This window comes from Natator depressus, chromosome 12, assembly GCF_965152275.1.
Source record: "Natator depressus isolate rNatDep1 chromosome 12, rNatDep2.hap1, whole genome shotgun sequence".
Classification (NCBI taxonomy): domain Eukaryota; kingdom Metazoa; phylum Chordata; order Testudines; family Cheloniidae; genus Natator; species Natator depressus.
Genome location: NC_134245.1, coordinates 9,368,140 through 10,521,572, shown reverse-complemented (window position 1 = coordinate 10,521,572; position 1,153,433 = coordinate 9,368,140). Strand labels below are relative to the sequence as shown.

Genomic DNA, 1,153,433 nt, shown 5'->3' with positions numbered 1-1,153,433 from the left:
TTGAGTGACCAGGCAACAAAATGGCAGATGACATTCAATAATGATAAATGCAAAGTTATGCACATTGGAAAAAAATCTTAACTACTCATACAGAAGAGAAAGATGTTGGAGTCATCATGGACAGTTCTCTGAAAACATCTGCCCAATTTGCAGCAGCAGTCAAAAAAGCTAGCAGAATATTAGGAACCATTAGGAAAGGGATAGATAATGAGAGAGTATCATAATGCCACTATATAAATCCATGGTATGCTCACATCTTGAATACTGCATGCAGATCTGGCCACCCTATCTCAAAAAAGATATATTGGAAAAGGTACAGAAAAGGGCAACAAAAATTATTAGTGTTATGGAACAGCTTCCATATGAGGAGAGATTAATAAAGCTGGGACTTTTCAGCTTGGAAAAGAGACAACTAATGGGAGAAATGATAGAGGTCTATAAAATCATGAATGGTGGGGAGAAAGTGTTTTTTACCCATTCACATAACACACAAACCAGGGGTCACCCAATGAAATTAATGTGCAGCAGGTTTAAAACAAAGATAAGGAAGCACTTCTACAGGTTGACTGTGCGTTGTGTGAAGAACTCATTGCCAGGGGATCCTGTGAAGGCCAAAAATATAACTGGGTTCAAAAAAATTAAATAAATTGATGGAGGATAGGTCCATCAATGGCTATTAGCCAGTCTCTGGGTGTCCCTAAACCTGACTGCCAGAAGCTGGGACTGGGCATCAGGGAATGGATAACTTGATAAATTGCTCTGTTCTGTTCCCTCCCTCAGAGGCATCTGGCACTGGCCACTGTCAGAAGAAAGGATACTGAGCTACATGGACCATTGGTCTGACCCAGTATGACCATTCTTATGTTCTTAAGCATGACATCTTTCTGTACAATCTAGTTTTTGCATGGTTTTTTTCCACATAAAATTGGAAGACGCTGCAGGTTCACTATATAAGAAAATGGAAGGAAGAGGAGCAGTTCTCAAACTGTGGTTCAGCACCCCCAAAGTGGGTCATGACCCCATTTTAATGGGATTGCCAGGGCTGGCGTTAGACTTGCTCAGGCCCAGGGCTGAAGCCAAAGCCCGAGCCCCACTGCCCAGGACTGAAGCCGGCAGTGGGCTCAGGCTTTGGCTTCAGCCCTGGGGGGCGTGGCTCAGGTTACAGAGCCCCCCCCCCCCCACCATCTAGGGCTGAAACCCTCAGGCTTTGGCTCTACCCACCTTGCCTAGGATGGTGGAACTTGGGCTTCGGTTCAGGCTTCGGTCCCACCCCTCAGGGTCATGTCGTAATTTTTGTTGTCAGAAGCGTGTTGAAGTGCAAAGAATTTTGAGAACTGCTGGATTAGAATGTTAAAAACATTAGGGGAGGAAGGTTTTTAGTTGGATCCTGGGGTGATGGATTCTTCTTAAAAGTGAGGGGGACCATGAGGCTCCACCCACTCTGTGGTCCCTGCCCCTACTCTTTCCACTGAGGCTCCACACACCACCACCACCCCTGGCCAAGCCAGAGCCCAGCTGGGGAGCTTGGATCCCTCCACTTGCCTGCCATGTGGGGGCCCAAGAGCAGCCACCAGCCTGTGTCCCCGCCCCCTGGACCCACCCATCCAGGGCAGGTGGCAGCTCTGTGGCTCCCCACAGCTGCCTGCATGGCTCTTACCCTGAGCCGGCTCTGGCTTCCAGGCTGGCCAGGGCCTCGGGGGCAGAACAGCCGCAGCCAGGCCGTGGCAAGAGCTGCCTGGGCAGCTGTGGGGAGCCACAGACCCTCCACCTGCCTTGGGCAGGGGGCCTTTAGGGTGGGGACACAGGCTGGGGGATGCTCTTGCCCCATCCCCCCAGGCAGGTGGAAGGTCCAGGGCTCCACAGCTGCCTGGGCTCTCCGGGACACTCTTACTCCAGTTTCCGGCCTGGCCAGGCGGTGGGCCCTCAGAGGGAAGAGGAGGGGCAGAGGGGTAGGCCCATCTACTTTTTAGCACCCCTGGCTGGATCACGTTTACTACTGGGGGAATTCTGTGCCAAAGTATTAAAAATTTCTGAGCACAAATTCTGCAAAATTCTGCATATTTGTCAAAATAACACAATATGATCACACCAGTTTCAATTATTTTGGTAATTTATTTCAAAATACCTGTCAGCAAGTACATCTGTAATAACAGACAATAGAAGTTTTTTGACAAATAGATTCTAACTAGACATAGATACAGAACTCTGAACAATAATTCATTTAAACTACAATACAGAACCATATTTCCCTTACCACTCAGAAGCAGTGCAAAGGCTTGAGGGAGTCAGGGGTAACAGAGGAGCTGAGGAAGAGGGAAGTAATTGCTGGGAGGGAGAGCCTGGGTGTGAATTTGGAGAGTTGTTGAGTGTGGATTGGAGAAGTTTGGAACAGGTTTTGGGGGTATGGTGGGGGGGAATACCGTCTCCATGTGTCCTTGCACCACCACTCAGTGAGCCCTGTCCCCATGTGGCCCTGCACCTCAGTTCCCATTCAGCTCCTGCCCCAGTCTGTCCTCCCCCAATAGACCTTATGAACCCCAGTCTGTTAACCCCTCCAGCAGTCCCATGTGCCTCACGCTGTCTGTGCCCCCCATATCTTATGTCTCCTGACCTGGCCCCCCCAGCAGGACACTACTATGAAGGTAGCCTCTTTTCTTCCCTATCAGCAGCTGGGACTGGCCCAGGAGCAGCTGCTCTGTTCTAGCACCACAGTGGCCCCTGGTGGGTAAAAGGCATAACTGCAGCAACTTTCCAGTAGAAGTTATTTTTTGCGGGGGGGGGCAAAAAATTCTGCTCAGCACAGGAATTCTGCACATGCACAGTAGCACAAAATTCCCCCAGGAGTAACATGCTGCAAGACTGGTTTACAAGTTTGCCACATCTTTACACCATTTTAGAAACCTGTCAAAACTAGTTAACGACAGCAGTCTTACCAAAATCCAACAGAATCATATGAATTTTGAGTTTTTAAACCAAGTCTCTCTAAAGTGACAAGCCAAAAAAGTTAGGCAAATGTCCTATATGGGATTACTTTTTTGAACCCTTTTATATTCCACTTTTCTCATTTGATTTGCCTCATTTACCAGGAAAAAAAAATCCTGACATAAGAGCATACAAATAAAATTTCTGGGAGATTGGTTTAATTACTGTGGAATTGGGGATTGAGGTGTGTAAAGCATCTTTTAAAAGACCAATTTTTGGAGGAATGCTAGTCTTCTATTCTAAAATAATGCAGGAGTAAAAAGGTTTGAGGCAATACTAAGGTCCATTAAAAGCAGAATTTTTTAAAACTATCTTTGATATGAAATTCATTTCAGGTTATTATTTAAAGGGTGTGCTACCAAACTGGATATTTTTTAAAAGTTAGTTAATAAAAATCCAATTGTCCCTTCTATTAAGGTTCTGATAACAGCATTCATCACCCCTGTATATGCATGCAGTCAAACAGAACAACCCACATGGCTAAAAGGAAGACTAATTTTAACTTCAATAAGCATAAGACAGACATAATGGTAGTTTCAGAACTAAAATGGCAGGGAATCTACACACATTAGACTTATTACTGGTTATGACACACCAGAAAGTTATAATGCCTAATATAATACATTACAGGAAGAACTGTATCTACAGACATTCACTGTAATTTGAGTCCTTTCAGTACCACAGCAACAGGGATACATCTATGAGCTTCACCTCAATTCTGTGAAAAGATCTTTGTCACATCTCTCCTTACTAACAATCAGAAGTTGCAAGAGATTTCAGATGTTCTGAAGGGAAGCCAACTGAGGCTATGTTTACTCTGCACACCTTACAATGGCACAGCTGTGCCGCTACAGCCACGCCTTTGTAAGCTAGGAGAGAGATTGCCCAACAACAAAATAAAACCCCGCCCAATGAGGGGCGGTCGATTCGTCGGCAAGAGAGCATCGACACCGGCATTTTTTGTCGTTAAAACTTCTGTTGTTCAGGGGTGTGTTTTTTTTCACACCACTGAGCGACAAAAGTTTCAACAAAAGTGCAGTATAGAGAAGGCCTAAGTGCAGTATAGAGAAGGCCTAAGTGCTGTAACACCCTGAGTACGGTAGAGGGTTCCCTAAATTGACCAACTCTGTGTTCCGCAGTTTAAGCAGACCTAAAGTTCTTCTATTTCAGTTTAAAAAATAAATCAGACTCAAAGATACTTCAGAGTCTGGTAAGCTCCTTACAGCAGGGGATGGGTCTTACTCATTTGTGTAAATGTAAATACTTACAGTGATATAACATGAAGTTTTCATTCCTACTACAGATCCCCAAAACTACCACAGGCCTCTCACACCATGCTTTAAACCTGCTATAGATACATATGGCTGAGAGCCCAAGCAGACACCGACAAGGTCTCAGAAATAATAAATAAAATAAATAAATAAATAAGAGCTCCAACACGTGGATCTCAGAGGAGTCATCTTGAGGTGCCTGTAGGATGCTAAGCTCGGAATGGTTTCAGAATGGTAGCTGTGTTAGTCTGTATGCTTGTGGCACCTTAGAGACTAACAAATTTCATAAGCTTTCGTATACTTTGGCCAAACCAGGCAGTCTCTACGCAAAAGAATAAATGGACACAAACCAGACATCAAGAATTATAACATTCAAAAACTAGTAGGAGAACACTTCAATCTCCCTGGACACTCAATAACTGACTTAAAAGTGGCAATTCTTCAACAAAAAAATTGAAAAAAACCAGACTCCAATGAGAAACTGCAGAACTGGAATTAATTTTCAAACTGGACACCATCAAATTAGGCCTGAATGAAGACTGGAAGTGGATGGGTCACCACAAAAACTCACTTCCCTCTGCTGATACTCACACCTTCTTGTCAACTGTTTGAAATGGGCCACCTTGACTGCATTGGCCTCATTAGCACTACAAAAGTGATTTTTCCCTCCCTTGGTATTCACCCCTTCTTGTCAACTGTTGAGACTAGGCCACTTCCACCTTAACTGAATTGGCTCCTTAGCACTGCCCCCCCCCCACAGGGTAAGGCAACTCCCATCTTTTCACGTGCTGTGTATTTATACCCCCCAACTGTATTTTCCACTCCATGCATCTGATGAAGTGGGTTTTAGCACACAAAAGCTTATGCCCAAATAAATGTGTTGGTCTCTAAGGTGCCACAAGGACGCCTGGTTGTTTAGCTCTGAAGGAATCACTTGTCCAGCCACAGAGCCTCAAAACCTGCACCCCAGCAAGGCGTCAGCGACTCAGCCCAGCTCACAGCGGGGAAAAGGTGGGTACATGAGGCGGGGGTGAGGGGCTGGTCGCTGAAGCTCAGGGCTGGCAGCCGGATTTTCCCTTCCGTCCTCAGCGCCTGGCTCCGCCGCTACCAGAGGGGAGGGTGGGACGGGAGGCGGGCTCCTCGCGGCTGCGGGCGATGCGCGGCCCGATACCGGCACTGGGGGCCCGCACGCCTCCTTCCACAGGGGGCGCTGGGAGGAGACGGCCGCGGCACCTGAACCGGCCCAGCCGGACCCCCGCAGCCCCCCGGGGTCCCGGCCACAGCGCCAGACGGCTCGCTTGTGCTGGGTCCCTCCGCCCGTCTCCAGCCCCCGGCCCCTTCCCTGCGGAGAGTTTTACCCGCGCCCCGGCTCCCCGTTACCTCTCCGGCTCCCCGCCGTGACCGCCCCGCTCGCGGGATGCTCGCAGCCCGCCCGGCCTCTGCAGAGCGGCACGTGATACCCGGCCCGCCCCGCCCTGGATAGTGGGGGTGGCTCAGGCACCGCCTCCCGGCCTCTGCGCCGGGGCCCTCACCTCAGCCATGGCGGGCGAGGCCCCCCCCCCCCCCGCCATCCTTCTCGGGTGTGTCCTACGCTGCGCCCCACGGGCGATTTGCGACCCCGCCCCGCAGCAGCTCTGGCCTTTACCCAAGGGCAGCCTGCCCCTTTGTGGGGAGCAGCACTCGCCCGCTCTGGGGACGGGGCTTCCCCGCCAGGCGCGGTAAATCCTCCCCCCAGCAAAGGTAGGGAAGGGGGGGGTACATGATTTTCCCGCCCCTGGGTGTGTAAGCAATCTCCTGGGGGCTCTAGAGAGCGTCCACCGCTGGCCGGGGAATCCTCAGACTGGAGAAAAGTAGGGTGACCCGCTGTCCTGATTTTATAGGGACAGTCTTGATTTTTGGGTCCTTATATAGGCTCCTATTTACTCCCCCCCATCCCAATTTTTCAGATTTGCTGTCTGGTCACCCAAGGAGGAAGGGAGCACCATGGAGTATTTAGGCCTTTCCCCTACATTGAGGCAGGACTAAGTGTTATCTAGAGCAGTGCTACTCAACGTGGTGGTCCGCGGACCAGCACCAGGCTGCGAGCCATCGGCTGCCGGTCTGCATGCATATTGCAAAAAAGAATTGCTGGTCCCCCACCTCAGATCGCTTGAGAAGCACTGCTCTAGAGGATGGTTCTCGCCCAGTGGTACGCATCCCCCTGGGGATGCGCAGAGGTCATCCAGGGGGTACATCAGGTCCTCGAGATATTTGCCTAAGTTTACAGCAGGCTAGAGCCCTGCATCAGGACTGGGATCTCCTGGGTCCCACCGGCCCTACTGCCATAATAGCAGGAGCAGGAGAAAAATTCAAGAAAACACAGGAGGAAATGGGAATAGTGGGAGAGGAACAGGATTTAAAAAAAAAGTCTTTGTGCGCCATCATGAGCATCTCTGCCAGCAGCCACTACTCTCCAGCCACCCACCTTTGAATGCAGCACCGCCACCAGCAGCAGCACAAAACCATGGCTATACCAAACCATGCCCCTCTTACTTCTGCACTGCAGCTGGTAGTAGCACTGCCTTGAGCGGTCTTGCTCTGACAAGGGTACAGTAGTTTGGAGAGGTTGAAAACCACTGCTCTAGATCATCCTGGACAGGTTTGTATTTGGGTAAAACTCTCCCACCTCCTCCAGGGGTAGGTAAAGGAGATTCCTAGTGTTTGTGGCATCAAAACAGCAGCCTGTGCAAACACTGCGCACACAGCAGTAAAACAATCTGCTAGTGCATATGTGAGGTATATTATACTTCTGTGCAAGAGTGTACCATGGACGACAGAGGTTTACTTCCAGAGGGGCAAATTCATCCTGTTTTTACCCCACCGCAATTAAAACAGGATACATTTGGCCCTGGAGTCTAGCCACTGGTTTCTTTGACTGTTTCCTAGGAGAAGTCCAGGGAAGCCAGGTACACCAAGGTCTGCGGAACTGCTGATTAAGGTAAATGGCCTGGCACGAGGTTTAGTAAATGAGATTGCCCTCTTTTGCTGTGGATGGCAGAGGGAAGAGAAGAGTGGCAGGTGGATGAAGGTTTACAAACTGGTAATTTGGGGTGGGGTGTTATGCAGGTTCCTTACATGTTCTTCCCCTAAATAAGTCACTGATTGTAGAATGTCTGTTCCATAGAACTTCAGACTACCCCCTTGCTCTTAGGGTTTCCCATTACTAGCCCTTGTGCTGTTACTAGCTAGGTAGAAGGAAGGTGAGCCTCTATCTGACCTTGCTTGAGAAAGTAGCTGAGGACCTCAGGAGCTAGGGTAGTCGTGCTCTGTCTGGCTTTTAAAATCATCTAATCCATCCCTCTGCCAGTCCATGGTCCCTTTCTTACATGGGTCATGGGGTGTTTATCGACCATAAACAATTGATGTGTGCCTGTCCTGCTGCTGTTACATAGGAACCAACTTGACAAGACATACTGCCTCAAAACCAGTGTAGAAACATTAGGTGGAATTCAGACAGTTCCTCCTAATGTTTAAACCCTCCCCTGACTTCTCATTTTCCAGACATGTTGAGCCCTCTGAAATGATGCACTACAGACGGTGGTAATTCAGGCTTCTCTCCCTGCCCACATGCCTTACCATTGTTTCTTATGGTAACAACTTTTAGTCACTACTGATTAACTTGCTGCTTCCTGTCATGCTAGAACACTATCTCCTGTACACAGATGTTTCATTGCTGTATCCTTAGTTACTAACAGAAGATGATTGTATGTAGGAAGGAGAGCTGGGGGTAGATATAAATTCTTGCTAGAGTGCCTGGATAGCTGTGTAATAAACTGCATTCATCAGAGACAATATTCAGTCCTCAGCATTCTGGGCTCATGAAATTTCAGATAATTAGAGCATTGCACCATTAGAGCTAAAAGGACAGACAGATTGTTCTGCTCATGCTGGAGATAGAGGATGAAATTTCATTTTATGACCTCAGAAGAGATTCCTTGGAGCAGGGGTGGGCAAACTACAGCCCGTGGGCTGGATCCGGCCCCTCAGGGCTTTGGATCCAGCCCACGGGATTGTCACTCTCGTGGCGCCGCCAGTCCCAGAAGCGTCCGGTACCATGTCCCTACAGCCCCTGGGGGAGGGGAGGCAGAGGGCTCAGTGCCCAGCCAATGGGAGCTTTGAGGGAGGTACCCACAGGCAAGGGCAGTGCACTGAGCCCTCTGCCCCCCCAAGCCTGCCCTGGCGCATGCTGCTGCCACCCTGGAACTGCTCCAGGTAAGCAGCGCCAGGCCGGAGCCTGAAGCTCTCCTGTACCCCCACACCAACCCCCTGTCCTGAGCCCCCTGCTGCACCCCAACCCCCTGCCCTGAGCCTCCTGCTGCACCTTGCACCCCTCCCTGCATCACTGCCTTGAGCCCCCTCCTGCACCCCAACCCCCTTCCCTGAGCCCCCTCATACACCTGCACCCCTCCTCTGCCCCAACCCCTTGCCCTGAGCCCCTTCCTGCACACCACACCCCCTCCTACACCCCAACCCCTACATTCATGGTCGTGCATGCAATTTCCCCACTCAGATGTGGCCCTCAGGCCAAAAAGTTTGCCCACCCCGCCTTAGAGAATATACCAGCAAGATACTTTCAGGACCTAAAGAAGGAGTTGATAAACCCTAAACACTTGTCATATGGAGGGCTTGGGATAAGAAGCTACAATTATTGCTCAGTAATTGAGCCAAGAGCAGTCCCATAGAGGTACTCATAATTTAAAAACACTTATTACAAAGCATAGTGCTTAAGTACATCGGAAGCAGGAAGCCTGCTAAACAACCAGTGGGGCCACAGGAAATCGGGATGCTAAAGGAGCACTCAAGGAAGATAAGGCCATTGCAGAGAAACTAAATGAATTCTTTGCATCGGTCTTCATGTCTGATGTGAGGGAGATTCCCAAACCTGAGCCATTCTTTTCAGGTGACAAATCTGAGAAACTGAGGTGTCATTAGAACAAATTGATAAATTAAAGAGTAAGAAGTCACCAAGACCAGATGATATTCACCCAAGAGTTTGGAAGAAACTCAAATATGAAATAGCAGAACTACCAGCTGTGGGATGTAACCTATCACTTCAATCAGCTTCTGTACCAGATGACTAGAGGATAGCTAATTTGACACCAATTTTTTTTAAAAAAAGGCTCCAGCAGTGATCAACAATCACAGACCAGTAAGCCTAATGTCAGTACCAGGCAAATTGGTTGAAACTATAATAAAGAATAGAATTATCAGACACATCAATGAACATGATTTTGGGGGGGAAGAGTCAATGTGGTTTTTGTAAAGGGAAATCGTGCCAAACCAATCTACTAGAATTCTTTGAGGGAGTCAACAAGCATGTGGACAAGGATAATCCAGTAGATATAGTGTATTTAGATTTTCAGAAAGCCTTTGACCAGATCCCTCACTAAAGACTCTTAGGCAAAGTAAGCTGTCATAGGACAAGAGGGGAAGTCTTCTCATGAATCGGTAACTGGTTAAAAGATAGGAAACAAATGGTAGAAATAAATGGTCAGTTTTCAGAGTGGAGGTAAATACTGGTATCTCCCAGGGGTCTGTACTGGGACCAGTACTATTCAACATATTCATAAATGAGCTGGAAAAAGGGGTAAACAGTGAGGTGGCAAAATTTGCTGATACAAAACTACTCAAGATAGTTAAGTCCAAAGCAGACTGCAAAGAGTTACAAAGGGACAAAATGGCAAATGAAATTCAATGTTGATAAATGCAAAGTAATGCACATTGGAAAACATTCTCAACTACACATACAAAATGATGGAGTCTACATTAGCTGTTACGACTGAAGAAAGACCTCTAGATAGTTCTCTGAAAACATCTGCTCAGTGTGCAGTAGCAGTCAAAAAAGCTAGCAATGTTGGGAATCATTAGGAAAGAGATAGATAATAAGACAGTAAATATCATAATGCCATTATGCAAATCCATGGTATGCTCACATCTTAAATACTGCATGCTGATCTGGTCACCCTCTCTCAAAAAAGATGTATTGGAATTGGAAAAGGTATAGAAAAGGGCAACAAAAGTGATTAGGGTATGGAACAGCTTCCATATGAGGAGAGATGAATAAGACTAGGATTTTTCAGCTTGGAAAAGAGATGACTAAGGGGGGATATGATAGAGGTCTATAAAATCATGAGTGGTGTGGAAAAAGTGTTATTTACTCCTTCTCATAATAGAAGAACCAAGGGTCACCAAATGAAATTAATAGGCAGCAGGTTTAAAAACAAACAAAAGGCAGTATTCCTTCACAACACAGTCAACCTGTGGAACTCTTTGCCAGAGGATGTTGTGAAGGCCAAGACTAACAGGGATCAAAAAAGAACTACATACGTTCATGGAGGATAGGTCCATCAATGGCTATTAGCCAGGATGTAAAACCATGCTCTGAAGTGTCCCCAACCTCTGTTTGCCAGAAGCTGGGAACGGGTGACGGGATGGATCACTTGATGATTACCTGTTCTGTTCATTTGCTCTGAAGTACCTGGCATTGACCACTGTTGGAAGACAGGATACTGGGCTAGATAGACCATTGGTCTGATCCAGTATGGCTGTTCTTATGTTCATAGGATTAGACACCAAAATTAACTAATTTCACAACAGTCATGTGAGGTAGATGTGTTATACCCATCTGTAAGATGGATATGGGCATAGGCACAGTAAATCACTTCTCCAGTGTCACTCACAGGAAGAGCCAGGTATAAGCCTCTAGTCCTTACTTCGGGTACCCTTCTTTGAAGCCTCTAGTCCTTACTCCGGATACTAGAGAAGGCTACCCTGGCCCTGATCTTACAAACATTGACATATAAGTAAGTGTACAGACTTGAATAGTTTCACTGAGCCTATCATTTTTAGCCATTGGAATATTTACCAAGGGTCATGATAGTGATGTAGAATCTATGCCATTATGAATTTTAAAATCAAGACTGGATGTTTTTCTAAAAGATATGCTCTAGGAATTATTATAGGGAAGTTCTATAGCCTGCATTATACAGGGGGTCAGACTAGATTATCAGTGGTCTCTTCTGACCTTGAAGTCTATGAGTTAGTATTTCCAGGACTTGGAATTGAAAATTACATCTGTTCAGGATGTATGTTCTGTTAAGAATGTATAGTTTTGCAAAGACAAAATAATAGTGCCATAAGTAAGCTAAAATATAACCTGCTAACAAAATAGCAGCTAGGAATAAAAAGAATATTGATTGGATATAGGAGTATTTTAAAATGCACATCTTCTCTTGGGGAAAAAAAGGTGTTGTCATAATGCAAGTTAGCTCATACATGACAATTATAGCAAAAAATAAGGCAGTTTATAGTTTTTGCTTGACTTAGCAAGTCAAATTAAAGACTATGGAGAAACCTAGAATTTTCTTCACACGGCCTTTACCACATATTGGTTAACACCAGGTAAGAGCACACCTTTGTCTCCTCCCCCCACCCCACAGTGAAGATAATGCCAAACAGGGCTTTGTGAAACTTTCTGATGTATCTGAGTTTTACCATTTTTATGAGCCTGTAGTTCTGCAGCTGCTACTAATCTCCATTTCCTCTTTATCAGAGTCCCCTTAAAAACTCACATTTTCCACTCACATTCTGAGCCCTAAGTCCTTTGATTCACTGTCCATCAGGCTGGCAACAGAGTTTGTCAAAAACAGAGCTCAAACATCCCAAAACAAATACAGTCTTTCACCAGCTCTAGTTCTACATAGTCTCCTATTGGGCTTACCCACTTTACTATCAGACCACCTACCTCTAGCAGTCTGAGCTGCTACTTCCATCCATCCATCCAAACAAACCCTCCCTACAACCTCTGGATGCCTTTTATATTTGAATCACCTGATTCCTCTCAGATGGAGCTCATCTTGTAACTAGGGCTAGCTCAACCCCAGGCTCTCCAGCCCAGGGGCAAGTCACCCTGTTACAGAGCCAAAGATTTCCAATTAAACTCATCAACACAGAAATCAATTGAGCAAACTCAAAAAAAAAAATCTAAACATGAAAATCACTAAACAAATGAAAATAAAACTTGAAGGAAAACCAACATACAAGACTCATGAAACTAAACAAAAGATCAAAATCTGACAAAACCAGGGGAATATCTGCAAGTAAGAGAAATCCAAACACACTAGCCAATTATTTAACTGGTGAAATTTGTCCTGATATGAAGGGCCAACATAAGCTCTTCCATACCATTTAACATCCAAGAAGGCAGGGTGCCATTGCTTCTGCATCCCCTGTATAGTGATAGTCCAGTGGAAATGGGCCTGCGGTAGGCCAATAGGATTGACAGTTACGTGGAACTAGATGACCCAATACCCAGTGCAAATGTCATAGAGGAGCTGCTTATAGTGACACATTGGTGAGTACTTATCTGGCCCACTGCTGAAATTCTGCTATCAAAGTTGGGTGTTGGGGTCACTTTCCAGCTTCTGTTGATGTTCACTGGACACTCCTATAGTATTCTTGCCAGAGATTTGTCCTTGGGGCTCATAAATATGCTTTGGAAGAGAGAATGTATTACCTATGGAATGGACCAGATTTGACCAATTGGTAGATTTTTCCAATATCTAATGGGACTCCTTCCTCATAAGATGTTCATGCCAACCTCACCACCTCAAACAGAACAACCTGAGCTCAGTGCACTACTGTCCTTACAGTCTGCGTAACTTTCAGGAGAGCAATAGAATTATTTCAAGTTAATGATTTTACAAGTTTTAAGTGCTTTTGTCACTATTTTGGGTTAAAGTTATGAATGGCTTTAAAAAAAAAGGAAAATAAATTAGTATATTCTCCCTTAGTGCTTCACATGCTTTTCTGGAACAAGGGTTTAACATTGGATTATTGGGAAAATTTTGAGGTTCTCTTTCCTAATACATGGGCAGCACATCACTGGTGCTGCAGTTGCTATCCTGTCCATAAGTATTTATGTTTCATACCCTGATTTAGAAACTAAGAATCATTCTTGTTAGGCAATTGAAGGGCCTGTTACTTGCTCTGCTTTGCTATAGATGGATGTAAAGATCATTATTCTTACTGTTCACCCCTGTTCCCCAGTGCTTCATTTGTGAAACAATATTCTACACAAAACAAAGCAACTTTTGTGCCAACAACAGAGACCTTTTTTTTTTCTTTTTCTTTTTTTTTTTTTTCAGGAAAGTAGGTGGTTGGAATATTAGGTGTGATAGAGTGTTGCAACAGAATCTTAACAAGACCATGTGTATGCCCACTTCAGGTAAGCATGAGTGCAAGCACCTTACAACAGACAAAATGTATGCAATGTTGAGGGGGGAGATAAAAAAAAATGCAATTGAAGATTTAAAAATATAAATGTCTACATTTGGGCTTCTAAATCTATATTTAAGCACTTATTTAAGTTGTCTGATTATTCCAAAGTACTGAGCAGCCAGCAACTTCCTTTATTCGGATGCTTTGGAGGCTAACTTTAGGCCCTTATACTGAAAATCTTGGTCTCATTCACTAGTCTGCAAAAGTTCATAGAGGCTGTGAAATAAACTCTCCGATCCCATTGTCCTTCCTCATTTCCCACGCATCTGCCTCTGTTATCTTTCAAATAACATTTTACTTATTATTGCCTGACATTATCCTTTTACCCGTTTTTGTCCATAGTCAAAGGGTAGCTGGTCTCTGTGGACAGACAGAGCCAGGCTCCCCTGGAAATTCAGCTAATTAAAGAGGGCCAGGATAGACCTGGGCCTACAAAGGTCTGTTAGTGGGCATCTGGAGGAAGGAAGAACTGAGACAGGCTGAACCCGGCACTGGCAGAGGAAGCTGTACTGGAGTGGACCTATCTTCTGTGGCAGTCCCTAGAGCAGGGGTCTCAAACATGCGGAGTTATTTCCTGCGGCCTGCCATAGGCACTGACTCCACCAGCAGCCAAACTCCTCTCACCCCCTGCCCCTCCCCGAATGCACTGCATCCCCGCTCCTCCGCCTACCTCCCAGTGCTTCTCGCCGCCAAACAGCTGCTTGGCGGTGCTTAGGACTTTCCAGGAGGGACGGGGGAGGAGCAAGGATGCAGCATGCTCAGGGGAGGAGGCGGAGAAGAGATGGGGCCGAGGCAGGGATTTGGGGAAGGGGTTGGAATGGGGGCAGGGGAGGGGTGAGGGAATTTGGGGAAGGGGTTGGAATGGGGGCAGGGGAGGGGTGGGAAGAGGTGGGGCAGTGGTGGGGCCTCATGGAGGGGGTGGAGTGAGAGCGGGGCTGGGGGGAAAGGGGGTGCTTTAACTGAAGTAATTCTAAAAGTAAATGCGTGTTTTGTCATTGGAGTGAGGTGCATTACTGAGTGTTTATATTTTATTAAAACCGCTCTTCGCATTACAGTTTTAAAAAAGTTAATACATTGACTTTTAATAGGATATTATATTACTCTTCATTTTTTTCATTTTTGACTATACTTTTGTATTGTTGTATGAAAAGGTTTCAATGATGCGGCCCTTGGGCCAATGTGCTAGTCCTCATGTGGCCCTCAGTTTGAGATCCCTTCCCCAGAACAAGAGGCCAGGGAAACAGCCCTGTGGCTGCTGCTCCAGGTGGGGAGTAGAGCTGAGTGAAGCTGGAAGGCTGCCAGGAACTAGAATGCCACCAGAGACCCCTAGAAGACGTGGCCCTGAACCTGGGACCAAGAACTGGGTTAAGACACAGTGTTCTGTTAATTTCTTAACCTCAGTTATGAAAAATAAACCTCCTTGACTGAGACTGGGCATGGCAGTGTATGCTTTGGAGCCAGGGAGAAGCGATGGCCCTGGGTGACATCAATACTAATCAATAATTACTGGTTTGTTGATACACACAACTATCGTGCGTGAGTCCAGTTTCTACTCCTTCAACTCTATCCATGCTGTAGAGCTGAGCTGGGGAGTGACATCTTTCAAAGGCTGAACACAATTTCCAAATGATACCAAGAAGACCCTTGAGTGTTATGGGTTTGGTAAACGTTGTTGAAACTGGTGGTTGTAACAACCAACCTACATTTGGGATAAAAGTAAGATGCCCTTAAGCCCATTTATGGAACAAAGTAGCTGAAATACTAGGAGCACTGTCCAAAACAAAAGCACATGGAAGACTGGTCAGAAACAGAGCCATGTTGGTGGAGAAGTTTCACTGGTTATTGTTATAGGAGAAGTTTGTGTGTGTGTGTTTGAGGAAAAATAGGAAGAACACAGGAGAAGCTGATAAAGAAGCAGCAGAAATCCAATGACACAGCCATTGGGAACGTAGCCATGAGAAAAGCCTAGAGAGACCTTTGGAACTAAGTGCTGGCTGGAAAGGGGCTTGGAACACTGAGCAAAGAAGATGTCACCTGCTGTTTTACTCCTGTTGTGTTAATGGAAACAGGAGTATGTACATTCTTTGCAAATAGTATTACATCAAAGACATACCTGACTCCAATATCAGTTTCTCCTAACTCAAACAACATGCTAGCCTGAATTTTGGCTAACTTCTTGAGCCAAAAAGATAACAGAAGGAAAGCAACCAATCTGCCAGTGTAATCTATTCCTTTTAAGTCCTTCTTCAGCATCCTTCTGGGCAATGTCCAAGGCCTCTTTTTTCTTTTATAGTCTACTATTAGGTTCTTTACTGGAATTCAGTGGAATGTTTATGATTTCTTTAATCTGCCTTTGGGACTTATTTGTGCAAATCGATCACTTGTAATTTTGATTGTTTTAAGCGTGGTTGTCTTTATTATGGAGACACCTAAAATTAACTACATTTAATGAACACTATTAAACCACATCCTTGGCTCGTGTAAATTGGCATAACTAAGCTGATTTAAACCCACTGAGGATCTAGCCTACTCCAGTGTAAAGAGAGAACACAAGTATAACTTCCTGGAAAATCATATAGCAGTTGAAGCCTCTGTTTCACCAGAACTTATAAAAGAGAGCAGGGATTTGTGCAGATAGTGTTTACTTATCCTTGTCTGACTCAAAGGCTGATGTACTAGACTGGGGTCAGGAGAATTCTCACAATTGTTTTGAAAAATGTCCTATTTGTCCACAGTTAAAACAAAAGGATTTCTTTTGTTAAATCTTGGTATTGGTATTCTTTGGGTCTTTGAGGAGTGAATCGTGTATCTGAAGCGGACGTTTCAGAACTTGGCTGGGTCATCTGCAGTCCCACCAACCACTGCTCAGCCAGCAGATATTTCCCCTTCCAATCTATAAGTATATAGATAAATAAAAAACTCTGTTACAAGAAAAATACAAAACTGACAATAGTGGAATATAAATGACTCTTTCCCCATTATGACATTTAAATAAGAGAAGAATTGATAAATCATATTGGTTGAGACAATTTAACTAATACTGTTTGGCTAAAATCAAGCAATATTCCCAGTATACAATGAAAATAAAAGAAATTAGTTTTCCCCACCCAGTTTTCTGTTTCTAAACTTAACACTGGTAGGGTTTCCCTGCTGAATGGTTAACAATATCACTGATCTGCTGCAAAATGCTTCAGATGTAGGGAAAACCGCCTGCTTTCTGCTCCTGGGGCTCAGCGTCTCCAAACCCACACAGTACACAGGGTCTTTTGCAAAGCAGCTGCCCTGACTACTGGCCTCATAGAACCTGAGTCCAGCAACAAGAAACCTATTAAGCATATCCAAAACAACCACAACCAATTCCTGAAACTTCTGAGCATGCAGTGCTAATTGTGCATCTGCCTAGCAACAATGAACCAGACCCAACTCATTCCTACCCTTCCTCACCCATATATCTCTTCAAGAAATATTTCCCTATTAGGCAAATGGGTTACACATCTGAAACCCTTCCTTGTTATAAAGGAGTCCGTTTTCATTTTTCTCTAAGCCCCTTTGTAGCATGGGACTGCACTACAGTAGGGATTCTTGTTGGGTTAGTGGTACTGAGGAGAGCTTTAATTTCTAAACATTTAAAAACCCTCATTTCTACAAGGTCCAAATTTAGACTGTCTTTAAAAATAAACTTTTACAAAACGTAAGCCCAACAGGCCTTTCCCTAAAGTTCTGACACTGTTTGCAAATCAAAATTTGTAGCATAGTGCTACTACATGATAACCTGAACATGAAATTATTGGGATTCTTTCTCAGACATTTTCCCAAGAACTCAGTTTGACTCTAGACTTCATTACCCAGGTATTTTTATTTGGCATACAGCAATGCTACGCTGAGTTGATTAGACTTAAATGCAGGGGGATGGGTACAGGGAACATCACAGATCCAAAGTTACACAGATACCCACTCTTTGTATATACATTTACACATCTCATTGCATTTACTATACATAAAGCTACGATTTTGTCACGGAGCTTGTGGAAGTCACGGAGTCCGTCACTTCCAAAGACCACAGTGACTTCAGCCCTGGCAGCTGGGAGCTGCAAGGTCCTGCTGCCTCCCGCAGTTGCAGGGAGCTGTGAGGTACCTCTGCTGCCTAAGGCAGCGGGCCCCCAAGCTCCCAGCCCCCATGGACAGCAGGGATAGCCTGCAGCTTCCAGGCACTGTGGCAGGGCAGACAGACGCCGGCAGCTCCCCTCTACCGTGGAAGGGCAGGGGGACCCTGCAGCTCCCCAACACTGCGGTGAGTAGGGGGACCCTGGAGCTCTGAGCTCTACTGTGTGATGGGGACCCCGGAGTTCCCAGCCACCCTGCAGCTGCCCAGTCCCTTCCCATTTTATCATGGATATTTTTAGTAAAAGTCAGGGACAGGTCACAGGCTTCTGTGAATTTTTCATTCTTGCCCATAACCTGTCCGTGACTTTTACTAAAAATATGCATGACAAAATCTTAGCCTTAACTATATATGGTTCATTACACATTTTTGGATTGGCTTGGTTACATTGTAGGGACTAATCCTTGTTCACACACTGTTGACACTGGACCTACTCTTTACCTCATCTTTACATTCCTGACTTATCTTGTCCATTATCTTGTTTGTAGTAAAGAGTTCCCTCAGTGTTCCCCCTTTTATCTTGAGAGAACATTACATTCTGTCTCCTAGCTTACTTACCCATTTACTTATCTTAGCACAAATAGTCCCTTTTCAGCCTGCTAACCAATTTACCTCCCTTCTCCTGTCTTCCAAGAAATGAGGCATCCCCCATGTTTAATTATTTATGTCAGGTCAAGCCTACAATCCTAAAGAAACTAACTACAAACTGAATATAAACAAACGTGAAACTGACGAGTCTATACTCATCCTCAAAGCTAAGTGTTATGCAAAAAGTGAGCAAAGTGCATAAATAGTCTAAAGTCGAGAGTTTGAATTCTAAGTTTTAATAACCTGGGTGTTAATTGTAACATAAGGGAATGTGTGGGTTTTCACAAATATAGGATTCAATCCTGAAGACTTTTTACTTGGTCCTTACTCAGACAAAGCTCCTCTTGACTTCAAGGAGTCTTGCCTGTGCAAGGATTTGACCTGTAGTGTTTAACCCAGCAGTACCCCCTTTAAAACTCAAATGTGTAACAGCATTTTGACAGTCTGGAAGATTAAGTAAATTCAGTTTTTTAAAACCAGATGCGGATTTGTTGCAGGCCCATGTATGTCATGTGCCCCTGCAGTAGGTATCACAGTCATGTGAAATGGATCCAAATTTCTGTCTCCAAGCAGACATTTTTGTTCCAACTTCTGTTCTTTGCTAACATTAAAAGGCAGTCAGCCCTAAAGTGATAATTACAGATGACTTTGCTAACTTTCTTAATGTGATTTCCGGAGCTCCCAGCACTCCATTATGTATGGTCTCCCCTTTGCTCCTTTGTCCCACACTTGGCTTTTGGTTGCTTGATGCATACAGTGTGTCCCACTGAGCAAACCACAGTGGACTAATTTAAAAACTACTTCAAGCTATGCAAGATCCTCACACATATGAAAAGCCTTTACAAAGCCATATGGTTGTTTGCTGTGAAGTGCCATAAAATTAAACTTTCAAAAACAAAGCTCTGTGCATATACTCCTAAGTATATTTTAGTCCAAGGAAAAAGCTGTTACTTCTGTTGTAGGTTGCTACTAATCTTTTTTCCAGTTCCTAATGGTCATTACTGAATACTACATAAAAGAGCTTTTTGAATACTGACAATTTGATTCCATCAGATGTGATTACATATAATGGCAAAACTGGAGACATTTACCCTTAAATTTACTTGATCCAGAAAATATAATTGAAGTATGGAGCCAGCATTAGTGAGTTTATATCACAGTTCAAAGAGAAAAGGAGTACTTGTGGCACCTTAGAGACTAACCAATTTATTTGAGCATAAGCTTTCGTGAGCTACAGCTCACTTCATCAGAAAGCTTATGCTCAAATACATTGGTTAGTCTCTAAGGTGCCACAAGTACTCCTTTTCTTTTTGCGAATACAGACTAACACGGCTGTTACTCTGAAACCTATCACAGTTCAGTCAGTGTGACAAGGGAAACCAAACCTCATGCCTCTGGATGTAATATGATTGCCTGAGGCGTTCAGGAAGATGTTTTTGTCTCCATATCATAATATAGCATAATTGGGGAACCTTGACCTTCTCTTGAAACTTAATGGCCACTGGAAGCAGGAAAATAGTCTAGATAGGCCATCAGATCCAATATAACAGCATTCGTGGTCAGAATCCTGCAAAGTTCAGGATGCCACTGGCTCACTTTGTAGGATCCAGACCTGTGCTCTTAAAAGCTGAGACTCTCATGGTCCTCCTTTTAGTGTTTAGCTGTTACTGAAGTGCTTTTGGAACAGTGGGGAACCTCTCTTCCCCTCTTTGGATTTGTGAAAGTAGAATGAATTATATTGAAATTATAATTCATTAAAGAAATGCTACTTGAAGGGTTTGTTGAAATATAGTTGTCAGGAAGAGAAACATTAAGGAGTGTGAGACAATGGGTCCTCAAACTAATTAACTTAGAGCTCCTACTGAGCTAGGAGATTGGTAAACGTTAGTATGCAAATAAGATATGTATGTATATTTGTCAGTTTCTGCTTTCTTTTGTCTCTTATGTTAAATTGGCTTTGGCTTAGCTGTATAAATAAGTTATCTTGAGCCTCAGAGAGGGGCTCACATCTGGGTGCATTAGCAAAGCGCTTTGCTAATAAACAGAGTGGTCTGACAAATTATGTGAGTCCTGAATCTGACTTTGACAGATTCAAGTCAGACAGTCCTACACTGGTGATGATTTTCTGTTTTGTTTACTTTGCCAGTGTGTTTACAGCTCTACAGTTGTTGCCGTGCAGCTACGTTCAGTACCTATGAGATCTAGCAAACTCAGCCAAAGACAAGACAGACCAAAAGATTTCATCTCATGTGGCCAAGCTACTCAAAAGTCACAAATTAAAATCAATTCCTGTGAGTCATCACCTCCACAGCTAGCATAATTGGTACTAGTTGGTGCAAACAGTTGACACTGTCACATTCTAAGAACTGTTGTAGCCGTGTTGGTCCCAAAGTATTAGAGAGAGAAGGTAGGTGAGGTGTAATATCAGAAAAGTATATGGGGAGATTAAGCTTCCCTCCCTTTCTCCCTTCCAGGTGATAATTGTAGGTAATGGGCTGAGCGAGAATGAGAGTTTACATTTCTGGTGCCCACTTTCGATTAATGGACTTTGGCCTCCTAGACTGCCAATCAACTACCTTTTACCAGGACTGAAAATTCATTTTCTTTTGTCTTAAAACCAGACAAAGAATTAGCTATAATTACCAGAGAGATTCCATTTTAAGACATGAAGGAGGGTAGCCAAGACTATTCCTCCCACTGAATTACAATAAGAAAAAGGAGTACTTGTGGCACCTTAGAGACTAACCAATTTATTTGAGCATAAGCTTTCGTGAGCTATAGCTCACTTCATCGGATGCATGCAGTGGAAAATACAGTGGGGAGATTTTATATACACAGAGAACATGAAACAATGGGAGTTACCATACACACTGTAACGAGAGTGATCAGGTAAGGTGAGCTATTATCAGCAGGAGAGAAAAAAAACCTTTTGTAGTGATAATCAAGGTGGGCCATTTCCAGCAGTTGACAAGAACGTGTGAGGAACAGTAGGGAGGGAAAATAAACATGGGGAAATAGTTTTACTTTGTGTAATGACCCATCCACTCCCAGTCTTTATTCAAGCCTAAGTTAACAGTGTCCAGTTTGCAAATTAATTCCAATTCAGCAGTCTCTCGGAGTCCGTTTTTGAAGCTTTTTTGTTGAAGAATTGCCACTTTTAGGTGTGTAATCGAGTGACCAAAGAGATTGAAGTGTTCTCCGACTGGTTTTTGAATTTTATAATTCTTGACGTCTGATTTGTGTCCATTTAGTCTTTTACATAGAGACTGTCCGGTTTGGCCAATGTACATGGCAGAGGGGCATTGCTAGCACATGATGGCATATATCACGTTGGTAGATGTGCAGGTGAACGAGCCTCTGATAGTGTGGCTGATGTGATTAGGCCCTATGATGGTGTCCCCTGAATAGCTATGTAGACAGAGTTGGCAACGGGCTTTGTTGCAACGATAGGTTCCTGGGTTAGTGGTTCTGTTGTGTGGTTGCTGGTGAGTATTTGCTTCAGGTTGGGGGGCTGTCTGTAAGCAAGGACTGGCCTGTCTCCCAAGATCTGTGAGAGTGATGGGTCGTCCTTCAGGATAGGTTGTAGATCCTTGATGATGCGTTGGAGAGGTTTTAGTTGAGGGCTGAAGGTGATGGCTAGTGGCGTTCTGTTATTTTCTTTGTTGGGCCTGTCCTGTAGTAGGTAACTTCTGGGTACTCTTCTGGCTCTGTCAATCTGTTTCTTCACTTCGGCAGGTGGGTATTGTAGTTGTAAGAATGCTTGATAGAGATCTTGTAGGTATTTGTCTCTGAGGGGTTGGAGCAAATGAGGTTGTATCATAGAGCTTGGCTGTAGACCATGGATCATGTGGTGTGGTCTGAATGAAAGCTGGAGGCATGAACTGCATAGTGGTCAGTAGGTTTCCGGTATAGGGTGGTGTTTATGTGACCATCGCTTATTAGCACCGTAGTGTCCAGGAAGTGGATCTCTTGTGTGGACTGGTCCAGGCTGAGGTTGATAGTGGGAAGGAAATTGTTGAAATCATGGTGGAATTCCTCAAGGGCTTCTTTTCCATGGGTCCAGATGATGAAGATGTCATCAATGTAGCGCAAGTAGAGTAGGGGCATTAGGAGACGAGAGCTGAGGAACCGTTGTTCTAAGTCAGCCATAAAAATGTTGGCATACTGTGGGGCCATGCGGGTACCCATAGCAGTGCTGCTGATTTGAAGGTATACATTGTCCCCAAATGTGAAATAGTTATGGGTGAGGACAAAGTCACAAAGTTCAGCCACCAGGTTTGCCGTGACATTATCGGGGATACTGTTCCTGATGGCTTGTAGTCCATCTTTGTGTGGAATGTTGGTGTAGAGGGCTTCTACATCCATAGTGGCTAGGATGGTGTTTTCAGGAAGATCACCGATGGATTGTAGTTTCCTCAGGAAGTCAGTGCTGTCTCGAAGATAGCTGGGAGTGCTGGTAGCATAGGGCCTGAGGAGGGAGTCTACATAGCCAGACAATCCTGCTGTCAGGGTGCCAATGCCTGAGATGATGGGGTGTCCAGGATTTCCAGGTTTATGGATCTTGGGTAGCAGCTGCTGCCAGCAAGTTCCCTCTGTTCTGAGCCCTGTCGTGTCATCCCCCCCCCCGCTCTGTGGAGATGGGGTACAAGAGCAGGGGAGGGGGACACCCTGACATTAAGACCCCTCTTCCCCCACCCTCTGCACAGCAAGCAGGAGGCTCCCGGGAGCAGCTCCAAGGCAGAGGGCAGGAGTAGCACACGGCAGTGGGGGGAGGGACAGCTGAACTGCCAGGCAAGTGGTAGCCTGCTGGGCGGGTGCACAGGGAACTTAGGAGAACTGATAGGGGGCTGCCGGTCCACCCTGGTTCCAAGCCCCCACCAGCTAGCTGCAACGGGCTGCTCTTCCTGCAAGCAGAGGACAAAGCAGGCGGCTGCCAAACAACGTTATAAGGGAGCATTGCGCAACTTTAAACAAGCATGTTCTGTAATAGATCAGCAACATAACAACGAAACAACATTAACCAGGATGATGTTAAGTGAGGAGTTACTGTAAATGCTATTCTATTATTGTTTAAATAATAGATCATGTTATTTATTGTTTAAATAATAGAATACCATTTATTTAAATATTTTTGATGTTTTCTACATTTTCAAATATATGCATTTGTATGCATTTTTTTGCCAGTGTGACTCAGCCTAGAGGTGGAGAGCCTAGTTCTCAGATTAGATGACAGTTCATACATAGCCTTCTCTAACTACAGTCGTTCTACTGAGAAAGTCACCAAAGGAGATAATTATGCTGCTTATTTACTCACTGCTCATTATGGGCACCCAAGTCCTGTCAATAGCATCATGACAGTCAGGAAACAGGGTGGGCAGGAGAGTTTTCCTACGTGCAATACATTCATAGGGCTAGAGTGTCGACACTAGAGGGCAGTAGCTTTAGGCACTCCCCAGGATAGGGTTACTTTGACTTGCGTCTACGCACTGCAGTGTGGATACCAGAGCCCAAGGTTCAAGCCCAGGTCAGAAAATCCTCAAGCTATTGTTAGAATGCAGTGTAGATTCTCAAGGGTTCCCTGACATAGGTCAGCTGACTTGAGTTCCACTAACCATAGGCTTACATTGCTGTGTAGACATACCCACAGAGCTCTTCTTCAGGTCTGGGAAAGGAACTCCCAGCATCACAGCAAAATGCAAGGTGGAATAGAGTGTTATAAGCTAATATAAATCAGATTCCAGTTTGAGAGTAATACACATTTAGACTGCACACTCTGTTATTCCTTGAAGAACAAGGGAAAATATTTCTACCTATGCAGAGTTGACAAAAGATAAATTGTTAGAAGTAACTATTACAATGAATTGACCTTTGCATGAGGCCTAACATTCTGTTTTTTTCTGGAGTTTCCAGACTGCTGAACACTTAACTTCTTTACCTTAATGCTATATTAACTCTGAGTAAATTAATCTTGGCTAAATTCTATGGACTAAATGGAAAATGCTAAGGCTAAAGGAAGTGCACAACTTTGGACTTTGTGCACTATAGAATCCCAAACTGCCCTTCCTCCCTGCTGCTGGAAACCCTTGCCCATCCATTAGTCCATCTTCCCTGCTATTAGGTCTTGAACCATGCCTTTGGCTGGGAATCAGCATAAGGGCATTGTATCAGAAGCCAAGGGCAAGCAAAAACTAACTTGTCCAAGCAGAGCTAGCAGAAGTGTGAAGTGGGTGAACCCAGGGGAGGAGGCCACACTTGTCATGCAGCAGGGTGGGAGATCTCACCTTCTGTTGAGAGAGGAGGGAGAATCTTCTTCTATTGGAGAGAACAAGATTTCACTTGGTTTAGATTAGACTGAGTCATAGAATCAACCAAAATTATAGTAGGCATAAAGGAAACGATGGTTGCTACCAATTGAGCAATGAAACTCCCAATTCTGAACTAGCACACTCCAACTAAATGCAGAGTGCAATGTTTTCCTTTCTCACCTGGGACCCGGGTATGTATTTGAGTGACTAGCCCATGTTGCCACCCGTGCTGTGGTTGCTTCATTGCTGTTGTTATTTGAGTTAGTTAAATCAAAGCTAGCTCCTGTGTGTCAACATGTGCTGCAGTCCCACCTCTGATTACAGTGTAGATATTCCTATCCTCTGAGTGCAACAGAATTGAATTAGTTCATAATTAACCTGCCTGTGCTCAGGACCGGCTCTAGGCACCAGCTAAGCAAGCTGCTGTGCTCTAGAATGTTAATCTTTGCAATCATAAGCCCTATGGAGAAAAGACAGAGGAAATGTTGAAAATGAGTGCTCCTTAGAACACTTCAGGCCTCAGGTTTCTAAGAGTGAATAGGTTTTTATTCATGTAAATAACTAGCCACCATTTCATTTAATCTCTTCTTTTTGTCCATTAGGTAGGGCCTACCTGAAATCTCAGCAAAGCAAATGGCTGTATGGCTCCGCATATCTCTGCAAACTGTGATCTGATTATTTTTGGGTGTGTGACCAAAAGGTAGGAAACAATTTATCACTAGTTTCAGAATAGCAGTCGTGTTAATGCATCCGATGAAGTGAGCTGTAGCTCAAGAAAGCTTATGCTCAAATAAATTGGTTAGTCTCTAAGGTGCCACTAGCACGCCTTTTCTTTTTGCGAATTCATCATTAGACACCCTTCCCAACCCCACTCTCATGTTGGGACAAGAGTTGGAGGTAAATCATCTGAACCTGATCTCTCCCCCACCATTTTTTGCCATTTTGGGATCTCACAAAACAAAAGGCTTGGACTGGCAGGAATCTTTTCTTAATAATAACACATACCAAACTTAACTAGATAGTAAATGTACCTGGCTAGTTACACTAACTTTAATATAACACAGATAGCTCATTAACTATTTGCCTTGCAGGCCTGTCAACTAGTTTAATTTATGATGGATTGACCTTCACATTCTAGGAGACCTGTTTAAGTTGGCTCCTGTCCACCTAACCACATGCTAAGCAAAATGAGTGCATTTCCAGGCAAGGAGCTACTTCCCCGGATAAAGAGGAAAGATGAAATAATACTGAGGCTACCTGAGCACCTATATCACTGTGGAAAAAATAAATAAAGGAATGGAAGGGCAAGATAATAAGACTTAATTGAAGGAGAATGTAACTAATAGCTCTGTAGCGCTATACACATTATTAAATAATAGTAATCCAGTGTGTTAAATCTTTAGAGACAATCCAGCAGAGAAGGACTCTGCCTCAAAGAGATTACAGTCTAACACTCCCAATCCTGCTAATGCTTACATATATGCTTACCTTTACTCACACAGATTCTCCCTGACTACTCACATGCATAAAACTAAGCATTTGTGTAAACATTTACAGGAATTGAACCTTAGATACTGGGGTGCAGGCTCTGGGAGGGAGTTTGGGGGCTGGGGTGTGTGGGTGGGAAGGGGGCGCAGGCTCTGGGAGGGAGTTTGGGGGCAGGAGGGAGTGTGTGGGGAGGGGATGGGATGCAGGCTCTGGGAGGGAGTCAGTGGGGGCAGCACTTACCTGGGGCTCCAAGGCGGGGCAGACCAGGGGGCCTCCGTGCGCTGCTGATCCCAGGCACCGCCCCTCCAGCTTCCCATTGGCCGCAGGGAGGGGCCAGCAGACACGTGGAGCAGGCAGGCAGACGTCACTCAGCTCCGCTGTGCTGCCGGGGCCCTGGGCCATTTTAAATTGCCAGGGAGGGGAAGCGCCCAGGGGAGGCAGGTGGAGTGAAGGAAGAGACTTGGTCCCAAAACTGCTGGAGCCCCGCAGGCCGCATTGGGGCGGTTCGTGGGCCGCAGATGGCCCATGGGCCGTGAGTTTCAGACCCCTGCTCTAACGTGTTTTGACAGAGTGTAACTTGGTCCCATGTATACTAGGCTTGTTGGGTCTACGATAACAATGGCTTTTTTGAAGTATATGTAAATATTTTATCTTGAAAGTATCTACTTGATGCCTTGCCTGGTTGCACCTAGTGTGTTCTCTGCCTTGTTCTATAAGAGGTTTGCTTCCATAAGGAAAATTGAAGGATGCAAAGTCATATGTTATGCACATCAGCCAGGACGCAGATGATGAGAAAGGAGTTCCCTTGTGTGAGGGAGCCCAGCTGAGGAGGAATAGCTCGGCTGGATGTACAAAGACAGGAAATTGGCAGTAGGGGTGCGGCAGAGAAGTAGTCTGCAGTTGCTCCCTGGGGGAAGGGAAGTGTGTTTGGGGCGACAGAGATAGGTAGCCTACAGTTGCTCCCTGGGAGGAAGGAGTTTGGGCTGGTAAACCCAGAGAGGGGGAAAGCCAGGAAGGTAGGAAAGGCTCTGGGGAAAAGCAGCAAGGTATGGGATAGGGAACCCAGAGTAGGGGGTGGGCCCAGGTTCCCCTATCAGCCACAGGGGATAGGGAACCCAGAGTAGGGGGTGGACCCAGGTTCCCCTACCAGCCTCAGGGCAAGTGACATGAAACAGAGAGTAGACTGCCTGGGACAGTTTGCCTTGGAAGACTTCAATACCCTGGAATGGGAGGACCATAGTGAGCTGGCAGGAGGGCTACGTTGTGAAGAGGAAGCTGCAGTTCCTGGAGAAAAGGGGGCCTCAGAGAGAGAGAGAGGACCCAGGATGGAGAGACTGCCAGAGGAGAGTGCAGTTCCTGGAAGGAGCTAATCCCCAGAGCAGCCAGGAGGAGGTGCCCCTAGCAGTGAAAGGATCTTGTGACACTGTCATAAAAAGGTTTTGTCACGTTCACATGATATTGGGTGCCAATGTAAGCAATTAGATGGCTCCACCACCACAGTTCACCTCACTGAGTTGTTTGATGATTTTAAATGGCTATTCCCAGGAAGCCTGGAGTATATTCCTCCACACTGACTAGCTGACTTCTCAGCTGTTTATAACTTGTTTTCCCGTCTCTCTTTTTGCTGTTCCCTTCCTGAAAAGACTGAGCCCTGGTCTACACTAGGACTTTAGGTCGAATTTAGCAGCGTTAAATCGATGTAAACCTGCACCCATCCACACGATGAAGCCCTTTATTTCGACTTAAAGGGCTCTTAAAATCGATTTCCGTACTCCACCCCTGACAAGTGGATTAGCGCTTAAATCGGCCTTGCCGGGTCGAATTTGGGGTACTGTGGACACAATTCGACGGTATTGGCCTCCGGGAGCTATCCCAGAGTGCTCCATTGTGACCGCTCTGGACAGCACTCTCAACTCAGATGCACTGGCCAGGTAGACAGGAAAAGAACTGCGAACTTTTGAATCTCATTTCCTGTTTGGCCAGCATGGCAAGCTGCAGGTGACCATGCAGAGCTCATCAGCAGAGGTGACCATGATGGAGTCCCAAATTCGCAAAAGAGCTCCAGCATGGACTGAATGGGAGGTACGGGATCTGAGCGCTGTATGGGGAGAGGAATCCGTGCTATCAGAACCCCGTTCCAGTTTTCGAAATGCCAAAACCTTTGTCAAAATCTCCCAGGGCATGAAGGACAGAGGCCATAACAGGGATCCGAAGCAGTGCCGTGTGAAACTTAAGGAGCTGAGGCAAGCCTACCAGAAAACCAGAGGGGCGAACGGCCGCTCCGGGTCAGAGCCCCAAACATGCCGCTTCTATGATGAGCTGCATGCCATTTTAGGGGGTTCAGCCACCACTACCCCAGCCGTGTTGTTTGACTCCTTCAATGGAGATGGAGGCAATACGGAAGCAGGTTTTGGGGACGAAGAAGATGATAATGATGAGGTTGTAGATAGCTCACAGCAAGCAAGTGGAGAAACCGGTTTTCCCGACAGCCAGGAACTGTTTCTCACCCTGGACCTGGAGCCAGTACCCCCCGAACCCACCCAAGGCTGCCTCCTGGACCCAGCAGGTGGAGAAGAGACCTCCGGTGAGTGTACCTTTTAAAATACTATACATGGTTTAAAAGCAAGCATGTGAAAGGATTAATTTGCCCTGGCATTCGCGGCTCTCCTGGATGTACTCCCAAACCGCGCTGACGTCGCCTACTCGCCCGGTATCGCTCTGCCAGGTTCTGGTGCTGCATATACTGCTGGATAATGCGTGTGGTGTTTAATGTGCTCCTAATTGCCAAAGTGAGCTGAGAGGCTGAGAGGCCTCCATGCTTGCCTTGGTATGGCGTCCGCTCAGAAAAAAGGCGCAGAACGATTGTCTGCCGTTGCTCTGACGGAGGGAGGGGCGACTGACGTCATGGCTTACAGGGTTGGCTTCAGGGAGCTAAAATCAACAAAGGGGGTGGCTTTACATCAAGGAGTATTTCAGGCAGGACTTCACAGAGGGTTCCAATAAGAAATGGTGCACCTAAGTTATTGTTCTTATTGGAACAAGGAGGTTAGTCTGATTGATATGTGGCTAGATTTACCTCGCTGCACCTTCCCTGTGAGTGACTGCAGTGTGACCTAGAGGAATGAGTCCCCTAGACGGGGGAGGGGGGGAAGCAAATGAGTACAAAACAAATCTGGTCTATTTCTTGTTTTGATACACTCCATCTATCTTTTACATCTTTGGCTGGCAGCAGACGGTGCAGAAGGACTGCATGCCATCCACATCTCATGGCTGCACGGCAGAAGATGATGCAATAGGACTGCTAGCAATCCGTATCGCCTGCCTGCTCACCATAAGATGGTTCAATAGGACTGATTGCAGGACTAAAGAGAATGACTTGATCAAGTCACTCCAAATTTAGTCCCTATGCCCATGTCTGTCCAGGCGCTCCCAGCCGACGCGGCCAGGAGCACCTCGGACATGACGATGACGGCTACCAGTCCTATTGCACCGTCTGCTGCCACAAGGCAATGGGTTGCTGCTACTGCGTAGCAATGCAGTACCGTGTCTGCCAGCACCCAGGAGACATACGGTGACGGTTACCTGAGCGGGCTTCATGCTTGCCGTGGTATGGCGTCTGCACAGATAACTCAGGAAAAAAGGCGCGAAACGATTGTCTGCCCTCGCTTTCACGGAGGGAGGGAGGGAGCGGGGGCCTGACGATATGTACCCAGAACCACCCACGGCAATGTTTTAGCCCCATCAGGCATTGGGATCTCAACCCAGAATTCCAATGGGCAGCGGAGACTGCAGGAACTGTGGGATAGCTACCCACAGTGCAGCACTCCGGAAGTCGACTCTAGCCTTGGTACTATGGAAGCGCTCCGCCGAGTTAATTCACTTAATGCACTTAGAGCATTTTCTGTGGGGACACACACACTCGAATATATAAAACCAATTTCTAAAAAACCGACTTCTATAAATTTGACCTTATTTCGTAGTGTAGACATACCCTGAGACTTTTCTCTGTGCTTTTCCTTTCTACGGTACTTGCTTTCACTATTTTTGGCACTTTGGCAGTTCACGCTGTCATAGATCCCACAGATGCTGCCATCATATGCCAGTTTCAAAGTAACTGCACCTGTGGTCCATCAAGGGCACGCATTTAAAGATTTCTGACTCCGAGCAGTCACCTCTTTTGGGTGGAGACCCGTATCTCATTTCCTCTGTGTGGAGATTTTAAGGTTGTACAGCTCCCTGACTTACACTGATATCCCCATCAAGCCAGACTGCCTGAAAACACCAGCACCTGCGCTTTGCTTTCTCCCCAAGGGCTATGAACCGTGTATTGCCAGCAGTTATAAGATACCATATGGCTCTTTTTACCTTTAAGAATAAATGTGCTTGTTCAGAAACAGAGACAACAAATTAAAATAATAACAAAACCTACATGGGTTTTCTGCATGGACCTGTCTTAGGGCCAGAACCAGAACTAAGGCTGGGTATATCAGCTGTTCCTCATGCAGCTCAGACCTTTGACCCCAGCCTTCTGTGACAAATAATCAGCAGACAATGACCCTCTCTTCCGGGGGTAGTTTCCAAAGGCTGGGGTATTGCATAACCAGAGTTGGGGAATTTGCATTAACCTCTCCCTAGGAATTCCCCCACTTAACACTTATTGTCCCAGAAGTCCATACATGACCAGCACATTTTGAATATAGTCTTTTGAACTTCCAGGTCTCACATCTACCACATCTTCCCCATAGAGAGGTTACATACAATCTTGGCCTGCAATAATACATAAACTTAAAACAATAAGGAATTCCAGGGATATTGCAGGAAATTGCCATATCTGTCACAATACCCTCTTGTACCTGATAATCCCTTTTCCATCTTGGTGTTTAGTATTTACATCCTTCAGGTACCTGTGAACAACTATTTTCCCCCTCTCCCTCAGTCCTCACATCAATCCCTTTAATGTCAGTAGCTCTTCTCTGGACTTCAGGCCACATCTGTCCATTAATTGGATGCCCAGAGCTTAATGTAATATTCCAGTTGTGGTCACGCCAAAACCATATAGAAGGGAATACTACAGTCATACTCCATTACATGAAATCTGTGTACCCAGTCCCAAAATGCACTAGGCCTTTGTTTTGCTATATCACAAATTCATAGAGCTCTGCAAATACACAGATAGCCGCTTTATATCTATGGAAATCCACATCCGCGGATCATTTTTGCGGATTGCATGCAGATACAAATTTTATATCCATGCAGGACTCTACAAATTCACGTGCAATTAGCTGTCCACTACTTGGTCACTATTACTGCTTACCTGATTTCTCCCACATTGCATCTCTGGGGTTCAGATTTTCAGCAGATGTATTAGACAGCATTTTTTAAAGATGAATCTTCTATCTACTTGCTCTGCTTTATTTCTGAGGATGCTAAACATTTAAAAGACCACTTAGGAAGTAAACCTATTATATTAATAGATATTTATATAATGGATTTCACTTAATATGCAGAAAATACAGTGTTAGTATGGGTTGCTGAGGTTCTCTGTAACTGCATGGAAGTAAATAGAAGTGAAAGTTTTGTGCAAATCTGAAATCTTTCAGAAACTGAGAGAGGATATGGGTGGACAAAGACTAAGCTATGCATTAAAATCAGGCACTCATTTCAAAATATATCTTAAACTAGGGTTGTCTACTGCCCCATCAATGTTATATAGAAGTTTAAAAACTCCAGTACAACAGTTGAATGGATTCCTGATATTTCAGTCTTGACAATTGTGCTTCCTTTCACAGAAAGAAGGAATACAGTGGAGGGACTCTTTCCTTTTTTGACCAGTGACAACAGCCCTATGTTGTACCAAAAGCTGTTCTGTGGTCTGTTAGAGAAACAGAAGTCTCTCATTTAAAATGTAGCATGAAACTTCTAAGAGCTAGAAAGTTGGCCCCCTTAATAAAGTAAAAAATGACATTTCTAACATAGGTTTCAGAGTAACAGCCGTGTTAGTCTGTATTCGTAAAAAGAAAAAAGAAAAGGAGTACTTGTGGCACCTTAGAGACTAACCAGTTTATTTGAGCATGAGCTTTCGTGAGCTACAGCTCACTTCATCGGATGCATAGCATATCGTGGAAACTGCAGAAGACATTATATACACACAGAGACCATGAAACAAAACTTCCTCCCACCCCACTGTCCTGCTGCTAACAGCTTATCTAAAGTGATCATCAAGTGATCATCAAGGAAGGCCATTTCCAGCACAAATCAAGGTTTTCTCACTCTTCCCCCCCCCCCCCCCCACACACACACAGACACAGACACACATACAAACTCACTCTCCTGCTGGTAATAGCCCATCCCTCTTTGAAACCTCTCTTTATAATGCGCATGATAATCAAGGTGGGTCATTTCCAGCACTAATCCAGGTTTTCTCACCCCCCCCCCACACACACACCCCCTCCAAAAACCACACACACAAACTCACTCTCCTGCTGGCAATAGCTCATCTTACAATGTGCACAGCAATAATCCAAGTTTAACCAGAACGTCTTGGGGGGGGGGGTTTGTAGGAAAAAAACAAGGGGAGATAGGCTACCTTGCATAATGACTTAGCCACTCCCAGTCTCTATTCAAGCCCAAATTAATAGTATCCAATTTGCAAATGAATTCCAATTCAGCAGTTTCTCGCTGGAGTCTGGATTTGAAGTTTTTTTGCTGTAAGATAGCGACCCTCGTGTCTGTGATTGCGTGACCAGAGAGATTGAAGTGTTCTCCAACTGGTTTATGAATGTTATAATTCTTAACATCTGATTTGTGTCCATTTATTCTTTTACGTAGAGACTGTCCAGTTTGACCAATGTACATGGCAGAGGGGCATTGCTGGCACATGATGGCATATATCACATTGGTGGATGTGCAGGTGAACGAGCCTCTGATAGTGTGGCTGATGTTGTTAGGCCCTGTGATGGTGTTCTCTGAATAGATATGTGGGCACAGTTGGCAACGGGCTTTGTTGCAAGGATAGGTTCCTGGGTTAGTGGTTCTGTTGTGTGGTATGTGGTTGTTGGTGAGTATTCGCTTCAGGTTGGGGGGCTGTCTGTAGGCAAGGACTGGCCTTTCTCCCAAGATTTGTGAGAGTGTTGGGTCATCCTTCAGGATAGGTTGTAGATCCTTAATAATGCGTTGGAGGGGTTTTAGTTGGGGGCTGAAGGTGACGGCTAGTGGCGTTCTGTTATTTTCTTTGTTAGGCCTGTCCTGTAGTAGGTGACTTCTGGGAACTCTTCTGGCTCTATCAATCTGTTTCTTCACTTCCGCAGGTGGGTATTGTAGTTGTAAGAATGCTTGATAGAGATCTTGTAGGTGTTTGTCTCTGTCTGAGGGGTTGGAGCAAATGCGGTTGTATCGCAGAGCTTGGCTGTAGACGATGGATCGTGTGTGTGGTTTTTGGAGGGGGTGTGTGTGGGGGGGGGGTGAGAAAACCTGGATTAGTGCTGGAAATGACCCACCTTGATTATCATGCGCATTATAAAGAGAGGTTTCAAAGAGGGATGGGCTATTACCAGCAGGAGAGTGAGTTTGTATGTGTGTCTGTGTCTGTGTGTGTGTGTGGGGGGGGGAAGAGTGAGAAAACCTTGATTTGTGCTGGAAATGGCCTTCCTTGATGATCACTTGATGATCACTTTAGATAAGCTGTTAGCAGCAGGACAGTGGGGTGGGAGGAAGTTTTGTTTCATGGTCTCTGTGTGTATATAATGTCTTCTGCAGTTTCCACGATATGCTATGCATCCGATGAAGTGAGCTGTAGCTCACGAAAGCTCATGCTCAAATAAACTGGTTAGTCTCTAAGGTGCCACAAGTACTCCTTTTCTTTTTTCTTTTTATTTCTAACATACTTTGACACTGCTTTAAATTTTAGCCATTTTTATAGTCACAAAACAACCTTAAGACAGTTTGACTGAATTTTCTAAAACGTTTATTTTAAAACTTCTAAAGCATTGGTTTCAAATTATATCATGTGGAATAAATAATCCCTTGTATAAATATACCTTAAAACACTCTACTCCTGCCTTTAAAATTCCAACACATCAAACCATAGGATTACTTGAACATCTTGGAAAAGAAAAGAACAATTGCAATGCAGTAAAACAAAACAATGTAGCTTGGCATCTGAAATATCTATATATCTTGTAATGATAATGTTCTTGGGCTTATCCAGTGCTGTGAATATTGCAGGCATCCCACTGTGCTTTCGAATGGAGACATCTTGTGCACTTCATTTTCGTTTTAACAAAGATAATCTTTGATGTGAGTATCTTTGTTCACAGTTCAACGGAACTGTCCTTCCAAAGTGGTCAGTTTGGCACCTCTTATCTTACAGCTTAACTTCACATTGTATACCTGTAACATTCATAAACGGAACAACATTAACATGCTGTATCCAGGTAACTTTAACCTGTTTAGGGCCATTTTATTGCAAAAGAGTCTCTGAATTTGCACCTGCTAAAATGTAAGTGTGCCAGTTTACAAGGACAAATGAGCATTTGTGCAAGAAAAATTTTTAAAAAATGGTTCAGTTTGCAAGATGTTAAATGTAAGAGGCTCGTTTGAAGAGATCCTGAAAACTTATTCCTTAATGATTTTCACTTTCACTGCAACAGCTTGCTTGGCTGTTCTTGGCTGTTGGCAAAAGCAGCTTCTTTCTTCCTTCCCAGGCAACAGCCCATCCTTAAGTGCCTTTCAGACTTGGAAGAGCTTACCACCAGCCTTCCTCTCAGCCGTCCACCAATAAGTCACAATCAATTTACCTCCATTAAGAAACCAGGAAATAATAAGTGACATGTGACTTGAACTAGACTCTGGCATACTCCCATAATCCTACCATCTCAGAGGTTCAAGTTGGAATATATATTACCAGGCCCTGTTATTTCTGCAGGCAATGGGTGTCTCGAACTCTTAGAGGACTAAAGTCACTGAGCAGTAGGAAAAGGAACAGACTTTTTAGTCAGTGGGTAATGAGAAATGAACATGAATTAATGTCATTCCACGTTACCAGTGCACCGATCCATGAAATATGCTATTAAAAATAACTTAAGTCACTGCAGTCGTCTATTTAATTTAGCAGGGCTGTCTGTGATGTGGCTGCCTCGTGCCAGAGGGCTACATTTGCTAGTTGAGAGCACAGTCACTACAATCTGAGCTGCCCCCTCTCCAAGGCAGAGGCAAGTGTCCAACAAAGCACGAGCACGGCTGGTCAGGGTGGGGAAAGAGGTGATCATTTCATAGTCCATTTTAGACAACACTCGCTGGGAGCGAAGGACATCAAGGATGTGGTTGAGGCGCCCTTCTGTCATGCAGCTCAAGATAGTCTGTCGCCCACAGGCTAGGATCTGGCACCAGTTGCCTTTGCAGCAAGGACCTTGAATAAAAAGGAACAAAATTAGATATGCCAAACTGTCAGACTTTTTTATTAAACTGTTAGCTAGTGGCAGCATTAATGTCAAGAATGAAGTGACTAATAGAAATGTAAATTCAGTGGAGCAACAGGAGCTGGTGAAGAGTTCATTTACTTGCAGTCTTTGTTCAAAACTAGCACAGAAAATAATATTTAGTGAGCAAGATGACTTAAGGGGAGGGGATTCCCAGGTCTGATCCTGGTAATCTATCATCTGTATAACTGTTATGTAAAGTAGTTTAGCTATGTCTAGAGAGTATTAGTCTACTCAGTAGAGGATGGAAGCGCAGAAGGCACCATAGGCAGATCTGAAGGATTGTACTGTTCAGTACTTTCATTGCTTCAGTGGGAGATGGGAGCATCTTAGCAGGTGCATACACCAAAACCAGATCTATGCAGAAACTCTGCATTAGGCTGCCCTTCCAGTAAGGGAAAGGAAATAAGAAAAGGTCACCTGTACTTAGGAGACCATGCCTCAGTCTTCCTAGTCTGTTACCAATTGGGCCATGAGTTGAATTGTCTTAGTTTACAGGAGATCTTTTGTTGGTTTGCCCAGAAACCATGTCCCCAGCATCCAACAGATCAGAAGAATGTCCAGCTTGTTGGAGATCACCATGGTTCATTTTGTCAAAGTGAAAAACTTGTTTTTTACAAACTTTTTCATTATGGAAAAAAGAGACAGCTTTCGCAGGCCAAAAATCAGCCTTATTCACAGCTGCTCAGTAGGAAGATTGAGGCCTTTTCTGGGTCTAGCCCAAAGAAAGTATAAAAACAAGGTGGAGGGGAAGTCTTTTTCCAACTAATCTTTTGCATCCCCAAGAACTACCTTGCTGGAGGTGTGAGAAATTGTCACAATAAAAGGTTAAACTCCATACAATGTATTTTTCCCCCCATTTGTTATAAACTCTGTGGGCCTGTTTCACCACAAAACTTGCTATGTTTTGTGAGGTTTTTCTTTAGACCCCTTTCCGGTGAAAGTCGACTTCTGAACAATGTGCCTATTCTGAACAAAAGTTCGCTTTGAAGGCCAAAGTCTGAGCTTTTAGTAACACAGGAATTGCCGAACGGAGCAGACTCATGGTCCATCTAGTCCAGTATCCTGTTTCTTACAATGGCAAGTACCAGCTTCAGAGGAGTTACACTAATTACCAGTAAATACACAAGAGTATGGCCAAGGTACAGTTTTTATCTGAGACATTGGGTAAAGTGTGGCAAAGTAGAATATTACTATACCACATTGCCATTAGCTTCTGGTTTTTGGACCAAACTCGACTTTAAGAAAGGATCAGCCTTTTCTTTGGAATCTCACCTGTTAATGTTTGTTCACACTGTGTGCTTTGAAATTGGCTATGATGGGGGCTGTGCTCAGGTGGCAGCAATAACTGTAGTGGCTGCTGCTGCCACACCTTTGGGTCCCTTTGACACTGACCACCATCTTCTCTGCCTGCATGTGGATCAGAGGTACAAGGAGTGGGAAAGGAATGCTGCAGAGGTGATTCTCTACTGCCTGGATGAGCTGTGAACAAATAAAGATGGGTGAGATAAGACTTTTAAACTGGACTACAGCTGAACATAATAGGGATTCATAAATGGATAGTTCTGGATCTCTAATTAAAACAGAGTTTAGAGGACTAACTTGTCGTAAATATTACATCCTGTGAACACTTGCTGCTAGATCCTCCATCTTATGAAGTTTTGACATTTGTTATGTACATACTCCATCTCTCAAACTTTAAGAAAATTGTTTTATGCAAGAGTATGAATGATGAATTCCCAGGAGTGGAGCATCATCTTTTCATGCAGCATACCACCTCTGTTACACTACACATAATGGGACTGTTGTTTAATGGCCAAATAATAAATTATTATTTGTAAAATTAGAAATGTATAAGGGACACTAAACTTAAATCATATATTGCAAAAAGAATTTGCATGGGTTACTGAATTAAAAGTGGAATTTTTTTTTATCTCATCTTGAATATTGTCAATCACTTTTGTTTAGTCAGCTTGTTGGTGCTGTAGTGTTTGCATCTCATACTTTTTTCCTGTCCCAAAGAGCTACAATCTTTTTTTGTAATATGTTTGTACAGCATCTAGCACAATGGAGCCCTGGTCCTTGATGGAGCATCCTTGATACAAATAAATTAATAACATTGCAATCGAATGTCTAGCTCAAATGTTTCAACTGAGTTTTAATTCTAGAAACTCTTCTGTGGGTTGTAAAAGGTTTTTACAATAAAAGGTTTTTAAAAATGTAAACTTTGGGCTACATCTAAGTTGTGAGTGTCCTTTTAACTTGTTGATTATAGTTGTGGACTTCTGTAAATTTGTGGATGAAGTTGAGGAAAATCCTGTTCTACCCAAAAGGAACAGCCACTAATCTATTTCAGTACTAAGTATTAAGAAACATGTATCATAAGTCCCATGTATTCAGATGTCACCAAAGATAGATAATAGATTTTCTGTGGCTCAGATCTTGTAAACAAAACCATCAAAGAACAAAGAAGAAATGTTTAAGTCAACACCTCCAGTCTGCTTATATACATGAAATACACATGGATTTAAATACTTTGTCAAACATTTGCCAAGACAAGCCCACAGTGGAAAAACAGAAGGATATGGTTAGGTAGGAATGGCTAACATGAATCATTCATGGACTTCTGAAGAGATGGGACTCTTCCAAAGCAATTACTTTCTAATGTGGAGACATTTGACAGCAGGTATTAGAAAGTAGAGAAAAGCACTGTGGTGATTGAGGGCCATATAAGTACCATTGTAGAGGGCTAGATTCACTCATGGTGACAAAGGCAAAAGAAATTGCACCTCTTTGTTCCAGCAGGGTCCACTAGACCCAGGATGGATTTGCTCTCTGAGGAAGAGCAGGCAGTTCTTGAAATGCCAGGGAAGGGCAGCTTTAAGTTATGGTCAGAGCACTACCGGTGTCTTACTGGTGGAGGGTGTTCAGAGTATATAGTAAATCAGCAAATTCTATGGCTGCCTGGTTTACCCCACTGAACCCAGTGAATGTCCACTCAGGTATGGGAATACACTGGCTAGCTGTGAGTTCTCCCAATGGAGGAACGGTTGCAAAAATCTTGCACCACTGCTGTTCTCAAGGCAGACTCTTCTACTGCAGTGGACTCTGTTGCTCTGGTTATATCAAGAGTTATATCACAGTTGCACTCTGAAGAGGGAGACATTTGGCATGTTTTTATGGACACTGAGCCAACAAATAATTTTTTAATATTTTTATAGTACTTAGAGGTAAAAATATTTTAAGATGGTCTCAGTCCTGCATACCTCTTTTTTGTGTTGTGTTTGGCGCTGTGATATCTGCAAGTGCCATCTGATTAGCCTTCTCTCTTCCTGCAGGGCTGTCAAGAACAGTTGACAATCTCTGTGCTGTTAGAGGGACTCTCTTGTCGATAAGCCGGTTGCTGTTTTTCTGTGCACAGAGGACCTGACAGGGATGAAAATGGATAAGAAATTACTTCTATCTTCTTGATAGAAAAGACCTGCCTTACTAGGCAGCCTCCCTTAGGGAGTCTAAGTGCCTAAGTAACTGTTGATAATGGGACTTAGATACCCTTGGAAAATTTTCCTCCCCAAGTGCATATGTAAGAAAACGCAGTTTGCTTACCTCTAGATTGTGCACATGTGTCTGAAGCACATGTGGAACTGAGCCTTTGCAGGCATTTACTGCTCTCTCCTGAAACAAACAAAAAAATACACTAACTTAGTAAAATATACACAACATTCAGTCCAAATGAGACTAAAAAAATCATACATTGAACATTCATGCTGGTACTGCCAAAATATCAGGCACATACACCACATGATCTGCAGCTAGGAGTAAAATCACCCAGAGTACAGATCTATTACCTACTGAAACAATATTGGGTTGTTTTGCCTTTCTCTACAGGTATTTATTTCATACTCATAGCTGTGGGCGTTGGGGGAAGTAGGGCTTTTTTGGTGCATTACAAAATCACGTCATAAATGTCATGCCATCACAAAGACCAATGCCTGGGAGCTCCTTCTCCTTTTCTGGGGTACTTCTACATCTGGTCTTCCGCAAATCACACATCCCATTTCTCAAATTGCAGCCTCTACAACTTTGAGTTCAGAAGAAGTATAAAAAAAATCTCCCAAAATCTGGGATGTAAAACTATTCTCATCAAGTCAGAATCCAGCACAAATGAGGTAAAACCAGGAGACTTTTCGCATTTTCACTTCACAGACTGTGAGTTTAGTACCATGAGAAATCCCAGCTGCACCAGTATCCTGCGCTACCTTCCCTTCAGGCTGTACTGACAACTGATCTCAATTCTGACATCAGATATTGCTCTGCGGTCCCAGACCTGGACCTGATGTAACTGAGACTAATATTCACTCTCAGCTGTGTGGTGGCCTGATTGATCTTGGGAATGGACACTAGGATGAAGCTGCATGTAACCTCAGACAGAAACTGACTTGGGGACTTCAGAGATGAAAGGCTAGTTCACTAACACATCTGGTTAACCTAGAACCATCCTTCTATTTGCTACTGCTGAAAGAACAGTGTGAGGGGGCCCTCCAACTGTCAGTGACTCGTGCATACTTATCAGTAATACAGTATGGAGAGTCTCACTTGTGAATCCTGGATTAGACTTTTGAAGCTGAGTTTAAATCTTGGATTGACGTATTTTAGCTCTATCTGCTTTTAGGGACTGATCTTCAAATTTTAACTTTTAGCCCTTTGAAGCAATAACAAAGAGACAAATTCCTGTTTGATTTCAAAGATGATAATCACAGAAAGCAGGCAATGCAATTGTATGGGACCAAATCTGAATTTTGCACTAACCTTTGCATCAATCAAACTGTAGATTGCACTGGAAATCTTCTCCTTGCTAAAAGTGCTCAAAATTCTCTTTAAGAGTTCCGCACATTCTTTGGAAAGAAAATGCATTTTAAATACAGGATGTATGCGTATCCAAATAAGCAAATATCTATGCACCAATGTGCTTCCACTGATTTTATTATTCTGTTGCAATCATATTAAAAACTTTTAAATCACCTCTAAGTAACTTTGCCTTATATATTTTTATTTTTTGATCTAATATAAACAAATTAGGATCAGATTTTCAGAAATGTGCACACAAAAACCTGCATATTTGTACCTAATTTATTCATGATTGCACAAAGCAATCACAGTAAAAGCATGTGCAGATGGCTAGTTGGACACTTCTGTGTACAGGTCTGAAAAATCTTGGCCGTAGTTTGTCATTCATGTTTCAGGGCTGTCTTTTTAGAAACAGAGGATTAGATCCTCAGCTGGTATAATATAGCTACTCTGTTTTAACCAACAGTGGGATTTGCTCCAGTGGGAATGGTGATTAATTTGAGATGGGACTGTTAAAGGTAAATCAGCCATTCTTCAAATACTGAATTTAGCTGGCAATCTCCAGTAATTTCTAGCCTTTATCTATGCTAAACTTACTACACTATATTTAAACTAAAAATCTTGAAATGACTAAACCACCGTACAGGAGGGCACGGCATCTGTATTAAAAAAACCCAAAACCAAAACACAACAGTATTCTGGTGATAGTGCCCCAACCGTTTCATCCCGCGCTGGGGTTACAACATTCTGTTGTGCCATCATTACTGTAGAATGATCTAGGACATTAAAGAGACAAGGTGGATGATGTAATATCTTTTATTGGACCAACTTCTGTTGGTGAGAGAGACAAGCTATTGAGCTCACACAGAGCTTCAGGTCTACAACAACACTGCATTAATTAGGACACTCAAACTGTTTGTTATAGCAACAAGGGGAGAGCAAATACTGAATGTTACCTGCAGTTTGGGGCCTGTAATCTGGGTCTTGGTGCCAGCACAGGATGATGAGCTGTAACAGCCTGTTTCTCTGGGGCAAACTGCTCTGTATATACTCTGCTTCAATCCCAGGCCGCAGGCCATTACAGACTCCTGTCACAACTTCCAGCAGGTTTTTTTTGCCTGCCAGAGAATGAAAAAATGTTATTTAAAAAACCCTCAGAACTATTTTAAGATGATGTTTAGTACAGGTTATTTTCTGTATTTTAAAACTAAGACTACTCTTTAAAAACAAAAAATAAAAACCCAACAACACACTCTTAAGTAAAGCTGACCAACTGTGACAATACTCATTTATACCTACTGGCAGCAGTCCATTTATTTCTGGTTAGAAGGGTTGTTTAAGCAATAAGTCACAACTGGGTATGCATGCATAACTGGTAACCTGCATGCACAAATACCCTATTTGCAGTTATAGTTACTGTGTGAGAAGCCTAACCACACAGTTCTGTATGCAATTCTGCATGCAAATTTTAAAAAATTATTCTCTTCATGCACAAAAGAATCTAATTCCTCTGGGCAGCTACAAAATGGCAGTGAAAAAATATGAAAGCACTGCCTTGCATGAGTATATTGTGCATAATATTTTTAATCTGAGCCTGTAAAGTCTGTCGAAATGAAAGCTGTTACATACATAAAATACAGAGTAATCTGCTAGGTGACTTGCAATCAGCAAAGCCAAGACACTGGCTTATTCTGAGATCATGTACACACACACAACTCACGAATGTGATTGCAAAATTACAGCATGCTGCCCCCCTCACCTCTCCCTATGGCATATGCCTGCGTATTCTGTACTTGAGAGCCAGCCAGTGGTTGAAATATACAAGTATGTAATTCTCATCTTCATTCATACTAGAAAATGAGAAGCTGAACTTGAGGAGCATTACATATGGAAAATGAGGTGTATGGGGTATTCGTTGATGAATTTTGCAGGAGCCCTGCATGTCTTGAGAAAGCACTAGGGAAATTTGAAGAGATGTAAAATCGTGAGCCTGACCACTTGTGGTCATGGCACTCTTTGTAAGAATGAGGTTGTTTGCTAGCCTTGATGTAATGGCCAGATTCTCGCTGGGGTAACTGCATCCTGCCTACCTTCATTCCCTCTGCAATTTTAAACTTTGAAATTTTTAAATTTTAAATTTTTAAATTTTAAATTTGAAACTATCCTCATTTTTTGTCCAAAAGGGTTGTGCAATGTTAGTGTGTGTTGAATAGATATATGTTCCACTCGAGAGATGGTGAGTGAAGTGATTCTCATAAATAGATGTGTGTGTTAAATTGTAAAGAACTTTAGGGTCCTTTTGGATGAAAGGTGCTATACAAATGTAATGTGACTTGTTTTAGAGTAATATTTAATAGAAATAGTCATTAAACAATTGCCAGGAAAAGTTCCACATCTTGCTGCTTTCAAAACCCCTGATTCTTGGGTTCTGTAGTGTTTAGTGCACCGTAGGCAAGCAGGTAGTTTCCTTTTCTTGGACCATGTAGTGAAAAAGAAAGTCCCATAGGTAGATAGACCTGGAGCCCTTGCCATTTTCCAGATAGAGGAGAGTACTAACTGTAATGTAGTTTGATAATCAAGTACAGAGGCACATACTTCTTCACATATGACTGCTCAAACTGAAATCTCATTGTTAGAGCAATCAGCTATAAGAGAAGGAGTAAGAAGGATCATATTCAGGAACACGATACAGCACTGTCACTTTCATAGAACTCGAGAGAATAGAAGAAACTGATCCCTCTTTAAAGTATGTTTACTGTAAGTTAAAAGGAGTCATGCTTTAAAGGAATGAGAATGGAACAGGAATCAGCACTCCAAAGTCTAGTTCTCAGCTCTGGCTGTCATGTTAAACAAATCATTTACCACTGCCTCAGTTTCCTTATCGGTAAAATGGGGGTAATTTTCAGTCTATTATACAGTGCTTTAAAGATCTACAACTCTGTAAAATTCCATATTTTCATTTTCTGGTATAAAATATGCAGAAAGTAGCATATTTTATAGTAATTTAAGTCTAGCAGGAACTAAAAGTTCCTATTTGAGACCTGAAACTCTCACTGATTTTTAAACATGTATAAAAGCTCAGTTCTACTCACTGGACAAGTTACTTGCCACTAAGGGCATGTCTACACTGATGTAATTTCCATCTTGAGTAGGCATGCCTGCACTAGCTCTGATTGACTGGGATTGTACCTGAGCAGGTAGTCCTTCCCACCAGTCATGCTGCCATGGCTACATTTTAATTTTTATCTTGTTAGTTGGATCAGAGCTAGCATGGGTGTGTCACTCAAACTGGAAATTATACTCTCCAGCTCCAGTGTAGACTACCCTAAGATGCTGCCTAATGTCAGTATGCTGGATTGTGATGTTAGTATGCTGGCTGTCACAAGCCAAAGAGCTGTTGCTATGCATTAAAGTTAAGCAGAAAGGTCAAAATAACAATTTAATAGAGTGCTACAGTGAACAGGCTTAGGTAGTACATAGTAAAAAATATGCCATTAAAGCTACCCCTGAGAAGGTATCTGTTTCTTTTACAAAAAGAATATTCATTTGGGGCTAGGACTCTCTACAGGAGATGCAGAGCTATGGAACTGTGCATTATTGGGATACACAGTTGGCAGAATTTGATTTTTTATAATTTTGACAGATAATACTGTTTATTTTTAAATTTTTCCCAATTTTATTGAATTTTTACAGTTGCACAAAATTGTGGGAGTGTCAGACAATTGACGGTAGATGTTGAGGTTCAAAAAGTTAAAGTTTTAAAACCATTCAAACACAAATTGCCAACATCACATGTCAAAATATACAAAGTAAATATCTTTAAATCATACTCTAATAAGTTATCAAGCAGCATTTGTCTTACTTTGCCTATCTGTAGATTTCAATTATCATTGGAAATATTTTTGTTCGTTTGTATGTGGACGTTGAAATCAATATTTACTGACACTTACTGATCAAAAATTAATCCTTCCAAGCACCGTAATAGGGATTTGAGATAAAGCGAGGTCTGAAAAGACAGGTCTGTTGGTATCAGTGTTGCTTAGAGGAGGATAAATTCAGAAAAATATAATTAATCATCAAGAAAGAGAGAAATACGTACCTTCAAAAGGTTTCTGTCTGCTTAAGCTTTCCCAACATAGCATTCCAAAGCTAGAGGCAAACAAAAATGAAATTGTGCTTGTTAATTTGGAATCTGTGTTGGTGTTACGATTACTTACTGAAAAATTGAGTTCATTAGTTCAAGGGAAGGGTATTTTCCATGTTACGCTAAGTCAGGGGAGGGCAAACTACGGCCCGCGGGCTGGATCCAGCCCATCAGGGCTGTCAGTCGGGCCTGCGGGATTGTCAGCCCTGTGGCACAGCTGGGCTAAGGCAGGCTTCCTGCCTGCCCTGGCCCCGCGCCGCTCCCGAAAGCGGCTGGCACCATGTCCCTGCGGCCCCTGGAGGGAGGTGGGGGAGCAGAGGGCTCTGTACGCTGCCCTCGCCTGCAGGCACTGCCCCCTGCAGCTCCCATTGGCCTGGAACGGGGAACTGAGGCCAATGGGAGCTTCGGGGGTGGTACCCACAGGCAAGGGCAGCGCATGGAGCCGCCTGCCCCACCCCACCCCCAGGAGCCACTGCTGGACATGCTGGCCACTTCCAGGAGCAGCGCGGGGCCAGAGCAGGCAGGGAACCTGCCTTAGCCCCACTGCGTGCCGCTGCCACCCCAGAGCCACTCGAGGTAAGCAGCATCGGGCCAGAGCCCAAACCCCTCCTGCTCCCAAAATCCTGCCTTGAGCCCCTTGCCACAACCCTCCTGCACTCCAGCCCCCTGCCCTGAGCCCCCTCCCGCATTCTGCACCCTCTCCTGCACCCCAACCTCCTGCCCTGAGCCCCATGCTGCACCCCTCCTGCACCCCAAACCCCTGCCCAGAGTCCCCCCACACTCCACACTCCCTCCTACACCCCAACCCCCTGCCCTGAGCCTCGAGCTCCCTGCAGCATCCCACATCCCTCCTGCACCCCAAACCCCTGCCCTGAGCCCTCTCCTGCACCCCGCGACCCCTCCCACACCCTGCACTCCCTCCTGCACCCCAATCCCCAGCCCCAGCCATATATTCATGGCCCTGCATACAATTTCCCCACCCAGATGTAGCCCTTGGGCCAAAAGGTTTGCCCACCCCTGCACTAAGTCCTTCCTTATTGGCAGGATTTCCATTTTTGCATACTTTTATATTTCAGTTTCCAACTGGGCTGTCCTTATACAAAGACCAGCTAGAATTCTGTTTCAGGGGAAAGCCTTGCTCTTAAATTCTGTAGCTTATTTTCCAATAATACCTCACCTAATTTCCATTTGTGGGTTTCAAAACCTTTCACTTCCTCTTTTTTCATTTTTTCCCCCAGTAATTATAAAGTGTTTGGTAGTGTTGAGCATACTGACAAGGGAATGAACTAGTTGACCCACTAAAGCTTGATCCAAAGCCCAATGAATCTTTCTTTACATCAGTGAAATTTGCATCAGGCCCTAGATCTTTTTTTTTTTTTCTATTTGTAACTTCTAGGATATGTCACTGTAACGTTTAAATGTACTTAAATCAACATCAATATTGGTGTAAAAACATTTGGATATATATGCAAAACAAAAAGTCAAGATGAGAATATACTTCATAGCATGTCATCCGCAGCAGTTTTCTACTTTTTTACTGTAAATTAATATTTTGAAGCTGAAGTTTGGCAATTGCTTAACCTAGAGGTATGGCCATAAATCTTAATTTTTAATATAACAAATTGTATTGAAATAATTTCCTTCAAACATTAGGAATTTCAAGTTTAACTAAATGATGCAATATTCCTAGTCTGGAATGTTATGCAGATATGATATGTGTAACAGCTGTTATTTGAATGGAACACTGTGACTTGTAGGTTTCACTGTCGTACAATTTTACAATATTTTCTTGAAAGAAACATTAAATTCAATATTATATGAACTGCTCTCAAGAAGTAGGTCTCCTTTAGCTATAACTTTCCTTTAAAAACCTGTACTAACCTGTAAATATCTCCTTCTTGTGAGGGCACACCTCCTTCAATTATTTCAGGAGAGAGGTATATCAAATCCCAGCAGCTTCTATTGCAGTTCTGCAGGACTGATCTTTGCTGCTTCCTCCAGGAGGCTAGACCATAATCTGTTATCTGTAGGGAAGAGTGAATGGTGAATTGTAGCAACAATATGGCATTATTGGTATCAAATATTGATCTGGTATTTTATATTAGGATAGATGCCTGATAAATAATCCTATAATCAAGCATACCTTTGGAGAAATTGTTCTGGTTTCATGTCAAGAAAATAATGAAGACAAAAAGCTAAGTTTAAAACATCCCCACCTTAGCTCTGTATTGTGTATCCAAAAGAACATTGGAGGGTTTCAGGCTGTAGTGGAGGAGAGGAGGGTCTAGTCTATGGAGATGATATAATCCATCAGCCACATCTGACAAAATCCGCATGAGTAGGGGAAAAGGCAATTCTGGGTACAGGTGGTGCTAAAAATCAACATTCATTTCAGTGTAATATTCCACGATATATATAGATATGTATATATCTTTTAGAATTATAAAGCAGTCACTATTCACACTATCTATTGAGATCTACAGATGAAAAGTTTTAGCAACGCTATTGCAAAATTAATACCCATAATTGAGGTACAGTTTGCTCATTTTATTATTGCCCGAGCTTCTAAACAGTTTTAACACCCATAAAGGAGCCCCTCTAAAAGATCCCTACTCTTCCTTACCTCGTGGATGAGTGAGTGGAGGGATCCATTGCTCATCCATTCAGTCACGACCCCCAGAAGTCCCTGAGATTGGTAGATCCCAAGAGAAGGCAGGAGCTGTTCAGACTGAATGCGTCGTGTGTTTGCTACATCTTGGAGTAGCACCTTCAACTCACTGCAAACAGAGAACAAGGGATAAAGAAGTAGCATTTCAGACAGACATGCTGAGTAACAGTCATACTGTGTGATATTGGAAAGACGGATGACTTGGTAGAGTTTTCCCACCACTACCATTATCTGGTGCTTAATACCAACAATGTTTTCTTGACTACAAAACATCTTTCACATTAAAACTGTAAAATGTACAAGAAAGAAGCTAGTTCCATTAGTATCAAATTTATATTTATCAGGATCTAAAATGCAAGGGCAGGAAGAATGTTTGGGATAGTTAAACTAACTGAAAAAATTACCTCTCTGAACTGATTTTTTTCCCTGCCTTTCCCCTAAAAATATGCTTTCTTTATGCTATCAGTGATGTCCCTTCTACACTGCAAATTCTACCAGCTTCAGTCACAGTCTGTCTTGCCTGTATGGATGGGATCAAACCACATCAGAGGGTAAAGGTAAAGCCATGAGGCCAAATTCAGACCTACTGTAAGTGGTAGATGTAACTTTAGGGACTTCGTGGAGCTGCATCTACTTCTACTCAGACGGGATTTATTCTTAAATTCCAGTGGGATGTATTTTAAGAAGTATAAGGAAACCAGATTTTGCTAATTGGTAGAAGATTGAGACTATTTGAGAACTTCAGACAATAACTTCTTTGTTCAGTTGTACAATGGTAGCACTGATCTGTGGATCAGATCAGAATGTTCAGTTTCAAGGAAGATAAATGAACTGGTTCTGCTACAGGATCACTCCTCCTTAACTTGCATTTAACTTTAAAAATATGATCCCATCTGCAATATTTTCTGAATTGCTGATTCTATGCATGAAATCTTCAGCCCATAGAAATCAATGGTAAAATTCAATGGGACCAGGATTTCAACCCCTGTCATTATTTTAAAGACTAACCCAGTTAGTGTTTCCTGCTGAAAAACAAATCTGTATATTTAGGAAGAGGGTCCAGCTGATAGTTTGGCTTCTGATCCCAACTGTTCCAAAGTTTGGGAACTTAATTCAGTCCCAAACATTGCACACCATATAAATCACAGATTTACTATTCTATTCTTTGTGTGTTTTTAGGCTGTAGGATATATTTATTGCAGTAGGTACTCTCTGATAAATCTTAAGATCTTAACTTCAATTCCTCATGCTTCAGCAAACTTCCGTTGAACTCAGTGACAGCCTCATTGACTTCAGTGGGAGTATGCCTAAGTAAAAACTGAGTAAAGACATCAGGATTTGGCCTGATGACACTATTGGTAATGCTAGCACCCTGGACCCCTGTAGTATTTGCTTCCTAACTGTATGCAATGGCTCCTGGTCCCTGATCAGCCTCAGCAGCATGCAGGAGACTCTTTGATCCCTGAACTGATATCCATTTCCTGATCCGTCCCAGGTACTGGTGTAAGAGATTGGGAGTTATCCGACAACTCTTCAAACTAGCATCTGTTTTCCAAACCAGCTCCTGTTCCCACTCCCCCCAGCAACTGCTAACAGAGGAGGGAGACTCTTAGAAAAATTCTCTAAAAACTATTTTAAGCAGGTGTGGATCAAATTTCTCACCCACCATTACACAGCCCAACACTGCTTGCCTGTGCCCAAGAGGCTGCTGGTAACTTCCCTTCTGCTGGAGCACAGTACTGTGAAATGCATGGTGGAAATGTAAGACAGGGACTAACTGCTGTAGCCCAGTCCTATCATAGTAAAAGTTGCTTCCTGTATTTTTGCTTTTTGTTGGAATCCTCTCTGGTGTGCATGTGATATACAATTCAGGGAAGTATATAAAAATGCAGTTATAGGGAGAAGTGACTAAAAATTACACTGTGGGTTCCATATTTGGGGTCACTAATTTCCAGATCAAATATATTTGTGAATGGATATTGCACGGGCAATGGCAGTAACAGCACACTCAAGTTAGATGTGCAGCTGTGCAAGCACTTTTCGCAAATACAGTTGAACATGCATTGTTTAGAAAAATCAGGCCAGGCAGTCCAAGCTGGGTTCTTTTTTAAAGAAGGAAAACAGCTTTTCCACTGCAAACATAGTGGATATTCAGTATGGTAATGCCCGTGTTTATAAATAAATTGTGGCTCCAAAGTTTATATACAAACTGTGCTTGTTTCTACCTCTTAACATCATTACTAACAATATGGATTTCTACCATTGGAACTAGATTAGCAGTTCAAATGATGGGCAGGATAGAATCCATCTTGTTCTCATTGCTGGTAATAGTGGGGGGAAAAAACAAACAGAGACTTGACACTTAAAAAGCAGATATGAGTAAGAAGGTTCATTTTTCCATAATCACTTTTATAACTAGAGCAACACTTTAAATCCAGAAAGGAAAAATAAATTATTAGTTTTTGTTGTCTGATTTAACTTTTTTTTTTATTTAAACAAAAGGTGGGGGGCACACAGGGGAAAGAGGGCAAGCCTTTTAGAAAAAACTACCAAATAAATATATTTCTTATTTTAGATTAGTAAATTATTGCACTTTAATTGAATTTAAAAAATAAAAAAGCAGAACACTCAAACTGAATTCATTTTGGGCCTGATCCAACCTCCACAGAAGTCTTTCCATTGACATCAGTGGGATTTGGATCAGGGCCCTGAGCCCTATAGAGGTCGTCACTAAAGACAGACTAGTTCTGGTTTCAAGATTCAAATTTGAATGCCGTAAATGAAAGAATTTAGACTCAAGCACAACCAATGACCAGACATGGAAACCTTGGATGCAAGAATTTTAGCGCGTGTTTGAAATCTCACTTGGATTAGATAAATTATTCCTGTCTTTGTTTTGGAAAAGCCAACCTCTCCATATACTACTTTAAGATATTTGAAATCTGAATTTTTCAGCTTAAGCATACCTCCTACAAAAAGCACCTAAGGATCTAGACTTCTCAGATACTAAAAAGGCCATGTTCTGCTCTTGGATGCCCTTTCAAGAAACTGAGAGCCTAATGAGTGCATTCACTAGAGTGATTTGGTCCCACACCATTAAAAAATAGTATGGGCCTGACCTCAAAATCCCTATATGCCTGTGACTCCAATGAAATAAATTGGAGTTATGTGAGTGTTAGGCTGACGTCCATTTGTGACAGAGTTTGTGGTTATGACTAATATATGCACTCAATCCTATCTCTACTGCAATTGTCCATTCTCCCTTTCTTCTCGTATGTGTCCATTTATTCACCTATCATGTTTTGTCTAAAACTTAGATTGTGAGCTCTTTGTATGTGTTTGTTTTGTGCATAGTACAATGGTGCACTGAACCTGGATTGGAGCCCTTTGATGCAATCACAATAGAATTAATAATGACTGCAGGATCAAGCCCCATTGTCATTACATATGTCAAATTTCTCACCTAGTGCAATTCAATGTATTTCTTTCACTTTGTCTCTTTTAATCAGTTGGGAGTCGCTGAAGTGGAAAGGTTAACTGGGATCAGAAATGCTACAGTCCATGTTGGTACCCTCTTTGCACTACTGTCCTCCTGAGCTGTTTATATAGTAAATCAAATATGACACCTACCTCTCTGTTGTATTCTGACTGGTCAGCAGCTTCAGTGATATGTTAATGTTCTGAGGAGCATGAAAGGCTTTGAGGGTGAAGCCAGAACTTGTCCTGGTGAAGATAAAGTGATCCAGCTCTTCCTGGGCTATTACGGGCATCAGATTGGCCATTTTCTGCCGTTTAGTGGGGGAGAGAACTGAAGAAAAACAGACCTCCTTAGATTTGCTTTTGCTGTCATTGCCAAGGTACACTGAAATTACACCACTCTTTGTTCCCCAAACTACTCTTCACCCTCATTCAGAAGGTTTTGTATTACCATGCTCTGGGTCAGATTGTCCTTTAAAGATAGGGAAAAATTTTACCTACCACACAGGGGCATCCTGAGGTTTACTTACCATTTGTAAGTATGAGGTGCTAAGTGATCAATATTATGGCCAGTTCCCATTATAATCACCTGGAAATATGGGGGCACTATTTACATTAATATAATACAATGCTTGATTTCCCAGGATAATGTTATAATTTGGGGAAACAACAGATTAAAATTCTTATAGTTGCATGCTGGACAGAAAGATAATTCCCATGAGAAATGGTAATAATGCCGTAATCCATTCCAATCTACCTCCAGAGCCATGCCTTTTACAGATGTGCCATTATTTACTAGGATACTGTATGTCAACAGAACAGCAAAACAAAAGGCCAAATTCACTGCTGCGGTATATTGGCAAAACCCTACTGAAGCCAGTGGAGCTGTGCTCATTTATAGCAGCAGAGAATTTGGCCCACCATTTGTATATAGTAGATCCCTAGGGCCACGTGCATATGTGCCTTAATACCCATTGACTAGAGATAGCAACCTCCCACACAGCCACTTTGTGTTAATGTCTGAGTCAGGTGTTATTAATAACAGGTGAGGATGTTTTAAAAATATAATGAGCTTAAAGCTCCCCTATACTTTGTGCTGAAAGAAAGCAACAAGAACAGACAGAGCTGAGACAAGGAAAACAGAGAGGGAAGAAAAGGGTCTTCAGAAGTCTGTTTATGAGAATACTGCATGGTTGGAGATCAGAGGGTCATAAGAGCTCAAAATGGAATGCTCCCCTCAGACTCAGCAGATTGCCATGAAGGAATTAATGCTGCTCTAAACTGCAGATTTAAGTAGTGAGTAAGGGGTATAGATTGAGAACTCTCTTTTTAAGTTGGGGGTTCAGCTAAAGTGTGGTCTTGTGGTTAAGACATTAAACTAGGATGCAGGAGATCTGGTTCTAGTTCCCAGCTCTGCCATAGAAAGCCTGTGTGATCTTGAGCAAATCACAATCTCTCAGTGACTCAGCCGAGCATCTACAAAATGGGGATAACCACACACCTTTATTTTATCCTTTGTCTATTTTGCCTAATTAAATTTCAAGGTCTTCCAAGTAGGGTGTGGCTGTTACACTGTATATTGATATCACCTAGAGCAGTGGTTCTCAACCAGGGGTCTGGGGTCCTCTCGGGGGCCACAAGCAGGTTTCATGGGGTCCGCCAAGCAGGGCCAGCATTAGACTTGCTAGGGCCCAGGGCTGAAGCCGAAGCCTGAGCAACTTAACTTCACAGGGCCCCCTGTGGCGCGGGGCCCCAGGCGATTGCCCTGCTTGCTACCCCCTAACACTGGCCCTGGCTTTTATATGCAGAAAAAAACAGGTTTTGTGGCGCAGACGGGTCGTGGAATTTTTATAGCATGTTGTGGGGAGGGAGGGGAGCTGAGAAAGAAAAAGGTTGAGAACCCCTGACCTAAAGCACAATGGAGCCCCAAACTCAGTTAATGCCTCCAAGTGCTACCCTAATTCATATAATAGACTAAAATGTCCATCGGTTGATCAATAAAATTTCCCGTCTAATGTAAGTTTGATGTAACAAGATGAGTTAGACCTTTTGCTTTTTATTTTAAACATCAGCATTCTAGACTGAATCCGAAGGCACTAGCTGTGGTTCCTGCAGGAACTATTAGAACAAGGCACTCATTCAGTAGCTACATGACGGCCTCTGAGAATGACTTTGTTAGCTCAGTTCAGAGGCAGGCAGGGTTGTGACTGATCCTCTCTATGCTGCTGTGAACGAATTATTGAGCTGGATGGCAACAACTATGTGGAAGGAAAGATTTCAGACACATGAGATTTCTCTGATGCCCAAAATGAAGAGGTTAAGTACATAATCTATTTTTTCAAGCTTCAAGCAGTGTATTTTGTAAAGGACACATCCTACATCTGCTTCAAGCAGTATACTTTGTAAAGGACACATCCAATATGGCATGAGACCAACAGAGCCAGGCCAGTCATTTTATGGGCAAAATTACACAAAGCTCTTCCAAATCAGAGACAGGCAAAAAAAAAGAACCATTTATTCCTCAAATATTATGGGGATTGGATAAAGTGGAACCACCCTAAATTTAGTTTTGGTTTCTGTGGAGAAAAATAATCAAAAGGTTTGCAAAACCAAAATCATTTTTCATCTCTAAAAATCTGTAAAACCAGAACCGTTTATTCAGATCTCTAAATGTTCGGGTTTGAAAGAGTCTAATAATGAGTCTTGGCTCCAAATCGCTCCTGGTTTTGCTTATTTTTATTTTAAAAAGAAAACTAGGTAAAACTGGAATCAATTATTGAAACTTTGGTGGCACAAATAAAATGAGAACCAGATCTGAATCACCCCCGTATTTTGGTTTTGCAAAATCTAACCCTGACCAAAGAGGTTTTGAAAACCAGAATGACATCTGTTTTCACCCATCTCTGTTCTAAACCACTTGTTGTTTTTATACAAATGAACTACAGCTGGAAGCAGGATTTCCCCCCATACATCTAGAGGTTTGGGCAAGATTCTCAACTCATCTGTAAATTGCCGATTTACATCAAGTGAGGATCTGACCTTAAAATCAGAAACCCCAGTTTTGCTACCTTTACATACATTGGGAACTAGCTTGTTGCAGGAAGAGTCAGTGGGACTAATCACAGATTAAGGTATTGTTTAATGGCAGTAAGAGTGGCAGAGTCAGTCCCTAAATGGGATGCAAAAGGATCCTTGATTGGGAAAAACGCTGTTGGTGCTGCCCTCCCAACAGCTCGGCTCTTCTGGGTAGAGAGATTTAGCTCCTTCTTCTTTTAAAATCTGGGCTCATTTTACCGCCCACACTACAATGTGGTTTCTAACCACAGCTTGTCAAGGCTGGCCGTTTGAACGAAGGGGACTGCAGAAAGTTGTCAGAGGCTTTAAATGCCTCATTGAAACGCATTGGAAAATCCTCCATCGTAAGAGCTGATCCTTTAAAAACTACCTTTACACTTCATTCACGGTGAAAGAGTTTCCATCCTTATGAGGGAAGTGTGGCTGGGGGTTGATTTCATGTTTCAGTGTCCAAATAAAAGAAGTGAAAACAAACATACAAAGAATATTGAGACTTACCTCCAGACGTGTGGGCATAGAGACTACAGGAGTGAGCTAGTGCGACTGCAACAAAGAGCGGAGATCTGTCTGGAGCAGTGATGCAATCACAGTCTAAGCCTGGCTGGGTATGAGTCAGCTGCATTGTTTATCTCCTCTTTTATTGGCCGCCTACACACATCCAAAATTTCCCCTAGTTGTGTGTGCAAACTGTAACTCCTTAGTGACTGCAGTCATCTAGGTTCTCTTCATGGGCTGGCCAGTTAATTGCTGAAATAGGCAAGAAGAGGTTATAGAAAAGGTTAGAGAGGTTGAGTGGACGCTGTGACGGCCACCGCCACCAGTACGAAGAGAAAACAATAAAACTGAGTTGCATCAGAAACATCACCCTGGATCCAAATACCTCCCAAAACACAGGGATGTTAAATCTGGATCCAGACTTTGCAAACCATGCTTATCTCTACAGTGGGGTGAACCAAAATCCAGATACAAAGCCCGCTCAGCTTTGGTAAAGTTTGAATCTGAATTTTGTGGCTCAGGCCCATCTCTAAATAAAGACATGGAAAATCATTCCCTTTTTGGTTACACTAGAGTGTGCACAGAGGAAGTGGATATGTAGTAAGGGCCTGATCCTGCTAGGTGCTGGGCTACATCCATTCTCACCAAAGTTAATGGAACTGGAGGGTGATCAGCAACTAGCAGGATGGGAACTTTAAGGAGAAAACAATCATATTTTTGAGTGTGCAGCTTTATTTACAGAGTATAGTGTAAGTGTAGTTTTGTGAATGGTACCCTCTAAAGGGTCTAATCCAAAGCCTACTGAAGTTTATGGGAGTTTCTCTGTTATCTTCATTTGGCTTTGGATCAGCCCCTAAACCGGGGTGGGCAAACTATGGCCCACGGGCTGGATCTGGCCTGCCAGCCATTTTAATCTGGCCCTCGAGCTCCCACTGGGGAGTGGGATCTGGGGCTTGCCCCGCTCCGAAGCTCCAGCCAGGGAGCAGGGTCGGGGACCCCTTCATGCGGCTCCCAGAAGCAGCAGCATGGACCCTCTCCAGCTCCTACGCATAGGGGCAGCCCGGGGGCTCCGCTCTGCATGCTGCTGCCGCCCCAAGTGCCACCCCCGCAGCTCCCATTGGCTGGGAACCACAAGTAAGGGCCTGATCCTGATCCCATTGGCTGGGAACCGCAGCCCATGGGAGCTGCAGGGGTGATGCCTGTGGACAGGGCAGCCTCCACATAGGAGCTGGAGAAGTGACATGCTGCTGCTTCCGGGAGCCACTTGAGGTAAGTGCTGCCTGGAGCCTGCACCCCTGAGCCTTTCCCTGTACCCCAGCCCCCTGCCCCAGCCCTGATCCCCCTCCCGCCCTCCAAACCCCTCAATCCCAGCCCACAGCACCCTCCTGTACCCCAAACCCTCATCCCCAGTCCCACCCCAGAGCCCACACCCCCAGCCAGAGCCTGCACCCCTTCCTGCACCCCAACCCCATGCCCCAGCCCTGAGCCCTGTCCTGCACCCTGACCTCCTCATTTCTGGCCCGACCCCAGAGCCCTCACCCCCTCACACACCCCAACCCCAATTTTGTGAGCCCGCCATACAATTGCTATTCCCAGATGTGGCCCTCGAGCCAAAAAGTTTGCCCACCCCTGCCCTAAATGCAGAGAGGAAGCAGAACTACTGAACATACTCCCTTCCCCCTTCCTGTGAGCCTGAAAAGCCTCTCTTCACCAGCATTATGTGGCTTTGGCTCTGTGGTTTCAGAGGAAGAATGCCAAGGATAGGAGGCAGGGAGCAGCTCATCACATGATTTCCTCAAAGCTGCATGGCTATCTGAACAGAAATGAGTGTTACTAGAAGCAGCATTAGTATCCAGTCTGTGCCTGCGTGCCCCTCAGAGAGGGAGAAATGGCACAGGAGCCTGGAGAGGAGACAGTGGCAGCAAAGGTGTCAGGGATTGGGGAGACTGAATAGAGAGGGGTCAAGTTATTATGAGTACCACTTCCCTTCACCCTTCCACGTTGATCTCTGTTTAACAATGTCTTCACTACCTGCCCATGGCCTACATGTCTGTAAGCATGACATCAACAGTATGATAACTGTCTTAGGTATTTATAGACCATTAGTCATTGTCATAGACTCCGTGTTACATTTGTAATCACACATGGAAAAAAAAGAAACCCTTTATAATTAAAAAACCTGTCCTTAAAAATGCCTTTGGAGATTTTTTTTGAAGTGCTGGCTTTCACAGAAATAGTGTAAAAGGATATGACTCCCTGATACTCACACGTGGTATACTCTGATGCACCTATTCAGTTTTCCATGGAGAAATGGTCTGAAATAAATAGGATGAAAAATCAATAAGGACAAATGCAAAGTACTACACTTAGGAGGGAATGATCAATTGCACAAGCACAAAATAACTGCCTACGAAGGAGTACTGCAGAAAAAGAGTATAGTGGATCACAAATTAAATATGAGTCAACAATGTAATACTGTTGCAAAAAAAATGAACATCATTCTGGGATTATTAATAGCAGTGTTGTAAGCAAAACCACAAGAAGTAATTTTTCCAGTCTACTCAGCACTGATAAGACCTCAGCTGGAGTACTGAGTCCAGTTCTGGGCACCACACTCTGGGAAACAGGTGGACAAATTGGAGAAAGTCCAGTGGAGAGCAACAAAAAATTATTAAAAGTCTAGAAAACATGATCTATGAGGAAAGATTGAAAAAACTGGATTTGTTTAGTGTGGAGAAGAGAAGACTGAGGAGAGACATAACAGTCTTCAAATACATAAAAGGTTGTTATAAAGAGGAGAATGATAAATTGTTCTTCTTATCCACTGATAAGAGAAGAACAAGAACAAGAGAAGAAGTAATGTGCTTAAATTGCAGCCAGGGAGATTTAGGTTAGACACTAGAAAAAACTTGCTAACTGTCAGGGTAGGTAAGCACTGGAACAAATTAGCTAGGGAGGCTGAGGAATCTCAATCATTGGAGTTTTTTACAAACCTCCAATGATTAGACAAACAACTGTCAAGGATGGTCTAGATCAGGGATGGGCAAACTTTTTGGCCTAAGGGCCACATCAGGGTTTGGAAACTGTATGGAGGGCTGGGTAGAGAAGGCTGTGCCTCCCCAAACAGCCTGGGCCCCGCCCCCTATCCACCCCCTTCCACTTCCTGCCCCCTGACTGCCCCCCTCAGAACCTCCGATCCATCCAACCCCCCTGCTCCTTGTCCCCTGACCACCCCCTCCCGGGACCCTCCACCCCTAACCGACCCCCGGGACCCCACCCCCATCCACCCCCCTGCTCCCTGTCCCCTGACTGCCCCCCGGGATCCCCTGCCCCTTATCCAACCCCCCCGCTCCCTGCCCCCTTACCATGCTGCTCAGAGCAGCAGGACTGGCAGCCGTGCCGCCTGGCCGGAGCCAGCCACACCGCCACGCTGCGCAGCAGGAGCTCGCAGCTCCACCGCCAAGAGCGCTGGTGGCACGGTGAGCTGAGGCTGCAGGGGAGGGGGGACAGAAGGGGAGGGGCCAGGGGCTAGCTTTCCTGGCCGGGAGCTCAAGGGCCAGGCAGGATGGTCTCACGGGCCGCCATAGTTTGCCCACCTCGGGTCTAGATAGTTCCACCTCAGTGTGGGGACTGGACTATATGACCTATTGAAGTCCCTTCCAGACCTACATTTCTATGATTCTACATGCTATGCACAGAGGGTAGCAAAAAGAAAAAAGAAAAGGAGTACTTGTGGCACCTTAAAGACTAACCAGTTTATTTGAGCATGAGCTTTCGTGAGCTACAGCTCACTTCATCGGATGCATAGCATATTGTGGAAACTGCAGAAGACATTATATACACACAGAGACCATGAAACAAAACTTCCTCCCACCCCACTGTCCTGCTCGTAACAGCTTATCTAAAGTGATCATCAAGGAAGGCCATTTCCAGCACAAATCCAGGTTTTCTCACCCTTCCCCCCCCCCCCCGACACACATACAAACTCACTCTCCTGCTGGTAATAGCCCATCCCTCTTTGAAACCTCTCTTTATAATGCGCATGATAATCGAGGTGGGTCATTTCCAGCACTAATCCAGGTTTTCTCACCCCCCCCCCCCACCACACACACCCCCCTCCAAAAACCCCACACACAAACTCACTCTCCTGCTGGCAATAGCTCATCTTACAATGTGCACAGCAATAATCCAAGTTTAACCAGAACGTCTTGGGGGGGGGTTTGTAGGAAAAAAACAAGGGGAGATAGGCTACCTTGCATAATGACTTAGCCACTCCCAGTCTCTATTCAAGCCCAAATTAATAGTATCCAATTTGCAAATGAATTCCAATTCAGCAGTTTCTCGCTGGAGTCTGGATTTGAAGTTTTTTTGCTTTAAGATAGCGACCCTCATGTCTGTGATTGCGTGACCAGAGAGATTGAAGTGTTCTCCGACTGGTTTATGAATGTTATAATTCTTAACATCTGATTTGTGTCCATTTATTCTTTTACGTAGAGACTGTCCAGTTTGACCAATGTACATGGCAGAGGGGCATTGCTGGCACATGATGGCATATATCACATTGGTGGATGTGCAGGTGAACGAGCCTCTGATAGTGTGGCTGATGTTGTTAGGCCCTGTGATGGTGTTCCCTGAATAGATATGTGGGCACAGCTGGCAACGGGCTTTGTTGCAAGGATAGGTTCCTGGGTTAGTGGTTCTGTTGTGTGGTATGTGGTTGTTGGTGAGTATTCGCTTCAGGTTGGGGGGCTGTCTGTAGGCAAGGACTGGCCTTTCTCCCAAGATTTGTGAGAGTGTTGGGTCATCCTTCAGGATAGGTTGTAGATCCTTAATAATGCGTTGGAGGGGTTTTAGTTGGGGGCTGAAGGTGACGGCTAGTGGCGTTCTGTTATTTTCTTTGTTAGGCCTGTCCTGTAGTAGGTGACTTCTGGGAACTCTTCTGGCTCTATCAATCTGTTTCTTCACTTCCGCAGGTGGGTATTGTAGTTGTAAGAATGCTTGATAGAGATCTTGTAGGTGTTTGTCTCTGTCTGAGGGGTTGGAGCAAATGCGGTTGTATCGCAGAGCTTGGCTGTAGACGATGGATCGTGTGGTGTGGTCAGGGTGAAAGCTGGAGGCATGTAGGTAGGAATAGCGGTCAGTAGGTTTCCGGTATAGGGTGGTGTTGATGTGACCATCGTTTATTAGCAAGTTCCCAGAAGTCACCTATCTCCCCTTGTTTTTTTCCTACAAACCCCCACCCAAGACGTTCTGGTTAAACTTGGATTATTGCTGTGCACATTGTAAGATGAGCTATTGCCAGCAGGAGAGTGAGTTTGTGTGTGGGGTTTTTGGAGGGGGGTGTGTGTGGTGGGGGGGGGTGGTGGTGGTGAGAAAACCTGGATTAGTGCTGGAAATGACCCACCTCGATTATCATGCGCATTATAAAGAGAGGTTTCAAAGAGGGATGGGCTATTACCAGCAGGAGAGTGAGTTTGTATGTGTGTCTGTGGGGCGGGGGGAAGGGTGAGAAAACCTGGATTTGTGCTGGAAATGGCCTTCCTTGATGATCACTTTAGATAAGCTGTTACGAGCAGGACAGTGGGGTGGGAGGAAGTTTTGTTTCATGGTCTCTGTGTGTATATAATGTCTTCTGCAGTTTCCACAATATGCTATGCATCCGATGAAGTGAGCTGTAGCTCACGAAAGCTCATGCTCAAATAAACTGGTTAGTCTTTAAGGTGCCACAAGTACTCCTTTTCTTTTTTCTTTTTACGAATACAGACTAACACGGCTGTTACTCTGAAAAGAGGGTAGCAAAACACTCAGTGTCCTTTGGTTGATGCTATCTTGCTTATTGTTTTCAGCTTACGTGACATAGTGCCAGCCAAACTATTGAAGCTTAATTTTAGTGCTGTGTTTGGTATGACTAAATCATGGTCACACTGGCCAGTTCCTATATCCAAGTTTAGGTCAGACTCAACCCCTCAAAATCTGGTTTGTCGCTACGATTGTGCATTCTAATCCATGAAAATAATTATTAATATCTTACATTTATATAGTGCCATTCATCCTGAGGGATTCTAAAATGCTTTACAATCTCTCACACAAAATATTACAGTCTATATATATTGAATAAGGAAAGAGAAGAATTATTTAGGGTTGCCCTAAAGAATGTCAGTAGTAATGAGAGAAAATTAAGAAAAATAAAATTTAGTCTGAATATCAGGAAAAACTTTCTGATAGTAAGATCTCTCAGGGAAACCATAATGTAAGGGCCATTAATTCTTTTCAGTGTCTAATTCAGTGTCTATGCACAGAATTCACTTCACTTCTTTATTGCTCTGATGCAATGATGTTGAGGTCATATAAATACATAGATACCAGTGAAGTACAGTTAACTGGGTGAAACACTGATTGTTTAACAGAGCATAGCAATGGTGCACTATGGTCAAGGACAGGAAAAGAAAACTATGGGGCCAAATTCATCCCTAAAGGAAGTCCATTAACTACCATTTAGACTACGTGTAAGGAGAAATTCTTCAGAGAATTCAGATAGTGATCTGAGACCTATTTTAGAGAGGAAAAGAAGAGGGAAGACCATTACATAAATACCGGTGAAACTCATTATTCAATAAACAAGTAAATACAACACACCATGGATACTGTTACATACACCAGGGATGGAATTGACCGTGTGTGTCTGACGGTAGTTGCAGGGAGAAATCTCAATGGGCACCATGTATAATTACTCGTACTGAGATTTATCCAGAACACAATAGCTAACACCCCCATTTTTGCAAGAGGTGCCAGGGGACTTTTAAAGACTACAGTGATCAACCGTTACATCTAACACAAAAGACAGAAGCTCAACAACCGCTAAGGCCATTAAGTTTCCAAAAGGTAAAAAAAAAGTTAAATTTTGAAAAATGACTTTTTCCTAGTCCCATCAAATAAGGGCCCATAAAGAACCAAAAATTTGCCTTTTCAATGCCAATTTACTTACCTGTCCCAGCCACATCTCTAAAAATCATCTAAGCTGGGCTGTGTGTACAAAACACGCTAAGAGGAAAACAATCCAAATACACAGCTAGCTGGTCTTAAATCATCCATATTATCCAAACAATATAGGAATTAAGACAGTAATGTCCAAAGGATGGTGCAGATTAAAGCACCAGTGTTTTATAGGACCTCAAACAAGACAACTCTAGGTATGCTTGTATTAAAAAGTTGTATTAAATAATTAACTTGGTCCTACAATTAAGTTCTGATGTGTCTCTATGGGAGCAGTATTCAAGGAGGACCACAGAGTAACAGAGAGAGTATCTGAGCATGTATGAACAATAAGAAAAAGTGACGCAGAGTATCAGATGGCAAGGCTCTATGTGCAGAGACATGCAAGTGACCCAAATACCACAGCTTTTGATGTACCGATGTTCAGTGAGCACCTGTGAGAAGTGATCACATGAATTCTTCTTTGAAGTGTCAAGCTGGTTATTCCAGTTGAGCATCTGAACCTGACTGGCTTTGATGAAGAGTTAGGGCCTGATTTGCTGTTGTCTTGCCCATTGTGGAGTCATCTGTACCTATGCAAAGTGGATGTAAAATGCTATCATTCTCATCTGGTGCCAGGCAGTGGAGTTAATGTAAGGAAATTTAATGGGTATTGAATATTGTATTTTTTTATATTTCATGGGAATTCTAATTTATATGTACACATTTCTGTCCTCAGTTATATCCATGTGACTATATTTATTTAAATGACTGGATACCAGGTAGGCACAAAAATACTCATGAAGTGTTGTTTTAAATGTCTAAATGCGGAATTCTGATGTGCATTTAGGACGGTCGTCCACATTTGAACTAAGGCATCCCATTTATTTTTCCAGGAAAGCATTTCCTCATTCCCAACAAACACCCACACGCTGTGATGTTAGAAAATAGCTTTGGCTTGTCTTCCTCTCACTAATTAGATGATTAAAAGAAAAGTCTCCTGGCCTTTAGGCACTTTCTGGAGAATGACAGTGCTGAACAACTCTAATAGTGTAATTAATAACACCATGAATTATTTATTAGATGCTTTACCTAGCTTTTTAAAACTTCTTAATATATAGCACCCAATACATAATTTGAATAAACCTGAATAAATGCAGGGAACTCCTCCTAGACTACTGGAGGCTGAAGGTGGTCTCATAATTTATACAGCATCCAATAGCATGCTAGATGCTTTAAAGAACAAAGTAAACCCCTCCCCACCACAGTCCCTGCTCCAAAGAGCTTGCTATCTAGTTTTAGATGCAACAAAAGTAATAAACAATGGAAGAGCGTGAGGAAGGACAAAATCACCAGGTTACTCAGTTATGGCATAATCACAGCTAAATGGTTCCAATAATGGCAAAATGACAAAGTAAGGGCTAGATTATGCCTGGCCCTTATGTGAATGTGCCTTGGGGTGGTCGGGGGGGGGGTGGGGTGGCGATGGCACAGGAAGACATCCCACCCTTGCATGGCCTATGTAAGACCCAGACAAAATTCCAGCCCGTGTGTTCAAGAGAATATAGCAGCTGCACCCTCTTTAGTCTTCTGGGAGTGCACGGCACCGCAAAAAGAATTTGGAGGAGGCTAAGCTGTAGCTGCACCCCCATATACACCAGCCAGCAAAACTGGCTGGCCAGGACAAAAGGCAGTAGTCTGCACCCTACAGCATTGTGTAGTACAAGCAACTCCACTGCCTCTATGTCTGCCTTCTGGAGCTCCCCCTGGGGTACTGCAGTTCAGCAATGCCTCTGACTATGGTCAATGCCTACAACTAGCCTTATGTCATTTGGAAACTGATTCTCCCTCAGGGAAGCAGGGTGAAGCACAGATTATCTAATAGAACTAATAGATGGTTAGTCAAAGTAGAATTCCTCTCTTCTCCTCAAGTTGGCCTCTTGAAACTGAACCATCACTTTTCCCCAGCTCCCCCACCAGTCTTACTTCCTCTTACATCCCTGCTCACCAATGCAAACTTAACTATGGGAGTCGCTACTGATGCCTTCATACTGTATTAACAAAAACCTTTACAGAGTCTTTGTTTTGGAGTTACATTGTACATCTACTTGGAAATGGGATGGGAAGTGATATAATTTCCTATTTTCTAAGAATTTTTGTACGGTGAATGTAGTAAACCAATACTGGTCATTCACTTCTTCTCTGATAGTGTTCTAGAGAAATTTCACTCTCTAACTCTGGAAGCCTCTTCTGCAGGTTCAGAAAGAGAGCATTTTCTTCATTTCAGTGTATTCAAGTAGTTTTGTTCAATGACTAGTTCATTCAGAACTTGAAGTAAGAAACCAATTGGGAGTGAAAAAAGCAGAAAGGCCTGTTTTCCTCTTACAATCTATGAATAAAAACCAGGTATGAGAGGATGAAATCTACTAATTCTAAAATCTTGAAGGACGTGGTGACCAAAAACAATCAGTTCAATTTACTAACTATAGATAATACTTCCTTTGTTTAATAAAATAGTTGGTTTTAAATGCAAAATATGTTTTGATAATTTTTTTTCCAAGTAGTGCTTGACACAAATCAGAAGTAAAAAATATCATCTAGTAAATAAGAAATGTATCATTCATCATTTTCTAACATAATAAAAATGTAAAAATTAAGAATCTGAGTAAATGTAAGTCAAGGTATATCTTTGCTTAAATAAATGTGTCCAGACAGTGTACCCTTCTGGTTAGCAAAAAGAAGCACAAAATCAGCATGTATTAACAGTTACCAACCAATGAGAATCAGTCTTTCTTTAGGAAAATAATTGAAAATTACAAATGCATAACACTACACAAATCAATGATTTAAATCATGATTAAAATCAGTGATTAAAATCAGTGATTTAAATCTATCCATTGTATCAGGTTCTCTTCCCAGTTCTGCCGCTGAACTGTTGTGTGCCCATGAACAAGTCACTTTACTTCTTTGTGCCCTTGTTTCCTAAGCCCTGGTCTACACTAGGACTTTAGCTCGAATTTAGCAGCATTAAATCGATGTAAACCTGCACCCGTCCACACAATGAAGCCCTTTATTTCGACTTAAAGGGCTCTTAAAATCGATTTCCTTACTCCACCCCTGACAAGTGGATTAGCGCTTAAATCGGCCTTGCCGGGTCGAATTTGGGGTACTGTGGACACAATTCGACGGTATTGGCCTCCGGGAGCTATCCCAGAGTGCTCCATTTTGACCGCTCTGGACAGCACTCTCAACTCAGATGCACTGGCCAGGTAGACAGGAAAAGAACCGCGAACTTTTGAATCTCATTTCCTGTTTGGCCAGCGTGGCAAGCTGCAGGTGACCATGCAGAGCTCATCAGCAGAGGTGACCATGATGGAGTCTCAGAATCGCAAAAGAGCTCCAGCATGGACTGAACGGGAGGTACGGGATCTGATCGCTGTATGGGGAGAGGAATCCGTGCTATCAGAACTCCGTTCCAGTTTTCGAAATGCCAAAACCTTTGTCAAGATCTCCCAGGGCATGAAGGACAGAGGCCATAACAGGGACCCGAAGCAGTGCCGCGTGAAACTGAAGGAGCTGAGGCAAGCCTACCAGAAAACCAGAGAGGCGAACGGCCACTCCGGGTCAGAGCCCCAAACATGCCGCTTCTATGATGAGCTGCATGCCATTTTAGGGGGTTCAGCCACCACTACCCCAGCCGTGTTGTTTGACTCCTTCAATGGAGATGGAGGCAATACGGAAGCAGGTTTTGGGGACGAAGAAGATGATGATGATGATGAGGTTGTAGATAGCTCACAGCAAGCAAGCGGAGAAACCGGTTTTCCCGACAGCCAGGAACTGTTTCTCACCCTGGACCTGGAGCCAGTACCCCCTGAACCCACCCAAGGCTGCCTCCTGGACCCAGCAGGCGGAGAAGGGACCTCCGGTGAGTGTACCTTTTAAAATACTATACATGGTTTAAAAGCAAGCATGTGAAAGGATTACTTTGCCCTGGCATTCGCGGCTCTCCTGGATATACTCCCAAAGCCTTTGCAAAAGGTTTCTGGGGAGGGCAGACTTATTGTGTCCTTCATGGTAGGACACTTTACCACTCCAGGCCAGTAACACGTACTCGGGAATCATTGTACAACAAAGCATTGCAGTGTATGTTTGCTGGCGTTCAAGCAACATCCGTTCGTGTGTTATCCTCAGGAGAGTGAGATATAATCCATGGTCACCTGGTTGAAATAGGGTGCTTTTCTTCAGGGGACACTCAGAGGAGCCCATTCCTGCTGGGCTGTTTGCCTGCGGCTGAACAGAAATGTTCCCCGCTGTTAGCCACAGGGAGGGGGGAGGGTTGAGGGGGTAGCCACGCGGTGGGGGGAGGCAAAATGCGACCTTGTAACGAAAGCACATGTGCTATGTATGTAATGTTAACAGCAAGGTTTACCCTGAAAGACTGTAGCCAGTGTTTTATAAAATGTGTCTTTTTAAATACCGCTGTCCCTTTTCTTTTCTCCACCAGCTGCATGTGTTTCAATGATCACAGGATCTTCTCCTTCCCAGAGGCTAGTGAAGATTAGAAAGAAAAAAAAATGCACTCGAGATGAAATGTTCTCCGAGCTCATGCTGTCCTCCCACACTGACAGAGCACAGACGAATGCGTGGAGGCAAATAATGTCAGACTGCAGGAAAGCACAAAATGACCAGGAGGAGAGGTGGCGGGCTGAAGAGAGTAAGTGGCGGGCTGAAGAGAGTAAGTGGCAGGCTGAAGAGAGGGCTGAAGCTCGAATGTGGCGGCAGCGTGATGAGAGGAGGCAGGATTCAATGCTGAGGCTGCTGGAGGACCAAACCAGTATGCTCCAGTGTATGGTTGAGCTGCAGCAAAGGCAGCTGGAGCACAGACTGCCACTACAGCCCCTGTGTAACCAACCGCCCTCCTCCCCAAGTTCCATAGCCTCCACACCCAGACGCCCAAGAACGCGGTGGGGGGGCCACCGGCCAACCAGCCACTCCACCACAGAGGATTGCCCAAAAAAAAGAAGGCTGTCATTCAATAAATTTTAAAGTTGTAAACTTTTAAAGTGCTGTGTGGCATTTTCCTTCCCTCCTCCACCACCCCTCCTGGGCTACCTTGGTAGTCATCCCCCTATTTGTGTGATGAATGAATAAAGAATGCATGAATGTGAAGCAACAATGACTTTATTGCCTCTGCAAGAGGTGATCAAAGGGAGGAGGGGAGGGTGGTTAGCTTACAAGGAAGTAGAGTGAACCAAGGGGCGGGGGGTTTCATCAAGGAGAAACAAACAGAACTTTCACACCGTAGCCTGGCCAGTCATGAAACTGGTTTTCAAAGCCTCTCTGATGCGTACCGCACCCTCCTGTGCTCTTCTAACCGCCCTGGTGTCTGGCTGCGCGTAACCAGCAGCCAGGCGATTTGCCTCAACCTCCCACCCCGCCATAAACGTCTCCCCCTTACTCTCACAGATATTGTGGAGCACACAGCAAGCAGTAATAACAGTGGGAATATTGGTTTCGCTGAGGTCTAAGCGAGTCAGTAAACTGCGCCAGCGCGCCTTTAAACGTCCAAATGCACATTCTACCACCATTCTGCACTTGCTCAGCCTGTAGCTGAACAGCTCCTGACTGCTGTCCAGGCTGCCTGTGTACGGCTTCATGAGCCATGGCATTAAGGGGTAGGCTGGGTCCCCAAGGATACATATAGGCATTTCAACATCCCCAACAGTTATTTTCTGGTCTGGGAATAAAGTCCCTTCTTGAAGCTTTTGAAACAGACCAGAGTTCCTGAAGATGCGAGCGTCATGTACCTTTCCCGGCCATCCCACATTGATGTTGGTGAAACGTCCCTTGTGATCCACCAGAGCTTGCAGCACTATTGAAAAGTACCCCTTGCGGTTTATGTACTCGCCGGCTTGGTGCTCCGGTGCCAAGATAGGGATATGGGTTCCGTCTATGGCCCCACCACAGTTAGGGAATCCCATTGCAGCAAAGCCATCCACTATGACCTGCACATTTCCCAGGGTCACTACCCTTGATATCAGCAGATCTTTGATTGCGTGGGCTACTTGCATCACAGCAGCCCCCACAGTAGATTTGCCCACTCCAAATTGATTCCCAACTGACCGGTAGCTGTCTGGCGTTGCAAGCTTCCACAGGGCTATCGCCACTCGCTTCTCAACTGTGAGGGCTGCTCTCATCTTGGTATTCATGCACTTCAGGGCAGGGGAAAGCAAGTCACAAAGTTCCATGAAAGTGCCATTACGCATGCGAAAGTTTCGCAGCCACTGGGAATCGTCCCAGACCTGCAACACTATGCGGTCCCACCAGTCTGTACTTGTTTCCCGAGCCCAGAATCGGCGTTCCACAGCATGAACCTGCCCCATTATCACCATTATGCATGCATTGGCAGGGCCCATGCTTTCAGAGAAATCTGTGTCTATGTCCTGATCACTCACGTGACCGCGCTGACGTCGCCTCCTCGCCCGGTAGCGCTTTGCCAGGTTCTGGTGCTGCATATACTGCTGGATAATGCGTGTGGTGTTTAATGTGCTCCTAATTGCCAAAGTGAGCTGAGCGGACTCCATGCTTGCCTTGGTATGGCGTCCGCACAGAAAAAAGGCGCGGAATGATTGTCTGCCGTTGCTCTGACGGAGGGAGGGGCGACTGACGACACGGCTTACAGGGTTGGCTTCAGGGGGCTAAAATCCACAAAGGGGGTGGCTTTACATCAAGGAGTAGTTCAGGCAGGACTTCACGGAGGGTTCCAATAAGAAATGGTGCACCTAAGTTATTGTTCTTATTGGAACAAGGAGGTTAGTCTGGCCTCTGATTGATACATGGCTAGATTTACCTCTCTGCACCTTCTCTGTGAGTGACTGCAGTGTGACCTAGAGGAATGAGTCCCCTAGACAGGGGAGAAGGCAAATGAGTACAAAACAAATCTGGTCTATTTCTTGTTTTGATCCACTCCATCTATCTTTTACATCTTTGGCTGGCAGCAGACGGTGCAGAAGGACTGCAAGCCATCCACATCTCATGGCTGCTTGGCAGAAGAAGGTACAGTACGACTGCTAGCCATCCTCATCTCTTGCCTGCCTGGCAGAAGATGGCACAGTACGATTGCTAGCCATCGTCATCTCTTGCCTGCCCGGCAGAAGATGGTACAATACGATTGCTAGCCATCGTCATCTCTTGCCTGCCCGGCAGAAGATGGTACAATACGACTGCTAGCAATCCGTATTGCCTGCCTGCTCACCATTAGACGGTTCAATACGACTGACTGCAGGACTAAAGAGAATGACCTGGTCAAGTCACCAAAAATTTAGTCCCTGCGCCCATGTCTGCCCAGGCGCTCCCAGCCGACGTGGCCAGGAGCACCTCGGACATGACGAGGACGGCTATCAGTCATACTGCACCGTCTGCTGCCAGAAGGCAATGGGTTGCTGCTACTGTGTAGCAATGCCGTACCGCGTCTGCCAGCACCCAGGAGACATACGGTGACGGTTACCTGAGCGGGCTCCATGCTTGCGGTGGTATGGCGTCCGCACAGGTAACTCAGGAAAAAAGGCGCGAAACGATTGTCTGCCCTTGCCTTCACGGAGGGAGGGAGGGAGGGAACGGGGGCCGGACAATATGTACCCAGAACCACCCGCGACAATGTTTTAGCCCAATCAGAGTGCTCCATTGGGCTGCTCTGGACAGCACTCTCAACGCAGATGCACGATTGTTTGCCGTTGCTCTGACGCAGGGAGGGGCGACTGAGGACACGGCTTACAGGGTTGACTTCACGGAGGGTTCCAATAAGAAATGGTGCACCTAAGTTATTGTTCTTATTGGAACAAGGAGGTTAGCCTGGCCTCTGATTGATACATGGCTAGATCTACCTCGCTGCACCTTCTCTGTGCGTGACTGCAGTGTGACCTAGAGGAATGAGTCCCCTAGACAGGGGAGGAGGCAAATGAGTACAAAACAAATCTGGTCTATTTCTTGTTTTGATCCACTCCATCTATCTTTTACATCTTTGGCTGGCAGCAGACGGTGCAGAAGGACATATTGCCTGCCTGCTCACCATAAGACGGTTCAATAGGACTGACTGCCGGACTAAAGAGAATGACCTGGTCAAGTCACTAAAAATTTAGTCCCTGCGCCCATGTCTGCCCAGGCGCTCCTGATCGACCTCACACAGGCGACCAGGAGTACCTCGGACATGACGAGGATGGCTACCAGTCATATTGTACCGTCTGCTGCCACAAGGCAATGGGTTGCTGCTACTGTGTAGCAATGCCGTGCCGCGTCTGCCAGCACCCAGGAGACATACGGTGACGGTTACCTGAGCGGGCTCCATGCTTGCGGTGGTATGGCGTCCGCACAGGTAACTCAGGAAAAAAGGCGCGAAACAATTGTCTGCCCTTGCTTTCACGGAGGGAGGGAGGGAAGGGGGGACTGACGATATGTACCCAGAACCACCCGCGACAATGTTTCAGCCCCATCAGGCATTGGGATCTCAACCCAGAATTCCAATGGGCAGCGGAGACTGCGGGAACTGTGGGATAGCTACCCACAGTGCAACGCTCCGCAAGTCGACTCTAGCCTCGGTACTGTGGAAGCACTCCGCCGAGTTAATGCACTTAATGCACTTCTGTGGGGACACACACACTCGAATATATAAAACCGATTTCTAAAAAACCGACTTCTATAAATTCGACCTTATTCCGTAGTGTAGACATACCCTAACTGTAAGCTCTCTGGGATAGGGACTGTTTCTCACTATGTGTATGTCTAGCACTTAGCACATAGGGGCCTTGATCTTGGCAGGAGTCTCTAGGCATTATTATAACATAAATAATAAAATAATAATAATTTGTGTTTTGTCTTTCTACTTTCATCCTCTCCTCTGTCTTCTTTCTCTTCCTCGTTGTGTTTCTTTCCTTCTCCCACCATCCTCTCTCATTTCCTTGCCTTCTGTTTCTCCTCCTCTTCTGTCTCCTCATCTGTTTGATTCTCCATCCCATGCCTCCTTACTCTCTCTTCATTTTGTTTCACACTCAGTCTCTCTCTCTCTCTTCTCCTCTCCACCTCATCCCTTCTCCCCTTTCGTGCCACTTTGTGTACTGAATGTGTTCTCAGGAAGCCTCTGCTGAATTTTTAATGTCTTCTGTACTTTGAAACTCCCATCCCTGTTTTTTTTTAAATCTCAGAATAAGGCAGAAATGTATGAAATCAAAGCTAGGGTTTGAGCTACAAAAAGGCATCTGAACACAGCAAATTGCTTTTGGCTTCCTTTTTAAAATGTTTGTAATGTGGAACCCACTTGTAGGGAATTTGCGTATATGAAAGTGGAGTGAAAGTCCAGTGAAATATACTGAAGCAGTTAAGGACTTTCACTCTTATAGTGAAGCTACTCTCTGCTTATAATGAACTTGATTCCATTAGAATCAAGTTCTGTTGAACTAAGCCTCTGGGAATTTAGCAATTGGTACCTACCAGACAGGAGTTAGATGCAGCATCCCAAGGAGATCATCACTTCCTCCTCTACTCCGCAGAAAAGATACAACTACTTGGGATGAACAGGAAGGAGGTTTCACCTTGCTGTCAGTCTTCCTACGGTTGCTGCTTCCTAGCTTGGTTTTCCAGTGTCCTCTCCCATGACAGTTGCCACTGCTCTCTGTAGGACGAAAATACAAGTCTCCACATGTCTGCAAAGTTTTTGGGCACGTCTACACTTGCAAAGTTACAGCGCCGGCAGTTACAGCACTGCTGAGAGAGCGCTGAAGGGAAACCGCTGTTGTGTGTTCACGCTGTCAGCTGCCTGCGCAATAGCGTGTTCACACTTGCGGCACCTGTAGCGCTATTCGGAGTGGTGCACTGTGGGCAGCTATCCCACAGAGCACCTCTTCCTTTTCTGCCGCTAAGACTTGTGGGAAAGTGGAGGGGGTTGCGGGGCATCCTGGGTCCAGTCCCAATGCCCTGTGATGCATTGCTTCGCAGCCCATCAATCCCTGTGCTTCCGTCTGCATTTGGTGCCATCTTTCAACGGTTTGTATACTGCGCGCCCTGCCTTTTTCGGGCTGCAGGAATGGATCCTGAACTGTTGACCAACATGCTGCTCACTCTGACCAACACGTCACGAGTTGCAGTGGAGTTATTCCTTAAACTACAAAGGCAAGAGATGTACAACATTGATCTCGCCGCACGTAGTAGCTATGACATGAGATTGCTTGTGGCATTCATGGAAGTGCTGACCACAGTGGAATGCTACTTTTGGGCTCGGGAAACAAGCACTGAGTGGTGGGATCGAATCGTGATGCACGTCTGGGATGACGAGCAGTGGCTGCAGAACTTTCGCATGAGGAAAACCACATTCATGGGACTGTGTGATGAGCTCGCCTCAGCCCTGCGACACAAGAACAGGAGAATGAGAGCTGCCCTGTCACTGGAGAAGCATGTGGCAATTGCACTGTGGAAGCTGGCTACTCCATACTGCTACCGATTGGTCACTAACCAGTTTGGAGTGGAAATTTGACCATTGGAATCTTGTTGATGGAAGTGTGCAGAGCCATTAATCGCATCCTGCTCCGAAAGACCGTGACTCTGGACAACATGCGTGACTTTGTGGATGGCTTTGCACAAATGGGCTTCCCTAACTGTGGAGGGGCGATAGATGACATGCACATTCCAATTCTGGAATACATTAATCGCAAGGGGTATTTCTCAATGGTTCTCCAGGTGCTTGTGGATCACCGTGGGCGTTTTACAGACATTAACGCATGGTGGTCTGGAAAGGTTCATGACACATGCATCTTTTGGAACACTGGCCAGTTCAAGAAGCTGCAAGCAGGGGCTTTCTTCCTGGACCAGAAGATCACCACAGGGGAAGTCAAAATGCCCATTGTGGTCCTGGGAGACCCTGCCTACTGCTTAATGCTGTGGCTCATGAAGCCATACATGGGGCAACTTGACAGCAGCAAGGAGTGGTTCAACAACAGGCTGAGCAAGTGCAGAATGACTGTGGAGTGTGCATTTGGCCATTTAAAAGCCCGCTGGCTCTGCCTCTATGGGAAGCTGGACATGGCCGATGACAATCTATGCCTATAGCCACATGCTGTACACTCCAAAATATTTGTGAAGGGAAGGGTGAAAGTTTCACTCACGGCTGGACCACAGAGGCTCAGCGCTTGGAGGCTGAGTTTGAATAGCCAGAGACCAGGGCTATTAGAGGGGCACAGTGTGGGGCCATAAGGATCAGGGATGCCTTGAGGCAGCAATTTTAAGATGAAAGCCACTAATTGTTGTTGCTATGCTCAGGATTGCATGCTTGTAACGCTAGGAGTTGATTGGTGCACATGATGCAAGAAGGGGCTGTGACAGACCCAGGCCAGTTGGGTACAGCAGAGTAGTCTATTGGGATCCAGGAAGTGGGTGGGCAAAGCTCACCCACTGCTAAAGGATCCCCCCCGCAGCCTAAGGGGGAGATCCACAAGACCTGGAAGCCAAGTAATTACGGGGGACAACTAATGAAGAACAGGGACGGGAGTGCGGTCAAAGGGTCAAAAGAAGGGAACCGGACGGGGACACCGAGCAGAGGACCCCGGACAGCGCCCACCGCTCCTCAAAGGCGTCAAGGGAGTCGGTGGACACCGCCCAGAGGAACTCTGCCCGGAGGCGTGAACAGACGGAGGATCGGAAATAGGCCCCGCAGTCGCAGGAGACTCCATCGGCCAACCTCCTCACCCTGGTTTTATAGATGGCCACTTTAGCCAGGGCCAGGAGGAGGCTGACCAGGAGGTCCCGCGACTTGGTGGGGCCACGGACAGGGAGTGCGTAAATAAGAAGGTGAGGAGAAAAGTGCAACCAAAACTTTAATAAAATATTGGTGAGGAGCCGGAATAGGGGCTGCAACCTGGCGCACTCCAGGTAGACGTGCGCCAGGGTTTCCCTCACGCCGCAAAAGGGGCAGGTATCCGGGATTGGGGTAAACCGCGCCAAGTACACGCCCGTGCTCACGGCCCCGTGTAGGAGCCGCCAACTGATATCCCTGGCGGGCCTCGGGACTAAGGTGGAATAGAGGCTGGCCCACCGGGGCTCCTCACCCTCTAGAGGTGGCAGGAGATCCCGCTACTTTGTGTCAGGGCGGGACGCGAGGGTGAGGACATGAAGGGTGTGGAGCACGAGCGTGTAGAGATGTTGTTTTGGCGCGGTCTGGAACCGGACCGGCTGCAGCTCGTGCAGCCGGCTCACGGTGAAGGGGTGGGGGGGTCGGTCGGGTCCACGGGGCAGGGGCCCGATGAAAAGGTCTGGAGGGCCTGGGGTGGAGGGTGGGCGGGGCGCACCCTCAAGCAGGACCTGGTCAAGGTAAACCCGAGCAGCGGGCGGCAAAGCGGCCCTCACCTCCTGAAGTACGCGCAGGGCAGTACGAGGTCTGGAGAGCCCCATGCACTGAGCGAGCGTCAGGGGATCCAGCCAGTCTCCCCGGTCGTAGTCCAGGAGGTCTCCGACTTTGGTGACTTCTGCCAGGACCAACCTCTGGCGCACCGAGGGGGACTCCGCCGCCTGCACACGCAGGTAGGGGTTGTGTAGCAGGGGCTCCGCGAGGAGGTCTTCCCCCACGGAGGCCACCACGGACCTGGTCGCTGCAAAGAGTTTCCAGGTCCGGAGGAGGTCCTGGTAGAAGACCGGCAGCCCGGAGAGGTCTCACGGAAGACCCCTCGGATGGAGATAAAGGAGCTGCCGGTCATATCGGAGCCCTCGGAGGCGGCGCAGGAAGGCGTGCGCCAATATGCTCCATGCCGGACTACCTGCACCATAAAGGAGCCTCTGCAGGGCCTGGAGGCGGAAGACATGGACCTGAGTGCGGAGACACTTCAGGCCCTGCCCTCCCTCCTCCAGGGGCAGATGGAGAACCCCTGCAGAGACCCAGTGCAGTCCTGATCAGAAGAACTCCAGAATCAATTTCCGGAGGTTGGCCAGGAAATCCGGGGCCGGGACCAGGGTGTTGAGCCGGTACCAGAGCCTGGACAGGACTAGCTGATTGAGCACCAGTGCCCGCCCTCGAAAGGACAGACACCGGAGCAGTCCCGTCCATCTCCGGAGCCGCTCTGTCACCCTGCCCTCTAAACCTTGCCAGTTCTCCGGCGGAGACGGATGCGTGGCAGAAAGGTAAACGCCGAGATAGAGCAGCGGACCCGCACTCCACCGGATGGCTTGAAGCGCGGGTGGGAGGGAGCTCGCCTGCCGCCAGTCCCCTACCACCAAGCCAGAGCTCTTGACCCAGTTGACCCGGGCGGAGGAGGCTGCCGAGTACACAGCCTGGCAAGCCTCCACCCGCGCCAAGTCGCCCGGGTCCTGGACCACGAGGAGTACATCGTCGGCGTATGCCGACAGGACCAGCCGCAGCTCTGGCTCCCGTAGCACCAACCCCGTCAACCTCCTGCGGAGGAGACAGAGGAAGGGCTCGATCGCCAGAGCGTACAGCTGGCCCGAGAGGGGGCACCCCTGCCGTACTCCTCGCCCGAAGCTGACCGGTTCGGTCAGGGTCCAGTTGAGCCTAACCAGACACTCTGCGGAGGCGTACAGCACCTGGAGAAAACCCACAAACTGGGGACCCAAGCCAAATGCTCGCAGAGTGCCCAGGAGATACCCGTGATCCACCCTGTCGAACGCCTTCTCCTGATCCAGGGAGGTACAGCAGAGTAGTACAAGGCAGATGTACTGGCCACTGGACAAGCAGTTTTCTGTTCCCTGACTGACCAGAGCAGGGGCTGCTCCAGGCTAGGGTGGACACATGACTCCAATTAGCCTGCAAAGAGTCAGTTGAAGCCGTTAAGCTAATGTGAACACCTGACTCTAATTAAGGCCCTTCTGATACTATAAAAGGGCTCACTCCAATCAGGCTGAGGACAGCCAGGGAGCCAGAGGAGAGGAAGTGCAGCTGAAGGGCTGGGTAGTGAAGACACCCTCAAGCCACTGGAAAGGGAGCCCTAAGGTAAGGGTGAAGAAGGCGTTAAGAGAGAGAAGCGGGGGAGCTGTGGGGAAGTAGCCCAGGGAAACGTAGCAACTCTGGCAGTGAAAGGTCGGCTGCCAACAGCTGCTGTCATTAGGATCCCTGGGCTGGAACCCGGATTAGAGGGCGGGTCTGGGTTCCCCCAACCCGCCACTACAGAAACACCTCCTGGGAGGGGAAGACAGGCCCCTGTCAGGACAGGAGGCTAAACTGTTCTGGAATAAGCTCATAGGGACAACAGAAACTGTGGGAGTTCTCTCACCAACCTCCTTGCTGGCTTATGATGAAAAGGGCTCAGTAGACTGTAACCCTGGCCCTAGAGAGAGAAGGGCTACGTGGAGGGTCGCAGTGAGCTTCTGAGGCTAGCATAAACCGCCTGGAAGTGCGGGACCCATGGGGACAAGGTTGGAGCTCTGCCACAGGGCCTTAACATTACTGTATGTTGCTTTGCAGTGCTATTTTTGCTTTTGCTTAATAGAATAAAGATTGCTTCCAAACAAACACAATTCTTTTATTAAATGACAACAACCGGAGGAGAGAGTCAAAAGAAAAAATTCATCAGCAGGGAGGGGGAGGGAGTATGGGGGAAGGGAAGTTCTCAAGAGGAGGAGGGGTCTCGGGACAGCTACAGATTTGTATATGTCCAGGGATCATACCCAACCTTCTCCTTTGGAGTACAGTGCTGTACTTCAGCAGGGCCAAATTGCTGAGGGATGGGTGTTGAGTGCAGTGAGTAGTGGGAGCCCACACTGCTGGACTGTGAGGAGGGAGGAGTGGAATGCTGTGGGTAGAGAGTGAAGCCAGGAGGTTGATAAGAGTGTGTTGGTGGTGTGAGTGTTGTGCATGGGAAAGAGTTTTGCAACAGCCGCTGCAGGGGAGGGCGGGCGTGGAGCTGCTTGGTTTGAAGAGCTAGTATCGCCTGGAGCGTGTCCACTTGGTGCTCCATAACTATTAGGAGCCGCTTCGTGGCTTCTTTCTGGTGTGCCACGTTCTCCTTTTGATCCCACTTCTCGCTGTCCTGCCACTCCTTCAATTCCTGTTTCTTGGCGACTGAGTGCATCATAACCTCACACAGAAAGTCCTCCTTAGTTCTTCTTGAACACTTCCTAATTCTGCGCAGCCATTCTGTCGCCGATAAGGGAGGCTGGCCTCCCAAGGTCATCTCTGTGAAATTTAAATGCAACATTTTACAGAAGCAGTATTGTTTGCAACACAAACAGTGATTCAATGCTTTAAAACACAGCCAGTACTCATACACCTGTCATTAACTGGCTGACCCCAGGCAAGCACACAGGAGCCTCAAGACCCCCAAAATGGTGAGTAGGGGCAGGGGAAATCACTCTTCCCGGACGCTGCTATACACTTGGCACATGGCTCTTGGAGAGAGCCAGCACTGTAGGGTGGGCCTGATAATAATTTCTGTCCCCACACTTTCTACAGGAGGTGATCATTATGGAAGATATCTCGCTCCTGAGGGTGAGCAGGGAATCAAGGGAGGGTCTTCTCCAAGCCTTCGGCTTCCGCCCTGGCGCCTATGCAGCTAGCCGGTGTGCAGCAATGGTCGCCGCTCCGTCACATCAAAGTGGTGCGGGAAAGTTACCATTAATGGGGCAAGAAACAAAGCAGCTCTGCCGAGGAAACTGTGGCAGCGGATTGCCAAGTATCTCCATGATAGATTCCTGGAGATCTCTAAGGGAGATTCCCTTGAAGTGAGGGAGTCTATCAACAGCCTGTTCCGCCACTCAGACTACGCATGCGGTGGGAGACAAGCCTGCTTCCTGCAACCCTCCTGCCCCAACAACTGGCTTCATCAATCCCAAAATCAGATCCACTTACCAGGGGCCTCCTCTCCTGTTTGCGCTTCGCCAAGCTCTGACTGCTGTGACTGGCTAGGCTCCTCCGGGGTAGAAAAGAACTCCCGACTGCATGCATCTCTGGCCTCCGAGTCATCTTCTGCCTCTGGGCCCCCCTCCCCCTCTTCATCCAAGATTTCCTCCTCCTGGCTCAGTCCACTCTTGACTGGCATGTGAGCCAACAAAGTATCGACAGGGGCCTTTGCAGTGGAGGTGGGGTCGCCACCGAGTATCGCGTCCAGCTCTTTGTAGAACTGGCAACTCGTGGGCGCAGCACCGGAGCAGTGGTTTGCCTCCCGTGCCTTGTGGCAGGCATTGCACAGCTCCTTCACTTTTACCCTACACTGCAATGTGTCCCAGTCATGGCCCCTTTCTGTCACGCATCGTGAAATCTGTCCGTAGGTATCATAATTCCTACGGCTGGAGCGCAGCTGGGACTGCACAGCTTCCTCTCCCCAAATGCCGATGAGGTGACTTGCCCCAGGTTACCCACAGGCAAACCAGGAATAGAATCAAGGTCCTGAATCTCAGGCCACTGCTTCACCCACTAAGACATACTGCCTTTCTTTTTTCCTTATAGTGGCTCTCTGTGCAGCAGTGAATTTAATGGATTTTTATCTGAAAACACAACACATTTATAAGAGAGTTCTATCCTATAATTCAAAAATAGGCAGACTATTTATTTGTAATACTGCACAACACTGCTATAAACAGTACGTTGTGCAATTGTCTTTCCAGTGTAAGTCTTTGTATTCTAGCTTTCATCCCAGACTGACTTTTACAGCCCAGTTATAGCCACTTAAACACAGAGGTCAGGAGCAAAAACACTGACAGACTTTTAACTAGAGAACTGAACTGGGCTCTTACAACAACTCCTTCTTTTCAAACGTATACTAATTTTCCTTAAAAAAACAAAACAAAAAAACAACTATTTGAATTGACAGGTTTCAGAGTAACAGCCGTGTTAGTCTGTATTCGCAAAAAGAAAAGGAGTACTTGTGGCACCTTAGAGACTAACCAATTTATTTGAGCATAAGCTTTCGTGAGCTACAGCTCACTTCATCGGATGTAATGTAATCGGATGCATCCGATGAAGTGAGCTGTAGCTCACGAAAGCTTATGCTCAAATAAATTGGTTAGTCTCTAAGGTGCCACAAGTACTCCTTTTCTTATTTGAATTGAGTAAACTATATGGGCGTAAGAGGAAGTCACAGGATCTGGACTTTGCCCTGCTATTTTGTTAGCAGGAAGTAACACTGGAACATGATTACTGTTATTTTATGAAGCATGTCCTACTAAATTCCTTCTTTGTACTGCAAGATTAGTCAATATGGGAAAACACAGGGGTTTACTATTCCTGGAAATGACATATACAGACATGCCCCCCACTTCTCCTGAAATTTTGGTGATGAACTATGGTAAAAAGAAAACAAACATTTAGAAATTATACAAGTGATTTGGTACCCACTGAAACAGCAAAATGCATCTTAAGTGACAGTTTCTAGAGCCCACCAGGATATGTGAATGCAATACTCACGAGTACATTTAGGGCCCATAATGTGCATGAGTGGCAGCTGGCAGTGTGTACCCATCAGAGTGTATGACTGCGGTAGCTGGAAATCTTTTTTTCACAGTGAAGTAGTCTGGGAGATGTTTTAAATTGTTTTGTATTTGACAATCAGTGTCCCTAATTTGGCTTTGTTCTGAAAGGAGTTACCTTAATTTAGAAATATAACAGAGTTACTGTTATGACAGAATGAGTGTTTCTTGGCAAAAGATCTGTCTTTTTTATTACTCGAAGAAAGAACACAGGGCAAGGGACCACAAGATCAAGTGGGAACGACCGTGTCGGAAGTAATTCAGAGAGAATGTCAGGTATGTCTGTTTTGTTGCTTCTCTGAAGCCTTGTCTACAGCAGGGAATTTTTACCAAAAAAATCCCATTGTAAATACACAGGTGTGGATAGGACTTAATGTAGATGGCTCTCTGGCATTAGTGATACAGTGCTGAAAAAGGCTGCTGGAGTCAGAAAGCTGTCTATACTGAGTTCCCGCCTTTGCAAATGCTTGTGTCACAATCAAGTGCAGTGTAGTAATAGCTTGAGAGAGAAAGTGTAAATGTAACCACAACAGGAGCTAAATTGCCTGTGTACTCTCTTTCAGCAATAAAAAGACATAGACCTTTTGTTTAACGAACTTGTGCCTGTACATGCTAGCCCACCAATAAACATACTGTGAGGTCACGAACCGGAGTTTCGTAGCTACCTAAGGGCAAGTCTACACAACAATGACATCTGCGTCAGGGGACCCAGGCACTATCTAGCTGCCCTCAACCCAGTTCAAAAAACTGTAAAGAGAAGCGACTTTAACTGTTTCATAAAAGACTAAAATCTTGAGTATATCATTGGACATACTATCATGGGCAGGAGACTATCAGTTTCCCCAATGGGCATGTCAGAGACCACCTTAACCTTTCTAATAGACATAAGTCACACTGCAAGCTGCTGCACTTCAGCACCAGGCATATTGCCAGCTGCCACCGCCCCCCCACATTCACTCCCCTCCTCCTACCCCTCCAAGGATACTACCAGATGCCATGATCAACATCCCCCATGAATAACAGGTATGTGGATTACTTGCACGTAAGTCCTTATGGGTATTTGGTGCTTCTAAGCTGCACCCACATGCTTGAACAGACCTTAGGCTCACTGCTAGCTCCTGTGCTCGTGTCCTAATGAGGTGTTAACTAGGATATGTCCAATAAATTGGAAATGCTTTGTAACCTTATCATTTGATTTGATAGTAACTATAGTGTTTGATGATAACTGATGAGTCCCAGAAGTTAGTTGTATGAAGTTATATGGCATCTAATTTGTTTAAACCGTTTTTCCCACTCAGCATGTGAAACATTCCTAGCTGTGAAAAAGTGGAATGTGGGAATGATTTCTATTAAGCATGTTTTTTTCACCCTGAACAGCCCTGCTTGCAGGTAGAGATGGAAACATTTCTTTTGTACACAATAATATCACTGAAACAATAGCTCCCTCAGTAAAAAAATTAAGCTATTTTTCCAGATTTGGAAACTAGTAGTAACAATCTCATTTTATCCATTGCCAGTCATGCCTCCTATTTTCCTGGTTGAATGTTGGTAATTTTAGATACAAACATGCCTAATGTTTCTAATTAACAAAAAACATACAATGCCTTTGACATTGTTAGTTGTTAAGGTGTTAAAATACTGGAATTGTGTTTCTATTAGAGTTCCTTACCAAGCTATTTGTGGAATTCCCTTTAACTGTTTGCAATATAAGCAGTGCATTCTCAGAGAGTAGTACCCAAACCTGAAAAACACCTTTTTTGAGCCTTGCATAAAGTCAGCCCTGGATAATCAATATTTGAGTTTGAATGACCTAAGTATTAAGGTAGCAGGCTGTGCTATGTTTGCAAATAGTGAGCAGGACTGTCCTACCATGCTGTGCTGGGGTGTGTGTATAGATTTTGGGCTGGACTATTTATAGACAGTTTGCTATATGCTGTGTGTGTATATGTAGACACTATGCTGAGCTGACCAGATGCCATGCTGGGTGTATATGCATTTGTGTATATTGTGGTAGGATGGATTGCATGTGTATAGATTGTGCATTAGGCTGTTTACATATAATACATACTTACCTGCGTGTAAATGCTTTGCTGGCTAAGTGTAGATACTGCATCAGGATGGGCTCTATGCATTTGTGTGTATGTATCCTGCAGGACTCTGCATGTTTGTAGATACACTGCAGTACTGCATGTGTGTGCGTACAGAAGGTCTGCAGGGCTGGTCTGGGGTGTGTGTGTGTGTGTGTCTGTGTATCTTATTGTCTGTGTAGAGATGACTGGCTTGACTGGGCTGGTGTGTGTGTGGATGGCCTGCAAAACTGGGCTGGGGTGTGTGTATCTTATGTTCTGTGTGTATATAGATTTAGTCCTGAGGGCATTCTGTGGCAAAAAATTAAAAATTCTGCACCAAAATAATAAAAATTCTGCACACAATATTTTTAAATTTTGCACAATTCTGCAAATTTTATTTGTCAAATAAATGTGAAGGTTCCAGCATGGCACTGGGGAGCACAGGCCACTGGCTGTACAGAGGTGGGAGATCACTGTACTGCTCCCCCCCGGGACACAGACTCAGCAGTGAGGCAGCACCCAACTCTGACACAGTGCAAGGACTGGGCCTGCCCCAGAAACACCTAAGGGCCCTGCCCCTTTGTGCCAGGTGCACCAAGTGTGGGTAGGCAGGCTCAGCCCGGCAGGATCCAAGTGTGGAGGGGCTTAGTATGGTGGGATCCAGGTGTGGGTTGAGATGGTTCTGTGTGGGGCAATCTGGGTGCGGGGGGATCTGGATACACAGGGGCTTGTTGGGGGGGGTTCTGGGTGCAACAATAATGGTACTCTGCAGGGGGGGGTCCAGATGAAGGTGGTTGGGGCTCAGCAGGAGGGGTCAGGGGGGACAGAGCTCGGTACAAGAGTCTGGGTGTGGGGGGCTCAGTGAGGGGTCCAGATGCTGGGGGAGTGGGGCGGGGATCCAGGTGCAGCTGGTTGGGGCTCGGTGGGGTGGTGATCCATGTGTGGGTGGCTCGTCGGGGTAGTCCAGGTGCAGTGGGAGTGAGACTCATCGAGGGGGGGTTCTGAGTGTGTGTGGGGAGATGAGGCTCAGCAGGAGGGTCTGGGTATGAGGGAGTCTGGATGTATGGGGGTTGGGCAGATGGGGGAGCAGCTCCCTGTACAGAGATCTTTCCCCCTGCAGCTGAGGAGCGATGGTTGTAGAAAGTGTGTTGTGGGGTGAGGGGAGTTTTGTAGAGCTTCCTGTAGCTGGGGGAGAAATCTGGGGTGTGTCTGACCCGGCCCCAGATGCCGTGCAAGGGAAGAGGAAGTCCCGTGCTCCCCAGCCCAGCTGGGACTAGCAGCTGAGCCCGGCAGAGGGTAGGAGCCACCCTTCAGGTCTTCCCCAGTCCCACCCCGTGCCCCATTGTGATTTACCTCTCTGCCTGCTGCCCTGGGCACCTGAAATATACTGCTGGGGAGGGTCGCATGACCACTCTCATGGCTTCCCTTGGCTTCCCCATCAGAAAGTCATTTTTCTGCAGGGAAGCAAAGAAATCTGCGGGGGACATAAATTCTGTGCACACGCAGTGGCGCAGAATTCCCCCAGGAGTAATAGATGCAGGGTGGGTTGTGTGTGTTGATAACACTGATTTGTGGTTGCACTCCATTTTGTGGTGTTGTTAAACAAATTAAAGTGGGTACAGGTTCGCTCTTCATTCACAAGAAGTTCGGCTGGGCAGGAGACTGGGGCCAACCTCTCCCTTGGGCTCGATGAGACCCTGTCCTGTGGGGCATGTATGTGTGCTTGAGAGCTGGGCTGTATGGGATGCTGCTGTGGAGAGTGTTGTCGAAGACGTGCGCTCTCCCCTGGCCTGCTCGGAGGGGTTTGGGGGGCGGCTATTCCAGAGAGCCGGGCTCTCCCTGGGCTGTATGGGACCCTGCCCAGGGGGGCACTGTTGAAGAGCTTAGCTCTCCCCGGCCCCTGCCTGGGGGGATGGGGGCTAGGCCAGAGAGCTCTCCCCAGACTGTATGGTACCCTGCTCAAGGGAATGATACCAGAGATCCGGGCTCTCTCTGGGTTCTATGGGACCATGCCCGGGAACGCTGTCAAAAAGCCAAGCTCTCCCCTGGACCCTGGCTGGGAATAGGGCAGGGGGTGGCTATGCCAGGCTCTCCCTAGGCTCTATGGGACCATGTCCTGGGGACACTGTCAAAGAGCCAAGCTCTCCCCTGGACTATCCTGGACCCTGCCTGGGAATGGGGCAGGGGGCGGCTATGCAGGGCTCTCCCTGGGCTATGGGACCCTGCCTGGTGCTGTGGGGCAATGACAAGGAACGAGGCTCTCTCTAGGGTTGGATGGGGCCCTACCTAAGGAGCACTGCTGGAGATCAGGACTGCCTGGGGCCCTGCCTGGTGGGGGGGGGGGGCAATGACAGGGAGCAGGGCTCTCTCCGGGGGCTGCTGGCGGGGGCCCTGCCTGGCGGGGGGGGGGCAATAACAGGGAGCGGGGCTCTCTCCGGGGGCTGCCGGCGGGGGCCCTGCCTGGCGGGGGGGGAGGCAATAACAGGGAGCGGGGCTCTCTCCGGGGGCTGCCGGCGGGGGCCCTGCCTGGCGGGGGGGGGGCAATGACAGGGAGTGGGCCTCTCTCCCGAGGCTGCCGGCTGGGGCCCTGCCTGGCGGGGGGGGGGGGCAATGACAGGGAGGGGGGCTCTCTCCCGGGGCTGCTGGCGGGGGGGGCAATGACAGGGAGGGGGGCTCTCTCCCGGGGCTGCTGGCAGGGGGGGGCAATGACAGGGAGGGGGCTCTCTCCGGGGGCTGCCGGCGGGGGGGGGCAATAACAGGGAGCGGGGCTCTCTCCCGGGGCTGCCGGCGGGGGCCCTGCCTGGCGGGGGGGGCAATAACAGGGAGCGGGGCTCTCTCCGGGGGCTGCCGGCGGGGGCCCTGCCTGGCGCGGGGGCAATGACAGGGAGCGGGGCTCTCTCCCGGGGCTGCCGGCGGGGGCCCTGCCTGGCGCGGGGGCAATGACAGGGAGCGGGGCTCTCTCCCGGGGCTGCCGGCGGGGGCCCTGCCTGGCGCGGGGGCAATGACAGGGAGCGGGGCTCTCTCCCGGGGCTGCCGGCGGGGGCCCTGCCTGGCGGGGGGGGGGGGGGGCAATGACAGGGACGGGGCTCTCTCCCCGGGGCGGCTGGCGGGGGGGGGGGCAATGACAGGGAGGGGGGCTCTCTCCGGGGGCTGCCGGCGGGGGGGGGCAATAACAGGGAGCGGGGCTCTCTCCCGGGGCTGCCGGCGGGGGCCCTGCCTGGCGGGGGGGGCAATAACAGGGAGCGGGGCTCTCTCCGGGGGCTGCCGGCGGGGGCCCTGCCTGGCGCGGGGGCAATGACAGGGAGCGGGGCTCTCTCCCGGGGCTGCTGGCGGGGGGGGGCAATAACAGGGAGGGGGCTCTCTCCGGGGGCTGCCGGCGGGGGCCCTGCCTGGCGGGGGGGGCAATAACAGGGAGCGGGGCTCTCTCCGGGGGCTGCCGGCGGGGGCCCTGCCTGGCGCGGGGGCAATGACAGGGAGCGGGGCTCTCTCTCGGGGCTGCCGGCGGGGGCCCTGCCTGGCGGGGGCGGGGGGCAATGACAGGGAGGAGGGCTCTCTCCGGGGGCTGCCGGCGGGGGCCCTGCCTGGCGGGGGGGGCAATAACAGGGAGCGGGGCTCTCTCCCGGGGCTGCCGGCGGGGGCCCTGCCTGGCGGGGGGGGCAATAACAGGGAGCGGGGCTCTCTCCCGGGGCTGCCGGCGGGGGCCCTGCCTGGCGCGGGGGCAATGACAGGGAGCGGGGCTCTCTCCCGGGGCTGCCGGCGGGGGCCCTGCCTGGCGGGGAGGGGGGGGCAATGACAGGGAGGGGGGCTCTCTCCGGGGGCTGCCGGCGGGGGCCCTGCCTGGCGGGGGGGGCAATGACAGGGAGGGGGGCTCTCTCCGGGGGCTGCCGGCGGGGGCCCGGCCGGGTGGGGGGCAGCCGGCGAGGCCAGGGACGGGGTGGGGAAGGTGGTGTCGGGAAGCCCTGGCCCGGGCGGGGCCGGATGGCGGGCCGGCGGCTCCGCCCCTCACCTGGCCGGCGCAGGCGGGGCGGGCCGGCTCTTCGGCGGGCCGGGCCGGAGGTGCGCCTCAGCGGAGCCCGGGCACCATGGCTGCCGCCGCCGCCTCGCCCTGCGCCGAGCCGGCCGGCCGCAACAAGCCGGACAACACGGCCTTCACGCAGCAGCGCCTGCCGGCCTGGCAGCCGCTGCTGTCGGCGGGCACCGCGCTGCCGCTCTTCTTCTGCGTGGGCCTGGCCTGCCTGGCGCTGGGGCTGGGGCTGCACTTCTCCTCGGGCAGCATCCGCGAGCTGGAGCTCGACTACACCGGGGCGCCGGGCAGCGGCCACAGCTGCTCCCGCTGCGCCAACGCCAGCCGGGCGGCCGGGGCCGGGGCCGGGGCCTGCACCTGCTCGCTGCGCTTCGAGCTGCCCGAGCGCTTCCCGGGGCCCGTGTGCCTCTACTACCAGCTCTCCAACTACTACCAGAACCACCGGCGCTACAGCGTCTCCCGCGACAACCGGCAGCTCAGCGGGGACGCCGCGGGGCTCCGGAGCCCCGCCACGGAGTGCAGCCCCTTCCAAACGGACCCCCGGGGCGTCCCCATCGCCCCCTGCGGGGCCATCGCCAACAGCCGCTTCAATGACACCTTCGCCCTCTACCACCTGGCCAACGGCACCTTCCACCGCGTGCCCCTGGACAACCGAGGCATCTCCTGGTGGACCGACTCCAACATCAAGTTCAGCAACCCCGCACTCGTCAATGGCACCCTGGAGGCCACCTTCAAGGGCACAGCCAAGCCCCCCAACTGGCCCCAAGCTGCCTACCTGCTGGACTCCAACCCCAACAACACCGGCTTCATCAACGAGGACTTCATCGTGTGGATGCGCATCGCTGCCCTGCCTACCTTCCGCAAGCTCTACCGCCGCGTGCGTGAGGGCAACTTCTCCTCTGGCCTGCCCCAGGGCACCTACTGCCTCAACATCACCTACAACTACCCTGTCCTCTCCTTCCAGGGCACCAAGAAGGTCATCTTCAGCACTGTTTCCTGGATGGGGGGCAAGAACCCCTTCCTGGGCATTGTCTACCTGGTCTTTGGCTCCGCCTGCATCCTCACTGGCTTTGTCATGCTGGCTGTGCATATCAAGTTCCAGCAACAAAACCAGATGGATGTGGAATAGAGAGATGGAGTCCAAATGCCCCCAAACTTTGGAGGAAGTTGTGCTTCAGATCCAAACTTTTCTGCTAGCATCCAGGCCTCATCCTTCTCTTTCACTGTTATAATTCTGATCTCAGTGGGTTTACTGTCAACTCTCACCACTGTAAGTGGGAGCAGAATTGGGCCTTCCGTGTCTGTAATGGGCTGAATGAAACCTCCTTCTCCTTGCCACAAAACTACGGGAAAGTTCAAACCTGGTTAAAACTCTACAGCTCCAACTTATTCAGACTGAGTGATAAGAGCATCACTCGGTGTATATCTGTGCACCTAAAGGATCACTGTCAGATTTTCTTTTTGCCTAACACAATTACCAATGTTTCTAATGACACCATAGACTTTTTTCTTTTTAGGAGTGGAAGAATTTCAACCTGTTTTTCATCCTACACTCTTTTCCTCTGTCTGGGTTTAACTTCTGTTTTTCTAACCTTTTTCTACCAATGAAAGTGAAGCTTGCTAGTCTGTTTATTTATAGATTCTAGTCAATTGCATATTCAGGTTACCATGCATTAGCACAATGACCTGCTGTTTGGATTGCAAACTTTACAGTGGATTGTCTTTAAAATCTAATCATATCATTTAATAATCTTAACATTTCCATTAGGTCTGATAGGATTTTTACAGGACCTGTATTTGAGGCCTAAGTTATTGGTGCCTTTTTCTTTAAAGTAGTAAAAGGGACATTTGGCAGTATCTTAGAAAGACCAAAGATCAGCAAGAGACTGTTTTCACAGTGATGAAATTGCTTGATGCATATTGCTTGAGCCCAAGGTGTAAAACGCTCCCATAAAGAAGCATCACTCTGCTGGTGGTTGATAATCCAATTGTCAACTGTTTTAATTTTAAAAATACTTTTTTTCTTTAAATTTTTGAAGAGTAGGACTGTATACTAGTCCTTAGTGAAATGGAAAAAATTGAACTGGAGCTGTCCAAAAGGATAAACTTTAAGCTTGATATTAATCCTTAGTGAGAGACTATCTTGTGAGATACCAGCTGGGTAAGTGGTAACAGTGATCCAAAACTATTTCTCTTCCCTCTTTCCTTCCTCTCACTTGAGGTCTTGCTGGTAGATGCAGAGTGACTTTACCTATAAGCATCTTCTGAACAAAATTGACTAGTGGTGGTGGAGTCCACTTAATTTCACTTATGGCAAAAGGCTCCTTTCTTTCTCTGCTATAGATTTATCTTCCATTGAAAAGGGTAGAAGGATCTTACCTCGTCCATATGTTCTTTTTCTAAAAGATATTGCTAAGAATGGCATTAAATAACTTTGAGACAAGAAACACTTATATGGCAATGAAAATTGGTCATCCAACTTGCTTATCTAAAATAAATAACTTCATAATATTTTCAACCAAAACATACCCAATCATGTGTTCAAAAACAGTGACCCCAGCTAGGAGACTAGCCTGGGTTCTCAAATATGTATTTTCTTGAATGTTTATATTTTGTTTCTGTCCTTTGCGGGTTTTTTTCCCCTCTTAAAGAGTTGAGTTGACAAGAAGTTAAAGTGACGGTACCTTGGGAACCATCACTTGATAGTGGTTGCTTATGAGAGGTACTCTGGTTAGCCCTGATTAGGATTCCGTATTAGATGTCTGAATGTCTGTGGCATGTAGATGATCTCTAATTCACAATGTAACTGCTCCCCTTGTCACATCTATGTATATTTGAAGTCTTTGGGCAAGTGTGGAACCGCTTTTTAATTTTTCAAGTTGGGTGATTCTTACTGCAGAAAAGTTTCTTCAAACTGAATTATAAATGCAGGCTTATTACGACTTCAGAAGCAGTGTCTTTTATACCAGTGCTGTGAACTACATGTCAGTTGAAACTTGAAAAGTTATGTAAAGACTTAACCAAATTGCTTTTAGTTCTTTGAAAATGCTTTGAAGTACACGAGTAATTGTCTGTCTGAGAAATGACTTCGCATATTAAATGAACTTTTTTTTCAAGTTCACAGTGGAACTGGCTCTGTGGAATGCTGTAAGTGCAAGAAAAGGCCTTCATACGAACAAATATAATAGCAGTGTGTTCGGCCTGTGGACCAAATTCAGCTCTGTTCCACCCATGCAAATACCACTGAGGTTGCAAAGGTGTAAATGAGGGCAAACCTTGTCCTTTATGTTGTTGTTAACATTATTCTTGCTAACTATTCTGTTTGAAAAATATATTTGCCCTGCAGTCTGATTCATCTGGGAAGTAGTCTGCAGGATGCGAATATACGTAACTTCATTCTTACTGTTAGGAATGCTAGCTGTCTGGATTGTGAAATGGGAGCATCACCCCGCAAACTGGTAACGCTGCTGGTTCTGCTGGTATCTCTTTAGCTTAATAACTGATGTGGATCTTCTGGAAGCCAACTTTGAGTGGAAAGGGCAAGCTCAACTTCAGTAGGGATAGTGTAGGGCTTTTTGTGGAAAGAACTCAACTACCTAAACCTGCTGTAGTCCACATGCCTTCCAAAAACATTCACAAAGTGCAGGCCAGTTGAGCAAACCTGCCTTGAGAGGTGGTGACTAGATTATGCATGCAGATGAAATGGAGGAAGACTTCATTGTAGACTGGAGGCATGATGCTTCTTTCACTTACCCTGGTGTGCATAACTCCATTGAATCCATGGAGTTCTACTCTGATGTAACCAACATAAATTAGAGGAGAATCAGAATCTCGCTGACTTATGAGAGGCAAGTCTGCATAATTTTCAGTAACTGTTACTTGTCCATATTTTGTTTCCTCTGTATAGAAGACTTCCTCACTAAAGTGTGTGTAGTTTTTACTCCTATATTATATATCTTTCCCAGCATTTTAATAGCAGAGAGAATAAAGAAATACTTTTATTTCCCATTACCACCTGATGGATCCTTTCTAGTCTAAAGGAACTGCAGGTGACCCTCCTTTCTCCTCTCCCTGCAGTCCATTTTGATAACTTTATTAATAGGGAAATCAGGTAAATAGCTCATTTCCCCCATTGAAGGCATAGTTAAGAGTTTGACAATATGAATGAATATTGAATTACCTTCTAGAAAGAACCCCATTCACTTTGTAAACTTTTTTAAGCTAAAAGGAGTTTATGGGGAGACTGTCCGTAATTATATTCAGAGTGCTTGGGGGCAGTCAAGGTCCCAATTTCTTAAAAATAGAAAACCAGGATTACTTATTCTATATGACAGCCAGCAGGTGAACTTGTAAAGAATACTTGCGACAGTTTCACTGGGTGGCGGTTTAGATCAAAGCTTATAATGAACATTTATGATGCACAATAAAAGGACAATTAAACAATGCTTAACATCTATCTTGGAATCCCATAAGGCTTTTCTTCTGTAGTAATGACAACAATTTTTAATTCACTTACAAAGCCTCTCATACTGGTAAAGCAGGAAGACAAAGCCTTTCAAAGTGGTACGCAGTCTGGGTGAGCTTTGGTTCTTATTGGTATTCTGTTTGAAATTTAGTAGCCTTATTTCTTGTACCTGTAATTTTATGAGGAAAAGTAACTGCAGCAATGGTTTGTTAGTTATCTATCTACCTGATTGCCCCAGAATATTAAGTAATTACAGTTGCAAAATTGTGCCCACATTTTACTTTGCAAGTGCAAAAAAGGTAATCTGGGTTTTAAAACTGAACTGATTTTTTTAGAAAATGAACTACAGTGTTCCAGTGGCAGTTGTGTTAATCCCAAATTTGTGCTGATAACACAGATTGGGATTGGATTTTCAGCACAGCAATAGGTTGGTGGGTTTTTGTTTTTGAAAGATCTTAACTAAAATTCAAAACAAATTTTATTTGGAGTGTTTTAAAGTCCTCCATTAGAACGAGAAGATTTTCTTTCTGTCATTTTAAATTCTGCACTAAAATGTTAATTCTGTTTTGTGGGATAATTCAACACATGTCATCTGGGATCAACTCAACTTTATTTTGAAGTTCACTTCAAAGGGTCCACTGTCAAAATAACTCCTTTCACTTGCAATACTATAAAATCTGAAAATCTAGCTATCCTGTTTATTCTTTTTCTACTTCAGGGTTTGGAGAGTGTAACTAGGCTCATAAATTTGACTTGTGCTTTATAGTTGCTTTCTGAGTCAATATCCTTTCTAGGTTTTATGAATTAACACAATGCTCTTTGTTTAAAAACTGTGATCGGGAGTATTTTCATCACTCAACTGAAATATCCCTCTGCAAGTTTATGACCTGGATTTAAACAATTACATTTTGGGGGTTAAAACTAGTTGTTGTGACCCTTTACTATGGTGAAGAGTGTGTTTGACTTTAGAAGTTGTAAAGAATGCATTTGAGGAGGAGTAGTGGGGAATATTGATACAGGCACACTCAAACTTTCCGAGTACTGCACTGTATAGACTTGGGTGTATATTAACTCTTAATAAAACGCTCTGAATATAGGTTTCTCTTTCTTGATAGGATCAGTCTCCCCTGCTTTTGCAATGGAAACTTCAACAAATAGGTGGAAAAGGTCAATGGTATCTCATTTCACTGTGGTGAAATACCTTGGTTTCCTCTGTTGAATTACTACTGGTTTTGTGACAGACTTCTTCAGAACAGATGTCACTGCAACTCCTACAAAAGAGTTCCTTCTGGTTTCTTTTATAGCAGAAGCATGCCAGTGTCACAAAGGATTATGTTATGCCAGGAACAGGGGTTAAAGTAAGGGGGAGCAGCAAGGAGCACATCTCCTCCTTTGCTAATATCGGAGGGAGAGCAGCACTCCCAACACCTGCTCCCCCTCCTACTTGGCTGGTGCTCTGAGAGACTCTTTTCTGTTTCAATTAACTCTAGCCATTAACCAGGACGTCAAGCCTTCCTCCTATAATGCTAGTAGTCACTGGCTGGGAACATGCACTGGCTCTTTCACTGGTATCTATATTAAGGCTTGATATGAAAATATCAATTACTATAATTGACTATTATGGTTCAAGTACTAGGGGTGAGGGGAGTTTATAGCTTTATCAAATTGATCATACTTCTTAGTTAAGTCAATGTTAATGGAGGGTACAGTGATTCCCAAATGAGTTCACCAAGAGAGGAAGTGTGGAGTCTTGTTATACTCTGATATTTTGAGGCTTGGTTTTGACCCATCTGTGTAACATTTAAAAACTAATAGCAAAGAAAAATGCATTGATGCTACTAATTTTAAAAATAGAGGGAGAGAGGTGTATGTGTGGAGGAACCTCCAAACAAAGTAATTAATTATTAAATGTTGCTGAGATTAATCAGAATTAAGGTTGAGATGTTCAGACCTCAAAGCCCATAGAGGATTCCTGAACTATACCTGGTAATCTGAACCTCCTCACACGCTTCCTGTACAATCTGTTATCTCGTCCTGCCTTTGAGATGTCCAAGCTACAATATCAATGCAACCTCAAGATCAACATGTTTAAAACTGAATTTATCTTTCTACCCCACCACACTCCTTTCCTAACTTCTTTCACTTCTGCTACCTTTCCCCCATTCCTCCCACATACTCATATACACCTTCTTGGCAAGCCTTGTGACATCCTCAATGAAATCCCTCAAATCCTTCCTCCTCTCTACTGCCAGCAGCCTTGCTACTCTTGCCTCAGTTATTGGATCCTCCTTTGCGGCCTCTCCCCTCCAGTCTAGTCAGAATACTGCTTCTAAGAGCATCTTTCTGTCCCTGCATCTGACTGCACCATGCTCTTCAAATCCTGTCACTGACGACTCCTCTCCTCCTCCATCAAGTTCGGGCTCATTTTTCCCCTTCAAAGCCTTGAAGTACTCTGGCCACTCTTGCCTTCCTGCACACATCTTGTACAATATTCCCCCCACACACACACTTCCCCCCAACTTCCTTAAGATGCTATTGGACGTGCATATGCAAAGTGAGGGCCTAATCAGAAACTCAAAAAACTTTGCATTGAGTCCAATGGCTTTTTGGTTAAGGTCCATGATGGATAAATGCAATCACGCAACTGGTGTTAATGTTACCTTGTAAGTATGCACAGGTACGTGAGCTTGTATCAACAGAGTTTCACTGTGGAGTGATGTCATTTTGAAGTAAAATGGAGGAAAAATAAAACCCTACTTAAAATGGGCTGTTGCCTGGACCTAAAACCTGTTTTGTTTCCTGTCAGGAAGAGGCAAGACTGTCCATTAATGATCAGTATCATATTTGTTTGAAAGGACAGAATAATATTAATGTTTTAATCAATGTATCCCTGGCAGATGTCCTTTGAAGACACTGGAGCTCGCCTAGAGCATCAGAATAGGTATATAAAAGGTGTATTGGATGGCTCAATGGTCATTGCAGCATCCACAACTGGGGAAGCATTTTCATTGTTCAGTAGCTTCTTGAGGTGACTATTAAAATAATTCTCTCCCTTTAGCCTTGCCAGGAAACCCGTTCAGGACAGCTACATCTCCACTTAATTTAAGATAACATACCCACTCAAATGTCTTTTAAAAACATTTTTTTTAAATCTTCCAGGATAAAAAATTATAGTAAATGACCATAGCTATGGCAGGATCATGCAGTAAGTGTCTTAGTGCTAAAACTGTGTTCCTCATTAAAGAGGAAATGAATCTATTCAGATGTTAGTAAAAGGAAAAAGTGTCAATGTAATAACAACAGCCATGAATCAGGGTAGTTGCTGTCGAAATAGAATGTCAGAATATGTTTGGGAAGATATGTTTGAACTACGTGCAATTCCCCCAATCTGTAACTCTTGGCTAGAGTTACATCTCATCCAAAAGATGTGTAACTTTTTATAAACGAGGTCTACACCACTTGTGACTATTGAACATTCCATGGGTGATCCTCATGGCCAAATGCCAACATTGAGTAATTCGTTTTAGTGGAATATATTATCATTCTTCACTTCCTGTCCTCAACTGTTATGCCACATTCTGAACTGTTTAACCACTGCTGCATTTCACTCTAGCATTTTAGTAACCGGGTAAAGTGATCTGGATATATCCCTTTCCTACTTCACAGGAATGCTGTGAGGCTGAATCACGGTTTGCAAAATGTTTTGTGATTTTTGTCTCAAAGGTGGTATGTTAATGAAAATACTGAAACTCAAGGATGTTGCCTACCAAGCCAGGTGCTAGAATATTTTCAGGGGTTGCTGTTTTGTCCCTTCTCAGAATATCAAACCTTCTGATAAGAACATTGATCAGACCTATGGTTATGCTGAGTTGTTTTGGGAGATAAGCGGTATCTGAGCACAAAGAGTAAAACTGCCAGTTAATTGAACCAATGCTGTAACAATCAATTACAAACTAACACAAACAAATTTTTACTATCACCTGACTATGCTGAAGTTCAGCCACAGCTGCTCAATCACACATTGACAAGCAGCTGCTGAAGACATTTTAATATAAAATAGTAATCCTACTGGACAATTCTAATGGTTGGGTGACTAATCTATTTTCCTGCAAAGATCTTTACCCCAGGGATATGTGGTGAGACTGGTCCGACTGGCCCTTTCTGTAAATAGAAGGAGGCGGGGAGTTCCGCAATTGCATCTGGTGTGTACACACCCATATCCTCCAATAGCAGTGTCTTTAAAACAAAGAAAGCCAAATGTGTTCTGTAATCTTACTCAGCCTTTAATATAAGGTTGGGTCTAATAGCAGGTTTTCATTTACTTTGCCTGTTTCTCTCATGTATTTTTTCTACTGATTATTTGTGACTATCTACTTTAAAATTACACACACAAACTAAATTAAAAGAGCTTTTAGGTTGCAAGGTCAAGCCTTCAAAAGTCAGGAAATGCCTGAATTAAGGCTGCCTGTGCATATCGCTGAGACAAAGATCTCTGCAATCCCCTGGGCATGATAGAAGTGTCCACTGGGATTTCAGCTTTTTCATATTAAAATGAATTCAGCTGATGATAATCAATGTGTGATTCAGCAGGTAACGGACAGGTGAGATGACTCAGGAGAAGTGGCTGAACTTTAGCATATTGAGATGAAAATAAATGAATGTTGTTGTTTTGCAATTAGTTGTTACCGCATTCCTTCAATAAACTCTCAGCCTCCAATCATTAGGTGTTTTGGCTTAGGCCAGCAAGTTCTAGTCGCAGCCGTAGTTTCCCCTTCTGGCTTCCCATCCAATCTCTTTCTCTCCGCCTGCCCGCCCCCCAACCCTGGCCTCCAATAATACCCCTGCCTACTGTCCCAATTCTCTGTCCCCACTGGCTCACCATCCCAATCTACCTTACTGGGTTCCTTATCTAATCTCAGGATCCTCATTCTCCCCACCCTCCCGGCTCCTTGTTCCAGTCTCCCTGCCTACCAAATGCCTTCTCTTTGGACCTCCATCTTTCCCCCACCTTCTGGCTCCTACATCAGTCTTCAACCCCCAGCTTCCAGTTCGTCTTCTCCCCTTCCTTCCAGGCTCCTTGGCTCAGATTAATAAAGGAATTTAGACGCTGTGATGCTGAGTTTTGCAATGCCTAATTTTTAGGCACCTAGAAAAATCACAGGAACAACAGCATGGTCCACAAAGCCTCAGTTAGGCTCTTAAGCTCCTTGTACAATGAATGGGGAGAAACATGCACCCTTGAATGTGATCCACAAAAGCCAGCACGCTATGCTGGGAGCCGCCTAACATAGGCAGTGGGAGATGCTGATGAGAGGGGAGTGTCCAAATTCCTGCCCCTCTCACAAAGGTAAATGCCTAAAAGTCCAGGCTGCAGGGAGACACCGATCTCTGTTTAGAAATCTACAACCAGAAGAGTAATTGGAGCAGGGGGACTTGGATCCTGGGTCACCCACCTCTCCAATTGGTTCCCTACCCACCAGGCTACAGTCGTCATCACATTTTCCCTCGTTGGCTTAATGACTCTAATTGTTTATCCATTGGAACAGTTTCAACATGAGAGATTGCGGGAGACCCATGTCAGAATATCCAGTGGTTAGAGCACACACACCCCCTACAAAGTGGGAGACCCTAGTTCAAATCCTTTCTCCCCCTCTGGCAGAGATGGGGGGAATTGAGCCTGGGTCTTCCACCTCCCAAGTGAGTGTGCTAACCACTAGGATGAACATTATAAAGTGGGCACCACCTTGTCCAGCCAGATTTTGAATGGGAACCAAGGCAGTGTGCAGCCTCTTCTCACACCTCCTGGCTCAGGTGAATGCCTGTCTTCCCTGCTTCTTGGATTGCTCTGGGGCTTAGATGAGAGAGAGGCACTTGGACACTCAGAGTGAGGCAGCAGTACATATACCTAGAGGCAGAAACTTAGGGGCTGAGGGAACTTTTACACTGAAAATTTAGGCGCTGAATTAGTTTACATGCCTCTGTGATTCTGCAGAGGATCACAGCGGAGCCTAAAACTGAGATTTAGGCTTATACTGTCCTCACCCCTTATGCATTTGAATCAGATAGCTTCCTTCTTCATGTTGCCTGGGCTAATCAAGGCGGTCACTGAGAGCTCCCTGCTGTCTGTTCCAGTGCCTGGACCTACACCCATCATGGCTTGTAGCAGCCCAAACCTGCAATTGCAGGGAAAGTCCTGCTTGGTCCTGGGCTGGAGTATCCCAGTGCATATGGGGACTTCGGCATTTAGCCACTGTGACAGGGTCGGGCCAGCTGGCTACAGGAGAGTAATTTTTTTTTTGAAGCAAAAGATGTTTTTATTTGCATAACACACTTACAAAGTAAAAACAGCAGCATATGCAATGTGTAACAAAGCAACCAATCACAATTGTTTTCTCATTAGCTTCAGGGGAGGGAAGTGTTCAAGCTTGCCTGGGCCCAGAGCGGGGGGCTTCCTCGACTCTTGTGGTCTTCCACCCTTCCGAGTTACCTGGTGGCCCAGAGCGAGGGGGCTTCATCGACTCTCGTGGTTTTCTACCCCCTTGAGTTACCTGGCGCCACGCCCGAGTGTCACCACCAATTCCCTCCTCTGAAAGCACCCAACAAGAGGGGCAGGCTGTGGGGTGGACAATCGGGGGGGGGGGCACGTGCACCCACATGTGAAAGGACCCCTCTAAGGTGGTGGTGTCCGCAATGGCTGGGGCTGGGGTCCCTTACTCTCTCCCCCAATCAAAGGGTCAGACAAAGGGACCCGGACGGGGACACCAAGCAGAGAACCTCGGACAGCACCCACCGCTCCTCAAAAGCATCAAGGGAGGCGGTGGACGCTGCCCAGAGGAACTCCACCTGGATACGTGAACGGACCGAGGATTGGAAAACGGCCCCACAGTCACAGGAAACTCAATCAGCCAACCTCCTCTCTCTGGTTTTGTAGATGGCCGTTTTAGCCAGGGCCAGGAGGAGCTTAACTAGGAGATCCCGCGACTTTGTGAGGCCACAGATGGGGAGTGCATAAATAAAAAGGTGAGGGGAAAAATGCAACCAAAAACGTAATAGGAAATTTGTGAGAAGCTGGAACAGGGGCTGCAGCCTGGCGCATTCCAAATATACGTGCGCCAGGGTTTCCCTCACACCACAAAAGGGACAAGTATCTGGGATGGTGGTGAACCGCGCCAAGTACGTGCCCGTGCTCACAGCTCCATGAAGGAGCCGCCAACTGATGTCCCTGATGGGCCTCGGAACCAAGGTGGAATATAGGCTGGCCCACCAGGGCTGCTCACCCTCCAAAGGTGGCAGACGGTCTCGCCACTTTGTGTCGGGGTGGGTCGCTAGGGTGAGGGTGTGAAGGGTGTGGAGCACGAGCGTGTATAGATGTTCCCTTGGCGCTGTTTGGAAGTGTACCAGCTGCAGTGCATGCAGCCGGCTTGCAGTGAAGGGGTGAGGGGGTCGATTGGGTCTGCAGGGCAGGGGTCCAATTAAAAGATCCGGTGGGCCTGGGGTAGAGGGTGGGCGGGGCGTGCCCTCAAGCAGGACCTGGTCGAGGTAAGCTCGAGCAGCGGGCAGCAAAGCGGCCTTCGCCTCCTGAAGTACGCGCTGGGGGTGCAAGGTCTGGAGAGCCCCATGCGCCGGGCGAGCGTCAGGGGATCCAGCCAGTCTCCCCGGTTGTAGTCCAGGAGGTCTCCGACTCTCATGACTTCTGCCAGGATCAAGCTTTGGCGCACCGAGTGGGACTCTGCCACCTGCACACGGAGCTGGGGGTTGTGTAGCAGGGGCTCCGCGAGGAGATCTACCCCCTCGGTGGCCGCCACGGACCTGGTCATTAAAAACAGTTTCCAAGTCCGGAGGAGGTCCTGGTAGAAGACCGGCAGCCCTGAGAGGTCTCGCGGAAGACCTCCCCGATGGAGATAAAAGAGCTGCCGTTCATATCAGAGCCCTCGGATGCAGCGCAGGATGGCGTGCGCCAGTGTGCTCCACGCCGAACTGCCTGCACCATATAGGAGCCTCTGTAGGGCCTGCAGGCGGAAGACACGGACCTGAGTGTGTAGACACTTCAGGCCCTGTCCTCCTTCCTTCAGGGGCAGATGAAGAACCCCTACAGGGGCCCAGTGCGTTCCTGACCAAAAGAACCCCAGAATCGATGTCCAGAGGTTGGTCAGGAAACCCGGGGCCGGGACCAGGGTGTTGAGCCGGTACCAGAGTATGGACAGGACTAGTTGATTAAGCACCAGCGCTCTCCCTCGGAGGGAGAGACATTGGAGTAGTCCCGTCCATTTCTGGAGCCGCTCTATCACCCCGCCCTCTAAATTTTCCCAGTTTTCCAGCAGAGAGGGATACGTGGCAGAAAGGTAAACACCGAGGTAGAGCAGCGGACCTGCGCTCCATGGGATGGTCTGAAGCGCGGGTGGGAGGGAGCTCACCTGCCACCAGTCTCCTACCGCCAAGCCAGAGCTCTTGACCCAGTTGACCCGGGCAGAGGAGGCTGCCGAATAGATGGCCTGGCAAGCCTCCACCCGCGCCAAGTCGCCGGGGTCCTGGATCAGGAGGAGCACGTCATCGGCATACGCCGACAGGACCAGCTGCAGCTCCGACTCCTGCAGCACCAACCCTGTCAACCTCCTGCGGAGGAGACAGAGGAAGGGCTTGATCGCCAGAGAGTACAGCTGGCCGGAGAGGGGACACCCCTGCTGTACTCCTCGTCCGAAGCTGACCGGTTCGGTCAGGGTCCAGTTGAGCTTAACCAGACATTCTGCAGAAGTGTACAGCACCTGGAGAAAACCCACAAACAGGGGTCCGAAGCCAAACGCCTGCAGAGTGCTCAGGAGGTTCCCGTGGTCCACCCTATCGAACGCCTTCTCCTGATCTAGGGACAGGAGGGTGAACGACAGACCGTCTCTACGCCCGAGTTCCAAAAGGTCCCGAACCATAAATAGGTTATCAAAGATACTGCAGTCCGGGACGGTGTAGGTCTGGTCTGGGTGGATCACGTCCGCCAGCACGGGCCCTAGCCACAGCGAGATTGCTTTCACTACGATTTTGTAGTCTGTGCTGAGGAGCGAGATGGAACGCCAATTTCGTAAATCGCAGAGGTCCCCCCTCTTCTTCAGCAATAAGGTGAGCACAGCTCGCCTGCATGAAAGAGGGAGGACCCCGCTCTGCAGAGACCAGACGGTGACTAGGTCTGTGCCGAGGATGTCCCAAAACACGCGGTAGAACTCCACGGTCAGCCCGTCCATGCCTGGAGACTTATTAGTGGGCATACGACGGAGGGCTTCCGAGAACTCGGCCAGAGTGAGAGGCAAGTCTAGCTGGTCTCAGTCGCTTGCACTGACCATAGGGAGCTCCTCCCAAAGCACTCTGCAAGCGCTAGGGTCAGTCGGATCTGGGGAGAAAAGACTTGTGTAGAAGGCTCGGGCCCTCCTGCACATCTCCGCCGGTTCCGTGAGGGGGTGCCGTCTTCTGCCAGGAGGCAGGTGACGTGTTTCTTGGCCCCCCTCGTTTTCTCCAGGGCATAGAAGAAGCGGGATCTGCCATCCATCTCCCGAAGGAGGCGGATGCGGGATCGAACAAAGGCGCCCCGGGCCCAATGGTCCTTGAGGGCCTGGAGCTCCTCCCGCTTCTCCCGGCACGCTCCGCAGAGGAGCGGGTCTTCGGGGCTGGCAGCCAGACGCCTCTCCAGCTCTAAGACCTCCCGTTCCAACTGCTCTATCGCCCCATTTCTCCGTCGGCTGGTGCCCCGGGTGTAGTCGCGGCAGAAAAGCCGGGCGCGCACCTTCCCCAGGTCCCACCATTGCTGCGCCAAGGGAAAGGCACGCCGCTGCCCTCGCCAGGCCAGCCAGAATTCCCAGAAGGATGTCACGAAGCCCTCATCCTCCAACAGGCTGTTGTTAAGATGCCAATAGGCCGGCCTTGGCCTCTCTGCACAGAGGGAGGCTGTCACGGTGGCTAGGTGATAGTCAGAAAATGGGGCCAGCCGAATGCTGGAGGAGTGAGCTCATGAGAGATGGAAGCGTGATAAATAAATGTGGTCCAGCCGGGAGTGGCTCGACCGATGGGCTTCCACCCGGACAAAGGTGAACGTGGAAGTGTCATCCAGGTGGTGGTCACACCAGATGTCCACTAGGGAGTGATGTTCAGCTATCTCCCAGAGGGTGTCTGCGGTGGGCAGGCACTGCTCGGTCCCCGAGCGGTCTCGCTCCTCGAGGGTGGTATTAAAATCCCCTCCCAGGACCAGGCACTCGTGAGAATCTAAGGTGCCGAGGAAGGCGGACGCCTGCTGATAGAATTGCAGCCGCTCCGGGCCCGATGTCGGGGCATAGACGTTAATAAGGTTAACCACGAGCCCCTCTATACGGGCCCGGAGATGCAGCAGGCGACCCTGCATGGCCTTGGCGACCCCTAGCACCTCGGGCCGTAGGTCGGGGGAGATCAGGGTCACCACTCCAGCCTGCCGAATCGTGGAATGGCTAAAGTAGATCCTGTCCCCCCACTCCAGCCACCAACTATCTTTGGTGGTCAGATCCGTATGGGTCTCCTGCAGGAAAATCACAGAGTACCCTCCCTCTTGAAGGAAGGAGAGCACCTGGGACCTGCGGAGAGCCATCCTACAGCCCCGGGTGTTCAACGTTGTGATGGTGAGAGGTGTCATGGGAAGGGCCGGGGGGGGATCCTCACTGGCAGGGATGCTCGCATCCCCCAGCGAGCCGCGCAACAGTCCTTGACCCATCCCGTAGGTGAGTAATTGGTCATGGAAGACGTGGACCAGCCAGTAGGCCGCGGCATCCTGCTTCCCCATCCCTTTACTTTCCCCCATGAGAGCCCTTGTGGCCCGGAGGATTTGAAAAAAATCCCCCCATCGCTGGAGAGCAAGCTGTACCTTGTTGTGGGAGCCACAGACATCCTCTAAAAACTTCCGCAGCTCTCCTCGCAGCTCATGGGGGGGGGTGGGGTTACGGTTTCCTGGTTGTTCCCCGGCGGGGCCCTTGGTGCAGCCCTGTAGCCCACTAAAACGGGCAAGCAGGGTGCGGACCCCTGACGGGGTGCCTGATGGGCTGGAGCTTCTAGGCCTGCCTCAAGCCCTGGGGCGATAGGGGGCGGTGGAGGGAAAATGACAGCCCCTAATGGGTCGGGGCAGGAGAATGCAAAGGCCGCTCCCTGGGGGTCATCGGTTGGAAAAGGGAAGGAGACAGTCCCGGGGGCGGCGATAACATCGCAGAAGGTAGACTGGATAGGGGTAGGGGCAGGGGCGGAGGCGAGGTTCTGGGTTTTGGGAGGCAAGCAGCTGGATGGTGGCGCCTCCCAATCAGCCTCGAGGGTTAAGGGGGTGGGGAGGGAGCTCTCAGTGATACCGGGCGCGGGCTCTATGGTGGATTTAGCGGCCACAGCATCAGGAGGTGGATTATCTTCTGTTGGGCCACCTCCCGGGAAGGAAATCGATTGCTCCGCACCAATGGGGGGCGCCCCTGGCGGCTTGTGTCCCGGCCACCGGCTGTCACCTGAGCAGGCTCGGTGGTTGTCAGCAGGGTGCCATCAGCGGCCGGGTCGATGGAGGAGTCCAGGGGCTCCTCGGAGGTGGGGGCAGAAGCAGCAGTTAGGGGGAGGGAGCATGGGGAAAACAGGGATGGAGTGAGGTCTCCTAAATCCAGGTTTGCTGGCAAAAGGTCGTCCTCCCCCTGGGCGACCGGGGTCAGATCTAGGGCCTTGATCTCCTCGAACATGGAGGAGAGGACACTTTCCGTCGCCCTGGGGTTCTCCCCGTTGGCACCCACCACGACGGTTGCCTCGGGGTTCACGGGGGCTTCGGGTAGTGTCAGGACAGAAGGGGCTTCCTCGAGGGTCTCGGAGGGGAGGGTCTCCCGTGGAGGGGAGACACTACCTTCCAGTGCTACCACATCTTTCCCAGCTGACACCGGTGGATGGGACGCACTCGTGGGCAAAGTGGAAGGTTCGGCATCGGTGCCCCCCTTCCTGGTCTTCCGGGGAGCCTCCACCTCAGGTAGATGAGGCGGAGCTTGAGCCTTCCGCTTGCCTCGCTTCCCCCGGACTATGGCCCAGCCCTCCATGGCATCATCTGGGGGCTGGTTAGCAGGGGTCGTATCGGGGGTAAAGGCGATGGCTCAGGGATTTGCAGGGGGGACGGTGGGGTGGCATAAGGGAGGGAGGATTCTCTCTGGGGCAGGCTCTCTCCCATGCTTGGTGGTATCCCTGCCACACCCTCCTCCATAGGCCCCGCCAGATTGTCAGCAGCGAGGGCGGGGCTCTCCCGCTTGTCTGGGCGTTGTAGGGGAGGTGCCCTTTGGGCCTGAGCGGGAGAAGTGGTGGTCCGAAGAGGAGGGGGGGCGGGTTCGGGTATCAGGTGGCCAGGGGCGTCGGCAATGACGGGGCCGATGTTCTGCTTGGTCTCGGGGATCCCAGGTGCCCCTCCTTGCCGGGCTGAGGGGCAGTCCCTCCGGACATGCCCTGACGCCCAGCAGAGGTAGCACCGGGCTTCCCCTGTGGAGAAATACACCCGGTAACGGGCCCCCTGGTGGGGGACTAGGAAGGACCCCTCGAGCGCCTCTCCATCACGCGCCGCCGATGGCAGTAGAAGCTGCACTTGCCGGTGGAAGGAAAAGATGTGATGGAGGGTGGGGTCCTTGCAGCCCAACGGGAGAGGGCTGATGACAGAAACAGGTTTCCCCAGGGTGGAAAGGGCGGGTAACAGGGCAGCATTGGGAAGAAAAGGAGGGACAGAGGTCAGGACCAGGCGGACGTCCAGGTCCTCCAGTGGCTCTAGGCGGACAAACAACCCCCCCCCCCCACTGCCAGGCCCCTCTCCACCACCTCCTGGGTGGCAGCCTCCAATGCTAAGAAGAAGACAACCTTCCCATACGTTTTGGAGGCCGCCACAATGGCCGAGGACCCCACCACCCTCACCAACGCCCGCACATAGGTCTCCACGTGGGGAGAGGCGGGCACCAGGAGGCATCAGACACTGTGCTTCCTTGTCATGGTGGGGAAGGGGCCCCGGCTGCTGTTGATGGTGGCGGAGGCGGTGGGCGGAAGAGATGACGAGGCGGCAGGCGGGGGCGCTGCTGCTGCCTGGGCATACGTCCTGGGGGGTGAGGGAGGGACACCCGCAGAGGCGGTGGAGGGAGCAGCGGGGAGGGAAGCCGTGGTCGGTGGCGGGGCCGCAGCAGTGGGGGTGGCCCCTGCCACGGAGGGCCTGGTGGTTTTAGCGGGGCCCTTCCCCTTCTTCTTGCCCCGGCCTTTCCCGCCGGCTGGGGGGGCTTCCCTAGAGTCTGGGGAGGCGATGGGCATGGCAGCGGCTGAGGTCACCCTGGTGCCCTCCATTGCCGATGCCCCAGCGGGGGCGGTGGCAGGTGGTTAACAGGAGTTGGGGTCAGGTGAAAAGGGACAGGCTGTGGGATGGGCAGTTCGGGGGGGAGGGCACATGAACCACAGTATGCTTGTCCAGAGAGTCCTGTTTGGTTGGCTGGTGCTTCTGGCCCACATGGTGGAATCAGGGCAAGCTGCTAAGTCCAGAGGCAGATGTTAAACAGCCACCATTGACGATGGAGGGGGCAGTGATGAGGATAGTAGTGTTGGGGTTGGGAGGACACAGATGGATCGGGGGCCGTTCCGTGCCACACCCCCTGTGTCCCTACTAACACAGTCACGACACAGTCAAGGCCTCCCCCCACACGAGAGCACAGTTCGAAAGTTACTCAGTCTTGGACCCCCTCCACGGCGATTTGTAGATTCCCCGGGTGGTGTTCCTCCAGTAGACAGCTGTTTCTCTGTCTGTTCCGGGCTTTCTTTTTCGCATTCCAGGGATGCCGGAGCGGATGATAAGAAATTCTCTCAGCCGGAGACGGGTCCACAGATAAACAGCAAGCGGCTGGGTCTGGGGGCTGCGTCCTTCCACTCCCCCCGTCCGGGGAAGCGGGCCGGCAGGTCCCCCCCTCTCGGGGGGGGGTTTCAGCTGGAGCGGCAGCAGCGTCCGAGGGCGGGCAGGTGGGAGGTGGCTAACAGCCAGCTGGCCGCCAGCCAGCACTCTAGCAATAGCAGAGAAAGAAAAAAAAACAACAACAAAAAGAAAAGAAAGGGGGGAGAGCGTCTGGCCTGGTCGGGGGGAAGCCGAATACAGGGGCAAAAAGCAAGGAAAGCCCAGGCCAGAGGGTAGCAGCAGGAGAGCAGGCTAAGTAGGTCCCTTTTCCCTGGGTAAGGTAACAGGGAAGGTTTTAGAACAATCAGGAACCTTCTGGAGACAATTAAGACAGGCTGATTAGAACACCTGCAGCCAATCAAGAAGCTGCTAGAATCAATTAAGGCAGACTAATCAGGGCTCACTTCAGTTTGTGGTGTGTGTGAGTGAGGAGCTGGGAGCAAGAGGCACTAGGAGCTGAGAGTGAGAACGCAGACTGTTGGAGGACTGAGGTGTACAAACATTATCAGACACCAGGAGGAAGGTCCTATGGTGAGGATAAAGAAGGTGTTGGGAGGAGGCCATGGGGAAGTAGCCCAGGGAGTTGTAGCTGTCGCACAGCTGTTCCAGGAGGCACTCTAGACAGTTGCATTCCACAGGGCCCTGGGCTGGAACCCGGAGTAGAGGGCGGGCCCGGGTTCCCTCCAAACCTCCCAACTCCTGGTCAGACACAGGAGGAGTTGACCTGGACTGTGGGTTCAGAAAAGCAGCCAAGCTGGGGGCTGCCGTGATGCTCCAAGGCGAGCAAATCCGCCAATAAGCTCAAGACCCACCAAGGTAGAGCAGGAACTTTTGTCACACTGCTAAAATCTAAGAAGTCTCTAATGAGTTTGAGAATTGCCATTGGTGTTTCAAAGGCTTATAACCTGGCCAAATTTTGAGCAGATTTTCACAGGGATGGCTAATGGCACATCCCTGACACAAAAGCTACCCCCCACCCCCCTGAAAACTTTAAGTCCATTCTCCAAAGCATGGGGGTGCTATAACTTTGAAAAGAAAGTCACCAGAATATTTAAACATGGTCAAAACATAATTTTCCCTACCCTCATTTTCAGACATAGCTGAATGATTTTGGTGGATTTCTGCCCACCCCCAAACAATTCAGCCTGAAGCGGACGGTTGGTATGGAAAATTCCAGCCCAAATGGTTGAAGCTTATAAGCAACTGGAAATAAGAACTTATAATAGGAAGTACCAGGAAACCTTAACGATAGGCAATGCTACCAGCCCTGACTATAGTAAACAAACAATTTGTCTTGATTTGTTAACCAAAGTTTAAACATATCTATAATCCATTGCTGAGAATGGGGAGAGGCTGTGTGAAGTTACAGCTCTCTAGAGAAACTCTTTAATCTCATTTTCTTCCTTGCTAGGAGAGAGCACTTACAACTGTCTGTGCTCTGACTATAACAACATAAAATGAGACAGTTAAAATATGGTGGTTCCATAATTCAGCTCCTGTAGTTGTGTTAAAAGCGTAGACTGGTTTTACAGGGACCCTAGTAGGTTCCATCTAGGTACAAGTCAAAACTGTGTTATAACTGGGTCCATTAATTCAATTATAGTTGTAGCATGGGTAGTGCAGAAAGTGCATTCAAACATGCCGACTATAGTAAAAGGCATAACTAGATGACTAGATGTGGGACATGTATAATCTCAGTAGGGATGAGTGAACATCTCAAACCATATTTTGGGCTCTCGGAGTTTGCAAAACTAATTTGAGGGTTTTTTTAACCCTTTTTTTCCTTTGCAATCAAAAGCCATTTTTCATTTTCCCCCAGCACATCCCACTTCGGGTTGATTCCACCTTTTTCTTTTATGGATTAAGGAAAGAGGAGCCTCCTCTGAAATCTAGACATCCAAATCGGAGTTTCCTGTAGGCAGGCTTCTCCATATTGACTATACATATTTTTCCATTAGAATTTTTTCTTTTTTCTTTGCTCTTCTTCTTCAGTCTTTCGTGAGTGGAATACAAACTCTAGTATTAGTCAAACTTTTAAACTGCTAGAGCCAAATGCATCTGTGGTATAGCTCCATTGGAATTTCACCAGGGATTAATTTGCTCCAGAATCTGCATGTTTAAATTGGGCAAAATGAGTAGTCTGTCTCTCATAGTCAGGTTATTAGGTTTTTCTCAGGATCCAGTCCTGAATTTCTAACACTATACTTCTTGGTATTAGCAACTTTTGTTTGCATTTTATTCTAAAACTCTGACACTCTCCTGATTAGTGTCTATGTCAATGAATTGTAGGTGCACCTTTCCATTGCACAATAGGATTCTCTTGACAGAAAAAAATCCAAAATGTTTTCGGTAATTTTGTTTTCCTTCCTCTTCAGTGATGCTTGAGCCAGAAATAGCAGCTTACAACAGACCATGAACAGAGGGAATACTCTCTGAATAAGGGAGAGAGTATAAGCTAAGTAAATGTTTCACAAGTTATGCAAATTTTAATTTCTAGAAGTAATCTGCCAAGGGAAATTTTCTCAATCTATTTATAAAAACACTGTCAGCAAGTAGAGGCCCAGTGGGGAAGTGGCAGCAGTCAGATGAAAAAAAAGCTTCTACACACTAGTTCTAGTAGATGGGCTTGGGATCCATTAAATAGAGAAATGCAACTACGTCGTTCATAGGTTAGAAGACATAGGGCTGTAATATGCTGTGAAGAAGGATGCATTAGTGTTGTGCAGGAAAATTCTGGTCACTCCATCTGGGTTCACCACTGTGATGAAAAGGATAGGATGTAGCCTGAGAATGGTACCCAGAAAATACTTTATATGAACTCTGACTAAGAAACCTGTCTGCCAGCCTCTTTGGTGACTTGATAGCTGGAGAAGGATCTTCCTGTGCAAGAAGTTTCCCAAGGGTTCACCAAACATAACACATTAGCTACATCTGCTCAATAATAGTCAATAAATGTTTGTATGTGTGATTGTAGAAACTAAACTCTCCAAGTGCTGGCAGAGTGAGTGTAGTGAAAGAAGAAAAATGTCTGTCATACAGTGAATGAAACTACCAGAATTGTAGGGCTGAAAGGACGTCAAGATGTCATCAAGTCCAGTGGTCTGTGCTGAGGCAGGACCAAATAAACCTAGACCATCCCTGACAGGTGTTGTTTTTCCGAAGTGTTCTTAAAAACCTCCAATGATGGGCATTCCACAGCCTCCCTGGGAAGCCTATTCCAGAGCTTAACTACCCCTGCAATTAGAAAGTTTTTCCTTATATCTAACTTATATCTCCCTTGCTACAAATTAAGCCCCTTACCACTTGTCCTACCTTCAGTGGGCATAGACAACACCATCGTCATTATAACAACCCTTAACATATTTGAAGATATCAGGTTCCCCCTTTGTTGTCTTTTCTCAAGACTAAGCATTCCCAGTTTTTTTTAATCTTTCGTCGTAGGTCAGGTTTTCTAAACTTTTTATCATTTTTGTTGCTCTCCTCTGGACGTTCTCCAAATTTTTCCATGTCTTTCCTAAAGTGTAGCACCCAGAATTGGACACAGTACTCCAACTGAGGCCTTACCAGTGCCAAGTAGAGCAGGAGAACTACCTCCTGTGTCTTACATAGTACACTCTTGTTAATTCATCCCAGAATATTAGCTTTTTGTGCAACTGCATCACATTGTTGACCTATTCAATTTGTGATCTACTATAACACCCAGATCCTTTTGAGCAGTACTACCACCTAGCCAGTTATTCCCCATTTTGTAGTTGTACATTTGATTTTTCCTTCCTAAGTGAAGTATTTTGCACTTGTCTTTGTTGAATTTAGATGAATTTGTTAAGGCTGTTTTGAATTCTGATCTTCTCCTCCAAAGTGCTTGAAGCTCCTCCCAGCTTGGTGTCATTTGCAAATTTTATGTGTACAGAAAAATCTGCCTTAGAGACCACCTCTGAAGAGAGACCATCTACTTGCAGAGGCCATGGAACGTCACCCCTCTCTGGAGTAAAAACCTTTGAAGAGAGACCACCTCTTACAAGCAATCACTTATATTAACTCCCATGAATGGTCATTCTTGGCACGTTTTACTGTACTTGCCACTCCGTTATCCAAGTCATTAATGAAAATATTGAGTAGCATCCTTTACCATCTCAAGGACAAGTAAAGATGTTTTAAGATTAGATTCTCCTTGACATTCCAGGAAGATGTAGTGATCCTATCTCACCACATGTATCCATTAGACGGAATGACACACTAAATGATGGGAAAGATCCTATGCAGTATCTTGCAGTGTTTTAAAAAGTCAGTGCACTTACCTAAGTATTAAGTTGTACGTTTACTGATACTTATGATTTCTGGTGCTGGAGGAGACTTTCTTACAGAGTTGAGATAAGGACAAACTGCCATTTATTTTAACTATATTTTAAGGGTTTGGTGCTGGATTGACAGTTCTGAAAACTGAAGTACTCTGTGCATAGAATAGTCACAGCATGAGCAAGCATAGTGCAAGTTTCCCAACACTATCATGCTGCTATACCTAAACAACACTGTTGTTGTGGCACCTCGTCTTGTATAGAGAGAATAATTGTCTCCATGAACCATTCAGTCCTTAATTTCTCTGCTGAGACTGTCAGAGGTACATATTGGTGCCCATAGCAGATACAGGTTTTTATTCTTATTTATCATGGTAGTGCCAACTGAGAGAGGGGCCCTGTTGTGCTAGGCACTGTGCAAACAGAATGGGAGAGACCCTGCCACAAAAAGTTTAAAATTGAAATAGATAGAACATACAAGCAGAGCAGTGGTTTGCAAACGTAACGTTACGTCCATAATTTTGTTTTGTTTTTTTAAATCCTTGGGAACTGAGAGAGGGTTCTTGTGATGTGGATGCCTGTCTATTGGACCCTGCCCTGAAACCCACCAACTTATTTCACGTACGGTAGGGTGACCATATTTCCCTAACCTGAAAATGAGACACTGGCTGGCGTTGCCTTTTGCTCAACCCCTGCCACTCAGGCTGGCCCAAGCCCTGCCAAGCGGGGCCTACCCGAGGTGCTTGGCATTGAAGAGATCTTCCTCTTCGAGCTCAAAGAATACTTAAGGGGAAGTGGGAAAACATTATTTTCTAAAGACAGTTCAGAGACCTAGGAAGGAGACCGATCATAAGCAGTTTGGGATGTTGGAGAGACTATTGCGTATCATCCTGATTAGTCTGGGAGTGCCGTGAATGTATCTCCTTAATAAAACCATGATCATCTGAAGTAAGGGGGAAGTTGGGAAGAAAAAGGGTTTAACCCCTATTCTGACTATGTAAATGCCATTGACAAAGGGAGAGGACCCTTGGGGATCTAAAATCATCTTTACATACAGGACCATTTTACGCTGGCAGTCTATTCAGCCTTTCCACAGAGTAAGAATTTCTAGTAACTGCTGTGTAGGATTAATGACAAATTGTCAATATAGGAACTTCAGATATAAATCCTTCCCAAACCCAGTTCACTACCTGAAACAATATCTACGCTACACTCATACGAGGTTCCTGGTAATATTGTTAAATACAGGTCCTGGGGTGACAGATGTGTCACCGAAGTCTTCAGTTAAATTGCCCTGCCACTGATTCGTCCCATTCTCCCCAGGAACTCAGAGACACCTCACTCTACTTGTAGCTCTTCTTAGGTTAGCCTCAGTGCGGTCTGGCCTTCCTGGGTCCTTGCAGGACCATTTTTGGTCCTGTATGTCATCTCGTTATTGGGTGACCCTGATCTGTTCTAGCTTGCCTCACTTACAACAGCTGTGGTTTGGATTTGGCCAAGAATACATAGCAAGTCAGTAACCAAATCAGGATTAGAATTTAGATGTTCCTGACTCTCAGCTTCATTTTCATGGCTCTATACATTGTTTCCATTAGAGATTAACAACTTCATCTCCATTCATACTGACATGGGTTGGATATAAGTCAAAACTCTACAAGTGCACAGCTTCCTAATTCATTATGAATCCCAGAGCCATCCATTCTGTCATCTCAAAGGTTTTGAAAAATTCTGATAAAATACGTGAGCCTTTTTGGAGTTGGGACACCTGTACCACAGTGCTGTTCCTCAAAATGCTGGAAATGGTCATGTCACTGTTATGAAACTGGTACATAATGATAGCCCAGAGCAATATTAAAGCCTAATTGGATAGGATTTATTGCTTGAAGTTTCCTTCCAAATCCACTTCAACTCTTTGGAAACACCAGACACTCCTCAGAGAATAGCAGAGAACATAATTTGTCAGAAATAATGGAAGTTTTGTTCCTTTTGTCATTTATTAAACACTTTTGGTCCAGCCAAAGCTCCACTGTGGTCTCATACCAACAGCCTTGCAAACCAGCAGCAAATTTCTCTGCTGCTGGCAGGCAGCGCTGCTTTCAGAGCTGACCCGCCTTGTGGCCGGAGAGCAGCGGCTGCTGCCCGTGGCGACCACTCGGAAGGCCGCGCTGACCACCAGCAGCAGTGGAGAAGGTTATGTCTCCAGTGCTGCCGGGAGGCATCGCTGCCTGTACAAGTCAGGGACAAATGCCCACTTTGGGCAAAAAAGTAGGGACAGCTGGGACAGAGCTGAAAAAGGGGACTCTCCTGGCCAAAATGGGATGTGTGGTCGCTCTAATGTAGGGAAAGCTATCAGGCAGGCTATCAGAAAAAGATTTTTAGGCACTCCTGATATCTACTTTTGAACCAGCCAAATAGAGCTGGAGGATCACTCATATTGATCTCTGGAGCCATCCAGTCCCCCCACTTTTATATCTAAATACATTATATACATAGATATAGAAAAAAGCAGTAAATGCTTGAGAAGTGGCTGGCAACTTGCAGGAGGTCAGACTAGATGATCATGATGATCCCTTCTGACCTTAGAGTCTATGTGTCTGAGTCTCTGACACAGGCTCTATTGCATGAGGAGATCCAGCCCAACGAGGCTGCAGAGTTTAAAAGCTTAATTTGAGGACCAGAAATAACTGCCAATTTTTAAGAAACTAAGAGTTCAAGGGGCTTTATAACTTGAACTTTTAGGGTCTAAGGGAGATTTTTTTTAAGTGCTTTGTTTCATCCTCTTGCACCCATCCTCACTCAAGATAAACTATTTCATTACCACTACTTCTCGGTTTTACTTTCTTGGTGTTGAGCTAAACACATTGGAATTATTTTCCTACTATTGCATGTGTGGGACTTTTCTGGCAGGTGTTTTTTCTAATTTTACACAAAGCAAAACATCCTCTTTCACTCTGCTTCTAGAGAACCTCAGACTTATTTTTAACTACAATTCAGGGTCAGCAGGGAAGGAACTGTCCCTTTCAAAGTCGATTAATGGAATACATTACAATGTAATAGCATTCTCTTTACATAGCTTCTATCATACAAGGTCTGTCCTGAGGTGCTTTCCAGTTCTGCAAACAGTATATGCTATACATTTACAACAAGAAGTAGTTGTGTAAAAACATTAAATTGTGAAAAACTGAAGAGTTCACTCCAAAGCCTGTTGAAGTGAATGGGAATCGTTCAGCTGACTTCAATGCATTATGGCTCTGGATCAGAGAGATGTGCTAGGCAGTTTGTATGCTGGGACTGCTATATCTTTTACCAGATTTAATCATATCGCTGTTAGCTTCTCCTTTTCCTTCTTCCTCCTGTTTCTTTGCTTTCTCTCCACCTGTTGTCTCTCATCATTTGCTAAGATTGCTGCTGCCCTGAAGAGCTTACAATCTTTCATGTGTATACTATGCCTACTGCAATGGGGCCCTGAACTCTCAGTGGGCCCTCTAGGTGCTTCTGCAATACAAATAATAACAAATAACTAATAAAGTAAACGATGGGGACAGACAGAAAAGCTGCTTGAGTTTCATCCCATTACTCCTGGCTGTACTCTAGTAACACAATTGCTGATCTGTACATAAGAATGCAAAATTCAAATGGACAACTAACAGTCCTGTAAGCATCTAGGAATAACAAAAGTAAACTTAGGTTGTGCAATAACCACCATTTCCTTTTTTTAAAACCATGGTGTAATCCTGGGTTATTTCATTTTAACTGCCTTGGTAACAACAGCATGTGATCAGCATGATGATGTTTCTAGCCCCTTCTACTTTATATTCTTCTATGAATCCCTTCCAGTTTTGTCCATGTCTTTCTAGTATTGAACCCTGTAACCCCCAAGGGTCATTATGACTCTCTTAGATCCCCAAGGGTCCTCTAGATTTCAGGTCAAGCCCTCAGCCTGCCCCCCAACAGAGCCATCAAGGAAGAACTCCACAAGGGGATTCTCTAGAGCAGAGGTGGGAAAATTACAGCCCGCGGGCCACATCCGGCCCACGGGACTGTCCTGCCTGGCCTCTGAGCTCCTGGCCCGGGAGGCTAGTCCCCAGCCCCTCCCCTGCTGTCCCCCCTGCCCCGCAGCTATGCCGCCACACGGGCAGTGCTCTCAGCAGCGGGGCTGCGTGCTCATGCAGACATGCTGCTCTGAGTGGCATGATAAGGGGGCTGGGGGGTTGGATAAGGTGCAGGGAGTCTTGGGGGGGCAGTCAGGGAGCAGGGAGTGGTTGGATAGGGGGTGGGGTCCCGGGGGAGGTGGTTGGTGTGGGGGGTTGTTAGGGGCTTATTCCTTCACCTGCTTACTTCCCTGGTCCTTCTTACATGAACAGAGAGCAACAATACCTGGAGTCCAAAGGTGCAAACAATTCAATGTTTATTGGGATGAACTTTCAACAAGCAATGATTCCAGTTTTCTTCCTTAGTGTCCCCCTTCCCAGCTCTGACACCACAGAGCCTTACCTGTGTCCCTGTTCCCATTCCCCCCTGAGCAAAACATGATTCCAATTTCCCCATCCCCATTCCCTGTTCCCATTCCCCTTCACTTACTTCCTGATTGACTGCAGATTATATAGTAAAACTTGAGTTCTGCTTAGCTATACCTTAACCAATCATTTTACTGAAATTTAACTAACCAATCCTAACGTATTGTAACATGATTATTTAACCAATTATATCCCACCACCTTAATTAGTTTACACCCAGCAAAATTAATTATACAGCAGACAGAAACAATCACAGAACCAGACAGAGACCATCCAAATAAACAATAGCAAAGTGGGAACTATAATGACAAAACAATACAGAAGTGAGGATTTCACGACTACATCTATAAAGACATAAGGGTTTCCCAGCTGTGTCTATTGATAAGTGAGTTCTTACCGAATAGAAAACTATTAAACTAAATTTCTTTTTACAACCTCTAGTCTAGGCTCTTCCCTTTCTCTGGAGGTGATAGATCGGATCACCTTTCTAACAGCCCTAGATTGCCTTATTTCAATGTGACTAGTTTGGAATGTGAGGATGTGACCGTACACTTCCTAGCTTATGGCTGCCTCTGCTGCTTAGCCAAAGGCCTTAGACTAAGAACAGGGCCTCAGACTGTCACAGTAATAGAAAGCTCTTACACCGGCAGACAGTGATTTTGATTCTTTCTTTCTTTCTTTCTTTTATACCTCTATAACTAGCTAAGTGATAAGAATACACCTAAATTAGCATATAGGCCTTTACAGACTGGCCTGAATATCTATATCGTAATGGGGGTCCTGGGAGGGGGCAGTCAGGGGATGGGGAACAGGGGGTGGTTGGATAGGGCAGAGATTCTGGGGGGGTGGTCGAGGAGCAGGGGGAGTTAGATAGGGGGAGTCCTGGGGGGCAGTTAGGGGCGAGGGTCCTGGGAGGGGGCGGTCAGGGGACAAAGGGCGGGGGAAGGGGCTTGGATGGGTGGAGGGTTCTGAGGGGGGCGGGAAGTGGGAGGGGGTGGACAGTGGGCAGGGGCCAGGCTGTTTGGGGAGGCACAGCCTTCCCTACTCGGCCCTCCATACAGTTTCGCACCCTGATGTGGCCCTCAGGCCAAAAAGTTTGCCCACCCCTGCTCTAGAGACATCCTCCCCAGAACCCTTTCCTGCAGGTTTTCTACCAAAGGGGATGTTCTGAATCCAGGGTTATCCCACTTGTTGAAAGTCTGTATCTTGGATTACCTTTCTACACAGATTTTTTACCTTTGGTGTAATCTGACTGTATTATTTAAACCCCCTTTGCATTTTTTTTTTGGCCTTATTAATGTTTGCCTTCCCACATTAGTAATATTTCTTGTTAGTTTCATTAATATGTTTACCCGTCATTACCACTCTGAAACCTCTTACCTTGCCAGGCCAATGTCCTGTAGGTCCCTTTCTCTCCCCAGCATCTCCTCAGCTCCGTCCATTCTGACCCTACACTTGGAGAATCAGAGAAGGGAGGGCATTGCAAGCATGCTCCTCATCTTAATCCCAAACACCTCTTCCACACAGCTGCAAGATAGGACTCCATAATATTGGGTATTGGTAACTATAGAATATGAAGCTGTGGACAATATGGCGATTCTGTGAAATTACTGCACCTTTAAGATCTGGAGCATTGTGTGTGGCAGAGTTTGAAAGGTTGGCTAGTTGCTGCTGAGAGTGGGCTGAAGACGGAACCTGAGAGTGAAATGGTGCTGGATGAAGACACTTACAGAAACTGAGTCAGTACGTATCTCTCTGGGGTTCTGATCCTGCAATATATTCTGTGTGGGTACTGGGCTGGGGCCTTAATTATGGAAGATATCAACTCTGAACGACCAATAAGAGAGCTGTTGTAGGAGGGTATAACTCCATTGAAGTCAAAACATGAGGTATACACCAAGGCCCAGTCTGGCCTTAATATTCTTTGTCATAGGCTAAAATTCAAGGGAAGTACATACACTGACTTCTAGAGCTAGTAATAACCCAGACTAATTTATCTGACAAGTTGTCATTGTGCTTTGAATAAATTACGCACAAATATATTGTTTGTTGTTTGACCAGCTCTAATACCTGTCTTTTCTTTTTTATATTACAGCAGCTCTTATGGACTCTGAACTGAATTGTGTGAGACTCTGTACCTACGCATAGTAAGAGACAGCCCTTAGCACAAAGCGATTACAATATAAACAAACAACTCAGACAAAGGAAGGGATATTTCCCCCATTTTACAGATGTGGAAACTGAGGCACAGAGCCAAAGTGACTTGCCCAAGGTCACAGAGCTGTCAAATGAATTAAGTTTGCCTCAGTCCCAGACTAGGGCCTTATTTATAAGACCATCCTTCCCCTCTTCCTCACGGTGCTTTCCCTTGGCTGTGCCTGCTTACCCCAGACCATTTGTGCGACAGTCTCTTGGGAGACTTGTATTATTTTTGTGATTGTTGTTGGCTCAATTAGTAATGCATGTTATAGTTATACTAAATAATAAGATAAGAAATCTGTCATAGAACTCTGTACTCTTACAGTAAGTAAGGGTGGCAGGTGGATGGTAAAAGCCCTATCAGCTGTTATAACTCAGACGCTGTGCACTTGTTTCACCACATGGCAGCAGTGCTGGATTGCAGATCCCTGCCTTCATGCTCCATTCAGTTTATGCTAGTGGAATGGACCAATGCACACAGCCCCTTTGCAAACCACTAAAAGTAGGATGGAGAGGGATGGCCAGGGCTGGATTGCCTAATAGGCAGACTAAGCACGTGCTTAGGACACCAGCAAAGGAGGCACCAAAAAAAAAAGTGATTTTTGATATTTCAAAAAAAGCATCGAAGTAGTCATCATGCGAAAAATCAGAACTTTGTTAGACTTCCTTACACTCCACTACACACTCTTCCCCCGTTTTTCTCTTCTCTTTTACCACACAAGTCAAGCTCTCCCAGAAAAAGAATTGGATTTGAAAACATGTGCAGACCTCTGTCAATCATTAGCAGACCACTTACACACTTTGAGGAATGATTTCGAAAGATTTGGAGACATATCAAAAGATATCTTGCCTGATACTAACTACAAAGAAGCCCAGTCCCGCAAGCGAATCAGGAAAAAAACAAGCAAATGATAGCAGTGCAACAGAAACAGCATTGAATCCTAGATATAAATTTTGTGTATCTACTTACTATGCTATAATTGATACACTTGAAGCTCATCTGAAGAGGAGAGGTGAAGTGTACAAAGAAGTATCAAGTATCAGAGTAGCAGCCGTGTTAGTCTGTATCCGCAAAAAGAAAATGAGTACTTGTGGCACCTTAGAGACTAACAAACGTATTTGAGCATAAGCTTTCATGAGCTACAGCTCACTTCATCGGATACATGTCAATGAAGTGAGCTGTAGCTCACAAAAACTTATGCTCAAATAAATTTGTTAGTCTCTAAGGTGCCACAAGTACTCATTTTATTTTTAAGTATCAAGTAGATTTTCTTTTCTAAACGATATGGACTATCTGATGAACAATATTCACAAGGTTCCCAAAAGCTAGTTGACTCATACCCTGTTGACTTGAACATGAATCTCTGTGGAGAAGTATGGCAGTTCCACTGTTATATGCACGCAAAGTTTAATAAAACAGGAAAAATGAAATTCAGTCAAATCGATCTTCATGACACACTACTGAAAGACAGAATACGATGTGTATTTCCAAATGTGGAGATCGCACTACGTATTTGTCTAACATTGATGATTACTAACTGTTCCACAGAATGCTCTTTTTCTCAGCTGAAAAGAATAAAAAACCCTCAGAGAACAACAATGTGTCAGGACAGACTTGATTCACTTTCCCTATTGTGTATGGAAGCGGACATGCTTCGTCGAGTCAGCTTCAATGAATTTATCCAGAATTTTGCAATCGGAAGATCTAGAAAGAAGCTATTTTAATTTCAGCATACATGTAAGTTTTGTGTCATTTTGAAAAATAAAATTTTATTTTACGGTATAGTATTGTTTTTATTTTGAATTACATATGGGGGGGCACCATAATCTTTTCAGTGCTTAGGGCCTCTAAAGGTCTTAATCCGGCCCTGGGGATGGCCTTAACAAAAACTAGGAGTTTGGCATTTTTCCATGACTTGTTTATCTGGATGGGCAAAGAGCAAGATTGAAAAGGTTTGGTTCAGAGAAACTTTCAAAGGTCAGGTTTCAGAGTAGCAGCCGTGTTAGTCTGTATTCGCAAAAAGAAAAGGAGGACTTGTGGCACCTTAGAGACTAACAAATTTATTTGAGCATAAGCATCCGATGAAGTGAGCTGTAGCTCACGAAAACTTATGCTCAAATAAATTGGTTAGTTTCAAAGGTCAGGCTTTTCCTAAACTCATTTCAGTTTATCCAAATTTTGTCAGCCTTCCTTTCCATAATCATCCGGAGAGTGATCTACCCAAGACCACTTAATAGCCCCCAGCACACTCAGGGAATCTGAATTAGGCAATACCAAGGGCTAACTAGAGAAACTATTGAAAGGTTAGGAGTAGGTACTGGCAGAGAGTCTCAGTCACGTGGGGAGGAGGACAGTGGTAAAAGCGGTCCTTGTGTGACGCTGACAAAAGTTGGATTCAGATCCAAGGATGGGCAAAGATTTGGCATACTTTTACATTTCCCCAAAGCTGTTTGCTCATGCTTCATCTGCCCACATCTTCTCTGCTTGTAGATAATGGGCCAGATCCTCAACTTGTGTAAATGGGTATGCCTCCATCGAAGTGAGTGAAACTGTGCTGATTTACGTCACCTGAGGATCTGGCCCTATATATTTACATAAATGCGCACACACATTCCACGATTGGTAGAGATTTTTTTAAATAACACTTAATTTTGTTGTGATCTCTTCTTAAATGTTGGTTATGGACTTTGGAAGGAATGCAGTCACCCTTGTTCTTGACTGTACTGCCTTGCTACAGCAATACAGGGATAATGCTATTGAGTTAATAGGATTACACCAATGTAAAAGTGATGTGAAATCAAAACTGGAAAGAGCAAATCAGTGGACGAGACACTAACTATATATAGTTGCCTCATTGTCAGTCATTCTGCTGATATAGCATAACATGGGAAGGAGAAGGATGATCTTGTGATTAAGGCACAGCACATGGAATCAGGAGTGCTAGATTCTGTTGGTAACAGCTGCTGACTCTGTGACTTTGAGCATGTTTCTGAATTGCACTATGCCCCAGTTTACGCATCTGTAAAATGGGGATAATAACTTACAAGGGTATTTTGAGGCTTATTTAACATCAGCAAAGTATTTTGATATCCTCTGAAAGTACTATAGCAAAGGTATATAGTATTTTTTTTTAATTAAAAGAGGAACTCCTTGCAGTTTGAAGGCCAGCTGTTGGTACAGCTGGAGAGGGATAATGTTACTATTTCAGCTTCTATCAAGATGCAAATGTTTTGTTGTTGTTGCTTCTCTGGGAGAATATTAATGACATTTAATTTATGAGAACAAAGATTTATCAGTTTCCTGATCTTTACAGTGAAGGTCATCCCTACATCAATTTATTTGAGCATAAGCTTTCGTGAGCTACAGCTCACTTCATCGGGTTCCACAAGTACTCCTTTTCTTTTTGCGAATACAGACTAACACGACTGTTACTCTGAAACCATCCCTACATCAGCTATCTGGCAGACATTGCACTAATGTTGCTGGTTTCTCAGGAGAAAATAGTAGGCCATTCATAAAATGTAGCTGTGTAGACAGAATCATAGAAATGTAGGGCTGGAAGGGATCTAGTCTAACCCCCTGTGCTGAGGCAGGACCAGCTAAACGTAGACCATCCCTGGCAGATGTTTGTCCAACCTGTTCTTAAACTTCCAATGACTGGGATTCCACAAACTCTCTTAGTAACTGTTTCACTGCTTAACTATTCTTACGATTAGAAAGTTTTTCCTAATATTAATTCTAAATCTCCCTTGTGGCAGATGAAGCCAATTTCTTCTTGTTTACCTTCAGTAGACATGGAGAACAATTGATCAACATCCTCTTTTTAACAGCCCTTAACATAGTTGAAGGCTGTTATCATGTCCCTCCCTCAGTCTTCTTTTCTCAGGACTAAATTTATCCAGTTTTTATAACAAATGTAAATTGTAACTGAAAGATCAATCTTATGCAGGCAGATTTAACAGGTGGGTCTCTTCTTAGATGTTAATTTTTTGGTTTTGTCCTCTTTTGTTTATAAATCTATGGCAGGAGACCATAGAACTTTGCCATTACTGTATGTAATTGATTCCATATAACCAATTCTAGCTCTTATCTATATCTTTTTCCTTTTATGAATAAACGTTTAGATTTTAGATTCTAAAGGATTGGCAACAGCGGGATTTGTGGGTAAGATCTGATTTGTATATTGACCTGGGTCTGGGGCTTGGTTCTTTGAGATCAAGAGAACCTTTTTTCTTTTACTGCGGTATTGGTTTCAGTAACTATTTATCCCCTTAACAAGTGACACTGGTGGTGATAGTGGGAAACTGGAGTATCCAAGGGAATTGCTTGTGTGACTTATGTTAGCCAGTGGGATAAAACCAAAGTCCTCTCTGTCTGGCTGGTTTGGTTTGTCTGAAAGGTGGAAAAACCCCAGCCTTGTAACTGCCCTGCTTTAAACAATTTGTCCTGAATTGGCACTCTCAGTTGGGTCCCACCAGCATCATTACAGGATGTCTGTCCAATCGCTCCATGTTCCACCCTGTCACAATCCATCAGTCCAGAGATACAGGATCGCTCCCAGGGTTCATTCTTTAGCTGGTTTTCCCGGAAAGTAGTCTGGCAAGTGTTCCCATCACAGTATGGGTCTGTAAATTTCCCGTTGTTGAACACAATGACCCATGCTTTGAAGTTAGCAGGCTTCTTCATGCTTACAGTTCTAAGGCTTCAGTCCCATTTGATGGGCAATTCAATTACAGAGACATACATAATGCATCTAGTTACAGCCACCCAGACAATCCTTCATTAGTTTTCATGAAGTTTTACAGATTAAGTAAATTCTCATCCTAATGCTAACACACCTTTTGATCTAGGGTTAACTAAGTGTCCAGATACACATAATGTAAAACAAGATAAGTGAAAACAATATCATCATCATTTTCTTTTGATAATTTCTATTAGCATGCAAGTGAATTAGCCTGCTGCCTTGCTCTGAGCTGGCAACCTGCTAGACAGTATCACAACCCCATCACAGGGTATGTCTGCATTTAGTGTTGGAGGTGTAATTCCCAGCTTGAGGACACACCCAGCCCCTCCCCCACCCAGCTCTGCTGTGGTCCCCCCCCCCGGCCATGTCCCCAGCTCCCAGCCCTGTGTCTCATCCTGCCCCAAGCCTTGGCGCATCTCCACTCCTGGCCCCACACCAGCTCCGAGCCTTGGCCACTGGCCACAGCTCCATTCCTGGCCTGGGGCTGAGGCTGGGGGAAAACCCGGAGTGGAGCTGCAACTAGCCATGGGCCTGGCGGCTGGCCTCCACCACAGCTGGGCTGTGGCTCTACTCATGTCCCCACCCCTAGCCTGGACCCCGGCCTTGGCACTGCTCCCAGCCCCCGACCCACCCCCTGCTGTGGCCCCAGCCTTGGCCCCCTTACCCCTGTCCACGTCCCCGCCCCCAGCTGCGGCCCTGCTCCCAACCCTGGCTCCAGTGGGATGGGGGGAGTGGACAGAGGTAAGGGGGGGCATGACTCTCAAAAGTTTGGAGACTGCTGGTGTAAATGCACCCTAAGCTAGGCTGAACCTGCTATGGCCCCGTCATGCAAACGGCTCCTCATTGGAATGTGTCCACTGACATGAATGAGACTGTGCAGGCAGAGGTCTCCCTGTCCACAGAACAGTTGGCAGGATCAGGGCCCAATCCGTTCTGAGCAACCCTTAGATGGGAATGTCTTTTGGTCACTACTAACCTGAGTTAGTATCAAATCAATTGCCTGTGGGATTGATCTTGCACAGTGCTAAGCACCCTAGCCCTAATCTAGCAGAGCACTTAACATAGAGTTAACTTTAATCACACAAGTAGCCCCCATTAAAGTCTATGGGAGACTATTTGCATGCTTAAGGTTAAGCAAATGCTTTTATGTATCTTGTTGGATCAGGACCCGAGTTCTCAGCGCCAGGCAGGTTCAAGTACTGAAAGAATCTTACTCAGTCCCTTGAGAGAGCCAGTTTCCCCATGACTAAGGATAACCATTGCTTTAGGTATTTAGGGCCAAAATTTTCAACATCTGTGAGGACCTAGCATTTCTGGGAATCCAGCTCAAGGTATCTTTCAAGTTAGGCAATGAACAATTAAGACGAAAAATCTGACGCCACTTCTGAAAATGGAGGCTCTGCTCTATCGTGCCTAAGTCTGAGTGCGGGCGGACCCCTCTCCTGCAGAGCACCCATTGGACCCAAAGTGCTCAATACCTTTCACGGCTGAACCCTTGAAAACGGGTGGATTCTATCACTAGAGCTTTAGAGTGGAGCTTCTGGTGCTGTCAGCAGGCAATTCCCACACCCTCCCGCCTCTGGCAAGTTTAACCTTGATTAACCTTAGATTTTCAGCAGATTGCAATCAGGCATCACTGTTGTCAGTAGGAGAGAATTCCTAGAGTTAATAAACCAGACTGAACTAAGAAATCTTAACATGAGGTCTCTTACTTTCTGTTTTCTGAAGAGGACTTGGCACTTATTTCTGGTGTCAGAAGCTCTTCTTGTCATTGTATGATACTGTAGTCTTCCCTGAATCCTGACGGAAACTGGCCCTTTGTGTGGCGAGTGGTTTGAGAATTGTTTCTATGAGTCAACACTGCTAATGTTTATTTCCTTTCTGGTACTTTTCTAAGAAACACAATTGTTGTTTTTAATCTGGGGCCTCTCCAGTTTCTATATTACATTTACCTGTTTTGACTAGGGGAAAACAATAATCCATCTTGCTGGAATGTGCTGCTTCCTGTATCAGTACTAAAATGCGTGGAATGCAATGGCTTTCGGTAGCTGTATTTCATTGTTTTAGCAGAACTTTGCAAGTTTCCCAGTCTTCTGCAGCTGACTTCCACTCAGACCTTCATAGAATCATAGAATATCAGGGTTGCAAGGGACCTCAGGAAGTCATCTAGTCCAACCCCCTGCTCAAAGCAGGACCAATCCCCAATTAAATCATCCCAGCCAGGGCTTTGTCAAGCCTGACCTTAAAAACTTCTAACGAAGGAGATTCTACCACCTCCCTAGGTAACACATTCCAGTGTTTCACCACCCTCCTAGTGAGAAAGTTTTTCCTAATATCCAACCTAAACCTCCCCCACTGCAACTTGAGACCATTACTCCTTGTCCTGTCATCTTCTACCACTGAGAATAGTCTAGAACCATCCTCTTTGGAACCACCTCTCAGGTAGTTGAAAGCAGCTATCAAATCCCCCCTCATTCTTCTCTTCTGCAGACTAAACAATCCCAGTTCCCTCAGCCTCTCCTCATAAGTCATGTGTTCCAGACCCCTAATCATCTTTGTTGCCCTTCGCTGGACTCTCTCCAATTTTTCCACATCCTTCTTGTAGTGTGGGGCCCAAAACTGGACACAGTACTCCAGATGAGGCCTCACCAATGTCGAATAGAGGGAACGATCACGTCCCTTGATCTGCTGGCTATGCCCCTACTTATACATCCCAAAATGCCATTGGCCTTCTTGGCAACAAGGGCACACTGTTGACTCATATCCAGCTTCTCGTCCACTGTCACCCCTAGGTCCTTTTCCGCAGAACTGCTGCCTAGCCATTCGGTCCCTAGTCTGTAGCGGTGCATTGGATTCTTCCGTCCTAAGTGCAGGACCCTGCACTTATCCTTGTTGAACCTCATCAGATTTCTTTTGGCCCAATCCTCCAATTTGTCTAGGTCCCTCTGTATCCTATCCCTACCTGCCACCGTATCTACCACTCCTCCTAGTTTAGTATCATCCGCAAATTTGCTGAGAGTGCAATCCACACCATCCTCCAGATCATTTATGAAGATATTGATCAAAACCGGCCCCAGGACCGACCCTTGGGGCACTCCACTTGATACCAGCTGCCATCTAGACATGGAGCCATTGATCACTACCCATTGAGCCCGACAATCTAGCAACTTTCTACCCACCTTATAGTGCATTCATCCAGCCCATACTTCTTTAACTTGCTGACAAGAATACTGTGGGAGACAGTGTCAAAAGCTTTGCTAAAGTCAAGAAACAATACATCCACTGCTTTCCCTTCATCCACAGAACCAGTAATCTCATCATAGAAGGCGATTAGATTAGTCAGGCATGACCTTCCCTTGGTGAATCCATGCTAGCTGTTCCTGATCACTTTCCTCTCGTGTAAGTGCTTCAGGATTGATTCCTTGAGGACCTGCTCCATGATTTTTCCAGGGACTGAGGTGAGGCTGACTGGCCTGTAGTTCCCAGGATCCTCCTTCTTCTCTTTTTTAAAGATGGGCACTACATTAGCCTTTTTCCAGTCGTCCGGGACTTCCCCCGATCGCCATGAGTTTTCAAAGATAATGGCCAATGGCTCTGCAATCACAGCCGCCAACTCCTTTAGCACTCTCGATGCAACGCATCCGGCCCCATGGACTTGTGCACGTCCAGCTTTTCTAAATAGTCCCTAACCACCTCTATCTCCACAGAGGGCTGGCCACCTACTCCCCATGCTGTGTTGCCCAGTGCAGCAGTCTGGGAGCTGACCTTGTTTGTGAAGACAGAGGCAAAAAAAGGATTGAGTACATTAGCTTTTTCCACATCCTCTGTCACTAGGTTGCCTCCCTCATTCAGTAAGGGGCCCACACTTTCCTTGGCTTTCTTCTTGTTGCCAACATACCTGAAGAAACCCTTCTTGTTACTCTTAACATCTCTTGCTAGCTGCAGCTCCAGGTGCGATTTGGCCCTCCTGATTTCATTCCTACATGCCCGAGCAACATTTTTATACTCTTCCCTGCTCATTTGTCCAATCTTCCACATCTTGTAAGCTTCTTTTTTATGTTTAAGATCTGCAAGGATTTCACTGTTAAGCCAAGCTGGTCGCCTGCCATATTTACTATTCTTTCTACACATCGGGATGGTTTGTCCCTGTAACCTCAATAGGGATTCTTTGAAATACAGCCAGCTCTCCTGGACTCCTTTCCCCCTCATGTTATTCCCCCAGGGGATCCTACCCATCAGTTCCCTGAGGGAGTCGAAGTCTACTTTCCTGAAGTCCAGGGTCTGTATTCTGCTGCTTCCCTTTCTTCCCTGTGTCAGGATCCTGAACTCGACCAACTCATGGTCACTGCCTCCCAGATTCCCATCCACTTTTGCTTCCCCTACTAATTCTTCCCGGTTTGTGAGCAACAGGTCAAGAAAAGCTCTCCCCCAGTTGGCTCCTCCAGCACTTGCACCAGGAAATTGTCCCCTACATTTTCCAAAAACTTCCTGGATTGTCTGTGCACCGCTGTAGTGCTCTCCCAGCAGATATCAGGATGATTAAAGTCTCCCATGAGAACCAGGGCGTGCGATCTAGTAGCTTCTGCGAGTTGCCGGAAGAAAGCCTCATCCACCTCATCCCCCTGGTCCAGTGGTCTATAGCAGACTCCCACCACTACATCACTCTTGTTGCTCACACTTCTAAACTTAATCCAGAGACACTCAGGTTTTTCTGCAGTTTCATACCGGAGCTCTGAGCAGTCATACTGCTCCCTTACATACAGTGCTACTCCCCCACCTTTTCTGCCCTGCCTGTCCTTCCTGAACAGTTTATAACCATCCATGACAGTACTCCAGTCATGTGAGTTATCCCACCAAGTCTCTGTTATTCCAATCACGTCATAATTCCTTGCCTTCACCAGGACCTCCAGTTCTCCCTGCTTGTTTCCAAGGCTTTGTGCATTTGTATAGAGGCACTTGAGATAACCTGCTGATCGCCCCTCATTCTCAGTATGAGGTAGGAGCCCTCCCCTCACAGACGTTCCTGCCTGTGCTTCCTCCCGGTATCCTGCTTGCCCACTTACCTCATGTTGGACATTCTCCCAAATCCCAATCTATTACATTCTATTTCTCAACTTCTAGTCTCCCTTCCTCCCACTTACTTTTTGTCCTCCTTTGCTGAGTTTTATCTATTTTATGGCCTGATCCTATAAGGCACCAAGCCACCCATAATTCACATTGAAGTCAATGAGGGTGCAGGTTACCAGAACCACCTATGATCAAGTTATAAACTACTGGGGGGCAGTGACCTGTAGTTTGTGGTTTTTGTATTTGTTGGTAAAGTGCTATGCACACCCGTGATACTGAGTCATTAATAACCGGGCAGGACAGACTTGTCTTCAACATGACAGAGTCTGCAGCACCCAGTCATCTTGTTCAAGTTCTATACCCTGGCCTAAACAGGTCCTTTGTGTCAATAATACAAATGGTTTAACAGTTTGAATAGCTTTTCTTGAAGTAGAGTGAGGAAATTGTGCTGGACTAGACAACGCCTTCATAGCTACCCTAATGCAGAGCTCTATATGGCAGAAAGTCAAGGACACACTACTAAAATATACAGGCCAAAAGAAGTTTTATAAAGACAGTTAGGATGGGGCCTAAAAAGTAGTTCTTAGAACAGAAAAACACATCCTTAACTATAGTCATGACCAGGTTATGAAAAATACAGTTGCTTATAATATGCCAGTTGTCTCACAGGGACCTCCCAGCACTGTTGATCTTCTGACTTTAGCTGTTGCCTAATCAGGCCCAGATAAAAATAGTGAAGCCAGTGAAAGGGGGAATTTTTTTCTTAATCATGTACTCTGTGCGGCAACTTTATACCACACTGGGAGAATACATTCATAAAGGTCAGAAATGTGTGAAGATAATGGGAGTGATGACAAAGCAGAGGAGAAATTTCCAATGGATTCAAGAAAACAAAAAAGCGGTCTGTTAAGGAGTATTTTTCTGTGTCTCATGAAGCCTGCATAAGAATTTTCCTAGGTTCATGCCATAAAAATACAAACCAAACTTGTCTGGGAAAGCGTTACAGAATCTGTGGCCCCCTCTTCCTCCGATAATTTATCCTCTTGGAGGCCTCCAACACCTTGGTAAAGTTTGAGGCTGGTATGAGGCTTTGATGTCTTGGGGGATCACTGTGGCAACCATCCTGCACTCTTATGAAGGACCCATGGGTCAAACATGTGCTCTTGCACATGCCACGCCAAGAGTCCTAAACCACTGTGATGCAATAAATTCATTGTACGAGGGAGACTGCACAGATGGTGGATTACTTGCCACACCCATAGGCCCATCTGCCACCCTCACACATCAATACAAATCAACGCAACCGTCCACACAACAACACAATCAATGTACACAATAATCCTAAACACACACTCCTTCATGGCAGCAAATGCCCCTCCTTCGCTATCCACTCAAATCCACTAACTCTCCCAGCACAACACAGTCCACACATAACAATACAACCAGCACAGACAATAACCCAAACACACACAACCCCTCTCCAGAGCACACCCCTTCTCATTTGCCTCTGCACAAATCAACACAGATCTCCCAGACAACAAAATCCAGGCACAAATCAACACAATCCACATACAACAACAACACAACCAGCACGCATAAAAGCTCCAAACATCACTCTGAAGGCGAGAATGTCTGTTGAGTCAATTTTCAGAGTAACAGCCGTGTTAGAGTGTATTCGCAAAAAGAAAAGGAGGACTTGTGGCACCTTAGAGACTAACCAATTTATTTGAGCATGAGCTTTCGTGAGCTACAGCTCACTTCATCGTCAATGTGAAGTGATGGAAACAGCTACAAGCATGGCTGAGAACTCTTTTTGTTTAGAATATCCCCAGGTTCAATCAGCACTGGGATTTGTGGTCTGTTACTGTCCAACTGTTAAGTTCCCAGACATTTCTGGCTTTTTTACACATGACTCTGAATTATACCTGGGCAACAGCATTGGTTTTCTGCTCCTGGTACAAATATATCAATGAGAAACTGTAATGACTCTTGTAATGGTTTAAAATCAATATTGCACACTGGCAAAGAAAGACCCAATCTGAATAATTTAGATCCACTTCCGAATCAGAACTTCCCAAAAGATTTAGGGAGTCAAGTCTTGTGTTCTTGGACCAGCCCATCATTATTCATCAGATGATGTTTGGTATGATATCACCATTACTTCCCAGCGATGTGCAGCACTCACAAGGGAATGCCAGGGTTAGATTACCTGTGCCCTATTCCTTTAAGGATTGAATGTCTGCTGAGATCAAAGGGGGGATGGCTCAGGTTGCAGCAGCAGATTTGTGTGTTGGCTCTGAAAAGATTTAGGCCTTGGCTACACTCGCAAGTTGGAGCACATTAAATCAGCCCCAGGTGCCCTAACTCCTGAGGTGTCCACACTGGCGAAGCACGTAGAGCACCAGGACTCCGCAGCTGGAGCACCCCTGGTAATCCACCTCCATGGGAAGCATAGAGATTGCTGCGTCCCGGCTGGAGCGCCGCAGTGTCAGTGTGGACGCCCTGGTCCGTTAGTGCGCTCTGACTGGTCTCCAGGAAGTGTCCCACAACGCCTGTTCTAGCCACTCTGGTCATCACTTTGAACTCTACTGCCCTGCCCTCAGGTGACCAACCGTTAGACCCGCCCTTTAAATTCTCTGGGGATTTTGAAAATCCCCTCCTGTTTGCTCAGCCAGGCGTGGAGTGCTCTCAGCCAATCTCTCCAGGTGACCAGGTGATCCCCAGTATGGAGCAATGGCAAGGTGCTGGACCTCATCAGTGTTTGGGGGGGAGGAAGCTGTCCAGTCCCAGCTGCACTCCAGCCGTAGGAATTACGATACCTAAGGGCAGATATCAAGGGCCATAATGGAAAGGGGCCATGACCAGGATGCACTGCAGTGCAGGGTTAAAGCGAAGGAGCTGTGGAGTGCCTACCACAAAGCGTGGGAGGCAAAACGCCGCTCCGGTGCCACCCCCACGACCTGCCGGTTCTACAAAGAGTTGGACAAGATACTTGGGGGCGACCCCACCTCCACTCCGAAGAGCACCATGGACACTTCAGAGGCTGTGGCAGCCCAGAGTGCAACAAGGCAGGAGGAGGAAAGCAGGAGCGAGGGTGCTGAGGAGGAGGGGGGCCCAGAGCCAGAGGACAGTCCGGCATCCATAGATGCATGCATCCAGGAGCTGTTTTCAAGCCAGGAGGAAGGTAACCAGTCGCAGCGGATGGTGCTTGCAGAAGAACAAACAGCAGATGAGGTGCCCGGTAAAGCGGTTTTTATTTTGAGAAGGGAGTTGTTGGATGCAGGTTGTTGGGGCGAGGATGGTTGCAGAAAGAAGGGTTAGGGCTGCGTGCATGCCTAGATGCAGAATAGGGTGTTGATATACTCTGTCACATTGTGGTAATCGGCCTCAGTGATCTCCTCGAAGGTCTCATGCAGAAGCTGGGCAATCTGCTTGCGTAAGTTCCTTGGCAGAGCTACCGTGCTCCTTGTCCCAGTAAGGGTAACATACCTGCACCACTGTGCCGTGAGGGGCAGGGGGACCATTGCTGCACACAGGCAAGCCGCATAAGGGCCATGTTGGAAGCCATGTTGTTGCAGAAGACCCTCCGTTGCTTCCCAGGTCAGCCTCAGCAGCGAGATATCTTCCAGGACAAACTCATCGTGTGGAAAATGTGAGGACAGTGTTGAGCATAGGGGCCCCCTGAAGCTGTTGGCTCTCCCCAAGGCACAGAAACCCAGAGGACAGTACAGCCCTGGAAAAATCGGTTCCCCCAGTCCCTGTGGTTACTCACCATTTCGGGGCTCTTGTGGGTTATGCACACTTGCCTTGGGACAGGCAGCGTGTGCTATTGTGTGCACTGTGCTCATCTATAAGTACGGGGGAATCATTGCTCTGTCTGGTGTTAACAGTGCTGCCTCTGTTAAATGTTGCATTTTGGCTTTACAGATGCAACATTGAGATCCCAGCCGTCCTTGTTATCAATGGCTGAAAGCCTGCAAAGACTCAGGAAGCAGCCACGAAGAAGCAAGGAGGACCTTCTGCATGAAGTCATGCAGCAGTCCCTTACTGAAAATCAAAAAGTACAGGAATGGCGGGAGACCGAAAGGAGGGTCCGCCAGGAGAATGCGGATCGCTGGCACCAAAGCACGGAGCGGCTAATAAGCTTTATGGAGCCCTAGTGGACTCGATGCAGGCGCTTATAGCACTGCAGATGGAGCAGATCTGTCCCCGCCCCCGCCTGCAGCCCTTGCCCCAAAACTCTTTCCCTTGTGGCCCCATGTCAGCGCCAGCCCACTTTCCCCAGCATCCAGTTTCTTATCACCACCAGCTGCCTCCAACACCGGTAGCTTCACCACCCAGCCCTGCAAACTACGACCCTTACCCACTATACTCAACCCCCATCACCATGCATTATAGCCACCCTGAAGTTCAGCACTCTTTGCACGGCACTCCAGACAGGAAGGCTGAATATGGTAACAGGACATACGCAAATCTGTGGTTGTTCCGTTCCCCACCCCGCTCCCTTCCCTCCTCCCACACAGCACAGATGTGTCATGCCATGTATGCTTCCCCAGCAGTTGTGTTTCTTTTCAATAAATGAATTGTTTGGTTTTGGAAATGTTCTTTATTGCATTAAGTAAAAGATAGCATAGCCCAGGAAAGCAACAGGCACTGCTAGTCAGTGCATCATACGTAGCAAACGCAGATGCCTACTAGCATTCGAACCACTCCCGCGCAGGGCAACAAACATTACTGGTGGCTTTCAGCATCGAATTGCTCCCTCAAGGCATCCCTAATCCTTACGGCGCTGTGCAGGGCCCCTCTAATAGCCCCAGTCTCTGGCTGTTCAAATTCAGCCTCCAGGTGTTCAAGCTCAGCCGTCCATGCCTGAGTGAAGCTTTCACTCTTCCCTTCACAAATATTATGGAGAGTACAGCACGCGGATATAACCGTGGGGATGTTGTCATCGGCCAGGTCCAGCTTCCCACACAGACAGTGCCAGCGGCCCTTTAAACGTCCAAAAGCACTCAACAGTCATTCTGCACCAACGCAGCCTGTTGTTGAACTGCTCCTTGCTGCTGTCAAGGCTCCCTGTGTAGGGTTTCATAAGCCATGGCATTAAAGGGTAGGCGGTGTCTCCAAGGATCACAATTTCGACTTCCTCTACAGTGATCTTCTGGTCTGGGAAGAAGTCCCATCTTGCAGCTTCCTGAACAGGCCTGTGTTCCGAAAGATGCATGCGTCAAGCACCTTTCTGGACCAGCCTGCGTTAATGTCTGTGAAACGCCCACGGTGATCCACAAGCGCCTGGAGAACCATAGAGAAATACCCCTTCCGATTAACGTACTCATAGGCTAGGTGGGCTGGTGCCAGAATTGGAATATGCGTGCCATCTATCGCCCCTCCGCAGTTAGGGAAACCCATTTGTGCAAAGCCAGCCACAGTGTCACGCACGTTGCCCAGAGTTACGGTTCTTCTGAGCAGGATACAGTTAATCGCCCTGCACATTTGCATCAACACGATTCCAGTGGTCGACTTTCCCACTCCAAACTGGTTAGCGACCCATCGGCAGCTGTCTGGAGTTGCCAGCTTCCAAATTGCAATAGCCACCCACTTCTCCACCATCAGGGCAGCTCTCAATCTCGTGTCCTTGCACCGCAGGGTGGGGGCGAGCTCCTCACACAGTCCCATGAAAGTGGCTTTTCTCATCCGAAAGTTCTGCGGCCACTGCTCGTCATCCCAGGCTTGCATGACGATGTGATCCCACCACTCAGTGCTTGTTTCCTGAGCCCAAAAGCAGCGTTCCACTGCGGTGAGCATGTCCGTGAATGCCACAAGCAATCTTGTGTCATATGTGTTATGCGAGTCGACATCATCGTCGGACTCCTCACTGTCACTCTGTAGCTTAAGGAGTAACTCGACTGCAATTCGTGATGTGCTGGCGAGACTCATCAGCATATTCCTCGTCAGTTCGGGCTCCATTCCCGCAGACCGAAAGGGAGGACAGAGCGCGCAGTACAAAAAACATTGAAAGATGCCGCCGAATGTGGACGGAAGCACAGGGATTGCTGGGATGCGAAGCGATGCATCACGGGGCATTGGGACAGGACCCAGGATGCCCCGCACCCCCCCTTCCCACAAGCCTCAGTGTCAGAATGGGAAGAGGTGCTCTGTGGGATAGCTGCCCACAATGCACTGCTCTGAATGCCGCTGCAAGTGCCGCAAATGTGGCCATGCCACTGCGCTTGCAGCTGACAGTGTGAACACACGGCAACACTTTCCCTGCTGCTGTCTCCGAGGGCTGGGTTAACTCCCAGAGCTCTACATCTGCAAGTGTAGACATAGCTTGCACAATCCCATTGCTTCTAAGGCTATGTGTGTTTGTTTTTGGACAATAAGTTTAAAAAAACTCCAGAAAAAAATGGACTCTTATCTAGGAGTGTAAAATGCTCTTTAGAATACATATACTTTGGATAGGTGGAAATGCCATCATGTAGACTGGAGCCCGTTGAAAAGTTGCTGATGGTCTCATATCCAGCAATGAACATATTGCTAATAATTGTGAACAATTATTTTTTATTGAAAGCTGATCCTTCATTCTCTGACTGCATTTGTTCCACAGAGGATTTTGAACAGTTAATTTATGCTCAGTGAAGTCATCATCTTCCCACATTCCCCCTTTCCGCTCTACTTCAGTATCTTTCAGCTCAGTAAATCTGAGATTAAACTTGTTTCTTTTAAACTGTACTCCCCAAGCAGGGCAGCAGATGGGAATAAATTTCACAAATAGGATTTTGCATGTGAAGTTCATATCCAAATTCTACAAAGCAACAATAGCTGGGAGCTAGGCAACTGGGGCTAAATGAAAGACAGACCTGGGAATTGAATTATCTGAAAGAATGAAAGCAGATTTGACCAAATGTACATGTAATTGCTGTCTGTAGAAGGAAGGGTTTGTTGTTCAGATTGTTCTGCAAGAACACATACCTATGGAATGCTGTGGAACAAGGAGCCCAAGGTGTTTTGCTTCAAGATGCCAAAGTAGCTGTTGTTGGATAAGACGTAATCTACATATGGTTGACCTGCCTGGGCCACTGTTAACATTTCTGGACAGCTGCTTGTTCCAAGATCACTTCTTACCAGTTGATTTTCAGCTCAGATCTACATTATTTTTGTAGGACACTGGTCTTATAAAAAGCTGACTTTAAACCAGCAGAGAATGGCAAACTACCTCATTGATTTAGGACAGCACATTGATGTGAAAGCAATTTTGCTACCCTACACTTTTGGATAATATTCTGCAAGTGTTATTAGTTTAAAAAATTGCACTTGGCTGAAATTTATCCTTGGACTGCATGTAAAGTTCAAATAAAATATCCACATTTACAAAGAGGAAGATGGAAAAAGAGATCACAGCCAGTCTGAGTTGAGATTGACATGTTAACTAAAAGGTATTTAAATATTTGTCTGCTATGGGAAAATAGCTCATTAAACCTGGCGAGTTTCACTCATCACACAATATTTTGCGTACACCTTGCCCCAGGATGTCAGATTTAGAATGAGTTACGCCTTATCAAAACATTCTGATTTCCCCAACCACTTGGTATTTGTCTTGGAGGCATACATCCTCTGTGTGATACTTAGCAAAGGTCAATATACCAGAGGAGGGGAGAAAATGTTTACAGATCTATTGATTTCAAAGGATAATTAGAAACATTATAGCTTAACTGACAGAGATAGCTTTATTTGCTGATAGAATTGTGGATTCAGTGCTGATTGAGCCAGGATTGAGGGAAAGGTTATTTAAACTTATTTGAATCCAAAATAGATATAACCCCTCTAAAGTTCAGTGGCTTGTATTAAAACCTGTTCCTGTCAGTAATGCTGTTCACTAACTTTTGGATATGTGAGCTAGAAGAGGACAGGGTCACTTGGAAAGAGGTTATCAGCATGAAACCCTTCCTCTCCCTTCACCTATGACACTGGCATGAGAGCCATAGAATCTGAAACCTTTCTCTGTACTGATCTAAGGTCATGAGAAGAAATGAACTGGCAAACCATGACTAACATCCTCTGGGTGTGGTACCTTTTGCATTTCTTCCAAATACATACCAATGAGGTTTCTTGGATCTCCTGGAACAAGAGTTACCTTGTGATCTTTCAATTCCTTTCTGAAGAAAGCAAAGAACTTTTCTGTATTCCTGAAGATATGCCAGTGAAGTAGAGGAAGCGCTTTCAGTGTGGGCACCTCATTGTACAGCTGAGGGCAGGGAATTGTGAAAGAGAAGAGTCAACATTATATTGTGTTTGGCCTTGTCCTCCATGACCAGGCAAAGTTCAAGTGATCAGTAACTGATAGCAAGCTCATGAGGTGGACACAGGAATTAAACCCATTACTGAAGCATGAGCTAGTAAAGACACTGTGATGTTCAATTCTGAGATTAGTTTTCACTCAGGTGGTTTGTTTTTGTTTTTTCAGCTTTAGTCATTAAAGACTAAGAGATATGAATAGAGTGGGCTGAAAATCAAATACATTTCACAATTCTTGCAAGTATTTTCATTCTGAAGTTTTCAAAAAGAACTGAATTTTTGTTTTTCAAAAACATTCAGAGTTTTCTCCTTTCGCCCCTCTTCCCTTCTTTGCCATTGAAAAAGAGGGAAGAAATCACAAAAAAGAAAAGACTGAAAAAAATCAGCGTTCACTGGAAAAAAACCCTGGAAAATAAACTTTTCTATTAAATGTTCATTCTCTCTCCCCGCCCCCCCCCCATTTCAGCCAGCTGTACTTGTGAAGGAGCAATGATAAGGCTTGGGAGGAGATACCCTTACTCCGAGTTGAAATGGGAAACATTTCTCAGAGATATATGGTTGGATTGCCAGCCTATTTAAAGATTATGGGCCATCTGCTCCCTTCCACTGCAAGGTGTGAATGAGAGCAAAGAAAAGTTAACCTGGGCAGAAAAGCCCCAAAAGGAGAGGAGAAGAGCAGCATCTCATTGACACAATCCACCCCACTCTGTGGAGTTCCCTCAGAAATCCATCTGACACTCTGCAATATTTGGGATCTGTGCATGTGTGTATTGGAAGTCTGAAGGGCAAGGCCAGGAAAGCTGCTGTCAGCGGCTTGCTACCCAGAGGATCCAATGAATGCCTGTGTGAACGGTGCTCCTAGCATGACTAACTTTTACTCCATGCCTGTCCCGATTCACAGATGGGGGCATTGGTGGAAAAGCCAATGGCAACACAGCTCCTGGGGGATTCATGCTGCCAGAAGAGGTTGGGAGGGCCAGGCAGGATGGTGGGGAACAGCCCTTTCTCACACAGAACTGAGAGATTTCTTTGTCTGTGAATCCCTGGGACTTGCAGCGTTTGGAGCCCCTGTCCCAAGCAATCTCTGCAACAGCCTCTGCCTGAAGAGCACACTAGTAGAAACTCATGGGAACTTGCTGGACTCTGTGTTTTTTCATGTGGGTTTTATTACAGGAGGATGTAATACTGACCCAAATTCCTCCTCCCCCTCTCTAATACAGTGACGTGTGGTACAACATTTTGGAATGAAAAAATGGCTCATTGGCTCTTAGCAGGTCAAAGACCCACTTTTCTGTGTTAGGAGTGTGATGTGCTTAAACTAATGGAATACTTATGTGATCAGCTAGTAAACTCTAGCTTGCTGGTTAAGGCTGGTTAAGGCAGCCATATATTAGATCTCATGCAGATGATGTTGTTACAAACCTGTTACCTGATTCCAGAGGCCAAGTGATAATTTCATATTTTTATGAATCAGATCCATTACACCCCTCAGTTTCAGATCATCATACTGAAAATGTTTGCTAAACATAATGGAGGAAATGTTGTTGCTCATAGCATGGGGAATGAAGCAGAAAGGGCCAAAAGGAGCTCCTATCCCATGAAGGAAAATAAACAAAAGGGAAGGCCCCTGGGCTGTTTGTTAGAGGGTTGTGGGATGAACTTTCTCCCTCAGCTGCTTTTTACATCAGTCACTCCCATTGAAATTTGACAGTAGCCTTGTAAAATTGTCAAAGAATTGCCAGCCCAGACACAAAATACACTTGTCCATGCTCACCACTGTGATGATAAAAAAAATAGATATTTATTCATCTGGTGATAGATGATGAGCATTTTGCAAGGATGCTTCCCTGTCTCCACCTCCACAAAGAAGCCCACCTCCCCATTGTTCCTGCCCACCACTTTCCCATTAAAAGAAAAAAAAATCTTTGAATACAACGTTTGGGCCAAAATGGCAACCCCAGGAGAGTTTGCAGTATTAGGGCTTTATTTGCCTCATTGAGGGCCTGAGCCAAAGCCCATTGAAGGCAATGGGAATTTTCCTACTGACTCCTGTAGTGAGCTTTGGATTAAGGCCTGAGACCCAAAACTCACTGCCAGTCACTTCATCTGTATAATTACCAAACGTGTGATGTGAATTTTAATGCCTGTGAAGTATCCCAGATGGATAGACTTGGAGATGGAAGTTACTCTGTTATCCACAAAACGGGCAGCTGCAGGGCAAATTTACTCATTTGCACTAAATGTGCTCAATCCTTGAGCTGAAAGGAATGTCTCTCAGAGTTTAGGGTAGCTAACTTGACAAGTTTATTCAGCTGCGGGCTGCCACTCACTGTGTAGCTGCACCCTGGGGGGAAGACTGCCAAAAGGATTTCCATTTGTGGTGGGTTTTATTTTTGTATATGTATCATCAGTCCATAAAGATCTGGACTGAGACGAGAAGACTAGGGGTATCTGTGGGTTGTTTTTTGCAGCTCCAAAATAATCTTTTTAATTGAAAATATCTATGCAGTCAATTTTATAACTCAAATAAAATGGATAGCGAAGGGTGCTCCCACTGGTTGAGAAATAGGTACTGGATTTTACATGCATGGGATGTTGAGATCCTATGCAGACAAGCTCACTGGTTAATATGCCTTGTTCTACCACACCCTGCCTACAGCTTATAACAGCAATGACAATTTGCTGGAGAGCATTCACAGGTGATGAGTGATGTTCTGGGATCCCTTAGGCTGTGCCTCAGAAAATCAGTTTCTTCCATTCAGTCCTTAATTACCAGGAAATGCCTTGGTGTTTGATGATTCTTGCTTAATGTGACAATGAGTACTACAATATTCTTACCTATAGCAAATATGTTACTTAATCAGAGTCCTATATTTACTATGTGTCTAATCACTACTCTCTTTATTTCATGTTCTGGCTGATGCTTGTACAAAACAGTGGTTTGTATCCTTGCTGTATTACTTTGTATCCAGGTATCACAGTCTAGTTTTGTTTCACTTTTGTACCGTTGTGAAAAGTGCAACAGAGACATTAAATCAAACAGAAAAGGGAGAGGTAAATTGATTGCGGGGGGGGGGAATGGAGAAGAGGCTTGGTGGGGTATTCTCAGCCATGATGCACCTTTAGTTGGAGCCCCTGAATTGATGTAATCAAGTGCAACTGAGGATAGTTAGGCTCAAAGCCTTTTAATGAAGCTGAGCACTCTCATGCTGGCTTGGTCACTTAGAGGACTCGGCAGAGAGCTCTAGAGGTAAAAGAGGTTATTCTGAAATTCCCTTGGCAAGCCTAGTGGACAGGAGGTACCTGCACATTCACGGTAATGAACTATTCAAATACCATGCTGGGCCAGGGCAGGTGGGGGGATTAACAGAGTGCTTTGGATCCGAGAAATTAAATCAAGCTCCAGCCCACAAATCCTGCCACTGTTGTTGTCTGGAAGGAGGGTCTTACAGCTGCAATCAAAATCAAGGGAAGGACAGGAAATAAAAGGGAGGAGGAACACTTAAGGCCAGTAGAGTATGTTTCTAAGCAGCCTGGATGGCAGCCTAGATGGCAAGGACCCCAAAGGTGACAAGCTGGAAGGCAACAGGGGCTTTGATGGGGTGGGGGAAGGTCAGGGTACAGACTGCTTGCACATCTGTTGAGAAGGAGAGTGTAATTAGATCGCTAAGGCAAAGCCTGTACTGTACATATATATATTTACTAGTACTAGAATTGTGACTCCACGTTGGATGAGGATAAACTGGGTTTAGGTTACTGGGCAGATTAATCAAGAATTACCCCTCCACACAGCCACCCAATCATGAGCAGTGGTTCAGTCTCTAACACCTGGAGAGGCTCAGCTGGTGTACCGGCTTTGGCTGCCGCACACACAATCGTAGAGTAATGTCTGATACTTTTGCACCTCTCTAATCTCTCTTCCCAAGACTTGCTGGAGCACGGTAACAGAATAGAGCATGGGGTTCTATTCTAATTATTATTTACAAAGTCTTCTAAGATAAGCAGGTATGAAAAAAATCCTTTTAAAAATTCTTCCCATACCATTACAATTTCCAGCGGAGTGTGCTGACTAGCTTGTACTGCCTTCTACTGGACTGTAGATGTATGGCTGACCTGCCCAGTGTTTCTGTTCCCTCTGCTGCCTAAGCTAATGCAGCTACTATTTTAAGTCTACAGGTAGAGGCTTGTGTTTGTTTTCTTCCTATGTATCATGCATATGGTTAGCTCATTGCAATAGCAGGGTCACCTAAATTAACTTTCCCATGTTTTCCTCAAGGGATTGTAGCAAACAGGTAGTCTCATCCAGACTCTTTTCTCCAATAGATTTCTTGCTCAGCCCCAAATTTCTGAGTACCACCAATGAAAATGGACGTTGTATGTTCCATGCTTGGCCATAGGGGACTCAAATTATGCCTACAAGAGGGCAGTGGAGAGCTAAATTCTTGCATCAGATCCAGGAGGTAGATCTGAGATGAATAGTCTAGTGGTTGGAGCAGATGACTGACATACCTATTTATTCTTGACTGCTACTTACTTATTCTGTGGCCTAGGCAAGTCATTTAACTTCTCTGAGCCTCAGTTTCCTACACTGTATAATATTTGAGAATTTTCAAGGAAAGCCCGATGTAAGTACAAAGTTATTTCTATTTTACTTATCTCCTTAACAAAGGGCAGGAACTCTCTTGATAGGGAGAAGACCATGCCTTCCTCCTTACCAGTTCCTCCAGAAGTTCCCTCATCCACCAGCATCCCCTCTATCTTGGTGGGGGGGAGGGGCTAGAGCATCAGCCAATTTTCCCTCATCCAGGCTTTCTGACTTAGTCAGGTACTGGGAAAGTAATGGGTGCACTGTGACAGTAAGATGAATAAGAGATCTAGAGCTGTATATTGCTAGCAGGGCACAAAAATATTCCATCTCTTAGGTGGAATAGCTGATGCATAGCATTCATCTCAGATGCAGAATCTACTAGGGAAATGTGTGGCCATGGTCTAATCACACAGTACTACACATAAATTGCTGAATACACTAAATGTGAAGATAAAGAGAGAGACTGTAAAGTGGTTTGGGATCCTACAGGGTTAAATATGCTATGTAGAATAAAAAGCAATTAAGTTATCTTTCATTAAAAACTATCCTGAAATTCTTTTGAACATTGTTGTAAATAATACAACTACAGAATTTCTATAATGAACAAGAGCAAAATCAATGAGAAATTGAGAGGTACCGGCAAGGGAGAAAATTTTCAGGTGAGTTTTGAAGCAAAGATTTGGTGGGGCAGAGAGTTCAAGGAAGACTTTTCCAGATGGAGGATGCTACAAAGAGGGCTCTTGTATCACGACAGTATAGAGGGAGTCAGAGAATGTTGATTTAATTAAAAACCATCTGTCCATCCTCACCAAAAATTGAAGACCATACAAAATCGATTGGGAAACTTGTAAGTATTCTTTTGCTACCTTTTTCTTTTAATGACAATATCTGACATGTCCGTTTCAGGTGTGCTAGTAAATTTGACACCTTTTCTGGTTAGAAAAGGCACCTCTCTTGCTGCCGGCAGTCCATGGATGAAGCCAGCAGGCATCTTTCCCAAGTATAAGCTAAAGATCGGCCTGTGTTCTTCTGCCAGCTGAAATGACCGTTTCTTCTTAGAATTTGCTGCGGTGGGAGTGGCAAGTCCAGCTTACTGTTGATATTTGTATTACTGAAGGGCCGGGAGGCCAGAAAACCACTGTGCGTGTCACTGTACAAACCTAGAACTAAAAGACCGTTCCTTCCCCAAAGAACTGACCCTCTAATATAAGAGAACAGGTGGATACAGGGAACACCCTCTGCTCCTGACAAGATTACCGTGATCAATGTGATAAGCAGTGGTCTCGGCACACCAGCGGCTTACCCATTCCGGGGCTCTTTGTAGGCATCGCAGAGGAGGGTTAAGACTGGATTTAAAAGGGCAGTGTGGTGGTATAGTGAATTTTTATGGGGAGATGGTAGAATTTGTTTGACTATCCATCCTTAACTAGTGGTGAAGTGGAACAGAATATCCGATTTTTAAAATTTTATTATAGAGGAAAACCAGGCCAAGGGAAGGTGTTGAGGAAAAAGGAATTTTAAAAGGGAAACCTGGTGAGCGATTTCTGTATTGACAATGGAGGCTCTTTGTTTTGTTAGGCCAGCACTTATTTTTAAAAAAAAAACAACCAAACACTCTAGGGCTGTCTTTACTGTCTAGGGCCTGATAGGCAGAGGCCTGTATTGGGGGCTGTGTTGCTCTATTCTGCCCTAGGGGGAACTCTGGAAGGTATTGTGCTTCAATGAAATATCCTTGAGTTTCCTGGTATAGGAGGTAGACATGACTCCAACCTTCTTCTCCTCTGTCTACACTGTAACATTAGTCCGTGATAGGCTAGACGAACTCAGTTGCTAATGTGTGACCATCCCCACTGCAAAGTCCGACCCACGTTACTGTGTCTCCACTTTTTCTGAACTTGCTCATATGTGTTGGGGGGGGGGGGGCATATCGCATGATTTTGTGTTGAAATGCTGTAGGATTTTTTTCTCAGTTAATTGTGCGTGCTCATTTTGGAGGGATTTCTTGTAGGTGTTTAGGAATTTGATTTAGGAATCGAGAGGAAGAGTGTGATCCTGCATTCCAGATGTTCCAGCAATCCAAAACTGATAAAAGGAAATACTTTTCATATTATGCATAATTTAGACTGTGGAGTTTATTGCTTCAGGATGCCATCAAGGCTAAGGATTTAGCAAGAGTCAAAGAGGGATTGAATGGTTTTTATGGATAACAAGAATATCCAGACTTACAGTAGTCAATATTTCAAAAATATTCTTTTGAAGGGATATAAAACCTCATGCTTAAGGGCTTTAGTCCATCTCCAACTATTTGGGGATTAGGATGAGACCTTCATGGGGATGGATTATCCCACATCTGCCTACTGCAATGTTCTCACATCTTCCTCTGAAGCAGCTGATGCTGCCCAGTGTCAGACACGGTGTACTGGACTAGATGGACCATGGATCTGATCCAGTCTGGCAATTTCTGTGTTCCTAGAAATATTCCTAAACCACCTCCTTTAAAGACTTCCCTCACTCCCATGAATATATATCTCATTCTAATTCCATTTCTGACAACAGGGGACCAACGCTGAATCTTGCCTTGGTTTTGCTATATAATAAATAACTGACATGAACTGCATCAATCCCTCCTCCTCCCGACCATATACATTATGTTAAGTCATTGTTAGACATTGGAAGGCCTGTAGGAAAGGGAGCCCTTACCCGATCTAAATTCTCATAGGGTTGTTCACATTCATCTGCAGCAAGTTTCCAACAAATGGAAGAGCCCAAGGTCCTGTGGGGGAAGTCTGTGGGGTAGACAGACAACCAAAGATGTATTAAGAGTAAGAGAAATGAGCAGCAGGATGGAAGCTTCCATGGTGATCAGAGCAAGAGGGATAAAATAACAGCTTGGATTGAATTTCAGATGCGACGGGCTGAGGAGTGAGTGTGCGCCCACAGATGCAATGCTGTGCTTCCGGCTGTGCTGTTTGGAGATGAATTTTTGCCCAGGAGAGTTCAACTCTGCAATAAATCTTTTTCAAGCCATTTTGTGTGGGGCGAGTGTGTGTGTGGGGGTGTGTGAATCATTTGTAACTTCCTGTCATCGCTATACGACAAGGAAAGGGAGCCTTCTGTTTCTAAATTAGAACTGGTTAGGCTAGCTGAAAGAATGCAGCCTGTTCCCAGGCCAGTCATGCCAACTGGCAGATGCTGAGGGTATGCCTGTAGTTCAGCGACTGTACTGGCATAGTGATGTCAGCATAACCCTGTAGTGTAGCCTCAGCCTACACCAACAGAAGGAATTTTTCCATGAGTGTAGGAACGCCAGCTCCTATGTCTAAATATATTCTGAGTAGCTGCAGAACAACTGTAGAAATGTGCATTTGGGATCTTGAAAGGACAAGGGTTATGTGATTTCTCCATCGCTGGCAACTTTTTTAGATCAACACAGAAGCATTTTTCTGTTGGCAAAGCGGTGTGTACATTGAGGGTTAGACTGTTGCAACTATGTTGGTCAGGGGCATGTTTTTTTTCCAACCTAACTTTTAACTGTAGGCCATGCCCCAGGTGGTCCACAAAAGAACAAGCAGGCTTGGTAGAGTGAAACCAAGATGTGGTGACCATTTTGGGAAGGTCAGCCAGTGTTCCACTGGGAATGCTCACTGGGGGGAAATGGACAGAACTGGTAACCATGGTGAATATAGCACACATTCCTAGGGCTGTTAGCTGATGCCCTGTAAATGCAAATGGTTACTTCTGGGGGCATTCTTTGCCCCCCCCCCCACATTCTGCATCAAAAAATTAAAAAAATCTGTGCACAATATTTTAAAATTCTGCAAATTTTATTTGTCAAAATAACACTACATAATCACGCCACTTTTTTATTTATTTTGGTAATTTATTTCAAAATACCTGTCAGCAAGTATGTCTTTAATAATACAGACACACACACAAATTCCCCCAGGAGTAGAGAGTTAAAGAAACCTCTATGGCAACCCAGTTCCTGTTTCTCTGCACCCTTCCTCCCCTCAGAGCCCAGCTGGGGGGCCAGACATCCACAACCCCTCCCCCCCAGAGCCTACCTGAAGGGCCCCCCCAGCCAATACACCCGAACCCCCTCCTCCCCAGAGCCCAACTGCGGGGCCCTCCCAGCCCAGATACCCACATCCCGTCCCCCTTCAGAGCCCAGCCACAGGCCCCCGTGGCCCAGATACCTGCACCCCTCCTGCCCAGAACCCAGATTCGGGGCCCCCTTGCCCAGACATCCATCCCCTTCCTCCCCCCCACCACCCGAGCCCAGGGATCCAGAGGGAGAAACAGCCTGATGCTCGGTCCCAGGCTTGCACGGAGTTTCCTCCGTGCCGCCCTCTCCCCCCTCAGGGCATGCTGGGAACTGCAGCTGCCAGTAACCTTCTAGTTCCCTCTCCCTCCTCTCAGCAGTGTCTTCTATGTTCAAGCTGGGCTTTGCCAAATCCAGTGGCCCCTAGTGGCGGATAGCAGCACTGCAGCCCATTTCTATGGGGGAATGGAAATTCTGCGTGCATGTTAATTTCTGCAAAATTCTGCATTGCGCAGTGGTGTAGAATTCCCCCAGGAGTAAAATGGGGTGAGATAGAGATGGAGTCCTGCTCATACACACTAAGGAGGCAGACAGCTGTAGAAAACAAGCAATTTCTAAGTATAGGGTTTACCCATCTGTGTTTTGCTAATTGCAGTTTTCCAAGTAGACTTCAGCTAGGCAGGTTCCATTGTTATGCAGGTTTATTCAGTGACTGAGGATTGCTGAGGGCTTCTCTACACTTGAAACTTGCTGTGTGGTTTTTTTGTGTATCACCCTTAAGTTGTATGTAGGAAGTGTTGTGAGAGCACTGACTTAAAAAATACATTATCTTGTGGGTAAGGTACTTCTTCCTCATGTCACTGTAGTCACACAGCACAGTGATGTTTTGAAACAAGTATTTTGCATTCTGGTCAGACATCCCATGGTGCATTTCTCTGCCACTATGCTGCATGAATTCTGGGATTTTTCATCCTATGCTTTGTAGTATACCCACTGAAGGCAATGAAATTCTGGGGTCAGACTAAATAATTATCTATCTTCATCCCCTCATCAATCTGGATTTGTGAGCCAGCACCATTTTCAAAGTGTTTGCAAGGCAGCACGGAGGAAGCATTGGTGAGTGCTGCAATCCCCATGGTGATGAATATAAACAGGCTACTGCAAACATAGCATGCAATGACTTCAGATCTGGGGTGATAAGGACACCTGAGGAGGAGGCTGAAATTGAGCAGATGCTTCTACATCTTTTCTTGGAGCAGCTTCATTTGGCTGACAACATGACTGTATTGTCATCCAACTAGCACTGACTGGTAGGACAGGATAATGCTGCAGACCTGGGATGAACAGCCGAGGTGGCAGAACTTCAGGATGTCAGAAGCCACTTTCCTAGCAACCTGAGTGGAGCTCGCCCCAGAACTGCAGTGGTGGAATACTTACATGAGAGTTCTCTTCAGCCTGGAGAGAAACACATGGCCATCGCTATCTGGAAGCGCATCTCCCCCAGTTGCTACTGATCAGTAGTTAACCAGTTTATTCTTGGTACACTGGCTGTTGTCATGGCAATGTGCACTGCTATCAAGAAAGTGCTGTCCCCCCAGGTCATAAGGCTGGTCAACGGCCAGGAGGTTATTAATGGGTTTGTGTGGTTGGAGTTCCCAAATGGTACTGGGGACATCAATGGGACACATGTGCCTATTCTTTGCTCCCCATACCATGCCTCAGAGTTCATCAGCTGAAAGGGTTATTTCTCCATGGTGTTACATATGAGGTGGTCTGGAAAAATCCATGAAGACAGGATCTTTAGAAACTCTGGACTGTTCTTTTTTGCAAAAAGAAATAGAACATTCGCTCCAATGGTCACTATGGACATTGATGGTGCTGCCATTTCTCTGGCCATTATGTGAGAACAAGCTTACCCTAATTTTCCCTGGCTTATAAAGACTTTTACTGGACAATTGGATGGGTGAATGGAACCCTGAGTAGCTGCAGAACAACTGTGGAAATGTGCGTTTGGGAGACTGAAAGGACCGAGGTTATAGTGAATTCTCCATCACTAACAATTTTTAGATCAAGATTTGATCATTTTCTGAAAGATATCCCCTACTTCAAACAGGAATTAATTCAGGGAAACCACATGGCCTGTGTTATGCAGGAAGTTCAGACTAGATGATCACAGTGATCCCTTCTGCCTTAGAATCTGTGGAATGTGATATCCAGGCTGATGAGAAGAAATAGCTCCCTTTTAGGATAACAGCTTGTATTTTGCACAACCTTTATGAGAGCAAGCCTGGCCGATAGATTGGAGGAGAGGGAGGTTGTCAGAATATTTTGACCAGCTGGAGAAGGTATCTGCCATGCTGCAACTACTTGGGGTATGGAGTCAGGGATGCACTGAGCTCCTACTCTGAAGCTAGGGGTCACTTGTGAATAAAGTATATGCTTTTGCATCAGGATTACTGCACATGTATTAATGTATGTATGCAGTGCTAAAAGGCTTATGGCCAGGCCATCTGTAGGATTCTAGTATACTTTACAGTGTTAAACTCCCACAGTATATATCTGGATTTTATTATAGTACAGGTGGAGGTGTTCTAGACACAGAGCCATAACTATGAAGACATTTTTAATAAATAGGCCAGTGTAAACATTTTGACCAGTTAAAACCCTCATAAATAACGATATGCAAACTGAAAAAACAATAAAACCTTTCAAGTTATAAACGTGAAGCGTGCAGACAAGTTTCTGCTTCTAAGGTTACAAATGGGTGTATGTAAGGCGCTCAAAATTGTTCTCTGCATCTTGGGATATGGGATAGTGGTAGCAGAGCATCTCTTTCTTGTGGGTGAGGGAGTTAAGGGGGTCTCCCATTGTCCACTCATTGCTCAGTTGTCCAGTGGGTGTAGAATGACTAGAAGAGGCCCTGTTTCTGGGTGGTATTGCGGTTCATGGTGTGTCCCAGAATGCCCGGTATCAGAGGTAGGGAGCTGCAAGGGACATGTAGACTGTGGCACAGTCTTTGACCAGAAACCCACCATATTCTCCAGGAGGATTGTTTGCCTCTTCATCATCTCCAGCAGCTGTACTTGTGAGGACCTTCTATTTCCCTGTCCTTTTCTCCCTCCTCTTTGTCATGCTTCAGGAGCCCTTTCCTCCACTCCTCCTCCGTCTTTTTATCCCTTTATCTCTTGGGATGCACACAAAAGGTCTGTGAATGTGACATTCTATGTAGATTGGACTGCAGTGTTAGTAGCTAGTATTTGGTCACTGCAAAATGTCAGCTGCTGGTGTGACCTTGATTGGAGGAGAAAGACGTGGTGTGGAGGGGGAGGGGAAGAAACTGAGTAATGAACACCTCAGTAGGGGTATGTGGTGCAGGACACAGCAAGCTTAAATGGTGGTTGTGTGTTAGCATCATTTGAAAAAAGTGCCATAGACTTTGTATGTTCCCTGGTGCAGCAGCCACTTTGAGCAATGGGTGGGGATATTTCAAAGCCCAGGAGACCGAGACAGCCTAGGCCAACAAAACAGGGGCTAAAAGAACAGGAGGCAGAGAGAGGGCAAACCAACATGGCAGCACCCTGATGGTATCCTGAACTAGGTGGTTTAATCCCCCTCCCTGGTACAGTTTTATTTATAATATCGTACAGACTTATTGGAAGTGATCCCCATCCCAGGTGTGGGCCTCTGCCTGTGATCCTGGTGGTTCCCCTGGTCAACATCGGTGGGAGTGTCATCAGTGGTGTCCACAAAGTGCAATGGTGGGATCTCTTGAAAATATACAGTCCAGTTCACAGTAGAAGCTGAAGATACTGCCAGCTCTCCAGAGCACCTATTATTGTCCTGCAGACTCTTTTAACCCAGCCAGAGATCCTTTCCCTTTTTGTGACACTGGCTTAGGTCTTGGTTGTATCCCCTTTCCTATATTTGTTCAGACAGCTGCTTTTAGATATGTGCATTTCAGTAGCTAGAATTCAGATGGCTATGTACAGACTCCTCTCCTGCAAGGGCAATGAAGTCCAGGACCTCAGCGTGAGACCACGCTTATGCAGGAAGCATGATTGATCAATAATCAGGAGTATGACTCAGGTATCTGAACACCACATGTTTGGGAATTGCAAAAGACAGCACCTGGCTCTGTGCCAGCATTTAAACAAGGATGTGACATCTGGCCAGGGTAACTCCAGAGGAGTAGAGGGCATACAGCTAAGCAGCAAAGCAGTGTGGGATTCCAGTATGCAGACTTGGCAAATGCACTGAATTTGTTCCTGACTGGGGCTCCACTCCTACCTTGTGGCATCTAATCTCATCCTGCATCTCAGTGAACTTTCTTGAATGTGTGTTAAATTGCCAGATTTACAACAACAAAAAGTTGTTTGTGAACATAAGGCCCTTTAATGCAAAATAACCTGTGTAAGGATAAGGCCTTTGTCTGCAGCCATATTGTAAGGCCTAAAGCCTTCATCTGCAGCCAAGCAGCAGCCATTAGCTGAGAAGCAGGAAGTCCCATCCTTACATTCCATCTAAATTACATTAAAACAATGTAATATCAGGCTGTTAAGAAGGAGACCCTGTCTTAGTGGCCCCCACTATCACCAGATAAAGAAACAGATCTTAAGATGGTTAGAGAAAACTTAGTTTGATGGCATCCTGCCTGTCAAGAAATCAGTGATCAGTAGTTGTGGTTGTGAAATCCCATTTCTTTATTGTTTTGTCATTATGGTCCCCACTTCCCTATTATTTATCTGTGCGGTCTCTGTCTGGTTCTTTAATTTTCTGTCCGTTACATAATTAATTTTACTAGGTGTAAATTAAGGTGGTGGAGTAGGATTGGTTAAAGAATTTTGTTACACTGTGTTAGGATTGGTTAGTAAAATTTTAGCATAACAATTGGTTAAGGGATAGCTAAAAAGGACGCAAATTTCACTATATAAACTGGGGTCCAAAAGGAAGTAGTGTGACTTTACTTACACCAATTATTTAGCACGTGCTATGGAAACTGCATTTCACATGACACAGAATTGTCCTTACTAATCATTTATGCTACAGTAGTTCCTAGAAGCCCAAAACAACACAGGTAGCCTATTGTGGTAGGCGCTATACAAACACAGCATAAGGCCTGGTCTACTAGAAAAATCGAAACTGATTTAGTTAATCCAGTGTGAGTGACGAACATAAACCAAATCCGTATAAGCAGGGCTAGTTTAACTAGATGGAGTTTTAATTGTTTTAGCTAAACTGATGCAACTTTTCTTGAATAGAAGTGGCCTGGGATGATTTAGTTGGGGATTGGTCCTGCTTTGAGCAGGGGGTTGGACTAGATGACCTCCTGAGGGCCCTTCCAACCCTGATAGTCTATGATTCTAAGTAGACAAGATCGGCAAACTGGCAAACACACAAGCCAAAGGCTGGGGACTGAGGCATAGCAAGAGTCATAGGCGCCAACTCCGTGGGTGCTCCAAAAAAATCAGTGGGAGCTTAGCACCCACTGGCAGCCAGCCCCTCCCCCGCACCTGCTGCCATGCTGATCAGCACGTCCCCCTCCCCCCCTTGCTCCCAGCACCTACTGTCCACTGTGATCAGCTGTTTCACAGTGTGCAGGAGGCTCTGGGAGGGAGGGGGCGGAGAGGGGATGGAGCATGCTGGGGAGAGGGGGCGGAACTGGCAGGAAGAGATGGGGCAGGGGTGGGGGCTTGAGAGAAGGGGTGGGATGAGGCAGGGTCTGGGGTGGAGCAGAGTGTTGAGCACCCCCTGGGCCCAGAGGAAACTGGCACCGATGGCAAGAATAAGGGCTTGTCTACACTTAAAACACTACATACCGCTCTCCCATCAGCATAGGTAATCCACCACTCAGAGGCAGTAGCTAGGGTCAACAAAATCACTGTCTAACGGGGACTTAGGTCCGCTTAACTATGCCATTCAGGGGTGTGGATTTGTCACACCTCTGACCAACGGAGTTAAACTGAGCTATTTTTCTAGCACAGACCAGACTTAAGTAAGTTGTTCAAGGTCCCACAGGGAATCTGTGAGAGAGTCAGAACTGAACTCTGATCACCCGAGGCCCAGTCCAGTGGCCTAACATCAAGACCACCCTTCCTCCCTATTATCATCCAATAATTTTTAAGTGAACAAAAAAAATCATCATGCACCCTAAATTATTTGTATTCAAGAGCGGAAGAAAAGAACTAAGATGCTGTTCTAAATACTCCAGGCTTGTCTACATCTGAAAATTTTCTAAAATAGCTATTTCAGAATAATTGTTTCAGAATAGGTTTTTTGGTTTAAGCCCATGTGTGGACACACTTATTCCAGAATAAGAGTGCCTTTTTCTGATTGGCTTATCAAATATTCTGGAATAATTATGTCAGAACTTGTCTATACTTGACATTAGTTGCAGGTGTTACCCACACGAAATTCTCTCTTACTCACTCACTCTAGGGCACCCACCTTTCCCCAGTTCCTAGGGCTCAAGGTGTAACCCTCTTAATTTAGGCATTAAAACTCCCTTCAACTACCTCTCCTTAAGTGAAGAACTCTTGGTACATTAATCACCTGAATTCATCTAGACTACGGCCCTGAGTCTGAGCTCAGTGAAGCTCAGAATGGGCGGGCAGGGTATCGCTCTCCTCTCTATGAACTCTGGAGGTGGCTGGGAACAGTTCTGCTCCCTGCCTAAGTTGTTATATAGCTGTTTGCAAAAGCTAACCAAGAGTAAATGGTGTGCAGTGTGATCTAGTCATCTCTTTTCTTCTGGAAGGGCCTTAAACTGTGGGGGTGCAAGTGCGCGCATACATGCATGTGGGGGTGTTTAGGGTTGTTTCACTGGCCCTGCATCACCCCCCAGAAGTCACTTCTTTCAGGAGGATTTCCAGGTGTCCATTTCTGCAGGGTTTACAGCCTCTGTAAGCCGGCTTTTCTGGTGGACAGGAAATAGAGGTAATCCAGAATCCACAGCTCTTGTCTTAATTGTATGACACATCTCTGTGATTAAACATGGAACCAGGTGAAACTTGGTATTTTCAACTGAGCTTCACGTTGAGATTTGGGGTTTGTTCAGAATGACTCAAGTTGGGTACGGACCTGCACAGGTCAGAACCATTGGGAATAATTCACATGAACGGATACATCATACACTATATGCTATCTCTGGATTAATATTACTTAACAAACACTAGGACCGTGGTGGGCATGCCTCCACTTTGGAGCTTATAAATTTCACTTGCAATGGTAGGCTAATTTTGTTTTTGAACCAGTGCTGGATTAGGTTTTTAACATTTCTTTAATCCTGTACAAAATTTGGCATTGGCTCATCAACTTCACATTCAATATTGAATGTGAAGTTATCTTTTAAACCAGGGGTGGGCCACATCTGGGTATGGAAATTGTGTGGTGGGCCATGAATGCTCACAAAATTGGGGGGTGGGGTGCGGGAGGGGATGAGAGCTTTGGCTGGGGATGTGGGTTCTGGGGTGGGGCTGGGGATGAGCGGTTGGGGGTGCAGGATGGTGCTCTGGGCTGAGACCAAAGGGTTTGGAGGACGTGAGGGGGATCAGGACTAGGGCAGGGGGTTGGGGCGTAGTTTGCCCACCTCCGTTTTAAACGCTACTGTTGTATGTTGGTGACATCATCAGCATCTCCGTTTAATTGGTTGTCCCAAGAAATCTCCTGTTGAGTGTGTGTGTGTTTTAAGTGTGATACTAAAAACAACAGGCCAAATTCTGCCCCTGATTACAGCCAGGAAATCCCATTGAAGCCAACAGGGTTGCATAGCTGTAACTGAGAGGAGTATCTTGCCAAGTGTGACAAATGTACATCTGTTATACTATTTACAACTGCTAATTTTCTACTTTTAAACATGCTTACATAAGGGAAATCGAATCTCTTGCTCCAGGGTAAAAGGTGAGCTCTGTTAAGGTCTTCCCGCCCCAACACATTCAATATTGCACAAGTGGCCAGCTGCTCTTTAGACAATGGCATCAGGAATATGCCCATGCCAGACACAAGATACAGAACTTCATGTACCAATAATACAATCCAGTATGGGAAATACTATTCCTGTTTTTTTTGTTGTGGTCCATTGTTCTTACCTTTGGGAGTAAGATGTTTTCAGAAAAATCTTATTTACATTCGAGACTTAACTTTTAATGCTAGAAGCCATTCTCTTATTCGCTTATACAGGGTATTCATAGCCTGCCACGCCTTGCATATTTAAAAAGAATCATACATGAGATCTGCCATAATTTAAAATAAAATATTGCTTGTTCTCTCAATGTTTAAGTTAAATAAACATCAGAAGCTCTCCACCAAGACTAAGAAACTGAAATGGATTTGAAAGTCACATTCCGAATTACAGTTGACATTTCTGAGCCTCAGGCTGGCTGTGGGCATCTTGCTTACGCAATATAGAGCACTGTTTGTGGCACTGGCCGTGGGGGTCACCAGTGGAGCAGAAAACACGCCTTAAATAATATTTTTATTGTAATAATATGTATGGGTCCCATTGTGCTAGACACTGCACAAATGTACAGTATATTAATCCTTTCATTGATTAAGATGTTAAAATGGGATACAGAGTTTGTTTTAAAGAATGTCTCCATTTTCCCTATGTCACTTTATAATAAGGGACCTGTTTCTAGTCGAAGGTTCAGAAATTCTAGCTGTTAGTAATTAAAAATGTGGGCTTCAATTTTTAAATGCGGGTGCCTAAAGATATGCACTTAAATCTGTAGTTAGGCACTTAACTAAATGTGGTCTGATTTTTTTTTTTTTTTCCAGATTCGGTACACCCACAGATTCCACTGAAGTCAATGTGGGCTATAAGGGTGTAGCTTCTGGAAAAATCAGGGTACTCTTATTTGGGTGCCTAACTTCAGGCACCCAAGTGTGAAAATGTCAATCTTTGACTTCAGCCATATTTTAATGATGTGAAGCTTCTTACGCTCTAAGCTTTCTGAGTGCTGAGTTGATCAAATGTGTAGAGTTGTCCCTGAAAAATATATAATTAATGTAATACATAGTAAGGCAATACATCTGAAATGCAGATTATACAGGTTTACTACAAGTCACTGTGGAAATAAACTTTTCAACAGTCTTTGTAGTATCTTTTTTAATAGACACCAGAAAATAATTGGCATGGAATCAAAATCTTTGTAAACTAGACTTCCATATTCAAAGCTCAATTATAATAGCATGGGTAACTGTGTAGCTTTTTTATTTCTTAAGATCTTCTGAGGAGAAAAGCAGGTGCAATAACGTAATTGGAACTGGGGTAAGCTGTTCTTTTGTGGAAATCACATTCGTTCAATTACTGTGACATGTTCTTACCCTCTTTGTATGAAAAGAACTTTGAAACTCCATATTTTTGAAGTCCTCCAGCATATTATTGATTTTTTTTTTTCTTGTCACCACCTCAGGATACTTAGGATTTAAAAAATGCTAAATTCCAAGATCAGATACTGTACCTGTGCACCTCTTCCTATAAGTAGTAGTCCTATGCTGTCTATGTAGTTATGTATTCTGACTGGAAGGAGATGTATTTTTCACATACTGCACCTTTACGTGTAGAGGAGTCCTCTACTGCCATTTTGTGTTAACTGCAGATTCAGCCTGAATTAGAGGGGAAACACACACTATGCTTTCTCAGAGAGATTTTATTATTCTTTCCTGTGTGGATGTTTTCATTTAAACTAAAGGAAGTCATTTAATCTCCGAAAAGATATGTTTCAGAGTAGCAGCCGTGTTAGTCTGTATCCGCAAAAAGAAAAGGAGGACTTGTGGCACATTTGTTAGTCTCTAAGGTGCCACAAGTACTCCTTTTCTCTTTTTGAAAAGATATGGTTGCTCTTTGTGTATGGGAGAAAACAATGGAAACAATGAAAGCTGGCTGTATTTCAAGGAATCCCTGTTGAGGTTACAGGGACAAACCATCCCGATGAGTCGAAAGAATAGTAAACATGGCAAGCGACCAGCTTGGCTTAATGGTGAAATCCTAGCGGATCTTAAACATAAAAAAGAAGCTTACAAGAAGTGGAAGGTTGGACATATGACCAGGGAAGAGTATAAAAATATTGCTCGGGCATGTAGGAAAGATATCAGGAGGGCCAAATCGCACCTGGAGCTGCAGCTAGCAAGAGATGTCAAGAGTAACAAGAAGGGTTTCTTCAGGTATGTTGGCAACAAGAAGAAAGCCAAGGAAAGTGTGGGCCCCTTACTGAATGAGGGAGGCAACCTAATGACAGAGGATGTGGAAAAAGCTAATGTACTCAATGCTTTTTTTGCCTCTGTTTTCACTAACAAGGTCAGCTCCCAGACTGCTGCGCTGGGCATCACAGAATGGGGAAGAGATGGCCAGCCCTCTGTGGAGATAGAGGTGGTTAGGGACTATTTAGAAAAGCTGGACGTGCACAAGTCCATGGGGCCGGACGAGTTACATCCGAGAGTGCTGAAGGAATTGGCAGCTGTGATTGCAGAGCCCTTGGCCATTATCTTTGAAAACTCGTGGCGAACGGGGGAAGTCCCGGATGACTGGAAAAAGGCTAATGTAGTGCCAATCTTTAAAAAAGGGAAGAAGGAGGATCCTGGGAACTACAGGCCAGTCAGCCTCACCTCAGTCCCTGGAAAAATCATGGAGCAGGTCCTCAAAGAATCAATCCTGAAGCACTTACATGAGAGGAAAGTGATCAGGAACAGTCAGCATGGATTCACCAAGGGAAGGTCATGCCTGACTAATCTAATCGCCTTTTATGATGAGATTACTGGTTCTGTGGATGAAGGGAAAGCAGTGGATGTATTGTTTCTTGACTTTAGCAAAGCTTTTGACACGGTCTCCCACAGTATTCTTGTCAGCAAGTTAAGGAAGTATGGGCTAGATGAATGCACTATAAGGTGGGTAGAAAGCTGGCTAGATTGTCGGGCTCAACGGGTAGTGATAAATGGCTCCATGTCTAGTTGGCAGCCGGTGTCAAGTGGAGTGCCCCAGGGGTCGGTCCTGGGGCCGGTTTTGTTCAATATCTTCATAAATGATCTGGAGGATGGTGTGGATTGCACTCTCAGCAAATTTGCAGATGATACTAAACTGGGAGGAGTGGTAGATATGCTGGAGGGGAGGGATAGGATACAGAAGGACCTAGACAAATTGGAGGATTGGGCCAAAAGAAATCTGATGAGGTTCAATAAGGATAAGTGCAGGGTCCTGCACTTAGGATGGAAGAATCCAATGCACCGCTACAGACTAGGGACCGAATGGCTAGGCAGCAGTTCTGCGGAAAAGGACCTAGGGGTGACAGTGGACGAGAAGCTGGATATGAGTCAACAGTGTGCCCTTGTTGCCAAGAAGGCCAATGGCATTTTGGGATGTATAAGTAGGGGCATAGCGAGCAGATCGAGGGATGTGATCGTTCCCCTCTATTCGACACTGGTGAGGCCTCATCTGGAGTACTGTGTCCAGTTTTGGGCCCCACACTACAAGAAGGATGTGGATAAATTGGAGAGAGTCCAGCGAAGGGCAACAAAAATGATTAGGGGTCTAGAGCACATGACTTATGAGGAGAGGCTGAGGGAGCTGGGATTGTTTAGTCTGCAGAAGAGAAGAATGAGGGGGGATTTGATAGCTGCTTTCAACTACCTGAAAGGGGGTTCCAAAGAGGATGGCTCTAGACTGTTCTCAATGGTAGCAGATGACAGAACGAGGAGTAATGGTCTCAAGTTGCAATGGGGGAGGTTTAGATTGGATATTAGGAAAAACTTTTTCACTAAGAGGGTGGTGAAACACTGGAATGCGTTACCTAGGGAGGTGGTAGAATCTCCTTCCTTAGAGGTTTTTAAGGTCAGGCTTGACAAAGCCCTGGCTGGGATGATTTAACTGGGAATTTGGTCCTGCTTCGAGCAGGGGGTTGGACTAGATGACCTTCTGGGGTCCCTTCCAACCCTGATATTCTATGATTCTATGATTCTAATGTGCATGAGCATTTCAGGGCAGAACTAGGCCCTTTGTGTTTACAGATTAAAACTCAGAAATCTGAATGGCAACAATGAACAAAAGATCCTTATCAAAATACATTGTCATAGGAATGGCTTATATTTACTTGGTAAACATTGCAAATTAAGAAGCTAATAAGAGGCAGACTTAATCAAACTTCATGAATCAGTTTTATTACAGAATTTCTTGGCTTTTTTATGGTTTATGAAGTACAGTAGTGTATATTGGACCAAAACCTGCACTGACCTACACCTTGTGAGGCTCAAGTGAACTTACTGATGCTGTGTGGTGAGTACATCAATGCAGAATTTGGCCCGATAGCTATGTTATGTATGAAACAAACATCTTTCATATTACCTTTCATTCTGAAGAATCCGTAAGTGTTTTGTAAATATATAGGTCCAGTTCTATTAATTTAGATGCAATGTATGGGCCCAAAGTGTCAAAGGTGTGAACCTGACCCTGTCACTATCCAACATTAAAGGATTTTAAATGAAGTTCAGGGTTTAGTATACAGCCTGCTTAGGACTATGGCAAACACAACATCCTTTTAACCTTTTATTAAAGATCAAGCGTTTGAAATGTAAAGTATTAGGTAAGTCTTTTATTTTAGCCACAACTTTTGTTCCTTTTTTTAAAAAGCTGTAGCATTTTCATAAGGAAAATCCCTTTGTATGACCGTCTTTTAGTCAGTATTAAAGATGGTAATAATTGTTCTTTTTGGGAAAGAGACAGTTAGTTGAAGGGGGCTTGAGCTGTCGTTGTTAAAGTCCAGTTCCTTTTCTGGAAGACCAAACAAGACAAACACATGCAAGAGGGGAAAGAGGAGCACAGCAAAGACGGAACATGCAGCTTCTACCTCTGGTAGCGACTCTCCCTTGCAAACTTACTGCTGGAAATACACGAGCACAGGCACTCTGAGACCTGGCAAACTCGTACCAACATTGAGCTGCTGAGGGCATTGCTGTTAGCTGCCTTTCTGGTCACAGGCTTATAGCAGTGTTGTAAAATATACAGTCTTGGCTAGCTAAACCAGACTCTTCCTAAACAGAAAGCAAAAGGAGAGGGATATGAAAGAAGGAACCCCCAGCCCTCCAAAAAAACCATAAAGTGGGGAAGAAAAAGGACACACACTGGGTTGGGAGGAGGGGAGAAGCAAAGTTTAACATTCCTGGTGGTGTTTGGGATTCACCCAGAGCCAGTGGAGGTGGTGGTGTTATCTGGGTCACTCTCTTGGCCCAGTCTGGTCAAGACATCATCATCAAAGCTAAGGGGGGGGGAACGTAACTATCAAAAAGGAATTTTAGCAGCATGGTAGGTCTAATATCCCTACTCTTGCCAAAAGGTCTGTGGGGTCTTCAGTGTCCCTACTTAGTCAATAACTTGGTTTGAACATCCATAAGTTGGCACCTCCAACAGCATGGTATTTGGGTACACCATGCTGGAGCGCTAACTCACAGGGAAGAGTGCTATGTACTAGATCATCTTGGGTTTTCATCACTCTGAATTTTTCTTGGTGCTCTCTCGCTTGTGTGGCTTAGTTCAGCCCTGCTTTACTTGTGAGGCTGGATGAGATCATAGCCTGAGGGGGTATGGCTTCAAGCCACTGAATACAAAACTTTGGCCAGCAATCCGAGTATCTCAGCTGGGATTAATGCTGATCACTCTAAATTTACAGACAAGGCAATATTTTATGGACAGTAATTTATCTGACTTATTGATTCAGTGAATATTTAATTGACCGTAAAATCAATTTAAACAACTAAAACGTGATTAATACTCACAACACCTTCTATTCTGGTATTTATTAAACCTTTGAGTGCTGGTATTTTGCAGGCTGCTAGACAGATGAGCATTTAGAAGGGTGTGTACTTTACATGCCATGTCTTCTTTGAGGGAGGTGAGCTCTTACTCATTGTACACTAATGTTCAAGCGAGATGTTAGTTACTATAGATCCATCAAAATTATTCACTTCACTTATTATTTGTACTACATTACTTCCTAGAAGCTGTAACCAAGATCCTATATCTTCCCATTGTGCTAGACAATGTACAAGCCTATAGCGAGAAATGTTGTATGTCCCTATCATCCCAACAGAATCAAAGGCTAGTAGGGAACCAGAGCAGTGAAATAACTTAGCTAATGTCATCTGCCAAGTCAACGGAAGAGCCGCAATAGAACCCAGGTCTCCTGACTCCCACTCCCATTCCCTATCCATTAGGCCACACCCCAGATTTAACTAATGAGCTTCCTTAAACCATTTCTTGAAGCACACCAGTTTCCTGGCACTCACCTGGTAGACTTGTGCTTATGTTATTTCTGTATGTCTGGTCCACTTGCCATGGAGGTGAGCTAAGCATGCCACAGGTGAGGCTGGACCCATCTCACGTTTAAGTGCCCATCGCCTTATGAAAGAGCTATAACAAATTACACAACTGAGTCAATTCATGAGAAAGATGGAAATCTTTTTCTTTCTCTCTTAGGACCAGGGGTCATTGCCCCATCACTTACTGTTGATCCAGCCTGGGGTGCAATCTGGTTAATAGGAAATAGTACTGCCGAGCAAGATGTGTGCTGTTGTCTGCTGGGTTGCTGTAGCTTGTTATCCTGGAAACGTAGTACTGTACATAAACTAATAGAGTTGTGGTTATGCAAAGTGTGGATCATGATATCATCTCTCAAGTGTTTCATAATGTCTCCTCAGGGTGTAAACGATTTTGTTTGTTAAAGCTTAAGATTGGATTGTAATGGAAACACAATATGGTAATTATCTTTCCTCATGTGCAGATTGTAAATTCTTCCCAATGAAATGTGGGATTCAGCCTGTGAGGTGATGGGCATTATTGTGTCTATTGAAGTCAGCAACGTACATAATCAGGCCCCATTTGTGAGCTTTCTTAAGAATACACTTATCTCTAGCCAAAGCTTCAACTCTGAACTAAACTTCTTTTCACCCCATACTGAGGAGTTATATGTTGGACTCCCCTCAGGAGGGAGAAATTGGATGTCCTAGTTCATCAAAACACACCTGTGACCAGCAGCTCATTGTGATGGGATGTCACAATTGCAGATGAAGAATTTAAACCCTTTATGTAACCTCCATTATCACAATTGCAGATATTGTGCACAGACGTATTCACATGGGAAATGGCTTGTTATTACTTGCCATGGCAAAAGAACCTTCAATTATGTATTGTCCCACCCATAGTGTGCTTGTTCAGTGTTTTTGTAGAAAATGCAAATAAAAGCCAGTCTGAAATATAAACAGGCTTCTCTGGACTCTGTTTTGTTTGGGATCCAGCAAAGCTACAGCAACTACATGAAGAGCCAGCTCTGTGTGTTCTGATCTCACTCTGAATGAGGTAATAGGTGAGAGGGCAAGGTAAACTCAAGATTGGACAGGACTGATGATATGAGTCAGAAAGAAGGGAGGCAAGAATGAACTGAGCAATAAGGAGCGTGGTGAAAACTCCGTGGGTGAGAGTAGGCCTGCAAACAGCATTAATACACTAAGGTTCCTGAACTGAAGGTTGAAAATGTATGTCAGCCTATGAACTGGAACTTCCAAAAAAAAAATAATAATTTTTTTTTTTAAATGGAGTAAGTATCAGAGGATGTCAGAATGGAGAATTTACAACTCCCTAGTGCCACTCTTAGCAACAGCTATTGGGGATTGCAAGAGGTCAATGGGAAACACTATTGATTTTCTGTTCATCCTTTACAGAGCAAAGAAGGACGTGCTCAGAACTCGCACTTGGCAGCCCCATGCAATGAAGTGCTACAAACCAGGCTCCCCTGCACTGAGCTAAACTCACTGAGGCTCGTTTACACTGACTCAACTGATGTGTAAGGGAGATGGAAGAAGGACTGAGAAAGTGTAAGTTAAAGTAGCTGCCATTCTATTTTACAACTCCTTCTACTCCTTATTGCATAACTTACACCAGTTTAGGTTGTCTTTCACGTGGGGATGTGAGTAGGTCTAAATTAGTCTAAGGTCAGTATTTAGAAGCATATATAAGCTGTAAGTCATTTACCTTTTTGTACTTTTCATTGTTTCTTTATGAAAATCAATAAAAAATTAATCACAACTCTCCCCCCCCCCAAGAAACCCCAACAAAAACCAAAACAAAACCTTTTACTATTTAAACTGAATTTGAAAACAAAGGCTTGTTTGCAAAGATTAATGCATATTAACCCTTACACTCCTGGCTGGATCGCCAAATTATGTTGTGTTAATTTTGGTGATATAAATGGGCCCAGAGTCTCAATGGTGTTAACATGACTGTCACTGTACAGCATGAAAGAGGTTAAAGTAATTCAGGGGTACTGATAAAATGAAAGCCTTACTTAATACTGCAAATGCTTGAACTGGTTTTCCTCCTCTTTCTGTGCCTTTCATGAAAGATTCTAAAGATTTTTTTATTGGTGGTTGTTGCTATGGTACTAAGCAGGCTGCGGTCTCTGTACTCAACGCCCTGAACCTGTGTGGTGGTGAACAGTGAGAAGAATGTTTTTAGACGGCCTCTCTGGGTTCTGGGCCTATTATTCCATTGAAATTAACACATCAAAGGCAATTAGGCCCAGCTCCACAAAGGTACCTAAACCCCAGACTTCGGCCCATGCCCCTCCTCCTGCTTGTTTGTGTGAAGCAAGGCAGGCACCTAACTCATTCACACAAGAAATGCCCTAGGCACCAAAGCCACATGTCTGTCAGGAGCTGGTTCCTATTCACAGATCTCTAAACAGAGAAAGGTGCCTCCCGAAGCCCAGACTTGGCCTTATTTTTCTTTTAGCTCACACATGGTCTAAGGGTATGTCTACACTACGGAATAAGGTCGAATTTATAGAAGTCGGTTTTTTAGAAATCGGTTTTATATATTCGAGTGTGTGTGTCCCCACAGTAGTGCATTAAGTGCATTAACTCGGCGGAGTGCTTCCACAGTACCGAGGCTAGAGTCGACTTCCGGAGCGTTGCACTGTGGGTAGCTATCCCACAGTTCCCGCAGTCTCCGCTGCCCATTGGAATTCTGGGTTGAGATCCCAATGCCTGATGGGGCTGAAACATTGTCGCGGGTGGTTCTGGGTACATATCGTCAGTCCCCCCCTTCCCTCCCTCCCTCCCTCCGTGAAAGCAAGGGCAGACAATTGTTTCGCGCCTTTTTTCCTGAGTTACCTGTGCGGACGCCATACCACCGCAAGCATGGAGCCCGCTCAGGTAACCGTCACCGTATGTCTCCTGGGTGCTGGCAGACGCGGCACGGCATTGCTACACAGTAGCAGCAACCCATTGCCTTGTGGCAGCAGACGGTACAATACGACTGGTAGCCGTCCTCGTCATGTCCGAGGTACTCCTGGTCGCCTGTGTGAGGTCGATCAGGAGCGCCTGGGCAGACATGGGCGCAGGGACTAAATTTTTAGTGACTTGACCAGGTCATTCTCTTTAGTCCGGCAGTCAGTCCTATTGAACCGTCTTATGGCGAGCAGGCAGGCAATATGTCCTTCTGCACCGTCTGCTGCCAGCCAAAGATGTAAAAGATAGATGGAGTGGATCAAAACAAGAAATAGACCAGATTTGTTTTGTACTCATTTGCCTCCTCCCCTGTCTAGGGGACTCATTCCTCTAGGTCACACTGCAGTCACTCACAGAGAAGGTGCAGCGAGGTAGATCTAGCCATGTATCAATCAGAGGCCAGGCTAACCTCCTTGTTCCAATAAGAACAATAACTTAGGTGCACCATTTCTTATTGGAACCCTCCGTGAAGTCCTGCCTGAACTACTCCTTGATGTAAAGCCACCCCCTTTGTGGATTTTAGCCCCCTGAAGCCAACCCTGTAAGCCGTGTCGTCAGTCGCCCCTCCCTCCGTCAGAGCAACGGCAGACAATCATTCCGCGCCTTTTTTCTGTGCGGACGCCATACCAAGGCAAGCATGGAGTCCGCTCAGCTCACTTTGGCAATTAGGAGCACATTAAACACCACACGCATTATCCAGCAGTATATGCAGCACCAGAACCTGGCAAAGCGCTACCGGGCGAGGAGGCGACGTCAGCGCGGTCACGTGAGTGATCAGGACATGGACACAGATTTCTCTGAAAGCATGGGCCCTGCCAATGCATGCATAATGGTGATAATGGGGCAGGTTCATGCTGTGGAACGCCGATTCTGGGCTCGGGAAACAAGTACAGACTGGTGGGACCGCATAGTGTTGCAGGTCTGGGACGATTCCCAGTGGCTGCGAAACTTTCGCATGCGTAAGGGCACTTTCATGGAACTTTGTGACTTGCTTTCCCCTGCCCTGAAGTGCATGAATACCAAGATGAGAGCAGCCCTCACAGTTGAGAAGCGAGTGGCGATAGCCCTGTGGAAGCTTGCAACGCCAGACAGCTACCGGTCAGTTGGGAATCAATTTGGAGTGGGCAAATCTACTGTTGGGGCTGCTGTGATGCAAGTAGCCCACGCAATCAAAGATCTGCTGATATCAAGGGTAGTGACCCTGGGAAATGTGCAGGTCATAGTGGATGGCTTTGCTGCAATGGCATTCCCTAACTGTGGTGGGGCCATAGACGGAACCCATATCCCTATCTTGGCACCGGAGCACCAAGCCGGCGAGTACATAAACCGCAAGGGGTACTTTTCAATAGTGCTGCAAGCTCTGGTGGATCACAAGGGACGTTTCACCAACATCAACGTGGGATGGCCGGGAAAGGTACATGACGCTCGCATCTTCAGGAACTCTGGTCTGTTTCAAAAGCTTCAAGAAGAGACTTTATTCCCAGACCAGAAAATAACTGTTGGGGATGTTGAAATGCCTATATGTATCCTTGGGGACCCAGCCTACCCCTTAATGCCATGGCTCATGAAGCCGTACACAGGCAGCCTGGACAGCAGTCAGGAGCTGTTCAACTACAGGCTGAGCAAGTGCAGAATGGTGGTAGAATGTGCATTTGGACGTTTAAAGGCGCGCTGGCGCAGTTTACTGACTCGCTTAGACCTCAGCGAAACCAATATTCCCACTGTTATTACTGCTTGCTGTGTGCTCCACAATATCTGTGAGAGTAAGGGGGAGACGTTTATGGCGGGGTGGGAGGTTGAGGCAAATCGCCTGGCTGCTGGTTACGCGCAGCCAGACACCAGGGCGGTTAGAAGAGCACAGGAGGGTGCGGTACGCATCAGAGAGGCTTTGAAAACCAGTTTCATGACTGGCCAGGCTACGGTGTGAAAGTTCTGTTTGTTTCTCCTTGATGAAACCCCCCGCCCCTTGGTTCACTCTACTTCCTTGTAAGCTAACCACCCTCCCCTCCTCCCTTTGATCACCGCTTGCAGAGGCAATAAAGTCATTGTTGCTTCACATTCATGCATTCTTTATTCATTCATCACACAAATAGGGGGATGACTACCAAGGTAGCCCAGGAGGGGTGGTGGAGGAGGGAAGGAAAATGCCACACAGCACTTTAAAAGTTTACAACTTTAAAATTTATTGAATGACAGCCTTCTTTTTTTTGGGCAATCCTCTGTGGTGGAGTGGCTGGTTGGCCGGTGGCCCCCCCACCGCGTTCTTGGGCGTCTGGGTGTGGAGGCTATGGAACTTGGGGAGGAGGGCGGTTGGTTACACAGGGGCTGTAGTGGCAGTCTGTGCTCCAGCTGCCTTTGCTGCAGCTCAACCATACACTGGAGCATACTGGTTTGGTCCTCCAGCAGCCTCAGCATTGAATCCTGCCTCCTCTCATCACGCTGTCGCCACATTCGAGCTTCAGCCCTCTCTTCAGCCCGCCACTTACTCTCTTCAGCCCGCCACCTCTCCTCCTGGTCATTTTGTGCTTTCCTGCAGTCTGACATTATTTGCCTCCACGCATTCGTCTGTGCTCTGTCAGTGTGGGAGGACAGCATGAGCTCGGAGAACATTTCATCTCGAGTGCATTTTTTTTTCTTTCTAATCTTCACTAGCCTCTGGGAAGGAGAAGATCCTGTGATCATTGAAACACATGCAGCTGGTGGAGAAAAGAAAAGGGACAGCGGTATTTAAAAAGACACATTTTATAAAACACTGGCTACACTCTCTCAGGGTAAACCTTGCTGTTAACATTACATACATAGCACATGTGCTTTCGTTACAAGGTCGCATTTTGCCTCCCCCCACCGCGTGGCTACCCCCTCAACCCTCCCCCCTCCCTGTGGCTAACAGCGGGGAACATTTCTGTTCAGCCGCAGGCAAACAGCCCAGCAGGAATGGGCTCCTCTGAGTGTCCCCTGAAGAAAAGCACCCTATTTCAACCAGGTGACCATGGATTATATCTCACTCTCCTGAGGATAACACACGAACGGATGTTGCTTGAACGCCAGCAAACATACACTGCAATGCTTTGTTGTACAATGATTCCCGAGTACGTGTTACTGGCCTGGAGTGGTAAAGTGTCCTACCATGAAGGACACAATAAGTCTGCCCTCCCCAGAAACCCTTTGCAAAGGCTTTGGGAGTATATCCAGGAGAGCAGCGAATGCCAGGGCAAAGTAATCCTTTCACATGCTTGCTTTTAAACCATGTATAGTATTTTAAAAGGTACACTCACCGGAGGTCCCTTCTCCGCCTGCTGGGTCCAGGAGGCAGCCTTGGGTGGGTTCAGGGGGTACTGGCTCCAGGTCCAGGGTGAGAAACAGTTCCTGGCTGTCGGGAAAACCGGTTTCTCCGCTTGCTTGCTGTGAACTATCTACAACCTCGTCGTCATAATCATCTTCTTCGTCCCCAAAACCTGCTTCCGTATTGCCTCCATCTCCATTGAAGGAGTCAAACAACACGGCTGGGGTAGTGGTGGCTGAACCCCCTAAAATGGCATGCAGCTCATCATAGAAGCGGCATGTTTGGGGCTCTGACCCGGAGCGGCCGTTTGCCTCTCTGGTTTTCTGGTAGGCTTGCCTCAGCTCCTTCAGTTTCACGCGGCACTGCTTCGGGTCCCTGTTATGGCCTCTGTCCTTCATGCCCTGGGAGATCTTGACAAAGGTTTTGGCATTTCGAAAACTGGAACGGAGTTCTGATAGCACGGATTCCTCTCCCCATACAGCGATCAGATCCCGTACCTCCCGTTCGGTCCATGCTGGAGCTCTTTTGCGATTCTGAGACTCCATCATGGTCACCTCTGCTGATGAGCTCTGCATGGTCACCTGCAGCTTGCCACGCTGGCCAAACAGGAAATGAGATTCAAAAGTTCGCGGTTCTTTTCCTGTCTACCTGGCCAGTGCATCTGAGTTGAGAGTGCTGTCCAGAGCGGTCAAAATGGAGCACTCTGGGATAGCTCCCGGAGGCCAATACCGTCGAATTGTGTCCACAGTACCCCAAATTCGACCCGGCAAGGCCGATTTAAGCGCTAATCCACTTGTCAGGGGTGGAGTAAGGAAATCGATTTTAAGAGCCCTTTAAGTCGAAATAAAGGGCTTCATCGTGTGGACGGGTACAGGTTTACATCGATTTAATGCTGCTAAATTCGACCTAAAGTCCTAGTGTAGACCAGGGCTAAGTTATTAATGGTCATAAAACGATTCATCAGTTGCAGTGTGGTTTGTTGAGGCCCTTATACTTACTCATGGCAGAACCAGAGAGCTAGGTGTGCCCTCTATTACAGAATGAAGATGGCAGATCATGGATGCCTGTTGGAGAAAAGGATTAAACTTCATTGGCCTAATGATGAAATGACTCATTAGTGTAATTAACATCAGTCTGAAAATAAAGGTGTGGACAATAATTGTAACAAAGGCCAATAAGGAATTGTGAGATTTTAATAACAGGTTTCAGAGTAACAGCCATGTTACTCTGTATTCGCAAAAAGAAAAGGAGTACTTGTGGCACCTTAGAGACTAACCAATTTATTTGAGCATAAGCTTTCGTGAGCCATCTGATGAAGTGAGCTTTAGCTCACGAAAGCTTATGCTCAAATAAATTAGTTAGTCTCTAAGGTGCCACAAGTACTCCTTTTCTTTTTGAGATTTTAATAGAAATCAAGGTTTAAGAGACGTTAGCCAAGCAGATTCCGTGACAGTCTTAGTTTCATTTACAGTGGCTGCCATTGACAAGATTGCCTTTACCAGGGCCGTGATTCCCGATGTGAGTCATCGGCAGTGTTTGAACCAGGAACCACTAAAGCATAGACCTCTACTATCTGAGCTGAAGGAGTAACTTTGTAAGATGGCAGCACTTGTAGGCAGTTGTCCTTTATGTGGATCAGCCACTTAAAGGGGAGGAAACACACTCTGCAGGCCTGTTATGCCAACAGTCACCACACAGAAGTATTTGAGATATTGCAATGTTTGCCTTTTTTTGCAAAATACATTTTCCGTAACCAAAGACAAGTTAAAACAAGAATGAGAGAGAATGAATATGAAGCAGAGCTGCTACACCTTGTATATGTGAGCATATGATGGATGTCTGTGTGAATCTTAATCACTGGTGCTTAGCTACCACAGCGTCAGGGGCTATGACAGGTCTGCTACCCAACTGGGTCTCAAAATGATATTGGGACCATCTGGGAAAAATTACACTCAAGAACTCCTCCTTTCCAGATCTTAGGGCTGCCCTCATGACTGGGGCCTTGAGTGCTTCTGTAATATAAACAGTAAGGATTCAAGGATTAAACAGGAATGTTTAACAGCTTAGAAGGTTGAGGCAAGGCTGCTGGACTCTGACTCTTCTTTGTCAGGCCTCTCTCAAAGGGTGTTGGGAACACTGCTCCAGGGCTAAGTAAATTCGCAAGGTATCTGATTCACATTACAAACTACATCAGGTGTATTTAGGACCTGATTCAACCCTTATTGAAGTCAATGGAGAGACTCATATTGACTTCAGTGGATCTATCCATTGACTTCAATGGGTTTTGGATCAGGCCAGCATGAAACACCCCCATTTCTGTCCAAAGGTGTATTTTCATGAACACAGATGGGCTCTTCCGCCTACCCCAGACATTTGTAGGACCAAAATCTCATTTTTGCGAATGTTCACAGCAAGCAAATAAAAATGGATGAAGTGGATTTGGGATTTGATGGTGTAGTTGCACCATTTCCCCCCCCCCTCACACACTGAGCCTCGCTGAGCATTTAAACAGAACAAAACCAGGAAAGGGAGAATATAGTTAGTTGTGAAAGTGAGGGACGGTCAGCACTGCTTAGAGCTAAATAGCCTTCAGGCAGATGCCATGTGAGCTTCCCTCCTACAGCTCTGCAAATTCACCTTTTCTCCATCCTGCTAATCCAGTTAGAGCTGGGGCAATCTACCTGATACTAAGCCAAACACACCTAGCTTGGAGTTTCATTACAAACCTGAAATTCAGGCCAGCTTTGATATTCTACTTGAACCTTTTGTCAAGTCTTGGGCCATGTTTGGAATGAACCTAAGCTGCTTTACGGTTTTGAGACCAAATCAAGCAAATCCTTAGTGCTTTGGCTGTGTTCCAGTGGACTTGGGCCTTCCTTTGAATCCAAGTCTCCTGACTTCCAATCCTGTGCTGTACTCACTAGATAAGCTGGTCCTAAGTATTTTACCTATTGAAGATGCGAGATGGTCTCTAATAGAACATAAGAACGGCCATACTGGGTCAGACCAGAGGTCCATCTAGCCCAGTATCCTGTCTTCCAACAGTGGCCAATGCCAGGTGCCCCAGAGGGACTGAACAGAACAGGTAATCATCAAGTGATCCATCCCCTGTCGCCCAGAAGCACAGTGTAACACAACATAGCCCAGGATTTCCCAAACTCTGTTTACAGCAACACTTAATGATCAAGATCCTGTGGAGGGGGACACAGCACAGCTGAAGCTACCTGCTGTTGAAGGTAGCAGGGTACTTCTTAGTAGTCATTAAGGTTCTGTCTCTTCTCTCTCCCCCCTGCCTTCCACTGTGTTGGAAGTAATGAACTCACTGCTGAACTGGCAGTCCAAGTCTATTCAGATTCTTACAGGGAGCCCCTCACTGGGGTGTCTGAACAGGTCACAGATGAGGAGGTCTGCCTTAAAATTCTGCCTTACTCAAAAGTTCTGCTTGTTTGCTGAGAGCCCTGAGTGTCCGCTCCAGGGCAACAGTGGTGTGTTGCTTTTGGACTAGCTTCTACCTACACTGAGGCTCCCCCTCCCACCCCAAAAATCCTTCATTTGCAACTTACGCAAATAATGTATCGTGTGTCTTGGCTGACGCCAGAGAGAACACACGGAAAAAAGAAGGGTGGATAAAATTCTGTATAGTATAGGAAAACGCCTTGGAGGCAATGTAGTCACATTGCATGACTTGTCTGAAAGGTACAACGTGCATTTTATAGCAAAGCCATCAGCCCGTTCCTGTTACATTCAGTTAATAATTATTTCCAGAAGATTAAGAACAGTGAAAGAGATTGGAGGGACATTTATGTTTAACAAAGTGACCTTGTAAAGTTCATGTAAGTCATATCACAGTAGGGATTATAGATAAGGTCACAGCCCACAGGACAAAAATGGCCCTGGAATCAATGTAAAATACCAAGTTTTAAAACAAGGTAAAACAAAACCTCATTAATTAAGTCACCTGTAGGGCTGCACTCCTTTTAGTAACTACTGTTCATACATAAGTTTAAGAGACAGATTTCAATGTATTGAACAAAAATACAAGATGTGTGGAGAGATTGGTTTGGAGAACTGTCAACATCCCCAAGAGCTATGGAAAAGTAAAAATAAAGTATCTTAAGGCTCAAGACAGATATGGGTTGTTCCCATATTTATCTATTACATATAGGTTGCTAGCAACACCCAGAATGAATTAACAAGGCAAGCTATAATTCTCAGTAGAGGTTTGTTGACGCTACACTGTTGCTAGAAGCCTGCAGCAATACAAACACAAAGGTTTCTACTTACAAGAGAAAGTGTCAGGACAATGTCCGACGAGATTATAGCATTCTAGAGCCTGTAAAGAAATTTACAGAAAGCTTCTACAGGTTGCATATACTAATTTAGCTGTGGTTCATCATATGCAGCAATAAGAATAACAAGGTTGGCATTGTAAAGGTGTTTTTTGTTAATACAGTGTATTTGTATTTCTTCAGTCGGATACAGAATACTGTGTAGTCAGATGCAGCAAGGCTCAGCACTTGGCCTGATCCTTTCACTATTAAAAATAAAACAGAAAAGGATAATCTGTGCATAATACTAAGAGGAAGCAGTATGGTCCAATGGACAGGGCATTAGGAGACGGGTTCAATTCCTAACTGTTATTTGCTATTACTCACTGAGCAGGTAAATTCATCTCTTTGTAGCTCAGTTTTCAGCCTTAAAGGTCTGAAACTTGCTCCCCCTTGACATCCAACCCTGCCCAGTTTTAAGTATGTTTTTTTATAATATCTTCTACCCCAAGTTTAAAACTTTTCCTTATGCATTGTAAGATTCCCTATTTTCTTTTTTCAGTTTTATGAGTATGGTTATCATAATACTGTATTTATCCTTTTCTAACATGCTTTTTAAGAACAGCTATGCAGTTACTCCAAGTGCATTGGCAGGAGGGCACTTAGTAACATTTATTAATTATTAGTTTATATTTTAAACAATTTTTGATTCCCTTGTCAGGCTCAGAGATTTGATGAGGCATAGCCTTTAAGAATGTTTATCCCATTTCTTGATCTGAAATCTTAAATTATTTCCTTTTTTGATTCATTGAAGCAAAGATGAGTTGACAATGTATAAATTTACATATAAAGATTTTAAAAAAGTGGATTAAGCAAAGCATTTAAATGTGCTTAATTTCTCTTAAGCATGTGCTTAAATGCATTGTTGAATCAGGGCCTTCTACCAGTATGAATCAGCTCAGCTCATGGTGCCATGATGTGCAGCAGTATTAAACCCGCCTAAAATGGGTGATGGGAGTAGCTGCAGGAAATTCAAGTCAATTACACCCATGTTTGGATCCAGTGTGAGATCAGAATCCAGCCCCATGATTCTAATATAATACTTCTTAGCTGTATTACTCGTACCACCTTTGAAATTATTTCTATTGTAATAATCAAAGGTGACATTTGCATTTTCCCCCAAAGAGGCCCATTCCCACAATGTGCTGAACACAACTCCTTTTACAACAGCATATCAGCATCCTCAACACCTTGTAGGATTTGGCCCTTATGGTGCATGTGCTTTGCTTTTTGCATTCTCTCAGTTTGCACAATAAAATCTGAGTGAGTTTGTTTATTTATGGGCTTGATCCTACAAACATGGACATTCTGAGTTTGCAGGATCAGGCCCTATATTTAATTTTGGTTGCTTTGATTTCAGAATATAAATTATGGAAGGATACAAATCCAAAGCACTCGTGACAGGTATCAAACATGCAGTCCAACAAAGACAGATGACAACCAAACCAGCCACTTTTCTCTGCACACAAGAAGCCAGTGCACAAAACTGTCTCAACTCTCTTAAAATCCTAATCCTCTCTGGCCACAAATAAAATCCTCACCCAAACCTTCCTTAAATCTCAGTTCTAACCAAACAAATGGGCTTTGCAGCATACTTTAGAAGTCAGCACACTTGAGCTACTCCGGACCAAGAGATGAAATCCAAAGTGTCACAGAGAATGCCCTGCATGCAGGATGCCCAACTTAGCCCTGATTTGGAGAAGGTCCGAGCACCCACAACTGCATATGGCATTTAGATCACAGGTACAGCAAAAGGTGCCAGTTAGTATCAGGACTCCATTGTGCTGGGCACCGTACAAACACACAGGGAACTACAGCTCCTCTTCTGGAGAACTTACAATGTAAAAAAGACAAAGCCTGGGGGAAAGGATACCAAATACAAGCAGGGTGGTGATGGGTAGGGGCCACGGTGGGAAGGGGGCAAGGCGTGAGGGAGAGATGGAGGCAGAGTTGACACTGACACCACACAGCAGAGTCAATGGTTCTGTAGTGCCCGCCCGTGTCTTAGGGCACGTTTCTGCTTCAGGCTGGGGGTGTTATTCCCAGCTCAAGGAGCCATCCCCCAGGTGGTTCTGATTGAGCTAGGGTGCTAAAAAATGGAGTGTAGCTGTGGTGGTGTGAGTGGTGGGAGGGGCTTTTCACACTGAGTGTGTACCCAGTGTCTTGGATCGGTGTGCACGCGGGGCTAGCTGCTTTTGCTGCCATGGCTACTCTCTATATCAGAGGTGGGCAAACTACGGCCCGCGGGCCACATCCAGCCCGTGGGACCGTCCTGCCTGGCCCTTGAGCTCCGGCCAGGGAGGCTCATCCCCGGCCCTCCCCTGCTGTTTCCCCGCCCCCGCAGCCTCAGCTCGCCGTGCTGCCAGTGCTCTGGGCGGCGGGGCTGCGAGAGCCACTGGGGGTATGTATTAAATTGCACCCTGTAGGAATGTGCTACTGATGAAGCACCAGGACTGGCCACTGTCAGTAGCACACCGTAAGTAGTACATTCCTACGGGGAGCAATTTAATACACTACACCCATGTAGGGAAGGCTGTGCCTCCCCAAACAGCCTGCCCCCCGCCCCCTCCCACTTCCCGCCCCCTGACTGTCCCCCTCAGAACCCGCAACCCTTTTAAATCCCCCCTGCTCCTTGTCCCCTGACTGCCCCTCTCGGGACCCCCGCCCCTAACCACCCCTGGGACCCCACCCCCTATCCAACCCCCTCTGCTCCCTGTCCCCTGACTGTCCCAACCCCTATCCATACCCCCACCCCCGACGGGCCCCCCTGGGACTCCCACGCTTATCCAACCGCCCCCTGCACCCTGTCCCCTGACTGCCCTCGGGACCTCCTGCCCCCTATCCAACCCCCCCACTCCCCGCCCCCTTACCATGCCACTCAGAGCACCAGGACTGGCAGCTGTAAGTAGTACAGCATAAGTAGCACATTCCTATGGGGAGCAATTTAATACACTACACCCAGCCCTCCATACACTTTTGAACCCTGAATTGGCCCTCAGGCCAAAAAGTTTGCCCACCCGCTCTATATTGAGTGCGCTAGCTTGATCAGAGTTAGCGTGGGGGTATATTTCCTTGAGCTGGGAATTACCTCTCCAGCTCAATGTGCAGGTGTACCTTTAGAGCCATCCATCTGCAGTGGAGGAGTGAAGCACAGAGAAACACCCAGGTGGTATGCTGTTCCCAGCTACAGGGGCTTTACTTCTCCACTCCTGGCAGCACAGGTGAGGGGCAGAGGTGGGTTGGGAGGGCAGGGCAGTATCGCTGGACCAGAGCTTGGTGCTGTGGTAGCTGCATGGGTTGGGGACACCTTGCACGCCTTGCACTCACCTCTGCTGGTGTGTAGCTTCCACTGACTGTATCCTAAGACAGCTCAGGCTCTGGTACACTCGTGGGATACACGTGTACATCTTATTAGCATGTCATACAGACATACGTAACAGACACTGTTTCAAACTTTAAGTGCACGCCAGCAGGATCTTCACAGGTTGGGGAGCTTTAGAATCCACACCCCTCTAGTGCACGTTACTACCCTGTGTACACAAGCCCAGCCTTGCCCAAGCCTTTTTTATTATTTTTGTATGTCTTTTATTACAGACTCTGAGCAGACTTCAATGAATAAAGAAGTGCTGGGAGAGTGACACCCAGCCAGAGAGCAGGGCTTGAGCTGGCTCTTGTTCCTGTCCAGGTTGTATTAGCAATAGGTCACCACACTTCCAAGGTAAAAAGTGAGAGTGGCACAAGATCTTCTGTCTGACTCCTTGTCTCAGTTAGTGAGTTGTAGGGCCTCTCCGTGGACGTTGAGTATCCAAACACGCCTAGGGTTTTCTGACAAGGGGACCAATAAACTTATTTCCATTTGTGACCCAGAGAGGCTTTGAGCACATCTGTAGCTATCTATAAAAATCCACTAAGCAGCTCATGCAAGATGCCACTGCATCCAGCAACATCCCTGATGGGGTTTCCAACAATTGTAAGATGATGGTTAATAAGCAAATTGTATCTCTGTATATAATAACTAAGCTGTCTCCTGAATGAAAGAAAAATAAAACTGAGAACAGGAGCAAAACGATTATATTATTCAAGCACAAAGAGTGTCAATTTAAGGAATATTAAACTTGACCTGAATGGGGAATGGCTAAGGTCTGGTAAAACAAAAATAGGGCTGAAAACAACACAAACTTTTTGGTAAGAAACTTAACAGTAATGATTTGTTTAATTTCTTAGCTGTTTTTGGAGCACAGAAATTTCTCTTATGATTTTTTTTGTACTGCAGTAGTGCCTGGAGGACCCAACCAAGGTTAAAGACCTTATTGTGTTAGGTGCTGTGTACCTCTCCCCCAAGAGATTATTTCTATCCCAAAGAGCTTATGATCCATAATTTATTTCTCAATGACCTATGCACAGATTTGAAATGGACAACGGCAAGTACAAAAATGGATCTCATTTGGAATTATGATATTCATTTTTGTGTTTCTTTAAAAAATAAGCATTTGACTGGAAATTGGATAATTTTTATGCTACTGGATCTGTTTTTGCGTAAAGGTCCTCAACTTTGCCTGCTTGTTCATGCAAACTCAAAATGCCAAGCTTGTGAGATTTCACAGTGACTATTTTGCACATCCCCACACAATAAAATGGCTCAAGAATATATGCATGGATTTCAAAACTACAAAGTGCATTTTAAAAGCAGACTGCAGCCCAGATTTTCAACATCTATGTAAACTGAATTGGTCCTCTGTTTTATCTCACCCTCCTCAATCCAAAAATCTCTTGTGTTATAGGTGGGTCTCTCTTACTATGATATAGATCAGGGGTGGGCAAACTTTTTGGCCCAAGGGCCACATCTGGGTATGGAAATTGTGTGGTGGGCCATGAATGCTCACGAAATAGGGGCTTGGGGTGCGGGAGTGGGTAAGTGCTTCAGCTGTGGGTGCGGGCTCTGGGGTGCAGTAGGGTGGGACTGAGGGGTTTGGAGAGCGGGAGGGGGATCAGGGCTGGGGCAAGGGGTTGGGGCATGGGAGGAGGTCAGCGGTGCAGGCTCCAGGCGGCGCTTACCTCAAGCAGCTCCCAGAAGCAGCTGCATGTCCCCCCTCTCGCTTCTATGCGGAGGCGCAGCCAGGTGGCTCTGCACGCTGTCCCATCCACAGGCGCTGCCCCTGCAGCTCCCATTGGCCCAGTTTGCTGGCCAATAGGAGCTGCAGAGGTGGTGCTTGGGGCAAGGGCAGCGGGTGGAGCGGAGCTGCGACCCTACTCCCCGGCAGGAGCTCGAGGGCTGGATTAAAACGTCTGAAGGGCTGGATGCGGCCCCTGGGCTGTAGTTTGCCCACTCCTGATATAGATAGTAGTGATTTTAATAAATAACTGTAATATGTATGTGACTGGCTACGGAGACTCTGTTCTGGCAAATAAGGTGTTAATGGCAACGCAAGTTACAGGTGCTACAGGGAGAGACCATAAAATCAGCTGCCCTGGACAGGAAGGGAAAGACTGCATATGAGAAAGCTATCCTGAAAATCTTAGGGCTGTGAGTTAGGGTTAAGAAACCCTTATCTGGGGAGTATGTTTGTGTTACTCTTTGATGTATTATCTTTTTTTCCCTATGACTAAGAGATAAGATCCTCTCTGGAAAAGGTGGGATCTGACTAGTTCACCCTGTGATTTTGTGCTGAGCTGTTCAGATTTCTCTCCTTAGGGCCAGCCTGGCAGTCCAAGTTGCAGCACAAGGCACTGCAATGCCAGGGGAATAGGAGTCTGAGTCAAAGCTGTATTTGGCTGAATACTTGGCTTTCCTAGCTCTGGAAGTCCATTCCCTGCTAATCCAATTGGCAAGTCCCATTCAGATTGTTGGGAGTTTTGTGCACCCATCAGCAGGAGAATAGACCACTTAGAATTTAACAGAAGCTAGAGCTGGCAAAGGTCAACCAAGGGAAAGGAAAAGGTACAAGTTAGGAACATAGCAATTATCAGACTGAATCAGAACTGTGGTCCATCTCATCCAGTATCCTGTCTCTGAAAGTGGCCAATACCAGTTGCTTCAGAGGAAGATGCAAGAAACCCTTCAGTAGACAGTAAGGGGTTAGCTCCAAGATAAAGTCTCCTTCTCATTCCCATTAGTTAATGGTTAGAGTACGCCGTGAAGCAGGCAGGTTTATGTCCCTTCCAGAAAATCTGTTTGTTTTTTTTAACATTGACTTTATTATAACTGGGTATTCTTGCTAGTCATATAAATACCTAATCCTGCTAAGGTCTTGATCCCAATGATTTCCTGTGGCAATGAATTCCACAGGCTAACTAAGTAAAAATATTTCCTTTGGTCAGTGTCAAATTTGCTGCCCTCCATTTTATTTGAAAATCTCTTTGTTCTTATATTCTGAGGAAGGGTAAACAGCAACGCTTAATCTACCTTCCCTATAGTAAATCTATAACTACCTTGGTTCCACATAATGGTGAAAGGTGTATGTACCTATTGAATCAATTACTTCAGTAAATAAACCAGCATGTTTAACTACCTTAGGTACATTTCTTTCCAAGTAGGCTGCACTGAGTGAGGGTCATCATTTGATGCTGCTGATTTGATTAAATAACCAGGGCTTCCACATGCCATTATAAACAGAGAGAAATGAAGATAATTAAACACTGAGGACGTGACTATGAAAACCACATTATGTTTTCAAATGATCATGCTTTTGAGCATTGGCCTGCTAAACCCAGGGTTGTGAGTTCAAACCTTGAGGGGGCCATTTAGGGATCTGGGGCAAAAATTGGGGATTGGTCCTGCTTTGAGCAGGGGGTTGGACTAGATGACCTGCTGAGGTCCCTTCCAACCCTGATATTCTATGATTCTATGCTACCTTGAACTCAGAATAAATATTTATAGATATGCTGACCTCATGATGAGAGAGGAAAATTCCTCTCCGGCCTCATTCTTAGTTCAGTCTCTGCCTAGCCATAAACTACAGCTAGTTTGTTTGAAATGAAAGTGTTTTGGGTTTTTTTTTTTTTTTTTGGACAACATCAATATTGAGGAAATAGGGGAGACTAGAGCCTGGTGCCTGAGAACTGAACCCAACAAGGCATGCTGCAGTTCAGAAATAGTGACTCTGCGCACACTTTCTGGGTACTCGAGGTTCTCCAGGAGGTGAGCAGGAGTGGCAAATGTGGCACTAGCCCAGTGCTTAATTTGTGCCAGGGCTTGCCAAGGCTGAGCCCTGACACCTCTAGGTTTGGCAGTTCATAGTCCCAGCACCTACAGGTTTGCTGCATCAGTTATGAATAGTAAAAAAATTGCTTGAGCCCCAGCACCTAATGTCTTGAGCCCGGGCACCTCCTTCATTGCAAATTAAGCACTGCACTAGCTCCCTGTGCATTGGGGTTGTACATTTCAATTTGCTTAAAACCAAGTGCAGGAGGCTCCCTACTGATTGTTTCTCATTAAAGAGGAGGAAAATATTTATATTTATTCTTCAGCACAAGAGGTGCAGTGAAAGAGGATGACACAGCCTAGCTGTGAGAGTGGCCAAGTAATTTCAGCTCTCTATGCCTGAGTTTACCCATATGTAATGGGGCTGTAATACTTGGCTAACTTGCAGGGGGCATTGTGAAGTTTAATTATTTAAAAACAAAAAGGGGAAAAACCCACCTTCGTAGAGCTTTAGCTCAAAGGCACCCTTACTTACTTATCTATGAGGCCAAATTCATTCATATCCACAAAGTGCATTTTGATCATCTGAATGGAGGCATTATAGATTGGCAGAGTACTCTAAGGGTTTCTCTACACTAGGGATTTCAGCCATTGGTGACGCAGCCACTGGTATAGGTGCACTGATGCAAATCCCTCATGCTTGCAACTGGGATAAGTGGCAGGGTGAAAACTGCAGTTTATTTCGGCTTTGCTGGAGCAGTTTCACTGATGGCTGTAACTGGGGCTATCTCCAGTGTAGACAAGGCCTGTGTTTTACAGTGATTGGGGGTAAGAGAAAAGCATTACAAATAAAGCCTAAACTTCTCTTTTAGATGCATGAAGGGTGGGGGAACAGCAGGAAAGGGTCAAAGGAAAACACAGACTCAGGGATTCTGTCTGAAACGACCACTCTCCGGGTTTTCTCACAAATGAGTCACTTAACTGAGGTGGCCTGCCAATCACAGGGGGAGCTGAACAGTACTTAATACATTAGAGATACTTTGAGGTGCTCAGATAAGAAAGGAGGCTGTCTAATAAGAATGGCCTCTTGTTATGGGTTTCACTGTACGTGGCTGAAGGACAGAACCCAAGTGAAGCGGATGTGATCGCTGAGCCCAGGCAAAGTAATATTAATTTTGCCCATGTAGTAGTAGTGTAAGCAATAGAAGTAGCCATAGATGTGAGACGCTGGAGAGGTCAGGACCTTGCAGAACGAGAGAGCTTTCTGGCAAAATGGCTCATCTGCACAGCGGGTTAGAAATTTTCTGTCAGTTTTTTTTTTTTTTAAATTTAAAATAGCCTCTTTTCTCAAACATTTTTTTTTGTAAAAAATTTATTTCATTTGAAATTTTCCAATATTTGGGCAAACAAAAACTGAAATATGTTTAGGTTTTTGGAAAGAATTTCAGATTTTGTTGCTCTTCATAAGAAATTAGAATATTCCTGTCAACAATTCGAAAAAGAAAACAAACAAACAAAATTATTTTAGTAACGTGAGGAAAATACATAGTGATTTCTGGCCATTAGGATCCGATGGGGCACCTAGATAGAAAAATGGTGGGGGAGGAAGCGTCACTGCGTTCACGAGAGCTATGTCATTAGGCTTTTTTTATGAACAGGTTAATGGAAAAGTTACTGACATTTTGATCAGTGTAAAATAAATTTGTCTATCCCAGAGGAGGTTGCAGAGTAACATCTGCTTTATGTGACATGTGTCAGGGAAGAATCTTAATACAGTGTGTAGGGCAATGGATGAGCAGGTTGGAGGCCTGGATGCTATTCCTGTCTCTGCCACTCACCAACACTGTGACCTTGGGAAAGTCACTCTGCCTTCTTGTGCGTCTGTTTCCTCAGGTATAAAATGGGGAAAATGATACTTGGCTTTCTCTGTAAAGTGCTAAAAGATCTGCAGTTGAAAAGTGCTATGTAAGAACTATTATGAAGCAGTGCTACTCACAACTGCTCTTGGGGTTGGGGACATCTGGAAAACACTGACTTGAAAAGGATTTAGGCGACATAGTGGACAAAAACCTCAATATGAGCCCAGCTCCCAGTGCAGTGGTGTGGCAAAAGCTGGAAGCTTTTGACCACAAAACAAAGAAGAAAATGTGATAAACTCCACATGCTCCAATTCCTTAAAAAGAGAGCTGGGTGGTGTGGTTTGGTTGTCATTTAGTATCAGCATCAATGCTGCTGCCCCCCCCCCCACCCGCCCCAACCCCAACCCCTTGCCTTTTTTTGTTTTTATTTTAAAGAGACAAACAATAACGGGGAAAACTTTATGATCATGGCAGCAGCAGAACCACCGCTGAACAGTGAAGATTTTAAATGCATCCATTACGACATCTAAATTAATAGGGAGCTCATCTGAATAAGACCAAAGCAAGGAATTCACACCCACTGGGAACTACCTACAGGATGTGTCTTGGAGTGGCAAGTTGGGCTTAGGACTTTCTTTTAAAATTATTTTATGAAATGCAAAGCAAAGCTTTTCTTTTTTCTCTTTCCCTTCTCAATCATAGAAGTGTAGGACTGGAAAGGACCTCGAGAGGTCTTCTAATCCAGTCCCTTGCACTCAAGGCAAGACTAAGCATTATCTAGACCATCCCTGACAGGTGTTTGTCCAACCTGGTCTTAAAAATCTCCAATGACGGAGATTCCACAACCTCCCCAGGCAATTTATTTCAGTGCTTAACCATCCTGACAATTAGGAAGTTTTTCCTAATGTCCAACCTAAACTGCCCTTGCTGCAATTTAAACCCATTGCTTCTTGTCCTGTCCTCAAATGTTAAAGAGCACAATTTTCTTTCCTCCTCCCTGTAACAAACTTTTATGTACTTGAAAACTGTTATGTCCCCTCTCAGTCTTCTCTTCTCCAGACTAAACAAACCCATTTTTCTCAATCTTCCCTCATAGGTCATGTTTTCTAGACCTTTAGTCATTTTTCTTGCTCTTCTCTGGACTTTCTCCAATTTGTCCACATCTTTCCTGAAATGTGGTGCCCAGAACTGGACACAATACTCCAGCTGAGGCCTTATCAGTGTGGAGTGGAGCGAAAGAATTGTTTCTCATGTCTTGCTTACAACACTCCTGCTAACACATCCCAGAATGAAGTTTTTTTTTTTTTTTGCAACAGTGTTACACTGTTGGCTCATATTTAGCTTGTGATCCGCTGTGACCCCCAGATCCCCTTCCAGAGTACTGCTTTCTGGGCAGTCATTTCCCATTTTGTATATGTGCAACTGATTGTTCCTTCCAAGTAGAAAGCATTTGTCCTTATTGAATTTCATCCTATTTACTTCACACCATTTCTCCAGTTTGTCCAGGTCATTTTGAATTTTATTCCTATCCTGCAAAGCACTTGCAACCCATCCCAGCCGGGTATCATCCGCAAACTTTATAAGTGTACTCTCTATGCCATTTTGTAAATCATTGATGAAGATATTGAAGGGAACTGGACCCAGGACCAATCCCTGTGGGACCCCACTCATTATGCCCTTCCGTCTTAACTGTGAACCACTGGTAACTACTTTCTGGGAACAGTTTTCCAGCCAGTTATTCACCCGCCTTATAGTAGCTCAATCTATGTTGTATTTCCCTAGTTTGCTTATGAGAAGGTCATGAGAGACAATATCAAAAGCCTTATTAAAGTCAAGATATGCCACATCTACTGCTTCTCCCCTATCCACAAGGCTAGTTACCCTGTCAAAGAAAGCTGTTAGGTTGGTTTGATATGCTTTGTTCTTGAAAAATCCATGCTTACTTATCACCTTATCTTCGAGGTGTCTGCAAATTGATTGCTTAATTATTTGCTCCATTATCTTTCTGGGTATTGAAGTTGAGCTGACTGGTCTGTAATTTCCTGGGTTGTCCTTGTTCCCCTTTTTATAGATTGGCACAATATTTGTCCTTTTCTAGTCCTCCAGAATCTCTCCTGTCTTCCTTGACTTTTCAAAGATAATTCCTAATGGCTCAGATATCTCCTCAGTCAACTCCTTGAGTATTCTAGGTTGTATTTTATCAGGCCCTGATGACTTGAAGACATCTAACTAGTCTAAGTAAGTTAGGCAAGCTAGATGTCAGTAATTTAGACAGGTTAGACATCAAAGGCTATGGTGCTAAAAACATTTTTATTATTTATCTGAGGGGAAGGGTGGTGCCTTTTTGAATGATGGGTGGGAGGGATAATCGTTTGTGACTCTCCTCTTAGAACCAGTTGCCTAAGGCACTGTGAAAAGAAATATGTACAGTGGCTAGATAAGGCCTTGGCTGGGAGCTTGACATAAGAGCTCACGGAATCTCAAAACAAAGATGCACTCCTGCAACTGCATAGACCTGTGAGGGGTGCACAGTTGTACTCTAGAGCAGAATTGGATCCTGTGCTTGCAAAATTCCTTTGGGCTTCTGTTACTGTAAAAGCTCCGTGACTGCGCTTGACTTTACTGGAGCTCTTACGGCTCAGTGATTCAGCACAATGGCTCACATAGCTCTGAGGACCATCGACCGTCAGCGATAATGAGGCTACAGTCTTCTTGGAAGGATTTGACTCACTGGATGCCTCTGGGGAGTAGATGGTGACATGGAATCTTTCACCTCTAGATCTCAGTGTCCAGACCATGTTTGTGGTAGCAAATGTTGGTCCTGTTTGACCAAAGTGAAATGAGCTGGACGTTAATGTCTTTGTGCTCTGTGCTGCACAATATACAAAAAGAGAGAATCCCTGGCCCTGAAGGCATTATATTCTTGAAGATCCATACCTAAGAAATGGTACAGAATAGGGCCCCCTGAGGTATGGATACATTTTCCAGGGACCTTAGAGAAGAAGCAGATTTTTTAGGAAAGTGTTGAATAAAGGCAGTGGGGGCTAGGCAAAATTGGGATAGGAAAAGCATTTTCTAAGTTTTAGTGGTCTTCTAGTACATAATAGCCAGGTGTCATGTCATGGAAGTGACAACATTTGGCATTTAATTTGGGCTATTGTGAATAGTCTCAGCACAGACACCAAGGACTGATGGCAACTCAACTACTCCCTCACCTTTAGTGATGATATATCCAGGTCAGGGTTGAGCCACATACGCTGGGCACTGGGGGGGAGCTTGTCCTGCTGTTGCCCATGTTATGATGCAGGGAACCTTACTTGTGATGCAGGTAGGGGATGTCTCTGGACTATGTCCGGTTCTGCAAATCAGAATGAAGTGCACTGAGTGTTTCCAAAGTCAGTGTCAGGCTGCATGTTATCATTCAATAAAGGGATGCAAGCTTTTGCTTTTTAAGTTGCTAAAGCCCATAGTCATGAGCATAAATTAGCCTGTGCTATGTGTGGAGGAGAGGGGATGCATTTGGGATAACCAAACTAAAGCTTAGTATTATGTACCGCATAGAGCGGGTGTAGAACCAAGACGCTTGGGTTGATCTTTCAGAGCTTCAGATGGAACAACAGTCTCAGCTGACTGCTTCCCAGGAGTTGGTGAGAGACATGTCAGCACCAATAAGAAATTTCCCTTGTCCAATAAAACATGCAGCCTTTTTATATTTATTTTTACTGGAATTAGATGAAACACTGAACCGTAAAAGCACCGTCTTTGCCTGTGGAATAGATCACTCTGGGCATGTTCCAGTAATTACATAAATGGCAGGAACATGAAGTACTAACTTGTGAAACAGGGTAGAGTGCCAGGAGAGTTTGGCATGGAAGGTTGACCTAAACCTATACCAGAGGCATAGATGGAGGCTACAAAGATGCATATAAAAGTAAAGATTCTCCCCTCCTGTCATGAATGGCATGAAGTGTAAAGAGCAGAGAGAATTCTGACAATGAAGATGATATTTTGTTATTTAGGATCAGAACATAGCAGGACCAAATCCACCTCTCACTGGCTTCAAGCACAAGGCATGCATATAATGGAGGAGAATTTGACCTGAGATTTTCTTTGTTGATGCCATCAAAACCTCTAGCAACAGTAAATAGTTCGTTGGCAGGGCAGCAGATTTGTTTAGGACATTCTGCAGTTGTTCCACACATTTTCACTGGGAGCTCTGTGCATGGACTTATACCCTGAGAAAGTATATAATTACCCTGCTGTGCCAGTCCCAAGGAATAAACTGCCCTGAGTGACCAAGGAAAGAAAACGTGAAACTGGCAGTGAACGCACTGGGGCTAGCTGAACCACTTTCTAAGAGGAGTGGTGCGGGGAAAAGGAACTACAGCCAGAGCGAAGTCTGTCCCTATTTCACCAGGCCACAGCCTTGTCAGCTGATATGAGTCCCATGGCAAGACTTCCTTGTGCACTTTGGAGAAGTTTTGCTTAGTCACTGACACAGCATGAAAAGTTTGTTTGCATGGAGCTTCCGGGCTGCGTTTAACTTTATGCCCAATATGAATGCCAGTAAGGCAAGAGTTAACCCTTGATGTGCCAAAACGTGGTGCTCAAGATCACAAGCCCTTATTTCACAAACAGCTTGTTCTTTAGGAAACACAAGCTCTCTAATGCCCCAGTTCTGCAGTGTTGGATTTAAGTGAGCCTCTGCTAGATCATGTGCTATTCTGGATTAATTCAGGATGGCAGTAAGTCTTACATTCTGTTGTCTGTCCGGGTCTTAACTTTACTGTTAATTCATTTTTTAATATTGAACTTATTTCTAATAGCAAAATTTTGAAAGAGTTTAAGAGTAAAAAAAAGAAGTCCTTGCAATTCACCACCTGCTTAATTACTGGACCTTCCCTTTTGGTTTCAGAAATCTGCTTCCATCTGCCACGCTGCACAGAGGCAATCTGATTCTTTAGATGCTACTAAGATTGCATGCCATATGCCTTGCAGCAATGTAAATGGAGGTAATGAATGCCTACCTGTGCAAATGGCCTACAGACTAATAGTTTGTAAAAAAATTAAGCTTTGTGCTGGAGAGAGTCTGGAGCTGAGCAAAAAGAGACTTCAGTGTACAGTTCTGGAGTGTTTGTGCCAATTCTTAGCACAAAGTGAACTGAAGCTTTGGAGTTAGAGAAACCACCTCAAAACACTGTTTGCTAGAGAATATGGAAGTCACACTGACGTTCTACACAAGATTTACATGTAAAGTTTTCCTGTGGGGCGTATTAATCTGAATCACACTTCTTACAAGATTGTCAACAACGACTAAAAATGAACTGGTGATCATAAGTGTACTTGTGGGTCAAAGGCTGCTTGACTAACTGCAGATTATGCAATTGCTTCCTCTTCTGGAACATACCAGAAGACAAAGACAGACTGCATTAGACTCAGAAAGAGATCTGTGTTCAGTTCCACCCTGCCGTTTCCCATGGGCAGAAGGCTCACAAAAAGAGGAACAGATCAGAACAAAACTTGAATGGAGTCAGTGAAATATTTATATTAGGAGAGTGATAACAAAAGCAAGCCAAAAATAAGCTATTTTCAATGGTCCTGCAGTGGAGGCAAATAAACGAAAAGTGACACTGTGTGCTATTGTAATATTAAGTCATTTTCCAGGGCAGGATCATTTTGTCTGCAAAAATAAAATAACGGTTGTAGATGGGAAAGAAATCCTGGATTTATTTACATGGCATGACATTAAATAAATCTGATTTTCCCTAAATGTAGTAGAAATTGTGTATTGACTCCTCATCTCTCACACAGAGGATGGCCCAAGCAATCTTAGTTTTGCAGATGTGGACACGTATGATATTTCCAAATCTATTACTTACTCAGATGGCCCAATAGCCCTGTAGTATCCTTTTGTCTCTCTCTAACAACAACAGGTATAGTATGGAGGCTCAGTTTTGATGTGTCTTTGCAATATAATATTGTGTGATTTTAAAAATAATTTAAAATATATTTTAAAAAAATTAGATATAGGGCAGCTCTGTTTTAATCATCTACCTGAACAATCTTGTTTCTTTGAGAAGTTTAATTTCTCTTAGGTGATTCTGATAGAGGGATTTTTTAGGAGTAAGAAAACCCAGATTTGGAAAATACACGAAAAGGTCTTGACTATTTTACTCGTCAAAGATTTAGGATAGTTTTCATACCAGATTTATACAAAATCTCATAATTCTCACCACTCTGGAGAGAGGCAAAGGCAACCTGAAAGAGAAGTACAGAAAAATATTCACTCAGACCTAAGTATTTAGTGAGTCAGATTTCAAGAAAGATCATTTGATAGTTTTAATATTTAAAAAAATACAGTGAAACACTGGCTTCATAGTTATTAAAGCAACTGATTGTGGGTGTTTTAAACCAATGAGTTTGCAGTATATATATTTTTTTTATGATGTGGCTCTTAGGCAATCTAGAATTCTCCTCTCATGAGCTATCTTCGTCTTGCATTTTTCCTGTCCCCTTATCAGGTTTTTAAAAGCTATGAGCCTTGACTTAGTATCAGGAGTCACTCTTTATTCCCTGGATATCTTTGATCTGAAACAAATTCTTTCAGACTGCAAATAGAAAGTGCTGAATTGATCTCTAACTGAATTGCCTCCTTCATCTGGAAATCTGCTGGTTTTAATTGTGAAGGGAACACTGAGTTCAGAAAAGACCCAGTTCTGCTTGCCTTACGCATGCAAGCTGTCCCATTGACTTGAGTGAGACACTAGGATGACCAAATTTCGCAAAGGGAAAACGGGACACCGTGTGGGGCTAGCCCAAGGCTCCTCCCATGCCTCTGCACGCAGGGCTGGCCCAAGTCCCCCACTCCCTGTGGCGCTGGCCCCCTCATCAGGCTGGAGCTGGTGTCGCTGCAAGTTGCCCAAGCCTCTGCCTGCCCCCTGGCGCAAGGCTGGGGCTGGAGTCACTGTTTGCTCAAGCCCTGCCTGCTCCCCGCCACACCCCTGCCTCCCACCTTGTGCAGGGCAGGTATTGCCGCTTGCCCCCACCCCCTCCCACATTCCTCTGCACCCCACTTTGACAAAAGTGGGCATTTGTCCCGTTTGTTCTTGCCAACTTGATCAGTTAGCAAGAACAAACGGGACAAATGCCCACTTTTTCCAAAAAAGTAGGGATGGCTGGGACAGGGCTTAAAAAAGGGACTGTCCTGGCCAAAAAGGGGTGTATGGTCATCCTAGTGAGACCACCCAAGGGCCAGATCTGGCAACCTTAAAGCATGTAAGAAAACTTTACTTTTAAAAGTAACTTTTAGTGACTTAATTGTTAGTTTCCACAAGGGTTGCAGGATCTTCCCGTGATTAAGGCAATCAAAATGTGGCCCCACATATTTATAGGCTGGAGAGAAAGTAGTAACATTCATCCATACACTATGAATACTGTATGAAGGAGACATTGCTTAGCAATGATGTAATTGAATTCTTGTGGCCGCAGCAAGTTGGGTAACATTACTATACAGGGAGAAGAGGTCAGAGTGGCAGTCCCAGAAATGGGAAAAGCGCCTTAAATAGCTGTTTAAAATAAATAAACTCTCTATATGAGGAATTAGCAAATCCCTCATTACTGAATAAGTAAAACAGAAATATTGAATGTGACCATAAAGAGTGAAAATCTCTGTTCAGAGTTATGCAGAAATAAATACAAACCCTAAGTTTTAAGAACCATTGAACTATGGGGAAACTCAGATTAGAGCCTAGATTTATATCTGAACTTTGTGGCTCAGGTCCAGTTGGAGTTACATGAATCAACATGGCCTGAAAACAACCTTCCATCCTCTCAAACTTAATTCAGTCACTTTCACTAGGATTTAACTTTACTGTACTTTTATGGCAATAAGCGTCACACATGTCAACTTAAAGAGGAAAAAAATTCTTCTGGGCCCTTGTTGGAGGGTTCGGTGTCTGAGCCTAGCAATATCTCCCAGTGGCAAGAGTCCATGGCAGTATCGCCCAGCGGCAAGAGTCTACAGCTGGTGGTAGGGGAACCCAGGCCCACCATGCTCTACCGAGGGCCCTGTGACAGGTCAGTCAGATACACAGCATGCCACCAGGGTCACTGCCTACAACTTTCTTAGTTACCTCCAAAGTTGCAACAAGGGTGGGCTCATGACCTCATGGTAGGCGTTCTCACAGACAGTGATCTGGAGGCTCTTCTCCTTCACCTGTGGCCCTCTGTTCCTGGTCTCCATGGGGGCCTTTTGCAGCTGTGCAGCAGGGTCTAGCACAGGTGGTGTGGAGCACCAGCAGCCTGCTCCTGTGCTCTGTCCGCCCTGAGTGAGCTGGGCTGCTTCCTTGTGAGCGCCACCTCCATTGTGAGCATGCCCAGTAGGTGCGGCTGGGTGAGGCCTTCTTGGCTCAGAGCTGCTTGTTAACCTGTGGTTCTCCACTGTGGGACTTATACACCCCCTCACATACCCTTCCCCTAAGGCTAAGACCCAAGATTGGGTCCAGAAATTGGCATTTCTGTATATCTTTACTGGACAATGGAGTACCTGGAAGTTGTAGGGCTGCAGGGAAAGTTACCACTTCATGATCTGAGTATTGGTGTCCTTCATGGAGTTTAGCTAGTGGAAAGGAGTGTGGTCTGTGACGAGTAGGAAGGAGTTCCCTAGGAGACAATAGCGAAGTGCCTCTATGGCCCATTTCACAGCCAGGGCCTCTTTCTCAATCATTGAGTAGTTCACCTCCCAAGGGAACAGCTTTCTACTCATGTAAAGGACTGGATGTTCCTCGCTTTGGAGGACTACTTCCGATGCATCTGTTTGCAAAATGAATTGTTTCGTGAAGTCGGGGTGTAAAAGAACTGGCCCCTGGATTAGCTGGCTCCTTAAGGTTCTGAAGGCCCTGTCACAGACTTCCATCCACTGTACCTTCCTGGAACTGGTGCTTTTCACCAGGTCAGTGAGAAGGGCCACTACTGTGGCAAATTTAGGTACAAACCACCTGTAAGAGCCCACCAAGCCTAGGAAGTGTCATACCTACTTTTTGGTTGATGATACTGGACAACCTGTCTGTTCTTGGACCTTGTCCACTGGGGGTGCATCTGAACCCATCCCACAGTGTATGCGAGTCGCCTCTCCCTGTCCAAAGTGGCATTTGGCAGAATTTGCCATAAGCCCTGCCTTCTCCAGGCTACTAGCACTGGACCTGCTGGCTGCTTCCGGGGCATGTGCAACGCGGTTTCAGGACAGGCAGGAAGCCTGGCTAAGTCCCGCTACACCACTGACCAGGAGCTGTCTGAGGTAAGCCTGCTCCCGAGCCCCTTCCCCAGCCCTAAGCCCCCCCTGAAGTCCGGAGCCCCCTCCTGCACCCCAAAACCCCTCATCCCTGGCCACACCCCAGAGCCCACACCCCCAGCACAGAACCCTCACCCCCTCCTGTACCCCAATCCCCTGCCCCAGCCCAGAGCCCCCTCCCACACCCTGAACCTCTCATCCCTGGCCCCACCCCAGAGCCCTCACCCCCTCCTACACTCCAACCCCCTGCCTCAATCCACAGCCCCCTCCCCCACTCCGAATCCATCGGCCCCAGCCTGAAGCCTCCTCCTGCACTCCAATCTGCTGCTCCAGCCCTGAGCCCCCCCAAACCCAGAGCCCCCTCCTGCACTCCAAACCTCTCATCCCTGCCCCGACCCCAGATACTGCACCGCCAGCCCAGAGCCTTCACACACTCCTGCACCCCCAACCTCTTGGCACAGTCCTGAAACCCTCAAACCCAGAGCCTCCTCCTGCACCCCAAACCCCTCAGTCCCAGCCCCACCCCAGAGACCACACCCCTAGCTGGAGCCCTCACCCCCTCCCAAACCCCTGCCCCTGCCCAGTGAAAGTGAGTGAGGGTGGGGGAGAGCGAGCCACCGAGGAAGGGGGAATGTAGTGAGTGGGGGCAGAGCCTTGGGGTAGGGGAGCAGCTTCAGGGAGGGGCGGGGGCTAGGGTGTTTGGTTTTGTGCAATTAGAAAGTTGGCAATCCTAATTGTAAATGGTGGTCTTGAGAGCCTTGGTCTTCACTAGATCGCACAATACCCGCATCAGTTTGGATGAAAAGTTGGACCCCTGGTCTGCCAGTATTTCACTAGGGGGCAGTGGTGTGTATGTAATATGCACTAGCCAGCTTCTTACAATAAAGTGTGGTTGAAATTCAAAATATCAACCAGAAGGGAGGATGTTGCAAATCCCCCTCCCTCCCCCATTTTTGTTGATCAGCTGTAATTACAATACTGCTGACTCTACATAGTCCTAAAAGATCCTTCAGTTTTAATGAAAGCATGCTGTGCTATCCTGCCACCCTTAATTACAGTAATTATTGCTGTGTCAGCTAGGTGTTTTAAATAAGAATAAAACTCCAAACACCACCACAATAAAACTCAGATTAATATACACAAGACTCTTAAGCTAAAAATAAAAAAGGATTAAATCTATTGAGTGTTGGATTCTTGTCATATGGGAACAACAGGGGCATGGTTCCTTCCAGGCTGTTTTTCACTATATTTATTTCCTTTATGCTATCAACTTAACAGCACAAAGTGACTCTGCATTGTTCGTTCATAAACAGGGTAAGTTAGGTAGTGTTGCTGACTCATACTTATGAGCCTTTTTCCTAGTCCCTCCCACCCAGGCTTCAACCCCACCTCCTTAAACTAGGAACTGGTTGCCTAGTATATTTAACAGCTGCCTTGGAGCTGGGAGCAATATACGGTCAAGACGCATGAGGTGTTCTGCTTCTCTAGAAATACAGGCACTGACGCACAGACTTTCCTTCTCATCACCTTCATTTCCTGAGGTAAGAGGACTGTAGATGAATAAAGAAAGCTTTATTAGCCAGGCATGAGTAGCATATTGCTTTCTAGAATGGCACAAGGGAATGCTCTTAGAAAGAAGGTGTCAGCTTAATGAACCACATAATTGGATTGTTCCTCAGTTGTGTCTATGGAATGCTTTGTATTGGAATCACAAGAATAAGACTGACAAGGAGGGTCAGGTGATATCTTTTGTTGGACCAACTTCTGTTGCTGAGAGACAAGCTTTTGAACTTACATAGAGAAGAAATGCAAGCAGAAAGATTCTATTAAAACTTTAGAAGGATGCAGTAAAGTTTAAACTGCACTCAACTGTTGGAGTTTCAGTATTTTAAAAAAATGAATGACTGAAATCAAATGACATTACAAAAAGCTGCCTATCAAATTAACAGAGAAAAATAAAACAACTGATGGAAACTGCTGTGTTTGTGACAAGTTTGTGTGGCTCCTGTTACACCTGAATCTCACAGAAACACCTGTAAGCTGCTACATTATTTACAGCTGCACTGCCCTTCTTAAAATCTCTCCATGTGTTGTACTGGTCTAGTTTTATGGTCCTTACTTAAGTAAGACTCCTGTGGATGACTCTGGGAGCTTTGGTTGCATCAGGGCAGCAGAACCTGGCTCTCCCTACTAAAGTTGCTCCAGTGTATTGCTAACAGATCACTGCTCGCGCGTGCTCTCTCTCTCTCCCTTCTTTGGATTTTTAATTCATTTCAGTTGTGCAGCCTGGAAATACTAGAGGTCACACTGGCTTGCTTTACATGAGTGATACCTTTAAGCCCAATGGGAGTACATGTGTAAGGAGAGCAGGATTTGGCCCTAGATGGATAAGTTAGGCACTTCTCCTAGCCAGAACATTACCTAAGCAGTGAGACACATTGGTGGTAATGAGGGAGATGGATTCTGGAGCACAGTAATAATAGAACAGAAAGCACTTCCAGATTGGGGCGGGAGGTGGGTTGCAGGGAGAGGAACATTTAAGGTGGAATCCTAAATTAGAAGCCAATACTATGAACGGAATCATTGAGCTGGCTGACTTTGAATACTGGGTGTTGTGCTTTACATAAAGGAAGGTGAAAAGGAAAACCAACCTAGTTTCCTTTATTAGATCAGCTTCTTCCCCCCATTGCACTTCCATAGCAAGTTCAGTATAAACCCTGGGAAAACTCCCACGCACCTTAGGCACTTGTGCAATGCTGCTGAAGGTGAGTAGGATTTGACCTGCTATCTGGATTTCAATGGAGGGAATGAGTCCTCTCCGTTCTGAGAGTGATCCAAAGATTTTATCTTTGGCTCTAATGGCATGAGAGAATTTTTCCCTCCTGTGTCTTCAGCAGTTTCTAGTCTATATTGAGCTAAATCCTGGTTTCCATTCATGCAAATGAATGGAACACATTTGCAAAGGTGTAAACTGGTGTAGAACCTGGCCCATTGGTGTTAGCTTTCTTCTTATAAAATAGGTAACTACTATAAACTATACAGGTGACAGCCGTAAAGCAGGGAGGGAATACTTCTTTAAACAGTAGAGCTGTGCTAGGATAACTATTAACAACTGTGATGGAAAACAAGTTTGCATATTACTCTACACAATAAGGAAATGGTATCCAGAGGTATTAGTCGCCTAACTTTAGCTAGATGCACAGCAATGAAATTGGCATAAGGAGGTACACTTGGTTTTTATTTTATCTGTTTTAGTGCTAGTTTTATCCAGTCTGGGTTTGGATCTAAGACATCCCCACAGTGTAGCCAGTGGTGCTACTCTTGCCAATAACTCTGGGTATAGTTCCCATGAATGTCTCCTTCCTTTTACATATCAAAAGCCATAGAAGAGGGAATCGACTTATCGTGGGCAGTCCACAGCTCCTGGGCCTCCGCCGTAGGGGTGGATGACAGCCGAGCAGAACAGCTAGAGGCCAAGGCAACCTGCTACTGATGGAGGCAGAACTACACAGCTGGTTCTGGCCCATCTTGCCCCACCTATGTCCCCTAAAAGAAGCACTGTAGCAGCAGTCTCAGCAGCAGCATGATATTATCTTACGCTGTGCTGCCAGTGGCTGGTTCATGGTCCGTTGCCCATCTGCAGACAGCATGCGGCCATTTTATCAGCAGTGTTTCTGCAGAGTGTTGGAGAAATACACGCTGCTGTCTTTTAGGGACTTTGTATCCCTCCTCTTCTTCCCCCGCTTAATCTAAACAAATTCTAGTCTGAAGGTGCATGGTTAGCTCTGCTAGGAAACCTAACACGGACCTGTATGTTGTGTGGAACAGCCATGGAGTCAGAGCTACTGCCACTCTTCAGGCGGGCACTACCCAGGTAAAGTGCATTATAATTTATGCTGCCTGAGAGACTATCCTGCTGTATAGAATGGCAGTTCCAGCTCCCTGGTCTCACACAGCCACCCCAACTGCTTAGAGCTGAACTCCTGCAATTGCATCTGGGGAGGTGGGAGAGATGTGGCTGTACAGCAGGGAGTTTACCATGTGCCTGTTTCTGATTAGCTCTGGCACATGGCTGGAATGCCTTATCCTTCAGCAGCAGGTAAAGTAGTTGTGAGTGGGAGGGTTGTAACCTGTCTGCATATAGTGCAGTGCTTTTTGTCAAGGCTACAATATGAGACTCTGCCTAAAAGCTGCATAGATAGACGTGAAAAGGAGGTATCAAGAAAGGAAGCGATTTAGAGGCAGAGTGGGAGGGAAGATGCGTCCAGTTAGACAGAAAGTCTCCATAGTTAGATTCCAGGGAAAGTTATTGTTAATTTAGTTTAGAAATTCACCATGCCACAGTCTGTGTATTGGTGCTGCTCAGATCCTAGTATGCCCAGAGGCAACACCAGCTGTCCTGCAACAGTTAAAGTTACGACTGTTTTTCTATGACAGTGCTCTATTTATAGAGGACTTAGAACCTGGTTATAAAAACAGGCCCTGGGCTGATAAAAGTCTGAGACTTTACACTTATATTCCATGATTACTATAGTTAGAACCAGCGGTGAGCTGGAGCCGGTTCACGGGAACCGGTTGTTAAATTTTGAAACCGGTTTAGAACCGGTTGTTAAAGGGGTTCAGCAAACTCTGGCCTGCAGGCCACATGCAGCCCGCAGGACTGTCCTGTCCTTCCTGCCTGAGCTCTCGGCTGGGGAGGCTCCCCTGAGAATTTCTATTCGCCTGGCAGCCCTGCGGTCCTTCAGCTTCTGGCAGCTCATCACTGGTTCGAACCCCTCGGTTTTTTTTGCAAATGCGAAATAACACAAAATTTAAATTTGAAAACCTAAGTATAAAAAGGAAAAACTCGCCTTGCAGCAGTGGCTACTGTGGTTCCTGTCCTGCAGGGGTGGGTCTGGCTTCCCACTCTGGCCACTGCAACCTGGTGGCAGAGCGAGCAAGCTGCCCCACACATAAGTGCTGGAACTAGTGGGGCTAGGGGTGCTACTGCACCCCTGATTTGAACTAGTAATAATTCACATACATGGTTTCCGCCTTCTGCCCTTCCCCCCCCCCGTAAAAATTGTTCCAACACCACCTGTCCCGTGAGGCTGGGCCCAGCTCCCTGCTTTGGGCATTGTGACTGGGCACATGGGATTGAAGCATTGCTCAGGTTTGGCCTGGTTGCCCCTCCGTCATGACGAGGCTGGGTCAAACCTGTGCAACACTGGGACCCCATGTGGCAGGAAGCTGGCCCAACCATGTGGAATGGGAGCAGCAGGAGCCATCACTGTGGGGTGAATGCATGGCAGGCTCACTCTGCAATCCCCCCCCCCGCCCCCAGGGGCTCCCACCTCTCCAGGGGCGGGACTCAACACTCCCTCCACCCCCAGCAAATACGAAATAAAAAGAAATCCCCCCCCCCCATTATAAAAAATACAGAAGAATTTCACAGGCTCAAACTAGCTGAGCCTTTCCACAGGATCATCTGGTTCACCGTTAAATGCTTCATGCTTAACACTCACACACATTTAGTAGGCCGTGATCAAATGTTACTTAATGTCACAATAAATCATTTAGTTTCTTTCACCCATAAATTAATAACAGTTAAAGGCCGATAGATATCACTAGAGTTTTGATGCAGAAATATAGATATCTATGTGCTAATTCCTAATGACCAGGTAAGCATGGACTCTTTGGCATCACTCATTTCCAGGTGGTGGAATGCTGTTAAAAGAAATGGTACAAAGCAAAGAGTAGCCAGGACCTGATTCCAGAAGATCCATGATGCTTTTGTTTGCTCAGATGGGAGATGTTACTGGCTAAAACTGCATGTTTGTCTATTTTTTTCCCTTGCATGAAAACACTGGCTATTTTGTGAACACCACCCACCAGCGTAACCTTCTTCAAAAAGTTAGTGAAATGCCTACTTTTTGACTTTACCAGTGCCAAAGCTGTCTTGCTTCTTGCCATTGGTCTATCTACCTACTGCATTTAAAAACTGGTTTTTGATGCCCAGAAGTAAGATACTAATTTCCCTTCATCCTTCATGCAAGATGGCTGAAATTCACTTTTGTGCAGATCTTCACCAGAAAGACTATACACAATGTAAATGGTACATAGGCCTTGCACTTTCTCTCTGCTCAGGGGTGAATTTTACCCTTTTGGAATAGTTACCATCTTCTGTTCCAGAGCTGGCTACATTTCAGAGGCAAGTTATTCCAACACACAGAATATGTGAGAATTAGCAACATGAATTGAGATCCTGCCAGAGGAAAGGCAGTAGGTAAAAGACTAATTGCAGTTCATTTATGGCAAAGGGATATATTGTACAGTACAGGAGTATCAGCGTCTCAAAGACTATATTCAGAAAACCTGATTACTAGATTTTTTTTTTTTTTTTTTGAACTTCAAGGTAAAATTTGTGTGGCTTCTCATTCAATCTGCTGGCAATTTAGTAGATTCTTGCATTAAGTAGTGAAGTACACTTCAGTTTAACTGAACGGCTGCACAGTTGGATGACATTTGTGGTGAGAGGATTATGTCAAACATTATGACCTGCCAAGCTTGTTTGGGAATGTACAGCACACTTACCAAAGATCTTTCTACACTCAATGAAGAGACGAGAATGCCCTGCTGAGCCAAGTCATTCCATTCAATGGATTCTGATAGGCTTTCAAAATTATGACCGTGTTAATTTAATTTCATTTTCTGGAGGCTAGCTGAAGATTTCTATTGAGAATGTTTGTCTAGACTTAGTAACAACAGAGAATTCGTAACCCTTTCTGGACTCAGTGGATTAGCAGCACTGAAAGTACAGGTGACTAATACAAATTCATTCAAACAACTTTGGAATTATTTATTTACGGTGGGAAAGTCACTGCAGCCTCAAGATAGCAGTGAGTTAGGCGTGGCTAGCTTGCACTTAGTGTACATGCCTGGTCACTGTGCTGCTGAATTAAAATTGACAAGTGACAGGACAGGTAAGCGTTTACCAACCCGTCTCACTCCTATTCTCCTACTCAGTCGCTAGGAGATTGGATGATAGGTTTGTTATTTGCCACTGGATGGCTTAACAAGCTCTGATTCAGAACTCTACATATACATGGGATCTCAGTGCTGTTAAGGACCTATGTCAGATTAACAGATGGACATAAATAGTTTGTCACTCCATGAATGTGACAGTAACACCTGTCCTTGCGAGAGAACAAGGATATTGCTTTTAAAAGAACTTGTTAACAACTGCACCCAGTGGTTTAGTGCTTTAGCAGTTCAAATTACTCAGAAACCGTTAGCAATGTGATGGGGCATTTTTTTGAAAATGATGCCAACAGCTTTCAAGTCTTCAAGCAGAAGTTTAGACTCAGATGCAAACTCCAATGCTCCATGAATGTGCAAATTTCTCTAAAAAGGCAAATGTCACAAGAACCTCATTGAAGAAATATGTTGCGTTAGCACAACAGCTTGGAAAATTACCAAATGGCCCTTGAAGTCACTGTAACAAGAACTTAGCCCATGATATGTAGTGCTCATAGGAGAAGGGAAAATCTTCCCATGACCCATCTGCAGCGTTCCCTGTTGTTTGAGTCCTTGGCCTGTCTTGAGTAGAGGCTGGCACTTGTGTCATGTGGACCAAAAATGTCCATGAAGGACTAAAATAAGGACATCTTTTGTTTAAGGTCAAATCCTAATTATGCCATAGGTTTCCAATACAAAATTTATACCTATACTGTATGGGAGCTGAAATTGAACTCCATTGTATGTAAAATGAGTGATGATATTTTAGATCAGCTGCTACCGAGGGCTATGAAGAGGAGAGAGTGTTTGTTTGTTTGTTTGTTTTTTTTTATAAAAAAAAATTAATGGTTGCGCTTTTTTTTTTTTTTTGTCATTACAGGTAGATTTTTCTGGTCCTGAATCCTTTCAGATGTGAAGATGTATCCAGTGTTGAACAAAGTCCCAAACAAAAGTTATTCCAAACCACTTCCCATTGTTGTTATAGGTAAGTAATATTTTGGCAGTGTAATCCATGTTCTCCAGTGCGGTAGTCTTACTAAGACCTATTATATCTGACATCCTCATGCATTGTTCCAAAAGCTGTAATTAAATCTAGAAATGTTCTGGGAATGATATCCCCTCAGTTTTTGCTACAGTCGAGAAAGGATAATTTGGCTTAAGAAAATAAGAATATCAAATGATCATTTATTACTATTTTAAAACAGAATTGTCTGACCTTTAGGACATTCAGTTGAGCCTGTTTGTCTCATGGGTGTTTTTGGAGAGGTTTGAAATTATTGTATTGTGTCTTTCACCTGGCAAGGAGTCAACTAGTGTTTAATTTTGTGAAGTTTAGTGTTTGAGTGTATGTGTTTAGGGCAGGAGTGAGCAAACTTTTTGGCCTGAGGGCCGCATCGAGTTTCTGAAATTGTATGGAGGGCCGGTTAGGGGAGGCTGTGCCTCCCCAAACAGCCAGGCATTGCCCAGCCCCCGCCCCCTATTCGACCCCTCCCCCTGCTTCTCGCCCCCTGATGGGCCCCTGTGACCCCTACGCCATCCATCCCACTGCTGCTCTCTGTCCCCTGACTGCCCCCAGAGCCCCTGCCCTATCCAACCTCCCCTCTCCTTCCTGACTGTCCCCTGTGACCCCTGCCCCATCCAACCACCCCTTCTCCCTGACCGCCCCTGGACCCACCGCCCCTAACTGCTCACCACTGCCCCATCCAACTCCCCCCCCCCCTTCTTGACTGGCCCCCCCCCCGGACCCCTGCTCCCATTCAACCCCTTTGTTCCCCACCCTCTGATTGCCCTGACCCCTATCCACACCCCTAGCCTCTGAGCACCCCCCCAAACTCCCCTGCCCTCTATCCAACCCTCCCCTGCACTCCCTGCCCCCTTACTGCGCTGCCTGGAGCACCAGGTCAGGTCAGGCTCTGTAGCTGCACTGCCCCAGGAGCTCGGAGCCCCACTGCCCAGAGCCTGGCGCCATGAGCTGAGGCTGAGGGGAAGGGGGAACAGCGGGGGAGGGGCTAGGGGTGAGCCTCCCAGGCCAGGAGCTCCGGCTGGGCAGGACGGTCCTGCGGGCCGGATATGGCCGGGGGGTCGTAGTTTGCCCACCTCTGGTTTAGGGTCTGATCCAAAGCTACTGAAGTCTCTGAGACTCTTTACATGGAGTTCGATGGGGTTTGGTTCAGGTTTACACAGTGAAAAATGTGTAGTAGTTTAATTTTTAAAACAGCTGTTTGTAGGAATGCAAAAGTTATGCTTCTCTTTATAGTTTTAGAAAGCCAGTTAGTTTGATGTTTGGTGAGTGAATCAGGAACAGGAACTTCTTGTTTGCAAATGTCCTCTTGAGGTTAGACACGCTCACTCTTCATATCAGATGTGTCACTGACGTGATAAGCTATGACCAAGCAGAGGCTTCTCTGGCATAAAGGAGTCCTTTCCTTTTCACTCAAGCTTGTGCTTAGGTGCCTTGCTAAATTAAGACATGAGCCCCATTGACTTTCCTGGGAGTCAATGCGCTTAAATGCTTTGCTAGTGCTGGGCTTGTTCCATGCCCACCATCTAAACCAGGGTGAAATTCTTCCCAGTGGAGTGAGCCCGTACAAGGTTTATGCACCACAAAAGTTCCACTTAATCCTTTGTAAAGTAGTTTTGTGAGGTGGACACTTGTCCCAGGGGGCTGAATTCTGAGAGGCATTCTTAGACAATTGAGAAGCTTGTTTTTCTTGGGATGGGATTGGTAAATTCTTGGTACTACCTTTTTAAAAGAGTCCAATTCCAAAACAAGTTTAACTTAAAGACCACCCTGAGTGTTGCCAGTGCAGAGATTCCCCCCCTGCACAGGAGAAGGGAGGCTCTGGTTTTCTGAATAGCTCCAGGAACATTGCCAGCTGGAAACTGCTGGAGAGTACTCCAGGGGTTGTCTATACTGGCTCTGTGACAGCTGAGAGCTCCCTCATGCCAGGGCAGTCAGTTGATCAGATCCAGCTGCTGTCTGGTTCCTTGTGCCATTGAAGTGGCATGAAGGGACACAAAGGCAGGAGTGTATCTGGCCTAAATTTATGGGACTTAAAGATTCATATTTATAACTGCAGCTTTGTCCATAACTCCGCCTCATGTAGCCAGATGTTTAAATACTGGCCAGGAACTCTGATGTAACCCCAACAACAAAAGAGCAAGTTAAGGATGACTTATATCCTGGTTCTGTTTCAAGTTAATTATTGGGGTTTTATTTCCATCATTATTTACACTTGGCTTTTTCTATAATCTAAGTGAGAACAGTGTTAGGAATAGAATTGAGAAGTGGCCTTTGCTCCCCGCAGTTCATTGCTCCCAGAGCAGGGATTATGTCCACAATGCTATGAAAGTGCATACAGAATGTTACAGGCTGCTGAGTCACCCTGACTGGTTTTCTGACACTGCATTATGTAATGGTGGTTAGTCATATACTAAAGAGCAACAAAGCTTTGAGCTGTAGAGGCTGACAGCTAGTTATATAGACACTGTAAAATATTAAACATATTGGAAAACAGCCACGTGAAAACTTTCCACACACTACTCCACTGTACACTGACGTAGAGTATGTATATTCGCTTCTGAAGCCAGTTGTTGGGTGGTCAGTAGGAAAATTTTAGCCATCCAGCTATTTGTTCAAAGTGTCATATTTTGAGGGGCGTGGTGGTGGTGGGGTAGGGAGAGCTCTTTGCCCAACCTCCAGCTCACTGCCTCCTTCCAGTGAATAGAAGGAGAGAGAACAAAGACAGGAGAGAACTAAACCTCTAGGGCTGATTGGAGACCTACTGTAATCAATAGCAACTCCATTAGCTTCAGTTAAATCAATCAGTCAACAGGTTAGAGAGCGTCCAAATTTAAGGTGAGAAATTTGGCCAGTTTCAGAACAGGGTCTTCTGCAGAACCAGTGACCAGTATCCCAGTGACTAGAGAATTGGCATATGAGACATTGTGTGCCCACCCCCTGCTCTACATATCTTCTGTCACACAGTGGTAACTGGGAAGAGTCCAGGTCTGAATTCCTTGGCCCTATGAGGTAATACCTTGAAGTGAGCAATAAAGATCCTACATCTCTTCCTAATAAACTACTTGCTTCAAAATGACTGTAGACAGTGGCGTTGAGCAGTAGGCACCAGGGACTTGATCCTGCTGTCTGATGTACGGCAGCACCACCTCAGATCTCAGATATTCGCTATCCCACGTGAATGCACATCATAGCAGTGTCTGATTTTTCCTTCAAGATTATGAAGTGATGCAAGTTGCATTTAGGCAGGAAAGAATGAAGCCTTAACTCTTCTGGGGTTTGAGCCCTCCCTTCCATCCATATGCAAATCACTCTGACTCAGGTCAGCAAGCACTCAAGACATGGGAATTAGGACCCTGCTAGGGGGTGGGTCAGAGCCGGAGTCCAGCTGTGGCTTGGGTCCTGTCGTTTTACAGTGTGGACTCGGGTCAAGCTGTAGACCTGAGTCAGAAGCACAGCTGTGATCTGGGTGCAGCAATTGTAAACCCAGGTTTACAATGCAGTGTGAGTGCTCAAACACAGAGTCCACAAGTGTGGGTCCCACAGCTCTGGGTGTAGTGTGCAGCGTGTGGATGTACCCTCAAAGTCCAAGAGCAGGTTTAATTCCTGAACATCATCCTTTGAAAAATGCAGCTCTCTTCTGAGCCTGCTATTTTGCCAGTGTTTGACAAAGCCCCAGCTTATTAGTGTCAGTAGCACTAAGAGGTCCCAACTGGGATCAGGGCTCCAGGGTGCTAGGCTTTGTACGTAGACCTTGTAAGAAACAGCCCCTGCCCTGAACAGCTTATAATACAAATAGATACGACAGACAAAAAGGGAAACAGAGAAGTGAAGTGATTTCCCCAAGGCCATGCAGCAGAACCATGGTTGACTTGAGACTAGAACCCAGTTCTCCTGAGTCGAAGTCTATCCACTGGACCATACTGCATATCTGATAAGATGCTTTAAAAGGACTATTGTTCCGACCACAGTGATGCAATATTCATTTAATTGTGTTTGTTCAGGGAATGGTCCTTCAGGAATTTGCCTTTCCTACCTGCTGTCTGGTTATATCCCTTACACCAAAAGGGGCTCTGTCCATCCTCATCCTATTCTACAGAGGAAACTAGAGGAAACACCAGAAGTCTCCATTATAGACCAGGTTTGTATCAAATGAATTTGCCTTTTACCAGGAAGAAGTAGATAGAACACATCACCACCATCATATGCCCAGAGCGTGCTGGCAACAGAAGCCTTAAGCATGGGTTAATTTGTTTCCCAAATCATGACGGTATATAGGGCCAGCACAAGGGCTGTGCGCTGCTCAAATTGTCCAGACCGGGCTTATGTGCCATATCGGCCTTATTCTGACTAAGACGTTCAGCTCTACTGAGCACCTAATGATATTACATTACTGCTGCATTTTGAGGTGATCTCATGTGATCTATGATGCAGGCTCCTCTAAGTATCTGCCCTGTCTTTTAGGATCTGGAGTACCTGTCTGAAGGTTTGGAGGGACGATCCCAGAGCCCAGTGGCTCTTCTTTTTGATACTCTGCTGCGTCCAGATACAGACTTTGGTGGAACTGCAGAATCTGTCCTCACTTGGTGGCACAAGACCAACAGAGCCATTCCCCATCTGGTCCTTGGCAGAAACCCTCCTGGGGGTGCCTGGCATGTATGTAGACATGAATGCTTAACTTTATGAAATATGTATTACACAATAGTCTGTATCATGATTAAAGATGTAAAGGGCTGAACAAGCTAATCAGCCAGACAAGCAGGATCCAGCAGGGCTCTGCTTTTACACCCACCAAAAAGTGAGCTGGTTTGAATGTGCAGGAGAGATTTGCCCTCCCAGCCCGCTACTGCCGTTTGTTCCATCCAAACATCTGGATCAGCCGAGGTCCCCTGGTGACACTAAAGTTTGATTTACTGGAACTCAACAGAACAGTGTCCCTGTTCCATTAGTGCTTATTTCCTTTCATTTTCAGTTGCTTAACTCATTCGGTGTCTGTTCTTTCAGTTTATTGAGGGATCTACGATCACTTTGAGCCAAGGGGAATGGATGGGACTTCCAGACCTTCAGCTCAAAGACTGGATGAGGAAAAAGAGGAGGTGAGGAGACTGATGTGACATTGCCCAAAAATCCTTTGGCTATTTGGAAATAAGTAATCTGGTATGAAGTCCAGCTGGCTACCTATTATGGCCAGTTTCAGTGAGTCGAAGAAATCCCCAAGAAAAATCTATTTGGTACTCAGTGCTGGTGGTATAAATTCAGAGTAATTCCATGGACCGCAGAGCAGTTAGTTCTGAATGTACACTGGGGTAACAGATCAGCATGTGGCCAGCAGTTACATTTAAAAATCTGAATTAATAGGTGTGGAAACCATAATTTTTGAATAGTGTAGCCCATTTATATATTGTCCCACATTTACAAGTATTCTAATCAGACAGACATACAGTGGGACAGAAAGTACAGTGTAATCATTCAGATGTTAGATTGCAAATACTTAGGCTACTTTTGCTATTGTTAGAATGTACATGCTATAAACCTAGGTCTGGAAAAGCTCACGAGAAAAAAAATAAATTGGAAGTGATAGGGAGGGTAGTAAAGGAGTAAATATGTTGCTAAAGTTTTTGTGGGGTTTTCATATCCGACCGTATTGCCTCTTCCAATTATTCCTGATAGTGAGCCTGACTCTTCAGACTTGTGTATTAGGAGTAATTCCACTGAAATCAATTGGATTGCTCTGGGGTAAAACTAGCAAGGAAGAGAATGCAGGCCCAGTTTCTCCATTAGTGCCAGGATAGATAGCCCTTCAATACATGCAGCTGAGGAGGGAGAAGCCTCTGAATTTCACTGTTCAACCATCATTTATAATATCCTGTTACAGGGGCCTCAGGAATAACAGAGCCACGGCAGAAGACATTGCTCAGTATTACCAACATTATGTGGCAAAGAAAGGGCTGCAGAAGAATTTTATCTGTGGGACTGTTGTGACATCTGTGAGGAAAGTGAGCCCAGATGTAAACTCCAGCTATGCACAGCAGGATTCTGAGGGGAACAGTGACTCCTTCTGGGATTTCCCTGAGAAAGAGAAGGAAGATGACCAGATTGCTAGTGGAAATCTTTTCCAGGTGGATGGATTCATCAAAAACATTAATGGTGGTCAGCAACCCTTCTCCATCTATGCAGAGAATGTGGTTTTGGCCACTGGAACATATGACAGTCCAACCAACCTTGGAGTTAATGGAGAGAACCTTCCTTTTGTCCATCACAAACTCTCTGCCCTTGAAGAAGCAGTGAAGAACAAGAAGGTTAGCATGACATCAGATCCAGTCTTGATTGTAGGTGCCGGGCTGACAGCTGCTGATGCAATTCTCTTTGCTCACCATTGCAACATCCCAGTGATCCATGCCTTTCGCAGAAGGGTCAATGATCCAGGTCTCATCTTCAATCAGCTCCCCAAAATGATGTATCCGGAGTACCACAAAGTCCACCAGATGATGAAAGAACAGTCAGTTGCTTGTCCCGGGCCATATGAATGTTATATCAGCCTTCCTGAACATCGTGTCCTGTCCTTCAGAGAGGACAAGAAGTGTGTCTTCCAGGATAAGAGCGGTCACCAGAAAATCTTTAACATTTCTATGGCTTTTGTTCTCATTGGCTCAAACCCCAACCTCTCCTTCCTACCAAATAATGGCATTGACTTGGCAATTGACAATGAGCAGCCAGTCAACTCCAAGAGGAATCCCATTGACGTTGACCCATTCACCTACCAATGTGTTCAGGAGAAAGGGCTTTATGCTGTGGGGCCATTAGCTGGGGACAACTTTGTGCGTTTTGTGCAGGGAGGGGCTCTGGCTGTTGCCAGCTCTCTGTTAAAAAAAGCAAACAAATATCCTCCTTAACAAACAAATTGCCCTAAGCCAAAAGCGTTCAAACGGGTGATTCCTATTCTCTTTGAGAAGTAAGGCATTTGACATGTGCACTTTCCCCTGCGGTACTCTCCAGGGCAGTTCAGAGCGACCAAACTCTCAGTGGGTTCATTTGGGAATGATAAGTCAGCAAGTACATGGTTTGGGATTTAGATCTCAATGTTGCCAACATTTCTGCCTTGCTAAAAGGTTGAATTCAGGTGCAACCAAGGGAACAGCCCCATCCCTGCAGAGCTTGGCACTAAGGGAATGGGGAACTTGCATGCTAGCTTTGAACAGTTGGGGGCAAAGCCGCAATCACTTCACCATATAAATGTCTTGCAGGCTGCAGCTGGTTGAAAAGAGTTCTCATCCTTTAACTATTTTCTTGGTGGCCATATTGGCAAGCCCTGTGTTTAGTTAGTCTTTTTCAAATGTTACTGGGTAAATACAGGCAATACTACACAACACACAGTTGTTGCTGTTTCATGGGCTTATGTGGCACAGCTCTACGCTGTTCTTGCGATGCAAAAGTCCATTGAAAGCTGTGCTGCAAGTGTTCTGTGCACCTAAACCAGAATTCTGCCATTAGGAATGGTCACAAAAGCGTTTGCCTAAAGGGCTGCTGTAACAGTCCTCTTCTCCTGCAAGGAGCACCACTGCCATGTTCTGTGTGTCCTATCTTTGGATGCAGCACACTTGTGTATCTGTCTTTTTGGAAGACTCCTTTTCAAATAATGGTACAAACGGACTCCTGTTGAGTGCACAATCTTTAAAGAGCTAGAAGGCAGAATGATAGAGTGTAACAGTGCTGCATTCTTAGAGACCTCTTTAGGGACACCAAAACCGAAGTATAAAAAGGAATTATCCTTGGTTGGTGGGAACTGATTAATACTCTGCCCATGTATGATACTTCAAATTCATCCTGCTCAGTGGAATTGAATGTTTTACATTGGAAAGCTTTACATTACATATTGTAGTATGGATTCCCAATATAGGATAATTTCAGAAAACGGGTTCTGTAAATCAGAAATGGCATTCCACAAATTGTTCTTGAAAGAGAAGAATTGCACAATTGCTTTTAGTTGTTAAATTGTTTTAGTCTATTTACTTCATTATGAAAAATTCAAATATAGAAGAGATCCTAGATTAATACCGGAAGAAAATGTTCACTATAGATTTCTGGATAACTGTGTAACAAGATCTACCTGCGTTTGAACGATGGCCCTGATCCTGCAAGGCCCCTGTATATGGACTTCAATGAGAGTTCCACATGCAGAGAGATTTTTGTGTTCTTCATATAAGGCCTGACTCTGCTCCGCTTAGTGGGGCAAAACTGCCGTTGACACAGCAAGATGTGCAGAATGAGGCCCAAAGAGGCCACTTTACTGTGTGTGGAAGTTTGATGTGCGCAATTCTTTCACGTAGCTGCTTACCTGGAATAGTCAGCCACTTCACGAAGTGCATACGATGCCAGCAAGTCTTTCAGAAAAGTTCCGCACACAGAGAAAGTGTTAGTTTGTAACTGCCTGGTCCCAGAAGTTTTTAAGCAAGGCAGGTGTAAGAAACACATCTGGCCTTTGTGTTGCTGCTGTGTCTTAGCAATGTTGTACAGCACTCTGGAAACTAACTATTTTTGTATTTTCTAAGTTAGCTGTATTAATTTTATATGTGGAACAAGTTTAAATAAAATTTCAAACTTACTCCAGGTGAATTCACTTATTTGAGCTGTAGCTGAATCAGTGACCAAGGTGGCATGACCTATAAGTCAGGAGTTATGCGAACCATTCATCGCAAGGATTACTGGTAGGGTCCAGGAAATTACTAAAGAGGATTTACAAACTACAAATAATCAAAAGGGAAGCACTGCTCTTGGTGATTTGACTTCACGAGTCTCCCTTGGTCAGATGAGATGAAAAGCAACAAATGGAGAAGGTATTGATGATTTTCATAAGGTTATAAAGAACCCTGAAAAGAAAGCAAGCCAGATCTTACCCCTGTGTCAGCCCAGTAAGCCAGCTGTGTACAAAGGAGTTTTGCAGGAGTCTAGCAGACATGGAATCCCTCGCCCGCTTAAAGCTTGACTAGCTGCTCAGTGACCATTACTAGTCCCATCTTGGGTTTGCCAGTGCATGTATTGATTCACTGGTCTCGTCACACTCTACCCAGTTTGCCCTACGGCAGACCTCTGTGGCTGGGGTAGAGGGAGTCCCCACAGAGCACAGCATGTGGGCTTCACACACCTTGTTCCCAACCACACACAGATGACCTGCACTTTTGCTGCTACTTTCAGGGCCTTCTACAAATCAATTTCCACAAATAGATAGTGGTGGGGGGTGTGGGTATCTCATTCTCCACTTCAATAAAGTCTATGGAAATAGACAGGGGAGCTGAGAGCCATTGAACCAAACTATAAACTCTGTATATTATAACCATTTCAAGCTAGGGGGTGCGGCAGCACCCCTAATTCCAGCACATATGGAAATAGGATGCACAGAAACTCAGAGTATCAAGGGTTAACCTTGTACACCTATCTTCCACAAAGGTATAGTACAAGTAAACAACACTGTATCCTGTCAGGGTTCCTTCCCCACTCTGAACTCTAGGGTACAGATGTGGGGACCCGCATGAAAGACCTCCTAAACTTATTCTTACCAGCTTAGGTTAAAAACTTCCCCAACGTACAAACTTTGCCTTGTCCTTGAACAGTATACTGCCACCACAAAGCGTTTTAAACAAAGAACAGGGAAAGAGACCACTTGGAGACGTCTTCCCCCAAAATATCCTCCCCAAGCCCTACACACACCCCTTTCCTGGGGAGGCTTGAGAATAATATCCTAACCGATTGGTTACAAAATCATCAAAGACCCAAACCCCTGGATCTTGGAACAATGGAAAAATCAATCAGGTTCTTAAAAGAAGGATTTTATTAAAAAAGAAAAGTAAAAATCATCTCTGTAAAATCAGGATGGAAAATACTTTACAGGGTATTCAGATTCAAAACACAGAGGATCCTCCTCTGGGCAAAACCTTAAAGTTACAGAAAACAGGAATAAACTTCCCTCTTAACACAGGGAAAATTCACATAAAACAAAAGATAAACTAATCCGCCTTGCCTGGCTTACCTATACTGGTTGCAATATTGGAGACTTGGATTAGGATGGATTGGAGAAGATGGATTTCTGTCTGGCCTCTCTCAGTCCCAAGAGAGAACAACCACATAAACAAAGACCACAAACTAAAGCCTCTTTTCTCTCTCCTCTCCCCCACCCCCAAGATTTGAAAGTATCTCATCCCCTTATTGGTTCTTTGGGTCAGGTGCCGGCCAAGTTAGCGGAGCTTCTTAACCCTTTACAGGTAACAGGATGTTGCCTCTGGCCAGGAGGGACTTTATAGCACTGTATACAGACAGGTGGTTACCCTTCCCTTTATATTTATGACCTATTCCAATTAATGTGTATGGGGCAGAAGGCTCAAGGGTCCTGATGTATCACAGGGCCCAACCCCCACTGGTCCCCAGGGATTTGTGGGGGGCCAAGGCTATCTGTGTATTGGTGTCTCTGCATTTGCCCCTGGAGACCCTGACAGCATAGCTCTGATGAGATTGCACTGGCACAGCATATTCCCCACCCCCTACTATGGTTTCTTCTGGGATCCTCCTTAATAGCTATTCTTACCGTGCAGGGTATTCTGTGAGGCAGGTAATAGAGCCCTAGTCTGTGCTTCCTTTTCTGGGCAGTTTCTGTGGGTCATGGCCAAGGATAAGTATCTCTTCTGCCCAAGCCACTGCTCCCCTAGTCCCTTGCTCTTCACCCTGCACAGATCAGTAGAGAGGCCTGTGCAGTGTCTAGATGAAAGAGGCCAGAGCCACAGAGCCCTGCTCTGCTGGGGGGAAGGTCCATGCACACTCCCTCCCTGGCTTCTGGAGCCTTTGAATAATTTGACTGTCCTGCATTGGTTCCTGGCTTCACTTGAATTTCATTGTCTGCACAGAGGTCACAGTGCTATAAGTTTTCAGTTTCACGCTGTATTTGTGGTCCAGTTGAAAAGATCAATACACTTGGCAGAATGCACCTTTCTTAAAATAGATGTTTTGGCCAAGCCTAGCATTCCTGCATCAGCAGCAAATGGAGCAGAGTCCAAGAACCAATGGGTCATCTAAAAACATTGGACTTCATGGGCAAGGAGGCTGGGAATAATGGGTATTTATAGGAGTGACACTAGCTGAAACACGGCTATGCATGTCATTAAATCCAAGCTCATGGAGTAGAGCTCATACAGTACATTCCAGCCGCAGAGGCCATGTCACTAGGATCTAGTCTAGTATCTATATGTCAGCTTCTCAGGATCAGGGTAAAAACCACCCCTTTCCAGTTGAGGGGGCTTATTTAAAAAGTATTAGTTGGCTTGCTTTTTCCAGTGGGAATCAATGTATTGCATGCTGTGGAGGATGAGAAAGGGAAGGAGGTTTAGCAACAGGTGCTTAGGAAATATCCTGTGTCCCATCCTGCTACAATACTGAGGAAATAGTCCCCTCTACAAGACAATTTACTGCTCAGTGAGTAACAAATCCTCAAGGGCAGGAGTATGTCGTGTAAATCAAAGCCAATTATCTCCCACTTCTTTCTCTGCAACACAGAAGACCATTGTAAAATGCGCTTTTACATTAGTCACTGGAGTCAATGGACACGCACCACTGCTGGGTGAGGGTGTTGTTAACCTTTTGTAACTCTGACTGATATCATGTGACAGGGGCCAGGAAACAACGTTTCTCTACTGCTAAGAGACTAAGCTTTATTTCATCAAAGTTTGATGATTTGGCAAAATCAGAATGTTTTGCAGACAGTCCAAGGGACCCAGGCATGGTTTCTTGCCAGCTTGCCTGCGCAGCTCCACGGCAGTCAACCTGCTAACCCAGGGAGCCCAGGGCTTCCAGAGTCCACGACTCTGTGGTTCCATTCCCTGCTGGAGAATTTGGAAGTTTGTAAGGTTTGCTCCTAAAACAAAATGTCAAAGTATCCCCCATCACAAAACCTCTCTAGTACGTACTGTACAGAAGCCTCCAGTCCAAAATTAAACTAAACAAGGGGTTCTCCAGCTATCTTATTCTGAAGACCATTTTGCAAGAGAAATTTTTAAGTGTCCATTTCCCTTCCAACACTCAAAACTTGGGTCTCACCCTTCATTATGCTCTGCAATACCAGGGGCTCCTACAGGCCAGTCCGAGAACTACCAAACTGCAGTGCAGTGGCATTCAGTAAGTTTCTAACATTTATTATCTTGATTTAAATAAAGAGATGCCTATCCAAAGCTCCTGGTGCCCTAACGCATTGATACAATAAAATCCCAGGTTTCAGAGTAGCAGCCGTGTTAGTCTGTATTCGCAAAAAGAAAAGGAGTACTTGTGGCACCTTAGAGACTAACCAATTTATTTGAGCATAAGCTTTCGTGAGCTACAGCTCACTTCATCGGATGCAAGAAATCCCAGCAACCTTAAAATGATCCTTTTAACAGGAACTCAGAGTCAGCCCTCTCCAAAAACTCTGACTCACGCAGTGTGCCTGGAACTGCATCTCATGCTGGTTATTTTGAACCAAGATCTCCTTATCCTTATACTCTAGATCTCTTTAGAGCCAGAGTGGCCGTTTCTATTACCCTAACGAAGTAAGATACAAAAAAAGGGCAAAACCTCTCTTACTTTTCCCTTACTCTTAGGCCTAAAAGGTTTTTCGACACATTTTTAGCTTAAAAGTGTCAGGAATGCCACATCTGGTCCTTACTTTGGTGGAGGACCTACTGGGAGTTGCAGCATATTTATTGTGAGTGTTCGCTCCTTGACTGAAGAGAGGAGTGTCATCTTTAACAAAAGACTTCCTCTTTTTAAAGTTTTCCTTGGCTTTCTGAGTTTAAATAGGTGTTCGAAAAACAGTTTTGAAACTGGCTGACAAAGAATACCTCCCCCTGCTCAATGGCTTAAATTTCACTCTCTTGACTCTTTTCCCACCTACCCTCTGATACATTATGGTGTCTGCAGAACTAATAAAATCATGGCGACCAGTATTTCTATAGTCTTTAAAAGCAGACACCCTCTCCTATTTAAAGTGGCTCTAGAATATCAACCTGCTTGTTACTGGAGGAAATATTACTTACTTGGACTCAACCACTGAATCAGTTTTATACGTCATTTTTCAACTGGGGCCAGATATGATGGGAGACTTCCATTTAAGCTATATGGCCATCAGTGCAGAAGGGGGATCATAGCATAGCACACCTGAAGAGCATGCTAATATACTGATGTAAGCGACCCCCAACTGGATTATATAAAAGGCTCTCAAAAGGGAAGATTAGCAGGAGCACACGATGAGAGTGGACCACTTACCATAATACAAGAAATAAGAGCTTTCTAGGAGTTAAGCTGCCTCCTTGGTTTGTTCTGAACCCACCTCTGCATGGTCCCATTCATTTCAGGGAATTGTTCTGATTTACAGACACTGATTTACTAACGGGTAGTAAATGATTCATAAAATTAAATGGCCTCACCAGCACAGTGCACATGCAAAGGGAGCGTGGACAATGCTCTGCAATCAACAGCAGCTGGTCAGCCATGCAGTTACACATCACCACAAGTTAAAGGTATGAGTTATTTACCCAGGTATTTACATCACCACAAGATGAAGGTATTAGTTATTTAAAATGTTTATCCAGGTAGAAATGTCCATCTGGAAATGCGTTGTCCATAAAAAATAAAAAGAGGATAAAGTTACAAAGCAGTAACTGCCACTACATAATCAGATCAATTTTATCACGATACTGTAGGAAAGCTAGCTTGCCTCTATCAGATCAGTTGCGTGACTATGAATCCTTAGATCAATTTAAAAATAATCCCACTTAATGTACAACATAGACCTGATTCCCACTTTGTTGAAGTAGCCTAATTTACTTCAGTGGAGCTACACAGATGTAAAAAGCAGCGTAACACCCTAAGGTTTGCAGTCGTCCACTGATTTGGCACCAGTGTGACAGAGCAGAGAATAAGTCCCACACCTGTTTCATTTGAGGAACGCTGGCCAGGTGAGACTTGGTGGGACTCAACAGGACATGGCATGGCTTTGTGCCAGTCTGGTGACAAGTCTGCTGTAAACCTGGCTTCAGGCAGTTAAGCCAGGTTTTATGGCCATTTTACATCACCTGGGCATCGCAAAGCACCCAGAGACTACCAGTAAGTGTAGCCCCATATTTAAGAGGCAGAGCTTTCTCTGTGTGGCCTGTTACCCTAGCAAACACTTCTTGCAATGGGCAATATCATGAGTGTTTTCCTCATAGTATTCTGGGCCCTGGAAGTATACAATTTACTTGACAGTCCAATTCCATCATCCCTTGGGCAGGAGGAAATCCCCGTATTGCTCCCAAAGGGATGCATGCTGGTTTTTTTAGGATGTCTTGGTTCCAAGCAGGAAAAGCCATTTTTTTTTTTTTACTAATGCTAGAGCCCTCAGGGAAAAGGATTCATTAGCAGCTCAGGTGGTAATTTACCAGATGCTTGTTTTACATACACCAGCGTAAATCTGGACTCATTTCACTAGTCAATGGAAACAATGCAGATATTTAGAGGGGTTAGTTCAGAACCTGATCCATGGAACCTTCCTCAATAAAGTGCAGGGTGAACATGAGCTGGGCCTAGAAAAGACAGTTCCAAAAAATCTCACTGAAAGGGGCTACAGAAGTGCAAAATGTTACATTATAAATGGGAGGCTTGTGCCCTTAAAATGGATGCATTTGCAAATTTCTGTCATAATTAAGGAGGCCCACAGAATGTTTTGCCTTGAAGGATATAAGTTTCAGTGAGCAAACACAGGGACAGCAAGAAACCCAATTAGCAATATTAAATAATCCCTTTAACGGGAATAAACTAAAAATGAAATTTAAAATTGGCAAGTTTGGGAGAATTGTTCTCTCACATGAGGCTACAGAACAGCTAAAGTCCTACCAAGATCATTTGCAATGTCTTGGCATTTATCACACTAGTTATTCTCTATTACCGTAATTCTAAATCAAATGGAAGTCTCAAAGGACCAGATAGTTTTCAGAGTTAATAATGTGCCCATATGCCTTTCAGCTAGGAAAGCATTGACAGTTTATAAACAACTCCTTGATGTTGCCATTGGGTAATAGAAGTCCCTAATCAGCCATAATGCAAATTAATGTAAGCTCAACCAAAAATTTTGTAATGAAAGTCCAAGTTCTAACACCCACGCGATGCATCTAAGACAAAGGCAATCATCAATACATCCTTTCCAACAGCAGAGCACAGAATAATTTCCAAAGTTTATGGAACATGCAAGCAGGAGGTTCAGTTCAGAGAGAAAATTCTGGAGTCTTATTTTTAACTCTGGATTAAGTTCACTTTGCTCTTACATGAGTACAACTCCTATTGATTTCAGTGGGCAAGCACAGGGCTAAGGACTCAGTCCTACACCCACTGATGTCAGGGGGAGCGTTACTATTAACTTCAGTGGATGCAGAATCAACCCTTACATGAGACAGAAATGTGGCCCCTGGCCCTGTCAGTGGCTCCCTGCTGAAATGAAGGACTCCGGCGTACTGCACTGTTCATTGAGGAGGACAGTGTTTCAAAGTGCCTGACAGGATTGAGCTGTTGAACTATACACATGCAGTATAGTTCAGGTTTCAATTAAGAAAACCCTGTAATCTGTCATTAAGATGTTTAAATCTCAAATGTGTACAGTAATTTAACTGTACAGTGAACAAGAAACCCAGCATCACCAAAAAGCAAAAGCGTGTGTTCTTAAGGACATAGGCCCAGACCCTGTGCTGCAGCTCACCTCCTGAGCCAGCTTTGTGTCTCCCAAATTTGGGGCTCAGTCCAGGTCTGCCTGGTCCTCAGTGTAAGAGAAACTCCTGAGACTGCTCTACTGTATGGCCCAAAGAGTTTCTGTGTGTGTTTTGGGGGGTGGGGGGGTGGGGTGAGAAAACCTGGATTTGTGCTGGAAATGGCCCACCTTGATTATCATGCACATTATAGGGAGAGTGGTTACTTTGGATGAGCTATTACCAGCAGGAGAGTGAGTTTGTGTGTGTGTGTTTTTTGGGGAAAAAAAAGGGGGGGGGGGAGAAAACCTGTATTTGTGCTGGAAATGTCCCACCTTGATTTTCATGCACGTTGTAAGGAGAGTGGTCACTTTGGATAGGCTATTACCAGCAGGAGAGTGAGTTTGTGTGTGTGGTTTTTGGAGGGGGGTGAGGGGGTGAGAGAACCTGGATTTGTGCAGGAAATGGCCCACCTTGATTATCATACACATTGTGAAGAGAGTGGTCACTTTGGATGGGCTATTACCAGCAGGAGAGTGAGTTTGTGTGTGGGGGGGCGGAGGGTGAGAAAACCTGGATTTGTGCTGGAAATGGCCCAACTTGATGATCACTTTAGATAAGCTATTACCAGCAGGAGAGTGGGGTGGGAGGAGGTATTGTTTCATGGTCTCTGTGTGTATATAATGTCTTCTGCAGCTTCCACAGTATGCATCCGATGAAGTGAGCTGTAGCTCACGAAAGCTCATGCTCAAATAAATTGGCTAGTCTCTAAGGTGCCACAAGTACTCCTTTTCTTTTTGCGAATACAGACTAACACGGCTGTTACTCTGAAACCTGTGTGTAGAGTGTTCGCGTTGTGGTGTTGATTTGTCCCTGCTTTCGACAACGTGAGTTTTCCTGAACCCTTCATTGTCTTTTTTCCCCTTTGCGAGGTAGTTCACCTTCCCTGGTTCTTATTTTCTCTCAGGATGACTAACAGGCTGGTGTGAATCCCTTTATAGGTGGAGTAATTTGAAAGCTCTTTCTCTTAACAGAAAGACAGCATGCCACTGCATAGTTGCTTATTTTATTATTCCAGTAAAGTATCATATCAGTAATAGGAAAATTAACGAAATAGTCAAAAATAGGTCACCTAAAAAACTTCTCACCAGAGGCTGGCAGGGAAGGAGTTAACTCTCCCCATCTGGGTAGCTGGAGCATAGTTTGTTTTCCCACAGCTGCAGGGATTTGCAGAGTAGCAGGGCTGGGCCAGCTAGAGAGAAGTAATTACTGTGCCCCTCACCCTGCCTGCTATAAAAGGAAGGAGGCAGAGGCAGTGGGAAAAGGTCTGCTAGGAGAAGAGTTAAAAGGTAAAGTGGGGTCTTCCTTTTTAAAGCTGCCCCTACTCTGGTAGGGGGAGGGTCCTGTTATATTTGTGACCGGGCCTGGGAGAAGCTGGCCTTTTCTGTGATTCCAAACTATTGCAGGGTGTTACTCCACCCAGCACCACAGAACCCTCCCCGGCTTTGACCAGGCAGTCATGCACCACAGTGAGGCTACCAGGTAAGCTTCCAGGTTAAGCCTGGGTGCAGGCAGTATCAGGTGGTGCTCTCAGGCTAGGAATTTAGCTGGGAAATTCCTTATGCAATGCCCCCTACCTTAGACTGTACTCTTCTGTACCCAATATGCCCTTCTTTTCCTTTAGTGAGGGGATGATCCTGTAAGGTATTGAGTGCCTCCCCCCAACCACTGATAAGCAACCGATTGTGCTTGCATTGTCTTTAAACAGGGGCTGGGCAAGTGTGCATTGTGTTAGCTGAGGGTATGCCTACCCGGCAAAGGAAAACCCGTAGCTAGCCTGTGCTAGCCGACTTGGGCTGCGGGGTCTTGTTGCTATGCCAACATCTGGGGTGGGAGCTGAGACTGTAGGACCCTGTGTGGTGGGAGGGTCCCAGAGCTTGGACTCTAGCCTGAGCCCAGAAGTCTCCACTGTGGTGAAGTAGCTGTGAGCCCATGTCGGCAGACAAGCGGTGGCGTTTTCTTCCCTGTGTAGACAGAGGGGGATAGCTCTGTCAACACAGCTCAGTGCTGACCTGTGGCAGGCCTGCTATTCTGCTCTGTGGCTTCTTGTGAGGTGACATTGGTAACGGTGCAGGGGGGTGATAGTCACAAGGAGGAAGACGAGGATGAAGTCCCCCATCTCAGTCCCTTTATAGTTAGACCCCATCCCTAGAAAAGAGGCCTGGTGGAAAAAGGAGAATAATCCTAGTGACTCCATGAAAATCTCAGTGTAGAACATACAACAAGGGAGAGACTCCCTGCCCCTGAAGTGTGAGGTAGAAATGTTGCCAAGTCAAAGGAGAATTGTGCCTCTGCAGAGAGAAGAATGGAAAGTAGGTGGCAATTCCACTGTCTCAACCTCTTCTTCCTGCCTGTTGCTGGCTGGCTTAGGTGTGTGTGCCGGTGACTCCTGCTGCTGGGCAGGGTAGCTGGCTTTGCTGGTGCTGAATTTCAGGGGGGAAAGTGAGGGGCCTGTTTGAGCTCAAGCCCAACTGCAGCCACCCTTCTCCATAATTATGTATTAAGATAGGGGGCAAGAGTTCATGATGCAGGACTTCGTGGCTGTAGGCTGCCCTTGTGACAGGAGACCTGCTGTTCCCTCTTCAGCCATGCAATCACCAGGCTCGGAGAAAATCAAAGCTCAGAGAAACAGGGTTGTGTAGAGCCAGTAACTATTCTAGGACTGCAGCCATTTTGCCCGTAATACTTGCACTGTCAAGAAGGAAAGCTGAAAGTGTTTAATTAAAATCTTAAGTAGTCTGGGATCCTAGGTGTAGGGCCCTACCAAATTCACGGTCCATTTTGGCCAATTTCACAGTAATAGGGTTTTTAAAATGGTAAATGTCATGATTTCAGCTATTTAAATCTGAAATGTCAGGGTGCTGTAATTGTAGGGGTCCTGACCCAAAAAGGAGTTGGGGGGTGTTGTAGCACGGCTACCCTTACACAGCACGGCTACTGGCGGTGGTGCTGCCTTCAGAGCTGGGCAGCTGGAGAGCGGCAGTGGCTGCTGGCCGGGAGCCCAGCTCTGAAGACCGAGGCAACACCAGTGCAGAAGTAAGGGTGGCCTGGTATGGTATCGCCACCCTTACTTCTGTGCTGCTGCTGGTGGGGAGCTGCCTTCAGAGCTGGGCACCCGGCCAACAGCCATCACCCTCTGGCTGCCCTGCTCTGAAGGCAGCGCAGAAGTAAGGGTGGCAATACTGCAACCCCCTAACTCTTTTGGGTCAGGACCCCCCCATTTGAGAAATGCTGGTCTCCCCTGTGAAATCTGCCTAGGCTAGGGTAAAAGCACAGACAAGACCAGATTTCATGGTCTGTGATGTGTTTTTTCATGGCCGCGAATGTGGTAGGGACCTACCTATGTGTAAACCAAAAGTTAGGTCTTGACATGCTTCTGTAGGCTAGGCACCTCCAGAGAGGTGTGAGCCCTAATTCTTTTTTCCTTCCAGCGAAGCACCGCACCGGCATGATGATGGGGGAAGAGGACAAAGTTGGTCTTATTTCCTTTGCTCTCCCAGAGAGGAAGAGTGGGGTTAGGAGCACTCCCTGACCTAAGATATAGCAACCCCTGAGGCTCCTTTGGCGTAGGCTTTGACACCGCCAAAAGGCAATATGGTGTAGTGTATAGACAGGCCTGGATTAAAGGATTTTGGGAAATATGGGGGGGGGGGGCCTCCACCTTCCATGAATTGGACAGCAAAGTGCCCCCCTTATCTCCAAATGCCCCTCTCTTCCCATTCCCCACATAGACCCCTGAATGCCACTCCCACCCCACATAGACCCTAACAACTCTCCTCCAGCCCCCATATGCATCCCAAGAATGCTCACCACAGCCTTCCACTGCCCCCAACATCTCCCATTTTCCCCCCACAGCCCTCACAATTCCCACCACTCGCCCCCAACACTCCCAACTCTCCTCATAACCCACCAACAACTTGTTCCCAGCCCCTCCCCCTCTACATCTTTCCGGCCACTCACCGGCGCCCCTCCCCCAAAGCTCAGTGCCCCATTGGTGGGCTAGGGTGGCTCCTCCTTTTCGTGGTCACCCAGCTTTGCTTGCTGTGCATTCACAGGGCCCTGTACCTCTCAGATTTGGCCCAGCTGCCCCTCTGTTATGATGAAGTGGCTGGGCCAAATTTGGCATTATGACACCACACTGCTCAGTATTCTTCTCCCTCCCCTTCAGGGAGGGACCCAGACAACTGGAGTGGAGGCTCTGTACAAGTGCACTTTGGCTAATCTGGGCCTGTAGGTATAGCACTGATTGGAATCAGGAGGCTGGATCCTGTTTCTTGCACTTTATTTTTGTGCCTCTGTTTCCCCTCCTATCCTTGTCATTTAGGCTGTAAGCTCTCAGGGGCAGGTACTGTCTTAAAGTATGCAGAGCACCTAACACAGAATGGCTCTGATATGAGCTGGGGCCTTTGGACACTGCAAATAATTACCATTATAGCCAGTTTCTCTGAACTGTGAGATCAGAGCGTCTGATCAAAGTTGTGGGGTGTGTGGTTTTTTTTAAGCCATTAAGAGTATCCACTGATCGCAACAAAACTCCTGGATTGAAGCTCTGTTATCTGGTTTATCAGATGTTGTTGTTCTGCACATCGCACTGCTGCTTCTGCAGGAAGACTTGACCAGTTGCCTGACAAAGTTGTGTGGTTTTTTTCAAAACGAGCAATGTGAGACCAGTGACAGGAACAAGGATGTGTGGAACTGTGGACTAAAGAACTGCAAATTGCATTGCTTTGCAGTGACTTGTGTTCAGGGAAACATGGCTTGTTGCTTTCGTAGCATCTTCTTGAATTTTAACAGTGGACAAAAATATTTTCAAGAGAATTAATATTCAGTTACAATTTCTTCTGGCTGGTTCATCTCTCCAGGTGACTGAATAAGGCTTAATTAAAATGGCCTGTTAATACACACATTTAAATGCTATAGAGTCATGCTAAAAACAGTCAAAGATATGTAGTAAGAAAGTGCCCATTGCAAGTGTGCCTAGGTGGCACTAAGATGCTTTCTCTAATGAAAGCTTTGGAGATCTTGTATTGGAACAATGGAGACATTTCCAATATGGTGTCACTATGTAGTGACTCCATAGTCCTTTTATATTCAGATCTGGCTTAGTTTGACAGCAGAAATTAGTCCCCTTTTTCCCCTTATCAATCTGCACCAGGGATTAAGCATTGGCCCCTGCTAAAGAATAGTCCCATGTACAGCCCCACTGTCCCAGTTCTCTGGTGGTTTCACTCCAATGGAGCCAGGCTGCCTTGGTCAATGGCTGCTCTTAGAATTGAGGAAAGGCTTCCCTGGCAGCAATGTAGAGAACCAGAGCAGTACAGTACAGGTGGGACTGGGGAGGGTGGAGAGCTCAAAATGAGGAGAAGCTTAAATGCTAGGAAAAGAGGGGGAAAGTCAGTGCAGGAGCTGATATCTCTGGGCAGCAGGCAGGGAACATGATAGTAGCTGCTGTATTTTTGGATGAGATTGAAAGGGGCAGGGATGGGAATTGAAAGCTGGAGGAAAAGGCCTATGGGTGGGAGGTGTTCCTCGGCCCTTAAAGGGAGCTGTGAGGCAGCTCTGGGCTCAGACATGCAGTGTACTTACTGGGATAGAAATTTATGGTTTGTTTAGCACTCTTGCCATCTGCCCGGTGGGGATTGTCCACCAAGGACTGCACCTGACTTCCACTCGAGTGTGAATGAAACGGCCTTCACTGACAAAGCTTCTAGATCCAGCCTGCCCATTTTAGCAGGGGGAAACACAAACCATTACTCATCCTGATGGGTTTTATAATGGTGCAGTGCAAGATGGGCTTCCAGGAAGCCCTTAACAGAGAGTAGGTGGGGAAATCTTTCTATGGCCAGTTGTCTTCTAATGAAGTTAGATTTATTCAAAGTTAAGTGCCCCCACCCTTCCCCCTGAACACGTGATTGTCAAGGTAACCTACAAAAGGGGGCACTAGGCTTTTTTTGCTGTTTTGATGCAGCAGAGGTCCAAGGGGCATGGTAGGTGTTTGTCTGCTGTTATCTCAGAAATTTAGCTTTTGTCAACCTGGGAAGATTCTGGTCTGGCCTATGCTAGCAATTTTCTGAAACACTGACCACTGTCATAGCTTCCCTGGTGACAGCACTAGTGGAGATTCCACGCTAGTGTATTAAGTGTCATCAAACCCTGCTCTGATCTCAAGTAGCATCTTTGGTGCACAAGCACTGGGCTCCCCCTTTGGTACTGGCTGCCCCGGCAGAGCTCTCTGAACCATAGGCCTCTTGCGCACACTCTGGTCCCTTCCGTAAGCATGCCGTATCCTTGCCCACTCCCCACTGCTCACCCCCTTTTCCTGGGGAGCCACTGTGCAGGGGGCTGGGGATGAGTAGGGAAGTGAAGTGGTCACAAAACACTGGCTTTTAGTGTCTGTTTTGCTAAATTCAGATGCCTTAAATTGTGCACATAAAATGCATCTAAAGCAAACAGTTGTGACTCAACCTGGAAAACTATTAGTTTTGCCCCTTTCTAGTGTAACTTTAGCACCCTCGTGGCCAAGATGGAGTCTGCTCTGCAGGCAGCTCTGGCCAAGAGATGGTGTGCACAGGAATGCAGCAGGAAAAATTCCCTCCACCCCAGGGGCACCTGTTCCAAATCCCCCAGAGTGAACCAACACACCCACAGAAAAAGTACAATGGGTATAACGAAGGGCGATATTTATTTACAGAGGGATGAGAGGAGAAAAATATCAAGGGGAGGTATAGGGGGAGCAGTAGAACAGGGTTGCATCCAAGCCAAGGCCCCACAGGCCCAGTGGTAGCACAGCCTGAAAGGGCAGACACTGAGCAATGGGGCTGCACACAGAGCAAAGTTCCAGTTCAGTGGTGAGTCTTGGATGCCCCTGGTTGTCTTCAGTGCCAGTGAACTTCCCCCAACAAACCCCTCCAGTGCCCTCTTCTGCCGCTCTCTGCAAAGCCACACAGAGCAGCCACCTCCCCACTTAACTAGCTAGCTGCCTCCCTCCTTATTCCCAGTGCAGAGTCACAAGCCCCAGTACTCACAGCCCTGGGCAGCAGGGATACTGCATCCAGCTCCGGCCTGTCCTCCTCAGCGATTCCTCCCTGGCACAGTGCTCCTCCTGGCCTGGGGTGTCCCTGATCGGCCACCCTGTCCTTCCCAGGCTTCAGGTGGGTTCTCTCTCTGTCAGGTTTGGTTCAGGGCCTCCCGCCTGCAGAGCCACACCCTGCAACTTCCCCTCCTTTCTCTCCCTGCTCCCCCTCCCCCTCCCCACTAGGAAAAAGATTTAAAGGGGCCATGCTCGCTAAACCCCAAGGGGTTACAATCTTCTTTCTTCCTTCCATAGGTCTTTCCCTAAACCACATGGATGTTGTAGAGCCCCCTGGAAGCACTGGTCTCTCTGTTTTCCATTTCCTGACACAGGTAAGCCTTAAGACTAGCATCCAGCTAGCGGTCTTATCAGTGTAGCTTAAAATGTATGGTCTGTGACAAATGACCAAAATCTGCAACACCTGGAATTTTGCTGTGTATCCTCTATAAGCTGACAATTCCCCCACCCCCACCCATAAAACATATTACAAAGGTTTGGTGTGTGATTTAAATCAAACCTCTTGTATAAGGAACACCAGAGGAAATGTATCTTTTATGTGCAGCTATAGGGACAATGCCTCAGTCCTGTGAGCAGGGACAGAACCCTGGACCTTCAGCTCATGAGGTAGAAGTCTGTTGGGTGTGAAGGAGCAGCTCCTTACCTAGGTGAACAGCATGGGGGACAAATCTCCCAGTGGGTTACACAGCTATCTTCTAGGTAGCAGGAGAATGTTGGGGACCAGGATTGCTGGGTTCTCTTCCTGGCTCTGGAGGGAAGTTTGGTTTAGCAGTTAGACAGGATAACCAACTACATATATTAGGCAGGGGAAGAGCCTTTTTAGTCTGCCATGTTGGAGATTTGGATTCTGTTCCCAGGTGTGCCAGAAGTGACCTTATGCAGCTTCTCAGTCAGCTTATTTGTGAAATGGGATGACGACTTGTCTGTCTGCTTTCTAAGGGTGGAGGACATGTGGCTTTGCTCTTGAACAAGGGCTCTGACATGCCCAGAGATGTGAAGAGACTTGCACTCCTATCCTGGATCTCAGCCCCATGCACCTTTCCCTAGGCCATAGGGCATTTTATGGGGGAGGGAGGGGGAGTATCTCTCTCAAGAGAGACATCAATGAAAACTGGCTTAAGGGGAAAAAGTACAATTCTCTTATTGCCATAGTGCAGGTAGGAGTGACTTTGCCTCCTCAGACTTGTCTGTTATAGATCTGTTAAATCTTAATTCCAAGAGAAACCATACATCGAGTTAGTATAGCAAGTATGCTATGCCCCTTCATGCCAACTCCATACACTTCAATGTATGCTCCCCTGTCCTGCCACATGGAGGGCAAGTTACACTGAGGGGACTGAGCACTTTAAGGTAAGAGCCACTTACTGAGTTCTGTCCCTATTTCCTTCCCTTCCGCTTCAACATACTGCTAATGGATCTTGCTACATGATGGTATTTGCCAGGCTTCAAAATACTTTATGGTGGGAGATGTGGAAGGACAAGTTTACACTCCTGTCGTCTTGAGTGGCATTGACTCAAGGGGGTACTTTTTTGCAAGTGAGGTATAGAACAGAGGTCTGCCAATTGAACCTGGTGTCTCTCTGAGTTTTGGCATGAACTCATCTATTACTCGTTCTTTTATGTATGATCCTGGTCACCTACATGCTGCTTTCCACAAAGCAGCATCTCTTCAGCATTCCAAGGTTTTGTGTATACCTAAAAGTTGGGTCAACATAGGCCAGGGAGTGTGTTTTCACACCCTGACATAGCTGATTCAGCTATGCTGATGGAAGAGTGCTTCTGTTGATGTAGCTAAGGGTATGTGTACACTATAGAGACCATCCTTGCATAGCTATGCCGCATAATTCTGGAGTGTAGGTGCAGCCTACACTGATGGAGAGGGGTTTCCTGTCTGTGTGTGTGGGAACAATACCTCCCCAGTCAAAGATGTCTACATTGCTAGAAGCACGTTTCCCTCTTTTTCTTTCTTTTTTTTTTTCCTCTTCTTGCCCCGACCAATGTAACTATGTCAATCTAACTTTTAAGTGTAGACCAAGCTTTACTACTTTTGAGGTTGTGGTGTTCCTACAACAATGGAAACCCCCCCCCCTTCTTTCAGCATAGGCTGTGTCTACGCTAAGGGGGTTATGCTGGGCTAGCTATGCTGGTATAATCTCTGTACTGTAGAGGCTGCCTTAGATGTTCCTGAAATGTCACCTAGCCACGACTGAGTGGCTTTTTTCCCCCTTGGTTGTGATTTCATGGAGGGTGGGCTGAGATATGGCTAACTATTGCTGTACCACCTGGGCAGAGTTACACATGCATGGCATTTTATAAATTAAGGTTTCTGCCCCAAGGAGGTTAAATAAGCCTGTGCCCCTATAAATAGAAACACTCCATAAATAGAGTGCATAATTTTGACACCCATGTTTCTTACAAATTTGAGAATGTATCCAATGAAAAATCCAAATCTCATCTCTTGGCAAAGTGGTCTAAGTCTCTGACCATGTCACATCCAGAACACATTTGGCTCATCAGACATGCAGATTAAAATAATTTAGAGCCTACTTGTTCCCAGGCTCCTTTTCCTGTTAGATTGTCTTTGCCTCTTTAGCACAACCTTTTGTTGGCAAAGGCATGTGGGTTGTCAAGAAATTAAAGCCCTAATCCTGCAGCCTTTCATGTGAGCATGAAACACCATGGGGAGAAGGACTATGGAAATACCCAGACATTAAGGGGATTACTGGTTTGATTAAGCGATGCAAGATTGGCCCTAAATTCATAGACAAACTGACCTTATGCTGCAGCTTGCTCCTTTCCATTGGATACAGTTAAACAAGGTGAGAAGCCACTGAAATCACTATCCAGATCATCTTTTTGTTTTGTTTGTGCAGCACCTAGCACAATAGAGTCCTGGTCTCCAACTAGGGCTCCCATGTGCTACAGTATATGAATAATACCACCCTAGGTCAAAGAATTAATGCCAAAACATTTTTCATATGTAAAACTATTTCTCAGTGTTTTTAGGAAGTAGTTTCCCCCTACCTAGGAGTGGGAGATGAAGTGCCTTTGCAAAACTACATTATACATCTTATTTTCAAATGATATGAAGTTGTCTTGAGATTGAAGTTTGGTAACAATTAAGAACACAATTGGATGTTGGTAAGGATGGGAGAGAAGACAAAGGGAAGGGGATATTTCCTTATGGAGAACATTATTTTTCCAAGGAAGGCAGATAAAGTGTATTGGTGTATGTGGGTTTTTATTGTTCATAGTGTTAGTGGTCCTCCTATTTCACAAGCACATTGCAGCTTCCAAAGACTGACTCAGTGAACAGGGAGTGTCCCAGCAAAATGTGGATTGTAAAACTGAAGTCAATCCTTTATTCTCACTTCTACCAAATAATGGATGTTCTGAGGCCCTAAATGAAGAGGCTTCTAACTTTTTTTTAATTGCCTTTCAAAACTTCTGTGCTTCATGCTAATTGTGTTCATGTCAGGCTATTTGTTGAGCTTTCACATGGCTGAAGTTAACATAATGCCCAAATTTAAATCCATGAATGGACTGTTTGCCCTACATTGTTTTCCCCTCCTGGAGTGCAGCTATCCCTTCTGTGTGCAAGCTAGACTGCATGTTCTCTATTTACTGGCTCTCAAGGGAATGTGGTTTGTTTGGTATGTTAACCTCACACCAGGTCTTAATTCTACAAATTCGAGGGTTGTCTAAATAGATGTATGGAGGAGAACTGAAAAGGCTCCGTTCCCCAGGATGTTCTGATCACTTATCCCTCTCTCAGCTGTAGCCTAGGGGACTTGGGCTTCTAGCCTTCAAACTTTGCTTACCACAATCCCTGGCTCTTGAATGAATACTACTAGTTCCCATTAAATAATCCACGCACACAGATAGCTGGGCTGTGATGAGAACCTGGCTATCTGGATCACTCGCTATAATCCCCACTCTGTGCTTTCCCTTTTTATGAGAGCTTTTAACCCCCTCCCCAGGAATTCTACTGACTATAAAAGACCTTTGCTGTTTTGCCTTATAGGAAACTGGACTGCGAGCCAAGCTAGCTCATTAAGCATTAAAGTGGGAGTAAGCAGGCACAGGCTTATCTGGGAGATGAGTTTTATGTTTGCATTAATTATGGCCTGTATTGGCTTTAACAAACAGCCGGTCTAAGAACAGGACCTCCTGTCAATCTGCTGGATAATGGGTGGAGGAAGCCAAAGGATCAGAACTTTCTTCTGGGGGGAGAAGTGTGTGTCAGATTGTTTGTGCAAATCAAGTTTTCCCAACTCTCCTTAAATTGTTGTTCCAGAGGGAACTGTTAGGGCTCTTATGAGGATAATACACTACTCAACCGTTCACCAATACTAATCCAGCCCAGACCTATGGCAGCTGAAAGCCATTTCTCCAAAAGCTGCCGGAGACTGGTTTCTAACACGTTCACATTTAAAAGTCACCAACACAGGTGCACCAGTAGGTACCCAGGACCAAGAACTGACTGGGCATGGAGTTAGCAGCTTGTGTCCTGAGTTGCTTCCTCCAGGTCAGACCTGAGGTGCAATGGCAGGGCTATAGAAGTGAGGTTATTAGTGGCAATCACTTGGCTGCTGCTGCTCCTGCTCTTTGCAGAGAGGAACCACTTGGTCCCTGTTAAATAGTTCTTGATTGAATACAAGATCAGGAAATAGTATTTATCTTGAAACTGATTTTAAAAACAAACTTGGTCAGACCTTATCAAAGGTTTTTTTGAGTCAAAATATCAGTCTCATTTTCAGAGCAGCCTTTCTTTGATGAAAGAGAAGCTTAATTTTACTCTGTCATGAAAGACATTCACTTATTCTGTTCTTAACAAACAGCTAGACACAAGGTGGAGGAGACGGGATAGAAAAGATGGTAAAAATATGGCTTTTGTTGATGTTTTGGGAACACCTGGACTGCAGACTAGTTCCAAGTGGATGCAATTTGACCATGACACCTGCTGCTTGGAGCCAGGTTAATTGTGTTCTGGTCAGGACCGTCCTCTGGTTGGACCCTTTCTCCATAGACCAAGCAGGTGTGGATGAATGCAGGATGATTTACTTCAGGATCTGATGGAAAAACCAGGAGAGTGAGCCAGCTGGCCTTCCTCTTAGGAAGAAAGTTCTTTAGATGAATTGCAGTGCTGGCAGATTGAGGGATGAGCTGGGGGGAAGAAAATGAGATGAAAAATGAACTGGGATGCAGGGTGGGACAGAAGGAAGAGAACTGAAGTGTGGGTTCTCCCCCCCCCCCCCAAGACCCCTGAAAAGTGGGTGATCTAGTTAATCCCTTTCATTTTGTCCACCAATTAAGTCTAATATTTGTCGCTCCAGTTTTGGTTTGTTAGCATCTGGTTCCACAGCTTCTGTTTTTTACCAAGCATGATTTCAACAGTCCTTGAATTATATCAACAAGTCATTTTTGTTTGGACTAATCCAGCTTCTTTGTCTGCTTGTCTTACACTTGTTTATAATTGGTTTTTCACAGTTAATTTCCAAGTAGCTAAAAATTATAGGTTATTGTAACCTCTTATGAACTTTCTCCCTTTTTACATTTGAGCTTACAGTAGGGGGTACATTTTGTAGGCCCAGCTGTCACAACCGTCTTTAGCTCTTAGCTCTAGTTTCGGTATCCTCAACTTTAGTTGTAACGTAAGCCTTTTCAATGCAGTAGGTGAATACAGCTCCCTGCACCAGTCCTGGAATCGCAGCACAACACTTGTAGTGGCCTGTTCTAGCTAGAGAAATTGAACTACATTAGCCAGCTTTCTGGCCAATATGCTATTTTATCCCTGTAGGGCAACTCTTGAGAACTTGCATGTAAAAATGTCATTTTAAAAAAAACCATCTCTTTTATGTATTTATCTGGCCCCTCCATCACCATAACAATTGAGTGCTCAGATTCTAATCTGTGCTCACCACACCCCTGGAGGGTAGGTAGAACAGACCCATTGTTGAACAGACTGAATGACTCACCCAAGGTCACAGGAAGTCTGGGTGGCAATAGATTATGACTTTTTTTTGAAAACAATATTATTTATTGTGGATGAGGTCCAATATGAGTCTCATGTGACTGCATCTTATCAAACTGCATATTTTAGGGTGTTCCCAAATTTAATCACTCAGGATGGTAATATTTACTGCAGGGGTGGGCAAACTTTTTGGCCCAAGGGCCACATCAGGGTTCCAAAACTATATAGAGGGGCCAGGTAGGGAAGGCTGTGCCTCCCCAAACAGCCTGGCCCCCATCCCCTATCTGCCCCCTGACTGCCCCCCTCAGAATTCCTGACCCATCCAACCCCCCACTTCTCCCTGTCCCCTGACTGCCCCAACCCCATCCACACCCCTGCCCCCAACAGGCCCCCTGGGACTCCCACACCTATTCTTCCCCCCCCCGCCCCCTTACCATGCCAGAGCCCACCGCGCTGCCCAGCAAGAGCGGCAGGCCGGAGTGCTGGTGGTGCGGCATGCTGAGGCCACAGGGGAGGGCTTACAGCAGGGGAGAGGCTGGGGGCTAGCCTCCCCGGCTGGGAGCTCAGGATGTGGCCCACAGGCTGTAGTTTGCCCACCTCTGCACAGAGAAGCCCCAAGATAAGGGGTGGCACAAGGCAGCGTAGCCCCGGCTCCCCAGCAGGACTTGCTCTCTCCTCCCCAGGTAGCGGCTGGGCCCTGGCAGCTCAGTATCCTGGGGCTGGGGCTTCCCCTTCCCGCTGTGGTCTGGGGCACAGCACCCTCACCCCATCTAAGTGGCACAGCTCCGAGAGCACAACTGCCCCGAGGGGGGGGGGAAGGGGCTGGAAGGCCACCTGTGGACATGTGCTGCCCCATGCATGTGCTTGCTTTGCTGGTACCTGGAGCCGGCCCTGCGTGGAACCTCCAAGCACAGATCACAAGCCCTTCTGAAAGAGGGAGGGGAGACTCCAGCTGGAGCAGCATGGCGAGTGTCCTACTAGTTCATCTATACCCTGAAATCTCATTGGTATCAAGGGGGGGGGGGTTGTAAATGGACCCCATACGGCTATTGATGAGCTGCCAAAATCTTAACAACCAGTTCCCTCCTCACCCCATGAGGGGGTTGTGGCCCACTCCTGCCCCATCCACCCCTGTCCCCTGAGTGCCCACAGAACCAGGAAGGAGGGTCTTGTGGGCCACTGTAGTGGGTGCCCACCCCACCCCTAAGAGCCAGAGGCAGCTCACCACTGCATATGGCTACTAAGTGAGTCAAAGCTTAAGGATTCTGCATGGTTTGAAGGCAGCTAGTGTGTGTTTGGTTGTTTTAAAAAAAAAAAAAAACACATTGTAAAGATGCTTGATAGGGTGTACAGGTCTTGGCATGTTCTGAAGGGGACCTTGAAGCACTCCCTGTCGACACCTAGTCCTCATGGTGTCCCTATGTGACACTTCCAAGCCAATGGCCTGGAGCTTCAGGAGTTCATTCCCAGATAGAGGTGTTACCTACTTAATTTTCTTTGTGCAGTTTTCCAAGCAATTAAGTCTAATATGGGGGGGAAAAAAGTCCAATCCCCACAAGATAGCGCTTACATTTCCCCGTTACCAGCTGGGATCTTACAAGGTGGGACAGCGCCAGTTTAGGCCTAACCTCTCTACAGGATCTGTTACTGACCAGGACACCCTGTTGTGCAGCCTACTAAGATGTGTGCAACAAGAGTGATGTAGTGGTGGGAGTCTGCTATAGACCACCGGACCAGGGGGATGAGGTGGATGAGGCTTTCTTCCGGCAACTCACAGAAGCTACTAGATCGCATGCCCTGATTCTCATGGGTGACTTTAATTTTCCTGATATCTGCTGGGAGAGCAATACAGCGGTGCATAGACAATCCAGGAAGTTTTTGGAAAGCGTAGGGGACAATTTCCTGGCGCAAGTGCTAGGGGAGCCAACTAGGGGGGGGCGCTTTTCTTGACCTGCTGCTCACAAACCGGGTAGAATTAGTGGGGGAAGCAAAAGTGGATGGGAATCTGGGAGGCAGTGACCATGAGTTGGTTGAGTTCAGGATCCTGACGCAGGGAAGAAAGGTAAGCAGCAGGATACGGACCCTGGACTTCAGGAAAGCAGACTTCGACTCCCTCAGGGAACAGATGGCCAGGATCCCCTGGGGGACTAACATGAAGGGGAAGGGAGTCCAGGAGAGCTGGCTGTATTTCAAGGAAGCCCTGTTGAGGTTACAGGGACAAACCATCCCGATGAGTCGAAAGAATAGTAAATATGGCAGGCGACCAGCTTGGCTTAATGGTGAAATCCTAGCGGATCTTAAACATAAAAAAGAAGCTTACAAGAAGTGGAAGGTTGGACATATGACCAGGGAAGAGTATAAAAATATTGCTCGGGCATGTAGGAAAGATATCAGGAGGGCCAAATAGCACCTGGAGCTGCAGCTAGCAAGAGATGTCAAGAGTAACAAGAAGGGTTTCTTCAGGTATGTTGGCAACAAGAAGAAAGCCAAGGAAAGTGTGGGCCCCTTACTGAATGAGGGAGGCAACCTAGTGACAGAGGATGTGGAAAAAGCTAATGTACTCAATGCTTTTTTTGCCTCTGTTTTCACTAACAAGGTCAGCTCCCAGACTGCTGTGCTGGGCATCACAGAATGGGGAAGAGATGGCCAGCACTCTGTGGAGATAGAGGTGGTTAGGGACTATTTAGAAAAGCTGGACGTGCACAAGTCCATGGGGCCGGACGAGTTGCATCCGAGAGTGCTGAAGGAATTGGCGGCTGTGATTGCAGAGCCCTTGGCCATTATCTTTGAAAACTCGTGGCGAACGGGGGAAGTCCCGGATGACTGGAAAAAGGCTAATGTAGTGCCAATCTTTAAAAAAGGGAAGAAGGAGGATCCTGGGAACTACAGGCCAGTCAGCCTCACCTCAGTCCCTGGAAAAATCATGGAGCAGGTCCTCAAAGAATCAATCCTGAAGCACTTACATGAGAGGAAAGTGATCAGGAACAGTCAGCATGGATTCACCAAGGGAAGGTCATGCCTGACTAATCTAATCGCCTTTTATGATGAGATTACTGGTTCTGTGGATGAAGGGAAAGCAGTGGATGTATTGTTTCTTGACTTGAGCAAAGCTTTTGACACGGTCTCCCACAGTATTCTTGTCAGCAAGTTAAAGAAGTATGGGCTGGATGAATGCACTATAAGGTGGGTAGAAAGCTGGCTAGATTGTCGGGCTCAACAGGTAGTGATCAATGGCTCCATGTCTAGTTGGCAGCCGGTGTCAAGTGGAGTGCCCCAGGGGTCGGTCCTGGGGCCGGTTTTGTTCAATATCTTCATAAATGATCTGGAGGATGGTGTGGATTGCACTCTCAGCAAATTTGCAGATGATACTAAACTGGGAGGAGTGGTAGATACGCTGGAGGGGAGGGATAGGATACAGAAGGACCTAGACAAATTGGAGGATTGGGCCAAAAGAAATCTGATGAGGTTCAATAAGGATAAGTGCAGGGTCCTGCACTTAGGATGGAAGAATCCAATGCACAGCTACAGACTAGGGACCGAATGGCTAGGCAGCAGTTCTGCGGAAAAGGACCTAGGGGTGACAGTGGACGAGAAGCTGGATATGAGTCAACAGTGTGCCCTTGTTGCCAAGAAGGCCAATGGCATTTTGGGATGTATAAGTAGGGGCATAGCGAGCAGATCGAGGGACGTGATCGTTCCCCTCTATTCGACACTGGTGAGGCCTCATCTGGAGTACTGTGTCCAGTTTTGGGCCCCACACTACAAGAAGGATGTGGATAAATTGGAGAGAGTCCAGCGAAGGGCAACAAAAATGATTAGGGGTCTCGAGCACATGACTTATGAAGAGAGGCTGAGGGAGCTGGGATTGTTTAGTCTGCAGAAGAGAAGAATGAGGGGGGATTTGATAGCTGCTTTCAACTACCTGAAAGGGGGTTCCAAAGAGGATGGCTCTAGACTGTTCTCAAGGGTAGCAGATGACAGAACGAGGAGTAATGGTCTCAAGTTGCAATGGGGGAGGTTTAGATTGGATATTAGGAAAAACTTTTTCACTAAGAGGGTGGTGAAACACTGGAATGCGTTACCTAGGGAGGTGGTAGAATCTCCTTCCTTAGAGGTTTTTAAGGTCAGGCTTGACAAAGCCCTGGCTGGGATGATTTAACTGGGAATTTGGTCCTGCTTCGAGCAGGGGGTTGGACTAGATGACCTTCTGGGGTCCCTTCCAACCCTGATAATCTATGATTCTATGTTGAGTCTGTTTGGGCTAAGCTACATGTTAGCTCCCAGCTGGTACTGTAGAAATGCAAGAGCTACCCTGTGCGGATGGCACTCTCTTTATATTTAAAAAAAAAAAAAAAAAAAGTTAATTCCTTGGAGAGGTACGTGGGGTGGGGGGGGGAATGAAATCCTGCACCCTGGCAATAAAACCCCAGAGAATTTGTCTCCAAACCTGAACCACTAGTGACCCCTCTTCTTTCTGCCCCGCTACAGGTAGCTAACTCCTGTCCTGTCAAGGTGTGACAGTTTGGGAAGCCATGTATTGGTACTTTGGCATTCTAGGCTTGCCTAGCCATTCTGTAAGCACATCCCCAAGGTATACAGTCAGTGAGATAATACCCTTCAAGCCAGAAACTGTTCCTCAAGTATGGGAACCTGAGGCATGGGAAGAATAAAGCTCAGATGTTTTCAAAAGTGATTTAGGCTTCTAAGTGCTTAACTCCCTTTTGAAAATGAGACTTAGGCTCCTAAATTAACTAGGCACGCCAATGCTGAGCACAGAATCGCCTGAATACCTTTCAAAATCTGAATCCAGAATCTCAAGACCCAGTTTTGGGCTTTCGCTTTTTTGTGTGAAATCGGGAGAGCATTTATAGGGTTTCATCAAAAACAGATCAAGGGATGCTTCCCTTAAGGATATCAAACATTTAGATAATTCCATTCTTTTGGACACCTGTGAAATTCACCCAGGCATGGAGAGCCCATGCAAGACCTGCACCACGTAAATCCTTCATTGCCCAGCTCGTAGAGGCCCATGTTTCAGAAGCACCGAGCACCTCCCTATGGAAAACAGGGCCGTTGAGGTCTCACATACAGCATCCCAGATCACGAGGCTTGAGATGTCTCATAGAGAACTGTGCACAGTTTACAACTGTTGGCTGTAGTTAACAGCCAAGATGACCAAGCTGGCTCTGATGTGAAAATCTTCATAAACTACATCAAATCTCCTAGCTCTAGAACAGCAGGCCTCTTGCTTTTAACTGCAGGCCCTTTGTGAGGGGGCATGTGATATGAATGAAAATTTTTTAAGGTGTCTTTCAGCCCCAAGACACCTTAAAACAGTCTTAAGTCTTAACTGTCAGGTAGTTTGGAAAATGGGGGTTCTGCAAGTAGTCATTTGCCTCTCGGTGTTCATCTGAATCTTCATTTAGGACACATACAACCGTGATCAGAGGCATAAACTGCATTCTTCTGTTTAACACTCCCAGAACTCGGAAACACAACTGAGGAGCGCACAGCTTGTACATCGATGTGGAACTGTCTACTGCACCTTAATACTCTAAATCCTTGTTATGATCATTTTTCTGAGATTCAAAATAATCCACGCAGGGGCTACGGAAGACCATCTAAGCCATATCAATGGCCTTGTTCTTGCCCCCTCCTGCATGGGAGGATTCCCTGGGCTAACTAATTAGCTTCATATGTTTACAACAATCAATTTTGTGTTGCACATTACTCTGGTTTATGGGAGCTGCACAATAGAAAAGCATGGATTAAGGAATTACCGTATTTAATTCATTATAAATTTTTACTGTCTCAGTCCTTATTTTGCTTTGACTGTTGTCTCCCACCTACCAGAGAGAATAAGAGCCCATATGCTCTTCCAAAGGACAATGTGGTAGCCACCTGCAGTTGGTATGTAGCTTCCCCCATAGACATGTTTTGTTATGTAATTATCTAGGTACAGCATGTTGAAACATTCTTTCAGTGAAATTACTAGTAATGCTTCAAGTACTGTCCAAGGGTGCAGGTCTTGCATCGCTTATCTGGGCTTGCACAGAAAGAGCCTCTCTGGGACATGTTTCTTTTGGAGGCAGTTTGGGATTCTGAAGGTCTGACTCAAACTCCCCTTAGGAGCAGGAAGTGAAGACCATATGTCATTTGAAATGTAATCTGCAGTGGGTGCAGTCAGACTTCTGTGATCTTGCCCTCCAGTAAGAAAGGTGTTGCTGTCTGAGCAAGTATCCCTGTTGGGAACCTTACTGGAAATGTAGACTACAGTAGGGGAGAGGTTAAAGTGTGTGTGACACCAGCAATGCCTCAGACTTAGCCTGTGGGAAGGGGAGAGAAGAGCCTGTACTGCAAAAATATCAAGATCTATAGCTGGTTATTAGTTACTGTGGCTAAACCTTTCCCTATACCAGCTGTAATGCAGGGCATACAACCACTGGGAACTGCTGGGAGAGGGGCTGGGCTAGCTTTTGTCCTTAGAGGCTGCAGTACAACTAGTGGGCAGTGGGGGGGGGTTTCTACCCTGCAGCCCAGAAAGCCAGAGGTGGGAATATACAGGCTTCAGTGGAGGTAGTCCCAGGCAGTATAAGGGCACCTGTAATCCTGTCCCCTTTTCTGGAGAAATGGGGCAGAGTTCTGAGCCTGAGAGTGGTGGGTGTCTGGTAGAAGAGGGGATGACTCTGAACCTGGATGATTGTTTGGGTGTATCCTGAGTCCAGAGATGTCTGAGTGAGTGGATCTGAGCTGTGGGAGAGGATGACTTATCAGCCCAGGCATCAGTGTGTGGGGGTTGTCTGAGCTGGTGGGGCTGAGCAGGGAGCTGAACGCTTGGATCAAGAGATGACTTTACCCTTTTATCTATCCGTAAGATAGCTTACCCTGAACCAGCAATGCAGGGGGAGCTTCTCCGTAGCTTTCTTAAACAGCACTTGCTGAGGCGTTCTCTCCAACAGCTGTTCCAGGAAAGAGATCCTCTGGGAATGCCCTGGAATCTCTAGGAAGTGGGTTTTAGCGCTCGAAAGCTTATGCCCAAATAAATTGAGTCTCCAAGGTGCCGCAAGGACTCCTTGTTTTTTCTTTAATTAAAGATTGTCATAAAACCTCAAGGAATACGTCCAACCAAAATTGGTAACCCTACTGTTGGTGCTGCTAGGTGGCATTGCAACAAATTGTCCTTACCTCATTAGAGATGAGCCCTTTTTCTGTACTGAAGACATGCCCCTCTGTTGAACCTTCACTTGTGTATGTATTTTTTTCTATTTCTGGTAACAGAAGGCAACACAGTGACTAGTCAAACCCACTCTGAAACAAAGACGTACTGTGCGGTAGTACAGTTCCCTCTTGTGACAACAGAATATACTGCCTGGAGAATATTTTTATAATCCTTTCCTTTTAAGGTCTCCAAACTGTCATGGAACAAATTCACTTTCTAAATGTTATACTTCCCTTACACTTTACAGGGCTCCATTTCCTGCATGGCAAGGGGCGCTGAATGAACTGCAGGTTGGGATGGGATGGGCAGGGACAACGAGAAGTGAGGGCAGAGGATGTGGAAAAGTAAAACGCAATAGGAGAGAGACAATGAGGGGAATTACTTCTACTCTTTCCCTCTAGTTATGCACCCAAGATAACGTGCAACCCTGCCAGAGACGCTGCTTGAAGAGGAACCAATGATTTGTCATTAAGGGGTGGCTGCTTCTGAATTTTAGGTAGCTGTGGAATTCAGATTTTTTTTTTCCCCAATCCCAGTTACCTTCCTTTTATCACTTTCCCTTGCAATCAAAGACACTTCCCCAATATTCCTTGGGTCAAGGCCATAGGAGCTTGATGAGGGGTAAAAGTAACTCTTCAGAATGTACTTGGATTAAGCTGCAGGGGGCCCCTCAGCCCTGTCCTAAATTCCAGCAGCGGTGCATTGTTTCAGACTTGGGATATTGTACAGGGACCTGAAAGGTCTCAGTACTATGTATCTGTGATTTAACCACCCACTAGCTACATTTAAAGATTATCCTTATTTCAAAGGGTTGATCAAGAATTCCTACTCTTTCAGTAGTACTGGTACACCATCCATCTGAGCAATTGGCTGTACTGCAGTCACAGAAAATCTTGCAAACATCCTAGTCAAAGGTAGCCCATATTCTCAGGAAGTCCCATGAAGCTTTCAGATGTCTTGGAGACCTATAGAAGAAGTTGTAATAGTTACTGTAGTGTTTTGACCCCAGGTATTCAAATCGCTTCATCCACCACTAAATGCAACCATCTTCATCTGAAATGGAACATGACTTAACAGCAATGCCACATCAAGTTAGGGACAGAAAGGAAAATTGATATTTCATCTAATTAGAATTTAGATATGCAGAAGTTGTCTCTAACCACCAACATCCCTGAGAGACTCAGTTCCTGCAGAGCTGTATGCCATGGAACATGGTCAGACTCCCAATAGAAACCTACCTGTGTTTTGGTAAATGTTTATTCAAATCTCTAACAGATTTGGCAAAACATTTTGCTCCAGTGAATTGGCACCAGCTCTACTGAAATAATCCTTTTATAAGTATTTACATGCCCTGGGCTGACATCAGATTCCTTGCTATGTGTTGAGTACCTTTATTAAAAGTAAAGGTGCAAAATTGCTCAGAGATTAGTCTCAATACTGAATCGCAATTAACAGATGTATCTTAAGAGCCACATTCTAAATTGGAGAGGTGATATTTCTGCTTGATTAAATCAGGCAACTGAGGTCAGTGCCCAGTTGAATAATATTTCATGCTGCTTGTTTTATAGTATTTCTCTCTGTACATAATTTCAAGTTAAATATTGGGGGGCGGAGGGATAGCTCAGTGGTTTGAGCATTGGCCTGCTAAACCCAGGGTTGTGAGGGGGCCATTTAGGGATCTGGGGCAAAAATTTAGGATTGGTCCTGCTTTGAGCAGGGGGTTGGACTAGATGACCTCCTGAGGTCCCTTCCAACCCTGATATTCTATGATACCTTGCTTTCAATTTATGACCTAGTTTCTGTTTTTAGTTTAACTTTCAGAAGCAAATTGAGATTACATAGTTCTGTTTACTTTTATAATGTGGGACTTTGTTTGGAAAGCTCACAGCAGGGTATTAGTAAAATGAGGCTTAGCACTGGAGGTTATCTGAAGGATCCAAATCTTCACACATTATTAGCATCTCCTGTAGTGTAGTGCATTGCTTAGCTCTTTCCTCCTCCTGAGAGCAAGCAGTAAGGATTCCCATGTTCCATTACAAGCTCTGCTATTAAATTGCCAAATCACTTTAGAAGGGGGCGGGGGGGAGCAGCTAGGTCTAAACTTTTAGAAGTGTCCACTCATTTTGGATGCCCAGCTTAATACACATACATGTTGGACACTCAAATTGAGGCACCATCAAATTTAGGAGAAGAATTGCAAAAATAGCTCTGGGATTTTAGGAGTACAAGTTCCACTGACTTTCAAAAGGTGCTTCCAAAAGTCGTTTCCTTATAGCTTAAGGTCTCCTTGCCTCACTGCACCCTTCTGAAACCTGAGTTGCTATCAGCTTGGAAGGGGCCTGTGAGGCTTATGTTGGTAAAGAAGCCGGAGAGCTTTGGAGGAAAGGGACTATGTAGTCTGAAATTAATTCTTTTCCCTTTACGCTGACAAACTCCACAGGGACAAATTACAAGACATTGCCTCTGTATTTCTGACCTTATCTTCTTGTGCTTCTTTTGAAAGTGGTGGTGGGGGGTTAATCAAGTAGCATCCATGTTCTACAACTTGGATAAAAATGGCTTCTGAAAGCAGATATAACCCTGCCTTCCATTTACATAGCTTTAAGTAGCATGACATTGTGAGCCTATGGAGAGCCTGTTCCCTCTTCAAACATTACCAATCAAAACACCCAATCCAGTGCGAAGCTTTTTCCCCAGAAACTAGGTTCTGGTCATGGAAGAAAGAGACAGGGGTCTGAGGAATATTTATTTTGTTCATTTCTCTCACTGATTTTGTTCAGAACAGTCTGTTTAGTAGCCTTCTTAGGATATCCGCATTGATTACTCCTCTATCCAAAGCTTATTCTTCACCACTGTCTTACTAATGTAAGAAACCACAGGAACAGATCTTTAAGTAAGAAGCTCTCTGAAGTGGTGATGTCATTCTAGACATAGGCCAAATGTAGAACTAGTTATGGCCCATTGAGCCAGTACCAGCCCATCACAGATCAGCTCGTTGGTTTTGCACAGTCTGAGCTTTTGTTTTTGAGTTGTTTATCCCCAGTCATGGCAGATGAAACCCTTCTGGATGAGAGACCCTAGAGTACCATCTTCCCCAGTGTACAGCCAAGGAGAAACAGTTTAATTTTGGAGGGCATGTGCACTTAATTTAGAATGTTACGTTAGATACACCAACCCCTCCCAGGGGTCAGTGAAGAGAGATTGGCCTTAACTCTAGTAGATGAGAAGTGACCACTTTTTCTTGAAATGGAGTATTGACGACAATGCCAAATGACAACCCAAGTGTTAAGTAGTTTTCCCTTTTTGCCGATTTAAGAAGAAATGTCCATATATTCTGGGCTTTGGGGCAATTGCCCCTTTTCCTCTCACCTGCCCAGTCTGGACTTGGTTCAAACCCCACCCCTGGACTTCAAAGATCTGGATAAAATAGAACCTGGAGCCAAAACCCCATGTGGAGATTTGTGGGGAAACCCAGATGTGAAGTTTTTCCAGCTCAAACCCTCCCCAGCTTGACATCTCAACAAGAAAGTAGCTGGGTCCCAGATCCAGTACCTGCTGGAAGAGCAGGCCTGGGGACATATCCTGCCACCCACCGTATGGCAGCAGAAGGCCCCACAGGCAGTAGAACCCATGTGGTTCTGCTGTACAAGGCAGTGGTGGGCAGTATTTTGGGGAGACAGAGTTGTGGTTATGCACCCACTGAGGGCTGGGCTTCCATGCCAGTCCCTGAACAGCAAGGTTTGGGGGACTAAAGTGGTCTAAAGGAGGAGCAAGACAGGGGGATTTGTTGGCATGCAGCTCCACCCAGTCATTTACTGTGCAAACTATTGGGTAGGTAAAGGATTCCTTCCATACTCCACACCCCTTCACTCCTACTCTCATCCAGCCTAGCCCCAGGAGAGTGGACCTCTCTGAGAGTAGGGTCCATGCATGGAGGCTGCCTGTTTGAAATAGCAAGGTCACCTAATATACCCTGAACACAGTAGTGTGTGGTGGTCCTGTACTCAAGTGTCCATGCATGTGGTGGCTTTTCAAGTAAGAAATTGTTTGTTGGTTGCAGGTACCGGGACAACAGGAGAGGCTGCAGTGTCAGCAACTTTCTAGAGCTGTCATACCTGGCTCCCATTGTTTTCTTTATTCAAAGCATTTCTATTTTTATTTGGAGGAGGAGATGAAACAAATGACAGAATATTGTGCAGAACAGACACTGTAAGCATCAGTTTTCCTGCTGTTCGGATGAGGAAGGTAGGAGACTTCAGGTTGAAATGCTGGATGTGTGGAATGATAAATATTTTAACGTCAGTATTTGTATGTGAATGTGGCTTCAGCTGAGGATGTGAAACAACTGATGTGCTCCAGGTACAAATTTGTGCTACAGGGAGAAAATTGCTCCTCCACTGCAGTTTGTGTAACTGGATTTGTTTCCCACTGCAAGTCTGATCCGTATTTTTATTTTAAGCCAGAGAGAGGTTTTGAAACAGAACCTGCTTGACTTATAATTTTAGAAGTGAAATCGCTGCGATGCCCATACAAATGATGGGGGAGTGAACTGGAGTTAAGTGATGAGAGACTTGGCAAGAATGCTACACTTGCGTGCAGTGAAGTCTGAAGCCATTCCGTAGTCGGTAATACATAGGGTGTACTCGGTGACTGTGTGAAGCAGCGGCCGTCGTTGTGGAAGGACGTCGGTGTGACTGAAGAGACCCTCCATTTTGGAAAGTGGAGTTAGGATGCAGGGGCAGAATATACTATTAGGATGCAGTTTACAGCTGGGTGTTATGTAGCAGATCTAGTATGTTAAACAAAAATTAAATCTCTCCAGGCCTTAGCACCACTATGATGACTGGGTGGCACTGGAGTGCCTGAGAGGAGTCATCCTTCAAAACTGTCCTACTTTGGGACAAAGTAGTTTGCTAATCTGCCAATCAAGAAAAGGAAATAGTACCATGTGACCATGGTGACCAATCCCCCCACAAATATATCTGACATTGGCTAGCCTGAAAATAGGGTGAAAAAACACTCTGAACAAGACACCTTAAAAGTCACAAAAGTATTACCCTGCCATAGAGTCTAACTCTGATCTCTTCAGTCTTGCTACTGCAGTAGCACTTAAGGACCCTGAACCAGGATCAGGACCCTATTGGACTTAGCATTACACAACCAACATAAATAGTCCCTGGACATGACTGCTTAATTGAGCATTTAGACAATATGCATCAAGGGACTATACAAAAAGGTTAGGCAGAGCTGAGGGGACAGGTAAGAACATAAGAATGCCCATAGTGGGTCAGATCAATGGTCCGTCTAGCCCAGTATCCAGTCTTCTGACAGTTGCCAATGCTTCAGAGAGAATGAACAGGACAATTATTGAGTGATCCATCCCCTGTTATCCAGTCCCAGCTTCTGGCAGTCAGAGGCTTAGGGACACCCACACCATGGGGTTGTGTCCCTGACCATCTTGGATAATAGCATTGATGGCCTATCCTCCATAAATTTATCTAATTCTTTTTTAAACCCAGTTATACTTCTGGCCTTCACAATATCCCCTGGCAGTGAGTTCCACAAGTTGACGCTGCGTTGTGTGAAGTATTTCCTTTTGTTTGTTTTAAAACTGCTGCCTATTAATTTCATTGACTGACCCCTGGTTTGTGTGTTATGTGAAGGGGTAAATAACACTTCTATAAAATCATGACTGGTGTGGAGAAAGGGAATAGAGATGTCTATCATATCCTCCCTTAGAAAAGAGATGACTAAGATGAACAGTCCCAGTCTCCTTCTGATCTCCTCCGGATGCTGTTCCATACCCCAATCGTTTTTGTTGCCCTTCTCTGTACTTTTTTCTAATGCATCTTTTTTGAGATGAGGTGAGCAGAATTGCACACAGTATTCAAGGTGTGAGATTTAGATTTTTGCTGTAGGATGGATTTACAGCTGCTTATCTAGAGTTAAGCTTGATCACCTACTTGATTGCTTTGAAGTCATTCATATCGTACAGCTGAAAGCTTCCTTAGGTTAGTTGTTAATATCTCAAATATTTTTCAGTATTTTTATTTTAAGCCTTGCCCATCAGGATTTTATAACAAATGCACTATTCACTAGGCCTCCTGGAAAGTGCAAGAGGATTTTGTGTAGACAGGAATGAACTGAATACTGATTTGAAACTCCAAAACTCAAGTAAATTTTCATCATTAAATTAATATGGTGTGATGCACTACCATAAAATCCATCAATGTCACTTTGACTATTTTTTTTAGGGAGGAGAGGGGTAGACAAGGACCTAGTCTGAGGGCTTAATTACTATGAATTGAAGCAGTGCTTCTTGAGTTATTGGCAATACTGATGGCTTTGGTAAAGCTATTCCCTGGTCCCATCAGAGTATTACCGGAGAGTTTCTAGAACCTTCTATTTCCAGTCATTTGACTTAGCTCCATATTATGCTCCAGTATTTAACAGTGATCTGAAAGTAGGAGAATAGTGAGGTAGCAAAGTTTACAGCTGCAGCAGTATTTAGGTTAGTCAAGACTAGAAGATTCGTGAACCTTAGAGAGACCTAAGCAAGCTATGCCAACAGACGAGTTTCCATAATGAAAACTGTAAGACACACTGAAAGCAAGACAGTGAACTACTTGTACACATTGTTGGGTTCTAAAGAATGAACCACACAGGAAGGACTTAAGGATCCTTGTGGACAATTCAAAAGCTTCTACTCAATATGAACTTATACTTCTTGGCATTTGTTCTCATTTGATCACACTAATGCTTTGAAATGAACAGGAGTGAAGCAATTGCGATTTTGTAAAAATTTCTTATGTGATCATAAAAGAATAACTAGGAGAACATCAAGGACATGGTATTCACCCATTTCTCTACAATATGGGCCATGCAGAGCCCCAAAGAATTTGCGTGGCTTCGTATGTTTGAGCAAATGTAATGGAATTTTGCTGAGCAGCAGAGAAGACTTTGGCAGAATGGACAGAAGTGTTCAAGGGCCTGTTTACCTTGGGTTATTAGTACTCCTATATCTGCACTGATGCAAACCTAGTGTAGATATGCTAAACCAGAGCACTACGGGGCTTGCACCAGTACAATTTACAGTTTCAAACCAGGGTAAACACTGGTGCCACTTGTGTGGCACATATATGCTGGTATTTGTACTGGTAGGTACAAATATCCCCATTAGAGACAGGCAGTAAGTCTGAGACTGTTCACACAATGGAATGGAAAGGCTTTTCCTCCTTTATTTTTTAAGGGACAGCAATTTATTTTCATTCGAGTGCTTATGCCAATATTTCATCTTCTGGTTGAAGTTACCCGTTTTTCGTCTGAAATTGCACTGTTTGGGGTCCATCTCATCCCCTTCCACATTTGTGAGTTTCAGCATGTCAGTCAGATCTTTCTCTCTCTCTCTCTCTCTTCCCCCCCCCCCCCCCCATTCCCTTTTGTAGGTTTTGATGAGTTGCAAAATGTTAGTTCTTTCTTTGGTTCAACAGCTCAGTCAGTAAATATCCCATTGCACTTTTTTTAAATACTCAGAAAGCTTGACTCACTTTGGACTAGACACTCAGCTGACACCAGTAATGCAACAAAGAAAACTTTCCTTTTAAAAGTTCCTTTTAGATTTTTTTTGTTACGAGCTCAACAATAGAAGCAAAAATGATTAAGGGGAAAATAGATCTAATTTCTGAAGGCCCTTTTTTTCTTTTTGTTTAGATCTTTCTAAGGGGAAGAAAATGTCAGGTTTCTTCAGGGGTTTCCTTGAATTGATGCACAGACAGAACAGTAGAAAAAATATTGTTACAAGAAGGGGTCTAATGGAAAGGTTTCCAGAGCCGCCGCCTCCTATAGAAAGTCTTAGAGTTGAGATTCTGGCCAGCTCAATTAGTCATCAGCCATTCTTCAAATTCTGTTTTGAGATAGTATTAAAGCTACGCGAGAGCTATTGTCTGCACAGAGCTGGAAGAGATGTGGTGGTAAAGAGTAGGAAAAGAGTCACATAGAAAGCTTTTGTACAAGCACCCATGACCATAACATCAAGTCTCCTGATGGACAGGTATTGAAATGATGCATTAGTTCCTTGAGGTTGTACCCTCCAATTGTAGCAGTCAATAAGGGCACAAGTACCAAGCACTTATTGTGGGGTTCTTAGTCCCCTCCATGTTCATTGGCCTTATTGAAAACTGAGAGCAATTGGTACCATGTTGGGTTAGATCCTAGAGAAATACCACTAGCCAGAAAATTGGTAATGGCTCATTCTGTTTCCAGAGCATTTAAGATGCTTGAAAGCTTTTGTTCAATCCCAAGACGCTGCAGCATAATGGAAGCTAATGAAACAGAAGGTATGGCAGAGAATTTTTAGCATGAGAGATTTGAGTGGCAGCCGTGTTAGTCTATATTCGCAAAAAGAAAAGGAGTACTTGTGGCACCTTAGAGACTAACCAATTTATTTGAGCATAAGCATGAGAGAGTAACTAGTAATAATGAACTCGTTGAAAAATGAACTAATGAATAAAAAGTACTATTTCAAACCAGCCAGGTGAAACTCTAAACAGGAGATAGCAAAACATTCTTTGCAGGCTGGTCCCTATGTGTATTCCACACGTGGGCAGGCATGCATACCATGCGCCTGAGTCTGGAAGTTTTTCCAAGCCGTGTCCATTGACCCACATATGCACAGTATCTTCCCTTGTGCTCCCAACCGAGGGTATAAGGGGTGATGTGGGCCAATGCCACTCCAGTTCCCTCTTACCGTCACATGTCCTGAGACACAACCCTGTCCTCCTTTGCTCTTCTAATCTCTCAAAGAATTATTGCATATGTTTGCTGTAAATAGTTCTATTGTAGTGTAGGAACCCCTTCCTCCACCCTGGTTGGGGGGAAAACCCTCTTTATCCCAGGTCCTATCCTTCAAGAACTGTTTCCTGCCGTTGCTCCTTTTCCATCTGCAGCAAACATCAATGATTCCTCTACCATCTGGGCCAGACAGATGCTGCATTTTGCAGAGATGCACAAGTCCTTCCTCCCCAGGACCAGAAAGGCCCAAGAGCTCAGGCTGATAGAGGTTTTGAGGCCCCAATCTGATCCTGACATGGGAGACCCTCACATACATTGGACTCAGCTGGCCAGCAGTACCCCTCTCAACCCCTCTGTCTCAAGTTGCAGTGCAGGAGGTTTAGGTTGGATATTAGGAAAAACTTTTTCACGAGGAGGGTGGTGAAGCACTGGAATGCGTTACCTAGGGAGGTGGTGGAATCTCCTTCCTCAGAGGTTTTTAAGGTCAGGCTTGACAAAGCCCTGGCTGGGATGATTTAGTTGGGGTTGGTCCTGCTTTGAGCAGGGGGTTGGACTAAATGACCTCCAGAGGTCCCTTCCAACCCTGATATTCTATGAACACAAGCCATGGAGTGGAGCCCAAAGACTCAAGATGCAGGGCTCCCCATGAGAGTAAGAAACACTCTTGTGGGTATAAGGGCAGCTGCCTGCAGTGGACTGCCGACAAGAAATGCATTCTCTCCCCAAGCCATGCCAGGGCGGGTGAGACATTGTGTACAAATCCCATGGAACTGGCTCTGAAGGCCCCCCAGCTGGAGGGTAAGATGAAGAAAAGGGATCTGCCGGTACCAACGGTGACCATGGTACCAGGGTGCACAGGTCAATCCTATTCATGAGCACTGGTCTAGATGTACCATTGGTACAGCCTCAACAATACAGAGACCGGCCAGCTCCAAAGGTAGAAATGGCTCCCTCTGGTGTCTCAAGGGGAACCCTGCAGACCCAGGCCACACAGACTTTTCTGACACAGAAGGAGGTCTTTCTCCCCTACCCACAGTCTCCACTTTTGTCAGGCCCAACAGTTTTCAGGGAGGTTCCTGCATCGGAGGATGAACCACTGCTATCGTTGCAAGAGAGACCCCTTCCCTATCCATCAGACAGGCCACTCAGTACTGACAGTACCACCGTTTCCGATGCCACTGTCTTCCTCGGAAGAGTCAGAGGAGATAGTGCTCCCCCGCAATGTGTCTGATGTGGCACAGGAGCCCAGACAGCTGCAGCAATCCTCTTCTCCCAGCTATGGTTCCCCCACCCCCAGGAGTGCCTGGTATCACTTTCCATGGGGACCACTGTGACCAATTATGATGGGGGTCCCAGGGGAGCCACACTGAGGTTACTTAATTAGGGCAAAGTGCAAAGAATGGGGCAGACAATCCCCAAAGCTGGTGGTCATTCCAGTACTTAGTAAAAAGAAAAGGAGTACTTGTGGCACCTTAGAGACTAACCAGTTTATTTGAGCATGAGCTTTCGTGAGCTACAGCTCACTTCATCAGATGCATAGCATATCGTGGAAACTGCAGAAGACATTATATACACACAGAGACCATGAAACAAAACTTCCTCCCACCCCACTCTCCTGCTGGTAACAGCTTATCTAAAGTGATCATCAAGGAGGGCCATTTCCAGCACAAATCCAGGTTTTCTCACCCTTCCCCCCCCACCCCCCCGACACACATACAAACTCACTCTCCTGCTGGTAATAGCCCATCCCTCTTTGAAACCTCTCTTTATAATGCGCATGATAATCAAGGTGGGTCATTTCCAGCACTAATCCAGGTGTTCTCACCCCCCCCCACCCCCCTCCAAAAACCACACACACAAACTCACTCTCCTGCTGGCAATAGCTCATCTTACAATGTGCACAGCAATAATTCTGGTTAAACTTGGATTATTGCTGTGCACATTGTAAGATGAGCTATTGCCAGCAGGAGAGTGAGTTTGTGTGTGTGGTTTTTGGAGGGGGGTGTGTGTGTGTGGGGGGGTGAGAACACCTGGATTAGTGCTGGAAATGACCCACCTTGATTATCATGCGCATTATAAAGAGAGGTTTCAAAGAGGGATGGGCTATTACCAGCAGGAGAGTGAGTTTGTATGTGTGTCTGGGGGGGGGGGGGGAAGGGTGAGAGAACCTGGATTTGTGCTGGAAATGGCCCTCCTTGATGATCACTTTAGATAAGCTGTTACCAGCAGGAGAGTGGGGTGGGAGGAAGTTTTGTTTCATGGTCTGTGTGTATATAATGTCTTCTGCAGTTTCCACGATATGCTATGCATCCGATGAAGTGAGCTGTAGCTCACGAAAGCTCATGCTCAAATAAACTGGTTAGTCTCTAAGGTGCCACAAGTACTCCTTTTCTTTTTTCTTTTTACGAATACAGACTAACACGGCTGTTACTCTGAATCCAGTACTTAGATCCACCAAGCTAGCCTCAAAACAGCTTCTATAATACCTCACTGGTTACCCAGAAGCCAAAACACAGTTCTCTTAAAGCAACCCAGCCTTAGGCCTCCACCCAGACACCCAAGTGAAATATGATAATTACTGAATCTTATTCATCATATAAGAAAGTTCTACCAATCCCAAAGGATCAGACACATTACCTCTCAGGTTAATGAATACTCCAGATCTTACCCAAAGACACGCTTACAGCCAATTCTCATTAACTAAACTAAAATTTATTTAAAAAGGAAAAGAGAGAGTGAGTATTAGCAGAAAGACGAAGGGGCCAAGCTGTATCCTCACAGAGAATTTCTAAGTGGGTCTCGGGATGCATGCTAGTATGCTATAAGATAGCAAATCTTCCCGATCCCAGTGGCATAGGCTCAGGCTTCCTCTGGGCCTGGTGGGTGCTTAACCCCCCGCTCCACCCCAGGCCCTTCCTTCACCCAACCCCTTTCCCCCAAGCCCCTGCCCCGCCTCTTCCTGCCCAGTTCTGATCCCTCCCCCAAGTGTGTCCCATCCCCACTCCTCCCCCTCCCCCCAAAGCCTTCTGCATGCCCCAAAACAGCTGATTGCAGTGGTAGGTGCTGGGAGGGAGGTGCTGGGAGGGAGGGGTTGATCAGCAGGGGCCACTGGCGGGCAGGAGGCTCTGAGGGGCAGGGGGGAACTGGCCCCCAGTGGGTGCTACGCACTTGCTAAGTTTTTTTCCGTGGAACGCCCACAGAGTCGGCGCCTATGCCCAGGGGTGTTACAGCTTGCTCCACAGAAGCACAAGCTGCCTCCACGGGATCCTTATCAGATGCCCTGTTGCAGGACATTTGCAAAGCCACAACTTGGTGATCTGTCCACACGTTTATGGCACGCTACTCAAGTGACAGCTGGGGATGCAGCAGTAGGAACAGCCATTACAAATAGCTCCGCTACACCCTCCTCGCACTCACCTCCTCCCGGGTGACTTGCGAGCAGTCATCAATGTGTGGAGTACACATAGGGACCAGCACTTGAAGAAGAGGAGATTACTTACTTTAACTGGAGGTTCTTCGAGATGTGTGGTCCCTATCTGGATTCCACTACCCGCCCTCCTTCTCCTCTGCTTTGGACTTGAGGAGGAACTGGAGTGGCGTCAACCCACACTGCCTATTATGCCCTCGGTTGGGAGCACGAAGAAAGAAACTGCTCGTGCAGGTCAACAGATGCTGCTTGGAAAAACTTCCGGACTTGGGTGCATGGTGCACATGTATGCCCATGTGCAGAATACGGACAGGGACCACATGCCTCAAAGAACCGCTAGTTACAGTAAATAACCTCCTCTTCCCCACTCAAGGACACGCCACACCACTTCCATGTCCAAGTTAAGCTTTCAGGATCCTACGTAGGTATGTTCGTGCCTTCTGTTCAACCCCACCTTGTGTTAATGGACATTTAGACATTAAACCCGGTGTTTTTGGACTGTTTTCCCGAGTCTTGTCTTAGCAGATGAGGGCAAACCAGGGAAACCCTAGACTGCCTCGATGATAACTAGATACAGCTAAGCCTTATTAGACTCAATCTTAAAGAAGCAGCCTGCCTTTTCAGGCTCTGGGGTCTGCTCAGTTTGTCCTACTGCCTGGATCCAGGCCCTGTTGCACAGATCGTTGGTTCTAGAAGGTTCCATGGTCAGTAAACCCCAGGAGCTGACAAAGGAGGAAAGCCAAATATACATGTTGAAGTCTAGTGAAGAGAGATTTCTCTGTTTTTAATTAACAGCTGTGACCATCTTATCTTTAAGAGCGCAACATGTTGGCATAGTTATAGGGTGGATAAAGCTCTTAAGAGTAACACAAACATTCAGAAATAGCTACTGCAGTGGAGGAGGGATTAAAGGTGACTGTCTGGTAGGTGTTTTTTAAAGTTCAAGCCGCTTGCTTGTGTTTTTGTGGTTTTTTTTGTCTACTCTATTGCTGAATTGAGGATCTCCATAGAGAAAGTGCTGTCTCTGAGCTATGGCCATTGTGCAGGTTACTATGGAAACAGCGGATTTTTTGTAGGCCAGGTTCTTGCCACTTCCAATTGAACCGTACAGGGCATTTAGAAACCAGATGGGCAGGCACAATATAAAACCCATGCATCAAACTTCTCAAACTATCTGCATTTTAGGCGAGGACCCAGGACTAGAATAACTTCATCCTATTCACATGCTGGAAGGTGTTTCAATTGGGTTGACAGCTGTGCATTTTATCCTTCTGGTACGTACTCCATTTCTATTGGAACCGGACCTGGCCATTGTTGTGTTTTGGCACCATGTACTGTTTTGTTTGTTTGCATGAATATAGAAGGGGGGAGGGATAGCTCAGTGGTTTGAGCATTAGCCTGGTAAACCGAGGGTTGTGAGCTCAATCCTGGAGAGGGCCATTTAGGGATCTGGGGGGAAAAGAATGGGGATTGGTCCTGCTTTGAGCAGGGGTTGGACTAGATGACCTCCCGTGAGGACCCTTCCAACCCTGATATTCTATGATACTGTATGCATCAGCTCCAACTTGTAAGATAAAGACAGAGAAACCAAGGAAGAAGAGACTTCACTGATGTGCTCAAGATGGAAAACTGCATTACAACTGTACAGACTTCCTCCTCTCACCCCACAAGAACTAATATACAAGTTCTGTTGACCTGAACGCTGTTAAAGCACCATTTGGTGGCTCCGAATAGTGTTACAGCTGGGACATTTATTGCTGCAAGGAGGTAAACCCAGGAGAAAGATGCTGTCCACAACAATCACTCAGATAAGTCTACTTGTAGTATAGGAGTCAGCAACTAGATGTCCCTGCATGCCATGTAGAGTTGCAGAAGGGATTCAGAAGTCTAGTCCAGAATTTAAGGGGTGGTAGCACAAGGTAGCTCAGCATGAACACGGACTAAATTGGCCAAGTTTAAAATCTGTTTGTCTAGACCAGACTTGAAATGTGTTAGGACCTGTTAATTGATGCATGGTAACTAGGGCAGGCTGGAAACCAGAATTCCATTTTGCAAAATGTTGCAAGGTTTTGACATTTGTTTGCCTTCTGAAGAGGAATGAAACCAAGACCCTTCCTTTTTTTTTTTAGTTTTTAAAAAAAATATTAGAAAAAGAGAGAGGCCCAGCCCAAAGTAACCAATAGTCCAGTGGTTAGAGCACATCCCTGGATGTGAGAGGCTCAACTTCAAATCCCAGCTCCGCCTGATACACTCGGGAGAGGCTGAGAGACACACACAGACTCTGTAGCCCAGTGCTTAAGGCACTCATCGGGGGTATAGGAGACCTGCATTCAAATCCCTGCTCTGAATTTGGCAGAACATGGACTTAACCTGGGACTACCACCTCCCCAGTGAGTGTCTTCTCAGTGGGTATTGGCTATTCTGAGGTGGGTCTTGCCCCCCCGCTCCACTCCCCTTCATTTTCACCAGAAATTCCGCTCTGGACCCTAGAAATCTTTTTGGTGAAAGTTTTATCAAACTGATAAACTGTTTGTTGGTTCTGATGAAGAACTCCTGATTAGCTGTAATGCTGACTACCATCATACCTTTAAGTCTTTAGTTAGACCAGGCCTGTGTGACTCTCCTGGGAGGGGTAGAATGGATATTTTAAAACCATCTTCATAATGATATTGGTCAGATCCTCAGCTGGCATAGCTCAATTTAAATAGGAAATAGAGCTATGAAGTTTTACGGAGGCTGAAGATCTGGTCTGTAAAGAGTAATGCTGTGGTTCATACTAGATAACTTTCTTGAGATGAAAGAAAGTAACAAGTGTCCAAAGTATGCAGGCTTCGTAGGGCCAGGCTCCCATGGGAAGCCAATGAGAGCTCTGCTTCATTTAAAGCCCTGCCAAATTTGGCTCACAGAAAGGACGAGTATGAAGTCCTCATGAGAGATCAGTGACCCACCAGCATTCTGCATCTGAACTGAAACAAGATGGCAGCTGGCCCAGCAGCAAGCCAGGAGTCTCCTCTTCGTACATTGAATGGTACCATACTCCCATGACAGGACAACTCTGTTTTGTACACTGTAGTATTCAGAGCCATAAAAGCCAAAGTGCAGTTCCACTCAAATTAGTGTCAAGTTCGCTGTAAGTCTATTAATTTAGTTACTCTGGATTTACATCAGTAACTGAGCAGAATGTGGCCTATTGTTTGTCCAACATTTCCTGGTTTGCAGTGTGTCTCAGCAGCCCAGGATAATGTAACTATGTACGTTGTTTTGATACTAACTGGATAAAGAACCAATCATTTAATGTACTGTTTCTCATCGTCAAATTGACATATGCTCAACACTCGACTGTTGTCTGAGTGCCAGTTTCACAAGGACTACAGAAACTGGTCTACTTTTGGCTTTAGCTTTTCCTGTCTGAGCTGCTGTTCTCAGGGGAAGTTATGCACACAATCTGCTCTGCTCATCTTTGTATTCCACATTGAACTCTGAGTCCTGTGTTCTTTTAATTATGCTTTTTTTTTATTTGCTGCTACCATAGTGCATAAGCTTCTCTGTTAACTCTCAGTAACTTCAAAAACAAGACAGTCAGCTTTCAAATTGTAATGGTGCTAGAATTCTATCCAGTTTGATTTCAACAATTCTATACACGCGGGAGGCGGGTGAACCATGGGCTCGGGGAGGCTAGCCCCTGGCCCGGCCTGCCCCTTCTGCCCGAGGCCCCACCCTGCATGGCTGCCAGCCTCCCTTCCCCAGCTCTGGAGCTCTAGGCAGGTGGGTGGGCAATGCCCCGGAGCACAGGCCAGTCCCCTTTAGCCCAGTTACATTATAGTCACACTCATTAGCATATTTCCATAAAACACATGGAGTGCAACATTACAGGTGGCAAATACAGCAGTATTTTAAAATGGATTTACATTGAGGAAGCCATGCATGTGCTTATAAAGTGAAATCCTTGTGCCTATTGGTAATGACACCCACTCTGGATTGGTGGAAGGCCGTACTGACAGGCTTTCTAATGAAGATTTATTTGGATGGGTTGAGTTAGTCAGATTTTACTAATTTCTGCTATTGATGCCTCTAGGAGGGCAGTGAGTATTTAAAAGCAAAATTCTAAGGGACAAATTAAAGTTAATTTGCTCAGTTCTGCACCAATAAGGAGCATTATAAATTATACTGCTTAATGTAATCTTCATTATATATATATAAGACCCCATTCTGTCCTCAGAGTTGAGAAGATGAATATCACGTGCTGCTTTAGTATAATATGTTTATGGTAAAAGTCACGAGGTCTGTTCCTTTTGCTCTTTTCAGAATTCTAGTGCAAACCTACAAAAATACCAACCATTCTGAGTTGACCTGTAGAGCGTGGATAGCACCGGACTTGCTTATGTCCAGCACTCTGTCCCTGAAACTGTAGGGCACAACTGCCTGGCTCTGTTTATATCTCTCCTTTAGAATAAAGGATGCAGACAGGCACTGGGGCTAATTTAGCATTAATTTCCAGCTATTTACCTCAGTATCTGAAGCATGAAGAGAGATTTAGCCGTGTGACTTCCATAAGAGTCAGTGAGTCGCATGACTAGACCAGTGCATGATGCTTATGCTGTAGGAGTGAGAGAGCGATCTGTCTTACAGATTTAGGCAGGTGACAAACCTTTGTCTTCCTGACTACTCGGCTGGGAACAGCTTTGTGACTTCACTGAGCACATTAACCATCTGCACTAACAAAACCCCCAATACCTAACACACAATTGACTTATTCAAGTTCTCAAACTCTAGTTTGCAAGTGTTGCATTCTTATCTCATGAATTCCAAGGTAGTAGCAGTATAAAAATCTCAATTGTCACAATTAAATAGGAGCAAGAATCCTTCACTTTGATTTAGAAGCTGACAATCTGAGGCCCTGGCTAAAGTTTGAGACCAGAGTAGAAAATGATGAGAGAGAGTTTTACATTTGATCACAGTAGAATGACAAACCCAATACTACATCTTCAATCACTGAGAATTCAAGTTAAAATTAGCTTGGTTTTCAAAGGTGCTGAACACCCGCGTTTCCCTTTGAAGTCCGTGGGTTTTGTGGGTGCTCAGCACTTCTGAAAGTGAGGCTTTGGAAGCCTAACTTCCCGCACCAATTTCAGAGTGCTGGTCATGCTAACATATTACGTTCTCCAGTTGGGGTAGTGAGCTCTCTGCTGTAGCTGACGCTGGGAGGTTTAGTCCCCAAAACTACCTTATCCTCCATCGCATTAAGGCGTTTTTGTGCTGTTCTGGCAAGCTGTAAAGTAGGTTGAACAATTCTGTGCATGGGACAGTCTCAGAGAGCCTCCCTAGTCAGTTCACAGCTGGCACACGAGTCTTATGCCCATCCTGCTCCCAGCAGGGGTGGATTGAGGTGTGGCTGGAGTATAGCGCACATTTGCTGTTCACTTCTTTTCCAGGATGTTCTAAGGCAGTGGTACGCTGAAGCCCGTGAGCCACAAGTGTCTCTTTAGTGTGTCTCCTTTTAGCTCTTTGTAGCACAGGATATTAAAACACTGTGACTTAATTATTAACCAATCAGGATGCTTTTACTATGTCATTAACCAATTAAGTTATCAACTGGCATTGCGTTATTAACTTATTTGCTGTGAGAATACGATACTATTGCTATAGTAAATGAAACAATGAATTCACAGTACTGTGGCTCTTTTGGGTAATGTTGAGCGCTAATTTGGGGTCTGAGTATTCCTGCTCTGAGGTCTGTCTATGCTGCGATTCTAGGTGTGATGGGAGCACAGGAAGACACACCTGTACTAGCTCTGCTGAAAAAGAGTGGTGTCGACATGGTAGCACAGGCTTCAGTGTGGGCTGTATAAGCATGCTGGGGGCCCGAGGTATGTTCTCGCATTGCTAGCCTGCATTGAAGCCTGTGCTGAAGCACCAGCTTTGTTGTTTTGAGCTGTGCTAGCATGGGTGAATGTAGCGTCGGTGCACGTCTACTTGAGCTGCGATCGCACGTTGGACTGAAGTGTAGACATACCTGAGGTTAACCCAGAGACAGGACAGGCCCCTGCACAGCCCCAAGTGCAAAAGGTAACTTAAAGCTAAACCCACCAGCCTCTCCACCAAGTGCAGAAGCAGAGTAATTAAGAATCATGCTCCTGGAGTCTGTCAGCAGCAACAGGGATACAAATGCACACTGTGAAGTGATGGATGCAACTCAGGAAATCCCCTTCTCTAGTTAAGGGCAAAGACTCCAGATTTGGATGAGCGGCTGCGTGGCAGTTTGGAAGTCCCACAAGATTGCCCAGATTCCATCAGGGTCAGAAACAGCCTCTCGTCGTATTTTGGCATCTCTGCTTCAAGCCCTTGACTGAGGCAGGAAGTTGGGGTTTGGGGAAATTAAGCATACAGCTGGAAATAGGGCAGGGCACACAAGCTGTGATATTCCTTTGGGCAGGAATGTTTGTTTCAGCCATATCCTCTACTCCAGGGGTTCTCATCCTTTTTCTTTCTGAGCCCCCCTCCCCCAACATGTGTTTAAAAACTCCATGGCCCACCTGTGCCACAACAACTGGTTTTCTGCATATAAAACCCAGGGCCGGCATTAGGGTGTAGCAAGCAGGACAGTTGCCTTGGGCTCCACACCACAGGGGCCTCCTTGAAGCTAAGTTGCTCAGGCTTCAGCCCCATGTGGTGGGGCTTCGGCTTTCTGCCCTGGGCCCCAGCAAGTCTAATACTGGCCCTGCTTGGCAGACCCCCTGAAACCTGCTTGCGGCACTGCAGGGGGCCCTGAACCCCTGGTTGAGAACCACTGCTCTACTGCAAGCTGATCAAGGCACCCATCCCCTTGGAGTCTGCCCATTAAAGCTTTGTACATTAAAATTTATTAGGCTTCCCCGGTGTACAAAATTCTAGCTGTCCCTCCCTTCACCCCCCCACCCCCCAACAATGCTGTCAGTTGGATAACTCGCCTCTGCTACACCTCTAAACAAAACACCTATTCATTAATGCAAATCCTAACTAAAGTAACTAGCATTTGCTCTTTCTAAGAGTATCCCGAAAACCTCATCTATCAGTTTTAAATGCATCATTGATTCCTAGCCATTGGGGATCCCCTACAGAAATCAACTGCCTGCCATTATTTAGAATGTATGCACACTAGCAAAAATTTGAGCTCCCTGAAACAGTTTGTCACAGGTGTCCCAAGAGGGTAGATTATATTCATTTGGCACTCGCGCCAGCAATCCATAAGAATGAATATAAAGAGTTCTTTGTCACATGTAATTTTCATGTTAAACCATTCCTAGAGGCAGTTCACTTAGTGTCTGGTGTAATGCAATTCAGTCATAGACTCTAAGAGGAGTTTTTCCTTCCAATACCATACAGTCTTCATGGACAGATTATTGTTCGGACAGACGAGTCTAGTAAGTGAGTAATAATATGTGATCTCAGTAGTTTGAGCCAAATTCTGCTGTTATGCCAAAGTAAATCCAAAGTAATTCAGTGACTTTATTGGATTTAATCTGGTTTGACTGAAAGCAGGTTCTAGCCTTTTATGTGTAATGGAGGCCACGGTCCTCCTTACCCAGTGCAAACAGTCAGGCACTTATTAGACTTGTCTGTCTGAACAATAAAATCTGTCCATGAAGACTGTATGGTATTGGAAGGAAAAACTCTTCTTAGAGTCTATGACTGAATTGCATTACACCAGACACTAAGTGGACCGCCAGGGGCTGAATGCCACAACTTGCTATTCAGTGGCCAAGATTTCAGCGTTTAAGCCTGAAATCTAGGCCACTGAATGGCAAGTTGTGGCATTCAGCCCCTGGCGCATATTGGGGGCAATGCAAAGCCACCCTCTTGTAAAGAAGGCAGTGCAAGCGTGGCCCTGTTTCTTGCCTTCCCTTAAGTCAGGTGTGCCCCCCAGCTGTGCAGTGTGGGAGCAATCCCTGCAGTGACTGCTGTTGTCAGTGATACTTATTCAATGTGCTTTGCACATTCACCTGCAGAATGTCAGCTCAGTCTAGCTCTCCTCATTTTGCCTAGTAGGGTTTGTACGAAGAGGTTTGAGACCCTGTAAGTCTGGGGCCCTCACTTTGCTGAGGACTTATCTTAACAGAGTAAAACATCCACAGCTCCTAGTTCTTGCCAGCACTGAGTTCCCCTAGGGAGGCAGCATCTGTCCAGTGGGTACAGGGCTGTGGAAGAACAGGTCAGTCGGTAAGCAGAGGGAACGCTGGTAGAAGAGACCTCTGGAAATCCATGCAGGCGTCAAGCATGTGTTTACGGAGCCTCGTCAGATCTCTTGGCAAACGAGGATCATATTATCCATGTCCTCATTTAATATAGCTATAGAACTTGCCATTCATGTTTTTATTTTGTGAGCAGCATGACAATAATACAGACAATTAGACTGCATAATACTCCCACATGGCAAAAACTAAGCTGTTTATTACAGTTTTGCAAAAACACTAAATGCTTTGAGTGTTTGCCTTGAATTTTTCTCCTGTGGAAAACAAAGGCCAACACTCCCCACCTTGCATACTGTCGCTAGAAAACTCTTCTCTCCCCAAAATTATTTGGATCATGTTGGGAGCAAAAAGCTGCTTTCACCAGCAGAGGTTGGCAAAGTTTCACTTGAGGGAGGGAACTTGGTGTGGTTCCTGGCATGATGGGGCCCTGATCCTTAATGGGGCTCCTAGGTACTAACATAGGGATCAAACTGGCAAATTCTAAGTTTCTGTGCACAAATTTGTAGCAAAAATAGTTTGTCAGAAAAACCTGAGCCCATATAATGATTGCTCCAACAGCAGTGCTGCTGTGCCCTGTTTAAACAGGTGGTAATGTTTCACCCCAGAGGCGGGGGACACGATTTTCATGCAGAAGGCCAGAGTCTATATTGTTCTGGTGAAAATTCAGAATAACTCCACTGGAGCCACTGGATTTACACTGGCAGAATTTGGCCCCCTTGTAAAGATTTTTTTTTGGCAAGTTTTAAAATACCCCTAGCAACCAAGAGCTCTGGGGTAGGTCTGTATTTGGGGTGGGGAGGTGAGGGTGGTTGTTTCTCTTTCTTTAACCATTCCATAACACTTGTCTGGATGGAGCACAGCTAACTACGAGTTAAATCTGCTTCCCGACCAAACACATCCCAATTCTAACACTTGCCCACTCACCAAATCTTCCCTGCTTGTGCTTTTTTAGCCCAACTCCTTCAACAATCCAGCACCTCCTAAAGTCCTTGGTATGGCAAGCCACCTTGGTGGTGGTATGGGGATGGACTTCCTAGCATGCATAGAACAAGCTCTTTTGTATTTCTACTTTCACCCTATTTTAAAACTTACTATGCAGGTAGGAGATTGATACTATATCAGCCTTTTAAACAGGAGGCAGTTATTGAAGAAGATGGCAGCTGACTACAGACAGGATTCCACAGTTTGTGGTGCAGCTTTATCTTTTGTTTATCATGGACCACACTTTATCTGGAGCTTTTAGCAGTACACAGAGAGAGATCTAGTGTAAGTAAATAGTTGCATAAGCTACCATTTAACCTTATTTTCATAGATACTCAAAGAGCACATGAACTATAGACTAAAAGAGGTCGGGCTTTCTGGATGAAAAGTTCTACATAACTGACAGTCACCATTGCTAATTTTTACCTAGTTTCGTTTTACAACCCAGTGCCTATAGCAAGTAGTGCTGCTCTCTTTCCATGCTGCCTGCTGCATCTGTTGAGAATGCATCAGACCTCCAGAATGCACTGTTTTGCTTGCTGGTTTTAGGGGGAGCAAGGGGGAAACTTTTCTGACTTTCCCTATTTTAGGTGAATTCTTATTTCATCAAGTTATCCGCCTCTCTCAAACTTGTATGTCCCAGTGCAAACTCCTTGCCCGAGTCCATTTGTGAATGAAGAGGACATAAATTCCTTTTTTTATAACCTTCAGGAGTCCACTAAATTGAAACTAGAGCATAATTGTTGTAATCCCCTACCTTGTCATCCAGGACAAACTATGTCCTGTTTTACTCAGTTGTCTTCACTCAGGGGTTTGAATGGTCTTTGCCCTTGGTTTATATTTAGCTCTCCAATCAAAATAAAACCCCACTCCACCTAGGGAAACAAGAGTCCAAGTCAAATACTTTCTTCATTCAGTCTCTAGATCACAGGTTCTCTAAAAGATGTGTGCAAACCTTCTTCCTTTTGGTGCAGTGGAGTGAAGGGGATTTTCTGTTCACCCTTTACTGAAAGGTCCAGGACTGGGTTCTGAAAAAGACATTAAGTGCTCAGTTGGAGCCTTGAGGCCTTTATGCTTCCAAATCCATGGCACTTGCTTCATTCATAGATTCCAGGGCCAGTAGGGATTTTGATCATCTAATCTGACCTCCTTCCTGTACAACACAGGCCAGAGAACCTTCCCAAAGGGATTCTGAGAGCAGATCTCTTAGAGAAATATCCAATCTTGATTTAGAAATGGCCAGTGATGGAGACCCCACCACAAACCTTGGTAAATTGTTCCAAAGGTTGGTTAACTCTCTCACTGTTAAAAATGTGCACCTTATTCCAGCCTGAATTTGTCTGGCTTCAACTTGCAGCCCTCCCTACCATATCTCTGCCCTCTGGGATTCCCAAACTAAGAACCCCAAATAAGTATCTCCAGGGTTTCTGCTCCACCCTTCTGGCTCCCTCTCCGGCTTCTTCCAATGTTCTTACTGGAGAGCATGTCTGCAGCTCCTATTACTTCCCAGCCCAACCTTGTATTGAAGAAAGGCAGCCATATATGTGTATTTTGCCCACTTCCCAGCATACCTTGCCTTGGAGCCTGCAAGACCCATCAGCTCTGGGAGGTACAAATCCCAGCATTCTTCTGATCTGGGCTCAAACTTGGAACAGTAGCACTAGACCTCAAGCATGTCTTAAAAGGCCAGCACATCCTGTTACTGGGGGTTACAATCTAATTACTCAATGGCTAGGATTAGTATTAATCTCTGTATTGCCACAAATCTTAAATTTGGGATGCTATCAATTTTTAAAAAAGATGAACTATATTAGTGTCTTACAGGAGAGCCCGTTAAAATCTAATTAGACTCTGTCATAAATATAAAGGGAAGGGTAACCACCTTTCTGTATACAGTGCTATAAAATCCCTCCTGGCCAGAGGCAAAACCTTTTCAACTGTAAAGGGTTAAGAAGCTAAGGTAACCTATCTGGCACCTGACCCAAATGACCAATGAGAGGACAAGATACTTTCAAATCTGGAGCGGGTGGGGGGGAGCAAAGGGTTTTTCTGTCTGTGTGATGCTTTTGCCAGGAACAGATCGGGAAGGCAGCCTCAGAACTTCTGTTAAGTTAGTAGGTAATCTAGCTAGAAATGCATTAGATTTCCTTTTGTTTAATGGCTGGTAAAATAAGCTGTGCTGGATGGAATGTATATTCCTGTTTTTGTGTCTTTTTATAACTTAAGGTTTTTCCTAGAGGGATTCTCTATGTTTTGAATCTGATTACCCTTTAAGGTATTTACCATCCTGATTTTACAGAGGTGATTCTTTTACCTTTTCTTTAATTAAAAGTCTTCTTTTAAGAACCAGATTGATTTTTTCGTTGTTCTTAAGATCCAAGGGTTTGGGTCTGTGTTCACCGTACAAATTGGTGAGGATTTTTATCAAGCCTTCCCCAAGAGAGGGGGTGTAAGGCTTGGGGGGATATTTTGGGGAAGACGTCTCCAAGTGGGCTCTTTCCCCGTTCTTTGTTTAAAACGCTTGGTGGTGGCAGCATACAGTTTAAGGACAACGCAAAGTTTGTACCTTGGGACAGTTTTAACCTAAGCTGGTAAGATTAAGCTTAGGGAGTCTTGCATGCAGGTCCCCACATCTGTACCCTAGAGTTCAGAGTGGAGAAGGAACCTTGACAGACTCTTATTGAAGTAAGACTGACTATTGAATAATTAATACATTTGGCAATTCTAAAAACCTCTGAACTGGGAGGATTTCATTAAGATGGAAGTCTTCCCGATTCCAACTTGGCTAAGTCATTTTAGATTAATTTCCCCTCACATTCTCCTCCCTCCAATAGACATATAATATGTCTCCACTTGTACTTTCTCTAGTTATGGGTAATTCACTACAAGAAAACATTTGGCTTAATGCAACAGGCAATTGAGAACTAGCAGAATTAGCAATGTCTGTTCTTGGTAGTATTCATGGAAAGCAATTTAAAGCCTTATCCTGCAATGAGCTCTGCATGGTGGGAACCTTGGATTTGCACAGAACCCCACGGAAGCCCAAGGGTTCCATGCAAGCTCAGGATTTACCCATATGGGACAATTTGCAGGACTAGAGTCTAGAGAAAGTACTTAGTGGGAGCAGTTTCCTTCTGAATGTTGTATCAACCAGGCAAGGTACTAACAAGCTTCAACAGGACTTTATTTTTAAAGTGGAAACCTCTTTACCAAGCTGCTGCTGCACCCTCTGTAGCTCTCACTCTGCCTCCTCAACTTCCCCCACCTCATTCCTGTTTTCTGTCCTTTCAGACTCCCAACAGCCAGTGCTCCCAGTTCTAATAATTACAAGCAACATCTAAACACCACATTCCCTCCTCTCTTAAGAAACTCTCCCATTTAAAATAAACATTATTGTTCTAACCACAGGAACAAATATGAAACAAGACACTATACTGTTGGCAGAAATATTACACTGAAAACACTGTAGATACTACATAACATAGTCTCTAGTCCAGACAGGTGGTCGTCTGGGTCTGACAGGCCGTCTCTCAAGCCCCGGTCCCAGTGCAATGTCTTGTTGTGTTGGTACTATGGTGAAGTCATCCAATGCAGACTGGGTGTTGGCATAATCTCCTCTTGGTACATAGGCAGGTGCAAGATAAGAAGCATTCCATACCCGCCCATCAGAAAGTCGATAGGTGTAAGGTCCCTTCTTCTCTATGATTTTAAGAGGAGCTGTGAATTTATGGTCCCCTTTGTGTAAAATTCCAGATTTTCGTATTCTAACGAAGGAACTACACTCAAACTTTGGTTCCTTAGCACCCCGCCGCTTAACTGTGAAAGCCTTAGACTTTGCTTGGTTCTGTTCAACTGTTTTTTTTTTCCACATCATCCTTGGTTGGGGCATCAGGTCGTGCCTTTAACAATCCAGCAGTGTTCAGTTTAGTATTCACCTGTTTCCCATGCAGTAACTCTGCGGGTGATCTTTGCGTTGTGGCATGTTGTGTAGCCCGGTATGCTTGCAAGAAATCGGTAGTGAAGGGTATCCACAATCGCCCTTCCAGTTTAGCCGTTTGCAAACTTTCTTTCAAACTTCTCTTAAACTGTTCGATTTCCCCATGGGCTTGAGGGTAATATAGGGATGACCTTCTGTGTAAAATGTTCCTCTCTGCTAGAAAAGTTTCAAACTCCAGGGAAGTAAATTGACTACCATTATCTGAAACCAGTTCTTTGGGGTTACCTTCTCTGCTGAAAAATGAAGAGAGGAACTTAATTACTGCAGCAGAAGAGATTTGCGATGTAAACGTTCCCTCAGGCCATTTACTGAAATAGTCTATTAAAGTGATGGCATACCGGCAGTCACTTGGAGCAGTATCAAAGGGTCCTACAATGTCAATTGCCACTTCTTTCCCATGCAGATTCAGGAAGAGGAACAGGCTGTAATGGAGAGGTACATGTCACTGCTGGCTTGTCATGCATTTGGCAAGTGACACAGGATTTTATGAGTACTTCATAAACTTTGAGAGTCCATACCTGGCCACCAATACAGATCCTGTAGTAGTTGTTTGGTTCTGACAATTTCTTGATGAGTATCATGTGCCAGGTAAGTTTTTGCTTCAAGGACACTAAGTAATGCTGAGAGAAAATAGTCTACCGTCGAAAAAGATGCACTCGCTTGTGTCTGGGCTACTGAAAAAAGGAGAACTTACCTGTGGGGCTGCACGTTCAGGTTGTGCACAGACCACAGCCCTTTGATGACGTTGCTCACCACGAAAGGACTGGGAAGAGCAGGATACCATATTGCTTGATGGTCTGCAAGACGGCTCTCTTTCGATTATGAACTGGAATATAAGCCTGGAAACCAAAATGTGGTAGCTGATTGCCTTTCTCGCCCGCCTTTGCCTTCACCAGATGGTCCACCGGAGGATGAGGATGTAGTGGTTGCGCTTATTACAAGCACTCTCACTGCAGGTACAAGAGAACAATTTCAAGCTGCTTGTTCAGCGTGTCCAATTCAACAAAAACTACGGGAATTTCTGACAAAGAGATGGCCCAGTAACCCTAAAACCTTGACCCAATTTTGCTGCCTTATTTTAGAGTTTGGGATGAACTTTCTTTGATGGCTGTGTGCTACGAGGTACATACTGGCTCCTCGTGCCAGAAGAATTACAGTCAAAACTCATACACGTGGCACACGATACTCATCAAGGAATTGTCAGAACCAAACAACGACTACGGGATCTGTATTGGTGGCCAAGGATGGACTTTCAAACTGAAGCACTCATAAAATCCTGTGTCACTTGCCAAATGCATGATAAGACAGCAATGACATGTACCCCTCCATTACAGCCTGTTTCTCTTCCTGAATCTGCAATGGGGAAAAAGTGGTGATTGACATTGTAGGACCCTTTGATACTTCTCCAAGTGACTGCCGGTACGCCATCACTTTAATAGACTATTTCAGTAAATGGCCTGAGGGAACGTTTACATCGCAAATCTCTTCTGCTACAGTAATTAAGTTCCTCTCTTCATTTTTCAGCAGAGAAGGTAACCCCAAAGAACTGGCTTCAGATAATGGTAGTCAATTTACTTCCCTGGAGTTTGAAACTTTTCTAGCAGAGAGGAACATTTTACACAGAAGGTCATCCCTATATTACCCTCAAGCCCATGGGGAAATCGAACAGTTTAAGAGAAGTTTGAAAGAAAGTTTGCAAACGGCTAAACTGGAAGGGCGATTGTGGATACCCTTCACTACCGATTTCTTGCAAGCATACCGGGCTACACAACATGCCACAACGCAAAGATCACCCGCAGAGTTACTGCATGGGAAACAGATGAATACTAAACTGAACATTGCTGGATTGTTAAAGGCACGACCTGATGCCCCAACCAAGGATGATGTGGGAAAAAAAAACAGTTGAACAGAACCAAGCAAAGTCTAAGGCTTTCACAGACAAGCGGCGGGGTGCTAAGGAACCAAAGTTTGAGTGTGGTTCCTTCGTTAGAATACGAAAATCTGGAATTTTACACAAAGGGGACCATAAATTCACAGCTCCTCTTAAAATCATAGAGAAGAAGGGACCTTACACCTATCGACTTTCTGATGGGCGGGTATGGAATGCTTCTTATCTTGCACCTGCCTATGTACCAAGAGGAGATTATGCCAACACCCAGTCTGCATTGGATGACTTCACCATAGTACCAACACAACAAGACATTGCACTGGGACCGGGGCTTGAGAGACGGCCTGTCAGACCCAGACGACCACCTGTCTGGACTAGAGACTGTGTTATGTAGTATCTACAGTGTTTTCAGTGTAATATTTCTGCCAACAGTATAGTGTCTTGTTTCATATTTGTTCCTGTGGTTAGAATAATAATGTTTATTTTAAATGGGAGAGTTTCTTAAGAGAGGAGGGAATGTGGTGTTTAGATGTTGCTTGTAATTATTAGAACTGGGAGCACTGGCTGTTGGGAGTCTGAAAGGACAGAAAACAGGAATGAGGTGGGGGAAGTTGAGGAGGCGGAGTGAGAGCTACAGAGGGTGCAGCAGCAGCTTGGTAAAGAGGTTTCCACTTTAAAAATAAAGTCCTGTTGAAGCTTGTTAGTACCTTGCCTGGTTGCTACAACAATCCCAAAGTGGTCCATGCTGTGGTCTGTGTACATAGATCTTTTTGGGGATAATTCTACCTTACTCCACTTGGAACAACTCCTCCTTTCAGAGCTGTGGGCAAAGTAAGGGTGCAATATACCTTAGATATGGGTGACCTGGTACAAACATATACTAATGACTAAACTCTGGCCTGGGGGTAGTCCACTCTCTGGGTATAATTTCATCAGAGCTCATCTGCATAAAAATTCAGTCTGTGATTGAGGCAAGGCCTTAATTATGTCAAAGGTCAGGCCCTATATGCCATTGGTGCATCTCGGTCTCTCCTGTTCTCTGCCTTTGGCACACAATGGTTTAGTCTTCTGATGGCTGTGATGGCGGTAGAACTTTTTGTAGAGTTACAGATGCCAGAGTTACACACTAACCGGTCAACCACACACCTCGTTTGGAACTGGAAGTACACAGTCTGGCAGCAGCAGATACATCCCCCACCCAAAAAAAATACAGTACTTGGTTAAATGTAAACTGTTACAAAAAAGAGAGTTTGTTTTAAAAAAAGATTTGACAAGGTAAGGAAACTGTTTCTGTGCATGTTTTGCCTAACTTAAGGTGGTTAAAAGCAGCATTTTTCATCTGCATAATAAAGTTTCAAAGCTGAATTAAGTCAATGTTCATTTGCAGACTTTTGAAAGCACAATCGTAACATTTTGTTCAGAGTTATGAACAACCTCCATTCCCAAGGTGTTTGTAAGACTGAGGTTCTGCTGCACTTTGATCTAATGCTGGTTGTTGGGCTTGGTGGGAGCGGGGCGTAGGTGAGAGTGCTTAAAGTGGTCTGAAAAAATATGTGGGGGTTCTATCATAGTCTGGGAGTAGCAGCTTTGGTCAAACAATGCTTAAAGTTCACCTCTTAGTGACCCTATTTCTCTCACACACCCCCTCTCTCCTCTGCCCCACAACTCACTTTAGAATGAGGGGTTGTGTGATGGGGTATACAACCTGCAAAAAGTGGAAACTAGGTCAAATTACAAAGGATGAATATAAACAAATAACACAAGTATGTAGGGACAGAATTAGAACTGCCAAGGCACAAAATGAGTTCTCGCTAGAGACGTAAACGGTAGCAAGAAAACACTCTACAAATTCATTAGAAGCAAGAGGAAGACCAAGGACAGAGTAGACCCGTTACTCAATGAGTGGGGGAAAACAATAACAGAAAATGTGGAAATGGCAGAGGTGCTTAATGACTTCTTTGTTTTGGTTTTCACCAAGAAGGTTGGTGGTGAGGGGACATCTAACATAGTGAATGCCAGTGAAAATGACATAGGATCAGAGGCTAAAATAGGGAAAGAATAAGCTAAAAATTACTTAGACGAGTTAGATGTGTTCAAGTCACCAGGGCCTGATGAAATGCATCCTAGAATACTCAAGGAGCTGACTGAGGAAATATCTGAGCCATTCGCGATTATCTTTGAAAAGTCATGGAAGACGGGAGAGATTCCAAAATACTGGGAAAGGGCAAATATAGTGCCAATCTAAAAAAGGGAAATAAAGACAACCTGGGGAATTAGAGACCAGTCATTTTAACTTTTGTACCTGGAAAGATAAGGGAGAAAATAACTAAGAAAACAATTTTGCAAACATCTAGAACATGATAAGTAACCTTCAGGATGGATTTGTCAAGAACAAATTGTATCAAACCAACCTGAGAGCTTTCTTTGACAGGGTAACAAGCCCTGTGGATAGGGGCATAAGCGGTGAGTTATATGTGCCCGTGCTCCACCAATATTTAAGAATGTGGGCCCGGTTCCACCAATGTTTGGGCTTACCGTGTTTCAGGGAGCCCCGTGGTTTAGGGAGATGCAGGGTCCAGGGTGGCCTGGGGAGCTAGCAGGGACCTGGCACCAGCAGCAGCAAGCGACCCAGCCTGCCCTGCTCCGCTCTGCTGGCTCCTGGCATTGCTCGGGGGAGGAGGTGGAAGCCAGAAAGAGGTGAGAGCTGGGGCTGGAGGGAAGGGTGGAATGGGGACAGAGAAGGGCCGGCCGGGGCCGGGTTGCTTGCTGCTGCCAGCACCAGGCTGCCCTGGACCCTGCATCCCCCTGAAACACAGGGCCCCCGGCAGTTGCTCTGGTCTGTCCTATGGACAGGACTGCTCTGGGTCCATTTGCCCCGTCCATCCTATGGATGGAATGGCTCTGCTTGGACCCATTCTGGGCACCACCAAAAATTACATAAATCTGGTGCCCAGGGATAGGGGGGAAATGGTATATCTTTACTTCAGTAAAGCTTTTGATACTGTGACCTTCTCGTAAACAAACTAGGGAAATGCAACCTAGATGGAGCTACTATAAGGTAGGTGCATAACTGGTTGGAAAACTGTTCCCAGAAAGGAGTTATCAATGATTGGGCATATGCTGGAAGGGCATAACGAGTGGGGTCCTGCAAGGTTCAGTTCTAGGTCTGGTTCTGTTCAATATCTTCATCGTTGATTTAGATAATGGCATAGAGAGTACACTTATAAAGTTTGTGGATCATACCAAGCTGGGTGGGGTTGCTAGTGCTTTGGAGGATAAGATAGGATTATAATTCAAAATGATCTGGACAAACTGGAGAAATAGTCTGAAGTAAATAGGATGAAATTCAATAATGGCAAATGCAAAGTACTCCACTTAGAAAGGAACAATCAGTTCAAACACAGAAAATGGGAAATGACTGCCTAGGTAGGAGTACTGCAGAAAGGGATTTGGGGATCATAGTGGACCACAAGCTAAACATGAGTCAAGAGTGTGACGTGTTGCAAAAAAAGCAAACATCTTTCTGGGATGTATTAGCAGAAGTGTTGTAAGCAAGACATGAGAAGTAATTCTTCTGCTCTACTCCACGCTGATTAGGCCTCAACTGGAGTATTGTGTCCAGTTGTGGGCACCACCTTTCAGGAAAGATGTGGACAAATTGGAGAAAGTCCAGAGAAGAGCAACAAAAATGATTAAAGATCTAGAAAACAGACCTATTAGGGAGGATTGAAAAAACTGGGTTAGTTTAATTTGGAAAAGATTAGACTAAGAGGGGACATAAATTTTCAAGTACATAAAAGGTTGTTACAAGGAGAAGGGAGAACAATTGTTCTTGTTAACCTCTGAGGATAGGAGAAGAAGTAATGGGCTTAAATTGCAGCAAGGAGGGTTTAGGTTGGACATTAACCACCCTGACAATTAGGAAGTTTTCCCTAAACACTGAAATAAATTGCCTAGGGAGGATGTGGAATCTCCATATTGGAGATTTTTAAGAACATGTTAGACAAACACCTGTCAGGGATGGTCTAGATAATACCTAGTTCTGCCATGAGTGCAGGGGACTGGACTAGATGACCTCTCGAGGTCCCTTCCAGTCCTGTGATTCTTCGAAACCCCACGCTGGACAACACCAAGTTCCTGAGCTAGTGTGGGATCAGTTGGCCCTATCCTACCACACCTGTGAGATATATTAGCCTTGAAGGAGGAGCTTAAAAAGGGAAATAAACAGCACAATTGGTGGCAGACCAGAGAGAGAAAAGCAGCCCTCCAGTTTTTGGAGAGAGGGCGGTCTGAAGGCAAGAACTCCTTGGATGATCGGTGCCTGATGGTCCCTTCCTGAAGGAAGGGAGGGCCTGATTCTGATCGACCTTTGATGGCATTATTTCTGCATATTAGCCTGTGAGCCTACTTGTGGACACAGCTTAACAGAAGCTCTCTTTAAAAAGAGGGTCTTAGCCCACCTGTGGGACAACTTATTTGTGTTAAGTTCTTTTAGTTAGTTGACAACCCTGGAAGGGGTGGACTGCCTAGGGCCCAGCCAGTGGGCTGAGTCTCTAATAGCTGGGCTGTTGTGGTGGAACACCCAAACAGGGCAGAGTAGAGGCCTTGTGAGTGAAGGGGCTCTGCCCAGGGACTAGGGGTACTCTGGGGAAGGAATCCAGTGGCAGATTGGTTCTGAATTCTCTCTCTATGTTTCCAGTGATAAATGGATTTTAAAATGTTAAGTATCTCTGGATAGGCTTGTCTTTGTTATGCATACCGTAAAGCTTGCAAAATTGACCTGCAAATATACAAAAATAGGGAGTTCAAGTTGGGCCAGGAGTATTGCGAGAAAGATTGTTCACAATCTTTTTGTACTTCCAGAGCCACAATTTAAGAAACATTGGGGTGGGGGGAATAAGAGAACTTTTTTTTTTTTTTTTTTTTTTTTTTGTGGAACCTCCATAGTCTATTTTGAGTTCACATCAGGCTTTGAGTGGGAGTTCGGGAGTACTCTCTTTATTGCAACATATTTCCAGTACACTTCTAAAATGTATCCAATTCTGCAGTATCCTGTCAAACTGTACTTGTTCCTCAGCAAGAGGATTTGGGATTGATACTGAAGTTTTCAAGACTAGGCCTAGGGAGGAACAGCATGAGGAAAACTTTGGTGAGCCGCGTGTGTGTGTGTGTGTGTGTGTTTTTGAAAAGATAATCTTGTTTTATTCCTAGAGATAGTAAACGTATATAATATACACACAATCTGCCTTCAGTCTTCCTGTTTTTTCTCAGTTACGCAACATAATGATAAATATGTCTTAACCTTTGTGTTAGTTATAGTTCGATATTTTCAAAATTTGGTATTTGAGTAAAATTCTATTCCTTTTGTATGGTGGTTATACTAATGCTACCAATTGTGACATTGTATTAACCCAGGAACTTAAGTAGAATTTGAATCTGAATCTTTAAGCAAACAAACAAAATATTAGCTATAGGCTGTATAAAGAGTATGGCTCCAATCCTACACACACTTGTGCAGTTGCTTAACTTTATCTCTGTGAGCTGTTCCTTTGACATTTGCTAGACCGTTCATGCAAACAAAATAAAACATACAGTTAAGTGTTTGCAGGCTCTAGCCCTATATAGTTGAGTACTAGTCCCACTGTGCTGACAAATGGATCTCTGAAGCAAGAGAGAAAAAAGACATCTTTAATGATAAAATGTCTGTCTTCTAGAAAATGAGCATTTTTTTATGTCAAATAACCATTTAAGTCTAGATTTTGGTTTTATTGCATTCCGTTTTCTCAGCTTCTTTGTTTTTCAAGGATCAACAGAGTAATTCATATTAAAGATATGTGCAAAATAACATTGAGTAACATGCAAGGAATTCCAATGGTATACCAAACTGTGGGTCTGAGCCTTCTCCCATTAAAAGGAGTGGCAAAAATCCCATGGACTTCAGTTGGTGCAAGATTGGACCCAAAGTCTTGCTGCTTATTAAATCAATACAGGACTCACAACCATATGGGACTGTGAATCCCAGTCTTATGTAGAAATTCTTCATGCAAAAGCAGTTTATGTTGTACTCTTTAGGGCAGTGGTTTCCAAACTTGCTGAGCTGAGCTCCCCCTTTGGGCTACAATTTTTGGTTGCAACCTCCTCCCCGCCCCACAACTCAGACAAAAATAGATCCATGCAAAAGTATGCTTGATAGCCGACTCATAAACCTACCAGAGACCTTAACACGCTTTTAAATTCAATTACCTACATCTGCTACTCTTGGGGGAAATCTGCAAACAATATTTAAAAAATCTGCATATTTTATTTATCAAAACAACACAATATAATCACGCCAGTTTCAATTATTTTGGTAATTTATTTCAAAATACCTGTCAGCAAATAGGTCTGTAACAATATAGACAACAAAAAAAGATTGACAGATCCTTACTAGGCATATTAATACAGAAATTTTTAGTAATTTATTTAAATTACAATACAGAAACATATTTTTTGCATGCCTCAGAAGCAGTGCAAAGGCTTGGGGGAGTCAGGGGTAATGGAGGAGCTGAACAAGAGAGAAGTAATTGCTGGGAAGGAGCCTGGGAGTGAACCTCTGGAGGGTTGTTGGGTGTGGGTGGGAAAATCATGAAATGGGTTTTTTTGCAGGGAGGGATTATTAGGGAGTTGTGGAACCTCCCCTATGCAGATCCTGGCTGACCCCTAGCCTCTCCCATTCAGTCAGGTACGTTTGCCCCTGTCCCCATGTGTTCCTGCACCCTTCACTCAGCCAACTTCCCCCTGTCCCCATGTGGCCCTGCACCCGTCACTCAACTGCCCCATTTCCATGCAGCCCTAACCCCGACTCAGCCACTATGTGGCCCTGCACCCCCACTCACTGCTGGTGCCACAGCAACTCCTGGTGGGCGAAAGGCATAACTGCAGAGCCTCTTCAGCAGAACGTATTTTCTGCAGAGAAAAAAAAATCTGCAGGACGCATTAATTCTGCACATGCACAGTGGTGCAGAATGTCCCCAGGAGTAACCTGTAAGTTTCAAATACACAGATACTTACCAGTGGTACAGCAAAGGTACCAGTGGTACAGCAGCAGGCTTCCCTTGGGGGAAGGCACATGTGACCGTCTCTGGGGGTGGAGCCAGCACTGGGCATGGAGGCTGCCAGTAGTGGAAATCAGTGCGGCTGCAGCGGATGTGGACACTGACCCACAGGCTGGGTGACTCACTGAGGTGAGTCGGGATGGAGGTGGTGTTCCCTCCCCACCTTCTGTCGTGGGGGCTGGCCTGGGTCCTGCCATGCAGGCCTAGCACAAACTGCCTGGCATTGCTGTTTGCTCCCCCGAACATTCCTCCACGTGCCCTAGGGAGGCGCACTCCACAGTTTTAAATTCTTTGCTTTAGGGAATCAGAGAAAAGTCAGGGAAGTCATGACTTCAGTTGTTTCTTGGTGAAACCCAGTGAAGTCCAATTTTTTGTTTAAATAATATGCCTTTTAAAATGGCTGTGTATGAAACAAGTTTCTAGAACTTATTCTTAGTTTTATGGCCCATATTGTGTATAGTGCTTTAGACAGTGATGACAGTAACTTTTGTAGGCAAAGGAAATTGTTTAGGGTAGTCTACAGTAAGTGTGATATTGCCAAACAAGTTAAAGAGCATCAAACACACATGATTTTGTTCTAGAGATTGAGATCATCCTTGAATGGCTAAAGTTATCACCAGACCAGGTTTCATTTTCAGTAGGTTACCTGTTTTTTTTTTAAATTACATCCCTATGGTTTTGAATGCCTCCATTGCCTTGTGATCATGTTATCAGTCACGGAATGCTACTCATGTTCTCTCTGGCCACAGGTCTGATCCTAAAACACTTCCTTGTTTGAGTGTTTGGAAGAGCTGGTCCTTTTTTTTTTTTGGTCAGAATAATTTTTGGTGATAATGGCTTTTTAGCCAACATGGAAAATTTCATAGCAAGTTTATTTTAATCCTAACTTCCCTTTTTTAATGAAAAATAGAAAACTATAAACTTTTTTGGGTTTTGAAATCTGAAAAGTTTGGTGGGTTCACTTTTGCTTTTAAAAAGGGGGCAGAGAATTTTTGTTTGGGGCTTAACCTAAACAATAAAGGGAAACATTTCAAACTAAATGAGATTTTTTTTTCAAAAATTTTCATAGAAAATAAATAGCTTTTTTTCCTAACCATCTGTAGTGCTCTGCTTGATATCATCGTGTTCATATTCCAGGTTCATTCATTTATCTTCCCACGGGAAAGTCAGCAAAATGCTCAATATAGGCCATACGTGGAACTTAATCGTACCATAGGCTTTGAGCTGACTCTGCCCTGGAGTGAATTTCACACTCCATGCGGAGCCAGCCTGAAACAGCGTATCTCGGCTCCCTTCTCATCCTCCATCAGTCCAGCCTGATTCCTCTCACCCATTTTGTAGAGATAGGGCTGAAAAATGTCACACTTGCTGAGTCTCAAAACAATGAGGGCTGGATGTAATTTAGGAGGGGCACAGAAAATGAAACCAAGGTACTATCTTTTCGCGGTCTGCAGATGTAGTCAGACAGTCCCTAAAATTAAATTCAGACCTGGTCTCAGTTTTCCCATAAACTCTATCCTGAACCTCAAATGTTAATACTCATATTGCTTAGACAAAGTAACATTGCATCCGTAGGCCTGTTCTTCCTAATGTGGTGGTTGTCTGGTGTTTTCTTCTTCTTGATACCAAACACTTGGATTAACCTTAATCTGTCAGTCATTAGCAAATATTAGTAAGTCATCTTTGACATTTTGCTCTCACTGAAACTGTAGGCTTTGCCTGTTGGAAGCTATTAATTAAATAAAACCCCCTGCTGTGTGGAAGGGGGAAAAAGTATAGTTCAAAAGGGGAGATGAAAGTTGCCTTCTCTGTGTCTCATGCTGAAATGCAGGCATTTCTTCTGATCTCTGTCTCGGACCTTTCTCTCTTCAGACGGCATTAGATTCTTCAGATAACCTATTATTTCCAATTACAGTAAGTGCCCTTTGGGATAGTTTGATATCTGCATAACTTACCCAGGTAACAGCTACCTTGGGAAGTGCAGGGCTTGAACTGAAGGAAACCATTTCATGCAGTTTTTTTCCAAGCGAAAGATTTAATTTCTCCTTTTGCAGTAGCCGAGGCAGCATTCGATTCATGCTGGAGTGGTCCCGAGTGCTGCTCCGTCATTTTTTTTTTGAGTAACCGGAATGGTGTTCTAGTACTTCTGAGAACTGTGAAGGAAGCCATCCTGTGTGACATCCCAGCATGGTGGTTTTTTTTGTTAGGGCTCCAGCACTGAGCCTGGGTAACGTGAGTTTATAACAACATAAGTGTGTAGGGTGCCGTAGAGTACAATGGGTTTTTCAGTCTTTCGTATTTATATGCCCCAATACCATACTACCGGAGTGCCTCTCAATCTGTAGTGTGTTTATCCTCAGAGCACCTCTGCGAGATAGGGCAGTGCTATTATCCCCATTGTACAGGTGGGGTAACTGAGGTGCAGAGAGGCTAAGGGACTTGCCCTAGGGTCACAGAAGACGTCTGAGAGAGAGGTGAATATTGTGCTGCTGATTGCCTCATCTAGGTGGAGTGCTGAAGATTCCACCGCGATATGCTCCCTGCAGGGTGTGGGTTGAATGTGCTAGTTCGGGGGTGGTGCCGCATCATCCATGCTCTGGGACAAAGCTGCTGCTGGGATGATAGTGCTTCTGACCTAGACACTTACGAGAATGGGAGAGCTACTTCCCGTTACCTCCAGATGCAGTGCAGAGAGAGGAGAGCGCATTCATTTAACTTTGCTACCACTCAGTAATACCGTCAGGAGATATCCCACTCAGGGACTGGGCATGGTGGTTTAGAGCTGTCTTGGGGACTAGGAGAGAAGTATTGAGTTGCTCCTGGTAGCGATTCTAGCCTAGCCAATGAAGCTAAGAGCTGGCACCTGAGGGAGAGTGCCCAGGGAGTGAAGATTCCATGTGTGCTTGTCCCTTTTTGGTATGTGGTTGGGAAGAAGAAAACAGGAGCTCTTGTTGCCCGGGATATCGGGCAGGACTGCAGCTATTGAGGATGGATAGTGGAAGATTTTCCACAGAAAAAACCTTGTGTGAATGGCCTCTCATTTGGTGAAAAAATTGTCTGCTGGTTGCAGATTACAGACACACAATTTGAAGTGGAAACATTTTCTTGAGGATTTTAGGGAAAGCAAGTAAAATTGGGCTCATAATGGGAAAACATGTCTGTCTTAATTACAGAGGGACTACAACCTCTCTAAGGCTTTAGAAAGTCAGTCTGTCCTTGCTTTGCCCTATTGTGTATTTTAGGGCTTCTCTTTTTTGGGATTTATTAATTTAATTTTTCAGGGTTTATTTTTAGCAATTTTTGAGTTTTTATGTAGCTGTCAAAAATCAGGGTTTTCAAGGGCTTTCTTGTATATACTGTATTGAGTCGTGTATATATAATATACATTAATCACAGTAGTGCATACTGTAATGAGTAATCTCTTTGTAATATTCTCTTGTGCACTTTGACATAGTACTGTTTCAAACAGCACTACATTAAAGTACACTAAGGAAACTTTAGTGCACACCAGCAGGCTTTACACAGACAATTAATATGCAGCACTAGTGTGCATTAGAAATCACACCCCTGTAGTCCACATTGCTTCTCCGGTAGACAAGCCCTTAGACATTTCTGGTGTTTTTGTCGGTGTTTATTGGATAAGCACAGATTTCTTTTTTTATAGGGGCACTTTGTCAGCGTTTATCGCTTAAAACCTGAAATCAGAAGCCCTATGTATTTGCAATGGTCTGAGATCAGCATGTGATATTTCAGATTATACCACGTGTGTGCCTGGTTAGTGCAATAATAAGGAAGTTAAATATAGCATGTCAGGGAACTGAAAGTGGAGCCCAAATTGTAGCTTTTAAATGTCTTTTTGCTGGTCTGCACCCCTCCTCACCAGCACCCAGTATTTCAGCTAGCTAAGAAACATGAAAAACAAAATGGCAGTTGATCAATCGGCTAACCTAAGATACTCGTAGAAGCAGAGCAGGCATCGCTATATTTTGGTTTTTGCTACTTTTGGTTTACTGCAGGTCCTGTGGTCTCATAATTGATTGCAATAACTTATAGGATGCCGCAGGAGGGGAATAGCTATTAAAACCTCCATGAGGACTCTGGAGTTGGCTGGCGTAAGAGCAGGGTCCATCAGGCTAAGATCAGTTCTGTGCATCTTGCTGGTTCTGCCTAGGTCTATAATTAACATTTTGCTAATTTCATTGAAATGCATGCTGGCTACAGGAGGCTGGTCTGTTGGAAGATTTTACCCTGCTTTTTTATTCTGTTTTATTTCCAATTAAGTGGTACTCTCCATCCATTAAGCTTTCAAAGCAAGCGGCAGCTGTCAATAATATCGCTCTCTGCTCCTCTGGTGAAAAAACGAAAAGTATATCAGGTACCCCTCCCTGCATGTTCGTATCTCAAGAGAAAATAAACTGCTTTCTTGTTAAAGTGCCAGGTACTGTAAAGCAGGCAAAATGCACCGTCAGGTGCATTATAGTAGGCACATCAAATATCTGCTGTGAGATCAGATAATTATTGAAACATCAAGGTAATGCTTCCATGACAAAGATATTTGTGTAGGATGCATCAGCAATGAAACAGTTAATAGCTAGGGATGAGGGCAGTTTGTGTTAGGGTTCATTGGCCATTTTATATTTCTTCTATATTATTCTTCTGACAACAGCAGGAAGGAAGAAGAGATCACTGCCTAGCGTTCCAAAGAGTATGTGGATGTAGCCACATACCCATGTTAACTTTTATGGGAGCTGTTTGGCTAACTATCCTGGAACCCATTGGGAAATATAGCTGTCTAGTGTCTAATTTCACTTTGAATTCCCTGCCTTTTGCCATTTAGCCATTGGTTATATATACTTTATTTCCCTCCCTAATTCAACGCTCCCATCAGCACTCTATGTAAAAAATAAATTGGCCCCCAGCTAAATTTAACTGCCCTGTGGAAATTGCCAGCGTTTTCCTAATGTCAATTCATATCATTGAAATATTTTTTTCTAACATGTTATGTTGGAAGTGTTATTTTTCCACATGTTGTATACAGAGCCCAAAGTTTCCAATGTGAATACTGATAACAAATTGTTAGGAAAAGGCACAGAAAAACATTATTTGTAAATTTATTCCTTGAACAATTTTAAATAATAAGTAAATGAGAGACCATCATAAGCTGGAAATGGGAAATAGGATAATGAATTGACTGAATTATTCACATATGTATTTAGCAGAGATGGCATTTCTAAGGGATGGCTAAAGGGGAAGGATAAGCGTATGAATATTTGGAGCAAGTAAATACCAAGGAAAGAGTGGAATCATGTAGTGTACAAGGGGGTATAATTAGGTATATGGAGAAATTTCTGGTATTTATCACCACGGCACAATCTACTGAGCTGTGGAATAATCTCTCTTGAGACGTGTCACATCTCTTGGCACATTTTAAAACTAGACTGCCAAAAAAGTGGGACAATTCTCCACTAACAAGGAGGGTTGGATTTGACCAAATAGATCTTTTCATGCTCCAACTTCCATAATCTACTCTCCACTCCACCCAGAATGGGCGATGCAGCCAATTGAATTCCATACTACAGCTATTTTCTATGGGAGAAATTCACTGCTTCGGAGAGAGCCAGGAGAAGGCCTGTGCATCACTTAAGTCCCATTTAAGCCTTGTGCAAAGAAAGTTTAAGATATAAACCTTATGCCTTATCTTATGGTCTCTTTGCTATAAGGCTTACGTAGGCTGTAGGTGGTGGTGTGTCGGCCTCGTGCTAGTCCTCTCAGAGGAATGAATTTCACCATAAGTGAACACAGCCCAGTTAGCACACTGCATGCAGTTTCAATAAACCACCATAAAATCCCTGCAGCTTTTCTACTTTTTAATTAATTTTGAACTGCTGGGGAAAAAAGTAAATACTGCAGCAAAGCACTACCTAAATGAGGGGTAGTGAGGATGAAAGCAGTATCCCACCGCCAGCCTTTATGTGTGCTCTATTTATAAAACATTTCCAGAGCCCGGAGCCATTATATGCTTATTCCAGCAGAGAGAACTGAGCTCGCAATCACTTGTCTTCAAGCAGCAGCTGAGCACCTACGCTTCTGAAATGAAACAATAAAAAGTTTCTTCCTGGTTCACTCGAACAAGGAAAGGATGCAGCAAGAATGAAGTGGAGTTCTGCAAGTCTACAACTTGGATTTTCTCTTGGGTAGCTGCACTGGTGTAGATAAACTGTACAATCCTACACAGGAGCTCCCATTATAATAATAATAAAGGATAAGGGAGAGAAGGAAAGAGCAATTAATGTGCAGGTCTGATAGGGCCTGTTGTGCAGAGGATGGATCGCTTGATGATTACCTGTTCTGTTCATTCCCTCTGAAGCAGCTGGCATTGGCCACTGTCAGAAGACAGGATACTGGTCTAGATGGACCCTGTATGGCTGTTCTTATGGTATTTTGGACTACAATACACTGTGACTCTCTAAGTGGGCAGGGGTGCAGGGCTCAGCACAGAAGCTTAGCAATGAAATTTTCACCAAGGAACCCAATCTTGCTCCTCACTAAAGTCCAAGACAGCTGCCGTCTACTTCAGTGGGAGCCTGACTTTAACATAAGGGTTAAGGTTGCACTGACGACCGCCTGGAGGATGGCTAGCCAAGTACCTTCAGAGAAAGTTCGGCATGTTCATATTATCCTACTTGCTTAAGGCCAGTGGTTCCAAACAATGGTTCCAAAATCATGCTCTGTGGACCACTAATGCTCTGCACTCCTTGGTGGTTTATGGAGAACGGGTTAGTCATATACTGCTGGGTGGCTTCTTTCCTTCCAGCTACGAAGTTGCATTACAGCTGTTTAAAAATACACACTTTCCTAATATTACTCTTCCACGCAAGCAACTGCAGTAGCTGCCACAAATGTGTGATGTAGGTGGTCCCTGCATATACAAACTGGAGGGGAGGTGGTCCATGCTATGGAAAAGCATGACATTTCTATTAAGATGTGGTCCACGCTATTAAAAGGTTTTGGAGCTCCCCAGTCTTAGAGGATCATGAAGCAAAGCCTAGCTCTGTCTCAACTCAGCCAGCTACAAGCAAGATATCTTGTAACATGGAAGGAGGTAGCCTTGAGGACACCATTAATATTTAAAATATATATGCATATTTATATGATTTATGTATATTTATAATGCCAAATCATTTCGAAACTGCACACTGACGTACTATTAACCAAATAAAACAAAGTTCACTGGAATTGACATCAAAACACAGTCTGGGTCAGTACACAAAGCAGCACAAACAATACACTTCTAATTAGAGATGACTCCCTGAGGTCTACTTTGAGAGGGTCTGGATCTGCACTTTGCTGCTTGGCTCTATCTCTAGCCTTAATTTTCTCCATTATTGTCCTTCCAATTTGTGTGTATTTTGTGTGTGTGCAGAGGGTGGTCAGAGGGAAGATAAAGTGGGCTATGGCACTTTGACACAAGGATTTATAAATATTATAAATAATACTCTTGGTCTGTGGATGTAAACGGCACAAAGCATGTCTTTTTACAAGATGAATTATAGGATTAGGAATATTTGTCTAGTTGAGCCATGCAGTTAGTTCAGCAGCTCTAGAAAGAGCTAAGTGGAATCAGCTGGCTGGTTTTGTGAGGGCTTTTGGTGGGGTGGTGGAGGTAGGTTGTATTCTGGGCTGTCCTACATAAGCAGGGGTTCAAATTTTTGGTCTGACATGGTAATGATGGTGTGATAAGTGAAGGGGGGAGGGTAGCTCCCTTTTATGGACACCCAGCCAGCCTGCTATCTATAAAGACCCTCTTGGTGGCTGTTCTCTGCTTGCTTTACCTGCAAAGGGCTAACAAAGTCCCCCCAGGTAAAGGAAAAGGGAGTGGGCACCAGACCAAAAGAGACAATGGGAAGGCTAGAACTTTTTAAAATGGGGAAGAAACTTCCCCTTTGTGTCTGTTGTTGGATTTTTGGTGTCCTAAGAGGTTTGTGCGTATGTTGTTTGTTTAGCTGGTGGCAATAGCTAATTTCCTTTGTTTTCTTTCTCAGCTCTTCCCCGGAAGGGAGGGTGTGAGTGAAAGGGCTTGAGGGCACCCTACAGCAAGGAATTCCCAAGTGCGCCTTCCTGGGTTCCATAAAAAGGGGTTTTGCATTTGGGTGATGGCGGTGTTTACCAAGCCAAGGTCAGAGAAAAGCTGCAACCTTGGGAGTTTAATACAAGCCTGGAGTGTCAAATATTAATTTTTAAAAATCCTTGCGGGCCCTCACCTTCTGCACTCGAAGTGCCAGAGTGGGGAATCGGCCTTGACAGATGGAGACCAAGTAGAGGCATTTCCAGCAGCTTGTGCGTGAGAGAGGTTCTAGCTTCAGCGGCAGGGCCAAGCAACCAAAATGGGCCAAATGTGAGTGGCATTGTGATCCTGTGTGCCAGGTCACACCACCATTCATTCCAAGTTGGTCCTGACATGAGTCAGGCCCGGTGGGTTCCAATCCTTGTGGTGGAAGAGGAGTGGGGTCTAGTGATTGGAGCTGGGAGCCGGGAGTCCTGGGTTCTAACCCTGGTTGTGGAAGGGGAGTGGGGTCTAGTGATTGGAGCTGGGAGCCGGGACTCCTGGGTTCTAACTGAGTGGGGTTTAGCAGGAGCTGGGGGGCTGTGAGCAGGGGGCTGCAGCGTTTATTATTTAGCACAAAGCAGCCCCCCCCCGGCTCCATGTGGCCCCTTGGATCCGCCCTGGCTGCTCCCCTCCCGTGAGAGTGTGCAGGGTGGGGTTTGCAGCGGTGCGAGCGAGCAGCTGTCAGGGGTGATGCAGCCTGTGTGGGAGGGAATACCCCCGGCTCCAGCATGAGGACTGTGTGAAAGATGTGTGAGCAGGCAGCGCGCTATTGCAGGGAGAGCGTCCACAAGATCCTCCACAAACAGCAGCCGCAGATCAGGGGACTGGACGGGCTGCTCCGCTGGATAGTCACCAAGATGAGCGACAAGAGCATCCTCTCCGACAGGGAGCTCCTGCAGGAGGGGCCGGCAGCCGCCGGCCAGGGCTTCTTCCCCCCGGGGCAGCGGAAAGGCACCTCGGTGATCCTGGATGTGAGTCCGAAGCCCCTGCCCGCGGGGCTCGGGGAGCGCTGCGGGGACGGGGCTCGGGGGAGCGGCGGCGCTCGGGGCTCCCAGATGCTGCACGAGCGGCTCGTGCGACTCTCGCCCGGCCCCTGGACTGGTGCAAGGCGCTGCGAGTCGCACCCGCGCACCCCCCCCCCCTTTGCATGGCCCCGCTGCCTCCTCATGACCCCACTTCTCCGGCTCTGCCTCCGCCCGCGCCGGGGCCGCGCCCCCGAGCCGGCCGGGCAGGGAGCCCCCGGGCAGCGGCGGGGTTTTGCAGCCTAGGCAAAGAGCAGCTGGAGGCGGGGGGAGGCTCTTGCGGTGTCCCCGCACCCTAACACAGCGGCACGTCAGCTCGGGCGAGAGGGGCCCCCGGGCTGTGCCGCTTTCAGCGCCCGGGAGAGTTCGGGTTTCAAAGGCGCAAACTGCGGGGCGATCTGGGTCGGTCTTTCCTCGCAGGGGATCTGCCTCTCCCAGGGGAAGGCGGCGGGGGAGCGCGGGGGGTCCCTAGAAGCGGCCACGTGAGTGTTTTGGGCAGCCGGGGCCCGGGTCTTCAGGGCAGCTTCTGGGAGCTCCCTTCCCTGCTGTCAGGTTCATGGCAGGTGTTGCAGCTGAGCCATTGGGAGAAGCGGAACCCCCCCCCCCCCCCGGGCACTGTGTCCATAAGAGCATTGGGTGCCCAAGCCAGGGCAGGCTGAGCTGAAAGAACCTCCTGATGCTCCTTTCTTTGGTAGCAGTGTCCCCCACCCCCCTTGTGTGCTGGTGGTTTTCCTCTGAAACGCACATGCTGCCGTCTTCTGAACTTGAAAAGTATCTGGCGTGTTTGTGTGGATCAATAGCGCCGGGAGAGATGGGAGCCAGAAAGGGCGATATCTATATGGACCGTCCATTTAGATGAATATTTTAAGGCAAACATCTGCTCCACGGTTTGAGAGTAGATGAAATGGGCTTGTTTGCACTTCAAAACCCGCTGTTTTCGAGATACATTTTATCCATGCGGTTGGCTAGGTTTCAGTCAGTGGAAAGCAAATGGCACTTTAACAACACTGAAACGTACGACTAGTCACGGTGTTCCTAAACCTGGCTTGACGTGCTGATTTAGTGGTGTGAAGCAATTCCACTTTGATTGTGGGAAATGAGATCTCTCTTAATGTACAAGTGAATGGTAGGGGTTCTGTGATGATTGCCCAATAGCTATTCACAGCCAATATGTATTGAAGTTAAATAAAAAATAAAACACAGTAAATGTTGTTATTTCTGGCACATTTCCTTAGGTGAAAGTGTAAAGCAGTGGCTCTCCACCAGGGTACCCGTACCCCTGGGGATACACAGAGGTCTTCCAGGGGGTACATCAACTCATCTAGATATTTGCCTAATTTTACAACAGGCTACATAAAAAGCACTAGCGAAGTCAGTACAAACTAAAATTGCATATAATGATTGGTTTATACTGCTCTATGTACTATACATTGAAAGTACAATACTTCTATTCCAATTGATTTCTTTTATAATTATATGGTACCAATGAGAAATACTGAAAAATTGCTTGACAGTGTGTTGTGGCACATTTTTGTACGTTTGTCAGATTTTGGAAGCAAGTAGTTTTTAAGTGAGGTGAAACTTTATGATACACAAGACAAATCAGGTCCCTGAAAGGGGTACGGTCGTCTGGAAAGGCTGAGAGCCACTGCTGTAAAGTGGACATTTTTTAAATGTTAAGCCTCAAATGAGCTTGATCATTTGGCATTTAAGGCACATTAAACTAGATGTTTCAATCTAAATGAAATCAATATTTGAGACACTTAATTTGGAGTGTGAAAGAAAAGTGTGGGGCATATTAATGTAATTGAACCCTGTACGAGAGTAAGAGATACATGAAATGAGTTCATTCCAACCTTTGAGGTAGATTTCTTTTCTCAACTGTGCAAGAAATTAGTTTAGCCTATTTTAAAATTCTTACAAAATTAACCAAAAGTTTAAAAAAAAAAGTCCTAGAATAAAATAACTATTAATTCATTGATCTAGCAAGACTCCGGCATGTGAATTTCAGCCAAGAGATATAATTTCACTTGGTAACTAACTAAATAACTTAGCCAGCCTGTACCATACATGAGAGAGACTGTGTGTGTCAGGCATGAATGCTGGATTGCTTTGTAAAACGAAGGTGATTAAACAGAATACCTTTTGCTGTGTTCTTTTCTTGAGATGCCAGGACATGCTCTCATTACGTGTGGCATGCCTGTTAAACATAATTAGGCTTGTCAAATTTTCTTCTCTGCTATTCTTATGATTACAATAGTCTCCGTTTTTAATCATAAAAGTCTAGTGAGAAAACTTTGGTAATCTAACAATTTTTACGTCTGATGTTTATACATAATCCTATTTTGTTAGCTTGCACCTGTACAGATTTTGCAACTTTTCTTGATAGTATCGTCACCAAAAATATAGAACCCTCTGAAGAGTAGTGAAAAGAATCCCTAAGGACAGCTATGCAATAGCTTGCACTGAGCTGTCTTTAGGGCATGCAAGTGATTTGTAACTTTTATGTCAATATTGTTAAGGAATGTGTGTTTAATACTTTATATTATTTACAGTTGGCTGTTTTAGTAAATTCTTTGCATTTAGATGGAATTAAAAGAGAACAAAGTTGGGGGGGGGAAGAAACAAACTCTAGCACTGGCAACTCCTGAAGAAAATATAGTGCAAACTGTTATAATTACATATTCGCTCAGACAGTGGCATCTCACAATTAAAAACATACACATCAGTTTTGCAGTCTTCCATCTTTAAGAAAACAAAACAAAAAAACTGTAGTTATCATAAAAAAAATTAGCTACTGATGGCGCTAGCTGGAGTCTCTTAATATCCCTAAGTCCAAACCAGCATTATTTCTTCTATACTAGTCCTTAGATTTCCTGACAAATCTTGTTGAATCATGCTGGATCTATGGTAGGCATTGGCACCTGCTAAAGACCCCAAACTCATTTCATTTGTGATCTAAGCCCAATTCTGGGCTCAGACCGAAAGAGGTGATGGGTTTATGAATTAACTAGTTCTGCCAAATTGAGCTTCTTCAGATTGTCTTTGGCCCAACTAATACAATTAAATGTTGCTCCCAATCTAAATATTTTGGTGGGAAGAGACATGCTGCTGTTTAGAAATAATTGATGCATAATGGAGACATTGAAAGAGCCTAAGTAACTAATGTGTTTTCGTGGATCTGACTCTTGCTTTACCTACTGAAGGTTTAACCAAAGATGGTTGGAACCTGTGTTGCCAACATAGATGATACAGTTGTGCAAACAACAATATTTTGGCCTGGCCAGGTGCTCAATAGGTGGAAGATATTGTTATAGTGAAAAACAGCCATATTAATGTTAAGCTCCGTTCAACATGCCAGAATTTTTTTGAGAATAGGAAAAGGAGAGATTGATATGAGAAAATGTGAAGTATAAACTTGAAAATTATGTAACCGCGGGGAAATGAAACAAACTATAATGCACATCACGTTACTCTGTATCTGAATCATTCCTTTGTTTTCCAATTAGATTGTTAAAGATCTTTTTTTTTTTTTTTTTTTGCATTATCTCTTATGGGTTGGAAGTAGAATTGGGTGAATGCTGCAAAAATAATTTGAGCATTTTGTGGTTCTTTAAAAGTTTGCTTTACCTTTATTATTTATAACTACAGCAAGAGCTTCAACTGAGATTGTGACTCTGCTGTCTTAGGCTCTTTATAAACACCTGCTGAGACAGTTGCCAAAGTGCTTACCATCTAGATAAGAGAGACAAAGGGTGGGAGAAAGGAAGTATTATCCCCATTTTACAGATCTGGAATTTAAGGCAGAATGAGAGACTTGCCCAAAAAGTCTGTGGCAGAGCAGGGAATGCAATTTAGGGCTCCAGATTCCTTTTCCAATGCCCTAATCACAAGACCATCCTTCCTCTCAACAGTTCATGGGCAGACATGCCAAACCTGTGGGGAAAAAATGCAGAAATTGGGCTTGGTTTTGGCTTAATTGGCTTATGAGTTGCTTGTTGGATAGTTTTTGGCTTGTAGCTTGTGTGCTGCTTTTTTTTTTTTTTTTTGGATTGGCTCCCAGCAAGCAGGGGTAAGGGGCAGCAAGCAGGGACTGGTGGGGTGGGGGGAGAGAGTCAGGGGTGCATAGTGGGCCCACCAAAATCCCAGACTGCATGCCGGGGGGATTTAGTCATGTAGAGTGTTGAGGTTCTTAGGGATTGGCTTGTTTTGGCATTGTTTTGAAATGGGATTATCTTGATTTTAGGCTTATTGTGAAAGTCGGGGTGCTTATTTACTGCGTGAAAGTTGCCAACTGTGTTACGTCGTTGCTTTCCATGAACTTTTACTCTCAAAAATATTTGCTAAAAGCAAATTTAGGATCACTCTCTCAAATTCTCATGGAAGAAACTTATTCTCTTTCCATGAGCATTAGCACCAGAAACCTGAATGAGTTCCATTAATCCATTCAGGGAATAAAATATACCATGTGACTTATTTGACTAGTCACAACTAAGCAGTTTGAATTCTGGAGAGAAAGCTGTAGAATAAATGATCTGTGAAAAATTTAATCAAATGTATTTGAATACCAAATCCAAGCAAATCACAACCTGTTCACAGGCAGTTTAACACTCAGAAGAAGGTTAAATTTGTTTAAATTGTTGGTTATGAATTAGTCACTCAGCTCGAATGCCTGTTCTGAAACTTACAAACTATGTTACTTATTTCCATTATCTTTATTCTTTCTCTTGCTCTAAATTTCCTTTGACTCATGCATCCCTAATACCTTTTCTTCAAGTTCAGAACAACTATCTAGGCATTTAAGAAAGAGGTACTGTACAGACAGCAGGATCAAAAATGCGTGTGCAGAATACCTTCCGCACAGCATGGTGTTGGAATTTTAGATTTTCTTGCATGATTATTTGAATGAATCTACACATTTAACTTTTTACTGTACACATTCACTGGACAATGACTTTAGAAAAGCCCCTGCCTAGAGTATGATAGATGATACAATACCAATTTGGAAGCTGATATGATTTGTTGGCCTTAGTGGAAGGTCCCTACATAGCTATCCTTGTTAACTGGTTTGTTACCCACTAAAGGCCTCTTTGCTGTGCCAGAGTGACAGGAGTCCTGTAAAGACAATGGGGTAGATAGGGAAGGGGAGAGGTGGGGATTGGTAAGTAACAGACAATGGTCCTTTGGTGTGATTAATGAAAAACATTGATGAGTTCTTAAGAAAGTGCTCATCCACAACAGAATAGCGACTCTTGGTCGGACCTTGAGGGTCAAGGAAGGATAAAATGGAGAAGGTAGGATGGGTGAGATCTCATGATCTCCAGGGACACGAGAAACATCATTTAGGGATAGAAACTACTCTGAGTCTAAATTTTCCTTGCAGTATTTTTCTGTGTCTTGCACTGGTCTGCAAACAGGCTCATGTACATTCTTTTGGGTGAGTAAAATAGACGATAAATAATGTTTAAAAGTGCAGTTTAAGATTCTGGTGTTCCCGGTGTTAAAATATAACACGTAAAATTGCAGACTAGCTTTTCTGAACCCTATCAATAAATGAATGGAGAATATCTTTAAACACTGGGCACTTTCCAGCATAAATGGGGTTTTAAAATAGTGATTGATAGGTGCCAGGAAAGAGCATTGGTAGGTTATGCTATGCTGATTTCTTGCACCAAGATACATGGAAAGCATCATTCAGCATTTAAAGATAATTTGCTGCTATATCAGCAAAATCAGCCTAATGTGCTAGGATCAGACAGGGGTCTATATGTAAATAGTAGTCATCAGCATGGATCTCAATGCATTCCCACATCTTGAAACTCAACTACCTAACATTGCGCTCGTTTGCACACTGGTGCATTACAGCAGAATGCAGCATATCTGGAGTTGTTAACTTTGTGTAATGTGCCATATTTACAGCACATAATACTCCGTGATCTCTGAGCAGTCTGATTGGGGAGCACCCCTCGTTAACAGGCACCAATTTGCACACAGCTTTCCTGCCCTATGGATCAATTATTTATAGCATTTGACCATGTAGTTTATTAAACTGGTCTTTTTGATTCCCAGCTGGGGTGGTAACTAAATTAAGACTACACTGTGGCGTTCATACTGGCTATCAGTAGTTAATCCAGTACTGCTAGACCCAAGCATTCAAAATTCATGAATCAGGCCAACCAATCAATGAAACGTCCTTAAAGATCACGAGATTTTAAAAATAATATATGTTGAGTTATTTTGATTTGCCTTCTGGGTTATTTAGAGATGATGAGGACTAAAATGTTTTATCTAGAATTCTCATATAATCAGGCACTGCGGTGTGTTTTTAAAAAACCCAAAACCCCACAAACACCAAATATTGTGAGACTGTTAATAATACTGAAAGAGTGGTAACATCATTAAACTGTAAAGACCAAGGGAAATAGTGCAAAGGAACTGTACCAAATCATATAATTTGTGTGTGTGTATATACACATACAATGTAAAACAGGTTTCAGAGTAACAGCCGTGTTAGTCTTGTAAATTGCAAGAAACCCTGGGGATGAGAGCAGTAGACGTATCTAGAGAGAACCATTTATAATTCCGTGTGGTCAGATCGCAGACACCTATTTGCAGACCATTGCTGTCAATCACTTCCTGCTGCCCTGCTTTTTAATTAAAAGCATAACAGTAGTGGCTGAAATTAACACTGAAACAAAGCTATCTTTGAATAATTCATATTAATAGCATAGCTTCATTCATAGATAACAGCAACAAAAGGCGATAATCAAGATTAAACTGTAGGCAGGTGAGTCCCATTGGTTGAAATACACAGGGTCAGATTTTGATAGGCACCCATCTCCTATCTGGCATCCCATTACATGTCCATTTTTCGAAAGTGCTCAGCCAGGTTTCAGAAAAGCTCAGCATCCAAAATACTGAGCCCTTTCGAGAATCTGGCCCAGGAGGCGCATGGACTAGCGGAACACGTTCCTCTCCTTTCTCTAACACTTCTGATTAGGAGTGGTTGCTCTTCATTCTCCATCCATATTTCCCAGCTCTTTACTAATCTGCCCTGTGGCCAAATTCTACCCTAGATGACACCTCCACGACTCCTTTTATTGATTTAAATGAGGCTGTGTGGATGTAACTTTGGGAAGAATTTGGCTCGGGTCTGGCAGTGACTTCCCAAATCTAGAACAAAGAACCAACGTGTTTAGTAATTCTCTCTCCCTTAGTCTCTATTCTGCCTCTAGCTAGTAAAACAATCACTTTTCCAATATTTTCTTCTTACTCCCCTTTTGCCTTACTCCGTTCCCCTCTCCTATTTTTAATGTATTCATTCTTTCTCTCCTCCTCTCCCTTTCGCCCGGGTACCTCTGCTCATTTCTCTCTCAGGATGAAAAATGGAAGACTGGAAGTGACCCTTCTCCCTCAATCTCCACTTCTAAAATCTAAAAGCTTTCCAGTATCTCAGAACACCCTGACCTCTAGCGTGTTAATATGACTCCAGTGGGGAGCAGAGGTTTGCTAAAGACTGGGCACAATATACATATTTAAGTATTGCTCAACTGCAGGGCCAGTCATGTGCCCTGTAGAAATGACTTGCTGATCTCTGGCTAGTTCCTGGTTTACATCTTCCTGCATCACATTTGTCTTGGCTTTCTGGTTGGCTTTCTCAGCAGAGGCCAAGAGCTAAAGGGACCTAGAGATCCCACAAGGTCAGAGTAGAAGTTCCAGGCTGGAACGCTGTACTGTATGTATATTGGGATGTGGGGAGGAGAGAGAGCTTGCACTGCTGTCTGTACTGCATCTGTTCTGTGCAGTAATAAAATGCCATCATACCTAGTACTATAATATTAAAGTAGAAATAAGAGTGCTCCACTGAACAATACAGAGGTTTGACTCCTCTGTATCCTGTCTGAAATTCAGTAAGGCTTCCAAAGCATGATCTAGCCACATGTGGTGACAGCTCCCTTTGAAAATCAATAGGAAGGGTGAAGTAGAAATGATCCCTTTCTCCAGCATATCGCCTGCTTTGGTAAAATATTGCCATGGCAAGCTAACATTTTACACTGGCAAGTCAGTGAAGTTTGGAGCCAAAGTAGAGATGCTGTTAAACCATAGATATCTATGGGAATATTACATCCAACAAATCTTTGTGTAGAAGTGGCTTCTTGAAACCTGCACTCCTGTCCAGCTGTTATGAAATTGTGCCTTTTGAAGTGTTACTTAGATCCTTGCTGAAGGCATAGGTTGCCTCCCTTCCTCCTACACATCCTCCTCTCCTAAGAAAGAAAGAAAAGAGGAGGATAGCATCCTGTGTAATCCAGCTTTTAACATCCCTTTGACAGATGCTCGTTCCTTTGATTTAGCTTTGCCATGTTAGCACCATATCTCTCTCCACTAATAGCACTTCTTGATACTTATCCTGTAAGATGCACACCCACTCAATACTTCAACAAGTAAGAAGGAGACAGAGTTCATAGGTACTTACATTGCTAAGAAGACAACCAGAACTGATTGCAGTGGCAGCAAGAAAGATCTTTTAAAGACCACAGTGGGTAGAAAGTGTCTGTAACTGTATTCATGTAGAAAAACAAATGAGTGAATGCAAAAGAGTATAAGAATTTCTTTAAGAAGCAGGCAATTGATTGAAGAGACTAGAGGCCAGATTCCTAACCCTACTAAACCCCTTTGTGCTACTCTGGCTTAATTGGCTTTCTGAAGGTACCCCTGGCATGGGGCTCATAGCGGCATGGCTATCCTTGGCTGCCAGAAGCCATCAACATCCAGATGGGACTTAGAGCAGCCCTGAGCCTGCCTTCAGTTGCACCAAAGGCCAAACTTGCCTTTAGCTGGCTCCAAATCATGGTGTACCATCCACCTTTTTATGTCTGCCCTGAGTCCAGGAGTGATCACATACATGTGAAGATCCCATCATCTATCTCTGAAATGTAGCTACTGCCCACCTCTTGTAGCCTTAAAATTCCACCTTTCCTTCAAAGGATGTCCTGCCTTAGTGCATGAATTCCATTGATTAACAGTGAGTTCCTGTAGAAAACACACTTCCATCCTGAAGGAAAGGTGTCTATTTTATGCTCCAGGATTGTCTAATAACCAGGTGAAACTGCGAGGGGAATATAAGTAAGCAGGGGATAAATACTGAAATAAGAACTTTTCACAAGACTGTGGCTTGTGTGGAAGCAGGGAAAGAAAGAGAGGGATTAAGCGCAGCCATTTAAGTTTTAGAGACAGAGCAAATGTTGAGCTAAGTTTTAGCCTAATATTGCGAGACCTGTAGAAGCAGGGCTCACGGTAGAAGCAAGTGGGAAACAGCAGAATAGTTAGTGTGATCTAGCCTTAATTTAACGATGTTTTAAAAAAACAAAGTAAGAAAATACTGAAATAAATAGTAAATAGCCTAAATAAAATGCAGATTTTTTAATTAATGCATGTCACAAAGAGGTATAAATGCTTGTGTAATTTGGCTTGTACTTTGGAGAAACTGAGGCAGAGATGCTCTCTGCTCTCTGCCAGCTGTATTCTTCCCTTGCAATTGCTCAAATAAAGCTGTCTCTAATTTTGTTGCTTCCAACCTGAAAGTGGAGCTCGTTTTCTTCCACACTTGCAAACCAAGCCCCTATTGCCAGGTGGGACAATACTTCAGCACTCCGAGGAAAACGTGCTATGTACAGAATCACCACCTCTCTCTCTTCAGTGAGGGTTGATGTTGGCCACCCATCTGAGCACTGACCATGTCCACCCGTGCTTAACTCGCGAGAGCTGATGATAGCCCAAAGCGGTGTGGCTGCAGGTACTTAGATTGTGTTATTGTTTTGTATTAATAATGGAAGGAGCATCATCCCTCCCTGCAGTCATGAGACAGGCATTTACTAACGGTGGTCACGGTTGGGGAGCGAAGGGAAGATTTACTTCGACACACCTGATATCAGAACAGAAACCTCATGGTGCCAGTCTCCATGGATCTGATGGGGAGTCAGGACTCATTTTGTAGGAGAGCCTGGGAAAGGCCTTGTCAGTATCATGTGTGTAGAGGAATTTAGGAATACAGACAACTATTGATCAGACTTTTTTATATAATGGAACATTTTTATTTTCCTTTGCCCTCTTCCTTAGAGTCTCCTCCTTCAGCAGGCTTTGTCACACCTTGCTTATCCTTCTATTGGCAGCACCGGAAATGAAAACTGCTGTTGAATCTTGGTTTGGGTTTTTTTTTTAAACCCCATCATGTTAACCTGCTGCAGGAATAATAATAAACCCTACATGAAGTATAACAATTCTTTGACTTAAGGAAGTGATTGTGGGAAATGAGTGAAATTGCCAAGAAAACCACAATTAAGCAGCCTCCAGAGTTGCAGATTTGCATCCGAGAGCTTTGAGGACATCCTAGGAAGCGTTGAGCATTTAGATTATAAAACCCAGATTTTTCAAGGTTTTTAGTATTGTAGCTGTTTTAAACTGCTTGGGGGCAATTTAAATGAGTGTTTTCAAAAAAAGCTGTTATCCCAAATATTATTTTAAGCAGCAGCTTCACCCATGTTAACAACAACAAAAACCCCATTTCATTTCTGTTTCACCTGCGATTTTTTTTGTCAGTCTTTACTTCAAAGGCTAATTTTATTACAAAATAGCTTTTGTTCTCAGTTAATTGCTAAAATGGACTAGTGCCCCATTAGTATGTGGAAACAACTAGCTGGCCATGTTTATTTCTTGTGTTACTCCCCTGAAGTCAGTGGGTTTACATAATGGATTAACTTGGCCGACATTTTGAAAAAGGTGTGTGTCTAATACATTTAGAAACGTGGATGAGAAGCGTGCACTGGAGGTGGTAAGGACAGTATTTTTGGTTCAGGGATAATCTGCTGTTTACTTCTCGAAAATGGTAGGTGAGCCTGACAATCAGAGAATCAGAGGTGATGGGATGGAAAGGACATTCCTAGTCATCTGGGTCCATGCCTAAGTAGTAGTGCAAGATTGTGTGCTGTGCAGAGCTCCCAGTGGTCAAATGTCTCCTCAGTCAGTGAGGTGAAGCTAATGTGGGTTGTGTGTCTGGTATTAAGGGCAGAATTTATTCATTAATATTTAATCTCCTCTAGTCTTTGTGACCTCCAGTGCAGTTGTCTTGACAAAGTCTAGGTGACTTCACTGCCAAATTAAAATGGCACAAACAATGTCGCTGCACATCCAGAAAGATCACATGTTGGGGTAGATGTAGTTCTGCATTTTGCAGGAACTGACACTGAGGGAAAGGAGCCAGACTTTTCCCGCTTCGTAATATTTCTGGTTGAGTTAGAATTCAAAATGCTGCTCGGGCTGACGCTCAGACTTTTGGTATTGTGGGAGCTTTGTGTAAAGGGGTTAGAACTGAGTCTTCTGATCTGTGTCTTCCAGCCTATGACTAGCAAGGGCAGCAGGGCTCAAATACCATCTATAAAAAGCTGCTCAGAGTTCCTCCTTGCATTTTGTGTTTCAGCCCTGCAGTTCTGCGTTGAGTCGAATGAAGCACTCAGCCCAGCCATACTCCTTGTCTCTTCCCAGGGCTGAATTAAGGCAATCTGGGGCCCTATGCACATCATGACACAGGCCCTCTTTTGGCTCCACCTCTGCCTCCTTGCCCTGGCCCATGTTTTTGGTGGTGGGGTCCTCCTCCCATCCCAGACAGACTGGGACAATTGCATATGGGCCCCTTCTCTCCTGAGGCTTGGCAGCAGGGCTCCTCTTCCTTTGGGAGCCTGTAGCCTTAATCCACCCCGATCCTTCTTTTTTATAGCCATTTCCCTTCAGTCCTGTTCTCCATCTTGATTGTGTGTCTTCCTAACATTCTAGCTTGGGCCACTTTAACAGCTAATCCAGTTCCACCTTTGGTGACTACTGCAATCAGTGCTGATATAGTGAAGAATTTGCTTGTAATGATATAAGAATCGGAATTGCTGTGTTATGAATCTACAGAGGCACTTCAAAAGCAGTTCTGTACTATCAATATTTTCTGCAGTGTAGGATTTATGTTTAGTTTATAAAAATGAATGCATTTTCTAAAACCTTAACTCTATTTTGAATATAATTCCACAGAAAAGCTATAATGAGAATGAACAAATTAAATTAATGTCTATAACTAGTAAAGTTGTAATGTATATTAAATTTAAAACCCTAAATCATACAGCAAATAGGTATGTTACCCATAACTGAGGGTGAAATACATCCTGGTTTGGAGGGCCAGGGCAATACCCTTTCCACCACTTAAGCTCTGCAGTGGGGCTGCTGATGGAGCAGCTAAGTGAAGCTCTTCCCTCTGTGGGCACCTAGCATGCTTGCTGTTTTGCATCCCCATAGGTTAGCATGGAGAGGGTTAATGGTGGATTTGTGTTTACCAGTAGCACTAATTTACTAGCCTTCACTCCAGTCTGCCGCCCAGGCTGTGCTGGGGCCAGGGGTCTGAATCGCCTCTGTCCCTTATTATACAGTTACTTGAGTGTGAGGTGATCCCTCTGAGATGCTGGGGAAGGACGTGATGCTGGGGAAAAGAGGCCTGCCGGCTTCTACTTCTGGCTGTAATCCAGCCTTGCTATGTGGCTGTGGGTAACTCATCCGACTTCTGAGCCTCAGCTGAGCATGAAAACCTGGGACCAGAAACTAAGGTCCCGGTTCTGAAACCGGATCTGTACGCGGGAGCCTCTTTGCAGTCAGTTGGGGTTCCAGGCAGGCCAGTTGGGGTGGATACCATTGCAGTATTTGGGCTATACCTCCTTTGTGCAGGAGTTGGAAGGCTTGCTTAGTTAATGTTTGTAAAGCTCTTTGAAACCCTTGGACTGTCGGTTGCACCAAATTCCATTCATGTGTGACTGAGTGTAACTTAGCCTTGTAAGTACAAAAGTGTTAGTTAAACCTCCAGGATGGGATTTGCACAGGGATTTTGGACATCCGTTTCTTGTTGAAATCCATGAGGGCTGGGTGTCCAAGTGTTCTAGCTAGGTTTGAAAATTTCAGCCCTGATAGTCAATAGATGCAAGGTGATGGGTTAAAATTTCCCTCCATCATCCTGCAGTCTAAATATATCCCTTTCAAAAGATGCCATATCTCTAACTCTGCCATCCTCTCCAAAATTCACAGCATGGTAACTAAAATAAGAGAATATAGTAGAGTTCCTTAAGAGTTTTTGAAGCCGTCCTTTTCCTGCAGCAGAGAGTATTTCGCAGGCCTTTATGTAAGCAGGATTCTTGGCAGCACAGCTGAGTAATCATTGTGTTACTTGTGCCTTCATCAGGATCTTGGTGTGCATTCCAGATGTTCGTACGTTGACTTGCTTGCTGTCTCTGTTTACCAAGCATTTTATCTTTAATTACAGTCTCTCTTGGAATTCCGGTCGGTTTCTATTTTTGTGTGGGTCCAATTAAATTGATATAGTAAGTCTTGCTTGCCAGTAATGATGGTGGCACAGCTTGATACTGCTGAATAAATACATTCTAGTTGTATCATGGGTAGTGTCTTCCCCAGGTTCACCTGATTCTGATGAGAAGTAAGTTACCAACGTGGTGTGCTGGCCCACCAGCAAAAACTCCACATAGAAGAAACGCTTGCAGGTTTAGGGACTGAGAAGTTCCTTGGTCTGGTGTGTTACTCCCAACTTTATTAATGGCTTTGGCTGTTGATTCTTGATCTCTGTTTAGTGAAAGGAGACCCTCAGTGTTTGTATGTTTTTTCCATTGGCCCTAATAGGAATCTCGCACATTGACCAAGGAGGAATTAGAGCTTTTTAATGAATGAACAGTCTCTGCTCCGGTGACAAATTGCAAAACAAAAAGGAGGAAAGTTAATACATGCCCATGATCTGGGATCCTAGAAGTTCTGGTGCTTGCCAACTTCCAGCAGGGCTATCCAACTTTGCCAGTGTATATGATAGTGCATCATTTTTTCTAAAATTTTGCCACATGAGTGGCTCCTTAAGATACGATCCATAATTCAGCACCCCTCCCCCCATTTTTTTAAGTTAACTCCTTCTGCTCCTTTGAGTAGCTTCCCTGTTGTTTGACTGAGCTAGGACACATTTTGTGCTTCATCTGTTCTTGGCCATATTACTACTATATGATAAGGTCTGGTCTTCTATGATGGGATTTTTCCCCTAGATTATACTCTCAGTAATGCATTTCTCAGGGTAGTAAATTGGAGGAAAATCTTTTCTTGTTAGGATTTCAGTGAGATGAGAACTGAGCTCCCAAGCAACTCTTTACTTGTCCCAAAACATTGTTAAAAAGCTACATTTCTTACTGCCGATGATTTTCCCCCTCCGACCATCACACTTTGAGAGCAAAAGGTCTCCGCAAACACTTTAAATAGCTTTTATTGCTTCTGCATTCATATAGTGCCTTTGATTCAAAGCACCAGAGAACAATAACAGAAGGATGCAGCAAGGAAACAAAAAATTTGCAGTAATCAGCATTTAAAACAAAAAGATAACATCTGCTGATCCTGTGCGAGAGTAAGAAGAAAAGAGGAAAGGAAAAACATTGCATACAGATTTCAGAGTAACAGCCGTGTTAGTCTGTATTCGCAAAAAGAAAAGGAGTACTTGTGGCACCTTAGAGACTAACCAATTTATTTGAGCATAAGCTTTCGTGAGTTACAGCTCCGATGCTGTAACTCACGAAAGCTTATGCTCAAATAAATTGGTTAGTCTCTAAGGTGCCACAAGTACTCCTTTTCTTATTGCATACAGAGGCAGCATACCATGGATATTGCTTATAGGGGTGTGTCCAATGGCCCTATGAATGAACCTGTTCCAGTCAAACTGAGGACAGTAAATGGGGCTCTCTTGATTTAGTCTTTTATTGTTTGTTGTGGGGCTCTGTGCTATAACCCAGATGCAAGGCAATGCTGTCCACTTAGCTACATTTAAAAACGAGTGGATTTACAAATAACTGCTTCCTGATTGACATGCCTTTGGCAGGCTGCCCTAATATGGCCCAGTCCTGCAGTCCTGAAGTCAGTGGGAACACTCAGGTGGGTAGGATTTTACCCTTATATTTTTCACTGTTCTCATTGGGCTCATGGGGAACACACAGGAATGGGAGCTGGAGTGGAGGAATTCTCAGACTTGCTCCTTGTGGAGATGTCTCTTCAATTCACTCCATCTGGGTGTAGGGTTTACCCCTCCCGTGGGACCATTTCCAAGGGATCAATTGGTGTCTAGGTCCATTTACACAGAAACCCAGTGCCAGCTCTGTCCCCAATACACCCTCCCCACAACTGGCAGAACTGATGAAGTTTTAACAGTCAGCTGCTGTTCCAAGGTGCCCTGTGATGCAGTCTGTCAGGACTTCTCTGGCCCCTTCTGAAGGCCTTGTCACCCTGACAACCCCTGCTGAAGGAAAGCCCACTTGGACCAGGCTACCAACATGACTTCATACTCCAGAGGCCTAGACGGGCCAGGCAGAGACACTGACCAATCGGGAGCCATCAGGCCAGTTAAGAAGACTTGTCTGCTTCTTCTCGGGGGCAGTGTGAGGTGTCACTGGATGGGGACGAATTCCTCAGTGCTAGGCCAGAACCCCCAGCCCAGGCCAGGGCCTTGCCCTCAGCACTGCAACTAAGCACTTGAATTTGAGGTTTATGCTCTTTATTTAAAGTCCTAGACAGCCACATTTGGATTTATTTTTTTGATTTAACTGTTTAGAGACTGATGCCAAACTTACGGCAAGGGCCACTATACTCCAAACAGGTGTCCAAAGCTATTGCATTAAGACAGAGAGCACCTGCATTACAATGCTTGGTCCCACAGGGGGCACCTCCTCCTGCCACATGCTCCCTTTAAGAAGGGTTGCGGGAGTGAAACTCTAATGCAGCCTGTATGCCTATCCAAATGGTATCTAAACCGTTTTGGGGTTGCGAAAGTGGGTAGTAAACTCTTGTGAACAGGCCTATTTCCAGTATTCTCTGTGTGGTCAGGCTGGGGAGATTGCAAGAAGTGCCTTCTTTCAGTGTTTCATCACCGTTTCTTCCTGTCCCTTCTAGAAACAGGAATAGCAGGAGAGGTGAAGGGTGAAGAGGTGAAGGGGAAGTTAGTTGAACTTTTGAACCTCTTAACAGCTTGGGTTTGGATTTGGGCTGTGTGTGAGTGAAGAGTTGGGTCCTTTGTTAACGCACACCCATTTGCCAATCACTACACTTGTCTTGGTGAATGGTCTCTGTGTGTGTGCATACCCCCCACCCCAGGTATGTTATGTTCATTCCAGTGGCTGAACCTCAAAAGAGTAGCTATACTGAGGCTGAATGAACCCCACTGGGTCCAGCTGATGTTGGTTACACAAGTCAAGCCCTGCAGGATCTGTCTGTAGAGACTGGCAGTGGGCCAACCTCTGTTGTTTTCTCTTGAAGGTCTTGAGTTCTGAGGTTTGTTTGACTTTTCTAATGTGGGTCTGATTGTATCAGAACTGGGGTGCTCATTCTTGAATATTATAAAATATTGAGTCATTGTCTTTGTACAGTATCCATTTTGAGCCTTATATAGGATAGGTGATACCCTAGGTAGAATACTGATTTAATGTTACTTAATTAAATAGTATTCATTTAAGTAACACATTGTGCAGTTCAGTTTGCCTCCTGGGTTCCTTCTTTCATGCAGCCTTTTCCCCTTTGATTTTTTTGAATGAATTTATGACCCAGAAAATAAGACTTCATTTTATGACTGACTCTGAGCTGGCTGCTGCAGCTTGTATTCCCTCCATAATAAAATCTTTCTTTTGTTTAGCCAAATTCTCCTTTCTAGCCCAAAATAATGGGCTCAGGCTTAGAGAGGAGATGATAATGATGATGATTTCCCTTTTCACACGGAGCATGTGAATTTTGCAGCAATATATGGGAAAACCTGTGCTAACAGTTATTTGTCTCAGTTACCTATCAAATCCCAGTCTTCACAAGAGTTCCTCATTATTAATTGTATTGTGCTGTGTTGGCCAGCTCCTTGGCACAAGCACCTTGTCTCCTCCTCTTTGATCCAGAGCAAAACACAAAGTTGATGCTTACCAAATAGAAACAGGAATTCCCAAAGGGATTCTGATCCTGCCCCCACGGAAATGCTAAAGGGTTTTGTGGCAAAAAGTCTATTGACTCTTTAGTGGGGAGTAGGACTGGCTCTGGGTGGCTGGAGAATCAGCACAAGGGTGTGGTATGGTACTTTGAAGTGAGAGCTGTCATCTTTCCATTTCCTTCTTTGAGCAAATACTTCACTATTGAAGTGGTAGGCTGGATGGCTTAGGCTTAGGACAAAATAGAGTGTGTATATGAAGCCTGGCACCTCTCTCCCTGATAGCAGTGACTGAAGGTTATCATTGCTTGATGTCCTCTAATCGTTCTTAATAGAATGAGTAGGTGGTTTCCATTCATTTCTAGAGGATAAATATCTATACTTCAAAATCAGTCCTACTCTTGGATGCATTTTTGTTGGCAATCTCAGCGGAGAGAACAATGATTAGCATGGAAAGAACTTTCTCCCTTAGGCCTGGTCTACTGTCATCTAGAGGAATTTTGCAAACATTTCACACTGTTAGCTCCAGTGGAGCTTAACTAATGTTAGCAAATGAAGAAGCCCAGGCATAGACTAGAAACTGGCTGCTACGGTATTTTAAGCACCTGCTCTGAGCAAGGTTGGATGAATGTTTTTAAAATACCAGAAGTGTAGAGATGTTTACACTACTGCTACCTAAGATGTAACTTATTCTGCACATAAATGAAAGTTCCAAGACTGTCAGTCCAATAACTTCCTTCTCCAGTAATCACTTACATTCTGAGGTCTGTGGCCCCTCCCTCATCAGGGAAGGGGAGGGCCTTTTCTAGTGGATGCCTCCCACCATCCCAGGATTTAAATAGGCCAGTAACTTCTTTTTTCACAGTAAATACCCTCTAAAATACAAAATAAAAATACCATCAGAAATGAGCTTTGACAAGCTAGAAATCTTGATCACACTGTTTAGGTTTGGAACTGGATATAATCTTGGTATTAATCGTTTAGTAAAAAAAGAAATGTAACAAATCACAAAAAATAGTAAAAATGTGTCTCTCTTTTTAATTCTAGATTTTCAGACGTGCTGACAAAAATGGTAAGTCTGTATATTCATATACATTTATTTTGCTTTTCTTTTGACTGAGCCTAAAATGTTCTTGTGGATAATTGTATCTAACTCCTCCCCACCCTGAAGCCTCATACAATCCAGGAGACTTTAAGAAAGCAATACAGGTTAATGCTTTGAGAAGGTCATGTAATTCTATGGCTGCGATATTCTTAGAATCAATGTGACACTAACCTGAAACTCTTAACAAGTAAATATGTTCCTTAAGCAGTTCAGATCTACTCTATGCCTGAAAGCAGTGGTCTGTAAATTACATGTCTTGAAGGAACATAAACCAACTTCCTGAGAAACAGTAACTGACTGATCCTGTTGTAATTGTTCATCTTTGTGACTTAGTTCTGTCCCATTTGCAAAGCTGCTTGTTTAGTGGTGTAAAATGGATGGCTCTGTCATCAGCAGGGGAAGAATTCAGAGCCACCCAAATCTCTTGTCAGGTCCTCTCCTCAGGGCTCAATTCACTGCCAAACTCACAAAATAAGGCAAAACAAAAGCTAAGTCCTCAGAGCACCCCAGCTGCTAGGGCCAAGAGGCCCATCTATCTGTAGCTGTACCTGGGGCAGGATGCACCTCTTCCTCCTAAAGCCCCACTAGGTCATGTTACAGACAGGTCTTAACCCTTCCTTGGCCATTCCACTGTCACAAGTTCACGAAAGATTAAGAGGCTTTGTATGTGTTGAGACTTTGGTGGTTTTGTGGAGTCATGTGGATTTTCTTGCATTGAAATGGATTTTGCACTTATCCCAACGGGAAGACACAAAACTGTAGCGAAGTCCAATATATTGCCACGACGCAATGAATTACAGAGATTATTCTTTCTTGGATGATCTGTTTTGGATTCCTAAAGAGATAACTGTTCTGCTTTCTCAGTGAGAATCTCAGGTGAGATGGGAGATATTTTACTTTATCTGAACACAGCAATTCATTTTCACTGTTGAAATCTCAAGATCCAGTGTCCAATCTTCTCCCAACAACACCATGAGATAATCGGTTCCACACCAACAAGTGGTGTGTTTGTGGAGGGAGTTATTGGCATAATGGGTGGGGTTTCTTATTAAATAGGAGGCTGGAGAAAACCAGTCATACCCTATCCAGGGATGGGATTAATAGGGAGATTCATGGGTCCCAAAAGAGAGCTGTAGTGGCAACCACAACTGTGAACATGAAGAGGTTATACACACTATTGACCTACTGGAGTCTGTGCAGTAAAGGTCACACCAGCGTTTCAACCTGTCCCTTATAGGGTAGGACCCTAGAGGCTGAGTTACCTTGTTTTTCTGTCCCTTGGCACAGAGAGAGATGCCACAGGCTTGGGAGGAGGCTTTCCATGCTCGGCCAGTTAGATCCGCTCCTGCTGGGGAAGGAAGGCATCCTTTAATGTAGAAGGAACTCTTAAAACTCCACTATGTATCTGCCAAATACCAGGGGTTGTTGCCTTGAGAAAACAAGTTAACCATTTTTCTGGGATCAGAGGGGAGGGTGGGTTTGGGTTTGGATTCAAGAGCCCCTTGCTGAAAAAAGAGAATAAAGAACGGATTAAAAAATGAAATAAAATGCCTGTATTAAAGAGTGAGATCAATAGTAACTTAAGGCCAAACTAGGTAAAGAGCAGTACTATTATCTATGCAGGATCCTGCCTGGGGAGAAACTGGGATAAAGACCTGATAATATCCAGCACTGAAGGGGCCAAATTAGTCTCTGTCACTGTTGGTTTCAGCAGAGTCACCCCAGAGGTGATTTAACCCTATGTTCTGTCTTTTGTTCTTGCTGGCTCGCTCTAATATTACAGGCAAGCCACCTCCATTTTGATTATGTCCGATCTGTAGCCAAAACACAAGAAACTTCTTGTTTGCATTCACTTTTCTCAAAGAAGAGGGTTTTTTTCATGAAATCTTGTATACAGGGTGCTGTGAACTAGAATGCTGTCGGTTCAATGGTATTTATTTATATTTTTCTATTTTCCCTTTAAATTGTCAATATCTTTCTGTTGCTTAAAGATAATAGGCCAAATTCTGAGCTCAATTATGCCTGTCCCAAACTTGTGTAGTTTATCACGTTACTCCAGATTTAGACTGGTGAAATTACTTCTGTCCACAGCAAATGTTTCATGTCCTCCTCTTCTTAGGATCACTAAAATCACTGGCTAATTTTCCAAGAGAAAAAAATGATTGCTGTCCTTTATGGAAAGTAATTTAATTATAGAGCAATAGTCACCACAATAATGTGCGGTAGCCTGTTTAAAAAATTCATTTAATCTTGATTTAACATATCTACCTTGATGTTGTCAATTTAAACGATTATTTTTCAGATCTAATCACTTACTTATTTTGCCAAGTGATGTCTTCAGCACTTTTGTTTTAGTCTCCACCAACAAAACAGTCCCAGATTTAGATGTACTAAGTTCAATGATTCTGGAAATTTACAAACCATTTTCTTGGCTGATGTGCCAAGATTAATGTCTGTGCTGCTGAATGTGAGTGTAGCATCTGTGTGGTGGCGTGCTTTAAACTTTGGCGTTCTGCTGCATTTGCAGCATTTCCGAAGGAACACGCCAACCATCTGGAGGGCAGAAATAGAGGTGCTTCCCTCTAACCCAGCAAATGAGGGAAAACTCTAGACATTTCCTGATTCTAGGTGCTAGGGCTTCAGATCGTGAAGATAAACTTTTGATGCAATTATCATCTCACACCGGTATAAATAAGGAATAATGCCAAAGAAATCAGTGGCGTTCTGCTGGTTAATGAGGAGGGAGCATGAGGTTGTACAGCTCGTATTCTGTGCTGCTCATTACATGCGGTAACCCTGGAGAAACTGTGTTCTGCAGACTTCAGATTCCTCTGATTTATTGTGCTGATAAACTGTCTGCAGGGAAGGAAGGATTTCATGATGCCAGCTTCAAAAGCTGGTGATAGTGCCCATTCAGTAATATGTCTGATTTATGCACCCTCAAAGACATTTGGCCTGTAAAATATTAGGTGTTATTGAAGTAAATTTAGAAAGAATGTGCTATGCTGATGGGATTTAGTTACTGCACATCAGTTATAGTTGATGTTCTTAAAGGACAAATATTAGCGTCTGGGAGTAAAACCTCTTTCCTCATTTCACATGTCTGATTGACATAGTTTTTATTATTGAAACCTGCCTGATGCTTGTCTTTTCTCAATCTTATGATGCTCAGTTACTGATGACAGGCAAGAGCTTGTCATCCAGTATTTTAATGTTAGTAGCAGACCAAAGGCCACACAAAGTATCTCCATTAGCAAGAGTAATTCACTTATTTCTCTAATCACTAAAGCACTGCTCTCCACCTCTGATCAAAATCTTTGCCTAAATCCTCTGCAGGCCTCTCACATGATATTTTATCCCTTAATACAATTAGAACTAGTGACCTGTAAATATCAAACTGTATCAAGTTGATACATTATGATTTTGTAGCAAGGGGGAAAGGGCAAGCTGATAGAATGTGGCAGGACCACTAAAAGCATTTTGATGTTGTGTCCATCTGACTGAAGAGGAGGAAAAAATGTAAGAAATAGAATGAAGGGTATAGGTAAACTGCACTGAATGGTTTGTTAATGGCATCTCTTTGCATAGAGAGCTGGGTTTACAAGTGGAACTCTATGAGTTTAAAGTGTCCATTCCTGATCATTTGCTTTCTGGGATACCAAGGAAGAACCACTCTACATTGTATGCGGAGGGACAGCTACAGCTGATCAGTGAACTGATTGATATTGCTAATCACTGTGGATCTTTCAGGGAGAGTGCTATAGACCCTTCACACTTGATATCTCTTCCTTTCATGTATGCTGTGGATTTCTCAGGCATTAATGAGGCCAGCTTCTATTAACATCATTGCATTCTAAACTCTTCTTGGCATAATGTTTCAATTAGAATCAAATCAAGGGGGCCAGGTTTATGACATTTCTCCAAGATAGACAGGGACTGCAACACACATTGAATCAAGCATTCGACAGACCATACATAGAGATCTCATGAAATTTGAAATGTCATTTTCAATACGCAGTGGCGTCTTGTTATAGTCGTTCAGGAGCGGTGCTTTCAGAAGTAGCATCCTCAGCCCTACTTTGTGGCTAATGCAGCTAGTCTGACAAGTTACCCTGTCTGCACGGGAAAAGTGAGCACAGACATGATGAAAGGATTTTGTGTTTGTTCTCCTTGGCTCCTAAAACCCCCTGTTTGTCTCCAGCCACCTCACTAAGACTTCTGCCTATCAAGAACACAGTTCTCTCTAGTTGTCACTTCTTCTACGCAGGAAAGAAAAGCTTTATTTTGAAACAAATCACCAACTTTTCCTCTTCTAACCTCTCCCAAGCACCATTTCAGACCCCTTCTGTCAGCACGCGAGGAAGTGCTTGCTGTAAAACCTCCTCTGATGCTCAAAGAAACAGAGGCCTCCTTCCTTTTTATGCCTCCTTTGCCTTTGTCATCCCACATGTTGACTAGTGGAGACTGCGTACACACTGAGACAGCTTTGCTAATCTGCATTTCACACAACATAACAAAACCTGTTAATAATGCCCTGATTTTGAGTGCACTGCTTGCCAGCTGTAACATCTGCTGTGAAAATATGGATTATGTCACTTAAGGGAGAAGTGGTGCTGGCATCTTAGATCTCTCATTATGGACTTGTGAGGTTTAATCCTGCAAAGTGCTGAGCATCCTGAGTTCCTACAGAAGTCAATATGAATTAAGGGCACTCAGCCTCCCTCAGGAGTTGATCAGCCCATTTTAGGATCAGGCCCTAAATTCTTATTTCTTCCAAATAATCCATCAACATCACAATTGAAACTTAAGATGGAGGGAAACTTCTGATGTTTAGTTTTTCCCCTTTCTCACTGCTGTATTCTTACTGTCCCAACTACTTGGGTCAGTATCCTTCTTTCCTAACGAACATGTAAGCACTAGCCAAGTCGCTGTAATTCATTCTTTTCTTATTGACTGGTCTGTAATATTGAACTCTTATTGATCTATGCCTGCCTGTTTCTCTCTAACTCTGAGAGTTAATATGCCAATATCAGTGAATGACCAGTAGCAGCATTCATATGGTTTGTTTTCAACACAGTCCTATTATTTAGGGCCTAATCTTCCAAATTGACATGACATAGTGTTTAGTACCATGAGTAAGTGCACAATAACCTGGCAGTCTCATGGTACATTTACTGTGTGCTTTTATTAATTTCACTGTAACCAGTTTTTCCCCTCATGCTCCTAGTGTTGTCCCCTGCTGGTTTCCATTTCCTATGACACTCAAGCAGGCATCCTGCTAGGATGTCCTAATTACCATGGAGCCCCAGTGGAGCTGACCAACAGGGGCTCAGAAAAGTGACAGTGACAGCTGCATATTTTTGCACTACATATTTAAATATTAAAAACACCCCCCCACCCCCACCACAGTAGGTGCTGGGGCATGTTAGGCAATGTGCAATATAATCTAAGGAATACTAGTTATTTAAGCCACTATAGGACAACTCCAGGCTTGGGCTAGAGCTCTGGTGGCTGTAATGTCACAGCATGGTGTATGTTGAAGTTGGAGTCATCTGGAGTGGCTTCTGAGACACTAAGGTGAGGAAAAAATGTTTGCTTAAAACACATGATATGCAAAATGTACCCACCTTGTGACTTGGGATGTCCGTAACATTGAAATCAGTGTAAGAAAAAGCTGATTTCTGTTACTGAAGTGTCACTTGGACCAACCCAAGAAAACGTACCTGAATGAAAACTTTCGTTCTATTGTGACAGCAGGTTACTAAGGTGGCATAGAAATAAACCCTTAAGTGAAGGCTTGGTTCAGAACGTCTCATCTTACTTTCTTCCGACTAGGCGGTTTGGATGCTACCCTGGGACTCAGCCACAGACTCCACTCTGCCACAGACTCCCTGTGTGACCTTTGGCAAATCATTTAGTCTCTCTGGCGTCAGTTCCCCATCTCTAGAGTGGGGATGATAGCACTGTCCTGCCTCTCAGGGCATAGATAGATTTGTTAAAGATTGTGAGGTGCTCTGATACTGCAGTAATAAGGGCCAGATAAGTGCCTAAGAGACTTCAGTGTATAAAACAGTAAAAGGTGCAGTTTAGTCTAGAGCAGAGGTTCCCAAACTTTGTTTGCTGTGCCCCAGTCACATAACAGTCCCACCCACCCCAACTCTCGCCCATCTGGGCAGAAAGTGACTCACTGAGGGGAGTGGGTGACTCCTACCCTGTGCAGCAGCAGGACCTGGCTGGCTCCTTCGTGGGAGAAGCCCATGCTAGTACCTTCCCCACCCCACCCCCTTCCTGACCCAGAGCCTCTTGCTCCTGCAGGCTCCAAAGGGTTTAAAATACAGAGGCTGTGGCTGGCTGGCTCTCCTGACCCCAGCAAGGCAGTAGCAGGGACAGCATGCAGGGAGTACCCAGTGCTCTGCGGGGGGGAGATTGCATTGTGTTCCCTGTAGTCCTTCGTCTGTCGCCTACAACCGCTGGGGACTCCCTGCGTTCTGTCCTCACTCCTTCCCTGGACACCTGGCTTGCTGCAGCCCTGTGACCTACCTTGCGTGCCCACCATAACCTCATTGTGGCTCTCCAGGGTGCTCCTTGCTATTTGAAAACCAGTGGCCTAGATCCTAGATGGAGATAAATGACTCATTCTATATGAAATCAAAAGGATAACTTACATTGTCATAAACTTCAAATTTTCATCAAAGTCAGTGGAATTACTCTGGATTTTACATCGCTATGACTGAAAGCAAAATCTGGCCTTCTTTCTCCATAGGACAAATAGAACCTGCAGTAACTGCATAGAAGTACAGTAACCCTTTTCCTTTGTAACTGCAATGACACAGGACTAATGGCTTAGCATCAGTTTTGTCACAAATTACTTTGAATTCTAAAGGACGCCTCGTGCCAATTTCAGCTCCAGCTAGGTAGGATGGCAGAATGTGCATAGCAGTGTGGTAGGTCAGTTGTTTTTCAGCGTTTCCCTTATTACTCACTGTCTGTCATTTTTATGGCCCTTGGCTGCTTCCTGGTGACTACAGTTTTGTGGCAACACTTCCAGAGCTTTCTCTTTGTCTGTGGCCAGCAGCTTCAGACTCTTGAGGGAACATCTGTCAGTGACTGGCTTTGGCAGACTTTCTGATTCACTTTCCTCATGACAGCTGGCTAGTTTTGTATGGTATGTTTAATAAGAGTGATTTCCTGCACCACTACTGTTCTCCCTGCACTGTACTTTCTGTATTCCTAGCCTTTAATTCAGGCACAGTATGAAGTTCAACATCTTCTCTTACCAAGGTTGTATGCTGTTCGCTGTTGCCTGCCATTTTCATGTGTCTTCAAGCATGGGAGTTACCTGCCTTTTCCGTTGCCCAGCTGTTCAGGGTTTTTGGTTTTGGGTTTTTTTTAAGATCTTACTAGTCTTCCTTTACGGGGAAAATTCTCTCTAGAAGCATCCTCTAGAATTTGATTCTATCTTGTCAGGGAGCATTTTAGGAAAACCTAGGTCATTCCTGATTATTCTGTTACAATGTTCACATCAGAAATTCCCTGGTGTCTTCAGGAAAGAGCTTTTCTGATGATAATGACCTCTGGTCAAATCTGGAATCCTCCATAGAATATGTGTCAACCTCTGAAAACTCCTCAGGCTCCAGGCTCTTCAGGATTTAGTGATTAAGGGCTGGCAATCCACTCTTGGATCCCTGGAAGTAAAAACTTCCTTCCCAGAAGGTATCTTCCATTTTTTGCATGTGAAGTAAGACTCTTCAGAAGTTCTGCTTCTGTTCATGTGTTTGCTTGAAGCTGCCTTCATGAAGACAGTTTTGCCCAAATATTCTGTCGTGTTTTTTTCCTCTCCTGCACTAACTTGACTGTAGAAATTATTCATTCTTAATTTTTGGTTTATTTCTCTCATCCTTTTTTAAGTTCGCATGAGTGAAACTGGTGTTGGAAAACCGACCCAGAGCTGGAGTTGCTGTGGGATCTGGGATAGTTGTTCTTTGTATATACAAAAAGCAAATTGCACACTGCCTGATAGTGCGTTGCTTTCTTATAGTGCAGAGACACTTCTGAGGATCCTTTCCAAAGGGAGGGCTTTGAGAAGTGACAGTATTGAAGGTGTAGAATTGTGCTGTCATCACTGAATATTTCCAGGGGTTAGTAACATTGAATTTGAGTGATTGTAATTTGCGAGCCTCTTACATACATGACCAGTACTTTATTTAGCAGTAGTATCCCCTCACTAACTATAACCAATAGCAGATGTTTCAGAGGAAGGTGCTAGACACCCCGGTGTGGGTAGTTATGGGATAACCACAGGAAGGTTTTCATCCTGACCCCCATTCAGCAGAGGTTGGCTTAAGCCCTGAAGCTGGAGGGTTAACGTCTCTTCCAAACTCTTGTTTGTTTTAGTGTTGATGATTTTAACTCTGATTTTACTATTATAGCTCTGTGAATATGTGGTGGATGAGGAACATTCTTGGAGATTCTGTGGATGAAGCCATGATAGGCATTTTTAAGATCCCTTTCTTCCTCCCTCCCTACTCCACACCCATCCAAAGAGTTCTAACAGAATTATGCCATTTTGCCAAGAGAACTTAAAATGATCAGCTACTAAGAATGCTGAGAACTGAAAAAAGAAAGGAAACAGAAATGGCACCTGATGAATCAGCCACCCAAATTCTCGACATTGAAAAGGCAAATTCTCAGGTTGTTAAATTTTGTTTGAATCCCAGGAAGGGACCTAGAAGATTTGAAGTATTGAGAAAGGGAGACTGTTACACACTAAGGCTAATGCCAAGTACTAGAAGATGTGTCGATTTCATAACTAACATTGCTGCAGTCCCCCAAAGTGTAAATCATCTTATCCCATGATACAAGCATTTACTCTCTTATGCTGCAGCTTTATTGGTTAGTGAACGGAGACATGTTCTTATGCATGAACTTATTAAAGAAGCTGGGGAAAACAGCTGATGCCTAGTCTCAGGTAGAAAGAGTTTCCCACCAGTCTTAGACGCTGGGAAGAAAGCAATGTAGGTAATTGCTGACTTTCCTAGGTTGTAATACAACTGTTTGCATTGACAGGTATGACCTATGACACCGTTCAGGAACAGAGTGGAAGAAAACTTCAGATTTTACTTTCTGGTTTAGCTGGGTGGCCAAGTGTGCAATGATCAGCAGATTAAAAGATCACGGAAGTAGTAAAACATGCTGTTGATAGTATCAAAGAAAGTGTCTTTGAAAGATCTGCTACTTAAAATCAGGTCACTATGCACTCTTCCTGACTTAATGACATGAACTGCACAATGTTTGTAAGATTAGGGGTTTTTTTTGCAGCTCAGTTATGCTGTTGGTGTTGTGTATTTACTGTAGCTGAAAAGTCTCAAATGCTTTTAAAGTTGGAATTCAGAGCATTAATACTTAAGCTACTATCTGGCTTGTACAATACTTAAGGAAATCACCTTATATAATATACAGCTACTTTCTACATTCCTGGCTGTTTCTTATTAACAGGACATGTCCTGTTAAATCTGGAACCTTGCTCAGTGCCTTGATGCTTAAGCCAAGTAGCAGCAGAGCATCCACACCGATATTATGTAGCTAATGTGGAATGTGAGAAAACCATGGCGTTCGAACATACAAGCTAAATACCTTCTTCCTCTTCACCCTGCTTCCACAGCTCCTATTGCAGGAACTGTTAACTACTGGAGAATCAGGAGCTCTTGGTGTGAGACTCTAAAATACATGAATGTTACTGCCATATTCAGGCACTCAGACCATGGCGATGAGCATGTGCCTACCAAGAGATTTTAATGGAGGAAATCCTTCCTGACAAGAAATTAAAACAGTAGAGAAAAGGCTTTTGTAGATTTAAGTGGTGAGGGGTGGAGTTGGCTAATTCTATCTCTGACATTCGTTACACCAATGCATCCGATGAAGTGAGCTGTAGCTCACGGAAGCTTATGCTCAAATAAATGTGTTAGTCTCTAAGGTGCCACAAGTCCTCCTTTTCTTTCTCTCAGTCTCAGTTAGGCTGTGTGTAGTATCAGATGCAAGCTGAAAGACTTGTGTGGCAGCACACTGCCAAATGGATGTGTGCCATTGTCAAGCCAATAACTGTATGGGACCTCCACCAGTTCAGAGAATGCCTGCATCAGGGTAAGAAGTTTCTGCCAGCCATTGATGCTACTAAAGGATGACGGTACCAGTTATACAATCATACGTAGGATAAAAATTGCTGGTGCTTTCTCATCAAGCGTTCCTTATATGAAAACTGGAATAAGCCTGAAAACAACATGTTAACAAACTTCCACCAAACTTCCACCACTGGAGCCGAACCCTTAGAAGAAACTCCTCCTCCTTACGTTTCTGATAAACAGTGAGATAAACCCTTTCTCTTATGCACCTGAACATCTTTCTTGGCTTCAGTGGGGTGAGGCAAAAATAAATGAAGGAATAAGATGCACGAAGAGACCAGTGTGACTGCAGCAGAGGTAGTTACTAATTACAGTGGAATCTTGCTTTGAAGAACACCAGTCTTATGAACAAAAGTCACATAATGAAAGTGATGTCAATGAAGAACAAGTCGACATCCCCTCGCACTCCAATGCCTATTATGCATTGGAAGTCACTTTGCATTGGTTGAAGGACAAGAAGATAGTGACCTGCAGTTCACCATGCTGCAATCTGTACATGGCAACTTTTGTACACTGTACAAAACTTTTGTACACTGCACTGTACACTGCACCCTACTGCAATCTGTACACTGCAACTAATTTTGAGATGTTCAGTGTTATGAACTTTTCAGTTTATGGTGACAAGTATCAGGGGATAGCCGTGTTAGTCTGTATCCACAAAAACAACAAGGAGTCCGGTGGCACCACCGGACTCCTTGTTGTTTTCAATTTATGAACTCCTCTATCCCCAATTAGTTAATAAAATTGGGGTTCTACTCTATCTGAAAGTGACAGTGAGTGTAGTGTAACCTAAAGTACCGCCCAGGAAAGAATTTAGCTTAAAATATTTATCTCCTCTTGTCTCTGTTTATATCTTTTCTTCATTCTCCAGGTTTCTGTGAGTGGAGGGCTTCTCCTCCATGATATGAACATTGCGCAGTATTTGGATGGTACTCGATGCAGATCCAAGCAGTCATTTTCCAAGTAATTTATTTGTGTACTAAGTGCCTGACATCAAGTTCTGGGGCGACCAGCATGGTTGGAATGTTAGCATTGACTTAGCCATGTTTTCAAATACTTGTAAGTACCTGGTAAGGCATAATTATATTTCTGTCCAAACCCTTCTCTGGTGGGAAATAAATTGAGCCTTTACTAGTACCATCAAGTTAAGATTAGTAACTTGAGTTTTATATTACCCATTTGTTTTGAGAAGAGAGATCTGGTAACTTTGTTCCTGCTATTCCCTATAACTTAAATGGAACTTGTCAAAATCTGATTTGCAAATAACTTCACAGATAAATGAGGAATTGTGTTGTGATTGGTGAGGTTATGTTTGTTACTCGTAAGTATTCTTATGTCTACCAGTTTATACTGCAAGTTTAAATATTCACAGATCTCAAAAGCATCACCATTTATTTTTTTTTAAATCAGGAATAAAGCTGAAAACTCACACAGGAAGCACAGTGGCTATTTGTTCTAACATTTCACTGAGATTGTCTTCCAATTAGGGAGCAGGAAATACACCCTGTGACATAAGCCACCAAGCACCCACCATCAATAACAGAGAACAGTTGAAATAAGCAGTACACAAACAACCCATAGGCTAAAACTTGTTTGAATAAACTGTTCAGTGAATACCCTTTAAAATGATTCAGATGTTGTAGAAATCGGGATGAGTTCGTAGACAGGAAAAACGGTTAAATTTGGGGGATAGCTTTTTGGCAATGAATAATTCAACTGACTCTAGTTGTCCCCCCACGCCACAGGGGCAGGGTTTTGCTGGTCATTTATTGACACAAGATAAAGGCAATGTATATTAATTTTATAGTTTTCTAAAACAGACTTTTAGACCCCTGTAAGAGTCATATCCTGTGCACTTTAATTTACCTACATAAGCTGTTAATAGTTTCCTTTAATATGAGGATTAAATGCACCAATATTCATTATGATTAAGAAACAAATTAATTTTTGTATAATAATCATAATTTAATTGGACACTGTTTGCGTGAAATTTTGCTTCATTAAAACATAAACTTGATCGCAATCTCAAATCATTGCTGTTAACAAACTAAATGCTGTAAAGTCTTGTTAAATGTGAATTAAATCCCTGTTTTAAATTCTTTACAATTGTTTTCAAAGTGGAAAGCCATAAACTGAAAAGCTCTCACCATCTGTAGATAATCTTGCTGCTGTGGATGCACATAGAGAGGAGTACATTCACGGTTCTGCTATGGACCCAGGGTGTGAAGCAGAAACAAGCCATTATTAAATGTTTTTTGTCTGCTTCCCCCTCTCTAAATTGAAGTTAATAATAGTTCCTTGCCTCACAAGGGCATCTTGTGAACTAATTAATTAGTGGGATATCCCCAGAAGGCCAAGGTTATCTAAAATGACTACTGACTTTGGACACCCAACTTGACACATCCTAACGAGGCCTGATTTTAAGAAAGTGCTGAGCACCCCCAACCTCCAAAATTCAGGCCCTTTAAGGTGTCTCCAACTGGGCACTCCATATCATGAGCCACTTAAGAAAATCTAAGCCAAAATAGCTGGAAAAGAGGGAAAAATTTCTCTGTTGACTACTTTGTCCACCTACGTTGTGCATTTGACAGCCCTTTCAGTTCCCCCAGCTTATGTGGGCCTTTGATACAGCAAGGGGAAGAGAAATATCAAAGATTAAATGTGTGTTTATAAAACTACAGAAATGGCAAGGAGGAGTCATATGCAGCTGTAGCATCTGAAGCTATTTTTAATTAACTTATTTGATAGAGAGGAAAATTTAATTTGTTGGTATTGTGTGTGTGTGTTTGCTGTTTATAAAAACTTTTCACATTATGGTTACTGGGACTTCGTGCCCAGGGTCTCCATATTGCAGAGGTAAAAACTGGTCCAAACTCTGTTGCACTGATCAGTGTTGCCTTATTTACTGTGTCCTGAGAATGCAACCAATTGATGGATTTTAACCAGCTTTATTTCTTCCAAAAAGCAACAGTCGGGTTTATGGCTTAATAACAACCTGCAGAGAAGACATTCAGAAGGCAAGAAATTGTGTGTCCTTCACTACTGTAACAAAATCTGCTGTGTAATGTGCTGATTGGGCATCTTGCTGCAAACAAGGTCATATCTACACCATTGCCTTGCAATCACATCTTTTTTCTCTCTCTAGCAATTGTACGGCCTGGCCTCTTTTGCTGTTAAGAACGTAACAATCGCATTATTTCATGACCGTCCCACAAAGAGCTTCACAAAATTAATATAATCCATTATAAAACCAATTTCATAGGGGCAATAACATGCTAACTGTAACCAAATACTTTAAAAATCAATGAAGACCCCATAGATTATTTTTTTAATCCACAAGAACAGAGCAACATGAACACATTTAGGCAGAGGCTTTCCATAGCTGGGTGACTGTAAAACATACCTGATAGGACAAAGAAAAATGAAGGCTGTTTCTGGGCCCAAGGAGCTTCATTGTACTATTACACATGATGTTCTGGAGCAATACATGGGGTAAATAGGACGGTCATCCTTCAGGTAGTCTTTTTTCAGAGATTGTCTGGATATTTGTCTGAGGCTACAGGTATGGACATGAAACTGGCACCCCGTGCAGTTTCTTGTGTGGTTTATGCTATCCACTCGGTGAAAATACCATGAGATTTGCCTTTTTTGTGATGTTTTGGTGATTCTGCTGCTTCTCAAAGGCTAAAATCCGGTCAAGGCAGAGATGCACCAACATGAATAAAAGGAAAACAGTCACATTTTGACGCTTCTAACTGATACATTTTGTTTGAGTTTAGGGTGAATTTAGGGTACTTTATCCAAACTAGCTTTTCTATCCTTATCAACAACGTTAAAAACAAAATGCAAGGATTCATCTAAAGTGCCAGATCCTCAGCTAATATCAGTTGATGGAGTGCCAATTAAGACAATGGAGCTATGTTAATTTACACCAGTTGAGGATCTGTCCCTTAGTGTTTAAATAGTTAAACACAAGTATCTGCTTGAACTAAAAGTGATGTACGGAAGGAGGAGAGGTGTTCTATCCCAATGGTACAAACTTTATAGTAAGCACCTGACAGTTTAAGTGATATGAGTATCTGAAATGCTATTGTTCACAAACAGGTAACATCTTTACTTTGCTGTATGTGACAGGTATAACAAATCTCATTAGAGAATCTATCTAGACGTACAGTACAAACATTCTGCCTATGTGAATCAGGCACCTCTCCATATATGTATTTTTTAGTCAGCAAATTATTTTTTTCCTGGTTGCTTGTTTTCTTTTCCTTTCTGCCTCAGCTATCTTTCAGGCTTTTGTAATTTGTCAGTTCCATGTACCAAGAAAGTTGTAACATAGGGCATTGGTGATACCAGCAAAAAAGCAATTCAAAGTAAATAAAAGCTTCAGGTAAATCTCGCAGCCCAGGGCTCAATTTATTAATATCAAAGGTATGTTATAGGAATCTCCTGCATGGAAATTATAGCCTTTTTAATTACCTAGCTGATAAGAGTGAAAATTTGGCAGCTTGTTTTTCCAAGGTAGATTTGTTGATAAAAGTGGCTCATGGAAGTTAATTAAAATCTGGCATAATATGCAGGGGCTTGACAGCTGAGTTCTTTGTGTGGATGATGGCATGGCCTTCATCATTCATAAACCAATGCCTCATAGGTAAAATAAAATTATATTGTACCTCAATTAAATTATTTTTGTGATATATACACCTGGGATAAAGATGCTAAGAGTGCAGGCAAAAAATGGCTTCCTCATGTGGTCGTACAGCCCCTAGTACGATGGGGCCTAACAATAGCGTGTGGTGTAAGTTACCAGTCACATACCATAGACGCTCCATGTGACCATCCTTAATTTTAAATGTATTGGTATAAACTATTCCTTTAGATACAAACTGCAGAGCTAGTAAAAATGTATCCATTTTTGTAATTTTGACAGTTTTCTCACCATCTTTTTTGTGGCCTTTTTTGACTGGCTCTAATGAGCTGCAAATAAGTTGTAGAGACTGAGATCTGTTCATGAATGTAAAAAGGGCTCAATTCACACTAATTAGTCATAACTACTTGACCAACGGTTCCACATTTCTTACACCATTTCGTTCCATTCACTAGTTTTCAGTGTCTTACTGAATCAAAGTTCTCCTCTTCAAGGCTTTACATATTTTTTTTGCCCAGCTACATCTCTGTTCTGATTTCCTCCTCATCCCTATTTCACTCCTCTCTTCCTACGAACCACATAATCCTCTCTCCACTGGGTCCACCAATCTATCTTCAGACTGTATGGTGGGACCCTCCATCCAGAAATTTGTACAAACTCTGTGGTACAACATTGGGCATTTCAGGCAGAACTTGCACTTCTGTAGCTGTGCCTTTAGGGAAGAAAGCAGGTGGTGGTGAAAAGCCCTAGAAATGGGTGCCTGGAAGAACAGATGCCTGAAGGGGCTACTCCTTTTGATCCTGAGGCTTGACTGGTACCTCAACGACTTCAGAAAAGATGAGAGCCCCTAAAAATGGTTAGATCTAGTCTCCCTGTTGTGAGGATATAAGCTGTGGCCAAAGAAACCCATAAAACAGCCACCTACCAGGTTCTTAGGTGAGTGTTACCTAGCAGGCTTAACCATCCATCACAATTTCTTTCGTGATTGGTTCTTCTCTGTTAAACAAGACCCAATGACAAGAAATGAAACTTAAGAAAGAAGGCAGATTCCAAAGTAAGTTTGTGGCTGTACAAAGTAGTAGGGGAGAGATCACACTCCTGAAGGGGTGATCACTGTTAATGTTGCGTTAATATGCAAATCAGGTGGAGGAAGCTGAAAGGAAGTTTTAAATTCAGAGACTGAACATAAATAGATCTTATGATATATAAGGTGTTGGTTATATAACTTCCAGTCTTGTAATAAACTACACATTAAGAGGGAGGGAAGTACAGGTTGTCTAAATTTAGTGTTAATAGGTAGGTAGTCTTTATTAAGCTGAAATCTTTATTGTTCCTTTTCAACCAAGTCTTTAATGTAGTCATGGGATCTTAAAGAATGGGCTTGTGGTCTAACCTTTGCTAAGATCAAAGGCAACTTGGATGATAAAGCCAGATTCAATTTGTGTCCAAGATAGAATATTTGGGCCATAAATTCACTGTCTGAAGAAATCAGAGGCCAGGTGATACATTTGAAGTTCAGGAATAGTTAAGACTTGAGTCCTGTCAGCCATAGAAAGCAATGTGATAAAGTCAGTACATCACATCACACTTTGTCTCCTTAGGCTCTATATGTACCCGTACCTATTTTGTACATTCTCTTTTCAGTTGCTTGCTCAGTGTCTTGTCTTGTATATTTGTTTGCCATAATTTTTCTTGAAAACCAAGAAATTAGCACCATCCTCATCTGCATTATAACATAGGGTACAAAAAATTCATTGTAGCATTGTTTGGAGTTTAAAAATAGCAGACTTCTACTGCTAATTACACAGATAATTTATTGAAGTACTTTCAGAAAATTGCTTGATTTGAATTTAGTACAGTAATTGTTCACTAGATAGATTTAAAACTTCAATTGCTGCTTTTTCTAATTTAAGATCCAATTGGAAATGCACTTGTATAGGTCTTCAGTGGTTGTAAGCAGCTGACACTTCACGAAGCAGAAGACAAATGCTGGAATGGAAACGTACCATGAATATGAAGACTATGGAGAGTCTAGTTTTTTAAACCTTAGTTCTTTTATAGGCCATCTTTACCCAGTATTTGAGCACTCACATCAGAATGTACTTATTGAAAAGGAGCCAATCCAAGACACCGAGGCCGCTGTGTTGTAAGTTGCAAATCAAAATTATAAACCACCTGTAGAAGACACAGCTCCCCACTCTTGTCAAACTGCAAGCCAAAGCTGCAGAGTCCGTCAGACACGCCTTGTGGCGTGTCTGGTAGTTCAACAGACCTGGGCTGTTTTAGAGCAGTGGAGGAGCTCGTTTCAGAGCTGAGCTTCCCTCATGGAGAATACTATACTATCTCAATGCCCAAATGCAGGACTTGGGTGCTTGTTCTATTTAGGTTCTCACTCTGAGTCCATCACTGTGGTATATGAGCATTTTCCAGTAGTACATTAAGTGATATGACTAGGTTTGGTCGGGGCGGGGGGGGTGTCTATTTTTTCTCCCCAGGGGGAGAATTGTTTTGTTGGGTTATTAGTAAAGGTAAAAGGACATCTTGTGATTGGAAAACGAAGTGAGGAGGTCAATGATGGTTCTTTTTTCCTGTGGGAGTTATTGACCTGTGACCCCATCTCCTGATCCCATAGGGTCAAGCTCAGTTTATATTTTATATGCAAGATTGCTTTTAATAATCTAAAATAGCTGAAATGCAAATAGGAGGACATATAATATGAGTATTTAGGCTTGGCAACAGGCTGAGGCCTAAGCAAAGCCTCGTAGAAAGCTTAGGACAAGTGACTGACTTGAGGTCATAAGATTTTGCAATATGTAGCTTATGATAAACAAGTACAACACAGAAACTTAGAATAACAAATTTTTGGGTATATGTAACCATGGAGAAACCACATTTACAAAACAGAACCATTAGGAAATGTATGACGCAAATAGTTTTTGCTAGCAATTGGAACCTGCCTGGAATGACAAACATGGGTGAAAGGGCTGAGACCTAAATCAAATATGCTCCTGGTTGAGTGGGGGATGTAAGGAAAAAGGTACATAAAAGATGTTCAGACTGAACCCTAGGTGGGACACCAGGCTATGACCAAATGGTGGAAACCTGAGTAAGAACAATCTTATGGTGATCTCCACTTATTTTTTCTTCTGTCTTTGTTACCAGTCCTTCTAAGGGTTTAAGTGTGTCAGTGTTGGAGAATTGCTTTATCTTGTGCCAGCCTAAGGCTGTAAGTATGCATGATCCAGGGGGTGTTTTGTTATATGTCTCTGTTTCTTGTTCAGTTGCATTAATGCTTTGGTTTACTTGGATGATAAATCAAGCCTTTATGTCTCTATTTATGTGATTCACCAATCTCCTCCGTTAAATTACACAGCTGCCGAGAGAGAACCTGTTGCCTATGACTGGTATGCTTTGCACCCTAAAATTAATCCGAGGCACAGAGTGCATTCCACTGGCCCCCGAGAAATCTGAGTCTCCTTCACAAACAAGTGTTCTCTTTGTGGCAGAGGGGTTCAGCTGTGCCTGAAGAGCAGAGGTGTCAACTATGGTCCTCCTCTTGGAACTTTAAGTGATCTCCAGATCATTAATCATCTTGGAGATGAGGACCAAGACCTTGAATTTGATGCAAAGTGGACTATCAAGATATCAAGATATGAAAAATGGTCCACCGTACAGTGTGTTGCATAGCTACAGTATAGTGTTATGGTGACAAAAGGGAAGGATAATGAGGTGATAGACAAACACTGCTAACAGGCTGAAATATATGACAAATATTGGAGTGAAAGGGGGATGGAAAAAGGGTCATCTGCTCTCTTTCATTAAGGGCCAGATCCTAAAGTGTGCTGCCTGCTGGCAACTTCTGTTGCAGTTGAGGGGAGTTGTGGATTCTCAGCACTTCATGGGAACAAGCCTTGTATGAGTCCATACCTCCTTGCCTCCAGTCTGAATGGCACATATTTAATATACTCTCTGAAAATGTATGCCTTCACTTTCTTAGTAGAATAGTCTGGTTCTATGCAAACCAGCATAAAACGTATGTATTTTAAGGAACAGGAGAAAATGAATAGGAAACATATGTGAACTAGCTTTTCACACACAATGCATTCCTACAGCAAGGACCTGTGAGTTAGCCCCTGGTTGGCTAAGGAAATTTAAAAAGACATTGATACATGTATATTATGAATTATCCTTGTAGAATCTATTGCCCTTTGTAATCCTACAGGAAAGCAAATCTTGTCTCCTCAAAGATCGAGTCAGCACTTGCCAGAACAGTCATGGTTTTAGGTCACAATTATAATTCCTTTGCAGGAAGAGTAGATTGGGAACCAATCAACCAAGATACATTTCGAATTTTTTTTTTTATTTATTTATTTTTTAAGTAAAATGCAACCTGTCTTGATATAATTCTCCCAGACATTTCAAACTTCCTCTTACCTTGCTAGAGTGTCTGTAATTGCCACAATGTTCTGATACCTGGTGGGTGTTTTCCACCTGTGATACCATTGTGGAAATCCCAGAAGCCTCTAGTTTTCTTTCTTACATGTTTCTGTAATGAAATACTGCTCAACAACAAAATACATAACTTGCAGAGCAAGGCAGTTACCATTGCACTTGGTCATTGCCTCTCACATGTCTGAATCGGTCCAGATTTCCCCCTTTCACTGATGTCTTAGTTGAATCATCAGCCCTAAATAAAACTGTTTAAAATTGTTGTGTTACCCAACCCACCCCACCCCACCCCCACCACCAGTATTAGCAATCACCCACATAAAGTATAAGTAATGCAGTGATGAATCAGGCCATGTAAACATGCATAAATCCATTAAGACCTTCTGTGATGAAGGCTGATCAGAATCTAAAAGTATTTGTTGACTTACAAATAATGTGTTCCATTTTCTTGCAAAGCATATTACAAAACTGGGCAAGTGTAATTATCTTCGTTGCAATGGGGAAATGTTGGGATCATCTTTAATTGTTTCAAACCCTGAACTTCATACAATCACCTTTTAAGGTATTTCCACAATATGTTAGGTTATTCTCCCAGGTGCTTGATTAGTACATATTTGCACAGCAATTTTAAATATATGATGCATATTTAATCAGATTGGCATGTCTTTCTAAAAGATATGCTAGTAGCTCAGAGATTGCCAGGTGCAATTCTGTGGTTATTCAGCAGGTCAGGCTAGATGATCATTATGGACTTAAAATCTATTATAAGCAATGCAAAAAAGTGCTCAGCATTTATTATTGACCAATTTGATACTTATGTGCGATGCTGGAACAAAATGATATTTCTACTGCTCTCACTTTTCAAGGTTTTGGATTTTCAGCCCAAGGGAAGTAGGCATCCTGGACCCCATTGAAATGCAATGGAACCAAACTCCCTTAGGGTACATCTACACAGCAGCTGGAAAGGCGCTTCCCAGTGTGGGTAGGCAGACATGCACTACCAGACGGACGGTGGCTCTGGCTAGCCACTGAATTCGTACCCAGGGAATTGGGTGGGATTTTACTTCAGCAACTAGCCCAAGTTCTTGTCTGTGCTGTTGTGGCTAAGTTGCTATTTTTGTGTGCAAGCTCAAGCAGAGCTTGTGTGTGTCTGTCTACTCATGTTGGGAAGCATACTCCCAGCTGCAGTGTTGACATAATCTTAGTCTCCTTTTGGAAATCCCAGCCCCAAAGCCCTCTCAGTTTAATTGCCATACAGTAAACATTTGCATGCCACCTGGTGACATAAGAGAATTAAATACCTTTTGTTAAAATTGCCACCCCGTCATGTTCCCTCACATCCCTTCTGCCAGAACCATAGAAAACCAAAAGGAAGGTAGCACTATGGATTAACAGCTCATGGATAAGTTTCAGAGTAGCATGGATAACTCGTGGATAATATTTTACAATCACAGGAAGTAAATACTACAAACAGACAAGTATACCTAAAGAAGGCAGAGTATCTGGGGAAGCTCTGAAGTTGTCACTTCTGACTGTACATTCTGTATCGTAAGTGCCAATCACCCAAGCTGATGATTGCACTAGTGCTTCCTCAGTCCCAACCCCATTCTTCTCCTGTCAAAAGCATTATCTGCATCTCTTGCTACCTTTTATATCCTTGTTTTCAGCACTGTGTGATCAAGTCTAATTCACAGGAGAGTTAACTAACACTACCGGAAAGCGTGTCAGATCTAAAGAACTGACTACACTAGGACTCCCACCGTTGCCGACACAGCTACAATTGAAACAGTGTTAACTCCAAGCTCTGTGATACAACCGCGTTTGCTCCAACCCCTCAGACAGAGACAAACGCCTACAAGATCTCTATCAAGCATTCTTACAACTACAATACCCACTTGCTGAAGTGAAGAAACAGATTGACAGAGCCAGAAGAGTTCCCAGAAGTCACCTACTACAGGACAGGCCCAACAAAGAAAATAACAGAACGCCACTAGCCATCACTTTCAGCCCCCAACTAAAACCTCTCCAACGCATCATCAAGGATTTACAACCTATCCTGAAGGACGACCCATCACTCTCACAGATCTTGGGAGACAGGCCAGTCCTTGCTTACAGACAGCCCCCGAACCTGAAGCAAATAGTCACCAGCAACCACACACCACATAACAGAACCACTAACCCAGGAATCTATCCTTGCAACAAAGCCCGTTGCCAACTGTGCCCACATATCTATTCAGGGGACACCATCATAGGGCCTAGTCACATCAGCCACACTATCAGAGGCTCGTTCACCTGCACATCTACCAATGTGATATATGCCATCGTGGGCCAGCGATGCCGCTCTGCCATGTACATTGGCCAAACCGCACAGTCTCTACGTAAAAGAATAAATGGACACAAATCAGACGTTAAGAATTATAACATTCAAAAACCAGTCACAGAACACTTCAATCTCTCTTTGGTCACTCGATTACAGACCTAAAAGTGGCAATTCTTCAACAAAAAAGCTTCAAAAACAGACTCCAAGGAGAGACTGCTGAATTGGAATTAATTTGCAAATTGGATACAATTAACTTAGGCTTGAATAGAGACTGGGAGTGGATGGGTCATTACACAAAGTAAAACTATTTCCCCTTGTTTATTCCCCCCCTCCACCCCCCATTGTTCCTTAGACGTTCTTGTCAACCACTGGAAATGGCCCACCTTGATTATCACTACAAAAGGTCCCTCCCCCCCCCCCTTGCTGGTAATAGCTCACCTTAAGTGATCACTCTCGTTACAGTGTGTATGGTAACACCCATTGTTTCATGTTCTCTATGTATATAAATCTCCCCCACTGTATTTTCCACTGAATGCATCCGATGAAGTGAGCTGTAGCTCACGAAAGCTTATGCTCAAATAAATTTGTTAGTCTCTAAGGTGCCACAAGTCCTCCTTTTCTTTTAGTGTTAACTGTGTGATGTTCCCCTTTAATAGAGCCAGAGAGAGAGAGAGTGCATACACACAAATAATCCGTTATGTGCACTGAGTGGCACAATATTAGTGGACTGGAGACACTTTTACATCTCTGTTTTGGAATAGCTCGCATAGCTCTGCTTAGAGCTTTTGTCTTGGAAAATATTGCAAGTAACATTGCTGTATTTAGTCTGGGGAGGCAGACCCTCTATTGCAGGTCAGGGCTTCATTGTTCGACATGGTGGAAACACAGCTGTCATGCCTGCCTGTAATCAGCCAGTTGATGAACCAGAGCACTGGTGTGAACATCGCGCTTCACAATGCCCTCAAACAGCACACACACAAGCTTCTTATATACTCTATATACTCAGTTTTTCATGCATCTCCATTGACAGGATTTTTGCTCTGCTCCGTTCTCTCTGTCCTCCCGCCCTCCACTTCTGTCTGTCTTCCTCCCTCTTTGATCTATTTTTTTTGGGGGGAGTGAACTAAATATGTGGAAACTTGCTAGAAGGAACATTGATCCTTTCTCAGAAACATCGTTTGAATGTTGCTGTTGTCAGTGTCAGTCATTAATGGTCTGGCCAGCATTTGAAATCCTTTAAAACAGGAAAGAGACAGAGACCGACAACAGTGTCTGGATTTCCCCTATAGAACAAGACAGAAAGCATGGAGCAGAGGTTATATTTTAGCCCAGCAATTTGGAGCAGGCTATTTGATCTGGGGGCCAGTGGTTTTCAAACACTCCGGATTCACTTTGAAGTACACCAATTAAGGTTTCACATATAATGTTAACCCAGAGCATCCAGGTTTTTTTTGCTGTGTGTTGGTAGAAATGTTTTTTCTTCCCTAGCCCTCATTAGAGACTTCAGGAGCAATGGGAGCGAATGGGACATTGTTATGGCTGGCAAATTTAATGGCCTTGTTACCAGTTGTGGACGATAGGGAGCAAGGGATCATTTTTTCAGTTGGAGTCTTTGAAAAGCCATTTGATTAGCAGAGTATGACTTTTAAAGAAATATCCTTTCTGAATGCAGGAGCTGGGCTGCAATGCTTAATTGGGCAATGCATAGCAAGTGTCTCTCCATTGCATGACAACAGGTAGCAAAGGGCATTGTGAAACATTTAGGGAGCTGTTAGATACTTCAGATCGCAAGCCAAAAAATGTGAGTATTATCACAAGCCATGGGACAAAACTGGTGGTTCTCAGACTGGGTTCCATGAAGCGTGGACTAATCACGTGGCACTTGGAAGTGGCTCAGGAAGCTACCGCTGATGGTGAAACATATTGTATAGAATAGCTGGCCTGCCACGTGTTTCAACTGCATGTGCATCAATCTTTATGTAAAGCTCCCTTGCATTTCTGTACCTTCTTGGGTTGCTTCACGGGCAGGGAAATACGTTAAGATAGTTCTTGTTGTTGGATATTTACACTGCTACAAAGACTACTGTGATCACATTTGCCTGGGACACCAGTAATAGGGAACAGGAAATATGCAAGAGGACAAAGTTAAACTGCAAAGTGATCTGAAAAGACAATAGACATGAGCACATCAGGCCATGAGAAGATCTGATATTAATGCTAAAGTCCCTCACTTGGGGAGAGGGAAATAAACAGCACAGGTTCAAGATGGGGGGGGGGGGAATGTACTAGTACCCAAGCAGCTGCCAGACCCATCACGCTAAAGTGAGTATTTCATTTTGTCCTATTAACTTTGTCCAAATATTACTCTATGTAACCAAGCCCTCTGGTTGCAGGTGGGGCATGTGCAGTTGGGATTGGAAGGTTAGGACAGGAAATGATCCACAGAAGGTTCCCTTTCATGGAGAAGCTGTCTGTGGCATGAAAAAGACTGAAAACTCCTGTTTTAACTGTGTCTCTGGGAATTGATTGACATGGATGGCTTAACCACAAGGCAACTTTTTGAGCTGCCTCATTAGTATCAAATGTGACAGACACATGCAGCATCTTTAGGGACAATTTGTCTGGGGGAGGGGGACAAACCTGCTGAAGGGTTGGAAGGATTAGACCAGGGGTGACCAGCCTGGGGCTCCGGAGCCACCTGGGGCTCTTCAGAAGTTAATGTGCGGCTCCTTGTCTAGGCACCGACTCCGGGGCTGGAGCTAGACACCAACTTTCCAATGTGCTGAGGGGTGCTCACGGCTCAACCCCTGGCTCTGCCACAGGCCCTGCCCCCCCCCCCCCCACAGCCTCCTGCATGTCACAAAACAGCTGATGGGGAGGGCGGGGGAAGCGCCGATCAGTGGGGCTGCTGGCTGGTGGGAGGTGCTGGGAGCGGGGGGAAGAGAGGAGCTAATGGGGGGTTGCTGATATATTACTGTGGCTCTTTGGCAATGTACATTGGTAAGTTCCGGCTCCTTCTCAGGCACAGGTTGGCCACCCCTGGATTAGAACCTGTTAGGGTCGTCATAGGACTGATGGGGGGAGGGGCTTGCTGATGAGCCTAAATACTCATTTAAACCCTTTCATTGTTGTGTGTATGCTGTAATGCTTTTGTCCTAAAAGTATTTGATAGAATCTACCACTACAAATTGCTCAATATATTAAGATCTGTAGGGATTGATGGATGCGAACTCCAGCTAATAAAACAATTATACTAGAATCCAAAGGCAACTTTAAAGGGAGATGAAAATGAAAACCTAATAGAGATCAAGAGAGGAGTGAGACAAGATTGTGTAAAGTCAGCAACTTTATTCAATATTTATAGCGAGTGTTTGATTAAGTTAATTAAGGTATTAGGATGAATGGAAAATGAGTGGATAACATTTGCTATGCAGATAACACAATGCTTTTGACTGAATCAGAAGGCCTGAAGGTAGTGGAGATCATATTCTTTGCCATATTCATATACAGTCTACAGTTGATTTGTGGACGAAGCAAAAACTGTGCAAGGTATGCAAGGATCCTGAGAACACACACGATATTCCAGTGAATGAAACTGCCATATAGTAAATGAGAAACGATGGCTACTTAGGAAGCATTGTTACAGAAGGCGGAAGATAGGATACTGAGGCTGGCACTAGAATAGCAAGAGTGAAAGTGTTTCAGAGTAGCAGCCGTGTTAGTCTCTATCCGCAAAAAGAAAAGGAGGACTTGTGGCCAAATTAATTTGTTAGTCTCTAAGGTGCCACAAGTCCTCCTTTTCTTTAAGAGTGAAAGTGGTAGTCTGGAAGACGGCAGAAAAAGATCTTGGATGGATGAGATATCCAAGGTGGATCATAAGGACTATTCATCCACAAAGAGATTGGCTACCGTGGTTGCAAACCTCTAGTAATGGAGATGCCACATAAGAAAAGCTTTACAGAGAAAACACTTATCTGAAAATAAATATGCTGTTTGGTTCCTTGTAACCATTGGCATACTCTGCCTACAGCCCTTGGAGAGAAAACAAAGTAGATTCTTAGTCACATCTGCTGGGACAAACACAGTGAGTGCCAGCCTAAACCCATGGTTGGGAGGGAGTGGGTTGTGGGTCCCTGCCTAGAGAGAGGTGATGGCTAGAGACCCTGGATGAGAGAGGGCATTCCTTGAGCAGACCACAGAGCGGGTGAGAGGTATAACTGTGACAGTATCTAACGGCAGTATGTGTGCATTGCATGTGCATTTGAAAATTTGTCCCTCTAAAGTGACACCTGTTGCAGAAATTCAGCGTCAAAACACTTTAAAGGGTTTTCATCTTGCCCCCATACTACGAAGGTCTCTTCTTTGCAAGCATTGTGTTATATTCCATACTCTGAGCATGAAGTGGTGGAAGATGGAGGGGAAACCCAAAGGTGGCCGGCGGTCTACTCCATACAGCTTTATTATACCTGCTGATAATCCGATTAATTTTTTTAGTGAGCGGCATCTAACAAGCATATCTGTACAGTGCCGTGAGACACAGTTAGCTGCCTGAGTACACAATCCTGCCCGACCCCCTGGGTATGTACTTGGGCATCTAGCCCAATGTATCTCAAGTGTGACCACCAGTGGCTTTTCTTGCGGCCACAGCCTCCTGGACTATTATGGGCGTGGGGAGCAGAGCAGCAGCTCCTTCCCCTCCTGGTACTCCTGGATGCACCGCCTTGGTGTTGGTTGCTGGGGCCACCAGCAGGGGTTGCCCGCCCCCACCTGTGCCCCTGGAGACACCTGGGACACAACACTGGAGAAGCAGGCAGCTGGTGAGTTCCCCACCTTCCCAGGAGCGGAGGGGCTGAGGCTTTGGACTTCAGCCCTGAGGTTGCAGGGGGGGAAGGCTCTGGCCGCGGGGCTTTGGGCTTCAGCCCTGGGATCCTGTCTGTGCAGCTTCAGGCTCCGGCCACGGGGCTTCAGGCTGCAGCCCCCTGCTGCCTCCCTCGGCCCTCCTCCCCACGCCCCATCAAGGGCTTAGTTTGTCCCCAGGTTTGCCAGGGCTGAGTAAGTCTGCTGTGAAAAGTGCTACTTGTATGTTTAATATCACTTTTCACAACAGGCTTATTAGCTAGCAATAAATAAATTGCAATGATTTGGATGTGTATATGTGCATATTTATTTTTTCCTAAAGCTATTTAAGTATTTTGGGGAAAAGTGTGAGAGCAGCCACCAGCACTCCGAGGCCACCAAAAAATGTGTCCTGAGAACCCCTGATCTAGTCTGAGCTGATGTCTGAGCTGCCCTGCTGACACACTGCTATCTGTTGGTGCTAACTCAAGCAGAGCTAGTGCAGGTACGTCTATGAGAGCTGGAAGGTGTGATGCACACTTAAGGCTTCCAGAGGTTGGTTTATTCACCCTGGTGTATTGTTTCTTGCTGTTTAACTGGGATCAAAACTGGGGACAGCACCGCCAGTAAAGGGGGACAGCGAACGTAGGGGAGAGCGGAGCTAAACAGCAAAGCAAGGATCCTGTGCAGAGAGAAAATCACCAACCCCAGTGCACTTTCCTCCCCGCCATGTTTGTGAGCAGACACTCCCCTCTGTTCTCAGACATGGAAGAGGAGCAGGGGGGCTGTTGATGCAGTTGGAATCTTTTAATGTATGTATCCTGTGTTCATAATTCTTATTGATCAATGTGCTTTTATTATAGCTGGTAAAATTAAATAAAGAAAAAAACGGAGTCCAGAACAAATAAACTGCTGCAAATAATCCCTGAAACTCACTAGTAATTTGTGCCAGACAATTGTGGAACAAATTTGTTCTCGGAGTCTACATTTAGGAAGTTGGCCAGGAACAGCTATAAATCATCTGTGTCTCTGTTTTCCCTCATTATCACTTGGGCCCTTTTCAGATCTGGGGGTTATCAAATAACATACGTTGAGGGGATGTGAACAATTGTCCTTTTGAGTCATGTGATTTGTACAGTAGAAGATGAAATGCCAGCAGCTGAAGCAATGACCCATCCATTTCTGTAACTTCCTGCAGGGATGAGACAAAGGATTTGACTCTATGGTGTTCTGCTCAGTAGCTTAACTTTTCTGCTAAAATGATCATCAGCCTAACAGTTCATATTGATATTTATGGGTCGGATTTTTCAAAAACAACTAAGTGACTTAACTCATTGAAAGATAATGGGACTTGTGTTCCTAAATCTCTTAAGTGCTTTTGCAAATCTCATCTGATATTGACATCATTAACTTCCAAGGTTAATACCACATTGAGATGAATGAGCCACTGTGCCCCTCCCAGGGAGGTTTTGTTTCAGGCAGTCTGACTTGCAGTCTTGGGACAATAGCACTGCAGTGGGTCATATTCAAAGGTTTTCATTGCTGTCAGAAAGGTTTTTTAAGCTAAATGTTTAATTTTAAAGTTTTATTTAATTTTCTAAAAAACTTAAAAAGTTTAGCTTCTGCAAACCTGATGGAGCCACAGTAGAAGTGTTAGTGTGTCATAATATCAAATTACTGGTTCAATTAGACCCCAGATCCAAGTCTATATAGACGAAACACAGACAAGAGTGGTTTCAAGCGAAGTAATCTCAGCCCCAAGGAATCAATTTACTGTGAATGGCTTATTAATACTGGTCCCTTCCCCTGAGGATCTAAAAGGAACCACACTTTTGCGTACTGTTGTCATCTGTGATCAGAATGGGTGGTTTTCATGCATATCTGATACTGGATAATTTTATGCAGTGTTGCTGCCCCTCAGTACAATCCATTTTATTATAAAACCCCATACTGTACCTGCATCTCTTAAACAGATTGCTTGCTTTGCTTATTCAGTTATGTATTGTCCTATCGTGTGGGACGTGAGACGCAGTTTTGCACCATGTCCACTAATTAATATACCAGGTGATTCGTTTTCCTTTCTAGAAGGCTTTCTTTTAATCCCTGAAATGTATTGCTCATCCAGTTGACTAGTTGTTGGCTCTCAAACATCTTACTGTCCATTAGGGAACATCAATATCTTGCTATGTTTGTTCCTTCTGTATTTCAATACCAAAACTTTGTCCTTTCCCCCGCTACCTCCTTACCATCTTTACATTACATGAGAAGACCTCCAAGATTTTGAGACATCTGTCAGTCAAGACCAACATATTTATCATAGTACCTTTGTGATATTAGTAAAACCTTGCTCTCCTATTCTATATGAGATGTGCCTATCAGGAAACATTATGCATCTTATATTTAATTATGAAATGGTAAAATACCAAGGGACTGCTTCTTCTCCCAATGTGGCAAAAATCCCATTTCCTCCAACAGGGACAAGATCAGGCCTTAAATGTGTTTAACAGCTACAGTTGTCTATAGCGCCAGTTGCCTACGTTATTGTTCATGCAATATTATAGTACTAAAAATAGGTCCGATTCTGCAAACTGCAGACTTCAATAGGAATTAAGCATGCATAGCCAGTACTTGGTCCAATAATATGTGGTGCTATCTGAATGCATGAAATAGTCATATGCAAGAAATCCACAGATACAGTGCAATAGCAGCTGCTTTTGCTTCTATACCCATCACAGAGTGCTGTAAGCTTGTCCAGTGTTACTATTGTGCTTTTGCTTATAAAAGGTAGAATAGTGCAGAAAGTTAAGGTAGCTTTCAAATCATGGAGAAGGAAGTGTTGCCACCTTTTGTGATTTTACCACAAGACTGAGGACATTTGGCATTTTTATTTTAAAGACCCAGCTTCTGGAGTCATGTGATTACATGAGACTCTGAATTTCCATTAAAAATAACTAGCCTCTTATGGTTGCAGAAAGAAGCTGCAAAATATGAATGCTAAAGGCTCAAAATCTAAAGACAAATAAAGATCCCAAATCTTTTCATTTTCAAAATCTCCTGATTTTTTTGGGTGGGGATAGGACCCTGACTCATGATTTTTAAATGCTTGGATTTGGCAATTGTGAGCAAGAAAATGCATATATTGTGTGATAGTGGTTAGAGTGGGGACTAGGCCTCAGGACTTATGGATTCTATTCCTGGCTCTGCCACCAAGTGTCCTTAGTTATATCAATTTCTCAATGTGCCTAAATTTATCCAGCTGTAAAATGGGTGTAATCATACTTTTCTACTTCTGCTGTGGTGGTTTGAGGCTTAATTAATGTGTATTAAACACTATACAGGAAAAAATGCTTTTTATAATGTGTGATAAAAATGGAAAGCATTACTTGGTAAAACATTGTAAATGTAAAAGATTAACTATTTTTCAGAAAAAGGAAACAGGCTGTTGTATCTTCCATGAACTCTATAATCTCGATGATGTAAAAGAGCAGAGTTTAGATCTTACAAAAAGAATTGCAGTCAAAAGTAATTTAATACAATCGCTGAAAACTGGAGGAAAAAGTCTCCCAATATTTAGTTAAAAGGATATTTAAAGTTAAAGAAAATTATAGACTGAGTACATATGTATTAAGAAATATTAAACTATGGAATGACACGCCATGTAATGGGAGCACTGTGAGCGGACAAAAAGATGATAAATGCTGAGATTTCTGTTGAAATAAGGGTAAAACGGAAACTGAACAGTGGGGGATGCATCTTGCAAAGCACTTTGTCTGCATCTCCATTCTATTATATGGCTCAGATATCAAATGAATGCTTAAAACTTTAAAAAAATGCGGTTGCTTTTTAAATGAGAAGTCTGACATTTTAAAGGTCATCCTTTGGGAGTAGGGGTAAATCCCTGGACAAGTAAAGGCAATCAAAGTCCATTGTAAGTGGTCTGGAGTGTCCTTCATGAGATAGCAAATTATTGCCTAATTGGTTGGAAGTCTATTTCTGTAACCTAATTCCCTAATAAGGCAGGTTTAGAATATGCAGATGTACTAGGAATAATAGGATTTGGTATTTAGTATGGGTCATAGTTACAGGGCTAGCTGCACCTTTGTCCCCTTTGTGGTCTCTTTTAGTGCACCCCCTCAAATCTTTACCTATTTCAGGGCAGAATCCCCAATTCTTCCCCTCTTAGACCGGACCCTGGGCTGAAGTAACCTGTGTATGGTCTGTGCTTACCTAGTATGTCTGAGTTTGACACTGGTGGTTCTTCCCTTTGGGAGTCTGCCCAGTGGTGACTACAGTGATGAAACGGAGATAGTCTTCCTAAATCAAAAATATTGTTTGTTTTGTTGTAGGGACAAACCATGAGAGAAAGAGAAATAGTTTTAAAGGAATAAACAGTCTACACGCAGGTCTATCTCACTAAAGCCCTACCATGCCCTGATGGTAACCTAGGCAGGCCTAACTTCATCCCTATTGTCCTCTGGTTCTCCTGAACAACTACTGCTTCTCTTTAGTGTTTTTTAAACTGCCAGTATTCTTTTGTTCTTCTTTGTTCATGGGTTTTGGCTCTTCCGGTCAAAACAAATTCTGTAGGTTGGCAGAAGGTGGAGGTAAAATCAATAAAGCTAATGAAGCTGGTGTTGTCTTTTAACAGCTCTCAGGCTTCTGCTGAAAAGTGGCTTATCTTGAGCCATTCTTTCCCCCTCCCTTTTGCAGCAGACCCCTATTACATTAAATCAATATATTTATACAGGGAACATCCCAATAACTGAGTCAACATACAGTATTCCTAAATCATTACAGAACAGCACCAAAATCTGTAAATGTATGAACTGAATGATAGTTTTGTTTTCTCTGCCTATAATCCCCAATGTCTCCTGTGATTTTATTATTCACAGTATGAAAGTGTTATATTGTCTCTTTGACCTGAAATTTGGATACGTGGCCAAATCTGAATTCCTCACATGTAAAATCTCTTGGCACTTATATAGCACAAGAATGTGTAATGAATGCCTTTCCCATTGCAACGGCATTGTTAGAGAGACTCAGTGTAGCTGCTGCCACAACACGTGCAGGTTGTTATGTGTCTGTGGTGTGGCAGAGGCTAAAAGATCCTTCTTTACTGTGTGTGACCAGTGGAACTGTTCCAGGTGGGGAACCTTCTGACTTGTCATCCCACACTGTCTTTCACAGACAACTGTTTCTAACTGCAAGGAAATTTCAGTATGCTCTGTAGAGAAGATTAATGACGTTTGGAATAGCCTCTCTCCAGCTAGGGTGGCAATATCAGGCAGGAACAAACACACACCATCTCTCTGCATGAGGCGGTATCCAATCACGCTATCAGAGGTCTTATATATACAGAGCATGACTCACACAACCAGCTGTGTATGAAATCCGTGCCATCTTGATTACCAAAACCTCGGAATGCCTAGCCCTTTAATGGAAGGGACTGTTAATTATTTTGTGAAGGGAGGCTAAATTGCCAGCTATCTGCAAACAGGCCCTATTACAGCTTGCTGTGTTGTGATGAAGTGTACATTTCTTTATGCTGATCAGAATATTGTGTTTTTTAAGTGGGCGGTACAGGATTTATGCAGCCAGCCTCCCCACACGTTGCAATGAAGTGTCACCCGTTCAGCCTTTCTCCTGAATGCACTTCCCAAATCCTTATGCCAATGTTCCATGGCAACACTCACAAAGCCACCCCTAGTGGTTTCTCACCAGCTGTCTGCTGCTAGGACAGGTCCTCCACGCTGGAGGCCTCAGAGCCCAGGCTGCACTGACGTGAAGAGGGAATGAGGGAGAGTGTAAAGTGCTACAAGAGTAAAGAAAATTCTCCAGAAATTCTTAACTATCCATGTCCTTGTGCTCAGGTTTTGTAAATGTGGTCAGCCCAGTGCAGTGTTGTCACTTTAGCAATCTTAAGTGTTTTTTCAAACAACTTTTTTAAAAAAATTTCCTAGATTGTTTTTATATCTTCTTTGTGTGTAGGTACATGCTGACAGGAGACACAAATTTCAAGCCTAGGTATCTAAAGTTAGGCACCTAAGTAAGTCACCAAATTTTGAGAGCTCCTTAGAACTCCCATTAATGTCAATGATAACGGTGTGCATTCAGCCGCTTTGAAAATCAAGCCACTGCTGTTAAGGTGCTGAAATATGGATATAGCTGTGTCATAAATATAAAGGGAAGGGTAAACCCCTTTAAAATCCCTCCTGGCCAGAGGAAAAATCCTCTCACCTGTAAAGGGTTAAGAAGCTAAAGGTAACCTCGCTGGCACCTGACCAAAATGACCAATGAGGAGACAAGATACTTTCAAAAGCTGGGAGGAGGGAGAGAAACAAAGGGTCTTGTCTGTCTGTATGCTGCTTTTGCCGGGGATAGAACAGGAATGGAGTCTTAGAACTTTTAGTAAGTAATCTAGCTAGGTATGTGTTAGATTATGATTTCTTTAAATGGCTGAAAAAAGAACTGTGCTGAATAGAATGACTATCCCTGTCTGTGTGTCTTTTTTGTAACTCTGACATGTGAGCTGATAAACCCTCTCTACTGGGAGACTGGGAAAAACCCCTATATGAACAGATCCTTTTGTGTAGTAATTAGTCAGTCTTGCTCTTGATGGAGGAACCTACTTCTCCAAAGAGGTCGCATCTCAACATTAATCAATTTCCTGTCCCTAAAAGACAATGGGTTTGATCCAACATCACACAAAACTAATGCTGTGCTATGGGGTTTAGCATTTCAAGGAAATATTGGTGATGCCACCAGGGGTTCTGTTCTCAAAGCAAATGACCTTAGAGCCACATACACAGAATGAGGCTTGATTTTTTCTTATTTGGTGCAGCACTCCCATTAAACAGTGTATCAGACAAGCAATCTGCAATCTGCAATCTGCAGTGTATCATTAAGGTTTCTGTTAGAAGTCTCTAACAGAGTGTAAGAAAACTCTGCTGCAAATGTTCCCCTTCACTGATGGTTCAGCTCTTTGAAAGATAACGTGACTAATTCAGATTTCCCTTTAATAAGAAGCTATATTACACTTCTTGCAGAGTGAGCATCCAGCATTCCAGTACGCTGATCAGAAATGCACTTTAGTGAACACAATTTTTACACACACTGCACTTCCCACAACTTGTATACATCCTTCTAGATTTTTGTGTGTGTGAATAAAAGCATCAGTGTTTCCTATGTTCAGATTGCTTGTCTGACTGAAAAGTCCTGGAAAATTTGGTTAGTTTTTGAAGGAAGTTTTTCCTTTTGGCAGTAGAAAGATTTTAATGATTTTCTTACCAAAGCAGGGGGAAAGGGAACAAAAGCTGCTTTAATTGAGTTTAACTTTTGGCAATTGCAATATCTTCTGTACATTCTAAATGCAGCTGGTCTCTGTTAGTTTTGTCCTGATCACAGTCCACATGAAAATCACTTAGTTACCTACTTTACAGGACTATTTTGAAAACTGTCTGTACAGACCTTTAAAGAGAAATTCCTTTTTTCAAATCCCTCCCCAATCTGTTTGTTTTTAATATGCGATTACAAGCTTGCAAAGCTTGATTGGAACTATTTTTCACTGCGTTTCACTATGCAGTCCCCTAGATAGATGCATGTTCCCCAGTGTGTATCTGCAGCATCAAGCACTTCTATATAGTGTTAAAAAAAACACAGTATAAACTAGGACTTGAGGGAGGAGGTTGCCAACAAGTGTCAGTGGGTCATGATGTCCCTGGTGTTCGCAGATTGCTAAATGGGATGGGAGGTCTCTGTAGATCCTGGGTGGAAGGGAGTGATGTCCTGCTATGGAAAAGGTTCAGAATAATTAAATTAGCATATAGTGGGCATACAGCATACCAATGACAATTACTTGTAATTTTGCTTCTGAAGAGAGATTCTTTTGGCTTGATCACTGCACTAGGCCTTGCTGAGTTCTAAATCCATGAGGAGCTTGAAGATTTTAAAGAAAGATGCTTTGATGTTATCAAATCTTAAAGGAGAAAGCGGGGCGGGGGGGAGAGGGGAGGATTGGACTGGAGACAGTTATTCACATGATTAGCTAGTTCAAAACAAAATTTATTCAAACTTTCAGAAAACAGTCTACTGTGGGCTAACAGCCGGAGTTAGTGATCTCAGCCCAAGGGCCAAGTGTTTTGGAAACCTTGTCTTTGCCCTCCCCACAGCCCCCTAAGTTCCACTGGAACACGGGGAGAGTTGGTGGCCACAATGTCCAGACTTGTATCTCATATGTCAGTTAGTACAAGATCCTTCTCTTTGGCCTTGACAAATACATTCTTGCCCTGCTCACATCCATTCAGAATGCTGCTGCAAAGATCATTTTCCTAACCTGTCGATTTGACTATATTACTCCCCTCCTAGAATCCTTCCACTGCCCCCCCCCCTTTCTCTATCACAGCAAATATAAGCTGCTTGTCTTCACTTGCATGGCCCTTATGGCCTAGCCCCATACTCCTCTCACCTTTCATTCAGTGTCAACATGTCAGCTCCCGCCTCCGCTAGGCCCATGATGCCAGCCTCCATCAACAACTTCTAACATTTTCATACAGGTACCTTTGTGCTTTCTCCCTTGCTGCCCCACTCTTGGGAGGAGCTCACCATAAGTGTCCATGAAGCAACCTCATTATCCGCCTTCAGATCCATACTCACAGCTCTCCTCTGCCATGAATCCTACAAAAAAACTTGACCACACTAGGTGGTTGGTATGCAGACCGCTGCCAAACATGTTGGCCAATATTGTTTCCTTGTACTCCTCCATCTGTCTGTATCCATCTGTTGTTGCATGTCTTATACTTCACTCGTTGGGGCAGGGACTGTGTGTTTACAGCACATCACACAGTGGAGTCTTGGTCCACGACTAGGGCTCCTAGGTGCGATGGTAATCAAATAACACCAACAGAGGCTGAGAGAAGGGGTCAGGGACAAGCAAGCATGCAGCCTGAATGGCTCAGTGCTGAGGATGCATGTGATGAGGGGAGATGGAGTGGTGTGAGATGAGGTGGCAGGCCAGTAGTGTGGGGTTGTTCATAGATTTTTAAGGCCAGAAGGGACCACTCTGATTGTGAAGTTCAACGTGCTGCGTAACACAGGCCACAGAGCCTCACCCTGTAATTCTTGTGAGCATGTTTTCAGACATCCAGTCCTGAGGTGAAGACTTCACGCGATGGAGGATCCATCTTGCTTGATGGGAAGTTTTGGGTGGGCTAAGGAGGAACTTCAGCCTCTCACTGAGAGAGGGTGGGGCTGATGCCACGGTAGCAGGGAAAAGAGGTTGCTCAGGTCCTGTCCCTGTCCTGTCCTGAGAATTGCTGGAGTGTTTGCCCATGGGGTGGTTAAGGATAAGAGCACTTTTGTGTCACATTAACTACCATAGATGAATTAAGAATAATTGTTTATGGTGACACTTCTATAATCTTCTTTATTCCATTATCATGTAATGAGTGAGGGGAAGTGTCTAGTGGTCCAGGCACAGGACCAGGGAGCTAGGGTGGCTGGGTTTGTGTACTGACTCTGCCACTGACTCACTATGTGACCTTGAGTAATACCCCACCTACATCTCCAGAATAAGTTCTTAAATAATTAGAGTGTATCGTATGGGGATGTCACGGGGTCATGACTCACTGGTGCGGCGCCTCCTGTCGGTCGTCCTGGGAATTAGCTCTTCCGGCCAGGAGCGCCCTCTGCAGGCCGGTGTCTCGCCTGCTGCTGGCCCCCGTGTCCCTCCCGGACCCCGGTCCCCTTTACCCAGGAGTTTTGCCCACCACAGCAATCCACAATCTGGGTCTCCCCGCTCAGGGGAACCCTCAAACCCCCATCTCCACCTCGTCTCAGTGACTGCTGCCAGTCACCATCTAGCCCTCACTCACTGGGGCTGACTGCAGTCTGTAAAGGTCGCTCATCGTCGGCAAGGGGGGTTGGACCTGCTGCCTCTGCCTATCTCTGGGCTGCCCCTCTGCAGCCCCAGTACCCTTTGTGGGCCCTTAACTTGGCCTGCAGCCTGGGGTTTTGCTAGGCTGGAGCTCCCAGCTCCCTCTGCCCTTCCCCAGCACTGCTCCACCCTAGGTACCCTTCTCAGCTTCCCAGGCAGCCAGGTCCTTCTGTCTCTAGAGCCAGAGAGAGAGTATCCATCCTTCTGGCCCACCACCCTCTTATAAGAGTCAGTTGGGCCCTGATTGCACTGGCTACGGCCGTGGCTGCTTTCCCAATTAGCCCAGCTTTCCTTGCTGCACCCCTCTCTGGGGCTGCTTTATCCCTTTCCAGCAGGAGCGGGGTTACCACCCCACTACAGGGGACATAAAAAATTATGGAATAAAACAAAGTCTGTGACCAAGTCTGAATTTGTTCAGGACTTCATAGGTCTTGAGGTTTAATGGTGAAGCATAGAGCAGAGACTGGGAGCATCTCCACATCCCGCAGAGGTTGGAATGTTAGAGTCCCTTCGGGTTTTGAACTTTTTCTATGTGATCAGTTATGCTGGCAGATACTGAGTATGTTGCTGCTGGCTAGGGTGACCAGACGTCCCAATAAAATCAGGACTTTCCTGATATTGAGCAGTTTGTCCTGCGTCCCGACCGAAGTACGGCCGGGACGCCATTTGTCCCAATATTTTGTTTCGGGTGTGTCTTTTTTTTTTCTCTTTTCTTTTCTTTTTTGCTTAGGCGATGGTGACAGGCCGGGGGGCGGGGGGAAGCGCCTTTTCAGTTGTTACACTCACCCGGCACGTCCTGGTCTTCGGCGGCATTTCGGTGGCGGGTACTTCTTTCTTCATCGGCAAGATTTATTTCCCGCCGCCGAACGTGCCGGGTGAGTGTAACAATTGAAAAGGCGCTCCCCCTGCGGTGGTCCCGATATTTTGGATTTAGCATCTGGTCACTCTACTGCTGTCTGCATAGGCTTAATAGCTGCAGTGAAGAGATAAAAGGCTTATATCTTTATAGACAATGTTGAGATAGTGCAGGAGAAAATGTGAATTCAGCAAAAGCTAAGTAGCACAGAGCATTAAAAATTCACAACGGCTACTCTGAAATTCGTTCTCAAAGAAAAATGTTTTAATATGCTGTGGCAGTAGGTCACGTGAGGGGTGTGGGAGAGTCTATACGATCTGTTCTTTTCCAGTATTCTGAAACCGTCTTTGTGCTCTAATGAACAAATCATCCCCTCGGTTATTCCACATGGACGAGATGAAAGGAGAGGAAAACTCATATTCTTTTGATAGCAGCCAGAGTGGCGGTCTGTGAACACAGCACCGCTTCTCTCCTTCCTCCCAATTGTTGTATGCGCAATCGCTGCGCATTGGTGGCTCCATGGGTTTGGTAGGAAAAAGGCAATGTCATGACTTGGTAAGGAGGGAATGCAACTAGATGAGTCAGAACATTGCGACACAGAGCAGGAGTATCTATAAAGGAATTGGCTATGTTGTGTCCCTTCCTCTGTCCTCCCATGGCACGTGGGGTATCAGTGCCTTCTACTGGAAGCAAAGTCAAAATTTTTCAATTAGGCTTGATTATGTTGCCCGCTAGCATCCGCATCCTACAAAGGGTATATCAACTCTGCAGAAGTCAATAAGCTGTGGATAGGTGCGTTCCCTGAACCGTGTAAAAGTCCAGTGAAGTAAAATATTCTCTTCAGACTTTTTTCACTTTTCCCATCTCTGACAGATGATTAATCAGTTTGAGCATTCAGTTTCCTTCCTGCCCGATTATGTGCAAGTGAAAAGTAACTTTTGTTTGAGCAGTAAAACTGACTACAGTAGGAGGATAGGAATCGTCTTGTAATATTACAGCAATGTTACAGTATCTCAGACACTGTAATGACAAGTGAATGTAATGACAAATGCATCTGAAGAGTGTTTTTAAATGTGAGTCAAATGGCTGTTTCTAGATGCAAGTTGGAAAATAAATCTGCCATAGCAAACAGCTTAGACTGAAGTGTTTTCAGTGCTTCATACTCAACCTTTAGACAAAAAGTGATGGTGAGGTTTGTGCCTCTGACACTATCATTCAAGCTCATAAGAAAACTGTTGATTTGGGTGGGGGGAGGGTTTGCCAAGAATTTTAACAAAAATAAAAATTCTGAGTTTCCATTAAAAATCTGAAAACCCTAAACATTAATTTTTTTAGGGTTTGGGTTTTTAGTTTTCAAATGAAAAATCAAAAATGTTGAGGAAAGCAATCACTTCCTGCAAAAAAATTTCTTTTTAAGTTATTGAAAAGATCTTTGATGGTAAATATTCGAGCAGTCCTAATTTTCATGTCTTTCAGACTTGGTCTCCACCTCGGCTTAGCCAGAGATAAATGGTTCAGTGAAAAATACCAGTCCCCAAGAATGGCCTGGTGCAGGTGCTGGAGGTGGGCATTTGGCTGCTCGGAGGTGGGGGAATACAGGGTGCAGCTGTCAAATAATTTTGGAACACCCCTTCAGAACAAGAGGTTTGGACTGGGCCATACCTTCAATCATGCCTATTTCATGCTCTTCATCCCAAGAGGTGTCCCATTACTCTTGGAGTTAAATCCAAGTACAAAGTACATTTAATGGAAGCGAGGAATTTCAAGCTGCTTCAAGATGGGAAATCAAAGGAGCTGTAAGACAGGATTCAAAAGGAGGTCCTGGAGAGGAGACGGTGTGAGTTCTCACTGTGAAAAAGACTCTCACAGTCACAATGGACCAGTTGGGCAATCGAACTGCTTTGGAGAGAACAAGAGATTGAAATGGGGAAGGGATTCAGGGCCTTTGGGTACAGGTGTGAGAGGAGTTTATTTTGTGTAGACATTTGTTTTGTAATATGGTAGATTCTGCTTATTAGTAGCCCCTCAGTTCCCAGCACAAAGTTGCTGTTATTTGGAAGTTGGCAAAGGCACTGTTTTCAGGGGAATGCATGCAAGCAGGATACATTGTTCAGTACAGTAGTGAACTTGTTTGTTAACTTTCCATTCGCTACAACGTAGTCAAGAAGCAAACCAAATGTAACACACCATAATGGATAACGCGGTATAGTGAACCACAGTGCTCAGAGCAAATTTTTAGGAAATCTTGTCTTGCTGTGTCACAAAGACTACAGTGGCGTGCGCGCACACACACAAGTGTCTGGTGTGCTTTGTTTTATGGTTTGCCACCTCCACCTGTAAATTTTTCTCAGTTTTGCATACAGTGTTGTAAATGTTCTCAAAGCCATGATATTGACGTATCCTGTGGAAAATGTCAACTGCAGATAGCTGTTCTGCAAGTGATGGCTTTTGGGTTTATTGTCCAATACACTATCCTCTTCTGGCTCATCAGCCTGAAGATGCTTTACAGATGCCACTGTCTCCAGAAGGTCAGCGTCAGTGAGCTCGCCTTCTGTCTCCAAATGACTGCCAAACTCAACAATTGCCTCAAATTCCTCTGCTGGTAGAGTTTCAGGAAATGAAACAACAGCCAGCACATGGATGGTCCACCAGGTCAGCATTTTCTGTTGGTGCAAACCCTCCCTTTCTAAAGCAGTTTAGAACAGTCTTGGGGACAATCGTGGCCCATGGCTCCTTAGTGCATCAATCTGTTAGATTTGTTTGGCAACATCCACCGCTCATAGGTGTAGGTCAGCCTCAAGAGAGGCAATGATTTGTCCATTAAGATTAACATGATAGTAACATTTTGACATTTTTGATGACACCCATTTCCATTGGCTTCTTGACTGAGGTCATGTTTGGAGTCAGGAATTTTAAACCAATAGGCAATAGCTCCACATTCTCTGAATATAGAGGCGTAGGGGGTTGTCTTGTAGGCAGAGCTCCTTGTTCCATTCTTTAGGCACTTTTCAAACAACAAATTTGTCATCCACGCATTGGCTGAGCTTCTATAGGCCACTGGCAGCTCTGAGGAAAACAGAGAGGACACTTGCTCTTTCTGATCGCCATAGGAGACCATTTCTTCATCCCATCCACATCTGCACAACACAGCAATGTGATGCAGTCCAGAGCTTTTTTCCTACCTACAATCCCTTCTTTCAGCATGTCAGGAAAGCCCTAGTAGAAGGGACCAGTCTCGTTAGTGCTGAAGCGGTCATACAGCTGAAACTCTTCTGGAATGCTGGGTAGGGTGTACCGCCTCCATTCAGTAGCCACCAGAGGGTCAGGATCTTGTTTCTCACCATACTCCTTATGATGAACAATGTCATGCTGGGCTTTTCACCAACTGAGCCAGCTGTCCAAAGGGTTGACCTCTTTCCCCTGCTTGCTGACGTGCTTTCTGTTTCTCATTGACACAGAGAGTCGAGGACCTTGGCCAAGCTTTATGCTGAAACCAGAGCCATAGGGCTTCACCAGTGTCTGCTTCCTTTCTGTAGCATTGACGCTTGTGGTCTTGTTGGTGCTCCTCCCATGCTCCTGTTTAATGTCATCACTGTTCTTCAGTATGTGCAAAACAATCGACTTTGAGATACCAGCTTTCTCAGCTATTCACACTTGCTTAGCACCAGGCTCACGTAGCGTCTCCAGAACCGAAACTTTATTGGCAAGAGTCAGGTCCACACATTTGGAAGACCTGGCACACAGAAGAAGTGCTCAGCTGCTCATGCTTGGATCCAGGAAACTGATTACAGGGGGGACCTTTCCTCTAAAAAAGTTGCTGATAAGTGGGAAGCCTGGTGCCAAAATCTCAATCCTATTAACATTGATGTTAATAGGATGGGATTAGTTCCTGGCAATATGTTGCGATTAACCAGAAGTTGCTACTATCAGAATTGCTATTCAGCAGAATCTACTGTATATTGTAGTAAAATGGCAACTTTGTATGTACCTGCATACCTCTCCTGCATAGTCAGTACTGCTCAGCTGTACACCATAGATTAAAGACTGCTAAAAATGGGATTCTTCTTTACCATAAGCGAACCTTGGTTTTTCAAGCAGGTGTATGTGAATTCCTCCCCTGCTTTTGCCACGGAGTACTGAGTGCCTACCATACATAGAAGAACACTGTGTGAAGTCTGTAAATTTAGCCAGCCTTTTTGAGCGTATGAGCAAATAAAGAGACCTTTAAAAAGAAAAGTGGACTATGGGCCAGATATTCAGGAGAGCTCAGCACTGAAAATCAGGACCAGCTCCCATTTAGACACCAAAATAAATAGACAGATTTTCAAAAGAGCTCGGCACGTTGTCTCGAAGTGTTGCAGTGGGAACTGTCGCATGCTGAGCACTTCTGAAAGTCTGGCTCTTATTTCAGTGCCTGGATGGGAGCCTGAGCTCTCTTGAAAATTAGGCCCAGTTGTGGGAGTTGAAAATTGGGCTCTGAGAGCTGAAGGAAATGCCTGGCAAAAGAAACCCAATATATAGCTACAAAATAAATGCAGTGAGAGTAGAGGGGTAACATAAGCTTTCCTAGTCTGCCTACCTTGACCTGAAGGGAACCCATTTAAGAGAGAGAAAGTGAAGTGTAGTATCAATCGTGTTCTTGGCCTCTCTGTTAAGATCGCTTTTTAAAGAGAGTGCTGTTTTATTGATACCTTCTGTGATAGTGGTATTTGCAATGTGGATACATGCCCACTAGGCCCTGGAATGAGACCGCCTATTCATTCTACAAAGTAGCCAACTGAGCAGCTAACAGATGAAGACTGCCTTCAGTCATCAGAGACTTGGCTGGGGGGGGACTGGAAGCAGTGAAAGACTTTGCTGCAATCCCCTGAGCCACCCATGTTCCCCAGCAGTACATGGTGCAGAGCCAGTTTAGTTTTGGTTCCTGCATGATGCTGAGCTCCCTCCACTCCCTCTGAATTTTAGTGCTTTATTCTTGAGCCAGATGTGTGAGAAGCAACATTTCCAATATATTCAGACACAGGGTCTAGGAGAGGCAAATAATGATAGATTCATACTTATTTCTGAAGTCCTGCACATCTGCAACATGTAGGGAACATGCAACATGTTAGAGAAAGTCTTTTACAGTGGAAACATCTGGCCAGAGGGAAGAATGGCATAGAATGAGGGGATTTGCATGATTACCATGTGCTATTTCTCTTATACGCTTACTTCTGCTCTCTGGAGTACTTTGTAGTAAACATATGAGATCTGTAACCCTTGCCACCACTCCTGTATATATTGGGTGGGCGAGTTCCCTTTGTCAAATGAGCAAAAAGCAGGGTGGTATTAAATATATGAGAGCTACACTGTAAAATTGCTGCCAATAAGTGAAAATTTAATGTTGTTTTGGATCCAACTCTTAAAGCCCTTTATGGGACGTGACTAAGGAATATGGTTATCACTGTAGTGTTGTCATCCTACATTCCGAAACCACCCAGTCTTTGGGAATGCCACCATTTCACTTGCCTTAGGTAGGCAGCTGACCAAACTTTTCCTGTGATGGTCTCTAGGGAATGGAAACCATTCCTGCTGGAGCATCTGTCAAACTCTCTCTGTCTCACATAACTGTTACAAGAACATACATGTACATATTGCTTCTAATGAGATATTGAAATCTAAGAGAGGGTGGCACTATACCTATGTACTATTAGACAGGTACAAAACCATATAATAACGATAAGTGTGTTTGTTTTGAAATGATTGTTTACCATTTTCTTTCAAACTGGTCCAAATTCTTTGTTGCCCTTGCTGACACTCGCTCCATTGTGCTCCGAGAGACCAGGTGAGTGAGGTAATATCTTTTATTGAACCAACTTCTCTTGGTGAGAGAGATTAGCTTTTGAGCTTACACAGAGAAAAGAAGAGCTCTGGGTAAGCTTGAGAGCTTGTCTCTTTCACCAGCAGAAGTTGGTCCAATAAAAGATAGTCACTCACTCTCCTTGTCTCTGTACTCTCCTGGGACCAACAGGCCCATAACAACACTGCATACAAGGTTTACTCTGATCACTTTGTGCCATTCAGTTCTTTGTGGTGTAACTAGTTTCATCTATGCCATTAGGATTGCTTGTTTGGCCAATGTGACTAGTCGGAGTGCTTATATCTAGGGCTGACCGGATAGCAAGAGACTTAAATTAAAGGCCAGATTTTCAGAAGAGCTCAGTGCCCACTGTTGGGACCATCAGTACAGATAGAGTAAGGCTGCTGTACCATTCGAGGAGTCCATGTCGTTCTCTTGCATTCTGCACTGTCACAGAGGCTGGTTTTTAGTGGCAGATGCTGGAATTGTAAATCATACACTGTGTCTCATCAAGGTGTATATTGCTGTAGATCAGACTATAGTTATTCCAGCTGCAATCAAACAGCAATATCAAATAGAGCAGACAGAAATGTTCTGAATGAAAAATAGGGTTTTTTTCTAAGTCTCTTTTTCATAAGAAATTGTTGACACTCATATTTTATTTGCAGTTTTTCAAATCAAGGTTTTTAGTGGAGCTTTTATAATGACTCAGACCTGTTGACATTTTTCTTAACTATTTTGGTAAATATCAAACATTTTTCAAAACATGAAAAATCCATCCATTCAAAATTCTGATTTTTTTTAACTTCAATATCAATATCAATCAAACTTCAACTTCACTATCAATCAAACCTTAAGAACAGCATTGCGAGACTATGTGTTTCTAAAATGTTGAAAAGCTACTTGAGAAGATCTATAGTTATATCAAAGGTCCTTATTCTTAAATCACAGACATGAAAAGAAGCCCTTGGATTTTTTTTTTTGGCAGTCTCTTAATAGCAGATCACCTTCCTGTAGGGAAGATGCTGCTTTTTCAGTTTTCAGATGTCTTACTGAAGTGAATGGATAAAACATTACACAAAGATCAACGCTCTTTACCCTAGGATGAAGTGTAATCTCAGTAGGACTGAGATATTCAACTCTTGACTCCATAATAGCAAGAAATTTCAAGCATAGAACGTGCAGAGGGTTTCGTTTTCAGTAGCCTTCAAGTGGAGGATCAAGGAGTTCTCAGGAGTCACCTCTCCTAATATAGAGGACATGTACACGCGAGATTTTCTTCTGTCAGATGTAAACAGAAATGCAGAACTTCTCTAATCCGAGCATAAAATTAAGAACAAGTTGGCATTTTGGCATCTCTCCATCTAGGGAACCTGCTAAATCTGCGTTGAGAGAGAACACTTTGGTTGTGTAAATGAGCTCCCTTTGAAGTCAGTGAAAGCCATATATGGTACATATGGGTGGGGCAATTTGTCTTTGTGCGTTCAGTGAAAATAATTGTTTACATAATTTTCTATGACTTGTTGAAGCAAAGATTACCTTCGAAAACAGTTGCTGGTGAAGATTCAGTTCCTGACAAGTGAGTTTCTTGGACAGGGGCCATAGAAAATTTATAGTAGTTAATTTTAGAAATGAAAGAACTTCTTTTAATGAGAATTTCAAGGGGGGGAGGGATAGCTCAGTGGTTTGAGCATTGGCCAGCTAAACCCAGGGTTGTGAGTTCAATCCTTGAGGGGGCCATTTAGGGATCTGGGGCAAAAATTGGGGATTGGTCCTGCTTTGAGCAGGGGGTTGGACTAGATGACCTCCTGAGGTCCCTTCCAACCCTGATATTCTATGATTCTATGAAGACTGTTGGCTTTCAAGAAATGAAGTGTTCACATGTTCACAATTGGACTGCTCAGCTCAATGGTTAAATCGAAGAAGCAAACTATTCACTTCGTTATGAAGTTTCTAATTGGCTACTCAAGTAATTTCTTCTAGTCCTGTCAGTCTCAGTACAAATAGCTGAATGTCTGATCTTATTTTTTTTATAAATTACAATGCAGCGTGTGAACTTTTCCTTGCCTTCTGAGAGAGTTAAGAGATCTGCTTCTTTGAATAATTTAACTTGCTTTTTTAATCTCTGTACAGCTTTCTATCTGAATTGAAAAATGTTGACATGTATAGATACAATATGGATACTATTTCATTAGATTGTAATTCTCTAATCTTCCATAATTTGCTGATGGTCAATATACCCCAATAATTGCCACATCATAATATCCAAGACACCACTATTATTTCCTATCCTCCATAGTCATAATAATAGTCACTCATATAAGTACTTTACTTTTCATCTGCTGGTTTCTAAGCACTTTCGAAAGCAGCATACCACCAGTTTTATGGTTAGGGAAACTGAGGCATCTTGTGAGCCATAGTCACAAAGCAAGTCAGTTGCATATCTGGGAATAGAATCAAGATTTCCCGAGTCCCAGTCTTGTGACCTGTTCACTGGACCACACACATTGTGGGGAAATCCTGCAATATCAAAAAAACACTATATTAGTAATTGTTACTATAGGGAACTTTGCTGCTCTTTAATGCTACTAAAGTGTTTTGATTATATTCCGTCTTGTAATTTGTTAAAAATGATTTTTGATAACCACTTCCTCTCTCTCCTGCCCCAAAAAGGGGAACAATGAGGGGGATGTTGAACATGGTGAAAAATGAGTAAGCAAGTGCTGAGTGAACTTCAGAAAAACTACTCTGCTTGCTGTTTTATGGAGCCTAACACTGTAGTATCTGAGCACCTCAGAAACAATAATGAATGTAGGGCGAGATGTCATAGATTATGAGGTCCATTCCTGTTTGATGTAGAGCATATTTTCTAGAAAAACATCTATTCTTGATTTTAGAAATTTGCATTGATGGGGATTCCACCACAACTCTTGGTAAATGGTTCCAAAGGTTACTTACCTTTGCTGTTAAACAATTATGCCCTTTTTCCAGTCTGAATTTGTCCTGCTTCGTCTTCCAGCAATTGCATCTTTTAATATCTTTGTTTGCAAGATTTAAGACATTATCATGTTTTTGTTAGGGAACATATAACCCTCTCTTGGTTAAATTAAACATATTAAGCTCCTGGAGTCTTTCACTATAAGGCATGTTTTCCAATCCTTTAACCATTCTCATGGCTCTTTTCTGAACTTTCTCCAAGTTATCAACATCCTTCTCGAATTGTGGACACCTGGACACAGTATTCCAGGAGCAGCTGCACAAGAGCCAAATACAGAGATAATATAACCTCTCTACTCATGGTCCATATTCCCCAGTTTATCCGTCCAACATTCACATTAGCCCTTTTGATCACAGCGTTGCACAATGGGCAGTAAGGGCCTAACTCCCACCGATGTCTTGGAAGAAACTTTTCCATGTTGTGAAGTAGGGAAGTATTATCCCCATTATACCAATGGGGAAACTCAGGCACAGAAGCAGCAATTTTCAAAGGAGGTGCCAAACTCCCTTAGGCTTCTTTGAAAATTCCAGCCTGAGAGGTCAACAGATTTTCCCAGTGATGTGAAGTGAGGAGAAGTACTGTATCCAATTGAAATGTTAGGGGGAATTAAAGTAACAAGGAGAAATTACTCAAATTAGTCTTGCTAGGACACTAAGGTTCTTGTGAACTTTTCCTTTTAAGCAGATAAAAGCTGGGTTTTCCTACCTGTGTTCCTTTACAGCCTGTCCACTTGCAGACTTCATACAGCTGATTTGATACAATTGTTAATTGAAGTTAAAGTAACTTTACTACCCTACAATGGTAAAGTTCCCCTCATGCACTCTCTCTTTAAATGCACCTCACTCCCCTTTCCCTTTATACTTGTTTAAAGGGTAAATTGTCCGTGCATTGTATATCTACCTCAATGCTTCCTCTGAGAATCACAGCTGAAGACATTTAGGGATTTAGACACAACTCTTCTACAGGTTTTGTTTGAAGTAGTAATTCTAATTTATCCCAACTTCAGCTCACTGGAGAAGAGGCAGGGTGGTTGTTGTTTATAATGTTACCTGCCAAGGTTATAAATGGACCTTTCACTTCTCACTTCAGAGAGGTGGAAATTATTATATTACAGGATACAGTAAAGAACCTCTTCCCTCCGATTTCTGGTTCAGTCTCAATTTAGGGAACAACCGTTTTTTTCCCATGGATAGCAGAGGCTCCCTCTTATAACCAAGAGGAAAAGAAGCCATGTGAATAACCTCAGCCCGTATTAGCTGAATCTGTGTGAACATAGATGGAGGTACACAGCTGCACCGAACTTCTAGCCCAAGGCTAAATTCACGTGGGTTTTAGGATCAGTGTGTATTTCACCCAGCGCTGCTGCTAAAGAATGTGGGACTGTTCTGACACACAGATTCCCAGGGTTTAGTAGCGTGCTGAGTGCTGACCTAAGTGCTGGAAACCCTGGAACATGGATGTTCCAATCTGGTCTTAGAGCTGGGAGGGCTGCACTTCTCAGGATCCTTCTCTCCCCTGGGTTCATAGGGCAGGATTTTCTACATTGCTCAGGCTTAACTCCACTCCCATTGATATTAGCGGGTGTAGGGTTAGGCCAACCCTGAGCACCTTTGAAAATCCTGCCCTTAAGGAAAACTTTGACTGTCTCCACCAGTAAAATATCATCTTGAAAGATCTTTCCAGCAGCTAGTGATACCAAAGTAGTGTGAATGAGGTTACAGTGTGTTTGGATTGATGTAGTTAAATTTGTGTTGTCTTTCATATTTGATCTAGGCATGCATAAAACCTGCAGAAATAGAATTTAACCTTAAAATAAAGCTCTAGCCAGTTCTATGGAGCATTCTGATTCTTACGTGCCTTCGTTTGAGAATATGGGGAACAGACATCTGCAACACTTTTCTGTTTTCCTCAAATATGTGCCTCTTCATTACTTACCCAGGGCCTGTGTGTAATCTGCTGAATGGGGGCATGTCCCATGCCTTTCATGTGAAATATTCATATTCAGACTCAAGAAACAAAGCCCGTGAAATAGGCTAAGGTATCGCTGGCTGAGACTCTTAAGAAGCTGTATATTGCACTGCTCAATAACCATGAGGCTGCAAGAGGGTTGCCTTCAAGAAGTCTGATCATAAACTGGGTATTTACAATGCAGATTCCCGACTGTACCGTATCTGTAGACGGAGCTGGTATTGCTGACTGTAGTTAAGGTTACCTGACTCCACGATGCCCTACGCTCAATCTCTGCTGTTCTTTAAACAGACTAAAACCTGTATTGGCATGTGCCCAAATGCCTATCAGGCGCTTTACTCTTTATTTATTGGACATTTTTAGAAACGCTGCTAGGCTGGATGCAAACAACTCTTAAGTTTTCTCTCTTTAAGCCAATTTCGTCCACCCTTTGATGGCATTCCATAGCCACCTCACCTCACTGCATCACAGTTGTACTCTGTGTATTGTGACTATTCTCAGATCGGTTTGGGCCATTTCAGAGAGAACTTACACCCAAAATTTGATTGGGTGGAGAATGAGGTGCATTGGTGGGGTTCGGCACCTACAACCCATGCAAGTGCAGGGGGCCCTGAGGCAGTGCCGGGGCCCCCTCACATGGCTGTAGTGGAGCCAGAACGTGCCCTACCTGTACAAAGTGGCATCTTCCACGTGACATGACCTTGCATGCACCATGTGTGCGAGGTCACGCAGTACAGAGGGCACCATGTTGTAGAGCAAAATGGCATGCCCCACACAGGTAGCGACCCTGGAATTGAGCTTTGCAGGCGGCCCCCCTTGGACAAACGCCACCACTACTGTGGTGCAACATAGTCATCAGCATTGCAGCAAGATTATGGGAATGGCTTTCTTTAGTGCCTGGCAGCACAAAGGTCTGTTGCACTGTGATCCTCTTACTGGGACCTCATAAGTGTCCACCAACCAAGCTTGGCTTCTGCCAGTGTCCCACCATTGCCCTCCCGGTATTTCCATTCAGCGAAGGTTCCAGGGATTTCAGGACAAAACTAACCATACAAAGAAGTGGAATGCTTTAAACTTTACAGCCACCAGGCTACCCAGATGTATTGGAGCTGTATGTTCATTAATTAGTATAGATGCTTTTATTAGTTCTTACTGTAAATTGTCAGAAGTTCTTCAGCTGTTGGCCTGCAAGGGAAGGGTTAACGCCCCTCTCAGCAGAGAAACTGCTGCAGCTTTCTATCCTTGTTGCAGGGGTTGCTAGGAAGCCCCAGCCATAAGGAAAACTAATACATCCCAGGGGAGAGTAAGAGGACTGAGCTCTGGAGAGACTTTATGTAACGTCGCCTGACACACACACACACACACACACACACACACACACACACGACAGCTGCTCCTCTGTCCTCCCCGTTAAGAAGGGAAATCCTTGCCTGTGACATGCCCCTTGTCTCCTGTTTTAGGCGTGAATGGGCCTGACAGCCCCATTTCAGCTACAATGAAACCCGTCTTAAATTACCAACAAAAATCAGCTCTAAAGTAGAGGTGGGTTCTTTTTACTAAACTTACATTGGAAACCTGGGAGGGGCTTTAAAGCAGTGTGGGAGGACAGGTGTAGATTTTGGCCTTATAATGCAGTAGAGAAATGTAAGGTTTGGCTGCCTTTCACACATTTTACTGAAGTAGGGTCTTCAAAAGTACCTGTTCCAATTACTGGGGTGTCTGAGCTCCAGACATGAAATAAACACAGAGAGAGCTGCCTGGGAGAACAGTTGATAGTCCTAGACTGAATTCAGTTTAGTGCCCTTAATTTGACAGGGATGTCAGTTCTGCAGCCCTTTCTTAGAGAATGGTGAAGATGAAAGAGGTATCTTGAAGCATGCCCAGAATTGGTGAGGAGCTGTCTAAGATGGTGTGCCAGAGTTTTGGGCCTGCTGTTAAGAAGGCTGTCCTCCCTCCCTCCCTCCATTGGGGTTCTGACAGGCCAAGGTTGCCAGAAGATGACATCTATTGTACAAGATTCCTGAAGAGAAACCTGGGCATTCTTGTGTACCCCTTTTTACATTCATACGAGAACCTCGAAAGGTAGATCAGGGAGCATGGAGAGCTAGCACATGATGGAGTGCAAGCATATGTTCTCTCTGGCTCATCCTATTTAGAAGATGGTCTGCTTTACTGAATACTAGTTGTAGCTTCTTAGTAAATTTTTGTCCGGGCTAAGGAAGAGAGAGCTGCAATAATCTAGCCTGGTCTGATGAATGTGTGAATTATTGTGGGCCCTGTCTTCATCCATGAAGAATGGATGGAGTCACCTTGTTAGCTGGAGATGGGGAAAGAAGTGCTTTTGATGACTGCTGTTTGATTCCCCAGAGACAGTGAGGCATCCAGCATAAACCAGAAGCTGGGAGACGTTGAGTGCTGGAGGGTTTGTGCCCTCAGTCAAGAGTGAGGTATAGTGTTTACCGGTTCCCCAGATCATGTGCCTCTTCTCATTAGCATCACTTTGTTTTTTCCTTGGTCATTTTCTTGTACTGCTATGTATGAGACAGCAGTACAGCACTGAATGGAAAGGCTACACAGAACAGTGTAATCAACACGTAACTGGCATTATAGCTATTATTGTACCCTTAAGCATTGCACTTAGATATCGACTGGGGGTGGTCAGAGGACTAAGCTCAGAGATGCTAAGGGAATTCCCTTACCTTAAAGCTCAGAGCAGTTGCCAATCATAACTTTGGGCCTTCTGGAAAAGGATGAATGAAGTCAGCTTTGTCTAACTGCCTGCTCCTGCCAGGATACATGGTCTTTCCGCCACACCTTGAGATGGACTGTGTGTTGAATGAAGCTGATAAGTAAAGTAGCATCAGCATGGTCGTCTTGCTTCTGTCCATCACCACCCAGTGGTCATACATCAGTGTAGCCAGCGCTTCATACTTTAGAGGAAGCGCTTTAGCTTCCTGACTTGAAGCTAAACTTGGAGGATCCAGCATATCTGCACATGATGAAGATGTGGAGTCAGTTTGCTAAAACCTTTTTAATAATCTAGCCCAGGGAGGTGAGGTTTGAGAGTGGGCACAAGTTATCATGGTTGTTTGTGTCAGGTGCTCACTAATTGAAGACAGGATGGACTGTTGCGTGTTTCAGGGTATCTGGTGGAATGGTTTACCTGATGGATATGTTGACTTTGTCAGTGGATGGTCCCAGGTATCATTTGTTTGTCTTAAGCAGTTGGCCGAAGGCCTTTTGCTTACATTGCAAGTGGTACCAAAGATTCCTGTTCTCATCTCTGATACTTTCATCTGTTGACCTGGTCAAATCTGACTACGTGGTTAGCATACAGTGCAGATTTGGGCTCAGGGCCACAGACCATTTTCCCCAAGCAAGATGATGTGCCACGCTTCCAGCAGGGCACATCTGTGAGATGAACCATTTTTGCATTGCGGAAGCAGTAAAATAGCCATGTTACAATCTCAGCGCATACTGTAACTTTTGATGCATGGCAATTTTTGGGGAAGTTCCATTAAAAGCTACCCTGGAAAAATTGTAGAACTGATGAACAAAATTAAATATGCTTCTGTGATTCCCAGAACTCCTCTGTTTCTGAATATTAATAAATGGCTACCTTTTGAGGTGAACTAATTCTAGCCTTAGTGTTTCCTCAACATGTGAGCGCGCACACTGTTGCTGTCACTGCTCTGGCATTCAGTACTTTAATGTATCTCTCAAAATGTTAATATATTCCTTCAAAACCTTTCTTTTCCATTTGGTTCACAGGATACAGTACCTCTTATCCAGAATATTAATTGTTGAGTTCCTAAAGGAGAAAAGAAACGTACTATTCTCTTTTAGCTGTGTCCTTATTTTTTTCAGATTTTGCCATCAAAATGAGAGGAAGTTTCTGATATGAAAAGTGCTTACAAGCAGGCTTGAGCTGAGATTCTCATTGCTGTAGAATTCAGTGTTCTCTTATTGACCACAAACTGTGCTGTCATTATGCTTTATTTCTGCTTTAGACTAAATATTTAGACAGGCTGTCATTAAAGTGTGCCGTTTGAATGGGATTCTGATAATGGTGGGCTCGTTGCTGTTTTTAGATGCTGAGGTTCAGAAATCTGAGAAAAATGAACTGACACAAAAAGGAATTCTGGGACAGAGGAATCAAAAGAAGTCTGAAGTGATGTTCTCATAGTCTTGTTTTAAAACAGGAATCCTAGTTTAGAGTTACAGGAGCAGAACTTCACACACAGTAATTCCTGTATGATGATAAATAGGTAATTTAGGTCTATATAAACTATCCTTTTAAAAAATCGGTTTAAAAAGTCAGAGATTCGTAGATTCCAAGGCCAGATGGGACCACTGTGATCATCTATCTAGTCTGACCTTCTGTGTTACGCAGGCCATAGAACTTCCCCAAAATAATTCCTAGAGCAGATCTTAAAATGGTCAGGGATGGAGAATCCACCACAACCCTTGGTTAAATTGTTCCAATGGTTAATTACTCTCACCATTGAAAGTTTATGCTTTATATGACATAACAGGCTGCAATCCAGACCATTGAGGGGCTGTGTCACCCCTCCCCTGCCACCTTGGGTGTCTTACAATACCTTGCTGGTGGTAGCTCCCACCTGGGTCTCCCACAAACAGCCTTCCAGCATGCATGTCGCACGCTGAGTGTCTGTGTGTAACTGCAGCCTCCCAGCCACATTTGGGTTATGCTCTCACACGCCTTGGTTACACTGCAAGGTGACCCCTACACACGCCTAGTCTTGGATCTTCCCCCCCAGTTGTATGTCTTGTAATGCCCATCCCTCTCCTGGACAGTGCAAAGATATTAAGTCCATTGTTCCTTTAAGGGAATAATATACACCAGTTTATGACCTTAAATGTAGTTACTCAGACACTTTAATTTAAACAACCTGGATTAGATAAAACAATAAAACAAGTTTATTAACTTCAAAGAGAGATTTTAAGTGAATACAAATTTCAGTCCCTCTTTGGATAAGTATTTCCAGCTGAGAACCAAGCGACAGGGGGTCTGGTGGAGGAAGGAGACCTCATTCTGTTTCTTTGCTAAGATAAGGATCTCATTGTCCCTGTCCCCCTTTTTTGCCAAAGAATGGCCATTTGTTAGGTGATGGGCCATCAGCTTTGTGGACACCTGGCTGGGCATCAGCTTGCCCTCTGTCTTTGAGTAACTAGTTTAACCACTTCCCAGATGTATCTGGGAAACACCCTTTAGCCATGATTTCAGCTTATGTTCATAACTTTACACATAAAGTTGCTACATGCATTTTACCTTGATATTGATCAGCAAGTTATGAGTTTTCAAATGATACCTCACAAGGCATGCCTTGTACAAAGATTATTACAGTAGTGTGTGAATACAGGGGTGCATTCTGTCACATCTTATTTCCAGTCTCAATTTTTCTAGCTTCAACTTCCAGCCATTACATTGTTATACCTTTCTTGACTAGATTGAAGTGCCCACTATTAAATAATTTCCCCCCAAATAGATACTTATAAACAGTAATAAAATCACCCCTTTTAACCTCCTGTTTGTTGAGCTAAATAGTTTGAGGTTTTTGAGTCTATCACTATAAAGCGGGTTTTCTAATCCTTTAATCATTCTCGTGGCCCTTCTCTGAATCTTCTTCCTGTATCAACATCCTTCATGAATTGTGGGCACCAGAACTGGACACAGTTTTCCAGCAGTGGTCACACCAGTGCCAGATACAGAGGTAAAATAGCCTCTTTACTCCTACTTGACATTCCCCTATTTCTGCATGCTGGGATTGCATTAGCCCTTTTGGCCACACATCACACTCAAAAAGAAAAGGAGTACTTGTGGCACCTTAGAGACTAACCAATTTATTTGAGCATAAGCTTTCGTGAGCTACAGCTCACTTCATTGGATGCATACTGTGGAAACTGCAGAAGACATTATATACACAGAGACCATGAAACAATACCTCCTCCCACCCCACTCTCCTGCTGGTAATAGCTTAGCTAAAGTGATCACTCTCCTTACAATGTGTATGATAATCAAGTTGGGCCATTTCCAGCACAAATCCAGGTTTTCTCACCCTCCGCCCCCCCCCCAAACTCACTCTCCTGCTGGTAATAGCCCATCCAAAGTGACCACTCTCTTTACAATGTGTATGATAATCAAGTTGGGCCATTTCCAGCACAAATCCAGGTTTTCTCACCCCCCCACCCCCATACACACACAAACCCACTCTCCTGCTGGTAATAGCTCATCCAAACTGACCACTCTCCTTACAATGTGTATGATAATCAAGGTGGGCCATTTCCAGCATAAATCCAAGTTTAACCAGAACGTCTGAGGGGGGGGGGGGAGGGTTAGGAAAAAACAAGGGGAAATAGGCTACCTTGCATAATGACTTAGCCACTCCCAGTCTCTATTTAAGCCTAAATTAATAGTATCCAATTTGCAAATGAATTCCAATTCAGCGGTTTCTCGCTGGAGTCTGGATTTGAAGTTTTTTTGGCCCAACTTGATTATCATACACATTGTAAGGAGAGTGATCACTTTAGCTAAGCTATTACCAGCAGGAGAGTGGGGTGGGAGGAGGTATTGTTTCATGGTCTCTGTGTATATAATGTCTTCTGCAGTTTCCACAGTATGCATCCGATGAAGTGAGCTGTAGCTCACGAAAGCTTATGCTCAAATAAATTGGTTAGTCTCTAAGGTGCCACAAGTACTCCTTTTCTTTTTGAGAATACAGACTAACACGGCTGTTACTCTGAAAACATCACACTCAATATCACAGCTCATGTTCAGCTGATTATCTGCCATGACCCTCAGATATTTTTCAGAGTCATTGCTTCCCAGGGTAGAGTCCCCCCATCCTATAAGTATGGCTTGCACTCTTTGTGCCTAGATGTATACATTTACATTTAGCCATGTTAAAAGGCATATTGTTTGCTTGAGTGCAGTTTACTAAGCAATCCAGATTGCCTTGAATCAGTGACCTGTCCTCTTCACTATTTACCACTCCAATTTTTATATCATCTGCAGCTTTATCAGTGATGATTTTATGATTTCTTCTAGGTCATTGACAATAATGTTAAATAGCATAGGGCCAAGAACCAATCTGCAGGACTCCACTGGAAATACACCTGCTCAGTGATGATTCCCCATTTACAGTTACATTTTGAGATCTGTCAGTTAACTATTTTTTAATCAATTTAATGTGTGCCATGTTAATTTTATTTCATTCTAGTTTTTAATCTAAATATTGTGTGGTACCATGTCAAACACCTTACAGAAGTCTAAGTATATTATATCAACACTATTATTTTTACAACAAAACTTGTAATGGTATCAAAAAAGATATCAAGTTAGTATGACAGGATCTATTTTTCATAAACTCATGTTGATTTGTATTAACTACATTACTCTCCTGTAATTCTTTGTTAATCAAGTCTCCTAACACCCACTCCATTATGTGGCCCAGAATTGGTGTCAGGTTGTCAGGCTTATAATTACCTGTGTCATCCCATTTATCCTTTTTAAAAATTGGCACATTAGCTTTCTTCCAAACTTATGGAACTTCCCCAGTGCTACAAGACTTACTGAAAAATAGCCTTCATGAGCTGGTGGGCTCCTCGGCCAGCTCTCTTACAACTCTTGGATGCAAGTTATCTGGACATACTGATTTTAAAATGTCTGTCTTTAGTAGCTGATGTTTAACAGCCTCCAGAGATAGTAATGGAATGGAAAGAGTGTTACTACCATACAATGAGACTATATCACATGGTTTTCCCCCAACTGCAGAACAGAAATATTTATTGAGCACTTCTGCCTTTTCTGTATTAAGACTACCATTGCCATCTGTGATGGTTGTTGGGGTACTCAGAACTCTGAGTTACCCCCTGCCTCCAGTGTGAGGGAGTCTTGCCTGTGTCTGTCTGGGTGTCAGTTTCCTAACACTGCCAGCCTGTCAGTCACTTACCTACCTATGGTACCTATCTATATGCATTATTAAAAATAACTCTAGATCACTTATAATTCTGGGAAGATATGGGGATAAAAGTTGAGAAGCAATGTAAAGATGTAGGAATGTTAACAGACATTGCCGGATGCACAAACTATTTCCAGTGAGAGCCAAGAATAGTTTGCCAATTACAATGGAATTATTCACTTTTCCCAGATGAAGCCTTAAACTATGGACTGCCAGCCATGTGCTCTTGGTCTATGAAGTATTACTCAGAATGCTAGATGAGAACTGGGGCTTAAATCAGTCTTCACCATCTAGATTGACTGATGGGGTCATTATGAACTGAAAGTTGCTTTCTTTCCATTTTTTGGAGGGAGGAAAAGTGTTAACTCTTGACTGAAAGGGATGCGTTTGTATGTTCTGAGCGAATTCCTCATTTTATCAATTCTAGGAGTGATTTTAATGGTCTATGAATCCAGTCTTGCACAACACAATTCTACATCCTTTGCTGTGTCTACAATTTTAGACACGAACACCTTCCCAGAAGAAGGTATTACAGGAGCAAAATAGGCCCTGCAGACTCAGTTTGTTTGATCAGCTCTGTATTTATATAACAAGACCAGTGCCTTAGAAATACTGAAGACAGACCATCCTTGATTAACTACGGTATTCTGCTAGAAATGGATTAAAAAAAACCCAACCCTTTCATTTGCCATATCCATCTTATTTCTTCACAAGCCCAGGACTGAATGAATGGTGGGGGGAGGACAGATGTTTCTCCTGTAAAGGGAAAAATCCTCAGGCATTGTAGTAAAGAATATATATGGAACTGGATAGCTGCACACTTCCCCACGTGGCAGGTTGGTGTCTTTTCCATCACATTTTTATAGCCATTACCACAGAATGATTCATTGGAGGATATATTGATAGCCTTTGTGACAGGTATTGCAATTTCCTGCAATATCTTTGAAAAATCTTAATTAATTAAGTGTATGTATGTTTGGGGTCCCTTGTATTAAATGAATGGTTTATGTATGATTGTGGGCTGGGGGGGTTGTATGTAACCTCTCTCTAGGGGGGAGATGAGATGTAACTGTTGGGAAGTGTTATGAACTTGAAAGGATTACATAGAATAATGATCAAGCCAGGAATGGACTTTTGTGGCAACCAGTGTCAAGTGGTTTGCCTGGGGAATCTCTAGGGGGAGGTGAATGCAAATTCCTCAGTTCTGGTTATGCAAAACCCAGCCTTTTGAAGCTACACCCAGAGGAGGGGACCATTGTCTGCTCATCATCTGTTCCTGGAGTCTGAAGACCAAAGGGCCAAGTGTACAAAGGAAAAACTAATCCATTCATAGAGTGCCAGTTCTGAGTTGAATCTGTTATGAACTTGTAACCAGAGAAAAACCCCTTTGTGGAGTTTGAAGGACTGACTCCTATTAGATCCCTTGTTGGAGTTCGGAGGTGATCTCTGGTAAGCTTATTAACATGTGTGTTTTTATTGTTAATGTTTTCCCTGTAATGCTTTCACCTTAAGAATAAATGTGCTTGCCTAGAAAGGGCTGTGGGGTAACTCAAAACTGCTTGCGACTACTCTGCTCATAAGCCTTCAGAGAGACAGCAAAGCACAATCTGTTTAGGCAGTCTGGCTTGCTGGGAGCATCGTAGTGCAGGTAGGGGAACTGTGCAACCTGGAAAAATCCTGGTCAGGAGGGAGAGAGATGTGGGTCTCTGCCCAAGAAAGGTGATGGCTGATGAGCTCGGATTCTAAAGGGGGTGCCTTTGGTGGACCCCAAGCGGGAAATACAAGTACAGTTACCCTGAGCTGTGACAGTCTTGTCTCACACTGCAGGAATTCAAAGAGATGCTTGGAGATAGGTAATTTGGTACATGGTAGGCAGAAAAATCAGTTGGAGGTATCCTGAAGAAAGAATTATTGCATTAGGACAGCAGTATACTGTACAGTATGAAGCAGAAAGCAGTTCTGCCTTCCATACACCTTAATTATGAAATAGGGGAAGTAGTATAGCAAAGAGTTTGATGTAGCTCCAAGAACATAAAATAGCTCTCAGTCTGGATGGACCATCAAAAAGCTGTGCTAACAGCAGCAAAGGAAAGACTCTTTTACAAAGAAGATAATACTAAATATAGACATTTGGTTTTAAATGTGAATGCTTGCATTGTCCATCAGCTATTATCCAGGGAAGGAAAAAGAATAGAGCTAAAGCCCAGCTCATGACAAGCTGCTTATGAATCTGTCCTTCTAGGAAACTACAATTCTAGAGAGATAAGATACTTTGATTTCAAACATTCAGATCAACACATCAACTCAATTAGTGGCAGTGAACCCATTCATCAACATTCATCAACAAGAGAAGCCCATGAGCATACTAGGGCTTTCAACCAATTAAAAAAATTAATCGCGATTAGTTGAGCTGTTAAACAAATACCATTTATTTAAATATTTTTGGATGTTTTCTACATTTTCAAATATATTGATTTCAATTACAAAAAATAATACAACATGTACAGTGCTATCTTTATTTTTAATTTTGATTACAAATATTTACACTGTAAAAAACAAAATAAATAGTATTTTTCAATTTCTCCATATAAGTACTATAGTGCAATCTCTTTATCATGAAAGTTAAACTTACAAATGTAGAATTATCTACCAAAAATTGCATTAAAAAATAAAACAATGTAAAACGTTAGAGCCCACAAGTCCACTCAGTCCTACTTCTTCTCCAGCCAGTTGCTCAGACAAGTTTGTTTACGTTTGCAGGAGATAATGCTGCCTGCTTCTTGTTTACAATGTCACTTGAAAGTGAGAACAGGTGTTCACATGGCACTGTTGTAGCTGGCCTCGTAAGATATTTACGTGCCAGATGTGTTAAAGATTCATATGTCCCTTCATGCTTCAACCACCACTCCAGGGGACATGCGTCCATGCTGATGATGGGTTCTGCGCAATAATAATCCAAAGCAGTGCAGACTGACACATGTTCATTTTCATCATCTGAGTCAAATGCCACCAGCAGAAGGTTGATTTTCTCTTTTTGTGCTTTGGGTTCTGAAGTTTCTGTCTCCAAGTGTTGCTCTTTTGAGACTTCTAAAAGCATGCTCCACACCTTGTCTCAGGTTGTCTCTCAGGCCTGGTCTACAGTGCAAGGTTATTTCAGAATTAGCCAAGTTACTTCGAAATAAAACTGATTCTGTCCACACGACCAAACCAGTTTTTTCGATTTAAAGGGCTCTTTAATCCGATTTCTGTACTCCACCTCAGCAAGTGGAGTCGCGCTAAAATCGAGATCGCAGTTCTGGGTTACAGGTACTGTGGATGCAATTCAACGATATTGGCCTCCGCAAGCTATCCCAGAATGCTTCCTTGTGACGGCTCTGGACAACACTCTGAACTCCGATGCACTAGCCAGGTAGGCAGTAAAAGCCACGGGAACTTTTGAATTTCCTGTTTGGTCACCATCAGCAGGGGTCACCATCAGCACAGTCCACCATCACAAGAGACCACGCAGCCCCGGATTTGCAGACGAGCTCCAGCATGGTCTGGATCTCATTGCATGTTGGGGAGATGAATCTGTTATGGCAGAACTATGTTCCAAAAAAAGAAATGCAAATATGTACGCTAAAGTCTCCAGGGCCATGACGGAAAGAGGCTACTCCAGGGACACAAAACAGTGTCGTACAAAAATCAAGGAGCTCAGGCAAGTGTACCAAAAAGCCAGGGAGGCGAACAGGTGCTCTGGGTCACAGCCCCATACATGCCGCTTCTACCGTGAGCTGCATGCAGTTATGGGGGGTGATGCCACCACTACCCCACCACTGTCTGTGGACACCTGCAAGGGGGGAGTAGCACGGAGCAAGGAGGATGAGTTTTTGGAGGATGAAGAGGAGGACAGTGCACAGGTGGCAAGTGGGGAATCTGTTTTCCCCCCTAGCCAGCAACTATTCTTATTGCTGGAGTCAATAGCCTCCCCTCACTCCCAAGGCATCCTCCCGGACCATGACCCTGGAGGAGATGCTTCTGGTGAGTGAGAGCTTGATCCGAGTCACGCAGTGGGGGGTGGGGGGAAACCCAGCCGCGCTGGGCTGTTCGCATTTAGTTTAAAGGGCTCATCCTTGCTCAGAGCCTCATCGGAGCCACGTGGTGTGTGTGGCGGGGGGAGGGTGTTATGTGAAGCGATCATCCCAAAGAGCCCACAAGCCCTCCTTTTTATATGGCAAACCCACCGGGCATTGCTTGCTATGGGAAAGGGGGCCCAGCAGTTTGAAAGCATTGAAATGAATGTGGAAGAAGCAGAACCCCACGTGCCCCTTGGGCTTACTATGGCTGCCTGCAAGCTGAATTCTGTTGCTGGCCGCATGTGATGGCTTACTCACACCGAAGTGGCAGGCACTTCAGTATAAGAGGCAAAATGAGACCTTGTACAGAGAGAACATGTGCTATGTACTATGAATTGTCTGTTTCACTGAGAAAGAGTGTCCCCTTTGTTCTCTAAAATGTATTTTTTAAAATACTACCCTCCCGTTTTCTCCTCCCGCAGCAGGTGCAAATGTTTCAACGCAGCCCCTATCTACTCCGTCCCAGAGCCTGGTCCAGATTAGAAGGCGGAAAAAACGAACTCGGGATGACATGTTTGCCAAGCTCATGCAGTCCTCCCGCACTGATAGGGTTCAGCTGAATGCGTGGAGGCAGACAATTGTGGAGTCGCATAAAGCGTTACATGAATACAAAGAGAGGAGGGACGTGCGCTATGAGAGCAGGCAGGATGCTATGGTCAAGCTCATGGGGGAGAAAACTGACATACGCCTCTGTATGGTGGCTCTAATGCGGGAAAGGCAGCAAGACCACAGACTGCCGCTGCAGCCCCTGTATAACCGCCCTCCCTCCTCCCCAAGTTCCATAGCCTCCTCACCCAGACACCCAAGAACACGGGGCTGGGGAGGAGGCTACGGGGACCCACACAGTCAACCCTAGAGGATTGCACAAGCAGCAGAAAGCTGGCATATCCTCAATTTTGATTTGGTTTCTGGACTTGTCCTTCCCTCCTCCTCCACCCCCCTAACCCAATATCCCCCCCCCCGCCCCATGTCTAGCTTCTGATTTCTCTCAATGTTTTGTGCAACAAATAATAAAGAACGTTTTTTAAACAATTGTGACTTTATTTCCTTTCATATATATCTAGGGGGTGGGTAACTTTAGGAGAAACAAACACAACTGTCACACCGTACCCTGGCCAGTCATGAAACTGGCTTTCAAAGCTTCTCTGATGTGCAGCGTGCCCTGCTGCGCTCTTCTAATCGCCCTGTTGTCTGGCTGTGTGAAACTGGCCGCCAGGCAAGTTGCCTCAACCTCCCACCCCACCATAAATGTCTCCCCCTTACTCTCACAGATATTGTGGAGCACACAACAAGCAGCAATTACAATTGGAATATTGGTTGTGCTGAGATCTAACCGAGTCAGTAAACTGCGCCAGCGCGCTTTCAAACGTCCAAACACACATTCTACCACCATTCTGCATTTGCTCAGCCTATAGTTGAACTGCTCCTTACTACTGTCCAGGGTGCCTGTGTACGGCTTCATGAGCCATGGCATTAAGGGGTAGGCTGGGTCCCTGAGGATAACTATAGGCATTTCAACATCCCCAACAGAAATTTTCTGGTCTGGGAAGTAAGTTCCTTCCTGCAGCTGTTCAAACAGACCAGAGTTCCTGAAGATGCGAGCGTCATGCACCTTTCCCGGCCATCCTACATTGATGTCGGTGAAACGTCCCTTGTGATCCACTAGTGCTTGCTGCACCATGGAAAAGTACCCCTTGCGGTTTATGTACTGGCCGCCCCGGGGCCAAGACAGGGATATGCATTCCATCTACGCAGTTAGGGAACCCCAGCGCATTAAAGCCATCCACAATGGTCTGCACATTTCCCAAAGTGACTACCCTTGATAGCAGCTGGTCAATGATTGCGTTGGCTACTTGCAGCACAACAGCCCCCACAGTAGATTTGCCCACTCCAAACTGAATCCCGACTGACCAGTAGCTGTTGGGCATTGCAAGCTTCCACAGGGCTATCGCCACTCGCTTCTCAGCTGTGGGGGTTGCTCTCATTTTGGTGTCTTTGCGCTTCAGGGCAGGGGACAGGAAGTCACAAAGTTCCATGAAAGTGGCCCTATGCATACGAAAGTTTCTCAGCCACTGGGAATCATCCCATACCTGCAACACTATGCGGTCCCACCAGTCTGTGCTTGTTTCCCTGGCCCAGAATCGGTGTTCCATGGCATGAACCTGGCCCAATACCACCATGATCTCCCAATCACCACATGCTGTGCTTCTAGGAACATCTGTGTCCATGTCCTCATCACTATCGTAATCGCGCTGTCGTTGCTTCCTTGCCCGGTGTTGCAGTACTGCACATACTGCTGGATAATGTGTGAGGTATTTACAATGGTCAAAACTGCAGCGGAGATCTGATCGGGCTCCCTGGCTATGGCGCCTGCATGGGTAATCCTGGAAAAAGGGCACGAAACGTAGGAGAGCAGAGTGGCAGCGGAAGAGGTGGTGTTCGGTTCACGGTAGCTGAAAAAAGGCAGTAAATAGTTGTCTTCTGTAACTTTCATGGAGGTGGGAGCCCAGGACAGAGAACATGGAGAAGCTTGGAAGCGTGGCAATAGCGGGAGAGCAGAGTTGGTGGCGGAAGCTGTGCTGCTCGGTTCACAATGGCCGAGCAGAGTTGGCAGCGGAAGCGTTCGATGAGGAAGAGAAAGAGTAGATAGTAGAGGTTACATAGGAAGATGAGAGGAAATGAGAGGTGGATTCATAGCATCAGGAGAGCAGCGGTGCACTGTCTGCTGAAAGCAGTATGGCATCTGCACACCAAAAAGGTGTGAAAAGATTGTCTGCCGTAGCTTTCACGAAGGGAGGAGCGACTGATGACACACACCCAGAAACAACCCTGAGAATGTTTTTGCCCCATCATGCACTGGGAGCTTAACCCAGAATTCCAATGGGTGGCGGGGACTGCGGGAACTGTGGGTTAGCTACCCACAGTGCACCGCTCCGACATTCGATGCTAGGCTTGGTACTGTGGACGCACTCTGCCGAATTCACGCGCTTTAGTGGGGACACAGAAGACCGAATGTATAAAATAGCTTCTGAAAATTTGAATAGAATAATTTTGAAATAATTTCATACTGTAGACATACCCTCAGATTTTGGAAGGCACTTCAGATTCTTAAACCTTGGGTCTAACACTGTAGCTATCTTTAGAAATCTCACATTGGTACCTTCTTTGGATTTTGTCGAATCTGCAGTGAAAGTGTTCTTAAAACGAACAACATGTGCTAGGTCACCATCCGAGACTGCTGTAACATGAAATATATGGCAGAATGTGGGTAAAACAGAACAGGAGACATACAATTCTCCCCCAAGAAGTTCAGTCACAAATTTAATTAACACATTATTTTTTAACAAGCGTCATCAGCATGGAAGCATGGCCTCTGGCATGGTTGCTGAAACATGAAGGGGCATACGAATGTTTAGCATATCTGGCACATAAATACCTTGCAATGCTGGCTACAGAAATGTGATGCGAACGCCTGTTCTCACTTTCAGGTGACATTGTAAATAAGAAGCGGGCAGCATTATCTCCCATAAATATAAACAAACTTGTTTGTCTTAGCGATTGGCTGAACAAGAAGTAGGACTGAGTGGACTTTAGGCTCTAAACTTTTACATTTTTTTTAGTGCAGTTATGTAACACAAATGTAGATTATTTTTTAAATTGCACTTTCACAATAAAGAGATTGCAGTACAGTACTTGTATAAGGTGAATTGAAAAATACTATTTCTTTTATCATTTTTACAGTGCAAATATTTGTAATAAATATAATATAAAGTGAGCACTGTACACTTTGTATTCTGTGTTGTAATTGAAATAAATATATATGAAAGTGTAGAAAACATCCAAAAATATTGTAATACATTTCAATTGGTATTCTGTTGTTTAACAGTGCAATTAAAACTGCGATAAATCAAGATTAATTTTTTTAATCACAATTAATTTTTTTAGTTAATTGTGTGAGTCAACTGTGATTAATTGACAGCCCTAGAGCATATCAAATGAAAAACATGTATTTTCATTTCTTTTCCCTAAATAGATCTATTAAAGGTAATCAGACTGCCTTCCAAATAATGATTTAACATGTTTGGTATGTTGTGTTGTATAATGCATCCATTTATTAGATAACTTCCATGGGGGGAAATTAATATAGAAGAGGAATCTGTAAGCTTCCTTAATGACAAAACTTTGTTTTATGAACATTAAGTATGACATCTCATTAACAACTACACAATTTCTATTTTGCTAGTTTTCTGGATTGCAGTTGAGTGCCTAATCCCATTTATACCTTTGAAATATCTTCCAGATCAAATCTGCATAGAGTAAAGGTATTTTTCCCCCTAACTGATAGCCCTGAAAACTCTAGGCATGATTCATCCCATTTAAATAATTAGAAGGACTCCCACTGACTTTAATGGGAGTTGTACTGGGTACCCATCCTGGAATTTGGAAGTCAATCTGTTTTTTTCTTTTTTGGCTTGTGCATCAGTAGCAATACAGGTTCTGTAATTGGAATTTTACTGAGAATTCCGTTGATGATGCATAAACCAAAATATAATCCAATGAATACTCTGGATTCATGTTGGTTCTTCAGTGCTCATCGAGGTAAAAAAGTAACAAATATATATTAGTAAATTGGCAGATACAACTCTGAATACACATGGCAGGTTTACACCTACACTGCAACTGGGGGTGTAATTTGCAGCTCTTGTGGATTTATCTGCACTACCTTTAATCTAAATAGCTTGCTCAAAATAGCAACAAGGAAGTGGCAGGATGGGCTTCAGCACAAGCTATACAAGCCTACCTGTTGTGTCCCCATCCCCCCCAGGTATTACCTTGCGTTCATTGCTAGCCCATGCCTCTGTATCCTCACTGCTATATTTAGCACACTAGCTAGATTTAAGCTAGTGCAGGTATGCAAAACATGAGCTGCAAATCACTCCCCTGGTTGCAGTGTAGATGTAATCTGAGTAAGGTGACATTTTTATATGGTCACTTTTGAACAGACCAGCCATATAAGTATTTGTACAGGTAGAAAGTAAAATCCCTAGAGAAAGAAACCCTAGTGGCCAAATTTGCTAAATTTTGGAGGATTTATGGATTGCCTTGTCATTTTATTTCCATAAAGCATTAAAGAAAATGAGAACTCTGATCATATGCTCCATAATGAATAGACATTTGCTATAGATTCCTCAGCGTTTTACATTGAGGTGGCACTGCAACACCTATACTGAAGCAGTCTTATTATGAACTCCTCTTTTCAATTATTTATAACTTTGGCAAACTTTTTAGGTTAAAATTGTCTTTGGTCTTTCATAGAATATAGAATATCAGGGTTGGAAGGGACCTCAGGAGGTCATCTAGTCCAACCCCCTGCTCAAAGCAGGACCAATCCCCAACTAAATCATCCCAGCCAGGGCTTTGTCAAGCCGAACCTTAAAAATATCTAAGGAAGGAGATTCCACCATCTCCCTAGGTAACGCATTCCAGTGTTTCACTATCCTCCTAGTGAAAAAGTGTTTCCTAATATCCAACCTAAACCTCCCCCACTGCAACTTTAGACCATTACTCCTTGTTCTGTCATCAGCTACCACTGAGAACAGTTTAGATCCATCCTCTTTGGAACCCCCTTTCAGGTAGTTGAAAGCAGCTATCAAATCCCCCCTCATTCTTCTCTTCTGCAGACTAAACAATCCCAGTTCCTTCAGCCTCTGCTCATAAGTCATGTGTTCCAGCCCCCAAATCATTTTTGTTGCCCTCCGCTGGACTCTTTCCAATTTTTCCACATCCTTCTTGTAGTGTGGGGCCCAAAACTGGACACAGTACTCCAGATGAGGCCTCACCAATGTCGAATAGAGGGGAATGATCACGTCCCTCGATCTGCTGGCAATGCCCCTACATATACATCCCAAAATGCCATTGGCCTTCTTGGCAACAAGGGCACACTGTTGACTCATATCCAGCTTCTCGTCCACTGTCACCCCTGGGTCCTTTTCTGCAGAAGTGCTGCCGAGCCATTCGGTCCCTAGTCTGTAGTGGTGCATGGGATTCTTCCGTCCTAAGAGCAGGACTCTGCCCTTGTCCTTGTTGAACCTCATCAGATTTCTTTTGGCCCAATCCTCTAATTTGTCAAGGGCCCTCTGTATCCTATCCCTACCCTCCAGCGTATCTACCTCTCCTCCCAGTTTAGTGTCATCCGCAAACTTGCTGAGGGTGCAATCCACACCATCTTCCACATCATTTATGAAGATATTGATCAAAACCGGCCCCAGGACCGACCCTGGGGGCACTCTACTTGATACCGGCTGCCAACTAGTCATGGAGCCATTGATCACTACCTGTTGAGCCCGACAATCTAGCCAACTTTCTATCCACCTTATAGTCCATTAATCCAGCCCATACTTCTTTAACTTGCTGGCAAGAATACTATGGGAGACAGTGTCAAAAGCTTTGCTAAAGTCAAGGAACAACACGTCCACCGCTTTACCTTCATCCACAGAGCCAGTTATCTCGTCATAGAAGGCAATTAGATTAGTCAGGCATGACTTTCCCTTGGTGAATCCATGCTGACTGTTCCTGATCACTTTCCTCTCCTCTGAGTGCTTCAGAATTGATTCCTTGAGGACCTGCTCCATGATTTTTCCAGGGACTTTGCCTGAGATTGATTTTTTTTGGGGGGGGTGCAAAGCATGAGTAAAATGAGTTCTTTTGTTTCTAAAGAGAATATTGAAAAATAGGTAACTTGGTAATGTTACATTATTTCCCAGTCAGGCAGCTTTAATATTGCCAATTCTAAACATTTGGGTGCTCAACTTTGCAACCAAAGATGTAGGAATCATTCGGGGAAATACTGTGGCCTGTGTTATGCACAAGGTCAGTCTAGATGAAAATGGTCCCTGATGGTCTTAAAATCTATGAAAATGTAGAGTTACTTTAATGTAGATTTTGTATGTAAATGTAATTTTATGTCACAATATTAATCAAAGGTGGGAACTTATTTTAAAGGTGGAAATATCCCATATCCCTAAACAATAACTTCTACTGAGAAGAATGTAGGCTAAGTGGAATTCTAAGACTTCTGATACTATTCTGATATATTACATCACAATTCATTTGGAGAACCTGTATCTCTTGCACACAGGAGCATGTAACTAAAGGCAAGCTTCTTACATCCTTATCCATTCTTTGGTAACTTAGCAAATTTCTACTTTGTGCAACTTGTTTTTCTATGATTTTCTTGATAAGACTGTTACTAGGGTACAAAATCTTCAGAATACATCAACTCTTATCTTAACGTGTGCCGGTTGCAGAAGTGGGATATTATTACTGTGTTGGCCAGTCCTCTTTGGCCAGGATTTTCTAGCATTTTAATTTTAGCTTTCAAATCCTAGCATGGTCTTGCTTTCTCTTATCTCTGAGCTCCTCTCTCTCCAGACATTCTTGTCTAGTGTGCTCTATCGATATATAACCTAAGGCTGTTTTACAATTATAGATATATTGCTCAAGGATTTTTATTTTTTTTGTTTACTTTGGAACACTTTCCCTGGTATATTTATGGATGTGTGTTCAAGTTTGCATTAAATATTGACCTCTTTTCATGGGCTTTAGACTGATTTGTGTTTTAATGTATTGTAGTTTATTTGGAGGTGGGTGAGGATTTTAAATAATGTTTAGTTCCAGGCTTTTCACCCTCTCCCATGTCAAATCCATCCTAAAGACCCACCTTTTCTGTGAGGTCCACAAACAGCAAAAGTCAAATAACTCTCAGCTCCTCCTTCCTTTAAGTCCCCCTCTCTGTCCTGTCTTAGGATCCTGAGGCCATCTGTATGCCTGTTTTGTACAGCACCAACATACCTTCAGCACTTCAGTAATATTTGGGGGTGCTTACATTATGATAGGCGTTTATAAAAATGTCTCTTGCAGTTGCTGCTGTGCTAAGCTATTGCTTTATTCCTCTCACATTTCCCCCTAAACATACTCCTGCAACCAGGTAGACAGCTCTTTAAATAACCCACTAACACTGATTTTGAAGTGATGTGAACTACTGTAGAAAAATTGCTACCCACCCCTGTGTTCCTAGCCACATGCTTCAGAAGCTTTGGGACAGGAATCAGGAAAGCAGTATGGCACCACTTAGAATGTAGACACTTAAGTTTCAGTGGGGAAAAAATAGTTTGTGACTTAAGAAATCAAGTAAAAGTGAAATGAGACATTCTCCTCTTGGAAGACATAAACTGGCTGGAAAAAAAATCACAACTGCTTTTAAGTAAGCTTGCATCAAAATAGCTTTTTGTGTGTGCTGATTGAAAGAAAACTGTAAATGACTTTCATGGGTTAAAATAATAATGTGTGCTCAGTTTTATTGTGCTTCCTTCCCACTAATGCTGCTTGAAATTGCTCTGGTGGGAAGGTGATTCTGCTTGACCTTTGTCCAGCGGGATATTATTGAGGCAAACAACCACCTAGTAAGTTTAAAAACTAGACATTATGTATAAGAAGAGCCTCTGCAGTTTATACTTGCTGGGATAAAAAGGTTATTTATCTGAATGCTTTAGTTTATGCTCTGATCACCAACTGGGGTCAGGAAGAAATTATCCCTTCCATCTTGAGTATAGCATTACATAAGTAGGGGCATCATGGATATTTTTCATCTTCCTATGAAATATACAGCCCTGGGCAGAGTTGGAGACAGGATACCACATGATCAAGTCTGATGCTCCAAGAGGTAGAGTGCTGGTTAATAAGGTCCATCTTTCAAACATGGACACTTTCATTTTCAACGATGATTCATTTACACAAAGTCCTTTTCCACTGAGACTTTCAATCTTGCCAATGAAAATATCAAAACCTGAATAAGTCTGCTACCTGCTGCTGAGCGTTCCAGATATCCCGAGTTCACCTCCTCTTCTGCGGATCTTTATGGAATGGAAAATAGAACTATTACAGTTCAGCACGCGTCAGCAAAAAATGGTTAAAGTCCAAATTAATTTTGGGCCAAATCTAGAAGCCCTTAGTCGTTACTCCCGTTAGTCCCAACACTCCCATTGAAACGAGTGAACGTTTTGGGTAAGGACAGAATAAAAGCTAAATTGGGAATTCAGCATTTGGCCTGTCAAATGCAGCCATTCTCCGTAGAGCCCGACAAAATATAAATGCTTACCCCAGTATTGATTTTATGTTTCTTCTCCTGTCACCATCTTTATAGAATCACCAATAAAATAGATACCTTATGCCAGATTAATTACAGCTCTAAATACACTGGCTTCAGCCCATACATACTGCATTAACGCTTGGAAGTCCAGATGTGTAGTTCATGAGCACCAGACTTTTCTTTTTTTTTCCCAAGCCAGAGCGTGTTCACCTGTGTACATGGCGAGTCAGCTAACTTTGTCCTCCAGCATCATTTCCTGAAAGAGAAGCACCATGGGTTTTAATTGATTTGATTAAATAATAAATGATACATTCTTGTATCTCAGCCTAGGCAACATTTCCAGTCCATAAATCTAGGGCTTTGAAAGGAAGAGCTTTTAAATCGTGTATAAATTGCAGTAATTCCTCCACCTAAGGCACTGTTGTACAACGTTACATTATTAGTTGCTGTCTTCTAGCACTGAACAGGGAACTTCAATAGAATAAATAAAACATTTTTATCCCTTAAAGCTACCGTGTCTCCATCCTTGCTTCACTGTAGACCGCTTTGTACAGGAGCTTTCCCCAGCCCCTCACTATTTGGCTTCCTGCTACAGATAGGAAGAAACCTTCTCACAGTGCTTGGAGAGGGAGAATCTCTCCGTTTCATAGCTAGGCTTGTACCTTTGTTATGTCGGGGAACTATCTTACAACTTTTCTTTCCTTACATGACTCCACATGTCTGTCTCTCTTCCCTGCTAGCCTTTTAAATAGGTAGAGCATGATTTTACAATAGTAACCCAAAATATTATAGTAGCACTACAATGAGATGCATTGCTTAGGTCCAATACAATAGACTATTGGTTGTTCTAGGTGTCCAGCATCTGATACTTCAGTCAATTAACAACGCTGGCAAATGCCCAGCCTCTTCCCTTCCACTTAACCCATCCCACATCAGTGCAGCGGGCTCACATGTAGGTATACAACTCAAAGATATTCAGCCAAATTTTCATAAATGGCCACTGATTTGGGGTGACTACATTTCTGGGTCCCCAACTTGCGACCTGGGGCCAGATTCCCAGAAGTGCTGGTCATTTGCAGCTGCCATTGAGCTAACTGGAGTCGAGGATACCTGAAGAAAAGAGTACTTGTGGCACCTTAGAGACTAACAAATTTATTTGAGCATAAGCTTTCGAGGATGCCTGAGTACTTCTGAAAATTAGGCCCAAAGGGCATCTAGTTAGATGCCCCAAAATCAGTGGCCAGTTTGAAGTCAGTGCCAAGGGGGGATTTTAAACCTTTCTAGGTTATAACTCCTTCACTTGATCTGTAGATTTACCAACCCATGTTCAGCAAGGCAGATGCCTATGTGTATGGCCAAGCAGATGCACATGGTATGTCCTCAAGGTCTTTTGAAAGGAAAGTTTCAACATTAAGATGACAGGTCCTGTGTGTGCAAACAGTTGGTAACTCAAGTGAAAACTACCCTAAAATGTCCTGCTCTGTTGCATCCATGGCCTGAGCTATAAGATACAGTATGTAACTGATTGGAGAAGGTGAGTGCTAGTCCTGTATACAGTAAGTAGTACATTGTTAATTACACTCTAGGGGCTTTCCTAGGCACCATGTAAACACTGAATGTCCTGCATTATTTAAACATACAGCAGACAAACGGGTCCCTGAACTCCAGTATGATTTCATTTCAGAAAGAACCCTGCAGGTTTCTTTTTTCCTTAATCCAATTGCAACAGGGAATTAAAAGCCTAATTATTTTCTAAAGGATGGTGCAACCTGCACAGTCCTTCTAATTCCTAGGGAATTGCAGCTTCACATCACTTCTTCCTTGGGACAGCTGCCAATGCCACAGTTTGACTTGTAGGCCCAGATCCACCAAGCTACTCTGTGTGGATGGGCCCTGTGCTCTCACACAGCTCTCCTGCCTTCACTGGTGCTCCCTGCAGGGTCAGGAGTCCACCTGCGTTGCAGTATGTGAACTTGTTTGTAGCCTGTCTCATATATTTTGGTGCCAGATAAATAATAATAGTGGATGAAATTCGCAAATGCAGATATTTGTACAGCCCTCTTAATGCATATCTGTACATTTGAAAATCTGATCCAATCATAATTTTGGTATTTTGCCAGATGTATCAATCCAAGCCTCTTTGTTCTACACATCATTCTGGATAACTTGAAAACATGCTTGTTAGGTTTCTGGTACTTCCTGGTTCTGGCTTGGTTGGGAAAGACTACAAAACTGTCCTTTCTCTCATGGCTATTTCTGCACTTTGATTTCAAGTTCTATATTGTGAAAACAAGAGAATGGTTCTAACTAAACTCTTTTGAACATGAAATAAAAATTGTACTGAAGTCTGTTCTCTGAAGTGATTTCAAGGGATTATCAAGTATTTGAATCTTCTGACTTCTGTTTCTGTAATACATTGTGATGATGAGTCTAAAGTATATAAACGAATAAACTGTGAACATTTCCCTCAAATAGAGCTCCTTCTTTCTAATGCTGGTGTAAGGGTTCCCTTTTTATATGGCATTTGCTTTCCAGCTTAGCTCCACTGCTGCCCATCAGAAGTTCCCCTTTAATTTGGTAGATCTGGCATTTGCACATGCCTCACAGCGCCATAACCATTAAATATTTGGCTGCCTTTGGCAACCTTCTTCTCAGTCTTTGTAATGCATTTGGCCCCGCCTTCTTAGATGCGTCCTGTTTGAAAGCCTGTGTTCCAAAAACAGCCACGTACCAAGGGAACGCCGTATTGGTGAATGTGTTGATACTTTACAGGACAGATACTCAGAAATTCCAAGAATTTCCCCACTATATCTTTAAGCAGATCATGACCTTGTATTTCATTTGATTGTGCTTTCCCTCCATTAACCTTTTATTCTTAACACTGATATCTTGCCATTCACAGATGATGGGAAGTTGTCCTTGGAGGAGTTCCAGGCTTTTTTTTCAGACGGGACTCTTAACGAAGAAGAACTTGAACAGCTCTTTCATACCATTGACTCAGACAACACCAGGTAAGCATATAAATCTTTGTCCATTTCTTTCCCACTGACATAGATTTTAGGACTCTTGATGTGCAACTATTAAAGTTTTGTTTCTTGAAAGATCTAAACATGTGCAAGGTATACTGTGATGGAATTCTTCTGCCAGCCTTGAGGGGCTTCATTTTTTCAAGGTTTGATCTCCCATCGTGAAGACCATTAGGGCTCCTTGTTCTCCTGGTATAAGTTCAACACATTTCCTGAAGCACAGCCTGTTTATGAAAATCTCTGAAATTATACATTTTCAATAATAGGGACAAGCAGCTAACCTTTTGATTTTTTCCCTTCTTTCTAGAAAGTTTTGCTAGGGCTATCTAATCTAGCTATCCTGATCTGTCTGTGAGTTTCTAATGCAGCTGTTGTTAGAATCCTAGAATCATAGGCCTGCAAGGGACCTTGAGAGGTCATCTAGTCTGGTTTCTTACACTCATGGCAGGACTAAGTATTATCTAGACCATCCCTGACAGGTGTTTGTCTAACCTGCTCTTAAAAATCTCCAATAGTGGAGATTTTACATCCTCTCTAGGCAATTTATTCCAGTGCTTAACCACCCTGACAGTTAGGAAGTTTTTCCTAATGTCCAACCTAAACCTCCTTTTCTGCAATTTAAGCCCATTGTCCTATCCTCAGAGGTTAAGAAAAACAATTTTTCTCCCTCCTCCTTGTAACAACCTTTTATGTCCTTGAAAACTGTTATCATGTCCCCTCTGTCTTCTCTGCTCCAGACTAAACAAACTCAAATTTTTCAAACTTCCCTCATAGGTCATGTTTTCTAGACCTTTAATCATTTTTGTTGCTCTTCTCTGGACTTTCTCCAATTTGTCCACATCCTTCCTGAAATGTGGCACCCAGAACTGGACACAATACTCCAGCTGAGGCCTAATCAGCGCAGAGTAGAGCGGAAGAATTACTTCTCATGTCTTGCTTACAACACTCCTGCTAATACATCCCAGAATGATGTTTGCTTTTTTTGTAACAGCGTTACACTCTTGACTCATATTTAGCTTGTGGTCCACTCTGACCCCCCCGATCCCTTTCTGCAGTGCTCCTTCTTAGGCAGTCATTTCCCAATTTGTATGTATGCAAGTGATTGCTCCTTCCTAAATGGAGTACTTTGCATTTGTCCTTATGGAATTTCATCCTATTTACTTCAGACCATTTCTCCAGTTTGTCCAGATCATTTTGAATTATAATCCTATCCTATCCACCAAAGCACTTGCAGCCCCTCCCAGCTTGGTATTGGCTGCAAACTTTGTAAGTGTACTCTCTATGCCATTGATGAAGATATTGAACAGAACCAGACCCAGAACTGATCCCTGCGGGACCCCACTCGTTATGTTCTTCCAGCATGACTGTGTACCACTGAGAACTTCTCTCTCAGAATGGTTTTCTAACCAGTTTTGCACCCACCTGAGAGTAGCTCCATCTAGGTTGCATTTCCCTAGTTTGTTTATGAGAAGGTCATGCGAGATAGTATCAAAAGCTTTACTAAAGTCAAGATATACTACATCTAGCACTTCCACCCTATCCACAAGGCTAGTTACCCTCTCCAAGAAAGCTGTTAGGTTGGTTTGATATGATTTGTTCTTGACAAATCCATGCTGACTGTTACTTATCACCTTATTATCTTCTAGATGTTTGCAAATTGAGTCGCTAATTATTTCCTCCATTATCTTTCTGGGTACATAAATTAAGCTGACTGGTCTGTAATTCCCTGGGTTGTCCTTATTTCCCTTTTTATAGAATGGCACTATATTTGCCCTTTTCCAGTCTTCTGGAATCTCTCCCGTCTTCCATGACTTTTCAAAGATAATCGCGAATGGCTCAGATATCTCCTCAGTCAGCTCCTTGAGTATTCTAGGATGCATTTCATCAGGCCCTGGTGACTTGAAGACATCTAATTTGTCTAAGTAATTTTTAACTTGTTCTTTCCCCATTTTAGCCTCTTCTGATCCTACGTCATTTTCACTGGCATTCACTATGTTAGATGTTCAATTGCCACCAACCTTCTTGGTGAAAACTGAAAAAAAAAAAGTCATTAAGCACCTCTGCCATTTCCACATTTTCTGTTATTGTTTTTCCATCCTCATTGAGTAATGGGCCTACCCTGTCCTTGGTCTTCCTCTTGCTTCTAATGTATTTGTAGAATGTTTTCTTGTTATCCTTTATGTCTCTAGCTAGTTTGATCTCGTTTTGTGTCTTGGCCTTTTTAATTTTGTCCCTACATATTTGTGTTATTTGCTTACATTCATCCTTTGTAATTTGACCTAGTTTCCACTTTTTGTGGGGCTCTTTTTTTATTTTTAGATCATTGAAGATCTCCTGGTTAAGCCAGGGTGGTCTCTTGCCAGATTTCCTGTCTTTCCTACGAAGTGGGATAGTTTGCTCTTGTGCCCTTAATAATGTCTGTTTGAAAAAATGGCCAACTTATATTTGTAGTGAATGAGCTCCAGTTCTTGACATGAGCTAACTGCAAACACAACCCAATGGAAATTCTGTGGTTTGAAGGCTTAAAGGATCAGGCTCTTAATGTTACACCATAAAAATATTGGCTTTTCATTAATTAGTAAGGCTGGATAAACTGGTTAAGAAATGGTAAGAATTGACCTGAACCTTTACTGCAGAACTCCCATCAAATCCAAGTTTTGTTTTCTGTAGTTTGAAAAAATGTATCTAAAGGAAGTAAAAATACCAAAATACCTTGAGTGGCTCTCCTAGGATTGTCTTGTAGGGTCGTAATACATCTCGGAAAGAATTACAATAACAATGTGAAGGATAGTGTGGGAGTCAGGGGAATAAAAAGAAGAGGGCATTCTTAATCTGGACTGTAGCAAAAATCAGACTGACACTACTCTGCCATGGTAGCAGAGACACTGACTCTAGTTCCGTCTCAATATAACAGAGAGGCGGAACATGGCAGGGTTTACATGATCAAGGTTGTGGGACTCAGGAATGCTCTGTTGCTGGTCTGAAATAATCCATATTTGCTAAGTTTTATGGTGTTGCACAATGCTTGTTAATTTCATTTGGCCTTTGCGGAAAAGTAAGAGGGCTAAAGTCCAGACTGCTGTATGGAGTTTAGTATCTGGTTATGGGTTGCTGCTTAGTGGAAGTGGTGAGCTTGATTGTGTTGCATTTTGCTTTTGTGACTTTAAATAATTGGCAACGTACTTAGAGACTGTGTATGGGCCCTTCTTACTCCTAAACTAAAAAGAAATGAAAATGGGCAACTGTTCTAAATGTTTTGCAGTAGTGCGCATAGAAAACATGCCATATAATACTGTGCTATGCAAGTTACAGCACATTGTGTGCTTGACTGATGTCTGAATTCTTGCACAGCCCCCAGCTGCTACACGTGTTGCAACTAGCTTTGGGTTCTAATGAGTTGTCGTGTCTTTTTACCCACAGTTAAACTAGTGGGCATTGCATTAGAAAGAGGTCAATTTTAAACATTTTCTGTTTTGCTCCTAGCTGAGGATGTGAAACAAGCAGCCCGAGATATTTTTTATAACTATTTTTTCAACTTTTGAAGAACAGTTTCATCTAAACACTTGAATATCCAGGTGTTCTAATTAGATGTGTCAGATTCCTGCATTGTTAGTGGTGATTTGCTTAGACTCCTAGTGCCAGCACTATCTTAGTTTAATTCAAAAAAATCTATAAAATGTTCAGCAAAAAAACAACCTCCCCACCCCATATATATATACACACACACACATAAAATATTTGAAAACCTATTTATCTAGTCTTTGAAATCCTTAAGGACAAGATGCTTTCAGAGTGCCATCCTGGTTTAACATCTGGTGTTCTTGGCTGAAGCAAAAACTTCGGATTTTGGTCATAGTTCCAAGTTAAATCTTAGCATAAATTTATGAATTTTTAACATCAAGATAAATCTACCAAAACTGAGAGAGAGAACATTTTGTAAGTGGCAGAAACTTTGTCCCCAGTCCCTAGCTCGCTAGTGCCAGGCTTCCCTCAAGCAAAAGCAATTTATATAATCTGCTCTAGAATTGTGTGGATAGTTTTCAAGCTTTTTAAAATGCTTTAAAATTTTTGGAATAAAAATTGAAGTAAATTTCAAAATAAACAGACATTTTGAATGGAAAACTCAAAACATTTCATTCTGAATATGTTGAAACAAAAGGTTTTCAGGTTTTTTTTATCTTTTGTTTTTGATTGAAACAATTAATTGATTTTTTGCCAAGAAGCTGCTTAAAGTTTTGGTCAGCCTGAATCTGCATTTTTTGGTGAAATAGTTTTAGCTGAAAATTTTCTCCCAGCTGTAGCATGCATTTTGCCACAAAGGTGAAAAGACAGTCGGACTACCAAGGGAAAGGAATTTGTGTCAGCTGCCCTGCGCTGAGAATGCCTTCCCACCAGCTCCTAGATGTCTAAATCTATAGCTTGTTAGCACAAATGCTCCAGCTAATCTCAACTGCCGTGGAGAGAATAAGGAGGGGAAAGTTAATCTCTCTAACCTGAGTTAGCCTCCATTCCTGGTGGATCATAGGCACCCTGCACTAGCTGTTCCTCTAGCGATATCCTTTTTGGTACCAGATCTAACTTCCAAGTGGGTCACCTCATGTAGATCATATAATAATCCAAATTAGGAATCACAGAAGCATGTATGACAATGGCAAGGTCCAGAGTTGAGGGAAATGGTCACCTGACTAGGAAAAGTGCTTTTACACTTTTCATGTCCTCTGAGATCAGTTAGGAAACCTAGAGTGCTGTAAAACTGCAGCACTTGAGTAAAGGGCATTGAAATCACTCAGCAATGGGGACAGGAGTCACCCCCTCTCTGCCATTGTGATCTTTTCTCCTGACGTGTCTTGTTTTGATTACACCTTAGTTTTATTCAAATCCCAGCCTCAGCGAGGCACTAGAAAAAACAAGGTAATTGTGTCATCCAGATCTCATGAAAATAAGACATCGACTGTTGTCTGCATGCTGATGACATCAAAGCCCCATACATTCCCATTGGACCGGAAGAATTAAGACGAGAATCCTGTGGAATCTCACATGAGATCTCTTTGGGCAGCTGAATTATCACAAAAGCAAAAAAACCACCTGGAGATGAGGGAGGAACAAAAACCACTCAGATAATATTCTCTAACCCCGCTAGGATCTGTAAGCAGAGCAACAGTGGCTTAGGCTGCTGACAGACCTGAAAGAATTATTATGCATGCCTGATCTTCACACACCAATGAGAGTGGGACCCAGACTGACAGAAAAGGAAACCCTGAGGAAACCCTGATGACTCCCGCTGGCGCTCCAGGGTGCCTTTTCTGTTCCTTCCATGAGGAATTTTGGTAACTCATGCTTTTTAAATCTTGCAAAATAAAAAATTCTCTGGCCTACTGGGATAACACTGTTCAGTATAGCATTTAATCATCTAACATTTGTAGTTGGGGACAATGCTAAATATGATTAATAATATTCCCTTTCTTGTTATCACCATTCCGACAAGTATTACTCCCTGCTTCTTACATTCTGTCTGGAGTCTGGTATGTTCTGAAATTATTGGTTTTGAATTAGTTTATTGTCAGACATAATATTTATTGTCAGACATAATATTGTCAGATTTTTCTTATAAGGAAATTTCTCTATACAGTAAAAGACAAAGGCTGAAATATCAGATGGGTACTGTGCATTTTCTTTCAAATAAGAATACAGGGCATATTAACTTTATCTTTCTAAAGGCAATTTGAATTAAAATTAATTGCTGGTTGAAAAGATAAGTTAATTTATTTTCAAAGCTATTTTGGTATTTCATTTTAACTGTGTGCTTTTCTCTTACTCCTCCATCACGTTTGCTTAGTGTGCAGTTCTAAAGATTTTGTGACTTAAATTACTTTGTAGCTAGAGTAGTGCTAGATTAAGAAAATTATGTTCTTGCTGAATATTAATAATTGCTGTTACCAGCCAAATTATAAAATGTTGATTCCATTTCCAGAGTTCTTATAGGCACAGGGGAACTGACTTAGTTGAATAGGAACATCTAGTTTGGTTTCTTGACTTCCTTGAGACAATAAAGGCTCATTTGGAAGATGATGGTTAACCTGAGAAAAATGAAGAGGAAGGTCACAATGCAGGGGGAAAATGAATACTTAATGACCCAAGAGCAAGTCTGTGCTACTGCCTATGGGTACCCAGCTAGAACACGCTACAGCTCGGCAAGTTATTTTTTAAAGGATAAGAATCCCCCAGCAAAATGTGTTCTTGTCATCAGGGGGGAGGCTTTAGGTGTTTAACTAAAATGAGATATCCAAAAATAGCCTTGAAACATTAATGAGGCTTGTTCTCAATACTACTTTGCCTAGAAAGTGTCATTTAAGAGGTTAATGATGTGGCACTATAGGCATGTGCTACAAGAACTGTTTTGTATAATGTGATTATGGAAAATCAGCAGCAGTATCTTTGTGGGTTTTCAGTCCCTTTAATACTTTGCTCTCTTTATCTGCTATTTTTCTTTCAGAGCAGATTAGAGTTCCAGGACAAGCGAGATCTCTTTAAAAGAGCAAGTCCCTATTCATATCTTCAATGGGCTAGCAGATGAACAAAGTTGTGTGTCTATAAGCAACTTCCCCCTGCTTCTTCAGGGGATTCCTCATCCTTTTAAATAATCTCTGCTCTGTTCTTGGCCTTTCTTTTGGATCTGAAACCAACCTTATTCATCTTTCACTGCTCATACTGTTGCTTGTTGCTAAGGCACTCAGATAGATGGTATAAATGAACTGTGACAAAGAGCAGAAGGAACATGTCCATCTTGCCCTCTGTATTCCTCCAATGGTTAAGACTAGCAGAGGAAGCATGCTTCGCTCTACCGAAACAACTGCATGTGAGGCAAATACTGCAAAATCCCAAACTGACTTCACAGAAAAGAAGAATGAAATCATGTTTCTCTTATTAATTACTCCCATAATGTCTTAGAGATATTCCAAATGGAGAAGATGCTATTCCTGTCCCCACTACCTTTTGTGAAACATGGAAGAAGATGGGAAGGAAAGAGATCCACCAATACCTTCTCCATCCAAAGATTCATATGCGAGACATGATCACTGCTCCTGGAGGAGAGAATTAAGCCTAGATATCCCTGCCACTATCTTCTGGTGGAAAGGCCTTCCTGACTCCAAATTTAACCATTCGGTTAGGCTTGAACATGTGAGTGTAAATCACCACACTTAAGCATCTACCCACTTTATACCCCTAATGCAAATTGTCTATTTTTCCCCCTTAACATTTACTGATGGTGAAAAGCTCTTTATGTATAACAAGGCCAGAAACAGCACATCCGCCTGAGGGGAGAGGAGAGCCAAAATCAGGGGCGCTGGAACAATTTGTATAATGGGAGGAGTGGGGGGGTGGTGGGAGCCATTGAACCAAACTGTAAACCCTGTATATGATGGAAACCACTTCAAGCCAAGGGGTGCGGCCGCACTCCCCGCACCCCTAGTTCCGGCACCTGTGGCCAAAGTGGAAAATCACTGTAACTACTCTGTTTGATTTGGACTCTTACACGTGTGATCTGCCACACCCATTGTCACCAACGCAGACTTTGGTCAAATCTGCCTCCAGAATCGTCGTCTTCCCCAGTGTATCTAAAGCAGACCCTGCTGCCGTGGGTTCCATCAGCACCTCTTGCCTCTTCCTGGGGCTGAGCAGTAGCATGATGGTGATGATGTTACTAACCTAGACGTAGAATAGGGAGGCATAGCATCACCAGAAATTAATTTCTAATGGAGGAAGGAAATAAACATACTGGGTCAGGTGGTCAAGCACCTATATAGCTCTCTTAGAGCCAGGCAAAAGCTGTCTCAGGATTGTAAAAATTGGTGATAGTCGCAGAGTATTTGTCAGGTAGATCTGAGGGTCACTGCACACAGGATGCAGAACTCTTCGTCAAAACAAAGTGCGGGGAGGGAGGGGGATGATCCAGGAAACTCCAGAGTCTGCTCTCAATTGTGACTTCCATGGGAATTGAGGGAGGTCAACAACTTACCAAGTGCAGGCCCGTAATGAGCAGGAGAGATTCTGTGAATGCTCCACTTTCTGCTCTACAAACTCGAACACTCAGCAGCTCTTGGACCTGCTCTTTCATTAGCTGGTTTTGATATAATAATCCCAAATGCAAGCAGCTGCATTAGCAAAAAGTACTAAGTCATCACACTGAAATTTTATTAATTGGTATCTTGGTAAGAAACTGCTATGAATGGAAATTGTCACACTGTCTGGAGTGGCTCGCATTCTTCCCGGGCTGCCTGGCACTGCAATTGGGCCAGTTGCTTTGTAGTATCTGGGGCAGATAAACTCTCAGTTTCTAATCTGGGGCTTTCTTTTTATGGGATTTTCCCCTCTCATCACATAACTTTTCAAGGTCTTTTATGTCAAAACCATCATATGACTGTGGTCCACTCCTTGTGACTGTTCCTTAACCTTTAAAAATTCTCAGTGTCAAGTTTAAACTTTTAACAGTGCTGGGTTATAATCTATAAATCCAGTTGACTGTGGCATATGAATCCTGCTGACTACGCCAATAGTCACACTGTCTGGAGTGGCTCACCAGCAAGAATACCAACCTCAGGGCAGGGCACAAACCCCAAACTGGTTGTGAGTTCTATACTTAGACAACCAACCAAGTAACAAATGTAAACTCCTCAGCACTATACAGCCTTAACGTAGAGTCTCAGACAGTCCCCTTGGGCATTCTGATCTTTCTTGCCACCCAGGCAAGTTTGACTCTGTGATAGATGGTCACTTTACACCAAAGATCACACAATATTCAGGTTACTCCCAGTCCCAAAGGACCAGTCACTTACCCCAGGTCAATTTGCACCAAAGACAATGCTTATAGCCAATCCTGTAACACACTAACTAAAGGTTTATTAACTAGGAAAAAGAAATGAGAGCTGTTTATAAGGTTAAAGGAGGTAAGCACACACTCACAAATAAGATACAATCTTAAATTCAAAAGGTAATAGAAACTTCTATAAAATCAAGCTTTTATGTCCTTTGGGGCTAACCCAAGCCAAGCATCTTGGGCATCTCTTTCTTATGTTCAGGAATCTTTGCCCCTCAGAGTCCAGACAGCATAAAGAGACCCTAATTCCCTCTGGTCAGGGATTTTTATCCCCTCCTTCCTAGAGTCCAAGCTGATGGGACGAGCATTTCTGCACGTAACCTCTGCATGGGTGGGTGAGCGGAGCAATCGACAAAGTATTTGTTCAACAATGGCCTATTTTGATTCCATAGTCCTTCCTGATGGGCAGGAGATCACACCTTCTGTAGGAATCCAGCATTTTGCATTAGACATTAGGTGAAGTTTTTTCGCCCTGTTTGGTGAGTTGCATAGTTTCAGAACAAATATTTTACAGTTATAGAGCAAACACATAAGTAGTACCTATAGAATGGGATACAGATAGTATAAATAGGATTAATACATGCAGCATCCTTGAAGAGAAATAGAAGGAACTCTGACTGTGAAGGGAAGAGAGAAAGGAAATTAGAGAGAGGAGGAATGAGAAGGACCTAAATCTGTAAAATTGTACGTATGCTGTTACACAAAACATCGTTCTAATCTGTGCAAGTTAAAATGTATGAGAGTGAAAGTGGGAAGAGTCTTAAATGTTGAATAAATAGATTTAGGGCAGCATTTTCAAAAATGCTGAAGTCCCATTTTCAAAAGAGACTTGGGCTTCTAAGGAATTTAGACTACTTGCCCAAGTCCCTTTTAAAAATGGCACTTACGCTATAAAGTTACTTAAGCATTTTTGAAATAGTTACCCCTATGTTGTGCTTGAGCAGCCTGACCCAAATGTCTGAAAATGTTACGTTTATATGCAATCAGCCTCTAATGTCTGTGCTCAAACTGGGGACTTGTGCAAGCTTTCTTAAAAACATGGCCTGAGAGCCTGAAGTGTGCTTTGTAAAGCAGAAGACTCCCAGCATTTACTCCTTTTTAAGCTGCAGTAAAGAGCATCATTTTCTGAAGTCTGATAACACCATTCCACAGGGCTTTCTGTTGACAGCTATTTTTTCATACAATAATAGACCTCAGAGACTGAATTTTCTTTGGTTTCTTGTCTTTTTTCAGATAAACTAATTAGTTTCACATCCACCTCTTTGAATAATGTTGAAAATGCCCCTCATTTGTGGCATGTCAGGAGTCTGCTGTAGGTGAAACTGATGTGAGCCTTTAAATTTAATCAGTGATCACAGTGCCTCATCTGCATTGCCACAGGAAATAACTTTCGTGTCTAGTTTATGGTGTTCTTCCCCCTCAGACTCTCTCTTTGCTAATGATAAATGTCATATTGCACTTGTTGATCTCCTTGATAAACAGATCTTCCTAATGGTAACACAGGCTTGTTTTGAATATCAGTGAGGGCAATTAGGGGACTGGAATCTTAGCTGATGTAACTGGGGTCCCAGTGGGGGCCAGGCAAGGTTACTCAATTAGGATGAACTGCAAAGAATGGGGCAGACAAACCCCAAAGCTGATAGATAATTCAATACTTAGATTTACCAGGCCAGCATAAAACAGCTTCTTTATTACCTCACTGCTTGCCCAAAAACCAACACCACAGTTCCCTTTAAGCAACCCAGCCTCAAGCCTCCATCCAGGCACCTAAGTCAAATATGATGAATATTTCTGAAAATCATATTTCATCATAAAAAGAAAAGGTTCTACCAATCCCAAAGGATCGGACACATTACCTCCCAGGTGATTGAATATTCCAGATCTTACCCAAATACATGCATACAGCCAATTCTTAGTAACTAAACTAAAATTTATTAAAAAACGAGAGAGAGAGAGAGAGTATGGTTAAAAGATCAATATACATACAGATATGAGTTTAATTCTTGAGGTTCAGATACATAGCAGAGATGGTGAGCTTCGTAGTTGCAAATAAATAGTTCATAGGTTATAGTCCAATGTCCAATATCCTATTCAGGGCGGACCAGTCAGCACTGGAATCTCAATCTGGTGGTTTAAGCTTCCCCTGATGAAGCATCAAGCAGATCTGAGATGGACAGGATCAGGACCCAAGGGTCTTTTTATACAGTGTTCTAGCATCCACTTGGCCACAAAGACCTGGGTAAACAATAGGCTTTTGATGTAACCTTCTGTTTTCTAAACACCTACTACAGGACAGGCCCAACAAAGAAAATAACAGAACACCACTAGCCATCACCTTCAGCCCCCAACTAAAACCTCTCCAGCGCATCATCAAAGATTTACAACCTATCCTGAAAAATGATCCCTCACTCTCACAGATCTTGGGAAACAGACCAGTCCTCGCTTACAGACAGCCCCCCAACCTGAAGCAAATATTCACCAGCAACCACACACCACACAACAAAAACACTAACCCAGGAATCTATCCTTGCAACAAAGCCCATTGCCAACTGTGTCCACATATCTATTCAGGGGACACCATCATAGGGCCTAATCAGATCAGCCACGCTATCAGAGGCTCGTTCACCTGCATATCTGCCAATGTGGTATATGCCATCATGTGCCAGCAATGCCCCTCTGCCATGTACATTGGCCAAACTGGACAGCCTCTACGTAAAAGACTAAATGGACACAAATCAGACGTCAAGAATTATAACATTCAAAAACCAGTTGGAGAACACTTCAATCTCTCTGGTCACTCGATTACAGACCTAAAAGTTGCAATTCTTCAACAAAAAAACTTCAAAAACAGACTCCAACGAGAGACTGCAAATTAATTCCAATTCAGCAAACCGGATACAATTAACTTTTAGGCTTGAATAAAGACTGGGAGTGGATGGGTCATTACACAAAGTAAAACTATTTCCCCATGTTTATTTTTCCCCACTACTGTTCCTCAGACGTTCTTGTCAACTGCTGGAAATGGCCCACCTTGATTATCACTATTTTCTCTCTCCTGCTGGTAATAGCTCACCTTACTTGATCCCTCTCATTACAGTGTGTATGGTAACACCCATTGTTTCATGTTCTCTGTGTATATAAAATCTCCCTACTGTATTTTCTACTGCATGCAACCGATGAAGTGAGCTGTAGCTCAGGAAAGCTTATGCTCAAATAAATTTGTTCGTCTCTAAGGTGCCACAAGTACTCCTTTTCTTTTCACCAGTAATTAGTTACACAAATTAACACAGGGCAATTTATCCAAGTCAGTCCATTACAAACTTCAAGGAGACATATAGATAATGACATTATCTCACCCAAGATTCATCTAAATGTTAATATTCCCTTTTGATCTCTGAATCAATAGTTATAGTGACAGACATGAATTGTCAGTTTACATGGTTAGCTTTTAAGATACACACAATTAGTATCACTTCTAACAACATAGGTTTGCATTTCAAAGTTCTAGCCTATTTAGCATGAATGGCCCTAATTAGCATTCACATACCTTCTAACATGACTTTAAAGGTTGGCTCTGGGTCATTCAGCCTGCAAGCTGTTTAACCCTTGCTAGCCAGGAGTTATATTTTGTATAAGATTGCTGCAATTATATAAAAGTGGTAGCAATAATGATTTGCATGGTTATATTTTAATCAGACAACGTCACAGCTGAATTCAGGGAAACTAAAATCCCCCTAACCACAGGAGTGTATTCTGCTAAATAATTAACTCAGGTTCCCAACAGAGGGGTTTTTGTAAACCAAGCTCCTCTTCACAATGTTGGTTTTAAAAGGGCAGTCCAAAAAAGGGCAAGTAAAAGAGAAATATGCTTAGTTTATTTACTTTAAAATGAGTGGGCAACTATCTTAGAATTTTTAATGTACCTCTTATTTAATTTTTAAAATTATAAGACTTGATTTGGTGCCCATTGAAGGCAATGGGAATATGTTCATTGGGCATGAGATCAGGTCCCATCATTCGCTTATTTTTAAAAATCTGTCTTGAAGCCACATAGTGGAGTAGATTGAGCATAGGGTTGGAGTCAGGAGTGCTTACGTTTTGTGATTAAAGATAAACCTACGTACATACATGGAAGAACTTCTGTCTGAGGGACAGTGAAAGTATAAGGCCAGTATTTTAGAAAATGGACATGTAAGAGGGCCCGTAAAATAATGGTACAGAGAAGGTGATTCCAGTGCTCAGATAGTTATGATGCGGGGGGGCATACAAGTTTCTAGATACTGTGAGAGGGTCTGGCCAGATGGCTACAGGAGAGTAATAGAAGGCAGACATATTAGCCCCAGGTTAAGTAGATCCCTTTTCCCTGGGTAAGGTAACAGGGAAGGTTCCAGAACAATCAGGAACCTTCTGGAGACAATTAAGACAGACAGGCTGATTAGAACACCTGCAGCCAATCAAGAAGCTGCTAGAATCAATTAAGGCAGGCTAATCAGGGCACCTGGGTTTAAAAAGGAGCTCACTTCAGTTTGTGGTGCACATGTAAGGAGCTGGGAGCAAGAGGCGCTAGGAGCTGAGAGTGAGAACGCAGACTGTTGGAGGACTGAGGAGTACAAGCATTATCAGACACCAGGAAGAAGGTCCTATGGTGAGGATAAAGAAGGTGTTGGGAGGAGGCCATGGGGAAGTAGCCCAGGGAGTTGTAGCTGTCGCACAGCTGTTCCAGGAGGCACTCTAGACAGCTGCATTCCACAGGGCCCTGGGCTGGAACCCGGAGTAGAGGGCGGGCCCGAGTTCCCCCCAAACCTCCCAACTCCTGGTCAGACACAGGAGGAGTTGACCTGGACTGTGGGTTCACGAAAACGGCCAAACTAAGGGCTGCCGTGAAGCTCCAAAGCGAGCAAATCCGCCAATAAGCGCACAACCCACCAAGGTAGAGGAGGAACTTTGTCACAATACATAGATTCTAATAACACAAATGAATACCCAATGAATGTTAAAGGTAACAAATTTAAAACTGCTAACAGAAAATACTGGAATACAAAATTCATAATCAACCTGTGGAACTCACTGCTACAAGAGAGAGGGAGGCAACATTTTTTTTGTAGGCCTCACCAAGCTGTTTATCCAAACCCTTGGTCTGCAAAGCTCATCTGGAAATTGCATGAAAAGAACCTGGGCTGTATGGAGTTTCAGCATTTCTGCTTCTAGTCCCAAACAGAAAGCTCAAGATTGCTCATAACAAACAATTTTTGAACGTCCAAAATGGTTTATTTTGGGTTTGTTTCAAGTTCTGGACAAACGTTCAGGTCTGTGTTATCAGAACCCATTCCCATACTGAAGCTCAGATGCTCTAAGAACAGTACTGAGGCCCTGATTCAGCATAGCACTTAGTCACATACTTAATGTTAAGTACCATTGATTTCTGGAAATACACATGTTTAAATGTTTTGGTGAATCTGGGCCTTGAGGTCTAATGCTGCACTGTGGAGACCAAGGGGATGTTTGCCACTGACTTCAGTAGATGCAGGGCTGTGTCTGACATAACATAGCATGTGTCAGAACTGTTGCTATAAGTAGCAGGCTTTTTTAAAACACACACAAAATTCCTCACCCCTTGATATTTCCTATTTTAAAAAAAGTCAGTGAATGAGGACACTGAATTGGTGCCATTGCCACTACAAACCAGTCTGGGCAGCACTTTGTACTCTAAACAGATGTTTTCCTCTTGCACAGAAATGTCAGCAATCTCCTTTAGATAATGGCATAGAGAGTACACTTATAAAGTTTGCGGACAATACCAAGCTGGGAGGGGTTGCAAGTGCTTTGGAGGATAGGATTAAAATTCAAAATGATCTGGACAAACTGGAGAAATGGTCTGAAGTAAATAGGATGAAATTCAATAAAGACAAATGCAAAGTACTGCATTTTGGAAGGAACAATCAGTTGCAGAAATACAAAATGGGAAATGACTGCCTAGGAAGGAGTAATGCGGAAGGGGATCAAAGTGGATCAAAAGCTAAATATGAGTCAACAGTGTAACGCTGTTGCAAAAAAAAAAGCAATCATCATTCTGGGATGTATTAGCAGGAGTGTTGTAAGCAAGACATGAGAAGTAATTCTTCCGCTCTACTCTGCGCTGATCAGGCCTCAACTGGAGTATTGTGTCCAGTTCTGGGTGCCACATTTCAGGAAAGATGTGGACAAATTGGAGAAAGTTCAGAGAAGAGCAACAAAAATGATTAAAGGTCTAGAAAACATGACCTATGAGGGAAGATTGAAAAATTTGAGTTTGTTGAGTCTGGAGCAGAGAAGACTGAGAGGGGACATGATAACAGTTTTCAAGGACATAAAAGGTTGTTAAAAGGAGGAGGAAGAAAAATTGTTCTTCTTAACCTCTGAGTGTAGGACAAGAAGCAATGGGCTTAAATTGCGGCAAGGGCAGTTTAGGTTGGACATTAGGAAAAACTTCCTAACTCTCATTGGCCTCGTTAGCACTGACCCCCCACTTGGTAAGGCAACTCCCATCTTTTCATATATATACAGCTTACTGTACTTTTCACTCCATGCATCTGATGAAGTGGGTTTTAGCCCATGAAAGCTTATGCCCAAATAAATTTGTTAGCCTCTAAGGTGCCAGAAGGACTCCTCGTTGTTCTCACTGTCAGAGTGGTTAAGCCCTGGAATAAATTTCCTAGAGAGGTTGTGGAATTTCCATCATTGGGGATTTTTAAGAGCAGGTTGGACAAACACCTGTCAGGGGTGGTCTAGATAATACTTAGTCCTGCCTTGAGTGCAGGGGACTGGACTAGATGACCTCTCAAGGTCCCTTCCTGTTCTATGATTCCTTCTGTGTTTTTAAAACTTTAAAAAGTCCCTCCAAGGATGAGCTTGGGTCCACTAACTACCCTACAGAGCTGACAGTGATGCAGCTGCACCGATGCAGTGCTGCTAGTGCAGACGCTCCAAGCCGACGAGAGAGATCTCTCCTGTTCACTTACTGTTCAGTTACTCCAGCCTCTGTGAGCAGCTGTAGAAGCTCTCCCACCGACATAGCGCTGTCCACACCGGTGTAACTTAGGTTGGTGTAACTTACGTTGCTCAGGGTGTGGCTTATTCACACTCCTGAGCGACGTAACTTGTACCAATGTAAGCTTTTGGGCTGCCCTATGCTACCACTTCAGTTGATATAACTTACATCGCTCAGGGGTGTGAAAAAGACACTCCCCGAGCGACATAAGTTACATCGATCTAAGCGCTGTCCACACTGGTGCTATGTCGGCGGGAGATGCTCTCCTGCCGACATAGCTCCCGCCTTTCGCAGAGGCGGGGTAATTATGCCGAGGGGAGAGCGCTCTCCTGTCAGCCTAGCGCGTCTTCACCAGGTGCACTACAGCGGTGCGGCTGTGCCGATGTAGTGCTCTAGTGTAGACGTTTCCATAATGTGTACGGTACACATGTTAGCTTTCACCTCTGGACACCAGGGCTCATGTTAGGAAATGAGTGGACTAACCCAGACTGACCAGCCTCCATTTGTCCACATACAGAACAACTACCTCTTTCAACAAATTTGTCAGTCTCAGCCTAAGGAAGTCCAGGAATGGAATAACTGTGGAAAGTCAGGATGTAGATGCATTTTGGCAGCACTATGGGCTGTTCAATGTGTGCACAGAACTTTTATTGACGGTAGTGAGTGACTATTTGTGTAAGCACCGAGAAAAGAACTTTGTGAGGAGGAAGCGTTCACAAGCCCATCATATAGTCTGGCTCTAACCAGTGCTCTCAGTCCCTGGCTTTCCTAAACAGCCGATTTTCTCAAGCCATAGATCTGGGCAGTGTCTGACACTAAAATGTCCGCGTTTCCAACGGTTTTCATTTAGTGGTGAGAGTGTATGTGACTTGAGTGGTATGAGTACAGTGGTTAATTTCTGATGAATGCTGACCATGCTCCATTTAATGTTTCTCTTGGCTGCAGTACCACGTTTTATTTGTGGTATATAGCAAATTTCGTTCAACGATCTCAGAAGTGCTCTATGTATTTTAGTTAATTTGCATGCTCCTGTAAGGCAAAAGTAATGGTGTCCCCATTGTTTAGGTGGTTTAGAGGCAGCTTGAGTAGATTAAGATTTGCCCAAAATTACAAGAGTCAGGGGAAGATCTAGGAATAAATCCAGAAGTCCCAATCACCACTCTTCTGCTCTAACTATTAGACTACGTTACCTGTCTCTCACTAGTCAAGCAAAAAAGAATTGAATCAACTTGTAAAGAAGAGAAAGCAGAGTGCCTATCAATTCTTATAAAAAGAGGAGGAAATACAGAAATGGCTATTGGCCAACCTAATTTAGTACTGGAGAGAGATTTTTTAAATCCCCCCCCCCTTTTTTTTTTTTTAAATCTCATGCATTTTTCATAAACTAAGAGAACAATTCTCTGAAGAGCTGATCTGTCTGTTGGATCACAACTTTTCAGATGGGATGTCCGTGTCCATTCAAAAGAAGCCAGGAAAATGGAATTAGCATTCTACAGTACCAGTATTTATCATCACTCAGCTAGGCTTATGGTTATTATTTTAATTGCTTTTTTTCTTTTCTAAATGAGCCCTTGTCTCCAGTGGCAAACATTAAAGGGAATGGAAGTTGTAGGCAGTATTAAATTAAAAAATGTGGTATCTCTTCTCAGAGGCTCTTTGCATTTCCCCCAGACTGTCCATAACATCAATCATGGCCTATCAGACAGCTGTGAAAATAGAGAAGCCAAAGCAGTTGGATTTCACAGGATTTAACAAACTGACAGAGCTTCAGTGTGATGGTGGAGCACTGTACTCTGGCGGGAGCAAAGGTGGGGTATGTATTTTTGAAAAGTGAAGAATTTGGATGTCTGCCTCGCACTGTTGATTCAATGTCTTCTGCTGAAATTAAACTTTTGGAAACTTTTGAACTGTTGCCTTGTGGATATCCATTTTCCCCAGCAAATCCCAGTTGCCCAGATACCACAGAGGCATATTATCAATAGACTAATTCAGTTTTACTTGTGGAATGGGAATTACAAAGGGGTGGGGGTATCAGCAGGGCTGTTGAAAGTGTTTTAGCAGAGATGTGCCTGAGTCAATTTGCATGGTGTAGACAAGAAGCTGCCATGCCCATCTTGTGGAGAGGCAGCTAAATCAGACCACACAAATCATCATGGGAACATTAAAATCAACATCTCTTTCTGTCTGACTGAACCTCCAGCTATCCGTTGAGATATAGCCACAGCACAAGAACTCAAATACACTGAAGGCTACCCAGAACTTCCCATCTGGCAGGGTATGGGTAACGTACCCCACCAATGCCTGAAACCATGAAAACCACTATGGACCACACATGACTGCCTCATGTTTCTGGATCCGGCCAGGGAATGGCAAAGTGCCTGGACCTCCTCTACTATTTCAAACTAGCACATTATTACTGACCCAACAAGACACGCTACTGGTTTCAACCTGCCATTAAGAGGCAGATTTCTCCAAGTTGTATGGAATATCCAACTCTAACTGAAAAAGCCAAATACACTGAGTCCTCTGCTGCCTTCTGCCTCCCCAGTATCCCATGGCCAATGCTTCTCTTTACTGAATTTGCAGAGTCTTGGATGAAAGCAACACAGGTGTCTGGTTCCATGTCTCTGTCTGTAAGACTTTCTCTTTCTTGTGGTCAGTTTCTCTCTTTCTCTCTTCTGATATATTTGGAGACATCTCATGGTCTGACTACCTGACTGGGAGCCAGGAGTTTCCATGTTCTAACCCTAGGTCTACCACTTATCTCCATTGTGACACTTTGAACAAGTCATATCACCTCTGTGCCTCAGTTTCACCATCTGTAAAATGGGGACAGTGGGGAGAAGGCAGGAATGAGGTGTTACTACTTGGAAGTACTTTAAAGATTATTAGAATCATAGAATCACAGAATATCAGGGTTGGAAGGGATCTCAGGAGGTCATCTAGTCCAACCCCCTGCTCAAAGCAGGACCAATCCCCACCTAAATCATCCCAGCCAGGGCTTTGTCAAGCCTGACACTATTTTCAATTTGCATGAAGAGTTATGGGAGTAGGTGTTCAGATATTCTGTTCTGCTGTGGACCCATATGCTCCAATGTTCAGTAGCAGTCATGTCCCCGGAAAAATCACGGAGCATGTCCTCAAGGAATCAATTCTGAAGCACTTAGAGGAGAGGAAAGTGATCAGGAACAGTCAGCATGGATTCACCAAGGGAAAGTCATGCCTGACTAATCTAATTGCCTTCTATGACGAGATAACTGGTTCTGTGGATGAAGGGAAAGCAGTGGACATGTTATTCCTTGACGTTAGCAAAGTTTTTGACACAGTCTCCCACAGTATTCTTGTCAGCAAGTTAAAGAAGTATGGGCTGGATGGATGCACTACAAGGTGGGTAGAAAGTTGGCTAGATCGTCGGGCTCAACAGGTAGTGATCAATGGCTCCGTGTCTAGTTGGCAGCCGGTATCAAGTAGAGTGCCCCCAGGGTCGGTCCTGGGGCCGGTTTTGATCAATATCTTCATAAATGATGTGGAAGATGGTGTGGATTGCACCCTCAGCAAGTTTGCGGATGACACTAAACTGGGAGGAGAGGTAGATACGCTGGAGGGTAGGGATAGGATACAGAGGGCCCTTGACAAATTAGAGGATTGGGCCAAAAGTACTCCTCCATGATCTTAAAGTGAGATGTAAGGGTCACTTCAAGTTCTTCAAAGCTACAGGCCTGAGTTGCGAGTGACAAATCATCAGCATATGTAAACTTCTGTGCTCTTGTTTTTGGCATATCACTTGAGTATACATTGAAAGGTGTCGGTGCAAGTACACAGCGTTGTGGTAGCCCATTATTCAAAGTGTGCGGCTTGGACCCCTGAGGCATAGGTACATCCTTTGGTCACTGAGCATGGTGGTCAGCAGGCTGAGACTCCGCACGCGGGGGGGTCACTTTGGCCAGTTCCAATAGCAGACCATTCTTCCAGACTGTGTCATATCCTGTTGACAGAGTGACAAAAGCAATACTGGTCTTGAGTTTTCGTTGGAATCCAGCCTCAATGTCTGTAGTAAGAGCCAGCACCTAGTCGTCACAGAATCTTCTGTGGAGTCGAAAACCAGCTTGCTCCTTCGGTAGACTGGCATCCCCATTGCTCCCAATTCGGTTCAGAATCATATGCTCCCTTCTCTGTTTGTTTATATTTGATTGAAACAGAGTAAATAAGACAGGAAAACGATATATATCTCAGTTCATTGTGTGGAGAAACTCTTAATACTGTTTTATAGCCATGTTAATGCTACTCTGGTAGATGGGCAAGCAAGAGTTTTCTAGTGCAATTGTAACCCACATCATTGTCAATGTGTTATGCTCTCCCTCCTGTACCTGATCCACAGAGGATGTGTGTCTCCCAGCCAGAGCCTTCGTTCTTTGGTTCAAGCTGCAGAGGCTCATTGTTCTAGCTCCGGAGGTCCCCCCTATCAATTCCTAGTGTTTGCCAAGATGGCGGTGATCACACATTCATGTTGTGAAAATCATATGGCCAGGACTTCTCCCCACTTGTCCCTCTCTAATGGGCAGGACTTATCAGGCCCATTGAGCTTTATAGAACATATGGGCTGTTCCTTACCTGCCCCTGTCTTGCTCCTGGGGTTGATCTGCTGCTGTTCTTGAGCAATGGCAGATCATTATCCCTCATCCCTGTGATGGCTGAGTTGTGCTGGCTTGTGGGTTGAGAGGCAAAGCCAAGCCTCCACTTGTGCTTTGCTTAATTGCTGGGGCAATGAGGGAGGGGGAGTTTTGAATGCATAGGCCTTGCTCCCTTCCCTACCCCGACAAGTGTCTGCAGTAGAAATGCAAGGAGATGGCAGTGGGGGTTGGTGGGTGTTTATCACTTGCTGCCCCGTATGCCCCTGCATGGCAGCGGAGAGCTTGGGGTGCATTCTCAGGTAGAGCTGTGTCATATATCAGCAAAACTACATTGTTCACTGAACGCTAACTTGCTTTTTGGCTAATTGTTTAGGGTAGATGCCTTCAAGAAAGTGTAATAAATCCCCAACTGCCAGGGGAGTGAGCATATTAATCTGTGGTCATTTTGTGACTAAGATCATCCCCAGGAATACGTTTCTCATCTAATCTAGTCATCCTGCAAGTAGGAATAATTTACCTGCGGACCTATGCAGAAAGGGCCTGATTTTCAGAGGTACAGAGCACCGATAGCTCCATTGAGTTGACTGCTCCTACTGGGTGCTCAGCACCTCTGGAAATCAGGCCCAGATGCGATTATCAAGGCAAAGCATTTATGGACGCGAATTATTTATTATTTGTATTGTGGTAGCACCCAGAGGCCCCCTTCAGGCTCAAGGCTCCTTCGTGCTAGGCATTGTGCAAATATGTAAGAATACAGTTCCTGCCACACACAGACAACAAGCAACACACAAAGGGTGCAGGAGAGGATATAGTCAAAATGAACTACTGTTACAGATGGGGCCTTGAGGCTTAGAGTGACTTTCCTATGGTGATTCAGAATGGTCAAAGTAAGGGCAGCCAGATTCTACCCTACACTCCCAGACCCAGTCTGCAGGTTTTCTAGATGTGTGCCATGCCAGCTGCTCTATAGACCTCTATTTTGCTTCTCTAGGTGGGAAGATTGGAATTCTAATGGGGTTAGACATGAAGAAAAATGAAAGGGGCCATCCAGAGTTAATGATCTATTCGTGAATATTAAACAGAGCATCATTTTTAAAGACGTTTGGTGTCTGCAAGTTAAAGCTATATTTGTGCTTTCAGCACCTATGCTGCTGGTGAAGAAATGAACCTTGGCAGCATAACAAGGGCAATTCCTACGCAAGGAAGAACTGTTATTGTTGAATTGCTCAAAGAACAGGATCTTGTTCCAAAACCAGTTTTTTAAAATGATTTCCTGCCTCCAGGAAGGTTAAATAACAAAGTCATAGTGCATTTCTGCATCTGTAACTCTTTATTTTCCTAGGTGGGAGAAGATCCGTCTTCATTACTAAACAGGTCCTGCTGGATATCTTCAATTCCTCCCCCTCTTCTCTGCCTCCTCCCCCCTGTCCCCACACACACTTTACTTTCCCAGAACCTGCATCATGAAGTTTTTTGACTAAGAATCCTGTCCACACCTCCTGTTTAGAATCAGGAATGGGTTAATAGGCGATATTCAGATGACATTCATATTCAGTAGTCCTATATTTATGTTTCCCCAGAACTGAATAGAAATTATTACAGTCTCACAAGGTGGGGAAAATGATATTTTTATGATTCCCCCCTGATTTTAACCAGTTCTAACCATGAGCATCCACACTGGAAATGTGACACTAACCTGTGCTTATCTAGTCTGGGGACAGAAACCTATCATCCAGGGCTATATGTGTCCAATGAAACCAGCTCAGCTTTTGAATATTGAACATGCTCAACAGATGGCTCATGAACCAAGCTACATACCATGAATTATTTGCTGAAACTTTGGTTAACAAATTCAAGAGATGTGTGGTCTGTTCTGAAGGGGGCAAAATTATTTGTTACAAATTATTTACCCAGCCCTAGTCATTAGGCTGTCAAGCCTGTGGCTACCTGATTGATTGTTGTTCTTTCTGTTTATGTTCAGGATGCTTTTAAAGCACTTCTTAGGCGTTTTTCTTCTCTGTAATTAGATGTACAACAGTGGTTAACATGTCATTTATACTGTACTACCATGTGGTTTTCCTTTGAGTGCAGAAATATTCTTGGCCAGAATTTGCGTTCAGCAGCTGTTTACTAATATAACCATAAAAATAGCACAGTCTGTTACTTTCTTTTTCTGATATTATCTTTTGGTTTATTGGCCCATCAGAAAATATTTTAGATTATATCATGAGCTATAGCTCCAGGCATCCTGCCTGGTGCTAAAATGTAATCCCTTTCCAGTGTATAGGTGATCCTGAGTTTTCTTGCTGTCAAAAGCTCAGCTCTTCTTGCCTTTACTGTCTGTTTCATTTCATTCTTTCCTGCAGAGTTATTGAAAGTGGGTTATGAATGGTAATGGAGTTGAGGGTTTTCAATCTCTCCAAGTACCACACTTATTAAAGGGGCATGTTTTTACCCTCAGGATAATGAATGGACAGCCTTTGGAGCGTTATTGCTTGACACAGTTTTCTTAATTGAAACGCAGAGGATGAAAGTAATAAAGAAATAAACTCATTGGTGTCATTTATATGCTAAGTGGTGTTTGTACTCTTCAGCACAAACACGGAGTAATTCCTTTCTCCCCTTGAAATCTGCTCATTCAAGAAATCATTGCTATGGTTTTATCTCAAGCCCTTTCCTTGGATTGCAAGACTCATTTTGTTTTCTCTGAAGAGTCTCAGTCATCTGGGACCTTGCCTAAAATGAACAGCAGTGGGCTCTCATTACAGGAAGTTGGATAATTTATGAGAGCAGAGTCACAGAGCCAAACTTACCACAGTCATAATGGGCAGATAGATTTCTTTCCTCCTCTGCAGAATTTCAGTGCCTTGGTGACCTGCTTATTCGTAGTTTCTCTACATTCCATAGAAACGTAATTGTCAACAAGCCCAGATAGGCTACTTTGTAATGCAACGCCCATTTCACAGTTACATGAGGATTTTAGGGACTGACTCATACTGAGTACCTCACAATGATGTGCTCTTGTGTATGGGCACTGGTGGGTAAGCCACACAGCGATTTTATTTGTAGTGGAGTTTAGAAAAAGCCTTTTGGGAAATCATTCTCAACCACATTGAAGAAAGAAATCTAAATAAACCTCCAAAAAACCAACCAACAAACAAAAAGCCACAATAACACACTAGTACCACTAACCCCAAAAATGCCTCCTGGAAAAAGTCTATAAAAAGTAACCACCTCAAAAATTGCGCAGAAATGTGTAAATCCCATATGACTGAACAAATATCTGAGAGCTTTTTTTTCAGTTTTAATAATATTTCACTGTTTTCAAATACAACCTTTCTGCTGGGTCTCCAGAGGCAGCGCCTACTTAATGCTTACAGCAAGCTGGATTTGGGTCTAAAAGAGTAGGCTTTATGTGTACTGTGGAGAGCTTGTAGTGAGGGGACAATGTTTGGCTGTGCCAACAAAGTCCCATACAATCTTTTCTAGCCAGGAATGAGGTCCTGCTAATCATTTTCCAGTATGTATATTGTGTTTTGTGGGCATAGTTTCTCTTTTTAGGGCATGGATGCCCAGGATGATCTTGTATACAGTTTTCAAAAATGCCTAACTGACTTAGAGAGTCCAGGTGGGTGAGGTAATATTTTTTATTGGACCAACTTCTGTTGATGAACAAGCCAAGCTTTCGAGCTACACAGAGCTCTTCTTCGGGTCTTCATTATGTCTAATGGGACTTTGCTGTCTAAGTCATCTAGGCACTTTTTAGAAAATGTTATCCCTCTCCTTAGGCACCTAACCTGCAAACTTATTCGTGTGCTTAATTTTATATACTGCAAGTAGAGTCAATAGGGCCACTCACAGTGCATAAATATTTGCAGGAACAAGTCCTGAATTTGTCCTGTTAATTTATTTCAGTGTGCAGAGAAATATTTAATGGGAAGTGGTGCCTATACTTATAATGAGCTGTGGGGTTCTTTTTTTAAAAGAAATGGTGGCAGGAGAAGGGAATTCGTGGAAAGCAAAGATGCTGGTAAAATGTACATCATGGAAAATAGAGTATCAAAGAGGTTTCTGACTTTTTTAATTCTCTATTCTAAGTTTCCGGCACTGTTGCCTATAGCAACAGCCACTAGCAAATCCCAGTGTAGTATATTTATCTTTCTGGTGTTTTCCTTTCTGAAGTGCTGCTTCAATGATTAGCAAAATTAAAACAAAAAACCACAAAAGAAAATTGTTAAATTTGCTTGATCTTGTCAATGTCTTAATGTTTGCAGGATCTGATGCTCTTGCGTGAAATAAACCACTGTCCGGAGGTGTTGGAACTAGGGGTGCTGGGGGTGCTGCAGCACTCCCTGGCTTGAAGTGGTTTCCATTATATGCGGCTTTACAGTTTGGTTCACTGCCTCTCAGCACTCCCACAGAACATATTGTTCCAGCCCCCCGCCACTGTCAGACAATGGCGCACACTGACAGTTCCTCGGCGGAGCTCACAGCTGTTAGTTTATTTGGACTCTGACAGGTATTCCAGAATTATGGGCCAGCCAGGGGTGTATGTTCAGTGGCTGTAAAATTCTAAGCTGTCTCGCTGGGGTTGCAGCAAGTAACAAGACATCTGAGAGAGATATGAAAAGTAGAGGTGTGATAACTTTATAATATAGTTGCCATAGTGGAGACAGCTATTTATAGTCCATGAGAGACATTATGCATATATATATATATATCTGTATGTCATGGAAGCACCCTGGTTACTCCATAATGAAGATTGTGTTGAGTTTCCTACTTAAAGCAAGGTGTAAATCCTTTAATTAAACATAGTTCATAGAAATCATTCTCTCTCATGCAGACCTTCCCCATTGAGTTTAGTTTGACGTACCAAGACAGACTTTTCTGGCTGCACTGCAGACTGATGGAGTTCTGGTGTTTTGCCCCAAGAGGTCTCTGCCCCCAACACAGAGCTGCAAACTGCATTTATCAGGCTACTTTGGCTGCCAGTCACCCTTTCTCACTGCACTACGCACTATTACCAGTGGTGTGTTTGTGTGAAGGTGTAGAGAGGGGTAAACTCAGAGCTGCCTGAGAAGTGAAGGAAAAGCATGAGGGCAAAATTGCAGTTCTCAGCTGATCGTGAGGAACTGGGCATGTGCATTGTGGTACAGCTGAAGAATCAAAGTACATGAGGGTTGTTGATGATTGGGTAGTAAGACCTGTTGTGAACTGAGGTCGTTCGGGGTGCCAGTGTTGCCTTAACTGGTGACATCCTTGATATTTTTGTGATTGCTTTGGCAGAAAGATGCACATGAGCCACCGTAACTTTGTGTTAATAAAGATGTAGGAATCTGTGTATAAGTACTTGCACACAGGCCCACTAACGGGGGGGCAAAGGGAACAATTGCCCAGGGGCCCGGGCGATTTAAAAGGGCCTGGGGGCCCCTGGCTGCTGCCAGCAGAGCAGTGGAGCTAAGGTGGCTTCCTGCCCGCCCTCGCTCCACGCCGCTCCTGGAAGCGGCTGGCACATCCCTGTGGTCCCTGGGGAGGGGTCTCTGCATGCTGCCCCCGCCCCGAACGCTGACTCCACAGCTCCCATTGGCTGGGAACTGCAGTCAATGGGAGCTGCAGGGGCAGTGCCTGCAGGCAGCGGCATGCGGAGACCACCTGGGAGCCCCGCATAGGAGCTACTGCCAGAGGGGTGTGCCAGTTGCTTCCGGGAGCTACCCAAGGTAAGTGCTGACCCCCCTGGCACCCTCCTGCACTCCAACCCCCTGCCCCTGCCTAGAGCTCGCACCCGCACCCAAACTCCTTCCCAGAGCCCACACCCCTCACCCCCCCACACCCAAATTCCCTCCCAGAGCCCACACCCCCTCCCACGCCAAAACTCCCTCCCAGAGCCTGCACCCCGCACCCCCTCCCACACAGAACCCCCCTGCCCCAGCCTGGTGAAAGTGAGTTAGGGTGGGGGAGAGCAAGCGACAGAGGGAGAGGAGATGGATGACCAGGGGGTGGGGGCAGAGCCTTGGAGAAGAGGCGGGACAGGGGCGTGGCCTCAGGGAAGAGGCAAGACAAGGGTCTTTGGGTTTGCACGATTAGACAGTTGGCAACCCTACTGGATGGGCAGGTGGAAGCCAGAAGAGCGCGCCCAGCAGTGCAGCCTGCAGCTCGCTGGGCGCCAGCCAGCACACGTGCAGCATTGCCCAAATGTCAGGTGGACCGCGTCTACGCTTGGGGGTCTATTGACATTTCTGCCCTGGGGCCCGGAAATGCTGTTGGCGGGCCTGCTTGCACAACTCCTTTAGGTTTCATTAATATTCATAGTGCTCATGTATTCCTATAAAGCAAGGAATGCTGAATTTTCACTATAAATTGTCCAGAGTCAGAGTGCAAAATTTTTTCTTAAGTACATGAAATAGGTGGTACCTGGTAAAATAAAATCCAGTTAGTTATTTGTCTATACTGTGAACAGTGTGCATATGTTTCCCTCCTTTTAGAACCCATGTACCTTTCTTTGTCACAAACCTGCTGTACTATTATTAAATGATTTCCATCGGAAATACCGAGCATCTGGGAAAATGTTAGGTATGCCAAGTATATTAAAAGCTTCCTCCACTAATGTTTTTTTTTTTACTTTTTGTGGCAGAGAAGGTTCTGTGTTATTGTCCTAGTTCCACGTTTGATTCTTTGTTACGGAAGTACCAGGAGTTTGTTGTGTTCAGACAGTATTTATAATTATTACACCTGGGAAGGAGTGAAGTACTGAGCATTGTTTGTGAGTGACATTTCATAACCTCTGTCCTATCTGCTTAGGATTCACTTGTTGCAGCTTTTGGCATGCTGCACAGTAAGATCGTGTTGTATATTCAGATTGTGAATGAAGCAGTTGCATCTGAATGCTGGTTTTGTTTTAACAGTCTTTTGTGCTTCACAGTTGCAATGCCAATCACCACATAGTTGGCTTTTAACAAAGCAGTGGGTAAAAATAAATTAATCTGACCAGGCTGGAAACAATTTTGATAGATTCAAAGCAGGGTGTTTGTATCTTTTGCACTCTGAGCACTTCTATGCTTTTCTGATCTTCTGCAAAAAGACTGATGCTTTGCCAAGAAGACTGAGATGTCATTCCAGGAGATACTTGGCAAAGACCAAATTTAGTGTCAGTTTAATAGCTAATATGTCATCTGCCTAGAATAAGGATTAAATTCTGAAATCCTATGACCATCTTACTCACTTCTTATCTAGTTTAATGATCCTATGGCAAACCCACAAAGGGCATATTTATATGTATTTTTATTAGCATGAACTGGTTCAAGGTTGGCTTTAGGATTTTAGGGAGCCATCATGAGGTTAGCTCTTGGGGTGACCAAAATGCAACCCATTCTTTTCCACCTTTTTCCAATCTTTGGCATTGAGTAATGTCGTCAATGCCTCTCTTATTGAAGCAACATCTTGGCACTAGGGCATAACATCTCCAAATAAATAGGAAGCTTTCCAGTTGATCTACAGGTCAGGCTTGCCGGATGAAGACTTTAACTGACCCATCGATGTCAGAAATGGTAGTAGTCTACACCTGATTGTGAGCTCCTCAGCCAGGGGTACCGAGATGCATAAAGTCACCTCTGACTGCCTTTTACAATTCTGGCCTATCTCTGAAAGAGTTTATTGCCTTCCTGGAACTGACTCAAGTTAAGATCCATATTTTTGCTATGTTGTTCTGTTGGAGGGGTTGAATATTAAACTGATGCTCACTAAGTAATAAGGAATGTATGATCTAGTATGTTTGTGTTTGATTTTAACTTTGCCTTAATAAAAAGTTTAAAACAAAAAACAAACCTTTGCACCTTGTCTATGGTTGTACCTCTCTCTCCCCTCTTCGTTAGCTTCACTTAGTTGCAGAGAAAGTTCATTCACATCATGTAGCTGAGTGATGTTTCTTTCTACAGTACCTCTCTGGCCACTGAGCTAATAACTCTTTACAGAAACTAGAGGAAAACCGTCCTTCAGGCACTCACAGATTGATGTGAATCAATACCAGGCATGTTTGTTGAAGGTTCAGTCTGGCAGCGCACGGTTTGTCTCTTTTATGTGACCCCAATTCTTCTCCAATAATCTTTACTTCCTATGGTGAAATATTTATATAAGATACTGATCCTGTGGGTTTGTAGTTGCCTGGGAATTGCCATTTTCATGTTAATTATGCCTAGAACTCTGTGAAATGTCTCACACCCAGAGCAAAACATCTCACTACTTTTGTGACTGGAAGTAAAAATGCACTTTTCATTCAAGGCTTACTTTACCAATTTCACTCTAAGATGGGGAGAAGGGGGGTTTTGGACAGTGAAAATCTCCTTTTTCTCGTCCTGAAATCGTAGGGCCATATCCTCAGCAGTAAAATCAGTGTTCCCTCCCATAAGATACTTTGTTAAGCCTCTTGGAATCCAATATTCTGCTGGATGACTCATGGGAACCATAACCCTTTTACCCCAAACACCAGAATTTTGGGAAGACTATTTGGCTAGTGTTGGATTTCTCTGTTGGTTATGGTGAGGAAAAATGTCTTTTGTTCTGATGAAGGAAGTACATTGGAAAAGGAGTATTCTGATACCAGCCCGTTTCCAGTTTGACGAATTCTGATATAAGAATTAACTTGCTGCATTGTTGTTTGTATCACAGCAACTTCTAGAGGCCCTAACTGAGATTGGGGCTCTATTGTGCTAGGTGCTGTACATACAAGTAGGAAGAGACTCTCTCTGCCGTGGAGAGTTTGCTCTGTAAATAGATACAGATTGATGGTAGAAGGAAGAGGGAAAGAGACTTGCCTAAGGTTGCACAGCTGGTCAGTGGCAGAACCAGGAACAGAATTCAGGTCTCCTGATGGTCCCAGTGCCTATTAACTGGACTACGCTGCCGATAATAATTAAAGGACAAATATATGATTTGCTTAACGCTGAAATCCATTATTAAAGCAGAGGGTGAATTAGTAAAAAGTCAGAGAAAGTTGCTCTTGATTAAAGCAACCACAGAGGCGTGTGATATCTTTTTAAATGAGTGGTGGGGAATTAGAACTAATACCTAAGAAAAACAGAAGTAGAATGTTATCCGTCTTGAGGATTTTCTGAGGGGCGGGGAGAAGTTGTGCAGTTTCAATAAGACATGTTTGAAAATAGTTTAAGGATCTGAATGTGAGTAACTTGTGTAAGATAAATGAGTAGTGTCATGGTTACAGGGCTTGCTGCCCCTCTGTCCCCTTCTGGTCTCTCTGAGTGAACCCCCTCCGGTCACAGGCCTTGGGCCTTTACCCATCCTGGGTGGAATCCTGCAATTCTTCTACTCTTAGACTAGGTCCTGGGCTACAGTAACCTGTGTATCATCTATTCTTTATCCCATGGGTCCAACTGAGTTCACATACCTGAGACCCTTCTCTTTGGGATCTGTGAGCAGTGGTCTGTAGTAATCAGACAGCCTTCTTAAACCAAAAGTATTATTTATGTTAGCACTAGAAACAAAGAATTAGTGAATAAAGGATTTTAAAATAACAAGCAAATAACAAATCTCCATGCATGTCTGTCTTACCTAATGACTTACCATTCCCTGATGGTAATCTAGGCAGGCCTAGCTTCATCAGACACTTGCGGTCTGGTTACTCTGAGCAACTCCCCTCCTCTTGAGAGATAGACCCTTTTTTAAACTGCCCAAATTCTTTTGTTCTTCTGTGTTTCCTGAGTTTTGGCCCTTCTGGTCAAAACTGGTTTTGTAGATTGGCTGGAGAGGAGGCAAAGACATCAAAGCTCATAGTTCTGCTACTGTCCTTTGACAACTCCCGAGTGCCTGCTGAGAAGTGGCTTATCTTGAGCCATTCTTTCCTTCGCTGTTTGATTTTTCCTGAAGCCTCCTATTGAATGAAACTGATACATACAGAGGTGCAGTAAACAACCTAATAACCAGGTCAGCATACAGTATTCATAAATCCTTACAGAGCAGCTCCACATCCATCACAGCCAATGTGTGTTAAAAAAGCATAACTTGAGATTGCTCATTTCGAGCAGCGTGACAGCAAAAGTGATGGTGCCGTGCTTCACTGAGATACACCTGCTCATCCCAGTGACCAGGAACTGTGTTTGAAAGATGGAGTGAGTTTACAAGTGGCGTGGGATGCAGTGCCCAAATTGAAGCGAGTGGCATTCGACAGTACTGTGTGCCAAAATTAATTGATCAAGTATCTGTACGAAGCACGGGTAGCCTGAGCTAACTACGTAATTACTGAGAAAACTGGCCAAATATTTTTGTTTATTCTCCTGTGAATATTCACCAGCAGGAATGTTTATGAAACTGCGAAATTAGGCTACTATTTGAGTAAATTTCAAATTGTTATGTGCAGTCCATACTGGAAACCTCCTTTGCATTTTGCTCATCCAGTCAGGGAACAGGAATGGACCCTGTTTGGAAGCCATTCACAATGAACAGTTCATAAGCAGTTTGTCGGCTGAAATGTGCTCACTCAGCTCCTCACTGGATAATCAGACAATTAACAAATTCAGGAAGTGGGAGGGAAAGGACTAAATTCAACCATCACTGCCAATAGGAAACTTGGTACCTCTATTCTGTGGGTATACATGGTAGCTTACACTAGTGCTGACTTGTGCCCCAGTTGGAATATTAACCCCTTTGTTGATGTTTTCTCCTTTGGCACCATTTTGTTTCCAAACGACATTGCAATCACCGCTGCTGTTAACTAGCGTGTGTTGCGTGTTGGGTGCCTTCAGCAGCATTTACCTGGCTCACACTGCCACCATAGAAATCTCACAAATGCTCAAGAGCAGAATAGATCACCCTGCTGTGACACTGGCTAAGCCTCTTTGCTAGCAATGTTATTTATACTGTGTACCCTGCCATCCTTGTCCAGTGTTTGTGTGAAAGCGGAAGGAGCATAAATCGGAAACTAAAGCTGTAGAAAACGGTTGTTAAGCTATAAATGTCAGAAATGAGTTATTTGAAGTAAGGTGGTAGAAACTTGTCAAAGTTGGAATGTTTATTTCCTTCTCACTTAGCGATTAAACTGTTGCAATGTTTAGGCCCCAAGATGGCCCCAAATCTGTACTTTGTGACTACATTAGAATTTTAGAGTTTTAGGAGATAAACTGAAACATAGGTCAGTGTCACACAATGGGAGAAGCACTGAAGACTTCATTAGGCCTCACTGTTGATTTTAAATAATGGTCAGATTGGTAGGCAGCGGGATAACACATCACGATAGGTAGAGTGTAGACCTTACCAAAGCCATTCCTTTGCTCAAAGTGAATGGTAACACTTGGTCAGTGTTTCGTGACAACATCTTCCAGAACACGGGCCCTAGAAACATCTTGCAGTCCACGAGAGATACATATGTGGCTGAGTCAGAAACTGGCAGTGACCTCCCCAGCACACAGTTTATGACAGTGCCCTATTGTCTTCTCTGTGAATATTTCATGACCCTGAAAAATGTTGCCACAAAAGTACCCCAGTTCTTGATTTTAAAAATATGGCCACCTTCATTGGGTTTGGAGAAAAACTCCTTCTGACAAACTATCCTGGCATTTAAAAAAGACAGTTGGCACTAATGCGTCGCTAAACACTAATAGTGAAGCATGGATTTCACATGAACCTGGTGCGAAGCCAGTTCTGTTTAAACAAAATGCTCATTGATTTAATCTTTTTGAAAATACCATCTAGCCTGCCAGCTATATATCACACAGGCCTTAATTAAATCCAGCTGATCTTTTCATTAATTTGTTTGTAGGCACAATGATGTTTTCAAGATCTAGGCACCTATCCAAAAAAAGTTGAGGACTTAAATGCAATTTACTGAGGATTTGGCAGAAATTGATTGTGAAGTTGTTGTTATATTGTACTAAATGCCATTTTTCTCTAGTGTCATGACCCCATCTGGGTACCCTTCGCTGGGTTAAACCTAGGTATTGTACTGTATCAGTGTGTGGGACAGACCTATCTTTTAGGAATCTCAGTTGTGCTGTAAACAGGTACTTTATTACATTGTCTCCTGTGACACAGAAACACTTCGCTTTTTATGAGCTCTTCAAGAAGATTTTTCTCTCTTGGCTGGGGCATCTCACAAGCATGCAGCCAGAGATCCTGACCACCTGTGACAAAACAGAGGAGGAAAAGTTAGGCTTGCTAACAGCCAGGTGTAGTAGGCAGGGGGAAGTAGTATTTTAAGGGAACTGGTGAAAACCTCACCACTTAGGACTCTTAAAACTAGACAAAGCTCTAGAAAATACACTGGAGGAAACAATCCCATGCAGACAGAGGGCGGCAATGTGTGATCTTTTAACTTCCATCCAGTCATTTTACTCACAGCACCGTACAGGAGGGCCAAGGTCACACATTGTAGCTTTTCAGGGATCTGGAACCGTACCGCTTGCCCACTGTCCTGCTAGAACTGGAGCTGCATTGAGTTTCCTCAGCCGTGGAGCATATACAGCAGGGGTCTAAGTGGGGAGTTCATTGCAGGGAACGTATGCTGAAGGTGCACTCTGTGTGGTGCTGGGTTCAATGGGCACTGAAAGTATTCAGCATCCCCACCAAAACAGGTCGTTAAACGTTGTTCAGACAAATAGATTCCTGTGCTGGAAATGCATGATATAATAATAGTTTGTGCTTCTGTACGAGGTTTCCAGCTGAGAATTGCAAAACGCTTTTCCAGTGCGAATGCAGTAAGCTTCACAATAGACCTGCGGTTCTCAAACTGTGGGTCAGGACCCCAAAGTGGGTCGCGACCCCATTTTAATGGGGTCAGCAAGGCTGGGGTTAGACTTGCTGGGGTCCAGGGCTGAAGTGAAAGCCCAAGCCCCACTGCCCGGGACCAAAGCCGAAGCCCTCAGGTTACAGACCCCCTGCGTGGGGCTGAAGCCCTTGGGCTTTGGCCCCCCTGCCTGGGGGAAATGGGGCTCAGGCTTTGGCCCCCTTGCCCAGGGAAGTGGGGCTCGGGCAGGCTCAGGCTTCAGTCCCCCCTCCTGGGGTCGTGTAGTAATTTTTGTCGTCAGAAGGGGTTTGTGGTGCAAAGACATTTGAGAACACTTGCAATAGTCCACGACTAGGTTTCGTCATGGGCAAGTATGATTGCCCTGCTTTATAGTGGCCCAAGTCAGTAGCAGTGCCAGAAAAAAGAACCTCCTACTCCTAGACCTGTTCTTTAATCACCAGATTATTCCCTCCACGTATACAAACCAGGGGCCAAATTCTTGATATGAAGTTGGTCCCCAGAACAAACGTGTGTGCATCTTTGAAAGCAGAGTTGTTGCACACTCATAATGTGGCTAGCAAGAGCCTCTGCCCAGTGTCCCCCTGCCCAGATGATTTCTGTGAGGTGCAATGCACAGAGGACATACATGTACAAATGTAGATGCCACCCTAGGACTCGCTTACACAGCTTCCCATTGAGGGCCAGTGAAGTGGCCTCTCCGTGGCTTTTGGGAGGAAACAGCATAGGGGTGGACAGCTCCCACCTTGCACTTCTGCTACTGGCTGCAGGGAGTTTGGGGCATATACCTATGTGCATTGCCTGCCAGCAAGTTGCTCTATTATTTTATCTTATAACTGAAACGGGGAATAAGGACACAGACCACACACCTCTTAAACACACAGCCCAGTTGCAGTATTTTGACAGCCTTAAGATACAACAGAAAATTCGGTAAATTACGGCACTGAAAGTTCAGTCCACCGAATAAATCCTAATTCTCTCTCTTTCATTGTTTCTTCATTGAACATAGCTGTGTGAAGAAACAAGATGCTCTAGCAGCAAGTAACAGACTGACGGCCCATATTGTGACTGTTGGTGAATGAATTACAGATGTCTGCTACTCCAACGGTGCCAATTTATGCCATATCTGTCGTTACTGTGATACTTATTTCTCTTTTAACTGGCAAGATCTTACAGGGTTTTATATTTGTTTCACTTTTGTCCACTAGCTTCCTGTATTTCAGTATCTTTTCTTGGACTTACTGTTTACACAAGTATCCCTGGGATACCTTCATCTGGCCAGTTTAAAAGTGTTAATAGTGAATAAAGAATCCCTGAAAGGTGGAGTTCATCCCTGTGCAGAAGACCAGCACACAAGGTCTGTGCACCACTAGGTGCCATCTGCACAAGGGTGAATCTCACCCTGAGTGAATAGAATGATAGCCTTGGTTACATGCATGCTTGTATATATTAGTTGGGAATCTACATCCTCAAAAGCCGCTTTTATTCTCATTCCCTTTCTTCTTTAATAAACCAGTATCTTCTGTGGTATTGTCTCCACACGCTCCGGGCCAGTTTGACATGTAACTAGCTATTTGTATGGACTATCACAGTAAGTACGCATTCCTTTCCAAAAATCTGGCCCCCTTGGGTTTATTTTGCTGTAATTAATATTAGTTTGGCAGGGGATGGGAGTGGTTGTTCATAAATATTTGAGAGACTGCTATGGTGGGGTGGCCACTGGGAAGAAAACTAACCCTGTCTATAGCCAGCCACTCAGTGTTGGGGAAGCTGCATGAGAAGACAATGAATCAAAAGTGCTTTAGAGAGATGGAAAATCCTGGAGACTAATTAGCTCACCAGGAAGAGGTGGTGGCAGTCTAGGAAACTCCTGTATGGGCCCTACTAGTCCAGCATGTTGGGGATTCTGCTTATGCTACATAGAAAATTGCTTCCTGAAGGAGCAAGTTTGTATGGAGGGCTGTGGTATCTGGAGTGGCACATAGCCAGTGACACTGACAAACAGCTTGGGGAACTGGATTGGTGTATACATGTTTCTTTTAACAAATATGCATTACTGGACCACTCCTTGAAGTCTGCAATTCTCAACTTCTCTATAGAATGTTGCTAAGTCCCTTAAGCAACTATTTACTGTAGCCAGTAGCTGGTTTTGGTTCACTTGCCACTGACTATGTAAATAGATACTTAATACTGCGTGTTGGTGCCTGGAGCAGACAGAAAAGCTTCTGGGAGATCTAAACTGTTCTGCTTCAGACAGTGTTTAGCCAGTATAGTTAATTCTCTGGTACAGACAGGGTGTCAAGGTTCCTTCCCCACTCTGAACTCTAGGGTACAGATGTGGGGACCTGCATGAAAGACCCCCTAAGCTTATTTTTACCAGCTTAGGTTAAAAACTTCCCCAAGGTACAAACTTTGCCTTGTCCTTGAACAGTATGCTGCCACCACCAAGTGTTTTAACAAAGAACAGGGAAAGATCCCACTTGGAGACATCTTCCCCCAAAATATCCCCCCAAGCCCTACACACCCCCTTTCCTGGGGAAGGCTTGATAATAATCCTCACCAATTTGTACAGGTAAACACAGACCCAAACCCTTGGATCTTAAGAACAATGAAAAATCAATCAGGTTCTTAGAAGAAGAATTTTAATTAAAGAAAAGGTAAAAGAATCACTTCTGTAAAATCAGGATGGAAAATAATTTACAGGGTATTCCGATTCAAAACACGGAGGATCCCCCTCTGGGCAAAACCTTAAGTTACAGAAAACAGGAATAAACCTCCCTCTTAACACAGGGAAAATTTACATAAAACAAAAGATAAACTAATCCGCCTTGCCTGGCTTACCTATACTGGTTGCAATATTGGAGACTTGGATTAGGATGGGTTGGAGAAGATGGATTTCTGTCTGGCGCCTCTCAGCCCCAAGAGAGAACAACCACATAAGCAAAGAGCACAAACAAAAGCTGCCCCCCCCCCAGATTTAAAAGTATGTCGTCCCCTTATTGGTTCTTTGGGTCAGGTGCCAGCCAGATTAGCTGAGCTTCTTAACCCTTTACAGGTAACAGGATGTTGCCTCTGGCCAGGAGGGATTTTATAGCACTGTATACAGAAAGGTGGTTACCCTTCCCTTTATATTTATGACACAGGGGAAGTCATTTCAGCAGAACAAGTCAAGCAGAAGGGAAATAACTCTCACTCACATGGGCCAACAAACCATTTACCAAATGCACCGGCTGCCTCCACAGCTTATTGGATCACATCAGAAAAGGCACTAAAGGGTTGTAATTCTGTGTGCTGAATAAACCAAGGTAGTAATGTGGGATAAAAGGGAGCATATTAATCCCCAGATGTTTGTGTGTAGACCTCTTTGTCATGTGTTGGACCTGGGTACTATGTATTCCTTTAAATAGTTTGGGAACTCGCAAGTGGGCCTCCATATCTTCTATTGCGGAACTCACTAGGTCCTAGCAGAACAAAAGTGTATATGTGTAGCTAGATCTTGTATATTGGAATATAGTTAGTGAATATGGTTATTTGGAACTAACTGTGTCTTCTCCTTCCTTATGTTTTGTGGGGATCAAAGGCAAAACACACTTAAAAATGGTAATTCCCTTTTTGGCTTCTCATAGTTGAGAAGTACTAGCTTCAAATGATGCTGGCTGTTTCATGGCACTGGGGGATCCAGGTAATAAAGATTAACTTCACAGGTCCTAAAAGGAATAATAATTGGGTTGAATTTATGAGGCTAATAAAAAGTGATTGATACTGATCTGAACCAGAGGAGTTGAGTGCTCTTATGGGAGTTGTATGCTGCTCAACGGATGGAAATGGCAGAATTGAAGCAACACATGTCCCCTTTGCTCCGTCCCCTTTTGCATTAGTATTACAATATGCAATCTGAATATAGCTGGGGAATGAAGCAGGAAGGTTTGTGTAGGGTGTAGTGAATGAAACAGAACCAGAAAACAATGAGAATAAAAACAGTTAATACTGAAGAGCCATTTCATGTACTGAGAGTTGACCATCATTCCCACTTAATGAGACAAAAAATAGTTTGTGACCATTTAAGTGAAGACTGCATCATAGAGAAGATGCACAAGGGTTAGGGTTCAAACTGAACAGCAATCTTAATTCTGAGACTTCCGGACATGTGAGTGCTTCATATAGTAATCTTAATGCTCTCTTAGCTTCGTTTGTATATGCGTCATTATTGTCACAAGGGAAACGCAAATGTATTGCAGTCCATCTTCTGCAGACTACATCTTTTCCCCATTTATAATTAGCACCAGCACTAGACGCTATAGCAACAGCTTGTATACAATGTGGTATAAATCAAGACATCTGCGTTCCAATATAGCACACGCTTTTTAGACCCACGTTTCTTATAACTATGATAATTTGACTGTGGAATTCATCTCTACTTGCCATAAGTAAGGCTACGTTTATGTCATGGAGGTCATAGAAGTCACGGATTTCGTGAATTCCAGGGACCTCGGTGACATTCTCTGCTTCAGCCCCAGGGGCTGCAGGACTCTGGAGCTGACAGCCAGTGGGTCCCTGGCAGGGTTCGAGGGACAGGTGACAGCAGCATCAAGAGACGGGACTCCCTGCAAAGTTCCAGTGACAGGTGTCAGACTCGTGAGGGGGCCCTACTCAGGGTTCCAGTGACAGCCTCGAGCAAGCGGCTGGGGTGTCCCGTTTTTCTCTTTGGGAAATACGGTCACCCTGCAGCTCCCAGCCACCATGGGTGGAGGAGGAACCCCATAGCTCCCAGCCACCACAATGGCAGGGGAAAACATGGAGCCACAGCAGCAAAAGTCACAGACAGGTCATGGCTTCCGTGAATTTTTGTTTATTGCCCATGACCTGTTCGTGACTTTTACGAAAAATAACCATGACAAAATCTGAGCTGTAGCCGTAAGTAATCAATTACTAATTAGCAATCAATGTTAATCATTCTCATTTCCTTAGAAACAGAGTTGAAGGAAATAGACTTCATAGTGTATGTAAATTCCCTTTCCTAAAACCTATATCCCTTCTACTGTTGAGAAGAGAAGTTGAGGACACTGCTCCAACCTTTATCTCACACCTCCTGGCACATTACCAACTGCATTAGCAGCACTGCTGTTTGTCACTAGTGTGGTTACAGTTACAGGATTTCTTCTCTAAACCAATATTTTCCAGTGTCATGATTACTGCAAAACTGTACTCTGGGCTCAATCATAGTAATAAAGACAACATTTTTCCATCCATGTTTTGATGGAAAATCATATTCTTAGTTTTAAGTTGCTCAGAAAGACTTCTTTTCTGTAGAGTTCAACTTGAAAAACTTTAAAATAGCTTTAATTTCTTCAAAAAGGAACCGCTAGACTTTTAAAAAAAATAGATTGAAAAAATACAAAGTTCACAAACCATTATGGGGAAAATCCATTCCACTCTCACACAGCTCAGTAATCAGACACTGTGCAGGTGGAGTGCCAAAGCACTGGAACTGACATGGTTGTTCCTACACCATCCAGGGCCAGGGTGTTTTATGGTTTTAACTTTTAGTTCTCATGTTTCTAAGCTTTTCTCCACAACTAACGGCCAGAAATGATTTAAAAAAAAATAAAAGTAGAAATTCTCATGTAATCATCTGACTCCAGAAGCTGGGGCTTTAAGAACACCACCAAATATCATGAGAGTCTTGATAAAATCACAGCGGTTGACAACAGTGATGCTGTAGGGATCAACCCTCCACGACAAACGAATAAATTAGATAACCTCAGAGCCAGGTCTCACTAACTTCTAACATTATTATTTAATAACCTAAGTTGATAGCATATAAATATGTAATGTGGTCTATGAAATTTCAGTTTGAGCAAAGCAACCTTTTTGGAATAACTGAGATAACTGTGAGGGAATGCACAACTGTCCCGAGGCTTGGGGTGTAATTCAGACCAGTGAGGGGCTGTGCGACCACTTGCCCTGTATCCCTGGGTGCCTCACAATGCTTTGTTGCTGTTGCTTCCAGCCTGGGATGCTCCCAGCCAGCCTACCAGCATGCAGGGCATACCCTGAGTGTCCGTATGCTAGACAGCCCTGGTTCAGCAGCTCTGACCGCAGCGGCCTGTCTACAGCCCCACTCTGGCTTCCACCAGCCTTGGTTACAACCAACAAGGAGACTCCAGCACACTCCCAGTCCCAAATTTCCCAAAGCCATGTGCTCGGCAATGTCTAGCCGCCTCCTGGGCAGTTCAGAAAAATAATAATAAAATTTATATGTTCCTTTAAAGAGACAAAAGCACATCACAGCTTATTAATTTAACTGGGGTAAATACACCCTTCCCTGCAAACGCAGCACTGAGTTGGTTTATAGTTAATAAATTTGTTTTATTTTAAGAATAGGACATGCGTTAACTTATGCCAAATAAAAGGAATAAAGTTAGAAAGGGTCTTAAGCAAATGAAAGTCAAAACACACATCTAAAAGTCTAAAACTTAATCTAGTATGGTACAGGTTTTGTTCAAGATGGTTTCTCTCACCAGTCCTTCTTCTTTGCAGCCATGGTTGAATTTCCTTCAGTCAGGACCTTCCATAGAAGTACAAGATGTTGGCTTCCTTGTCTTTCTAGGTGAAGGATCTTTGCCTAAGTAGTTTCTTACCTGTATTCAGTTTCCAGAGGTTTCAGCCCTTCTTTGGTCGAAGGACCCAGTTTTCACAGCTTGCAAGAGCTCTTGTGTCTGCCTGTCTGATAGATGCCAAAAATGGGTTCTGTCCTTGCCTACATTTTCCAAAGTTCAGTGACTTTGTTTCAAGAGGCAGGATGACCTCACGCTATTCTTCCCTTCCTTCGAACTTCCTGTCCCCTTGCTGATTTCTACGACAATGGAGTTCCATTGTTGTTGGTCACACCCTGCTTCTTCTCATTGCAAACAGTAGATAGCTGCCTTCTCTCCTGTCTGGGAGGCAACCTGTTTCTCCTTGCTTGGCCACAAACTTTAAAGTATAATATTATTAAGTATCCATATTTCCTCATATAGTATTAAAACATACATTTCATAATGATATTAATCACCAATTTGTTAGTAGCTTTCAAAAAACCTTCACTCTGTACACTTTTATAATGCAGTGATATTGTATACAATCAGTTGATTCAGTTACTTATTACCTGAGGTTCAGCTCCCCTGGCTTTACAGACTAGTAAACCTTAGCAATATGTTCTTTGAAAAGTAAAACCCAGACCAAACTTCTCTCTTTTGCTGGGGCATAGACACCATGCTGTCTTCTCCCGCACTTGTTAGCTTGAAAGCTTTGTTTACCCGATATTTAAATATACCTTCATAGTCTCTGCCTGATGACTGGGCTGGTCAGAGAAGCAAACAAAGGTATGTGTCTAGGGCAGACCTGTTTACTAACACCCCCCCATGCCTGATTTAAACACATTTTAGTCATAATCCCTGCATATATCCATAACTCTTAATACACAGTGTACATACATTGCACAAGACTATTAATGATCAGTGAGTTATTACTTCTCAAATGATAACGCAAAGGGCTTATTTGGTACAAAGATTATTACAATAGTGTGTAGGGTGTGAATACGGGGTCCTTCAGGTCACAACAACTTATTGTTAGGCTGAGCTGCAATCCCTGTAAACTTTACTGTAAACTTTTATGTGCTGGACTTCTAAAAACAAGGCTGCTGCTCGCGTGCCCTTGAACTGTAGCAGCCTGAGTTCTGCTGCTGTTTGCAATACTTAATGTTGGATGTTGAAAATTGGGGAAATTCTGTGAAACTCCTTAGAGTTATCGCCTAGAAAAATCCTAGTACTCCTCCTCTGATGCCGTACATAGAGAAGACACTTTCAAATGTCACTGTCACTTCCAATCTCATGTGTGCTTGACCTCAAACTTAAGAACGTCCCACTGTACGTGCGAATCAAACTAAAGCGATTAGGTCCTGCAAACGTTTCAGCTCCAGGCTTCCCAGGGCGTTCCAGGGTTACGAAAACTTCTTGGCTAGGTCGGCTCTAATCTTCGGAGCGATCAAAGCTTCCTCAAGTAACAATAGCAGTGAAGTAACGAGTTTGCCACTTACTGGAGCAATGGCACCCCACAATATTGTATTAGTTGTACTAGATCATACACAGTATGGTACACTCGAACCTCAGGGCATGAATCTTTGTATTATTGCAGTTGAAGTACAGGACAAAGTACCTCCTGAATTGATTTTATTCAGGAAGTGGGGCTATTTGGTAGCAAATAAGGGGCACTCTTTAAACTAAGGGATAGCTGGTTACCAGAACCATGAGGGTCAGTTTGCCATGATTAAATGAACAAAGGTTTAAACTGGAATATGTTATGAATACTGACTATGTGCTCATGGGACTCAGAGCTGCAGGTGACTGACTGCAGTTCTGATCACTGGAGAGCCCTGTATCACTCTTTGGACTGTTTGTTGATATTGGCCAAGGTCTTTCAAAAGTGACAGTGATTTCTGGGCAGCTCAGTTTTTGGGTGTCTGACTTGAAACTCCTTTAAAGGGCCCTAGGTGGCTACTAACAGGAGTGGGTGCTCAGTACTTTCTTTAGGAAGATTTGGACCTTTTAAGGATGTCAAAGTGAGTCATACAAAATCATCAGTTACTAACCACATTGTCTGGGGCTTTGCTAATATTCTCACCATCTCGGGGAAGCAGAAGGGCAATCCTTTTTGCAGCACACGATAGACTGCACAAAACAAATGTTGCATCGACGAGGGTTTTCCTACAAATGTTCTAAGCAGGGAAGTAATTGCAACTGCAGCTGCCCGGAGGTGTTAGTGGTAGCCACATGTATTGTTTACTAATGTCTTGGTCCCTTGTCATATGGGATAAGGATACAGTAAGCGGTAATAGTGAGATCCAGCAAAAAATGTTAAAGTAATAATTTGCAAAAAGTACATTATTTGTGTCGTAGCAACAGTAGCAATGGGAACAGAGGGACAGAGACAGCCTGGTGAACAGCAATTTGGGTTATGGAACATATTTTGAAAGCAGGATATTTATTCCCATAATGAGCACATTCCTTGGCCTTTACCTGACCTCCTCCTAAGGGAAACGAAAGAAGGAGGAATAGAATGGGAACACAACTATATCAGCATGAGAAGGAATGAACTCGAAGCAATTGGAGGAAAAATTTCTACTTCCATTCTCAGGGACCTTCCATTTGCCTTCACTGTCTTTCCAGCATAGCACTGTACCTGACCTGAGCTCTCCATGAAAGTTCCTGAAGTCTAGCTAGGATACTGTGCTAAATAACCACATTTGTCTAAGACTTTGTGCTTTGTTCAATTTTAATTTCATTCATGGATATCCTGGCTGTGATTGACTGGCATCTCCATGAAAGAAGCCATAATTCTTTTTCCTTTATGCTAGTTGTTTACTTTTTCCCAACTTAGGTTGAGCACTAAAGCTGCACCTGGCCACTTCTCTTACAATCTGGCCCTAAATCTACAAAATCCTTCTAACCCCCAGGTCTCTGAGCACATGTAGTGTGGATGATATTGGGAGCTCAGCTTTCCAGTACTTAGGTTGGGAACTACCACAGTAAACTTAACTAATTTAAGAACTTATCTGTCCACCTTAGGGTTTTATCCTGCTGCTCAGACCATAGTATCTAAGCACTTTCTACATACAATCAATAGCAAAGTCCCTAGTGGACTTCATGGAGTCCCTAGCCCTTCTCCTTTTTCAGGGTGAAAACTCGGCTTGGGGCTTTGTTTTGATTTGCGGGGGGGGGGTGTTAGATTTTATTAATTTACTGTTTCAGTTCTGTAAAGGTAAATGTTAGGATTTTTAATACCATCTCCATATGCAATTCTAATGCTATGCAAATTGTACAAGACTAAGGCAAAAACAGCCAAATCCTCATTCTGCTGAAGACAGTGGCAAAAGTCCAGTTGCTTTTGAGTAAGGCTAGGATTTGGCTCACTATCTCTTTGTCTGTTTCATAGAAACAAGGGGAAGGACATAGCTGTACAGTTTTTAATATACTGTAAAATAAGCTTGCAGTGCACCTTGCTTTGGTGTCAATATTATGGTGTGCTAAGAGGCAATTGATTTCTGGGATCCAATTTAACATAGCATCACATCACAGAATTTTGGTTTACGCATTTCATTTCAGAATTATGAAGTAGGAGTAACTACACATTGGATTTCTTGAATCTTGTGACAATACAGAGAGCAAGCTGCAATCAATGCGCAATGAAGCTGGAACCCTGGCATATTGCAAATGAGCTGTAACTGCTCTAGGGCTCTTTGCATTGCTGCTTTCACTTTGAAAAGCTGCATGAAACTGAAGGGAGTGAAGGAAATAAGGTGGGGAGGGAGGACTTCGAGAATACCTATTAACAGTAATTGTATTGCACCAGTGTCAAGGCAGCCAGCCAAGGCTGGGCCCCCATTATGCATACGACATGGAGTAAAAACAGTCCCTGCCCTGAAGAGCTTGCAGTCCAAAGAGACAAAACAGACTAGGTGGTGGCAGAAAGATGCATCACAGAGAGTGAATAGAATGGTGATGACTGGCAAACATTGATAGATTTAAAAATAAAAATAAAAATTGTTGTGGGTTTTATATTTTAGCTTTTCATATCCATGTTTATAATGTTTTATGGCGGATTGGGTGAGAAGGGGAGGTAGGAAGGGATGACTTAAAGGGAAGGTGAAAGAAAACTCCGGGGAGTGGGCGGAAAAAGTAAGGAAAGATGGAGGACAGGCAGAGTGAGGCTAAAGTGAAGAGGCTGAGCACGGGTGCAGGAAGAGGATAAAGCAAGCAGCCAATCAACAAAGGAGAGAGAATGTCCCACATACAGGCTGTAGATGTGTAGAGAACATGTAACGGATTGATTGATTTCTGTCAGCTCCCACAGTGTGCTAGGCAGCGGTGTATTAACGCCTAGGCTGACAAGACCTAGGCCTAGGGCGGCAAATTTGCAGGGGCGGCAAATTTATAACAGCCAGAGGCTGCTTCCCCCAGCGCCGGTTCGCCCGCCCCTGCCCCATTGGTCCCCTTCCCCAAATCCCCGCCCTGGCCCCACCTCCTCTCCTGAGCGTGCCGTGTTCCTCCCCTTCCCCCTCCTTTGCGAAGCTGTTTTGCGCACAAGCACTGGCAGGGAGCGGGGAGAAGCAGGACCCAGCGGTGCGCTCAGGGGAGGAGGCAGGGCAGAGGTGAGCTGTGGGAGGGGGGTGGGGGGCGGCAATTATTTCAGGGCCTAGGGGCGGCAAAATCTTTAATCCGCCACTGGTGCTAGGCACTTTCCAAACATAGAAAGCACCATGATTTCTACCCTAAGGAACTCTGTCAAATGACAGATCCCTAAACAGACAAGGTGGGTGAGTTCCAGTAAAAGATATTACCTCACCCACCTTGTCTCTCTAATATCCTGGGACCAACAGGGCTACAACAACACTGTATACAGATCTCTGAACAGTTGGTGAAGGGAAGGGAAACAACAAATATTTAGGTGTGTTAACAAATATAAGTAAACAGAACATGGAAAATTATACCAAGTTACTCTCAAGCATGACATCCGTTATCAAGCTCCTGTCTCTCTCTATAAGCATGAGTAATTAAAATATTAAATTGCAAGGATTTCAGGATGATACAGCAGCTCATCTTGCTTATTCCATGTTAAGCCTGCTGTAATGTACCACATCCTATGGAGAGAGGCATTTTCCCTTAGCGATTTCAGTGTAAGGAATGCAGGTGAGCTGTAGCTCACAAAAGCTTATGCTCAAATAAATTTGTTAGTCTCTAAGGTGCCACAAGTCCTCCTTTTCTTTTTGCGAATACAGACTAACACGGCTGCTACTCTGCAATCTGATCCTGACTGTAGAATGAGTGCTCCTCTCTCCGGCTCCTTGGATGGGACTTTCAGGCAGAACCTTTCACTCCGCTGCGGCCCTGTTATGAATTGCTGGTCCAATTATTCATTCCACTGAATAACTGAGTCGTGGTTTTTATATAGCTCTGGCTAGCTGAGCATTCTTATCACATTTAAAGTAGCAGCAAGTGTTGCTGTCTGAGATCAGGGTGCGACAACGTTTTAGGAAATATCTAAAGTATTATCATTAAACTTTAACTTAAAAGAAAGTTGGTGGACGTACGGATAGACAACTTCTCTTTACCTTGTCTTGCATGTGTTTTTCAAAGGCAGACTTTGGCCAAGAAAGACCACCTTTTCCCTTCAGAGTTGCATGTTCAGCTGCAATTAATTTCAATGGGATTTAAACATGACCATCTGATGCGCAATCTGGCTCTAGAATTGAAAAAGGTGAGACAGTATGGTCTAGGGGGTAGGGTGCTGGATTGGGAGTCAGGGGACTGGAATGGTCCAGCCTGGCCTGGCAAGTGATCTTAAGCAAGTCATTTCCCTTCCCACCCTATGGATGTCTTGTCTTTTGAGACTGTGAATGCTCCAAGGCAGGGACTGTCTTTTCCTGTGCATTTGTTCAGTGGCAAGTATGTTGGGTCCAAGTTTTCAGTTGGTGTCTCTAGGCACTTCTGAAACGCAGCTAACATTAATAATCATCAATAATAAGCTAGTTCTGGGTAAATTGTAGGTGGTGTGATATGTTTTTTTATTTCATAAAATAGTTTGACTGGAAAACCAGAGCGTTTCTGAACTGTGCTCCCAACAGCCGTAACCCACCATTTCTGGAACTGGTCAACAATGAATTATCCTATGAACAATGACACGCGTGCTCCATGACAGGTAGCAGGAGACTGGAGAAACATTCTGCTCTTGTGTGTCTCACCAGTACCTGATTTATTTTTTTAGAACACATAAAGAGAAAGTCAAACATCTAGCAAAGTAATTTAAAATGTAATTTTGGTCTCTTAGCTAAGTGACATGATTGGAACTTCTCCACCTAATAATGAGGTCTTTAAGCCTTATTCCCACGAGTAGCTCACTGACTTCAGACATGTGAGGACTCATGTGTAATGGTGCAGGACGAGGACCTTTGAAGGAAAACTGGGGGAAAGTTTTGTTTGGGTGGAATGTCAGAGTCCTGTGAGGTTGAGAGACCTGGAATTCTGAAAAAAACTTGAGGCAATTCACCCATTGTAGCTTTCCTTTGAGCATATAATTTGTAGGATTTAGATTTAAAAAAAAAAATCACTGAAGAATCCAAACCTGGAGGTAAAAAGTAAAGAGACTTGGGCCCTTTTGATATTTAATTACCATCTGTCTAGAGAAGGAACTGCCCTTCCAACTATACGGACCCCAAGAACTTTGAACTACAAGGTTCTGAGCAAACAACTTCTGCAGCACCGTTCTCTATAATCCTTAAAAGGACAATCATTCGGTAGGAGGAAACTAGCATTAGGTTGTTTCAGAAAAAAGTTCTGTCTGTCCCACTTTCCCACCTGGTTTGTAGAAAGCCACATCTTATAGCAATGGTGGCTGTGCAAAGAAACATTTACGGTAACTATTGCTTGTATTACAATATGACCTAGAGGCCTCCACCAACATAAGTGCCCCATTGTGCTAAGGCAGCATAGACATATATACTAAGCAGCAGTCCCTGCTCCAAAGAACTTACAGTCCAAATAGGCCAGACAGATAAATGGTGGGAGAAAAGAAGTACCATTTCCATTTTTCAGGTTGGGGGAATGGAGTCACAGAGCGGAAGTTACTTGCCAGAGGTGACCCAGGAAGTCAGTGGCAGGGCTAGAAACTGAATACAGTTCATTTGAGTCCCAGTCCAATGCCTTCACTGCTAGGACATCATTCCACTGTGATGTTATATATAAATCAATTATGGGTGTCCAGAAAGATAAGTAAAATAAAGCTGTTACTTTAAAAAACTCACTGTAATCTAGTGTGAGGTCTGCCGGTTGGACATGAGTGTCACATTGGGTCACATCGGGTCTTTAAAGCAGAATCAGAGGTGCGCAGGGGTAGGAGGATGAAAGCCATGGCTCTAACTTCTCTCTGTCCCTACTTGGGATGATTTGTGCCTCCTTGCAGGGAGCAAGGTGTGTTCATAGAGGGAACAGTTTAAGCATTCTTATGGAGGGGATGCGCAGAAGTTAGGGATGGCTTGTTCCCCACCCACTAGGTCCAGAGGCAATCTGGCTCAGCGCATTATGGCTGCTGCTATTTTGACTAAAAGGATCGTCAGAAACAATAACGTTTTCCAGCTGCACCTGTCGGTTTTAGGTCTTTGCCTCTAAAAGTATTGGATGGGCTTGAAAATTAATTTTTTCTATTCTCGGATGAAATGGCACAAGAGGCTTCCCAGCAAATAAAACAAAAGCTGTGTGCCTGAGATGCAAATAAAAAGAGAGAGGCAGTTTCTGAAGACCTTCCTTTTCCTAATGGGGAAGCCTGCCTTGAGGCAGCGGCAGGCTGCTGCAAGGCTTTCATCTGCCAAAGAAGAAAAGGTTATTAACTTCAGCTGAAGCTGATCAGGTGTTGATTGACATTTGAACAGCCCATCCAGAAAGCAATTTGCATGAGAAATGTGCTTTGAAGAAGTCTTTGATGTATTTGTATCTTGTGAATTCACATTATTTTTCGCTTACCCTTCCCATTTTCATACACAACGGCTCCTTTCCATTGATTATTTGAAAAACAGAAATGGGGAATTTCATGCTCCACTCTTCCATCTTATTCCTTCCCTCTGAACCAACTTTTTCTGTTCTCCTTAGTAATAGAAGAAAGGCCAATAAAAATGCAGTGATAAAAGTGAACAAAAGGACAGCAACCTTTGACAGCCCTAGCACTGTGTAGGAGATCAGAGGAGATGGCTATAAATCAGAAGAGAGAAGGAATGCAAATTCAGTAGTGCCCGGAAATATGAGGAAAAGAGATGTTAAATGATCACACAATGAGTTAGTGGTGTAGACTGGAATATACAGTCCCCTGTGCCAAACCCTAGAAAATCTTCACATCATTGGCAATAATGCAGCAAATCTCCAATCCAGATGTGGTTTAGTATTCAGTTTGCAGAGAAACTGCATACAAGTGATACATGATGCAAAGTGTGTTCAGTACCCACATCAGGCACCGTGTCTAAGCACTATTTGTGAAAATAAATAAAGCTGCTAGACGATTCTTCGGGACATGTTTTTGAAGCACGCAGTCAGAATACCCTAGTAATCCTTTTGTCAGAATCATTTCAGAGGAGGAAAATAATATGTGTGGAGATATATGCTGGACTTTGCCTCTGGCAAAACATCAGCATTAATCAATATTGAGCACCTGAATTCGGGGAAGAGAGAACCCTGATCTGTACTAGCTCTTCAGTTGTTGTTCAGATTTCTCGATTAAAAGTTGTTAGGTTAGAATAATGAAGAAGAAATGGACTAGGAGGCTGGGATATATATAATATATACAAAATCAAGTATTTGTATTCTGAATGGAAAACTAATGAAGTTAAATACCTGTGACTCTATTAATTTAAGGTATTGTACAGCTCCCACAATGTTTAATGTATTTATGGTCACAATACCCTGTCAGGTAGGGCAATGCTGTTATCCCTGTGTTACGGATGGGGAACTGAGACAATAAGTGAAAAGAAAAGGAGTACTTGTGGCACCTTAGAGACTAACCAATTTATTTGAGCATAAGCTTTCGTGAGCTACAGCTCACTTCATCGGATGCATCTCTCTAAGGTGCCACAAGTACTCCTTTTCTTTTTGCGAATACAGACTAACACGGCTGTTACTCTGAAACCTGACAATAAGTGAGTTGCCCAAGGTCACACTGGCAGCGTTTGGCAGAGCACGAAATTGAACCTAGTTCTCCTAAGTCCCAAGATAACACCCTAACCACTAGACCATTCTTTCTTTCTCTATTGAAGACGTGATGTTGTACTTACCAAAGCAAGCAGCAGCTGGAGGCAACTCCCTGCCATTTTCCACCAACCGTTATTCTCAGCCAAGCCCTTAGAACATTTGTTATAAGCCTTTTTTCTCTTCTCCCTGCCTCATTACCAACCTTTCCAGAGAGAGCATGAACACTAGTCCTCAGTACTCATCAATGAGCCTATTCTTGGGCAATGGAGGACTGAAATTTGGCTCCAGGTGTCAAACTTTCAGATTGGCAGTGGTGCACGCACATATGTTCTAGACATAGGCATGCAAATCTTCTGCTATTGTGCACTCATATAGACATGCATATGCAGAAACCATGACTTGTGCACATGCATCGGTTGCATCTGTATACCTACATTGGCTAGGTGCACTTTTGCATGCACCCATTTGAAAGCTTGACTCTGTATTGTCGGCTGAAGAGCTGGAATAACCAAGAGGGACATGTTAAATTTTCTAGTGACTTCGTTCTCAGAGCTCGACTATGGATCAGGAGATCCTGCCCCACATTTGTGATGTGGAACTAGGTATGCTCTGAGAGAGATTCATGGAAAATGCCTTGGATGCTAACTTCACTGGATGGGGGAAGTCACAATTACACAAGCTATACAAGAAAGCTTGACTCTTAAAAGGTTTGAAAGATCACTTTCTTTATTGTGGTTTGCACTTTGCCTAGATAAACGGGAAGTGTTCCCTGCAGAGAAAAATCAACTAGGTGAAAGCTACACTAAGGAGAAGAGCTGTGTAATACTCCAGTCATTAATAATGTCTTCTTACAAAGTTCTACACGAACATTATTATATTTTTTCTCATTCAGTCTGTGTTATGACTTCAATAAATGCTTTAATTAAATATGTTATTAATGGGAGTATGGTTAAAATTATAAGCAGATTCTCAGACAAGCTAAGAGCTAGTCTGATACACTTTAAAGTTTTTTTTTCCCCTAAAAATGAGAACGGAACTTTCTGTGGGATTTTTTTGAGCCTTTCGGGTGATGAGGTTGACTGGAGGAATTGTTCTTCATTATGCTCAATTTTTAAAATCCTGATTCTGCAACTATGTTCTTGTTAGATCTCAGTAGCTTAGCAAGGTTAGGCCTGATCTGTGCTCGGATGGGAAACCTCCAAGGGAAAAGCCTGTAGTGCTGAAAGAAATGAGTGGATGGTTCAGTGGTAGGAACCATCTCTCCAAATCATCACTGCGCCAGCATGGTGCTAGGAGGTGCTGCACTGTTGGAGGTGCCATCTCTCCTATGAGATTTAAAACCCAGATCCTGAACACTCATTTTTCACAGGCTCTGGGGTATCAACATTGGCTTAATAAAACACTAAGGTAATTACATTCTACCTAAATAATTTCTAGCTGCTGTTTGTTGATATACTGTACTCTTCACTGTTCCTGCTAGGTGTTAATATTCCACCCCAGAAGTGGTTACATTTCAGTGATTATTCAGGATATGCCTTGTCATACACGTTGAGACCCTTCAGAATGAAACTATTTTTACAATATTAAGGTTGAATATGACAGTGCAAAAGTGTTGGGGTATACAAAAATTAAAGGCCTGTTAGTAACACCTTAAATTGTGAATACTATGCATGCTTACGTATATATTTAAAAGCTTAACTGGTAGTTGAAAAATACTATTTACGTGCAGTGTGGGTGGTGTGAAATTAACTATTGCACGTACATATTAGAGAATCAGTTGATTTCACAAGCTGTATGGTGATGTTATTAATCTGTGTTTGAAAGATTTTTTTAAGAAATCTACATAAGACCAGGGGTGCCCCAGCCTATTCAGATAAAATAACTAACCTGAGCTTAACTGATCTTTTGAGGAATGGAAAAGCTTCTGCTAACTTTTCATTTTCACAGCCCTCTCTGTAGGGACTCATAGGGGAAATGAATATGGTGAGAGGACCTTTCTGGCCTAGTCAAAGATAATAAGAATAAACATCTCAAGAGAGCCCACTCTTGCTAGATTTTCCAGGCTGTCTGTTGCTCTAAAACATTTGGGTGAGCCTCTGAATTTTTAGGTGCTTATCTGAACCTGGAACCTTTTAAAGTTGGTCCATCAGCATTTCCTATCATCGGGTGTCTTGTTTCCAGGGGGATCTGTTCAGTGTTTGTTGATATGCGTATGTACATCAAAGATCAGAAACACATGGTTAGACCACTTCTGACATAGCTTATGCTATTAGGAGTCAGTAAATACATTTGTTAGTCTCTAAGGTGCCACAAGGACTCCTCATTGTTTTTTCTAGTAAAAAATAATTGGCTTTATTCCTGAAGCTAGTAGGTTTCCTTTTTGATAAAAGATGGTGTGATCTTTGGGGGGTTAAGGACTGTGTTCACCACTCAGTTTGGAAAGCACGTCACACCGATTGGGTGTTACCACAAATTGAGGTGCTAATTCACTGTTAATCTCTTACATAATACTTAATTCTGGCGTTTATTGAAAAGCATTCTGCAGTCAGTGCATGAATACCATGTGGACCAAGACTAAAGGAGGCAGATGGAGGGTTTTCCCAAGAGACAAATATTTCCCCTTGTATTGGATTTGATACTGAGAGTTATGTAGAAAAAATGGCATGGTACTGCATGCCAGGGACACCCATTGGCTTAGATCCAGGATGAAACTCAGGGTGTAATTTTCAAAAGCATCTAAATTCCATTTTCAGAAGTGACTTAAGAGCTTAAATCCCACAGTGACTTAGGCTCCTAAGTCACTTACATGCTTTTGAAACCCTCCCCCACAAATATTACAGTTGTCCCTTCACCAAGCCAGAGCTCCAGAGATGAAAAGGCTATTTAATTAACTCACTGCATCATCTAGCTTGCTCTGTTGAGCTTTCAGTACACAAGGGCCACGCTTGCTACATCCCTTTTGAATTATTTCTGCACTGAAAAGGCTTCTCCTATTTTCTATCTGAGTTTTTTCTCCAAGTGAATTGTTAAGACTCCAGTTAAGCAATTACTTGCTCCATAAATACTTTGGACTATTCTCTCTAAAGTAGGCTAGACCATGCAAACAAAGCTTCACGTCTGCATGTTTAGCATTTCAATTGCAATTTTTTAATGAGAAAATAAAATGAGTTCATGGAAATTAACTCCCCGAAGCCCTGGAAATTTTATAGGATTCAGTGAACTAGTCTCACAGTTCAGGAGAGATGATAAATTTCAGAAGGAATTAAGATAAAGTGACAACTTTTTAGCAGAAGAACCATTTTTAATCCCAGTAATAAACAGAGGCTCAAAAGGTTTTCATAAATCTGTTCAGCAAGAAAATAGAAATTAATCTCTCTCAACACACTTGCTGCCCAGAACGTTTATCGGGACCAAAACCTGTGCTAAAAATATTACAGGATTCGAGGGAAGATGGAAACAGGCTAGTTGCTCACTTGGCTGATAACAAATGAAATCTCCTTGAAGAGATTATCTGAAATGTGACTTCTCGGGACATACTCAGCAAGATGCCTTGGCGGAGACTCAGCTTACCCAAAAAAATAGGCTCCTATGCCCTTCATGACTCTAGACTAAGGCGATGTCAGTATCTTCACCGCAAGCACCTTTGGATGAGGTTTATCATTTTTATAATTCACCCATAAAGATCTATCTGTATTTGAGCACCCGGGCTGAGTCTGGAGACCATTCTTCTTTATAAAATAAAACAACACTTTTAAAACTCAACAAACAATATTGTTATGTAGGAGCATATGCTTAAAACGGTTAAAATAAGACAGCATTATTTGTGTGAATTGACATCCCTTTGTTTATGAACATATAGAAAGGAGAAGCAGCCTGTTCCTACTATTCAGAGAGTATATTCAAATGTACCATGGAAAGTAGCACCAAGAGCAGAGAAAGTTCTGATTCTTCAGTGGTTACCTTGTTCATGTATGTTGACTGAATAAGAGATTTGTGTCTCTCACTGTTTATTGAATAGAAGGAATCCAAAGACAGGAGGCAAAAAACTGCCAATGGGAGAGAACATCAGAAAAAGATGGCAAGTGGGGGACGTACATGACACGTGGAGAGGAAAAGAGAGTTAAAGTAAAATCCAGGAATGACATTGACTCCAATGTAAGTTAAGCGTTAGTACAGCTCAGTCCTTCTGTATGTATCTACAAAGCAAAACACAGAGCAAGTATATATGGTGGAAAAATCCAATCTGGAAAACTGAACCTACGGAGGAAAACTGGTATATCTTTGGTCTGTAGCGAGAGGCACAGGGGCCATATGTCTGCCTCTTGGCCCCAATTCAGTACAGCATTTAAGCACATGTGTAAGTACATGTGTAGTCAGCAAAGCACTTGAGCACATACAAAAATCTCATTGAAGTCAATGGAATTTAAACATGTGCTTAAAGTTAAACATGTGCTTTAGTACCTGACTGAACAGGGCTGGACTGCTGAACTGGGGCTCCTGAGAGAATTGTGTGGACACCTGAGTGGCAGTCAGGTATCTGTAAGGACTAGTGTCCTGATACAGTATGGGGGTGGATCCAATTCCAGATGCTGGATCCAAAACCAGAAGGTGAGGGGCCTATGGGAAGACCAAGCTGAGAACTAGAGTGAAAAGAAAGGCTGACAGCCTTCTTTCTCCATTTGCCTTGCAAATATGGAAAAGTTCATCTGGAAAGATTAAGGGCCATATTTTCAATAGCTTCCCTTTTGCAGGTGCAACTTGTCCCTCTAACATTTTGCATTCACAATCAAATTGCAGAATTGGAGTATTGTTTGCCTCTATAAGCACAAATCAGGAAGTTAGTGGTGAAAACTTGCACCCTTAATTTCTGTGTTTAGCTGTTGGGGAAATGTAGGAGCAGATTGCGTTGATTCTTTTCAAAGTTAGCCCCTAAATATCACCAGCACAAAAAGAGTTACACACACACAAATATGTTCCTAGCTGTAACACATCAAGCTAGAACGTAAGTGAACTCCAGTAAAAAGACAGCAAGGTGCCAAAGCTATAGTCATTTGAATTCCTACTGGTAGCCCTGTGAGGTGGTGGTAGGGTGGGGGGAAATTGCGCAAATTAACCCTTATACAAAAAAGAGGTGCTTGTGGAAATAATTATCGTTAACAAATAAACTTCTTTAATATGTTTCAATACGAGGCTGTCTAGTTAAATCTTTAACTTCTGTACTTAAACAATTAGGCCAAACCATGTGTACTTAGAGCTGACCTAAGAATGCCGTCTGAGTACAGACTGTGAACTGACCCACAACTTGCAGTGAAGCTGATTTTAGAGTCCGGTGTTTTGTTATAATGTGTGGCTGCTTTACTCATTGGGGTTCTGATCCTGTTCCCACTGAAGACAAGGGCAAAAATCCCATTGATTTCAAGGGAAACAGGATCTTCCTGGATTTCTTGGTATCTAATAAAAATAGATTTGTGCAGTATGAGCAGAGTCCTCTGTCTTATGTTATTATCGATGGCTATAATCAGTTTGGTCTTTACTATTAAAAGGTCAGCTAGTTTATTAAGACTTTAACATCATTTTCAATAAGATCTGACGCAGTTGATGACCCTGACATGATATAGGACAAAATCAATATACCCTTTTATAATTTCAAGGTAAAAACAAGGACTTCAAAAGGCAGTAACTTTAGATTCAACTTACTGTAACAGGTGCAGAGGTCTGTATTTTGTTTTCCACTCCCCTAAGTTAAAACAACAAAATGCAATTTTTTATAGAAAGTAGAGCTGATTGAAAAATAGGAACCTATTTTTGTGACAACTAAAATTTTAAAGTGTTCAAAATAAACCTGCTGTTTTTCAAAAAAAAAAAAAAAATCGAAAACTTTTATCCCACTTTTATTGTATTTAAACCGAGTTTCTCGTAAACAAAAAATTTCAGTAACTATTTACAAAATGTTTTTGGTTAAGTGTTTGCCTTTTTTATTTTTCCCCATAAATTATCTGTTGGCAACACCATCAACTTTTTGTAAAAAATTGCCAATTTGAAAGGTATTTTTGATAAAAAGCTGTTTGAACAATTTTCACCCATTCTAGTCCTAAGTTGTTGGCTGATGTCTAAGTACAATATTAAAGTTTGGTTGTGCTGTTCTTCGGGAAGGTTCTTGGTTCGTTGACTGAGCTCAGGGGAGCTCCTTGAGGAAGTTTGTTCTAATGTTAAACAGTCTCCCAAGGAAAGTGGTGGGTGTTCTGTAGACTATTCAACTCTGTGGAGAATTCTCCACATACACAGCTAGAAAACAGGGATGGGTGGCCGGAATCAAGATTCCCTTTCTCTTCTTCCCACACCCCCTTCCAAGTTTTTACAACTTCATTCCCCCCCACTCCCCCAAATCATTACCAAAGTGGGAAACATGTTTGGGACCTTTCCTGTTCTCTCTGTGCTCCTGTAAAGAGGGCTGTCACAGTAGCTGTCACAGCCGCGCTAAACACCTGGAGAAAAGAACAACAGTGAAAGGTCAGGTTTCAGAGTAGCAGCCGTGTTAGTCCGTATTCGCAAAAAGAAAAGGAGTACTTGTGGCACCTTAGAGACTAACCAATTTATTTGAGCATAAGCTTTCGTGAGCTACAGCTCACTTCAGGAAAGCTTCAAAGCAGGGAGAAGGGAGGGCCTCAGCAGCGGGTATGAGATTAAAAAGGTGTTGGGGAAAGAGACGGGAAAACGTCAGTGATCCAAAGGAGAGTATGAGAAGAGAAACCTACCAGCAGCCAGGAGACCTGAACCCCCTTTTGTCTCTCAGAATCTGTGAAGGAAAAACAGAATTTCGAGAGAATGGGAGAGACATGTGGGAAGTGCCGAATGCGTGTTACTGCATGGCAGAGATGGATGCCACTCTTTGTTCCATTGTGGAGCTGATGTTGAAACTATCATGCCTATCTGCCAATGGCTGCTTCTATCTGAAGCCTTCCTAGGGCTCAGGATACCATCTGTACTTTCAGAGAGTTAGTAGGTGGTGGCAGTAAGACAGAGAGAGACCTCTAGTAATGAAATAAGTGTTTAAAAACCTCTTTCTCCATATTCCACTTACGCTGACAAGTCAGGCAGCTCAAGAATGAGTTCAGTTAAGCAAATAGCTTTCCAGGATATAAATGGATTGATAAAGAATAATTCTATTAAAATGTTTCAAATTCCTTTCAAGTCTCAAATGGGGATTGCAATCGTAGAGGGATTTGAATGACAAATAAATTAGTTGCAAACTTTTATTCCTGATCTTGTGCGCTACATGTGTGCATGCACTGTTTACAGACATGTAGTGTGTGCATGCATAGGGGACTGCATTGTGTGCAGTAAGCTCAAGGATTGTAGTTATACCTGGCTTCTACGCAGGGGGACAAGGGGTAGGAGGCTCTTTGCTCCCTCAAGCATTCAGAACACACACAGTCTGGACCATCATTCTTATGAAAAGAACGTTTTACAGAATGTAAGACTAGAAATGTGTCCACTGGTTTTTATTTTTATTTTTTAAAATCCATTAAAAGCTGTTATTGCTAAACAAGCAGGAACATAGGAATTGCCAGACCAGACTGGAGGAATGATCCAGTAGTCTAATATCCCATCTGAGAATGGCCAGCACTAAATACGTTAGAGGAAGGTGCAAGAATTCCTGTAATGGGCACTTGAGGAGTAACGTGACCAGAATGGGAAGCTGCTTATATAGTCACACTGGCAAATCTCACAAAAGTTCAAATTGAGAAGAAAGTCCCAGAGATAGTAATGGGTGCCTTATAAATGCTTATAATTATTAATAATATCACAGCTCCTTCCAGACTTGGCAGCCGAGGGACCTCTAACCACTGAGCCTGTATTATGTGTATCCAGATTGTATTATGTCTGGCACCGGCACTGCTCTGCTGTAAGAACTTATTAAAGGCTTGAAACCATGAAAGACTGTTAATAGCTAGCTGGAGGGTGGTTTATCAGAAGTGTAGGTATTAAGCAGAGATGGGATTGAGCTATAAAGTTGAGATCTGGATCAGAACTTTCCCAAAGTTTGTGAGCATTTGTTCCATCTCTAATGATAAACCTAGGAAAATTCTACATAAGTCCTTTATTTTTCCTTTACATTAAACACTCGTTTTTCTGCTTTCTCCCTTTACTTGCATCTTCCGTCTGACAGCAATGTGGATACAAAGGAGTTGTGTGGTAAGTACCCTTTCGCTACCTCGATAAAAGCAAATTTTAATGTAGACTTTTCTTAACTTTATTTTTAACAAGGCTCACACATACTTCACTCCCATACAGAATGGGGCCAAGATTTTAAAAAGCGGGATTAAAGTTAGGTGCATGAATAAGTAATGGGATTCAAATAGGCTCAGGACCTGCACTTTCTGTTGACTTCAGCAGGAAAAATTGGGTGCTTGGCAATCAGGTTGATTAGGGGGATGAACTTTAGGTTTTTAAAATCTTGGTGTAAGTGAATTAAAGAGTGGGGCATGAAATGGGGTGGAATAGAGTTAATCATGCCCCCTTTTTAATCACTCTCTACCTTTCATACAGCAATATTCACTTCAATCTTGGATCCCTTCCAGTGAAAGTAAGTACTCGCCCTAGCCCTTGTGCTTTAGCATAGTTTATGGTTAACGTCACTACGCAAAGTTTCCCATTTCCGCAGAGGCTCTTGATAAACTGGTTCCTCAGGTATCAAAGGAGCCTCAAATAATGGAGGGGCTGGGGCCATTCTGAACTGACTAATCAACTGGACGGACCTTGCACTCCAAAGGGAGACTTTACGTAGCCGAATACATTGGTTCAGGGCTGAATCGGGGCTCTGCACAGGGATTGGTTGCTGCCACCCTTCTTTGATCATAGCATAATAAAATGTCCCCCAACTCTCCTCACTAGAGCCTCATGTTAGTTGATCAGGATTCCACAATCTCTATCAGCCTATGCATTGGAGATGTCATTAATAAACTGGAATCAGGGGTTGTGTAGAATGTGTCTTGCCGTTCCTGAGCTGTGAATTCTTAGAACATATTGTACTGGCTTTCTTGTTCAGCAATGACGCTGGGAAAGTTTTACTCAGTTTCACAATATAGTTAATGAGCACAGAACTGTACCCAAAAATAAGCAGATAACATTCGGTAATGTGTGGTTAATTTCAGGCAATACCTCATCTGCAGGCTTCAATAAAACAGCATTACTTTATAGTACCAATTACATATTTGTCTTTAGGCAAAGCTTAATGTTTTACAGCGGGTAGCCTACAGTACATATAATCACCAGAGCGGCCCCCACTGTTCATAGAAATTAGAGGTAGAAAATATCTATAAGGACATTTTATCCAACTCCCCAGCTAGAATAGAGTGGGATTATTTCCTACAGTGAATTCTCAAGTGCTTTGTCTAGATTTTAAATGACTCATGCAGTGGGGCTTTTGCTACTTCCCTTGGGGAGATTATTCCTCAGTCTAATAGACCCCTTGCTGTTAGGAATTTTTTTCTGCTGTTCAGCCTGGAGACGTCAGAAGAAGTTTGCTTTTTTGTTTTCCAATACCTTGTCAGCTGCATTCCCCGTACCTCCTTCAAGATGGCACAAAGGAACAATTACATTAAAAAAGGAGCCATGTAGGACAACCTTCACAATGCATCCGTGGCTTTACCATTATAGCGTTCACAGATCCCTCCAAAGACAGCAATTGTGTAGTTAAAAATCCAGCATCTAGACTCTAATCAGACTCCGGCAATCGGTGCTGTGCTCTCCGGTGGGTTTGAGCTGATCTTATGGAAGTTAGTTTTTATTTTGAACAGTGTTAAAGACTTGTGTGTTCTTATTAGAGTGCCAGGCCTTGTCGACCGAAGAAATTGCAACAGGATGGGTGGGTGCTAATTTCAGTTGAAAAATGGCTTATTTTGGTTTAGTTTAAATCAGTTCCTAATTCATTTGTACTACACTTAAATAAGACACTTTTCAACTGCAGTTAGTATCTGCAAAGCCTTTTGCAACAGTTTAAAACTAAATCAGTTTAAAATCACACCTTAAATTAGAATGGTGCAACCTTTTCGTGTCAACAATCCCATGCTTGTAATCAGACTAGGATACCTTTGGGAAAAACCTTGAGCTGCTTGTCAGGTATGGTTTATTATTTAGCAAAGTGGGGTAGACTGAGACAAACCCATCATTCTGGCATGGAGTTCAATAGGGGGAGTCATACTAAAGACAATTAATCAGATTTTATTTCCTAACTTACTTTGAGCCAATTCCTAGGTGCACTGAAGTTAGCTTGTCCCATTCATTGAAACTGACATATGAGAAATCGAGCCTAGAATAATATCTCTTGTATTTGCCAATTACATGTTTTTCCACTCCACCTTCCTTGTTTAACTGGTCTTCCTTGTTTCCCACCCCGTTAAACTAGTAACAGCAGATCACATTATAAACTTAGATTGAAAATAGAGGTAAAGCAGCATTGTTTGATGAGACCTTTCTTTCTCTGACAATCCTATAAAACAGAAAATTATACAGCTGTTGTCCAGGGTGAGATCACATTACCAGGGAATGGAGAGTATATGTGGGTTTGATCAACAATCCCTGTAATTAAGCTACTTGGAAAAAAGAGTTGTAAGTGTCTGTTTGTTTGGGGTAGTAACATATGTTCTGATGAAGATGGTTTTGCAGCATTTTGCTGGGCAAACTGACGAGCAGATTTTAAGAATAGAAATAAAATCTCATTTGTCCTACATTAATACACACAATGTTCTTACCTGTTCAGATACAGGTGGATCGTGATGTTGCAGCTAGCTTGTGTTTTGTGTAGTCTTGGTTCATTGGATGGCCATGCTTTGTCTAACTCACTGGAAACAATTATTTTCTTTTAAATTATTCTGTTTTTAAAGGAGTAGGAGGGTGGGGAAGGAACAACCATGTGAAATGTACAATAGGATTTCCTCTTGTGAATAACTCCATTGCAAGGGCGCCAATTGAGAGGGGGCGGAAGCCTCCCCTCCCCCAGTTTCATACCGGGAGGTGTGCAAGCTCCCAGGTGGAGCCCTTAACTACAGCACAGAATTACTGTGAAATGTAAGTTCTGCAGAGGGGAGGTGCCCCTAGGGCAGGGAGTCAGGATTTTGTTTACAAACAGAGGCAGGGTGATTAAGAGAAGAAAGGGCTAGTGATTAAATTAAGGATATGGAAGTTTAGCCTGTGAAAAAGGAATGGGAGGCAGGGGAGGGAGGGAGGAAGGAAGGAGGGGTTGTTTTAGAGAGAACACAGTGGACTCCAAAAAAATACAGAAAAGCACTGAGCCAAGGTTACATTCAGAAAAGGGGGAGATTTGGAGGCGTGGGTGGAAAGAAAGGGCCAAACCCAGGGAAGGGCTAGCAGTGTATAGAGAAGTTCCCACTACCTGTGGTACTTATGTGGCTCTATCACCATAGTATCCGAGGCTGCACCTCACAATGTCTAACCTATTTCTTCTCCCAGCCCCTCGGTGAGGTAGAGCAGAGCTATTATCCCCATTTTACAGATGGGGCACTGAGGCACACACAGACTAAAGGCCAGATTTTCAAAGGTATTTAGGCACCACTGAGATTTTCAAATGCACCTAGAAGGTTAGGTGCTTTGTAAACCCTATTAGATGCCTCACTGCATCTTTGGGTACCTAAAAACCTTTGCAATTCTGTCCTTAAAGCACTGGCCTGGGGTCAGAGAGGAAGTCCATGGGGGGAGTGGAACCCAGGTCTTTCAGGGCTAGCTCCCTATCCAGCAGACCAGCCTCTCTCTCTGCTGCATGCTGAAAAAAAAAGAAAAAGAGAGGACTCTGATAGATGGGAGCAAAACCAAAGCAGCTGGTTCTCTGAGACTCCAGCAAATGGTCCCAGGATGGATGCCATGCTTGACAACATGAAAAGCAGCCCTGTGGTTAGGAAAGAGGTTGGAGAATGAGAGTCAGATGAGAGGAGATCACTTAACTCCCAAGGGGTGGTAGGTTCTGCCCCAGGCTGGGTTGTACAGCAATGGCTGCTGGGCAATTTTACATTTTAACTGAAAACCATTTTGTTCGGTCATTTTTTCTTCTGAGTTTGAGAAAAGGAAGGAATGAGAAAGTGTCGTATAATTATCCGATGTGTTTATACCTCAAATTCTTAGGGTTTCAGCCGCATTCAGGCCAATTCCAGAACAAAGAACAGAAACTGCATCCACAGAGTCCATAAAGTCGACGATTATTGTCATGATTTTCATTATTCATGGGCACCATTTGTGTGCTCAGCACTGTTCAGAATATGCCAGAAAATCCAGTCCCCAAGCTAAGGCATACAATATGTGTAACTCTGGATAAGATGGCTCAAATATTTAAGTATGAAGTGTATATTTATTGACCACTCGTTATCACATGTTCACTGTGATGTTTATATCTATGAGTGGAGGCAACTGATGGCAGTAGAAGTTTTACTTAAGGACTAGAAGATTTGACCCTCCAACTTTCTTTCTAAAGGAAGAGCTGCACCCCCATCCCTGAGCCCCTCCCGGAGACAGCACCCCATACCCCCTTCTGCACCCCGAACCCCCTCCTGCACCCCAAGCCTCAGTCCTGACCCCCCTTCCAGAACCAGCACCCCGTACCCCCTCCTGAACCCCAACCCTCTGCCCCAGCCCTGACCCCCCCGTTACAGAGGCAGCACCCCATACCCTCTCCTGAACGCCAACACTCTGCCCCAGCCTGGAACCCCTTCCTGTACCCAAACTCCCTCCTAGAGCTTGCATCCTCTCCTCCACCCCAACACTCCCCAGGCTCAGCCCAGAGCCCCCTTCCACCCTGCAAATGCCTCGGCCCCAGCCCAGAGCCTGCACTCCCTCCCAAACCCAAACCCAAACCCCCTGCCCCAGCCCAGTGAAAGTGAGTGAGGGTTGGGGGAGAGCAAACGACGGGCGGGGGGGGGATGGAGTGAGTGGGATGGGGCTCCGAGGAAGGGGTGGGGTAGATCTTGGGTTGCCCTTAGATTCAAAAAGTGATCTTGGATGTAAAAAGGTTGGAGACCACTGATCTAATCTGTCCTCATGTATAGCATAAGCCACCAACACCACCCAAAACCTGCACACTAACCCAACAACTGAAATGAGACCAAAGTATTACAACCCACAGGAGACTAGACTATTATATGACACAGGCAGAGAATAGGAGGGACTGAGATGCACCGGAGCCTGAAGCCCCACAATGACGGGGAAATGATTAAGTGAGATATATCCAAATAATCATAAAGTGAGAAATACCAAGATAATCCTGGCAAGTGACCCCCCCCCCCGCCTACATGCTGCCGAGGAAGGCAAACCCCCCAGTGTCACTGCCAGTCAGACTTGAGAGGAAACTCTCTTTCCCAACCCAACATCAATCACTTAGACTTTGAGCGTGTGAGCAAGAACCAGCCAGACAAGCACCTGAGAGAGAGAATGCTTGGAGCCACCTCAGAGCCCTGGCCTGTCTCCACAATGTCCTATCTCCAGGCATGGCCATCTCCTGGTGCCTCAGAGGAAGGAGATAAAGAAAGAGACCAACCCTGCCAGAATACATCTAGGGACATAGGACATAAATCTGAAGTGAGTCCCAGAGCTGCTGAGCCCAGCCCCACCCCCAACCCCACCTGACTAATGTCCCTGGACAGCTATGCAATAAGAGAGAACATCTTTTTCCCTTGATCCCTGAGGTGACCAGCTTAATTCTGAAGTAGGAGAAACAATGAATCAGCAGAACATCCTGGATGTGTCATTGCTCCTACTTACTTCAGTGGGAGGAATTAAGTAGAATGCAAATCAACTGAATACTTAAAATTAATTACCAGTAACATCTACTTAAAAAATGAAAGTAGGAGAATAGTAAGAAAATAATAAAGTATAATAACCTCATGTTGACAATGTCCAAATCATGGCCCCAGTCCTGCAAGATGTTCGCAGGATTGGGGCCTATAAAGGCACATTGGGAACATCTTATAATTAAGGCTTCAAGTCTTTCCCAGGGATCACGGATTCCGTGACTTTCTGGGACCTCTGTGACTTTTGCTGCTTCAGCGGCTGGCACGGCTGACCCAAGGGCCACCCGGGCTGCCCCCACCCCCGCCGCATTGGCCGCAGTGGGGCCCTGAGCCACCCCCTGCCTGGCGCAGCAGCGTATGCTGGGGCACCCTCCCTCCTCCAGCACCTAAGATTTAGTTAAGGGTATTTTTAGTAAAACTCATGGACAAGTCACTGGCTGTGACTTTTTGTTTATTGCCCGTGACCTGTCCATGACTTTTACTAAAAATGCCTGTGACTAAATTGTAGCCTTACTAATAATGGATCCGATGTCTGGTGCTCACCTTTCTGGTTCCTGTGGCTTTCAACACAACTTCAGTAATTCCCACTAAAGACCACGCAATGTATTACAAATGTTTTTCAAATTATAAAAGAATCCAGCAATCTTGATTTTTTTTAAAAAAAAGTTATTGACTCTCAAACCCTTAATATATTTGGCATGTGCTACCAGTGATTTATACTTTCCTAAATAATGAAATCTATTATTGTACTTTGGGGGATCAAATTTAAGATCAAAATATTGGAGGCGAGAGAGACATTCTAGGATTTTAACTGCTTCTTAGAAGTCAGCTTCTGCCATCAGAACAGCTCCAGCATGTAATGCATACTGGAAACTTACAGTCACAATTAACAAACCCCATCTGTGGCATGGCACTTTATGTGAAACCTATTAACATCACATTTGATGCATATCAGTTCTACAGTGTGTGTATATATATATATATATTTATATACCAAGACTATATTTATATAAAGTCTTGGTAAGATCACGCTAGTCCAGTGTGTTAAATCTGTCCTTAAAACTGGAAAGAGGCATGCAGATTAGCAAAACAAGAATTCTTGAGGTTCTGCTCTAACATACACCCACAATTCCTGTAGGGCAAGTGACTGTGCTGTGGTATGGCCCTTTGTGGGAAGTCCTCCCATTTTATGTGCCTGGCCCTATTTTGTTGTGGCTGCCCTTCCATTCTGAGTGACCTCCATGGATCTTGACTTGCATGGTGAATTCATAAGCAGAAACATTTAGAATAGAGGTAATTTAAATTGCTTACGAGTGAATCACACACAAAACCTAAGGCTACACAATTCGCTGCAAAATTCGGCCCTACGTAACTCCAGGTCTGGATACAAACCATTCTATTTCTTTGTGCTCTCAAAAACATTCTCTTGCAATTACGAGTTTAAACCAAACACAGTATACACATTGATTAGAGCTATCCCCTGCCACTAGCAGATTTTTTGTTGTTGTCCGTGGAACTTAAGGACCACATAAGAGCTTTCACTTTACCACCTATGAAATGGATTTATTTTATCTTTTCTTTGGATGTCTACTCCTTAGCGTGATTTATTTTTCTTGCTCATGTGAAAATACAATCTGCTACTGCTGAAAATGAGCGGTTTGGCTTATCTCTGGTTGAGCGCTGAGGTTCTGATGCTATCATTCCAATCACTGCCACGCAAGCCACTTGGCAATGTTCCTGGGCTGCAGACAGATATATGCAGTTTTAATTAAGCCAGAAGAAGCTAAATAATGGAATTGTCTCCTGGGATTTATTTATATCCAACTTCTGCAGAAATGTCACTTCAATATTAATTTTCATTTTTTGATGCTGAGGATTGATACTAGCACCGGGTTTTGCTTTTAATCCTAGTTCATGCCAGTTATATGGAAACTAGTCAGCTTTGTGCCTAGATCTCAAACTTATGCCATGTGTAGTTGTGGATGCTGCACGTAAGTTATTGTTTCAGTTATATATGTCTAATTTCAGGAATTCACCACTTATGCATGAAATTATTTCAGGGCTGAAATCTGTCATAGAACTATTGTCTGTATATAAGCATATCTGTTTTAACCACAATGAAATAACTGAGGCTTAAATCCAGCGTACATAAGTGAAAATGAGTTGGATAGTTCCAGCCCTCTCCCTGGTGAATGTACATCCCAAACCTGCTACCCAACTTGACATGAATTGTCACCTCTAGTGATCAAAAGCTCAGGGTTGCAATAGCAGAAGCAAATGGCAGCTGAAGAATTGGGAGCACTGTCACACTATCCCTGGCTCCAACAATGCAAGTCCCTCATTTCTTGAGCATGCAATCCCTTGGTTTGTTCTTCCGGGAAAAAGAAGTGTTAACAGGTGTCACTCTGTCTGGAGTGGCTCATCACTGTGAGTGACTATCTCAGGGCAGACTATCTGAAAACAAGGGCAGACGCCGCAAACTGTGGTGGTACGTTCTATAATTAGTTTTCACTAAGCCAGTAACAAATGTGAACTCCTGGATCACAGTACCAATCTTACCATGGAGTCACAGACAGTTCCTTTAGCCTCTCCAACCTATGTTGCCACCCAGACAAACTGAACTTTGTGATAAAAGGTTACTTAAACCTAAAATCATACCACATTAGATTGCTCCCAGTCCCAAAGGACCAGCCCGTTACCCCAGATCAACTGATACTCCAGATCTTACACCAAAGACAACACTGGCAGCCAATTCTATAGTAAACTAACTATAGCTAAGAAAAAAGAATGAGAGCTATTGAGAGATTAAAGCAGGTAAAACATAATCGGTAAATCAAAGTTTGTAAATCCAAAATGATAGCAGAGGTGTAGTAATCTGCCAGTTTCCCAAAAATCTTTTCAGGGCTACCCAGAATAACTCTGGGGGATCTCCATCTTCTTGTTCAGTTATTCTACTCCATTAGAAACCAAACAGTCCAGAGACAAAGGATCTCTTTCAGTCAGTACTTATGGCTTCTTTTCATAGACAACAATCTGGCAAGTGTCTGTACCCACACAATGGCTAGTTGCTTTGAATTTAGCACTCTTCTTCATTTGAATTCGATGAGTTATTTAGTTACAGGGATATAGATAATGTAAATGTCTGCCATTACATTATCATAGGAATAGACAAGTGAAAACAATACAAATAATATTCCATTAGTTTTCATGAAGTACTAACACCTGAAGACACTCTGACATTAACACACACTTTGGTCTAAAGTTATTTAATTACCAGGCATGCATAATGTAAATGTAATGTAATAGTAAACAGCAGGATAGAGAGAGGTGAAAACAATACAATTAACATCTCCTTTGATCTCTATTAACACACAAGTGAATTGGCCTGAACATATACTAATACATTTAACTCCTTTGATATTAGCAAAAAGAAAAGGAGTACTTGTGGCACCTTAGAGACTAACCAATTTATTTGAGCTTTCGTGAGCTACAGCTCACTTCATCGGATGCAAAGCTTATGCTCAAATAAATTGGTTAGTCTCTAAGATGCCACAAGTACTCCTTTCCTTTTTGCAAATACAGACTAACACGGCTGTTACTCTGAATCCTTTGATATTCACACTCAATTGAATTGGCCTATGGCTCTGGCCTGAGCTGGTCTGTCAGCATCACAACAGGGAAGTGAAAAATAAGTTAGAGGTGCATGTTTTCAGGTGCTGTGTTGTGCTTTTGTAACTCACGCATTTTCTGTAGTGCCGTGAGGCTGCCATGTATGAGACAACACCATAACGTGGACAACTGCCTTTGGGGTTCTCAGGGAGCAAGGAGGGGGCTCAGCACTTTTAAAGAATTGACACTGCATATGAATACCTTTCTTTCTATGAAAAAAGAAAAGGAGTACTTGTGGCACCTTAGAGACTAACCAATTTATTTGAGCATGAGCTTTCGTGAGCTACAGCCCACTTCATCGGATGAAGTGAGCTGTAGCTCACGAAAGCTCATGCTCAGATAAATTGGTTAGTCTCTAAGGTGCCACAAGTACTCCTTTTCTTTTTGCGAATACAGATTAACACGGCTGTTACTCTGAAACCTTTCTTTCTATGGAATTTCTCAAGGGTGAAAATGTTGAGAGCTAAGGGCTGAAACTGTCCATGACCTTACACCTTGTGTAGTCATTTACATCTTACAGGATGGGTGACAAATAGTGCTACCAGGTGTCAATCATACTTTGCACATTGTAAAGCAATGGGGGTTTGGACCTTTGTTGCCCTGATGAGGCAAACCTCAGACTCCCTCAGCATGGAGCAGAGTGCGCCTTTGACACAAAAACAGACCCGCAGTTTGTTTCCCCATAGCCATGTTGGCACACTCACTTCCTTGCATGGCATAATATGCTGAAACAACTGAAGATGCTGAAATGCTGTCAGAAATCTTCACAAGCAGTGATTCTATTCACAGATTCTGTTCCAGTTAGAATGCAATGGGTGACATAGGGTCAGAACCGCAGCTGTTATGAATTGATGTAGAGCCATTGACCTGAATGGAGTCACGCCAGTTTATACCAGCTGAGGATCTGGCCCATATTCTGACCTTCTTTGAACCTTTTTTGTGGTGAGGAAGCTAGGAATCTCATGGCAGGGGTAAGGAGAGTAGTGGACAGACTGGATTTCTATGACACTTCCAGTACACTCTGGTGTTGGCAATAATTCAGAAAAAAACTGGCATTTTGGTAAAGTGTGGAAATAGACATGAAAGAACTTTAAAACTACCACCAAGTTAATAGCTATTTTCAATGGTAATTTCTTTGGCTTGTGCCTCTCTTCACAATGGGCCTGGACTACACAGGACATTCCACCACCCACCTGTTTATTGTGAATTTAGCTCAGGGTTCTCAAAGCAAAGCATAGTAGAAATATATATTTTAAAATGTAATTAAAATCTTCACCAAAAAGGCTCTTGCAACATTGAACAGAACTGGAATATTAAGTTAACCTAGAATCTTCCCTTTGTGTTCTCCATTGGTTCTCCAGATTATTTTGCTGATCATATGGGAGACTATGAAGATGTTTTGGCTTCGCTGGAGACCCTTAACCTCTCCATTCTGAAAGCCATGGACTACACCAAGCGGGTGAGTCGTTGTTGTTATTATTGTAGCTTATGCTATGCACGAGAGTGTGGCTAGATATGTTTTCTCCAAGCTCATGGGTCTAAAGTAGGCATGGTTAATACTTTTCTTGTAGTCATTTTCACTAAGGGTAAATAGGATAGTAGCAGAAACATTATCAAAGTAACAACACCAGGGATGTTGTCATCAGAGTGAACAGTGTGTTTTGAGATGGCCTTGTAGGAAACAAGTGCCATTGTGTTACTGTTACCGTAGATAAGGAGTTCAAGAGGCAAATCTTAAACGCCCATGGGATAAAATTGTAAGCCTGATGATGCATGCAAATTATGAAAATGTTGCCTAAAAATAATCTATCAGTATAAAATACCTTCACCGGGTTATCTGCTCTGTTTTAGAAAGATCTGTCTTATACATTAACTAATGATTGTCTTTATATAAAGTGTCTGCCTCCTACCAATATCTAGAAGGCATTTGGCATCACACGAATATAGAAAACAAATGAGTTTATAAAAACCATTCATTTTTATTCTAAAAAGCCCTTAGTGGCCAAAGCATCAGCAGTTTAGATATCAGGGTTTTAAAATGGAAAATAAATTATCAGCTTGTGTCATCAAATGGCTATATATGTCTAGGCTTACGTATTGCCAATGCTGCAAGCTATATTGTAAAAGCTGATGACTGCAGTTGTTTCTAAACCCTAGTTTAGAAACAGTCTTGAATTCTGCAGCATGTGAAAAATTATCTGTTAGCATCTCAAAGGCAGAACTCTTTACAGTGTCGCAGACAAAGGTCCATTAAACTTCTCCCGGTGGATTTCTTCCTTCTGCTCCATTCAAGCACATCATTTTATCACCACCATCCTAAACTCTCGCTCAGAAGACTGCCTGAATAATGAAAAGATTAAATTTGATGCATCAACTGCAATGCATGCTTGATGTCAGTGGAGCAACTGATTGGCGAGGTCTCAGCCCCACTTAGCAAGATGGTTGTCTCTCGCCATCTGATTTAAAGTAACAGGAGCGTTGTAATAACATGTTCAGAGCGGCCATTGCCTGTTAACATCTTGTAAATCTTGAAAGCCCTAGGACAGTTTACGAAATCAAGGTGAAAATTACACATGAAGTAAATGATGGCATAAACATTTTGTTGCATCAAAATGTTTCAGCAATCTTTCAGCAATCTCTCTGGAAATATCTGAATGGTCTCAACTGGACTATGAGTGACTTTGTTTTTCCAGCAGAACATAAAACGCTGCAGTCGCACCCAAGGAGCAGGTAATTAGACGTCTGTAGTGGGATTTTCAAAAGGGCTAGCCTTGGCCTAGCTCTCATTTCATCAACGTCACTACTTGAAGTCCCGTTGGCTTTGTTGGGAGCAGAGTTGCACCAACTCTGGGTGCTCTGAAAACCTCACCCGAAATTCCATTCTTTGATCTTTCAGTTAATAACTACTGCAAAATTAGAAGCCAGAATTGCTTTCAAAAGTGTGGCCATTTATATCCTCTGTCTAATGCAATAGAAGCCAGAGGGCTTTGTGTTAAAAGACTGATGAGAATGGCTTGGGGAATAAGTACCATTGTGCATGAATTGCCGAAATTGAATTAACCATAAAAGCTGATGGCCACAGAAATATACATTTTTGTATATGCAAATGGAGCTCCATTTTGTATAAATGCGTCCCATAATATACTTCGACAGAGCAATTAATAAATAATAGATTATTAAAAAGTGTAACTAATCTTAAAGGATGCTAAATTTTATTTATAAATATCTGGAAAACCTGATCTATATAGTATAAGTCTCAGAGAAACACATACATACAGAAGTTAGTCATTTATCTAGCACTTTACTGTGCAATAGAGAACTATCTAGAGATGTGGTTTTCCCTTTAAATCATTTCTCTTGTCTTCCTTCTAATAAACCAGAAATGACTATTATTTTTAAAATTTATTAATCCTTCTACAGTTACAAACTTCCCCATTTGAATTAATAGAATCATAAAATATCAGGGCTGGAAGGGACCTCAGGAGGTCATCTAGTCCAACCCCCTGCTCAAAGCAGGACCAATCTCCAACTAAATCATCCCAGCCAGGGCTTTGTCAAGCCTGACCTTAAAAACCTCTAAGGAAGAAGATTCCACCACCTCCCTAGGTAATGCATTCCAGTGCTTCACCACCCTCCTAATGAAAAAGTGTTTCCTAATATCCAACCTAAACCTCCCCCACTGCAACTTGAGACCATTACTCCTTGTTCTGTCATCTGGTACCACTGAGAACAGTCTAGATCCATCCTCTTTGGTACCCCCTTTCAGGTAGTTGAAAGCAACTATCAAATCCCCCCTCATTCTTCTCTTCCTCAGACTAAATAATCCCAGTTCCTTCAGCCTCTCCTCGTAAGTCATGTGTTCCAGCCCCCAAATCATTTTTGTTGCCCTCCGCTGGACTCTTCCCAATTTTTCCACATCCTTCTTGTAGTGTGGGGCCCAAAACTGGACACAGTACTCCAGATGAGGCCTCACCAACGCCAAATAGAGGGGAATGATCACGTCCCTCGATCTGCTGGCAATGCTCCTACTTATACAGCCCAAAATGCCGTTTTCTGGGCAACAAGGGCACACTGTTGACTCATATCCAGCTTCTCATCCACTGTAACCCCTAGGTCCTTTTCTGCAGAACTGCTGCCTAGCCACTCGGTCCCTAGTCTGTAGCAGTGCATGGGATTCTTCCGCCCTAAGTGCAGGACTCTGCCCTTGTCCTTGTTGAACCTCATCAGATTTCTTTTGGCCCAATCCTCTAATTTGTCTAGGTCCCTCTGTATCCTATCCTACCCTCCAATGTATCTACCACTCCTCCCAGTTTAGTGTCATCTGTCAATTGTAAATTTATTACATAAATTCCAGAGAGATAAATAGTCTGCCTTTTCTCCTATGAGAAGTTATTCAGTGTGCTGAAAGTCGAGCACAGTAAAGATGTTCTACTTTTTTTTAATAAAGCATCCTGACCTGTTCACAGACTGAATTCCAATCCTCCTCTTAATAATCCAAATCAAAATCTTCCTTACATTTATCTTTAGAGTTAGAGGAAACCCTTGAATCATGTAATGTTATAGATTTGGTAACAATAGGACATTTTAGGAATTGGAATAGGGTCAGGGAGCATCAGTGTGTTACTTAGCATTGTCTCTTTCTTTGCTCTGGCTACTAAATAAAAGTCATGAAAGCAAAGACATTTATTTGATATATTTATGTTAAAATGAAGACAAACCTTACAGCCAGACATGTTGCTAGCATTTACAAGATTTTTTGTATTAATATTGGTAGCTCATAGAGCAAGGTGAATAATGGGAAAAAATTCAGCAAAATTTTAATAAAATGTTTTAATTAATTTGCTTCAACTCTGTGCACGCATCTCTTTTATATTTTCTCCTGGCAAATGTTCAAGCAAGCAAGTTTACCAGCAGGAATGTGTGCTGAAATACAAGTTCTAGGTGAATGTTAAAGTTCTCATGGAAAGCAATTTCAAAGTAATTCATTTTATCTATATACTCATGGTTCTCGTTTGGTGCTTAATTTGTAATGAAAGAAGTGCTGGTGCTCAGTCAAATAGGTGTTGGGGCTCAAGCAACAGTTTTATGTTCATAAGTGACGCGGCAAGCCCAGAGGTGCTGGGCTATCGAATGCCAAGTTTAGAGGTGCCAGGGCTGAGCCCTGGCACAAATTAAGCACTGCTCTTGTTACATATCTGAATGCATATTTCTCGATTTATCCTCCCAGCACCTTGTGATGTAAGGAAACATTTTACAGGTGAGGAACTGAGGCACATAGTGATTAATTGAGCTGCTCGGGATCATACTAGGAAACGAACCCAGTGTCCCGAGTCACAGACCAGCACATTAACCAGAAGACCATCCTTTCTCCTGTTTGCAAATATTCACACCAGAAACTTGAGTCCTAAGAGTTTTGTTCATTTGATCAGGTCACATGCTATGTTTCTCTTCCCAGGGTGTCCAGTCAAAACAATTCATAATTTGGGCATCAATTATTGGAACGGCTGATGAGCAAACACAACATACCAAGAAAGAGCTCTTCACAGAAATGATTTGGTGAATAATGAATGAAATTAAGAATAACATGAGCTCCTTGCAGAAAATTTTTGAACTGAGAGAAAAGCAAAACTCATCAATGAATTATTCATAAAATATTCTCTCAGCTCTAAGTTGTTTTCTAGGTAGATTTAAAAAACAACACTATCCTGCAGTTTCTAAACACATTAGTCTTACAAACTGGTTCAGACTGAAAATAAAATCCTTTAGAAGCTTTCCCAGAACTCAAACCAATTAACATTTGTTGAGACTTTTAAAAAAATGTGTTTGTTTGTTTGTTTGTTTTAGTTGGTGCTCTTCCTAGTTTCATCTGGGTCAGCATCAGAATTGCTAAAGCACCCTGGGTCAAATTCCCCCTGTACAGAGGGCTAGTACAAGGTCCTGACTCATGTAAGCCTCAAAATCAGGCATATGGGAGTCTTAAGTGGTGCACAGGCGTTCCATTTACCCTCTGTGTAGATCGGGACAGCGTAATAGTTCCAACAAAACAAATAATGAAAGATGTGACTGGAGGACTGCCTTGTGAAACTAGAGCCAGATTTCTAGACTAAAAAGGTTCAGGGGAAAATTTGAATAAACCCCTAAACTTCCAGATCCTTATCCAAACCAGACCTTATGAGCTCTCTTGGAGAATCACTGAGCATGAATATTTGTCTCAAGTTCACAGAGCAGGAAGGGCACGGCTACTTTGCTATGTTTATAACTGAGCTTGTTAATTTTATTGTTGTCTGGGATTTGTGCTGGGTAGTGTGCTGTGGTTCTTATAACTGTATTGGAGTCTGGCTGGGTTTTTCGAGCCTGTCTCTGTGGATCCCACTTGTGGTGGTGGTTCATGCACATGAGATGGAAATCTTTTGACACCCCCCCCCCCGGCATTCCTTATCTAGGAATTTGGGTAGGGCCTGAGTACGAAGGTGATACTGGGTATTTGTGAGAAGCGCGTGTGAGTGTTCTGTGAGGGGAAATCTCCCTTTGGTTGCCAGGAATTCAAGCTAGAGCCCACCTTGAAAATTACCCTAACAGAGCACCTGGACACAGTCCTCACAAATACCCAGTATTTCCCTGGCAGACATCGCCCTGGTACTCAGCACCTGCCTAGACCTAACCATGCACACCATCAGTGGGACCCACATGACAAACCATCCCAAAGAAGCACCATCACTGTAATGTAACTGTTCTTTTTCATGTTGCCTGTATGTATGATTTGTTGTGGTCTTTTCTTCCGTCTGAGACTTTGATTAGAGAGAAATGTCACAATGAAAGTGAGGTCACTCCAGGAAGAGGTACCTCTGGCTGCCTCCCTATCTTTGTGCGTGTACTGAGATATGCTCTCTAAAGCAAAATGAGTTGGTGAAAATGCCAGGAGATGAATTTTTATGCCTTCAGGGACTTGTTATGACCAGTTTAATTGCAGGGAAGCTCAATTACATTGTAATGTTCTGAAGGAGGATTTCACTGCTAACAAGTTTTTTGAATTGAGCCAGTGTCTCTCTACAAACTTGTTACCCATTGATTTGCTCCTGCATAGCTGGTGCGAGTCATGTCATAAAGTTAATAGAATCACATAAAAGGAGAGATGGAAAGGATCTATTGGCTTATCTGGCACATGCCCTGCCAGTACAAGTGTATTTCTTCCAGCATATTTCCAGTGCCTGATCCAGCCTACTTTAAATAGTCCATAAAATGGAGCTTCCAGGGGTTCTGGTGAGAGACTCTTCTAGCAAATAGGACTCACTATCAGTAGATACTTAATTTATAGCATATCCTCTTGTTTCACCCTTTATCGTTCTTCCTGAGTCTTCGATGTTTCACACAGTTGCTATATTTATTTCTAGTCCTGGAGTTATCAAATGTTATATGAACACGTATATTATTGTATGAATGTCTTGTGCCATAATTAGAAAGCTTCCCCTCCCATGAGTATAAAAATCCCCAAGATTAACCACTGTCAGCAATAACAGAGGGCTTGAATTTGCTGTCTTTTTGCACAACTGCATCATGCTTGCAAATGAGTGCAGGACTGGACAGTGGGTGTTCTAGTGCATGGCATGTCCTGTCCGGAAAGTGGTTCTTTGATGGAACAAGAAGTCAAGTTAGACTAGCTTGGCAAATGATGGTCACTTACCCAAATTATGCCTTCCCATTCGGTAGTTTTGTTAATGTTAATTTCTGAGCTGGAGAACCGTTCTGAGTAATGAGATCCTCCTTGTGAGTTAAGCAAGGTCGGTGTTAATTAGCACTTGGTTGGGAGACCTTCAAGAAAACCCCAGATTGGTAGGTTCCGAATTGTAATCTATGGCCCATCTGTGGAGCAGATCACATACTGCTGCTTCCCCTCGTTTGTTTCTAGCTGCTACAGCTAAACATACAGGGGGAGACTTTCAATGGCACAAATGGTAGTCAGATGCCTACCTTTCCTAGTATTGCTTTTCCATGTAACCAATTGCTGTGGGAGCCACAGACAGGTTTCACTGCTGATGGAGGGTAGGTGTCCCCACTAAGAAAAGTCCACACTATGGAAAAGTATGAAACCCTCATCTGTTTGACCAGGAGTTAGTACTGAGCCCACAACCCAGTGTGGTGTTACAGGACACGGTTTTGTCGTTCAGATGATGTATGCGCCGAAAATCTTGGGCACTTCGGTTAAAGATGCCTTTCAGCATACAGCTGAGATTTCAGCAACATTATTTCTTCGGTGATCTTGTAGGTTTGGCGTTTCCTGATCCTGTGATTTAAATTGTGAAACTTTAACATTGCATCCAGAAAATATATTTTTTTATTTAATAAATGCAGACGAGGCATTGCAGATTTCCTCTTTGGAGACAGACAGACAGACACAGACCCATCACCGTCTTCTGAAACCTTCATCAGAAAACTGGTTATTAGAACGATAGCTGGGTTTTCTGAATGTGTTTACTGATTCATAGTGAATCGATTGAAGCCATGCATACATTTGATATCCCTTCATTGCATGTCAATGTTGCCATTTTATCCTCCCTTGCTGCACTGGGTACAGGAAACGCTATTGCTTCCTTTAGAGGAATAAGAGAAACAGAGTTCATTCTCCAAAAGAAAAGGAGGACTTGTGGCACCTTAGAGACTAACACATTTATTTGAGCATAAGCTTTCGTGAGCTACAGCTCACTTCATCAGATGCATTCTGAAGCTAGGCCATTACGGCCCAATCCTACAAGGTGTTCAGTGTTTCCAGGAGATGGTGAGCACCCAAATCTCCCAATAGGAGTTGAGGGTGCACAGCACCTTGCAGGATCAGGCCATTAACACAGCATGTTGCTTTCCTTTGGCTCTGACAGCCTTCCCATAAACTGCACAGCAAGGCAGAATTTTGCTAATGCTGGACCACCTGCCGCAGTTGCAAATTTCCTTTTCTTTTATAATGAAAGGAAACCATCTTTAGATTAAGGGAGGCTATTTTTTAATACTCCTGATGTTGTGCTGAGTCCCCAAATGGAAGTGTTTTATTTTCTGGGTCAAGGTGAGCTTGTGCTGTCCTCCTTTGATTATGGTATTTTGGAAGTGGAAAAACCTGTGTGTGTGTGCATCAGAAACAATCCAGTTTTAGGGTTAGCATTATGAATGCAACAGAGAAACACAGATACAATTTAGTGAATGATCACTTTAAAATGAAAATCTAATCTGTTTTATTTCAATAGTTACAACTATTAAGCCATCTTTTATCAGGATACTTTGCCCTGTTCATACTGTAAAGGAAAAGATCCCTTGGGAAAATTACAGAATAATTCTGTTCAGACTCTCATTTCTGGAAGTATTCCCTTCTATAGAATGCACAGAAGAATGGTTCCAACTTAGCTTCAGGTTTCAGAGTGTTAGTCCGTATCCGCAAAAAGAACATGAGTACTTGTGGCACCTTAGAGACTAACAAATTTATTAGAGCAGGGGCTTGTTCACCTGCACATCTACCAATGTGGTATATGCCATCATGTGCCAGCAGTGCCCCTCTGCCATGTACATTGGCCAAACTGGACAGTCTCTACACAAAAGAATAAATGGACACAAATCTGACATCAAGAATCATAACATTCAAAAACCGGTAGAAGAACACTTCAACCTCTCTGGCCATTCAGTAAAAGATTTAAGGGTGGCAATTTTGCAACAGAAAAGCTTCTAAAGCAGACTCCAATAAGAAACTGCTGAGCTTCAATTAATATGCACTACCACTAACTTGGGTTTGAATAGAGACTGGGAGTGGCTGGGTCATTACACATATTGAATCTATTTCCCTAAATTAAGTATCCTCACATCTTCTTGTCAACTGTTTAAATGGGCCATCTTGATTATCACTACAAAAGTTTTTTTTTCTCCTGCTGATAATAGCTCATCTTAACTAATTAGCCTCTCACAGTTTGTATGGCAACTTCCAACTTATCTGTGTGTGTGTGTGTGTGTGTATGTATATATATATATATATATATATATATATATATATATATAACTAATTAGTTAAGATAAGCTTCAGTTAAGGGGTACTGTTAAGGGGCAGGGAGAAAAGCTAATCCCTGTCTCCATAACTACTCTTTAACTGGGGCTGGGATTCTCTTTGGTCCCAGTTTTTAACTAGTGTTGGGCTCAAGATGCAAAATTCAGACACAGGGTGGATGAGTTTGGGGGGTTTGTTTTGGTCCATCATGAAGATGAGGCCCCTTTGCAAAACTCTTTCTTGATCCGGATTGTAAATACCCATGAACAACTAGAAAGTTCCTAGCACAAAATCCCATTTTGGAGTTCAGATAGTCGGGACTGATGTACGAGTCTGAAAGAGATCTTCCAGCCATGTGATTGTCCTTGTCTCATTCTCAGAATTCACAGGACAGGCTGTTTTGTGCTCTTCTATTTTACACATACCAAGATTCAGATTAGGGTGTGGATAACAGATAAATAGTATTAGGAACCTAGCCTATGTTCTCCTACACAAGCAGCTGGCCTTGTCCATTATTCACAAACTACCTTTGACTCATGACAATAAACACTTCTGAAAAAGACTGTCAGATTCTAACTGTAATTACTATACTGCACTGTCTCACTCTACCTGCATGCTCAGGTCTAGTGCATAGTAGAGCCTGTTTAGAAATAATGCGAGGGTGTCCTTAGTGAAAAGGTCTCTTAGGCCTTTACTAGTGCCTTCCGCTGCGTGTGTTTATAAATATGTGTTGGTTTTATAGTCTTGGAGACTGCCAACCAAATGAATGTGTAGGGCAGAAAAATTACATACACACACACACACTCAGAAAAGTTTGTGTGTTTATGCATGGATGTGGGCATTCATATTTCTATGCCCATAGCATGCAAAGATTTATAATGAATCCCTAAACCTGAAAGAACTAGGATTTTAGATTATGAAACTAAATTGAAAATCACAGCAAATTATAAACTAGTTTTTAAAATATTAAACACAGGTTATGAATTAAAACTAACTGTCATTTAAGTTGAATTCCTAATAGGAATTGCTTCATGTTTTACTTTTGAGGGTCTATGTCAGGGGTGGGCAAACTTTTTGACCCAAGGGTCACATCTGGGTGGGGAACTTGTATGAAGGGCCATGAATGTTGGGGTGCAGGAGAGAGTGTGGGGTGTGGAAGGGGGTGCGGTGTGCAGGAAGGGGCTCAGGGCAAGGGGTTGGGGTGAAGGAGGATGTGGGGTATGGCACGGGGCTCAGGGGAGGGGGTTGGGGTGCAGAAGGGGTGTGGCAGGGAGCTCAAGGCAGGGGGTTAGGGGGCTCAGGGCAGGGGATTGGGGTTCGGGGTGTGGGCTCCCACCCGGCGCTGCTTACCTTGAGTGGCTCCAGGGTGGTAGCAGTGCACAGCGGGGCTAAGGCAGGCTCCCTGCCTGCCCTGGCCCCGTGCCGCTCCCGGAAATGTCCTGCATGTCCGGCAGTGGCTCCCGGGGTGGGGTGGGGCAGGTGGCTCTGCTGTGCACAGCCCTCACTTGCGGGTACCACCCCTGAAGCTCCCATTGGCCGCAGTTCCCCATTCCTGGCCAATGGGAGCTGTGGGGTGGGCCCTGCAGGCGAGGGCAGTACATGGAGCCCTCTGTCTCTCCCTCCGCCCCTCCCCGCCCGCCCGCTTTCAGGAGCGGCTCGGGGCCAGGGCAGGCAGGGAGTCTGCCTTAGTCCCAATGTGCCACGGGGCTGGCAATCCTGCAGGCCAGATTGAAAACCCTGACGGGCTGGATCCAGGCCGTAGTTTGCCCTCCCCTGGTCTGCATAGCCATTTTGCTTAATTGCTATTTATAATTCGCACCTTAAACGACAACTGATTATTTCTTACACATAAAGAGACAAGTGGCGATTATTTTGTGCTGAGGAAGCTCATAAAGTATCAGCAGTAATTAGACTCAATGGTGGAGTGACTCGTACAAGCAAAACAAAATTTATCATTGAACTTATTTTGCAATTTAGTGGTGTCCATGTTGCATTAAAATCATTGCCAGCTAGTATGATAAATGCAAAGTTAACTGGAAACAAATTAATTGAACTTTTATGCCCTAAATTACAAGTGTGCCATGTTATGTTTCCACATTTTCAAAGATGACATCAGGACATGTTATAGGAGCCCCATTTACTGTTTTATTGTAAAATCAGCAATTGTCAGTGAAAGCGTAACCAGAAAGAGAAGCAGTCTGAAAATTCGAAGTCAGCTGTAACTCCAGAGAGGAAGGATGGTTTTGTGGTTAAAGTTCAGGACTAGCAGTCAGAAACAATGCATCTTGTACTCCTAGCTTTGCCACAGTTCTCCTTTTATGGCCTTGGGCAAGTCACTGAGCTTCTGTGCCCTGTTTTCCCCATCTGTAAAATAGTGATAATTCCTATGTCATGGCGAGGGTTAACCCGTTAGCATCTGTAAAGCACTAGGAGATCCTCAGAGGGAAGGCAAATGCATAAAAGTCTCTTTTTGGGGACTAAGACCCTGAGGTCATACAGGCTAATCCAGGATCTATATCCGTGTGACTGCACACAGTGGTTCGGTTTACCTACTCATGCTGCAGAGCTGACTGATCCTTCAGTGAATGTCGTAAGTCCCATCATTAGGAGGACAATGTCAGTTGCATGAATGTAGCAGGAAATACACTCCCGCTCAATGAATGAGGCATACTGTAACTTTGGCACTGTGGATCTTAGATACTCTATATCAGGCGTGGGCAAACTTTTTGGCCCGAGGGCCACATCTGGGTATAGAAATTGTATGGTGGGCCATGAATGCTCACAAAATTGGGGTTCAGGTGCGGGATGGGGTGAGGGCTCTGGCTGGGGGGTGCGGGCTCTGGGGTGGGGCCAGAAATGAGGAGTTCAGGGTGCGGGAGGGGGCTCTGAGCTGGGGTAGGGGGAGTGCGCATGGGGTGGGGGCAGGATGCGGAGCAGAGCCCCCTGGTTGCCCCTACGCGTAGAAGCTGGGGTGGGGGGGCATGTTGCTGCTTCCAGGAGCTGCGCGGAGCGGCCCCTGACTCTGCTTCCTGGCTGGATCGCCGCAGGGCAAGCCCCAGACCTCACTCCCCAGCGGGAGCTCAAGGGCTGGATTAAAATAGCTGGTGGGCTGGATGCAGCCCGCGGACCATAGTTTGACCACCCCTGCTCTATATTCTTCCAATGCTTTTGCTACAGAGGAGCTTTGATTGTCTGCTATGTTATTGTTACTTGGAAGAAATATTGAAAGTTTATTCTTTCCCCCACTTCTGCTGAATAGAACATTTTACAGAGCTGAGCAAGAAAATGTTACCACAGTTGAATTTTAAGTGTAATTCCAAAGAAGAACATCACTGTGCCAACAAATCCATAGAAACAAAGAAAATCAAATTTAAGGTTGAAGCTGTATCCTGAGAGTCCCATATCGTAACATTTGCAACACATATGTTATCAGCCAGCCATCTTTCTTTGACATCTTCCAAGATCTCACTGGGAGGAAGATGCTTTGAAAGCAGTAATGCCAAAAAGATCGATGGCATTACATTGGACAAGTAACTCGATATAAGCTTGCAATCAATACACACAAACAAAGAAACTCCATGTGATTACAGTGTGCATATATGTAAACATTGAGCAGAGAAATAATCCCTCTCTCTTTATGTTGGTGGGACCATGACTAGAATACTGTGTACAAGTCTGGTCACCTCAACATGTGAAAGATATTGGCGGGAATTTGGAGACCAACCACAGAGATGAATTAGGGCTTGTCTGCCCAATGCGGAATGAGCGCTACAGGGGTATGATTTCTAAACCGCACTTACATGTGCACTTATTGGTCTGTGCAGACCTTGCTGATGAACACCAACAGTGCCCCAGTGTGCTTTAACATGCTACCATTTCTTTAGTTACCTTCTGCTTCCAAACATGGCTGAAATTATATGTAAAGAATGACAACCCATAGGAATGTAGTTTAGTTCTAATAGAATATATCCATCTATCTTAAGGTTTTATACTGCTGCCCACCACCGTACTATCTGAGCACGTTCCATGTAAAATCAATAGCGATAGCGAAGTCCCTAATGGACTTCATCGAGTCTCTGGCACGTCTCCCTTTTCGGGGTTAAAACTTTACTTGGGATAGGTTTTTTTCTAGGTGAGTTGCCTTACATACATATTGTATTAAATGTTCAAATGTTAAATTTATACTACAAAGGTTGATAAATAAATGGCTGCTACATTTAGCAGAAGCACCATACGTGCACTATAATAATATTACAAGGAGGTAAGACATCAACAATTCTTAATGTAACACAGGGTCATAGGTTCTTGGGTTTGGGGGTGGGGAGGGATAGGTCAGTGGTTTGCGCATTGGCCTGCTAAACCCAGGGTTGTGAGTTCAATCCTTGAGGGGGCCATTTAGGGAACTGGGGCAAAAATTGGGGATTGGTCCTGCTTTGAGCAGGGGGTTGGACTAGATGACCTCCTGAGGTCCCTTCCAACCCTGATATTCTATGATTCTATGATTCTTCTAGAATTTGTTGGACTCTCCCATTCTTTGTTGGGGTTTACAATGTGAGATTTCCATTATCAGGCTATTGTATTCAGATGTAACATATGAAGTAGGGCTGATTGAAACCAGAAAACTGATGTGCTGAATAACTTGTTTGATGTGATAAATGGTGCCTTTACTTACTGTATCCCATGGAGAACATTTGGCTAGGTGTAGTGCATATATATAAGCAGTGGGTCAGTCCACTGGTGGTTTGCTCAGTAAAATCAATCTGCCGTACAATATGCTGTCTTTGCTGGGTTCCAGCAATACGTTCACTGTTTCCATGATATCTTCCCAACATTCTTAGATGCGCTAGTGCTGCTATTGTTTCACCAAGTCTAAGACAGTGTTTGAAATGAAATAATGAGTCTTTTCCACAGGGAAATCTGTGACTTTTGACAGGCAAACCTACAAGCTGTCAATATTTTGGCGCTTACTGAACTATATAGCGTTATGCACTAAGAATGTACTTTTCTGGTTTCCTGACACTAGCATACAGCAGCTGCTGTGCCAGGTACGTGGCAGTAAAAATGACACATTAGACAGGGTATAGTTAGAGATGGGAGAACAGGATCAGGATAAACAATTAATTTGAGCTTTCAATCAAACCTAAAATGAACCAAACTTTTTATCTGAAAGTTTAAGGGTGTCCAGGGTTTTTAAGTATTTTTCAGTTTTGCCAACCACTCTGCTTCCCTCCTCTGGGACTGGAAGCTGAAATACCACAAAAAACAAGATAGTTCATAATAAATGTTTGGCCTGACCTGAAAGAAGAGCACAAATTTCATGAGAGAACCTGCTCTTGCTCGATTTATTTCTAGCCTATTATTTGAAGATTTGGGTGGTTCAGATAAGTATCTAGTTTGACCATCTAGAGGTCCAGGTATTATGTTTAGGCATGATAATTGTGTGCTATACCGAAACGAGTTTGAAATGGAGTGTGTACTAGGGATGGAGACCACTCCAGTGCTATCGGTTCTTCACCCTCAAGAGTACATTAATAACATACATGCCAGAAAGTAAACAGTTGTAACTATATTGATAAAAAATATGAGTTGATGATTAGTCAATGGCAGCAGATGAATAAGGTCCGTCGAAAGTAGGATGGATGGGGTTTGAATAAGATATTTGCAAAGGTAAGATTTTCCCAGGCTAGTATATCTTGAGTTTTGTATCCTACGTGGCTCATCACAGGACAAAATGTCGATGTCATGTTGCATAAATCTGCTGTTTTAACTCACGGGCAGATAACACTATTGAGGCTGTAAGGTTGTGCCAAGTTCTGCAGCTCGTAAGTTTTGGTAGCGAGTGACCTTCTGGAGACTAGGATGGGAGATAAGGTGTTTATGAAGCAAGGACTGAGATAAGCAGAACACTAAATAAAATCCTTTTAAATCATGGACATATGTCCCTGTAGGAAATACTTTAATGTAGCTAAGTGACAAATGGGGAGTATGGAGATTTGCAGCCTTTGGGTTCACCTGATTTCCAAGATAACAGTTTCTCATATGGGGTATGTTTACACAGGAATTAAATACTCCTGGCTGGCCTTTGCAAGGGGGAAGGGTCCCAGAGCCCAGGCTCCAGCTTGAACATCTACACAGCAATTTCACAGCCTTGCAGCCTGAGCATTTTGAGCCCGAGTCAACTACCCTGGGCCAGCTGCAGCCGTGCTGTGGGTCTTTCATTCCAGTGTCGATGTACCCATTGTGGGCTGTGAGATCTAAAATTGTGTGTGAGTAGTGTAGTGCAATGCATGCCATGAAAAGAATCATTAGTAAAGCAACTAGGAGGAAGATTTTTAAAGTCTTAAATGGCAATTAGGCTCCCAACTCCTGTTGAAATTCATTGAGAGTTAAGTGCCTTAACTTGCCATTAGAAAATCTCTTCTTAACCATCTTCAGAATGTTAAAATCTAAATATAAAACATTGTAGTACGAATGGATTCCTGCAAAGGAAAGTTACTAGCAACTGTTCATACCTACACTGGATTGTACTAAGAACAAGTTATAGAACAATTATTCCAAGTTAGTCAGTCACATTACAGTTAAATATGGAGGGAAGGGTGATATTTCTTGTCATGGAGCTGTACAGAGGGGACTTGTATGCTCTTGATGAGAATTCTCTTGTTTTGCTTGGTCAAGTGAAGAAAGATTGATTTCGGAACAGCTGATTTCCACGCGGATCCACTGGCCAATGGAGCTTTGATCATATTATGTTAATTTATGTAAATGAAATACATTTTAGAGTCTAGCTTTAATTACTGCTATTCATCATCATGATGCTTATAGTAACCCTGCCAAAAAGGAGACATTAGACACTCTATTCTTGATATTAATTGTTAAGTAAATAACAATGTTTGCTTAATTTTCATCCAGGTCTATTATCAGATCCAAAGCACTCTAACTGCCTTTCATCTAACGTAAGGTTATGACACATTTAAACTTGTCTCACCTTTTCTATTAAGCCCTGTCTAAAAACCTTCCAATTATTAAATTCACAGCATAAATTAATGACTTCCAGTGTCTGCTTTAAATGCAATGCACTGCTCAAGAAAACCCCATCTGGACTGAAGTTTGTTGTTAGTATTGAACACAGAGGGAGAAGAGTAGTTATAATCTCACAAATACATATCCAGAATAATAATGTTACGCTTTGCATCCTTGTAGCTCCTTTCTTGTCAGGAACAAAAGGTGCTTCATAAACATTTAACTAAGCTTTACAACACCCCTCATAGTAGGTAAAAGATATTCCTCCCCAGAAATCCAGTTTGACTTAATTCTGTCTTCTTTCATTCCTCCTGCCAACAGCTGTCACTATTAGGCAAGATCTGTCAATCATCTACAGTATTTAAGCCCAAGTCCAGCTCCTTTCCCTAAGTTAGAGAGACTTCCAGAACAAGACAGAGTAAAGAAACCCCCTGAGGGAAGGTGGGAGATGTGATGAGTTGGGGGAATCTGTCTGTACAATTTATGAGTTAGGGTTGGTGCTATGAAGTTGTTATAAAACTGTTGTATCAGGGAATTGCCCCTATGTGGATGTGGAATCCACGAGTTGCTGCCCTGGGCTGCAGCATGTATCTTCCAGACCAGGGACAATGGAGGGTCAATCGGAATGACTGTGTTCTGGACCAAACAATGGGGTATACTAAGGAGGTTGGGTGGAGCTTGGAGATGCTACTCCCTCCGATTTATCTTGAGGGGGGAGAGTGGAGAGTGAAAAATTGTCAAACAGGAAAAAGATGACAAAGCTGGGGTTTTAAAAGAACGCACAGGAGGAACGGGGGGGGGAGGGATAGCTCAGTGGTTTGAGCATTGGCCTGCCTTGAGGGGGCCATTTAGGGATCTGGGGCAAAAATTGAGGATTGGTCCTGCTTTGAGCAGGGGGTTGTACTAGATGACCTCCTGAGGTCCCTTCCAACCCTGATATTCTATGATTCTATGAACAAAGAGAGACTTTTGGAGGGACAGGAATTTTGGGGCAGGAGCGGGGAATAGATGGTCATGCTTTTGTAGTGGTGAGTGGACAGAGGGTCTGGTTTAACTGTGGGACCAACCAAGGTCAGAGAATGTTAGCTGGGTTGGAAAGACTTCATGCTGAGGTAGAGAAGTCGTGAGCTGCAGGGGAAGGATCCTGGAGACCCCACAGGGTTCTGCCAAAATCCAAAGACCTCTCCAGACTGGTGAGGAACCTGAGGCAGGGAATGTGTATAAGTGTGTGTTGTTTTGAAAAGATTGGTGTATTTCTTGTGCTACTAAGTAAAGAGCAACGGTATCTTAGAATCCTGTGCAAAGTCTGCCTGTGTGTGTCTGTTGGCTTTCATTCTTGCATGCCCTTGATGAGGGAAACTACAAGCCAGAAGGCTCACACCTTTGGTGGGATTCTGAGGAGTGTGCACAGGCTGCTGGAGAGGCTTGGGCTAGATGGCACTAGTTTCAGGGCCTAGGCAATTGGTCTGTGGTGTCCCCACTGACAAGACGGGTTTCAGACACCAGGTTTACACCTGGATTTTGTACCTAGAGGCCCAAAGCCACGGACAGTGCCTAAACAAGTGCCAGCCACGGACGGTGCCTTAACAGTGCCAGTCCCATTAAGCACATGGGATTGAGCAGTTCGATTCACACCAATCTGATGAGTGTCCAGCAGAGAGCGCTCAAGCAAATCTGTGATAGGAAGCACATAGCATGAAAAGAGAACACCATGACAAGCCCAGTTCTGCAAGTATTTCCTCTTCTCTTACTTCCCTTTTCTTCCATGATACCCAGCAACAGCCTGGACTATCAGCTGATGCAGCCTGTAGTAGAAGCCCCAGAGGATGGTTTAACTACAGTGGAGTTTATAGGGCTATGCTTCCAAATATGGAATCTGCCACAAATGTTGGGTTCCTGTGATAGCAGTGGATGCATGTGAGAGTGAGAGGATGACATGGCCACCTTGCAGAGAGAAAGTAGGTAACTCATCCTTACCTGTCGATAAAGTTGACACGCTACAGAAGGAATGACGTGACACAACTTGGAACGTGGCCTATGGGACGTAGAACCCGACAGGATTCACTCCTTCAGCCAGTGTGCAGCAGAGGTTCTGCATGCTTCCTTGCCCTTTTCACAGCCTTCAAAGCAGCCAAATAGCTGCTCGGATTCCCTGCATCTACCTTTAATGTTGGAATGTACACAAGTTGGATGGCTCTAGTTTTAGGAAATAAATGGCAGAAGAGGATGAGACAACAAGGGAACTTGGTTCTCTCATCCTCAAGCCAAACTCATGACAGCTAAAAATATCTCCATTAGGTTCATGTGGTGGGTGGTAGGGGGAGGAGGTTGAAAAAGACAGAAGTATGGAAAGGCCTCTGTTTAGGTGAATGTAAAATAAGAGAATGAAACTGCCCCTTGGATAAAGATGGGAGCTGATATCCATGCTCTGGGTAGCACTATGTAAGTGCAAAAATTACCAAACCACACAATTCCAGATCATTGAGCTTAAGGCTTCTCTTGAGCTTTGTTGTTAAAAACTGAGGCTGTGTTCAAGGCTGCAGTAGATCTTCAATGCTCTTCTCTTGCCTCCAGCCTCAGAAGATATCACAGACCCTCTGCAGTATGTAGCAGAAGGGGCTGCTCTCGGCTCTGTGATAGGCACTCGGCTAGCTCCTTAGATATCCTGGTCATCCAGCCGCCAAGCTGCTAGCAGTCCATGTTCTAGATGGGCAGATGGAATGGGGCCTGACTCAGAGGCGGCTTCCTCAGTAGGGTGATGGCTATACTCTGTTGGTCAGCAGTACCAACCTTTGACAAATCTCCTGGAATACCTGGGAGAAGGGGAGTCCATCTGCTATGAAATTTCCTTGCCCTTGAGGCAGAAAGCGGAGGGAAGCAAACTGGTAGGAAGAAATCCTACTGAGAAGGGTGGGGGCAGTACGGAGCATGCACAGTAATTTGGTGGCACCTATCCTTGTATCTGGAGAGTCTCTCCTACCAAGCTGGTGAGATAGAAAACAGCACTGAGGCAGGCCAGGCAGACAGATGTACAGGCAGTTGGCAGACATGGTCTCAGGCTCCTAGATCCCGCTGAGGCTGTCCAATGACAGCCTGTTGTGCGATAAGCCGCCAGAGACACAGTCTGAGACAAAAACCAAATCAGTTTGCTCGGCTGGCTCCCTCTTCCATCTGCACGGTAAAGTCCAGCTGGGTTGATACAGCATGAGACCAAGAATGACTGGTTGCATTTGCAGAGTGAGGAGATCCTCTGTAACCTTTGTGGTCGGCATTAGGTAAAGAGGATAATAATAAGCTGCCTGTTAGGATGAAATTCACCCTTGCAGAGAACCCACAGGACAGGCCTATTTACCATGTAAGCATGCAAAATAGGTCCCGTGGGATGAAAGTGATACCTCTGCATGGGAATAATTTTCACCCTGTTTGCAAAGATCTGCATGAGATCTTACTTGACGCCATCCAAAGAGCAACAGGAATGACCCAAAGGTAGATACATTACAACTTCATACCTCAGAGGAACCCCTCAAACGCCTACACGCACTTTACCCTTTGGATTAACCACTCTGATGTACTGACCAGAAATGACTGAGTGCTCACAAAATAACTTTGAAACGAAAGCTGTCAACCATGCATTTTATGCAGATTTTAGTGTTACTGCACTAAAATGATGAGTCAGGAGGGATGAAGTTTATTTCCAATATTCCATTCATGAATATTGAAGTATGCTGGCAATTTCCATTCTCTGTCTGAGCTAGAAGGAAATGTATTCACGCGTGGAAGGATCACATGCTTGGTTCTAAAAAAAAGAACAGGAGTACTTGTGGCACTTTAGAGACTAACAAATTTATTAGAGCATAAGCTTTCGTGGGCTACAGCCCACTTCATCGGTTGCATAGAATGGAACATATAGTAAGAAGATAGATATATATATACACACATACAGATAAGTTGGAAGTTGCCATACAAACTGTGAGAGGCTAATTAGTTAAGATGAGCTATTATCAGCAGGAGAAAAAAAACCTTTTGTAGTGACAATCAAGATGGCCCATATAGACAGTTGACAAGAAGGTGTGAGGATACTTAACTTAGGGAAATAGATTCAATATGTGTAATGACCCAGCCACTCCTAGTCCCTATTCAAACCCAAGTTAATGGTATCTAGTTTGCATATTAATTCAAGCTCAGCAGTTTCTCTGAGTCTGTTTTTGGAGCTTTTCTGTTGCAAAATTGCCACCCTTAAATCTTTTACTGGGTGGCCAGAGAGGTTGAAGTGTTCTCCTACCGGTTTTTGAATGTTATGATTCCTGATGTCAGATTTGTGTCCATTTATTCTTTTGTGTAGAGACTGTCCAGTTTGGCCAATGTACATGCCATCATGTGCCAGCAATGCCCCTCTGCCATGTACATTGGCCAAACTGGACAGTCTCTACGCAAAAGAATAAATGGACACAAATCTGACATCAGGAATCATAACATTCAAAAACCGGTAGGAGAACACTTCAACCACTCTGGCTGTGGTCTTTATGTCCCACTGTCTTTCTCCTCTGTTTCTGTTATGTACCACTCAGATTTCATTGAAGATCACAAACAAGCAAACAAACCAACACAAATTAGTGTGTTTCAAGAGTAATTTTTTGCTTCAACCTATCTCAGCTGTTGAGTCCAGAGACTGTGGATTTAGAGTCTTGTAAGTGAGTAGGTTGCTCCTGAGGAAGAGCAACAGGCTGCAGGAAGTTAGTATAGCGAAAATTTTGCAAAGTGGCCATTGGATTTGGTTGCCTTGTTTTTGGGAGCCCACCTTGAGACAACCTACACCTGATTTTCAGAGATGCTGAGCACCTACCACTTCAGTTGAAGTCTGTGGGTATGCTTGAAAAGTTCCCATGCTGTTCGCAGGTATTGGTCCTGCTGGGGGAGCTGTTCATGAGTTCTCTTGACTCACTGGGGCGGGGGGTGGGGGGGAGTAACTCATTGCCATGTGAATATAAGAGAGGTAGTTCTCTGAGGAGAAAAGATCTAGTGTATGGGCTGAGGTGTCCAGACAAAGGAACAGTAGCAGCTGTCCAACCTGTGGAAAATGTGACCTGATCTTTTGTTGTTATAATGTGGTGTTAGTTAATACAGCCAATGTCCACGACAGGAGATGTGTGGATTTTGCACGCTCTGTGGGTGATTCACAGAGCACCTTGGGAAAGGCACTTCCTCTTGGGTTCCTTCCTTTTTCCCCTCCAGTAATTGGCAGTGGGAGTCTTTTAGGGAATGTTTTGTGATTTTTCCTATCTTTGTTGAATGTGTAATTTTGTGATAGAACAATGTCCTGCAGTGATTCTAAATTGCACTTACTAACTGGGGTGATGTTTGAGTCCAGGATGAAATATAACTGTATAGCAACATGAGTCTGAACAATTGCAGTGTCTCTTAAAACATATACCTCTCCAATCTCTCTGCAGTGCATCCATATACACGTCTGTATCATGGTACTCTAGTAAACAATATATGTTACTGTAAAGACTGGGAAACTCATTTTTAGCTCACTGGGATATTGTATATTCCTCAACTGTACAGAATCATTACATTTTAAACATGCTAATAACTGCCTCTTTTCCATGTAGTCTACAGACCAGTAATGGAAACTAATTAACTAAAACATGCTCCTTTTCTAATAGCTATATAAAATGTCAGAAAGCATATCTCCATCTATGTCTTACGTATTAAAAAGTCTTAAATTCTAAGCATATCCAATATCTAAAGTAACTTTGCCTGGCAGAAATGTTGTTTAGCACATTAAAAGTTGCAATCTGAAACAGGAGCAAGAAATGAGTTCTAATCAGATGGTTGTTTCAAACTGCAAACCTGCATAGAAAATTAGTGTACATTTATATGCAGCTTCATTCATCACTGCATAGCAACGCTGAGTCTAAACAATGAAAGTAGATGAGCTGGGAAAGTACTGAAGGAATATATATAAAAAAAGATTCCTGGCATATGAAATTCGTGACATACATGAGCACACAGCAGCTTTTGATTTAAAATGAAATAGGTTCACAAGGGCACATGCAAAGACCTCTGAAAATGGTGCTTCGGAATCCCCTATATGCTTAAAAAGTTTGTCCTTGCTGCATAGACACCAAGAAAATTGAATGATAAATACAAGAGGAGAATAATACGCCATGTCACAGCATTCTGATTTTGTTTTCTCTCACCAGTACTTCATTTCCCTTGTTTCTTTCAAGAAACTGCATCATAGTTTTGTAGAATCATTAGTGCTGTTAGCTTGCATCTTATTAATTTATGTTTTCAGCAGAGAGATACTTGAGTAACCTGCCAGAAACATTTATAAATATTCATTGAGCACAAGCAGGGCAGGTAGCAGATATTTCAGTACCTGCCATCTCTCACCCTCCAAAATTCCACCCTCAATACACATTATTGATTGTAAAGATATGTATTTGCAATACTAGATTCCCGACTCACTGCCTGTCACAGTAGCAGGCTGTGGCATGACAGGTGTGTCTGCCTCAGTTTCCCTTCAGTCCAGCCATGAAAAGAGCAATGTCTCTCCCTGTCCCATTCCAGTTCCTTCCTCTGGGCATAATTTATGCAGTTGCAGGTGGTGGCTGTTGTCTTGTCCTGTGATGATCATATCAAGCCATGATGTTCGAGAATAAATTCAGGAACTCGTACAGCATGCTTTGCAAGGACTTGATCTAAGGTGTCCAAGCTGAAAAGCTTCACTGTCCTTGAAATATGACACTCAAAAGCATGGGCAGGTGCTAAAACCTGCTCCTCACACATCTTGCAGAGTGGCTATATCTTGGCACTGTCTCTGTTGATCTTATATTACTGCATTGTGCCCTCTCTGAAATTTCATGATAGTGGATGTTGTTTTCTGAGATGCTTTGTGTAACAGTGTGACACCCGCCTCTCATGAGCTCCCCCTTCTGATTGGTGTGTCTGCAGTCTTTAAACCATCCTGGCCCTGGTATTGGGCTGTACCCCCCAGGGCTACCTCCCTGGAGGCAATGGTTTTGCCCTCTTGGTCTGTTCTGGCCCCAACAGTTGGTCTCCAGCTGGGCCTCTTAACAGTTCAGTTCCCCTTCCGGGGGTTTATAACTGTCCAAGAGGTAGGCCATTTCCCCAGTGACCTATTGGGTGGAGGGGGAGCAGACCACTCACTACCCTGGGTCCCAGCCCAGGGACCCTAAGAATAACAGCCACATGCCACCATGTACACTGCTTTCAGTTCCCTGGGCCACTTTCCTGGAGCCCCAGCCTTCGCCAAAGCTTCACCCTTACCTCAGGGCTCATCTAAGTTCAGGCTCAACAACCAGCCAGGAGCTCGTTCTCACTCCCCCAGTCCCTGCCAGCACTAATCTGTCTGTGGCGCTGCAGTTCCCTCTGGCCAGCCAGGAGCAACGTGTGCGCTCCTCTAGCTCCAGCAAGGAGCTGTCTCTGGCTCTGCAGCTCCTTTTATATGGCCTTCTTGATCCCTGATTGGCTGCTTCCCCTGCAGCCATGCTAGGATGCTTGGAGGACTCCTCTACTGCTCCTTTCCTGGGACAGGGGTGGCAGGACACTGAGGCTGCCAGAAAGGGGCTTCTTGGCCTAGTCCATCCCGTCACGTTTTGATATCAGAGGATCTTTCATTTTTTGACCATTTATTTCAGCTAATATTTCCCTTGATACGGTGTCAATATTCTCAACTGTTGTCATTCCAACCTGACTTTCTGATCTTCCAGTTTTGGTCAGGTCATCAGCTACCTCACTCCCGTGTACACATGTCATGGAATCCATTGAAGAGTCAATTTATTACCTTGCTTTCCAGTACTCCAAGCCTCCTTATGAATTGCATTGTGGAGTGTGTCCCATATTCCCACCATGAAGTTATGGGAAAGAGTTTGGAAAATTTATTCACAAACACATACAGTAGAACATTAAACTCTCACAGTAAAACAGTTCTCCCAGTTTCCACAGTGCTATTTCATTCCCCTCTTCAGGAACACCACTTCAAGGTTGTCCAACTGTGAGTCCACCAGAACTCTGTTCCCAGTTCCTTTCTGCCCTTGATTCAGGGCCCCGCTCTTCAGGCTATCCACCTGAGTGTCAATGGCTCAGACCTTTTCAACCTCCTGGCACTGAGTCTCAGCTCAGAAAGGTTAGCAGCCCCCCGGTCTTCGGACAATTCCTTCCTATACCCAGGAAGGACATGCAGAGCAGTCTACTCTTTGTAGCATCCCTTTTTCTCCCAGGCAGCTCTCATCTGCCCGTCTCCTTGCTCCTCCCAGACTTCTCTCAGGCTCTGACTCTCCAGCTCTTCAACTCACTGCTCTTCTTCCCACTGTGGCCCAGGTGCCCTCTCTTAACCGTAATAGGGGATCAGCTGACCAATCACAGGTGTGTTGGTCTCTTCCTTCTTAAAGGGCTGGTGTCACCTTATGACACTGACAAATTCTGTGTCTTACAAGACTGTGCAGTTGCCACTGAAGTCAGTGTGTGTTGCATGCAGTGGCAGATTCGCCGGGGAGTGGGGTCAGGGTGCCGGGGCTTCCCCTGCTTCCTGGCAGGAGTGCCGGGTGGGCAGGGCAGGGCAAGCCCTGTGCCCCAACCCCACTCCCCGGCAGGAGCGCCGGGCGGGCAGAGAGGGAGAAGCCCCCATGCCCCAACCCAGCTCCCCGGCAGGAGTGCTGGGCGGGGGTGGGTTGGGGCAACCCCCCACACCCTGACCCCATTTCCTTGGCAGGAGTGCTGGGGGGGAGGGGCCAAGGGAAACTGCAGGCAGAAGGGGAGGGGCCCCCACTTGCTGTGGCCCAGGGCCGCACAAATCCATAATCTGCCTGTGGTTGCAAGTACATATCTGAGCAAGTAACTTGGCCCACTGTGCATAACATCATTCGTCATAATGTTTGCTGTGCTACCTTGGATAGTATGTCATAGGGACATAGCCCAAAAGACTGAGTTCACGTGAATCCTGCCTCTGTTAAAGGCTGACCCTCCATCCATTGAAGTTAATAGCAAAGCTCCTATTGACTTCAGTGGGGGCAGGTTCAGGACATTGGTGACTAATACCTATGTTTCTGGGAGAACCAGACAAAACAAAACCCAACAGAACCTCAGAGTGTACCTAGCCAATTGTGCAGCACTGGCTGAGATGGGATGGGGGTGACGTGTAGAAGTGTCTGTCTGAGCCTTGTATGTGACGAGTTCACATTCCGAAGCATTAGGTTTGACTACCTAGCCTGTACAACTGTGCATAATCCATCCGAGACTAGCTGCACAGAGCCCCATCAAGCAGAATGCCGAGGACAAGGTGTTGGGGTGGGAAAGGAAATGACTAGAGAATGAAGACATTGAATCACCCTCCTTTAAATGCTTGTGACTGTTGAATATCATTCGTGTCCCCTTCTCCTCCTGACAGGAAAGAGCATCTGCTCTTGAGGTCCTGTTCGTAGTCATGTTACCTGCAGAGCCAATCGTTGCATAATGTGACACTGTTTTCTTTCTTAATCCACTGTCTTCCCCTCCAGTTATTCCCAGGGTTTAGACAAGCCGTTTAGAGAAGGAAATGTATCAACCAAACAGGAGTGCTCAAATAGCAGCTCAGGGAATTGAATAAATTACCCAGAGGAAAGACAGTAGGCAAGACAAACAAGCAGACAGATGCTAAATAAAGCAGTAATATGTTAACACCATTGCTCAGCAGTTTGAGTCCACGCACTGCTGACCAGGCCATAAATCCTAGATCTTTAAATCAACGGACTCTTTAAAATAGACTTAAGTCTGATAAACAAAATCTGTGCTTTCTTGGAGAGTGGAAATAAAACATTTATTAATTGTTTAGAGGCTGTTAAAGAGGAATAATTCAGAACTTGAGGGAGGGAAAAGAGAATGATGGCCAAGATTTTCAGAAAGTAGAAGCCTGAACTTAGCCTCCCGGGTCCACACTTAGGCTCCTCAATAAGTTGCTTGCACCCTGTGCACCCAGCACCTCAGGCTGTAGTCAATAGGGGTGTACGCTTTTGAAGAATAGACGATTTATTTCAGAGCCTAACATGAAAGTCAACACCTCGCGCATGCCTAAGTCACTTGAAAATCCCACCCCTAAGTCCAGGTTGCCTAGAGACGCTAGGGATGCCCATGCAATCTCTCGTCCTCAGGAGCACAAACTGTCCATCAGAGGATGTGGACTTAGTGCCTGGAGCGCTCCCTCCCTCCATCCCTAGAAGGAGAGGAAGAGACAGGACCTTGGACATGCCTCTCCTCGCACTTGCCCATTTAGCTGGCAGGGCGCTCTGCAGGGAGGAAGCAGCACCATCCTAAAAGTGGACACCTTCTTTGCGCTGGGCACCCCAGGGACACAACCTAGCTCCAAGGTTTAACTTGGCCAGTCTTGAGGTTTTCAGTGAGTCGCCTCTGTGCCATCACACCCACCCAATCACCTCCCAGAACCCCAGACTGCCAAAAGTCAGAGTTTAACAAGATAAAAAATCCTGGACTCCATGACTCCTGAGACAGGTATGTGGGAATGGCCACCTGGGCTGTGTGATGATGTACTGAAAGTTATTCACATACCAGGGAGGTGAACTCAGGAGAAATAAAACTTTGCTAAAGAGAGAAACTTTAGATACTTTTGTCAAATAAGTCTGAAATATCTCGTACAGAATGAAATCTGCTGGAACTGTAACTCCCCAGACAGCCCTTAAAAAGAGAATTTCTGGCAAAAAACATTTATAAATAAATGTGATAGCAGCATTTTTCTGAACAGGTGTCTTTTATTGTGTTTCGTTTAGACCTCTTCCAGCAAGACTGAGGCTCTTTCATATGTTAATCCCTTAATTTATCAAATATTTAATTGGCTTTTCTCTTCAGGTGTCTGCTGCTGATTATGTGCCAAGCAATCAGGACATGGGCACCCGCTTTCTGCAGGATTTGAGTGGTAGGGGAGGTGGGGTCTGCATGTGTATCTTAATTATGAGAAATTTCTCTTGGAAGAAACAGGCAGTTATGAGCAAAGAATGTAAAACAGCTCCTCCAGCTTGCATTTCACAATATGCCTAATTTCTATAGCAGTGAGTAGGTGGAAGATGACCCAAGGAAATTCTGGAAAGAGGTTTGATGGAACTAGGTATTTTGTGTCAGTGTCTATAGGGTTTTTTTTTATTGCAGGAAAAGCTTGAGGAGCTGAAAGTTCACAAAATTCGGGTTAGCGAGAATACTTTCTCATCCAGAGACTGACAGTGGTGTTACTCTTTGCTTTGCTGTAGTTGAATGTAGGTTTGGGCAAAATGGAGCTGGATCTGATTTTGGTTTTTGAAAACCTAATCAGTCAGATCTCGCTCTTGCAAAACCAAAGCAAGTAGAGGTTTCGTTTTGAGTCACATTTAAAAGAAATCAGAGGCACCCTCACTCCGTTAGTTCAGTTCAATAAATGGTTCTGGGTTTGTCCCATCTTGGTTTCAGACTGGTTGGTAAGAACAGGGTAGCTTTCAGGTTGCAAAGTGTTGTCAGTCAGATTGTAATTCTGCAAGGACAAAACCAAGGGCAGTGAGAAAGGACTGTTTCTATTTGTGTATCGAATGGTTAGCACAGTGGAGTCTTGACCCCATTGTTGCCAACTGAAGCATTCAAATATTATGAGTTAGGCCTCAAAAATCCTGAGATTTGCTTAAAAATATTACATTTTGGTTTTTTATTTGCCTTCTGGTTTGTGAACCTGTGGGGGTGCACTTGGTTCATGTTTCCAAGGATTTTTCCACAACCAAGAGGGCTAGAAACTGTTTAAAAAGAAATCTGAGAGTCTCATGTCATCACATGACTGCAGGAGCCCTGACTTTAAGAAAAGCAAAAAATCTCAAGAGTTGGCAACACAGTTAGATTCTTCATTTGGGACCTCTACAGGCTACTGTAATACAAGCTTCAGAGTAACGATAGTGCAAATGGTCAGTATGTACAAAAATAGGAGCCTAAAGTTAGACTCCTAAGTCTATAGTTAGACATTTAAGGGTGGGATTTTTAAAAAGCATCTAAGTGATTTAGGAGCAAAATTCCCATTGGTTAATTGAGCACCACATATTATTTCATGACTGGAATATAGCTTCTTAAAGTGTGAATTGAATTTATTTCCAAGAAATGTCAAACAAAGATTGTTTACCAATTTTTACTGCTGTTAAACTGGTGGGTGTGTATAAAGCATTATCCCCTAAGCTTACTAAAACTACATCATGCTTATTAAAGCACAGTTAAGTGTGCAGGTGCTAAGCATCTGCAGCTTCCCTTGACTGCAAGTGATGTTTTGGGTACTCACCCTTTGCAAAGTCAGGCCCTTGAAAGTGAGAAAAACACGGAAAACCTGCAAAGAGTTTATTGACAGACATTTTACTGGTACTTTGCAGTTATGCTGAACATTTCTGAAAGTGTGTAAATATTCTAAGATGATGCATAGTTTGCAGTGCTTTAGAGGAAAGAGAACGCCTACAGAAACTAAAGGTTGTTGCTGGTATTTGAATCTGATATTCATAACATGCCTCAAGGGTATTTCCATTAATCTGAGCTAGAATTTTAAGCTGTTGAGAGAATAAATGTTAATAGCTTGCAGCTATTAAAAGAGAATACAAGTATGCTAAGGAAAAGTTTAAACTTTAAGGGTTATGTTCCAGATAATCTAAATAACTAGGACAACAATCCTGCAATTGACTCTGTGCAGATAGATCTCTGCACTTGCATGGAGCCCTGTTAACATCATTCTGTCCACGAGCAACAGGGTGAAGAATCGTGTCTCAGTTTAAGAAGGGTGTTCATTCCATATGAAAGTGAAAACTAGTGATGTGCCTTAGCTGCAAGATTTGTGTCTGATTTTGAACATTCCAATACTTGGATGTGTTAAGATATGGGTATTTGGCTCAGCTATTATATATAGAGAGGCCAACTGCAGAACTCATAAGGGTTCTATTCTTCCCACTTCTGGGTGCTTGTGGATCCAAGGTTCTGATCTGGACCCATATCTTGTTTACTCAACTTTGATCGGGTCTGCATAATCCACAGTCACTGTGGCTCACTGGTTCCTACTCAGAGTAGTGACCCATCAGGCTTTGTTGTGAACCATGACCACCACCATAAATTTCCATTGAGGTGTGGAGCTGGTCTCCAAAGGGTCAGGATAAGCAGTTTCTTAGAACCTTGCACAGTTGGGTAAAAGGAATTTTTAATAATTTGTGCGATATAAATACACGATGATTGATTGGTCCATCGGCCCTCACAGAGAGAGCGCCGATCACAAGACATCGTTGATGTTGTTCTAGCCAGACCTTCAGCCACCCGCTGGCCAGGCTGTCAGTGGCACCAGACTCCCAATTGGCATAGCACACCGCAGCCCAGAACCCCCGAGCGATCCACCAGCCTCAGCCTCCCAACTAGCTGGGATGGCAGGTGCATGCCACCATGCCCAACAGGATATAAATTAGGAGTGTTAAAACTTTATAAAACCATGCAGTAGTATAATTAAAAGGCCTAACCTTTCCCATAAAGAATGGCTCCAGCATCCAGTACTGTTTGATTGTAGGGTAACGTCTATGGCATAGACACTGCTAGGCCCATGGCACTAAACAGAAGCAGAAGATCATTAGCAAAATGGACTGTATAGCAGTGAAAAATTGAAAAAGATTTAAGTTTTAGCTTGTTACTTTTTTTTTTTTAAGCCTAGTGATTCGGAGCATTCAGCCCATAAATCCAGATGTGTTCAAGTTATTTTCACCTGCTGGAGTGATTTAGTCAAACATTCTGGGGAAGTCATTTTCGATTTGTAATATTTTGGGAAATATTTTCATGCTTCAGATTCTACAGTAATGGGCACCATAGAAATCCCTAAAATAGACAGATTGTTTCACATGAGTTGTCTGTTTCACAACTCTGTATTTTCTCATTACAAAGGCTGTGAATCTTTCTTTTTATTCTTAGTTTGTTTTCAGAGGTTAAGCCAAGTCTTGGCTTGTGCATTTCCTTTTTATTTAAACCTATAAAAGTTTATCTAGTAACTATTTGACCATGGAATTAGCTTGGAAGCTGGGTTGAAAGGGAAGTGAACCTGCAGGGAAATTTCATACCTGGTGTAACGGTCATTGTGTTAGAGATTCTCAGGACCAAATTTTCAGCAGGGATTGCATACAAATATGCACATGCAAACAGCATTTTCATGCATAAATTGGTAGATGCTTTTCCACCAAACTCTGGGCATGTGAATGCTGTTGGCACATTTAAAATACTGTGCACAGAAATTTGTGGAAGCAAATTTGGAGGCTGTTTTTGGAAACGTGTTCTTTACTAGGAGAATGGAGGAGATGAAAATGGACAGCAGCTCTATGACTTCTGATTGGCTCCCTGCTGTATGTAAACCCAAGGGGCATTCCAGAAAGTGTCCAGGCTACAGTGTGGATCTTCTGTAGCTGCGAGGACCATTCCTGTGCCTTGATCTTGCATTCCTGGCTTGACCTTGGCTTGATTTGGGCATTGCCTCGTGACTTGGACCCTGAAGCCTAACTCAGACTCTGACACTTGGTATTGACCCTGACCGTTGGACCTGACTATGAAACTCCTCTGCTACTCCCAGCCTCAGGTTGCCCCTGCTCTGATTCTTGGCCCTGACTTCCCTTGTTATCTTGATATTGATATTGGGGACAACTTTTTGTTTCAGAAGGTGGAGGAAGTAATCAGGGGACAGCCATTTTAGACTTGATTCTGACCAACAGGGAGGAATCAGTAGCGAATCTGAAGGTGGAAGGCAATTTGGGTGGATGTGATCATGAAATGACAGATTTAATGATTCTAAGGAAAGGAAGGAGTGAGAACAGCAGAATAAGGACAATGGGCTTAAAAATTACAGACTTTAACAGACTCCGAGAACTGGTAGATGAGGTCCCATATGAAGAAAAGCTAAGGGGGAAAAGGAGTTCCGGAGATCTGGCAGTCTCTTAAGGAGATAGTTTGCAGTTGTGCTTTTATTGTTATCTGCATGCGAAGAAAAGCTAGGGAGAATAGAAAGAGGCCAATATGGCTCCATCAGGAGCTCAGAAACCCTACAAAAAGTGGAAACATGGGAGAATTGGTAAGGAGGAGTACAAAAGAATAGCACAAGCATTAAGGGACAAAATCAGGAAGGCTAAGGCACAAATTGAGTTACACCTAGCAAGGGACATAAAAGGCAGTAAGAAGAGGTTCTTTAAATACATTAGGAGCAAGAGAAAGATAAAGGAAAGTGCAGGTCCTCTACTTAGTGGGGAAGGAGAGCTAATATCTGAGAACCTCAAGGTTTTAATAAGGTATTTAATGCCTGTTGTGCTTCAGGGTTCACAAAAAAGGTTAAATGGTGACCAGATACGCAACACAGTTAATATTAACAACAAAGGGGAAGGAATGCAAGCCAAAATGGGGAAAGAGCAGGTTAAAGAATATTTGGATAAGTTGGATGAAAGTTGACAGGATCTGATTAAATTTATCTTAGGATACTTAAGGAGTGTCGTATGTAAGACAAGGGAGGTAATTGTCCCACTCTATGCCACACTGCTGAAGTCTCAGCTAAAGTACTGTGCCCAGTTCTGGGTGCAGTTTAGGAACGATGTGGACAAATTGGAGAGAGTCCAAAGGAGAGAAACAAAAATGAGAAAATGTTTAGGAAACCTGATCTATGAGAAAAGGTCAAACTGGCATGTTTAGACTTGAGGAAGGACAACTGAGGGGCGACCTGTTAACAACTGAGGGCTGTTATAGGATGGTTATTACTTGTTCTCCATGTTCAATGAAGATAGGACAAGAAGTAAGGGGCTTAATCTGAAGCAAGGGAGAAATAGGTTAGAGATTAGGAAAAACTTTCTAACTATAAGGGTACTTAAGCCCTGGAATCCCCATCACTGGAGGTTTCTAAGGACAGATTGGACAGACACTTGTCAGGAATAGTCTATGTTTACTTAGTCCTATCTCAGCTCAGGGGGCTGGACTTGATGACTTCTTGAGGTCCCTTCCAACCCTACGTTTCTATGATTCTGTAATAAACACTCTTGCTATCTTAAAGGTTCTGCTGTCTCCAAAGTAGTTTATATATAGAAATTACTATTTTAAAGAATTACATTGTTGAAGAGAACTAAGAGGAGGGTGTACTAGGAATCATGGGATGAAGCTGAGCAATCTGAAGTTTAGATTGAAGGTCTGGGAATTTATTGTGGAGTAGACTTCCAAGAGAAGTGGTGAAAGCCCACTGAAAATTGGACTGGACAAAAATATGGGCAATAGAGTATAAGGAACAGTCCTGCATTGACAGAGTGAAGGGTTGGGCCAGATGACCTAATAGATTTTTCCATTACTGACTTCTCTCATCCTGTGAAATGCAAGTACCACTGTGACAGTACGTGCATAGAAATGCTTTTGTGTTGGCTCACATTTGGAATATGAGATGCATTTTCTAGACATTTTTAACATGAATGATAGCATCACAACGTAGTTGTCTTTTTCTTCTTTATCACGTCAAAGACCTCTCCCTGTACCTTCAGAGTGTTGCACTGGATTATATAAATGCAATGCCAGTTAATGTCAATGGGAATCTGTGTGGCTAAAATAAACTCTACCCAACTTTCCAAAAATGGTCCTTTGCCACCTCTTAGTGTCATGTAAGTACACATTTTAAGTACTTCCAATCCCTTAACCTGGAAATCTCTCCACTTCTGAGAGTGATCAGACCAGTGAAACTTGGTGATTTCCTATGTTTAATGGAATATAAGATATGCATAGATTTTAAAAACAACCTAGTAAAGTATTCTCCGTTCCCACTTTAAGTGCCTCTGAGATCCAGCAGAGCTGTTAACTTATTTTCTAATGTCAAATTAAAGGAATTTCATTATGAGGAATATTTCTAATGCAGCAGAAGCCTTTCACCACTACATGCAATGTCACTTAATCACTCTCAGGCTGCATGAAATTCCCCTAATAGAGAAGACGCTCCATTCTCACAAACGCAGAGGAATTAAACAAATGGGTGTTTGAAATGTAGGAGGGAAAGACACATTTACTGTATGCATCAAGTTACCGTCTAGAGGCCACAGTTGAGATCAGAATCTCATTGTGCTAGGAGCTGTACAAACACACAGTGAGAGAGTCCCTGCACTGAGGAGATTACATTCTAAATGGACACGGCAAACGGGTGGGAGGAAGGAAGTATTAGCCAGTGACCGCCCCCATATTGCAGATGGGTAATTGAGGCACTAAGAGTAACTGACAGGTTTCAGAGTAACAGCCGTGTTAGTCTGTATTTGCAAAAAGAAAAGGAGGACTTGTGGCACCTTAGAGACTAACCAATTTATTTGAGCATAAGAGTAACTGACTTGCCCAAGTCCACCCAGGAAGTCCTGAGTCCCGGGTCAGTGTCTTAACCATTCCTCTTTCATGATATATTTTTCATTATACCAGTTTTACTGTCCTTGTGTTTAAGGCCAGAAGGGACCACTAGATCATGTAGTCTGACCTCCGGTGTAGCACAGGACACCAGGACCCACACGCTAGCCCAACAGCCAAAATGAGACCAAAGTATTTACTCCCCACCGGAGACTAGACTATGATGTGCCACAGGCAGAGAATGAGAGGGACCGAGGTGTACAGTTACTATTTTTTGCCTATCTACTTTCAAACCCTAGAAAATAGGAATATCCCAAAGGATAAAAACCTGCATTTTATTTTTATAGAAAACTGCCTGGCCAGAAACATTGCCTGTGATATCAAAGGAAGAAACCTGATGAGGCACCTACTACAGGAGTTTAAAGATAATACAGAGCACTGGATTGGAAGGCAGGAGACCTGGTTCCTTCTCCCAGCTCTGTGGGAAGTCACGTCAGCCTCTGTTTTTCCCATCTGTAAAATGGGGATAATGCTTCCTTGCTCCTACTCTGTGTTTGCTCTGTTGCGATTATAAGCTCTTTGTTCTTTATGGATGAAAGTGCTATCCACTGGGGTGGTATTGTCATTATATCTTTGCATCCCATAGTACTAAATAGCTTAATAGTGGCCCCTAAAAATTACTGCAAAGAAGCTGCAAGATGCTCGGCACTTTTGAAAATCTGGTAATTTATTTCAAGTGCCTAAATATGATTTTAGGAGCCTAACTTTAGGCACCAGTTTTTTTTTAAACTTGGCTCGATGTGTATAATCTGTGCATATGTGGGCATACATATATATTGCTCTTCCATCATGAGCACACAATGCGTGTGGCAGGAGGGGGAGATAAAGGCTGTTCTATTTGCATGCTCAGTCAATTGCTCTAGCATAATTGCCTATATGCTGAGCTTGGTCCATTAGAGAGAGACCACCTGAGACTTCCCCAAACACTCTGTTTTTGCTTTGAGTTTTGGCCAGTCTTCCAATCCTCTGCCTTTCTCCCAGCCACCTCTGCTTACGCTTTTCTCTAAAAATTTCCATTGTTGAACTAGTTATTGCTGCTGATACATGTGGTCATTTTAGAAATAACCCAGACTGACAGCTGCATAGCTCCAGTACACAGCAGTAGACTTGACGCAAGGGAAGTGCTGCTCCATGGGGCTTGTCCCTCATTAATTTTGCAGGTAATACCCAGTGTGTCATCTCAGTGAGACTTCAGCTGAGAATTCCTAATTGCTGCCCTTGTGGTAGAGGGCTGAAGAGGGCATCAGCAGCCTAGCAAGAAAGTTAAGGCAGAAAACCCCGTGATAGAAAGTAACACTTTTACACTAAATAAACCATGTTCTCCTAAGAGACCTAGGAGAAGGCCGCACCACTTTAAATCAAATGATTCCCTTAAGACTTCTCTTTGCTGCCTATAGATGAAGGTGAGGTTGCATGGCTGAAAAATTGATCAGGCATCTTTCTGTTGGTCTAACAAGCAGATACAGCATCCTGCCCTGCTGTGAGGCAAACGCGGAGAGGACTAATCATGCAGTCAGTCTGTCCAGGCCAGCCAGCACGAATGGTTCTGGTTGGCAGCTTGTTGGCTCACTGGGACAGCACACTGACCTTTCGCCTTTAGAGTCTTCAGCTAAGTCAAGACCTCATTGTTTAGCCTGGTCTATAGAAGGCATTTGTCAGTGTGTCTACATTGCAATCAGAGCTGTGACTGCAGCACATGGAGAGATACCCAAGCTAGCCTTGCTCTAATGAGCTCAAATAATAACAGCAAAGCTGTGGCAGTTCTGGCTAGCCGTTTGAGTACAGACCCAGGATCCTGGGCGGGCTCAGAGACCCCCAATCCCCAGCGTGTGCTGCCCCCAAACAGCTGGCTTGCCTAATAGCAGTGAACCTGAGGCCGCACGGGCTGCAGGCATGCCTCTGATTGCAGGGTAGACGTACCCCAATGCATCATGCAGCTTAGCATGGCTGGAAACAGTTACCAGCTTTGGTTCAGCGGAGTGCTGGGTCTGTCGTGCAAAGCCGTGAAAAGCTTGCACAGCCACCTGAGTGCACTGTACTGTCCCTTTCATGGGCTTCAAGTTCATGTGCGAGAAACATTGCTTAGAGTCACAAATAAGCAGGGAACACTGCGTGTTGCGCTGTTTCACTTACCTTGCAGAGTTAAGGTGGTTGTGGTGTTTTGTGCAAATATGTGCAGTACCGGGGAGGCAAGGGGAGAAATCAATCCCTCGTGAAGTCATCTGGGTTGGCAGAGCTTCCTCACCCACTTCAGAGAATGCCACACTGCGCCAATCTCAGTCACAGACCTCTGTTCTCAGCCTGAAGTGCAGGCAGGTCAGAGTGGCATTACCCACAGTAGGAATAACCTTTCAAGTCAACCATTTAAAAGCTAATAAATTGCAGCAGGCAGCAGCCTTAGGGGATCAAGGTTCTGTGGCTTAGCCTCTGGCATGGCAAGGAAGAAAATTACTGTTACTAAGAATGGAGCATCTGATGTAAATGTACGTTTTCTTGGCAGTGAGACTTCTCCCTCAGGCATTGAAATGTAGGCTGCCCTTTAATATGCCTGGCTCCAGTCAGAAAATTGGTCAGGATGAGAGTTTCTGCGTTGCTAATTGCATGGCCGTAATTTTCTCTTTGTGCTGACTCTGAGCACAGGACATCAGTGACAAAAGCCCAAGAGCACCATTTCCTCTGATTAGCCCCCGAGCCTTTCAGTCATGTCCTGGCCTTTGCTCTCACATGTTGACAATCTGGTCCTCCGTGTGTGTGCACACAGCACATTCAGGAGGGAGAACCAACACCACAACAGTCTCTGAGGAGCTCAGCCCCTGGACCTTGCATTAAAACAGACTTGGCTTCATTATATAGCAGAGAAGTTGAACTTTCCTTTTTTTTCCAATCTTCTGCCCTCCAGAGGGTAGAGAGAGAAATTGGGAACCCAGGCTCTATGCCTGGCTCTCCTGCTGACTTGTGTGCTGGGCAGGTTGCTTAACTTCTCTGTACCACAGCTTCCCCCGTCAGTAAAATGGATAGACTATACTTCACAAAGATGCTGTTAGGCTTATCTCTCATTTACAAAGTGCTTTGAAATCCTCAGGTGGCAGATGCTATGTATGTGCAGTGTTGTTTACTGGGCCAGTAACGGTGCCATGTGATGTCAGAATAGAACCTGCTTGCACACCTTTACAGGGCTTTTTTTTGTCTGTCTGTCAATCTGGGTGGTGCTTGATCTGCAAGGGGGTGCGGCCCTTTGGGATTTGCCATGATGACGATCACTCTCTAAATACTTACATGGCCCCTGTCACCCTGGCATCGAAATGACATTTTATTGTTTGGTATCCTTAAAGAAAGACTGCTGGCTGTGCTGTAGAGATGATAGTCATATTCTTTTTACTCTGCGTTATGGTACGTAGTATGCTGCTCACAGAAGGACTGTGTAACCTTGAGAAGCAGCATCTCTATGGAGCAGGTCCTTGTACAGTACCATGGAAAGCTCATGTATCTTCTTTCAATCTCCCCCTCCCTACATTCTCCTCCCTCCCTCCCCCCCCCCCCCCCCACCAGCCCGGCTGAATAATTGCAGAGAATTTCGGAGTAAGCCAGGCTCCAATAATCAAAGCAAATACCTTATTACTGGAACAAACATGAGCTTGATAAAGTGGATTAGGGTTCAGTTTTCTCTTGTAAGTTTTTGCCTTTTAAAAATCAATCCAATAATGTACACATGGTTTCATTGCTAATTAGTATGATCAAACAACGCTTGCCAATGTAATTTTCTGCAGTCATAGCAGTATCAGGAATGCCAAATAGCATAGTTCTTTCTAGACTTGAACTAATGATTAGTTGGAAGAGAAGGAATTCTAGATACACCCCTGCATGATCTTCTGTTGCAAAATGGCTTAATTGGGCAGCAATTATTACACCATCTCCATAAATATTTTAGTTACTTTAGCAAAACAAGGAGGAAATAACTGTTCAGGGCAGAATTAATCAGAGCAAACCTCATTAAATCTCCCTAGGACAGGCTGACAAATGTGTTAATAAGACGATGGAAAGGATTCCTTTGGTGCTGGTCTTCTTAATGACTTGCTTTTGCAAAGCAAAATAAGACACTTGCTACAGGAGGTCCTGGGGGATTATAGAAGTGTGTCTGTACACACACATTTTGGAGTGTGCCACTGTGCCTGATCATCGGAGCTGGTCAAAAATGGAAAAATTAGTGTAATGAAAAATGTGAATGTTATTATCATGTTGAAAGCTTTGAAGTGAACCCATTTTTGGTGTAATTATTTTTGTGGATTTAAAAGAAAATTATTGCAAACATTATTGAAACAGCCATAGAAAAATTGTTTACGGAAGAACCCAGGTTTTGTTAGCCTTTTTGAGAACAATTTCAGTAATCTTTGTGGTAACTTTTTTAAAAGATGAGACCTCCAATGTCACTTCTTTGTGAAAAATTACATTTTTGAAGAAATAGGCAATTTTTTTATTAAAAAATGTTGACCAACTCTAGTGAGGCTGCACCCATCATGTGCAATGTTTGTTTTAAATCCCAGACTTGCCTCTGTTCCCAACTGGAAGCTCAGAGTGAGGAAGTTATTCCAGCTCTTAAGACTGGCAGAGCTCCCTGTGGACTGGACTGTGCCAGCTGTGAAGGCCGGAATACTAGCCGGTGGGAAGCTTCTTAACCTGAGCTTCCCACTACCCAAAAAACTGATCCACATCTACCCACCCCCAGGGTTAGCGTTTTATTCTCAGCAATACGCTCTGATAGTCCAGTGCCCTGACTTGCATATAGAATCTAGCACACAATGCTACGGTGATAGGCACTATAGGTAAGCCTTGATAGATCGATCCACTAAAAAGCCAGTATTCACGGCTTGTACAGCCCAGAAAAGACCATGGAAATGTATCTGCTAAAGCAAGTGGTTGATTTTATAACCTGCAGTTTGTTGTCTCAACATGCTTCTCGTTTTGATGTTACTGCTGTTGCATCCTTGGGAAAATAATGAGCATCCCAGGGGATGAAGAAATAGAAAGAGAACTATTATCAAATAGTTAAACTCCTGCTGCTGATACCCCTCTGTACTCTTCTGTGGCAGTGCTGCTTTTAGCCTGTTTGAAGTAAGGGTTTGGGGCAGTCCTGGGCTACAGAGCCATAGCCCCAAAGAAATGAGGGCTGATTACTACAAACCGTTAGGACCTATTGAAGATGAGCTAGTGGTCAGATGCTGTTGCCTGAGGCGTTGAGCTTCTCCAACAATAGCTGGGGCGTTGGAACTGTTCTAGACTGATTGCCTGAAATACAATTTGGTAAACTAATCTTTGTTTTGCTTGTAATGCAGCAAGATCCTAATTCTCTTACCAGCCATCGTCCCTAAACAAGTTCAGCTTTAAACATTTTCCTGTAAAGCTAGTTCACTTTAACCTAAACTTACCAGTTTCCCTGTATTTACCTTGTCATTTAAAAATTCAGAGCCTGATCCTCAGCTGCAGTGACTAGGCACAGCTCTCCGAACCAATGGAGCTATATTGATCCGACCCTCAAACTTCAGCATTGACAGGTTCCCTATATGAAAGGACACTGACAGCTATGACCTTTTCCTCAGCTCCTCACATACCTACACCTACCCTCCAGTAAAATACCTAGCATCACTAACTCAGTACCCACACTTAGATTTTATTTGATTCAGACAGATGGCAGGCTTCATCTCTGGTGGGACTCCATCAATTAGAATGGGGTTAAGCCAGTGATTAACTTAGCCCCCTAGGCTCCATTGTAGCTCACATTTGAAAACTCAGGACCTGCTTCTGCTCCCACTCCCTTTGAAATCAAGGGCAAAGTTCTCGTTTTCTTTTCCAAGGCATCAAGGTTTTATTAAAAAGTCTGATTAATAATAAAGAAGATTTGATTGGGGATTTTATTGAACTAGAAAAAAGCAACCAGAAGGGGAATCAATAGTGTCATTTTTTTTTTCAAAATTCACTTTCAATAAGTGAAATATTATTTTTGCCTACAGATTGGCTAAATGATCGCTAATCACTTTCCATTGCCGGCAGGAAAGTGACATCATCCCAGAGCAACTAATAACCAAAGTATTAAGTACCCTGATTATTGGTACAGTACTGTCTTGTGGCATGTGGGGCCCAATCCAGTTCTCACTGAAGTTAATGGGGGTTGGACTGGGAACCACAGGGAGGAATAAGTATGTAGTATTCCTGGTTGGGTCTGCTGGGCTATTAGACATCCTCACAAGGGTCTCTGAGCTGCAAGAGTTGTGTCCCTAGCTACTGCACCTATCATCTGGCTTTATGTGCTAACCTGGGACAGTGCTTTTTGTACCAGGGACATCGGTCAGGCTAATGCACAGCTAGACTAGCTGCTATGAACTAATGAAGGAGCCTTGCACAAAGCATGCCCCGCTTCATATCATCTAGCTAGCTACCTGCGTCTAGTGCATGAGTCACCACTGTATCTAAAGGGGTCTCTAAGTTCCGTGGGGTAGATGTTCAGATCTGCACACCAAACCATCAATGTCTTTCCTTCTTTGTCTTTAAAATATTTATATAGGATTAAACTGCTGCTGCATGACTTTTGATTTATTTAAGGGTGGATTCATAATCACCCATTCTAAGTCTATATCAGCCCCTTAGCAAATACAATACATTTAATTCACTAACTAACTCTCAATTAACTCTTAACGCTCAATTCTGGTATTGCAATAGTGCCTGCAGTAGGGGACAGAGCATGTATATTTAAACACATGCAGCGGTAACCATTAAAATAACACTTGCATCTGTGATCCTTTGTCTGCTTTCCTTTCTTCTCACCACCAAAACTGCTTGCTGGTATCATATTGGATTCCAAACATGGAATTCCATGCATGGAATTAACCTATTGTAAAGGCATATTTCATCAAGTGACGGCAGTGCTGAAGAGTAACTTTCCATTAATGCTCTTGTACTGTGTGTTCTGTGACACGGTTGCTTTCTGCTTTTTCTCTCTTACAGTAACCTAAATCATGAACTGAGTTTTACAGTGTTTCCTCAGAGCTCATTGTCTGATTTATAGACACTTTATGCTATTTGTCCAGTATCAGATTTCCCTTTTCTTTCTTTGCAGGAATGCTGCAAGTGCCGCTTTTACATTTCAATTCAATATATCAAACAAGCTGGATAATCTGCTGCTTGCTTCCAGTTGGCAGCTCCCCTACAAAGCCTCACACTGTCTAGTATAGGTACTAGGAAATTAACTCTTAATGCATCTTTCTTATGTGTTCTGTTGGCTCAGTTTCCCCAGAGTGAAAGGTTGTTCCTCTGTGGATTTTAAACTGTACTAAGACAGATGAAGATATGACAGGTCATGCTGTATCCACGTACACTGAAGTGTGGCATTCAGTAAAGGCCAAAAATTACCTGTTAAAAATGTATTTGGATTTTATATACTCTACACTATATATTCTATAATCTGTAACCACATTTTAGAATAACATTTGATTCACAGTTCTTCTCCAAATTAATTCAAATTGGCTTAATTCTTTAAATTGAGAATCTCTGGAAAAAATAGATATTAGTTATTAAGGAATGATACTGAAGCTGTTAACTGGGACAAAAGGACACCAATGTTCCCATTACTCTTTGAAGACCTGTTAAATTGAGGTCCATTCTGGTCGCTGTCCAGTGGAAGTGAACGGACATGTGGAGCTGTAATCCTCTTCAGGGTTCCCTCTTCCAATAAAATAGATGAGTGTCCAAGGCTCTGCAAGACTTGCTGCTGTTGTACTATCATGTAATTGAATTCTATATTTGACTCTAATATGCTCTTTCTCCAATTAAGATAGCAACATACACATCTTGATTGTCTTCTCTTTATGGCTGCATGCTGTGCTGTACCTTGGGACTTGAGATGAACTTTATTGCCTAGTGAAAATGTAGAAAAGTGATATTCAGTTATTAAGACATAAGTCAGCTCACTTGGGGTATTTCCTTGAGGTTTATCTCTCAGCACAGTTCATTATAAAGGGCCTATTTCAATCTTCCTCCATAACGCAGACGTTCCTTCTGGTGCTTGAAACTAAGAAGTCGTAATCCTCTGTTTATGACATCATAATCCCAGCACTGAGGAAACTGTAGACAAATTGCATATTTGAGGATTATGACTCTGTTCCACATCGACAAAAGACAGAGGCAGGAAATGAGAGAAGTGCTTTTTACACTCAAACGTCTACGGAGGCGCAAAAGGGAGATCAGACTGGATTCCTTTTCTTTCAATATCTGCAGGCTGTTACTTTCTGTAGCCATAAACTTGGATTTAATCACACTCTTCACCAAGCAAAATTAACTAGAATTGGATGGGAAGTCTCCAGAGAACCACAGGGGTGTTTTAGTAAGTGGTAATCTTCCCTCTGCCATGGTATTTCCTCAATGCCCTCCAACCTGGTGCTAGTGTGAAGTCTCAGGCACCGTGCTGATGGCAGCAGCAGGGCCCTGAATAGAGCTATGCAAAATATTCACATAACCCACTTGAATTTAGCCTGTGGAAAAGGTTGATCACATTTGTCCTCTTAGACTTGTGGTCATGAAAGGCTTCCAAAATATAAGCTGAGCAAACGCTCTGCCTTGTTTCCCCAACTCTTGACTTCCTCCTCCAACAAACACGAGCCTACCCCTAAAGCCTGTCTGCCAGCATGCCTGCCCAAATCTTGCCTTTTTCCGGAGCTGTGTGGTGCCTCTTCACTGGATTCCAGACACCAGGTATCCCCTACTAGGAAGGCTCTTCACAGGTCAGCCTGGTATGTGAACATACGTTACATTCATTCCCAGGTTTCAGAGTAACAGCCATGTTAGTCTGTATTCGCAAAAAGAAAAGGAGGACTTGTGGCACCTTAGAGACTAACCAATTTATTTGAGCATAAGCTTTCGTGAGCTACAGCTCACTTCATCGGATGCATACTGTGGAAAATACAGAAGATGTTTTTTACACACAGACCATGAAAAAATGGGTGTTTATCACTACAAAAGGTTTTCTCTCCCCCCACCCCACCAGGTTATTCATAATTATTTGGCACTAGAAGTGGAGTAGAAGGACCAGTGCGAAGTAAGGTCTCTGTTTTTCAGTCAGGCCTGCCTTGATCTTTTTAAAAAGTCAATTAATAATGAATACTTCAGAGGGACTCCGGATAAGCCCGATTGCAGGATCAACACCTAAAGGGTTAAGCATAAGCCAGGTGATGTATAATGAGTATTTTAATATCTGCTCGTTCTCATGGGTGGAAATGCAGGCATAGTATCGTTCCACCCTCCCAAAGGCTTGTAAGGGGCAACTGAGTTCTTAGGGCATGCACCTCCTTTCTGATGAATACACAGAGAGTTGCCCTTATTTGCTGAGAAAAAAAGAAGCAATAGAAAGAAACCTGAACAAATTCAGTGTTATATGATTTTAGATGGTAAGCTTCTTGGGGCAGGGACTGTCTTAATAGGTGTATTTTGTGCAGTACTCAGCAACAAAAATAAACTGTTGCTTCGTTACTGTACATAACCATCTTTAAATAACTTACTTTGAGATACAGAGACATGCAGATAATCTTAACTGCTAGCAAAGTAGGAGAATAACTGTTACTTCTGTGTGATTAAGAGACATGGAAGGTGAATGAACCTCTTTGCTTGGTATAGGAGATGCATTTGTTTATGCCTAAGGCTTCAATTTAGTCGTGGGTATTTTTAATAAAAGTCATAGACAGGTCATGGGCAATGAACAAAAATTCACAGCCCATGACCTGTTTATGAGTTAAACTATAAATACCCTTGAGTAAATCTTCGGTGGCGGGGGGTGCTTCAGTGAGCCACAGCTGGGGGGGAGCCAGGGACACCTGTTGGGGGGGCAAGTGGGAGGCCTCTGCTGAGGGGGTGCCCCAAGGCCTCTGTAAGAAGGGGCCCAGGGCCAGCGGCACCAGCTGCTGGGGGCCACTGAGCAGTGGCTGCTCCAGCTGCCTGGGGACTGCCGCCAGGGGACACCGAGCAGCGACTGCTCCGTCTGCCCCCAGGACCACTGCTTGGGTAGTCCCCGGGGCCAGCCACACCAGCCGCTGCTCAGGCGGTCCCCAGGGCCACCAGCCCTAGGGTCAGCCATACTGGCTGCTGCAGAAGTCACTGAGGTTGCGGAAAGTCATGGAATCCATGACTTCCGTGACCTCCATGACAAGCACAGAGCACTATTTATGCCATGTAGTGACTTGCAAGGACAGTTGTGAGTCTGGTGCAAAGAGAGATTAACAAAGCTCACTTGGAAACACAAGTGAATTCTGTCTAGAGCTGGCTGAAAAAACAAATGTTTTCTGCAAAAAAAATTTTGAATGAAACTGTTTCATTTGAATGTTTTAATCGAAAACTTCAATTTTTGTAATTTAAAAATTTGAAATGAAACAAATTTCAATAGTTTTTTCTACAAAGAAGTGCTGGTTGCAAAATTTCAACTTGCTCAAGTTCCATCTTTGTTCTCAAGACTGTTTCTCTTAAATTGGTGACTTAGTTGAGAGTGGGTGAAAGGCACTGTACTGACAGCCTCTGATCTGTTCAGAGAACACGGACAGCACATCGCAGGCAACTCTGTGCTGTCCTGTCACTGTGCCTCAGCCGTGAGCTGAAGAGATTACTAAAGTGATCCAGTAGCTTAGTCTCCATCAACGATTCAATCTCTGACCTTCCTGCTGGCATCCGATCAAAGATTCCAGTCACTGCCAATTGAGGTTGCTTTTTTGTGATATGGACACCTAGATCCATTGCCAGTTCCTGCTGAGTACTATTTACCCTTCCCCTCTTGACCCCCACCTAGCGCAACTGTCATAAATATAAAGGGAAGGGTAAACACCTTTAAAATCCCTCCTGGCCAGAGGAAAAACCCTTTCACCTGTAAAGGGTTAAGAAGCTAGGATAACCTCGCTGGCACCTGACCAAAATGACCAGTGAGGAGACAAGGGACTTTCAAAGCTGGAGGGGGAAGAAACAAAGGTTCTCTCTGTCTGTGTGTTGTTTTTTGCCAGGAACAGAAAGGAATGGAGTCTTAGAACTTAGTAAGTAATCTAGTTAGATATGCGTTAGATTCTGTTTTGTTTAAATGGCTGATATGGAGTTGTGCTGAATGGAATGTATATTCATGTTTTTGTGTCTTTTTGTAACTTAAGGTTTTGCCTAGAGGGATTCTCTATATTTTGAATCTGATTACCCTGTAAGATATTTTCCATCCTGATTTTACAGAGGTGATTCTTTTACTTTTTCTTCAATTAAAATTCTTCTTTTAAGAACCTGATTGCTTTTTCATTGTTCTTAAGATCCAAGGGTTTGGGTCTGTGTTCACCTATGCAAATTGGTGAGGATTTTTATCAAGCCTTCCCCAGGAAAGGGGGTGTAGGGCTTGGGAGGATTTTGGGGGGAAAGACGTTTCCAAGCGGGCTCTTTCCCTGTTATATATTTGTTAGACGCTTGGTGGTGACAGCAATAAAGTCCAAGGGCAAAAGGTAAAATAGTTTGTACCTTGGGGAAGTTTTAACCTAAGCTGGTAAAAATAAGCTTAGGGGGTTTTTCATGCAGGTCCCCACATCTGTACCCTAGAGTTCAGAGTGGGGAAGGAACCTTGACAGCAACCAACCCCCACCTCTGTGTTTAGGCCCTGAATGATGTCAAACCTTTTTCTAAAACAAATGCAGCAATACCAAAAATGGTATGATCCCAGCAGTAGAGCACAGGGTAGCTACTAAATCATTGTTTGGACTATCGCCATTCTAATCATTTTGGCAAGATAAGGAAAGCAGCTAGTGAAGCAGGGGAGAAATAAGTTCCAGGCACCTTGTGAGCTGGCTGCCTGTGAGCTGGCTGGTGAGTCTTGCCCCACTAGTACAGAAGTTAAATTCTCTCCACATTTTTCTCCTCCAAAGGACATTTTTTTTATTCCCCCCCCTCCCCAGCCCATGTCCATTTAAGATGTCACAGAATCACTCTCCAAATCTTAGGGCTTGTCCACATGGCAAATTACTGTGCTGCAAGCCAGGGTGAGAATCGATGGTGCAAATTCAGTGAAAATCCAGGAGTGCGGCTACTGGAAAGCACAGAACGCCAAGCTGCGCTCTGGGACTACCACTGTGCTGTAGCAGCGTCCATGCAGGACGTTACTGCACTGGAGACGCACACCCTGGCTTGCAGCACAGTAACTTGCCCTGTGGACAAAAGCCGTCTTTCTTCTGGGGCTATTTATACACACCTGCAGCTGGGGTGATATTGGTATGGATATGTTAGCTGTAGCCAGCTAAATTCCCATCAGGGACTCACCTGGTTTGAGGTCGGTTACAATATTGTGGATACAGTGCGGTGAATTGAATGAGTTTGAGCTTCGTGGCACTAGGTTCCGTTTATGCTTGGTCCCAAATATTGCTACTCCCCTGGTGTTCATCCAGAAATGCTGTTGCTAGGTTACTTCCTATCAGATGCACTTTACAGGACGACGATGAAGCATCTTTCTCTCCTGTCACATTGGAGTACGAGTCTTCTGAACTGCAGTAATCTGCCCCTGACAAGTGATTAGCACCGTGCGATTGCTTCCAGTCTTTTAAATTAACTAACAATAGCACTGTTAAGGGACTGGGCTATTGCTCTGCTCAGGCTCAGGAAGCCGGCTTTCCGTTGCTAGTCCAGGTTTTTTTCCCTTTAATTTCAACCCTTCAAGAGATCCAGCTCTCCTGGTGGTTGACTGTATCCGCCCGGATTTCTACCGTGAATGCATTTCACCACTCTATCCTTAATCCATGTTTCCATTCGTGCACTTTCTACACACAAACTCCTTGGCAGATGTTTTGGTGCTCCAGATTAGTTGGTACTTTGATTCCCCTGGGTTACTTTCTTTAAATGGAGACCATCACCCTTGCCTTTTCCCTTTATCCCAGAGCTCCTGGTACATTTTAAATCGTGTAATATTTAGGCTCCAACTACAAGAGAGGGGTTTGATTCCCAGCTCACGTAGACATATTTGCGCTCACTCTCATCTAAGCTAGCGAGCTAAAAATAGCAGGGTAGCAGCAGTAGCATGGGAAGCGATGGCACAGGCTAGCCTCCCCAATACATGCCCACAGGGTTCAGGCAAATTTGTATTCAGGACGACTAGCCCTTGCCCCTGCTACGCCGTGGCTACCCTACTATTTCCAGTGCTCTGGTTCAGACGAGAGCTAGCACAAGAGCATTAACATGAGCCGGGAATCACATTCATAGCGTAGATGTAGCTGGAGTGTTTATTTCAGTCTTTAATTTCTGCTCGGTGACACTGCAATTTAACTTGTCACTAAATGTGACACGTGATGTGAAACTGACTGAACGTTGTTCTCGCTCTGCTCCCGGGGAATAAGCCTCCAGTGCAGCTAGCAGAGTATCCTCCGAATTCTTCTGGGGGACAGTGGGGTTGTCTACTCCTCCCAACCCCCATTGAAATGGCAGAGGGCTCAGGACTCAGAGCCCATGGACCGGGCAATTTGCCATTCCATGACAACAGAGCTGCTGCCAGGGCTGCCATAGAATATCAGGGTTGGAAGGGACCTCAGGAGGTCATCTAGTCCAACCCCCTGCTCAAAGCAGGACCAATCCCAACTAAATCAACAGTGCCAATCCCATATGTGCTGCTGTGCCCCAGAGCCCTCCTCAAGAGGGCAGTCCCCATGGCACAAAGTGGGGCAGCTGAGCCCACTGCTGCAGGGGGCAGAAATTTGGGTGAACTCATCTGTCCCCGTTCCCTAACCCTTCTGCCCTCTCAGCCTAGTCTTTCCACAGAAGAGAAACTTCTGCAGGGTCACGAGGAATGGAGAGGAGGGACTATAGTGTGGTGGAATTACCCACTCCTCCGTGCTCTCCCGGCTGGGATCTGTGGGTTTTAGTTACCCTTGGCTTTCAGGAGAAGGGAGCATAAGACCCTCAGGCAATGACTAAGCAGTGTCTCTGGCATTGATCAATGATTTACACTCTGTAAAGAAATTTGTGTTTCAAAAAATAACAGGCAAAACAAAAATGCTGCAATTTAAAGAAATGTGTCAACCTCCATTATAAGCAGTCGTGGCAGGCTTCCTCTAGACTGTGCTCCTCTGTGGAGGTCTCATGCCCCCAGCAGAAACCTGAGATCAGATGGGAAATAGCCCCCTATCACTGCTTTCCACAGGAGCAGTCTCCCTCTCTCACACTTCATTTCTGCATTATGAGTTGGGGGCAGTTGGCAAAACTCTATTTCAATCATGTCATTAGTCGCACTAGGTACAGACAACTCAGGCAGACTTCAGATGCTCATTATCAGAGCACTGGTGCAGGGAGGAGGCTGCCTTTCATTTAATCAAAACCTTTCTGTAATTATAGCAAAACCTATTTAAACACCTGATGAATAGACTAAACCTTCATTATGCACCAGCTCCCACTTACACTTATCTCATACGTATAATGGAACCCCAAGAGATGAATAGCAGAGAGGAAGGAAACTTATTTTTAAAATCTGTGTCAGATGTTGACATGACATATCTGACTTGGCTGAAAAGGTGTATTTGATTTAATAACAACCTCTCTTGCAAGGCTGTACACAATGAAAGATGTATTAACTGGTTACACGATAAAATAATTGACCTGTTAATGGGAGAGCTTTAGCCTAATACAGAATTCTTTCAGTATAGTATCATTGGGGGAAGATAAGAAGGTTTTTCCTTTAAGGTGATTTTAACTCATTATATACACAAACCTGTTTAATTGTGAAAGGTGTGTGTGAATAGATATATTTTGCTTGAAATTTTAATGTATTAATATGTTTGTGAATAATTTCCATATGATCTATATAAATATGGCCAATTATTCAGAATAATATATTAATTTCATTACACTTTTTCAGGCAAAATATTCAGCTGATATTTTTCCATTACTTTTCCAGTTCTGTTTGTATTGCAGTAACTCCTACAATCCCAGTCAAGTTTGTCACTACAGGTGGCTGAAACAGAGGAGGGGCAAGATAGTGAAATTACCATGTTTTTACTAGGGCCGTCAAGCAATTAAAAAAATTGATCTCAATTAATTGCGTGATTAATGTGCTGTTAAACAATAATAGAATACCATTTATATAAATATTTTTGGATGTTTTCCACATTTTCAAATGTATTGATTTCAATTACAACACAGAATACAAAGTATACAGTGCTGACTTTATATTTATTTTTGATTACAAGTTTTTACTCTGTAAAAAAATCAAAATAAATAGTACTTTTCAATTCACTTAATACAAGTACTGTAGTGCAATGTCTTTATCATGAAAGTTGAATTTACAAATGTAGAATTATGTACAAAAAATAACTGCATCCAAAAATAAAACAATGTAATACTTTAGAGCCTACAAGTCAACTCAGTCCTACATCTTGTTCAGCCAATCGCTAAGGCAAACAAGTCTGTTTACATTTATAGGAGATAATGCTGTCCATTTCTTGTTTACAATGTTACATGAAAGTGACAACAGCATTTGCATGGCACTTTTGTAGCCGGCATTGCAAGTTATTTACATGCCAGATATGCTAAACATTCATATGCCCCTTTATGCTTCAGCCACCTATCCAGAGGACATGCTGATAACAGGTTTCAGAGTAGCAGCTGTGTTAGTCTGTATCCGCAAAAAGAAAAGGAGGACTTGTGGCACCTTAGAGACTAACAAATTTATTTGAGCATAAGCTTTTGTGAGCTACAGCTCACTTCATCGGATGCATTCAGTGGAAAATAGAGTGGGGAGATTTATATACATAGAGAACATGAAACAATGGGTGTTACCATACACACTGTAAGGAGAGTGATCAGGTAAGGTGAGCTATTACCAGCAGGAGAGCGGGGGCGGGGGGGGGGAGGGAGGGGAATAAACATGGGGAAATAGTTTTACTTTGTGTAATGACGCATCCACTCCCAGTCTCTATTCAAGCTTAAGTTAATTGTATCCAGTTTGCAAATTAATTCCAATTCAGCAGTCTTAGGCTTGAATAGAGACTGGGAGTGGAACTATTCCCCCCCCCCCCCAACTGTTCCTCAGAAGTTCTTGTCAACTGCTGGAAATGGCCCACCTTGATTATCACTACAAAAGGTCTCGCCCTCCCCCCCCCTACTGGTAATAGCTCACCTTAAGTGATCACTCTCGTTACAGTGTGTATAGTAACACCCATTGTTTCATGTTCTCTATGTATATAAATCTTCCCACTGTATTTTCCACTGAATGTATCCGATGAAGTGAGCTGTAGCTCACGAAAGCTTACACTCAGATAAATTTGTTAGTCTCTAAGGTGCCACAAGTACTCCTTTTCTTATGCTGATAACACTCATTAAAAAAATAATGCGTTAATTAAATTGGTGACTAAATTCCTTGGGGGAGAATTGTATGTCTCCTGCTCGGTTTTACCAGCATTCTGTCATATATTTCATGTTATAGCAGTCTCAGATGATGACCCAGCACATGTTGTTCATTTTAAGAACACTTTCACTGCAGATTTGACAAAACACAAAGAGGGTACCAATATGAAATTTCTAAAAATAGCTACAGCACTCGACCCAAGGTTTAAGAATCTGAAGGTCTTCCAAAATCTGAGAGGGGCGAGATGTGGAGCATGCTTTCAGAAGTCTTAAAAGAGCAATATTCTGATGCAGAAACTATGGAACCCGAACCACCAAAAAAGAAAATCAACCTCCTGCTGGTGGCATCTGACTTAGATGATGAAAATAAACATGCATTGGTCCATACTGCTTTGGATCATTATCGAGCAGAACCCATCATCATGTCCTGTGGAATGGTGATTGAAGCATGAAAGGACATATGAATCTTTAGCGCATCTGGCACATAAATACCTTGCAACACTGGCTACAAAAGTGTCATGCGAATGCCTGTTCTCGCTTTCAGGTGACATTGTAAATCAGAAGCAGTCAGCAGTATCTCCCATAAATGTAAACAAACTTGCTTGTCTGAGCAATTGGCTGAACAAGAAGTAGGACTGAGTGGACTTGTAGGCTCTAAAGTTTTACATTGTTTTGTGTTTGAGTGAAGTTATGTAACAAAATAAATCTACATTTGTAAGTTGCACTTTCATGATAGAGATTGCACTACAGTACTTGTATGAGGTGAATTGCAAAATACTATTTCCTGTTTATCATTTCTACAGTGTAAATATATGTAATAAAAATAATATAAAGTGAGCACTGTACACTTTGTATTCTGTGTTGTAACTGAAATCAATATATTTGAAAATGGAGAAAAAATCCAAAAATATTTAATAAATTTCAATCAGTATTCTATTGTTTAACAGTGCTATTAAAACTGCGATTAATTTTTTTGAGTTAATTGCGTGAGTTAACTGCAATTAATCGACAGCCCTTGTTTTTACATACATAAGAATTAGTTTGTCTGTTCAATGTTATCCTTTTTATTTAAAACTGATACATGATACAGAATTTTATAATGGCAACATTCTGAGTTATTAAATAAGCTTTTGGTGTGCTGAAATGTAGGGGCTATGATCATGCATGACTTGGGTGAGATCCAGGCAAAGCACAATCAAGTAACCTCATTCAGTAAATTGACACACAGGGAGTCAGTTTCATCTGGGGTGCAATTAGGTTGATTGGCTTCTGTGGCGTTTCCTGGGGGTAGAAAGCAGCCCTTGGCCATTTGGTGAAATTAATTATTTTTGATATACCCAGGGCTTAAATTCTGAGAGTATTTCCCAGAATCTCCCGTGCTCTTCCCCCCAACATGGTAAGAAAATTCCACGGGGGGGTTGAAAATATTTACCGGAGCTCCGCTCCAGACAGCTCCAGCTGAATTTAAGCCCTGTATATACCATGCCATTCATGAATTATCCAATATCAAACAGGCAGGATAGTAATCTTGTAACCGGGCACTAATCAAACATCCTCTTACAGATGAATTTTGAATAACTCAGGTACATCTTAAGTCTTACCAGTTCTCTAGGTGACATTATCTCAAGCTGATTTTTAGCATCAATAAAGGAGGACATTAGCAGGAAAGAATCAAAGTGGTATCTTGTTGGCCATAGGCTTGCTCATCTTGGAATCTGCATTTGTTACATTAAAGTCCCTGTGAGGCTCCTTGATGCATAGGTCCTCTTTGTTCTTCCTGTGCATATGGATAGTCACTTGGAAGCTAGACATGAAGGAGCTCGCTGCAGAGCTTTAGCCTGGTCATCATGATTTTCCAGCTGTTAAAGATTTAATAATGCACAAAGCTCAACCTTATTACTGGAGCACGAGGAGGCAGAAAATGCAATAAGCATGGAGAGGACATGTATTTTCATGATCCTTCACCTGCCAGACAACTCCCATAAACGTGGACAGACATTCATGGGAAGTAATATCACAAATATCCTTTAATTCATAAAGATGAGCCTTCCCTACATGAGAGATGGATTACCTCCAGCTACCTTGTTGTTAGGATATATGTACAGTGCTCCCTGGAAAGGAAACATTTCTGCCTCCTGTCATCATCCCCTGCTCCCTCATATGGAAGACTCGGAATCTTGGGCCCTACCTGATTGCTATCACTCTGCTGCTATTTCAGAGAATTATACATTTTAATAATATTAACCAAGAAGAAAATGTGTTTTTCTGGGCAGATTAACCTTGTTTTCAAATATTGCCATCAATCTTTGAAGAAGGAAGATAACTCTCAGGTGAAAGATGCATAGACTCATTTTTAAGCAATACGTTTCTGAGGCTTGACTGAACTCTACCCCCTCCCGTTGCATTCCAGTCTGGTTTTACTCTTCCTCTTAGTTCTTTGTAGCTCCCTTAGTTTCTACAGCCTCTTATTTGGCTGCCGTGTGTTCAATAAGTGACTTTTGCAGCTCTGAGTCAATCGTATCTGTCAATCACACCCTGTGGCCTTGAGTTTCCTTCATTTGTAGCTTGTTAACTCCTTGGACTTCACCAATGACACAAAGAGGAGGTATGTCTGTCCGTCTGGGCTCCCTTCTTCCTGTCGCCTTTTAATATTTAGTGTTTTTAAATTAGTTTCTGTGAATTGTAGGTAGTTTATATTGTATCGAGTGGCTGAGAGTTCACAAGATAAGCACTGCAACATATCACTTAGCATTGTAGACTGAATAACAAACCTGGCCTACCCACCTCCTCTGCAAAGTTGTCACTAGCAGTACTGAGATACTGAAAACTCAAGTGTTCAAAACTCACATGACTCCCAAAAATCATGATTGTCTTAAGAATCTCAACATTTGTTAATAAATTAGGGTTCTTTTAATTTCTTTCTGGTTTTTGAGCACTTAGAGTATGTCTACACATTAAAGAAAAACCCATGGCTGGCCCATGCCAGTCGACTTGGGGTTGGGCTGCGGGGCTATTTCGTTGCTGTGTAGACTTCCAGGCTTGTGCTGGGGCCCAGGCTCTAGGATCCTGTAGGGCGAGAGGGTCCCAGAGCTCAAACTCCAGCCTGAGCCCGGAACTCTACACAGCAATGCAGCCCGAGCCCTGCGAGTCTAAGTTGATTGGCATGGGCCAGCCGGGGGTTTTTCTTTGCTGTATAGACAGACCCTCAGAAGTTACATTTTCAAGCTTTTCTGCACAGCCATGAGAGCTAGAACACTTAGAAAATGAATGCGGAGATACTCGCATAATAACAGGACTCCAGGAATTGAGGCTTTAAGGAAAACACAATTGACAGTACAATAGCCAAATTTTGCTCTGCTGGCATCTATTACCTGAGATTTTTGGGTGAATCTGGTGTTAAAACTCTATGTAACAAAACTCTCTATAACTTCATTCCTTTAATCTATCTCTTGGAACCCCTTAACATTCCACCAAATGAATGACTTTTATCAATTTACTAGTTATGTTGTGTATACTGAAGTTCCTACCATGTGGAAGTTACAACACAGTAGTCTCCCATGTAGGTTAAAAACACAGCTCTGACTTTAGCAGGTTGCAGTGTGTTCAGAGAAATGGTTAAAGCACAATTAGACCCCGCTCTTACAGGGAGGAACTGTGTGTTAACTGTGTTTGAGGACACTCGTGTGGTATCTGTGGTCCCCAATGCAATCAGAATTAGTCTAACAGTGTATTAAGTATATCCATGGTTTAGTACATTTTATTTTGAACTGATTCCTGTTTCCATGAAATACTAAAATGCATTACTGTGAAACAGCAAAACAACACATTGAGCTATAATGCTGTGCCAGTTACCAACTCCCCCCTCACCTAGATCACCCAAAACAAGAGAACCCCTCCTCTAAACAAGCCTTTACAAGGTCTTTTTAGGGAGAAAGGAATGAGGGCAGATCCTGCTGAGCTCTGAGTGTGTTTGCCTGCCTGTGTGAGAGCATGGGGCCACAAGAAGGTAGCTGTGATGGGAGAGGTCCAGCTTGATTTTAAATCTGTTCTCTGACTGAAACTTGAGCTTCCCACCCCGTGCAACAACTAAAGCTTTCAGGTGTGTGTATATGTGTGTGTTTGTGGGGAATACCTGTCTTAAAAAGCACCCTGATATGCATTTGTTATAAAAGCAGCCTTGATGCTTAATTTGTGCCAAGCTCGCCAGCGCTGAGCCCCGGCACCTCTGGGCTTGGCAGTTCAGAGCCCTGGCACCTAACAGCTTGAGCCCCGGCACCTCTTCCGTTACAAATTAAGCACTGAGCAGCCTAACATGCTGGAGATCCTGTATTGTAAGCACTCAGTTACCAGAGGAGACAATATTTTCATTCGCTCTCCCCTAATCAAAATATATGCCTTATTCATGATCAAATCATAGTAAAGGGAGTAGGCTTTTTTTCTCTTTAACAGCATTACCGGAGTTTGGTTCATATCACGTTAGCAAACTCCTTAGTCTATTAGACTGTAATGTTGTTATGATACACATATATCTTAATTTACAAGAATGTTACAGAAGCTTCAGATGTGAACCACTGCTGCCCACTTCTGAATAATGGAAGCAGCTGTTCCAGTCAAGGGTGTTGCCTTCAGTCCCATAGTGACCTGCTAAGGAGGCATCTGTTTAATTTAGTCTCTTGTGACTGTTGCTTTGCTTTAAGAGCAGTGCCTGGTGCTCCACGTTCTTCAGTGTTTGCTGACATGATCACGTCATATAGGAGATCATTAATATGATACATTAAATGGTGGTTGTCTCCAGCTTCACCATCAAAGATTACCACATGAAGAAATGCACACTGCCCCCAAAGTATTGCATGCTTTGAAAGATGACAGTGGACCAGCCAAGTAGGTGTACAAAGCTCTGGCATACAGGGGTGTAAAGCTCAAAGGGGGGAACTAGAGATCAATGTGATCTCGCTCTGGGTGGCTGCGGGAGGACCTTTGTATCATTCTGTTAAAACGAGAACCAGATGAAAAATTTCAGAATTCTTTTTGATAGGAAAAATAGAGACAGATATTTTTCAAAAGTCATTGTGAAATCTTTGTCCCCTGTTTAGATCAGCTGTGCGTAAAACCTCCTGGCAGAGGCAAGAACAGTGCACAGGGCAGTAAAGGGGGGAGTTCTGAAATTCAGCTGTGCTCTGCTACTCCATAGTTAAGGTTGCAACTGAGTTTGTACTTAATTCGCTCAGTGAAGCCACTAGTACCTCATGGAAACTTTAAATGAGATGGATTTCAAAACCACCCTCCCTGTTATGTACTAAATCCAGTGATCTCCATTAAAACGTCAGCCTTTGCCAATCATTGTCACTCACTGGTCCCTGAGATGCTTATGCTTGGAATAGGAAATAACTGAGTGGGAAGATGGCATTTGTCAGAACATATCTGCATATGGATGATGGAGATTTTTACTAGAGTTTGGCCTTTGCTCATTGTTCAATCTGTTTTGAACATGTGGCCTTTGCCATTAGCAGAGGTTTTCCTTCCGAAGGGAGTTCTGTCCTTTTCCCCACAATGTCTCTGATTCATGTTGTTCTCTTAACTGGCCTCTTCCTGAATCCCTGCTTTGGGAAGATGGCGCCGCTTCTCTGAAGCAAGGGGAGATAACTGTAGATTAGTAAGAACCTGGGAATTCCTATCACTTCACATGTTCAGCTCTTTTCCTCCCCCACCAAACTGTCAGTTCTTAACAGATGCTAATAGCATAATGAAAGGAGTGAGGGAGAAGGTCCCCAGCTCTCTGCCATGTCTCAGGTATAAAATAGGGAAATTGCATTTCAGATTTGGTCCCTTTGTTGGTTCCGGGCATTTCTACTGAGCTTTTCAGCTGTGCTATTTAGCAGATAAAAGGATGAAGAGGGGTTTGGGGCAGCATTTGTGGAAAGACTGATCCCTGCTTAAGGCAAGGAAAATAATGGCTCGTGTCTGCATCATGATGTGGTTTAGAAGAAATTTTCTCGGGAGTCAGGGGGGTTTGAGGAACTTTATGGCCTTGTAGACTGGACCTTGCTGAGAGGTTTTCTTTGATAATTTTGGGCACCATCCCACCAACACAGCCCCCAAGCTGTAGAGCTGAACGCTTCCACAGTGTATCTTAAATAATTGTGCATCTCAATCCTTTCTCAAAGATTACCCTTCTCCTAGCACCTCTTAATCCACTTAACAGAAGAGCTTAAACTTCACTTCACTCTCAGAATGCTTGTGGGGCAGGCAAGCATTGGTAGACCCTCCTTCAGGGGGTACACTGAGAAATGCAGCGACTGAGGGTCTATCACTGAGTCAAGAATTGAGCTCAAGAGTCCTGTATGACTCAATCCTCTCACTCCTTTTTTTAACCACTACATCAGGCTGGCTCATTTTATTGATCCTATTCTGAGCTCCTAAGGTGCTCCTCTGCCTGCCTGCGACAAACTGCTGTTGAACTTGACAAGTTGCTCCTGCCCCTGGAAAATGGATCTGTTTTGGAAACCAATGGCAAATTTATAATGTATTTCTTTCCTCCAGGATGACACCTTCATCATGTCTAAGTAGTTGTTTTCCTTTATAAAAGCCCTTGTTATTTCACTATGTATGCAGCAGTTCATTATGTAGCTGTCAGCGGGACTCTGGTGTGTTAACCCGCTGTCACCAATTTGTAACCCCTCTCTCTGTTAGATTTAGGATTTTTGGTAGAGCACATGCATGCATCCCTTGTTAATCAAAGCAAATGTCCACAAGGAGTTCAGCACCATTAGCTTGAAGTTTAATAGATGGAAAAGAGCTGGGAGTAAAAATCTGTTAAAGTTACCAACTTCCCAGTCAGGATTTTTAACCTTGGATTTCACCGGATCTTGAACAGAATTCAGACTCCCCGATTGACACACATTCAGTCCACAATTCTAGGCTCTTAGTCTTAGGAAAGAATCAACCTTGTATTTTCTGACACCAAAGCAGGATACAACACAGCCTATGCTGTTATGACTTTTAGCGTAGGAATTTCCTCAGTCACCTTTCCAGTTTGTCTATCTGCAATCACCTGTTCCTGGCTAATGCATCTTCTGTCGTCCCCTAATCCTAGATGTGCACTGCCTTCTGAAGAGCTACTCACCTGATGTATCTGAATGGCTGCTGAGCAGCTCCCTTTAAAGTCTGTTCTGTTTTACACCCTCAGTTCCCAGCTGTGCCTCAGACTCCCTCTGTGTGGTTGGGTATATCGGAGCCGGATAGTCTCTTGGTGTATCTGTAAAATGGGAATAATACATCCTTTCACCAACCTACCTCCTTTGTCCAGCTTGCTTGTGTGTTTAAATTGTAAATTATGTGGGGGCAGGGATTGTTTCACACTGTATCCATACAACATCTAGCACAACTAGTCCCAGATCACAGCTGGGGCCTCTAGGCACTATTGTAATACAATCAATAATTGTTACATGTGTTTACATGGACACTACTTCTCTTTCCATGGTGGCAATAAACCACTCTCTGGTGAAGGTGGAGGTGGTACTCAAGGTCTCAATGACTTTCTAGTTGTATTTTCATCTTTGAGTAGCTGCCACCACCAGAGTTCTGCTAATCTATGAAGACTCTTCTAAATTAAAGGTACAAAGTCCTGTGAATTTTCATGGTCTTTTCTGTAGGTTCTGGTCTTGATGCTGGATGAGATCTGATTAATTTTGGTAAAGAAGAGAGGCGTTGGAGCTTTTTCAAAGCTTTAAAAAGCTCATTTATAGAGAAGGAGGCTATGAATAAGATGTGGCCTTTTTTTCCTCAGAGGATTTTTTTTAAAAGCTCAGTAGCCAGATATAAACGATGGATGGCTTGAGGGGGCTGTTTGGATATTATATTTTATTGTGAGATGAGGAAGAAGATATTGGTTTTTCAACCAGTTTCTTCATTAACTTTTTTTTTTTTTATTAGTGGGTTTGGGATTGTTTTCTTTTTTTCCTTTTCAACTGGGGTGTGGGGGTGTGTGAAGCCCATTCAGTTCTTCTGATATCTCTGAACCACTTCGGTTGCCATGGAAATAGACCCTAGTTAATCTTTGTCATAAACCAAGAGAAATTTGCTTGTATGGAACTTCAATTATTTGAATATGTGTTTAAATAAATTGTAATGAGTGATATCTCTGGGTCTGCACTCTGTTTTTATCTCTTTTTTTAGTAATTAAAAGTAGCTAACAGAAACACAAGTCTGCATTTATCATTTGTCCCTGATTATTAAAATCTTTTTACATTGACTCAGCATACGAGGTAAGGGAAGCCTGTCTTCCTACGGTTCAGTGCTGCCCTTGCCCTGCTGAAAGCTGCCAGAATTAATTCTTTCTCTCTCCCTCTTTGCATTTGCTGAGCTCTAATCATATATGAAAGATACAGGTGGGAAAAGGTTGATAGAAAAACCAAAAACTTTCTAAGGGCCTGCTTAACTGGATTGATGAACTTTGCCTGTCAGGAAAATGGCACCAAAGGGGATGTGAAGGGATGTAAGTAACATCAAACACATAGTCCTCATCCACCACTCCTGACATCAGCTTGTGCATGGCTCATGGCTGCTTGCAAGATATGTGCGTGTGAGATGTATGGTTTGCTAGCAAGGATTCACGTGGTGTTTGGAAAATCCTGGGCACCTCATGCGGCACCCCAGCCAACAGAAGCTTTAAAAAGATACATATAGACAGCACACCTCAAAAGCTTCCTCATTCATCCCTTGTGACTTTCCCCCCTCAGTTGAGCTCCACAGAAGTAAGAATAGTTGGATAAGGACTGGTGCCTATCCAGTCAATCATATTGTCCAGCTTAAGGTCCACTTCAGCCCACTCCGCTCACTGGACTTCCCATCTGTAATACTTCCCTTGTGCCTGAGGTTAACTGCCATGTGAGGTGCAGCAGCTGAAATCTGTATGTAGCAATAGAGGAGAACTGCTGGTTATTGAAAGCACAAGACCTCGATTGAGCACAATAAATGAAAGCCTCTTGCTGCTTGCACAGCAAAACAGTGAATCTTAAGAGAAATGGCAGGTATCCTACGAAGAAATGAATTTTGATATGTTGGGCTTGTCCTGGGTCCTTTAATGAGAATCTAACTAATAAATGCTAAGAGCTCTGATCATGGGCTCCTTCAATACACTCTAGATGGATAATATATATGTTCCTAGATTGGATTATTGGAACAGCTACTATTGAGGATTAAAATCCACCTTCTTAGTAGTGATTGTGCAACAATGGCAATTTAAATCAATCTTCTAAATCACATGAATTAGCCTCAGCTAGAGACGGGTCTGACGTGAACACCCTCAAATGTTGGAAAAGTTCAGATCAGGATCTGAACTTTGTGCCCTAGGCCCATCCCTGCACAAAGCCAACAAAATATACATCTTTTCTGATATCAACATTTTGAAAATGACGTCTACACCATTTCTACTACATTGGGGCCCCATTGGCACAGTTTAATACAGAGCCCAATATTGCCAGAGGCTGAACATTCTCTGCAAGTTCTGAGCACCCTGGACCCCCAGTAAAGTCAATGGCATTTGAAGATTCTCAGTACCTTGCAGAACTGTTATGCTGTTATGACTTTTAGCGTAGGAATTTCCTCAGTCACCTTTCCAGTTTGTCTATCTGCAATCACCTGTTCCTGGCTAATGCATCTTCTGTCATTAATCGAGCTCCTAATGGCAGGCCAATGGAAAAAGCTGAGAAGAGCAAACTAAAGATCCATTGGGTGGTGAAGTGAAATCTCTTTGTGTGTTTGTCTGCAAGGATTATAGTATTCAGCTAACCCTATGTACCTTGTGGGCACTTGTGTGTTCTGTTTCTATTCGCACAAGGCTTTGTAACACATGGGATATTACTGCCTTCTCCGTACTGCAATATTATTAATCAGCTTCTTTGACTCAATTGTGTGAAGCAATTTAAGTCTTGTTACTAGAAGGTGAAGGAGTAATGAGGACAAATGAGTATCTTTCTGGCAATGCTGTCTTTAGTTTCTTAGTAGCATTGGGTGAAACTTACCTAGATGCATGGGAGAGCCCCCGTAAGGACCTCTGCATCACTCAAGGCCCTTTGTGGAGGGCTGTGCAGATGACAGTGGGTCAACCGGCCATACAGGGGAGCCTCTGTACCTCCATGCACAATGCAACAAGGTACTATACAGCACAGTTACCTGTGGGTTTCAAATACCCTACCCTATTAATGTTCCAAATGATCTTCCAGATTACCTTTTGCCATTTTCTTCTGTAGTGCCAAACAACATTCTTGGTGTTGGTTCCATTATGGCTGTGTATTCTGAAGACTGTACACTCGACAATGACTTGTTATGATGTCTATAATCAAGCACTGCTAAAATATTGCTAACACTAGCTAGAAAACATGAAGATCAGGAAGATTCTTAAAAGCAATTTATCCTCTATTTTTGTGTGGTCTCCTTATCACTGAGATTTACCCTAATGGCACTGCACAAGGAGTGCATGACCCACATTGTATCTAATTTTTAAAAACTTTAGGCACACAAATGCACAATCGTTTTGCCTGAATGACTAGTTATGCATGGTTACATGCATTTTTGCACCAAATGGCTACTTGGGCATGCAATTTTCATATGTAATTGTATTAACAATACATGCAAAATAAAATGCAAGACTATTGCACTGATTCATTGATGTCAATGGAATTATACCAGATAAAAACTGTTGGAAGGGAGAGGGGAATCAGGCCCCATGGTTATTTGCAATCTAAACATTTTACATATATGACCCTAAATATACAGCTCTTTGGCGTAGCCCCCTGCAAGGTCTAAAGTTATATGGGTGATTTGGTAGGAAATGGGACAACTGTCCAGTGCTTTAAACAGAAGCGCATTTCCTGAAATGCAGGGGATATTGTTGTTTGAAGATCTTGTAAGTCTCTGTCCCCAGTGTAGGAAAAGCATCTTGTTCATTTAGGGATGGATTCTACTACCATTCAAGTAAAAAGGACAAACTCTCTTTAACGTTGCAAGATCAAGCCTTTTTAACAGCAGAATAACTTGCCTTAAAGGTTTCATGCTCCTGTTTGTCTAAGAACAATCTAATTCTTATTGAAAGCACAGAGTTGGAATTTTTCTTTAACCAAAGAGCAATGGAATGTTTTATAATATTTTTGCTAGAGTGCCTGCTTTATATTTTCAGAGACTACCTTTCAAAGTCAAGATTTTTCTCTCCTATTTCTAATCTAAGAATAACTGGGGTGCTTCCTTATGCAGAAAGAAATCCTAGTTTTAGTGGATATCTCTGTCAGAAAGTGCAGGAAATAATTTCTCAGGGAAGCCTGTTTCCCCAGACAGGGGGCTATTTATCATTGATTGATTATCTCTTATCTCAAACCACCTTTATTTTCAAATAAGAGCAATATCCTTTCATGCTTGAATCAGGGGAAGTTAGAACCACAGACAGAGTGGGCTTTGTTGAAGGAACAGTGGGGTAGAATCATTGCTGGCCTCAAATATTTGTCACCAGCTCTAGGAAACTTCTCTGGGGGAGAGGAGATGGCTGCCTCGGCAAATGTTTCAGTTTCTTTGTTTCACCAGGCTGAAGGACCCCGAATCTGGCCCAGCATCTTGTATGTTTTAATTATCCTGATTCCAGCCAGGCAGCTGGCATATTTTAATTACTTGCTGTATAAAAAGTGTTTGTGGCTGAGCCAATATGTACAGAGCAGAAGAGGGATCCCTCTGTAAACGTTCAGAGCTTGTTTGATAACTTTGCAAGTTTCTTAAGGCAGCAGCCTTGAAGTTTTCCGCTGCGATCCTCTCTCTCTTTAAACTTTGTGGAAATTCACAGGCCCCATGGAAAAAATGGGGGTAGGGGATTGTTCCTCCGTATCTATTTGGGTAGTGTTTATCACATTGTGGGCTCTAGTGGACATAATACACAGGAGCGGTGGGGAGGTGCTAAGCACGTTGTATCAATTCTTTCGCTAGTTATTGAATTCCCATGACAAGACAGTGTACTGTTTTTTATTGCAGTAGCACCTAATTAATACATCCAGCCCAAGTTCCAGGTTAGAAACTCTAATGCAGTTCTCATCTCATTCTGCCTACTTTCCAACCTTTGCTTTTGTTTTGTAAAGTCAATACGTGTCTGGGGAAATAGCTGGCAGCATCTGGAAATGACACATTCAATTACGTGAACCAACTGCTTCAAATTGATAGCAAACCAGTGACGTCTGAAAAGCCCTACATAATATGACAAAACCCATAGTGTCTTCATGCTTTCATTTCTCTGTGAAAAACCATTTAATGCCCTATCTGTTGTGAGCATGAGATGTGCCAATGAACTCCGTTTAGTTCATGCAGTTTCACTGAAATTATTGTAATGAGCTTATCCCATATGGATTAAAGGGGTTTTTGGCATGTAGTATCTCATTAAATCAGTGTTAATTGTGTTAGTTCCATTTTACTCTAAAAACAAGTTGAGTGTGTCAGTTTTACCCATCGCAATAAAGCAGGAAGAGGTGAACATTGTGTTTATGAGCAGTGTGTTAGATTCATACATTTCAATGGGTAAAGAAAAATATGACTGTTTTCAAAGAGTTGTCTTTTCTTTGTAAATGCAGTGATTAAAATCAAGCTTGGTATTTCTGTAGTGTCTTTCATCCAAGGATCTAAACAATTATACCTTGCAACACCCTTTCAAGGTAGGTTGTTAGTATTGTCATGCCAATTTCATGAGTGGGGAAGTGAAATAACCCAACATTATATAGCAAATCACTGGAAAAGCTAGGAGCAGACACCAGGAGTCCGGAGTTCCATTTCCCCCTTTGCTCTAACCATTGAACTACTTTGTTAATTAAGATACTGGATAAGGTACCAAACATGAGTGCTTTATTTACTTTTTTTTTTTAATAGTGAGACCATCGCAATATTTCTGGGCATTTTCTCTCTTCTCGCATTCATCATGGTGGCATTTAAATATCTTTCCAAATAATACAAAATGTAATGTTGCAAAAACAGACATTCCCTAAAGAATACAAACATAACCCAAACTACTTCGGAGGTAGCATGGTCTAGTAGGTAGCAGCACTGAACTGGAAATCAGGACCTTTGGTTCAGTGCCTGGCTCTGCCACTGACCTCGTATGTGACCTTGAGCAAGTCACTTTGCCCATCCCTTTCTCTGTTTTGTCTATTTAGATTGTAAGATTTGGGACAGGGGCTGTTCCTTGTTTATGTGTATGTATAGCACCTGCCACAACTGGGACCCTGATCTCAGTTGGTGCCTCCAAGTGCTACTGTAATACAAATAATTAATAATAAGACAAAAGCCCAAACAATCTAGTGCTTGAAAATGTCAGGCGTTATGTACATAATCCAAAACCCATTCAAGACAGTGAGTCTTTCCATTGGCTTGAATGGGCTTTGAATCAGACCACATATGAAAGCAGGGTACTTTTTACAAAATTTCCTCTCTAAAGAAACTTTTTCTTAAAAGAGAAAATCCCTAGGATTAGCAATGTATAAAACAGATAATGCCTTCAGGTATTTTGCTCCCAAAGACTAGATTTGCTGTAATTACTGTTAATAAAGAAATGTGTTAGTACAACCGGTAGGAATAACAAAACTTTTTTTAAAATTAACTTTATGGTAAACTGTGAAGAGTGTTCCATTGAAAGACATCTCTGCGATGGATTCATATTTTATGCATTTCTCCTCTTTTATTTGTGTAAAGTATTCGTGTGAAAATGTAATCTTGGTTCCCTAAAAATTTCATCTTCTGTTTAGTTCCCACCTGAAATCTTCCCTCCTGCAACCTGTACCCACCCCTACAAATCCCATGCAGGTTGCTACAACCTGAAGAAACAAAGATGCTGCTTTCCTGCAGTTATGTTTGGGAATACAAAAGACAGAACTGTTTTTAAATTTCACCTCTTTGCAAGTTTTTCATTAAAATTCAACAGCTCTTCAAAATGTTGACTACTACTAGTATCCATTGAAAGTATTTATTTCATGGATACCTTGAATGTCTTTCATAGGATTGCTTTAATACTGTGTTGCATACTGCACATGAGGTTTGATAACCCAGAGGTTTGCTTGCTATGGTCCATTAGTGCCAAGGCTGCATGAAAGGGGAAATGGTCTTCTGGTCAGAGCATTAGACTGGGGTTCAGAAGATGTGGGTTGAAATCCTGCTTCTGCCACAGGCTTCCTGTGTGACCGTAGGCAAATCTTGTGGGATTGGATTTTCAAGTACTCAGCATTCCCATTTAGGGGCAGATTTTCAGGAGAGCTCAGCTCCCATTTAAGCATCTAAATAAGGACAGGTTTTCTTGGGTGCTCAACACCCAGCACGTTGTGACTAGATTTTCAAAGGAATTCAGGATGAATTGTGCTGAGCTCTTTTGAAAATCTGTTCACTTTCTGAAATGCCTAAATTGGGAGGTGAATTCTTCTGAAAACTTGGCTGCACTTATGGATCTCAAGACTTTCTGAAAATTCCACCCTCTGCTCCCTATATGTAAAATGTGGGTGTTGATATATCTCTTCTCTTCATCCCTTTCTTGATTTTAAACTCTCTGAGGTATGGACTCTTTCTTACTGTGTATAGTATAGTGCAATGGGGCCTGTATCTTGGTTAGGTCCTCTAGGTGCTGATACAAATAAGAATGCCTTTTAGTGGGCCCTGAAAATGCTGCATTGCACCTGTAAATTTTGTGCATTCCTGCAAAGTTGTGATCAATTTGGAGATGGGGTGACCTGCACATCTCATCAATTAGAGAAGGCATGGGGACAGTGTTGTTTAGTCACTGTATTTGAGATTAACATTCTGAATTCATCTTAACCTTGGGAACACCTGGGATGACTCTTTTCTACAGCACATCAAATATACTGGATAGTAGTAACCAGCATATCAACCACAGCTGGAAATTTGAAGATTTCCTAATGGAGAGTTGATTGAAAGAGGAGGACAGATGTCTGAGGCAACTTTACCTCAATTATAAAATGCTGCTGCTAAAACAAACATCTTGGAAGCCTGTCAAAAGCAAACAGTCTTGTCATTTGGTGATCTTGGCTTCAAATACATCTTCAGTCCCAGTTGGGCAATAGATAAAAGGGCGAGAAGCTTAAAGGGCAGGGAGATCAGAGAGGGTCCGCAAAGGAACGTATTCTAATGTGTTAGCAGCACCCAAGGAAACGTCTGTAGTTTTATTTCAAGTTGGATGACATTTAGAAGTTATTCAGGGCTTTCAACTCTCAGAACCTAAAATACTCAGAGGGTAGGGGTGGCTAACTGAATCAGACCCTTAGAAATTAGGGTAGGTATCTTAGTGAGAGACATCTAGGTAGCTTTTATTTAGTAAATTTATAAATTGGTTATTTTCTTGCCCTGCTTCATAGTTACCTAATTGCTATTAATGAAGACGAGCTAGTCTGCTAAATATATTTTATATGCATTATACTGGTGCATGTTTGGGGCTAGAACTTGGGATGGGTGCTTATGGATACCTTTACAGATCAAAAAGAGAGCTAAGATTTTTCATAGCCACTTGGGGATCACTCTGTTTCCATTTACTTGAATGGGAATTGGTCATCCAGTCCTTAGTGTAAGAACTTTTTCTTAGGGGATCTGGGCTCCAAACCCACTGGGAGCAGATAGTGAAAGAGTGGGTGGGTGGGTGTATATTAGTCTTATCCGAGTCATTTGTGAACATCACCAACCCCCTGCCAGTCTAGTAGCATTTATAGTCTCTGCTGAAGTGGAACCCAGCCCTGGGACAAGATCAGAAATTGTCTTTAGTCCTGTTTCAGCAATGGAGGTGGGAGGGCTGAAGCTGGTGACTGTCCCACATCTTCATTTAGAGAAGAGAAAAGCCATGGCGCTCTCTGCCAAGAGCCCACATCGCTGGAATGCTCTTCCCCTTAATCTATGCTGGAGTCCTCCTTGTGACGAATGGCAGGCTCTTGAAGGAGGTCAGGAGAAGACTCTAAAGGACAGGGCATTCTAGGCTGTGGGATCTGGCTCTGGTACTGCTTCCCAGACAGCTGGCTATCCCACTGTAAAATCCAAGTGGGGGCAAGCCACTGGAGCTCTATTGTGAAGTTCACGAGGCAAGGTCAACTTCCAGCCAGTGGGTATAGTGTTGACCTTGCCTAGTCTCAGTTATCCCACTCCTAGCACGCACACCCCCATACCCTTCTTGCCGGGAAGATAGCCTTAGATACCACACAATGGGCACATTAGGACACGTGCTGGAGAGAAAGCTGATCGATAGACCAGAGGCACTCCTATACTATGGTAATGATCTAAGATTGCCCACAGTCAGGATGACAGTGAAGGGGATACCAAGAATACTCAGCGGTTTAAAAGTGTCTTGTTTCCAAACTGCACTAATGTAAACTGTCCAGTTTTATAAGTTTCAGAGTAGCAGCCATGTTAGTCTGTATTCACAAAAAGAAAAGGAGGACTTGTGGCACCTTAGAGACGAACAAATTTGTTAGTCTCTAAAGTGCCACAAGCACTCCAGTTTTATAAGTGACTTTAGGGCAGGTGAAGGTGCTGAACTGACAGCCACGCTGAATGATAGCCTCTCTTGGTCCTTCTGACAGAGCACTGCCAGGAGCAGAGTAAGCTCAGCTTGCCCACCCTGCCCTGACAGTACGCATCTTCGAGAGCAGGGGTGGCCAACCTGTGGCTCCAGAGCCTCACGCGGCTCTTCAGAAGTTAATATGTGATTCCGGGGCTGGAACTACAGGTGCCAACTTTCCAATGTGCTGGGGGGTGCTCGCTGCTCAACCCCTGGCTCTGCCACAGGCCCTGCCCCCAATCCACCCCTTCCTGCCCCCTCCAATGAGCCTGCCGTGACCTCGCTCCTTTCCCCTCCCCGCAGAGCCTCGTGCACGCCACCAAACAGCTGATTGGGAGGTGCAGGGAGGGAGGGGGAGGCGCTGATCAGCAGGGCTCCTGGTAGGTGGGAGGCTCTGGGAGTTGTGGGGGGAGAGGATGGGGGGGCTGCTGACGTGTTACTGTGGCTCTTTGGCAATGTACATTGGTAAATTCTGGCTCCTTCTCAGGCTCAGGTTGGCCACTCCTGTTCTAGAGGGCCTGGCTACCATAGGCACCAACTTCTGCTGGCGCTGGTGTGTACTCGCACCCTCCCTCCCCAGCCTCGCCCTGACTCCACCCCTGCCCCCCCTCTCATCCCCACCCTGCCCACATTCCAACCCCTTCCCCAAAGTCCCCGCCCCAACTCCGCCTCCTCCTTGCCCTTACTGGACTCCTTCCCCAAATCCCCCCCCCTCCCCACCTCTTCCCCTGAGCGTGCCACGTTCCTGTTCCTTCCCACTCCTTCCCACAGCTTGTTATGCCACAAAACAGCTGTTTCATGGCGGCAAGCACTGGGAGGAGAAGCAAAGACGCAGCGTGCTCAGGGGAGGAGGCGGAGGTGAGCTGGGGGTTGGGGGAGCTGCCGGTGGGTGCAGAGCACCCACCAATTTTTCCCCATAGGTGCTCCAGCCCCGGAGCACCCACGGAGTCAGCGCTTATGCTGGCTACCTCTGTAGATGGGTGGAGAATTCAGTCTCATGTCCACCTACATTTAGTTTTTGATTCTTTGGCTCAGACTGGATGCCAATTGTGGTGGTGTTTTTTTTATGATGAGGGGACTAAAGTGAAACCACCAAACAGTCTTCAGATTGGTTTGGTTTCAGACCAGCAGCCTCACAACACAGAACTCCATAGCCTTTTAAGTGTTCCCTGAGCCATCCAGTTGAATCAGGTATTTAAATACCTACCAGTTGCCCTGGTGGAGATTATTTTTACTGCTGAATGTGTTCTCATCCAGTCAGTCCCAATGTTATTGAACTCAGATGCTGTGCTTGTGTTTCAAATTATCTTAACAAGCCAATAACATTACCCAGAGATGCCAATGTCTTAAAATAAAAATCTCAATAAAAATTACATTTAAGCCCTGGAAAGTAATTACTTTCAAAGAGCAGTCGATTTTGAAATTAATGAATCCTAAAACTCCTCGCTAAGCTTAATCCGCCTTCAACTTTTCACTTCAAAAATATACATTATTTTAAAGAAAAGTAAAAATGCAAGTGTCTGAGCATTTTTTTTTTTGAAATGCCGGGCTGTCGTCCTCAGGGAGCTAAGAAATCAATGGGTCATGTAGAAAAAGATCAGAAACTAGATCATGTCTGAGTGGTCCAGATTTTCAGAAATGCTCCCACACAATTGCAAGCCTAATGATTTTCATGCAAATGGAATGTTTTGGGCATTCACAAATAGTCATTTGTGTCCAGCTGGTTTATGCATTCAGATAAACAAGTTTGCTGTGCCGTTACCTTAGCTCTGTATGTACATTAGAGACTTACTTTGGGGTATTTATTTCACAGTCACTCATAAAAACATGCCCCTATATTTTGTTTCTACTGTGCCCATCCCTGTAATATTGAAATCAAGCACTGTTCTGTATAGATCGCATACTCAGTTTATATATCAGTTTGAAGTCAACCTTAGATTATACAGACAATGGTTCCTCTGTAGACAAAGCCTTAGCTTCAGCCACATCTTTTTAATCTATGATCCAATTTCCCTCAGGTGTTCTCTGCATAGAAAACCTTCTTGAATAGCCTGAGATGTAAATTTAAACGGTGGTTTAGCTTCTGTTGCATGGGAAGAGTTTTAACAGATTTAATAATTTTATTAAGATGATGTTAAAATAAAAAAATATGGTACAGAGTTGAAGCGTAGAAGTTTCTGGTTATTAGGGAATAAGGTACAGATTATCAAGGGGTGCAAAATTCGGTTTAGGATCGGATGGTGGAAGGAATACATAATCTGCAATATCCCCGATAGGGGGTAAAAGGTTAACGGGTCAAAGTACAGACATTGAGATATGGGGGTATGTTGTTCATATTATGGCTATGTTCAGGTGTGGAGTATAATGAGTGGATACGATGATGAGGATGGATTTAAAACCCTAGAAAAGCCACTCTTATCCCAAAGAAGTGTCCACACCAGGAAGGTGTGTGTGTGTGTTGGGGGGTGTGTGTTAATACATGGATAACAGTGTCTGTAGAACTGGTAACGCTTTCATGTGCAGACAAAGCCTCAGACACTGAGTCAACTGGAAGACAACTGAGAAAGCGATGTGGAGATATCATCAGCATGCCAAGTATACAGCCTTTCACATTCTATCCCAGCAATCCCACAGACATTGACTAATAGAGGTGATAGGATTGAGCCATGCAAGGGGGAGAGCCCTGAGGGGAGCAGCAGCCTATCCATCACCCTCTGGAATTTCTCTGACAAAAAGTGGTCAGCAGAATGCAACGGGGTCCACCACTGCAGCTATCCTTCTGATCTGAAGCTGAAGGACATTGCTGGTTCCAGCTTGATATGCATGGATGTCTGCCCTTTGTCCATGGCCAGGAGAACATCATCCCCTAGGCAATACAACTCAGATGTAAACATTATAATTAGCAGCTGCTTTCAACAAAGTGCCTGGGCTTGAAGCTTTTTTGCAGGCTGCTCCAACAATATCTATACTACTCTGTGTCTGTGTGTGTGTGCGCGCGTGTGCGAGAAGGGGAATAACCCAGTAATGTAGTCCACTTGGCTGAGTGGAAAAACAATGATGGTCAGGGCAAAACTGGGGAGTTTATAGAGAAAGAGCCAAAAATCAATTTAGAAGAACAAGAAGGCTAATTTTGACCTTTAACATTTACATTGCTCCACTGTGTCACTAAGCTATGACAGTTATTGCCTTGCATCCTTTAACAGGTCTGTCTGGTACAGCAGTTTCTCATTTGAAGGTTGGCATCTTGGAACATGTTACCTACTTACTCATGAAAGTTTCTGAAACCTGGGTTTTGAGTTATGCTTGGTGTGGTCTAGTATTTTGAGTTTACTTCTTGTTCATAGATACCGGATGTCATCCAGCCCTCAGTGTTAACAGAAAAAATTGATTTTTTGGCCTTTAATTTTCTTTGACTTTCCTTTCTGATGAGCTGTTTTAGACACCAAAAGCAAAGAAACAAGACAACTTTTTGGAGAGGAGAAATAAAGCCAATATTGTGTTTGACTTACTTTTGTCAGTTCAGTGGCTCCTTCTCAACACAGTATGCATGCAGGGAACAAGAACTGATTCTTCTGGAGGGAAGGGACTGTTTCTTTATTATATGAAAGCACAGTGCCTAGCTCACTGCGGCTTTGATCTCAGTTGGGGTCTCGAAGTATTAACATAATACAAATAATAAATAATTATTGGTGTGTAACAGTATAGCAATTCCTATATTTCTAACCTGGGGTTTCCACACGGTAAGGTAGCATTGTATGAACTTTCCATTTTAAGATGAGTATAACTCCTGGCAAAAATGAGGAGTACTTTTATGCTGGGTGAAGCGTAGCTATGATTTTAGGTTATCAGACTTTTTTTTTTTTTTGTAAGAACATACTTCTGCTGACATGATCCATGCATCCTTTGATATGAAGCCTAGTGCTCAAAGTCCTCTTGAACTGGTGTGACTTTGGGAAACAGCAACATACGTACAGCATGTGTGTAGTAGGGAACAATATTTACAACCCCAAAAGTTCAAAATTATGAGTCAAATCCCCCCCAAATCGTGACATTTTCTATTTGTCTTTTAGTATGTCTTGGTCTGTTTTTTTATTTTTGAACTCGTGTGTGTGTTAGTGCTGCCAGTTCTCTCAAATTTATCTGGTAAGATGATTTTTTCCATCCCCCCTGCAGGCTGCCAGGTGGAGTGGAGTTTCCAGCTTCTCCCCAAAATTCTAATTAATTTTGTGGTCACTCCCCCAACCTCATATGCACCCATCTTCCCATCCCCCAGCCCAGCTATTAACTATACCCTCCTGCCCCCGTGTACAAACCCCACACTAGAGAGAGGGGTCAAGGAGCTGCTCTGGGCCCAGGCAGCCACACCCTTGCAGCGGATGCACAGGCTGAAGGAGGAACTGAGAAGGGGAGCAGGCAGCCAGTGTAGGTGAACACACCTCCTATGCTCTGAAGCTCTGCAGAAGAAGCATGGTGGGAGGCCCACCTGCTGGGGCCCCTAGCTAGTGATGGTCTATCTGAACTGCTGAGGAAAAAGGACTATAGAGATTTGCAAGATTGGAGACTTCCTGCTTAATTTATTTTATTTACATGCCTCTGCTGCTCCCTCTTGCAGGGGGAGGCTGGTAGGAAGTGATCCAGGGAGGGAGGTAGTTGCGTAGCACTCCAGGGTGCAGGATTCATATATAAGAATGTAACTTAAAAGACAATATTCATTCATCCCCTCTGACACATTTCTCTGTCTGATGAACAGCTATTGATCACAGTAAAGGTGTTTTGGGAGCAGAAAGAGACAGCAAACTGTACACAGAGAATAACCTCATGCATAAAGGCCCCTCACTCTGAGGCCCTCCAGGAACGAGTGGACCAAGAACTGAGTTTAATTTCACTTCATGGGGAATTGGGGGGTGGAGCAAGTTATACTCCCAGGTTGAGTCCTTATATGTCAAGTGTCAGATCAAAGCAAATGAATACAGCTGGGTTGGAACTCCTTGGAGAAAGGAGGTATATTTATACTGGAAATGGTGACAGATTCTGTAACTGTATCAGCACTGCCCATGTGCCACTGAGATAAGTGATTACTGCAAGCGGGGAGAAGATGCAGACTGTTATATACGTATTTGAGTCAAATTGGGGAGATCCATGGCATACCACTGCAAGCCTATAAATCACTGTTCCAAAGGGCAGGGAAATTACAGCACCTAGTCCATTCAAGGGATTCAATGCTTGCGAGTGCTGCCTTGTCAGCACCTCTTGTGCAGCACCCCTTTCCTGTGGTGCCCATTTGCATTGCAATCAACTAATCCGTTTCCCAGGGTGACAAGTTAACAGCTGCGTTGTCTTCTTGCTCTCCGTCCCAATTAACTAACAGGAGAGGAGGGGGGTTCTGCTCTTTCCCGGGCAAATGCTGCCCCCATTGTACAGCCCTAGTACACTGGGAAATTCGCCAGGGGAGGAGGAGTCAGGATGCCTTCCCATCCCAAGTCACAAGATGGCTACAGACAGAACCACTTTGAGCCGCTGCTGCAGCCTAAGGGCTACAGTAGCTCAGTTACTTCTGTGGCTGCAGGGTGCCCCTTTGAGGGAGGACAGAGGTACTGGCCCTTCCCCTGCGTGGGTTCTAGGCTGGGACAAGAAATTCCACTGCACCTTTTCTCTGTGCATAAGCACATCTGCACATCCAGTGTGGGTTCCCGAAGACTTGGCTGGGGCATAAGAACCACACCAGATGCACAAGCATCAGGGCAATTGCAGAAGGCTGGGAAGAGAGCAAAGAATAAGGAATCCACAATTGTGTCTAGAGAGGCTATTATATCCATTCAGATAACTGCTGGTCAGATGGCTGCATGGATTGGAGGGGGAAGTCAAAAGAAAAAGTTTCCTGGCAGTTGAAGTAGCATCCAGAAATGACTGTTTTGACCCGCAGCAACCAGGTACTTGGAGACCCAATATGGATATACCCAGCTCATCAAACAGATGTACATTTCCTGAGTTCATTCAGTAATTTAGAAAATAGAAATATGTGGAGAAAGGCTCTAGTTAATCAGAATAATGTAACTTTTCCCATTTTTATTTTAAATAGGTTGTTACATTATTTCAGAATTTCAGCACTTGACTAGCATAAACCAACCAGTCTCTCTTTCTTTCTTTCTTTCTTTCTTTCTTTCTTTCTTTCTTTCTTTCTTTCTTTCTTTCTTTCTTTTTCTTTTTTTTTTTTTTTTTTTGCATAATCCTGTCATGAAGCTTCCATTGAACCTGGATATATAGCAATATATTTCACTGTGAACTTTCCATTCCTGGTATAACATTTGGGCCTGCCCTCAGCATTCACAGGGATGAATTTTCTGCATGCCAGTGTCACACCTTGAGATGCGCAAAGTGAGATTGCCATAACCAGAGTCTGAGATGAAAGGCCCACAGTATGATTATATGGACTCTTCTGTGAGCTCTCGCCCCATCGCTTAGACGGACATTGCTGAGCATGATCTTACATTCCATTTATGTCCAGTGGGAGAAGGTGACCTGGGGTTTCCATGTAAGTGGAGAATAGGGTGACCAGGTAGCAAGTGTAAAAAAATCAGGATGGGGGTGAGGCATGATAGGTGCCTGTAAGACAAAGCCCAGAATATCTGGACTGTTCCTATAAAATCGGGACATCTGGTCACTCTAGGTGAAGGGAGCAGGATTCCTGGTGGCCAGTTTCTACAGATACTTTTCCCCCCAAGTTGCTGGCACTTTATCACAGAGCTCTGCGCCTTTCTTTTTAGGTGTATGAGAGCGGGACCAACGTGGACCAGTTTGTGACCCGTTTCCTACTGAAGGAGACTGCCAACCAGATCCAGTCTCTGCTGAGCTCTGTGGAGAGTGCTGTTGATGCCATTGATGAGCAAACCAATCAGATCAGGTTGGTAATATCTTCTTGTCTTCTGCATTCCGCACCCTGCTGCTGCTCTAATAGACTAATCTGTTGTGTTTGTGAACCAGTCTTTTTTACTACCACGGTGGTGCTGGGGAATGTTTCTGTATTGCGTCTTGAACTGGTGTAGCCAGTTTACTTCATAGTGTATCATGGAACAAGCAGGCAAGTGAAACTAGAAGCTCAAACTAGAAATAGGAAACAAAGTTTTCATTTTGATAAGTTGGAAACATGCTTCAAAGAGTGAAAAGTGTGACGTTCAGCCTTGTGCAAAGAGCCACCACCAGGAGGCCAGACACCACTTAAGACCTCAGGGCGATCCTTCCCCATGTGATAGGGAGAACAGCATGTCCTCCTCTCCATGGCTGGCCAGTGCTCGGGGCATGTCCTCACCATCTCACTCCATCTCTTTCAAGGTAGCTTGTGTCCCAGCATGTGAGACAGGTCCAGAGCTCAGGAAAGCAAAGAGATTGCAGTGGATAGGCCCCTGTACTGCGGGGAAGAATGAAGGAAGAGGGGTCCATGATCCCTCCACACCCACACAAGGGCCTGCCAAATTATGGCCATTGGGATTGCATGCAAGAACTGAGCTGTGCGAGGTAGCTTGTTTTGGTGGTGTTGGACTGTGCACATTGGCTTGGAAACTTAGCGCTACTGATGAGGACTGCACTGCAGGCATTAATCTTCCATAAGAAAAGAAATAGCATTGAAGCAGCTGCTAACACAGAATTGAATGGCACTTGCAAATAAATGTAATAAAAATGCAGGTCATGTCTGAGACCTCATCTACCTTGACAGCATCCCTTGCAGTCTGTTTATAAATAAGTAATGATTTTTAAAAAGACCTCAGGAGCTGCTACCCGGCATTTTGCTGAACCCAAAGCTCTTGGTAATTTTACTCTTTGCGAGGAGGCGTTGGGAAATAGATCAGTGGGGAGATGGCTGTACGGCCAATAGATAGTTGATGCAAGCAGGCAAACAAAAGCGCTTTCACTCAAAGCTTCTACTTTAATTAGACTCCAGCACTTACACATGTCCACAACAGGTTAATAGAGCACCCCAAATCACCACCAGATTCATATTTACCCAGGGTCTTGAGGAGATCTCGAGTGGATAACCATAGACTTCCAGCGGCCAGTCTTCTGTTTGCAGGGGAACTTGAGAGGTGTCCAAGTGTTGGAGTGTCCACCATGCTCAGATTTCTTCCTCTCTCTATATCCAATTTGTTAGTATTACGTAGCTTGCTCATCAAAAAACCTGCTAAGTAGAAGGTACTTTCAGGGTGGAGATTTCCAGCCTGTAGTTTCCAGTGTGTCAGGCAGGGGGTTTTCCATCAGTTTAACCAGCTGTATTTCACACAAGTCATAGGTAACTATTGCCAAACTTTCCATCTTGCGAAACCACATGCTTCAGAAAAACAACTCAAGTCAGGAGGGCAGAGGGTCATGTTTACTCCTCAAGGTCACTCCTTCCCCCTCCCATCCTGGTCTGTTAGTTGTGCTAAGGTTTCAGAAAGGCCTCCTTTTTGCTGCTTTCAACAAGAAGCATAACAACTGGTATTCCAGTTGTGGGCAATGGTTCACGCATGTTACTGGGTTTTGGGCTGTCAAAAATCTGCCCCTACAGAGCCCCAAACTAAACCTCATCCTACCTTCCTCTCGGCTTTCCTGCCCCCTTACGAATGTTGAATCGTCATCCATTTTGGAAAGTTTTGGATTTAAGACTACTTCCGACTGCTATAAAACGCAATGATCTGTAATTTCTGGGAGTGCTGACCTGGCTACTCTTGAGTCAATTCAGCATGTTTCACCAACACGTACTTAAAAATAGAAATTTCTTCAGGCACTCACGTGCACTGTTAGATAATCTGTGTTTCACTGCAAGCTTATTTTGCTTGGAGAACTGGGTTAAGCTAAATTGACAAAAGCTTTGCTGGTATAGCTGCAGCTACACTTGGGGGCCTTTGCTGGCTGATCACATCCTGGACCAGCGCACCTATGCAAACAGAAGTCCGTAGGTAGGCACAGTATTACTGCATGTGCAATTTGATATAAACTAACTGCTGGGTATCTGTGAGTTATCTGGGCTTGGGCGTGGCAAATGTAAGTAACTTTGGGCTCAGTGTAATTATTCACGTGGATGAAGTTACTCAGCTGTGTAAGTGTTTATAGGATCAGGGCCTTAATTTGCAAGGCAGTCTCAAGGGGGAGAACTCTATTACCGAGATAAGTGTTACCTAATTTTTCATTCTCTCCTCCAGCTCTCATGGTTGAGGACTCTTGTAGTCTTCACCATTATTGCACGTACTCCACACTGCTCTCAAAACCTCTTCATGGCTACTTTGTGCTAGGGTGCTTTGTGCTACTTGATCCTTTTCTGTTTTTCTTTTCTAATAACTTTCCCTTTGAAAAAACAACATCCATTGAATCTGGCGACCTCAAGCCTTTTCTCCTAACACACTCGCATAGGTGTGTCTCTCTATCTCTGGTTTTTTGGCCCCATTCTCTGAAACCCAGAAGACTTTGTCTCAGTTCCTCGTTTTCTTTCCATTGGAAGGTTCCCAGTCTTGAGAGGGAGGAGGAGACTCCCTGCCCTTCATTTCTACCCGAGAGAATCAGAGTGAGACGCTGACGTTATATTTAAAATGTCTGTCATTTGTGTGAATCTCTTTGGTCATTGACTATAGCTGTAAGATGTTATGACTTGTAGCCACATATGTGTAGCTTTTAGTGGGAAATTCTGTGAGCTGTCTCCCGTCTGTTGCATAGCTACCCATTATGGCATTCTGCACCTTCATCCAAAACATCTGGTACAGGCCACTGTTAGACACTGGATACTGGGGCCAAGATAGCCATTGGTCTGACCCAGTCTGCTATTTCCTATGTTGCTGTGTTTCTCTATTGCCAGGCAAAGGAAATCACGTGACAGACTCAACTAATAAAAGTAAATACTTAGCATTTATCTAGTGTTTTGTATCTTCAGTGCGTTATACAAATATTTAATTCAGTTATTCCGAAATACTTCAGTGAGCGTTCAAAGCTGGAACAGCTTACAGTAACTTGCCCACGGCCACCCAGCAAGTCATCGGTGGATCCAAGATTATAATCTGGCTCCCAGTTCCTTGCTAGAATATGTTGCATCTCTTGAGGCATTTTTTGGTGTTATAGATGTGCATAAATGGGAAGTTTCTACCCACTCATTTTAAGATGTCTCTGGATCCCTTAAACAGATCAGAAGAGGCCTTTTGAGGGCCAGAAGGGGGCAAATTGACAGACATTTTGGATGTTGCAATGGAAGAGGGCTTGGATAAAGATGTGAAAAGCAGACTGTTCTGGATCTCTATAAGAGGATATGAAAAGGACAAACCCTCCAGGAACCAGCCTATATCTGTTCTGGTGCAAATTACCCCACTTACTACCTTTAGTGAAGGGTTTACCTTGAAGAGTAACATACAGATACTGAACCATATGCTCAGCTGGGGTAAATCGGCATCGTTCCATCTGAAAACAGTGGTAGCATCTAAAGACCCCTACTAAAGATAACAAAATGTGTTGAATAAAAACACACAGTAAGGGACAGTCTCTACCCCAAAGAGCATACAGTCTAAATGGACAAGACCAACACAGGGTGAGAGGGGAAATAGCGGAGTGTGTGTGTCGGGAGGTAGTGCATCCCATAGTTCTCCACTCTCACAGGATTTGGCTTTTATGGATTCTTGTTGTTATTTTATGAATGGGAAACTGAGGCACTGTGCTGCAGAAGCTTCCTCAAGGTCAAATGCCTTATCATGGCTCTGCCACTGACTTGCACTACAGAGAAGGGTAAAGCCTTCTTCAATGAAAACACCCTCCTGTTTGCCTTACTATATTCTTCTCTTCTGGCCCACTGGGCTTCAGAATTACTGCCAAGCAGTATTACTAACTACATAGTATATGGGAATCACTTGCCCCATTGCTAAACTGCAGCTGCCCCTCAACTCAGGCTCCCTCGTGCTCAATTAACTTTAGTGGCCAAATTCAGATGTGGTGCATATCAGGGATTAAATTATATGTAGACTGGTGGGGTGTGAGTTTCAGGGATGCAAGTTGAAGGGTAGATGTACACTGGAGCTGGAAGGTGTAATTGCCAGCTCAAGGAGACATACCCAAGCTAACTCTGATTGAGCTAGCACACTAAAAATAGACAAGTGGGTGTGGCAGCATAAGTGGTGAGAGGGAGCTAGCTGTCCCGAGTATGTACCTAGTGTCTCGGGTGGCATTGTCCTCAAGGCAGCTAGCACTTCCCATTGGTATTTTTAGCCGGTATGTCTCCTTGAGCTGGAAATTATACTTCCCAGCTCCAGAGCAGATGTACCCTAAGTAAATCTGGATGGATTCTAGGAGCCTATGTGGGTAGAACATACACCTTGAGGGTGGCAGAAGAAGGTTGCAAGTTCCACTTTCTTGTGCAGCCTCTAGGCTTTGCTTGGGCTCAGCTTGACTTCATTAGGTTCTCGTCTGAATGTTGCCTGGTAACTCTACCAGCTCAGCATTGTTTATTAACTTCTAAAACCTCTACTTAATGTCAGTGCTCATAGCCAGCAACCCCTGCAACCCCCACCAGACCACTGCGGCTGGTTTTTGTCCCAGAAATCACAGCATGGATATTTCATACTCTTTAATTTATTTCCCTCTGCAGTGACCTCTGGTCTTCTGATGTGCTAATAAGTATGATCCAATGTAAAAATGGCTGAGGAGGCCATTATCTGAGGTGCCATATAAGTCATGGAGAGGGGGTGTAGGAAAAGAGACCAAGGGCATTGTACCCATGCCAGTGAGTTGGTAGCACTGATTGGTACCGATACCCTGCAAATTCTTATGCAGTTCAGCACATGGCAGGATCAGGCCATAAAAAAATGACTCTTAAATCCTGGGCAGGAGTTTTTCGTAATCTGCATAGCACAGTGTAGTGCTCTCTGTCCTGACAGTAAAAGATGGAGGACAAGAAGGGTTTCAGGTTTTCTTTTTAAAGTATAAGTAAAGACAAATATAAGAGAGACCGAATATAAGCACAGCCCGAAACTTAACATAGAAAGTCCCTGGGTGTCAATGTCATGCATCTCCATGGAGTAATGAGCTCACTTACTGTAACCAAAACAGGTTGCCATAGAAACTGTATTGGGGAAATCAGAAGCTCTTTTCTCCTGATACATATAAAAGCCAGCAGGGTGAGAAGATGTTAGGGGGGGACAGATTTTTTTTTCAATCTGTTGAAGATTTATAGGACTGAGATACTGTTTCAAATGTTTTAAATGAGACCGCTATTTATTCATTTTAAAGCAGGGAAAACTGCCCTTCAATAAAATAGTGTTTTAAAACTCCTGCTTTATTTAATTTTTGAGCAATATTTCTGCCACAGTAAACTTATCAGTAATTGAGATGTCCAGTTGTAGATACCCTCTTCCAACCATTACTCTGAGCGTACGACTAAATCAGTGTAAGAAACGTAAAAGCCAAAGGATATTGGGTCAGTTTCATCTCGGCTGCAGCTTCCACTGAAATCATTTCTGTACTCCAGGGATGTATTTGTCCTTGTATTTCTTACAAATCCCTCCACACATAGACAGTTATCTCTTCATATTTGGTCACCCAGTGAAGGTTAGTACATGAGCTGCAATACAAATGGGTTTCTAATGCCAGGATTCTACATGTGTGAATAGATAATGAAGAGGAAATTATTCAAACACAAAGGGCAATATTTTTCTCGTTTTTCCATGGAGCTCCGTTGGCATGTAGAGAGAGCAGAGCAGAATAGCTAAGTCAAGGTGCACAATGATGACCAGAGGGGAGCATTTTGTTCTAAATTTGTTCTAAATTTCCAATTCTTTGAGTCACTTGGAGAAAATCAGTTAATGCTTATGGATGTTGAAAGGCTAAAATATTCCCTAGTTTACATTTCACTTCTTGGTCCATTTGGTTGCAGGACTACAGGTGTACAAATGTGCACCTATCACCTGCTTTTCAAAGTACCTGCAACTCCTGTTCATTTGAATGGAAGCTACCAGTGCTTATCACCTCTGAAAATCAGGCCACTACTTAGCCCAACACAATCTTATGTATGTTCGCAAATTTGGGATCTGCACTGGCACACGAGAGAGAGCAAAGTATGTTTGACCGTAAACAAATACGTGCCTGCCTTCTAACTGAACAATAGGTTGGCACTTTGACTGCAAACAACAGGTCCCGTCTTTTAATGAGTACAGATTCTTATATTGAGAATCAGAGCGTTGATGGTTTGGCAGATCAGAATGGGAGCCTTCAGCAAAGGGATGAACACCTTGTGATAAAAGAGTTTAAAGTCAATCTCACTCATTGTAGAAATGTGGGGGCATCAGCATTTCATGCCTGGTTGCCTTCAATGAATAGAAGAGATTATTTAATTTTTTCCTTTTTATGGTTTTTAATGTAAATATGGCACATGTTAGCACCAACCGAGATGAAAACTGGCTTTGTGAGGGTCAGATGTTCTCCGACACATTCTGTCGTCATGCTGGCAGTATATCAGATGCTGCAAATTAAAACAAGAGTACCTGCTGGATGCAGAATGCTAGAAGAAAGTCTCTTGCAGTTTTGGAAGCAGTGCAGTTTGGGGGACATAGTCATTCAGAAACTCATTTTCCTGTGCTTTGGGTAACAAACTTTTGGGTTAAATTTTCTGTTGTTTTTCCTAGTCTATCCCCTTCACCTCTTTGTGTCTTTCCTCCTCTACAGCAGCCCTACTCACACCAGCATTTATTTATTCGGCATATGCAATCCGGTGAAGCCAAAACACAGTGTTCTTATCAATGATGTTCAAGGCAGGAAGATCTCCAGGAAATTGAGTAATTTTGCAGTCCTCAACACTATGTGTCATGGTTTGTGGCTGCCCACATTGAGATAATGGATTGTCTCTAAAACGCTACCAAAATTCCACTGCAGCACAAATTCCATGTCTGGTATGAAACCAGTTTGGAAGTCTCCATTGCCTTTGCGGTAAATCAAACCTGGGTTGACACTGAGTGAGGTCCGAGACAAGATAATTATTTGTCACTTTCTCTGTGGACCATGAAGCATGTCACATGTCCTTTACTGTAAATCCCTCACCCAATAAACTTATCCACAATGGGTGACGTGAGGGCAGATGACCATATGGTGCATTAAACAAGTCTTTAATTAGAGGAGATGTGGCATATCACACAATTTTGTCACGAAATTGCTACGCTTTCCTCTCTGTGAGCACTGGGTGAAGCAATCTTGCAGAGAACCAGTAACCATGGTAGAGGAATAGATTTAAGTGTGCCTGAAGTAATATGCATGGTGGAATTAAGTTGTGTGTTGATCCTCATTGTGTGAGACAAGCGAACCCATGCTGGAGCACAATACTCTGCCGATGAGTAACAGAGTGCCAAGGCTGAAGTGCATAACGTTTGTGTTTTGGTGCCCCATGTCGTTCTGGCCAGTTTTCCAAGCAGGTTGTTGCGTGTTTTGACCTTAGTCACTGTCTTTGTAAGATGATCACAATATATAAAAGGTCTGTCCAATGTGACCCCTAGATAAACTGGGTGTGAATCATGCTTTATTCGCTGACCGTTGAGAACTATGTTCAGGTCTCTGCCCGCTTGTGCATGATGTAAGTGGAAGACACTTGACGCAATCTTACTTCCACTTGATACCATGGAATATCAGGGTTGGAAGGGACCTCAGGAGGTCATCTAGTCCAACCCCCTGCTCAAAGCAGGACCAATCCCCAACTAAATCATCCCAGCCAGGACTTTATCAAGCCTGACCTTAAAAACTTCAAAGGAAGGAGATTCCACCACCTCCCTAGGTAATGCATTCCAGGGCTTCACCACCCTCCTCGTGAAAATGTTTTTCCTAATATCCAACCTAAATCTCCCCGCTGCAACTTGAGACCATTACTCCTCATTCTGTCATCTGCTACTGCTGAAAACAGTCTAGATCCATCCTCTTTGGAACCCCCTTTCAGGTAGTTGAAAGCAGCTATCAAATCCCCCCTCATTCTTCTCTTCCGCAGACTAAACAATCCCAGTTCCCTCAGCCTCTCCTCATAAGTCATGTGTTCCAGTCCCCTAATCATTTTTGTTGCCCTCCGCTGGCAACAATAATGGACCATAGCCACCATATTTGCATTCAGAACACTCTCAAGTATGTCAAAGGAGTGTGACTGAGTGCCGAGGCATATGTCGTCCGCATAGACAAACTTGCGAGACCCAGTAGGTCATCTGAATATAAGTCGAATAACATTGGGTGCGGAGGAGGGCATTCATCTGGTGCCTCCAAGCACTTGTTCTATCACCAATATGCACATGGAATTGGCGATTTCTGAAAAAACAGAGCAATCACACATATTAACCAACTTGGTATGGTTCTAAACAATTTCAGCAAAAGGCCCATGTACCCGACCGTATCGTGTGGCGTGGTCAGGTCAAGGAAGACTGAACCAGTCTTCAGCTTATGTTGGAATCCATTTCTGATGAAAGTTGTAAGTGCCAGCACTCAATCACATGTACTGTGACTGCAGCAAAAGCCAGCTTGCTCTGGTGCCAGCATGCCTTCCACAGATGGTGAAATTCTTTGCAAAATCAGGTGCTTAAGCATCTTGAAGCAGATGCTTAGAAGTGAAATTGGTCTATAACTCGAAGGCAACTGTTGGTCTTTCCCAGGTTTCAGCAAAGCAATGACCTTCGCTGGGCGCCATATTCTAGGCAGTCTGAATTCCCACAGAACTCTGCTGAAAAACCGAACGAGCCATTCCCGAGTGCGAGGACCCAATATCAAATAAGATTCTAGCAGTAAGAAACAAAATCAAAGGAGTTTAGTTTGTTTCTCCTTCCTTTTCCTCCTTCTCCTTTGCTGCTGTGATTTTCATTTTGTTGTTGCCATCAGGGTCCAACTGAAAGATATGTCCATCAAATTGCTTAATGGGTAGGATAGAGTAGTTCTACATTTGTAGGCAGAATTCATGCATCACCTCCCTGGAAGCTTGGAAGGAAAGTAAATTTGCATGTCAGCTTGGTTACTTTATTTGCAAATGTACTACGGATGTAGAGGGTGCTGGATTAATAGCTTTGGAAAATGAAATCCTGTAATTAGTACAAAAACAGGTACAGCATGGTCAACAGCAGGACCACATTTCTCCCTACTGCCCTGCCAGTGTGCCTAGCTTTGAATCATAGAATCATAGAATATCAGGGTTGGAAGGGACCTCAGGAGGTCATCTAGTCCAAGCCCCTGCTCAAAGCAGGACCAATCCCCAATTAAATCATCCCAGCCAGGGCTTTGTCAAGCCTGACCTTAAAAACTTCCAAGGAAGGAGATTCTGCCACCTCCCTAGGTAACGCAGTTACTTTGCCCAGTCCCAAGTGTAATATAGAGAAGCTACTATATTCTGTTTTACACCTGGCTATGCATGGCCCTAGGGGGTTGTTCTGGCAGCTAGATAGAGTATCACTGGAATGGAGGGATGCTCCAGCCATTTGCATCGCCTCCCAGACACACCACTTGTACTAGCAGCTGGGAAGGAGATGAGGAGCTGGTGCATTGTCCTGTGCCACCAGAGGGAAGTGTCAGGGAGCCTGCTCTACCATGCTGAAGGCAGCTTTGTGTCAAGGGACTGGTGCTGAGGAGACTTGACTAGAGTTACCATACGTCTGGGTTTTCCCGGACATGACCTCTGTGTTGGCAGATTTTTCAAATAAGAGGAAATGTTTGGGATTTTTCCCTGTGGAGCCAACGTTGCAGCTCAAAGAGCTGTCTCTGCACCCCGATTGGTCCCTCCCCGGCATCTGCAGCTGCTGGATCCCACCCACCCTAGCCTGCTCCTCCAGGTAAGAGGAGCTGCCGCAGGGCCTCAGAGCCCGACTAGGAGGGGTGACAGGGCCAGGGCCTGGATCTGTGCCCTGAGGAGAGGAAGAGCCCCACGGGAAGGAACTGACCGGGCTGGTGCTGCATCCAGGCCTGCGCCAGCCACCTTACCACCATGGCAGGGAGCATGGTACTGCCCCCACCTCGAGAGTGAGGCTGCAAGTGTCCCCTCCAGCACCCCCAAACACCCCCTCCCAGTACACACACCCCTCCAGCACTCTCCTAAACACCCTCTCCCAGTACACACACTCCTCCAGCACCCCTCCCAGTACACACACACACACTCCTCCACACACCCCTCCACCACCCCCAAATACCCTCTCCCAGTACACACACCCCTCCAGCACTCTCCTAAATACCCTCTCCCAGTACACACACACACCCCTCCAGCACTCTCCTAAACACCCTCTCCCAGTACACACACTCCTCCAGCACCCCTCCCAGTACACACACACACACCCTTCACCAACCCCAAATACCCTCTCCCAGTACACACACCCCTTCAGCACTCTCCTAAATACCCTCTCCCAGTACACACACTCCTCCAGCACCCCTCCCAGTACACACACATACCCCCTCCACTACCCCCAAATACTCTCTCCCAGTACACACACTTCTCCAGCACCCCTCCCAGTACACACACACACACACCCCTCCAGCACCCCCAAATCCCCCCTCCCAGTACACACACCCCTCCAGCACTCTCCTAAACACCCTCTCCCAGTACACACACACACACCCCTCCAGCACTCTCCTAAACACCCTCTCCCAGTACACACACTCCTCCAGCACCCCTCCGAGTACACACACACACCCCTCCACACACCCGTCCACCACCCCCAAATACCCTCTCCCAGTACACACACCCCTCCAGCACCCCTCCCAGTACACACACACACCCTTCACCACCCCCAAATACCCTCTCCCAGTACACACACCCCTTCAGCACTCTCCTAAATACCCTCTCCCAGTACACACACCCCTCCAGCACTCTCCTAAACACCCTCTCCCAGTACACACACTCCTCCAGCACCCCTCCCAGTACACACACACACACCCTTCACCACCCCCAAATACCCTCTCCCAGTACACACACCCCTCCAGCACCCCTCCCAGTACACACACACACAACCTTCACCACCCCCAAATACCTTCTCCCAGTACACACACTCCTCCAGCACCCCTCCCAGTACACACACACACACACCCTTCACCACCCCCAAATACCCTCTCCCAGTACACACACCCCTTCAGCACTCTCCTAAATACCCTCTCCCAGTACACACACTCCTCCAGCACCCCTCCCAGTACACACACACACCCCTCCACACACCCGTCCACCACCCCCAAATACCCTCTCCCAGTACACACACCCCTCCAGCACTCTCCTAAACACCCTCTCCCAGTACACACACTCCTCCAGCACCCCTCCCAGTACACACACACACCGATCCACACACCCCTCCACCACCCCCAAATACCCTCTCCCATTACACACACCCCTTCAGCACTCTCCTAAATACCCTCTCCCAGTACACACACTCCTCCAGCACCCCTCCCAGTACACACACACACACACCACTCCATACACCCCAAACACCCTCTCCCAGTACTCCAGCACCCCTCCCAGTACATGCACACACACACACTCCTCCACCACCACCAAATACCCCCTCCCAGTACACACACACACCCCTCCACCCCCCCAATCCCTCCTCCCAGTACACACACACACACACCCCTCCACCACCCCAAAATGCCTCCTCCCCGTACAACACACACACACCTTCACCACCCCCAAATACCCCCTCCCAGTACACACATACCCTCTAGTTCTCCCCCAGCCCCAGCAGTGTCCTTTATTTGGGAACTTGAAATATGGCAACCCTAGACTTGAGAGGCATGAGAATCAGGCCCTAGATACGACAGATTGTAGTATTTTCTACTGTTCCCTTTCCCATTTGTTTGGCAAAAGTTTTCTATCATCTCAACATCTAGCTGTGTGAAGCTTTCTTGGATGCTGACTTCATGAACTCTCACTCGTTCACACCCCTACTAGCTTCTCCATTCCAAGTTTGTAACATTAAATATTTGGCAATTGCACCAGAGACTAAACTAATCTGTCTTCAGCCAGAGATGCTGAAAATGCACACCTGCTAATTACCAAAAGCCCACATCCTGCCTTGCACTTTCAGCAAATGAGTTAAAGAATCAGGTTTCTTTCAGCCTAATTGGATTTGCAAGCTATTTTGCTAATATGAATAAAGGCTCTAACTGGGCAATGCAGTACAAAATTCAGATACCAGAAGATGTGTGCACACAACAGAAAGTGTCGTTGCCTGGGTTTAGGTAGCTCAGGTGAGATCTTGCAACATTTTCCCAGGTCAGGTGGGAACATTGTTAATTTCTATGACTAAATCTAGAATTCCTCTCTGTCAATTTGGAAGCCACATAATGGCCTTCAGCAAAGCATTTTGTAATGCACACTATGAAATGTGGGTAAGCACGGGAGCTCAGTGGACACAATGCTGAGGAAATGAGTCTTCAGATGGAGCAATCAGAGATCACTGAAGAAATTTTCATTTATATGCCTGTGTACGAGCCCCATATGTAAAGTTGTTTTCTTATTGTTGTATGCTAAGGAGATTTCAATAATAATCCAAAAAAATGTCTGAGTAAATTATCTCACTATTCTGTATAAAATCGCAGAGATGATCTAAAAATTATATAGAGGGCTATAAAATGAAGTCCAACAGCAAAGATACCAAGAGACACATCATTACACATTTTAAAAAATTTCCGTCTCTTCTTGCCTAATATCCTGAATATTGACAGGGTATTATTTAGGGACTGACAGTGGAATTATTCAACACATTGTAATCCTGTGTCTCTTTTGGTACCCTTGCCATTGTTCTCTATTTTTAACTAGTGTCTGCTTTTGGGACCATCTGTCAGATGCATTTGTCATCCCCCTATAGAAATCTTGAAATATCAAGGATATAGTAGCTGATCTCAGGGACAATAGCAGGCTGGAAATTGCTCCCTTGACAATTAACTCTGCTCCATGTCTGGTTGTATTCCCTTTTACAGACTAACAACTTCAAGGTGGCAGTAGACCATTATCAGAGTTGAAATATCCACAGCGGCCTGGGTGTTTCATTTTATGATATACTGATTTCAGTGCATGGTGCATTTCAATTACGTTCTGGCTAGAATTTGTAAAAGAACTTAGCTCCCATTTAGGGACCAAAATAAGTGGCCAGATTTTGAGCCTGTTGAATGCTGAGTTCTGTTGAAAATTTGACCGTAAGTGTCACAATGGGAGGTGATGGATGTTCAGCACTTCAAAATCTGCTCATTGTTTAGTTGTTTAAGAGTGAGCTGAGCTCTGCTGAAAATCTGGCCTGGATTGTGGGTGCTGAGCAGTTGAAAATTTGACACATGATCTACATGGTATATCACCAGAAAGTATCTATTATGTCTTGAACAGCCTCTCATAGAGATCATTCAAAATATTTGTCAGGTTAATGAATAGGAGGACGGAGAGTGGGCATTTAGCGTGTCTTTGAAGAATTGTGAGTCACTGTTGTCCAAAATTTACTGTATATTCTAGTATTTGCCAACTGGTAGTTCATCTGATTGTCTTTAGTGGACATTCACATCTCCATGAAAACTCCCATCCATCTCTCAAATTGCAGGACAATGCCAACTTCACTATTTTTACGCACAGATCTGTATTCTAATTACCGTGTATTATTCCGAAACAATATATCTGCTTATGGTGCTTCTCTCTAGCTGGTCATTCGTTAGTGCTGTTGAGTAGTAGCGAATCCTCTCTTTCAAACATTCTTAATGGTTTCCATGTTGCTCATTCATTTAGCAGGCATTGCTAAAACTTCCTCAGGATGCACAGCGTACATACATTTGTACAGCTTTGAGAAGTGTTTTAAGTTTTTTAAGAAGTGAATTCTATAATTTGAAGTCTAAAAGTAGGTTAAATGATCATGACTTTGGGCACCTGAGATATTATGCAGCCCATCTTACAAGTTGTTGCACATGGATTTATGTCCATTGCATCCAGCATTGGAACATGCAGCTAACCTCAATCTCACTTCGGTGCTTTTCTCTGTTGGTTTCAGTTTATTTTATTATTTTTTATTTTTATTTATTTATTCAAAGAGCAGAAAGAGAAAGTTTCTAGGATTACATTGAAATATACTGTACATTCTGCCACTTTTAGAAAAGTTATGGATTCACAGAGGAAGAAAAAAAACATGCATGCAGTGTTAGCCTGTTAGTCTAGAATCACGGACACTAGTCTCTTCAATTCGTGCCTTGCGATAAAAAGAGTGTGATAGATTTGCCCGTGATCCCATCCCTGTGCAACTGCGTCCATTGTGCAAACCATTGCTGATTCCCACGTTGTTTAATACTTTGTCTCACACAGCAATTAATAGCCCACTCTGAGTGGTGGTAATGTCCTTGTCCGTCTGCATTTAACCTCCCAGGTGACGGTAGAACAGATCACGGAGGAGCATAGGAAAACGAGGGGGCAAGGTTAAAGAATAGTACTTTGTGCTGGGTGCGTTGTATGCGTGCTAATACTTTTAAGTAGAGATTGAGATAGTGGAAGAAGAAATGGTCAGACCAGCAGTTCTCAAACTGTGGTCCACAGAACCATTGCTGAGAGTGAGAGGAGAGCTGGCAGTTCACATGATTCTGATCTACATCCTTGTTATCAGCTGCTTTATTCCAAAAAAAGGGAGCCGGGGTACCTGTCCTGGGGAAGGATCTAAGCTAGGAGGTGCTGCTGCAAGAGAAGAGGAAACACACAGAAGAGGGGAGCAGGTGTCAGAGAAGCCGGTTCAGAGGACATAGAGGAGTAGATAAGAGAGGGAGATAGAATGAAGAGCCAGTCTGGTTAACTCTTTTTCTGGAAAGGACAAAACACTCCTTGCACTGGATTCTTAACAATACACAAGCACTTTTCTAATGTTAATGTGCCATGCCCCAAGTGCTGCAGTTGTCACAGGGATCTTGTGGGATATGTGTGGGAGGTGAGGTGTCCTGCACCACGACACATGGGAGGAGAGGAGGCTCGTGTGACTGCAAATGGGAAACAGGGTGTCCACACGACAGTCTGAGACCTGCTCCTTGCAGTGCACTCGTTGAAGAACTCCTGGAGTTGCAAGTATGGGAGGGTAGGGGAAGGAAAGTGGGTTTTGAGGAGCCAAAGGGATGCTTGGCACAGTGGAAGCGGGATGTCATTCCAGGCATAGGGTTCAGCTTGAAAAAAGCATGAATGGGAGAGTGGGAGGAGAAGATGAAGGGAGCCAAAGGATGGGTTGAAGAGCAGGAAGAGGGGAACTGAGAGAGTATCTGGGCCGCTGTGATGAAGTGGGAATATTTTACAATATTTTTGAGAGGCCAGTTTGTGCCTCAGTTTCCCCTATGTGCCTTGGGTGCAAGGGGACTGTTTGATCTCCCCGCAGGCTGAGACCCATAGGTGTGGGTATTGCCTAGCTGTCTGAGCCTTAGTTTCCATATCAGTGAAACATCTGAGAAGACAATGGCAAATCCAATCCCCAGCACACTGACACCTAGCAACCAACGATCCAGAGGGATATGGATTTCCCCGCTGCTCCTTAGGGAAGCTGAACAGCAATCCCCCAACTCCAGGCCAAAAGACTGGAGGTATGTGAGGTGTGGGGTAAGAGCTGGCTGCTGGAAGGAGTCAGGGCTCATGCTTGGAGTTTGACAAAGGAGATCAGACAGAGACACAGACAAAGCTTGAACCCAAGGGTTCATAGAATCATAGAATCATAGAATATCAGGGTTGGAAGGGACCCCAGAAGGTCATCTAGTCCAACCCCCTGCTCGAAGCAGGACCAATTCCCAGTTAAATCATCCCAGCCAGGGCTTTGTCAAGCCTGACCTTAAAAACCTCTAAGGAAGGAGATTCTACCGCCTCCCTAGGTAACGCATTCCAGTGTTTCACCACCCTCTTAGTGAAAAAGTTTTTCCTAATATCCAATCTAAACCTCCCCCATTGCAACTTGAGACCATTACTCCTTGTTCTGTCATCTGCTACCATTGAGAACAGTCTAGAGCCATCCTCTTTGGAATCCCCTTTCAGGTAGTTGAAAGCAGCTATCAAATCCCCCCTCATTCTTCTCTACACTACTGTTCACTACAGCTTGGCTGAGCTCTGGGCTAACCAGAATGGACTCTGCTTTAACCTTCAGTTCCCTGTGTTACCCTAGGCACTTCCTATGCTGTGTTCCAGTTAATAAATAAATGCTGCTCTTTTGACAATGCTGCGTGAGTGTCACTGCAAATGCTTGGTGAGGTGCATCAACCCCTGAAGAGTGGACAAGTCTCCATCAGGGGTCTGTCTCAGTTGGACTTGCTGAACGGCGCTCATGGTGCGAGTGAAGCAGGAGTGCTGCAAGCCTAGAGGTCCAGTCAAAGGAGGCAGTGAAGCTTACCCAGGAGGAAAAGCAAGACCCCCAGTGGGTCTGGCACACTGCAGGAGTTCCTCCTGGAGACCATTCCAAAGTTGGGGCCATAGCACCAGTCCTGTGGATTCCTTTAAAAGTGAGAGCAGGGCAGTTGATCTGTATGTGGAAAGAGACCGGGAGGCAGGAGAAGGGGGAGTGACATGTCAGAGCGGCAAGCAGGGAGAGAATACTGCATTGACTGAAAGCGGACGAGATGGGAGAGGAGGTTACAATGATCTTGGTAAGAAAGGACCATGGTGTGATCCAGTTTTGGCAGTCGGCAAGCAGGAGGGGGAAGATAAAAAACATGGAGAAAGGACGAGATTTGTCAGGAGCCTGGGTGTGAGGGGAGGCCAGAGAGAACCCTGGGGCTGAGTATTAAAAGGAGAAGCACAAAAGGGAAGCTCAAGAAGGCATGGCGGGGAGACAACGTTCTCCCTCTGCAATAGATAGCAAGAGCCATTGTATTTGTGAGAGTATGTTAAGAGAACATCCTCAGTATCTCTCTTAAAAGATGCTTTTGAGCAGGGCATTTCCTAGCTGCTAATTCAGGTGGGGCAGGGTAGCTTCAAGTGTGTAGGGACGTGGGTTTTACAGCCCTGGAGCCTGAAGCTGTTTGTCCACAGAATGGGCAATAGCAAAGCAGACTTCCCCGGATTACCCCCTCTTTGTGCTTCCCCACGGAGTCGTTCAGGCACCAAGTCCACTCAATCCTTGCCGAGTCTGCCACAAAGAGAGCCAATTGCGCGGATCCTTTGCGTGATACGGACGCACTGGTCTGGGCGGAGGTCACGTCATTTCACACAGGCCTTTGATTAGGTTTTTGTTATCAACTTTGTTTATGTTGCAAACGACAAATGAAATGGCTGACCTAGGGGTGTGAGTATTCCATTACCAAACCCTGGAGACATCCAGAAATTGAATGGTACTTTAGGCAAAAAGCTTACTTAATTTTTGAACATTATTTTTTTCTGTTGCTATCGGGCAAATACACTGAATCTGTGGGTTGTTCGTTGGTTGGTTGGTTGGTTTTTTATGTACAATATGGCAGTTTTGTTTATTGCCAGTAAGAGGGGCTTATCAGAAGTGACGTAGTATCATACATTTCTTAATATACTACACAAAGCTCCCAGGTAAGTGAGGCAGGCATTGGTAATTATGTATTCAAAAGAAAGGAGCCTGCAAACTATCAGGAAAAAATGCCAAATGCTGTGATTCTCTGTGTAGTGTTGCTTCCACATTCTTCATGGCTCCACCCCTTCTCTAGATTTCAGAAACATCCATCATATCTGTTTCTCCCCCCTCTCCCCTCATTGCATGGGGCAGGGGTACAAGCTCCAGGGAAACCTAGAGAAATGGGCTGGGGGTGGGAGTGAGAGACCACGGCACTGCAAAACGGAAAGACTGGGTGGAAGGACTTAGAGAACCTCCACCTTCAGCATAAAAAACCAGGTTGATGTTGCTCAGAAATAGCCTTCATGCCACTTGCATCCTCTTTCCTGGAAAGGAGTCCCACTGGATGCTGGGAGGCTGTGGAAGATAATGATAGTGAGATAGAGGACACAGAGAGAGAGTCCAGAGAAACTACACAATTGTGGGGGCAAGTGTTGCCCTGCTTTGTGTGGTATGTGACAGGGGGCTTCGGTCTAGGTTTGTTGACAGCCTGTCTTGTCTATCCCTTGACTCACAGTAGGACCTAGTCACTGTCTTTAGCCGGAAAATACAGAGCCATGAGGGATCTCTCAATACCTATCTGGTCTTGTTTTACATTTAAAAAACCTCCAAGCTGTTCAGCTCTGGGATGGCCCAGGAGTCTAGGGCAAGCTGTTGAGCAAGGGGTCTGAGACTTCAGGCTGGCAGGGCCAGGGGGTGCTGTGAAAACACCACATTTGGACCCCTGAGGAAGGCAGCACCTTCTAACCCATCCCTCTCCAAGGCCCACAGTCAAGCCAACCCTTCCTTCTGGGTATGGTTTCCTCAAGCGCTCATCAGTGGTGCATCTGCAGTAAGTCAGCCAGTGCGGGGGCCGAAGAAGCCTGAGAGAGGAGTGTTGCACTCCTTTCCTCAGGCAGAGAGTAAATGGAGATGATCCAAGAAGTGAATCACCCACACGTATGCCAGAAAAGAGCATGATTGTACTGGGGCAGGCAGCAAGGCAAAGTCTGCCGGCACGACTCCATTAAACTGGAAGTCAGTCAAAAAGCTGCAGAAATGGCTGTGTAAAAATCTTTCTCTTTGGTCGGGTCCCAGAATAGTTATGGAACCCGTCCCCCTCTCTCCTGCAATGCCATTTTATGGACGCTTTTCAGAGGAGGCGGGTACGTGAAGAGAAAGCGATTTGCTTGAAAAAACTTGAAAAACTTGTGAATATTGCTCATTCTCAACATATTTAATGTGACAGGAAAACATTTAGGAGCTGGTGAGTGGGCTCTTGCAATATATGCTAATTGTGACTTGACCGAGTGATGGAATGTGCGCACACTATCACTTCCAAGCTGAGTTTACACAATTCCCTTCCATAAACTATGGGGCCAATGTTAATATTTAGGCACTCTTTCATAGCTGAAGCTCTTGGAATTTGTTCTTCTTGTCCCACAAACTGTGGAAACATTTGTATGCAACATTTTTGACCAATAATTGTGTCCATATTATTCTGCCAGGATGCATCAGTGTAAGGTACTAAGCATGGAATTCAGATGGCTATATTTTATCTAATCAATATTGAAATGAGGTTATTTCTTTGTAATACAGTAGTACCTAGGGAGGACACCAATGAGATGTGCTAGGCATTGTACAAACACATTAGGGAGACCCTGCCTCGATGAATTTACAGTCTAAACAGACAAGACAGACCAAGGATTGGGAGAAAAGTATTCTCCTCCTCCACATTTTGCAGAAGGGTAACAGGGGCATGCAAAAATTAAGTCATTTGCCCAAGCCAAGGACACACGAAGTCTGTGGCAGAACTGAGAATGGAATCCAGAGTCTCTGAGTCCAGTCCCTTGGCCTGATGACTTTACTTCCCACAGGAAGTAGATCTTTTTTGCTACAGTGTATTCTTTGAAGAGCCAGGCTTCCAAATTGAACATTGTGGGTCAGTAAACTGATGACTAGAACAGAGTACATTGTGAGGAAAAACTTACCATGAATATTTATTAGTTTTCAAATGGGAATGTCAGTTCAATCCATTCAGGTTTTATTTCCTCAACCATTTGAGTGGTCAAGCTTTACATACTCATGTAAAGCTAATTATGAGCTTGAATATTCTAAGTACTGCATTTGGGATGGTAATTCTTCTGTGCATGTTAGTTAGTGATGTTATCCAATCAGGGAACAAAAAAAAAAAATCCCATGTTCTAGGTTACTAACCAGTTGGGAACAATTTTTGTAATGTGAATATTAGATGTTTTCAATTAACTGTTAACCAGATATTCAGATAGTGGAAAAATTGCAAAAAAATTTCATGAACAAGTTGGAATAACAGATTGTGACCGGAGGCCCAGGGGAGCCGACTGCGGTCACTCAATTAGGGTGAACTGCAAAGAATGGGGCAGACAATCCTCAAAGCTGGTGGATATTCCAAAACTTAGATTTACCAAGCCAACACAAAACAGCTTCTATAATATCTCACTGGTTACCCAGAAGACAACAACACAGTTCCCTTAAAGTAACCCAGCTGTAGGCCTCCATCCAGACGCCCAAGTCAAATATGATAAGGATTACTGAAAATCGTATTCATCATATAAAAAAGTTCTGCCAGTCCCAAAGGATCAGACACATTACCTCCAGGTTAATGAATATTCCAGATCTTACCCAAATACACGCTTACAGCCAATTCTTATTAACTAAACTAAAATTTATTAAAAAAGAAAAGAGAGAGAGAATTGGTTAAAAGATCAGTATACATACAGACATGAGTACAATTCTTGAGATTCAGATTCATAGCAGAGATGGTGAGCTTTGTAGCTGCAAAGAGTTCTTATAGAATTAGTCCATAGGTTATAGTCCAATGTTTATATCCAGGCTGGTCCAGTGAGAACTGGGATCTCAGTCCTTATGGCTTAGGCTTCCCCTGCATGAAGCGTCAAGCAGATCTGAGATAAAAAGGATTGGGACCCAAACATCTTTATACAGTTTCAGGCCTTCTTGTGACAGCTCAGAGTCCTTCGGCGAACAAGAGGCACTCATGGGGACTTTGAAGTGGACCCATTTCCTGAGCATCACCAGTAATTATCCACACAGATTAACATAAGGCAATTGCCTGTTTTTCCACCATTCGCAGATGATTTGCTATACCTTTCAAAGAGAGATGAATACAGGGTTATCTTATGTTTACAGTTCATTTAAATGTTAAGATGTCCTTTTGATCTCTGAATTAACAGAATACAGCATAGACAGGGACTGATTATATTGTTGACCTCTGCTAATATATATGTAAAAACACAAACATTATCTCCCCGTATGTCTTTAAGGGTTGTTGAATTTGAGTCATTTATCCTGCCGGACGCTTAACTCTTTCTGGCCATGTGTCATATTTCAGGAATATGTCATGAACAGGAAAGAAGGGTGAAATCTGACAAATAATTGAGGGAATATTATTTACTTGGTTCTAGATATGGCACAACACTGACTTCTCAGTAGCATACAGTATCACGGGGTCTGTTCAGAAAATACTCACTCTGCTGTTTCCTGACTTATCAGCGGGCTCTTTTAAAAAAAATAAAATAAATAATCACAACCCCAAACTGCCTCATGACTGTTTTGGGGAATAAGTGTTGAGTGTGTCTCGTGGTGTCACATATTATTGATTGATTATCCAGTATTCAGACAACTACTTCAATATTTTCACAAATTTTAGCGTAAATATTTGTCTATGTCAAAAGTTCCTGTCATCCATTCCAGGGAGCAAATGCATTTGCAACTGGAATCGGTTCTGAATGATTTATTAACCAGAAAAAATGGACTGAATTTGTAATGAAAATTATTCAAAATAAATAGTTCAAGAAGCTCTGCTTATCAAGCACATCCTGGTCTTCAAATAGACTTCTCGTTGAAAGCATCTGTTTGCCATCAGCAGAGTTAAGCGTGTGTGTATGATTGTGCTCATTTCATAAATCACCATTTAGATGCAAGTTTTGGGACAATAACACAAATGTAACTAATTGCACTGGGTTCAGTGAGTCTAATAAAAGACTTTTTGAGCCCCAAAAGTGAATTCTGGATCCATTTATTTTAATCCTTTTCCATTCTCTGTGTACTGAACAGAGATTTTTTTTCTCCATCTCACATACAGTTTACAGCTTCTTGCAATGATTCATAAAAGCCACATGACTTTCATGACCTTCATATAAGCCCATATAATAAAAAGGAATACACATTTCCTATGTGCTGGTTAAGGCTTCTTTTTTGAAATGCGTGTGTCCCTAGAGATGATTTAAATGTTAAATTCCCCATCATAGCGGATGTAATATTGCTTCTTGTAAACATTTTAAACAAGCCACCCCAGAGGTCTGCTCTTCAGAGGAAGTGGAGAAAAGCCCATAATGCACCTGGTCTGTTGTGGAGGGTTTGCACATAGGTGGAGACAGAAGGAATTCCTTCCTGTTTTCTGCAGCAACTAGTGCATCTCTTGCTTGTTTTGATCGAGCCCAAGTTTTCTGAACTTAAGGACACACTGTAAGATCCATCTCTCTTTTCTCAAGCTTCTGCCTGGGAGATGAGGGGCAGAGAGGTGGGGAGGCTGACTTTCAGTTCATTTGGTTGGACGTGCCCATTTTTTCTTTTATACCTCCGTCCCTAAGAATTGTATGTGGTGGTCATAACTGTGCATGTGCCCTGAAACTTCTGCAATATCAAAAGATAAAGGTGGGATTTTCAAAAGTGGTCAGCCCTCGCCTAACTCTGCTCCCATTGCAGTCAATGGGAGTTGTACTATAGACTTCAAAGGGAGCAGAGTTAGATTGCTGCTGTGCACTTGTGAAAATACTGTAGTTCACTGGACACTGAATTTGTAGCCAGATGGAGGAAACAAGAGGCTTTTGATTTGCTGAGGTCCTGTCCTATCACCGTTCAGCAGGGAGTGTCATGGCAAATGCCATAAAACCTCAGAGTTATGAACACCAGAGTTACTAACTGATCAGTCAACCACACAGCTCATTTGGAACTGGAAGTACGGAATCCATCAGCAGAGATGACCAAAAAAAAAAAAAAAGAAAAAGAAAAAGCAAATACAGTACAGTGTTAATGTAAACTACTAAAAACGTAAAGGGAAAGTTTAAAAAAAAAGATTAGACAAGGTAAAGAAACTTTCTGTGCTTGTTGCATTTAAATTAAGATGGTTGAAAACAGCATTTTTCTTCTGCATAGTAAATTTCAAAGCTGTACCAAGTCAATGTTCATTTGTAAACTTTTGAAAGAACAACCATAGCGTTTTGCTCAGAGTTATGAACATTTCAGAGTTACAAACAACCTCTATTCCCAAGGTGTTCATATCTCTGAGGTTGTACTGTGTTTGAAACATATTTTTATGAATACAGGGAGGTGACAGGGGTTACCTAGAGTGTATTCTGTTATCGTCTCTTTAATTATCTGTATGTTCTTGAATTGCAGACACTACCACAGTAAATCTGGCCATGGTGTAATGGATACCTGGTATGACAACCCTGTGCCTAGTTATTCCCCCAATAACAGAATCATGACCAAGGAGCACAGGAAAAGCTTCCAGACTGGTGAGTATTTTATATGTTCTTTGCATTTTGATACTCTGTCGTATGGGCCTTTGGAAAGGTCGGACTCACTGCTAACCCACCTCTTCGTGGCTGGGAATAGTGTAGGTATTTCTCTGCTTGCTACCGGCATCCCACACAACGGAGTCATAAAAGTCCTCCCCCATACAATTCAAAGAGCTTGGGCTTGGATCAACGCTCATATTTTTAGTGTTGATTTAGAAGCTGAATTAAAGGCTTGGCATCCATAATCTATAACTGATCTTATTAATGTCCTCAGGGCCGGCTCCAGGCACCAGCATTCCAAGCAGGTGCTTGGGGCGGCATTGAGAATAGGGCGGCAGTCCGTGTCCCATGGCGGTAATTCGGCAGCGACTGCTTGGGGCGGCAATATTGGTAGAGCTGCCCCTGAATGTCCTATACAGCACCAGCAATGTGTTCTTATCTGCACCCCATTTGTTCCCAGCAATACTTTTAAACAAATGCACCCTACCTTTACATTTAGTCATGATATTATCTAGATGAGCCTTCTAAGTTAGTTTATCAAACGTAACGCCTAAGAAAGTAAAATTTTGAACTACCTGTATTTTTTCTGCATAAAGGTTCCATTCTTCCCCAATCATCTTTCTTGTGAAGATTTGTTTTAGCCAGTGAGAACTTAAATCCCCAAGTGTCTCCCCATTCTGAAATCACCCTGAGCACTTCCTGGGTTCTCTCCACAACTCTGTTAAGTCTTCTGTGTTCGGCCTGTATAGCACAGTCAACCGCAAATAGAGCAATACCTATTCCTGCTCGTATACTCTCTGGGAGATTATTAATCATAATGTAAAACAGGGCGGGGCTGATAACACTCGCCTGTGGAGTGCCATTAGTAAGTTTATATATAAGGTTAACATTCTGTCACAGATACTTTTCATAAAAATCAGGGACAGATCATGGGCAATAAACAAAAAGTCACAGAATCCCGTGACCTGTTGCTGACTTTTACTAAAAATACCCTGGAGGAGGACTGATTCAAACCCAGCTGCTGCTTTGGCGGCCCGGGGACTGAGGCTCCAGCAGTCAGGCTGCCCACCAGCGGCTCCATCATTTCCGGGGCTGACAGCTGCTCCAACCCTGCCCCGGAAGAAGTCCCGGAGATCCCAGAAAGTCACAGAATCCGTGACCTCCGTGACACAATCGTACCTTTATTTATAAATATTCAATGTATTGCAATTGCCAGATTCTATCACATAAGAAATCTCTTATGCACCAGAACATTCTTCCTTTTATTCCAATTGTGGCTAGTTTATACAGCAAGTGTTCCCTCCATGGCATGTCATATGCTTTTTCAGCGTCCAGAAAGACAGCTGCCATAAACCCTCTGTTCCTTGTGGTTTTTTGTATCTCTGTTTCTAATCTTACAATATGATCAACTGTGCACCTACCTTTCCTGAAACCCTTTGCACCGTTTACAATTTCAAGAATGCTACGAATCTCTCATTTATCACTTTCCATAATTTTGTCCACACTTGCTTCCATTCTGCCAGTAGTATTCCTTTTCTCCATGTATTATTATATAATTTCAATAAAACTCTGAAACTCCCTTCTGCTAAGTGTTTAAGCATTGCATTACTTATGCTATCTTGACCTGGAGCTGTATTTTTACTTTTGTCTATAGATTTTTTGAGTTCCTGGATGCTGAAATTTTCATTCAGTTTATCATCTTTATGTTCTGTCCAGCCATGTAAGAGCTCACCATTTTCTTCAGCAAACATTCTTTTCCCCTCCACATTTGCAGGAGACAATGCTGCCCGCTTGTTTTTTTTGTTTGCAATGTCACCTGAAAGTGAGAACAGGCGTTCTCAGGGCACTGTTGTAGCCAGAGTCGCAAGATATTTGTGTGCCAGATGTGCATGCTTCAACCACCATTCCAGGGGACATGCGTCCATGTTGATGACAGGTTCTGCTCGATAACCATCCAAAGCAGTGCAGACTGACACATGTTCATTTTCATTATCTGAGTCAGATGCCACCAGCAGAAGGTTGATTTTCTTTTTTGGTGGTTCAGGTTCTGTAGTTTCCACATCAGAGTGTTGCTTTTTTAAGACTTCTGAAAGCATGCTCCACACCTCCTCCCTCTCAGATTTTGCAAGACATTTCAGATTTTTAAATCTTGGGTCAAGTGCTGTAGTTATCTTTAGAAATCTCACATTGGTACCTTCTTTGCGTTTTGTGAATTCTGCAGTGAAAGTGTTCTTAAAATGAACAACATGTGCAGGATCATCATCGGAGACTGCTATAACATGAAATATATGACAGAATGTGGGTAAAACAGAGCAGGAGACATGCAATTCTCCTCCAAGGAGTTCAGTCACAAATTTAATTAACACATTATTTTTTTAACAAGCGTCATCAGCATGGAAGCATGTCCTCTGGAATGATGGCTGAAGCCTGAAGGGGCATACGAATGATTAGCATATCTGGCACGTAAATACCTTGCAATGCGGGCTACAAAAGTGCCATGCAAATGCCTGTTCTCACTTTCTGGTGATGTAAATAAGAAGAGGGCAGCATTATCTCCTGTAAATGTAAACAAACTTGTTTGTCTTAGCGATTGGCTGAACAAGAAGTAGGACTGAGCGGACTTGTAGCCTCTGAAGTTTTAAATTGTTTTTTTTATCGAGTGCAGTTATGTAACAAAAAAAAAATCTACATTTGTAAGTTGCACTTTCAGGACAAAGAGATTGCACTACAGTACTTGTATGAGATGAACTGAAAAATACTATTTCTTCAGTTCATCATTTTTGACAGTGCAAATATTTGTAATCAAAATATACACTTTGATTTCGATTACAACACAGAATGCAAGGTATATATGAAAATGTAGAAAAACATCCAAAAAAATCCCTAAATTTCAATTGGTAGTCTCTTGTTTAACAGTGCAATTAAAACTGCGATTAATCACGATTCATTTTTTTAATCTCGATTATTATTTTTTTTAGTTAATCACGTGAGATAACTGCGATTAATCGCCAGCACTAATCATTTACTATAAAACCAGGTATACATTTGTTTTTACTCCGTATCCCATTCATTCTTTTAACTTGTTTCTCTCTCTGAAACCTCAGAATCTTTGTTCAATTTTCCACAATGCATTCTCCAACTCTCTTACATGGCCTTTTTAATAATTCTTTGTGCCACTGCTTTATACCTGTTATAACTCATTAAGTTCTTGCTATTTATTGTATTTTTGCTTGTTTGTATGCCTTATTTCATTCTATAATTGCTGCTTTACAATCTTCATGCCACCAGGGACCTGGATTTCCGAGTTTGTGGCAATTAGATGTCTTATGTATAGCTAGGTTGGCTGCTGCAACAACTCCCTTTATTATATTATCATGAAATTCCTCTAGATTATCACTTATTCAATGGTACTTAGAAACTCTGCACACTTACTCTTAGAGAGTTCCCAGTTTGCTTTTCTAAGGCTCCAGGTAGGAATCCTTTCAGTGTTTTCAACACTACAATGGTGTGGATATATAATTTAGCATAGGGATTCTTTATCGATTTCCCAGATGCATTTACTTGCTACATTACTTGTTGCAATTCCCAGATCTAAACATGAAACTGTTCCATCCACTGAATTAAACCTAGCAGTTACTCCAATATCGAGCAATGCCAGTTTGTGCATGTCAATGAACTGTTTCAGGCATTTGCCATTATAATGAGTTTTCCTACTTCCCCATAACTCATTATGGCTATTAAGGTCTCCACAAATAGTATACAGGCCTTTGGCACGCTTGGCAAACTCTCCTTGTTCTAGGTTGTCTAGCATTTTACATGGGTATAATGCTAGACAACCTAGAATATAAAGGTGCTCTTATTCTGCAGAGGAATCTCAACAGCATTGCACTCAAAACTTAAGTTCTGTACTTCTATGTTACCATAACTACGACCTTCCTTTATAAATATACAGATCCCGCCTCCTCTTGTTATTTCTCTGTTAAGTCTGTGTCCCGCTGTCTGGAGTGGCTCACGATTGTGAGTGCCTACGTTAGGACTAGGGTGACCAGATGTCCTGATTTTATAGGGACAGTCCTGATATTTGGGGCTTTTTCTTATATAGACATCTATTACCGCTGTCCCAATTTTTCAGACATGCTATGTGGTCGCCCTAGTTAGGGCAAACTGTCCAAAGCAGGGCAGACACCCCCAACTGCTGGTATGTTCTATCATTCAATTTTACCAAGCCATTAACAAATGGGAATGCCTAAATTACTACAACAGTCTTATAATGGAGTCACAGACAGTCCCCTTAGACACTCTAGACTCTATCTTGCCACCCAGGCAAGCTAGAATATGCAATAAATGTACGCAGTGTAGTTGTGACAGTGTTGGTCCCAGGATATTAGAGAGACAAGGACCCACTTCTATTGATGTGTGAGAGAGAGAGAGAAAGAGAGAGAGAGAGGCTTTCGAGCTACAGAGAACTCTTTTACCTACCTTGTCTATGTGATAAATGGTCACTTACACCAAAAATCACAAATCCCAGTTACAGCCAGTCCCAAGAGACCAGTCACTCCACCAGATTGATTTGCATCCCAGATCTCACACCAAAGACAATGCTTGTAGCCAATTCTACAGTAAACTTACTAAAGGTTCATTGGCTAAGAAAAAGGAATGAGAATTATTGAGAGGGCATGGAAGTAAAATATATATGAACAGGTGAATCACACTCTATAATTTCAAAAGGTAACAGAGACGTAGTAATCTGTCAGTTTCCCCAAAATCTTTTAGGGCTACTCAGAGTAACTCTGAGGATCTGATCGTCTTGTTCAGTTACTTTGCCCTGTTAGAATCCAAACAGTCCAAAGATGAAGAATTTTTCCCTGTGTCCATACTTATAGCGGCTTCTGACAGAAAGCAAGTTCCAAGGGTAATTACATCATTACATGGGCTCTTTGAGGACGAGACAGAGGAGCGCATTTAGAGTCTTTGATCTCCGTTCATCACACACACAAAGACCACTTGCTTTGAAATGTGCTAGAATTACTACTTTCCTATTAAAGATCTTCATTTGCATTATACAAGGCTTCTTTCTCATTTGATGGGTTTAGTTACAGGGGAATATACAATGTAAAGGTTTGCTATTACATTATAACAGGATACAGATAAATGAAAACAATTCATACAGAATCCCATTGAAGTTGAAACACAAATACATTCTTGTACATTAAACAGTCTCTATTACTACACAAATGAATTGGCTTGGTTTCCAGCTGTTCTGCTGTAAGTGGTCAGTGAGGCCTGGGGCTTAGGCATGAGCTGGCACCTGGTCTGTGAGGCATAGTCTGATTATATCATATCCTAGAAGTCTAATCATAAGTTTTCTCATTTACCGTGTTTCTTGTACACATATCGCACCAGGTTTGTTTTCCATTTCAAACGCTGTTTTCTTTAACTCCTGGCCATGTGTTATTACACTATGTGTGTTAAAGCAGAAAAAGTATTAGAACCATGTTGTTTAAACTAAATTATTACCTTCATTTAAAATTGCATGAATATGATCTATTGGGAGATTGACCATATGCAATACTTTTCTGCCACTTTTGTTATAATGTTCATTCTTTCAGTCTTCTCCCCTGTCTGTAAAGTACAATTAATCACTTGTATCATAAATGCTGTACATTTCTCTTTGCCTACAAGCAGGACATCTTCATCTGTTCCCCTTATATTATCTGTCCTGCCCTGAATTGCATGTCATTGTCCCAGCCGCTCTTCTCCATCACTGGCTCTTTCCTCCTCCTCCACATTTCACTGTGAATATCTTTTGGTGGCTTCTGCATAGAATATTTTATGGATCGTCTGAATTTTCTGTATCTCTCTAATTCGTTCCACTGCCATGCACCCTTTGAGTGCTGCACTGTGCTTATCCCCACAGGGGCTGCATTGTAGTTTTGGTCCTTACATACAGTTTTCATATGAGTGTTCTCCTCTGCAAGTACCACACCTCATTTCCCCCTTTCAGGCAGCTGCCACCTGCCCAAACCTTTGACATTTATACCGTCTCAAAGGACCCGGGATACATGGCTTAATCCGGAAGAGCTGATATCCTATATTAACCCTATCAGGTGGCGTTGTACCTTTAACTGTTACTCGAATCGTTGTGTTCTCCCCATCTCCTGCTAATCAATCACTTAACAAACAGCACTTGGTCCTCCCCTTTTGCCCTTTCAATTTCATCCTCAGTCATGCCTAGGGGAACCCCATACATTACGCCCTCTTGCTTATGTCATAAATTTAGGTAGCTAGCAAATTACTTCTGTTGTCCCTAAAACTGTATTTTTAAGAAGCTTCTCAGCCTGTTGCTTATGTGTACATTCTACTAATGAATCTCCACTCTGCATTCTTTTAGCTCTTAATATATCTCTGATACGTCACCGAATCCATTCCACTGTTTTCATGGGATTAACATCTCCCATCTTTACATCTTCAGCTAGTAAATTGATAATTATAAAATGTCAGTCCTTTTCCTTACTCTTTTTTCCATCCCTGCCTGCTCCCTCTTCTCCAGATACAGATACTTCTATTCTTTTCTTCTTCTTCTTTTTCTGAAGCCATTCCTCATCCCTTGTTTCTTCTCCCTCATTTTCCAACATAACTTCCAGCCTTTCCCTCTCAGACTATATTTCCAGCAAGCCAGTCATCAGCCTAAGCCATGGCTGAGTTCCAAGTCCCAGCGCTTAACCCCTCTCAGCCTACACTGCCAGCCTGGAGCCTGGCCAGCAGCTGCCCCAGCCCAGCCAGCCATCAGCCTCCACTTCTGCTCCAGACGTCTTTTCTTCACAGTACCACCCAGCTGCTCCCCAGAGGGGCTTCATCTTTAATTCCTCTGGTCCACCCTGCACATGCAGCCAGGTAACATAATTGGCCCAAGGCCCATCTTAACCCTTTCCTTGTCTGTGTGGGGTACACACATTATCACAGGACCCCTCCAAAACTACAACCATGGTTCAGAACACTCCTGAGCTTTGGGGAAACTCACATGTGAACTTGTCCCTCATCTCTCTAATGAGTCAAAGCTCAACCTCTGATTCAAACATCCCTGAACCTTAATACCCCAAAACTTTGGGCAAGTCGGGATCAAATTTTTGCTGCTTGACCCCATCTCTAGCTGCTGTGTATATTCATGGGACTATACGATGCAGCGATCTTCATCCATCTCCATGGTGCTTTCTGTCAACATAATCCTTTCCACATCAGTTAACAAATAAGCTTGACGAAACGTTGATATATGAGACATATGGAGAATGCTTCCTCAACCCCATCCCTCCACACTTTCTAATCATCCGTTCTCAGCGACAGAGACCCTAACTAAATTGGTTCTCAGGGAAGAGCACCAGCAAAAGCAAACGTGTTTGTGGTACATGTCTGCTTACTGCCAATCCCTTGCCACAGCATTTAACAGTAGCAATGTCACAAGCAGTCCCAGGGTTGTTGCATTCTGTGTCCTTATCTTTTTGGAACAGGAGGAATAAATGTTCTGGGTTTGGATCTTTGCAGTAGTATTTGGAGAGCAGCACAGTCCTACTCAGCAAAGGACAGAGCAGCTCCCCAAATGGGAAATGCTTTCCCGGAAGATGCTGTTTGGACAGGAGGTCGCATGCTAAGCTTATCAGAGGCAAGGGTGCATCCCAACTTTTCCCTCTGTTTGGAGCCAGTGCTTTAACAAGGGTCTCCAAGAAACTCTCTAGTGCTAAAACAAGTCACAACAAGCCATTCAGCTGGTCAAAGGAATGACCTTCCTGAGGAGCTAGTCCAAAAATCCTGCATGGCAAAGTCCTCAGGCCAGCAGGGCTGAGAACTGAACTCATAGTCCCAAATGTCCATCAGCATCAGCATCATGGTGTAAACATGGCCCTGGTGCTGCTGGCAAAGTGTTTCTCAGACAAGAGCTGATTTCTGTAACTGAGACGAAACCTAAACCTTACTGGCAGGTCTTCTGCAGGCTATCTTGTCTGTGTATGCGTGAACCTCAGCTTCTTCTGCAGTGCTGTAAGTGAGATGTAAACTGCCCGGTGGCCAGGCAGCTGCCAAAGGATGTCTGGTAATGGCAGGTTACAGAGGGAACAATCAGAGAACAATGTGTAATATCTGCCAGCTGCAGAGAATAATTGTTTCTGTAAGGATTGAAGTGTGACCGTTGACCCTGGGAAGGCCCTTCCGGCACAGACTGGGTATTCATTATACGTGCTGCGTGGGGATTCATGCAGGGAATCAGCATGAAGTTAACTTGAATAGGACATGAATGCAGGCCCCTGCATTTCCTTAAGAAGGGGAGCTGAAATCCTGCTGAAGAACTAAAAATGAAATGAGATCAAATAAGACCATTACAATTATATAGAGACACAGACCTGAACCAAAGCTCTACATCCAGACTTTGGGAAAGTTTGGATCTTGGTGATAACTTTGCAGCCACCAAAGCCACACTGCTATGTCTAGTGTTCGAGCCTGAGCAGAGCTAGCGAATGATGTCTACCTGCGCTGGGAATTGCACCTCCCAGATGCTGTGTAAACATATCCCTTTTTAACAGTAATTTCTATTCCCTTCTTCAGTTTAGGCTCAAATATTGGTACTAAACTCAAATGTCTTTCCATTGACTTTCTGGGAGAGTTGGATCAGGCCCTTTCAGAGAGCAAACTAAGAAACCAACCTGCTTTTAAGCACCTTCATCATATGCTCAGAGCATATATGTATGTGTAGGCTTCGTTTTTTTGCTGTATTTATACTTGGCTTCTTACATTAGGTTCCTCAGAAACCAAGGAAGAAGGGCTGGAAGCTCAGATTAACAGATTAGCTGAACTGATTGGAAGATTGGAAAATAAGGTAAGAGGCTTTTTCAAGGTTTTGGCTAGAAAATCTCACAGTCGAGATATTCTTCAGTTTGGGAGATTGTTGCGGATACAGACTGACATGGCTGCTACGCTGAAATCTGTTGTGAGTGCTGCATTCTTAAGCCAAGGCCTGCCCCGCCATTTTCCCTCAGTTTTTGTGTACGCATTACCACGCCCGAGCATTTACGCCAGCTACCGCACTGGGTCTGAGTCAACAAAAATGTTCACACCCCGCAGAAAAGGGCATGGCCAATTAATGCTTGTTCAGAATATTGAACGGGACACTGTCAATTTAAAAATCATATTCTTAAAAATTACTTTTCTTGCTTGTTAAAAGTGATACTTTTGTTGATTACTCCTGAGGCATCCAATTCCCTGTCACCATTTATGGTGTGTCTTTACTAGGTGTGCTTACATTTTGCACTTTGCTGACTTTGGGCAATGAAAACAGACGAGTAGCTGGCCCTTGTGCACTAACACACTGCTGCAGCATTTGGGTTACAAATGCTGCACTGGAATTTTTATATCCAAAAAACAAACAAACAAAAAAAGAAGCCTGTTTTGGTCTTTCATTTTGGGGCAAATCCTCTACCCCAGGAGTGGGCAAACTATGGCCCAAGGGCCGCATCTGGTCCTCCAGACATTTTAATCCGGCCCTCGAGCTCCCACGTAGGAGCCCGGAGCGGAAACATTCTGCTGCTTCTGGGAGCTGCTTAAGGTTAGCACCGCCCAGACCCTGCCCCACTCCTGCACTCCAACCCCCTGCCCCAGCCCTGATCCCGCTCCCACCCTCCGAACCCTTTGGTCCCAGCCCGGAGCACCCTCTTGCACCCCCAACCCCTTATCCCCAGCCCCACCGCAGAGCCCACACCCCCAGCTGGAGCCCTCACCCAAACCCCCAATTTCGTGAGCATTCATGGCCCGCTATACAATTTCCATACCCAGATGTGGCCCTCGGGCCAAAATGTTTGCCCAGCCCTGCTCTACACACTGCATGGCCCAAGTAGCTGGGCCAGATGCTAGTCAAAGATGCTGAGAGGGACAAGGAAGTCATCTCTGTGGATCCCTACATGCCCCTCTCCCCGCAAAAAACACTGGGGTGAAGATGCGGCATGCGGCAGTGGATCCTCTGGACCACCCATACCTCCCTGTCCCTGCCCTCTGTAATATTACCTCCTCCTTCTTCTTGTCCATTAAAACACCTCTGGATCTGCTGTATGGATATGTTTACACTGCAATTAGACACTGTGACAGGTTGGCTCGCAGAAACCCCCTTGGGGCTGCCAACTGATGTGCCAAGACTACTTCTGCCCCTGCTTTCCCTGCCAGTATGGGACTCCAAAACCCTGCCTGGTTGTGCCAGACATGCTTGCTGGCTACAGTCACAGACCCAGCTCTGGACCATGTGCCACAAACTGCAGGCTTAACTGAAAGCAGCTTAAGAAATGTTCCTGTCTCTAACACTCAGATGCCCAACTCCCAATGGGGTCCAAACCCCAAATAAATCCATTTTACCCTGTATAAAGTTTTTATACAGGGTAAACTCATAAATTGTTTGCCCTCTATAACACTGATAGAGAGATATGCACAGCTGTTTGCCCCGCCCTCCCCCCCCCCAGGTATTAATACATACTCTGGGTTAAATAATAAGTAAAAAGTGATTTTACTAAATACAGAAAGTAGGATTTAAGTGGTTCCAAGTAGTAACAGACAGAACAAAGTGAATTACCAAGCAAAATAAAATAGAATTAGTCTATGTCTAATACAGTAAGAAAGCTGAATACAGATAAAACCTCATCCTCAGAGGTGTTCCAGTAAGCTTCCTTTTACAGACTAGTCTCCTTCTAGTCTGGGTCCAGCAATCACTCAGACCCCCTGTAGTTACTCTCCTTTGTTCCAGTTTCTTTCAGGTATCCTTGGGGGGTGGAGAGGCTATCTCTTGAGCCAGCTGAAGACAGCATGGGGTGGGGAGGGTCTCCCAGGAGTTTAAATGACTTTCTCTTGTGGGTGGATGCCCCTTTCTCCCCCTGTGTAGAATCCCAGCTACAAGATGGAGTTTTGGAGTCACATGGGCAAGTCACATGTCCATGCATGACTCAGAACTTACAGGTAGCAGCCATGGTTCACATGCTACCTTGAACGTCCTCAAGTAGACTTCTTATGTGGATTGGAGCCTTCCAAGATCCATTGTCCGTTAAGTGTTTCTTGATTGGGCACTTAACTTGCACATTCCTTTCTCAAGAAGCTGACCAAATGCTTTACTAAGGCTACTTAAAATCAAGAAAGTACACAGCCAATATTCATAACTTTGAATTCAAAAATTATACATGCATACAGATAGGAGGAATAGATTCAGAAGATTATAAACTTTACAGAGATATGGTACATGGCATATGTAGCATAAAACATATTCAAGGTATGTCATATGTACATTCATAAGCATATTTCCATAAAGCCTTATGGGGTGCGTTGTCACAGACACCTATGGCTGGTCCATGCCAGCTGACTGAGGCTTTTCTGGCTTGGGCTAAGGGACTGTTTAATTGTGGTGTAGACATTTGAGCTCTGGGACCCTTCCACCCCGCAGGGTCCTAGAGCCTGGGCCCGAGCCCAAATGTCTACACCATAATTAAACAGCCCCTCAGCATGAGCCCCACAAGCCTGAGTCAGCTGGCACAGGTTAGCTGTGGGTTTTTAATTACAGTGTAGACATAAGCTAGGTGCTCAGAGGAAGGCCTTGGATTTGCTCGGCGTAATCCTTCAAACAATTACTGTTGCACTGCTTGCACACACTGTCCCTAGTTAATACTCACAGCAGTAAGTGTTTGCAGGGTCAGGCCTTCAACTTTACCACCTGAATAAACTACACAGAATGTCAGCACTTTTTAATTCAGTAACATCCCTAATAGCTGTGTGCCCCTTACTCTACTGTGCTTACAGCAGATTTACAGTCATTCATTTTTAAAAGCAATCTTCAAGCATTCCTTATCAATTATTCTGTCTGTGTGCCGCTATCATTATAATCAGCAGTCTTTCTAAGGGAGATAAATTAGCCCTGCTTTAGACACTGCTAGATATCCAGGTTCTAGAAGCCTATTGATTGACCGGTATATTTTAAAGCAATAGAAGACTGGCTTGTTTAAACCATCTTCTCTTGTCAACCTCTGCGCAAGTTGCTGCCAGCATTTCTGAGCTGAGCTTTCTTTTAGCATTTCATTAGGGGTGGTGAGCTAATACAGTAGCTCCACCATCAGAGATTTCTTGCATGCTGAAATACTTCATGCTGGTTGATTTTGAGTCTGCTAACAGACGTTTCTGAAGAATTTTAGTGCGTGTATGTGTATGTGTGTGTACACAGTATAAATCCAACCCACACAATGTATTCAGAACTTTTTTTTTTTTATAATCACTTTGGGAAATATCATGCCATCAGTTTATATGAAGAAGTTCTCACTTAATTCCACATGACATTATGAGCCTACATTGCTATGAATCAGTCTGTGAAGTTTGTACAGCATTTTAGGGTCCTTCTAGATGAAAGGCACTATTCAAATACAATAATCCTAATTCTTGGGAATAACAGGAGTCATTAAAAAATAGTGATGGTAATGGACAATCGGGAAGGACCAGAGAGAAATAACACAGGGTGAGTCTGCAGTCAGAAAATACATCCTTTTTATTTGTAAAGTAAGCAAATTTGCTACAGATTCTCGACAAGAGAGTACACGTGGAGCCCCATGATCCTGTTTTTAGTAACTTCCCGGAGTAGAGCCACACTTTAAATTCTAGTGAGTTCAAATGAATCTTTCATCTAGATGCTGGTTTTGGTGCCATTGATAACCTCAGGTTCTAACATATAGTTCGATTTGTTCCCCCATCTTCTTCTCGGCTGGTGAGTCATTTTCTTTAACTAGCACCATGGATACGTGCTCGATGCTTTCAACCTCCCTTGTTTCAGCTGATGCAGTTTTGCCTCACAGTCTGTAGCTCCTCCTCAATGGCTGGTAGCTTATTCTGGGGCTTCGAAAGGCAAGGCGCACACGCCTCCAATTTAACATGCATCTCTTCTTCTAGTGCTTTAATTACCCATAAAGCCGTGTATTGGGAGATTCTTCAGAGCTACTCAGCTTCTAAGAAATCTGATTGGTTCTTCAACTGTGCTATGGACTTGGTAGACCCCAACAGGAGTTTGCACATCTTTCCCATGGAGGGTTAACCAGACCTTGGCTAGCTCTCAAAGATCTTCTGTGCTAGCTTTGCCCTTCCCTTACATTTTGGTTCAAAAGTACATTGACATTTTCAGCATGCTGGGATTTCAGGCAAGCGTTAAAAACCCAAGAGCTGAGAAGTGTTTGCTCGCTGACCTTAAGGGAAACAATATGGGAAAATTCCAAGGCAGCCCCAGGAAATTCTCCTTTCAGATTTCCAAAATGAAAAAAGCTCAAACGAGAATAATAGACAGTACAACGAGAGAGAGAGAAATATTTGCTTAGAGCTGTCTTATGAGGAGGCTTGAGTTTGAATACTGTTAATTCAGAGAAGCCAGGGAGATAGAAGATGATCAAATATCAAAATACCAGGTATATTTCTTAACACGGTCAAATTACACTCCCACTACAGATACAATCACCCCATGTTGAGGACTGAGCCCCACATCAGAAAAGCTAGTTTGTTACTTGAGTTTCCTTGAAGGCTGGGAGAAGAGGCAAGAAATCTGACTTGGCAGGTCTGACCACTGCTGGTCCCAAATGCAACATCATCATATGTGGAAGGGAAGTGATCTCTCTAGGGTGGGTATTGATGCTGGTTGAAAAATCACAGAAAAAAATTGCCAAAAGCATCCAGCTAAAATTAAAATGTTGATCATTCTCTAAGCTTACAGGAAAAGAAGAAAAAAGTAAATGGAAAAAAATTCTGCATGTTTTTATTTTTCTGTGGTGCTTTATGAAAATTAGAAGAATTTTGACCGGAAGTATCCCTATCCCTTTATAGATTGGTTACTTTGCTTATGATAGAAGGTAGATAAATCACATGGGTCTGAGGGAGGAGAAAAGGAACTACCGGAACTCCTGCCAATCAAAGTGTAAATTGCCTTTGAGGAAGTGTCTAATGGCATAGTTGACTGTAGTGAATTCACAGCGAATCAATGTCAGGCTTGTTCTGGATGGCTGAAAATGTCATAGGCAGACTACTCCCATTACAGCCCCGAGAAAACTAGGAAAACTGAAAAAACCATATAAAACATATATCTACAGAACTGTAAAGTGATATGACATCTAACAGTAACTTTAAAAGGGAAAGTCCTTGATTTAGGCTTTCTGACTCCATCTAGTGATTGACAAATAAAACTACATCTTTATTCAGTGTCACTGCGGGAAGTATTTATTTAATAGAAATGTAATAATTTTACAGTAACTTAAAATAGTCTTAGAACCCAATAAACAGACACATTCCATGGCAAAGGAATAGAGGAGAATAGAGGAAATACTCCCTTTCAAAAGTAGCCTCCTCTAATACTAGATAAAGTAAAAGTTAAGCCTCAGTTAAAGATCTGCCAAAGCAGTAGATTCATAGAATCATAGAATCTCAGGGTTGGAAGGGACCTCAGGAGGTCATCTAGTCCAACCCCCTGCTCAAAGCAGGACCAATCCCCAACTAAATCATCCCAGCCAGGGCTTTGTCAAGCCTGACCTTAGATTGATACTGCAAAAGTACTGCAAATGTCAGTCTCAGTTTAAATGCAAAAGCAAATAATCGCAGTTAAAGCATAAAGTTTAAACTACTTCGGCAACAATCTCTATGCAAATACTGTGCTTCTCTAGAAGAGAGAGGTCCACAGACCTGGCTTCTGCATCCCCCATAAGCAATTAGAACATTTACACCCATTTCCAGTTATCAACTGAAGCATCCTCTTTGTTTCTGTAAAGTTTTCTTTCTCCATTTATAAGTAGTCAAATCTATTCCAAGCAGAGTCTTATTCATCCCAGCTATAGTGATGGAGAAATACCCTTTGATATGGATAGAATGCTTTTACAGATGAATCTCAGAATTGTTTGCTTTTTATTCCACTGGTGTTACTTTGTGCCACAGCATCTGAATTATGTCTCAGCCTGGTACTTTCCGTAGCGTCTTGTAATACAGCCATCAGTTGCCTTTTTTATGTGCTTTTTTCTTTGTCGACTGGCACAAGCCACACATTTGCCAAATGGTCCTGATTTCTGGAAGTAACTGTGACACCTAATGCAAACCAGTTCTTGTTACTAGCTGCCAGCTGAGAGTTGCCTGCCCTGTTTGGAATGCATTGGTGGCCTCGGACTACATTTTGCTGGAACAGTTGCAGTTTTCATGGCGAACTTTGGTTTCTTTCAAAACTTGGTGGTTGTTTTTCCAACCCTAACCAAACACTGATTTAAAATATTTTTTTTTTGTAAAACAAAAAAATGAGACTTTTACATGTCTGAATATTAAGGGACTCGAGAAGAAGAATCACCTTCCGTTGAGGTTTGGTCATGTGAGCTATCAGCCCCTTCTGAATATAGAAATGGCAGAGGACTGATAGCAAGGCATTCGCTGGGGTTTCTCTGGCACTGGAACTCTCGTCCTTCCTTGGTCTGCCAGAGATCCGATAAAGGCCTTGTCTTCACTGCTAACAAAGGTGCTTTTTTATCTCAGGGTGCCTGATATTTGTGAGCTGTCCTGAGGTAAAAACCCAGTGAAGACCAGGCACTTCAGTTTTACCACCAGGTAACTCATCACCGCTAACCCTATTTACCGCTCATTAAACTGAAGTGCCGGGTCTTCACTGTTTTTATCTCAGGATAGCTCCATTCATGCTAGTTACCCTGAGGTAAAAGACACCTTTCTTAGCAATGAGGACAAGGCCTTTAGTGATTGTTCCACAGGATTTATTGTCACAGCTCTCCTTGGGGTAGGAGAAAGATGATTGGGGGCTGATTGCAGCACTGAATTATTGTTGTGATGGAAATGCTGGTGGGAACGGATGTTCTCCAAAATGCTTTTTTCCCTTTCCCTGTAGTTCTAATAAGCTGTGACAGGAGCAGTTTGTATGGGGAGCAAATCCCGTTGTGGTCCTTCAGCCTGTTGAATTGCATTGTGGTTCTTCTAGTCCAACACAGGGTGCTGGATTGGTGCTTCGTACCCACAAATAAATAACTCTTTAGTTTTGATTTGCATTTTTACAATGGAGGAGACTAATTAACACCCACACATACCTAGTCCCCTCATGCTGTTCGCTGAGCTGAGTAGGAAAATAGAGACTTATGGATGGAGCGATGGAGGCCTCCGCAGAGGGACTGTAGTACCACATTCTTGTGTTTGAAAGTGAGAAACACAAAAACTGCTTTCAAGAGGAGAGGAAAAGCAACATGTCTCTTTGAGACCACAACACGCCTCTGTTTTCCTTATAAATTGGTAAATTTCACAAACCTAGTTTGTTTGATATTTGAGAGTCTCTCAAAGGAGCTGATAGATTTCCACTCCATACGGCTAAATGCAGTGCCTTGCATAATGACAGGTTTCAGAGTAACAGCCGTGTTAGTCTGTATTCGATTGCATCCGATGAAGTGAGCTGTAGCTCACGAAAGCTTATGCTCAAATAAATTGGTTTGTCTCTAAGGTGCCACAAATACTCCTTTTCTTTTTGCGAATACAGACTAACACGGCTGTTACTCTGAAACCTGTCAAAGGAGCTGTGTTCCCAAGGAGGGTTTAGCTTTTCCTCAGTTGTCAGGTCTCCCTTTAAGGTTCCTTTCACTGGTTTGTCCAATTTTCCCTGGCATTTTGCCATTCCTGTAACATTTGTGAAGAGGCTTCTAGAGAAAATGAAAAATATTTTTGAAAATAGCCCATTTTAATTTGGGGTGGGAGGGGGGGAAGGGGCTGGAGAGGAATCCAGAATCTGGCCCAAAGGGTCGCAGTGTCCATTAGATACAACAGATATAAATAAATCCCCAGAAATCAAAACTGGCCCCAAATACCTACCTAGTATTTGAGAAAATGATTCTACTTTTGCTCTGGAAGAACACGTTTATTTTTCTGTACTGCTGTGGTATATGGATTGTACTAAATAGAGAGCAACAATTGAGATTGCTATTAGTGATGACAGCTCTCTATACTTCTTCTTGTTGCTGGTTTTCTTTTGGCAGTGTTTTTATTTTTTCCCTTCCTGTCTTCATAAACGTGTGTATACGTGGCGAATTGAAAAGATAATTGTTTCAGTTTTCTTTTCAAATTGTTACTGATGTTTCTATTTTTCTCTTTATAAGCTAAAAAATGCTTTTAGAAAAAAACAGTAAATAGAATTCGAAACAATCACAAACTCATTCATTAATGTGAGCAAACAAGAGATCTCTCATGTCGATGGTACGGTATGTCACACACACTTTTAAAAAGTTTTGTGGTACATTTATTTATTTAGATGTATATAAATGCTAAAAATGGGCACCAGTCCACACACACCAGGCTCCCTTGAAGTTACTTAAAAATACAAGGAAATTAATGCATCAGCCTCTCTAAAGTGCAACAGTATAACTCATAATTCAATATAACTCATATTTCAATATAACTAGAGCTGGCTGGACAAGAGATTTCACATACACACAAACAAATACGAAATTTGAAAGTTGTTTCTCTTTTGCAAAGTTTAAAACTCACCAATTTTTATATTTTCTAAAATATTCATGCAATTTTAATAGAAATTTTGAATGAAATCATAAGAATGCCCATACTGGCTCAGACTAGTGCGCCTTCTAGCCCAATGTCCTGTCTTCTTATAGTGGCTGGTGCCAGATGCTTCAGAGGGAATGAACAGAACAGGGCAATTAACGATTGCTTTGGTTCAAGCACATCTGTTGATCTGTACTGGGGCAGCGTGACCTGGGGAGAGAGGGTTCTGTCAGATGGGTAGGTAAGTAGGTATATAGAGCTCTTCAGGTTGTATTCTAGCCAAGCTGAAGGAAATAGATGATATGGTACATCCTTTATATCCTGACTTTCAGAGAGGAGCTCCAGGTAGCATTTGTTGATGAATGAATACTTCAGGGCAGGAAACCTGAGAACCTTTGTTACATAGCAGGTGATCCTTAAACAGATCCTTAAACTCCTCAATAGCAGTAACTTGGAGGAAGCCATATTCTGAGGATTCTACCTTGGGAAGGTTCCCTTCAGAGACGGACGTAAGGATGCATCAGATCTGGGCCCTGTAGTCAAACCAGAAATAAAACCATTAAGAGCAGGATGAGGAAGACACGCCCTTCCTTCTTCCCTTCCCTCCAACGTTTTACTTCCTGGCAATGTCCCTTTCAGTATGGTTGCAGCACCCAAAGAACTTTCACTCCAGCTCTCTTTTCTCTCTCACACACATCGTTCCTGATGTGGTTGCAGCTGCAGGTGGCAGTCTGTCACTGAGGAGGAGACAGCATGGCACACAGCTAATTGTAACCAAGAAGGCACCTGCTCTCTGATCAGGACTCAGAGAGGAAGCCACACATTCTGGGTACTGTCCCCCTTGTTTCCCCCAACTATTTCATGATGACCCATCTGCAAAGGTGCGCAGTCACATGACTCAGACTTGGTCAGCGTATATCTGATAGCCTTGGAAACTGGGTGGAGGAAACGAAGTCTGGCAATCCAAAGCCTCCACTTCTGGAACCCTTGTATTCCTTTTGCATATTTGTTGTCCATGGGTGATATTCAGTCCTGTACGGAGGGCTGCCAGAAACACTGTGCACCATCTGTGCCTTCAAAATAGGCTTGGGTGGACTTAAATGGTGCATATACCTTGTATTGGCCCTCTGCACACTGGCGCAGAGGGCCAATTATACCCCATCTAACTTCCTGGACAACATAAGACTTAGATACACACACACTCTCTCTCCCTGCTAGCTTCAGTCTCCACTAACACTTGTACCATTGTATGCAGATCCTTTTCTCTTTATTTAGCTTGTAACTCTGACTCTTCATGAGCGGCTTTTCATTAGCGCAAACAAACAGATATTAATCACAGCCGAATGGCAGTGCCAGTGAGATTCCTTCTCACAGAACGAAGTGGTGCAACCCCATGATTGCTGTGAGAGCGTGTGTTGATTAGCATTTAAGTCAAGGAGTTGCTAGTAATTAAACATTGCCACCATTGGTGGGGAAGAGGTGGGGTTGCTTGTTGAACTGTTAATATTATTGCTGGAGTGTGGGACTCCTGGCAGGAAGGATTTCTGCAGTGATGAGAGGGGTCAATAGTCTCAAACTGCAAAGTGCTAAGTGCTAGTAGTAACCATGACCTGTGACTAATGTTGACTGCTCTGGAGTCTGAAATGGAGTGGAGTTTTCCACAGCTGAATTGTTTACCTGCCCATTGGAATGCACCAGGATCTTCCCCTAAAGCCAAGGCTGCAGCTGCTACTGGAAAATATGCTGCCTCCCAAAATGGCTTCCCTTTTACTCCTCATCCTTCTAGAAAAGGGAGGGTTGATTTCTCATTACCTGTAAAGCTGTTCAGATGTAACTGCCAGTTCCTGGTTTCAAGGGAAATTCCTGGCACTCTCAGCCTGTGAGGGGAATGTAGGGGGGCCACCTGGAGAAAATGTATGGCTGATTCATGTGGAAGGCTCAGGGCTGCCTTGCCCTGGTGCTGGAACAATTTTTGTAGCGGGCATGCAGAAGGCAGAAACCCTGTATTTGGGTTGTTGTTACTACTTCAAGCCAGGGGGTGCAGGAGCACCCCTAGGTCCAACACCTATACTGTCCTGAGTCAATGTCCAGAACAATCACTAATATTACTTGCAGGTGTGATATAGGGGGGTCTTTTACCTGACTGATTTCCCAGCAGTGATCCTGGTAAATTCAGTGTCTGAGGGATGCAGTGATTGGGTATCCTGGATAGCGCTGGCAGACCTCTAGAGGAAAAAGTACATATCCAGCCTTCCTCCCTGGTCTACACTTAAAATTCAGATTGACCTAGCTATGTCATTCAGGGCTGTGAAAAACGTCATGTCCTGAGCGCTGTAGTTAGGTTGATCTAACCCCCAGTGTACATGCAGTTAGGTTGATGGCAGAATTCTTCCGTTGACCTGGTTACGGCCTCTCAGAGAGGTGGATTAACTAGATTGATGGAAAAACCCTTTCCATCAGTGTAGGAAGTGTCTGTGCTACAGAGCTACGGCGTCATAGCTGCAGCTGTGCCGATGTGGCACTTGCAGTGTAGACGTGCCCTCTGAAAAGGTGCAGTACAGGCAGCACCAGTGCAAACTTCTCCTCCTGCTGCCCCATTGAACTGCCTCCCCTTGACCTGAATAAACCACCTCTCGAGATGAACGTAGTTCGGTCTATAATGGCTATTCAGTCCTTAGCATCTCTGATGCAGTGTAACTTCTGGGATGAACAGTGCAGAAAGGAAGAAGTTTTTAAGGCCTGGCTTGACAAAGCCCTGGCTGGGATGATTTAGTTGGGGTTGGTCCTGCTTTGAGCAGGGGCTTGGACTAGATGACCTCCTGAGGTCTCTTCCAACCCCGATAGTCTATGGTTCTATGAAGATCTCCTTTGGGTGTACTAGGAACCCCTCCTCTTTGCTCCCTCTAGTTCTGCTGGATATCTTCTGTCCTTGCAATGCCCTTTGAATTTTAACAGCACATGCCAGTGTAGAACAGTCGCAGATATAACAATATATCACAGATAGAATGAGTCGTGGAACACTTGGGCCCTGCTTTAAAAATGCCACAATGGCTTGTTATGAAAAAATAAAACAAAAAATGTGTAGAATTTTTCATCCTGATTATTGTGGCTTAAAGTGGCTTAAAGAAAGTTACATAAGCAGAAAGACAAGGTCAGGGAAGTAATATCTTTTACCAATTTTAAAGTTGGTCTGGTAAAGATACTACCTCCCCCACTTTGTCTCTCTAATACCCTGAGAGCAACATGGCTACAACAACACTGCATACATTAAATAAACAGAAACATTTTAAAGAAGCCTATATTCCTATATCTGTGAACACCTGCGGCCTGCCTTTCAGACATGGCAGTTATACCATACTTGCTGTATCCTAAATTACGTAAGCGGAATTCACAGCAGGGCTCTATGGAGTTAGTGTCATCTAGGGCTTGGGCAACATTACATGTATGTTGATATCAAATAAAAAACCCAAACATCAGAAAAGTTATAGCTTAAGTCTGAGCCGAAGGTTCAATCCAGTTGTGGCCTCTGGACCATTGGAACAGATGGACTATGCCATAGGGAAGATGGGAGCTTGGAATGGGGAGATGTACCATCAAGTGGTTTGAAATGAGGATCAGGTTATGAAGTGCTCCACAGAATGATCATATAGTTGAGGGTGGGAGGACCTCAAATTTAGTCTAATTAAATGAATATAGGACAGGATCCTCAGGACTTTCATTGGATAGCTACATTACACACTTGGTGTAGTGGAGACTGCAGGAAGACATGGCTGGGGGAAAGTGTTCATATCAATACTGGATTTAATCAGTCCCCTTTTGTTGTCATAACAACTTAAGGCAGCTCTGTAAGTAATGTTCATCTTGACAATATTTTTAGAAATGTGGTTGTCAAGGCAACAGAATGCAGTTTTCGAATGCCCCGCGGCTGTTTTTTCTACCATTGCTTTTATTCACTTTTTTTTATTCGCAAAGAGCAAGGCTGACTCCTGTATCACGTACTAGGAAGCAACAGGGGAAACTGGATGAACTGATGATATAATGCCTGCATTTCGATGGGCTCTTCCTTGTTGTCTTTTACTCTGTACATTTCTGATGCCTTAACTTGGGGAAGTGAAGGTGTTGGAGGAGAGAAACCCTGTTTCTTCTTCCTGTTTCTTTTATTTTCCGCTCCGTTCTTAAGGCGTTATTTTGATGCCACTATTTCCCCTCAGTCTGGAAGGACTGCCCAGGTTTCTTTCGAGCTCTGAAGTTATATGCTCTTTAACTGGCTGGAGAGGTCAAAGTACAGTCTTGAGAAGATTAACCATTGGAACAAACTACCAAGGGAAAGGATGGATTCTTCATCCCTTGAAGTCTTCAGATCAAGACTGGATGCTTTTCTGGAAGATATAATTTAGTCAGATTCAAATTAGTTGGCTCAATAAAGAAGTAACTGGATACAATTCTCTGGCCTGTGTTATTCAGGAGATCAGACTAGATGATCTAATGGTCCCATCTAGCCTTAAAAATCTCTGAAACTATAATACAGGATTCAGGCTTTTCTCATCTAAAAGCCCTTCCCTTTTTAATATACACCATGGTTTGCTGGCAGTCTCCTGTTGGGCAAAAGTCTGTTTCCTTTTTGTGTCTGTTGGGTTTTATGTCTGCAGGGCTGTGTGTGCTGTTGCTGGGGAGCTGCGATATTGAAGCCCAGTTTCAAGCTGGTATTTGTTTGCCAGTCTATCTTGTTTCTCCCATTGGCTTTGTTATAGTTAGATTTTTGTTGGGTGGCTGGTGTTTCACATACAAGTATCTATCTGAATTACAGTAAAATTATGTTGTTGCTAGTTTGTCCAGGGAGAAATCTGACTTGAAAGCCCAGATCATCAAACACTTGAACTCTGAGGAAGTTTCAAGCCCAATTGTGTGAATTGAGTTTATCTCTTATAACGAGGCACTTGCTTGTCCTTGCAGCCTGTGATGAGCCCACTGCCTTTTCAGCACTTCCACTCTTTGCCATCCTGGGGAGTTGTGGATTGGAGCTGGAACTCTGTAGCAAAACAGAGCACTTTGAACAGCTAGGATCCAGGCATTTTTCCTTTAACTGATTCTACTTTTCCCTCACTCCAATTTTCTATCTTGAAAAGTTCCTTAACATGTTAATTAAAGGGAAATGGGAAATAGCATTGAGTACTTGCATGCAGGCCAATGCACGTACTTTAGGTGGATTTTTTAAATTTTAAATTGCATTGCATTGACCTGGAACTTTGTCAATGCTCTTGAGGATAGCTAGTGACAATCTAAAGGGCGATATTTTTTAGATGTATCCTCCACCTTTGTCCTTGCAATCCTGCATGATGTGCACCCCAAGCCGTTGCACATACTGCTACCCAATTTGCACATTTGCAGGTGCAAATGCAGGTTTTGTGCACACAAAATGAGAGTGTACAAATATGGAGGCTGGATTGAGGCAAGCTAAGGATTTGGCCCGGGGTTAAAACTGTGTGCAAACTATAGACCTGACTTAGATCTTCTTATTACTGAGTGTCATATCAAATTAGCTGCATTGTACATTCACCCATCTGTAATAGCTGATTTCTATCCATGCTCATTGCATAGAATATCTAAAATCAGATTCTGTTCTGTTCCAGACACAGCAAAGCAGTGTAAATAGGAACCTTAATGTGGCTGGTCTGTAAACCAAATTTTACTAAAACACAGTAGCCTTCCAGATCTAAAGTCACCCAGTATCTTTCTCTCTCTCTCTCTTATTCTGTTACCAAGATAGTGCTTGTTAAGTGATGAATTGAAGGCTGGATTGCTGAAGAATGATGCTGACTTGCTGCAATCATGCCCCTAAAGCCCTGCCTGCCTCTTTCACATAACCCTCCAGACCCAGAGAATCCTCTGAGATGCAGGTTTCAGAGTAGCAGCCGTGTTAGTCTGTATCCGTAAAAAGAAAAGGAGTACTTGTGGCACCTTAGAGACTAACAAATTTATTAGAGCATAAGCTTTCGTGAGCTACAGTTCATTTCATCATGCATACAGTGGAAAATATAGTGGGGAGATTTTATATACACAGAGAACACGAAACAATAGGTGTTACCATACAGACTGTAACAAGAGTGATCAGGAAAGGTGAGCTATTACCAGCAGGAGAGAGGGGGTGGGGAGGACCTTTTATAGTGATAATCAAGGTGTGCCATTTCCAGCAGTTTACAAGAACAGTAGGAGGGAAAATAAATAAGGGGAAATAGTTTTACTTTGTGTAATGACACATCCACTCCCAGTCTCTATTCAAGTCTAAGTTAATTGTATCCAATTTGCAAATTAATTCCAATTCAGCAGACTCTCGTTGGAGTCTGTTTTTGAAGTTCTTTTGTTGAAGAATTGCAACTTTTAGGTCTGTAATCGAGTGACCAAAGAGATTGAAGTGTTCTCCGACTGGTTTTTGAATGTTACAATTCTTGACGTCTGATTTGTGTCCATTTATTCTTTTACATAGAGACTGTCCAGTTTGGCCAATGTACATGGCAGAGGGGCATTGCTGGCCCATGATGGCATATATCACGTTGGTAGATTGCAGGTGAACGAGCCTCTGATAGTGTGGCTGATGTGATTAGGCCCTATGATGGTGTCCCCTGAATAGATGTGTGGACACAGTTGGCAATGGGCTTCTTTGGAAGGATAGGTTCCTGGGTTAGTGTTTTTGTTGTGTGGTGTGTGGTTGTTGGTGAGCATTTGCTTCAGGTTGGGGGGCTGTCTGTAAGCAAGGACTGGCCTGTCTCCCAAGATCTGTGAGAGTGATGGGTCATCCTTCAGAATAGGTTGTAGACCCTTGATAATATCTCTTTGGTCACTCGATTACAGACTAAAAGTGGCAATTCTTCAGTAAAAAAACTTCAGAAACAGACTCCAACAAGAGACTGCTGAATTGGAATTAATTTGCAAACTGGATACAATTAACTTAGGCTTCAATAAAGACTGGGAGTGGATGTGTCGTTACACAAAGTAAAACTATTTCCCTTGTTTATTTCCCCTCCTACTGTTCTTGTAAACTGCTGGAAATGGCCCACCTTGATTATCACTACTAAAGGTTCTCCCCCCCCTCCCCGCCCGCTCTCCTGCTGGTAATAGCTCACCTTTCCTGATCAGTCTGGTTACAGTGTGTATGGTAACACCCATTGTTTCATGTTCTCTGTGTATACAAAATCTCCCCACTATATTTTCCACTGTATGCATCCGATGAAGTGAGCTGTAGCTCACGAAAGCTTATGCCCTAATAAATTTGTTAGTCTCTAAGGTGCCACAAGTCCTCCTGTTCTTTTTTCTCTGAGATGCAGCTTCTTATCTGAAAAGTCTTCAAACACCCCTTCTTTTAAAGCACCTCATGTACCTATTACAGCTTAAACCAACCGAAGGCCGGAGGAGAAATAAATGAAAGGCTTCTTTGCACACATCACTTGCACTTCTGTTGATTCAGTATGTGCCAGGTTTGCCTCGTTGATTGGTTGGTTTGGTTGACAAAGCAAGGACGCTTCAGGGGGAAAGGGGTTGTATGTGGGATCCTGGAAAGAAGGGCTGCTCTGAGCTGTGCCCTGGCATCCCAAGTCATGGCTGGATCAGTAAAATAACTTCCTGAAAATTCAGTTCAAGGTGACTTTGCTGTTCAGCAAGCGACATTTCTACAGGCCATTAATAAAAGAGGTTACAGGAAAAAATCAATTCCTTCTTTATTGATCTTAGATTGTATAGATGCGTGAAGGGTCCTAACTTTCTTTCATATGAGAAATCTCTAATTCAGGACACCAGTTAAGCACATAGCTGAGGGAACATTTAGAGACAAGATCAGTTGCTTTCATACAGGGTTCAGACTGGGGTGCATGGGGGAAAGAGGGAACAGTGAAGGTGACCTAATTTAAATGTTGTGTAAGATGCACATTGCACAAGGCAGCAGTGCATGAGGAACACCTGTTGTTGTTGGATTCCTGCCTAGTTCTATATCAATATATACATCACATATGTGGCAATTATGTTTGGGTGGTAAATTGCATTTATCACGCACCTTTCACGTTCTCACCTGCCCTCTGCCCATTGAGCCAACTGCTGCTAATGTTTCAAGGCTTAGTCACCATTTTATCTGAAATCAGCCTACCACAGAAATGGTCCCTTGGGTCTCCCGAATGTGACGTTTCCCTCCTACATTTACAGTGGCCACATCCAACATTGGGAGACTATCCAGTCTTGCATATGAGCTTTTAAGGGCTTAGATCTCCTGACCCTTTGGAGATAGAAAAGGGAGGTTTTATACCATTTGAAAGGGGAGATCCCCAGCAACTCAATGTGGGATGCAGGAGAACACATTGCTAGCCCTGATGCACTCTTGGTAGACAAACAGACTCAAGACATGACACAGTGCAATAGTTTAGCCAAGGGAAGGTGTGCAGAGATTGTTAGTGAGGAGGGCAAGATGCTCAAAATTCCTGGAAGAAGTAGGTTTCAATGGGGAGGCTTTATGTGACTTTACATTGAGAGAGGGGGCCTTTAGGCACCAATCACAGGTGCTTAACTTTATTGGCATAAGTTGTCCTGTTGGAAGCACAGTAGTAAAGTTAAACAAATGCATAAGGGTTAGCCGGGCCAGGGCCTCAAGCAGCAGCATGACTGAAGTTGTGGAGCAGAAGGTGAGAGATGGAGAGGGAAGGAGGGAGGAGCATACACAACGAATAGGGCAGGAGGTAGAAATGAAAGCAGGGATGATGCTGGTGGCAAGTTTGTGCAGGGCCTTGCAGGTGAGAATGAGGAGCTGGAGTTATTGAATGCAGTACAGCACAAGAAGCAATGTTAACTGCCTTCCCCAGCTGATGTGTCATCTGCACTCTTGACTCCTGTCTTATTTTCTCCTCTCCTAGATAAGGCAATGAATATCAATTCTCTCTGCTGCCCTCGAAGGACAAACGATGTGCTCAGAAGTTTGGTCCCACCACAAAAAATAAAAACATTCTAATGTCCAAATCTGTGTTTGCAACTTGCAAACATGCAGCCCCGACATTGGTCTCAAACCAGCTGATTGCACATTGGATTTTTCAGATTCAGAAGCTTAGAGAGTTGGATGGCTGTCACTGGCAGATAACATTATGTGCAGTGTCTCTATGTACGCTGCCTTTTGTGCAGATCACTGGGAAAATGACTTCCATGGCTCACATTGGGGAAATGTTTTTGGAAGTGCTAAATGGCCCTCGGTGTTGAAAGTGATAGATAAAAGACACAAGAAGGGTTCCATTGCTTACACTCCTGCTTTAAATACTCCATTAGTATTCATGGTATTAAGGAGGTAAAATAATTTCATAACTTTGGCTTTTAAGATGAGTTGAACTAATTTGTTCAGCTTGTTGTTGTGAGCTAACAGTGTGTGCATGCAGATTTACTTTTGATGGTGCGACAGGATGGTTCAGAGATATGGAGCCTTGTACTTCTGTGTGGTAGAAATCTAACCCTTATTGGTTGTGAGTAGGAAGTCAGCTGTTTGGTCCCTATCAAGTGAATTGTGGCAGTGTGTGTAGCTATTCTCTAGGAGACAAGTGACCACATCGTAGGAGAGGGTAAAAATAATATAGTAATGTCTGGGCCTTATCTAGTGCTTTTCATCTGTAGATCTCAAAGCGCTTTACAAAGGAGAGCCCTATCATTATCCCCATTTTACAGATGGGGAAATTGAGGCACTGAGAGAGGAAAGTGGCTTTCCCACGGTCACCCAGTAAACCAGTGGCTGAGGTGGGAATTAAACACAGTTCTCTTGAGTCCTAACCATCAGCCCACGCTGCCTCCAGCCCATGTCAGCATTGACACAACCCAGTGTAACTACTCTTCTGTGAATACATGGCGAACTTTCCTCTCCAGGTCTGTCCATCTTCATTATAACAATGCAAAAGATCATAGATTCCAAGGCCAGAAGGAACCACTGTGATCATCTAGCCTGCCCTCCTGTGTAACATAGGTCATAAAACTTCCCCAAAACAATTCCTACGGCAGAGGCCCTGCCTAGGTCACCATCCCTGGGTGCTAGGGCTGTAGGTTAGATAGCCATGTGTGTAGATTGTTGTTTTTAAATCCTTCTTTCTCTCAGTTCTTTGTTTTTACTGTGAGAATAAGCAATGCTGTACTTTTAAGAAGGCTGTTTGGCTGTATACACCACTGGTCACCGACTCTCGCAGGGAAGGACTGCAGATGCTGAACCCAGTCAGACCTGCTGGTTAAGCATAGTTGATATACAGGGTGTTGTAGCCCCTGGCTTTGGCTAAGAGTGGGAGAACTGTGAAATTCCAGTCCAGGAGAGGTGGTGAACATCTGAAGGGGTGCACTCAGAACAGGACAGCTAACCTTGCAACCCTGATAGAGACCGTTACCATTCATTTTTCCTTGTTTATTGCAATTATAATGGTGTTTGTATTTTCTGCACTTTTTTCAGACTCTCTGGTTTGACCTGCACCAGAGACTGTCAGACAGCGAAAGCACAGCTTGCACAGTGAGTACGCACAAATGGGATCGGTCCCTGCAAATATGAACGCCTCTGTTTGCATATGCAAATATGAATGCATGCATGAGCATATTTGCATGTCACACTCGGCCTCTTCCCGCTAAAGCTGTGGCTCTAAAGGTCAACTTAAACCAAGAGGAAAGTCTCTTCTTTTGGACCCCTTTGGGGGGTTACTGTGTCATGTGATGTCACTCTTCAGCAAGACGAAGCATTGGCTCAGAAATACCACCTGTTATCTGTTTTTCTTCGCATGAAAGCTTTCAGTTAGCTCAGTGGTTCTCCAACTTTTGTACTGGTGACCCCTTTCACACAGCAAGCCTCTGAGTGCGACCCCCCCTTATAAATTAAAAACACTTTTTAATATATTTAACTCCATTATAAATGCTGGAGGCAAAGTGGGGCTTGGGGTGGAGGCTGACAGCTTGCGACCCCCCCATGAAATAACCTCGTGACTCCCCGAAGGAGAACCCCAGTTTGAGAACCCCTGAGTTAGCTGTAAATGGGCAAAGCTTTCTTTTCCAACAACTCCACACTTACGAGTTGTGGAGGGGGATTCCCACTTCTCTTTATTTTCAGGATTTCTCAGAGAAGCAAACATTAACCTTTGCTGGAAATGAATAGCGTGATTAACTGTATCAAATGAAGTTGCTCATTAACATTTCCTTGAATCAGCAGTGCTGTTTCTATAGCACTGTGAATTTAAGCAAATGGATCCTTCCATGGGAAAAAATGGATTATTTAGAATTCCTGAAATGATTTCGTGATTGAATTGGGAAATGCCAATTAAACATTTGCATCCTGAAGAGCTTCGTGGACCTCTTTTGTCTTAGTTAACTTCATGGCCCTAATCGTTTTCTGTTTTCAAGACAAATATAGATTTGCACCTTTTCTGTGTCTGCAGCAGCAGATGAATGAAAGTCCATCAGTAGAGACTATACAGTACATCACATTGCAAAATATGGCTGTTTTGTCACAAGTTGTTTTGTGTGCTAAGGTAGGAGGCTAACCAATCCTACCACTGTCAAAACCTTGTTATCAGAAACTGCTGCCATTCAGCTTGTGCCATGAAAGAATGGGCTCTAGACAATATGCAGAAGGAGACTTTGTCTTTAGAAAGGGAACTCGTCCAGGAGAATAAATACACCTCATGGCTAGATGCTGTGGGTTTGTTTTTCCGTATGCTTGTCACTACTGCGGTGTTTTTGTGCATTGATACCAACATCAACAGTAGTTATGTGAGCAAAGAAATGATTTGAATGTCACTTCTTTTTCGGCTTATTGACCATCTGTGAGTAGGTTGTAGATTCTCCAATTTATTAGTTGTTTGGATGCCATTGGTACCTAGCTCTTTGCTGTGGGTTTTTTTTATTGTTGTTTTTTTTCACTTGAGGGGTTCCTCACTATTACTCAACATTCAAAATATGAACTGTGCTGCTTAGTCATGACTGGTGATGTACTTCTAGGGTGACCAGATAGCAACTATGAAAAAACGGGACAGGGAGTTATAGGCACCTATATAAGAAAAAGTCCCCAAAACGGGACTGTCCCTTTAAAAACGGGACATCTGGTCACCCTACTTACTTCACTTGCCATTGTGTTTATTTTGTGATTGGATGATCATGCAAGCCTTCTGAGCACAATTGTTTCTGTTTGCAAATGTAGAACTCTGTTTTCACAAATACTCAGACAGGCAACTTTGAAATTTGTTTCCCACGCCCATATGTGCCAGAACAGCTTGGAGGGTCAGGTCTTCAGGGCTGAGGCTGTCTCTTACTGTGTGTTTGTACAGGACCCAACACAGTGGCATGCAGATCTAATAATATTTGTTTGCAGAAAATGAACCAAAAGAGGTTGTGAAAATGGCTGTAGGGAAATTTATTTTAAAATGTGAACAAAAATCCCCTTAAAATGTTTTGCACTATTTGCTCAGCTCTGCTACATCGTGCATTGCAAACCACTTGTCTTTTTTTTAAAACGTGCAGGTGATAAAAATGGAGCAGTCTGCTGCATTCTGGCTGAGGAGCGTGGCAAAAATAAGCCCATGCATTTACTTATTAGTAACTAAGATGGGCTTGAACCAAACCGAAGCCAGAGTTTGGGTTCAGATCCAAGCTTTGTGGTTTGGATCCATTTGTAGTTAATACTCAAAAGCAGAGCAGGGGCCTGGCTAGAAGCTTCCAGTGATGCTGGAAGACTCCCAAGGCTTAGAGAGATCTGCAGTTCATGTGTGGGATTTATGATGTTACTGGAGAGAGACTTTTTTTCACATTGGCAAAGGTATGAAAATTAGGGGGTCAATGTGGTGCTGAGAGAGAGCTCTGGGGAGGAGCTCACACTGCCAGGAAGACACTACAAAATCCACAGCCTGCCAGGGGTGTGGTTAAAAGAACAAGATTGTGGCTGGAGAGCCTCTGCACTCCAGCCATTCCTAGTTCCAGGAATGGTCCCTCAGGGCTGTGAGCTACTATTTGGTTGCCAGTAGGCACCAAAATCCACTGTATGTCCACTGAGATCTCCCCATTACTGCATGGGTTGGGATAGGTCATCCTCCTCCCAGGACAGTCTAGCTCTCTGTGGCTAGGGAGGCGTCATCCCGTCTCCCTCCAAATTTCATGGAAACAGGAGGCAGATAATGTGGAGATGAGAGCGGTATAAGAACCTGTATAGAATAGCATAGACTGCATTCACTTTTTCTGTGCCCTTCCCACCTTACCTTTCACACTGGTAAGTCCTCCTTTAACAGAGGCACCTGAGGACAGCAGGGATTCCCTGCATGGCACCTCTTCAAAATTAAGTGAAAATCCAAGATAATGAGAAGTTATGCTTATGGTGAGAACAAAGCCCTATGACATTTTATGTAGCCCATTATCACAGTGCCGGAGAAATGGACAGAGCACATCTGGACAAGCACATACCAGTGCGGTCTAATCAGCAGATTGGCATCCAGTCTAAAGAGCCACAGTTTAAATATGGGCTTTCCCGTTTGATTTAAGTTGCTTGTCAGAGTTGGAGCAATTGCTGTCTTCATGTGCCCTCACCTCGACATCCTGTCTAATGAAGGGCCAGGCATTTATCCTGTGCATCGCAAGCCCACCACTTCAGGGCTTGGTGTGGTCGGACTCTAAAGGACAAAGGAATACAAATGGAGACACTTCATGAACTGGGCAAGTTTCAAGTTTGCTTTAGGGAAAAACAGCCTGAAAGTTTGGGGCCATCTGTCCTTATCTTCTATCAACCTGCAACAGCAGAGAAGCGTTCCTCAAATACTGATTCATGGTCCTTGTTAAGTCAGAGCACTGAGCGCAGGGACTTGTTAAAAACATTAAAAATGGTGGTGTCCTGATATAACACACAGTGTTTTGTGACAGGAGTATGCTTATCACCCTGGAGAAAGACCAGGAAAATAGCTCACGCAGTGTACTGTGTTTGGGATATCTGTGGCAATTTCGAAAGATGGCTGATGTATCAAACACCTATGAAGCTGCAAGGAGCTGGGAATGAGCGACAGGGGATGGATCACTTGACAACTACTTGTTCATTCCCTCTGGGGCACCTGGCATTGGCCACTGTCGGAAGACAGTATACTGGGCTAGATGGATCTTTGGTCTGACCCAGTATGGCCGTTCTTATGTTATGTTCTATCTGGAAACCTTTGCTTTCCTCCAAAGAACACAGACAAAAAAAGGATTTTTTTTTCTTTTACTTTGTGCAGATTTAGCATGTGGAACTCATTGGCGGCTGACATAATTGAGGCCAAGAGTTTGCTGGGATTCAAGAAAGGACTGGATATTTATATGGCTAATGAGAACATCCACAGTTACATTAGACAGGATCTGAATGTATTTTGTTTTAAAGGTAGAAGGCCTATAAACCTTCATGCTTCTAGGTTCTAAGTGAAGGGTGTTAGGAAGAATCTTCCCTTTGAATAGATTTTTCCATATTTGTAGTATGAGGTTTCTTTCACCTTCCTCTGAAGCGTTGAGTCTCTAGAACTAGAGACTTGATACTGAATAGAACCACCACTGATCTGAAGCAGTCTGGCAGTTTCTGTGGTCTTTTACAAAGCTTGCATGTCTTCTAAAGATTTCACTCCGTTGGGTTAGCAGTGCAGCATTGAAATGGACTCGAACAAGCCTTTCTCCTTTGAAATGACTCCTGCTTGTGTCCGGGGTGTGAATGACACTGCTGCTAGTGGTTCACACCTCTGTGCATGGAAAAATGACATTGAAGATGATTTTTCTCCATATCTTTCTTTGCTCATAATTACCAGTGGAGCCTAGACTCCAGTTATCCCGTAATGGTTGGCAGTCCTTCTTATGGATTTGAATAGGCCTTTCTTCTTTCCCTCAAGGCTCTTGCAGTCATTTTTCTATTGTCAGAGGAGTGTGATGTAAGTAGGAAGGTGCATTGATCACAGTTATTTTAATTAAAACAGAAAAATGAAGTGGAAACTGCCTCTCTTAAGCTGTTGCTTGGAATCCCATAAGCCCACAGAACAGATTTATTGTACTTGCTATCTTAGCCAGGATTTTAAAAAGCAGGCTCTATCTTCGGCATTTCGAATGCACCATCCATCTCAGCGGTACCCTAGCTAGGAATCAGGAAGGCACTGAGATAAACTTTCTTTTTTTGTTATATGTTTAGTTTCTCATCCAGATTCGGATTTCTAAGGGAATAAATATTAAATCAAATTGACAGCTCTCTTTCTCCACATGTGAAATCCCAACCCAGATTTGACCCTTATTTCATATTTGTATTACAGCAGAGCTTTTGGGGCAGGGACTAACTTTTTGTTCTGTATTTGAAATTGATTGGAATAGGTATTGCAGAATAGCTCCCTGCATGGATACTCTTATTCCTGAATGAGCATCCGTGTGGGGCATTATTCCAGAATAGCCATAAGCATTTTAAATTCACACCTTACCTTTTTCCAAAATAGTTTCTCCTTGAAGACAAGCCCGTTTTACCTTGAGGGCAAGTGTGGAGTGTTACAGCAATTATAGTGAACATTCAATTCCCTGAAATAGAGATGCACTAGTACATGAGCTCTCGGATCTAGAGGCGGCCTGTTGCTGTCTAACTGGAAACCGAAGTGGCATTTCTTGGAAACTAATGCACTGCAAACAGTTATATGTTGATGTATCTTTGCTATTAGCTGGGGATGTTGCTGTGGTGATGCCTGCCAGTCTTTGGACCCCAGGCCTTGCTCATAGAACATTATAAAGCATTGCATTGGGGTTGCCAATGTAAAACAATTACAGTGAGCTGTTTAGGAGAGAAGGGAGCAGTCCTGGGGCAGAGCCAGAATGAAAGGCAGGATAAAATAAGCAATGTGACACCGAGTCAGTCTGTCATGTTGCTGAATGAACCTTAGAACACTGCTCGTTCTGGGCCCAGTGGTAGTGGTTTCGTGGCAATATGGAGGCGAAGGTGCCACACACCAGCCAGCAGAATCGAGGAACATCAGAGAGACTTTCCGCTCGGGGGCGGGGAAAGGGAGTGCTTTATGCTAGGCCAAACAGCTGCTGTTTAATCTGGGTGGGATGCAAAGGGGCTGTCATAAAGGACACAGGCACAGCGTGAGTGTGACGCAGGCATAGAGGTGGTCCCGTGATGTTCCCTATTGGACTGAAACAATCCTAAATGGATAGAGGGGTGGAAATGTTGCAGGGGGAGGAAATGTCAGTCTTCATGAAGCAGAGAGTCCCTGACTCCTTCGCAGAAAGGCCTGGGGTCTTTGTTCCTGGAAGGATGCCCACATAGTGAGGCCACGTATGATGGACTCGACTTCCCTCAGAAATCTTTCTCCACGCAAGCCAGCAGGTGATTTTCCTTGGTGACCGTTTACACTGCCGTCGTCCTGCAGTGAGCACCAGGGAATGCCCAACACGTACCCTGCGGCTGTGACATTGGTCACCGGGTGCAGAATAGCCAATGTGTCTTCCCCCGACTTTCTGGAAATACCAGCACTTTTGGATTGTGGCTGAAGGGCTGGGTGCTGGGGAAGCCATATTGTTTCTGGGGGCTCAGCAGCATGTGATCCGGCATTAAATAAACACTGCGTTAATTATGGGGCTGCCGACTTACTCCTGTCTAGTGAGTAGCAGGAGAGGGGCAAAATGGGAAATGTGTAGCTAAGTGCCTTCAGACACACCCATTTTCTGCCCTTACCTCGCTCTTAAGAATAGAGGAGCTGTCATGCAGTGGGTCTGAAACTCACTTCCACTCAATGAGGCCTATGCATAGTGCTTATCCTTGCCATTGCAAAGCCTCCACTGTCACTTGTGCTGTTCTCTGTATATGTCACGTTAAGCATTACATCGCTCTGATAGTAACAGAACATCTCTGTTATTTCAACCCCCGACCATTGTAAAGGGAGGCAGAGATCTATGTCATCACCTAGAATGTTGCACTGGTAGAGAGACAAAATAAGCAGGGCAACGTTGGAAAAAACAAACCTGCCTCTGCCAAAGCAGGAGACGAACAATCATCTCTTGTTTGGTTGGTCGTCGCTCTAGTTTGGGAATGTATGCATTATGAAACAGAGGCACGACCAGTTGATCTGAGCATAGGGAGCTGAAACAGAAACTGGTGGGTTCTACTCCTCACTTGGACACAGTTTTGCCCTGTGACCTTGGTCACGTCATGTACCTTCTCCATGCCTCAGTTTCCCCATCTGTGAAATGGAGATAATAGCACTTCTCTGCCTCACAGAGGTGTGAGGAAGATTAGTTGGTTATGTTTATAACGTGCTTCAGATGTGCTATCTCGGGGCTAAATACTTTATTTCTTAATTTTGTGCTTTACCCTTCTCTGTTCCTTCAGTTGCTAAATGCAGAACTGGCTGTTGCTGCTTATTCTGAGACGTACTAAAATGCTGAAAATTACACACCCGGTGTTTAGGTATAAATAGATATTTTTGCACAGGAGGATATTTTACATATGCCTATTTATGATTGGAAACTTGAAAGCAGGACGGATCTGTTGAGGTAGGAGGCACTAACATGTGCTCTTGCTTGTCTTTTTCCAGTCTGTTAAAAAAAAAATAAAACAACCCTCAATGCTTGTGTTACCCTGCCTCTGAGCTCACTATTTTTATTCTGGGAGTTGCATATGTAAAGCCTCATCTGTTCTTGCACAGCCTCCAACCTCCCATTTACTGAGAAGGTGGGGTTGGGCAGCTCCAGACATAAAAATGAACAAATCAAAGGCTTATGCATTTCAAAACCATTTGCCTTTGGACAAAGAACTTGCCTGGAAAATTTCACCCTGATATGAGAAGGTTTCAGGAAGCTATTAGTGACTGAAAATAGGGGGTTATTGTGGAAATACTTGTATATCCTTAACTATATAGTTATCACCAACATTTCAGCTATTAAGTATCAGAGAAAAGGCTAGTGAGTTGCTTCTGTTTATCCTGCTTCATGTAACATGAGAACTAGGGAGCATGCAGTGAAATTATTAGAAGGCAACAAGATTAAATGCAAATAAAATGAAATAAAATATTGACACAATGGATAGTTAACTGTGGAACTCATGGTTGCAGGATGTTATTTAGGTGCAAACAGCTTAGTTTCAAAAGAGAAGTAGTCATCAAGATAAGAGTAGCTATCAAAAATTACTGTGTTGTCATGAACCAAGGAATAAATTGGTCAGTAGCTGTTGTCAGGAACAATTTTACCCTGCGATAAATAGTATTGAAAAATATATTGTGGGATGTTTTACTGAGATGGCTGCTTTATGTGGCATGAGCTACTGTCAGAGACAGGATACCAGGGTGGTTGCACCCTAATTCCTTTCTGTTATGTCAATTCGTATTGTCATATGATGTGTGTGAAAAGAGGTAGAATGCATGGAAAAATGGCTTTTCACGTTCTTCGTCGCTCTCTTCATTGGCGGTGACGCTGTTTGCTTTGAAGGGCAAAACAGGTTAATCAAGAGAAGCTTCAGGTTAATCAAGAGAAGCTTCACTTTTAATGAAGCAGTGCAACTGATTATTAAAAGCAAATGGAGTATGAAAATTGAACTGCCAAAAACTCATTTCACTCTGCAGAAGAGCAGTTTAGCTTTCTTTCCATGGTGTGTCTATATCCCATTGGTCTCTGGGGGGAAAGGGTATTTTAACTTAAAAGTGGGGGATTGTTAAAAGTGTTTAAAATCGATGATTATGAATAGAAATTTGGTTTGGGAAAAAACATCCTTGTGGGATGGTTATTTCAGTGCTTTGCATTGGTCTCTTGTATCTAGAACAGGTGTTTGTAATAAAACATGGAGGGCTTTGGTGAAGCCCTCACCCCTCTGTCCCTAGCAGTCTAGTGAGAGCATGGGATGCTGCCATGCCTAGAACCTCAGCAAAGTAATGAGACTCAAATTACAGTAACTGCAGGCCCTTCATTGCTGCATGGGATTTCTGAATAGGACACAGAACTACACCTTCCTCTGTTGGACAAGGCATCCCTTTGGTCGTCTGGTTTTATCTTCTCTACCCAATGGAAAGAGTGGAGTACGCACAGTCTTAGCCCACATATCGTGGACCAACTCTGCAGAGTACAGCTGAGTTCTCTGCCCAGCCCTACAGACTTTAAACCACCCATAACCCACCTACAAGTGCAGGTGGAAACATCCCACTGAACTGATTTAATTGGGACAGCATCAAATTCCCAGGGAGTAGACCCCATGCCACCATGAGAGTTCAAGTTTAAGACCATTTTTTCCACTCCCTTTTTGGATCAAAAGAACCCCAAACCTTGCATACAGGGAGGTGTCCTCCACTTACTTCTCAGTGGAGTTACGCCAGGGATGAATTTGGTCTCAAGTCTATCATTAAACGCCCCAGTGGGGAGGGAGCAGAATGCATGCGAAGAAGTGACTTCTACCCGTAGAGCGACTGGTATTCACTGGAGCAAATTAAACTCACTGTCTTCTGTTCCACGTTCCCTTTCCACTACACATGCCTAAAACAGATTGCCTGTCCAATAATATTGTTGCCAGAGCTTAGCCTGCCCCTTGCTGTTCCCATTCACAAGCAGTTAATGGGTATTACAGGAAGGTATTCCTGAGATGTTCGCCTTGCTCTAGAACCAAAATACCTTTTAAATAGGGCTTGTTAGTTGATTTCCCTCCCTCCTGGCTCAGGTCTATTGCTTGCATCTTACATTACTCTGTGGAGTGGGCTCTCTGGTCCACTTTGAGTTTGCTTACAGGTCTGTGTGTATTACAATAACTGGCAGATAGTGGGGTGAGACAACTTTCAGATGCTGCCCCTGCAATCCTACTATTGTGCACAGTGTGAGATTTGGGTAACATATAGTGGCTGTTAACGAAGACAAGTCACGTACTGGTATCAAAACAAGATGCACTTGGTCACATCACAGCTTCATTGTGAGCCACACAGCACACCACTGGTCTAGATCCAAATATGGGGCAACACGTGCGGCAAAGACACCACATGAGGGACACTAGAAGAGGAAGCTTGAAATGCCAGTGGCTTGAGCTCTGTAGAACACGCAAAGCTTTCCACCGTCGCTGTTGCTTATTCATTGCTGATATACCGTGAGATTACACCACATTTGTGCGGAATGGATGTACACTGAACTCTGATGCAGGTGGTATTTCTCAGGTCAAATGAGGCAGAGTTGAGAAGGGTTGTGTCTTGAAATAACCAAACTCCAGAATCTCTGATCTGTTTTAGCTTCCCCTCCCTAGGAGACCCAAGAAAATGATGCTCTTCTAACACCGATTGGCTTGTCACCGCCCTTTAGCCTGGCAGTACTCCAACTCAGAAATTGCACTCCATGATCCTTTCGAAGATTGGGACACACCTTTTCACAGCACCTTCCTTATAAACTTTGATTAACAGTCATAATCTTCTGAAGAAGCTTTCATTATAGTTGTCTGATGTACACACTATCTCATTAGAATTTAAAGCAAAAAAATATTCAGTGACTTACTGCTCAGTCTTACAAACACTACCAGGTTACCTGGTTACTAACTGGGAAAGTCCAATTAACATCAACAGAGAAATTCTCTTCATGTTTATTTTTTGTATTATGGTAGCACCTAGAAGCCCCAACTGAGATCAGAGCCCCATTGTGCTGGGCAGTGAACTCATGTATGGTAAAATACTGCCCTGGCCCCAGGAGCTTACAGTCTAAATAGACAAGACAAAGGGTGTGAGGTGAACAGAGCTGAAGTGACTTGCCCAAAGTCACACAGCATTGAAAGAGCCAGAAACAGAACCAGTCTCCAGTGTTTTATCTGCTAGATGGCGCTTCCTCTGCTGCCGTTTCGTGAACTCAGGCCCTCGGTGACGAGTAATTAAGTAGAGCCAGAGAGCACAAGACTAATGTAAAAATGACAGCAGGTGGTTGCCAAGATTGCGATTGTGACCTAAAACAAAGAAATCTACCAGCTTTACTTTCCAGCTGCATTAGAACTCGCCTGTTTTATTGATTTGTTTTGCGTTGCCTTTTCAGTATCTCTTTTTGGTACGGAATGAGATGACAGTTTCCCAGAAGCACCTGGGGGAATTCTGTAGCTCCCTTAAACAGTACCTGAAGAATGTGGCAGGACAGAGGGACTGTTTCCAGTAAGTATGATTCTCCACCTCTCTGAAGGAAAATGGGAGTAACTGTTTCAAAAAATGAATCTCTTCAAGTTTAACATATAGCACCACTATTGCCTTAGCTACTCAAATGCCTACCGCTTTGCCAGTTACAAATGGCACATACTGAACACAGATCTAGGTTTAGTCTAGATATAGCCCCAGCCAAAATCCAGTCACCCTCAAAACTGGGCAAGATGAGGCAAGCACAATTTGAAATCCAAACCTGGATCGGTATCTAGATTATGTCTTCGTAATGGATCCACCTAAAACCCCAGATCAGAAACCTCGCAGTCTAAGGGTGCTCAGATCTGAGACAAATGTTTCTGTCTGAGTCCTCCTTCAATGTAATCCAATCACTACTGTGCTGGCCTGTGTATGCAGCAGTTTACATTAGTCTGAGCTAGAGGAGTCGTGCATCAGGGATGTTGGCCCACAAAGGAGAAGTGTGGGTTCTAAACAGTGTCGGGTACATCGTTCACTATGCACGGGGATAAGGGCATGCGTCAGCACCTCTCAGAGGGCAGGAAAAAGCAGTGAGAGTTAGGCGCCCGTAGCTGAAAGCACAAGACCCAAAGCAGAGTCAAGGGAAGCCATGTGCTCTACAGCTGCATTAGGTAGTGGCTTTCCTGTGCAATTCTGAGGTCACAGAAAGTGCTGTGGCTGTACGTGAAGTCAGTGAATGGAAGCTCCTGGAACAGACTTGCTAGCTCATTCGAAGCCAGGTTTTCCTCTTCCCCCCCCAAACAGAAAAGTCAGCCACAATCCCTGCTCTTATCGGATGCAGCTAATCTCTCCTCGGGCCTTGGCCAGATAATCTTGATTGTCTGTAGTTTGCCCCCCACTAAATTATTTAACGCTCATGCGCTAAGGAAGATACAGCCACACTGTAACACTAGCTCCATGTTTCAGGCTTAGAGGGAGTGGTGTGATAGTGCAATAGGTTAACAGCTGGCTGCTTACACAGTGTGTTGGTTCATTCTGGGGGCTGAGGGTGATGGAGGCTTTTGACTCATGGGCAGTCTCAATGGTGGACTCAGACAGAGGCTGCAAGCTCATGCACCCGTGAGATGAAGAAATCCTGAATCCACCATCCAATCACTGTGCTGTGCAGCCTTCGGTCCTGCTTCTGAAAGGTGCTGAACATTCCAGTCTCTGATTAATCGTCATTACTTTCATGTCTGTGTCTGACATAGGGAGCTGGGATGTGTTGCACTTCTGGCAGCTGAGTGTCCTGCTGCCAGTGAGTTTCATGCAAGCTGACAAGTCATCGCTTGGCGCTCCCAATCCAGTGGCGTGGCTGGAATAGGTCATCTTGCACAACATATATGTGTGTGTGTGTGTGTTTGCTTTTGATTTCTCTCTCTCTCTCTCTCTCTCATCACTTTCAGTGTAACTGCAGTGAGGCTCCCGGATGGAGTCACTTTCATCGTCTATGAGTTCTGGGAGACTGAGGAGGACTGGAAGAGGTAGGGTAGCAACACTTAATCTTACAGGTTAAAAAAAATATACATCAGAGATGGGCCTGACCTGCAGATTGCGGGTGATCCAACCCCTTTGGTCTTGGTTTGGGACCCTCCCTATTATATATATATATATACACACACAGATACAAATATTTCATACTACATGGGAATCTTTTCATAGCAGCATCTCGAAGTTCATGGTTGCTGCAATGGTATTTGACGTTCATTTTGCTATTCATTTGGTTGGATGGGAACTGTTTCAAGCCTAGGTTTTGTGAGACAACTCTGCAATAGCTAAGGTCTGTTGAGCTCAGAGCCAGACAAGTGCCCTGGCCCACCATCCCCTCGAGGCAGAATTGCTGTGGCCAGGAGAGGCAGCAATAAATCTTATCCTTTAGAAATGGAGGGATGGAAAGGATGAGAGCAGCAAGAGTCTCATGGGGAGAGAAGTTAGGAAAGGGAGCTTCACTGGCAGGAGAAGGCTTAAAAGAAACAACCCACTTATTCCTCTTCCTTTTCCACCGATTCTTGTGCTTTCTCTCAGAACACGTAAGCCCATCCCTGGCTGCGTCTGACTCTAGTGTGAGTGGTTTGGTAGAGGTGAGAGAAATGGCAGAGGGGAGGGTATGTGTATTTGTTTGGTTGGTAGGTTTCCTTTCGCTCCTCCACATATTGCGTAAAGCACTGTAGATGAGGGGAGCATGACTGAGTTTCGGGGTGAGGAGGAGTTTGATCAGAGCAGAGGCCGATGGCCCTAGCACCTCAGACAGGCTTGTGCATCTACGTTCTCTGTTATTGCACAGTTTAAGCCCATTTTACAAGATCCTATTGGGAAATGTACAGAGCAGTATGCAGATGGCCAGCTGTATCTTTCAGCTGTATCCAGAAAGGAAAGATGGAGCTGTGCTTCTATTTACGTACAGTTAAAATTAATCATACTAAGTGATGGAGAGTTAGGTCATTGAAAAGAGCCGTATATAGACAGCGCCTCCTATCAGAGGAACTCCAAGCACTTCAGAAAAGTGGGGATCCTCCCCATTTCGCACATGAGGAAGGTAAGGTTCGGCAAGCGAGTCCTGAGGAGGACAGGTCTCTGCTGTCCTAATGCAACGTATTCCCCTGTGTGCCATGGAACTCAGGGCTTGATCTGGTTCCCTTGCTAGCAGGGGCTCGGGGAGCTGTGGAGGCAGCATGCTCAGCCTTGAAGAGGAAAAGAGGAAGGTGAATCTTGTTGTAGTCTTTTTGAGCACTAAGGGGTGACCCATCAGCTAGAAAAATGTACTGGCTGCATTGCCATATATTAGGCACATATCTGCTGGTCATCACCAGGGTGGATGTAGATGCTTGAAGTTGTGCTGTTTTTCTATATCACATACTGTTTAAACATTGTTATCATAAAATCTCAAAAAGGGCCTGTGACTGGTTCAGTCACAGATACCCCCTTGGGACTGTCACCTGATGTGCTGAATTTACCTCTGAGCCCGTTTTCCCTGCCAGCTTGGGATTTCAAAACCCTGTCTTGTTGAGCCAGACATGCTAGCCTGCTGCAAACACAGACCCAGGTCTGGTCCACGCCCCCAGAGCTGCAGACTTTAACCAAAAAATGCTCAGCAAGTCACCTATCTCCAGCACCCAGACACCCAGGTGCCAATGGGATCCAAACCCCAAATAAATCCGTTTTACTCTGTATAAAGCTTATACAGGGTAAACTCATAAATTGTCTGCCCTCTATAACACTGATAGAGAGATATGCACAGCTGTTTGCTCCCCCAGGTATTAAACACTTACTCTGGGTTAATTAATAAACAAAAGTGATTTTATTAAGTATAAAAAGTAGAATGTACATGGTGTCAAGTAATAACAGACAGAACAAAGTAAGTTACCAAGCAAAATAAAACAAAACATGCAAGTCTAAGCCTAATACATTAAGAAACTGAATACAGGTAAATCTCACCCTTAGAGATGTTCCAATAAACTTCTTTCACAGACTAGACTCCTTCCTAGTCTGGGCCCAATCCTTTCTCCTGGTACAGACCTTGTTAGTTCCAGCAGGCGTCTTAGATGAAAAGCAGGGGCTTCCACATGACTGGGTCCCTTTTGTTCTGTTCCACCCCCTTTTATATCTTTGGCACAAGGCGGGAACCCTTTGTCTCTCTCTGGGTTCCAACCCCTCCTTCTAAATGGAAAAGCACCAGCTTGAAGATGGATTCCAGTATCATGTGATATGTTCACATGTCCTGTGAGATTTCATTACCCACACTGGCATACACACGGCTTACAAGTAAACAGAGCCATCTACAACCAATTGTCCTAATTAATGGTAGCCATCAGGATTCCAAACCACGGTTAATGGCCCACACTTTGCATACCTACAATAGGACCTCAGAGTTGTATTTCATATTCCTAATTTCAGATACAAGAATGATACATTCATACAAATACGATGACCACACTCAGTAGATTGTACACTTTGTAATGATACCTTACAAGAGACCTTTTGCATAAAGCATATTCCAGTTACATCATATTCACACTTATAAACGTATCTTTATAAAACATATGGAGTGCAACATCACAGGGCCACAACTCAAAGAAACATAGGCTAATTTTGCCCAAAATTGGCAGAAAGCTTCTAAATACAATTGGTAATGCAACTATGTACTCAAAAGAATAGTGGTTTTGGAAAGTTTGGGAAATATTTAGCCCCAGGTGATATATTTTATGCATTTTCCTGTACTTTTTTGCCTTTGTTTAAAGCAAAAGTCTGTAGTCATGTGACAGTATGAGCTTGTTTGGGCCAGGTAATACATCAAAATATTTGTCATTATTTGTAGAATGGACTGTTCTGAGAAAGTTTGTGTGTCTGTTATTTTTATGAAGTTATGCAGATAAGACCCTTGACCCTGAATTATAAAACATATTTTTATGGGAGACACAAGGTGGATGAAGTAATATCTTTTATTGGCATAGACTTTTTGTTATCTACTTGGCCAGAGACATAAGTCTGAAGCACACATGGTACACTTGTAATGATCTTCTAGCATGGAATACAATACAATGACAATACACGTCAACATGTTATAAATCCGTAATGACTCTTAATAGAAGGGCTGTAGAATGTCTTGCATGACTCTGTTGTGTGACTAACAAAGTATAACTACATACTCTTACGTAACCCCCTACATAGAACTATGAGCTACTGAATGTCTAATGCAACACCCCTTTGAGCTATCTTTACTCACAAAAATAGTCAGTAATTTGTAGATATTTGAAACATTTCTACACCCCCTCAGAATCTGTGTCTGGTGCGTTCAGTACTCCATTACTACACTTGTCACTGTTGTATGCATCGGAGCACACCAAACCTTCCCTCGGGCATTTGCATCTCCTTGTTGTACAAGTGCTCTCACAGCCACACAGCACAAAGGTGAGGATGGCTCCTGGCGCAGGGGGCAGCACCATCATTTTAAGAACAAGCTGCCCCACGGTATCTCTCACCCGTTCCTTGTTAACAGGGGACACTTGAGGAGACTGAACTGTTGTAGGATTCCATAGGCCTAACTGATAGTTTGCACATTTCAGGTGCTGCCTAAAGGAGGGCATTGTTAGTGGAAGTTTCTCACTTGTGTTGTTCTTAGCAAACAACCTGTGGCCACGTTAGCTGGAGATGCTTGCTTCTTGCCACAGCACAATAGAGATACCAGCGAGATATTGGCTGCTGACCCTGAAGTTACCTACCTTCCAATCTTGCTAGTGATACTAAGCAAGGATTACTTGATTCCGCTACTGCTTGGCTCTTCATTAACTCTTGGGTTAGGTCAGGTCTGCCCATGACATGAACTGAAAGTAATGGTCCTAATTTATAAACCCATCGACAGACAGAGACGTGGCCACCTGCTAGAATGTTGTACCCACTTTGATATGTGACCATGGCTGAGTTTTTCTGCTCTTTGCTCACACTGTCGATAACGAGAGCAGGCTGATAAATGACAGCATGCAGTTAGGTTACTGACACACCGTAGCTGAAATTTCACGTGTTCTTGGGATGGGGAAGAAATCTTTTCTTTTGCACCAAGCTAGGGAAAACATGAGCAGTATTCACACAGACTGTATCGATCTCGCAAATAAAAGCTCCCAAACCCCACAATCTAGGCATTATTAGATTTTCCCTTTGGAATGATGAAGTGGTGCTGTTGTGAGCAAGCCAGGGTCTGCTAACAGGCCCAAGGACACACACAGGCTGCTGTTCAAAGTGCTCGAAAGTTCATAGAGTCAGATGGGCTTGGAGACTGGTATGCTTGTACCTTTTTTCATTTGCAGACCCCTAAACATTTCAAATGGAAATCTTAGACGTATCTGTGGACGCCTAGGGGTCCGCGGACCACAGGGTGAAAACCACTGTGCTAGGAGAAGGGTGTGGGTACTATTTGTGGTGCAAATTTGGGGTCGTGGTCAAGGAGTACCTGAGCGATAGCGCCCTTCCCCTACCGGCACATGACCTGTGTTTAAAGTGCTGTAAAATGCAGATGCACAGCCAGAGAACTGGTATGCCAGTTTAAGACCCAGAGTTGTGTCTGAGGTACAAGTTTGGGGTCATTTGGTGACTAGAACCTCTCCTTTCTCCTAACTTGTTTTTACAATGGGGCAAACTACCCCGCGGACTCCAGTACAGTGGTGCTGGAACAATTTTTGTAGTGAGGGTGGGGGGTGCTGATGATGGCCTCATCTGGAGTACTGTGTCCAGTTTTGGGCCCCACACTACAAGAAGGATGTGGAAAAATTGGAGAGAGTCCAGCGAAGGGCAACAAAAATGATTAGGGGTCTGGAACACATGACTTATGAGGAGTGGCTGAGGGAACTGGGATTGTTTAGTCTGCAGAAGAGAAGAATGAAGGGGGATTTGATAGCTGCTTTCAACTGCCTGAGAGGTGGTTCCAAAGAGGATGGTTCTAGACTATTCTCAGTGGTAGAAGATGACAGGACAAGGAGTAATGGTCTCAAGTTGCAGTGGGGGAGGTTTAGGTTGGATATTAGGAAAAACTTTTTCACTAGGAGGGTGGTGAAACACTGGAATGTGTTACCTAGGGAGGTGGTAGAATCTCCTTCCTTAGAAGTTTTTAAGGTCAGGCTTGACAAAGCCCTGGGTGGGATGATTTAATTCTGCTTTGAGCAGAAGGTTGGACTAGATGACCTCCTGAGGTCCCTTCCAACCCTGATATTCTGTGATTCTATGATGCTTGTTATTTCTACTTTAAGCCAGAGGGTGTGGCAGCACCCCTAGCTCCTGCACCACCGCTCCAGTAGTGTTTTGGGTGGCAGTCCAGACAGAGCTGATGCAGCAGGCGTGCAGTGCTGAGCTGGGGCGTGAACTGAGAATGAGCGTGCTCAGTACATGCCACATGACATATGGGTAACGCTGGGTTAACTCCCCCTTCAGCTTGCTGAGAAGGGATTTGAACCTTCATCGCTTCCATCTCACGTGACTGTCCTAAGTGCTGCACGAGAAGGTATTCTGATGGGGAGGGCTCCCTCCCTCTTTTCAGATGAATCTGTTCCACTTTAAATACATATTAATTGGGCCAAAAGAAGCCTCAGAAGCCCTCTGTGGTATGGAGATTAGGGGATTCAACCAAAGCGTGGAAGACCCTGGTTCAAATTTGGCCTCTGCCTGGGCAGAAGGCGGTAGCAGAGGGATCTGCCCCCGGCGGTGAGTGCCCGTGTCACTGAACAATGGGCTGTTCTGTGAGGGGCTGTTGCACTTTTAATTAAATGAATTGGGGCCAAAGAAAACATCTGAATCACACTTCTGTCCCCACTGGTTAGGTGGGAGATCCCAGGTCAAACCCTCCACAAAGGGGTTTAAACAGGCACCTCCCACCTCCCAGGGAGGGTCAGAGGTGGGAGACCTCCGTCCAAACCCCTCTCTGTCCCAAGAAGACAATGGCCTCCGGAGAGCAAGAGAGGATTTGGACAGGGTTTGTCCCACCTCAAAGGACAGCCACTGGGGAAGCAGAACAATCCCTCTTCAGCCCCATTCTTAGCAGGCAGAGGTGGGATTCAAGCCAGGATGATGGACTCATAGAGCCATAGGCTTAAAAGGAGCAGTAATACTCATTTAGTCTAACCCCTGTCAAGGTGCAGGATTTGTAGTGTCTAAACGATCCAAGACAGACGGCTCTCCAGCCTCTGCGTGGAAACCTCCAGTGAAGGCCCTTCCATGCCCTCCTGAGGCAGGCTGTTCCATTGTCCTGCAGGTCTCCACTACTCCAGCCCGAAAATCAGGGCGCACACCTCAGTGCTGGAGATCCTTCTTCAAACCCTGTTTTAACAGGCAGTGAGGGAATATGAACAAGCCTCTCCTATGCCCCAGGCAAGTAGCCTAACCCCAGGCTAGCAAGGGAGCCTCACTGTGAGCTGGGCTAGTTAAACAGTTTCAACAGCAAGATTGCGGGTGTTTCCTCCTCCCCTCCCCCTGTCCATTAACGTAGCCCATAGGCCAATGATGAGGGTGGTCAGCTGAGAGGGGGCAAATGAAATCCCTTAGCCTAAAGGTTACACAGGAGGGTACCAGCTGTTTTGTGTGGTATTCAACATGTACACAATCTCACAAGAAACAGTTTGGGCACCTAAGTCACCTGACTCCAAGCAAGGGGTTCTTGGCTGTGGCTCACAAGCCGAGCTAGGCCCCGCACTCCATGACAGGAAGGGCGTAGCATAACTCCCCTCATCGCCAGGCGCTAGCTTAGGCGGCTCCCTGCCTAGTATGCTGGCTTTCGCGGAGCCCTGTCTTCGGTGCCTGGCTCTCCCCAACCATTGAAGAGGGAGCCTAAGGCCCTAATGCCAGCTTTGGGGAGCCCATTGTTGTGCCAGTGATTTCAGAATTTGACTGTGTTTTGCCGAGTTATGGTGGCCATTTTGGTTTGGCTGTCCGATTATTGGGGGGGGGGAAGAACTGCACCATGGCCAGCATCTCCATCCACCCTGCTGCTGACCACCAGCTGTGTGCCCAACGTACGGTAGCAATGAAGTTTTTCTAGCTGATGGTTACCCAACTTGTCTTAGGTGCCTGTACACAAATGCAAGAAGCCTGGGAAACGAGCAGGAAGAATTGGAAGTCCTGGCACAGTCGAGGAACTATGTTGTGATTGGAACGACAGAACTTGGTGGGGTAACTCACGTGACTGGAGCACTGTCATGGATGGATATAAACTGTTCAGGGAGGACAGGCAGGGGAGGAAAGGTGGAGGAGTTGCGCTGTATGTAAGAGAGTGGTATGATTGCTCAGAACTCCAGTATGAAACTGGAGAAAAGCCTGTTGAGAGTCTTTGGGTTAAGTTTAGAGGCAAGAGCAACAAGGGTGATGCCGTGGTGGATGTCTGCTGTGGACCACCGGACCAGGAGGATGAGGTAGGCGAGGCTTTCTTCAGACAATTAACTGAAGTTTCCAGAACACAGGCCCTGGTTCTCCTGGGGGACTTCAGTCACCCCTGGGAGAGCAATACAGCAGTGCATAGACCATCCAGGAAGTCTTTGGAAAGTGTTTGGGACAACTTCCTGGTGCAAGTGCTGGAGGAATCAACTAGGGACCGTGCTCCTCTTGACCTGCTGCTCACAAACAGGGAAGAATTGGTAGGGGAAGTAGAAGTGGGTGGCAACCTGGGCAGCAGTGACCATGAGATGGTCCAGTTCAGGATCCTGACAAAAGGAAGAAAGGAAAGCAGCAAAATACAGACCCTAGACTTCAGAAAAGCAGACTTTGACTCCCTCAGGGAACTGATGGGCAAGATCCCCTGGGAGGCTAATATGAGGGGGAAAGGATTCCAGGAGAGCTGGCTGTATTTTAAATAAGCTTTGTTGAGGGTGCAGGAACAAACCATCCCGGTGTCCAGAAAGAATGGCAAATATGGCAGGCGGCTTAACAGAGAAATCTTCGGTGAGCTTAAACACAAAAAGGAAACTTACAAGAAGTGGAAACTTGGACAGATGACTAGGGAGGAGTATAAAAATATTGCTCGAGCATGCAGCGGTGTAATCAAGAAGACCAAAGCACAATTGGAGTTGCAGCTAGCAAGGTATGTGAAGGGTAACAAGAAGGGTTTCTACAGGTATGTTAGCAACAAGAAGGTCAGGGAAAGTGTGGGACCCTTACTGAATGGGGGAGGCAACCTAGTGACAGATGATTTGGAAAAAGCTGAAGTACTCAATGCTTTTTTTGCCTCGGTCTTCACAGATAGGGTCAGCTCCCAGACTGTTTCACTGGGCAGCACAGTATGGGGAGGAGGTGAGCAGCCCTCAGTGGTGAAAGAACAGGTTAAGGACTATTGAGAAAAGCAGGACATGCACAAGTCCATGGGGCCGGATGTAATGCATCTAAGGGTGCTGAGGGAGTTGGCTGATGTGATTGCAGAGCTATTGGCCATTATCTTTGAAAACTCCTGGCGATCAAGGGAGGTCCCGGACAATTGGAAAAAGGCAAATATAGTGCCCATCTTTTAAAAAGGGAAGAAGGAGAATCCAGGGAACTACAGATTGGTCAGCCTCACCTCAGTCCCCAGAAAAATCATGGAGCAGGTCCTCAAGGATCCATTTTGAAGCACTTGGAGGAGAGGAAGGTGATCAGGAACGGTCAGCATGGATTCACCAAGGGCAAGTTATGCCTGACCAACCTGATTGATGAGATAACTGGCTCTGTGGATATGAGGAAAGCAGTGGACATGATATACCTTGACTTTAGCAAAGCTTTTGATACAGTCTCCCACAGTATTCTTGCCAGCAAGTTAAAGAAGTATGGATTGGATGAATGAACTATAAGGTGGATAGAAAGCTGGCTAGATTGTCAAGCTCAACGAGTAGCGATCAATGGCTCAATGTCTAGTTGGCAGGCGGTATCAAGCGGAGTGCCCCAGGGTCAGTCCTGGGGCCAGTTTTGTTCAACATCTTCAGTAGTGATCTGGATGATGGGATTAATTGCACCCTCAGCAATTTTGTGGATGACACTAAGCTGGGGGGAGAGGTAGATACACTGGAGGGTAGGGAAAGGTTTCAGAGTGACATAGACAAATTGGAATATTGGGCCAAAAGAAATCTGATGAGGTTCAAAAAGGACAAGTGCAGAGTCCTGCACTTAGGAAGGAAGAATCCCATGCACCGCTACAGGCTGGAGACCGACTGGCTAAGTGGCAGTTCTGCAGAAAAGGACCTGGGGATTACAGTGGACGAGAAGCTGGATATGAGTCAGCAGTGTGCCCTTGTTGCCAAGAAGGTTAACGGCATATTGGGCTGTATAAGTAGGAGCATTGCCAGCAGATCGAGGGAGATGATGATTCCCTTCTATTCGGCACTGGTGAGGCCACATTTGGAGTGTTGCATCCAGTTTGGGGTCCCCCACTACAGAAAGGATGTGGACAAATTGGAGCGAGTCCAGCAGAGGGCAACAAAAATAATTAGGGGGGCTGGGGCACATGACTTACGAGGAGAGGCTGAGGGAACTGGGCTTATATAGTCTGCAGAAGAGAAGAGTGAGGGGGGATTTGATAGCAGCCTTCAACTACCTGAAGGGGGGTTCCAAAGAGGATGGAGCTTGGCTGTTCTCAGTGGTGGCAGATGACAGAACAAGGAGCAATGGTCTCAAGTTGCAGTGGGGGAGGTCTAGGCTGGATATTAGGAAACACTATTTCACTAGGAGGGTGGTGAAGCCCTGGAATGGGTTACCTCTGGAGGTGGTGGAATCTCCATCCTTAGAGGTTTTTAAGGCCCGGTGTGACAAAGCCCTTGCTGGGCTGAGTTAGTTGGGGTTGGTCCTGCTTTGAGCAGGGGGTTGGACTAGACCCCTCCTGAGGTCTCTTCCAACCCTAATCTTCTGTGAGTCTATAACTCATTAATATAATACCCCAAGTTAATTCTGGCTGATATACTAGCCCTTTCCTGTAAGCCCTCCCGCTGATGCTGGATCTAGAGTAATAGCTGTGGACGGAGGCACACTAGGCTGGAAGGAAGGTCAATGAGCGGAATTATAGGCAATGGTGGATTCTCAGGGTGCTTGACAGGACTTTGAGGCCCCCTCCCCCATGTGTACACACACACACCCTTCAAGCATGTGTCAGGTAGGGGGAGGTGGGGGAAACATTAAGGCTGCATTGGCTTTTTCCAGTGCCCACAGCACTGCTGAACTTAAAGGACCGTTTGACTCAGCCATTGCAAGTAGAGCTTTTGAATGAAAGAGTTTGTGCAGTAGAGGGCGACGTTAGCCAAAGCATCACAAGAGTTGCTGTGCAGTGTAAAGAGAGGCCAGATTCAGCCCCCGGGCAAGCACTGCCTCAGTCCTGTTTTCCATGCTAACGCGAGTGGAACCACTCTGAGCGTTAATCTGCCCCAGCTCCTGTGGACCTGGTATGGCCCCATGGAGCTGGCTTTGGTGACACGGGCTTTCAGCAGAGGCAGGCCCTGCCCCAGTACTTGGTGTGAGCTAGCATGAGAGTGGCCAAAAGTCCTTTGCTGCCTGGGGGGGGGGGGGGGGGCAATTTGAACAGCAGGCGCTGAAGCAAAACCAGGGATGGGGGGGAGGTGGTGACACAGGGAGACCAATGTGGGGGGGGGGCAGGGAAAGTGAGGGGAGGAGCAGGGGAAGTGGCAGGGAGGGAAACAAAGGTGACAGCAGGTTGGGGGCGGGGGGTGGCTACAAAAAGTGAGAAACAATACAATAAGCACAGAATTAAATGAGTGCTTGGAAAAGAGAGACAAATGTTTTAAAGTCTGGCCATGGCTGCAGCTGGGAGGTTGGGGAAGAGCCAGTCTGAGTACAGAGGTGGGCTGTGTCTGCACTGCAGCAGGGAGGGTGTGCGCCAGCCCCGGGAGACAGATACTCTGCTTGACCTAGTGTGCTCCAAACTGGAGTTTGGATGCTGCAGCATAGGCTAGTAACCCGAGCAGAAGCCCACCCAACACACACCCTGGGGTCCAAATTTGGAGGGCCTGGGCTAGCTCTACTACAGAGGCAAAACCAATGATCAACTAGCCGAAATGAGAGACCAGGCTCCAAACGGAGCTGCAGGTGCTCCACATCTCTGCAAAGCTGCTGCTTTTATTGAGGTGCCTAAATATGGCATGTAAGAGTCTAATTTTAAACACCCATGTGAATATTTTGGCATGGATTTAGCTTCCTATTTATTGTTAATAGGCTCTAATTAACCAACACCCACATGAAATGAACGTATCTTCTAAATCATATTAATTAGCCCAGTGTCTCTCCCCACTCAGACTGTAGCATGTTTTCCAGGATCTAATGCCCCAGTTAAGATCCCAACCCTTTCAGCCTCACAGATCTTCCATGATCAGCCGCTGCAATTTTCCAGACATGTGCTCTCCTCTCTACTTCTTCATTTCTTCCTTCCTTCCTGGAGATCTGGGTGAAGAGCTACAAACCTACCATGTGCTGTGCATTGTGTATGAACACATCTGCATACCACAAGACCAATTCTGTTGATATACAGAATGATTAAAAGTGAGCCTGATAGGTAAAGAAGGAGCAAACACTAGGCATTACTGGAAATGGACATGAAAATCCCTACAATTCTGCATATGGTGGGACCCTGGTATAGCAAGCAGGCAAACAAACTGCAACTGCATATCTCCCCTGCAAACGTCCAAGTCTTTCTTGCTCCCCATGAGTCATTCCTGATTGCAATTCCCGGTAGCAATGGGCAACCCCCATACAGCAGTCTAACACATGAGAGTTTATAGGCCACGATTAACCATTTCTCAAACTTTGTTTCAGACACCTGCAGAGTGCTCCCTGTAAAGGGTTCCAGCATGTTAAAGTGGACACACTGACTCAGCCTGAAGCAGTTTCCAGTGTGTCTGTGCCAGGTAAGGGCAACGGCAGTCAAAGGATCTTAATCCCTGAAGGGACTTGGATGCAAACGCTCCTGCTTCAGCCATTTCAGGCAGAAGGCTGAAAGGCCTCAAGGGACTAAGCAGCAGGCTCTCGGTTGAATTACTGGTGAGCTCTGTGCCCGAGCTAAAAAGCTGTCCTGGAGCCTTAAAGCGACCCAGTCTGCACATGCCTGCCCAGTACATGCCATTGAGCGGTACTTTGTCCTGCAGGACAAGACGGTGAAGATTTCAGGGGTTACATTTTTAAACACATTAAGCTGCAGGCATTGAAACAGCGTACAGTGCCGCAACTCACCATCCACACACCCTGAGGGCCCGATTCTTCATGACCGGATACCCTCGGGAGTCATTTAAGCCTACACTGGGTATAAAATGCTACCCAGCCCAAATGATGGTAGCACTTGCCCTCCCCCCCCCCCCCCCCCCAGTGTAAATGACTGCACCAAGTATAACACACTGGAGAATCAGGCCCATTGTGGTCTTTGCACAGAGGTTACTCCTCCATGAGAGCAGCATAAAACACCGTGTGTTTAAAGTGGGACTGCTCAGTCATTGTGGATTTTTTGCTTGTATATGGCAGGAGTTTTTCACTTTCCAGGGTAAATATTTGTAGGCAACTCATGGCAAGACAAAATGAGTCCACATTTCTCACTGCTGAACAAAGAAGCTCAGCAGTTGATTTATAAAAGCCCCAGGACTGGAAGTCTGGTCCACACACACCATTTTTTTGCTGGTGTAACTTGGTTGGTTAAGAATGTGATTTTTAAAAAAACCCCAAAACCATGGATGCAGCTGTGCCGTATGAAGGTCCTTCGTCCCTTATGGGAATAAGCTGTACCAGTATAACACACATCCACACAAAAAGGGTTGTACCACTTTAACCACTATAGTTAAAGCAACACAACTTGTGAATGAAGACAAGGCCTTATCCATTGTGTGCCTCAGTTTGCTCCTGCAGCTAATAACGATTTACCTCCCACAGGGGCTGTGACGTTTAATTAGCTTGCAAAGTACTGAGGGGTCTAATGGATGGTGCTAGCAACATGCAGCATTTAATTACTTAAACAATTCATTTTTCAGTACACCTGTAAACAGCCAAATTCTGCTCTCAGTCTCACAGTCATAAATTCAGATCGATCTGAGTGAGGGGGCTCCCGCTTTACACCAGTGTTACCAGTGCAGGATTTCACCCACTGTGCCTATCCTTCAACGTTTTAGCTGTGTGACAAGATACCTGCCCTTGAGAGCAAGTTCTTCCCATTTGTGCTGCAGTGAGCAGTCCAGCTCTGACACGGCCTCCTCCCACCGCACCACCCCAGGGAGGGTTAGCCATTGCCCACACAAAGCTGCGTGGGGTGCCGGGGGAGGAGACTGAGCTCCTGCCTTGACTGGTTGTTCTCTTGCAGCTGCCTGGTGCACTCTGAACAGAGATTGAGTCCTCGGCCGGCGCGGAGTCAAGCAGCAAGGTGACCCGTTGCACTTCCAGGCTCTCTTGCCTTTTCTGTCCAGTGAATTCTCTCCCCCTTTGCAGAGGACTAAACTCCTTTCTTTTCTAATGCCTTTGTTACAGGTGATGTCTTTTGAGTTCACTACTAACCAAGAATGTCAGCAATGTATTTGCTAGGTGTTTGAAGTGAAGGAAAAAACATAACCACCCCACCCACTGTCATAGCTCCTAAACGCTCACCTTAAAGCTTGGGATGGAGCAGAGTCTGCCAGTCTCCTGCCCCCAACAGCCCCATTGCAGGGATTCATGGGTTCAGTCTTGGCTCTGTCCCAGACTTGCTCTGTGACAGTGGGCAAGTTGCTTATCCTTCCTGTGCCTCAGTAAAGTGAGGCTGATAGAACAGTTTGGCCAGAATGGTCAAACCTGCCTGCCAGCACGTAGGGCCTGATAGTGACAGGCTCATACTCGAGCCCCATCTCATGTAGGATGCTGTCTGAGAGGGGCCAGCAGCAGGTCACCTCCATTAAGGAGTCTAAATATCAGCACTGGTGTGTGTTTCTTTGTCTAGTAGTTTTGAAAGAAAATAATTTATAGCAGGGGCAGGACTACGCTGTAAGAGTTCTCCCTGAGGTTTCACTCGTTCACCGCTGCATAGCATAACAGGCCTTACTCCTAGAGAGAAGGAGACATTCTGCCACTGCCTTAGAACTAGATACAAAGGGGTCACCTTTTTAATTTGTTCATCAGGTTTCTCCTTTATAGGCTGCTGAAAAGAACCACTTGCCTTTCTCCTTCCCTCCCCAGTCCTACCTCTTGATTCCATAATTAGTTTCCTTCACATTAACACCAATGCATGCTAAATAAGCCTTGATGTACTAGAGATGCCTTCTGGCTGTAGAAAGTAGCAATCTGTTCCTTTACTAAGTTTGGTGCATTTTGTATTTGTTTCTAATAGGGACAGAAGCAGGGGAGACTAGTTTTTGGGATGCAGGCTTGCTTATTTCTTCACTTTGACTAACATTTGATATTATTCTAGCTGTATGTTTCAGATCATCGGGCTCTAAACCCATCGTACACTGTAGGAAATTTAATATTAGGATATGTACAGTTAGATAATACAGAGACCAAATAAAATGTAAGTGGGAAATGGTGGTGGTTTTATTCTAAATCGCTCCTTGCTCTTCAACAGGGAAACTGAATGGAAGTAGTTTTGTGAACTTGTAATGAAAAACATCAAAATAATTCAAGGGTAGGTGGAAAATAAAGGGCAGTTATGCACAAAATCACTGTTCTACGTAGTGGGAACTCCAGTCTCCTTGTATTGAAGGTGAGATGCCACAGTGAGGGAAGGTCTACGCTGCCATCAGAGGGGTAACTGCAGCTGTACAGATAGGTCCAAGCTCGCTCAAGTAACAATAGCAGTGAAGCCCCAGGAACCTAGGTGCTGCCCTCGCCTCTCGAGCTGCTGTGTAGACATGTGCACAAAGGATCTAGGTGTTGAACTTGCAAGTTCTAATACTCGTACAAGTCTAACTCCGGTAATGGACCTTCTGTCTCTATTCTAGCAATACTGATAGGATCTGTAAAATACAAAACATGATATTTCAAAGATTTGCCCTTTTTCCAGAATGCACACACACATCCATTCTGCTGTAAAGGGGTGTCTAGTTATTGCCTTGAACAGGGTGTGTAATAAGGGCAACACAAGGGGAAGGGTATAACCCATTGGGAAAGCTGGAATTTGAGATGATAACAACAGACCATAGTTTGAAGAGGGGAGTATCAGTGACACCTTGGATTGACCTTTCTCCTCCAGTGGCTGATACTTGGGGGTTGCTCTGATGAAAGGAAACCATGTACCATCAAAAGGGAAGAATATATAAAGGTGTGAGGAGGTACAGTGATCTTAGAGCATCACTGTGATGTTTGACAGGCACCCTGCTGCGTGGTAATGCTCGTCATTTAGCAAACAGGAGAGACTGTGTAAATAAATCTCTTTTAAAGTGAACGTAAACAGGGAAAGGCTGAGAAACACCCATCAGTCATTTGGAAACCATGCTGTCCTCCGATAAGATGCATTGTTCTTTGCAAGCACAGCTGCCTGTAAGTTGCACCAAATTACGTGCAACTTGCTGAAGGCTGCTGGGTACCTGTAAGCAGCTAGACTTTGTAGACCAGCTCCATGACAGCAGTGGTTGTGCTCTGACCAAAGACAAAAGCTCCACAGAGGATGGAGATGACACCCCAAGCAATCAAACAGGACCTAGAAAATAGAAGAACAGTGCAAATGAACTCTAGGCAATGATTTAGTCTCCCAGGGGAAGGCTGATTTAAAGAGAAATGTTACCATGAATACAACTCTTCCCCTGGACATTGCCAAAATGAGGAATCAACTTTTGTTCATTGAGATCTTAGGTTTAAAAAACACAAGCTACCACTGGTCCCCTAACTGTACTGTTCTTCATACTGAGCTAGCTCATGGTGGTGCAGCCTTCACTCCGTATTTTACTGAGAGGGGGAATGTTGCCCAATGACACCTCGTCAGCTGGTTGGAAGGGGGGGGGAGAGAAGTGTATGGGTGCCTGCTGTAAGTTAATTAAGCCTGACCCCCATTTCTCTGTCCTTCCAGCCCCAGTGTAAGGTTCTCCTGGAGCAGCAAGGTGCTGGGCCCTGTAATTTCTGCCCCTCTCTACTAAACAGCGGTTATCAGAAAAGACAACCCTTGTTGGGGGAACGCAGAGACAGCAGCTCAAACAAACAATCTCTCTTTTCCCTCTAGAGCCCACACCCTTTCAGGGGATGAGCTGGGTTCAGTTTCTTCCTGTGTAATGAGAGACTGTTGGAGTGGCTGTAGTCAAAATGAACCCAGCTTGACTTTCAGGTCTGAGCTAGAACTTCTGCCAGGGAAACGAGCGCTAGTTGCCAAGGAGAGACAAAAGAACATGGACTCCTCACCTCATTTATGCAGAGTCAAACCATACTTCTAAGAGAAAAGCATCCCATTTGGTACAAAAGAGTTGCAGGGCTCTCACTTACGAGAAATTGTCAATGCAGCCTCTACTACACAGAAACGTGGGCCCCGCTGAAGAATAAAGAAACTTTCCTTTTGCTCCCGTTTCCTCACTTGTCAGTACGGCTACACCATTGCATTAAACTCGCTTTGCTATCTTTTCTTAGCCCAAGGGTCCATCTTCCTGACCAAAGTAAAAACCTTCCAGACTTTAGTCAAATAAATTACATCACAACACTACATGAGTAATAAAGAGGAGCTGGACACTGAAAGACCCTCACTTGTAGAGGCTTTAAAAACATCCTAGTTTGCTTTCAGGGTAGTTATGAATATTTTCTTTGGAAGAGAAGGATGTTTGGGTAAAGCTACGAGACTCCAAGCTACTGTCTGAAAATATGCCCACAGAACCGGTCAGTTGAGTGAGTGGTTTGTTCATTGCAAGGCAGGAGAAGCAATAATCTGACAACTCTCTTCAGGTGAGAAGGACTGTCCCTGTCCATCTGAGCTATAGTGAAATGCAAAATTCAGTTTAAGAAACTTACATTGAAAGATACTTGTGAATTCGGTTGTGTCTTGACTTACGTAACCAGTCTTTAAGGATGAAATTCACAAGAGACCCAAGGCTCTGCTTATTCACCATTTAATTTGCTTAGGGCTTAAATGTGACTTGTGCTGGCTCTCTCTACAGGCCCATTCACTTCCCCCATCATAGCTGAGAGACCTGAACCCATGACCTCCAGCATCAGAAGTGGGAGTCTTAGGTCTAAACCCACCAGGCAGCTGCACCGGGGTAAACAAACTGATTCCTCTCCAGCCTCTTCTTAAAGCCAACTCCTGTCTCACAAACCCTCCATCGCACCCTGCCAAAGCCCATTAAAAAATGACAGGCCAGCATGGGGTAGTTCATAATTACCGCTGGGCTTTGGACATTCCTGAAATGAGCTCAGGAGGGAATTGCATCCAGCCCTCTTTGGCCAGAAGCACAAATGGTTACAACATGGAAACCAGCTCGTGGGGCAGCATTATTTCAGGCAAAGAATCCTGGGAAGAACCAAGAGGACTTGCGGGGAAAGCAGACTCCAGCACAGTGAAAAGTTATAATCAAGCAACAGCAGTTACTGCTTCTGGTTGCGTTGCCAGGTAACAGATGACTGCAGGCCAAGTGCCAAAGCTCAAAGCAAAGGCTGTGCAGGCTGCCACGCAAGGGGGCTGCTGTTGCCAGATTCAGTCACGGAGTCTCAAAGGTATTTAGGCACCTAACTCCTGTTGATTTCAATGGGAGTTAAATATCTTGGAGGATCTGGGCTGAAGGGCTCAGTTCTGTCACCCTTGCTTGCGTTGACTAAGACCATACCATGCAAGTAGCTCCACCAGTGTCAGTTAACGTGCCTCCGTCTCACATGTAAGAATAGGAGAAATAAACCCACTGAAATTTTAAAGTACTTACAAGGGTGAAGGTGACAGAATCGGGCCCTTACTATTTTAAGTGACTTGATGTGCATTTAGGTGGTGGGCTGACTGAAAGATGCATGGTAGAAGCTTAGGCTGTCAGCACTGTAGAATAAGCATTGATCAAATCCAAACAACAGAAAACCTGCCTGCTTGCTCATGAATTGGAAATTAATCTGCCTGTTTTCCAGCCCTCTGGGCCTGATAAATTAAGGCATTTAGTGCACAATTCAGAGAAAAAAATACATCAAAATTCCTTACTAACAGCTAGAGCCGGGTGAACATGTATTCATTCCAATACAAACCACATGTCCACTTTGACTGTATTCGTGACCCTTATTTGCCATGTTTACACAGGGATTTTTTTAAAAATAAGATTGCAGAAAAGGGTCCCATGAGCAAACAAATATGTCCCTATGGCCATGTGGGCAGCTCTTCCATTGCTCACGGAGCAGAACCACCACCACCACGTGGCTTAGGTGACCAGTTGCACACCACATAGTGAAGAGTCTGGTTAAAAAGAAACCAAACCCTGTGAGTGCAGAATTTAAAGAGGAGAACCAACGACATTTGCCTAATTTGTCAAATTATTCACTAATAGCTCATCGAGCTCTACAAACACTTCAGCTTACAAACTGAAATATTTAAGATCGAATTTCTTACCATTCAAATGGTTTCAAAACTCTTTTTGCACTTTACACAGCTTAGGCAGTGAAAGTAGACTGTCTGTCCCCTCTCTCTCAACATAATGCTGTTTGGGTTCTCAACAGGAAGGGAGAATTACTGTATATTTATAAAAACAACAAGGAGTCCGGTGGCACCGTAAAGACTAACACATTTATACACACTCATCCTTTTGGCTTTAACTGCTATGATTATGTCCCTCTAAATCTGTTATTTGATGTCACATTTTGAGACTGCAAGAGCCTTGCAGTGGAGTTGAGAAAGGAAAACCGACACAATCATTCTGTGTTAAGTTTTCATGGGCACTTCTGATGTGTGGGAGATGAAGATAGAAATGGAGGGACCCTGCCACGTTTTTGAACTGATCATTAGGGACAGCTCCACTTACACAGGCTTATACATATAGTGCACTAGGAAGGTCTCATAATATTTATATGCATATATCCAGCCCAACATGGTATATGGAAACTTACTTTTTTCTTGGTTCGATGGGTTCCATTTCCATTGCACATACTAGACATAGCCCTGCAAATCAAACCATACATGATATGTCATTTAAACACGTTCCCAAATATTCCTCCCAGTAACCATAAGAAGGCAGTGGCAATTTTAGACAGAACCACACATTAATGTGTTTAATTGCCAAGATCTTGCATTAGTTCGGTTGTGCATTGCCGATCAGCACTACAGCTCTATTGGAACACGTATGGATAAAGTCAGCTATATCCCTTGGATGCCTGAACTTTCCCCCCATTTTCAGAAGTTTAGTGGGATTTCCATCATTTTCTGTTGTGGTTTCTGCTCTGCCAGCATGTGAATTCACTTCTGTTGGTTACTTTTGTATGACACCCAGCTACATTTAGAGGGTTGTTACATAAAATCATTCACGTGGATTCATTTTACTTAGGAAAAAAATGACGATGGCTCAGATTTTGAGAGGTATGTAGGCATTGCTTTGCTCAGCATCACAACGCCTAAACATCCGGGCCTTTGTCACTTCTATAACCTGTGACAACTACGAGAGGTATGGAAATGTGACGGAGCATTGAAGTAATGTAAATGGGGAAGGGTAAGGAAGGAACGGTCTTTTTTGTTTTGTTTTTCTCTTTGCCCACAGAAAGGAGCATCTATTATGTTTCACATCTACCTCCACCTACATTGCATCCCACCAAACAGAAAGTGTGTAGATTACAAGGTGCTGCTAGGGTCAGACCGTCTTTGGAAATTCACACAGGCCGTTGTTCTGCAGCCACACACATTGCTCTGGAATTACATTTGTTTTTGAAATGTTCTCAATACGTGGGCAACCTGATCAAGTCTTCCTCCTGATCTCCCCCTTCCCCTACATACACGGAGAGGAAGATTTCTCCAGTGACTCCATTTTCCACTAAGCTTGTACCCCTCCGATGACTATTGGCAGGGGTGAAAGTAAGGTGGTGCGGGCCAGTACGGCGTACCGGTAAAACATGGCCGTCGGGACCGGCCCCTGCAGCCTTACTTTAAAGCGCTGCCCCGGCGCTTTACTCTCACTGCCCCTTTTGCCCTCCCACCCCGCAAGGCTGCCAAAGGGTTGGGGGTGGGGGTGGGGGGCAAAAGGAGCAGCTCCCCCGGGGCTGATGATTTAAAAGGGCCCAGGGCTCCAGTCGCTGCTGTGGCAGCAGCGGCCAGAGCCCCAGGCCCTTTAAATCTCCACTGGAGCCCAGGGCATGTGGAAGGGCTGGCTGGGGGAGGCTGACCCCCAGCCCCACCCCTTCTGCCCAAGGCCCCACCCCCATACCGGTAAATTTTCAATTTTACTTTCTATTGGAATTACTGCAAGAAAGTTCATGACCACCATTTTGGAACACTTGAAATTTTAATTGCCATGTTGATAATGCCGGGCCAGAGTTAGCATTATAACTGGCACCTACAAGTTTACGTGAAGAGTTTTTAGCCCAGAGGCTCAAAGAGGAAGGGATTCTGTAAAAAAAAATTTCAACCAGGGAATTTACAGTCCTGAGACAAAGTTTGAAATAAAAGTAAGTAAGTGGCGCTTCCAGCTATAATTACCTCTCACACCTTCAGTGAAGGAACCTACAAAACATTTGCTCAAGAGGGTGGTGGCTGAAAACAGCACTGAACGGAGAAACACCACGCTACTGAGTGCCTTGCAAAAGCAGCTCTAGACACATTCCTTTAAACAGAAGAGTCTCCCTTTTGCTGAAGAATGAACAATCCCCCACCCAAAAAATATTCAAACCTAGCATTTTTAACCTGTTCCATTGCATTTTACACCTACTCTGTGTAGATTAAGGGATTACACAAAGATGCAAGGCTGCAGAGAATCAGAACTTGTGACTCATGGACACACTGATAAGTTACCAAACAAAATTCATGAACATTTATTTGTATCCAAAACTGCCAGATTGCAGCCACAGCAGGAGATTCTTATCTGAAGGCTACTTTAAAGAGTCTGTGGATTCTGGAGCCTTTCAACCAGGCTCTTTGCTCTAGGAATAGGCCCACGCAGAAAGGCAAACTTAAAAAACCCATCCTCTTTCCCCCTCCAGCTCAGAGCCCCCAGATGAAATCTTGGGGAGAGATGATGTTGGGTTGGTTTGGTTTTTTTTGTTTAAAGGGGCAAATGGAGCAGTAGTCAATGAGAATCTTTTTAAACTCGCACATAGCTCCCAGTGCACCTGATCAGAGAAAAATCTGAGCAGGAGCCCCGCCTCCGTGTCAATTCCCTTCTGTCACCCCAGTTTTCAAAGGAAATTAATTCACAAAAAGCGTTTTCACCCCAGAGGCTCAGAGCATGGGAAGGAAGTTTGGCAGCCTCACTGCTCAATAGTAACTAATGCAGCAAACGCTTCCCAGGCTCAGCTCCTGAATTAAAATACGCACACATCTGTTAACAAGTACGTGCCTGGAAAGATAAAGATGAAGGCGGCGCTGATGCCACCAATAATACTGATCACCTCGCTGATGTCAGGGACAAACAGAGCAATGACGAGCGTCACGATGATCCACGTCATCGTCAGCACAATCCTCGTACACCGCTCATAAGGCTCCATGAGCACGAGAGACCTGCACTTGTCATTCAGGCAGACATCCTGTAGGACAGACCTATCAGACAGACACAGCCAGGTTACATACAGCGCTGTGCTGGGCTCAGAACTCCTTGCACTGGATCGCGGTGTGTGAGCAATGCACTCAGTAGGGGGCAGTGCAGAGCTCAGCTCCACCACAGCAGGGAGTTGCTCGTGGACCACGCGTTCTGCGTAGACAGACTCATACCTCCCGCACACTCGCTGCCCTTTCCCAAGCGTCTCTGTGCGCAGATGGAAAGCACCACCTTTTGGGATGGGACAGGCTGTTTTCCCCAGCACACTCCGCAGGGGGAGAGGCCATGGCTTCACCACCTCCCCGTCCCTTTTGGGACAACATGTGCCCAGAAGTTTCTGCCCCTGCACAAAGGCCTGGGACAACTTACTATTTGTATGACAGACGCACCTAAAGGCTCGAGCCAAGACAGGGCTCAGCGAGTTACACTCACCTCAGCTTTGTTACAGTGAGGGGAAGATACCTCCCTGCTAAAAATCTCACTTTCCCTTCAGTCTGGCTCCTCAAGACACACCCTTCCTTTTCCCTTCCACAAGACCCCCCCGCCAACTAGTGTCTTTTGATGTGCCAGCTCATCCGCCTGCACACCCTTCCCCAAGGCTGCTTGCCCGGGTGTCCGGTTTTATAATCTCAGACAGCCCCTGCCCATTGATCCCTTGTGGGGAGGTTGTCACTGCCTTCCATACGGTGGCCACTGTCTTTATGAACCTTCTTCGCACTTATTAATGCCTATTGTCCTTTCAGAACTAGCCCTTTCCTGGCTTTCTTCCTTCACCATTGTGAAGGGATACCCAGTCGGTGGCAGATTTTCAGCCACCCACATTTGGGTCTCCGCCTAAGGCGTTAACTTTGAAACCAATTCACTGTTTCGGAGGTGGGATGCATTTTGCCATTAGTAATATCCCTTTCCAAATCTTCTCTTGATGAAATCTACATCACTGACACCTACCACCGTGGGCATAAGCCCATTCCTAAGCACTGCCCCTCCACAGCCATGCACATCTGCAGTCTCTCTCTGACTTACCTGCCCAGCAGGAGAACGATTGGGTAGATGGTAATGATGGAGATGCCAAAGAGTAGCCGGGCTATAATGATGACCACGTCATTTCCTGGATATGACATCAGAATATCAGCAGCCACATCAGCACCAAAGGTTAAATAGCCATAAAGCCCTAGAAACAAGAGAAGCAGCAAAGATCATAGGCATTAAATGTGATATTGAGCTACAGTCGTGATACCATATGGGGAGGAGTTTGGAGGAGGAACCAACCATGAGGAAAGTTATTAAAATGAATGTGTATTGCTCATTATAGCTGGGGCTGGTAACAGTGCCTATTTCCAGGTCCTGTGGATCCCCCCCTTAGGCTGAGAGAGGGTCCTTTAGCAGGGGGCGGGCTCCGCCCACCCACTTCCTGGATCCCAATAGGATTAAGGTTGCCCAACGTGTCCCATATAAAAATCTGTTTATAACTTGGCAAAACTTTAGCCATTTGGGCTCAAATGTTGCATGCTGGGTGTCTGCCTCAGGCTGATTTGGGGGGCGGGGGGCAGGAGTGTAAAAGATTTGAAAGACTGGATGGTGGTCACTTAATGAGGAGCTATTCTGTTAAGTGAGCACCATCCACTCAGTGCCCTGACTGAGGCTGGGGTCCTGTGGGAAATATAGTTGGGGATTACGTCACTGGGGACTGTATTATAATGCAGACGCAACAGAGGGCCGCATCATGATTGCGCAGGCAAACTTAATTCTGGCATTTCATAGCTTCTGAACGCTTGACTTTGCAATGGTAATAAAGTTATTTTAGCATAGGTTGTGTGTGTATTTATCACTTATGTGGGAGGAAGACAAATTTATAAAACTTCCTTGCCAAAGGACTCCTTCTAGGGCAGCTGAGCTACGAAGAGTTGAAGCAATCTTTAGTCAAACAATTTAAAGGCATCCTGAGCACAGTTAGCTGCGGTGATGCTAATCAGGAAAGCGCTTGTCCACACCGAGTGCTGTGGCATGTTTCATGTTGGATACGAACATGTGGCCTAACATGAAGTCATTGTCCAGTGTCAACAAGGCCTAGGCATGCAGTGTGGTTTCTGGGTCAGAGGGGAGGGGGTAGAAGTTTCAGCAGGTTAGGGAAAGGCGAGAGGGAGGGGTTACCTGTAAGAGAATAAATTAAGAGGCAGAAGAGCATGGAGAGCACAGACACCACGATCCAAAGGGAGAGTTTCTTGTTGTGCATGCTGCTGTAGATGGCAATGCAGGCTTCATGACACTGAAACACGAGAGAACACTGCATGCTTATGAGCAGGTGAAGGGAGGATGAAAGGCCTCGGATCCCTCTCTCTTATCATGTTCCCTCTGTGCCTCAGTCCCGCCACCACCCTGCCCCCAAACCTTCCCCTGGGGCCTCCCACTCCCATACGCAGCCACTCTGCCCTTCCCCCAGGCCCCTTCTTCAGCCGGAGGCAGACTGCGAGGGTACCTCCTGAGTCCCCTCCAGAGACAGAGTGATTCTCCCTGGTCACCAAAACAAAGGGCCGGTCCTTCCTCCTCCCAGGAGGACACAAGGGGATGTTCTCTGCCTCTGGAAGGGGTCACTGCCACCCCTCTCAGGGCCAGAAACAGAGCTGTTCCTTTCTCCCCACCTCAGACAGCAGGGGAAGGGAAGTGACAAACCCCACGGTTCTTGTTGTCCCCACCCCTTCCGTGGGGCAGGATCTGAGCCAAGCAGCCTCACTGCTATGGACCCGAGTACAGGGGAGCTCTGATCTGGGTTCCGCTGGTTCTGCCTGCTCCGAGACCGGACCAGAACACAGATCCAAATCCTCATTCTGCCTTGACCATGTGGCTCATGCAGGGCTCTTACTGTATCAGGCTCATGCATGAGGTAGCCTCATTAACACTACTGCTTATAGAAAGAGATGCCCATTACTGGAAGCTCCTTAAATCAAGCCCCTTCCCCCGTCCTCTCAGACTCACTAATGAAGGACACAACTCAACGTTGGGATTACGTCTGCACCGGACAGGTATGTATGCTGCACTCCCTAAACTCCCAGGGTGAAATCCTAGCCCCATGGAAGTCAAGGGGAATTTTGCCATTGACTTCCCTGGGGCCAGGATTTCACCCCAGTGTCCCACCCTAGCAGGCAGAGGCCTCCATAGATTCTGGGATGCATGGTCTTGCGAAGGTGGGAAGGGGGGAGTCCTCTTTGCTTGTTCCTTGTCCTGGTCAGGAATCCCGGGACGGGGAAGCGGGGAAAGAGACCTTCCTTAGCCTGGGGCATCGTGTTAAGTGAGAGCTTCTGCGAAGGCAGCTGTAGTAGCAACCCGCTGGACTGGCCCACAGAAAAGGACAATTGAAATCCACACAGTGCTGTTACCTGAAAGCCAAAACAGATCGTTGGGATGACACTGAACATGGAAGCCAAGGAAGACACCCTGCAGATGGGGAGAGGAAGGGGAGCACAGGTGATCAGCTGAAGAAAAAGTAACTCAATGGGGCAAGAAGAGAAATACATTCACAGCCTTGCCTGGCACCACAGCGAAAAGCTGCCCCCCAGGGAAAGTAACCCAGCAGCATCTACTGGCTATTCCAAAAGGAGGCAAGTTTGCACCCACTTACACAACAGACAATTCAGCTTCCATTCTTGCAACAGACTCTGCGTGCCTGGAGCCCCACTGGCTTCCAGGAGGGTCAGCCCAGGTGGAGTCAGTTGCAGGACTGGAGCCTTTGCTGCACCCGGACATCCTAAACCCTGGTCTACCTGAGGGAATAATTCCCCACTGGCAGCCCCACACGTTTGCCAAAGAACTCCTAGCACAGACAGCGCTCCCACAGTCACACCCATTTTATAACCTGCCGCGAACCAGCTCCTCAGCAGGTTTAACAGTGGTAAAGAGGCCCAAAGCCACCAGCCCCCTGCCGAGGCCAGGGCTCTCACTCTCACTCATGCTAGTTCCACTGAACTGGTGTTGGCACCGAAATGAATTTATTACACAATTGCCTAATGTAGACAAGGCCCTGGAGTCTTTCAGCGTTGACAAGACTGGAATTTCTAATGTAAGAAAGCAGAAAAAGCCTCCCACTGGGGAATTTTTTTTGGGGGGAGGGTGGGATTTTCAGGCCTTCTTGATTTATCAGACTGAAGCGAAACAAATAAGGAAAAAGGACAGATGCCCAGTTCTCCCTCACACCCTCCAGGCACAGTCACCTTTGAAGAGCCACACAGCCATGACAGACCCTGACGCACACACTTCTCCCAACCCCCAAGAATTCATCATCTTCCAATGATGCCTGCATGCCTCAAATACCCAGATGGCTCACAGACCCTTTGTCATAACGTATCCTCTGGCCTTCAGAATAGCGGGCCAGATCATCTGCATCGCTCCACTGAAATCATGCACGTGGCATTGATTTATGCCAGCTGAGGATCTGACTCTGAAGTTGCTATTTTATGCAACCTAAATCCATGTACAACCAATTTTTTAGCCACCCCTCTGTTGCCCATATGAGGTATCTGGTGGGCCCCAAAACATAGAAACCCCCTGCTTAGACATCCACATCCCAGCCGTAGCAGCAACAAAAGGGTTACCACTCTAACCACTCTGCAATGGCACTGATTGCTTAGCCTTGTTTCAAAGTGAGCAGCATGCACTTTGTTGGATTAGTTATTGGGGCAGGGAGAGCCAAGCACTCCTTAAGGGCCTGAGACGCAGGTTAGCACCTCCAGGCATGATTGCAGCTGCCCTGGCCACTAACTTTATTGTCAGCAGATCCAGGACTCCTCCAGGACATTAGCACAGCATGGCAAGCCAAGGAGAAGGAATACAAAGGAAAAAAAAAAAAAAACCACAGGCAGACTTTCCTGCAGTTTTAACAGCCTGGCACTGCATAAAAACAGCCCTGAAGTTCCAGCACATTTGTTGTGTTAGCATCCTAATTGCCACTCAGCACATTTGTCTCCTGGGTTTAGTGCCAAGTCAAGGACCCCTTGAGTCCCTTGAAGCGGTGATAAATGGTTGCACCAATACTTACCTTGAGGAATAATGGTGCTCATACAGGATAACATGCTCCGTTCTTAGGTAGTATTTTATTATAATCACCAGGGTCAGGTAGCAAGCAGCCAAAGTACCTAAAATACTAACACAAAGGATTGGAGAGGAAAAGTGTTTAGCTTTTATTGTACCAAATGAAGATTCAGCCAGGCTATGTTGGCAGGCTGTAATGTTCAATGAGTGCGCGTTACAAACCTATCAGAATATACTGCGATTTAGAAGGGCAGCAACCTGGCTACTCCCAGAAACTGGTAAAATACTGCACTTCTTAGTTCCCCTGACTGCAGCCAGACCCCCAACATGCACCAGTGTCTGCCCAAAGGGAAACACCTCCCTGTCCACAGAGAGAAGCGTTTTAACTCTAACAGAAGTCTGGCCCAGAGTCTCCCCTCTTACTTGAAAGCAGCAAAGAGTCCCGTGGCACCTTATAGACGTATTGGAGCATTAAGCGTTCGGGGGTGAATACCCACGTCTTCAGAGGCATGCATCATATTCTCCCACGAACGCTTATGCTCCATTACGTCTGTTAGTCTATAAGGTGCCACAGGACTCTCTGCCGCTTTCACAGATCCAGACTAACACGGCTACCCCTCTGATACTCTCTCACTTGGTTTACACTGCTATGACTTCATTTGGACTTGCTCCCAATTCACTGAGGGGAAAGCGGAAGCACACAGTCACGCCCTATGCCACGTACGTGTTTTCTGTAACACTCACCATTTCTAGCTTTACAGAGACTGGAGATACAGGAATGAGCTCACCTGCCACTGAAATGCAGCCTCCTCTGAGGTGGAGCGAGAGACACGCTGCACCAGCAGCACAATGCAGGAGTTTGAGGGAGTGAACGGGAAAGATTAATATCTTGGACTGAAACTGCAGGCAGGGGGATTTAGGTAGAAAGAAAATTATCCAAGATGCAGTTTGGCCAAGACACTGATTTAGCACCCCCATTCCTGAGAGATTGTTAGGGGGTCCGTAGTGTCATTCAGAAACCTCTGCCCGAGTGAGAGGTGCTGAAAGGACGGGATGTCAGAGAAAGCCGTGTTAACGTGTTCCCAGTCTCTTCTTACGGTGTCTATTTTAGGTCACACCCTATTTATTAGCAATTACAAGTGATATTATTGGCTGACAGCCAGCTTGTCTTCTCAGCTCTGCTCTGACACTAGGGATTCGCTTGCCATGTTGTATTTACCACGTTCACCAGGAAGTTTCTTAATCTTTTCTAAGAAGCGAAACCAATTCGCCAAGTCCCAAGCCCACCGAGAGCTCAGCTAACACACATGTGGGGCTCAGTCCCGCAGGTGCCCAGTGCTGCACACAAAGCCAAAGCCCTCGCCCTGATTCAGTACCTGTGGACAGGGGTTTCTGTAGCGTGGTCAGAAGCTCGCCAGCACTTCACCTGCACTGACTGGAGCAGCGGGGAGGATGGCTGTACATGGGCCTGATTTCAGCTCCTCCTCCTGCGAGCCAGCCAGGGGGAGTGGCTGACTTGAGAGCATTTCAGAACAGCACGTAGAAGAAAGCGAGACCAGGGCAGGGAAGAGAGCCTGCCGCTGACCTGGGAGTATATCTGAAGGCTACCTGCAGCTGCTCAGTGCCTCACTGGGTATTTATGGCACAGTGATCTTGGTGCACACCAGCCTGCACCTCCCATGTCCCTCCTCTTAAGTCCCCACATTGGGTGAATTGTGGTAACAGAGCACCAGGCTCAGCTGCCCTGCCAGTGGCTCAGCATGCTTCTCTCACCCCCTTGCTTGCAGAGCTGGGTGCATTTGGTCCCAGTTCAGCCTATCAGCCTTCCCCACAGCTCCGTCGTTAGCGCCAAGCGTACCTGGTGTATTTCTGGAACCCGATCTCCCTGGGAACAGACAGAGGGAAGATGACCAGGGCACACAGGACAGTCAGGGTGAAGCGGTAATCTGTATACCAGTGCTGGGGAGGAGGAGGCCCTTCTCCACTCAGAGTCACATTCATGTAGAGGGAGTCACATACTGAAGAGGAGAAATGGAAGAGGAGGTTCAGGGGGGCATAGGAGATCAGCGTCAGCTTCTCTTGTGTCGTCCTAGTGGTCAGCAGCAATAGGGCCAGCAACAGCATAAATCGCTTTTAAGATCTCAAACAGGAACTGCTCACGAGCACCCAGGAATTAAGATCAAGTTTCAGACAGAGGGCTCCAGGGCCGTAAGGATCACACTTGCAGTCCCATCAGTAATACAGCTCGGCAGACGCTGGACTAGCCTCAGCTGGAAACAGGAGTTTACAAAAAGTCTGGGAGGGATTGACCATGGAGAAAATGGCCTGCTGCAGGACTGACAGGATGGCCGCCTTTCGCCAAACACACAGGCAGCAGGGTGTGCCAAAACACTCTGCCTCCCTCAAAATTGTCTCTGTGCTGATAAAGTTAATGGCCTAATTTTCCAAATGTGACTAGTGATGTTGGGTGCTTTCCTGGAGACGCCTTAAAGGGGCCAGACGCTCAGCACTTTCCAAAAATCGGGCGTCTTTATGATATCTCAAGTTGGGCACCCCTGCCCCAAAATCAAGCCCAACACATTTGTTTTGGGAGTCTCTTATGCATGCCTAGGGGGCGGTTTACATACATGCAGAGAGCCTGAATGATGCAGACTGCAATAGCTCATGCTATTGGCCCAAACATGGATGGCCACTTCTGCTTTGGTGGGTCTAGGGCAGAGGTGGGCAAACTACGGCCCACGGGACCGTCCTGCCCGGCCCCTGAGCTCCTGGCTGGGGAGGCTAGTCCCCCCTCCTCAACTGCCCCCCTTCCCCCACAGCCTCAGCTCACCATGCCACCAGCGCTCTGGCCTGCTCCTCCTGCCGGGCAGCACGGTGGCGTGGCTGTCTCCGGCATGGTAAGGGGGCAGGGAGTGTAGGGTCCCAGGGGGCAGTCAGGGAGCAGGGGGGGTTGGGTGGGGCAAAGATTCTGGGGGGGCGGTCAGGGAACGGGGGGGCGGTTGGATAGGTGTGGGAGTCCCCTCAGGGGGTGGGGGTGTGGAAAGGGGTCACGGCAGTCAGGGGACAGGGACAAGGGGCAGTTGGATAGGGGGTGGGGTCCCGGGGGGGGAGGCGATCAGGAGACAAGGAGCAGGGGGGGTTGGATGGGTTGGCGGTTCGGGGGGAGCAGTCAGGGGGTGGGGGCGGATGGGGGCCAGATTGTTTGGGGAGGCACAGCCTTCCCTACCTGACCCTCCATATAGTTTTGCAACCCCGATGTGGCCCTCGGGCCAAAAAGTTTGCCTCCCCCGGCTAGGGTCATGGTCAGAACAAGAGGACTCTGTGCCAGGTCCATTCTCTAAGCAGGGACACTTACATTTTTCCAGCTGATCGCCCACAACTCTGAGAAAGGCTATGGAAATCATGAAGAGATTTAAAATGAAGCAGATCTCGCAGAGCTTCCCAACGGCCGACCCACAGATTTCTCTGACTACGCCCTGGTACGTGGACTGGGTGCTGATGGAGGAGGCATATCCCAGGATCACTAGGCCGCTAATTAGGAATATTAAGGAGCCCTGCAGAGATGGAGGCCATAGGAAAGAAAACTGCCGTGAGTTAGCATTTCCACTGATCCTCTTTTAACCAGTAATAATTAGAACTGCCCATGTTATGTTGTGAAAGTCTTTCCTCAAAAAGCCCCGGAAGTTATATGGCAGCTCTGTAACATAAGCATAAAGCAACTGATACCCAAGACAAACACATCACAGGCTTTGGCAAGAGGAGGCTGCTTCCTTTTGATTCTTCTAGTAAAGTGAATGCCTCTGAACCACTAGGAGATAGAGAAGGGAGAGCGCAGAATCCCAGGCATCACTACATTTATTATTTGTGTTGCTGTAAAACCTAGGTGCCTCGGCATGGACCAGGACCCCACCGCACTCAGCGCCATACAAACATAGAACAAAAAAGACACTTTTGAGGGGTAAGATAGAAAAATCTAAAACAGAATTGGCAACGCCCAATCTTGTATCCGGCCACTACATGGCGGAGGGCAACCTAACTGCCTACTTTAATGGATGCATTGTCATTTCTAATGCGGTTGGTTAGCCCCGATTCATAGATCTCGAACACCCGTTTCTATCAATGTAGAATGTAACATATCAATCCAGGCTTGAGTACAATGAATATGCAGGTGTAAGGAGAGTCTTTAGGTTTGGTGTCTCTAGTTTATTTCTCTGTGGAACCTGGGCCATAGTGGAACACAGGCTATCTGCCAATGCTATTCTGAAGGAGACACACCTAGTACGTCAGTCCAGGGTGAGGGTGCTTTTTTGCACTAGCGGCCAAGATAGGCTACAAATGAAGGATCGTTTTAGGAGAATAATCAAAGGTTAGCAAATTTTCCTGTCAAAACACCCTCCAGCAGCAACACCTCAGTATTATCTTCTTCTCCCTCTTGCTGGCAGCTGCCATGCAAAAGAGTGAACCCCAACAAGAAGAGAAATTGACAGACTCTGCAGGGGAAACAGTGAAACTGACGATGCAGAAGTGGGACAGACAGGGAAAGTGTTGCAGTTAGGGAAGGATTTTTCTTCCTGCCTCTTTGTGCTGGGAAACCTGAGCTATACATAAGAGAAATACCACCACCGAGCATTTGTCATCAGGAGATCTCCAAGCACTTGGCATAGGAGATCATTATAAATGCAATCAAACTGGTTACAAGGTTCTCACCACTGCCCTGCCAACCTACCTAAGGCCTGCTTGCTGAACTTTTTGGGGTAGTCCACATGTATTTCATGTGGTAACATGGAAAACAAGCAGCAAAGTAGATGCCTTAAGCCAAATCCTCAGCTGGTGTAAACCAGCATAGCTTCACTGAGGTCAATGAAGCTATACCAATATGCACCAGCTGAGGATCTGACCCTGAAAGTATGTCTACAATGCGAAGGAAAACCTGCAGCACCAAGTCTCAGGGTCCAGGTCAACTGACTTGTGCACGCAGGGTTCAGGCCACAGGGCTAAATAGCAGCATAGACATTCCCACTCAGGCTGGAGCCTGGGCTCCGAGACCCTTCCCGGTCACTGGGTTTTGGAGCCCGGGCTCCAGCCTGAGTGGGAACGTCTACACCACTGTGTTTAGCCCCGCAGCCTGAGCCACTTGACCTGGGCTCTGAGACTCGGAGCTCCGAGTTTTTCTTTGCTGTGTAGATGTACCTTCAGTGCCTTCACTCAAATCACCGTTATACAAGCACAGAGCAATAACAAGGGAAATCTGATACTGGAGATGGAAGAGCCAAGAATCAGATTAAGTTTCTTCAGGGCGGGTTTTCAGAGAAGATCTAGAAGTTCCTAAACCAGCAAACTCACCAGCAAGCATTTACAGCGGCACCAGCTGCACCCCTGATGAGGATGACAGGAAGAGATTGACACACCTGAAAAAATACATCTTACAGGGGAAGTCTGCCTTCAAGGAGGAAGTGAACCCAGAGGAAATCTCTTAATTGATGCATACCCATTAGTAATCTTATTTAAAATAACATACAAAGTTAAAAGATTTAAACCTGCCTTTATTTTCATTTAGACTTCAGTTAAATCCACTAGAACCAGAAAAAAAGGCCAAAGAACTAGCTATACACACGGGCCTCACTTCCAGCATGGCTTAGCTGCCCCCACGCCCTTTGACTTCAGTCAGCGTTGTGGGGGCTCAGGTCTCTGGGTATCAGGCACATATGGTAAGATTTCCTCAGCGTCAGTTCAAGGTCTCCCCAGCCTGGAGCTCAGGAGCCGGGCAGGACGGTCCCACGAGCTAGATGTGGCCCGTGGGCTGCAGTTTGCCCACCTCTGCTTTATCCCAACCCCATTCACTTCACTGGGCTTTGGATCAGACCCTCAGTCAGTGACTCATTTAAACTTGATGCAGGAAAGGTAAAATGGGGCTCAGATCATATTCCTCATAAAAATCAAACGGAGAGTGGAGCCCCATTCTTCTCATGTACGCCAATCTCATTGATTGGTTCAGTGAAATTACTCCTGTTGTATAACAGTGAAAGGAAGAGGAGGATAAAGTCCAGCGCCATCGACATAATAGAGGTCCAGGAAGGTTCATATTCATGTGAGGGGAAGATTTTCAAAAGGCATAAAGGGCAGGTGGGCACCCAAATGTCTTTGAAAATTCCCCTGTAACCTTTTGAACCTACTCCTACATCACTCAATGCTTGTAAATCCTAGAGACAAGGCGCAATGGTTTCTATGCTGGAGGCATCAGGTTATTTGTGAGGACATGGCTGCCCATCAGTTGTGCTTTTGTGTGTTTTCATATTTGATTTTAATGGTTGTTGTCTCACCAATATTAAGCCGCAAGAAAATTTCGCACAATAAATTGCAGAGTCTGTTACACAAGTTGTGTGATCTCATAAGAACTCTTACCAGCTGGAGGATAAGAAATGCATATTATGCCAATAAACATGATTAATGCATAAACAGCACCTCATTAATGGGTTACTTGAATTCTGATTTTGTACATCCGACACTGAATATCTTTGATTATTTGTTAATATAAAAATGCTCGTGCAACAAAAAAATTTGTTTTCCTCCTTTACCAACTTTTAAAACATGCTCAATAATTGTTAACAATTCTATTAGTATAAATGAAAATTAGGTGTTTGTCTTACTCTTCAGAATTTTTGTAACTTAGTACACTTCCATCACCCTGTAATTCACTCATTTGGGTCCCATTCAAGATCTTCATATCATGATCTCTCTCACTTCAGATTCCTTAAATCCTGCATTTTCAAGTTGAAGACTCTCCAATTATCTTAAATTTATTTTTTGCTGATGTGAGGCCCAACCCAAAGACCCGTTCCACCGAAGGGAGCCTTTCCACCGATTTCTATAGGTGTTGAAGCTAACTGAGAGCATGGAAATGTTTTGGTTACTGGTTGGAAACTACAGACAAGAAGGTAATTGTGTACCTCTAGCTGAAGGAGAATTAGATTATTGTGCAAAGAAGTCAATGTTATTTTAATCAAACTTTGCAGAAAAACGTGGCATTGGAGTCTGTGGATAATTGATTGGAAAAGCTTCAATTAATCAAGAAATCTCACTGGCAGAGTAGAAAACTCTCTCTTACATATCTCAATTACCGGCAATAAGAACAAATAATTTAAAATCCTCCAATAGACAGGTCATACCCACGCACAGCATCCCCACAGATTTCCATACAGGGATGCCATCTCTGTCCCCGTAGCTATCCACCTCACCTACCACAAGTCTAATGTAGTTCTTATTCATTAAAATTCTAATGTGGAGCATCCAGAAAAGGTGAATTCAAACAAGATATACTTGCATCAGTCCTATCACTAGGAAGTAGTATCAGTGCACACAAGTTGGTCATGCTTAATGTTGCCAAAATTAAAATTATGGCTTCCCCCCCCAGTCCACTGACTTTTAATTATAAAAATCTATACTATCCTTGATAGAAGGGAAATTATATAGATATGGTCTTTATTATAAAAAAAGTAAAACAAACTGAGAAAAAGGTTGCAAACTTGAATCTGTGTCTGTCAGATCTATCGGGTGTTTTTACCATCAAAGGTTAATGTACTTTTGGTAATATATAAACTGAAACTTATTGAATGCTCGAGCCAATCTCTCTCCATTTATTATTCAAATCATAAGAATAATTTGTTTTTAATATGAGAATGTTGGATGAAAGTTATGTATACACCTCATTTCTATCATCCTCATTCACCTCAATTACCAACCCAATTAGTTCGTAAATTGCTTTTATGATCATGTATTCCTTAGCAATTTTTACAGAACTTTCCATTTCTTCACAAGTTAGACAAGTACATTTTGTTGGGGGTTTTATGTAACATATTCTCCCATAATAATTGTACCAAGTTGATAGGAGTCTCCACTCTGATTACTTGGTGGCAGCTAAAGGCTCCAGCCCTTAGTTGGAATTGGGGCTCTCTTGTGCTGGATGCTACAGGGTCTGCCCCAAAGAGCTTACAGTCTGAGGCCCCGGATTCCAAACGTTCCCATGCTTCGCTTGGAGCATGCGCTCATGTGTTGGCAACACTGGGGTGTAAAGGAGCTCAGTGACAGACACAGGGCAGAGAAGAGGCACAGGATATGCAAGCGGTGTTTGTCACATATATACATCGACACACAATCCCCAACAGGGACTGGCTATGGACTATTTTTAACTCCCTGCCCCCTACCCTAATTACAGAGTAAACCACTGAGCTGACCAAGTGCAATTTGAACTCACCTCTTTTCTCTGCCTTTGCTCTACAGTTCCTAGCTAGTGCCACTGCTAGATAAGAGGTGGAGCATAGAGGGCAGTCTCACAGCAAAGAGACACTCTATAGGACCTGAGGGGGACAGGGAGTGTGGGAGGAACAGGGGGAAATACAGAAAGCCATTCGTTACCACTAGAGAAAGATTAAGCTACAGGATTTCTTTTCGCCACTAACACAGAATCTTTGCCCAGTCCAGTGAACTAGTCAATCACTATACAGAAACCCTGGGATATTTACTTGTCACTTACCAGTTCCACAAGAACAGCTGCAGTGATCCCTCCAGCCTTATTGAAAGCCCATGGGAAATTAAGAAGTCCTGCTCCAAGAGATGATTTCAGCATAATAAAGACAGCCCCGGCAGAGGATAGGTTTGGGCTACCTGACTCCAGAGTAGGCTTGGCTAACAAGCCGATGCTCTCTCTAGCCAACTCCTCCATCTCTGAAAGGAAAGAGGGTTGGGTTTAATTGTCTCAGCGTGGACAGATCTATCTGACTAACAAGTCTCTCTGGAATAACAGCTCCTTGGGAAGGTGAGTCCACTCACATAGCTCTAGAGCTGGATTTGGAGTAGCACATCTTCCTTCAAAACAGTTTATTCCCTGCTTTGGCAAAGAACATTAAAATAAAAGGAGTGGGGGGCTCAGAACTTTCACCCCCAATCACAGACCTGCGGGGGGAGGGATTGTCGGAAACCAGATTCTTCTCAACCAATCAAAGGTCAGGAGAATGTGAATCAATTAACTGAGCCAAGTTGTGTTCAGTCGTTTCTCAGTGGCTCATTTAATTGGCAGTCTCTCTGGAGAGGATTAAACAGGAGCAAAATAAGTGGCAAAGCTGTGTCAGATTCCGCAGAGAGGTGTGTGCAAAGATGAAGAACAAAGAAATGGGCTTTAGGGGAAAACCAGGGCCGAGTTTAATATGAGTGTTGTGTCCTCTGTGCAATCCAAACTAGTCGCCTACAGGTTAGAAAACAACCACCTGGGCCTGATCCATAGCTCACTGACACCTGTGGAGAGACCCCTCCCTATCCACTGACTTCACAGGATTTTTGTCAGACCTTATTGGCCCCAGTTCAGCAAGTCCTGTAAGAACATGCTTACCTTTAAATGTGTGCTGAAATGCTCTGCTGAACCAGGGCTTACGTGTATTGTTACTTCCCCTCTGTTGAATGACAAGGATTCTAAACACCTCTGCTCTTTACTTAGCTCAAGACATGCCCAAAGGTACACAAAAACAAACTAATAGTCTTCTCCCCTGCCTCAGTTTCCTCACCACTGTGGGGTGTACTCTGGGCTTGGGCAGAGCCTTCTGGGGTGTCCAGGATCCTTCCCCTATGGCTCAGGGCTTCTCTTCAGAAATATGGCGCCTTCTCTGACCTTGGCTAGTCTACAGGTAAACAGGATTCCCCTGCTAACCAAAGCCTTCCTCTCTCTCCTGCCCAAAGCTTTCTGTGTGGCTCGGTGAATCTTCCCCTGACCCACCCAGCTTCTGTGACTACTCAAGACTAGCATCAATACCTGGGATTCTTTGTTGCAGGTCTGCGGATTTTCTGCTATCGCAGATACACTTTTAATCCTTTGGAAGAAGGCTAAACATACAATATCAAATTTCTCCAGTGTTTCTTAGGTTTCTCAGCTCCGGGTTACAGTTTTCATATTAAATCAGTGTTAATAACTAGATAAACAGACATAGCAGGCATATATAGAACAGAATTGTAGAAGGTTGCAAATAAACGTTTGATTAAGGATTTCCCTTATCCCCTTTCATATTGAATCAACTTCCACAATAAACTCTTTTCTACAGTATGGAGAAAACGGATACATGAGCCAGATTCTACTCTTCCTGGCCCAGTCCAGTGGCTTCAATAGAGTCACTCCAAATTCACACCAGTGAGACAGGAGAATCAGGCCCACTGTGCCCAGTCAAAAGTCCACAGAACCAAGGGCCAGATTTGACCTCAGTTACATTGGAGTAAAGCCAGAATCATTCCACTAAAGTCAATGGAAGTTGTCTAGATTTACACCTGGGTAACTGAGCAGAGTCTGATGCTCAGTGAGGCTAGTGGCTTCACTCAAACTCCTCTCAGATTAAACATCCCATCATGGTTGACATAGAATCCTGTTTTTTCTCCCCAGCAATGGGACAATCTAATTCTCTCAAAAGCTGCGTGGAACTTAGAAAATGTCCCCACCAAAGGAAAGTGTAGATTTGCCCAGCAGAGTTTGTTTGGTCTCTCGTGAGCACTAAGCTAGGCGCATGATCACCACTGCAGAGGAAGGGACTAACAAACGTACACGAGTTGCCATAGTGGCTGGCACACTTATCTCTGAGTCAATAGGCTGAGAGTGCAAGTTCCCTGCCAGGACAGAGGCTCATCTTGGAATTTCCATTTCTGCAACTCGCCCACAAATGGAAGTGGGTTTGCGAAACCGCTAGTGGCAACGAGCAGAGAGAGGGTGTTTAAGTAGCTGTGGTTATCTCGAATTTGGGCTGCTTTAGGGGTTGCCATTTCTGGTAAATGACCCATTTGGACTCATTGCTTGGGCCCAGGGGGTCACGGCTGGAGGATCCATCAGGATTTCAGTAGTCGCCCACATGCAATGAGGAAGTTCAAATCTGCAGCTGCCAAGGAGAGTGCTTGTTGGCATTGTCAGCAGAGGCCAAGGATTGACTAGCCGTGAACAATCAGCTCTCCTCATATGCCGCAGGGGTGGCCCCTTCTGCTCAGGGGGAGGCACGTTAGTGGGGCAATAGGGGCTGTTTGCACAGATGCTGTCCCGCTTTTATGTGCCTTAGGACTTCAGGCTCCATGGCTGCTAACCTAGAATCTTTCATGAGCACTAATGACCTAATCCTACATCCAGCCCCCAGTACCAGGGCTGAACCCTGGGGATATCCAGGCAGGTAATCCCGCTCTCTCTCTGTGGCTGTTACTGCATCAGCCTGCATATTGTTGCTTGTACTCCCAACTCTGCAAGGGGCAGCGGCCAATGGACTCAAGCAGCGATGGATGCACCAGCTCCCCACCCCATTCTGTTCCTTAACACCCCCCGACAGCATTTCCCTGGAGCGGGGCTCCACACCTGGAATGTGCTCCCCATCAAGCCTCCACAGATCCTGCTCCCAAGGCATCAGAACAGTCCCTGTGCAAGCGCACAAATTAAAAGCTGGCAAAGCACATTCAGCCAGAACTGTAACTCACACAATCAATTTAGAAAGGAAAGAAATTTGTTGTTAAATAGCTTTGCCTTCATTGTCTAAATCCGAATGTTGGGGCATGCACTGGGCTAACAGACTGTTCAAAGGAAAGAGTTAATCCCTATGTATCACAGTGGACGCTTTGGCCTCCATGTTATTTTAGCTAGGGTGATGTCTGGATGCTTTGTCTTGATTCCTAGTTGCTTGTAACCAGGGTCTCCAAGGAAAGCACACCTTCGTGTTAATACCACGTGTGAATGACTCCCTGGGACAGTCTGACAGTCCCTCATTCATTTTATATCTCCCAAATATGTGACCTTCTGATCTCAGTAAGAAGGATAAAGAGACTTTAATCAGCTGCTCTAAGGAATTATGGATGGCTAATTGTGCCTGTCACCTCAATTATATCTTTGCAGCCTATGGTGTTTGTAACTATTTAAAAGATCCTTTTCGGCCTTCATTAGCTGTACACAAAAGAATTCAGAAATAATTAACATGTTTGATTTAGAAATTGGCCAGTGGGCTGTAAAATACCAGCCAGTGGGAAAGTCTTGCAATTCGGACCGGCGCTTTGATACGATTTCATTCTGGTCTCGAGGCTGTGGAAGGATTTTGTAACCATTCATTAGTGACACTATGAGAAAATACAGCTTCCCCATTAGCACGGTCTTGAGTAAAGCGGGAAGGCTTTCAGGAATCCCTTTAATTAAAGTGCACACAAATCAGAGTGACAGGAGGACCAGTCAATCACTCCAGATGTCAGAGAAGACCAGAGCCAGAAGGTGAGATGAAGGGTTGGGATGGCCAGAGTGCAGCCCACAAGACAGGTTTATTCAACATGGCTCCCAGCTGCTCTCTCAATATGGAGGGAGGTTCACAGAGGCAACAGGTTCCAGCATGGAACACTCCATCTTGCTCCCAGCAAGCTGGCTGCTCAAGATGAGACACTGCATGATGAGACAGGGCCCACCTCCACATCGTTAAGGAAGGCAGCTGCAGTCTGCTTCGGCATGTGCTGAGTGCCCTGCATTTTGTGGCACAGCCCTGCCTCATGCTCCTTAAATCTTGCACATCAGCATGGCTGTCCTGAACATGGCATGGTTTCCCTGGTATCTATATCCCCTGGCACCGGAGCAGCAGGGTTGAGTGGCTATAGGCAATTCCTCCTCCCCCGGCCCTCAGTGTTATGGACTCTGGGCTCTGTGCAGTGAACATGCATATGTCTTCGGCGTGCAAGAATCAAAGCAGGAGAATGAAGAAGTTACATGAGTGGTGCCAGCTGTCAGTCCTGCCCACCTCATTCACCCCCTGCCCTTCCTAATAGCAAGTTCAGTTCCCCCTGCACAACTAGAGATGGGAGTTTTACATCACTGGAAAAGAGCGATGCCCCAGCTTTCCAAAGGGGGACAAGCAGCGCTGCTAGGCCTAGATGGTCCAGAGCTACCATGCTGATAACACACAGATACACCTGCCTGTGTTATCACATTCGGTCTATACAGGGAGGGGAGCAGCAGTCTCATACCAATGATCCCTTTCTCCAGGGCAATTCCTTCAGGCCCCAGCTGCCTTTCCGGTCTGATCCCCCTTCTCTAGTCAGCTGGTCCATCACCTGTCTCCCCAGCTCCCAAAGCCATCCATCCTGTCTAGAAGTCCTCCATTGCTGTGTCCATGCCCAGGGGCAGCTCTGCTCTGCTTGCCATTAGCATTATTTTAGGCACTCTCATCTCTGCCTTGCCTCCCTGGTGGTGGAGACACTATGTAAAGATGCAGGAAGGAAGCCCTGTGGGAATGCCTGTTCCCAGAAAGCTACAGAAATAAAAAACAGGCTCAGTGGCTTGGCTTAGACACAACTGGATTAGAAGATAGGGAGGGTATCGGAGAGGAAATGGGGAGCTGCACAAGAGGCAGGGCCAAGATCCACAGTCTTGGAGAAAATAAGGCTGACTGTGTAGATGACGGGATAGATGACAGGCCAGGGAGCAGCTGTCACAAGGAGAATCAGGGCACAGATGAGGCAGGCTGCACCGCAGGTGAAGTACAGCAGAAGGACTGGGCCAAGGGGAAATTATGATAGCATCTAAAATGGCTCAGGGTTTATGCAAAGAAAGTTCGATTAATGTTTTCCTGTAAATAACTTTCACAGCAGCTTTGATCCACTGACAGCCACAGACACTGTTGTTTTCTCAGGGACACATGGAGAAAGCCCTGCACTCTGGCATGGTGTCTTTAGGTCCGTACTCAGCCATGCCTTGATTTCTTGATTCAGTGAACAGTTGCACCTTCTGGAGAGGCTGATAACGTCTTCAAAGCAAATACTGAGCAGGAATGCCAGAAAGGGGCAGTGACTTTAAGCCTGGGAGGCTGCCAGCAGATGAAGTCATGTGACCTTATTTGCAAAAGGTTTGATCCACTGTAGTGTGGGCTGAGATCACCCGCCTGGTCCTCACATTCTGTGATCATCAAATAGCCTGGTTTGGAAGCAAAGATATTTTCACACAGTATTTATTCTGCTGGATTATGAGGTTATTAAATTTTGCAGACCACCGTGTACGATAGCTTTGAAAGCCAGGGTATATACCACCGCTCAGGTTTGGGTTTCTTTGCTACATTGATTTCCTTCCCGCCCTGGCTTCTGTTTTTCCACCGGTTGCTTTGGAGTAACTCATGCTAAGGAGTAACAGTGGAAGGCTAGTATGCTGCCGCCTATCATGGTCTTTGAAAGCCAACACAGGTAGAAGATAGGTAGAGAGTAAATTGCAGTCTGCCCTTCTTAGGGATATCCATGACCTGCCAGATCAGATCAAACCAAGGTCCTGTCTCCAATACCAGCTAGTACCAGATACTCCAGAGGAAGTGTCAAGAAACTGCAGAAGGCAGTTGTTAAGTAGCCTGCATTGTCAGTTGCTGGATTTGCATGTGCTCTCTCTCTGTATGCTGTACTCGCCCTGCAGACCTCGCTAGTACTGCCCAGAAAGACAGCAGATTTGGTTCAGTGGTGAAGGCGCTCAGCCAGGTTTATTGCCCTCAAGACACAGGACTGGTGCCCGGCCGACGGCACGGGGACACTAACACACAAGTGCCCAGTGGCAAGGATTCTGCTCAGTCAGCGGTGGGACTCCCCACTGCCCCCTTAGCCAGACAAAGACGTCCCTTCTGTGACCCTTCTTTTATACACTGATACAAACAAACTACGTATTACCCTGCTGACGCGGTTAGTCTACACCCTGTACCTGTTGGTTTGAACAATGTCCTGACCTTATCCCTAGGAGGGGTCAGGGTGTCCCTGTACCATCTTCAAAGAGTGTGTTTATACCATCACTTTGTATTGGGGTGTTCTTGTACTAACCTTCTGGAATGCGTTCAGTGGACACCTAGTGCCTAGTACTGCTGGGGGGTGCCTGTGTTTTAGCAACATCAGCCATATCCTTGCCAAGTTCTTGTACTGACTTTTGCTGACTTTGGTTTGGGTCTCAGGCCTGCACCAGGCCCAGTATTCCAGGCTCCCTCTCTCTCTCCTGCAGCCTGACAACGTGAAAAAGCCAGCTTCTAAATCCATGGCTTTCCCTAGATCCACCTTTAGCAAAGTCCCTGCTGCAGTAGAATCTGATGCGTGGGTAGGACTCCAGTCTTGCCTGGGGCCTTTGGGCACTACTCCATTATGAACAACAGAGCAAGGACTTGAAATCAGGATTTGTAGGCTCCAATTTCAATTGTGCTATAGGCAAGTCACTTCACCTGCTCGTTCCTCAGTTTACCCATTTGTGTAACCAGGGAGGCAGTGTGTTATATGGTGTATAGGGTACCAGACTGGGATTCAGGACATGTGGGTTCTATTCCTGGGTCTCCCTGTGTGACGTTGGGAAAGCCATGTAACCGCTCTGTCTCAGTTTCCCCATCTGTAAAATGAGGCAAACAATGCTTACCACCTTCATTTGGAAGCACTTTGAGTCTATAGATGAGAAGTGCTAAGTGGACTGTGGGGTGTTTTTGTTTCTTGGACCAGATTGATCCACCCCTCCTGTCTTCCAACCTTCTTCAGAATCTACACTACCAGTGGCCACTACTGCCCCACATAACACTCCTGAATGGGATGATGGATTATGTTCAATAAATACACTGTAAAAGCCACAAAACAAAACAAAGTCACACTTCCCTGGTAAAAGAAGCCATTGTGAAATGAAGAAAACTACCCACCCACAGGCAAAACTTATAAGAGCCACCTCTGTGCTAAATAATAGCGCTCTAAAAGCCTTACTCAGAATACAGTGCAGGCCAAAGAATTAATTCAGTTCACTCAGAAAAAAAAAAAAAAAAAAAAAAGAGAAGAGAAGAGAAGACCTGGCAGCAGTCACACAGGAATCCTGGTTCTGTTGCTATTCCATTGGGAAGGGCCTGTCTATACACGCCTTTTGCGCTGCTTTAACCGTAGCAGTTTGAAACCAGTCTAGTTAGAGTGGTACCACACCCCCTAGTGCAGATGCACTTATACCCCTATAAAGGTGCTTATACCAATGTAGATTATTCCTGCAAATTGAGGGAATAAGCCATACCAGTATTATTGTGTCCACACTAGCTTCTGTACTGGTTTAACTATTTCAGTTTAAAAATAAAGTCTCAAACCTAACCAAAATAGTTACATCACTATAAAATGTGCCTGTAGACCAGGTCAGCATTATGTATACTGGCCTTAATTTCCATGTCTTCATAGAATCAGAGGGTGAGAAAAGACTGCAAGGGTCATCTAGTCTAATCCCCAGTTAACTCCTTAACTGGCCAAGCAAATCAAGGTCTAACACTCAACTTGTTGGTATTTCTCTGTCTGACTACAACGTGATAACTCTTGAATGACACATCCAATCAATTCCACAATTTCTGGGAATGTTCTTGGCATCAATGGGCACAAACCTATCGATTTTGGTGGGGGAAAAAATACAGGAATAGCAAAAGGGGGAAATGGAGCCCTGACATCTGGATAGCCAGCAGCTTTAATCACCTCTAATGGTCTACAGCTCAAAGCAATGGTTGGTGGCAGCCATTAGCACCTTTCAGCAAAATAATACCCCACATTTTAGCTCTGCCCATGTCCCAGTTTAATTTAAAATGTTTACACCCAGAGGAAAAAAGAGATGAGAAATGTGGGGGAAGAAGTGGCACTCTCAGAGCCCCTGGCATGGGGTGAAAATAAGGAACCCTGGCATGGGGAGAAAGGGAAACGGGGATGCACACAGAGCCTGTGGCATGGTAGAGAAGGGGGAAAAGGAGGCATGGGGGGGGAAGGGTTGAATGAGGGGAAAGAGTGGGAGACCCGGTATAGAAGGGGGAAATAGAGAGAAGGGGGAATTTGGAGGTCATGCAGATCCCCTGGCGTGGGAGAAAAAGGGGGGAGCAAAGATTGGAAGGCACCGGCATGAGTGAGGGAGTTGTGGGGTAGGGAGTCCTTGAAATAGAGGGGAAGGAGACAGTGGGCACACTGGGTTGGGGGGAGGAATGCTCCTGGTGTGTCCAACAAGCTTAGCTTACAAAAGCAAGAAAGCATGCTACTGTCTAGTATTAAACATGGTTTAATGTTTTAACCTGAAGATTACCGCACTTCATTTATTACTGACTTCACCTATTAACCATAATTATTTCCATACATAACAAGGAAAATCACTCCCCTAGAAGTTCTTGTAAGTTCTTAATAGACGTGATATCAATCAGAGACCAGGGGAGTGAGGTAATATCTCTTATTGGATCAACCTCTGTTGCTGAAAGAAGATTTTGAGCTACACAGAGCTCTTCAAGTCTGATATCAGTGCCACTGAAACTTTGAAGTCAAGCTTGTGACCTTTTTTATTAATGATAACGGTTTTGTTGAAAAATGGTCTTTCTTCAATAAAAAAGTTCTGTGAAAAACTGTCAACACTGTAGAAAATTGTTGTAATTTCTTGGGGGGGGGGGGGGAAGAAGAACAGGCTTCCCCTCCAATCCCACCCACTGTTATCTATCAACATTTTTCTTTTACCCAAATCGTAATTTTTAGGAAACAAAATGAAGTGTTGGTATCAAAAGCATGATGCAAATGGCTAACAAAAATCACAAATAAAATCCGTAAAACATTTCCAGCTCCTTGCACCAGCTTTTCAGATTCTAGCTCAAGATGTTTTAAGCATTTATATACTTTTTTTAGTTTTAATCTCAAAGTATCATCACACAGTGTTATAATATTTTGTCCTTCCAACAACAGACCTGGCATGACAATGAAGGTGCACAGCACCCGCTATTTCAGTGTCTGTGTGGGGGTAGCACTTCAGTCAAAATACTCAAAAATTGGCCCCTAAAGTCAGGCATAAATACAGATTGAGTCTATCATGGGGCAAGGCTTCTCCCCAGCTTGCAAACACTTGCTGCCAAGACCAATCCCCTTTAAGGTTTAGTCTCTTTTCACACAGACAAGTAAAACAAACAAACTGTCTTCGAACTCACTCTTTGCTCTCAGGCTTCAGGGGCACCCCTCCCAGGGTCTCCAGTGCTTCTGCTTCCTGGCAGTTTCCCTCCAAGTTCTGGTCAGTTCTGGGAGCAGTAACCCCAGGGCTGCTTCCCTGAGCACCTTGCCCCTTGCTCCAGGGACCCACCACAGGAGTTAGCTCTGCTCTGCCTCCCCTTCCCCACACCCAGCCTGTCCCAATCATGCCCTTCCACCTCCACATTGCCTGCCCTCTGACAGGCCTTTATAGGCCCAGGTGTAACCCAGTCCCCTTTAATTAGCTGGATTGGACTCATCTGCTCTGAGACAGGGGAGCTGGGCCCAGTTCTACTCACAGGAACCAGCTGCCGGCTTTCCACTGAACAGCTCTAACACAGTCATTAGAGTGTAGTTGCACCCGCTAGATTTCAAACAACATGTAATTTTTTAAATCAGGCTGTTTCCCTCCCTCCCCAGTTATAGGCAAGTCTTTTTATTGTACAATTTTAGCTCGGCTACAGCAATAGAGATGGAGTTGGATCTTTTCATCACAGCTCCCACAGGGAGCTTGGTGCCTCAGCAATTTATAACTGCATTGGGTTGAAATTTGGTATGTAAAGTGTCAGCCCAATTAGAAATTATTTTACAGAACATCCTTCCCATTGGTGACGCTGTTTAACCTGGGCTCTAATGCTGGCTGAGCCAGTGACTCCCTGTGTAACCTTTGACAAGTCCCCTGACCCTTCTGTTCCTCAGTCAACCCAGCTGGAAAATTAGGTAAAAAGCAAGGTCTTGGATTGAGGGGAATTGGTGCCTCTGAGCCGAGATATTTTGGGCAAATACATTACAAGATTTTGCCTTCTCAACATAGCGCAGCAATGACAAGTTGCTGACATGGTTTGAGAGTTACATTAAAATGTCTGGCCTTAAAAAGAGAACCTAGCTAAAACTAAAGCAGCAAACGATACTGATGACGCTGGTTGTAACTTCAGTACCCACTATCCCAAAGGATATTTTGCCTTTAAAAGATATTGGATATACACAGTAGCAATTCATTATCCCAGGAGCTTGCATTCTTATGGGCCACTTGTCCATGTATAACCCAATATCCAATTGAAATGAGCAACAGAGATAAAAAGAATGTCTACTGAAATAGCTGTGGTCACACACTCCTGACTAAAGATTCAGCGCTTAGCTACATAGCATTGCCATCTGGACTACGAGATTGTGATTTGTAAAGCGCGCTAACACGTTGCACTCTAACTGCTCTGTATCTAGTGCATTGTTAACATAGTCCTATTTGAAATGGGATTACATCAACACAAACTAGGTCCCTGTCAGTTTGCACCAGCAGGGTCTACACGGGGTAGTTAGCATGTAACACAGTAGAGCACTCTACAAATCACAGCCCTGTAGTCTGGACTGCAGCACCCTGTAGACAAGACATCAGATGTCACAGTTGTGATGTGTTTGTTAGCAGGAGGTAACACGTTACAGAAGTCACAACTCTCACCGTGAAAGACAGCATTTCCAGTCCTTGTGTGATTGCTCATTTTTACGAGGGAGCTTGTCAGATCATCTATTAAGATGTGAAATATTTCTTAAATGTAAACGGCAAAATTAAAAATGATCATTTCATGCGCAGCATGTCTATCCTCATCAGTCCAAGAGGGGACATTAAGCAGAGAAAAGTATAGCAGCTCATCTTTTAAAAAAATACTTTTCCTGGCTTTGAAAGTCTCCTGGCACAGATGGGATCTCCAAAGGGCAAGTTGCTGTGACCTCACAAACAAAAAGTCTCATTGCAACACACAGTATCTGTGAGTTCACAGAACAAAGCACTCTGGGGACACCAGCAAGTGGCAAGAATTATTTCAGACAGGGCTGCTGGGGGAGCGGGGAGAAAGTATTTTTAAGAGGGTAGGTAAAATGCATTGCTGTGTTGAAAGCAAAGGCATTCAGCACTCAGATCTGTACTTCACTTGATTTTCACTAGTTTGCCTTTAAGATGGCACATACCTAGTTCACAGTTGGTAGTAATCTTACTTACCTCTAAGCCAGATCATGGGTTCAAATCTCATCTCTGGAGACTTAGGCTCAGTCTGGATGACAACACAAAAACGTGTACGTAACACTAGGAAGCTGCTGCATGGTTGGAGCTAGTTTTTCCCCCAACCTCTTGGTGCCACTCAGGTTTAAGATCCCATGCACTTACTGTAAGAGTAAAAGGAAAACCTTCGGTGTCCTAGCAAACATTCACACTCTCAAAACAAGTTCAAACATCCAAGGCACTCTGAGAGCTATTGCTGAGCAGTGAACAGCTCTCACATTTACCTACCCAGAAACAGCACTACAGGTACGTGCAACTTGGCACACAGAAATGGTGTTTTTTTGCAACCACATTTAGACCTGTCTCTACTAGGCAGAATCTGTCTATACACAACCATGAAAGAGAACCGGGCAGTAAAAACAGCATTAAAAGAAAGCAGCCTTGGGCTGGAATCTCCCCTCACCAGCAGTTAGCTGACAAAGTTCAGCTTCCCTTTTGGGGATATGAGCAAAACCAAAGCAGAGTTTTTTCACTCCAGGTTATGAGTATTATTTCTTTCCAGTAATGCCGCCCCCACCCCCCTTTAATAGGTGCACTCTAAATACTGGCAGCAAAGTCCCTGCCCCCAAAACATCACACACAAATAATAGGCAGGTAACAGAAGGAGAGCAACAGAGTGAGCTGTAGCTCACGAAAGCTCATGCTCAAATAAATTGGTTAGTCTCTAAGGTGCCACAAGTACTCCTTTTCTTTTTGCGAAGACAGAGATAAGTTAGTAGCTCTTTATCTATATGTTAAATAATCAAGAAATGTAAACAAGACCCAAATTATTCCTCAACTGTGACACTGTTAGCCAACAACTTTCCCATAGGCATCACAGACAGGTTGCAGAAGGGGCACAAATGTGGAGAATGATTTTATAAAAATTATAAATAGGTAAAAATCAGTCAGACTCACTCTGGAGATTAGGCAAGGAAATGCAGCCTCCTCTCAGACTGTATCCAGGTTGCCCCACCCCTCCTTCCTGCTGTTGCTGCATGCCAGCTGTACCCTATATTTTAATGAACCTCAGCTGCATCTACTTTCCAACCACTTAATCCTTGACAGTTTGATTCCATCCTCTGCAGATAAAAATGTGCTGTGGGTTTTGTCCCTGCCTGGGGAGTCTTCATCAGGATATTAAAGCTTTAATAGATTACCCTGTAATTAGGTAAACAATTTCTTCCCAGGTCTTCTGATTACCAAAGCATTTAAGCTGGGGCTTGCTCCCTCATGAGCATCTTTTCTTGTTTGAGCTCATGGTAAAACCAGAATGCTAATTTAATCCGTCACTAACATTTCTAGCATCAAGCAGAAGGAAGAGCTTAAGCTGGAGGCTCTTTTTTCAATAAGGGTTCAATAATAGCAAAAGTGATGACCAACAGAGTGCTGCATAATTTTTAAAGTTTACTTGCGTGCTTAAACCCTCTGTACAAAAGGAACCTGGCTGTGAAATTAGACGCTTGGGCCCTGATCCTGCAAACAGCGACTCGTGCTTAATTGGGTTCCATGGCCCTGCTCACATCCATGTGCTTAACTTTATGCACAAGCATTTGCTGGATCAGGACCTTTAAGACTTTATGCCCTTTGGGGTAGGGATTGCCTTTTCATTATGTACAAGTACGTACCACAACAGGGTCTCGCTCTCATATGGGGCCTCTAGGTGCCACTGCAGTAGAGATGATAAATTAAATACAAAGACCATCTGTTATGACATCCATCTTATTTCGGAGTACCACAACTCATATAGTCTAGAGCAGGTCATTCTGAAGAAATTCTGAGATTTTGAAATTTGGGTTTGTCCTGAATCAAGACAAAAAGTGAAAGTCTCAGCGTTTTTTGCAAAACAATTAATAAAATATTTCATTTTGACCTCATTGAAAAGTTTCCTTTCAATAAGGTCAAACATTTCAACTTTTAGATTATAGTAGAGTTTAATATAACATAAATCAAAATGATAAAGAGAAAATGAAATGCTTCGATAATTTTCTGTACAAACTGTCAACAAAATCAGTGTTTCCACAAAAATACTTCAATTTCATCAAATCAGCATTTCCCAATGCAAAACTGTTCCATCAGAAAATTTTCAAACAGCTGTTCTATAGGCCCCTCAGACCAATGACATTTTGTATGTATCTAGCACCCGTCTTCTACAGATCTCAAAGCATGTTATTTGTATTACCATCGTGCCTGGGGACCCCAGTCTGCGATCAGGACCCCATTGAGCTAGGCACTATACAAATGTGGAATAAGAGACAGTCCCTGCCCTGAAGAGCTTACAATCTAAATACAAACAAGAGTTAAGCCTCACAACAGCCCCACAGGGATAGATAATATTCCTGTTTTACAGATAGATTAACAGAATCCGAGTGCCTTCTTTGCCCAGTGTCACACAACGAGTCACGCAAGAGCAGGAAACAGAACCCAAGCTCTCAGTTTCCTGCTCCAACACTGGAGAACAATGGTTAAAACGCTTCACCAATCAATGCAAGGCCACTTGTCATAACCTTCTCTAAAACTCTGGGGTTTTATACTGGTGTAACTATTTTGGCTGGGGTGTGTGTGATTTTTTACCAATATAGTTATACCAGGACAATCAGTAGTGAGGACCCAGTTTATACTGCTATAAAGGTGTCTCATAGTTTATTCCCCTTCTGTACAGGAATAGCTATGCTAGTACAACTCACCTAACCAGTATAACTTTGTCCACACTAGGGGGCATGGCTGTACCACTCTTTGTTTTAAAATCAATCAGTATTAAAATGCTTCCAAGTTTGGAGGCTGAGATCATAATAGCTAGGCAGAACAGCTGATTTCAGTGAGACCAAGGAGCTCAAGAAAGCATGCTGCCTCTCACGAAGAGGAAGAGGAGATCTGGGTATCCTGTATTAGTGAGGAGTCCAGGAGCTGTCTACAGCTGTGTTACACTTTGACAACGGATGCTGATATGGTGTTCGCTGACATTTCTTTTATTATCTGTACTACAGTAAGTAAAACTCAATTAAAAACTCTGCCCCACAGCCCTGAGGATGATCCCATACATCCTCTCTTAAACATGTCTTCTTACACCTCTTTTCTTACTGAGACAATAGAAAGGTCCATGTCCAACTCCAGTCTCAAAGCAGAAATCAGATTTAGCAAGTAGCCTCATACTGGGGAAAAATTATCATTAACTTGCACTCTAAGAAGATGATACTTCCTATATTTTCAGCCTACATAATGACAAACATCTTAGATTAAACTAAACCTTTCAATGCTTCCCTTTAAAGTAGTCCTCGCCTTGTTGTCTGCTCATATTGGAAGGAGTTTCTTTGTATGGACATTGTCCAATCCGTTCTTTCTGTAAAGCTGTATTTTTATTGCAGAGGCGGGAGCTTTGAACCTTTTCTCCAATAGGTAGGTATATTTGAACAACGGCAAGAGTGTTAATCAAGGGTATGTCATACAGCCAGGTGCACTGTGTGCCTGGGCCTTAATTTTAACTGGTACCAAAAAACAGTAGACCACAAATTAGAAAGAACAAAACTTTCACATAGTCAAGGTTTTAGTTTAGCTATTTACCTCAGTTACCATATGGTTAGATCCTACGCACACTACAGATTTTTAACTGAGTTGTAACTCCTTCTTGAGACAGCATATTGTAGCAAAGTCTCCTGGTGTGGTTTTTTGATTCAGGGCTCGTCTACATGAACATCTCTGGTTTGCACGAACAATCAGTTTGTGGCAAGGTGGGACGTGAATCTACCCCACACTAGCCTGTGCACATTAACTGTCAGTATGGACCTGCTGATACACATTAATAGCTCGTTAATGTGCCTTCATCTAGTCCCATTTCAAAGGGGACTAGAGTATTAACACACTGTTAATGCACATCAACAGAGTCCACACAGACAGTCCATGGCAGGCTAGTGCAGGATGGAGTCACACCCTAGTTTCCTGCATACTGACTGTTCATGCAGATAAACCCTGAGAATGGCTCTCTAACATTAAACTGAATTTTCAGAAGATAACAAACGTGTGAGGCTGTCAGGTTAAATACTGAAAAGCAGAAACCCCGGTTTTATGACACTGCTCACTAATATGCAAAATGGAAGGCTGAGAGGTTGGGGGGGGAAAACATAAAATGGGCATCACAATTACTCTCTAGTTTGGCAGCCTGCTCTCCAGGCTGGCATGGGAAAGAACAATTACTGGGCACATTTTTTTCAGCTTCATATAGATAACATATTTATTGAAAATTTGCTCCACCAACAATGGTGAAATCATGACCAAAAAATTACAAAACATTATGGTAGTTGGCCTTATAAAAATAAACTAACGGATATGTCTCGTTGATTTGTACCAGTTTCCCTCCAATTTCAGTTTCTCTTACATCGTTAAAGGAGTACGATGTAATTTCTACTCTTTGTCACAATACAGTATTACAAAATTGCATTCCATCTGAAAAAAATGATTTTGCTTCCAAATAGCAGAGGTCCTTAAAGTGACTTTTCTCCCCCTCCCCCAAAATAAATATAGAAAATACCCTTTACAAACAAATTTTAGTTTGGTCAGTGGGGGGGGGAGGGGGAAAAAAAAGGTCCTTTTCCCCCTCTTGTAGTGACTGAGCAGGCTTTTAAACAGTGTTCAAGTCTTTGGTGAGGTTAGCTCCTGAAAATTGTAGTTTTATGTATATATGATCAAAAGTCCCTTTTGTCAGAAGCCAAAGACTATGAGATGATGTCACATGTGAATCACTGGTTACGATCACCATATATGATGCAGGTTCATCAGGAGCGACCACCTGTCCAGTAAAGCAGCCAATAAGAGAAGGACATCTTTGGCAAGCATGGTCTGTCAAACGGAAGGCGTCTTTGGTGGATGAACCTGTTGCATAAGTTGTGGTCGCTTGACTCTTGGTTTCCGTCTCTTTGGCCTGCTCTTAGCTTTGTTGATCTGCACCACAAAGAATGCAAGAACCACCATTGCACCAAGGAAAGCAAAGACAGGTATTGTCTGTCCCACATCCTGGTTATAGCGGCCAGGCATTATACCTGTCAGAGGAAGTGGTGGGGAAAGAGAACAATTAAGAACTGTATCTGTTTCAATACTTTTACAACAGCATTTACATTCTTTATCTACAGAACATTCCATACAGTAATTAGTCTTAATTAAAGCAGAAACCAATTCACTCAGATTACATTTTTAAAAGGCAGATTAATAAACGCAGAGCAACTAGTGCATAAGAGGAGGATCGAGAAATCTGCAAGAGAATACAAGAGATTTCATCCAGAGCTAGTTTTGACAAATGAAGACCTAGCTTGGATCTGTATATAAATTTTCCCCAGAGATAGCAATGTCTTCTTGCCTCTTATCAAAAGAAAAAGCAAGCTTAAAAAAAAAAAACCCACCTTAACCTTGAATTTACTATCCGATATAGATTTTAAATGGAAACAATTCATTAACTACAAATTCTGATGCAGTGAAAGGATTGGTTTTGCACTCAGCTCAAGCTGGTGTAGAGAGATGAACAGAAGGACAATTTTGGGCTGGGTTGTTTTCTTTTTATACCCTTAGTTCTAGAACCCTGGAACTGAAGACTGTGTGTGTATTCCACCAACAGCAAACTGCTTTGAAATGGGCTCTTTCAAGGCATATATCACATCACAGTGAAGGCAAATCCCATAAAGGAGAATACACAATATTCAAACTGAAGACTCTGCTAACTACTCTACAATTCCCCACCAACACCTCTTTCCCAACCCACAATTCACGCAAACTATCTTGGAGTCAATTTTCAAGACGGTGCACTCGGTTCTTTTTATCTTAATGGGAGCTGCTATCCACAAATTTTGAGTATAAAACAGACACCAAAATATGATTTAAAAGGCTCCCCTGTAGACTATCAACATCCAGCAGCTAGCACCCAGGCAAAATAATCTAGGCACTGCAAAGAGCACTTATCAGATAAAGTCTGATTTCTACTTCAGTACATTGTGGTCAATGGGTACTTCAGCAGAAAAAGGTCGAAGATAATCTATTTTTACTTATGTAAAAAGGGTCTTTGCTGATTTGAGAGGCACCACTAGTTTGCAGTGGAGGCCCAGGACAGGGTGAATGCCAATGAACATGGTACAGTTAACATAATATGTTACAGAAAACTAGACTACTGTGAATTTTTACAGTATCAGATTCTGTATGTGTTTGCTTATGCTATACCAAATGTTTGCTGCTCTTTCAGTTCTATGGGTGAAGAGTTCTTCCTAGTAGTTGCATATTATGAAAATGCTTAACATTAATTGCATTACATAACATAGCATGAAGGCACGGAATGACAGTTAAGAATATACTTACAAAACCTATTAAAGTGCATACAATTTCAAAAGTACCCCAAGCATATCCAGTTGCACTCAGATCACCTTATTTTATGGTAGGTAACATAAAGATCTATTATAATACTAGTTAAGTCTTAAAAATAGCACCTACTTGTTAAATTTTAAGAGTCAATATTGAATTGTTTCTAGCCCTACACTGAAGGTAGTAAAACTCATGAACAGCAATTCCTACACAATCTGAAAGCCACAAAGTCATTACAAACAACTGTCAGTATTACTTTGCCTCCAATTAGCCATCTTTGTTAACATTCACTACAAGCTTATTCTGAACAAATCACAAACTTACAAAAGTTAGTTTTAATTTTCAACACAAACTTTTTATACTGTGGCAGTCACTGACATTTCTGAGCACTTTAACCATTTTTAAGAAATCATGTAAAATCTCTGCGTCTCTCTGCGCCCCAGACAGATTGATATTTACCTCCTGGAATGTCCCATGCTCCACTTTCTCCCGGGGATAATGGTCTTACTTGGGGTCGGTTCTGTCGAAAGCTGGGTAAAGCCACTTTATCCAAATCAATTGACAATAATTTTTGATGTTTCCAAAGGTTGCTGGAAGAAATTAAAATATAAAAGCATTTACACATTGGTCCAAGAAGTCCAAAGAATTCTGCAGAAATGTTATACATTTAATTATATAACATTACATAAAAATGTATAAAAAGAAATTATATAAAAACATAATCTGAATCAATAATTAATTCACTAAATTGGATGAACAGATTACTTACTGTGCAATTAATTTTATTGGTTTCAAAGTTCACAAGATTACAAAATTCAAATCAAATGCTGTATATACGAAGTCTGTTAGGTATCTACTTATCTACAAATTTGTTTCTTGGAGCAGCCTACCAAAAGTTACCCACAATGGTAGTGGACCATTAATAGATATATTGGTTTGTCTACCTCTAAACTACCAACAGATGACACACTGGAAAGTAGAGTTAATCAAAAAGTGATTTAGAAATATTTTTCTGAAAAAACATGAATTTTCATTGCTTTTATTTTCAAGATCATATTAATTGTAGTTTGGGGGTACTCAGAAAACCACCATTTTATTTGTCGAAATGTCTGTAAAATCCCAAACTTTCATAAATTATAGTATGACCGATGAGTTAGCCAAAAATGTGTATCTGGAGTGCAGTAACCATTATTTCCTATTTATTATTCACCTTTTGTTATTGTCCTATTTGAGCAGTTTCAGGCATTCACTCAGAAAGCAGAGACAATACCATTTGATTTAAAGTGACTTTCTCATCAAATTCAAAACTGAAAATTTCTTATTAAAAACATTTAAAAGAATAAAATGTAATAACCTGGGTGCAGTTTCATTCAAAGGCTGTGGTTTTGCCCAGGACAAGTGAGGACAAGCTGGAAGAGAACGAGGTTTTGGGTCTCCCAAGTGAGCCTCAAGCACCTTTGAATACCGATGAAGATGGTTACCTGTAATTCCATTACACAGACAAAGACAGAGTTACACAAATCTTATGTCCTCATAGTTTCTCAGGTGTAAGATTTTCAAATATCTGTATTATACCAAACAACACTGTGATTAAGAAAGGGACTTTCTTATATAAAATGCCTTACAGCTAAACCTCATTCTTATAAATAATTAAAAAGTATCTTATAAAACAGAATTGTGAATGTACAATCAGTTGCCAGGCAACTTTAAAATCTCTAGGTTTTGACAATCAGCATATTAGATAAAACTGAGTGCTTTAAATACACACTGTATCTATCAATTGGTATTTGAACTTAGAAGAATAGTATATATTAGGAATATATGCAAGAGCTACTACTCCAAAATCTGTTTGCATACAGTGCTACAGATAACAAAAACTGTGTATTTAAAATTACTGCATTGTGATTTTAATAATTGCTGAAGTCTTTAAATATGTTCATACTCTGAAAATGCAGTGTTAAGAAAACAGGAACATTCAGGGAGCCACTCCTGTTTCCTGCAGTACCACAGGATTAAGCTGGTACTAAATACTAGCAGGCTCTGCTAAGTAACCAACACTCTCACCTTCCATCCTCTCTGGCAGAGAGTATCCTGCTCCAGTTGGTGGTCGTTGTCTGTTTTCAGAATGACTGAGACTTGGTGGCATCACCCCGTAGGAAGTATACTGAAGAAGAGAATCTAGTAGCCAAAAGCAGTCTGTGTGGATTTAATGGCCCCCCCGGGCCCCCAAAATAACACACATTAAGATACAGTTTGGACTTTAAAATAAATAAGTAAATAAATAAAGAAGAAATTTGTTAGTTAAAATTTCTAGGACTGAGTTTTAAATAGGATACCTAAAGCTTTAAAACCTGGTCAGTTTCTCCTTTTCTTTTTGATTTACAAGTAGTACAAGAATTATGGTTGTTTCTCTTGGCATACCTAAGAAAAAATATCCCTGTTTTCACATATGGGGTGGGTTTTAAAGTGTCAGAATTACAACAAACTGTTCAATTTTAAAGGAAAATATTTTCTTCTTTTCTGAACTAAACAAATGTTTAGCTTTTAATGCTGAGAGTAGGTTATTCAGCAACTGCGTCAAGCATGGGAACTTTGGTTTCGGCGAGACTTAGAGCTTTTGATGCCTCAAGTGAGGTAGGTGCTCCCCAAAACAGCACGTTATCTGCATGTATATGGAAGTTATCAGTTTTACTGATGTGGAAATGTAGGAAGCACAAAGCTTAAAACTTTGCTTTCATCATTTAGAGTCACAGCTGCAGCTGTTCTTACATGGACAAAGTATATTTTTGGTGGGAGATGATTCTGAAGGGCAGAGGTTCTCAACCTGGTTGTATGCCCCACAGAAGTGTGCCAAACACTTATCAGGGATCCCAACCACTCTGCTCTTCCCATACTGCTAAGTAGGATGGGGGTCCTGCCTAGACCCCAGCATCTCAGTTATAGGCGAGGCGGCTCCCACAGTGATCCCAGTTTGGAAAAGGGGGTTGTGATATGGGAAATGCTGCAGTAGCAAATTTCTTTCTGAGTATTCTTTACACTCTAGTACTGCTCATGAGCACTGGTTTCAAATGTTGCTAAAACTGTCCTGGTCTTGCTGTAGAGCTTGCTGTTGCTAAAATTATGATCACAGGTCTCAAGCTCTCTGAAATTTTAGTTTGTAGAATAAGGACAAGTGAATCTTCTCATTCATTTTTAACATAGAGTCCCCACCCCCCCACCAAAATAACCTCAGAACTTCTTTGCTTGAAGAGCTGTTTGGTGGGAATGGAAGTTAATCTTCATAATCCTGATATCACTTAAACCCTCACCTTTGATTTTTAAAGAGGTCAGTCAACCACGTTTTAAGGATTTGTATTCATATATGTGAAGAATTTAACAGCTTAAGGTCAATGATGTCTTAAGCAGGAGATAAAGCTCTTAATTCATAACTTAAAAGCCAATTTAACGGAATTATTTAAAGCTTTCCAGTCTGCTTGCTACACAGAGTTACACCAAATATAACAGCATCAGTGTTCAAAAGGCACAGCATTCTATTACTTATATCATTGTTAAAATATCTGTCCTTGCAGGAAAGGCTTTTAATAACCCTTAGTGAACCTGTAAAGCTCTGGTGTCACCACAGGGTATTAATGATAAATTCTGGGCACCATATTAACAGACAGGTATCGAAAAAAAATGGAGGAAGTGATTTATGAGGAAAGATGGAAAAAGACCTTCACTAAGTGACAATTTTACATAAAACATGATAATCTACAAATATTTCTTGGGTTTGAAAATTTAGTCAGGAGATGAATTTTTTAACGTTATACACTGATGTATTACTTGTATTAAAAGGGATAAAATTAATAAAAGGAAAAATTAGGCTGAATATCAAGAAATATTTCTTGATACTGAGCCCTACCAGATTGTAGCTTAGTCTCACAAGGGAAATGGTAGAAAAACAACTGCTTCAGAATTTTAAAATCTAGACTAGACAAAGCACCAGATAATGGACCATAAGGAACAATCATGGTTTGCAGGGAAATAGACTGCGTGATCCGATAAGTCTTTTACACCTCTAACTTCTATGATTCTTTGAACCTATTACCCATCAATTTAAAGAATTTATGGTTCTTCAAGGAACAATCTTTAATTTCTCACAGAGTTACCATTGCTGTTCTGTGTGAGATGCAGAGTAAAATAGGGCAGCACAGCTTGGAAGTCCAGTTATATTATAAATCTACACTGAAACATGCTCTGAAAAGGATAAAGGCTAATAAGTCCTTAAGTTTTGCTAGACCTACTGATAAAAAACAGTAATGCAAAAATACACTTTAAATGACAATTATACTATGCAAATGGCACTATACAAATAGGATCATGGGGTACTATATTTGTGTCTCAATGACTCCAAATCAGACATGCCCTCAATTTACAAGAAAAAAAAAAGTTTTTTAACCACTAATCCTGGAAATCCACCCTGATATATCAAAGTAATGCTATGTTCTATTAGAAACAGGTTCAGAATAGAGACAGGAATCTGTATAAGTACAAGGATCAGAACTACTGGATATCATGAGGTCATTTTACAAAGTTATTCTTCTAGCCATAATTGGATTTTACAAATATACTAGATAGAACATACTCAATACAGCTATGAAAAAATCAAATTGTCCTGTGATTGGTGGCATTCAGATTTTTTTTCATAGTAAGTATAAATTTTGCTGATGGGAGCTGTAAACCAGCCAGCTCCGCAGGTGTCAGTATATAAAAGCAATTCATTCTGCATATCACAGTTCATATACCTTTTTGCCGATGACTATCATCTAAGCAGTTAGAGTCTCCATACAGAACTAGTCTGCCTCCACCTTCAGAAGGAATTTGGTACAGTCCCAAAATGGGGACATTTTCAACTACAGCAGTCTCCTGCTTTAAAACTTCAAGACCTAGAACAGAGTAAGAAGGAATTTTAAGTTTTACTAAAAGCCATATGCAATTTAAACATTCCCCCCCCCCACGATACACAATCCCCCACACTTTACAAGCTATAAATAATAAACATTCAAGAAATGCAGTTTCTTGGCTCTTAATTTGAGATTACATTCATGAGAAAATTTTCTAGACAAATTTGGCAACAAATAAAAACACTCCAAGGCCTTGGTTTTGTAATTCCCCCACTGAGTTTATTTTCTTTACTTTAGTGCAGTTGCAGAATCAAGACTCAAGTGTTTCACTGTCTTTAATGTTCTCTAATGAAAAATCCTAAAATTTCACCTACAATTCCCCTAATTTCCCAAGTTTTAAAATAGTAGATAATTAAGGTTTTCTACATAAGGTTTTTTTTCCATTAGAAAGAGTGAATTTTTTGTGAAGAGTTTAAAGGGACTTTATGAAATTAATTTCTTGCAGCGGTGTGCAGTATCTACTAATTTAAACACTGACCATTACAGCACATATTGCTTAACATCCACATACATGGCTGCTATGTTTAAATATTATTAGAAGCCAAGCACCATTCAAGCAAGAACCAAGAATACAGTAGTCTCAAAGTAAGGAATTCCCTCTCTTTGTAAAGAGCAACAAAATGGAATTTCTAACTGAAGAATGTTAATATACGTGTTTAATAGTAGGGGTTATGAGGAATAAAGGCAATTGTTTTCCAATGTGTGCATCTCATTATGTCTATGCACTACAAACTTCTGGTGTATTTAAACTCCTGTTAAACTTTCAATTTATGAACAAAATACTAAGTTTATAATAGAGAAATATGCCAAAAAGAAAATTTTACCTAACTCACATGCTTTCCCCCTATTTTCTCTCTTGTTTTAAACTCTTACCTACTTTCACTTTTTTCTGTTTCTATTTAAAAAACAAAACAAAACAGATTTCGTTGTCAAGTTCTGCTATGGCTCAATGATGTCCTATGAGATACTTGCAATAAAAATTTAAAAAGCAACTTTATAAGGATATTCAGGTGCTTGTCACTTACAAGATTGAGAGTCTCCTAATGATTAATGGCTATTTAAACGGATGGCTTGTAAATAGAATATTTGCGCCTAAATTGAAACTAGTTGTATATGGGAAGGAAGAAAAACCAAAGAGACAGGTGGTGGTATGGATACATTTATCAAAAAAGCAAAAACTATTTAGTTTAAAATCAGGCACTCGTAACTCAAAAGGCCACTAACTCTACACTGTGAGATACATTCAAACTTTTGCAGATTTTAGTTAATGATAAATGAAAAGGAAAACAAAATTCATGATCCATAAAGAAACAAAACGTATTATAAAATATGCATAACATTACTTTTTGGTAAAATGCTTCTCTGCTTCCAATCTGAGATTATTTGAAGAACTGAAACAGCAATGTAAACTCCAAAAACCCAGTGATTGCAAATTCCTCCAGTTAACACATTATCTCCAGACTAGACAGAAAAACATACAGCAATGTCTTTCTTTTGAAGGTGAACTGAAAGGGGTTCAGAAAAATAAGAAGCCTAACAGACTAATTACCAAACTTTATGCATCTCTGAATGATGCTGAAATATATGTCAATATAAAAAACAACAACACAGAGTTCCTGAATACTAAACATCTTCCAAAATGCCCACACAACTCAGCTTTTCTCCACTGTGGCAGAATTCTAACGGAAAGTTATTATATGCCTCTTTTACATCCTAGTAATCATCAACAAAATAAACTCAAAGTCCTAACTTCATCTGAAGAGGACAAAGACATGTTAGTCACAACACACACATCTTCTGTGATTGCCCACAGATTAAAACACTCAAGTCATATACACATAAAAATTCACAGGAAACTTCTGACATAAAGTATAATAAAAAAAGAATTTATTACATCCTGGAAGACATTCTGCTGAATCACAGAATCATAGAAACGTAGGGCTGGAAGGGACCTCCAAAGGTCATCAAGTCCATCCCTCTGTGCTGAGGCAGGATTAAGTAAACCTAGACCATCTCTGACAGGTGTTTGTCCAAACTGTTCTTAAAAACCTCCAATGATGGGGATTCCACAGCTTCTCTTTGAACTCTATTCCACAGCTTAATTACTTTATATGTGGAAAGTTTTTCCTAATATCTAACCTAAGTCCCCCTTGTTGAAGATTAAACCTATTACTTCTTGTCCTTCCTCCAGTGGACATAGAGAATTACTGATCACTGTCCTCTTTATAACAGCTCTTAACATATTTCAAGAGTTACCGGGTCTCCACCCCACCCCCATCCCCAGTCTTCTTTTCCTAAGACTAAACATACCCAGTTTTTTTAGCCTTTCCTAATAGGTCAGATTTTCTAAACCACTTATCATTTTTGTTGCTCTTCTCTGGACTCTCCAATTTATCCACCTCTTTCCTAAAGTGTGGCACCCAGAACTGAACACAGCATTCCAGTTGAAGCCTCACTAGTGCCAAGTAGAGCAAGGCAATTACCTCCTGTCTTACATATGACACACTTTTAAATACACCCCAGAATTATATCAGTTTTTTTTTGCAACTGCATCACATTGCTGACTCGTATTCAATTTGTGATCCACTATAGCCCCCAGATCCCTTTCAGCAGTAGTACCACTTAGCCAGTTATTCCCCATTTTGTAGTGGTACATATGATTTTTCCTTCCTAAATGAAGTACTTTGCACTTGTCTTTATTAATTTCATCTTGTTGATTTCAGATCAATTCTCCAATTTGTAAAGGTCATTTTGAATTCTAATCCTGTCATCCAAAGTGCTTACAACCCTGCCCATCTTGGGGTCATCCACAAATTTTAGAAGCATGCTCTCCCCTCCATTATCCAAGTCATGAATGAAAATAGTGACTAGTACTAGACCCAAGACAAACTCCGGAAGGACACCACTAGATATGCCCTCCCAGTTTGACAGTGAACCATTGATAACTAGTCTTTGAGTATGGTCTTTCAACCAGTTATGCACCACCTTACAGTAACTTCATCCAGACTACATTTCTCTAGTTTTCTTATGAGAGTATCATGTGGGACTGGGTCAAAAGTCTTACTAAAATAAAGATATATCACGTCCACAGCTTCCCCCATCCACTAGGCCAAAACTCCATCGAAGAAGGAAATTAGGTTGATCTGGCAGGATTTATTCTTGACAAATCCATGCTGGCTATTTCTTATAAGCCTATTATCGTCTAGGTGTTTACAAATTGATTGCTTAATAATTTGTTCCAGTATCTTTCCAAGTATTAAAGTTAAGCTGACTAGTCTATAAACCCCTAGCTCCTCTTTATTCTTGCTTTTAAAGATAGGTACTGCTTGCCTTTCTTCAGTCCTCTGGGACCTCACTTGTCCTCCATGAGTTCTCAAAGATAACTGCTAACAACAAAATGTGATATTGTTCAAAACATTAGCTATAGCTGTACAACAAATGCATCACCAACTTATGGCTTGGAAAAGAAAATCCTACAACTGAGATATAGCTAAAGATAATATTAAAAAAATAGAAGATACAGTCAAATTCGACAGGACCAAGTCTGAGTTTAAAGACATTTAGACTTCAGCTATCACTTTAACTGAAATGTACAAGCAACAGTCTGAAGTAAAACTGCACAAAACCACATGCAGAAAGGACACTAATAATTACCTATGCACCCAGATGCACACACAATTTCTGCTGCATCTGTAAGTGTATAAATAGATATACAGAGAGAGCAGTATTACAATAAATATTTGTGTATACAGTTGCATATAACTGTCTTGTATCAAAAGCATGCCTGTACCTGTGTCCTAAGCTGTGTGTAAGAACGCTATACCAAAAGAAACAACTTATCTACTGAATTACTCTGTACATTTTTGGTAACTTTTGCACTCAATTATAAATGTTTACCTGTATACCGACCTAGAAATACCATTAATAAAAAAAATAATAAAAATAAGGAAATGCAGCTGTATACCTTGGTCCTTAAAAGTGTGTGAAATTACAATGCCATCGTCTGGAAACTTAGCAATACTGCATCCTGATGCATAGTTCACTGAAAAAACAGACATATGAAGTTACAATGCACAGACTAACAATGAATGCTCTTTCCCCCCACCCCATTATTCAGTTAACTGTGAAGGTCAATAAAGAAAAGAAATGCATCATACATGCTTATATGAGTTCTCATATTCTGATTAAAATCACCATATAATCTGCAGAAGGGTTTTTTTTCAATTAACTACTAAAGAATTTCCAAGAAAAGCTTTCAAATATTTAATTTCATATATTTCACTCAAGTATACTTTCATTTTAGAAGTTACCATGTTATAATCTTTTTCAAACCCAAAAGAGAAGCTTAATTATTTTATCTTTTACAAGCCATTGTTATCACTATGAAGGATAACTATTATTTGTATTCCAATGGCCCCCACCAACAATCAGGGATTGTACAAACAAAATTAGAGGCAGTCCCTGATCTGAAGAGCTCACAGTCTAAATAAACAGAATAGACAAAGGGTGTAAAAAAAAAGGAAACAACACACAAGTAGAAGATTGGAAACTAAGGCAAAGGGAGATTAAGTGACTTGTCCAAGGTCAACCAGAAAGTCTGTGGCAGAGCCATAAAATGATTCCAGATTTCTTGAGCCCCCGTCCAGTGTCTTTCACCACAAGACCATCCACCATAATAGCTAAAACCTCAAACAGTGAAAAATATCAATTGATATGGGTAGACATATTTAAAATCAATCAATTATGGGTAGAGAATTCAAAGGTCAAGAGGACAAGATGTGCTAAAGAACATCCAAAAATTATATACATGTGTCAAAAGTGGAATGTTTTGAGGAGTGACTCCAAACGTGAATTTTTTTTTTTAAGAGAAAACTTCAAAATTCAATTTAAAATATTAAGTTAAAATAGGACAAACCTGAACTTTGATATCCGTATATTTCTAATTAGTAAGTAATTATAATTTCAAATTAGAAAATAAATAAAACACTAAGAACTACATCTGGAATGCAAATACAAAGAAGACCATAGAGTTTATTATACAGATATTAAACAAAAATCTTCTACTAGATTTTTTTCATATAATTTCATAGGGGTTTTAGAGTTGCAATCTCTCTGAAAGTCACATGTCCCATAAGTATAACTATTTCCCCAAAGAAAATACTATTCTTGGAGTAGTAAAGTACTGTATTCCATGACTTACTTTCATGGTTTGCCATGGTAAAATCCCCTTCGTACAGCCCATCACTAAAGGCCATGTTCCAGACAGAGAGAAGATCATTGAGAGCTGGAATATTAGCACCTCCAGTATCTGGCATCCACCACTGCCTACAAAAATTAGAGCATGACACAGGTTATTAGTATAGGAGATCTAAAATTTTGTTTCATGACAGAAGTCCAATATCTCCCTGGATGATATTCAGAATGCACCAAAGCTATCAGTACATTCAAGGACATAAATGTTAATGTTTATTTGGTGGTGACAGTTTGAACATTAAGACTGTGATTTTCAAAGAGGTCTGAAGTGCATTATGTGCCCAGATCCCATTGCGTTTCTATGGGATATAGGCACCTCACTCCCTTAGGCTCCTTTGAAAATCCCAGCCTAAGTTAATTAACATTACAAATGTGAAATTCTCAATGTGGTCCAGCTTTACAGTGAAACAAAGTGTGCTTTAGCAGAACAGGACAAAAAACACCTTGAAATAAAACATTTTGACACGTCTACTTGGTTTGGCAACGAAGGAAAAAAGCCAATGGCCCAAATCATTTAAAAGCTGTCCGAGAGAATAAGGAACTTCTGATGTCTCCAGTAACAGAAAATATTGTTTGTTAACAGTTGGTTGGATAATTTCTAGGTTAAAAATAACACAAAGCTGACTGATGAGTTTTCTAATCTTTAGTTATTTTTAACCCCACAAATATTAAATTTTCCATTATTAGTGATGTTAACATATTTCCCCTTTATAAAATATATAGGAATTATTTCAGATATTTGAATACTGGGTCACTTAGCTAACTGATACCATTCATAATTACGCTCTCCTTCCCATTCTCCTCCCAAAAACTGACAACGGAGAACTTTTTTTTTTTTTTAAGTAGTCATTGCTTTTTCTAGTCTCTATATTTGTGACATATGTTGCCTTAATATTATATATATATTTACAGCAATTGCTGTTAAAAACATGCCCATTTGCCATTTGATAAAGACAAAGTGAATGCAGCATCTGCAGTATTCCCTTCCTTATACATATTGTGGGAAAGACTGCAAATACTAAAATAATGTTACTTCATTACCTAAGACAATTGACAAGTTTATTTTTTTATGATGACCTCCTTATAAAGAGCAATTATGTTAAGCTGTGGTTCCCACAGGCCCTCCCCCACAAACTGATACCTTGTGTTTTCATCATAGAACTTGACTTTTCTCATCACTGAAGTGTTGTACCAATCACTGAACACTATTAGCGAGAGTCCATTATCAACATCCCTCCTTAGCTTGGTGATTTCTTCAGGAAAATATTCTTCCTCACTGTCCACCATCAGTAAGGTCCCTACATAAACAGAGCAAACAGAATTCATAATCTTTGAAGATCTAACCAATGTAATGTTACCTCTATCTACAGAACTCATGCAGAAGGTAGCATCTGTGCAGTGTCCCCATGCCTTCCTAAAAATATGCTCCAAACTGACCTGAAGAAGCCCCCTTTAAAGTTGTCAGTCTCATTTCCTTTCAATCCCTAGTTTCTTTCAAGAATGCCAATAATAAGTGTCAATTTTAATAATGGTTTCTAGGATGTAGGTACTGGATTAAGACCACCAACTCCTTTAATGTGTCATGCTACAGAGGAAGTTATAGTAAGGAATAAAGGATGCACTGATACTGACTCTATAGTTATGTTTTAGCCAGGATTTTCCCTTTGACAAGACCTTAAAATCTCTCAAACAAAATCAGTGACTTGCCAGCATAAGCAGGAACATACAGCCATTAAAACAGGAAGGCTTCAACAATATGTGTAAGAAAATACCAACATGAAAACAACTCAGTAGTGAATATTACACGGATCAGCGTTTGTTTTGAAGCTGTGCATATGTAGGGGAAGAAGAGGAATTCTGTAACATCTCTAATGTAAATACACAAACCAGTGATTAAATCTTTACATGAGATGGATTGGATATCCTTTAATATGTAATGCTTCTTACTTTGATGACAAGTTTAATTTTTATGCTTGATAATACAAGAATGAAGAATGAATCCTAGCCAAAGACACAGTAAAGATGTGAATGGTAATTGCTTGCTTCAATACAGAAGACTATTAGCTTAGTGATCTATCTCCATGTTTTCCTTCTGTTCAAATACTATTATTTATTACTCTAGCTGCTGTGAAGTCGTAATAGCCAGATTAAAAAAAATACTGAGACTTCTTGCTGCCTTTTTGATGCAGAAGATTAAAAAACGGTCTTGGTTATTTCATTTAGATATGCCCCTGAGTATGTCACAACGTTATTATAAATAACCAAACAAAATAAGAAGGTGACTTATTTGCTCCATAGGAAAAGTAATTGGAAAAATATACTTGTATACCCTGGAATCAACAACTGACATGTTAATTTGCTACTAGTTATCGAGGCACCTTAATTCTTCACTCTCTCTGTAATAAGACATTTCCTAATAAGAGGTACCTTAACATTATTATTTCTTTCTTCTAATATTGCAAGAGCTCTTCTTTCAAAGCTGTCTATTGGAATTGTTTTTCCCCTCCTATTTGCTTTGTTGTATATAAAATGGTAATAAGACAAAAGCATTTCAACTGGAAGTGTTTACAAACTGCAGCATCACCAAGAACACAGAAGAGAATCCCATCGCCTCCTACCCCTTCTGCAAATGAAGTCCTTATACAGAAAATGCTATTCAATATATATTGGACAGTTGAGTAGAATGAACATCAAATTCATTTCCACTTTTGACTGAAAGTAGTTTTGTATATTTATCCATATGTGACAGGATAACATTTATAGTTTATTACATTTATGCAAAAAAACAGTTCTAGTCTAATTTCTGAAAGCCCAACAGGTCATTTGATTTTTCAGTGAATGCTGTTACAGTTTAACTCATATAAAGATTTCCATTATTAACCCAATTTAAGGAATTTAATATTTAGAGTATTTAAATGTATGAGGCTGAAACAAAGTTCGCTGTCATGCAAGAGAACCTTGTTTGGCAGCATCCATGTGACTATGTCACCAGAGACCCATTCATGATAGGGGTCCCTTTCAATAGGCATTTATCTGAGCTATGCTGGCATTTGTCTTAAGGGCTTCCTATTCTCCAGCAACTAAATGAAGACAGCATGCAAGGTGGCTCTACTTATCATTATAGCAAACACTATATTAAGGTTGCCTAAACACTGCCCATTACAAAGGATTCTTGCGACCTTTTCTTTACGTTCTCACGCTTCCCTTATTTGCAGCAGTCCTTTGATATTTGGCGGGGGGGATGCCCGAAAGCTACCGAGGTACCATCTCTTTGTCCCATGAAATGTAAACTGTTGAACATGGCCCTTTCACTTCCCTTCCTCAGGAAGATTTTGGCAGCCTGCCATAATATTAATTAAACCCATGAACAATGTAAGACCAAGATTCATCACCAAAGCAACAGTCTCAGACACTGTAGTGAGAATACATTTCTATGATTCAATATACAATGCGATATAGGGGCTAGGGAAATCAGAACATTATGGCAGATTGAATTATGAGTTTTCCTCCTCCTCAGCCCATTAAATATTTTTGGATACAACGAAAGGGGAATTGACTAATTGTACTGTTAAAAATGGAATACTACAGAGAAACTTCCTTTGTAAAATTAAAGACACATTTATAATGTATGCAGTTATTTTTCTATTAGCATGTACTCTCTAGTATTTTTTCAGATCTTTTCAATCCCTTACAAAGATAAGAAAGCTTCTAAAAGAAATTAACAGAACATAAACAATGCATGACTGCTTACCATACTGACTAGCGTCAAAACATGTAAATGGTGAACCAAGAACTTCAACAAAATATCCCATGCTTCTTAGATGCTGGTACATATCCCTGAAGTTTGTATGGATGTGGTCACCATTCCTAATACAAATAAAAGTAAACAAAAACAGTGGTCAAGAAATGTAAACATCACATGCACAAACCTAAATTACGTTATCTTGTTATAGGGTCAATTTTTATTTTATTTTCTAAAAGATACATTTTCAAATAATGGCTTCTAATTTTCCATGCATAATCAACTCTATGCACAATTCTGTGCAAACTGTATCATCTGTAAGTGCAGATAATAGAGTGCAATGAATTACACAAACAACACTAAAGGCTGAGTTGAGGCCTCTTATGAAATACATTAGTATTTGTTTATTACACATTTCAAATAGAAAAATTAACCCCATATTAAAACCAGCTGAGATGAAGCAAGTAAGTGGGACTGACTTTGGAGAACTGCTGAAACCAGTGGAAACAGCTCCTTGCCATTTGCCAAGAGCCATTCTAGGGAGACGAGTATCCCAGTTCCCCAGGCAGCTATTCAGAAGAAGACACCCAGCACCTGTAACCTGCTTGGTTCCCATTGCTTTCTCACTGTGTGCTCCCTCCTACACAGTGCCCACAGTCCTTGTCTCCATCCAAGTCAGACTCTGGAGTAGGTTTCCTTTTTGGCACTAACATCAACTTCTTTAGGAGTGAGGGACCAATATGGAGACATTTCTGAAAACGCAGAGGCCCTAGTCTGGGATCTCTCAGGTTGCTTTGACGTGTGCCAACACAGACAATAACATGTATACCAGTTCCCTTTCACAAAGTGAATAGCGGAGCTGAGAAAATGCCATAGTCAATCTGTAACTAAACTAAACTATTAAGTTATTTTTAAAAATGAACCTTCAGTTTGAGTTTTATGAATGAATCTAGCTGAATCTGTAAAGGTGTTTTGTTTTTTAAATAAGAGCAAAACACTTTAAGATGAAGCCTTAGTTTTCAAATTTTTCACTCTTTAGAGATGTCAAACTTTTCTTCAGAAATCCAGGAAATAATTTAAATAAGTTGTTAATAAACCACAGATAAAAGCTCGAGAACTCCATCTAGAAGCTATATTGTTTTCCATGAAATTATTAGAAAATAAAATTCCCCACGTTATATGCTGGAAGTGGGATTATGTTCCCTAGACAATAAAGGTACAATACACCATCGCTATAACGAACCCCTGGGGATCCAAGCCATTTGGTTGTTATAGCCAGTGGTTCGTTATAGGGAAAGAACCTTGCTCTGTGTGTGGGGGAGAAGGGGTGGCTGACACTTTGAGCCCCGCAGCACAACTGAGAGCTCCTCTGGCCCCGGGACCATGGCAAACAGCTCCTCCGGCAGCCGGAGGAACTGTGTGCCCCCACTCCCCCGCAGCCCTGAAGCCAGAGGAATTGTCAGCCCCCTGCTGCAGCAGGCGAAGCTGGAGATGGGATCCAAGGGCCAAGTTCGCTATAGCCCAAGGTTTGCTATTACGAAGGGTGTTATAGCGAGGTTGTACTGTAATGCATGTCATTAACATACAGTCAAGAAATAAACTCAAGAAATTAGTTACAATTTCTCAGATAAAACCAAAGAGACACACCAATCTAAAGGATCATTCTTCATCCTCAAATTATCTCTGGGGAAGTATCCTGGTGGATAACGAAGATTGTGATACTGATCCCAAAGGACTCGCTTGCTACGAGGAGGGGTAGGAATAATCTTTACTTTTATTGGGAGCTTCACAGTAGAAGTCTGCTCTGCACCACTTTTAGACTGGAAGAAAAAACAGAAAACAAAAATAATGAAATGCTTTTCCTAAAATAGTATTTACAATTTCATTTAGGATTATAAAGGTCCAGAAATACTGAAGAATGATTTTTGATTTTTATTTGCCAAGTTTACCCAGTAAATCCAGGAACAGGTTTCCAGTGCCAGCGACCAATGTTCAGAGATGAAAGTCTAACCCCATGAATCACACAAGTATTGTAACCCCATTATAAAAAATCCTTTGTATATTCAGTGGTTTACATGTATGCTCAGAATTTAAAATATTTAAAAAAAAAGCTTCGGTGCTACAGGTGCTTTAAACATTTGAGACTTTAGAAGGTTCTCCAAAACAATGAGTTCTTTTTATGGAGAGAAAAATAATTCTAATTCATTATCAACCTGTGAAGATTTCCTATATTCCACCAGTTTACTTACAATTTATATTAGCCTCATCTCTCTACGGAGTTGGCCACGTGAATGGGGTTTTTGTTTGCTTCTTTGTTTGAGTGCATTAATTTCCTGGTTAGATCCCTCAACTGTTAGATTTCTTGCTCAGACTATTAAACCTTGTCCCCAAATTCAACTGCACCCAAGATTATAAACCTAAACCAACCACTTAGAGGGATATTCATTTATCACTACATGATAAAACACTGAAATGAGGTAAACTTACTTCATTTTCTGCGGGGGACAATACTGTGATCATGACATGACCTTGAGCAATGCCTTCCCAAGACGCAGCTTTCTTTGCTACAGAAATAGAAATTGCTAGATATCCTGACCAAGGCCATAATACCGGGGAATAGGAGAAAGCCACTTCAATGTTATCTCCATTCTGTGGTAAATAGGGCTGCCAGTCTGGCTGCAGAGTAGAAAACAGAACGTGTTGGTAATTATTTTAAAATGTTGATGAAGGAATATTTGTGGGAAACAGAGTTAAGGTTGACTATCACCTGGTAATTAGGTCACTCACTTAGGACATGGGAAACCCAAGTTCAAGTCCCTGATCCAATGACTAATACCTCATAAAAAGTGGAACAGCTTCAGTAGGAGACGTTGAGCCCAGTGGTTAGGGTGCTCTCCTGCAATGTGGAAGACTCAAGTTCAAATAGTTTCTCCACAGCAAGCAGATGGGGGACTGAACCCAGGACTCCCGCATCCCATGCGAGAGCCTTAAGCACTGGGCTAAAACTGATAAGGGAGCCATCCCATCCTCTAGACATGTTACAACTCCTGTCCTCCTTTGCTTTTGTCAAAATTCCCCAAACTGAAACAAAATCTTCTGAGTTGGGTTGAAACTAAATGTTTTAACCCAGCTCAACATTTTCTGACTTTTTGGAATTGCTGAAAATTTTTTTGTTTTCAGTTCGACCCAAAACGAAACAGGATTTTTTCAGAATTGCTAACAATTCAAAAAATCCATTATTCACACAGCTCTAGGTGTACCAGGTTTGTGCTTACTTTTTTATTTGGCATGGTAAAGTATTACCCTCTCTCCAGTCAGAAAAAGCAGCTCTTCAATGGGAAACACTATTGTTCCAAGTCATAGCTACTGCTGTCTTACCTTGTCTATAATTCTCCCAGTGACACCCATACCATTAAGGATGGTAATATTAACAATAGTTGGCATTCCTCCATAATAAATAGGTTGGGAGCAATAGGGCCACATGTAGGGGCATTCCGTCAAGTCAATGTAGCTTGGACTCAAACTGAAAAAAAATAAAAAAAATACAGTAAATGAAAAAAGCACATAAAACACAATCATGTTAAAAAGTCAAAGGCAAAATTAGCAAGCTATAGTCCCTCTCACAGCTCTGATCTTTCTTTCCAATGAGTCTGAGACTTAAAAACCATGATTAAATTTAAAATATAACATGAGAAAGTTTTATGGCACAGATGGTCTGGTGATACTTAATCCTGCCACAGCATGGGGGGATGCACTTGATGATCTTTGAGGTCCTTTCCAACTCTACATTTCTATGCGAAATAAAGTTATTTAATTTTTAGAATGAAAAAAAAGAAAAGAAAAGAAAAAGAAAAACTAACAGGACACAATTTAGCACAATAAAAATAATCTGATGTTGGATAACTGAAATTGGATTATTTCTCTATTTAAGTGTTAAATTTTCCACTACATACCCAGGGGATTAAACTAAGGAAGGAAAGAAAACGTACAAGCTTTCATAATAAAGAGGTGACAGATTCAGGCCCCTATTCTTCTCTAATTTTAATAAACACAGAATCACAGAATATCAGGGTTGGAAGGGACCTCAGGAGGTCATCTAGTTCAACCCCCTGCTCAAAGCAGGGCCTAATGATGGCTTCTGACAAGAGGCTTTTCATTAAACTCTTCCATTTGAATTATGTAACCCAGGGATAAGCAACCTATGGCATGCATGCCAAAGACAGCACACAAGCTGATTTTAGGTGGCACTCACACTGCCCGGGTACTGGCCACCGTTCCCGGGGGCTCCGCTGCTGGCCTGGGGTTCTGGCCGCCAGCCCCACTTAACCCGCTGCCGGCCCTGAGTCCCGGCCACCAGTCTGGGGGGCTCTGCTGCTGGCCTGGGGTCCCGGGTGGCTCTACAGCTGGCCCCACCCTGGGGCAGTGAGGGGTGCAGACAGTGGATGGGTGTTGAAGATTTTGAAATGCAGCTCATTCAGTTAAAAAGCTCAGAATTGTGGGCATCAAAGTTTCGAGATCTGCAGAGTGCACTTGATGCTACCGAGAGAGATCATGGGGCCTCTATTCTGATCTGCTGGATGTCCCTGCCAGTGAAATGTAACTGTCTGAAGAAAATTGCGTTTGCAATGCTTTCAGCTTTTGGATCCACATACCTATGTGAACAGGTATTTTCACACATGAAATCTGTCCTCTGTCCCTCTCGGAGCTGGTTAACAACTGATCATTCAGAAGCCTGTGTGCAGCTTAAAGTATCCCAATACGTGCCAGACATTGCAAAACTCAGCAAGGAAAAGCAAGGGCAAGGATCACACTAAACTGGTAAGATCTGCATTTTAATTTTAAATGAAGCTTCTTAAACATTTTAAACACCTTATTTACTTTACATACAACAATAGTTTAGTTATATATTATAGACTTATAGAAAGAGACCTTCTAAAAAGGTTAAAATGTATTACTGGCACGTGAAACCTTACATCAGAGTGAATAAATGAAGACTTCTGAAAGGTTGCCGCCCCCTGCTGTAACCTATATGTGAATTCTCTTCACCATGTGAGCATGCAGACTGCTCAGCTGAGCAAGATGTGTGACTTTCTTTTAAAAGAAATGCTCAGAACAACATGAACAACATTAACATGAATAGATTATTAATTAACGAAAAACTAACACTCACCTGGCCTGTGGCTTATAGCTATTAAGGATCTGGTAGGCTCTAAGAAGATCCAGTTTGCCATGTCCTTGCTCAAACATGTTAACGCCAGGAACCCTACGTGCTGATGCAATCAGGGCCTGCTTCATGCTAGCTGGATTCACCATTTCACGCTTCTGAACTGTGCTAAAAATGACAAATGTTTATTAGATTACATTTAGGAGGCCCTGTTCTTATCTCGGGCTAGGCATGGAATGAGAAATGAGACTAAGGCCAGGTCTACACTCAAAAGTTAAGTCAGCTCAGCTCCATCGCTCAGGAATGCGAAAAATTCACACCGCTGAGCAAAGTAGCTCAGCCAACCTAAATCCCAGCGTAGACAGCACTAGGTGGACAGAAGAATTCTTCTGTTAACCTAGCAGCCACTTCTCAGGAAGTGAATTTACTATGACAACAGGAAAACCCCTCCTGTCACAGTAGTGAGCGTCTATAGCTGTGCTGCTGCAGTGTTTCAAGTGTAGACAAGCCCTAAACTTATTCTAATCCATTCAATTTAAGCAAAATGTAACTGACGTTAATCTATTACATGCATAACCTATGGTTAAAAACTGGAGACTATCACTTAAGTGACTTTTCAATGGAAATGCTTAAGATGCACTGTTAAACAATAATAGAATACCATTTATTTATATATTTTTGGATGTTTTCTGCATTTTCAAATATACTGATTTCAATTACAACACAGAATATAAAATGTACAGTGCTCAAATATTTGCACTGTAAAAAAAACAAAAGAAATATTATTTTTCAATTCGCCTAATTCAAGTACTATAGTGTAATCTCTATCATGAAAATTGAACTTACAAATGTAGAATTATGTACAAAAATAACTGCATTCAAAAATAAAACAATGTAACACTTTAGAGCCTACAAGTCCACTCAGTCTTACTTCTTGTTCAGCCAATCGCTCAGACAAACAAGTGTGTTCACATTTGCAGGAGACAATGTTGCCCACTTCTTATTTACAATGTCACCTGAATGTGAGAACAGGTGTTCACGTAGCACTGTTGTACCTGGCGTTGCAAGATATTTACGTGCCAGATGCACTAAAGATTCGTATGTCCCTTCATGCTTCAAACACTAGTCCAGAGGAAGTGTCTATCCTGATGACGGGTTCTGCTCGATAATGATCCAAAGTAGTGCAGACCGACGCATGTTCATTTTCATCATCTGAGTCAGATGCCACCAGCAGATGATTGATTTTCTTTTTCAGTGGTTTGGGATCTGTAGTTTCCACATCAGAGTGTTGCTCTTTTAAGACTTCTGAAATCATGCTCCACACCTCGTCCCTCTCAGATTTTGGAAGGCACTTCAGATTCTTAAACCTTGAGTCAAGTGCTGTATCTTTAGAATTTCACATTGGTAACTTCTTTGCGTTTTGTCAAATCTGCAGTGAAAGTGTTCTTAGAACGAACAACATGTGCTGGGTCATCATCCAAGACTGCTAGAACATGAAATATATGGCAGACTGCAGGTAAAACAGAGCAGGAGACATACAATTCTCCCCCAAGGAATTCAGTCACAAATTCAGTTAATGCCTTATTTTTCTAATGAGTGTCATCAGCATGGAAGCATGTCCTCTGGAATGGTGGCCAAAGCATGAAGGGGCATATGAATGTTTAGCATATCTGGCACGTAAATACCTTGCAATGCCAGCTACAAAAGTGCCATGCGAATGCCTGTTCTCACTTTCAGATGACATTGTAAATAAGAAGCAGACAGCATCATCTCCCATAAATGTAAACAAACTTGTTTGTCTTAACAATTGGCTGAACAAGAAGTAGGATTGAGTGGACATTGTTTTGGTTTTGAGTGCAGTTATGTAAGAAAAAAAAATCTACATTTGTAAGTTGCGCTTTCATTATAAAAAGAACAGGAGTACTTGTGGCACCTTAGAGACTAACAAATTTATTAGAGCATGAGCTTTTGTGGGCTACAGCCCACTTCATCAGATGCACAGAATGGAACATATAGTAAGATATATATATATATATATACACACACACATACACACACACACACAAATAAGCTGGAAGGTACCATACAAACTGTGAGAGGCTAATTAGTTAAGATGAGCTATTATCAGCAGGAGAAAAAAACTTTTGTAGTGATAATCAAGATGGCCCATTTAGACAGTTTGACAAGAAGGTGTGAGGATACATAACTTAAGGAAATAGATTCAATATGTGTAATGACCCAGCCACTCCCAGTCTCTATTCAAATCCAAGTTAGTGGTATCTACTTTGCATATTAATTCAAACTCAACAGTTTCTCGTTGGAGTCTGTTTTTGAAGCTTTTCTGTTGCAAAATTGCCACCCTTAAATCTTTTACTGAGTAGTTAAGGTCTCAAACGGAAAAACTGTGTTTGTTGTTCTTCAGAGAGTTAGTTTTCGTAAGTGCAGAAACAAATATTTTTAATTGGTAGGCTTTTTAAAAGTCAATTTACAGATCTTGTTAATCAAATGCATTTGAGATATATGTTCTTCATTTAATTATTACCTTACTAGCAAAGTGACAGCACCTGCCACTACAGGAGAGGCAACACTTGTCCCAGAGAGGGAGCGGCATCCACCCTTCATACCAGAACCTCTCACTCCAGAGCCGTAAGTAACAATGTCAGGCTTCACTCTACCATAACCTCCTGGCAGTTCCTATAAATTAATTAAAAAAATGGTTTATGTTTATATCAACATATCATTTACTGGTGCTGGCCTATGTCAGAGACAGGATACTGGACAAGATAGACCCCAGGTCTGATTCCGTAATATAAATCCTATGTTATTAAAACTATTCTGTATATGTTTTAGGTTAACAGTTCCTATACACTTTTCACTTTTTTTTTTAAGTAGAAAAAACATATATTCAGAAAATTTTAATACTTCTTCAGGCAGCTTAAAATCATAAGTCTTAATCAGTCACATGTAAGACAAAGGAGATAATTATTCCACTCTACCAGACAGTGTTACCTATAATTTTTCCCACCCATGTACGGAATGAATTTTGTTATGTGCACCAATATGGAGGTGACATATTATCAGGGCTGGAACAGAGGGTTGGGGTGCAGGGGTGCGAGCTCTAGGGTGGGGCCGGGGATGAGAGGCTTGGGGTGCAGGAGGGTGCTCCGGGGCTATGGCGGGGAGAGAGGACTCCCCCCAGCTCTCTCTCCCCGCAGCAGCACCTGTGCTGGGGGGGAGAGGTGCATCTCCCCACAGCAGCAGCTCCAGGGGTGGGGCTTCAGGATAGGCACCCCACCCCCGTCAGGCTCAGGCCTGGGGAGGGGTGCCATGGCAGGTCCGGGCTGGGGGAGGGCCGCCCCGTCCAGGTCCGTGCCTGTCTGGGCTGCCCCAGCAGGTTGGGAGCCGGGCTAGGTTGGGGCCGGGGCACCCCTCCCTCGGCAACTACAGGTCCCTCTAGGCAGGTTCCCTGAGCGCCTGCGTGGTGCTTAGAAGGCTGCTGCGCGGATGTGCAGCTTACAGGGAACTTAGCTACCAGGTAATGGTGAGGCCTCAGTTAGTATTGTCTTGGACTCCGGGTGCCGCTCTTTAGGAAAGAGATGGACAAATTGGAGAGATTCCAGAGGAAAGCAACAAAAATGATAAAAAGTTTAGAAAACCTGACCTATGAGGAAAGGTTAAAAAACCTGGACATGTTTAGTCTTGAGAAAAGAATAAGGAGGGACCTGATAATCTTCAAATATGTTAAGGGCTGTTATAAAGAGCAGTGTGATCAATTGTTCTCCATGTCCACTGAAGGTAAAACAGGAAGTAATGGGCTTCATCTGCAGCAAGGGAGATTTAGGTTAAAAAGTTTTTCTAATATCCGATAATAAGGGTTACAAAGGGTTTGCACAGCTTCTAGAGACAAGCACTAAGCCCATATGTGCTCCTTAAGTTAACAGACTGCCTAACGATACATACAATAGCATGATAGTGCCAACAGTGGAACTAGGATCCCACAAAGGGAATGAGGTGGAATGAAGCAGTAACCACAGCATCCTGCACAGTGGCTAACAAATCTGGGTGATTTGAGGGCAAAGAAAGGATGCACCCTAACAAAAGGCGTAAAAGGGTCCCTCTGGCTCACTTCCATGTAGCACTGAAAACCTAAAAGCCCATTAAAATAAAGTTATGTTCTGAGGACGAAATGGCTATTTTAAGGATTTACTTTTATCACCTAAAAAGGAACTTAAAAAGGCTTAATTGAAGCCAGTGTTTAGAGACTGCATTCTGTCAATTCTCATGTACCTATTACAGTTTAATACTTTGCACATTTTACCTTTTCATCCACATTAACTAATTTAATCCCAGGTGACTGGACCTACCGAGATTTTAAAAAGCTAACATGGCAGAGAGGGCATCTCTGTTAGAATTGGAAAGTTCATGTTAGATGTTTTGAAGCCATGCATATTTTATATTTGAGCTTACCCAGGTGGTCATTCCCCTCGATGAGAAACGAGCTATATTATCTTCAAAGTCAATTCCTCCTACTCCAATCACATCCATCTGGTCAGCAGGGTTATTGAGGGTGCTAAAATGAGTGAGCAGAGGGAGGGGGGTGGGAGGGAGACAATAAAAATAACGGGCACACCACCACCAGGTTCTCTTTGTCTGTCTAGGGTTTGCAGCTTTGACAGCTGACACCCTGGGGTGAATTATTTCTGACAACTTCATTTACAGCAACTATTCAAGAAATCCCTTAAAATATCAAAACATATACCAAGAAAAGGAGCGATATTTATTTCAGTATTATTACATGAGGAGCCAAAAAGTAATCAATATATTTTTTAGAGATTTTTGCATTCCCTGAAGCTTGAGATTTTCATGCGCAAAAGTTTGTTGATATTGACAGGCAAACGTCAGTTTGAAGGACTCACTGACTTCTTTTATGCGTTTACATACTATCAAAACTGCTGAATTAAATAGCTACAGCTCATCTAATTCAAGAATGTGCTCCTCAGGTAAAAAAAAAAAAAAAAAATCTACAGTGGAAAAAACAGCCTGACTCATTCTCAAAAGACAGAATAATCTGTGATTTTTTTTTCCCCCCAAGAGGAGGTAGGGGATTATACCTCAGATACTTCAGGAAATTTTTAATCAAACGCTTTTAAAGAAACTTACCCATATAAAGGGCCATCATTGCCAATAGCAGAAACCATGATCACGTTGTTAGCTGTCAGTTCCCATACCTGCAAAGACAAAAAATATAGACACATTATTTAAAGCAATGTACTGAAGCCAGAAAAATAAAGAAATAAATTATTTACACATGTACCGCACTGGTCTGACTACAACAATTTCCTTAAATCCACACTTTTTATTTTAATGGTACTTGCATCACACATACCATTGACACTTTCATTAATATAATTAGCAGTCTCAAAGAGTAAGAATAAACACAACTGTTAATGCAGGCCAAGATTTTCAAAAGAGACAAATGATTTGCATGCCTTCATCTCAGACGTAATTTTTAATATTAAGTTATATGCTCAATAATCCACCAGTAATTGCACCCTTGCATAACAACATGTATATACTAGACTGTTGAGCCCTTTCCACCCAAATTTTCCAAGGACAACAGTAAACTTTTGATTGTCAAATTAAACTAAATTAGGATAATTTAGAGAGTGTTTGGAACAGTACAAATTATTTTCATGTGCCAAGCTACCTACTTAGCCATTTCCAAAGCAGGTTTTTAGTTTTTGGTTATTTTAAAACATTGTAATGAATTTAGTGCTTTTGAAAGATTGGTTCCTATGGCTGTCAGTCTAAGTCATATTTCTTCATAATTCAGGTACAGTTCTGCAGTTTTTACTACAGATGAATGTGGGCTTAACAATTTTTAAAGAAAAATGTAACTGCTAATTTTAAAAAGTTACTTTTCAATGCTGACTTACTTTGAAAAAGACTTGTAGTCACATATTCCAGCCTATTAACTCGACTTCTAATTAAATCAAGTTTCCTCATATAAAATTTGCAATTGAACTTCTGATAAATGGTTTCTGATTACAAAATTAACAGACCATTCAGGGGTAAATTTTTCAAAAGCAGCAATGGATTTTAGCCAACAACTTTCCATTTAAGTTGGTGAGAGTCACACTACTAAAACTTCACCACCTAGCACTCTAAAAACGTTACCCATCAGTCTGTATACTATTCTATTTTTTTAATAGAAATCATTCTAATAAAAATAGCGGTCAGTAAAGCACTGATCTTTTAAGCTGCTCTGCAAGGACAGATGCCTGAATCTGTGTAGAACTTCACTGATGCCAATGGAACTCTGCACAGTCATAAAGGTCTGCCCACACAGAACACATTTCAGAATTGGGACCCATGAGGTGACCATGCTAAATATATATGTTCATAGTTTTTGCACTTACCTTGTCAACAAAAGGATGATCCATAAAGTCTGGACCACCAATACTAAGGTTTAATACATCTATCTTCTTTAAGATGGCATAGTTAAAGGCATCCAGAAACCAAGATGTATAGGAGACCTGTTTATTAAAGCACAACAAAAGCAACCATTTAGAAATCAAATGAGAATGTAACAAAATAAAGCTAGGTATTAAAAGAAATAGAAATCTAAGGGTAGGAAACAAACAAAAGTAGAGTGCTGAAACAAAAAAAAACTATTTTGTTTTTTCTTTGGTATTTAAAATAAAAAGTTAATTTGATTTTTTTTAATCCTTCATTAAAATAACACTAAAAGTAAGAGGTAGTGGCCCCGCATGAAGTTGATTGTAATACCAAATTCTTATTTGAAAATAAACTCCAGGAGGCAATTCTAAAATCTGTGTAAATGTACATAATTCTGTTAAAAAAACAAACTCTCTCTCTTTACAAAAGGAAATACTTTAAAGTTCACGGGAATTAACAGTATTTGTAATTTAAGGGTTAATAATGTGTTATTCCAGAAAGGTCTGAATTAAAATAAAACATTTACGATATCTACCTGATTATTTGTGAAGACCCTAAAAATGTGCAGCTCTGCATTTGGAGCAAATCCCTGGCATTCCCGCATGCTGGCTATAACACCAGCCACAAACGTCCCATGGCCCAGACCTGTTGCAAATTAGTAGTAGTATAAAATTAATAAAATAAAATGTTAGAAGCCAAACCATTTCACTGTAAAAATTTTAAAAATCCAGACATTTTGTATGCATATTCAATTGCTTCTCTCTTTCATCCTTAGGAACATTTAAGTTTATTTAAAAAGCAACAGAAATGTTGGTCCAAGTTGAGAACTTGTTTCACTTTGATCTAAAATCCTTTGCAATAGATGCTAAGTGATTCCTACCAACAAGAATTTCTACAATTGAAACTGCATATATGTGGGGTGAAATCCTGACCTCACTGAAGCCAGGTTTTCCTACTGATTTTAGTGGGGAAAGAATCTCACCCATTAAATATATGATGTGCAGAAACAGAGGGAAAAGGATATCCTATAGACAGGAAATATTTTCTATCCCTCAAGTTTACTTGTTAAATATTTTGGTCAACTCTAAACAACACTTTTTTTCCCAAGTGTTTTGATTCGGCTGTTTCGGGTGTTTTTCAACCTTTGTGCGTGTGTGGTTTTGCTTTTGTTTTTTTAATTGTCCAAATTTGAAATCCAAATACCATTCTGAATAAAAAATGGTTCATGAAGTTAAGCATTTGCATATCTGTAGCACTGGTGTATAAGATGGGGCAAATACAAGAAGACGAGAGACAATCATACAAAGGCAGATAAAAAGAAATGCAGAATATTGGCATGGATCTGCAGAGTTTATGCTGGTGCCACAATTTTAATTTTCCACTGAAAAATTATGTGGATTACTAATGTTTCAAGGAGAGCTGCCAAAACTGTGATAACTCACTAGATTACCTGAAAATGAATCAAAATATTATCCCTGATAACTGGAAAAAATTAACGCACTAAAATAAAAAAAAAAGGGGCGGGGGCAAGAAAAAAAAAATGCTTGGGAGTTGCCTCACCCCCAGGTATTTCTACATTGCATTTCTGCTTGGATAACATTTGGTCCCCTAGCCCTTTCTTAAAATTCTTGAAGAAATATGGCATAGGACTCAGCGGAAACAACACACAACCCTGGGAGGTGTTGAGCCATCCAGTGAATTTTGTGAGAGTTCAGAGCACTCAACACATTGCAGAATTAGGTCCATTACCTGGGAAGATATGTAATTCTAATCTCAAACAATTTTACTGCATAATCCAGGATGCAAAATACATAATCTATAGTTTCAGCAATGCTATATATTAAACCTACCATCATCCAAGGTTCTCTCATTAGTCCAGTTTGTTCTTTCTTTTACGTTTTTGAAATGTGGATGTTTTTCACTCAATCCAGTATCGAAGACAGCTACTCTTACACCAGCACCTATTTCCATAAAAGAGGATTGGTATACAAATATATTTCCTTGATTTAGCATTTGTATCAGTTTATTCTGGAACATAAAAGGAGTCTCCTGTGTGCTTAATGCACTGCGTGTCTATACATCTCATGTCTTCCAAAACCAAAAGTCCTAGTTCACTCTAGAAATTCACCTAAAGAGCATTAGTTCCTTTCAGTTTCATAAAGGCAGAGACTAATTTAACGGAGTCTGGGGGGAAAAAAGTAAAGCTGATTTTGACCCCATGAGGGACTTGGATCAAGGTAAGTAGATCAACAAATTGATCTCCTTTTCACTTTTACCTACATACAAGTATAATTGAAAATTACACTTATCTTGGTTTTTCAACAAAAATGATTTAGTATATTTTTCTAAAGAACTACTTTAAAAGAATATTAAGTTTACAAAGTGAAACACTTGAAAGGTCAGGAAATATAGAATATAGTTGCCTGTGCAACCTTAACTTTTCTTACATGCACGTATGTGCAGTAAAAGCTCTTTCATCCGACACTTCACCAACCAGCAAGTTCCATAAACCAGCATTTCTGATCCTCACTAAAAGTCCGGTTTATAGTGCCATTGATGTGGGACTGGCAGGGGGCTGGGATGTGGGAGAGGCTGCGGGGTGCACTCTGGGAGGGAGTTTGGGTCTGGGAGGGGGCTTGGGGCCCCAGATTGGGGGTCGGGGAGCACTCACCTCTGACAGCTCCCCGAAAGCAGCTCCCCGTCCCTGCTGTTGCTGGCAGAGGCATAGCCAGGCAGCTCTGTAGGCACGCTGCCTCTGTCCCCCCTCCCCGAGCGCTGACTCTACAGCTCCCAGCCCATTGGCCAGGAACTGCAGCCAATGGGAGCTGCAGGGGGTGGCGCCATCAGACAGAGGTAGCGTGCCTGCTTGCACAGCCACCTGGCCGCACCTCCGCCAGGAGCAACAGGGCCAGGGAGCCGCTTGCGGTGAGTGACCCCCCTCCCCCCACATCTGACACCCCGAGCCCCCTCCCGAGCCCTCTCCCGGACCCAAACTCCCTCCTAGAGCCCGTGCCCTGCACCCCAAACCTCTCCCTCTGAGTTAACTGGCATTTTTAATTTACCAGCACCCCCGTTCCCCCAGCATGCCGGTTAAAAAAAGCTTTTACTGTATTATGAGAAAGTACCTCCACAAAAACTTCCTTAAACTTCCAGCATAGAACCAACCGCAATGCCCACACAAAATACCTCTACATTACATCCAGAGCACCTACAAAATCCTCTGTATCAGTGGTTCTCAACCAGGGGTCCGGGGTGCTCTTGGGGGCCACGAGCAGGTTTCATGGGGTCTGTGAAGCAGGGCCAGCATTAGAATCATTGGGACCCAGGGCAGAAAGCCAAAGCCCCATTGCATGGGGCCAAAGCCCAGAGCCCCACCACCTGGGGCTGAAGCTGAAGCCTGATCAGTGTAGCTTCCCGGGGGCCCCTGTGGTGTGGGGCCCCAGGCAATTGCCCCACTTGCTAACCCATAATGCTGGCCCTGGCTTTTATCTGCAGAAAAACAGTTTTTGTGACACTGGTAGGTTGTGGAGTTTTTATTGGGGGGCTCAGAAAGAAAAAAGTTGAGAACCCCTGCTCTATATTACATCCAAAGTCCAGCCGTGGATCTCTACAGCAACAGCTAAAGTACAATATATTTTGCAGATGTACAGTAAAGTCTCTAATGTTATTTCCACATGAAAAACTGTGAGACTGGAATAAGGGTTGTGCATTTTGAATGCAATGTGGAGAAAATTTTGTGTTTGAATTACAGTTGGCTAGATGCTGGAACTGCAAGGCAGCCTGTTGTGCGGATGTACTGTGAGAACATTTGAGTAGTGTAAAGTTTGGGTGTTTAAGGTAACCTTCATTTGCATGCCTTAACTTGTGATTTCCTTGATTTTTTTAGTGATTGTATTGGTATTTCAGTGTTGACAATTACTGACATAGCTATCAACATTGATATTTGTTATCCTCCTTAGTTCACTGCAGAAACTCAATGTCCCCTACACCTTCCACAGCTGAATTCCTTTCCCACATCCCCCAGCCCCAACTACCCCTAACACAGAGACATGCTCTCTACCTTACATGTCACAACTTGCTCGTCACCATCTCCCCCTACCACATTAAGCTTTTAAAAGTTGATATATATCAACATTTTAAAGTTTAACATAGCAGGGAAGCTGGGAAGGAAGGAGCAAGCATGTTGAGAAGTGGGGTGTAGGGGGACAGAAAAAAGGAGATGACATGGGTGGAAGGAAGAATTTGGAGCTGTGGGAAAAATTTGGGCTGTGTGTTCTCTTGCTAAATTAACCGTTTAAAAATAACTGATTTTATTTTTCAGCTAAAGAAAAGCTACACCGAGTCAGGTCTGCATAAATTCAAACAGTATGTAGCACTTTCCATCAAGTCAACAATGTTCAATAAATGTATCACAAAACTAAGTACCTCTCAGGCCAGGTCTGCACTACAAACTTTTGCTAGCATACTGCATAACCAACCATATACTGGTTACGGGTGGGGAGAGGTGTGAACAGTGACCATCATGGCTCTGCTGGCAAAGCCCCTAGTATAGACAGTTATACCAGTAAAACTGCACTTTTGCTGGTATAGCTTATTTTGCTCGGGGGGGGCTGGAATAAGCTATGCCAGCAAAAGTGCAAGCGTTCCTAATGTAGACCTGGCCTCATTCTCTAGAGAATTCAGATCCATCTGTAACGGATTAATAAATATAAAAAGGGAGCTGGTTGTGTCTCCTTATTACTACATGAGTATTTTTTTCTCACTTGTCTCAGAGACACTCCATTTTTTTTTGTTTTCTAGCCAGGCAGTTCATAGAATATCAGGGTCATCTAGTCCAATCCCCTGCTCAAAGCAGGACCATTCCCCAACTAAATCATCCCAGCCAGGGCTTTGTCAAACCTGACCTTAAAACCTCAAAGGAAGGAGATTCCACCACCTCCCTAGGTAACGCATTCCAGTACTTCACCACCACCCAAACCAACAGAAAAAAGCATACCTGTATAACCCATTTGCCAGAGCACATCTGCCTGCAGGGTTTGAGCAACTTGCCGTGGTATAGCTCTCAGTAAACGCCTGCTTGAATGCCTGCCTGTTGCATGCCAAAATCCAGAGCCTAATGATAGGCTTGCTCTTCTCAGAGGACGAGATGACTGCCATTTTTGAGTCCATCTGGTTTCATTGCATGGCAATGTAGGATCAGCTAGATAGGAATTGGATGGAGAAAAGAATAGTGCAAAACGTTTTATTTTCTATACTATGAAATATATGAACATGTTATTAGTACACTTTAGCCCTACTGTGAACAAAAATTTTAGATAGAAAAATTTTCACTTTTCAGACATTTGTCTAACCTAAATTTTATTTAAATCCTTAATATATCCTCTAAACACAAAAGCTCCATTCTAAAAGCTAATTACTACAGCTCCTATACTGAATATATTACACACATTTAACTTAAGCATGTGAATAGATTAACTGAAGTCAGTAGGTAAAATCCTGACCCCACTGAAGTCAGTGGGAATTTTGCCCATTAAATCCCTAGTAGATTGAATCTATAATATACTGTGTTATGTCACTACAGAAAATACAGCTTTTAAACCAACTTGAATCCTTGATCACACCTCAGAATAGGTATTCTAAAACAGGGATAGTTTCACAATTAATGGGATGAGCCTTTATCAGAAATAAATCATAATGTCCAGAAATCACTGCATTCTCATTTGTATAACATACTCCTGGGGGAATTCTGCACCAAAAAATTAAAAATGTTATGCCAAAAAATTAAAAATTCTGCACACAATATTTTGAAATTCTGCAAAATTCTGCATATTTTATTTGTCAAAATAACACAATATAATCTCTTCAGTTTCAATCATTTTGGTAATTTATTTCAAAATACCTGTCAACAAGTATGTCAACAATACAGACAACAGCAAAAAAGATTTCCCCAGGAGTAGAGAGTTAAAGAAACCCCTACTACAACCCAGTTCCAGTTGGGGGTTGCTGGAGGGAGCTGTGGGGCCCTCAGAGCCCAGATACCTGTACTCCCATCCCCACAGAGCCCAGCTGCAGGCACTCCCCCAGCCCAGACACCCATACCCTCTTCCCCCCAGAGCAGAGCCACGGAGCACCTCCCTGGCCCAGACACCCACCCACACACCTCCCCACAGAGCCCAGCTGCAGGGCAGCCCCCGGCACAGACACCGGCACCCCCAGGGCCTTTACTCCACCCAGCTTCTTTATTGTCCCGCCGGGGACATGGTGTGGTGCAGCCCTGCCCTTCCTCATCCTCTGCCAGAGCTGGCTAGGTCTCCCAGGCCCTCTCCTGTCCCCAGGAGAATGAGGATCAAAGAGTGTGCAGCCTCCAGCCCTGCCAGGCTGGAAGCTCTGCTCACTGCAAGCTGGGATCTGCAAGTCCAGCAGCCCCAAGTGGCAGCCATAAATTCTGCAGGGCAAAAGGGAATTCTGCAGTCCACAGTGACGCAGAATTCCGCCAGGAGTAATAACACTAATTTTGTGGGACTGGAATAAAGCTTACAGATTTTTTAAAAATGAATTTAGTGCCACCAGAGATTAGGAACAGCTCTTTTGAAGGATGACTTTACTTACGCTCTGAATACTTGAGAGAGCGAAATACTTTCCGCTGGGGAGTTACTCGTTTGATGTTTGGGTGGTCTTCTAGTGTCAGTACTCCATCCTTCTGTTTCTCTTTGATCTGGATCACCTCAAAATCACTAGGGTAGTCACTGGCTGGGTTGTTGCGAGGTACAATCCTCCAGTTCTCTATATCACTGTTCTTCAGTGCACTTGAAATAAATTTACTTCTAGCTTTAGCTGTAAAGTATCCATTGAAAGCCACAATATATTCTGCAAGCAGAATACCACACATTAGAAATTACATTTCAACCAAACATTACAATAGGCACATCTATACCACCACCGAGATCTGAATCTTCCTCCTTATTATCAAAACAAATGTCTCAATCTCCCAAATGAAAATATTATGATTCCATTATTAAGAATATTATGGTAACTTGGATTTACGATTTATATAGGTTATGATTTTCAAAATAGTCTAGGGGTTTTAAAACACGTTAATTTTAATGGAAGATACCATATTTGTCTAAATACGCCCAGACTGTTTGGAAATCCTCATACATAGGTTAGTTCAGAAACTGTCACAAAAAAAATAAAATAGTGAACACTTTGTTTTATATGGCTTTTTTGCTGTAGAATTTGTAAAACATCCAGAAAAAAAATATTTAAATTGACTTTATATCTGCATTTTCATGTGTATTAAAAATAAGCCAACTAATGATGATGTCAGAGACAAACCCGTTCTCTCCAAAAAAAAAACACACTTTAATAATTTGGAACCATCATATTGTGCACATTTTTAGCCTACATAATCCCATGATATTTTTACCATTATCTTGTCTTCTACTCCCACCCGCTCCTATTATTTGTCATGCTTTCTTTATGTATCTTGTTTTCAGTTAGACTGTAACTGAAGGGGAAGGGGACGGGGTCTTCCTATCTGACTGTAAAGGACTTTGCACAACAGGACCCCATATCTGATTGGGGTCTTTGAACACTATGTTAACACAAATAATACATAAATCATCATCAGCATGTATCTAAGCTTTAAACACATTTTAAAAAACTGGATTCTTTATTACCATGTTCTACTACTGTCGACGAGAATTCCACTTTCAAAGTAAGACGAGAGCATCCAGGACATAGGTGGGCCTCATGAGAGGAATTTCCTAGTCTTGTACCCAGGTGTTTTTTGCCGCAGAGTAAAATTACAATCAGGATCAACCAGATGTTTGCAAACTTCATGGTCATAAGAGAATATGGTTTCATTCCAAAAATTCCATATATTCAAATGACACGTTTTCTCTTTATAAATTAGTTCAATTTTGTATCAATAAATGTTGCCTTTGCTGTGCTGTTCAACTGGATAATCTCAAAGTTTTGTCCAAGTTAAGCAAAAATCTAGATTTCATGGTTTTTTGAGGTTAAGCCTAGTAAACAGGCTTATTTCTTTCTACGTTTTTTCTCCATTTTGGATTAAAGGATTCTCTCACTCAGAATGTGATAGCTGAGTCCTGTACTCCATTTTATGATGGGAAAGGTAAGCCCAAGGTAGAATTAAGCAAGTTTTTTGCAATCCAACCTGTAAAATAAACAAACCCACCAACAAAAATCATTAGATTTGTCAAACATACAAAAACGTATATTACATCAATAACTGACATTCAGCAATTATTATCGGAGAGAAACCATTTAATTCTAAATTATGCTTCTCTTTGATTTTTAATTTTAATTTCTTTTATTTTTGTAGTTTTCAAAGCTGCTGACAAAGTCATTATAGGATATGTTTTGTATGTACTTATTAACAATTGTCTCATCATTCATTTTTGTACAACACTAAACACAATGGGACCCAATCCTGACTGAGACTTATGGGCACTATCATCTAATATTATTATTAGATAATAATAATAATATTTATATTATTATGTGTATTACTGTAGCACCTAGTAATGATAGTATAACATGTATTAAATTGAGAAGTGTTATGGAAAGGATAGTATGAAGATATAAAATAAGATATTTTTGTTTTATCAACAGGATTTTGCACATACTGAGTTGAAGGCACAGTTAAATTTCACATCAGACATTATGTTTGATGGAAATTGAGGCTAAAGGAATGTAGTGATGATAAATCCAGCTTCATGTTGTCCATTCTTATGCAAGAGCAGACCTTGGCTTATACTTTTGAGTGGAGTTTTTATGGCATTTGTCTGCAAGAGTCCCCTAAAGGAATTATTACTTCGAGGTATTTGCTTGTTTTTCCTGAGTGAAGGTGTGTTATAATTCCAAATGACAATAATTTAGTAGAGAGTATCACTGGGGGGATTTCAGTGTAACAGGGACTCTGTGAAAATGCTTTTCTTCTGAATCTAGGCCAGCTAGGCACTATAATATACAATACATTAGTATGAATTTGTTATTCAGAAAACTCACTTTAAAGCAGCTAAAATCCTAAATGCTACACTGACATTTTAAATACTTCACTTGGATTTAGGGATGAAGTAATAGGAAATCTTGGATGGACAGCTCTGCCGTCCCAACCAGAGGTAGTGAGAAGCAAGTCATTTCAGGACACCCAACATCCAAAATTTTTGATCTGAGTCGAGTTAAAATACAGCACAGTAAGTGACAAGCTACGACAACTCCATGCTGGCAATGCAATTTGTCCTGCTCCAGGCGAGTACCACAGCTCAGGATAACAGTCTTCATCTGGTACAAATAGCACAGCTGCATCATATCTTAACAGATCGAGCAGAACATGGCAACAGGAATCTACTGAGGTTTCCAATAAAAAAGTAGTTTAATAGTATAGCAGTTCATCAAAAATGCAGTCTAGAAATACCTGTGGCACTCAATGCAGGAAGCACCAGATGACACACAAAGCAAGAGGACAGAGACCCACCCCATCCTTACTGCAAATAAGCCATTCAGCACTCATGAGAACCAAGAGGCTGAAGATAGTTCATTATTTCCAGTTCCTTATTCACGGGTTCCCATTACCACAGTCAAATAACAAAATTATTTAAAAATATATCAATGTCTCATTAATTTTTGGAAATTTCATCTAATTAATTTGATAAAATTTTAAATTAATAATTATTTATCAATTAAATAATCAAATACAGAGTTGGGTTTTGACTGACTATATGTGACAAGATAAGTCTTGGTCACCCCAAGTGAAGGTAACCTTGAAGAAAGAACTGACTGCAACATCTACCAGACTACAGTAACACCCAGGCAAAACAAGATGCCTCTGAAATAATATCATGTAATATAGCCCATTTGTATTTGCAGTACATTGCTATTTCACCTTTCAAAAAGCATATGTACATGAAAGCTCAGCTGTACCTAGTATTGGATCTTCAGAGAGTGGGTGTATGTAACTTACACCTCGATGTTACAGGTTAAGGCTGCGAGTTTGATTCCGTGACTTTCCGTGACTTCTACAGCGGCTAGTGCAGCTGCTTCTGGGGCTGCCCAATGAGCTCAGGCAGCCCCTGGGCCAGTCGCACCAGCCACTGCTGGGGCATTCTGAGGTCACTACCCGCCCCCCCAGCAATAGGAGGAATTTGGGTGGGGGACTCGGGGGTCAGGGCTGGGGATTGGGGCATGGGAGGGACAGCGCTTACCTTGAGGGAGCTCCCGGGAAGCAGCAACATGTCCCTCCCTCAGCTCCTAGCGCTGCCTCCACCCACAGGCGCTGCCCCCGCAGCTCCCATTGGCCACTGTTGTTGGCCAATGGGAGTTACAGAGCTGGCAGCATTCGGAGCTAGGAGCTTAGGGAGGGACATGTCACTGCTATCCGAGAAGCCAGGGAGGGAGCCTGCCAGCCCCGCCAACCCTCTGCCCCAGCACCAGCGGGGATTCCAGTTTGCTCGCACCTGCGGCGCTTCCCGGACTCCCCACCAGCAACCGCAGCACTCCCAATCTTTACTCAAGGGTATAGTACAAGTCATGGATGGGTCACAGCCTGTGCATTTTTGTTTACTACCCGTGACCCGTCCATGACTTTTACTAAAAATACCTGTGACTAAAACATAACCTTAACTACGGTTAGCGGAGATGCTAACAGCTGAACAAAGCAAACATTTCACGTTAGCTGGCCTTACTTTCTCCATGTACTAAGAGTAACTGGTCATCAGTTGAGAGAACAAAAAGCCGACTATGACTTTGGTTGGGCTTTAATTCATGTTATTACAGAGGTTATCAGCAAGATAACTCCTATAAGTTATCTCAATGCTTGTTTTAAGTATGTACTGGGAGAGGGCAAGCTGATTTTACAATATTACACATTTGCGTAGTGCATATGATTAAAATAATAATAATAAGTGGACATTTAGCTAAAGTGAAAGATTTCCACTGATTTCTTGTATGCTTCTGCATTCTGTAAAATGGGAAAACAATGCATGAATGTAGTGAAATGATTAGCAGACTCAGCATAATTTTCAGTACAGCATATTTTACTAGACAGTGCACTAAAAGAGGTAGCACAATGTGTACAGAAAAAACAGATATTCTTCACTTAAAACATTCTTGGATTTGATCCTGAAATAGTGATTGAGTGTAATGAGGGAACAACTTGCACAATTCAACTTTTGTTAAATTGATTCCATCACCTAGGCTCGAAAAAGATGATCAGGAGAATGTAAATTCTCCTCCAGCCATAAATTAGGGTACTGAATTTCAGGAAATACTGTTCAAGTATGTCTCAATATGACCATTATGGATTGGCAATGTGCTATATGCAATAAAATGGCCACTAACAAGGGACAGTAATACCATTGTTGAAAACTGGTTCAGAATAGTGAAAAAACAAGGTCTGAATGACAAACTCCTTGAAGAGCTTCAGAGTTTGTGGAAATTATGAAAGACACAATTAAAGGTAAACTATGTGCAACTGCTATAGGCATCTTGCATAACTGTAACAGGAAGGAGAAGTCCCCAAGAAGAAAGTAGCTGATGTTGTTGCTGATTTAGATATTCCAAAGCCTCACACTGAAGTTGAGACCTGAAATAAATGTACACATTCAACACCTAAGAACTGAGACAAATATTTTAAGGCTCCTCAAGGGCAGCTGTATAAACCAAAACATTGGTTGTCCTGTCCTCAACAGAGTGGTGTGGCCAAACTGAAGAAAGGCAAGGTGATATTCACCAACACATGCCCAAGGGATAATCTACTGTACATCATTAATATGATAATTAAAAAATATCAGGCAGTAAAACCTGAGGTTGAACTATTTCAAAATAGAGATGAAGTACTGCAAAGGCTACTTACAATGAGTGAGGCATTTAACAACAATGGGAATGCAGGGAAATTATGATAGCTTACAGTTTCAGAAATTTACAGGAAGGAGTGTGTGGGACTGCTATGGAAGGGAAGGAGATACGGTGACTTCCCACCTCTCCTATTTCTTTAGTACAACACAGTACTCTACATGTTGTAGTTCAGATTTCCCCCAAAAAAGAAAATGAAATAACACTACCTAGTGTTCGATAGATATATATTCTCACATTATATAATGTCCCTCTACCAAGCATCAATGATAGTAATTTACAGGTAATTTTTCAAAGACAGACTTTCATTTGTATGCAGTTGGGTGGTTTGGGCACTTGCCTGGGGTGTGGGAGACCCAAGTTCAAGTCCCTAATTCAGAGTCAGACTCTCCCCTGTGAAGCTGTTCCGCTTTGTATAAATATTTGTATTCCATCGGCCAAACAGAGAGAGAGAGAGACTCACTCTGTGCTCACCCAGGTCCATGTCCCTATTCAAAACCAAACAGAGAAGAGACTTGAACCTAGGTCTCCCACATCCTCAGCGCCCTAACCTCCAGATTATTGGCTGTACCTGTGTTTCTCTTTTTCTCTGTATTTTTCTGCAAAATATTTGGAAAGATCTCGGTTTTGTCCAGATGCAGAAGGAAACCAAATTATGAAACCTTCAACTTCTTTTTGTGTGAAGGAAAATCCATTTTCTGGTCTGCTGTAGTTAGAAGGCGCTACGTAAAATGCAGTGTTGTCCTAAAACAAATGTGCATTTAATAACCTATTGTTGCTCCTCCATAATGAGTTTGAAAATGTTATAAAAACAAATACACACTTTACAAACTGAAAAATACGTCTTTTAACAAAATTAAGTGAAAATTTTGGTCAAAATTTAAAAGTCTTCAGCTTGTCAAATACACAAATCTTATTTAAGTCAGTCGAAGCTTTTGAAAATCAGGTCATTTTTACTGTCATGCATAAATGTGCGTTTGTAGCATAACTTCCAATACCAAAGTTTAAAACTTTGTCCTATACTACACCATTTTGCTATCTGTAGCACATTTAAACTAACTAAACTGTACATGTTAAGTAAGCTTATTTTATGTACTCTAATTCATTGATAATATTACTTTGGCCTGGTCCACACTACACGGTTAGGTCGATGCAATGCAGCTTACGTTGACCTAACTGTGGATGTTATGTACACTTAAATTTCGCTCCTGATGATGTAACTGCCTCACTACGCTGACTTTATAACACCACCTCTCCAAGCGGCGTAGAGTCAAGGTCATTGTAGTAAGGTAGACACTGTGTTACTTACATTGATTGTTATTGGCCTCCGGGAGCTATCCCATAATCTCCCCCGCCCCCCACTGCTCTGGGAACACAGGAGGTGTGGATCTCCTGGGTCTGGGGGGAGAGGGGAGGGAGAGGCAGGCACAGCTCTGATCCAGCCATAAAAACACTGACATCTATTATTAGATTGCTTGGGGCATAGACGAGAAGGGCTACAAGAGGGACTACCAGCAGTGCTATGTGAAAACCAAGCTGTGGCAGACAAGGGAGGCCAAAAATCGATCTGGTATGGAGCCACAAATATGCTGCTTTTACAAAGAGCTGCATGCCATCCTCTACAGAGATCCCACCACCACCTCCAAAAGCCCCATGGATATTTTGGAGAAGCCTGAGTCACAGATCCCCACCGTGAACAGTGAGGAGGAGCTGGATGAGGAAGAGAGCGTAGGGGACAGGTGACCAGGGGAATCCAGCTGGGCAGCGAGCCAAGACATGTTTTGACTCCACTGCAGTCTAGCCAGTCCTGACAGTCGAGCATGGGGGAGCCTGATGCAGGGGAGGGAACCACTGAGAAGTATGCAGTTTGCTTTGAAATTACAGTGGTGGAACCTGAAAATTAGCAAGACACATCTGTCGATTTACTCTCTTTTACTTGTGCTAAAAGAGGTAATGAAACAAACAAGAGAGGTAGTATTGCTTTCTGCTTTTCATTCCCCTCTAGAATTAGGCAGAGGGGGCCATACGAAGCAATTTGTTTGTGTGTACTGGGATGTCCTGCGATATATACAACAAAAATAATATGAAGAAAAAGCATAGGCACATTTGACCCCCAAATAACCTTGCTTATTAACTATGTACAAACGTAGAAAAATTAGCTGAATGCATGCTGCAGTTCTGATTGGTTTCTGATGGCTTGCAGAATGCAGTGAGCACCTCTAGAGGAATCTCATTTCTCTTAAAAGGATATTACCCTATTGTAATGCACTAAAATTAGTTGAACTAGTGAGTGACTTTAGTGTTGCTTTGAGACTTGTACAGTTGCAGTGTGGCTTGGTACACTTTGATTTTTTTAGAAATGGGAGAACTCTTCATTTGTGGTTGGAATACCTCCACTTCCTTAGTCATAACTAAGACTGCATGTCTGTCACGGAGGTCATAGATTCCATGACTTTTGCAGCGGCCGGTGCGGCTGGCTCAGGGGATGCCCGAGCCAGGCAGCTCCTGGGCCAGCAGCAATAGTTTGGGTGTGGAAGGGGGCTCAGGGCTGGAACAGGGAGTTGGGGTACAGGGCGGCGCTTACCTTGGTGCAGGGATGGGGGGCTCCCCAGAAGTGGCCAGCATGCTTCTGCAGCTCCTAGGCAGAGAGCACCACCCCCGCAGCTCCAATTGGCTATGGTTCCCAGCTAATGGGAGCTGTGGAGCCAGCGCTCGTGGCCGGGGCAGCACACTGAGGCCCCTCAGCCTTCCCTCCCCCTAGTAGCTGCAGGGACATGCTAGATGTTTCTGGGGAGCTGTGCAGAGAGCCTGCCTGCCCCACCAACCCTTCCCCACCCCCAGCGGGGGTCTGGGGCCACCCCCCCAAGCACCCGCAACATCCACAGATCATCCCCCCCCGAGCACCCGTGGCCCCCCAGCCCAAGTTGTACTTACAGGTCACGGGCCATGAATTTTTGTTTACTGCCCACGACCTGTCCATGACTTTTACTAAAAATACCCATGACTAAAACGTAGCCTTCGTCATAACAAATGTTGGGACACAGTCATAACAAATGTCTTACACATTTAAATTTTGATAAATGTAGCCATTTTTCCTGTTCTCAGTTTGTTTAGGAACTTTTATGTGTAATCACAGACTTCCTAATATCTAGTTGTCTGTATAATTTCTGTGAGAACATTACAAATGGATTTGCGACACTAGTTAAATACTTTAGCTAAAGAGGTACAATATTTGGGAGAGTTTACCTCAGAAAAGAAGCTTTTGTTATGGATGCAACTTATCCCAGCTCCTTGAGAACCATCTGATGGTCACTGGGATGGGCCACTTTGGGTGGCCCAATATTTGGTTTGTCCCACACAATCAAAACCCAGCTCCGTATTCAAGCACCACTTAACTGTAAAAGTGGGGTGAAGGAGCGACTTGGCAGCATACTGCACACAAACAAAGCTTTGGGATGGAGGGTGGCATGCCCCACCTCCTTCATAACAGTCTGACGTTGTTGGCCACAGGGCCACGTCACTTGGGGTGTCCCACGAAGCATTTTGTCATGTGCATTCAAGTTGTTGTTAACTAGCTAATTACTAATTCTGATTATCCCAATGTTAATTTGATGACATTTCTATAAAATTAACCTTACCCTGATATTTTTTTAAATAGTTTGGGCCCTTGAATAAGGAGCTCGGGAAATGGAACCAAACCAACTCCAGACTCGTTGAGAGCTGTATGCCCCTCCCCCCAGAATCCCCTCCTAAAAACAACCCTACATGCCCCCACCAAGTAGCTCTGCAGCTTCTTCACCCCGCTAGGGCTGCGCTGCAGGTCCCTCACCTCATTAACGCGAGACCCCTTGTTCCCATACATGCCCCCTATGGTTCCCTCATGGCCCCGCTGGAACTGGGGTCACCCCCTCCTCACACACACACAGCACCCCCATAGCTCTCTCCTAGTCCTCGATAGCCCCCCACAGGGCCGACCCACGTTGAGCTCCATCACCCCACGCCCCGGGTGACGCGCCGCCTCTCGAGGCGGGCCAAGGCTCCCGCCTCCACCGCAACACCCTCCCTACGTCACCGCCCCTCGCCGCCTCTAACCGTCTCTCCCCCGAAGCGCCGAGTCCAGGGCCTCCACACGCCATTTTGAGCGGTGTTTACTAACAACGTCTCGCGAGAAGACGGCGGCCAACAGAGTTGGGAACCTGACCCGACGCTCAACGTCCGGAGCGAGGGGGGCGGGGAAGAGGAGAGGCGCATGCGCAAGACTCCGGGCTGTGCGTTTGCCTGTGCGTCTGGAGTGTCGCGAGGCTTGGTGCGGGATACCGGAAGAAGCCGGGAGAGGGCTTCGGCGGGTCTTTCAGGGCGGTTGCGGGTCACGTGGGCGCGTGGCAGCCAAGGGCCGCTGCACCCGTGTCCTCCCGGGAGCTGGTCTGTTCGCCACGCTCACGCCGCCCAGGGTGGGAGGATCCAGTGACGCCAGGCTGTGGGGGGCCTGAGAGGAGATCGGCTGGTGCTGGGGGGGAGGGATTTGCGGGGTGTAACGCCTGTGGGGGTGCTACAGGTACGTCAAGGCACCCAGCGCGCTGGAGGGGCATCTGTGACTGGGGTTAGGTAGACCTGTAAGTTACGGTTCATGGGGCCTCCCCGGGAAGAGACCATGTGGGCACACGCCCAGAGAACGTGTGAGAGAAAAGAATAGCGAAGTCCTCGAGTAGACGAGGGAGCTCCTGTCACAGAACATCAGAGTTGGAAGGGACCTCAGGAGGTCATGTAGTCCAACCCCCTGCTCAAAGCAGGGCCGATCCCCAATTTTTGCCCCCATCCCTAAATGGCCCCCTCTAGGGTTGAACTCACAACCCTGGGTTTAGCAGGCCAATGCTCAAACCACTGAGCTATCCCTCCCTCCATTACCGGTTGTAATGTTAAATCCAGTCCTGTCTCTTGGGGAAATGCACTTGTATTCATTCCCTAACTTTCAAGAAGCAGGCGCACTAGAGTGGCTTGACTGACATTAGGAATTTCAAATAAAATTAGTCTTCCAGGAGAGGCAGCCGTATTAAATTTTCTATCTTACCTTTAACTGGCAGGGGCTGTAGAGCCATTCAAAATAAGGCCAGCATTGTTCTCCTCTGACTCCTGGAGAGCGAAGGCTCCTGCAGATGCGTATGATAAACAGCACTGCAAGCTTCTCCGTTGCCACTATACTTTAAAACTGAGCTGGAAGGACCACTTCTGGAAACGAGTACAGCCCTGCAAATACACGGGTATCCGCTTTAGATCTGTGGATGTGGATATCCGTGGGACCATTTCTGCGGATACCAGCGCAGATGCGGATACAAATACAAATTTTGTATCCGTGTGTGGCTCTGAGGGTAAGAGTGGGTGAGCAGTTTAGAGGAACTGGGGCGCGGATCCTCCACCTGCCCTGGATGAAGGGCCTGGGAGCCAGGGACAGGGGCTGCTTCGGCCCCACACCCAGGGCAGGTGGAGGGTCTGCCCCGGCTCCCACAGCTGCCTGTCCAGCTCTTACCGTGGCCGGGCTGTGGCTCCCAACTGCCCTTGGCAGCTGTGGGGAGCGTGGGTTGCTCCACCTTCCCTGGGCAGTGGGCTGCTCATGCCCCCACTCAGGGCAGGTGGATGGTCTGCCACAGCTCCACACAACTGCCTGCCTGGCTCTTACCGTGGCCAGCTGCGGTTCCTAGCTGCCCCCATCTCTGGTCAGACCTGGGTTGGGGAGAGTCATGCTGGCAGCTGTGGGGAGCCTGGGTCCCTCCACCTGCCCTGGGTGGGGGGCTGCCTGGGACCCCCACCCAGGGCAGAGTCCACTGCAGCTCCTCACAGTTGCCAGTTCTTTCCAACTGGGCTCTGGGGGGGCAGACTGGCTGGCTCAGAGCCTCAGTCCGGCCTCCAGTGTAGAGCTCTGCAAATTCATGGCTATCCACAGATAATTAGCCCCTCTGATGCTGCTAACACTGATGGCAGAGTTAGGAACTAATATAAACAAACAGTTGTGGTGTATTGTGCAGTTTAGACCCTTAGTCATAGCAGAGTGTGTCACAAATGTTTTAATTGTTAGTCCTGCACCTCCAATGCACCTTAATAGAGCAAGCTAGATTCTACTGCCGTTCACAAATAATCAGCTAATTATATTTAAGCTAGCAACGATGCACAAGCTGGGGAACGGAAACAACTTTCAGCTCCTACATGAGTCTTGACTGGTAGTAGTTAAGAAGAAAAGTGTTTTCTTCAGTCAATTGAGCACATTTGATCTGGAATTACTCACAAATAGTGAGCCCCTCGGTGGCAATTTTAGGCACATGACAAAGATTATTATAGCCAATGAACACAGACAGTTTTTATTTGACAGTATAGGCAGTTTCATATACATTGTGTGCCTTGGAAAGCTGTACAAAGATGCATTATATACAGTGTGGTTAACTAGAAAGCTTTCATTTCACTTTATCACTTGTAAAGGTGGATACCCCTCTCCCCTTTAAATAATTTAGTGATTATTTTAATTCTGATGAAGGTCAGAAATTGATGGCACTAGCTAAAGCAGGAAATCACCTTAGAAAAGACACAGTGCAAGGTTCTTTGCAGTCCTGTCCCAGTGCAAGATGTGCATTATTTTGCAACACAGACAACAGCTACTTGAGACCACCAAACTCATGTCACAAATGATCAACTGAATTTGTCTCAAAAGGGGGCAACCTAGTCCATCCTTAACCTACTGTTTCTTTCACTTATATCTAATTCTTTGTTTTTAAGTGCTCTGACTTGGCTGTTTAATTTCTACGGAAGCTTTATTTGATGTTGCATTCACATGATATTTATATCACATTCCTTTTTTAGTAATTGATACTTGTGGTATTTAACTTGATTTCAATTACTTTTGAAAAGTTTGTAGCCTTTAGATGCATATGCCATTTGACTTTTATAAAAATCAGTACCATAAGTTAAACTTCTGATTTAATATATTTTTACATATAGTTTGAGAGTGGGCAAAATTAAGAGTTTGTTTATTCACAGGTCACTGACTAGGACCCCAATTCCTGCAAAGACTTATGTGAATAGTTTGAGTATCAGCCTATTCATATGCTTAAAGTTGAACGTATGAAAGTTTTTGAAGAACGAGTCACTTTTATCAGTGTTTTCTTGAAGACAAAAGTTTGTCTTTCTTTAATTAAAGGTGTAGTTTGTGTACACCATTTATGCATGTACCCACAGTTATCTAGATTAATCTTGTTAATGAGCACATGAGTCAATACCCAAATCATATAGGCTTATATGAAACAGACAAATTAGAGTTGTTAGAGTCAACTGAATTTCACTCTTGGCAGTAACTCAGTCAGCCAATCACTAAATTAGCATTGCAAATATACTGAGTCATAAAGCACTTCATAAAAACCTGTGTGAGGTTTCACAGTATGAACTGTCTGTATATTGGATTTTAAAGGGATCTGACCAAAAATACCACAAGATATGTTTTAGAATTAGCCACCTTGTAACAGATTTGTAATTAGTCGCATCAGCACCCATCCTTTATTCAATTGGGGCTGAATTCTAATCCCCCTATACGAAGTAAATATTCAGGCTTTGCACAGTGCACCTACGGTAAGTGGAGTTGGGTGGTGGGGGAGAATCCTACTTTCCCAACCCACAGCGGGCATGAAGGAGTCAGTTCTATTTTGCAGCCACAACTGCATCATCTGGGCTCTATCAGAGACTATAACCTGCTATATGCCCTCCACCCTGGGGTTCTGGGCAATGGATAGATGTAGTTCTTGGACCCATGTGAACTCTCTCTCTCTCTCCATGTTGCTGCCATGAAGCACTGCTCTGCTGTCCAAGAGGTGCAGAGTACTCTTGCATGGCCTGCCTCCCTCCCTCCCACAGTGGAGCTGTACATTGTTCCTACTGCTCTTTAGGCCTGTATCCCACACAAGAGGTTGGTATTGAATACAGGGCAAATCATGTCATCATGGGTAGTAGATCTATTAACACAAATTAGAAGATATCCACTGCTCTACCAGATACTACATGAAGTTTCTTCTATATCATTATTCTATATTTTTAATGGTCTCACTGTAACAGTTAAGGGGGTGGTAATACAGAATCCTAATGATATTACATTGAAAACTGAGTGATAAATCTACTGTGCACAATTCAGATTCTGGTTTAACATGGGATTTATATCTAGACAACAACAAATTAGCACATTTGACTCCCAGAAAATTTAGTTTTTGCGGTGAGTATTAACACCATAGTGTATGACAACAAGGTGGACAGAAAGTAGTAAAAAAAGCTACTAGCTGCATAAAAGCAAATGTTACAAAATTAAATAGGGTTTTCACTTACAGAAGAAAGATGACCTAAATATATTTTAAAAACTCAAAACTCCACCTTAAATCGGACTTTTTAAAATAGTTTAAGTATCTGATTAAATTCTTCAGACATCACAGATTATGAATGGAGTATCCACTTGAAAATTGGATCAAAATCTTTCACACTTGGTACAGGAAAGCAAGCAAACATTTTTATTTGAACTTTATTGCTGCTCTGTCATAGCAATACAGAACACACACGAACAAAAGAATTAACTAAAAAGGCTTAAATACATCCTACCCTTTTCCCAGTTTTGAAAAGTAACCTTATACATTTTTCAACATAACAAATGCAATGACAAGATTGGAAAACCAACACAAGATAGTCCACTGTAGAGAGATTTAGTTCATCTAAAATCTGAGATTGTCTTTATAACACAACATGATTTGGGATCCCCTTCACCTCCTCCAGTGCCCAATCCTGCAAAACACCAGGCTACCTAAATTCCCATTCATATTATTAGGATTTCCATACAGAAGCCAGTCAATTCCATGCAGGATCAGTACACTGCCCACTCTCATTCAGTTACATGAGAAACTCAGAGATTTAACTCACTAAACTCGACAAAAATCAGTTATGTCCTGCTTAGCTTTTGCTCTGGGCCCAGTAGTACAAAGAGAGGGGCAGGATCCAGACTTTTCTGGTAACTATGATACGTATATTGTTTGTGATGAAAACATACTAGCAAACTTTGTTTTTTCTAAAAGAGTTCTTCCAATGCTCAAATTAGGTTACTGCAGTAGTTTAGCACATTGGCTATTTCCTAGATGATATTCCTAATATATTCTGTGGGATACGGCATCCCGACGTAGAGCACTGTTGAGAATCTGCATTCCCCAAACCCAGAACCATTCTGGTATGTACTGTGCAAGCAGAAACTACAAAAGAGAGAGGGAAAACGTAAAAGGATCTGTTCTCAGTAAACTTGCAGTTTTTCAAACTTCCATGGAAATCCCACTCCTTTTCTGATCAACACTTATTATTTTACATTAAATAGAACAAAATACAGTATATGACAATTAAAATGAAAAAACAAATGCTGTAACTAAATATAATGTTATGCACCTTAGAACTACCTAACTCATACAGGTGTAAGATCAGGTTCTGCAAATATATCTTTATGAACAAACAACTAACTCCATGCTCTCTCCTTCATTTTTTCCTAATCTCCACCCCTTACGTCCCTCCTTCTTTCCCACTTCACAAAATGATCCAAATTAGCCAGGAGGTGCCATGAGTGCTCACACCAGTCCCTTTGCAAAGTGAGGTTCTGGGCAGATACTGTGCAATAAAGGAAATCTACATTAAACGGAGACACATTTTCAGGTAGTTGTGGCTAAAGATGTAGATTTTGTAACAATTTTTTAAAACACAACAAATATTTTCAGGAATTTTTAAGTGTAATTCAATGAAAACAGGTATTGAACTGTGAAGAGCATGCAATTAGAACAGACATATTCAAGTTAAAAGAGGCGCAAGATGTTACGTAAGAATGGCCATAGTGGGTCAGACCAACGATCCATCTAGCCCAGTATCCTGTCTTCCAACAGTGGCCAATGCCAGGTGCCCCAGAGGGAATGAACAGAACAGGTAATCATCAAGTGATCCATCCCCTGTCAACCATTCCCAGCATCTGGCAAACAGAGGCTAGGAACACCATTCCTGCCCATCCTAGCTAATAGCCATTGATGGACCTATCCTCCATGAACTTATCTAGTGCTTTTTTGAACCCTGTTATAGTCTTGGCTTTCACAATATACTCTGGCAAGGAGTTCCGCAGACTGACTGTTTTATGTGAAAAAAATTCTTCCTTTTGTTTGTTTTAAACCTGCTGTCTATTAATTTCATTTGGTAACCCTTTATGTGTTTTTTAATGCAATTTTTTAAAATTTGGGCTGCAAATTAAAAGTAGCAATCAGATTCTCCCTCTCCTCCTAAAGCAAAATACGTAGTCCAGTCATAACTTGATTAAACATGGAAGCGGTCAAGAAATATGGAGCAGTCCCTCTGGTTTAGGTTAGGGTGACCAGATAGCAACTGTGAAAAAACTGGACTGCCCCTTTAAAAATGGGACATCTGGTCACCCTAGTTTAGGTTGACTGGTTTGTGCTGTAGATTAGAAAGAATGTCCAAAACGTTGCACTTGTTTTAGCTTCTCAACTCCCATGAAAATCAATGGAAGCCAAAAGATTAAATTTCCCCCTTTGAAAAGGTAATGAGATTTACTAATGTAAACTAGTTGGATTAATTGTTACCTGAATAGAATGGATCCAGTATCCTGTAGTCCTTCTGGATATCCCAAGGGTGGAAACAGCATGACGTGCATATACTTTAGCTGAAGGCACAAACAAAAACTTGTTTGACAGAATACGATCACCAAATTGTGTCATTTTTGTGGAGATGAAGAATGGGATTAAACTCTGAATAAAGATTCCTTTTGAAGCATATTCGTAATGTAGTGCTCTACTGAAGTGGTCCAAGTAGGCCTGGTAAGATAAAAGCAGAAAATTAGGATTCCTCAGTTTTGCATGGGGGAGAGGGGGAATAAAGTCTTGGTGTAAAGTATTATTAAAACTATGATCTTGGAAATTTTACTACTATTCTGACAAAAGGGTTATAAAAAAAACCCCATACTTTGACAAATACTAGAAAAAAACCCCAAAATATGTTTTTATAGCATGACCATGGTTCCCCGTTTTCAGCATCTGTTTGGTTTTTTCAGCAAATTGTAGGAGACCCAGGTAATTAGTTTAAAGGTATGTCAATTTTAAAGACACTTACTTCTGGCTGATTTTTTGTTGTATTGAAGCCTACTATTGTTGCAAACACTACCTGAATTTACAAGTGAAACATTTTTTCTTTAATACCTCCCCCTCCCTCCCCAGTTTACTTGGTGCATTAGCCAGCACTGTGTGTAGTCATTTAGGTCCTGCTCCTGCAAACATTATACATGTGCTTAACTTTTCATATGCACGTAGTCTCACTGAAGCTAACAAGTACTCGTGTGTAAAATTACACACATGCATGTTTACAGAATTAAGGCCTAAATTTGTGGGTATGGCCCAAACACCTTCCTCAGCTCATTTAACTCCCCAATTTAAAAACTAACCTTTGGCATCATAAACCTGATAGCGGGGACTATGGAGATCAAGCACAGCACAATAAATAAGTTTGGCACACTCTTATCATAGTAGTAACATTGCTGTAATGTTGTATGCTGCAGTGCTACCATGGTAAATGGCTAGTCAGATGCCTGTGACATCAGTGCAGTGCTGGTAACTCAGTGGCCAGCCAATATGATCCTGGATTCCCACACTTGCACATACTTCCTGCATTGCTCCACTGCTGGATGATGACTCATGGGATTCTCTCCCACAATTGCTTATGGGGCGTAGTGGGAAGAAGGTGGTCATCTTCCCTTCCCAAACTCACTCTGCTTGTGGGGAGGGGAAACAAACTAAACATTAAAAACAACCCCCCCACAAACTTTAAAAATAATTTGCCTGAAGCAGAAACTGAACCTGCAATGTCCACAGCCCCACTAGTGCTTCTCTATCTCCTGGCAGCCTTGGCCCTGATCCTGCAAACACTTAGCCTGTTAGTAGTTCAACTGAAGTCAGTGGGATTACTCACATGCTTAAAGTTAATAAAGTATTACAGGAATGGGGCTTTAGTAATCCTACCCCTTCATGGGATCTTGTATGGAGGAGGCAGGAAGTCTCTGATACTAGTTCTACTGCTATCACAAAGATTTGGGTCACTTCTAAAACTTCTAGGCAGTACTGTAATATTAATATATGAAATTCCACATCTAGGTAAGTGAGACATTAAGGCACATCCTTTTCTCTAAATGTTGCAAAAAATAGCACTTTACTGTTCTGAAAGTAACATTTGATAAAGGATTAATTTCACAACAACAACAACTACCGGCAAGTAGCTATGCTAAACTTCTTTTAGAGGTTTACTAGTTTACTGTAATCCACAGCAAATTACTGGGAACACTTTGCCACTTTGCTTCTTAAAAAATAAGCTTTATATGAGAAGAACCTTAGAGTCTCTTATGTTTTAGTTAGGTAGAATATATCTTAAAACATCTGAAATGACCTGGGACTGGCCCTGTGTGGGTGCCTAGAGGGGAGAGGCAAAGAATGAAGTCTAGAGCCTTCCCTCTCTCTTGCATCCCTGTGTAGAGAGAAGGCCCAGGCCTTGTGCTTCAGAAGGCTCAGGCTAGCATCATTTGTAACACCAGCCACTAAATGGACCAACAGGTGAAGCCATTTTTTGTATAGCATTTACCAAATGGTGCCCTGATCCACGACTGAAGCTCTGAAGCACTACCACAATACAAATAAATAGCCTCATGCCCCTCTGCATGAGCTAGTGAAGCTCTCAACTGGCATGGTAGGGTGAAGCACATTCTGCCCCCTGGCTTACCTTGGAGGCTGAATACGCTGCCATCTGTGGTGTGGGTTTGCAGCAGGATCCAGAAGAAACATTCACAATCGCACCTCTTTTCCTCTGTACCATTCCTGGCAGCACTATATGCACCATCATGTTAGCAGCAGCAATATTTACATTGACAATTTCCCATACTTTGTCCTCAGACAACCTGGTAAAATATTCCGGGTAGGAATAAAACACTCCTACATTATTCACCAAAATCCCAATGTCTTGGTCTCTGAGGGCTTCCTTAATGGAAGAGTAAACCTCACGACCTTTGCTGAAATCTGCTACTATAACAGCAGTTTCAACTTTATAGGTTTCAGCTATGTCTTTAGCTACGGCCTCCAGCTTCTCTTTGCTCCGGCTGATTAAGATAATGTTGATGCCACGGCTTGCCAGTTCTTCAGCATAGGCTTTTCCAATACCAGCTGTGCTACCTACAGTAGAAAGTAACACAGTGGTGTAGGGTTTAGAATACAGGACTAGAAGACTGAGGCAAGTCTGGTGAAGAGAGTATGTCAGAGGTGCAAATTTTACCCTGAGCCAAATCTGAGTGTGTTGTGTAAGTCGTTATACAAAGAGTATGAACAAGATAGTGGGTACGTATCTGCCTGCCATTCTGCTACTCCAATAGTCACTTTTCAACTAGAGGTCTCTGCTCATCTTCTTAGATGTCAATGGCTGCTGAGTCTGATCAGACACGCAGAAGCAGCAGAGTGGCTAAGTAAAGGAAAAAGAATGGCAGAATTCAGTAATATTTGCATGGAAAGAGGTGGTGTCAGATTGTAAGAGCGCAACTGAAGTCAGTAGGACCCCCCTAAGCACTGAGAGACTGGATCCTCTGTTTAAAAAGGGATGAAAAGTGCTCGAGAGTTTAACTGTCAATGCTGTTATTTCAGGGCCAGCATTTACTATGAAAGGTCCAGATTCATCTGAAAAATAGCTCCACAAAATATAGTACATGTATCACCAAAGGGTAGATAATTACTAAGTGCAAGGAGGGGGAAAGTATCTTTCAAATAAAATACAGATGAAAACAACGTTCTCTTACCAGTGACTACAGCCCATCTTCCATACTGCTTGACCAAATCAGCCCTGCTCACCAGCTTGGGAATGAAATGCAGTCTGATCAAGCTGTAAGAATCACATACAAGAGTGAAGCATTTTCTGGTCATATACCAGGCTCCAACTAAAGCCAGTGCCTCCACATAACAATGGCAAGAACGACCAATCTCCCGGTACAAGAGGTAGAAACTGTCAACTGCAGCCATGGCAATCAGAAATCTAAAAAAGAAAACACAGGTCATATATAGGCGATTATTAAATCCCTTCTGTTTAGCAGAACACAAATATTAAACTGACCATAGCTTTAGAACAGAGAATAATCTGATTGAAATGAGGTGGAATTTTACTCTTTTTGTACTGATGTTTAATAAAATTTCAAGATGGAAGGAAGTCAGGACACCAACACAGAACCTGTGTTGCAGCTGTCTAACATTTGGAAACCCCACTGTTAGCTGCAGCAGTCTGACTTTCCTTTTCCCTTAATGTAAGGCAATTTATCACCATCTCCCCACAAAATATAATTGCTTCAAATCCACCCTACTTAAAATCCTGATCCATAGTTCATCTTTTCTTTGCTTCTTTATTGCAACTCTTCCCCAGACAGCAGCAAAAATGAAAAAGGTTTAGAAAACCTGACCTATTAGGAAAGGTAAAATATCTGTGTGTATTTAGTCTTGAGATAAAACGACTAATGAGGGACCTGATAACAGCCAGTTACAAAGAGGATGTTGATCAGTTGTTCTCCATGCCTAGTGAAGGTACGGCGCTTAATCTGAAGCAAGGAAGATTTTGGTTAGATATTTGGAAAATCTTTCTAATGATAAGGGTGGTTAAGCACTGGAAACGCCTGCCAGGGGAGGTTGTGGAATCCCCATCATTGGAGGTTTTTAAGAACAGGTTGGACAAATACCTATCAGTGATGGTCTATGTTTACTTGGTCCTGCCTCAGGACAGAGGGCTAGACTTCATCCCTTCCAGCCCTACATTTCTATGATTCTTGGTGCCTCAAGTCCTATCTCCAGACTGTCACGTGAATGATGATTTAACCCGTCCTACTGCATGTTCCCACACATGGGCAATACTCTACAACACCTCTAATTCCCTATTACCTCCAAGATCAAAACGGCAGTCCTTGTTTTGAAGACACTACATGGCCTTGCACTGGCCTCATGCTCATTTCTTCATGCCTGCTTCTGCTTATTCAGCACCTCTCTCTTCTTTCTGTCCCAGCCCCCTACCAATTTCACCACAGTTGGTGCAAAATCCTTCTGCTTTGCTACTCCAACTACCTAACATTGTTTCCCTTTATCTATCTCCTCCCCATCCCCACATTTGGCTTTCCATTTGTTTTCAAATCTCAGGTGTAAAGATCACTTTCATCCCTCCTATGTATTATTTAATTTCCTCTCTGCTATTGTTTCGGATTTATCTCTGTAATTGTATCATTTACTCCTCTGAAGCATCTGGGCATGGGAGGTATTTAGGCTTGGCCGAATTAAATTTTTATTTTTTTTCTAATTTTGATAGAGAATATCCATGTTTGTTTTTAAGCTTTTTTCTATTTTTATCAATTTACATGTTCATAGTTTCACAAAATTTGGGGTTTAAAGCTTTTTTTATTATCTATTTATATTTGCACAGTTGCAGGAAAGTGTTGGGGTGTCAGACAATTATTTAATAACAGCCTCTAACAAGTTCTCAAGAAGAATTGATCTTAACTGAAATTTAAAGATAAGCAAAGTATCTACAGAAATACTGTTTAGTCAGCGCGTGTGTGGTGAAATCAATGCCCACATTTACCGATAAAAATCTAATCTTTCCAAGCCTAAAGATACTACATACAGCATATAGTTGCAACATATTCTACATTTTCCATTCCTACAAGTCCTTGTAAAATGTTTTGATATGAACATTATTGTTCTCTGCTGCTGTGATTGCAACACACAGGAACTGGCAAGAGATCAGGATTAGAAACAGGGAGTTAGAATTCTATAACAGAATAAAGAAGTTTATGGGAACCACTCCTCTCCATTAATTAAAAGACATGCACAGCTCAGTGTTTGTATAGTTACTTACTAATTGTGGGATGCTTATACTGTAGCCTGGATACAGAAAATACTGTGGAAAGTGCAGCCCACATGCAATCTAATAGAATTCATTGCTTGTTTTGTCAATGACTTCAACATGATCATGAAGAAAAGCTACGAGATTAATATAGTTCTACTGGTCAGACACACAGGGTGAACAAAAAAGCAAGCTTCTGAAAACCTACAGTTACAGTCAAAGTACAGTATTGGCCGGGTTGGGGGGGGGGGGGGAGAGGAGTTGTTAATAAAAAGGACTGTCTGTCCCAACTAAACTCCAACTCTGGCCATTCTGTTCTGACCGATCTATGTTTTTCCTATTGTTTCAGTTGAAGATATTCTTCCCTTTCTCTCCTAAATTAATATGCAGTATTCCTAGCTTTGGAATATTAAGTTATATGCCACATCCTACTCCCAAAATGACTACATTTTAGTGAAGGGTCTAGTGACCTATATATTGTCTATAAAGCACATTGCAATCTGCTTCTTTTGGATAAAATATACTAATTGTGAAGCTTAATCGGCATGTGAAAAACTATCACCACTTTGAGCTAAACGGAACAGCATATTTCTTCTTTTACTAGATCAAACTATAGTCCATCTTCTTAGTCTGCAGAAACAAGCAAAAACTAACACATCACAACATAAAGGTTCACATATTCAAAAGTGCATGCCCAACGCACAATGTACACACAACTAATTTGGGGATTTGTAAACTCTCCAATGGCTCCAATTGTGCATGTACTCTGGGTTGTCTACAAAACACTTGGAAATGTGGGTCAAAATGCTTCTCTCAAATTCTAGTTTGTTGCCCAAAAGAACATAGAGTTCATGCAGTACTAATGTGAAATTTAGTTTTGTGCATGTGAATTGTCACCATATAAAAAGCTGAATTCAGCTACTTGAGTCTTTTCAATAGCCTATTGTTATTTATTCTGCAACCATTAATTACTCTTTCACTGATTATAAGTGACCATCAATTTACAATCTAGTCATTTCAAAAATTGATTTTGAAGTCTGTCATATACTACACATACTGCTGATTCATCATGTCAATATTTGTGGTTTTACAAATATATTGTCTGAAGTTTTATCCGCCCTAATATTTTAACATACCATGTTGCTGTGAGAGAAAGATTCACCCAGACCAGAGGCCAAACAATCTATACAGGAGATACATTTGAAACTGACTATATACAAAGTGCTGTAAAACACAAACCTGAGAAAAAAATCACTTTTTATGCTAACCTCTTTCAGTTAGTCATTACCTGTAATAGAATTAATACAGACAGAAGGGAGGTTTTTAACTTGGATGTTATTCCTTTAACTGCCCTCATGGATTTAATGCTCCTATCAGATAATCCATGAAGGTTGTTTCCTTCTAGAATGCCCTTAGAAGTCTGATCCACCAAACCGCCACCCTCTCTGCATTCAAATACTGCCTTAAAAACTTACCTCAACTGCAAGAGCTAAAAGTGATTCAATTATAATAATGGAAAACAACTTGGTTTTCCCACCCGTTTGTACACATACCTAAACTGAGTTACTCTATGATCTATTTACTTGTATCACCCCACTGCCATAGTATCCAAGTACCTTCTATTTCAAAACAGAAATAATCTCTCTCTTCTCTCTCATCCTGTAGGAGAAATAACGTGGCTAGTTTGCCTGTTAACCCTTGTCCTTCCCATCCCTATTATTTGTACCCGCACTCACCATATCATATCTATTATAAATTTGTAAGTTCTTCAGGGCAGGGACCTTATCCTTCCATTTGTTCTCCAAATCATCCACTGCACTTCTGGCCATTATGAAATAAATGATAATTCTCTGAAGTCATAAAAATCTCAAGTGCCTGTAAGAGTCTGAATTTATTTTTTCCGAACTAAGTAAAATATACTTTGCATTCATTTAAATCTGAAAACTGAAATTAACTTCACATTTGTAAGGAGGAGGAGGAATATCTTCTATCAGATGCTGCTGTGAGGGGCTCTAACTGAAAAGCAAAATCATTTTAATTTTAAATTGATTTCATAAAGGCAGTGGCAAAACTAATAAGATAAATTTCCAGTTTTAGGGACCAATCTGTGGTGGTGCTTTCAACAAAATATGTTAAAACAACTTCAGGAATGACTGAAGGATTAGCCCCTTTTGAATAGTATTAAACACGCTGAAGTCTGCATGAGGAACATGAATGTTTTACTGGCATTGAACATCAAACACAAAAAAATTTACTCCCAGTTAGGGTTGCCACCTGTCCAGGTTTTCCCAGGATCGTCCCTTTTTTGAGGTAGTTGTCCCAAGAAACCTGTAAGGGGGCTTAGCACACATTGGCAGCTGTCCAGTTTTATGGGCTCAGGATCATCCTGGCTGTCCCTTTTTTTGTACTCAGAGGTGGCAACCCTTTTTCACTGCAGATGGGAAGGATTAAGGGACTGGGAAAAAACAATACATTGGCTTAAAAAAAAAATCTGGTCCTTAACCGACCTAAAAGTGCCCCTTTAATCTAATGCATGCATGAAGCTCTCAGTACCAAAGGCACCTGGGAACCTCATTTTAAGAGAAAAAAATTCAAGATCAATAAAATATAAAAGAACCTCTGTTTATTAACAAAATTCACCATAAGACTCTACCAAAACCTGCCCAACGTAATAGCTCTTACACTATGTCCAGAAGGCTGCCAAATGCAGATTCTGGTGAACTGCTGAGGACAGCAGACTATACAAGCATGCATCTACTGTGAATGCACTGGAAAGTAATCCCAGAACTGACCTGACAGGTCTCAACTTCCATGGTGGGACATTTTCATTTCCTATTCATAGAGCACTGTAAGTGTACATGACACTGTCCAGAACACACAGAAGGCATAGGTCCCTGTCCTGAAGGGGGTACACTCTAATTTAAACAAATACAATACTGAATATAGCACAAGTACACACAGAAGAACCATTGTGGAGGAGACTAATAATAGAAGATTACAAAAATAGGGTTTAAAGCGATGAAGGAAGTTGCTTGGTGTGCAGGAAAGGGGGCTGCATGAGAGATGGTGAAAACCGGGAGTAAGAGGAAACCAAAGGAGAAGTTAGAGAGGATATGGAGGACAAGAGAGGGGACTTTATGATGAAATATTTGAGATGTATTAAAAATAGTAAATGGTCAAAACTCCTTAATTCTCTTTTTAAAAGTGGGTGGTTCTATCTTTATTTCAATCACGGATATTGACATTTTGATCTATTTTAACAATTACCTCCTGAGTAACTATATTCAGGATAAACTGCTTCTATTTTATCTTCATGTTTGTAAATTATCCAGCTAGAACAGCTGTCATCACTCCTTATCTATACACAAGACACTGTTGCTTATTACTGTGTTTCATGTTATTACTCTACAGAAAACACAGAACCACAGAGTCACTGGGCCAAGGAACTCACAATTTATAGAAACATAAAATACAAATCAGATAGAAAATACGAATAACCAGAGGATGGATTCTGCACAGTGCAGGTTTTATGTAAATAATATAAAAGTATAACAACAGATTTTACATCTAGAAATGTAACAGCTAGATACTCTCACATTCATGGCTTAAAAGGAGTATCACAGAAATGCTGGGTCTCTCATCTCTTCCTGGGATTTCATTCGTTCTTCAATATGTTATGACTGGCTCAGCTGAACTTGCCTAAATGCAACTATAATGTTACTGCAGCTTCGAGAGGGCATATAGACGTATTTTTAATCCTTGAGATCAGAAGCAACATATCTTGGCATTACAGCCTGAATATACTACTTGGGATGCCCTACAGCTGTATTAGCTATTAAATGGAGATGAACCCAGAAAAGTAATGTAGCAGAATCTAATGTAATGCTCCTCAGTTAGCAAGTGGCAGGATTGCCATGACCAATATAAATAAAGAGATTTACTTCCAGCCTGATGCACACAAGATCTATTCCCTGCATACGCACACTCTTGTGCCCTATGAGTTCAGTAAAGCACCATCACGTTTTGAATAAGACAGAAAGCTTCCCGGAAAATATCCTGGGACAGTCAATGTTACACTCATTGCAAATCAGATAATCTTGCTTCAAAATTGGCCATGTTTCTTCTCCCTCACCACTCCAGTCGCCATCTGTACCCCCATGTCTTTTGCCCACAAACTCTTCAGTCCCCACAATTCTCTATTTTATCTTCCAGCCCATTTGCAACCTTGCATGCATATATTATATCCCAAAATTCTGCTTGCTTGCTTTGCTGCTTTAAGACGTTGTACACACACATTTAATGCACTACTGACAAACACCTCCCGAAATTTCTCTTGGCTTCTCTGTATTATTCTTCCTTGTAGGCTATCGGCTAAGTCAACTCAAGGTCTTTGCTGGCAGCAGCAGATGGAGATCTCTGGCAGCACACAGAATGGTAGGGGGCTGCAGGTGGGTAGCACTGGTTGAAGAGGATGCAGGGTCAGAGCAGCTAGGAGATGTGTTGATCCAGCACATCTTATACCAGCAGGGTTCCTGACATAATTCAGAGCTGCCTTTTCCCAGTGGCAACTGCGAGGGAGCAATACTACCACCTGTTCTCTCTGGTTGAATCACCCCCCAGTTGATCACAGCAGGAATGAATCTGACCATATGCCTACTTTTGGTTCCCTCATCAATCACTCAGTTTACACTGAAATTCACACAGCACTCTCTCTGGAATATTAGTTTCTCTGCTTCTCTCTATTTATTCACTTGTGTAAGTCAAGGCCATTTACATACAAACCCCCCCCCCCCCAAAAAAAAGTATCCCCCTTTTCACTCCGAATGATTTCCCTTTGCTAACCCTATCTTCTCTTTAGGACAGTGGTTCTCAAACTTTTATACTGGTGACCCCTTTCACATAGCAAGCCTCTGAGTGCAACCCCCCTTATACATTAAAAACACTTTTTAATATATTTAACACCATTATAAATGCTGGAGGCAAAGCAGGGTTGGGGTGGAGGTTGACAGCTCGCAACCCCCCATGTAATAACCTCACGACTCCCTGAGGGGTCCCAAACCCCAGTTTGAGAACCCCTGCTCAAGGCCATTTTCTCATATCAATACGTTTCTATTCTACACTTTTTGACCCTGTCACAGTTTCCTACCTTGCAGAATTTTTACCTCTAAATTATTTAAAAACAAATGCCTCTCATTAATAATTCCTTCCAAAAAGAGGCCGATTGTAGGTGGCATAAACATACTCACTTTATTTTTAATAGGCTTTTTTCTTACCTGATAAGTCCAAACATTACATCAGAACACAAGTCAAGGAACCCATGAATTTTACACATAGTGTGAAAAACTAGTCCAAGGTTTCTGGTTACACTTTTGAAGGCATTTAAATAATAAACCAAGAAGGAAATCCTCTCCTAAGTTCTGCTCATTGCTTTAATAGTTTCAGCATGAGAAGCTTCAAGATCAGAATAAAACCTGGATAGCGGATTCTCACATTGCCTGGCAAGTGTATCAAGAGCGTCACTGGCAAACTACAGGTCAAATATCCAAAATCCAGGTTTTCAGATGTTCAGCTTTTAAAGAGGAGCAGCAGGTCTGACATATCTAAATCCTGCATATGCTATAAAAAAGGTAAGCTGCAAAATTATGTTTGCAGTGGAACCATTGTACAATACACTGATATTACTTGAAAAAAGAACGAGGAGTACTTGTGGCACCTTAGAGACTAACAAATTTATTTGGGCATAAGCTTTCGTGATGAAGTGGGTTTTAGCCCACGAAAGCTTATGCCCAAATAAATTTGTTAGTCTCTAAGGTGCCACAAGTACTCCTCGTTCTTTTTGCTGATACAGACTACACGGCTACCACTATGAAATCTGATATTACTTGAAGATTTTAAGGCTAGGACCCAACCATAGTTCAATGGGGATTCTCCTCACCCTGATTTCTTCTGGGGAAAAATAGTATTTATATTACCATTGACGTAGATACCTTAAAAGGACCTGGATATAAAAGGGGTAAGCCCACGATAGAAGCGTCAGTCGCAAGGTAACACTGGGGCATATTTATCCCTACTGAAAGCCAGAGTAATTTCAGAGACTTCAATTGAATTATACCTTTTTCCAGCCACTCTAAATTTGTCCGATTACATTTTTTTGCTATGGAAAACAAAATGCTCGCTTTTGTTTTGTTTTTCCAACGATGGAGATGAAATTTGTGAGCATCATGACAGTAGGGACAAACAGAGAATGATGTTCATTCTTTTTATAGAGAAAAATGAGAATTCAAGAGACAAAAATCCTACTTAAGTCAACTATACATTACAAATATCAAGAACATGGGTATAACAATTTTGTTATGGTTCCTAAACATTTTGAGCAGTCAATACACAATGATTCTGAATGTTAAGAAATTATCAACAAACAGATCATCATTATTTGTTTAACACTAACAATAAGACTTAGTGCTATATGGAAAGAGCAAAGTATTTATTATATACCATTTTCATCCATGGGCATGGAAGTAATTTATGAAGTGGGGAAGAGTATCTCAATCCCGGTTTGGCAGATGGGAAAAATGAAGCAGAAAGTCATCTCCTGGGCTTCCAATCCAGTGCTCTACCCACTGGACACTAAGGCTCCAATTCAGTAAAGCACTTATGGATGTGCTTAATTGTATAAAAAAAGGTGTGCAAGTCCATCTTTGTCAAGCAAAACACTAACTCATGTTTAGTGCAGCACACAGTATCTGAATTATACAAATACTTCATGCAAAGCACAGTCAAGCACTCAAAAGCCAAGAAAAGCCAAATTATTATCACACACATAGGCCTAACTCTGCGAGGCTGAAATTGGTTCTTTATCTGTGCTTCCCAGTTCCCCCATATGCTACATGTGGATTAGGAGGCAGTTGTTAATCACATACTATTAATTCAGAATGATCAATTCCTTATTCAGCACACAAGATGCACGATGCACAGTGAATGAGAAAGAGTTACAGCACTTACTTTTAAACAGCTTATTAACAATAGAAACAAAGAGGAAAACAATTGCTTTCAAAGAATTTTTAAAATATTAATTCCCACTGGGAAAATTATCTACTTATTTTTAAATATTTTAATAAATGAAATATACTGATACATTATTATTTTAAAGCATTACTGTATCTTCCCTGTTCAATGAATGCATCCCTGCTTCATTCACTAAGCCATCCAACCTGAATGAGGCAAAGCAATTACCAAGAAGTAGTGACTGTAGAATGCTGTAATATATGTTCTCCTCTCACCCAGACCTCCTCTCCCCACCTGCGTCCAGAACCATCAAGGTTATAACCTAATTATTCAGGATTGAGTGGGCAAAAGGGAAAGGGAAGTAATACTCCATGTCAAAAATGACATTACCTGCTTCTAAGTCACTGACAACTTGGAAGAAAATGATTTTGAATGCTTATGGATCAGTGTCCTAACACAGGGGTTCTCAAACTGGGGGTTGGGACCCCTCAGGGGTCATGAGGTTATTACAGTGTTCACCAGCTGTCAGCCTCCACCCCAAACCCCACTTTATCTCCAGCATTTATAATGGTGTTAAATATATAAAAAAGTATTTTTAATGTATAAGGGGGTGGAGGTCGCACTCAGAGGCTCTCTGTGTGAAAGGGGTCACCAGTACAAAAGTCTGAGAACCCCTGTCTTGACAGATAAAGCACAAGATAGGGTAACAGTCAGTATCTGCCACAACCAACCTTAGATTTGAACAGGATGACCAGCTCCTTAGGAACATATAGAAAAAAAGCTGCATGACCATGGGGGACTTCAATCTGAGCAACAGACACTGGAGGTTTCATATGCTGCCAGTACTAAAACATCCTCAGTATTTCAAAACTGAGACAACAATTTCCTACCTCAAAAGCATTGCAACCAACATAGGGGAATTCAATATTAGATCTTCTCTTGATAGAAAAAGGAACTGATCACAGAACTAAAATTTTGGGGTAGCTTAGATACAAGTGATCACATTTGTTATGCGCAAACCAAATGAAATTCAAACCAGTAATACATATACTTGGTGCTTTATAAGGACTAATTTCATAAAACGAAAACTATTATGAGCCAAATGACATTTAAACAGAAATGTGAATAATTGGAAATTGTTCGAGAACATTTTACTGGAGGCCCAAAAAGCCATAGTCACACAATTGGGAAAGAAGATTGTACTGGCTAAAAAGCAACTTGGCTTAGAGGGGAAGTAAAGGCAGCTGTAACAAATAAAACAATATAACAAATTGAAGGGGAGGTTGATTAAATCAGAAACTAGGAATTGTAGAACATCGATAAGGGAAGCTGAAAGAAACAAGGAACAATCTGTGGCAGTAGAGTTAAGGAAAATAGGAAGGAGCGGGTGGTTTTTTTAAGATTAGGGACAAAAAGAATCCTAACAATGGTATCAGTCCATTACTAGATGGAAATGGTAGAGCCTTCAATAATAATGCAGAAAGTTCAATAAATATTTCTGTTCTGTATTTGGGGTAAAAAACAGAGATAATGTAGTTCTTATAAGATAAAGAAACACTTTCCATTCTAATAGTAACACAGAAGGATGTTAAACAGCAGCTACCGAAGTTAAACATTTTAAAATCAGCAAGTCCAGGTAACTTGAATCCAAGAGATTTACAAGAGCCGGCCAAGGAGTTTGCTGGACCATGTGTGTCAATTTTCATTAACTCTTGGAACATTGGGGTAATTCCAGAAAACTGGAAGAAAGCTAATGTGCCAACATTTTAAAAGGGTAAACAAGATGATTCAGGTAACCATAGGCCTGTCAGCCAGATATCAATCCTGAGCAAAACAACAGAGTGGCTGATACAGGACTCAAACAATAAAGAATTAAAGGAGAGTAATATAATTAATGCCATTCGTCATGTATTTATGAAAAATAGATCCTGTCAAGCTAACTTGATATCGTCTGTTTGGTTTTTTAAATGGAATTACTAGTTTGATTGATAAAGGTAATAGTGTTGCTGCAACATACTTGGATTTCTGTAAGACAGTTGACCTGGTACCGCATGACATTTTCATTAAAAGATTAAAATGTTACAAAACTAACCTGACACACATTAAATGGATTAAAAACTGGCTAAAGTACAGGTTTCATAATGTAGTCGTAAAAGGGGAATATCATCGTGTGGGTGTGTACAGTGAATTTGGGCCTATGCTATTTAATATTTTTGTCAATGAGTTGGAAGAAAACATAAATCACTGAAAAAAGAAAAGGAGTACTTGTGGCACCTTAGAGACTAACACAAGTACTCCTTTTCCGAATACAGACTAACATGGCTGCTACTCTGAAATAAATCACTGAAAAAGTTTAAAGATAACACAAACATTGGGTGCATGGTAAATAATGAAGAGAACAGGTCACTGATCTAGAGCGATCTGGATTGCTGGAAAACTGGGCGAAAATAAACAGTATACATTTGGTCATAATAAAATGCAAAGTCATTAATCTAGGAACAAAGAACGTAGCCCATACTTACAGGATCAACTGCACATGAGCTTGCAGTGAGATACTATGGCCAAAAGGGCTGATACAATTCTTGGACATATGAACAGGACTCAGGGCTGGTGCAGGAGGGTGTGGGCTCCAACCAAGAGGCGCTTACCTCAGGCGGCTCCCGGTTGGCTGCGCAGCAGGGCTAAATCAAGCTCCCTGCCTACCCTGGCTCTGCACCGCTCCCAGAAGCAGCTGACATGTCCCTCTGGCAGCGGCTCCTAGGTGTGTGTGTGGGGGGGGGTCTCCACACACTGCCCGCGCTCACAGGCACCGCCCCCACAGGTCACAGTTCCCGGCCAATGGGAGCTGCAGAGTTGGCACACAGGGCAGGGGCAGTGCACAGAGTCCCGAGCCCGCTGTCCCCACCCCTCCCCCCACCTAGGAGCTGCTGCCAAAGGGATGTGCCAGCCACTTTCGGGAGTGACGCAGGGTAGGGGGAACGTAGGGAGCCTGCCTTAACCCCACTGCACCCCCAGACTTTTAGGGCCTAAAATCTCCCAGTTTGGCTTCAGTAGCCTCCGGGAGATAGGGCCTGATTCTGGGAGACTCTCGGTGAAACCAGGAGGGTTGGAAACCCTAGCAGAGAAAGGAATAACAAGCTCCAATAGCCAGAAGTTGAAGCTAGACAAGTCTGAAGGTGTACATTTTTAACAATTTACCAAGGTCATGGTGGATTCTCCAAAACTAGCAACTTTTAAATCAAAGTTGGATATTTTTCTAAAAGATATACAGTACTCTAGTTCAAACAGGAATTAATTCAGGGAAATCCATGACCTGAGTTAGAAGAGGTCAGACCAGAAAACCACAGTGTGGTTCCTCCTGGTCTTATAGTCCAGGACACTCCATCTCCCACCCACCCCCTACTTAGACCCCCTTCGCCTCACCCACACCCTCCTCCACATATACCCCCTAAGCCAGACCCCTTTCCCCTCTGCCCAGACCCCCCTTACCCCATCCTGTCTCCCTGGACCCTCACTCCCCGCATATCCCACACCCTCTCCAGACCCCCCCCTTCCCCTCACCCAGACCCTCCTCCTCCACATATACCCCCTAAGCCAGACCCCTTTCCCCTCTGCCCAGACCCCTCTTACCCTATCCCGCCTCCCTGGACCCTCACTCCCCGCATTTCCCACACTCTGGCCAGACCCCCCCAGCCTTCCCCTCACCCAGACCCGCCTCCTCCTCCACATATACCCCCTAAGCCAGACCCCTTTCCCCTCTGCCCAGACCCCTCTTACCCTATCCCGCCTCCCTGGACCCTCACTCCCCGCATTTCCCACACGCCGGCCAGACCTTTCTCCTCCCATTTCCCTTCAGCCCAGCCCCTGCTGACTCCCGCACGCCCCCGTACCTGCGCGCGCGGCGGACGGGGAGGGGGCTGTCCCACGTTCTGTTCTCCTCCAGCACCGCCCCGCCCACTCCCCGACCACCTGACTCCTTGCTGGTAAGGTCGGGGGGCGGGACGCTCCGGACGCCGTTGCTCGAGCGCGCCGCGCAGGGGCTTCTGGTCCCGCCGTTGTGTCGCCATGGTTACGGGAGAAGCGGTTGGTAGCGGTTGAGGCGGAGGGAAGCGGGTGAGTCTCCGCTCCGGGAAGAGGGACTGGCCCCGAAATAAGGTGGGGGGGGGATCCCGGCCAGAGAGGGGCGATCATGCGACTCCCCCATGATCAGTCCCTCACAGGGTGCGTTTGCCCCCCCCCCCCCGCGTCACGGGAAACGGGGGGAGTGTGACCCCCCCGCTGCCGGGGACAAGCGCTTCATGGGGGCAGGGTGACACCCCATAAGGGGTGGGAGAGGGTTATGCACCCCCCACTCAGAGGGGAGGGAATTTGCGTGACACTCCCACGGACGGGGTTCATGTGACACCCCCCGGGGCGGGCTCTGTACCCTACACACACGGGGGCATAGTTTGATTTCTATATGGGGGGGGGGCAGCTCCAGTCAGGCCAATGGGGCTGTGCGCATGGGGGGCAAATTTCGTGTCTGGCCCCAGGGGGAGGGAGGGAGGGAGGGTGAGGCAACTTTAACCATGATTCCAGGGACCACTTAGGCAACTGAAAACTCCAGTTTGGTGTTTGTTTGTTTTGAAGCTATCAGAGAATTTCTAAGTTAGGAGCACTGTGTCGAATTCCTACAAAAAGAAAGAAAATTAAATATTAAAAAAAAATTTAAATTAGACCCACTCACCATTAATACTAACATGTTCTGACATCTTGTGGCAAGTCACTTAAGGGACACTGATTAGGTTTAAAATTGTAATGTATATTCTTACTCAGATACGCTTACTGAACTCAGAAGTGACCATCATCATCGAGTCCGACCTTCTGCACCTTGCAGGCCACACCCACTCAGTCCTGTAATAGACCCCTAACCTCTGGCCGAGTTACTGAAGTACTCACATCATGGTTTAAAGACTGCAAGTTACAGATAACTCATCATTTACACTAGTTTAAACCTGCAAGTGACCCATACTGTAGAGGATAGGGTGACCAGACAGCAAGTGTGAAAAATCGGGATGGGGGTGAGGGGTAATAGGAAAGATCCAAAAATCAGGATTGTCCCTTTAAAATCCGGACATCTGGTCACCCTAGCAGAGGAAGGCAAAACAAAAAAAACAACAACACCCACTCAGGGTCTCTGCTAATCTGACCTGGGAAAAATTCCTTCCCAACCCCAAATATAGTGATCAGTTAGATCCTGAGAAAGTGGGAAAGACCCACCAGGAAGATACCTGGGAAAGAATTCTCTGTCGTAACTCAGAGCCCTCCCCATCTATTGTCTTGTCTCTATCTGTTGGGGTGTTTTGCTACAGGCCGTCAATGGTGGGCCACATGCCATTGTAGGCAGTCTTGTCATACCATCCCCCCTATAAATTTATCATGCTTAGTTTTGAAGTCAGGTTTTTTGCTCCCACTGCTCCTCTTGGGAGGCTGGTCCAGAACTTCATTCCTCTAATAGTTACAAACCTTCACCTAATTTCAAGCCTAAACTTGTTGACGATCAGTTTATATCCATTTGTTCTGGGGGTCCACATTGGTGCTTAACTTAAAGAACTCCTCTCCCTCCCTGGTATTTATCCCTCTGATGTATTTATAGAGAGCAATCATCTCTCCCCTCAGCCTTCTTTTTGTTAGACTAAGCAAGCCAAGCTCCCTGAGTTTCGTCTCATAAGGTAGAGTTTCCATTCCTCAGATCATCCTAGTAGCCCTTCTCTGCAACCAGTTTGAATTCATCTTTTTTAAACATGGGAGACCAGAATTGCACACACTACTCCAGATGAGATATCACCAGTGCCATGGATAATGGTTCTAACACTTCCCCTGTCTCTACTGGAAATACCTCGTCTGGTGCACCCCAGGACTGTGTTGGCCTTTTTCCACGGCTGCATCACACTGATAGCTCATAGTCATCCTGTGATCAACCAATACACCTGTCATAAAAATAAAGGGAAGGGTAACCACCTTTCTGTATACAGTGCTATAAAATCCCTCCTGGCCAGAGGCAAAACCCTTTCACCTGTAAAGGTTTAAGAAGCTAAGATAACCTCGCTGGCACCTGACCAAAATGACCAATGAGGAGACAAGATACTTTCAAATCGGGAGGGGGGGAACAAAGGGTCTGTCTGTGTGAGGCTTTTGCCGGGAACAGATCAGGAATGCAGTCTCAGAAACTCTGTTAAGTCAGAAAATAATCTAGCTAGAAATGCATTAGATTTCCTTTTGTTAAATGGCTGGTAAAATAAGCTGTGCTGAATGGAATGTATATTCCTGTTTTTGTGTCTTTTTGTAACTTAAGGTTTTGCCTAGAGGGATTCTCTATGTTTTGAATCTGATTACCCTGTAAGGTATTTACCATTCTGACTTTACAGAGGTGATTCTCTTACCTTTTCTTTAATTAAAATTCTTCTTTTAAGAACCTGATTGATTTTTCATTGTTCTTAAGATCCAAGGGTTTGGGTCTGTGTTCACCTGTACAAATTGGTGAGGATTTTTATCAAGCCTTCCCCAGGAAAGGGGGTGTAGGGCTTGGGGGGATATTTTGGGGGAAGACGTCTCCAAGTGGGCTCTTTCCCTCTTCTTTGTTTAAACATGCTTGGTGGTGGCAGCATAGGGTTCAAGGACAAGGCAAAGTTTCTACCTTGGGGAAGTTTTTAACCTAAGCTGGTAAGAATAAGCTTAGGGGGTCTTTCATGCAGGTCCCCACATCTGTACCCTAGAGTTCAGAGTGGGGAAGGAACCTTGACAACACCCAAGTCTCTCTCTTCCTCTGTCACTTACAACTGATAAATCCCCAGCTTATAGCAAAAATTCTTCTTGTTAGTTCTTAAATTTCATCCCATTTATATTACTTGCAGTTTAGAAGGTCATCCAGATGTTCTTGTACGATATTCCGGTCCTTCTCCATATTGGCAATACTCCCAACTTTGTGTCATTTGCAAACTTTATTAACACACGCCCACTTTTTGTGCTAAGGTCAGTAATAAAAATGTTAAATGAGGAACTCCACTAGTAACCTCCCTGCATTCTGACAGTTCACCTTTCAGTATGACCTGTTGCAGTCTCCCCTTTAATCAGTTCCTTATCCACCTTTCAGTTCTCATATTAATCCCCATCTTCTCCAGTTTAACTAATAATTTCCCCTGTGTAACTGTATCAAATGCCTTACTGACATCCAGGTAGATTAGATCCACTGCATTTCTTTGTTTAAAAAAAATCAGTTATCTTCTCAAAGAAAGATACTAGTAATTTTGTTACTACCTCTTGAAAACAACAATTGAAACAATTGTAGAAAAATCTACAATTACTTACTGTCATTTAGGCAACTTACTTTTTGCATTTCACTGAGCTTGGAAGAGGTCATTTAACTTTAGGAAACGGCTTAACAGCCCTTTCTTATCTTAATCCCCTGTTAATCAATCTGTTTATAAACAAAATTCTGACTCCCTGCTTCAGGGCACAAGCTGGGAGCAGTCTCCTGTCTCCTCTGCAGAACTTGTTATATTGCACACTCAGGCTGCCTTGCCCCACCCAAAATCTGCCCATGGTGACACCCCCATGTGTGGATGAAAGCTGTTCATGTGATACCCCCATATAGGAAGGAGGGTTTGGTTCCCTCACCCAAAGGGCAGGGAATTTGTGTGACACCCCATATGGGAAGCAGGAGATTAGGTGATACACCCCACAAGGGAGGGAGATGGATGGAACCCCCACAGAGTAGAGGATCTGTGGGGGATACCCCCATGAGGCAGGGGTATGTATTAGATTAGTATGAGTGAGATTCATATGACACGCCCAGCTGCTATTAGGGTATGTCTACATGACGAAATTAGGTTGAATTTATAGAAGTCGTTTTTGTAGAAAGCGGTTTTATACAGTTGATTGTGTGTGTCCCCACACAAGTGCTCTAAGTGCATGTAGTCAGCGGAGTGTGTCCACAGTACAGAGGCAACCGTCGACTTCCGGAGCGTTGCACTGTGGGTGGCTATCCCACAGTTCCCGCAGTCTCCGCCGCCCATTTGAATTTTGGGTAGAAATCCCAGTGCCTGATGGGGCTAAAACATTGTTGCGGGTGGTTCTGGGTACATATTGTCAGGCCCCCGTTCCCTCCCTTCCTCTGTGAAAGCAAGGGCAGACAATCGTTTTGCGCCTCTTTTCTTGAGTTACCTGTGCAGACGCCATACCACGGCAAGCATGGAGCCCGCTCAGCTAACTGTCACCGTATGTCTCGTGGGTGCTGGCAGACGTGGTACTGCATTGATACACAGCAGCAGTTAATTGCCTTTTGGCAGCAGACAGTGCAGTATGACTGGTAGCCGTCATCGACGTAGTCCTGGGTGCTCTTTTAATCGGGCGCCTGGACAAACATGGGAGTGACTCAGCCAGGTCATTTCCCTTGTTTCGTCTCATGGCGATTCAATCCTACCGGCAGTGCGCTGTGTTTTAACCTCCAGCCAGCAGAAGATGATGGCTAGTCGTCATACTGCACCGTCTTCTGCCGAGCACCCAGGAGATGATGACAGCTAGCGGTCATACTGCACAGTCTGCTGCCAGCAAGATGTATAAAGATAGATGAAGTGGCTCAAAACAAGAAATAGACCAGATTTGTTTTGTATTCATTTTCTCCTCTCTCCCTCCGTGAAATCAAAGGCCTGCTAAACCCAGTTTTGAGTTCTATCCTTGAGGGGGCCATGCAGTTTCTCGCAAAGCCACCCCCTTTGTTGATTTTAATTCCCTGTAAGCCAACCCTGTAAGCCATGTCGTCAGTCTCCCCTCCCTCCGTCAGGGCAACGGCAGACAATTGTTCCACGCCTTTTTTCTGTGCAGACACCATACCACAGCAAGCATGGAGCCCGCTCAGATCACTTTGGCAATTAGGAGCACGTTAAATACCACGTGCATTATCCAGCAGTATATGCAGCACCAGAACGTGGCAAAGCGATACCAGCCGAGTAGGCGATGTCACCACGGTAACGTGAGTGATGAGACATGGACACAGACGTCTCTCAAAGCAGGGGCCCTGGCAATGTGGGCATCATGGTGCTAATGGGGCAGGTTCATGCGGTGGAACGCCGATTCTGGGCTCGGGAAACAAGCACAGACTGGTGGGACCGCATAGTGTTGCGGGTCTGGGACAATTCCCAGTGGCTGCAAAACTTTTGCATGCATAAGGGCACTTTCATGGAACTTTGACTTGCTTTCCCCTGCCCTGAAGCGCAAGAATACCAAGATGAGAGCAGCCCTCACAGTTGAGAGGTGAGTGGCAATAGCCCTGTGGAAGCTTGCAACGCCAGACAGCTACCGGTCAGTCTGGAATCAATTTGGAGTGGGCAGATCTACTGTGGGGGCTGCTGTGATGCAAGTAGCCAACGCAATCAAAGATCTGCTGATATCAAGGGTAGTGACCCTGGGAAATGTGCAGGTCATAGAGGATGGCTTTGCTGCAATGGGATTCCCTAACTGTGGTGGGGCCATAGACGGAACCCATATCCCTATCTTGGCACCAGAGCACCAAGCCAGCGAGTACATAAACCGCAAGGGGTACTTTTCAATAGTGCTGCAAGCACTGGTGGATCACAAGGGACGTTTCACCAACATCAACGTGGGATGGCCAGGAAAGGTACATGACGCTCGCATCTTCAGGAACTCTGGTCTGTTTCAAAAGCTGCAGGAAGGGACTTTATTCCCAGACCAGAAAATAACCGTTGGGGACATTGAAATGCCTATATGTATCCTTGGGGACCCAGCCTATCCCTTAATGCCATGGCTCATGAAGCCATACACAGGCAGCCTGGACAGTAGTCAGGAGCTGTTCAACTCTAGGCTGAGCAAGTGCAGAATGGTGGTAGAATGTGCATTTGGACGTTTAAAAGCGCGCTGATGCAGTTTACTGACTCGCTTAGACCTCAGCGAAACCAATATTCCCACTGTTGTTACTGCTTGCTGTACGCTCCATAATATCTGTGAGAGTAAGGGGGAAGGCGTTTGTGGCGGGGTGGGAGGTTGAGGCAAATCGCCTGGCTGCTGGTTTCGCACAGCCAGACACCAGGGCGGTTAGAAGAGCACAGGAGGGCGCGGTGCGCATCAGAGAAGCTTTGAAAACCAGTTTCATGACTGGACAGGCTATGGTGTGAAAGTTATGTTTGTTTCTCCATGATGAAACCCACCACCCCTTGGTTCACTCTACCACCCTCCCCGCCTCCCTTCGGTCACTGCTTGCAGAGGCAATAAAGTCATTGTTGCTTCACATTCATGCATTCTTTATTAATTCATCACACAAATAGCGGGATAACTACCAAGGTAGCCCAGGAGGGGTGGTGGAGGAGAGAAGGACAAGGCCACACAGCACTTTAAAAGTTTAAAAAAAAAGTTTAAAAAACTTTAACTTATTGAATGCCAGCCTTCTGTTGCTTGGGCAATCCTCTGGGGTGGAGTGGCTGGGTGCCCCCCCACTGTGTTCTTGGGCATCTGGGTGAGGAGGCTATGGAACTTGGGGAGGAGGGCGGTTGGTTACACAGGGGCTGTAGCGGCAGTCTGTGCTCCTGCTGCCTTTCCTGCAGCTCAACCATACGCTGGAGCATATTGGTTTGAGCCTCCAGCAGCCTCAGCATTGAATCCTGCCTCCTCTCATCACGCTGCCGCCACATTTGAGCTTTAGCCCTCTCTTCAGCCTGCCACCTCTCCTCCCGGTCATATTGTGCTTTCCTGCACTCTGACATTGTCTGCCTCCACGCATTCGTCTGTGCTGTGTCAGTGTGGGAGGACAGCATGAGCTCAGAACATTTCATCACGAGTTTGTTTTTTTCACCTTTTAATCTTCACTAGCCTCTGGGAAGGAGAAGATCCTGTGATCATTGAAACACATGCAGCTGGTGGAGAAAGAAAAGAGGCAGTGGTATTTAAAGAGACACATTTTCTAGAACAATGGCTACACTCTTTCACGGTAAACCTTACTGTTAACATTACATACACAGCACATGTGCTTTCGTTCCAAGGTCGCATTTTGCCTCCCTCCACCACGTGGCTAGCCCCTCACCCCCCCCCCCCCCCCGGCTAACAGCGGGGAACATTTCTGTTCAGCCACAGGCAAACAGCCCAGCAGGAACGGGCACCTCTGAATGTCCCCTTAAGAAAAGCACCCTATTTCAAACTAGGTGACCATGAATGATATCACTCTGAGGATAACAGATAAAGAACAGATGATGTTTGAATGCCAGCAAACATACACTGCAGTGCTTTGTTCTACAATGATTCCAGAGTATGTGCTACTGGCCTGGTGTGGTAAAGTGTCCTACCATGGTGGGTGGAATAAGGCTGCCCTCCCCAGAAACCTTTTGCAAAGGCTTTGGGAGTATATCCAGGAGATCCGCAAATGCCAGGGCAAATCAATCATTAAAAACATGCTTGCTTTTAAACCATGTATAGTATTTTAAAAGGTACACTCACCAGAGGTCCCTTCTCCACCTGGTGGGTCCGGGAGGCAGCCTTGGGTGGGTCCGGGGGGGGACTGCTTTCAGGTCCAGGGTGAGAAACAGTTCCTGGCTGTCGGGAAAACCGGTTTCTCTGCTTGCTTGCTGTGAGCTATCTTCCTCGTCCCCAAAACCTGCTTCTGTGTTGCCTCCATCTCCATTGAAGGAGTCAAACAACACGGCTGGGGTAGTGGTGGCTGAACCCCCTAAAATGGCATGCAGCTCATCATAGAAGTGTCATGTTTGGGGCTCTGACCCGGAGCGGCCGTTTGCCTCTCTGGTTTTCTGGTAGGCTTGCCTCAGCTCCTTAAGTTTCACGCGGCATTGCTTCGGGTCCCTGTTACGGCCTCTGTCCTTCATGCCCTGGGAGATTGACAAATGTTTTGGCATTTTGAAAACTGGAACAGAGAGTTCCGATAGCATGGATTCCTCTCCCCATACAGCGATCAGATCCTGTACCTTCTGTTCGGTCCATGCTGGAGCTCTTTTGCGATTCTGGGACTCCATCATGGTCACCTCTGCTGATGAGTTCTGGCCAGCGTGGCAAGCTGCAGGTGACCATGCAAACAGGAAATTGAAATTCAAAAGTTTGTGGGCCTTTTCCTGTCTACCTGGCCAGTGCATCTGAGTTGAGAGTGCTGTCCAGAGCGGTCACAATAGAGCACTCTGAGATAGCTCCCGGGAGGCCAATACTGTCTAATTGCGTCCACAGTACCCCAAATTTGACCTGGCAAGGCCAATTTAAGCGGTAATCCACTTGTCAGAGGTGGATTAAGGAAATCGATGTTAAGAGCCCTTTAAGTTGGAAAAAAGGGCTTCATTGTGTGGACGGGTGCAGGTTTACATAGATTTAAAGCTGCTAAATTCGACCTAAACTCCTAGTGTAGACCAGGGCTCAGAAATAAGAATATTAATTTCAGGTTCAAAATGACCCAGCAGCCTCTGTGCAGGACTCAGACCCATAGTAGTTCACATCTTCTGATACTGGACAAACGTTACAAGCTCAGAGCTGTGTATGGTTTCCAAGCTTCATATCACCACTGTCTATTTTATGCAGCACTCATCACCATATCTAAGCATTATAATTCAGCCAAGTTTTGATCAAGAAGTCAAAATGAACCTGGCCTGGCATTTGTTATTTAATATTTGTGCTGTGGTAATGCACACTGCCACCATTTTGCTGTGCATTCTGCAGATATAGAGGAAGATATGGACCTGCACCAAAGAGTTTACAATCTAAAATGATGAAAGAGAGTGGGGAAAGGGATCCACATACAAGCAATGGGTTAAATTGTCCCTGGCATTTACTCGGATACACAGAGGAGTAAGATTCCACCCTCTTACTTCCCCATGTGACTGAGTTCCTAGCAACTCAGCTTGTTGCTTGTTGTTCCAACTCAGTGAAAAGTTGGAGAGGGATAGAGAAGAGGGAGGAGCCTTTGGTTATTCCCCAGCCAGAATAGCCACTCAAGTACATAAGGGGCAGTCAATAACATCCTGAAAAGGGTTGAAGAAACTTAATTCCTCTCTTGCCCTAAGAGGAAGTATGTCTCTTAGAGGCACAATTCTTTCCTGTGCTCCTTTTGGGGTGGTACAGTTTATGCTCTGCCCTTTTCTCTGGGCTGAGCCTAAGGGCTCTATCTAGCATGAAGTGACCAGGGTGCTGACAGGCACACAATTTGATAGTTATGTATTGTATTTTTGTTTTTTAAATATAACCTTACCATGATCTTGTTTAACTTTTTGTTTGGTTTAAACCTTGCTTATTTACTCTGTTTTAGTGCTTGCTCTTTTTCATCCTTCTCTCAAAAAAAGACATCAGGATGGTTTTCAGGAAAGATTTTGAAAATCCATTTTTTTTCATAATACGTTTTTTCAGTCTTGTTTTAGGTCTCAATTCTGCAATCAGGTCTTTGTGATTTTACCTTCCTGCCCAAAGTCACAGACTCAAGTGTCTGCCCACACCAATCCAATTGCAGGACTGGAGTTTTGGTCCTTACTCATGAAATACTCCCATTGAAGCCATTGGAAATTTTGTATGAGTTTAAAAGTAATAGGATTGGCTAATAGGTCATGCCCTAACTTGTCGTCCATCTAAATGGCAGAGCTTAAAATGCGACCACCATATGGAGAGACTGGTCCAGAGAAGGGAATCAAGGAGGAATTTAATGAGCAAGATATGACAGAGGAGTCTCCAAGTGATTGCAGAAATGGAGATATCCAGACAAACAATGAAAATAGTCTTGTAAAAACAGGTAATTGAAAGGAAAAGCTACATTAACACTTGACCATAGTGTTTTCTGCTAGAAAGAATTTAGTGATCATGTGGCTACTTAATTTTTGTTTTCTTAAGAAGGTGATGTTTTACCAATTGAACTCTTAATGTCCAGTGCTGCCCTTACTCACATGGATACAACTTGCACTGGGCTATATCCTGCTCTGTTATGCTAGTGTAATTGGGATCAAAATATGATCCAATATGAGCTTGTTCCTGCTCCCACTGAACTCAGTGAGTTTTTCCCCCTAACTGAGGCCAGAACAGGAACCTTAATGACCTTCCAGTTTTTACTGTGTAAATAATTCTGCCCTTATTTGTAATCGGACAGCTTCCATGAACTCCCAACTGGTGTAACCGAAAGCATAAATTTAGCTCTGTATATTTAAATATTTGCTGAGGCCATCTTGTTTGTTTCTCTCTCTCTAAATGGCAGAACTACAGTCCCAACCACAAGATGTAGAGCCAGAGCCTGAAGAGGGAATCAAAGATGATGTGAATGTACAAAGGAAGTCAGAAGAGATTTTGAATGATTACAGCACTGGAGATACCATGATAGCTGTAAAAACAGGTAATTATATGGAAAAGCTACACTAACAACTAAGGTGCCCTGTAATAATATGGATGTACTATTATTTTAGTTTCTTTACATGCAAGGTTGTCAGCCCTATACGAATACCAAATCACCAGTAAATTAAGAGGATAGCTTTAATATGCAACAATCATATCATTGCAACAAGAAACTACAAGAGCTCTGTTACTAATGCTCCCATTGTTACCATTCATTTTTGGAGTCATAGATACTACCATATCAGAGTGTATCTAGAGGTAAGCAGTAAACAAAATATTGGAATATTCTTTGTCTGTGATTAATAGCTACTGCTTCTAAAAAAAGCTGCAATTTCCTTTAAAAAAGTTAACAAGTTTTTTGGGACAGACTGCTTTTACTTGAACATTTTTATGGAAATTGACTTTAAAAATTAATATTTCTCTTTAGAAAGTAAACAATGTAAGTGTCACACTCATACTGTTATATGGCAATTTTTTTCTTACATAACAAGAAGATACTAAATCTGAAGAGAAAACAGTGTACACTGTATCCAAAACATATCAACAGAATGAGCAGCAGTCAGGTGGTGATCATAAACCAGTGACCAATTCATCCAGCCACAAGGAAGAAGAAAACAAAGGTTGCCTTCGGTAATTTATTTTAATGTTATTAATGAGTGAAACTGTGGTTCCATTGAAGTCAATGGAAGTTTTGCCATTGACTTGAGTAGAGCCAGGACTTTGCTATCTGTGTTTATCTTAAATGATGTGGCAAAATGGTATATAAGATGAATCTGATGCCAATCAAGAAATCAAAAATTGTCCTTGACATTTCACAAAATTCATACTGCTTTTTGATGGCCGTAGTAGCAAATTGCATTTTGAATTCACCATGAAGGGTTATTTAATGGCTTCAGAGATAATTGCGCAAACTTAATGGAAGCATTGTCTGTAGGATTGGACCCTTTCTCAGTACCACTGCAGACAATACACTGTTTAGCAACCTGAGTATGAATATTTCTAATGCAGAGAAAAATTTTAACAAAGAAAACATGTAGTAGGTGGCTCAGTGGGGTGGGATGTAAATCTCTTTTCTTTTTCTCTAAGGATTCTGGTTCAAATCTGTCTTGGGTTAGTATAGATTTTTACCATCTGAAGGTTATGCAGTGGCAAATGTGAAATGGGGTAGTTTTCTCAGTCCATTTCCCAGTGGACAAATGTGCATGTCACAAAATCTGCCACTGTAACTAGTACTAATTGGTAATCTTGTTGAAAGTTTCAGCAGGCAGACCAATTACTGAATGGACATGATATATGAATTACAGTTGTTAATGTGTTAGTAGGAGATAATATGGAGGAACGTTGCATTGCTGTTAGCTCTGACATACCTGTTCTGCTGCATTTTTTAAAGTCAAAGGAAAGAATCCAACTGACTTCATCAGGATGTGGATCAGGCTGTAGATACATAAAAAAAAGGAGTACTTGTGGCACCTTAGAGACTAACCAATTTATTTGAGCATAAGCTTTCGTGAGCTACAGCTCACTTCATCAGATGCATACTGTGGAAAGTACAGAAGATCTTTTTATACACACAAACCATGAAAAAATGGGTGTTTACCCCTACAAAAGGTTTTCTCTCCCCCTACCCCACTCTCCTGCTGGTAATAGCTTATCTAAAGTGATCACTCTCCTTACAATGTGTATGATCAAGGCAGGCCATTTCCAGCACAAATCCAGGGTTTAACAAAAACGTCTGGGGGGGGGGTTACGAAAAAACAAGGGGAAATAGGCTTGAATAGAGACTGGGAGTGGCTAAGTCATTATGCAAGGTAACCTAAGTTAATTGTATCCAACTTGCAAATGAATTCCAATTCAACAGTCTCTCGCTGGAGTCTGGATCTGAAGTTTTTCTGTTGTAATATCGCAACTTTCATGTCTGTAATCGCGTGACCAGAGAGATTGAAGTGTTCTCCGACTGGTTTAGGAATGTTATAATTCTTGACATCTGATTTGTGTCCATTTATTCTGTTACGTAGAGACTGTCCAGTTTGACCAATGTACATGGCAGAGGGGCATTGCTGGCACATGATGGCATATATCACGTTGGTGGATGTGCAGGTGAACGAGCCTCTGATAGTGTGGCTGATGTTATTAGGCCCTGTGATGGTGTCCCCTGAATAGCTATGTGGGCACAGTTGGCAACGGGCTTTGTTGCAAGGATAGGTTCCTGGGTTAGTGGTTCTGTTGTGTGGTATGTGGTTGCTGGTGAGTATTTGCTTCAGGTTGGGAGGCTGTCTATAGGCAAGCGCTGGCCTGTCTCTCAAGATTTGTGAGAGTGATGGGTCATCCTTCAGGATAGGTTGTAGATCCTTGATGATGCGTTGGAGGGGTTTTAGTTGGGGGCTGAAGGTGACGGCTAGTGGCGTTCTGTTATTTTCTTTGCTAGGCCTGTCCTGTAGTAGCTGTACTTTCCACAGTATGCATCCGATGAAGTGAGCTGTAGCTCACGAAAGCTTATGCTCAAATAAATTGGTTAGTCTCTAAGGTGCCACAAGTACTCCTTTTTTTTTTTGCGAATACAGACTAACACGGCTGTTACTCTGAAACCTGTCATTATGCAAGGCACTGCATTTAGCCGTATGGAGTGGAAATCTATCAACTGCATGAAAAAACTTGTACAGATACAGACAGACATCATCTTCCTTTCCAAATGCAAACAGATGGACATAGTACCAAAAGGACTGAAGGTAAAAAATCCATTACAATCTACATACCACACAGACTATGCTGACAGCTTGTGCCACACGCTCTCAAAGAAACTGCGGAACCACCTGATCAACATCCTGGCTAGGCAGCAGTTCTGCGGAAAAGGACCTAGGGGTGACAGTGGACGAGAAGCTGGATATGAGTCAGTGTGCCCTTGTTGCCAAGAAGGCCAATGGCGTTTTGGGATGTATAAGTAGGGGCATAGCCAGCAGATCGAGGGACGTGATCGTTCCCCTCTATTCAACATTGCTGAGGCCTCATCTGGAGTACTGTGTCCAGTTTTGGGCCCCACACTACAAGAAGGATGTGGATAAATTGGAGAGAGTCCAGCGAAGGGCAACAAAAATGATTAGGGGTCTGGAACACATGACTTATGAGGAGAGGCTGAGGGAACTGGGATTGTTTAGTGTGCAGAAGAGAAGAATGAGGGGGGATTTGATAGCTGCTTTCAACTACCTGAGAGGTGGTTCCAAAGAGGATGGTTCTAGACTATTCTCAGTGGTAGAAGATGACAGGACAAGGAGTAATGGTCTCAAGTTGCAGTGGGGGAGGTTTAGGTTGGATATTAGAAAAAACTTTTTCACTAGGAGGGTGGTGAAACACTGGAATGCGTTACCTAGGGAGGTGGTAGAATCTCCTTCCTTAGAAGTTTTTAAGGTCAGGCTTGACAAAGCCCTGGCTGGGATGATTTAATTGGGGATTGGTCCTGCTTTGAGCAGGGGGTTGGACTAGATGACCTCCTGAGGTCCCTTCCAACCCTGATATTCTATGATTTTAAGATAAAGAATGAGCTCTCAAAAATGGATACTCTCATAAAAAACCCACAAACTTCGTCGTGGCTGGACTTTACTAAAACTAGACAAGCCATTTACAACACACACTTTGCTTCTCTACAAAAGAAAAAGGACACTAAACTTTCTAAACTACTACCATGCCACAAGGGGCCACAGCAATGGTTCCCTCAACCCACCCAGCAATATTGTTAACCTATCCAACTATACTCTTAGCCCAGCAGAAGCAGCTGTCCTATCTCGGGGCCTCTCCTTCTGCCCCTCCACCCCCACGAACACGATACAGTTCTGTGGTGACCTAGAATCCTATTTTCGACGTCTCCGACTCAAGGAATATTTCCAACACACCTCTGAACAACATACTAACCCACGGAGACCTCCCTACCAAGACTACAAAAAGAAGGATTCTAGGTGGACTCCTCCTGAAGGTAGAGACAGCAGACTGGACTTCTACATAGAGTGCTTCTGCCAATGTGCACGGGCTGAAATTATGGAAAAGCAGCATCACTTGCCCCACAACCTCAGCCGTGCAGAACACAATGCCATCCACAGCCTCAGAAACAACTCTGTCAGCCTTTTTGATTATGATGTCAAAGGAGGTGCTGTTGTCATCATGAATAGGTCGGAATATGAACAAGAGGCTGCTCGGCAGCTCTCCAACACCACTTTCTACAAGCCATTACCCTCGGATCCCACTGAGAGTTACCAAAAGAAACTACAGCATTTGCTCAAGAAACTCCCTGAAAAAGCACAAGATCAAATCCGCACAGACACACCCCTGGAACCCTGACCTGGGATATTCTATCTACTACCCAAGATCCGTAAACCTAGAAATCCTGGGTGCCCCATCATCTCAGGCATTGGCACCCTGACAGCAGGATTGTCCGGCTATGTAGACTCCCTCCTCAGGGCCTACGCTACCAGCACTCCCAGCTACCTTCGAGACACCACTGACTTCCTGAGGAAACTACAATCGATCAGTGATCTTCCTGAAAACGCCATCCTGGCCACTATGGATGTAGAAGCCCTCTACACCAACATTTCACACAAAGATGGACTACAAGCCGTCAAGAACACTATCCCCGATAATGTCACGGCTAATCTGGTGGCTGAACTTTGACTTTGTCCTTACCCATAACTATTTTACATTTGGGGACAATGTATACCTTCAAATCAGCGGCACTGCTATGGATACCCGCATGGCCCCACAGTATGCCAACATTTTTATGGCTGACTTAGAACAATGCTTCCTCAGCTCTCGTCCCCTAACGCCCCTACTCTACTTGTGCTATATTGATGACATCATCTGGACCCATGGAAAAGAAGCCCTTGAGGAATTCCACCATGATTTCAACAATTTCCATCCCACCATCAACCTCAGCCTGGTCCAGTCCACACAAGAGATCCACTTCCTGGACACTCCAGTGCTAATAAACGATGGTCACATAAACACCACCCTATACTGGAAACCTACTGACCGCTATTCCTACCTACATGCCTCCAGCTTTCACCCTGACCACACCACACGATCCATGGTCTACAGCCAAGCTCTGCGATACAACCGCATTTGCTCCAACCCCTCAGACAGAGACAAACACCTACAAGATCTCTATCAAGCATTCTTACAACTACAATACCCACCTGCGGAAGTGAAGAAACAGATTGATAGAGCCAGAAGAGTTCCCAGAAGTCACCTACTACAGGACAGGCCTAACAAAGAAAATAACAGAACGCCACTAGCCGTCACCTTCAGCCCCCAACTAAAACGCCTCCAACGCATCATCAAGGATCTACAACCTATCCTGAAGGATGACCCAACACTCTCACAAATCTTGGGAGACAGGCCAGCCCTTGCCTATAGACAGCCCCCCCAACCTGAAGCGAATACTCACCAACAACCACATACCACACAACAGAACCACTAACCCAGGAACCTATCCTTGCAACAAAGCCCGTTGCCAACTGTGCCCACATAGCTATTCAGGGGACACCATCACAGGGCCTAATAACATCAGCCACACTATCAGAGGCTCGTTCACCTGCACATCCACCAATGTGATATATGCCATCATGTGCCAGCAATGCCCCTCTGCCATGTACATTGGTCAAACTGGACAGTCTCTACTTAACAGAATAAATGGACACAAATCAGATGTCAAGAATTATAACATTCCTAAACCAGTCAGAGAACACTTCAATCTCTCTGGTCACGCGATTACAGACATGAAAGTTGCGATATTACAACAGAAAAACTTCAGATCCAGACTCCAGCGAGAGACTGTTGAATTGGAATTCATTTGCAAGTTGGATACAATTAACTTAGGCTTGAATAGAGACTGGGAGTGGCTAAGTCATTATGCAAGGTAACCTATTTCCCCTTGTTTTTTCGTACCCCCCCCCCCAGACGTTCTTGTTAAACCCTGGATTTGTGCTGGAAATGGCCCAACTTGATTATCATACACATTGTAAGGAGAGTGATCACTTTAGATAAGCTATTACCAGCAGGAGAGTGGGGTGGGGGGGAGAGAAAACCTTTTGTAGTGGTATACACCCATTTTTTCATGGTTTGTGTGTATAAAAAGATCTTCTGTACTTTCCACAGTATGCATCTGATGAAGTGAGCTGTAGCTCATGAAAGCTTATGCTCAAGTAAATTGGTTAGTCTCTAAGGTGCCACAAGTACTCTTTTTCTTTTTGCGAATACAGACTAACACGGCTGTTACTCTGAAACCTAGATACATACAGAATTTCAGTCCCTTGGGTTACCAACCAACACCTTTCTGAAGAACTAAATTCATATGAAAAATCTTGGAAGGGAACATATACTTTATATAATGAGATTATTTTGTTTCCAAAGGAAGTAGCATATTTTATTATGAGCCTATACATTGCCTGGAGGTGCCAAGAATTTAATTCAAGGGCTTCAAATAGTGTAGATTCATAGTGAAAAGCAATGAAATGTTACAAATAAGTAAAAAAAAACCAAACACTATGATCTCTCATGCATAAAATAGTTAGCATTTGCTACTAACACTAAAGAGTTATTTAGATGTAGAGGCTTTGCTTAATGTTTATAAGCCCCTTCAGTTTTTATTGAATCTTCAGTCCTTCTGGGATTATTCCAGCCATGTGATGTTTATAGGGACTTAGTTACATTCTGACAATTACCCATATATTATATTGCCTAATGAATTCAAGTGACCAGTCAGTTGTGTCAGCACTGTGTTTCTCAGAAATATTAAATTTCAAAGTAATAAGTAAAAATTTAAATACAGTTTCATTTATTAAGGTCCTGATTCTACCAGTTTTCCTCAGCTTTACTGTGTTGCTTTGGGCCTGCCTCCCTGCCAAGAAAAATCTGACCATTTTAAGCCCCAATCCTGCAAAAATTTAAGCAATTGAGTAGTCCCATTCCATGTATAAAGTCAAGCACATGCTTACGTCTTTGCAGGACTGGGGCTTTGAGGTTCAACCTGTGCATTTTTTGTATTAACAACAAGAATAGAGCGCGTTAACACTGAAATATAATTTTGTAATGTTTAATACTTGTTATAAACTAATCCCAACAAAACTAGATACAAGTTTGTACTGTAGGTAGGGATAAATTACTAAAGTTTTCTTTTAACCTTTTATACATGTTTATTTTAGTAAAATCTAGTCTCCTCAAAGACAAAAATATTTTCAGCTTGTTTCAAATATATTTATATATGTTAAATATTTAAGTTTAAAAGCTTACCTATTAAAACAGTTCTATTTTTGATAATAACCAGCATGTGTTAGGTGATACACAGATTACTAAAAGAGACAGGAGCACTGATCTGCATGTGGGGCTCCATATGGGTTAGATCACTGTGCCCATGCAGAGCCTCATTTACTTCAGTGGGGCTGTACAAGGACATTGGGGTCTGCCTTCCAGCCATAGGTTCAGGAGCTAAGTAACAAAAAGACACAACAAATGGAAAACAAGAAATTAAGGGTTGGGTAGAGGAAGAGAAAAAGAAGTTCTAACAAAAAGATCATGTGGTTGCTTAGCTAATTAAATTGATGAGGAAATATTAATAGCCGATGTAATTTCTTGTTTGTTTTCCTTTTTTAACAGCATAGAAAATGATAAGCAAAACAGCTGCACTCTAAACAAACAGAAATGGAAAGCAGTTCTAAAATAACTACTATATGATTACTCTGAGTAATGTTCTGAAAGGGTAAAGCAGCTAATGAGTTAAATGTCATTGAAGAAGCAGATTGTTCAGCTATTTGAAGTCAGGCAGATATTAAAGCTTTCAGAATGTGTTTTATACTTTAAAGGTTTTTTAAGTTGTTCATACTTCCTGTTAATATTTTAGAATGACAAAAAAGCTCCTGCGAGACATCTGCAAACAGCAAAAATTATATGTGACCCCATGTTTGAATGACACACTATATTTACATTATAAAGGTAAGCCATACCAAAACCAACAAAAAACACAACACATTTCAGAATTATTGTTCGAACTAGCAATGTAGCAGGTGATCTGGATACGGTTCACTGAGGAAAGGTTTCTGAAAATTGTATTAGAAATATAATTTAATTTGATGGAAAAATTTAATTAGGGGTGGAGCTGAGTCAATAGCAATGTACAAAAGTACTTCAGCATCAGTGTTAAGGCCTGATCCTGGAAGATCTTCCAGCTTCCATTAAATTGACCGGGAGCAGAGGATGTTCAACGTTGTGCAGAATAAGATTCTAATGACCAAAGCTAGCGGATTCAGGGACAACTTTGATTAATTTTGTGGCACTTCTGTGTCAGCCAGTTATGTGATTCTTCATTTAAAGACAACAAATTTAAAGTTGATATAGGGAAATACTCTTCTTTACACACTGTTTAGTCAGCTGTGGTATTCATCATCAGCTGAAATCAATCGGGTTTATGGCTTTTGTGGAATTTTGAGAGAGAGTTTATATACATGTATGAAAAAAATCCAGCATATGTAGCTACATGAGCTAGCTAGGCAAAACATACTAGGGTTATTATGCCTCATGGTTAAGGGATAAGACTTTCTGTGGGGGTTAGAAAGCAATTTTTTCTGTTATGATAAAATATTGCACAGTTGCCTAGGTGCCTTTTTGGAGTGTTTTCAACTTATTTTGAAACATGCCAGTATTGGAGACAAGATACTGGAACTGAGGGAGTACTGATATGTTCTGGATTGACAGTTTTGATGTTGCTACAGACAACCAGTTAATCTAAATTTGAATCTTACTCTTTCAAATGTACTTTTAACTTCTAAAGTGTGACTAACAATATTCATGAAAAACAAGTTACTATAAATCAAGGCAGGATCTAGGTGGCACATTGAATCAAAACACTAGCTTCTCACTTCTAAAGACACTGGTTTAAAATATTGGTCCTGAATATCTCATGAGCAAAAATGTACCTTATTCCTTCTTAAATATTCTTTTAGAAAAAGACTGTTTTTCAGCTACAGGAACCTATGTATTGATGAATAAAGAATGCCCAGAAAAAAAATGTAAGCACATTGCGTTCTCATACCATCCATTTTGTTGTTATTAGTGAGCAATACCCAAATGTGGATCCTTCACTTCCTGCGTTCTAGTTTTAATAAAGGGAAAAAAGAGTTCCTAGAGCTAATGTGAATGCTGCCCTTTGTTGTCTTTAAGGACATTTTTATGTGGTATAGCTAGCCTTTCCATAACAACTTAAAAGTGGTTTTATATATAACATGCTAAGTCTCCAGGGAGCCTATCTCCCATTCAGTGGCACTATTTGTGCCATTATGCCAACTTATTGTCTTTTGAGATTTAAAATCATTACCTTTGTGAATCTTTAAGCTTCCTTCTTGATGGGTATGACGGGGTCAAGACTCACCACCGCTGGCGCCTCCCGCTGGTTGTTCCAGGAATTAGCTGTGTCCGCTGGAGAGTGTCCTCAGCATGTGGTGTCTTGCCCATTGTCCATTCTGCTGCCCTGGGACCCACATTGCTCCCCGCTCGGCAGCGTCCGCTTCAGGATGCTGCTCTCCAGCAGCACCTACTACTCCAGACTCACCCCTTTCCGGGGGGGGGGGGGGGGGTGTTAACAGCCATCTTTGGAACTCACACCTGCCTCAGTGGCCAACCACAATCCAAAGTCTATCCCCTTAGCTCAGGAGCAAGTTGCAGTCCGTATTGGCCACCATCTTCCATAGCCAGGTGCACTGTAAGGTGGGGAAGGGGGGAGACCCAGGCCTGCCCACTACTCTGGGTCCCGACCCAGGGGCTCTCTAGCAGCAGCCTCCTTCGTTCCCCTCTTGTCCGCCTATTCTTCCCTGGACCACTTCCCCTATGGCCCTGTGCACCTTCTTGGCCCTTTGTAGCAGGGTCTGCAGCCTGGCAGGTAACAGGGCTGGACCCCTCTCCTGCTCCCCCAAGCCTGCCCAGCATTGCTCTGTCCAAGGTGCTGGCTCCTTGCTTCCAGAGCCTGTCCTTCTTCCTCACTAGTCAAAGAGAGACTACCTTCTTCTCTGCTAGGCCACCTTTATATAGGGCCTCGCCCAGCCCTGATTGGCTGTCTCTTCCTTCCCCTGATTGGCCCTCCACAGGCCTTTATTGATTGGCTGCCAGTCTATGCAGCCTCTAAAGGCCTGTTCCAGCCCTTTTCTCAGGGGGTGGGGCGACTGCCCCACCACACAGGGCCTGATTCTTGAAGTCACTGGGAGTTTTGTCATTGACTTCAAATGGAGCAGTTCATAGATTCCAAAGCCAGAAAAGACCACTGTGATCAGCTAGTCTGACCTCCTGTGTAACAAAGGCCATAGGACTTCCCTGAATTAATTCCTGTTTGTTTGATTCCAGTCTTGATTTAAAATTGCCAATAACGAGAATCCACTAAAACCTTTGATAAATTGTTCCAGTGGCTAATTACACTTGTAGCAATTAGTTTATTTAATCATTTAAGAAAGATTTATTGTTGTGGCTAAGTATAATTAATTAATGTGTGATGGTTAGGTTTAAGTAGGATAGGATCATAGGAGTATAAGACTGGCAAGCATGCATGAGTGATGAATGTGTATTAGATATATAAGCAAAGTAAAGCTATAATGCTAGGCCTACACGCTAACCTGAAATCTTACAGGCTTCAGCCATACTGGGCCTAAGGAGAGATGACATAAGTAGGTCAAGGAATAATCCTTAACCAGTAAAATTACAAGATTACTGTAAAGAATGTGCCAATGGGCGATGTTTGGGAAAACCACAATAATAAATCTTCTAATAAATTATTAAATACACTAATTGACTAAAAGCCCCTCTCTTTGATGGGATGAATATTATGGAAAAATAAGAACCCTGTCACACACAAATTATATATCAATACACAGCAAGCACTATAACTCACTACAAATATAACTTAAAACTTTTATATGTATAATTAAGGGCTAGTAGTTTCTTCATATGGATGCTTGGGGGATTGATATACTGTTTCTACAGGCTGTTGGTGACATACAGAAACATATGGAGGTTCTGGTACTTGATATGGTTTTATGCTATGCATGTCTTCATAAATACTCTCCTCTACTGTGACTGTGGGTATTGCTGCTGGATTAACTGTGGCTTGAAGAGGGATAGAAACAGGTTGGACTGAACCAGGCTGGTCTCTGGGCATTTCTTGGTTTAAAGTTATAATCTTTCCTCCCATATAACGTATGGCAAAAATAATGCCTGTAGTGAGGATACTTTGGACAACAATCCATCCCTTCCATCCCTACAGGGGTGGTCAATACTGCATCTGTTCCATCTAATAATTTGTTCAATGTTTGCTTTGCTTGATCCATATTACTAATTTCAATTAAATGCCAATTTTTCCTTTCTAACACCTGTTTTAGCTATAAATATAATGGTCGTGTGTGTGCAGAATACCGTGCTGGGTACTGCATGGGCTCTTTCAGGTTTTGTATACATGGTGGTGGTTGTAAGATTGATTATCTGCTTAGTGGACAGAATTCCATACTTGTGACTGTATTTGTGGCCATTGTATTCATTCTTTTTGTGCTCCTAGAGAGTCTCCAGCCCTAAGAAAATCTGTCAGGGTAACTCTCACCCTGCTGATTTTAAAACTGTAGCTGCACAGGTGACAGACTCACTCAAAGACTCACTCAATAGTTTAACACAGAACTACTGATTACTATGTCCATTCAATTGAAATACTGTAAAAGCTATACCCTCACTGTCATGGATCATAGTCTACATCAGCATCATTGGCTGAAAATGAATATAGAGAAAAATTAATCAATCTCTTCTTAATTAAACCCTGTTTTCTGCAGGATTTGACCGCCTTGAGAATCTTGAAGAGTATACAGGATTAAAGTGTCTATGGCTTGAATGCAATGGCTTAACAAAAATTGAGAACCTGGAGGCTCAGACAGAGTTGCGCTGCCTGTACTTGCACCTCAATTTAATTAATAAAATTGAAAACCTGGAACCTCTGCAAAAGCTGGATTCGCTCAACCTCAGTAACAATTATATCAAGATAATTGAAAACCTCTGTAAGTATTTCTAGTGTAGTGTGTTTCATTTATGTTGCATTCATTTTTCCATGCTTCATCTTACTAATAATTAGTGAACATATTTTGCAGGCTTTTTTTTAAATTGGGTTAAAATATTGCAAAAAGTGCAGAAGCAATTTCAGGAGGCTTTTGGATGGAAAGTAAAACCTATGTGTTTAAAATTTAAATTTTGGAGGGGTTAATTGATCAAAAGAACAGGTTTTACAGTTACTTACAGTGATGGCTTGAACAATTTATATGAAGTTATTCCTTACATTGGAAAACCTACTGAATCCTTTGGTTTCATTCCTCTTTATGTAGCACTTTTTCATTTGTTTTTTAAGTTGGATGTGCTCTAGTGGCCAAGGACAGGATAGCCAAATTTTTTCCGGACTGCAGAGGAATTTATGCCATGTTGAGGTAGCTACACTTGACATGATAAAGAGGGATTTCTGTGCACCACCACTTGTGTGTTTTAGGTGTAACTTGAAATGGTAACTCTTGCTTTTGTGTAATTGACTAGTTCAAAAGATAAATATGCATTTAAAACAAACTCAGGCATTCTAGGCTTTGCGATAAAGAAACAGAAATAGTGTGGGGGGGGGGGGGGAAGGCTTGGAAATACATTGCCAGACATCAAATGTATATGAAACAGTCACAAAGTGAAAAAAGTCACGATATTTAAAGCTGCAGTTTTCTACTCTGTCCAGAAAATTCTCCTTCCACAGAAGGCTGTGAATTAATTTTCCTTTCATTGTATTGTTATTGTCCAACAGCTTGTCTGAGCGTTCTGCACACTCTGCAGATTGCTCACAATAAGTTACAAACAGTGGAAGACATACAGCACTTGCAGGAGTGCCCAACTATCTGTGTCCTTGACCTTTCTCACAACAAGTTAGATGATCCAAATATTCTAAATGTCCTGGAGACCATGCCTGATTTGGTAAGCAAAATATACATGAGGGGTTTTGTATATGTTCACCCACATGAGTTTGAGACTATAGCCTCATTAAATTGTCTTATCAGAGAGAACTGAATGCACAATAATAGTAGAACTTAATCTTCATTAGAAGAAGGTGCTTTAGAGATAGAGCATATGGTTAGTAGCACTGGGCAAATAATTGAATTTTTCGTTCACTGAAAAAGTAAAATATCGATTTGGGTTGAACAAAATCTTTTGCCCCAAAATGATACATTTAGACATCAGGTGTTTTTTGGTTATTTTTAAACACACAGCTCCCCCCCCCCCTTTTATTTTTAAGTTAAACCTAGCTAAAATTCAAAAGAAAATGTTTCAACTTCTTTGGAATATTTTTTCCCCGGCTGAAACTGTTCACTGAATTCAACCCGAATTCATAAACAGTTTCAGTCAACCTGAAGCTGCATTTTTCGGCAAATAAAGTATTTTCCCCAAAAAATTCACCCAGCTCCATTGATTTGTTATAGTCTCTAAATATTTTCTCTGATTCTTTCCCCTGAACTTTTAAAACACGTTCCATAGATGATTTGAATTCTAGGAAAAATAACCAAGTATGGTACAGTTAGAAAAGCTCCAGATGGTTGCCAAAGACCCTGATTGTAATCTTAATGCTACCTACTCTAGTCTCAGGGACATTTTTTTTCTCTGTATTGTACCTGCAAGCTTGTTTTCTTTGTAAAAACAAAGATAGCCCTGATGAGATGGAAAATAATTTTTATACTGTAATTTAAACTGGACCTTAACTACCGAAAAACTGCTTGGAGATAGCTAGATTGAATAGGAAATTAGTAAAATTAGATCGGTGATTATCAGCAAATACTACTGTAGCAGTTTAAAAAAAATCAAATATTATTAATGCAACTTTGTCCATGATTGGAGGTTTTCCCCATGTTGTTTGCATGTTGGGGTATATCACTCTTTTTTTGTCTTCTTTTTTTTATTTGAAGCCTCCTGGGTTCACAGATTTTAGAGAGTGCCTATATGGAGTTAATTTTTACCTCTTTTTAAAAAAACTATGTACCTTGCTTTTATAGCGTGTGCTGAATTTGATGGGAAATGAAGTGATTAAGAAAATTCCTAATTATAGAAGGACACTTACTATTCGACTAAAACAGTTAACATACCTGGATGATAGGCCAGTTTTTCCAAAGGACAGGTGAGAAATAGTGAAGTCTTCTTTACATAGCAATGCAGATTAAATACTAATGATCACACATTCCATTTTTATCAATATTTTTGTCATGTGTGGAGAAGAAGAATCTGACCAAAGTAAGCAGTCACAGGATAAGAGGGAAGGTCCTCTCATGGATCAGTAACTGGTTAAAAGGCAGAAAACAAAAGGTGGGAATAAATGGTCAGTTTTCAGAATGGAGAGAGATAAATAGTGGTGTCCCCCAGTAGTCTGTACTCGGACCAGTGCTGTTCAACATATTCACAAATGAGCTGGAAAAAGGGGTAAACCGTGAGGTGGCAAAATTTGCAAATGATAAAAAATTACTCAAGATAGTTAAGTCCAAAGCAGACTGTGAAGAGTTACAAAGGGGTCTCACAAAACTGAGTGACTGGGCAGCAAAATGGCCAATGAAATTCAGTGTTGATAAATGCAAGGTAGTGTACATTGGAAAACATAATCCCAACTACCTGTACAAAATGATGAGGTCTACATTAGCTGTTCCTTGTCAAAAAAGAGATCTTGGAGTCCTTCTGGATAGTTCTCTGAAAACATCCGCTTAATGTGCAGCAGCAGTCAAAAAAGCAAACAGAATGTTCGGAACGATTAGGAAAGGGATAGATAATAAGACAGTAAATATAATAATGCTACTATATAAATCCATGGTACGCCCACACCTTGAATACTGTGTGCCGTTCTGGTCACCCCATCTCAAAAAGATACGTTGAAATTGGAAGAGATGCAGAGAAGGGCAACAAAAGTGATTGGGGTATGGAATAGTTTTCGTATGAAGAGAGATTAAAAAGACTGGGACTGTTCATCTTGGAAAAGAGATGACCAAGGAGATATGACAGAGATCTATAAAATTTTGACTGGTGTGGAGAAAGTGAATAAGGAAGTGTTATTTACTCCTTCACATAACACAAGAACTAGGGGTCACCCAATGAAGTCAATAGGCAGCAGGTTTAAAACAAACAAAGGGAAGTACTTCATACAATGCAGTCAACCTGCGGAACTCATTGCTAGGGGATGTTGTGAAGGCCAAAACTATAACAGGGTTGAAAAAAGAACTAGATAAGTTCATGGAGGATAGGCTATTAGCCAAGATGGTCAGAGATGCAACCCCATGCTCTGAGTGTCCCTAGCCTCTGTTTGCTAAAAGCTGGGAGTGGAAGACAGGGGATGGATCACTATTTGATTGCCTGCTCTGTTCATTCCTTCTGAAGCACCTGGCATTGGCCACTGTTGGAAGACAGGATACTGGGCTAGATGGACCATTGGTCTGACCCAGTGTGGCCATTCTTATGTTCTTATGACCATAGGTCATAAGTGAGGGTAGGTGGCCTTGTATACACTAGTATCTTACAGTTAGGAGCTCTGCATTCTAAATTCTTAATATAAGGAAACACAATATCTTTCTCAGAATATGATATATTCCTATATACAATTGCCTTTCTCCATAATCAGTAGCCCAACCTCTGCTCATGATGTCAGAGTGGTAGCACAGATGTCATAGAGATCAGAATTTGGGACTTTTAAAAAATTTTACTAACAAAAGATGCAAACTCTGGTTTTGTATTCACTAGCCTTTACAAACTTGTGTTCCTTATCTGTTCTATTTCACCTACAAAATATCTGTACCTTACATAGCAGTCCTTGCTGCTCAGGGGAGCATATTTTCTGATGCTCATCTGCTCAGTAACTTTTCTTCCCTTGCAAATAGACCATTTGAAATCTCCCTTTCATTATGAACACACTGTGCCACTAGTATTTACAAAACTGTGTTACAGTGGTCTTGCCTATTGCCATTAGAGCCTGTGCAGAAGCTTGGGCCATGGGGGGACGCGAAGCAGAGAAGAGTGAAAGGGAAAAATGGGAGAACAGAGAGAGAAGGAAGATCCAAGACAGCATTGATGGGCTAACAGCGATCCGGCGAAAAGCTGAAGAGAAGAAAAGACAAAAGGAAAAGGAAGAAAGAGATATACTTAGAAAGTGTGAAAATAGAGGAACAGCAGAGGCCCAGGAAGGTTTGTGATTAAGCTTTTGGATAAAGCTCCTGTTTCTCTCTGCTTTAAGTCTAATTGAATTTCTAACTGCCTAATATTACCTCACTTTGATATTACTTTTTATCAAGTCTGTAGAAAATGAGAACAGAATGGCTCGTTGACTATAGCTTAGAGGATTTACTGCAGCCCTGATGCTGCAGTAATAAAGATTATATCTTACACTGATGTAGAAAGACAAGGTGGGTTAGGTAATATCTTTTACTGGACCAGCTCCAGTTGGTGAGAGAGACAAGCTTTTGAGTTACATAGGTCTGGGAAAGGCACTCCGAGAGCACCAACAGAAGGTCCAATAAAAGATATTACCTCACCCACCTTGTGTCTCTAATATCCTAGGACTGACACGGCTACAACAAATACTGCATACAACTGATCTAGAAAGTGATTTTAGAAGGAATCAAGCAGTTATTTTCCCCATATATTGATATTTTAAAATAAATCAACATTCCCAAAGGTTCCCAAATGCACAAGAGAATGATTTCCCCAAGTCATGTATTATTTTAATCTGGATAAGTTATACAGTAAGGTAAAAAGGATCTTTTTTAAAAAAAAAGACAGTTTTCTGTCCCATGTCTCAGCTATCATTCTCTACTATATTAATTGACAGTCAGGACTGGAGCCTGTAACGTATCAGTAGTCACTGTTATGCAAGCTGTGTGTGGATGATTTTAACAACTCACTTCATTTTCTGCCATGGAGTCTCCTTCCACATTACTTAACATAACCAATATATGAATAGTAGAACTTCCCAGCTGAGACTTTGGGTAACAGCAAATAGGTTGCAAGATGGCCAAAACACTGCCCACAAACCAAGTGTTGCCAGAGTGTTTGACTACAAAGCATATTTTCAGGGATCTACCCACTGATTAAAATTTTAGAGATTAGAGGGAGTTTTACAACAAATAGGTGAGATCTCAGAGAGTTACGGAATTTATGTAAGGAAATCCCTCTTTGGCTCTTATCCAGCAAAATGCTGAACCATGTACTTAATTTCAGGTACATAAGTAATCCTTTTGAAGTCAATGGCTTAAATTCAAATACTTAAAGTGAAGCATTTGCTTAAATGCTTTTCCTGGATCAGGTCCTTTGCCTGTGCACTGTCAAATGGGCAAACCATTTGCACAACATGTCTACAGCCACCTGAGGGATATTGATTCCTGAATGATAGACCAAATACAAAAGAGCTTTTGGTGTGTGTTTGATAGCTAGGGATGAAGACCATACATTACAGCCTGAATACTCTTAACCTGCAAGAACTTGCTCTAACCTGCTTTACCTTTATCGACTTTCCTACTGCTTTAGGAGAGGTTCCACCCACAAGTTACAGCAGCGATGTGACTAACAGTACTTCAGGTATTTCAAATGCTTCTGAAGAGACAGAAACTCAGAAGATTAAGAAATTTGTAAATGAAAGCATGGAGGCCCATGATGAAGTTTTAGCTGAAATATCAAGTAAAGAAGATCTGGATAGCCTGCATACTAACGTTACCGGTAACATTCAGAAGGATGTGCAAGAAGCTAATTCTCACAAATGCCCAAATTTCAGTACTAATGAAGAAGGTAATGTACATAGTAAAGAGCCACACAGAAGTGAAAAGAGAAACAGAGATGATGAGCCAAACTTTTTGCTATTATACATCCCCAGTGACCTGACTGAATTCATTGGGGTTGCCTGGGATGTAAGAATGAGGAACTTGGCTTAGCATTTTTCCACAGTATGTAACTGAGGAAAATGGAGTTTTGGGTAACATGGCATTAAACACCAATAAAATTTTTAAAAAAGGCCTGATGCTTTCGTGCCTTTATAAGTGAAACAATTACTTTGACCTACATTTCAATTTCTTTCTTTCAAAATGCAAAAATTTAACTTATATAATTCAAAGGAGTTCACTGATATGATGTAAAGACAGAAAGGTGAGCTCCAGATGGATTGGGTACAAAATTTTGGAAATATATAATGAAAGAAAAGATTCATCATGTTGGGTCTGATAACACTTTCCTAATCTTAAACATTTCTCATGTACTTTGGACCCACTTCTGCAAGTTAGACATACCCTAACACATTGAGTTTCATGAATGCAGAAAAACCCAAATTTCTTTAGTGTAGACAAGGCCAGAGACTGGAGATAAGATTAATTTAGATCAGTGATAGCTTTGAATATCAGAAGGGAGACAGACCTAAATGAGGGCCGTAACAGACAAATAACTGACTAAATATTTTCCCTTATTCCTTAGAGATACTAGTAGGGAATATGGCTACCGAAGGTGCCCTGGTTACTGAACTGGATGAGTCTGCAGAAACAGAGCAAATTAAACTGGAGATACCAGAGAAGCTTTTCATTGATGTATGTATTAGGGCTGAGTATGTAATCATTTTGTTTCCTATTTTGAGGGATCCAAATTTAGGTTACATCAGTTGCCCACAAATTCACTCCTCTTATATCCCGGCTAAACAATTGTGTGTGGCCGAGGTTTTGTAGGAACTTTCCACTGCCAACAAAAATTCCCTGAAAAAAATATAAAGGACAATGTAACATCACCTGCCTGGGGGGCTATGTGGCATCTGGTGTGGTTTTCTGAAGTTCCCTCTGTCAAGAAATTTACCAATCTTCCAGATCTCGTCTGCTCTGTTGCACAGAGTCAGTCTCTTTAGAACTCTGAAATCTGCTTTCATTTTGTTAAAAAATTACTAATGGTTTTCAATTTTAAAAACTCAATTACAATATAATTATTTTCATTGGAAAAAAATGTATCCAAGAGTTAGCCAAAACCCAAATCGAATGTACAATGAAAAATATAAACTACTGAACAAAAAATCATGAGGAATAAATAGTCATCCAGTCATTTTGTATACATATTATTTGAGTCTAGAGCAATAATTAATATTTCAACAATAGTTATCTTTTTAAAAAATAAAGAAATATACATTAGCCAGTATATATAATTAAAGATTACCGCATCTAATACCCTTTTTCTGTTATTTGGGCCCTGAGTGTGTAGATAATTATAATTATGTATTTGTTTAACTTTAAGGACATGAGTAATCTCACTGAAAAAAAAATCTCTCTCTATGTAATAGAATAGAGGATCTAAAGTAACTAAAAAAGAAAAAAAAAATCTGATTTAAACTTTAAGGGATGGAGATTTTGCCCCTACTGACAAACCCAGAATTCTGAAATTATGGGGTTTTGCTTTTTAGGCATTAGAAATTGCCTATACCATTGATAAGCTATTTTGTGATCTTCTTCAGGAACTGCCTGATTTAGAAGATGTGGATGTTAGTGAATTCTCACCAGTAGAGGGAAACTCAATCAGAAAGGTGAGCTTCTTGCTAATTATTCTTATCAAGCTGGTGCTCTTCTACTCACATTTACTAATACATTATAATATGTACAATAAAGTACAAATTGTGCATTTCTGTTTGAGAGGTGGAATAGTTATTTAATTTATAAAATGTGATCAGCAAAATTTACCAGCACATTCTCTATACACTGAAACAATGAGTTGCATGTTACCTTTCAATTTGAATTGCCACATTATCACACTAACAAAAAAAGATAGTAATGTGAAACCTAAATAAGATGGACCTCTTAAGAGTGTATTGTATTTCATTTTTACTTTTTAAAAAAGTAAATGTATATCATTCTTTTATATTTCTGTAATGAACTAGATTGATTGACAAACTGCCCTCTACAGAAAAAAATAAGAACTGCTCAATTGGATTTCATAGGCCCAATGCTGCATTACAGCTTTAAGATATAGTCTTATTATGCTCTGTTGGTAGGAGCCTAGAGTTAGTTTTAAACCCACAGTTGCCAGTGAGATTCCAAATGAGCAAATGTGCAGCACAATGGCGACTGTGAAGTCCTAGGTGAATGTCGATTGTTATAGAATTACATATAAATGATACAATATAGGTATTTTTCTGGCCTGGTATTATATAGAAACTATTAATATTGGCTTAATTAGATAAACTGTATAATCCAGTTGTATAACTGGATACATTAAAATTGGAAAGCTACCTAAGAAAATATTTCTTATCACTAGTCACCTCCCCATTCTTCAGTCACGTGTACCTAGGGAATGGCAACAATAGAAACACCATCAGAAACTTTCCAGAATTTTTAGTCACCCTTCACATGAGGCAGGAGTCTACTTTATACAATCTTAAAAGGACCTTTGATTCACCTGCAACAGAAAAATCCATGTAGTTTTTTCTTCTCCTCTGGATATGAATCTAGAAAAGCAGAAACAATTTATTTGGGAATGCTTTAATCCTCAGTTAATAATTTGTTCTGATGTGCTCTATGCAAATACTTGACTAGATCTACTATTTGGTTAGCTTGCACTGCATTTTAATCTGTTAGAATAGTGCCATCTTGTGGAAATAATCAGAAAGACTCAGTACACATTTGTACAGGCAGTGCTGGGGAATGAGACACAATCATTTACGCGTAGTTATTGAGGCTAACAGCTGACAGAAAATCAAATAGGGAGAAAAACTAGCAAGCTATCAGCCCTGTACTGTAACTAGTCCCATGTGTAATTTTCCACACTTGCTTCATCCCCTCCTTCTTTACATGGACCCTTGGGAGTAAGCCCACTCCCCAAAATTTTCCCTCCTGCAAAGAATAAAGGTCCATACAAAGGATGCCCAGTTTGTATTTAGCCTAAAAGTCCTCCATCTATATAAATCAAAACTGCAGTTCTCAGCGCAAACTTACCCCAATTCCTGTATGTGGGACTGGAATAGGCAAATGACTCCTTCAGGGGCCCCCATTGCACTGTATTGACCCCACATCACCTGTCCCTCCAGGGGACCGAGGAGGAGAATCAGAAGCTGCAAGGATCCTTGGACACCTGCCTCCCACAGCACACTGTGACTTACCCACAAGTGCTGACGGGGGGGACCATCAAGGCTGGTGTCCACCCTTCCTCACTTGTCCCTGGATTAGGGGAAGCCAAGCAGCACTCTGACTCCACCTGAGCTGAAGCCAAGTGCAAGATGAAGGCTGTCATTCAGACACACAAGCCCCAATGGAGAGCACTTCCAGCAGGGCCCCACAGGGTTACCTTGGGGCTGCCCCAGTACCCTAGCTCTGACCAGAAGTCCCAATGGAGATCCCATGCTGCTGCTGCACCTGTAGCCCCAAGTGTACCCTGGTCTTGTTCCATGCCATTTCTTCCCCCTGAGGTCATGTGATTGCTGAACTTTGATGTAAATGACCTGACTTAGAGCAGGCTGAATCCCCAGGGATCCGGGAGCCAGCCAACTTCCCTGTTATCCAAAAATGGGCCAATCAGAATGACTGGAGACAGGCAAGAGAGCCTGCCCCAAACAAGACAGCCAGAAATACTGCATGAGAACTTCTCCCCTAAGGCTGAAAAAGAGCACAGGGCCCAAGAAGCTCCACTGCATAAGTGGGACACTCAGAAATAACTTCAACTGCTTTGTCATTTATACAGCTTTGATTTGTTTTGGTTGTTTGTTTTAATTAAAAAATCTGAAAGACATAATTTATTTGTACTTCAGTTTGGTGACTGACTCCTGGCACATACATTGGGAATTTATATTCTTTAAAAACAAAAACAAAAAAAGACCCACTTAAAACTTATGAGTAGTTTCTGATCATTTTAGTGAGTGGTATCTAGAAAGTTTTATAGGCTGCAGATCCTCCAACACTGAAACCTGCTTAATCAAGTGTGCCTTCATTTTATGAACTGTAATTAGTCTATGCCATGCCAGTTTAAGACTGATGTCTGATAACTGATTAGGGGAAAATTCAGCTCTTCTCCACCAGGCAACGCTGATATTTCTGCTTTCCTTGATCTCTGTATGAAATGGATGTTCTGTGTATGATGTGGGAGCAGGGTATTAAAACTGAGAACTGTCACATGGATCTGAGAGCAGAAGTTTGCCTTTGAATTGTAATAGTCCATCCCTTAATGGCTACTTCAGTAGTAACAGATTCTTTTCAATTATCTTGTCTACCTTTATAGCAAGCATGTCATCCAAAGATTGAAATCATTTCTGAAGTGAGTGATGACAAGGACTGTGCATCAGAGGAAAACAAAACCTTATTTGGGAACTCAGTAACAGAAGAGATCCCAACAGCCATCTTTTCAAATACATGTAAGGTACCTGAAGACAGTCAAAGGGAAACCACAAGACTCCTTGTAGAAGGCTTAGCAGAGCCTTGGAGTCCAGAGAGAGACTTAGAGATCAAAGTTAAACAAGTCAAACCTTTGAAACCATTGATACAAGAGATTGTTGCTGAACCAATAGATGATATACTGACATCAGCAGCCTACAATAAAGTGGATGAGCTAACCCCAGAGGAATTGGACAACAAAGACAGTCACATTAAACCATCCTGCCCTGGTAAGATTATTGTAACAGAATTTAAAAGAAAAACAAACAGGTAAACATGGGGGAAATGGGAGATGCTGGCTGTATTTTGAAAGAAGAAGGAGTTTGTTCATCCATTGTCAATGACCCTAGCTAGTTAGGACTGGGGAGGGGGGGGGGGGGAAGAAGGGACTGAGGAAATCCCTTAGTTCTCTCTTCTCCCCAGTTTGTCGTACCCTACTAGGATCCCAGGAGGTTGAGACAGAGTATTTTTCTGTGACTATTTCCATGCCAATGTACATAGTCGGTTTTAATAATTGGGATTTGTTTCTTTTTCCAGTAATAAAAACAATTAATCACAATTTCACTTGTCTTCATGCTTTAACAGAGAACAGCACTGAGGACAAAAAGGTGCAGTGCCTGGCAGAAAATGGAGGATCCCCTCATAAACCACAAGACGATAACGAGGACATCGAGTATGGATTAGATTAAGTGATGAATAAAAATGGACCAAATCTGGAACTCACCATCCAGCCCACTATTTGTGGTTACTATCAAAATACCCAGAATAACTATGGGTCCCTCAGTAAAACACCTGAAATTACACTTTGGGTGATGGCATTCATAAAATGACTGCCTTAATATAAGAACTTTGTGTTCTATCACAAAGTCAGCCAGTCATATCCAACATAATAGTATAGCTCTCAGAAGCACTACATTAAAGTGCAGCATTTCTGTGAATGATGCAGACAAAACTGTGCCACACTGCTATGCAGAAGAGAGGGGCTAATTGCCAGCTAACCCACAGCTACCAAGTGCTTTATGGTCTGATTTTCAAAGGTGCTGAGCACCTGTAGCTCCCATTGCAGTCAATCACTTGTGAGCACTCAGCACTTTTAAAAATCAGGTCAGTAACGTTTAAAGGTTGAATTGAGGTTTCTTTTGAGAAGTTATTTCTCATGTCTTTCAAAAAATAGGGAAGTTAAATGTTTATAACTTAGTATTTCATTTATTTCTGTAGTTTTAATCTGCTGTGTTACAGTTATTTTTATTTGGTCTAAAGAAAATTCTGTTTTTACGGTGCTGCATTGTTAATTTGTACAATTTCCATATGTGTATATGCCAGCAAATACTTACCAAACATGCTCACTGAAAATAAAGTTAGTTTGCTTCTTAGTAAGATATGTTAAGACTGTAAAGCTCAGATATTCATAGTTATATGCAGAAAGTGTACAGAAACACTGTGTTCATGCATGCAAATTATGGGTGTGAACATTTTTGAACACAGCGTTAAGGCAACTTGTACCTAACTTATCAAAGAACTGTGATGAAGATGCACCCCCACATCACACGTTTATACATGGAACAAGTCTCAGCCCCGAGAATTAAGACTTTTCAGTTCATTTTAAAAAAATTAAAACAGATTAAAATATTTACCTATTAGGGACATCTGAGATGAAGAGAGCACACAGCTTTGTTGTTGGTTAGCTTTCCCTAAACTGCCCAGATTCTGGGACCAGCTCCACAAATCTTTTAGGGAAATAACAAGTCAGTCAACAACAATAGGCCTGAAGTTTCTGCTATTACGTTGGAGGTCAGAAGACAGCTGTACTAAGTGGAACTATTTCTTCTCTTCTAGGCTTCTCTTTTACCCTGTAGTGGCAGCCTTGTGCGAAAATTATGTATGGGCTTAGCTTAGACTCTGAGCTCTGGCCCCTCCTCATTCAATCCTGCTGAACCAGGGGACAGGATTGCAGGAATTTATGTAAGGGGTTCACTCGAGAGCTTTGCTTCCTTTGTGCCACTGTGGAGGGGAAGTTTGGGAGAACAACCAGTGGAAACACAATTTCATGGATCCACTGAGCTCGTGGCATCCAAAATCTAGGTGGTAAGATTCCTTCTTCACCCCCACGACCCCTCTGTACCTCACCACACACACTGAATTGCCACATAAGGTGAGGCTCTTGCAAATCCCAACCTGGTGCAGTGCAGGATGTGAAGCACTACGCCCAACTAATCAGAAACAAATTGTTGCACAGAAACAGCTAAGTTCCTCTTATGAGCGGAGGTGGCAGGGCACCTAGAAAGCCTGTAGTAGGAAATTGAAAAATAAGGAAAGGGAGAGGTTGCTAGAAACTCCATCCAATTCCTCCACATAGCACCCTGTGAAAAGCATTCCCACTTTCTTCTTTGAGTGATTGCACATGTCCATTCCACTTTAGGTGCGTGTGCCCTCCCAGTTCACCCAAGCTGGATAGTTTTTCCTCATAGGGGTAGCCATTTCAGCGCCCATGAGTTCCCCACTTGCTTAGGCTTCTAGCTGATGGTATAAAGGGGCGGGACCTCCGTGACCTTCTCTCAGTTCCTTCTCACGACCTGTGGTCAGTAGTCAGAGTGTGGGTGCCTGCTCACACAAATTCCTGGGTCAGGTGTCCTCAAGTGATATTTGCAAGGCTGCAACCTGTTCATTGGTACATACTTGCACTAGTCTTTATGCTATTTCCCAAGCAACAAGCATCAAGGGCTGATGCTAGATTTGGACAAATTGTGTTGCAGTTCCTGTTCAGCCTCCAAAACCCTTGTCCCTACTATACTGCTTGTGAGTTGCCTGAAGTGGAATGGATGTGTGCAATCACTCGAAGTCTAGCAAACTTTCTTTCTGTGGAGTCTCCTCCTCCCTGTGGGGTTAGCCTCTGGATGGTTCTTTGTCTCTCCATTCAGTTATGATCTCTATAGGCTCTCTGGGTGTTGTCTGCTGGCTTGTAAGTGTCTCCTGTTCCTTTGGGTCACTGATCCCTCTTGTGTAGTCCCCTTGTATGACCTGGGTGCCACTGCACCCCTCATGACTCCTGTCCACTCCTGGTGTCTCTAATAGCTGGATCCTTATAGGAGTGCCTGTGTCCAGGGCCAGCAGCTCCTTGGCTGAACTTTCATCTATCTAGGAACTCTATGTGAAGCCTCCCCATAGTCCTGGATTTTTCAGACACACACCTAGCCTAGCAATGTACCTGGTGGAAGGAGGAGTTAGAGGTGTATGCAGACCTAGCCCTTCAGGAACATGACAACATGGGAAAGTAAAACTGCTATTTTACTTTATTGGGGAAGAAGCCAGAGATGTCTGCACCACTCTGAAGCTCACCACTGCCTCAAGTATCACCGCAATTCTAGGAGCCCTCGGGACTTATAGCTCCCCAAAGCAGAATGAAACTGGAGTGACACAGGTTTTTCACTAGATACCAGTCCGAAGTGGAGGGGATAAACCCCTATGTAACTGCCTTATGCACATTGGTTGGTACATGCAATATTTGAGGACTTGACAGACTCCCTAATTTGAGACAGGATTGTTTGCAGAACTTGGGCTCACCACACACAAGTGGCTGCTCCAGGAAGGCACTCTCACATTAGACAGATGTTTAGACATGGGGCATGCAGTGGAAGCCTCAAGAGAGAAAGCCTAGGAGGCACAACTCCTGTACGTGCAGTGAAGCAACAGCAAAGGTGAGCAAATGGCCAGGTTTCCATAAATTCATAGATTCCAAGGCCAGAAAGGGACCGTTCTGATCATCTAGTCTGACCCCCCCTCTACGGCCTGTGCTATACAGCGTCTCAAAAATAATATTTAGACTTCATCTTTCAGGAAAACATCCAATCTTGAGTTAAAAATGGTCAGAGATAGAGAATCCAACATGAACCTTGGTAAATTGTTTCAATGGTTAATTACTCTCACGTTTAAAAAAATTAGGCCTTATTTCCAGTCTGAACGTGCTTCGCTTCAACTTCCAGCCATTGGATCATGTTATACCTTTCCCTGCTAGACTGAAGAGTCCATTATTAAATATTTGTTCCCCGTGTAGATACGTCTAGACTGTAATCAAGTCACCCCTTGACCTTCTCTTTATTAAGCTAAACAGATTGAGCACTTTGAGTCTCTCACTATAAGGATGTTTTTTAATCCTATAATCATTCTCGTGGTTCTTCTCTGTATCGTCTCCAATTTATCAATGTCCTTCTTGAATTGTTGGCATCAAAACTGAACATAGTATTAGCTACATGCTAATGTGGGTTAGGTCTGGTCACTGTTTGGATGGGGGACCTCCAGGGAAAACTGAACATAGTATTCGCAAAACTGAGAACATAGTGGGTAGCACATGTTCAGCTGATTATCCATCACAACCTGCATTTCAGAGTCATTGCTTCCCAGACTAGGCCTCCAGCCTGTAAGTATGGCCTGCTTTCTTTGTTCCTAGATGTACATTTAGCTGTATTAAAAGCCATATTGTTTGCTTGTGGCCAGTTTACCAACCAATCCAAATTACTTTGAATCAGTGACCTGTCCTCTTCATTGCATACCACTCCCCCACTTTTTGTATCATCTGCAAACTTTATCTGTGATGATTTTATGTTTTCTTCCAGGACATTGATTAAAAATGTTAAATAGCATAGGGCCAAGAACCAATCCCTGCGGGACCCCACTGAAAACACACTAGCTCAGTGACTATTCCCCATTTACAGTTACATTTTGAGACCTATCCGTTAGCCGGTTTTAATCCATTTAATGTGTGCCATGTTAATTTTATATCATTCTAGTTTTTTAATCAAAATGTCATACAGTCCAAAAGTGAAATGCCTTATAGAAGTCTAAGTATATTATATCGACACTATTATCAATGAAACTTGTAATCTCATAAAAAAATAAAAGGTAGTTTGACAGGATCTATCTTCCATAAACCCATGTTGATTAGCATTAGTTACATTACCTTTCTTTAGTTCATTATTGAGTCCCGTATCCGCCACTTCATTATCTTTCCCAGGATCAGTGTCAGGCTGACAGGCCTATAATTACTCTGGTCATTCTCTTTACCCTTTTTAAAAATTAGCATCACATTAGCTTTCTTCCAGTCTTCTGGAACTTCCCCAGTCCTCCAAGATTTACTGAAAATCAACATTAATGTCGAGTGTCGCTCCCAGCCAGCTCCATATCCATAGTGAGATGAATTTATTGTGGGAGATAGCTTGAGCAGGTAAAGGCGATGTGCCCCGCATTAGGACAGCATTGCAAGGAATGTGTCAAAGTTGAACCATTTTAGCCATGTGTGCAAGAGCAGTGGAAGATCTCAGAAAGATTCAGTCAGACTTGTACAAGAGGGGAATTCCACGTCAGACAGTAGTGATGACATCATGACTCCCCTTGAGTTCAAGAGCATATCAAGTTAAAGCCGGACAGGAAAATAACAAGGGATAGTACCAACCTCCGTGCATGCAACAATGTTAATAGGGGGAACACCCGGTGCAATTTCAGCAGGATAGCAATCTAATAATGTACAAAGAGAGCTTAATGCAGCCCATAAGAAAATGTGACCTCATGGTAACTAACCCAAAAAAATAACAGTCCCCCCAGGGAACGTGGGCCTCTAACTAATTCCACAGGTCAAGATATAATGTCCATTCCACTGTGCCCCAGGTGAGATGACAACCGATTGAGAGACAGGAATAGTTTTAAGCCTGTGGGGTTTTTGTCTTGATGCTATTAGCTACATGCTAATGTGGGTTAGGCCTTGTCACTATTTGGATGGGGGACCTCCAGGGAAAACCCAGTAGCTGCTGAAAATGGACTTGGTGATTCAGCACATGGCCTTGTTCCTTGTAAACTGGTACTGGAACAGCCTGGTGTTGGGGGCGCTGCTATCCTTTGGCTCATATGTCAGTCGTGGTCAAAGAGAGCAAGTCGTGGCAATTACAGATCCCATAGAACTGTTCTTTACACCCGGGGATGTTAATCCCAATGTCCTTGCTACAGTCCACATTCCACCTCCCTAAAATGGCAAATTACCACTGGGGCCTGCTGACCTAAACTCTCTCAGAGTCCAGGAGGCATTGTGCCTGCTGGATGCTTCTCCCCACCCTTGCATACCACAGGGAGGGTTGAGCCCTCACTGTATAAAGTATATAAAGTCAAGTTTGGGACAAAGTCTGCCCTGAGGGCTGGGAACAGGTTGAACAACTCTGGGTATATTGTTCCGTTCCTTCCCTGTGTGATGGGGACTTAATGGAAACTTGCCACTCCCTTTAAGTAGACAGGTCTCAGGAAGACAGCAAAGAAAAATCCAGTGTTACATCAGTACAGGAGCTGATCAGGCACTTAGTGCCTATAGTCCATGCAACAAGTATGACAAGATGGCTTATATTTATACTGGTCAATTACGTGGCATTAGGTAAGTCTTGGACTTAAACCTTCATTTGAAATTGAGCACAAAGCCTTAGAAATTGGAATGAGTAAAGGCCAGTCTCATTTCATGCTCCTGTTTTCATACATTTATGAAAACAATCAGAGGGAAAGGCATCAATTTTGACATAGACAGGGGCAGCCTTTCTCCAGAAGGGGATTATGTCAGCAGTGTCAGCCCAGTTCAAAACAGGTCTGGGATAATTTTTCTTGGATCTGGTTTGCATGTGTTTGTTCCTGCTGCGTTTGCTTAAATGGTTCGGTAAAATGAAACTTAGCTTGAAGTTGACACATTTTGTTACGTTCTCTGTGTGAAATTGTTTTGTTTGGATCAATGTCAAAAGTTGAATAGCGGCCATTGTGGAAAGTGTTTTTTATGGGTTGATGTTCGGTAGGGAGCCTTGACTTCCATCCTGTGACTTGTTCTACTGAACATGGCTCAAACTCAAAATACAGCTACAAAGGACAGCCCCAAAAAGCTTTTGGATATCCAAACAGAGCAAAGCATTTGCATCCAGTTTCAAATAATGGATGAAAATTTCACATTAACCACTGTTGATTCATCAATGCAGATAAAACACAACCCTAGGTTCATTAGGAGGGAGATCAAGGGTTAGATTGTTCCGTTATTTACAATATTATTTTCTGTGAAGTTCTGATTGCAGCCTGTGATGGAGGGCAGTCACTTCCATGAGCGCCACCTGTCAGCTGTATGCAAATCTGCACTGTTCTCCACTCCCAGTGCCCCCTGTTGACTGTTGCCCTGGCTAGGTGGGACTTCAGTGGCTCAGCCCTCCAGCTAAGTCACCTGGTTAATAGGTGAATGGATGAACCTCTTCTGGGGTAACAAAGTTCAATATATGGCTGGCCCTCAACAGGGTCTTTGGCCCCAATTCTAGGCGTGTTTAAACTCCAGCCCCTTTCTCTGGCTTTCAGTATGTCTCCTTCTGGGACGTAGGTCACTTTCTCCTTGGCCAGTGGGGGAACTCAGCCCACCCACCACTCCAGGGCCCAACCCAGGGACCCTAGAATAGCAGCCTTGTACTGCTTCCCTTAATAGTTGCTGCTGCTATTTTCCCTGGGCTGCTTCCCACTCAGCCCCTTCACTTTCACCAGTTACCTTAGTGTTACAGTCCTTGGGTTCTCTCTGTCTAATCCCTGGTTGATCAGGGTCTGTCCCAGGTCTCCTTGCCTGGAGAGTTTCTCTGTTTTCCAGCCCTTCCTCACCGTTCGGGTTCCAGCCAGCAACTCATGTGCTCAAGTTCTGCAGCTCCTTTTAACTGAGCCTGCTGTGCTCTGAGGGGCCCTGTCCCTGCAGCCTTTCTCAGCAGGCCGGGAGGACCCACCTTCAATGCTCCTTTCTTGGGGTGGGGTGCCATAGGACCACAAGGCCTCCAGCAGGGGCCCTCAAAGGACCTGGTACACCCCATCACACAGGCTAAATAATGACTAGCATGCTTCAGGAAATACAATTGCTATGTTTTTCTTTTTTGATCCATTGTAGCCCCATATATAAGAAATATTAACTTAATACATGTGTACATAAATAAATACGTAAAGCAGGGAGATATCTTACCTTCGGAGAGTAAGGCTAGGATGAAGATTTTGCAGGGTTAGGAATGATTGAAATGTTGTAAATAATTATAATTATGCTTCTTTCACAGAGGGTATTTTGCAAGTGCATCCATTTGATTGCCCATTTTGCTGGTAATACAGAATGCTCTAATGCTGGGTTATTATCAGCTGAAGGCTGTTGGGTGCCTTATACGAAACTAGATGCATGAAGTCCATTTGAGAGCTCCACGATAGAGCCCAGCTATCCTTACCAGGAGCACTGAAAGGCCCCTCTCTGTTTCTCTGGGAACAGGTCTGACCACCAGCCAGGAGACCTGCAGTTACTGGGATGTGATGAATAACCTGAGTATTGCAGTTGCTAATCCTCGCCTGATGAGCGTGCGCCCAGTGACTAACTGGAGAGAGCCCTCCATCATCGGAATTGATATCACCTTACATGCCACCCTGGACTTGGTGAGGGACTCTGCCAGTGCATGGGTGAAAATTCCTGCATCTCCTTGTCTCAACTCAGGGACCACTGACACTGCACCAGTGCTATTCCCAAGAGCAGAAGCGGCCTTAATTTCTCTATGCAACAGATCCTTCCTGCTTCTTTTCACCAGCCTGTAATACAATGTGAACACTCATAACTTCTTCTCTAACATCACTCAGCCACTCCCATTAGCTGCTAGTATCTCAAGTTCCTTCCAGGTCTCACTAACCTGTATCTAGCAGTCATTACCCATGCAGGAAATGTTCTGCATCTTTATTAGAGACACAATAGATATGAACTCAGTTCTTTCTCTTCCTCTAGGATGAGAAGTTACAAATCCTTACATCACTAGTGAGATTCCAAATGGTGAGGATCATGTTCTTAATTTACCATGTCACGTTATCACACTCACTAAATGTGAATCTTCCCCTAACAATCCATTTCTTTTTTCAGAGCTGGAAAAATCAGTTCCTCACTTGGGATCCCCAAAGCTTCTGTGGAATCTCTAAGATCTCCATCCCTGTGGACTCTGTATGGAAGCCTGACCTCTTTGTCTCTGAAATGTAAATTCTCAGTATTAAGTTGAGGAGTGGGGTCGAAATTGTGGGGTGAGGTTGTGAATGGCTGGTGAATAACATGTGTGAGTAACATGCAGTAATTTATTGGGACTTTCGTCAGCGTTTGTATGAATGAAACTACACAAAAATAAACTGCATGGCGTTGCTCTTCTCAACCAGCATTACATACTGCAACTTACTGCAGGACATTACCTAGCAGAACACAACAAATTCATCCTTTTCCCTCTTCCTTCAGTTGCTAGTTGCTATCATTTTAGGCAGAAACATTGATTATTTGATATGAGTCACAGCAGTGTGTCTAAACACCCATCATTATTACATATGCCTGGACCACAGGCAGTGCTGTGTTAACAGTCTAGAGGCCCAATGATCTATTCCCTCCCACCTCTCTGTCTCCATTGGCAGTGCATTGGCAAAGACAGCTGCGTTCTTCAAAGATCCAGTGTTGATATTTCCAATGCATTTTTTCCTTCTTTAGGACTGAAGATCCTCAATCCCCCACAGTTCCTTTCATGTCCCTCTCTAGTGATCGCACCATCGACCAATGGAAATCAATCAGGATAGTGAGCACTTGCAGCTTGGATATCTACAAATTTCCATTTGACACCCAGAAGTGCAATCTGACCTTTGGTCCCTATATGCATAGAGGTACGTGGGTTGGTGCAGGATGCTGGGGGCTCCATTTAGCATCAATAATATGGGAAGGGCTGGTGAACAAAGTTTTCACCCTTGGAGACTATTTAGCAGAAATCTGACTGTCCAGAGGTCACTTATAGATCGCTCCCTGGAGACGGTGTAGACAATTCCTAAAAGGGGGGTGGACTTTGTTCAATCCCCTCCCAACCAACCCAGAGGATACCCTTCCTGAAGACACAAAAGTGCTTTGCCCAAACTGGGAATTAATGATGGGCTGATTCAATAGGCATGGGGCTTCCACTGAGATACACACGCAGCCTGATAAAATGTTCTGCATGAGTCAGCTTTCAGTCTCGCTCAGCTCCTTATTTCCCACCTTCCCATTCTTCTGCTAATGGTTTAGGGACAGATGGTGTCCAATCCTTGCATGAATGTGCGTGGGGAAAAGGTGCAATGGTGCCTGTGTGAGTGCCAGGCACAACTGCATGCCACGCTGAAGAAAACATAGGGACTGCTCCTTCCTGGCACCTGCAAGGGGTGAAGGGCCCTCAAAGATGGAGGGAAGGAGCCATTCCCCTCCCCACCAACAGGCAGACACTGGGACCATCGTATTGTACTGTTCTCCTTCATGCTGGGGAACTCTGGGGTCCTAACTGGAGCCCCCCCCCGGCAGTGCTGCTCCTCACTATCCAGCACAGCCCTGTCACTCTATCTGCCCTTTAATCTCGCAATGCCATGCTGACTGTAAGCGAGCAGGATGGTGCCAATGCTCTTAGACTATTTGAAGAGTGAATGCTGGGTGATCAAGCCCTCCACTAATTGACTGAATGTGCCATCTTGGGCAGCTGCCCATCACGATCCCTGTGGAATATCCCTGCAGGAAAGTGCGATGAGATTTTAACTCACACACCTAGGTGATCGCTGAGCACATGGCTGTAATGGTTTTTCTCATTGGAAGAAGCCCTTCCAAATGCATCAAAGCAGAAATGGGTCATATTCCCTGGGAATGGATTGACCCGTATCATTCTCCTTTCTAATTTAAAACAGTTCAGGATATAGCTGTGGTGCCCAAGTCCAACTCCTCTACAGTTACACAATCTTCCCAGGAGAATTATGCGAAAAGTGAATGGATCCTTGAGAAAGTGGATGTTCTGAGCAATAACATATCTGCTGAGGAGGAAGAATGGAGTCAAGTCACATATCAGGTAGAACTGGAAACAGTACACACTGCACACGTATCTGATCCCAAATTATGGTATGTATTTAATAAATCCAGTTAGCACAACTATTGTCTATCCAGCATTAGCCTACTTAAAATCCATCCTGCTCCTAATCTACCCTTTCCATTTGACTTTCTTCTTAGAGAGGGAGCTCGGGGAAATCTGTGTATCACAATCACTTTGGAACACAAAGCTGTGTAAAGGAAACTACAGATTTCCTTATATGATGTTATATTTCCTTTCTTGGCTGGCTGATGTTAGAAAACATCTTATTGCAATAGATTTTTTATAACTTGTTGGCTTGATGCAAGAATAGGACTGTTTGGCCTTAAAGCCCCACCACGGTGATACTTTATTTATAAAATTGGGTGTTTTTTCAGACTTGTCACCCAAGAAATTTTTTGCCAAATCCCTTGTCCAGCCTTGATCATCCTTCATCTTGACTGTTCCAGGTACCTAATCCCTGGCCTTCCACCTCTTGCCTCACCATCTCCAATCTCTGCCTGAAGTTTCTAGTCTCTTTCACTTCTCCAGTCACAGCAATGATAATTGGTTCCCTTCAATTGACTGCCAGTCTTTCACGGCATCAAGTTCGAGCCACTCACTCTTTCCTTCAATGCCTCATATTATTGTCTGACTCTGGGTTAACCTACATCTCTGCTTTCACTGCTGTGTATTCTTCCTCCATTTTTTGCTTACTTCATCACCTGTTTCTGCGCTCAGTTTTGTGCCTGCTGTGTTACTGCCCCTCACTCTGGGAATAACATTGCATCTCCTTTCTTCCCCCTTTCTCTTCTCCTTCAAACTCATTTTGCCAAGGAATCCTTCCTAAACCGATGTCTTCGCAACATTATCTCCACAGCTTCTTGTGCTGAAATGTTCCTTTGTGGTTTGTTTTTGTCTATTAGATAGTACATTCTCCAGGGCAGGAATCCTGCCTTCTTATTTGTCTTCTAAAGCGCAAGGTAAAAAAGGTACATTTCTGGGGCTATATAAATAAACAACAACAACAGAGACCCAAGCAAAGTCCCATTCCAGTAGAATGTGTCCATCTTTCTGTTAGATTAGTGAGGCGGAACGTTTTAGTGCACTGCTCACAAGTGTTGCTCTTTAACAGATAACCATACGGAGGGTACCAATCCTATATGTCATCAATCTCATAGTCCCTGCCGGTTTCCTGGTGCTTGTGGATGTTGCCAGCATGTTCATACCGATGGAAGGAGGCGAGCGGCTGGGGTTTAAAATAACAGTTGTTCTGGGATTCTCTGTGCTCTTGCTGATATTGAACGATTTGCTTCCCAATTCGGAAGTCACGCCAATCTTGGGTGAGAGCTGCACCGTCTGTTATTACTATTGTGGTTATTTATACTAAAATGGCACCTAAAGCCTCCAACGGAGCTCAGGCCCCTATTAGACTATGCAACTGTACAAACACATTGTAAGAAACAGCCCCTGACCCCAGAAGTTTACAATCTCAAGCCAGGCAAAGAGGGTGGGGGGACACAGAGGCACAGAGCGGAGACATGATTTGCCCAAGGTCACGCAGTAGCTTGGTGCCAAAGACGGGATTTGAATTCAGGTTTCTGGAATCCCAGTCCAGTGTCCTATCAACTGGCCCCCACAAAAGACTTCATGAAGTACCCTAGGGATTTTGCAGTGCAGATCTAGGTTACCATTCAGTACTTTTGATGGCCACTATACAAAACGCTAAGATACACAGCTACCTGGGGTGGGATCCAGGAAGGGAGGCTGCAACACTGAGCGTCGCAGGTGCCTAGAAAAATCAGCAGGACAGTCCACACAGCTGAGGCTCCCTATGCAGTGAATGGGGAGGGAGCGGCACTGAAGAATGCAATTCTCAAAAGCCAGCACACTAGATGTGGAGCCACCTAAGCCAGCCAATGGGAGATGGTGACGACAGGAGTGTGTGCTAAGCCCCACCCCCTCTCAGAGATCAGCACCTTCCTGTAGCCCAGGTTTAGGTGCCTAGCTCTGCTTCGCCATCCGCGCCCAGGAAGCAGCCGCCTGGAGCCAGGCAGCTTAGGTGCCGAAGGAGTTTCTTGCAGGGATGAGTTAGGCACCTGCCTTGTGCCTCACAAAGTGGTCAGAGACGGAGGAGATGCTGCTGCTGGACATTACAACTTTTAGCCGAGTGGTTAGTGCACTCACCTGGGATGTGGGAGACCCAGGTTCAATCCTGCCCCCCCCCTTTGCCAGAGATGGAGAGAGGATTTGAACAGGGGTCTCAACTCTCAGGAGTATGCTCTAACCACTGACCTATGGGATACTCTCATGTGGGATGCCCACCAGCTCTCTGCTGCAGCTGTTTCAGTGTGGCTAACTAATGGAGACATGACTGGAGCAGGGGCCTGGTCCTGGGCGCTCCCATCTCCCAAGTGGATGCCCTTACCCTGGACTACAGAGTCATTCCCCCACACACATTCACTCTCTCTCTCTCTCTGGCCCAATGACTGTTCCACTGTGCATACTGTTAGGGGGCTTATTCCTTCACCCACTTCCCTGGTCCTTCTCGCATGAACAGAGAGCAACAATACCCGAAGTCCAAAGGTGCAAACAATTCGATGTTTATTGGGGTGAACTTCCAGCAAGCATGATTCCAGTTTCCTTCCTTAGTATCCTCCTTCCCAGCTCTGACACCACAGAGCCTTACACCTGTGTCCCTGTTCCCATTCCTGCCATTAGCCAAACATTATTCCAATTTCCTTACCCCCATTCCCTGTTCCCATTTCCCCTCTTTAGCAAAACATGATTCCAATTTCCTTACCCCCATTCCCTGGTCCCATTTCCCCGGTCCCATTTCCCCCTTTAGCAAAACATGATTCCAATTTCCACACCCCCCATTCCCTGTTCCCATCTCCCCCACTCACACCCCCTCACTTCCTCATTGACTACAGATTATATAGTAAAACTTGAGTTCTGCTTAGCTATACCTTAACCAATCATTTTCCTGAAATTTAACTAACCAATCCTAACATATTGTAACATGATTATGTAACCAATTATATCCCACCACCTTAATTAGTTTACACCCAGCAAAATTAATTATACAGCAGACAGGAACAATCACAGAACCAGACAGAGATTATACAGACAAACAATAGCAAAGTGGGAACTATAATGACAAGACAATACAGAAGTGAGGATTTCACATCCCAGCTATGGATAAGTGAGTTCTTGCCAGACAGGATGCTATCAAACTAAGTTTCCTTTTACATTTTCTAGGCACTTCCCTTTCTCTGGAGGTGATAGGAATACAATCCTGTCCTGATAGTGCCTAACAGCCCAATAGCACCTTATTTCAATGTGACTAGTTTGGAATGTGAGGATGTGACTGTTCGCTTCCTAGCTTATGGCTGCCTCTGCTGCTTAGCCAAAGGCCTTAGCCTAAGAACAGGGCCTCAGACTGTCACAGTAAGAGAAGGCCCTTACACCAGCAGACAGTGATTTTGATTCTTTCTTTTATACCTCTAGAACTAGCCAAGTGATAAGAATACACCTAAATTCTTAAAGTACAGGCCTTTGCAGACAGGCCTGAATATCTATATCCTAACACATACATACTTAAACAGTCACTGGGCTAGAAAGACAGAGCGAGTAAGTGACTCCATAACTCAGTGATCAGAGCACCCTAAAAAGGTGAGACCCCACTGTTCAGATCCTTTCTCCTCCTTAAAAGGGTGGGGGATTGAACCTGGGTCTTCCACATCCCAGGTGAGTGCTATAACCACTAGGATAAAAGTTATAAGGTGGGCTGCTCCTCTTCTCCCCGCTTCCCTTGGATTTTAAATCGGACCTGATCTGGTATGCACTCTCTGAACACACCTACTGGATCAGGCCCCACATGCATGTTAGGCAGAGGAGCACCCATCTTTAACTGGTTCATGGATTGCTCTGGGGCTTCGGTGGGAGATAGGCATCCGGATGCCTAGAGAGAGGCAGCAGTGCACAAGCTCAGAGGCAGAACCATAGGTACTTAGGGAACTTTTATCCTGAAAACATAAGTGCCAAGCGAGTTCGGCACCTACAGGCTTTGGTGGGAGTTTTATGAATCACAACAGAGCCAATGCTGGGACTTTGGCACTTACGTGCCTTTGTGGATCTGAGCCATTGTGGGTAGGTGACATTCATGATCAAGGAGATGAGCTTATTCTATTGCAATCATTTCCAGGTGTTTTCTGTGCTGTGTGCCTGGTGATCATGATAATCAGCATTGTCGATTCCATCTTTATCTCCTACATGCTGCATCTCTCAGCAGTACGACCAGATGTGCCCCAATGGCTGAAGATCTGGGTACTGAAGCATTTGGCTTTCATACTTCGCATCGACACAGCAGAAGTTACTGAAAGCAATGTTGCGGGAGTCAGGAACACGAACAAAGGTACCCGCTGGTGTTAATCCAACAGCAAGGCCATACTGGGCACCTAACTCCCTTAGGCTCCTTTGTGCATCTCACTGACCAGGACCCTCCCCGTCCCAGGATGACTCTGGACTGCAGCTAGTTGTAGATAATGTTTCATGGATGAGGGAAATGTGCGTTTCCTGCCCTGCGGGGCTACTCATTACTTCCCCTCGTTACTAGGAACAGTTCTCCCAACCCCTAGATGGCAGCAGAGTCCAGCACACTAAACAACCAACATTGGTTTTAGCAACAGTATGTTATTTTCACAAAGAACATGCCCAGAGATCGGATCTGGTGAGCTCTTGCTGATTTTGTATAGAAAAGAAACAGTGGGATCCAGGTAAGAAGTGACTCGCATGAAGTGAGTGAACTCACTTCAGTAGGCAGACTCTGAAATGGGAGGCAGATTTTATTCACCAGTCACCCATCGCATATACGCAGATTATTAATTGATTAGTTGATTTTGTTCATCAGTAACAACTAGTTGCTGTGCAGACTAATGGTTAGAGCTCAGGCGTGGGGGGGTTCCATTCCTTACTCTGCCCCTGTCCTCCTGAGGGCAAGTTACTGCACCACTCTCTTCTTCGGAAGAGAATCAGCATTTCCCAAACCTTGTCTAATATATTGGAAATAACTGTCCCCCCACCAACACCTTTACATACAATTATTTTTCTGGTTGTGATTGTAGCTACTTCTGTGGTGGGAAAAGAAGCAGACATACAAAACAGGAGGTGCTTACAAAAAGAACATGACAGTGCGGAAATTAAACTGCTGAAGAAGGTGCTCCTGGAGCTCTTAATGATCCGTCGTCACATGATCATGAGTAAGAGAGAAGAGGAGGCCAAATCAGAGTGGCATATGGTGGCCTTTATCCTTGACAGATTCATCCTGATTTGCTATCTTCTAACAGTGTCCATTATTTTGGTAACAGTTCTGATAGTTTGGGCTTTCTGAGCTGTTTAACAGGCCATACTTGTAATTTGGGAAAGGCACTACTTTTTCTGTGACGTGTATATAAATCCGAAGTCAATAAGTAAATCTTAGATGAACTTGTAAACAGCAGGGTGATAGCTCAATACTGCCCGGAGCTACCTGCGGGTCTCAAAGGTTTCCATTCCGGTTTCTAGAGGGTCTTACTATAACAGGCCCCAACAACCCGCTCTTGTCTGCTGTGCACCTGGGAAAACACAGCTCCTGTTCCAGTCTAGCTTGAATTACTACCCAACACAAAATAAGTAACCTGGCAGAGGATATCCCAACACTGGCCCACAGTGATCAAAGCCAACTTCAGGTCTCGGAACGCCTAGCTCAGCCTGGCTCTCCACATGAATGGTGACCTTTTCGCTGTTAGTCTATGCAATGGGGCAGCTATCCCAGGAAAGCTCCAGGAAACCTCTGGTAATAAGGGACAAGCCCCAAGAACCCTTGAAGCTGGTGGATATGCTGGGGTTCTGGCCACTGCAGGCACTTTTTCCTGGGTCAGTGGAGATCCATTCCTCACTAACAACGTGTCCCAGAAAGAGTTTCCCTTTAGAGCAGCTTGCACATTGCAGGGCTGAGCTTTAGGTTCGCTCCTGGAAGCTGCTCTAGTACATTACTTGCCCATTCCAGTGCTGTAGAAGAGTTCCTGTTCAGATCAGCATGTTGTCCAAGTACACTGATCCATGAAAAGTGGTGGGTTGCCCAGGGCCTGCTTCATTAACGGCTCAAATGTAGCTGGTGCATTATGTCATCCAAACAGCATGACACTGAACTCCCACAAGCCCTGTCCCTAGGTAAAGGTGGTCTTCACATGGGCTGACTCCCCCCACACACACACACCTTGCCAGCACCACTCTGTTGGTCCAGTGAAGAGAACCATTTGGATTCTGTTCATGTCTCCAGCATATTGTCAATGTGGGGCATTAGATCTGAGTCCTTGTGGGTCACCTCATTCAAATGTGGGTAATCGACACAGATCTGTGTTGTGCTGTCTTTCTTGCCCACCAGTGCCGGGGGGATAGATAATCAAGGACTTCTGGATAGTTCAGTAATTCCTGAAGTCGCCATCTCATGAATCTTCCATTCAGTTTCCTCTCGGTGGACCAGAGGCAAGTGATGTGGGGCTTCCTTAATAGGCCAGGCATTACCCGTGTTGATTTCATGCTTAACTAGGCTGGTTTGACCCAAATCGTATGGCCCCTTGGAGAATACCCCCTATAATTTCACACCAACTGCCATAAAATCACCCTCTGACTTTGTGGCATTCGGGCTCCTGCACACTGATGCATCTCCTCTAACACACCTGTCAGAACCCCCAGAGCCTCTGTTCCTGGATAGCACATACCCTCCTTCCCAACTGTATTAAACCCACCTGAAATAGCTGACCCTCAGTTCCAACAGTCAGATACCCAACAAGACCTGCAAAGAGACTGTTAAAGTTTCAGACAGTCCAAACCCAGACTCCGAACTCTGGCTACCCACTTTTCCTGGGCCACCTTCCATCTCTCCAATTCTAGTTTTCAGCAAGGCCTGACCAAATACTGGGGCCACCTCCCCCATTTCATTCTTCCATTGCCAACTGGATGGACCCAAACTCTTTCTTCAGGAAGTATCTCCATTTGTCCAGAACTGCAGGCCACACTATAGTCACAGATGCCCTGTATCAATTAACCCACTACACTAGTATACCCTGCTTCTATTGGCCTGCATAGGGGGTCATTTCATCACCATCCATCCCCACATGAATGGAGCAACACAGGGTCCCAAATAAATGAGGCAAGATCATATAATCAAAAATCCAACAAACATTTTAATGCATGCAGCGCCCCCTCGAGACACTTGGAAGCTCTACCCCCAAAAGAATGCTTTGTTACCCTTTGCATTCCCCAGCCTCTCTCAAACCACACTCAACTATACGCCCAACCAGTGGGGGAGGCAAAGCCCTGTACAATACCTTTTGAGTTTTATGTTCCATTGACATCTCTGCTCCAATTTCCATGAAAACAATGGCATCTTTAAAAAGAGAGGGAGTGTGACTCCATGGAGAGAGGGAGGGAGGAGGGGCCTGAAGATAGATCCCATGGGGTTCTATTCTTTATGGTGTCTTTGTCTGAATTGTTGTATGTTGTTGGGCAAAGCACCTAGGATAAAATTTTCAAGTGTGGCTAAGTGACTTTAGAGCTTAAGGGTTTCAGACACTTCTAAATGTATCTGTCTTTGCCCATCTGTAGCAAAGGCACTAAATGATACTTATCTAATTAAAGGTTTTTAATATGCATGATGCTCATTGGAAGCCATGTAAATTGTAAATGCAAAGTAGTGATGTGGCTGTGAAGGGGAACACTCACGGCTAGTGCCGCGCAGTGGTCAGGTAGGGGGTGGCAGGTTGTCTTCCTCCCAAGTGTTCCCCTTTCTTACTACAATTCTGCCTTGCAGTGGTCTGTCCTTTCAGTGACTCAGCCCTCCGGCCAGGTCACACTTTCAAGTTCACCCTTTTTGGGGTACATATAAAGAGTCTGATAATAGGGAATGCTTCAGAATTCAGTGGGGGTTCAGGGCTTCCTTCTTGGGCTGGGGTCTTGTGGTCCATAACCCTTGTACCTTCAGGGTCTTCTCCGAGTTAGGTTCCCCACTGAGGGACAGACTTATGTCATTGTCCATCTTTGGGTCTGGGAGGGGAGCCCGAGCTCATCCTCTCCATCGAGTTCCGATCCAATGATAGATAGCTAAATCCTGCACCTTGGGGTCCTCTACGGCTACCTCCCTGATCACTTCTACCTCTCAGGTCCCTTTTTTGCAGGCTAGGTCAGATCACTGTAGCTTGGCCATGGGCAGCACGAGCCCCTTGTGGTGCTCCTTCTCAGTAGCTCATAGTGCAGGTCAGTTTACCTTCACTGTCTGCCATCCTCCTGAGCTGGACTGCTCTTCTTTTGAGCTCCTCTTCCAAGCCATGCATGCTTTGAAGGTATGCAGGGTGGGGCTGCTTGGGCCCAGAGCAGCTACTGAACTCCTTCCTTATTGGTGCGGGGTTTGTATACCCAGTCACAGTGGCATTTTCACAAAAGAAATTTGGGGTTAAATAGTTTCCCACTCTATTTCGCTATAAAATTCATTCTTGGTCAGAAGAACCAAACAATATAGGCCTCAAATAAAGCAAAACCTTTAAGTCCATTTGTATTCAGTAAAGCATTGAAATAATTACTTAACTTAAAGACAGAAGTCTATGGACTTGTTTAAGCACATGTTTGAAGTGTACTTAAGACCCATGGATTTAAGTATGTGCTTAAGTACTTTGCTTCTCTCTCTCTTACCAACAGAAATTGGTCTAATTAAAGATATTACCTCAGCCACTTTGTCTTACTAAACAGGAATGACTTAAGCATGTGATTGAAATTAAGTATGAGCATAAGTGTTTTGCTAATTCAGGGCAATACTTATTACAGTAGCTCACGCTGTAGCTCAAGGATAAGGCATTCCCTTCAGAATATGAAATTGGCGAAGATGTAACCCTGAAACTAAATGTGAAACACTGGCCAACCTGGACTTTTAAGCCATAAACACTGCACACTGAGCATGCTCAGTACATTTCTTGTTCCTTAAGCTGTCAGTTATTTATGATCACTCCCACACTTTCCTTAGTTTTCTGCAGTTTATGCACCTCCCATCAAAATAAGCAGCAATTGTCTGAATTCTGAGGGACTTCTGGCCAAAGTAACAGAACCAAAACCAAGCCATTGAGAAACATATCGAGGACTCACTATGTACTATAATTGTCAGAGTAGAGATCTATATTGTAACATGACTTTGGGCTGAAAAGAGGCTGCTGGAAAGGAGAGCTGCATATGATCAGCATATAATCTAGGTATGGCTTCAAAATAAAACAAATACTTTGATTTGATTTTCAGTAAGGATGATAATATGGAACAAGGGCGTGAAGGCAGGATGGCTGATGGAAATGAATGTATAGTAATGGAAATTATCACGTGAGGTGGAATTAAACTCAAAGAGCTTAATGTGTTCAAGTCGGGGAGAATGGATAATTTCCATCTCAGAATACTGAAAGAACTGGTACATGAGATTGCTAGTTCAGTAGAAAGGATTTTTAATATATCGATGTATTTGGGGTGTAGTACCATATGACCGGAGAATGGCTAACATCATATCTATATTTAAGAAAAGGGGGAAAAAAGTGATCTCGGCAATTACAGACCTGTTAGTCTAACTTCAGTAGTAGGCAAGACTTTGGAACACATTATGAAGAAAAGAATAATTAAATTCATGGAGGTAAACTGAAAAGGGGATGTAATGCAACATGGGTTTATCAAAGGTAGATTGTGCCAGACTAACCTGATTTCCTTCTTTGAGAAAATAACTGATTGTTTTTAGATAAGGGACATGTGATAGATCTGGTATACTTGGACTTCAGTAAAGCATTTGAGACAGTACCATATGGGAAATTATTAGTTAAACTAGATAAGATAGGGCTTAGTACAAGAATTGTAAGGTGAATGAGGAACTGCAAAAGGGGAGATGGAAACAGGTTGTGCTGAAAGGTGAATTATCTGACTGGAGGGAGATTACTAGAGGAGTTCCTAAAGAATTGGTCCTGGGACCAATCTTATTCAATAGTTTTATTAATGTCATTGGCACAGAAAGTAGGAGCGTGCTAATGAAATTTACTGGTGATACAAAGTTGGGAGGCATTGTCAATACAGAGTTGGATCTGAATAACCTTACAAAGTGTAAGTGTTTTGGGGATCTAATAATAAGAATTTCTGCTACAAGCTGGGGGCTCATCAGTTGTAAGTGACAGAGGAGGAGAAAGAAGTAGGTATGCTGGTCAATTGCAGGATGATAAGGAGGCATGAACCATCAGTGTGATGTGGCTGCAAAAAAACCCACAAATGCAATCATAGGATGTATCAGGCAAGGCATTTCCACTAGAAAGAGAGGAAGTATTAATCCCATTGTACAAGACACTGGTAAGACCTCATCTGGAATACTGTGTACAATTCTGATCACCTGTGTTTAAGAAACATGAATTCAAACTGGACTAGGTGCAGAGAAGAGTTACTAGGATGATTAGGAGAATAGAGTGCCTATCTTATGGCAAGAGACTAGAAGAGCTTGACTTGTTTAGTCTAGCAAAAAGAAGGCTGAGAAAGGATATGATTGCTTTCTATAAAGAAATTGGGGGAGAGGAGGGAGGGAGTAAACACCAGGGAGGATTAAGGAGGTTGGTCTAATTTTGGATGTTGTTTTTAGGGTGTGAATGTTGGGTGGTCTTGGTGGCCTGTTATACATGACAGGTCAGACTGGATGATCTGGTGGTCCCTTCTGGCCTTAAACTCTATGATTAAGCAAAGTAACAGCCCCAAATAGTGTGCCATTTATTGGTCAAGCCTCACAATTACAATATTTTAATGTTCCAAACAGGCAGTAGGCCTTTTTTCAAGTGGGATATCCCTTTGCTAATCATTGTTATTTCCCATCTTCCTTCCACACCACCACAGTAAAAGGCATTTGACTGTGAATATCAAATAGAAGAGATAATGGGAAGATGAGAAAAATTTAGTCTAAAAAATCCTACTGGTTAAAAACTAGAAAATTTATTCATGTAAATTTCAGCAAAATTCATCACGTTTTATAACAGTCCAATTTTTTTGAATTTTGCATAAAATTGTTTATTTAGAAATTATTTTTGAAATTAGAATTTTTAGAAAAAAGTTTCTGCACAAAAAAGTCCCACCATGTGACTAAACTGACTAATCAAAATTATCACAGCAAAAAACAAAACAAAACACCCCCTAAAACAACAAAAATCTACTGATGATAAATGAACCAAAAAACAACACCCGCCTCCTGTAATGACCAAGAGGCAACATGATTCCCTAAAAGTTTTTGTCAAAAATTTTTGAAAAGTGGAGAATTTTGAAGCAACTGGAATGTTTCCACAAAAAAAGTGTTTAACTGTTTAAAGAACAACAAGCAGCCAAATTTCAGTAACCAACCAGATTTAGACACTGATTTTCACTTTAATGGACCTATTCACAGCGCATGAAATTAAGCACATGTATAAGTCTTCGCAAGATTAGGGTCTTAATTTGAAAAATTCATCCAGATTTACTAGCTTTGTGTTAGTATTCTTTTCTCATTTATTTATTATTTAAAGATTTGTGGAGCCAATTGTCTGTTTGGAAAAAAAACAATTAGATTTCAGTGCAGTTGGTCCTATCCCACATGCAAGCCCCTTGAAATAGGAAGTCATTACCACTTATAAACGAAGAGGGAACAGGGAATGGAGAGATGCCAACGCAGGACTAAATGAGAAAAAGGAAATGTATTTAATTACTGTTCTCTGTAAAACTTTACAAATGTACAGCATAGTGCAAAAATGCAGTCTCAATGCATCAACTTCAAGTAAAGTTAACAAAGTGTAAAAAGCCAGGAAATACAGTCACACTTCCTTGCAGGGGAGATTCCAGAAAAATATTGCTAGGGGTTCCTTTCTACCATGAATTTCCAATCTAATGCCTATAATAGAGCAAGAGGTCTAAAGAAAAAGAGAGACTCTTCCCAGAGTAGCAGCTGGCAGTGGTCACAGTATGATGTTTGGCAGTATGGAGGCTGGAATCTAACTGTTTATATAAGGGCTTGTTTGGAATTGCTCATTCTTTTGGACTGTGTTTAGTCTATTCCTATTTGCAAGTAGCTATCCTACTATGGTTCATTTTCCTACCACAAATGGATTCCGATTCAGAAAGGTACTTAAGCACATGCCTAACTTTAAGCATGTGATAGTCCCATCAACTTCATTGGGATTACTCAAGTGGCTTAAATCAAGCATGTGCTTAATTACCTCACTGAATAAGGGCTTTAGACTGCCACACAAAGACCAATTGCAACCGAAGTTGTGTGTAAAGATCCAGGTGATTAAATAGTCCTTGAATAAGGAAACCATAAGTTTGTCAGGTGGAACAAGCCTCCAGCCAATTTTAAGTTTTCTAATAAAAGAAAATAAGTAAACGGAATAAAAATCAACTCAATAAATTTCAGCTCAATTCATTGCTGAAAATGACACACAGATAATCAAAGAAACATCTTTACTTCCCAGTATAGATGAATCATATAAGGATACCTGGTCCAACTGGGTATATTTTCTAAATAGTAAGCCAGTGGGGACTGCAATGGGCTTCCCTTAGTCACAACCACAGAAATACTGGATGGAATTTATAGAAATGCTGCTGCATCATAATTCCTTAAAGGACTGTACCTTGTGGGATCGGGACAGAGGTACTCAGTGAAAATCACAAGGGTAGCACCCACAGTATTAAGTCAGATGGACAAAATTTGTTAACCAGCACAATGCTTCTCAACTCTTGCAGCTCTTTATTTATTGATAAATCAATGGAGGAAATGGCTCTGAGGGGAAGTCCATTTAAAATTTGGGGTGTTTTTTCCATTAAGGAGAATTTGACTGCAGTTATACTTTATCTCAATACATATTTTGGGATGGATGCTACTTGACCATTCAAATTGCTTAGAAACATGGTTCAGTACCATGAATCGTCGTGGCAGTAAGAGGAGGCAGGGTGCTTCTTTCATTTGACATTGGCATGGCTTATGCCTTTCCTTTCTGTTTCAGCTTGAAGGCCTAAGTTAGGTCTGAATTGCTAGGTATTTGGGTCAGTAATTTCTCTAGGGAAATGCAACTTATTTAAAAAATACTCAAACAACTGATACACAGTAAATCTCCGATTCTCCATACGAAATCCCTTGTGTAACACCAGAACTACAGTATAAAAAACAAAGCTCTGCTTTGCTGAGAAACGTAGTCTTCAGAAACCACATGAAAGAGAAGGTTGATTCAAGGTTTGGACGCTGGTTTAGGTTGGACAAAGAACACAAGAAAACCTAGTGGGCAGAGTACACTGTCCCTCTCAGCGCGCCCACCCCCAGCAGGTATTTGCACTGAAAGTCTCACTCAGTCAGGATCCCATTAAGAAATCTGGGTCCTCTCATTTGTGTATATGAATAAAGCAACAGGCTAGCAAAATCTTATTCAGGGGACTCAGAATAACCTCCAAGTCAATGCGAACACACAGTAGATTAGACTGGATACGCATGCAAAGTATTGAAATGCCACTGAAAACCAAAATTATATCCAGCCCTTTGTCCTATTTTATCTACTATTCGAAATAGGTTATTATACTGCCCTCATCACAGTAGTATCTGAGCGCCTTCCAGAATTGCACTAAGTGATGTGTCTAACATGTGTCACGTGTGGTTCGTTCCTTCTCATCCCCTTCCCGGGGGGGAATTCTGTGTGCAGTGGAGCGTTGTGGTTTGGTAGGTTTTTTAAAATAATTAAATGTCCATGCTGCTCAGTTGATGTTGAAGAAGGCAGGTCAAAGAAGTATATCTTACACTGGGAATGGAAGGTGGTATGATTTACGATGGTCCTTAGTTTCTATGGGAGTTTCTTTCACAGTCTAGGATGGGCCTTCAGAAAAAGTTCCATCTCCCGCACAGACTGATGTCAACTGAGGGATGTGCAAATTCACGATGTTCTGCTTAAACTGTGAAGATAAGGGAGAGATAGGAGTATGTCTCATCATATCAAAAGAAGGAAATGGGTAAAAAAGAAAACACTTTTAGGGGTGGACCAGTTGCAGAGCTGATTTCCTGTAACTGGCACTCACAAGTTTGTTTCTTGGAAGAAGACTGCCTATTGTAAAATTTGTCTTGGGTAAGCATGGGAAAACAAGTGCAGCTTGGGCGGTGCAAACAGGTATGGTGGCTGAGTTTTCCATCAATTCAAAAAGAGCAACAACCACTCTTTTGTGCGTTTCTAAGTCACTGTTGTTCCTTTACATTCAAAACTGTAGATGTTTTGTAAGGGAGTAAAAGGCACAACTGTCTTGTAAAGCTAAATAGATCACTAGTTACTTTCACTGGGAGAGCTCAGGTTTAATGGGATATCTCCTTGGAGACCCACAGAGGACAGATAGGAAGCCATATTTTCTGATGGAATATAAAGAGCTGAATTTTCAGGCAGGTTTACAATGTTGCTCCTGAAGTCTGCTTCACGATCAATGAGAAACTGCTGGGTGCTTTCAAGAATGACATCTTTCCCTAGGAATGCAGACAGAAAATGGAAAATGTGGTTACCGACAGGAAAACTACTGGTCTTTATTAACTAAGTGCTGGATCCTAGGAAGTGCTGAACTCCAATAGGAATTAAGGGAGTTCAGGACTTTGCCGGAAGGGATTGGAACTGGGACAGTCCAAAAGCCCATTAAAGTCAGTGGGAGTCTTTCCATTGGCTTCAGCTGATTTTGGATCATACTTCAACAGCTGAGATGTATGGGAATAAGGGAATGGAAAAAGAAGCAAATGGCCTGAAGCCTTTGAGGACTGGGTAAGAGCAGCTGCTCTCCCCCACTTATACATATGCTTTCAGCTCTTTTTCACCTCCACCACTGGAGGCACCCACCAGTTCCAATGTCTCCCTTATTTCACCCCTACTATCCTCACGCTGCTATGTGTACAATAGGGACCTTGCAAAGAAGAGACTAGGCTCACCAGGCCTTACCAGTACAGACATGCATGTTTCATGCAACATCACCTACAGTGCCAAGGAATTCTGTCTTCAATACATCTGTTTTTTAATGAATCTGTTGCCCATGGAAGCTCCTGGGCTGAGACTAAAGTCATTGATGTATCAAAGCGGTTATGTATATATGGTGGGGGACACAACCAGAAAACCAGAAGGCTCTGTTTAGAGCAGCGAAACAGACTGTTTTAAAACATGCTAGCTAACATATTTCAACGAACATATTTCATGCACCATTGGGCACCAAGCATGGGGTCATGGCTGACCACCTAATACGTTTTTAAAACCGTGTCTACACTAGGTTGTAAGTGGTGTTTTAAACACATTTTAAAAACCTCTTTCTACTCTAGACAGAGCGTAAGGACTTGTTTACATGGGGAAGATTTTTCAATATAACATAAGCTGTGACTTTAAACCAATATGGTTACACTAGCTGCTCTGTGCGGACACTGATTCTGTTCAAAGATTGTCTTTATTTTGGTTTAACTTATGATATTAGGGAAGGAATTTAAACTAAATTGAAAAAAAGCCACTAATTCCAGAATATGAGTGTCCACATGAGAGGTTTATACTGGTATAATTATAACAATATACTTTCCCAGGCAGACAAGTCCTATGATAGAAAGAAATGGTACAGCACAGACAGCAGTAATGCAAGCATCGTGACACTGCTGAACCAATGTGATTCAATTGTAGTCTGGAAAGACGAGCTCCAGGGGTAAAACAGAACTTAATTTCCATACCCATTCAGATGTTGGCCTCTATGCTGAGACTGCTAACACGGGTTTAAGTGAGTGGTATTTATTTTAAAAATAGGGGCATGTCTCTACTAGATCAAGACGACAAGGTAGATTGAGACTATCAACATTTCACCTAGGTCACCACATAGCAATTGGATGGCAATGAACAATCAAAAGGAGACTGGCTACATTCTGACAGACACCACAGATGTTTGCATTGTTATTGTAGCCATGTTGGTTCCAGGATAATAGAGAGACAAGATGGGTAATATCTTTTATTGGACCAAATTCTGTTGGTGAGAGAGACAAGCTTAAACAGAGCTCTTCTTCAGTTGGTCCAATAAAAGACATTACCTCACCCATCTCGTCTCACCATAGATGTTAGCAGGAATAGATATAGGTTGGTCATATTTAAATATTGGCACATCTCCAATCTTAAACTGTTATCTTAAAACATCATTGAGTAATAATCACTAAACTGAAACACAAAAATTGCACTACTATAATAAGCCTCTGGTCTGCTAAAGGATCAATACCGGACATTTCATCTAGCCATTAAAAATGCTTAACCATTAGTTTCATTACTGAATTCCCATTCCTGTGTTTGCATGAACAGCTATTGCTGGTACCTGGGCAGGTGGTGTTAAAGTGAGGATTTAACACTTTGGGAGACAGTTCATTTACATTCTTCTCCAGATCCACTCTGAGTTGCTGCATCTTGATGCAAAAATACAAACTACAATGTACAATTATACAAAGACAGGGAGATGGTTAGAACTAGGCTGTTTGTGAAGATCAGTGCTTTATTCATATAGCAAATGATAGCACACAGAATTTATTATCGCTGGCCTCTGTTCTAATAAGCAAAATTATGTACACAAGAGGAATTGCTAGCAAATTGCCATGTTCGTGTCTACGTAAACCTTAGGTTATCTCAGATTTGGCTTCCGCACCTGGCAGAGCTACCCAGCACCAAGTATGAGATGTCCTTGAGGAAGCTTTAAATAAAAAATTACCTGTGGTTGCTTTCTCTATCCTCTGCCTCTCTATTCCATGTGGAATATAGGGCCAACCTGTGATTGCTACTTACAGCCACTGGGGTGGGAAGGTGGGATTACTCTGCGGAATCCCACTCTTTTCAGGCTAATTTTGGAAGGTGAAAAATGGTACCTCCAAAGAAGGGACCTGATTTTATTTTAAGAGAATCCTAATGAGGGGTTAAAATTCCTGTGCAACCAAGCATCACTAGCTAGGTTCATAGAGCCAGCAGCTACGATAACAAGAATCTCTCTCTTAATCACATTGTACCATCTAACTAAGGGTCCTTATCTAAAGCCAAATACAACATGCCATCAAACAGAGGTTTTTCTAACGTCTAACTTTTTTTTTTTAAAAACAATTCCAAGAGTCCTCTCACATCTTCTAAGTTGCAAGGCTGGAAGTTGCCAGGAGATGAGTTAAAGTTGTTGTTGTTGGAGGCCTAACTTTGAATTTCTTCTCTTTTGGAGCCATCCTGTGAGGTGAATAATGCCCTCTCAACTCCTACTGACTTCACTGCTCAGTAGCCCACAGACCAGTAGATTGGGGGGGGGGGAGGGTTGATGTATCCCGGGACCCCTTCTGTGTGCTTGAAGGTGCTTTGACTAGATTTTGTACTTGCTTGCACTATCACTTTGGCAATACAGCTGGTCATATGACTATATGCTCTTTTGTATGCTCAGGGCGTCACCTGAGGAGGCTGCCTGAGGTACTGGAAAATCCTGTTGAGCTGAAGGATTGAATTACTAAGTATACAGCCTTCTTCTGCATTTGGCCGAATGGGGAAAGCAACCTGGGAGCATCTGTTGGTCTTTGCTCTTATACAGAGTCCTCCATTTTGAAAGCAAGCTCCCACTCCTGTTGAGCCTTTGCATTACCAACTGGGCCTCCAGAGGCTCTATTGCCCTCCTGACAGCCAGGAGAAAAAAATTTACCTCAGAAAATGGCCAGTTATGACAGGAAAAACAAAAGCTAGCCAAGGACGTTGTTATGATGACGGAAAATTGCCGCCTTAGCAGCACTGACACAGAGGAGCGAAATCCTTCCCTCTGAGGAGGCAAAACCACCTGACTTGCAACTCTGCAGATAAAACTTGTCGGGAGGGTGATACTGTAGCTCTGAAAGGCTGCCCCTGGTCTCAAGTAGGAGAAGAAACCCCAGTAGTGAAACCTAACATCCTGTGACGGTTGCATTTCCATCTGTGTGTAATATTACTTCAGTGATATTAGCCCCAGTGTCAAATTCCAGTCTCACCCTGCCAAATCACATTCCCCCACAGTTTCAACTGTATATATAGTCTTCATTTGCTTTCCTAAATTGTTGTGTTACATAGCTGTGTGCTTTTAAACAATGACATTATTACACCCCAGGGAGGGCTGCATTTCACACATATATATTTTGTAAAGCACTTTCACATACATGGCACTATATGCATTTGAGATACTATTTTTCTTCCTTTTAGAATTGTTGCAATTAAATCAGCTTTCCAAACTAAAAGTTAATTAACAGTGGGTGAATTTCACCCCTGTGCAGAGGGTCAACACAAAGACTGGTACTTGGGCAGCTGGTTTCAAATGAAGACCACATAAAAGGCAACTCAGATTCCAGCATGTTGCATTTTCATTATCCCAACCAGTCCTCCAAATAAGCTCAGATTTCTTTTGAGTGGAAAATAGAGGTTCAAGTCTAGTTTGGGTCACATGTGAAGAGTATTGGTGTTCTCAGTTTCATCCCTGGTGAATGCTTACCCACTGTAAAATTCTCCTCCTCCTTCCCATAAAACAATTATTCATTCTCCACTAATGTACCAGCTCTATTAACAAGAAATGCTGTTTCATATCTATAGTATTGTTTTGACACAGACACAAATATGCATCCCTTACCGGTGAAAAATTGGCTTCCATGTCAGTCAGATTCCATTCACTCACTGAAAGATTTGGATTAAAGACCTGTTGGAAATGAGACATTTATTTTCCTGGTAGAGAGTAAAAGGATTCTACAGTGACTTTACAATTCATATTCTTTTCGGAAGGACTGTCCTAAGACTTTGTAGCCAAGGGCAAGATTTTCAGAAGAGGCCAGCATCCAGCTGCTCCCAATGTGACACTCAATTTAGGATGCTAAGCTCTTTTAAAATCAGGCCATTGATACTATGTTCTGATTCGCTCAGAGAGAGAAGAAAGAAGTAGTATTATTAGCAGAAAAACTCCTACCAAGGAACAAGAAGAACAAACAAACAATGATCACTGAATCTTTCCATTAAAGTCAAAGGAAGTCACAGGTTCTAGCACCTCTCAAGATTCCACCCTAAGAGAATAAAGGTGTCCTATTTTGATCCGGTGTCAGAGTCTCTAAGGTGCCACAAGTACTCCTTTTCTTTTTGCGAATACAGACTAACAATCACTTTAGATAAGCTATTACCAACAGGAGAGTGGGTTTGTGTGTGGGGGGGGAGGGGTTGGGAGAAAACCTGGATTTGTGCTGGAAATGGCCCAACTTGATTATCATACACATTGTAAGGAGAGTGATCACTTTAGATAAGCTATTACCAGCAGGAGAGTGGGGTGGGGGGAGAGAAAACCTTTTGTAGTGGTAAACACCCATTTTTTCATGGTTTGTGTGTATAAAAAGATCTTCTATACTTTCCACAATATGCATCCGATGAAGTGAGCTGTAGCTCACAAAAGTTTATGCTCAAATAAATTGGTTAGTCTCTAAGGTGCCACAAGTACTCCTTTTCTTTTTGCTATTTTGATCACCCATTCTTAATTATCCACGCGTTTATTATAAGGATAAATATGAAGCATCTATCAAAGAGATCAACTCTCTTCTGACAAATATATTCTTTCCCTATATATGGAGCTATTTGACCACTGGCATAAAACATAAAACCCCATTGCCAATTTGCAATTAAAAACATCCCAGGAATCTCAGACAGGTGAAGACCTCAGTAGGGATAATGTGGCCTCAGCAGCACTTCCAAGAACTGGAGGAAATGGCAAAGGTGTAATAGGTCCAGACATAATCTAATTGGATGAGGTGGGACCGTACAGGATGCAGGATACTATGAAAAATATTAACTGGACTACTAAAGAATAGTATTAAAACTATTTTTATGTAAGAGTGAGAGTGTTAAAACAATTCTAGATCTTATGACCTTGTCTTAGCCAAATGGATTGTGTTGTGTGATCTTAGGGTATAAGACCTAAGTATATTTGCCTTCACGAGAAATGAAAATGCATGACAAAATCTGAAGCTGCTCAAACTCGCTGCTACGAGAGTACTCTACAGAGGTGATGTCTGTATATATGTTAATAGATAAGGCGCCAGTAGATGGTGCACAAGAATATGCTACATTGTTCACAGTTTTTCTAGGAACAATCAAAGTGACTGTCACATTCAAAAGTGTGCTCTTAACACTCACATCCAAAACACTGGCAGGTTCCAGATTATACTGCTGGCTCCTCAGCAGCACCTGCAGGCCCTCTAAACTCAAATCAGTGCCATCCATGGGGTCAGAAATTTCTGTTCTGAGGAAAGAGAAAAGGAAAATGTGTCATCAATATGAAATATACATGTTTATATTGAAAATACAATTTATTAACTTCCCAAGGTAAAGCATATGCCCAAATTTTACCTGGCAACCCTACGGGCCATGCTCAGCCCTAGGTTACACCAGCTTTTATGGACTAACCCCAGAGCACGACCCACCAGAATGGGGATAAGGCTACTGTGACACTAAGCAGCGGAGCCTGCTGTACGCCTTCTAAAGGGCCCATGTGTCTGGGAATATATTAATTGGTCACATCCTCTCCCTGGCTCCCAAAGACTGGGCTCCTATGGTGTCTCTGGCAGAATTAAAGCTACCCTCCCTGGAGGAAATTCCGAGGGAGGAGCAGGTGGTTATACCTCTCTCCCTCCCGCCCCCTAAATGGATCCCCTCTAGATCTGAAGTCGGTACAGTGCACACATTTCTATACCAGGCTCAGTTAATCTGATCCAAGAAGTTTGAACTCCTGTGACTAAATGGCATTAAAGGAAAGAGCCCATTGTAGAAAGAGTTGTACAAGCCAACAGAGAGTGACACCTAGCTAGAGAGGGAATCGTAAACAGCAGCCAAAATCAGGGACTGCTTCACTCCACACCTGCCCTCCTATCTTCTCCTTCCCTGCCCCATCCTCCATTCTCTTTCCCTTTAGCTGATCCCCCTCCTAATTATCCCCTCCCTCCAAAAAACTCATGGCATTTACATGACTTTTGCTACCATCACATTGTTCACTCTGCTGGTGTCTTCTTCTCCTTCCCCCACCGTGTGTGTCTGTCTTGTCTGTTTAGATAGTAAGCTCTTCAGGGCAGAGACCGTCTGTGTTTGAACAGTGCCTACCATAACGGAGCCCCATTCTCGGTCAGCTCTCAGGCACCAATAAACAGGATTTGTAAGAATAATAATATAGCTGATGAATTATTATTAACCCTTATGCAAAAGTTCTGTAGAATACAATAGGGTTTAAAATCAACAGGGTTCTAGAGAAACCACAAACCTACAACACGTAAAAGAAAATGAGTTCTTATTATAGGCATTTTTAATTATCCTGTAGAATTCTATAGCGGGGATTTGATTTTCTATTAAATTCTATAAAATTGTGCTCCCTCCCCCCCATTTTCTGCTAAATTCTACCGGACTTTTCCATAAGAGACCATACAGAAAGGTCCAGGGCTGCAGCCATTCCTGCTCTGTCAGCAGGTGCCATAAATGAGATTTCCATGGGTGCCACCATAAACAAATGCCCGAACCCTTATATGGTCACCTTTGAAAAAACAGCCCCAATTATTAGTTTGTGTCAGTGTGCCGTGCGTATACCATATAAAAGGGAAGACAAATAGGCTGCAATATATTCTAATTAGAGGGAAAATGAACCAAACAGATTCCAAGAGGGAACAAAATTCCAGTAGAGAGTTGAAATAAGGGGACATTCTACATGACAAGAAAGCACATAGGCCAAATGGCATCATTAGCTTAGGTACACACTTTGTGGCCGTCAAAAAAATAGAGAGAAATGATAGGATAGTTCTGTCTCTAAAATGTCTTCATTGTACATTGTGTCTACGTTGTAGAGTAGACTCATGAATCATTAGGATCTGAGGAGTGGAGTTATACTACAATCTTTACGGATATTTAAGAGGGTAAACATCTTCACTGAAAACATTCTGAGCCAAATTCTAACCTTGAATTTATATTGGTGGCTAATGTAATCTACAATGGAAGCCTTATCGGAGGGCAGAATCTGGGACTATACATTGAGAGGAGCTACAGAGTTGACAGGATGTGTTAAAATGTGTTCAATACAAGGAAAGGGTGAGTGTCCTCAGAGGTATCAGATTTTATGTAGACCCTTGTTTGCAACAGTGGGTCAGATTCCCCTCTCTGAGGCTCCACTGAAGTCAGCGAGTTACAACCGGGATTCACTTAACCTTCTCTCTTCCCCTTTCCCATGAGAATTTTCATTCAGCCCAGCATGTGGTAAGAACTTTCTTCACTGGGGTTGCCCAAGTCTTCTCAGATTCACTCAAAACCCCTGCTCCTTTCTCTTAATTTCTTTCTGCTCTGTCTACTTTGTGGTGGTCAGATGTGACAGCCAGGGCAGTTCTCCTTCTGCTGGTTGAACATGCTGTGTGTTTACTGCCATATCATCCTTGCAGCTGAGATTCAAGCCAGAGACCCTTATGGACCATATACAGCAGCTCTCTGAAGGGAGCTACGCAGGATGTCCCCTCTGGCTGAGCCAGGAAGAGTTGTGCTAATGCCCTTTCAGCAGGGCGCCAGTCACTGTGTATCTTACGGGTCCTAGTATATTTATCTGCAATGACTCCAAGATTCTCAATGATCCTTCAGAGTTCAGGAACAGAACTGCATTCCTCTATACCTGGACCTCTTGGGCTCATTAACACACAGCTCTTTCTTCTCCATCCCCATTAACAATTTGGCTTGTCACTTAATTGTTTCAAAATGTGTTTCAAAACCCAGTTATTTATAATGTAAAAACTACTTTTGAGTAACAGTGCTTCGATTTTAATAATCTCTTCCAAATAAAGGATAAAAGACCAATGAATAAATCTTTGGTCCCTTGCATGAGGCTTGAGCTTTAGTCAAAGATGGGAAGGAATTAAAACACTCAGTCTGCCTCGTGGCTACCCACAAACACACTCTGAGGCAAGAGTCAGTGGATGAAGTTATCTTCCCAAAAACACATGGGCTGAGTGCACGGTATCCAAAAGAATAACCTCAATAATGACCGAGGATTGGATCAATTATTGACTTGTGAGCATTGACTTTTTTCCCTGAGCACGGAGAGATGTGCCCAGCCATCAGGAAGGTGACAGATGAGGTGATGAAAGGAATGCAAACTGAAGGGGGAAGAACCCACATGAGTTCACAGAGCTGGAGAAGGGAGGAAAAAGGAGGACGACGTAACTGGCAGCTCTTTGCTAATGAAACATTCTTCCCGTGATCTAAACCTGATGGAGGTTTCTTGTCATCTCTTACCAGATCTATTCCCTCGTATGACACAAGAGGATACAAGGGGCACAGCATGCTGTGTGCAGCCAGTGCCATGTTCCACCGGTTTCAGCACTATATGCTGGCCCTTAAGCCCTCTGCAGCATGGAACTTGCATCACTACAGATGTTATTAGCCACAAGCCATTCTGTGTCATTGGGTTGCCACCTCCGAGCTACAAAAAAACAGGACATCTGGGATAATCCTGAGCCTGGACAGCCGGCAGCGTGTACTGAGCTGCCTTACAGTTCTCCCGGGACAATCCTGGGAAAACCTGGACCGGTGGCAACCCTCATGTGCAATGCAGTTGAATGTGCATAGCTGCTGTCCTCCCCTCACCTGTCTAGAGGTGCCCTTCTGCCTCTTCTTTCGGGTTGCTGTGAACTTGCAGACTGTGGCGCCCCGCAGCTCCCTTTGCCTTCTAAAACAGACTGAACCATTGCAACTGGTAACACAGGGGGTTCAGCACAGGCACTACAGCCAGGCAGAGAGACATCTGGCTCAGCTGTGGCTTTCACTCCAGGGCTAACTGGTTCTTCCTTGATCAGCATGTGGCATTTTTTCCTGAACCAAAGAAAAGTTTCAGCACCACACTCACACATATGTGCACCAAGGACTTTGCTATTTGCATGAATGGGAAGGGCAGTACTGGCAAAGGGGCTGTTTCTGCTTTTGATCCAACTGCCATGCAGTGTTTATCCCCCACTGTGGACACATGAACTCTGTTTACACCCAAGTTTAATATTTTAATTTTGAGCTAGTGAAAGTCAGTGGAAAGACTCCCATTGACTTTAGTGGGCTTCGGAATAAGGACCAGCTTTTCTCAGAGATTTTTCCTTCTTGTGCATGCACATGGCTCTTCTTATTTCCTCTGCCAGGAGCAAATGGGGTGGCCTCTTTTAATCAGCAAGAGCTGTCAAAGGCACAACCACATGCGACACGTGCTGTGCCAGAAGGAAAACACCAACTGGGGCGTCTTAGATTTCAACTGTCAGATCAAGGGAAGGGCATTGACATTTCATTTAACCTCATACACATGTGGGAAATACTACAGGGCGTCCACCCTGGTGGTCCTGACCAGTGCTGCCACCCTGGCTATGCGGCTCTTTCTGTGAGACTGTGTGTTTTACATTTCAGTTCTGTCTCAGACACTGAGACCACACCACTAAACGGATTAAAGGAATCCTGGATTATGCTGGAGCCTGCTGCGTTATTGATACTGTGTTAACCTCCCATCTGGAATGCTGCTGACATTGCATGTTACCTACAAGCAAGCGTGATCAAGGTGCACCACATTTCCTGGAGATGTAGGACCAGCTAGAAGGAATTCTTGGTTCAAGGTGCACGAGAGGGTCATTAACACCAGTGGGTCATTAATATCCAGGGAGTGTCCTGCATTAAGGTTGTTATTAATTATAATAATTATTATTATTATAGTTGAAAATAGGCATATTGGGCCAAATGTTTTGCTGGCATAACTCCACTCACTTCAACAGAGTTATGCCAGAGGTGAATGTGTCCCATCAGGTATCTTACATATGCGGAAAAGGTGGCATCCATATGGTACATCTATTTATCATGCTCTTTGGACCACCTCACCTGCACTCTGCCCACTAATCCATATCCTCAGCACTCAGTCTAACATTCCAACCCCCTGCGAAGCTTCAAACAGTAGCCCTGTTTTAATATTTCCCTCTTCTCTTTCCTACTGTGTAACTTCCTCCAGTCTAACCCCGTCTGAAGCCCAGGATGTGGGCAAGATTCGGACACAGCCCAGAGACAGATGTTCTATCAGTAAAAGTGGGCTCTGTTCATTATCTTGTGGCCCTGCAGGATTAGAAATGGAGGTGTAGGTTTTCAAAACTGACTACAGGATTGAGACACCCATTCTCATTAAAATTCCCACTAGGTCATCCAAATCCCATAGCTGCCTTGAAAGTCTCAGGCAGAAGCATTATCCCATAGGGAATGGAAGATTTCCCCTTTTCCAATGGGACCAGCCTTCAGTTCTAGCCCTTAAAGGATATAAGCCATTAGACTTCCAAATAGTGAAATTTTTATGAGTAAAAAACTGCTATGTGCCATTTTTAGAAGTTTTTTATAAGCCCTGCACAGCTGGACTCAGAAAGTAACTAAGGCAACTAGCTCTACAGGCAGAGGGATACAAAATTGAACAATGATAAAAAGTGATTAGACTCCACAACTTGCTGCTGTAACACATCTGGCATGGACAACACATGTGATGGGGTCGGATGTTACAAAGGAGTCATCAGCACAAATTTGGGATCGTCTGCAGAACTCATGAATGGTGAGCACCCACCAGAAGCTCCTGCTGATAAAATAGTTATCATGCACCACACCATCATGTATTCATTATATCTCTGTCTTGTTATGAGACTTCTCTACAAAAGCTGTCTCTATATATGTAGATAGTTTATTAATAGATAAAAGTGCCAGTAGATGGCACTCAAGAATAAGCAGCATTGTTATATACCGAAAACTGATTTTAGGGAGCAGATCTTACCTGGAGCACTTACTATGCTTCTAACTAATTTTAGGGATAGCACAGTTTCAATCAGCATATTTTCTAGAGAGAGTCTTGTCTATTAGCTAGGGAGATTGATTACGTTGATTACATCATTCCATTCAGTTTGCATGGATGTAATTATCGCATATTTCGTCACTGTAACTCTAAAGCCTCTGAATATCTAAAATGGACAATAGGAAGAGATAGCTATATAGCCTAACTCGGAAATATCTCTGTGTATTTGAATGTTGTAACTTTCTGGAATCTTTGCAAATTGACCTAAAAGTTCAAGAGCACTTATGGCAGTCTTCTCTATTTTCTGGTATTAAGGATGATGTTCAGTTTAGTTCTTCCTCATTTAAGTTCTTCCTCATCAAAACCAAATAGAAGCTCTCGCTTTCTTTTTCACTCTGTCTCAAAATAGAACCAACAAATCCAGATATCTTACTCTCTGATTAAGACTGAGACTTCCATTTTCTTGAGGAGAAAGTATCAGTAAAATGTTCTGGATAACTTTTCAAGGAAGTGTTTGGTAGCTCCCAGCACAAAACCTATGACTGATTATTGCAATTTGTGCGCATTCAGGGTCACAACCTGTTTTTAAAATTTCCCACATATGGCATGTTGCAAACCAGATAAAATACACAGCCACTTTTTAAATATGTGAGGCATGTAGTATAGACTGAGATGAAGACACCATAGTAGAATTAATCCTAGACAATATTCCGATGTAGTTATTTGCGTCCTTGCACAGATCTCTAAGGGTGTCTCTATATTTTGAGCTAGGTATGTAACGCTCAGCTCAAGGAGATATACCCACTCTAGCTTTCATGGAGCTGGTGCGCTAAAAAGAGAGTGCAGCTGCAGTGGTGAGAGGGGCTAGCCACCCGAGTATGTGTCTAGTGTCTTGGATGGGTATGTAGTTGAGGCAGCTACCCCATCCTACCACTCGTGCTGCCATGGCTAGACTATTTTTAGCACACTAGCTAGTGTGGGTATGTCTCCCTGAGCTAGGAATTACACCCAGAGCCCAAAGTACAGACGCACCCTTAGTTTATGATCACAATAACGTTCTTTACCTGTTACCCTCTGGAGGAGATTGAAGCGACATGGCATTCGGTGATGATGCTTCAGTAACATCCGATATGACTGGCCCTCCAGCAATAGCAGGACTGGTTAAGCATGAGGCAGGTTCTGTAGATGGCTGCAAAAGAAAATACAAAAGGATCAGTTTGTGATACACCAAGAAGAATTAAAGAAGTTCGTTATGTCAGTTATACATTGGCTCAGCAAGCTTGTACCAGAGATTCTGGATCATCTCCACCAAACTCCTTGCACTGCCACACATTGCCTAGTTGAACCCAGCAGCTTGGGACAGAATGGGGCATTCGATCTAGTCCCTCCTACTGGGCATAGTCCCATTGAATTCAATGGAACTACATCTTTGATAGTAAGAGTTTACAGGATTGGGCCCTGTGGGCAAATCCCTGCTTCTGTGACTCATGGGAGCAATTCTCTTGCAGTCAATGAGGTAGCTGGTGGAACTACTCACACAAGGAAAGTGCACACAGCATCATAATCACCTCAAACCCCTCCCCCACCCAGAGGCCTACTACAATATACCTATAAAATAACTATGCCAATTGGAATGACAGCTCCAGGGGGATTTTAATGTAGGCAGAATGGGATTAGCCACATTTAAATTTTCCAAGACCCCTTAACTTCCCCTTGGTTGAAGAATCCATGAGACCTTTAAATCACCGCAAGCAACCAGGACCTTATCTTTATGTCCCAACAACTCAGCATAACACTTTCCCTCTCCAGTTACGTATAGTCTTTGCTTACAGCATCCAGTGCCTGAGAATTCACCTTGTTTAAACAAATGGCATCTGTTCTGCGGTGGGCAGGGTAACCAAAACAATCACAGGAGTTATGAGGCTATGGATTATGCAGGGCTGTTGTCATCTCATCTGGCCAGGAGGCCTCTGTTTCTAGCTGCTCTCTGAACTTCTCCTGGCTTGGAGAGCTAGGAAGAGGGTACGGGCTGCATGTCTATATGCAGGGCCGTTTTAGGTGGGATCTTTATACTCAGAGTCCAGAGGTGGCATTTTGGGACTTGTGCTCCTTAGTCATTTAGGTGGCACCCCAGGTTATTACGGAAAGATTCCCAGCTGGGAGGACTCTTACCATAGATGTAGCCCAGAACATAGTCCTCCCAGGCTACCCATGGCCAAAGACCTGGCTAAAATGACACCGGGTTGTGCTCCAGCTGTCTCTCCCTCCCTGATCACATGAGCCTGTGAGTAGTAACCAGGAAATAGCATCCAGAATCTCCCTCCCCTACTCCAGCCAGAGCCTCTTCACACTTTCATCCAGCCAGGGAACAGCAGGGAAGGGCAGCCAGAGAGCAGGATGGGCCCTCTTTCACTGCGGCATAGTGAATATTCAGACAAATAAAATGTAACTTTGCAAATCTCTCTCTCCGCAATGAACTTTGCCACATTGGGTCACTTTTAAACATTTACTCTCATTTAAAAAAAAAGTTACCTGGGCTAATATTCATGCACAGAAATGTCACCTTTCTCACAACGACACCATGGCAAAAAGAAGAAATGAAGCCAGTGTCCGTGTTTGAAAGCGAACCTACCGACTGAATGAAATAGGAATCATGAAGAGGGTCCACAGACAAATTTCGGCTGAACTTGGACACTTGTGGCACTGAGCTTCCATCATCTAGCATCAGAGGTCTGTAGGGAAGAAGGAGAAAAGATATTTTATCTCAGCCTTGTCTTAACTGTCTGCCACCTAAGTATGAGTGCAAGAAACATCTGAATCAGTGGTCGGCATCAGCATGAAGCTTCTCAATGTGCGTGTCTTATTTTCTTCTGCTGTCAGGTCCTTTCCTGTCTTGTATCATGGACGGTAAAGTGAAAAGATACAGTGTAATAGCAGCTTTGGATAGATCACCGAGCACACGGGACCTTTCATGTCCATGCAGAGGACACAGGACCTTGGTTTTCCAGGTCTTATCTGAAAGATCCACACAGGGTAAATGACTCATGACTCAGAACTCTATTTATAGCCCACAGAAGACAGAAAATCTGAAACACCCCTACCAAGATTAGAAGTTGCAGTTCCACAGAGGTCTAAGTACAATACTTCAAACCTGGGGCTTGAACCACCAAACCATCCACCCCATTGATTTTCCTTTGCACAGGCTGCAATATTTATGCTTTTAATAATTCAAATTAAGCGCTGGGAGGGGTTATATGACTAATACTAGAGAAAACCTATGACCTCAGCCATACTATTAAAGGGAAGTTCATTCTTAGTGAAAGCCTTGTCAAGCTACCGGGTTCCAGTGAGACCCAATCATCCAGTGGAGACCTTCCCAATAGCAGCTTTCACCTTCTCACCAGAAGTTTGAAAAGAAAATCTTTTCTCCATTTCAACTTTGTGTGAATTTCTGCAATTTGCCTATTCGATCCAGTTGTCTCTTCTACATTCTGTGCTCCGTTTTGCAGTTTCATCCCCATTCTGCCCAGACATGCAACATAACCCAATGCCCAAGTATTTCAATAAACCAAATTTCAGATCAGTTAGACTGGAGTCTAAATTTCACTGTGTATTACATACACATTTCACCAGAAAGGCGGAAGGTGATCAGAAATAAGGTATTTATTAATGAATGGAATAGAGAAAATGAATAGAATACACGGGAATGCAACTTTCCAGATAAACTGCAAGCTTAATTTTGGAGGACTGGGGGTTAATGCCAATTGCTGTTCCCCCATCCTCAGTTAAGCTTCCATTCTATATGATGTACAGTACCTAGGCCCCTGAGTCCCGATGACACTCAGGAATTATTTAAAAAGTGACAAGTGATTATGGATATCTCAATTTTGCAAGGGGTGGGGGAAATGAAATACCTTAACAGGGCTTGATTAGTACAAAGTGCTGAGCCCCCATCATCTGAAAATCAGGTCCCTTTAAGGGGTCTCAGGCTGGGACCTTGAAAACTGAGGCAACTAAAACCACTAGACGCTTTTGAAAATTTTGGCCATAATTGCTCTCTCTTGGGTACTAAGATATAGCCTTCATCCCCATAGTACTTGAGCACCTCACACTGATTTAGCCTCACATTACCACTGTGAAATAGGGAAGTATTACCCACATTTTGCAGATGGGGAACTGAGCCACAGAGAAATTAAGGAACTTACTTAAGGCCACACAGGATGTTTGTGGCAGAGCTAGGAACCAAGTCCCTGTCGACTACCCTAACAACAAGGCCATCCATCCTTCCTCCCCTAACAGCCTCTGTGCCTTTCTTTAGATTGCAACTGCCATGGGACAGGGAATGTCTTTGTTCTGTCTTATATGGTGTTGACCACATTGTCAGTGCTTGATAATAGTAACAAATAATAAATGAGAAAAAGGCCAATGGGCAGCTGGAAGTCCAAGTGGAGAGATTTCTTAGGTGGAGTCCAGTTGTTTTACTCTGGAAAGAACAATGGGGAATGTTTTGAATTGGCGTACAGGAAACTGACTATTTCAGGAACCCTTAGCATGTTATTTTTTAAAAAGCAGCCAAGCATATTAATCTCCTTGAAAACCAGAACCTGATGCTGAATGGCAGACAGCTGAGCTTGCAAGGGGTTACAAATCCTCCTAACAATGAACTGACCTATAGGTCTAACTTTATAGGTTAGCCCATTCTTTCTGTATCCTCTTTTCATTGAGTTTCCTCCTCATTGCTAACATTTAAAACAAAACAAACAAAACAAAACCAAACAAACAAACAGTAAAACCCAACACTTGCCTGGCTTCTCCCTCTCATTTTCTTGTTTTAAAGAGAAATTGGCTCTAGTTCTCCTAGATCAGCTGCTTGGTTAGTCAAGTAGAGCTCAGAAACACAGGAGGCCTATAGGGTTATACCCATTACATCTAGCAAAAACAAGTGTGTCTTTATCTTTGTGTATTTCCATGCACCATCTAAACTTCATAAGTTTTGTAAGTAAAATTATGTTCAAACCAGAGAGGACTACCATCTTCTAGAGGTTATGGTCAGTGCCTGACTTCAATAACACTGCAGCCTCTGTGCTTTGCCTAGGCTTGGTGTAGAATATCAATTAGCTTCCCAGACCCAAAGAAGAGCTCTGTGCAAGTTCGAAAGCGTCTCTCTCACCAATAGAAGTCAGTCCAATAAAAGACATTACCTCACCCATCTTGTCTCTCTAATATCCTGGAACCAACATGCCTAACACAACACTGCATACAACATGGAAGCAGGCAGAGAGTGCTTACCTCAGGGCTCAATATTTTAGTACTTCTTAGACAGACTCCATGACCTTACCACTAGCTAACTGCAGCTCGAACCCTTAATCGGCCAGATCCCCTGAGTGGCTGAGCTGCATTGCCAGGACTGCTCTTAAACCCATCGGTAGCACTCGGGCAGCGGCTGTCCAAGGCTTATGCCTACATCTGCAATCATTCCAGTGCCTGCCTTGTGCCCAGCTTGCTCCACCACTGTTCCTGCTTTGTTCTGAGTCCTATGGCTGCCTTGCCCCTGCTCTGCTCCAGCCCTGCTTCCCACCTTGGTTCTGGACTCTTGGGTCCTGATCCTTGGCTCTGGCTCCTGGATCTTGACTCTGGCTCTGACCACCAGGCTGGTCCATGACACATTCAAAGACAATGTCCTTTTTAACAAGATGCTTTCATTTAAGAACCACAGCAAGCTGCAAAGCAGAGAACAGAGTCCCTTGCCATGTGCTTGGTATTCTCATTGCCAGGAGCCAGAAAATATCATTTCCTAGTAACTTCAAGTCATCCTAATACACAGAAGTGCTTCCTCTCGTGTCTGAATGCTGTCACTGCAGCTACCATAGACCATAAATAGAGATGAGTTCAAACTGGAAGACAAGATCCACCTACCCATGAACTTGGAGAAGTTTGTGTTTGGGTCTGGATGCAAACTTGACAACTCAGGCCCATCTTACACAGACTTTACATAGAGCCAGAGGGCACAGACCTGCAAGTTACAGAAGCTCTCAACAAGGGGTGAGTTCTCAACTAACACTCATAGCCAAGAATTGATACACCAGCTTCTCCTCTCACTCACTCCCCCGATACAGTGGTGTACCTTAACTGCCTTCGGTGGAGCTACTCCAGATTTATACTGGTTTAAGTTAGAGTGAAATCAGGCCAAGTCTCTTTTCAGCCCATCACTGTTGTATCCAAGCACTTCGAATGAAATTCACCTCTGTGCCGAGGGCCAGCACACGGCCCATTTAAGACCTCAAGATAAAGCCTGAATTTGACCCTTTGCGCAGGGCTGAATTTTACCCTAACAACATATGCTTATTCCCAAGGATCTATTACAATAATAAAGAGCAAGTCCCACGAGATGTACATGCCATCAGTGACTTCCACACAGCAGTAATTTACCCTTAAGATTATAGTTGTAGAAGCAGCATCGGTAACCAAGGTGCAACCTGAAATATTTTATATGCATCCAAGTTCAGCAACCCTATTTTAATTAACTGATTATTTTAATTAGCTAGGGCCCAATCCTGCTCCCATTGATTTTAATGGGAAAGTGTCCATTGGCTTCAAAGGGAGCCAGATCAAGCCGTCAGTTAGCTAGGTTGTCCCTCTTTCAGCTCACTCTGTATTACGAAAAGAAAGGTCAGAGCAAGCTGACGTGGTGGTTCTCTAAAGGCCACTGAATGAGGACTGTCAGCAGGTCTGACTCAGCAGTTCTGCCCAATTCATTTGTTATCGCCATGGTGCCTGAGTCAGGTGACCTCCCACCCCACTCTGAGCTGAGCTGGTGTTTTTAATGAAGTGTGAGCATTATCCATCCGTGTGCATGTGTGCGCGCCACACAAGGGTACGTACAGTTTTCTCTTTATCCCAGCGCCGCTGGGGTTTGATTGGAGCTGGCCGAACAGAAACTGAATCAGCTGTTGGGGAGATCAAAGTCAGGTGTTAATCAGCAGTGGCCCAGCATTCCACACTCCAGAGCACCTTTCTTATCATGTACATTCCCCTATTTCACCGAAACCCCAAAGAAATGGGATCTGCCATGCAGAATATAGAATCATAGAAATGGTGGGCTGGAAGGGTCCCGTGCTGAGGTAGGACCAAGCAGACCATCCCTGACAGGTGTTTGTCAAACCTGTTCTCTAAAAGCTCCAATGACCAGGATTCCCCAGCCTCCCTTGGAAGCCTATCCCAGAACTGAAACTACCCTTAGAGTTAGAAAGTTTTTCCTAGTATGGGGTGGAATATCCGAATCAGAAAGTATGAAATGACCGAGCCTGAAAAGATTCAGGAGCAATCTGCATACTTAAAACTCATGGGCCTGATTTCCAGGTAGCATTTCTGTGCGTGGAATTATGCACCTTCTTTGCATGCACGCTGCCAGATGCGCATGAACAGGACTAGCTCGCTCGCCATGTGCATACACAGTCCCCAACTAGCCCCATCATATCTGGTAGTATGCGTGCAAACAAACACATAATTGCGTGTGCATCAATGCACACAGATCTGCTTGACCAGAATCAATCTCTATATAAGGTAATGGGCTATTTACAGATTAAAAGGCAATACCCTACAGGTGGTCATCCTGGACTGGGGGTCTCAGCCATTTCTGCTGGATTTTTAACCCTATTGAGCTCAGAATCGACATTTCAGGACACTAACCATAATGCAAGAATGCCTTCGTAGTGAGAAATCCTTCATCAGAAGACAGTTGACTCAAGCCTAATGTAACACTTTTACCGCGGGCCAAGTACAAACTGTGTATTAGCAGCATGTCTTGCATCCATCGCTTGCTTGTTTCTTGCAGTACAAGAAAGAGAGCAGCGAAAATGCAACTACAGTGTGCGTGGAGCTTCTACCACGCCATCGTGTTAGGATCAGAGTGCGACTCCTCTTTGGTGCAGAGGGAATCACTGTGGGCTTCGCTGTGCCATTTACATGCAGCCCCATGATGGGGGCTTTGTGGAGTCTCCCCTCCCCTGGGGAAGCTCCAGGAGGAATTCATAGATTTTAAGGCCATTGTGATCATCCAGTCTGACCTCCTCAATAACGCCGACCCTAGAATTTCACCCAATAATTCCCTCAACCAGACAGATAACTCTGGAAGCAGAACTCATCATGGAGTTGCCAGGCAGACTGGGGAGCAGCCACCTGTACACTCCCTTGTGCAACAGGCCAGTTCTGATGTCCAGCATGGAGGAGGAACAGCTGGTCGGCGCACCTCAGAAGTCAGACTGAGAGACCAGAGACTTCGGCTGTCTCTGCATGCACAAGGGATGGGGAGGCTCTTTGCCTCCTTTCACAGCCTTCTCACTGATGCCGCTGCAAGAGGGCTCAATGTGGGCCTGGAGTCTTTGACATCTATGGAAAAACGTGACCTTCCCATCTCCTGGACTGTGCATAAAATGTAATGTGAACCCCTCGACAGAAAAGCTGATGCCGTTTTTAACGGAGAAGTTCGAGAAGGACAAGCACAGTGCCTCAGCGCAGCGACTGCCGTTAGAAACCATACAGTTCTGCCTATCCAGGGAGATAACATTGCTGTAGTAGCTGTGATATTCCTGTTCTTCGCATTGACTTCAGCAGGGGCAGGCTCAAGGATCTTATGCTTAGGACTAGGTAGTGCAACCTTTTCTGCCCTTGGTGAGTCCCGCCTCACTCACTGACCGCAGTGGCACTACTTGCGTGTGTAAGCACTCACCGATGGGAGGGAGGGTTGCACAATCTAGGGCATGTACAGGCTTTGTGATGATTTTACTGTGACTTGCACAAAGAGCTAGGGAGAAATTTGGGCAAGCCCAAAAGTCTGTAGTCGATACCCATAGTCCAAGGTATTAATGATGAGGACTATCTCCATACAAAACGGAAATATAAATGATCCATCTTCCTCCCATTGAAACCAGTGAGCGCTTTGCCCCCGATTTCAGTGTAAGCAGGATCAGGCTCAAAGTGCCCATGACTCCCCTACATATATTGCATCCTAAAGTCACTGTGATCACTAAGGAGCAATACAAATTCATCTGCTTAAGGATTTTACCCTTCTTTGTACATGGGCACAGAACTAGATGCTGAGTCTGAGCTTCCCCAATGCCATCCTGGGGCTGCACGGCTGTAAAACCAGATATAGCCAAAGGTGATACAATGCTCTGCCTCTCAGGCAGAGCTCCTATTAGCACTCAGGGGAGCCATGTGCAATGCAATTAGGAAAGAGGGAAAATACATACACGACAATGACAGAGGCTGAACAAAATATAACATAGGCTCTGGACAGGAATAGGGAGACTTAACTACATCTATCTGATAGTCTGCATAACACAGTTCAATACAACTTTACAGTTATCTGAGCCGAGCTAGTCTGATCACTACCTTGTTGATCACTTTCTGTTGCTGAGAATGATTCTGCCTGAGAGATACAACTTCCCGCCACAGGACTTCATTCTGTCTGAAAGGAAAACAGAAACATCCCCTGAACACACAGACATCCCCACACACAGGCGTTGCGTTTGCTGCCGTGGCCGACTGCGTGTGATTTTTATCTTTTCTTAAAACCCATCATGCTGGAGACATGATTATCTGAGCGTCTCAACCTTCATATTATATATATTTAAAACAAGTAGTTGGCCTTCATGGTTGCAGAGAAACCTTGAAAATACAACCCCCAAAAGGTTCAACAAACGTAAGGCAAATAAAAAGAATATAAATCTTTGTGATTTCTGACTGGTTTGGGTTGGCAATACTATACTTCTTTCCACTTCAACTGAAATGGCACTCCTGTAAATTCAATCCCTCCCAACCCCAATGAGATATTATTATTAAAGGGTCATATTTCAAAGGAGCCTCTAAAATTGTGTCTGCAAATCAAATTGTCCACATACACACATAGCTTGTATGCAAACACAGGTTTTATGTGAGCCGTTTTATAGGCTCTCTCAAAAATTTGGCCTCAAGGGTCTTCTTTTTAACACTAAGAACTATGTGAATACAGCACGGAGGCTCCATCCTCAGCTGATGTTTCTGTGCCTTCGTTGTGCAGCGGTCTCAGAACAGCCATCGTTTTCAATGCCTTAGAACTTGGCACAAGATAAGTTATAGACAGAGCTGGTTGAGCAATTCATTGGGAAAAAATACCCAGTGAATACAGCCCTATTATTTGCCTACCACTCATTTGTGACTGTATCCTGATACCATTATTTGTAGGCATTTGTGGAACAGTTTGGAGGTACAATTTTTCAGTCTGTGGGCTGTGTGCAATCCATTCATGTTGACTGTTCACTTCTCATTATTTGTGGTATGTGATTTTAATTCATTTAATGCAATTTTTAAATTCCTTTTATAAATTCAAAATGGAAAGAAAGACCAAAACCCAATACTTCATTGGACATAAAACAAATGTTTATAGCACAGAAGGGATTCATTTTAAAGATCACTTCATTGGATATACAGAATGGAACATATAGTAAGAAGATATACCTATACATACAGAAAAGGTGGAAGTTGCCATACAAACTGTAAGAGGCTAATTAATTAAGATGAGCTATTATCAGCAGGAGAAAACCTACTGACCGCTATACTTACCTACATGCCTCCAGCTTCCATCCAGGACACACCACACAATCCATTGTCTACAGCCCAGCTCTAAGATACAACCGCATTTGCTCCAATCCCTCAGACAGAGACAAACACCTGCAAGATCTCTATCAAGCATAAAACTACAAAACCCACCTGCTGAAGTGAAAAAACAGATTGACAGAGCCAGAAGAGTACCCAGAAGTCACCTACTACAGGACAGGCCCAACAAAGAAAACAACAGAACGCCACTAGCTGTCACCTTCAGCCCCCAACTAAAACTTCTCCAGCGCATCATCAAAGATTTACAACCTATCCTGAAAAATGATCCCTCACTCTCACAGATCTTGGGAGACAGACCAGTCCTCGCTTACAGACAGCCCCCCAACCTGAAGCAAATACTCTCCAGCAACCACATACCACACAACAAAAACACTAACCCAAGAACCTATCCTTGCAACAAAGCCCGATGCCAACTCTGTCCACATATTTATTCAAGTGACACCATCATAAGACCTAATCACATTAGCCACACCATCAGGGGCTCATTCACTTGCACATCTACCAATGTGATATATGCCATCATGTGCCAGCAATGCCCCTCCACCATGTACATTGGCCAAACTGGACAGTCTCTACACAAAAGAATAAATGGACACAAATCTGACATCAGGAATCATAACATTCAAAAACTGGTAGGAGAACACTTCAACCTCTATGGCCACTCAGTAAAAGATTTAAGGGTGGCAATTTTGCAACAGAAAAGCTTCAAAAACAGATTCCAACGAGAAACTGCTGCGCTTGATACAAACTAGATACCATTAACTTGGGTTTGAATAGAGACTGGGAGTGGCTGGCTCATTACACATATTGAATCTATTTCCCTAAGTATCCTCACACCTTCTTGTCAACTGTTTAAATGGGCCATCTTGATTATCACTACAAAAGTTTTTTTCTCCTGCTGATAATAGCTCATCTTAACTAATTAGCCTCTTACAGTTTGTATAGCAACTTCCACGTTCTCTGTATGTATGTATATATATCTTCTTACTATATGTTCCATTCTATGCATCCGATGAAGCGGGCTGTAGCCCATGAAAGCTTATGCTCTAATAAATTTGTTAGTCTCTAAGGTGGCACAAGTACTCCTGTTCTTTTTGTGGATACAGACTAACACGGCTGCTACTCTGAAACCAGTCATTTTAAAGATCGTATTGGATGTGGAGGATATAATTCCCAGAGATCCATACGTCTGACAAATACTCCCCAGGGTTTGCAACTATGTCATGAAGCAGACACGTAGGAGCAATGTGCATGCGATCAACTCACTGCTTCATGTCCTGCATTTGACACTCCATGTTCTCCTGCTGACTTCTCAGAATCTGGACTTCATAGAGCAACCTGCTGAGATCCTCCTGGCGCATCTTCGTTTCCTCACTTTTCACAACAGATACCTGAGAAGAGCACATGAGGCAGAATTTACTACTGCAAGATGTTATGCACAGGGATAAGAGTTTTGCAATGGTTTCTAAGCAGGAGTATCAGCTACAGCCTGGGCTATTAAGTGATGATATATTGGAACAGGAGACACAGTTTTAAGAGTCTGGGGTGGCCCCAAAGAGACATAGCTAGGGGCATTGGAAAATAAATAGAGGCTGAAGAGCATGAAAAATACTTTAATAGTGAGGTCTATTAGGCTAGGGACTAGCATCCTAGTAGCTGTGGTGGAAGACCCATCACTGGAGTTATTTAAAACTGAACTGGACAAAAAAGTACTTTAAAGGATCAAGACAGCACTAGCACAAAGGAGCTGAACTAGATGATCTACCCAGGCCTTCTACATCCCTAATGTCAGCAATTCTAGGAAGTGAGGTTAGCTAATGGTGCAAACTTTCTAGCAGCCTTCCATCACCCTGCCCATTCCTCTAATGGCACCATTAGACCCCACGCACATCAGCGACCCAGGAGAGGAGGTGCAGCTGTCACTCAATTCCCACCTTCCTTTTGATGTGTTCCAAGAGGTGTTCGTGGCCTTGTAGGAAATAAAGATGCTGGAACTCAGTATCATCACGTTCAGGCTTGACAAGGCCACCCTGCTCTATATTTACCACTTTCCTGAAGCCATCTAAATGTAAACAGAACTGGTGAGAACCATGTAGAGCATATAGATTGGGAAGAACAAAGAATCCCAATGTTTGAATTAGACTTCCCCGCACTTACCCACTGATTTTCAAGTGTAGTTTCCTTTTCCCTGCTCCCAGTTTCTGCCTGAGTGTTGTCCTAGATATTGTAAATATGCTGCAAGGAGCAAACCCTTCACTGGTTAGCTCACATGGTCCATAACATGCCAGTCACAGAGATGGACCTGAAACACTAATTTGTTTGGACAAATATGCCTCAAACCCCAAACAGGAGGCACCTGATGCTGAGATGGTAGTACAGTCTCTACAATCAATTCAACCCGGCACCTCTCTGCTGAATGGGGCTGCTAATTAGTGCCAGTTGTAATGATGGTGGCCCTTGTTTGTTGCCAACTTGCCCTTTAGCACTCATTCCACATGGACTACTGAATGGATCTTGGATAGAAACAATTTTTTAACCTAGGCTGAGTTTAAACTGCTGGCCTGCAGTCGAAAGGGCCATTTCTAATCCTCATGAGAACATCCGCAGCCCACCTTCACTTTGTAAAGCTTGTGTGAAAAATAAAAATGTAATTAAGGCTGGAGTTCATCACCAGGCAGAGGGCCAGCACAAGGGCAAAGCACCTCTTACATTCTATTTAAGACCTCAAAATAGGACATACACAGTGCCTAGGTGTTTTGCTGGCCTCTGCACAGGGGTGAATTTCACCCCCTAAATCCAGCACCTACTAGTGGGATATTTTGTTACCCAAAAAACACTCACGACACAGATCACATGTTTTGTAGTTGCTTGAGGATTTTTAGGAATGGGACATGTGAAATGCTGTGGAACTTCAACCGGTGCTTTAAAATATTAATACCTTTCCGATGCATTAAAAACAAAGACAGCAAGTGATAGCGTTGCCCCTAGCAGCTAGATTCATAGATATTTAGGTCAGAAGGGACCATTATGATCATCTAGTCTGATCTCCTGCACAACGCAGGCCACAGAATCTCACCCACCACTCCTGCAAAAAACCTCACACCTATATCTCTGCTATTGAAGTAGTTTAAAGACTTCAAGGAGCAGAGAATCCTCCAGCAAGTGACCCGTGCCCCATGCTACAGAGAAAGGTGAAAAACCTCCAGGGCCTCTTCCAATCTGCCCTGGAGGAAAATTCCTTCCCGACCCCAAATATGGCGATCAGCTAAACCCTGAGCATATGGGCAAGATTCATCAGCCAGATAGCTAGTCACTGCTTGGGGCCCTGTGGGTGTTCCAGCTGGAAGATGAAATTGGAGGTAAGTAGGTATTTCTTTGGTGCAGTTTTGTTTATTTACACAGAATTTGCAAAGTCCCGTGTCTCTGACTGCAGCAGGAATCAAATGGCAGGAAACAGCTTCTTTTACTCACAGTACCAAGAGCACCCTTTTCAGTCTGCACCCCAGACCTATAAACCTCTCTCAAGGTTTCTTTCAGGGTCAGCTCTCAGCTGGTCCTTCTGGACCTCTCTCTCTCTCTCTCTCTCAATCTCTGTCTTTTTTGTTGGTTCTCAGTTTCTTTGTTTTCTGCCTTCCCTCACTTCCCCCTCCCCCTGCCATATACCTAGAGGTGAAAGTAAGCTGGTACGCCTCAGTACGGCGTACTGGCAAGAGCCGGTGTGCCGTACCAGGGTGGATCGACTTCCCAAGTCACAATTTAAAGGGCCTGCGGCTCCCAGCAGCAGCTGGAGCCCCTGGCCTTTTAAATTGCTGCCAGAGCCCCACTGCTGGAGCCCAGGAGTAGCGGCGGCGGGCTGGGGCGACGATTTAAAGGGCCCGGGGCGGTAGGGGCGGCTGAAGCCCCATCCCCGGAGCCCTGTTGCCGGAGCCCTGGGGAAGCGGCGGCGGGGCTCTAGGGATGATTTAAAGGGCCCAGGGCTCCGGCCGCCGCTACCACCCAGGGCCCTTTAAACCGCTGCCAGAGCCCCCGGCTGCCGCTGTTACCCCGGGGAGGGGGAAGGAGGCACTTGCCGGTACAGGGTGGGCCGGGGATGGCTCTGACCTCCCCCAGCCCCGCTGAGCCCTGGCACCTCTACGCCTGGCAGTTCACAGCCCTGGCGCCTCTGGGCTTGCTGCATTAGTTATGAAAGTAAAAAAATTACTTGAGCCCTGGCACCTAATTGCCTGAGCCCCGGTAACTCTTTCATGGCAAATTAAGCACTGCACATATCCTTCCCCAAAATGATATTCAGCAAAGCTCCTGGACAGTTGATGCACTCCTTTTGACTTAGGTCGGGCTTATGCTTACAATTGTGTTAACTATAGGGTGAGTTCACATTAGAGTGTCTCAATCCCATGACAAGGTGTCACCCAGCTGATAACAATAGTTTACCTGCCATAGTGAAAAATACTCAATAAATTTTCAAATCTGTTTTCCTTTTTCCCCCCCATGAACTGCTGTTCTTCATAGTTTTGGCTGGCCTGGAAGTAACAAAATACTAGGAAGGGCTAGACCAGTTCTTACAAAATCTCCACTCTGATTTTTTGACCACAGAGATTTAGTAGGAGATTTTCAAAGGTAAAAATCAGGTAGGTGCCATTGACTTTCAGCAAGAGTTTGGCACCTCGCTGCCCTTTGTGCCTCTGAAAATCTTTCCCTTGGATGCTTGTGTTCACTTATCTAAACCACTTATCTAAACCATACCTGGGACTCTTTGATATTGGCCTGAACTATAAGCTGTTCCATAATATGCTATATAACATAGGGAAAAGTGTATTAAGTGACCAGTCAAGGGGCAAATAAAAACTGGTTTTCTAACAAAAATGACCTCCTACTAATGACGGAGGAGAACTGTCCTCAGTACAACCAAACCCTGGGCACGGGTGAAGATAGTGCTTTTAAGATTCTGCTACAGGGCAAGAACGTCCAATAGGGTTTCTGAAAATTCTGATGTAACATGTTATATAAAGCAAATGACAAATGATGTGTCATCAGACTGAATATAAGCCAAAAACTTTGGAACGGAAACTTCGTTAATTTACAACATATAATTTAAAGTAAACTGTGTACTCTAATATAAATACACCACAAGGAAATCTCACCCCTGTGTTCCGATAACAAGCCTTTCTCATGACCTATGAATTCATCAGAAGCCTTTAATCAATCTGCAGCCTTCTATAACAATTCTTTATCTATGGGGCACAGCCTTCTGTCTTCACAAGGGAAGGCCTTCATTTAGACACAATTCAGGCCACACACAGTTGGCACTCTCTCATTTATATTATTGTACATTAGTTGCTTCAGAAATGCTAAACCTTAATATGAAGGGTAAGGCAAAATTATTTAAGAAAAAGAATTTAATCCATTTCAGTTTTCTTGCGTCCTTCACTTTGAGCCTGTGTGGAACACGGAGTCATATCTGGGTCTTGGCTCTTATACTTAAATGTATCTATTATTCTTATGCTTATTTTATTCCCTTCTTTCCCAGATGATGTCTCCATTACAGTGTACTCAGGCATTGGAGTTTTACTTACACATGTTCAGCTGCCGGACGAAGCTGGCCATGTTGTTGTGTTTGAAATATTTAGGCAGCACCTCCTTGGCAAATTGACCTTGATCAAAAACGTGGAAGCTGGTGCCATTCTGCAGAGAAGATAGGAAGAAAAGAAAAAATTCACACGGTAATTCTGGAATCCCCAGAGGCATGTGCGAGCCAATGAAATGGGAGGTGGCCAGATGGAGTTAATTAGTTAGAGACATGACTGTCAAGGTGTAATAAGGTGATCAGATACAATGGGGTTGAGATGCAATGGTGGCGAGAATGGGGTAGTAGTGTGTTCCAGTGGATAGGATACCAAACTCAGGAAACCTGGGCTCTATTCTGGGCCCTGCCACTGGCTTGCAGGGTGACCTCGGGCAAATCACTTCCCTGCTCTGTGCCTCAGTTTCCCCAACTGCAAAATGGAGATAATGATATGGACTTCCTTTCTAAGGTGCCTTGAGATGGACTGAGGAAAACTTATATATTATTATTGCATGGTAGTTATACCTAGACAGATTGCTTCCATGGGACTTCGACTTCAAGGCTTCCTTTCTGTGCAGACATGAGTATGGCAAAGCCATGCATGCTGGGACACAAAGCTAAGTGTATGTGCCAACCAACAAGAAGGTGGAGGAAGTAACCAGGGTGTCAGCCATTTTAGACTTCATTCTGACTCACAGAGGAACTGGTTGCAAATCAGAAGGTTGAAGACAGCTTGGGTGGATGAAAGTGATCATGAAATGACAAATGTCATGATTTTTAGGAAAGGAACAGCAGAATAGGGACAGTAGATTTCCAAAAGGCAGACATAAAGTCAGAGAACTGGTAGGTAAGGTCCCCTGGGAAAAAAAATCTAATGGAAAAAAGGAGTTCAGGAGAGCTAGGAGTTTTTCAAAGAGACAATATTAAAGGTGCAACAGCAAACTATCCCATGCAAAGGAAAGATAGGAAGAATAGTAAGAGGCCAACATGGCTTCATCATTAAAGAATATTTAGGTAAATTGGATATATGCAAGTCAGCAGGGCCTGATGAAATTCATCCTAGGGCATTGAAGGGACTAGCTGAAGAGATCTCAGAACCATTAGAGATTATCTTCAAGAACTCATGGAGGATTGGTGAGGCGTAAGAGGACTGGAGAAAGACAAACATACTGCCTATCTTTAAAAAGGAAAACAAAGAGGACCCAGGGAATCATAGACCAGTCAGCCTAACTTCAATACCTGGAAGGACACTGGAGCAAAAGATTAATCAAATCAATTGGTAAGCACCTAAAGGATAATAAAGAATGGACAGCATGGATTTGTCAAGAAAAAAAATCATGCAAAACCAACCTAATTTCCTTTTTTGACAGGGTTACTGGCCTAATGGATGCAGGGAAGCAGTAGACAGGATATATATTGATTTCAGTAAGGCGTTTGACACAGTTGCACGTGACATTCTCATATGCAAACTAGGGAAATATGGTCGAGATGAAATTACAATAAGGTGGGTACATAACTGGTTGAAACACCATACTCAAAGTATAGTTATCAATGCTTTGCTACCAAAATAGGGGGACGTATCTAATTGGATCCTACAGGGGTCTTTCCTAGGTCCGGTAATATTCAATAATGACTTGGACAATGGAGTGGAGAGTATGCTTCTAAAATTTGTGGGGGAGGGGTTGCAAGCACTTTGGAAGACAGGAATTCAATTAGAATTCAAACTGACCTTTAGAATTGGTCTGAAATCAACAAGATTAAAGACAAATGCAAAGTACTACACTTGGGAAAGAAAAATCAAATGCACAGCTAGAAAATGGGGACTAACTGGCTGGGCAGTAGTAGTGCTGGAAAGGATCTGGGGGTTACAGTGGATCACACATCAAAGATGAATCTGCAATGTGATGCAGCTGAAAAAAAGGCAAAATATCATTCTGGGGTGTATTATCAGGAATGTCACATGTAAGACAGAGGAGATAATTATCCCACTCTACTCAGCACTGGTAAGGCCTCAGCTGGAGTACTGTGTCCAGTTCTGGGTGCCACACTTAAGGAAAGATGTGGACAAATTGCAGAGTCTAGAGGACAGCAACAAAAATGATAAAAGATTTAGAAAACCTGACCTACGAGGAAAGATTAAAAAAACTGGGTATGTTTAGTCTTGAGAAGACTCGTGGTGGGAGGGGAGGAATTTGATAACAGTCTTTAACTATGTTAATGGCTGTCATAAAGAAGATGGGGATCAATTGCTCACCATGTCCACTGAAGGTAGGACGAAAAGCAATGGGCTTAATTTGCAGCAAAGGAGATTTAGGTTAGATATTTAGAAAAACTTTCTATCTGGGTAGTTAAGCTCTGGAATAGGCTTCGAAGGGAAGTTGTCATAGAATCATAGAGTATTAGGGTTTGAAGGGACCTCAGGAGGTCATCTAGTCCAGCCGCCTGCTCAAAGCAGGACCAATCCCCAATTTTTTTGCCCCACATGCCTAAATGGCCCCCTCAAGGATTGAACTCACAATCCTGAGTTTAGCAGGCCAATGCTCAAACCACTCAGCTATCCCTCACTTTCTGTTTAGAGATAGAAATGCAACTTACATCCCATCCCAGGCAGTCTGAATGAAAACTGTGCTGAACAATGTTCCAGTAGCTAAAAACATGACAAAGAGGCTGGCATCAAAATAGTTTTTTTAAAGTCTGCTTTAATTATAGTTCCTTTTGTGGAAAGTGAGTTTATAAACACATCATCTTGGACAATTCTCTGTTGAAAAATAAATCATGTCTACTTGTAACAACTGTTAATAAAGTCAAGTGCACAATAGGATTTCAAAATGCTAGAGAGTCAAACAATGTTAGTCCTTTAATTGCACTTAGCGTTTAAAAGCCACAAATGATAAACAATAAGAAACATCAAACAAATAAAAACAAACCTCTTAAAAATAAAAATAGACAAACTGCCAATAGACATGCATGTCACCTTGTCCACCATACATACTAGTTCAAAGTGCTTAGTAAAAATGACAAGTGATTTGGGGGCCCAACTTGAGATGCCTTAAAGGAGCTTGATTTTGAGAGGGTTGGTACTTATTTTCAGAAAATCAGGCCCATTTAAGGTGTCAAGCTGGACACACAATAATCAAGGACTCCCCCCCTCCTCCCAAGTCATTAGTCACTTGGAAAATCTTGGCCTCCCTAACACAAATGTGTATCTATAAAAGTCTCTCTAAAGAACATTCGGTCTTTTTTAGTTAACCAGCTAATGCTAGCAAGGTACTTTGAAAATGCAAAGTGCTAGATAAATGCTACAGAATATCATCTATTAGATACTTTGGACTTGTTTTTGTCCTGCTGACATGTGCGGTTTAAGCGACCTCCGGTATTAGCTGTACTTACAGTGCTCCAGCAAATTAGATGGTTTGTTTCAGGATCTTCCACCAGCGTCCACAGTTTAGTCAGGAATGCTGGCACATTACTGGAGTATCCATCCATTGCCAGGGAACTGGGTGACTCTTGCATAGCTTTTCAATGTTTTAGTTACACTAACTCCATCTCTTTCAATATGCCTGTCTCGCCGTGCGTGTGGGTCACAGGGAGACTGAATCATTTAGTTTCATCCAGGTCCAGCTGAGAGTAGGCCCCCACTGAGTCACATCAGCAGTGCTGTTCGCACTCTTAAAAACTCAGCACAATGCAACGGCATCACCAGCCCCAGAGAACAATGCACAGAATTAAAATGCACTGCAGCCGATTGCACAATGCTGTGAATAAACATGCAGCGTCATGCAAAGAGAACACACGCTGTACACCTTAGGCTGGGAGGCTAGCAAATCACTGGAATGAATTAAGAAAACACCTGGCTGGCATGTTTGCAGGATGCCAGGAAGCAGCGACACTGGATTGTGAAGGTACTGAGTTTAAACATTAGTTAAGAGACTCCTTGTTCTGAATGTTGGCACCCAGAGATAGGCAAAATCAAGGCCGGTTTTAAGTGTGCCAAACCTTAGTCAGGCTGGGCAAAACCAAAGCCGAGTCCCACATTACCTGAATACCAGAGTGCAGCGAGCTTTGGATAAACAGCTCTGGATTGGGTGAAAATAGAGGACGAAAATAGATAGGCCCCAGATGCCACAATCTGCTTTGTTATTATTCCAGGTGTTTCACCCACTGCTAGTTATGAGCAGCTGGATTCATTTGGCCCAGACTCTGAAGCCCTTATTCATGTTGGTGAGCACTTACTCACGCGAGTACTCTCATTGGCTTCCATGGGACATGACTTGTTGCTCACGCAGGTAAGTAAAAGCATCACAGTCTCACCCTTTATTTGTTGTGTTAACACAGTCCACTACATGTTGTTTCCTGGGCACTTGATGACAATGTAATCAGAGCCCAGGATCATTTCAAACCAAATCAAGCTTTAAAAATCTCTCTCTACTATGCACCAGGGATCTCTGACACATTTGACTGATAAACACAAACACACACACACCAGCTCACATAGAAGTGGGATTGTGGGACGTTTTGTTGAAGTGAGAAGTAACTATCACTCCCTAAAGGGTGAAAGCTCCCTTGTGAAGAGAGTGAGGAGAACATGAGTGTCATTAGCATTAGTGCTTTTCCAAAGGGATGCCAGCAGGGTAATGAAGGCACAGTTAGCTCAGGAATGGTTTCCTTTGAGGTCTTTGCATGAGATTCTCAAACCATCATCTGGAAATTGTATTAAAATGTATTAAATTGTATTTAATTGTATTAAAATGTATTAAAAAAGAAAAGAGAGAGAGTATTGGTTAAAAGTTCCGTATACATACAAACATGAGTACAGTTCTTGAGATTAGATTCATAGAAGAGATGGTGAGCTTTGTAGTTGCAAAGAGTTCTTTCAGAAATAGTCCATAGTTTATAGTTCAATGTTCATAGTCAGGGTGATTCCAGATTAGGACTAGAGATCTCAATCTTGGGTTTAAGTTTCCCTTGCATGAAGCATCAAGCAGATCCAAGATAAAAAGGATCAGGACCCTAGATGTTCTTACACAGTTTCAGGTCTTCTTTGACAGCTCGAAGTCCTCAGGCGAACAATAGGCAATTTTGGAGATTTTGAAGTAGACCTATTTCCTAAGCATCACTGGTAATTAGCTGCACAGATTAACATACGGAAATTTATCCATTAGGCAGTCTATCACAAACTTTAAAGAGACATATAGACAATGACATTATTTCACCCAAGATTCATCTAAATGATAATATTCCTTTTTGATCTCTGAATCTGTCTGTTTACATGATATAAGTAAACACATAAAATTGGTATCACCTCTAATACAAGTTTGCATTTCAAAGTTCTAGCCTAACTACCATTTATATACTTTTATAACATGTTTTTAAAGATTGAATCTGGGTCATTTATCTTGCAGGATGCTTAACCCTTTCTGGCCATGCATCACACTTTGTATAAGATTTGTTGCAACTATATAACTGGTAATAGCAACAATGATTTGCATGGTCATATTTTAATTAGATAACGTCACACCCACCCAAAGAAATAGAGCAAGTCTGCTTTTTTGTTAAATTAATTTTTTTGTTGACAAACCACTTTTTAGTGAACAATGTCATTAAACATAGGTGTGCGCTTTTTTCAATATTTTCCCCAAAACAGCATTACAAAATCTTCAATTGACCAAAAACCAAGTTCTGAGCAAATGAAAAATGTCAATAACCAGTTTAATACAAAATTTGGGGGAGGATTTAAAAAAAAAAAAACTCATGAAAAATTAAAACAAAATTAAGGGGTCAGCGTCAAACCTTTTGAAACGAAAACAACTTCAAAAGCTGGAATTTCTTTCCCCCAAATAGGCTTGCATTTCTCACAATCCTGGTAATTTTCTGTGGCTCTTCAAAGAGGGCATGATTGGGCCCAAGACCAGGACTAGAGGATGCGCTTTTCTACAGCTACCTTGTGTGATTTGTATGTTATATTTTTATGAGGAACATAAACCTTGGTGCACAGTTCTGCATTCACTGTGAGGCATGGAAAGCCATTTCACGTCAGAGCAAAGAGATCTCCTGAAACAGACAACCCTAAACCCACTTGATTGGTTCACCGAGTCATCTGATGAGAGCACACAATTCCTTCTTTAGCACTCAGTTACAGCTTTCTGCTGCTAACCCAGGCTCATAGGACTGGCAAGTGCTCTGGCCAATAACACTGATTCCTAAACCTGAAGGGGAGGTACAACCCCAGCACACAGGGAAATGTACTTTCTCAGACATAAGTTTGATCTAGCCTCAGAGATTTACCATCATGCCAGATTTTACCCTTTCTGTCTTAAACTCCTTGCTCCTGGTATTAGGATTACAGCAGTGCTAAACTGGGGGGCTGGTTTCTCGCCTTCAGCTACCTCTCAGTAAAGCCACATGACCAGGAGGAATTTTTAGTGACTCTTTCCCTGCTGCTCTGAACAGAGGCGGACGTGAAGGGCACCTGAAAGCGTGAGAAGGGGTGTCTGGACAAGGTAAATTACTATGAGTTCTGGGAGAGTGGTTTTTTGGTGGGCGTGACATTTAATGTGGTTTTGCTGTGATCAATCAGCTGTGCTTGCTGCAAAGAAAAAATCGTCTGCCAAGAAAGTTCTGGCTTCAGAGAGCTTTGCCCCAAATTCCATCAGCGTGAAACTTGCCACATGAGACCCAAACCAAATGGGGAATTTGTTTTTACAAACTGGTTTAATTTAAAATTAGCTCGATTTTCCCCCTATGAAATCATAAATCAAGAAATAAAACCAAAACCAGAATAGGCCTTATCAGCCATCAGCAGATCCACAGATAATTTGAAATAGACAATCCATGAAAAGACAATCATCCTCGACGTTGAGGGATTCCTGATGATGAACATGACGACGACGTAGTACGGGATGTGGTTTTTGAGGCATTACCCTAAAATTTCAAACTCCGTTCACTTGGAATCTTTGTATCCACATGTTTTTTCCAAACTGGCTACCAGTCAAACAGGTACATCACTGAACTACTGTCGGTTTCCAGGGGTGATGTTCTTTGGTAATCTTTAGAGTGTATCGTTTCAGACTGCGGCAGTGTACGAGGAAGGTATCTATCACCTCCTGACTAACCACACAGTAACAATGAATCTCTGTTAGATTGACACACTTCCTCGCCAGGTCTATTAGCGAGGAGTTCAAATCGTCCGAGGGGGTCGTGTGGAGCACCAGCCTGTTTAAGGTCCTGCTGTAACTGCTGGTGACAAACCTAACCTGGTTCACCATGTACGTAAAAGTATTCAGTTGTAAAGTACCCACAGGTATATTGGGCTTTAGGATTCGTGGTATCTTACAGGCAGGGACTGTGTGATCAAACTCCAGGTCTACGCAAAGTTGAGGATGCTTCTGGATCACGGCAGCCCAAAGCTCTTCAGAGATGACTGGGATATATTTGTCCAAGCGCTCACAAAAAATATCTAAGCGTGTAAAAGCCCCTCTCTCTGGCTTGATCAGTTCCGCAAACACATCGTTAGACAGGCTGGCATAGTAGACTCCCAAGGTAGACAACTTAGGACATACAGTCAGAACCTCTTGGATGGTTTCTGGCTTCACGTTGCAAACCAGAGTGCGATTGTTGATGAACAAGCTATGCAGGTTTGGGCTGCTGGCGGCTATGAGTCCAACAAGCCCATCATCCAGGGTGAACGGCATTCTCCGGAAATCAATATGCTGAAGGTCTATTGGGTTTTCTCTCTGGCATATATTTCGTATGCTCTGCAGGATGTCCTGGCCGGAGTAGAAATAAGGGTTCTCACCTTTGCACATGATGCATAGCTTCTGCAGCTTGTAGTTCTGCCTGGCCAACATGTCTAGAATGTGGGTGACGTTCTTCCGATTTATTTCCTTGGACTGATCAAACACAATCCTCAGGTGTTTGATCTGGCTCAGGAACTGGTGTAAACTCTGCAGCATGCCCTCCTCGTTCTCCGAATCACAACTGGAAGAGCATTATAAACACAAGTTAGCTGTTTTGCTGGAGCTGCAACAAGTGAGCACAATGTCTATACTTTGGATCACTGTCCTTTATTATTATTTACTTATTATTTATCTTCTCCACTGCCTTAGAGATTTGTTCTCACTTGGTTTAGAGGATCAGGCACTAGGCTAGGAGTCAGGAGAGCTGGGTTTTACTCCCAAGCCAGCCACTGACTTGCTGTGTGATGCTGGACAAGTGACTTCCATGCTCTATGCCTCTGTTTCTCCTCTCAACCTTTATCAGTCTTGTCTATTTAGATAATAAGATATTCAGGACGGACTCTCTCTCACTATGTGTTTACACGGTGTATGGCACAACAGAGCCCCAATCTCTGGCTGGTCCACTAGGTGCTATTGTAATACAAATAATAGAGAACAACAATACAGTTAGTTACGGGGCTCGGTCACTACGTACAGACTGAGGTGAGTCCCGGTCCCAAACTCCCTTTTCACTCCATCTCATACACTAGAGCTCAGATCACCAGCTTCAGCAGCACCGTGATAATCATTCCAGTGACCTTGGCTGAAGCTTTCTCTTTGCACCTGAATGTGGCCTAGTGTTACGAGCATAGGAGTGGAATTCAGGAGACCTGGGGGTTATTCCCAGCTCTTCCTGCTGTGTGGCCCAGGGCAAGAATCTTCCCCTTTCTGGGCTGGTGTTTCCCACTCTTTAAAGTGGGGATAACGACACTGGCCACCTTTGTAAACGGCATGAGATCCACAGACAAAAAGCGCAACATCAAAGCTAGGTGATGAGCAGGATGATGGTATCTCCTTGACACTTTTCAAAGCACATCTAATGTCCTGACTTATCCCTTTCCTTGATTTATGATTCTTAATGCTTTCTTTAAAAAACAACAATCTAACCCTATTTTCCCTACCACATACACAGCCGCTACATGTAGGAAGTACTGTTACTTGCATAGTTTCATAGATTATAAAGCCAGAAGGGACCACTGTGATCATCTAATCTAGTGGCTCTCAAACTTTCCAGACTACTGTGTCCCTTTCAGGAGTCTGATTTCTCTTGCATACCCCCAAGTTACACCTCACTTCAAAACTACTTGCTTACAAAGTCAGACATAAAAATACAAGTGTCACAGGCACACTTACTGAAAAACTGCTGACTCTCTCATTTTTACCATATAATTATAAAATAAATCAATTGGAATATAAATATTGTACTTACATTTCAACGTGCAGTATATAGAGCAGTATAAACAAGCAGGGGGGCTGGAACACTTTGTACAGTAGGGATGCTGAGAGCCATTAAACCAAACTGTAAGCCCAGTATACAATGGAAACTACTTCAAGTGAGGGAGTGCGACAGCACCCCCAGTACCACTAGTTCCAGTACCAAGTCATTGTCTGTATGAAATTTTAGTTTGTACTGACTTTGCTAATGCTTTTTATGTAGTCTGTTGTAAAACTAGGCAAATATCTAGATGAGTTGATGCACCCCTTGGAAGACCTTTGCTTGCCACATGTACCCAAGGTTGAGAACCACTGATCTAGTCTGACCTGTATAACACAGGCCATCAGACTTCCCTGTATTAATTCCGAATTGAACTAGAGCAGATCTTTTAGAAAAACATCCAATCTTGATTTTAAAATTGCTAGCGCTGGAGAATCCACCACCACCCTTGGTAAGTTGTTCCAATGGTTGATAAATACTCACACCTCTAGGCTGTAATCAGCAATGCGATTTTTGAATGAAGAACACTACTTTAAGATAAATAGGTTGTACTGTGAGATTTATACGAGATGCTGCATGCGTGACTGCACAGACACCTACAAACAGTAGAAACTACCTCCTCTCACCTGATCTCTGTGAAATGCCACACGGAGCTAGTGGAAACAGCTGCGGCCCAATGTTTGCACACTTGGAAGGCTGTGTATCTATCTCGGAGAGACAGGTAGTAAAATATATGGACGAGGATTTCTTCCGGGACGTAGTTCCAAAATTCTGATGTTGGAGCAGGCATCTTTCTGACCCAACGGGCTGCCGCACCGAGACCCACCCTCCAGACTTCAAATAATTCCCTAGACTCCCTGTTGCAGAAAAAGGAAACACATCAACCCAACCCTAGTTTGATATAATACTATTACAGCAGGTCAGAATTTTTTCTTACATTTTGAAAATTTCACCATAATTTTGACATTTGTAAAACAAAACAAAAACAAACAGTGAGGTGGCAAAGTTTGCAGAGGATACAAAATTACTCACGATAGTTAAGTCCGAAGTAGACTGTGAAGAGTTACAAAGGGATCTCACGAAACTGGGTGACTGGGAAACAAAATGGCAGATGAAATTCAGTGCTGATAAATGGAAAGCAATGCACGTTGGAAAACATAATCACAACTATACATACAAAATGATGGATTCTAAATTAGCTGTTACCACTCAAGAAAGAGATTTTGGGAGACATTGTGGATAGTTCTCTGAAAACTTCCACTCAATGTGCAGCAGCAGTCAAAAAATCTAACAGAATGTTAAGAACCATTAGGAAAGAGATAGATAAGACAGAAAATATCATAATGCCACTATATAAATCCAGGGTACTCCCACACCTTGAACACTGCTTGCAGTTCTGGTCATCCCATCTCAAAAAAGATATACTGGAATTGGAAAAGGTACAGAGAAAGGCAACAAAAATGATGAGGGGGATGGAATGGCTTCCAGATGAGGAGTGATTAAAGAGACCTGGGGCTGTTCAGCTTGGAAAAGAGACGACTAAAGGGGGACATGAGAGAGGTCTAAAAATCAGGAACGGTGCAGAGAAATAGTTTTATGTACCTCTTCACATAACAGAAGACCTAGGGGTCACCCAATTAATAGGCAGCAGATTTAAAAGAAACAAAAGGAAGTACTTCTTCACACAACACACAGCCTGGGGATGCTGTAAAGGCCAAAAGTATATCTAGGTTCCAAAAACAATTAGATACGTTCATGGAGGATTGGTCCATCAATGGCTATTAGCTAAGATAGTCAGGGATGCAAACCCATGATCTGGGTGAAGCCTCTGACTTCCAGCCTGGATGACAGGGAAGGGATCACTGGATGAATTGCCCTGTTCTGTTCATTCCCTATGAAGCATCTGGCACTGGCCACTATTGGAAGACAGGATACTGGGCTAGCTGGGCCATTCGTCTGACCCAATATGGCCGGTCGTACGTTCTTAAACACAAAAAAGGAAGTTTAGACAAACTTTGGCCAATTTCCTTCCCCACCCACTCCATTTTTTGACCCAACATAGAAGCTGGTTGAAATTTTTTGTGAATTCCAAATTTCAAAATTCTGGAAAAAAAGTAAAACCATTTCAAAAAATGTGATTCTTTTCCTCATTACCAGCTCTAAACACGATAAACTTTATATAATGCATTATTTTAAAATACCAATTTTCTATACTGATATTCAAACAGATGGAGGGATTTACCTCAAATTTGGGGGGGGGGGGGAGGGGAAACCCTCGTTTTGGGGACAGAAGCCAAGCATGAAAAATTTAACCCAAAAGTTGAATTATCCAGTATATGGCAAAACAAGGAGTTATAATGAAAACTAATGTGTTATTTTAACCACAGCAATTAGCTGCAGTTGCTAATATAAGAGACGGCAGATTGGTATAAGGATTTTATTGTGATGATCACACGAACCATACATTCATGTACGTGTGTTGCATACTGACACAGCAACTTTTCATTTAATTATGCTTCCACGTAAATTATGATGCAAGAGAATGAATACATGGGAAGTGTACTGAAATGTAAAGCACAAAACCACACGTACATCTCTGCAAAATTACTTCTCAGTTCTGCTTGGAGTATGCTCTGTATCCAGCCACTGTACTGCTACACAAATAAAATCACCAGCTGTAAGTTTTTATTTGACTCTTTTCAACTTTCTCAACAACAAAGTGGTGGACTTTAGAATGAGACGCTAAAGTCTTTAAAACCTGCAGGTTATTTCCTGTAGAGATTACAGCAGCAGAACTGCCAAGTCTCATGATTTTATTGGGAGTCTTGTGATATTTGGTTCTTTTCTTGATGCTCCAGCTCCTGGAGTCATGTTATTATTTTGTGAGAAATTCAGCTTTCATGTGAACAAAAAGGGAAATTTCTAGTCTTAAAAGTTCAAAAAACAGAAGCCAGAGAAAGATCCCAAAATATATATTCATTTTTAAGCCACTCATGATTTTTGAATACTTGAGGGTGGCAATACAGCAGCAGACATACTCTCGTCAGATATCCCATCTGCTTATGCCCTGCCTCTCACCCCATTACTGACTGCCCAGCAATGCGCGCCTGCTTCCTGCCTGGGAGATGCCTTCTTGCTGTCCCTGTTTCCTGCATATTTCTTCTTTATTACCCCTGACAGTGCCTGCTATAGCTCACCCACAGCTCTCCTACTTTTCATCTCAGATTTCATAAATTTTCTCATCATTTCAGCACTTGCCTAAGTACTAAACTACTCACCATCACTCCTCCCCTATACACAACCGTTGTGATTTTATCATGAGTGGTGGTTTTCTTAAAGCCCCAGTTCCTGGAGTCATGTGAACATCCCAGTTTTCATTAAAAAAAAGGCTAGCCCCCATGACGTCACAGAAAAGCTTGAAAGCCTGATCTAGGTGCCCCCAAGAGACTCAGAAACCAGAAGGCAAAGAGGAAAAAAAACCCACCTCAAATATATTATTTTTATAAAAAGGAGTACTTGTGGCACCTTAGAGACAAACAAATTTATCAGAGCATAAGCTTTCGTGAGCTAGGGGGGTCAATGCATCTTCCCATAGGGGCGTTGAGTTGCTAAACTCCCCCCCGCCGCAAAGGGACATCCTGGCTGGAGTCCCTCCGCTGGGCAGGGAGGGGAAGGAGCCCCGCCTTCCCGTCCGAGTGCAGCTGTTCTTCCCCGCGGCGCGGTCTGATGCATCCGATGAAGTGGGCTGGGGCTCACGAAAGCTTATGCTCAAATAAATCTGTTAGTCTCTAAGGTGCCACGAGTCCTCCTGTTCTTTTTGCAGATACAGACTAATACGGCTGCTACCCTGAGACCCCTCATGACTTTCCCATAATCTCATTGTTTTGGGGAGGGGGCCCAGGCAGGACTTCTGAACTCTTGGGACTGGCAATCCCGTCTGCTTGTTCCTGCCCTGCAGACTCTCACGGGTTAACGGTCTGCTCGCAGGAAGGCTCAGCTGGGGTGACGTGCCTTGGCTCCGGAGAGCCGCCCGCTCGCCCGCCCGCCCCCGAGGCGGTGGCTCCTCACCCCCCCGGGACTGAGGAGAGGAGCCAAGGCCGGCCCCCTGCGGGCCAGCATTGACAGCGGCCGCTGCTGGGCTCCCCCCCGCCGCCGCCGGCCGGCTCGCACCACCGGGGCGGGCGTAAGAGAAGCAAAAGCGCCTGGCCCGTCCCAGGGGCCGCTCGCCGCAGCCCAGCCCGCCCGGGAAAAGCAGCGGCTGCCGGGCAGCACCAGCCCGCGGCTGAGCGGGCAGAACCGGCGGCAGCTTGCGGCGCGGGGGCGGCCCGCTCGCTCAGCCGGCACAGCAGCGCCCCCCCCGAGCTGCATGTAGCCCAATGCAGGGGGGGGCTCAATGCATCTTCCCCCAGGGGCGTTGCGACGCGACACTCCCCCCCGCTGCAAAGGGGCGTCCCGGCTGGGGTCCCTCCGCCGCGCAGCCAGGGGGAAGGAGGCGCCCCGCCTACCCGTCCGAGGGCCGCTGCGCTTCCCCGCCGCCCGGGCCCGGGCCCGCTCCGATCTGCCGCCGGCGCTGCCCCCGCGGGCCCCGGGGCGGAGGGCGGAGCGAGGGCTGCCCACGTCGGCAGGGGCGCTCCCGTCTGGCCTCCGCCGGGCCCTTCCCCGCCCCGGGCTCGCCCCCCGCTCAGAGGAGCGGCCGTGTGAGTCCGTAGCCGCACGAGGGGAAAGGGAGGCCTCGGAGAGGAAGTCCGTGGCTTCGTCCCGGGCGCCACAAGTCCTCCTTTCCTACCGGCTGCAGAAGCTGGGCCAGCCGACGCTGTTATCTCACCCGCCGGGTCTCGCGCATCACCTGGAACACGTGACGTCGCCGCCGCGTGCCTCAGTTTCCCCCTCTGAAAAGCAGCAGTCATTCGCCAAATCAGTCCTCTGCAGCTCTGCTACCTCGGCCTCCTTTTTCAGGGAGCTGCCTGGTCCTCTTAACCCCTGACTCTCTGAACTCACACCGCCGTGCACAAGCAGTTTTTAGACCTGGGGTGATGCTGCCTTCACAGGGCTGCCATGTAAGAAGGAGTGTCTGGTAAGCCCTTTGAGAGCATCAGACGGAAGGTACTAGAAAAAGACAAATCTTAACTAGTTCTGAAAAGGAAGTGGCAAGCTATGGATCAACTAATTAAAGACTCAGACATTAACTATTGTCTTCTTTTCTCTCCTTTTTTCTTGTCTTTAAACACAGAACTTTACCTGCTCATCAGCTTTCTCTTCCGAGAGATCTGCTGTTTGACATGTGTTGCCAATACTCCTGTTGAAAATTCACCTTTAGTTATCAGGTGGAAATAATAGGCTAGTAGAGTCTGCACTCATTCGTGAGCCCAACTGTCTTAGCAAAAACAACAAGGAGGCCTTGTGGCACCTCAGAGACTAACAAATTTATTTGGGCATAAGCTTTCATGGGCTAAGACCGACTTCATCAGATGCATGGAGTGGGTCTTAGCCCACGAAAGCTTATGCCCAAATAAATTTGTTAGTCTCTAAGTTGCCACAAGGACTCCTCCTTGTTTTTGCTGATATAGACTAACACAGCTACAGCTCTGAAACCTGTCACCAACTATCTTAGTTTCTTATGCATAAAGCACAGGACTCCTGGGTTCTCTGTCCAGCTGTGACACACACTCACTCACTGTTTGACTACTGTTAAATCATTTAGACCCATATTTTCAGAAGTGCCCTATAAGTTTGGGTGTCCAGCTTCAATGCCTAGGGACCTGATCTTCAGAAATGCTAAGCACCCACAATTCCAGTCGATGGATAGGATGCTCAGCATTTGAAAAATCAGGTCCAAGATTTCTAAAACTGGGGCATCCAAACTTGAGGCACCCAGAAAAGGTGGCCACTTTTGAAAGCTGGGGCCTTACCAAGGCTGTGCCTTAGTGCCCCCATCTGTGAAATAGGGATGATAATACTTACCCACCCCTCACACGAAGCTCAGTGCTCATGTGTAGCTTGCAGGATCAGGGCTTTACATTGTAAAGTGTTTTGAGCAACTCAGATGGCTGCTGTTGTAGAACTGCAAGGATCTACTATTCAGTGTCTCCAGATTCCCTCTGTGTGTGCCAAGAGGGAGTGTGCTTCCTGGGATGGGGTTACTCTGTGGAAGGCGGGTCTCAAGAAATCCAGTCAAGGAGTACAGGCGTACTAGGAATCCCCTCACCTTATATTAGCACAACGTCCCACACCATGGGCTTAACCCTTTCAGAAACCTGGTGATTATGGTTAGTCTTAATCTCCAAATGAAGGCAGCTGCTGCCGCCAGGCCAACCTACCATATGGGCAGAAAGTTCTGAGACAAGAACTTGCACCATGTTTCTATGATCAGAGGCTAAATAATGTAGTTGCCACCTATCCTTCAAGTACGGTTAGGTTTTAAAAAGATAGACGTGAACCAAAGATCAGACCAGACTGCTACATCATATCAGATAGCAGCAGAGGAGCCAGCTATGAGCCAGAGAAGGCCAGAGTGTACCTGGGCTCACTTTTACAAGGTTCCCTCTTGGGCTTAATTGGGGTAGATTAATAGGAGGGCTTAGCTCACCTGTGGGGTGTTTGGACTTTGCTTGCAGGAGCTCAGGAAGTTTTCCCTTGCAGAATTTTTGCCTGGCAGGCTATTCCCTACAGGTTCCTTTTCCTTAGCAGAGAAATCTGTTAGTTCTTTTGTTGTTTATTTGAAGGTATGTTTCATTAGGGATGCTTTGTGACAGGTTACATGAAAGAACTTCACTGCAGCACAGACTGGTGGCAATCTTGGCACTGACGAGTTCAACAGATAAAGTTGCTCTGTGTTTGTACCGCTTTGTACCCAAGATCGGGATCTTATTTCACTGCCAGTCAATAGCTATTATTAGTAGGGCACTCCAGGCTTGGAAGCCAAAAGATTCCTCCAAATTCTATGTGAATTCTCTGCATTTTACTTCCAATGGTGCATTTTAAGAGATCTTCTCCTCCTCCATTTCTGGCCACTTCATCTTAAGCAATGCTGACGTTCATCTCTTCCCAAGAAGTTTAACGAATACCTAAAGTAGGGCTGGTCAAAATTTCTCCATCAAAACTGTTTTTATTGATGGAAAATTGGGATTTTGATTAAAGTAGATTTTTGGTGAAAGTGCTTTCTGGAGGAAATTGATTTTTTTCTCAAGACCATGAACAAAAACGTTTCAATTTTTGACTGAAATATTTCAGGGTGTTTTTTTGTTTTGTTTTGGGGTTGGTTTTTTTTTGTTTTTTTTTTTTACTTTTTTTGCCAAAAAGTCAAGATTTTCAGTGGAACCTGCCCCACATTTTCTGACCAGCTCTGCATACAAGCAAACATGACTTCTACAGTTCAACCATTCAGCCATCACTTCAGCAATATGAATAAATGCTCGGAGGCCACCTGAATGTTGTATGTTCCAGAGCAACTCAGATCAGTATAGCAACAGTACCAAATGTCTCCTACAGTGGTAACTTGAAAAACATGCTTATGATCAACATACGGTTAAACCCTTTTCCTAGGCACTTAGCCTCAAGACAGCTCATAAGTAATTTGCGCACTGCTTTTAAAATAAATGCTGCACATTTCTATAGGAGAAATACGAACATATTAATATATCATGCACATAGCAAAGCACTCCAGTTAGGAAGAGGTTAGATTGTTCTGTGATTAGGGTGCTACAATCACACTTTAAATTGAAGCGTAGATGTATCGTGAGTGATTCGGGAGGTCTGTGGCAGAGCAAGGAACACTGGAGACCCAACTTTGGTTCCTGGCTTTGCCACGAACCTCCTATGTGACCTTAAGTGAATCACTTGGGTATGTCTACACTTCAATTTCAGGTGTGATTGTAGCACATACTCCCAATCTAGCTAATGAGGGGGAAAATAGCAGAGAAGATATGGCACCAGGGGTTTCAGCGCAAGCTACCTGCGCGGAAGACTGGGGCTCCTGGCCCGTGTCAGGATCTGTGCTGCCATGTCTTCACTGCTGTTATTATCTACACTCACTAGACTAAAGAACGCCCCCCTGTGCTACAGTTACATTTTAACCTGCAGTGCAGCCTAGGGTAGGCTTAGACGGCAGTCGCTGAGCATATCGGAGCTAAACGGCATAGCTGAGCTTTAATCTAGCTAGCTCAAGCACCAGACGCGGCAGCGGGGCTGGCCCCGTGAGTATCACGGAGGGATCCGAGTGAGTTTGAACAGCTTGCGCTGAAGCTTGCACTAGCAAGATTAAAGTGAGCGCTGGTACGTCAGCTCGAGCTGCATTCACACGCTGTGACCGCAGTCTGGATGTACACGCAAGACTCTCTGTGTCTCAGTTCCCCATCTGTACAATGGGGATAACAGTACTTCCCAACCTCACGGGGTGTTGTGAGGTGCTCAGTAAAGGAGCGGGGAGGATAAATACCTGAGATAAAAGCCATAGTAAACAGGCATGAGCTTTTCTCCTTGTCAGTTACACAGACAAATTTAAACAGCTGCTAGCTTATCCATCCTTTATCCTTCAAAAGGAGCCCAAGCAGTGCATTCTTACCAGCTCCTCAGGCTTTGCACTACAGGGCTTTCCAGTCACTTGGGATGGTCCAAAATGTTCCCTGGTCTTTTGCTCCCCTCCACTGGCAACTGGTTTTATACGTGGATTGCCAAGTCTCACAGCTCTTTTCCTGTGGCTGTGTCTCTGGGCTGACTCTTTCACTGCGCTCCTGGTATGCACAGATCTGCCAAGCTGCCCGCTTCTTTCAGAAAGAAAAGATGAGATCCCTGACCGCCACCAGATTAATTTCTCTGACTTCCTGAGTTAAGGGAAGTCTATCTTCATCTCCGTTAGCAGATATTTCACAGATACTGAATCCTTGCTAGACATCTGATGTCTTGGGCAGTCATTATTTAAATGATATCTAGGTCAAGGGAAAGTATTCAAATGGAACTTCCTGCTTCAGTCACTGTGTGATCAGTATCTTGCCTGCCAAGTTCCCTTATATCTTTTCAGTCTGTACTAACAGTCTTATTCCTACAGGAGCGAGTTCTCTGCAAAAGCCAACCCACTGGCCAGAAACTGCTGCCCGAAGGCTGGACTAGTCGGGGGCCGGGTCTTGCAAGGTACTGAGCCAGCTCTGCTCCCATTCAGGCCACCAGGCAATAGGAGGCACTTTGCAAGAGGCGCTCCATGCCTTACAGGATTCGGAGCCTAGTAAGGCAAAAAGAATTTAGCCCCTCCTTAGCAAACTACCCTCTCGTATCCTCTCCTTGTCTCAGGCTGGAGTTCTCATATAGGCTCATAGACTTAAGGCCAGAAGGGATCATCATGATCACCTAGTCTGACCTCCTACACGTTGTCGGCCACAGAACCTCACCCACCCCCTCCTGTCATAGACCCCAACCTCTTTCGTTCTAAATCAAGCACTGCCAACTCACGATTTTATCCTGTGTCTTGAGGTATTTGGTGCTGCTCTGAAAGCAAAGACCTAGCTGCTGAGGTTATATGACGACGTCAGAATCTCAGCTTCCATGCCAAAAGAAGGGGAAGCTACTTGCCCTCATGATTTTAGGGAAAAGCCCAACAACCAGCAAGCAAATAACTCAACATGTATTTTTTTAAAAAATCTCATGATTTTTAAGCCACTCCCAATCTTTTGGGGCCGGACTCTCGATTTTTGAATCATGGTGTTGGCACTACATCAACCCTACAGCCTTACCTTCTAATGAAGAGGCCAACGAAGCTCCTCTATCATGACATTGAGAATGATCCATCAGGTGCTCAACACCCATCTTCTGCTGCCTCGTTCCTTAGTGCTCCAATGTGTGCGCGTGGGGGGAGAAGAAAGAGGGGACTACTTAAAACAACTGTATGCAGAGAGAGAGATTACAGGATTCTCTCCTGAATCCCATGTGCACTCCTATCCCACTGTGACCAGAGTCCCAGGGGAGTCAACTGAGGTCACTCAATTAGGGTGAACGGCAAAGAATGGGGAAGACAATCCCCAAAGCTGGTGGATATTCCAAAACTTCCATTTACCAAGCCAGCACAAAACAGCTTCTATAATACTTCACTGGTTACCCAGAAGCCAACAACACAGCTCCCTTAAAGTAACCCAGTCGTAAGGCCTCCACCCAGACACCCAAGTCAAATATGATGAGAATTACTGAAAATCTTATTCATCATATAAAAAAGTTCTACCAGTCCCAAAGGATCGGACACATTACCTCTCAGGTTAATAAATACTCCAGATCTTACCCAAAGACACGCTTACAGCCAATTCTCATGAAATAAACTAAAATGTATTAAAAAAGAAAAGAGAGAGAGTATTGGTTAAAAGATCCATATACGTACAAACATGAGTACAGTTCTTGAGATTAGATTCATAGAAGAGATGGTGAGCTTTGTAGTTGCAAAGAGTTCTTTCAGAAATAGTCCATAGTTTATAGTTCACTGTTCATAGTCAGGGTGATTCCAGATTAGGACTAGAGATCTCAATCTTGGGCTTAAGTTTCCCCTGCATGAAGCATCAAGCAGATCTGAGATAAAAAGGATCAGGACCCTAGATGTTCTTACACAGTTTCAGGTCTTCTTTGACAGCTCGAAGTCCTCAGGCGAACAATAGGCAATTTTGGAGATTTTGAAGTAGACCTATTTCCTAAGCATCACTGGTAATTAGCTGCACAGATTAATATACGGAAATTTATCCATTAGGCAGTCTATCACAAACTTTAAAGAGACATATAGACAATGACATTATTTCACCCAAGATTCATCTAAATGATAATATTCCTTTTTGATCTCTGAATCTGTCTGTTTACGTGATATAAGTAAACACATAAAATTGGTATCACCTCTAATACAAGTTTGCATTTCAAAGTTCTAGCCTAACTACCATTTATATACTTTTATAACATGTTTTTAAAGATTGAATCTGGGTCATTTATCTTGCAGGATGCTTAACCCTTTCTGGCCATGCATCACACTTTGTATAAGATTTGTTGCAACTATATAACTGGTAGTAGCAACAATGATTTGCATGGTCATATTTTAATTAGATAACGTCACACCCACCCAAAGAAATAGAGCAAGTCTGCTTTTTTGTTAAATTAATTTTTTTGTTGACAAACCACTTTTTAGTGAACAATGTCATTAAACATAGGTGTGTGCTTTTTTCAATATTTTCCCCAAAACAGCATTACAAAATCTTCAATTGACCAAAAACCAAGTTCTGAGCAAATGAAAAATGTCAATAACCAGTTTAATACAAAATTTGGGGGAGGATTTAAAAAAAAAAAAAACTAATGAAAAATTAAAACAAAATTAAGGGGTCAGCGTCAAACCTTTTGAAACGAAAACGACTTCAAAAGCTGGAATTTCTTTCCCCCAAATAGGCTTGCATTTCTCACAATCCTGGTAATTTTTTGCGGCTCTTCAAAAAGGGCATGATTGGGCCCAAGACCAGGACTAGAGGATGCGCTTTTCTACAGCTACCTTGTGTGACTTGTATGTTATATTTTTATGAGGAACATAAACCTTGGTGCACAGTTCTGCATTCACTGTGAGGCATGGAAAGCCATTTCACGTCAGAGCAAAGAGATCTCCTGAAACAGACAATCCTAAACCCACTTGATTGGTTCACCGAGTCATCTGATGAGAGCACACAATTCCTTCTTTAGCACTCAGTTACAGCTTTCTGCTGCTAACCCAGGCTCATAGGACTGGCAAGTGCTCTGGCCAATAACATTGATTCCTAAACCTGAAGGGGAGGTACAACCCCAGCACACAGGGAAATGTACTTTCTCAGACATAAGTTTGATCTGAGCCTCAGTGATTTACCATCATGCCAGATTTTACCCTTTCTGTCTTAAACTCCTTGCTCCTGGTATTAGGATTACAGCAGTGCTAAACTGGGGGGCTGGTTTCTCGCCTTCAGCTGCCTCTCAGTAAAGCCACATGACCAGGAGGAATTTTTAGTGACTCTTTCCCTGCTGCTCTGAACAGAGGCGGAAGTGAAGGGCATCTGAAAGCGTGAGAAGGGGTGTCTGGACAAGGTAAATTACTATGAGTTCTGGGAGGGTGTTTTTTTGGTGGGCGTGACATTTAATGTGGTTTTGCTGTGATCAATCAGCTGTGCTTGCTGCAAAGAAAAATCGGCTGCCAAGAAAGTTCTGGTTTCAGAGAGCTTTGCCCCAAATTCCATCAGCGTGAAACTTGCCACATGAGACCCAAACCAAATGGGGAATTTGTTTTTACAAACTGGTTTAATTTAAAATTAGCTCGATTTTCCCCCTATGAAATCATAAATCAAGAAATAAAACCAAAACCAAATTGAAACAAGCAGATTTCCAGGGTCACCCACCCGTAGGCTAACTTTCTGGCCTTGGGGAAAAAAGAGAGTTTCATCTTTTGGAACAAATATTTTGAGATCTATCGGTCTGACACCGGGGCTTGAGTCTTTCTGGTGCTGTGTCTATTGTTTATAAAATATAGGGCCAAATTAGCTGCTGGTGTAAGTGGGTGAAATGCTGTTGAAGTCAATTGAGTGGCATGTATTTACAGAGAATTTGGCCCAGAGATTTTAAAGCATGATAGGTAGTTATTGCACATGTGTGATATTGACCCAACGGACCTTTTCAGTCAAGGAAAAACAATGCTGGTGAAAATGGGCCAAATTAACAGCCCCAGATCTTGTCCATTCCACAGAACTGGCATTGAATGAGCAAATCCAGTGCAAATTTCTCCAAGCAGCCCCAGACCAGCTGTATGTAGCAAGAGGTGGGGCTCAGTCTCCATGAATCAGTTCTTTGCTTCCTGCTGGCAGGCCAGCAATGCTAGCTGTGGGGTGGCTTGCTGAGAGGCATTTGTTTACTAGGAACTAAGATGAGACTCCCAAAACTCATTTCACATGGGCCACTGAATTCAGAGAGATTTTTTAAAGTCAACATGTGTTACTGAAGGAAGTCTCTGCCCTATTTTCACACTATATTTTTTCACATATTAGTAAACCAAATCCCACTGATTTTAATAAGCCATTCTGCGCTGTATTGCTGATCCTAATGGGTTTGCTAGAGTTGTTACTATGGCTACCTTTCCCTTCCTGAATCTGTGTATTAACAAGACAGGATTAAAAATATTTTGCTTGGACCAACTCCTAGAAAATGAAATACCACTCACTCTTCATACCTGCTGTTGGGATACTATGCCATTTGCTGGGATTATGGAAAGTTAGGATTATTACATTATGCAAAAGCTATTAACGGAGCATTCTGCTACAGGGAATATTATGTTGCATAGCAGGAATATTACTCCAAGTGAATGGCCTCTCTATAGGATCAAAGGGAGAACTATGATGATTCTGTTTGCATTTTAATCAGGGACCATCTTTTTGCTCTGTTTGTACAGCATGTAGCCCAATGGGGTCCTGGTCCAGGACTAAGGCTCCTAAATGCTACAATAGTACAACCAATATGTAAAATAATAATAAAGACAAATAAGATACTTTGATACCTAATTTACTATCCTGAAACACAGTGTGACAAAAATCAGGTCAAATTTCTTGTGTTACAATAACTGGAATGGGTCTCTATTGAAACTGACCAAAGCAAAGAACCGAGTCAGTGCTAGCATCATTTCAATTCAGTAACTAACTTGATATTTAAACTAAAAATGACAGGCTGTGTTAGTTTTTTCCTAAGTATGAACTGACAGGTGACAGATGCAAAAGGTAAGAGACGAGGCAGGAAAGATGATGAATTACATATTGTTCAGGTGTACATAGCTGGGGGGGGGGGATTTTCAAAGTGCTCAGCTTTGGCTTGACTTCTATTTGAGCTCAGTGGCGGAAGTCTAATGACTTTACTGAGCGCACAGGTAGGCCAACACGGAACGCTTCTGAGAATCCCACCCACTGTTGTTAGTAAGTCTTCTGGTCATGGAAGTGTGTTCCGTGAAAAAGATGCAAGGTCACTGGGATGACAAAGTGCTGCTTACCTTCAGAGTTGTTTTTGGCATCTACAGTGTAATTCCCAGGTGCCCCTGTGGAACTTGCATGTCAAACCAATCTTTCAGCCTAGGAGAAAGTTTAAAAATCCCACCAGCTGACTTGTGCTGAGAGCCAACATAAAGAAAACTGGGTACATGCTCTGTCAATGACAGCAGAGAGAGCCAGGATTAGAGCTGGGGGAATACTTTTGACTAACTGTAAAATTGCTGAAAAATGCTTTTTTCAGGGCACCAAAACTAATCGCAAATTCCGGCTGAATTCCCCAGAGAGCTTTGGCTGGAAAAAATATATGATTTAAAAAAAAAAAAAAAAAAAAAAAGTCAACAGATCTGGTTTCAACCATTTCAAATCAAATGTTTTGCCTTTTTTCTTTTTAAACAGTATGTCATTGAAATGGTTTCATTTTTAAAAGCGAAACCAAAAAGTAAAAAACACCCAGAAAGAAACACCAAGCAGATTTTGTTTTGGGTTGAACTAAATCAGTAGACTCAAAATGATTTTTTTTTTCAATTTGGAAACAAACCCCAAACAACTTCACTTTCAGTTTAAATTGAACCATTCACTCTCTCTCCCCCTGCCCCGCCAGTTCAGCCCCTGAACCAAAACATCTATTGCTTGTTCAACTCTGGGCAGGATACCACACTCCTTCTGCACCTTGTTTTTATTTGGGGGTTTTTTTTAGTTCTTTTTTGTGTGCATGTGGAAGGTGACCTATTTCTCTGCAGTTTAAATCACACTCTTCTTTTCTCTTCCCTCCCATATACCTAGTTTTCTAGGAAACTCTCTCTCTTTTGCTCTCCCTCTCTTAGACACTAGGAGACAGACGTACCTGAACCAGAATTGGGAGCATACAGAACCAGATCTGAACTTTGCAGCTTGAACTCATCTCCTCCTTTTGCTCCCCTCTGGGTGACAGTTTCACAAGCATCTACGTGACTTAGGAACACAAGTCCTTGGGATTTATACTCCTAAATCACTCCGGCAGTTCTGAAATTTCCATCCAACATACACACAGATACGTGCCTCTAGACAGATCAATAGATATTTCAGCACAGATCTCAGGACTGGTTGTTGTTATTTATATTTCAGCAGTGTCTGAAGGCCCCAGTTGGGGACCCCTTGTACAAACACATGCTAAGAGATGGTCCTTGCCCTTGCCTTTGCCTTGGAGAGCGTATGTATCTCACTGATTAGCGTGTGGTACATGCCCCACCCACCCCTTGCACCCACGCCACAGAGGGTGAGACGCTGTTACAGCCCTCAGCTAGCAAGCCTGGCTCTTTAGTGTCTCCAGATTCATGGTCCCAGGTTCTATCCCTGGTGTGTTAGAAAAAGTTAAACTAGTGGCTACAGAAAACAAAAAGTTCAGTATGCCTCAATCAGGTTATTATTAGATACACCCTCTCCTTTCTGCATTGGCAGGGGCCAGACTAGATGATCTGATAGGAATTTTCCATCCCCAGCACCTATGATTTGGGGATTGTTTTGCCTGGAAGTTTTGGTGCACGTTTTTGTGTTTGGTATTAATGTTAGAATTAGCCAGCCAAGCTATAGTAGGGATATGAATAAGGTGGGCAACTAAACAGTCTTATCATTTGAATATATACGAGACCTATCAGCCATCTCTGGGGAAGGCTGATAGAATACAATGCAAAAGGAACTTTTCTAAGTATCCTGGTGCTGCTGATCAAAACGCACCAGTGTGGAGACAGGATCCAAGTTGCAACTACGTCCATTTATAAAACAGTCTGTGCAAAAGGAGGGAGCCTGTTGTGTCATTCAGAATTGATCCAGCCCCTCACTGATGTGGAGGGAGTATTTCCACTGTCCTCAGTTGGGGTTGGAGCAGGCCTCAACATGCCAATACTTGGAACATCCAGAACTGTCAGGTGTCATGCATCTCACGCGCGACTGACGTGGTGAAGCTATAAACTGGCCACTTATCGACTCTTCAGACTGCCAAGTTTTCTTCATTTTAACGGAAACAGGTTCACTTTGGAAACTGTGCCTGACAATGATGGAGAGATGTTATCAAATTTCCTCTCTGCATGGGGTTGATATTATCTGACTGGTGTTAATAAAAACATTGCTGATAGGTGAGCTTGTTCTTCAGTAGCTAAGCCATGCAGTCTGCAACTGGTTCCTATCCTGGGCCATGCAATTGTTCATGGCTGAAATTGGTTTTGCTTTGGAGATGATTCCTTTGTATTTATATTTAAGGAGCACCTTCATAGAAGCCCACCTTCTGAGGGCTTGGCTGACTTCTGGGCCACCCACCACATCTTGCTGCCATTGAATGGCTTTCCCAGCAAGGCACACTGTAAAGCTAGGACTGTGGTAAGAAGCATACGCAGGGTTACAAAATGCAAACCTAGTGACAGTATCACAGGGAATTTCAGGATTATTTTAAGGGGATTTTTTGCATGACCTTTTATCAGATATTTCTCTAGTTGAAACTGTCCGGGGGTAAATGTTTTAAAGATATAAGAATGTCACGACAGAGATTGGAAAGTAGTAAATTCCCATCATCCTCCCATTCCAGTAGTTCAGCCATGCTGAAAGAGAACTCAGTTCAGTTTCATCCCCTTGGCAAAGATGACTCGGGCTCTCCAAACTGGCTGACTTGGTGGGTTAGCCAAGCCTGGCAGCGTTTGCCTTCGGGACCCAGTGTGCTATATTCACTGAGCCAGGCTGCACCAGTGTGAGTTCAAGACACTGTATGATATAGATGAAGGTTTCTCATGGTGGACTTGAGAGTACGAAGAACCAGATCCAGCCTCCTTTTTGCATTATCTAAAGCCTTGAAGTGAAATCCTGGTCCCAAGGAAATCAATGATCATCCTGCCCAGTGCCTTCAATGGAGCCAGGATTTTACCTTTGGATATTTTTTTTTGTGCAGAAGAAAGGAGCTGGGTTTAAGCACCTCTCATGCTCATTAGACCTGATCATTAGAGGCCTGACTGGTGAATTCTCAGCAGGTTCTCACCTTTGAACTCAGGGTGTCTCTGAACTAGAAATCTATCCATCGGGGGACTTCAGTGTAGGATACTGAATGACTCTTTCTTTGGTGCACAATGTTCTATCAATTTTTGCTTTAAGAGATAATGATTATAATTCCCTTAAAGGCTACACTAGCTTTGCCAATAACAATCTCATGATTGTTAGTGTTTTTTTCTCTTATAGCACGTTTTCAGATAGAACAAAACCACCTCCGACTAACATCCTTGTTACAAACTTTGCTGTGCTTTGTCATGGCTGCCTCCAGAACAGACTGTGCTCACATACCTGGTATTTTAGGTGCTGAGGATGGCAGACAGCTCTGATCTCTGGATTGGCAGCGCTTATCTATTCCTCCAGTCGACATCTGAGAAGATTATCCTGCCCTCTCTTTATGAAAGCTCCCACCAGAAGTCTAGCGTGTTCAAGGCCCTCAAGTTGGCTTTAGCAGGTATGTGTCATTGCACTGAATACAAATGGAAACATCACAGTGTCTTATTTCTTTACTTGCTACATTAATTTTCAAGGGATTTGGTGCTTGGAGAAAGGTGACAGATTCACAACACAGGGAATTTTTTAGGAATCTTAACTGCAATTTCATGGGTCATATCCCATCCTTTCCTATTAATTTCATTGAAGATTGTAGACTTCTCAGGGCTTTTACAGAGAAGTTCAAGCCATGATCTTCCAAGGCTTGAATTCAAGCACTGGGGCAATCAGAATCCTGGCACCTGCTGGACCACTTACTGTCCAGTAATAAAGTTAATCCTTCTCTCTCCATTTCATTGCAGCACTAGGTAAAACTGATGTCACACTGGTTAAATCAGAGCTCTGCACTGATAGCACCAGACACAGACATAGATAAGTGCACTCTGGATATATTATTAATAAATTATTTGTGCTACAATAACACCCAGAGGTCCCAAATGAGATTGGTTGCCATTGAGTTATGCTTTGTATAGACACATAGGAAGAGACTGTAAACTCTTCAAGGGAGGGACAGTTTAAATAGACAAGAGACAATGGGTGGGAGAAAGGAAGCATTAGTCCCATTTCACAGATGGGAAATTAGTGCACTGAGAGATTAGGACTCCAATGGGGCTACTCACATGCTTAAAATTAAGCAGCTGCTCAAGTGTTTTGCTGGAGAAGGATCAGAAAGCTGAGCACCTTGCAGGATTGAGCCCTAAGGGTTGTGGCTGAGTGGGGAATGGAGCCCAGCTCCAATCCAGTGCCTAAGCCACAAAGCCATTCTTCCTCTCATATGATCACCCTTCCCAGTATCTTAGCCGTTGATACACTAGAGGGAAGAGATCGCCACTATTTTCAGGTTCCAAATCGTTATCGTTTACACTTGGATACAAAGTTAGCAAATTGCTTAGAGTCCAGATTTTTTTTTTTTTTTGAACAATCATTGAAACCAAGACAGGACAATTTTAGCCCCTCCAATGTCAGTGGAGTTTCAACAGAGAGGAATTTGGTCCAGTCTAACTTTTCCTTGCTTGCAGCTGGCTACAACAGCTGACCCAACTTTTTACTCCTGGGTTCACAATTGCAGCCCAGTGATGAAACCTCACTTACCCTGCATTAGAAAACTAGACTTGTCAAGTGTGGGAAATTCTGGATATGGGAAAAATTACCAGTGAAAGAATACATGGGGCAAAGGACCGATAATTTGCTCTCGGCTTCCTTTTATCAAACATATTGAGCCAAATCCTTTACTGGTGTAAATGGGCTCAACTCCAACAAAGCCAATGCAATGGTGCCCATTTACACCAACACAGGATTTGAGCTACAAACGGTAGAAACATCTCAGCTGTGATCCTTTGCAGCATATTGACTCCCTGGATAACAATAATTTAAAACAGCTATCACATTTGTTTTCTCTCCCCATAATGAATATCTTAGGGTCAATCATTTACTGTACAACCAACTCTCCAGTGTGTCCTTTAGCTGGGTTTCTATAAGTACAACCTGCCTTTTCTCACCAATCTAACCATATTGGGCCAGATTCATTGGCACGCTGCAAATGCTTTGTGCTCCTCCAGCGATACAAAGCAGCAGACAACCTGGCTTGATTGCCTGGTTAGGCCAGATTTATGGCTGCTTTGCATCACCAAAGTGGTGCAAAGCAGCCAGATTGTACTGGTGAATCTGGCCATATACGTGAACAAGAGCTTTGCCCATTTCTGTATTAATTGCACTACATTCTGCACTGTATCGCCAGACCTAAAGAAGGAATGAGACCTGGGTATTCAGAGCAGATAAGCACAAAGTCGTCTCCTATGCAACAGCCATAAAGATCATTTTACGCAATTCATTACAACTTTCCATGTTTGTACAGTACCTGTTCACCCAGATCAAACTCTTGTGCAAACTTCAGTTGAATCAGCCTCTTTGTACTCCTGATAAATGGAATGAGAAGGCAGAGCTACAGGGCAAAGGGCATTTATTTATCAGTAATAACAGCAAATTTGAATGCCTCTCTCCCCAGATGTCCCAGTCTTACAGCCGTTCCAAACTTCACCTTGTGATGCAACCAGTAATACATAAAGGATCTCAGTGGTACATCACGGCAGGGCAAAAGCCTTGTCATACACGTAAAACAAAGAGATCCTAGAGATGCCAGGGCTGAACTCGAGTGCTCTGGACTAATGAGGAACAAACAGATCCACTTTGACATAGGACATAGGCTGCTGAGCCGAGACACGGCACAGATATTTGTTACCTCAATATAGCTGATTGAAACCAACTGTGACAGGTTGGATCACAGAAACCACCTTGGGACTGCCAACTGATGTGCTGAGACTGTCCCTGAGCCCGTTTTCCCTGGCAGCTTTGGACTCCAGAACCTTGCCTTGTTTGAGACAGGCACGCTAGCCTGCTACAAACACAGACCCAGGTCTGAACTACATCCCACAAACTGCAGGCTTAACTGAAAACAGCTTAAGAAGTGTTCCTGTTCTCAACACTCAGGTGCCCAGCTCCCAATGGGGTCCAAACCCCAAATAAATCCGTTTTCCCTGTATAAAGCTTATACAGGGTAAACTCATAAATTGTTCGCCCTCTATAACACTGACAGAGAGATATGTACAGCTGTTTGCCTCCCCCAGCCATTAATGCATACTCTGGGTTAATTAATAAGTAAAAAATGATTTTATTAAATACAAAAAGTAGGATTTAAGTGGTTCTAAGTAATAACAGACAGAACAAAGTGAATTACCAGGCAAAATAAAATAAAACACGCAAGTCTAAACCTAATACAGTAAGAAAATGATTACAGATGAAATCTCACCCTCAGAGATGTTCCAGTAAGCTTCCTTTTACAGACTAGCCTCCTTCTAGTCTGGGTCCAACAATCACTCACACCCCCTGTAGTTACTGTCCTTTGTTCCAGTTTCTTTCAGGTATCCTTTGGGGAGGAGAGGCTATCTCTTGAGCCAGCTGAAGACCAAATGGAGGGGTCTCCCAGGGGCTTAAATAGACTTTCTCTTGTGGGTAGTGACCCCCTCCTCTCTCCTAAGCAGAATAAAGCTCCAAGATGGAGTTTTGGAGTCACATGGGCAAGTCACATGTCCATGCATGACTCAGTTCCTTACAAGTTGGAGCCATTGCCTACATGCTACCTTGAACATCCCCTTATGTAGATTGGAGTCTTCCAAGGTTCCATTGTCCGTTAAGTGTTTCTTGATTGGGCACTTAACTTGCAAATTCCTTTCTTAAGAAGCTGACTAAATGTGTTACTAAGGCTACTTAAAATCAAACAAGTACACAGCCAATATTCATAACTTTGAATATAAAAATGATACATGCATATGACTGGGATGAATACATTCAGTAGATCATAACCTTTGCAGAGATACGTTACATGGCATATGTAGTATAAAACATATTCCAGTTATGTCATATATACATTCATAAGCATATTTCCATAAAGCATTATGGGGTGCAATGTCAACCCTACATTGAGAGGTGGGTGAGGGAGGGGGTTGACTTTGGCTAACTACACTGAGGTAAAAAATATCCTTGCCTTGTCTCCATTAGGATTTTACATCGAGTTAGCTATCTCTGTGTAACAGATACATCTGTGTGCAGTAAAGACAAAGTCTCAGACAGAGAGGTTTTAGATATAGGGTTTATTTACACTGGCTGAGATTTTCAGAGCGGCCTCAGGGATCTGGACACAGTTCCAAAATCTCAGCCACAGTTCCAAACACAAGGGAGGGAACAAGGGAATAAAAGGATAATTTCATTGAAGGTGCATGACTGAAACCTTACTAAGTGTTGGTCTACACTAGAAACTTTTGCCAGTACAGCAGTGTCGCTTCGGTGGGTGATTTAATGACATTTCTATTCCGGCAATAGCCCTAGAGTAGACATGGTTATTCTGACAAAGTATTTTTGCTGGTATGGCTTATTTTGGTCAGGGAACTGGTATACCCTAGACTGGTGAAGCCAGTCATATAGAATAGCAATACTGGCAAACTCTTTCTAGCGTAGACAAAGCTGACGGAGGATTGGGGTTGCAAGCAGGAAGCGGACAGGTAAAATGTTTTGTGGAATCTCACCTATAGCTTTACCTCGACAGCAGTCTGGCCATGTGGGAGAGGAACACTCCCTCTTTAATCTCCTCTGAGGTAAAGTCTGCCTGCCCCGTAGTTAGATCTTAAAGTTAATTAATCAGTTTAGCATAGTTAGTTTCTCCCATTGGGCTTGTGACACCAGCAGAATTACCTGTTGCTGACACCCGGTGCAGCTGCATATGGGTGGTTTAACTGCAGATTGAGCACATAGCATTGTTACACTTGATTTCCCCGCTGATTTCAGCTCCTCTCTTTTCAGCAGATTTATTTCTTCCACTGCTGACCCCTGCTGTTACTACTGGGTAATCGTGCTGGTGCAGACAAAGCACCAGAGTGCACCCTGCGTTCTACATTAGATATAATGTGAATGGTCTCTCCCTGTTGCAGGGAGCCAGATAATGCCCCCGTCTGTGAACTGCAATATTAATGGATCTCTGACAGATTCAGCTGTGGGATAATTTGGACTGAATGCTTCAGTTCAAATGGGTTCCATGCATAGCACAGAGTCAGTTAAAGCTTACCTCTTTCCTCTCACTTTCAAATACAAGCTCCCCAACCCAGAATAATTTATAATACAGGAAAAAATAAAAATAAATAAAAACAAACACACACAGAGAAAGGCTATCCAGGCACAGATCTGTCACCAAAAGTTCGAGGAGATAGAGCGAGTCACCACCCAGGCAGCGCTCACGTGGACAATCTGTTTCATGGCAAGAACCTGACTCTGCCTGTTCTTCTGTGCCAGATTCCACCGGCGGCCTGCATGGCGTCGACATGCTCAAGGTGCACTGCAGTGAGCCGCACCTGATTATCCAGCTTAAATTCTGCATGCGAGAGAACTGCCGCAAATTCCTTCGGAGCTACCGGGCCGGGTCGTTCCGGGAGTCTCTGCAGAAACACCTCCAAGTCACCCTGTCAATGACAGCCGTACCTGTTCAAGTGGAGCTGAAGGCTGGCAGTGAGCAGCTGGACCACATGCTGAACGAGGAGGAGCGCTGTTTGGAATGTATCTACAACGAAAAGGTACATTAGAAGGAAGCATGGTCCAGTGATTAGGGCCCTAGGCTGGGACATAGAAAACCTGCGTTCAAGTCCCTGTTTTGCCATGTATTTCCTGTGTGATCCCAGCCAAGTCACCTAAGGCCAAATATATAAAGATACTTAGGACCTAAAGATGCAGGTAGATGCCTAGTGGGATTTTCAGCAATGCCTAGGTGCCTAACTCCCATTGAAACTAATGGGAGTTTAGTGACATTTTCAAAAGTAAGGTGCTTTTGAAAATGCCACAAGACACTTAAATACCTTTAAAAATCTAGCTGGTAGCCTCTCTTGTGCCTCAGTTTCCCATCTGGACAATGGGGATAATAGCACTTTCCAACCATACAGGGGTGCCATGAGGTAAATACATCAAAGGATGTGAGGAGCTCAGACATTACGGCAATGAGGGCCAGGTAAGTACCGAGGATAAATAAATGACAGCCAGAATATTAAATATTTTGCCTGTAATACTTGGCACGTCTCTAGATCCTGGGGTCCCAAAGTGCTGAACAAGCATCTATTAAAGCTCAGCACTGCTGTAAGGCAGGAAATTCTATTATACCCTGTGTATGGAGGGTAAACTGAGGCACAAACAAGTCTGAATTGCCAGATAAGTGAATCAGTAAGAAAACCCAGCAGTGCCACGTTACACTCATGAGACCATCTATTCCAATGTTGCTTTTGCCTCCCCTACATCTCCTTTGAAAGTAGCATTTGGAACAGTTCCTAAAAACTGGGGCAAGCACAACCACTATGCATCACAGGTTGTCAGCGTGGTTTGAACTGGGACATTCAGCACCAGGACGTAGACATCTAAAACCTGAGCTGGCAGCAGTAGGAGGCTGCTATCCTTGATGTGGACCCACTCCAGTTGAGAGAGATGCAAGTTTTACATGTGTCATACCAGCAACTGGCTTTAATAGTCTGGCAAACGATTGCTAAGCATTCCTGAATAGTTTCCAAACCTTGCTAATGATATTAGAGGCTGCTGTTTTGGGATCCGCTTAGCTCACTAGAGTATAGGGCCTCTGAAATAGATTAAATAATTGAATTCTGTCTCCTGTTCCTTGCCTCTGTGCTGTCTTTAGATGCTTGTTTCACCTGGAATTTAATTTGCACTAGCTCAAAATGGTAGCTATTAAACATCTTCAGTGTCCCCAAAACCAGATATCTGTTGTACCTGCTGGGGGTGAGTGCATCTCTGGATTGATTTTTTTGCCAGGAAATGAAAGGCAAACACATCATTATGGGAGATAACAAAAGGCTATATTATGCATCCCGTCAGTTTTTGCCTGCTGCTCCTTTCCTAGTCTTTTTGCTGAATTAGCAGACAAGCCGAGAAAAGATGGATTCTTTCTCTGCTCCCAAAACTGACTCAATTGGTGTAAATCTGAAAAACCCAGCAACAGAGCATGCTCTCCCCTGTGTGTTTGTCCCCTGCGCGGTACTAAGGACCATTAGCTAAAGGGAAAGACTCGTGCAGTGACTAATCTTCACTGTAATGTGTAACCTGGTGGTTAAAGTAGGGCACCAGGAGTCCGAACTCCTAGTTAACTCTGGTCAGGAATTTTTGGCCCGAGCGTCACACTGTGTCATTATAACAGAAAACAGGAAACACTTTGGTTTAGAACAGACAATATGATGTTTCAGTCAGTACTAAGTAGCTGCTGCCCTTAATGATTTTTAAAATAAAATAGAATATTTCAGCTATTAAATTATGTCATATTCTGACACGAGACAAAGTGGTTGAGGTCCTGAAGAAAACAAAAGAGAACTGAAGAAGAGTTCTGCGGAGTACAAAAGCTTGTTTCTCCCACCAACAGAAGTTGGTCCAAAAAAAGATATGACCTCACCTGCCTTGTCTGTCTCATACCCTGGGGCCAACATGGCTACTATGATACTGCGAACAACATATCATGACATGTCAGTAGCAGTAGTGACTTCTGACACGGAATGGAAAAATGACCAAAAATAATATACAAATGAAAAAATAAATTAAAATAAATTTGGAAATGAAATTTTGCCATTTTGAAACAAAAGTTTTCCTCAATCACAATTATTTGGAAATTCTGTTTCACAAGAAATTTCAAAAAATGTTTGGTTTTTGTTCTGATTCAGAACAAAAATTAAATTGCGAAGTGTCGATATTACCCATGAAACAAATTCTGAGATGCAGCCTGCTCTATTCCTGGCCTTTTTTCCCAGGTCTGCCACTTGCTCTTTGAGCCAGATCCTCAGCTGGTGCAAGTCAACATAGCTTCATTGACTTCAGTGGAGACTGGAGTTCTGGGTGCTCCTAGAATACAAGTATCTATCAGTAATGAGCTTCCCTCCACTTTATGATTTATTTATTGCACCCTTGTGTGGGGAAAAATAGTATAGGGGAAAGTTTGGGGGAAAAGAGCCTTTTAAAAATGAGGATTATTTAGTGCAAATGCATAGACTGTAAACCCATAAGGGACTATTAGCTCATCTAGTCTGTCCTTCAGTATATCAGGCCATAGATTTCATCCAGTTACAACTGTATTGAGACCAGTAACTTGTGTTAGGCAAAGCATATCTTTCAGAAAGGCATCTCGTGTTGATTTGACAACTTCATGAGAAGGAGAATGCACCAGCAATGACTGGCACTGTTTGCCTTACAGCCCGACCGCCTGAGGGACGAGGAAATTGCAGAGCTGGAGGAATCTTTCAGGAGCCTGACTTGTCGACAGGAGAGCAACAACTCGACCCCTTCAAACAACTGCAACTCTTTGAACTCCTCATCTCTGCCTTATTGTTCTGGGGGGAGCTCTCTGCTCCCTGGAGCCACCTTCATCTTTCAGGAACAACAATTTGGTGAGTGGTTAGAACTGAGCTGTTAGAATCTTAAAGCCCTGGGTCTTCCACTCTTCAAACCATAAAGGAGAAAGTTTAGGGAAGTAAGCACTGGTTCTGGATGAGTCAAGAATAGAATTTCCCAGATTATGATCATGGGAGCTGCCATACTGGGTCAGACCAAGGCAGTCCGGTTTCTGACTGTAGCCAGCACCAGGCACTGTAGGGTATGTCTAGATTGTAGTGAGGAGGTGTGATTGCAGCAGGTATAGCCATACCCAGCTGGCTTTGATGGAGCTAGCCTGTTAAAAACAGCCACATGGGCTAGCCACCCGAGGACAGTCCAACCCAGGACATATTGCGCAGCTAGCTTGTGCCATCGCGTCTACACTACTCTTGTTATTTCAGCTAACTCATGCTGCAGTCACTCCTCCTGACTGCTGCGTAGACGTTCCCTCAGAGGAAGGTACAAGAAACCCCACAGTAGGCAGCTGTGGGATATAATTTACCCTAAGGGAAAGGTTCTTCCCAATCCCATTAATGAGAGGCTGGTTTACAGTCACAGAGTTAAAGGCCAGAAGAGACCACTAGGTCATCTAACCTGTCCTCCCGCGTACCACATGCCAGCACCCGCACACTAAATCCAATAACTGCTCTGAGACCAAAGTATCACAGCCCACAGGAGACTGAACTATTACATGCTACAGGCAGAGAATAGGAGAGACCCAGGTGCACCAGTGCCCAAGGCCCCCACAATAGGAGGCAAATGATTCAGTGAGAGGTATCCAGATAATCCTGGCAAATGACCTGCACATCCACACTGAAGAGGAAGATCCACACTGAAGAGGAAAATCCACCAGTCACTGCCCGTCTGATTTGGGGGGGAAATTCCTTCCCAATCCTCCAGATAGTGATCAGTTGGTCTCTGAGCAAATGCACAGAAATCAGCCAGCCAAGCACCTGAGAGAGAGAGAGAGAGAAAGAAAATGCCTGGTGCCACCTTGGAGCCCTGGCCTGTGCCAGCCAGTGTCCCATCTCCAGCCATAGCCTTACCTGATGCTTGTGCCCTGATGCAGGAGGGTTTATATCCCTCTGCAACACACAAGTGAGGTCAGTCAGTGGCCTGACTCAGCTCTGGGAACGGGAATAAATCACCTCCCAGGAGCGACGTTAAGTTACCCGGACATAAGCGCCGGTGTGGACAGCTTCTCCCGCCGACATAGCTACTGCTGCTCGCGGGGGCTGGAGTAGTTTAGCCAATGGGAGAAGCTCTCTCCCCTCAGCTTCGGGCAGCTACATTAGAGAGCTTACAGGTGCGCAGCTGTATCGGGGCCGTTGTAAACACTCCAGTGTAACCGTGCTCTGAATGGACAAGTAAGAGGAAGAAGTTTCCATTTTCCGAGACAAACCCTTGCATGAAGGTAGGGCCCCTGAAAATGAAGGACAAATGGTACTGACTGGGGAGATAGCCATCCAGGGTTCCCCTCACAGCTCTGCCAGTGTACCCCAGCCGTGAGCTGCCACATCCCCACTGTTCCAGTCTCGGCTCTTTCCTGAGCAGAGATATTTGTGAATGGTCTCAAACTGCAATATGGGTTTGTGGGCAGAGCCCACCTGGGTCACCGTTGAGTATGATTTAGCCCCATATAAGGATTTTACAGGTAAAAAGCAGGGTGGGATCTGCCCTCCCTGATTCACTATTTCAGGAGTCAACAGATACAGAAGGAAGCTGAGAGTGTTTAGAAAAGGAACAGAGAAAAAGATCAGAAAGACGAGCCTGAGGGTTTTAAAAGGGCAAGGACTGATAGCATAAGGTAAAGGGGAACATCCAAGAGAAAAGTAAACCCCATGAAACAAACGTATAGTTCCGCCCTGGTGTGAGACAGCTTAACAATATGTGCAGCCCGGACTGGCCTCACGGGGGCACTCTAAACACATGGCTGCCTTGGACATCAAGCTGGAAAGGTCTTTATTAAGTACAGACTCTCTCCCTTACACAGGTCGCTATCCTCTAGTCTTGAAAGCGGGTGCTAGATGCCCAAATCCAGAAGATGGCACATTTTAACAGTCACAAATAAGTTTCTACTAATTGCCACTTAGTGAAGATAGCACTGTCCTTTGGAATGACTGGACGCGGAATGTTCATTAGTGTAAATTGTGGACTTCAAGCCCTTCCCTGCTCAGCAGTCTTTGTAAAACATGCACCCTGCTCTCCTCACATAGTCACTACCTGTAGATCTAAGTTACCTAGGACGTGACCTCTCATATTCCCAGACAGGGCGAGGGGAGAAGCGATTCTCAGCAGTAATGACTCTTCTGCTGGTCGCGAAACACTGATACTTCATTTAAAATCAACATTCGGGATGAATCATAAACACATTATCAGGTCTGCTAATAATACCACAGACAGCAGCATCCCTTTATAGTTTCTGTTACGACCAAAGGTACAGATGAAAGGCGACTCAGAAACGCTAAGAGCAATTACACCCTGTGCTTATAGAGATCCCCACAATCAGATACTGCGTGGTGGATTAGCACGAACGTAAGAATCCGATAAGAACAAATTCCTATGGCACCGATTTCAAAATCTGAAATTTGTAACTGAAATCAGCTGGCTTTTTACCCTGGAGGATGTGGGGAAGTTGGTCACAGTATCAGCATTGCTGAATGATTAATGCAGGTCAGTTCAGTTGTCATGGCTTCCCTGTCCCGTATACGCTGATTTGGGTGTGTTTTCAGTGAGCACAGATCTCTGGGCATAACTCCCTCTTCATGCAGAATTTACTCCTTTAAATTCAATACTGTCACTGTGTGGCACAAGACGCATGATGCTTCTTCCGGGAGTGAGTTAGTGAAAACTCCAGCTAACAAAGGGTGGGTACAACTCCATGACAGAGTTTAATACATTACACACACACTAAAGTTTTATCCTTTACCATACTGAGGTCTCTGCTCCACAAAATATTATGTAGACCTTAACGTGGCCTTGCATTGTGTCAGTGCAGTGATGAACTGGGACCCCAACGTGTTAAGCACTTCGTGTTCCCTTTAAGCCAACAGAACACTCACGCCAGATGACCATCAAAAATTTGCCAAGCTCGTGTCGAAGAAATGGAAGCAGGTGGGTAGGTCTTTGCAGAAGAACTGTCGTGCCCTTCGGGATCCTGTCATTGACAACTTGGCCCACGAATATGACCGAGAGGGATTGTACGAGCAAGCGTACCAGCTCCTTCTCAAGTTTATCCAGTCAGAGGGCAAGAGAGCCACGTTACAGAGGCTGATTGCAGCCCTGGAGGAAAACAGTCTCATAACCTTAGCAGAGGAACTCCTGGGCCTCCACCCTAGTGAAAACGACATGTCATAGACCAGGGATGGAGAAGCCAGCGGAACTTGGATCTTGCCCGTTTCAGACAGTTTCCAAGACTCTTGCCAGCGTCCCAGGAATGCAGAGCTCAGTTAACCACCATGGTATCCTACTAGCGGAGAATGCCCAAGAAAAAGCCGCTGTGCATTTACGAAGTCAGCCTGGGTACTGAATTACCACAGCGCTGACATACTTCATTGCACATCGTTGCCAGGAGACAGTGCTGCTTACGGGCTGGGGAGAATGGCTTCCAACTGGCTCCCGGTCACTACTCCCGGGGGCGACATGTTGCAATGCACCTGACCATGCTACAGCCCAGGCCTACGGATTATGCCAACATGGTGAATGTTAAAGAGCAACCGTGGTCTCAGGAAAGTCCTTTGGGAAGCATTCTACAGGTGCTTAGAAATAATTCTGCTGATTGAATATAGTACGCTCTTGGAGGTGTATTCCCGCCCCCTTCATTCTTCACAAATAAGGACATTTCATGTAAACAGTGACTCCTCCACTAAAAAGCTTGTCTGCTCTTTCCTTGCTCTCCCCACCTGACGGCATCCTCGTTACTCTAAGAAAGTTTCAATTCTCATGCTGCAAACAGCTGCAATGGGACAAACTGCAGGTGTCGATAAGCAGGAAGAGCAGGCGAACTCTTCTTAAAGGTGTACTGCAACGTCAAAACCAACTCAAGGCCCTACCCACTGAATGACGCCTCTAAGCGGGCCGCAAGGTCCATTCATCACATCACCGGCTCTCTTTAAAAACTGTCCTTGGCGTGGCTAGAGATGCCCCAGAATGCAGCACTCTGGGACATCACATACCAGGACCGTCAGGACCTGCACGACATCTTTCTTTGGCATGCTGAGATTCTGAGACAGCCAGGAATCAGCTGGGCCTGGGGTGCCAGGTTCACATATTCTGGATTTCAAGTGTAAAGTTTGGGAAAGTACAAAAAAAGAGCTAGGGTCAACTTCTGCTCTCTGTTAGATCATGACAACCCCACTGGCTTCAGTAGGTGTGCCCAGGCTGTAACAAGAGCAGCATTTGTGCCTGAGCCCATAAGGAAATGCACAGCAACATATAAGGGAGCATAAGCAATCACGTATCACGTAAACGTGATTATCCAGCTTGCTTTCCTGCAGCATGTTTCTTGTGGCATCCTACCTGTGGCATCCTGGCCGGTTTTTACTTATCTTTAGGCCTTTCATTGACTCCATTTAGCCTCCCCCTCCTTTCATGATCATGGAATAGGAGATAGTCCATGGGGGTCATTTCAGATTTGGGGGGAGGGTGGATCTGCCAGTGTGTGTACTCATGTAAAGTTGCTTGCTCTACCTCTCAAGGGCAGTGGTTCACCAATGGGCAAGAGCGGATGTCCTTTTAAACCAAATAATGTTTTATCCTATTCCTATAAGCACTTCTGTAACCTTTGGCTGAGACAAAGAAATTCCCTGATAAGGAAGAGCTCAGGCCTGGGATCCAGATGTAGGTTCAAATCAGAGTTCACAGGAATACCACTCCCCACCCGCTAGAATGATACTATGTTTGTCCCGGTGGTATCCGAGTGCCTAGAACAAACTGAGCCTGACCATTCAATTGGAACCTGAGACAGTTTGCCTTTGGATCTAATTCCAAATCCCCAAGGTCATGTGTGTTCACGTGCAGGGTTTGTTAATCCCAAAGAGGATATATGACATATAAAATTTGAATATGGGATTTTAGGGTACGATGCTGCTCCCATTATTTTGCAATTGGCTTCAAAGAGAGCAGGATTGGAACCTCATTTTGGGCCCGTCTCCACTAAGTCAGTCAACATTCCTGCTGGTCCCCCCCTTTTTTTTTAAATATCTATTTTGCAATTGCATTTTACAGTAATGGTTCTTAGAATACGAGATGATATGCATGCTGTCCTGTCACTTTTTAATCCAACATTCCTACGCTATTAGTCTGTAGTCTAACTTAACTGCATGCCCAGTCTTCTACTCAGATCAGCGCTAGCCATCCTGGGGAGAAAAACCTGCCAACACTCTGCAGTCAAAAATCGACCATTCTATTCCTCAGAGTCTGCCTTAAAATCTTAAATTGCTGTTGCCATTTTACATCCATGGATGGAGCACGCATGAATTTACCAACCCTGTGCTTTTTATTCCTCTGCCAGTGCTAGTCATGTGTGTTCCCTCTTACTCACAGATTTCCTCTCAAAAGTGCATTAAGTGTTCGAGTTCTTGGCAGCGCATATAGGATAACATCATTTTTAATAGCATTCACAGGTGTCCTCTTTCAGAGAGGTGAAGTAAGAGGGTTTTCCAGTGGCATGACATAACGGTGCTGTCAGGATTATGCACAGTGGGTTAGGATCACTGGGAATGGCTGTATGTCCTAGCATCTTTTCATCAATCATTCCTTCTAGAATCAGCTGCCATGCCCTAGATATGGTGAATTCTGGCCTCAAACCAACACCTGCTTAACCTCCTATCCCACAGCTGTTCTGACCATGTGACTTTTAGTACCATCTAGCAGTTTAAGCCAAATTCAGACCTAGTGTCAGCAGGTGTAACTCTCATGGAAGTCTCTGGGACAAATTCAGCATGTGATGTAATGGTACAGAGTAAGCTGCATTAATTTGGCATTCAGTAGCGGTCCAGTTCTGCTCTCACCTCTGTTCTATACCCGTGTGACTTCTCTGAAGTCTGTGGAATTACGCCTGATTTACACGGATGTGCCAAAAGAGTGTAACTGACACAATGAAGGGGAAGAAGAGGAGGTGGCAAAAGGAAAAGAAATTAACAAAAATGTGTAGAATACAAGAGTGGGGCTGTTTTACCTCACTCTACAGTATGATGAGTGGAACTGGAGGAAGAGGGTCAGGTTTCAGGAGGGACCTAGTTTGGTGAGGCTCCAGGGGATCAGCCATATAAGCTGGACCAGGCTCCTATACACACACAGTAGATCCTCAGCATGCAAGGCTGGCCTGTCAGCAAAGGTAGTAAAGTTCTGTTTCCTGTAACTCTGCCTGTCTGCCATGTCACTTATTGCTAATGAGGCACACATCTTCCTGCAAGTTGTTTTTCCTGGTTAACTTCCTTCTTCTCCTTTGGTGTGGTAGGTACACACATTTTTTTGCACACACTTAAATACCAAATAGGCACAAGTGGGATGCTTCTTTACCACTTACACCAGTCATCTAATGCCCACTTGTGCGGTGTACACCATGGTTTGCATCACTACTGAATTTTTCCCTGCACCTTGACACTGGTCCTATATCAATGGGAATCTGTGAAGACATACCTGTGGTTTTCTTCAAGGTCAAACGTGCTATTATTTTGAATGCCACAGAATGTTAAACAAATAAATCAGCTACAAAAAAACAAAATAAATGGGCAAAATATTAAGCAAACAACAGAGATGAGGCCAAAGTAAATTCACAGGGGAAACTCCAATAGGGCTTTTTTTTGTGATACAGATTGTTTTTGTAGTGTTTGCAATGTCTCAGATTTGAAACAGGCTCTTTTCAGTCTGGCAGAGGGAAGAAGAGATTGATCCAAACAGGGCTTTAAATGCCTTGTTTTGGCATAGCTGAGTGAAAGCGTTTACATGGCTGTTAAAAGAGGAGGATGAAGTTTTAAATGGCCACCATGTCCACTTTGGCATAAAAACATAACTAGATTTATATGCAGTGTTGTTGTAGCCATGTGGGTCTCAGGATATTAGACAAGGAGGGTGAGGTAATATCTTTCATTGATATTACCTCACCCCCTTGTCTAAACTAGATTTATGACTTAAGTAAATCCAACTTTGTTTAAAGGTGTAATGAAAGAGGATATCAATTGGAGAGACAAGGTGGATGAGGTAATATCTTTTACTGGACCTGCTCCTGGTGAAAGAGACAAGCTTTCAAGCTTACAGAGATCTGAAGAAGAGCTTAATGTAAGCTCAAAAGATTGTCTCTCTAATGTTCTGGGACCTACACAGCTACAACACCACTGCAAATATCAAATTGGTCATCAGAGGTGTGATTTTCAGAAATCAGTGAGAGTTTGGCATTCAACAGTGCTGAAAAAATCACACCCTAGATTAATTCTTCCACTTGAAGGAGAACTGACACTACGGTGGATGCTTTAGAAACCATGGTAGATGACAGAAAGATACCCCATTCCAGCTTCAGTCCAAACCCATGCCACATACTCATGATGGACTGATTTATAATCTAAGAGCTGCGAACAATTCCAAGAATAATGAAAAGTTTTCAGTATTGCCAGTCACAAGTGTTCAGAAATCATGAGATTTAAAAAATAATAAATTTGGAGTTCTTTTTATTTGCTATCTGGTATGTGCATTTTTAGGGTTTTACATTTTCAACCTTATCTCTGCAGTCATGAGGGCTAGAAACTTAAGGTTTGGAGGGTTTGGTTTTTTTTAATGTATGCTGAAATTCTGGTATAGTCACATGATTCCGGGGGCTGGGGCTTTAAGAAAAACACCTATATGAGATTTGTGATAAAAATGAGAGAGTTGGCAACACTGGGTTTTATAGCCAGGGAGTCTCAGAACCATGTCAAAATAACCCAGAAGTCAGAGGAAAACACGGCTGAGAACAAGACATATCTTGCACCGTTACTGAGAGGTAGGGTTAGAGTTGCGGGCTTATTCAAACAATAAAAATCAAAATGCTCAGATTTTGAACTACCAAGAGCTGAGGCCCTGTTAGAAAGAGATGAGGGGATGATCTCTTAGACATTACCTGTGCCTCTCGCCTCAGCATTTAGGTGACAGAAATTGGAAGGGTCACCTTGAGATGCTGTGGGCCTCCTTGCTAGGATGGACAAGTCTTTCTCCAGCTTCAAAGGGGAGCCCAGAATATTTGAGCCTCAATCCCCACCCCATCCACACCCTCGCACACATTCCACTTAAAATCTGAACAAAAAACATAGATACCATGCACGTGGCAATGAAAAGCATTTGAATGCTCTCAAACCGCTTGTTTACTTGGATTAGAAACTCTCTTATAAAAAGAAAAGGAGGACTTGTGGCACCTTAGAGACTAACAAATTTATTTGAGCATAAGCTTTCGTGAGCTACATCCGATGAAGTGAGCTGTAGCTCACGAAAGGTTATGCTCAAATAAATTTGTTAGTCTCTGAGGTGCCACAAGTCCTCCTTTTCTTTTTGCGAATACAGACTAACACGGCTGCTACTCTGAAACCTCTCTTATAAAAATGTGTCTTTGAAAGGATCATAATGTTTTGTGCCTCAAGCCACTGAGACATTAGAAAGACACTGGAAAGGGAAAGAACAGGGTTTCTTCACCACGAGCCAGGCCCTCAGAGGTTATGACTTCAGTGGAGCTACTGCTTTAGGATCTGGCCCTGTGTCTTTTGTTTAAAAATGGGCCCAAATTTTGGGCAAGTTCAGGTCTGGATCCAAGCTTTGTAGGTTTTCCCTGTCTCTACTAAGGGCTAAACCATGGTTGAGGTTTCCAAGCCAACTAGGGGAATGAGCCACGCAACAGTTAGTCATTTCAATAAGAGCTGTGTGGCTCAATTCCCTAGTCAGGTTTGAAAATCTCAAGCTGAAACTCCAGCTATGGATTCCCTGGAAGTTCAGCTCCAGATCGAGATTAACAGTTTGCAGCTCCAGTGCTGAGGGATTTCAGCGCTGGAGCATGTGCACCCAATTTACAGCATGTAACCTCAATAGTATTTGTCTTTTATATCGGAAAGCATTTTGTTCTATTTTTTCTGACTTCTTCTATAAAGAAACATGTATTTTTGGTGAATATTGATATATCAGATCATATTTTTACAATGTCTTTAGAAAGCGAAATAAATTAGTTTGGCTTTCTTTGCCTCAGCTTTTATTTCTTACTCAATAAAACTTATTAAAAAGAGGAATATAATCAAGTATGGGATGCTGCAACGGTAAAAAGAAATGAGTGCGTCATGGGAAGCTCTGAGCGTATAACTGTCTTCACCGGCTCTGACAACATATCTACCTGAAAGATCCTGGAGATACTTAGATTGTCAGCTCTTTAGGGCAGGGACTTTCTGTTCTGTGTTTGTACAGCAGCTAACACAATGGGGTTCTGGTCTGTGACTAGGGCTCCTAGGCACTGTGATAATACAAATAATAATATTAAGGAGAATCCTGCTGTCCAGAAACAGGGATGTGCAAAGCCCATGTGGTTTGGATTCTGGTGACAGCTGTGCAAACTTCAATGGTTTTTGGTTTGCAGGGTTGCTTCCTCACCCCCCCCCCCGCCCCCCCAGTTAAATGCTCTGGTTTCACATCACAACGAAGTTCCATAGAGGTTCCAGCTATAACTCTGATGGGCCTGTCAGCAAATATGACAGAAATTGAGGTTTGTTACAAAACTTGAAGACAGGCAAAGTTCCCTTCATTTCAGTGCCATGATATAAGTTGTGAGCTATCTGTCCACTTACATGGCCCTCACTGACCACAGTATCTGAGCATTTTACAAATGTTAGTGAACTTGTCCTGATAACATCCCTGAGAGGTAGGGAATGATCATCTTGGTTTTACAAATGAGAAACTGAGCCATGAGGGGATTAAGTGGCTTTCCCAAGGTCACACAGGAGGTCTTGGCAGAACCAAGAACTGAACCCAGGGGTGAAATCCTGTTCCCACTCAAGTCAATGGGAGTTTTACCATTGACTTAAGTGGAGTCAGGATTTTACCCAGTCCTCCACAGTCCAATGCCTCAGCCACAGGACCATCCTTCTTCCACGTATCACGCTGTTCTAATACTAACCCCATAGATCAATGTATCGGGGTAGGAGCTCAGAGTGCAGGGCTCTCTGCCCTAGTGATGGACGAGAGTGATGTTTGACGCATCAGCCAGATCTGATCATGAGCAGTTCCGGTTCTCTTTCAGTGGGGTAGGACTTTGCTCATTTAAAAGCTTCACATGCCAGACTGAGCCTTCTGCCCAACCTTGTCCAGTGACCCTTGAGGGACAAGATGCCATGCAGTGGCTTGGAGAACCAGTGCCAGCCCAAAGAATACCCTGTACAGCCCAGCACATATGACGGGAAACAGTAAATCTGCAAACAGCTAATAAAATCAAATTCTTCTTATTCGTTCCAGTGAGGCCTTTAAACAAGCCCAGCAGTGTGTCAATGTTAGCACGCTCTCCATGTGCTGAGTAACGGAGCTTCGGAAAATTCCTTTGTCTATCAAAAGCTCTGGATGGATCTATTGCCCCTCTGGCCAACAGTCAGTGCTCCTCTGGGTCTTCCATCTGCAGAACGTCCTGGAAAAGCCATGTACTATTAATTATCTGTACCGCAGTAGCACCGAGATCCCCTAGCTGAGACTGAGGCCCCCATGGTGCTAGAAGCTATATGCTCACATTTCAAAAATATGACAGTCTCGGCCTCAGAGCACATGACAAGAGACAGCTGGAGAAAACAGACACATGGGAGCGGGGAACAAGGTACCAGGGAAACAATAAATAGGTAACAGTGTCAGGAGACAGGGGTCCACCCATGGCCACTGTTCCTCTCCTTACCTTCCAGGCCCCACTGCATGGGTCTCGAAACAGCAGCAGCAGCTACCCACAGAGGAGAGTTAATACTTAGGAGGCTCCCTGTTTATCTTCATCCTGTGGAAGGAAGCAAAGGGACAGGGAGGCCCCAAAACTCACAGGAGGGGAGGAGCAGCGAGTCTATGGCATGCTTCCGTGTCCACTCTGGGTGGCTGGGGCCCAGAGGGAGCATTGTAAAAGTAGGGGCAGAGCTAGGGAGCTGCTGCTCTGTGTGCTGGTCGTGCCTTCTTCCACAAGTGGCTGGCTTCAGGCTGGAAATGCAATGCAGTATCCAGCCAAGTATCAGACTCCAGGGCAGACTCCCAGCATGGCTATCTATATCCTCTGGGGCAAAATGAAAATTAGGCACAGCCCTTTCTCTGACTCACAGCTCAGTTCTGCTCCCGCTGGGATCAGTGGGAAGTTTGCCATTCCACGGGGAAAGAATAAGGCCGGTAATGCTAAAGGCTGGCGGAGGGTTGCCTTGGTCACATTACTTCTTAATAAGCTGTTCTGTTTCAACGGACTAACTAGTAGCTGAAGTTGACCAGTTGTACCTGTCCCCATTAGAAAGCTTTACGGGATATCACCTTTACATCTGTGTGGTCAGTATTGCTGGTGAAAATGCTTTGGTGGAAATTATTATTGTTCCTTTTTTTTTTTAAACCAAACAATTGGGGGTTTTGGACCATATGAACGTTTTTTAAAAAACGGTATCCTTCCAAATTTTCTGTTTTGTCAAAAATGAAAAAGTACTGCTACTAATAAATACTTCTCATGCTCCCTAGCTCTTCTGTAGCACTTTTCATCAGTAAATCTCAAAGCACTCCACACAGGAAGTCAGTATTCTGATCCCCATTTTACAGATAGGGAAACTGAGGCACAAGGAGACCACATAACTCGCCCACGGTCATTCAGCAGGCCGGTGAGTACATGAATTTAGATGCCATTCTGAAGTAATGGTTTTGGTTTAATTCCATTTGATTCAAATCAAAAGGAAAAATGGGTTTTCATGGGTTTTGGTCCCTCATTCCATGGAGTCCCCTGCATTTTTTTTTCCCCTACTGGAGAAATCAAAACCAAAACGTCAATTTTTTTTTCCTCTTTTTCATTTGAATCCAACTGAATCTAAATGAAAATTGTAAGTTAGAAATTCTGTACAAAAATACTTGGGCAAAAAAAAAGAAAAGTCTGTGGGAAAATGTTGAACGACCTGAACAAGGCTTTGTTGCTTTCAAAAGTCTCATGGGAAATAACGGCTGTTTTTTAACCAGACCCAGTGTTCAGTGAAGTGCTTCACTTCGCTTGAGCACAGAGGGAAGAATTAAGTGGTCATAAGAAAACACCACTCTGGTACCATGTTTTAGTCCCCAGCAATTTACATTCTCTGCCCCTTTTATACGAGGCGTTAGCTCTATTGTTCGAAGAAACATACATGGAATGCCTTCCAGATCTGACACAGGCCGTGTGATCCATCACTGTACGTACAGTCAAGCAGCCAACCCCTGTTCGGTGCGAGCCAACATCTGCACTCAGAGCTCTCTCCAACTTCCCACAGCCTGTGTGTGGAGACATCTGCCTAAATCACATGACAAGCACTAGGAAAACTGAGCTCCTTTCACCACTACAGTAAGAAAGTGTTTGGAAAGAAGAGATGTAGAGTGTTGTCACAAGCCACATTAGCGCACACACGCACGGAGGAACTTTGGTGGCTTCCGTAACAAAAATGCCCCCAAATGCAGGAGACTCAGCATTGCTTTGCTCAGCAAGGATTTCCTCGGTTTCAGTTAGAGGCTAAGGAATGTCTCCACTAACTGTCTCCAGATGTGCCTACTTGGCAATCCACTGACGAAACGTTACTGAGGGGACACAGGATCTACACTATCAAATTGGATGTAAGTATCTAGCATTTATGTTTGATCAGGGGGACATGTTATACTAAAGGCAACGCGAACTGGAGACTCTTATAGTCAAGCTTTTATTTTAGTCAATCCTACAGTTTTTTGTTCCCGCAGTGGTTTATACAAGAAGCTATGCAGCTCATTTTACCGTGATTTAATATGCAGCAGAGCCAGTTAAAATGAACCGTCTCTGGCCAACTTTGCATAGGCTTGTGCTTTACTTCACAATAGAATCTTCTTTGCATGTTTTTAGGTGTTGTTTTTTGTGCAAGACATTAGGGCTTCTTTATGGGGAGTCTTAGAGCTGCAAGAAGGGCTGTTACAGTCCAAATGTAATCATGTAAAAATATGGGCATGTTATGCTTACAAGACCTTCTTTTTTGGGTTACACTCACAATTTTTATGCAGTCCTCTTTACCAGAGTTTCAGTGGTGTAATCTTTGGAGCTCAATCCATATCTACATAATTTTGCAAACTATGTATCATTGTAAATATATATATATATTTCGTTAGAATTTAACAGAACGTCACATATGACCATGTAAACAGATTTTTGTCAGACTGTGATACTCTTACTCACATTATATCTTACTTCAGGAGTATCCCATTCAAATTGATGGGGCATACTCCCAGAGTAAAAGTACTATTATATATATATGTATTTAGGGACATTGTAATATTTGCATCACAAACTGTAATAGCATTGTAGATCGTTATGGAAGATGCTAATGCGAGAACTTTAAATGAATTTTAGTTGCTGTTCGTCAATGGCAGATCATCAGAAGAAACCAGATTTATCATTTCATGGGGGATCGGGGAAAGAGGGAGAAGGAAAGAAAGCAAGTGACGCAGATTGTTGGGGGAGAAACAGAGGTTTTGCAGATGTTGTCTCTTATTTTGAGTATCAAGAAAACCCTACACTGGCATGCTAACTAGTTTTGCAACCCCCGAGCGGTCAGCGACCAACTTCTTAGAGGGATAAGTGGCGTTCAGCCACCCGAGATTGAGCAAGAACAGGTCTGCGATATCTGGGGCTGCATGCGTGCTACACTGACTGCTCACTATACTAGGAAGGCTGTAGCATTATTCTGGAGCTTAGGGGACATGTGGGTCAAAGTTTTCAAAAACAGGAAGCTAAAGGCAGGCTCCTAATTCCATATTAGGCTGTGTGGCAAGGCACCTCCTTCGTTTCACCAGACTTAGCACTTCCGCCCCTGGCGATGGTGGGCCTGGGGTAATCAGCCCCACTCAGGGTTCGCCTTCCCCCTTCTGTGCTCCCTTGGTCATATTTTCAGAGCAGGCCTGAGGGTCGGCCTGTGGGGTGACCCTCCACCAAACGGTATCAAACACAAAAACCCAGGGGGTACCTTTCGCTGCCTCCTCGCTGGTGCAGGGTGTCGTCCTGTTGGTTGCCCTGGGGTGTCAGTCCTTCCCCTAGCAGGCACTCAGGTTCGGCTGTTTCCCCTATGGGAAGGAGCACGGCCTCTCACCCTGGAGTAGCTTATTTCCCTGCTGCCCCTAGCCTGGTAGCTGCTTGTCTCTGTCTCCCTCTCTTCTCTGCCCAGAGGAGGGCTTTTTAAAGGCCTCAGGCAGCCCTTAATTGGAATCAGGTGTCCCTAACTGACCTGAGGTAACCCCTTCTCAACTTGTAGGAAAAGGGGCCCTTAACTTTCTAGGGCTAACATCTCGGCCTTCCAAGACCCTCTTGCATTTCCTCACCCTCGTGTCCCACCTCAACACTAAATGGTGGGACCTAATGTCATCTGTTAAGGGTGAGGAACCCCGGTGGGCCAACTTATACTCCACCTTGGGGATATCGGTTGGCGGCTCCTTCATGGAGCCGTAAGCACAGGCATGTACCTGGCACGGTTTGCCTCCGTTCCCGATACCTGGCCCCTTTTGCGGCATGAGGGAGACCCTGGTGTATGCCTATCTTCAGCGTGCCAGGCTGCAGCCCCTATTCTGGCTCCTAGACCTCCGTTGATGTTTTTGGCTGCATTTCTCCCGCCATCTTCTTATATATGCACACCCTGTCTGTGGCCTCACAGAGTCGTGGGACCTTCTCGTCAACTTCCTCATAGATGGCCACTTTGGCCATCGTTAAAACACCAGGGAGAGGAGGTTGGCTGAGGGGGTTCTCTGCTACTCTGGGGCCTATTTCTGATACTCCCTCGGCTCATGTATCTGGGCAGAGTTCCTCTGGGTAGCGTCCACTGGCTCCCTTGACACCTTTGAGGAGCAGTGGGCGCTGTCCGGGGTTCTCTGCTCAGTGTCCCCTACTTTTGACCCTTTGACCCACACACCTGTCCTTGTTATTTTTTTCAGTTGCCCCCCATAATTATTTGAGTCTCAGGCTCAGTGGATCCTCCCCATGGCTGGGGGAGGTCCTTGCGCCCGCCCACCTTTCAGAACCCAATATGAAGACCCCCTTGCAGCCCTCCAGCCTGACTGTGTCCCAGCTGCTATAACACGAGGCCCAGTTTTCCAAAGTGCTGAGCACCTCTGGGCATCAGCGGGAGCTGCTGGGCGCTAAACCGGTCTGACAGTCAGGCCATTGTTCCTACGTAGGAGCCCAAGTACAGATTTACACACCCACCTTTAACACTGACATTTATAAAAATCTTGGCCATATGCTGCAAACCACCTGGACTTCTCTTACATTTCAGGTTAGCAAAACAAACAAACAAAACCAGCCCACCTCTGATGAAAGGAACGGCCACTGTGAATAATAGATGGATTTGGAGTTTATTCTAATATTACACACCAAGGGCTGGATTGCGAAGGCTCCTTAAGGGGTGATTCACAGCACAAGGGACTTTCCCTTTCTCTCCCACTCCCCATTCTTCAGTAGCCTGCATACGTGCCTGTCATAATTTCAGAATTGTAGTCCTCTGTTAGCATGCCCCAGGGCACATTATGCCCCAAAAGGGTAGTGGGGGACAGGGTCATAGCCTCCCAATCTCCACCAGCCCATGCACTGGACTGTGACTGGCTGCCCAGAGCCTGACCTCTCGCTCTGCCACCAGGGGCACCGGGTGCCCCGAAGGTTGTGGAGGCAGGTGAGGAGGAGGGTCAACTGCCCCCCACCCAGTCTGGCACTAATCCACAGGGTGGGCAGAAAATGCAGTCCCCGACCACTTGGGGGAGAAGGTGGTTGTGGTTCCAGAGGCACAATCTCTTCTCAACCTTCCCATGCGGTGGGGCAGCCCGGCAGCACCTGCTGCTCAGGGCGTGGCGAAATACTGTAACAGCCCCTACAGACCAAGGCCGGTGAATGGCACATGTCAGAGACACAGAAATAGCACCTGATCCTGTAACAAAGCCTATCTGTGTGAGCCCAATCCCTTGTGAGCACTCTGAATTGTGGGAACTTCAGTGGGAGTCATGGGCACTCAGCAAATGCAGATCTGGGGCTCCAGGGTTGGGCCTAACAGCTGCAACTTGGCTCTTTTTCCCCATTTAATTTTTGGCTGGTTTTACAATATTTTGCAATCAGAAAACTGCACTGGAAGCAACAACTGCCTTCCAGCTTTTGCACTTGATAAGTTGATTGAGTACAGCATTTGGAAACTACAAACAGATAGCTCTGCCTCCAAAACGTACGCGGCTAGCCCGGCCTCCGAAACCGTTTTAGAGCTTTTCTCAAAGTCTAATTTGTGTATCAGTGGCCTTGAAAAGGAATGGCGAATAGAACTGATAGGTGAAATGAGAGGCTCTGTGATGAAATCTGACCCACCAGAAAAAGAAACTGGCTTGAAAACTAATGGGATTAATTGCACTTTGTAGGATTATTGCCAATGGACAAATTAATGAGAATTGTAGCAGTAATCCTGCAATAATCTTGATCATGTCCATTAATGTGTGCTAGCATGAGAGACAGCTCACGCAAAGGTTTTGTAAGGTCTTGGGGGCAGGCACTCTCTCTTTGTTCTCTGTTTCTACAACCCCTAGCCCAATGTGTCACCGCAATACCAGTAGTAAATATCAGCAACAACAGTTGTACATTTTAAAGGTCCAGAGCTCTGCAGAAGGGTCATCCTGGACAAAGCACATCTCCTCTCATGGCTGGAGGCTTAAAACTTCTGGCCTGCTCATGCGTGGGGTTTAATAGCAACAGCACAATGCCAATACTACCTGCCATAGTGGTGCCCACCGTTAGGACTATAGTCGTAAACATTATTTGTATTGTGGTAAAACCTAGGAGCTCTAGTCATGGACCAGGACCCCCGTCGTGTTAGGAGCTGATCGCCCACTGAAGTAAATGGGAGACTTTCCTCTGAGTTCCCAGGGCTTTGGTCAGGCCCCAGACTTACTGGGAAAACTGGTTGAAGATGTTCAGCTAAACAAAGCACATTTTCAAAGTTTGTTTATGGATTTATAAACTTCTAAGGACTTTCATAAATTAGTTTACTGGTTGTTTTTGTGACTTCCTTTGCCAGGGCTTTATACTACATTTGCCTGGCTTCCCACCAGGCTACATTACAAAGCATCTCATTCCTAACTCAGCCGAGACCAAACCATAATGCTTTGCTCTGGAACGGTATAACTTCACATTAGACCTCCTCCCGCCGTACCCTTTCATGCAAATAGAGAAGTCCTCATGGCACCACAGCCATTTGTATTATAAACTTTGAAGAGGTTTGTGACTTTGCATGAAGAAACCCAGTCAACGCTGGGACTTGGCATGGGAGAGTCAAGGCCAGGAATGGAACGGGTTTTCTTTTCCAGAAGCGCACTGGCATTTTTGCCAAACACTCCAGACACTTTACAGTGATTTTAATTTGGGAGCAGCAGTTCATTTTGCAGAAAAGACCGTTTTGCCATTTAATACATACATACGTAGTTAAAGTTTGCTCCTGCCAAAGAAGTTCGAGCTACCCATGTCAGAATTAACACTGTGCTGAGACCTGAGGTGAAACACCTCAGAGCTTCTCTGAAGGGGCCAAACATGGATGTCATCTGAAATAAAGGTGACAAAACTCGTCCAGGTGACAAAACTGCACTAATGGGACTAACGTGATTTGAAACCAGTGTGAATCAGGCTATTTACAGACTCTTATCTCAGTATAAACCAGGCTTATTGTGGTTTAGCTTAAGTCAATTAGGAATACAGTAAGAATCTGTTTAACCTAAACCAAACCTGCTCCCTAACAGTGTGTCCACACATGCGTCTCTACTGGGTGACAACTAATTTAAGTTAAACCAGTGCGACTGTCTGCATAGACGAGGCCTAAGTCTAATCAGAGAGTGGGATCAAGGTACAGGACGTAGTTATACTGATCTGCTCTCCAGAAGGTGACTGATACATAGTTGAGGAAGGAGTGTTTGAGGGAATGGTTTCTCTCTCTCTGTTCTGAACCCACTCGCTGCCAACCCCACCAGTGTTGTTTCCCCCACTCTTTTCTCCTCAGGTTGCTCCTGCAACCAAGCCACGGTGCTTTCCTCAGACTGGAAAGGCAAGGGGAAAGGATGGCTATGTTCATCCATGGCGTGAAAAGTCTGTCTACTAGGTTACAAGGGAATACCCTCCTGGGTTCTTATCTGTCCTAACTGGACTAAGGAGCCCAAAGCTTTTCTCTGAGGGGATGTTTGGGTGTGGATGGGAGGAGGTATAAAGACTTCTGAAGTGGGCTGTGCAGAACAGCACCACCTGTGGGGCATTGCTGGTAAGAATTTAAGCAATGGTTGATGGGGAAACCGAGGCTGGGTGGGAACTATAAAGGCTTGTGACAGGGCTGATGAAGTGGCCTGACAGTGTGGGAGGGGAATCTGGCTAACTGATAGGTGTCAACAGGCAAAACAGGGAATCATCATTGAGCGGGTGGGTTTCCAGTGAGGTCTCACAGCGATCGGTCTTGGCCCTATGCTATTTAACACCTGTATCAATGACCCGAAAGGAAACAAAATCATTACTGATTAAGTTTGCAGATTACACAAAAATTGGGGGGGGCGGGGGGAGGAAAATGGTAAATAACGAAGAGGAAATGTCACTGATTCAGAGCGGTCTAGATCGCTTGGTAAACTGGGCGCAAGCAAATATGCATCTTAACATGGCTAAATGTAAACACACATCTGGAAACAGAATGGGGGACTCTGTCCTGGGAAGCAGTGACTCAGAAAAAGATTTGGGGGTCGTGGCGGCTAATCAGCTGAACATGAGCTGCCAAGTGTGATGCTATGGCCAAAAGAACTGATATGATCCCAGGACACATAAACAGGAGAATCTCAAGTAGGTGTAGAGAGGTTATTTTACTTCTAAGTCTGGCACTGGTACAACCACTGCTGGAATACTGTGTCAGGTTCTGGGGTCCACCATTCAAGAAGGATATTTATAAACTGGAGAGGGTTCAGAAGAAACCCATGAGAATGATTAACAGATTAGAAAACATGCTTTATAATGAGACTCAAGGAGTTCAATCTATTTAGCTTAACAAATACAAGGTTAAGGGGTGATTTGATTACATCAATGAATACCTACATGAGGAACTAATAATTAAATAATGGGCTCTTCAATTGAGCCGATAAAGGTACGGCTTGATCCTCATGGCTGGAAGTCAAAGCTAGGAAAATTCAGACTGGAAATAAGATGTACATTTTTAACGGTGAGAGTAATTATCCATTGGAGCAATTTACTCAGAGTCATGGTGGATTCTCCATCACTGACAATTCTGAAATCAAGATTGGAGGTTTTCTAGGAATTCTTTTGGGGAAGTGCTATGGCCTATGTTATACAGGATGTCAGACTAAATCATCCCAAGGGTCCCTTCTGGCCTTAAAATCTATGGCTCCAGAGTGAGGCTCCATCCAGCCTGTTCAGGGAAATGTTGCATAGTTCCATGGGTTGTTCTTATTTCTGGCCAGGCTTTTATCTGTCTATTTAGTTATTTTGAGTGGAGGGAGAGGAGGGAAGGGAGGACGTGATGTTGGTGGGAGGAGAATCTAATAATCTGCTGTTTTAAAATCAACGAGACTGGCTCCTGCATGGAACTTTTCCCAACCCCCAAAATCTCATATACTCTGCAAATAAAGCATGACTTGAAACCTGTCCAAGAGTCACATCAGGCAAGATTGCTCACAGTCTGAGTAAACAGGCTGTGCACTCAGGAAGGTATGGGGCTGAGCCACTGAATCCTGACCAGGTGGTGTAGAGCAAAGCAGAGGCCACCGTTACAGGGCTCATGAGGACATAGCAGTCACTGCTTTGACACGTGCTTGTGCCAACACATTAGCACAAACACTCTCTCCTCTCTCCCTTCCAGCGGAGAATGCAGCACAACTGGAGATGAGCTTATCTTGCCTCTCTCGGATGCAGCATCCTGCCACCCTTCCCCTGGGTTACTTTGATTTGATGATGATTGGGGATTGGTCCTGCTTTGAGCAGGGGGTTGGACTAGATGACCTCCTGAGGTCCCTTCCAACCCTGATATTCTATGATTCTACTTCACCCACTTGAAAAGAGCTAGAAGCTTTCTGGGACCTAGTCCTAGGATGCTGTGTCTGATCACAGTCTGCTCACACACAGGTTAGCAGGACACAGAACCAAGATCTCTGACCCTTAGGCAGGCTAGAGAGACAGTATCTTCCTGGAAATAATAAAAAAAAAAACCACCCTGATTCTTTGCTTTAAAAAAAGTCTCTGGCTTCCAGTTCACTATAAAAATCTACGTCGGTCTCTGCTGTTCCTTATTTGTAGGAAGATTTTGTTTGTTTTAAACAGATTTGGGCCCAACATATTATGAAGTGGTTGTTGCCCAGAGAGCTCACCATGGAGCCTTTTCCAGATCTTCACTTTGAGTGCTGGGCGGGTTGGTCCCAGTGTCGAATGGGCCAGGATCCTGCTCTGCAGTAGCGTTGTGAAAGGTGGCATTCGTCTACCTTTGAAAGAAGCCTCGGGAGTGCCAGGGAACGGAACCGGAATTGCTAGAGTTACAGAACAGCGTTTTAACAGAAGTCCCAAAAGAGCTCACAGGTTGCTGCACTGAGACGAGAGCAAGGTGCAATCCATTTCCAGCTGGAAGGTCCCTTTTAGAGCAAACACAAACCCGTGAACAAAACAATAATCAGCACTTTAATTCTCAACCTGCTTCAACAGGCAGATAATTCTCGTTATCCCCATTTTATAGGCGGGGCAAAGGGAAACACAGAGAGGGCACATGACTTGCTCAGGGTCACCCAGCAGGTCTGTGGGAGAGGCAGGACTAGAACCCAGGGTTCCTGAGTCCTAGTGCAGTGAAATGAATCGGCATTTCAAGGCAACGATTACACAATCCATTTAAAAGTGTAACGGTGCAGTGCAGCCTGGCGGGTGATTGACAGCTCCGGGGGTTCTTTTAATTTTTTCCATGGGAATCTGGCTGCATGCTGTGGGCCTCACACTGAAATCCTTCCACACCCAGAATCGATAGGTGCTCAGTTCCTGTAGGTGCAGTTTAGAACTCCACAGGGCCGCCAGTTCAGGCCACGCATCCAGTGCACAAAGTCACAGCAGTGTACAACTAAGCTCCAGAGCTGCATCTGGACAGGGCTGTTTATTAACTTGCTCGAAGTAATTCCTCCGACTGGTATTTCCGTTCTTTGAGAAGGAGGGTTGCTTTCTTCCACCCCTTTCTCCTGAAGGGACAAACTCTCATGGGTTCGGCTTTTTGCTTTGCTGCTTAAGGGGAATGAGACTAACCAGAGGATGCATTTCTGACTGGTTTTAATGTAATGCTACAGCAAACAATGCAGTCTGATTTCCTCACAGTTTAACGTGCTGTAAAACAATGCATGTTTTCTTTAGAAATTTTAGAAGGAAATTAAGACTCACCGGGGCCTAGGACCCACCAAAACAGGAGTGTTCCCTTCCTAAAGCCAGGCTGCACATCACTGAGCTTAGCAGCATGCTTTCCAGTCTGCTGGAAGCCCAGGGTTAATCTGCCCCTGCACAGACATATACAATCTGCATCAGGGCAGCATATTCTTTTCCTTGTTGGAGGGCCTAGCAGTAAAGGTGGGTGACAGCAGCCTCTGTGTAATTGGGAACACAGCTGAATCAACTAGGTAATTCATACAAATCACCCGCCAAGAGAAACCTCTACAAACAACTCTGACTTCCTAGGCAGCAGTTTCATAGCTCAAGCTGGTTACAGGCGCGGCACCAAGCGGGCCGGTATCGTACTAACACATGCCCACAGACTCCATGCGGTTGCAGTAAGTCTGGTGTGGCATTCCAGGTGCTTACTCTGGACCTGGGCTGCAAGTTCTAGCTCTCGCCACAGAATTAGTGTCTTCGTGACTATGGGGTCCAGTCCTCAAGTGATTCCATTTGACCGGCAGCACCTTCCTCTATCCCAAGTAGAGGGAGAAAGAAGCTGACAATCAGAGGCACTGCTGTGGGTCCAGGGAGATATTGGAGTACAGCACTCCCACCATGACCAGAGGCTCTGGAGACTCAGAGGAGATTAAGATGGGCTCCGTAGGGGATACGTGAGGGTTAAAAGAGAAGCCACCTCTATAAGGAAAAGAACAGGTTAAGGAATATTTAGATAAGTTAGATGTATTCAAGTTGCAGGGCCAAGTGAAATTCACCTTAGGGTAATTAAGGAATGAGCTGAAGCCATCTCCAAATCATTCGTAATTATCCTCAAGAAATAACTGAGGATGGGTGAGGTCCCAGAGGGCAGGAGAAGGGCAAGCATAGCACCTATCTTTAAAACAGGGAACAAAGAGGACCCTGGGAATTATAGACCAGTCAACCTAACTTCAATACCTGGAAAGATACCGGAACAAATTATTAAACAATCAGTTTGTAAGCAGCTCGAGGATAATAGAGAGATAAGGAACAAATCATGCCAAGCCAGCCTAATTTCCTTCTTAGACAGGGTTGCTGGCCTAGTGGATAAGGAGGAAACAGTAGATGTGATATATCTTTATTTTAGTAAGTCTTTTGACATCTCATATGATGGTCTCATAAGCAAAGTAGGGAAATGTGGTCTAGATTAATTCACTATAAGGTGGGTGCACAACTGGTTGAAAGACCATACTCCAAAAGAGTGGATATCAATGGTTCGCTGTCAAATTGAAAGGGCGTATCTAGTGGGGTGTTGCAGGGGTAAGTCCTGGGTCTGGGCCTATTCAATGTTTTCTTTAATGACTTGGGTAATGGAGTGGAGAGTTTGCTTATAAAATTTGCAGATAACACCAAACTGGTAGAGGTTGCAGACACTTTGGTGAACAGGATTAGAATTAAAAACAACCTTGATATATTGGAGAATTGGTCTGAATTAAACCAGATGAAAATAAATAAAGATAAATGCAAAGTACTTCACTTAGGAAGGAAAATCAAATACACCACTACAAAATAGGGAATAACTGGCCAGGTGGCAGTACTGCTGAAAAGGATTTGGGGTGACAGTGGATACATATTGAATACGAGTTAACAATGTAATACAGTTGCAAAACAGGCTAATATCATTCTGTGACTGGTTGGATCACAGAAACCGCCTTGGGGTTGCCAACTGATGTGCCAAGACTACTTCTGCCCCAGCTTTCCCTGCCAGCTTGGGACTCCAGCACCCTTTCTTGCTGAGCCAGACACACCGGTCTGCTCCAACACAGACCCAGGGTCTGAACCACATGCCCCAAAGCTGCAGACTTAACTGAAAGCAACTTAAGAAGTGTTCCTGTCTTTAACACTCAGATGCCCAACTCCCAATGGGGTCCAAACCCCAAATAAATTGTTTTACCCGGTATAAAGCTTATACAGGATAAACTCATAAATTGTTTGCCCTCTATAACACTGATAGAGAGATATGTACAGCTGTTTGCCTCCCCCCCCCCAGGTATTAATACATACTCTGGGTTAATTAATAAGTAAAAAGTGATTTTATAAAATACAGAAAGGAGGATTCAAGTGGTTCCAAGTTGTAACAGACAGAACAAAATGAATTACAAAGCAAAATAAAATAAAACACGGAAGTCTAAGTCTAGTACAGTAATATAACTGAATACAGATAAAATCTCACCCTCAGAGATGTTTCAATAAGTTTATTTCGCAGACTGGATGCCTTCCTAGTCTGGGCACAATCCTTTCCCCGGTACAGCCCTTGTTCCAGCTCAGGTGGTAGCTAGGGGATTTCTTATGATGGCCCTCCCCCTTTGTTCTGTTCCACCCACTTATATATCTTTTGCATAAGGCGGGAATCCTTTGTCCCTCTGGGTTCCCACCCCTCTTCTCAATGGAAAAGCACCAGGTTAAAGATGGATTTCAGTTCAGGTGACATGATCACAGGTCACTGTAAGACTTCATTACCCACGGTATACAGGAAGACTTAAAAGTAAAACAGAGCCATCTACAGGTAATTTTCCTGGTTAATGGGAGCCATTAAGATTCCAAACCACCATTAATGGCCCACACTTTGCATAACTATAATAGGACCTCAGAGTTACATTTCATATTTCTAGTTTCAGATACAAGAGTGATACATTTATACAAATAGGATGACCACACTCAGTAGATTATAAGCTTTATAATGATACTGTACAACAGACCTTTTGCATGAAGCATATTCCAGTTACATTATATTCACACTCATTAGCATATTTTTATAAAATCATATGGAGTACAACGTCACACATTCCAGGGTGCATTATTAGCAGTGTTGTACGTAAGACTTGGGAGGTAATTGTCCTGCTGTATTCAGCACTGGTGAGGCCTCAGCTGGAGTTCTGTGTCCTTTCTGAGTGCCACACTTTGGAAAGGATGTGGACATTTTAGAGAGTCCAGTGGAGACTAGCAGAAATGATAAAAAGGTTTAGAAAACCTGATCTATGAGGAAAGGGTTAAAATGGGCATGTTTAGTCTTGAGAAAAGGATGACTGAGGGGGATAAGTCTTCAGATATGTTAAGAACTGTTATAAAGAGGACTCTGATCAATTGTTCTCCATGCCCACTGGAAGGAGGACAAGAAGTAATGCGCTTAATCTGCAGCAAGGGAGATTTAGGCTTGATATTAGGAAAAACTTTCCAACTCTAAGGGTAGTTAAACTCTGGAATAGGCTTCCAAGGGAGGTTGTGGAATCGCTGATCTTTTTAAGAACAGGTTGGACAAACAGGGATGGTCTATGTCAGTGGCTCTCCACCATTCCAGACTACTGTACCCCTTTCAGGAGTCCAATTTGTCTTGCATACCCCCAAATTACACCTCACTTCAAAACTACTTGCTTACAAAATCAGTCGTAAAAATACAGAAGTGTCACAGCCACACTAGTACTGAAAAATTGCTGGTGTCTCTCATTTTTATCATATAATTATAACATAAATCAATTGGGATATAAATATTGTACTAACATTTCGGTGTATAGTAGATAGAGCAGTATAAACAAGTCATCGTCTGTACGAAATTTTAGTTTGTACTGACTTTGCTAGTGGTTTTTATGTAGCCTGTTGTAAAACTAGACAAATAGATAATTGAGTTGACATGCCCCATGGAAGACCTCTGCGTACCACGGTTGAGAACCACTGATCTAGGTTTACTTGGTCCTGCCTCAGCACAGGGGCTGGACTTGGCTTCCCAAGGTCCCTTCCAGCCCCACATCTCTATGATTCTATTATTTCAATTTCTTCTGTCTTCATCATGCTCATCCCTCTCCATTCTCAGCTCTTTGAAATGCCCGATACAAACACTTAGATCGTTTTTCCTGTTCTCTCTTTGCACGGGGGTTCACTGTTGTGTTTTATAGTCATCTCCAACTACCTAGCCTGATGTCCTGGAGAATGATTTCACTGCTGTTCAACCAGAGTCCATGTAACGCATCCAGCCCGCTTGTGTCTCAGGGGAAGCTCGATGCTCTGTCATCCCTCCTAGCTACTGATTCACCCCTGCAATCCTGTGGCTTCTTGCATCATTTGACCGAAGGAATGGCAGAGCTTCTGAGCTCACCTGTACAGTCCTCTCCCGCAGCTCCGGATGCCCAGGTCTCCCCATTGCCATCTATGCCTTTTGCCAACAAGCTGCTGGCCTTGTTGCTGACTCTGGTGAGAAAAGCAACTCTCCCCAGCAGTTGTCGTAAAACCTCCCAACCTCATGGTCATGCCTTGAGTTTGCGCTCCCAGGGTGAAATCTGGGCCCCACTGAAGTCAATGAGAGTTTTGTCATTGATTTTGGGGATGGGCGGGGAGGGCTAAGATTTCACCCCTGATAAGCAACACACTTCCCTGGTTGCAGGAAATACAGCCAACCCCACATTTAAACAAATGCCCTCAAGGAATTCTACACCAAATCCGCTGCCACCTGAGGAGCAGCAAGAGGGAAGGCTAAGAGGTATCCCTTGCCCTACCTTTTTCACAGCAGTGGCAGGGGTGCTGCAGGTCCAACAGCCTGTCTGGTGGGACCCCCGACCATCTATTTCAAGGTTTCACATTCACTGGGCGGGGAGGGGAAGGTTGCAAGAAATCTGACTGGGAAGAACTTGGCAATGGACCCTCAGACCTCTAGCTTTTCCAGCGAGCCATAGAGGGCTGGAGGGGTCTGGTTTTGTGGGCAGAGCAGCCTTAGTGATACAAAACCATCCCTACTGTCATGGCTTGAACCTACCAGCTTCAGCTAGTCCCAGGAGCGAGAAGCTGGACCCAGGTAGCAAAACCTGCTCTTCCCACATGGTAGAACATCGTACTATTCAATGCATTACCCCACAGCCACGCTCTTGCTGCAGGCCTGTGCAGCAAGGGGTAGGGCTTTTCTGCTTGCTTTGATATCACCCTAGTTTTTCCTGATGCTGGGTGGTGATGAATACTCAAGAAATAGAAAGGGATCTGCAGAACTCATCAGCATCTTGTTGGCCAAGTTCAGTAACAGAACCTCGAGAGCTTTTCCCACACTGACAAATTCAAACAGAGCTGACTCCTGGCTAATAGTCAAGGCCAGGATGAGTGCTGTAAAAATATCCAACATTAACACAAAGGTCCATATAATTTGATATAGGATCAAGGCTAGCAATTCCTTTTAAATTAGAAGTTTATATTCAGCAGTAATCTGTTTTATTTGAGCATTATATTGCTGTATTTCAGAGTCCTTTCCTTCAGTAAATGAAAACACAGAAGAGGGATTGGGCCATCAGCCCATGCATGTAACAATCCAGGATTTTTTTTGGCTCCTTCACAAGGATTCTATTGCCAGACTCCACAGATTTGGCAGGATAAATCTGTAAGTCATGGAAATTTCTAGCTTCATGACACACACATTTTATTCCAAGTCCTAGTTGATAAAATTAAATGCAGTAAAGAGCCAGTTTTTTATCCAAGACCTTAATTAGCATCTGGAATCTGAAAGCTGATGTAAGATCAGACATTTACACAAAAGAAAAAGAAATCCTCTCTCAAATAGGGAAGGAGATGGGATTTTATGAAAAGCACTTCTGGCTTTTAACTTGATCTGATACACGTAATCACTTGCCAACATATCTTGGATTTTCTCATAGAGGGACCAATCCTGGAAGGCACTGAACTAGCCTTAACTCATTCTAAAGTCATTAGTTTTGGAGCTTAAATCTCATTGGCAGTCAATGGGGTTTAGGCACTTTGGAGCCTAAATCCCTTTTAAAATGGGTAGCAATGGCTAAGCACCTTCAAAAATCTGGGCCTTCAAGGCTTATAAGTCAGCACCAGCACCTTAAACGGTCCCTGGAAACCCAGAGGCAGCCAGTGCAGACCTCAGAGCACTAGAGTAACATGTTGACAGTGAGATCACCAGGGACAGGGTGATAAATGGGCTGCGGCTTTCTGCACCAGTTGCAGCTTCCAATTGTATTTCAGGTTTCGGCCCACACAGAGCATATTACACATGTCTAGCTGCAAGGTGATAAAGGCATGGATGAGGGATGGGAGGTCTACACACAACAGAAAAGGGCATAACTTCAAAGCCAAACATGGATGAAAAAAACAAAACAAAAAACCCCATCCTGGCCACTACAAATGCTACCTGCTCTACGCACAGTAGCTGGAGATCTCGCCCAACCCAGGATTGTGTATTGATTGACCAAATGCAGGTGCACATCCTGTCAAGGGACAAATATAATCTCTCCCATACCTCCTACCCACCACCATCACCACCACCTCAGATGTATTTGGTCTGAGCCTCCGCCAGATCATTCTCATGCATGCTGTGGTCTCCAGACAAGTGCTTGACTGGCTCCCACTGGGTCAGAGGAGATGCAGATGAAGACCTGGGGTATCTTCAGCATACTGATGATCATGCCGTCTCACTGAAGGCTAATGGCTCCTCTTTGAATGAGAGGGGTGATACGGTGGAACCAGTGGCACCCAAACATGAGAGCACCCTTGGGGAAGAAAAATAACTTCCTCCAAATTCCCCTGAGATCTCTCTGACAGAAAGGGAACAGAACCACTTAAGAACAGCCCCACCCAATCCTCGGAGGGCCTGTGAGTAAACTGGGGCTTGATGCAAGAATTACTGAGTGAAATTCAAACCGAGTGACATATGCTGGAAGTCTCTTGTTGCCAGTACTAAAACATCCTTCGAATTTCTAAACATTATAGATGACTATTTCCTGAATGCTCTATATTGGACCACCTCATGACAGATAAAGAGAAACTGATCATAGAACTAGGTGCATGCGATCATGACTTGATTACATTTCTTATGTGCAAACAGAATAAAGTCCCAACAAGTAATATATATACACTTGGGGCTCCAAAAGGGCCAGTTTCACAAAGCTGAAAACATTTGAGTCCAATTAGCTGGCAGAAAAAAATTTAAACAGAAAAATATGAATGATAACTGGGAACAGCATCAGAACATTTTACTAAATTTCCAAAAAGCCCCAACCAAGAAGGAAGGTTATACTTGTTTAAAAACAAACCAACAAACAGCCTGACTAGGAGGGAAAGTGAAATAAGTAATTTAAAAAACAATGTATGACAATAAAAACGGGGATGCTGACAGCAGTGAATATAAATAGAAGCTAGAATCCATAGAAAATTGATAAGGGAAACAAAAGGACACAAGGCAACCTCTATGGCCAGCAAAGATATGGAGTTTTTAAGTATATCAGGAACAAAAGGAACCATAACAATAGTATTTGTCCATTACTAGATGGAAATGGTAGACTAATCAACCACAATACAGATAAGACAGACGTGGTCAATAAATATTTCTGGTCTGTATTTGGGAAAAAGTCAGAGGATGTACATATAGGATGATGGTGATCAAATAAGCTCTATTACAACTGTAATTAAGGAGGATTTTAAAAACCAGTGCCTAAAGTGACATTTTTAAATCAGTAGGTCTGGATAACTTGCATCAAAAAGTTTTGAGAGAGCAGGCTGCGGAGCACTATGGACCATTAATGTTGATGTTTAATAACTCTGGAACGCTTGAGAAGTTCCAGAGGACTGGAAGAAAGCTAATTTTGTGCCAGTATTTAAAAAGAGTAGACGGGATGACTTGTCAGCATGACATCGATTCTGGGCAAAATAATGGAATGGCTGATCCAGGATTTGATTAGGAAAGAGTGAAAAGAGGGTAATATAATTAATGCCAATCAACATGGGTGTATGGAAAATAATTCTTGTCCAATGAAATTGATATTATTTTTGATCAGCTTACAAGTTTGGTTGATAAAGATAATAATGTTGATGTAATAGACTTCTGTAACGATGCTGGTTCTGGCGGGACCCCACTGAGAGTGCCAATTCAGGACAAATTGCTAAGAGCAGGGCAGTTACAGCCCAAGGCTGGGGTTTCTATGCACACCAAGGCAAACCAAACCAGCCAGACAGAGAAGACTTTGGTTTTACCCCACTGGCTAACCACAAGTCACACAAGCAATTCCCTTGGACACTCCAGTTTCCCAGCATCACCACCAGTGCCACTTGTTAAGGGGATAAATGGTTATGGAAACCAATACCCCAGTAAAAGAAAAAAGGTTTTCTCAATCCCAAAGGACCAAGCCCCAGACCCAGGTCAATATACAAATCAGATCTTACCCACAAATCCTGCTGTTGCCAATCCTTTAGAATCTAAAATCTAAAGGTTTATTCATAAAAGGAAAAAGATACAGATGAGAGCTAGAATTGGTTAAATGAAATCAATGACATACAGTGATGGCAAAGTTCTTGGTTCAGGCTTGCAGCAGTGAAAGACTAAACCGCAGGTTCAAATCAAGTCTCTGGAGAACATCCACAGCTGGGATGGGTCAGTCAGTCCTTGGTTCAATGCTTCAGTGTAGCAAAGCCCCTCCAGAGGTAAGAAGCAGAATTGAAGACCAGATGGAGGAGCTGCAGCAGCTTTTTATATTCTATTGCCACGTGGTCTCTTTCTTTCTTTGTTCCAAAGACACGCTGCCCATCACATGGCCTGGAAAAACCTCAGAGTTCTGTCCATAGGCAGGTCCCTGCATACCTTGCTGAGTCACAAGGCGTGTTTGCCTTCTCTCAGTGGGTCAATTGTATAGCTGATGGTCCTTAATGGGCCATCAAGCAGGCTAGACAGAGCTGACACCAACTTGTCTGGGGTGTCACCCAGAAGCATAGCATAAATTTGGAATACAGACAGTATAGAGCCAATACTTATATCTTTAAATACAAAAATGATCCACGCAAACAGCATAATCCTAACCAGCAAACCATAACCTCGTCTTAGACACCTTATTTGACCCCCTTTATGCAAGATTTGGTGCCACTACAGGACCTTGGTTGCAACAATGTTCTGTACAGTCCCAGTTCAAGTCAATAACGTCACAACTTCTGTAAGACATTTGACTTGGTATGCACAACATTCTGATTAAAGAACTAGAATGAGACAAAATTAACATGGCACACACTAAACGGACTAAGAACTGGCTAACTGAGAGGTTTCAAAATATAATGTTAAGTGGGGAATCATCATTGAGCGTGTGTTTTTTTAGAGGGATCCCGCAGGCATCAATTCTTGGTTAAGCAGAAGGTCAGACTAGATGATCATTCACAATGGTACCTTCTGGCCTTAAAAATCTATGAATGTAAATTATGGCAGCTATAGGATTTGTAATCAGATATCATTTTAATATTGTGTGTGTGAGTGTGTGTATCAATCATAATGATCTTTTAAAAAATCCCACTGGTGTAGATAGTTCTCAGATTCTGATCACCACCTCCCCCTGGGTGTGTAAGGCTTAAATAAATAGATACACCCTTCTCTAGGGAGAAAGAGAACCAATTGCTTCTAAGGATAGTTGGAACAACTCTTGTCATCAGTTTGCTTCTGTTCCACATAGTTATTTAGCTACTGTGGGAAACAATGTGGCTACGTGTACTGTGGTGAAAAAGGATCTGTATCCATTCCAGCTATAGACACGTGACCAATTCTTTCCCTGGATTATATTTAGATACTGCTTTCTGCATCCTTGTAACTCTTATTTTTCTTCTTGCAGTTTAGTTACTAATCTAACTGAATAGCACAGCAGTTCTCAAACTGTGGGTCGGGACCCCAGAGTGGTCACGACTCTGTTTTAATGGGGTCACCAGGGATGGTGTTAGACTTGCTGGGGTTTGGGGCTGAAGCCAAAATCTGAGCCCCATCACCCAGGGCTGAAGCCCTCAAGCTTTGGTGCCCCCCCAGGATGGCAGGGCTTGGGCTTTGGCTCCCCCAGCCTGTGGGGGTGGGGCTCAGGCTTTGGTGCTCCTTCCTGGGGTCGTGTAGTAATTTTTGTTCTCAGAGGGGTCATGATACAATGAAGTTTGAGAACCCCTGGACTAGAAGATCTCTGGGAGAAGCATATGTGGGCAATCACATCTCCTTGTAGGAGAAAAGCTGCCCTTGCCTGTGAAATAAAACATTCTTCCCTAGCCCCCTTCTTTGTACAGCACTGCATGATTAGCTATGGGCATAATAGAGGCTCTTTTCTGTACCTCCGATGCATTGGATATTGGTCATTTGTCACAGGCAATGTGTCCCACTGGTCTGATCCATTTTGGCAGATCTCCCATCTCTAAAATGATGTTGTATCCATCTAACGTTATTATATTGCCAGAAATAACTTTTAAAAACTTACATATGTTTAACAGTTTATAAACACCAATGGAAACAAAGGGCCAAATGTGTGTATTCAGAGGTGCACCTACTGTACCCCACTTAGATATGCAGTTACCACCGTATGCATGCAGATGTCGGGGTCTGCATGCAGATGTGTATATGCATGCACACAGTCCCACCCTGCAGTTGGATATTTCTGCTCTTGTTGGGCATGCTCAGAAATGCCGGCCTACTTTTGTGCATGGCTATTTGAAAATTTGGCCTTCAGCTGCCAGATTTGTCTCTTTGCTTTTGAATGACATGGAGGGGACTGAAGAACTAAAGAAGCCACTTAATATTATCAAGGGTTTTATTTATATCAGACAAAAAGAATGGTTTTGATCACAGTTTTGCTCTACGTTCTTCTAGGACACAACGGTGGGATCTTTTGTGGTTTTGGAGTGGGGGCGAATCAACCACTGTATCAGCGGAGAGGTTTTAAGAAAAAGTTGGGTTTCCTCATAGGTAACTTGAACAGCAACATGGTCTAGAGGTCAGAGCAAGTGACTGGAAGCCAGGCCTTCCTGAATTCAACTCCTAGCTCAGTCACTGGTTTGCTGTCTAGCTCTTGGTAAAGCACTTAATGGGTCTCAGCATTGCCATTGGTAAAAAAAGAATATTAATACCTCCCTCCTGGGTGTCTTGTGGTTATTAAATTAATTTTTACCAGAGTGCTTTGAAGATGTTAAGTGCTCTGCACTGATGTACGATGTGTTTATTTGCAGATGGACATGGGTTTTGAGCAACTCACCAAGCACAGCTTTTAACACTCCTTAGAAGAAGTGTGGAGACAATGAGAGTTCGGCTGAAAGGGGATGCGATCTGCACCCTTTTCCTGGTGGTAGTGCTTTGTTCTTTACTCTATTCCCAGTTGGAGCGTACTTCCCGGACAACAGGAAACAGGGAGCAAACGCACAAGAAACCTTCACCAACGCAGAGAATCTTCCCAGGCCCTGAAGCCCCCAAGTGGCATCCTCAAGCGGAGGTGACATTTGGCCAACCCAGAATCATTTTTATTGCTAAAGATGCGGAGGTGGCAAGTAAAAAGGCCCAAACTACCACTTCACCACCGCTGACTCATTCTGCCTTCGACTTCAAGCGCTACCTTCTAAACAAGGACAATCGGAACTTTGATCTTCTCATTAACCAGCCCAAGAAATGCCTGAGAACACCCGGAGGTCCCTTCCTGCTTATAGCCATCAAATCGGTGGTTGAGGACTTTGACAGACGTGAGATCGTCCGTAAGACCTGGGGCAGGGAGGGTTTGGTGAACGGGGTGCAGGTTCAAAGAGTTTTCCTCCTAGGAATACCAAAGAATAAGACGGCACTTGCAACATGGGAGATTCTTGTCCATCAGGAGAGTCTGATGTACCAGGACATTTTACTCTGGGACTTTCTGGATACTTTCTTCAATCTGACCCTGAAAGAGATCCACTTCCTGAACTGGGCTGACGAGTTTTGTTCCAGTGTGAAGTTCATTTTTAAAGGGGATGCTGACGTTTTTGTCAATGTGGAGAACATCATTGACTTCCTCGAGAGACATGACCCTGCAGAAGACCTCTTTGTTGGGGATATCATCTACAATGCTCACCCAATCCGGGTGCAGAAGAGTAAATACTATATCCCAGAAACAATGTATGGGCTAGGCACATACCCACTCTATGCAGGCGGTGGGGGCTTCTTATTGTCCAGCAGCACCATGAAAAAGCTCTTCCAGGCTTGCAAAGAGGTGGAGCTCTTCCCCATTGATGATGTCTTTTTGGGCATGTGCTTGCAGAGAATCAATCTCAAACCTGTTTTGCATGAAGGATTCAAGACGTTTGGCATCGTGAAACCCTCAGCTGCCCCGCACCTGCAGACATTTGACCCCTGCTTTTACAAAGATCTCATGGTAGTCCACAGTCTAAAAGTAGCCGAAATCTGGCTAATGTGGAATCTGCTTCACAACCCACGGCTTTCTTGCACCCAGAAGAAGCAGGTGAAGAAGCCTTTCCAATGGAAGAGAAAAAAAACCAAAGCAATGATAGACAGCAGCCTTCTGATAAAGCAGGCTAAGCATGGCAGAAGTACGTGATGAATCAAGCTCAGAAGAACCTTGGGTGGTTGCAACCTAACACGCTGATTTAGCTCATCTCGTGTAAACTATTGGGAGACAAGGCCACCCTATTGCAGACATTTGCCAGAATTCCATGTTGGCACACACTATATGCCGTACGATTTTTTCCCTTAACCTGATTCCAAGTAATTCACAAAACTAGATTTAATTTATTATTATTTATTAGCATCGCAGTAGAGCTTACAGACCCCCAGCTAGGACTATTGTGCTATACAAACACACAGTAAAATACAGCCCCAAAGAGCTTATAATCTAATTTGAGACTTAACATGATAAGTGAATGTGACATAAAAGGAGCAGGGTAGGGTGGGAGATGAGGACAGGGGTCGTGAAGATAAAAAATCATTGGCTGGGATTACTGAGAGTCAGCAAGAACTACCAAATTGCGCAATAGCTAAAGTGGAGAAAATCAGCTCTCCCCAACTGATGCACAAACCAAACCACAATCAGCTGGCTCCTTGGAGGTGTTACAGCGGAGGTGGGTCTTGAAGGAGAAGAGGGCCGTGGCATTATGGATTAGTTCAGGGAGGGGGCTCCATGCAGAATGGGAGAAGGAGAGGAGACAAAATTGGAAGCAGAAGCTGGCTTTGCCGGCAGACCAGAGGATGGGTGAGGGGGCCACATGATCAGAGACCTGCAAGTAAGTAGGAAGGATCAGCGCTGTGAAGGGCCTTGAAGGTGAGGATAAGAAGTTTCATTGTTGCCCCCCCTATGTATTGATGTCTCAGTCATAGCGACATGTCAGTGAAACTCCTGCTAAACAGATGCTGAGTCAAGACACAAGTTGGGCGGGTTCGTGGCAGCTTTCAACAATTTGTTGTAAATTGATTTACAGTCAATGGAAGCTGAAAATCCTCTGACAACAGCTGATCATCTTCTCACCTTGATGGTCCAGATCCTCCATTTCAGACCTCAGCTGGCAAGTAGAGCAATGGCCAACGCATACTTCTGCCCCATGTGTCTCTTACTGTGTTCTTTGATCTGGAGGAAATTACTGACATACAGGACTAGTTTATAGAGATTCAGGCCTTTCATGTATTGAATGCAGTCGAATATGAGAAGCAGCTGGGCCTTTTCAGACACTGCGGGGGGAAAATACCCTTCAGACACAAAGGCTTTGAAATAAAAGCTCTTCAGGACATTGCAGCAAAAAACAAGCAAACGAAACAAACAACTTTCTGCCATTAGGTGACATTCAATTTATCATTCAAAGTTTTTGAATGAGCATTTAAACTTTTGGAGAGGATCACTGGATTGCTTGATTCAACACAGCCTGGACAGCATTTTAGCACTTAAAGCATTTTATTTTCTGATCATTGGTAACCTTAAAAATAAGTACTCACTGGCCAGCACAAGTAGGGAGTGAATCTCTTAAAGAGGATTAGGAAAGGCCTTTTGATCCAGGAAGTTATAGGTCCAGATGCACAGCTGAAAAGCTGAAACTATGATTGCTAATTTAGGCACCTAACTCTCTTTGAAATCAATGGGAGTGAGGCCCCTAAATACCTTTCAGGATCTGAGCCTTAAGCATATACTTAAATCCATCCTTACTGAGGAGAGAACTTAAGAATGTGCTTAAGTCCCATTGACTTTAAGCCTGTGTATAAGTGCTGTCCTGCAGAGGGCTGTCTTTCCTGATTTGGGGGCCTATCACATAGGTCCCTTTCATAGCTGCAGGATCGTATACAGTACCAGCTTTTCTTGTTTTTCCATTTGCTATACCAGGGTCTCAATTCTAACTTTCACTATGCAGCACAGTTGGTGGGGAGGGAGCCTGTTAACCTCTGTTGATGCACCGTAGTGCTTACTGATGAAGTGCAGTGACGTGTTATCTCTTGGTTAGAAAGGGACCTTATAATAATGTACTTTCAGGAGAATTGTCAACTGTGGATCATCTTATGATCCTTCTGTTTCTGTGATATGTTGGCAATTCTGGGAGTAAATACTTCATGTATAAAGTGTTCACACAGAAAACATGGATGAAATGTACGGAAGCTCTGCAGAGACTGGAAATCAGTCCCAGTCTTGGCGGGGAAACCATCCCGCGAGGTTGGTAAACGTGCCATATGTATGCATTTATGAATTGAACAGAAAAGCTTTATGTGGTGATTAGTTTTCTAGTAGGGAAATTATTTCTATTGCAATTAAAAGACAGTATATGAACATGCATGTCCACTTATCAAGATGAATATGGGGTGTGTGGTTTAGTAAAACTCACATATACTTGTATTTCTGAGCAGAGAAAGAACCTGATGACATGTTGGATACCACAACGAATTTTTTCTAATCGCAGGTTTTCATGCTTACAAAGGAAATTTGTGCTTAGCTTACCTCATGATTTCTTACCACACAACTAGTCAGGGTCCAGCAGTCCTTACCTTCAAGCTGGGGTGCAGAAGTAGACTGGCTCCTTCCTCTCATACACTGTTTCCATAGCTGTAGCCCACTTGTAATGTAGGAACACGGTATCCATTGGATTCAATGTAAACCCCTCCCCCTAATATGATGGTGGCAGAATTATAAGGAGGGTTTTGCAGAGGAAGGAGCTAGGCCAGAGCCTTGACAGAACGGGTCTTGTATTGGCCCCTGCTGAAAAGGAGGGGGAAATGCAGCTAGAAGTCTGGCAGAGCTGCCGGGACAGAGAAAGGCTCACATTCAGCAGCGGCACACGTGCCCTGAGGGCTGGCAGGGGTAGAACTGGCACATTCTCCTGGCTTCCATTTTCCCAGTCTTTGGAATGTCTCATTTCTTCACTTAAGAAACACTAGGGCTGTTACCTATAGCAGGGCCAGAAAGTCCTTTTTATTTGTCGAAGCTTTCTGGGTTGCCCATTCAGTCTAAGTTTAAAGCAGTGCATATGCTTGTAAAATGTCAGCATCAAGATACAAATTTATACCAAAATAAAAAATCGCCTTAACGGTGTAATTATCACAAATTCTCACATGAAAAAAATAGATCCAGTCATCCAGTATCAAACACATCTATTAACCCCCACTAAGGCTGTAGCTCTCCTGCTTTTATTAGGCTGCTGAGCCTTTAAAAACAGACAGATCCCAGACCCCCTGATTTGCCTCGGTCAATATTTTGCCCTGCAAGGTACCTGGAAGGGCTCTACCCCGCAACCACCACCCCATGGCAGTCTAAGGACCTCAGGTTGAGAATTGCTCCTAAGGAGTTGGGGACCAGTTTTTCTGAAAGAGAGGCCCTAGGTCCATGTGTAAGAATAATGCACTGATGGAGACAGCTTTAGGAAAGGAGACCAATTTTTGGCTTGGAAGAACGTAGCTATGGTAAGTCAAGAGAATCTGTTAGTTTGAAGGTGCACACATCAATAGTAGAGTGTACGACACTTTGCTAGGCAGCTGAGATTTGAAAGTTTAGCTTTTGTTTTAAGAGGGATGTGGGAGGGAGGAATGTACGAAACCTACTGAATTATATACATATATGCGCGTGCCCCAAAGTTTTTAAGCTAGTGAATCAACCTAAAATCCATATTTAGGTGCTTAAATTGGGCTCAGTTTCCAGATAGAGCATCCACAACTCCCATGGAAACTAAGGTGAGTTCAGAGATGTTCAGCAACTTCCAAAAGAAAATGGCCTCCTTTAGGTGCCTAAATATAGATTGAAGGTGCTTAACTTCAGGCACACAATTTTGAACATTTTGACCGTACGTTTCCAATGAAGCCAGTTTCTTTCTGGTGTTCTCCTGAAGTGCTGGAGCCCCAACCGCCTCCCCCACAAGGTGCATGAAGTGCAGAAGAATCAGAAACTGATCCTTCCACTTTCCCTCTCCAAGCAAAACAAACTGCAGAGTAAATTAAACACACACACACGGTGAAAGACAACAAACTTTTTCAAAACACCATCCAAAATTAGACTTTCAACATGGCTTTGTTTTACTAAAAGCCACTTGGGTCTCTGAAAATGGACTGACTGCACCAGGGGGGCTTTTGCTAACAAAGCCTTTCCCCACGCGTTTGAAGATGGACATGACTCTTGGCAAGGGATGAAGAATACGGTGAAAGGTGAGTTCTAACACTAGCAAGAGATGAAAGCTGACCTCCATGAGACCAAGGCAAACACCTGAAGTTAATATAGTACAAAGGGTTTTATTGAGTCTCAGGAACCCACACGCAGACAAACCCTTTTCACACTATACATAAGTATCCAGGCTGCGCTTGTTTAGTGAGCGGAGTGGGGTTGGACTCCACATTCAGCATCTCTAAGTCTGCCTGTCTCCAGGGCTGTAAACTGGATGAGGAGGCGCATGCCAAGACCTAACACTGGGCTGGGTTGATTGTTGCTTAGATGTCATACAAAAGAAAGCCAGAGAAGTTTCTGAAGCGAGCTGGTGTTATAATTCTCTGCTTTGTGTCTATTGCCTATTTTCTAACTGCTGGTCTGTCTCAAGCAGATAGAACAGAGCAGCCTCTGGAGAGTATGAAAAGGACAATCAGCTTTTAAAAAAATCATTTAAACGTAAAACCCATGTGGCCCAATTCTCAGAGGAGCTGAGCACCTCAACTGGCATCTGCTTCAGGTTTTGAAAACCAGCCCAGCAAACTTCCTTCGGTATGTTACTAACACTAAATTCAACAATAAAAACAGTAGGACTTGTAAAATCTAACCTTCTTTTCACTACTTCTGCTGTTTCTGTCCATTGTGCAAGCTGAATGCAATGCAAATATAAGTCAGTCTCAGGCACTAGCGAAGTGCTGCTGGGTGTAGACAGCAAACAGTAAAGGGAACTGAGGAAATACAAACAAGAACTGTTTCAGAGTAGCAGCCGTGTTAGTCTATATTCGCAAAAAGAAAAGGAGGACTTGTGGCACCTTAGAGACTAACCAATTTATTTGAGCATAAGCTTTCGTGATGCATCCGATGAAGTGAGCTGTAGCTCATGAAAGCTTATGCTCAAATAAATTGGTTAGTCTCTAAGGTGCCACAAGTACTCCTCTTTTTTTTTGCAAACAAGAACTGCTTTCACTGGAGTCCTTTGAAGAACAACACTCACTCATAGCTTCTCCTTCGGCTCTATACTGCCTAACCCGTCCCTTCAACTCACCCCCCACTAGGCTCATGGATTGTGTCTAACAGCTCCTTCCTGTCCCTGTTTGGCAAGGTCAGCCACCAGGCCAATAGAAGAACCAAGTTGATGCACGTCCCGGGGAATGTCCAGACCCTAGGGAGCCTGCCAGTGTCCAGGTAAGCCACTCCCATGCCCCTCTTTAAGACAGGAGGGCAGCATGGACCTGGTGGCAGTAAGATCCCAAAGGACAGTAGGGTAGAAGTGGCTTAGAGTGGCCACAGCAAGAACTGCTTAGGAAACAAGGGAGTGACATAGGAAGGGACAGTGGAAGTGGGGCTGGGATGGAGACTACCAGTAGCCTCAGAGACTCTCGCATGAGAGAAGGGGGAAAAACCCTGCTGGGTATGGGCATAAGTAACTTTGGGCCTAGCACAATGTGGCTCCAGTCCTGACACAGACAAAAGTGGGAGGGGGTTAAAGCAAGCAAGGGTTGGCCTGGGGTGGGCTTGTTCCACCAGTCTAAATTGATTTTATTACACCCGTACAAACTCCCATTATAGAACCCTTAAACGGATTTAAAAAAACCCACTTAAACCTGTTTAAATTTGGTGATTTATTGAATTAAGCTAACCTGGTATAGTGCCTCTACATTAGGAGTTCGCACTTGCGTAGTGAAAGCTGTTTAGTCACATCAGCACAGATGTTAGATGTCTACACTTAGGAGGGGTGCGAGTCCCAGCTCCCGTAGACATACTTACGTTAGCTCTGATCCAGTTCGCATAGGAAAACCAGTGTAGCTATGATGGGACGAGCAATAGCAGGGGCTAGCCACCCAGAGGACATACCACCCAAGATGCTAAGTATGCACTCAGAGCAGCGAGCCCCTTCTGCCACACCAGCTACGTTGTATTTTTAGCACACTCGCTCCATCCCAGCTAGTGCCAAGTCCTGAGGTTAATTTAGAAGCAGGGAAACCATCCGTTCAGCAGTATCAAGCTCCACTTTGATAAGCTGGTGTCTCATCCCGAACATCCATAACTAAGACTAAGTTTTTGCCAGGATATTTTTTAGTGAAAGTCATGGACAGGTCACGGGCAATAAACAAAAATTCACGGAAGCCCATGCCCTGTCCTTGACTTTCACTAAAATTATCCCTGACAAAAGGGGTAGGTGGGTTCAGCATTCACTGCTGCTGGGGCTCACGGGTCCCCCACCACAGTGGCAGGGCAGCTGCGGGGTCCCCCCACCAAGGCAGGGGCTGGGAGCTCCAGCCTGGGGCAGAAAATGTCACGGAGGTCAAGGGGTTCCATGACTTCCGTCACATAATCGTAGCCTTACCCAAAACATTTGGGATGCCTTTAAAAAAAAAAAAAGGAAAATTCTCTGTGAAGTGCGTTTATCGTGGAATAAGACTGACCATACTGATCCATTCGAAAAATTACAATCTAGATTGGAATTTTTAGAACCCTTACAGTAGATTCCAAGACTTTAATCATACATAGTGCTTTAAAATGGTTAAACTGAGTGTGCGTATATACATGTAAATAGAACTGGGGGGAAAAGACGAATTAAATTTAGGGCACACGTTTTGACCGAAAAGCAGAGGTTTAACGTTTTAACCCCACTTTCAAAAGGTTGTTCTGTAAGGGAAATGCCACCTTGCCTTTAAAATAGTGTAGTCCATGAGCTGGGAGGAAATGGCTGTGACCCATCAAGAGAAATAGTTTGCTGCTGAATAAAGGATAGATTAGTGTCAACTGGGGATGTGGAACCAGGTTAACAGCTGGGAAGCAGCTTTACATTCCTTGTGGCTGAAATTCACTCAGTACAGCAGAGAATGATGCACCACTTAAGTCACACCTGAGTCCTCAAAACAATGCATAGGTTTCCTGCAGGCCACTTGCACAGGTGTACATTTCATCACGTGAATCAGTTATTGCTTGGGACTGATCAAAGTCCCTTTATCTCATCCGCTGTTTGTCCTGTTTCAACACCGAAGACAACTTTTCTACCTTCCTTTTCCCTTTCTTCCTTATTTTAGGTGATTATATTTAACTCTGAGGCATCATGGAATGTAGTTTGCATGAAGGGAGTGACTTGGAATAGAGTTGTATTGTATTTTATTGCAATTACCTCACTATTTATGCTTCCACCACACAGAACCATGATATTTTGCTCTGACTTGGGTGAAAAGCCCATGTGATCACACCACAATAAACAAGAAGAGTATTTGTCTCGGTGCATAAGATGCAATACTGATGCTTATGAAAAGTGATAACCCTCAATTTCAAGCACGGGACTAAATAGTGTTACAAAGAACAGCTTTTTCAATAAAAGATGAGCAAAAATTCCTCCACTAAAGAGCTGTAAAATGTCACCAATCTGTAAATGCTTTTGCTACATTAAATAGTGTTTTGGAGCTAGTCTTCATATTCTAGAGCAAAAAAACTTTAGATTAAAGAGCAGTCTAGGTCAGGTCCAAAGGCAAGACTTCAGATGTGCAAGCTTATGCTTGTGCACAGTTCGTGGACTGCTCAGGCAAGCATAAAACCTTGATAAGGAAGGCAGGCTTGGATTTGCAAAGGAGCCTAAATGAGTTAGGTGCCCAAATTCCATTGAATTCCAACAGGAGCTGGGAGCTAACATGCACAGGCTCCCTTTGAAAGTGCCAGCTGACATCTGTGTCTTTTGAACCAGGCTCTGATAATGATGAATCACCATCTGACCATGATGTTGAGCTGTAGGAAAGATTTATGCAGTTCTGAAATGGGAGCAATCATTAGTGCATCTATCAGTTAGAACATACGGCCTGAATATTCCATTTCAGCATGAAATCTGTTTAGAACTAGAGGTAAAATGGACCTTGGCAACAGAAAGTTGGGTTTTCCTGATGGGAATCACATGGTTGGAAACAGAGTGCACCGAGTGCACACAGCTCTATGAACCCTGCTTGTCTGACTCATGTGAGTAGTCTAGTGAAGTCAATGGGTTGCTTGCAGAAGTAAGGAGAGTAGGATTTGGCCCCATATCTGATAAGGAGGACAGGAGGATCAGCTTTATAAAGAGAGGGGGAATCGGGAAAAGGTCAGCACTGTGGGAGTTGCTACACACAAGTCAGGCAAAAGGGCTACTCATGAAACAAGGCAGCAACACATGCTGGAGAGGGCTGCACTTGGGAACTGGTTGGATTCGAGAAATAGGATTATATTTCACATTATTTTTCCAAAGAGAAAATATATACAACTAAATAAGATAAGGGGCTAATTTATACCTCTTAAGCGGCAGTGTGCTGTAGGGGCCAGAGAGTGCAAGGTCCGTGTAAAGGCATAAATGTCTCCAGAGACACCAGGGGGAGCACAGCCCGAGATGGACTTGGATACACATTTAAGACGCAGCTGTTTTCTGCAGCACAGCCATCTGGGTGCTGTCCGGCACTCACGGACCACAGACACCACCGCCCCTCGGTGATTCAGAACTGCCAGAAGCCACAAACCCCATATACCTTGCACACCAGAAGACAAATTATGACAAGATGCCACGCCATCTCCTCTAATGCACCTACATTAGGCCCAAGACAAACAGCAGCAAATAAAGAAACAGATATTCAAGCAAAAAGGGTTACAACCAGCTACTACAAAGAAAGCTGCTTCATTTTTGGCCTCCCCCACACCATTTTTAAGGCCCCTCTCCCCACATCCAGCCAAACATTCTTAACTCAGCTGATCAGCGGCAGGCGCCTGATAAAGCCAAGGAAGACAACTTGCTGTCCCCATCCCCACTCATTTTAACTATTTGGTGTGAGCGTCTCTACAGCAGATCCCTCCGCCTTCAGATCAGGTCATTAAAAGCGCTCCTGATGAACCCATACCGGCCTCTTACTCTTCTTCCTATCTTTCCTTCCCTTCAGGATCGTTTGCAGTGGTGCCTTTAATATTGCCTCCTTGAGAAACTGCCAGCTCTCCTGAACGCCTATTTCCCTTAGATTTTCTTTCCGTGGAACCTTACCTACCAGTTCTCAGAGTCTGTTAAAGTCTGCTTTTTGGTAGTCCATTGTCCCTATTCTGCTAGTCTCACTCCTTCCTTTCCTTACAATCATGAAATCTGTCATTTCAAGATCACTTTCACCCAAACTGCCTTCCACCTTCAGATTCGCTTCCAATTCCTCCCTGCTGGTCAGAATCAAGTCTAAAATGGCTGTCCCCGTGGTTGCTTTCTCTATCTTCTGAAACAAAAAGTTGTCCCAAATACATTCCAAGAACTTATTGGAAATTTTGTGTTTTGCCTTATTACTTTTCCAACAGATGCCTGGCAGTTAAAGTCCCCATTACTACTACGTTGGGTATTCTGGGTATTTTTGTTATTTTTTCTAGCAATATCTCATCATCCTCTTTATCCTGATTTGGTGGCCTATAATAGACCCCTGCCAATATTACCCCCCCCCTTTTTATTTTAGCCCTTTTATCTTTATCAAAGACTCTCAAACTGGTTTGCCTCCCGCTTCCTTCTGGGTCTCAGACCAAGTGTATATATTCATGTATAATGTAATACCTTCTCCCTCTGCTTCCTAAACAAGCTATACACCCCTATACCAATATTCCAGTCACGAGATTTATCCATTCAAGTCTGTGTGAAGCCAATTAAGTAGCTTATGTACGAATATTTCTAGTTCTTTCTGTTTATTCCTCATACTCCTAAGCATTTGCGTATAGTCATATAAGACGTTAAGCAGTTTCTCCCACTGATTTCCCTGTTGTGGCTTATGACCATTGTGATGGGGATTGTTACCCCCGGGGTGCAGTCTGGGAGCTGTGGGAACCTCTATGCCCTTCTAACCACCCAGCTGGGCTGGCCCTGCTCACACTGCTTTGTCGGAGATAACAGGGCCTGGAAAAGCTGGCTATATCACCCAACACGACAGGTGGTGCAACACGCCCAACTGAGTTACCTGAGTGCTTTACCTAAGCCACTCAAAGACAGGCAGCCAATTTCCCAGCTCCCTGAATATAACAACCCAGAATTACATTGTCTTACACTGCACAGAAATCTCTACAATGTAAGCTCATTAATAAAGTTCGCCTTTCCCTCGATGTGGGAAAGATACATAACAGCCTTTGCTCACAGAGCTGAGATTTTCCCCAGACACTTCACTTAAAGGCACACCGGTTTAGATAAAGCATACAACAAGTTTATTAACTACAGAAAGACAGATTATAAATGATAGCAAACAGATCAAAGCAGATTACCTAGCAAATAAACAAAACCGCAAACTAAGCCTAAAATACTAGATAGGATTTGAATTAGCAATTTCTCACCCTAACTGATGATACAAGCAGTCCACCAAGTTTCCATACATAGGCTAGAAATCCCTTTAGCCTGGGTCCAGCACTTCCCCCAGTTCAGTCTTTGCTCCTCAGGTTCCAGGAGTTCTTGTGTGGAGAATGAGGCCAAGAGATAATGTCACACCCCACCTTATGTAGCTTTTCCATATGCTGGGAACCTTTTTTTCCAAACTCAGTTTTCAGTCCAGCTTGTGGAAAAATACAGGTACCAAAATGGAGTTCGGTGTCATGTGGTCTGGTCACATGTCCTGCTGAGTCATAGTAGCCATTACTCACAGACTGGCTGAAACATTTACAGGAAGGCTAACCAGGTGGGCAATATGCTTCTCCTAAGGCCTACTGTTTCCCCTAATGGCTCATTACCCTGAACAGGCTCTTCACAACCAGCTGTCTAGACTGGAAGCACTTTGCCTAGTGGGTGTCACCCAGGTGTAACCACATTTGAAATACAGATACATAGTAAATATTCATAACTTTAGATACAAAAATAATACATGCACACAAATAGGACAATCGTTCAGCAAATCATAACTTTTCCAATGAAACCTCACAAGATGCATCTTGTACCAGATGCATCATACATTACAATATCATAACCATACAACTATGATGAATATGGGGTGCAGTGTCACAACCATAGTGTAGTTTTCTGTGCTCCCTTCCCCCTCTCCCAAACATCTAGCCTTCTGTTAAGGTTGGGATTTTTTATGCTTACCTGTGGTCTGCTATCACCTTCCCCCTTTTAATCTAGTTTAAAATCCTCCTCACTAGGCTGGCAAGTTGGTGAGCAAAGATGCTTTCCCCCTTTTTAGTCAGGCGGACTCCATCTCTTCCCAGCAGACCTTCTTGGAACAGCATCCCAGGGTCAAGGAAGCCGACATCCTCCTGTTGACACCGTCTGTGCAGCCATGCATTCATATCCAGGATGTATGTGTCCCTGCATGGGTCCTTACACTCAACCAGGAGGATGGATCAGAACACAGCCTGTGTCCTCCCCTCCCCCTTGCTCCCAGGGCACCGCAGTCACTGCGGATCTGCTTGGGGTCAAGCTAGGCAATATCTGCTCCTGTGGATGAGCAGCATGGGGCAGTGGCTAGACCAACAGATGAGCCTCGGCAAACTTTCTGTAACATCTGGGATGTGGGCTCCAGGCAGGCAGCATGTCTCCTGAAACATGTCGGGCTGGCAGAATGATGCCTCCGTCCCTTTCAGAAGGATGAACCATGGAAGAGCAAAAGTCTATATTTCTCTATAAGATGGTGAAAATTTTGCTAACCCCCACCCCCAGGACAGAACTCCTAATCTGGAGTCTCATGCAGGTCAATTTTCAAAAGAGATTTAAGAAAATTAACTAATAATTAGCAATCATATTTTAGCTTTATATTTAGGAACAAACATGAATTTATACCACACCTTTTATTCTAATATCTTGAAGTGCTCTATAAATACTTACATTTCAAAACTCTGTGAGGTAGCTAAATTCTGAAATAAATGCATTTTCATAAGAGTAAACTAAAGTGCAGATAGTTTAAGTGACATCGTCCAAGTTTACACAAGCCAGTGCTAGAGATTGGAGCAGAACCCTTGAGTCTTTATTTCCAACTCCCCGGTAAAATTAATCTGCATATAATAAGTAAATGATATGAAATAAAGCAAAAGCATTCACCACTTTTTTACAAAAACACCCAGCAACTGTATGCAACACAAAACAGTAACTGAGAGTCGCATTTTATTTGTCTTTCAGTGTACATGCTCATTATGTATTCTGTTTAATTTACAGAAGGTCTATGTAAACCAAAATGAAAATGAGAGAGGAAACAAAGAAATAGATTGAGGTGTAGAATTTTCTCAGCAAGCAATGATCACAGGAAACAGCACAGATTGAGCAGGAATTCAACAGGAGTAACACCTAAGAATAACGAAGGTAAACAGTAACTTTTTCTTTAGATAGATTCTCAATAGGGCTTTTTTGTTTTAGTAAAACACTCTAGAATGTCACAGTATACAGGAAGACTAAATGGCAAAGAATATCATACGCACAAACTCTCACACTCACACACACCAAATCACATTTATCCCTGCTACTGGTCCAGGATCCAAAACACTAGTTAACATTCTATTTCCTACCTCCCATTCACTGATAAACTATACACGATTACACTGTACATGGCGTTAATTACAAAAATGTCATATTTACAAAATCTGTACACACATTGTAAAACTCACAAAATCGTTGTCTATGTATCACAACTTGCTACACCAAAATATTAAAAATGGGACAAAATTATACATTTCTCTTTCCATTTTTAAAAAGGGTTAATATGTCAAAGAACACACACTACTTTCCCCAATAAGACTGTAAGAGAACTACAAACCCAAAGCCTCCACTTGAGATAAAATGCAGTGAGCAGCATTTCCTGACTAGAGAAAAGCCTATATCCGGTTTCCTGGGGGTGGGGTGTGCAGTTAGATTACATATACAGAGTTGGTGAAACTAGACTGAGGATGTCTTTGGCTAAAACTTTGGCATTAAATAAAAGTCATAGTTCAGAAGACATGGGAAGAGGTTGCTTGGTGCTGGAGGAGTTGGGGAATTTTTCTTTCAATCATCTACGTACTCACTACAAATTCTCTTTCCTTTCTCCTTTTCTACAGGAAATAGGGAGCAGCTGGGGGGTTTGGAACAAACATGTTTGGAACAAACATGCTGAGGCACCTGCATTTTCTGTTACGGGACGTATTTTTTAAAATTTTTAAGTATGAAGAAAAATGGTATAAAAAAAAAAACAAAAAAACACCCACCTCTTTCAGTCATAGGAATAATCTCTTCCAGATTTTTTTTTTTTTTTTTGGGAAACGGCATAGGAAAAAAAGTTAGCAAACCAGGCATGGCAGAAAACCAATTGCTTCAGCACGTCAAGTAAATATTAGTGCAGGAAGGTGGACTATTTGTCAGTCCACCACATAAATAAGCTTACTGCACAGCGTACATTAAATAACCATCACACCCCGTACACAGATGCTCCTCAGTGAAGATAACGTTTATCAAGTAATTAAAGTGTATGTAGTGCAAATGGTACACAACCAAGTATTATGCACATGCTACTTGCTTGTTCCGAAGTTACACAAAGATGTGGTGCCTGAAATCCTGGACATATATACACCCTTGTCACACTTGGTACCATGTCCTAAGCCACAGAAATATCGACGTGTTTATATTTGTGTGTGTGTGTGTGTGTGTATATATATATATATATATACACACACACACACACACACACACACACGGTTTCTTAAAATAGGACCACCACATCAATACAGTAACACAAACACAGACTAATATCAATACCTGTTTCCAGATGCTCCAAGGCTCAGAAAGTTTGTGCTTCTAACTCTTGCAGTCATTAATGTTCTTTCTGCCAGCTCAGGAAGGATAGACAGTCTCTTCAGGTCTGTGCTGCGCAGGAGACGGCCAACCGAGAGGAGTAAAATGACAACACAGGCATCTAGCTGCTTTCCTCCATCACTAGTTCCATGCCTTATGATGAAGGGTTGAGAGAATTTCCCCTCCGCACCACGCATGGAAGGGAGGAATTTTATTTTGAAAAAAAATCATACCATGCTTTCCATATAAGTGGCAGTAAATCAAGGCACGCTGTACTAGTTTTGTAGCATTTAGATTAGCTGATTTTGAAGGTGATGCTTCATTGAGGAAGGTCCGACGTTCTCAGCTGGCTGCTGGGCCTTGCTGGGCCATACAAAGTAACAGATGCTATGTGATTATTCTGCATCACCTGCAAAAGGATGGCAGAAAAAAAGAGAAATTAAAAAAAAAATCCCATATGCCAAAGGGAACTCAGAAAGTTGCAAGTGACACAGTTACAGTATTTATATGCTTGAATGAAGAGAGATAAAAAAAAATTAAGCAACTGATAGGTGGAATTAAAACACTTAAAAGATCTTTGCCAATTCTGAAAAATTACTATTAAATTTCCAGGCTTCCTTTAGAGTCACACTTGTTGTTTAACACGGGCACTCACCACTGCCCAAAAGTATTTTGTGAGAACTAAGCACGTCTCCCAATAGTATGAGTCATGGATGACAAGACAGATGCACCAGCCTTAAACACAAGAGATGGATTAAACCTGGGGAGAGGGTTGGCAAATGTCCCACTTGTGCCATGTTCCCTGATATTACAGATGCTCTTGAATGCTGGCTCTCGTAGGTATATAGGAAAGACAAAAAGCTGCATTAAAATCCAGAAGCAAACGCCACACCATCTTCTCCCACCCAAATGAATTTGAAAGTTTTTTTCCTAACCTCAAAGATCATTCGCTGCAGTCCAAAACAAAACGTTGATCCAAATGGGTTAGTATTGTTTGGAGAGGATGACCTTAAAAAAGAAAAAAAAAAAAAATGGGTGCATAAGAGGTTGGAATTTCTTCATGTGAAATAGCAGCCACCCATGATTATGTGGCAAGTTTCTCACATTTCTCTTATGCCAAGATTATTTAAATTGGGAGGGATTACATTTATCTGTACTATGATGCTATGCTGCTTTTGGATTTCAAATGGGTCACACCTCAGAGTGGTGCTGAAATATGGGGGGACTTAGGAGGACCTAGTGGAACAAAATAAGCAGTTATTAGTCACTGCAGGTGACCGCTCTTATTCAACCAAGACTCGAGAGGAAAAACTGAATATAAACCAATAACACAGAAGAAGGAGCTCAAGAAAACGAGGACTTTTTCAACGAGACCTTTCTGTGCATGCACACACGTGTGCATCTCTCCTCCACTCCTTTTTCAAGTGAAAATTACTAGGAACCCTATTTTTAAAGGTATCTTCTGCACCATGTATATTAATCTAGTGATTTTAATATATTGAATCTCTAGCAAAGTAGTTATTTATGACTGAAGTGACATGCCTAATTAAATTTAGAGTTACCTTTAAAAAATTAATGCATTTCTTGACTTTCACATATGCTTCATAAACATTTAAGTTATACAAGAACTAAATGCTGTTTTGTTTTTAAGAGAATTGCAGCAGTCAGTGAATATGGGCCCAATCCAAAGCCCCTCTGAAGTCAAAGGAAAGACTCCCACTGACCGCAATGGACTTTAGGTCAGATCCTTAAAACACCTGGAAAATATACATTTTAAAGACTTGTTTATACTGTAGTTTCAGCGTAGTTAGGACTGATTTCTGGGTATAGTTTTCTTCCAGATATATTCTATTCTTAAGTTCTGGCTTCTTCTACAATTGGAGAATTTCTTTAACTGAATGTGACATAGCAAATGTGCCTTATAAAGCAAGTTTAGTTGAACTATTCTGAACAACCCACATTAAAAATGGAAGAGCTTGATTCAACAGTGCATTACCATAGTTCTATCTTGATGCTGCTCTAGTGATTTTACAGGAGTAAACTGGAGTAATGCAGTGAGGAATCAGGCCCACAATCATTTAAAAACAAACTCAATAGTAACTAGCATAAGCCTGGTGAAAATAGAGCCACGGTTAAGCATTTCTGAAATTTATGAAAGATTTTGAAAAGATTTATGAAAGACCATGACTTTTAGCCTCACACTGCTTTCACTCTTGTACTCGACAAAATTACTCACATTTTGTAAGTGATTTCAGTGCTGGTGAAAGGTGCTAGAAATGACAGCCATGCAAACTTGTGGCCCGTGTTTTATCCACAGAACTGGCATAATACAAGTAGAAGTAGTGCAAATTTCCCATACTGCTCCACCCATGTTCTTCAACCCTGCATGGAGGAGCTACCTCCAGAAAGGGTGAGGAAGGAAGTTTTGACTCCAGGCCCATTCAATCCTTTGAGACCAAGTGCTAACAAGGGTGCTAAGTATGTGGATATTTTGCATTGTGGATACCTGCCCATTGGAATTGGGCTGAGATCACCCATGCTTCATATTACAGATTCCTGATTTCCCCAAATGGTAGTGAGCTTTCCTACCTAGAGGCAGCAGAACTGATGCTTCAGCAGCAAAGAGATGGCATAAATCCTGACGATAATTACTACCAGACCTATCCTTGCGGTAATCATCTGTCATCAGCTCACTTCCTGCCAGCAATACAGGATAACAAGACAGACAGCATCTTTACCTATGAAGTACCACTGGCTTTTCCACAGGATGTCCCAGAAGATCCTGAATACTATCCCACTGTAATTACATTAAAAGGGTGTTAGAATAAGAGAGTGACAGGAAAGCTTTTCTTTATACAAAGGGGGAGGTTCATGCACGTTTTGGTTGTAGCGTTGGTGCAAACCACAAGGCGGCACAGAGTGCCATGAAGCATGAAGGTTATGTTTACAGAGTGTGTTGTGACTGGAGCCAGCTTTACTCAGCAGAACCTGCAGCTAGGAGACTGCTCTGAGTTTAAAACTAGCTTCCATTTTAGATGGAAACTGGACTTTAATTGAAAAAAAAAAAAAAGAAAGAAAAAAGAATGAAATACTATTATAACCTCTGTGGGTTTGATGGCAGAAACACAAAACACAGTGTCCATCATTTTAAGGAGATATTTCAAAGAAGAAGGCATCTGAAATTTCCCACAGGAAGGCACTCTCTTAGAACTTTGCTGAGATCAAGTTAGCATCACTGCCTTTTCTCAGTTACAAAAGCCTTTGGTTGCAAGACAGGCATAGTATTTATTTGACTGAGAATTCCCAGTACTATCCACTCCTGTGGCATGACAGCTTATGAAGCTAGCTTTATATTGAAGGGAAGTAACAATGCAGCGAAAGACTGAAGTATATCAAATAATTCACCAGAAAGCAAAGGAGGATACAGGCCTCCTGCCTTCAGTAAAGCAGTCAATACTCTGCACCGGCATTTAGATATTCCAATTACCATAACACCTGGGTTCATCTCACAAGCCCAGTCTCATTCCCTAGGCTGGCAGGAACTAAAAGTGCTGCAGGGTAGAAGTGTGTGGTGTTTATGCCTACCTGGATGTCAAAGGCATCTCTGCATGTGTAGTGGAAGCTTTTCTACTTAATGTTTCTCTTGCCTTGCTTGGTAAAATACATGATGTATTTAACCAAAAAAACTGATTTACTGTTATCTGGTGGATTTTTTTTTTTACACTGTTTTCAGAAGGTTTGAATGATGGGTCATTCATTACGCAATAGAAACCACTGTCAAAAAGTTCTTTACGAAGTGCAGACAACCCCCAAAGCAAGTGCCAAAAAAAATTCACAGGTGTACTCTGAAAAAAGTACCTGGGTAAATGAAATTCCTAAGAATGCAGAGTTATCTTGTCACTACTCTATAGATATTTAATTAATCTGTAACAGTTACTGTCAATCCATCCATGTAAAATTATTTCTAGCTAAACTCCTGATTTTCACCATTAATATTACATTTCAAAGGTATCTCTAATCTTTCTAACTCTTAGCTGCCTTAAAATGGGAAACATAACATAATTTACTGGAAGACAAAGCCCAAGGTTTGACTGCACTATATTTCTGACCGTGTTAAGAGTAAAAAGTTTGAACTACAACAATTTCACTGAAGAAATCCAAATCCATAAAAAAATTAAAATTAAATTTTGGTGGGAGGAGAGTAATTTGAACTCCCTTATTTTAAAAACCATCTTTCTATACTGCTATTATTTCTGTGACACATGGTCAGAGTTCTGCACACTCAGCAGCCAAGGAATTTATATTGGCAACTCTTCTGGTTCGTTTTATGAAGACTCACCTTGCTGTACGTCGTGCATGTTTCAGTCTGTGAATCCGCACTATCTGTGGAAGGTAAACAAAAAAGGCTCTTCTGGAAATTAAATTTGAACTGGTACTTTCTTTGAAATGTATCCAATATGAGAGTTTGAAAAATGATTTCAGAGATCAGAGAACATGAAAACATAACACTGGAGCAGTAAAATTTACCAGTAACCAAAGCGGTCAAAACAACACAAAACAAAAAAATCCCACTGATTAATCATAAATCCACTAGATTAAGCAATAACACTGGAGACACAGATTTGCCCATTCACTATTTTAAAAAGTAAGCTTTAAAGCTTAAATGGCTTCTAAGAGAAAAAAGAAAATATAGGAGTGAAAGAAACAAGACATTATTTATCTCTCTGTGCACTGAATTGACTTGTCAAAACTGTACAGTGTCAGGTAATATGCATACCGTAGCAACAAATCAACTCTTGTGGATGAGCTACTTTGCAAAGACTGGTTTCAGAGTAGCAGCTGTGTTAGTCTGTATCCGCAAAAAGAAGAGGAGGACTTGTGGCACCTTAGAGACTAACAAATTTATTTGAGCATAAGCTTTCGTGAGCTACAGCTCACTTCATCGGATCCGATGAAGTGAGCTGTAGCTCACGAAAGCTTATGCTCAAATAAATTTGTTAGTCTCTAAGGTGCCACAAGTCCTCCTCTTCTTTTTGCGAAGACTAAGCACCGTATGCATTTGAGAAGCCAACAAATCCTCAGATTTGACCCAGTCACTCCCAAAGCAAAATGGTTTAAGTGCTCCCTACAAGATAAAAAACCACAAGGCACACCTTGATGGAACACTCCTCCCCACTCCACCCCAAAAACATTATGAATATATGGGCACAAGTTGTGCCAACCTCTGCTTTCCAGACTGGCTCCATTTATATGAGCTGGTAGAACTGAAGTGTACAAGAACTTTGCTCTCTGAAGAGCAGAGAAATCAAGAATCTTGGGAATCTGAATTTCTTGTTTCTCACAAGAATGAAAAAAGACAGAATAGAGGAACAGCATCACATATGGTTTGCAGTTCCAACAAACCAGGCACTCCAAATTGCTTGCTGGCCATTTTCCAGCCTATGAATGTATTTCCTTCCATCTCTGGACTTTTTAAAATGGAAAACATCTTCTCTGGGGGCAACCATAAAGTGTTCTTTAATGCAACCGAAGGCTCATTTATATTGTCACTCACCACCAAGCAAGTGGTTTCTAATACAGCTGGGTTCAGTGTTTAAGTAATATGCCCATTGTACACCAATGAACTGTCAGCGACAGAATTGCACTGCACATTGCCAGCCCATGGAAGGGTATACAGACTTTTCAATGGACTTCATACTATCAGTGTTGTTAAGTTTCAGTCTGGTGGGTGCATGTTGGGGAAAGAAAAGGGTGAATAAAATAAATCAAATATATCCATAATAGAGGCACAAAACTACTTAGACTGAATACAAGTATCGAAATGTGAGTGTGAAAAACTGCATAAGAGCCTTAGGGAAACATATTTAAGTAGGAAGTGAAGGGAAGTAAGTGCTGGTATTCTCAGGTACATCATAAATTTGATTTTCATTTAAACACACACAAGTGTACACCCCACCCCCCTTCCTTTCCCTTATTTTCATCCCAACTCAGATTCTCACTGATGTGACTTCCATCAAAGCACTGTGCTTTATGCAGGTGAGTGCTTTCAAGGGAGACAATCAATGTTGTCAGTGGGTACGATGACAAAGGGATCTCTGGCAGCAGTTTAGCCAGCATTCTATATCTTGTCTAGGGTATTAGAGCCCCAGTTCAACAAGGTACTTACACACATGCCTAGCTATGTTATGCAGGAGGTTAAACTAGACTACCATAAAGGACCCTTTTGGCCTTAAAATTTATGATTCTTTAAGCATGTGAGTATCCCCGCACTTTAAAGAGATTAATCGCATGCTTAAAGGTTAGGCACATTTTTGAGTACGTTGCTGAATCAGGGCCTGTGTGCAATAAGAGACTTAGGAGGCAAAGTCCTAAACTCTTTCCTGCGCCTGGAGATTCCCAGATGATACTTACATAGAGCCATATGCCACATACTGTTGGGTCATAGTTATTCCTATGAATAACTCAAATTACATTAAATATAATAAACAGACCATGTGAGTGGTGAAGGGAAAAGAGTTTTATAAGTGACTATCAAGATAACAGTTTAAAAATTCAACAAAGGTAGATTGGAAGGATCAGATCAGATTCACTTTGCCCTACAACTTTTGGGCCTTAATGAACAACATAATTCATGTTAACAACGCATGCAGCAGCACTCCTCCAGGAAACTAGCAATGCTATGTTATAGCCACACACACGTAGGCCTGCTCAGGGTAAGGAAGGTTAGCCTAAGAATGAAGCTGGAGTGGCCAGTGAACTAAAATCTTTAAACATTTTCCTTACTACACATACTAGAAAACTGTTCAAAAGATCTCTCTTTCCTACTATCGTCAGCACTTCTATTATCTTCTGTTGTTTGAGACTATATTTGAAGTGAAAATTGGTCCACTCTTTTCCCTTTTGTATTTTCTTTTACAAACCCCTGGAGCAGGAGGATGGATTACTGACCTCGCTTAACGGCTAGTGGAATCTTGAATTCACAACGATGGTATCTAGAACATTGAAATTGTAAAGCTGTTACAAAACACAGGAATCAACAGAAACTAGGTAGCACAAATGGACCTAGAAATGCTTTAGTGAGCAGTTCACTGTGACTAAGGGCACATCCACACTGCCCCACAGTTCAGACACGGTGTGCAAATAGCAGTGCATGCCACAGTGCTGCACTGTAACACTCCCATGTGGATGCTGCGGGCATGAACACGACTGTAGTCAAGATAGCTAGAGATTAGAAGTGTGGGGAAAAAAACCCACACCACTAACTGAAATAGCTATATCAACAAAAGCCCTAGCCACAGTTATAATTGCAAAAAAATCCTTTTGCTACTTCAGCTTATTTCATTCAGCGAGCTGGTATAAGCTATATTGGCAAAATAACTGTTGATATAAGCTGCGTGTCGCCAAGAGGGTTTGCTGGTATTACTATGCCAGAAACCCTTCCTAGGGTAGACAAAGACTATGAAATCGTAGACTGATGTGGAAAATATGATGTCGAAGGCTTATATCATCAGTTGGGAAATAAACAGTGGGAAGTTTTAAGAAACAGTCTTTGCAAATCATTCTCTTTTGTCATCCAGAGAGAGGAAATGAAAAATTCTCGAAAAAAATTACAAATAAAACTTACGCGTTTCTGAACAACATTTGCCAGTAGGCATCACCAGCTCTTCAATGAAGGGGAAAAATATTGGGGAAATTTATGGGAGAATACCATGTTATTGGTTAGATTATGTGACCTCACTGTTCTCTGTCTTCTTGTGAACAGCCACTGAAATATCTACAGGCTCTCTACAGACTACTGCAACATCCACCACACTCCAGTGTATTCACTTTTATAGTTTTAACAGCTAAAACTTCCCAAATGCTGTTTTGTCTCTACTTGTCAAATATACAAAGTCCACCTTGTACAAGCACTGCTTATAATGAGTGAACTAATAACTAAATTATTCGGAATTAAGTTTAAAAGTTTGCTAATGCTCATGACTATCCTCTCTAAAAATGTATGTACTTCCTATCTATGCTGTGATATTTTATTATTAAACATTACGTGGCATGTGACTTTGAAGTAGTGCTTGCTGTCCCCTCATAAGTCTCTTTCTAATGTATACTTATTAATGCACAAGAGTTAAAAACCAGAGCTAAGAAGTGTCCTAACAATGGTGGCCTGAAATCCTTCCAAGTTCCCACTAGATGAATCAAAGCTGCTCAACAGAAACTATAGGAACTATAGAAGGTTGACACAGGATTTACTAGTCGCAGAGTTTGCATTTTTCTAGACTACTTCTCTGTACTCACATGTTAAAGTTGTAATGACCAGGATAATTTGTATGCAAGACAAATTTCTTCACCTTGTGAGTATTTGCATCAAAAAGAATATCCTGTTGAAAACAAAGGAGATAGACATGAGCAAAACAGTTTGGTGAGGGAATGTAGTTTTTCCTCAATATGCAGTAAGGAGGGTCTAACTATACAGTAAAAGTAAAAACAAACAAAACAAAAAAAGCCTTTACAATATAAGAGGGACATTTTATGTATAAATTCAAATCTGTATTTCTTCCAGCAAGTGCATATGCAACTATAACTATATGGCTAGTCTGATGTTGAAATTGCTAACGTTAGCAGTTTCGCTGAGCAAGTCTATTTTATCTGCCTATTATAGTTCACTTTACATTGATGCAAGATGGAAAGCCAACATGCTTATGACACAAATTACCTGAGGTGCTAAAATGAAGATGAACATGGGAGGAAAATTTGTTACAAACTCCACAGAAATACAAAAAAATAAAAGTCAGGCATGGGAACGGCGAAATACTATCTGGTGGGGTAAAAAAGGCTAGATTTCGGAAACAAGGGCCTCCGTTCCTACACATTAGGGGTGTGATAAGAGTGCTGGGGGGATGCCAGACAAACACTCAAGAACCACTCCATGGATTGTGGGAAAATGGTAAAATACCATTGTTCAAGTCTGACTTAATTTGAGCATTTGCAATCCCATTTTTCATATTCAAAGATTCTTGAGGCAACCACTGAGAGTTTTGCACAATGTTAGTACTTGTATCAAACACCAACGTGAGATACTTAGTCATTCTCTAAAGGGTACATTGGATGGCTGATTCAAATTAAAAATGGCTTATTTATGGAAGTCTTCAACTTACCACTCCAAGTGTGAAGTAATTAAAAAAGTAGTCATTGCACTTTGATGGAACCTGCTTATGGGGGGAGGGTGAATGAATTTTCATCTGCAAAGAAACCCACATATAGATTTATCAGCGCTTACCATAGCTAAAGTATTATCAATACGTTTACTTTAAAAACAATTTTCCAAGGTCTGGTTTCACACTAGCGTCCATATATTTTCCCTCAGATTCAAATTCTAAATTATCTTTGTGAAAAAATATTTTATATTTTAATACTGTGAGGAGTCTATATAATCTGGGCTAGGTACAACCCAGACTACCGAGGGGTTCCATTTCAATTAGGAGATAAGGGAATTTTATCAGAATATTTATGTAGTAGTCAGCTCCAAATGTCTTCAACAGGAGGAGCTGGGATTGCCTAGCACAGAAATAAGATTATACTACCGGCATTATATAAATAGCAAATAAAAAGATTACTCTAAATTAAAGGAATCCATCTTTAAATACTCTGTTCTTATTGTGTTAACACACCATATATCCCTGCACCCAGAAGTCAGAGATAGGAAAAGACTACTGAAAATGCCTCCTCCTGGCAGCAAAGCGAGAAGAATAGATATCAAAGTCCTCCAGGTATCTGTGAAAAACTTATTCTATTGCCTAACACAGAAAAAGGTTTATATGCCTCTACCTACACCTTTCAGTGAAATAAAGGATGAGGCAGGAGGAATTCACAAGAGTTTAAAAATGAAAACTGCTGTGGAGGTAGCTTTAAATAAATACAAATGATAATTAGTTTAAAAATGTAAAGCCTCATGCTTACTGCAGGATCACCAGCTGCTGGCAATAGTTTGATCCGACATGAGGTGTGTGTGTGTGTGTGTATTATATACATAAATAGTGAGTGTGTTTTTTCATATTATAAACATAAAGAACACACACAAATTTTACCTAAAATGTACCTTTAATTTTAATTAAAAAGAAAAAATAACCCAGAAACCAGCACACAGTTGTTAGGACTTGTCCATATTCAAAGCTGAACCAGTTTACATTGGTTTGGAAGCAGATTAAGTTAATCCAGTGCAAGACAGTGTAGGCACCTGTAGTTTGATTTAAATTAGGTTTATACATCAATTATTGATTCCTTACTAAATTAAACTAAACCCATATAAACCAGGTTTAAATCAGATTAAGAGAATGTCCAGCCTGTGTTTTGCACCTGTTTAAAATCAGTTAAAAAACCCCACACCATCTTTAAACTGCAGCAACTCTGAATATAGACATGGCCCTAGAATTAGGAGTGCCTTTTCCTACCTTGTCTTCTGACTTGTAAAAAACTTTGTGCGGAGACCCCAAAGTGCTCAGAACATCTTGGCATGAATCACCAAAGTACACACAGCGCTCAAATACCCGCATCTTGGCATCAGCTAATACACCTGGGCCACAGCCTGAAGAATGGGGAACAACAGCCTAATGTTTATAACTCCTCGATCACAACACTACACAAAGAATGAATAATCACAAATCCCAGCACCTAGCTGGTTAAGGGGATGGAATGCAAAGAAGTTCCTTTAAGATAATTTTGCTGTACTGAATTCAGTTCTTAACTCTGATGGCAGTTTACACACAAAAAGGTCTCATCTAGGTAATGTGGTTAACTGTCATAGACCCTTATCTTAATGGCTAAATTAATTGAGTATGATTCCCTGAGCAGTGGAATAAGACCAACTCTTCCCCTATCTCTTTTCATTTTTCAAAATGCAGTTTACTTATTTGCACTGTCAGTCTCAAATTTGATCAATTGGTATCAAGTATAAGTGTGAGCAGTTAGCTATGTCTGTAAGAGGTTTAACTGCAGTATTGGAAGCATTGTGGGAGTTGTACGGTTTTAAAGGTTATAAAACAGTGTGTAATCTGACCAGACAAAAAAACAAGGCCCGTGCAACAGAATTCTTAGTCAGTACTGTTTTAGGCCAAAGAAATATATATCACATTCTCACCGGAGAGTTTCTAGCTTTTATTAGCTACAGAGTAAGTAAACTCATATATACACACAATGCTTATTTAAATAAGTGCACTGAATCACAGCTACACAGATGCATGGTTGAAACATTGTTTGAAATTATGAAACGAATCACTGTATATATAATGTTCCATTGCTCTACTTTGCTGCGTAGGCATTACAACTCAAGGTATTTTTCAACCAAAGTAGCTTTAATCCAAAACAAACAAACAACCTCCCCCAAACAAAAATCAGATGAACAAATCAGGAAATTAATTTCTTTATATATTAGAGGGCACTGAAGTGCAATATACCAGAATTAAAGTTTTAGATGAGCTGGTTGCTGGATAGGCATAAACGGGCAATTCACAAGGCAAGATTAATTGTACTATGTCGCCAATGGCTCCAACATGAATCCCATGACCAGAAGTTCTCTTCAGTTCTAGCCTTTCACTGCCAAAAATCACTTAACTAAGGCAATCATGGTGTGAAAGGGTGCTGAACCACAACAGAGGCCATAAAAGTAGTATTTGCCTATCTGACTATGTCTTCACAGGCCTCATGGGGAGCCTAAGGTACAACATGGCCAGCTAACATGGCTTCCAAAGTACGAGGATGCAACCTAACAGGGCTTTTCAAATGTGTTAACACGATTCTCTCTCTCTCTCCCCAACACACACACACACTTTTTGCCCATTTTGACATACCCGCTATGTCTAGCTAGTGGTTGGGCAGCGATGTAAGTCAGGGATAAACATGCCTTGCCTCTAAGAGAAAAATTTTAAATGTAATGCTGAGAGCATAATTAGTATTTTTATTTATGATTTCCAGAAGTGGTTTTTCAATTCATGGAGAATTCAGTTTTTCTTACCAAACAGCTCTCTCACTGTAATTGAGAAAGTTTTCTTGAGAGCCAAAAGGCGGCTAGCTAGTGCTGCCTCCTGGTCTGTGGTATCTCGTAAGTATTATAAAGAGAAGGAAACCCAATCAAGCCAGCTTTGATTTCTTCAGCAAGAGTTACTGTAAGTTAACTCACTTACACAGAAACTAATTCCAGAAGGGGTGGAGAATGAATTAACTGGAGGAACTAAGTTCAGCTAGGAAAGAATGATACATGGCAAGTTTGTCCTTTAGCAAGTTCTAGAAGTCTGACAGCTAATATAACATTTTAATAAAGATTTTATTTATTGCTAACATCATTTCCTTTAAGTCTCAGGTATGTATGTTATCTAGACATGACACTCTACCTTAAAAGTATCCAATTTTTCAAAACCATTTATATTATCTGGATAATATAGCTAACTCCTTCCCTACTACACCAGGATATATGATCCCTGTCCTAGGCAGCTCTCCATTATCTTCCTCTGTAAAGACAGAAGCAAAGTAACTTTAACAAATCTGCTACATTTTTATTCATTATTTCTTATGCCTCATTTTTTTTAAAGCTTTCCCTCCCTCCACTTTTTACCTTGTGTGTACTAAGAATATATGAGTTCTCTCAACGTGACCATGTCTAAAAAAGTCATAACACTGAGAAAATAAGCCCTGCTACTCAAAAGAAGAATTTGAAATAAACTGAATATGTTTTTTGACAATATTTTAAAGCCCTTTAAAGGAGCAGTCACCTAGTGGCATCTCTGATCAGGCAATAAACCTTTCTTCTTAGTCTAGATGTCCAGCCATCAAGAGAACACAGGGTAAATACCAATCAACTCATGTCACTTGTAATGCCACCTCCACTGAATTTAGAATGACAGTGGCATTGTGTAGTGCTGGTGTTACAGTGTTCAGGGCACACACCTACCTGAGGTTTCATTGTTTCTGACAGGGTTTTCCTATGACAGACAGCATCTGTTTATTTTTCTGGGCATATGCACAGAATAAAACAAATTCCACTGCCAACAAGAAACTCCATGAACTTGGAATTGAAAAAAGTTTCCACAGCCATCTGTGATTTCTCCATGAGTGTGGATATGCAGCAACGGTAAGATACTGTTTCATAGAGGGTTTAAAAGAAGATGTGCAAAACATTTTGAAACCCACCTATGAAAATACAATAAGATAGCTAACGCATATTTCATTCGAATTTGTCCCTTCTTTCCTGACTAAAAGTGAGGGCAACACAACATCTGTTCTCAGTAATACCTGCAGTGAGTAAGCGGAGCCGTAAACCTGAGGGTCCAGTTCCATCTCTCAGAACATCAATGTTCTCTGCATACACGTTACCAAGGAAACAGCTGAGGGGCATGAGGGGAGCCCTGGAACAGTTAGATCAGATATAACAAAAACAAACACTGGAAATGCTTAAGATAAGAATTTTCTGCTAACTCTCCAATGACAGAAGCTAGTACAATACATTAAAGCAAAGCATATTAGTGTTGACATGGGAGAGCCTAACTCACCTAGAATGAAGGGGCTGAAGTAATTTTTGAGACGGTCAACTCAAAAAAAGCTCACATTGTCTACAGCCTTGTTAAGCAGCACAATAAATAAAAATGCAACATGAAAGATTGGGTCCTTTACTAACTAAAAACCAATTCAAAAAGATCTAGAAATTACAGCAGCTGCATCCAGCACTTGGGACTTTATAATTATATATCTCATATTATACCGGAACATATTGTTTCAGACAGTTTTTGGTTTCAAGTGTACTTCTTGTGAAAATAAGGGCCATATTGTGCTTATACATGTTTAACTCACAGCTGCCGCTAGAACTAAACAACATGTGTGTGCCATGTGGAGGCTTCCACACATGACACTGCCAGCACTTCTCACTCTCCAGCTCAAGTATTCCTGCTAGTCCAGTCTTGGACCATTCCTGAATACAGATGGCTGAGTGTACTGATTTCTGCTGTGGTTCGTTGACGTGAGTTAGCATCTAAAGTCTATTTTAAGATCATAAAACACGTGCCTCCTAGTCCCTAGATTTTAATTGATTCACATTGTCATTTGTCACCATTTCTAAATGTCAAAGTATCTGAATTATTTTAAAGGGGCATCATCAGCATGAACTCTAGACAATTAACATTTTTTGAAGAAGTTTAAGCTGCACCATCTGTTCCTCAGTTCACTTGCCAATTTTCCTTTTTAAATCTCTTTCAGTTATAATCACCTAATTAATTGCAACAGTAGCAGGTAAGGAATTTACAGAAAGGTAATATACTTTTAAGAGAATATGTGTACTTTCCTTAAAGTTACTTTTTCCCAATAATGTGAATTTTTCTGTGCCTGAGTGAATACATAACTTGCCTGTGAGCTGAGGCTTTTATGCATGCACACATATATTAAAACCCACCATGCCACCGATGGGTGGAGGAAAACTTTCCCAAAGCGCTTGATTCTAATTAGACTACAATGTCCACATAAACAAGGTCCATTATAATGTATCCCCTTCTCTTGCTCATTACTCCATCCGGGCATTAGTCTTCCCCAGGAAGAAAAATACTTTCAGAAATACTGAACCTTGAAGTAATGGTAACAGTACAGTATTGCTTAATATGGGATAATGAAATGCCATGTCAAATATGAATGTAACAGTTCATTCAGATGGGAAAAAAAGACATAAGGATTCATTCTCCTATTAATAAGGGATTTATACAAGTAATTCCCATTCATACTCACGGAAGTTAGACACACAAATCCCCTGAGCATCAACGGGATAGAAATAAGCCATATACGACATATTATTCATATGCTAAATAAGCACGGAGACTGCTATTTTATTATTTGCATTGCAGTAAAGCTTAAGGGCCCTAATCAGAAATTGAGGCCCAATTGTGATAGACACTGTACAAACAAATAGCAAAAATATTGTTCCTTGCCCTAGTCAGCTTCACTTAGCTAAATAAAGGGCATTAGTGTACATGCAAACTGTGTAAGTACAGTGCCTTTTCCAAATAAAGCTCATATCCTCACTCTTGGAGCATGTAACCTCACTTTTGGAGAAGAGTTTTCTTGAGTCTCACTTGCTTCTTCCATACTACCCCACCTATCCTCCGAGCTCAATTTTGATCTTCGTTGATTTAGGGAAAGGAGAAAAAATCATTTTAGATATTGGTTAACCACCCTTGACAAATCAGCTATACATACTTGGTATCCTGCAGGCTGTTTCCATTGTAGATGTACATTCGTTTCACAGTTGCACCATGGGGAATTTGCAGAGAAGCTAGGCCATGAGCAAAGTTAGGCTGTGGATATATAAAAACATTCGAACTGACTATTATATACTGTATGACAAACATATACATTACTCTAAAAACACACATTTCCATTCAAAATATTGCACCAGACAACTGTATTTGTAAATACAGACTGTACATCTCTAGGTATAGTTAACTTGAATATCTGTACACTACAACTGCAGGAAAAAAAGCCACTGGAAAATATTAGCTTGCACTACACTGTTCACTGATGCTCATGGTCGGGTGGAAAAGCTCAATTCTTTAACCTACCCTCTGCCAGATGGCTATAGTTTTTCAGTTCCCTAACATAAGCCACACATATACCCAAAAAGAAAAGGAGTACTTGTGGCACCTTAGAGACTAACAAATTTATTTGAGCATAAGCTTTCGTGAGCTACAGCTCACTTCATCGGAGGCATTCAGTGGTTGAATGCCTCTGATGAAGTGAGCTGTAGCTCATGAAAGCTTATGCTCAAATAAATTTGTTAGTCTCTAAGGTGCCACAAGAACTCCTTTTCTTTTTGCGAATACAGACTAACACGGCTGCTACTCTGAAACATATACCCAAGACACTCTAGTTCAGGACTAGTGTTTGAAAAAGTTTATAGGCTTTGAAAGCATTTGTTCTGGTATACTACAGTATTTATGGTCCTGGAAAACTGTAGAAAATGGGGCCTTTAACATGTGGGTGACATTTTTTTTTTTTTTTAAATCTTATCAATCTTTTGTCATATTATTCATGCTTGCTTTCTAAAACCCGTTAATAGCTCCCCAAAAATTTAAGAATTAATGTTTGTACCTCTGCTGGTTTGGAGAATGTCTTTGTCAGAGAAAATACCTTGACTTATCTGGTTCCTTTCAGTATTCTTTCCTTCTCCAATCCCTCCAACACAATTCAATGTTATTTATGTATGGATAATTTTTACAATGATTTTAAAATCTGTTGTTAAAGAAGAGTTGTGCTGAAGAAGGAAATCTGACACTGTCCTAGGTGAGTCTGTTTATAGGTATGCATATTGAACATAAACTTCACCTATAAAAGATTGTCTCCACAACACTATTCAAACACACACCACTAGCTTTGGAAAGGAAAATAATTTGTCGTGCTATGTTGTTCCCTGGCATAACACAGAGACACAGAAACAACACACAGAAAAAATAAATATGCAAAAGAGTCTCCTACTTTAACTGTTTTACTTCAATAGGACCTCACCTAAACTAAACATGTCAACGTTTTTTACTATAAAAAAATATTTTGTAAGAAAGAACAGGAAGCGTAACAGGAATAACTGACCTTTCACTATATCGCTATCATTTCAGACACTGTCTCCTTTCTAACGTAATTAGTCCTAAATCCTAACAATCTGGAAGTCTAAGACAAGAGAAAACCAAATTAATAGTATTTAAGGAAAATGACTGTCAATGTCATTTTAATATGTTCAGTATTATTCTCTAGTCATTTCTAAATACAGATGAAATTCTTGTTTGCCTTTTGACTACACTGAGCCGAAGTTTTCATTGTGTTTTCCCACAAGGAGGCTTACAGGTGTTCTTTGAACTTTTGATGCACATTGGGTAGTGTTCTTTACAATATGTAGTACTTTGCAACAGACATGACATTCATTGCTTTGTGAGGTCTTTCTGGATTTCCACACAATCCTTCCTAATCCTCAAACAAACAACTGTCATCTGCAGATTTCACTACTTCACTGTTCAACCACTTTTCCAGGATGTTTTGATGGGGGAACTCCATTGCTGATCTCCTTCCATGCTGACCATTTATTCCTAAGTTTTGTTTTCTACCTCTACAACAATTTATAATCGATGGAAGAACTTTACCTCTCATCATAAGAAAACGTAGTAACCTTAATAGCCTCTTGTGAGTAACTTTGTGAAAGGCTTAGAAAGTGAAAATCAATTCTAGCTTCTATTTGGAGACTCTTGTTAAAGAACTCTAATAGTGTTGAGAGGCACAATTTACCCTGTCAAGACATGCTCTTATTAGGTGTTTTAACTACCCATAATTATTTTTCCAGTTAGTCCGTCAAAGTTGGTACTGAAATAAGATGCATAGGTCTACAATGGCTAAGTTCTTTCCTAGCAGCTCTTTTAAAAAAAAAAAAAAATAGGCACAACATTGGCTATTCTCCAGTATCCTAGTAGAATACCTGATAAAAATAAAATCTTTCATTAAGCAGTTCAGATAGCTCGTTCTTACATGCCTTCAGAACTCTTGGGTGAATACCATCTGATCCTGGTGGTGTATTGCTATTTAGTTTATCAATTTGTTCCAATGCTTTTTTTGACACCTCATTTGCGGACACTATCAATTATCTGCAAAGGATACCTTTTGGGTAGGTATCTCCCTAGTCTCTTACTTGTTGAAGACTCATACAAAAGTCATTAAGCTTCTTTGCAATGCCCTTAGCCTCTAAATGCTCTCTCTACACATAGCTAGCCTACTGATCTGGGAATTAGCTCATATAATGAGAACATATGCCACTATATTGGCTAACCTATCTCCTCCCCCGCCCCTTCCATCCAGTTTTTGTCATGGAATCCAACACTGTACAATATGCATTGCCTTTAGGTGATGAGAATGGATCACACAATACAGGGTATTTTCATTAACACAGAAGTGAGTTATACAGCATTACCATAGTAGGTCTGATCTTGCTTCCAGTGAAGTCAGTGTGATATATGTCACCAGCTTCAATGGATATAGGATTAGGCCCACTTACGCATTTAGTAACCTATCAAAACATTTAGTGAATAAGGAAACCTATATAGCATAACACACGTAATTCTGATTTCCAGACTCTCCTATCTAGCAAGCGTATTTTACGCCCTCTATTCTAGTTAGCTGCACAATCACTTTGGAGGAATTGAAACAGAATTTATAGATAATTTGAGATTAACTAAAGCAAAAGCAAAGCTTACTTTAACTGAAATATTTTAGATATTAGTTGGGTGTTCACATTTGAGAAGCAAATTTTAGAGATTCTGCTCAATAATGAAAATGCTACTCCCTATTAGTTTCGGAAGCAAACCCTCCATCCACACCCTTCTGCTAAAAGCCAGGCATGATCTTTGGCTTTGAAATGATTATGCTTAAGGTAAGAAAATGCATCAGAGCACAATTTAAGACTTAAATTTCACCCAGATGAAGGGTTTGTTTTGCTTGCAGGCAAATATAGGTGATATTTTGCAACGGTTACCAAGACAAAAAACAAACAAGCACAGTATCTATTAACTAAGAATGATTCCTGACCTCGTACTTTGGAGTTTCAGCCCATGAGTCCAATTGAAAAGAAAAAGACAGCCCTCTGAAATTGAGGTGAAAGAGTTGTTCAGCTGAGTTGTACACTGGAAAAAAAAGAAAATGGAATTACAGAAAGAGACAGTAATTTCTCTAGTTCAGATCTAGCAGCTCTTTCTATCACTTCAGTCTGCTGTTTCTGCATGCTCCTGACTCAGCAAAATATCCGAGAAGAATAAAATACCATGACATAATATGGAATTTTAAGATCTCACATCACAGGAACGTTCCCCGTAAACCGCGTACACATGGAACAACCCTGAATATGCCGTATATCACAAATATTGCTGCTCAGCCCCAAGTCAGGTGACAGGCACCCAGCCATACTCCCTACAACAAACATGATGGCAGGAGAGTTGACTCCGGACCATGTGAATGCCAAGGCCACAGCAAGAAGAGGCTCCATGTGAGATTCTGCTCCCTGTCACGAGAGGAGGAAGGTTTCTGTGGTTACAGGGAATGTGCCAGTGAAAGGCAGCATGTCACTTGCTTCTTCCCCTACCTTGCATGAAGGCAAGTTCCCCGCCACTCCCAGCACAGAACAACTTCATGTCCATCTGGGCCTGCTGCCCTCAGGAGCTCCACAGATCCCAGGAGCAGGAGTTGTAACCCTTCTGATCTTTCCCAGGGACCCTGCCCACCATCATATACATTCCAGGGAAGACCAACACCCCAGGAATTGTCCTGATGGCTCCTCCTGCCACATTCCCCCTTGGCTGCCCCTCACACACACACCCAGCTCCCTGAGAATCCTCCCCAAATTACCCAAAGTGACTCTCCTTGGGTACCCCCAAAATCCTCCCTCCTCTCTCTCAAATGCTCCAAATACCGCCCACTCCCAATCATATACACTGCCAGTCCTGGCGGTGGGGTTGATTCTGCCTCCAGGATCCCTCTCGTTCCATGGGGCTGAGCAGAGAGAATGCACCCTTCCTACTCGTGGCCCCGCAGGCTCCGCCCCTCCCTGTGCCCCCCCGCCACCCCCCAACTGGTGCACAGGCTCATGTGCTCTCCTGATAGTCTACACCATGCAAAGCCAGAAGGTCCTGATTTCTGAGGTGGGTGGGGACTGGATCTTCCTCATTTTTCCGGGGCTGCTCATGGCACTGGTGAACGGGGCCACTGTTAGCCAGGGGAATTGGCCCTGGGGTGTGCATGGTCAGGTATGGTTTCAGCCGGGGTGGGGGGGAGGAGGAGGGGCATGGACCTAGGTGCCAGCCAGGGGAGCAGGGCTTGAGGGAGGAGGTGGCGGCTGGCTATGGTGTCCCCCACTGTTATTTTTTTTGTTTTTAAGTCTTCTTACACTGAACTAACTTACTGCTGTGTCGCTACCACTGTGTACAGTACCACCCTTGTTTCCAGTTGCCTATTCCTCTGGCTAACACCGTACCAGCCACCTCACCCAGCGTCAAGACCTGTTCCCTGAGAAGCGTGCATTTGCCCAAAGACAAAACCGTTGTGTAGTGGCATTTGTAGCCTGCTCAGGCCAAAGACAGTTTAGTGGGAACTCTGCTGCATCACAGGAAACAAATAATAGATGAAGTGTCTCGAAACGGGGAGTGGAGAAGAAGGTAATACTTTCACAGGGAAGTCAAGCTATCTTAAGAAGTAATATATAAAGAGAAATAACTAAAGAAATGGCTATTGAAGACTCTAAGCACCCTAACACAGTGTTAACAATACAATTAAATCTCAATAGCATTAAAATAGTTCATTCAACAGGAACTCAGCCAGTCAGTCACCAACCCCATTCCTCCCAAACCCTCCTTCCCACCCCTTCTTCATTATAGGAAGCATGACCGTAGCCCACTACAAAAACCCTATCACACAGACATTTTGCACTGTGCCCAGATGGTCGTTAAATTCATGACTTTGAACCAGGGGTGTGTGTCTGTTTGTGTACACAAATTCTAGAGTCTCAGGGCCACCACAATGAAGGCTCTGCCAGTGCTTCCTTTCAAAGTGGTTCCAGCTCAAGCACCCCTTCCTTATGTGTAAAATGGGGATAATGAGCACTTTGTAAAGTGCTTTGAGATCTACTAATAAAAAGCACTATTGAAGAGCTAGCTATTATTACAGACCACAGCTGTGGTGGTATGGCACACGGAAAGAGGTAATCCATCAACTATGATTGTCCCAGGCCATTTAGGACTTTATAGGGCATAACCATGGTCATTAAAAGCAGCATCAGCCAGAAACAGTCTACCAGTCAGTTTGCATAGGATGTTACGAAATATGGAACACAGAAGAGTTCTGGCAGTCATGGGCCCTAATTTACTGCAAAGAATTACTTAATATTTGCTGTAAATGGTGAAGACAACAACAGTGGCAAAAGCAAAGAGGGAAACCTCAAAGAAAAGAGAAGCTGTTGTCTTTCATCACCTTCCCGTTTACTGTCACTGGATGATGATCTTATGAAAATTAGCATCAAACAAAGCTGGTGCACAATTTTTCTTAAGCATATGACATGCATACAAATATGTCAGAAAGGTCAAGATGTGTTGTTACGCTGCAATTTTAAAGTCCTGAATGCAGATTTACATGGCCATACAGCAAGTTAGATAAACAAGTCTTACAGCTGTATAAATATTGTTATGGTCCATGGTATCACTTCATAGGTTTGCGAGATCTCTTTTTCTCCTTTAAACATTTCCCAATAACTGCATTCATATAGTGTTACAGCTTGATTTATATATAGAAAATCAAGGACATTCACAGTGTAAAGGCTACAACTCTCCCAGCCTTCACTTACTCGTTTGGTATCCAATTACTGCAGGGTCTCTATCCAATTATATCCCTGGCACCGTTACCGAGTTAAAGGAATATAATTCAATACAGACCCTGCAGAGCCTTCCACACCGCTCAATCCCTGCAATATGTTGTCCAAGAAGCTGCCTGCAGAGCGGTAAGACTGCAAGAGATGGAGATGTACATCCCTACACACCATAGAGTGTCTTGATACTAGCCAATGGAGGACCAGCCTGGAGCACAGCAACTGGATTGAACACAAGGCCAAAAGAGAGACATGAGAAAGGATGCCATAAATGGTATTTTGCCTATTCTGACACAAGCCCCAGTCCCCAGTTATGGGAGGAATTATTTCACTTTTATGGCTGCACTCAGCTTTGGTTGTCCAAGGCTTCTCCCCAACAGGTAATTCAACTCTAGTTACCCTTTGCCCTAGGAGTTGCAGTAATCATTGTTTCTTTTCATCACCTATCAAAAACACTGAGTAATGTACTTCTGTTCTGTTGGATTTCCCTTTTCTTCAGTGATTCTATATAATAGAAGGCTGAGTAAATGATCAAAGAAAGGAGCAAGTGCCTATGGAGAACAAACTATCAAGAATACAAAGGGGCAACCTGATGAGACAGAACTCAGTTGAGCGGAAGTTTGAAGGGGATATTGGGCCCATTTGGAGAATTTATCTGTTTACAGTCTGTACTTTATTTGTTTCATTTCTTCTGTACACTGATTGTACTTGTGTTAATAAATTAGAACGCCACACCTTGAAGCCAGTGTGATTCATGCTGGGAGCGCTGCGGATCCTGCTGACCATATCACATGACAATGTGGTCTGTTTACATGGATCCAGTGACACCTGTGCAGGTGCTCAGAAGGTCTGCCAGCTGTTCCAATCTCCAGACTGAAGAGTGGCCATGAGGACCTACTGAAGCAGTCCGGTGTTCTTACCTTGGGTCTGGAGGGCATCTCACTCCCCACCCACTTTTCTGCATTTATCCAAACACAGTCCAGTTAACCAGACACTGTGACTTAGGACATCTCTACGCAAACACTTACTGAGTGGCGAGCTGAGGTGTATATATCTACAGCACTCCAGCACACAGCCTGCGTGGACTTGCTGATGCATGATAAAAGTTCCCCAGGGCACACGGACATATTTTTGCTTGAAGCTTGTAGCACGTATCAGCAGGGTCCACACGGACAGTTAGTGCACGGCATGCTAGAGATTTACACCCCAACGTGCTGTACAGTAAGCGTTTGTGTAGACATGGCCTGAGAAAATTCTCTCTCCATCTAAACTAGACAAGAAGAAAGGAAAGACCTCAGAAGTTCCTTGTTATTGTGGGTTCGAGTGAGCGCACTAATGCTACCTAAACATACTATTATTGGGCCACATATATTTCACGTTATTTTAGTTAACTAAGTAGGCCACCATTCAAATTTAAATATAATGGGAATATCTTGTAAAGTATAAGAATGTGACAAAACTCTGAAAAACAATATAACTCAGGTCAATTAGGATCAGAAGGCTTTATCGGCTTCTCATATGAAAATACGGCATATTCTTTAGAACAGTTTGTCATTCTTAATGTTAACTAAGAGATTAATTCATTTGGATGAAGCCAATAAGTGATGATCTCAGAAATACCGTAGCCTACCTCCTGGGTGTGTTGCTCCAAATGACTGATCAATCTGTTCTATGGTTGGAGCAATTGCCTGAGAGTTAAAATGGACACCACTGAAAAAGAAAATGAAAGGCACTGAATCATCACTAAGGAGCAGGCTATTAGTTGGGGTTCATTAGTTAAAATCATTTAGATACAAAAATAAGAATGCTCAGAAAACTCATTTTTCAAGGGAAAATTATGTTACATTTATCTCACATAGCAATCCAGTACCAGAGAAAACACCTCATGTTTTAATAAGGTACGGAGAATCAAATATACTTTGGGGTCACTCGCTTTGTTGCTTCTGTCAGCCAAGCTCATTGCACACACAAGGGGCTCCTTACATTGATCCTCGAGCCACCCTCCCATTTCCTTCTATTTTAGGAGGCTCCTTGCAACCCCCTACCCTCTCCCTCATGCCAGGGGCTCTGTATGTCCCCATTCTCCCCCAGCCAGTGTCTGCCACTCGTATTCTCCTTTTCTCTCTTTTTCAGGGTGTCAGCATTTGCAAACCACATGGGAGGATGGGCAAATCTAAGATGAGGGGTTCTATTAAAGATTCACTGTAATTTTGGAATTGATTGGATGCTATGTTCAAAAGTTAGTGCGACATCTAAACAGAAAAATGCCATCAAGTTGAGTTTTTGGCCTCACAAGTTCAGCCAAAAAACTGTATGACTTTTTTGTAACAGAAGGGAAATAATTCTTAAAGCCAAATTCTATTCTTTGTTACTCCTTCATAACTCTACTGATGTCAGTGGAGTTACTCTGAATGAATATCAGGAGTAAGAAAGCAGGGTTTGGCCCTTAGGCGTCTATAAAAAGATAATAAGGGATTTATAAAATCAGACTCTACCTTCATACACATAATATGAAAACTTCCCAAATCCACGAGTTGCAGCTTTTTTGAGTTTTGCTTTGATGAGAAGAATTTGACCCCTTGATTTCATCATTTGATACCACTGCTTGGGGGGTTAAACTAAAGGACCCTTGTGGTCCCTTCTAACCCTATAATTCTATGATTGCTACAAGAAATTTGGAAAGAAGGGCATTACAGCCATTTTATATAACAAAGAGGTTTGAAGGGACAGCCATGTGGGAAAGTGAGCACTGATCTCTTTTCCAAAACAAAAAACAACAAAAAAAAGATCTTTTGGTTAAATTGAACTATTGCAAACATCTGTGGGTATTTCTACAATCATTCTATGTATGTGGCTTTCCAACCTTCAACTCCCATTACAAAGAAGTCTTGATACGTTCTGTTTCAGGGTCAGCTCTGGAGCTCAAGAAACTACTCAGAGGAAAAATATAGACAATGACATTTCCATACTCATAAGGTGGGCTTTTGAGAATAAGAAAATGATGTACTTTTGATTTTATCAAAGAAATCCTGCCTTTGGTTTGCATAAACCATTACAATAGTATGTCAATTAAAATATTTCACGAGGATCATTTATTATAACTAACCTTTGATAATTATGGGATACAGGCTTTCTAAAAAAAAAAAAAAAAAAAAATCTAGATATAATACCACATACTGTACGTGGCAGTGGGATGCTGTTCAGTTTATTTTACCTAATTAACATTCCCTACCAACACATTTACACTTGCAAAACAATCAGTGAATGGAACACACAAGATGAAAAATTGATGGCAACCAGAAAAAAGCCAGATTCCCAGTAAAATGGGAGTCTCTGCCAGTCACTAACACAAGCACTATATACCACCCAGGCTTCTACATCGACCTAGTAATCTCCAAATAACTCACATAATGCGTGTCTGTGTGAAACATGAACCCTCAATTGTATTGTGCAAGCCTTCTTCTCTCTGCCCTGATGTAATATCTGCCCCTAGATTTTAAGGGTCCTTACGGGTGAGACTGAACCTTTATTCTATTTGTAAAAGTCCACGCCCACCTTTCGTGCTACATATAAATATTTAATACCATAAGTTTAGAGCAGAAAGTCTACAAATCTTAGAAGAGACAGGGGATTGGTAATCTACACAGGGAATATGCTTAGGAAGATGATCTGAATTTTGTTCTCACTGTTAGAGTAGCATATAAAGAATTGAAAGCTCTTCCCCAGCTAAACAGAATAATTATAATAAGCATAAGCAACAAAATACAGTATAATTGACCCAAACAAATCCTACTGGCACCACAAAAATACTGATCCAACATGCATCATGCCTACCACCTTAAACACTTAAGACTCCTATTCAAAATGTACCCAGAACTCATTTCTGTTGAGAACATGTTCTTTAATTTGATATATTATGAGAACACCACCTATAACTTTTACTTCTGAATAATTAAATTAACTTCTGATGAAAAAACACACAACTGTTTTTGCGAAGAGAAATTAATGAGACAAAAATTCAGCGCAGTCCAGTAATTATGACTGGAGTGAAAAAGAGAAGGTAACTAATAAATCATGTGTGACCCAATGACACAAGGTAATCTTAAATCACTTACCAATATTTTAACTTCACCTTAGTCAAGTCATAAACTTCAATCACCTGAAAGACAGAAAATAGAAAAAATTATTGCAGTTTCACAGAAGTTTGAAATAGGATGTTTAGGGCAGATTACTGACCCAAGTTAAAAATTATTACTGCAAGTTCACCTTCTCAAGTGGAAATCTGTTTGGTTTTAACTGAATCAAGACAGCTTAGACCAGTGATGGGCAACTGGCGGCCCATCAGCGTAATCCGCTCGCAGGCCACTAGTCAGTTTGTTTACACTGACTGTCCATAGGCATGGCCGCCTGCAGCTCCCAGTGGCCGCGGTTCACCGTTCCCGGCCAATGGGAGCTGCGGGAAGCGGCGCGGGCAGCAGGGACGTGCTGGCCGACGCTTCCCACAGCTCTCATTGGCCAGGAACAGCAAACTGCAGCCACTGGGAGCTGTGCGCGGCCGTGCCTGCAGATGCCCGCCGGTGGATTACTCTGACGGGCCGTGTGCGACCTGTGGGCAGCAGGTTGCCCACCACTGGATTAGACACACAAGATGGGTGAGGTAATAGTTTTTTTTTGGACCAGCTTCTGTTGGTGAAAGAGGCAAGATTTCGAGCTATACAGAGCTCTCCTTCAGGTCCTGAAGTTGGTCCACAAAAAGATATTACCTCGCCCACCTCGTCTCTCTAATATTCTGGGACCAAGACAGATATAACAACACTGCAAACAAATCAAGATAAATTAGTGAAGAGTTTATCACAGTTCTAAAACAAGCACCAAAAAACCTGTAACTGATTGTGCAAGGGTGGATCCTTGCATCTGCATGAAACCTGCTGACTTCAATGGGAGTCTGTATGAATGGATCATTTTGGCAGATTGGGGGCTAAAGTAGTATCTACAGAGCAATTTCTTTTAAGCAATCTCTGAAGGGAGTGACAGTAAATGGTTACCAAAGAGAGGTGGTCTCCTAATGGAAGTGCTACAGATGTGCCTTCAATACATTTGAAGATTCTTTGGGTTGGACTCTTCAGAATGCCTAAAAATGGTGGTTCCTTGTACAGCTTTCACTATATTCAAACTTCTCTCTCATTTTTTCACTGAGCAAGGTGATTTGTGGCAGATATAAACACACAAGATGCCTATCCAAAGGCTTTAGGTGCTGTAACAGACTCTTACAATAGGAATCCATAAAAAAGGATAACAGCAGACCAGAGGCATGATAACTCTTAATATTTTTGTTTTATGTATATATCATTTTTGTTTAAATTTAGAGATCTCTTCAGAACCTCCACTATGAGGGCCTGATCCTGTATACATTAGTGCAGACTCTTGCACCTAGATGGATTCCTGTTGATCTCGATGAGTCTCCTTGGGGAATAGGAATCTGCACTAATGGATCCTGATGCTAGATTGGGCCTAAAGCAGATTTTCAGTGAATAAAAAGGGATTAATCTTGGCCCCCTCCATCCCCACATCCTTTCTCCCAAATCTGGATACCTTTCTTCCTGTGCCAGCTGCTGCAGAAAGAAAGAGAGAGGATGGTGTCTAACTGCTGTGGGGAAAACAGGGAGCCTTGTGCTGCTCTGGATAATCCTTAATGAAGCTTTAACAGAAGCACTCCCTCTGTGGCTGGAGGAAATGCTGCATATTAACTGAACACACATGGTTTTAAATTCATACGAATGCCACCAACCAAGAAGGAAGTCTTGTTTTATTAATTTGTTTGGTGAATATCCCCATATAAAATATTATAATGTACATTTAAAACTACACACAACAGCCTGTATAATAAGTACTTCATGTTTAATGGTATACCATTGACTCTAAAGAAAACGAAAGTTTCCTCAAGCAAAATGGCAAGTATGTAGGGAAAGCCCACGCACTTTAGACAACTAAGAAACTGAGCACAAAACACATTTTTATTTGGCAAACTCACCTTCAAAAAAACCAGCCAACCAACCAACCCCCAATGAACAAATGTTTCTCTCCTGTCCATTAAAGCAAGTTTATATATTAACATAGTTGTCCTAGTTCTGCTTCTTAAAATCCTGGCTACTTTGCATTATGAGAATTTGGTTCAACTCTTCTAGACTTCCTGCTATGATCTAATAGATGCCTCACTTAAGAATGAAGATCATTTAAATGGGGTTATTGTGAGTCAGTACTGGTCCTATTTTTTTTTTTCCAAATTCCATTTTCTCAAATCCTCCACACACTCTTATTTTGCACATGGACATCTCTGGAAGTGAGGGAAAAAAATATCTAGCCTAACCCCAAGAATGGAGAAAACTCAGAAGCTTCTTGTGAGTGCTAGAATCAATAAAGGATGGAATCCAGGAATACAATAAAGGATGAATCAAAGAACACAGAAAGAGAACAGTCAGCTAAGGGAACAGTGTGTTCAATAAATGAGCTCCAGGCATTGACAGCAGTCAAAAAAGTGCCAATTCATCATAAGTAGGCTTGACAGAATTCAATTTTTTTTTTTATTATTTCAGTGGATGACTGATGTTTATTTTAATCACTTTTGACTTTTATAAATTTAAATGTTCAAAGTTGGGCAAAATTATGGGTTTTAAGCTGTTGTTCTTTTTTATTGATTTAAGTTTTCACATTATGGGAGGAGTTAAACAATTACTGAATGACAGACACTGAGAATCAACAAGTTAAAGTTTTATAACCATTAAAACACAAGTTGTCAACATCACATGTCAAAATATACTAAGTAAATATTTTTAAATATCAAATTCCAATAAGTTTTCAAGCAATATTTCTCTTACTATGCCTATCCATAAATTTCAATTATCATTGATAGAAATATGTTTTAATTGGTTTGTGTGTGTATTGTGAAATTCATATTGAAAGATAAAAATCCTATTCTTCCAAGCCTAACCAAATCATCATCTCATTATTCAAACTCAAAATCTATTCATGTCTAGCACACACTTATTAACTGCAGGAACGAGAAGGAAACAGGCTCTATTCTGGAACATTTACAGATAATTATGCAGTCCAGCAATACCCAGTGAATTTACAAAAGCTCCTAGTCACTGCAGACACACCCACTGAAGAAACACTGCAATAAGCCATAAGGCTAAAGTAGGACTTTTTAAAAACTAGCTTAGCTACTATTGACAAATCATGGCATTTATTCCACTGCCCACAGAAGCAAATGTGTAATCAGCAGCATTCAAACCCAATTATTGATCAATTTCTGCATAATCAAGAAGCTTTTGGCTTACATTTGAGAAAGATCAGTAGTTTACACAATTTACTCTAATCTAGTATTAAAAGAATTTTAGAGCATTTACAGGTCGAATATTTAATACTTTACAGGGCTTGTAGAATTTGCAAGGCAACAGGAAATGACAGCATAGTGGAAGTCTAGCTCCTTCCCTAGCTGAATGGGAGCTGGGGGAGAGGGGAAAGGTACTTGGACTCATACTAGAGCGCGATCCCTAAAACTTGGTCCAGAGCACCATGCTTCATTTCAGCCTCTGGCTAATACATGCAATAGACTTAAAGACCTGAGCATGCCTCTGGCTGCTGGAAGGTACAGAGGGGTCTCTTCTCACCCACACAGGCACAAAAAGCATTTCATGGGTATTGCCACTATTCCCTTAGCCTCCTAACTCTGCCATTCTACCTTCTAGAAGCCTTTATTTATGGTCATCTTCCTCATGACCAGCTCTAATAGCTGCATACAATTCAAGTAACAGCAGAGTGAAGTGACATGATTTTTGTCAGTTTCACTGCTGAACTTTGGGTTCTGAACCATAGAGAAACTAAAATGAATCATGCCATCTTTACAGCAGGCTTTAATAACCCCCACCTAAACCAAATTCTTCTTAAAACAAGTCTGATTACTCCACTAAGAAGTGATCTGCAATAAATGTGTGCGCACACAGAATATGTTTCAAAGCAGCTTTATAAATATCAGTTAAATTTCACAAAATACTTATTATATCCATTTACAATTGTACAGTTTGCACAATTTACAACAGAATTGTTGACCATCTAAGATTAGAGACCAAAATGCATTTTTGCTGGACCACTAAATCAGATCAGTTTGTTTAACCCTTCTATTTTTAAACAAATGGGCTATAGGAGGATAATTTAAACACATAAGAGTGAGGAAGAATAGAAGGGAAACTCCTGAATATGTGCAATTGGTATCCAAATGACATTGATCCCACCCTCTCAAAAACTGAAGTGAGAGATTTTTTTTTTTTTGGGGGGGGGGGGGGGAGGACTGTTTTATTCATTAAGAAATGAGATTCAGAGGCTCATATAAATGGCAGGAAATGAGATGTATACTTGAAGTGATTATTCCAATCTTATCAAGCTCAGTTTCTTTAAAAAAATTATGCTACTGAAGAGAGTTTCTACAGTCAAGCAACAGCCCACAGTGGGAAAATGCAGCTCCTTCTGACAGAAAAACAGCTTTAAAAAATCCTGTTAAAAACCCTAACTTCACTTCCGCTGTTTGAATATCAATGAGACTTCTGTTTTAAAGACAGCAAGATCCCATTAGTACAGGAAGGATTTCATAAACAGAAACCTCCACAATTCAATTATAAACTATAGTCCGGCCCATTCTGAAGAAGGAAAAATATCTGACCACATCTCATTTCATTTCCATTGACTCTTAATGGAAAATTGGTCTGCAAAATGCCTATATTAACTTATTTGTAACATTTAAGGTATACATCTAACAATTATAAAATATATGAATGAATACTGGTACTGAACTACAAAGAAATCTTATATTTAGTTAAAATTTACAATCCAAATTAATTGCAATTCACAAATATTTAGTCTATCTTACATTTCAGTTGATTAACTTCCTCCCCTCAGCCCTGTAGTGGCTTTAAAGTGATTTTTGTGCTCCTGAGAAGCCTAACTTGAAAGCTTGGAGAGTGCAGTTCTCTATAGACAGAACAGGTACAGCCAAGGGTAGAAAAAACAAGGTTCCATATATAAGTAGTTCTCAACCAGGGGTCTGGGGCCCCCTAGGGGGCCTCAAGCCGGTTTCATGGGGGCCTCCAAGCAGGGCCAACATTAGACTTGCTGGGGCCCAGGGCAGAAAGTCGAAGTCCCACTGCTTGGGGCTGAAGCCCAGGTCCCTGAGCCCCGCCACCTGGGGTTGAAGCTGAAGCCTGAGCAATGTAGCTTCCTGGGGGCCCCTTTGGCATGGGGCCCCAGGCTTGCTACCCCCTAACACCACCCTGGCTTTTATATGCAGAAAACCAGTTACTGCAGCACAGGTGGGCCATGGAGTTTTTACAGCATGTTGGGGTGGCCGGGGGGGCGGTTCAAAAAGAAAAAGGTTGAGAACCCATGCCATATATCATCCTTAATTGTGGTTTGGAAGGGTGATGTAAGGCACCCTCTCCTGGAGAAACCACTGTCAGGGTTGACAGTGTAGAAATTAACTAATCATGTTCACACAGTACTTCTCTTTTGTACAGGTGATGCCAAGTAGCATGTCAATTTGTGCCAGATGGGTAGGGGTTTTCTGTCACATCACACCTTGTCCACTAGAAACAGGATGTGGTAGGGTGTCAAAAAGTTGTTTCAGAAAGACTACTGAATGGCCAACACTGACTGCTGGTCAGAATTTGGGCCAGAACTTGAACTGGTGACTCAGTGAAAGGCTCAGTATCCCACAACCAATACACAGCTAAGGTGTTTTAATTTTGTAATAACGTAATCAAATCTCTACAGAGTTGCACACCTGTACTTGTCTATTTGCTTGGCTGAACCATGTCACCTCAAGAGAAGCATTTTCTTTGTTTCTCCTAAATTCTATGAGTAGGCTAGTTGTAACCAGCCTATCTTCTTGTAAATGTGATGAAACTGCAAAGCATTCGTGGGAGATGCACCGCACTGAGACCAGCACCACTTAATGGATACTGCTGAGAGCATTGTTGGGCTGATGATCTCAGTCTTTGGTACAAATGCCAATTCAGTGTAAGCTGAACTCCATGGAGGAGTACCTGTTTATTTGAATTTGGTCTTTTGAGATGCCACACAACTACAGGTGTACTAGTGGCTACGTGAGTATACTGTGAACTTAGTTCAGCTGAAAGCAATAATTAGGGGATAAATAAATGTTTATATGGATAAAATGGAAGCAAAAAATAAAAGGGTAAATGGAAAAACCCCAACACCACCATACATCCACACAGACTGCAATAATGCAGGATCTGACCTCAGCCATTTTTAGCATATGACCCAATTTGGAACAGAGTAGAGAAGAGAGGTCACATTTGGATCACTGGATCACTCCTGAAAATGCCCAATATATTTCAAAATATTAAAATATTCTCTATTTACAAACAGTTTGACCATTGAAACACAGCAATAGTCTTGTACTGCAAAAGTGTGTTAAAGTAGGCATATAAACACGATGTAAAAATAAAAGGATTTGTTAACTTAACTAATTGTAAGAATAGGTTAGAATCTATCCTAATGACTTCTTTTTTTTACCTTAAGTCTCTGATTGAAAGCATCAAACAGCAGTTTGATTCCGTCCTGAGTCAGGTTAAGGATGAGGTCATGGCTAAGAGGAGACTGTAAAAACAAAAACAGTAGAATCATTTAGATAAAAAGCTGATTATTGCCACATATATAAAAACCAAAGAAAAATATTTTTCCCAAATGGTCAATTCAATTGGCATGGCAACCAATTGTTTTGTTCTATGTATACGCCTAAACCAAAGTACATGTGGCAAACCCCCTTCAGTTTTCCTATTGAATGAAACAGAAGAGTTGTTGATAAGTTCACACCTTGCATGAACTCACAACCAAGTAGGAATATAGCTTTCTTGCTGCTTTTACAGATGGAAAAAGGGCAATTGAAACTGACATTTCAGGCTTAGAGTGAAAAATTGGAACACATCATGTAGGAGAGTTTGTTGCACTCAGCACTGGTGGGCCCATCTTATGAAGAGAAAACTGAAGAGCCTCTCCTCAGCAACGATTACATATTATACTTAAGAAAGTGGTATGCACTTCAAATATCAAAGAATATCATAACCAGTCTGGGTAAGGTTCTAAATGGAATATTTCAGACCCTTATGCTGCAAATTTAGGTTTCCCTAGTTACTGTGAGTCATAATAACTAGGGGCCTAAACAAAAGTCCACTGAAGTGAACAGATATTTGACTGGGTTCAACAAGTTTTGGATCAGACTCTAAGGCTGTCTCTATTTTCAGTGGCATACCTTGGTAGCAGTTCTCTACTGCCAACAGAGTCCAGGCATACTCAGTAATTTGCCTCTAGCACAGCCAGTCTGACCACATACCCCCCATTCCCACACACACACACACAATGAAACCCACCTTTCCAACTTTTCCCTGCAGGGGAGAAGGGTGGTAGATAGGCAAAGGAAGCCAACAACACTAGAATTCACAACCTAAGATAATGCACAGCACCATAAGTCTTGCTGTGAATCCTGCTCCTCTGGAGGAACTCAAATGTGGGGACAGTACTATGAGAAGTTGACCTAACATGAACAGATTGTAATGGCAGCAGAAGGGAGAGCTATATCCACAGCATATCTATGATTTTTAGTCAGATTCAATAATTAAAGTAAGCCAACTGTACAGGCCTCCAGATGAGAGAAATCAATACTATTTTTGTAAAATATAAGTAATGTTATCTATACATCAGAATTTCATAGCTTTAAAGACAGATTTCTCATGAACAACTGAGAATAGATGCTTTATGCCACTGAAAAACTTCAGGGAAGCACTTTCATTGCTATCCCTGATTGATATCTTGTAATCTAACCTGAAAACTGCCATAGGTCCACAACTGAATAGAGCGAATCCTGGACCTCAGAACAAGATGATTTTAAATCCCTTTGACTATTTAATCCAGGCTCCTATCTAATCCACTTTTTAAATAAAAGAAAGTCGAAGGTGCAAAATAAAAGCAGTTTATTCCATGATTGTTTTGTAGTTAGACCAAAGGTGGTTTGAAATATTGTACGTACTGTCCATTTTCCCTGTGATTTGTTTTAACTGCTACTATAACAATACACAAAAGTACTCTCTCCAGAAATGCCACAGAGGATTTGTTTTCCTTTATGGAAAGAACATTTGGGGGCCTTTAATCAACTGACAATGCCCCTTTAACTACGAGAAGGGGAAATGGTAAATACTTTAGCATGAGAGGGGGAGAGACAGACTCAGGAATGCCATCAGAAACTCCAACAGCAAGCATTCTTGCTCTTCAGTCCTCAAATGATAATAAACATAGAAATGTCTTTATAGTATCATGTTTCCTGAGGGAAAATTTTTAACAGGTACAGTACCAAAGATAAAGATATTTTGAGCATTGGGAATGGTGCTAAACACATTTGTGTTTAGATTATAACATCACATCATCCACCCTTACAGAAAACCAGTAAAGTTCTACCCAAGCAATAAGGTAGCTAGCAGAAAATAAACATGCAAATGTGCAATGTTGTCTAGAATTAGGAGGTACTTAAGCATGTCATACATCAAGAGAATGACTCTAATGCTGGCACCGATAGTCCTTTCTGATGCCTTAGAAAATTAATTCAGAGAGCTTACGCACAGAGTTAAGAACATCCACTGTGTAATGATGAAGACATACTAAATAACTTTCCTGAATATTTCAGAGTAACAGCCGTGTTAGTCTGTATTCGCAAAAAGAAAAGGAGTACTTGTGGCACCTTAGAGAATAACCAATTTATTTGAGCATAAGCTTTCGTGAGCTACAGATGCATCCGATGAAGTGAGCTGTAGCTCACGAAAGCTTATGCTCAAATAAATTGGTTAGTCTCTAAGGTGCCACAAGTACTCCTTTTCTTTTTCCTGAATATATGTGATGGGCTCTGCATTATACTGATTTTAGTAGCTCATATCCAGGAGATTAAGCAAATTGAGTTCTAAGGTTCTAGGCAGGATGTTTAAAAATTTAATTCAGGATTAGTGTGAAAGTTGAAAACATTATTAACGAAGGAAAACAAAGAGCAAAGAAGGCTTGGTAATTATCACAGCCTGCAGCTCATCTTCCCTTCTGGCAGATTTTATGGCCAGGAGAAAGAAACTGGGGAGACACATGTTAAATTAATGTGACTTTCAGTACTCTAAGTTTCATTTTGAGTACTAAAAATCACACTAAGTATGACAGAAAATCCCAGAATTAAGCTTTGTCCTCAATTTACAGTTTCAGAGACAGGTTCATAAAGCTTTCCTGCTGCATTTCAGGCTTTCCACGTATGTTAAGATCAGACCCTTAATATGAACAGAGCTGGCTGAATTTGAGAAGTCTTTTTAGATAAGTTTTTAAAGAATTAACACATGCTCTTGGGAGTTTCAGGATAGTAGTCCAGATCAGGGGTGGCCAACCTGGGGCTCTGGAGCCACATGGGGCTCTTCAGAAGTTTTTATGCGGCTCCTTGTATAGGTCCCAACTCTGGGGCTGGAGCTACAGACGCCAACTTTCCAATGTGCTGGGGGGTGCTCACTGCTCAACCCCTGGCTCTGCCACAGGCCCTACCCCCACTCCACCCCTTCGCACCCCCTCCACTGAGCCTGTCATGCCCTCACTCCTCCCCCCCCCCCAGCCTCTTGCATGCCACGAAACAGCTGGAGGAGGCTGATCCGTGGGGCTGCCAGTGAGTGGGAGGCGCTGGGAGCCGGGGGGGGGGAGAGATGATGGAGGGTCTGCTGACGTATTACTGTGGCTCTTTGGCAATGTACATTGGTAAATTCTGGCTCCCTCTCAGGCTCAGGTTGGCCACCCCTGGCCTAGATGCTCAAATATTTTAAGCTATTATGTTCTATTGTTTAAACATACGTTTTAAAAAACGTCATGGGGAAGATGAGTTATTCTCAATGTTTAAATTGAACATAACTCTTTTTGACCAGACAACATAAAAGAGACACTTCATTAGGGTCCTGAAACCAAGTGACCGCACCAGCAGATCCCTGCACCCATGAGGCCCCACTGAAATCAATGAGGATCTGCCCCAAGACAAGGTTGAGTCCACATGCAGTCAGTTGTAGGGCTTAGTATGGAGCGGTTATAATCTAAACCCATGTGTTTAGCACCACTCCCAATGCTCAAAATATCTTTATCTTTGGTACTGTACCTATCAAACATTTTCCTTCAGGCAACATGATACAATAAAGACATTTCTATATTTATGATCATTTGAGGAGTGAAGATGAACAAAGGTCTTTGAGGAAAGATCCCTGGTCAGTCTCAGGATAAGCTTTGTAAAAGCACAAAGCTCAAGCTTCTATTATACCACATCATAGAATGAAACAAGGATCACATTATTCTTCTAAATAAACCAGAAGATATTCTGCAGCGCACTGTACTGACTGGGGTTGAGAAACTGTGGGACACAAACTACTGCTGTTACTAACCACTCTCATACAGACGGTCTAGTGTATTATTTGTAATGGGCTACATTTCTAATTTGCAAAGTAAATATGTCGCCATTATGAAAGCCATAAATCTATATTACCTGGAAAGGAAAAAAAGGGATAAAAGTCATTTAATTAATGAGATATCTATCTGTCAGTAAACCAAACAGTCAGGATTCTTCCTTGATTATTTTTGTACTCGTATATCAGAGGATCTCTTGCTCAGTCTTTAGATTGTTGATACAAATTCAAATTGTAACAGATTTAGTTAAGGACAATGTGAAAAAGTCTTCTAATCTCCTGCTTCCTAAAAACAACAGGACACATTACAAGCTTATTGTAGCTGAGAACTGGCAACTCATATGTATTTTCAGGGTATTTGGTATCCCCACCTCCCTTCCTCATACTCCCCCCAAAACTAGAGAAGTTCAAAAATGTATTTTATTGCACCTAGTTAATAGATTTTGCCTCCAGCACACTATACCATACAAAGTGGGAGGCACATCAAAAGCATAGCAACTAATGTAACACTGGATAATGTTTAAATCGTGCAAAAGCATGATTAAGACATCTAGGTGTTTTAAATTACTGCATCTGCTTTTGCAAGCAGAACTGCTGATGCACAGAAGAGCAGGAGCAGCATTTCCAATGGGCTCATCATCACTGCATCAGACAGGAATGGAGAAAGTGAAAAGCATCTCACCATTACAAAATATTACAACACTTGACAGAAACAATGCAAAAAGAGCGGACGATCACTGCCCAGCTATTTAAAGAGCAGAGCTGCAGAAGTCCTTTCCTATACTATAAAAACTAAACTTAGTTTCAAAACCGCCGTTACTTGTTTAAATCCTTTTATATCAAGAGAGTCAGAACTACTCAGTATAGCAACCTTAGCAATACACTCCCCTTTCTCAACACACTATTTTCCTAGAGCTCCCCATCCTACTAAAACATGTCAACATAAAAAAGTAGCATTCACCAAAGAAAGATTGATTGGTGCCTGAAAATGCCAAGCTATAGCAATATCATGCCATAACAACGAATCCTAGGAGCTGATAAAATATTTTGATTACCCTCCACAAAGAGTTATTCAAAAAAACACACAATATTTAACTAGCCACTTTTAAAAGCCACACACTTGAGTGATATTAGACAACAGCCACAACACGTGGCTGAACAATACACAGCGTGTAGCATTACACAACATTGACACACCTTCGTATCTTATTGCTTAGTTATCACAAAATTATTACTTTAACAACCTGGCCTGGTCATTCTCTACTCACCTGCTCACTGTAGAGAACCTGGACGTTTTTGATAATACGACAGTGTTTCTGAAGAATTGCTACAGCTTGAGCCAATGGCATTCCTGTAAATAAACACAAGTCACATTTCTCTAATTTGTCCACACAGATAATAAATTAGGCCAACAGGCAGGTTAAAGGTGAGGTAAAATTGGCTCATCACCTAAAAGTAGTAAGTTGCAACATAAGGATTTGCAAACAATAACAAAAGCCTACTTCACTTGTGACCTCAGCAGTGTTTCTGGAATGGAAAGGTCTGTGCTTATCCACCAAGCAACAAAGTTCTTTTACTCAAAAAATACAGACCGATTATCTCCAACAAAGGGAAAATAAAAAGCCAAAGTTTATGCAGTCCACGTTTTTCTTACATGTTTACAGCAGTTTTCTATTTGAATCACCTTTATTGGTGGATTTAATTCTCCAATAATGTGTCTAAGGGCTTGATCCAAAGCCCATTACACACCATTATTTCTAAAATAAACTCTTTTTGCAGAGTCAAGTAAGGTATGCAAGTTAAGCTCAGTATGTGGTTTAATGGTAAGAGCCTGCTGCAATTCAGTTTCTAACAAAGCTCATTATAGACTTTAAACTAAATAATTTCTTGTTTTCACAGTTGATGTTACATAGTCGATACTACATAGAGAATAGTGTAGCATTAGCTCCCCTTCAGCAATGTGGTCAAAACTTTTTTTGTATCTTTTAATGAAATGTGATCATGTGTAAACAAGTTGTACATATATTCCTGGTTCCAATATCACAATTTGGCAGCTAAAAAAAGCTTATAAACCATACAGAAAGGTAACTGATTGCTACATGTCAATTTAGCTTTTATAGTTCTGATTTGTTATTTATTTTAGCTCCTTGCCTTTCTAAATTATTTTCTTATTTCTAATTTTTAAATTTTAAATAAAGCAAAGTGTCCCTATTCAGGAAAATATACCATGGTATGTGTTATTTTGGTCAGATTATCTCTTATACTATAATAGGGCCCCAGTAGCTCGCTGTGATCATATAGTGGTTAGTACTCTGCGTTGTGGCCGCAGCAACCTCGGTTCGAATCCGAGTCACGGCATCACTTTGACAGCGATATCACGGCATGTGGGCACAGATAGCTTTTAGGGGGAGGGATAGCTCAGTGGTTTGAGCATTGGCCTGCTAAACCCAGGATTGTGAGTTCAATCCTTGAGGGGGCCATTTAGGCATCTGGGGCAAACATTGCAGACAGGTCCTGCTTTGAGCAGGGGATTGGACTAGATGATCTCCTAAGGTCCCTTCCAACCCTGATATTCTATGAAATGTAAATTTTTAATTGACGGATATAAGTTACACCTTAAATTTAAGTAAGGCTCTATTCTCTGTACAGAATCAGCTATGTAACATCAACCCCTAAAACAAGAGATGAGAACTTGTCTATATTAGAAAAAAAAGCTACATCTACAGTAGAACCTCAGAGTTATGAACCCCTCGGGAATGGAGGTTGTTCGTAACTCTGAAATGTTTGTAACTCTGAACAAAAGGTTATGGTTGTTCTTTCAAAAGCTATAGCTGAACACTGACTTAACACAACTTTGAAACTCCACTATGCAGAAGAAAAATTGTGCTTTTAATCATCTTAATTTAAATGAAACAAGCACAGAAACAGTTTCCTTACTTTGTCAAACCTTTTTTCAAAAACTTTCCCTTTACTTTTTTAGTAGTTTACATTTAACACAGTACTTTAATGCATTTGCCTTTTTTTCCCCTCTGTCTCTGCTGCTCCTGATTGTGTACTTGCAGTTCCAAATGAGGTGTGCGGTTGACCGGTCAGTTTGTAACTCCATTGTTCGTAACTCTGAAGTTCTACTGTAATTTGTTGCCAGGACAGTTCCACCATAGCAATAGTGGAAGCTGGAGCAGAGATGGGATGCAGACATTTTTACCACCGTGTTGTCAAATCCTTTGCTTCAGTCCTCTCCCCACTGCTGCTTTCATTGGTGGCGAATTATGGGTGCAAGATTTTCCAGAATAGGCAAATTTGAAGATGACTGTTCAAACGTAAGTACTGGATATAAAGTTGTTTCCAGGAGTACATGTCAGTGAGAAGAACAAATTTCTTCATAAATGACAGATTTTACTCCCAAGAGATAGAGAAAGAAATACTCACTCACTTTTAAATTATTTTAAATAAGAACAGACAAGCTGACCCACAGTGGCAGTGCTCTCAGCTGCTGTGTGTGATACTCAGATTGAACTCCAAACTTCATGCTCTCTCCTATGATCATCAGAGGCTGGGTGTGCTGAAGAGGCTGCATAATCAGTCCTTGCATGGAACAAATAAGGTTTTCCAACTCTTAATGCACTAAAAATTAGTAAGTTATATGGGGGGTAGAGTGGGAAGAAGTTTCTAAGCCCCACCTCTGTGTGTGGGGAGGTGAGGTGCGGGGAGGGAAAGCAAAGATAACAAGCGGAAACAGACACTGAGGTCAATGTAGGAAAAGATGCACCATGACTGATAGAAAATACATGAGTGAAACTAAGAAGGGAAAGGAAGTATAACAAAAGCAAGAGAAATGTAAGTGAATTTTTTTAAAGTATATCAAATAGAAAGTTGATGACAATATGGTACTATTATATGCAGTACACCCAGGAACAGAATCCAAGGTCTTGTGTGCACCAGGAAAATTGTGTAGACATCTCACACGAATCATCTCCACTATGGTTTAACACGCAGAGCCCAAGTCATCAGCATTTCAAGAACCATGTCATCTAATTTTGCCCAGAACAGGTATAGACAAGATGGTGCTCAAAATACCAGGAGCAGCCAGCAATCCATTTACAGCAGGGGTCCCAGCACTGCTCCAACTGGCGGAACCGAAACAATTTTTAGCAACAGCGGGAAATTTGACAAGATATCCCCAAAGCAGACAGAGCTTACGTGTCTTGACTGCCAATTAGTCCCCTATTCTAACCTACCTGGCCACACTGATTATATATTACACATTCATATGACAGAGCTATGTTTAAACTATAACTATGAATTTCCTGTTGTGTGTGCATGTATATGGAATCTTAACTTTAAGGTGGCATTAGCAGGTTTGTTTGCATTTTATTTCCTTGTGCTTGTTTATTTTTTATAAAGGAAAGAAAAACAATGAGTGCCCACACACGGAAATAAACCTGTGCAGTGTTGATAACTATTTTCAAGTAGCTGTTATTGAACTTCAGATAATACAAACACAGAAAGATCAGTTAAGTTATGCAAGGCTGAACCAGCAGTGAGCTCGCTATACCAACAGGTTATTAGTATAGCGAGAGCACTGATATCTAAGCTCCACCAAGGAGAGTCTTAGTCAGAATACGTAGCACGTAACTAACCTGAAGATGACAGCCATGTATTTACTTCGTGATAAGATTCAAATTGTTGCACAATGAATTAAATGCACGACAAGTTTATTTTTGTATTTTCAGGTATACAATACATCAGTGGTCACCAACCGGTCGATCCTAGATGATCTCCCAGTCGATCCTGATCTCCAGTGGTCCAGCAGGGCAGCCGCTAAGGCAGGCTCCCTGCCAGCCCCAGCCCCATGCCACTCCTGGAAGCAGCCAGCATGGCCCCGGGCTGGGGACAGGGGTCTCCCTCCGCGCACTGCTCCTGCCTGCAAGCACTGCCCCCGTAGCTCCCACTTGCCGGGAACGGGGAGCTGTGGCCAATGGGAGCTGTGGGGGCGGTGCTTGCAGACAGGGGCAGCGCGCAGAACCGTGTGTCCCCCCCCACATCCCCAGGGGTGCGCTGGCCCCTTCCGGGAGTGGCGTGGGGCCGGGGTAGGCAGGAAGCCTGCCTTAGCCTTGCTGCGCTGCCAACTGGGAGGCGCCCAAGGTAAGTGCTGCCCGGAGGGAGGCTGCACCCCAAGCCCCAGCCCTGAGCGCCGGCCCGGAGCCAGCACCCCATACCCCCTCCTGCACCTCAACACTCTGCCCCAGCCCAGAGCCCCCTCCTGCACCCGAACTCCCTCCCAGAGCTTGCACCCCTTCACCCCCTCCTACACCCCAACCCCCCTGCCCCAGGTTCAGCCCAGAGCCCGCTCCCACACTGCGAACCCCTCAGCCCCAGTCCAGAGCCCACACCCCATCCTGAACCCCAACCACTTACCCCAGCCCGGTGAAAGTGAGTGAAGGTGCAGGAGAGCAAGTGACAGAGAGCGGAGGGGATGGAGTGAGCGTGACTGGGCTTTGGGGAAGGGGCGGGGTAGATCCTGGGTTGCCCTTAAATTCAAAAAGTGATCTTGGGCGTAAAAAAGTTGGAGACCACTGCAATACATGTAACCACCCTGAACTGTGTGTGTAAATGCATTTATTTCAGTGATTATTTGGATATACAAATATTCGGTTAATCAAATTAATTGTACAATTAAAATAGTAAAAGGTGAAATACTGCACAAGCTGCTAGTTTTCAGATGTAGGAATTCGAGCCTTGCAAACTGAAAGCTAAGTATACGCCAAATCTTTGAGCTTTTCAACGTTCACAAACTGCAAAAAATTACACACACTTTATGCAATGTAGGTCTATTCACAACTCATAAAATTAAACATACGCATAAGTCTTTGCCAGATTAGAGCCAACATGAATTAGCTTTTGACTTAGTAGAGCAAAAAACAAATATTGTCTACATCTTTTCTTCCCCTCACTCCATATACTAATGACTTCAAATGGTCAAGCAGAATTTTATGAAACTTTATAAAAAAGAACTTCACTCTTTGGATTAAGAATAAGCATGGAAAATGTCAGCTTTCAAGAACAGTTCAGAAAGACAGTGTATTGAGAGGCAATTGTGGCTTTGAACAGGCTTAACTGCACTGCTGCTACCATAACCATAATATACCCATTTGAGAGCTGCTTACTGAAAAGACAATTGCCTAATATAGACACGAAACCAAAACCTTTTCCGCTTATCAGTTCATGTCTGAAACAACAGCTTCTGCACTGTTTAGATTAAAAATGGTGCTGAAAACGCTGGCTCCCATCTGCAGCTCTCTTTACCAGTACTCCCACCATTGTTACCCCAGTGGTTCAGAACCAGCAATATTGGGAAATTCCGGGCAAAGCAGTATGGTGCAGAAATTCCTAACCCCCCGTAGAATAACCTCATAACTGCTTTACAATTAGGACAAACTGTAGTAATGTTTAAATGCTGATCGCTTATTATTAAAATAAGGGTCTGAAGAACCAATCATTTGTAGGAGGACCCATAACATATAAAAATCTACTGCTACACTTAAGTTGCCTCGAATTGGTTCTGAACACCATCAACTAAATTTGGATTGGTTGTAAGAGTTCTCTCTGATACACTGCTGGGGGGAAGGGAAGAGGAATCTACCAAAAAAATGTGGTCTAAGGAAGACTGTATAGAACCCCTGGAAGGAGAAAGGCTTATTATGTGACCTTGGGCAAGTAATTTAAACTCTGTTTCCTCATTGGTAAAATGGAAATGCCACAATTCAGTTACCCCAATGAGGATGTCGTGACGTTTAAATAGTATTTGTAAATTGCTTAGTGATCCTTGTACAAAAATCACTCTATAAATACAAAGTATTAGTAAGTTTTTGAGCAGGCTGATGTCACTTGATTGACATTACCCAGACTATGATCAGTACATCTAGGACACCTCCTCTGGGTGTTACTCAAAATGACTGGTCCAAAATAGCAACAAGAGGCTTTGGAGGAATTATGAATATAAGGAAACGCAGATGATAAATAAAACATGAGTCAGTCTAAGAGCATCCTTAAAAACAAACATGAAATATTCTTACATATATACATTAATATTCTCAGTATTATATAAAAGTTAGCATTACTTTGCCTTTTTAAAATAACTGCCAAAAACAAAGGAGACAAAAAAAAAAGTCTTGAGGAATTCCATCTTCAGTAATTCAGAATAATGCTAGAAGCATTAGGGAAACCTCTGGCCATCACTACTACAGCATGGAAAAATGTGATGACAAGGCAAGTGCCAAGCACAGGACTTACCCAAGGTGAATTCCCATTGTTCATTCCCAAGAGATCGCTCGGGAACCACTTCCAGATCTAGCATTGGCTCTGCCAGAGTATCGGCCCAATAGTCACACAGCAGATCACAATGTTATTGCAGCTGGACCTGTGCTGGCGCACGACAAAAAAACCTAATTTACAATCCTCATCTGACTCTCAGGGAACAACCCAAAACAACATGCAATTATCCCCCTCCAAACTCTGATGGAGAAATCACTGCTCATGGCTGGCTTTGTGTCTTCTTTGTGATCTTATTCCATTCCCTCCTTTGTCTGTTGTCACCAGACCCCATGCAAGTGTAGCTAAAGCCTGGTCTACACCTAAAACTTAGGTTGACTTAGCTACATCAATCAGGGATGTGAAAAACTGTGCCCCCAGCAACGCAGTTAGGTCAACCTAACCTCCCTTGTAGATGCAGCTAGGTTGATGGAATTATTCTGTCTATTTAGTTATTGCCTCTCAGGGCAAGTCTACACTACAAAATTAAGTTGACCTAAATTACATCAACATACAGCCACTGCAGTAATTGAATCGGTTTTATACATCCACACTATGCTCATCAGCGGCACATGTCTTCACCAGAAGCGCCTGCACCAATTTAGCTGCCAGCGTGGGGCACTGTGGGATGGTTTGTGAAAGGCAGCAACACTCGATGTAAGCAACACAGTGTCTACACGGAAGCTGTATCGACCTAACTACAGCGACTTAATCATTACGCCTCCCATGGAGGTGGAGTTATTAAGTCAGTGTAGTGGGCGAGTTATATCAGTGGGAGCTACATTTTAGTGTACACGCGCAGAGAGTTAGTTTGACCTAAACTGCCTTACGGTAGCCTAACCGTGTCATATCGAACATGCCTCAGAGAGGTGGATTACCTATATCCACAGAAAACCCCCTTCCACTGACAGGAAGCATCTACACTGCAGCACTATAATGTAGACGTACCCTTAGATTGAAAGCTGTTGGGGATAGGGCTGTTTGGACAGTATTTTTATTTCCCCAGAGTGCCTTACATACCTATGACACTTTTTAGCTATTAAACAACAGATACTACAATGATGTTCATAAGAAGTTCACAGATAAAAGCCGTGAGAAAAGCTGGGCTGTCTCATTCCTTCTGGTTTTGCTGGAAGGATGAGAAGAAATCCACCGCTGAATCGTAGCCAAACCACAGGGCTCCCACAGAGTGCAAGCCCCCAGTTTTAAGGCCACCCTGCTGATCCTTCTGCCTGCCCCATACCCAGAGTCCTTCCTGGCACACTCCACTCCCCTGGCGGGCCCTTGCCGCTGGAGAAGAGCCTTCCCCCAGTTCTTCATGGGGCGCCCCGAAAGCAGGGCCACGACCCACCCCCTCTTACACGGTAAGCGCTTTGGGGCAAGGACCGTCTGAACGGTGCCCAGCCGGCTTAGGGCTTCTGGGGCTACGGCCACAGAAAGGTCGGCCGGACACAGTCACCCCGCTCCACGCCAGCCCCCTCCCGGGCCCCACTGCCCGCTACAGCAGCGCCCGGGAGACCCTCACACCGGGGCCAAGACCCGGGGGACAGCGGCTCTAGGGCCCCCCGCGCTCATCCCGCTCCCGGAAAGGGGGACCGGGCCCCCCCGCCGCTGTGTGCGCGAGGGTGGAGGGCGCCCCCGCCGGGGCAATAACACTTCCTCCCTCCCGCTCCGAAGGGCCACGACTCACCTCACTTGCGGCTGCTGAAAAAGTCCTTTGCAACGGCCGTCAGGCGAGACCGCCCCGGGTGGGGCGGGGCCGGGGCGAGGGGGCGGGGGCCTGACGCGCGCGGGCCCGCGGGCGTGTGTGCGCGCGCGGGCGAGAGGCGCGAGGCCGGGGGTTAGAGCCCGCCTCTGGAGCTGGGGACCGCTGGGTTCGAGTCCCGCCTGTGCCACAGATGCCCTGTGGAGCCTTGGCCAACTCACCTAGCCTAGGCACCCACTGGGGGCTGTGCCCCCAAACCAGGGGAACCACTAGGGGCAGGGGCAGGCAAGGCTGGGATAAGGGGAGGGAGGTGGGGCAAAAGAGGCAGGGACAAGGGGAAACAAGGCGTTGTGGGGCTAACAGAGAAAGGGGGCCTGACCCCTCCAGTACCAGCAGGTGAGAGGGTGAACCAGGTCCCCTCTTAGGGGATGGTTGGACCAAGGAGGGTGTCATGGCAGTATGGTAGGGGATTGGGGACAGCACCTCATTTTAGCATCGTCAGCTCCCCAGCAGTTAAAAATCAGGGTTCTGCCCCCCCAAACTCCTGAGATTGCCTGATTTTTAAACCAATTTATCTCTTTATTTGCCTTCTGGTTTCTGGGACTTTGGGGTGCACTTGGGTCACATTTTCAAGCTTTCCTCAGCAGCCGGAAAGGCTAGAAACCTACATTGTTTTAAAATGAAAGTTGAGAGGCTCCTGTGCTCTCTGCTGTGCAGCACTCAGGGCTTTAAGAAAAACAAAAACAAAAACATCAGGAGACTTGTGATTTTGGCACCCCTGTCATTCTTCCAAACAGAGCAGATTGCTGGAGCTGCCCTTTATTTTAACAGAAGAGGAGGATGAAGGCAGTGAGCCCCAGCAAGCAATGATCCAGCTTCAGGGAAGCAGAAGATTTCATAATTAGAGTGGCTTATGGGATCATCTTTAGCCAGGCTTGTTCTAATGTTACTGCTCCTTAGGGTATGGCTACACTGTGTCTAGGAGCGAGCCTCCCAGCCTGAGGTCACAGACTTGGGTTGGTGTGCTAAAGATAGCTGTGTAGATGTTGTAGCGTGGGGGAGATCGGAGACTGAGCTCCAGTCCAAGTTGTGTTAGTTATCTTGTGTTAGCTAATAGGAGGTAAGAACACACCTTTTTTCCGAATGTGGATGAACACTAGATTGGTTTAAGATTATGCATTTAGTTAAACCTGAGCAATTATGACTGTGTTTAGGAAAAAGGTGGGTTTTTATGATGCGAGCGCCAACCTGTGGTGGCTAAAATTGTAAAATCCTAGCATAGACAGGGAAAGATGTTGTACTTAGATGTAGCTGGTTGAGAAGAATCCTAGGCTCCCAACTTCCTCCTAAATTGGAGGAGGGATGTCTTCTGAGGACCCTTGTTATCAGCTCACTTTAACATGCACAAATAGACCAAGGCAAGGGACAAGGGTTGCAGGCTGTGTGCTGATAGAAGCCCTATGGAAAGGAGAGTATCATGATATTATTCCCTGTACTTCAGGGGTCACACCTCACCAGCAGATTGATCTCCAACCTTCACAAGCTCTTTCTGAAACAGCAAAATCTAGAAGGATCAAATAAACAAGGTTTCATTCTATCTTCTCAGAGTCAGTGCAAGGTGAAAACAAAACAGTTCTACAGCCTCGTCTACTTCTGTATCTGTGCTACAGAATGTGTTTATAAAAATCAAATGGACTTCAGGGACTAATCCTGCACTAACAGGGAGGTGGACTAATTAACCTAATACTGTTGATCTTTTCTATCTCTTATTTGCATGATTTTGTGACATCATAAACCATTCCACAAAGTAACATGCATCTTTTCTTACCATTCCAAAAACGTATTTTTTATACAGCTTCTCAGGAGAAAATACCCTGGATGTTGTGCTTGCTGACCTCATGTTGACCAGAATTTCAGATGCCCAGAGGCAGGACTTTTAAAATGCTCTTTGATGTGCATATAGGGTAGTAAAGACATACTTTTGGAGAGAGGTTTTTATTTTAATTCTTCTGGCAGTACTTACAGTGAGAGGAGCTGAGCTCTAGATATATTCCTAGCAGGTGGTACATAGCAGCAGTTAAAAAAACAAAAAACAAAACAAAAAAAACCCGAGCTCCTTTGAAATAAAGTGTAGATATTATATGATTTAAATCTCTGGCCTGTTCTGAGAATTTACCTTTCAGAGTTTTAGTCTAAAATCAAAACTTTGATAAAAGTGTTAAAAGCAGCTGACATTTCAACTGCGATCAGGGGCAGAGCTCTTCTTGACCTGCTGCTCACAAACCGGGAAGAATTAGTAGGGGAAGCTAAAGTGGATGGGAACCTGGGAGGCAGTGACCATGAGATGGTTGAGTTCAGGATCCTGACACAGGGAAGAAAGGAGAGCAGCAGAATACGGACGCTGGACTTCAGAAAAGCAGACTTTGACTCCCTCAGGGAACTGATGGGCAGGATCCCCTGGGAGAATAATATGAGGGGGAAAGGAGTCCAGGAGAGCTGGCTGTATTTTAAAGAATCTTTATTGAGGTTACAGGGACAAACCATCCCGATGTGTAGAAAGAATAGTAAATAGGGCAGGCGACCAGCTTGGCTTAACAGTGAAATCCTTGCTGATCTTGAACACAAAAAAGCTTACAAGAAGTGGAAGATTGGACAAATGACCAGGGAAGAGTACAAAAATATTGCTCGGGGATGCAGGAGTGAAATCAGGAAGGCCAAATCACACCTGGAGTTGCAGCTAGCAAGAGATGTTAAGAGTAACAAGAAGGGTTTCTTCAGGTATGTTAGCAACAAGAAGAAAGTCAAGGAAAGTGTGGGCCCCTTACTGAATGATGGAGGCAACCTAGTGACAGAGGATGTGGAAAAAGCTAATGTACTCAATGCTTTTTTTGCCTCTGTCTTCACGAACAAGGTCAGCTCCCAGACTACTGCACTGGGCAGCACAGCATGGGGATGAGGTGACCAGCCCTCTGTGGAGAAAGAAGTGGTTCGGGACTATTTAGAAAAGCTGGACGAGCACAAGTCCATGGGGCCGGATGCGCTGCATCCGAGAGTGCTAAGGAGTTGGCGGATGTGATTGCAGAGCCATTGGCCATTATCTTTGAAAACTCATGGCGATCCGGGGAAGTCCCGGACGACTGGAAAAAGGCTGATGTAGTGCCCATCTTTAAAAAAGGGAAAAAGGAGGACTGGGGAACTACAGGCCAGTCAGCCTCACCTCAGTCCCTGGAAAAATCATGGAGCATGTCCTCAAGGAATCAATTGTGAAGCACTTAGAGGAGAGGAAAGTGATCAGAAACAGTCAGCATGGATTCACCAAGGGCAAGTCATGCCTGACTAATCTAATTGCCTTCTATGACGAGATAACTGGCTCTGTGGATGAGGGGAATGCGGTGGATGTGTTGTTCCTCGACTTTAGCAAAGCTTTTGACACAGTATCCCACAGTATTCTTGCCAGCAAGTTAAAGAAGTATGGGCTGAATGAATGGACTATAAGGTGGATAGAAAGTTGGCTAGATTGTCGGGCTGAACAGGTAGTGATCAATGGCTCCATGTCTAGTTGGCAGCCGGTATCAAGTGGAGTGCCCCAAGGGTCGGTCCTGGGGCCGGTTTTGTTCAATATCTTCATAAATGATGTGGAGGATGGTGTGGATTGCACCCTCAGCAAGTTTGCAGATGACACTAAACTGGGAGGAGAGGTAGATACGCTGGAGGGTAGGGATAAGATACAGAGGGCCCTAGACAAATTAGAGGATTGGGCCAAAAGAAATCTGATGAGGTTCAACAAGGACAAGTGCAGAGTCCTGCACTTAGGATGGAAGAACCCCATGCACCGCTACAGACTAGGGACCGAATGGCTCTGCAGCAGTTCTGCAGAAAAGGACCTAGGGGTTACAGTGGACGAGAAGCTGGATATGAGTCAACAGTGTGCCCTTGTTGCCAAGAAGGCCAATGGCATTTTGGGATGTATACGTAGGGGCATTGGCAGCAGCTCAAGCGACGTGATCGTTCCCCTCTATTCAACATTGGTGAGGCCTCATCTGGAGTACTGTGTCCAGTTTCGGGCCCCACACTACAAGAAGGATGTGGAAAAATTGGAAAATGTCCAGCGGAGGGCGACAAAAATGATTAGGGGACTGGAACACATGACTTATGAGGAGAAGCTGAGAGAACTGGGATTGTTTAGTCTGCGGAAGAGAAGAATGAGGGGGGATTTGATAGCTGCTTTCAACTACCCGAAAGGGGGTTCCAAAGAGGATGGATCTAGACTGTTCTCAGTGGTGGCTGATGACAGAACAAGGAGTAATGGTCTCAAGTTGCAGTGGGGGAGGTTTAGGTTGGATATTAGGAAAAACTTTTTCACTAGGAGGGTGGTGAAACACTGGAATGCGTTACCTAGGGAGGTGGTGGAATCTCCTTCCTTAAGATATTTTTAAGGTCAGGCTTGACAAAGCCTTGGCTGGGATGATTTAGTTGGGGATTGGTCCTGCTTTGAGCAGGGGGTTGGACTAGATGACCTCCTGAGGTCCCTTCCAACCCTGATATTCTATGATTCTATGACTACCAATGGTTCAGGGAGCTTTTGAAGGCTGTCCACCCAGCTGGTAGGTCATACTGACTTTTCCTTGTTTCGAGCAATACTACACATATCAGGTTCATCACTGCATGAGAAAAGCAGTTGGAAGTGGGTGGATCTAGGGGCTATTAATACAGGAGGAAGAGGGGAAACAGGAGATTCCCGGGGACAGAGTAATCCACAGGGGAGGAGCTGCTAGAATGTCTAAGAGGAGAAGGAACCCAGGTCGCATGTCCAGGGTTAGCAGGAAAGAAGGGAACCAGGCAGCATGCATGGGGGAGGGAGGACAAGGTGGCAAGGGGCGAGAGGAACAAAACAGATTTAAACAGGGGCAAAATCGGCAATTCAGGTTCAGTAAGATTATGCATTATATTGCGTTGAGTACTATCCTCTTGTGAGAGGGAAATGGGTAGGGGAAGATCTATGTGCATTTCTTTGAAAATCTATCCCTCATAGATAGTGGTAATTATCGTAATAGGGCTTACTGGATAGGGACGAGTGCTGTCCTTCAGATGAGACAGGAAACCACACTCCCTTCTGGGGCTAAGTAGAAGTTAAAGGAATAAAGTGATAACCCCAGTGTCTTAGCCAGAGTTTCTTGATAAAACAGGTACTAATGCCCAAGGCTGGAAGTTATTAATATTGAACCCATAATAACTGTTCCATTTGCTTCCACAGTCCTACACTACCACCAAAACCTCATTAATTTGTAAAGCACTTTGAGAAGCTTTTGCATTAAAGGGTTTGTAGAACACAAATGCTCCATTCTTTTATTCCTTTAAGAAACAGTAGGCACGATGAAATTCCTCTTCCTCCTACTGTTGTATCAAAAGTTACTCGTAAAACAGATTCTGCTGATGATGCATAGTCTAGACAACAAATCATTAGATTAGGGTGTCATAAACTATTAAATTTTTCACCAACAGCCACACTAGGATCAAAACATTTGAAAGGGACTCACTGAACCAACCAAATAAGGAACATATATTGCCCATAAAATAATAATGCTGTAATTCATAAGCAAAGATCTATTGAACAAAGATTAGATGGTGACCAATTGTGGAATGGAAAATTCAAATAACTTTGCCTAAATGTTATACAAAAAGACATCCAGCAGAGAGTGCAGACTTGGCTACAGCAAACAAACCATTTATATTCAAGAACTGGCATGAATTAAAAGGTCTCTCTTGGTCTTTTCTTCATGCTAGCATCTGCACTGCACCTGTCTCTTTAGCTCCAGCTAACCCATCTGGCTCTTTGGATACACACAAACACAATTCCCAGAACTTCATATCTTTAAATAAGAATCTCTGCAAGACAAATTGTGCATGAGTGTATATCCATACACACCTACACCTCTTGCTCTTTCCGATTCTTGACAGAGGCAAGATTTACATCTCACTGGATGGACTGTGCCAAAATAAACCACAGTTAAACTTTATTATTAGAAAAAGATGCACACTTTAATGTACAAGAGAAAGAGTGAGATAGAGAAATTAACCCATAGGTGTTCTATAAGGTTACTGGAGCTACACTAGGAAAGAATCTTGCCAATGATTTCAGTGGAAGCAAGAATAGGCCCATAGTTGACAAATATATAGACAAAGCTCAGGCAGTTAATTTTTATCCTGGTGGAATCTGCATCTCCTGCTGTTGCTCCTGGCAGGTCAGGTGAGACTGAGGCAACTTCCTCTGTCACTGCAAAGCTCTGTTGCTGTGGCTAAAATGGGCATATCCCTTTGCTTCTCTCAGTATAGAGCCTGAAGAACTCCTCCCTCCCACTGTGCCTTGTTAGCTATATACCCCTTCACATCCAACTCCCTTCCTGGCATGATAGGATGGGATTGGTTGCCCTCTCTGGTAAGACCATTTTCACTGGGCATTTCAAGATATATTTATTAGAGCTGGTCAAAATTTTCCAACTGAACATTTTTCTGTCACAAAACACTGATTCACTGAAATCAAAGTGTTTCACAGGAATGTATATCATCAAAATGGTCTATGAGAAGTTCTGAAAACATTTCATTTTGACTTTATCCTTTTGACTTATCATAGTGTCAACATGATATTGTCAAAAGAAAATATTTCAAAATATTTCTTACCTGAAGAATTCTGTGATTTCGACTTTTCATTCCTGTTCCAGACAAAACCAAATTTTGAAATTTCCTGCAGGATGGAATATTTATGATGGCTTCAGTTCACATGGTAACAAATGTGGCAATTTTGGGAATCTTTTTTTTTTTAATTCCTGTGCATGCCTCAGTTTCCCTCTTTGCTTTGCATTGCTATGCACCGTGTAAAGGGTTAAAAAGTTCCTTGGGGCAAAGCAGGAAACAGGAGGTGTTTGTGTCACATAACTGCCTCGGGTGATATGAATTGGTCTCTAAAGGTCTAGCTGAAACTGACCTATACCAGTGGAGGATCCAGAGACACAATGGGCACCACCCCATCAGGTACAGTAGGACATGTGAAATCGGCATGGGTCTACAGGAGGAAGACAATGGCCCAAGGGGTGACAGGAGGGTAGGCTTAGAGCTGACCTTTGGAGGGTCACAGGGTATGTCTACACTGCAATAAAATACCCACTGCAGTGATTCTCAGAGCCTAGGTCAGCTGACTCAGGCTTCCAGGGTTCAGGCTGTGGGGCTATAAAACTGCAGTGTAGATGTTTGGGCTCGGGCTGGAGCCTGGACTCTGAGACTCTCCCGCATCGTGGGTCTCAGAGCCTGAGCCAGAATGTCGACACTACAATTTCATAGCGCCACAGCCCAAGCCCCACGAGAAGGAGACAGCTGACCCAGGCCAGCTGTGGCTGTGCCACGGGTCTTTTATTGCAGTTTTTAGACAGACCCAGAAAGCTCACCTGGGACTGCCAGATAAAGGGACAAAGACAGAGAGGAAACCAAGAGGTTTGCTTTAGCAGAAGGCTCAAGGGAGCTCTGGCTTGTCCAGTACACATTACGTTGTCACCTTTGCTTCTCTGTGCTAACGTAAGGAGTTCCTGGTGCTGTGTTCCATAACTATACACCCTAGGCTGCCTGGTACCACTGCAAATACTTGCTGAGGTTCACTGATCTCTGAAGAGAGCAAAAAGTCTCTGACCAGGAGTCTCTCTCCGTTGGACTTGCTGGGCGGAGCTCATGTGGTGAAACAGGAGTTCTGAAGCCTAGAGCTCAGTCTCAGAGGCACTGGTGCCACATGGGCTACCGCTAAGAGTGGAACCCCCTGGGGGTGAGGCACAGATCCTGTATCTGCCCTTTCAATATGTATATTGAAGTCATGCCCAGCCACTAGACTATGTCCATTTTACCCATTGTCTTTGGTAGACCCTGAATGCTCCCCCCATTACAATTCCCACATCTAGACAGATTAAAGAAAAGGAAAATTGACACAAATTATTACAACCCCAAGATTCATAACTAAAATCAAGCAAATGCAGTACAGCAAATACAGCACCGGTGTGACAGGATATCCTCAGTACATCACACTTGATCCCATTTGGAATCTGTTACAATTCTCAAGTGTAGAAGTAACGAAGGCATCCGAGAGCCACATCTGAGACAAGGTGGTGTCATTTCTTTGCTAGCAGAAGATAAAAGACAGGTCACTGACATGATCTGGGAATTTAGGAGCAGTGATGAGTCTAATAAGACTGAGGTTGCAGGCCTTTTTTGACAGTGATGGGGCAAAATTTTAGAGTATATGTATATTGAGATAGCATCTCACCATTAGGCTATATACAACACCAGTAGGATAATTAGATCAGGTGTATTTGAATAACTGCCAGCTGATGTTACAACTTCTTCCTGCTTGTCATGTCAGCTGGACATGCTATCTGCTAAGCCATTCCATTATTTTGTGGTGCCAGGCCAAGACTTTTAACAGCTTCTTATAGCACTATGCATTTCCATTTAAGAAGCATCACAGAATTCCAAGATAGAGCATCCACCCTGTGGTGCAGCTGCATTAAGATACTTTTATATAGGTTTGTGAAGGAGTCTGCTCCTCACAGGCACCACCTACTTTTGGGCCACAACTTGTGTCTACCCCTTTCATGATACATGAGGAGTCCAACCAAGACTAGTCCCACTGTCCAGAAAGGGGCTCCAGGCCTCACCTAGCTAAAATCCCAGAGTCAAGACTCCCCAGGATAGGGGGTCTTCCTAGTCCTTGGTCACTAGCATCAGGGAAAGGCTCTTTGTTTCCAGCTCCAACAGGGGGTTGGTACAAGAATCCAGGCCCACCCTGTCCATCAGGTTCCAATCCAGGACCCAGAGGTAAGCAGCTGAATCCTGAACCCTGGAGTGTTATGTGGCTGCCTCCCTGGATCACTGCCTACCAGCCTCCTCATGCAAGAGGAAAAAACAAGGACATGTAAACAAAACAAATCAAGGAAGAGGTCTCTGACCTTGCAAAAGTCCAGAGTCCTTTTCCCTCAGCAGGTTAGAGAGACCATCAATAGTCAGGAGCTCTAGCAGATGGACTTCCCACAATGCACCTCTAGCAGCCCACGAGTAAGCAACAACCTGCTCCCTTTTAAGCTCCTCTTCGAGGCTGGGCAAATTGCAGGTGTGGCAGGGCGGAGCTGCCTGGGTTCAGAGCAGCTTCTTAAGCCCTCCCTCTCCAGTGCGGGGTTTTACACCCCATCCCAAGGTGTAGAATATAACACTTGTGCCTTGAATAAATTTTGTCAGGATGCAAATAGAGTAAATTGAGGGAAATCTACTGACAATTCATCTGGGAAAAACTCAATACAAACAGAAGGCTGTGGAACAAAGTCTTAGTGGAAAGAATTAAGCAAAAACTGAGCAAGTGCAGGCAAAGTTATTAGAAAGAGATGACGAATGACTCAGAAAGAGAAGAGTATTAAAACAAAGTCATCACTTAAACAATGTGATTTGAGAAAGCAGAGGCTGCACCAATGACGTCCCTCTTGTCTTCCAAGGCAAACGACTGTGTATGGTAAACCACTCAAGCCTATTACTGCCAGGCATACCACAATGATGATCTACAGATAACTTTAGTTTACTGAAAGTTGAATTTGTTGCTTGCATTGGTCTGTTAACTGAGAGGTTTTTGGAATGGTTTCATAGAATTTCTCTTTGGTGGCAATGCCAGCCGGCAAGGCCAGACATACTTATTGGTGTTGATGGGTTAGAGAGCACGAGTGGCATTCACCAAATATGCTGCCCGAAACAGGCGGATTAGAAAACTTGGGTGTGAATTAGTGCTAGCCTTAGATGGGGTAATGTGCCCTTTTGGTGTTTTCATGTGTGTAGTGACTAAGGAGTTAAATTGTGCTTTCTAGAGTCCTGCACCCTGTAGCTTCCCAAAGTCAGCATTAATATGCAGGTAGCAGTCCCATACAGCAACAGACTGATGTATTTGCTCTTTTCACCATTTTAGATGCTTGCCATTGAACCAGTAATTTACAGCCTCTGATGCTGACATAGCATCAGAGGCTGTAAATTACTGGTTCAATGGCAAGCATCTAAAATGGTGAAAAGAGCAAATACATCAGTTTTTTGTTCAGGATGAGATTTCAGAAAATATTATTCATTTAAAAAAAATAAAAAAACCCTTCAGTAGAGGTGCTCCATCTTAATCCAGCAATGAATTTGGGTTTCTAGGTCTGGGGGTATACATAACATGTGGATCTAGCCTTTCCTCCCATTTATTTTACAAATATAATCCCTAGAGAACATGCACTTTCAGTTACTGATAATATGCTCTTCCTCAGCATTTTCTTTTTCTTCATTATACTGGTCAGAGCATCCGCAACATTCTGGCCACATTCGGCTCTGATTTACACCACATACAATCCCCCTGTGGTCAGGAAGAGATTAGGGAGCAGGTCATGAAGTTCCTTTCCCCTCTCTAGGAGCAGACAGTGCGAGGAACAGTATCCATACTGAGTTCATAATTGGCGTGCATTGAGACAGAGTCTCTGTAGAATGCAGCACTTATAATTACTTCCAGTCTCCTGAATTACACATTAAGGAACATAGAGCAGGGACCAGAACCCAGTGCAGGCAAGTCCCTCAGAACAGCCACTTGGTAGCGAGAAGTGGAGAAGGGAGCAAGTCCATTTTAGCGCCACGCCCAGTGGTCACCACACTGAGTGAGACCCCACGCTCAGGGATTTTCTGGTTGGGAAATGGATTCTTGTTCTACTGTGGTGCTGAGTCTGGTTTTGCTGTCTTTTTACTGATCTCCCTCTGATGTGCCAGGACCACAAGTGGGTGGGTGAGGGAGACACCTTGCAGGAGTGTGCTAAAAGGACTCTCCACAATGGTTTTTAAAAAGGACCTGATGGGAACATTTTCCTCCAAGGAAGCTCCTCAAACATTTCACAGTCTGTCTCCTGAACCTTTGGCACATCTTTCCCCTGGGTTGGCCGCTTGTGCTCCTTTTGCAAATAACGTTTTCCATATTTATTTTAGGGTCTAATCCCGCATTCCTTATTCAGGCCGAACGTCCATTGGAATAAGGATGGCAGTAGGATCAGGGCCTTGATTGCTTTTGTGTCCACAGATAATTTTATTCTGGGGCATCTGTCTGCTGAATACAAAAGAACGTGCGTCTGTCCATGCAGGGTGGGATTTTCAAAAGCACTCAGTGTTGGTCTAACTCTGCTGGCATTGAAGACAATGGGAGTTTTACTGTTGATTTCAGCGGCCGCAGCGTGAGGCCAATACGTGGAACTCTTATTGCTTGTTTGCAAGACACACATTTCTGATACTTCTGCTACATTTTTCAGCCTGCTTTATTTCCACAAAGGGCCTATAAATCATGTCTGACGAGCTTGTTGTATTATGAGCAGACAGATAATCTCCCCACAATCAAGCTAGTCTGCCTCAGTGGACCAACAGGTGGTTTATAATCCAACTGTGTCTCCAGTAATCTGGTTCTGTCTCCAATCTGATTTGATGCCCACCATATTCAATGGTGACTAGAAAGAGAACATCCAACTTTAAATCTGTTTATACTCCCTGGGCGTACACTTGTTCACACTATTTAAGTAGCATCGTTCTTATGTTCAGGATATTGGAGCTATGTTCTACGCTGTTCCCACTTAGTCTACTGTATGTGATGGTTACAAACTCCAGAATGCCAAAACATGCCTTTGAATGCCAGCAAATTATGTAAATATTATGCTCCAACAGACTATGCATGCGCTATTGAATAGAATGGTTGTAACTAAAAGCACCTTTTCCTAGCTTTTGGGTTTGAATGGTCATCTGGGATAAGCACTGGGCCTGTAGTTTTCTTGTGGAAGCAAAAGACCCAGGTGTCACTGAGGTGTTTATATTTAGCAATATACAAAAACATGATGGAGGAAATCAGATCCAGTGTCTTATTCAGAGAACCCCCTACACCAGAGGTGGCCAACCTGTGGGTCCGGAGCCACATGCGGCTCTTCAGAAGTTAATATGCGGCTCCTTGTACAGGCACTGACTCCGGGGCTGGAGCTACAGGTGCCAAATTTCCAATGTGCTGGGGGGTGTTCACTGCTCAACCACTGGCTCTGCCACAGGCCCTGCCCCCATTCCACCCCTTCCCTCCCCCTCCACTGAGCCTGCCGTGCCCTCGCTTCCCCCACTCTCCCCCCCCAGAACCTCCGGCACGCCACGAAACAGCTGATCGGGAGGTGCGGAGAGGGAGGGGAGGCGCTGATCGGCAGGGCTGCCGGCAGGTGGGAGGCGCTGGGGAGCGGATGTGGGGCTGCTGACGTATTACTGTGGCTCTTTGGCAATGTACATTGGTAAATTCTGGCTCCTTCTCAGGCTCAGGTTGACCACCCCTGCCTTACACCCTGTCTGCCCCCATGTCTCTTGCTAGTCCACCTCCTGTTAGATACCTGTAGGTTCCACAAGAAGGTGCAATGAAGCAGGTTTGTTACTGTATGCACACACACATTTCTTTATGAATCCTGGGCCAAATATCTTCCTGGGCATGGCTGGGTATAACCCACTGTATTTTCTGAAAGTGTATTGACACCCAATTTTACTGTTTGAGCCTTGGCTTGCTGGACCCATAGACTTACCTGCCTGTAGCCCACGTACAGGTTTTACATCTTGTGTGTGGATTTATCACTACAGTCTGGGAAGTATCCCAGATGCAAAGACCTCTACCTCTGTGTGTGGGGAGAGGGGACAGGGCATTGAGGGTGGGGGAAGGGTCTGACTATCCTTAGATTCTCCATAGTTCTCTAGTAGTTCTCATTTCCTCCTAGGAAAACATTTCTTTAATCAGAGTTTCAGAGGCCATCTTAATGGAATCCATCTCAGTATTAAGTCCCTCCTGAGAGGTTCTAACAGGGTGTGGGTTCACTGAGGCCAACTCCAGTTTGGTCCCCAGTGAAATGGTCTTCAAGCCATAAGTGACCATCTTCTCCTCTAATTGTGACTCCATCAAATTAGCAGTTATAGCTGTGAACAGCTTTCCCAATTGGTTCCGCTGCAGGAAGTCATGCACAGGTGGATCAGGAAGGAGAATGAGGAGATTTTGTGAGGACACCATTACCTGTAGCCTCATTCCCCACCGCTTTAAAATCACTGGTGCTGACCCAGGTTTTCGTGGTACGTGTGCTGCCTGCCAGCAATGAGAGAAACAACAATAATCCTGACCCGCACAAAGCAAATCCAGCAGCAGAGAAGTGTGGTTCACAGTTCACAAGGGAAATTCAGTTCCCCATCAGCAGCGCAGCCAGCAAGTTTTATTCAGTGAGTCTGCAACAAGGCTTGGCAGTTTTGTTGTCCTGGACCCCTCCTGAGGGAGAATCTCTGAAAATATCTGAGTTCTGCCATCGGTACCAAGAGATTGCAATGGGAGGCCTGTTTCAGAAAATTCGGTGGCCCTCTTTTGGTTACAAACCAAATAATCAGCCTTGCCCAATCCCCTCTATTTTAGGTGAACACACAGAAGAGGTTAATTGAAATACTGGCTCTAATTTTGCTGTGTTACAACAGTGCAGCTCCCCTGCATTGCAGCTGTAAATGGAATAACCGCAGTAGACCAGGGAGGAGAATTTGCTCCCTTATCTTAGAGTTGCTACAAACCGATCAGAAGCAAGAGAGAAAAACGTCCTGCAAGGTAAAAAGTCTCGTCCCTCACTGAGTAACTCATGGCCCTCAAAAATCTGAGTCTGGGAGCTAACAACTTCCAATTGTTACAATGGGGGTAGCCATTGAGATTGTAGTTGCCAGGCCTGATCCTCAGCTGGTTTAAATGGATGTAGCTCCATTGCCAGATTTACAGAAGCCGAGAATTTGGCCTAAACTTTAGTAAGTGGCACCACATATGGCATCAGGGGTTGAAGTTAATATTCTCTCGCTGACTGCACATCACATGTATCTAGTCTGGGGGAGGAATTTTTCCCTCCCTAACAGCCTGCCCTGCAAACTCAATCTGAGAGTCAAGCTGGGTTCTTCCCATCCTGCTCATCACCAATAATAGAGATAATGAACAATTCTGCTGCTGACACGAGCCCGAACAGAGTTTATATGTTGTTCTTCCAGAGCAGCATTAGCGCTGCAAGGCTAATGAAAGCAAAGAGGAGTGAAATCTTAGTTTAGTCACTAACATAAGCACATCTGACTGGGATTTTCAAAGGCATTAGGCACCCAGCTTCCAAAGCTGAACTCCCTTTGAAAATGCCAGCTTGTGTACTCAGAGGTAATGATGTTTTTACGCAGTCCCTTTGCTGACCAAAGCTGCTCCTTAAGTACTTTTTCAAACAAGGTGAACTCTATAAATTGAAAGATCCCCAAAAGAGGGTTTCATTTGCTTCCCCCTTTGTCAGTGATGTTACAGCCACCTTGGTGAGAAAGAGGGAGGCAGTTAGCAAAATAAGAGGCACAGCAGATCAACAGTAAATGCCAGAGCTGGACATCGTAGACTGAGAAAATGGCTTTGTTCTTAATTGTATTTTAAAATGCCTGTCCTTAGGTTGCAGAGCTGTCAAAGCAGAGTGGCTTTGAATATACACAGTATGGAGTGAGCCCCTGGGAAATTAGCCTTTCCTTGAAGTCTGCTGAACATTGTTCAACTTATTATTCATGTCTCACTTCTCAGTCTCATTGAAAACTAGACTGAGTGTGATAGAAGGGACTAAGGTGCTATTTTTTTTTGTCAACCCTGTGGAAGGTGTTTATTGGATCAAAAGAAATATTCGCACCTCCCTTCCTAATAATAAGAGTTGATTGTCAGTGATAATTTGTTCTGAGCTGTGGTATGGTACTCAAGCGAATCAGAACACAGGCTGGCAATACCTGTTGAGTTAACTCATACAAGTAATTACAGAGTTATATATCAGATGTCTAAGCTGCATAGGTCCACGTGACCATCCAGGCCAAGTGATCAGTGATTGTGAGTGCCTCATTCTCCAAGGACCCAAGTGGAGATTACTTTAAGTGTTTGTGGTCGTGATTGCCAGTTAACCAGCTTTTACATTCCTGTTAGTTTAGACACACCACAGATGTTCCAGGGCAGAAATGTCTGTGGTTTACCCCAACGTGAGTATTCTTTCTCCTAGTTTATTCCTCTTCTCAGCTGACTCTGTGAGGTTCCACTGGAATAGGCTCAGTGGGCTGATGCTAGCTTCTTCCAAACAAGAAACAGCAAGCGCTTAAAGCATCTAACCTTTCACTGGAAGTGGAATCACACCTGGTCATGACTTCTTGAGTAAACTGCGCAGCTCTGGTAGCAAAAGAATAGAAATCCGTGAATTAATCTGACTGCGATCAGGGCCCCCACAGAGGATGGCTCCAGCAAACAGACCCTTGATGTGGAGCTGCAGAACGTGTGAGTACCATCCTCAGCTATACATCCCAGCCTCCAAGATCTTTTCATGTCTGAGTAGCTCCGCTGTCTCCAAGCATCATGCTATGCCACCTGATGACACTTTTGCAGTGACACTTTTCTAGCAGGTCCACATATGCCTCTGCATGTGCTGCTGAAAGCCTGGACAAGAAACACACGTTGTTCTCCTTGTCTAAGGGACGGGCAATTGATTCCAGAAAGCACTGTGGGGTGCTGCTTTGAGTCCACACACAGTAGGAAAAATCCTAAAGAGAGACAGGACCCATTTTGTAATCAGATTGATAGACTTGGCCTTACATCTGAATGAATGCCATATATGTCTGCCCGGTGTTATCTGCTTGTAGGAAGAAGGTTCTTGTAAGAAGCTTGATTCTAATCTCCAATTACTTTTCATTACACTGAGTGAGTACAATGGCCATTGTGGGGGGAGAAGATCATTCACTTTTATCAATTCCCTGTGGAGGATCACTGCACTTTTCATTTGTCCCCCCCGCCCCCCCTTTACGTTTTTGCTTTCATATCTGCATTTCACTCCTTATTTATAACTGCTTTCTGCATCCTGAATTTGGTACCCTTGTGGTACACTCTACACTGTATATACCACATTACACACAAATAACTACACTATATATTATTAAAGGTGCAAAGGCAAGCACTCAAAAGTTAGGAAATGCCACTATTAAGGCTGCCCATGCTACCTTAATGTGTGTGTGTGTGCATTATGATATGGTCCTTAATTATGGGGTCATATGCTATTTTTTCTACAAACCCCCCTGCCTCATTCAGCACAAAGGATGGATGGTGCTCACTTTCTGAGTGGCTGTTCAGTATTTTCTTTTCTCATTATTCAAAGCAGGGCCTAAGGATTTATTTACAGCACACTACTCAAATCCTGCTTTGAAGACAGAATTATTAATTTTCTCATGGGTTTTGCAATGGTGCTCATGACTATAGTATCTGAGTTCTTCAGAGACAGTACTGAATGTATGTTCATAATGCCCCTGTGAAATGAGGGAGTATTATCTCCATTTTACACATGGGGAACTGAGGGACAGAGATTAAGGTCAAAATAGGGCGCTGTGGCAAAAGGAAGAATAGAATTCAGTTCTCCAGGGCCACATTCATCTGCCTTAAGCATGAGATCATCCTTTCTTTTCCTGCCATCCTCTGCCTCATTCACTACCAACCTTCCAACTTCTGCGACAAATAAGGCAGGGGTCCGACAGACACTTGTCTCCTTCACTACACAACCGCGATTCATCCTCAGAGCCAGTCCATCCTGCACACTGACTCACGCAGGGGTCCCACTGAAAAAAATAGTTTGTGAATCTATAATTATAGACATTTGTAAGTGTGAAAAGTGGCCAATGTATGAATCTGCCAGGGTGCCAGTTAATTTTTAAAGCTGAAATCAAACAAACTACGTTTGCCAATATAATAGAATCCAATAGGATAACCCCTTTTTATGGAGTCCAGGGAAAATTAGCTTACTCATTTAACAGTGAATTCTTTTCAGGTCAACTTTTAACTTGACAGTATTTCTCAAATCAGGACACTTGTTTATTTTTAACGAGCTAACAATTTATTAATTCACCCAGAACCACATTAATGTATAATCAGCTGTTCACCACTCAAAATGTAGACAAAGCCAATTGTGTACTACATAGACCATATAGTCTTGCAAGCAAGCAAGCATCACAGACTCGAGATGCAGCTCAGTAGTTATATCAAAGAACAAACCAAATTACCAAGATTTCTTATTACATTCACTTATGAGCAACAATTCTCAATTCTTTAGAACCTAACATATTTACCATACTTCCCAAGGGTGCACTTATCTTTAAGGCATTTCTTAGAGAATGGTTGTTTCTCTTTGACTAGACTGGTCCAAAAGGAAACTCAGCTGCTGCCAGATGGCCAGATGATTAGTGGGCAGTGTTCTAATAGATTCTGAAGTGTGCCCCTATTGAGCTGCTGGTTATGAAATTAGGAGTGTGTCAACTTGATGTCCATCCAGGCATGAAGGTTAACGTAGGGTCTAACGTCTCTCAGAAAGAGCACGGTCTCGTTCAGACAAGAGCCTCTGACAGCATGTATGTTGTTAAAATAATGGCGATTTGGATTCTAGAACATAAGAACAGCCATACTGGGTCAGACCAAAGGTCCCTCTAGCCCGGTATCCTGTCTTCTGACAGTGGCCAAAGCCAGGTGCTTCAGAGGGAGTGAATAGAACAGGTAATTATCAAGTGATCCATCCCGTCGCTCTAGTGTAAGGTTAGGACACAACCGAGTACAAACAGCACAGCCATCTGCCTCCAAACCAGGTATTAGTAATGGGAGATGACTCACCAAGGCATGCACCCCTTAGCAAGGGATGTAGAACGGAACCTGTCTTCCTGCCCTTTGCATTTAAGCAATACATGGAAATCAACGGATGAGACATCTGCAATTAGAGCACTGCTGTTTCTGCAACAGGATGACAGGGAACCAGGCAGGCAGGCACTGCTTGGACAGAATAGCACCCACATTTCACTCAAGTTCTTCTACTGCTGCATGCGTTATGGCCTCAGGAGCTGTGGCTTCCACTGATCTCCCTTGAAGAGTTTTACAATGGATGTTACGCAGTGAATCAAGGCCGGTCTTGAGAGTGGTTACACACACAAAGGAGACGGTGACTTGAGACAAGCGTGGAAAGCGCTTTCTGCCGCTAGGAAGAAGAGTCCTTGTGCCCGAGCTGCTGAATGGAGACCGCTGCTTGGCTGTTGTCACATGCTTCGCTACTCTGCAAGGGACTCATGAATTCTGCTGCTGCTCTGCACATCACGTTGCTGGGAGTGATATTCCTCCCACTGACTAGTCCCTACCTGCCTCTGGAATCACCGCAGCAAATAAGCCACCCTTCCATCCTGGGCTTCACACGCTGATGCCGAGTAAGCCATGTGTTGGCTCCATGGCTGATGGCTTTCAGTGGCTCTGCGTCTGTAGCCATAGCACACTGCCATGGGAGAGGCTTAAGAAGTGACGAGAGATGCCCAAGACCTGCTGCTTGACTGTGAACGAGGGTCCTGGCAGAGATTTGACACAAGTGGTAAAACCAGCCACTGGTGACAGCCTTACCAAGGACATCTTCATCATTCCTGCTATAGTGCAGTCTCTGGCAAAAGATATTCACCGCTACGTCTGGGTTCCTTTGGGGCTGGTCTCTCCAGGGTTCCCTTCCCAGACACTCTTCCCCGCCCCCCCACCCCCCCAACATACTTCCTACACTGCAGAAGCTGTCCCAGCACGGGGCGACTCTCATCCAGGAGTATTGCAAGGCCACTGAACCTTCCTTCAGCTTCACACACAGAAAGCTGCCTTGGGTTGGTCCACAATTCATTCAGGCTGTAGCCTGGATTTATATAAATCTTAGACCTGAGCAGCCTTAGGTAACCTGCCCATGCAGAAGAAAGGTCACGCTCTGCCAGCCAGCTGCCAAATGCCAGCCCAGTCTCAAACACCAGCTCCCTCCAGCATTAGACTAGCTTCTTGCCAGCTGGCTGTTCGTTGGTCCAAACTGGAGCGGGCGGACAAGCCAACGTCTGCTGCCTCTGTTCTTCCCAGACCTCATTCTGCAAGCCAGGCAGATGGATAGAGGTAGATGGGAACTGACTGCCAGCCAAACAAGAGGGCACTGCTTGTATGCACTTTCAGCCACCCGGTTGAGTTTTAAATACAAAAGCAGCATTCCCTTTGGCCACCTCCTCCCTGCGTAACCTGGAGTAAAGTCAGCATTGTAGACCTCAGGGGGCGCATGGATGGTTAAAGCAAACGGTGCTTTAAAAATACCAGCCTGCTCCTTGGGTCTGGCCCAGCTCCTCCAATCAGTGTAGGACCAGAGTGCAGGAAGGGGTGACAGGGAAGGCAGCCGTACCCCACCTTGGGACCCCACTTCCCCAGCGTAAGTTAAAGGCTGAGGACGGCTAGTGCAGCCTGCTCGGCTCATGCCCTGCTCACCAGGAGGAGGAAGGGAGGTGGGCTCGCTGTGCCAGCTGGGAATTCCCCCCTCCCCCCACGTCAGCTGCCTATTTAAGGCAGGCTCATGGTCTCTTTGTGCCACCAGAACACCACCGAGGGGCCATAACATGGGCCAAGATGTGACCCACAGGGGCCGGGCTGTTATTTCAACAGTCATTAAAGGGGCACATAAGGAAAGGGTGCTGCTGCTGTGGCTTCTAGCAGTAAAGTTGCTGCAAGACAAGAGTTCCCGTTCAGCGACTGAGCCGCACGCCTAGCCCCATGCAACACTGCAATAAAGGTCCCCTCCACGGTTTTGGCTGCAGTCGCTGCCACTGGGGTTCCTGTCCCCACGTTAGAAAACGTTAACGTCAGCGCTGCTCACCTGCGCGGGCTGGGTGACGAGAGAGGGACGCAGCTAAGCCGTCCAGCACCTTTGCCTCTAAGCCCTGAACAAAACCCAGTCGTCGCGTCAGGGCGGATAGATTCGGAGTGGCTGACTGGAGCTGTTCGGTGCTTCGTCTTGTGGGGCGGGAGGGGAAGAGAAGAGGTAGATTTGGGGTTACAGGTTTTGCCCACTGTCAACAGAAATGCCCCTTGGACGTTAGGGGCGAGCGGGATTGGAATAAAAGTTGGCGTGGGCCAAAGAAGGAGCACGTGCAGGATATCGAGGGTAGAAGAGCCATTCAGGGAAGCAGCTGGGCCCTGCTTGTGTGCTAGCCTCAGCCAGTATGCTGTGTGTTAGTCTAAAGCACCTGTCCCGAACAACTCCAGGCACCTGGGCCTGTATTTACCATATACACGAGGCAGCGAGGGGCCTGTAGAAACCCATCTCCACAAATAACCACCTCCCATACCAAACCACGCTACCTCCCTGAGCCTTCCCCTTCCATACAAGCCACAGCAGAGGAGGCCAGCACCACGTTATACATCCAGGCTCCCCGCGCTCTGATCTCCCGCCTTCCTTTCCAACAAAGGCCTGTCAGGAAAGAGAGAAGAGTTGGTAGAAGGGAAAAACCCGCCCACCCCATTAGTACTAATGAGGCAACATGTTGCAAGTTACCTCCCGGTAGCAGCAGTTTCTCTCGGAAGAAGTGCGAGGGAGGAACTTCTGATTGTTGCCCATAGCTCAGAGACCTTGGTTATTGTTTGTATTTCTTAGTATTACCACAGCACCCGCCAGCCCCAGTCATGGCCTGGGATGCCATTGTGCTAGGTGCTGTACAAACATAGTGCCTCTGAGAGCATCTGTGGCTACTCACACGGGGCCAGGTGCTCAAAAGACCTTGGCACCCAGGTTTTCAAGAACTCGGCCCTCAGTCAGGCACCGTATGGGCCATGTTTTCAAGAACTCAACATCCAGCATATCCCCCAGCATGCTGAGCTCTTTCGGGGACTCCGCAGGTGCGTCAAAGGCATTGGTTTTGGGACAGCAATAGCAGTGCTGGCATCCAGACTCATAACATTCAATCTTGCTGTAAAGGCGGAGGTTAGTCAGGCTGTCTGTGAGATATGTGACCCCCAATTGTGACTCACCTTGCACAGCTGGACAGGTGGCCCAATTCTTTGTTTTGCCACCGGCTTCATCTGGGAACTCCAGGCATGTTGCATTCAGTAGGCTTCAAGGGGAATTGGCTTACTGAAGAGTAACAAACCATGGTGGCTTGCAGGGGGATAGGCATGTGAATTTAGTGCATCTTCACCTAGTCCAGATGCTGCTGCCAGATCTCACCTGGTTTCTGCTTGAACCACCTAAAGTCCGTAGCTACATATGCTACTGCTAAGAGCGGACAAGGAGGTGACAGTGAGTCCAATTGTCCAACTGTTGGGCTACAAGGATAGTCTGACAAGCCATCCTGAGGGGTGGACCAGTGTCTGTTTCTCTAGGATGGTCAGTGGCACCCTCCCACTCCCCACTTGGTAGGGGCGGCCCAGCCCAGTTCTTCTAATGGTGGCAGTCAGAGGAACTGAAATAAATCTCTCACCAAGTGATCAACAGGCACCAGCTGCAGCCCCCCACTCCCCGCTGCCCTACATCGTGTCCTGCAGCTGAAACTATGGAGTTTGGTGCACAAGGAGCTCCCATGCTGGGACCCCTCAGCGCGAGCCTTGGCATGGCAGAGAACTCCCCAGCCCCCGGAAAGATGAGGACCCATCAGGAGGCCACATGCCCAGAGAGAAGTAGGGGAGCACTGAGAGAGGGAGAGCAAGTCCCTCCCCAATCATTTGCACCAGCTAAGGCACAGCTGGGGGTGATTGGAAAATTAGTTACTGCAGGAAAAAACTACAGCCAGAGGGACTCCTGCTGATAAGAGCTCCCGTCTGCATCTGCTGAATGCACTGCTGTCAGACTCACCGGGTTCTCCCTCACACCATCCAGACCAATAGACAGAGGAAGTCCTTGTTCAGCTCTGACTTTGCTCCAGCACTCAATGCCCAGCCTGCCGTGCTTGCCTTTGGCTTCCTCCGGCTGTCACCAATAAAACTGCCTATTTGCAAAGCCATATCTTTTCCAGCTGATGAGTTAAGCCAGCACACAGCTGTTACACTGGCTGCCCACATTCTCCTCAGAGAATTGCTTCCTGGAGGAGCCAAGCGCCGAACGCTGTGGCTATGTGGACCTCCAGTGGCTATTTGGATTCCTCGCAGCTATTATGTAGTTGTCAGTGGGAGATGTGACCAGATTACTCCTGTTCCTGATATCATCCACAGGCTTCCTTGGGTTCTGGTTTTCACAGATGCCTAGGGCTATGGAAGTGATGTAAATGCTGTCTGAGGTGCAAGCACCCTAATCAGCGGGCATTTCCAAGGTCACACTGAGGTGGGGAGTAGACCAGAGACAAAGTATTTTCCTGATCCTTTAAAAATCTCTTCTCCTGAGTGGGCGGACAGGTAGAACTTTTCAAATATAGTCTCTATGTGTACATACATGGGAGAGGAATGGTTTGAATGTGTGACTTGGTGCCAGGAATTCTGGAGTCTGAGCCCTAATTCTGACACTAACTCACCTTACGGCACATCACCTAACCTTTCCGCTTCAGTTTGCCCATCTATTCATCGTGTTACTTACGGGGAATATCTCCCTGGGCTGCTGAGGATGGCTTGTTAACCCTGCAATTTGCTTTAGAGACAACGCTGAGTATGTGCTTGTCTTCAGTTGCATTGTATGAAAAGTCTTAAACTCCATAAACTCTTTCCACATCAAAGGATTTGCTGACTCAGATCCTCCTGCAGTTTCAGCCTTGGTTCAGTAACATATTTTCCCATTTTCCTCAGTGAAATTGGTTTCTCTGCTGGCACCCAAACTGAGTTCAGCTGAGTGAGATTAGAAGCTCCGGCCACTATCCCAGATGGAGGCAAACTCAGTAGTTTCAATTTAGGATTTTTTATCTTAGAAAATGAGAATTTTCTTTCCGTGTTCCTCAAACAGCTGTGTAATACGAGGGAGAGAGACACTGGAACTGGGTGGCTGAGCTCAGGTGGATTATGGTAATGTCTGTCTTTAACCCTCTGCTCTCACTCCGTATATAAGTGAGGTTCAGACATTCAGAAGTAGTCTCGGGGCCAGATTCTTTCCTGCTCTCCACCTTATCATCCTTTCTAGCAACGCACAGGGGCTGGGGAATGGCAGCGGCATGCTCCCACTTTGCACTGGTGTATATGATTCGGCAAGAGGAAAATCAGACCATGGGGCTTGAAAAAAACCACCACCCCATCTTTAGAATTCTTGTTTACATCCTTGCGGGCTTGTCTGTTTCACACCCTGGACTGGCCTGATGGCTAATGGCCCACGTTCAGGGGTGTGAAGCTGCCTCTCCCCTCCCCTCCTGTGCCAAGTGCAGCTCAGTTGTGACCCAGGCAATGTGTCATGATGTCCCCTCGTGCGAGGTAGGTGTGAAATGCTACCCCGGTATAAGTGATGGGAGCAGTCTGAGAATTTTCTTTCCGTGTTCCTCAAACAGCTGTGTAATAGGAGGGAGAGAGACACTGGAACTGGGTGGCTGAGCCCAGGTGGATTATGGTAATGTCTGTCTTTAACCCTCTGCTCTCACTCCTTATATAAGTGAAGTTCAGACATTCAGAAGTATTCTCGGGGCCAGATTCTTTCCTGCTCTCCATATATAAGTGATGGGATCATTTTACCCCCACTGTATCTGGCTGGGAATGACACATGGGGCAGGGAACTTCCTGCCCTGGGAGCTTAGACCAAGATCTCCAAAAGCGATTAGTCGTTTTGGATGCCTCAGTTTTCGACACCTCCCAGAGGCCTGATTTTCTGAGCGTACTGAACAGCCCCTCCTATTGGCTACAATGGGGCGGTGATGGTTTATAGCAGCAGAGGACCTGGTCCTTCTCCATATTTGATTTCCCTGCACAGGTTTTACCAGGTCCCACGTTTAGAGCTATTGGGCCAACCTGGACCTTCATACCCCCAGCTGCAGAAACACACCTAGGGGAGGGAGACTCGATACCCAAAGGAACTTGTGGAACCTTTGCTCTCCAGGGTCTCCCTGAAAGTCCCAGATGGAAGAAAAGGGCGAAAGACTTTAAATGTTGGGAGCCACCTTGTGGCAAAACCTGATTAATTCTCAAACTTTAGACACTGTGGGCCTCTTTCATTACACACAAGGCGCATGCTATTTACTTTGTCCCAATGCCTGGAGAGAAGATCATGGGCCAGATCCTCAGCTGGCAGAAACTGACGGAGCTCCATTGATTCGAATGGCGCTATACCAATATACACTCAATGAGGATATTTTATTTGGTAGTGCTAGCAGATTAGGCCTCTGTTTTGGAAGAGGGATATGTCACCAGCTTAACAGGAAGAACGCTCCATTTCCCCCTTCCTCCCTCTGTCTCCAGCCCCAGCCTTACCAATGCATGTGATTTTGGTGGAAGGCTCCTGATATTTGGTGTTTTTTTTCCTTAAAGCCTCAGTTCCTGGACATGGGGATGGGGGGGGAAGGGATAGCTCAGTGATTTGAACATTGGCCTGCTAAACCCAGGATTGTGAGTTCAACCCTTGAGGGGGCCATTTGGGATCTGGGGCAAAAATTGGGATTGATCCTGCTTTGAGCAGGGGGTTGGACTAGATGACCTCCTGCAGTCTGATATTTTTCGGGGGGGGGGGGGGGGGAGGGATGGCTGAGTGGTTTGAGCATTGGCCTGCTAAACCCAGGATTGTGAGTTCAATCCTTGAGGGGGCCATTTAGGGATCTGGGGCAAACATTGGGGACTGGTCCTACTTTGAGCAGGGGGTTGGACTAGATGACCTCCTAAGGTCCCTTCCAACTCTGATATTCTATGATTCTATGTGAGAATCTCAGCTTCTAGCAGTTGCTCTTGTGGACAAACACTTGCAAATGTGACCCGTGTGTATCCTAAAGGCCCAGAACCTAGAAGCCGAAGGAAAAGACTCTGAAATGTGTTATTAAAAACAAATCTCAGGATTTTTTGAGCCTGATTCATGATTTTTGACCACTAGGGGCTGATGTTACTGCATCTAGGCAAGCTGACGGGAGCAGGAAGTATGCAGTGTTGTTGTAGCCATGTTGGTCCCAGGATATAAGAGAGACAACCCACCTGGTCTCTCTAGAGCAGGATAGTTGATCTGGGATGTTCTGCGTTCAGCGCTGCTAAGTGTTTGCCAATCAAACACATTTTGAGTTGGGATTGTTAGTTGTAGGGATCTGTGGACTTTTTTTTCGTTGCCTTCTAGTTCCTGAGCCTTTAGCTTACACACAGGTCTCATTTGCAAGCTTTTGTCCACAACCGCGAGGGGTAGAAACTTACCTTCTTTAAAAATGTGAGCAGAGAGTCTCACTTACAAAAACGTGTCAGGGGCTCTTCGAGCTGGCAGTACAGAGGTTTTTGCAGCTTGTTCTTCCTCGCTCAGGAAGATCCTGCCACTTTATATGCCTGTCATGTGCCATGCGCTCGAGGCCAAGGTTGCTCTATAAATAACCATCATCACAGGAGAGACAGCTAAGAACATCAGTTCAGTGCCGACTCTGAGGGAAGAGCACCACCTGCTGAACACCAACAAAAGTTATTCCTCAGACTAAGGTATAGTAATGGGAAAAGGGAATTCATGTTTGGAGATAGGGCTGCCAGGCATCTGGGTTTTTTTACCGCTGAAAGTCCGGTCAGCAGCGCAGCAGGGCTAAGGCAGGCTCCCTGCCTGCCCTGGCTCTGCGCACTCCCGAAGCAGCTGGCATATCTGGCTCCTAGGTGCAGGGGTGGCCACGGGGCACTGCATGTTGCCCCTGCCCCAAGACCTGTCTCTGCAGCTCCAACTGGCTGGGAACCACAGCCAATGGGAGTTGTGGGGGCAGCACCTGCGGGCATGGGCAGCATGCAGAGCCCCCTGGCCCCTCTGCCTAGGAGTTGGACATGCCAGCCACTTCCAGGAGCCGCCGGAGGTAAGTGCCGCCCGGCTGGAGCCTGCACCCCTCACTGACTCCTGCACCCCTACCCCTTGCCCCAACCCTGAGCCCCCTCCCACACCCCAACACCCTGCCCCAGGTTGGAGCCCCGTCCCACACCCTAATTCCCTCCTAGAGCCCGCACCCCAACCCCCTGCCCCATGTCAGAGCCCCCTCCCACACCCAAAATCCTTCCTGGAGCCAGCACACCACACCCTCTCCTGCACTCCAAATCCCTCATCCCCGGCTCCACCCCAGAGCCCATCCCCCCAGCTGGAGTCCTCACCCCCTCGTGCACCTGAGTCCCCTGCCCCAGCCCGGTGAAAGTGAGTGAGGGTGGGGGACAGCAAGCGACAAAAGGAGAGGGGATGGAATGGGGGGGAGACAGGGCCTTGGAGAAGGAGTGGGGCAAGGGGCAGGGCAAGGCTGTTTGGGTTTGAGCAATTAGAAAGTTGGCAACCCTATTTGGAGACATGAGGGAAGCCCCCTGATAAATAAGTGTCCAGGTGGGACTTTGGAAATGTGAACCAGCTGGTGGCAGAGCTTGGATTACACCATGAAACAGCCTCATGTGTTATTCAGGCTTTGGGCTTTAGTCAGAACCAGCCTGAAGAGCAGATCTTTACTTACTACTATTCTTTGTATCACAGGAGCCCCTTATGGCCTCAGCTGAGACAAAGGGACCCTTTGTGCCAGATTCAGGATGCAGCCCCTGCCCCAAAGAGCTTACAATTTAATAGACATGAGGGGAAACAGAGGCACAGCAAGGTAACGTGACTTGCCCTAAGTCATACGCCAGACCAGCGGTGCAGCTGGGAATCAAACCCAAGTCTCCCGCAGGCTGGTACAGTGCACTGAACCTCACTGCCTGTCGAGCGATGGCGCTTTTGTAGCCATGTCACTTATGCTGTAGGCAAAGAACGTAATGGCAGCCACATCTCTGATTCAATGGGGAAAACGCTGCTCCGAAGGAGCTCTGTCTAGAGGAGCCACCTTGGCTGCATTTTTTACTAGCTCTGCTTCCCCCTTCCCTCCCTTTGAGCTGAAGGTAAATACCACCTGGATGTTTTCAATCTGCCAGGAACAGTTTCCAGTCTCAGCCAAGCTTAACACGGGCAGAATTTGCCAAGTAAGCACCCATGGGAGGTTGGGGGCTGGGGGTGGGAACTAGCTGCTACCTAGCAATTTGCCTTGACAGCTCTGCCACTTACTGACGTTTTAATTTTTCAAATAAAGTGGTTGCTGTTTTTGTTTTGTTTTTAAATGAAAGAACTTTTGCTCCTTTATTAATGGGAAAGCCAGACTTCACCGAGCTGGAGCCAGAGTCCGAACACAGCTGCATCCCCAAATAGCTAGGGCCGGTTGTCAAATAAGTGAAAATGGGAGAGACCTTTTAAAGCTTTAATATGTGGAGTGTGCATGGACACGTGTGGGGCTGGAGGTGTGTGGGTGTGGGTGCAGATATGCGTGGAGGGAGAGGTTACATTTGTGTTCGGATATGCATGGTGGGGGGGTTGCACAGAACTTGGGTATGCCTGGGTGGTTCTGCATGGATGCATGTGTGTCTGTGTATGCACACTGGTGCTCACGTGCATGTGGGAAGGATCTTTTAAGTTACCTAATGAAGACCAGCGCTGCCTCTTCTGATGAATATTTCCTGCTCTCTGGGATCTCGCTCCCTGCCATCGAGAATTTTAATAGCCCCTTCCCCACACCTGCATTAGCTTTTTCAAAGAGCAAAACCATGTCGAACCTGCCGCACGGGGGGGGGGGGGGGCGGGGGGGGTGTGGCTGTCTGTGAACACGAGGACAAGGGAGCAGATCCTCCTTACAACAGGGGCAGCTGGGAAGATGTGGACAGAAAAACATTAGGGACCCAAGGGCCATATGTTGCCAAGCAGTGCACAGCCCGTATGCTGACCTTCTCTGTAGGGATGGGGGAGAAGAATCCTCTGCATGCCAGGCCTTAAACAGGACTAGAGCCCAGGTCTACTGACTCCCAGTCCAGTGCTCTGTGCACTAACCCTTGATGCCTTCTGAGCTTTCTGTTATAGCTCCATATTTCCTTTTGCCCCACAGCCCCATCCGCTCCCCAACAAGTGCTACCCCCATTGGTCGTTATTGACATTGGGCCTGCTGATTCTCAAAGGTGAGATTCCATACAGTGTAATGGACATTCAAGAGCTCGCTCCCCCATGGTTTCTTCTCCTGGCATGTGTGTCATTTTGGATCTGTTACACCCATGACAACACTTCTAAGCTGTGGCTGCTGAGCCCTATATATTCAGTCCTATCCTGCAATTAACGTTGCTTTGCTGGGGAAGGAATGAAGTCTGATTCAAGACAAATTCATTCTTTAAATCCCACAGTCCCAGCAATCTTGGGCCCGCGTACGGATAACCCCCCCCATGAATCTGCAGTCATCAAAGGGCCTGTTACCCAACCAATAATGGACCCTCAGGACTCCAGCGGTTTCCAGCTTGTCCTGAGCCTTCACTTGGCTGAGCTATATTGAATATGGCCATTGGCTCCCAAAAGGCTGAAGAAGAGGGACTGATGAACAACTCCTCTACAATTCACAGAGGCTCACTGCTGTTTTACCGCTCGCAATACTCCAGATCTGAGCTCAACCTTCCCACCATCAGCATGCCTGAGAAAACCAGCCCGGTGGCTCAATCCTGGGAAGGGCAGAGTACCCGCAGCTCCCCCTGACTTCAGCTGGCATGGAAGGCACTCTGCATTTTGCAGGATCAGGCCCTTGATACTGAAAATTCAACCACTTGGTTGAGTTGATGTTTGGACTGCTTCAAGGGCAGGCGAAAAAGAGCTTGGGCTAAATTCAGCTCTCAGGCTCCGACTCAAGAAAGCACCAAACTAAAGCGTCAGTGAAGGAAAGCACAAGCTTGATTTCTTTGTTGAATATGGACAGACTTGAGCCCGTGCTCAAGCGCTTTGCTGAATCAGGGCCTTGGAGACAATCGTGTAAATCCACAGCAACATTATTAACGTCACTGGATTAAGACCAGTTTAATTGAGAGTGGCACCTAACCAGCTGAGTACATGCCTGGCCCTTGTCTGGAGCTGAACGTGGGTGAGACAAGCTGGAGACTAGACTGTTATGCGTCAGAGAGACTGGGAGAGAAGCCAGTGGGGGAAGAAGGTTACAACACTGTGTGCTGCTCCCCCAAACACGAGGAACAGCACCAAGAGCCTGAGTTCCAGCAAACTGCAGCAGGAACTCTTCCAGGCAGGCTTCATGGCTTCTTTTCCACCGGGAAAGCGGCCATTCCATTATGGGCACAACAGGAAATAAACAAACTCAGACAGAAACTCATTAGAAGTGGGCCGAGTCCCAGCCTGGCAAGATTGTGGGCCTTTTTAACCCCCTCACGGGGCTAGATCCTGCACTTACGTACATTGATGTAAATCTAGAACAACCCAGTGGAGCTGCCTCTGGTTTATCACCTCAGGGGATTTAATGAAATAAAGCCAAAGCATGTGCCTCCAAAGATTCCCAAGGGAGCTTCCTATCTGTTTAAATAGGGAGCTTGCTTGACAGCTGGGTTCCCTCTGCTCTCCCATCTCCTCATAAGAAAATCTTTTACATTGGTCAGATTTAGAAGTGCTTCCAAAGCAAGTGAATGTCTGTCTGCATTCCGTGGAACTGAAATTGACAATAAAAAGACTTCAGACGTTCCCACAGGCTGATGGCTCCAGCAACATCAAAACATCTGGGAGCAAATGTAAATCAGCAACATGCATGTCAATAATGCGATGTTTTCAACAAGTAACATTCCCAAAGCCCGCTCCAAGGCCAAGGCATTTAATCATCTGCAGCAGACCACATACATTGTAGGTATGAACGTCAGCTCAAAGGAGGAGAAATAAGGGGGCAGATTTGCTGGCCGGGGGACAGTGTTGGCCAGACAATTAAATGATTCAATTGCAAATAATCCCTGGCTGAAAAATTTCCCCAAATATGCTCTGAACTTGACCAACCCTTGCCAGGACAGAACATGGAGATGATGCCCTAGATGGCCGTTTCTTTACTAAGCTACTTGTCCATCCAGCTATGTTTTTAGACTATGCTTACTGCCATACCATACAAATATTATCATACATTCTACAATAGCACCCCCAGGTCCCCAGCTCGGAGCAGGGCTCTCCATATACGCAGTCAGAAACGCCTGTGCTCTGAAAAGCTGACATTTTAAGTAGACAAGACAAGGCTGCTTATCCCCATTTTGCCCAGCGCCGTGGGCAGGCTCACCCCGCTTGGAACGGAACCCCAGTCTCAGGAGCCCAAGCCCCGTGCCCACAGCACAAGACCAACCTTCGGCTCTGCGCTATAACTATAGTGCCACAGGGAAATTAACACCTGTCAGAAGGGCAGGCAAGAGGCTTCCAAGTCTCATTCAAAGACCTTCTTATGTCTTTTGCCCCTAGAAACAGAAATCTGTGATCATATTAAAGGACAATTAAATCGACGGCCAAACAGGAATCAAAAAGGCAGCAGAGGAACATTAGCGGTTCTGCTCAGCAACTGCCCTGTCAATCTGTTTCCGATTTAAATGGAATCCATCCTCCCGCCCGACAACGGGCTCAGGAAAACAGAATCCGACCGCTCAGGAGCAGTAGCATCCACATCTGCTTATGAAACTGTTTCGATCCACCATCTCACCCTGGGTGCAAGCTTGGACTTCGTGGCTGGGGGCCAAACACGAGGACTGGAATCGAAGAAGAAAAATTTCTAAGAAGTAAATCATAAAAGTAATAAAATAGCTGAGGGCGTGGCTTTTAACCACAAAATAGCAGTTCCTCTAAAATGCTTGCTGCTATGCTGATTTCCTCTGTAATGCTTTTCCACTCATGGCCATTGCAATTATATCAATTTCACAGAACTTGGCCCCTCTAGATATATTTAAAGCTATGAGTCATGCAGAGTTAGATCTAAATTTGTATGTTTCATTAGAAACAGATGTACACGTTTCTCTTTATTTTAAAGAAAGTTTACTTTAGAAATAATACATATTGCCTGTGGGCTCAGATACGATCCGCTCGGCGCACATTAAAGGGGAAGTGTGGGTACAAAATTCCATCTCCACTTCTAGCTGTCTTAAATAGACTAGAACTTGGTACAGCTCACACCCAGACATCAGGTCTGACACACTGTGAAACTAATCCAGCTCTCTCTGGATTACTCAGTACAAACCCACTGAGAGATTTGTTATTGATATTGTGAGATGTTCCTTCTAGCAAACCAACACACAGCTCTTTACTCTCTTCTGTAGCTACTGAGGTGTTTTCGCTTATCAGCAGGTCAATGCACAAATTCACTCCAATGCAGAGGGTCAGAGTACAAGGCATATGCACTGATTACTGTAAGTCCCACTCGGGTCCCCTTATTTTGAAAACTTAAGTGAGACTCAAGAGGTCCATAGACTTTATGCTGGTCCTCTGCTCAAGGGTGAATTTCCTCTATAGTGAGTTTCCTGCAGAGACATTCCAGCATTAACATGGGGGAAACACAGGAGAACTTCAAATCTGGCATGTGCATCTTTAACTCTCTGACATTCCAGGGTGCAATCTAGTCCAATGAGGGTCTGTGTCACCCCGCCCTGCAACCTGGGGGTGCCTCACAGTGTTTTAAGCTGTAGCTCCCATATTGGCCAGTCACAAACAGCCTGTCAGCATGCAGATCACACCCTGAGGGCTTGTCTACACTACCGTGAGGGGGTCAATCTAAGATACGCAACTTCAGCTACGTGAATAGCTAATTCCCTCCTAGAGGGAAAACACCCAGATGCCTGGCAGCCCTATCTCCAAACATGAATTCCCTTTTCCCATTACTATACCTTAGTCTGAGGAATAACTTTTGTTGGTGTTCAGCAGGTGGTGCTCTTCCCTCAGAGTCGGCACTGAACTGATGTTCTCGGCTGTCTCTCCCGTGATGATGGTTATTTATAGAGCAACCTCGGCCTACGTGAATAGCGTAGCTGAAGTCAACGTATTTAGATCTACTTACGCTCTCCCTTCGACTCTGCTTGCACTCCTCGTTCTGGTGGAGTACCGGAGTTGACGGGAAGGTGCTCAGCAGTTGATTTATTGCATCTATCGACCCCTGCTGGATCGATCACTGCCCGCCAATCTGGTGGGTCATGTAGACCAGTGGTTCTCAAAGCCAGTCCGCCGCTTGTTCAGGGAAAGCCCCTGGCGGGCCGGACTGGTTTGTTACCTGCTGCGTCTGCAGGTTCGGCCGATCGCGGCTCCCATTGGCTGCGGTTTGCCGCTCCAGGCCAATGGGAGCTGTGGGAAGCGGTGCAGGCCAGGGGACGTGCTGGCCGCCCTTCCTGCAGCCCCCATTGACCTGGAGTGGCGAACCACAGCCAGTGGGAGCTGCGATCGGCCGAACCTACGGACGCGGCAGGTAAACAAACTGGTCCGGCCCGCCAGGGCCTTTCCCTGAACAAGCGGCGGACTGGCTTTGAGAACCACTGGTGTAGACAAGCCCTGAGTGTCTGCGTTATAGCCACATCCCTGGTCCAGCAGCTCTGAGCCCAGCAACTTGTCAGCAAACACCAGCCACACACTGGCTTCTAGCAGCCTTGGTTACTATTTGCAGAGTGATTCCAACACACTCCCTGTCCCAAATTTCCCACCCCCCCAGCCTTCTTCTGGACAGTTTGAATATTTTAGGTCTATTGTCCCTGTAGGGGAACAAGATACAACAACTGTTTTACAGAGAGTTACCACACAGCCCAATTTAACCACAACACTGGATTAATTTTGATTAAAAATAAAATAAGTTTATTTAACCCAATAAGCTGGGATTTTAAGTGAGTGCAAGCATAGGCATTCAAGTTAGAAATGGTTACAAGAGAAATCAAAATAAAGCGCTTCCTTAGACCAAAACTTTACAAATGAGGCTTGGTTCAAGGTAAGATTCTTACCACCTTCTCCCAACAGAATCACTGACCACTCTGCAAGTCAGGATCCCACCCAAAGTCAAAAAGCTGGATTTTTTTTGTCTTCTTTGGCGCAAAAGAGATGGACAGGGAGAGATACCTGGGGAAGTTTTACCCCTCACTTTTATAGTTCAGTCACCCTCTGAAAAGTATTTTCCTGAGACCCCCTTCGTTAAAGTTCTTTCCAGCTGAGAGCAAGGAGACATGGAGTCTGGTGGAAGGAGAAGGCCATGTTATTTCTTTTCATCTGTTCATGCTGAAATGCAGCTTTTCTATGTCTTCTTTCTTTCCCCTCTTGCTGTCTGAGAACTCTGTTTACAGCTTATATGCAAATTGAGGTAACACCCATCCCTTGTTTAAGACAGGCCTGCTTGACCTAACTGGGGCAACATGAGTTTGAACATGTGCCTTTAACATCATACAGGGGGGATTTATACCTTTGACCATAAGGTTGCTACACACATTTCACTATGATATTATTGACCAGTGAGGAGTTAGTTTTTCAAATACCACCTCACAAGGCATATTTTGCACAAAGATTATTACAAGGGTGTGTATGGTGTGTCACACTATCTGGAATAGCTCATGACTGAGTGCCTACATCAGGGCAGACTCTCAAAAACAGGGCAGATACCTCAAACTGGTGGTGTGTTCTATAATTAGATTTCACTAAGCCAGTAACAAATGTGAACTCTTGGATCACTATACCAGTCTTACCATGGAGTCACAGACAGTCCCCTGAGCCTCTCCAGTCTATATTGCCACCCAGACAAACTGGACTTTGTGATAAATGGTCACTTACACCAAAAAAAAAAAAAAAATCACACAATATTCAGATTGCTTCCAGTCCTAAGAGACCAGGCACTAACCAATCAACTGGTACCTGAGATCGCATACCAAAGACAACGCCTGGAGCCAATCCTGTAATAAAATATCTAAAGGTTTATTGACTAGGAAAGAGAAATGAGTGAGTTATTTACAGGTTATGCAGTGGTTCTCAAACTTTTGTACCAGTGACCCCTTTCACACAGCAAGCCTCTGAGTGCGACCCCCCTTATAAATTAAAAACACTTTTAAATATATTTAACGTCATTATAAATGCTGGAGACAAAGCGGGGTTTGGGGTGGGGGCTGACAGCTCTCAACGCCCCCGTAATAACCTCGCAACCCCCAGTTTGAGAATCCCTGAGTTTAAGCAAGCAAATATATACACAAATGAGTTGTAGTCTAAATCCTAAAAGCGACGGAGTTATAGTGATCTGCCAATTCAAAGCGACTTTTAGGGCGACCCAGGAGGCACCCCCTATGGATCTCTGACTCCAGTTTAGTATCTCTGGCCCTGAGAGAGTTCAAACAGTGAAGAGATGGAAAATCTTCACATCAACTGTTTTTATTTCCCTCTTCCAGCATTCAAAGTGATGAGACGAGGCCTTCTGCACGTAGTGCTCCATGGGTGGACGGGGCATTTAACAAAGCTTTTTGTCATATAATGGCCCACCCCTCCTCCTGGATGGCTGGGGAGGACAGTTTCCATGCCTGGGTTCTCATGTTTAGAGCAAATATTTTCAAAGTTATAAAGCAAAACGTACATATTTTCTTATAGCCTGGAATACCGACATCGCAAGTGAGATAAATGCATGCAGCAATTTACAAGCATTTCAGAGAGTCTAAATGTTAAATACATTCTTATAAGACCAAACCTATTTGGAGCAAAACTAACATACAGCTATGAGTTTGTCAGGTCTTAGCTAATGACTGCAGCCTGGGCAAGAGGAGGCATCTGGCCTGCCAGTGTTGCATGGTGACACTAAAGTGGTGCATTTGGCCACAGACTCTGCCAGGAAAATTTAACAGAACAAGGTCTCTCATTGTCCTGCATGAAAAAGATGAAACATTAGCAATGTAAGTCAACAAACATAATATTTGTCTACCCCTGGAATCTAAGGCCTTGTCTAAACTAGGGGATTTTAGCAAAAAACCCTCCCACTATTGTTATCACTCCAGTGCTACCGAGGGCTGCAACTTTGGGAGCTCTGATGTAGGTGGGGGTAAAGAGTGAGGTCCGGCTTGGGGAAACGGGAGGTCCCCATCCAGCTGCAGTGCCCCCCAGATAACACAGAAAATTAGCCAGTTTCCTGGTGACAGCATCGTGGATACTGATGAGTTTCCTGAGGGGTAAAATGACACCACCCATTTGAAATCTAGACAATTATATAAAGGCGTTGTAGGTGATTTCGGGTCCTGCACCAGCCCCAGACTCCCCTGGACAGTTTTACAATCATGTGACTCTTCCCTGTGTCACAGGATTGCTGGCCCCTTTAAGGGGAATCTGGGCCCAGGCTACCTGAGATGATTTAAGAAGCTAATTTAAGAAGCCCATCTAGGCAGTCAATTGGACAACAAGTACTTGGGCCTGATAAAAGGCCACCAGGGCTCAGTTACATGGGGTGTTCACAAAGAGAGAAGCTGTCCTAAAGGAACGATGCCCCAGAATTGAGAACTGCAGGCCCAAGGAGGAGGACTGTGCAAGCCTGGGAAGAGACTGTAGTTCAAGATTATTTTAGATTTAATAAAGTAAAACCCCAGCAGTGGAATTTTTTGTCTTACATCCGTTTGGACTGTGCGGAGTTCTTAAAAGAGCCCAGAGAGAAGGGAAACTGAGGCAGGGAGTGCTTGCAGTGCCACATGAGCTCAGCAGGGGGCTCTACAGGGCAGGCATGTCCTAGGCTAGGGGACACAGTCTCCACAGGTGCTGAGAGCCACTGAACCAAACGGTAAACCCTGCACACTCTGAATTCCAGCACCTATGCCTGTCTCTGGACAAATATAACTAACTAACTAACTAAATAAAACAGTACAAACAACAAGGGAAACTGACTAATTATATGGGGTAAAACTATGTAACTGACTAACCTGCTCTCAAAGGCAGGAAACACACTGAGAGCAAAAAAAAAAAAAGATTATTCTTCCCAGCAAATCTCTTCCACTTACAGTCATCTGGAGGCTCCTTGTGGGCAGAAGGGTGATTTGTAGGTTGATAGTGTCCCATTAAGAAATCAGCCAATCACATGCAAACAGGGGTATCTGTGCAGCCTTAGTCAGCAAACGCTGTTCTGTAAAACCATCCTTCCTTGCTGTGCTTTTCTCATGCGTCCCCTGAGAACCTTGCACCTACAGTAATTTATGGAGTTATGTGGCAGGGAATGAAACTTTCTCAATGAAAGGCCAAGCAAAGGACATGCCATCACAACCAATGAGATAATCTAGCAACAAACAGCCTCAGACAGTCAGGCTCAACCATTTACAGCCCCAGAGAGACCAGGACTGACTGAAGGAGAGCTAGCCAAGAGCACAGTGGCAAACACAGCGCCAGATTGTGGCTTCTCAAGCCAATGCTACGGCTGGAGTGTGTGGGGAGGGGATGCTGCTCCAGTGCTGGGGCTGGAGGCATGGTAGAGACCTCATGCCGGCAGAACAACTGTGGGTGAGCAGATGCAGGAGTAGCTACCACTATGCCCCGTAACAGAGCGTACCACCCGCTGCCCTGCCCCACCAGCCCTGATCTGCCAGCCAGTGCGGAAGTGGGGTGGCAGGACCCCGCCATCCACCCCTTGTGCTCAGGGAGTGCAAGCAGGGGGAAAGGGATTCTAGTGGCTCAGTGTGCAACAGCACCAGGGGAGAAGGGTCACGGGGCCTTCTGTTCTCCCTCACCCACCCAGGAGAACCAGAATCTGACCTTGGGACTTACCTGACCGGATTGAGAGTCTGCAGCAATGGGTGTGTTTAGATCGGCTGAGAGGTCCTGGCATTGAGTCTCCACGGCTTTATCCCTCAGGCAGCCATTCACTCCTCTGCAAAATACCGCCACTCTGGTTTACCCCAACGTGGCAGAGGTGCGAATGACTGCACAAAGGATAAGGCCCTTTTTTTCCCAGTGGCCCTATCACCTGGGCAGTTTCACCAAAGGCACTGTAGAGATTTGGCTGGGTAATTCCCATTAATTTCCACTGGAACCTGGACGCCCAAATCACACAGGTGACTTTGAGAATCTAAACCTTAAGGTTGACTTAAGGGGGGAAATTGCTTATTAAATGTTATTTGCAAATCTTAGCCTGGTTTTCAGAGAGACATTGCACCCTGCAGCATGCACGTGGCTAGAGAGGTACTTACGTGCCTTTTTCTTTTTTTGTTAAAGTAAATGTAAAACAATAGTTTGAGACGCTCTCTTAGTTGGCACTCTCTCTTTTGACTGCAAAAGAAGAGTCAGTGAAATGTCTGGTGAGATGCCATCAGTGCACTATTCTAAAAGCAGCTCATTCAGGCCAGGAATGTGCATGTTTCCCATAGAAGCAGAATTTGCCTTTTTTTAATACCGGTGAAAGGTGCTAGATCAACACAGAACACAAGCACTGGTCCACCCCTTGCCTTTGAAGGTCCACTTCACCTGGTGAGAGGGTCAATTCAGTCTCCATGCAGGCTCTCTGCTGAGATTGCCACCAAATGTACCAATGGCAACAGTGGCTTCGTCACGTGGCCACCTCTCCTGCAGTCCAGCTGAAGTGAGGCCACCAACTCCTTGTACTACATAGTTCTCAGATGATAACTTTCAGTCATCAGTGACCAAAGCCAGAGTTGAGCAGAAGATGGAACCTGAAGCGGGGTTCCAAAGAGGATGGAGCTCGGCTGTTCTCGGTGGTGGCAGATGATAAAACAAGAAGCAATGGTCTCAAGTTGCAGTGTGGGAGGTCTAGGCTGGATATTAGGAAAAACTATTTCATGAGGAGGGTGGTGAAGCACTGGAATGGGTTACCTAGGGAGGTGGTGGAATCTTCTTCCTTAGAGGTTTTTAAAGCCCAGCTTGACAAAGCCCTGGCTGGGATGATTTAGTTGGGGTTGGACTAGATGACCTCCTGAGGTCTCTTCCAACCCTAATCTTCTATCATTCTATTTCAGGGCCAAACCAACACCCACTGAAGACAGCAGGGCCTTTCAATGGGCACTAGATCAAATTCTTAATCACCTGTCTCATAAGCAACCCAGTCCACCAATAGAATACTTATAAAATATCCATAGCCACTTAAGAATTGTTTCTATAGGAAATGGACCCCTTATAATAAAAGCTTTGGTCTCCTTGCAAATAATTAGCATTTATCAATACTTTTCAGGAGAAAGTTGTTTAAAAGGGCAGGAAATTAAAAGAAAGGGGAGCTTTTACCATAATAGAGCAGAGGACATTAAATGAATAGAACATGTGAGCACAGTTGCTCCAGAGAGCTGTAGATCACAATCCATGCCATAAATGTGAGGGTTAGCAAACAGGAGATCTCTGTTCAAATGCAAAATCTAAACGCAAATGAGACGATGCACATCGGTCACAGCTGTATTAAAGTCAAGGCACTAAGCAATGGGGTAATCACACAAGTGAGTCTGATTCAATCACACTAAGTATAGCAAATTAAAATAGGGGCAGATCATCAATACAATAATGAAGAAAGATTTTCAAGGGGACTATTCTGCATAACCAGCAGAATGATCTGAAGCACTAGTTACAGCATAATGCAAGTCAAGAGATATTCATGGCACAAGATTTATTCTCGTCACAATCAACAGTCTTCATTACTTGGTAGCTAATTCTGCCCCCTCTCCAATTCCTCTAGCAAAGACACGGAACAAAATAGTGCTTATGCCAGTCAATGTTGTGATCTCATAGTGAACACAGCATGAGGAGATATCCTGCTGGTGGCTGCAGGATCCATGGGCTTTTTCATTTGCTCACACAGAGCCATGAGCAAGCCCCAAGATTACTGAAGCCAACCAAAGCTTATCTTAAAGTATCCACATCCGACTGCCCAGTGGCCCAATTCTCCCACTGAACTCACAGAATACTCAGTGGGAGTTGCTCCCATTCCACAGTGAGGAAATGGGGCCCAGGAATGGCTCAAACTGTCACAGACTCAGGGCTTAATTTGTGCCAGGGCAGAGCCCCGGCGCCTCTGGGCTTGGGAAGTTCATCGGCCCGGCGCCTCTGGGCTTGGGAAGTTCATCGGCCTGGCGCCTCTGGGCTTGGCATGTCAGTTACGAAAGTAAAACAATTGCTTCAGCCCCACCACCTCCTTCATTACAAATTAAACACTGCACAGACCTCTAGGGCATGTCTACACCACAGCTGGAAGGTCCATCCAAGGTCAAGCGGGTGGCTAACCTGAGCCACTAAGCCCACACCACTACAGCCCATGTGGCTATTTTTAGCATGCTAGCTCGAGAGAAGCTAGCACAGGTCTGTCTACCCAAGCTGTGACTCACATCTTCCAGCTGCTGTGTAGACAGACGCCTAGCCCTTAGCTGGAATAGACCTGCGGTATTAGGCCATGCAGTTCATCTCCCTGACAGCAGAGCCCTCGCTTACTTCGCTGCATGCACTCGCTGCTGAAGTTCTGAATCTTAATCAGTGGTGGGGTGGGATTTTAGCACCGCTAGGGGAGGGGTGAAAAGGAGAACAGTTCTTCTCTCTCTAATCTATTTAATGTGCTGTCACTATGGTGTCTGATAGCCTGGTATCTTTTTTTAAAGCCTGCCACTTTAAAAATCCTCACTCTCGCTTTTCAACGGGAGCGAGCATGTTGTGTGCAGGGTACGTTATGGAAGGGAAGATGCAGGACTTGGTAGTAATGAATGTAAGGTGGATGCTTTTCAGAGACTGCTGGACTCAGACTCACTCGGTGGTTTTTTCTGGCTCTCTAGCTCAGACTAACGCAACTTCTGCTTCCTAGTGTCACCACAGTGGGTTTCCCCTCAATCTTGGATTATGAAGCTGTGGAAGGATGACTGTGCTATAGTACGAAAGAGTATCCTTAAACCAAGCATTCTTTAAGCTAGTACACTGCACCGGCTGGACTTTTCACTTCACCAGTCACTCACTCACCAATCAAAATAGTTTGCAGCTTTATGACTGAATTAGGCCAGAAATACATTTCAGTATAGAGCAGATCTACAAAGTTACAGCCGCTCCTTCAAGGTGGAAGGGAAGGGGCAGGATAGAATAACCTAATAGAGTATGACCAGAAAGATTTTGGCCTCAAGTCTCCTCTACTTATAGAGGATGTGTCCCTGAAACTGGGGACTGTGGGTTTGTGTAATGAGGAATCTAAGGGAACCTACTGGAAAGTTAAATGACAAATGTAAAAATGCTTGTGGTTAAAGATTTTCAAAAGCACTTAAGTGCATTTGGGGTGCACAACTGAAGATACCTGAGAGGGGGTGAATGCTCTGCACGTTCTGAAAATCAGGAACCTTGTAGAAGCGTCCAACATGGGGGCACCCAGAAGTGGAGGGTCTAGTCCAGGGGTGGCCAACCTGAGCCGGAGAAGGAGCCAGAATTTACCAATGTACATTGCCAAAAAACCACAGTAATGTGTCAGCAGCTCCCGATTAGCTCCCCACCTCACTCCCAGCGCCTCCCACCCACCAGCAGCCCCGCCAATCAGCGCTTTCCCCTCTCTCCCCATCAGCTGTTTCCTGGCATGCAGGAGGCTCTGGGAAGGAGGGGGAGGAGTGAGGGCACGGCAGGCTCAGTGGAGGGGGTGGGAAGGGGTGGTGTGGGAGCAGGGCCTTTGGCAGAGCCAGGGGCTGAGCAGGGAGCACCCCCCAGCACATTGGAAAGTTGGTGTCTGTAGCTCCAGCCCCAGAGTCGGGGCCTATACAAGGAGCCGCATATTAACTTCTGAAGAGCCCCATGTGGCTCTGGAGCCCCAGGTTGGCCACCCCTGGTCTAGTCACTTTTGAAAATCCTGGCCAAGTCGCAGCTCTCTCAGATCTGTGAGCCTAGCATAAATATAGACCATTTCCCCAAGTCACTGAATTCTGAGCCTTTAATGGGTTTTAAATAATGAAAGAAAGGGTTTGTTCCAGCTTGCTTAGTCTGAAAGCATGGCTGTGGGGCTTCAGTGCTTTCTGCAGCATTGTGCTCTCAAGATCTGAGATCACTCACTTGTTCCATCTAACTTCAGTCCTTGAACATCTCCCTTGCTGCTGTGATTTTAAACACACTAGTCGTTGCTCACTCGTGGCACCTAATTCTGGGTCAGCAAACAGCGTCAAAGTCCTATCTAGTGATTTTAGTTCCTTAGCAGCCCCTCATGGTCCAAATTCTTTGGACCATTTTCCAGAGATCCTGGCTGACACTGGAGACTTGCTAATAACAGATGTGTTGATGAGTTAGTTGCTGAACAGTGGACTCACAGGGCTGTTATTGGAGGCAACAGGATGGTGGTGGTGGTGGGGGGACTGGTGATGATTTCCACTGATGGAGTTCAACCCAGCAGCTCCCCCTCACAGCTTATCTTGCAATTACTTATGGAAAATCCTCAACAAATCAAAAATCACTGTGTGACAACTCAAATAAAGGAAAACTGTCACAGGAAGTACAGTCTCGCAGTCAGAACAAGGAACTGAGAGTGCAGACTCCTGGGTTTCTATTCTTACCAATTCCCTCCAGGACGTCGGGAAAGTTGCTTCGTCTTGGTAAGCTGGGGATAATAGTGTCTACTTCACAGGGCGGTCATGGGGCTTAACCTTTGTTAAGTACTTGAGACTCCTGGTGAAAGGAACAACAGCTCTACCAAGTGTTATCCCTTTAACCATACTGGGCCAGATGCTGGGCTCTGTTACTAATCAGAAGACAACGTTTGCAGTGGCGGAGGTCCATGCCCTCAGATGAACAGGATGAGTTCTCCTGGGAAAAAAGGGGCACTGCACGTTACAATTGTTTTAGAAAGTGAGTCATGTGCTTCCCAAGCCAACTGGTAGTGTGTCCTTGTGGTCATGCAAGACGCGCTTTTGCAAAACATAACCGAAAGCAGAACTAAAAAGAGGACGTCTCTTCTGTGTGGGAATATCCTGTCAAGTAGTTCAGTTACGGAGGCTTGTACCATAGTGGCTGCAGCGTATTTAGGAATCAATTCTGCACGTCTAGGTCGCTCAACAATAGCTAAGTAGAATCTTAGCCAACTGGCAACAACAACAAAATCGGGCCTGACCTGAGGCTGAGAAATCTGAGCGCAGAGGAAGACTTGAGCAGAAAGGGTGAAGAACCTGAAACAAAGGTTTAGTATGAAAATGCTTCCTCGGCTTCTGCCATTTCTCTAGCACGATGCTCTGTATGTATCAGAGATTCATAGATTCTAAGGCCAGAAGAGAGAACTATGATCATCTAGTCTGACCCCCTGTATAACACACATCAGAGAATTTCCCCCAAATAATTCCTAGAACAGATCTCTTAGAAAAATACCCAGTCTTGATTTCAAAATGGTTAGTGATGGAGAATTCACCACAACCCTTGTTAAATTGTTCCAATAATTCATTCCTCTCACCATTAAAAATTTATGCCTTATTTCCTGTCTGAATTGGTCTAGTTTTATTATTTAGCCGTTGGATCGTGTTACACCTTTGTCTGCTAGACTGAGGAGCCCTCTATTAGCAAATCTTTGTTTCTAAGGCAGGTGCTTTTCGGCTGCAATTCAGTCACCCATCACCTTCTTTGTTAAGCTTTCAACAGACTGAGCTCCTTGAGTCAAAGCACGTGCAAAACAATGCACCTCTTGATGGATAACAAGCTATTTTATTGCTAAGATTTTTTTAGGCTCCTATTTCTCTTCGACTTGAGCATCATCAAAGTTAAACAAACAACACAGACATTTTACTTAATCATGAAACACATTCTGCCCTAAGCCATCTGCTACCTGCCAACCCACAAAGCACACCTGACTGGGAACCCTGCAATTAAGAAAAAGCTACATGAGGGAGGAAAAGCGTTAGAGGCAGCAGATTCTCATGGAGCAGCCAAAGGAAGGAAATTCCAGAGACATACAGGCTCCAGCAAGGATGCTGTACTGCCAGCTCCCAAGTGTTCAGCCTTGGGGACAGACAGCAACGGCTACTTCAGCGACAGGTGGAGGGAGACTGGCAGGCCCGGAGAGTTACACAGGTCTCAGGACACCTGGGGCTTCAGAGAGGAGAACCAGCAACTTAAATTGCGCTGGGAAGCTGATGGGTAACCAGCCTCCCTTTTGCAGTAGCATTGTCACTGCCACAGGGTGTCCCAGGGGAGAAGGGTTAGATTTGGATGCAAATTGTTTTATTTTCAGTGGGAAGGGAGGGGAGCTTTTTGCTCTCTTTCTGGGAAAATGACATGTCATTCTATGAAATCAAATGTGCAATCTCCCCCCCTCCCCCGCGAGTTTCTCCAGTCTTCTCCAGACTTTAGGTAGAATTTCATCCTGAACCAATTGGTACGGCCAAGAGCTTCCTCTAAATCTGACACCATGACTAGGTAATGAGTTCCACCATAGAAAAACTATTCTGGGCACATTCATTATAACAGCATCAGCCAGAGGCCCCAGATGAGATCAGGGCCCCAGGGTGCAAAGCTCTGCATGAACACATAGTGAGGGAGTCCCTGCCTAAAGAGGGTACAGTCTGAACAGACATAACAGATAAATGGTGGGAGGGAAACTGAGACACAGAGAAGGGATGCGACTTGCCCCAGGTCATCCATCAGGTCAGTTACAGAGCCCGAAAAAGATCAGGTCTCCTGACTTCCAAGGCAGTGTACTACCCAGTAGAGATCACTGCCTCTTCCCTCTCCACTCCCCAGCTCAGAGGGCCAGGCACATTATACCCATGTAATGCTAGGCCCCCCAAATTCACACCCTACACACTTCTGCAATAATATTTGAATAAAATATGCCTTGTGAGGTACCATATGAAAATGAATATGCCGCTGGTTATTAATATAATTGCAAAGTGCATGTGTCAACAGTATATGTGACGTTACGGATTCCCTCTGTATGATGTCACTAGACCAGACAGCCTAGCCTAGGTAAAGATGATAAACAGGCCTGTCCTCGGCAAAGGCCATGTGGGTTTACCTCAGCTGACATATTACCAGTGAAAAAGCCACTGAGATGAACTGGTGGGGGTTATCCTGAGTCAGAAACAATCAAGATGGCTCCTGCATCCCAGGGAGACACAGGAGACAGATTCCCCAGCAGGCCTTCCTGATGTGTAAGACAAAGACATCCCTTTGGGGATATAAGGAACACAGCGACTCTCCATCTTTACCCTTCACCTAACCAAGAAACCAAGCCGTTTGGTCTCTGTGATGGGTCCTGGTCTGGCCTGCAATGGCTGGAAAAGAGACTAGGGGTGAGAGAAACCATCTTGAACAAAGATTTTAAACTTTTAGATGAGTTTTTTCCCCCACTTCTATTGGCTTGTAACCATCTCTACCTTTTTCTCTCACTTGGCAACATGTCGTCCAAGCTCCTCTGTTCGTAAACTTATTGGGTGTTCATTATAAATCATTAGGGCTGCGTACGTTTAAGTAAAGCATGTACTTCCAGAAAGCTGACAGCTTGGAGTGTGTCTCTGTAAAGGCAGTGAACCAAACCCTTTCTCTAGGAGGGTCCAGTGAGAGGGACTGGTCCCTGCAGTAGGACGATTTTGGCATGAATTTGGGGCTGGAAGGGTACTAAGGTCAGCCTGCAAGGAGTAATCAGGTCAGGTAAAGCCTGGATGAAGCTTGTGGGCTGCTGGCAGGATGCTGGAGTCAGAGCTCTGGACCAAAGCTGCACAGCCACAAGACACCCAAGGTTACACGGCAGACAGTGACCAAACCCCTTATTGGCCTGGTTGAGCTCCAAAACGTTACACCCCACCAACATCTGAATCTCACCTACCCCGGGGGAATCTCCCGCTGGCATGTGTGTGTTCCAGCAGGCAACTCAACATGCTGCCACAGCTTTACTAGTCTGATGCCACAGCCATCACCCGCCGGTAAGAATTCCAGTTTGGGGTGTGTCGGGTGGTGTCTCCCTCTCCCGTGCACACCCCCCTCTGGATGATATTGTGTACACTAAATTAGATCTAGCAGACCACTGATAACAAACAAGAAGCCAGAATTGTTTGATCATCTTGGTGCACAGTGTAATACCAAATAGGATGCAAAAGGCATTCATTGACTTAGCTCCTCTGACAAATTTGAAATTTTAGTTAAATAATTATTAAAAAAAGATTGTTAATTGATTGGCGCAGCTGTTCCCTGTGAGGAGTCCTGTTGAAACAGAAACACACACCCCTGGCCTGATTGCCTTTTCACCTTTCCTGGGTTTTATACCATTGTCACTCTATTGACTTCGAGTTACCCCAATATAGCTGAGTGCAGAATCAGTATATTAGGGACTTTTAAGGATCCTATGTTGCACTCAGGAAGAGTCTAACAATGAGTTTAGCACATTTCTACAGATCTGTGTATCACAAATGTTCTACAGACACTTCCCAGTAGATCTTATTCGGCCCACCACAAATAGTTCAATCACTCTTATTACAACATCGCTGTCTGTATCCAGTCAGAAAATGACAAGCACATACAGGGGGTGTGTCACATCAAGAAAAACGGGGGGAGGGATAGCTCAGTGGTTTGAGCATTGGCCTGCTAAACCCAGGGTTGTGAGTTCAATCCTTGAGGGGCCATTTAGGGATCTGGGGCAAAAATTGGGGCTTGGTCCTGCTTTGAGCAGGGGGTTGGACTAGATGACCTCCTGAGGTCCCTTCCAACCCTATGATTCTATGACAGGCAAGTGACGTCTCCAAATACTGGAATAAGAAAGAAATGGGAATGGAGGTGGGGCGGGGGGGAGAGAAAGAAACCCAGGAATGTGCATCAAGCTACGAATAAACTTCCCCATCCTCCTACCTGAGCTTTAGGGAAACAAGAATCAGCCCAGGTTGCCAGGACCATATGAAATATTAACTGAATATTGCACTTGTGAGTTACAATGATGAACACAACTGAAAAAAACCTAGAAATGCAAAAAAGCATGGCTTGCCAATTCTTTCCTGCTTCTCTCCACTAACTCTTGGTGTGAACGCCTAGCCATCCCAGAGAAACTTCAGTGGCAAGATGCTGTCTTTCACACATGAACATCCTCCAATCAAACGGAGCGCTCGCGTAAAGGTTATCAGCTGTCAATGCCAGAACCCAGCTTGCAAGCTCAGGCTTTAAATCTTCCCTCTCTTTTTTACTGGATGGCATCTTTAGACTAAAGAATATTTTAAAGAACTTCCAACAACTGTGTACAGTTTCTATTTTTCTGCTGCCTTTGCTTTTAATCAGTTTATTTTAAATCAGCCAGGTTGGCTGGAAGACAGCGTAACCCAGAACTGATACCCAGATAGCCTCCCTCCACAAAGCCTGGCGCAGCCAGGGAGTAACTGTGGGCCAAGGCTTTCAAAGACTGGCTATATTTAGCACCTAAATAAATGGCCTGAATGGCTTCCGGCTGCTGCTGCTACCCCAGGGCTTGGGGCTCAGGCAGAGATTTAAAGGGCCCAGGGCTCCACTGCGGTACCGGCGGCTGGGAGCCCCGGGCCCTTTAAATCACTATCCGAGCCCCGCCGCCGGAACCCCCGGGGTAGCATCAGCAGCCGGGGGCTCCGGAGGTGATTTAAAAGGCCCGGGGTTCCAGGCCGCCACTACCGCAGCGGAGCCCCGGGCCCTCTAAATCGCTGCCTGAGCCCCAGGGCTCCTGGCCGCCTCCACTACCGGGGGCTCAGGCAACGGGGCTCTGGAGGCAATTTAAAGGGCCCGGGCCACTGCTGGGAGCCCCAGGCCCTTTAAATCGCTGGCCTGGGGAAGCTGGTCTGGTACGGCGGACTGGCTCTTGCCGGTCCGCCGTATCGTACCGGCTTACTTTCACCTCTGTTCTTGGAGCAGCTAGTCTTGCAACTCCCAGGGGGGAGAGGCAATTCTTGATTTAGTGCTAAGTGACACACAGGATCTTGTCGAAGGGGTGAATATAACTGAACTACTTGGTAATAGCAACCATAATGTAAATTAAATTTAGCATTCTCGTAAGGGGGAAAATATCAAAGAAACCCACCACAGTAGCATTTAACTTCAAAAAGGGGAAAGTCACAAAAAAAAGAAGAATCTCATACATGGAAATGAAAAGGAACAGTCACAAAAGTGAAGTGCCTGCAAAGTGCACAGAGACTGTTTAAAAACATCACAATAGCGGCTCAAACTAACATATACCCCTCAAATACATAAATACATACATCCAGGAAGAGGACCAAAAACATACCACCTTGGTTAACCAACAGAATAAAAGAGGCAATTAGAGGCAAAAAGGCATCCTTTTAAATCCTAGTGAGGAAAATACAAAGGAACAGAAACTCTGGTAAGTCAAACATACAAGTATAAGATTGAAGTCCATGAAAGAATCTGAAGAGTAACTAGCTAAAAACAAAAAACTAACAGGAATTTTTTTGAAGTATATCAGAAGCAGGAAGCCTGCCAGTCAGTGAAACCAACAGACAATCAAGGTGCTAACGGAGAACTCAAGACCGCTGCAGAGAAGGTAAATGAATTTTTTGCATCATATGAGGGAGATTCCTACAACGGAGCCATTCTTTTCTGGTGACAAATCTGAGGATTTGAGGTGTCAATAGAGAAGGTTTTGGAACAAATTGATAAATTAAACAGTATTAAGCCACCAAGACTTATTCACCCAAGAGGGAACTCAAATATGAAATTGCAGCACTACTAATTGTGGTATGTACCCTATTGCTTAAATCGGCCTATGTACCAGACGACTGGAGGAGAACTAATGCAGTGCTGTTTTTTTTTAAAAGGCTCCCAAGGTGATCCTGGCAATTACAGGCCACTAAGCCTCACTTCAGTACTAGGCAAATTGGTTGAAACTATGGTAAAGAAAAGAATGATCAGACACGTAGATGATCATAATATGTTGGGAAGAGTCAACGTGGCTTTTGCTTCACTAATCTATTAGAGTCCTTTCAGGGTGTCAACAAGCTTGCAGACAAGGGTGATCCAGTGGACATAGCATACTTGGACTTTCAAGGTCCTTCACCAAAGGCTCTTAAGCAAACTAAGCAGTCATAGGATAAAAGGGAAGGTCCTCTCATGGATCAGTAACTGGTTAAGAGATAGGAAACAAGGGGGTAGGAATAAATGGCGAGTTTTCACAATGCAGAGAGATAAATTGCTGGATCTCCTAAGAATCCATACCGGGACCTCTGCTGTTCATAAATGATCTGGAAAAGAGAGTGAACGGTGAGGTGGCAAAATTTGCAGACGACAAAGTTACTCAAAGAAGTCCAAAGCAGACCGCGAAGAGTTACAAAGGGATCTCACAAAACTGGGTGACTGGACAACAAAATGGCAGATGAAATTCAATGTTGATAAATGCAAATTAATGTGCACTAGAAAAAATAATCCCAACTATACAAAATAATGGGGTCTAAATTAGCTGTTAATTCTCAGGGAAGAGATCTTCTAGTCATGGTGTATAGTTCTCTGAAAACGTCAGCTCACTGTACAGCAACTGTGAAAAAAGCTAACAGAACATTAGGAATCATTTGTAAGGAGATAGTTAACAGAACAGAAAAATATAATAATGCAACTATAAATCCATGGTACACCCACCTCTTGACTGCTGAATGCAATTCTGGTCAGTCCATCTCAAAAAAAAGCTATATTGGAATTGGAAAAGGTACAGAGAAGAGCAACAAAAATGATGAGGGGGATGGAACAGTTGCCGTATGAGGAGAGATTAATAAGACTGGGACTGTTCAGTTTAGAACAGAGATGACTGAGGGGGGATCTGACAGAGGTCTGTAATATGTATGGTGTGGAGAACGTGAATAAGGAAGTGTCATTTACCCCTTCATGTGACACAGGAACCAGTGATCACCCAATGAAATTAATAGGCAACGGTTTAAAACAGACACAAGGAAGTACTTCTTCACACAATGCACAGTCACCCTGGCCTGCAGCACTCGTTGCCAGGCGATGTTGTGAAGGCCAAAAGTATAACTGGTGTTAGATAACCTAATGGAGGATAGGTCCATCAATCGCTATTAGTCAAGAGTCAGATACACAACCCTGTGCTCTGGGTGCCAATAAACCTCTAACTGCCAGAAGCTGCGACTGGATAACAGGGGATGGATCACTCATAATGGTCGTCTTCTGTTCATTCCCTATAAAGCAACTGGCACGGGCCAGCATCAGAGAGAGGATATTGGGCTAGAATGATGGACCACTGCTCTGAGCCAGAATGGTCATTATGTTCTGTTCTCTACACACCCTCTACCCCTAAAATAAATTGTTGTCATTAACCCAAATACAGTAGTACTACTTTTTATTGTCTCAAAAATAACTAATGATGTTTTGTACCACCAGCGTAATTGCATAAAACGGCATTTTTCAATAGCTCGAGTATTTTTTTTTCTTTTGATCAATTGTGACAGATTGTGAGTATCTTATAATAGCCTGGAGAAGCCTTATTGAGTTTAATATCTTTGGAGTCCATTGTATTAGAAGTACAATGGTCTGTGAGTTATTCAGGAACTTTATGTATTTCCACTGGGAGAGTAAAGAGAAGAACAGCATTACGGTGACGAGGCAAATTCTCACAGGTTGTAACGTCTCTAGAGAAACACCACCGCCTGGAGAGGTCTGCTTATACTAATTCAAACTTGATTCCCTAGGGACCAAGAGACGAAGAAAATATTTTTGGATGAATAGCTGGGTTTTAAACTGATCCAGCAAACAGACAGGATTTCTGGTCTAAGGGGGTCCCAATCTTAGGGAAAGGCCAGAAGGACAAAACACCACTCAGAGCCCTTGTCAATGTGGCCGGCAATCTCTGGTAAGCTTTTTAGCATTTGTGTAGGTTCTTTTGTTTTTAATGTATTTTCTATATGCTTTCTACCTTAAGAATAAATCGTCTTGCTTAGATACAGTAATGTGGTAGCGTACAGCTGTAGCAATCACACCGTGTACCATCTTTGAGGAGAGAAATGAAGCAGGCCTAGTTAGGCAGTATTTTTTGCTGGGAAAAGTCACAGTACTTGTGGAGCCCGGAAATACCCTGGGCAGTAGGGGGAGAGATGCCTATCTCCACCCAAGAGAGGCAATAGCTGGAGAGGCCACAAGCCTGGGAGCGGGTTCCCTTGCTGCCCAATGGAGGGGGAATACGAGGGCAATTACTCTGAACTATGATGATGTGGAAGTTGGAACAACATTAAAAAGCTGTAATTGCCATGCTTGCAATAGATCTCCGACAGTATATGGGCCCAGTGAGATGTCAGGGTAAGGGAGGCTGGGAAGGAGACTGAGGAATCAGTGTGGAGGAAGCTATCAGCTCACCTTCTCTCTTGCGTAGGATAGATCTACTGAAATCACTTCAATCTGACAGCTGCCACGACTGCACATAGGATATTTGTTGAGCTCAAATAATTTGCTTGCAAATACAAAAGGGGAAGAAATATTTGGTGCTAAGAGGCAACTCCTGCATTTCTTTTCTTTGCAAGTCACCAGTTTCCACCCTCTGGGATTTTTATGTCTAGATGCTGTATGGGCATCGTCTCATTTGCTGTGGTAAGTCTATAAGAAAGCTGCTTGTTAAACCCGCGTGTTTAAACAAGATGGCAGAATCCACTTCATTTGCCTCCTTCCTTTAAATCCATTTCACCTGTCTCCAGCTAATTTGTCACATACAAACGATTAGTTCATGCTTTCCATCTGGGATCTCTCGGAGCACAGAATGGAAAAGCAGCACTTGGTCCCCACTGGCAGCATAAGGAGCAAAAAGCCTGAATCATTCTTAAAATATACAGGTAGAGTTACTAAAAATATCAGTTACTAAAAAAACGCCACAGGTGCGTATTGAGGCAGGAGACTAAAAGCCAAATGCCCCCAACAACCCAAGAAGTTGAGCTGTCTCCCACTACTGGACTAACTAGAGCCTTCTCTGAACTCATACACAGAACACAGCTGGGACCTGGTCCAAAGACTGCTATTGACTTCAGTGGGCTTTGGATCTGGTCCCATCAAGAATATTCTCACCTTTATCATTGAAACTCCCTCCCCCCACTCCAGCATGTAAATGTTTGGATTTTTCATTTTGATGCTCATCTGGAAAGGGAGTTAAAGCATGTCCATCTGCTCCAAGATTTCTATTAATGGCTGTGTGTTAGCTGACAGTTGACCTGTCAGTTTGAAATGTGTGAGGGGGGAGGTTATGGAAGTCTGTAATGTTAGTTTCTCATTGTTAAAGCCATTACCTAACATGGTTTTTAAAACAGGTTAGCCCAAGAAGTTTCAAGCTGTGCAGTGGCTTATTGATACTTCACCATGTACATCTCAAATGGTCATTGGTCAAATTGCAGGACAAAGATCCAAAACAAGGGATGAGAATAATAGCGCGGACCACTTACAGTGATACTGCATTAGTTATATTTACACACACTTCCTACAACTCATTTTCTGGATTCTGCATTTAGGATGCAAATAATTTACAGTAATAAGTGGTAAAATTAATGAGTTAGTTAAATAAATTGCCCCCACATAAAAATAGGATAGACTATTAAATACACAGGATAGTGTCCCAAATTTATGCAGCAAGAAAAAAAAAACTGGAAAGAGACCTAAGTATGCGACAGACTATGTGACATCATCTCAAAATTGGTTTTGTATTGGATTATCCAAGTATGCTTGGACTCTTTCCAAAACTAGTTCTCCCCATTGACTTCTGAGTCCTTCATTTAAAGGAAAATCGGAGATAAACATCATGTAAAGGATGGTTTAAATTCACAGAAGGAACAGTTCATTGTTTTCACTGACAAAGAGCAATTTTACTAATAGCCTAATTAAAAGGTAGTTAGGTGAAGTAAGATCACACAGGGCCAGGTGTTTAAACTGCCACCCTCTTCAACGGAAAATACGGCACTATACATTTACAAACTACAAACAAACAAACGGACTAGTAACCAAGCACTCTTAACTCTCTCAGAGCAGGAGGGTGTAGTGACTGGTAAGACCCCTAACATGGAAAGTTAAAAATTATCTGATTAACCAGTAAACTTCGCTTTTTCAGATGGACAAATTGTTCAAGACCTCCAAAACCAATATTCTTGCTCCTCCTGCCCCGAGTAGTAATATCACCCGCCCTATTTTCTGCTTTTGGGAACAACTGGCCTTTTTTTCCCCCTCTACACATCTCAGACCTGCATTAGGATAGCTTTTGACATCCTCCTGCAGGAAACTTGCCAGTGGATCTTCTACGTACAGTACAACATCCAAAGAGTAGGCTAAATATACCAAATTTCACTCCATAGTTGAGGATGCATTGAGATTCTCACTTAAAGGAGGAATTAAACAACTTCACATATGAACAACATTGTGTATCCTTACTAAAGCTGAGCAAATGATTTTTTTTGGGAGGGGGGCTCACTGGCAGTTAAAAATAATAAAATTTGGTTCTGGTTGAACAGAATGTGAAAGTTCTGAAAAATTTTGTTCAAGCCAAAACATTGTTTTCAAAGGGCTTGATTCACAAAATGCCCAGAGGAGGAGAATGTCCCCATATAAGCTTTCGCCCAGCGGTTAGAGCATTCACCTGGGATGTGGGAGACCCAGGCTCAAATCCCCCCTCTACCTGATGTGGGAAAGAGATTTGACCACTGGGTCTCCCTCGCCCTAATCACCAGGTGATGGGATATTCTGATGAAGGCCTCTCTCAAACTCTCCTGTTGAAGCTGTTCTACTGTGTATAAATAATTACAGTGTTGCCAACTCATGATTTTGTCACAAGTCTCATGATAATTAGTTTTCCTTAAAGCCCCACCTCCTGAGCTCAAGTGGATGTGTGATGATTTCAGCCTTCATTCTTAAAGAAAAAGTAAGTTTCTAGCCCTCGTGGCTGTGAAGAAAGCTTCAAAATGTGACCCCCCAGTGCACCCTAAAGGCTCAAATAGAAGGCAAATAAAAAAAAGCCCCCAAATCTATTATTTGTACATGATGTCATGATTTTTGAACATTTGGGGTTGGCAATACTGATTACATAATCACTGGAGCTGGTGCAGGAACTTGGGACTTCCATCTGCCAGCTGAATGCCCCACACACCAGGCTATACAGCCTCTCTCTCTGGCCTTTAAACTTCCAGATTCTCCTATGCCACTGTACTACTTTTTCAAACGGATCCTGCAAGCTGCAATGGATTAATGGTTCATACAAAAGTATGCATGCAAACGATCTGCTGTCATGCGTGTGCAGAGCTTTTTGCTGGGTTGGAAAAAGTCATGTTTTTTAAAAAAATTATTTGCCATTGTCTGAAGTTGTAGTATATACGGTTAGCGTAAATCTGGTTGTCAAACTACATGCAAAAAAACCCTTTCAAGAAAAGTCAGTCAAATTTTCAACCTTGACAGCGTCCCCTTACAATAATGGTAAGTACTTTGGGAATCTTTAATATTTGTGGAATATCAATACTAAAAGGGGATTTTAGGATGAGATGAAATGACCACTGGATGTCACTGTTGCTTTTAAAATGGACAGTAATTTTGGAAATGACAAATGACAGCAATTTGGAAACAAACCTGTTAGCGTCGATCACTAAAATGGTCAGAAATAAAACTGATAGCCATTTGTTTTCACTACACAGAAGTTTATTATGAAAGTTAAACATACAACACAAAAGGTAGCAAAAGCAATCCTGTAGCTTAAGGCAACTCTTAAAGGAGACGAATTCAAGAAAGGATGATGCAACTTCTGTTTAAATAGAAATTATGAAAAATATCAAATTGCATCAATAACTTAAAACGTACTTTAAAAAGTCTGCACTAACCAGCAGAGGGTAAGGTTTCTGATCTTAATGCCAGCATTAAGATATAGTAAGCAGCACAATGCTAAATGATGATAGGGAAAGTTCAGTATTTACACAAAGATAGTAATGTTTATATCTGATAGTATAATTTCCCATGTACTTATGGTTTGGAACCATGATCTGAAACCATTAGGAAAATTATGTAAAATAAATCTTCATACTATTCCATCGAAAATACAGGGGATGCAGAGAGGATCCAGGACTAGAACAATGGGTACCTTAAATATCACATTACAGAAGCTTTTTAGAAAAAAAATGCTTCTTCAGGGAAGGGGAGAGGGAAAACAACATGAGCCACAAAGAATGTGAAACCTTCTCTGTCAGATTAGCCAAATTTAAATGTATGTATCAATATCAAAGTATTTCCATTTTATGATGTTGTCACAGCAGTTACAGACAACTGTCTTAATGAACTGTTAATTATTCATGGTATTAACGTACAAGGAGTCCCAGTCACATTTCCATTATTTGTTTATACTTTTGCAAGACCTCATATAATTTCAATTCAAATGTTTTGCCATCAGTAAGGGTACCATATAAAAATAAATGTTTAATGATCCTAATCATACACAATTTCAGTTCATTTTCAAAATTTATCATGAAACCATAATTTTTTCTTTAAAATAAGTAGTCTAGCTTCAGCATTTTAATATTAAAGATTATTTCAAATAACAAAAAATTAATTAAGCTATACAGAAAGCATCAGCTTCAAACAATGCCAAATGACACTGCTGTTTCCAGTTTTTTCTTTAAAGTAATGGATGTTGATGGAAAATTGGGAATAAGCCTGTTTACAAAAATTATTCACACAAATGAATCCATCCCAAATCTTACCCTGTTGGAAAATGCCATATATACTGTAAATTAGTTTTATATGTAGACGATTTAATAAAAGAAAGTGTCCTATGGACAGTATGAGAGATTCTACACACAACCCCAAATCTCTCCTTTCATCATTCAGCATAAATTTACAAAAAGCATAAGATATAAAATACACTTAAAGCAGATATCTTGGACATGATTTTTAATACAATATCACCATTGCAGCTGATCACCTTTGTCCCCAGTTTAACATGCTGTCAAATCCAATCGTGAAGTTGCAATATCCCTTTCCAGAACTATTTAAAAAAATCCCTGAATAAAACAGAAGCCAGCCTGCAACTTCCTAGGAGTCTCAGTAGGTACTATATACAGGGCTATATTTACCACCCAAACTCGTTTAGTACAGAACAGAAGCTAGGTTAGATCCTGGGGCAGAATGCACTGACATCAAAAATATTTTAAAAACATTTTATTGTAAAAAATGGAACCAATGAATTGCTAGCAGTTAAAAGGATATTGCAACTTTAACAATCAAACATGCAGGTTAGAAAGCTGATTGACAGCTCTGTGCTATTGGGTTTAGCTTGTAAATAATGCAAAAAATGTCAGCAGTCTTTAAAATGTCTTGCAAATTTTGAAGATAAAGAAAATTGCAAAAAAGACAAGAATGCATATCTAAAATAGAGCAGGAGCACAATAATGACAACCAAAACTTCCAAAAGCCCATATAAAAAAATTAAGCTTGGAAAGCCTTGGCTTCCAGCAATTTACCAAAAACAAAAAAAAATTGTAATCTGCAATGTCTTGACCTATTTTTAGGTGACAATTTTTTTTTATTAGAGTTGAGGAAAATGGTTTATAGCTGCTTAAGTTTCCATTTCACTAAAATAGTGCCAACAAAAATAAGCTTGCATAGAAAAACAATCTCAAATTGCCACTGGCTACATGCTTACAATAGGAAATGCAGATATTGTAACATAAACATAGTGCAAACCATGGCAGTTCATGCTGGTTGTGACTGCCGCAGGTCAGGAAATAGACCATAGTAACCCAGTTATCACAGTTTCTGGTCTTTTATTTAATCTTTTGCCAAGTATAAGCAATGCATATGTGCAGACCCATGGCACGTCTGCTGCTGCTGTTGATTAACGCAGTTTGAGGTCATCACCACTTCCTAGGTTAGATCCAGGACTAGGGTCTTGTCTTCTTGCCTGCATTAATAAATATATGTTCAAAGTTAAAGGTACGGTTTGGAAATATCAGTTTAGTTGATTTTTTAAATGCATTAATTACAAGCTTATGACCACAAATAATTCCATGACACAAAATTTACACTTCAAATGGTTAAATACATACGATAAATACAAAAATACCATCAATAACCCCTACTTAATCACCCACCTTCATGCAAAAACTTTAGTAAAAGCAAGACTTCACACAATCCTTTGAAGGTCTGATTCTGGTTTTGATGGACCAGCAGAGGAAGAGCACCCTGGAGTAGAAGACCCTACACTGAAAATGCTGTGTCACAAGTTCCTGATGTTCAAATCTAAGGACTGTTAAATTACTACTTAATTTATTTCAACAGATGGGAGAGGTCAGAGGTAGCAGAGTGGCTACTAAATATAGTACAGACTCCAACCATCTAAGGCTTCAAGATCAAATTCAACAGCTTGCACTGTTCTTAGAAGGCAACTAGAGGACAGTGAAGTCTACAGAGTACAGGTACAATAGACTTGCACCAAGTAGGCAAATGCAGCATTCTGTCAAAAAATGAAGTGTCTAGATGTCTTCAAGTGCAGCCCTATGGAGAGCATGTTGCACTAATACAATCTGGAGCTAACAAAGGCGTGGATAAGTATGGTTAAGTCTGTGTCCGAGGACAGACCTTTATGTAGTCTCTTTGAAGCCAAAAAGTTGTACGCCTCATTTGAAAAAAGGATGGAAACATTCCTTTAATTGGAGGTGCAGATATCAGCCCTGCTGTTTCCTGCAAATTCATCCCCTACTCACCAGCATCACCACCCTCTTGTCTGACTTGAGCTTCTGCTGACCTTTTTATCCATGCTTTAACTGAGGTCAACCATTCGGAAAGCCAAGTGACTGCATTGTCTTGGTCAGACAATAATGCAGAGCTGAATGCCAGCCACACAATGGTGACAATGCAGCCCACCCATCTCACAATCTCCCCTACCACCCACATACAAAAATTGAACCAAAGTGAGACTAGAAGCCTGCAAAAATGCTTGCTGGGGGCAATGAGAAACTGCCCATCACCAGCCTCTGGAATCTCTCTGACAGGAAGGAATAAGAGTCACTGAAGCACAGTCTGTCCACTCCTGCTAGATACCATGTGAAAAATCTCCATAACCTCAGAATCAGTACTATGGCCAAAGGCTGATGACAGCTCCAGGAGACTCATCATGGATACATGACCTCCGTCTGTACCACAAATTTTCCATGACAAAAATCTAGATCCTCAGTCTGGCACGTCCACGTCTGCTGGGGTTCTATATCTCAACTGGACAAGCAGCCTGGAGACAACAGTCAAATCATGACAAGGATTTGGCCTTCACTCTCCCAGTATCCAAACTTAACATTTTGTTTAAGATCTGTAGTACATCCATCCACCTGTACACTGAGTTCTCTTTTACCTGGAATAACTACCATGAAACTATAGTATTTCAGACCACTCTGTAAGAGCTTCATGTACTCAGAACTTTAAGTCAATCAGGACGACACATCTCAGTGACTCCAACGCCAGGCCAGAGAAGAAAGCTGTTAACTTGGGCCTCAATCCTGCAAATACATACTTGCTTGACTTTATGCATAAGTAGTCCTATTCAAGTCAGTGGGACTATTCACATGTGTAAAATTAAACATTTGTAAGCATTTGCAGGACCTTAGATGGGATGTCTACAGTATAACAGGGCAGCTTTACACACAACCATTAATCCCAAATAAATCCTCTCCTGAAATTTATTAATATGATAGATGTTAACTATAATCCTGTTTTGGAGTGAAGAACTTACACACACCCACCCACAAAATATAAATAAATCCCTTAAAACTGTATCAGATTTTCTGCTACTTAAGTCATGAGTAATAATGCCAAAATTTGAGATAGAGATCCAGTAAAAACATCTAACAGTGCATAGGATGTATTTTCTTGTTCTATGACAGAAACAGGACACATTTTTAATGTCAATGCTTCTAAAAATGCAAGAAATGAAACTCTTTAAATATTTGAGTTAATCACAATACCAGCTCCATCAGGATCAAGACTAACCAAAACAATGAGAGAAGAAGCTGTTCAGCTAATAGAAAATGTTACTTTTCATTATGTTGATAACACAGTAATATGGCAGGTCTGTCCTCTTGGTGGTGTGTCAAACTGTCTCTCTTGCCTGACTAGTTAAGTTTTTATTTCCTTATTGTGCAAGCAGCAACCAGCTCAAGTGAAGAAGTATCACCGCACAGAATAATAGGATTCAGAAACGATGAAGAATATTCTGTTTTCGGAGGCATTTGCCTGCAGGTATAAAGGCCAATACATTTTTTGATCTGTTGCTAGAGGAAATCCATTTAAGGCTGACAATGGTCAAACTGTTCATAATTTTGAAATCATATATACTCTGGTGAGAACATTTTAAGAGTCTAAAAATAAATCCCCAAACAAACAAACAAACAAACAAACAAACAAACCACAACAAAACCCGAACACAACAAATCATTAACCTGCAGTTCGGGTTATAAATATAATCTTAGAAGATAAATAAGATAAGATATTTGAATAAGATGTTGTCGTTTTCATAAACGCAAGTGTCCAAAATCAAGGAATTTCTAAATTGACAATTAAAAAATATAAATCTGAAAGTGGAGAGTTAAGTTCTCTAACCTTAGTTCTCTTCTCAAGTATATCCCCACCCTGTCTACTCTCTTAATGACAAGTATCACAGCAAGCCTACATGTAAGCCCTGGAAATCTTACCATTTGTCCTGGAACACCGATAGTTGAGGACAAATTAAATCCCATATATTTTAGTGTTTCTGCTGCAGCTATATGGCCATTTGAATTCCTCATCCGCCATGGATTTATGCAGCAAAGCATACATCGCCGAAACACAAAATTTTTAATGGCTGCTACTACAAGGAGCTCAACTCCTGTGGCTAGTAAAGTGTTAAAAAGTTATGGTTCCTTTTCCATCTCAGCTGACACCACCATCGTTCAGGCCCAGGATCTGGTAGGTTTTTTTTGACTGCTCCCTCTTCACCCATCCAGGCCATATTCAAACACTACCACTATTTCCTCCTGAACATCTCTAAGATCTGTCATTTCCCCTCTGACTCTATAGCCAGCTCTTGAGTTCAGGACCTCACTAGATATTGTCTAGACTACCATTCCTCTCTGGCCTCCCAAACAAACAAATTGACACCCTTCAGTACATACAAAATGCTGTTCCGAAACTCCTCTCTCTTGTGCAGTGACTTGTTCATATAACTCCCTTTTTTGGATGGGAAGCTAATAGCGGGATTCATATTCTATCAAATTTAAACTTCTTGTCAGACCACCTTCAAAGCTCTCTCTATAACTGCCCCTCCTAACTTATCCCCACTTGTCAAGCTTCACATTGCCCTCTGCACCTTATGCTATGCCAATGTTCTCAACCTCATCCACCCATCTGTCAATCTCTCAATCACTTCTGTGCCTTCTTCCATGCAGCCCCATATGAATAGTACAACTCCCTGAGTTTGGGACACAAGGCCCCTATTCCATCCACATTTAAATCCCCATTAGGATATGTCTTGTACTCATGGGCGGTGGGTCACACAGGCTCGGGGAGGCTTTGCCTCCCCAAACAACCAGATGTTACCCCGTATCCTGCTGTGACTGCTCCCTGCAGCAGCATGCGGCTCCAGTCCTCCGGCTCCAGACCCCCAGTGCTCTGTTGGGACTGGGGCCTCACGCCTTCCTGTGCTCATGAGCTGGGAAGGCTATGGCTGCCGCTCACCTGCCCCCGCAGGCTGGGGCCACGCGCTGCCCTCCCTCCTGCGCTCCAGGCGCCATGCACTGCCCACCCTCCCAGCACTCCTTTGGAGCTGGGGGGCTAGCTGGGGGACTGGGCCAGTGGTTGCGGGCAGCGCTGGCGGGGGGCCTTGGGCAGAAGGGGCGGGGTTGGGGGGCTAGCCCATGCCTGTACTGCAATTAGACACCCACATCTGGCCTGCGCCAGCTGACTTGACTCACAGGTCTCAGCTGCAGGGCTGTTTAATTATGGTGTAGATGTTCAGCCCGAGCTGTGGGATCCTCCCACCTTGCAGGGTCCTAGAGCCTGGGCTCCAACCCAAGCCTGGATGTCTCCACCACACTTAAAACAGCCCTGCAGCCCAAGCCAGCTGGCATGGGCCAGATGCAGGTTTTTAATTGCAATGTCGACATACCCTTAAAGACCCATTTTTGCCATGTTACTTATAATGAATCAAGCAGACTTGTATATAATTTGCCTATTATTTCCCTTCCCATGCCTTGTTTCTACTCGCTTGTGCTTAGACTGAGCTCCTCTGAGCAGGAACCATCCTTCATAACTGTTTGGAAATCTCTTAGAGTGTAATGAGCGGTACCACAAACAGTATTTTCTTCTTTGCATCTGAATAAAAAGTCTTGATTTAACATCCAGTGATAGAGGCACAGGACAAATCTAGTTAAGGGATTTTTTTGTTCAAGATCTACATAAAATGATCATGTTTATTCCCTATAGGCTTTTCATTAGACTAATTCAGTTTAAACTAGTCTAAAAGAGTTTACTTTTGCCTCCGGTTCTGCTAATTTGAAGACATGGAGGAAACATTACTGACTTCCTATTTAAGAGTGCCAAAGGTGTTAACAGCTGCGGCCAACTTGACAAGATTGGAAGAACATATTACAAACTGTGCCTTTAATAAATATCAAAGCCTCTTTAAGCAGGATTTTTTTATTCCTTTCAAAGTGATATTCTAATTTATCCCACGATTTTCTAATTGTACAAGAAAGTCTAACTCAGCAAGCTCTTCTAAAAGATTTTTTTTCTTGTTCAATATACGAAAAGATTTTTTAAAAATTAGATCTCATATTTTTCTGATGTCAAGGAAATGTTTCACAATTTTATTTTTTTCCATTTTAAGTATTCTAATATCTTGATATATTTCTTTATTTTATATTTGTACAGTGCATAGCACAATCAGGTATTATTCCAGGCACTAATGCAAATAATACTGCAGACCATACTTTCAGCTGGTATAAATTAGCATAGTTCCAATGAAGTCAATGGAGCTACAATGATTTACACTAGCTGAGGATCTGGCCCTTTCTTTTTTTTGTGTGTGGTTAGTCTTACCACCTCTGGCCTCATTCCTCTTTGCTGTAACGTTGACATCAGTTATTTAAGTAATGATTAAGGCCCTGCTTGAATTGCTGGATGATTGTCAAATAATTGCAGCTGAGTTACAGACAAGAAGTGAAAAATGGTGGAAAAGTAATCATGGACCTTTATTATTTGCGGTAATTTGGAAAACCTGTCCTCAATGTCAGCCACCCAGGGTGGCCGATGGCCCCTGCTGTCAGGCACCCAGATGACAAAATTGTGGTGAATGCCTAATATTGTGGGATCTGCAATTTCCGCAATATCGCAAATTAAGTAGAGCCTTAGCAATGATCTAATTTACAAGTCAACACTTAATGCAAATATTGTAATTGAAAGTGTGGTTCCAGAACAGTGACTAAAAATTACATCATTACTGTACTTATTTGTTCCTTGTATTTCTTTTGAGTCCTACTTTTTGAATTTATTGAGAGAGAGGAAGAAGTTTTCCCATCATTACTGCAGTTAACCTACTTGTAGAACATGCAACTTGTTCTCAGCTAACTCCAAGTATTAACCTCAACTTGTTTAACACATATGCTCAACTCTATTCCCTCCTAACCCCAGGCTTTTTTTGCTCTCATTGCTTCCTCTCCCTTACTCTGAAACCATCCTCTCACCTGACTCCTTTATCTCTGCCTTCAAGTACAATATGTTATCTCATTTAAAAAAAAAAACAAAACCAACCCAACCTCAACGGAATAGCCTCTTTTCTATTTTCAGCCTTTATTTATTTGTCAATTTTAACAGTCAAGTAATCCACTCCTTAATCTGGGCTTTTGTGACACTGCATGTTCTCCTCCTCCACAAGCATACCTCACAGTACTCTGTTCTCTCCCTCACACATGTCCTTGTCTTTCCATGCCCCTGCCTCAGCTAAACTGATGACTCTCAAATTTACTTCTCTTTAACTTCCACTCTGTTCAGTCTTGCACCTCCAACTGTCTTTCCGACATGGTTTGCTGGATATCCTATTATTAGCTCAAACTAAGCATGGGAAAAGTTGAACGCTTTCCTAACCAAACCATCTACTCTCTCCTATTGTGAACTCTACCTTTTCGCCTGTTATGGAAACTTGTGACTTGTATTCAACTTCTTCCATATTATCTGACTGTAGCTAAATTCTGACTATTCTTCCTTCCACTACAATTACTCTAAAAATTAATTTTCTCTTTACTACTCCCACAACAAAAAACCTTTGTCCATTTGTGGTCATCTGATCTCTTTTGCAACTTCCTCTCTGGTCACGCAGCATCTCATACCTTTTCATTCAGTATGGACTGCAACTGCTAAGATCTTACTTCTTCAATGTTCTGATCATATCACTGAGCTCTTAGATTCCTTCCAAAGACGACTTCTCATCTTCTGCATCCAAGCTTCAGTTCCTCGTTTTCACCTTCAAGGCTCCGCACAACTCAGTTCCTGTCTACATCTCATTTACTCCTATTATCTATACTCTTTCCAAGCTCCCCACATAAGTGCCCTTATCACCTTTCTTCCATGAAGATCCTTATGCTTGAAAGTCCCTCCACAGCTGGTCCTCCAAATAGTCATCCTCTCAAGTCTTCCTTAAACACACTTCTTCTATTAAGCCAATCAGAAATAATCAAATAATTGTGTTAAAAATCAGACCTAATTTGAGACCAAAGTTTCATCTAGTGATCTGATGCATTTGTGTGTCCAAACATTACTGTCCAATTTGGATTATAAGCCCTTTGGGGCATGGACTGGGTCTTCCTTTATTATACCATTTACACACTGGTGATACTCAGAGCAAGCTGTATTCCCTTCTGCCTGCCTCTCAGCTGAAAATTGACAATTCCAGCTCCCATCATTGTAATGTATACAAAGCCTGATTTTTCAGAAAGCTTTCTGTGTGCAGACAATTGAATTAAAAAAGGAAACACAGTCTATTAGTCACATGCAGCGCTAAAGCTTTTAAATGCTAGTGGGCATCTGTCCCTTGCACCCAAGGAAGCCTTTTGTAAACTGCCTGCCTCCTTTATATAACTACAGATAATTTAGAGACTTTGTTTAAATCACTTTTCACATTAATTCATTAACCTTTTTACAGTGTTAATGGCGGTACAACCTGAACTATTCAATTCTAATGAGGCTGCAGTTCAATTTTCTTCCAACAAAAGGAGAATTGTGATGCATAGTTATTTCCTACTACAAAACATATTTTGTAATTTTGAAAAGCATACCCAAACTATCACTGAGAGTAGCTAGCAAAAGGTTAACCTTATTTATTTTTTTGCTTACATTATTGCTTCTAGTTTCAAGAGTCTCCTGCTATTTGGAAAGAAGTGGAATGCTATCTACATTTACGATTTTGCAGATTGTCTCAATGCAAAACCTTAGATAAATGTAGTTACTAAATTTACTTTCAGTGCATGTTTTCACATCTAATGGTAAAAACAGCAAATCACTTGACAGCATACTTCTGCTTTAAAAAAGTTTATTTTCATAAAAAAAATGTCCACAGTAGTTTTACTGTCAAATCTCAATGAAGACTCAAAAGTACAAGCATACGGTTACATTTATAATTTTCCTTATGTGGCCTTTTCTTTTAAATTTATGGAAGTACCCACATGATTTATGACATCATAGCTAGTTGTAAGTTTTTGCACAAGCCACTGTGAAACTACCACCAGCTCTGCTCTTTCATGTGAAAGGAATGACAAATTATGCTCAAGTGTACTGAAAAGCATTCATTACAGTATCTTATTATCTTACCAGTAAATATTGACAAAGACGTAATTTTGCATTTCAATGAGTGGGGATTTACACAGGTAATTCTGACAGTGAAAGGACAGCTCAGCCGAACTGAGTCATCCCCATTTATTTGTACTGACCTGTACATGTATAAATGTATGAAACATGTACACGTTCTATCAATCACCATTCTGCCAAACCATGTAGGCCACTGTATATAATAAATACATAACAACAACAACAAGATAGTTCTTTAGATCCTAGGAATATGAAGGAACCTATATATTATATATGAGAGAGAGAGAGAGAGAGAGAGAGAGAGAGAGTGTAGATCTATCTCTAAATACAAAAACACGTAATAAATTAAACACTTCCTCACTCAAACTTAGTCACTTCTCAGGTGGAGAGTAGAAACCAAGCAATGTGCAGGTGGCAAGAACACTGCATAATACTGGGAAAAAGTATGGACATTTTTGGCCATAGCCATGGGCTAATCTACAACTTTTATGGGATCTTTAGTATTGACACAGGACAGAACCTCAGTTTTCAGTAAGGCTGTATCTGGAAAACCTCCACACAGTATAATACCAGGAATTCAATTTATCCACCACAGAAACATAAAAAGCGTAAGTCAACTTTGCCAGGTTTAAAACTTATGATTCAAAGAATGCTCTGTATTTTAAACCTGATGCTTCTATACCATTAAGCAATTCCCTATGGAACTGGTGTAATAATTAGCCATAAGATGCTTATTTCAAAAATTAAAGAAAATACTAAAAAGTCACACACATGCAGATCTGTCATTAAATTTTGTGCTGTGAGTTTCTGAACATTGAGGGAGACTCATTTAAACAAAAAACTGCATCTGCCTTTTTCAATTTAGAAACAAAATATTTTTTCAATGAATCACACACCAAATTTGAGGGAAAAAAATCATCATCTTACTACTGCATACTCCACTTTTCAGCAGGATGCTGAAGTTAAATTTGAATGAGAGATTATTTGAAAATCCTAGGTTTGATGCTCAGAGAATTGCTTAACAATCAATATAAACGTATTACAAGAGTTTGGTACTTTTCACTACGAACAGATGAATGACAACTATTCAAAGTGATAAAATAGAAAGTACCTTGGCATAAACATTTGGTTATGAGAAGAGCTTGTATTTTACCAATTTGTTGACTTTGCAAAAATATAGACAGAACCCAGTGTACTGATGTTTCTGAAACCTAATGTTTTATGATTAACAGTGACAGTTTCATTCTAAATATCCTGAAATAGAACAGTTAATACTGTGGAAACACAGGGAGTTTCCAACACCCAAGAAACTTCACTCAACTTTCAGCACATGAAACCATGTAACTCTTTTGCAATATGGAAGGAATTATAATTGGCAACAAGCCAACTAAAATCTCTAAAGAAAGTAGGAGATGGTATGATGACTGAAAGAAATGCAGGAACCTATTTGACAGAAGACGTTTGAAATCCTCCTCATGACATGTTAGTCTAGACTGTTATTTATACTGAACTGGTCCAGACGCAGAAAAAAGAAAAAGAAAAGAAAAAAGAAAAAAAGTGTGTGTGGGGGGAGAAAGAAGAGTAGAGAATGTACTATGTCAAGTCCTACAAAGAGACTTTAAAGCTGAAATAATCGCCACTGTTCTCAAAGATCAACAAAAGAAAGGGTGTTTGGAGCCAATTTTGCTGCTATGCTCATCTACACACTCACTTTGGACAGCTTTGTCAGAACTTTACTCCAATATAAGTATAGGTCAATGGATAATGGCAAAGGTAGTAGGCTAGTACAGAATACATTTTATTTTTCATTAATTTGTTACTTAAAAACAAAAACTGTGGCTGACTCAAAAGCAACTACTCTTTAGTTAGATTGTAAGCAAAGACCATCTTTTTGTTCTATGTTTGTAGAATGTCTAATACAGTGGGACCCTGGTCTGTACCTTGGGTTCCTAACTGCTAGCACAATACAAATAATTAATAATCTAAACTGTATATATAACTAATCTATGTAACCATGCATTATCGTTGTTACCTTATCCCCCCTCCCCCATTCTTCCATTCGTAATACCTCTTTATGCGGTCTCGTTTTAGGCCCTGATTCCGCAATAAGCTCTGTGTGAGAACTGGGCTCACTGCAGGATTAGGGCCTTAGACTGTGAGCTCTGCAGGACAGGGACTGTCAGATGTTAATGTCCCCGATTATCACCCATAAATCCATGCAGAGAGAACCTTATACACACAAGCCTCCCGTCTCTTTGGCACTGTGACCTCACTTCCACCTTGGAGCTTACAGAAGCATCTCTATGGATTCAGAGATTCTTGGAGAAGGAGCCGGGAGAGGGGTATGAACAACTCTCCCTTTAGCGCACTGGAGTTGTCCCAGAAAAGACACTACAGCCCCAAGCTGCTGCCCCTCTCTAGAGATCCTGGGGGCAGCTATAGGTAAGGGGATCCAGAAGCACATGGAGACCTTGTTGAGGGTTAGATTTGGGGGGGAGGCAGGGGGGGGAAGGGAGAGGACTTGCATGAAGATGGCCCTGGCTTGTCAGGAACCACGGGGCATTAGCTAGGTTTAGGGGCAGAGAGAGGACAACGACGACAACAGAACACTCCCCTCTCCACACACAAGATGGAATCGTGTGCATGTGGGGTGGAGGGGAAGAGAATAATCTCAGAGGGAATTTTAGATGACACTGTCCAACCCCAGAGTCCTCCCTAGGTTCTTCTGGTTAAGGAGATGATCTGGCTAACTAAAGTACTAGCACAATGGGGTGAGAAAAAATGTGCAACAGCAAAGGACAATTTTAGAGTCCATAAAATTTTCCCTCAACAGCATTGTGTTTAGTAACTACAAATTACTTTGCTTACAATTTCCCTTCTTCTTAGCCAATGGCACAAAGTTACTGGAAAATTGGTAGACACTGTTAATTAGGTATTTTCCTGGTGCAGAGGAACCCCTGGGTGGGATAAAGCTAGAATAACCTGCCCTAGTCCACCCTACTTTTCACCACCCGAGGACATGTCAGCGCTATAGATCAGCAATCCTTTGGCTGCCAGAACAAACCCTTGGGAGTCATGACAACCAGCTACAAGTTTGCTCCAACTTGCACTGGAGGCTAAAGCAGTCCCTGGAAGGTCCCATGACTAGGTGTGGATAGATAAAATGTATATAGGGGCACCATTACCTAAGTTTAAAGGTCAATTAAGACCAAATATTTGAAAGTTATACCTCACTCATTCAGCTATCAAGTCCAGAATTTAGGATTCCTTGTTTGTACACCTCATTTGGTGCATGAAAGCTCATCAAGAGCTGCCGGGAGCAAAAATTCTAAGTGCAGACCTGTCAGGTAATTAAGTTGGGACCTAATTTTAAATAATAGTCTTAAAATACGCCATTTAAGTAAATTAGAAGTATGGTGTTATGGATCTGACATTTTGCTGACATATTGTCTGCCTTGTTTATTTATACAGTAAGCTCTTCAAGGCAGAGACCAGTTTATTTGTTTTGACAGCACCCAGAACAATGGGGGGCCCTGATACTGACTGAGCTTTTGGGTTCTCATAACAAACATTAAATAATATTAATAATCATGGGTATGAATTTAGGCCAATTTTTCCAAAGTAGAAGCCTAATGGTAGGCTTCTAAGTCCATATGTCGGATCTTAAATAGGTAGCTCGATTCTCCAAAGTGCTGAACGCTGTGACAGACCCAGACCAGTGAGGTACAGGAGTCTGGTAGAAGGCAAATATATTGGCCACTAGATGAACAGTTTTCTGTTCCCTGAGTGACCAGAGCAGGGGCTGCCCTAGAGCAATCAGGAACCTGCCAGAACCAAATTAAGACAGGCAAGCTAATCAAGACACCTGGAGCCAATTAAGAACTTTCTAGATTAAATTATGGCAGGCAGGGTAATCAGGACACCTGGTTTAAAAAGGACTTCCCATCAGTGGCGCGCCAGGAGCAGGGAGTGAGAAGGTGTGCTGCTGGAGGAGTGAAGAGTTCAAGCCTGATCAGGCTTCCGGAGGAAGATCCTGCAGTGAGGATAAAGAAGGTGCTGGGGGGAAGGCAATGGGGAAGTAGCCCAGGGAGTTGTAGCTGTCACACAGCTGACACAGGGAACATTGTGGACAGCTGCTATCCACAGGGCCCTGGGCTGGAACCCGGTGTAGAGGGTGGGCCCGGGTTCCTGCCCATCCCCCCAACTCCTGATTGGACATGAAAGAGTTGACCCAGTCTGTGAGAAACGCCAGAAGGGACGGTCTAAATTGGAAAGGGACCTGCCCTGTCCCCGACCCACTAGGTGGGACACAGAGACTGCGGGTATTGTTCTCCGTTTCCTCCAGGCTGGCCAGTGATGAGGTTAGCTGAGTGGATGGCAGGTTTGAGCCACTAGCAAGAGTTGCCAAATGGAGGGCTGCCGTGAATCTCTGAGGCAAGCAAATCCGCCAATAAGCGCAGGACCCACCGAGGCAGAGGAGGAACTTTGTCATAACACCCACTGACTTCAATAGGAGCTACTGGGTTGAACACTTTTGAAACTTTTGTGGACCTTTCCTTTAGGGTCCTATTTTGGAAAATCATGGCCTTAGGTATCAATACTTTGATTGTTGACAAGAACATATACAGTATTCATTTAAATAGAAATGAAGCTACACATAGTGGTCATCAGTGGTAAATACTAACAACAACAACAAAAATTTAGTTTTTTAGCTGGTTATATTTATTAGGTCATATGACCTCAAATACCTCCATATTTAAAGCATACATTTCCCATGGAGAGACCAGAAAATCTAAAACAGGATGAATCAAGAAATGGTCACAGAAGTCTCTTTCATGGGCATCTGTAATGTGATTCTTAATTGTATTCTGGCAGCTACATACTATGGGGATAAACAGATTAGATATGCTATATTCTTTGGCATCAAGTATCTGCATCTATTATTTATTAAATAATAAATGAAAAATCAAGCTACATTATGAACAAGAAAAAACCCTGAACAATGAATGGCAGTCAGTTGCTTTTAGGACTACCTACCTACTGACAAGCTTTTAAAATAATCACTAGGAACATAAAATTTAGCAGCTTTCTTGACAAAGATTATATAAAGCATTTAACATCAACCTCCATCAAGATTCCATTTTGTGTTTCCTGTAAATTCTATTTTCTAAAGACACCGTTTCCTTTACTAAAAGCCCACAAACAGTTCAACTTCTAATAGATTAGTTGGATTTTGTGTTTAAGTGCTGAGTGTAAGAAAGATCTGAAACTGCTCTACTGACTTCAAACACAGACAATACAAGTGAGACTTTCCTTCTGGATATATGCCAAGCTCATCCAGAAGTGTCAATCATATTGCAACTTATCATACACTGGTAATGTGTCTGGTCCAAATGACAAATTGGATCTTTCAAGTCTAATGGAATCCATCACACAGATATAACTGACCTTTTATTATTTTACTGTATTTAACAAATTTCAAACTGAACATAACTTTTAAAAAAATGTCTGAGATCATAAGATGTGAACATAGTCAAACATTCCAATAATCATTTCGCCATGGTACTGTTCCACAAGAGGTTCAAAACAGCTAATTTTAGCCTATAAGTGCTACAAAGTGCATATATTAAAAAAAATCCCAATTATTTATGTTCTGTACACAATCAATGCTGAATATAGTACAGAGAAAATCAATTTTGCAAATCAGGAAATACTATAATATAAGCATCTTCTTTCAGTCAATGAAGGTTAGAAGGGGGCTGAGCAATGGAGAAATACTGACTGAAAGAAATCAATACTAATTATATATTTATAACAGCTATACTAGCCTTTAAACAATACTTCCTCAAAAGAAAACATTTCAGATTTTATCCTAGAAAAGAACACTTTCACATCAATATAAAATCTTAACTATTTTAGATTTAAAAACTTTTCTTTAAAGTTACACTGCCACAAAAACTGACATTTCACTACAGAAAACATGATACTGGGTTGGGTCAATTTTTCAGCATAAGATGCCAAAAAGCTGCAATTTCATGCTACCTTTTAAACAAAGAAACAGCTATTGTGATGGCTCTAGGCAAAAGTACAGATCAGGAATTCACACAATCCAAATTATGAATGTAAATTAACAACTCTTGGCCTGATCATGATTTAGAGCTCTTTGGGGGGGGGGGGGGGGGGGGGGGGGGGGGGGAGTAGGATCATAGCTGGTAAAGAAGCACATGGCCTCTCCATGGGTGGCCCTTATACATCCCTGGAAACTTTATGGATGGGATCCAGAGCCAAGGTTTTATCCTGTACATGTAGAAGGATTTCCTTCAAAATTTCTGGGATTTCCCCTCCCCCCCAGGGTGAGGGACGAATTAGGAAGAAATCAAAAAGTAATGAAGTTTCCTTAAATTGGGAAACTTGGAACTGTGAAGATCACTTATTTATTTAGGAATTACAGGGTAAGTAAAATGGAGAAAAATTTAGTGAGAATGAGCTGTAAGAGAAAAATCCTTGTGGGGGCACTACCAGAGAGGTATGTTGGAAACTAATTTGTCATTGTATGTGTATCCTAGATTTAAAAACGTGCAAATATTTATCACAGGACACCAAACAGACCGGACTATTTCAGGGAAGAGCAAACCACTCTACTTCTTTCCTAGCAGTGTTACTACAGAGAGAGAACTGCAGTAATATGCAAAATGAACACAAACAAGAAAAAATAAATTTTTAAACCACTGAATTTTTTTTTTGCATGAAACATATTCAGAAAGCTTTGCACAACTCAATCGCAAGAAAATTAAACTCAGCAGAACATCTCTGGCCAAGCTCATGCACAACAGAATGGGCTGGGAGAAAATTTTAAAATTTGAGCTTTTGTCATAAAATGTATACAATCCAAGCTTTCAAAAAACTGTTTCCATTATATAACTAAGTCCCACAATACAAAGCTAACCCTCACAAAAATTATTTGTAGACACCATAAAACAGGAGCATATACTGTAATTTTTCCATTTCACATTACCCATTCCTTGCTGTAAGACCACCATTTTGGTACCTCCTGCTGCACTAAACAGCCGGCAGAAAGTAGATGATTGCAGCTTTCTGTGACTGAATACAGACCATGTTACTTCCAACATATTCTGACTCCACTAGCCTGGGGTCCTGCAATCATTTCTTCAACAAAGGCTGTCTAGCTGGCACTGTATTAGAAGCTCAGTTAAAATACGAAGTGAAATTTCTACTGAAATAAACTGTATTATGTCCACACAGCATGAGAAGATACTCTTGGAACTACACCTTAACTTCTTCAGGAGCCTGAGCCCTCCAACCCACCTCTCTGGTGTGGAAACAGACTCCTGTGAGAGAGACAGCAGGAGCAGCAAGATCACTTTACAGCTGAGAGCCTCCTGCCAGCTCCAAGACTTCAGCAAAGACTCAATTCAAATAACTGCTGCTTTGTCCAACCACAATGATCGGATCTCTAGTATCTGAAATAATTACCATCCACCTTTGCCTCCAGATCTTTAAATAAATATATTAAAGAACAGTCCTAGCACTGATCCCTGGGTCATCCATACTGAAAACAGACCATGACAGGAAGAGACTGGGAGAAGATACAAACAATCTCAGATATACTGTATAGATCCTCTAAAAAACTTTTATTATGCCTGTGGGTGTAAACAGATTTTTTTTAAAAAGCACTGCTTTTCTACTATTTCTATTTTCTACTATTCTATTATTCTACCAAAAGTTTCATTATTATGCAGCCATTGCAGTCTCTATTTTATGTTTCCGAAAGTACCACTGTGCCTAACCTTATAGTCGTTAAAAAAATAATACCCTCTCTTTATTAACAAAAAATAGTTGAACTGTTAAATGCCTAGTATAGGGATTGTTCTTTGGCAATGATCTACCTGTTTGTTACATTTGAAAAATAATCTATGTAGAGACTTTAAGAATAAGCAAACATCTCTACTAAGAAAGAAAGCTGTATAAAGAAAGAACAAAATCTGTGATCATTTTCATATGCTGCCAAGCTCTGGATGACTATTTCCAAAGAGCTGGCGCCTCTCTTTTGGGTAGGAGTGGCTGGAGTATTACAAGATTTCTCTCTCTCAAACTAGAATCTGGTCTCTATTAAAGCTATTTCAACTATAGTACTACAGTCTGAAATTTTCTAATTTTATACAGACATTGTTGCAATCCATAGGAGAACTAACTGATGAGATGTTAAAAAGTCTAGTGGTTCCCAGATTTGCTGATCATGCCATGCTAAGCAGTATAAAAAGTTGAAAGATTTCCAAGTTTTTAATATTAATTAAAAGTGTAACTTACTCTCAAAAGAAACCAATACTGGTATCGGTGGGGTTCCACCCTTATGGTAATTCAACCACTACAGATTAAATGTGCTCAGTTTCTAAGAAGTCAATTCTAAGATGTTTCTTTTGTCAGCACTGTGAAAACTCAATGAATAAGATGTTTGCAGGCCAAATTATGCTCTTAGTTACACCTCTGAACTCATCCACCATTAGACTTCACTGGGGCTGTACGAGCTTAACAGTAGAATCTCAGTTTTCCTGAAAAAGAGTAGCTTTCTAGCCCCTCATGGTTGCAGAGAAAACGTTGAAATTGTGAACCCTAAAGACTCCAGCACCTGAAGGTAAACAAAAAGTACCCAACATTTATTTTATTTTAAATCTCATGACTTAAGCTTATATCATTTTTTTTTTGGGGGGGGGGGGGGGCGGATGCTAGGGGACTGATTATGCATTTTTAAACATTTGGGGTTGGCAAGACTGCATGGCAGTGCTACAAGTTCCTAGAGTAGAGGAAGCAAAGGTAGTCTCCCGTAATTAATCAAGTAAATTGCCTGAGGCCTTTCTAACTAGCTTTTCCTTAGAGACCAGCCCAGCGCAGCTCTTCCACATGCCTTCCACTCTTTGCTTACTGACTTCACCAGTCTCCGTAGGCCTGTTCCCCAGCTTGACTTACTTTCTGAACCAAACCTTCTTCTTGGTCTCATTCCCAGATCTTATCTTTTCACTTAGCAAGGAGACAGAGCTCTGCATGACCATGAAGACAAGAGGAGATAAGATAGTAGATTTCTTTCCTGTATCACTCAACCCTAAAGCTTGTGAGAGGACTAGTCATGGTGCCATTATGGGGAACTGAATAGGCAGCTACAGGTGAAGCAGGGAGTAGGAAGTAAAAACCTTGCATGGCAAAGGAATTCAAACAAACAGTCACCACCTTGGTTCCCTTCTTATACCTTTTGTTGCCCCTGCAACATCTTCTCTAGCTCTCCAACACTTCCCTTATCCACATTAGCAGTCCTCCCTCAGGCTTCCCCTTCCTGGCCTCACTGAGCTCCTGCTTTCCACCTTCCCTTCAGGCTCCTTTGTTTCCTCAGACTCACTGAGTTCCTGCTCTCTTCTCACTGAGAAGAGAAGGAGCTAGGACCAAGAGAAAGGACAGAGCTGGCCAGAGGAGCAAACCCAGTGAGAAAAGATGAAGATGGGGCTCGGGAGCAGGTCCAACGAGAGGGAAAGGTGAGAGTGGAGTACGGCCAAGCCACAGGGGAAAATAGTTAGCAGGGTCTGAATCAGTTCATTGGTGTTGCTACCCATAAAGAAAAGGACTGATGGTAACAGGAGCAGCAGCCAGAATTTCCAGGCCTCTCTAGTGTCTGTGGAAGAGGCAGAAGGTGGCAGACCCTCATTACCGCTACTAAAATGCCCCTTCTTCAGAGCTGCTAGCATTTATTTAATGATTAAAAAAAAAAAGTCAGCCTTTATGTCATGAGTAGGGTCCATTTTGGTCAATTTCACGGTCATAGGATTTTAAAATAGTAAATTTCATGATTTCAGATATTTAAATCTGAAATTTCATGGTGTTGTAATTGTAGGGGTTCTGACTCAACTCTGAAGGCAGCAGTGCATAAGTAAGGATGGCGTGGTATCGTATTGCCTTCAGAGTTGGTACAGCAGCTGCCGCTATCCAGCCACCCAGGTCTGAAGGCAGTGCAGAACTATGGGTGGCAATATTGCAACATCCCTACAATAACCTTGCAAATCTCTCTCCCCCCCCCCACGACCCTCTTTTTGTTGGGATCCCCAGTTTGGGAAACGGTGGTCTCCCCCTGTGAAATCTGTATAGTATAGGGTAAAAGTACAGAAAAAGACCAGATTTCACGGTCCGTGACGCATTTTTCAGGACCATGAATTTGGTAGGGCCCTAGTCATGAGTCTGCAACCAGTAATTGGGGCCACCTACAGGGAAAATGGTAACACCAACTTACATTTACACAAATAAAAACATGTTTTCCAAGCGCCTTTTCAAGTTTTAATAATGTAAGCAGGAGATTAAATCATGCTTTACTATTTTCTTAACAGCAAAATTAAAACAAACAGGAATTCCCGAACATTGTACATACAGACAAGTTATAGGAAACAATCTAGATTTTTGGTAAAGTACTAACCAGTTACTGACAGCAGCTGTGAAACCCTCACCTCCATTTCCTCCCGATGAGACCTGTCTCTGTCCTCGAATTCACGAGTTCTTCTCCGAGCTTCTTCAAAGGCTTGCTGTGCCAATGCATCCTCCTGCTACCAAACCAGAAGACAAAATTTTTGGCTGACCACAGGGAGTAGGGGAGAAAAATCTGACCTCTAGAATCTATTACTAATGATGACACAGAAGTCAGAAAGGACAGAACTTGACCTTCAGACTGAAGAATAAATGTGCAGTTTAGCAGTTAGACAAGATATCCATTCACACGGAAACTGAGCAAATGGGATATGAAATCATCTAGACAAATCTGGAGCTATGCAATGCCACTTTTAAAAGTCATGTTGCAGATCAGAACTGCTTTTTAAAGAATTAAAAATATTGCTTAAACCAAGAAGTTAAAGGAAACTTCAAAGCTTATATTATAGAGGCAATATTTTTCATTCTTGATGTTGAAAAATTAAGTAGTTTTGTAAGATAGATGACAGCACTAAACAAACTAATGATAATTGTAAATGAGATAATCAGGTTCTTTACATTCAACTTTTATGCTCGAAAACAAACATAATTTAACAGATTAGCAGTAAAACTCTTCATCACTTTGCATCTAGAGCAACATCTGACCAAAATGAATATACACATCCCTTAGTATATCATTTAAAATTCAAAATTGTATAAGAAGGTGTAAAAAGCTAGAAAATATTCCTCCCCCAATTTTTGTGTACACAAACATTTACCGATATCAGTGGACTTTCATGTTTTGGGTGAAAAAACCAAAACCAAAAAACCCCCAAAACAAAAAAAACCCACGAGATTTTAGTACATCTTTACAACAAAAAGGACGGACAGTAATCTTAATTTGTTTTTATAAAATCTATTCAATATTTTCTATTAAAAATGGTAACATTTTGGATTTAAGTTTTTATGTTGTCTAAGCCAATATTACCACAATAATAAATCTACATATACCCTTTAAGTAAAGGGACATGTTTAGTCAGTTTAGAAGAATTTGTGCTAATTTAAAATAAAAAGGTGAGTTCCTGTTTCTCCCACCGATGCTTCTAAGGATCAGCATGAGATGAGCTGACCATAAAGGTCAACAGTGAAACAGAAAAAAAAAAAAATCTCTTTTCACCATTAACTTTTTTCAGTCACAATAATTATAGATTGCACTAATAACTGTCATATGTTATTTTCAAGTGGGCCTCGCTCTTTAAAAAACAGAAATGTTAACTTTGATTTGCAGAGGACAAATCTTCCACTCCCAAGAACTCAGATCAGTTTTTATATACCAAGGGATTAAGTGCATTAACTTTTAAATTTAAGAGAACATGTCTCTAGCCTAAGAGAATGTCAAATTGCTTTTCTTGCCTGAGGCACTATCCTACACCCTAAAGCTATTTTGTGAAATGATGCAAGAGAGTCTCTCTTGTGGCCTAACACAGTTTAATACAAACATCTGTCAATCAATACATCTTCATAGCTCAGTCTCCAGAAAGATATATCAAAGGACAATGTTTACAGCTGCCATTAAGATATCATTTTGCCAGTAACTTCTATTTTTAAATGACAAATTTGTCTCCTTTTGGTCATTTTTATATTGGTGTAATATATATCCAATATGGTGGGACAGTGGAAGGGAAAAGAGAGTTCAATTCTTTTAATTAAGAAGGACAGAACTAAAAGAGGGTCTAGCGGATTACTGAGGACTAAAGAAAAGCTCTCATTTTTTAAATTTAGGCAACCCATGCAGAATTTCATAATTACCTACTTTACCAATTTTAATGAAAATGGATTTTTTAAAAAAAATAAGAGATCAGCAGTATTTTAAGCTAAGCAAAACCAAGTGGAAAAACAAGTTTTCAAAGATAGCCTAAAAATTTTAAAAATACAGCTATGCATATGCTGATGCGTGTGTGTATTGATGAAGAGAAGTACTCCCCCACCCCAAGAGTATCTATGATCCAGAGAACAGCCCAACAATTTTGTCATTTAGTTTCCAATAACAATTTGGTAACCATTTAGACGCAGAAATGTATATACAAGTCTTTTTAAGCATTTGTCTGGACTCAAGGCTGGAAAACACCATAATTCTAAGAAGTTAAGTAATGACAGTTCTGAAAGTCTCCACGGGAACAAAAGCAATTAAATAACTATTCCATCTTCTCAAGCAGGAACTCTGTTTCAGGTTGGAAGTCAAGGTTTCAAAAGGTGGAAAGTGATCACAAAAAGGTACCTTAAATCTTTTAAGCCATGGGAGGATTTTGTTCAATAAGCAAACTAGAAGATGAATCAGTATAGCTTCTTTAAGTTCTAGCTTCAGCCAGAATATTAAAAAAAACAAACCCTAATAAACCTGGAATAAAACCCAAATTAAGACTTCAGAGGAGGGAGAGAAACAATTTGCTGATGTCCAGACTAGCCATGTATGTTGATGGCTGAAAGGATGGCTCACCAAAGCCTGAGAAAAAAAATGTGAGATTATCATTTTCTTAAATAAAAAAAAAATTCTGCTTTCAGGCTACTGCAGCCCATTATGAAGTAAATTAAATGAACATTTATCAAGAACTTTTATAGACAGTGGATTTGGGGTGACAGCTGAAAAAAGTTAACAGTTTCAGTCTGGAGAATTGTACTGTACCAAAAAAAATATACCAAACACCTTGTTTTTACAACGAAGACAATGTATCTAGTAACAAAATACTGAAAGTATCAATGAGAAAAGCATGCAAAAACATTTCTGAGGTGTCATTACAAAAGCATAAGAAGTAGTAGAGGCTGTTGTGAATAAACACAGTTCTGCTTTAGTAGGCATTGTAGCTACTTGGTCAGAAAAGTCAGGAGTGAAATAATCTAGATCTACATAGCAAATATCAAGAGCTAAAAGGAAAGGATCTAGTGTAGTGCTAATATATCAAAATACACAAGCACTGAAGCACAGACAGATGTGAGACAGAAACAGCAAAAGTCTATGGATTAAAATATGGGAATTTTGGCCCCAGTTCAGCGAAGTACTCAAGCACGAGTAACTAAGCACATGAGTAGGTCCACTGAATTTAATGGGACAATATGCAAGTTAAATTTACATATGTGCCTGAACACCATGCTGAACGGGGCCTTTAATAAGGGTAGTGTGCTATAGACTGCTTAACAATGAGAAGATTGGTACATTACATATCAAACAGCAAAAACATTAAAATACTTCAGTATAATTTTATTTTTAAAATTAATTACCATGGTATCTTTTGAAAAAAGCATATATGAAATTCATTGTCAAAAGACTGATTTAGTAGTAGATAGTTTCTTATTCCAGAAGGGTGGAAGAAAAGAAGATCAATTAGTCTGAATCCAGTATTAACTAAAATAGTGATGAAATCAGAAAATGGGAGAGATTACATTTTTATAAGGTAAACTTTCCAAAAATGGAGGCTATGTAAATTACAAAATTGTTTATATAGTAGCTGTGTGTATAATATGCACAGAGACCACTTAGTCCTCTGAAATTAATCACTTCTGGGGTGAAATATAGCAGCCAGCCATCCTCCATTAACAACATTACACAAGAGTTCCAGAAGTGGAAGTAAATTATGATTTAACCAATTTAAAATTACAAAGGAAAAAGAAATACAGGAAGAGTGTTAAAGAAATAGCCCAGTGGCTTGCAGTACTAATACACGTTAAAATACAAGAAAATTAGAATGTGTCTTTTGAGGGGTTGGTAAAACGGAAAGAAGAATTATATTGCTCAAATGGCACACTTTCAGTAATGGGTAATTTGCTTTTAAAAAACAAATTTAACCTCTTCTTTAAATGGAAAACGCAACACAACATAACCATGTACTCATTAATACTAAGATACGGAAGAGAAGAAACTGAAAAGGAAGGTTACTCACCTGTAATTTTGAGTTTGCACAGGTATATACCTATGCAGATCCACACTCTTGGTGTGATGCTTCCACCTCAGCACCCTGAGCTCAGAAACTTCAAGAAAGCACTGACATTAGAGGCTGCATGTACATTCCCTCATGGATTTAAATGTTCAGTGCGGGGATATATTCCAAGACAAAAACATTTGTTAAAATGGCGTTAAGGCTGAGAGTATGTATCAGTAGCTTAAGGGTGAAAACGAAGTGGTATAAATTGAGGAAATTCAGAGTTAAGGCAAGGCTTAAAAGAAATCCAAATTTGTTAAGGTATGCAGACAGACAACTAAGGCACCCAAACAGCCTTAACTCTGGCCCGTAGCAATGGTATGCAACAACAGATGGCGATTCCAGATTATATTGATTTTTAAAAGACACAGTTTTTTCATAGTTTTCCTTTCACGGTATCACTACAGGACAAGGATAAGTTTGATTGGGCAACTTAATTGCCCATTTCCATATCTTATTTAAATCATAAAGACTAGAAATCCTTCCCCCCCCCGCCATGAAAGCGTAGCTTTTATACAAGTTGATGGCATCAGTCCCCCCTTCGTTCACCCAGGACCGCTTACTCACCACAGGCAGTATTAGTTAATTACCTGGACAAAATAAACTGACAGAGTTAAAGGATGCTCCCAACATCACTACCTACAGCAGAGGGTAGGTAAGGAATCATGGACCTAACACCAAGAGCTCAGAACAGTGTGCTCAGAATGCACACAACCCCAAAGTTCATTGCTTTCTAGAAGTGTCTGTGATCATGGTGCCAAGAGCATGCAAAACACCAAGAGTCTGGTGATTTGCAATGGAAATTCTCCCTGGAGTACCATCAAATTACTCATCATGGAATTAAAACGAAGAATTCAAAACAAAACAAAATAGTACTAGCTATGAAGTGAAACAAATACATGATTCTACAAACTAGCAAATTCACATTCAGAACAGCTATGAGGTCTTGAATGAGGTGAAATCTGAGGCACAGAGATATTTAGTAGTGCTCATACATTATAAAGGCTTGCTTCTGAGCTGGTAGTATAGTGGATTTGTTCCAATGTAACCACAGCCCCTTCTGGAATAACTGCAAATTCTTATCAATCATCCATGTAAGGGTAGACATAACATCTTTTTACTCCTGAGAAAAGCCATGTCACCAATGCTAGGCATTTTATATAGACACATGGTGCTGTGGACATTCCAAAAGGGAAGGCCCACCAGTGACAGTGCTTCTGTCTGACTCAGAAATATATGAATTCACAATGACATGGCCTCTCTGAAATGTGGAAATATGCATCTCTCAAACTGAGAGCCCCAAGGACACAAAGGAATTATAGCATTAATATCACCATATGGAACTTTAAACAAATTGCTGAGTTTAAGACTCCATTCCAGTATAAGACTTAAGCCCCCCCTTCCTTTTTGGAATAAAGGAATAGAATCTCTGGCCTAAATGTATACTGCTGTGGAACCCATCTGCCTGAAGTAATTCCAAAAAAAGAGAATATCCCCAAAAGGAAACAGGAAAGACAAAGAGGAAAGGTTTGTCAAATGTGCCTTGAGGTTCTTTGCAGTAGTGTCAAACTTACTGTCTTCAAAACAGTGAGGAACAGGTTCCAAGCTACTGCAGAATCCAACCCCTCCTCCCTTTTCTAATCTCATGGATCATTCCATGCATGAGCAAGGAGCTTGTGGCCATAATGGTCACTGTTTTTAAGATGATTCTTGCCTTGTATTCAGAGGGGCATGTATCCCAGTGATGGGGATCTGTGAAAGTAATTCTTGGAGAAAAATAAGTTTATTTCTTCCAATATTCAGAAAGTGCCCATCTGAAATGATGCACCAATTCTACTGAAACAAAATCTAAGCAAGAAATATGAAGCCACACTGAACCAGGAAGAGCGCTAATAAGCAATAAAAATAATTATCTGGAAAACATCTATCGAAAGTAGAATCTTTAGAAAGTAGTAAATATAATTTTGCAGCAACATTTTGCAAAAAAGAGTCAATGCTATTCTCTGATTTAGAAGTCACATAAAGCTATGGAGGCAATACTGCCACTCAAAATGGCCTTGTTTCAACCACATCTGGAACAGGGGGTAGTTCTGGGCCCAAAAGTTTAGGAAACCTATAGGAACGAGTAGGAAAGAGACAAAGAAGGGCAGTAAAAATAATAAAATGATGGATAAAAAGATGTAAATAGATTAAGGCAGATGCAATTACTGTATATAGTGGTAAAGATGAGAAACTCAGGGAGGACAAGACCTTTCAAGTTAAAAATAGCAATATCGAAAATGAACCATTAGGCAAAGGAGCAATGGCCTCAAGTTAATGAAGTAATGTTTAGGCTAAACATGAGGAAAAAGTTTTAAACAGAATGAGTAAACAGAGTTAATCAAGGCACCATCACTTCACATCTAAAAGAACAGATTAGAGAGAGATTTGCTGGGATACCTGATCCCCCACATGGAACAAAATATATGCTTAACATATCTGCTCAATCTTTCTGCTTTTTATTTCATCTTTTCCCCTCATCTGCTACCTCCCTCTTTATTCAGAAGCTCTTTGGGGCAGGGACCATATTTTCATGTATCTCTAATGCAGCTACCACAATTTTGACACTATAAAAATAAACACTGAATAGTTCTGCAAAATGCAGGTTGATAATGGATGATTGAAATGATCTTTACTGGTATTGTTTATCATTGGATACCTCTGAATTCTTTTTCTTTTGAAGCAAAGGTAGACTCAGTCAACAGCTGTGACAAATCGTTGCATCAGCTTTCTGATATAAGCAGAGGAATTAAATTCTGAATTTATGCTTTAAGCATGTGGTTCTGTCCTCGAACCATGTGTCTTTAGTAAATAATCTTGCAGAGATGCAATCAAATTTTTATGTACAATTTGTATTTTAAAGAGTCATCTCCCCATCTAATGAAACCACAGATTGTAAATGTTTGCTACACTCTTGTATGCTTCAGAAAAACGTAATTATTCACTTTACATTGGTAACGTTGTCAGTTTTCTCAGAAGATGTCATATCTATACAAAGCAGAGTCAGCCGCTATAAAGAAGACAAAGAAAAGCAGAGTAATAAGACAACTGTTTGGAGGTGGGGTGGGGAGGGGAGACACGGATGGATGACAGTAATCAATTGGAATGGGCTTTTTTTGTTTGTGTTTGGTTTTAGGTGAATGGCATTAGTCATTGAAAACTTTCATGAGTTTTAAACAGAATTTGCACTATTTGGTATCGCTACTAGTTTGCCAATCCTTTCCTGCAGAGTGGAGAATTATTATTATTATTATTTTTTTTTTACAGTACTCAAAATTTGTGCTGTGTACTTCTCAGCATGTGTAAATGGCCCAAGATCCACGCCTGAAATAACTCTCAATCTCATTTAATAATGAATTTAACTGGAGCTACAGATTTTTAAGTCAATGAATTCCCACAGTAGAAGTATTCTGTGAATTTTTTACACATAGCTGAAGGCAGAACAGACACAAATGAAAGGGTGTGATTACGCTGATGACTGACTAAATCCGAAGCCTCATAACTGCATGTATTGTCTCTCCTGAAAGAAAACGCACTTGTTTAAAAAGTAGTAGTCGTCACACTTATTACAGATTCAGTACATGGGTAGCCCACAAGGTTTGAGACTGCCTTACCTGTGCTCTCTCTTCATCAAATTCCAGGCAGCCCATACCATCCAGTCTCTGCAGATCTATCCAGCCTTTCCAGATAACACAGACACCATTCAGAATCATAGGTGCCTTTAAGTACACCTGAAATATAGGCAGACACATATATCTGCGTTTAAAAGCGTTTGTATATACAAATGGTTACTGTATTTATTTTTTTAACTATATTTCTATAATTACTACTCCGATACAAGCAACGCTACATACAAAACATGATTGAACCAGTTGGTAACTTGACATTCCCCTTAACGTTTTTCCCCACCAACTACATTTTAATCAAAAGCCTGTAAATACTATAATTAATAATCTGGATATTGTATTTTGCACACTATACATACTGGAATTAATTTATTTCCCCAGTCTATAAACCAGTATGCACCGGTGTGTGGTGAAAATTCTGTTGCTGCTTACGCTTAAAGTCACTTGTATTTCTTGTCAGACCACCTCTTATGTTCATTTGTTTTATGTGTTATGTTATTTGATTTATATATATAGTGGCACACTATCAGCAATGTAAGATTTATCACAATTTTTTTTTAAAAAGTGTTAGACAAATGTTAGACAAAACGCTTTTCTACACTCAGAGGGAGTTTTATTTTGCTTTTGCCACAAATTTATTTTTCTTAATACTAAAAGAATAAACACCAATTTCTCTTCCTTCTCAAGCCTAAAATAAACAAATGAAGACTAAAGAGAAAAAAAAAAAAGCAACGCTTAACGTAATACACTATCCAAACCGCAAAGACTGAGTGTGGCACGTCTTAATTTACGGAAGACTGGGGAAGCCTATTTTCTAATGTTTGTAAAAGGTAAATTGACAGAGGATTAAATATTTCTACCGAACCACACTTTGCATGGTACCTTACACAGTAATAAGAGAAATTGTAATTGTCACTAAGAGCCTATAGTCTACATAGTGGTACATAATACTGTGATTTAAAGCTGAAGTATTTCCCCTCGAAATAACACAGATGAATCTCCTCACAGGAAATTTAAAAAGAAATGGATATTGTGTTAAAGGGGTTTGACAGCTTAAGTTTGCTGACTTTTTAAAATGTCAAACAGAGCAGTGTGGTGTAACTCATGAAAACGTTAAGTAGATTTCACTAGTTACTATGTAATACTGTCCTGCTCTGTAGACATATTGTACCCAGAGTAAAAGCTTTCCTTCCCCCACATCTAAACTGGGGTGGATAGCTGTTTTATCCATATTCCATAAGCTCCAATTTCAGCAGAAACTTATGGACCTCTTCGGGACTTGCAATTCTCACTTTTTTTTATGAACACAATGTCAAGAACTCTAAATTCAGGATTTTGGCCAGGATTGCCCAGATTTTTATAGTCCTTTCTGAGTACTCTCTGTCCCAACAGAAGTTCCAGCCAATCAGCTACGCGTTTTAAAAAAATTGGCCTTCCTCAACTACAAAACACCATATAGAGCAAGTGGGAGACATGAGGCTGTGTTCATCCTCTCTCCACACCTCAGCCAACTGGGGCTGATGGGACTGGAGAAGTCAACATCCATCCAGGAACACAGTTGGATGGAACTGAGGTGTTGAGGCTGCTCTGCCCCCTATATAGTCTCACCTGTTAGGATATAGATATTCAGGCCTGTCTGTAAAGGCCTATACTCTAAGAATTTAGGTGTATTCTTATCACTTAGCTAGTTACAGAGGTATAAAAGAAAGATTCAAAATCTCTGTCTGCTGGGGTAAGGGCCTTCTCTTACTGTGACAGTCTGAGGCCCTGTTCTTAGGCTAAGACCTTTGGCTAAGCAGCAGAGGCGGCCATAAGCTGGGAAGCGAACAGTGACATCCTCATATTCCAAACTAGTCACATTTGAAAGAAGGTGCTTTGGACTGTTGGGAATACAGTCCTGTCCTGATAGTGCCTATCACCTCCAGAGAAAGGGAAGTGCCGAGAAGATGTAAAAGGAAAATTAGTTTGATAGCATCCTGTCTGGCAAGAACTCACTTATCAATAGATAACATAAAACCAGCCGGAGAACACGTCAATCTCTTTGGTCACTCGATTACAGACCTAAAAGTTGCAATTCTTCAACAACAAAAACTTCAGAAACAGACTCCAATGAGAGACTGCTGAATTGGAATCAATTTGCAAACTGCATACAATTAACTTAGGCTTGAATAGAGACTGGGAGTGGATGGGTCATTACACAAAGTAAAACTATTTCCCCATGTTTATTCCCCCCCTCCACCCCTCACTGTTCCTCAGACGTTCTTGTCAAGCGCTGGAAATGGCCCACCTTGCTTATCGCTACAAAAGGTCCCATTGTCCCCCTTCCCACCCCGGCTCTCCTGCTGGTAATAGCTCACCTTAAGTGATCACTCTCGTTACAGTGTGTATGGTAACACCCATTGTTTCATGTTCTCTATGTATATAAATCTCCCCACTGTATTTTCCACTGAATGCATCCGATGCAGTGAGCTGTAGCTCATGAAAGCTTATGCTCAAATAAATTTGTTAGTCTCTAAGGTGCCACAAGTACTCCTTTTCTTTTTGCGAATACAGACTAACACGGCTGCTACACTGAAACTCATCAATAGATGTAGTTGTGAAATCCTCACTTCTGTATTGTTTTGTCATTCTAGTTCCCACTTTGCTATTGTTTATTTGCATGGTCTCTGTCTGGTTCTGTGATTGTTTCTGTCTGCTGTATAATTAATTTTGCTGGGTGTAAACTAATTAAGGTGGTGGGATATAATTGGTTAAATAATCATGTTACAATATGTTAGGATTGGTTAGTTAAATTTCAGTAAAATGATTGGTTAAGATATAGCTAAGCAGAACTCAAATTTTACTATATCGTCTGCACTCAATCAGGAAGTAAGGGGGGGAATGGAAACAGGGAATGGGGGTGGGGAATTGGAATCATGTTTTGCTAAGGGGAGGGAATGGGAACAGGGACACAGGTAAGGCTCTGTGGTGTCAGAGCAGGGAAGGGGGACACTAAGGAAGGAAACTGGAACCATGCTTGCTGGAAGTTCACCCCAATAAACATCGAATTGTTTGCACCTTTGGACTTCGGGTATTGTTGCTCTCTGTTTGTGCGAGAAGGACCAGGGAAATATGCGGGTGAAGGAATGAGCCCCCTAACATCACCCTCAGTACAGAGTGATGCTGAGGGGTGGAGTGGCATGGGAGTGCTCTAGCTCAGTGGTTCTCAAAGCCGGGCCGCCGCTTGTTCAGGGAAAGCCCCTGGCGGGCTAGACCGGTTTGTTTACCTGCCGCGTCCGCGGGATCAGCCGAACCTGCGGACGTGGCAGGTAAACAAACCGGTCCGGCCCGCCAGGGGCTTTCCCTGAACAAGCGGCGGACCGGCTTTGAGAACCACTGCTCTAGCTGACATTGCTAGAGGAAGGTTTTACTGTAAGGCACCACAATGTGGTACGGTAACCACAGGTGGGAATATGCAGAGCTTGAAGGAAAACCTATATTCTAGAACAGTTTATTTCACAAAAGCTTATTCTAAGAAACACGTGTGTTACACTGATACAACTCAATCAGGAGGTGAACTCTGACACCTACTGACAACATAAATACAAGGTTCCAGCGTAGCAGCCGCGTTAGTCTGTATCTGCAAAAAGAAAAGGAGGACTCGTGGCACCTTAGAGACTAACCAATTTATTTGAGCATAAGCTTTCGTGAGCTACAGATCACTTCATCGGATGCATTCAGTGGACAATACAGTGGGGAGATTTATAAACACAGAGAACATGAAACAATAGGTGTTACCATACACACTGTAACGAGAGTGATCACTTAAGGTGAGCTATTACCAGCAGGAGAGCCGGGGACGGGACGGGACGGGACCTTTTGTAGTGATAATCAAGGTGGGCCATTTCCAGCAGTTGACAAGAAAGTCTGAGGAACAGCGGGGGGTGGGGGGAATAAACATGGGGACATAGTTTTACTTTGTGTAATGACCCATCCACTCCCAGTCTCTATTCAAGCCTAAATTAATTGTTTCCAGTTTGTAAATTAATTCCAATTCAGCAGTCTCATTGGAGTCTGTTTTTGAAGTTTTTGTTGTTGAAGAATTGCAACTTTTAGGTCCATAATCGAGTGACCAAAGAGATTGACGTGTTCTCCGACTGGTTTTTGAATGTTATAATTCTTGATGTCTGATTTGTGTCCATTTATTCTTTTATGTAGAGACTGTCCAGTTTGGCCAATGTACATGGCAGAGGGGCATTGCTGGCACATGATGGCATATAGCACATTGGTAGATGTGCAGGTGAACGAGCCTTGATAGTGTGGCTGATGTGATTAGGCCCTATGATTGTGTCCCCCGAATAGATATGTGGACACAGTTGGCAACGGGCTTTGTTGCAAGGATAGGTTCCTGGGTTAGTGGTTCTGTTGTGTGGTTGCTGGTGAGTATTTGCTTCAGGTTGGGGGGCTGTCTATAAGCAAGGACTGGCCTGTCTCCCAAGATCTGTGAGAGTGATGGGTCGGCCTTCAGGATAGGTTGTAGATGAGTCATTACACAAGGTAAAACTATTTCCCCATGCCACAAGTCCTCCTTTTCTTTTAACGTAAATACAAATTCTTACTATTCCAGTGTTGGATCATTTTAGGCAAAACATCTAAATTAATGTACTTATTCCACATTCCTTAACTGTCTCCACAACTTTCCTAATTACCAAGAGCCCATCTAGCGAAATCTCCTGTTTCTCCCGATAACTTCAACATTATGCACTCAATATATAAGCTGCAGCATAGTGAAAACTCTGACACCACAAAGCAGATAGAATTTAATATCAAAACAAGGCTTAGTGTACCGACTGTTTACTAATTTTGGTTAAATTATCAATTGAAAACTTCCATTTTGGGATTTACCTTAGCTGCTGCACCAAAGTGGTAGGTATACCAGGGGGCACTGCAACAGAATTTAGGCTCATCTTGGCACCGATCCTCATTTTTATTTCATAGACTCACAGAAGATTAGGGTTGGAAGAGACCTCAGGAGGTCATCTATAGTCCAACACCCCCTGCTCCAGGCAAGACCAACACCAACTAAATCATCAATTTATTGAGCAATGCTGTGTTTGGTGCTATACAGTATCCCAAAATGAGGACAGTTCCTGTCCTGACACATTTGGGATTCTAGCCCCACCCCTGCCCTCCCAGCCCCAGTTCCTCATTTCACAGTTAAGGAAGGAAACCCACAGAAAGGGTAGAGGTACACACTCTGGGAGGTACAAGGAAAAACCCAAACTTCCCCTACTTCTGAGAGATTGATATGAAGTCTTTGTTTACATATGAGACTGACTAGGGATGGCAGAGAGAGATTAACAGACCAGATGACTGCAGAGGTTCTATTCTCCATCCAAAGAAAATCAATGCATTTGTGAACTCTAGGCTTGGTTACTGGAACTCAACATACCTCAGTATGAAACAACAAGGCCTGAAAAAGCTTGAACTAGTACAAAATACAGCAGTTCATCAGCTTAAAAACAAAGGTTGCTGTAAACACATCACTCCACTTCCTGCACTGGCTCTCCACTGAATACAAGAGGTCAGTTCAAGATCTGTCCTTTTATTCAAAACCTAGCTAACCTGAGATGTTGCCTCTCCCTCCATGACGATGTCTTCCACAAGAGCTGCACTTCACCTAAATAATTGAATTGCTGACCAAGAGGGGAGCTTTTTGAGTGTAGGAGACCGAGCTGGACCTAGAATCTAGACCATGTAACTTGCTCCAAGAACTAAAACAGGCTATTAACTTCAACACATTTTAAATACAACTTCGCTTTCCCGCAACAAGGTCTACACACACGTACAGAGTACCAAACAAACATTATTTCACCTACACACTGAGATAGAAAAGAAAGATCTTGTTTCAGGTTTTAAATACAGTAAAACAGATACTATGTAAAGGGGACCAAAGTACCTAGAGAGAGAGAACAAAGCAGCAGTTGTAAACAGCCCACTCAGTGAGCACAGAGACAAAGGAAATAAGGAAGACAGTTGAAGAGGCTGGTAGTATCAAAAGTCAGCTTTCTGAGGCCTTGTCTACACTACCACTTTACAGCGCTGAAACTTTCTCACTCAGCCCTGGTCTACATTAGGACTTTAGGTCGAATTTAGCAGCTTTAAATTGATGTAAACCTGCACCCATCCACACGATGAAGCCTTTTATTTCGACTTAAAGGGCTCTTAAAATCGATTTCCTTACTCCACCCCTGACAAGTGGATTAGCGCTTAAATCGGCCTTGCCGGCTCGAATTTGGGGTACCGTGGACACAATTCGACGGTATTGGCCTCCGGGAGCTATCCCAGGGTGCTCCATTTTGACAGCACTCTCAACTCAGATGCACTGGCCAGGTAGACAGGAAAAGAACCGCGAACTTTTGAATCTCATTTCCTGTTTGGCCAGCGTGGCAAGCTGCAGGTGACCATGCAGAGCTCATCAGCAGAGGTGACCATGATGGAGTCCCAGAATCGCAAAAGAGCTCCAGCATGGACCAAATGGGAGGTACAGGATCTGATCGCTGTATGGGGAGAGGAATCCGTGCTATCAGAACTCTGTTCCAGTTTTCGAAATGCCAAAACCTTTGTCAAAATCTCCCAGGGCATGAAGGACAGAGGCCATAACAGGGACCCGAAGCAGTGCCGCGTGAAACTGAAGGAGTTGAGGCAAGCCTACCAGAAAACCAGAGAGGCGAACGGCCGCTCCGGGTCAGAGCCCCAAACATGCCGCTTCTATGATGAGCTGCATCCCATTTTAGGGGGTTCAGCCACCACTACCCCAGCCGTGTTGTTTGACTCCTTCAATGGAGATGGAGGCAATACGGAAGCAGGTTTTGGGGACGAAGAAGATGATGATGAGGTTGTAGATAGCTCACAGCAAGCAAGTGGAGAAACCGGTTTTCCCGACAGCCAGGAACTGTTTCTCACCCTGGACCTGGAGCCACTACCCCCCGAACCCACCCAAGGCTGCCTCCTGGACCCAGCAGGCGGAGAAGGGACCTCCAGTGAGTGTACCTTTTAAAATACTATACATGGTTTAAAAGCAAGCATGTGAAAGGATTACTTTGCCCTGGCATTCGTGGCTCTCCTGGATATACTCCCAAAGCCTTTGCAAAAGGTTTCTGGGGAGGGCAGCCTTATTGAGTCCTTCATGGTAGGACACTTTACCACTCCAGGCCAGTAACACGTACTCGGGAATCATTGTACAACAAAGCATTGCAGTGTATGTTTGCTGGCGTTCAAACAACATCCGTTCTTTATCTCTCTGTGCTATCCTCAGGAGAGTGAGATATCATTCATGGTCACCTGGTTGAAATAGAGTGCTTTTCTTCAGGGGACACTCAGAGGAGCCCATTCCTGATGGGCTGTTTGCCTGTGGCTAAACAGAAATGTTCCCCGCTGTTAGCCACAGGGAGGGGGGAGGGTTGAGGGGGTAGCCACGCGGTGGGGGGAGGCAAAATGCGACCTTGTAACGAAAGCACATGTGCTATGTTTGTAATGTTAACAGCAAGGTTTACCCTGAAAGAGTGTAGCCACTGTTTTATAAAATGTGTCTTTTTAAATACCGCTGTCCCTTTTTTTTTCTCCACCAGCTGCATGTGTTTCAATAATCACAGGATCTTCTCCTTCCCAGAGGCTAGTGAAGATTAGAAAGAAAAAAAAAAAAAACGCACTCGAGATGAAATGTTCTCCGAGCTCATGCTGTCCTCCCACACTGACAGAGCACAGACGAATGTGTGGAGGCAAATAATGTCAGAGTGCAGGAAAGCACAAAATGACCGGGAGGAGAGGTGGCGGGCTGAAGAGAGGGCTGAAGCTCAAATATGGCGGCAGCATGATGAGAGGAGGCAGGATTCAATGCTGAGGCTGCTGGAGGACCAAACCAGTATGCTCCAGTGTATGGCTGAGCTGCAGCAAAGGCAGCTGGAGCGCAGACTGCCACTACAGCCCCTGTGTAACCAACCGCCCTCCTCCCCAAGTTCCATAGCCTCCACACCCAGACGCCCAAGAACGCGGTGGGGGGGCCACCGGCCAACCAGCCACTCCGCCACAGAGGATTGCCCCTAAAAAAGAAGGCTGGCATTCAATAAATTTTAAAGTTGTAAACTTTTAAAGTGCTGTGTGGCATTTTCCTTCCCTCCTCCACCACCCCTCCTGGGCTACCTTGGTAGTCACCCCCCTATTTGTGTGATGAATGAATAAAGAATGCATGAATGTGAAGCAACAATGACTTTATTGCCTCTGCAAGCGGTGATCAAAGGGAGGAGGGGAGGGTGGTTAGCTTACAGGGAAGTAGAGTGAACCAAGGGGCGGGGGGTTTCATCAAGGAGAAACAAACAGAACTTTCACACCGTAGCCTGGCCAGTCATGAAACTGGTTTTCAAAGCTTCTCTGATGCGTACCGTGCCCTCCTGTGCTCTAACTGCCCTGGTGTCTGGCTGCACGTAACTAGCAGCCAGGAGATTTGCCTCAACCTCCCACCCCGCCATAAACGTCTCCCCCTTACTCTCACAGATATTGTGGAGCACACAGCAAGCAGTAATAACAGTGGGAATATTGGTTTCGCTGAGGTCTAAGCGAGTCAGTAAACTGCACCAGCGCGCCTTTAAACGTCCAAATGCACATTCTACCACCATTCTGCACTTGCTCAGCCTGTAGTTGAACAGCTCCTGACTACTGTCCAGGCTGCCTGTGTATGGCTTCATGAGCCATGGCATTAAGGGGTAGGCTGGGTCCCCAAGGATACATATAGGCATTTCAACATCCCCAACAGTTATTTTCTGGTCTGGGAATAAAGTCCCTTCCTGCAGCTTTTGAAACAGACCAGAGTTCCTGAAGATGCGAGCGTCATGTACCTTTCCCGGCCATCCCACGCTGATGTTGGTGAAACGTCCCTTGTGATCCACCAGAGCTTGCAGCACTATTGAAAAGTACCCCATGCGGTTTATGTACTCGGCGGCTTGGTGCTCTGGTGCCAAGATAGGGATACGGGTTCCGTCTATGGCCCCACCACAGTTAGGGAATCCCATTGCAGCAAAGCCATCCACTATGACCTGCACATTTCCCAGGGTCACTACCCTTGATATCAGCAGATCTCTGATTGCGTGGGCTACTTGCATCACAGCAGCCCCAACAGTAGATTTGCCCACTCCAAATTGATTCCCAGCTGACCGGTAGCTGTCTGGCGTTGCAAGCTTCCACAGGGCTATCGCCACTCGCTTCTCAACTGTGAGGGCTGCTCTCATCTTGGTATTCATGCGCTTCAGGGCAGGGGAAAGCAAATCACAAAGTTCCATGAAAGTGCCCTTATGCATGGGAAAGTTTCGCAGCCACTGGGAATCGTCCCAGACCTGCAACACTATGCGGTCCCACCAGTCTGTGCTTGTTTCCCGAGCCCAGAATCGGCATTCCACAGCATGAACCTGCCCCATTAGCACCATGATGCATGCATTGGCAGGGCCCACGCTTTCAGAGAAATCTGTGTCCATGTCCTGATCACTCACGTGACCACGCTGACGTCGCCTCCTCGCCCGGTATCGCTTTGCCAGGTTCTGGTGCTGCATATACTGCTGGATAATGCGTGTGGTGTTTAATGTGCTCCTAATTGCCAAAGTGAGCTGAGCGGCCTCCATGCTTGCCTTGGTATGGCGTCCGCACAGAAAAAAGGCGCGGAACGATTGTCTGCCGTTGCTCTGACGGAGGGAGGGGCGACTGATGACACGGCTTACAGGGTTGGCTTCAGGGAGCTAAAATCAACAAAGGGGGTGGCTTTACATCAAGGAGTATTTCAGGCAGGACTTCAAGGAGGGTTCCAATAAGAAATGGTGCACCTAAGTTATTGTTCTTATTGGAACAAGGAGGTTAGCCTGGCCTCTGATTGATACATGGCTAGATTTACCTCGCTGCACCTTCTCTGTGAGTGACTGCAGTGTGACCTAGAGGAATGAGTCCCCTAGACAGGGGAGGGGGCAAATGAGTACAAAACAAATCTGGTCTATTTCTTGTTTTGATCCACTCCATCTATCTTTTACATCTTTGGCTGGCAGCAGACGGTGCAGAAGGACTGCATGCCATCCACATCTCATGGCTGCTCAGCAGAAGATGGTGCAGTAGGACTGCTAGCCATCCCCATCTCTTGCCTGCCCGGCAGAAGATGATGCAATAGGACTGCTAGCAATCCGTATTGCCTGCCTGCTCACCATAAGACGGTTCAATAGGACTGACTGCAGGACTAAAGAGAATGACCTGGTCAAGTCACTCCAAATTTAGTCCCTGCGCCCATGTCTGCCCAGGCGCTCCCGGCCGACGTGGCCAGGAGCACCTCGGACATGACGAGGACGGCTACCAGTCGTACTGTACCATCTGCTGCCACAAGGCAATGGGTTGCTGCTACTGTGTAGCAATGCCGTACCGCGTCTGCCAGCACCCAGGAGACATATGGTGACGGTTACCTGAGCGGGCTCCATGCTTGCCGTGGTATGGCGTCTGCACAGGTAACTCAGGAAAAAAGGCGCGAAACGATTGTCTGCCCTTGCTTTCACGGAGGGAGGGAGGGAGCGGGGGCCTGATGATATGTACCCAGAACCACCCGCAACAATGTTTTAGCCCCATCAGGCACTGGGATCTCAACCCAGAATTCCAATGGGCACCGGAGACTGCGGGAACCGTGGGATAGCTATCCACAGTGCAACGCTCCGGAAGTCGACTCTAGCCTCGGTACTGTGGAAGCACTCCGCCGAGTTAATGCACTTAGAGCATTTTCTGTGGGGACACACACACTCGAATATATAAAACCGATTTCTAAAAAAACGACTTCTATAAATTCGACCTTATTCCGTAGTGTAGACATACCCTCAGGGTTGTGAAAACACACCCCCTGAGCAATGCAAGTTTCAGCGCTGTAAAGTGACAGCATAGACAGTGCACTAGCACTGGGAGCTGTGCTCCCAGCACTGGTAGCTTCTCCCCTCGTGGGGGGTGGGTTTTTTTTTTGTTTTTGTTTTTTTTTTTTTAAACAGTGCTGGGAGAGCTCTCTCCCAGCCCTGGTGCTGCAACTACACAGCCACGTTAAAGAGCTGCCATGCCCTGAGAGACAGGCAGAGTCATGAGTCAGCTTTTTTGAGGATAGGAACTAGAAGGAAATAAGAGGTTAAGAGGATATCAACTGTGTCTATTTTAGGCTCATTAAAATATACAATTATTTTAAACAAAAGCACCACAAAGCTAACAAGCTTTCCCAACCCTCCAAAGGCTCCTCTTTCACCAAGCCTCCCAATCCCTCCAATTAACTGCACTGATCAATCACAAAAAGCTTGGGTTGGGAGTTGTGTAGCACTTCCTTTTGTCTGTCTAAGACCAGATTTGGTGACTTTCAGGAAGTGACTTCCAAAGCCAAGGAGCCCACTCTGGTAACACCTTGCTTGCCAGCCCCCTCCCATTGACTCTAGGAGCTGTTTGTGCAGAGTACCTCTGATGATACCCTGTGTGAGTTCCAAACAGACAACTAAGCAGCCAGGATGCAAACCATTTAGGGCTTTACAAATCAAAACCAACACCTTAAACGTCATCTGGTAACCAGAGAAGCTCAAGAACAATGGTTCTCAAACTTTTGTACTGGTGACCCCTTTCACATAACAAGCCTCTGAGTGCGACCCCTCCCCCCCCCAAATTAAAAACACTTTTTTATATATTTAACACTATTATATATGCTGGAGGCAAAGCAGGGGTAGGGGTGGAGGCTGACAGCTCGCAACCCCCCCATGTAATAACCTCACGACCCCCTGAGGGGTCCCGACCTCCAGTTTGAGAACCCCTGCTCAAGTAGTTCTGGGATTCCATCTTTTAAACCTCAGTTGTACTGCTTTCAGCAGGCATACATCACAACAACTCAGAAGTGAAAACTAATTGTAATTTGAAAGGGGGGGATTTTTGAATGAACTACAAGTATGCTAGAAAGACAAGATGGGTAAAGTAATATCTTTCATTGGACCAACTTCTTTTGCTGAGAGAAAAAAGCTTTCAAGTTACATATAGCTCTTCCTCTGGTCTGGGATAGGTACTCAGTGTCACAATTAAATACAAAGTAGAACAGACAGAACTAATATTTTAAGGTGAAGTTGGTCCAATAAAAGATATTACCCTCACTCATCTTCTCTCTAATATCCTGGGACTGACACGGCTACACCACCAGAGCATATAAATACACTGACAATTTTCAACTTACTTGTATAAAAAATAAAACCTGTATTTAAAAAAATCTTATTAGAAGCTATGTATTTATGTCACCCTCTTTCCCCCTACATCAAAACACATTTCTCCCATCAAAACATCCAGCCAAGCATATTGGTGCAATTTCCTTTATTTTAGAGAAAAACTTAAAGGCTCCTTTTTTCTCCCCTCTTTCTGGAAGAAGGGAAACAGCTTGCCACTGTAGCCTAAACCGTTTAACCACATATTTCCTTCTTTTTAGATATAACTCTTCTGGTTCCCTTTCAATTTCCAAACCTTGACAAATTTTAATAAATTCCTGTTGCAGAGCAGTTATCACCAACACACCTCTAAATCCAAAGGCATGGCATCTTTTAAAATCTGATATTAGCACTCCAAAATCATTTATTCAGAAGTTGCTGGATCATAGTAAGGCAGTCAAAGACTACAGTAATTCTATTAAGGCCCCAAGATTCTCCTTTCCTATTACAAAATTATTTTTACTGTTTATGATTAAAATTAGGCTGAAAAATGTAGCTGTTATCAACAATACCATCAAAACTTAAGTGAGAATCTATTTTCAAGCTAAAATGGTTTACTCAAAATTTTTCCATTTTCCCCTAATGCGGCTTGTCATGATATCTGAAATTCATTCTGGTTTGTGAAGCTCAGATATTATCGCTATGAGCACAGAAAAGATCATAAGGCAATAAATTCCATATTCAGTTCAATGTTTGGATAACGTGCAGAAAACCATCACATGGGACCATACAATGAAAAACGAGATTAAGAAGAAATATTAAATAGCTGCCTCATATATAGAGCAGCCTGTCTTGAATGAAGCAGGGATCCTCTGGAGAAGATAGCAGCTGATCATGTCACTAAACACTGTATAGCTATGTATACACACAAAGCAGAATTCAAGTTGCATAGGCAACCATAAACCTGCTACTGTATTTTCTAACTTCTGAATGCTTAATTTTGTAATTTAAGTAACAGTCATATGTAATTTCTCATGTTTTTTCAAAAAGAACACAAAACTCAACCTCTATTATGTGTACCTGTAACAACCCTCCTCTTGTGCATCTGTAGCAGATTTTGAACCCTAAATGTTCAGCACTGCAGCAGCAGCCCCCCAACATGCCAGCTAAAAGATAAGGCAGATTAGCAAGCAGCAAGAGAAGGCTAATATCCCTTGGGGACTACTTATTAGAGGATGCTGCCTAACAATCTGAAACAGCAGATTACATATGCAGTAGCACAGCCAAGAATAAATATTTGGCAGACTCAGAGACAGTGGGGCTAACTGGATGAGACTTGGGTCTACCATGTTAGAGATCTGGGTTCTATTACCAGCTTGTGTATGTAACCTGTGAGGCCTTTCTCAATAATAAGGATTGTGAAGGGCACAGAATTTAATTTAATTTAATTTAAATAGAAGAACCAAGTGCAAAACCCATCATCTTCTGGCTCCCAGCACAGAGCATCTTCATCTAAGCCAAAACATATTTTGATGGGAGAAACCACTTCTCTGTACCTATCCAGAATTCCTGCTCCTTATGTGGACTGCTGAAACAAGGAACCAGGGTGGTATTACGCATAGTGTTAATGGAATCTTGAGTGTTTCTGGCAATAAGCCAAAAACAAGCAGTGCCATATGAAACAAAAATTTGCAATGGAAATTTTCAGCAGCTTGTAATGCAGACAACACTGCACAGAACTTCATGAGGCCAGCAAAAGGCACTTTATTGCCCCCTATTACTATCCCTCTGCTACATTTCAAGGTCCTGCTGTAAGACATAAGAACAGCCATACTGGGTCAGACCAAAGGTCCATCTAGCCCAGTACCCTGTCTTCCGACAGTGGCCAATGCCAGATGCCCCAGAGGGAATGAACAGAACAGGTAATCATCAAGTGATCCATCCCCTATCGCTCGTTCCCAGCTTCTGGCAAACAGAGGCTAGGGTCACCATCCCTGCCCATCCTGGCTAATAGCCATTGATGGACCTATCCCCCATTAACTTACCTTGTTCTTTTTTGAACTTTGTTATAGTCTTGGCCTTCACAACATCCTCTGGCAAGGAGTTCCACAAGTTGACTGTGCATTGTGTGAAGAAATACTTCCTTTTGTTTGTTTTAAACCTGCTGCCTATTAATTTCATTTGGTGACCCCTAGTTCGTGTGTTATGAGAAGGAGTAAATAACACTTGCTTATTTACTTTCTCCACACCAGTCATGATTTTATAGACCTCTATCATATCCCCCCTTAGTCGTCTCTTTTGCAAGCTGAACAGTCCCAGTTTTATTAATCGCTCCCCATATGGAAGCCGTTCCATCCCCCTCATCATTTTTGTTGCCCTTTTCTGAACCTTTTCCAATATATCTTTTTTGAGATAGGGTGACCAGAACTGCACACAGTATTCAAGATGTGGACATACCATGGATTTATATGATATTTTCTGTCTTATTAGCTATCCCTTTTTTTATGATTCCCAACATTCTGTACGCTTTTTTGACTACCACTGCACATTAAGTGGATGTTTTCAGAGAACTAACCACAATGACTCCAAGATCTCTTTCTTGAGCGGTAACAGCTAATTTAGACTCCATCATTTTGTGTGTATAGTTGGAATTATGTTTTCCAATGTGCACTACTTGGCATTTATCAACACTGAATTTTATCTGCCATTTTGTTATCCAGTCACCCAGTTTTGAGAGATCCTTTTGTAGCTCTATGCAGTCTACTTGGGACTTTACTATGTTGAGTAGTTTTGTATCATCTGCAAATTTTGCCACCTCACTGTTTACTCCTTTTTCCAGATCATTTATGAATATGTTGAATAGGACTCGGCCCAGGACAGACCCCTGGGGGATACCACCACTTACCGCTCTCCATTCTGAAAACTGACCATTTATTCCTACCCTTTGTTTCCTATCTTTTAACCAGTTACTAATCCATGAGAGGATCTTTTCCCTCTTATCCCATGACAGTTTACTTGGCTTAAGAGCCTTTGGTGAGGGACCTTGTCAAAGGCTTTCTGAAAATCTAAGTACACTACATCTAATGGATCCCCCTTGTCCACATACTTATTGATCTCCTCAAAGAATTCTAGTAGATTGGTGAGGCATGATTTCCCTTTACAAAAACCATGTTGACTCTTCCCCAACAAATTATGTTCATCTGTGTGTCTGACAATTTTGTTCCTTACTTATAGTTTCAACCAGTTTGCCCGGCACTGAAGTCAGGCTTACCAGCCTGTAATTGCCAGGATCACCTCTGGAACCCATTTTAAAAATTGGTGTCACATTAGCTATCCTCCAGTCATTTGGTACAGAAGCTGATTTAAATGATAGGTTACAAACTACAGTTAGTAGCTTTGCCATTTCACATTTGAGTTCCTTCAGAACTCTTGGGCGAATGCCATCTGGTCCTGGTGACTTCTTATTGTTTAGTTTATCAATTTGTTCCAAAACCTCCTCTAATGACACCTCAATCTGGGACAGTTCCTCAAATCTGTCACCTAAAAAGAATGGCTCAGGTTTGGAAATTTCTCTCACATCCTCAACCATGAAGACCGAGGCAAATAATTCATTTAGTTTCTCCGCAATGGCCTTATCCTCCTTGAGTGCTCCTTTAGCATCTTGATCGTCCAGTGGCCCCACTGGTTGTTTAGCAGGCTTCTTGCTTCTGATGTACTTAAAAAATGTTTTGCTATTACTTTTTGAGTCTTTGGCTAACTGTTCTTCAAATTCTTTTTTGGCCTTCATAATTATATTTTTACATTTCATTTGCCAGAGTTTATGCTCCTTTCTATTTTCCTCACTAGGATTTAACTTCCACTTTTTAAAGGATGCCTTTTTGTCTCTCACTGCTTCTTTTACTTTGTTGTTTAGCCATGGTGGCACTTTTTTGGTTCTCTTACTGTGTTTTTTAATTTGGGGTATACATTTAAATTGAGCCTTTATTATGGTGTCTTTAAAAAGTTTCCATGCAGCTTGCAAGAATTCCACTTTTGGCACTGTACCTTTTAGTTTCTGTTTAACTTCCTCAATTTTGTGTAGTCCCCCTTTCTGAAATTAAATGCTACAGTTTTAGGCTGCTGAGCTGTTTTTCCCCAGGGATGTTAAATTTAATTATATTATGGTCACTATTATCAAGCGGTCAACCTATATTCACTTCTCAGCCCAGATCCAGTGCTCCACTTAGGACTAAATCAAGAATTGCCTCTTCTCTTGTGGGTTCCAGGACTAGCTGCTCCAAGAAGCAGTCATTTAAGGTGTCAAGTAACTTTATTTCTGCATCCTGTCCTGAGGTGACATGTACCCAGTCAATATGGGGATAGTTGAAATCCCCCATTATTACTGAGTTTTTTATTTTTATAGCCTCTCTAATCTCCCTGAGCATTTCACAGTCACTATCACCATCCTGGTCAGGTGGTCGGTAATATATACCTACTGCTATATTCTTCTTATTAGAGCACGGAATTACTATCCATAGAGATTCTATGGTACAGTTCATTTAAGATTTTTACTTAATTTGATTCTATGCTTTCTTTCACATATAGCATCACTCCCCCGCCAGCACGACCTGTTCTGTCCTTCCGATATATTTTGTACCCTGGTACTACTGTGTCCCATTGATTATTCTCATTCCACCAAGTTTCTGTGATTCCTATTATATCAATATTCTCATTTAATATGAGGCACTCTAGTTCACCCATCTTATTATTTAGACTTCTAGCATTTGTATATAAGCACTTGAAAACCTTGTCACTTTTTAGCTGTCTGCCATTACATGATGTAATTGAATGGGACTATTTCATTTGACTGTTTCTCATCAGATCCTACCCGTATTTTGTCTTCTTCCATTCTCTCCTCTTTAGTAGGACATAGAGACTTCTCCATTAATAGATCCTCTCCTAGGGGATGTCTCTGTCCAAGCCACATGCTCCTCCGCACTGACTGGCTTTCCCTCAACCCTTAGTTTAAAAACTGCCCTATGATCTTTTTAATGTTAAATGCCAGCAATCTGGTTCCATTTTGGTTTAGGTGGAGCCCATCCTTCCTGTATAGGTTCCCCCTTTCCCAAAAGCTTCCCCAGTTCCTAATAAATCTAAATCCCTCCTCCCTACACCATCATCTCATCCATGCATTGAGATCCTACAGTTTTTGCCTGTCTAACTGCCCCTGTGAGTGGAACTGGAAGCATTTCAGAAAATGCGACCATGGAGGTTCTGGACTTCAATCTCTTACCTAGTAGCCTAAATTTGGCCTCCAGGACTTCTCTCCTATCCTTCCTCTGTCCTTGGTACCTACATGCAGCTTGTTTCTTTGTTGAGGCTTTGATCCCACAAACACACTACAGACAACAAACTTATCCCAAGGGTCATGTAATCGCTCCTTCTTCACCTGGAGAGCTCCCTCACAAAACTCCCCTGTTAGCTGCTCCTGTCCGCTAGCTCCTTGGGTGGCTTAGAAGTGGGCTTTTTAAAGCCCTGGTCTTCCTGAGTAGCCCCGCCCCCTAGTTAAGGGTTGATGGGTGCTGAAGGGCTTAGGGATCAAAGCCTCGTTAAGAAGCTCTCAGCCTTGCCTAGCAGGCCACTAGGCTCAGCACACGGTCCCCCAAATGAACAGGCCATATGGTATATTTCAGTCAAGCAGCAAGCACACCACAAACACACTGTGTGTTAAAAAAAACTGCACTTTTAAAAAAATTTCTAACAAAATGGAAAATGTTAAGCAACCTAAATATAAGTGTTACTATTACTCCCCTCATAATTTACACTGTAAAGTGTTTTTCCTCAAAATTCGTGCACATGCAATCCACTGCCCTATCATGACCAACTCCCCCTCTGAAAGGGCCAGGGACTGATTGTAAAAGATTCAGTACAGTGCATATATTTAAAAACTAAAATATGACTGAGTCCCATTGCATTTACTAACTAGACAAGAGGAGAGTTCTCAATTATTCTGAAAGGGATAAAGCGTCAATTTATTTGTATTCAAGACACTAAACCTAGTTCTCAGTTTCCCATCCTATTTAAGTCCTCTGGTAAATCCTTATCACACAATACCAGGGTGATTTACTGATGTGATTCAGATGTTATCTGTATACTTCATCCACACATCCTGCAGTTACAAAAAGAAGCGTTCCCTCTCCCTAAAGCAACTGAGCCATTTCCTCCCCCACAGATTGCACACAGTTCTCACCACCCACTGACTAATGAATCAGCACACTAAACAGCAGCCACAGCCACCACTGTGACAAACTTAATCCCCCAGGAAATAATAGTCCCCAGTGAAACAGTATGCCCCCTTCTCTTTTGTTTTCTATCATATTCCAGCACACTGGACCAAGATGCATTCTTTTAAAAGACACTCAGCTCTGACTCATTGCCCCAGTCTCGTCACATGCATCTCTTCATTCATAAGTGTTCGGTCAACTGCCTGTTTGCTGGTTGATCACAGTAATTAAATTCCAGTGCTGATCCCACCTGTCTCTGAATCATACCCAACACTAGCTATTTAAAACAGCAGTCTCCCAATGGTTTAATTTACTAAACATTGTCCCCCATATAAAAAATATTTATAAAATATTTGCTCCCAGTCAGAGAAATTTCATAAGGGTAAGCCTAACTTTTTATCATCTCATCTACTCAAAACCTCGTTTATGTACAGGGCCCACTTGTTAAAAGGTGCAAACTCTGTTCAAGAGAAGCAAGTAAAATATTCAGTTAGGAAGTTATGTATCCATCTTTAGCTTTCAATTACCTCAGAAAACAAACTTTTTTATACATGTTTACTTGCATTATCAACTTCTATTAAAGTCCCCAAATATACCATGTGGCAACATCATTAGAGAGTCACAAAGCTTCTTACTTTACAAGTTGGAGAATATACTCTAGAGGCCGCTTGTGAGGTGAAAACATGTTAACACTTTGTATGATAGCATTTATGGCACTAAATGAGGGGATGGGAACTTTCTCCTCCAATATTTTAATAATTTTAAGATTTACATTTTCATATATAAGTTAATAAGGAAAAAATGCCCTTTAACTTGTTAATTTTTATTTTAAAAAGTAGTACTTGCATATCATTAAAAATAAATCCTTTTGGTAAAATAGGATGGGCTACAACAGTAATTGTGACATGCAGATTAATTAGCAAAGTTTAAAACAAGTTTATAGCTTAAGAGCAGTCAACCTAAAACTCCTGCTACAGATAATACTTTTACATATTGATCATTCACGTAAATCTGCTCAAAGAAACTAAAGAAAAACTAATCACCCAGTTACAGGTGACACAGAACTAATCAGAATGTCTGTTAGTTTCATTATGCACTCTGTGCCAACTAGTTTTCTCCAATAAGGAAACAGTACATTAAGGTTATATTAGCAATCACTAAAAGACGCAGCCTTTTACATTGTTACTATAAACAACACACTAAGATCAAGTTCTCATTGACTCACTTCAAATGGATGATATAAGTCTCCAACAAATTTTTAAACACATTATGAACCAGTAAGCGGCACATCATTTTTTAATCTTAGAGCTAAACACAGTTTATTACTTTTACAAAATAGTTTTAAGTAAAACAGATACATTTTAATTAATGAAGATTTGTAGTCAATCCTTAAATCATCATTTGGGAAAGAGTAATTCTGGCTATCAATACTGCAGACTATGGTGATAAGAAAACAAAAATAAAGAAACTGGATGGCACACTGGACTTGTACACAATACACCACGATCCAAATACTGATTTAGATCAAGTGTGACTATGTAATTGACTAGTGATTTATACAATACACCCTGCTCGAGACACTGCTATTAGTTTTTCCACTATCGTTATACCAAGTGAACTCTCAAATTGCTAAATTATGTCAATGTGCAAGTTATTTTTTATCTTATTTTATTTGGCATTCCTGGACACAAGCCTGAAATTAATCTCTCTGACCTCAGATTCTTAGATGTATATATTAACTGGTGACATTTATGCAAGTGATCATCATATAACTATTCTACATTCTGGGTTGCTTACCTAGATCTTTCTAAACAGAGGTGTTACATCACGGGCACTCTGAACACACATTATATTAACAAGTTCATTCTTTTGAAAGTTGTCTGTTTAAAAGAAAAAAATAATCTATTTTAACTCTCAATCACCTAGAGAAAATTCTTAAAACAAAAGTCATCCTTTTGAAAGCTAAATTTAGCCAAATTAATGACTTAAATTTGGTCTTAAAAACAAATCTCATGAAGACGAAAAGGAAGCTACTCAATGCCTGACAAACTAGGCCCTATTTCCAATGGGTATGACTTTTTTCCCCACACAGTAAATGTCACCATGCTTTGTAGACAAAACTGTAGTCATTTTACCATGGGTATTTTCCCCCTTTTCACTGAGCCACAGTAAGCCACTGAGTCTTTTGGTTGTTCCTTATTTAAACATCTTCTATGATCTTGTAGTACAGTGCCTCCCACTTGGTTAAATCTGATTGCAATTCTACCATTTTCCCCCTTGCAGTTGATCATCTACACCTCATATCCAAAACACAATATTAATTTTGTAAATCACATTCCACAATTTTTAGAAAGCCTTCAAAATCAAGGCTTATATTTACTATGCGCCATTAGCCTTGGGAAACTGAGGAAACCCTGAAGAAACATATGGAAGTGAACATTACGGTACATTAGCTTTTAACATTTACATGCTGGACTGTATAGTAGAAATTCTACCATTTTATATAAAATAAGAAAAATTATGTATTGTTTTTAAAAACAGCATTTTGTAATTCAGTATTTCAGGGCTAAAAAAAAAAAATCGGACATTTTGAGTTTTGCTGAATAAAAAAAAAAGGGATAAAATACTCTTTAAACAACTGAATTGCAAACTTTCCAGAAGTCCTTATGAATTGCTAATAAACTCTAGTGCAGTTTTGCTAAAATTTTGGATGGCAAAGTATTAAAAATATTTGAGCCTAATATTAAATATTTAACCTGTAAATTATTTAGACAGCTCTTTATAATCTAAGCAAGTCAAAGTGTTATTTAACATTTATAAACTCCAGTGAGTTTTCCCTCTCCCACCACAGAGCAAAGTATCCTTTGCTCATTCTGTTTTTGTACCTTGGAACTTGTTACAGCTAAATTAAGAAACAAATGGTTTCCAGGAATGATATACGGTGAATCAACTCCACCCTCTACATTCTCAGAAAAGTGTGTCATTTAGTTTTAACTTCAGCAATGAGTCTATCACCTGCCATATTCAACACTCAAGAACAAGGAGGGAGAACAGTACTCATTTTCAGTAGTTTTAGGTGGGTAATGGGAGTCTTTTCGCACACAAATGAATAGATTCATAGCTGTCCATTTAAATGAATACTGAACTACTTTTGATAATCACACTCAAAATGCTAACTCTTCAGAACATTCTGCTGCTAAAATGAATATCGAAAAATGCTGCAATAATTTCTATCCAAGAATGCCAACACTGACTACATCTATATTTTAGCTCTCCAATTTTGGAAGAATTATTGGGAAAACAAATAGTAGCATTCCCTCAGTATAGCCACTCAATATAAAAATATGGATTCAGATTCAGAGTAACAAAGTCTTGTAAACGGGATATTTATTCCAAATCCTAGAGCATCTTCCAAAAGCATGTTCCATAGCAAAAGCTGATGGATTGTCATTAAGCAGCTTAGCAATGTTTAAATGGTGCCTGCTTTAATTACAAACAAAAAAAATCATTTTTCAGGACATTATTTTTAAAAATTATTTACGCATCTCAATATTAATGGAATGCCATTCATTTTTACTAACACAATTTGTCAGCTCCAGCTAGAAAAACACTTGCTTCGAAGTTCAAAACTATGACAGACAACTTTCTACTGCTTTCCATATTGCCAAAGTAAGTCACAGATACATTTAAGTTTTGAGACTGTAATAGGGTTCAGAAACGAATAAAATGAGTTTATGGAGCATAGGTCCATCAGTGGCTATTAGCCAGGATAGGCAGGGATGCTGTCCCTGGCCACTGTTTGCTAGAAGCTGGGAATGAGCGACAGGGGATGGATCACTTGATGACTGCCTGTTCTGTTCATTCCCTCTGGGGCACCTGGCATTGGCCATTGTCCGAAGACAGGATACTGGGTTAGATGGACCTTTGGTCCGACCCAGTATGGTTGCTCGTGTTCTTATGAGTTTGGGTTTCTGAGACGTAAGGAAACAACAGAAAAACACTTTTCCTGCTACAGTGAATTGCATAGAATTTTTTAATGTAGCTTTTAGAAAAGTGAGAGTCATATTATTAGCAATTGTATCTTTTGCTACTACAGTGACTATGTAAACATGATACCTTTTCCAGGATTGTTAAGTGTTTGATTACAATAAACAAGCTACTTAGCAGTTTTAATGAACTACACAGTTGGTCTGAAGAGAACCGCTAACAATAACAGAACAGACATGATTAATAAAATTTTCCAGTACTACAGGTTTTATTCCTTGATGAAAAATTATCAGTGCTGTGTTTAGAAGTCAGTGGAGAAAAACTAAAATTTAATTGTACCGAAACTGTATTCTTAAATGAGAGATAGTTACTTCCCCATAATTATTTTCTGAAGAGATAAAACCTGATACAGTAGCATTCTGGAATACAGGTACCAACATGCAAACCTGGAGTAATTCCCATAATCAAAAATTCTGAACTGTTGGACTGGGCATGGGGCATACATTATACTTGACCAAAGCCTGCAAAGGCTTTTAAACTTAAACCTTACCCTCTCTACTACACAAATGGCAGTTTCTGAAAAACTGCAATTCTTTAATTTTAATGAGGCGCAATACAATATGTGTTTAAAAGAACAATGCTGTCATTTTGATGCAATATTAAAAAGACAAATGCTTCTACACTTCTATTAAAACTAGGCTTGGCAGAATTTGATTTTTATTTTATATAATTTCAATTATATAATTTTATTTTATATAATTTCATATTCGTGTTTATTTTATCTATTTAAATTTTTCTCAGAAAATTAGGGGGGGTCAATGACGGATGGTGAGATTCAAAAACTTAAAAGTTTTATCACCACTAAAATGCGAACTATCAACTTCACAAGTCTAAGTAAATATCCTTAAATCAAACTGCAGTAAGTTCTCACACCGTATTTTTCTTACTTTGCCTATCTGTAAATTCTGATCATCAATAGAAATATTTTTTGTTGGTTTCTAAGTGTACGGTGAAATCAACATTTACGGATAAAAATCCAATATTTCCAAGTCTAACTATAACTATGCATACATTTCACCAACAAACCATACTCACACAACTACAATTGTGCTGTTTTCTCCCATGTTTAGACACATTATATGCTTTCCAGATGGAAAATTACAAAAAAAATCGGTGAGGAAATTTATTTTCAATATTCTGAGATGGTATGAGAATACAGAATTACAATTAAAAACTACAAAAAGGGCTTCCTCTAATCTAAATGTAGATACAATACATGGTAAAATGTAACCTAAATAGTAGCGGGGGGGTGGGGGGGGGAATTAGATTTACAAATAAATTGCAGCGCTCCCCTTAAAGCATTTATACATGGCAAGGCCACCATGCTTGCCAACTGGAATTCTGCCACACATCTGGGCAGCAGACTAGGGAGGAATAATCAGCGTTCTGCACTATTCTGGAATAAGGTAGTATTCAAGAACAACAGTGCTTTGGCTACTAGTAATAAAATTGACTAGGATGGCATTATGGTAGATAGCATTTGCTCTCAAGGGTGGGGAGCGCGGGGTGGGGGGGAGAGATAAGGCAGGCAGCTCAGAAACACAGCAAAAAGATAGAACAAAGGGATAAACAAGAGATGAAGAATAACTGATGTAAGTGAAACAGGAGTTATCGCAAAACTGGTGTAGCGTGTTTTTTTCCCACCAAGAACATGGAGCACCAAGGTTTAAAGGCGAGCTATTACATATTGTTAGTCTGTTAGACTACCATTTCTGAATTGGTAAAGTGAACTCAGAAACACATAGCAAGAGTGCATCCATTAGAAAGCACCTAATGTTTGAAAGAAAAGCAGCAACTATGGATGCTACTAGGACCGAATAGGGGCAAGGAGAGCAACTCACTTCTTCTGCCCCTTTAACTATCATCCAATCCCTCAGCAACTTTTAACCCCCCCTTCTTCCCACGTACAACTCGGTTCTGGAGAGCACGAAGCAATACTATAATAGACCATGCAGCCAGTTCCACCAGGAAAGCAGACAGGAAGAGGAGAGAACCCTTACCTATCCATCCCTACAAAACAGCACAGAAAAACTGATGGCTGGAAAAGCAAGTTCAACTTTTAGATTGCATGTATTAGTTATTTTTCTCTCTCAATCCATTCGTTTTGGTTTATTTAAATTTTATTACATTCATTTTGACAAATTTGCAATTAATTTTTCACAAATCAGGTCATGGGACAATTTCTTTTTTTAGCTTTTGCGGTTTGCAGATCAAGAAAGGTTGAGAGCCACTGTAATAAATACAATGAAATACCATTATTTTTGTTAACCTTTGTTAACTAAAATTGTCATATATATGGAAAGCCCAGGCTCCTCAAGGAGATGGGCAAAAGATTTATTCAAACCTCCCTGTAAACATGCTTCAAACATTTCTATTTTTTGGGGGGGGGGGGGGAGGGGTGGGGGGGGGTGGTCTATAGCCTTCACATCCATTCAAATCCTTGACTTTTCTGCTGAGACGCCCAACAAGAGTACCAATTATGGCGATTGTGTCATTTGTAAAACTTCCCTAGAAAACGTGAGAGAAACTGAAAATTGTTTCACATACGCCACAGAAACAAGTCAATGTAAATGTTATAGTTTATGCTGAAAAGAGAGAGACAGACAGTTAAAAATTGCCTGTTTTGCTTATAATTGTTGTACTATTTTACCCCACTTCCAAATCTTATATACTGTTGAATACCTGGTTAAATAAGGAACTTTCTGAAGGAAATTAAGCACATATGGTACACACAGTGCTGTTAATAATCTAATGTATGAATATTTATTCAGTAAATAGTATGGTATTAAGACAAACTAATGCAAGTTATTCAATTTTTGTCTTTTGTACTTTTTGTAGCTACTTAGCTTTCATCACCCAATAACATTTTACAGTATCTTGATTATTCTGCATAGAAGACAATCAGCTTCTAATGAGGAACATTCCCAACGATGACTAGAAATTTTCTTTAGTAAATCAACAAAGTAGTTGTTTTGAGGTATTATAAAGCTTTTTATACCTCAAATTCCTGAAAAATTTACTCTAGTCAGAATAATAAATTAGATTCATTTCAGTTTTGTACAGACAAGAGATGGTCTGAGAAGAATTTCCCAAAAGTCAGACACCATTAACAATTTTTTGGGTGGATTGATTTCTTAAAAAGTTACCACTTCCTGACCTCCCCACCAACCACTCAATTCTTGACGTTAAAATAAACTGACACAAACTACACTACCTCAAAAACCTGTTTAAACTAAATGCACTGAATAATTGGGTCTTGAGTTCCAGACAAGTTGAAGATAGATTGAGAATAGGACAAAATGTTTATCCTGATTCTTCCATAAAGGAAGCAAAGAACCTGCCTGTACATAATCTGTGGTATTGTCTGATACCTGTGCCTTTAAGATCAGCCAAAGCAACTGGAAATCCTAGTTTTCTTGTCTACTCTTATCTTCTCTACAAGCCTGGATCTTTGCGAAGCAGAGGAGATGTATGGATATTCTACTTTTAGCCCAAACATCTGAAAATATAACAACCAGTAAACAGGAGATATGATAATCCTTACATTGGCAAACACCTGTGGTTGGTATAATAACCCTCAGTACGAGAAAAGTTATTTTGTTCCTATATGTCAGGCACAAAGTATGTTGTGGAAGGCCAATAAGCCAACCTGCTTGACTTTTTAGCTGAATATCTACTAAGCATTTAATTGTTTATATCATGCAAGAGACCTTCATTTACTAAGGGCTGGGCTACACTGGAAAAAAAAAATCCACACCCAACTGATGCAGCTATGCTGACCTAAACTCCACCATAGACAACGCTAGATTGGTGAAAGAATTCTTCCATCAACCTAGCTACTGTCTCTCGGGGAGGCGGATCAACTACAGCAGGGGTAGGCAAACTTTTTGGCACGAGGGCCACATCGGGGTGCGAAACTGTATGGAGCGCCGGGTAGGGAAGGCTGTGCGTCCCCAAACAGCCTGGCCCCTGCCCCCTATCCAACCCCTCCCACTTCCCACCCCAACTGCCCCCCTCAGACCTCTCCACCCATCCAACCCTGCCCCCGCCCCTTGTCCTCTGACCGCCCCCTCCTGGGACCCAGGCCCCTAATTACCCCCTGGGACACCACCCCTTATCTAACCCCCCCCGTTCCCCATCCCCTGTCCGCCCCCAATCCTGTGCCCTATCCAACTACCCCCTGTTCCCTGTCCCCTGAGCGCCCCCCCTCCCTGAACCTCAGCCCCATTCAATCACCCCCTGGGACCCTCTGCCCCATATCGGACCCCCCCCCCCCCCCGCTCCCCACCTCCTTACCATGCCACTCACAGCAGCATGTCTGGCAGCCCCGCCGGAGCCAGACATGCTGCCGCGCCGCCCAGCACGAGCGTGCAGCCCCGCCACCCAGAGCGCTGCCCATGCAGCGGCATGGCTGCAGGGGAGGGGCCAGGGGGTAGCCTCCCCAGCCAGGTGCTAAGGGGCCGGGCAGGACAGTCCCGGGGGCCAGATGTGGCCTGCGGGCCATAGTTTGCCCACCTCTGAACTACAGTAATGTGATAAACCCCTCCCTGTCGCTGTAGTGAGTGTCTATACTGAAGTGCTACAGCTACAAGCAAAGATGAAGCCTTAGAGTTCTTTCCTTTAAAACGGTATATCCTCATCAGAAGTAATCCTTTTACTCTCCACATCAGTGGCATCCCTTTGCTACCAGCTTTGCTAATATTCAATAGCTTTTACCATCAAAGAACATGAAAAGGAAGATTTTTGAAGCAGCCAAACAGTTAGGCATCCAGTTTCCATTGACAGTCACTGGAAACTGAGTGCCTAAGTCTCCTAGGCTCCTTTACAAATCCCAACCAAAATAAATGAACATATACCAATTAAAGCTTATCTGGAAAATCAATCCAGTTCTAAGGCCCAATAATTATCACAGCTACTCGTGTATTCCAATACTCAATCGGAATGATAAAGTAACTTAAGATGCATTCCAATAATTTACAGAAAAATCATTTTAAGTTACCAAGATTTTTAGTAGTAAGTGTCTAGATAACTCATAGGTTTGCACAATTCCTTTTAAAAAGGTGGAGGAACTCTTTTACCTGAATTTCACAAAGAGCTACACTCAATCAAATCTTTAAGGAGATGAAGCTTTTACTTCTCTCTCGCATTGAAAAAAATATGAAACCACACAACTGCAACAATTCAGTCTAGTAAACAGAGGCCAAAGTGTGAACAAAGGAGAATCACAAAAACCCCAAAGATTGGATATTCCCCAAAACCTATGCTGCAAGGACTTCAGAAACTATAGTAATCCATGCAACACTCATAAATCTTATAGCTGGCTCCCCACTATAAAAGTTAACTCATACAATTATTCTATTTTCATTCTCACTTTGACAAATATTAGGAGGCTAGAGGCTGGTATTAGGAAATTTGACATCTTGCCTTTACAGTGTGGATGGCCGAGTTTAGACCACTAGAAAAAGATGAATCTCAGTAAGTATGGAGATGCTAAAAAAGTTGCTAACCTAAAGATTTTGTTCTGAAAGTGCGTCAGTCTGCAATGACAACATTAGAGTTATGCATAAGGCGTACATAAGAGGGAAATTGGGAGGATAAAAATGGATTTAAGAGCAAATAGGTACAAAAACAAATTATTTAAATGCAGGAAGCCTGAAAAAAAATTGATGGATCCACTGGATTACCAAAGGTTAAAGAACAGTTAAGGAAGATAAGGACATGTCTGAGAAACTAACTCATTTTTTGAATCAGTTTACCACAAAGGATGTCAGGGAAATACCTACTACAGACCTGACCTTTTTTGGCAATAAAGATGAGGTACTATAAGAGACTGAGGTGTCAGAAGAAGAGATGCTGGAACAGACTGATCATTTAAAAAGAATGAAGTCACCAGGCCCAGATGATACACCTCCAAGAGTTTTGAAGGAGCTCAAGCATGAAACAGCTGAGCTGCGAGCAAAAATATGAAACCCCATTAAAAAAAGCCACCATACCAAAGGATTGAAGTATAGAAAAATATTCTAAATCTATTTTAAAAAGGTGCAAGGGGCGATCTGGGGAATTACAGACCAGTAAGCGTCACCTCAGTAAACTGGTTGGAAAGGTAATTAAAAAGTGAACATCAGGACATGACTGAGTCCAACCAGCGTGCTTTCAGTGAAGAAAAGTCTGTCTTGTTAATGTCTAAGAATGTTTAATGTGCCAGTAAAGTAGTGGATAAAGCAGAACTGGTTAACAATTTATTTATACTTCCAGCGGGACCTTGAGAAAGTTTCTTCAGCTTCTTATGAGGGACTAAGTCATCGTCTGAGAGGCACGGTCATGCATGAAAAACTTGGTAAGACACAGAAAACAAAATAGGAATAAATGGTCAATTTACATCTTGGCAAAAGGTTAACAGCAGGGTGCCTCAATGTGCCACGCTCCGTCCAGTGTTTAATATATTTATTAATGATGTCAAACACGGTATAATTTGAAGAGTGATGAATGTCAGAGGGACCTAAACTAGGTGAACGGCAGACAATGTCAATACTAATTAATGCAAAATGGAAGAAGAGATTTCAGTTACTCAAACACTTTACAAGGGTCTAAATTTACTATATGAACTCAAGAAAAGACACAGGCATCTTGGAGGCAGGCTGTGTGGAGGACCTCTGATCAATGTGCAACTGTCGTCAAAAAAAGCAAACAAGATGTTAAACTACATAAGGAATGAAATGGAGATTAATATGGGGAAAAATATAAAGTTTTATATAACTCAGTGGCACAGCTTCCTCTGGAATATTGTGTGCAATATTTGGTTGCCATACATCAAATACAGTGTTCTAAAATTAGAATAGGTTCAGAGAAGCATAACAAAAATGATTAGGGACATAGAAAAACCTCACATGGACAGAGATGGAAAAGAGTAGGATATTTTTAACTTTACAATACTAAAAGTATTTAAAATAATATCAGGGGCTTCTGTTTCCTCTTTCTCATAATAGAAAAACAAAAGGAACGCTCAATGAAATTAAAAGGTAACATTCAAAATTGATAAAAGGAAATACTTTCTCACAATACAGGCCACACTGCCATAGCATGTTGTTGACATCGAAAACAATGCAATATTCAGAGACAGATTCAACTTTTACATAGATGATAAAAATATCCAGAGTTACAATAGTTAATGCTAGCAAATGGAATCCAAAAAGAAATAAAACCTTATGTTTAAACCAAACTCTAACTCATAGGGATGAGGATGAGACATTCATGTGGGCAGATTACCTTACATCTGCCTGCTGCTAGGTTTCTTGAACCTCCCTGTGAAACATCTGTCAGACAGGACCCTGGACTAGGTGGGCCACAAGTCTGATCCACTGTGTAACTCCTACACTTCTTTTGAGCTTTTTATTTTTAGCAGATTGTTGATAGATTTTGTTTTATGATCTTTAGGCTCTAGAAAATTTGCCTCTAGAATGTATAAATCCTCGTAGGTACAAACTAACTCAAACTGCACTTATCTGTCTGCGAACATCTATCCCCCAGAGTCCTAATAACTATTAAGGAATTTGTTATCCTCAAAAAGGCCTCGTATGTCACACTCCTATTCTGTGGATAAAGAACAGGATGCTAATTCATTATCCCTGGACAACAAACTGGTCTCAACTATGGAATGTTTTTTAAAAGCTTCCTTAGAAAACTGTTTATCTGGAGAATAAAATTACATGATTAAGGACAAAAACTGTTTATAGATGGCAGTAATGCACTTACAAATTCTGAATAAACTATTTCTGGGACATTAGTTGGTTAACCAAACACTCTGAAACAGTAAAGAATTCTAGAATAAAAAGATTCCAGTATTTGTAAGTTTAACTTTATCTACGTTCAGGATCCCAGAGTTATGCCTAGAATAATAATTAAATGACAGCTCCCTCAATAGCCTATATTTTATTCATATAATTAAAAACATGCCTTGCTGGCACAGCTCCAGTGACGAACAAACACACATTATGCCACTGCCTCAAGAGTTAAAGCTTACAAAAAATTGTTGCATGGAGCTACAGAAATCACATCTGAGTGTAGAGACAGTTGAATATGTGCAAAAAAAAAAAAAAAACCATAATAAAACTCCTTACAAAGTTATATAAAGAGTAAGTGACAGACAACTAAACTACAATACTATAATGCCATCAGGTGCTTTCTGTTGATATCATAACGCACTTCGGCCCTGTTTGCTTCTCTTCTCAACATGCTATGGGAGCAGATCCACTTTAAAACAAGTCTGTATAGTACAAGCTTGATGTCACATGTGATTTATAATAACGTTAATTCACACCCAGGAATTCATGATTTGTTCAAAGTACAGTACAATACCATTCATGTTTTATTGGATGATCTTCTACTTCTAAATGGCCTTAAATGAAAAAATATGGAAGACTACTTATTTAGCCAAGTACTCTGAAAGTTTACTATAAACTAACATCTAAAAAGCAAGAAGTAGTATATAGTGATAAGATCAATTCTATCTGGCTTTGAAGTAGCATATACTAAGTTCCTGCAAATCTGGTGGCTAAGTTTGCAGACAGTACAAAATTATTCAAGATAATTAACTCCAAAGCTGAACGTAAAGAGTTACAAAGGGATCTCACTAAAGTGGGTGACTGTGCAACAAAATAGCAAATGAAATTCAGTGTTGATAAATGGAAAGTAATGCACTTGGAAAACATAATCCCAACAATACACACAAAATTAGCTGTTACTACTCAAGAAAGATCTTGGACACATTGTGGATAGTCTTCTGAAAACATCTATTCAACGTGCAGCAGTGGTCCCCCCCATAAAAAAAAGCTAACAAATTAATAGGATGCAGGTTTAAAACAAACCATAAGAAAGTACTTCCTCATATGATGTACAGTCAACCTGTGGAACTCGTTGCCGGGGATGTTGTGAAGGCCAGAAGTACAACTGAGTTAAAAAAAATTAGATAGGATCATGGCAAATAGGTCCACCAATAGCTATTAGCCAAGATGTTCAGGGTCACAATGCTATGCTCAGGGTCTCCCTAAATCTCTGACTGCTGGAAACTGGGACTGGACAGAGGATGGATCACTTTATGAATTAACCTGTTCTGTGCATTCCCTCTGAAGCATTTGGCACAGGCAACTGGGCTAGAAGTACCATTGGTCTGACCTAGTATGGCCATTCTTAAGTTCTTAATTCACCACTTTAAAAATTCATTCCAAGGAAACAAAGTTAAAAAAAAAATCAAGGAAGTAAATAAAATTGTTTATTTTTGGAATAGGCAAAAACAGACTTCAGTTTGCTATGTTACAAGAAAAAATTCCTCATTCAGTTATGAGCCAGAATCAATATTTTTCAGTAAGAGCCAAACTCAATTCATCTTGTTCACCACAAAAGCCAGTACCCAGCCTTCCCCTGCTGCTCCCTGCCCAAAATGTGTTTTTTAAAAACTTTTGCAGGCTTCCACACTACAGTAGAATAGGTTTACAAAACACAAACATGATACTATCAACTTGAACTCCAGTTAATTTCAAAATATGAGTTAAAAAGAAACTTCAGGTACCATATTTGACCCCAAGTAAGTCCTCTGAGAATTTTTGTGCTTTTGCAATTGGATTTTCCTATTTATACTGATGTGGGGAAACCCAATAGGCTATGTAAAACTTTATGAAGTATTTCCTCGTCTTTCAGTTATTTTAATGTTAGTAGTTACTTGTAACAAAAGGAGGTTGAAAACAGATAGTGTGAGTTTTAAGTTGAGGAAGTCCCTTTAAGAATCTTTCTAAAAAGAGAGTTATTAGAAAACAAAAAGTACAGAAAAGTTACCCGGCCCTGGGGGGAGTCCAAGAGTATATACACTGTCTGACCCAAAGCCCATGGTCAATGGAAAAGTCCCACTAACTACAATGGCTTTGGATCAGGCCCCTATAGCCTACATAGTATAGAGAAACATATCCACTAAGCATTGTTTTTAAGTGTTTTTCCTATATAGTGAAACCATACATTTAAAAAACCCCCAAAAATCCCCAGTAAATTTATCACAGTGACCTCTCAAACAAGTTTTCTGAGATGAACTATGTAACCTAAACACTAATAGAGTACCACTGTGCCATTAAGGAATTTTAGTCTGTGGATCAACGATTTCAGAACAGCAAAACAGGCAGAGTCAGCAATTTATTTAAAAGTAGTATTTATTCTTTATAATTTGCGATGGTGAAAGTCAAGCACAAATGTCTAGTGGAAGAACAAGAGCAAGCAATTCCTACACTTCATATGAATTGCCAACCTGAGCCCTGCCAAGGGAATGTGCTCAGAGAGAAATTTTCATTAGTCTCAAAGATAACTTGCTAGTTAAGGTTTGTAATTTTAATGTAGTCCCAAAGGTGTGTCTACTGTATATTAAAAACTAACAAATTGCAGTTTTTCCTAAGCATTTTATTATGAAGAAGTGGGCTTCTGCCCTCCAAAATAAATGAAAGTTAATAGAAGGAAAGAACCCAAGTATTACCCCACATACCTTTCCCCAAGAAATATAAAAAGTATTTTAAAACAAGTTACAATTAAATTTATTTTTAACAATCCTTAGAGGAATTCAGCAGACTTCATCTTAATAATTTTCACTGGTATTTTTTATAACTAACTCTACTATGCATTGAACTGTGGAACACTAAGAATTTCAAACAACACACAGTTTATGTTAAAAGCCCACTGACACTGCACATAAAAATCTTTGAATTGCAACAATTTCCTTCTTACCTTGCCTGCCTCTCTTTCAAAGTCAACATATTCCCGGGTTGGTGTCTGTCGCTGCTCCCCCTGCCAGCTGGCCGGAAAAAACTGGAGAGACAGATTGGTTCCTGTGGCCACAAAAGCCTTTTAGAAAAATCAATACAAACAGGATCAGGGAGCAAGACATTACATAAATTATGCAGGCAGTCATTTATTTTTACATCAGTTTATGTCTTAAGCCAAGCAGCATAGAGAATACTTAAAGTCAAAAACATGCACTCATCATTTTTCTTAAGTATTAAGTTACAAACATCTGATTCCATTTTGACAACATTTGCCATTGGCTGCTTCGGATATAAAATACAACATGGAATCAATACTTTCTTTCAAATCAGTTTTTGCTGACATTAGAATCTGTTATTTCAGAATTCTGTCAGGAAATCCCGTACCAACAACTCAGTACCAAAACCTACTAAAAAAGTGCTTACATGTTGTAAAAAGTAGCATTTTTCCCAGTTAGAAGAACTTTCAGAAGAAAGTGAGCTGCAGAGACTTGTTACTGGGAGCACAGATTTTGAACAAAAAAATCCTATCTGTTTTTCACAGATATATAAATCCTGGAGGCATATTACCTGAGATCTAAAGACAAAAATGCAAGGAAAATATTTATTTACCCTTATTTTGCATGCTGACAGACAGGTGAGCGAACGCACCATCAATGTACCCCTCCATATAATATTACACTGTCAAGTTGTGAAATCTTATTGCCACCATAGCTAGTGTGTGAGTGAACAAACACTTCAGAGAAATCCAGATTAGCAGATTTCCATGTATAAGAAATCTGTTATATTCTCTCTCAAAAACTCTTGAAGGTACATTAACTTAACCTTATCAGAAATGAGTACCCTTGTATTCAAGAAAACCATGACCTTCAACTGAAAATAAAAGTTTCATTTTCATTCATAAGAAGTTTAGACTCATGCATATCACAGCAATTCGAACAGGGAAAGAGAGCTCCAACTTGCACAGCTGGGAGGGGTAAAATAATGTGGGTAGAAGTAGAATTCTGATTCACTGTTTCAGTTATGCTATAGTACAGTGTGTAAATATGCATACACGGATACACACTTATACCAGAACATACCGTTAAAATACAGTTATATCAAATAGAATGTCTTGTAATCAAATTTCTGGACTGACTACCATTATTCACTTAAATTTAAAAGAATACTAATCCAGAAAACAGTTTATTCATAAAAAGTACATAAAAATATAGCTCAAAATAAGCTGAATTAGGGAGATGATTTATTGAGAAGAGCATAAAATAGATGTTTCCTCTATGCCAGTGGTTCTCAAAGCTGGTCCCCCGCTTGTTCAGGGAAAGCCCCTGGAGCGCTGGACCGGTTTGTTTACCTGCCGCATCCACAGGTTCGGCCGATCGCGGCTCGCCGCTCCAGGCCAATGGGGGCTGCGGGAAGCAGTGTGGGCCGAGGGATGTGCTGGCCGCCCTTTCTGCAGCCCCCATTGGCCAGGAGCGGCAAACCACGGACAGTGGAAGCCGCGAGCAGCCGAACCGGCAGATGCGGTAGGTAAACAAACCGGTTCGGCACACCAGGGTCTTTCCCTGAACAAGCAGCAGACTGGCTTTGAGAACCACTGCTCTAAGCAACGCAGAATTCAGCAATTTACTGGTAATAAAAAAATCACTCTACTGCACTATCACTTAAAATATAGTTCGCTCTGCATCATTTTGTATAAGTCATTGTAGTAGAACAGTGTCACAGGATCAATATCTCTCACATTGAAAATGAAACCTGCTTTGCCGTGACATTTTTGTAGCAGAAGGAGACTAATATCCCGTGATTAGGTTTTAGCTATTGACTTTCTCTTATAAGCAGTTTTTGAGCATTCCCATTAAGCTAACACAGACAGTCATTAAAATTGACGACAGCGGTCATTAGTATCAAGGTGATATTGCACCAGTACATTAATCTGTTTAGAATACAAAACATATAAAGAAAAACATTTTAAAAACGTGTAGTAAAAAGCTAGACAGAAGTGTAACTTAAGGATGTACTCCATCAACAGGTTCAAGTAACATGTAAACCATAAGAATAGAACTAGAGCCATTGTCATCAGAACTCTGGTGGAGATTCCTTGCATTACATCATTTTCCCACTTTGTAGTTTTTTGTTTGCTCATATGTAAATACAATATTTTGAAAAACAATTTTCTAGATTTAAACACTGTTCTGAATCAACAATGCAGTAACATCAACATGGCCAAGCAGCTTTACTACCATCTTCTCTGCATTTTTAGCCTTTAAAAACTAAGGCTGTTATTAAAAACAAACATGTACACGCTAATACAAAACACTGAAAGGGTTGACCCAGCTGAATTTTGCAGCTTTCCAGACTGCACAAGTTTCTGAAGGCCCATGGATGCTAGCTCTGTAGTAATATATTCTACTCGGGGAAAAGTCAACCTAGCATGCAGCACCAAGAGAAGAAATCCTTACATGTATCCAGGAAATCACAGAAAAGCTTGAAGACGGGGAAAAGAATAGAAAAGATGACAGAAAATATGAATGCATGCCAACGCCCACTGGAACTGTGCAGCCTTAGTCTATAGGCCAGATACAGGCTATCTAAAAATAGTGAGACTTTTATCATGTGAATTTTTAGCAGCATTGTGTTCCCCCACCCCCCAACGAATTATATTAGATCAATAGTCCATGTACAAAATCCAATAGCCCATCTAATGTATCATGTAAACGTGGCTGTTATTGCCATGTTTCCCCAACCCACTCACCCTCTCCCTCTCTCTCACACACAAAGGAACCCTACTGTGTGTAGGCTGGGGATGCCTCTCCTATTCTCCCAATCAGCAGATATGCATGTCTGACTACTATCGGTATGTACGTAAAAAATCAGTGATGTATTGACCATCCATCATCATTAGTGTTTTGTAGGGAGCTAGCACGTAGTCTACAGTCCCATAAACCCTATTTCTGGCTTTCTGGTTGAGCTCTAGAAAGGAGAGAGGGGTGCCTGTCAATCCAGGGCTTTTCAAGTTATTCCCAAGTTGATTAGATGTCAGCCATGGAAGGAATTCCAGTCTTCCATCCTCATCAGGATGTCATTCCCATGAGTCTGACTGCCATAAATGACAGAGCAAGTGGAAACCTGATGGTCATGTAACATCTAAACCAATATTATGCAGTCACAACAAAGAGGAGGAACAGGCCACCACATCAGCACTCTGATACCAAGGTTACAGAGTGACTTCAAAATAGGACAGACTTTCTGCAGGTCAGGCAGCCAGCGGTTGTTTTAGGTTGGATATGGCCCTTTAAAGCTCTTGGCTTTTGTCACAGTGTTCAACATTAAAAAAAATTTCCATTTGAACTTAAAAGATTTACCATAAAAGATTTATAGGTGATTATAAAATATGTATACCAAGAGACCAAGACTATTTAAATCTACCCAGAAAATACGCTTAACACAGGGTTTGGGGGGTTTTAAGTTTCAAAAGTAGTTTTATGGATCAATAGACTGTAAAGGTTATTGGTTACATTTATTTTTCTTTTCCAAAAGGGCTTTTCATTACCTAATAGACGAGAAGAACTTGTTCAGAACCATTCAGGTTAACTGAGTATTTATGTACAGTAAGTGTCAGGGGAGTTATTGCACATGCACAACCACCACTTTTGGAAGATTATTGTGGCTGTAGGTAGGCTTTCTCCTCAAAATACGCAAAACAATATACCACTGATAATTTAAGACTACATCTCAGTAATGACTTGTTTGATTTTAAAAAATTGTTCATGTCATGATCACTTTGGTCTGAAGTTAGAGAACAGTGACCTTTGTATGACGCATTTATGTCCTAACTCCATCTTTATATTACTTTTAGACTACTTCTGGACACACTGCCATCACAAGGCACAAACCTTCCTATGTAGAAATGAGAATAAATTCTTTATCTATAGCAAATCATCTACATAATTTTTTTTTACTGAATTAACTGGTTAGTTTTTAAAACTTTGATCATACAATACCCTCACTTTCTAAATGGATGTGTAACAAGCAATCAGTCTTACTGGACCAAACCAGATGTCTTAGGTCAAGAAAAGAAGAAGCCATTTCTTATTATTATAATAGACTGAAAAACTGTGTGTAACAGGCATCACCGGAGATCTTAAGGGGCAGAGTTCTGGCAAGGAGAGATGGCAGGCACAGAAATGAGATAGTGAAGAGACAGTAATTTCCCATTTTACAAAAACAACTCTTCACAAACCGTATTAGCTGTAACTAATTATAAGCTTAGATCTGAAGTTTTCACTGAAGTGGTCGGTTACAGATGTATACTGTGCATTGCTACCGGTCCAGGAACCTTAAAAGCTAGCAAAAATTTATGTTTTTCTCCATCCATAATTGTTTTCAACAGTACACTTTTTAAAATTAAAAAAAAAAAAAATCATGCTCAGTGACACAATAATTTAAACAAACCCAAGAGATTTGCTACGCAGGGGTTTGAATAGTATCTACTTTTTTCTACAGATTCTCTATAAACTTTGCTCACTTACAATACACAATACACTCTAGCTGTATTAGACAACTGTTGAAAACGGATGATAACTAGTATAATAGGAATCGGCTATATTAGAATACTCCCTCTTCTATTCACAAAGTAAATACAGTAACTTATTTTAATAATTTGTGTAAAGGTATATTCCACTATGTACACTGTGCATAAAAAAATCCCTAGTTTTTCTATGTAGTAACATAGGTTTACAATAAGCATATGGAAGTCTTTTATTAAGCCAAATATATGCCACAACAAATGAAAATTCTTACAAATATCAAAAATCAGGTAAATCCTCATCTCACTTGAAATAAACCCTTAATGAAGAGGAAAACTCTGCCACCATTTTCATTGTTTAAAAAAAAAAATCGGTGACTTCAATATGAATGTTTTAAGGAACTGTACAAACAACCATATCACTAACAAGCACGCTACAAAATACAGATCTTATTCAAGAAGCATCAAGCAGAAATAAATCAGGAAATAAATTCTAGTCACTTTTTGACTACATGGAGCCATATTAATCTTCTCTTTTACTTCATGGATCACAGTGGTCGACTAGTACCATCACTAAGAAAAAAATCCAATATTTCAAACGTTAAAGTTTAGTTTGAAATGTGTCTTATTTGATTTAGAAAAGATTTACTCTATTTCAAAAAGCTTTCGGTGACTGCATTTTTTTTCCATTTTAAATTTCAGTATATCAAGGTTATTTACTAATTCATTTTAACCAAATGATAGGCTAGAGTTCAGAACAATTTCATATTAGTCTTATTTATTCCTGGAAGTCACTACTTCCTTGACAAAAGAATTTAAAGTTGAAATAAGTAGCTTATAATTTCAATATATGCAATGGCGAAGGAAGAACTGCCAATATACTCTCACAGATCATTTTGTTGGCTATAAAGTACTTTTTCACATACATAACACTACTTTTAAATCCTAATGTACAAGATACATATGTTTTTATTCCTCTAGTAATAGCAGCATTAGCTATTACTATTAGGCAAAAAAAGTTTTCTAAAATTATCTTTTATAGAAGCAAATACTGGTATATGGAGAATATTAAATGTTAATGAAAATGTATCTTCCCTTTCTTTTCTAGAGTACATCTATAACTAAAGCTTTCCGCAACTGGATGCTACACTTTAGAAGCACAACCACTATATGTTCCAATGCAAGGCCCATTCCCTAGGGGACAGATAAGTAAATAATTGTTTAAATCAACATTTGATGTATTTATATTATAGTACTTATTTTTAAATAAATCATGGGATACTTTGTAAACAAGTTACAGAATATATATTATGAATCCTACATACTGAAACTGATAACTTCTACAAAACATTTCTACAAAACATCCCTCGAACAGCATCCACTCTGCCCCACCCATCCATGAGAGTTTTAAATCAATGACTTTAAGCGTTAAAGGTTTCAGAGTGGTAGCTGCATTAGTCTGTATCAGCAAAAACAAGGAGGAGTCCTTGTGGCACCTTGGAGACTAACAAATTTATATGGGCATAAGCTGTCCTGGGCTAAGACCCACTTCATCAGATGCATGGAGTGAAAAATACAGTAAGCAATATTTATTTATTTATTTGCTGTAACATATACACTGCTTACTGTATTTTTCACTCCATGCATCTGATGAAGTGGGTCTTAGCCCACGAAAGCTTATGCCCAAATAAATTTGCTAGTCTCTAAGGTGCCACAAGGACTCCTCCTTGTTTTTCCTCTTCCTTAAAGTATTTTTAAAACGTTACTATACATTTTAGTTAAGCTGCTGGACAGAAAGACACAGGTATTTCTTTACAGAAGCGGATGGCTGGTTTAACTTGGTTTTTAGTTTCCCTTTTTTATTCCCTATAAAGTGAAAACACGGTTGTTCAAACACTTTTGCTGGCGGCAGCAACAACAGTGAGTTACGGGGGGGGGTGTTTACGCAACCTACGGAGGTGGGGGAGCTTGGGGTTTGATAAACGTGGGGACCAAGCGCCCGGCCGCGCCAACAGCAGGCAATTTACAGCAGCGGCCGCACCGAGGGCTCTCCCGCTCCGCGCGCCGGAACGGGGCAGGCAATAAGGAAGTGGCTCCTGCCGCTGGAGCGTTCCGCATCCGCAGCTTTGTTTCGGCGGCGGGCGCTAGGCAGCGGGCCGGGTGTCCGGGCTCGGCACAGTTCCGGGTTGCTCACGCGGGCGGCGGGTCTGTGCGGCGCACGGGGGCCAAGCGAGCGGCCCAGGTGGATGGGATGGGGGGGAGGGGAGGGTGCGGGCGGCGCGGCACTTACGATCTCGGAGCGGCCGTCCCTGCAGGCGTTCTGGAACCGGGCCTGCCGCTCCTCGTGGGGTCTGTCCCTGAAGCCGGTGTATTTAATCTGCGGGGCACAGGAGGCAAATCAGAGGCGGAATCCCGCCCGGCCGCGAGAGATAAGGGGAGGCGGAGTGCGGCGAGCGCACCCCGGCCGGGCAGCCGGCGGGCGCCACCGGCCCGGGACGGGGCGACGGCGGCTGCCCGCCGGGCTCCCCCGCAGCGGCGGGTACGGCTCCCCTTTCGGGGGGGGGAGGAGTCCCCCCTCACCTCGCACTCGCGGCTCAGCTTCCTGAAGAACTCCTCGTTCTCGAACTTGCTCCGCTGGTCGGGGACAACCCGCGGCATGGTGGGGCCGCCGCTGCTGCCTCCCCAGCCCCGGCGGCTCGCCCCGCTGCCCTTTGTTCGCGACCCCCGCCCCCCGCCACGACCCGACCCCCGACGGCTCCCAGCGCCCCCTCCCCCGGCCGCGCCGCCTCGCGCCCAGAGTGCAGCAGCAGCAACCGCCAGAGCTCGCGCTGCCGCCGCCGCCGCCGCGCGTCTCGAGCCCCCTCCCCCTCCGACTTCCTCCCCGGCTCGTAAACTCCGGCCAAACAGCCGCACCATTCACAACTCCGGGCTGGGGCTGCCGCGCATGCGCGGCGCGAGCCCGGGGGCTCGCGCTGCCGCCCCTCCCTGGCAGGCGTCTGGGCGGGCGTGAGTCACCGCCCCCGCGTGGACCTCGGGAGCGGGGCCGTCGCCCCTCGCTCAGCCCGTCTCGCCGGCTTCCGGCTGCGCCCCGCCCCCCTCCCCCCTAGCCCCCGCAGGACGGGCGAGACCTGCCGCCCTCCGAGTCCCGACCGCGCTCCTGCCCGTGGCCCTGCCCGGGCGCGCGGGGATCGGTCACGCTCCGCTCCCGCGCGGGAGGGAGCTGGGACAGGGCGCCTCGGGGCTGGGCAGCGCTGGGGGGGGGCTTGGCTGCCCCGTGCCAACCCCTGCGGGGGCCCTGGCTTGGCAGCCTCCAGCAGCGCGTTCAAAATCGGCTCAGGTACTGCACCTGCCCCAGAGTCCCTCTGCTGCGCTGGGTGTGGGGAGGGTGTTAATCCCCCCCGCCCCCCACCGCCCTTGTTTTCTCTGGGCTGTGGTGCTGTGTCGGGGGAAAAAACCCTCCCAGGCAAGAGAAGCACGTCTGCAGGGGATAACTGCTGCCCGATCTGTTCCCTCTCCTCCGGCGAAAGGAACTTTTGTGGCTTGTACCGACAACAGATTAAAACAAAGCAGAGAGAGGGATTGTTAAATGGACCGTGGCCTTGGCAAAAATAATCTTTTTGGAAACAATGCCCTGGCCTGGATCCCAAAACCAAATAATCGGCTTGTGCGATCACCTTTATTTCAAGACCCCAAATCAAAACCGCTTTTGAGCTACGCTGGTCAGGGACCTCCACCGAGCTGAGGTGACGCTGGCGAAGTGGGGTTTAGCCAAAACTTTTCAAGAGTGGTCGCTCGTTTTGAATGCCCAACGTGAGACCCTGTAGGCCCAATTTTCAGAAGTGCCATGCACCCACAACTTCAGTTAAACTGAATGGGAGCTGCAGCTGCTCAGTACCGTTGAAAATCAGGTCCAAGATGTCTCAGGTTGGCCACTCAAACGCCAAGGCATCTAATCTTAATTATTTTTTTTAATTGGCTGTTAATGTCTGAATCAGTTCTTGTTCAAAGCACAGTACTAAATCCTGAGTCCGAGCCCTTGGCTCTTACTTATTATTACCCACATGTATTTGCAGTCAGGCCCTAATTTAATCAAAGGGTGCCTGAGAATGTATGTCAGAGCTCCCTAACTTCTCTACCAGTGAAATATTTTGAATGAGCACTAAGATTTTTCTATAAATAAAAGGAAAATGCTATCTTTGCGGTTACTGATTGTGTTGAATATATGGGGTGGGATCCACACAGGTACTTAGGTGCTTAAGTCCCACTTTTCCTTTCACCTTGATCCACAAAACTCATGCTGAATCCTGGGGGTCCCTAAACTCACAGCCTAAGTTTCTGCCTCTGGGCATGTGCACTGCTGCCTCATTCTAGGCATCTGGAGACCTCTCTCCCACCTAAGGCAGGTCTACCCTACAGCCCGGATCGACATTCTGAGATCGATCCACCAGCGGTCGATATAGCAGGTCTACTAAAGGCCCGCCAAATCGACAGCAGATCCCTCTCCAGTCAACCCCTGAACTCTACTCCCGACAAGAAGAGTAAGATAAATCGATGGGAGATTTTCTCCCGTCGACCCCCCCGCGGTGTAGACCCCGCGGTAACTCAGCCTAAGGTACGTTGACTCCAGCTATGTTATTCACGTAGCTGGAGTTGCATAGCGTAGGTCGACTTACCACAGTAGTGTAGACATAGCCTGAGCCCCAGAGCAATTCACAAACCAGGGAAAGATAGCCATTTGGCCACCTAAATCACATGCAGGGCCTAATCCACTAGGCAGCCTCTGAACACACCTACTGGATCAGGTCCCATTAAAAATCCCGACAGAGAAAGATGTCACCATCCACTTTCTAACCTTATCCCCATTGTTAGAGCCCTCACTTGGACTGTGGAAAACTTAGGCTCAATCCCTCCTTTGGCCCAATGATGGTTCCACTGTAAATACTTAAGTAGTTATTAGGCCACAACCCAATATCAGATTAGTTCACAGAGTATTCTGATAGCATTTGAACAGGGGTCTCCCACATTTCTCCCCCTGGCAGAGAAGGGGAGATTGAACCTGGGTCTCCCATATCCTAGGAAAGTGCTTTAACTGGTGGGCTAAATGTTAGGAGATGGGCAATGGCATCCCCATCCCATTTTGTGGAGTGCCTAACTCAGTCCTACAAGAAATCGCTTAAGCTCCCAAGCCACCTGACTCCAGGAGGTGGGATCCCGTTTGTGGATTGCTAAGCAAAGCTAGGCGCCTTCTTGCAGCCCAGAAACTTAGGTGCCTATCTCTGAGAGAGGGGCAGGGCTTAGCCCACACCCTTCTCCTCAGCATCTCCCATTGGTTAGCTTAGGCAGCTCCCCACCTAGCATGCTGGGGGATTGCACTCTGAGGTGCCTGTCTCTCCCCATTCATTGTATAGAGTACCTAAGCCCCTAACATGGTTTTTGCAGTTCACAATGTTGCTCCTGTGATTTGTAGGTGAGATGTTGCTCAGCGTTGCAATGCATAAGTCCCTTCGTGGATCCCATCCACAGTATCTTACATAAATGTAAGAGTATGTAGACATTCCTGATTGGTACATTTACCAACCGATATTTGACCATTTCTATTTCAGCAGCCTTTCTGTTAAAGTTATAGCTAGGCTTGTCAGAACTCAATTTTGATTTATTTATAATATTGATGAATACTATTGATGTTTGTTTAAGCATTTTTTCCAATTTTTATCCACTTACATTTTCACTGTTGGGGGTGGGTGGGTGTCAGACCATAATTATTCAACAACAGTAGACAGGAAGATTTGTAAAGTTAAAGCTTTATAATCATTAAAACACAAATGGTGAACTTGATGGCAAAATATATAAAGTAAGTATCCTTAATCAAACTCTAAGAAGTTCCTAAGTGACATTTTTCTTACTTTTCCTGTTTGTAAATTTCAGTTATTATCAATGGAAATATTTGTCTGTTTGTGTGTGTGTATGGTGAAATTAACATTTGCTGACATTTACCAATAAAAATTTAATCCTTCCAAGCCTAGTTAAAGCATATTAAATATATAGATCCCTTGGTAAGGAAATGAGGTTTTATAGTCTCCTAGTAACATGTTCTTAACTTTACATATACTCATGCAAATTAAGAGAGAGCAAAGTTAAGCCTAGATGGGAGTCATGATTTGCATGCAGTCCTTGTAAATTAAGGAGGAACAGGTGATATGAATAAAGTGGCTGTATCCCTTAATTGTTTATTTCATATTTAGGAGTTTATCGTTGTTGGTTTTTTTGTGGGGGGGGGTTGCAGTAGAAGAATTATTCTATGAAAAGTTTAATACATTTTCTACTTCTACATACTTTCAACTTTACTAATAATCTTTTTATTAATTTCTTATTTTTAGTATGACTGTACCTTTTCCCATAACAATTTTCTATGTCTATCCTGTTTAAAGGTTATATGACAACAAAATAATTGGACCAACTTCTGTTGGTGGAAGGAACAAGCTTTCGAGCTTCACAGAGCTCCTCCTCAGGTCTGGAGAAGGTAAACAGTGTGTCCAAGCTAAATACAAGGTATATCCTGTAAATACCTTTTATCTTGGACTCTCTGGTTACCTTCTCCATACCTGAAGAAGAGCATTGGTCCAATAAAAGATATTACCTCACCCACTTTCTCTCATATCCTGGGACCAACACAGCTGCAACAACACTGCAAACAACAAAATAATTGACAAATATTTGTTATTATTTCTTCTAGTTATGGTCAAAGTGACGAGAAACTATATTTTGATTGATGTAATAATAAAATAATGATAATGAATAGTTATACTCAAATTAGTACTTTTAAAAGTAAGTGAACTTCTAAGGCAGGCAAAACATATTTAAAGGACCAAAGAAAAAGGTTACATACTTGTCTCTCAGCAGGATCAACAGCATCTGCTAGCAGGGTGGCCTCACAAGAGAACTGCCAGTTTTTTACAGTAGCGATCCAGCTGCTTCCTGATTGTCAGTAATCCTTCACCACTTACTATTACCTCCCCCAATTTACGTCCCTCTCCCAAACTTAACATTGCCTCCGAATAAAGTTTCCAAAAATATGTGCCAGGTCAAAACAAATTTGATTACTGGATATGAAACCCTTAAATAAGAAACGGGAATTTGTAATCACCTAACAATTTGTTATTTTCACCTTGGCACATATTGTTCCAAATTTTCTTTGGAGGCAAAGTTAAGTTTGATTTCTTCCCCACCACCCTTTACATGTCGCTTGTCTCCTTTAAGTTTTCATCCTCTCTTCTCTGCAATGTTTTTGTTTAAATAAAACTAGGCAGTCATATTAGTGGGCTGCTCACAACAAAACAAAACACCGCCTCCCCTTTGTTGCCTCCGTTACTCTTAATACAGAAGCAGGGCAGGAAAGTCCCCTGACAACTACTGGTTGTGAAACACTGGCACAAAATAACATGTGTTACTCCAGGCATTTTTTCTTTGTCTTTAAGCTGAGCTGATATTTTAAAATTCACTTCTACTCTGAAAAATGACACCACCTTACTCAACAGATCTGGTTCCTCTTTATAAAAGTAGATAAGACTCTTAACAGTGATAAAACTACGTTTTTCTCTTTTTTACTTTGGGGCACTGCAGAACGATCACAGCGAAGAATGAGAATTGGTTTCTTCTTGTGCATAACCAATACGATTGCTTACTAAGTTTCTGTCAGTGACACCTGTGCAAATCTTTTGAAGACCCTGGGGTTGCACAGGTGTCACTGAAGGGCTAATTTGGACTGCAGATTCTTTCGGTGTTGATTGACAAGTTAAGAATTGAGCCTGCCTGTTAGCCCTGTAATGGAGTGTGCATTCAGAAAGTAGAAATAATTGAGCATCAATAAACACGTTGCTTTTACAGTCACTTTTCAGAGCAGAACTGCTTTTCAAAGTAACTTTTATAAATTTTTAAGGCTTATGAATAACTTGAAGTATGATGGCGCTTTAATATTTACAGAGAGGTTATTTCTGAGCAAGGGAATTTTATTCAAATTAGAGGTTGTGTATATGCTGTGGTTACTAAGTTCTCTTCCACAAAGAACGCCTTCATTCCTTAGGTTGCAGTTACTGATGAGCATTATTTGAAGTGCAAGGTACAGGTGCTGTGCCCCTTTTTATCTAAATTTCATGTATTGTGTAAATTAATCAGCAAGATGGCTGTGTACACTAAACCATTGATGTGTGTCATTTGGAGCATAATCAAATACTGCTGGTATGCATATACAAGCCAATCACAGTTCAATTAATATAACAGACTATTTGAAAGGTATAATCATGAGCACTAAGTGTGAAATTCAGTCCATTCACATAAAGCCCTAGTGTTCGGGTTCTCTCCTGTACCCCTAGCCAGGCTGGATTTCCACACACGTACAGCTGGTGCTCCATCTGTAGCCCCTTCACACCAGTTGGGTAGGGAATTGTAGATCCAGTGACCCCATGAAAACCGTGGATCTAAAGCCTCTTCCTTTGACTTCCCCCCAAACCATTTCAGCCCACTTCCCAAGTGATCTTCTGTGCCAGCCCAGCATCAGCTAAATCCATCCTGTGGTCCAAAGATCCCCTACATAACTCTGATGGGGATCTTAATTGGTAAAAAGGGCCTTGGTTTAGTCTTCTGTACCAGGGTGAATTTCAGTCTGCTAGAATATACATATCTAATGAATCAAAGCAACTGCTTTGTAAAGAAAAAGTGATTTTTATTTAAAAATATATGTGCACCATATCGCTCACCAAATCAGAGCCTGTATAGTTTGTTATAGCTACATGAGAGGTAGTGTTTCCTAGTGGACAGAGCACTGGAATGGGATGCAGGAGACCTGGGTTCTACTTTGCCATTGGCCTGCTGTATGACTGTGGGTAAGTTATTTCCTTCCCTGTGCCTCAGTTTTTCTTTCTGTAAAATGGCTATAATGATACTGACCTCCTTTGTATAAGAGTGAGGTGGTGTTATTATTTTAATAAACTTCTCAGACATTCTTTTACCAGCAATTATATGGTTTAAAAAAGTTAAGGATAGGTAGAGGCATAAAAAGCTATATTTTGATATGCAGTAGCATTAAGTTTGTGATGCTACAAAGAGGGGCCCTGATTAGTGAACTAGGCAATACCATAGGCAAACAACCCATCATAAAAATAACGAGGAGTCCGGTGGCACCTTAAAGACTAACAGATTTATTTGGGCATAAGCTTTCGTGGGTAAAAAACCCACTTCTTCAGATGCATGGTGTGTTCTTCAGATACCGGACTCCTCATTGTTTTTGTGGATACAAACTAACATGGCTACCCCTCTTATACTTTGAACCCATCATAATAAGTTGGAAGTCAGTTCAGATTCTTTCAATTAGCAAAGGGAATGTAGACATTTTTCTAGAAACCAGCATGGAATGCAGACTTCAGAACATCAGAACCAATTATTCATCTGATGATGTACTGTGGATTGAATTATACAATTAAAGAATTAAACAGATTTTCCCAGAGGGCTACCTGACTTTTTCATACCTATTCATTATTAAAAACATGGATGAGTAAACCGATACCAATTTGCATGATTCTACACCATTTATGTACAGTTAGACAATGGAACCATGTGATCTGCCTATTGAAAAAGCTTTTCCTTTTAAAGGTTGTGGCATAAACTGAGAAAAGGAAGAACATCCAGAGTCTTGTTTCTAAAACTCACGAGAACATCATTTTAACAGGGCAAAAGGAATAATTCACACATGCCTGCATACATAAAAAGCCAGTATTTAGAAAAATGGTAATAATCTTGTCACTGTCAACATTATTTGTCTTGTTATTTTCTTTGAAGGGAGGATGCTCTGGTACAGATAATCACTAAGAATCTATTCATGTACTCAGGAAAAGAGAAATATTAACCACTTAACATACAAATATTCATATTACATCTAACATACAATGCATAAAAGTGCCATACAAATTGGAGACTGTGACCCACAGAACTTACAGTTTAAACTGCACCAGGACTTTTTAAAATAATGACTTTCAAGCAGTGAGAAAAATGGGCCAGATCCTCAGTCCCAATATAACCCCTTTAGGATGTCCTGACAGTTCAGAGGGGCTGTAAAGCTGCCCTAACCCGGCACTCACCCAGCATGGAGGAATCTGTGGGTGGCATAAAGTTGGCATAACCAGGAGGACTGCCTGGAGTGTGGTAGAGTAGGGCTCCAGCAGTGCCCATCTGATGTTACAGTCCCTTGCAGTCTATTACCAGCCAGAACCAGTTAGAGCTGGGAATGGGACTGGAAGTAACAACTCCTGGCCAGTCTTGGAATGAGGGCGTGGGCCCTACACCAAGCAGGTTGGCTGGATTTGAGGATTAAGGACATTAACTCCATTCCCTGAAAGGACAATGGGTGTAAAATAGGATTAACTCCATGTCAATTACTTGAGTTACAGTGGTGTCAAGCTAGAGACTCAAATCCAATGAATGTAATCAAATATCCCATCATTGCAGTTGTCCTGAGAAAATATCATCCTGAATACAGCACAGCTTAGAAACAGGAGTTATTCTATTTTAGTCCTACTTGAATTGACAGTTTTGAGGTATTTCAAAAGTCATCAGTGAGGGGGAGAAACCATAGATCCTGTCTTGCCAGGAAAAGGGTGGTCAGTGGGCTGCCATAAATTTAGACAACTGGACAAGTTCCAGGACAGCAGAAGGTCCACATTTCATCAGGGCTGGGTAGTCTGCCAGCTACATAGGCCCTACAGCAGGCAAGTCTGCTCTCTCTAAATATGCTTGGGAGAAGCTAAATATAGTTTCTGCAATTTCAAGTCTCAGCCTTTAGATTCCTATACTAGCTAGATTTAAATGTAACAACACTTCCATTTAGTTATTTTTTATTTGTGTTTATCTTATGTCTCTTCCTCTGGGTTGTTAATATCAGTGTATCATTAATATAACTCTAAAAATATTCTGTGCTTTGACTTTGTTGATCCAAACTAAACTTGTGGCTAACATCTGAGAGGGAGGAGAGAGAAAGAGGTTGTGTGTATAAATCACGTGTATCAGGTCCTAAAATCACTCATCTCTCCTCCTGCATGACCAGAAGAGAACATTTTCAAGTCCAAGATGTGTGAGCCAAACATTTGGAGGAGCCAGCTACTATCAGAGTGCTAAATTGAGATGGCAGGGGAGAGTGAAAGTTACAGCGGAAACTGACAAATAGGGCCTGATTCTGATCTCTTATGTTTAAACTCGTGAAACAGCACTGGTTTCAATGTTAGCCATCGTTACTCCATTTAACCCAATAAATTACACTTAATTCACACCACTGTCAGATCAGAATCAGGCCCACAGATTATGACCTGTGTGCAGTCACTACTCTCTAGTTCTCAGATTGAGACAGGAAGCAAGGGTGTTTTCACAGTGACAGCATGTGCAAACACTCCCCTTTCTATTGTGTTTGGTACTGTGATGATTGTACTAGGTGACAGCATAAGGCAAATAACTGTAAAGAGGAAAAACTACAAACTTGCATGTATAGAAATAAGACATTTTAGCTATACAGTAAATTTAGTAAACAAATATTTTCAGCTTGTGGGCCTTCAAATAACTCTTAAATGATAACTTATTGGAATGAACAACAGCAGCAGTCTTGTTCAAACGTCATTAAAAGCACTTCTTTTCTCATTTTCAAGAAGTTTTTAATCTTGATTTATTGTTTGGGGGTTGAACAAGGTATCAATCCGGAGCTTCTAGAATCTATAATACATTACAGTCACATATCGCTTGTATTGCAACCTATACAAAGGAAAACAATACAGAGATTATTTTTGGTGGCATAGCATTTCTTCATTACTGTTATATTCACTACATCTGTTAATTGAAAGATTACAAGAAACATCATTCTTAAAACAGGCAGTGTACAGAATTATGGCTACTCTCAGTATGAGTTTTCAGATTCTGAAGAGGTTATTCATGTCAACGCCATCTAAAATTCTCTCCTCTTAAGCTATGTCTACACGACAACCTATGTCGGCAAAATTTATGTCGCTTGGGGTGTGCATATTCCACCTCTGGGCACCTAGGGGTGGAATATTCACCCACACCGACATAAGTGTTCGTGTGCACAGCACTAGGTCTGGGGAAGAGATTCTCGTGGTACAGCTGCATGGCTGCAGCACTGTATGAATAGGCATGGCCTTAGGGATCCAACAGCGAACAGCTATTATATTTAAGGAGCTGTGGTAGCTGCATCATAGTTAAGGTTGAAGATAACTTCCCACTATAATATGAATTTTTAAACTTTTCCAATGCTCAGCTTTCTCCCTGCCCCAACCCAATTCCTCCTAAAATGGCACATGCTGGATCTCAGCCTAGGTGTTTTTCTGGGAAGTTTGGCAAAAAACAGAAAGGAGTATTAAAATATGGGGGGAGGGGGTTTGAAATTTTACATCTTTTAAAAATACAAAAAGAGAGACTGAGATTTCCAAAGCCGACTAGGGGATATAGAAACACAACTCCCGTTAACATCAACAGGAGTTGTGGGTTGAAGTCTCTGAGTTGGCTTGGGAGAGATCATCCTGAATGTGAGGAAGTGAACATTTTCCTACTGCCATATAATTGTCTCCGCATCACCATCACTTCACCTGATTGAATGTACATCCAACTTTAAAGCTGCCCCACAAAAATCAGCAAAAAACTCAAATTACAAATTAATAGATTATAAAATCAAATTTTTACTTTGGAGTCCACATAGCACTAACATATAATTACCTTGCTCAATAAAAAACTGTTATACAGCATAGCTATTAAAAATAAAGTCTTGCAGTGTCTACATACACTTCCATAAACCTACAAGTCCACACCGTCAACTCGCTTCATAACACCAATCGATTTACTATTATTTATTATTTGCATTACGGTAGCTTCAAGAGGCCCCAAGTGAGATCAACAACCCATTGTGCTTGAAGATGAATTAACACATAGGAAGAGACAGTCCCCTGCCCCCAAAAGTTTATAATCTAATTACACATTCAGGGCTCATGCAGGAAGTCTGTGGCAAAGTCAGGAACTGAACTCGGATCTCTTGAATCCAAGTCTGCAGCTATTTATAAAAGATATTCTTCATCAATGCATTATACTGCAAGGGGGGAGGGATAGCTCAGTGGTTTGAGCATTGGCCTGCTAAACCCAGGGCTGTGAGTTCAATCCTTGAGGGGGCCATTTGGGATCTGGGGCAAAAATTGGGGATTGGTCCTGCTTTGAGCAGGGGGTTGGACAAGATGACCTCCTGAGGTCCCTTCCAACCCTGGTATTCTATGATTCAAACTCACAGAACTCTGACCCGAGGGACTATATACCTTTAGCAATATTTACTGTACATTCTACAAACAGTATATAAATGAATGCTGTTGCTGGAATGGAGATTCTTTATCTAGTTCCATCTGACTTACGTCAGTACTGAGAGAGTAAAGAAAAGCTCATTCCTTGGGTGTGTATCTGCCTTTCCACCCTCCCTCCCCTTATTTTAATATAGTGCTGCAGTTTTGTTCTCACTGATTTTTTCCTTTGAGAATTTGGAAGTGATTTCAAAGAAGTGGGGAGTGGTAGTAACTTTATTCTCAGACTTTTTTCTCTGCTGCTGCAGTTGTTTGTATTAAATGTAAATGACTATGGTCCCAAACCGGGAACTGGATCCAAGTGGGCAGAGCGTTGCACCAACACAAAGTTCCCATTAACTTCAGTGTGGCTCTGGGAGAGCACAAGAGTCCATCCGTGCAGATCTGATTGCAAGATCAAGGTCTAATTGTGTACTCACAATATTCTCCCTTTCTTTGCTTATGTCCAAAGGCAGATTCCCCAGTGCACCCTTAAGATTTTTTCTTCCCTTAGTATTATAACCTCTAATCTGCATTTTTGTGCTTAGATCCCCCCTCCAGGATTATGTTTCCTAAAGGAAGGGAGGAAAGGTAGAAAAATTCATATCAATTGGCATTACCACAGCACTACAAGAAGGAATAAATGATGACAGGAGTAGGGATTTACCCCCCACCCTTCACCTCTCAGTTGCCTTGCTGGTCTATTTTGGCCATTCAGCTTTCGGGAAAGTGCAATTATGCTAGAAATGGACACTCTAAATAAACTGGGGGGCACTTCAAAAGTTTCACAAGAAAGAATTCTAGTGGCTATTCAAACCCTACAATCTAAATTTCATTCATATGAATCAAAGTCGGATCTGGTTTCATCAGAGATTCTAGCTCTCGAACAAAGAACCTCAACAGCTGAGAAAAAGCATGTGAAAATTCTGTGAGGAAAGAGTAATGCAGCTCAGATGCAAAATGAGGCCCCTGCATTAATAAAAGGTATCACTTCTCTACACAGAAATGTTGAGTTTTATAGAAGACTATAATATCTACAAACATAAATACTGTTTATTTATGCACTCAGTGCTAGCAGAATCACACCTGAATCTGTCTCATGAGAAGTAACTCAACGTGTCTTGCCCTCAAAAATTCATGCACTGGAGAAAAAAGAACAGTTTTATCATTTCCCCCATAAAGATCGTTAAGACACATACAGACGTATAGTACGATAGTCCTAACAGCAGGTGGCAGAACTTTCAGCAGGTTTTCTTCTGCAACTTGCTGATAGCTGAATTGCTCATTACAGTTTATTCTCCCATAGGAAAGGCCATAGGTACCTGAAAAGTTTAGTATCCCAGGGAAGTCAATTCCCAGTGAATGTATGACGATGGGAGAAATCTGTTTCTTCCCCACTAGAAACATTCCTGGCCCTTTCAGTCTATGAATGATTTGCAGTCCATCAGGCACAAAAGCTACTACTGGCTACCACTGTTGACTACATCGAAGTAAAACTAGGACCCTTCATTTTTGGTTTTTATTTTATTTAATTTGTCCCAGGAATTTATTGGTGTTTATTACTACAACAACAAAACCAGGTGAAAGTCAGTGCAAAAAATAATAATAATTTTTCCGGTTAAATATCACGATTTATTTTGGTGGACGGAAGGACAGGGTGGAAAAGTATCCTGTAGATGAATGCTTTGATGAATGGAATTCACTGTGGCTTGCTGCAGAACTAAAACACAACTCAAAACACAATGCCACCTCTGAGTTTAAGAAAACAATATCTCTAATCCCCAAATAAAACTTTTCATTTGAATAAAAAGTTTACCGTTGTAGACTTGTAAATGTTTATAGGCTGATAGTTCTATTGAATAATTGGGCCACACCATTTGCAGTGCATACATTCAACTTCATCCTTTTCTCCTGTTCTTGTTTTTTTCAAAAAACTTTCAAATACTTCCTTGTGTTCTGGAATATATTCTAATACAGATTTTCGTTTTCTTCCCATGTTAGTGTGTCAGATCTTTAAACCATTATCTGCTAGCAGTTTGAAATGTGTATGTGGTGGGCATGAGATTCACAATATGTTCAGATGCGCATGCATTTCAGAGCTTGCCTGCATGCCTGTTTGTTTATTGGGTGTATCTTCTAAACTAATACATAGACGTACTTCACCAGGAAGCTTTGTATATACACACAGAGAAATGTGTTATCGTAATACATCTCTCTCATGCAATGCACTGTATTTTCCAAATAAAACAAGTTATTTTTTATACATTTGAATGACACAAAAGTAGGCTGAAAATAGGAAAAAAACGAATAATACTTTTTTGCAAAGCCCGGGATTTTTTTTCCGTAAAAATCGGTTTAAACTGAAAACGAAGGGGCTTAGATATAATTAAAGCTGGATGACTCAGTCTCCTCTTTTGATCAGTGCTGAAACTTCAGATTCCCACACCAAGCTACAAAAATACTGTAAGAGCTAATCATACTATACTGTGAGCCCATTTATCCTTCTAAGTACAGCATTAGTAACAACAACATCCTTAGAGAGAATATCTAATAAGAGGCGGGTAGCTCCCTGGGATACACCACCCAGCAACTCTTCCCTTTCACATGCCCACCAAGATGCACACCAGCTGGTTCACATAACTTTTCAAGTAAATGTCTCTGTCTGTTTTTCTCTTTTTTTCTTTCCTTTCCTTTAATGCTTCCGTCGGTTTCTTTTTATCCCCTCTATCTCTTTGTTACCTCACTTCCCTGCCATTCTCTGACATTTCACCCTGCTTTATAATAGCATGTCTTCCTCTCTCCACTTTCACTCTCCAGGCCTCCCAAATATCACTGATCCCAGCTGAAATACTACTCACAGCCAGGGCTGCAGGGAATGAGCAAGGTTCTTCCTACAGCTCCTGCTTGTGGTTATTAGAGGCTGCTGCTATGCAAAACTTGGGATTCCACATGATCCTTCTCACCCTATCTTCACTCAATAGGCCTCTCAGGGTATGTCTACACTGCAATTGGGATGGGATGTGCAGGCATACCTGAGGTAGCTCTGATCAAGCTACCTCTCTAAAAGTAGCAGTGTAGCCATCCAAGGACATACCAACGATCCTGGGCAGGATTGTATTCGGGTGTGTAGCTCATGCCGGGGCTTGTGTCACCACAGCTACACTGCTATTTTTAGCAAGCTAGCTCAATCAAAGCTAGGCCTCGTCTACACTACAAACGTAGGTCGATGGAAGCCACGTTAAGTCGATCTAATCATGTATGTGACTACACTACCAAGTCCCTTATGCTGACCTAAATATGCCTGTAAAGTCGACTTCTGTATTCCACTTCTGCGAGAGGCGTAGCGCTGGATTCGACATCCATGTTGACATGAGGATAATGTAGACACTGTGTTGTGTAATTCAAATGAATTGGCCTCCAGGAGGCTCCGCTGTGACCACTCTGGAGAGCACTTTCAACTTCACTGAATGGCAGCCACGTACACAGGAAACAGCCCCTCCCCTGTTAAAGCCCTGGGAACTTTTGAATGTTCATTTCTTGTTTGATGAAATGAAACAAATGAAAGGGGGGAGGGATAGCTCAGTGGTTTGAGCATTGGCCTGCTAAACCCAGGGTTGTGAGTTCAATCCTTGAGGGGGCCAATTAGGGATCTGGGGCAAAAATTGGGGATTGGTCCTGCTTTGAGCAGGGGGTTGGACTAGACAACCTCCTCAGGTCCCTTCCAACCCTGATACTCTATGATTCTATGATCAGCGTGGAGAGTTCGCCAGCACAGCTGATCATGGAGACTCATGGCTGCAAACACGCTCCAGCATGGGGTACACAGAAGGTGTGGATCTGATCGCTGTGTGGGGAGAACAGTCTGTGTAGGCAGAGCTCCGATCCAGCAGAAGACATGTGACATCTATGCCAAGATCACGCAGGGCATGGGGGAGAAGGGCTACACCAGGGAGAAGGGCTACACCATCAGTGCCATATGAAAATAAAAGAGCTTCGGCAAGTGTACCCGAAGACCAGGGTGGCGAACAGTCGCTCTGGTTCTGTCCCACAGACACGCCACTTTTATAATGAGCTGCATGCATTTATATATGTATAGCTACCCACAGTGCACTGCGCCGTGCATCGATGCAAGCACTGCTAGTGAGAACGCACTCCACTGACACGAGTGTGGTGTGGACACACAAGATCCACTTGCTTAGTTTGGAGGCTCAATGTCGACTTACATAAAGTTGACTTAACTTTGTAGTGTAGACGTGGCCCTAGTTTCGGTATGTGGAAAAAAACAAGTCCTCACTCTGCATTTGTTAGCAACAAGTCAGAGACAGTTTATTATGAGCAATTGCAAGGAAAGACTGCAGTCGGACGGGGGTCCCCTGACCTTAGGCAAATCCTCCCCCTACAAGCAGCGTAAGACAAGTATTTATACTTTCCTGTTATGTACATTAACAGCTAACGGTTATCCTTTGTTTATACAAATTCCCTCCAGACGCTACCTTATCTCAAGGTTTCTGCTTAAGTCAGCATTTCATCCTTATAAACTAAAAGCAAGGAGAAAACAGCATCTTTTACAACTCTTGCGTTGTTAGGGTTAGGGTTACTTTTTACTCTATTTTTAAATTGATTAAGACATCCACCCCAGATCCTCCTTTTTCTCTTATTTTGCTTCCACACCTACATGTGCCACCCCGTTGCTGTGCAGATATACCCGCAGTGTAACATGGGGGAATTGAATGTAGGCAGCTGGAGAAAAAAGTCAGAACCAACTACTTCATACTCTCTCAAGCACCTTCCTTGTGGCCCTGAGCGTTGGGAACACATCCCGCACCTGGGAAGGTATGATGAGGAGGCAACATGCATGCATGAGTGGGGACCACTACATCTGAGTGAGAGATATGTTACAGGAAGAACCAGGTGATGGACTGGGAAGCATTGGGGCAGGAAGGCAGGAGAGTAGAAGGTGAGCAAGACAATAGAGGCAGGTGAAGGAAAGGGTGGAGGGCAATGAGACTGGATCATTGTGAGGGAAAGGGCCAGTGGAAATGGGAGCTGGCCTAGGAAGAATTGTCATCAGAGAGTGACACTGATGACGGGAAAAGGAGATAAGGGAGAGACTGGGACATAAAGAAAAAGGATTAAAATAAAGGGAAGGTTGCAGGCAGTAACTCTTGCAGCTAGTTCACACAGCGGGAAGCAGGAAATCTGGATTATGTTACCATCTGTGTAACTGCCTCATTGTGTGACCTTGGGCAAGTCATGCCACTACTTCGTGCCTCGGTTTCCCCATCTATAAAATGGAGATAATATATTTCTCCGACATATATAGGTGAAAAGTGCCATACGATTCTTGAATGAAAGGTGTAGCCAAGCATTTATGCTGCTTATATTTATTATTAGAATGGGGCACGAGCTGAGTTAGGAAAAGCTTACTCGCATCCATGAAAATGCCACTCAAAAACTTGGTTTTACTTACGCTGTTTGTAGATACCTAACAAGGTACTGAGTGGATAAAGGACAAAAAAGGATCATGACACATTCATATGTACCCCATTACACACCCATTTCTGAGCCATATAGTCACACGAGCAGCCATGTGCAATATTTAGATCCCATTTGATTGTTATAGGCTTCTCATTTCTTGTGCTGTTGCCAGTACATGGACTTTCATATGTAATTTCTTGGAAACACTGTATGGTATTTTGAAAATTAAACCCACACATTTAAGTCTGAAACTGTCTGTAATTCACCCTGGGGCATATTATTTAACTACACCGTACCTGGGATTTTCTTTTTTTGTCCGTGGAAAGTGTATTGTTAATATTTGATGAGTAACAAAAAACAGAGTGAGCGCTGAACTATTAAACATGCGATGCAGAATTTGTGGAATAGGTAAATCAAGAGGTGTACATTATCTTTTGGATGGAAATATCTGGGTCTCCAAAATACCATTCCTCTGAACTGCCTTTGAACTTGAGAAGTGCAGCCAGCAAAGCTGCTTATGCTTTTTCTCTCTGTAACAAAACATATGTAGCCAGGGAACATATGAGTCTTCAGAAAGTTAGTTTATAGGAGAACAAAATTCAGCACTTCCATCTTCACTAGCACTTCCAGAAAAGTAGCCCAGCTTCGTTTTCTCCAAGAAGAGTAAACTTCTTTGCATTTTCACAGCACTCGTTGTTCAAGGACCTCAGAGCATTTTACAGACATTAATGAAACCTCACAACCATTAATGAAACCTCACAACATCCTGTAAAGTCGAAATCGTCTGAGTTTTACAGTTGGGTAGACTGAGGTTGCGCATTGCTCAGGTCACAACAAGATTGAGCAGTAACCAGAACCCAGAACTTTTGACTCCTGGGCCTGTGTTATAACAACAAAACCACTCTTCCCTACCTTTGCCCACGGATAGGCCACTTTAGCCTACGGCATCACGACAGTGGGCTGGAATTATGGGATAGCATTAAATCCTATTCTATCCTGCTCAGTTCCCTTTTTCCTCCAGCCAAGTATCCTTTCAGAAACTCTCAAACTGTCCTAGACAACTGCTCCAGAGCTACCCACGGAACTACTGAGAAAGTAAAGTGTTGGATTCACTGTTCACAAAAACCTACACACATTTCTGTGGCTTAAGCCCCACCATTATTTTCTTCAGTTCATTTACGTTCACGGGGACCCACCAGCCTTACCTCGGAATGTGGTCCCAACTTGTTCCCCGGCCACATCAAGTTCTTGCTGGCATATTGTTTGGTGTGGGCAACCGTATGATGAAAAACGATCATCAGTATAGAACAAGCAAAGTGTCTGATAAGGGGTAGAGGCTATTTTAAGTCCTCGTGGTTGTTATACTGAAAGATGTCTGTAACCAAATGATGTTTTGAACAGAACACACATACTCTACCTATATAGTTCAAACATAACTTCTTCAGGGGGAATAGCTTTATTGCTAACTTCAACATCAACAAAATATAAGCGTCAGCCTAAATTTTCTCCGCAGGCATGGTTATTCTTAGGAGTTTTTCCTGCAAGACCTCCTCTCTCCCAGCCCCTAGGGAGTGGCTTGGCATGCAGAACTTTTAAAGTTACCCCAACTTGTAAGGACAGAATTAGTAGTTCAAAACTGGTGGTTGTGTTTAAATTGACAGTATTACATTCTAAAGGGCTTATCTGGAGCTCCCACTGTATCCTGAGTTGTATGTATTGCACTGGATAAATACGGCCTCAGTTCAGGAAAGCTTCTGTATTCAGGAAGGGCCCTTAAGCATGTATTTAAGTCCTACTGACTTCCGGGAGGTTTAAGCACATGCGTTAGTTCTGTCCCGAATCAGGGCCTGTAAGACTGATTTAAAAAACAAACAAACAACAAAAAGCCTGTGAGTATAAAAAAAATAGAATTGCTGGAACATATTAGAAGGTTGCTTAATGCAGGGAAGGAGAGCATCAGCTAGCAGATCTTGTAGGGGTGATGTCTTGTAATAACTGGGGTACAAACTGGTGTTTGAATTTGCATCTTTTCATAACATAATATATATAAATCGGAAGGTGGATTATAATGTGTAAAGTTTTCCAGCTCTGTATCGGCTTTAGAAAATATTCCTGGAAGCGTGTGGCATTTGATGAACTCTTTGAAATGTTTTCCTTGGATTGGAGATCGTGCTGAATTTTGATTACGGAAATATACACAAGTAGAAGTTATGCAATGACGGATTAACAATTTCCTATCATTTTGTTAGGCTTATCATTATTTTAGCTGGAATACATTTGTGCCAGTTAAATAATTCCATCGGGGCATTGGTTTATTTGGAAATTAAAAGCATTTGAAAGTGAATTTTGAAACAAAGACAGTTTTAATCAGAAAAAGTAACTCCAGACTTTTCAAAGCAGACCAACTATTTTCCAAGCTGGGGCAACTTAAAAGTCTTTCCACTCTGTCAACACAGCTTGGGTTGAAGTGAGTGGTTTCTAAAATCTAAATGATGCAGGCTTCTGCAGTGCAATTATTCGATGTATCACTATACCACCAAGCTTCCTTCTTCTGTAATCATCTGTGGCTGAGCTGTCCTGATTAAGAATGTCAGAAACGATCCCTTTGTGACTTTTTATGAACTATTTAAATCTTCATTGGGGCAGGGACTGGAACCTGAGTCTCCCAGGCGAGTGCTTTAACCACTGGGATAGAGAGTCATTCACATTCCCCCTCTCTCCGGCGCAATGAACATTTAAGTATTTTATACAAAATGGAACAGCTTCTACAAGAGAGACAGAGACTCACCCCAGAATACCCTGTAGGCCAGTGGTAAGAACACTCACCTGGGAGGAGGAAGACCTGGGTTCAAACAGCATATCCCGGGTGAGCCCTCTAGCCACTGGGTGTAAAGAGGGCACTGCCTCCTCCTCCTGTAGCTGTGTTTTATGCAGGGCCTGATCCAGTAGGTGAGGTGGGGGAATGCGTAGTTTGAGGATCCCTCTAGGGCTCAGGCACGGAGCAACTTAGCAGCATCAGAATTTAGGTGGCACCCGCCAGCAGAAATATAGGTACCTCGGGTATTTACTGGTGGAAACTTAAGCATCTAGAGAATTTAGGTGCCTACGAGGTTAGATGACAGTTGAGCGGCAGTTGCTTTGAGGATCTAAATTTTCGACCTAGGCATACAAAGTGGCAGTTAGGCACCTAAATCCCTTTGTGGATCATCTCCCAAGCACTTTTGAAAGCCTCACCCGAATTTTGCATATGAAGTAGAGAACAGACTGGACTAGACATCACATGGATGAAATACTGCCGTAATCATTAACAAGTATAACTGCCATCTTTCTAAACATCTCATCCACCCATTCTAAACCCCCCCGAGCTACTCCATTCATCTTAAGCTAGTTGCAAACTTAGATTCATGGCATATCGTCTTGTTCCTTATACACCTGCCACTGGAAAACAACATAGTTATTCATGGAGATATACATTTCAGAGAGAAGGGATTGTTGATTCTATAGATTTAAAGAGAGATTTGAGTAATGTGCAGTAATTATAGCCTCTGTGGGCTGCAAATATTGTAGTTAAGGTTGCTTTCCTTTGATTAATATGCCTGTATCTTTTTTGCCTATTAAATATCTCCACCTGAAGAATAAACAGTCTATATACGCTGTCCAACAAATACTGCCTCAATGTGACATATTTAGTACCTTCAATAAATAAAGCCATAATTGCATTCACTAGCTTATTATGAATGGTTGTTTAAAATAATAAACAACCAAAGACAATTATTCAAATCAATATTAAAATAGCATTTCAAATAAATAAAAATAACTAGTAGAGAACTCAATGAGTGGGTCTGAACACTGTTGGCAGATGACTATAGAAGCTTTCACTTGTGGGTCGCTGGTTCATATTTGACCAAGATGAGTAACGACTCAGAGTCATTGATCTCAGATGGCGATTTGGTGGTTGGCATAAAATGAATGTGGTGGTTTGAATTCATTTCCCACTGGACAGGTGTCCACGTTATAAACATTGGCACCACTGAGACCAAGGTCTGAGTGAAGACAAGAAAAATGAACTACCCTCTGATTCTCAGAGGTTTTCCCCTCACATCAAGGCTGGAGCATGTCGATGGGAAGGAGCTGAAAAGTTGGCCTTTAAAGAGAATCGTAGGGTATGTCTGCACTTGGAGCTGGGGGCGTGATTCCCAGCTTGAGGAGATACACACATGCTGGCTCTCATCCAAGCGGTGCACTCAGAATAGAACCTAGCCATGCCAGTGCGAGGGGTCCGATGGGCTGGCTTCCCTGAGCATGTCCTCATCAGAGACCCTGAGCACATACTTGGAGCAGTTAGCCCGTCCCGCAGCTTGTGTGCCACAGCTATGCTCTACTTTTAGCACAGTAGCGGGATCAGAGCTAGTGCGAGTACGTCTCCCAGAGCTGCTTCATTATGGATGAGAAACTACAGGCCTGCTCCTAGTCTCATGGTGGCTTCACACCAGTGTAGCTCAGTTGGCTTTGGCAGATTTACTCCTGATTTATGTCATTTGCCGTGACAGGAGAATCAGGCTCATTCTGAAACAGGGACAGCCTCAAAACAAGGCTCCTAGATCCTCTTGTGCTTTGCAACTGGACCCCAGCACAGAGAAGCAATCACTTGAGCCGGCTACCTATGCAGTAGCTTCACTCCTTTATCACATTGCTGAGAACTGTCCTTGGGGGCCAAAGGCAAAAGCTTTTCCAAACCAGTAGGATTTCTGCTTAACTAGTCTTGGGGGAAGTTGTTCTTGTAATACATTAAATATTCCAGCAAAGGAAATCTATAACTAATGAAAGCTGATGAGATTAAGTGTTTGCCTCATTCTCTGCTTTGTGACCATGGGTAAAATCACTTACATCCTGATCTTAAGCCAGAAGGTTCATACACTTTGAGTGCAGAAGTGCATTCCTGCTGCTTTGCATGAACACCCCAATTCTCCATGCATGCATGCAGCCTGCCAGGCAGACAGCTACCCATGCGTGCACACAACCAGGGATTTAATCATTCACAGTTACTGTTATACGTGCAAAGTAAGTGCACAAATGTACAGAGGCAAAGGTGATAGGGCCAGGGGCTGAAGGATCAGGCCCCTAATTTTGCAGAGCCACACTATTCTCATAGACAAAATGAGCATAATATTTATCCACTTTGTGTGCAGGCTGAGAGACTTCATTCATTAATGCTGGGACGCTGCACTGAGATCCTTGGGCAGAAGGTAGAAGAGAAGCACAAAGTATTGTTTTCTCGTCTGCTTTTAAAGGAACTCAGTCATCTAGGAACCCAAAGGAACAGCATTGTTCTCACTACCTCATCTGTTACGGGACATCAGAACCTGGCATCAAAAGGCCAGACGGGATCCCACTTTCCCCTGTCTGAGAAAGTCTGGCCCATGATCTTTATTTCTCCTGCATTCTGGCCTCTTTGCTCTCTTCCTCCAGTGCAAACTGAACCTAAGTCAGGCATAGCCAGCCATGGGAAAATCCTTTGGAGGCACAGAGCCAGCACAGCAGCTCCTACATTACTCCCCTCCCTGTGGGGAATGCGAAGGGCAGTGACTGGGGCTTTTCAGCAACTAGCCAGCAGCCGCTGGGCAGGGGTGGGGGTGGGGAGGGATTGGCAGCTGGCACAATTTCAGGTGGCTCTAAATTCCACTAGGGGACTGGCCTGGGGCACTGGTAGGCCTGAATCAAAAGCCATTTTTGCACTGCACCTCCTATGCTTCACTGTGTGATTCTAAGACCCACTTGAGGACCAGGGTCCATGTTTTTAACTTTATTTTCTTTGTGTGGAATAAGAAAAATGACCAACACATGCATGGCAAAAATATATATGCAAAAACTAGACACAGGGTACTATCAATGACAAGAAATCTGGTTTTTATTTTTTTAAGGAAGGACAGTTTTTTTGGTTGAATTGGGGATCAGGACATCTGGGTACAATTCCTGACTCTGCCACAAATTTCCTGTTTGACCTTGGGCAAGACACTTAGTTTCTTTGTGCCTCAGCTCCTCCACAGTACAATAGGATAATAAATAATCCGTCCTTTCTCTCACCCTGCATCTGTCTTCTCTATTAAGTTGCCTGAGCACAAATGCCAAGTGTAGACCTGATTTACAGCGTGCTTAAAATGGCTAAAAATTTGTCATGCAAACTAATTAACTAAATAAAGCCAATAAGCAGGGAACAAAATCTTAACTTGATGCCTAAACCACTTGACGGTGACTCAACTGAGATCAAAGACCCTGATCCTGCAACTGTGCCCACCCAGAAGTCAGTAGGCCTCTGAGGCGGAGCCCGGACCTACATGCACAGACACAGTTGCAACACGTGGGCAAGGAAGACATGCTCTTGTTAGTTATGAGAATAAGGAGAAATGCAGCCTGAGCTTTTGCCAGCCGGGTGGTCCCTTGAGACCGACCCAGGGAGTCTGCATTTTGTATAGATGCTAGTCATTTTCAGAATCTGCCTTCAAAGCACTTTTCTTCCTGTCAGTTTGGATACTGTTGTATTCATACGAATGAATCATGCCCTGAGCCATTTAGTCTTTCGAAGTCCTTTGGGTTTATTTGCTTCCACAAAGGTTTCATCCAGTATTAGGGTGCCACGTTCATGAACAGATACCTTCAATGGCCAGGCTGCATGCGTGATTCACATTTAGATATCAACCTAGTTAGCTATTTTAGTGCTTAACAAAAGTACCCTGCTAATATGCTTCTCTGACTATTCCAAGCCACCTCTCACGTCTCCTTGGGTCCAAAAGTCCTTGCTGCCCCCTTGCCAGCTGTGAAAACCTCCGTCATGATCCACTATCAGAAAAAAAAATCCAGGGCGCACTCCAAAGTGAAAATGCACAGACAATGTAAAATACATTGAAATGAATATGAAGATATATACTACAAGGAGGGCTGATCCAATTTAGCTTATATCTTAGAAATCATATATGTTCCCCTGATCTAAACAGTTTCCTCTTACCAGAACGTTAACATGCTCACACACAGTTCCCCACTATACAGATTTAACAACGAAGAACCAAACACACATTTGCAATGAGTCAAATAAAATGCCAATCTCTAATTCTCCCAGTGGGACATGAAATGTATAAGGGTATGACCCCATGGATCACTTACTGAGACCTATTCCTAAGGGTAGGCGATAAGTGTCCCAAAGTGGTTTTCATCCCACATCTTTTCTTCCCCACTTCTTCTCCTGGTAGATTCATTGTGTGTCAGAAGCCTGTGGCTGTGGTTCTATAGTCTTGTCTGGTTCCTGTTGCCACAGATGGTCAGTCGACCCTGTTGAGTCAGAACATTGTTGGAGCTGATTGAGTGGGGTGACGCTGATCAGTTAGGCAAACTCATGACTGAGATTAAGGTTAGAGAGCAAACTAAAATGTGTGGGGAATCTCAGAAGAGACATGGAGGAGCTTTCATCCAAGGGAGATTTATTTAAATATTGTTTGGATCATCTGTTTCCAAGAAGGCTTTAGGAGAAATTGCAGTAATTGTGGGATTGGTACAGTATGTTCCAAAAGAGAACTCTCAAAGAACGGAGATTCTCTTTTGTGTTTCTGTCATGAGGCTATTTTAGAAAACATTTGTTTAGAGCCATGGTCAGCTTCCTCTGTGATCATCTATGAATTGCTGTTCATCTCATCTATAGCTCCTGGTGCTACATGGTGGAATAGAGACTGTAGCACATTGCTTACTGGCTAGGAGCCCTTTTAATTTATCTGGATGTCTTTTCTTTCCCTTTTCTAGTTTTGTTGGTGTTGAGAGACAGTGGCCCAGGTTCAGATAAAGACAATAAGGGAGACTTTTTTTGGTTGTAGAGTCCTTAATAAATGGTATTGTATTCTTTATTTGTTAACTTTTACATTGTAGGGATAATCACACCAGGAAAGCTGGTATTTTATATTGAACAGGGATGTTATCTAGAATAGTGTTGCCTCCTTTTCACCCAAGTGGCTAATCAAAGTTTGGGGCTTTCTTGGTGTTCCAGTTGGGAGTAGAAATTGGTGGTAGGCAGGTATTTCTTGGATGCAGTCTTGTTTATTTACAGAGAATGTACAAAGTCCCGTGTCTCTGAATGCAGAAGGAACAAAGAACAATAAGGAGCAGTTTCTTAGCTTACCAGACCCCGAAAAAACCTTCAGTCAACAAAAACGCTCTCTAGCTTTCTCCAGGGTGACGCTGTGCTTACAGGCTCCTGCTTGGCTTTTCTTGCCTCTGTTTTCTCTGTCTCTCTCTCTCATCTTGTCTGTGACCTCAGTATCTGTCTGTGTGTTCTCTCAAACACCCCCACCCACCTGGTCACAATACTGAGGCGAACCCTCTGCCCCCATGGCGCTAGTTTCTGGACAAACTCCCCTAGGCTTTGTTTTGGTGTGGCCCCTCAGCTGTCTCTTACAGCTATCTTAAATGGAGGACTCGTTCATGCATCAGAATGAGTGAAGTTTTAACTCAACCCATAACAAGCTCATAACAGTAGTTGTCTATATATGCCCCAGTTCTCTAGAGAAAATTAGGAATAAGCACTTAAAATTCTATGTGATAAAATCAATAAGAATCCCATTATATTTAGATAAATCATCCCTGTGATGTATTTAAGAATTGTTCCCATTTTACAGGCAGGGAAACTGAGGCACAGGAAGGTCAGCAGAGGAGAGTATGATGAACCTGCTAAGGGTAAAGCTGTTGCTCTCTTCCTCCTGGTCAGAAGATAGGTCACTTGGAGGGAAAGGTTCTGGGGTAACTGGAAGGCAGGGTGGCTGGGGGCTTTGGAAGGAATATTGTGGTTCGATATACTTGGCAGGGTGCTATCTGGGACCCGCCATGTGCTAGAACTTTAAGGTCTACTAACTGAAGTGCTCATAGGAACTCTGTCTGAACTCATAATACACAGAGCAAACTAGCAAACATACAGAGGGGTTGTGTAACACAACAGCAGAGCTGGTCGGCAATTCTTTGGCAAATCATTTTCATCCAAAAATGCAGATTTTGTTGAAACCGATTCTCTTTGTGAATCCAGGTCAGGCTCAATAAATTTTCAAACTCAAAAAAAAAAAAAGTTAAGAAAGAAAAGCACCACAAATGTTGAAATGTTTTGTTTTACATTTCTGGGACGAAAAATCCTGGTTTTCCTGTTTAAAATGACTTTTAGTTTTGAAAGGTAAGTTAATTAGACTGACCAAAAGGCTTTCATAAAAAAGAAGTTGACATTGAAATAGAACATTTTGATTGACCTGAGATGGAAAACAGCTTGGCTTTGAGAATATTTTTGAGATTTGGACTCTTCATCCCAATTCGAGACGGAGAAAAATTTCACTCTTGAAAATATTTCCAGGATGGAAAACTGGTTCATGCCAGGCTCAACACAGCGCTCTAGAGACCCCCAAAAGGGTTGATGATTGTAGTAGCTAATAATTATGCCCATTTTGCAGACAGGGAAATGAAGCACAGAATGCTTAAAGGCCAAATTCTGTGAGGAGCTACATGGTTTCGAAAAGATGCTTAGATCCCTAAGCTCCTATTGATGCAGCACAAGTTGAGAGCACTCAGAACCTCACAAGAGGCATTTAGAAGACTAAGAGTGCATGGGTATTTCTACACCACAGCTGGGAGCCAGCCTGGGTCCATGGACTCATGCTGGCAGGGCTGGTGCTAGCATGCTAAAAAGAGCTGCAAAGAGAAACCAAAGGTGCTTGTCAAAAGCAAACTTATAAATAATATTGTGGTTGATATTCTTTCAGCTTACAAATATACCAACTAACTCCAACATTTTGGGGGCAAATATTCTGCAGATGAAAAACACAAACAAGGAAGCAGATCTAAATTGTGAGCTCCCTCTTTAGCCTAAATGGAAAAAAAAAATAAATCTTGACACATGAGGCTGACGGGGCCGAGCTGTTATTGGAGAACACTGCTCTGCCCTTTGAGCCAGTATTTTTCTGCGAGACTGTCTTCATTTCCCACGGTGTTGGCTGTTGAACTGTCTGCTCTTTATAATGCTGCGAATGACACTGCATACATTTGCAGTCTCATCATCAAAGCAGGGAGCCCAGTTCTGTTGCATATTTCGCTGAAGCAGTGAAGAAGAAAACCATTGTTGGTTTGTTAGCTATTCCACAGCACTCTGTGAATATGACTGGATTTTCATGACAGCCAAGTTCTGCTGTTACTTCTTACAGACGCCAAACGGAGGGATCCCCAGTGTACAGTGGGTTGAGGCACTTCGCTGTACCGTACATGGGGCAGATCCCATTCGCCTAACTCATGTGAGCAGTCCCATTGCAACCAGTGGGAGTAAGACTAGCCACATGTGGCCCATGATGAATGCAATCAGCCTGAACCAGTTCCTAAAGCCACTTTTTTTCTATGCCTTGCATGTTAACGGCAGCTCCCGTTGCTAACTACTGAGCAAGATGCATAGCTGACAAGATGGTCCTTTTGTTCTAGCACAATAGGGTTCTGGTCCACGACTGGGGCTCCCAAATGCAACAGTAACACAAATCAGGAATAATATTAGTATTGTATTTTATTGTTAAGGTACAGATAGAAGCTTCTGCTTATCTGTGTATTGTGATATATGCTCATATTCATGAGCTCGGAGAGTTGCTCACAGATAGACGCGCATGCTGGATGTCATAAATGGTGGGATAGGTCAGCCTCATAAGAGAGCTGCAAGAAAACATAAAAATACATGTCTGCCCCTTGGAAAAGATACACTGTTGCACTATGCTCTAAACCAGCTAGGTCTTGTGAAATTTTACAAGTGATCAAAACCATAGGGAAGTTTTTTTTAAAAACGTATGACCTCCCATTGAAAAGACATGGAAGATGACTCATCCCTAGTCATTCAAACCAAGAGCAGAGCAAATGTTTCAATTCAGTTTCAAAAAGAAAGTTAGGGCCCGATCCTGGGCCACAGAACTCAGTGGGGGCTTTGTGAGACCAGTGCGTGAGCACACGGCATGTTGTTTGCAGCTTTGCTCTAGAGTACCATTTCATAGAACCTGCATAAACGGTTTGATGTTGCTGTAGCTGGCAAAAAGCCAGCCTGACACAGGTGCATGACTGTTGTAACCATTCGCTCCAGTCAACGTGCTAGAAGTTTTGCTACTGCCAGGCGGCTTATTCTGATCTCGCGCTGCTTTAGACCAATATAATTCCATTGACTGCAAAGAAGTTCCTCCTGATTTGTACGTGTGCACTTGCGATCAGAATCAGGCCTGTAATATCGCTACTGAGAAGGTCTGTGGGTCTAAAGCGGAGCACCCAAGGGGATTTTTATTTGGTTTGCAGGAGAGAGAAATTTGGGCCAGATTACGGCTCTCAGGGAACGCATGAGTTAACATGTCTAGTAATTGTTTGCTGAGTCCCTGCGAGCATTGTTTATGTTTTTCTCCGGTAGGTTACCTGTGCCCAAAACTTCGCCAAGGCAGAGCAATGTTATAACTGCCATAATTTCATCTGGCGCGACTGAATTTATTGTTACCGCCAGTTCTGCCTCTCTCAGCATGTATTACTCGAAGAGCTGGGAGTCAGCATGCCTTGAGAAAGCAGGAGCCTCAAAATATGGTGTATGAACGTTAATTCTCAAAGGAAAAAAAGCTCCAATACTTCAAAAGCTTCTGAACATTTTATACCCATAATCTAATAGAAAATTACAGGAATTACCTCAAGTAATGGGCAGAGTTTGGCTCTGACCCTGCTTTTAGCCCTCAGCTTTGTAGTAAGTAGTAGGCCAAAGCCACAGAACCACTCCTAATAGATTATTGCTTAATAAAGGAACCTGACCTATTTTCTCTATAGATTTCAGGGTAATCAACTGCATGTCACATTCTTGGAGAGAACCCGTATGCAAGCAAAGGTGTGAATCTTTCAGTAGGGGAGCACTGTGGGCTTGAGAGGAGGTGGGAGGGTCAAAGTGTTTGGAGAGTCCAGTTCTCATTACAGTAAGGCTTAAATACGCATTTTTACACCCGGGGGACTCTGCGGATAGCTGTGCTCGCTGGATGCAAAAGCTTTGTTTATAGATACACCCCTGTTCGAAAACTGGCCCACGAAATAAGCACACTGGAAAGACGGCACTATGTTACATTGGTTACTAAAGGTCCAACTCCAGTCTCAGTTACACCAGGTAACTGCTGACTGCAGAGGAGTTATTTGGATTTACCCTGATGTAACTAAAGATCTGAATCCAGTCCCCAATTTTTTTTTTCTGCTAAAAATGCATAGGAGTCTTTTCAGGGCAGGGGCTGTCTCCTACTATGCGTACAGATGGCATCGAGGACAATGGGTCCCCGATCTTGTCTGAGGCCTTTTAGGTGTGTTGCAAGAGTGATTTCTCAAGAGCAGCATTGAGGGGAGCTGGATAATAAGAAAAAATACATTTGCAAATGCAGCTGCCTTAGGAGAGTTTTCACTTGCAAACCGTATATGGGAGGAACTGTGCTGACCCTGGTGAGGTATAGAATGAGTCACCATTTTACTGCCCCTAAAAACTGATTCGCTCTCCTTTGAAGTGAGCAGCAGGGAGGCCATTCCTCTATGAAGAAAGCTAGAATATGGTGACTATGCAGGCAGAAATGAGAGAAGATTAGAAACCACTCATAAAAAGAAACACCCCGGCAGATGGAAAAGTTATTGCCAGGCTAGGCAATTCACTACCCGAAGTCATCTACTTTGCCAGTGACAAAAAGCATAGTCCCCAGTCCGGCCAGACCTTGAACAAACACAAATTATGTGGAAAACATTCCACAGTTCATACAAAAAAAGTCTCCTTTTTCACTTCTAAACCTATCCAGTGAAATCTGCAGAAGAGACCACCTTCAGTAAACAACTGCCTGTTTGAAGAGACTGCTGTGAAGTATCTTTAAATGTACCAAGTAGTTAGTATTATTTATACTGTGGTAGCGCCGAGAGGCTCGAGTTGAATTTGGGGCCCATTGTGCTAGGTGCTATACGAACACATAGTGAGAGAGCCCTAGCCCCAAAGAACTGACAGAATAACGAAACAAGATGGGCAAAGGGTGGGAAGGAAAACAGCCAAGAAGTAAAGTGACAGCTGGCTAGTGGGGGACGTACTGTGGCCCAGTGCATGGACCTGGGACACAGGAGACCTTGGTTCTGTTCCTGGCTCTGCCACTGGCCTGCAAGTGAATTCAACTCTGCCTCAGTTTCCCCATATGCAAAGCACTTTGAGATCTACTGATGAAAAGCACTAAAGTGAGGTACTATTTTTCATGCAGAGCAAGGAAAAGAACCCATGTCTCCTGACTCCCACTCCAGTTCCCTCTTCTCCAGACTAGACTATAGCTCAGTTTTGCCTTCCCTTTGCTTTCCCTTTATTAAGCCACCAGTCTTTGCAGGGCCCTTGATTGTTCCCTTAAGAAAGCCTTCACCATCTGTCTGTGTCTTGCTTTATGATCTAGGTTCTTATATCATGCTTATAAGCATGGTATGTGAGTACCTAGGGATACTGGATGTCTCTAAGAAAAATGTAATACACAGAGAGTTAATGTAACTGTCAGCAAACCTTGAATGGCGGGTTTAGTAATTTTCCATGAAGCCCTAAGAATCCAATTTTGCTTTTAAATTTGCTGCCTCTAGGCAAGATGCAGCAAGTTTTTATACACATGGTGCCTCCTTGTCTGTGTAGTGGTCTCATGCATAACCAGGAGAGGGAAAACAAAGTCTATCTATATAAAGGGTGCTATTGTGCAAAATTATTAAGTAAACATTGTAGCTGAGGCTATCTTTACTGACGCCCACATATTGGGTTTTACTTCGCTATACGGAGTGGGGAGGGGGGTGAGTGAGCTGTGTTCGTTTCCCCCCTTTCAAGCACTATATCTTTTCAGCCCCAAGTTTCATAACAGCTTCTTTTCACACACATCCATTTTTTTAGCCCATGCGCAGACCTCCTTCTTAGCAAAAGAGAACCCAAAACTAGATCTTGATAGACTAGTGATCTTCTTAAGCTTCTGAACTGGAGCCTACAGTCTGCTTACTATTATTTGGATAGTGAGTTGTTATCCCTGGTAAACAGCAACCACTTCTGTGGGCAGGAGAGAAACACTGTGTTACTGGGTGAGGTGGGTTATTGCCTCTCACAGCTGAATCTCCACTCAGCAGCGTGAGGATGACTGGTAGGGAAAACTGGCCACTCTCCTGTTGATGCCAGTGACTCACCCTATGATAAATAGATGGGATCTATGAAATGGCAGGGAGTGGTTTAATTAACAAGCTCTTTCTAGGCAACACATTGTTTCCACTAACATGAGTAAATAGGCTCTTGGACTTTTAATATTTCTTATTGAAAAAAGGGCATGTGGAATTAATCTACATCTGTAACCCATGCTTATTACCCAAGGTGCTCTGTCTCCCTCTACTGACTGGGTGACACAGAGCACTTGATGAGCCCGCTACAGCCTGGGTTAAGAGACCTGGCTCTTTTAATTCAGACAGCAGAGGCGCATGCTTCTAGACCCAGATGTCCCAAGTTTTTTCCTGGTATAGACGGTAGCCTGAAGGGCAGGGTTCAATGAGCCTAGGTTCATCCTCCCACCCAGAGCCGTACTCCACGAAACTAAAATTTAACCTCCTGGCTCCCCTTTCCAGGTCTTTTTTTCCCGACTTCCAAGTACTCATATGAACCACCACCACCTGTATCCAGGTAAACACAAGCAGCAGATGTTTACCTAAAATAAAGTGGGCAAACCCCACATAGTGCATGCAAAACCACCTCACAGACTTCATTCCCTCCTCCACTGATCAAGGGGCAAGAACTCCATCCCACCATCCAGACCTCACTCACTCAGATCCACTGGGTGGTTAAGCAGAGGGTTTCCCCGTCTGTCTGGTTTACAGCGTCACACCCCATTCCACTCTGCCTCCACAGCTCCAATTCTACAACCTCAGGTCCACTCCATCACCACTGGGCCAGGCCCACAGAGTTGAGTCCACTCTACCAACCGCAGAGAGTCATGTCTACTCTGTCGCCAATCCAGTGCTGTAAGGTCCAGTCAGAGAATCCACGATTCACAGGACTCCAGAATGCCTGCGTGGGAAATCCAGGCCGCACCAAGACCCCAGGGAGAGCGTCTCATATTTTCCACACAGAGTCCTTCAGCTCTCCCTGTTCCTTGGGTTTTGGACTCCATGCTCACAGTCTCCTACCTTTCGATCAGGGTGACCCACTTTTCCCGAGGCTATTCCTCTCATAATCTCCCTGCTTTACATAAATGCACCTACATGCACCATTAAATAGAAATTCCAGAAAGAGACCACAACCAAACACAGAGCAATAAAACACTGACAGAAATGCACTGAGGTGAAATGATATGTAATTTAACCTCTTTTCCAATAGAGGAAAGTTGAGACTTTCACCCCTCTAAGCTTCCCAACTCTGGAGCTCACACATCCAACTGGAAAAATGCACTTATGAGATAAGATACAGGACTAGAACTCAGAAGAGTTCTTTAGAACTCACTCGCCTGCTGGATGACCTTGCACAAGTCACACCCCGTGCCTCAGTTTCCCCATTGTCTATTTATTTGTAAGCTATTTGAGGCAGGGACATCTCTGTTACTGTCCTGTACAGCACCTATCACAATGAGGCCCTGATCTCACCTGGGCATAGGCGGTGAGTTATATGGGCCCCTGGTGCCCGTGCTCCACTAATATTCAGGAATGTGGGCCCGGCTTTGCCAATGTTTGGGCTTATATTTTCAGAGCCGTCCCATCCATAGGACAGACCGGGGCAACCGCCCTGGGCTGTGTGCTTTGGAGGGGATCGCGCTTCAGGGGAATGTGGGGTCCAGGGCTGCCTGGAGGGTTAGCAAGGGGTCTGGCGCCGGCAGTAGCGAGCGACCTGGCCCCAGCCCACCCTGTTTCACCCCCACTCCACCCCTTCCCCCAAGGCCCCCCCCCACCTCTTCCCACCCCTGCTCCACCCCATCCCCAAGCCCCCGCCCCTGCTCTGCCCCCACCCCACCTCCATTCCACCCCTTCCTCCAAGCCCCCTCTCCTTCCCTTGAGTGATGCCAGGAGCCGGCAGGGCAGGCTGGGGCCAAGTTACTTGCTGCTGCCAGCGCCAGGCCCCCCGCTAAGGCCCCAGGTCACCCTGGACTCCACATCCCCCTGAAGTGTGGGGTCCCCCAAAGCATGCGGCCCAGGGCAGTTGCCCCAGTGCATCCTATAGACAGGACAGCTCTGCTTGGACCTGTTCTGGGCACCACCAAAAATTATACAAACCTGGCTCCCATGTACCTGGGGCCTTTAAGTGCTACTGAAATACAATTAAAAGAGGAGATATTCAAAGGCACAAAGCAGGTTAAGTGCCCAACTCCTGTTGCCATTCAATGAGAGTTGAGCGGCAAACTCCCCTTTGTGCCTTTCGAAATCCCCCCTAGTCATATCGTTGGGCTGAAGTCCCTAGAACGCTCTTTCGGGAGATTACGCTTTGGGGAGCAGAATTCTGCAGAGTACAGCTACCAGAGGAGCTTCTTGTAAATGTTGCCGTGGCAGTTTTAAGCTTTATAAAAACTTTGTTGTTGCTGGTTGTGAAATCCAAGGAGGCTTAAATTCTTTAAGGTGCCCAGGGGGAAAAAAAAAGACGATAACTGAAGATTTCTTTCGGCTCAAGAAACCAACCTAAAAAAGCCACTGGCTATGTCTGGGCAAAGCATGACCTCACCAGCACTCTGAGTGTCGGCCCTTACTGGAATTAGGGCGGGGAAAAGCAGCTTGGTGAGAAGAAGAGAGAAAAAGGAGACAAAAGGAAGCAGAACATGTTGTTGATTAGCTGAGCTGCCAAGAGAAAAAGCAATGATGGGTCTTGCCAGGTTGGACTGCTTGACAGTTTGCCTTGTCGATGAAAAATTGCTCCTTTCAACAGTAACTGGGGATTTTTAGACTCTGGAGGTAATTGTTAGAGACAAATTTCCAGCTGGCTTGTAAGCAGCCTCTAAGTCAGCACCTGCAAAAAGAACCACTATGCAATCTCTCTGCAATTTACATGCACCCCCATTTTGTGCATTCAGATTGGGTATCCAGTTATGTGATTAGCACGCACAAAAGGGGGGCATGTGTAATGGATGTGTGGGTCGCTTTGAGGGCACAAATATTTACAGGCCCATTGTTTTCAAGCTCTAAACTGGAAACTGTCACTATCTAAGTTGTGGCCCTCAAAGTTCTGAGTTCCTCCCACAGTCCCCAAAATAATACTTGTTGCAAATAATGATCTTCCCCACAGTGAAACAAAAGGAGTGGCCAGTGGGCAGGAAGCAGGTGTGGCAAAGAGGAAACTTTTAATGGAACGTGTGCATTTGTTCTAAACCTGAATTCCATGAGACAGGGCTGCCTCCTAGAAGAACCCTGTGCATTTAGTCAAAAGAAAGGGACTCGCATGGCTAAAACTCCATCCAAAGCATTCTGCATATACCCCTAAACATAGAGTTCAGAATGCAGAATGATAGATCCAGTAGAAAAGTCCCAGCAAGAGGTCTGTCAACATTTGGATGCCTCTGTTAATAATTTTCTTACTATAGGTGCTTTATGGCCCCCATCTCCGTATTAGCAAAGACCTTCACATACATTGTCTTCACAACACCCCTGTAGGCAAGTGTTAAGGAGACAGCATGGCCCAGTGGATGGAGCACTGGATTCTATTCCCCCACCTCTGCCATTAGCCCACTGGGTGACCATGGACAAGTCTCTTCCCCCTCTGTGCCTCAGTTTCCCTATCTGTAAAATGGTACCACCCTCCTGTGTAAAGTGCTTCAAGATCTATCGGTGAAAAGTGCTATGTGTGAGCTAGGAATTATCATCATTATTGTATGCATTTTACAGATGAGGGCCTGGGCACAGAAAATTTAAGGGAGTTGCCTGAGGTCACACGGTGAGTCTGTGGAAGAGCCAGGAATTGAATCCACATCTACTGAGTCCTAGTGCAGTGCCCTAATCCTGATATCATCCCCCCCCCACTTCCCATTTTGCTGCATCTTTAAAGCTCAAACAACATGAAATCAGCCTCAGAGAGATTTCTTTGTTTGGGTGGATCTGGCAACAGCTTCAGCCCAGACAGTTATTCCAGAATACTTTGTCAATGAGATATTTGTCTCCCAGTTCTTCACAGTTTATCCAGTGAAGTTTATTCAGTGGGTGTGCACAGTATTTGTACTGCCACGAACCTGGTAGTTAACCATGGGGAATATAGTTCCGTGAGACAAAAGGAATCACTTCACTTAAAATTACATCTGTGCACAATGATCACGACAGAACCCGACCCTACACAGAACTCACCTGGCTTTGGGGTTTGTGCCAAACTTGCAACAAAGCCCATATTTGGCAAAAGCTTAGTATTGACTTTGGTTTTGAGTGAACCTGGGTGGGGATATGAGGCCTGTGTTGAAACTGAGCAAAACTCAGAGATCAAGGGACATTAGTGTCATTAGCCCAGGCTCACAAACTCAACAAGCCTTTACTGAGTTATGGGGTTTTTTAACCTCACCCTGCTGTCTGTGCTCCTGGGATGGACTCCTCTCTTGAAGTTTCTTGTAGCCTAGCCTTGAGGGTGTTATCCCGACTGCTAAGTCTGGCCTTGTAAATGGGTTTGGGAGAGACTCAGATATAGCTGCCTGAGTTGGTCTGGAGTTTGAATTGTGTGTGTATCTTGTGGGGGAAACATAAATGAAGATCACTTCCTAAAATGTTAGCCTGGGAAGATCTGGATGAGATCTGATAGCCATTTAAACTGCTCATAAATCCTACTAAACTAGTTTGTTTTGTGGCAATTAAACGTGGAGAACCAATTGTTTGTCTCTTGGAGTGTGGCTCGTTGGTGCATGTGTGTCTCCATTACACCTGATTGGATGACCTGTTAGACGTGCAGAAGTTTTTGCGATCTCTAGTGGCTGATCCTAATCACATGACAACTAATGGCATTTTTGAGCCCAACAGATTCAGCTTTAGCTTCAGTGGTAGTAGCTGTGTCTTTGGAGAAGACGGTCTTGTATTCCATCCCTGCTTGTGCTTGTGAAGTCCATTGGGTCACAGTGTGCAGATGTGAGAAGTCTGTGCAGCAACAGGATTATTCTGGTTTCTGTTTAATACTTGTACCAAATCAAAGCCTTGTAAACTTCCTGAATCTGGTTATTCAAGGTAACAAGTCACAGGTAAGCTGTAAAAGCCCATCAGGCCACCTTGCTCAGCGAAGTCTCAAAACATCATCCGTCAAAACCAAATAGGCTCTAGTAAAATCAGGAATTATTTTGGAGAAGTTCTCTGGTTTGAGCTGTCCAGGGAGCCAGCCTAGATGATCACCAATGATACCTTCTGGTCTTAGAATCTATGAGTCTATAATGGATTCCATAGAGATTGAAGAGTCTCTCTTTTTCACCAGGTCAAATAATGTGCGAAGTGAAAATGTTTGTGTGTGTTTGCAAAGCCATGCTTCTTGCCCTTGTGGACTGCAGCTAAGAATTGTGACATCCTTTGGCCAGCCAGAGAGCATACTGCAACCCCCAGAGCTACCCTCCCAATGGGCGTTATAATTGGGGAAGCCAAGAATGACAGATTCCCGGTGAACAAAAATGGGCCATTTGTCATTCGGAGGCTCAGATGGATGGATTTTACTAATTGCCTCCATTTACTGTACAACCTTGTTCTGTATTCAAGTGCTTCTTTCTGTCTGACTCCTCGCATGACATGTGTAGTGCTGCTCCAGCAACAGATCTGAGTAATGTGAGGAGTTCTGAAATGGCCTCTTAAGTGTTTACTTGCCTTAAGAAAACCCACACAGAGAAAGAACTAGTTACAGGAACCCCGCTGTCCCATGCAAAATTCCTGTAACATCCACAGCTCCTGAAAAGCCATTAATATTCTGCATCATTAATATTAATGGCAGGAGAACAGGCCAAGATTTGGTGTAGTATCAAGTTGCACTCAAAAGCTTTATGCACTTCATTTGTTGCTGAGCAACATTAAGATGTACATCAAAAATAGCGGCAAAGCTGTAACGTCAGCAGTGCAAGGCACTTTCCTAAGAAATTAGAAATGGGTGTTGATGACCATCATGTAAATGTGCTTTCCTGCAGTCATTCATCATTCCAGCTGGGCTTCAGGATAAATAGCAGCCTGGTTCCTTTACTCTCACTCTTTTAAATAATTGTGTTGCTATGGCTGTCTGCAGTTATTTGCATACGTTGTGTGCATCTCTCTGGGTTCTATTTTTGGTCACAGAAAAGGAAACGGGTTGTGTTCCTGCTATACACTCAGAAGAGTTAGATGAAAATTTGTTTGCTGGAAGGTTGCAGCCTAACACACTACTTTTGCTCTTAGAACCCACAAGGATAAACACACAGCAACCGAAACCAGAAATACTCTAGTTCAAACAGGAATTTTGAGGGTGGGGGAAGTTCTATGGCCCGCGTTATACACGAAGTCAGACTAGATGATCATGGTTGGCCCTTCTGGCCTTGAATCAGTTTCTCCTGAGGCACGTACAAAGTGGTATTTCTTGCAGGCCTATTCTGGGCCTTTAACCATCCAGCCTTAATCTAGGAACTCTATCCTTGCTAGGCTTGGATTTCCTTCCTATAGAGCAGGACAGCTATGAATCTCTTTAAGAACATGTAATCCCTGAATGAACTTCCTCCAAGCGCTTCCACGTTGTCCTGCCTTCCTGTTGTTAATTAACAAAAAGATACATATTTCAATAAAAGCAAAATGTAATTTATCTGTAGTTCAAAGCAGAATCTGGATTTAATTCTAAAAAATCCACAGATTGAGAGTCAAGAGCTTTGGAAGGATTATATAAAGCCATTTTATGTGGGTGTTATTTCACATCAGCTAACTTTCTTCATGACCCAAACTGCTAGAGGCTCCAGATGTGCTCAAAGATTCATCTGCATTGTACTTAATGCTGCATACAATATGGGCTCCATTCAGATTATATGTAATATACACACGCACATCTTAATAAAAAAATCAGACCTGGATATGATAGGAGTGTACAGTGTTTAGCATACAGGCCCCGATTCAGTGAAACACTTAAGCATGTGCTTAATTTTAAGCACATGCTTAAGTCCCATTGACTTCAAAGGGATTTAAGCACATGTTTAACTTTAATTAAAGTGCTTTGTTGAACAGAGGTGACCTTAAGCACATGGTTTAAGTTAAGCACATGCTTAAGTGCTTTGGTGACTCAGGGCTACATTTACTACTACATCAGAATCTAGCTGGCGTTGGGCTGGCTACTTATGGACTTTAAATGTGGCCACAGGGATTCCTCTAGACAGACTCACAGGGCCAAATCCTCCGTTGGTGTAAACTGATGTAGTTCCATTGGAGTCAATGGAACTTCACCAAAAATACACCAGCCAAGGAACTGGCCTATAGAAGTCAAGAGAAGGAAAAAATCACATTCAGTGCAGGTCATTAAAATGAGGCATTTGTTACCTATACATATACCAGTAATTATATTTCTCTCTAAGTAAGGTACTCACATGGCCTCCATCACTGTACTAGCTGAGGTCCTCACAATCTTTAATGTATTTCCCTCACAACACCAATGTGAGTAGGCCAGTGCTATTATCCCCATTGTACAGATGGGGAACCGAGGCACAGAGAGGCTAAGTGACTTGGCCAGGGTGACAGGAAATCTGAGTGGAAAGGGAACTGAATCCATGCCTCTCAAGTCCTAGGCTAGTTGCCTAACCCCTGGACCATCCTGCCTGTCTAGTTCATAGTCTAAGTACTGTATAGGGGACACTGCAAATACTGTGGTAAAGGTAAGTACTGCGGTTCAGTAAATGTCAATATTTAAATGGTTTCTGTTACAGTTCGTCTAGTTAATCCCTCTTTGGCCATTGCAGGATTGTTCCTTCTTTTCTGACCACAGATGAGAAGAGTATAAACTCCAATGCAAACTGAACAGAACAGTGGGTTCAACCAGTCTCCAGTGAACACACAGATGCATTAGAGCACTAGCACTAAGACGTTAGCTTGGGGATATACCATTTAAGTGACAATTGTGCCTCTCTGCTCTGAACATTCACAGGCTCATCCAAGAGATTTTTTTTTCAGGGTTGGGATAAAAAAAAAAAAGAGTGTTGTCTAGTTAGAAAAGAGGAGACTGGAAGTCAGGACTCCTGGGTTCAGCTCCCACTTGCCACGGATTTGCTGTGACACCATGTGAATCACTTTGGTTTTCAGAAGTTCTGACCTCCCACAACTCCAGCAGAAATAAATAGGCACTGTGGATGGTCAACACCTCTGCAAATCAGGCCGTTCGCTCCTTTGTATCTGAATTTCCCTATCTGTAAAATGGAGATAATAATATTGATCGATCTGTCAGGAGCATTGTGAGATTATCAGTTAATTAATGTCTGTAACTTTCTTTGAGATCTTTGAACAAAATGTGCTATTGAAGTTCAACATAATAATAAATATTACTATCAATAAACCCCACAGGAACTTGTGCAACTAAACCATGTTTTTAATTTATATAAATTACTTATAAATTCTATATTTAATGTAACTTGTTCTTCTGATCCTGCTCCCGTTTTATTTTCCTGTTCTTAGCCTATATTTTTGCACTTCACAGTTCTCATCACCTTGTACAAGAAGAGAAGCCTATCTCACATCAATTTAAAATTAGACATAAGACAGGCATTTCATGAGCTTCTGGCATAAATGATGAAGGATGTCTCCCCTTTGGATAAGGCACTGTTTTGGCCTCCTGCTGAATGAAATGAGATAGGCACCCTTATCCAAAAGCAATATCTGATTTTTAGCACATACCTAAGTACTTGTGGTGTACATGAATGTATAATGATGCTTTTTTAATGAGGGCAGAAATATGTCCTGAAGTTGTCAACGGGTTAAGTTACAAGAAATTCAGTAGCACTGGAAAAGAACTTCTTGAGACTGGAGCTCCACTGGATTAGTCCAAACAAAACACAGGAGATGAATTAAAAATAAAAATGGTATTAAATTCTTTCCGGATGTGATATTCAACAAAAGGGCTGCTGTGCACAAAATGGGGAGAACGCAATAGAAACTGGAACGCGCCAAGCGAAGCAGTTTTGGAAGGACCACTGCGGATTTCTTTTTGGTTGTTTGAATGTAAATTTAGTTTGTGAAACGATATATTAAGACTTCTCCTTTGTGTTCCCATGGTCCTTCGGTTCACTTTTTCCTTAGTGTGCGGAATGTGAAAGGTTGAACAACCAAGACTCTCAGTTACAGGGCTGCTTAGGATAGAGCGGTGTTAAAAATATGAAATGTCCTTTCATAGGAAATGCCTCCCCATCCCTGGGAATGAAAAGTCAAAATATCACACATTTCCATAAAATGAAAAATTCCAAAGAGTTTTGAATTGTGAACACAAAATGTCAAAGTGAAACAAAATGATTAGATGGGTCAGAATGAAATTGTCACTTCGTAGTGACATTGAGAAATGAAAAATTTTGGTTTGAAATGAGATGGTCCATTTCAGTTCTCCAGATCAGAAAGTGAAATAGTTTGTCCAAAAATTGACCATTTCGCAAGGAAAACTTTTATTTCAGTAAAACCACATTTTTGAAAATGGTTGAAATATCAACCAGCTTTACGTATGAGGAAGCCATGAGATAGGCAAACCTCAGCCCCCGCAATCACCATCCGCATCTCTTCTAAACATCATCGTTTATCTACCTTCCTCTACAGCTGCTCTATGCACTTAAGTCCTCTAAGCCTACAATTCATACAATCGATACGGCTTTTCAAGGCTGGTTAAGCCAAGGCTGCTAAACCTACAGTTGAAAGGAGCCCCAGATCACAGGGTCCCAACCAGAGCTAATGTGATGTTTACTATTCAAAGCCCCATGCTGGAAGCAGTGGAGAATGAGCTGCTTTGTGCAGAGAGAGCTCTGAGTGGATGAGAACTTGAGACATGGAGGGCAATCAGGATTACTTGGTTTTTATTGTAGATGCAGGGGCACATCACAAGTTCCTCCCTTCCTCTTGTTTAACAGGAAATCTTGACCCACCATGCCCTCCACAAATACACTCAGCAGTTTTGGACTCATTGGGCCTGATTCTCCACTGCCTTGTCGCTTGTACCACCAATGTGACTGCGTGGAGCATTTGGACTTGGTAGCATTTTACAGGTGAATAACTGCCCAAGGTAGAAGGCAATGGAAAGTCACATACTGTTACCTATTCCCCTGGTCCGTTCCCAGGCTGACAGCTGGCCTGGCATAGAGGCTTGGAGTGCAGGGAGTGAAAAAGCCACACACAGCATCTTGGGGCCTCAGCCTGTCCTAATTGTCTGACTTTGCAGGGATCCTCAGTCTGCGTAAACAGTCCCTTGTTCTTTTGGTGTTGAAGTAGCAACCTGTTGGTTGAATTCTGGCTGGTTATGAGACAGCCTTTCTACCGCCTGAGGATTTGTCTTGTTGATAAAGGACAAGTACCCATATAGTATAACATCTCTTCATCTGAGGATCTCAAGCACTTTACAAACTTTAATGAACCGAGTCTCATACCACTCTTATCAGATAGATACGTTTCATTACCCCATTTGATGGAGGCGTAAATTGAGGCACAAAGAGCCAAATTCATCCCTGGAGCAACTACAGTGATTTTCTCAAGGATTTGATTGGCCTAAAGAATTTAAGCAGCAGATTTTCAATAGGATTCAGCTGCCATTTAGGCTCCAAATTTCAGAAGCCAACGTGCTGAGCTGTTTGGAAAATCAGGCCCTTATTTGGTGCCTACATGAGAGGTGAGTTCTTCTGAAGATCTGGCCCCGACGCTTGGTGCTGAGCTCTTGAAAACCTAGCACTGAGCTCCTTTGGGAAATCTGGCCCCATATGACTTATCCAAGGTCACACAGTGAGTCAATTACAGAGCTGGAAATAGAGCCCTTTTGTGGGCTCTCCACAGGGCAGTGGCAACAGGGGTTTTGGGAAATGTGCACGGGTCTTGGGAGGAGAAGGATCTGAAATCCCATCATAACATAGCTCTTCCAGCCCTTTGGAGGCTGCTCCTTCCCATTAGAACAAATCAGTATGTTTTCACTGAGGATCAGTATGATTGTCTTCTGTTAACTGGCTGTCACAGGCCTAGTCACTGGATCTCACTTCCAAGAGCAACTGGTTTTAATTAAATATCTGCTGATCATTCAAAATGTAGGCGTAACCATTAGGTAATAAAACAGGGGAAGTCGTACAGAGCTGTCAAGCCTCAAAACTGGTGCTTCTGTGGTCGGTCGCTGTTGTGTCACGTACAGTAGCCACCCTGTGAAGTCTCTGTTAAAGCCAGTAGAGAAGTACATTTCGGGTACTCTGTCTGCGAGGCTTGCAACATAATTAATGATTCATTCATAATTAATGCCAACAGGGTAAAGATTTCAAGTCACGAGATTTATAGCTATTTTGTGAGTGACTGACCTTTATAGAGGATACTGTCTGCTGGAGTCTGATGCAGGATACCTATTATTTAAGCATAGCACAATAGTCCATTAGTATTGCTGATGCTCAGCGTTCCCAGCCTTGCCTAAGAAATCAGGCCCTTTAATCCTTTTGGGATCTGATGTGCTGAGCCGCTGAAGATCCATACCGCCTCTTGACATCAGCTGCAGCTGTGGGTGCTCAGCACTTCTGCAAATCAGTACCTTGGGCCACGGTTGAGTAAATGCATAAACACATGCTCAACTTCAGGCATGTGAATAAACTTATGGGCTTCAGTGGGACCGTTCATGTGCTTAAAGATCGGCATGTGCTTAAGTACCCTGCTAAAGTGGGGGCCTGGGCCCAGATTTTTAAAAGGTATTAAGGCACCTAGTGGAATTTTCCAAAGCATCTAGGCACCCCACCCCCCCTGAAATCAATCCCACTAGGTGTCTAAATACCTTTAAAAATCGGCTGCTTAATGTTTTTCTAGTTTTTGTGTATACAGGACGAAAGCCAAGATAACCATTGCAGCAGCCTGACTGGATTTTAGCAGCTGTTAGATAAAACATAAGAAGTCAAATCTCCAGACCATGCTGTACTCTGTTGATTATTGCCTAAAGAACCAGCTACAGTACAGCTGGCAGGACACACGCGCAATGTCACTGTGTATGTCAGATGCATCTGGTAGCCCAAGCAGAAACAACTACTGATCTGCCAAGAATATCTGGCCATTCCACTGATTTCAAAGGGAGTGTTAGCTGAAGATGGGCACACAACCGGCCGAGAGGAATCAACAGCAAAGTGATTAGGGAAAGAATTAGACTCAAGGGCTACACAGGAGTTTCTTGGCTCTTAACCTTTGTGGTGGCCTCAGGATTACTTTGCATTTCTAACACTAGGAAGACACTTCCCCTGGGGGCATTTTATGCCATAGCTCCCCATTGTCAGAAACAGCATACCGGCCTAGATGGAGCATTGGTCTGATTCAGTCTGGCAGTTAATATGACCCCTACGTACCGGAAACTAATTGCTCTCCACTTGCAATCTGGATACGCTTTACATGATGTGAGTGACAGATGCCCTTCCAAACACGTGTAATAGTAATTCATAAATGACAATTATGACCTTGCAGGCCTGATACTAAAAAAAAAAAAAAAAAAAAGAAAAGTGCAGTTCTATGCACAAACGCTTATGGCAATTGCCAATGTAAAGAGGTTCCTGTGTGTACAAGCAGCCAGTCGGGCATCTAGCTGGTCAGTTCCCCAGTGGCACACATAGTTGCAGCGATGGTGTGTGCAAATCAAGCACAGATGCTTGAAAATGAAGTCTTTCGCGTTGTTTAAAGGGAAATGACACCAAAGAGGCCAACAAAAACCTTGAGCTGCTGACACCAGTCTTAAGTAAAGGTGATTCATCTGAGACGTTTTAAAAATCCTTTCTGTTTAAATGCTTTGTGTGCATTTCATGCGTCTGAAAGATGAAAGAATGATGGCTCTGAGACATGAGATGGCTCTCCTTATTCGCACAGCAGGGACAGCATCGCTGCAAGTTTCCAAATGCTGCCCCACCCTATGCCTCAAGAGTGACCTAGAAGGGTAACTTCTCAACTTCAGAGAACAATCAACCCTTTTCCCTCTCTGCTGAGTCAGCCAATCAGATAGCTTAACAATGTGTATGTGGCTTTTCCACTGGGCACGAGACGGAGAGCACCAAATCCATTCGCAAAGGCCGGTCACACTAACAACATTTGCTCACAACCTATCTGGACTCGATGCATGGCTCCATAATCCCAGTTCTGCCCTCCAGCCCGCCATTTCCCCTCAACCAGAATTCACACAGGAAAGGCCTGGTTCTTGTCTCCCGTGCTCGTGTACATCAGGAGCAGCCCCACCGGATTCGGTAGTTATACTGGTGCAAGCGTGAGGAAAACCAGACTTCCTCGGGTCCAGCGACACTGCAGTCGGAGATGTGGACATACCTGAGCTAGCTTTGATCTAGCTTGGGCAAGTACCAGTAGCGGTGATGCTTGTGGCAACTTGGGCTTCAGTGCAGGTTATACAAGACCATGTGGGACCCCGGGTAGTTACTCAAGGACTAGCCCGCACTGAAGTCCATGCTGCCACAGCATCACCGCTACTTCCCTTGCACTGGCGAAATGAAAGCGAACTCTGGTATGCCTACACATACTGCAATCACGCCTCTGACGGCAGCACACCTCCCCACTGGCTTTTGCTTTTGCCTAGAATTCAGCTGTTCTTAGGAACAAAGGGGAATCTGAAATCCTTGGTCACACAACGCAGACTACGGAGGGTATAAAATGCATTCGTTTAGATTAGAGTCAAAGCACTGAGACAAACCTGAATCAGATGCTGCACAGGGAATGTAACAATGTCGGTCAAAATGATGTCAAGCAGTTTTCCATTCCGTTTGCGTATTGGCCGTAACAGGAGTGTCTGGAACATGCAGCTCTTTGGGTTTAAAAGCTTCTGAGTGCATTACTACTGTGGGCATCTTTTAGCACTTGTGTTTTATGGACAAATTGTTCCAGCACCTTCAGGTAATTGCCTCATTTTATTTAAATAGCAATCATGTCACACAATCTTACTGGCATGTTTGGGTTAGTTGGGACATGGGTTTAGGGGAAGTGACTTCTCTAGTATGGGTTCATTTTGTGTTAAAAACAGGAAATCTGTTTTATATTGATTGGTGTTTCTCTTAACGTATTCTCGCAAGTGCTCATTAAATTTTCATTTGATTATCCCATGTCTTGTCATATTTTTCCCATGCTTTTCAGTGGGAATTCACCATAATGGACAAACAGCTCAAGATACCGTTAATTTAATCAGAGAGAGGTAAATCTGGGGGAGTAATGGAAGAAAGAATTCATACTGGGACAGCTGATGGTATAATGACCCCAAAGCTGAACAAACAGAACAACTGAACCTTGTATAGTGCTATTAATGTTTGGTATTTCAAAGCACTAAGTACCAGGAAAGGGGGAAAAATGATTAACTAGGATACACCTCAAACTGTAAGGGAAGGAGCGCTTATAAACAGACGATGAATCTTCTGGGCAGCGGCAAGAATAAGAATAAATAGTTAGCATTTGGCATTTCTATAGCGTCTTTCATCTAGGCAGAGGGCTACGCTGAGGCACAGGGATGTGAAATGACACCCAAAGTGTTACAGTGGTAGAGATGGGAATGGAAACCAGGAGTCTTTATTCCCACTCCACTGCCTGACACAGCCCAGCCCAAGCTTCCTTCTCCAGACAATTTATGGTATGTCCTTCTCCACCCAGAATAATCATACTGCTGGCTGAATGTGGCCCTGTCCGAAGTCTGCTAACAAAGGTCCAAATTCTCACCTGTGCAACAAACACGAGGAGCTGGGCTTGGTGCAGCGATATTCTGTGGTGCCTGGCGATGAAGAATCATCCCTTTTACTCTGTCTAGATACAGCTAGTTGAGCCACTCTGGCCACTCCTACAGCCCTGAGGATCCATCAGCTCCCAATACTCTTGCTCAATATGGCCCAGTGTCTTGTGGATCAAAGAGCAGTGGAACCACTGGCCTCACCCCACTCCTCCCCTGCCCTATGTTTACTACAGCTATCGTTTTGTGTTTGCAATCCGTTTGTGATATTCAGCTCACCCGGCTGCAACAAGCCCAGGTGAGTTGTGACCACACGGCTGCTTTTTGCACAACATGAATGTGTCAACTACGTTCGTGTGTCCACAACGACATCACTGCCTAGCCGTGTGTGTATTGGGGTATCCTGGGAGAATCGAGTTCAGTATCTCACAGTGCCTCAGGCAGACAGAGTGCCCAAAGCATTTACACACGGAACAGCACAAGGGGCGAGGCACTTTGGAATGTCCTACCAACCAGAAAGCTGGGAGGAAGGTGTACAGGCCAAACTGGTTACAGACAGACCGATAAGCATGTCCTGTCCATGCAAAAATGCCAAACTGGATACAGGAAGAAACCATGTGCCAGGCTCCGGTTAGTAACACGGCAGTAAACATCCTGCTATCTGCGATCGCAAACCATTTCTTCTAACTGGGTCGCAACTTGGTTAAAAGTTGGAGTGTAGCCAGGCCTTAGAAATAACATGCTTCAAAATGGGGGATAACCCTGGTTTTCTGCCATATCCCCCTTTCCTGTAAAATGCAGTTTCCACCATCCAAGGCTGAGAGTGATCAGTTGCTGAGTACTAGTGGCTGCCACAGTGGCCAGTATGGTATCTAACTGATTATGGTACAGTGCTTTGTGACGCAAGTTATGCAAAGTTTACTTTCTGTCTTCGTCTCTGAATAGAGTCAATTCTTGAGGCAGAGTTGCTTCCTTGGGACTAGATGTTTGTGCAGGGATTACCTGCATACTGTTTGACCACCTCAGTTCCTGGACGGGTATGTATGTGTAACTAGTTACAGTTAGAATGGATGTCCCTGATTTCTCCTCTGGTAAGAAGTCGATCTGCAAGGCCTCAGACATCTGCTACTGCTTGGCAGAGCGGCAGCTCTCTCTCTATATATGGCTTTTTATATGAATGGATTAACACATAGGAACAGCCTACAAATTCATAGCTGGCTTCAAATGGAAGGAGAGCGCTCCTGGTGTAATCTCTTCAGCATGTCTGAGCGGTTACATTCAAAGTTCAGAACGGCAGTGCATATGCCATAGTTTATCTGGATTTGAAGACAGCCTTTGATAACGAACCACAAGGCAGACAAGGGCTGCAGCTGAAAAGGATCAAGGTAGTGAATAAAGAACTGGCTTGAAATCAGAAAGACATTGAGCCAGGCAGCTCCCACGCAGGGTTTATATATGAAGTCTCTTGGTAAAAGGACAAAAAGTGAGCAGGATTTTTATCTCTGAACAACTTAGAAACAAATCAAGCCTTTGGAAATCTGTGTGTCTCACTTTCTACAGGTTGATTTTTTTTTAAAATCACTAATTAGGTATAAAGGTAAACAGAAAATGGTGCGTCCGGGGATGGGAGGGAGAATAAAAGACCAACCCTCTTACAAGCTGCTTAATGCCCAAACAAACGAGCTAAGCACGCAGCATCTTGCCTTACCATGTGCTTTGCTACACAGGTTAGTCAGCCAGACTCTGTGAAAGTTATCGATATGAATGGGACACAATATACCATATTTACAACAGCTGAATTGTAACAAAAGGAAATAACAGTAAAAATGTGCGGGCGTATTTAGGGCATTGGCATTAAGACTCCAATTCACAAAACACTTAAGCATGTGCTTAAATATTTTCTTCAGTTGGAGCTATAAGATGAGAATTAAGAGCTTGATATAAAGGCCACTGAAGCCAATGGAAATAAACTTCAATGGGCTTTCGATCAGGCCCCATTAAGATCAGAATTGGAACCTTTACAAGTACTTTGTGAAGAAGCAGCTTGTGAAATACTGAAAAAATCCTGTCCCGGGGCTGAAAAGGAAAACAAAACTATCCTGTTGACTGGAGAGCACATGGATTATGACTAAGGCCCTGATTCAGGAAAGCATCCCTATTTGGGATGGGTGGGATTTTCAAGAGAGCCTAAATGACTTAGGCACACAGTCTTGCCCAAGAGCACTCAGTTCCACTGAAGTCAAGCATGCACTGAAAGTTGAATGCTGTGTTGAATAGGGATGAACCAAAGCACATGCTCAAGGTTAGGCATGTGCTTAAGTGCTTTGCTGAATCCAGGTCTTACCTTATTCAATTACATACATTGAAAATGAAGTAACATCAAAATTCTAAGGGCAAAGCTTTTAAAGGTGGCCTCTGATTTCAGGGCCCCAATCTGAGACCCCCTGGGCCCGATTTTAGCAGGTGCTGAGCCGCTGCAGTGCCCAGAAGCGTGCAAGTGGTCAGCCCTTCTGAAAAATCAGACCTTAGTTGTTTCCCAATCAGTTGTGCCCTAAGTCACTAATGGTATGTTGGACCACCATGCGAGTGTAAGCATACCAGGATGAAAAGAGCATTACAGTGTGCTGCAAAGGTGTAGAAACCACAGCATACTGTATTCTATTGTTTCAGATTGTATGCGATCTTGTGATTAACTACTAATTCACCTTTGGCATGTTCTGATTTGAGTGCTTAACCGCACAGCATTAATATGCCATTATAACACACTTTTCCTTCAGTGTTATAGTGGTGGAGCATTACTGTAGCATGTAGTAGTTGCTGGTTTTTTTAAATGGATGCTCCCAGCAGTTCATGGAGGTAAGTAAGCAGAATTCATTCACGCTAGGCAAGCAATGCTCAGAACAGGATTTACTTACGAGCATCACAGCTGAGAAAAATTGTTTACTAAGAAAGTCTGAACTTGTCTTTTATAGCGCCAGCATTTCCTCAGTCTCCTCCTTTGGAATAATTCTTCATGAGCACTGAGAGGCAGTGCATGATACAGTTCTGTGGTGACCTAGAATCCTATTTTCGACGTCTCCGACTCAAGGAATATTTCCAACACACCTCTGAACAACATACTAACCCACGGAGACCTTCCTACCAAGACTACAAAAAGAAGGATTCTAGATGGACTCCTCCTGAAGGTCGAGACAGCAGACTGGACTTCTACACAGAGTGCTTCCGTCGACGTACACGGACTGAAATTGTAGAAAAGCAGCATCACTTGCCCCATAACCTCAGCCGTGCGGAACACAATGCCATCCACAGCCTCAGAAACAACTCTGACATCATAATCAAAAAGGCTGACAAAGGAGGTGCTGTCGTCATCATGAATAGGTCGGAATATGAACAAGAGGCTGCTAGGCAGCTCTCCAACACCACTTTTCACAAGCCATTACCCTCTGATCCCACTGAGAATTACCAAAAGAAACTACACCATCTGCTCAAGAAACTCCCTAAAAAAGCACAAGAACAAATCCGCACAGACACACCCCTGGAATCCTGACCAGGGGTATTCTATCTGCTACCCAAGATCCATAAACCTGGAAATCCTGGACGCCCCATCATCTCAGGCATTGGCACCCTGACAGCAGGATTGTCTGGCTATGTAGACTCCCTCCTCAGGCCCTATGCTACCAGCACTCCTAGCTATCTTTGAGACACCACTGACTTCCTGAGGAAACTACAATCCATCGGTGATCTTCCTGAAAACACCATCCTGGCCACTATGGATGTAGAAGCCCTCTACACCAACATTCCACACAAAGATGGACTACAAGCCGTCAAGAACACTATCCCCGATAATGTCACGGCTAACCTGGTGGCTGAACTTTGTGACTTTGTCCTCACCCATAACTATTTCACATTTGGGGACAATGTATACCTCCGACTCAGCGGCACTGCTATGGGTACCCGCATGGCCCCACAGTATGCCAACATTTTTATGGCTGACTTAGAACAACGCTTCCTCAGCTCTCGTCCCCTAACGCCCCTACTCTACTTGCGCTACATTGATGACATCTTCATCATCTGGACCCATGGAAAAGAAGCCCTTGAGGAATTCCACCATGATTTCAACAATTTCCATCCCACCATCAACCTCAGCCTGGACCAGTCCACACAAGAGATCCACTTCCTGGACACTACGGTGCTAATAAGCAATGGTCACATAAACACCACCCTATACCGGAAACCTACTGACTTCTATGCCTACCTACATGCCTCCAGCTTTCACCCAGACCACACCACACGATCCATTATCTACAGCCAAGCTCTACGATACAACCGCATTTGCTCCAACCCCTCAGACAGAGACAAACACCTGCAAGATCTCTATCAAGCGTTCTCACAACTACAATACCCACCTGCTGAAGTGAAGAAACAGATTGACAGAGCTAGAAGAGTACCCAGAAGTTACCTACTCCAGGACAGGCCCAACAAAGAAAATAACAGAACGCCACTAGCCATCACCTTCAGCCCCCAACTAAAATCTCTCCAACGCATCATCAAGGATCTACAACCTATCCTGAAGGACGACCCATCACTCTCACAGATCTTGGGAGACAGGCCAGTCCTCGCTTACAGACAGCCCCCAACCTGAAGCAAATACTCACCAGCAACCACACACCACACAACAGAACCACTAACCCAGGAATCTATCCTTGCAACAAAGCCCGTTGCCAACTGTGTCCACATATCTATTCAGGGGACACCATCATAGGGCCTAATCACATCAGCCACACTGTCAGAGGCTCGTTCACCTGCACATCTACCAATGTGCTATATGCCATCATGTGCCAGCAATGCCCCTCTGCCATGTACATTGGCCAAACTGGACAGTCTCTACATAAAAGAATAAATGGACACAAATCAGACGACAAGAATTACAACATTCAAAAACCAGTTGGAGAACACTTCAATCTCTTTGGTCACTCGATTACAGACCTAAAAGTGGCAATTCTTCAACAAAAAAACTTCAAAAACAGACTCCAACGAGAGACTGCTGAATTGGAATTAATTTGCAAACTGGATACAATTAACTTAGGCTTGAATAGAGACGGGGATTGGATGGGTCATTACACAAAGTAAAACTATTTCCCCATGTTTATTCCCCCTCTTCCCCCACCCCCACCCCCCACTGTTCCTCAGACTTTCTTGTCAACTGCTGGAAATGGCCAACCTTGATTATCGCTACAAAAGGTTCTCTCCCCCCCCCCTCCTCCTGCTGGTAATAGCTCACCTTACCTGATCACTCTCGTTACAGTGTGTATGGTAACACCCATTGTTTCATGTTCTCTGTGTATATAAATCTCCCCACTGTATTGTCCACTGAATGCATCCAATGAAGTGAGCTGTAGCTCACGAAAGCTTATGCTCAGATAAATTGGTTAGTCTCTAAGGTGCCACAAGTCCTCCTTTTCTTTTCGCTATGTGTAGCTACACAGGCCCCAGTGGGGTCCTGAACTTGGCGGGGGCCTAATGTCCTGTGGAAGTAGCAATAGCAAATAAGTTTCTCTTCTCACAAGTAAAGACAAGGAAGAAGTTTCTTGCCCTATCTATGTTTCACTTCTGCAACAAAAACTCTGGGACTGGCTCCTGAATAAGATGTGCTGTTTCATGACCACGCAAGTTAAAATGGCCACAAAATGCATTCCAGTGTAACAGGGATTTTCTCCACACCTTTAAAATATGAGGTTTATAATGAAACTGCCAGACTTCCCACTCAATAGATTGTCACAAACTTGTCCTTACAGTTCTGATTTATTTGGCAATCTGTTGTGAGTTAATGTCTACCATCTGGAGTACCTCTTAGGGGATACGGCGAGCAATATGTGTCTCACGACTGCCAAGCAAAGCAAAGCATTCCTTGCACCCGGACTGCAAGCCTGATGATGGTTCACACCCTACAACAGACCACAACAACTTATTATAAACCATTTCACTAGGTCTGGCCTGAGCAGCAGTCAAAACTGAAGGCCCACATGGGACACCCAGATGGGATACTGTTTTCTAGAATGGAGCACCAGCAATGCTCCATTCAACACCTTTATACTTGACCTTGTATTCATTTCTTTTCAAGCTAGACCACTGTGTATGCATGTGACACGCAAACACACACACCACTACCTCTCCCTGGTGGAAAGGTTATTGTGGAATAGTCCACTGGGAGCAAAAACCTCCTAACTCTGCCCTCAGCATTCCCGAGCTTTGTGAAGAGTTTATGAGACCAGCTTTAGCAAAACAGGGGGATTCTGTTTGCTGAGAAATCCTGAATTGTGTCAGGGGAGCTGGAGAGATTAATCTAATCAGTGAAAAGTACTTTGCTTTGTTCTTTCTCTTCCCCTCTGCATCTGACAGTATGTACACTATGCAAGGCTTATTTTCATCTCCAGAGGTTGCATTCCACAATAACAATGATTTGGCCTGCACACAATTTAAACCCACCCAGTATGAGCTGTGGGATGCAGGATTCAAATATTCAAAATATTCAAATATTCAAAATCAAATATTGCAGGTTAAGGCAAGGGCTTAAAATGCCTCCATTATTGTATTTCCTTAAGATACTACAGTTCAACCAAGACTGGAATTTACATCTGAGCCTCTAAGCTGAGTGGTGGGAGTGGGGTTGGCATGTGGGTTAAGTATTTGCATTTTAAGATGGTTCAGAAACCGGGGTAGACTCTGGTTAAAAAGCCGCTGATCTCACCTGAGGATAACTTCAGACTGTAAGAAGACATTCATTAAACATTCATTTCCTAATCAGATCCCGTGTGTCTTGCCAAACTCTTACTCATCGCTTGAGACACAGGCTTATTTGAGTCAATATACATTTCATATCTTTTCAGATTTCCCCATTCAGGGCACTGCTACAGTCTTTCCAGGCTATGTCAGATGTTCTGGGCTTAAGAATTACCTGTGGCTTTACAAGGGTAGAAAGCCCCAGTAGCAAACAAAGGACTCAATCCTATAGGGTAATGAATACCTCCTGTGAGATCAGTACATTCAGAATGTCACAGGGCTAGGCCTCCTATCTACATAAGTCTGCAGCAGTCTAGTCATTGGCTCAGACTAGGTAGGGATCATTATTACTATTTTACTGTGATAAGCAATTAACTCCCTGTTCCAAACTGGGTTTCTGCCCTGGATTCTGCTTTACTGAAGCAAAAGTTAAACCAACACCACAAGCTTTATCAGAGACTCACATGTAACAGGGGAATGTCACAGACCTCCACTCTCTGACCCAAGCACCAAGCCCTCAGTCTCACTTCCTCTTCCCCTACCAGGCAGTGTGACTTCTGCAGAACACTGCTTCCTCTTTACTTCTTGGGCCCCTCGGGGAGAATTCAGAGCAGCAGTTCAGCAGGTGACTCCTGGGCAGGAGATGTGTGATTATTCCAAGAGTGCAGAAGCTGCATCCCTGCTCCCAAATCCTTACGTTAAGGTAGCAAAGAGCTGAGAAATGAATTTGCCATGTTTCAGAAATTACCACTGGTCCCTGACCTTTATTTATGGTCTCACAATGCAGGGGGTAGACTAGATTACCCCCTCTTCTTCAGAGTCCCCTTCCTATCCTGTGGTTCTACAATTCTGTTTGCTCAGGTCTTGGACTGATTCAGCTTCCCAGAGATCTTTCAACCCCCAACCTGCACCTTCAGTGTAAAGGTCAGTTAAATGCCTCACCACGGCTACTTTGTGGGGCTGAGGATGTGGGTGGCTGGGGAAAGGAACGGAAGGACTCGCGTATGCCATCGTGCTTGTTGTTTATGCCCCAAGAGAAAAAGATAAGAAGGCACCATTTAGGGAAACTCTTTGTTTCTTGACTGACTGCAGCTGAATAGGTAAAAAAATAAAAAAAGATCCTGAAGCAAATGAATGATAGAAAGTGGTGGTGGGGACCGGTATTGATCCTGGAAGATTTGGTATCCATTCTGTAAGGGGATATTGATATTAAGAAGGTGCTGGGCTGTTTATAAATCTTTAATGGAGGCCTCTGGGGCAAGTTCAGTATCATCTTTTAGCTACATCAAAAGCCAGGTACCAGAAAGTATTGCTCAGGTAGCCAGGAAAAAACTATCCGCTGAAGTATTCTTCAGATGTTTCACAGAGATGGCTACAATTTTAATGATGAATCACTCTTTATCAGGGCATCTATCTGGTACTTATATGGCCCCATTCATCACAGTATCTGAGCACCTCACAGCCTGTCATGTGTTTCTCCTCACAGCAGCCCAGTGAGGCAGGGCAGTGCTATTATCCCCATTATACAGATGAGGAACTGAGGCACAGGGAATATGTCTACCCTGTGGCTATGAGTGAGCCTTCCAGCCCGGCAGAAAGACTTCCACCAATGGGGCTGGAGCTAGGGCGCTTACAAATAGCTGTGCAGCTGAGGCTGTCAAGCCAGGGGGTTGGATGGGCTTGAGAGCCCAGGCTGCAATGGCCACACGGCTATATTTAGCATGATAGCTTGAGCCCTGCTGGTGCCAGTCTGTCTACCAAGCTGGGAGGCTCAGCCCCAGCTTCAGTGTAGACATGCCAGAGAGTCTAAGTGACTTGACCAGGGCCCCATAGGATGTTTGTGGCGAAGCAGCAACTGACCCCGGGTTTCCCGCTGCTCAGACTACCCCTCTAATCACCAGGCCATGTTTCTTCTCACAATGCTTTAATTTCCCCCCTGCAATTGGGTTTTTGAAACCAAACGGCTAGACGACAGCTGCATTCTTTGTGCTTTAGACATTTGTCCGTAGCTGGGAATTAAGGGTCTGGTTCTCTCCATTTCCTTTGGCGTTTCGTTTCCTTTAGGAAATCAGAGCACGGAGCAGACATACAGGGCGGGATTTTCATGTGTGCTCAGTGTCGGCCTAATTCTTCTCCCACTGATGTCAATGATGTCCTTGATTGGATGAGAACAGAGCTAGGCTAACAAAGAACACTTTTGAAAGTCCCACTGTAAGCTGCAGGCTGCTGGGGAAAGCAATGCAAACAGTCTCACCGCTCCTCAGAGCTTAGCCTCAGCACTTGGGCTTCACAGACCCGACAGCCTTCCTTTCAGGGCTTCATCCTCCCCACTGCATAGCTGAGGCTTCCTGTCAGCCAGCCCTGTTCACCACAGCTGTCTCCCCTCAGCCCAACCATCTTTGCAGAAAGCCCATCCCCCCCCAGTCTTCCTCTTCTTCTGGGTCTCTCCTGTCTTCTCCCTGTCTAAGGGTATGTCTCCCCTGGAGCTGGAGGTGTAATTGGTGCAATCTCCAATGCGGCTAGACACTCACCTGCTTTGCTCAAGCTAGCAGGCTAAAAATAGCAGCATAGCCACACTGGTGCAATGGGCTAGCCGCTTCATAAGTACTGAAGATCCCAGTGCGCTGACACTCTGGGCAGTTAACCCTTCCTGCTGACTGCATTTCTGCGTCGACGTCTCTATTTTTAGCACACTAGCTTGGTCACCTCGAGCTCCTGTGTTGATGTACCCTACAAGGCAGGGAGCTTTATATGCAATTTCCTGTAAGGCACATAGCTAGAAGCAGCTGTCAGTTTTAAAGGTCCCACAGGCCAGGACAGGCACAGTGGGATGTGTGCATGCGCCCCAAGGCCCGTGCCCCGTTATATCCACCTCCAGGCTTTAGTTGTAGCCATTGCCTGGTACGGAGTCCATGCACGGGAGTTTTTAGCAGTGGATGTGTATTGTTCATGGACCTGCTGTGCCCCGTGCCAAAATACCCATCTGCTGGGCCCCAAAGAGCTGTCCGGAAGCAGTGCTTCACGGCGTTAAGGGATGTGAGATCTTTGACTGGCCGCCTCTCCCTCCCACCTGATGGAGTGGAACTGCAGCCCTTCAATTACTTCATGAGTGGCAAAGATTGCATCTAAAAATAGGGAACAGCATAAGCTCTCAGTCCATTACAATTATTTCAGCCTGGGATGCCGTAATCCTGTGGTCTCTTTAGATGCGCTGTTAAAAAAAATGTTCCTTTAAAAAAAGGGTAGCATATATTTGGAAGTATTAAAAGCAAACAAACGTATTACCTAAAGTGACAACAAGGCTCTTCCCTTAAGTGCTTGCGGTAATAGCCTTACTGGCTGTGTTCCGTAGTTGTTTTTACCCACCTTAAGCTTTGATCAAAGGAGAGATCTTGAATGTGAAATTGTAGCTGTCTTTCCTACTGCAAGTATTCTACAATAATCTTGAAATGGACTCTAATTAGGAAAAGTAAAAAAAGCATTTAATTGCAGTGCTTAGTTACAACGTGTGTATGATTCAGGACTATGCTAAAGGAAAGTGGGCACATCCAAAAGCCGGAACCACTTACTGAGTTGTATCTTTTCCCAGCAAAGTGAACTGAAGCCTTTCGTCTTGGAATGTGGGGGAGCCAGGGATGTTTACTTTTATTTTCAATAATAATTAAGCTAAAAAGTGTTTGGTGAAGTACTTGCAAACTTGAAATAATGCACTTTACGAGTCTGATCCAACTAACATTGAAATCAATGCATAATGAATAATTGGCTTCCATAACGCAGACTCTGAAGTCATTGACAGGGTATATAATCCCTTTAATACTGCTTTAGGAATGATTTATTTAATCTAATAATTAAATACATTCTTTCAGTGCAGTGGTAAAGCAGATTTTGTCTGGCTTTGTGCTCCATATACAGGATGATGGAGCTGTCTGGAGATTAAGAGATTTTGGCCAAACTTTTCAAACCTGGATGATTATAGTCATGCTCCCAAATACATGTTTAGGCACCTACGTAAATTTCCAAGGGTTCCATTGACTTCAGTGGGATTTGTGGGTGCTTTAGCCCCTTTGAAAAAAAATATCAGGGCACTTAGATGTCTCAATATGGATTTAGGAGATTAACTATAGATACCCAGGTTTGAAAACCGTGGTCTTTAAGGCCTTCCGTTGAAAGGAATTTTAACTGGGCCTTCAGTGACCCCATTGCACAATTTCCTACAATTTAGACACTGATGATCAGTCTTTAGCCCTCTGCTGTTATTGTGCTCTTTATTCTGAGGAGTTCAGCTGCCATTTCTGCTGGTTAGAGAAAAACTAGTTCTCCCACACTGGACCGATGGCTCACAAAAGCCTGTGAAGTCTTAGCCATGGCGGGGGAGGATGGGAGGTGGTAATTGTCAGTCCTCAGAATGACTCACATGAGCAATTGTTGGATACGTGGCTCCTTTTTATTGCTTATGCCTAAAGAACAAACTAGGCTAAGGAACCAACATCTCTAATATACTTTCCGCCACACTAAGACTTCGTCTATTACCATATGCTTTGTGTGATGTATTTACTTTTCAGATGGTTTTCTTTTAACCCCCAGTATGCACCGTAAAATAGTTTTTGCAGCTTCAGCACTTTTGGTGTGTCTGTGATCCATACTATGGCCTTGATTCAGCAAAGCACTTAAGCACAAGTATATGCTTAAGTCCCATGGAGTCCCAAAGTTAAGTATGTGCTTATATCTTGCTGAACAGGGTTGTACTTAAGCACTTGCTTAAAAGTTAAGCACAGGCTTAGGTGCTTTGCTGAATCAGGGGCTATATGACCATCTTGTTTTTTATCTGCTTGGCTTGCTACTCTGTAGATATGGGAAATGCTGGTTTTACTATTCACGTGCATCTGTTATAAACCTTGACCTTTCAATTACATTTTTAATCAAGTGATAATCTTCTCCAAGAAAAGAATATTTGACAAACTGATCAGCTGCCACATCTGCTGCCACATCAAGAATTAATCAATTACAGTGTATGTTTTACATTCCTACAATATAATACTACTGGCAAAATCATTCACCAGCAGTTAATTTACAATTTCATAGAACCCAGGAGCCCACAGAGGGACTAGATCAGTGGTGTTAGATGCTAGGTTGTTTTAAAAATCTGGCCACTTATTTTGGGGCAAGTTAGAAAAAAAAAGCACCTAAATTTAGGGCCCTAAGTGATTTAGGAGCACACATCCCATTGAGGTCAGTGAATGCGGCGCTCCTTAATCACTTATGTGGTTTTGAAAAATCTCATCCTGAGGTGCCTAAATAGGAATTCAGGGGCCTAACTTAAGGCTCCTATTGTTGACTACTTCGGCCGTGGTTCCTAAATGGGAGCGGAGCTCTTTTGAAAAACCAGGCCCTGAATGCGCCAAGTGACCATTCGATGGTCAGAACTCAAGGCTGTGAAGATTTTTGTTTTATTTGCTAGGTTACAGCACACTTCTTTTGGCTTTGGCTCTGCAGAAGCAGGGTAGGGTGGTTATTTGGTGCACAAGGATGCCTACAGGTTTATTTTGTACCTTTTGTTGTGGAATGGGGGATGGGGCAGGCAAGAATAATGAGGGGCCTGGATTTGGCCCAAACTACCCTCTATTGATAAAACCCATCTCTCCCTCTGTTCGGTTTAGGCTAGCTCTGGTATTTCTAAGGCATCAGTAGCGTCATAGCTAAGCACCCTGTGCATTCTAGGCTGAGGCTAGTGTAGCATGTTTCAATCCAGGGAAATTTTAATCTGATTGATAATGGAAATGTCCTTCTGGAATAATTTGGGGGGAGCCAGTATGCCATGATATCAGATATGCACGTTCATAACAGGGACGATACACATTGTAAAGAGCACACTGAGAACAGATAGGTAAGGGAAGTGAGCAAAAACCCAACAACTTTTTTCAAAGCAATACTGTCATCTTGACACCTAGTCGATTAAAAAAAAAAAAGGTTAAAAGTTAAATTTCATGAACTGTGTCTCTTGCTGAGTTTCCCTCCCAATGTGTGTGTGATGTTACAGCCACAATTCCCAGAACTGTTAAATGGTTTCCTCTATCTTATGAAAAATCCACCCAAACAACAGGGAAAACTAACTGACTGTATGTGGGCGGGGGGGGGGGGGGGGGGATGGTGAAATGGACCATATCCTTCAATGCTGTCAAATGTACACATTAAACAAACTGGAAAATTATTATTCTCTCTGATTTCTTTCAGTTATGGTCACCTTAAGAGTTACTTGTATCAGCAGGGTGTACAAAAATGTTTAAACAGAAATATGATTTTGTAGAAAGGGACAGTATCACTTTACAGCAATATTATTGTTCCTTATCATTATCTGTATTACAATAGTCTCTAAAGGCCCCAACCATATTATAGCACCACTCTGCACATACAAAATAAGAGACAGCCCCTGCCCTGTAGAACTTATAAGACAAAGGAAGTTGTAGTAGAGAGAGAGAGAGCGAGCGAGCCTGGAACAAGATCTGAGCCCTGAACCAGAGGCTGTGAACCAAAGTCAGGCCATGTATTAAAGCAGACACTTACAAATTCACTGTGCAGTACGTGAACATTGCAAAGCTGTTGCTAGCGTACTAGGCACTAGATAGTTATATAAATATATTCCAGCTAGTACAGATACATCCCAATCTAATACAAGATAAAATACTTTGACAACATAATGAACAGGGGTGTTTTGTCTAAGACATCAGGAACAAGGGGAGGTAACAAACAAATGTCATGAACTATGTAAAGTGGTGCGTAAGTTGTGTATGTTAGTTGTTTCTTTTAGCCTATAATTACTGGGGTACTTCACCTTAATTCTTTGCTCAGCCAAGAGGGCAGCAGAAAGTCCTGCCGCTGATTGGGCCGATCCTTGTCACAAGGCACTTGTGTTAGCATACTTGTAACCATGGAGCCAAGGTGCTAGGACTGTGCCTTGACAGCAATAAGCCTGGTCGAGAGCCTTTGTCCCTGAACCGCGCCTGTGGTCTTTCCTTATGAGTAACATCACAGCCTGCTGAACTAACATGCAGCACTATCTACTAATAACACTAAAGCTCCAAGGACAGAAGTGCTGAGCAGCCGAGGTGACGACATGCCAGCCTCCCGCACTTAACCACATTGGGTAGCACGATCAAGGTCTGCTGAACCAGCTACCTGTTCGGATGCAGCATTACAGGTGTCACGCGGCAAGAACGCACACACATGCAAGCCCACTGACAACAGAAGTATTATCAGATGGGGAACTGAGACACTAAGTGATTTGTCTTAAGTCACACAGGAAGTCTGTAGGCGCCCCGTTCAGTGCCTCAACAACAAGACTACCTCTCCTTTCAATACGGATCACTGTTTCTCACACTGTGCTCCATGGACCGCCAGTGGTGTACACACAGAGCAGCCCATGATCAGAAGGAAGATGTGGGAAGGGAGGCAGATCCATTACATTGGTGGTTCTTTCATTAAGTTGTCTGCATATCGATAAAGTTGAACGATCGCTGGCTTACTTGTTATTAGATTTTGTGTAATGCTTTATATAGTTACGTTACGTCCTTCATCTGAATCTCTTAGGTGCTTTGCCAACATTAATTAGACCCTGTGATACCATGTTATTATCCCCGTTTTACAGCCGTGGAAACAGAAACACAGACAGCTACTGCGGCAGGGCCAGTACTAGAACCCAGAACACCTAGTCTTCTGGCTCTGAGCACGGGACAACACACCTTCTCGAAGCATGGAAAGCTTCACGACGGTCACATCATCCCTGCACAGGGGTCACCATGCTAATCACCTTTGTAATGGTCACAGTGATAGGCTAACTGCACCTCTGTCCCTTTCCTGGTCTGAGTGCATCCACCACAGGTCTTCGGCCTACCCTTAGACCACAGCCTGGACTATATTACTCTGTGTATCAGCTGTCCTTATCCATCCTGAATTTGGGCACCTGCAGTTCTTCATTTCAGGAGGTTGTGGTCAGTGGTGAATACAGCAACTGGACAGCCTCTGTTACAAGCCTCACCTGCATAGACTTCCCAGCTCAAAACATTAAGAGACAGCATTGCAGCATTCTCTTCAGTTTGCCTATAACAATTCATAGCCTATCCAGCCACAGTCCAAATCCAAAGACAACATCCAAACAAAAACATCTCTGGTCCTGCTGGGATCAGCCTGCAGTCATCTTCCTTACAGGCTGGCTCCCAGCAGCAATGGACTGTCTCACTGCTTACTGTCCTACCACGGGTCTCTGGCAGGCCCTATCTCTCACCAGTTGCTCACTCAAGGCCAACTTCTTGCCTCACATCACAGCAGCCAGCCTGCTCTCCTCCACAGTCATCTTTTCCTTAAACACTCACCTTCCCACTCCCTCTTTCTCCTTTTAAGGCTCACATTCTGCACAGGTGTAGCAGAGCAGGGCTCACTGAACAGGGTTGACTGGCTCCAGGCCCACGAGAACAAAGCATGACAGAAATAAGGATTTTAAAACAACCGTCTACACACATCTCTCCTACTAGGCAGGCCTAACTGCTCCAAACCCGCGAGTGTCTCAGTCTGGTTCCTCCAGACAACTACCAGCCCTTTGAGAGGGTGTTCCTTTTTAACACCCGTGTTCATGGGCCTTTTCAGGTCTTGGCAGTGTCTCCAAGGTTGGTGAGAAGTGGCTTATCTTGAGCCATTCTTTCCGCTCTCCCTCCTCCCCAACAGCCCCCTACTAAATTAAACCTATATATATATATATAGTAAACATCCCAATAACCTGATCAGCCTACAGTATTCCTAAGTTATTACAGAGCAGCTCCACATCAATTACAGAAATCAATCTTTTTTCCATACTGACTATGTGCTGGCTCAAATCTCTGGATCCCCTGAGATGTTATAAAAGCTTTGCTGAATCAGATTTAAACCAGAGCTTTAAATTCCTTTGGCATGATTCAGGTTGGGGATTTTAAACCACATATAACTTTTTCATTAAAAGGCTGCTATTTCTGTACATGTTTTATTTTGTCTTCTTTGCAGCGTGGTATTTTTGTAAGGGAACAGTGCGAGAGACACAGCTGTAGCTGCAAGTCATCAGTTTGGGGGCCCTTCACAACCCCGAGGGTCATATGACCGCAGTGCCAAAGTGTTCGCTTCCCGGCTGGTAGGACACTAATAGAAGGCAATTGATACTTGCGCTCTCTTTGGCAAAAGCTACTGAATTTTCATTTCCCCCTGGAAAAGGTGGGCGTTTATTGGGCATCCCCAAAGTTCTTGTGTCTACACACAAACTGGGGCAGAGGAACCCCTCGAATGTTTTCTACTGCCCATTCCAGAGGTGGGACCGGAAGGTCTGTATGGAGCCTCTCCTTTTATGGCATTAGTGTGCAATCTTCCCATTCTCCTGGTGAAGCTGTTAACTTTAGAGATGTCAGCTCCAGTGGAAATAGCTATACAGACCACTCAGGCTTATTTTAAGAGGTAGTTCTGTCCCTCACCTTCACTCTCTGTGCTGGCTTTCCTAAATGTCTGTTATCAGTCAATTGAATTGTATTGTGTCGTGCTCCCTGAACGTATTAATGTTAGCGAGGACTGAGGCTTAAGAGAAAAATGTAAGACTTCTTGCCTTCTGAATCTTATCAGTTTTAAATCTAACAATTAGAGCCTTAGATACTTCCAGGAATCTTTAATTCAGGATTCTGCTCAAGAGATAAAGCCCCTCTGTATTCTGTCATATGTTCTCTTCCACTTTTCCAAGGGAAAGTTAATAGTATCCCCCTGCTGGGGCTGCTGAAGAGATTGGGTTACACTGCAAAGTGGTGTTTCCCCAGGCTATATAACTGGAGCCCCCACCCCCATTTAACTAGAGTGGCAAATCCACTAATCACTGGCTGATGCCAGAACACGAGGAGCTGTCAGCAAACAACTCTGAACGGGTCTTCTTTGGGGGAGGGAATGCCTTTTGTTCTGGGTTTGCACAGTGCCTAGTACAAGGGGGGGCCTGATCTGACCAAGGGTCCTAGGCACTAAAATAATAATTCATTTGCGCAGCCAACTTCTGAAAAACTGCCAGTGGCACCAGGTGTAGGAAATCCTTCTGGCACCATTTTTTAAAGGAGGCATTTCCCTGCATGGCCATCTGACGTGGGAACCTGGAATTCTGGAGAAGAATAATCTCGCCTTATTGTCGGACTCACAACCTATGCCTATGCCTATGCCACAGCCTATGCCTGCTCATCTCCAATCCAAAGTCATCCTCTCAGAAAACCGCTGTCTCAGTGTTCTCTTAAAACCTCTTTCCTACACTGAAGGGCGAGCGTTCCAGTCATACTCTCTGAAAATCCCCCTTCCTTCATTTTTACCTGGCCCCAAGAAATCAGGCATTCAGGAGGGTTATTCATTCTGGCAAGTTGTAAAACTGTGTTGGTCATGACCGCAGTGAGTCAGCAATTTATCTGAATGGAGGGTGTAAGGTCATTTGGCCTGTTCTTGGACAGGAGCTCAGCCTCCCTTTAATACTGTGAAGAAGTGAGATAATCCAACTTCTGTGACCTCATTTCAGTCTCCACCTAATGCAGGACTTGGAGGAGGCAGCCCAGAGCACTCCAGCCACCTCGCTGATTCTAAACTGGGCTACAGTCACTTTGGGAGAGCCCCACTTTTATTTGCATAGGGCACCAATCCTCCCAAAGGCTAGCCCTGCCACCTCTAAGGTTTCACTCCCTTATTGAACCCCCATCAAGAGTCCTTTTGCCCTAAGCATGAACTATCCATCCTCATGTCTAATCCTCCACCTTCCATGGGGCAAAGGCCAGGGGAGGGACCCTCTGCAAAAGGACTTGAGAGCTTGTCCATAGCGTTATTTTCGATTTCTCCTGCAAACTGACTATGTGGCCAAATCAGTTGGAGCTTAAAGTGGACTAGATTTCCCTCCTCGCCTCTTTTCCCTTTCTCTCAGTTACCAGAGAGGAAATGCAGGGATAGAAATACTCTCCCCCATGTTTTCTGAAATATCTCGCAGTGTTGGGTAAAAGACACAGAACAGCGGCGGCTTTGGACATCATGAGGAGTCCTGAGACTGATGGCTGTGCTGGATGTGTTGCCCTGTTGATACTGGGCAATGGAAGCACAAACAGGATTCATTATTTTTCATGTGAGAAACCTGTATATTTATGGATGAGTTTAATCCACTCACTGTTCGGTGGACCTTCGTTAGTCCTGTGTGTTGAGCTGAGCGCTATTCCGTTCTGTTCAGCTCAGGTGTCCCCATACTCAGTGTCCCCCTGTCTGAGATTTTACCTTCACACCCCCACTTTGGCTGAAAGATACGGAAAAAGCCAAACAGTTCCCTATGAGCTACGCACAGAGTCTGAGTTAGCCTAAAGGCACACAAATCCTTTTAAGGTCAATTGCAATTTATGCTTTATGAACTGGCTCAAGTTCTGGCTCTTTAAGATGCTAGAGTATAACTTAATTTGATCCTTTTGCTTAAAAAGCCCATTTTTGGCCAAACCATGCTCCAGATGGCTCCTCGCCATCTCAGATTGAGAAGGACGCGTGGCTCTGAGCAGCTGCACTTTTGGAGGATTACAGAATACCATTCTGCTGTAATTTAAGCACGGGAGCTGCCGTAAACCCCTTGAGAATTTATTACGCATTTTGGTGATACTTAGTGAAATGCTGACGGCAGAGTCTGGCTCCGGTTGGGCTCTAGGCTGACTCAGTACATTCACACTACTCCCCTTCTCAGCCACTGGAGCTCTTCTGTGCCCCAAGGGTAGGGTCCAACCTGTTTTTGACACCACCCCAGCAGCAGATGGACCAGTGATCTCCCCCTTCCTTCCAAGCAATGGCAGGGGAGTCTCACCAAGAGCAGGAGGACTGATCTGAGCTGGCAGCGGGTGTTGGGCCAGGCAGCTTGATCACTGGTTTTAGCAGCTGCTGCGCCTCCTTCTGCCAGCAGCTGTCTGCAGACTCAGGCATGTGCCACAGCATTGGCTAGGCTAAGTGTGAATTTTCAACATTTTCTTTGCAATCATGAGGGCTAGAAACATCATCACTTAGATTTGGAGGTCATCACAGCTGGGGCCCCGGGCCCCTGTTGTGCCAGCTCTGGTTGTAGATCGATTAAGCAGTTGTACATCTGTCACTGTTCTCAGCCCAGCGCCATGGTACGGGCAACGTCTCCTCAGCACTGCTGCCGAAGCACATAATAGCCTCCAGTGTATATATTTGTATAGAAAACATTACATTTGATGCCCATTTGATGGCCTTGGCTCATTGCCCTGCCTGGGAAACCTCAAAGGCAAATCTTGGCTTCTGGAGAGGGAGAGGTAAACAATCCTGGGTTAGGGTTAGCAATGCACAGAATATGAGAAATCACAGACGACATGAAAGACTAATCAGATCCAGAGCATCAGGAGTCAGAAGCTGCAGACTTCGGACATTATTTTTCTCAGCAGTGACAGTTGAACCAGGATTTGCATCAGTTTGATGAATGTCAAGCTTAGGCCCTACAGGCACGCAAAAAGCCGAAGAGGGTTCTTCAAGACGCAGACAGGGTTTCCGAATGGGACTTCCCCTCCCTTCACTTGGGTTTGGAACTAGCAAGAGTTAGGAACTGCCCTTTGAAAGGAATTGAGTCTTTCCGGGGGAGGATTAAGGCAAAGCAAGGCTCAGCTCCATCAGAACTGTGGCACTCTCTGACTAAGGCTGGGCTGGGCTAGATAAGTGCAGGGCAGGGGTGCTTAGCAGCAGGCTCGGGCCCTGATCCAACAAAACACCACTAATAACTCCATCCCCTTGTGTGCCTCTCTTGTGCACGAACTGTCCCTGCTCTGCGTGCGGAGGGGAGTCCTCAGTGGTGACAGAACTAGCTTCCATGATCCCTCCCTCCCTGCACTAGGAGCTGTGGAGGGGGTATGCCAGGAGCACATTGCTTTTCAGCTGTGCTCAGGTAGCACATGGTCCCTTGGAGGCTGTTGACAGCCAGCACAAGTGAGAGCTGCCCTCAGGCTGCTCTAATCTCAACTCAAGGCAGAAGAGAAGGGAGCCATAAATGGCTTTCTGACACCCCGCTCTCTGGTCCTCATCTGGGCTCGCATCTCTATGAGACAATGAATGAATGCGGATGAAATAACTGAAGATACCTGAATGGAGAGCTCCGCAGACGGAAGTTGTTGCTATGTGGGCAGTCGGTTTCAGAGTAGGCTGGTTAGCAATTCCCGGTCCTCCACAGATCATTCTATTGTTACGAAATCTTTTCACTTCACTTTCGGCAACACACGTGGGACGGAGCAGTGGCTGGGGAAAAAAATATAATAATTCCACACGAACTGTAGAGCGGCTGGATGTAATTATGTGGTGAGATCTAAGCAGGCGCATAAGCTGAGCCAGAGAGAGCAGGAGAGCCGGAGCATGGGGAGAGATTGTCTATGCTGGAATGCCAGGGGCAGCTCTGCTGATTTACCAAAACATGCCACAGCATGATGTCCTAAATCAAATATGCCCGTCAATTGAGCCCTGAGTGGACTGCAGCTCTCAGGTGAGCATGAAAAATGCTAACACCTACACCTTGTAGAGAAGCCCAACATATGCAATATCAATCAGGAGGGAAAGCTCTTGGCCTGCCAATGTCTATGACCTGTAGGAGTGTAGACCGCAAACTGGAAGAAGTAATACAGGCTCCCGCCAACAAACCATCCCTACAAGTCCCACACATGTACGGTGCTCAGTGTATAGGCCCGTCGCAGCCTTTGAAGCAGCTCAGTGTCGGCAGGGATTTTCAAAGAGGCCCAAATGGCGGGGGTGTACCGGAGCTGACTCCCTGCTGGAGCGCTCCCTTGGGGGTGGGCGTCGCAGCTCTTTCCTCTCCAGATCCCCCTGCTGAGGATCACTCCGTTCCTGTGCTGGTCGGACTCTCCCTGGGACTCAGCCCTCCAGCCAGGTCATGGCTCAGTTCCACTCCTTCCACGGTAACAGGAAGCCCAACAGATAATAGTCCTAAACCTTCCATCTGGTCTTCAGCCTCAACTGTGGGTCCTGTGGTCCTCCCTCCTTTCTAAGGACTTTAAATCACCCTTATGCCCTCACGTCAGGGGCTTCCCAGTGGCTGGTAGGGGAACCCAGGCCCACGTTCTACACTGGGTTCCAGGCTAGGGACACTAGGACAAGGAGCTCCATCAGACACCTGGCTGCTGCCTCCCTGGTTGCCTTCCTACCATTAGCCTTTCTCCACAGCCCTACCTATGAGTCTTTCCCTTGGGTCAGGTTCAGCCACAGGAGCTTGCACTGATCTCCCCACTCCCTCCAGGCTTCCTTCTACCCTTCAGAATTCTTCCTCTTCCCCTCTGGTCTCTCTACCACCAGGAGAGTGCCTGCTGAACGCCTGCCTACAGGGTTCATCTCTTTAGAGCACCACCCAGCTCCTCCCGAGCTGGGTTTCATCTGTAATTAGGACTAGCCCACTCTCCAGGAGCAACCAGATGTGTTAGTTGGCCTCTCAGGCCTTTCACTTCCTGCATGCCCCGAAACGGGTGGTTAGGGAGGAATTTTCAAAAGCACCATAGAGACAGGAGCACAAGTTCCACGGATTATCAGTGAGACTTGTGCACCTAAGTCTCTTACGAGCTTTTGCAAATCCCATCTATAGTCACCTGGCTCCCATGGAGTCGGGTGTCTAACTCCTTTAGGCCCCTTCGAAACTCTCAGCCTCAAAGCCCACAACGACAATGGAAAGGTGGCTTTTCTGAGGCATATGCGATATGTGATTTACAGGGACAGCCCACCTGCTCAGCACTGAGGGGAGAACACAGTATATCATCCATCACCTTTTCCTGCTTGGGAACTTACACCTGGGGATAGACTGTGCTTCTGGGCAGAGCCCAGAGCAAGGGGTAATATGGGAGTCTCACTGAGGCGTCTGGGAGGCATGGTGCCTCAGAGACAACCTTCTGAGGTGCAGTGCCTCCTCGCTTCCCCCTTGCGTCTGTGCTGTACCAACAGCAAATTATGATACTCCCAGTGCAGACTTAGGTACGCTGGCCAGCGCATTTGAGGGAAATGAAGCCAAGACTCTGCCTGTTCCTCACCCTCTCCTTGTCTACCTGCACCAAGGAGGGGAGACGGGAATGGTACTTATTCCTGTGAGCCCAGACTCAAGGTCTGAGTATCATAGAATCATAGAATATCAGGGTTGGAAGGGACCTCAGGAGGTCATCTAGTCCAACCCCCTGCTCAAAGCAGGACCAATCCCCAACTAAATCATTCCATGCAAGGGCCAAAGGAGGCAGGGTTCTTACCCTCCCGTGTGGGTGTGAAAGCCAAGTGACAATCTAGCCCTTTGATAGTATTTCTAATCCTGCTGAATCCTGAAGCACTTTATAGAAACACAGAGAGACAGAGAGAGAGAGAGATTTCAGAGTAACAGCCGTGTTAGTCTGTATTTGCAAAAAGAAAAGGAGGACTTGTGGCACCTTAGAGACTAACCAATTTATTTGAGCATAAGCTTTCGTGAGCTACAGCTCACTTCACCGGAATTCCGTCTCTTGGGGATGCTGGAGGGAAAACTTACCAGCACAGTGTCATGCTACACAACAGTTAAGTCAGGGAGTGAAGAAGAATGCAGTGTTATCCAGTATGGTGGAAAGCCTAGAAGCCAGGGAACACCCTATTATCCGTTCACACAGAGTGTATGGTACTGTTAGCTTTTTCACACTGTAAATTTCAGTCATTTACTGAGCTCTGAAAACTGGATACAGATCTGAACTCCATTACGTGTGGAATATAGTGATGCAATGGAAATGTGGCTTTTTCTTCTTTTTCTGCAACAGCTATGTATTGAACGAGTGGAATGGACCAACCCTGCGGGATTCTATGGGGCAGGTGCTCCTTTAATTTACACTGCTGTCACTCCACTGACTTCAACTGGAGTTTACTTTTGCTTGAAACCCGCAGAAGGAAAGAATGGTCAGACCCTACTGTCTTTATCGGAAAGGTGAATCCTGCAGAGGCTATGGGAATGGGTTGGGTTTGTTTGTGTGTCCACCGAGGCTAACGTGTTTGTGAACGTTTTCCTTTTTTACATACCTTGTGGCTCTCCAAACCTCTCTCCTTTCTTCTACAATAGTCTCCATGGAAAACACCTTTGTAGGAAGATGTTTAGAGAGTTTTTAATAGCAAGTTCAAAGTTTAGATTGGCACTACAAAAACTGAACTGGTGTTCTGAGCCACACTGTGCTGACCATTTATTTACCCGCCTCCCCCAGAAGTGAGAAAATTAACGTGCAGGAGAGACTTCCCTCCTGTATTTGGAGAGACGTAGAAACTGCTGCCCCCCAACTTCAGGACAAACATAATTTTTAATGTTTCAATTAGATTTATTTTCCATTCAGACTACAGAGCTGGCTATTGATCGAACTAGCTGCTTCAGAAATAGGTCAAAGTTTTATAGACAACGTTGCTCAGTGAAGAGCATCATTTAAAGAAATCCTTACAGAGCCATAGTTTCACTTTTTCCAATAGCCTCTTCTATTTCTTGCTGTCTCCTGGACACTTGTTTGAAACTCACGGGAGTCCATATTCCTTTGGGCATCTCTCTGGAGAATTAGGATGGTATCCTAGAGTGGAGTCAGCAAACAGAGATGCCCAGAGTACTGAGCATGGCACTGAGTTGCAATTAAAACCTTTACAGTTGTCATTTGTAGTGACTATTATGGCAGTAATTAACGTTACCCTATGCTAAGCACAGGGAATACCACACTGAAGTTGATTCGGCAAAATGTAGCAACGCAGGGATTTTAACAGCAGCCACCATGCCCATCACTTTCTAAAGCCCAGTAACGGGTTACAATAGCCGATGGGGATTCTGAGAAGTAACCCAACTACTTTTCAGGCTCAGAAGCAAGAAGTGGCGAAAGTGACCATGGCACTTTACGGGGTGGGCAAACTTTTTGGCCCGAGTGCCACATCGGGGTTGCAAAACTGTACGGAGGGCCGGGTAGGGAAGGCTGTGCCTCCCCAAACAGTCTGACCCCCGCCCCCTGTCCGCCCCCTCCCACTTCCCAACCCCTGACTGCCCCCCTCAAAACCCCTGACCCATCCAACCCCTCCTGCTCCTTGTCCCCTGACCGCCCCGTCGCGGGACCCCTGCCCCTAACCGCCCCCTGGCACGGCACCCCCGATCCAACCCCCCCTGCTCCTTGTCCCCTGACTACCCTCTCCCGGGACCCCCCACCCCAACTGCCCCCCAGGATCCCACCCCCTTATCCAACCCCCCCCGCTCCCTGTCCCCTGACTGCCCTGACCCCTATCCACACCCCTGCCTCCTGACAGGCCCCCCGGGACTCCCACTCGCAACCCTCCCTGTTCCCCATCCCATGACTGCCCCCCCAGAACCTCCGCCCCATCCAACCGCCCTCTGCTCCCTGACTGCCCCCGGTACCCCACCACCCCCTTACCATGCTGCTCAGAGCAGCAGGAGCAGGCCAGAGTGCTGCCCGCGGTGGTGTGACTGCAAGGGAGGGGGGACTAGCCTCCCCGGCCAGGAGCTCAGGGGCTGGGCAGGATGGTCCCGCCGGCCGGATGTGGCCCACGGGCCGTAGTTTGCCCACCTCTGAGCTATAGTCTCACTGCACTATCCACATGCACAAGGCTAAAGTAACCCAACAGTAGTCTGTACCAGACTTTATCGTCACCATTTACAGAGGACTGTTGCTTTCTCTGGGCCAGATTATCAGGCCTAGATTGTGATCAGGCCTTACACTGACATGGAGAGAGGGGTGCATAAGAATCCTTCCCAATGCTCAAATTATGAGGGGAAAAGTAGGGTGGCCCTGAATGTCAAGTGGCTTGTTTTCCTTTCAACACTAGGGAGAAGTAAGGGGGCCATAAGTCAGAAATGAGGTAGCCCCTAAAGTAGTAAGGGGGCTCAGCCCACAAAATTTGAGCACTGATCCTCCCCCCACCCTTTCTGGGGCTAATGCAAGGCCCTGAACACAACAGCAAACCCTGTGAGCAGCAATTGCTCGCTCGCTCCTCCCAGCATGCAAATCACCCAAGACAGGGAGGGGAGGAGGAGGAGGCAGGTGGGAGGAGGCCATGGCCCCATCCCTCTCCGAGTGGGGCTGGTGCAGCTGTGGGCAGATTGTGCCCTTCATGGAGAGGTTGGGTAGCAAGTGCACAATCTAACCCTTCTTTATTGACCATGCAGAACTAGTACCCATATCCATTTATAGGTGAAAATCATGGACTGTGAGGGACCCAATTTGCACGTGCAAATGGACACGCCGACATATATGTTAGATATGGTTTGGAGGCTCATTGAAAATTCGGCCCTTTTATGCCAGCAAATGGTGTCTCAGCAATTGAGGCAAAAAAGGATCCCAAACTTTTGCTTAAAAGTTTGGATAATAAACATCTGAAATATCTGGCCTTATCGGCACTGAGCCAGTTTCAGGACCTTTTGATCTTCACCCATCAGCTAATTTAGAAGCATTTTGAACATGAAGATTAATCTCGGCTGACTGCACAGTTACGGTTTTCACCTCAGAGTTGCTTTTAGCCTGTGCAGAAAATCGTGCACCACAGAGCTTGTAAGTGCTACATTCTCTCCGAGGAGTGAGGTGAAAATCACATTTGCTTAGCATTAGCCAGAGCATCCACATCGACATGTGGAATGAAGGCTGCGTCCCCCTTCCTCTGGCTGCCTGCTGCATTCGGCTTTCTGTTCGATGGCTGGCACTGACATGAAGAATGCAGAGGAGGTGTCCCCTGAATCCGCGCATCCAGGAGACTGCCAGTGAGCCTCAAAGGTGCGTTCTGGTGCCACTGATTCTACACAGCTCAGCCGTTTCGCTCCGAGGATGGTTTCGCAGTCCATGTGCTGTACTTTAAGCAGTGAAACAGATTTAGATCATCTTTGGCACTGGTGGATCTTGGCAAGGTTTAGGTTTGGTGATCCTGTATCCTTTTAGTTTACTGGGTGGGGTGCAGTAACTCGCCGTCTACCGTTTGTTTCAATTATTGATAAAATAAGTAAATAAATAGGAAAAGGAGTTTCCACGATTCATGACCAAGTACTGCTATAAAACAACGCCCAGTCTCCGGAATATTAATATAAGGTGATATTAATTTCTCACAGGTATGCAAATATATCCCGCATGAGTGGGTCTGATACATTGCAGTGGATGAACAAGTATCTTCTCTCACTCTCACACACACACAAGATGTAATGAATACCTGATGGGAATTTAGATTAATTTCTTACCACTAAATTATCTAGCCCCCACATGCTGACCTCTGGGGGGCTAAAGCTCTATTTAGATTGTAAATTGTTTGTAACAGGGACCATCTTTTTGGTACATGTGTGTACAGTACCCAGTACAGTGGGACTCTAATCAATGGTTAGGGCCTGTAGGTACTACAATAATCATCATCACCTGGACTGGCCCTCAGGAGACCTGAGTTCTCTTCCTGGCTCTGCTACTGATCTTCTGGGTGACCTTGGACAGGTCATTTCCCTGCTCTGCGCCTCAGTTTCCCCTCATTTGAAAGTGCTTTGAGATATGCATGAAAAGCGCTATATAAAAGCTAGGTATGAAGTAAGTATTATCATCATCATCTCAGGCACTTATATTTTCAATAGCCCTTCTTGCTCACTGCCAGAAACTAGCAAGGTGGAGGATACCATAGGACCTGATTTCTTTCATCCAGAGGTGACTCTCAAAGCACAGAGCAGAGCATTTATTAAGAAAAGGGAAAAAAAGACTGTTTAATTTTTTTTCCCCAAGGCCAAATTTTCCTCTCCATGGAAACGGATTTTGTCCTTGAAAACAAGGCAGCGAAATCAAAACCAGTGCTGACTGATTGCAAGACGGAACAGATCGCTGCACCAACAAGGAGCCTATTCATCTCGCCAGAGTAACGTATGTGAGATAGACGTAGGGCTTGAAGAGCCAAACCATCCGGTGCAGATTGGACTGAATACCGAATGTCCATATGTGAGAAATGGGACCTTTAGACAGACCTGCTGGATACTCTGCTGTATTCTTATGTTTGCCTCTGAGATGCTGGCCAAGAGAGTCCATTGGTCGGTTCTTCTCTGGGTGCCATCTTTCAGTGACATGACACTCTACTAAAACCTGCGTAAATCCTAGTAGTGCAGGGAGGTAAGAATTTTGGAAGCCAGAAAAAAGCAAAATTCCACTGCAACAACAACAAGAAGTGTGGGAAGGGGGAAGGGAAGAGAGAAATCTTTCAGTTGCTATGCCACGGCAAGATTTCCTTGTCGAGTGACAAATTTGGCATTGAAAATATGGCAGTGGAAGTAAAAACAGTACATATTATTCAGATAGCGATAAAAAGGAATTTAACAACACACAGGCTATTTCAATCCTCCGAATAGCTTGCTAGATAGAGACTAAGGGACAGATCTTGAGAACCACTGAGCATCCGGAACTCCCACTGAAGGCCAAGGGAGTTGAAGATACTCAGCATTTATCAGGGGACGCTCAGCTCCTTTCATGCCACTAAGACCTTGGGAGCTGGAACATCCTAACCCAAAATACTGTCACCGTTTTCTCCGGGGACTCTCCTTTAGGGAGGCTTTTTGGCTTAACAAATAAAACACAATTAAAATCTCAACTGACCAAACAAAAATCGATATTTATATATCTCTGTACTGCATGACAATTAATGTGTGTGCGTGCGCACACATGCATCTCAAATGCAAAGGCCAGCAGTTGGTTCATAGTTTTAACATGTTCATGTCTTTTTCCTTGGGTCCACTGATCTGCTATCTTGCAAGAGGCTCATACTATATGGGACCTTCTCACGTGCATGGAATACTCTAATAAGTATTGTGACGGGGCAAGGCCAGATGGCTATAGAAAAGTAGTGGGAGATAGCTATATTAGCTCCAGCCTAAAGAAATCCCTGGTACCAGGATAAGTGAAATGGCAGCTGCTCCAGGTCAATTAAGACACCTGGGGCCAATTAAGAACTTTTCAGAAGGCAGGGAGAACGCTAGGTTGATTGGGACACCTGAAGCCAATCAGGAGCTGGCTGAAACTAGTTAAAAGCCTCCCAGTCAGTCAGGTGGGTGTGGATGTCAGGAGCTGTGGGAGGAAGTTGTGTTGTTGGAGAGACTGAGTAGTACACACCATATCAGGAAGGAGGCCCTGAGGTAAGGGTGAAGTGGAGCTTGAGGAAGTGGGGGCTGCTGTGGGGAAGTAGCCCAGGGAATTGTAAATATCATGTTTCTAAAAGGTCAGCTACCAGAGCTAATACTATTAGGGTCCCTGGGCTGGAGCCTGGAGTAGAGGGTGGGCCCGGGCTCCCTCCCTTGCCCCCCCTCCCCCGCCCCCGATTAATCACTGAGACTGGGAGACAACAGAGACTGTGCAAGGGAGGATAGCTTCTCCTCACCTCCCTCGCTGGCTTATGATGAAAATGGCTCAGTAGACTGTGACCCTTGTTTCTAGAGAGAGAAGGCTTACGTGGAGGGTCTCAGTGAGCCTCTGAGGCTAGCAAAATCTGCCAGGAAATGTGGGCCCACGGAGACAAGGGCAGAGCTTTGTCACAGTATTTATCACCTGTTGAGTACCTATAGAGCAAGTACCAGTCTAGGCACATAGCCAGCATGCAGCCAGTTTCAATGGTAATGACTAGAGATATTTCAGATTGAATAATTTAGGCATTGCCCTGAGGGCAGTTCTTTCTGCACTGTTGGCTGCTCCATGTGTAAGTTGCAGCAGTAGAATGTGGCGCAAAGAAATATCCTACACTACAGAAATACCTTCAGGTTACCTAGTGTGTTCAAGAAATGCAATCAGTGGGACGTGTATTTAACACTAAAGTACAGTCTCCTTCCCCAGTTTTACTGTAACTGAAATGACGACTGAACATTCATCTCCTTGGTTCAGTGAAAAGGTAACTTGGGACAGTCCAGGCTCTTTACCTCTTGAACAAAAGAAGATGCTGCTATTAGCTGGAGTTGTACCAGGATTAATAGTCACTCCATGGGGCAGGTCAAAGAATGATCAGACGTCATTCCCACCTGGTGATTGTTCACTGGCCCACGTGAAATGTGGTAAGGGCCTCAGTCTAGTTCCCAGTGGACAGGTGTTCCTATCATAAAAATCACAACCGGCACTCTTATCAAAATGGGCACAGATACAGAGCTACCCTTCCATCTCAACAAGTGCAAAGGTCTCCAAGCCAAGGGTGAGGACACTGGTGAAGTATCCAGTGAGGCTTGCACTGCCCTGCCTGGGTAGGACCTATCCTGTGGATAGGACTTCAAATCCCAGTTCTTTCAATAGAGCCTCTCCCACATAATGATTCACAGGGAAAACAATGGTCTGTCTTTACTCAAATGGACCATCCTGGCGTTGGGGAAGCTGCTCCTTGCTCCTGTGCTCTTTAACAGGATTTTCTTTTTTGGTTCACTTCATTGTCATATTATATAGACATGCCAATGAGATCTACAGCAAGGCAATTCAGGGGCCTCATGGAAACTTACTCTCAGTACAAAATGTTATCACTAATATGTCACTATCCTGTGCCTTGGTGCATAGAAGGGGCTCTCTTTCACCCTGTTCACACTGCACTTGCACCTGTCTCCATAGCACAGAGTTACAGTGCTCTCTTTGTAAACCAGCATCATGGGAGCCTTAAGCAGTATTTTTTCTGTACTCAGGCACCCTGGTATTGGGTGACCCTGTGAGGAACTCCAATAGATCCATCAATCCTTAGCTATTTCAAGGAGGGCGAAGAAAGCAGTGTTCACCACAGCACAGAATTTCCGTACTTGTGAAGGTTGAAGTAAGTTGCTTAATGTTCCTTGAAGGCAAGGTGAGTTTTTGCGGGTGTGTGGTTTAATATTATTTTTGGATCGTATTGCATTAGAGTCTGTGCCAAACCACTTGGCACTAATTCAGGTATCTCTGACCTTAGGGATACCTTTATAACGTTGGATTCCAGGGTGACATTTTCCCTTCCCACCCAACCTGCTACTGGTGTTTTCCCTATGAAAAGGCCTTAGTGTTCATGTTGGCCTCCTTAGCCGTTCATAGCTGGCCTGATTTTTTGGAGATGGGGTGTCTTCATCTGCCAGTCACAAAATGAATAAAGGACCCAGAAGAGTTTGTGCCCAGGCGCAGCGTGGCAACCCCCTGATATTTCACCGCTGATGAAGTAGCAGAACTCCTCCAAGGGTGCAATTTGATATCCCTGTGTTGCTAGGGCTCTGCGGATAGGAGTCAGATGACATATCAAGAGCTATGAACGGGTTCCATTTGCCCCGGGCATTTCAGACAGAATAATGTTACCTTTGGAGTGAATGTCATCCAATTCACACTCTTCTTGAATCAAAGCTTTCTGGGCTCTTGACTCTCTTCTCACATCAGTTTTAGACCATTGGCTTTACTGGGATCACTCCAGATATACATGCACATCAAGGAAAGGAAAATCAAGCACTTGTTTGCTAGAGCACCATTAAGCCCACTACGCTACAGTTACTCACCCTCATCCCACCTGTTACCCGTCTTGAAATAAAACCCAGTTCACTTGCACTCAGAACTCGTTTCTATTTAGTCAGCCCAGAGCTTCCTCTCTTCACCCCTTGAGTTTGTCCTAGCTATGTCACATACACCCTGCAAAACTCGGGGTGACGCACAGGGCCAAATGCAGACTACGGCAAGTGGGTGCAAGAGCTGCAGGTTCAGTGGTGAGCTAAATGATGGTTACACACTTGGCCCAAGCTGGCCAGATAATGAGTGTAAGTGGCAAAATAGTGTAATTTGCACCAGTTTGACACTTGGTTGTTGTGCACATATAGTGTAGCTGGGAGAGCAGTAATAGGAAGCTGTAAGTTAAAGCAAAGACCCCCCTACCTCTGAGTGTAACTTACATGCCATCACACCAAGGCTGAACTCTCACTGATTTCAGTTGGAGTAGTGCCCACTTACACCGGGGACGGAATCTGATCCCCACCAAAGACCAGCTCTGTTTAAGCTGCACTCCTTTTGCACCACTGACATCCACACTGAGTTTGGTCCATGCCATGCAGTCTCACAGCCTCACCCCTCAGAGCAAGGATGCTACCCATCTTCTTGGTTCTGTCTGCACTTATGACTGGAAACCTTGATTTGCTGGGGCCGCAAGGCCATTCCTGAAGAGCTGCAGGCATTTTTGGGGCCAGATGTCAGCTCCTGGAGGGGATACCCAGGAACAGGGATATTGGTAGCCACCCTGGCCTTGGCAGGAGCACTTGCTGCAGTTTTGACCCAGAGGGGTAATGTTAGAGCCTGCAGCTGTGATGCAGCAGCAAAGAAAGCTGTCCTGGGGAGGCAGGGGTCTCCGAATCCGCCCAAAGCCGGCAGCGGGTAGGCGGTCAGAGAAAAAGGAGGTGAAAAGAGACTGTGCTGGGATCAAAAGGGGATTTGCTGAAGAAGTTTTGGGGAGAGGACGCTGGACCGCGAAGGACGGTGTGCAAGAAGCCCGGCTGCAAGGGGCATAGAGCCCATGACCGGTGAGGTTGACCCCAGGACACAAACCGAGGGAATACAGTTTGGTACTTTGGGTGGGGAACGGGCGTGGCCTTGCGGGGGCGGAGCTGTCATTCGCGGGTGGGCCTGTTGGAAAGAGGTGCGGGCACTGACACATGGAAGCAAAGGAGCATCGCAAGCTGGAGAGAGGGGCAGGCAGGACAGCCGGGGTAAAGCTGGACTGCAGCCTGGGAGCGGGGGAGTTGATTCCCGCTTGGGGTGACACAGCATGTTGTAGCAAAACTTCTTTTAGGGTGATACAGTTTATTATTTTCCAAAGCAAGTACTTGATGTTACTTTACATTATATTATTGGTCTATTATTTATATTCTATTTCTGTTCCTGCCAGATGTCTGGGGGTTTTCCTTTGTAAAGTGTAAAATGTCTGGTTATCTATCTCCATTGTGCTGATTTGCCTCTGCCTCTCCTCACAGGGGGCATAGCCTCGCCGAGGCCTGGGGCACTGCATATTAATCACACATGCTGGCCTGCTGAACAAATAAGGTTTTATGTCTAAGCTCATTTCCAAACAGGGTGTCTTATTTGGCCATCCCCTTGGTTCAGTGACCATCCCAGCGGCTGGGTAGAGGTCTTGCCCTGCACCATATACTCATTAGACGTCCCTGTGTGACAGAATGAGCCGTTGTCTTTCAGTGACATAAAAACTTAATTATCACAGAGAAGGGCCGAACAAAATGCAGCTGTGCCTGCTGCCTAGCTTCAGTCTTTGAAATAAAGAAAAGGCGTTCAAAGGGATTTTTTTGGCCCTCTAATTAGCTGTTGATAATTATTTCCTACTGTCCTTTCCAGACATACATCATGTTGGCAGCTGGGTGCCAAAGAACCTATCCCCTCCCGTGGGCATAGGCTACAAAGCGTTCGTAGATCTCCATCTAAAATATTTCACATCCAGCATGTGACCACTTGCTGGTAGCAAATTCCTTTTAACATCTCCCATATAATTTGTGGTGTACAATCCTTGTTTGGCTTTGAGGATTTAGCACATTTTTGTTTCCCCGTTTTCGAGCGAGGGATTTGAGCTATTCAAGCTCCGTTTTGTGTGGTCTGGCCACCCCCGGTGCTCGCTGCTACTGCAGCTTGCTAATGAACGGTGTGTGTCCAAGGTAGGTGCTGCTAACGATCTCGCTGGGTGAGGTCCAACCTGGGGATGGGAGAACCCTAAGAGGGTCTGACTCCTATTAAGGAGGACTCAGCAGAACATGGTACAGTTTGGATTTAATGAGAACCTTCTATAGATGCTTCCCCTTGTACATAAGGAATCATAACTGTGCTTTGCACTTCTCCAGCGCCTTTCATCAGAGGCTCTCAAAGCGTTTTACAAACACCCTTGCTACTAAAATAAGGCCCACAGTGTCCCCTCCAGTTCCCGTCCTTTACACTGGCTAGTGCTTCTAGCTGCCCCTTCTTGCCCCCCTCACAGAAATGCTCTTTTAAATGTGAAGCGATTTTTCATTTTTAGATCATGTTCCCTGGGCCAGATCCATTCAAGCTGGTGCAGAGGGGTGTAAGTAATAGAACAGTCCATCCCCTTTGCAAGACTAGATCTCTGCAGCCGCCGGTTGTCATGGTCTTTCCTTGGGGCCAAGCCCAGGCGTCTGCAAAGATGACAGGATCGGGTGGACCCTCTCCAGCCAGCCTGACCCACTTCTGAGGATACCTCTTATCTGAGGGGGTCTCCGCTGTTGCTGCTTTCCACTGCTACCTCTGTGGTGATTTTTCCTTTGCTGGGGGGTCTCTCCCAGGGCAGATAGCACAGACCCCTGTCCCGGCTGAGTCTTGAATAGTGATAGGCCACTTTGGAGTTTATGCTAAAGTTGTATTTTATATGAAGCGAGCACCTTGGCTCCTGTTTGCCACGCAGCGCTGATGCTGACAAACAGAAGTGTGCGGTTCCTGAGCAAGGTAATGCATCAGCGACTCCTGGCTTAGCTCCCTCTCCCCCAAGGCGTGTGACACCCGTCCTCTGGGATGTGCACTTGGGGCCTATTTTACAGTGAATGTATTTCAGAGTCTCAACCATTAATATTTATAGCCTTGAATGACTCAGGGCTTGTCCACCCGAGCAGCTATCTGCTGCCCTATGTCTTGATGCAGGAACGGAGGTTGGCGGCTAACTGCTGAGTGTCCAATGCAGGCAGAAGAAGATGGCAGGCAAAGCACCCATGAGTGTGGCATGCTCCCTCTCGCTCTCTCTGCCCATGTGCATCTGAGGCTCCAGTCAAGACTTTCTTGTTTCCTTTTAAATGGTATGTGGTTTGTGGGTATATAATGGAAGGTGGATTCTTGAGGATTTTGTGTTCATGCCAACTTGAATAATTTATAGAGCCAGGCCGTGTTCTTAAAAAAGAGGGTTTTTTTCCCTTTTATTAAAAGGTTTTATGGAAAATTTTCAGCACTATCAGAAGTGCAGTCATACAGGATAATGGGTAAACATTAAAGGAGCACAAATCCAGACCAACCAGGGCAGGATAATATGGGCCAGTCCAGAACGCCTGAGTTTAAATCTTAACGGTTCAATTTAACATGCTGGCACCTCAATTACATTCCACATGTGAGAAAGCCTGGGTAAGAGCAAGTCTCTTTGACAATGTGTCTCATCAAAGCGCATGAGTGTTCCAGTCCACAGCAGCTAGAAGCTGTCTGCTTCGGAAACCAACCAATAGCTTATCTATCACTGGTGTGCGTGATGCTGATACGGGGAGCAAAAAGGCTCGGTTCTGATCTGGCTGGCGCCAGTGTAAATCCGGAGTCATTCTGCTGCCGCCAGTGGCATTATCCGGGGGCGACACCGGCGCGGAGCAGGTCAGGCTCCTTCAGAGTGGAGAACAAGAGGCTAATTCTCTGCGCTCCTCTCACACTTTTGTATTGTAATAGCTCCATTGGTTGTGGGCCACAAGGACCAAATCCAGCCCTTGGAGTATGCAGGTTAAACACCCAGTGAAGCCAGTTGGGGTCATGCCTGCTTGCACGATACTCAAATTTCACCCCAACCGTCTGTGAGGGCATCTCCTCTGTCACGTTTGGTTACAGGGTGATTTTTCCATAGCAAATATCATTTGAACAGATGGGGAGCTGAGACACAGAGTGTAAGTCTACACTGCAAAACCATCGTGTGTCCCCCCCCCCAGCCCCTCTGTAGACCTGGGCTCATGGGGCTAGTATGATGATGCTAAAAATAGCCATGTAGACATTCCAACTCGGGCTGGAGTTTGGGCTCTGAAACTCCGCAAGAGGCATGGGTATCCCAGCCTGAGATCCATCCCAAGCAGGAATGCCTACATGGCTATTGTTAGCCCCACAGTGCGAGTCCAAGTCTTTAGAACCAGGCTCTGAGATGCTCTACCATGGGTTTGGGGGGGGGTTGTTTTGCAATGTAGATGTACCCAGACAGATTAATTTGACCAGTGTCACACAGAACGAACCAAGTCTCCCGAGTCCTAATTCAATGCCTTAACCACAAGGACATCCTTCTTGCTTTCAAAGCAATGTTTTGTTAGGCTACTGGATGCCTTCAGGCAGGGATGTCTTATTAATAAAAAGAAATTATTATTACCGTTATCATTACAGCAACAAATGTGTTGGAGTTCGCACACACACACACAGTCGGTTTCCGCGAAAGAAAGGCAAGGAAAGAAATATACAAGCATGCATGGGAGCCCTGACGAGCTACATCCTGACATACAGTAAGCTCTGGAGGACTGTACTTTTCAGAGTAACTTCAGAATAATTAGCTAGTGAGACAAAGAGTGAGTTAGCTGCAGAGAACCGCTCCTTAGCACTTTTCAGTTGAAGCTGTTCCTAAGCTGTCACTATCTGAAAAGTGAAAGGGTGATTTTAAAGGACACATTTTATAGTCCATGTCCAGAGAAACAATGTGTTCAGAGACAGAAGCATAAGTAACTATTTGAAATGAGTTTCCTAGATTCCTTAGGAGCCCATTAAACTAAACAGTATTCCATTCACAATAAGATAATGGCCTGCAGCTATGCCACCTTGCATCATGATCCCACCAACTACACCAATTCAGTGTCAGGACTGGGACTTGGGCAGTTCGACCTAGTGGTCAGAGCTAGAAACCAAGCCTGGGTCAGAGCCCAGATCAAAAACCAAGGATCAACAAGAGTCAGGTCTGGAGCAGCAGCCAGTCAGGAAGCCTCTCGGTTGCTTGGACAACTTCTTGTGCCTCCTTCTGGCTTAAACAGTCTGGTCCAGCCAATCAGTGTGGCCAGTCATCATCACCCAATCAGGATCCTCATGGGCGGTACCTCTGGGAGGGGTCAGAGTTCCGCTAGCTCCTCACTTGTAGGCATTCTGGGTAAGCCGTCCAGAGGTGGCCAGGGTGTGAGGGCTGCTTGGGAACCTGTGAGTCTGGACTCAACAGGAATGGGCCCTTAAAATCAAGTCTAATTAGTGCTTGGATGGGAGACCTCCAAGGACACCTGACATATTGTTCATGATTAACTAGGTGACGCTCTTCAATTCTGAATCAATACTGAATGAATGCCCCAACAGGATACTAGGGGTCCCTGTTGGGTTAGAGATGCTGAATGAAATGTACAACCAAAGTTCTGGTCCTTTAAGATCGCATGCCATTATTTATAAGTGTTGGGGTGTTAACCCATGTGTCCTGGCCAAATTTCAACTCTGATCATTATTAGGACTATTTAGTAGTAATGCAATAGTTCATAGAGCCTGGGTCAGAGCCCAAAGGTGTCCAGTAAGGATTGGGGCCCTATTGTACTAGGTATTGCACACAAATAACAAAAATGGCCCCTGCAGCAAAGAGCTTACAGTTTAAGGATATGATGAGAGGCAACTGGAGGATATAACAGACAGACAGGTGGAGCACAAGGTAATTGTGAAACTGTTATAAATCGTGTATTTTGCCTGCCTAAAATTCGCTCTGCAGCTTTAATTAGATACGGTGTTATTATTATTTATGTGGTAGCATGACCATGTGCAGGACACCAGGCAAGGCACAAAATGTGCATTGTTATATTGTTCCATCCTAGGGATGGATACATTTCACGAGCACGATTTTAGGCTTAATTAGGCAGCATTGGATCCTGAGATTCCTGCTCACATACTACAACGGCCAAATTCCCATTGACCTCTCTGAGAGTTTTGGCTGTGTAAGGATGTAGGGAAAATTGAGTAACAACTTCCGGATCGGGCCTTTCGTTTTTTTGTAAATAATATTCTAGGATATAGGGAGCCAAAGAAGGGCAAAGTACAATTATCCTGTCCTGAAGAATATATATACGTGTGTGTGTGTAGATGTGTTTTATTTAGCGGAATAACTAATGCCAATCAGCTATTCTGCAGCTACGGAGCTTTCTCAAATGCACCGATTAACTAAACACATTCTGCCTGCCTAAATTAGATCTAGAGAGACAAGGTGGGTGAGGGTATAGCTTTTATTGGACCAACTTCTGTGGATGAGACAGAGAAGCTTTTGAGTTAGTCCAGTAAAAGCTATTACCTCACCCAGCTTGTCTCTCTATATCCTGGGACCAACATGGCTCCAACTATGCTAAATTGGATCTCTTCATGTTAACTGCAGCGCGTGACAACCCATTGCATACAGCAGCAGGGGGTGTCCACGTCTCTGTTAAACAAGGCAGCTATCGATAACGGAGCATTTCTGTGTCCTCTACTGATTCCACTCAGACTAAGGGGAGAGAGGGCTGTGTCTGAAAACCCTAATGCTGCTCGGCAGAAGAATGGAATTGCAGAGGGTTTATGTGGACAGGAGGAGGAGTGAGAGCTGACAGATGTTCACACAGCATTTGCATTTCTGTCAGTGCGGTGCTTTTTTGAATCGGGGGTTATATCTTGAAAGAATACGCTCTGCATTCCTGCCTATAGGCAGCAGCCAGGTCTGGGTCAGCTGTGGTGGGCCTTGCGTCTGACAGCAGAACAGCGATGACAGAGCCAGCACTGTGCGGAAGCTGCAGTGTAGCATTCTGGTCTCCTCTCCAAATCATAAAGGAAGACATGGGAGCAGAAAGACCATCAGGAGCATGCCGTAGGAGGACTGCCCTCCATGTAGGAGCAGAAACCTAGCTGGGGTAATGAGCTATGTGTGGTTTGGAGCTGGGTAAAGCTAATTAAGCTGGAAGAGCTGTTCCTCACCTTGTCTCTAGTGGTTATATACTCTGACCCCAGAGGACTGAACTCTTACGAGTTCCACCAATTATACACATATCCAAGTTAAAGCTGCAGGGGTTATATACTTTAGTAAGTGAGCAGAGAACTGGAGAAAAGTGAAATGTTACTTTTATTAGAAAAGATTCACATGGGAAAGAAAACCAGTGGATATTTCCAAACATTAGAATATCGGGTAAGGAGCCAGTATAATGCTCTAAGGGATTATTTTGGGGGAGGCTCTATGGCCTGTGTTATACAGGCCAGACTAGGTGATCACAATACTCCATTCCGGCTTTGCAATTTGTGGATTATTTAACAAACAAACCCAGAAGACCACCAGCAGAAGCCCTATTACAGTAAGCAGGTTTCTTATGACATGTGCCTTTCTCCCTACAATAAATATTAAAATAAAACACAACAAAATCCTGGTCTCCCCCTTCCCTAAGTGTTCCATCATACATGTATGTAAATAGATACTGATACAATCTGGCTACTTTCATACCCGGGTATTATTTACCAGCAGAAAGTACTTCAGTAACACATTCTCTGATTTTATATATATATATATACATATATATATATATATATACACTCTGGGTTCTTTCACACTCCATTAACATATACTCAGCAGAACATAGGTAATACTCACTCAAATAGAATCTGCACTGGCTACTTTTCACATTCGGGAAACACAGACAAAGCAGAACATACTGGATAATACTCAAGCAGAATATACACTGACTACTTTCATACTCAGGTAATATATATTTACACTCAGCAGCACATGCTTAGAGAAGACATTCTCAGGTATTATGTATTCTGGCTACTCTAAATGCAGTTAAGCATAAATAGTTAGTTGATTTTTTTCCAAGCTATTGACCCTTTAAATACTTTATTACTGATCTAAAGCTTTAATTCACCTCTTACTCTGGGCAGCACCATTCCCTTTACCCGTGTGGCAGCCATAGTGAGGTGTCACTTTTCTAGGTGCTAAAGACCTCTTTTTGCCTCTCCTCACAGCTCAGACGAACCCAGAAAAAACCCCAAACATGTCACAAGGACGTTTTCATTTTGATATGAAGTAAATGTAGTGATGGGAGTATAAGTCACTGTGTCCATCACAAGGTAGGAGTTGAAAAAGCTAAATTAATTCACAGGATTTTAAATACTATCTTGAGTTTTTTAGTCTGGAAGGAAGTTTTGCCATTTTCACCACATGTGACATGGAAATGACAACATTTTGCTGTGGATTAAAACCACAAAGTTCAATATTCTCTCCGGCGCTGCCACTAGATATCTAGAAGAGACCCAGAGAGACTATGAACTGCCAATAACCGTCCCCTGAAATGGCAGGGAATGAAGCAAGTGGCACTGGTCATCTGTAGATGCTCAGATACTATGGTGATGAGACAGCGAAATTGTCAAAGGCATCTAAGTGACTTTGGTTTCTACGTCCCACTGACTGTCAATGAGATTTAGGCTCCTAAGTGCCTATGCCATTTTTGAAAATTGAATGTAAGTTCCTAAATCACATAGGCCTTGCAACGGTAAACAAAGCAACACCTAAACATCTTTAAAACTCTGGGCCTTAAGTCCCTTTGGTGCTTTGAAAAATTGTACCCAGCCACTAATTAATGACCTTTGCTGAGTGCTCTGGCAGAAGGTGAAAAAAAGCAACCCATGGTCCCTGCAGGTATTAAAGAGTAGAAAATTCACAGCACTGTACATGTGAAGAAGAATCATCATGGTTCAGCAGCTTATTCCCTTTTATACCTTGAGGTACCACTGGTATCACAGTAGGGGGGTATCTTGCATGTTTGTGGGATTTTAAGAAGACAGTAACTACATTTGCTAGTACAGGCCTCCTTGCTCTGTTTCTCGTTCTGCATACACAAACACACCTGGTGATCCGGGGTAGGGTAGTTAAAGAACCATTTCTGTACTAAGTAGACAGAGTATTAAGAAGATTAGGGGCCAAGGGCCCCACTCTGCTTTTGTGACCTCTTGAATACTCGCTCAGGAGCTCCTTGCTCCAACCCTGCAGAAGTGTGTCTGAGTGTCTCGGCTCAGCCTCCCCCGATATGAAGGGGACAGGCTGTGGAGGTTGTGTGGCTGGTTGTCCTCTGCCACATTCCCCTAACACAACACCAAACCTGTGAGACAAACACCACTAGCCAACACTGACAGAGTCAGCATTCACTGCCATGGCATCCCATGCTGAGCTATGAAGAGCCCTTGAGACTGGCATGCTGGGGAGCTGAGTCTGAAAAGGGCTGGAACCCTCCAGTGAAGCTACAGCGAAGTCACTGGGCCTTTGTGCGGATGGCTTATGCCTGCAGGGCCTCCCTGGGACCAGTAGGGATCTCAGGGGGCATCGGTGAGCTCTGTGGGTTGAAACCCTTGCAGGTAACACAGGTGGATTAGAACCCCCATCCCAGCAGAAGAATCCCCATGTGCAAATTCAGCTCCCAGCCCTATGCAGGTCATTCTCACATAAGGGAACATGGGGGCCTCAGGGCACAGAAATTGCTATGTCTCTCTCTACTCTTATTTGTTACTTGCAGCTTTATTTCTTGCAGCTCAAATATCCCTCCGTTTTCTAGACTGTACTCACGTGGCCTCACTGAGAGAGCTCCTTTCATGGTGCTGGTACTTCTGCACTATGTATTGCGGGAGATCTCAGTTCCAGCAAAAGTGTTGCTTTTTATTTATGTCCAGCACTCATTTAAGATCCATTCCTTTAGCCTCAATGACTATTCAGATAAAACAGCATCTGTGGGACCAGCTTATTATAACTGAATTGTCCTGTCCTTGCATTCAAGCCTGCCCCTTGGAAGGAAATTGATTCTCCATCTAGAAGCAGTCCTGAAGGAAAGAAGTGGTATGATAGCTTGGCTTAATGGTGAAATCCTAGCGGATCTTAAACATAAAAAAGAAGCTTACAAGAAGTGGAAGGTTGGACATATGACCAGGGAAGAGTATAAAAATATTGCTCAGGCATGTAGGAAAGATATCAGGAGGGCCAAATCGCACCTGGAGCTGCAGCTAGCAAGAGATGTCAAGAGTAACAAGAAGGGTTTCTTCAGGTATGTTGGCAACAAGAAGAAAGCCAAGGAAAGTGTGGGCCCCTTACTGAATGAGGGAGGCAACCTAGTGACAGAGGATGTGGAAAAAGCTAATGTACTCAATGCTTTTTTTGCCTCTGTTTTCACTAACAAGGTCAGCTCCCAGACTGCTGCGCTGGGCATCACAAAATGGGGAAGAGATGGCCAGCCCTCTGTGGAGATAGAGGTGGTTAGGGACTATTTAGAAAAGCTGGACGTGCACAAGTCCATGGGGCCGGATGAGTTGCATCCGAGAGTGCTGAAGGAATTGGCGGCTGTGATTGCAGAGCCCTTGGCCATTATCTTTGAAAACTCGTGGCGAACGGGGGAAGTCCCGGATGACTGGAAAAAGGCTAATGTAGTGCCAATCTTTAAAAAAGGGAAGAAGGAGGATCCTGGGAACTACAGGCCAGTCAGCCTCACCTCAGTCCCTGGAAAAATCATGGAGCAGGTCCTCAAAGAATCAATCCTGAAGCACTTACATGAGAGGAAAGTGATCAGGAACAGTCAGCATGGATTCACCAAGGGAAGGTCATGCCTGACTAATCTAATCGCCTTTTATGATGAGATTACTGGTTCTGTGGATGAAGGGAAAGCAGTGGATGTATTGTTTCTTGACTTTAGCAAAGCTTTTGACACGGTCTCCCACAGTATTCTTGTCAGCAAGTTAAGGAAGTATGGGCTGGATGAATGCACTATAAGGTGGGTAGAAAGCTGGCTAGATTGTCGGGCTCAACGGGTAGTGATCAATGGCTCCATGTCTAGTTGGCAGCCGGTGTCAAGTGGAGTGCCCCAGGGGTCAGTCCTGGGGCCGGTTTTGTTCAATATCTTCATAAATGATCTGGAGGATGGTGTGGATTGCACTCTCAGCAAATTTGCGGATGATACTAAACTGGGAGGAGTGGTAGATACGCTGGAGGGGAGGGATAGGATACAGAAGGACCTAGACAAATTGGAGGATTGGGCCAAAAGAAATCTGATGAGGTTCAATAAGGATAAGTGCAGGGTCCTACACTTAGGATGGAAGAATCCAATGCACCGCTACAGACTAGGGACCGAATGGCTAGGCAGCAGTTCTGCGGAAAAGGACCTAGGGGTGACAGTGGACGAGAAGCTGGATATGAGTCAGCAGTGTGCCCTTGTTGCCAAGAAGGCCAATGGCATTTTGGGATGTATAAGTAGGGGCATAGCGAGCAGATCGAGGGACGTGATCGTTCCCCTCTATTCGACACTGGTGAGGCCTCATCTGGAGTACTGTGTCCAGTTTTGGGCCCCACACTACAAGAAGGATGTGGATAAATTGGAGAGAGTCCAGCGAAGGGCAACAAAAATGATTAGGGGTCTAGAGCACATGACTTATGAGGAGAGGCTGAGGGAGCTGGGATTGTTTAGTCTGCAGAAGAGAAGAATGAGGGGGGATTTGATAGCTGCTTTCAACTACCTGAAAGGGGGTTCCAAAGAGGATGGCTCTAGACTGTTCTCAATGGTAGCAGATGACAGAACGAGGAGTAATGGTCTCAAGTTGCAATGGGGGAGGTTTAGATTGGATATTAGGAAAAACTTTTTCACTAAGAGGGTGGTGAAACACTGGAATGCGTTACCTAGGGAGGTGGTAGAATCTCCTTCCTTAGAGGTTTTTAAGGTCAGGCTTGACAAAGCCCTGGCTGGGATGATTTAACTGGGAATTGGTCCTGCTTCGAGCAGGGGGTTGGACTAGATGACCTTCTGGGGTCCCTTCCAACCCTGATATTCTATCATTCTATGATTCTATGATTCTATGATAGCAATTCAAAGGCACTCAGGCAATTACTCACTTCCTTCTGAAACTCTGCTCTAACATACAGATGTGCAGTTCCCCATGTAAAAAGAAAGAAGAAAAGGAGTACTTGTGGCACCTTAGAGACTAACCAGTTTATTTGAGCATGAGCTTTCGTGAGTTACAGCTCACTTCATCGGATGCATAGCATATCGTGGAAACTGCAGAAGACATTATATACACACAGAGACCATGAAACAAAACTTCCTCCCACCCCACTGTCCTGCTGCTAACAGCTTATCTAAAGTGATCATCAAGTGATCATCAAGGAAGGCCATTTCCAGCACAAATCAAGGTTTTCTCACTCTTCCCCCCCCCCCCACACACACACATACAAACTCACTCTCCTGCTGGTAATAGCCCATCCCTCTTTGAAACCTCTCTTTATAATGCGCATGATAATCAAGGTGGGTCATTTCCAGCACTAATCCAGGTTTTCTCACCCCCCCCCCCACACACACACCCTCCAAAAACCACACACACAAACTCACTCTCCTGCTGGCAATAGCTCATCTTACAATGTGCACAGCAATAATCCAAGTTTAACCAGAACGTCTTGGGGGGGGGGGGGGTTTGTAGGAAACAAACAAGGGGAGATAGGCTACCTTGTATAATGACTTAGCCACTCCCAGTCTCTATTCAAGCCCAAATTAATAGTATCCAATTTGCAAATGAATTCCAATTCAGCAGTTTCTCGCTGGAGTCTGGATTTGAAGTTTTTTTGCTTTAAGATAGCGACCCTCATGTCTGTGATTGCGTGACCAGAGAGATTGAAGTGTTCTCCGACTGGATTATGAATGTTATAATAATAATACAATACCCACCTGCGGAAGTGAAGAAACAGATTGATAGAGCCAGAAGAGTTCCCAGAAGTCACCTACTACAGGACAGGCCTAACAAAGAAAATAACAGAACGCCACTAGCCGTCACCTTCAGCCCCCAACTAAAACCCCTCCAACGCATTATTAAGGATCTACAACCTATCCTGAAGGATGACCCAACACTCTCACAAATCTTGGGAGAAAGGCCAGTCCTTGCCTACAGACAGCCCCCCAACCTGAAGCGAATACTCACCAACAACCACATACCACACAACAGAACCACTAACCCAGGAACCTATCCTTGCAACAAAGCCCGTTGCCAACTGTGCCCACATATCTATTCAGAGAACACCATCACAGGGCCTAACAACATCAGCCACACTATCAGAGGCTCGTTCACCTGCACATCCACCAATGTGATATATGCCATCATGTGCCAGCAATGCCCCTCTGCCATGTACATTGGTCAAACTGGACAGTCTCTACGTAAAAGAATAAATGGACACAAATCAGATGTTAAGAATTATAACATTCATAAACCAGTCGGAGAACACTTCAATCTCTCTGGTCACGCAATCACAGACATGAGGGTCGCTATCTTAAAGCAAAAAAACTTCAAATCCAGACTCCAGCGAGAAACTGCTGAATTGGAATTCATTTGCAAATTGGATACTATTAATTTGGGCTTGAATAGAGACTGGGAGTGGCTAAGTCATTATGCAAGGTAGCCTATCTCCCCTTGTTTGTTTCCTACAAACCCCCCCCCCCAAGACGTTCTGGTTAAACTTGGATTATTGCTGTGCACATTGTAAGATGAGCTATTGCCAGCAGGAGAGTGAGTTTGTGTGTGTGGTTTTTGGAGGGGGTGTGTGTGTGTGGGGGGGGGGTGGTGGTGAGAAAACCTGGATTAGTGCTGGAAATGACCCACCTTGATTATCATGTGCATTATAAAGAGAGGTTTCAAAGAGGGATGGGCTATTACCAGCAGGAGAGTGAGTTTGTATGTGTGTGTGTGTGGGGGGGGGGGAAGAGTGAGAAAACCTTGATTTGTGCTGGAAATGGCCTTCCTTGATGATCACTTGATGATCACTTTAGATAAGCTGTTAGCAGCAGGACAGTGGGGTGGGAGGAAGTTTTGTTTCATGGTCTCTGTGTGTATATAATGTCTTCTGCAGTTTCCACGATATGCTATGCATCCGATGAAGTGAGCTGTAGCTCACGAAAGCTCATGCTCAAATAAACTGGTTAGTCTCTAAGGTGCCACAAGTACTCCTTTTCTTCTTTCTTTTTACGAATACAGACTAACACGGCTGTTACTCTGAAATCAGTTCCCCATGTGTTTCTTTCATGAGTGAGTCCATTCGTTCTCACCAGCTAACTTGGGGATGGAAAACTACCTCGTCGGGGTATTTAGAAACTAATTCTAGAGATGGCTGCAACCCATGATATAACGTCCCCCCCCCAACCTCCCCGCCCGCAAACTTTGGGCAAACTTCAGATCTTGAGATGAACTTTGTGGCTTGAGGTCATTTCGGTATCATACTAGACCCGGAGACTCAGCCCACCAGAATGCAGAACTTCTGTTAAATCACATCTTAGTGGTCAGCCTTTTCATGTGAAATCATGGCCACTTTTGTTTAAAGCTGCAGGCAGCAGAAGAATATGGCGTCTTTACTCCTCCTATGCGGCAATATTAATGTTCCCTGTTTGAAGCCATATCGTGTACCCCTAGGTACCATGGTGATGGCTAAATCAGGAAATGTAGTCTAATGCATAGGGCTCTGGATTATGAGACCTGGCAGGTTTGTTCTCAGCTCTGCCCCTGACTTCCTGTGTGACATTAGGTAAGTCACTTGACCGTCTGTGACTTAATTTCCCCATCTGTATAACAGAGATATTCGTGCTTTGAGATCTAAGATGGAAAGGGCTATTTATATGCTTAGTATTGTCACAGTTCAGGGCAACTGCACCTGTATTTCCCCTCTGTGGACCAGCTAGGGCACCTGCTCTCAGGATTCCAGCTCCCTTTCTTGGGTGGAGACCCCTTCTGTCTGGGGTATTTCCAGGCTGCACAGTTCCCTGCCTTCACTGTGGTATTCCCAGCAGAGACAGACTGCCCAAGAACACCTGCTTGCTTTCTCTTCAGAGACTGATAACAGAGTGTCAACAGTGATTAGTATCAAACAGTTCTTCTTATGCACACCTATCCTATTCTTAAGGTAAAAGCATTACAGACAAAGCATATTAAAAACAATAAAGAAACCTATAGGCATGCTAATTAGCTTACCAGAGGAACTCCTCCCCATAAATCCTAACATGGGCTCTGGCAGGAGCAAGCCTTCAATTCCCCCATCCACCAGATTTCCTTTGTGGTCACAAGTTGATCATAGCTTCAGCTCTGAACAAGCACATAGGCTTATGGGGCCTCAGTAGGCCCAACCTTCCAACCCTTCCCTAAGGACTGGGGCCTTCCATGTACCAGGGGTCCTGTCTGTTTGCTGGATCAGGAAGAAGGCCCTGAGCCTGTTAACACCAATTTATTTCTCCAAATACCCTGTCTTTGTCTGTTGGCCCCTGGAGAATCTAGTTGGAACGAGTATATGCACACCTCTCCAGGGCGGTGGCTCAAAGGTCTGATAACAGAGGAAGGTACATATAATTCTGCAACAACACATACGCAATGGCATTTTTAATATAATGAACTCCAAAGATGTTAAAACTAATTCAACAAGGTTTAGTTTAATTTAATAAAGTTCATCTTAATTCCATAGGGTTTGTCCAGGATATTTTAGGGTATTGTCAGTCTGTGGCAAGTATTTATTTATCATCATCATCTTTTAACATTCAAATGCTATAAATGGCTCTGGTGGACATGATCTGGAGCAAATTGGTAACAGAAAGATGCACGTAAACGATATGAAACTCCGAAATGAGCTACAACTATAACTTGGAGCTTGAGGGATTCACTGTTAAGGAAAGAATAAAAGAATTATATATCTTTATATTGGCCCAATGGCAACTCTAGGAAAACTTGCTGTAGATATTTGGCACTTGGGAGATGGATGTTTAGGATGGCCCAAAGGGTTATAACTAGGAATAATGGGATGGCATTAAAGAAAAGGAAAATATAGGCTGAATTTCAGGACAATAAAAATTGTCCCAAGAGTACAAGGTTTTAGAAGGTTTAACAGTTTCCTCAAGGAAAATAGCAGGAACCCCAATGCTCAAGGTCTTCAATATTGGACTAGACAAGGCACTGGAGACTATAGTGTATATAATCTGGCCTCAATTATGGGTGCTGAGCACTTGAAATATCTGGGTCCAAGAGTGCCAGCATTATTAACACTATACCATGCAAATAGCCTCGGTCTTTACATTAAAATTATAGTGTGTGCCTTCAAATCATCCCCAAATTCTGTAAGCCAGGGAGAGGGCGTGTACATTTTTGAAAACACCTTCAGCGAGGTTTTCTATTTTGGCAGCCCTTTGAGGAGACCTAGGGGTCACTGAAGTCCTCATCAACACGTTTGGGTCTTGTTTATTTCTCTGGAGAGATGCTGCTTAGTAGAAGGGTTGAGCTGACTGGGGTTGATTTGGTAAGTTTCAGTAATTGGCACACTACTCGGAGCCTGTGCTTGGGGCCTTTTGATCATTTGATATCAAAATAAAATAATGGCATGGCTACTGATGTACCGCCATGATTGGTGGAGCTGTGCCCTTGGTAGCTTTTCATGTCATTAAAGTGTGAACAAAAAATGGTGTCCTATGAGATGTACTCCACTGAGGGGGACTTTGCTGCTTAATTGATGACCCAGCACAATAGTGCTTCTCTGTTCTTGCCTTCTGTGATTGATCCTGTAGGTAGTCAGTAGCGAATACCACTTGTCAATTAGCTGCTGCATTTCTTTCTTTCTTTCTTTCTTTCAAGTCTCTCCTCCCCATCGCCAACTCTCCCTTTCCATTGGAACAGCTCATTAAATACTTGGAGATTTATAAAACCGATAAGCACAGAATTAGAAGCTATCTTTACAGCTAGCGTATTGCCCCTGATGTGTGGGTTGTTTACGTTTACCCTTCTTGGATTATTAATGGGATGACAATTTAAATCCACTCTAATTGGCCCTTCTTCTGCAGAGTCTCTTAACAGCTGGGATAATTGCTGCAGTGGGAGAGTAGAGGTCATCAGGCGGTGTGTACTGTACCTTCTCTAATGCACTCTCAGTATGTTTGGACATAAGATCACTATAGAGCTTTACTCTGCTTGGATTTCTTTAATTTCCTTGGGAAAGAACAATCTGACTAGTCTGTTGCTCAGGGTTTTTATCCTTTAAAGGATCTTAGGGTACCTGGAAAGCAATGAGCTGCAAAACATGCACCGCCCTCTGACCAGGAAATACTTGCTGCGGTGTGTTTCTTGCTAACCACCCTTCTTCTACCAAATCAGGTTATTGCTCTGGTGAGCAAACTACTCAAACAATAGAATACTTCTTCAATCAAATCCAGACTGAGACCAGAAGCATTCAGAGAAGGGAGAAAAGCGATATCAGCTCAGTGAGCAGCCTCTTCCTTCCCTAAGTAAGACAGACAGGCTGATTATCATTTACACTACGGCCACTTTATACCATTCTGCTTTGTCTTCTCACCTGCTTTAACACTACTTTAGACTGCCAGAGCGTTCTAAGTGGCCTTAGCCTTAATGAGAATCAGGAGCCAGGTCTTCAGCGTTGGTTTTTGACTGGACCGAACTGATATTTCATGGTGATGGATTAAAAGACTGGGAAAATGATAAACACTGCAAATGTGGTGACCGGCTACCCATGTCCGTTTAGGCAGCCGATATACATGTAATCCAGGCTCCTGCCACGTTGGACTTCATAGCCTGTTTGCATAATTTTCTGAAGATTTTTTTCAGTAACTATAAATCAACAGTCATGGGACCATGGGAAATCATGTGGTGAGCTCAGCCCAGTCTCTAGCAGCCACTTGTTCGCATCCCACTGGTGGTAACTCGTGCTCACTGGCTGCTTTGTTGGCAGCCTGTTGAGAAGCTAAACGCTGAATTGGCAGAGAATGTGTCTTACCCGCTCTCTGCCTAGGGTGGCCCATCCCCCTGGGGGTGGAGTGTGAGTGGTGCTTGGGTATAGTCCAGCCTAATGGCTAGTGGGACTGAGGAGATCTGGGTTCTATTCCTCGCTCAACCTGCTGGCTCACCTTGCACGAGTCATTTCCCCTCTCACTTCCCCATGTGTAAAATAGGGATAATGATACTGACCTCTTTTGTGAAGTGCTTTGCAATCTACTAAGGATACGAGCTGTACTTGTACTCCGGGAAATAAAGAATTTCAGCCTCCTTCCCTTCATGCTATGTTTTTAAACAAACATATTTGCTGCAAGGGTCAGAGCATATACATAGTCACAGTTATGCAAACAGGATCAAAAGAAAACTGATTGTACTGCACTAATGTTCTGAGAAGGGCACTTCATTAACTGTTCTCTTTTGTTTAAAATCAGACCAGAGTCGATCCTCATCCATCCACACTTTTAATAACTCAGATTACCATATTAAATATTTAGATCGTTTTGGAAAGACAACCACTAATGTGGACCACTCACCAAAAATCACCTCAGCAGAAAGCAAACATGAACTCTGATCACGCCACTCCACAAATGCTGAGACACGACATCAGAAGGTCACCTTCTTGGAACATATAACAGCAGATCTAATCCCTTCATAGCTTTCAAATATTTGACTGCTCTATTTATATGCAAATCCCGCCACAAACACTCCTGAGTATAGTAAACAGGATTCTGAGGTTTGCCGGTTTGACTTCAGATAAACCCCATATAGGTGTGTCTGGAGATCCTGGGCATGATTGTCCAAGCCCAGCAACTTGTGTGGTCATTTATACCAGTGCAAAGTGAATGTTTTGCCTCCAGCAATGGCCAGTAGCAGCTGTTTCAGAGGAAGGACATCCCCAGTGGGCAGTTACGGGATAACCTCCCCCCGGAGAATGTTTCCTCCTGACCCCCATTAGTGAGAGGTACACTTATGTCCTGAAGCATGTTTAATATCCCTTCCAAAGTTCTTGTTTATTTGTTTAATGTTGACTATTATAATTCTGAATATCTTTGATGTCCATATAAATGTCCAATCTCTTTTACTAATTACTTGGTTTTTGTTTCTTCTATGTATAGTAAGTGACTTAAGTACAGTGAAGAGTTTCCATGCCTGGCATGTTCAGCCTACCTCTAGCTACATCTAATTTAGAAGAACAGATGTAAACATTGCTGATGTAAACCCCACTGTTCATCAGGGACCTATCAAGAGGATCAGGTAGATGAATGAACACTTAAGGGTATTTATTTAAGTGTCTCCTCCTTGGATCAGAAGGAAAAGCAGACCAGTGACACACTTATCATATGGTTTAGTCAGTCAGATAACAATAGGCTCGACTCTTCCCTTGAAGCAGGGGTGCCCAGACTTTGCTACAATGATCTCCATGCTGCATCTTGCCAGGGTCCTGAGGGCAACACCTAGTTTGTCTAAAAATTTACATACCTAGCAACTAACTACACACAGCCATGTTTGCCGGTACTTGGTCTTGCTTAAAAGATGAAGAGAAGCTTGTAAACTCTTTAGAGCGGGGCTGTCTTTTACTGTCTGCATGTACAGCACCTCCCACAATGAGGTCTCAACTGGGACACCTAGGTGTGACCATACTATAGAAAGATCATTAATAACCATCATAGTAAAGTTCCTGGTCGGTTTGAATTCACCAGCAGGAGAACTATACAGGCACTCTGCTTGTCCTCAGCCAGCATTTTCAGGACTCTGTGTACCAGCCGCTGTTACTTCCCCCTAAGTGGAGCCTTTATGCTGCTCCACAGCATAAAGTGGCCATAACAGGGGTAGAATGACACCCTGGGAAATACCTCCTGGGGAAAGGGGTCTTTGTCAGCCCTGCTGTAGCCGCCTCACAGCCTCTGGTGCAGAGAGCCAGCTAGTGGAAGCATGTCCCTTACAGTGCCGTCACCAGAATGCTCCATGCTCTGGTTTTTGTGTGATACAGTAGTAGATTTTTCCACAGGATGCATCCGATGAAGTGAGCTGTAGCTCACGAAAGCTTATGCTCAAATAAATTGGTTAGTCTCTAAGGTGCCACAAGTCCTCCTTTTCTTTTTGCGAACACAGACTAACACGGCTGTTACTCTGAAAGTAGCACAGAGGCGGATGTGGGAAGCTGCTGGAATGTAGAGCAACCCTGTGTGCTAAGGGCCAGATGCAGAATCGAGATGATACAACAGAAGCTTCAAGCCATTTTTGCCCCCTCGCCCTCACCAATCAGGAATAACTGTTCTGGTCCTTTAGGGTGCACTTTGGGCATCACTGGCCTACACAATCCAGGAAAGGACAGACTGAAAAGCAGTAGCCATGGGTGATGGGAGACCCCAAAGAGGGCACACTGTAATCCGGAGAAGTGCAGCACATTATCTGGTAAGAGGTGCTGAGGCTTTAGAAAGTCAGAGTACGGGATCTGAGTTCATACTGGTTGGGGTTAGGAGCACTGCAGAGAGTTGGGAGCTCCATTCAGTTTACTAGTTCCCTCCAGCCAAAGAAGTTGCCCTGGCAACGTGAAAGGATCCAGATTCCACATTTATCTGTACTAAGCTTGTCAGTCTGCTGCTGGGGTAACAGGGAAAACAGGGCAGCATTGTTCCCAAGGATTGTTTAAAAGGCTCCGATTAAAGGGGGAAGATACGCTGTAACTCACAGCAGACCACCACTGGAGCCCGCCGGAAGTAGCTGCTTTTCTCATGGTAGGGCTTCACTGCAATTCCTCAGCAGTGTTGGGCTCAGTGGAGGTGTCTGAGCCCAGGGCCGGTGGTCTCGAATGAGCTCTGCTCAGCTCACCGTTGCTCCGGAGAGCCACAGCTGGAGAGCGCAGCCCACACAACCAGCAGGACATTTGAGTCCCCTGACGAATGCTTTACGAAAAGAGCTACCTCTCTAGAAGAATGAAAACTCTGGAAGCAGTGGAGGACTCAGGGAACACAGACATGAGCCGTAGTTCATGGCAAGAGGTATGAGTAGGCATGTTAATAGATCCTGATGAACCAAAGAGGACAGTTAAGAAGTCTAAACCTTGAAGAGTAAAATAAACCCAGTAGCAACAGCCAATAGAATTATTGTTCTTTTCCTCTTTTCAGGTACATATACTACAAAATTGTCTGTAGTGTGAAAGTGTCCTTTCTGCAGTTTTCTCTAAGGGATAGGAAGCTAGTTGCAAACTTGAAGTTAATGCTCTCTGAATGGAGTAAAGGGGCCAAATCTCTGCTAGTGTAAGGTGGCACTGTTACACTGACTTTGCTGAATCAGGCCCCAAGCAGAGAATTTGTCTCCTCACCATTATTACTGAGGGCAGGCTTATGGCCCTTTGGCTACAACCCTGAGACTGCTGTTGTGTTGCGTATTCAAACATATATTGCGTATTCAAACATATATATTGGGGGGAGGAATAGCTCAGTGGTTTGAGCATTGGCTTGCTAAACGCAGGGTTGTGAGTTCAATCCTTGAGGGTGCCATTTAGGGATCTGAGGCAAAAATTGGGGATTGGTCCTGCTTTGAGCAGGGGGTTGGACTAGATGACCTCCTGAGGTCCCTTCCAACCCTGATATTCTATGATTCTATGATATTGATGTAAAAAGTACAAAACCAAATGACTAGGAGAAAATATACTCTGGAAAGAGCAGAGCAGGAATGAGTCGGGGTAGTTTGGATGGCTGAGGGATTTGAGGTCTGAAGTAATGATCAAAGTTCTGGGTGGAGAGACTACTGGAAAGCCCTAAATAATAAGCAGAGTTTTAAATAAAAAGCAAAAGTGTCAGATCAGATGAGATGGGTGAGACACTGGGCCACTGTACCGGAGAAGAGCACATGAGAGTTGTGGGTTAGGTAAATCACAATGAATTGTGACTTTTATCTTGCAGCAGGCACTCATTTTTCTTCTTTGCAAAGTTCAGCAGTAAATCCTGGCAAGAAGATCACTTGCAGGCACTAAGGGACAGTTAGCAGCAAAATTTACACCTAAGAGACAGCAAAGTAACACTGTAAATATAGAAAGTATACAGCTTAGCTACTGAGACCTATCTACTCCATAGTCGCATAGAAAAAAATTGCACTCAGAGCTTTCAGCCTTTCACACAGGGCTGTGTGGATGCAGGGCAAAAATCAGCAAAGGAACATAAGCTAACGGGCAGACTCATCAGCCAGGGCAGTCCACATAAAGACCAAATGCTCAGGTCAAGTTCTGAACCCCTTTGCTTAGGGCAGGTATTATTAACTGACAGAAGATACAGAAGGCTGTGAGTAATAAAACACACTTAGCAACAAAGAATAAAGTTCTGGCTCCATTGAAATCAATGGGCATTTTGCTATTGATTTCAGTTTGACGAGGATTTCAACCAAAGACTTTCCCAATTTCCACAAGGTAGGCCCGCACACCATCTTCTCACCCTCTCTTGAGAGCCCTTCCTGGCTACTTGTAAATCCCACCGTTCTTCCCTGACACTGGGTCTCTTCTGTCTGCTCCCCTATTTAAGTGGCAAGAAGCCTTATATCTGGCTTCCTGTTGGTCACATGCTTGCTCCTAGTCACATGACCTGCAACTGCAGCTTCCATTTTTAAAGGGTCATAACCGGCACATGTGCCCCAAGGCCCAATGCCCTGTTACAATGAGAAAGATTGAAACAAGGCAAGGTTATATAGGTGAAACATAACTTCCTTATCTAGAACCTCCATTTCATGGGTCTAGCATTGTTTTCTTTTCCTTTCCCTTCTGCAGAATGGCTTGGGACCCTCTATGATTCCTGTCAGCATTCCTGATGGCAGTAGTGCATAATAATAAACAGTGACATCATACAAATCTGTATAATAAATATTAATAAGCTAACACTAGTAGTAGGAACGTATGGCCCTTAAACAATGGGTCAAGGGGTTTGTGGATCCGAGCTGCTTTTATTTTACGGAATCAGTTTGCTCCCTCCGCATAGTTGTAACAAGAGTTAAGCAACTGAAGGCCAAGGACCAAATTCTGCTCTCATTTACACTGATGTAAATCTGAACTAACTCCATTGACTGCAATGTAGTTACTCCAAATTTACCCTGGTGTACTTACTCCAGATTTGCCACAGTGTAACTGTGAGCAGAATTTGGCTTGCTGCTCCTTTGGGCCTAAATGGTGCTAGAAGTTCATTTCAGCATTAAGCTAGGGAAATAAATCTGTGTCATTTGCAACTTCTCTGCCAAGTGACACCGACAGCAGCAGGTTTGTGTGACAGAGGTTAATGTGGGTCTCAAATGAATGTCCGACCTTGTAATCAGGTGCAGCTATGAGTCATGTTTTCACTCAGATTTTAAATTAGCAAGGGGAGGGATGAAAGCATGTAGAGATTTTATAGGTGGTAAGAAAAGTTAGCATGTGTAGTTCTGAAAAGTGGCCAACAATCAGGGAATATTATCCAGGGCCGGCTCTAGGCACCAGCAAACCAAGCACATGCTTGGGGTAGCACATTTCAAGGGGAGGCATTCCGGCCACGTTTTTTTTTTTTGCTTGGGCAGTTGGGGTGGCAAAAAACCTAGAGCCGGCCCTAATATTATCATTTGGGCTAAAGAGGGGCAATAGCAGATCTCAAGAAAGAATTAACCTGTCACATAATCTGATGGCAGCAGGAAAGGATTATACCCAGGTGTTTAGTCTGGCTAATAAAAAGAGAACAGAAAGAATGTGAAATAGAAAAACGAAAATGGGATCAAAGGGACAATGCCAAAAATATTTTGGAAATGTAAATATATCTTTAAGAATTAAAAAAAATTCTCCCATTGACTTAATTAGGCTTTGGATCCAGTCTTAAACAAAGGAGATTTAAAGTCTACAAGAGCAAGGAAACTTGGAATAAATTCATGGAGGAGGGATGAAAGAGTAAATAGGGTGCTAGCCTGGAACTTGGAAGAGCTGGGTTATATTCCCTGCTCAGCTATACCTGGACAAGTCACTTAGGAGCCTAAAAACCTCTGAGAAACTGAGCCTTAGCCTCTCTGTGCCTCAGTCCCTTTCATTACCATGGTTTCAGTCTTTCTGGTTTTCATGGGTGACACCAGGTTCCGTAAGATGATGGTAAGTGAATAAGTTTTAGTCCTGGTGAAGATCAAGCCAATGTAGGAGATGAGCTGTGACAATCCCACCTCATCCCCTTCTTTCATTTGCCTGCTACTTTACTCCTTACCTCTGTCCCTAATAAAAAACCTACAGTAGATGTAACTGACAACGCTGGGCCTATTAGTCACCAAATCCATTGGCTTGTGCTTCGGAACCACAGCCCCTGCTCTTTGTGTCTTCAGGGCAGGGATTCTCTCTTCTCTGTGTTCGTACAGCACTCAGCACAATGGAGCCCCGATCCTGAGTGGGGCCGCATGGTGCTACCAGCCTAGAAATATTTATACTGTTACTACTACTAATTGCCAAATGATTTCAAAAGAGCAGGAACGGAGGCACCCGACCAGAACTCGGGAGACTGGGGTACACCAGCAATCTAATAGTTACATCACCAAAACCAAAGTGTCATGGGTCAATTTTTAAGTTTGGCCTTAACGAGGCCTTACTTTTTGCTCCTGCCATTATCGGTGGGCAGAACTGATATAATTCAGACATCAAAGTACCTGATTTGTGGGTGCAGTCAGGTACTTAGGCATCTAAACGGCATACATTCTACCCACAAACAATTACCGGCACAGATTCCGACGCCAGAGTTCGAAAGTTGGCCGTCCATCAACAACATGCCAACACTCGCAAACATATAATCCAGATCCTGTGGAATAAAGATAGAGTTTATCTTTGGCTGATTGGAGAGAGACGTTTTATCTTCAGTTTCTAATGCTGGGGGATTGAATCCCGTTTTGTGTTCGTTAGGATTGCCACGCTCCCTTGATTTTATTGAGGGTATCACCGTTCGTTTTTTGCCTTCAAGCGCCACATGTCAGACACTTATGTGAGATTCATAAACCAGAAAGCAAATAAAATATCACAATAAAACAAATATCCTGATTTTTAAACTAGTCTCATGACTTTGTCGGGGTTGACTCATGATTTTGGAATACTTGGGGTTGGTTACATCGGAGTCTCTATAGTTCCTTTGTCGTTTCATTCCAAACGTTGTGTTAAGAGTGCTGGTTTAGTTGAAGGCTCTGCTTCCGAGCTGCTTTCTTTGGGAGTAGGAAGACACCTAGTGGTGTATTTCAGAAAAGATTTAACCTGGGATTTTCAGTGGAATGTAAGGGAATGGGCACCTAAATCCCATTGAGCTTCAATGGTGTTTGGGTGCCTAACTCCTTCAGTCTCCTTTGAAAATCCCAGCCTTAATATTCTGAAGGGGCGGGGGAAAGTGTGTTATAATCTGATCAAGAATGGTTTGATCCTTGTTGGATATACATGAAAAAGATATTTCACTTATGTTCGATCATGGACTCAGAGACCCAGCTGGTGAGAGACAGAACTGAGGCTTGCCGGCATGTAATGCAAGCCACACTGGATAACAGGGCTTCCGTTGATATAAGCTCATATTTTCATCCATCCGCTTCCACTGCAATCACAACATCTGTGAGAGTCTCCATATTGCGCATGCAGACGTTTGGTCCTTTTGGGGACACAATTACAGAGGCCCACTAAAAAGCGAGCCCATAATACCTCCTTAAGCATCCAGACAATATGGGCACTGTGGAAATGGATGCTTTTCTTACTTTAAACTAGCAAAAGGCTTCCACTTGACTGTGCGAAGTAGGTTTCTCTGACAGTCACAATGTTACCCAGTATCCTTGATAACTTCCATGGATGATAATAAGCTGTTTTCACAGCCTTTGCTACCAGAATTTCCACTTGAGTTGTAGACCTTGGAGTAAAGAATCTGGGATTGAAGATACGGGAGACGATGTGGAGTCTTTTCTCTAGTACTTAATTTAATTTCTAAATGGCAGGAGCAACAGTTTTATTGGTCCAGATTCTCTTGCAATTTGGGTCCTTTGCGCACTCAGGAGATTCAAAGGAGACCGAGTCCTCCCCGAACTGGGCAAACGAGAATTCCCCCAGTCGAGTGGAGGAAGCTTTCCACCACTACAGAGCTAGTGGAAAAGCTCCTGCCCCAAACAAGGGAGGGGATGGGGCTCTTTATGGACCAAAACCAGCTGTCTTAAATTAGAGCAGCTCCTGAGTAATCATTTGTTCTATATGGGCCTGTCCTGCAGCCCCTGTGCAGACGGCCTTCCTATTTCACTTGAGCGGGATCCCTGCAGGATCAGGCCCTGGCTTCCATTGTTGGATGCCCTTCCATACCATTTCTTATGGGGTGCTGTTGACATGACTGTGATTGTGGGAACAAGTGGGGCTTCTGATCAGACTTCCTTCCCTCCCTCCCATCATGAAGTGTAAGCCTTGCCAATGGTTCTGTAGCAATGCTGTATAGAGGAGGGGATGGTGGGCATTTGTATTTGTCCCTTTGGTTTGGTTTTTGTGGATGGGAGAGGAGCATCTCAATCCACATCCTGAAATCAACATTCTGGAAGATCCCAGTAATTGTCTCACCCTAGCAAAAACTTTTCACATTGCAAACTTTTGTCCAGTGGGATGTGGCTCATACTCGAATATTGAGGATACTGAGGATATTTTGCTTTGGATAATCTCATGTTGGGGGGGGGGGGAAGCATGAATTAATAAGTTTCTCTTCTACTCACCTACTCACCTTTAGGCCCTTCTGTAATGTTTACGATTATGTCCTGTGACATTGCACTCAGGTGAATCCAGTCCTGGCGTGAATATTAAACCCTGAGTATGCTGCAGTTCAGACCAAGATAGCCAGAACCAGCAAGATGCTAAAACAGTTTCTTTTTGAGTCTTGATTTTCCTTCTGATCCAAGGAGGAGACCCTTAAATAAATACCCTTAGGTGTTCATTCATCTACCTGATCAATCGTTTATAAAACCATGGTATGGACTCAACACTGTTTCTAATAGTTCGGTGCTGTCTACACTGGCCAGTGAATCCATGTTTTTGCCGTGCTTTAAATACAGTTCTCATTGAAGTGGTTCCAACTATGAGGCAGACAGCTATAATAGTAGAGAGGGAGATGCTAGGCGCCATGATGTTAGCTGGGACCAGAGAATCACAGTCCTTATTAAAAGGTGTTCATTAAAATACTCTGCAGACACAAGCAAACAGGCTTCCACACAGCTCGAGTTCCAGCTTAATTTGCCTTCTTTACTAGGGATCCAACTCTGTCTGGGGGTCTGTACATCACACAGAGATAGCTAATGCCTGAATAATATACTTCATGCAAATATATAATTATACTAGGCCCCGAAGTAACTTTGCAATAGTGAGGACTCTGCTTCTCCACTCTCATTACAATCACAAGGCAGGTTATGTCAAGGGGTTAAATTCCACTGGGGACCAAAGGGCTCTCAGGAGCTAGTCTCCATAAAAAGAGGAAGCTGAACTGGTTGGTATTTTTGCACAAACAGTTGTTGGTAGAAAAATGGCCTTTTTTCCCCCAAAATCATTTTTTCAAAAAAAGTGTCGTGATCAAAAAGGTGTCGTGATCAAAATTTTCCTTGCTTGCGAGTGAAATGTTTGGGGGCATTTATAGTCAAACGTTTTAACGAAATTGTATTGAAAGTTTTTAAAATAGTTATAAAAAAACCTTTTCATTTCCCCCCAAATCTGGTATTAAATAAGAATATTTTTCTTGTTTCCTGGTTTTCAGTAAATCAAAGATTAGGGTACAAACACTGGTGAAAGAATGCTGTGGAAATTTTAAAAACCCACAAGAAATCAACCCATTTCAAACAGACACAACTTTGAAAATTTTCACAGAATTATTGTCCGTTTTTTCAACCAACTCTACTAAAAAAAGGGACGAACTGTAAGTACAGGCGGCAGTGCTAGAAAACAACAGACTTTCACACAACCCCAGCCACAATATAAACATGCGTGAGGATTCTCCATGCATGAAATACTCAGGCCTGGCAGAGTTGCCAAATGAAATATAATAAATCAGTCAAATTTTGCAGCTTACATTTCTTTATGTTGTAACCCTTCTTTTTTATTAATTATTTAGACACCAAGTTGGAGACTGTCAAAATGTGAATACGTGATTGTTCTGATTGCCTCGAGAAACTGAACACAGCAAGTGACTCTTTAGTTTACTGATAGATTCTTCTATTTGATAATGGTGGGGCATTCATTCACATGTTGTACGTACTGCTGCTAGGAGACAGAGGGATAAGCAGAGGTGAAAGTAAGCCGGTACGCCTCGGTACAGCGTACTGGTAAGAGTCGGTGCACCGTACTGGGGCAGCCCGGCCTTTAAATTGCCACTACGCCAGGGCTCCAGCCGCCGCTACTCCAGGGCTCCGGCGGCTATTTAAAGGACCGGGGCGGTAGAAGCAGGGGAGCCGCGGGCCCTTTAAATAGCCCCCGGAGCCCTGGGGTAGCGGGGGCTCCAGGGGCTATTTAAAGGGCCGGGGCTCCAGCTGCCTCTGCTGCCCCGGTCCTTTATATAGCAGCTGGAGCCCCGCCGCTTCCCCAGGGCTCCGGCAGCTATTTAAAGGACCAGGGCGGTAGAAGCAGGGGAGCCCCGGGCCTTTTAAATAGCCCCCGAGCCCCGGGCTGCTGCTGCTACCCGGGGGGGGGCACTTACCTTACAGGGTGGGCTGGGGCTGGCTCTGACCCCCTCAACCCCACCCCTTCCGCCCTAGGCCCCAACCCTTCCGGGGGCCAGAGCTGGCCCCAGAGTACCGGTAAGTCACTGGACTTACTTTCACCCCTGGGGATAAGTAGTAGCTATTGGTAGCTTAAATGAGGTCAGTAGGGGCTTGATCTTACATCACTCAAATAGTGGGACACTTGCCATTGATTCATTATTATGCTGACGTGGATTCCAAGAGACAGAATATGGAGTGTTAAAAAGACAAAAGCTGAGGTTTTCGAAGCTGCCAAGGGGTTTGGATTCTACAACAACATTGCATACAAGGTGCTTTGAATGTCCAAGTCCCATCTCAGCCAAATTTTGAAGGAGAGCCCTTAGCAGAGTTCTTGAAATACACATTAATCCAAGGAGGCGACATAAATAAGGTGAGTATGCACACATGCCATGGATCTGTTTCGTGATGTACATGCTTTAATATTTCTGATTTGATATTTAAACCATACCCATTGTTTGTGTAATAGGGGAAGAGCCTCAAGTGCAGAGGGATCCTTAGGGTGTAAGGTGCTATATAGACGTAAGGTTCTGATTGTATTCTTGCTACAATATGGAGCAATTGCCTGGCTCAGCGCTCTGTGTGGGCTAACCCACCGTGGTAAGGATTGACTGTGGACCTGCTCGTCCCTGAGATCTGGGTGTGGAGGGATCCTCCACACAAGGATCTACTCAAAAAAGAGGTCTCAGCTGCCACCATTGCATTGTCCCCCTCCTCCCACCTCCAGCTTGACCTGGATCTCAAGGAGAGCCCTCCACAGGTCAAGGGTTGGCAGCTGAGAGAGGCAGGAGTAGGGCAGTGAGCATTATTTCCCTCCCACCACCCAAAGTGCTTGGGGAATCTGCAAAGAAATTGATGCAGTAACTTTTCTTGTCCCCCATTCCATGCTGCAGGCCTCCAACTTCATAGCAAGGAAGAAAAGATGGCAGCTGCAAGGGACGATGCTGCCCTGGAGCACGTAACGCCTCCACATGGAAGACTTACTTTCCTGGGGAACTGCTTTCAGACCTCCAACCCCCTGTTTGTTCAACAGGAAGCAATCCTTTCCCCGTGATTTAGGGAAAACTTTGACGGGAACTTCACTGAGTTTTCTCATGCTCCCAAAATTATGCTCTTGTAGTCAGGGAAATGACAGTATTTTCAGAATAAACTTCCCATCATAAATGAGAGTCTGGGATTTAACAGTAAAAAAGAAGCCTAGCCAAAGAGCTCAGGTGGAAGGTAGAAGTGTGTTTCTGGAGGTTCTGGAGCTTCTAACGGAGAACAACGGTTAGAACGTCAGAGCCTGTTGGTTGGCGCAAAGGCAGTATCCTAAATTCGCATGGATTACAGATGGTTGAAATTTTTTTCAAAATAATTTTAGGGGAGTCAAAAAGGGCCTTTTCTCAAAATCAGAAGTTTTTGTGAAAGTTGTTTTTGGAATTTTCCTTTATTTTTAAAAAAATATATATATATTTTTTGAGAATTGTAAAATGAAAAAATTAGCTCCAGTTCCAAAAGGGAAAAATGTGGGGGGTGGGGGTGGAGGGGAGAAAAACTTTTTAAAAGATTGTTTTGAAAAAAACTTCAAAACCCAGAAAGTAGTTCCTTTGCCAAATGAAAAGAATGAAAAAAAAATCATTTTTTGTTGTTGTTCACCTGTACCTTGAACCTGACAACTGTAGTAGTATGGTCCATTTTTTGCCCTTTCATGTAAAGTTAAAAGAAAATCGGGCTGTTGAACGAACCCACTGAAGAGGCCTATAGATATTTTAACTCCCATCATATCGCATGTGATGAAATTCTAAACAGCTTTTTCTGAGTGAGTCTTAATAGAAATTAGAAGAAAAACTAAGTTGTTTAAATATTAGCCGTGATTCTACCTACAAAAATATTGATGCTTTTTATCAACAAAAGCTATGTCTTTGGATTCTCCGATTGTGCTTCATTAAGAGGTGAAAAGTTTTTTCTATTACTGCAGTTGAATGATGTGTACATGAGTCTAAAGGCTGGGAAGGATCCTAATTCAAAGACGGTTAGATGATCTCAGCAATATGGTTAAGTGCTGGAAGCATTACAAGTAAATGATAGAAGTTTTTAAAATTATTTTAAATTTGAAAGAGTAATTGTTCTTAAAAACCTCTCTCAAGAGTCAATCACCAGTGAAAATAAATTTCAGAACCACAGAGAAATCTCTTTTGCAACCAAATAAATACAGTTTCCAAAACATACAGTACCAGATCTCCAACTGGTGTCAATTGTTAGAGCACCATTGACTTTAATGGAACTATGAAAATCGACACATGTTGAGAATCTGGCCTGTAGCCTCTCTGATCTTGGAAAAACAACTGTTGTCCATTGAAAGAAAAGCCAGACAGAAAAACCAAACCCTTCCAACTGCATCCTTGCATTTCCTCAGCATGTTGATGGGAATGTTACTCTCTTGAGACTACATCAGTTCAGAGGATAAAATGATGATCCAAGTTTTACTATACTGAGACTGGAGACTCTAATGGTGGACAGTCCTTACATATTCAGTCAAAGCTCAGGTAAGTTGCTTCCCTCTCACACAAGTCCGAATACCCATATACAGACAGTCCCTGCAGGGTGCTCAGGTAGACAGCAAGCTTTGGTCTCGGAAGGTTGATATTGGTAGTGAATTGCAGAAGCGAAAGTTCCCACAGAGAACAACCTGCCCCCATCCTGCCGTGGTTCAGAGCTGAGCACTGTTGACATGTCCCGGCTGACCTCTACCACCAGGGTGCTGCATAGGGCCCAAGGATGGCCCCAGGAATCTAAGCTCCAGGGAACTGAGGGCACTCGGTGTTTCTCTGCTCCTGACAGAAGCAAGCTTAAAGGGAGGTGACCTTTGAGGACCTGAGCCATATAGATTGAAGACTAAAATCAACACCTTGAATTGCACCCTTAAACCGGCAAGCAGTGCTGTCTTCAGAGAACAGGTGTGATGCTCCGTGACTAGACTGCAGGTAAAAAGGGGGCACCGTGCTCTGCACTAGCTGCCCAGTCCCAATATTTCTCGCACGGGGCCTCAGGTGGAGCATATTTCAATGGTCTAGTCGAGGGAGAACAAAAGTCACATTAGTCTTGCCGTACCACGTACCAGTACCCTAGCTGGGAGCCATAGGGTTAGGCTGATTTACACCACCTGAAGATCTGGCCCCCTTTCCTAATAAGGTGTCTTTCCCTAAGAGCCCCACAGTCTGTATATTTTGGGGCTATTCATGTAAAATGCACTAGTAGTTAATGAGCCAGATCGTCACCTGGTGTACATCAGCATCGTGCCATTGACTTCTGAGAACCTAGCCCAGCACATACAGTTCTGTTCGAAACAGCTCCAGTGGCGAGGGTGACATTTCCCCCCAAAGGGCCCATGAGGGCTGGGACCTAAGATTACTCATTTCCCCGTGCAGTGAACGTGTTATAGAAGTGTATTAAGTCCAAGCAGCCCAAAGACAGCTTTATTCTGGGTTATTACGCTGGCGTCAGACAGCCAGGCTCTTCCTGGAGCAACCATAAACACTCAGTTCCGATTAGTACACTCCTTTGGGGTGCGGGCCTCCCTCTGAACGCTCTGTTTAACCATCAGACCAGGGGAGTGTTGGAAAAGACACTGGGCTGGCGTGTTCTTTCGCAGCAGGCTGCCTCTGATTGGCTGGTGCTATAATGGTTTGACCTGAGAGCATTTCCTGGGTTCTGCCTTTGTTTCATGGCCATGCCTCTTGGGACTTAATTTTGACACTTTTTTTTCCCCTCACATGAGTTTTTGGTTTCGGCAAACCAGTTTACGAGTGCCTTGAAACAATCTATTCTCTCCAAATTTAAATTGTGTCTAGGCTTGTTCAGTTAATTATGGCTGGCGTAATTTCAGTCGTTCCAGCTCAGATTCAAGCCGGCTGATGTTTAGTAATCTCTGGCTCAGTCTCTTTTCTGATTGCCAATAGTAATGTCATGTTAATGTATTTCATATTGCATTATTTCCCAGGAAGGGATCCTGAGTTCATTTAAGCAGCTTTGGCTGCTTTATTGATTGGATGGGATTGAAATTTACACAGTTATGAAAGCTCTTTGCAACAAAACTGAGACAGTGAAATGAATGGTGGTGTAAAGATTTTTGGACCTCTCCTGAAAGCAGCTGCATCTGGATGGAAAATGATACGAGCGCAGTGGTGGCATTCCAGGTGTTTGCACTGGTCTTTACCAGTCTCACTGGTTTGAGAAATACTAGCCTACATATCAAAGAAATTGAGAGGAGACAAATTCAGAACTGATCAAAAGCAAGACTTTTTCGCACAGCTAACCTGCAGAACTCTTTGCCTCATCACGTCTGATGCCAGGAGCAAGAATCACAAGGGGAGATAACAAAAGCATCTAGGCAGGATCTATTGGATGTATCCATTTTCCTAACACAACTCCAGTCACGTTGTTACGCAGTGAACAGCACCCGTCAACTTCTGCTGAGGTCACTGGGGGCGAAAGGGGATCAGCGGGTCACAGAATCAGTCCCTTAGCCTGGCTTACAACTGGCACTGATCCTATCCCATGTGCAAGTGATGGGAGTACAACAAGAATCGTGGCTCCCTTTTAAAAAGGCTTTCTAGCCTGTTTCAAGCCCTGTTTGGTAACTGCAGTTGAACGGAGAGAGGCCGAAGGTCAAGGTGGCAGATATTACAAGGGGAGGCTTCCTTTGCTCTACTTTTTGCATACATAGTATGCAAGGGTTACATTTACATTCTAATGAAAAACAAAACTAACAGCTGAAGTGTCGGTGGCAGGGGTGCACGCAGCGTGGCAGGAGTTCTTGCATCATATGCCTTGATGATATTTGGAGCTAACTGGGGTTGAGAGCCATGTCCCATCTTTGCATGCAGTGTGCACTCCACAAGGCTTTGGTGCAGTGTGGATGCCCCCCTGAGCTAGCCACCTCTGGTGGTTGGTGCAAACGTGGAACATGGATGTGGGCTTTCCTCCCCCACCCCTCCGCAGGGGCTAGCACCATGGGCAGTGCCAGCTCTGCAATGTGCTTGCGTTTCCTGATCAAAGGACTCTTTTTGCATCTGATTCGTGCCTGGAAGATTCAAAGGGAGGGGTGGTTCCTTGCACCCTCTTTTCCTTCTTCAGCATCCAATTTATACAATCTGTTCTACAGACCCCAATTCTGCAAAGCAATCTGCCATGTCGACTCTTCCCATTGAAGTCAATGGGATTCTAGGCAGGTGTGAGGGTCTGCACATGCAGATCTCTTTGTAGTATTGGACCCTACACGAGGAATGGTGTAGCTTGTTCTTGCATCTTAGCATCAGCTGGCTCCATGCTACTCGACTTATTAAAGAAGAGGGATTACCTTGTCAGAGATGCATTTTTTGGGGTCCCCTGCTGAAGCCTCCACCAGAGCTCTCAGCTTGTAAAAAAGCTATGCAAGGACAGAAACGGGAGAAAACTATTTAGGAGTTTACACTATTTTATGCATAATAGTGTAATGAACACATAATGATGAATAAGAGTGGTGTGGCAAGTAATCTGACCTGACAGTCTCAGTAAAGAGCCCTTCCCTGCTGAGAGATGTTCCATCTCCTGACCTCTGTTTGCATCGTCCCAAGAAGATGCGTTGGGAGTACTGAAAGAAGTTATATTTATTTAAAGGCAAGTTTCCCCAGAAAAGGCTGGCAGGCAGAAATCATTAATTTATTTGCTTCCGGCATATAATATCTAGCAGAGAGGGCCATATGCCATTGGCTTTACTGTCCTGAGTTGCACTGGAGTAAGTGGGATGGTTCACAGCATAGACATGAGCGGGAAATGACCCCAAATGATGCCATTAATATTTAAGGGCCACAGTGCATCATTGGATGTTTAGTCCCAGCTTTGCAAATAGCCTCTGGCCTCTCAAAATCGTCCCACAGTGAGATTCTCCTGCACTTTTTGTGATGATCACAACACCCCTGATTCAATGCTAAGCTATCTTCATAGGAAACCTTTCTGCGGCTTGCTCAGATCCTTGGCTGGTGTGAATCGGGGTAGCTCCATCAGCTGAGGATCTGGCTCATTTTCTTTAGTGCTGGCTGGGGCTCACTATTTCTCAAGGCCATGATGTTAGTGATAAAACCCATAGCGGTGTTGTATTTACAGCAAATCAGGGGCTTTGGAACCCTGGCCAGAGCTCCATTGAACAAGGCTCTCCACTGAGTTTTTCCCATAGTTTTGGCTCTAGATTATCTCGAGGGTAGCACAGGATGGGAGAGTGAACAGATATTTTTTAATGGTTTTTTTTCCACTCCAAAATCAATTACTATTTGCTCAAAATCAGGTGATCCCCCCCCCTCCTCAGGCCTGGTTGCATTTTTTCTACAATTGGATGACCCCATTTAAAATCTCGACCACCTTTGTATTTTCCATAAGGAAATGAAGCTGAGAGATTCAGATGTGCTTTGGACAGTGGGTGGTGCTGTATGCCACCAAACCATTCGGCGAGATGCCAGAGAGAAGAATGTTTCTAATCAGAATTAAGAAGAGCGACGGGAGGCTATTTGGACTGCTCAGTGGGGCCTGGGGCATAGCGCAGGGGACTGGGAGTCAGGAACCTTGGGTGCTAGTCCTGGCTTTGAGTCATTTCACCGCTCTGCATCCCCAGCTGGTGGTGGGGAGGATCCTTAGTGGGCCCACCTTTATCTACCCAGGAACAATGCTCTAGAGGTGCTGAATTAAATGAATAAAGAAGCGAATTGGAATCAATACAGAGAAAGGTGGGGGTGTTCTCCCATGCACAGCCTGCTGTTCTGACACTAAGAGCAGCTGTTTTCTGTCCTCTGACCCCAGCTCTACCAACCGAAAAGACACCAAAGAACAAGCTGCCTGAAGAGGAGTGAATTCTCCCTTTAATTTGTTCTCCCTCTCTCTCCGGTCGATTCCTCTTTCCCCCTGGCCCTGGGTAGTTTGCCCTGAATAGATCCTGTACAGAAAGAACCATACACTGAGAGCGAGCGCATGACAGGAATAATCTGATGGCAGAGTAAGATGAGGGGGGATCACAGCACCCAATCCCCTGCACTTTCCACACAGGGCACGGGGGTGAAGGGCATGCCTAGCGAGAATGGGAAATGGAAAAAGCCTAGGATCTCCCTCTTAGCTGAATGCCCTTCTCCCCTCGCCACCTCCCGCTGACTCCTGCACTCGCCCCTTCTTGCCAGGATTTCTCCACCGTGTAAAAAATAAGTAAATAAAAATGACAGCCAATAATATTTTGTGGAGAAAATAATGTCACCGCCTTTAAGTGAATCCAGATAACTTTGGAACTCACAAACTCCTTTCTTTGCAGCTGGCCCAAACCATTTGATTCAATTCAGTGGTGCTTCGGGGCATGACAAGTCACACAAGTGTTGCCAAAGTGTTAGAAAAAACAGACCCCACCCCCCCGCCAGGTACCTGTCAACTCAACCAGGCTACAGTCACACACTGAGCTTGAGAGCTGATCCCCTGAGTCATGACCGTCCATTCCTGATCCAGTAGCAGGCTGCTAAATACCACTATTATTACTATTGATATTGTGCAATAGTGTCTAGGAGTCCCAGTCATGGGCCAAGACTCCATTGTGCTAGGCGCTGTACAAACACAAAGCAAAGATGATCCCTGTCACGAAGAGCTTACAATCTAAGTCTTTCAATCTATCTTAGGTACTTACATGACCCCTGTTCCCATAACATCTGAGCATCTCACAATCTTCAATACATTTACCCTCACCACACCCCTGTGAGGCAGGGCAGTGCTATTATCCCCACTGTGCAGAGGAGGAGCCAAGACACAGAGAGGCTAAGTAACTAGCCCAAGGTCACACAGGAAGTCAGTGGCATAGAAGGGAATTGACCCTGAGTCCCATTATAACGCCCTAAACACTGGGCCAGCTTTCCTCTCTATGATGCTATCTCTGCTGTCTCTCTTTTCCACCAGGGTCAGGCAGTTTTTCCTCATGGCTTTTACCCATCTTTCTAGTCCATTTAATGGCACTTTCACAGTCACTGCAACCCCTGAGATTTCTGAGACAGCCCTGAGAGTCAGTGAGACCCCCTCCAAATCATTCTCTGAGCTGGAGATTCAGCAGGTTAGGGAGACAGGCTCATGGTGGGAAGGAATCACAGAGCAGTGACATTTCATCTGGTCAAGGTAAGGAGCATTATAGGGGTGCTCTACCCCCAGGAATATATTTTCTTTGTTTGTTTCACTGTGTTTTTTTGTTCTCCTTTGGAGACAGTTAATAACTATAGCTTTGAAATACCCTTTGTCAGTTCCCTCCCTCCACTCTGCCAAAGAAACCAGGGTATCTGCCTCACTTGGTAATGCTCCCCTGATTAAACAATCTTTTCTCACAGCCTCGAATCCCCAAGCTAAGGCAGAAATGTCACAAGACACAGACATAAATATCAACACCTTAGTGTGCCAGCCACTGGCACTGCAGGCATAAATGCTCAATTCTAGACTCCCACAGGCTCCCAAAGAACCATCAGATAGTAACTACTGACCTGAGTTGAATTTGAACTGGGAATAGAGGTGAAAGGCTGCATATGCTACTACCAGGCCCACAAGCCATTTTGTACCTGCTCTGTTTACTATTTAAAAGTATATGAAAGCTGGTAGGAGCTTTGGGAAGCTGGGATGTGAATTACTGTGAAAGACAAATTATTTTTCTACAAGACAAAGCGAAAGAGATTCTTTGTTTATTAACTAGAAGTCACAGAGTCTGAATTCATTTGAGGCTTGGTAGGTAGGTAAGAATACTCAAGTCCAGGGAGAACTCAAACTCACATCTTGCTATCTTTATTTGGGATTATATTTTTCCTAGAGTGTTTTTCGGTTGGGCCATAGTGAGCCACTTATGGGGAACAAATAATACAATTAGAATTACTATTATTTCCACAATCCAGGAACTGAAATGCCATGGAAAGACAAAGAGCTTGGTTTATGTTGACCCCCAAATGGCTCCAGGATGCATTAAAATGCCTTGAAAGTTATAAGCACAAGTAGAAATAAACCCAGATGCAAACAGCAGAACCCCTACTGCAAAGCTAAAGACTAGTGGTAGAGAGAACGCAGATTGATTAGATGTTTTCGTGCCTTGGGACACAAACAGTGTTCCACCTCCATCTAATGCCATGTTTCTTGCTCCAGAGTAGTCTGTTTCCATGACAGCAACATCTTTCTCAATCGTTTTCTTATGTATCATCTGTTGCCCTCCTATTTTGTCTTCCACCTGGTGCAAGGGTCAAGGGCTTGTCTAAACATACATTTTCCTGACATTCATACAGCATGTCCAAACACTTCAGCCTTCTTTCTCGAATCACCGTCTCTGCAGTCTGTTGACCAATCCTTTGTAAATCATCAATGTTGATTATATTATCCTACCAGCGGACACCAAGTATTCCTTGCAAACATCTCCGATGGAATAAGTTAAGTTTCCTGTTGTGAGCTTCTAGCATTTGTCAGGTTTCAGAAGCTTATAACAGTTTGTGTAGCACAATGACATATTATCTTTGCTCTTGTGTGGATGTCCTTATTTTTCCAGATATTTGCCACCAGTCTTGAAAAAACTCCACTGGCCTTCCCAATTCTTGGTTCCACCCCCTTATGGAGTTGACCTTCAGCACTGATTGTGCTTCCAGGATACACAAACCATGCCATACTCTCCACTATCTATCACATACACGCCATCATTGCTGACTCCTCTTTCTATGATCATGATTAATGACTCCTCTTTCTATGATCATTTTGTTTTGGCTGATTCTGAGTCTGCTTTGGTGGCATACTTTGACCTTTGATATTCGCAGTTGTCATTTTCATGGCATTGTCATCTGTGTCCAATAGAATGTCTTCTGCAAAGTCAAGATCTTGCAGTTTTCCCTTTACTCTACAAAACTCCGGTGTCTTCCTTTGCATTACATAATCTATCACAATGCAGCAATGCAGCAAAGAGGGGATGATAAAACACAACCCTGCCACATTCCAGTGACAATTGTGATGGGTTGGACCCCCCTTCTGGGGTGCCACCTGCTGTACTGGGGTCCCACTGAGCCTGCCCGTTCCACCAGCCTGGGCTCCCTGCCCCTGTTCCACTGTGCCTTCTCCAGCATGCACACACGTGTAGGGACACATCCAGCTTCAAATGGACACAGAGAGACTGAGATCAGCTCTGTGTGGGAAGAATCAGCTTGAGGATTGCCCAGCACTCAAGTGCACACTTCCTTTGGGATGCAAACCCAAAATGATATTGTCTTGCGCTGTATAGAGATCTATATAGTGTAAGCTCATAAATTCGCCCCCTCCCTCAAAGTGGAGGAAGATATGCACAGCTCTTTCCCCCCTCCCCCCAGTTATGAATTGCACAAACTGGGGTTTAGAAAACAAAACAAGTTTATTAACTACAAAAGTTAAATTTTAAGTGATTATAAATAAAACAAAACATGCAAACTAAGCTAAAACATACACTAAGGGATACTGGCTACAAATAGTAATTTCTCACCCTAAATGTTGTTTCAAGCAGGTTGCAGAGTTTCTTGAAGGTACCCTGCATTGCTTATGGATTAAATCTCCAGGGATTCCTTTTATAGGCAGATCTGTCTCGCCTGGACTCAGGCCCCTGCCTCGCCCATCTTAGTTCCTTTGTTTCTTCAGGTGTTTTCAGCAGTCTTCCTTCTTGGGCGGGGAGGCAGTGGAGAAGAGCCAAGATTAACTCACTCCCCAGCCTTTACATATGGGATTTATATATGGTGGGGATTTTTTGTTTCCTAGCCCATCCCCTTCCAGTGGAAAAATACCAGCCCAAGATGGGATCCTGTACCAGGTGATATGGTCACATGTCATGTAGTGTCAAAGCAGCATACCACGAACCTTTTCAGGAAGGTGAGAGATTAGTATCTTCAAAGTCCTATTGTCCTTCCTAACGGCCCATCCTGGCTGTTTGCATACTGTCTGGTGGGCGTTCCCCAAGTACACACACAGTTGTAATTGTGATTGAGTTAATATTCCTAACTTCAGATACAGAAATGATACATGCATACAAATTGGATCATCACATTCAGTAAATCAAAACCTTTCCAATGATACCTCACATGACCCATCTTGCATAAAACATCTTAGTTATGCCATATTCATAACAACATTTCTATGAAGAATATGGGGTGTAATGTCACACCCGCCCCCTTAGATTACTGTCTTAGTTACTGACTAATGCAAAGGCAGTGTGCCTAAAATTCTCTTTAGGGCCTGGTTATCCAATTTCTTAGTGTTACCAATAATTGTCGTGTTACCCACAGATGTTTTTACAAAGTTCTGGGTTCCTTTTTCCAAGCTGCCATTGTTAACGCAATGTAGATATTAATATCTTCTAGAGTGTGGGTGTCTTGGCATTTAGCCACCAATGCCATGAGGTGGCGTGCCTCAGTTTCCCTGTCCACATAGCAGTCTAGATTGGTTCTGCTTTCTCTGCTGTGCCAAACTCTAAGCCTGTTTACAGGTACTAGCTGAGAAGCAGTATTCTTATAGGAGTTCCTTGTTACCACTCCTAGCCTGAACCAAAGCTTTTTCCAAAAATCATGCATGTTACATATTTTTACAGGATTCACCATGAGTACCAATTTCTTTGCCTCAACCCATAGGTTGTGTAGGAAGAGACATGAAATTACCAGTAAATTCATGACTGGGAGGTGCTTCGAAGTATAATTATCATACCACACCTTTTGTTTTGACAGTCCAGTTTGCAGTCCAGACAGCATTTATTACATTTTTCAACCCCTTTTTGTACCAGAGTATGTGTACAGATACAGGTTTCCCCTTCCGTTTAGTAAAGGTTCTTGGTTCATGTATGTCTTTGGGGGCATTGGCAAGGAAAGGGTGTATGGAGACCTTGGATGTTACTGGCCCACCCCCTGTGGAGTTGCATTTCATCTTCAGGGCTAAGCCCATGCAAAGAATCCACCCCCTGCTCCCACCCCGGGGTTCCTTTATGTATCTCACTCCCATTACTCAGCGTTCTATGCTTAGCTGTTGGTAGGTTGTTTACCTACCCAGGAAATGACTATCTCCTCCCCTTTGTCAGGTGGGTCATTAGCATTTTCACTGACACCCAAGTCAGTGGAAAAACCCTCAACCTGCCTTAAAGAGACAGAGTTAGTTTGCACAAGTACATCAGTAACAACATTTTGCAAAAGTGGGACCTGGATTGCGGAACTCTCTGTTTTCAAGAGGTCAGTTGTGTGACTGCTCCCCTCCGGGAGGTCAGTTAAACAGTTCCCTCTGAAGACCTGAGCCACCGGTAGGGTGCCTGGGAGCACAGATGCAGATCCAGCAAATTTCTCCTTGGTAAACCCTTTCAGGTAATTAGTGAGGAGACATTCCTGTACCTTCCCACATCCCTTCTTAACTTCCTTCTCTGGGCCCCCCTCTAAGGCACCTCTGTGCTCTCTAGAGTGGGATCTATTCCCTGTTCAGCTGTGGGCTCACAGCTAACAGCCAGAATAGACTCTTCACTGGTAAGCACTGTACCCTCCTCCCTCTTCGAATTTGGTTTGCCTCCAGTTACAGAGCTCGTGGAATTTTTACCCACTGCAGCCGTCTCAAGGATTCCATCACCTTCCTCTAGGGTTCCCTCTAAGACACATCTCCCTATGCATTCTAGAGTGGGGTCAGTCCCTCGCTTAGCTGCAACCTGGACAACCATCTCACAGGTAGGCAAAACCTTCTTTCCCCCCTGGAGAAAAACCTGTCTTTAGCCTCCAGGCTCTGAGAGCTAGTCTCAACCACACCCACCCCGGCCACAGACTATGTTCCACTGCTGCAGAGGAATTAAAAAGACACTCTCCCATTTTCCCAGTAGTTTCGGTGACTTTACTCTTTCCCTCTGGGGCTTCAGCACAAGATCCCTCCTTGTTGCTGACAGACCCCTGGACAGCCTGAACCACATTGAAAAAGTTGTTCCCCAATAATATTTGGGTTGGGTTAAGGGGAATGGCCACAACTGTCAATTCAGCTTGCAAATTCTCAGTTTCCATGTGCACTTTAGCCAAAGGCACAAGCATTTTGTGACCTCCTACTAACAAAAGCTCTGCCATCTGTCCTGGCAATATGTCCTTCTCCTGAACAAGGTCTCTCCTGACCACAGAAATTTCTGTACCAGTATCTCTCCATCCAGGGAGTTCTCTGCCATTTACTTTGACTGCCTTTATGTGCTTCTTGCCAGGCTGTGCTGTGGCAATCTTTACAAACCCTGTATGATAAGTGGCAATTGCCTGAGGTGCCTCTGTGCTCTGGGTAGCAGCATTTCCATGAATTGCCTGCTGCCTGTTTCCACTCAGCACAGGGCATTCATTCCTCAGGTGCTCAGTGGAATTACAATGATAGAACCTTCTGGGCTCTTCTGTTTTTACAGGAGATTTGGGATGAGGACTGGAGGATTGAACCTGGAGAGGTGAGTGTCCAGCCTCCCATCCACACTCCTTCTTCCCAGGGGTAAAAGGGGAACCCTGCTTTCCACCAAACCCCTCTGCCTGTGATTTATTCCTAATAGATGCTTGGGATTGTTCAAATTCATCAGCAAAAGTTGCAAGTTCTTTGACTGTTTTTACCTTTTTATCCCATAAACACTGTTTTACATCATCACTAGACATATTCAGGAACTGTTCCTCAGCAACGAAATCACACATTTCTTCAAAGCTTGAAATACCTTTCCCTCTTACCCACTTATCCAGTAAATCTCTCATTTGGTTTACACATGCCATATTACTCAGTCCAGTCCCTCTCTTAAGGCTTCTAAATTTTACTCTATAAATTTCAGGTGTAATCTGAAACTGTTTTAAAACCAATTCTTTAAATTTACCATAGTTTGAAGCATCATCAATTGACATCTTATTGAATATATCCAGAGCTCTCGCAGATAACTTTGCAACCAAAGTTGTCATCTGTTGACCCTCTAGAATCTCATGGAGCTCACACAGCCTCTCAAAGGTGATGAAATATTTAGCAATGTCCCCAGACTCGTTGTGTGCAGGACACAACTGCTCCCACTTTGGATTTTTGGAGAAAACCCCTAGCATGGGGTTCTGTTTCCTCCATTCCATTAAGGCCAGTTCATGCTTTCTCTCTTTTTCTTTCTCCTCCATTGCTAGCTTCTGGGCTTCACTTTCTTTGTCAGCCTCTAGCTGCCGCAGTTCCATGGCTCTCTGGTGGGCTGCTTTTTGCTCATCAATTTCCATCTGTTTTAATTCCATCTATCTCTTGTGTTCTTTCTCCCTCTCTGCCTGTAACCCGCAGAGCTCCAACTTTGCAACCGTTTCACTATTTTCACTCCTCTTGCTGCTTTTCCTGTCCCTACTTCCTTTACCCAAAATAAGCAAACAGAAAATAACAAACCAGTAACCACTTCATCTGTTTTCTAGCCAGCACACTTAAAACTCACTTAAAATCACCACCAGTGTCTCAGAACAATAAGTTGTGCACATTACCATGCTCTCTGCGCCACTGGTCCAACCCTTCACAACAATATCAAACCAATAATTTTCTCCACTTTCTGTCCTTACATAGCATTTTGAACCTTCATTCAGCATTGTGATCAGTGACACTGTCTTTCTAGGAAGCCCATATTATCGCAAGATCTTCCAGAGTGACTCTCAATGAATGCATTTGAAAACTTTGGTGAAAATGTATAGAGTTCAAGACTAATCTTCTCTGGTGTGCAAGCCCTTTCTCAGTCAGTCATCTCAAAGTAAAGATGTGATCTGTATGCTATATTTTTGGTTTGAAGAGTGCTTGCTCATTTCACAATTTTTCATCTCTACCCAGTTTGATTCTGTTCAACATTACATTTTCCCAGGTACTGACAGTAGTGTTATTTCTTGCCAATTATCCCATACCAGTTGGTTACCTTTCTTTGGTAATTTACAGGTCATACCTTTCTTCCAATCTGTTAGGCAGAATTTTTTCTCCCAAACTGAATTACAAAGTTTATGCATTTTATATATTACCACATCCTTAACAGCTTTAAGCATTTCAGCAGTGATCTTATCTTGACCAGGCACTTTTGCCATTTTTCAGCTGCTTAATTGCTTTCTCTATTTCTCTTTCTAAAATTTCCAGCAATGAAATATTTAATTCTTCACCTTCTTCACATCCATTGATTAGTATTGTTGGCTCTGGCTTGTTAAGTACTTCATTGAAATCTTCTAGCCATTGTTGCTTTTGTTCTACTTCTGTTAACAATCTTCCATCTTTCACTTTTACAATACCATGGTGACTCTAGAACCATAATGACAATTGCTTACACATCTGAAAGAGTTTCTTGGAGTCACCTCTCACTGATGCTTCTTTGGCTTCTCTCATTTTTTTTAATCAAGTCATTTTCTCTTATCTTTCCAACAAGACTTCTTTATCTTTCTCGACATACTCCTGTTGGAACGTAGGTTATTCTTGGCATGTCACCTTAACTTGCTTCTGTTTAAAAGCTTTCCTTTCCTCAATCAATTTCCATGTGCATAGCTGTATCCACTCTTCTTTCCTTGATTCCCTTGGACCAAGTGAAGTCGGGGCAGCTTCCTGACGAACATCTCTAAAATGAGCCCATTTTTTCTCCATATCATCATTCATTATCTGCCACTCTTCAAGTCTATTTAAGAGATGGATTTTAAAATCCACTCTGATTTCAGGGTCAGAGAGCTTCTTCACATCAAATACCATCTCTCTTTTCTTGTTGGCTTGTCTTTTTAGCTTTATTCTAATTTTTCGTATGAGAAGATACATCAGCATGTGTAAAAGATCGCATATCCACTCCAGCAATGATCTTCTCCTCCAGCTGCTGATGGCAATGTGATCCAATTCTTTCTTGGTAATGCCATCACTGACTTCCATGTTACTTAGTGTTTCCTACAATGAGGGAAAAGCAACCCTCCAATGCACAATTTATACATGCTGTACAGTTTAATGAATCTTTCACCATTTTCCATCCACCCCTTAATTCCCTGTTTACCCATAAAATGTTCCTATCCAAAGTTGCTCTTATCAAATTGGGCATTCATATATCACCCTTAATGAGAACATCATAAGCATGAATCTGGTTTTGCACTTCCTGCAATTTGTTGTAGAATATGTCTTATTAGTTCATCATGATCATTGGCGGGTGTGTAACACTGGACGATAGTTACTTTAGCATGATTAGTAACAAAGCATGCTCTTTTAATTCATGAATTGACTGTTTGCCTTTCCTATAGAGCTTGTGCTGCCTTTATGTAAAGGAGTATTCCTACTCTCTCTGTGTCAATGTCATCTTGCCTTCCTGAGTAGAGAACTGTGATACCATCAGAATGGAGTCTTTCAGATCCAATCCACCGCATTTCACTCATTTTAAACTGAGTCATTTCTCTGACTATTGATTCAGTTTCCCAGTGTCTCACATAGTTCTCATATTCTGGCACCCAATTGTAGCTTTAATGATAGCTGTTATGCTCTCTTGTTTCAGGCGATGAACTCCCTCATGGGTTCGGATCACTGCTTTTTTACTTCCAGCAAACTCATTTGTTGTTGACTTAATGGTTCCAAAAGGCCATAATCTTCTCCAAATTGACTAGTTAAGACCGCATCCTGTCTCTTGGTTGTTTTGATAGCTGTATATTTTTTTTATGTGGACAGGTAGTTAGCCTGACTCACAACCATAAATCCATGGCTCTTTACTCAATATATTCAGAGCAGCCCGTATCATGTAGGGGTTCCCTCTTCTGCCACTCAAGGGACATGCCTGTTAGCTTAGAATGTCCCAGGAAATCTCAGAAGGGTCAGTTCCAATAAGCATCAAAAGCATATGTGGCTTCTTCAGAGATTATCAAGTACTTCCTGGAGCCTGGAAGTACTAAGAATAGCAACCCTCTGAAGGGTTTTTCCAGTTCCTGTCCAAACAGGAAGTACAGAGGCATGTGAAAGGGCCAGTAATAAAAAATAATAGTAAATAATTAATAAACAATGGTAATAAAGAAATTAGCTAAATTATTTTTCAACCTTAAGTGTCACACTCATTTCAATTCTGGAGGGCAAGGATGAAGATTTGGGGCCAATTTTTCCAAACCCCATCATTCATTGCTGTGAAGGATGTGGACCACTCCAGCTCCAATTTTACACTGTGTAAATCTGGAGTAGCGCCTGGAGTAGACCTTCTGTAGTTACTCTGTATTTTTACTGCTGTAACTGACATGAGAATTTGACTCTGTCACTGCATATAATTAGCAGCATGGCAGAGATATATTATTAAACTTGTCTTATAGGGTCAAAACTTATCTCTTGGTCTTTAAAAGGGGAGACACGATGTCATTTGCTTTAGATAATACTTCAGAGGACCGAAGCTTTTAGGCTAAATTCACCTGATGGTCTAATTCCTGATTCTGCTGGTATAGATGTTGGCGGGAGAGGGGGAAATCAAGGTTTGGATATATTTGGGCTATACAAAATGGTCACCATTTCCTTTCCATCAGGACGGGGGTGAATGGGTGGGAAACTTAGGGAGCCTGTGCTGTCCAAAAAGCAGGTGGAGCTGGCAGAGTGATTGGTTATGAGTAGGGCCCTACCAAATTCATGGTCCAGTTTGGTTAATTTCACGGTCATAGGATTTTAAAAATAGTAAATTTCATGATTTCAGCTATTTAAACCTGAAATTTCACAGTGTTGTCATTGTAGGGGTCCTGACCCAAAAAGGAGTTGGGGAGGGGGAGGGGGGGTCGCAAGGTTATTGTAAGGAGGGTTGCAGTACTGCTACCCTGACTTCTGTGCTGCTGCTGGTGACAGCACTGCCTTCAGAGCGGGGCAGCTGGAGAGCGGTGGCTGCTGGCCAGGATCCCTGCTCTGAAGGGGAGGGATAGCTCAGTGGTTTGAGCATTGACCTGCTAAACCCAGGGTTGTGAGTTCAATCCTTGAGGGGGCCATTTAGGGATCTGGGGCAAAAATTGGGGATTGGTCCTGCTTTGAGCAGGGGGTTGGACTAGATAGACCTCCTGAGGCCCCTTCTAACCCTGATATTCTACGATTCCTTGAGTAACCTCTGCAGTTGGAGCCCATGCTGGATTTTAAAGATCTTGCCAACTGACAGTAACCGTAATCCCCCTTTATGACAGAAGGATACCTCTCCCTGTGCAGGCCTGTAGGTGACTGAGCCAGTCATGTGAATCTGGCACTTTGCATATATACAGTAATTTGATATTTCAGACTTGAAACAAAAGTAAGCATCAGACTTGACATGAAATAGCCAAGGGAGAAATTACAGCATTGAACACTTTTGCTGTGGGGAAAAGAACCTGGAGATCCTAGAGTAAAGTTACAGCCACTCACCCTAACACTGCACAAATCATGAGTGTCCACTAGGCCAACTTAATATTTTAATATATTGAACGTAGATGCAACTATATTAAACAAGTCGGGGAGGGCCCAGGTATATTTATTTAATTACTACTAGAGCTGGTTGAAATTTTTTGTTCAAAACTTTTTTTGGAGGGGGGGAGTGGTGTGAAAAAAGTGTCTTTTTAGTCAAAATAGAAATTTCTACAGGAAATGTCCATTTTCAACCCAGTTTTTGCAGTTTTCTTGCTAATAAACTAAAAAATGTTTTGTTTCTGGCAACCCAAAAGTAAAAAAAGTTTGGTCAGCTGGATGCCAAACCGGTCAGTGGGTTGCCAAAATAAATAAATAATAATAAAAGGGGGGGGGGTGTCATTTTTTTGGATGAAAACTCAAAAAATTTTGACAAATTTCAACCAAAATGAAAAAAAAAATCATTTGTGCTTAAATTTTTTTGGAGGGAAACACCTTTCTTCACTGGCTCCGGTTTTATACAATGTTATGATGCTGAGGGCTGTACATCCTCTGCACAAAGGATGGTTGACTATCTGCTGAGGGAGTCCTCTGGGCGGGAGCATTAGTTCTTTGCCGAGGAGATCCCTGCAGATTTTAACGTAAACATTATTTCAGGCATGGAACTCGTGTGGCGTTTTATTATTGAACCTGACTGTGCAAAGAGAACATTTAGCATCGAGGGTGCAATATGCTTGGTAGGCCTAGATAGAAAATTAAATGTACTCTCTGGGCAATATTTGAGAGTGATGCAAGTGTCTTCCTTTCAGTTTGTTGGTGGAATTCCCCAGGTGAGCTGTAATACGGCTTACCCTAAAGGAGTTGGGGGGTTAAATGTTTATTCAGCAATTGCAAAGGACTCCAAGTTCCTTTCTTTTCCTTTGTCTCTTTCCTCCCTCTCCCCACAAGCTCTAATAGAGACCATTTCTCAGAAGTGCCCATTAAAATTCCATTTGGCAGTTTATTGAGGTGGGTGTTTGCATAATGCATGGGAATGTCTTCACCACATTGCCTCTTGGTGGGGGGCTGGGAAGTGAGACTCCTAGCAGCTATATGAAGATGCTGACCATTATCTGTTCATTTGAATCATGCTGCCTCAGATGTTATAAGCATACGAGAAAGGCCAAACACAACAGAGTGGAAGATATGGCTGTAACACCTTGGCCAGGGATCTCCTGGGAGCTGAACAGGGCCAGGGAGATGTGACTGAAAGTGGTACTAGTGATTTAGCTGAGGACACCTTTGGTCTGAATCTTTAGTGTCACCAGATACTAAGCTGCTGGAGGTGCTGCCTTTTAGCAAGGGAATAAAATGGAGGTCCTGATGACTTGTGGTCATTGAAAACCCCCATGACACTTACTACAAAAGTAGAAGTGTTCATGAATATACTAGTATCCTTGCCAAGTTCCAGCTTAAACAATTACATTTTGCTGACCTGAATCCCCCATGCAGTTTTTAATGGGAAGAATCATTCTTCTTCACGTTCCTTCCCAAAACACATTGTGCATAAAAGCTGCCGTTTTCCACTCCAGAGGTGGCTGCCTGGCTGTAACAGGTGACGTGATCACTGAATGCACAGTCTGTAAAGTGCCTTGGTGCCTTTCAGAACAAAAGGAGTGCTTATATATGTGGGGGTAAGATTGGCTGACATCTGCTGATTTTGTGAGGGCCAGCTCCTAGCACAATCTCAAAGGAATAGAGAGTGTGAGGCAAATGCAAATCAATGCTCAGTTAATAGAGTTTTCTAATGGAACACACTCAATGGCCCAGCAATGGCCAGGCTGGTATTTCCCAGGGTTGTAGGAGACTGCCATTCCAATGGATTAGGACCAGGGAGAGGATACTCATATACCTCTAGCATGGTGGCTTTGGAGAAGAGGACAGGATGATGTGTGTACTTGTAAATACTCTGCCCCAGGTTTATCCCCACCTACCACATGAACACGGTCACACAGGGGGTGTACCCTTCTCTGCACTCCCCCTCCCCGCCAAACCAGCTTCTTCCTGGCAGAGTGGAACCACATCTGCTCTGTGCCCAGGGGGACCTCTGTGGCCATGGAGCTGCAGGCTAGATCTGTCCCTATAAAGTAGTGTGTTCTGCAGTTTGACTCCTGGGCTAGCCTCTCTTCATTGGTTCAGGTCAGACAGCTCCTAGTCTGATTTCATAGCAGCCTCTGTGTGAGTGTTCAGCAAATGGCCAATATTCTTTATCTGGTGTTCTCTTCCCCTTCTTTACTGCCAACTAGATGTGAGAGAAGATAATGGGAGTTAGGACTGGCTAGTGGCCAGAGGCTGGAGCAGGAATATATGTGCCATGTCTGGTACCAAAAGTCCATTAAAGAAACATGTTATCACCTCTGCTACTTCATCATGACCCAGATTAACTGGGAGTTATGTCCCACACTTAGTTTAATTCTGATGCACCTATGTTTTTATGAAACTTTTCACATCTTTTGGCTCCGTGTAACACATGGCACCAATTTGACCTTATTGCTGTTATTAATCTGTACTACAGTAGGACCAAGAGGTCCCAGCAGAGATCAGGGCCCTATTGTGCTCAGCACCATGCTAACCAAGAGGAGACTGTCCTTGCCCCAAGAGCTTACATTTTGAATAGACAAGACAGACAGAGGGTGAGAGGGGACACAGAGGCTCAGAGAAGGGATGTGACTTGCCCAAAACTACACAACAGGTCAGAGACATCACCAGGAATAGAAGTCCGGTCTTCTGAATCCCGGCCACGGTGCCTCTCACCTTCAGCCAGCATGCCTTGCTCTGCTGTCCATTTCACAGATTCAGGTGTCACATATATTCTAGCACTGCCAGGGAATGGAGTTTCTGGTTTCCGCTACAAGGCTCATGCATTAGTCCTAGCTTTATCACCCAAGACGACAACAAATACCATCCAAGCCGCCTTCAATCAGGACAGTGATGAATTCCTGGACTTTCTTCTGCCCTGAACCAACTCTATATGAAAACTCTGTCCTGATTTGATTGTTTTTGAATCAAGGGCCTTTGTTGTTGACTATATTGGCGAGGTTTCAAGGGAGCACAGCCGTGGTGGTTTGTTTTTTCCTTCCTCATGAATGAGCTGATTCAAAAATTAACACAGAGGACCCTGGTTTCAATTCCCACAGTTATCATTAGCTTTTCCGAGTACTGGGACAAGGGATCAGTGGGTACACAATGAACAACTCTCTGTTTGGTTAACAACATACTCCAGAACAGGGGAAATAGGTGCTTTGTTTGGAATGAAGTGAAAACAGTTGCATTTTGCCTCTTGCCCCTTTTAGTTGGATTAACACGCATATTTGAACATTCGTCACACACGTAATACCTTGGATAATGTTTCCGGAAGACAAAGCGGAGATGACCAAAAAAAAAAAAATTAAATGAAAATAAATCTAGCTTCCTAAACTGAATCTTTCCCTTTAAAGAAAGTAACACCTTGTCAGGTTGGGTTTGCTTTTGCAACTGATTGCCTTAGCTACAGTCCACAGCAAATCCTATTTACTGTAGGTGTTCTGGTAAAGGCGATACATGGCTTTGTAACAAAAAGCCCAGAAGGATCTACTTACCAATTTTTATACCAGAGCTGAGAAAGAGAGATGTTGTTTCAGAAAAAAATCTGTGATAAAGAATCTGTGTAAGCCCCAGTAAGGATAGCCCCATTTTTAAAAGCTATTACTTACTTATGGCTCTGGGGCAGGCAATGCCTTTTACTGCCAAAGAATTTATTCTGCTGTAACTTCTGGGGATGTGGGGGAAATCAAAGCAATCCCAATATAGAATTTATACTCCTCATCTATCTGTCCTCCTGACCTTGGAGAAAATCTTAAAGGAACATGAAATGTATAAAGCATCTCCCTGAACATAGCCCAGGGACAGGTTCCTGTTGCTGTTTCTGATTAATTCAGTAACCCAAGCATGACCTTTATGGATGCAGTAGGAAGGCAGTGGGGAAGGATGGAGAAATGAAGATTTGGATCCTGACAATGGAATAAATCAGAAAATAATAGGTTTAAGAAATATATTGGCGAAGGGTTTTTTGCAGTGGGGGTCCAGTGGGTAGGCCACTAAACTGGCAGTCAGAAGACCTAGCTCTTTCACTGACCTGCTGTGTGACCGTGTCACTTCATCTTTGTGCCTCTGTTTCCCCTCCCACCTTTCATTGGCTGTGTCTCTTCAGTTTATAACCTCGGACTGTGTGTTTATACAAAGCTTAGCACAATGGGGCTCTGATCTCAGTCGGAGGCCTTGGGTGTCATTGTAGCACAAACTTAACCATAAAAAAGTCGTGCTTTCAGTTAGACACGGTAGCTTGTCATTTGCACACACAATCACCGAGATTGCGTATGCAACGGGCACAATCACCCAGCCAATGTAAACAAATGCACATCCACTCCTGCAAGTGAAAGGCGAGCACATATTTTTGAAAATTCCCAAGGTGTCCTGAAAAAATTCCAGCTGGATAATTAGAGTCTCTTTCCCTTCATTCTCTAGTACATTTTATAGGAGGAGAAGATGCTCTTTTTTTCCTATTGTGTAGCGGGGCTGTGTAGCGGTAAACAATTGCCAAGTGTCACCCTAAGGAATCTGCATTTCGAAGTGGATGGAAGAAATGGGAAATAATCAGTCAAATATTATGCAACAGATTCTCTGCAGGGATACCTCCATTGACTTGAATGGAGTTATGCCAGCGGAGAATTTGTTCCTATGATTCCATTTATGTATCTGTTATAAATCTTGACTTCTCAAGCCATTATATTTTTTAATAAAAACAATTAAGGCCCAATCCAAAGCCTATCGAATCAATGGGAAAAGCTCCCCTTGCCTTCTGTAAAGCTTTGGCTCAGGCCCTTAGTAGCTGAGTTATTTAAAAATTCCTGCTAGTGCAAAAATCCAAGTAAAGAAAAAAAATGGGAAGCAAATGCTGAAAATCGTACCAATTGACTTATTTTACGATTAGTTATAGCATTGGCACTGCACAATAGGCCTTTAATCTGCAATGAAGAAAAACTGTATTTCCAATGAAGCAGACTGCCCCAGAACAGAAATAGTGGAATACTGTGAAATCGGTAACAATACTGAGAGTTTGGAGGGAATCCAAAGCTTGTAACCAGCCAAGGAAGAAAGAAAAAAAAAAACAAAAACCCAGTAGCACGATAAGAATAAGACTGGGGAAGGGTCCAGATGGCTCAAGTGACGGAACGAGATAGGGTGCCTTTCATCTCTTGGTCACTTGTTCGAACGTGACTCTCTCCATAACAAGAAAAGTCTTTTTCATCTGCTGGCTTTTTGGTGGCATGTTTGAATGAGCTGGTGGTTTCTGAAGATGTGGCTGTATCATAATAGAAACCACAAAGTATTGTTCCCTTATTGCCTGTCGCAGCTGAGAGGTCAAGCAGTGAATGAGTATGGAGCTTGCGTTCCTCTGTAAAAGTCCTTCTAGATCTAGGCTGAGGCGTATTGGCGAGTATGGCGTTGTCTGTGGACAGAGAGAGTGCTTCCGTCTACGCTGTAATCACACGAGAGGGTGTGTAAACCACGCTGGGATTACGCAGCCCCATTTACATGCGTTTGGATTTCATTAAATCACGTTAAGTAGTTCTCAGTTTGAGCCGTTTGTATAAAATCAGCAGGATATTGATTTGTTTCAAAGCCTGCACACACTGTGGAATCCCTGGAAGTTTAGTGGCCAATATGCACTGGAAGGTTTCCTGAAAGGACGGGTATGAACAGGTTAGTTTGTGCACTGAAATAAGTGCCAGGCTCACTGTGTCTACAAGAGGAAACCACTGAACAGTTTGACCACAGAGGAGGTGCAGAAGAGGTAAACCAGAGGAGATTTGAGTTTTGATGGAAGCCTTCATGGAGGTCCTTGGGGAAGCTTCCACAACTGCCTACTTACACCCTGTCTATCCCTAGGCTGCAGTATCCCTCTGCAGCTTGCATAAATTCTCACTTTTCTCTCAATACCTCCCATCCTGATTACTGCAACCTCCTCCTTATCAGCCTCCTTGACACCCACATCACCCCACTCCAGTCCATACAAAACAGAGCTGCCAAAATCATCTCCCTTCCCTGTCACCCGACCATGGCGCCCACCTCTTTGCATTCCTCCATGAGCTTCCCCCTTTCAGCACCACATCAAGTTTAAGCTTTCTTGTCCCTTCATCACACCGCTGCCCTTTCCTCCTTGTGTGTCTTTGCCTTCTCAGCTCCTCCACCAGTGATGCCATGTCTGGACCTTCCATTCGTCCACCTCCTCCAGGCTTTCTTCCAGCCCGCCCCTGCGTGCAGAGCACTCTTCCTGAGCTGGTCAGCTAAGCTTCTGAGGCACAATCCCTCCTGGTGCTTTAATTAGGCGGTGAATCTCTAAATCATCTCCAACACAGGCTGTTACTAAAAGTCTCAAGTGAGTCCAATACAAATTGTAAATTTTATTTTGCTAAAATAGGTACAAGAATGGCTCCCTGCAGCCCTCTGGTCCAGTAGCTGATCTGAAGGAGTATTTGGAAATATTTTTGTTAGCAGTTCAGACCTTTCATTTTTAAATTCTGCCAGTGTCTTGGATGGATGCCATCCGGCTCTGGTGACTTGTTACTCTTAAATTTATCAGTGTGTGTTCCAGCTTCTTGTGTTTTGTTTTCTCACTTCAGAATGATAGTCTCTCCGCATCATCATTGGTGAGGTAGTCTGAAAAAAGAAATCATTTAGCTTTTCTGCCATGCCTTTATACTGCTTAATTAAGAGCCTGTGCATGGAAGGTGTAGTGAGGCAAATTTACACGAGAAATGATATGCAGTTTTTTAACAGCGAGGAAAGTTAATTGTTGGAACAACTTGCCAAGGGATGCTGTGGGTTCTGCATCACTGGAAGTCTTTCAATCAGCGTTGGATACATTTCTGAAGATATGCCATAGTCCAACCACAAGTTATTTGGCTTGAAGCAGGAATTACTGGGTGATAGTCTGTAGCCCATATTATGCAGGAAATCAGATTCCAATGGTCTCTTTAGGCCTCGTAATCTATGACTCTGTAATGGCTCCCTGTAATCTCTGATAGTCCAGTGGACCCACCACTCAACAAATATGCCTTTTGGATATGCATGAGTCCATTTAAAGGAAGTCCACTTCCCCCGCCCTCCCTTCAACATGCTGCTCTTGACCATCCAGGCAGGTACCTTTTCATTAACTGTTCTTTCCCCCATCAACTAGCTGCATTTGTTTCCATTTCAGAGGCTGGTTTCCTTTAGCTAGTGATGAAGGTACAATGCAGTGGAGTGACTGGTCCCTTTTTCTATCCTTGACAATGCTGCTCACAGACATCCAAGTTGCAGGTGACTTGTATTTCATGTTTCTTTGTCACATCAGTTCTTAATGATATAAGTAAACAAAACTGATTTTTCCCCTGAAGTATAAATTAGACCAAAGAAATTCAAAGTAGGTTTGAGTGAATAGTCTGGGTGGGGTTCAAGGCCAATTAAACTGCACATAGGTGAATCTTCCAACCCCCAACTCCAGCACTGAGAGTTATACTCAAGAAGCATAAGGGTCACTGCCTTTTCAGATATTGCGGAGTTGCAATGCAAGTGGCGTCATATGTCACAGAAGGAGTAGAGGCTTCTTCTCAGCAAACCATGAAGAACACTCTGAGGACTTCATTCCCTGAGGTCTGAAATAATCTGCCTCTTGAATTCAGGTTTGGGGTGAAAAGCAGAACCCCAAATTCTCTAGGTTTGGCCAGCCCAAGTTCAGTACAAGGTCCCAGACTCAGGGGAGAACTTATCTGAATGGAGCCTTCTGAAGTTCATCTGTCAGTCGGGTAATATATTTCAGATAAAAGCCATACTTGTCACAACTGGCATCTGTTATCAGTTTAATACTGGTTCCTCACTGTGTCACACCAGATGGGAAAGACAGTAATACATTGCAGGTGCTTTTCCCTGGGGATCTATAGTAAAGTTCAATACACTCTTCCTTTGAGTCACTTTTGACTTTCTAAAAGGTTTTGTTTCTCAGATATAATGCATAAAACTGGCAAGTGCGGTACACCATTTGAATGAGGTGCCGTGTGCTACCAACCAAGTCACCTTTTCCCCTCATAGCACCAGCCAGTCCATGTTTTCCAGGGATCACATTTGTGATGGGGCAAGACCAGATGGCTATAGAAAGTAGTGGGAGATAGATATATTAGCCCCAGGCTAAACAAATCCCTGGTACCAGGATAAGTAAATGGCAGCTGCTCCAGATCAATTAAGACATCTGGGGCCAATTAAGATCTTTCCAGAAGGCAGGGAAGATAGCTAGATTGATTGGGACACCTAAAGCCAATTGGGGGCTGGCTGAGCACTGGCCTGCTTAAACTCAGGGTTGTGAGTTCAACCCTTGAGGGGGCCACTTAGAGATCAGGGCAAAAATTGGGGATTGGTCCTGCTTTGAGCAGGGGGTTGGACTAGATGACCTCTTGGGGGAGGGATAGCTCAGTGGTTTGAGCATTGGCCTGCTAAACCCAGGGTTGTGAGTTCAATCCTTGAGGGGGCCATTTAGGGATCTGGGGCAAAAATTGGAGCTTGGTCCTGCTTTGAGCAGAGGGTTGGACTAGATGACCTCTTGAGGTCCCTTCCAACCCTGATATTCTATTCTATGAAACTAGTTAAAAGCCTCCCAGTTAGTCAGTTGGGCATGTGTGTTAGGAGCTGTAGGAGGAAGCCACGCTGTTGGAGGAATTGAGCAGTACAAACCATTTCAGGTGCAAGGAAGGAGGCCCTGAGGTATCAATGAAGTAGATATTGAGGTAGTCGGGGCTGCTGTGGGTAAGTGGCCCAGGGAATTGTACGTGTCCTATTTCCAAAATTCAGCTACCATAGCTGCTACTATTAGGATCCCTGGGCTGGAGCCCAGAGTAGAGGGCAGGCCCAGGCCCGGGCTCCCCCACCCCATTAATCACTGAGACTGGGACACAACAGAGACTGCGCGAGGAAGGGTTGCTTCTTCTCACCTCTCTTGCTGGCTTATGATGAAAATGGCTCAGTAGGCTGTGACCCTTGCTTCTAGAGAGAGAAGGGTTACATGGAGGGTCACAGTGAGCCTCTGAGGCTAGCAAAAATCCGCCAGGAAGCACAGGACCCATGGAGACAAGGACAGAGCTTTGTCACACATGTCACTCCAAGCAGTTTTGCCCTCTGTGAATCATTCAAAATGTGGAAGCATCCTTGCTCTTTTCAAACAAGTCACTAGGCAGCAGCTTAACCTCCCTTATTTTTTGCTTCCAGGCACAGACCTCAAAGCTTTCTGAAGTTCTCCCCAGCTTTGTTCTCCCATTCTCCTGATACCTTGAAGAAGGTCCTGCAGCAGTGAAGCCCAGCTGGCCAAGAGCCCCTGCAGAATCTGACCTACTCGCTGTAGGGAGACAAAGTTGGTGGAATCAAGGGAAGTGAGAGAAGGAGGTGGAAATGGTTTCACTGGTTGAACCTGGCCTCACCTCACTCCTCAGCAGCAGAGGAGTATGTGTTCAGTTGGGCTTTTTGGATCTGGAAGAATTCTAGAGGAGGTGGAAGCAGGTAAGGACTGAAGGAAAAAAACCCTGGAATTTGTTTGTCAAAAGAGAGGAACTGTTGCTCAGATGCAAAAGAGAGCCTTTGGGAAGTATAAGGAATGCAATTTGAAGCTGGGAAATTATACAGTGAACAGAGTGCTTCCAATGAGAAAAATGAACTCGGCATCATATGGTGTTGATTTGGAGGCCGAGTGTGAGGAACTGATGAAATTTAGAAAAACCCACAAGTTTATAAAGAGATCTTTGTGCAAACATGCCACTTTAATACACAGAATTGGAGAGGCATTCCTCCTGAGGAGTATGTGCTATTGTTTGTAATTAATCTTGATTAAGCAAAAGAAAAACAAAAACTCCTGACTCTATTAAGAGGCTACCTACTGGTGAGCATTCCGTGCATTTGAGATGCTGGCTGCTGCTTTTTAAAAAATATCCGCAAGGAAGGTACAGGGGAGGGGGACAGTCTCAGAACTAAGTTGTAAACGCAAACTGTGAAGTCCTTCTGAGGGCAAAATCCTCATTGGCTTTAAAGGGAGGCGTTGTATCTGAGTAAGGACTGAGCGTTAAGTGAGAGAGGGCTTCATTTTGTGTATCTCTCATATGTGAGCTATGGCAGGATGAGAGAGGGCACTTTGTAAGGGAGTGTGAGTGAGAGAGAGAGAGAGAGAGTTTAATTACAAACCCTCTCTATTATTTTCAGACCTAGAGTATTAAGCTTCCCCAATGAACACGTTCATCACTTTTTTTTAAATCCCTAATTTTAAAAAGCTCTTGATCCCACTTTTCAAATATGAACCAACTGAGAAATATTTTCCATGTAAACTTTCAAAGCCTTCCCACTGGTTCATATTGTCTTGGACTTTAAACTTAAAAAACAGTAGAAACCACAGGACACCTATAACTATGGAGGCACTACAATACTGTCATAATCTGGGACTGATCAGTTCAGTCTGCATCTATATTTTGTTTCCTGTGGCTACAGCTAATAAACAACTGTCATGAACAGGCTTGGCAAAAGAATGTAAAAGTTAAATATCTTTGGCTTTCTGCTAGTAAGTTTAATGTTGTCTTTTATAATAGTCAGCATCATCAACAGCCAGACACTGGGCTATAAATTAAAGACACTTTTCATAAATTACACAAATAAAAATAATCGTGTTGCTGAAACACAATAGATTGACTCGCTTGTGCATTTGTTTCTGTCTTTGTGGAGTGGGGGCAGTGCATGGGATGGAGGGGGGGTCGAGCACCCCCCGGTGGAGGGGAAGTCGGCACCTATGGCAGAGCACGCATTTCATTGTTTGAGGCAGACCTGTTTGCCAACCTCAGTTTGGAACATATGTTAAGACCAGCAGACAGTGGAATCATAACTTCACATACAATGTTGCCACACATATTTTCACAGGACACTACAGATCAGCCAATTATGAGTTTTCAGATGATACCTTACAAAGCATACTTTGTACAAAGATTATTACAATAGTATGTAGGGTGTGAATACCGAGGTACATTCTGTCATAGATAACAAAACCCACCCTCTTATTCTATGCAAAATCTATGCAATCTAAATATTTCTAATGAACCTTTTCAGAGATTTTTTCATGCATATAAAGTCATATCACCATTGTATAATACTTGTCGTGATAAATGATTCTGGGGGATAAAAAATACATCTTTAAGTGGCCTAAAGTGCTAGGACTGGAATATTCTGGATAAAGTGGAAGTCATTTAGAAAGAATTTGGGGGAAGAATTCTATCCCGTGTGAGAACAGTATCCAAACAAAGTGCAACCTCAATTTTAATAAAATCTTGAAGATCAGCCTTCATTAAACTGGGGTTCTGTAAAATCATAGAAACATGAACTAACCCGCATTTTGCAGGCATACAAAGATCCTGAGATTGTATATGAGGTGCGTCCCCATCTGCTTTCTCTTTGCCTTTACTCACACAGAGCAGGCAGCAGAAGCTAACACTCCTCCCCACCCCGCCATTCAGCATTAACTAACTGAGTTGGTGATTTGGTGGTAATTGCCTTCAGGGATGTGCTAACAGACCAAGAGTGCCAGCTGTCCCAAGGAATGGTTGTGGTGATTGACAGCACCACGGTACCACTGCCGGTTTCAGTGAAGGATGGGCCAGAGAACACAAGGGATATTTCAGATGCAACTGAGTTTTGGGAAATCTGGGTTCCAAGAACATCAGGGTTCTGAGGTATTGAGACCAATAACATAACTGTGCCCCTAATTATGGGTGATCAAATCACTTTGCCTAGAAAAGAACCAGAATTTGACCATGAGGATGTGTTTCCATCAATTGATACAGAAAGGCAGAGATTGTTATATACTACCAGATTAACCCCTGCTAAAAACAATTGATTATCCATAGTACTGCAGTGCCTAGAGATTCCACATGAGACCAAGGCTCCATTGTGCAGGCACCGTCCAAACAGCTGGTAAGAAACAGTCCCTGCCTCAAACAGTGTATAAACTAAACAACCACGATCTTCATTTTACAGAGGGATTAAGTGATTTGCCCAAGGACACCCAGGAAATCTGGGGCAGACCCGGGAACTGAACCTAGCTCTCCTGACACCCCCGCTAGTAATTTAACCAAAGACAGGCTGATCTTTTAATGTTATTAACCTCTCTAGATATAGCTATCCTCTCTACAT

The 1,153,433-nt window shown here is 43.6% G+C and overlaps 17 protein-coding genes and 1 long non-coding RNA gene across 35 annotated transcripts; 8 read left to right on the top strand and 10 right to left on the bottom strand.

Moving 5' to 3' along the window:
• Window positions 1-33,706: 33,706 nt before the first annotated feature.
• Window positions 33,707-54,424, bottom strand: LOC141996813 (receptor-interacting serine/threonine-protein kinase 2-like). Its single transcript, XM_074969109.1, has 12 exons — window positions 54,301-54,424; window positions 50,881-51,058; window positions 47,206-47,359; window positions 46,799-46,954; window positions 46,464-46,606; window positions 44,538-44,587; window positions 41,395-41,556; window positions 40,400-40,485; window positions 39,197-39,265; window positions 38,857-39,016; window positions 36,866-37,072; window positions 33,707-35,520 (listed from the first exon to the last, which is right to left on the bottom strand). Exons 1-12 carry the CDS (start codon window positions 54,422-54,424, stop codon window positions 35,198-35,200), a joined length of 1,812 nt encoding a protein of 603 aa, XP_074825210.1. The 3' UTR covers window positions 33,707-35,197.
• Window positions 54,425-64,356: 9,932 nt separating this feature from the next.
• LOC141996812 (uncharacterized) lies at window positions 64,357-66,424 on the top strand. Its single transcript, XM_074969108.1, has 2 exons — window positions 64,357-65,194; window positions 65,774-66,424. The coding sequence occupies exons 1-2, from the start codon at window positions 64,612-64,614 to the stop codon at window positions 66,313-66,315; spliced, it is 1,125 nt and encodes a 374-aa protein (XP_074825209.1). The 5' UTR covers window positions 64,357-64,611; the 3' UTR covers window positions 66,316-66,424.
• A 12,565-nt stretch (window positions 66,425-78,989) lies between these two features.
• Window positions 78,990-128,177, top strand: TMEM30B (transmembrane protein 30B). The gene is made up of 3 exons (XM_074969104.1): window positions 78,990-78,996; window positions 84,747-86,974; window positions 127,950-128,177. Exons 1-2 carry the CDS (start codon window positions 78,990-78,992, stop codon window positions 85,940-85,942), a joined length of 1,203 nt encoding a protein of 400 aa, XP_074825205.1. The 3' UTR covers window positions 85,943-86,974; window positions 127,950-128,177.
• A 32,076-nt stretch (window positions 128,178-160,253) lies between these two features.
• On the bottom strand, window positions 160,254-162,092 carry LOC141996810 (uncharacterized). The gene is made up of 2 exons (XM_074969106.1): window positions 161,485-162,092; window positions 160,254-160,905 (listed from the first exon to the last, which is right to left on the bottom strand). The coding sequence occupies exons 1-2, from the start codon at window positions 162,065-162,067 to the stop codon at window positions 160,385-160,387; spliced, it is 1,104 nt and encodes a 367-aa protein (XP_074825207.1). The 5' UTR covers window positions 162,068-162,092; the 3' UTR covers window positions 160,254-160,384.
• Window positions 162,093-185,567: 23,475 nt separating this feature from the next.
• On the top strand, window positions 185,568-200,698 carry OSGIN1 (oxidative stress induced growth inhibitor 1). The gene is made up of 6 exons (XM_074968567.1): window positions 185,568-185,650; window positions 191,986-192,090; window positions 196,131-196,267; window positions 196,591-196,782; window positions 197,131-197,222; window positions 198,002-200,698. The coding sequence occupies exons 2-6, from the start codon at window positions 192,024-192,026 to the stop codon at window positions 199,017-199,019; spliced, it is 1,506 nt and encodes a 501-aa protein (XP_074824668.1). The 5' UTR covers window positions 185,568-185,650; window positions 191,986-192,023; the 3' UTR covers window positions 199,020-200,698.
• Window positions 200,699-209,071: 8,373 nt separating this feature from the next.
• Window positions 209,072-580,868, top strand: NECAB2 (N-terminal EF-hand calcium binding protein 2). 3 transcript variants are annotated; one of them, XM_074968571.1, is made up of 14 exons: window positions 209,072-209,203; window positions 215,242-215,318; window positions 289,799-289,823; window positions 362,027-362,135; window positions 419,366-419,391; window positions 430,022-430,119; window positions 502,828-502,964; window positions 525,988-526,106; window positions 534,893-534,972; window positions 554,113-554,169; window positions 564,657-564,769; window positions 566,176-566,253; window positions 578,024-578,115; window positions 579,549-580,867. In XM_074968571.1, exons 2-14 carry the CDS (start codon window positions 215,259-215,261, stop codon window positions 579,575-579,577), a joined length of 1,023 nt encoding a protein of 340 aa, XP_074824672.1. In that variant the 5' UTR covers window positions 209,072-209,203; window positions 215,242-215,258; the 3' UTR covers window positions 579,578-580,867. The 3 variants fall into 3 exon arrangements, with proteins under 3 accessions (XP_074824672.1, XP_074824671.1, XP_074824669.1); XM_074968568.1 differs by lacking the exons at window positions 209,072-209,203; window positions 215,242-215,318 and adding an exon at window positions 271,334-271,680 and having other exon boundaries at window positions 579,549-580,866; XM_074968570.1 differs by lacking the exons at window positions 209,072-209,203; window positions 215,242-215,318; window positions 554,113-554,169 and adding an exon at window positions 271,325-271,680 and having other exon boundaries at window positions 579,549-580,868.
• Window positions 580,869-581,694: 826 nt separating this feature from the next.
• SLC38A8 (solute carrier family 38 member 8) lies at window positions 581,695-614,740 on the bottom strand. Its single transcript, XM_074969102.1, has 12 exons — window positions 614,500-614,740; window positions 612,833-612,996; window positions 601,388-601,578; window positions 596,213-596,411; window positions 594,716-594,875; window positions 592,865-592,969; window positions 591,210-591,267; window positions 589,987-590,101; window positions 588,859-589,006; window positions 587,638-587,837; window positions 585,206-585,257; window positions 581,695-581,852 (listed from the first exon to the last, which is right to left on the bottom strand). The coding sequence occupies exons 2-12, from the start codon at window positions 612,861-612,863 to the stop codon at window positions 581,750-581,752; spliced, it is 1,362 nt and encodes a 453-aa protein (XP_074825203.1). The 5' UTR covers window positions 612,864-612,996; window positions 614,500-614,740; the 3' UTR covers window positions 581,695-581,749.
• Window positions 614,741-615,009: 269 nt separating this feature from the next.
• On the bottom strand, window positions 615,010-660,826 carry MBTPS1 (membrane bound transcription factor peptidase, site 1). Of its 2 annotated transcripts, XM_074968566.1 has the most exons (24): window positions 660,738-660,795; window positions 657,217-657,389; window positions 652,448-652,947; window positions 651,378-651,635; window positions 649,765-649,968; window positions 646,619-646,729; window positions 645,304-645,413; window positions 644,729-644,845; window positions 643,470-643,537; window positions 642,777-642,879; window positions 640,852-641,003; window positions 638,316-638,477; window positions 636,524-636,668; window positions 635,633-635,821; window positions 634,793-634,965; window positions 633,155-633,270; window positions 630,545-630,701; window positions 629,351-629,475; window positions 628,115-628,192; window positions 623,992-624,132; window positions 621,272-621,403; window positions 620,562-620,688; window positions 619,667-619,797; window positions 615,010-617,904 (listed from the first exon to the last, which is right to left on the bottom strand). In XM_074968566.1, exons 3-24 carry the CDS (start codon window positions 652,632-652,634, stop codon window positions 617,708-617,710), a joined length of 3,183 nt encoding a protein of 1,060 aa, XP_074824667.1. In that variant the 5' UTR covers window positions 652,635-652,947; window positions 657,217-657,389; window positions 660,738-660,795; the 3' UTR covers window positions 615,010-617,707. The 2 variants fall into 2 exon arrangements, with proteins under 2 accessions (XP_074824667.1, XP_074824666.1); XM_074968565.1 differs by lacking the exon at window positions 657,217-657,389 and having other exon boundaries at window positions 660,738-660,826.
• Window positions 660,827-665,241: 4,415 nt separating this feature from the next.
• HSDL1 (hydroxysteroid dehydrogenase like 1) lies at window positions 665,242-683,623 on the bottom strand. Of its 4 annotated transcripts, none has more exons than XM_074968563.1 (5): window positions 683,492-683,623; window positions 670,519-670,751; window positions 669,459-669,904; window positions 667,280-667,510; window positions 665,242-665,902 (listed from the first exon to the last, which is right to left on the bottom strand). In XM_074968563.1, the coding sequence occupies exons 2-5, from the start codon at window positions 670,736-670,738 to the stop codon at window positions 665,801-665,803; spliced, it is 999 nt and encodes a 332-aa protein (XP_074824664.1). In that variant the 5' UTR covers window positions 670,739-670,751; window positions 683,492-683,623; the 3' UTR covers window positions 665,242-665,800. The 4 variants fall into 4 exon arrangements, with proteins under 4 accessions (XP_074824664.1, XP_074824663.1, XP_074824665.1 ...); XM_074968562.1 differs by having other exon boundaries at window positions 683,434-683,499; XM_074968564.1 differs by lacking the exon at window positions 683,492-683,623 and adding an exon at window positions 683,232-683,242.
• Window positions 683,568-717,662, top strand: DNAAF1 (dynein axonemal assembly factor 1). Of its 4 annotated transcripts, none has more exons than XM_074968557.1 (15): window positions 683,648-683,714; window positions 690,462-690,579; window positions 693,211-693,360; window positions 693,817-693,951; window positions 694,445-694,580; window positions 701,830-701,921; window positions 705,785-706,006; window positions 706,783-706,949; window positions 708,020-708,141; window positions 709,969-710,183; window positions 711,522-711,779; window positions 712,455-712,564; window positions 713,470-713,538; window positions 716,220-716,601; window positions 716,957-717,662. In XM_074968557.1, exons 2-15 carry the CDS (start codon window positions 690,561-690,563, stop codon window positions 717,058-717,060), a joined length of 2,181 nt encoding a protein of 726 aa, XP_074824658.1. In that variant the 5' UTR covers window positions 683,648-683,714; window positions 690,462-690,560; the 3' UTR covers window positions 717,061-717,662. The 4 variants fall into 4 exon arrangements, with proteins under 4 accessions (XP_074824659.1, XP_074824660.1, XP_074824658.1 ...); XM_074968556.1 differs by having other exon boundaries at window positions 694,442-694,580; window positions 716,957-717,661; XM_074968558.1 differs by lacking the exon at window positions 690,462-690,579 and having other exon boundaries at window positions 683,568-683,714; window positions 694,442-694,580; window positions 716,957-717,659.
• Window positions 717,663-722,734: 5,072 nt separating this feature from the next.
• LOC141996883 (5-hydroxytryptamine receptor 3A-like) lies at window positions 722,735-732,646 on the top strand. The gene is made up of 9 exons (XM_074969181.1): window positions 722,735-722,780; window positions 724,659-724,819; window positions 725,160-725,204; window positions 725,292-725,401; window positions 725,895-726,064; window positions 727,100-727,257; window positions 728,390-728,597; window positions 731,462-731,671; window positions 732,381-732,646. The coding sequence occupies exons 1-9, from the start codon at window positions 722,735-722,737 to the stop codon at window positions 732,644-732,646; spliced, it is 1,374 nt and encodes a 457-aa protein (XP_074825282.1).
• Window positions 732,647-741,614: 8,968 nt separating this feature from the next.
• HSF4 (heat shock transcription factor 4) lies at window positions 741,615-772,911 on the bottom strand. Its single transcript, XM_074968553.1, has 13 exons — window positions 772,775-772,911; window positions 769,395-769,503; window positions 765,756-765,883; window positions 765,088-765,212; window positions 762,559-762,634; window positions 760,048-760,112; window positions 755,798-755,897; window positions 754,230-754,354; window positions 750,963-751,187; window positions 747,492-747,597; window positions 745,951-746,016; window positions 743,659-743,746; window positions 741,615-741,808 (listed from the first exon to the last, which is right to left on the bottom strand). Exons 1-13 carry the CDS (start codon window positions 772,895-772,897, stop codon window positions 741,615-741,617), a joined length of 1,530 nt encoding a protein of 509 aa, XP_074824654.1. The 5' UTR covers window positions 772,898-772,911.
• Window positions 772,912-775,138: 2,227 nt separating this feature from the next.
• Window positions 775,139-783,179, bottom strand: FBXL8 (F-box and leucine rich repeat protein 8). Of its 2 annotated transcripts, none has more exons than XM_074968555.1 (4): window positions 783,100-783,124; window positions 779,627-779,647; window positions 779,221-779,451; window positions 775,139-777,361 (listed from the first exon to the last, which is right to left on the bottom strand). In XM_074968555.1, the coding sequence occupies exons 3-4, from the start codon at window positions 779,382-779,384 to the stop codon at window positions 776,386-776,388; spliced, it is 1,140 nt and encodes a 379-aa protein (XP_074824656.1). In that variant the 5' UTR covers window positions 779,385-779,451; window positions 779,627-779,647; window positions 783,100-783,124; the 3' UTR covers window positions 775,139-776,385. The 2 variants fall into 2 exon arrangements, with proteins under 2 accessions (XP_074824656.1, XP_074824655.1); XM_074968554.1 differs by having other exon boundaries at window positions 775,141-777,361; window positions 779,627-779,686; window positions 783,100-783,179.
• A 7,207-nt stretch (window positions 783,180-790,386) lies between these two features.
• TRADD (TNFRSF1A associated via death domain) lies at window positions 790,387-812,495 on the top strand. The gene is made up of 5 exons (XM_074968552.1): window positions 790,387-790,651; window positions 795,901-796,051; window positions 800,929-801,206; window positions 803,867-804,059; window positions 807,092-812,495. Exons 2-5 carry the CDS (start codon window positions 795,910-795,912, stop codon window positions 807,400-807,402), a joined length of 924 nt encoding a protein of 307 aa, XP_074824653.1. The 5' UTR covers window positions 790,387-790,651; window positions 795,901-795,909; the 3' UTR covers window positions 807,403-812,495.
• Window positions 812,496-816,308: 3,813 nt separating this feature from the next.
• Window positions 816,309-840,566, top strand: B3GNT9 (UDP-GlcNAc:betaGal beta-1,3-N-acetylglucosaminyltransferase 9). The gene is given in 3 exon segments (XM_074969098.1): window positions 816,309-816,837; window positions 836,618-837,906; window positions 837,909-840,566. Coding segments are annotated over 2 exon segments (1,260 nt in total). The 5' UTR covers window positions 816,309-816,837; window positions 836,618-836,685; the 3' UTR covers window positions 837,948-840,566.
• A 9,403-nt stretch (window positions 840,567-849,969) lies between these two features.
• Window positions 849,970-896,756, bottom strand: PHAF1 (phagophore assembly factor 1). Of its 6 annotated transcripts, none has more exons than XR_012641550.1 (18): window positions 896,027-896,597; window positions 894,989-895,120; window positions 888,964-889,046; window positions 883,755-883,838; window positions 877,283-877,326; window positions 874,798-874,877; window positions 870,347-870,441; window positions 866,984-867,081; window positions 865,040-865,152; window positions 862,207-862,340; window positions 860,914-860,997; window positions 860,054-860,136; window positions 858,710-858,753; window positions 856,101-856,144; window positions 854,500-854,558; window positions 852,697-852,769; window positions 851,726-852,170; window positions 849,970-850,285 (listed from the first exon to the last, which is right to left on the bottom strand). XR_012641550.1 is itself a non-coding variant. In XM_074968549.1 (17 exons), the coding sequence occupies exons 2-17, from the start codon at window positions 895,050-895,052 to the stop codon at window positions 852,081-852,083; spliced, it is 1,272 nt and encodes a 423-aa protein (XP_074824650.1). In that variant the 5' UTR covers window positions 895,053-895,120; window positions 896,697-896,756; the 3' UTR covers window positions 849,971-852,080. The 6 variants fall into 6 exon arrangements, 4 of the variants coding, with proteins under 4 accessions (XP_074824650.1, XP_074824651.1, XP_074824648.1 ...); XR_012641551.1 differs by having other exon boundaries at window positions 849,970-851,833; window positions 851,995-852,170; XM_074968549.1 differs by lacking the exon at window positions 896,027-896,597 and adding an exon at window positions 896,697-896,756 and having other exon boundaries at window positions 849,971-852,170.
• A 17,334-nt stretch (window positions 896,757-914,090) lies between these two features.
• Window positions 914,091-918,590, bottom strand: LOC141996802 (uncharacterized). Its single transcript, XR_012641617.1, has 4 exons — window positions 918,464-918,590; window positions 916,978-917,086; window positions 916,493-916,629; window positions 914,091-915,176 (listed from the first exon to the last, which is right to left on the bottom strand). It is a non-coding gene; the product is annotated as an uncharacterized LOC141996802 (long non-coding RNA).
• Window positions 918,591-950,076: 31,486 nt separating this feature from the next.
• Window positions 950,077-1,018,839, bottom strand: CBFB (core-binding factor subunit beta). 3 transcript variants are annotated; one of them, XM_074969097.1, is made up of 6 exons: window positions 1,018,708-1,018,839; window positions 1,018,418-1,018,504; window positions 1,011,571-1,011,687; window positions 978,285-978,401; window positions 970,671-970,797; window positions 950,077-952,277 (listed from the first exon to the last, which is right to left on the bottom strand). In XM_074969097.1, exons 1-6 carry the CDS (start codon window positions 1,018,783-1,018,785, stop codon window positions 952,258-952,260), a joined length of 546 nt encoding a protein of 181 aa, XP_074825198.1. In that variant the 5' UTR covers window positions 1,018,786-1,018,839; the 3' UTR covers window positions 950,077-952,257. The 3 variants fall into 3 exon arrangements, with proteins under 3 accessions (XP_074825198.1, XP_074825195.1, XP_074825196.1); XM_074969094.1 differs by having other exon boundaries at window positions 970,702-970,797; XM_074969095.1 differs by having other exon boundaries at window positions 970,702-970,794.
• Window positions 1,018,840-1,153,433: the final 134,594 nt, after the last annotated feature.

Bases quoted from the DNA above. Each gene is read 5' to 3' on its own strand.
- PHAF1 (XM_074968549.1), bottom strand. From the start codon at position 895,052: ATGCTAGATCTGGAAGTGGTTCCCGAGCGATCTCTTGGGAATGAACAA. The intron at 883,839-888,963 runs GTGAGTAGAGAA...TTGTTTTTACAG, and splicing joins AGGTTCTCTACAGTGAGCAG to TCTCCTCTTAGCCATGACCT. The intron at 877,327-883,754 runs GTAAAAAAAAGA...TCTGTCTTTCAG, and splicing joins CTTTCAATCAGAGACTTAAG to GTGATTGAAGTTTATGACTT.
- MBTPS1 (XM_074968565.1), bottom strand. From the start codon at position 652,634: ATGAAACCATATTCTCTTATGACCATGAAGTTTGCAAACATCTGGTTG. The intron at 621,404-623,991 runs GTATATGAACTG...AAATCCACACAG, and splicing joins TGATAGTCATCGGCAAAAAG to ACTGCTTTTGGCTACTAGAT. The intron at 617,905-619,666 runs GTAAATATCAAT...TTCCTCTGACAG, and splicing joins AGCATGGGACATTCCAGGAG to GTATAATGCCTGGCCGCTAT.
- LOC141996813 (XM_074969109.1), bottom strand. From the start codon at position 54,424: ATGCAGCTGACTCATACCCAGCCAGGCTTAGACTGTGATTGCATCACT. The intron at 46,955-47,205 runs GTAAGGAAGAGT...GTTGATTTTTAG, and splicing joins TCCACTCACTCATCCACGAG to CACCACCTGTACCCAGAATT. The intron at 46,607-46,798 runs GTGGGGATGTTT...TCTTCCCTACAG, and splicing joins ATACACAATACAGAGCTAAG to ATAACAGATTATGGTCTAGC.
- HSDL1 (XM_074968561.1), bottom strand. From the start codon at position 682,191: ATGTCCAAGAATTGTATCAGCCCTTTTGGCCATAGTATCTCACTGCAA. The intron at 669,905-670,518 runs GTAAGAGAACGT...TTTCTACTGTAG, and splicing joins AAGATGGGCTGTAGTCACTG to GTAGCACAGCTGGTATTGGA. The intron at 665,903-667,279 runs GTAACAATTAAT...TCTCTTTTGTAG, and splicing joins ACTGGATCCATTCTATTCAG to TTTCTGCTTGCACAGTACAT.
- LOC141996812 (XM_074969108.1), top strand. From the start codon at position 64,612: ATGCAGAGCTCATCAGCAGAGGTGACCATGATGGAGTCTCAGAATCGC. The intron at 65,195-65,773 runs GTGAGTGTACCT...TTTCTCCACCAG, and splicing joins AGGCGGAGAAGGGACCTCCG to CTGCATGTGTTTCAATGATC.
- SLC38A8 (XM_074969102.1), bottom strand. From the start codon at position 612,863: ATGAGATTTGAACCCATGATCTGGCTTAGAG. The intron at 591,268-592,864 runs GTAAGTATTGGT...CCCCATCTGCAG, and splicing joins GAGCACCATTATTCCTCAAG to GGTGTCTTCCTTGGCTTCCA. The intron at 589,007-589,986 runs GTAACCCCTCCC...TCTTGTTTCTAG, and splicing joins CTTAATTTATTCTCTTACAG to GGCTTTATGGCTATTTAACC.
- LOC141996883 (XM_074969181.1), top strand. From the start codon at position 722,735: ATGACAAGATGGCTTATATTTATACTGGTCAATTACGTGGCATTAG. The intron at 724,820-725,159 runs GTGAGGGACTCT...CTCTTCCTCTAG, and splicing joins TACATGCCACCCTGGACTTG to GATGAGAAGTTACAAATCCT. The intron at 726,065-727,099 runs GTACGTGGGTTG...AATTTAAAACAG, and splicing joins TGGTCCCTATATGCATAGAG to TTCAGGATATAGCTGTGGTG.
- HSF4 (XM_074968553.1), bottom strand. From the start codon at position 772,897: ATGCAAGAGTCACCCAGTTCCCTGGCAATGGATGGATACTCCAGTAAT. The intron at 747,598-750,962 runs GTGAGGGGAGGA...CTCTTTCCTCAG, and splicing joins AGAAGGGCACCTCTAGACAG to AACAGAAATTTCTGACCCCA. The intron at 743,747-745,950 runs GTAAGGGATGCA...TTTTGCATCAAG, and splicing joins TGGAAGCCAATTTTTCACCG to ATGCAGCAACTCAGAGTGGA.
- FBXL8 (XM_074968554.1), bottom strand. From the start codon at position 779,384: ATGCCTGCTCCAACATCAGAATTTTGGAACTACGTCCCGGAAGAAATC. The intron at 777,362-779,220 runs GTGAGAGGAGGT...ATGCTCTTCCAG, and splicing joins TGGCATTTCACAGAGATCAG to TTGTGATTCGGAGAACGAGG.
- DNAAF1 (XM_074968556.1), top strand. The intron at 693,361-693,816 runs GTAATTGAAAGG...TCTAAATGGCAG, and splicing joins AAATAGTCTTGTAAAAACAG to AACTACAGTCCCAACCACAA. The intron at 693,952-694,441 runs GTAATTATATGG...TTACATAACAAG, and splicing joins CATGATAGCTGTAAAAACAG to AAGATACTAAATCTGAAGAG.
- TRADD (XM_074968552.1), top strand. From the start codon at position 795,910: ATGGCAGACAGCTCTGATCTCTGGATTGGCAGCGCTTATCTATTCCTC. The intron at 801,207-803,866 runs GTACATTAGAAG...TTTGCCTTACAG, and splicing joins AATGTATCTACAACGAAAAG to CCCGACCGCCTGAGGGACGA. The intron at 804,060-807,091 runs GTGAGTGGTTAG...GTTCCCTTTAAG, and splicing joins CTTTCAGGAACAACAATTTG to CCAACAGAACACTCACGCCA.
- LOC141996810 (XM_074969106.1), bottom strand. From the start codon at position 162,067: ATGCAGAGCTCATCAGCAGAGGTGACCATGATGGAGTCTCAGAATCGC. The intron at 160,906-161,484 runs GTGAGTGTACCT...TTTCTCCACCAG, and splicing joins AGGCGGAGAAGGGACCTCCG to CTGCATGTGTTTCAATGATC.
- NECAB2 (XM_074968568.1), top strand. From the start codon at position 271,456: ATGTGTGAGCAGGCAGCGCGCTATTGCAGGGAGAGCGTCCACAAGATC. The intron at 502,965-525,987 runs GTTGGTAATATC...CTTGAATTGCAG, and splicing joins GAGCAAACCAATCAGATCAG to ACACTACCACAGTAAATCTG. The intron at 554,170-564,656 runs GTGAGTACGCAC...TTGCCTTTTCAG, and splicing joins GCGAAAGCACAGCTTGCACA to TATCTCTTTTTGGTACGGAA.
- CBFB (XM_074969094.1), bottom strand. From the start codon at position 1,018,785: ATGCCGCGGGTTGTCCCCGACCAGCGGAGCAAGTTCGAGAACGAGGAG. The intron at 1,011,688-1,018,417 runs GTAAGTGCCGCG...TTTTTCTAAAAG, and splicing joins GGGACGGCCGCTCCGAGATC to GCTTTTGTGGCCACAGGAAC. The intron at 978,402-1,011,570 runs GTAAGAAGGAAA...CCTATATTTCAG, and splicing joins TTGAAAGAGAGGCAGGCAAG to GTGTACTTAAAGGCACCTAT.
- OSGIN1 (XM_074968567.1), top strand. From the start codon at position 192,024: ATGTATCCAGTGTTGAACAAAGTCCCAAACAAAAGTTATTCCAAACCA. The intron at 192,091-196,130 runs GTAAGTAATATT...GTGTTTGTTCAG, and splicing joins ACTTCCCATTGTTGTTATAG to GGAATGGTCCTTCAGGAATT. The intron at 196,783-197,130 runs GTATGTAGACAT...CTGTTCTTTCAG, and splicing joins CTCCTGGGGGTGCCTGGCAT to TTTATTGAGGGATCTACGAT.